The 1,106,691-nt window shown below is 30.0% G+C and overlaps 58 protein-coding genes, 3 long non-coding RNA genes and 1 other non-coding gene across 98 annotated transcripts; 31 read left to right on the top strand and 31 right to left on the bottom strand.

The window, feature by feature from the left end:
• Positions 1 to 55,680: 55,680 nt before the first annotated feature.
• Positions 55,681 to 56,962, bottom strand: LOC109600504 (cAMP-dependent protein kinase catalytic subunit). The gene is made up of 2 exons (XM_020016664.2): positions 55,953 to 56,962; positions 55,681 to 55,899 (listed from the first exon to the last, which is right to left on the bottom strand). Exons 1-2 carry the CDS (start codon positions 56,879 to 56,881, stop codon positions 55,881 to 55,883), a joined length of 948 nt encoding a protein of 315 aa, XP_019872223.1. The 5' UTR covers positions 56,882 to 56,962; the 3' UTR covers positions 55,681 to 55,880.
• A 24,701-nt stretch (positions 56,963 to 81,663) lies between these two features.
• On the top strand, positions 81,664 to 110,291 carry LOC109600503 (titin homolog). Its single transcript, XM_049968309.1, has 8 exons — positions 81,664 to 81,873; positions 92,285 to 92,377; positions 100,786 to 100,821; positions 100,910 to 101,119; positions 101,179 to 101,427; positions 101,486 to 106,159; positions 106,220 to 109,508; positions 109,590 to 110,291. The coding sequence occupies exons 2-8, from the start codon at positions 92,296 to 92,298 to the stop codon at positions 109,690 to 109,692; spliced, it is 8,643 nt and encodes a 2,880-aa protein (XP_049824266.1). The 5' UTR covers positions 81,664 to 81,873; positions 92,285 to 92,295; the 3' UTR covers positions 109,693 to 110,291.
• A 1,251-nt stretch (positions 110,292 to 111,542) lies between these two features.
• On the top strand, positions 111,543 to 116,336 carry LOC109606073 (endoplasmic reticulum resident protein 44). The gene is made up of 5 exons (XM_020022643.2): positions 111,543 to 111,698; positions 111,887 to 111,962; positions 112,017 to 112,379; positions 113,669 to 114,058; positions 115,613 to 116,336. The coding sequence occupies exons 1-5, from the start codon at positions 111,642 to 111,644 to the stop codon at positions 115,939 to 115,941; spliced, it is 1,215 nt and encodes a 404-aa protein (XP_019878202.1). The 5' UTR covers positions 111,543 to 111,641; the 3' UTR covers positions 115,942 to 116,336.
• A 46-nt stretch (positions 116,337 to 116,382) lies between these two features.
• LOC109606078 (uncharacterized) lies at positions 116,383 to 117,489 on the bottom strand. Its single transcript, XM_020022649.2, has 3 exons — positions 117,196 to 117,489; positions 116,768 to 116,887; positions 116,383 to 116,635 (listed from the first exon to the last, which is right to left on the bottom strand). The coding sequence occupies exons 1-3, from the start codon at positions 117,263 to 117,265 to the stop codon at positions 116,403 to 116,405; spliced, it is 423 nt and encodes a 140-aa protein (XP_019878208.1). The 5' UTR covers positions 117,266 to 117,489; the 3' UTR covers positions 116,383 to 116,402.
• Positions 117,490 to 117,960: 471 nt separating this feature from the next.
• LOC109606075 (uncharacterized) lies at positions 117,961 to 119,029 on the bottom strand. Its single transcript, XM_020022645.2, has 3 exons — positions 118,842 to 119,029; positions 118,481 to 118,779; positions 117,961 to 118,420 (listed from the first exon to the last, which is right to left on the bottom strand). The coding sequence occupies exons 1-3, from the start codon at positions 118,897 to 118,899 to the stop codon at positions 118,337 to 118,339; spliced, it is 441 nt and encodes a 146-aa protein (XP_019878204.1). The 5' UTR covers positions 118,900 to 119,029; the 3' UTR covers positions 117,961 to 118,336.
• Positions 119,030 to 119,178: 149 nt separating this feature from the next.
• Positions 119,179 to 120,406, top strand: LOC109606076 (pleckstrin homology domain-containing family A member 3). Of its 2 annotated transcripts, none has more exons than XM_020022647.2 (6): positions 119,179 to 119,338; positions 119,401 to 119,517; positions 119,581 to 119,730; positions 119,831 to 119,985; positions 120,041 to 120,202; positions 120,262 to 120,406. In XM_020022647.2, exons 1-6 carry the CDS (start codon positions 119,299 to 119,301, stop codon positions 120,298 to 120,300), a joined length of 663 nt encoding a protein of 220 aa, XP_019878206.1. In that variant the 5' UTR covers positions 119,179 to 119,298; the 3' UTR covers positions 120,301 to 120,406. The 2 variants fall into 2 exon arrangements, with proteins under 2 accessions (XP_019878206.1, XP_019878205.1); XM_020022646.2 differs by having other exon boundaries at positions 119,581 to 119,751.
• A 950-nt stretch (positions 120,407 to 121,356) lies between these two features.
• LOC109606077 (protein PTHB1) lies at positions 121,357 to 126,132 on the top strand. The gene is made up of 10 exons (XM_020022648.2): positions 121,357 to 121,622; positions 121,855 to 121,943; positions 121,996 to 122,260; positions 122,362 to 122,615; positions 122,702 to 123,004; positions 124,386 to 124,856; positions 124,924 to 125,222; positions 125,296 to 125,601; positions 125,651 to 125,867; positions 125,919 to 126,132. The coding sequence occupies exons 1-10, from the start codon at positions 121,357 to 121,359 to the stop codon at positions 126,062 to 126,064; spliced, it is 2,616 nt and encodes an 871-aa protein (XP_019878207.2). The 3' UTR covers positions 126,065 to 126,132.
• Positions 126,133 to 127,440: 1,308 nt separating this feature from the next.
• Positions 127,441 to 137,040, top strand: LOC109599114 (uncharacterized). Its single transcript, XM_020015055.2, has 6 exons — positions 127,441 to 127,868; positions 131,873 to 131,972; positions 132,032 to 133,095; positions 135,437 to 135,664; positions 136,247 to 136,465; positions 136,750 to 137,040. The coding sequence occupies exons 1-6, from the start codon at positions 127,754 to 127,756 to the stop codon at positions 136,899 to 136,901; spliced, it is 1,878 nt and encodes a 625-aa protein (XP_019870614.2). The 5' UTR covers positions 127,441 to 127,753; the 3' UTR covers positions 136,902 to 137,040.
• Positions 137,041 to 139,058: 2,018 nt separating this feature from the next.
• On the top strand, positions 139,059 to 152,572 carry LOC109599111 (sodium- and chloride-dependent GABA transporter 1-like). 4 transcript variants are annotated; one of them, XM_049967223.1, is made up of 11 exons: positions 139,059 to 139,211; positions 142,710 to 142,979; positions 144,777 to 145,040; positions 145,100 to 145,190; positions 145,242 to 145,374; positions 147,503 to 147,741; positions 149,877 to 150,093; positions 150,187 to 150,339; positions 150,610 to 150,813; positions 150,870 to 151,037; positions 152,228 to 152,572. In XM_049967223.1, exons 2-11 carry the CDS (start codon positions 142,715 to 142,717, stop codon positions 152,354 to 152,356), a joined length of 1,863 nt encoding a protein of 620 aa, XP_049823180.1. In that variant the 5' UTR covers positions 139,059 to 139,211; positions 142,710 to 142,714; the 3' UTR covers positions 152,357 to 152,572. The 4 variants fall into 4 exon arrangements, with proteins under 4 accessions (XP_049823180.1, XP_049823181.1, XP_049823179.1 ...); XM_049967224.1 differs by lacking the exon at positions 139,059 to 139,211 and adding an exon at positions 141,482 to 141,568; XM_049967222.1 differs by lacking the exon at positions 139,059 to 139,211 and adding an exon at positions 142,339 to 142,425.
• A 15,151-nt stretch (positions 152,573 to 167,723) lies between these two features.
• On the top strand, positions 167,724 to 237,512 carry LOC109599128 (slit homolog 3 protein). 2 transcript variants are annotated; one of them, XM_020015068.2, is made up of 9 exons: positions 167,724 to 167,788; positions 214,674 to 214,806; positions 219,930 to 220,209; positions 220,701 to 220,923; positions 228,376 to 228,512; positions 229,669 to 229,821; positions 232,301 to 232,481; positions 232,538 to 232,677; positions 235,457 to 237,512. In XM_020015068.2, exons 2-9 carry the CDS (start codon positions 214,732 to 214,734, stop codon positions 235,729 to 235,731), a joined length of 1,464 nt encoding a protein of 487 aa, XP_019870627.1. In that variant the 5' UTR covers positions 167,724 to 167,788; positions 214,674 to 214,731; the 3' UTR covers positions 235,732 to 237,512. The 2 variants fall into 2 exon arrangements, with proteins under 2 accessions (XP_019870627.1, XP_019870626.1); XM_020015067.2 differs by lacking the exon at positions 167,724 to 167,788 and adding an exon at positions 173,328 to 173,473.
• A 429-nt stretch (positions 237,513 to 237,941) lies between these two features.
• LOC109599101 (facilitated trehalose transporter Tret1-like) lies at positions 237,942 to 241,561 on the top strand. Of its 2 annotated transcripts, XM_049968320.1 has the most exons (4): positions 237,942 to 238,162; positions 238,302 to 238,395; positions 240,031 to 240,121; positions 240,176 to 241,561. In XM_049968320.1, the coding sequence occupies exons 3-4, from the start codon at positions 240,049 to 240,051 to the stop codon at positions 241,504 to 241,506; spliced, it is 1,404 nt and encodes a 467-aa protein (XP_049824277.1). In that variant the 5' UTR covers positions 237,942 to 238,162; positions 238,302 to 238,395; positions 240,031 to 240,048; the 3' UTR covers positions 241,507 to 241,561. The 2 variants fall into 2 exon arrangements, with proteins under 2 accessions (XP_049824277.1, XP_019870603.1); XM_020015044.2 differs by having other exon boundaries at positions 237,942 to 238,395.
• Positions 241,562 to 241,990: 429 nt separating this feature from the next.
• Positions 241,991 to 246,304, top strand: LOC109599102 (facilitated trehalose transporter Tret1). 2 transcript variants are annotated; one of them, XM_049967812.1, is made up of 3 exons: positions 241,991 to 242,162; positions 242,216 to 243,259; positions 245,951 to 246,304. In XM_049967812.1, exons 1-3 carry the CDS (start codon positions 242,084 to 242,086, stop codon positions 246,259 to 246,261), a joined length of 1,434 nt encoding a protein of 477 aa, XP_049823769.1. In that variant the 5' UTR covers positions 241,991 to 242,083; the 3' UTR covers positions 246,262 to 246,304. The 2 variants fall into 2 exon arrangements, with proteins under 2 accessions (XP_049823769.1, XP_019870604.1); XM_020015045.2 differs by lacking the exons at positions 241,991 to 242,162; positions 242,216 to 243,259 and adding exons at positions 244,210 to 244,380; positions 244,771 to 244,853 and having other exon boundaries at positions 244,907 to 246,304.
• A 438-nt stretch (positions 246,305 to 246,742) lies between these two features.
• LOC109599129 (facilitated trehalose transporter Tret1) lies at positions 246,743 to 250,197 on the bottom strand. 3 transcript variants are annotated; one of them, XM_020015074.2, is made up of 3 exons: positions 249,794 to 250,197; positions 247,335 to 248,317; positions 247,076 to 247,273 (listed from the first exon to the last, which is right to left on the bottom strand). In XM_020015074.2, exons 1-3 carry the CDS (start codon positions 249,852 to 249,854, stop codon positions 247,259 to 247,261), a joined length of 1,059 nt encoding a protein of 352 aa, XP_019870633.1. In that variant the 5' UTR covers positions 249,855 to 250,197; the 3' UTR covers positions 247,076 to 247,258. The 3 variants fall into 3 exon arrangements, with proteins under 3 accessions (XP_019870631.1, XP_019870632.1, XP_019870633.1); XM_020015072.2 differs by having other exon boundaries at positions 246,743 to 248,317; positions 249,794 to 250,190; XM_020015073.2 differs by lacking the exon at positions 249,794 to 250,197 and adding an exon at positions 249,384 to 249,775 and having other exon boundaries at positions 246,743 to 248,317.
• Positions 250,198 to 252,488: 2,291 nt separating this feature from the next.
• On the bottom strand, positions 252,489 to 255,973 carry LOC109599130 (facilitated trehalose transporter Tret1). Of its 3 annotated transcripts, none has more exons than XM_020015075.2 (3): positions 255,790 to 255,973; positions 255,016 to 255,145; positions 252,489 to 254,082 (listed from the first exon to the last, which is right to left on the bottom strand). In XM_020015075.2, the coding sequence occupies exons 2-3, from the start codon at positions 255,071 to 255,073 to the stop codon at positions 252,716 to 252,718; spliced, it is 1,425 nt and encodes a 474-aa protein (XP_019870634.2). In that variant the 5' UTR covers positions 255,074 to 255,145; positions 255,790 to 255,973; the 3' UTR covers positions 252,489 to 252,715. The 3 variants fall into 3 exon arrangements, with proteins under 3 accessions (XP_019870634.2, XP_019870635.2, XP_049824012.1); XM_020015076.2 differs by having other exon boundaries at positions 255,016 to 255,135; XM_049968055.1 differs by having other exon boundaries at positions 255,016 to 255,973.
• Positions 255,974 to 258,410: 2,437 nt separating this feature from the next.
• On the top strand, positions 258,411 to 261,354 carry LOC109599113 (solute carrier family 2, facilitated glucose transporter member 8-like). The gene is made up of 2 exons (XM_049968054.1): positions 258,411 to 258,563; positions 259,885 to 261,354. The coding sequence occupies exons 1-2, from the start codon at positions 258,494 to 258,496 to the stop codon at positions 261,252 to 261,254; spliced, it is 1,440 nt and encodes a 479-aa protein (XP_049824011.1). The 5' UTR covers positions 258,411 to 258,493; the 3' UTR covers positions 261,255 to 261,354.
• Positions 261,355 to 261,736: 382 nt separating this feature from the next.
• Positions 261,737 to 269,276, bottom strand: LOC109599132 (facilitated trehalose transporter Tret1). 2 transcript variants are annotated; one of them, XM_049968052.1, is made up of 3 exons: positions 269,086 to 269,276; positions 266,583 to 266,864; positions 261,737 to 263,592 (listed from the first exon to the last, which is right to left on the bottom strand). In XM_049968052.1, exons 2-3 carry the CDS (start codon positions 266,647 to 266,649, stop codon positions 262,193 to 262,195), a joined length of 1,467 nt encoding a protein of 488 aa, XP_049824009.1. In that variant the 5' UTR covers positions 266,650 to 266,864; positions 269,086 to 269,276; the 3' UTR covers positions 261,737 to 262,192. The 2 variants fall into 2 exon arrangements, with proteins under 2 accessions (XP_049824009.1, XP_019870637.2); XM_020015078.2 differs by lacking the exon at positions 269,086 to 269,276 and adding an exon at positions 267,334 to 267,398.
• On the bottom strand, positions 263,981 to 265,933 carry LOC109599131 (tektin-4). Its single transcript, XM_020015077.2, has 2 exons — positions 265,146 to 265,933; positions 263,981 to 265,094 (listed from the first exon to the last, which is right to left on the bottom strand). The coding sequence occupies exons 1-2, from the start codon at positions 265,838 to 265,840 to the stop codon at positions 264,089 to 264,091; spliced, it is 1,701 nt and encodes a 566-aa protein (XP_019870636.1). The 5' UTR covers positions 265,841 to 265,933; the 3' UTR covers positions 263,981 to 264,088.
• Positions 269,277 to 269,421: 145 nt separating the features above from the next.
• LOC126265714 (facilitated trehalose transporter Tret1-like) lies at positions 269,422 to 271,713 on the bottom strand. Its single transcript, XM_049968056.1, has 2 exons — positions 271,157 to 271,713; positions 269,422 to 270,838 (listed from the first exon to the last, which is right to left on the bottom strand). The coding sequence occupies exons 1-2, from the start codon at positions 271,206 to 271,208 to the stop codon at positions 269,484 to 269,486; spliced, it is 1,407 nt and encodes a 468-aa protein (XP_049824013.1). The 5' UTR covers positions 271,209 to 271,713; the 3' UTR covers positions 269,422 to 269,483.
• Positions 271,714 to 272,766: 1,053 nt separating this feature from the next.
• Positions 272,767 to 274,770, top strand: LOC126265715 (facilitated trehalose transporter Tret1-like). The gene is made up of 2 exons (XM_049968057.1): positions 272,767 to 273,216; positions 273,271 to 274,770. Exons 1-2 carry the CDS (start codon positions 273,144 to 273,146, stop codon positions 274,602 to 274,604), a joined length of 1,407 nt encoding a protein of 468 aa, XP_049824014.1. The 5' UTR covers positions 272,767 to 273,143; the 3' UTR covers positions 274,605 to 274,770.
• A 102-nt stretch (positions 274,771 to 274,872) lies between these two features.
• LOC109599103 (UDP-glycosyltransferase UGT5) lies at positions 274,873 to 277,659 on the bottom strand. The gene is made up of 3 exons (XM_049968044.1): positions 277,381 to 277,659; positions 275,274 to 276,300; positions 274,873 to 275,218 (listed from the first exon to the last, which is right to left on the bottom strand). The coding sequence occupies exons 1-3, from the start codon at positions 277,637 to 277,639 to the stop codon at positions 274,933 to 274,935; spliced, it is 1,572 nt and encodes a 523-aa protein (XP_049824001.1). The 5' UTR covers positions 277,640 to 277,659; the 3' UTR covers positions 274,873 to 274,932.
• A 47-nt stretch (positions 277,660 to 277,706) lies between these two features.
• Positions 277,707 to 281,428, bottom strand: LOC109599104 (UDP-glycosyltransferase UGT5). Of its 2 annotated transcripts, XM_049968050.1 has the most exons (5): positions 280,751 to 281,427; positions 279,901 to 280,695; positions 279,621 to 279,843; positions 279,423 to 279,566; positions 277,707 to 277,755 (listed from the first exon to the last, which is right to left on the bottom strand). In XM_049968050.1, the coding sequence occupies exons 1-5, from the start codon at positions 280,995 to 280,997 to the stop codon at positions 277,752 to 277,754; spliced, it is 1,413 nt and encodes a 470-aa protein (XP_049824007.1). In that variant the 5' UTR covers positions 280,998 to 281,427; the 3' UTR covers positions 277,707 to 277,751. The 2 variants fall into 2 exon arrangements, with proteins under 2 accessions (XP_049824007.1, XP_049824006.1); XM_049968049.1 differs by lacking the exon at positions 277,707 to 277,755 and having other exon boundaries at positions 278,789 to 279,566; positions 280,751 to 281,428.
• A 539-nt stretch (positions 281,429 to 281,967) lies between these two features.
• Positions 281,968 to 283,804, bottom strand: LOC126265712 (UDP-glycosyltransferase UGT5-like). The gene is made up of 4 exons (XM_049968046.1): positions 283,516 to 283,804; positions 282,670 to 283,464; positions 282,393 to 282,615; positions 281,968 to 282,337 (listed from the first exon to the last, which is right to left on the bottom strand). The coding sequence occupies exons 1-4, from the start codon at positions 283,760 to 283,762 to the stop codon at positions 282,034 to 282,036; spliced, it is 1,569 nt and encodes a 522-aa protein (XP_049824003.1). The 5' UTR covers positions 283,763 to 283,804; the 3' UTR covers positions 281,968 to 282,033.
• Positions 283,805 to 286,402: 2,598 nt separating this feature from the next.
• LOC109599112 (UDP-glycosyltransferase UGT5) lies at positions 286,403 to 288,183 on the bottom strand. The gene is made up of 4 exons (XM_049967965.1): positions 287,937 to 288,183; positions 287,088 to 287,882; positions 286,806 to 287,028; positions 286,403 to 286,747 (listed from the first exon to the last, which is right to left on the bottom strand). Exons 1-4 carry the CDS (start codon positions 288,181 to 288,183, stop codon positions 286,438 to 286,440), a joined length of 1,575 nt encoding a protein of 524 aa, XP_049823922.1. The 3' UTR covers positions 286,403 to 286,437.
• Positions 288,184 to 288,878: 695 nt separating this feature from the next.
• LOC109599118 (UDP-glycosyltransferase UGT5-like) lies at positions 288,879 to 290,639 on the bottom strand. Its single transcript, XM_020015058.2, has 3 exons — positions 290,308 to 290,639; positions 289,461 to 290,255; positions 288,879 to 289,407 (listed from the first exon to the last, which is right to left on the bottom strand). Exons 1-3 carry the CDS (start codon positions 290,552 to 290,554, stop codon positions 288,884 to 288,886), a joined length of 1,566 nt encoding a protein of 521 aa, XP_019870617.2. The 5' UTR covers positions 290,555 to 290,639; the 3' UTR covers positions 288,879 to 288,883.
• Positions 290,640 to 290,854: 215 nt separating this feature from the next.
• Positions 290,855 to 292,701, bottom strand: LOC109599106 (UDP-glycosyltransferase UGT5). The gene is made up of 4 exons (XM_049968048.1): positions 292,406 to 292,701; positions 291,556 to 292,350; positions 291,280 to 291,502; positions 290,855 to 291,222 (listed from the first exon to the last, which is right to left on the bottom strand). The coding sequence occupies exons 1-4, from the start codon at positions 292,647 to 292,649 to the stop codon at positions 290,919 to 290,921; spliced, it is 1,566 nt and encodes a 521-aa protein (XP_049824005.1). The 5' UTR covers positions 292,650 to 292,701; the 3' UTR covers positions 290,855 to 290,918.
• Positions 292,702 to 293,897: 1,196 nt separating this feature from the next.
• On the bottom strand, positions 293,898 to 295,768 carry LOC109599115 (UDP-glycosyltransferase UGT5). Its single transcript, XM_020015056.2, has 4 exons — positions 295,458 to 295,768; positions 294,606 to 295,403; positions 294,328 to 294,550; positions 293,898 to 294,270 (listed from the first exon to the last, which is right to left on the bottom strand). Exons 1-4 carry the CDS (start codon positions 295,702 to 295,704, stop codon positions 293,967 to 293,969), a joined length of 1,572 nt encoding a protein of 523 aa, XP_019870615.2. The 5' UTR covers positions 295,705 to 295,768; the 3' UTR covers positions 293,898 to 293,966.
• Positions 295,769 to 296,363: 595 nt separating this feature from the next.
• LOC126265713 (UDP-glycosyltransferase UGT5-like) lies at positions 296,364 to 298,215 on the bottom strand. Its single transcript, XM_049968047.1, has 4 exons — positions 297,903 to 298,215; positions 297,057 to 297,854; positions 296,782 to 297,004; positions 296,364 to 296,730 (listed from the first exon to the last, which is right to left on the bottom strand). Exons 1-4 carry the CDS (start codon positions 298,150 to 298,152, stop codon positions 296,433 to 296,435), a joined length of 1,569 nt encoding a protein of 522 aa, XP_049824004.1. The 5' UTR covers positions 298,153 to 298,215; the 3' UTR covers positions 296,364 to 296,432.
• A 1,329-nt stretch (positions 298,216 to 299,544) lies between these two features.
• Positions 299,545 to 302,346, bottom strand: LOC109599109 (cytochrome P450 4C1). Its single transcript, XM_020015051.2, has 7 exons — positions 302,159 to 302,346; positions 301,992 to 302,107; positions 300,871 to 301,144; positions 300,431 to 300,813; positions 300,305 to 300,373; positions 299,897 to 300,248; positions 299,545 to 299,844 (listed from the first exon to the last, which is right to left on the bottom strand). Exons 1-7 carry the CDS (start codon positions 302,322 to 302,324, stop codon positions 299,666 to 299,668), a joined length of 1,539 nt encoding a protein of 512 aa, XP_019870610.1. The 5' UTR covers positions 302,325 to 302,346; the 3' UTR covers positions 299,545 to 299,665.
• A 403-nt stretch (positions 302,347 to 302,749) lies between these two features.
• On the bottom strand, positions 302,750 to 304,905 carry LOC109599126 (cytochrome P450 4C1). Its single transcript, XM_020015066.2, has 8 exons — positions 304,701 to 304,905; positions 304,536 to 304,651; positions 304,211 to 304,301; positions 303,975 to 304,157; positions 303,535 to 303,914; positions 303,413 to 303,481; positions 303,012 to 303,363; positions 302,750 to 302,960 (listed from the first exon to the last, which is right to left on the bottom strand). Exons 1-8 carry the CDS (start codon positions 304,864 to 304,866, stop codon positions 302,788 to 302,790), a joined length of 1,530 nt encoding a protein of 509 aa, XP_019870625.2. The 5' UTR covers positions 304,867 to 304,905; the 3' UTR covers positions 302,750 to 302,787.
• Positions 304,906 to 306,138: 1,233 nt separating this feature from the next.
• On the bottom strand, positions 306,139 to 308,216 carry LOC109599107 (cytochrome P450 4C1-like). The gene is made up of 8 exons (XM_049968051.1): positions 308,023 to 308,216; positions 307,859 to 307,974; positions 307,657 to 307,747; positions 307,419 to 307,601; positions 306,985 to 307,364; positions 306,858 to 306,926; positions 306,459 to 306,810; positions 306,139 to 306,407 (listed from the first exon to the last, which is right to left on the bottom strand). Exons 1-8 carry the CDS (start codon positions 308,186 to 308,188, stop codon positions 306,247 to 306,249), a joined length of 1,518 nt encoding a protein of 505 aa, XP_049824008.1. The 5' UTR covers positions 308,189 to 308,216; the 3' UTR covers positions 306,139 to 306,246.
• A 917-nt stretch (positions 308,217 to 309,133) lies between these two features.
• On the bottom strand, positions 309,134 to 310,777 carry LOC109599123 (syntaxin-1A). 2 transcript variants are annotated; one of them, XM_020015064.2, is made up of 7 exons: positions 310,620 to 310,777; positions 310,515 to 310,568; positions 310,058 to 310,205; positions 309,678 to 310,003; positions 309,489 to 309,626; positions 309,320 to 309,430; positions 309,134 to 309,268 (listed from the first exon to the last, which is right to left on the bottom strand). In XM_020015064.2, the coding sequence occupies exons 1-7, from the start codon at positions 310,644 to 310,646 to the stop codon at positions 309,200 to 309,202; spliced, it is 873 nt and encodes a 290-aa protein (XP_019870623.1). In that variant the 5' UTR covers positions 310,647 to 310,777; the 3' UTR covers positions 309,134 to 309,199. The 2 variants fall into 2 exon arrangements, with proteins under 2 accessions (XP_019870623.1, XP_049824015.1); XM_049968058.1 differs by lacking the exon at positions 309,134 to 309,268 and having other exon boundaries at positions 309,320 to 309,426.
• An 862-nt stretch (positions 310,778 to 311,639) lies between these two features.
• LOC109606541 (ribonuclease P/MRP protein subunit POP5) lies at positions 311,640 to 312,307 on the top strand. The gene is made up of 2 exons (XM_020023080.2): positions 311,640 to 311,798; positions 311,850 to 312,307. Exons 1-2 carry the CDS (start codon positions 311,779 to 311,781, stop codon positions 312,277 to 312,279), a joined length of 450 nt encoding a protein of 149 aa, XP_019878639.1. The 5' UTR covers positions 311,640 to 311,778; the 3' UTR covers positions 312,280 to 312,307.
• Positions 312,308 to 312,413: 106 nt separating this feature from the next.
• Positions 312,414 to 314,674, top strand: LOC109606543 (uncharacterized). Its single transcript, XM_020023082.2, has 4 exons — positions 312,414 to 312,561; positions 312,742 to 313,073; positions 313,254 to 313,450; positions 313,510 to 314,674. The coding sequence occupies exons 1-4, from the start codon at positions 312,482 to 312,484 to the stop codon at positions 313,918 to 313,920; spliced, it is 1,020 nt and encodes a 339-aa protein (XP_019878641.1). The 5' UTR covers positions 312,414 to 312,481; the 3' UTR covers positions 313,921 to 314,674.
• Positions 314,675 to 314,799: 125 nt separating this feature from the next.
• On the bottom strand, positions 314,800 to 397,931 carry LOC109599121 (Ca(2+)/calmodulin-responsive adenylate cyclase-like). 3 transcript variants are annotated; one of them, XM_049968039.1, is made up of 25 exons: positions 397,610 to 397,931; positions 338,785 to 338,961; positions 338,278 to 338,731; positions 338,070 to 338,219; positions 337,893 to 338,011; positions 332,543 to 332,654; positions 330,695 to 330,981; positions 329,733 to 329,877; positions 328,043 to 328,225; positions 322,909 to 323,094; positions 322,228 to 322,506; positions 321,897 to 322,168; positions 321,601 to 321,841; positions 320,988 to 321,166; positions 320,493 to 320,695; positions 320,130 to 320,432; positions 319,726 to 319,959; positions 319,170 to 319,382; positions 318,924 to 319,116; positions 317,883 to 318,869; positions 317,324 to 317,548; positions 316,549 to 316,675; positions 316,468 to 316,485; positions 316,158 to 316,413; positions 314,800 to 316,097 (listed from the first exon to the last, which is right to left on the bottom strand). In XM_049968039.1, the coding sequence occupies exons 2-25, from the start codon at positions 338,883 to 338,885 to the stop codon at positions 315,760 to 315,762; spliced, it is 5,805 nt and encodes a 1,934-aa protein (XP_049823996.1). In that variant the 5' UTR covers positions 338,886 to 338,961; positions 397,610 to 397,931; the 3' UTR covers positions 314,800 to 315,759. The 3 variants fall into 3 exon arrangements, with proteins under 3 accessions (XP_049823996.1, XP_049823997.1, XP_049823998.1); XM_049968040.1 differs by having other exon boundaries at positions 317,324 to 317,539; XM_049968041.1 differs by lacking the exon at positions 316,468 to 316,485.
• Positions 332,772 to 337,814, top strand: LOC109599125 (uncharacterized). Of its 2 annotated transcripts, none has more exons than XM_049968043.1 (6): positions 332,772 to 332,938; positions 332,989 to 333,209; positions 333,267 to 333,448; positions 333,501 to 333,882; positions 333,932 to 334,007; positions 334,063 to 337,814. In XM_049968043.1, exons 1-6 carry the CDS (start codon positions 332,831 to 332,833, stop codon positions 337,753 to 337,755), a joined length of 4,662 nt encoding a protein of 1,553 aa, XP_049824000.1. In that variant the 5' UTR covers positions 332,772 to 332,830; the 3' UTR covers positions 337,756 to 337,814. The 2 variants fall into 2 exon arrangements, with proteins under 2 accessions (XP_049824000.1, XP_049823999.1); XM_049968042.1 differs by having other exon boundaries at positions 333,261 to 333,448.
• Positions 397,932 to 398,149: 218 nt separating the features above from the next.
• Positions 398,150 to 398,856, top strand: LOC109599119 (mitochondrial transcription rescue factor 1). The gene has a single exon (XM_020015059.2). It carries the CDS (start codon positions 398,277 to 398,279, stop codon positions 398,796 to 398,798), a length of 522 nt encoding a protein of 173 aa, XP_019870618.2. The 5' UTR covers positions 398,150 to 398,276; the 3' UTR covers positions 398,799 to 398,856.
• Positions 398,857 to 399,539: 683 nt separating this feature from the next.
• LOC109600430 (type II inositol 1,4,5-trisphosphate 5-phosphatase) lies at positions 399,540 to 403,437 on the bottom strand. The gene is made up of 15 exons (XM_020016579.2): positions 403,283 to 403,437; positions 403,035 to 403,215; positions 402,817 to 402,951; positions 402,568 to 402,766; positions 402,346 to 402,516; positions 402,122 to 402,287; positions 401,894 to 402,066; positions 401,697 to 401,844; positions 401,526 to 401,646; positions 400,770 to 401,038; positions 400,620 to 400,716; positions 400,353 to 400,564; positions 400,131 to 400,299; positions 399,932 to 400,059; positions 399,540 to 399,876 (listed from the first exon to the last, which is right to left on the bottom strand). The coding sequence occupies exons 1-15, from the start codon at positions 403,352 to 403,354 to the stop codon at positions 399,628 to 399,630; spliced, it is 2,490 nt and encodes an 829-aa protein (XP_019872138.2). The 5' UTR covers positions 403,355 to 403,437; the 3' UTR covers positions 399,540 to 399,627.
• Positions 403,438 to 403,670: 233 nt separating this feature from the next.
• On the top strand, positions 403,671 to 404,607 carry LOC109600432 (probable E3 SUMO-protein ligase RNF212). Its single transcript, XM_049967560.1, has 5 exons — positions 403,671 to 403,825; positions 403,881 to 404,008; positions 404,070 to 404,216; positions 404,272 to 404,472; positions 404,535 to 404,607. Exons 1-5 carry the CDS (start codon positions 403,717 to 403,719, stop codon positions 404,568 to 404,570), a joined length of 621 nt encoding a protein of 206 aa, XP_049823517.1. The 5' UTR covers positions 403,671 to 403,716; the 3' UTR covers positions 404,571 to 404,607.
• Positions 404,608 to 415,397: 10,790 nt separating this feature from the next.
• LOC109600431 (CUGBP Elav-like family member 2) lies at positions 415,398 to 787,524 on the bottom strand. Of its 5 annotated transcripts, XM_049967989.1 has the most exons (9): positions 787,466 to 787,524; positions 696,175 to 696,201; positions 659,837 to 659,881; positions 521,801 to 522,051; positions 502,539 to 502,621; positions 487,487 to 487,535; positions 425,532 to 426,215; positions 419,069 to 419,474; positions 415,398 to 415,623 (listed from the first exon to the last, which is right to left on the bottom strand). In XM_049967989.1, the coding sequence occupies exons 1-8, from the start codon at positions 787,507 to 787,509 to the stop codon at positions 419,203 to 419,205; spliced, it is 1,455 nt and encodes a 484-aa protein (XP_049823946.1). In that variant the 5' UTR covers positions 787,510 to 787,524; the 3' UTR covers positions 415,398 to 415,623; positions 419,069 to 419,202. The 5 variants fall into 5 exon arrangements, with proteins under 5 accessions (XP_049823946.1, XP_049823943.1, XP_049823945.1 ...); XM_049967986.1 differs by lacking the exons at positions 696,175 to 696,201; positions 787,466 to 787,524 and adding an exon at positions 663,597 to 663,786; XM_049967988.1 differs by lacking the exons at positions 659,837 to 659,881; positions 696,175 to 696,201; positions 787,466 to 787,524 and adding an exon at positions 610,610 to 610,792.
• LOC126265704 (uncharacterized) lies at positions 476,758 to 480,851 on the top strand. Its single transcript, XR_007548177.1, has 2 exons — positions 476,758 to 477,725; positions 480,731 to 480,851. It is a non-coding gene; the product is annotated as an uncharacterized LOC126265704 (long non-coding RNA).
• Positions 780,598 to 811,428, top strand: LOC126265703 (uncharacterized). The gene is made up of 7 exons (XM_049967991.1): positions 780,598 to 780,644; positions 809,657 to 809,697; positions 809,769 to 809,980; positions 810,039 to 810,192; positions 810,248 to 810,550; positions 810,599 to 810,868; positions 810,924 to 811,428. Exons 3-7 carry the CDS (start codon positions 809,906 to 809,908, stop codon positions 811,010 to 811,012), a joined length of 891 nt encoding a protein of 296 aa, XP_049823948.1. The 5' UTR covers positions 780,598 to 780,644; positions 809,657 to 809,697; positions 809,769 to 809,905; the 3' UTR covers positions 811,013 to 811,428.
• LOC109605690 (REST corepressor-like) lies at positions 805,152 to 808,832 on the bottom strand. The gene is made up of 4 exons (XM_049967992.1): positions 808,606 to 808,832; positions 808,335 to 808,549; positions 808,099 to 808,279; positions 805,152 to 805,316 (listed from the first exon to the last, which is right to left on the bottom strand). The coding sequence occupies exons 1-4, from the start codon at positions 808,760 to 808,762 to the stop codon at positions 805,234 to 805,236; spliced, it is 636 nt and encodes a 211-aa protein (XP_049823949.1). The 5' UTR covers positions 808,763 to 808,832; the 3' UTR covers positions 805,152 to 805,233.
• A 244-nt stretch (positions 811,429 to 811,672) lies between the features above and the next one.
• On the top strand, positions 811,673 to 813,663 carry LOC126265698 (uncharacterized). The gene is made up of 8 exons (XM_049967964.1): positions 811,673 to 811,782; positions 811,838 to 812,130; positions 812,180 to 812,336; positions 812,392 to 812,558; positions 812,615 to 812,762; positions 812,825 to 813,166; positions 813,225 to 813,287; positions 813,566 to 813,663. Exons 2-8 carry the CDS (start codon positions 811,963 to 811,965, stop codon positions 813,661 to 813,663), a joined length of 1,143 nt encoding a protein of 380 aa, XP_049823921.1. The 5' UTR covers positions 811,673 to 811,782; positions 811,838 to 811,962.
• Positions 813,664 to 813,854: 191 nt separating this feature from the next.
• Positions 813,855 to 819,405, top strand: LOC126265545 (uncharacterized). 3 transcript variants are annotated; one of them, XM_049967309.1, is made up of 8 exons: positions 813,855 to 814,012; positions 814,063 to 814,164; positions 817,824 to 818,107; positions 818,227 to 818,392; positions 818,445 to 818,605; positions 818,662 to 818,803; positions 818,862 to 819,197; positions 819,261 to 819,405. In XM_049967309.1, exons 1-8 carry the CDS (start codon positions 813,997 to 813,999, stop codon positions 819,329 to 819,331), a joined length of 1,278 nt encoding a protein of 425 aa, XP_049823266.1. In that variant the 5' UTR covers positions 813,855 to 813,996; the 3' UTR covers positions 819,332 to 819,405. The 3 variants fall into 3 exon arrangements, with proteins under 3 accessions (XP_049823266.1, XP_049823267.1, XP_049823265.1); XM_049967310.1 differs by having other exon boundaries at positions 813,855 to 814,164; positions 817,824 to 817,915; XM_049967308.1 differs by having other exon boundaries at positions 813,855 to 814,164.
• LOC109607610 (uncharacterized) lies at positions 815,176 to 815,998 on the top strand. The gene is made up of 4 exons (XR_007548170.1): positions 815,176 to 815,195; positions 815,249 to 815,396; positions 815,455 to 815,790; positions 815,854 to 815,998. It is a non-coding gene; the product is annotated as an uncharacterized LOC109607610 (long non-coding RNA).
• LOC126265672 (uncharacterized) lies at positions 816,098 to 816,764 on the top strand. The gene is made up of 3 exons (XR_007548171.1): positions 816,098 to 816,189; positions 816,244 to 816,597; positions 816,656 to 816,764. It is a non-coding gene; the product is annotated as an uncharacterized LOC126265672 (long non-coding RNA).
• A 6,536-nt stretch (positions 819,406 to 825,941) lies between the features above and the next one.
• Positions 825,942 to 827,629, top strand: LOC109603851 (retinol dehydrogenase 11). Its single transcript, XM_049968221.1, has 4 exons — positions 825,942 to 826,189; positions 826,612 to 826,944; positions 826,999 to 827,285; positions 827,346 to 827,629. Exons 1-4 carry the CDS (start codon positions 825,970 to 825,972, stop codon positions 827,538 to 827,540), a joined length of 1,035 nt encoding a protein of 344 aa, XP_049824178.1. The 5' UTR covers positions 825,942 to 825,969; the 3' UTR covers positions 827,541 to 827,629.
• Positions 827,630 to 828,343: 714 nt separating this feature from the next.
• Positions 828,344 to 831,305, top strand: LOC109607112 (retinol dehydrogenase 11). The gene is made up of 4 exons (XM_020023634.2): positions 828,344 to 828,530; positions 830,287 to 830,619; positions 830,677 to 830,966; positions 831,025 to 831,305. Exons 1-4 carry the CDS (start codon positions 828,368 to 828,370, stop codon positions 831,217 to 831,219), a joined length of 981 nt encoding a protein of 326 aa, XP_019879193.2. The 5' UTR covers positions 828,344 to 828,367; the 3' UTR covers positions 831,220 to 831,305.
• Positions 831,306 to 833,025: 1,720 nt separating this feature from the next.
• On the top strand, positions 833,026 to 834,237 carry LOC109607113 (retinol dehydrogenase 11). The gene is made up of 4 exons (XM_020023635.2): positions 833,026 to 833,234; positions 833,288 to 833,614; positions 833,668 to 833,957; positions 834,011 to 834,237. Exons 1-4 carry the CDS (start codon positions 833,072 to 833,074, stop codon positions 834,185 to 834,187), a joined length of 957 nt encoding a protein of 318 aa, XP_019879194.1. The 5' UTR covers positions 833,026 to 833,071; the 3' UTR covers positions 834,188 to 834,237.
• Positions 834,238 to 835,369: 1,132 nt separating this feature from the next.
• Positions 835,370 to 835,441, bottom strand: Trnaw-cca (transfer RNA tryptophan (anticodon CCA)). Its single transcript has one exon. It is a non-coding gene; the product is annotated as a tRNA-Trp (tRNA).
• Positions 835,442 to 840,745: 5,304 nt separating this feature from the next.
• LOC109603854 (protein numb) lies at positions 840,746 to 872,064 on the top strand. 3 transcript variants are annotated; one of them, XM_020020364.2, is made up of 3 exons: positions 840,746 to 841,058; positions 869,017 to 869,250; positions 869,526 to 872,064. In XM_020020364.2, the coding sequence occupies exons 2-3, from the start codon at positions 869,044 to 869,046 to the stop codon at positions 870,723 to 870,725; spliced, it is 1,407 nt and encodes a 468-aa protein (XP_019875923.1). In that variant the 5' UTR covers positions 840,746 to 841,058; positions 869,017 to 869,043; the 3' UTR covers positions 870,726 to 872,064. The 3 variants fall into 3 exon arrangements, with proteins under 3 accessions (XP_019875923.1, XP_019875921.1, XP_019875922.1); XM_020020362.2 differs by lacking the exon at positions 840,746 to 841,058 and adding an exon at positions 856,005 to 856,714; XM_020020363.2 differs by lacking the exon at positions 840,746 to 841,058 and adding an exon at positions 866,119 to 866,245.
• A 285-nt stretch (positions 872,065 to 872,349) lies between these two features.
• Positions 872,350 to 873,888, bottom strand: LOC109603850 (splicing factor U2af 38 kDa subunit). The gene is made up of 5 exons (XM_020020358.2): positions 873,708 to 873,888; positions 873,498 to 873,652; positions 873,288 to 873,442; positions 873,034 to 873,233; positions 872,350 to 872,744 (listed from the first exon to the last, which is right to left on the bottom strand). Exons 1-5 carry the CDS (start codon positions 873,749 to 873,751, stop codon positions 872,624 to 872,626), a joined length of 675 nt encoding a protein of 224 aa, XP_019875917.1. The 5' UTR covers positions 873,752 to 873,888; the 3' UTR covers positions 872,350 to 872,623.
• A 60-nt stretch (positions 873,889 to 873,948) lies between these two features.
• LOC109603852 (uncharacterized) lies at positions 873,949 to 874,891 on the top strand. The gene is made up of 3 exons (XM_020020360.2): positions 873,949 to 874,069; positions 874,133 to 874,223; positions 874,276 to 874,891. The coding sequence occupies exons 2-3, from the start codon at positions 874,161 to 874,163 to the stop codon at positions 874,774 to 874,776; spliced, it is 564 nt and encodes a 187-aa protein (XP_019875919.1). The 5' UTR covers positions 873,949 to 874,069; positions 874,133 to 874,160; the 3' UTR covers positions 874,777 to 874,891.
• Positions 874,892 to 875,722: 831 nt separating this feature from the next.
• Positions 875,723 to 972,584, bottom strand: LOC109603853 (uncharacterized). 3 transcript variants are annotated; one of them, XM_049968219.1, is made up of 7 exons: positions 972,454 to 972,584; positions 948,785 to 948,820; positions 939,474 to 939,663; positions 925,376 to 925,720; positions 877,491 to 879,041; positions 876,990 to 877,055; positions 875,723 to 876,908 (listed from the first exon to the last, which is right to left on the bottom strand). In XM_049968219.1, exons 3-7 carry the CDS (start codon positions 939,633 to 939,635, stop codon positions 876,879 to 876,881), a joined length of 2,154 nt encoding a protein of 717 aa, XP_049824176.1. In that variant the 5' UTR covers positions 939,636 to 939,663; positions 948,785 to 948,820; positions 972,454 to 972,584; the 3' UTR covers positions 875,723 to 876,878. The 3 variants fall into 3 exon arrangements, with proteins under 3 accessions (XP_049824176.1, XP_049824177.1, XP_019875920.2); XM_049968220.1 differs by lacking the exons at positions 948,785 to 948,820; positions 972,454 to 972,584 and adding an exon at positions 941,496 to 941,781; XM_020020361.2 differs by lacking the exons at positions 948,785 to 948,820; positions 972,454 to 972,584 and adding an exon at positions 939,936 to 940,040.
• A 292-nt stretch (positions 972,585 to 972,876) lies between these two features.
• Positions 972,877 to 976,601, bottom strand: LOC109604262 (glutamate receptor ionotropic, kainate 2-like). Its single transcript, XM_020020790.2, has 14 exons — positions 976,465 to 976,601; positions 976,122 to 976,268; positions 975,699 to 976,071; positions 975,509 to 975,650; positions 975,295 to 975,459; positions 975,089 to 975,244; positions 974,825 to 975,039; positions 974,559 to 974,772; positions 974,280 to 974,503; positions 974,093 to 974,230; positions 973,604 to 974,034; positions 973,436 to 973,554; positions 973,234 to 973,380; positions 972,877 to 973,175 (listed from the first exon to the last, which is right to left on the bottom strand). Exons 1-14 carry the CDS (start codon positions 976,550 to 976,552, stop codon positions 972,933 to 972,935), a joined length of 2,802 nt encoding a protein of 933 aa, XP_019876349.2. The 5' UTR covers positions 976,553 to 976,601; the 3' UTR covers positions 972,877 to 972,932.
• An 896-nt stretch (positions 976,602 to 977,497) lies between these two features.
• LOC109604266 (sphingosine-1-phosphate phosphatase 2) lies at positions 977,498 to 981,194 on the top strand. The gene is made up of 4 exons (XM_020020793.2): positions 977,498 to 977,873; positions 977,926 to 978,176; positions 978,816 to 978,988; positions 979,808 to 981,194. Exons 1-4 carry the CDS (start codon positions 977,612 to 977,614, stop codon positions 980,223 to 980,225), a joined length of 1,104 nt encoding a protein of 367 aa, XP_019876352.1. The 5' UTR covers positions 977,498 to 977,611; the 3' UTR covers positions 980,226 to 981,194.
• A 205-nt stretch (positions 981,195 to 981,399) lies between these two features.
• On the bottom strand, positions 981,400 to 985,862 carry LOC109604268 (PIH1 domain-containing protein 1). The gene is made up of 6 exons (XM_020020794.2): positions 985,717 to 985,862; positions 985,583 to 985,661; positions 982,133 to 982,425; positions 981,764 to 982,069; positions 981,568 to 981,711; positions 981,400 to 981,512 (listed from the first exon to the last, which is right to left on the bottom strand). Exons 1-6 carry the CDS (start codon positions 985,789 to 985,791, stop codon positions 981,477 to 981,479), a joined length of 933 nt encoding a protein of 310 aa, XP_019876353.2. The 5' UTR covers positions 985,792 to 985,862; the 3' UTR covers positions 981,400 to 981,476.
• A 368-nt stretch (positions 985,863 to 986,230) lies between these two features.
• Positions 986,231 to 1,016,363, top strand: LOC109607341 (multidrug resistance-associated protein 1). 8 transcript variants are annotated; one of them, XM_049967822.1, is made up of 16 exons: positions 986,231 to 986,342; positions 986,575 to 986,880; positions 991,567 to 991,827; positions 991,880 to 992,073; positions 992,224 to 992,415; positions 992,948 to 993,581; positions 994,527 to 994,673; positions 995,083 to 995,167; positions 995,224 to 995,925; positions 996,460 to 996,915; positions 997,967 to 998,190; positions 1,003,581 to 1,003,994; positions 1,004,051 to 1,004,358; positions 1,004,416 to 1,004,630; positions 1,004,687 to 1,004,906; positions 1,015,538 to 1,016,363. In XM_049967822.1, exons 1-16 carry the CDS (start codon positions 986,298 to 986,300, stop codon positions 1,015,674 to 1,015,676), a joined length of 4,542 nt encoding a protein of 1,513 aa, XP_049823779.1. In that variant the 5' UTR covers positions 986,231 to 986,297; the 3' UTR covers positions 1,015,677 to 1,016,363. The 8 variants fall into 8 exon arrangements, with proteins under 8 accessions (XP_049823779.1, XP_049823782.1, XP_049823776.1 ...); XM_049967825.1 differs by lacking the exon at positions 1,015,538 to 1,016,363 and having other exon boundaries at positions 992,290 to 992,415; positions 1,004,687 to 1,005,500; XM_049967819.1 differs by lacking the exons at positions 997,967 to 998,190; positions 1,015,538 to 1,016,363 and adding an exon at positions 1,002,914 to 1,003,137 and having other exon boundaries at positions 1,004,687 to 1,005,500.
• A 1,364-nt stretch (positions 1,016,364 to 1,017,727) lies between these two features.
• On the top strand, positions 1,017,728 to 1,024,664 carry LOC109603790 (exosome RNA helicase MTR4). 2 transcript variants are annotated; one of them, XM_049967828.1, is made up of 11 exons: positions 1,017,728 to 1,018,171; positions 1,018,248 to 1,018,352; positions 1,018,406 to 1,018,648; positions 1,020,141 to 1,020,315; positions 1,020,374 to 1,020,688; positions 1,021,125 to 1,021,371; positions 1,021,584 to 1,022,326; positions 1,022,387 to 1,022,581; positions 1,022,640 to 1,022,881; positions 1,022,937 to 1,023,336; positions 1,023,399 to 1,024,664. In XM_049967828.1, the coding sequence occupies exons 1-11, from the start codon at positions 1,018,074 to 1,018,076 to the stop codon at positions 1,023,717 to 1,023,719; spliced, it is 3,084 nt and encodes a 1,027-aa protein (XP_049823785.1). In that variant the 5' UTR covers positions 1,017,728 to 1,018,073; the 3' UTR covers positions 1,023,720 to 1,024,664. The 2 variants fall into 2 exon arrangements, with proteins under 2 accessions (XP_049823785.1, XP_019875847.2); XM_020020288.2 differs by having other exon boundaries at positions 1,018,245 to 1,018,352.
• Positions 1,024,665 to 1,030,106: 5,442 nt separating this feature from the next.
• On the bottom strand, positions 1,030,107 to 1,076,518 carry LOC109603788 (uncharacterized). Of its 2 annotated transcripts, XM_020020285.2 has the most exons (10): positions 1,076,240 to 1,076,518; positions 1,041,333 to 1,041,344; positions 1,036,542 to 1,036,878; positions 1,034,198 to 1,034,482; positions 1,033,497 to 1,033,694; positions 1,032,870 to 1,033,150; positions 1,032,247 to 1,032,431; positions 1,031,725 to 1,031,920; positions 1,031,457 to 1,031,669; positions 1,030,107 to 1,031,401 (listed from the first exon to the last, which is right to left on the bottom strand). In XM_020020285.2, the coding sequence occupies exons 1-10, from the start codon at positions 1,076,349 to 1,076,351 to the stop codon at positions 1,030,998 to 1,031,000; spliced, it is 2,223 nt and encodes a 740-aa protein (XP_019875844.2). In that variant the 5' UTR covers positions 1,076,352 to 1,076,518; the 3' UTR covers positions 1,030,107 to 1,030,997. The 2 variants fall into 2 exon arrangements, with proteins under 2 accessions (XP_019875844.2, XP_049823359.1); XM_049967402.1 differs by lacking the exon at positions 1,041,333 to 1,041,344.
• Positions 1,043,183 to 1,044,142, bottom strand: LOC126265565 (natterin-1-like). The gene is made up of 2 exons (XM_049967403.1): positions 1,043,994 to 1,044,142; positions 1,043,183 to 1,043,782 (listed from the first exon to the last, which is right to left on the bottom strand). The coding sequence occupies exons 1-2, from the start codon at positions 1,044,001 to 1,044,003 to the stop codon at positions 1,043,346 to 1,043,348; spliced, it is 447 nt and encodes a 148-aa protein (XP_049823360.1). The 5' UTR covers positions 1,044,004 to 1,044,142; the 3' UTR covers positions 1,043,183 to 1,043,345.
• Positions 1,044,178 to 1,045,077, top strand: LOC109603789 (uncharacterized). Its single transcript, XM_020020286.2, has 2 exons — positions 1,044,178 to 1,044,291; positions 1,044,514 to 1,045,077. Exons 1-2 carry the CDS (start codon positions 1,044,282 to 1,044,284, stop codon positions 1,044,978 to 1,044,980), a joined length of 477 nt encoding a protein of 158 aa, XP_019875845.1. The 5' UTR covers positions 1,044,178 to 1,044,281; the 3' UTR covers positions 1,044,981 to 1,045,077.
• Positions 1,076,519 to 1,106,691: the final 30,173 nt, after the last annotated feature.

Here is a 1,106,691-nt window from a genome sequence, read left to right as displayed (position 1 = left end):
TTTGTCCATTAATTAGGAATCATTAAAACACAATAATTAGATTAATTGACTGGAGAATGATAATTATACGTAGGTTTGTAGCTATAATTACTCGCCGGGTTTTGTTGTTTGATTTTATGTAAATCATTACTGATAATTAATTTGTAATATTATTTTCCTCCGATGCTTGCACGATAAATCAAAAGGCATGGCCCGCAGGCCGCTTTTACGGAATCCGTAGTGATTAGCTAACCAATCAATTGATCATTCCTAGATAATTCCGATAACTTTCAATCAGATTCGTATTATATGTGATATATTTTTCTTGATTCGCATTAGAAAATGATGTGCATTATTCAAATAGAAACAGAAATTTCACATGAATCTGTCTGAAGTGCCGTTAAAGGCAAATGATATTTATTGCCGCTCAAGCCACCATTCGGAAATAATTCTCACAGCGTTGAACAGCGGTCTGCCTAGATATTCGCAAATAAATCAAGGTAATCTATTGATTGACATAAACTGGATTTGTGCGCTTCCCAACAGTTTCCTGAATAGCTTTTCAAGAATTACAATCAACATATAAATGCATTTTTATTACGTTTTCGTTTTGAATAATTTATATTGTGCTCCCAATTTTTCCATTGAGTCGCCAACTTAAAATTAATAATACGTCGTAGGTGGTCCCAATTCTACGATGCCAGAACAACGTGCAAAAAATAACGAACCTTCATCAAAAACATATAAAAAGAATAATCTTATATTGCAGGTATCCAATACAAAGGCTGTGTATAATAAAGTTGTAACTTTGTACGTTTATGTAAATGAGCTGGTGAATTTAACTCGCTATTTATGGGTCTGGACAGTTTTAATAAATCGGCTTAAGGAAGGTAGCATTTTCCATTTTCCCACAAGCCAAACATTGCGCTGGTCGAAATTAAATTGAAATAGAGCCAGCTTCCTATGTAAATGTTCCATCTTTTCACGCTTCTGTATTGTGTTGGGCGTGTTTAGTACTGCGAGATCTTTATCTGTTATTTATTAATGCAATTGTTATATCAATTCACAATTTACAGTATTTCCTGATTGGGCCCGATAAAATTTAATATATACGAGTTATGTTGCAATCAAAAGCAATTTGTAACATAATTCTTAAAACATCACAATATTGTAATCGTTAATAATGCTTGGGAAACATCCAGATACATTTCGATGTATCAGAGAATTTTTGGACCAATGCGTGTTAGATATCACGTACTCTGTACAGTTAGATGCGACAAGAATTTTTAAGTAGTGGATTTTTATCGATTAATTTTATGATACTAATCAAAAAACTTCAAACTGTTAGTTAAATCAAAAAAATACACTTTATTGGTTTATACTAAAGTAAGAACAGACATAAAAAAGTAGTAAAAAAATTGAAAATGGATTTTATTACCTCTTTTTCTTTAAAATTGATTTATACGTATATTTATAGTAGTGTTACGAAATCTATTGTAGACTGTCTTTAAGAATAAACATTAACACATATTGGAGAAAATCGGGATGAGTATATATGGTAAGTAGAATTAATTAAGTAAAAAAATAAATTAATTATAGAAATAAGGTAAAAATAAGAAGTAAGTACAACATTACATATTTTAGTTATAAATCTTATATTTATATAAACTGTTGAAATAATATTCTATATTGCATATATTTCTTTGAATTGAGCTGGACATAAATATAGCAATTTTAATTTATCTAAGATCAAATTTTTATTGATTTAATGTGTGTTATTTAATTAACACTATAACTATAACATCATTTATGTCTTATAATTGTGGTCCAAATTTTTACGTCGAACTTGGTTGTTTCCTATAGTGTTGATATCTGGAAAGTGGTACGGGCAAAACAAAACATTGATGTTTTTGATATTTTAACCAATTCATCATAATTATGGATTTGTATTTGGAATATATGGAAGTAAACTGTTATTTTATATATTCCTATAGATAAACCAGTGTAAGGGAGCCTACTTTTAACCATCTTCTTCTTGTTTCTCCTCTTGGTAACGCTGATTTACAGTTTCAAGTCGACCAATCATTAACTAATTATAATAACCATGAAACACCAATTTGAGTAGTAGTTCATATCTTTTGCTATAATTATGGTCAATAATGTACCTTACGACTAAAGCATTACCCTTTTTGTTAATTTTTATTGTTCAAAACATATCATAGAGAGAAAATTATAAAAATAAAAATTTATCATGATGACATGTTTCGTCATAAAGGTGAAACAAAATAGTAATAGAAAAAACTTAGCAACGTGTGTTTGTTTAAAACAAAACAATAATGTCAATTCACTTACAAATTATCGTACCAACATGTCGACGTGAGTAGCAGAACACCTCCATTTGGATTTGCGTGACGAACCAGTGGCGCTTGCTTGCTCTCCACTGGTCTGACGAAGGAAATTCTTGGAAAAGAATTGGACCACCATCGACATCTCCGTCAGAATCCAGTGAAGACACAAAGAAACAACACGAACGAAATGTGTAACTTAAAGTCATAATATCAATAAAGATGTAATATGAAGAATTCAAATTTGGCTGTTTCATTTTAATACTAATTATAATAATCATTTACAACAAAAGCCTTGCCAATTTCAGCCATTTGATGACGCCGTGCACATTAAGACGCAGAAAAACCGTGACGATTGAAGCGAAGAAGAAACACGGCCGTAGGAAACACCAATTACACTTGAGTGCCTTTCATTAGTATTCTGCAATTTTCAAACGCACTATGAATTTATTTGCCTAACAATTCCACTTGTCTTTGAGATTTGTCACAGGACATTTTTTCACGAAATGTAGATTGCTATCTTATCGGAATAACAAACGGGTCGTATAATTTTTAACCAGGTACGTTATTTGCTTAATGGTTACAATTAATGTCAACGGCAATATTGATGTTTGTTCAATCTGGCCGTAATGTTACATTACGGTACAAATTAACTATTTTGCTTCGAGTACTTAATTAGTAGTGTATCTTTTAATTTAGTTTCTTTGTAAATGGCCATCTTTAAGTATTACAGCGGTTTTGTTAATCATTATTTCACACGTGTCACATTGAAAGAAACAGATGTCAAAAATGATTTTTTTCGGATATTTTGTAAGCAAAAGCCCCCTCACACAAGATCCACTCAGGATCTAATAATATTTAAAACCAAAGAGATGCAAAAGAACTTAATTTATGGAAATTATGAGTTGATTAGCTTGACAGCTTCTTCACATAATCTATCATCACAATTATTTGTAACTGTACTAGACTGCACATTGGCGGCAATTCGACACGAAAAATGCACCTAATAAAAGTCAAAAAGGACAGGTTAATTATGCCCAAAGGTGAATAATTACAGGTACGTAATATATTTTTTAGAATCTAATCACTGTTATCGTGGCAAAATTAAACCATAGACACGTTTTTGTTGGTTTAATCTATTAATTTATTTTATGAAAGCAATCATTGCTTAATTATATAGGGGGCAGGGAAGGTTGGCGTTAGTTTAAATATTCCAATTGATACAGTTATAATCGAATTATAAAATGGAATTTCAGCGTGTACAATTATTATCAATTTTACGCACCGGCTTAAATTACGGACCACACTAAACATTTCTCTTTTTTATCAATGCCGTATTTAAAAAAGTCCAAAAATGATTTAATAAGCAACACAAGTAGTAAGTGACGCAAATAACTAATATTAAAATATATACAAGGAATCAACAGTACTATTCGTTACTAGAACCACCTAAATAAACGTAACAATTGTTACGTTTAGCCGGTGGAACTAATTTGACATAATGCCAGCATGAGAAAGATAAATATTGTGAGTGTGCATCATTTTTCTTGTGTGCAATGTTATTAAATATATACGTAATGCCACAGTCCCACGAACAAAGGATAAAAAATTCTATTAAATAAGGTAATTCGTTCCCATCAACGTGCTGATAGGGCTTAAATATAAATTATCCAGTCTTAGTTAATAAACGTCTGCTTTAATTCACTGTTAATTAGAGTACTTTCTGCTGGATTTATTGTGTTCCTTACTCTAAAAACGTTAAACAAACACTTCACGTAGCAAATTATCCATTTTATGAGTTCCCTCACAATTTTATCAAATTTCAAATAGTATATTAGTTAATTATAATTAATGATTGATTAAAACAATGCTTAGCTTCCTGCTGTTCTTGTTTAACTACTGTAATGAGATATTCTAATGACAAAAATCATATTGTAAAAGTAAACAATACATTTTTTATGGATCATAAATATTAGTTATCTTAATGATCGATTAAAACATCTCTTAACTTCCTGCTGCTATTGCAAGAGTGGAGTACAGTAGTGAGAATTAATGAACAAATCACATTTTACATTTACGTAAAACTAGTTATACACAAAGTTCATTCTCATGTTTGTTTAACGTTTTGCGAAAACCATATGGTTTAAGTGTATACATACATATAGCACTATAATAAAATTTAGTTAATTAAGACGAAGATAATTGCGTAAATTTTATAAAACTAGCATTTTATAAATATTCTAACCAAATTAAAGTTACATCTATAACGAGACATTTTATTTAATTTAATTAAAATAATGTACAAATTATGCGGGAAGGTTGTCCCTTATAAATATTTAATTTGGCAAAATGTAATAAGAACTAATCGGTAAATCATTATACAGTTTCCAATAACGCAATTTACGCACGAAACGGCCTAACAACGTCGAAGTGGTCTAATTAAATGTAAATTCATTGAAATGCTACCAATTTTCACACACACAGCAACGTCGGGTGAGAATAAGCATAATAAGCCAAACAGATAGTTTGAAATAATTTACAAACACATAAATGGACGGTAACATTTCCTCCAGCAGTTGAAATAAAGCGCATAAAATTAAATAATGAGCTTGACTGTTGTGCAAGATAAGAACGAATTTACTCTTTTAAATCCTCCGTGCAAACTGGTGTGTTATAAGCTTGTGTACCTAAGTTTGATGAGAAAATATCCAGACCCATTGTTGGCTGGTAACTGTAACCATTATGTAGATGTAATCAACACCACTTATTTATCATAAAACTCTTAATGTTCATAATTGTATCATTCCTGAGATTTTCGTGCATTCGATTCATTAAATAACAGAACAATTTCGTAATGTCATATTAAGAAGCTGGTCCTACTTTATTGTAATTTACTTATTTTAGTTTATTTTTACAGTTAGAGCTGCCCGACCAAAACGGACACTAATTACGAAACAGGAAAGTATAATTTTAAACGATGATTAAAGAAATTAAAACGCTGATAACGATTTACATAAATAAATACATTAGTGCCATTTCGTTGAAAGACACTCACCTTGCACAACAAGATTTCGTGTCGAAACCCTCCATCCTTAATTTATGCCTAAAACTGTTCTCAAGTCAGAATTGAAGAATTCGAACAATGATGTTTTAGGTGTCTTATAATTTCGTGTAAAAATGCATATTAAATAAGTATTTTAGCTGTTGAAGAGAATATTCTTGTCGCATTTGCTGGTCTCCAATTATTCTTAATTGGAGTGTTCCAGGAAGCTGCGAAACATAAAGTTAAACGATTTTTCTGAAGCAACGCCAAATATTAACGTCATCTCGCGAATTTTAATTACGAGCCACTTGCGTCTTCCGGGAACCGTAATAATATTTGCGGAATGATTAAAAGGTCCAATTCACTTTTTTCGAGCCATTACACATTGTAAGTGAGATAAAGAGGTTATTGCACTGAATGGCCGTGGTGCAGATTTCAACAATGCCTAATGTAAAGATCAACCAAATGACATCGCAATCATTAAATGCCAGTCTTTTAAGGCCACAATGAATTTACGATTCCGAGATGGCCGACCATTGTGATTTGCCCGGTTATTTTGAAAGGGAAACCGGTAACGGAGAATTTTGTTTATTGTAGCACATGATACATATTAGCGGCGTACGCACATTATTTCGCTGCCATCACTTTAACATAACGCATTTCCTAACTGTAAATGCATTTAGACGAGACTAATGCTCGATGGACTGGCATGCATGTCTAAAGTGTTCAAAGATTAATTTTTTTTTCGATGGCCTTAAAATTGTTAATGTCACACCCATAAGAAATTAAACACCATTTTTTCTACATCACACAGATGCATTATGCGGCACGTAATTAGTCATTGTTGTAGGTAATTGGTTTGGAGCAGCATCGAAGCGACGGCCAAACTGGAGTTACCGCCAGATATTGCGATTCCGTGACGCGTTTCCCGGATCCAATGGCGAAATGGGAGAAGAAACCGCCGCACAGACTCCGGCTAATGAATGGTGCACACCTGAGTTTGTCGAGCTCGTTTCTATTCCCAAGGTAATTATTACACGGGAGCAAATGTTTGCCTTTGTTGTTTGCTCAAAGGTCTCGTGATATGAAACAAAAGAGTGACAAGTGCAAGTGCAATAACCGGTCGACGGTCCGACTGTGACTTGGGTTCTCCGCTTCGGCGGCAAATCGAACGCTCGCTCATTTTGCAACCCTTTTCGCAATGCTCATTTTCCATGGTGGTGTTCGGCACGTTGCTGTGTCCTCGAAGCAGCACTTAAAGTACTCCAGTTACACATTTTTCGACCGTTGAACGCAGAACCACAATCGGAGATGACTGTACTGTACCTGCAACCTTTGGTTTTAAAAATGCAGAGAAAAAATTAACCCCACCTTGACAAAGTATCTTCATTTGCTATTTTAAAATATTCTGAAGTTCAAAGTGTATACATCTACTGTTGGCCCATTTAAGATGTACAGCATTAGCCATAAAAAATATGAGCTTGAATTGATTGCTGGTACCTATAATGTTATATTCTTTTTTCTGTTGTGTCTCTCTCCAATTTTATTCTTTAAAAATGGCGTACTTTTTTATTTTTCAATGGATAAAATTATAGCAACTTTTTAATTTATGGTCTTTCATTGCTTGAGGTGGCTAAGAGTTTATGGTTAAAAAGTCAATTATTTAGAATAACTGGCCTAGTGCAAAAAAAAATCTCTGCGTTCCAATAACTTGGAAGAAAATTAATTAGATAATTCGAATGTCAAAAACAGTCCAATCTTACCGTCAACCTGAAGAAAAATCGTCAGAAATTGGTTAAAGAAACGTGAGAAATTGGTTAGTTGATGGAGGTTTCCTTGAGTCCATTTCTACAAGAAAACCTCTGGATTTTACTAAAACCGTGAAAGTCCTACTTTGAATTGCTTAAGATTACATTCACTGGACCACAGAACAGTAGGAACTGATAGTTCTTAGCGACGAATCTAAATTTAGTTTTTGGGAAACACCCTACAAGAACAAAACTACACAAAAAGTTTGTTATATTTACAGTGAAACATGGTACAATTATGCTATGGAAATGTTTCAATTCTACTGGTGTTTGAAGGATTATAGACCTGTCGTATATTAGAAAAATGGTCGAGAGTCTATATTACGGAGAACGGCTAAAATTCAACAAAAAAGATATTATACAAAGTATCAATGTTAAATTAAATAACATACATTGTATCATAAAAAATTCATTTTCAAATTAATGTTGCTATATTTATGCACAAGTAAATCCAGATCAATATGAGTAACATATTATATATATTAATATTATATGAACAACTCACATTAAATGAAAGATTTTTGGTTAAAATATTTAACATTTTAAAAAGATGATTAAAGCAACTTTTGTACGTCCTTAATCTCTAACTATTATTATTTTTCATCCCCATTTTATCTAATAATTTTTTAAATTTACATTTAAGTACCCAGTTTCTCCTTAGGGATCAAAAATTGGTTAATTACTTATTAATAACTTATTTTCAGATACGTATCTGAATTCAAACCGCATTATCGAAGAACATGTTCACTGTTTGAAGGTATATTAGTAAAACAGAAACCGTTACAGTTAATCTACACCACTGGCACCACTATTTATACTAGTATTTATAATATGACTGTTCTTATTAGATTATAATTATAATAAATGATATAATTATTAATGTAGATAACGTAATAAATACTAAGTCTTGTTCCCTTAATGATGGCGCTTTCAAACATTGAATATAGAGTTTATTAGACCGGTGTTTTTTTTATACACACATATATAACCTTAGGAAATGTGTCTTGAAAAGTTTAAATTGTTATAAGTGCCTATAATTTAACAAAAAACACTAATTGTTTGTAATCATGATATGTTTACAAACAAAGATGGTGAAATCATTAGCACATAAACACATTATGGTAATTAACGAAAATAAAATGCGCCGAGAAAAATATTTTGTACGGGCATTTAAGCGCTGATCGTCTATAATGATTTATCCCCGTAGATCGTGAGTCAGACAAGTGACAGATTACCGAGCGATGCCAAGATACAAGGCCGTGTCGGCCACGAACCGAATTCTTCTCGGATATTCTGCTGCTAATCGTTTATAAATTAAGTGAAATTACTTAGCCAAGTTCACGGTTTCGTGAACAAACTCAATGGAATCAGGGTTGAGTGCGCTTTTCCAACACAAGAAAACTCAGACTCGGACTCGTCGATTATAGACAAATGGAAGTTTTACACTTTGGTCTCGATTTGTGGGGAATGTCTTCGCCACTAATTATATTTTTTGCGAGTCTAAGAGATGCCATTAATCTAAATTAAATAATATAAAAAACACTTGGAATGATAGATTCAATAAAGCGTGACTGGATATTTATTCTCAACAAATCATTGATAAGTCATTTTTAATTTGGCTCTGGCTTCAAACCGTCTGTTGCGAATAAAAGTCAACAATCGCAAATTAATTTGCTTTGACCCAATCCATCATCGTGATCCATAAAGCAAGAAATTGATGGAATGAACAGGTTTAATTTCAACGTGGGATTATGCTATTAATATTGCTTATCAAATTAAAATTTAATAAAAAAATAAATAGATAAATAAATAATCCTGGTTGGTATAATTATTTTCATCATATTTATTTATATACAGTCTGGCAAATACCTTACAAATTGGCAATAATAAGCATTAGACGGTTAACATGTTTACTAATGAATAGAAACAGAAAAATAAGTATTCAATGAATATAATTTTATTTCATTATTTATAATTGTTGGATGTTTAGAATGAATCATTTCTGTATAATCGGAATATCCAGTAGCGGAGAAGACTCTATGGAAAAATGTTTCAAAAGAACATGAATTTAAAGAAGTACACGACCATGAAGGTATTTGTCACACCTTCCCAATATCAAAACCATTTATTTAAAGACATTTTCGTTGTCATACACTCCGATTATCCTAATCGAAGGTGTAAAGTATCAGAACGTTTTAACAGACATCATCATGTCACTGAAAGTGTTTTCTGCACCCATTAAAACGAATGAAAAATGAAACTGATAAGCCCATAGACAGAAGAACGTAGCACCTCCGGCCGTTCCATAAATCCCGTCCAACACCCGGATATGCCATAAACGCGTCCGACGTTCATTTTAAAGAAATTAACTTGTCATCCAGTAACCTCAGCACTGGTCGCGGTTCAGTCGTTTTAAAGCGTGTACCCGGACAATTAAGACATGCCGCAATGGGGAAGAGACATGCACTCCGGGCTTATCTTTCGTTTTTATTTGTTATTAGGTTCGCGCACCGGCTTTGAGCGGCCAGTAATTTCGCGGACGTTTCCGCGGATCGGGAGATTGTCCAGATAAAATGCCGGATGTCGCCGTTGCTCGCGGCGCACTGAGTAATAATGCCGGGGCACCATGCGTGCCCAGGATGTGCAATAAAATCTTAAATTTGTATGTAACTCTTATTAGCATTATTAATATTGTTGTAATTGCGGCTCATAACAATCAAGATTTGATCGACAACGTTACGGCACGCAACTCCCCGCATCTCTTCCTCATATTTTCGTTAAATTAATTGATATTCAATGGGCCGAATGGCCAGGACCCCGATATTAGATATCTGTGGCCAATCATCATGATCTGAGACAATTGGTTGAGATCAGGGCGCCCGTCACCGCACAATAATCCCGTGAACCGTGGAAGGACGGTATCTGAATTACGAGCGCCGATCAGAATGCCACGTTGAATTGCCTCTTGTTACTAAATAAACGTCCACGGTGCGATTCATTTGCAACGACTTGTTAAATGTCATTAACAATTACGTGAGCCACAGATACAATGAGCGCTTCGAATTTTTCGAATTTCTATTTAGGTAAGGTCGGGGAACTGATCTGTCTCACCCGGCCACAATTAAATGCGCCACCGATGGGAACGACGCTAATTTACGCCTGGGAACATTTCATCATTTTTGCAACAATTGAAAATATCGATGACTTTCATCGGATTTTAGGCGTTTCAATGATTTCTGTCTGGCATTATTGAACGCACTTAATCAGGCGTCAATAAAATCGTTGGGCTTAAAGAAAATAAATAATACACTGTTCCAAGAAATCAATGCACCTCACCAAATAGTAATAGATTATTACTACTTATTTAAAAATAAGTTTTTATTTATAATTGATACAAAAAATCTTAAAAAATAATTTACAAAGTTGGCTTAATATATTTCACCTCGACTACGAATGACAGCCTCACATCTTCTGTTCATTCTCAAAATCTAGATTGGAATTTCATTTTGGTCCAAATTTTCCCTTCGAGTAGAAGACACTCTACATCTTCTAAGTTATTCGAACTGTCCTTAGACGTCTCCCAAAAATGTCCCAAATATGTTCTACTGAGTTACAATCTGGACTACGAGTTGGCCAGGCCATAGCATTAATCCCAACGTAAGATAATTTCGGACAACATAAGCTGTATATTATCGTACATTATCCTGCATCAGTTAAAAATTTTGACCTATAAAAGGGGAATATGGTACGACATATTCTTTTAGAATGTCCAATGTAACGTTCAGCATTAAGGTTTCCATTTTTTATCACCACCAAGTCGGTATGTGCTGTTAAAGAAATGCCTCCCCACACCATGATTGAATCCCCACCAAATAAAGTGGTACTTATGAAGCATATCTTTCATTCGGCCATCGAAACACACGAAAGCGTCAAGTAAAATCTAGATTGGTTTGTAAACAGAACTCGTTCCCAATGCGTTTCTACCCAATTGATGTACAATGTAGTTTGGAAATTATACAATAATAATAAGTTGGCAATATGTAAATAAGAAAATTAAATTGTAATAAATTGGAAAAAGTAGATTCCATTTCCAAAATTACAATGATAAAGAAAGACTTCAATCATAGATTAAACGACGAACCTTTGTCATGGAGTCTATAAACTCGATATAAATAAACGAAGCCTCATATTAACAACAAATCACTTAAAAATAATATACTGAAGCGAATCAAGTAGTTATATGAATAACGTTATTATCGCGATGGTAAATCATTAAACCGTAATGATTCCATCTATAAAATAAACGTGGCAACAATCCGCAACTATAAACATATCAGACAGTCCAATAAATACATTTATCTATAATTTATTGGAAATTCTCAATCAAAGCAAATGCACAATTAATTGCTAACCAAACAGCTAATTTTTGTAAAAATGTTCCACGTACAATCCTACGTTGTTTTACGTCGTAAATATAAATCAATTTCACCAATGACTAATCTATGTATTTATAAACATATTGCTGCTAAAAAAATGTTGTCGAAAAAAACATAAAAACGGTGTATTATCACCGGTTTATAAATAGACGTATTCGACAACACACTGGATCGATTACGTAGTACCAATTAAGCGGCTTAGAAACAGGATGGCATGCAAATTTCGAGTTTGTTTATACTTTCAAAAAGTCTTTTCGCACATATATCAAATATTTGTCCGGGCAAACGGTACCGATATGGTTTCCGCATCCAATAAACTTCTGATTTTAACTGTTCTTAAAAAAATACTCGGTGGGAATCAGCAAAAACTATCAGGAAGTTACACAAATGTTATTGTTTTATGATCTTACAACACAGATGATCACATTGTTAAAAAACATGTTAAATTTAATAAGAACAATCTACAGTTAACAAAACACTTGCTGTATTTAGTTTTGTCAGTTTCAACAAGACGTAATTCATAAATATTGTGTGCGAGGATTTAACACAGACAAAATCCCAATTATCATTCGATGATTTATTGAGAATGATTGTATTTTATTTGCGCATCTCCAGACAAGATAATTAATATTATTCAAAATTTCTTCTGTTATCACGTGTTTAACCCTGATCGCAAGCAAATTTATGAAGTTGACATTGAAACCCCAACATAAATATTAGTAATTAATTAAATATCCAGGCACGATATTCCAATAAACAAATTATACTAGTAATAATTACAATATCATCATCACATCTTATTGGTAATTACACAGACATTAAAATTATATTGCAATAATGGATAACCGCAAGAAAAGGTCAAATTGATGAGCTTTTTGAAAGACAAGGAAGTAAAAATTCGGTATAATCAAATATTACCAGGAATAAACATTATGCGTTTTATGCATCGGTGTAATAGGCAATTTTATGACAAGTTAATATTTTTTTATGCTTTATTAAATAATAATAAAAAATAATGTAAACAAATATAATTTAATACTATGCAAATGTGAAATCTTTGGTCAATGTTATTTATGATTCCTTAAATTCCATCCATTAATGTCAATTAGTTTTCAAATTAAATTCCACCATTTTCGTTTCATTCTAACGAATTATTTTAATCGACAATTGTGAATGACGTCCTGAATATATATCAAATACTATTTATTTGCATTGTATACTATCTTCAATAGTACATTATAAATAATCCTACGCATAAAATACAACTGCGTTATTAAACAGTAGAAACGTTGTGGTAAAATGAATAAACAATGTCGATAAAGATATGATTTCCGAGAGTTTTAATCATTTATGCCAATGTCGGACGATTCGATGCCTCAACAATGAATATTAAAAACAATGAGTGATGTAAACCTTAATCAAGGAAACTTAATACTATCAGGGTTAGTTTAAGAACGCAAAATAAACGTTTACTAAGCCCGTTTTGTCATTAACACCGAACGCGGAATTATAATTTCAATCGAATAATTATTATAATACAAGATCGACAGTGGAATCTCAGCTAACTGTTAAGAGAACATCATCATTAATAAATCATTATTTATATTTTTATTGCTTTTTTATTTGTGTTTTAATTATCAGATTATACAATTTCCGAGTGAAATTTATTTTATTTGTAAAGAATACACTGTTCTTACAAGATTTTTTGCTGTTCTTGCAACAGTTATTTGAAGTGAATTGAAAACAAAGCTTTAAAAATTTCTTGGTAAGGTACAAATGGAGTTCAATTTATGTGTTAGGTACTTAAATATTAATTACAACCTAAAAATTAAGTTCAACCTCCATATCGAAAGCTCGCTAATTAACAAACCATTTTACTTACATGGTAATAAGCCACATTTCCTGGTCAAAAAAATGAGGCCTCGCCAATAAAGAAACAACAGGCTTCGCCAAAGAATAGCGGATTGGATTAAGGATGACGAGCCGTTGAAATTTTTTCTCTTTTCAAACGTGAGACAAGTGATTACCATATCAATTGGATAATGGTTCCTGATTCGCTATCAAAACATTTGTTAATTGATCTACAACTTATCTCGGACACGTCTGAATACGCAATAATTTCACTACATTCAATACAACATCAACAGCAGGCTAATATGTGGACGTCTTCTTCAAATTCTCATGTAAGTAATACAATCGATCGAGGCCATGAGAAAAAGACCTCTGGTCAAATATTTACATTGGATGAACTAAGGGATGATATACGGCGATGTCAATTGTATGTCCAAATAGAGGAGACCCAAAAGTTAACATCTTGATGGTAGCTGAATGAAGCCCATAAACATATATAATAAAACATGCACTCTTTGCACTGGATGATCTTCGGACGGGTTTGCGGCGTGATTTTTTGCATGATTCATGGATTAGCGGCAGATCCATCTCATAGTCCAGTTTTGGTTGCAACCGGCAGAACGCTTGCATAAAACTGTAAATTAGGCTTATGTCTGGTATGAAATCTTGTGGCAACGGCCACTTAAAACGTGTTTAAGACGCTGTAAAAATGTCACGGATTTATCTTCATTTATCAGACGCACGACGAACGAAATGTGTGTGCATTAAGGTCGTCGTTGGAGGAGATTAAAAACAGAACTCGTAATCGGGGTAATGTTGGGATTTTTTTCAATGAACTGGTTATTACTTAATGAGAATGACTGTTACAAGGCGATGTTTTTTACGAATAATAATTTTCAATAAAAAATAAGATTGATTCTCGTTGAGTGTCGGTAATATGTAGAAAAAGAACGGAACAAGAAACACTAGTCCATAAACTAAGAGATTACACCCTTTATTAGACATAGACAATTAATCGATGTGAATTTCTTTGCCCTTTATGAGGTAAATGACTTACTTATCTTTTATGTGTTCAATAATTGCTTGGTAATTAGAATTAATTATGCACAGTTAAAGCTATTTCGCCCTTTTGCAATGAACTTGAACGTGAAATAAATAAAACAACTGGCAAAAACTTACTTACAAAATTACTCATGCATAAAATTAAAACCGAAGAAGTTTATTAAAATTACCATTCATGAGCCGCACTAATTCCCAACATTTCTTACGGATTAAAATCGAAAATTCATTAGGCTAGCCAATATATTGGTGATTGGCCAATTCAGCATGTTATTGATCACCAAAAACATCATCTTCCTGTCACCGCTTTTTGCCAAGTTTGTGAACGTAACGGTTGCGTTCTTTCCCTTCGGTTCGATCGACGAACGCACTTCCGCATCGACGCGCGGCGTCGGTCGTGATTGTTTGGTCCTTGTGCCGACGAATCGAGCTGTATCATCCTCGATGTTGTTAACATAGGCGCGACCTTGGGTCACTCAATCAGCCGCTCATTGTCTTATTGTGGCATCTTTAATCCGTGGATTATACAAATCGACCAGGAAGATAGAAGACGGTGAGAATTTGACGATATGATAGATCAATGATCAATGATCCACACGTGAAATTACGTGTGGTTGTTAACATTATTAACTAGGAAATGTTTATGCATAATTAAATTACAGACATTTTAACGGCAACAATTTTTATAATTTAATCGCAATCATTAAAACAAATTAAAATTTCACATTAACTGTAAAAATAATCGATATCAAATTTAAAATAATTTTTTATCCATTTTTATTTCTAATTAAAGTTTGCTTTTAATCAATATTAATTTATATTTAGGTGTCTGCAAATTACGTCCAAAATCATTTCTTTAAAATATTTTTTAAACTTTTACTATCTATTTTCTAGTTTATTGATTTTAATAAATATTTTGATAAAAAAAGTACATTTCCTTAGTACTACTTCAGAAAATGGCAGAAAATAATAATTGTCAAAATAAATATTCGAAATATTTAATGGTATACATGTTACGAAATAAAAATAGGAACTAAGGTCATGATATGAATGAAACGTAATTGGACGTTAGAGACGTACTCCGAAAGAAATTTGGTACGCACGCATATCTAACGGTCAACCGCGGTCAGAAAAAGACCCCAATTTAATAATTATTATGCACTTAAAAATTTGGTGAAGGTCCATTGACATTGCATTTGTTTTTATGGTAATGCGGACGGTTTGTTTCTCCACTTTTTTTTTCACCGCCTCGACCGGAAGATTACGACGTACCACGGGCCTTGGGCGATCTTAATACAGTTTCATCTGAAATGAACGTATCGTTTATGAGATAATTGTGAGAATTCGGATTTTCGTAGGTCAAAAACCTTGGATTGCTTTAGATTATTCCGTACGGTACTTTGGGAAAGATGATAGCGGCGCAACAACTATAACACACTTGTGAAATGAGTCCGGGGGAAGAAGATATTTTAATGAGTTGCTAATACGAACCTGCGGACAGGTCTCCGCTTTCAGTCTTGATTTCGTGTCGTAAATTTCGAAATTACAAGCTGCCAATTAAATTCCATCTTGTACGGCTTATTTATTGTGCCACAAATTAGCTTTATGGCGCCAAATGATGGCATGAAATAAAAATGTTTTTACATCCGACAAAAAACAAGGGAATCTTCCTTTTTAATTTTGAATTTGAAGATATCAATTTGCCACATACATACATTAGCACCTACAAAATTTCATACGAATAAATAATTATAGCAACTATTTAAAATATATTATAATATAAGCTGACTATTAACTTGAAATATATTATAAAAAGGAGCGGGTACTACTTAAATTTAATGCCAGCGCCTATAATGTTTATTGTTTTTTCTGTTGTTGGGTTTGCTATGCAACTGTTCAATCTAATTTTATTCTATAAAAAATTGCTTTTTTATTTTTTAATTGACAAAATTATAACTTCTTACATTATGGTCTTTCACTGCTCTCTCTGAAATTAAATCGATTATTTACTAGCGGTGTTTTGCTTATTATAATTATTTAATATTGCTCGAAGCGGAACTATAAGAAAAATTATATTTCAGCGTTACCAATATCCAAAGACACAAGAAGATGTGGCTAACAGTTTATAGCTAAATAAAGAGAAACTGGCCAAGTGATAGCTACCAAAAAAATTGCCAGAATAAAAAGCAATTCAATCTTATCGACAACTGAAATTTGTTCATTACAGTTAGGAGATGGTTAGTGGATGGAAGTCCTTATTTACACTTAGGATTACATTCAATGGACCCACATAGGGGGAGCAGTTTTTACTGACGAGTTTAAATTTAATTTATAAAAATTTAATTTATAACAAAAAATGATGGTTATGCTTATGTTAAATATCTTACAGAAACAAAACTACACAAAAAGATTGTTATACTCACAGTGAAACATGTGGTGGTTCAGTTATACTGTTGACTGATTTATCTGCAGAGATAAATAAAGCAATAATTAGTTTTATCACCAAATTCAAGAAAATTGAAGGAACAAAGATTTGTCTTATATTCGAAATATGGTAATTATTTATAATTAACTAGAAAGTTGGGGGAAAAATAAAACTTATTCTTTCTAATAATATATTGATCATTTAAAAATTGGGACAATGGATGGACCATTTTGTGTATTACACGTAGCAATAAATTGTAGCTGTCAGAACTTGATAATTAACTGGATTATTTAATAAGTTTTGATAAGTCAACTTTATTTTATGGTAACTTATTGAAGTATGACTTCCATTATATTTAAAGTTGTTCAATGATTGTTGAAATTGTTACTACTTTCATAAAAAATTGATAGAAACATTTCAATATCAACTTAGAATAGTAAATTTATTTCCAACAAGCTGTTCATTACACTTCTATAACCAAAATTTTTTAATTATAAAAATTTCATGTGAAAATTATTGTGAAATCAATTTACGTACGACCAAAATCCATATGATCTTTTTCCATACGATCAAAATCTATACGACCATTTTCCATACGATTAAAATCCATACGACCATTTTCCATATGATCAAAATCCTTACGATCATTTTCCATACGATTAAAATCAATACGATCATTTTCTATATGATCAAAATCCATACGATCATTTTCCATACGATTAAAATCCATTCGATCATTTTCTATACGATCAAAATCCATATGATCATTTTCCATAGGATCAAATTCCATACCATCAAAATCCATACAATCTATAGGATAAAATCCATACGATTAAATTCATACTGATTAAATTACATAGTTTCACTTTAATAACTTGGATTTCTATTTTTTTACCAATACTAATTTCCTGAAAAATCATTAAAAAGTAAAAATAAATCATTCTAATTTTTCCTGGATGCATGTAGTAAAAAACGGTTTCAATATTACAAACAGACACTCCATGTTGATTTGGAAAATTGTATTGTAACATTTTTTAAAATAATAGATTTTATAATACTATATAAAACAACAATAGTAAATTAATATTATTTTAACAGATCAATTTAAATATTTTAATTTAGATTGGAACACTTCCTATAGATAGAGTAGTTTGAGAAACATCCTTTATTGTGACACAACACTTTTTATATGTGTAACATTTGGGTGGATGCGGAAATGATCTAGAAATGATTCAAATGTCTAAACGACAACGATTTCTTCTATCAACCATATATATTTCTTGTGACAGTATTGTTTATTTGTATCGTTTAATAAAACCATAACATATTTATATATTTTTTAACCAATAAATATCAATCCAGTTAACCTATATCAACAGCCCACATTACTGTAAATAAAATTTAGTAAAGTCATATATCCGAGGCTTTTTTCTTCAGCCTTTGACGTCACACACGACACACGAATATTTACGGCGCCCAATAATTGAACGTCAGAAAAAAATTAAATTGAAGAATGGGTATGTTTATTTGGCGATTTTAATTAAGAAAGAATCTCTTATAACTGTTCAAACGATTTTTTTTTGTCGATTCTTTCCAGGAACAAGCGTAAAATATAATTTAAGTGATGAAATAGAATGTTAATAGTTATGACTCGGTCGACGATATTAACAAGAAGTTTTTCTTCCTTTTGGAAGTCATTTTATTTATCTAATAAACTGGTGATTAAACTAACCAAATTACAGGAAACTATTAATTGTTATTTTATGTCCACATTATTAATATTATGGTTTATAATTATTAACCGATACATTTTATATATATTTTATTATTATGCATTTGTTTTAATAAAAAAATCTGCCCTTAATACTGCTTCTCGGCCTGTTATTCCGGCGAAACCGGATTCCGCAGCTCATAAATATTCAATGTATGAAACAAAAATATACTTTTAATTAATACCCATGTATTATTAGTGCTATTTGACGCAATACAAGCTCAAACAAAACCCCTATTTCAAAACAAACTGGGTGGTGACACTAATTTATCGTTGGGGGATCTTAAGAATTTGCCAGTCTTGTTTAACATCGAATCCCGCGATGTGGTTCTTTGAATACCTCCACTAATTTGAATTCCTCATTCCCGATGGTTCTCGTGTGTTAACGTTTAAAATCTACATGTGTAATCATTAGGGTGTTTCGATAAGAAAATTCATAAATTTTAGTTTTGACATTTTTAGTCTGCCATTTAATACTCGGTTAATTCAATAATCATAAATTTAGTTTGTTCAACCCGTTTATAAAAATGTTAATTTATAGTCAAAATTATCATTAATCATATCCGAAACATGCATATAAATTATCGTACACTCAAGCATATCCAACTTCATTGTTTTATTGATTTATTTTTATTTATTATTTATGTAAATTTACTTGTAACATGTTGTTGATAAATCTGCCCACAACAATATGTGTAATGGAATAAATAATTTACTTTAAATTATTGCAAATCAATATAATAATGCGACAATTAAATTAATTAAATAAAACTCTCTTGTTATATTTTTATTCAGTCGGGTGTAAAATCAGATTTTGAAATATTTAATTAATTAATTTTACATTTGATCCGATTATAATATTAATTAAATTGGGCTTGTTTACCATATTTATTTTTAAATTCATATTTAAACATTTTGTGAAAATATGAATTTAAAATAAATATAATAATATAAAATACAAATATGATTAACGTTAACAAAACTAATAACAAATAAATGTTCTAATAACCAACTTATCCTGAATAAATTACTTGATTAAAGTATAAATTGACTAATTTTATCGAAAATGGGTCATATTGCGATTCCCAACTGATTCGGATTAAAAAAGTATGTAATAATATTAAGAGATTATTTTTTTATATGCGATTAAAATTAAATACAATACTTAACAAATAATAACCGAAAACCACCTGTTTATTCACATGACGAAAGCTTCGGACTTAAATGTCGCCTAAATAAATTGGGGCTAAACTTCATTAGCAGCACAATGGCGAAATGCATTTCAGAAAATGCAATTCCCTAATTGCATCCACTTTGACATTTAGACTTACCCCCACAGCCATCAATCAAACCACTTGCTATTTTCGTAATGATTGCTAATTTGATTGCACATAGGGGGGAAACGTGTCCCCGAAATCACAACCCTCCGCATCACAAAAGATTTATCGCACAGCACAATTAAAAAATTATTACTCCGGCTCCACGTCCACGTTTTAAGTGGCAGAAAGCAGTTGCATAAAATCGCCGGACCAACGTCCAATAAAAGTGCCATTTGAACATCGTAAAAATAAACGTGCGGTTAAAATATCAGACAACAAGCACCGCTTTTGATCGCCTTCTGCCTTTTTGCTTCCATCTCCGCAAATCCAGTTTCCAGAATTTTAATACAAATGAATTTTACAACGGTCTTTATAGTAATTTAATGAGAAATTGGCAGTAAAAACCACTGTTTATTGTTGGCATATCTATGTGGATGAAGTTTATTTCTGGGAAGGATGGCAATCAGGGCCGTATCGTGTACGTTTGTGCGGGTTTTAAAGGCTGATACGTTTTCAATAATTTTGAAACATACTGATACATAGTTTTTTGCTTTCCTGTAATATTTGTTTGTAAATTAATAATATATCTATTTTGAATATTAATAAATGTTTTAATGAGGCTGTTGTTTAATTAATTTAGTTTATCCCATAAAATATTTAATTAATTATTATTAATAAGCTAATAAATGTTGTTCAGAGTCTTTGAATAATATATTACATTTTATATTTAACTTAAAACATGTGCTATCAAACTATATTGGATCTAATTAATATAAATGACTATTATTTAGCAGTTGGCTATTGGACAGTGACCAAATGTTATGTTATAATCCATATTCATAGGTTAAAAAAGTCCCGTAAATAGCCAAAATATGAGTAATTAAAAAAGTCTAAAGCTGTATGGATGTGGAACTGAAAAAACTACTAAAACTAAAGTATAAACTAAAATAGCCTAATTTTTTTCAACTTATTCCTAACACATTTGAATATTTTTACTGTCCTCAAAAGAGGTTGTTAAAGTTTGAGAATGTGGAGGAGCTGGTATATTTAGTTTTTCAAGGTGGACGCAGTCGTTTTCCTCGATCTCCGTCACTGGTCAGCATCCGGCGCCCGGCTGGTGCTGCGTGCCACTCCGCGGGGTTGTTGTGTGCGCCGCTCGTACGCCAGCACCGTTTCGCACCGCCGGCGAATATGATATTTAATTAGAACGCGAAAGAGGAGCCAATTACCGTTGGTGCCGCCAATCCGCGTTGGTTTCTCTTTCGTTTTGGGACGGCAGAAGGCCGCGGACCGGGGTCAAGGACGTCGACGCTTCTTCAGCACCTAACCCAAATCCTCCCCCTTAACCCCTTCATTTCTTTGCAGGCCACATATCACCCAGACCGGACGTGATTTAACAGTCGCGATTGGCAAGTACGAAAAACTGTGTATTCTTTTTCAAAGGTCCCGCACGTTGAGTTATGCGACGTCGTTTCTGGTCCAGACTGCGTCTTGTTCACGTTATTTTACGACGAACAAGTGGGAAATTTGAATCAAAATATAGGTGACCAGCAAGGCACCAATGCAGGGCGACAAAGCCGAGTTTATGTTATGCGCCGACGGAACGCCGATACATATGGCAGTTTTGACAAGACCACGACGCGAGCACAGTCGTAAACATTTAGATAAGGCATCGGTGAAATGCGCGCATCTTTCGCTCTGTCGAAAAGCGGTACGATATCCACGGCGACTCCCGCTGGGCCACCATTCCTGGCACATAAGTTACGGGGATGCTGCTGCATATTCATACCTCCCAACCTTGTCATCGGCTTAGTCATCACATTCTAATTCTCCGTTCTTCGTTTCTAATTGTAATTGTTGTTGAAACAAATTCTGCTAATTTAGATAAACATCGGCTTGTTCTTTTTATGTGGTTACAGATTGATAACAAACAACAATTTATTATACTATCAAATTGTTTATATGACTTAATTATGCATAATCTAGAAATTCACATCCGTAAATAAATTGAATCATCTGTTGAATATAAACACTAATGCAACAGGATTTTATTTAAACAATTAATAAGATATTAGTCGAACGATTAACAAATTTTGTCAGACACACGTATCGTCCAAAACAATGCAAATAAACAGGATATTGTTGATTTAATAAAACCACATTTAAATTTTCCTTGTCGGATCAATTACGATTACTTGGAAGGATCCGTCTTCTTGTGTTGAATTTTAAGAATCCATCACTTGCCTGATACAATGGTATCAATTTAAAATTTGCATCACCATAATAGATAAATTATCTGTGGTTAAGTCATGGTGATGATCATCATCATCCACTGTAAAATTTAAGGTTTTACTGAAAATTATTATTGATAATTAGCGTGATGTCTTATCAATCTTCAACTGACTATTCTATCAATGTTTATTAAGAATATATGTATTCTCCCAAAATTCCACAAGAAAGGTAAAGTAGTTTACCATACTCAAAAATTATTATTACTAAAATAATGCATAAATTGTACATTAAAATAAATAAATATAAATTCAAACATATCTTCATTTCTTTTTCATTAATATTACACTAGTACATGTTTTCAAATTTGACTCTTATTATTAAATTGTTGCTAAATTTTTCTTTTATAATATTAATTGGGAAAACATTGATTATCTGTTATCTTGATTACTTTATTTTTTAATGATATAATTTAATTAATTATTATTTTTTTGACCGTGCTTAATAAACAAATTAAAAGTTTTGAATGTATAAAAATTGATAATTACCAGATAATTTGCATCACCGTAATAGATGAATTATCTGTGGTTAAGTCATATATTGATAGACATCATTTAATTTAAAATTTAAGAATTTGCTTGTTACTGATGATTATCGTGATGTTGTCTTGCCAATTATCAATTAACTATTAAATCAATATTTATTAAGAATTTATGAATTCCACTAAATATTCATATTCATATTACACAAAAAAGCTTCCAAAATAGCAGCTTGTTTAAAAATTAAATAAATAAACCACATTAGTTACTAAAATATTTCATAAATCAAATATAAAAATAAAGAGACATAAATTCAAAAATAATATCGTCAAAAAAATATATAATCTGGGAAATATTTGAAAAAACAACTTGATTTTAGCTTCATTAACATTACCCTGGAATATGTTTTCAAATTTGGCTCTCACAATATTATTTGATCAAAAATAAAAAAATAAATATATAAAGAAGTAAATAAATAAATAAACAAATAATTGAATAAATAAAACACACTAGCTACGTAACTTAAATATAAAAATATGTTTACAAATTTGGATTCCAAATTTTTTATTAGTTATTAATAATGTTTACATTTGGAAAACACTTATTATTATTTGTTATCCTCATTATTTTATTTTTATTTTAATTATTTCTGTCACTGTACTTAATTAAACAAATAATAATTTTGAATATTCTAAAATTAATGGTGAGTTATCTGGATAATTTTATACAATATATCCTTAAAATAAACAAAATTATTTCAAATAAAAAAACCTGATAATTATCTGGATAATTATGCTATACTTATTATAAATATTGGATTTTAATCACATGGCTGAGATACAAAAGAGAGGTAAAATCAATGTTGAAAAATTACAGCCGGATTGTAATAAAATGTAATTTAAATTGAATGTAATACCAATTTAATTGCGTCTAATTTAAAAACCCAATGAAACTATCAGTCTCTGGCAAGTTGAAGAGAGGATGTTGGATTAAACAAGTCCATATATTAAGCACTTTAACGTTTAACATTTTTGCCAAACAGCAACTAATTAGATTGTACAAAAATGGAAATAGATTATTGTAAATCGTATGTGGAGCCGTAGATCAGTGGCCATAGGAAAGAATTTATCGGTAAACCGTTAGAACTGAGGTATCCGGGAGCAGTCGATGTTATTTCCATGTTGGATTTCTCGTTTATAATTCCGCGGAAGAGAACCTCCTGGGAACTGTTGACTGCATTAGAGAAATCAGAGATTACTGAACAATTTACTGACGCTTATTGAAACTTACGCCGGCAAATTGCATTTGATCCGTCTCAATTGGCACTTTTACACAAACCCTTCAATTAATTCAGCTGTTTGTTGAAGCGGTTAGTAAAGTTGGATTTTGTTTTGGGTTTAAACTTTATTATTAATTTGTCACGGACCAAAATTGCAACCGTGCATCATAAAACGTCTGCGAAATTTATGAACGGTGGATCACTGCGTCTGGATAAACTTTATGTCCGATCGATAAACAATTTGCACGTGAAGATTTATAGTTCGGTGTTAATTTATTCAATTAATTATTACTTTAGAGGTACATTGTAATCTCGGGTGGTCTACAATTAGATGCAATAAAAGTTTACTACGATATAATCTTCAAGTGCAAAAACGAATTGTTTTCCACTTCATGGCAGCGTTCTCAATAAGGAAGCTTTAAATGTTGCAAATAGATTTATCAAGGAGTTATAATTAACTGTTTTGTTGCTTTGCTAAAATTGTAACATCGTAATTTCTAGAAATTTAATTACGTCATTTATTATCGAGTTTGCAAACCATTGTTATTTCAATTGACATTCAATTAATTCGTTTGTTGTGCTTACGTTTCACAAATGTAATCCCGATTATTTATTTAAATTACATCTATTTTTATGTATTGCCTAAAACTTTCGTTTAATTTGCAAATTATGCGTGTTCAACTAAAAATAATAACCTTAAGTCTAATATTTCATTCGCATTTATGTTAATCGAATTTCTATAAATAAATCATGTTTGTTTATTATAGAAATATTACGTATTTTAAAAACATTTGAATTGAATCTAACGTTTGTTTAATTAAACATTATGCAGAATTTAAGAGCTAATTAAATGTTATTTTTGCTATTTCTTCGCAAATTATAATATTTACGAATAAATAATCAAGGATCTGTTAACCCTACAAGACCATGATTAAAGCACACAAACGGAAGAAATCGGCCTTCGATGCACAAAGGTATGGTTACGTTCGGCATGTTAATATTTATTGTTGGACGGGCCCACAGAAAAATGCATTGTCCCAACAATCCTTGGGCCCATAAATTAATTTGTTTAAGCTGTTAACATCTCGCACGCCGTCAAATTTATGAAATATTTCACTATAAAAAGTGGTTCATGAATATTAATGTTGCCCGTTCTGTAATTGGCTACTGGGTATTTGAATGAATTATATAATTGTTTGTGTGTGTATGCGAAATATTTATATGGTGAAATGGATAATTAAATATCGCGTGTCTGATATCATTTATAATTAATGGAGTTAATGAATATTGCAGTTCGCCGTCGGCGGTGCGAATACTCGACTGTAATTAATAATCCATCCAGCAAAAATCTAACGAATATGTGATGAAAAATATTCAGGTTCGATGAAAAACATTTCAATTTCAAACAAAAACAAAGATAAAACTGAACGGTCAAGTTTTAAGCCTACTTCAATGAATTTTAATCCAACTACTTAAACATATAAAAATGTAATTAAGTTATTATATTTTATGATGGTACCAATTTTCCATTATTTTGAATCATTAAATGTTATGCATAATCAGTAATAACAATGATTATTTGCTCCATTTTGGACATTAACGCGTCCAAGTCATAAAAGCAGCTAATTCATATGAATCGTCGATTAATCGGCATAATGCCGATCGGCCCATGGAAAACTGTGGCAGGGAGCGAGTTGTAATCTGGAATGGCGTGAACATAGTAATAGGTTGCTCGCAAATTAGTAACGAATACGCGATTCAGACGGCAAATGACGCAGTAAACAATATCTGACGACAGTGAAGGCCGCAGAAGGTCTGCCAATGCCCTTTCCCGTAATTTAATATCGTCGTTATAAAACATGATTGTGGCTCTCTAGAACAGAGACACTCGATGGACGGTGTTCAGCACCATCAGTACCAAAGCACCATGTTTACATTTATTTTCTTATCAGAATTTCTATCACTAAAAACTTAAACAACTTAAAATAAAAAAATATTGTATCTATTTTATAAAATTGTAAAAAATTATCACAAAAGTTTTAAGCTGAGAATGCCATAAAACACAATAAACTTTTATAAAATGGTAATTAGTGGAAATACTCTATAAATAATTTTTAAAATTTACTACAAAAATGTTTGTTAATTAAAATATCAAATACCTACTTCTATAAATTTCAACTCATAAAAAATATAAACCTCCGGAGTCACCAAATATAATCGTGACCAAAAGTGCAATAAAATCATAATTTAAATTAAAAAACATATTTTTATGAGTTTATTTTATAAAACTGTAATTAGTGAAAATATTCTAAAAAAAACTTTTGAAATTTAATACAAAAATTATTGTTAAATAAAAAATTAAATATCTTATTTTTATATAATTGTTCAAAATTTGAAAAAATAAAAACTTTTGGGGTCACTAAGTATAATCATAGATAAAAGTGCAATATTATTTAATAAATAATTTAAAATAAAAAATATATTTTTCCATTTTATAAAGTTGTGATTAGTGAAAATATTCTAAAAATTGCTTTTGAAATTTAATACAAAAATCATTGTTAAATACAAAAATCAAATATTTTATTTTTAAAAATATAATTCCTCAAAATTTAAGCACATAAGAAAAACCTAAAATAATAATTATTATAATATATTATTATGTGTCTGTAGTATAAACTTGCAATAAGTTATAAAATATTTTAATATCAAATCAAAATTTTATATATTATCCTTTTAAAAAAAAAGTATCCTTCGCCAAAATTTGAATTGATTCAAAATAGAAATTTCCAGTCCCTGAAAATATAATTTTAGTACATTAACCAATAAAAAGTCTAAACACCAAATAATTGTTTAAGTTTATTTAATGCAGATTCAATGTCTCCGTTGTTGTAGAACGCTATCGACAGGTATTACACTGGCGCCCCAATTTTTGTTTATCTCTTTCCACTTTAAACTACGAACCGGTGTTTTTGCAATATTGTTGCACAGCCACGTTTGTCCTCAAATGCAAGCGTCTCCAATTAGTGTGCCCGGTAAAAGATTGTTTTCTCCGTCGAAAATTAAATCACAAAATCATATACATTTTTTAATAATCAATCAGCTTAAGTATAGGCTACCGCATATCAACAAGCCCATCGTTCCCGAAATCCGACTGCGAGACAATTAAGCTAATACGGGTGGTTTGAAAAATTGGCCCTTGTGTGCTCCACCTCGTAATTTTCAGAACTGCATACGTGATCATAATCGCGACTTTTCAGAATCGATCGATGACTCATCCGAATTCTTCATCTGGGCAAATCCCCAACCTGGACTTGCTGTAAACATGTAATCTTCGGGTTTTTGACCCTTTTTTCGTCAGACTGCATACTATCGGGGAATTTTTGGTAGGTGCATCGGCTTTGTCTTACGTATTTCCGTTCTGATACACTTTAACAAGTCAGAAATTTCAAAATATTTGTCACATTCTTATAATATTTCACTGATTTTGTACAAAATATTAGAAATAAATAACAATTTTATTAAAATAAAGTTATATATATTCAAAATATTATTTGAAACCATTAAACATTAAAGTAACATTTGTCTAAATAGCCTCATTCTATAAAATAAATATTTAACTGGTTGTAATAATTACTATTATAGTCATTTTGTATGGTGAGTACATGTAATTAAACATGTTAATCCCATGTACCTAACATGTTTCCTTGGGATATTTAATATTAAGAAACCTGAAATAGACAGTAAAGAAATACACACACGTAAAATTGCTGTTTTATAAATATAGAGCAATCAGTTAAAATCTGCAATTTAAAATTAAATAATTCTAATTACCACATAATTTGAAGAAGAAAATATACATTATTATAGTACCCTTTTTTAAATGTTAATTAATTTTAAGTATTATTTATTGATTCAATTTTTCTAATAAATTTAAATTATAGTTCAAATTTGATTTTTATCTTGAAGGCGGTGTGTATAAATCAGTCAAAATTAATTATTTTAAGTTAATATTTTTTCTAAGATTTGAACATAACATATTTATTTATTTTTCTATTTTTTATTCAATAGTTTTATAATAAATTTAAATTACTTCCTCAATTTTAATTATTATCTTGATGATGTTTAAATTGTTGTTTTATGCAAATTTAAATTAAATATTTCTGTCTGTTATTTGAAGTTAAATTTTATTTATTTCTATATATTTTATTATTAAAACATTTTCACTTTTTATTCAATAGTAAAACAATTTTTATAATAAATTTAAATTATTTTGATGATGATTAAATTGTAGTTTGATGTGATTTAATTTAAATATTTCTGATAAAAATTAGAAAAAAAAAAAAATAAAATAAAAAATAAAATGCTTTCTTGTAAAGGTATGACCAAAAAAGGGCGATAACTCCATAGTCCAAAATACCTTATACGGACGTAAAAAGATCTAATACCAATTGGCCTACACCTTCATAGGTAAAAAATTCATAGGGATTCATCCGTGCTGATCTCATCCTATTCCTTAGGGGTAATAATTTAAGACGACGGTCTTGTGGCTCTGTGATAGCTCTGGGTCTTCTGAAACCTCTTGTTCTTTCTCTTCTGCCCTCTTCACTCAATGACTGTCAACATCGCATCACAATACTCACATTTCTGTTCAAATGACGGAATATTTCTTAAAATGAAATTCCTGCTTCATTGAGACCCAAATTTTATAAAAATATCTTAATACGTTCTGGGTGTTGTATTTTTTTACAGCTAGTAAGTATATTTATAAATATATTTTACTTTTACTCAATTTATAAAATAAATTTGAATTGTTCTATCAATTTGAATTATAAATATTAACATTAAAAAGCTGCTCAAACTTCTAAAGTAGTTCTAATTTAATATTGGTAATGCAAATAATATCAATGAGAACAAATCGTTAAAATAGTTGTTTTAAAAAAGGGACCAACAGAATTGTTTTAAAATTTTGAAATAACTCATGTAATACCGTATGCAAGCTGAACAAAAAGTTTTTAATTTAAACTTTGAGGACTTGCCAAAAGCGCTTTATATGCGCACAATGCAGACAACTTCGCAAATATGTTCGGAAACAAAATTTACCGACCATATGGCACGTTAAGGATCATCAGATAATAATATACAGGGAATACAAGGAATCTCATAATAGCAACATGTAAACACACGAAATTTTTATACCGTTTGTTCACACACAGACTGTCTGTACCCAATCGCATCCACGAGGTGTTAAAACAATGTGTATAAATGGCGGCACATGCAACTTTGTAATATTTACAGAAACGCGACCATAATTAAAAAAAAAAAAAAAATTCTTTTTCATTAACAACCGTGCTATCTCCGCCATTTTATTCTTGTTGATGAAAGGATCTTTGACACTGACTAACGGACGCAAAAAGCGTAGTACAAGTAAAACACAAATGTGAGCGGTGTACGAAATTAGTCGTCGCAATGTAAAAAGGTTTTAATAACCGCCGCTTGTAATTTGGCGCGTTGTTAGCCGTCTTTTTCCTTTTTTTTTCGTTTTCTTGACGAATTTAGGGGTTCAAAGAATGCTTTAGGCTACCGACAAAGTTGCTGTACGAGCTGTTAAACACACATGGACCGCGTGTTCGCCCGATTGAAACATACTGGTGCGGGGCCGACTGAGATACGTTCCAGGAAGCGCAAATTGAAGATGTTAATGCGGTGGCATATGTGCCGTTTTCACTCCCAGACAGCATCCACAAAAGGAACATGCAATTCAATATGTCCCTTCGTTCGGGAACCGTCGGTCTCGTCACTTTAATATTCCCATAATCGATCTTGACAGGATATTTTATATCACTATTATTTATTATACAAATTTTAATGGTAATTACAGTTTCAGGGAATTACTCATGATTTTCAGTGGTTGGTAAAATTTCTTCTTTCACATAAAATTCATATACGATATTTTATGCCCCGATAGATCAAGATCCAATTTTAATTAGCCTAAAAAATTAAATAGGAAACTTCTTTTTTTCTAAAATTAGTGAGTCAGTTTATGTGGGGACAATTACAATTTTTAAATACTTGCTTCAGTTTATTAGAGACTAATTAAAATTAGGACATTTGATAAATCCGATATTTCACTTGACATTGATGTTAAGTGAATATGTGAACACACAGTTCCAACAGTTTATAATGTAATTTTCCCATTTTAAGAACATAGTAAATAATGTGCGACGTTTAAGTTAATTTTCAATTACATATTTGTTTAGCTAAAACACATGGTAATAACTGTTTAACGCCTAATATGGCAGAAAAACGCACACATTAAGGAAATACACTGCCATCTTAATATTATTAAATATCTTGTCTCTTTACAAGGTGGAGTAGAAGAGTTATATCAATGCAACGATAAGTACAGTTACACAACACAACTATTTTTGGACATAAATTATGCATAGCAATAAAGTCTCATATTTAGAAAATATAACACTTATTATTTTATTTGAAATTAAGTGGTCCATTTACTTTATTGTCTGTAATATGAACATTTCCATTTATACTTATTCATTAATGCACACGTGACAGACAGCTAATTGTCGAACTGTTCTAATTTAGTAATTTTTGTCGCATTTCCAAGAACTTGTCACCGACTCAATTCGGTCTGTAATTAGGAAATGTTAACAAATTGTCGGTGGTTGTCACCATCAATCCGGGGTGGCTTAATGATTTACAGCCCTTCAAGGTTCAGCACTTGATGCACCAGTTTCAAATTACAAACGTTAATGGCCCAATCCACAAGACATCAGTCAGTATTCATGGGAAAATAAATTTTATGTTCGACTATGAGAAAATAAAGTTAGCTACGTTACATCGTGATCATCTTTAAATATAATCAATTTAATAATAAAAAATGTATCTTCTTCATTCTTCTTAAACGTTTGACCTTCGTTAGTTTTTCAACAAATACCTCACAACAATATTACTCATTAGTTTGATTTTTTCTGGTTGTTTTTTATTTCTCATTGGTACTTAGTTTCCGGTTTCTATAGTCGTATTTTATATTTTATCTTCGGAATAAACATTAGTTATGCAAATATTCCGAGAGTTATAATTTTATACGTATTAATGGTTATTCATTAATCAATGGATACTTAATGGACAGGATTAATTTAAAAACATTTATAAAATATCACTTTAAATGACTTTGAACGTATTTTGTCTGTAATTAATTCATAATTAAATACAAAAAATGAAGATTTTTACAGTAATAAATATTTTATTATATTTTTAAAAAAGTCGTCGTTTATACAACTTTTTATTCCATACCCCAAACAAACTAATTAACGACATAGCATGAAAAAACTTGATTTTTTTGTGCTGATAAATTACCTTAAATGATAAAAAAGTTTGTAAATTATGCTGTCGCAGTTTAATTATTTTAATGTTTCTAAATGTTCGACTCATTAAATTTAGACATATTCCGATATGATCATTAAAAATATTTAATAAATTATAAGCTTGTATCAAAATATGCACACCAGAGTCGAATTATAGTAAAACAGTTACAAAGTCATAAATTTTCTGATAACTTAAGTGTCTTGAGGTGTAAATATAATTAATTGTGACAAAATCATAAATAAAGTCGCAAATACATTTGCTAAATTGTTTTACTGTACCGTTATTACTGGAAAAGATGAAATTTTTAGCAAAATTTATTGCATTATGTAAGCTTTAACAGTTTCGTTAAATTTCGACAAAAAATACATAAAACGAATAGTTATCGAAGCGTTCAGGTTTTCGTGCACATGCTAAATCACGTTAGGCAAAATGTGTAATCATAAAGAATTTTACACAAATATCAATTAAGTTGTAGTATTCTAAAAATAGTCGTTACCAAACCAGGATATAAACAAATGGATAAGTCTATCAGAAAATAGGATTCTATGACTTGTCTTCAATGAGTAATCACTTATTATGTCACTACGAGATTTAAATATGCGTTTGATTATTTTGTGGTCGAATTATTTTTATTCACTTGAATAATTTATAATTATGAATTTCATTTAGTCGTGGGAAAATTGAATTTTAATTAAATATTATTCCAAGTATTTGTGTTCGAATGTTGAATTATAATTTTAATTAAACCGACACACCAGGCATATTGTTTTGATTTGACGTATTATTTAAAAATATTTTATTGAAGTGTTTTTTAATTAATAATTATGGGTATTTTTTAATTCTTGTAATTCGTCTTTATTCTCATTTCCAGTTTGTAAGATAAGATATCACTTATTTTTAGTAAGACAAAGCTTTTTATATTTTAATCGATGGTATTGTGTAAATAAATGGTCTAGATGCCACTCAAATACTCAATCAAACTCAATTTGATCCCAATAAGAAAGCCTATCAATATCACAATAAGTCGAATCTCCATATTTCTTAGTCATTAGCACTGATACATATTTTAATCTTATTATCATCATTTTTATTTTAGCCAAGGTTACAGTCAACTGGAATATACCGTTTGTACAAAAGTAAAAAATTCTATAATAGATTTAGATTGAATAGGCATTACACCATTTTCTTTGCTCACTCTCCATTGAAATGAAAATATTTTGTAACATATGATACTTATTAGATTTATTTACAATGCTCCTAATCGTTGCTAACAATACAATTCTGCAACAGTCTGATACCCTTTTTAAAACCATTCAATGAGTCAAATAATCATTCAAAACTGTTCTTTGTGCTCACCAATTGTGATCCGACGATTACATTTTTAAATAAAATTACATCATTTTTATCCTTAATTATTTATGTTACAATATCCGAACATCGAAACGAAATTCGTGAATTATCAGAAGCATGATTGCCAATATCACGAAGGCTATCTTGAATTTAAACTTACATTGTTAATATTTCCAACAATTTTTTGCGATATTTTAAATTCTCGATATATTAACTGATTGTGAGTGAAAATAGTAATCATGCACACGTCTAGATGTGAGAAAATAACACTATGCTTGTGCATTATTAATATACTTTCTGGAAGTCATTTAAATATATACTGTTACTTAGTAACTCTTTACTTTCAGATCCCATAGGAATACCCAAGTGTCGACGCTTGTATGTGTAGGTAGAAATAATTAAAACGAATAAAACATTGTAGCTGGATCCAGTAAATGCTGTGCGAATTTATTATAAAACCTATTACAATACAATTTCGAAAGACGCAATTATACAATTTAGTTTATTATATGTATTACAAGCAGTATGTAATATTTTGTAAATAAATTGCACATAATAATATATGTACCGAAAGGTCAAGTCTGTTAAAACATCGGACCGAGGAATTTTTATTTTCTAAACTAGTTTAACGCCGGTTTAATATGAAACTAAATATTCAAGAAAGAAAGTAGATAGACAGTGAATTTTGGGATTATGTGGAGCAAGCCAGTATGACATTGGGGAAAGGAAAAAAAATCAGGTACTTGAAATTATCACAAACATGTATCTAACTGTAAATACTACATTTTTATTAAGGTGAAGTTGATTTTGTATATCGCATACGACCTTAAAAAGCTAAAGCAATTTCATTTTTATCGTGTGTCCAGATTATCTAGAGTAACTAATTGGTACGGCCGCCCATATCCAGAATCACCGAGGCAGTTGCTAGAGATACAATCAAATGTCAATATATTATTTAGAAGAAAACCATTATGAACAACTTTTAAGTATTAAATGATGTTGTTTGTACAACTTAAATGTGACCCAATCCTGTTTGTATCCTTAATATGTAGCCGTTTTGAATTTTTCAAAAAAACTCCACAACAGTAAAATACTTAGATTTCGCTTCACGTTTCGTCTACAAAATTATCAAGTGCTTTTGAACATCTAAGAAAAATAATAGTTTTTGCTTGGTCGAAGTAGGTACTAAAACGCTTTAATGATTATAATAAAATAATGGTCTGGCCACATATTATGTATGAGATAGTGAGGTATATGCACGGTAAGAATGTGTTTGGTTGTTAAGCGAAACCCAGTTGTCCCTATATGGGTAAAAGAGGCAACCGGAAGACTTGGTAGTTGGGACAAATTGGTTTTGCGAGCCGTCCCCACAGCAAGTAAGCACAGTTGGCTCCGCAGATAAGGTCATTAGCTTCATGACCGCCAGTTCGTAAGGTCAGGGGCAGACACAGAAGACACACTCGACCAAGATGCACCAGGTTAGTGCTGCCTCACTCCCGAGACCCATCTTCAAACAATGCTCGCTAATTTTTCCTTTTTCCTCCGCGGATGCGTAAAAGTTTTCAACACGGGAACGGTGCTAATTGGCTTACACCACATAGAAAATAAATTATCATTACGTCTTAAAGTGGTTAAAAAAAATTGCGTTCTAATACTGACAATTATCATTCCAAGAGGGTCATTACAATATGCGAAGGTCGGTGTCATCATTATACCCGGGTTGCTGGAAACGAAAAAAGGATTGTCCAAAAATCTGAGTGGTTCGGTCCATTAAACAAACACATAAATTGATTATTGTTGACTGTGTAATTGTGATTCGGTTATTAACAACGAAACGTGTCGGATTCAATGCCATCGAATTATAAAAATCGTTTATGACAAAACGGGCATTGTTTACTTTTATCTACGCCCAAGAGCACACAATCAAAATCATTATTGTGATGTGTGTTAACTTAACCTTCAGAGGTGTATGCAATTTACGAAATTTGCACTGTTTGTGTAGTTCTTCAACGACCATTGTTAACGACTTATAAGGAACCTGTGATGATTTCAGTTTAACCTCGTCATTGATTTGGATGGATCTCAGGAAGTATCAGACTTCCAATTTGTTTAACCCCGTTAAAAACGCATTATCTAACTGGAATTTATATGCCTGCGTTCGAAAATAAGACAAGGGGCTGGAGGAAATCGACGATTAAAAAAGTTCGCGCATTAAAATTGCCAAGATGAGAGAGTAGACCTGCTCAACGGATGTTGGACGACCTCAAGCCAACACCGAATTGATGGTTGCAATCACCTTCTCGTCGATTTTTTTCATATTACTGCACGATTCTCTAATTATTTTCTGTCAGTTATTATTACACTATGAATAATCCACGACCCGATATTGTTGTTTTTTCAAATTATAGGATATTGTGGTCGGCGTGTCGATTCATTAACATTTTCATTGTTTGAAGCAACCTTCCTGTCCTACTCGATGATGGAGCAACGTCAAATTAACGAGAATCTGCATTAAAATTTACTAAAAGGATGTTAATAAGACAATTACAAATGAATATACTGTAATTACACATTTTATTCCATCATATTTTTCCCACAAACTTAATTTTTCTATGGGATTCTGATTAATTGATTTATAAAAAATGTTATGCTATGTCATAAATTGTTAATTAGTTATTGATAAAGAAAATTAAATCGTAATAAAACCATAAAAATTAAATTTTCTAGCAAAAGTAATTAAAGTATGTCAAATTCCGTTTGGGAATCCCTGCCAATTAGAAAATTGAAAACAAAATGAATCATCTAATAAAAAAAGTAAATGCCTTTCCCCAATGTTATTAATTCTAAACATGTCCATCAATCTCTTAAAATTTTACAATGCAGTTGAACAATACTGCCAAGGACGATTCGAAATCATGAGCCATCAAATTGAATAATTTTAATTTGCGGATAAGAAATCGATAGTATCAGTCATTTATTTGACGCAGTATCTATAAAAAATTGTGCTCAATGAATAATACAAAATTCCTAGTAATTTCGATAAGATTAAAAAATATTGAATGTTCATTCATAGTTATTAATAGGTTCGCCTATGACCAAAACAACAGTTAATAAATGCGAAAGTACAATAGCCTCAAGTAGAAATTTGAAATCAGATCATTAAGAAAAACAATTAAAATTAAATGAGATGGCACCAGATAAAACATTAAGAATTTTTCAATAAGCCAGCGGAAATGCGCAAAAAGTATAATAAAGATAACTTTTTTTTGGCGGATGCTTCGTGACCTTAATTATCTAATTCGAGATAAAATTTTAGAATGTTTCAAAGATCATTTACCTATATCCAAGCTGTCTGCAAAAGAGTGGATGATTCAGAACTAGTATATTCAAATCTAGGGGTAATGAGTCACCTAATAAAAGCTTTTATATTAAAAGAGACAAATTCTAGAAATACTGCGGTTTGATGACGGCAAAATCAGCTTGGTTAAAATTTAATCGAGTTGTATAAAATAATTTCGATGGGTTTTCCCATTTCTAAAAATTTATAAACAGTAAATATTATTTAAGGAATGTTTCTCTATTAATAAACAAAATGATATCAGAACAGATTTTAGTTTATTATTTAAAGTAATTTAAGACATTTAAATGTACGAAAAAATGTTAATAAATAACACAAAATATTTTAATTATGCAAATGTATCTAATTAATCTATTTTGACAAGTTGTTCAGTTTTATCAAAGGTTAAATTTCTGCTACTGGTTTAATTCTATAAAAGTTATTATATATTCTTATTCTATAAAATGTTACAAATATTTTTCTGAATTGAGCTGAACATACATTTAGCAATTTTATTTTTATTAAGGAATAAAAAACACCAGTTTCATTTCTAATAAAATATCATAATATTATCATAACATAATTTCTTTATATTAAAATAAATGTTTTTTTAATATCTTAACTGTTAATTATATTTAAAAAAAAATCTATGTATTGTCATTTATATTAATTATCCCTTATTTCATATTCAAATATTAATATTATTATATAATATTATTATTCTTAATTAGACAAATGTAAAATAAATTATTACAAAATATGTATTTGTGTACTAGAAAAATAAAACAAAAGTTTCTCCACAAATACCAAAAATGTTTTTATCACTTAACTTTGACAACCTATCGAAAACTTGCCTTCACAACATAGTTTATACATGATCAATCTTATTATTTTCGCATACGATTTAATGTAATGTTGAAATTGACTAACACCCGGTTACATCATCGTTATAATAAAGCACGATAATCCCATAGATTTTTGTCGAATTCTTCTCGAACGGAAACTGATTAATTATCGTCTAATTTTTTTATAACGCATCCTATTCGTCGAAATAAAACAAACATTGCCCATAGAGTACATGTAAAAAGCAGCAAATTGGGTTTTTTTTGGGGTTCGGGTACTAGTCAATGACACTTACATAATGTACCATCAAAATTGAATTCTTACATGCGATAACTCCAGCAATAATCGTTTCTGCATACCAAAGGAGAAACATAATGTTCCAAAAATAAGTAGTAATAGGCCAATTACATCCCAGGAAATATTCGTATTTTAATCCGTCTTTTTATAAAAATATACCGTAAAATACTTTAATTAGTTGTCACTTCCACGTGGGCAGGGGCTTTTTGTTTACTTTCATCCCTCAAGCGCGGGTGTTAACAAAAGTGCAAACTTTTGTCTACGATGGAGAGCGGCTCTCCCCGCAAGCTGATTTATTTTGCGGATGACATTTTCCACTCGACTTGTTAGAAAAGGGATCTTGGGGTGAACGGACTCGGGGAGAACGACAGTCCCTAAAACCACTAAGAAAATGTTTTCGCTGAAAGTGAATTTATACATAAATAAGTTGGAGAATAGACAGATTTCTTGCTGGTTGGACATTTATTTTCGTGCACAGGACGAAGTCGGACAGGCAGACAGACAATGATCAAAATAAATAACATGCAATCTTTATTTTTAAAATTTTGTTTGTATATTTTTTTATATTTAGTAAAAAATTTCACAATTTTAATTTATTTAATATGTTTGTTTTAAATATACATATTTAGATTCTTAAACATCTTTATAGCTTCTCACCTTATAAATAATTATTTATGTGTACATTCATCAGTAGTAAAAATCTGTAAAACATTAATAAGTTTTAATATTGCAGAAACAGCTATAAATTTTAATTTTATTCAATTTGAAAATTTTCTATGCTAATGTACTTTTAATGATACATTAGGTACCAGTTCATATAACTTTTATATTTTTGAGATTTTAATTAAATAAACTATTATGTAAATTAAGGAAATAATTGCATAATTTATGCATTAAAAAATATTTAGATATCATGTCAATAATTAAGAAATACTCTTCAGTTAGTTAAACGTCTTTTTTGAATACATGATTTAAGACAATACTTTTTTATTTTAGAAGAATAATTATACATATTAAAAAATAAATAACTAAATACAAAAATATTGTAGAAAAATAAAGAGAAAATGACATTCTCATTACTTTTTAAATTTAGACGAAGGGGTCTTGGTTTTATCATTACTTGAAATTAAAAAAGAAGATAATTAATTAGATAATAAGCTCATTAATAGACAAATACAATTTAATAATATTTAGATACTAATTTGTTAATTTAGCTTTTTAATTATTTTATGTGTAATTGGATTTTAATAATTATACTGGCGCATTTCTTACGCCTTTACGTAACCATAATGCACACGTAAGGTTTCTTCCTCAAAGTCACATGTTGGATACGAATGTGAGCAAAAGACATTTTGCATTTAGAATTCCGATTTCCCAGCGAATTCAATCAGACAATTCGCAGTGTAGAAGTGCCTCGGCGTTCGGCGACTGTACGTGTACGCGGAGTGCACGATCTCGAGATCCATTAATTCACACCGACCTTCACAATGTCGTGCAAACATGAGATGAGAAAAGCACACTTGAACTTGAAAAATGCCAAGGACGCCGGTGAGGCAATATGAAGTCGAAGGAGCAGGATTAGAGTTACTCTTAGTCTATTAATATATTTGGCGCCAGGCACTCGCCACGTAAAAATAATAAAGATTGCAGCTGAAAGTGAAGATTGCCGGATATTTTATAGGTGGATGGTTATCATCGTAAAATGATGGCACGCCGCTCATTGCCACAAGAAAACAAGAAAGGTTAAAGCAAAACCTACACAAGTTTCACTAACATCGATTATTTTTCTTTTCACCAATTCCGTATTAATTAATTTAAAACACATCGGAGCAATTTTTTCGTCCGTTAATTTCTGCGAAACGTGGCACGTTAACGGTGAGTCATAATCGCAGAATCATTAAAACACCAAGGGGCAAACCTAAGCATTTAATTTAAACGTATATAAATGACCATAAGCCACCGTAACTTCAAAATTATCCATTATTAACCACCATCAGAAATTCGGTCCGAACTGGGAAACATGTGGCCGGACCGGCCCTTATTCAGCATTAATAGACAATGGTCGAGGCGTCGGGGGAGGCCATCTGCAGCCTTGTTTCTAACTCTGAATTATTTATAAACGCGACGACTGGAAAGAAATTACGCTATACGGGATTACGGTATCATCTGCCCCCCATTTAATCAGATTACCGGATGGAATGGGGGTGGGTTCCGCAGTTGTACCGTTCTTCTCTTTTCGATCAATGGGATAACGATGATCGACTCACGATGAGTACGTGACTGATCTCACAGGATAAGTTTTTCTTTGGTGGTAAAAGCGTTAATTTTAATAATTCAGGGAAGTAATTTGATCCGATGTCGAGAGTTCTGTTACTCGTTGACAGCTTAAGTAAACACGGGGGTTTGTTTATTATCACAAATGTCGCTTCGCACACAAAAACTCAACGAATTCTTTGAAATTACATTTTTAGGGGTTTTACTAGAATAATTCAGTAAATCCGCTTTAAGGAAGATAAATATTCTCAATCTGTAAAAAAGATGCTTTCAAACAATTGGTTTCTAATAAATACGTATATATTTTAATGTTTATTGTACAGCTAAAGCCTTAATAGAAAAAAATGTTATTAAGTAGCAAAACATTGTGTTGCTAAGAAACCTTATGATTTCGGCGTGTCTCCTTGATATGTGATCCTGAACGACCCGAATTGGCTTGACAACCGCCGAATTAATTAATTAATCTCATCGCCTCCTTTCGTCTTTGACATGTGCCAGGTCGGGACAGATAGATCAATTATTTCACGTGGAACGTTCCCCTCATGTACCCCGTATAATGATTTGTGGCTAGAAACAACAATTCGACGAAATTATAGAAACTACGACGGAGAAAATCTAGTGGTCGGACTCACGTTCTTATTTCATAAATTCACGTGAATTATTTAGGTTTTAGTTCAAGTTTCAAACGTGTATTTGCTTATTTACCCAATTTTATAAAAAATCTGTATATATTTTGAGTACCACATCACCATATTATAGAAAAAGTTTTAGTTTTATTTACATTTTTATCACTAAAACAATACATATTGTAAAATTAAGGACGGCAGGGAAAACGTTTATAGTTTTTCAAAATTAAAATCTTATCTTTATTATTCCTATAATAAATTTTCATAATTACAATTTGTTTATCGCATTTCCGTTTTGACATATATAATTTAAAAATCTTACGTCATATTTCCAAATTAAAAATTGTAATCTTATTTGCTGAAATTAAAACCTCATTATTAATTATAATTTTTTATTTTATGTGTACAATATCCAAATTACATTAAGTTCCTTAATCGGTATTTAACAAAGCGTTTAATTTGTTTTACCAAACAATACGATTTTGTTGTTGCCTTTGATTGAAATTCTTATAAGAGTGTGTTCCTTACGTGCCGTAATGAGCAATATTACTTACGGAACAATATAATGAAAAACTCGTTTCATTAAATCTTTGCAATTGTATGTAATTATTGATTAATACTTTATTAGTACCTAAAAAAATGAAAAAATATTTTTTGTTCATATAACAGTTATTATAAAACAACACAGCCGATCGTCCACACTTTGTAAGACTATTTACTTTTCTATAAACATTTGAGGTGAGCCGTTCATTGATATTAATAAACTTTTTCGATTGTGCACATCATTATTGTAATTGCCTTGTAAATTTATTTCTTCTACAAAAGTCGCCTACACATTTCCATATCTTGTGTGAGGCAAAAAAACCAGTAAGTTCAATTTCGGGTTGGAAATGGTCTTTTTTCGAAAATTTTAATAAACTTATAAAAATATGTGGCGTGTTTTGCATCGTACATTTGTAAGGTTATGTGAAATGTGGAGGTATCATCAGTAAGTTTGAAAAATGCAAGTCTATATTTAGCCCCTTATGGTACACTATAATCATTAGCATATCATTAGCACTGGAGTCGGGCAATTACGGGCCAATATTAGAAAACTCGGGTTGCCTGTCTCACACTGGTCAACAAACAGACCGTCCTGGCTCAAGGATAACTTAAGTCTCCGAAAGGGTAATAATTCTTCGGTCACTGGGTACATGTTACACACACAACACAACGTATGTTCAAGATCGTTGCCTGTAACTTTCTTGTTAAAGTACAAGACATGCGGTACTGAAAAAAATTTATTGTGGAAAATCTTTCAAATGTTTTTCTATGGATATCACTTTGATGATGGGAACGATTTGATGTAAATACTTAGTGTCACTGTTAATGCGTTATTTTAAGATCATCATGCGTTATGTTTAATGTTTATTCATAAATATTCAATTTTGCATTACGATGTGCATACGCAATTAGATTCAAGGGAAAATTCACAAACGAGGACATTTTTATTTTATTTTTTGATAACTAAAATACGCCTTTATATATAAAATATACAACTAAAACGAAAATAAAAAACATAAATAACCCAAGAAGGAAAAATTTATTATCACTAAGTGGCGACACTAAACCTAAATATATTAAGCGTTTTGATCATTTCGTAGGAATATTGGAATAGATGGGCAACAACGCGCGAACCTGACAATGAACTCTTGGCAGCGAGGTTGTCTATTCCGTGACAGTCACATTGTGCCATGAAATGTGCTATAAAATAATAATTGTTTATATTGCTGGATGGTTTAATAGCATATCTGGGTAATTATATTTCTTGTGGTGATTACGCGAGCTTCATAAAAATAATATGTGTTTAATGAGATATGTGTCTGTGGAGGATTTCATATCTGGACTGTAACACCTCATCACATTATTATTAATAAACAAATTGAATTTGAATCAGATTTTTCAAAAAACCATTGAAATTAATTAGAGAAAAAAAATGTAACTGCAATTTTACACAATCGTACATCAAGTTGGAGCTTTCGTATGAGAAATATAGTGAGCAATAAAATATGGGTATGGAAATAGAAATGTATTTTCAGTTTTTATCGATGGCAATAAACAAAATTGATCGCGACGATAACTGGTAGATGGGACACGTAAAAACCACCGTTCTTTGACACCTACAGACGACCGTGAATCCTGTGTGTGAACAAAAGCAAAACAATAGAAGGAAGACATTCAGATAATTTGAATGCGTGGGTACGACGAGATGCGTTCGGTTTTATGTGATTTTATATAACATCTATTACGTATTGGACGCCCGGAGAAGCCATTGAGGCCATTGAAAGTGAGTTTGTACAGTTGACCGGTGCATATTTTCTTATGATCTTCTTGTATTCTGGGACCGTGGACCGTAACTGCCAAGACTCAGCGTTGTTGCCAGACGACATCACATCTTTCGCGGAAGCTATTTTATTTAAAATCAATCACATTTATTCAATATGTTACAACTAATCCACCTAAACATACAAATTGTTATTTTATTTATTTATTGCTACACATGGGTAATAAATTTAGCCGGACCAAACACGGACCCAATTATATCATACACATCAATATCAATTATTCCTAATTTTGAGATATAGCTGGTGTTATTTTTGAAACACGAACAACACACGTCTCCATTTTTTATTAATTATAGCTGTTGTCTTGTCAGCCAGTAAATTACACGCCACAGGTTGAGTATGTTCCAGTTTTTCACGGGAACGACGGCCATTGTCTAAATTTGTTGTTTATAACACGTATTTCTTTTCCCCGCCTTGATAAAATAACAAAGAGATGTCGGACAAAACAAAAAAATGTAACATTTTACAGGTGTAACAATTAACAAGAATTCGCATTCATCTGTGCTTTAAAAAAATATGAAGCAATTGTATGTCTTGCGTCTCTTGTTCAACAACATATAATTCATTAAAAAATATTCCCTTTTACGCTTTTACCCTTGACTTTTCTATTTTTGTACAATATAGTAACCAACAGGATGCGAAATAAAAGTTCATCGTTATACTGTCATCTCAATTAAAACAGCAAGATACCAATTAATTTAAAAATGAATAGATGCATCAAATTATACATGAATCACCTGTATTTATTTATACATTATTTATTTACTTTATATATAACAATAAAAAATTATGATGAACATAAATATACGAGAAGGAATCGAGTAGATAAAATATCAGTGTTCAAGGCTCAAATGCCTGATTTATTTATCATATATGTAATTGACAAATCAATACAGTCAGCAGTAATTGTTTTTACCTTTCAGATTTCTAATTTTGACACATGTCAAAGTAAAACCTAAAGATTATTTCCTTGTCTGAACTGAAACAACATCTAACAACAATGAATATGGTCTATCAAGAATATGAATTGTCTGAGAAACTGTTTGTATTGTATTTTGAAAAGGAAAAGGCATCAGCAACAATCTTTAGAATCGTTGCTGATAGATGATAATGTAAACCATGAACACCACCTTAAAGAGTTAAGGGTACTGAGGGATAAATTAAGACACTGTATAAAACATGTGAAACCGTCAAATGCGGAAGGTTTGGAAGATTTCAAGCAAGTTGCAGTTTTAGGCGTTGGTACTTTTGGGACTGTTTACTTAGTTTTTAACGAGAAATTAAACGATTTCTTTGCCCTGAAAATATTGACGAAAAAGTTACTGATGACATCGGGATACAGTAAATATGCAAACACTGAAAAACAAATTATGGCTTGCGCTAATTTTCCTTTTATTCAAACAATGTTGTTCTCTTACAAAACCAAACAGTATTTGTATTTTGTTATGCCATATATAAAAGGAGGCGATATGTTTAGTCATATACGAAATGTGCATCACTTTTATGAAGACCTGGCCAAATTCTATGCGTCACAAATAATTTTGGCGTTGGAATTCCTCCATTTTTGCGACTATGTCTACAGAGATCTTAAGCCTGAAAATATTCTCATAGACAAAGATGGTTACATTAAACTAACAGATATGGGATGCTGCAAGTATATAACGGGTCGCACCTATTCATTTTGTGGAACTCCTGAATATTTGGCCCCGGAAGTTGTATTAATGAAAGGTTATGGAAAATCTGTAGATTGGTGGTCGTTTGGAGTACTGGTTTATGAAATGTGTGCCGGATATTCACCCTTTAGAAGCAGCAGTGTCATGAGGACGTTCAATAACATCTGTAATGCCAAATTATATCCACCTAGAAGATTTTCCATTGAACTGCTTGACTTATTGAAAAATTTGTTGCAAGTAGATTTGACAAGGAGGCTTGGAAATATGTCACAAGGAGTTTTGGATATTAAGAAACATAGTTGGTTTAAAAATATTGATTTTAATGCACTATACCGGAAGACACTGGCTGCACCAGTTAAGCCTGCAGTTCCTAGCCCGATTTCTAGTCACAGTATCGTTCCAACACTTACTGAAAATAAATCAGACTCTTCGGAATATGAAGAAGAATTTATAGATTTTTAAAATGGAAATCAAATAGGATAATTAGCACAAATAGTGTCGTTGTAATTATAAAATAATAAAATTTGAAGTGGGTTTCAGTGTCAAAATATTGTTAAATCTTACCTGAATTATCCGCGTCTTAATTAGCACTAATTAGAGACTGAAACATTATTGAAATAAATAGACATATGTTGAGGTCACCTAGATTATCACATGTGTTTATCCTAAAATTCGTTATTTGTTTAGTAAACAATTATAATAATATTCATTGATTGATTTTTAATCAATGACATCATCATCTTAGTGTGTTCAACCATTTACCTGCTTTACAAGAATTGTATCTGACTAATGGATTCTTTTACCGTGTCTGCTACGTGTGAGCCTATGCGAAACGAGATTTGCTGAAAATACTTCTTCTCTGACTCATACCGGCCATCATGTTCTTTTAAACGCGGAACGAGAAGATCATGTTTATAAATTGAAATTAGCACTTGGTTTTATTATTGAGGCAATTTCTGTTTAATTCCAAAATAAATCGGATTTACATAAATAACTGCCGTATTTTATGGTAATCTGGATGTAAAAGAATATGTGAATGCACGAACGATTATTCAGTATTCATCGGCACTAACATTTATTTTAACAGAAAGAATCAAATTACGTATTAGTCTAATAAACAAACTTTATAGTGTTCTTATAAAGTTTATTTTAACAGAAATCAAATTACATGCGAGCGTAATACATAAAGTTTATAGTATTACACAGATATATTTTTATAGTGAGCTTTGGTAATTAGAAGAGAGTAAATTGTTAAGTATCTACAAATTACTGATCGACAGCTAGGTTATCAAATGCATACTTGGCTTTTACCTTGACCGCAGTACAGTTAAAATACACACTGAGTTACTGCCATTTTTAACCAGAAATTCGTTCAGGAAAATCATAGATTAGTCTAATTGCCCATTCATCACTCCATCCGCTCTGTAATTAAAAACCATCCAAGAACAAATTTAAAGTGGGTTCATTTAATAGGCAACTCCACACGCATAAACTGCACGTATGCTAGAAAAAATTTACAATTAAATATAAAATCGTTTCCATTTGAATAAAGGATTTCGTTGATCCACCCTTAGAGAAAAAGAATAAGAAACATTATCCCAAGAATTGTTTTTTCCGGTTCCTTGGTATAATAATACTTCTGCAAATAAGTGTAGTACGTACTCGTAAATCATGCAGCGAACCGTAAGTATCAGATGATATACATCACATCCGCTTTGGGTATGCACTTTTCTGGCGAATGATGGTCGGTAATATGGTTGGTTTTTATTTTAGAATAATCACAGATTGTGCAACAGGAAAGTAAATGTTCGCTTGTAATCTCTTCCTCTAGGGAAGTTTGGAGTATTGTTTTTCTTTACTGATTATCCAATAAGTGAGAACATGGATGGAGTAACTTTCTTGACGATTGTTAAGGTAATTTAAATTCAACACTTTGTCACTTAAGATACTATAGTTTTAATCCGGCCACTGTAATGATCCCCATGCATTACTCAACGTCAGAATTAAAACACAATTAATCACGAGATTAATTTCAAATCAACAATTATTGATACACGCTCAGAGGCGTGGACTAAACTGGAAATTATTCTCAATTTACAAAGATTAAGTTATTTGCATGGGTTCATTAATTACATACGAAATAATCAAACAATGTGCTGAGTGATGTTTTAAAAAACTGTTGTTAATTAATCATCAATCTCTTTATCATAAAACACATAATCGTAACTTGTGTAGTATGACTGCATAATTTTATAAATATCCACTAATAATTTAATCCATCTCGGCCAGCTAAACACTTAAATGAGTCACGAAATTGATTATTATACAAGATCCATTAATTCCCATCAAAAGAACAATAAATTGCTCGTGTTGAGCGTTGTATGTTATTAGTTTTTGCGGGATTAAATATAACTTTGTAGAATTGACACGATTCACAAATAAGACACTGAACATTGTCCAAATTGAATTACACGACAAGCTAGTTGTTAACATCGCAATATTAGTTGTCGTTTATGTTCGCTTTCATATCTTGATTTGTGACAGTGTCTTCATTATCAGACCTATTGTGTGTGAATCTATTCGGTTAATAGCGGCCTTCTCGACGGAAAAAAATACAACCGCTAATGTTTATTTATAGTAATTGTAATCGGCTGATTAACTGAAACAATTGTAGAAACAACACGTTCCTACAAGGTTTTTGGAAATACACAATTCATTGGGATTTTAAGGAAAATGACTAAAAGAAGGTCAAACAAAACAAGAATCATTTAAATGCACCAAATGTTGTAACCAAATTCTACCAGCTTTATGTCATAATTTTATTTTTTATTCAAAAGAAGTTCATTATTTCAGAAATTGCCGTATATTATTTAACTCAGATATTTTTGCTTTTAAAATAAAAAATCATTGGTTATTAATATTGGAATCCAATGTACAATGGTGGTCAAAAGTATGGAATAATTTTATGAAATTAATTTAATCTAGGTTTATTGAAAATTCATTATACCTATATATAGTATAAGTAGATTTAGAAGGTCTATATTTTTGATAGATAGTGTAAATCAATAATTTTTGTATTTATATTTTTGACGTTAGACAAAAAATGGAATACATATGCTTTCCTTTACAGAAAATAATATGCCTGTAGTTTGGAAGACAAACACACATCCAGGTTTGTAAAAAGTTGGTTTTTGTTCTTCCATGGCCCTCACAGAGTCCAGACATAAATACAATTGAAAATTGTGTTTTGATGGAAAATGTATACAGTTGTTTCTATTCAATAAGAAAAGTATAGAAATAAACTAAAGATATAGAAAATAAAGTTTAGTCCATATTTTTGATCACCATTGTAAATTTGTCCAATATTAAATTTAATTCCCATTTAAAGTGCAAAATTTGTTATATAAAATTGTTTTTAAACGTTTCACAATATGATGTTAATTATATGATTAATTAAATCTTAACACGTAGACGATGACAAAGTGGGAAACGATCGAGTAATAACGTTGAATTAATATATGATTCCTCTCCATTCTGCCTAATAATAACTGTAATGGGATACCGAACGGACACTTGTAGTACATATTACACAAAAAAGGTGATAATATCGTGCTGCTAATGACGCGTTTAATAGAGCAGATAGAGATCGACAGCTATTAATTTATTAATTAACGTGCTTGTTGTTTTGGCGTTTCTTAAAATAGAACTTTGTTGTGGTGTTTAGCGCGACCTAGGTTGGAATTTTATTATTTCCGTAATGTTATATATATTGGAATAATGTATGTTAATAAATGTACATGATGCAACTCTTTAGTATCTCCCGCTTAATATGGCATTAGAATAATTAAAAGTCTTAAACTAACGGGGCTCTCCTTATGAATATTCGTTCAATTAAATATGCATTATGAATGATACAGATCAAATACCACGAGAATTTATGTTAATTGCGAATATATACTTGTAATAATATACAAAAAAATTGTGTTAGAATAATATTAATGGTTTCACATGCGATGTGAATTAATCAATCTCGTATGCATCCCATAAAACATACATAGGTACTTGTAAGATCACTTAATTAAACATTTTCCAATTTACACATATTCATTTCGTTATAAACTTATCAAGTGAATCAAATTTCAAGACAAGATGATTTATGTTCGAAGCCTGGGAAATGGAGAAGGCCTCGGAAAATTAATCAAACCGGGAAGACTGTTATTAAAATTCGCGACACACGCAGTGATATACTGGAGGCGATACAATTTACAACGGCACAAATTATGTTATGTTGGCAATTAGAATCATATTTCAGAGTTAGAGAACACTGTCTTATTACATCGGCGACATTTATTGACTGAAACATGGTACGACCGAACGGTACATTTATCTGAAACAACCGGCCCGGCGAACCGACTTGGGACGAATCATCCGTTTCAGCATTTTTATGAAAATTCGATGGATCGCCGACCGGACTGGGATGCTTCTTCCTGTAATCGCATTGTCCGCACCCGATAAGGAAATTTCCGGAGAAGACACTGCTAAATCACTGACGCAGTCTTATTTAACTGTTCAGCTACTTTTTGATTGTGTGAACGGAAAATCAATGAATTGATTTGTCGGGTATCGATTTCTTGGAATTTATTTCTTGGCAGTTATTTGACTGTATAATTGAATTAAGTGTACTGTGTAATTAGGTCCGAATTAAGTAATATTGGTAGTTATTTCAATTTTTAAACAATTAACCCACTTACAAAAATCTCGGTCATCCCGTACTTATCCAAAATACATCTAATTACATGGACAGATTACCACGGAGCATCAATTCATTGACAAACCAAGCAATTAATTTATTCGATTTCCTAAATAACCCGCATTTCTCACCTCCTACGAGTCGGCTTAGATCCCGTGGACGCTTAATTTAAATTTTTGGCGTTGCCTCTAGCCACTGAATAATTTTGCTAATCATTCATATAACTGTATATTGAGTGACCTTTTCTTATTTCGGTCGAAATTTGTGTGTTTCGAATTGGCTTTGTCACGTAACTCGAAAAACTGGGACATGCATCGAATAATTTGTGATATGTACAGTTTTTTCGGTCGACTCGGACTATTATCATTTTTCGAATGCCTGATCTGTACTCACACGTGCAAAAGTCCCAAATACCGTAATCCTTCAAATTAAAACGGATTGTTCAGAATTCATTAATTTATTTTCTAAATATTATTATTTTGTTTGTACCTATATTTATGATCTAGCCAATTTTTAAACAATGCGGATGCGGAAGTTATTAATATTTAATTTTATTAGTTAATACAACAAAATCCAGAATCCCGTAACTTTATTGATTTATTCAGTATTTTATACTCTAGTTACAATTTAAATCTAATAACAATTCATTAGTTTAATTAATACGTGTTGCCTCCGGAATTAAATACAGACATAATAAATTTATAGTTCATTAATGTTAACAAAATATAACATTAATAAAATCAATTCAAGTCTCGACTAATGAAATAATCAGATAATTTATTAATGTAATAAATAATAAAAGAAAACATTTACTTAAATAGCCACATAATTTACATTTTCCCTGTACTTGTAACTAACATGTTAAAACATAATAAATTCTAAAGAAAATTTAACGGAATTACACATTTTTAACACATATAACAGTAACTCGAGAAGATTAACAATTTTAAAAAAGTGGCGTTCATAATGGCAAATCATAAAACTGGCCGTGATTGAAATTCCATACACATTTACCCAGTTACCGCAAAATACTATGCGAAAATAGTGTGCAGTTTACAACTCGGCCTAGACACATAAACCAAATAATTAAATTTATTGTCTAGACGACAAAAAATAATATTCGCATCTAATGTCGTTTTCCCAGTTGCAATTGTACGAGGATCGTTGGATTTATTAGAAATTGGCCAGTTCACCTATCTGTAAAAAACGATTGAGACGGATTTAGCAAGACCGGCCCGCAAAATTAACAATTATCGTTGTAATTGGCGAAATTTAATTTTTAGCAAATCGGGACGAAACGTAACACACTAAACTAATTTGTAGTCGCTGATTCAGCAATAACTATATGACAAAATATGTGCCCATTTTGTCGCTGGTATAAATGGAAATTAATTCAAAATTGGGTCAAATAAAATTTGCCATAACTGTTAACCGAACAAAGTTTTACAATGAATTTATCAATCTGTTCCATCGATACATCGATCAGGTTATAACAGCAATAATTTATGATAGTTTATATTATTATCTATAAACATGACAAATGAATTCTATATGTTCTAGATTTTCGCATATATTAGCGGATGTAGATAACTGTGTCAAAATCTGCCCACGCGTTAGGCAATATTTCATAATGGCAAGTTCAAAGACTATGCTAATGGCCATAATCGTTATATAATACGAATTATGCGGATAGTACGATAACTTTTACCACACCTTTTCATTCATCAGGTTAAACATCTCTTTGACACGGGCATGAATAGATCGCTGGATATGCGGTATACACCCAAAGAAAATTAGTCATACTACGTATATCAATTATTGTAAATTGTGGCGAAGGCGAAGGGTCTTAGTAATCGAAAGCGAAAGTGGCATGCAAAATAAATCGGTTAACTTCTTCTGTTTTTTATTTATAACTGAGTTTGGATATTTTAAAAGGGAATTAATGTCCAGAATCTATTAATAGAATTTTTTATTAAAAAACATGAGATAAAATTTTAAAATGATGAAAAATCTTTTTTTTATTTAAATTAATTTGATTTTATTTTTTAAATAATAATTATCCTGAATTAAACATGATGTGAAATAAAATATTTATTTAAATTTTAAACTAATTTAAATTTTTGTTTTAAAATATATTTTTTAAAATAATAGTACGTAAAAATGTATAATTATTTTTTTTTATTAAAAATAACAAAATATAATATTAAAATTCTATTTTATAGTAACAAATTTCTAAAATTTTATATGTCATATAAATAACAACAAACAAAACCTAATCAAATAATTCAGGTCTATAATTGATTATAACAAGTCCTATTAAAAATTATTAAAAACTAATTTACTCAAAAGTGATTATTAATTTTAAATCGTATTATTAATAAATATACTAATTTAATATGTATTAATTTATTTAAATTCTTTAAAGTGTAATTAACCAAATAACTATTTCACATTTTTTATAAAATTTTGATCAAATGAATGAATAAAATGTAAAACATAATATCATAATATCAATCAGATTGAAACGTATGAAAAATATTTTAACAGCATTAATTAAAAAAACGATTGTTTTAATTCAATATTTAATCTATGTCTATATTTATTTTGGGATCTAGTTTAGTTGATTAGAAGATTTTATTATATGGTTTTTAATTCAGTAATAAACAATATTTTTTATTTAATTTAGAACGTATTAGTTTTGAGAGATGCAAAAGACATTAGAGAATTAATATATTCTTTAAATGCCCTAGACAATTTTTTACATTAAAAATGACACCCCTTTTCATGTAATACAGAAAAAATATATTATAAAAAAATTACAAGGCTCTAATTAAAGAAAAGAAAAGGAAATATCGTATAATCTATAGTTTTATAAATAACAACAAACAAATCTTAGTCAAATAATTTAGGTCAATAACTGAACATAACAATTACCAATTCCGATTAAAATTTAGTAAAAACTTAATTACTCAAATGTGATTATTAATTTTAAATAATATCATATGATTGTTTAAAATATTTAAATATGCACAAAAAAACTTTGAAGAATAAATAAACCAAATAATTATTGTTTTTAATTATTAGTGACTAACTGAAAATATTATAGGGTATTATATTAATTAAGAGTTATTATAAATGCATTAACACATTTAATAAAAATATATACATGGACACTTATTTATTTTAAGAATAGAAATAAAATTTTAGCCAATACTTATTTCATACGAATAATTATTTATAATAGTCACTAATTCCTGACACAAATTTATTAAAAACTAATTAACTCAGCAGTGATAATTAATTTAAGTGTTTTAAATGAATCTTCAGCATATTTCGTTATTGTGTGAGGTTGTTGAAATCATTAAAAATAACCAATCATCACTGGAACTGGTATAATTCATTGATTCAATATTAATTTGCCATAAATATCGTTGAATGGTATTAAATCCAGTATTCTCACCACTGGAATTTCGTGTCGATTTAAGAGACATATGGTTTAAATTACCGCTTTACAGTTAATTAATTTTATTAATTACTGTTTCCCAAAATCTTGATACGGTTTTACAGTTAGGACGAAATAAAAATTTACAACTTATAAAAACACGATTAAAAACGTACACTTTCGTAGAAATCACAATGTCTAGTAGATTATGGACATTGCGAGAAATACCAAAATTTTACTGTTACTCGAAATTAGTGAAGACGCATACGTCCATTAAATTACTGCTACTCGCGAGCGACGCGTCCATGAAAAATCCAGTGCAGCATCTCGCCAGATGTTTAAAATGAAATGTACATTTATTTAGATATTTATCAATTTCATGCCAATTAAACGTTCGACTTTTTGTGCCGGGCAGGTTTTTAAACGTATTATTCCAATCAAAACTGTAAATGCAAGGGTCCTGGTATAATCGCAAATTAACCGAAATTTGTCACCGTGATGTCATCTGACGGTTGTCCGAGATCCAATCTCACCTACGAAATGTGTATCAATTTATTTAAACTGCTTTGGCAAACACGATTTATATACATCGGTGTCTCCGGAGGAAATAACGCAAATTATTCCCTAACAATTTATTGTCTACTCCCGACACAGAAAAAAAATCAAATTTATAGACACTGATGACTAACCTCCCGCTTAATATATTCAGTCAGAGCTAATTTTGTCTTCAATTTTTCAACCAAGAGATCCGGGACCCGAATTATGATAGATGTGTGTCGCTAAAAATTGCGAAATAGGGCTCAAGGATGGTAACACTCCTTTCAGTTTTTAAAGTGCATGTCACTGCGATGAAGATGACGACCTGTACACGATTTTAATAATTCGTTTCGTGTTCACTGATTTGCGAACCGATACGATCTGGGAATTGGAATTTCGTGGTATTTCGATAATTCAATCGATTACCCACATACGCATCTTAGGCATGTTCAGCATGTCCATTGAGATAATTACGTGCTGTCCCGTGTAATTTTATTCATATATGTACGTATTATATTATCTGAATATAGACAGGAAGATTGATTTTTGTCGGACATAGTCTATTTCATCGGCAGCTGAAATTTCGACATATCCACTCAAAATTGGGTAACGGTACGTCCACTTAAATTAATTGCAGAGGTGCACTATTAAATTTAGATCATCCATTAAGAGTTTGCAATTATAAATCTACATTAAATGAAAATGTTTTATTTATAATTTGATTTTGATGAATAGTAACTCCAAAGATAGACAATAAAAAACCTTATGCTGACCATAAAAGTTGCAGGAGGTGTTTTTTTAGGAAAAAAATCAAATTAACGTTAAGAGTAGTGATCAAGTATACTTTGGAATAAAATCTCAGAATATCAGTAAAACGAAACTTATGAAAAATACTTTAACGAGTATAAATTAAAAAAAAAAAAAAAAACAATTGTTTTAATTCAATATTTGATATATTTTTCATTTTATTCTTGGATTTAGTGTAGTTGAATAGAAGATTTAGTTATATGATTTTTTATTGAGTAATAAACCATTTTTTTTACATATTAATATTTAGAGATGTAAAAGCCAATGTGGAATTTATTTATTTATATGCTCTAATCAATTTTTTGCCTGATATAATATTATGCAATACGAAAAAAAATTATACATTATGGTATATATAAAATTTTTTGTTCTCTATGTTTTTTCTTACTCCTCTTTCTATTTTTCATTATAAATAAAAAATTGTAGGGCTCAAATTAGAGAAAAAAATATCGTAAAATCTATAATTTTCTGTTTACTATCAACTGCAACACAAACAAAAACGTGGACTGCGTAAAATCGTGAGAACATTCGAGTCCTGTCCTGCACCTACCGCATATGAAACATTTTTTAAAATACTGGATTATGTATTTGGAGTAAAAATTCCAGGAATGCATTTGTAGCATTTTGATGGTGTATTATGGCGTGGATGTGTGTCAGTTTGGAGCCGATTCGTTCGTTTTCACGTGTACGTTTATGTGTGTGTGTGCACTCAGGTCGGTACGCACCATTACGCACCCGGTCAGTGTTGAATAATTCATGCTATTTAATTCATTAAATCCCTAGAGTCGTAGGCGACAGCATCGCCGGATAAACGAGCGAATAAGCGGGAGATCAGAAAATTAGGCGACGCCGGTGCAATGCTTAATTTGTCGGCTGCCCTCGCTAATTAAATAATGTGGATGATGCTTTCAGGTGAACAGCTTTTACTCAACTTTGTGGAATTCTATATTATGGTTTACTAATGCAAATTTTCAAAATCACCACTATTTTGGAACTCCTTCCAGATGTTGCTGTTTTATATATATGTATTGGGAATTCTTTTCTATAATATAAATTAATCAATGTTAATGAATGTATTTATACAATGTAAACAAATGTTTAATTTTCGTAACACGGTTCCGTTAGAAACAGTTAGGACAGGTTAAGGATGATATCACAGATAAGAATCAATTTTCTAAATCCAGATGCAGATAAAATATGTAGAAATTATTATAATATATACATAAAAAAAACATTAAATTAATTTTATGGACTACAATTAAGTCATAATTTTTGGAATCCAGATTATTCAAGCCAAAAATATTTACTGTATTCGGAAAGAATCGGGCGGCGCATAGTGATATGACGGACACCTGTCAATATGCTAAAGAGGAGTACATACATACATACATACGTACGTGTACGTAAGCGTAACTGGCAGCGAACTATTTGCGAGTCGCGGAGCTAGGCTTGTCACAGAAAACGCGCATCCTGCATTTTAACGATCGTGAGAGAACTATTGGAGTTTCGTTTCCGATTTTATTTACTATTCAGAGGAGGATAAGTTATTTATAGAATGAATTCTGTCACATATTCGCGCGGCTTCATTTGGATGAGGTTTCACTACAATACTAGCAACAATCACAGCAGAATTTTAAAAAGTAGTTTTTATATTAAACAGCTGTAAATTTATTTCTCATAATTGAGAATCAAAATTATATTTAGTAACCAGGCTGGATATCGTCCAAAACATCAAAAACAGGAACACACAATATTTTATAAATAAACAGTGCTTTAATGGATTTTCCATAATAGATTATATTTCCGAAATAGATAATATTTGGTTTAACTGAATCTAAATAAAACTAATTTTACTTACAAATAGGAATTCTAAAAATGGATAAACTGATGATTTCACTAAAATGTTTTGTATTTCTTGATTTTAAAGACTACACGTCCTCTTAAAATATATTTTATTACAACACCTTCATCAAATGCATAAATTTTCATCAAAAATCTTTGAAATAATGTTCATAAACCTTATTACCCGGAACATTTGTTCTACTGTCTGTGTAAGTTACAAAGTGGTGGGTATCGCTTGGCGACTCGAATTCAGGTATGAAAGGCGGTTCTACGGTTTTTAAATAAATTTCGTGAAATTTTATCTCCCCAAACCATACATGCCTTTTTATGTCCCTCGCTCCGTTAACTAAGTTTCCCAATCTCTTGGATAAATCTCGTTGCAGCAGGTTACTAATCAGGTTCTTCATTTCGTTGCTGAAGTAAAACGGAAACTTGTATTTTCCTCTGACGATGTTCTCGTACGTCCGCAAAATGTTATTGCCGGTAAACGGAGGATGACCCGCGCACATTTCAAAGATAAGCACTCCGTACGACCACCAATCGACCGCCTTTCCGTATGCAAGAAAATTGATGATTTCTGGCGCCATGTAATCCGGGGTACCGCAAAACGTGTACGTCCTACCAGTGATATATTTGCAATAGCCCATGTCAATTAATTTGAGGTACCCAGTCGCATCGATGAGAATATTCTCCGGTTTTAAGTCTCTGTATACATAACAACAATGATGCATGAACTCTAAGGCTAACAATATTTGGGCGGCGTAGAATCTGGCTAAATCTTCCTGAAATCGGATATGTCTGTTAATGCACGAAAACAAGTCGCCTCCAATTAAAAATGGAGTGACAAAATACAAGCAAGCATCATCTTTAAAGGACCAATTTAAGTTAATGATAAAAGGGTATTTCATACACGCGAGTATTGTTTTTTCAATCATTAGTCTGTGAGTATGAGACACAGCTATAACGTAAGCCTTAGACACAACCTTCATTGCGTGGTATGTTTTATTTTGACGATGTTGCACCAGATATACTTTTCCGAAACATCCTTTGCCCAATACACATATCTTTTCGAACATTTGATCATCCATTCTAACCGAAGGACGCAACTTCAGACGATTTTCCTCGAACGATGCTTTTAATCCATCCAAATGTTTCAAGTAGGGTATTTCTTCTTCAATTTTTCGTGGTCTAAGATTGGCTTTGTTGCGTTTACACAGAAAGCAACCAAAAATCAGGTCTAATATCTTCATTCATTAATTTTACCCTAGTAATTTATTACCCCGCATTTATTGGAAGAAAGATACATGAATTTCGGATGTCTTTAAATAATATTTTCATATTGATGTTTCAGTAATGTCAGTGTCAATCATGTACTGTTTTCAATACACATTCGTGTAGTTAACTCTCTCCTTGGAGAAAACAATTTATTTATTAACCATTAATAAATACATACACGTGGTAATTGTTTCTAATTATTGAAAATATTTTAAAGAGCTGTAACATTTCAAAAAATACAGTTCTGCTTTAGTACATCTAGTCGTAAAATATTAAAATGATAAAATAGTTTAAAACTTGTATAATGATATGGACAATATTAATTTTATTAGTAATAATTGAGGAATTAATTTCTAATAAATAAAATATCTTTTTAATTAAAATTGAATTTATTAAAACTATACATAAAATTATTCTAAATATGCTTGAACTTATAATTAAGTTATACAAAGTAGCAAATTAATTGAATATAAATTGAAGACTAATTGGAAAATGCTAAAAGTTGTTAATAAGGCTTTACAAGTAGTTGAGAGTATGTTAATAATACATAGAGGAAATAGTACAAGACATAAAATTTTATTATAATTATAAAAGGGAAATTAATTTATTTAGAAATTTACTAGTTATTAATAAACTATTATTTTAAGCTCGACTATTCAATTGTTCTACTCGAATTTTTTGTGTTATTTCGACATAAAGTTTACAGACACGACCAAATGGTATCAATTATTTTCTATTAACTGTTATATTGTGCAGTGGAAATCGACACAAAAAGCAATCGTTACGTGAGTTCATTTACGTGAGGAATTTCATCTCGAAGGCGAAGTTTTTTAGTGGCGACGAATACTACAAACTACTTTTTGAAGACGAAATGTTTCTGAACTACACAGTTCCGTTATATTGACAGAAAAAAAAAAACAATAGTGTTTGAATCGTAAATGGTGCAGCAACGGCAGACAATGCAGCAATTTTATTTTCCTAGAATTTAAATCGAAGATTATAAATTAATTTCTGAAATGATTTTTTACCATGGCGTAAGAGGATGGTTTTAAATAAAACATGTGACCGTGCGCATAATTTAGTTATAAAAACCATTTGAATGAAGTGGTTTCATATCTCATACAGTTCGGTAAATATGGTATTGAACAAAAAGCGTCCTATGCAAATGACAAATATGTCTTGTCTCTATATTTATATGTATATAAATACCGTTAGGTACATTGCAAAATTATGGCAGAAGCGAATAAAACGACGTAAATAGAATCAGTCTGCTTTGTTTTAAAAAAAACCTGGCGAACTATAATGACACATCATGAATAATATATAAGGCGAACTACAAACTACATTGTATCGAATGATTTATTTATTTTATTTGGAATATTATTTTGAGGCATATAAATACCGTTTATAGCTTACAGGTTTTTCAAGCATTAATCATAAATGAATTTGCAACCACCCACGTAGTCGTTATATAAGAACGAATAAAAAATAACAGAACGAATTTGCTAAAAAACGTCCAAGTCCTATATAACAGTATAAAGTGTTTATGAAAACAGATATTTCATTGATAGATTCTGTGTATAAAATATGGAAAGATGATTTAGCAAAAATCTTTTGGTACCAACCAACGGTACTTGGTTCTTGTGTTTTATCAGAAAATTATCAGACCTGAAATATTCAAATTAATTGGTTTTCTCAAAATTTTAAATATCAGTTTCCAGTTTTTCTGGATAGTACTGTAATCTGATCTGTTGTAATTGTGTCAATGTAGGTCTTCCATTTAAAATATAAAACAAAAAAGTTTCAAGCCTTAAAATTGTAATAATAACATTCGAATTTTATTTATATTTTATATCAAAAAATGATCGATTACACAGTATTGATAAATGCAGTGAAAGGCATTTCAGAAATACATATTCATAAATTCCCCAGATCCTTATGTTCATTTGCTGAATAATATAACAATTAAAACTTATGTGACATACACATAACTTCCTTATCCGTTATAAATTTCGAATTATATTTAATTAATAAATTCTTTCAATCCATAACATTACCCACCTTTGCTTTCCCAGCCATTATCTCTGATGAAACAGTTAGAAATTGAAATTGTGATACACCAATTTTGTATGAACCAAAGCTTCAACCTTAAAATAATGTATCAGTTTAGAATTAATCTAAACATAGAAAATTAATTAACACAACTGAATGACGAAAATAGACAATTATGCGAGAACATGCAGAAATTTTGGGCAGATGTTGTTATCACGGTGTGTTATCTAATTCCCACTCCTTTTGTTTTAGTTTCCAGCTTCTAACATAGTTATCTAGTCAACACTGGTATCAAGTAGGTACGGCATAATTTTCGTTAATTGAATTCCCAGGCGCCTGGAATATGTAATCGGCTAGGCCACCAGAACCTGCGTACGTATTTCGCAAACATTACTCTCATTTTGACGTAATAATTTGAAATTTAAAGAAAATCGTGACGTGACTGTGTATCTAAGTACAGTGCTAAATAATGTGCATTTGACTATTGGCCGTCGAACACTTGCAACTCCCACGCTTCGGCTTTGCCTATGGTTTCGATGTGAGAATATAGCTCCAATATTTCAGACCATTCATGTCCATTAGCCATTCCGTTGTCTAGTTGTAATGCATTTGGGACTTCCTAGTTAAATATTATTCAAGATATATAGCAGATATTTTTCAGTTTGCCTTTTCTTTATTTGAGGACGGTGCGCTGAATTTATTCTAATGTTCAGAAAATGGCATGAATTCTAAGCAGCGGTGGACAGCAAAAAAGATATTAACGACGGCAATAAACCATTAGACACGGTTCCTGAATTTATAAATGAACAGTTTAATACACATCTATACACCAGCGACCGGAGCAACCATTTTTAGGTTTACTGGTTAACGACTATTAAACGATATGCGTTTCCTTTAGCAATCATACAAATTGAAAATCTTAAGTACGTTTAATATGGGGCGTGGCAAATCATAATCACAGTAAATTGGAGAATAAGCAGGAAAATTTATTAATTATAACATTTTTATGTTAAATTAGTAACCAGAAGCTACTCCCATTACCTTTTAAGTCCTGCGTTAATTTAATTATTCAAATTAAAATGAATTTATGATGGAGCGTATGAGTTTAGTGGTTATAAAAATTTAATTGACTCCCCAATTATACCTACCAAAAATTTGAACTACCTCGCTGACAACCGAGTTCAATTTATAGCTCAATAACCAGGACTCCACGGGGCAAAAACTGTGTTCCATTCCATCATAACTTCTGGTATTCCAACTTGTCACCGTGATTTTACAAGCGCATCAAAATGTTAAGCATATTGATCCCGTTTTTATCATCTGCTGTAGTTCAGAAATTCGCCATTTGGGAAGCGGCCAAAATATGCCGCAGGTAAATTTATCCGGCTGTTTATCTTATGTGCGGCTGGATGATGGCATAAACTTCGATAAGTCATATCGAGGACCAAGTTTTCGTTGAATATTTAGGCTTTTTGCGGCAGCCAAGTTTCCGAGATAAAGCAGCTAATGGAATAATAAAGTTGGAAGGGTATGAGGAAGCGCAGCCCAAATATTTGAATAATGAATTTTTAACCAGATTTATCATGTCTTCGACCTCGTCGGTAAACATTTGTCGTACGAGAGTAGTGACTTGTTGGTTGCGAATTTATTAATCAATGCCAACCTAATTATTTTGTATGTACTTTACGACGAGAAACATTCACACAGATAACTAAGGAGTATCTATTAAGCGTTATTGAAACTTAATAACGCTTCCGTACACTGCACCATCAATTTCAATTACTTGATCTCATAACGCAACAAAATAAACACGGAACTTGGTGCTGAACGATTTTTTTGATGCCGCAATATCTTTATGGACGATATTCTTAGCAACTATAACAGTTCTCTCCTATATAAATTTTATGTTTACGATCCAATCATAATTTATGTGCATCAAAATTATTACTAATATATATTAAACTACAATCAATGTTTGAAAGTTCGAATTGTTACTTAAACTAAAACTAATAATTGGGAAAGTCCTTAAAACCGTTGGAGTTCAAATTGGCGGGTTCACTGGTTGATCCCAAATCAAACCGTTAATTTGCAATGTGTGGCTTTAATTTAGGACCGGGATTGATAATACGATGCACAGCTTATAAACACAGTGCTCTTTCAGTTTGGAACCTGGACCCAGCCAAAATAACGACTTATTAAAAAACAAAAATAAACGATAGCATCTGCATCAGTGTACACTGGATCCATTTTTTTATGGCATGTTATAAAAGGGTTTGTATTGAGACGGTTTCGGATGATAATCTGGCCGTATTTGTTCGGTAGATTTAGTGGCAAAAGGATGTGTGGTTACCAAAATAAATTAATTCTGGTGCATATCCTGCGAGATTATCTTCAACAGTTTATTTATGTAAACGCAGAATAAAAATGTATGTGTAAATGAAACGGAAATAGCTTCAGCGGTATTGAACGTTGTTGTTATGCATGTATGCCATTAATGGAATATATTTGCAATAGTGCACTAAATGAATAAAATTTTGTAATGACACATATTAATAAGAAATGTTGCTCTAATAAATAACTACCAGATTATGTTAAACTTTTGCGCTGTGGTATAAAAGTAACTGTACCAATACTTAAAATTTAAATATGCCTCTTTATGGTAATTCCCTTTCCTGTTTTGAATATTAATTGCTATAATTTAAGCATCAATGTTCAATTCCTATTAACATATCGCCAGAATCTTGATATTTATTGTTAATTTAAATAAATTTATTGTGCGAATCGTTAAATGCGAATAGATTTTAGTGTGTTTTTTCATTTAGTATACGGGGTTAATTGCTGTTCATAAAAAAAGAGGCGAAAAAGAGAATCAAAAATATAATATTTAATGACAAATAAGCTAAACTCTAATTTTACATTTATTATGTTAATTAAATATAAATATATTTTTATTTAAATAATTTTGATAGAATAATACTCCATATTAAGTTGAAATTTTTATTTTTTATAAATATCCAATTTTGATAATTTTAGATTTTTTTAGAAAACAATATTTTTTTTAACAATTATAAATAAAAACTATTTTGTACCCCCTTTTCTGAAAATATTAATAATAATAAATTATTATTGGTGTGGTACTTCAATTTCTTGGATCAGTGTATAATAAATATGTAAGTGACACAAAAATCTATTTTCATGAAATATAATTTTCAGTGAAAACAATATCCGTGACCCGAGGAACGGCCCGATCTGGCGGATCACCACGTCAGTTTGAACGAGTGCCCGGCTCGATGGTCAATCAAGAAGCGGACAGACCTAATCCATAAAATCAATCCAGTGAAATTTATGGAGCACCAGGAATGCCACAATGAATTTTACATTCTAATGCCGGGACCGGGGATAAAAGTTTTGATGGTCGCGGCCGGCGACTGTTGCCGTCTCGGTGGTTTGTTGTAGCCACCGCCCGCATTAAAACTACTTAAGTAATTCAGTAGCAAATCCATTTAAGTGCTCAATAAAATGAGCATAAAATTCCTTAATCTGCGAGTTCAATTAGCCGCGAGCCTGGTCACTGACTGCGAATTCTATGCGAGTTCCAATCTGTTGAGCACCGCAAACTTTGTTTAATTCGACTCGCGATGGCTTTACTTGATTTATGCCAGATTACGCTCGGTAATAATCCTCAAGTTTTAACTTTGATGTCTGCATTTATTTGATTACGAACAAATTGGGTACTATTAAATGATTGTGCGGACGGAGTATCGGGGTAACCGGGTAAAGAAAGCATACACCGCCGGCCTATTGTATTCGTTGCATTAATCGATGGAGGAATAATAATTCAAATGGCATGGACGTGAACACCGTGACTTTGTCCCATACTCCTCGGCCGATGGCTTGGCTTGTCGCCGGTTTGATGGTAATTAGTCGGACATTGCCCATATTGTGTGTACATGTGATTCGTGAGGTATCCTGATAAATCGGACCTGTGATTGTCGGCGTTTCTGTCGGTCGATGATTGACACGAATCAGGAATAATTATTTAATTAAATTCCCAAACATCCTGTACGAGTGTGCACATATAATTTCTAATCTTATACATTACATCTTATTGTTAAATTTTAAAATACACGGAAAAGTTGACTATTGTTTATTTACGTATTCTAATCAAAGCATGTGTACACTTTTAAATATAGTACTAGTTTTAACTAACCGAGACGTACTTCATTAAAAATCCCCGGACGTAAAATTTCTGTAGACGTTATGCGATTCAGGAAATTAAAACCACATCAATCATACAGCATTTTTTGATCAATTCCGTTTTCATTTCGGTCCGCCTTGACAATCAACATTTGATAAAAATACAAATTACACAATTATGTGAAGAGTACGAAGGCTGATTTTGAAATTAATTGACCATCGAAAAAATCCATCATGACGTCAGTAACGAGAGGCAATCAATTATTTCATTGTTCGAAATTAATATGTTCGTTACTTTCAATAAGTCCTGGATTGATTTACAAATTGCTATGCATTATGGGCTTTAGTCGTTCTTCAGATTTTTTGTTTGTTTGTTAATGCGGACGCCAGATTAATGTAAAACGGTGATTTTTTCGTTGTTTTACGAGCATTTTAGTCTGGATTCGTTTTAACGAATCGATCTGTATTCAGGGTGTCAAATATTTAAATGGCAGATTTACAAATACTACATAAATAAAACATTTATTTGTACGCATGCACTAAAAAATATGTTGCGATCGGGACTACAAAGTATTGACATATTAGTTGTAAATATACCCAAAAGAAATAAATTTGACTCTCCTCGTTAGTTATGCAGAGTGTTTCGTAACATGAAATTGAATGTAGTATCAAACAAGTTACAATTTGTCCATTATTTCAATCCCTTAGGAGAAATATCTATTTAATTCTTTGATCTTTGATTAGAAAAATTGAAAAACATAAAGAACAAGAAACAATTTATGATGTAATTTCAAGAAATGGAATTTAAAATAAGCTTTTTACAAAACAGTTTTTCCCTATTAGTTAAAATAAATTATGAAAGGATTTAATATTTTTGTCAGTTTATGACATTTTATAGAAATTAAAAATAGCAAAATTATCATCAAACAAATGTTTAGTTATTATGAATAAAACAATACATTAAGATGAGCTTTGGATGAACAGTTGTTTTCTTTAATAATGACCAAATGGTACATGAAACAATATTATAAAAAAAGAAATAACATAAGGAAATAATTTGTTGTTTGCTTGTGTCTCTTGCCCATAGTTGCGATAGTTTTTCCGGGGATCGCATTGGAGATAAACGATGTTGTCAGGTTTTAGTATCGAATACAGTTGGTCTCGGCGTTGACTAAAGAACTCGTTAAAATTAATATTCCATTCTTCCCATTAAGATTCTAACGTTGTGTTCCTGTCGTCCGTGTGTGCAGTAGATATTGTCCGTATTTTTCAGTGTATTGCGGATATCGCCATCTGTTTCAAAAGACCGATCTTGTTTCCCTTTCGCGGTGCAGAATAGCAATAAGCACTGTCTTCGGCCTCTCTGTTGTGCGGACAACGGCGGACCGTTCGCGGACCAGAATCAATTTGCATTCGATTGTCGGTAACAGGCGCTCTCTTGTCCACCCTTTCTGATTTATTTCGACGGACGCACGGAAAAAAATCGACTTGGCTGAATTCAGCGGCGGGACGGCGACGACAGCCCAAGGAAACGGGGAAATATGATTAAGTAAGATGGGCAGAAGGAAGACAAAGGGGTTTCCGTTAAAAATGCCCGGATAATATCATTTGACATGGGTTATTGTAAAAATCAAACTTTGAAGGTCTGCTGTACTCTTTTGGTATTCGGAATGTAGCGTTATTGAAATTTATATGGAATAAATCGAGGTCTTTTAATCTCCTCGTTGTTTTATCCCACTCTTTTTATTCTCCATGTCTTCAAAAAAACAAAACATAAAATTCCATTAAATCAGAGAAGAACCCTTCATCAAACAGCGGGGACATATCAAAATCAATCTCTGACTCCATATCCGATTTCCATAAGCAACACACAACAATTCCAAACATTGTCTAACGAATTGAATCGGTTTGGATTTTGGCGCCTCAAGTTTTCGGGTGTCGTATTTCGGTTTCTCGGGATAATGTGTGCGGTGGGTCCTGTTGCGGCACCATTCAGTACCATTCCCCAGCGACCCGACTTTCGGGTCCTGTGTAGTCGCCGACTCATTTACGAAAGTAACATGTGTCGACTTTTTTCAGAAACCGGAGGAAGTGCCGTATCCGAACGCTTTAAAACTAATTGAGCTAACGCGGGGCCCCCATAATTACACATTTTTACACACCGTATTTGTGAATTGAATATAGTTCAAATTCTGGGGGACAAGCTAAAAATACATCACTAAATTACTTAATATACTGGGATAATGGTAGACAAAACAATAATTCCAATCTTTCAGACTTTAAGCAATCAAGTACAAAAATTTAAACGTACATACGCAGAGATATTACCGACAATGAGGTTACGAAATTTTGTAATTTCCTAGTTATAATAATACCCCGTATTTACTACTATAAAACACCCAATTATCCAAACTGCCTGATAAAAATCTTATAAGGTCATTTTTCTTATATAAAATAATTAACAATTACACCTGATGTGCCGTCATCATCGCCTCAATTTGTTAGTCTTCGCCGCAATTTTGACGACGCCTCAATGTCACATTTAATTACAACATTTTTTTGCACTAGGTTTATTGTTACCCTAATAAATAAGAATAATGAACGTACGAACCCATTATGCGGAAGTGTCCGCCGTTTGCGAAATACTTAACTAATTAAGCATGGGAATATCCTCTATTAAAAATACTTGCCAATTATTTTAAATTAAACTCAAGTATTGACACGCTAAACTGTACATATTAATAATCTGTATTGATTGCAAAATGGGCATATTACCATGAAAAAATTCTTTGATGAGGCCGAATTAATTAAATGACTGCGAAATGCATTTTTCATCCCATCATAATTGACCGACCATCATAATAACAGTCCTGCAGATGTTGTTCACCACCCTCCTAAACATGTGTTCGAAACGGGCCCAACCTCTTGCCAAAATCGATTGCTGATAACGATTTTATTTTTACTTCTATTTTGTCCCAAAATAATCCGAATGGACTTTGCAACAGTAATATAAATGATAAAGTGCTACAAATTTAAAACTTTGATAAATTACCCTTCTGTTCTACACAATTTTCATTTTATTTAAGATTAAAAAATCCGAAATTAATTAAATGTTTAAAAGAGAACCGAGTTGCACTTTAAAAAGGATCACAAGGTGAATTAAAAAAAAATTAAAGAAATCGTTTTATCTCTCAGAGCTTTGTTTGTAAAAAGTGTTATATTTCAAAATATTATTAATATAACTTGCCATTGTTCTGTTATTTTTTTTAAGTTATATTACACTTCAGAGACTCCCGTTATACGAACATCGTCAGAACGACAATCATGAATACAGCAACTCAGTTTCGCAGATTTAGATAACAAACTAACAATACGAATTTATTTCCGACTGCACAGTCTATTCATAACCCCCGGAAATCGTCATTTTAATCTAAATCACGCCAATAAGAATTAGTTTCCTTCTAGGACCGTACGCACAAGGAAAACGCACAGATTCATTGTTGTAACGCGAGGGTGTCAGATTAAATTTCGTCCTCGTTTCGGTACGGAAATCGCTAAGCACAATGGACAGATTACGGGCACTGATGTCGCTGTTTGCCAAAAGGACGTTAGCGAAAATTACTTGCGATTGTCTGTACACACTCGCATTCGGGCGAGGCCAGACGGTGTGGGGGTTGGTTCAAAACGATTGTGATGCCCGAACGAACCCTTAGGTGTCAGATCGTCGATAATAGGTCTTTTTCGTGCACGATGAATGCACCGATTAATTGAAGAGCGACGTCGCCGTTTATTTTGTAGTACAGTTTGACGATTTTTAAATTTAGACTCGGACACATTGTCCGTTCATTAATAAATTGAAGTGTGATCTTTACTAGACATTAACCATTAACTAAGGCGAAACGTCACTGGAGTGGATCCTTAATTTAATCCTTTGTATTGAGTCTCGCTGTCTGGACTGTTGAGCCGACGAAATGTATTTGCCCATTCAACATTAATTAACAGAGAACGTTGACAAAGTAATTCACTCAGACTGGTGGAATAATGGAAATATTAATATCGACTTTTGAGTTAATCTTACTGAAAATAACTTTCCAGCAATTATCATACCATTTATTAGACAAACGTATTAACAGTACTGCAGTGTACCGGGTTCTAAATCAACATGTCAATGTTGCTGGCAAACGACATATGTTTGTCGCTTTTTTCTATTTAACATAATTTAATTAGTAATAAATGTTGTAGTAATAAATATTAATTAATAGTTTGATTAAATCGCACCCAAGCTTCCCATGTTCCAAACCATATACCATTTGCACCATAAAATTCATTAGATGTAGTAAATGTTTTTATAATTTTACCCACTAACAACCCATGTATTTAAATTAGCGACAATTAAATTAATGGTATTAATGTATTAATTGACAAATTAAATCCCAGTTAAATTCCAATAGTGGTCACGTTTCAAAGTTGCGTGTTGCAGTGATTTTGTTCGACGTGGTGTCCGAATTTTTCGATCGAGTTGCCGGCGACAATCTCAAAAATGTGTGGCGTATCAGTGACGTTTTCACCGGACATCGGGTATTCCACTCACGGAGGACCTGATGGAAAACCCCGACTGGCAATTGCATAGAGAACACATTTGGAATGATAGATCTAGTCACCGGTGTGGCATGTCAAATCAACGGAGGCGCAGGGAGATGTGAATGAATCAGCCCTGTCCGAGCTCCTGCTCTAAAATGTTTTATTTTTTCCTACGCCGGACGCAAAAGGAGCGCGACCGGCTCGCCGATTGAATTATGAATTGGACGGGATTTTTATTGATATTGGACAGATTCATGAATCGTATTTTCAACAGTATGTCTTTCCTAGACATGTCAGAAATTAAATGAAATTAATGAATCATTGAATTTAAATGTGTGATAAAATTTAATTGTAAACTGGAAACTCCTTCCTCGTTTCAAAAGCTATCACTTCCAAGAGCTATGATCGTTGGGGAAATAGTGGTCATAAAACTGACCCCAATGGGAATGTGTTCTTTGCGTATTTTCCAAGAATCGACGCATAAATTATAAAAACAAATATTTATCCTGCGCATACAACTGATTAACAGTATTGGAGGTCACAGTCAGTCTTAAGGTTTATGAATGGACTTCATTAACATTGACGCAAGTTAATTGTGGACCGTTTCTAGTTACCAGCAAGTAGTTTAATCTCATTCTGAAGAAATGGTGACGTAAATATTCTTAATAATGTCAGCAACATTTTGCAACCTTAAGATTTTGTACTACAAATCAATAAATGTCCAAAGACAAAAAATTAAACCCATCAATACAAAATTTAATATTTACAAAAGCCTTAATGGATTGTAATTAAAGAAAAAACTAAGAAAATTACGTAAAGTTTAAGATCAAGATAAACAAAACACGTCATCTTAGTAATCTCGATTATGGCGGAGCCGGTGAAATGTAAATTGCAGTGAACGTTCTCAATGAGTGAATGACATAATCGTCGGCTGATATAGTTATGTTATGACTTTGAACTTGGTTCATAAACGAACTTGGCCTCTTTAACCATCTAAGAAGAAATAAAGTGAGGGGAAAGTGTTCTGCAACCATAATTTCCCTTTCCATTTTCTTACTTCCTTTCTTCACTACTGTTTAATTTCTGCACGCGTAACTCAGAAAAGAGCAAAGCAAACCATGCCATCGGCCAGACATTATGTATACTACACATTTATGATAATCTTAACCTTGAAGCTCTACGCTCGGTTGGTGCAAAAATTGAGTTTTTGCATTCGCAAAAAGCGGATACGATGGAAATGTTTCATTATCTGTGCAAATGAAAATACATTTATCTACAAATTATGCTGAAAAAATCACCAGTACCATATAAGCAGAGGATTTTCGTAGTAAACGGTAGTAAATCTGACATGCTTTATGACTGTCAGACATTTCCAAGACCAACGTTGCAAAACGATATAATAAAAATTAATATCAGACATAAAAATTATTTTCTTGAATAATATTAACGAAATCCTCTCTTTTTCCTCTTTGCAAATCTTGTTCCATTATTTTATTATAGCCACACATAAAATAATTACGGAAAATCCATAGCCAGAACTGCACTAAAAAAAGCCGAATGAGTTTTGAACAGATTGTCAATGAACTGAAGACAACGTGAGCCAAAAAAAGTATTGTGGCGGGAAGTTCAATGCTCCGCTTTTTTCCAAGACTAATTAAAAACGTTTTAGTAAATTAAGTAATAATAAACGATAACAAACGACCAAGTTCCGCAACAGTTTTAATGGACCCGCCACTTGATGATTTAGAAATACACGTATGTTGATTATAAATTTTATGGTGGTTTAATGAGCGATTTAGTTCATTTCTCCGCAACTTCCTTATTATATCCTATATCTATTTGTACCGAAGCCTCTTGATGTGCCATTGAAAAAAACCCTAGGCCAGCTAACCGCCAGTCTTTTGAAGTGGTGTTATTTTTGCGTCTCCCGCTTTTCGCTTATCGTAATATTGTAATTAACACTATAGTACAAGTTAAAAATAAAATACGAGAGTTTAACAACCTCCGCACGACGAATTGAATGAACTCGCCGAAGAATATAATAATTATATTAACAGCGTCCTTGGCAGAAATTGAAGAGCCAGCGTAGTAATAACAGGGGTGGGTTTCCTCCTTGACAGGTACAAATTTAATTTGTTGTTGCCGACAGGGGGAAAATGCGCCTTAAAAAATCCTCAAGATATTTTACCCCTGACTGGGGAGCAGCTTGATGCACATATCGTGTTACACTTCTGGTAATTATAACCGTCTGGGAAAATAACGAGTTTATTAAAGTTTTAATGATATTTTCTTGTAAATTCGCGAATTGAAATTTATAATTATATTCATTCCTAAAATTTGAAATTAATGATATTTTAAATCTCGTTTGTTTTTTCGCACCCCTCCAGGATTAGACATATAAAATCATTAATCAAGTGGGCGTTAATAAACCTGTAAATAACGTTCCCCTTTTTTTCTCCCGAGATCGAAATCTCCTGAATATTCAAGAACTCTGACTAAGGAATGAGTTATCCCTACGTCAAAGACTTTAATGCACATACCTTGTATAAAGGAGGCTTCCTTTTGGTAATTAGCATCCCGAGTAAGTGTCATTACATAGTTGTTGAATATGCATTGCAAACGATTAACTGCCTTAAATCAACAAAGGTAATTGTACTTTAGTACCTGCGTGATTTATATTTAATGGAAACCGTTAATCATCCTGACTTTATGGTAACTTACATGCTTGGTTCTTTTTTAAACGCGAAAGCATGCCACTAATTAAAACTTAAACTTTTCGAAAAAAATTCGAATCAACGTCAATTGGAGTTTTATGGGCTTACGTGTAGGTTGGACGTATGTAGTGAGAATTTTTATACTTAATTTAAAGTAGAAGTAAATTAAAAGCAGAAGTTCAATTTCACGAAACTGAAAGTCCGGAACCCAAAGATTCTATTCGAACTGGGTTGAATTGAAACGAATACTTAAAAATTAAACCAGGAAAAATTGTATTTTATATAAATTATCGTACATACATTTAAAATGAAATTTCCTGAATATACTGAATATTAAAATATTTATTAAATCGGGGTTTATTGAAAATACATGTTATTAAATATTAAATTCACATATGTTTGCGAATCCTATTGGAAATATTTATGTCTTTGATATAAAATATATAAATTTTTGTATGTGTATTTAAAACAATAAATTTAAATAAAATTCTGTTCACCCCTTTCCATATATAGTAGATATTAAATTTCCAAAACACATCTATACTCTATATAATATACTCTATATTAATATACGTGTAAAATCTGAATTTTACTGAAGAGATTATCTTAATACAATAAAATATATGTGTGATATATCGTTTCTAGGGGCTTTTTATTAAAATAGTAACTTCTCGTTGCTTCCCCATAAAGCACAACGCACATCGTAAATCTTTTGCTATTCGAGGAGGATGTTTTTATTGTGAGGGGATTTATATTTGACGCCGTCCTTAAATGGAAACAAACCATTTTTAGTGTGATAAACGAAAAACATATAGAAAATGAATAGTCCTTCTGGCAACACAGTATGTAAACTGAAACCTACCCCCTCATATTTACATTGACACCTTCATGGAATTAGTCCGCATTTTCGACGAAATGATTTAGTGGCCATTCAGTGAGTAAGCCGCCGGTGATTTTGAACCATTGTCGCCGTTCCATATTTGCACGTGAAAAATCCAACTCCGGCCGGAATTTGATTTATGTTCGTAAATTGTGAAATTATCGCCGGAATCAGAGTACATTGTGTACGGGATGCACAATACCTACGGAACGTACCGGGCATCTGCTGTACGGCGGCGTAGCGTGCGGACACAAAAGGGCCTGCCTCTAAACTATTTATCTGCGTGTTGAGTGGTTTTGGGCACGTGGCACCTTTTGTTGCGTCCGCTCGCCAAATCGAATAAGACCCCGAGAAAATTGTGTTTGCCAAGTAAACCTGAAATTTGTGAACGCGTACTCACCTCGGGAGCACGTAATTCAATTAGTTATTTTGCTCAATGTGTATTTACTAGAGTGCCAACATTTTTCCGCGTATTTTTATTTAAAAATGTTTCAAATAGGTTTAATAGTTTTATATTCAGTGTGGTTTATTTAACATGTAAACTGTCCTATAACTTTAACTATGCAATATGTACAAGAAAAATAAAAACATAGAGAATAAAAAACTCTCATCTATTTATAATAAATCGTGAATAAAATCACCAATAATTTCAGAATATTAACAATATCGACACTATTTGATATTCCTACATCTTTATACTTCCATGATTTACTTGATCTACAGGAATAAATTTTTTAATAAAGTTTAAAACACTGCATTTTCAATTCAGCAACAGACCATTTAATATGGAATATTTTCCTATCAAAATTTGTATACATATTTATGACATGCATACAGATTATAATTCTCTATATTTCAAACTATTATTCATAAAAATTGAATTTTAAATTTACGAGTGTTTCCATTTTAAATTTTAAAACGGTTTAAAATTAGTGAGGGAGTTAGTTACAAATCGACCTCTAAGGAGTTGGTTGAAGTAGATAAAATATTGTTTTCCTAATATATATTGCTTACATTCTATTTATTAATTCAACAAAAATACTACAGATGTTAGTAGTCAGCACACAAACATTATTGTATTTTTAATGTCCCAACTACTCAGCGTTACTGCAGTACGTTACTTTTTATATCCCTTTATACGGATACCGAAGCGTGATGCCCATATAACCACAATTTAGTTTTATTTGGCTGCACAATTTCATACATTTGCAAAACGGCTTTTTTACATAAACTATTTTTAAACATGCCCATGAATACTAAAATAGGCAACAAGTTACCGTTATATTCCTACATTTTTGTTACGTCTGATAAAGTGGATCGTTTCAGCTGCTTCTTTTTATATGAATTTTTTATTACTTAATAAGCACTGAGAAAAGACGTCAATGGAGAGGATGATTAAGTAGGCCAGATATTGATACGTCCAATGTATATCAAGACGTATTACGTAAATCATAATAAACAAATGGGTAAAGTAAAATAAATACAAAATTCATTTTATGGAAGTCATATTTGATTAACATAAACTGTCCTCGCCCCTGCAGTAATTCCAATAAACTTAAAACAAAACCAAGGAAACTGCCTAACAATTGGATGCATAAATTGCCCCCGTAGCTTCCACTTTATCTTCAGAATTCCCCAAGGATGCGAACAATTGCATAACTAGCCCATAAAATCACAATTCCATAGTCATCGACTGTACAAGCCGTAAAATAACGATTGAGACATTATTTTTATTGCGGCCTAAATATTCACCAGCCACAGTTCCCGAACTCTAGACCTACCCCTACAATGGGGCTGGGAGAGGGAGGCGAGAGCGAGTGTCTGCTGCAGCATCGTTGCCGACAAGGCGCTACGTAATGTTATTGAACCCGAACTTTTCTTCCTCCATGTAATTCTCCACTTTCCTTTTTATCGCCGATTTCATTTTCCTCCGCCGTATTTGCCGAACATATTTCACACTTTATCAGGTAATAATTTTAAGAGAACTGTTTGTTTTCCTCCGGCCCGAGTGGCCGGCCACGGAGTTTTTATCTCGCAGGAAATACAATGGACCCCCTGGATGATATTATTGTATAGTTGTTTACCCGGGACACGCTCGGCTTAATAACAGAATAAACTTCTGCAAATCCGAGATAACTGGCGAAAATCACTGAGCGGAATTATGAATTGTTTGGAAAACATTTTCAATTTGTGTTTCCGTTGTTTTTTACTATTTGCGGACCGAACGGAACAATAAGGTTACTTTTATAATTGGCCCTTTCACCGATTTATGCACGTTGAAGTTGGGTCACAGGGATAACTGCTCATTTCGGGACGAATTTGCAATCTAAAGCCCCACAATTCCTTTAGTTTATTGACCATTTGGTTACGTGAGTTTCGTGCCCGTTTAATAAACCAAAAGCACAAAGGCCAATACGAAACAAGGCTATAAAAATAAAAAAGACGAATTGTTTTCGAATCTGTATTATTATTTCATCTGAAATATTCGTATTGAGAGAAATATTGGTTCAACCAATGATTATTAGTTACAGGATTTTTCAATTTGTTAATAAAAAAATCTTTAAATATTAAATCAGTTTCAATAAACTCACTTTCCACTAAAATCAATCAACAAGAACAGTTATTTTTCAGTTTATATTTTCTATAATTATTTTAACAAATTCACAACTTGAAAATGTTGTAAAACTAACAAAAGAAAAATATGTACGTTAACTATGGAAGTGCATTTCCTGGACTTTTCATTCAGGCCTGATCTCAGGCCTCCGTTTTGGACGACGCGCACGCCCCTCTGCATCCAGACGGACGCCGGGCGAATCCATTAAACGTCGTCGCGGTCCAGCGTCGAGACGTCCCGCAGACTCTGTTGCTCGCGTCGCGTCCGCCGTGACTCACCGTGCAACTGCGTTTCATGTGTTTTGGAGTTTGCCGGCCGGCGCGCCAATCAGGTAAATTAATTCGATTCCGTAGACTATTTTTTTTTCTGCTTTCGTTTGACCGTTCCACGCATGTGTTTCGTAGCTAATTGAACAAGATTGTCAGTTCTAAGTTTGGAACAAACCTTAGAAGTGGGGTCGTTCGATTTTTCTATATTTATGTACAATAATGGCATTAATATTAATATGGGCTTGCAGCCCCACAAACATCATTCTATATGATTTAAACTAAAAAAAGTAGTTTTAAAACCTTTAATAAAAATCATTAGTACATAATAAGTAAAAAAATTAATTATTCTACACAAATCGGCGAATACTGAGAGCCTCTTTTCGTCGTTTTTTTTTTTTTCAGCGACGAAACGGACAAGGGATTAATTACCCGGTGTGTCGCTATCGCTGAAATCTTTTTGATTTTTCTTTCTTTTAGTTTCTGCGTGTGTTTTGTCTGTGTGTGTGTCGCTTTCAATCCGAGGCAGAATTTATTTCTGTTGTCCTGCAATTGCGGGAGTGAAAAGCTGTGTACGATAAATGTGGAAGCGTTAAGTTACACGAAATACAAATGAACCGATTTTTATGGAATATGCTTACATTGTTGAAGAAAAATGCGATATTTATGGGTTGAGAGAGTCGTGCGATTGGGTTACGGCAATAATAAATCGAAATTAAAATGGCGATAATTTTCGTAACGGCCCTAACTTAATTTTCAAGTGTTTCTATGCACAAAAAATGTACCGGATTTTTTCATTTAATGTAATGCCAAACATAACTGTACACAAAATATAAGTGTACAAGAATTCATTTTAAAAACCAATTATTGAACACAAACGGGATTCGTGGACGCCTAAAATGCTCTTTGATTGAATCGAACGAAACGACAAATTAAATGTAAGTGTCTGGGAATGTACAAAGCAAAAAACTCGTTAACATAAATACACCGGACATTTATTTATTTAATTATTAACAAGTCTGGCCGCAGACCCAAACGTTTCGTATCAACCGTACGGATTGTGGGTCAGGAAGAATGATTTTCGATGTAACAATCTATTTAACCAACGCACAATGGCAATGCCGAAAATATAAATAAGAAATTCAAAACGGTAAACGGTGAATAATGAAAAAAGGAAAGTTTAGAAATAGAATTGGCAAAATCAATCAATTGTATAACACTTTCTATGTCAAGTTTGTACCATTGTCCGTGATAGACGGATATAAGTCCATAATTTCGGGCAACCGAAAAAGAAGGCTAACTGGTACCCACACAAAGTTGTGACAAATGCGAATATTACAATTGAGTGATTTTGGGAACATGTAATGTGACAATGACAATAAAAGCATGTTTTTATTATTCGGACGAACGTAGCATAAATTGTTGCTTTTTTGCTACTAGAAAAAGTTAATTTAAGAGTTTGATCTCGATTATATTCGCAGTGAACCTCGATATATTTCAGGCTTCAGGTTATTAGAATATACTAGAAAGTTAATGAAATATTACTCCATTAAATATTCCTTTTTAAATAAAATAAATTTTCTAATGCCATTCGCATTGTTGACAATGAAACTATTATTTTCCACAACAAAATACGGGTAGAATATCTTTAATGTTGGGTTGACGTACTGATATCGTATGGAATGGCATATTTTGACCAATACCAGAATATGTAATTTAGAAAACAATGAATTTCTTTACTGTCAAACTGTAGAGGCATAAATACTTTATGTATGCATTTTCCCTCCGTTATTACAATATAATTTATTCTTCATGTTATTTTAGTATTCAAACGGAAAATAGCAGTCAGTTCTAGGAAGGACATTTTAGATTCTATTGTCTGTTATATTTATTCTCGGGTGTTAACGATTGTTAACTTCCACTAAATCTAAATGATATAGGATGTTGAATCTAGGAATTTTTATTGTAGACTAACCGCAAATTTTCTGATTAACGTGAACAATCAGGAAACATTTTTTATATGCAAATTAACTTGTTACTCACAATTAATTTTATAATATAATTATTAATTAATTAATTTCTAAGCTTTAATTAGACTTAAATTAAAAATGTACAGTCGAAAACTAAACAAAATTTAGTTCAAAAAAAGCACACAATGTAAACTAAGTAACATAATGTAAATTCCATTTAAAACCACATGTTAAATAAAATTTGTACACAATTACGTTATATTTATAGGAAGTAAAAGTTGGAATTTATTATTATAAACAGTACAAAAATCTGTATTGCGGTTTAAAATATTAAAATGATGATGATACAACTTAATAAACCAAAATTATATAAATGTTTTACAAATAATACACCTAACCAAATGACGAAATTGTACTTGTAACTTAAAATAAGTTATTAACGATAATAAAATATTTAATTATTAATAGAATTCATACATAGTTCGTTTGATTCAATAAGAAAAAGGAAAAAATCAAATTTAATTCACGAACCGTTAGGTCGTATAAGAACTATTAACACATCGTAATATTATTAATAAATGCAATGCATAATTCATGGCTTTCGTTTTCACACAGTGGAGCATGTCGGGTGTCACAGCATTGTCACATTAAGCCATAATAAACAAATTGTGCGCGTCCAGATGCAATCAGACACATTACACTTGCGCTATGTGATAAATGTCACTTGGCCATAATTGAATCGTATCAAATGTCGATCAACCGCTGCAGGAAAACGCTTGAGATTTGTTAACCTGATTGTTGATGTGTTAAGCACTCTTTTTTTTTCTACCGCTCAATGAAATAAAGATTATTACGTGATCGATAAGGAAATTTAATGCCACTTGAATTTATTGGTGTTTTTATTAGCATTGTACTATAAGTTGTTTGTGACGATTTTGCTTGTTTTGTGGCACAATTGACTCATTGTGTAATTCGACAGGAATAGAAATAGTTAATAAATTGTGTTTTGCTTATTCGTTTTTGTAGCACAATTAACACATTAACATGACAACAAATAATTATTAAGTTTACAAAATTATATATTCGGGTTCCTCGAACTATAATAAATAGAAATAAAACAGATATGGTCTGGCACTTTTGTATTTTTTATGGTGTGAAGGCGGGTAGGTTCTAATTTTGGCGAGCCATCCATAAAGGAATGTTAATAAAGTGGTACCATTACAATGAACTGTCCGTTTGTGTAGTTTACTTTTGATCTCATCCTCGGCGAATTTTATGTCAAACATTGGAAACATTTCAGTCTCCGACTTTGGTCCAAATCAAGTTTAAATGACACTCTAAGATGAAGACTGGAAAATTCTAATTGAAGTGGGTGTTACAGTACGTCCGTGTAAAAATAAATGAAAATTTCTAAGTACGTCAGAATGTATGTAGGTGGCACAAACCAATAAAAACAAGATAAGTTGAAATTATTTTATTGTAATTGGAAACGGCTTCCCTGTAAAGCTGATAAAGGCAAATCATAACATTTAATTACTATAAATAGAACGGTAAACCAACTACTAATTATTAAATATATCCAAACAATATAGTCCAAATGATTTTGTAATTTAAAACACATCTAATAAAATTATCTGATTGATTTACCGGAAATTATGTACGGGCAATGTTAGGATACGTTTTCCTCATTACCGCAAGGTTATCTGATTAGTATTTTCGGATATACCTGTGAGAAAAAAAAAACAAACCGTCGATAATCAATATTAATCATATATTTTTAATAATGCTGTAATTATTTATTGTTATTATCATAACAAATTTGACATCATCGGTATGGCCTTATGTGGTAAATATTTGGCATCATCACGGTTATTAATTTATAAACAATTACAAAATATATGAGAAAAAACTTATGGTTGAAGAAGAATCGAAGCAATGAGTAATGGTTCGAATGAAACTTGCGTCATTCGATAAAACCGCGAATGGCAGTTTCATTCTTATTTTTTTCCAAATAAATTAAGTACAAAGTCACATCTATATAATAAGAGAAAAATCGACCTTGCCTCAGGGAAAATGTAATAACATATGACAAATTAATAAAAAATCAGTCTTGAACCGAACGAACATTGTGCATATGAGAAAATGTTCCATGAACATTACAATTCTTACGTAATTCAGTGCAAAAGTCCAAGTAATACATTTAATTACAATCCATCTTCATTGAACCTTTTATTATTTAAATTCATATAATTGGAAGCACAACCAAGGTCGAGATTTTAAGAAATAATTCAGTTTAGTGATCTCGATAATACGGCAAAGATAATGTTGTTATTATACAAATTTCACTAAATAACGCAATAAGTCTGTAGTCACTTGAAATAATGAGTACTAACAGAATAGCACTCCTATTACAATTTTATTTGTCTTCAGCATTCCTATTCACTTAACAAATCATTAAGTTACCAAGAGAAGAACAAAGACAGTATATTCCATTTAAAGAAGAGATCGAACGATTTTGCCACCGTATACATACAACATAGTCAATTTTACAATACGGTAAAAAAGGAAATTTATTGTTTGGTGCCATCACTTCATTCAACATGTGTCAGCTCTCCGTTTCCATAAACCGTGATTTGCATCCATTCCCATTCATGACTTCAGTTCCTTTTTCAGCAATTATAATACCAAGATGAAGGGTTGGTGTGTGTGTGTGGTACAATACTGATAAGGTTTAGAATTTCTTTAATTAGTTCCGAGTTAAAACACTAATTAGGTAATTATATCTCTTTACGTGAGAAGAAGATGGTTAATTTAAATTTATCGTAACACGTATTTATTATCATATTTTGAAGAAAAAGCATTTCTTGAAAAGACTAGGAGGTACGACCGAATCTGGTCTCGTAGTTTTTTATCAAAATCCTAGAATTAGCATTATTAACACATGACCAACCTTAAATCTTAATATTCTCCCTCATTGAGCCATACAAGTGGATGATAAAAAAAATCACATTGCGATAACCATTTCCGGTTGCCCAATAATATCATTGTTAATCTGATTAGCAGTCGAAAACGTGTATTACAAAACATTTGAAAAATGATTGGGCAAAATCTGTAAGTCATTCTGCAACGGTCCGTAATCCGTATCATTATCTCGTATTAATTTTTGAAGATCGTTTAATTGTATCGACGTCCATGAACTATTTGAAATTGTTAAATGTAATCTCGCGCTGACATATTAAGCCACACATCACAAATGCTAATTGAAATCAATAATAAACCCGAAAGTAAAAAAAAGACCGCTTTATTGGCCGGTCAAATGTCTGCAGAACTTACAAGCGTTATCCCGACTAGATTAACGGCATTACCAAAGTTCGCTTTTCCGCAGGAATTAAAGCACTTTGGCGCTTTGGCGTTGGGACTTGGATTCCTCCGGGATTGATACGGGATATTTGAAGTTGTTTCGTATTACAAAACTTGGGACCTTTGTGCCGGATAAACGCAAGTCTCGAACCTTATCGAAAACGGGCGTTATTAATCTTGAACAGTCACACGTATGATGTTTCAAGTGTATTGAGTTATCGTGCGAGTCACGCACATGTATATTATTGGGTTTGCAAGTGCGTGGGCGTAAGACAGAGGAGCTTATTTGGCGGGTCGCAGTGATTTCTTCTCGACAGTTCATGCTGGGGTGAGCACCCTCGACGTACCTCTCTCCATTAAAGGACACACATCCCGTTCGGTTTGATGTGCCATCAAAATCAATATGTCTGGAGCGCGTCCGTCCCGTTTCCAACGTAAATATTTTTATCTGCATTTCCACCCCGGAAAACATTTCTTTGATTCGGTGCGCCCGAGGTGAATAAACGCCTTAGGGGGCTTTGTAAATATTAGAAGAAGCGAGACGTCGCGTTGTTAGGGGGGGAACTGGAGTATGATTAAAAATTTATTCGTAAGATATCATATGAACTATTCATACATAATATCTATATAATAAATTTGGAATGCCTTCTGTTGTAATTATTCACATACTGATAATGTAAAACTGTAAAGAATTTTTATATTAAATTGTAAAGACACATTGTTGCAGTCGATTTATTGAACAATGGAGGTTAATATATAATTCTTTTTTTACATTAATCATTTATAAAATTGCCAATTAATCATCAATAGCAGTTTAAAAACTTGTTGATACCATCTGGAAAAATCTGGATATACATTGTATGTTGTTAGTTTCGATTATAATATAGAATGCTCAATTTAATTCGTTCTTATTTCCAAAATCAAAGTGGTAGTAACAAATTCATTACTTAAACTCGGTAATTTCTTTCTTACGTACGTACACTTGTTTCTGTAAACAACATGAGTAAATGGGAAACCGTTCAGGAGACATTAAAATTGAATTATCACAGAATTGTGTTTATCAGCTTTTTAGACATTAATTAGTTTGCAACTATTACCAGGAATCTGATTCATAAATTTGATAAGTGGATGAAAACTATGACGATACATGTTACTTATGGCACCTAAAACGTATTGTTTAGAGCAATTTATTGGATTTTGAACGTAATAAACGATTTTCTGTGAAAAAAATTAATAGTTCTATAAACCTTCTCTGGGAAAATTGGACTTATTTTTTTGTTCATGATATTGTAATAATATTTTACACATAATATATTAAAGTTATTTCACAAATATGCAGAATTTTATACATACATGTGTATGACGGATTATTTACAATAAGTAAAATTAAATTATGGAGGAATTAATAGGACAAGTGGAACAAAACATTTTACTTTCAGTTAAGTAAGAAGAACCTAAGAACGTTCAAGACGCTCAATCGGTCATACTTTCCAGGATTGTATTAAGAACAATTTACGCCACATATAATTTTATTACCAAGCCGACAATTACGTTTAAAATTTTTTATTCGAATTAATAATGGAGCTATTAATTAAACAATATATTGGTCAGTTCATAAAAAATAATAATTAAACCTAAGTAATTATTACAAGAGGACACGATAAATTTTTTAATTATGGTTTAAACAATCAAAACAATAAATTATTGTTAATTTTGTAAAATGGCACTTATTTAATGCAATACTGTAACAAAGTGCAGGAACTGATTGTTTAATTTTTTGGACAACCAAGGATGGCCGGATGGCAATTTATCAAATTATTTATCCGAACAATACAATAATTAAACATTAAATTAAAAAAAAATAGTATGTATTTGAAGTATATGGTGAGTGTCGGCGGTGCTGTGGCGATTTTTTTCCCAGTGTTTCGGGCAGTTGCATTCCTAGGTGCTTCTTCTTTGCCCTGAAGCAGGCCAATCAAAATCGTCTTCGGTAGCGCCGGAGACTGCCAGTGCAACATCGCCCGTACGTATCCCCGCCATGGTCAACTATTTAAAGTTGGCGTGCAAAGCCCAGTTCAAGTTCATTTTGCGTTCGCCGCCTCGCGTACGAACCGTCCGCGGCACACACAAAACTGCGACTCTTCGCCAACCCCCCAACACACACACACACAACGAACGCGCTCCACCTCTGCATGTACCACCGTAGCCTTTTAAGTGTGCAGTGCTTCAGTAAACCGGGGAAGTTCGATTGACAAACTCTTTTTTTTTCTTAAGCTGTGGATTGCAGACGGTTTTTCACTTGGTTTTCCATCGACGCGACTTATTTGAACGAGGTAAGTGGTGAGATTTCAGTGGTACCAGTGCGTATATGTGAAGTGGTAGTGTTCGCATCCACGGATTTATTATCATTATTTTAAACACTCCGCTGTGGATCCTGAACCATCGCCGAATTTTTACTTATTTTTTATACTTAAAAATTTTTAAAATTCTATTTTTTTTTTTAATTCATAAAAATTTAATAACAAAATTAAATTTTAATAATTTTAGGAAATTATATACTTTTAAAATAACGAAAAAATATTTTTTAAATTAAATGAAAAATAAAAAAAAAAAATATATCAAAAAATTTATATATTTTTTATCCCAGTGGTAATCCAATAGAGAAAATAAAACATCAGTGAAAATTAAAAAAAAAATAAATGTTTAAAAATTATTAAATATTTTTTATAAAAAAATATTCTGTTTAAATATTAAACAATCATTTAAATTAAATTTAAAAAAATTGTATGGAATATAAAGTTTATCAAAAAAGTAATTTGCCTGACAGTAGTGTAATATATTTTATCATGCAATAAAATTCAATAATATTTTATTCTATTGTCTCAAATCAATACAAAAAACGCAAGTTAAAAATTATAATATTTACAATTTTATTTCTATGTGTAAAAAAATTTTTTAATCGCAATAAAAATCACTTCCACTTTTATTTTTTGTTTTAAACCTTTTAAACTCAGATATTTTTTTTCCACGTTAATTCTTAAAATACTATTACTAATTTTAAAGGTCGCGGAAAGTAATAAAAATTAAGTAAACACCATCGGCATTCCGAAATATTTATTTATGTGCATCACACGCAAGAAAACCCACAAGTTAATACCTTGCAAAACCCACAAAAGATACCACGAAATTAATTTAATTTCCTTGAACTCATCCGTCCGACGATTTCGTTAAAGTCGCGAACACACGTCCGTAAATAATTCAATTAAAATATTCCGGATTCCAATGTAAAATCTTGATTGTGAACTTTTAATACTAGACGCGCGCAAAAAAAAAAAATCAGTTCCGATTGAAAACATAGTAAAACGGCAGTCTATTAGTCAAGGTTGGTTTAGTAAACTTGACTCGGAAGAAATGCTAATTTGAGGAATTTTGTAAACCAGCAGTTTCTAGTCAAGGCGATTCGGTAGAAATAAAGGTCACTGTTTCGGGTTCATTAATAGATTTGCATGTGGAATTGGGAGACAAAACATGGTTCATCGATCTTAAAATTTTCTGCAGTTGATAAACTATATATATATGTTCGCTGTGTATGAGTAACGCCGGTGTTTACCGTAACAACAAGCAGTTTGATAAACGCTGTCGAATCAGCGCATTTTAAAACAAAATTTTTATATTTGTATTACATTTGTTCGCCAGGCAAGCAATAATTTCAACATTTCATCCGGCCACATTTTTTATAACGGCCCTGTTGGTATTTAACATTTTTTGTTATTGTAAAATGCAAGCAAGAAAATTGGTTTATAACAGTATTACCTGTGATGGGCATAAGATCAAGTGATGGATTCAATTTGAGACATAACAGGACTTATTATTATACGAACATCTAATAACAAACGCATTTTTTAACATTCGACTGCATAAACGGTAGGCGATTTTTCATCTCAGGATGTGAAGTGTATAATTCGTTATTTATTTTGCTGTCGGTGTATGGGATTAATTAGCTCGCACAATCGAGACTCCTGTCTTGGGAGAAATATTAATTAAATGCCATTACGGCGACAATTTAATTATTAATTCCAATTTTACATGGTGCATGTGTTTAAAGTCGCACTTCATCATTTTGTCCTGCCATTGATGCTATTTTTAGAAATATAATTGAAATAATTAATACTTTGCCGATTTATTACAATTAGAAAAAAGATATAGTTCTTTTTCTTCTTTCGCTGTACATCACGCATTTAGAAGTTGTAAAATTCTGCCTGCAAAGATGATCTGACGTTAACATCTAGCTGAACCGTTCGGTGTCTATAAATAGTAAGAAGATGAGGATCAAGTTTAAGATCGCAGACTGGATACAGCGAAACAATGCACCGGTCGAATACAGGTTAAGAGTGGTACATGCTATTTAATTATTGATATTGGTCCAGTCCTGTCTTATAATTAATTTATATTTGTACAACAGTAAATTCCAACATAAGGCTCGCCAATAGCGCTTCCACACACACGACATATCAGTTGCTTATTAAGGAGCCACCGATGTGAAGAACTGTATTCATCGTTTTTTTATTTCGAGCGAATATACAGTCACTGTTTGTATAACCACTTATTGGCAATAGTTCTTCAGATTGTTTGCATAACGCGACTTATTTTATTTTTGTTAACCAAAGAAATGTGCACCTCTCAACAAAGTTCACTACACTCGCATTCAACCTTCAATTACCACTAATCTATATTTATTTGAAAACACACATAATCGTTGTTAATAACTCAATTAGCAAAGCATAATTTTACGTTATTAGTGTCACACACATCCGAACGAATCAACGAATCAACATGAAATTTCCTTGTCATCAATGATCGATTAAAAAGTTTGTTTGCTCACATCGGGCATTATTATCTCACGCGGTGGTTTTTAGTAAGTCAAACACTTGTAGGTGGTTTCTTTGCAAGACCGACCGTATTTACCAACACACTTTGCATCCCCGTGTTAGTTTTAAATATTCCTTTTCCCACGTTACCAGGCTTTCATATAACTGATGCCTATTAAAACTGAGGCGTTTCTTTGTGTGTACAAACAAACACTGTTTACTCAGATTAATACAAATGAAGCACTTCTAACTCGGACAAGAATTGCCTTATTATGTTTCAATTATCAAGGAATTATGGTGCGGTGGAGGTAATTCGTTATGAATTGCACAATTAACGATTTGTTTTATTTATTTGCAGGTACGTAATCGCAAACTCCCCTGACACCCGGGTCGTAAGTATAAATGCGAAATTACAATCGGTACGCGTAAAAGTGCGAGGACATTCAATGCGAAAGCAAATTGTTCACGTACAAAAAGTAAATACGTTTCAGCATTTTTGCAACCGCACTGGAAATTCAATTGCAATTATTTGCAACTGTGCAGAAATTGGGACAATTGTTACGTAATTCATACTGAACTACTTACGTTCCGAATTAAGCGTATAAATAATATTTAAATTGTGAACAAAAACCTTGGATTTTGTCGTAAAAGGTGGAGAGAGACGTTATATGTTAAATTCTGTTTAGTTTATTATGAAACTTTTTCCTTTTGTGTAAGTCCAAAAATATTACTTAACATTTTTAGTAAATGGACATGTTTATGCATAACCAAATTTTAAAATTTAAATATATTCAACAAAAACTACACAGTTGCAGGCAATTGTGGTTTTACATTGTTAAGAGTTGGCAGCAAGAAAATGGTGTTCCAGGCAATTGCATAAAAGAAACAAATTGCGTGCTTGAGTCATTGACAAGAACGAAGCAAACACTGAGTCTAATAATTACAGAATTGCAATGGGCCTTTTTGCGTCTGCCAAGCATTAAAATCAAAAGCGACTGGCTGCAGTATAGTAACAAGATACACAGCAAAACACTTAAAAAAAATTAAGTGCTTATTTTAACAGAAATTACTTCCTGTAATTATAATACACATTTTGATGTAAATTAAATATTACCAGTGTAGATTACTGTCATTAAATTTGAACTGTTAATGGACGCCGAGAAAGGCCAAAAATAACGAAACAACTGATAATTACAAGTATTAGGCGTAGCACGGGTGTTGTAAACCATTTGCAGCTAACGCAGCACTATAAACTACACCCAGATAATAAAAGCACTTATTATCCGTAAACAAATTGATTTAACTTTATTATGATAATGATATTCTTTTCAATTATCAACAGATTTAATGGGAGAGAAACTGTTATTAACTTCCTGGAGTAAATTCCATCACCCGTTATAAACTGTGTTAATTAATTTACGTCCTCCAAAATCACGAATAAAGTTATCAAAATTATTGGAAAAACATTGCTGGAAATTAAGGTGTTGCCCCTCTGAAGAATCAGTCGTTTGTTGTTGTAACTCGTAAACCGTTTGAGAGAGATCGGCCAAAGATACCCACTAAAGGTGATAAATACTTATTGAATCCCAAAGAAACGGTAATATCAGCTTAGTTGCAGCATCCACGTTCGCAGACAAGGATTGCGAAATTTATTAGTCTTGGTCTTAACGGTTCCGCAGTGTTTGCCTAACGTATGTCGGCTCGAAACCGCTAAATATTTCAGATAAGCTCTTATCAATATCTTGTCGATTTTTTCGTAACGCGCCATCTAGGAATGTCATCCATTATAACTGAGGATAAACAAAATAATACTGCCTGATCATTGGAATTAATTGCACGATCAGGAAACAGCATGCAACCTTATTACATCTAGGGCACTTGTCCAGTTTTATCAAAACGTTGCTGAGTCAAAACCAAATTGATTCGTAAACAGGTGACGTGTTATATTGGCCAGTAACTATTTTTTCGGACCAGTTTTGCAAGATTAAGATCGAAACCAGAAAATATCTGAGTTAGTGTCACAATAAAATATCCCATTCGTTAAGGTCAGAGCAGTGGAGCAGAATGATAATGGCGGTACGTGGATCGTGTATTTGGACCTGTTTTATGGCAACGGTACTTGTCTCATTCATGAAAAATACGAGCCATTTTGACACATATAGGAGATCATTAAGCCGAAAAATGCATTCTTCTGCTGCATGATCCTTCACCAAAGGAGGACGAGTGACTCAGGCATCTCATGACGGACTCATTGTTTGGAGAAAAATACGACTGGAAGGGTTTTACCAGTTTTTATTCACCGTTCTTTTTGCCAAAGGCGTCTGACATCTCATTAAGACAATTCCAAAGCACAATTATTCACTGACGGCAAAAAACTCCGGTAATATTACCGACGATGATTCTCGCATCTTCCCATTTTAATGACATACTTATTGGGCGAATTTCACAAGGCTAAATACTCCCAAAGTGATTCGCATTTAAAACTCGTTTCGAATCTGATCCTTACATCATTTCGAACTCGTTTTCCTTGATGAATCATTATTATTTTTTTCGCCAGAGTCATTGACATCCGGCCACAACAGGTTGCCCGCGTGAATAACGCCATGACGAACTATGATGAGCCTTCCCATCTATTTTCCAGAGGCAGAAGAGGGCACCGGGTACGAGGGAACTCCATTGTTTTTCGAACAAATGAATCGCGCAAATAATGACGCCCGGATTCTGAACGATTGTTAGTTAAAGCCGGCGTTATGGCACAGACAAAATGAGTCTAATGACTGTTATAGAAGCTGGCCGAGCAAGGTTGAATGAAATGCTATAAAGAGTAATTATCATGTGACATAAGTTTAAGACATTGTTGGCGGTAAGGTCAATATCTCGTGCAAATGTGGGTATTTACATGTCATAAAATTTCAAGCACATCTGCTTAAATTAACCTTAGCGCTTTTATTGCGAAAAGTACAATTAACATCTTCATTTCAACGTTAAAATTTACTTTATTCGGCTATAAAATTATGCTTATTCAGAGATAAGAAAATTAGTTGAATACTTCGATTCAATACTGTTAAAACTAACTGTATCAAAAATGGACTGTTGACATTAAAACTGTATTATAGTCTGATGCACTATGCGAGTAAGATCTACTAAGGATTGACTGCATACCCAACGTGCTATTATGTTGTAAACACTGATGTTCGTATAAGACAATTAATTAAAATTGCAATGTACTTTTAAAATGCCATACATTTCACAAGCGTTTTTTCTTCCAACTAAATCTAATTTAATATTTTATAATTTCAATTCTTAAAGTCAAACTTATGTCACACCTACGTAACTAAAGGAAATGGTCCAATCCCGTGACGAAAGCGTTTCCACGAGCATCTATAATCCTCTTTTGCGGGGCTTCTGTGTTAAGGACGAAATTTAACCAAATGCATTATATAAATCGATGGTGTGAGGTAACACAAACACCCAACTCATCTACAACTTAATTATATCATTTTCAATAACATTACATACAAACTTGTTGAATGCATTTTTTTGGGTCAGCCATCAAAGAAGATGACACAAATTCTAATTGAATGAAGTTGTCGAAATTCATTGCACCATTACCTCTCACTCTTATTGTTCATCCAGATTGCATAGTACAAGTGAAAACTGTTACCATGGGAACCGAAAAGCTTGACGTGTTGGCGGGTCAGAAGAAAAAGAGGCGGCCTTAAATGCACGACGTCGAAAAAAGCGTATAAAATATAAATTTACAATTTGAAATGGACCACGAAGCGGTAGAATGCAGTCCGGTGATCCCGAGAAGACTGCCAAGATCGAAGCGGCAGAACCACCGTGCCGCGGTCATCCCCATATTGAGATGCATGCCGTGCGTCCGACCAAGAGAACGGACGGCAAGTGGAATATGAGTTGCAAAAGGCAGAAACTCAATCAGTTACATCGCGTGGTATAATGGATTGACTACGAGACAGGCGGTTTCTAAGAAGACGCTGGCGTACATTGTGAGACCGGACCGTTCCGACATGGCCGCACCATTCCACGGTTTTCACTCTAAATGGTGCTTTGCTCAGATATTGGGAAATCTGAAAACGCTTTTGCAGCTCTTAATATTTTACCAATCCTTACGTTTAGCTGTTTAGTGCAACTCGTGCGTGCACGTTCGCACCTTATGCACCAACCGAGTTTGTCTGAGTGCCTTTAGCCTTGATTTCGGAGATTCAACCCAACCACTGAGAACGTCAAGACCTGAGTCACCGGGATTTATTCCCAATATGTCACCGTCATTAAATTACTCCCGCCCGCAAATTTAACACCACTTTAAAATGCACTTTTTTTTCATTAATATCCCCGGCATTCTGTTGGTTCAAAGGACATAAATCCTAACTTTAGTAATCCACGGTGAAATTAAATACACCACGGGCATCCTCGACAATATTTCACAGTATCGAGAAACTCAGGGAGTCAGTCTCTCGCCTCGTGGCAGTATTTTCAGTGCTCACCGCTGGCCATCTTTATTTACGATGCCGCCTAACCAAACAATGGTATGTAACTATGATTTATCAGTGTTTAGTATGTGTTCAGGCCTTTATGCGTTCAATATCTGTGCAAAATCTATACATATCTTCGTAGCACGTGGGAACACCTTGCAGTCAAGGTTACCAGAATTGTTACCGCATCTTCTTGCAGACAGTCGTGCCAATATAGTAGACGCTGTTGCCAGCAGTCTTACGTACGATGAATATGCAACTTTAAAATGCATTTATCCTAAAATTCCTACATGGAGATTTATCGTTTACCATTTTTCCCAACAGTCGACGCCACTCTGATCAGTTACATAGGTATTACGCCTTGTGAAGATGTTGACATTAGTCCGTTAAACTTTCCGTATTATTTATATTCGAAGTTTATTACCTTTATTTATTTATAGTCATTCAAATGATGTGATTTACCGTAATACATCCATGTGTTATCCGAAGCGTGGGATTGATATTTAAACGAGTTTTTTGTCCATATCGGTATGATTCATTGGAGGAATAATTCGATAGTTTATACCAAATCCGAAGCCGTCTCCGCAGGATGCTATAAATAAATCTGATCGTCTAATAAAACACGATTACCTTTAAGGAGAATCCGTATTTGTAATTACCTGTCAGTACTAATTAGCTGATATTATTTCAAAAAGGCCGTAATGGCGAATCCATACCTATTACGTCAATTATATTCCAAAAGAAAAAACTGGATAGATGCGCTTCATTTTCCCATATTAATTTCATTTTTAATCCCGCAAGATCGGTTTTACTCACGTATCGAGCCATTAATACACAGTTTAATCACTCAATTATGGTTTACAAATCTCGCCATTACGTTCTGCCCATTAAAATTATAACAATTTTAGTGCATTCCGTGTGCAGTTTCAATGCTAAACTGTTAATTTAATGAGTTCGCCATTAATCACAGATTTTAGCGTGAAACCGGTCACATACCGATACCATGGGGAACATCCCGCTGGAATGTCGAAGCTCATCGTTTACAGTTTCAATACGAAACGGAAATTCATTTATTATGAAAAGCGGCACAGTCAAATACTTATTGGTGAATCCATTACCGTTGTTACCTACACGAATCTAATAACCTAATATTCCGTTTTCAATTTTTAATTGGAAGAGAATCAGCTTCCATGCATGTGATTAACAAACAATGATTGATAATTACTCCTACGAAACATATATAATCTAATAACCCAATAAACGATTCACTCATCAACTTTCCATTGTGATTGGACGTTCAATAAGATTTTAGTTCAGTGGTACACTTGCACCTACAAAACGTTGTAGGTGTAGTTACTCTTCTAAAATTAGGCTCGTCTTTCAGTGGTCAACGGTATCTTAGCACATATGTTGGAACGGCCACAAAAAACACAGCAATAATAAATGTTATTAAACATAAAAAACACCTGCTTGCTAAAGAGCCTCCAAAATTCATCAGGAGAATATGTGTCAGGAATTTACATATTTTATGTTGTTTACTAATGTAAATTTGGCAGATGGTATCATCTCAACGTCTTCAGATTATAAAACTACAAGAGTGTCATAATAATCACGTTATTTAATTAAAATTACACTTGTTCGTGTTATTTAATCTTGGCTCATTACTATCCCAGAATCCATTAAATAAATGCGCAAGAACTTACCGGGGAAGCTTTTTACTTTCAACTCGTTTACGCGATACGCGATGATACCACATAAAATTGTCAATCTTCCACGGTATAATTAATTAAAATCGTAACGGAAGAGTGGCGAGTATGGGCATTAATAACTTGGCCACGTTCCGATTGGGTTGGAGAAATGCCCTATCGGCTGCCATTAATTGGCGACTTAAAATGTTTTCTAGATTGCGTTGACATTCTCCAGTCCGGTCCCTGTCAATTAAAGGTCTTAGAGTTTTTTGTCAAACAGCGGACTTTTACGACTGTCTGAAAAAAGAATCACCAGATAGTCGGTCTTGCTATATTTGGTTGACGTAAAACGGCCTTCTAATGTAGGAATATACTCCTTTAGGAGCTTTACACTTTTATATTAAACAAATAAATCCTCCTTGTCGGCATTAAACCGCAGTTTATGCCGCATCGCATTTGATTACACGGACCATGTTTCACATTTTGGATGTGTAAATATGAGGACCAAATAAATAAAATTGCCAAACACCTTAAAAGTTACACAGGTCCATCAAATTAACAGTATTTCATTAAATTATACCTTCAAGAAGCTGAATGACGTCCCGAAGAATAATATTATGAAATGCCATACAATAAACTATCATTTATAGCGTATAAATGTCATATTGCTTTATCGACACAACACTGTTAGATTAAGTTGCACAAAGCTTCCATATGTAAATGATCCAAACAATTGATTTATAAAGCCCATAATTCCACGATTTTGTATTACAGTTCTTAAGGCCTTTGACAAATGAGATTTTCAACTGAGAGATTAATCTTGTGCATTAAAACAAGATTAACGACAATGTAACACTTAAACCGATTGTGTGTCTGTGTTTACGTTGCCGTGATTTCACGAAGTGATGCAAAACTGTAAAAAACACCATTTAATGAAACACCATTAAGTGCAGTAAATTGATTTGGTTTGTCTTTGGTATAGGTAGAAATATTACCATGGGTTTTATTTTATTTGTTTAACGTGTGCAGTCAGATAATACAAATGCATTTCTCGGTTCAAGTTATTCTTATTTACTAGAAACTTGTTTCAAAGCAAATATTAGCTTAAAATCACTGATGTGGGAAAATGTTCTCGTTGGTTTGACGTTTGATCATCGTGTTATGTCTGGGCAAATTTTGCGCCAAATCGCAGACGATATTTTATAGTCTTGATTGTTCACCTGTTGAACAAACATTTTTACGTCCTGTTAGCTCGGCAATTTTTTAACCATTATATTTATACTTAATTATCCGATAATCATGCCTATCATGGTCGTATATTTGCTGTATTACTGTACTTCCCACCAGACAATATAATTTAGCCCGTTTACAGAAAAAAATTGCTTAGATACATGCTTATTACATGTGAAGCAGTAAAATAGCAAAGGATGATTCCATGTGAAAGTATATGAAAAACAGTTATAAGTCTCAAGCGTTCAAGTGATTTTAATACAAATAAGGCCCGTTATGCAATAATATTCATGGGCATATTCCCATCCATTGTTGGCAGCCCAAATTTTTAATAAAACAATGCTCCACGATTTAATTAAGGAATCAATATCGTTACATCAATCTTAAATTTTCACAAGGTTATCTCGTGTTTAATTAGATTTAGTTCATGCATTTTAATGATAATTTTTCTTTTTATTCCAGGTCACGCCATGATGGCGTGGACTAAACTTTTAGAGCCCGGACCAGCGTTAGTGGTGTGTCTACTCTTTTTGGGATCCTACACTGCGGAGGCTGGTGAGTATTCGAAAACAAACAACAAGCTTAAATAAGACTGGAAACTTTTTGATTTGTTCCCATTCCAATTTCCCGGTCGACAACAAAAACGTAAACTCGTCAGTCAGTTAAAAATTAATCTAGTAGTTGTGGGGAAGTAGTTATATTGCCGGAGTGATTTTTTAAAGCGGAACAAAGTATAGACATCGAAGATAATAATTGAACGATGAAATGCCGCGCTTGGTAATATTGCAAGATTACTTTTAATCGTACAGTCAAACATTACAAACAACAAAGAATCTCGGAGGAAATTGACCATAACATCATAACCGTTATGTGTATATACAGAATGCACCCATCTCAAAGATTTGTTCATTTACATAAGCCTTTTATATTTGTAAAACAAAACGACTGTTTCAAAGCCAATACTGTGCTTGAGAAGAATTACATACCGGAAAATTTCGACATTATAAAATTGTTATTTGCTTTCACAGTTAGTTAACTATTCGTATAAGTAAATGTTGCCTTTAAAGATTTGGGCATTCATTGAGCCGCTTACGGATAAAAGTAAACATGTAATCAAATCATTACTTTAAAAGCCAAACAAGCCGTACCATCAAATTAATTAATTTACATCGTGCAGAATAACATTCATGCCACAAATCACCGTAATCCCAAAAATCGATTAACATTAAATTGAATCAGTTCCCGCGATTCCTGAAAATTGCCCAACCCTGCCATCATCCACCCACGAAAATGTCCGGCACAGGCAAATAATCAGATAAAAGATTAAGGTAGATCACATTGATTTGCAAATTGCAGGCTCTTACGATCGCTCAGCCACGCTTTGTGTTCTGGCTGACGCTGTAAATGTGAATTATTTTGTACGCAGTGCGTTGCACGACGACGTGGGAACACATTCCCACAATCTGCCGCTCAAAACATGCATGGTTAAGAATTAGACATACTCAAAATGGTTTTGTCATGGATTTCCAATATCATCCTTGTTATTCATTAAATTTGTCCCATCTCGAGTTTATGGATGTATTTTATGCACATTTATCTTGTTTATCGATATGGAGGAATTTCGTTTCAGCATTATGGATCATTACTCTTATCTTATTGCGTGTAAATAATTTATGGCCTGTACTAAAATTGTTTATATTCGTTAAATATGGACATAAATTTCGAAGTGGGCATAACTAAAAATAATTCAAAGGTAAAATATATTGTCAATTTTTGTATTTTAATAGAGAAAATTGTGGTACCAGCTTCAAACTTAATAAAATATTATAAATATATTATAGAGATAAAATGTTCTTTATATTAATGATCTCATTAAAAAAATTCTGTCAGTTGGTACCACCTTCAAATTGTATAGAAATATATTTAAAATTTGATTTTAATGATACCTATTAAAGACAAATTATCGTTTAAATTCAATGAAACAATACAGACAAAAATCTTCTTTGTTTCTTCACAAATTTATTACAGGAATAAAGATCTTATTAAAACTTCTTAATTCAAAAACTGTATCGAAATTACATTAAAAATTTACATTTAAATTGTGTTTTAACCACAATTATTCTTCAAAACACAATAATGAATAAAGTAATAAAAAAACAAAGAAATAATATACGTATTATAAACAAGTATTTCATGACATGCATATGCATAACTTTTGCCTTTAAATAAAATAGGTAAACAATATCAAAATATAATTAAAATGATAATTTTCTCTTACGAACAGTTTCGGAATAAATAAATTTTTAACGCTACTTTTATTCCATTCTTCCTTTAAACCACAATAACACAAGATTTAATCAAATTTATTTACTGGAACCTTAAAAATGTACCTTCCCCAGTGACCGGGAACCACTGTAATTCGCCAAAAAGGTCGTTATACCCGTAGCAAGTGAAATTATGAAACAAATTATTTCATGAAAACACAATTCGTGGACACTTAAGGCTTGTTTACAAACGAGACTATTAAACAAACCGCCGTCAAACGACCATGTTTAGGAAGTTTTATTGTTTCGTGAAACCGCAAAATATTCACAATCGCATTTTAAGTAAGTGTGTGTGTGTGCTTTCATTTTCGGTAGCTCGACGGGACGGTTTGGCCAAGCAATTTAACGTACGTCGACATCGATACGGACGCATCGATTTTCGCCTCGTCGTATGCAAAAATGTCGGCTCTTAAAAACTAACTGTAGATCCGCGAGATTTACTGTTTTCGCCGCTGCCGTATGCAAACGAGGCACGGAGACTGCAATAGCGGGTCAGACGACGAACCCACCGGTCGCCACGGGCATTCAAAATTCCTGGGAAAATTTTACTTAATTTGCGTCAGAGTTCGTCTGAAAAGCGGCTGCGATAATTAATTGCGAGTGCGGTGTCCGGTTTCAGGAAGGAGGCTGTAAATTACCGCCGGGGCTGACTAATTATCGTTGATCTGTTAATGGGGGTTTTACAAATTGATTTTTCCCGGACGACAACGCATGAATTCAAGCCGAGGGCATCCGACGCCGTTTAAAATTCACAAGGCCTTATCGTTTGAAATCAAGCGCAAATAAAATTACAACATCTCGTCTGCTAAACTATGCATGTCCGATTCGCTGAATGAAAAATGCTTCCAACTAAGAAGTGTTTAACATGAATGGAGTTATGTAAAACGCTTATTCGCGAAACAATTCCTTATTAAAATTCTGTACGTGCACCGACCAAATGAATATGCAAGTCGAGTTGGCGATGTGTATTACATCTGTTTCGATGTTACACGGCTTGGTAACCCCGAAAAAGTATAATAATATAATATTAATTGGCACTTTCGAACGAGCTGTTGACCGATATTGTGACCTCAAGCAACGCCCAATTGTTTCATTTGTTCTAGCGCCACGATGTTAATGGCTAAATTACATGACGACAACGTTTATTTACATAAAAACCATCCATTGTCTAGACAATGTAAGAAATTATAAAAATGAGTAACACCGCCGTTGCCTCACCATCTTGGGCGACCGGAATTTCCTAGTCTTTTTCGTGCGACGTAATTACAAATATGTCGCAGCGGGATAAATCCATTATTCATGGCCGTAACGCAATATTAAAAAAGAATCGGTCGCAAAGTGACAACCCGAGTTTATAGCGATCCAGTTAATAGCGAAATAGCTTCGTAAAGTGTAATTTTTCAGCAGTTAAAACGTCCACCAGGTCCCGTTAAGCAATATCGATTTGTCTCGTTCATTAGCGGACCAACGAAATGATTAACGAATTAGATCAGAAATCACTTGTCCGATGCGGCGGCTCTCATATACATACGGTCCCATCGAGATTGTGTAACTCGTTTTACAGTTATGCGCCGGCAACTGCAGTCCCATAAACCAGACGCTCGTTCCTTGGGGCATGAGCCGTTTCACTAATAAATTCCAGTTTCAGGAGATTTAATAAGTGGATCCAAGCATCGCGAACCGCAACTCGTTCGTCTCGACAGATGTTCTGCACTTACAGTACTTCGGTGCGACCCCGAAAACCGAAGAAAAATATCACCCGGGTATACTTAAGTCGGAAATTTCGATTCCATCAATCAACCATTAAGTTCGCCACATAACAGTAACAACTAATAAATTTAAATTAGTTTCAAATCAATTACAGTGAGACTCACATTATAGTCCAAATAAATATCGTTTCAACCAGATATTAGACGAGTTGCTTAACCATTTGCGGTCAAGAATTCGGAAATCAATTAACTGAAACTACTTTTAAATCAGTCAAAATTGTTTATGAACCTTCTGCTGAATCAGACAAAACAAATTTAAAACGTATTTATCAGTACCGTAATCAAGCACCTGTAAAAATTGATTAACAACTTCTTCCATTGTGTCCATCTCCGAATTTGTCATTTATATCACACACGTCGTTTAGTTATTGCCGAGGAAGAACGATAGGCAATTCAATCCTACATAGTTTTAAATAACTGTAAAAAGTGTTAAGAAAATCTATTATTGTCATTCGTAATAGATACTCATACATGGACAATTCCATTAAAAACTTCAAACCGTTGTAACCTAGACCTGCAATATTTAGTACAAACAAGATCCTGGAGAATGTTATTAATTAAATGACTTTATTTTACCAATGAAATGAAAACAGTATTAATCATCAAATCAAGGTTCCATTAACTAGATCCGTCACAGCTTGTGTGAAATATTCGCAAGCCACAAGCTTAAGTCTAAATACGCATTATTATACAATTTTTTTCATTAGTAAAACTCTGTTATTATACTAATTACAAAAAATCATTGTGATGTGCCAGAACCTTGAACCCGAAGAAGAAACTCGCTTACAAAGAATGAAGTACTAAATTACTTAACACCGTACAAAAACAAAATGAATAACAAATTAAGTGTAAGAAAATTGTACAAAACACCGACAATACATAATTAATTAACAAAAGCGAAGCAATTAAAAACAAAACCAGTTATGGTCTTTGATCGTTTAAGTGTTTCTCTTTATTAAAAAAAGCCAGTGTTAAAAATTCAATGAAGTATTGACCCAAGTGATTCACTCCTTTTTCATTACACTTGTCATAGTACGCTTCGATAATCCCGAGACCAAAACCGTTTGCCGAATCTGTGCTGATTTGAATATAAAAGGATTTGACGAGGTAACGACGCAGGAAACATTTTTATCACAACAACAAAATCAAAACGATGCAGCGTATAAACCAAAAATATAAATCACTCGTCGATTTTCAGACAAAAAGGAAACGTGTACCGCTAGATATCGAAACAGAAACGTTTTTGTCCGCGACTTATAATTGAATTTGTTAGCGCCGCACAATGACGAAATTACACTTTTTTTTTTCGCCGCGGTTTCGTAAAGACAAGATTCATTTTTCATGCCGTTTTAACGGACGGCAAAAGTAAAAGCCAAAACAAAACGAGGAATGTTAGTTATCGTTCGACGACAATGCTCTCTCGAGTGGCGAGCACTTTTTGTGGTTAACAGTTAGTTAAGCACTATTCATTCTCATTATTTTATTCCCTACTGCTCGAGCAAACAAATTATTCGCGTTCTTATCTATTCAGGCTCTTGCCGTCAGATTTCAATAGACTTCAGTTACATTCAGGAACATGTGTTAGAAAAACTACTCTTATTTATACTAGTTATTAATCGATTCTAACTTGGCTTTATTTTACGGTAATAGAATATGCATTTATAGTGATAATATTGCCAATAATTTAATTAATAAGCACACTCCAAAAGTAACACTTTTTTTTCATAATTATTATATCATGTTTGGCTATTTTATTAAATTACACGTGCAGTACTGAGCTGTCAATTAATTAATAAAATTATTGACTGAACAATGTTTGAGACATCCATTGCATCATTAACCAAACAAAAAATTCAGAGCTCATTAACTTCTGCACTTGTTTACAGATCATAAAATCGAATTGATCTTACATAATTCTACATATAATTCTCTGAAAGAACAGTGAGAAAGTATTTCGTTACGGTACGTGTGTAAATAAGTGGACGTACACATATATAGAATGTATAACGCTTGAAAAACCATACATAACCATTTAAATAGAAGTAACAGTTCCTATTTATGAATGCCGAATAATGGGTAATTTTATCTCTATTAATTTCATATTTAACTGTGAACTCTTCGATACAGAATTTATTTCATTATTTCTCGGTAATCCTCCGCCAATTGTACCCGGTTCGTCGACCTTCTGAAGCATTTTTGTCTTTAGCAAACTTATCGTTTTTCAAACCAAAGCCAAAAATTAACCCCTTCTGACGAAGTGTTTACCTTGCAATAAAGATTTGTTATCATAAGTGCACACAAGCTCATTCTCCGGAAATACGTTGTAAAATGCAAATTGTGAAGACCCATTCATAACATGTTCCTGCCAGATGTTCAGCTTCCTCGAACGCAAAAAGGGACAGGTCATGAATGTTTGTCATTGTCATCGAGGGTTGTTCAAATATTTATCGATTTGACTTTAATATATTACGTTTATTACTAAACACTCCCCTCACATTTATAGTGTTAGTCCTGACCCTTGAACCGTTCCGTCTGAAATAATTACAGATCCGCTATAATATATACAAACCGATATTTTCCCACAATCGGAATCCGCAAAGCAATTCTAATCACATCAACATCTTGTTAGTGGCTCAGAAATTAGGCATTTAAGGTCGAAAAAGGCGTGATCTCGGCGACTTGCATACTGATTACCATTATAAAACACGCCTGGTAATATCTTATGTGGTCTTATGCCAGTGAATGTATTATGTGAGCCGATTTACATATTGCAAATTGTTTTAAAATGCAGCCGGAATATTTCAGGTATTTAAATTTCGGCCAAGTGGGACAATGTCAATTAATGGTGTCTTAGAGAGTGTCGTATCTAGATCAGGAGACCGAACATTCTGGTTCTGTGCTCATGCGAATTAATGTAAATATTTCGGTGTGAACGATAAGAAAGTTGACCGAGGGAAACGATAAAAAACGCGTACACTCGTGAGCGCACGTGTATGACGCGGTGCACGCGTAATATAATGAAGTTAGAGGTAATGAACTTCTTACGTGCATTCAAGAGCAATGTCTGCATTCACCGGCAAGGATCAGCGCGCTTCTGCATTGTAAATATTCATTTTGCTCCTTAGAAACAATATGTTAATGCGCCGAGACTTTTTTCTGCGCTCAGCTCAACGGTTTCCCACAGAAAATACCTACCGGCAACGTAGTCAGTGTGCAGACTAATTAACTACACGGAATCGTTGGGAAAAACTGCAACATATTCTAAGAACATTAATACTTATTTGATTTAATCATCGGGATTTGAAATTCGTTTTCAATGGGGAGAATATTCTGTGTCGAACTGTTAAATTCACGTCCTTATTGATGCTTTATTAACATATTTTAATTTGACCGTGCCTGAACTGATTTTATGCTGGATACAAATAGCATTTATCGTAAAATCCATAATGCAGGAGCAAAATAATAAACCTAAGCATAAAATCATATTTACATAATTGTGTCGTAATTCAAATCCGATTAAATTGTCGATAAACTGAAATAATGACATTATCGATTGTACTGTCCGAACAATCCACTAATAAACTATATAATAACATACATATAAATAGTTTTTTTTTATTCCATCGGGCTTCGGATGTCTCGTCTGACAGTGCAGACTTATTCATAATGGTGGAATGTGCTTCTTGAATATCAATGTTAGTGTTAAGTCACTGCAAATAATGTACTTTTTATATCGTGTGCTGTTATAATTAGAAGCGAGGTGCCATTAAGATTGAACAGCGGGATATCGGTGCCCTGAGGCATACCCCAATATTCGCCAAAATCCATTCAACTTCTGATCGATCGAGACGCAGATCTATTCACTCCTTAAATCAATAGGATTTTACTTTTATTGAGGCTGCACAATGGAAATCGAATCTCATCATTGAAAGTGATCCAACATTAAGCGTCCGAATGTTTTACTTAACAATATGTAACAACGGTCGTACGAATAATGGAGTGTGAAAAAAGACTACATCTGAAAAGTGAATTTAAAATTGTATTGTATGTACGAATAATTTAATTATAAATTAACATATGACTTCAATATGGACCTCAAATAGTATAAGTATAAATGATTTCCACAAAATAGCAGTGCATTAACTAAACATTAAATTAAAATTTATATAATGTCTTTGATGCACAGTACGTTTAAATGTCATAAGAAATTATTCCATTCAATAAAACTGACCTTTTAGAACATTATTATAAACGGAAGTTGTAAAACGTGGTGGTGTGAGACATTCATAAGAAACTCTACACCACTTTACTTGACTGTGATCTTAACGACACAAGAGGAGTAACAGAAACGGCTCAAACAATCGTAAATTATGTTTTATTAGTTAGTAAGTCGTTTAAAGCGTCACTAATTGCTTTTCGCAAAACTGGGTTTATTTTCAAAGACATTATAGCAACTGTAGGGGAGTGTCTCACCGAGAATAGAAATGTCATTGAGAACAACAAAATTAAAATCAACAAAAAAGAGGGATATTTTAATTTGATTACAATAATTGTTCAAAAACTTTCTATGTGATGCCGTTATTATTATTAATTAATTAGTACTAATATTAATTTACACAAAAAATACCTTTAATGATCTCTCCTTGTAACCTTATCATCCTCCAATTCAGTGGGCATAGTTCTACAGATCCATTTCTGCAACAAAGAAAGTAACTTGTAAAATTATTAATAATTAATTAATAGAAGATATAAATATAAAAAAATAATATGAACAATCCTGAAAAGTTCCCTAAACCAGTCTATGATGTAATTTTAAGTATATTTTCTTTTATGTCGACATATTCTAAAAAAATGTATATTTTTATTGCAGCACCACTAGCAGAGACTGAAAATGAATACTACCCAGGTAAGTGATAAAATTAAACAATTAAAACAAACTGATATTGCAAATCTGATCTAAAGACAGGTTAATAATAATTATTTTTATTTTATAGTTACTGACTCAACTGGTTGTTATTACAATTTCAACCATTATGCGGAAGGTGATAGAATCATAACTGCCGAGCCATGTTTGAACTGTACTTGCGAAAACCGAATGCTGATGTGTTACCTGAAAGTGTGTCCATTCATAAAGGCGATTGGGGCCGATTGTAAGGTTGAAAAGAAACCTGATCAATGCTGTCCGGTCATTACATGTCCAGAAGGTATAAACGTTTATCTAAATGAACCGAATCGGTAACATCTAAATTACAATGTCTTACAGTACCCGTACAAGTGACAACAAAATCCCCATCCACCGAAGTTGGACGTTTGAACAAAGCTGGTTGTTTGATCGACGGACTGTTCTATAACAACGGCGCCCGAGTTCCATCAAACCCATCAAAAGCCTGCGAACTTTGCTATTGTGTAAGGAACAAGACCGCTTGTGTAATGCAACAATGTACTTTGGCTGTTCCGGGATGTACTCCAATTTACGTCGACGGCATTTGCTGTCCTGTGAGCTATGATTGTGGTAAGTTCTATTTTCTTTTTATTTATTACAGAGTTTAAATTACCCTTTTATAAAATAGGTTCAGATTATGATGAACTGGAAGGTCCAACTACACCTTTGTTGATTACCACAACTACAACGACAACTACAACGCTTGCTCCAACAACTCTCGCTCCAGCAGACTGTGTCTACAACAATGAACTATACGCTGATGGTGCTCTAGTCAAAAAGGATATACCATGTGAGCAGTGCTATTGTATGAAAGGTGATATAGTTTGTGCGGTACAAGAGTGTGGCCCAACTCCCTTAGATAAAGTGAATTGCACCGCTTTACCACCCAAAGAAGGCCAGTGTTGTCCTAATGCATACGACTGCGAACACATTATCGATGAAGAACTCACCACATTATTCCCTGAAGGTCCGACAACTCCAATTGCAGCTATCGAGCAAGAAGTCACCACTTCAGAACCTGGAGTTACACTTGCGGAAAGAGACAATTTCCCAACTACAGAGCCAGTCAAATCAGACGAATCAGAGACAGAAAAACCAATTGAACCAGTTGTTGCTGAAGAAGAGCCAACCCAAACTGAAGAATCAAGTCGAACTGAAGAACCAAGCGAAGAAGATAAAAAGGAAACTGCTCCAGAACAAACAACAGAAGGTGGGGATTCTGATCAACCCAAAGAATCTGAACAACCTGTGCCAACTACTGAGCCAGCTGCTCCTGAACAACCGGCAACCGAACAGCCAACTGTTTCTGAAACGGAAAAAGCACCTACGGAAGAAACTAATGTGCCTCAGGAGCCAGTCGAAAAAGAAACTGAAACACCAATTTATTCTGATGCAGAAACACCCAGTGTATCCGAAACTGAACCACCTATGGTACATGCAACGGAATCTCCTGTTGAAAGTGAGCCAGAAAAAACAGAAGAAACACCTGCAGGAGAACCAGTTAACAAAGAAACAGAGGCGCCAACGGAGGTTGAAAAAGAAACTCAAGTTCCTACTGAAGTTGAAAAGGAAACCGAATCACCTGCACAAGATAACGAAGAACAACCAGTTGTGTCAGACACAGAGCCATCTCTATTGGAGGGAACTGAAGCACCAATTACTACTGAATCAGAAAAGCCCGAGTCTGAAAATGAAATTCCCAAAGAGGATACCACGGAACCAGCTGGCACAGAGCAACCTGAAATACATGAAGCTAGCACCGCCGCTGAAGAATCTCCGGAATCTGAAACTGCGCCAACGGAGAAACCAATTCAATCAGAATCCGTTCCTTCTGAAACTGAACAACCCGTTACAACTGAAGTTCCTTCGGAAACAGAGAAAGCAACAGAACAACCAACTAAAGAAACAGAAGAACCAACTGGAGAAATCACCGAAAGCTCCTTACCCTCTGAACCCCAAACTCAACAACCTATCGAGAAAGAACCCGAAGAAGGCAGTTCTCCAGTTACTGAAGAATCTCAAAAACCAGAAGAACCAACGGAAGAAATCACAGAAGCCTCCTTACCTACTGAACCCCAAACTGAACAACCTACTGACAAACAACCAGAAGAAAGTGGTGCACCAGTTACTGAAGAATCTCAGAAAACAGAAGAACCTTCTGCTACAGAACTCCCAGAATTCCCAACTCATGCTGATGGAGGTTTGTCTGAAGATGAAGTTACAGAACCAACCACTCCAGAAAAACTACCTGAATCACCAGAACCACAACCAGCCACTGAACAACAACCCGACCAACCTACTACTGAAGCAGCAGTGGCTGATGAGAAGGAAACAGCAGCTACACCCACCGAACATATCCCAGAGGAAGAAACTACTGAACAACCTTCCGAACCTGCTCTTCCAGACGAAGGAACATCTTCAACTGAAGAGGATCGACCTGAAACCTCGACTAGGAAATTGGCACCAATTGAAGGGGAATCAACTGAGCTACCACCTACTGAACACACTACTGGCGCTGTTGATGATTTATCTAGCCAACCACAAATTACTACTGAAGCACCAGAACCTCATGTAATGGTAACTGAAACTAAAGAAAGACCGACAATGGTACCTGAATCATCTGTAACTGAAGAAAGGGCGCCAGAAAGTACCGAAGCTCCAGAAAAACCAGCTGAAGAATCAAGTGAATCTGATGTTACTGTCACAGAAGGACCTAAAGAAACTGAAGCACCGGCAGCACCTGTTGAACCTGTTACTGCAGAAGAAGAACCTACTACTGTACCTCCAACAAAAGAACCCTCCGAAGCAGTATCGACACCAGAATGTAACACACCTGAATGTACACAATTACCAGGCGAACAAGTTCCTGTAGAAGAAGAAGCAATTACAGAACAGGCCATTAAAACAGAATGCACTTCATCGGAATGTCAGTTAACACCAGAAACTACTGAAACATCTAAAGATAGCAGTGTCCTTGCAGAAGAACAACCAACTCAAGAACCTGGTTCAGAACAACCTGTAACTCAGCAAACCGAAGAACAAACTTCACCTGTATCCGAAGAACAACCTGTTACTCAACCAGAAAATGAAGGCCCAACAGTAACGGAAGAAACTCCAGAAAAATGTACTTCACCAGAATGTGAACAATTACCAGGACAAGATCAATCAGAAAATGTACCTTCTGCAACTGAGAGTGATATTAAACATGAATGCTCCTCACCAGAATGTACTGAACAAGAACAACCTGTAACTGAACCGGAAGTTCCAGCTTCTGACAAGGTAGAAGAAGAAAAACCAGAAGAAACAACTGAGAGTGACATTAAACAAGAATGCTCAACACCAGAATGTGTAGGACAAGAACATTCTGTAACTGAACCGGAAGTCCCAGCTTCTGACAAGGAACAAGAAGGAAAACCAGAAGAAGTCACTACTGTTACTGAAAGTTCTTCTCCAGAACAACCCGTAACCACGCCAGAAAGTGAGCAGCAACCTACAGTAGACCATTCCGCCACCTCACCTACAAGTCAACAAACTGATGAACAACCTGTGACACCTGGAGAAGAGGCAGTTACTGAAGAGGCAGCTAAACAACCAGCTGAGCCTACAGAATCTACGGTAGAATCTGAGACTGAAACACCAGCTGTATCAGAAGACGAACCTAAAGAGCAAGTCACTGAACAAGCTGAAAGTGAAAGTGCAGTTCCTACAACAGAAAGCGCAGTTAAAGAAGGATGTGCTACACCAGAATGTTCCCAATCTCCTGAAATACAACCTGCAGAATGTGAGGAAGGAGGTGAGTGCCAACCAATTACTCCCGCAGTACCCGAATCTCCTGAAACTGAGAAACCGCAACAACCCAAGAAAGAAGAAAGTCCCGAAATTTTACCTACACAGCACCCTGCTGAGAAAGAATCTGAAACACCAGAAATTACTACAGAAGCAGAAAAAGAATCCGAAGTAACAAAGGAACCAGAACTAGAAGTAGTTACTGAAGGTGTCAAAGAAACTATTAAACCAGAATCACAAGATCATGTTCTAGAGACAGGTGCTCCTACTGAATTGGAAAAAACAACCCACTCCCAAGAACCAGAATTGCCAATCACTGAACCAACAGTACAAGTAACTAATGCACCTGAAACCTTAACAACATTACCATCAGAAAGTACTGAAGGCTCTGGCGAAATACAACATGAACCAAGTGAATTGGAACATGAAGGATCAGGTGAAGAAAAACCAGAAGAAGAAATTTCAACACAAAAATCGGCTGAAGAATTAGAAGGTTCCGGAGAAGATGAGCCTGAACCCACTAAAGAAAGCGAAATTTCATCCGAAAAACCATCTGAAGAAACTTCGCCTGTAACTCAAGGTCCATTGTTAACAGAAGAAACACCACAAACTGAGCAATCTACCGAAGGACAAGTTATTGAGGAAACGGAGAAACCAACACAACCAGAAGAAACAACGGGTTCTGAAATTGAAGAATGTAGCACACCAGAATGTAAACAACCTAGTCAAGGTCCAGTTTCAGAGTTACCAGAACCAAGTCCAACTGAAGGATCAACTGAAGCCCAAGTTCCGGAAACGGCAGAATGTGCTACTCCGGAATGTCAACAAGTTAATCAGCCTGCCGAAGCTGAACATCCTGAAGGATCAACCGAAGCTCAAGTTCCAGAAACGGCAGAATGCGCTACACCAGAATGTCAGCAAGTTCCCGAAGATGAAAAACCAACAGAAGGACCAGTTACTGACATTCAACAAGTAACCGACGCACCGAGTACCGCTGAAAACGCACCGGTAACTGATGTAACAAGTGACACTGAAAAGGAAGGACCATCAGTCAGTCAAGAAACGCCATCTGAAGAAGATAAGGCCTCATCTGTTACAACGGAAACAACCGAAATAGTCACTCCTGGTTCACAAGAACCAGTTGAAGCTGAAACTAGCAAACCTGAAGTACATGAAATGCCTGAATCTCAAACTGAAGGTTCTAAAACAGATGAATCTCTACCAGTTACCACAGAAAGTATCAAATCGGAAATTACCGAAAGTCCCGAACAAGGAATCACAGAGACTTCTGAGCCAGAACATGGTATTCCCGGCGAAGGCAATTGTTTGGTTGATGGTCAAACATACAGAAATAATAGTAGTGTACCCCCAATCAATGTTTGTCAAACTTCATGTAAATGTATTAGCTCCATCTTGCAATGTGACCATGTCGCTTGTCCACCACCTCCCGCCAACTTACAAAACTGTATGCCGCTTTATGCCAGTGCTGACGCTTGTTGTCCTGAATATAGTTGCAGTAAGTCTATTTTTCTTATGTTTTTTTATTACATACTTAATTATTAACTTTGATTTTAAGGTCCTCCAAGTGTTACTACTATGGAACCAGGCAATCAAAATGTGGACATCACAACAACACCCGAATCAGAGTCAGCTAGTACTGAAAAATCTGTCGAACCAAGCACTGAGGCGGTTACCGATCAACCTACATCAGAACCAAGCAGTCAAGCACCAATCTCTGAAACGACAAAGAAATCAGAGGACGAACAAACTAAACCTATCGACTCCGAAAACGAAATCGAATCTGGAGAACAAACCACTGAATTTGTACCTGTCAAAGCCGAAGAGCCAATTACGAGTCAACCAGAAGAACCTGCACTCGAAATATCTACAATCGACTCGAGATTCCAGGATATCGGTTCTCAGACTGAAATTCCAACAGCAGTTACTGAAGAATCTGAAGAAGACAAACTTAAGGATGTTACTAAACCAGTTGAGTCAACCGAATCTGATTCTGTTACTAGCGCTCCTACTGAACATGAAAGCACTTCCGCTGAAACAGTTACTGAAACTAAGCCAGTAGAATCAGAAATAACTACAGAAAAGAAACCTGAGACACCTGAACTATTTGAGGCTGAAATTCCAACAATCACCGAAAGCAAACCGCAAGTCGAAGAAACTACCAAACTACCTGAAACAACTGAAGGAATTACTGAAACACCAAAAGAAAAACAAACCGAAAAACCAGAAATAACGAACGAAATTCCAATTTCATCAGATGAAACAACTTCAGAGGAACCTTCGGTTACTGATAGAGTAGAAATTGCACAAACCACTGAAGCCTCCAAAGAAGAAACACCAGAAATAATTACAGAAGTACCACAGGTTACATCGAAACCAATTGAATCTGCCGATCACATTGCGGAAACTGAGAAACCAGAGGATGTAGAAAAAGAACAAGGTCCAGTAACAGAACCACATCCAAGTGACAATGAAATTTCATCTGAATCTGAAACAACCGGACCCGAAGTAACTGCAACTGAAGAACCAATTGTAACTGAATCTAAACCAGAAGAACATAAGGAAGAGGAACCAACGGTAACAGAAGCTTCGCCAGAAGAACCGGAAGCTCAAACGGAAAAGGTTATTCCGGAAGAAGCTAAGCCAGTTGAGGAACCAACTAAACCTTTCGAAGAAGAAACAACAACTACGCCTGTAAAAGAAAGTTCAACAGAATCTTCAGTCGAATTGAAACCTGAAGAAGAAATCAAAAAACCGGAAGAAGTAGCAACAACTCATTTACCAGAAGCTGCATCCAGGCCAGAACAATCAGTAACAGAACAAGAGATCAGTCAACCAGTTGATGTCACTACACCTGTTCCTGAATCTGATAAACCTGAAGTTACCGAGGGAATGCCTGAAGAACCTGAAAAAGAATCGGAAACTGTAAATACTGTTGCACCTGGAGAAAAATCCGAAACAGAAGTTACAACTGGTAAACCTGTAGAAGGAGAGCAAACAACTGTTCAACCAGAAGAAGCCAGTCCAACTGTTGGAGCAGCGGAACCAGTTGAAGCTGAGACAGAGAGTACTAAGGTGGAAGATGGTACACCTGCACCGTCATCAACAGAGACAACTAAAGAAGAAGAACCTATTGACCAGACAGAAAAGCCCGAAGTATTGGAAACAGAAAAACCAACTGGTCAGCCAGAGGCAGAATCACAGACAGAAACAAGCGTTACGGCCGAAGAGCCCAAAGAACCAGTTAGCGAAACTGAAAAACCAACTGCTGAAACCGAAAGTCCCGTTGAGTCTGAAAAACCGACCCAGGAAACTGAGACTCCTGTTACTGAAACGGAAAAACCAATAAGTCAACCAGAAGAATCTGAAACCACAGAAATACCGGTTAGCGAAACTGAAAAACCAATACCAGAAGTCACGCAACCAGAAGTTATTGAAACTGAAAAAACAACAGAAGCACCTTCAACTGAAGCTCCAGTCAGCGAAACAGACAAACCAGTTGAATCCGAAACGCCGGAACAAGTAACTGAAGCATCTGTCACTGAAACAGATAAAACAAGTCAACCAGAAGCAGGATCAGAAGCATCAACTAGTCCGGTGACTGAGAAGTCCGAAGGTCCAGTTAGCGAAACCGAAACACCAATTAGTGAAACAGAAAAACCAGTAGACGAATTGGAAAAGACGACTGAAAAACTTGCTGAGGAATCTGAGAAATCAACTGAGAAACCTACAGAAGAGTCTGAGAAGCCAACTGAAAATCCTGTAGAGGAATCAGAGAAACCAACTGCCACTGAAAGTTCTAGTGAGCCACAGGAACCAACTGTCACTGAGATTTCTGAAACTGAAACTGAGAAACCAATTGCTACTGAAGTTCCATCAAGTGAATCGGAGCAACCAATAGCTACTGAAAGTTCAATTAGTGAATCTGAGAAACCTTCTGCTACAGAGGAGGCTCCTGTGAGTGAAACCGAAAAACCAGAGGTTGAATCGGAAAAACCAACCAGCGAAGCAGAAAAGCCAACTGTAGAAACAGAAGCTCCTATTACTGAACCAGAACACCCGATTAGTCAAACTGAAAAAACAATAAGCGATACTGAAATTCCTGCTGGAGAAGCTGAAAAATCGACTGAGAGACCAGAAGTTGAACCAGAAATTTCTACTGAATCCAAAGTAACTCTACCAACGTTAGGTGAGGAAGAAGATATAATAACTTCGCAACTGACAACTGTGATGCCTGGAGAGAAATACAATGCCACCAGGCCAGATAAGGACGAAGGCGTCTTTACATCAGGACCAGAAATTGAGACGTCTACAACAAGACACGTGCCTGGAGATTTATCTACTTCAGCTACCAGCGCTGAACCTTTCATGCCTACCACAATGGCCACCGAAACACCATTACCAGAGAAACAACCTGAACTGCCAGACTACCACAACCCAGACTACGACGAAGAAGAACAAGAATCTTTCGGACCTGGCACTTGCAGATACGGCGGCAAAGTTTATGTTTCAGCCCAACAAATTCCAAGGGAAGACCCATGCGACTTCTGCTTCTGCTTCCGCAGCGACATCATATGCTTGCAACAAAGCTGTCCGCCACCAATTCCAAAATGTCACGAGGAACCTATCAGAGGGTTCTGCTGCCCGAGGTACGAATGTCGTGTGGCCAGGTCGACGTTCGTCAATGTGACGACGTCAACCACTACGACAACCACAACCTTACCGCCGCATTTCTTGTCACACGCTTACGCTGGCAAAGCCACCAAGACTGGTTGTCAAGTCAACGGCAGATCTTACGCCGTAGGTGAGACGATAAGGCAGTCGTCGGGACCATGTCTACACTGCACGTAAGTATTATTTATTTTTGAATCATTACGATAGATAATTTTTGTGCTAGACGTAAAAATAATGTGGACATTTTTTTACAGATGTGGTGGAGATGGTCAAATGAAATGCGATCCAAAAGCCTGTAGTCCAGAACCGATGCTTAGACAGATGATGGCGGTGGCAGCTTCACGAAGACGGAGATGAACGTTCTAAGTGAAAAAAATGTGTGTGCGCACAAGTCAGGCATTGAGTGCATAGTGATAAAGACAATTATATTATAATTGAAAAAAATAGTCTCGAACTTTTTAAATGCGTTCTCGGGTGCCAAAATATGAACATTAACAGGTATTGTGCCTTTTTGAATGGAGGGGACATGCCGCCCCCGGGGATCACGCCGATCCCAAAACAGTTGAAGCACGCGTATATTTAACTAGATAGAACTTTATATTGAACATGACTGAATTGAAATTTTTACACTTTTGTAATTTACAAGAACGAATATTTAAAGTCTCAATTTTTTCGATAAGCCATTAACTGTATTCGCGGGCTCTTTCTTAGTGTTATTGTGTTGTGTATCCCGATTCAAGTCTGAGTTGTTTGACTGACAGAAATCGATTTTAGTATTTTATATAGCTTCAGTGTTCCGAATTCTATTTTTTTTTATTTTGTAAATTTGATATTTCTGCTACTTGAACGCTTAGACTTACCTCTTGTATATTAAAGGATGCTCAATATTATATAATTAAGTAGATTATGTAGTATTTATCAATAAATATAATAAATAAATTATGTAAATGATATTACCAAGTTTGTATTATTTTACTCAAACACATTACTCCTTTCCTAATTTTCCCTAACAGTATAAGGCAAGTAAGTATAATTTAACTTATTAATATATAATTATTAATATAACTCTATATTAGTTCAAAGCTAATTAATTAATTAAGAAAATCATCGAATAATTATATAAAAATTTAATTAGATTTTAAAGCAAATTATAATCAATTTCCCTAATTGTTTTACTTTTTAAAATGCTAAACATTATGTTCTTACTTACATTTTATCTTCTATTAAAAATAAATTTTACAATGATTGCAGAAATTGAAATAAGGCGTAGTGGGTGTAATAAAATTTTTATGTTGATTTATTAAACAATACACCTAACTTATTTATATTATTTGATAATAAAATTTAGCGTAGGTATATGAATATTAACAAAATGTCGAAGTGTGCTGTTACTTTTTTATATTAATAGAAACTTTTTGATAAATAAGTATATATAATAATTACAAATTAGTAAGTAATATTGATATTATAGTAATTTAACAATCAATTATGTTGATTATATAGAAAGTAGAAATTATTTTAAAATTGTTATTAAGATTAAAAATATATTTATAAATTATATTACGGAAAAAAAGTTATACAAAAAAATATTTAAATTATATATTTATATTATTAGTTATTTTAATTATGATAGTACAGAAAAATAATTAATAAAATACAGTGCAATCCATTTGAAAGCGAGATTTCCTCATAAAAGTTGTCCGATTTTGAAAAATTTACTTTTTAATTGTAAAGAATGAAAATATATATTAAAACAGGGACCTTTTTGACCCAAAATCAAAACCTGTAGGTAACTTATAACCATAAAAATTGAAGAAATCAAACAAGAACATTTTATATAGAAAATTTAACTACCACCCCTGAAATGGGTATATACCAAATTTCTTTAAAAATATATGTAAATTCATAATTATGAGGAAAAATTAAAAATTATATATTTTTAATCATTTAGTTTATGGTGTAAACTCTGAAAAATAACTAAAATTACCTAATTTCTCAAGAATATTGGACTATTATACTAATAAATCACAAAATAAAAATGTTGCGAGGGTGTCTCGCTTTTAAATGCGTCACACTGTATTTATATTTAAAATTTCAGTCCCTACTACTATGCAACGCGTATTACGCCAGCAAGGAATCTACACAAACCTTATACCTGTGATATTTACTAGGTGGAGTTACTTCTGACAATCCAATATTTGTCAAGAATTCATTGGATGACAACTCGGCTAAAATTAATGTCGGTGTCGTGTTTAATGTGAGCCAGTGTTATTAATTTTAAGGAAAATTAGTTTTTAGAAACAACCATGGATAGGTTAATTAATCTCACCAACATTAGGTCTAGTTTTTTCACAGTTTTAATGGTAAGTTTATAAAGTATCAGTGAAATCTCAATAAATGCCACGATTTCAAATGTACGGTGTTTTTACTGGTGATTCCGGGTTCTAACAGGAAGTTCGTTTGTTACACTGTGATTATTATGGCAGCTGGTGGAAAATGCTTTCAAAACCAATTCTTGACATAACCTAATCCACACAATTTATTATTGCAGGTTGTTTATATGTTTTATAATCCAACAGACAGTGGTGCAGTTACTTTAACGCAACAAAATGTTGATATGACATTAGGTAAACAACCACTAAATTCAAACATAGCAACCAATTAACTCAATTATATTTCAGCCTCCAATGAATTAGTGTTCATAAACTTTTACGCTGACTGGTGTAGGTTTAGTAACTTATTAATGCCCATATTTGATGAAGCAGCTGATGCTGTAGCCAAAGAATTCCCTGAACAGGGTAAAGTTGTAATGGGCAAAGTGGACTGTGATAAAGAGACTTCAATAGCCACTCGATTTCATATTACCAAATACCCCACACTGAAAGTCATTAGAAATGGGCAACCTGCCAAAAGGGAATACAGAGGTCAGAGATCAGTTGAAGCCTTCACTAGTTTTATTAAGAAACAACTTGAGGATCCAATCAAGGAGTTCCACAACTTAAATGAACTCCTGAATTTAGAGTCAAATAAAAGGATTATTATTGGTGAGTAAACTGTTTTAAGCATCAAAGAAAACAGAAAAATGATTTGAATTACAAATTAAAAGACTATATTATTACCTAATTAATATTGATGGCCATTATGATATTCAATAATTGATTTTCTCAACAATTTAGGTCATGCTGTGCAGAATACATTTCATAAAAATTCTATATATCCTTATCCTACAATAACCATAAAAAAATCATTATCTACTCTGGTAAATTATTTATTTGCATTAATAAAATTTCCAGTGATAACTGTTATGCATGGGTTTTCCAACACTGTTTAAACTTTTTTAACATTTGTTAAAGGCTTGTGTATTTATCATAGGTCAGTGAAATACTTATTTTACCATATCTCCTGAAAGAATTTAAACATTGATAAGAAATTCAAATTTTGCATGAGTATGTATTTATGCACTGAATACACAAACAATATTTTATATACAATATAATAAAACTTAATTTCTTTTAAGGTGCTGATAAAATCACTTTTGGAAATTTCATACCTTTAAGAGTGAAAGTAGAAATTTGCAACCTAAATTTCAAATCACACGTTAATTGCATTGATATTTATGATATTCCTTTCACTTTATTGCTAATATGATGTTTTTGTGGAGAACCTATTGAGTTTTATACACTATTTAAATTACGTCGTTCAATTTGAGCATTATTTACTTTGTAAAATATAAATAACACAGTTGCTATCTAGATAATTATAACTGATTTTATATCTGTTTTAATCTGTTTTCCCACATAACAATTAACATTGAATTTATTTTTTGAGTGTTTTCATTGAAAACTTTTAGTAAAGTTATAAATAAAAAATAAATATTTGATTTATAGTATCGTAATATCTCAAATTAATCTTAATTTAGATTATAATCTAATGTACTTTTGTTTATTAAGAGGAACGCAGTATGATGACCTAAAAAAAGATGATTTTTGGGATTTTTTTAACGAAAACTACTGCGTCAATAATAATAATAATAAATAATTTTTAGCGACTTATTTGCTATCTTCTAAAGCAATAAATAAAAAAGGTCATTACAGTCCAACAATAACACGGAAAAGCCCCATAGTAAACTCTAATTATTAAGTGACTACTCTTTAGAAGGTTGTAACTCAAAAAATATTTGAAATTTATTTGAAATTTGTTATGTTGTTTTCGAAGGTATAGACTATCGAAATATATTTCTTAATTTCACATTAGGTGTGCCCCTTGATTATCGCAATTCTCAAATTTTAAAATATACATTTTTTTTCATGGAAGTACTTTTATATTATTTTAGGTTATTTCGACCGCCGTGACCAGCCCGAATACAACATCTTCAGAAGGGTAGCCACCAATCTGAAAGACGACTGCCAATTTCACGTCGGCTTCGAGGATGCGTCACGACAAATGCATCCGCCCGGTCAGCCTGTCGTGGTCTTCCGACCGGACAAGGACCGTTCCAACGACCTGGACGAAACGTACAACGGCAGCCTGAGCAATTTCGATGAGCTGCACATCTGGATCGCGGAGAAATGCGTGCCCCTAGTGCGGGAGATCACGTTCGAGAACGCTGAAGAACTGACGGAAGAAGGACTGCCCTTCCTCATCCTGTTCCACTCGCCCGACGACAAGGAGAGCATCAAGAGGTACAACGAAATCGTGCAGACCGATCTTCTGTCCGAAAAACGTGAGTATCCAATCGACGAATTGGTTGAGGATGATTTTGACGTACAGGTTATGTCTAAACGGATTACTTATTATAGTTGAACATAACCTGCACCTCATAATTAATAATAATGTACAATAATTGCAATGTTTTAGTAATTAATCATTCTACTTAATTTCGAGTTGTACTCCTATTGTTAATACAGGTTAATTAGTAGTGGTTGCAAAGCGTTAATCAATCCCATGCACGGATCATTTAAATTTATTACCTTAAGTGTTGTGAACAATTTGGAATTATGTTTGTACAAAAACACACATATAACACGTATTGTTGTTATTTCACAACAATATTTAATCAACTCAACAGGTTGTCAGTACGCGAAAAACCGAAACCGCCATTTCTAATTTTCAAATGTCAAATAAGAAGGCGGGTTTTGAAAGCCATAGCACACTTGGATTGTGAGACATATTTTAAGAATTCCGGAAATGTTCCTGTAAATTCCTTTGAGAAAGAAAACAAACTAAAATCATATTCCACTAAATCAGACTGTTTTATATTTATTTCACATATTCAAAAAAACCGAAGCAGCCATTAAATTCACGTCCAAATGTCTAATAAGAAAGAAGGTCGTGAATTCCATAGCACACTTTGATTGTGAGACATAATCGTAAATAAGTCAATTTAATACAAAAAATAAATTTGTGTGTTCACCGACGAAGTAACCAGAAATGTTGTAAATTCCTGCCGGAAAATAACAACTTGAAATAACATGTTACACATTATAAGAAATATTACAAATATTTTGTATATTTAACGACAGTTATTTTTTTATCAGTGCGAAAGGGTGATAGTCAAAGAGCCGAAGCCGCCATTAACATAATATCTAAAGTCAAATAAGGGGGGGGGGTCATAAAATATAATTTTAGAATTTGGTATTAAACTAATATCCAAATGTCTAATTAGAAGGAAGCCGTGAAATCCATAGCACACTTTGATTGTAAGACATAATCGTAATGATTTCAAATTAATACAAAAAATAAATTTGTGTGTTTACTGGCAAACTTACCAGAAATGTTGTAAATTCTTTCGAGGAAAAAGAACAACTTGAAATCACGTATTATACATTATCAGACATATTGCAAGTATTCTATATATTTAACGACAGTTAGTTTCTTCGTCAGTTCAGAAGCCGAAGACGCCATTAAACTAATATCTAAATGTCGAATAAGAAGGGGGGTCGTGAAATCCATAGCACACTTTGATTCTGAGACATAATATTAAAAATTGGTATATTTATTTAAAAAAAATGTCTAAACCTTGTGTCAATCAATTTTGGTAAGGACAATATTCGATAAACATATTTATAATTGAAATTTTTACTTTAGTCCTTTGTTTAATCACTTGAACAGGAAACCACCATTAAAGTAATATTTAAATGTCAAATTAGAGGGCAGGTTGTAAAATCCATAGCACACTTTGATTGTAAGGCATACGAACGTGATAATATTATTTGAAAAAGTACGAATAAAATCTAAAAACTCCAAAAGTCTAAACAATATTAAAATTTTATTACAGAGTCCATAAACTTCTTAACGGCAGACGGCAACAAATTCGCGCATCCTTTACATCACCTGGGCAAAAGTGAAAAAGACCTGCCGTTGATAGCAATAGACAGCTTCAGGCACATGTACCTGTTCCCCAACTACAAGGACATCGAAAAACCCGGCAAACTGAAACAGTTCATTCAGGATTTGTATTCCGGCAAGTTACACAGAGAATTCCATTACGGTCCCGATCCGGATCAAGAAGAGAACAGTGTTCTCCCGACCACACCACCGGAAAGTACTTTCAAGAAACTGGCGCCCTCGAAGAACAGGTACACTCTTTTGAGGGATGAGCTGTAGATTGGGGCAGTGATTAGTTTAATGATTTTAATTCGAGCTAGTGCAAATCTAAATATTTATAAATATTTATGTGAAAGTGAACGATTCGATTATGGTGGTTTCATCATAAAAATATTGCAAAAAAATATAGGGATTTTAATCAATTTAAATATAAGGAACACGGAAACGTCCCAATTTTTTGTAACGTCTATTAAACTACAATTGTTGCCGTGTTTTTCTCAAAACTGTTAACCTCCTAGTGTAGTGGATCTTTTTAAAAATATTAGGCTTCCTTTATAAATCACTTTTTTGAGTTGTAAATATTATTTTTGAATTGTATTATAACATGGAATTATTGATTTGTACATAAATTTGTCATAGTATTATTTTTTGCAATAAAAACTAATTTTTACTGACTACTTGATTTCATTCCAAAAGCGGGTAAGATGGTAAGTATAAGAATTATTACACAACTTCTTTATTCATATAAATATAGTACTAAAAACTGTTATGGATACAAGAATAAACGAGGAAAATCTTACTTTCCCTGCTACGTTTTTGTTACAACCATCGTGACTACAACAATAAAAACAAAAATATTCATCTTTGCTTCGATCGCATGTACCGCCCATTCCCAATCCTTTAGCGACCATTTCGTCGTCGAAACCGCAAGGAGCTAGTCCGCATTCTCTTTTCACTACAATTCCTTTCTGGGCTGCAAATAAAAGGAAATCTAAATAGGACGTCAATAATGGAATACTTCCTTTATTTACTCGAAAGGAAATTACGTCAAGCAATTTAAAAGGAGTACTTTTAATGTGGATTCTGCTGAATGCGATTGTATTACCTGATTTAGATGTATGAAACACGCATCTGTCGTGTTTCGAACCGCATTGTTTCAAATCTTGAGGAAGACATTCCTCTTCCGAATGTCTGATGCATTGATAACAACTCAGGTTTTTTGCTTCTGTAACATTTAATATAAATTATTTTAATGCTGTTGAAAATGTTTTAATAAAATACGTGTGTATTTTAAAGTGGTTTATTGTTAAAAACTGTTGATTCACATGTAAGGTTTATCCAAAAATAGCTCTAATCAATAGTCCATGCAATAATTGTTTAATTTAATGAAATAACAACTCAACTGTTACATTTAACTCGAATTATCCTCGTAAATAAGTATGCCCACTCTACAATACAATTCCCAACTTAATAAAAACCTTCGGAAGGAAATGAAAGCAAAACTAAAAAATAAAACAAACGTGCACAACTCACGAGAAAATCCGGTCGATAAGGCGACCGACAGGAGTAGCAGCACGTGGAGCCAATATCTCGGCGGGATCATCGCACCTACATCCCACCAACGTCGGAACTGACATACGGACGTAGGGGACGGCGGACCGGCAGCCGCCGCGGCAATGTGCAGCTGATAAAGCGCGTTGCCTCGGGCGATCAGGCCGGCGCATTTACCGACCGCGGAAGCTACGAAGATGCGACCGACGAGGGAGCGACCCAGATTGTCGTTGGGGTGTTAATGCATGATTAAGTGGGTTGCTTAGCGTGAATGTTATACATTATGGTATACTGTATTTCAGCCGTTGTTTTTCAACTTGCAAATTTATATTTTAAATACTAATATTTTCATATTATACATTACAGTATACATTAAATGTATTCTGTAAACATGTACAACGAGGTAATTTTTTATACATGAGAATTTAATATTTTACAATAGAAAAAAAAGTTTATAAAAATAGCTTTCAAATGGGCTACCCTATATATGAAAAACATTAATAAGTACAGTTGGTTGCTTTTATGCAGATATTTTATCAATTTTAATAAATATTTCATTATTTAATATTATGAAATAATATGCGAAATGTGGCCAAGAAACATTTTCATATACATATATTTAATTTTAAATATTACCAACAATTTATTATTTTATCACCTCTTTTTACTTACCCAAGAAGTTTTGTGATAAATATTAGGAAATAATAAAAGATAAATAATCAAAAGGTATATAAAATATTTATTATTTGTATTAAAAACCATTTAAAAAATGTGTATATGAGATTTTATAAATAGTATATTACAAAATTACAATAACAGACACATATGCAAGTAAACAGGCACAATATATTAATTAAACAATTATAAAAAAGAATGTTATGCAATACTTTTTGTAACTTATACAAAATACATAACTATAATCTTGGACGGATTCAATTACAGTTTAAAGACACAATACTTAAATACCCTTTTTCTAAATTGTTCAAGGTGGAATGTGAACACAGTACTAAAAAAATATATATATAAAATTACATATTTTTGTCATGGGAATGATCCATTTCTATAATTAGTCTCTTTAAAGATGGTCATTGAGTTAATCAATGACTCATTAACTGTTACTTAGTCATAAGTAAAGGTAAGATATTAGGACAGCTATACTTGTAGCAAACACCATGGAAGTTGCTATTTTCCTATCTGAAGCCCCAGACTAAAACAAAGTATTTAATTATTAATAATAAAATTACAACATAAACTTAAATAAACTTACAAAAATGTAATAATTGCATCTATCCCCTCTGCAACATTCGGAACATTTCCAATCCTGATACCAAATATGTGTACAGGTGTCCATAAGACTTCTTCTGTGTTTCTGGCATTTTTCTTTGGTTGCACATTTTTTCGAAATGTAAAACTGTTTCAGGGCTCCTTGTTGCCAGTATGGAGTGCTACCCCAACTAATCTCAGTTTGGCACGTGTCTTCACCGTACTGGCATGTTTGTATGGTTGAGGTGCATTTACCCTCGTTAACTTCTTGGTTGTCACACACATAACATTCTAAGGCTTGGCCTAAAATTTTAGGTTAAAAAAAAATAAATAAATCAATATTCATTTGTTTATCGCAAACTTACTGATTTGAATTGTTACAGCAATCAAAACAACAGTTGATAATAAACAATAGTCACGCATTTTTAAGTTTTTTTGAGGATAAAAATTATTTCACCACACCCACAGTTTGTCAACAAACATTGGTGTTTAAAGCTACGTGTACGTTAATGGAGAAAGTTCAATTGTTAGAGATTTGTGTATATAACCGAATAACTTCAAAGTAACAAAAACTTGTTTTGTTTGTATATATTATTCCTTAAATCGATTAAATACCAAAAAGTTCTGTAGTTAAACAATTTAAAATATCAAAATAAATTCAAATAAGCAGTTATCGTGTCCCTTCGCTAGATGGCGTGGTCCATATTTTGTGTGTGTGTCGAACCTCTCCATACGAACAGCTGTCAGCGGTGTAAATAAAATATTTTCGAGCCAAAATCAAACATCGTAAAATCACTCCAACCAGATAATTATGTTGAAATAATGGAGGGAATATTATGGAAATGGACGAACTACTGGAACGGTAAGCAAACAGTCAAAAAACGAGTGAAAGTTAAACATATTGGATAAATATATTTTTTTAAGGCTGGCAAACTCGTTGGTTCGTGTTGGAAAACGGCAATCTAACATATTATAAGTCTCAAGAAGAAGTCGCTCAGGGCTGCAAAGGTTCTCTCAAAGTACAGGCCTGTGAGATCAATGGTAATTATTTAAATTCCACATTTGATTGTCGGTTAATCAATACTAATTGAACATTAATTCCAGTTCACTCAATTGATACCACACGTCTCGATCTCGTGATCCCGGGAGAGCAACACATTTATCTCAAAGCTGCCACTTCACAAGAGAGACAACAATGGCTCGTTGCACTAGGAAGTGCTAAGGCTTGTGTCCATGGACACAGAAAGGATGCCAGTGAGTCTAAAGTTAATAGTTGTATGTTTTACTTACTTTTTTTTGGTTTATAGTCTTGCTCTTTATAAATTGATGTCACATAAATTTGTTGCTTTTTCAGATGATGGAAATCCAGATGAACTTAGGACAAAAAAATCTGAACTCCGAGTATACTGTGACCTACTGATGCAGCAAGTACATGTATTAAAAACATTTTCTCAAAATTCTGAACAGTTTGATGATGGTAATAATGATCAAGTCAAGCCTGATGCAGAAGTAATTTATTTGTAAATTATTAAAATATCTTATTTATTAAAATTTTAATTTCCAGAAACTGGATGATGCCACAAGATTATTAGGAGCCACTTGTGATACTTTTATTAAGACTTTAGAAGAATGCATGCAATTGGCAAATGCTAATGTAGTTTATGACTTAACACATAAAAATGATGGAATTCTCTTACCCAATGCAACAAATCCAGCCACAAAGAAGGTATAAAAATAATTGCGTTATTTGAAAATCATTTAACTAATTGCATATTTTTGTTACAGAAAACTATGAACAGAACAAATTCAACAGACTCGAACTAAAAATATGTCTTTCTACTTAATGTTAGTAATACAAAATTGAATCCTATAGTTTTGTTATTTTTCTTTGTTAAAGATCTCTATTGTAAAATATTGTTTTATAATTTTATTTCTATTGTTTTTTTTTATTTTTATATTGATTTTGTTTATTAGAATTAAGGACACATATAGCCAAAGTATTTATCTACTTTTCCAATGAATGAATAAATATATGTGATATTTTATAAGTGGTTTCATTCCCCTTATTTAACTTTAATATGTTTTATTGATAATTTTGAAAAAATTAACCCAAATAACCCAAATAGAACGTTGATCAATTATAAACTATATTCTCAATTATATTTTATAAAAAGTAAAAACACTTTGTTCGCTATGTAATAGCGTAATAGTAATGTTTTAAGAAGGAAAAATTTAAATATAGTTAAGTCAATTTGACTACAAATAACAGACACTATGTATTAGATGACTAGCGTAAAATGAATTATTACACATTTAAATTATGTTTGTAGTTTTCTTAAAAAAGAGAACTTTAAATTTGTTAAGCAAAGGAACTTATACAGTAGGTTTAGGTATTTCTTAATATGACTAAACAAATTCATTTCAAAACTGACCCTGGGGATAAACCCAAAGATGATAAAATATCCCACATTTAACACATTAATTTTCCACCTCATTTGTAATATTTTACTACAAAATAGATTTTCCCTACTAATCTAAATATTTAATAATTTTTAATGCATTACTCTTGAATTATTTTATCGACAGCACATACAGAGGTTACAATTTTGAAAAACGCTTCTACAAGTCCAGCGATCTGACACCAATTCTAAACCCGATTGTGGTTTTAAATTATGCAAAATCACTCCACGTATCTAAATAAATAATAAATTACATGATTTTGTTAAATCTTTAAACTTTGATTCTTTAACCCACATTCCCAAGCGACTATCGATCACTTCAGCTTTATGTTTACAGTCACGAAATAATCAATATTATTCCTAACCCTCTGCTTTTCAAGAATGCCATTGTGCAATTAACAAAACCCATTCGACAGAAATCATGTCGCTCTTCAAAACCAGAGAGTTTTGGTGCACTCATTCCGAGGACGACGAGTACTTCGATCAAAATTCGTTAGTAGTGTCTCGACTTAATTCGGAAAGTGATTTTGTGATAACTGGCAGTCAAAGTGGTGTTTTGAGAGTTTTTAAACCGTCAAGTCAATTAACAGAGAACAATAATTTTACTGGTTTTAAACCAACTGATTTATTAATAGAGAAAATCATTAATGACCCAATTTTGCAAGTGGGTACCGGAAGGCTCATATCGTAAGTATATTTTTCGCCATTAAAAATTTATTGGGACATAACATTACCACCCACACTTTTAACATCAATTTACAGTGACGCTTAATATGTTGTTAATAATTAACTTCATCCTACACTCCCAACAATTCTCATTAATTCCGCTTTCTACTTCTTCATGCATATTGTTCATTGTAACGAATTTAGCAAGTACCAGAGGTTTATATAATCTAATTAAATTAACACATTTTAATAGGGGATCCGTAAATGTTCAAGTGGCTGTTTTACATAGCAGATTATTATCAATTTACACGTTAAGCACCAAAGAAGGAGCGGTTGAACATGGTAAACTCCACACAAATTGAAAATTCATATTTATACGTAAATAAAATTTTAGGAACGCAAAACTTACTTCATTTATTGTATGAACACAACCTTCGTAGATCCGCCGCTAATTTTGTAATAGGTCCATTTGGAGGTATTCAAAATAGAGACTTTGTATGTGTTCAATCGTTAGACGGCATGATGTCGTTTTATGAACAAGAAAACTACAGTTTTAGCTGTTTCTTGCCCGACTTTTTACTACCAGCTCCTTTTACGTACGTCCCAAAGACTGATAGTTTTATTACCTGCTCATCTAATTGGTTTATCGAAAGTTATGGGTAAGTTAAATGACTAATAATCCCCCGCATTAACGTGAACTCCTCCGCCCTATATTGTTCCGGGTTTTAATCAACAGTTAATCCCAGATTTATGTCTTCAGCTACAAGAAACTTTCAGAAGTTAGCGACAGAGACGACGATAACAACGACCTAAGAACAAAAATTGCTTACGACTGGACCTATAACTTGGGCGAGTCAATATCCGACATTAAAGCCATCGAAGACAACATGAAAAAAGAATCGGCCATCATGATATTAGGCGAGAGAAATTTATATTGCTTAAGCGACAAAGGTCGGCTCAAGTTCATGAAAAAATTAGATTACTCGCCAATCTGCTTTAATACATACTACTTAGGTAATCTACTTTGTATTTTGTAACTCACAAACAATTACATATTGTGCGGCAACACAAATAAATATTTAAGCACGTTTATATTGCAGAAGAGAAAGTCATGACTCTCGTGGTATCTGAAACAAGTACTCTGGTAATATATCAGAACACGTCGGTGAAATGGTCGGCCCAACTGCAATTCCTTCCCATTTGCATAGCACGGGCGTTTTTAAGGACCCTTTGGGGGGCTGTGGTGTTATTGTCGGAGGAGGGACGATTGGAGTGCTGTTACTTAGGCACAGATCCGAGTTTATTTGTGGCACCTCCTTTAAATGCCAAAGAAATCGATTTCGAACAGGCCGAAAGCGAACTGGCAACTTTAAACAAGATCATTAAAAATGCACAAGGCAATGGTAAGAAGTTAGTGCTAAGAACCATTAAGTGTCGTCCTAAAAACACTGTTTTAAAGGCACTAAAATGCTTTATACGTTTTCAAATGTTCCAAAATTAAATTGACTATAAAAGATAATGCTGCTTAGTATCCTTTGGACTATAAAAATGTAGGTTTTACAACAAAGAAAGTTTAGTTGATGTTTATATTTTAAACTGAGTTGCTGCGATAAATATTTTTTTACGATGAATAAATGAAAACATATATTAATCACCAAATACCAAATATTAAGAAAGTGGGTAACAAATTATTAACATTTTAATTACTTTGTTTATAATTGTCCCATAAACACAATCCATTAAAGTTGTGAGGAAAGAGAACGTGATAATTCTATTACGGTTTTCATTATATTTAGTAACATCTTTATGGATTTTATATCCCTTAAAAACAGTTACTTTTCAGAAATCCCAGGACACCAAAGTTCTTAGCTCCCAAATTGCAATTAGGTACATATACTGAACGGGAAGTGAGATTATAGACATTAAGTTTCAAGGATATGGTAGTTCTAAATTGTTAACAAATTCAATTTGGTAATTATAAAGGTTTCTAGGGGTTATACTTACCTATTAATATTTTGGAGTAGATTATATTCAAACGAGATGTTCTTAGAAATCTTAATAATAAAGTAACATAACAGAAGATAATAATAGTAATAGTTGCTAGATAATGTTAACTACTTACTTCTTTACCAATGTAAAAAATTGAATATCTATAAAATCTTTAAAATCAATTTATTCTGCTTTTACTAATATAACTCGAAACTTTACTTAAAAAATTCCATTCGCAGTTTTCTTCACGTGCCAATTTGTCTATTATTATGACGTCGTAAACAAACGCAATTAAAACCATCCAGAGAAAGGTACATAAAATTGCATTTATTTCCAACAGGAAGTCAATAAACTGAAATACAATAAATTTTAATAAAAAAATATTATCACTGATGCACATTTCTCCACACTACATATTTACTTAAAACCATGTATTATTGACCAAGAATCTGTAATGCCAACTAAATAAATATTGATTTCTTAAGGAAGAGAAAACACACGAAAGTAAATCAGGTTTAAAAATGTAAATGTTTTAAAATCTCACAAATCAGAAAGTTGCCATTGCACGGATGAGCTATCTTTTCAAAATAAGGGAAACTACTCTTAAATTTGGTGCACTCTTGCAATTATGAGTCAGATAAAATCATTCAGATTTGCGTGACAATCTTAATAAGAAAATGCCAAACACGTGCAACATTCTGAGTTTGTTCAACAAGAATAAAATTATCCACTGACATTATCCTATTAAAACTGAATAAAATTATTAGTTCATAAAAATGTGATTGCTTGTTTCAGACATAAAGGTCACAAATGCGTCAGCAGAAAGAGAGCTTGCTATAAATGTTTCAGTCAGTCCACATCTGGAGCCGTGCACTTATTCCACCAATTTGACCACCGAGGACCAAAAAATGTGCACAATTAAAATAGACATTCTTCCTCAGGCCTTGTTCGAGGAAATCCAAATATCATATTCAGTTCAGCAGCCAATAAAAGTATCACCCCAAGTGGAGTTTTTCAGCAACCTATCTGAACGTACATCAATTAATTGTCACTGCTTTTTGGCTGATAATATGGAAATTTGCAGCCTAAACTTTACCGTCATGGCGTCATTTATATCTAGCCTGGGTGTTCCCCGAACTATTACCAAAGTTGCAATGCTGCCCATAAATCTGGCTTTGGAAACTTGTGCCGCCCAAAAAGAAAACGAACACAAGATTACGATCAACATCAACGACAGTCCCGTTCCTCTCACCGTCTTATTCCCGGGTATAACACATATAATAACACAAAAAATTGAACTAAGTGCGAACGTAATGGACTGCGTAATTTTCAGAATTTATGGGCGAAAACTCCCTCACTCAATCAAGCAACGCAATCGGCTTTAGAAACATCACTGGGGAGGGAAAAATCGTCTCCATATTACTGGCCAAGTCATCGGAGAGATACCGTCTACAATCGGACTCATTTGCTTCGTTAAACTTACTAATTGAACTAATCATTTACCGATTGAAGAAGCACTTCGCCAACAAGAGCGATTTCCACGTTTCCTATGGCTCGGCTTTGCCTGGTAATGAGGCCGTTTGTTATTTGAATTCGCATTTTAACGTTCGACTGAGGGTGAAACAGCTACAGGTAAACTTCCAGAGTGCGAAACTTAATAGCTGTATGCAACAGTTATTAAATTATAATTTGTTGCTTGTTGTAGAATGAGCTGTTGCACTTCAGTTCCCAGTATAGGGTTATACAAAAGAGACTGATAGCTAGATTTAAAATAAAAAATCCTACATCACTGACTAATTTACAATTTTTATTGGAAGACACATATTCGGATATAATTAAGATTACGGATGAGCTAGTGGAGGAAACGAGAAATCTTGTCAGATCGCAAGTCGAATTGTCTTGTGCCTTGAAGGTGATTAAGAATTTAGTGGAGATAATGGACATTAAAAAGGAACTAAAGGAGCAGATTACGTCTCTTTTTTGCGAAAACGTCATGGATATTGATAGTCAAGTAAGTATTTAATATTTTGTAATGCAAGTGAACCTATGGATATTTCTAGAATTGGGAGGATGTAATGGATGGCGCACTGTGTTATCTATTGCGTACCAGTTTGGCTAAGTCGGAGAAAGATAAGCTCCGTGCTGCCCACAGTAGTTTTGAGGAAGTGAAAGATGTGTCAAAGGTCGAGAAACATTTAACACAAGTGTTGGAAAGAATTCAAAAAAAAGGAGTACTACTGAAACCTGATGAAGACGAACTGGAGAGCAATGATGAAGGTTCGAATGTGTCTTCACCGTCATTAAATCATTAAAATGTTCTGATTTTAGATGAAGAAAGAACGGTTGAAGAAAAAGCTCTTGTACCCATAGGAAGTCAGTTTGGAGAGTCGAGTACTAGGTTGCTTTCTGCCAGGAAGAGTTTGTTGAAAAGGAGACAAAACTTGCAAGAACCCAAACTTGATGTTGAAAGTTGAAATATTCAAATTAATGTTACATTGTTATTATTTTACAAGAAATTAATAAATTAATTGATGCAAATTTAGTAGTGGTTCTAAATGCATTAAATTTCATTAATATAATTAATTTCATTCAATTTTATTGTCATAACTTTTTTGTGAAAATCTAATGGATATCGACGAATGGAACTTTAAATTTTAAAATTAATATTAAATGTCACAATTTTACAAGAAATTAATAAATTAATTGATGTAAACATAGTAATGATCTTTAAATAGATGTATCTGCATCAGAATCTATTAATATAATTCAATTCATTAAATTATATATCATAAGCAATTGTAATAATGAAAATTTGCAATTATAATGAGACACCACATCTCATTAAATCGGTTTTTGCATATCTATTAAATATATCAAATTTCATACGTCTCTATAGCTATCACCTGTTGCCGGAATACATAATTCATTGTAAAGTAATAATCCACTCATAACACATAGCAAATCGAGTGCCATTTGAAATAAATCTATCCATCGTTCTTGAGTGTCATGGAACTCAAGTAACTTTCAATAGTTACAGCAAAACACTTGTTATACATAAATTTCACTGTGATAATGTTATATCTGCATTATTCTAGACGCTATTGATCAATTAAGACGCTTTCGATCGATCTTGTTTTTGTTTTACCATTAAGTACTGGTTTGCATTTGAAACTGATATTAACCACGGTTTCCAACTTATTCTATTTCTTCAATCGTAGAAACGGTTAATGATGCATAATTAGCCCTAAATTGACAATCTACACATTAACTTGGCGATAATGTAATAAATCAATGCCGTACTAAGGTGTCATAAATACATAATAACTTGGTGTAGTACTTGTTGTGCATAAAAGGCATTTATGTTTATTATTAGCAAATATAATTAACGAATTTCAGAAAGTGGTGTTCTGAAACAAATAAGACGTTAATGCCATAATCCTTAAAAAATAGCTTTCTCCAACCAAAGGTAATTGATGATGATAATGTTATCCCAACATGACAAAAATTGTTCGTGGAAATTGGGATGCAGATTTCTCTTTCGCGAATCCTCCATGGTAATCAATAAAGACACGTTTTAGGTCCTAAATGTTAAATGTTACATCTTCAGTGAAATTAAATCCCCCAGCAAATTTATTGACTTTCCAATATATAAATGTTATTTTTTAAAGCCAGTTGGAAATTGTGTTTGGAAACGTTTCGTCAAAAGAACGTTTGAATATGTAAAGTAATATACATTGTTTTTTAAGGTCAATGTTTGCATAAAACGGTGAACCGGCTCATGAACATTTCCTGCGAAAACCAGTCCAAAATAATAACGAAACAAAAACAAGAAACGAGTTGCATCGTTCTGGTTGTGCAGATTCGACTGGACGATGATATAAAAGTACCGACCAACAAACACACACACACACACACACATCAGCAAGCAAGGAACGAAATTTTACCGGGAACTTTCACTGAATCTTTGGCTCGTTGCATTTTACTTTTTATCCATCTACGGTGGGAGTCTATCAGTCGGTGGTACCTTGTGGCCAGTTTGGTACTTGCGGTACGCGACAGTTATGGTAAAAGACGATCGCGTTGAAGGAACGGAACTGTGACACCGGACGAGTTGTACGGGCGATGTGATTGTGCGTTTCGTTAGTGCAGTGATTGTTTCACCTATGAGCAGGAACAAAGAAAAAATGTCGGCCGCACAGATTTTGATAATAAGACTATGTATTGTTCTTGGGATGGTGGCCGCTGTCATGACCATTCTCTATCTCACCCCCATACCTGGTATGTGTTAATTAATAAATTTGATTTCCTACAGACGAAAAGGAAATTTTAATTAGCAGGAATTAGAATAAAAAATATATATAAAATAATTTGTGATTATTAAAAATGAGACTTTTATACTACTATCATTTAAAATAATTATTTTTAAACTCAAATTTATTGGGTTATAAAAATTATGCCACATTTTGTCAATAAGTTTCACGGTTTATAAATTTTAATGTAATTTATGTAATCAATTTTTTAATGTATGGAAGTATTTCAATAATAGAATACGAAGATCTCATAAAATGTGACATAGAAAGTGTTGGCAATTAATATTGTATCGTAAAACTATGAAATTGAACTAAATCAGTCAATCAACGTATAAGATAAATTTATGAATGTGTCTCTCAATTTTCTATAAATGTATATTGAATTTCAACTATTATTCATTGAAATTACCTTGAAATTGTTGTATATGTAAATTTTTATTCTATTTTGTCGTTTTCTCTTTACGTGTTCTAAAGAAATAATTTCATATTTTTTATTCTATAAATACCATTAACCTTTCTATAGTGACCACTATTTGCTAAAAGTTAATGACCATAATTCAATTAGTTGTTGATATAAAACAAAACTAAATAAATAATAATATGTATTTACAATTTACTTTCACTGTTCATTAGTAGTCTTACACATTTTCGTGGTATTTTATTTCTTAATTAATTTATTATATTATATTTCAACACCTACTTTATGTTTTTATTTCATAAAAATCCCCGACTTTCTAATTTTAAATAAAATTTCATATTTGTTAGTGCAAAACAACTAAAATGTTATATTTGATTTCAATAAGTTTTAAAACCTGTATCGCTTTAATTAAAATGGTTTATATTATTAAATAAAATTAAAAATGGATGTGTAATGGTAACTTTATTGTTGTAATGTAAATTAATTAATTATTTTAAATCATTTTAACCAGAACAAATGGTACGCTTATGTTTAATTTAATTATTAACCTTTATTTATCTTAAATATTTGCAGTATTTGCTTCAGAGAAAAATAACGAAGAAATGCCAACAATTTTATATTTACTTATCACTAATGAGTATGATAAATGACACAGCTGACCCAATTATTATTCAAATAAAATATTTATTCGTTACCCATTTCCATTAAAATGCGCATATCAATTGTGCAACATCGAATAATTTTCGTCGAATTATTTAATAAATTATGAAACAGGAGAAAATATTTACCGGCGCATTATTTATAGTCAATTAATACTGAGGCAGTCTTATCGCGAAGCGAGTCCATTTCACTTTCTCTTCGACTGAAAAACGTACCATTTAGATTCGTACCGTGGCGACTGGATGAACGTAAAACGGTACTTGCTTTCCTGTCCGGAGAAACGGCTTAATTTATTGTGTGATCTCTGAAATGTGGCCTTAAATGATCTTACGACCCGAAACTTTCTCGGATACGTTCAAATTTATTAGATGCAATTTCCATACAATACCTACGGGCAGAATAACTAAAAAATTGTTGTGCACAATATTAAACATTTAGAAATTCTTCAACGTATTATTTTAAGTTTTAACAATTCTCAGGAGGAGGTTTCTACATGTGTAATTAGTAATTAAATTTGCGGTGATATGCTTCATAAAATGGTTACAAATTTCAGACTTCAACAAACATGTAAATTGCTTCTGTAATTAAAAGATTTCTGTAAAAACACAATAACAACTTCATTACTAAGTCACAAATGACATGTTTATAAATATTAAAAACAATAGAAGAAAAGAGCAGTTAATTCATTAGAAATGGCTTCATAACTTCTTAATTGTAGTTTCAGACAAAACGCAAATGTTAATTGATTTCTCTGTATTGACATTTATTCATAGTTAAAATGAATAAAAATATCATAAATTTGGGACATGCAATGAGTGTTATATTGAGCTTCTTTGTTAAAAGTGTTGTAAAGTGTTTATTCTTTTGAAATCTTTATGTGGTTTAGGTGTTGAAAATTTGTTTAGAAATACTTATACATGTTTAAATTCAAAAATTTACCAACAATATGCCACGTTTTAACTGGGGTATTAATTATATAAGTTTATTTGTTAATAATTTTGTGCAAAAAGGAAGGTCAACATTTATGTTAAAAATAAATGTGCACATTGATAGAAGAAAACAGTATTTAATTCATAGAAATGCCTTCAGAACTTGTTAATTATAGTTTCAGGCTAAAGCAAATGTTAAATTGATTTCTGTGTTGACATTTAATTATCATAAATAAAACTCATAAATTTGGAACATGTAACGAGAAATGTATTGAGCAACTTCCTTAGTTAAAATAGATTTCATTTCTTACTGTTGAATGTAACAAAACTTATTATTTGGAAATTTTTATGTGGTTTAGGTGTTGAAATTTTGTAGAAATACTTAAATACATGTTTAAGTAACAGAGTGCAATTCAAAATTTTATCAATAATATGCTATATTCGCAACATTAATAGGGAAATTAATTATTAATTATGTATTAATTTTGTTTAAAAGTCAACATTTTTATGAGAAATAAATTTGTTCCAAAATAATTTCAAAAAATATTTGTATAAATATTAATGCCTTCAAAACTTCTTAATTTATTTTGAAATCTTTGATGAATTTCGTAGTTTTAAAAGTACTTAAATACGTGTTTAAATATTGTAGCGTAGTACAATTCAAAAATTTATCAATAACATCTATTTGCAACATTAATTGGAGAATTAATTATGTTAACAATTTTGTGAAAAAGGTTAGGTCAACATTTTTATGAGAAATAATTTCCAAAAAATGTGTACACAATATGCCTTCATAACTTCTTAATTTATTATAAATATAACATATAAATAAGTTCAACAAAAACATTAACTGGGATATTGATTGTGCAAGTTCACCTGTTAACAACATTATTTAAAACAGGAAGGTCAGTATTTTTATTAGAAATATATTTGTGTGTCAAATAGGAACAATTAACCTTTTCAAACACCTGAGTTTATGATCAATAAAACGTAAAATATACACCAACACAGCAATAACCGTATCAAATATAAAACTGAAAACAATAGTGTTTAAGCTTGTAAAGCAGTCACATTACATTTAAAATTAATACACGTGCGTGTAAATACATAGGTACAGCAATAAAATGCAGTTATTTTGTGATTACTTTAATCAACAATTATTTATGAATGATGAAATCTCATATTGAAACTTTTATTTGTTTCGGAATATTCCATCATGAATTATTTCCTGAAGTAAAAGTCAATATATAAAAAGTGACAGGAAACATTTCGATTGTTGTAGCGTTCAAAACGGCACGGTGTTCGTTTTTCCTAAACGAGATTCAGAGAAAGTTCCATTATTCCACGGTGTCGAATGGTACCTGCTATAAGCTTATATGGAAAATTACCCAAGAATTAACGTGATAACTCTTTACTTTCGATTATCTTTTTGTTGTTGCTTGAAAGAGAAACCGTGTTACAATTTATTTTTATCTATGGTGATATCCAAAATTTCGTTAATCAACCATTAAAAAATTAATCAAACCAAAACCAGGGTTTATTAATTTTTAAGTTGAGTCGTTTTATTTTTGTTCAGGGAGATAATAGTAAATGAATTTTTAAAATATAAGCCAGTATAACATGATATAAGTTAATAAAGTAAAATACGACACCCAATTAGTTGTAAAGTGTCTCGACAAAGTACCAAGATTTAATAATAATAAAACTTTCATATAGTAAGTATTTTATGTATGATCTTTATGACCCTATGCAAAATGCCGTCTCCATGATATGCTTAAAATTTAAACAAAATATATATCTGACTATAATAAATAATAAAGAAGTGTGTTGTACTAAAAATCTGCATCACGCTGGAATGGAAAGCCCATAAAAACAAAGTTGAAATTTAACTTTCTTAACCATCTATCGTTTTTACTATTGATACCAAACAAAAACTGCAAGTTTACATAATTATTTCTATTTCAGAACAATCATTTAAAAGCTGTGATAGGCCGTGCCACGAACTGGACTGGCCCATGATATGTAGAGTCAAGCTGAACATAGAAATGTACCAGACAATGGCCAGGTATGACATTAAACTAACACACTCAAGTTGCTTTAACACTTAACGTATTAAATTTGCAGTGAATGCCAAAACTGCCCGTCGAACTCGTCAGATTGCGACAACAAGCTGTGTGCCACCGCCGACGGCAACGCCAGGGGTATCATCACAGCAAACAGACAGTTGCCAGGCCCTCCCATACAAGTGTGTCAAAATGATATATTGGTCGTTGATGTAATCAATAAAATTCCAAGCCACACCCTGAACATCCACTGGAGAGGACAGCCGAACCACGAAGCCCCATTTATGGACGGCAGTTCCATGATTTCGCAGTGTCCCATTCCGGGCTACACGACTTTCCAGTACAAGTTCAGAGCTTCCGCCCCCGGTACTCATTTCTACCACGCGTTCGCCGACTCCGACAGATCGGATGGTTTGTTTGGTGCCTTGATCGTCAGGCAGGCGGAAAAAATTGAGCCGCACCACAAGTTGTACGATGTTGATTCGAAGGACCATGTGATTTTGATATCCGAGTGGTCCAGGGACTTGTCCAGGGATCTGATATTGGAGGAAGAGGTGCCAAAGGCGCTTTTGATCAACGGGAAGTCTCCGCCTGAAGGGAAATCGTCCCTCGCTTCCTTTACAGTCAGGAAAGGCAAGCGTTACAGGTTTAGAACCGCTTATACATCGGGTTACATGGGTTGTCCTATAACAATATCCGTTGATAACCACAAAATTAAAGTGATTGCTTTGGATGGCAACCCCATAACGCCATACGAAGCTAGTTCGGCCACCATAGGAAAGGGTGAACGTATGGACTTTGTTTTGAAAACTGATCAAGATGTTGGTGCTTATTATTTGAGGGTTAAGTCACGGTGTAACAACAATGAGTTGAATGGACTAGGTATAATCAACTATGATGGCATCACCAAAAAGGAGTTTTCGTTTAAAGAGAAGACTAAACCTGGTGAAGAGACAACTAGGTCGTTTGACACAGCTTTTTGTGACAGTCAGATTGGCAGAGTTTGTCTGAGAGATGTGAAGGCCTTAGTCAAGATGCCTTCGGAGCTCAGAGAACATGACGTTTCAAGGAAAATTTACCTGGAAATCGATTATAAATTGGGAGAAAACATTATCAAAGAGAAAGGTAATACTAGTTTTTTATTAATTTATATATTTTTTCCCCACTATTGAGTTGCTATTTAGTAAAAGTAAATGATATTTATATCATAAACTTAGATAGAAACAATATAATGTAAATTATATTCTCGTCAAATTCATATATTCTATCATTCATTAAATAGGATTGGAAAAAATATTTTTAGAAGGAAATATACAAAGACTTAGGGAATGATTTCCATCTCTGGAACAGTTTCCCTTGTAATACCAATAATCCCTTTTCTAATTGTAAATTCAGGCATATGAATTTGAAGCTACGGAGCTTATAACATAAGAAGAGAGGTCAGGGTCAACAAGATTTCCTTGCCAGATAACATTTATCTGTGACCGAGGAATCAGAAAAGTTTATTTAGAGGATTTTAAAGTCCTTAATAAAAAGCCGGGCGAAGCCGAGCAATATGAACTTCCAGGGAAGATTTATCGTGGATTTGATTATAAAGTGAGGGAGAAAGTGAACCATAAAGCGCTTTATTTTAGATTATTCATATTTTATTCAGAAAAATGTTCGGTTAGGGTGAAGGTGAGTCTGACGAATGTTTGACAAATGATACTAGTTTTTTACCAATGTAGGATTACTTGTTATAACATTATTTGAATTTCATTATGCAGATTCAATACTACTGCTGACAAGACATTGGACCAGCACCTAGGGAATTACAAATATTTGAATAATTGATTTACAGCAGCTTCTGTATTTGCGACAATTGACTAATTTATTGTAATTGCACTACAATAAATATTATTGTTTGGAGTTTAAACAGAACAAATCTTTAAGACAATAAATCAAGCTTATGTTTTCAAGTGGTATTGTTTATCATTTTTATTGTTCCTACTTTAAATAGTTTTATAGGCTTATCCGGTCGTGAGGTAATCTAAATTGCGTATCAAGTGCAATTAGTTTATTTCATGTTATTGAAAATTGGTTTTTATAATTGTAAAATTTGTGCGTGTCTGAAGTAGTTGATGCGTGGATATACTTTCCCTTTCGCGCTTATGAAATCTTATGTCACAGAGGAAGAAATTGCCTTTACTTTCTCCCATCTGCTGACAATATGTATAACAAACATTATCTATTGCTTGTGTTAATTTATTACGCAACAATCACATCGACAATTTTTAATAAGTTTATTTTATTCTGTAAGTGTGTCAACATTATATCGAATAATCCTCAATTAATATTTAAGAAGAGAAAGTGCAATCAGACACTTTTAAATAACTGCTTAAGGTCACAATTAAACTACATAATATTTTATTTAATCATTGTGGTTACAGGATAAAAATAATGATATATGCCATAATTAATCTAGATAATTTCAATATTAAAAAAAATTACTGTGCTCTTAAAAGAATTTGATTTGAATAAATAATTTTATTTCAATTTTAAAATACTTGTAGTGGGTATGTATCATATAATAATAATTACTATTATTCAATGTTTAATTTAATATATTTCTGCAGTAATTTAAAACATTCTGTGAATGTGTGTCAACATTAATAAGACAATTTTTAATTAACTTTCTATGACTTATTTTAACAGTAATTAAGAACAATCAAATTGATTTTAAGAGCAATTATTTTATATATAGAATCAGGTTTATTTATGTCATAAAAAATTGAAAGTAAATATGTAAGATTAATTAAAATTTTGGTTAAAGCAATGAAATGGGACCTTGTCCATTGCAATCATTCTTGTTCATGGTTGTAAATCAAAAGCAATCATCGCAATGATCTTCGTGAATTTCGAAAATTTGCATTTGCCAAATGTCACTTAAACTAGAACAATTCTAGACATTTTCATTTGTCATGTAGGTATTTATTAATATTTGAAAAAAAATCAATCGTCCAAAGACCAACTATAAAATAAAAAAACCTTATGCACATTTAGCTTTCCTTTATTTGGTGTCTAATAACATATTCATTGACGAAACCAATTATTGGCGAAACCTTTCAAATTATCCATCAATTCTATTAACAAATTGTACGCTCTGGTAGACAGCTGTTCGAGTAAAATTTTATCAACAAAAAATCAATTACTTTTTGTACAATCAAGATTTAAAAAACCACAGTGGAAAAGTATCCAATGCGTCTAACCACGTCGAGTACATATTATGTAAGCTTTGCTTTCACAATCGGTTGCTTTCAAGTGAGTACCTGGAAGCGTTATTTTATTTTATAGACAAGTATACAGGATATTAACAATCCATGCAATTGAATTGATTGACTAATTGTGCGATTCCTCCACATCTACGATAGCCAAGCCGTCAATTAGTTAGTATATCCATTTATAATGTATTTCCGTTCTGTTTCAGGTGAATTCAGGGATCTACGGTCCAAAATATACACGATTAACAATTTAACGTTCACATACCCTCCTTCACCCGTTTTAACACAGCCCGACGATATGCCGGCGGATTTGCCGTGCAATGAATTAAACATGCCCGAAAAGTGCAACGGAAAGCTGACTTCGCTCTGCGAGTGTTTCCACGTGGAATACATCCCGTTGGGTGCCACCACTGAAATCATATTAATCGATAGAGGTAGGATAAAATGTCTTCCATCATCATACTTTTCTGTATTTGTCTTGTTGTTTGTTACTTTGTTATCTGGATGATTGATGTGAGTGCACCTGGGAGATGATTTTTGGAACCCAACATCAACCAAAGAGTCGCAGTAAAGCTTCAAATAATTTGTTAGATTGTTTATGCTTTTAGTGTGGACGTATTTTATTAAATATTAATAATACCGACCTTGAATTTCTTCTATTAGTTAGCTATAGAAATATTATTAGTTGCATTTTTGAATGTAGACTTAATACAAAAGAAAACAATATAATACAATTGTTTACACGTGCTACTTGTAACTTGTAATTTGTGTGTTTAATTTATTGCGTCATTATTTTAAAAATAAACAAATACGGTTTGGTCGACTTAAAACTAATGGTATGTTGTATATGAATAGTCCAGTTATATCGGTATTGTACCGGATTGTACAATCAACTTTCTTAATTTTGTTATTGTTTAACTTTATGAACCGACTACGTCGTCATCGTCAACTCGAGGCCTTCCGCTTAACCAAAGCACGTGCCCACGTTTTATAATTTTCTTAAACCGTTGTTACAGGTGGTGATGAACAGGAGCACATCTTTCACATGCACGGCTACTCGTTCTACGTAGTCGGAAAGAACACCTTCGACCACCCCCTCAGCAACGAAGAAGCCAAAGCTTTAGACGCAAAAGATATGCTGATCAAAAGAAACCTGAACAGTCCAGTATTAAAAGACACCATAAGAGTTCCGAGGAACGGTGTCGTAGCTTTAAGGTTCATCGCCACAAATCCAGGTAACGAAATTAACACAAATATCCACCGACAATTAGTTAAATAATCCGATCGTCTTAACGAGTCCTTGATTAAATAAACCTTGAGCCGAGGGGTGTTAATAATTGTTATCTTGGGCAGGGGAACGGGTCCATATTTCAACCATTAGGCTCAACTTAAGTCCCTGCGATGTTCTTTGGCTTCCCTCTGTCGGTTTATTACCTTGCCCATTATCTGGATTATGTTGTCGGCGCGACCAATTTTTTTTATGTTCCTTAATGTACTAAACAAAAACGTGTGTTTCCAGGTTTTTGGATACTGAAGGACGAGCAGTCGAAGAGTTGGACCAGAGGATTGGACATCGTCTTTCAAGTGGGCCACGTGGCCGACATGGTGCCCACACCAAAGAATTTCCCCACGTGCGGAAACTTTATCGGACCCGACTTTTTTCTTTTATAATTTCGGCGACTCTCTATTCTTCTACAGTGTGATGACTTAACGTTAGTTGATTTCGTGGAGAAACGTGATATTTTTTGTTATTGTTATATTTATGCTATGTATTGTTTTTTTTTAAATAAAAGATTTAAATACCATACAATGACAATTATTTTATTTATTCAATGTCGTGTTGTTGATAAAGAGTTTTTATGACATCTATTCATTAGAATTGAGACATCTGTTCGACATTTATAAGACAATATGTCAAGTTAATAATAGATAGGTTAACAATGTCTAAATTATATGTAATCTATCAGCAATTAGCTAATTAACAATATGGTGGATCGAAATAATCAAACATTGTCCGTCAGTAATTTAGAAACTTGACGTTGCTGAAACTCTAACGAGATGAATATAATTGATGATTGTATAAAAACAGAATATTTTATTCAGCCAGTTCATTAAAAACTTATTTCTTAATACATTACGCAACACAAGAATTGTCGTTTATATAGGATTAATTGGAAATTTATTGACGAGTTCATAAAAAGCTTATCTTTGTTTATTGGAAGGATTAATTGGAAATTTGAATGGGAGAGTAATGAAAGACCAGATTAAAATTGATTGATTTGCATGCATTAAAATATTTTTTTTTTGTTAACTCAAAAATGTCAAAAACTTTGCAAATAAGCATTTTTAAATACTTTAATAGTCGGATTTGCACATATTATTAGGTGAAATAATAAATTCAATATTTGACTTAACAAATAAAATGTAAATGACTGCGATCCATAAATTTAACTAAAATATTCCAATATATTTTACATTGGTATTTTTAAATTAATTTAATTTTTAATTCGTATACGTAATTCGTATAAATTATATTCGTAATTTTAAAAATTAGTATAATTTTACAATATTAATTAAAAAAAATATAATTTTATATATATTTTTTTAATTTTAATTTTTTAATTGTTAATAAGAAAACTATATTCATAGTCTAGTTATGTCTATAAATAAACATTTTAATAATTAACATATATGATATTTATATATTTGGAAGATATTAGAGAAATAATAAAATCAGTCCTTAAGACAATTAGAGTAATTTAACCTGAAATTAATTAAAATATTGTAATAAAATAAAATATCAACTACAATAATTTAATTTAAATATTCCAATACAGTTTATACTTCTTCGTATACATCAATTTTAAAAAATTCATTTTTTTTAATTAAATATATTTTTAAATATTCACAGTTCATTCGTTTCTGTATGTAAATGTTTTAATAGAAGTATCAGGATATTGGTATAATTTTAAGTGAAATAATAAATTCAATCCTTGAGATTTAACTTAAATTTAATTTAATTATTCCAATACAGTTTATAACATTTCGTATACATTAATTTTAAAAATTCCAGATATATTTTTAGATTAGCGTATTTTTTTATTTTATTTTTTCTAAAATACCTATATAAAAAAGTTTTAAAAGTCATTTTATCATATCATATTTATATTTTTGGAGGATATAATTTCAAATAAAATAAATTCAATTCTTGAGACTCAACAAATAAAATGTAAATTAAAGCTATTCAACTTAAATTTAATTTAAATATTCCAATATAATTCATTGTATTTGCAAAAATATTCGCATACATTTATTTTAAAAATTCTAATATATTTTTGCATTTATTTATGCTTTTTTAATTTTAATATTTATATAACAGTAGAATTTTAGATGAAAATAAACGTTAATGTACTTAAGTTCTGTTAATATAATTATAATAGAATATGTACAATATATTCAAATAAATTATTTAACATTTACTCCCAATTAAGCCGAATTAACATGTAATATAATAATTTATAAGTTTGAAATAATAATTTATATTATAATGATGCCATTTAAGTAAAGTTTATCAGCCAACAATTCACATCGCAATATTGATACAATAAAGTAAGGTAAATTGACTAATTGTTCACAGTTGCACAGCGATTACTGTTATCACGGGAAATTAAATTAATATCCATATTCACGACAGGATATTTAAAAATTCCATTATCACCGGCAACAACAGTGAGTGCAAAATCATTTCTGCTCGGCGGTTTCGACCAATCCGGTTCGTTACCAATAACACCGACCAATTATAATCGACCGCTCTCGCAACGATCGACGAATTTTTGCTAGTGATGTAGCAAATCGTTTGCTAAAAAGAATTGCGCTCCATCTAATTGTTACGCTTTAGATTTAGTGTGAATGCTTTAGTTGCGAAGGCAGGGTAGTAATTCAAACACGGTGCGACGTGGTGACGAGAAAATTTTCAAAAAGGTACACCATATAAATTTTTTATTTAGTTTTAGTCTTGTTGTTGTTGAAAGGTAAGTCAATTTTTTAAGAAATTTCATCAGCAATTCCGTTACACAATTTTTATAATTGTAGGTTGGTGCATAAAAATTTCACACGTGGAGAAATTAATTCTAATAAAATTATACCTCGTATGATACATTGCGAAATGTGTATTTTAAAATAACTATTCTATTTCTATTATTCGGATTATATTTATTTTATAAAATTGGACATTTGTGAAAAACGTCAATTGGAGTTAATATTTAAAATGTGAGTCTAAAATCTAAAATTCACTCAAGGCAGTATCAGAATACCTTTAAAAGTTATCCGTTAATAATATATTTTGCAAGGCAGCATTCTTGATGGTGTTTGATAATTCAGTTTAGAATTTATATTTAGATTAATACAGTCGATTCTCGGATCGACGGACGAGTTCTGAATGTGTATGTGTCAGAGTAACGGAAAAATGTCTAACATGTTGTAAGCTGATTATCACCAAGCCAATAAATTATACTCAGACAACGAATCAGCTGGAAATTTTATAGGTATACGGTGTGCATGAAATGACGCAAAATGTAAAATTTCAAACATGTTCCCTTCCGTTATTTAGTGTGATTTAGTATTTGATGTGGGGAATTTATGAAGATTAATTGTTTCATTGTGTTACCACAAAACATTATTAAAATATTTTATGGTGATGCATAAAAAATTATCTATTTTAAGTGTTATTAAAATTGTTGATGTAATTACGCCCAAAATTTACTTATTAAAACGGATGACAACAAATTTTTTTATTGCCTTTGGACAAATTAATCATTGAAGTGAATCACTTAAATTATAAAGCAGCTAAATAATCAACAATTTAACAATTATATTATCGTTGCAACCGTTCACCGCTTAAAATTAATAAACATTTACAATAGCGATTCAATAATAATTTTCAATCGGTTCCGGAACGTGGTCGATTTTACCGCTTTAAACCAAATCCTAAAGGACTTAATCAGCAGAAAATATTTAATTAACAAATCCTGTTAATTCCAGACAACAATATAAACAGACCATGAATGAAAGAATGCGCATCGGTGTGACTCAATTGTCGACATCTGCAAATTTAATTGGGGTAATAGTTCAAAAGTGAGGCTCGCAGTGATTGGTTTCAATCGGTTCGTCAAACGACACATGGGGTTTAATTAGCGATTGTGTGCACGCAGTTTATCTATGGTTATTTATAGGGTAATGCCAACTAAAAATAATCACTGAATTAGATCGTTAAAGGTTACCAATTGTTTGATATCCAAAAACTATCTGTTTCTCTTTTTTTTTTCGTTCAATGGTGTTTTCAATTCATAGAGAAAGGAAGGAATTTAAGTGTTCAGAACTCATTTTTTTAAATATAAATCGTATTTTCATATCATTGGACGATTTTTCGATACAAATTAAACAACAAATTGCAGAAAAGTTCCGGATAGATGAAAAACAGAGTAAAATAGCGATTTAAATTTAATCAAATCGATTATATCGAGAACGATTTCCAATTTTAATAGAAGGAATACACTGGAAGTTCCCGAAAGTAGTAGGAAAGGCAAGACTAGCAGAGCCACGGCAGGAAAATAAAAATGATTGTTGTTCAGGACCCTATTATCAGAACATCCTGCATAAATCAAGACATCAAGCAAAGAATTCTTTCATTTCTGCAAAAAAAAATAGAGTAGTGAGACTACTTTTTTCAAGAGAACTTGTGAACTAGATAGATGGGCAATGAAAAATAATTTTGTTTGGGGTTATCTTTCTTGGTATGGTTTTGGACCATTGTAGAATATTATTGATAAAATGGGCAGTTTCATGCACAGATGTATCATGAGAAATGTAATGGGACCATTTGCCAACGATAATTTACCACTTACATGGATTTGTATGCATGACAATGATCCAAAGCATGCGTCTAAAGTTGTTCGAAATTGGTTAAAGGATAATCATGTTGAGGTTCTCGATTGGCCAGCAAAAAGTCCGGATCTAAATCCAATTGAAAATTTATGGAACTATATATATTACTATTTTTGTGACCAGGTACATTGGGCATTTATTTTAATTTAGGCACAAAATGAAGACTTATAGAAATAATTTAGTGTAATTATTTTAAATAAAAGATAAATAGTAATGCTGAGAGCAATGCTATCTGGCCACCACTATAAGCAGGTAATTTTATGTAAAAAAATATATATACACCGTTTTTACTGTTGTGTGTGTGATGTGTCAAAAATCAGTTATCGTAGACATTTCATAAACAGTCGAATATGTCAAAACGTGTTTTGGGTCAATCAAAGTTCTAGAAAATTGAGGTCTGAACACATAAATCTAATTTATATCTGGTCTGGAAATAATACAGCCAAAGACAACCAACATGAGTCACCGTGTACATTTATAATTATATATTTAAGCAAACATTTCTTTAATCTAACATAAAACAATTAGATTTCTCCGTTTTATTACTATTACTAACACGCCTTAAACTTTTGATTAGAACAGCAAATTGCCTTTATCAAATACATATTGAATGGAATTTTTTATCAGTTTCCTTGAATACACCATAAATTGATAGAGACATAATCTTAATGTGGGCAACTTTCGTGCGCCAACCTGAACGGTTCACCGTTCCATTTAAACGCACCGTAATATTCCCAAAGCGATATAAAAAAACATGATGAATCCGGGGGAAAAAGTTTAAAACTGTATTTATCAAATCAGCCGAAATCGAGTTCGGTAACTGAATCATCCCCATTCGGATATATTGACAGCTTGTATTTTTTTCCATGGAAAAAGGGCAATTTTATTTGTTTAAAACTTTCAGTTTTCGTTACGAGAATGATTAACTGGGTGAAAAATTGGTTCATTATCTGGCACAAATTGATTGATTTATTGAAAACCACACGAATTCTGTAAAAACGACTGGCGAATAGAAATTGTATTAATGGGTATTTTTAAAGGCGAAATATATTGCCAGAACATAAAAATAAGTTTGGCTATAATTAGCAAGTAAATTTCTAGTGGTAAATTAGTCTTGTGACTGAAGTGTAGCATTAGATGCAAGGACTGAAAATAAAGTATGTGCAAACGCTAGTTACAACTTCTCCTTTATGATTGTTCATATGCTCAGATTTAATTTGTGAAGTTCAGATGTTTTACGCTCCCAAATACGGTATTAATTTGCTTCATTAAATGTTTGTAACACGTACTCAAAATGTCGCGTTAATTATTTAAATTGCCATCATCCATTGTTGTTAAATCAAAGTCTTCGTATTCCTAAAATAGCACTTGCACTAATGTGAACTGCTTAAAAATAAAACAAGTGGTAAATTACAGTCAGTTATATTTAGAGTTCCGTTGTCAAGATCACGGACGGCATTCCCGATAAAAATTATTAAAGTCCGACATGTTTACATTTCGTAAGATTGCACATTAAATAATTTATTATTATTCCAGATAAAATGGCCAACAAAGTGTTTATTTGGGAAAGCACGACAAGCGACGGACCGCCCGACAAAGGATCGTTCACCAAATTAAAAATAAACGATATTGAAGATGGTCCGATGGAAAAGGGGAAAATAGTCACATATCAAGCGCCACCGATGGAGGAGGACGACCGAGGGGGCTGGGGCAACAAACTCGATTTCCTCTTCTCCTGCATTAGTTTGTCCGTCGGATTGGGAAACGTTTGGCGGTTTCCTTATTTATGTTTCAAGAATGGGGGAGGTATGTCTTCATAACTACCATTGAATCGACGTTTTTTCATTAAATTTATAATGAATTTTTCTTATTTTTGGAACTTTAATCATTTAACTAAGAGATTTATTATAATTTTGCTCAGTAAATGAGACTGAATATTTATTTGAAAGTTGTTTTATAATTATAAAATCAGTCTACTTGCTCATTTCCTTCCAAAACATTATGAATTATGTATGTGTTTATGAAAGATCTTATTAGTTTTTATACACAGTCATTAATTTTATTATTATACTTCGTTCAAAGACTCTCGGACCTCCTGGCAATTCAGCAAATAACATGGTTTCTTGATCAGTCAGTAGACAAAACAAACGCCCCTGGCTGATGTCATACGATAACATATTGTATTTTTTTCATTTTTAAATCAATTCAATAACAACATCTCTATCGAGGTTAATAAACTTGAAGTAATTGGTGAACTGCTGTCAAAATAAGGTTTGGAATAAAGTTCAATCTTTATATACAGATACTACTTGAATTGGATGCCAATTATCTATAATAATCTTATTATTTTTTCTATCATGGTTGTGCCAATTATGCAACTGGACAATTTACATTATAATTTTTTATTAGTGGGTTTAGTTAGGTATTGATTTACTAATATACTATAGAGTAACACAACCTTATGTATATTTAGCCTTCTTTTATTTAGTATTCTCTAGCATATCCATTATTCTTAATAATTTCTAAACACCTTTTTTATTGCGTTTCAATATAATCGTTCGAAATTTCTTTCCACTAATTTTAAGCTTCTTCATAGAGTTTATTCAAATTCTTTTACATGAATATTAGATCAATGTGATCCCAAAGGTTTTCAGTTGGATTGAGGGCTGGGCTTAGTGCTGGCCAAGACAATATGAAGGGAGGTACGAAATGTTTAGACACTTAATAATTAAGAAATTAATTTAAATTAAAAATAATTACTCTTTTAATATAATGTAGTTTTTATAATATTGTATATTATTTTAACAGTTCACATTAAATAAAATGATTCTGTACATATCAAATTAAGCCAACGTCAAAGTCCATCTTAGTCCATGCGAAAACGTAAAAGGAAACTAATCTAAATGAAAGTTTTATGTTGCATTGTTCGTTATTATATTCTAAACAATGTTAACAACGATATTAATAATACATGTGTGGGCTAATGAATGTTGCGATTCAATATTCAACTAAAACAACGAGTCTCAAATTGTTTGTTGATGTCATAGAAATCCGTGAAAATTTAATTCAATCATGGACATCATGCAAATTCATTTCTGAATATGCCCTGCTCATTTCTATGCGAAACGCCAGCCGAATTAGCAATGTTGCCAATTGACGAAACCTTTGAATTTGGTAAAAATACAATAACGGATCAACGCAATTAAAAAACAAAAGAATATTTTGTGTTTTGGCTGTGTATATTTTTATTTTTGGTCCGCATTGCTGTACGACTATTTATTCAGCACCAATATTTCATTTATTGGAATTAAATTTAATCGATGAGTTGGGGATTAAACCGGCCGTAGATGAAAATTGAAATTAAAATTTATACGTACAATTCAAACAATAAACTGTTTACTGTTATTCTCCGGCCATGCATACGTATACTGTGCATTTATGGCTGTGAATTGCGTCCGATTCCATTCTGGAGGTTAATATTATCTATCCCCGTGTTTATGGTAGTTCCAGTTGGTTATTAATGTGTTTCTCACAACATTGTAATAACTTTCGCTAATGCACACACCAAATAGACAGACATTAATCACAGTTTGTAACTTGCAGGCGCATTTCTGGTAACGTACACCTTGGCTATGATATTTTGCGGAATACCGATGTTCTTCCAAGAGGTTGCCATCGGTCAGTACTTGGGATCTGGTGGAATGACCTTCGTGGGACAGCTTTGTCCATTGTTGAAAGGCGTGGGATACGCCACCATGACCATTGTTTTCCTGCTGGACGTCTACTACTGTCTTATAATAGCCTGGACTTTGTTTTATATTATATCAACGTTTTCCAGCATGCCCAACTTGCCCTGGTCCACTTGCGGTAAGAATCCCAACAAATCATCCACATCTCAATTACGTTTACCGTTCATTTTTTTTTAGACAACTGGTGGAACACCGAAAACTGTTACGTCGCAGAAACATCCTACATAAACTCCACTAACAGGACGACATCGGTAGAAGAATTCTTTGAGTAAGCATCAAAAACGTGTTGATTGTGGTCTCTACGAAACGGTTTTTTTAGGCGTCGGGTCTTGCAGATATCATCCGGAATTGAAGACATCAACGGGATGCAGTGGAACTTGTTTGTGTGTTTGATCATAGGCTGGTTATTGGTTTATCTGGTGATCCGTAAAGGGCTGCACCAGAGTGGAAAAGTAAGTTAAACTGAACAAATTGTAGTGGGAAATATAAAATGAAATGTTCATTTTTTTTTTTATAAATTTCTGCACATTAATTAAAACGTATTTGTCAAGCTGAATTTGTTGGTAATTAAACCAGGTAAAATAATTTCAATATAGAGTACATTTTTTATGCAGTTTAATGCTTTTGTATTTTGACAAAGAGTATAATCAATATTCTATTAAATAGTTTATTTATTATTAGTGTGAACAAACAATTAGTATTTTACTATTCAAACGTAAACTGTCAATTCAAATTAAATTTTAATTCCCAATATTGTTGTCTCTTTAAATTCATCAAATAAAGGTATTAATCAAATTTTCTCTCAAAAATTTTTTTTTTATAGTAAAGTAAGCTTTAACAATATATTTAACATATTTTTGCTATTTTCTTTTTTTGAGAATTTTTTATAGATGATATTTTCTTAAACGATTAAAGTGTGTTAATCTCTTTTGAGAGCTTTTATTTTTGCTTTAATATATTTAATTACATTTCAGCGTTATTTATTTAATAAATCATAAAGTAAGTTTTTACATTTTAATAAAAAAAATATGATTTTTTACCTTTCTTAAACATTTTTTGTGAAAGTATCTTTTTAAGTATTGATTATATCTTCCTATACTACTTTATTATCAAATAAATAATAAAGTAATATTTTACCTTATAGTAAAATAATTTTATAATCTTCTATCAAAACAATTAGAATTTATGATTTAACAAATAATATAAGCATGTTTTTTAATAAAATAATTTTAAGATTTTCTAGTTTTCTAGAGATTTTTTGTGTAAGAAATTTCTAAGAACTTACATTTACTTAAAATTATAATAAGTTTTTACATTTGAAATAATTAAAGTAAATAATTATAAGAAATCTTTTAATTTTAGTAAAATACATTCTCAATTTTTTACGTTTTTGAGACATTTTTATAGAAGTAATCTTCTAAGTAATGAGATATATTTATTTCTAATTAGAATTACCAACTTAATAGTTAATAATTAATTAATAAAGAAAACTTTTACATTTTTGTAAATTAAATCACATTTTTTATCTTTCATGAGCTTTTGCGCTTTCACAAAATGGGTAATCACTAAACAATTTAATAAGACAATTAATTTTATTTTGATTGGCAATATTCTTGTTTCTTTAAATTCTATCTCACGTAAATACATTTTGTTTTAAATATTTTCCATATTTTGTAGAAATTGTATTTCATATTTCTAATTTATTAAAATTATAATTCACTTCACTTAAAGTTACAATTTAAAACTACTGAGAAATTATAACTTCTGTAGAAACGTCTAAGCTTTAATATTTTAATAAAATAATTCTACGAATGCAAATATTCCTGCAACGTTGAGAGTGAAAATCATTACGCCTTTTAAACCTTTTGAAACGCTAGTTTTTTGAATACAAAAACACATTTTTTGTAGAACCATTGTTTATTAACCTTTTTTTGTAATGAAAAGCTGTTTTTATCATTCAGATTAAAACATGAAAAGAAATGAGTTTGCACTTCATATTCCATTTAATTTAATATGCTTCAGTCTAAACGCGTTTTTATTTATTCCTTTTGGTCCTTTATTCATTTATGCAGTTGAATTATTAAGCCACTTTTCAACCAATTACTGCCGGGGCAAATCTCCGACGGAGCTCCACGTCCCAATCAGTAATTTACTTAATTTAATGAAATGCAAGGGGAAAAATTGTGGCATTACCCAACTAGACAAGGATTTTAATTTCAGTCCCGGTCCTTGTGCCTTATGGAAATGATAAAAGTTTGTGGCGAGGAAAGTTTTAAAAACGCATGCCACACTCGAACTTTCCGACGTCGGTTCTTATAATATCTTTGATTGTACCCGTGTGTGTTACCGACTAATTTTTAGAAATTTTTTATTACATCACCGACACAAAACATAAACGAAGCTGATCCGGTTAATCACCCCTATGGCCGGAGCCGGATTAAAAGCTCGGCCATAATTGGCGGTTATTAACTCGCCCAAAACAAAAACGCCCAGCACCGTCGATTCCCGTTTAATTGAAAATAATTAAGTCGGTGGGAAAAAGAGGACGGCGGCATTAACGGCGACGCAAATTATTTTTAGGTGATATGGTTCTCGGCCCTGTTTCCATACGTCGTTTTATTAATATTCCTGGTGAGGGCGGTAACATTGGACGGAGCATCTAAGGGGCTTTTGTATTTCGTGACGCCACGCTGGGAGGAATTATTAAAGCCGGAACCCTGGATGGAGGGCGCCACCCAGATATTCTTCGCTTACAGCATCGGATGCGGAGCGTTGCCCGCTCTAGGGTCCTACAACAAGTTTCATCACAACTCTTACAAGTAAGTAAATTTGATGCACCGGCTAAACAAGGGATGTTTTTGTTTTCAAAATTTACGTGAATAACATGAATAAAAAAAATAATATTTAAACAGTTTGGAATAAAATTATCTTTAGACTTGTTTATAAACTAAGATTTAAATTTATCAAAAAAAGTGAATAAAAATATTCGTCGATTTTTAGTTGTTTTTTTTATAAATATTTTTTGTATTTTCACAAAGTGTATAATCAATATTCTATTAAATAGTTTATTTATTGTTACTGTGATCAAACAATTAGTATTTTACTATTCAAACGTAAACTGTCATTTCAAATTAAATTTTAATTGGTAATATTGTTGTCTCTTTAAATTCATCAAATAAATATATTAATCAAATTTTGTCCCAAATATATATTTTTTATAATAAAATAAGCTTTAACAATATATTTAACATATTTTTGCTATTTCCTTTTTGTTGAGAATTTTTTATAAATGAACGATTAAAGTGTGTTAATCTCTTTTGAGAGCTTTTATTTTTGCTTTAATATACAATTATTATTAATTTTATTTTTCTTATATTTTTCTTAATTAAGATATTTACATTTAGAATATTTTATAATAAATAATAATGAAACAAGAATTTTTATTTTAGTGTTGTTTAGTGTTTTAGTTCTAAATTTCTTGATTTTTGGAAAAATATTTCTTTCATTTCTTTTTTAAGTATTTTTTAAGTATAGCATATACAATTAGAATTACAATTTAATTTAATAAATAATAAAAAGTGTGCTTCAAAATTTAATAAAATAGTTTCACAATTTTCTACTTTTTTGAGATTTTTTATAAAAACATGAAAAGTATTAGTCAGTTTATACCTACAATTAAGAGTTAGTTATTCATTAATAAAAAAAAAAAGTTTTTACATTTTATGATTTCTTTTTTTCCTAAGATTTTTTTGTAGAAGTACCTTTTTAAGTATTGAATATATCTATTTAAGCTTAGAATTCCTATAAATAATAAAGTAAAATTTTACCTTTTAGTGACATTATTTTACATTTTTTTATCGTGCTTTTTATAGATATAACTAGTTATAGACTATATTTACTTACAATATAATTTTCTAATTAATAACTAATAAAAATTTTAGTAAAATTATTTTTCGATTTTCTATTTATTTGAGGTTTTTACATTTTAATAAAGTAATTTTACAATTTTCTCTTAAGATTTTTTGAAGAAGTAACTTTCTAAGTATTTGATACATTTAATCTTCTACGTTTTACTATATATTTTTATGATTTTCTATCTTTCTTAAGTCATTCTTATAGATGCAACAATATTACTAATTTAATACATAAATTTTTACGTTTTAGAGAAGTAATTTTATGCTTTTTATCATTCTTGAGAACATATTACAATATAGAATCGTTGGTTATTGATTATTATCTAGAAATAGAATTTTGTTGAGTCTATTCCTTTAATATTATAACAGAGAGAGAGAGTTTTCATTTTCACGTACTTCTGGTAACTTTTTGTATAATTCTAGTGCCATTCACAGAAAAATTAAATTTCAATTTCACAATTCGCAAACTTTTAACTAAAAATGATAATTTTAATATAAATAGGGCAATTTAAATGCATGAAATTGAGAACTTATTCTACACCGACTTGAATTTCTACTAATTTATATCACTGCTCTCCACAGTAAAGTTTTCTGTTTGGCCGCATAGTAGTTTTACCAAAAGTTTGAAACAGCAAAGGAATAATAGCATTAAATATCTAATAAGTTAGTTTTGAAATTACACTTATTGTTAGTAAAGTTCATGTAAATTTATCTCTATAAAACTTTAAGTTTAAAATAAACATGCTATAAAAATTGTACACTTAAAACAAAATATTATAAATGAGTTGAACTAGAGAAAAATATTTCTCAAGGTAGATAAAGATATTCGGATCCTTTTAGGTGAGCTTTAAAAGAATATTTTAATAATTATTATGACGAGAGAGCTTTTTTATCTGACAATCGTTTATCCTTTATTCACGTTGCGACTTCTCGCAATTCGCACAGAACAAAAGCCCTTTAATCAAGCGACACGTCCGCGCCATCCAGAGCGATTCGCAAGTGCCGTACGTGCATTGTATCCGTTCTTTTTTCTTCTGCAGGGACGCCCTGATAACGTGCATTGTCAACACGTTGACCTCTTTGATGGCCGGCATCGTGACCTTTTCCATACTGGGTCACCTGGCCTCCGAACAAAACACGGACGTGGCACAGGTGGTGAAATCCGGACCGGGACTCGTTTTTCTCACGTATCCGGAGGTGGTCCTCAAATTGCCCGGCTCTCCTTTCTGGGCCACCATTTTTTTCTTCATGCTGGTCGTGAGTAATGAAAGCACTAGTTGAATTTTAACGATTTACGTGGCGGCCATAAATAATTGATTCGGTCACTGAATAGTTGATGGGAATTTTCAGTTGCTGGGAATCGACAGCGAGTTCTGCCTGGTGGAGTCGTTCATAACGGGCATCCTGGACAATTGGTCGCAGCAGCTGCGGCCCTACCGCACGTCGTTCACGGCGATAACTTGCTTGGTCATGTTCATCCTAGGAATACCGATGGTCACAAACGTAAGTGCCTACATTTGAATTGCAAACGGCGCTTGGAAATTGGCCTAAGAGCCTCGATAAGCATCTAGCGGACAGAGTAATCGGAGTTTTACGAGGGGAATCACTGAGTGGATGAGCAAACCGCGTTGATTATCTGAAAATGTATTTACTTTGTGCCACTTCTCGACTACTCCGAATATAGCTCATCGATTTCCAAATGCACAATGACTGCTTGAAGATGTTTATTCATCAATAATTAATCGATTTTAAAGTAATTTTTGTTAACAACAGGGAGGGATGTACATATTCCAACTGATGGACTACTACTCGGCAAGTGGAATGTCTTTGATCTGGGTGTGCTTCTTCCAAACAATAGGAGTGTCGTGGGCCTTTGGCGTGGACAAACTGAGCGACTGCATCGAACAAATGATGGGCAGAAGACCGAGTCAGTTCATGTGCATTTGCTGGAAGTATTTAGCACCATTTACGATGCTGGTAGGACTGAATATCTCCCAGTTGAGGGTGTATTTTGACATCGTATTGTGTTTCAGGCGATATTCGTCAGCCACTGTTTCCAATATGAGAGTTTGACTTATGCTGAATACAAATATCCACATTGGGCGGACGGTTTGGGAATCGGTATCAGTTTATCATCGATGATATGGGTTCCGGTGTATGCCATTTATTATGTGCTGACGGAGCCCGGATCTATTTTACAGGTGGGTCATATTTTCTTGTTGTCTTGAAATCCCTGTAGTCTTTTTATTAAATTATTTTATGCACATTGTTAATATTTTCATTTATTAATGTTTATATTTTATACAATATATTTATTATAATTATTATTCTTAAAATAGTGAAGTTAATAAAATATTAGTACACTGCTAAATAATAAATAAAATGTTGCTTGAAAATATTAAATTGCTTTTGGTTAGATTGAATATACAAGTTTTATAATAACGTTGAATTTTTAATTACGTTAATCAGAACTTTAACTTTTATTATAATCTAAAATGAACAGCTACTAAAACTAATAAATATTCTATAATACAGTATTCGATGAGAATATTAATTTATATATTTTCTCAGATAAAATATTATAAATAATACTTTGTTCCAAGAAATTAACGTACCACGCAATAATTTATAATTTTTACAAAATATATTAAAAATATTATTATTTTTTTAAAATTGAAAATTAACAACGTTTGATGTTTTGAACTTGTGTAAACGTCTACACACTTTTAAAATTCATATATTGGGGGTTTTCAATGTTAATATAAACAAACAAAAATTTATTTACAAAATTATAGGTGGTGTCTTAATTTCTTGGAACAGTATTTTCTCAGATGAAATATTATACATTTTTAAAAGTAGTTTTATATTTTCGAACAAAGTTGTATTGAACACAAAAGGTTAATAATAGTCTTGAAGTTTTAAATAAGTTAATGTAAAATTTATTTTATACAGTAATCCAAGAATGAACATTTTTAAAATAAAGTCTGATTATTGAAATATTGGTCTAAAAATATTGTACATCTGCCTATATGAGAACAAAATAAAGAAAAAATAGAATTGTTTTTTAAAAGTATTTGTTTGAAATTTTTGAATTCATTATCTTTTATTACTAATTGTTATTTTCATAAATAAATAAATTGTTAATATTTTTACTCAATTTATACATGCAACATTACACAACACTGAAAATTGTGTGAAAAATATTACCCCAGGAAAAAAGATCCCTTATCATGGTACAATGTCCCGGAACTCCGCGGCACGACAAGACAGACTAAACATAGTAATTAAAAAACTGCAGATGACATAATTTAATTTAATTACAGCGGAAAAATTAAATTAGGTTAATTATATGACGCGTCCGACGCCTAAAACTTTTATTATTATTTTTCAGAACATCAAAGCCGGATTTCAGCCGAAAATAAAGGAGAGAAAAATTTCCATCTGTGATAAAACCAAGGGAGTGATGATAACCGAGAGCAGTGTAGGGTTGATAACCCCCTCAAATTCGCCAGACGAATGATAACCAGTATTTATTATCGTTACTTCCATAAAAAAACTTATTTCACGTTAAATTATTTCTGTTACAATGTAATACGTATTATTGGGTGAGATAATTATTCTACAAGTATTGTTTTCGTGTCTGTGATTTTGAACTTTCGTAAGTAGGATAGAGTAGGATTATTATTTGCAGGGACGTGCAAACTGTTTTTGCACAAAATAAAATTGATCCGTCGAATTTTGTTTGTTTCAATTATTAACCCGACCTATAAATAAGTTCTGGACAGCGTGTTAAATTAATTTACATACTCTTTCGTTGCGAAAAGGAAATTAAAAAATTGTAATTCGCCGCACATCGCTGGTATTGTCGATGGCGATTAAGCGCTGCAGGGGTGGGCAGGATTGAAGCTAATCCGATATCGGAGGCCGGGCCTTTGTGCCAGCGCAGGAATCTGGAATAAGATTTTTTTTTTGCCGATATCATAAATATCTGGCCAATATCAGGAAATATATGAATTTATATGCGGCTCTATTATGCAGTAAGTCGAGCTGTAAGCTCGGGATTTCTATTGAAATGCCTCCTTCATTTGAATATTTCATATCGGATGCTGTTGTTTTTTGCTTTTTTGACGGGAAGGAGTTTTCGAATAATGTTTCGACAATCGTGTTCTATTTTGGTTTTGACAGACAATTTTATCGTAATTGGAAAACTGAGAGGTAAGTATAATTTATTATATTATATTAATAAGACAAATTATTAATTAACAAGATATATTTTATAATGTTTGATGAATTTTATAAAGTTTTTAATCTAATAATATTAATATAATTAAATTACCAAACTAATTTGCTACTAGAAACATTGAATTCCTTTAAATTTATAAAATTTAACTAAACAAAAATTAAAAATAATCAATTATGAAAAATTAATAAACAAATAAATAAAATTATTCTGTAAAATTTATAAAATTAAATAAATTAGAAAATAAATAAAATTATTAAATCTATAAAATTTAAAAAACGAATTAAAACAGTTAATTTTAATTTATAAAATTAAATAATAATTAATTAATTAAATAATCATAAAAAAATTTAAAATAAATTAATAACAATATAATTGTTAATTTAAATTCATAAAATATGTAAGACTAAACTCATAATTAAAAAAAAAAACGTTGTTAATTTAAATTAATAAGAATTTATAAGGATAAACTTATTTTAAATTTGTAAAGTTCAAAAAATTAAGATTAAAATACGAAAAATTAACCAATAAAATTAAAAATAATTAAATTAATTAAAATGATCAAGTGAAATTTATAAAATTAATCTTCAAAGATTAAAATTAACCGACATTAAAAATATTTCTTTATTTTTAACCAAACTGCTTAAAAAAGTAGTTGAATTTCTTATACAAATAATAATAATTAATAATACTAATTTTAAAACCATTTTTTTTTAAATATCCCATTAGAAATATAATTTGAATGTGGTTGAATATTGGATTTAAAAAAATAAAATAAAAATTTTATTTCAAAATTCTATTGAAGTTTAATTATAGGACAAATAATAATTTATGTTATTAAATATTGTCAGCAAGTTTAAAATTTATTTATTCCGTAAAATTTGTTATTATCCCTCTAAACTTAGTTTATGTACTAAATTTTGTTTGGTCTTTCTAAACCGAAATAAATTATGGTGTAGTTGGCGAGAAAGTGCATCAGATTTATGATTCTTGAAACTAGTTTACGACTGGTTTTTAGGACTGTTTCCCTTAAATTTTATATTGCATTAAGCTTTCATAACAGAAATTTATTGATAAAAGTGTGTTACGTCGGTATCCCACCGGTTATATATTACCCCATTTTCCGGAAAGTGTATAAAGAAGCGGAGAGCTTTTTAACAGAGAAAAAAAGTTATAGGAAATGTGTTCACATGTGTTTCTTTGTGTGAACAGTTTCTACTTCTTTCGTATTGATGAGGTTCGAAACATGATATACAACATCGAAATACGGTGAAAAATTGATGTTTTTTTGTGATGTCGACACGTTTCATTATTTATTATAAATTACAATTCGTTTTCAAAAGTTATTTATGCAAAAAATTTTAACGGATTTACGTAATCCTACATTACATCAAAAAAAAAAAATGTAAATAGGGTTAAAGGAAACGAAATAAAAGGGACGACTTGTTCACTTAACTTCTTAAGAAACGTTTCGGTCAAATACAAATATTTTCGGGTCGAATTTAACTTAAATGTAAAAATAATAAAACCCGATTCCCGATGCGTCGCTTTCGGGACGGCAAAACGCCACGGGCATTGAAAAAAATTTCGATTCTTTGCACGGTGAATTGTTGATGTTGTGTGTTCAGGAATTACGGAGGGTCGAACGCTGCTGCGAACGCCGATTACAAATTTAAAGCCCAGCTTTTCTAATCGCCGAAGTTTCTGGCCGATCGTGTTAAAAACTTTATATTTATAAAGTACATACAAGAAAATTTGTCATTTATTTTTATTTGCTTTTATAATTTATTAAATAATTCTATAATTTTCGAGTTCAGTTAAGTCATTATTTAAAAATAGTTCTAAAAAATTTGTTTGTCGACTAGTAAGATTAAAAATATAATAATTATTAATATTTTGAAATAACTATATATTTTATTTTTATTGAGTTTATGTAATTCATTTTTATTTAATATTTAAAATTACTGAAATAATTCTATAATTTTAAATTATTTTATTAAATTTTCTGAAATTAATTTAATAACAGACAAATTAAAATAATTATTATTTTTCTGAAATAATTTTATATTTAATTCTCATTTACAATTTGTAAAATATTTGTCGAATTTTAAATTTATTTATTAAATTTCCTGAAATTTATTTAGTGACAGTTAAAATAGAATAATTATCATTATTTTAAAATAATTTTATATATTATTCTCATTGAATTTAACTAATTCATTTGTATTTGATGTTTTCAATGTCTGAAATAATTCAATATGTTTCAATAATTTTATAATTTTAAATTTATTCAATATATATACAATCTCTGAAATTAATTTAGTTGCAATTAATTTCAACATTTGAAACGTAACCCTTTATGATAATTCAAGTATGTTGAACTTGAAAATCATGTTTATTTTTTTATTTGGGCCATTAACTTGGATAATGGAGAATTTGTGTTCTTCGACTTATCATTTTACTTAAAGCGTCATTCAGAATTACGGACAAACCTGTTCAAGATGAATAATATTTCATCGAAAAAGTGAAAAAATTCCGATTCTTTCCACAGTAATTTATTTGTTGACGTTGTGTTCAAGAATTACGGAGGGTCGAACGCCGTCACGATCGGCGATTACAAATTTAAGGCTCAGCTTTTAAAATCGCCGAAGTTTCCGGCCGACCGTGTTTAAAACTTTATACAACATATAACGAACACCGTCGTAAACAACCCCCATGAATTATGCGACGTACAAATTGGCTACAAGAAAAAATAAGGACGGTCATGATTTTTTTTTGTTGTGACCCCGTACGGGTTTCACGTATGTTTTACGTATTACAGTGGCGTTGTTTCGGCACGATTTACCCAACTTAACATTACGAAATTGAGCCGGACATTTATCAGCCCGGGGCGACAACCCTTGTATGGCATTTTTCCAAAATAATATTTCATACGCAGTATTCGCACAATACAACTCGCATCCCTCAAAATGGGAGCCGTAAAAAAACAACGAGAGATAAAAACTGGGACTAACGAAAAAGCAAACACGTCTAAAAACGTGGATCGGTTAACGGAAGTCCCCCAGCCTTAAAGGGGATGTGCGCTGATGGGTAGGCGCTTGAAAAAAGCCACAGTTGAATATTCAACAGGGTGCAGCCGGTGTTCTTTGCATCATATAGTGGAGTGTCTAAAAACCGGATCGATCATTTAGATCGGTGTTCCACATCTACCGGAAACTAAACAGAAATGCGGATTTTATGAGTGGTTTCTGGGTGTTTTCTTTAGTTTTCTGTGTACCTTGTTATTTTGCTCATTTTATATAAAATATTTTAAATGCAGCATTATTAATATTAGGAAAATTTTTTTTGGATTAGTAAATTTAAAATTAAAATTAATGAACACTTTGAAAAATAATTCAATATATTTCCTGAAATTAATTTACTCTCAGTTAAAAAGACAAAATAATTATTGAATTTATGTAATTAATTTATAGTTATGGTTTAAGTTTAATAAATAACAAGCTGTTTATTACACTTCTATAACCAAAAAAATTTTAATAATAAAAATTTCATATGAAAATTATTGTAAAATAAATTTCTTGTGAAAGCAAAATTGGAAGAAATTTCGGTCCTCTCGAACAATTCGGTTTCGAAGAAAATTTTCGGTATGAGTAGCAAATACTAAAAAACTACTAAAATCTCAAAAAATCATTAAAACGTGAGAAATTACTAAAAATGTAAAGTGACCCAATTCCAAACGATCAAATTCCATACGATCATTTTCCATACGATTAAAATCCGTACGTTCATTTTCCATTCGATGAAAATCCATATGATCATTTTCTATACGATCAAAATCCATACGATCAAATTCCATACGATCATATTCCATACGATTACAATCCGTACGTTCATTTTCTATACGATCAAAATCCGTACGAACGAGGATTAAAACAAACTCCAATTTTATTTAAATGTAAAAAAATTAAAAAAATAATAATAATTAATTAAAATATTCCTTATAATAAATTTAGTAAGTAAACCATTATGTTACTTTTATGAAATTTATTTGATATTAATAAAATTCAGTAATATATTTTATATTTTACTTGTAATCTTAGATTTTAAATAATTTTATATTTAATTTTTATTTAATTTATACATTTTATTTTTATTTAGTGTCTACAATTTATGTAAGAATTTTATAATTTAAAATTTATTCAATGTATTTTATAAAATTAATTTACTATCAATAAAAATAGAACAATAATTTTGTAAAATAATTATTTTATTTTCATTGCATTTATGTTATTCATTTTTATTTAATATATTCTATTATTTATTATATTTCATAAAATTTATTTATTATATTTGCTGAAATTAATTTAGTGACAGTAGAATAATTATTATTTTGAAATAACTTTATATTTTATTTTCATTGAATTTATGTAATTTACTTTTAAGTTTTATAAATTATTAAATTCTATATTTTTAAATTCAATAAAAACATTCTTTATAGAAAATTTTACAAAAAAATAAACATTTTATTATCTTTATTAAAATTTATTTGTTGATTAGTAAATTTAAAAATATGCATTTTAAATTTTATTAGTAATCTTATGTTTTAAATAATTTATTTAATTTGTATTCAATTTAAATATTTTTTATTTAGTATCTATTTGTGAAATAAATATAAAAATATAAAATTAAAATTTATTCAGTATATCTTCTAATAGTGATATAATTTAAGTAATTATTTTTTTAGGGTATATAATTTGTTAAATAATTTTAAATTCAATTAATTTATTTCTTAAAATTTTGTTAGAAATAAAACAATTTTATCAATTTCAGGAAATTAGTTTGTGGGTTATATCTATATAAAATACTATTTTCATATTGTTCAAAGACGACAATATTAAATATCTCGAAATATATCATAAAATCTTAAGTAAAAGTAATTTAAAAAAAAAATATTTTTGAAAAACTTAAGTATCTTATTTAACATAAAATATGTTTGCAAAAAGTTAATTCTGTGTCTGGTAGGGAATATTCTGAAAGTCAAAACCAACCAGTTTAGGTGTATGTTGTAATATTTGAACATTATATTTTGTTATAAATATTTTAATTAATTATATTCCAACAAAACATATAAAATATATATTTAATTAAATCAGTGTTTTCATTAAAATAACGTTATTAATTTATGTAACGAATTGAAAACGAAAAATAAGGTAATAGAGTAAAAATTATACAATGAGAATATTTAATTTATTATTATAAAATATATGTATATTTAAAAAAACAATATAACGAAACAAAACTTTTCAGTAGTTACTATATACTACCCTTGCTTATTCAGTTAAATTCAAACTTCTACTCACATTAAAATTTGGTTTCCAAATACTTACATACATATGTGAATGATACAAGTATATGCATATATACCAAGAAAACTATTCATTTCTTCATTCACACAAATGTAAATATTAAGTTTGTTCTCTATACACGCCTTGTAAAGTAAAATGCAAATTAGAATTTCTAGTTCACGCCGCGGGGATGAGAACCAGCTCAAAGGAGATCTGAACACCACTGCAAACAAAGGGAAGAATGCATGTAAACGATCCGACGAAGCCCTTGAATAGGTCCATTTTAAAATACGAAACAGGTTGTGAAGGTTTATCACACAACCGAAAAACCATTTGAATTTCGATCTCGGACGAAACTGTTAAAAAAAGTAGCCTGAAATTATTTTCTTTAATTTTTTTTTTCAATGTTTTTATCAACTCAATCGAATAGTTTTCAGTTCCGGTACATTTGTGACCGTTTCGGCGATTAATTAAGTTGTGTGCTGATTCACTCCCTTGAAACAAAAGCGCGGAGTTTTATTCCCCGGACATTAACGAACATTTGTTTCGATAATTGAAACCCGTGCTTTTGTTGGTTTTTGCCGCGTTCAATAAAAGCAGAATGCGGGGATAAATTTAAGTACCTACGTGAATTTGTAACTGAGCAAAAAAGTGAAGAATTAAAGAAACACTCTCTTGTACATAGAGCAACATATTGAAAAACATAATCATTTTATTAAAATAATGATTCTTTTTATCTTAAATTAATTTTATAATTATGCCTAAACTTTAGTTCACTTTATTATATATGGATATCTTTATTTTCATAGTTTTTATATAACATTTTATTTCGAGTAGGGTTTATAAGTAATATAGTGGATTTTACAATTTATTTCTGTGACCGACATTGTTCCTAAAGCTAAAAATGTGTAGATTTATCGATACAAATTAGAGTATAATTGCAGTCGATTTAAAGTTAAACAAATCATTTATTTCGAGGAAGGTTTCCAAATTTAACAGAAGAAATACACTTGAAGGAGATCCTAACGGTGGAGAACAGGGCCATGGATAGGAAAATAAAATTACTTGCTGTTCACGACCCTTTTATAAACGAAAACTAAAAGAAATTGGTCTGTATAGTAAAAAATCAGCAAAGAAGTTGTTTATTTCTGTAAAAAATAGAAGCAATGGAAAACAATTTTGTTTTCCTATGAAAGTCGGTTTCAATTATTCAAATCTGATTTCATTCCATGGGTGAGAAGATCAATTAATGAAAGGTGTAATCTCAAGTACACTAGACCTACTGAGAGGTGTGGTGAAGAAGGCATGATGGTTTGGGGAGGTTTTTCTGGGTTTAGCATGGGCCCACTTGTTAAGATAGAAACGACAATGGATTGTGACATTATAGAGAATCATATGCTTCCATTTGCCGAAGATAACATGAGATTAAGGTGGACCTTCTAGCACGATAACGATTCGAAACAAAGATCTGAGTTAGTTAAAGAATGATTGGCTGCTTAAGAAGGAAGTGTAATGTCTTGGTCAGCTCAAAATCTAGATAAACCAATTGAAAATCTTTGGGAAGAAATTAATAGGAAAATATATAAAAAAAAACTTTCAAATTTAATTTTATTGAAAATCTAATGAAATCAATGAAAAAAAGATGTTCAGAAGTTATTATAAATAATGGATATGCTACTAGTTACTAAATAAAGGAAGGCTAAACGTAAATAAGGTTGTTTTATTTTATAGTTGCTCTACTTTTGACGCTTGAATTTTTTTGAAACAATAAATACCTAACTAAACTCACTAATACAAATAATATTGCCGTGTTGTTGAGAAACATCTGCATAACTGACAATAATATGGATATTTAAAGTACGCTTTTATCAAAACAAATAATGTTACTCATACGAGCAACAATAAAGTTGTGTTGATGCGCATTCACCATTTTTGAAAAATATTTCACTTAAAATTTCCTTCGTCAGTATATTATTAATGCTTTTAGTTTTACCGCTATGGAAACTAGAAAATGCAATTAATAGCCTTTTGTAAAACAAAACAATATACGTAAATTGTTTTGTACAGTTTTCATTTGCACAGTCCGACGTTTTCACAGCAAACAGTCAACTATATCCTATTGTAGGCAAAACAATGTGCACTGTTTGTAAAGTGTGTTTAATGAGTTTTAATTAAAAAAATCAACAAAGTATCCCGAGGGAATATTGTCCACTTAATTTACTTTATAAACGTAAATATGGAAATAGTTCCAATGTTTTTACTAGGCTCCAAATATGTTTCGCGTCCGTACTCGCCTCGGCTATGTTGTACCACTTAATTATTTCTCCCTTTGAACATTTCAGTGTTTGCCATAATTCATGAACAGGTTAACGGCGATCGGAACCATCGAATAATGAACAATGTATATATGAATAGGAATATTAAATGTGAATGAGGTGGAATTTTATGTCGGTTCGGGTTTGTCATTAATTTAAACAGTCTCTGAAAACCTTTATTTGCCTACGCATATAAATATTTGATTTCGAACGAAATACCATGTCTATGTACTGCCGGAGATTAAATCTCTACCTTTTTGTTAATAATGCACATTCGTTGAATTGAAAGCTTTAACGAATGGAAGGCACAAAAGATCGGAACGAATTCCTGCGAGAATGGTAGATTGAAAAGTTCTGTAACTGCGTATTTTAATTTTTGCTTTTGAATACTTAAATAATTGACATTATTTTTTTTAAATGGAATTAAATGGCATAAAATATAATAAAATTATTCAAAATTTACATTACGTAAATACCTTATTTTTTACAGTTTACAGTTTACATAATATAGAGTTGGAAATATTAAATATTTAAAGTTTGTTTAAATGAATACAAAATATTCATATTTCACAGAATAAAATGGAATATATTTGACATTTCAAGAACACAATTAAATGAACTGAAGATTATAAAATTATTTCATAAAAATAAATTATATAATTAAAATATAATTGTTTAACAAGTTTCCAGACTTTATTAATTTTAGAATTATTTAATAAATTATAAACAGTAAATAATTTTTTTTTTGTAAATGCAAAAATAATAAAATTATTATTATTCTAATTTATATCATAATTTGAATACAAATTGAATTTAAAATTATGTAAAAATTAAGAGTACAAATAAAATTTTTTTTACTAATTTGTAAATTTATAAATATCGTAGAGGTAATAAAATTATTTCTAAATTAATTTAATAATTAATAAACTTGATGAACACACAATGAAATGTAGTATTTGTAATTATTATTTTAGAAAATATTTTTATTTTAAAAATATTAATTATTCCATTTTATGATAATCACTCAAAATTTAAAACTTAAGATAAATTAAATATCGATTATACATTTAAAAATATTATTGCCTCATGCTTTTAATGTTTAGTAATGAAGTGGAGATTATACAGAAAGTTTTAATAAAATTATCTTCAAATTGCATGACAACTGCAGTTTAACCATTTTACATCCATTTAACTCGTCCAAAACTATCTACTAACATAAAACTAAATATTCAGGCCATTCCTCGCTAAAAGGACACTTGATTTCGTTTTCACTTAATCAAATAAAAAGGAAACCGGATTACCATTTCGTAAATTAACATAAAATGGACACCGGAATTCCATCACGACGTCAAAAGTATAACAAGTTTCGTATTTAAACTCCAGACGGTCCGAGGGCAAATTCACTTAACTTCACACTTGCAACCGTTTGTGAGGCCGTTATCCTTTTTGTGTGTGCGGCCCTGCTTTGATGATGGGACCACCCTTTTCCGTTCCCCCATTTGACACCAGCTTTGCCATGTTCTAGCCGACGCCGACACATGTCGAAAACATATTCAAACGTCACAAAAAACATCTAACCGGGACATAAAAATTTATAACATTATTAGGTTGGCCGAAAAACTATTTTTCTTTCTATAGAGACAATATAGAATGAATATAGATAATAAATACATTGAACCTTCATAAAATTTGTTTAAAAAATTATAGTACATAGGTACGAACACGTAACAAAAAGTAAAGACCAATTAGTGATAGCGCATACGAGTGAACCAAATTTTAGCTGCACTAGAATCAAATCCACTCGGTAGTAATTCAATTTTGAAGTTGACCCGTTTTAATTTACCTTTTACACTACATTTTGACGCTATATAGCAGTGCAAAGGCATTTTTGCCAATAATTTAATATTAAACTCGGTCACTGACAGTGGTATAGTCGATTTTGTCGAAGCAATAACAGGATTATAGCGATATTTTTGCATTATTTAATTCAAATGGTGTCCTAAAATTAGTCAGGACTATGTAACTTTATCTGATGCATTTATTCAAAATAATAAATTTCATTAAAAATTTTAACTGCTTGTGTATAGCATGTAAGAAAATTATTTAAAATAAATTATAATTTTAAAATTATAATAATAACAAGCTGTTTTTTACACTTATAGAAGTTATAGAACCAAAAAAATTATAATTATAAAAATTTCTTGTGAAAATTATTATGAAATAAATTTCTTGTGAAAGTAAAATTGAAAGAAATTTCGGTCTTCTCGAACAATTTAGTTTCGAAGAAAATTTCCCGTATAAGTAGTAAATACTAATGAGCCATACTTTCGAGATTTCTTGGGTGCATTAATTGCTACAATTACGAGTGGTAGCATTAAAGAGGTATATATACATACAGTATATATATAAATATAACCCCAGGACGGATCCACCTTGTCGTGGTCTTGGGGCTCAGTACCGCTCCACAAGCCAGTGGTAGTGGGGAGCTAACGGATCCAACACCTGCAAGTCCAATCCATCCCCAGGAAGATCTCCGATCTTCCTCAGATTGGACTTGTTCTTCTCGAACCAGTTGACAGTGGGCTGGCGTCTACGTCAGCTTTAGTCTTCTGGTTCAGCTCACCCGCATACGTTTACACGTATGCGTTATCCATCTGGGTTGTGATCTTTAGGATCGGTACCCGGGGGGGTTTTCTGTCTCTGACTTTCCCCTTATAAAAAAAAAAAATATAAATATAACGATGTTACGAAAAACGTAAAAATTTACTAAAAACGTAAAAAACTACTTTTAGAAGTTGAGATTTTCTCAAAAACGTGAACTTTCGACCTAATTCCATACGATCACATTCCATACGATTATTTTCCCTACGATCAAAATCCATAATGATCATTTTCCATATGATCGACATCCACAATGATTAATTTCCATACGATCAAAATCCATAATGATCATTTTCCATAGCGATCATTTTCCATAACGTTATGACGATCAAATTCCATACGAACAATTTCCATAGAATTAAAATCTATAGGATAAAATCCATACAATTAAATTCATGCTGATTAAATTACCTGAGAAATCATTAAAAAAGTAAAAATGAATAATTCTAATTCTTCCTGGATTCTAAATGTAGTAAAAAACGGTTATTTCAATATTACAAACAGTCACTCCAATTTTATCTATATGTATGTATTATATTATGTTATATAATATGAATAAAAGGTTCTTTAGTTTTACAACATGCATTATCGCAAGATACATAGAAGAATAGAAGGTACAATTTTTGAATTTCAAATTGATAGGATACGATAAACGGATGCACAAAATAGCGAGTTCGTTCTTTCACTCCACTACTTCTATAACATTGCACTTTATAACAAAGTGTCCGATAATAAAAGTGAATGTCACGTCAACGAAATAGGGGATATTGGTCTCTATTATCATGCATACCAAGACTTATAATGTTATTGAATAATTCCATTAATATAAAGAATGGAACGTAATTACCCTACTTTATTATCATTTAGATCACATTTATATTTAATTACAACTTCTATTTAGTTGAAGATTGGAAAATGTATTCATGTAAACTAAGTTAAGTCGAGTTAAAAGGTAGATATTTAAAAATTTACATTGATAAAACAAATAGAATAAATGAGCAAAAACACTTTGTATATAAAGCTTTCAACCTCTTTTTAAAGAGGACAGCAAAAGCTACAATCGTGTCCTGTTTATTCAAGAGGTCTCGCGTTATTTGACTTTTGTATGTAAATATTTGCAGACATTTAAAAAAAAAAGTATTAAACATACGTAATTGTTTCATTTTTTACTTGAATGTTTTCCTGTTCTGTATAATTGACTTGATAATTTTTTAATTTTTATAACCTTGGTTTACAAATTTCAATATTTGGAATGGATTAAGTTTCTCCCCAAAAGAGGAAAATCATTTTTTAAATTGGTCCATTCACCTAGATACTGGCAAATTTGCCCAATTGAATTAAATGAATAATATTTCGTTAGGAAGGTGAATAAATTATGCATCCAGAGATATCTAATTCGTTTCGATCGAAATAAAAATAACTGAGTTACAGACGGAAAAAGTTCCAATTTCATACAATTTATGACAATTTTCGTCGTTAGTATAATTTTTCCGATAATGATTACAATATCCCATTCCATCATTATATTCTACAACAAGAATGTATTTAATGAGAAGATATCAAAAGTTTATTTTAGAGTCAGTGGTGGATTGTCTTTGGTTTCTTATACAACCGATAGAAAACGTAAAAGTTTAAATCTACGCTTTTTACTCAGTTCAAATGGCATATATAAATATAGTAGTAAATATTCGTTTATTTTTCTATTCCACATTTTCATTTCTTATCCGATCTAGAGCTGCCAGAGCTTGAAATTCTTGTATAAAATAACATTTAAAATGTAAAAATTATATTTATTGTTGTATATTTTTTATCTTTTGATTTTATAAATTTTAAATTATAATTTTGTTATTATTTTTTAAATTCAATTTGTTAATTTTAAATTTTTATTTAAATTAATTTAAGATTAGTACTTTTATTTTAGTTATTTTTTTATTTGCAAATTAATAATTTTATATTTTAATTCAATTAGTTATTTTTAAATTTTTAAGCTTATCTTTTTAAATTTTATAAATTTGAATGTACAGCTTTGTTATTCTTTCTTTCTTTTTATTCTTTTATTTTTATAGATTTCAAATCATATTATCATCAATTTAATTAGTTAATTTTAGTTTTTTTAAACTTAATTTTATAAATTTAAATTAACAGTTCCTTATTTAATTAGTTATTTAGCTTAATTTTTTAAAATTTTTGATATTGTAACATAATTTGTAAAATTTTTAATATTGAAAATAATAATTTCATTATTCATTCATTCATTAATAATTTTTAATTTGATTAATTATTTTTATTTACTAATCTTCATTTTTAAAATTTTATAATTTTATTTTTAATTTTAATAATTTAAAATGATATTATTTTTTTTTTTAATTTTATTCATGATTTTTAAATATTTAAATTTAATTTTTATAATATTTGTAAATTTAAAATAGTTTTTTTATTAAATTGTAATTTTTAATTACTTAAATTAATTTTAAAAATTTAAAATTTAATTTATTTTAATAAAATTTTAATGGTTTTTTAATAATTTTATTTAATAATTTATTCTTATTTAATTTTATTTTATATTGTAAATTTTATAAAACATACAATTTATGTTATGCGATAATTTTCACGTGGCTTACGTATGACATCAGAAAATGAACCAACTCTTTAACAAAATATTTACAAAACATTGAAAGATTTTCAGTATTTATTGCCACAAATATAACAGAATTTCTGTATGGTAATTTTTTAGATTTACTATTTGAATCAGTTATGTGTATAACGCTGAGTCAACAATATCTGGTGGACAAATATTAGTTGTAAATCAAAATGGAAACAACATATATATTTGTTATTATTATCTTGTTCGTATATAGAGTGAATTTTTATCATTTATTTTATTATATATTTATATTAAATTATAGCGTGTATTTTTTTTATTTATTTTAGTATTGTTAACGTAGAATTTGGACAACATTTTATTATTAATAAATATTTGCAGTATTTTCAATTCCAATTTATATTTCCAACTTGATAAAATGTTTTCCGCTTTACAAATTGTAACAAACTAAAATTGAATATAAAACGACAAAATTGTTGCCAATATTCTCCTTTGTGCAACATTTCTACGTAATGAAGTATACGTTCGTGAACCTTTTCCTGAAACTAAAAACTATTTAAAATTTCATTAATGTCTAACATTAGCAATGTTACGTTAGCAGCAACGAAATGATTCAATTATTCTCATGAATGTGCATAAATCCCATTACGCTGTCACATTTATGTTAGTCAAAAAGGATCCTAACGGAAACTACTTTAAATAAAATATGCCCATGTTTTTTTTTTTGTATTTTTCGACACATATTCGAAACACACACGAGTAATTTTTAAAATGTAAATTCTGGTGAAATGTAACGCGAAAATGTAATAAAATATCGCTCGTGCCCATTTGCAGCTGTATGTGATAAATACGCAATATACACAAAGGAAATATCAAACATTGTATAACTCTTTGGCGATGAAGCGATATTGATGTGAACTTGTTTGAATTCGCCGTACGGAAGAATAACATTTTATCCCACTGCATCTCGTTTTACAAATTATTTTTAATATTAGTGCAGACACTGTAATCTACTTATAATTGCATCTGCGTGTAAAGTGTATCTTTCACCTTTGTCTAGGTAAAAAACTTGATTATACAAAAATTTCAAACGAGCCATTGTTTCAGCGTGAGGTAAATTGTTTTTTGTTCCTCTAGCGGCTGTCGTTTCAGCTGCACATTCAATAATCATTCCGGTTCCCTCGTAAAATAACTTTATATAAAAGTATAACGGAAAGGTTTAATCTGGGAAGTGAAATTTTCTAATTGTGTGAGGGCCATCACGCAACTTTTCGCGTTTCATTAAAACGTGACACGCACTTTTAATAAACAATATGAAAATAAATCAGTCCTTGACCTTTTTGGGGTATTCGATTAAAGTAGACAAACAAGATGCAAATTGTGAAAACAATGCTGTGTAGAAATAGAAATGCATCTGTTTCAATACATTATTATTAATAAAAATAATCTTCAAAAGTGACACGCAAAATAAACAATATGTTTTGGAAACCAACTGAAAATAAATCAGTCCTTGACCTTTTTGGAACAGCAGTCAATATTTGATTGCGGATGCAAATTGTGAAAACACAAATACGTCTGTATTTTAAAAATACATGAATTATTTATTATTCTTCTAGCCCCAGTTTTAAATGTATTTGGGAATTTTAGCAAATTTAAACTTTATTTATTTCAATGGAAAACAAGTATGCATAGTGTTGTTAGTTGGTTTTGTGGAGTTTGAAAGTGAGAAAAAATATCGACGTTGAACTGAAGACTGTTCCAGTACAATCAACTCTTTTGAGTTGGTCAGGTAAACATCTTATTTTCCATGAGTTCCAATAATCATGAAATTGACAAAAGTACTCAAATTTTTGAGAATTATTATTATTAATAATCAGAAAAAGAATACGAGTAACGTCGAGGAGAAGACTAAATTTGTTGACCACCTCTATTTGGTTGTACAGGTAAACTGGTTGAGGTTTTCTAGATCTTAAACATCAAAAATAGAGTAGAATAGTTCTGACGGCCATAATATTGACAAAAATATCCAAATGTTTAAGGATTATTATTAATAATAGTGATACATTAAGTAATTGGTTTTGATAACTTATTTGTAGAGTTTAAGACTCAGAAAAAATATCGGATTTATGAGAAGAAGACTGAGTTTGTGTGATCAACTCTTTTTGACTGTCCAGGTAAACTGATTGAGGCTTTTTTAGATCTTAAATATCAAAAATCGAATAGAAAGGAAGTTCTGACAGCTATAAAATTGACACAAATATTGGGGATTATCATTAATAATAATTTATTTTTGAAATTACTTACTTTGACTAAGGCTGAGGTGAACCCAAATGCTATCTGACCAAACTCTTTTTGAGTGTCCAGACAAATTCATAAGTTCTCTAAGATCTTTATATATTATTAAGAAAATAATTAGAGTGGATATTGTGAGTGTCATAAAAACAGATAACAATATTCGGGGTTTATTACGATGTGTACCAAAACTAATAATACTATTAATACTATTATATTATAGTTCCAAGATGGGTTTATTTTCCCTAGAAAACCTTATATTTAAGTTGGCGAGCTCCAAACTAACCTCCCATCCATAACATTAATGATTTTATTAATCCCCATACTGTTTTTCCCATTATCACACTCCGGGCATTACGGAAGACATTTCAGTTTTAGCGCAACCGCACTGAAGATTAAATTATGTTATTCGGAAGGTGGGGGTTAAGGTACAACAGGAGAACTTCATACTTTTTTTTTTGTTTCATTAAGTTTCTGCGTTGGCTTGATTTCCTGCGTAAATTTAAGCACTAACATACAAATAATTTTATTTTAGGCACTTAAAAAAATAAAGCACTTTTTATGAGTCGTAAATTTTTTCTTCTGCTCGGGTTTTCGTTAACAAGGTAGCGTTTCATTTTCTGGATAAACGAAACGAAAACAGGGGGAAACAAAGATAAGGATAAATTGTAATAATTTATTGTTCTGACATTAATTAATTTTTTGGTTGTTCCTACTGATACAGACTGTAAAAAAACACGTCAGAATATTCCCAATTTCACTAATTAACGGCGAGATAAAAAATGTTTTTGTTTATCATGCAAACATTTGGACAAAAGTCTCAATTTATGAAAAACTGATTCATGATCTTCTCTCCGTTGAACTTTGATTTTGGTAAATTAAATATAATATGTTTTAATTTAATAATAATATAAATATATAATTAGTAAAAAAAATATTTTTTTTTTTTATAATTTTTTTATATTCAAAAAAGTTTTGATACCTCGAATGCAATTTGTTCGTAAAAACAATAAGAATGAATGTAAATTTTTTTAAAAGACATTGAAAGAAAACAAAAATTAACATCATAAATTTGTCAATTTTATGAAGTGATCCAATTAGTCTTTCTAAAGGCTAGTATAAAAAAAGCGTGAAATACAGATAAATAAAAGAAACTCTTTCTTTTGATACTGTTTACTGACTTCTGTTCAGTCAAATTAAAACTATTATATATTGTTATTGCCACATTATTTTAAAAGATAAGATACGACAACTAAATTATAATAAAAATATATTCCAAATATTCCCCAAATATCTTAAAATGCAAGTTTAATTGGTAAATTATAAAAAAATTATATTTTGTGGTAAGTCTGTGGTATTAGTCTTCCTAGCAGCCATCTTAGAAATTAGTTCCAAGCTTTCTTCAGATCAATTTTTATTCAATTTATTCAAATAAAAGTGGATCGACAACTCGGTACATTCATAATTTTTTTAGTTAATTTGTTAAAATGTTTTCGTGGCATGTTACGGTTCAATTATCGACTGCAAAAAATAATATACAAGAAATAAATTTTCAAATTTATAACAAAATTTCAACTTAATTTACTGTGAGAATTTTATGTATGGAGATGATAAAATGAAACTCAATTCTTTCCAGAGTAGGGAACACATATGACTCAATCAATCGCCATCATTTTGTCAGAACGTTCATTTTCCATTTTCTTTCTCTTTTTCGTTTCTTAATCAGTAAATTAGTTTCAAAATGCAGTCGGTAATTTACGTTAATCCGTGAGGGTGAATGAACCAGAAAACTGATTATTAAAGATTCACAAATTGCACAGTGATAAAGTTTGAACTTGGATTTTGTCGTAAACGTCTTTATTACTGAAAAGAAAACAGAATCAACGTTATATATGTACGCGCTTGAGATGCTTTATCTTTATAACGCCGTGAAATATGATAGTAAAAAAAGTGTGGAAAACATGCAAACCTTATTATCAAGTGTACAAAGCGAGCGTTTTATATAAAAGAATGGACTGCATAAATTGAAGAAATAATCAGAGATGTTTCCGACCTCATCCAGGTCACGTCCGAAACACTATCAGTGTATTGCGAGAGGTCTAATAAATTCGTTTTATCTTTTCATTATACACAAGGTTACTATGTAAAAAAACAGAGATTTTTGTGGTCGGTCATTAATGACCAAAATTCGTTATTTTAATTCGTTTCCGTTCTTTTAACTAATTTCGACTTCGACTGAACGAGTGATGTGTTTAAATTTATGCGAATTTCGTATTTGTAATGTTTTTCGGTTGTCGTATCATTCATATTCCGTATTCTTTTGTCGTATTGGGTCAATACATTTCAGCCGACATTCTATTCCAGCCACGTCTCCCTGAAATATAATTAAAGACGCCGAGTTTGAAAAACTGTTATTTGATATTTTTAAGTCTCGTAATGGAAATATAATATGTTTATGAAATGGAATATAGTCAATATAAGTCATTCTAAATTAAATTTGTACCTTTTCAATTTAACGAATTCTTCAATAACTAAAAAAATTAATTAATGTATAATTTTAAATTTATATATAAATTTTAAAATATTTCGATTAAGTATATTTAAGTCAAAATCTTAGTAATTTTATCAATATTGTCAAACTTTGTTAGATGATAAATAGTCTTATAGTTAGTTATAAATGTTATACAAGATGCTCCATTTTGATTAATTTTGACTGTGTTAAAAACTAAATTGAGAAAATAATATTTTTTTGTTAATTTCTCTTAACGTTTCTGATATATCTACGAAAAGTGACATTTGTCACTCCAAATTATAGAGAATTAGAAAATGCACTTAAATTATAAACAGTTTAACCTCCAAAAAATATATGTATTCATAAATTTCGACATAATATGTATAATTAAATATAAATAAATCCAAAATTTATTAAAATTATCTTTAGCTAAAATATTTTAACTAAATTCCTAAATTCTAATTTTAATCCATCATCTACCAAACATGATATTCGATAAAAGTATTATTAACGTATTTTAACTATAAATTAGCTATTAAGTCATAAGCTTTTATTAATTTAGGGAATATAAAATTTAGTAAATTATTTATTATTTCTCATTTCAGTAGTAATTTATTCACTAAATTCGAAAAAGATATAATTTATCCAAATACTTAAATTACTCTAATTCCACACCTTTCTCAATATAGATAAAATTTATAATTTAACTATTTTTTATCATTTAGTCGTTAAGTAATTTGGTCATTATATAATTAATTAACTTAATTATTAGGTAATTTGGTCATTAGGACATTAGTCATTAAGTGATTTTATCATTTAGTCATTAGGTAATTTGGTCATTAGATTATTAGGTCACTTGGTCAATTCGGTCATTAGATAATCCAGTCATAAGGTCATGAGATAATTTGGTCATTAGATAATTAGAGAAAATTTATACTTTTAACTATTTTTTATCATTTAGTCATTAGAACATTAGTCATTAGTTCATTAGATCATTTGGTCATTAGGCAATTTGGTCATAAGGTAATTCGATCATTAAGTAATTTTGACATTAGGTCATTAGATTATTTGTCATTATGTCACTAGGTCATCTGGTCATTAGGTAATTCGGTCATTAAGTAATTTGGTCATTTTTAGTTACCAAAAATACAAATTTTATGGAGGTGTCCCGTTTTCAAATGAGACACCTCTGAACATAAATTCGCAACTTGGCTATGCTGAACACATACAAATCATATATTTTTTTTATTTATAAAAAATTAAAAACGTAAAAATGTATAGTTACTATATAATAAAATATATAATAAAATAACTTTTAAAAAAATTTCCAGTTTTTAACTAGAAATACTCGTAATAATTAAAATAAACTAATTTGAGACAATTTGTATAGTAAAAATTGGAATATTTTTTTATAAAAATATAACAATTTCCAATGACTTAAATTATTCAATCTATTTAAAAAATAATATTTTTAATCTGTTTTTTTCTTGTTCTTTTAGTCAAATATAATGAAAATGTATATATCGAAAAAATAAATATAAATATTTTTAATGCAAATCAACATAATCGTTCGTCATAGGTTTGATAACAAACACATAAATGTAATTAATATTATAAATCACATTTAATCTTTTATTATTTAATGTAATAGCACAGAAATCAAATAATAAATTTTAGTATTTATTATTATTTATTCAGTTTTATTAAAATGAATTTAAATCATTTCATTGGGCGGCCGTAAATTTGATTGTATAAATAATAAATAAAAAATGCAACACTCCCATTCACAAAATGAACAACAAACAAATTGCGACCGCATGTTTATTTATACATTTTTACTGAATATTCGAAAACCGAAGTTACACGTCGACGAAATAACACAATTAGACATCAATTTTCTACACCTCCATCCCAATTTTCGTTCGCAAAACTAAATTAACGTATTAGAACATTTTTTTCACTCAGACGTCATTACTCGCCTTCGAATCCTCCGGTATCGCTCGTTAATAAACCCGGTCATGATTAACCAGTTCGAATCACAATTTATCTTGATAAACCCGTACACAGATCGGATGTGACCTGAAGCAATACGGACTCGGTCCGGGGATCGCATCCTCGAAACTACGCCGGACTCGAATTAATTTCTTAATGCAGTCCCATCCAGGATAAATAAACATCAAACGTCGTATTGATTGATGACTGCGGTTAGTATTGTTTTATTTTTACGCGGCGGATGGATTAGGATAATTGGACGGCGTTTCGGCAGCATTTAATTGTGCAAGTACACAACGACAGAACAGCAGTAGGTGGGAGCTTTGGCCAAGTTCATGACCACCATAAACGGAATCCGACGATCATGCTCACCCCAACGATTCCCGCCTGCGGAGCCCCATGCCGTGGCTCTGCAGCCGAAAGCTCGACGCTTTTGCAGGAGTTGCAGAGGAGAAACGGTCGGGGTGCGTTCCATGGGGCGCACGTCACCTATAAAGGCCACAGGTGAGTCAGAATCTCCCAGTATTGACCCACTCTTTCGCTTGCCAGCGTCTCCGCCTGGAGGAAGTGGCGCTCGCGTCGCTCGTCGACGTCTCGCGGCGTCGGGCCTCAGTTGGCGCCCGTCGCGGCTAGAGACATGTCTTTGTGTGACTGTGGTTCGTGCACGACACTATTTTGGTAAGAAATTTTTGCAATTTTTTTTTTGCGCCAAAAATATTTTAATTAATTTAATGGAAAAAGAAATAAGAATTGTTTTATGTACAGGAATATATTTTGTGGTTTTCTCGCTGATTAATTTTTAGACGCGTTGAATATTTGAATTTGGCGCGGAAAGATTTAAATCACAAACCCAACTAAAAATTGTTAAAATATTAATTAATTAATTTCTTTAGTACAAATAGCAAATATACACACTTTTTACTACAAAATAATTTAAATAATTATCCTGAATGGGACAGAAAATTTAGCTGAAAAATGAGCGTCGGTGTAATGGGGAACAAAGAATTTTGAACAATCATATAAAAAACTTGGTGGAGATCTAGGAATTTTTGTTATTAAATAATATTTTCTAATTAAGTAAAGAATTTATTTTTATATACAGAAATAACATAGCAAATAAAATTTAATAATTTTTTTTTATTTTCAACAAAATATTATAATTAAATACATTATATTGAAGTTAAAGTAAAAATGTATACAAAATATGGATAATAAAAGTCAACAAAGTCAATCACAATTATTGATCATTTTAATGAATCTAAATTATTTAATAAATAATTCTTTCTCATCAGATGCCTAAATGTAAAAAAAATATTATTATTCATATTTTTAACTGAATATTTATAATTAAAAGTTACACGAATAAAAAACATTCTAATTATTGATCATTTTAATGAATCTAAATTATTTAATAAATAATTCTTTCTCATCAGATACCAAAATGTAAAGAAAATATTATTATTCATATTTTTAACTGAATATTTTAATTACATAAAATTGAGCCTAAAGTAAAAATTTGAAAAGAAAATGATAAATATTGATAAAAACTTATTAATCATTTATAACTGAATTTTAAAACATGTACATTGACAAATAAAGTTAATACAGAGAATGAGAAATTATTTTTTTCTTTTGAAAGAATTAAATTTATTAACATAAATAATATGGTACATAAAAATTAATAAATATTTTTAAATAAAAATTTAAAACGAAAATAAATAATAGATATAGATAACAAATTCGTACATAAAAAATTCAGAAAATGAGAACTAATTTCTTCCTAAAAAAGAATGTGTCAATTACAAAACACAATAAAACTATACGCTGTAATAATAATAAAACTATAAAAAAATATGAATAATACAAATTAACACTGTAAATGAGAAACCAATTTCTTGCTGTAAAAAATGTAATTATTTTAGAAAAAGTTGATTAGGAAATTTACGATTTTTAAATACAATAAAATTAAAATCTATAGTAAAACTTTCTCAATATTCATAATAATTTAAATAATTTTTCTTATCGATTGACAAAATAAAAAGAAAATAAATTAAATATTCATATTTTTAACTGTATGTTTTAATTACGTACATTTTATTGCGACTTAATTAAACATTTAAAGACAGAATAGGTAACAGACATAAAATGTTAATACATAAAAAATATAGAAAATGGGTAAACAAGTTATTCTTAAAAAAGTATTTTTTAATTACAATTTTAAAACGTAATAAATTTACAAACGTAATTAATTAATTTAAATTAAATATTCAAAGCTAAATTTAAAAAAAAAAAAAAACAGAAATTAAAAAATTTGTAATTCAGGTCTCTTAAATAAAAATTATCTATTTATAATATTTATACTTTTAACTGAATATTATCTAATTAATAAATAAAATTAACACAGAAAATGATATACCAGACCAGACACCAGACACCAGACTCCTAAAAAATATTTATTTAAAATACACATTAAATAATTAATTTACATAAGCTCAAAACTAATTTTTTTTTTTCTAAAATTTAAATATATACACTGCACTGGAAATTGTTTAAGTACACAATTAATTACAAAATCAATAATGTCTGAATAGTCTGAATCTGATTTAATAAACTCTAATTAATTAACACAATGCAATATAAATTAATATTGTTGATAACTGTTTATTATGTGTTGGAAATAACACAACAAAATATTAAAATAGAACTGTTAATTAAAACAGCAAATAATATTTTTAATTAATCATGTCGAAACATAATTATTAAACACGCCAACGAAAACTAATTCGCCACGTAATCCAACAAAAATGTTAACCGAAACTACCTTTCAAATATATAAAGTTAAATTAGGTTATAAAGTTGGATTAACACACAGCAGTGGTGTGGTGGTTGGTATTCAGCAAATTACACGAAAGAATTTTATTCGACAACGTCTCCATTTTAACGGCGACATACAAATAAAGCTTTATACTCGCCAACTTGTTGCAAATGCTGTTCGAACATCAGATTCAATGCAACCATCTCGACTACTTACAGAAAAATGGCTCTTGTCGATTTTATAGATTCAAATAATGTCGGCGTCGCTTTAAAACATTGAAAGTGCATTAGAATTTTTCATGTCGCTTTAAAAGGTTTTTAGTGGCCGTAAAGTGAACCGAAATTGCAACTTCAACGTTAGGTCTGAATAATCACGTCATGTCAGAACTGATTTTAAAATATTTACGGTCCATTTTTGTGCTTTTCTGTTGTTTTACCTCGGGTATTTATTCAATTTAACTTATGACATAAATATGTGTGTTCGATAAAAACCGTACAAGGTTTATGTAGCGTGTAATTTCGCTTGGTTGTAATGGATTTCGCATAATACTAGTTTTAATTTGAAAGCGGCTATAAAGTCAGGTACAAATTGAGTAATTTAAATTTAACGGTCTATGCAAATAAAATAAAAAACATTAATTAACTTCTATGGAGCTGATAGTTAATCTTACTGCACTGGGCATTTATATACACTTAGTATTGTCGAGTTGACTATGTGATTACTGTAATAGAGCTTAAAAAAGCTTTTTATATTATATGCATTCATTTTGTTGTAAGCTTAATAGTTTCAGGGAAATTTTTTTTTAAATTAATTAATAGATTTAACATCAATTTAGTTCATAAATAATTTATTTAATAATTTAAATAAAATCAATTGGAAATAAGCAAGAAATTTAAGACCTAATGAACAGACTCACTCATATATTAATGTTAATAACTTTTAATTGTGGTTGGTTATTATAACAACCATGTATGAAGTGGTTTATAAAATTCAGGACTATCATAATATAAAATTTAAACTTCATCGAGATAAATGCTTACTTAAAGCTTGATTTTTAATTAATTTAAGGGCTCTACATTAATCACAATAAATTTTAAAATTACTTTAATATTATTATTTTCTCCAGAAGAAAGTATAAAGAAAATATTTATCTTTAATTTGATGTATCAAAGTCTTCTATAAGTTACTTATATAAGGAGTTATCACATTTTAAATTTATGTTAAGCTTCTAAAACTAAATTTTTTAGAGATATTTTCACTTTAAACACTTCTTTCAATTTTATAGATATTCAGATTTTCAGACCAAATTATGAAAATTTCATGTCTTATCCATAAAATTTTATTAATTATTCACACTTTAGGTTTAGTCCATCCCTCTGTGCGATTTACACTCATAATTTAGACAATTATTGATTATTTTCAGAACCAGTCCTTGACTATAATCGACAATTACAACGGGATAGATACCATTAATTCACTATCCAATCGATCGAAACGAACCATCCCTGTTCTATCGGTCCGATTCTTCGATGCAAAGTCATAAAAATGACATAAAACTTTGTCCGAATCAAATTAGTATAAAGTAACTTTCGGAGGTTTTATAAATAAGTAATGGAATATTTAAATGGGATTTGCAATTCGTATTTTCCAACGACGGCGTTTTTGGTGCCGTTGCACAAGTGTCCTTTTACCGAGATCCATTTACTAGGGCGTAAATAATTAAAGACGTCCTTACCAATTTTTGATACACCCCGAGAGAATTTATGTTCGAACGTCTAGGTAAAGTGTGTCGCTGTAAATGCACGTTCAATTTAATATTGCCTTCACGTCTAACTTATTTTGGGACCGACCCCGTCAGAATACAGACTAAAAACTTTACTGTTTTCGCCATTTTTTATATTTAGTACATATATCTAAATGGTGGGTGTCCCAAATTGGTTGGCTTTGGCTGTTATGAATATTTCCAGACCGGATACAGAAAAATTTACACTAAGCCAGTTTTTCCCTGTCAGGTCTGGACTTAATCCCACCAGCCAAATTGGAACACCCCGTGCCGTTTTGATAAATATTACGTTTTAATCTGGACAATTAACCTAATAACAGTCACTTATAACGTGACGGTTAAATCCATCCGCAAAATCATCCGGAACATAAATAGGGTCGCGACCTTTCACCCGGTCTTCAAGAAAAACATAACTCAACGTCCGTCCTTGTTGGCGTACACAATTTCGTGGATGGATAAATTAAATTTACACCCACCTGTGTTGACAAAACATAATGTGTTTAAGCCGAGAAGAGCACTAGGACTTTAATGGCGTATGGTGGAACAAAGACGAAGGCAAGACGACAATTAGATTTTGCTGATAGGCCATGGGGGTGTACGTGTGTGTGTATTTACTACATGTTTTTGTTGCCTTTTGATGTTGTTATCTATTGTGAAGTTCTTATTTAGATAATGAGCTTTCTGAATAGCTACAATGGGTTGATTCAACTTGAATCATTCTAGGATAGACGAATAACACATTTAGTTTGTTATTCATGATTACAATGGTGAATAAAATATGGATTTTCGTTATGTACTGTTCCTATGTTAAATATATTGAAAATATCTATAAATCTTAAAATAAATAAATGCTTTGTGAAGGTTCGTCTTTTGCTTTTGTGTCTATTTTAGTTTGAAGCAATTAATGTGCATCTATATCACTTGTTTTGACCTTTATTTGAAGCTTCCCTTGATGAGATTATTCTCTTCAGCCCATTGGATCGATAGTCAATTGCATTGATAGTATCTACATTTATATCAACCTCACACTCTGAAGAACTCTTGTACATTTTTAATATTACTCTCTAATGTTTCTTGGATTAGTTTTTATTCAGTTAAAACAATGACAAACTATTTTTATCCCTTTGTTTTAGTTATTCAAGTTGTGTTCTTTTTAAAATTTTTTCACTTATTGTGTATTAAAAATTTGAAAGTGAAATACGTTCACCTTCCTTTGATATTCTAAATGTGTATATATTTGGTAGTTAGCTATTTCAGTTGCTTTCTTTCAGTTTTTTTACAAGCAATTTCATAAGATGATGAAGATTAATCTCTTCAGTCTATTGGATATATTGATGATATAAATAGTTTGTACATGTATGACATACTTTATATTTACATCATCCTCTGATTCTGAAGAACTCTTCTACATTTTTTATTTTGCCCTCCGATATTTCTTGGGTTAGTTCTTATTAGTTAAATCAATGATAAACTATTGTTTTTTAAAAGCTTATGTTTTAGCTATTTAACTTGATTTTTCCTTAACTTTTAAGAATTTGGTGATCCTTTTCAAATTTTTTTCACTTTTATTGGACTAAATGTTTATTGAACCTCTGAAATAGAAACTTCTTATCTAATTCTTTTGGTTTTGTATTTTCTCGTCAGTCCATTAGATAGTCATTGAGAAGGCATTGACGGCATCTACATTTTTTCATATTATCCAGTTAAATAAACTGTTTCCTCCCAAAGCTAATGTAATATTTTCACAACTCAAGTTGACTTATTTCTTAAGTTTTAAGGATTAGTTAATCTTTTGAAAATCTTTTTTACTTATTAGACTAAAAATTCATTGATGCTCTGGGAGAGGACCAAGATGCCTTGTTTTCAAGAGGGTTGAATTTCATTCCTCCTACTAAAAGGAAACTTTAGAAGAGGTATGCAATATCTGCTTGCTCAGACAGGGAAATTCTTGTTTATTCTGCTTGTGTTATGTATAATTTTCACGCCTGAGTTACAGAGGTAAAATGGCCGAATAATAAACTTGTCATTATTACTGGAGTGCCCTTTAGTTCTCCACTTTTATGTACTAGATAATGAGATTTCTGGATAGCTACAACTTGAACCATTCTAGAATCTATGAATAATACATTTATTTAGTGTTTAATACACGATTATAAAGGTGGCTAAAATATGGACTTTCATTGTGTATTGCACTGAAGTTAAGGAGACTGAAAATAAACTATAAATTTTGCTGAATCTCAAATTAAGCTTTATATGCAGAAAAATTACATTCTTATTATTTTATGATAAACAGCATCCAACAAAGTGCAATATGTATTCATATATTCAAATAAGAAATTTTAACTGTCATTTTGTAAGCTGCTGAAAGCATAGGTATATGCCAGAATTAATTAACTTCACTAGATGACGCCTTAATTTGTTTATTAATCATTCCAAGGGAACTGTAACCGGTAACTCAGTTACCATTTGACTTTTAAATTCGCGTCACGTAACCGAAAATGAAGTTTTCGGCATACGACGTGTCGAATACATGCAACTCCCTCCCACGCTATACCCGATGGAATCGTAAATCTTGGGATAACATTGTTCCAATTCTAACTTTATAAAAAAAACACGGAAACTTCTAAAAGCCTACTTTATAAATCTTTCCTCCCAGTAAACACGGTAAACGCCGCATCTGAAGGAAAATATAATATTCGCGACTGAAGGCGATGCACAAGTTTTTCGAAACGCAATCAGAAGTTGCAATATCCCACGTAATGCGCAGTTTTGAAGTCGCAATCAAATAAATCGTATTTAAAGTAGAATTGAATTCCGTTCGATGGATGCTGAAATTAGTTTATGTTGATTGAAATTTAAGTAAAAAAGAGTCGTTCACAACGTTTCCTTCGAACAAACTTATCGCAAAACCTATTACGGATTGTTCGAGTTAATATAATCGCAAGATCTGGCAGGCTCTATTTTCCATTACATCGTCATAATAAAAATAACACAGACGGACAGACTGTTTGGGCGTGTGTCACTTTAATTATACCATAAAGGAGCAGTATTTGCTCAGTAAATCCACTAGGCAAAGGAATGAGTTAAACCGTAATTATGGTGATAGATGTTCCTTCGTTTGACCCCGTTTTGACCACGGAACCGTTCAGTTCAGGGGCTTGCAACTAAAACGATGGAACCGACAATTTATAGACGACATGTGTCCAAAGCAAAAACGTCTTAGGTAAATTGTTTCATTAAATGGCTGTTTCAGCATGGAAACCCGCTACTTTTTCTGCCACGCCAAGATTAATCTTGGAGGAAAAAAGCTTGGAGGCGATAGTCATTTACTTACGCGGTGGGCAAATCGAAAATAAATTGGATGTAACGCTGCATAACGTTTTTGTAATGGGGAATATGAACACAACAATTTACTGTCGGTTCAAAATTAGCCACCAGATTTAATCTTAAAATCAATAAATTAAATATTATTTATACAAGTGTTATTGTTCCGTTATTAAATGCCACATGTCAAACTTCATGGTCCTCAATCAAAAGCCACACCTTCCTCTGACAATAAAACATACACCAATAACGTGTCATAATTTAAGTGAAATTTATAAATATACAACTTACGATAGTCCAGGCAGATATTGTTATGTCAAGGCAATCAAGATTATTAGAGTTACTTTTTATTTTCAAAATAATCAAGAATTTATCAAAATTTAACAGCTTTCGCAGTATCATGTAAAGGGAGATTATACTCTTTAGTCCTTTGGATAGTGAATGCATACAGCATTTTTATGTTGGACTTTCTGATATTTATATCATCCTCTGCCTTTGAAAAACTTTTCTACAGTTTTGTTAATACTTGCATCTATCAGTTGCCTTTTTTAAGCCTTTTCGAAAGCAATTTGCTTTCTATGAGCAGACTGAATGAGGAAATGAGTAATGAGTTATATGTCTAACTTACTCTATATTTTTTTTATTTATATCATTCTTTGACTCTAAAGAAAACTTCCATAAACTCTATTGTTTCTGGGATTCATTATTCCTCTTTTAATCAATGACCAACACAATTTTCATTGTCATCTAAGACTTCTGGTTTTGCAGTTCCAGACTACAATAAAGTTCATATTTTCATAATATTTTTTCAAATCTGTTGAAGGTATGGTAACTTTAAAATGAGCACGTAATACCATTACAAGTTTGAATTTTACACTTTTACGCATTTAAAAATTCCATTAATTATTTTTAACGTATTAATATGATCAATGGCCAGTGAAACTGAACAAACACCCTCAAATTCCCGTAATAAATTTCGATGTAGTAACACAATAACACGAAATTATACCGCACCGGTGTTTTATTTCCTTTTCCTATCCGGTGAAACGGTAAAATATGATGAATTGGTTCAGTGTCGAACTTTCCGGGGGTCTTTCAAAAGGATCGATCATCAACAAGTGTTGATATTCAGTTTCGCAACAACAAAACTCCGATATTTTTTATCGTACGGGGGGGTAGTGATAATAAAGCGTTAAATTGGCAAGATTTGTGCGTGTCCAATTTCAATTCTTTTTACCTTCTTTTTTTGTGTCGACACAACATTTTTTTCTTTGGTAACAAATTGATCTTGTCGTTTACACACTTTTACAAGCATATAATGTGTTTTATGTGTGTTAGTCAAGGATTTTGTATCGATTTGGAGTTACGACCAAAAGGAAATTACGAAAAATAATTCCCAGTATTTAGGAACGACGTCCACAATTACAAAGGAATTAAGACGGGAGAAAAATAGTGGAGAATTAAAATGAGCACTTCACATTTCAAACGACGCGGCTCCACCTCTTCCTGGGGGCGATTGTTCCCTTTGTGCCTCGAGTTGAAATAAAGACGGCAAAAAAACATAAAACAGTCCGTTTCAGAAGCTCAGCGAATAAGACAAATTGCTCGGCTGATTCGAGCCACATAATTTTCTGCCAAGCAGCGGGTTTATGAATATTGGGAGCCTTGATTTATATTCGATCCTGTGGGAAATTTGCATTTAGAAAAGTTTTCTTTCAGGAAAAGGTAAATCAAAGTCGCATTTATTAAACTGTTGCGGCCTGAAACCATAATTAACTTCGGCTTCATCTGAGTACTTTTCTATTTGTGTTGATGTTTCTAAACGATTTGTTCAAACACGTTTACGTTTAAATAAATGCTGGCACTGCATACAAATATAAACATCGATGGCCAAAAACTAAAATGTTTACGTATGCGAATTTTTGTTTTGTTCCCATTAAAATCACTGCACAATAAAAAACTTCAACGAGTCCTGAGAGATTACACAACGTACCTCGTAAAATTTTATGTTCCGACATTCGAGGGTTAAAACTTCGGTGGACTTAGCATAACTTTATCTCATTTTTTAGTGCACGATGCATTTTTAATTTTTTTACTTTGTACCACTTTTAATTAACGCATAAATTTGTAATTAGCGGTGAGCCAAACGGCCGCTTTCATATGCACTTTACATGTTACTGTTTTAAACTCCACAAAGGAGCTTAATTATTAATTAGTTGCCACGTAAAGTTTGAAAGCATCCGATTATTGATTAAATAAGACGAGTCTCTTAACAATTTATACACAACGACCTACTTAAACATAATCTAAATGCTTGCACTTTATTTAATTGCAACATTTGTTTTTCTTTTCTTAATTAAGCTCTCACCTTTAGTAGCGAAAGCACTCCGGTACTTAAGAGAGGAGTATTAGTTTGTATTTAAAGCAAGAGGACCTATTAAGTTAATGTGAATATGTGGCCTTTCTAATTACACACACACACAAACCGCAAATTAAAATAGAATTCATTAAGAAATATTCTTAGCTAATTTTAGTTTGTGACGTAGTTTATCAACGCAATTCTTACGCATTATCTGTGAAATACATTACTTAATTTGGAGGGTGAACATTAGAACATTAACAAGGGAAACTATCTCTTCAGTCACGCACTCCTTTTTAAAATTGTCTCTGATCACGTTTTTCACAAAGACGGTTTATTAATTAATCATTCTTAAATGATTCGGGCGAATAAAAAGGTGCAGCGAGTTGAGCGAAATGAATTAATGTTTTTTTTTTTTTTTTTGTAATCGCATAAATCCGGATTAAACGCACAAAAGTTATCTCGGTTACATCAATTACGTCAAAGCGGACGTTTATTTTTAGAAATTGTTTGTTTTCGTGATTGCTATATTTCGGTGACGCTCAGAAATTGTGGGATTTGTGTTAAAAAAGGTGGATGCGCCGATAATTCTCTCGTTCATATAAATCTGAATGTCACTAAAACCGATTTTTAATTACAAATAAATAAATGATGTGTGGAAATTTTATAAACATATGCTGTAGAATTTAGAACAGAATCTGTAGAATTTGGTCAGTGACTAGAACAATTAATTGTTATCGACCAGTTAATAAAATGGTGAATGCGCAGTTATATTAATATAAATGTGAAAATAATAGCAAGTTATAATAATAAAGGATAATGAAACATTACATTAAATTAATATATGTATTTATGTATTCCTTAGTGTAATGGCATGTTTAATAAATGTTTATTCGATAATATAACTTTATAACTGAAATAAAATCAGACTTAAAATATTTTATCAATTTACTTAAAAATATAATAAAAATCTTCTATACAGATACTGCTTTAGTCCATCCCCCAAATTAAATTTCTGTAAAGTAAACACACACAAGAAAATGTACATAAACCTAAAATAATGAATATTTATTAATCTCGTTCTTCTTTTATAATAAAGAGGGAGGTATTTTTTGGACGTGCTTTTATTTTTGTATCGCTAAAAGAAAGCGCATTAAGACCTTTTTTATTTAAGGCCGTGTAAAACACCTTTTAATCCTTGCTTATTGCCGTATTCTGGGGTCGTTTACCCTCTAACTCCCAAGCTTCATTAGGTTTATTGTTAATAATACAAAAATCCCTTGAGCTTGTTAAAATCGTCTAACGGAATTATTAAAACTTCATCGACATTTCCTTTTTAGACGTCTGTGTGGCTATGGTCGTTAAAATGATATTTCAGTTGAGTCAGGGTTAATTCTTAAAGAGCGTAGTTTTATTAACAGGGTCGGATTTAAACAGGATAACTATGACATGATGTTCTAATGTAACTAATATTTATTATATTCAATAACTGACTTTTATAATCTTTTTGTAGCATAAAAGAAGTTCTATTTATGGTATTATTATGTTACAAAAATAATAATTAAAGTATAGAGGCAATTTAATCATTTTTACTTAGGAATAAATATTCTGTAAAATTATATTAACAATAAATAAATCAAAAACTACGAAAGTAATAGTTTCAAGCACTTATGATTAAATGCAACTTTGTAATGAAAAATAGTTTCGTTTTATTAAATAACTTCCTTTTAAATCTCTTTTGTAGCAAAAATAGTTTTGAAAATATGAGACAAGTGTAGAAATAGATTAATTATTGTCACTGATATTTTCTGAAAAATATGAATTTTATAACTAGAAATTCGAATTCATTAAAAAAAAACAATTTGCCAACTCAAACAGTGACAAGTTCTTATGTCTAAATGCGGTTCTGATTTGCGGAGATGTATCAAAAGTGATATGGTCACGTCTTACGTAGTTCGTGCTTTACTCGTAACCAACGATATTGATCAGCCCGACCTAAGAGAGGTAATTTAAATCAAATTACACCCATACGGTGTAGGAAGTTATAATACGTACAAGGACTGCATTTCGGGGTTAACGTATGGTTTTCACCTTCGTAAATTATAACCTGGCCGAGAAAAAATTTACGGTCTGCAATTTCAAAATTAATGAGAAAAGTTTACGATTTTTCAGTCCATGATACTGTTTCATTATACAGTTTTGTTGTTTTATTTAGAAGGGTTGTTAAAAGTTGCTGAACTGTAATTTAGCAATTCAAATTTTATAATTAATAATTTCCATTATTGATTTTTCACATACATTCTTTTGAATAAAAAATCAATTGTTCATGATTTATTGGAGACTTGCACGTTGCTTTAATACAAATTTATAATCGTGTAGCTGATCCGCACACGAATTCCAATCGATCTTTGCGACTGGCAAAATCAACAGTTTCCACATAAATCAAGTCCGTGATTTAACTCCAACGTAGATCCGTAGAAACGGAAGCGAAATAAAACACAAATAGGAATAAATTCTTTTATCTCGCCCCCGCTTAATTGATTCTCCGGATTTGACGTCCCTCACTCCCCAATTAAAACAATCGGACTTAAATATAGGTAGCGACGTGGATGTTTCCGATTCGCGGTCAAATCGGGGGCAACACGGGAGATAAAAGGGGTCGGAAGTGGCGGAGTCAAGTTTACCATGTTCGAAGATTCATCGGCGACATCGTCCATTGTTATTCGGCCGGATCCGACGTGGGGATCGATTCAATTTCATAACGATTATTACAGCGAACCGAGGCGTAATTCTAAATTAGCATTTGTCAAAGGTAATTGCTATCGAATTTTCATTATTCGTAAAACACATAAAGGCACTCCCCGCAAAACTAAGGGGGTGAATAAATTACGCGAGGGCCGGAAGGTTGGGCCAACTTTGATTAGGGGTTGTTTATTTATGGATTCGGCTTGTTTAAATGGCTGTTCGATTAAGACGTCCGAAATTGTGAGTGGCATGCGAAAAAATAGTTTTTGTTGGGCAATTTTTAAGTTCGACAACTGTGCCAAGAGCTAAAATTACTCCCTCATTAATAGCAGAAAAAATATTTATACAAGTACATTTACGACATCCTAACCTCAGAGAGCTGGATGAATTTTGAGGGCTCAAAGGAATGTTTTGTTTTGTGTACGTTAGATAATAAAGTACATAAAAATTTAAGATAAGGCTTATTCTCATTTTATTGCCAAAAAACGTATAAAAGCAGTGATGTTGACGATACGAACAAAGTCGAGGTAATGGTTATGTACTTTCGTTTTACGATGGAGATAATACGTAAAAGTGGAAGAAAAGAAAAAACCTTTTAATCTACATTTTTTCTCAATTTCAACTCTCATGATCAGTTCGGCATTAATAACATTTCAGATAGATTAACTGGACATTATTTTATAATATAATTCATTATATTCTCGTTTGTACCACTAATTACTATTGACAAATAGATATTTGTAATAGTAAGACTAATGTTATTTATTGTTTAGAAATGATGAATATCAGTCAATATAAACGAGGACATTTTGTAAATAATACGTTATTTAATTATTAAAACATGGAGAGAAATAAAAAAGACAAAGAAAAAAGATTTATTAACAATGGCATATAAAACAAACAAAATTGATTGGTATTACAAAAAGAATAATAAAATTTTTAATTTAAATAAACGGATGTTAAAGCCATACACTTCATAAAATTAAGTCGCCTTTGTATATCGTTCAAGGTACGGTAAATATGTTTTTGTAAATTCTCTAATAAAGGTACACTATATAATGCAAAAATATTTGTTTTATATGTATTATTGTTTGATGTTGTTTATAAATTAAAATAATCAAATGGGAAATTGAAATCTAATCTAACTTTTATAAAGGTTGCTCAATATAGATGATAGATACAATACTTTACTTTACAATAAAGAATATAAAAATAGTTATAGAGGATTTAGAAATTATGAAAAAACATTAAATAATAAAAGAAAATTAAAACTATACCCTTCATTAAATTAAATAAGCTTTTGTAACGTATATTATGTTTTGTAAATATATTTTTCTTACATTATTTCTATTAAATATGAGCTATTTCATGAAAAATCTAAAGCTAAATAAATAATAATAAAACGCATGAATGAGTTTACCAAAAAACATTAAAAAACAAATGGAAGTTGAAACCATGAACTAAATTAAATTAAGGAAACCTTTGTATATTAATGAATGTTTGGTAAACAACAAAAAATAGTATGCAATAGTTGAACAAAATATTTCAAAATAAAGTAAATTAAAAAATCTAAAATAAAAAAATGAAATGAAATATAATGTACCTTTAAGTAAATCAGGTCAAACAAAATCTTCAAAATTATGGATATTTAAAAAATATGTATAAAATTGTAATTTAAACTAAGGTAGGAAAAATAAACATTAGATGAAAATTAGATAAAAAAAAATTGATGCTGTATATTCTGAAATTTATATTTTAATATAATCTAGGTTAAAGTAAGTAGGTAACATAATTCCAAAGTCTTTGGATTCACACCACCACATGTTTACTGAATTAATGTAAAATCGATATATGGTTGAAGCGAAAATATTTCAATCAACTTCTTTTAGTGAATATGTATTTTAATTGAAAGGATTTTTTAAATTTGGATATATTCTCAGTTCTGACAACATTTACATTATTTACTTTATACTCTAATATTAAAATATGAAAATAATTTAATCATTTTTACTCAGGAAGAAGTATTCTGAATATCTAAAACTAAAATCTTGAATAATCACAAATAAAATCAAAAGAATGTCACAAGAGTAATAATAGACTTATGCTTACATGTGGTTCTAATATAAAACTTACATTTAAACCATTTTTTATAGTAAAATTATCCAGAAAGATTAATTATATATGTATGTTACTTTTTTTTATTTCATTTCTAAATAACTTATAATAGCTAAAATATGAAAGTATATATATATATATATATGTATATATATATATATATATATATATATATATATAATTTTCCTTTAAAATTTATATGCAGTAATTATTGAAACCAAAAAAAAATGATTTAGTAATAACAATGTATAGAATAAACAAAATTTATTGAAAATACAAAAAATATATATTAAAAAATAAAAGGAAACTATACATTCATATAATTAACATAAATAATTTCTAAATAAATCAGATTGTTTATTAAGAATTGTATCAAACATTTTAATCTTATAATAAAAAAACAGTGATAGACATGAAATTTAATGTCAATTTTAATAAAACAGATCAATAAAAATTCACCAAAATTATGGATAATAAACCAATAAGTATATATACTACATATAGTGTGTAAATTATTACTAATGAAAAAAAGTAAATAGTGCCCCAAATTGATATTGTATTATGAAAATTGTATTTTGAGGCAAAATTAGATTAGTTATATAGGTAACTCAATCGTAGCCTCGGGAATCAGACCGTCATATGTATACAGAGTATGTTAAATGTAAAATCGATAAAGGGTTGAGCGAAAATATTTCAATAAACTCATTTTTATGGACATACATTTTAATTATGGAATTTTAAATTTGAACATATACTAAAAATTATATTACATATATTGAAACATGTACTAAAAATTTTACTCTTTTAATCAAATCGATTTGTTAAGGATAATGGCTTATAATTAAAAGTAAATTTACTGTATGTTTATAATTTTCACACACCGTTTACCAGCGTTCAATTTTCCCTGAAATAGTTTCACTTTACTGCAAAGTTTAATTTTCCACTTCGACGCATTTTTAAATAAAAACCCAACTGAACTTTTCTTTAGAAATAAGATTAAAATAAATAACCATGCAAGGAATGAAAAAGGTCTGTGTGCTTCACACACAAAGCTCAATTCGTGTTGCACCAGTAATTAGGAGTTTGATACAGACCTTGTTTATTTAAACAGCGTACATTTTGCATTCAAACAACCCACTTGTTAAGTTTAAATAAAGTTTATTTATTGATCTCCCGTTGGTGGAAAAACGTAACTCCGGTATAATGTTCTTATTGTTCACCTGTTTCCAATTTGCATAATGGACGTGCTTTGCAGATTTCTTTGTACCGTTTCACGAATATTCCCATTGTTTGACGGCCAACGACAAGGTAAATATTTAGGTCTTCATTAACAACAGCTTGTGATGCTTGTCAGTGTAGCCGACTTTGGCAACGGCAATTTAACAATGCTTCAGACACTTTGGACACGGTGCAGCCGGATAAAATCAATTGTGTGGTCTCTCGTAATGAATAAAAAACCAATTATACAGACAAAGGTGGAGGTTTGAATCATATTTTGATAACCGGCAGGGGAATATCTGAAGCGCCAACTATAACGAGCTTTTGTTTCAATAATAAAAGTTTGTTGTTTTCAGGTTGCCATCAATTGTTTTAAAATTACTATTGTACAATAGTGTCCGTGTATCTCTTATTTTCAGGTTTTTTTGGTTCTTTGAATTCATGTTTCGGTTTGATTCGTATCTCATTTATGATGTGGTAGACAAAATGGAAAATATGAAATATTAATATGATGTTCTGCTGTATTTTAATGATAACATATTATTAAAAATAAATAAAATGTAAAATAAATACCCATATTTACTTCAACTTTTTCAAATCAAAACCATCAAATTGTCTTCTTTAAAACTCTTTTATCATTATGTAAATAAAGTTTTCTATTTAAGTAAAAGAGTACACTGTACATAGTACTCGAAATTTGGGATAATTTGAATAAAAATGAATTTCGAACCTAGAATTTGAGTACAGAAGATGTGAAGTGGAAATATCCTATATTAAGTTAAAATTTTTATTTTTTATAAACATCAAATTTTATAAATTTTTAATATTTTTTAGAAAACATTAGTAATATTCAATTATTATTGGCGTGGTGGGTTAATTTCTTGAAAAAGGGTACAAAATATATTATATATACAATATATAATATTGTAAGAAATAAATGCATATTTTAAATAATTTGACGATTACATTAGAGAACCGAATAGCCAAACTGGGCCCCATACATATTCATTGTTCGTTCCAATGAATGTTTAATGGTATTATTAGTTTCCAATTAAATCTACAGATTGCTATTCATTGCTACTGTGAACTTTAATGAAAGCCAAAGGTCGGATACTAAGCCATCCGTTGTATCATGACTAAATTGGATGATACGTATTATCGAATGGATTTATTTTAATCCAGACATCGATTTCATTTGATTTTTAAACATTACCAAAGCATTTTTACTTCTATTTTTTGAAACATAAAACTATTTACAACAATCTAGAAATTAATTAGTTAATTTTTTAAGTTATTAGGCCATAAATTAAAATAATAAAAACTGAATTGCTTAAGGTTATTCTGATAAACACTTTATAGAGAATTTATACAAAATTTTAATTTACATGTACTTATACATGTAGATAGTTATGAGTCACGTTTTAATTAGGGACTGAAAATGAATATTTTTGATTTATATCATGAATGTTCTGCATTTTTGAATAAATTCAACCTTTTTATGCACCCCAGCACTTTTAACAAGTATTAGAATTTACATATGTAAATCTGTTAAAAGAACAGGCACAAACGTGTCAAATATTTTAAAGAAATAAAGTGTTGAACCGAAATTATAAATGAAATGGGGTGAAATGATATTCGTACAAAAAATACCATCAACGAACGTTTTGGTTTGTCACATAACAAAGTCCACGCCTTAATACGAAAAATAGGGTGCAATAATCAATTTTAATATTTCACCCCAACATTTTTTGGCTTGATCATTAAACAAAAATTTTCAGCGTTTGTTCCATTAACAAATGAGTATGTGCGTGACGTTTGCTGTTGATAAGATACTAAACACCACGTTGTTCAACATGGGTCATTACAAACTAGACATGAAATGAATATGAGTAAAATAAATTGAAAAAATTACAAATTCTATGTTCTATGATTTTTATTACCCGATAACCAAATTACATTTCACTACTGAAAATTAAACGACTATTTTTATTTGGAGGTTCAACAAACTTGCATTGTTCCTCTGAAAACTCAATCCTGCCACCGCCCAGGGAATAAAATTGCCTATACGTCAGACCGTGTTAACATGTTATAACGACGAGGATCGTCGCTTTTTTTCCTGCCCAGTCGGGAGGTTGATCGAACCGAGCCATGTTTTTTGTGGCCAATCGCCACAAGTGGTTCATGGACCGGGACTCCTCCACCGCACGTACGTCCGTCTTTGCATGCGACATGCAAGTTGGCCAAAGTTTAATTCGTACGAGTCCAATAACGTCGCAAAATTACCATACGGACCAAAATTAAAAACTCACTTCGGCAGCCAATTGAATCCGGACGGCGGGTCATCCCCCGGACGTAAACCGGAATTGTTGCCCGACTTAATTTCACCGCCGGACTAACTAAACTCTGTCATAAATAAACCGCACGGACCGCTCGTTATGTCCGGTCAAAACTAACGCCCGAAAGCCTCCTCAACAGTCAAGATAAACGTGGATTTATTAGTTAGCAGGAAAACTTCCACCTCGAGCGAAACTATATTATAAATATTATCTCTGCGAGTTTAGGAAAAGGATGATCGCTGCCAAGAACAAACTAAAACTAAGCTCCTTCACTCGCATGCATTGTTAATCCTGCGGGGCAATTCCTGCAGGGCCCGTTTCGCTGGATTTATAGGCGGCACGGCACACCTGAGACTGATAGGGGCCGACATTTGCGCCCCACACTCAGGAAAATATTTTATCAACTATGAGCTAATGCACGTCGATGTGTTTACGATCCGCGGAACGTGTGGGTACCAAAGGAATCTCGACGAAAGGATGTCACGCTGAAGTTATTTATCTTCATGTATGTTGGAAATTTAAAAAATTTTGAAATAAATTAGTAAATGTATGCTGAGTAAGATATAAAATAGAATATACATCCGCAGTGGTCAGATTTAAATATTTTTTTGTGTACAGACTGGGTAAAAATATTAAATATATTAATCAGTGTCATTTTTTAAAATAATCATTAATTAGTTAGTTCTCCACCAATATCTAGATACTCACTGATTTGCCTTGATTTCGATAATGCTTATTTCTGAAGTACCTCATTTCATGCTCCATTTGAAGCTGAAAGTCCACCTAAATCTGTGTAAGGAATAAGTGAATTCGAAGCTTCTCTGTCTGTGTCACTCCATGATTAGTCTAGAAATGTTACTAGCTATGCCACAAATTTATATCAAAGACTTCAAAGTAACTTTCACAATTTGAGGTTGGGCATTATCCTGCTGGGAAACTGGATTTTGAAGTGTCCTAAGATAATTCCACACTTTCGTGGATGTGTCCCTGGGCGATTAAGTTACCTCTAATGAAAATTAAAGGTAAAAGGATTCTACGGTAATCACTTCTCTGGGTAACAATCCTTCCTTCAAATCGCTGGTTGATAATTGTACAAAAAAATCTTCGTAAATCCAGGGCATTCTTGGGCTTCTTGCACGTCGTTGTTCATTACCTCTTTCACTCCATTATCTCTAATTCCTGACAATTAACATTTTTGTAGGCTAAGTTAGGCACAGATCAATATGAGACAGTAAAAAAAGATGGAATCCCAGTAAAAACCAACGAAATTATGTGGTATTTATCCAAAGTCGGTGTTTATCCTCTACAATAATAACATATACCTATTTTTTGGGTGTATGGGTAAATACAGGATATTTACCATTTTTTAACCACCCACTTCGGTGTTTACCTCACTGCCAACGCTCCACTAGGTAAATAATTAAACACCCTTTCACCGGGCTTCATTAAAGAAAATTGATAACATAAACTAAGCAACAAATTATTACGTCGTACAAACAGCAACCATAAAACCCTAGACAAATAATATGCGAGTTAATCCTTATGCAAATATTGATTATTCATGTATTCCATTAGATCACGGACCGTGATTCACTACATAACAGAATTTATCGCAGGACGAAGGACGTATTGTCACATACGGCGATTTCTATCGCAAATTAAACCGTAACGGCGTGCCTCCACGTCCCCGAAGGCGTCCTTAATTCCGGAACATTTTCAGCCGTCGAACGGGCCCGACTACCCCCCAAGCGCATTATGGAAAACGTAATTACGAGAAAGTCGCTTCGACGACTTCCACACACACACATTGCAGGAAATATGCTCCGCTTTGATAAGGACTTAATTGCTGTGCGGGCTCATTCATGTCACCGTTCGGTCGCGTCTCGTTTTCGTTCTCCACGGTTTTTAATTCCGCTAATGCGGCCGCATAATTAAAATGCGAGGTGGAAGAAAAAAAAATTACGTGGTTTACGGTCGGACTGGGGTTTGGGACGGGAATGGTGGTTTGCAACATGTGTTGGATGGTGGGAACAATCATTTAATTCATGGTTAATTCAATGTAATGTTGTATTCGTGTTTTCGTTAACCGTTTTGACTTTTGGAGCATTTGAAAGAGTTAAAATGGAAACGAGAAATTTAGTTCGTCCTTTGAATATTGACTTTTCATTCTGCACTTGAGCTATTTTCGTATAAATTTTATATAAATTCTCGCTGAAAATTTGTTCCATATCGATATTTGACAAGCTAATAAATTATTAAATTAGATTCACACGGGGCGAAGCAATATATTTATAGACATGAATTAATGATTTTCGAATATTAAAATTTTAGGATTCGAAATGCTTTTTTATAATATTAAATATATAAAATTAAAGAATCTACTAGACATTTTAGGTCATAATATATTAATGTATTTTAAAACAATAACTATTAATAAAGAGGTCAATCAAATGAATATTACAACAATAATAACCAAGTGTATAAAATTATGAACTGAAATTGTTTGTCTAGCACAAAATTTGAAATTTTCAAAAATTTTCAGTAATTTAAATATTTATAAAACCCTAAGAAGTCTAAAAATTTCGAAAAAATTATAATATATCTTAAAAGTTGCTTATATGCCAAAGAAACCTGGATATTCTAATAAAGCTAAAGAAGTTTAGAAATTAATTTTATAAATTAATTGGATTATTCCATGTATAAATCTGTTGTTTTAACAAAACAAAAAATTATGAACTGAAGTCGTTTGTTTAGCACAAAATTTGAAATTTTCAAAAATATTTATAAACGATGAAAAGTCTGAAAATGTGAAATCAATTGTGAATTAAAATAAAAAGAATCAAAAAATTGCAAGTAAACTAAGTGTCAAAGAAATTCTAATAAATCTAAAGGAGTTCAAAAATCAATTTTATAGTAATCGAATTGTTCCAATCGTAAATCCTTTATTTTGTTAAATGTATAATAAAATCAAGATAACAATTTTGATTTAACTAGGTTCATGTTCATTAGGTTCATGTTCATATATAATAGGAATAATAAAATATTTCTGAATAGAAACGAGGTTATTACTCTTTGTACACCGCAGTTTTAAAAGTTACTTGAACAAAACATATGTAATTAAACTAAAAAACTGAAATTCTAAGCACGGTTAAATGTAATTTCTTTTAGCCAAATATGCTGAATAGTCAACATCTTCAAAGTTAACAAAAACGCCGCAGACATGTTGAATACGAAATATCAAACATAAACACGGGGTAATCCTCTTTACCTTCGGCAAACATTCTGCAATCCTCTTAACTTGCACTGCCGCCTTTTAAACAAACGATTATTAATCAAAAACGGCAAATTTTGCCAAAATTTAATTGCGGAATTTACGGTGACACGTATTAATATCCTTTCTCGGCAATAATGTTTTCCCCTTTCGGAGGTGAACTCATTCCGACACGTCCAAGTTTGTTTTCTTCGCTGTGTTTCCCCATTTAAGATTTGCGGGGGACCAAAACCCCGATAGCATTAACTAACACGTCGTCGTGTATCTTGTGCGGTGGAACTACGCCTCGCTACCCCGAGGGGAAATGTACTAAAATTGTGAGCCGAATTATTTACGATTATTACATTGGCGGCTAACTTCGTTATTAAATGTTTTAATTATGTATTACGAGGCGTGCGAGAAGTTCTTCTTTAACATTGTTACTTGTTTATATGGCTTATTTATTCTAATGTAATGTGGAGGGTGTCCATTGTTGTTTAGAAACATATTCAGTATAAAGAGGAAAGCTAAAAGGTAATTATTTTGTTATATATATTTAACCAAATTTACCTTGTTAATAAAAAATGAAAACTTTATTTATTTTTAATGTTTCTTACATATATATTCTTATATACAATGTCTTCTTGGTAAAATAATTCAAACTTTAATTTCTTAAATTAAAAAGCTCATTTTCACTGAATCTTAAAATTGCAGTAATTTAAAAAAAATGAAAAAAATGTTGAGGACCCTAATTAAATTAATTTGGAAAGTTTGAAGTACTCCCAAGGGTCAAAGAAATCTGAATATTCTAATGATCCTAACTAAGTAATAAAAGAGTTGCGACGGCTTTAAAGTAATTCAAATTGTGATTGTGTGTGTTTTAATAATTTATATAAAAAATCTCCATCAAAGTCAAAAAATTAAAAATATATTATATATTTAAATAAAAAACAATAGTTCTTAACAATAGACTAAAATATACATATAATTTTAAAATTTAATATTTATTTTTTAAATTACTATTATAAAATGTATTTATTCCATATTAGTTTATTTTATATATTTAAATTTCAAATTATTACTAATATATTTGAAAAAATATTGAATGAGAAATCAATTTATTGATTTTCTATTCGTTCTTGAATCCTTTATAAATATCAAATAATTTAAACTACCAATCATAATATTTTTACCAACAATAATTGAATATTTATTAAATAAATTATATAAATATATGTTTTTGAGAATTGTATACAGACAGTAATTGGACACAAAATGTATCATTTATTTAAATGTAATTACAGCTTATTAGTACAAATCAATGAATATAAATGAACATCACTTTTGTATAATAATATAATATTTAATTGTTAAATATAGTTTCATTTTACAATACAATTACTGATTTTTCAGTTTAATAGTAAATAGTTGATAATCGAGTAGTTTAATATGGAAATTACATTTCGTAAAATATTAATGAATTTTAGTAATCCATGTATAATTTTGTTCACAAATTACAATATTTTTCCATTTTCATAACAGAACATGAAACATCCAATTTGTGTCATTTGTATTCATTAAAACCAATGGTTATTTCAAAACTGACAAAAAGTTCCTCGCAGTATGAATGGCAATAAATTTATGAGGTCTTATATAAATAAAGATGCCTTTAAGGCTTTTCATTTTTCAGTGAACATTTCCAATTAGAAACACTCACGCAAAAAACACAACCGTAATTGGATACGTCTATGTTATAAAGGTGTGAGTTGTTGTTATAATAAACACCTCAACCGAAACCTAAGCGAACTGGATAGAGTTTCAAACATAGCACAAGTACTTGCATAAATCTCCTACAGCTTCCATCAACTACACAAATTCTCATTAAAGGCCGTTAATGCCAAAGGTTACAATTTTTTTTTGGTTACAAATTCAGTACTTCAGCCATGTTTGCATTTTATTGTTATTTATCCAGCATAATGTCGATTTTACCCGACACACACCAATTTGAACCACCCACTGGCACAAAATACAGAAAACGGGACGAAATAAAATAGGTCGAATCAATTTCATTGGATCCAGCTCATTTCCATGGTCTCCCAGAACGTTATTACGTTTATTATTCGCTTTCGGGTTTTTATTTTTTAAATTCCGTTCATATTTTAACGGTGCCCGTAAACGACACTACGTCTCTGGAGCCATACCATTTTCTTCCGCGATTTTCCTTTTTCCATTGTTTCTCGCAAGTGACGAGGAAAATTTTATTGGCGAAATCGCATTTCGGAATCGATTGTTCATCCGCATACGTGCTGGGGAAAGTTTGTAAAAATAGAAATTATTGACATGTTCTTCATGTTTTACGATGTATCCGTGTAACGACGTGATGCTGCTGCCATGATCGTAAAAGAGAAAACTGTGGGGTGGAGTTTTTGGGGCTACGTGTGAATTTTTAAACATATTAACATACACACATGCATATTTATTCGAAATAAATAGTTGATGTGCTGTAAAAATATATCCGCTCCAAATTTAAACTAAAAAAATCTTGTGTCTTTGTGTAAATAATAAATTTAAGAATTACGTAAAATTTATCTTTATTGACAATAAATTTCCTGAAAGGTTTGTTCGAGGACACGTTCGTCAAATCATTACGTAAATTACTTGACATAGAAACTCAATCGATTCGACAAGACGAGATGATATTATATCACTTAACTAATTACTATTCATTATGTAAACCTGATACACAAAGTAATTGGGTTAATCTCATGATAAAGTTACTACTTCAAATGGATGTTTTTTAGGGAATGTATGTAACTATGTTCAAAAATATTTAACGCAAAATTCACTGCGGATGTTTCATGTAACATGCACATAAAACAAAAACAGAATTTCAGTGTTAATGGATTTACCGAATAAACTGCTGAAAACTATCCATTATAAAAATTTCTAAATGCAAATGTGTCTTTATTTATCAATGCAGGTTTAAATTGTTAAAACAGAGTGTTACTAGTTATTCGGTACCCTATAGAAAAAAACTGATTTAGAACATAAATTTTAACTATTTGACTATTTCACATATCTAAAAAAATGTAAAAACTTTTTTTAATAAATATATAATATATAATTGTATATTAAATTATCTTTACGATCACTTTCAAGATCATGAATAATTTGTTTAAAACTTAATAAATATATAATAAGATTAGGGATATTAGATGAATAAACAACAATATTATCTCAAAATTTACCTGAAATATCATTATTTCTTATCTAAAAATAATTTTATATATATTAAATTATATATTTTTTTCCTGAAAAAAATACATATATTTTCCTGAATTACATAAAAAGAGTTCGTAAAAAGTTAAAAATGTGGGGTATTAAATTATCTTTTCTATAAGATATTTCTAATCAATTTTGAGATAATTACTAATAATTTTATTTAAAAATTGATAATTAAATAAAGTTTTAGTGGCTTTAGTAGAATATAGAATATAGGTTTTTAAAAATTTTATATAATTTTATAAAAATTTTAATTATTATATTAATAATCTTGAAAGATTTTGAAATTTAAAAAAAAATTTGATATTTGTAAATTAAATTGTACCTAAGATATAATAATATTGATGTTTATAAAACTAATTAATAAATTATAATATTTAATAAAAGTATTATTATATAAAATAATTTAAGAATAATAAATATAATAAATTAAGAGTTAAGTCCTCTGCAATATTATCTAGAAATTTTCTAATAATATATCAAATCTTATCTAAACATAATTGAAAAGTTTTATTATTACACCTGATTTTAAACACAAATTTATTTATGTATAAATTATTGAAAAGAAAATTACATATCTCAAAATTTAACAAGAACATATTTTTTATATAATTAATCAATATTGGTGTTAATTTTCTTATTGCTAGTTTTGAATTATTTTATCTTTTGAGTAGTAAATACTAATGAGCCATACTTTCGAAATTTCTTGGATGCATTAATTGCTACAATTACGAGTGGTAGCGTTAAAGAATATACAATATATATAAATATAACGATGTTACGAAAAACGTAAAAATTTACTAAAAACGTAAAAAACTACTAAAGTCTCAAAAATTCATTAAAAACGTGAGAAATTACTAAAAACGTAAAGTGACCGAATTCCATACGATCATATTCCATACGATCATTTTCCATACGATTAAAATCCGTACGATCATTTTCCATATGATCAAAATCCATACGATCAGAATCCATATGATCATTTTCCATAGGATCAAATTCCATACGATCAAAATCTATACGAACATTTCCATACAATTAAATTCATACTGATTAAATTACATAGTTTCACTTTAATAACTCTATGGATTTTTATTTTTTACTAATACTAATTATTTATTATTATTTATTTCAATGTAACAAACAAACACTTTATATGTATAGATATGGAAAATGACACTTTTCATAGATGACTGTAAAAAATATGATATTGAACAAAAGAATTATGAGAGGAATTTGGTCAATAATAAAAAAGAAAATTAATAATTTTATAACAAGTTTTAGAACACTAAAATTGCAAATATTCAATGTATTAATTTTTAATAAATTTACCAGAAATATCACAAATTATATTTAGATATCTTTGAAAAGCTAGACAACAAAATGCTGTTCCGGGCAATCAACGTTAAAAAAATTGTGCTCTGGAGACCCCATCAATTTTTTTATCTGGAAATACTCGTGGGAGTTAAAATCAATAATTTAGAACGCCCTGTAGATAAATTCCAAATAACAACGTATTTCGTGTTGTTTTAAGGGATTACCATCATGAATAAAACGAGTTTTATTTTAAACTGAAATTTTTAATCCAGCCCACATTATTTATTTAAATCATACACACACGAATTTTTTGTTCAATAATAAAACGAAAACACTTTTATGATCGCCGTGCCATGAATACACGAGCGGTCGAACCGAAACGGCCGGACGCTTTATTATTTCAAGATATCGAATTTTAAATTGCTTTGCGATGGTCATAAAATTCCGTTTCGCTGGATTACCGCTGCACATTACGAGTACGTTTAAACACGGACTTTTTCAACATATTTCACGCCTTGTTAATTTATGTTAATTTAAACGTTCTAATAAATCAGCGCCGCTTTTTGCTCGGCCCCTCGACATAATTCGGTATAATTTGTCGCAAAAAGAGAAAAAAAAAAACGTAAAAAAAACTCGGCCGTTCGCACAACTTTTTTCCGCATCTTATTCCAGAAGTAGACCGTGAGGGAAAATTATGCAAATGTTCGCCGTGCGTTCGGGGTTATAATTTTAGCGGGACGCAACAGTTAAAATATGCGGAGGGTGATCGATAACGTGCCGCCACACCATTCACGGTTCTGTTTTGTCTCTGCGGATCCGATTCATCTGCACTTTGATTCAGCACGAGAGTTATGAGATGGTGTAATTGTATCAGTCAATCAGCACCTATTCGTATTTGGAGAGAGATCGATTTTCAATAATATGTATAATTATTTAAATTATCCTAACAATTATATTGATTAATCTAGTTTTCCTATTATTACAGCTGTCTAATTAATATTGACCTTAATTGGCTATTACTGGCTTTTATTTTAAAAAGTTATATCTATTAAATAATTTTAAAATTAATAAAAAAAGTAATAACTAGTTATTGATTTTCTATTAAATTATAGGTTATTTTCAAAAAATAAAATATTCACACTTGACGTATCATAGTCTGTTAATAAATCTAATTAGTAAATAACTAATATTGGCAACAATTATTTTCCCATTCATTTTATTTCATTTACTTATTTTTATACCAGTCTAATCCATATTGATGTTAACTGCCTTATTGCTATTTTTTAATTATTTTGTCTTTATTTAAAAATAAAATTATATCTATTAAATAAATTTGTAATTAATCATATCAAAAATAAGTATTATATTAATTTTATATTATACGAGTGGTATCCTTAAAGAAATTTATGTACATACATACAGTATATATATATAAATATAACGATGTTACGAAAAACGTAAAAATTTACTAAACACGTAAAAAACTACTCAAAAATTCATTGAAAACGTGAGAAATTACTAAAAATGTAAAGTAATCTAATTCCATACGATCAAATTCCATAGGATCATTTTCCATACGATTAAAATCCGTACGATCATTTTCCATACGTTGAAAATCCATATGATCATTTCCCATACGATCAATATCCATAAGATTAAAATCCATACGATCATTTTCTATAGAATCAAAATCCATACGATCATTTTCCATACGATCAAAATCCATATGATCATTTTCCAATACATATATTATCCCGAATTACATAAAAAGAGTCCGTAAAAAGTTAAAAAATGTGGGGTATTAAATTATCTTTTCTAAAGATATATCTGATCAATTTTGAGATAATTACTAATAATTTTGTTTGAAAATTGATAATTAAATAAAGTTTTAGCGATTTTAGCAGAATAAAGAACATGGGTTTCTAAAAATTTTATATAATTTAATAAAAATTTTAATTATTATATTAATTATCCTCAAAGATTCTGAAATTTAAAAAAAAAATTGGTTTATGTATATTAAACTGTACCTATGATATAATGATATTGATGTTTATAAAACTAATTAATTAATTATAATATTTGATAAACGTATTATTATATAAAATAATTTAAGAATAATAAATATAATAAATTAAGAGTTAAGCCCCAAAAATTTCTATATATATCAAATCTTATCTAAATATAATTGAATACATCACAAATTACAAAATTTTTGGAAAGTTTTATTATTATTCCAGGATTTTAAAGATAAATTTAGTTATGTCTAAATTATCGAAAAAAAAATCATATTTCAAAATTTAATAAGAACATATTTTTTATATATTTATAAGTATTTTTTATTATACTTATTTTTATACCATACCAGTTTAATCAATATTGGTGTTAATTTTGATTTTATATTTAAAAGAAAAAAAAAACAGTAACAACTTATTTTAGTCTGTTAATAAATCGAATTAGTAAATAATTGACATTGACAAACAATTATTTTCCTATTCATTTATTTTGTTTATTTATTTTTATATCATTCTAACCAATATTGATATTAATTTCCTTACTGCGGGTTTTTAATTATTTTCCCTTAATCATGTATAAGTTGTATTATTATTATTATAGTTATGTTTTTTATTAAATGAAAAAAAAAAATAATAATAATAAAACTAGCAATGTTTGCCACCTCAATTTTGTTTCATGTTTTTCTTTAAATCTTAATAAATAATTAAGCAATTTAATTACAAAGTTAATTTTTGTGTATCAAGGTAAAGAATTCGAAACAATAAATTAAACACTCAGAATTGGACAAACGGGACTCTTTCTGCAAAACAAAACAAAACAAAATAAAACAAAAACAAATGTTTTAATTACAAAATAACTGAAATCCAAGTAATAATTTCATCCTAATTACACAACTTTGATAAATTCGAGGATGACGTTCATTTGTGTCCTTTGACAAAACTTATTTAAGTGGAATTGTCTTGTGGAGTCCAATTAGTCTCTCCGGTGTTTCTAATCAAAGTGACGGCCTCCAGTTTGTCCGAATTACATTACACGAATTTACAAACGGCTAGATTCAATTACAATATTGGGAATTAAGACGGTATGCACACATCGGTTGTGGAATGGGCGAGGGAAAATTTGTAACTGCCGGTCGGAAATACGTTAGTATGCGATTTATGCATGAACAAGGAAAATGCATTTCTCGCGACCTAATTTACCTATTGTAACCGAATATGCATAAATAAATAAACGTGTTAAACCCGACGTAAAATGCAAAAACATAATTATTACGGTAAATATATTCTTATATATTATTATTATATTTGAAAATTGTGTTGTGTGTGAACGTTAATTAATTTTATGGAGATTTACTCATTTGCAAAATGAAAATTGTCATATTTAAATAAAACAACCAAGTGAAGCTGAAATACAAAAATAAATTTAAATTTATTCTTTCATAATTTTATGCCTGAAATTTATAATAATTATATATTTTTATAACAAAGGATACAATAAATTTTTTAATTAATTAATAATAAAATATAACATGTAATTGTGTTTTGATAAAAATGACTTTTGTTAAACGATTTAAAACATAATAATACGAGACATTTGTAACTTTTTAAGTCTCAGTCAGTTAATTCATAATTTTATGATTAAATTTTAAAATTATTGAGCAGGACTATATTACAATTTACATGAAATAATGTTTTTAAATATAATAAATTTAATAAAAGTGTATAAAATTAATTATATTGTAATAATTGAAAAGCTTATTGAAATTATTTTGTTTAATTGTTGGAAATATTTATCATGAAAATAATATTTAAAAGGATAAAAACTGCAAATTTATATATATAAATTTATAAATTATTAAATAAATATAAATATTAATTACAATTTTCTTTTTTTTAATTCAATTTAATAAAGTAATAAATTTTTTGTTTAGAAAATCCCGTAAATAAAGAATTAAATTAAATAAAGTAATAATTTTGAAGCTCCAAATAATTTATTAGTTTTTTCATAATATTGTATTTAACATTTATAATTATTAAATAGAGTATTAGAATCAAAATATATTTAGATAAAAATAACATTTGCTGAATCATGTATTAAAAATTATGAAATTCCAAATAAATACTCCTTTTTTATTAAATATATAAACAGATTTATAATATTAAAATTTCACATTCTGTAATTTTAAATCCGTATACAATTAAATTAGATTAATTAATAATTAATATTAATATAATTATGTCAATGCTAAAATGTATTATAAGTGATTTCATAATGTTTGATATGAAAATGAAAATTTTAATTAATTTCTATATTCATATCATTATTAAATTTATTAATATGTTATAAACTGAATATTATAATTAATATTAATTTCTACTCCACCATTTTACTGACAATTATTAAATAATTGTTATTGTATAAGAAATGGCTCATTAAATTTTAGCAAATCAGTAGTTTATTTAATTTTTTAATAATAAATTATTGAATTTGTTTTATTATAAATTATATTATCACATATATAAATTGTGCTTTGTTTCTAGATATAAAAAGATTATAATAATTTGAGAAAAATATTAATTAAAATTATAGTATAGCATTGATTTTTGACGTTTATCCTTTGCATCCAACACTTTATTGGCAAAGCAAAAATCGGCAAGATGCGATGCACATAAATTTTCCTACGATCCCACTATTCCATTTGATTACCGCAATAAATCAGGCCGAATATAACCGTACTGATGCATTCCTATTTTGAACATTGCTGATAATTTCGCAATAAATCAGAAAAATTACCGACGTTATTTACGGCCCGAGTGAAAAACCCTATACGTGCATTAATAAACGTTGAAGAAGAAAAATAGACCGACCGAATCCAGTATAAATTTTAAAAACGCTACGCAATTTGACCTCCGTGTCAGATAAACAATAAAATTTATTGATTTTTATTTAATTTCACCTTCACAGTTTTTTTGTTCGCAGCGTGCAACGGTCATGTACGTGACCCGTACTAATCCGGGTAGATTGATCGACGAAACGACGAGGATTTAAGAGGAAAACTTGTCTTTGCCGACGTTTGCTTTGTCATTTCAAAAGTTCCATGCATTATGTACGGCGTCACGTTCCTGCAACCCGTACGTTTTGACGGCGCAAAAAGTCCACGGATTGCGATGTAACCTTCGAATGTTTGCATATGCAATTTTAAAGTTTTATTTACGACGGCCCCGGTTCAAATACGGTCGCGTCGGAAAAGTGAATGGGACAGCCGGAGACGGAAGTTTCGATTGTACGGCCGCATCTTCCGAATTATTAGCGTCAAGATCGTGTAAATCACGTTTGTAATTTGACCACAAACAAATTGGTGAGTGCGACCACCCTCCGAATATTCGTTTCTTGTGTTGACATTAATTACGGTCGTGGCTGTAATGGGCGTGTTATAATTCATGGTAAATTGCTATTGCAAACAAAAAGTCACGTCCTGCATTACAAATAATTTCGTGTAAACATTCGTATGATATACGCGTGGAAAGCTCGAACGGGGGCGGATCCACGACTTGATTAAGACGCGCGTACTAGATAACTTCCACGGAGTCGGGGTCTTTTTATGCACATCCTCGAGTCGGCAATTTGTGACGGTTTGTGAACTTCGTTCTGTAATTATATATGTTTCGAAGGCAGTCCCAGAAGCAGTCGACGTGATGTATAGTATAGTACAAAAAAAAGACTTTTGGAAGAAACTTTAAGAAGTTTAAGTTTCAAGTTTAAAGGCATTACCTCAATTAATGTAAACTGATCGCGAAGATTTAATCATGTAGAACTAAGAAATACATATTAAGAAGAAATTAAACCAAAAGCAATATAAAATATATTTTACAAAATAAATAAGATATTTTGTTCCCACATATAAAATGAAAAATATACTTTTTAATATCGAGTAATTACCCCTTCGCTGCCTATTACGGTTTTCACCCTACGTGGCATACTTTAATAATAATTATCAATAGTGTCTGTTGCATAAATTACACCAGTCATACTACGGTCGCAGTTCATACAACCCCTATTGAAGTGGTCAAAGTCAATGAACTAAAGTTATAATTACCTTTCTCACCACCCTATGTGCCAGATTTAGCTATGTCGTTATTGTAGATGACTAGTTAGAAGAGCTTGACTTTTCTCACAAGAAAAATTTTGTTTTGAGGTCTTTTTGTCATGCCCGGCACTTCTGAAACTTCCATTGTATTACAGCAATAAACATTATTCATCCACAGTATCTCTAGTTTGTCTATTAGAGCTCGGACAAACTGGTACAAACTCACTTCCGTCTTCTAACAATCAATTTCAAAAAACTATTCTTACTAAACTAATAACCAGAAATTTATAACTCCTTTGTCCAAAATATTCACTTCATATTCATGCCAACATAAATCATCTCCCAGTCACCCCAGCCATGCAATAATATCTTATTGTTAAGGAAAATTGCAGAGGAAACGAAGACGACGTCGCATCTTTAATAATCCCGCTTAAAACATACCGTGTGATATATGCGTCGAAAAGTGCGGCGTGGGCGGATATGCGCTTTGATTAAGGATCCGGAGCAAAGTTGAAACCTTTTTGTTAATTGGGTGGTGTGAAGCAATTTGAGTAATTCAACAATTTTAACTACATTATTTCGTTGCTCAGCTACGGCAGCTAAGCACTTCAACTTCTTTGCCTTATTCGAAATTGGTATTAGGAATTTAATGGCACAGCTACTCGGAGATGCCATGAATGTATAATATAACTTTGTTATGAAAATGGTTTTCCTGTTACCAAACTTGTTTTATTGTGCGAGAACTTTATGAAATGTGTGTACTGTTTTAAATCCCATTATGGACGAAATCAATAAAGAAAATGGGAAAATTTATCCATCAATATTCATCATACTTTGAAAAAATAATCTTAATATCTCGTCATTTGATAAGTAATAATATGAAGTAACCTAAAATAGAAAATTGAATAATGTGGCAAAATTAAGTTTCACAACTCCCAATAAAAATATATGGAGGAATGTGTCAATCGAATTAAGCATTTTAACTTTATAGTCCTAATAAGAAGTTAAAATGATTTTACTGAAGCATCGGTTTTGATAGCAGCCAATTTTACAATGTTTAAATCCAAAGATAAAGTATTCAAATCAAATGAAATAACCTCGAGTCAAATAATTAAACCCAAGCAGCACAGTTAATCAACTTTATTACACAATTATAAGTCAGCCTCTTATCGCCCTAAAAGACACATTAAAGCATTATCCTTACTCATTTCCAACTATATCTTTGCTTCAAAAGGTGATCAATGTCGAATTACCAGTTAAAGCACATTTACGTGGCTGAATATATTAAACGTTTGAATGTTTGAACGCGTTTTAATTAAACTCCGTTAGTGAAAGCGGGTAAGCTGTTAATATGTTTAAAATAAGGAAATTATGGTATTATTAACTGAACCATAAAAATGTATATCATAGAATAAATTTGTTTTCGTACTCTAAAGTAAAACAAAAGATTGTGACACAAAATCGATAGCCACTTCAAGAAATAATTAATTTGAGTCGTATTTCTTGTTAAAAGCTTTGTCACGTTAGCCCCACCTAATTTTGGTTACTAAATGGGGTACAATATTTCTTCGTTATTATGTAAATTAGTAATTATTAGCTTATTAAATAAAATTACTTTAGCAAGAACGCCACCACGAAATAATTTTTAACTCGAAATAATTGACTCCTCAGTGCCAGGTTTGCAATTCGGAAGGGTCAAAGGGATTAAAATCAAACCAAGCAGAAGACTCACCAATTATTCAACTTTGTTTGCTAATCGCAAAAGATATAATTACGAATAAATATGGAGCAGCTTGGTGGGCGGACAGGAGGAATTTTCAACGGCAAATTGCCAATTTGGGGATTTCAATCAACCAACTAAACCGTTGCTAATTACATGTCAGGCGGGGACCTGAGGATTGTTTTTGATGAAATATTTTACGGGAGCTAATTATAATAAAGTCCTATTTTTTATATATTTTTTGTTTTGTTCATCAACTTTTTGATAATTATTTATTTGTCCATGAATAAATTTTCAAAAGCAAAAATTTAAATGTTTTTTTTTAATTTTTGTATTTTAAAAATGTTTAATAATAATAATTATTATTATTTATTCTATTTATTCCATTTATTCTATTTATTCTATTTATTCTATTTATTCTATTTATTCTATTTATTCTATTTATTCTATTTATTCTATTTATTCTATTTATTCTATTTATTCTATTTATTCTATTTATTCTATTTATTCTATTTATTCTATTTATTCTATTTATTCTATTTATTCTATTTATTCTATTTATTCTATTTATTCTATTTATTCTATTTATTCTATTTATTCTATTTATTCTATTTATTCTATTTATTCTATTTATTTATTCTATTTATTCTATTTATTCTATTATGTTTATTCTGTTTATTCTGTTTATTCTGTTTGTTCTGTTTATTCTGTTTATTCTGTGTATTCTATTTATTATATTTATTCTATTTATTCTATTTATTTATGTTTATTCTGTTTATTCTGTTTATTCTGTTTATTCTGTTTATTCTGTTTATTCTGTTTATTCTGTTCATTCTGTTTATTCTGTTTATTCTGTTTATTCTGTTTATTCTGTTTATTCTGTTTATTCTGTTTATTCTGTTTATTCTGTTTATTCTGTTTATTCTGTTTATTCTGTTTATTCTGTTCATTCTGTTTATTCTGTTTATTCTGTTTATTCTGTTTATTCTGTTTATTCTGTTTATTCTGTTTATTCTGTTTATTCTGTTTATTCTGTTTATTCTGTTTATTCTGTTTATTCTGTTTATTCTGTTTATTCTGTTTATTCTGTTTATTCTGTGTATTCTGTTTATTCTGTTTATTCTGTTTATTCTGTTTATTCTGTTTATTCTGTTTATTCTGTTTATTCTGTTTATTCTGTTTATTCTGTTTATTCTGTTTATTCTGTTTATTCTGTTTATTCTGTTTATTCTGTTTATTCTGTTTATTCTGTTTATTCTGTTTATTCTGTTTATTCTGTTTATTCTGTTTATTCTGTTTATTCTGTTTATTCTGTTTATTCTGTTTATTCTGTTTATTCTGTTTATTCTGTTTATTCTGTTTATTCTGTTTATTCTGTTTATTCTGTTTATTCTGTTTATTCTGTTTATTCTGTTTATTCTGTTTATTCTGTTTATTCTGTTTATTCTGTTTATTCTGTTTATTCTGTTTATTCTGTTTGTTTATTCTGTTTGTTTATTCTGTTTATTCTGTTTATTCTGTTTGTTTATTCTGTTTGTTTATTCTATTTATTCTGATTATTTCGTGTTTTCAGTTTATTCTGTTTATTCCCTTTATTTTATTAATTTTATATATTTTATTCATGTTGTTTCTAAAACTATCTAACTAAATACTTTATAAACTTATTTTTGTCTTAATTTCAGGAAACGATTGCAGTAAATAATATATTCTTTAATTTACTTAAAAGGGTTCCATTTTTGACATTCACTGTGAGTGAACATTGGAGTCCCGTTAATCTTAATTCTTCTAAAAACTAATTAACTAAATATTCGAACTTATTTTTACCTTAATTTCAAGAAATGATTGAAGTAAATAATATATTCTTTAATTTACTTAAAAGCGTTCCATTTTGGACGGGTCAGCATTGGACTTAATTTAAATTCATTAATTTTTCAATTATTTAGTTCCCTATTTTGCTCAGGGACCACTTTACCAACAATTTTTCCACATTAAATTATGAATTTGCCGAAAACCCGGAATAAATTCGTAAGTGTCAAGCGCCAACTTTGCGACCCAACTCAAACATAAAAGCCCTAATAGAGAAGACTTCTGGAAACCTTTAAAATTCTACATGGTTGGCTCACGTAGTGGAATGGAAATTTCAGCCGCTGTCAGTCTATTCAGAAACTTTTCTATCGGAACGGTACGTGTCAGAACTACTCCCATTTATGCGCCGCGTTCCAGTTTAGAGGAAAAACATACAGAGAGATAACTGTTTAAGAAAATAGAGCAAACGGTCGCGAACGAAAATAACACTTGCATCGCATTTTGGGGACGAGCCCGCGGGGCTTTTATGTTATTATCTGCTCCGTTTCAGCTTTACCTGTTGTTGCGTTGTCGGAAAATAATAAGAGATAGCCCCGTTTACATGACGGCAATAAAAACAAACGTGTTCGTGACGCCGAGAGCGTGAATGGGAATTTTGTGTCCGGACGGACCGAAAATGCACTTTAATTCCGTGAATTACCCTTAAAAGCATTTTAACGACCGCACTCTTAATAAAAAACGCGTCGTTTTTGAAAAAAAAAAATGTGCCACTCGCAGCAAGACATTTAAATGCACCGGAAGATGCGGAAGGGTTGTTACGTCGGTTCGAAAACAAACGGCACGTTTAATTAAGGAGAACCATTACGCCACTACGAGCACTACAAAACAGCTTCTCAGGGACGAGAGAAAATTAATTTGGGGATTTCGCAGCCAATGGTGTTTGGTCAAACTTATTTTTAGAGGGTGATAAATATATAGGGACCCCATTTATTAAATTATAAAGCTGTCGAATTGTTGGTCTGCGGCCTGTGTATGAGTTAATAAAACCCAGTGTCTACAGGAAGTTCTCCATTACAATAACTATTCTGTTCGGACTAATACAACTTAAATTTTATTTAAATCAGTTCGGTTCGAACGCCAAGGTTAGAATTCCTCTCCGTTTTCCTCACGGATCTGTTGCGAATTCGTTAAGAACGGAAGTGTGGTGACCACCGGAAAAGCTACTGCATCTATGTGGGTTGATAAACCATTTGTTACATATATTTTTATAAGTGAATGCTAGAAATAATAGTGTTTGAATTGATTTTGATGCGGAGTACAAGAGTTGTTTAAATTGTGATTATTTATTCAATTTTTTGTAAAAGTGCCGGATATAACAGTAATTTTGTAAGTATCGCATGTGCCATTTATTAATAGTTCTTGAAAAGTTTGTTGTTTGAGATTGTCTGTGAATAAAAACAAAGGAGTTTTGAAGTAGAAATTTTACAATGAACAATTACAAAGAGTAGAATTTTAACGGCAGTATTCAAACTGCTCCCAGTTTGCCATTGTTATTTCTTTTGTTGTCTGTTTCCTTGTTAGACAAATTTAGTATCTTAACTACAATTGACGCACATAAGTTCTACGTCGTCAACCTATTTCTATTATTTCTAAAAAAATTATAACAATGTTTACAAAAGATACCATCTTGTATAATATGCAAGAAAAATGACGCCCATATTAAAATTTCCAGTGTGCAGATCAGTTTCTCTCAGTACCTTTATTTTAAAAAATTTAATAACTTCATACAAAAGTTTTTCCTTAATAATTATAAGCAATTAACTGCTGTAAATTACAGTTTGTGAACTCTAAAAATGCTAATGAAACATGAATATTTAATTTGCAAAGGAATAATGAATAATGTCATTTTAATTAGGAGTAATTATGGAAATGTAATGTAATAACATATGGTCCCATGAACAACATATTTAAAGTTTTCATATTGTTGGTTTTCTATACTTATATAGAGTATTTAATTAACCTTAAAATCTAGGATTTATTTATAAATTTGATAACAAAATTGTGTCTTCACATCTGAAAATTGTATACTATACAATTATTATAATTTCTCAAAAGACATTTCCTTCTTTTTTATGATATTTAATTTTTCAAAAAGTTCTTTTATAGACAAATCTTGACATGACTATGGAATTATCTACTTTAAACTTCTTAACGTTTTCTGTTTCTAAGGAGATAAATTGTTTAAAATTGAGGTTAAGTTTTATGATGTACTAAAGAGGGATTTTAAGTATTCTCTTATAACAGAATAAAATGAATACATGAATAACATATTTAATGTTTATTCACTCTATAATATTTGAATAAAGTATTTAGTTATTCTTAAAATATTGGTTTTATTTATTTACTTTTATCAAAGCGTTAATAAAAAATTTAAACATTATGATATTTAATTTCTCAATAATGACTTTTAAAAACGAGTAAGTTATTGAGACTTACAAAAAGGATGTTACATTTAATATTATATACTATAGAGGAATATTTTAAGGATTATTTTAGAGTAGGAAATGAAACAATGAAAAATATAATTAAAATTAGAAGTAACTAAATTGTCACATGAGTAACATATTTAGAGATATTCTCTTCTTGACGTCTTCTGCTTCTTAGGAGTTCAAAATTAAGATTAATCTTATGTATTTATGAGGAATATTTTACAGATTCTCTTATAATAATGAAAATAAAATAATGAATAATAAATTTAAAATTAGAAGTAAGTATGGAAATGATTACAAAATTGTCACATGAGTAACATATTTAGAAATATTCTCTTCTTGACTTATATACTTATGAAGAATATTTTAAATATTCTCTTTCTAATAATGAGAATAAAATAATGAATATTATTAATATATTTATGTTATTAATATATAATTAAAATTAAGTAAGGTGGAAAAGTATCAAATGGTCACATGAGTTACATATTCAGAGATATTCTTTTAGACTTTTTCTTCTTTAAAAAATTCTCTTCTAATTGAAACTAAATGAAAAATAAATGTGACTTAATTAAATAATTGGGATTAGTACTCTCCTCAGATATTTAAAAAAGAGTAAATCATCATTATAAAATTAATTAGTTATCTTTCTAGAAGCTTACTAAATAAATATTCCTTTGAGTGAAACGACATAATTTAAAAATAGAAGATTCACTTTATATTTGTACAAAAAGGCAAACTGGATTCGACAAACATCACTGCATTTAATTAGACTTCTCTGCCATCGCTCTTCAAACGAACAATGAAGAAAGTGGATGAGTTTTCGAGAGTTGCGTCAAGTGTCAGAACAAAGAAAACAAAACGATAGAGCACTTTATAAGAAGGTTAATTTACCGGATAATCGAGAAATGAATGAACAGTTCTCATTTCGTTACGTTTTATTTATTACATCTGAACTTTATTCCATTACCGATTGACTAAACAACGCAACTTTAAACATTTATAAACACCACTCGAGATATGCCTCCTTATTTGCCGTTAGTAAACCTGATCTCGCAGAAATATCGTTCAATACATAAAAGATGCGATCGGAATTTACAGTTTTAGATAGCTTCGATCTGTTTTATTTGATTTGTGGCAGATATAAAATTGAATTTAAGCAGAATCCTTCACGTGGGACATACATCAAAATAAAGGTTCAAACTCCAAACGGAATAAATTCATTTGGATTCACCACCTATTTCACAAAAAAAAAAAATATACCACAGATGTAAAAAGATAAATAAAAAAGTGATGAAAACACGTCAGTAATTAACGCCTCGACACAGTTTTTTTTTTTAGTTTTTTCGTCCACCTCCAGGACTGTCTAACGAGACACTCGTTCGGCGCGTCCGTATCAAAAACCCCATTAATTAAAAAATGAAGTCGCTGAATTATATTTTAATTATGAAGTTGGGGCCCTTAATTAAATCGGAAAAGGTTCGTTTTTATGTTCGTTGACGCGTAAGCTGAAACTTGGAATTCCTCACGTTACTTGCACACAACGAGTACCTACCTATCCCTCAGGATAAAAAAGAAACTTAGTGTAAACGGTAGAACGGTTGGATTGGCTGGAAAAGGTAATTCGTAAGAGTTCTTCGGTGGAGTAGTTTATTTTTGCAATATTTTATTACTTCAAATGTCAGAGTGGGCGTTAAATTTTCAAAATATTAATTGAATGTCTTACACATACACGTCTTTTCTTTGAAACTCAAAAATGAAATATAAAATAGGACAATCCTAAAAATGTCTTAATTATAACAATTGTTTTTAGAAATTATAACTAAACAGTGAAAGAACTAATTTATAAGTGGTTTACTCTATTAACAATTTAATTGGGCATACAACGTATTTTATATTTAATTTTAGTTGCATTTGTTAACTAAATAACGTAATTTGTGTGTTTAGTAAATTTGACCGTCAAGTAGAATTTCCTTGTTAATGTGTCATTATTTATAACAATTTAATAATACCTTTAAAAAATAAATATATAAATGCCAAAACAATTTGTAGGATGTTTATTAAACGTATAGAATTGTTCATTTCTTTGTAGTCTGTTCTATATGAAATTAAAACTTTTATATTCTGAGGTGAAGTGTCGATCAATATTTGAGAGCAACGTATTGTTTTATAAATAATGGAAAAAAGAAAAATAATGGGATTACTTTAAAGTCTGGAAGTCAAACAAATCCGTTTAGCGTTGAAGCTAAACTCCCTGAGGCTGAGGTTTTACAAGGAATTTTCTTTTGCTCATAAAAATTGCAACGTCAATATCTGTTAATTATGTTTTGGGATTATTTTATTTACTTGTGTTGTTTTTGAAGTTACGTTGTAACATTCAGTTTTGTATTTATAAGTTAACAAAGTTTAAATCCTATTATAAAATCTTTATTTCCTTCATTTCAACAAGTTTTATTTTATTTTGAAGAATTATTTTCAAAGTTTAATTACTCTGTTCCTAGAAATAATCGCATTATACAAGTAATAATTGATAATTATTAATATTTTATGAAAACGAGAAAAATAAACGTATACACATTTATTTATGTTCGATTATGTTAAGGTCTGGACTGCGAGGTGGCCAGGCCGTAACATTAATCTCAACGTTAGCAATATAATCTCGAACAACATGGGCTGTATGTGGTCGTGTATTATTCTGCATCAGTAAAAAAATGTGGACCTTTAAAAGAGAGGCCTTCCAATGTCCAAAAAGTGACGCTCAGCATAAAGGTTCCCATTATTTATCACCACCAAGTCGGTACGTTCTGTTAAAGAAATGCCTCACCACACCATAAATGATGTTTCATCATAGAATAATTCAATAAGTAAATCAACCAACAAGTATTATTGAGCAGATTACGAGTTGGACACACAAAGTTGAACTATGGCTACTTATTAAAGGTCGACGTACCTTAACAGCCTATTTACAGTTTAATTGCCCGAACTGTGAAATCTGCAGAGATCCAAATAACATCAAAGGAAATTTAATAGATATTATGGCAGTTAACTTATCCGACATGGAGATATTCCCCAAACAAATACACCTGATAATAATCCTCCAAGTACTTCTTTCAAACAAAATTTGCTAATTTTAAATTTTAAAAATTACCCAAAAGTACTGACAAAAGTTAAAATTTGTTTTAGAGACTGTAGATTTCTAAATTATGTATTTTTTTTCAGATTTTATGAGGCGGTGGCAGTGATGGCATAGCAGTGCCAGGGGCGCGGGTCAAAGAGCATGGCCAGAGTGCGGGTGGTCAGATGGACTTGCTGGCTTGTGCTGATTGGACTGTGCGCTCTGGCCACATGCGAGGTAAGTAACCGTCATCGACTCCACACCATTGTTCCCTTCATTTAAACTTTGCAAAAGGCACAATGCGAATTGTTCGGCCATTTGCCCTGCTTAATAACGGACGGAATGTTAATATTATCCGAGCTAGATCAATATAGCGATTGAATGGTTTAGTCGAATCCGTTCTATTTGAACTGACAACTGTGATAACTTTGGCACAAAGCCCGGCTGGTACTTTTAATAGATTTATCAATTCGATTTAATTTATCAACCTTAACGAACATGTTTCATCGATGTTATCTAAAGACTTGCGGCTAACGTGTCGACTAATATGATTTAAATGCCAGGGAAATCAATGTGAGATGACCCAATAAAAATTGACAATGGGAATTGATGGATTATAAAAAATGTGGCTAGGGTAAATTGCGGCAATTGTAGAGGTCGAGTTGACATTTTAACTTCATAAATGAGTGCTTTAATAATACACGGCAAATTTACGATTCAAATACTCAAGTTAATTACAGAATGGGAATATATATATAGAGCCATCATGTTTCATTGTGGGTGTAACAAACTTTTCGTGTAGTTTTGTCCCTGCAGGATGTTTAACATAAATAGAAACATCATTTTAGATCCCTCTAAATATTCCCCTCTGTTGTGTGATCCAGTGAATTTGATTGGAAGCGACACAAAAGTGGACACTTCAGAAGAAACCAAGATTTTTCTCGTAGGTCTGGGGTCAGACGAGCCCTCATCAACTAACCATCTTCTTACAGTCCTTGAACTAATTTCAACATTCGTATTCCTTCCAGGTTGGCTCTAATTTCAACTGATAAGATTGGATTGTTTTTTGGCATTCGAATTATCCAGTTATCGATTTTCTTTAAAGTTTTTCGAACTCAAACAAAATTCTAAACCTTTGAATACTGACTTAAATGATTAATTTGTACTGTTCAGATGTTTCCTGAAACATATTTAAAAAGCTATATATAATTTAAAATGTTTCCTCCACGATATCCACAAAATGGGCATTGCCTTATTACTACTTTCATTTATCAAAATGCCAATACTAATGGCATAAGAAAACTTTAAAGTTTATTCGTCTGTCGTTTAATCCAGTCGTTTCTTTCTGCCTCACATTAATTCCGTAAAACGTATGAAATATGCATTCAATTTAAAACAATTATGGTGGATTGCATGCCGTCTATCGCGGTTTCATGATATCCCGACTAATTCAGAAATATAAATGTTAATTTTGGCAGATGATCATTCCTGATAGGGACCTGAACAGTTTTCGAGTCATTATTCATTTGTCTAGCGACCGAAAACAATGGAACGAAAGTTTTATTCGGAAAATTTATGATAATAGATTTTGTTACGGGAATTCCAAGACGGGGTAACCCTAATAAATCATTTGTTCAACATGGAATAACTTGTTCTCGGGGATTGTCGATCGTTCCGTTTCAATTGGGGGAAGAAAAATGGACTTTTATTATTGAATCAAATTTTAATGCGGTTTAACCGAAGGATCTCGTTTGGGAACTTTTTTCCTGTAATATTTTAATAATATGAGTCAAGCTCCTTTATGCTAAATAAACATCAACTTCAAAAGATATTAATCATTGTGGATGTAAATGAGGCGTTAACTTTTGTTTAATAGCTTTCAAATGTATTCGTTCCTGAGGATATTAGGTTATTGATGATATGTAAAACACTTTCACCTGTTGAAACTTTAATTATTTATGAATATTATCATTTTCAACAATAATAATTTTTCATTTAATTCACACATCCATTATTTTCTTGCGAAAATTAAAATAGTTTTTATAATAATAATATATACTTCAAAAAATATATATAAAATATTTTTATAACAAGCCCCGACATTGTTAAGGTCTTACCCCAAAACAATATTTCCTAATTCTCCCAAATAACGAGGCCCGGGAGTCTTAAAATCTGGAGCTGGAGCCACGACAATGTGTCCATGAAATTTAAATCACCGTCCCCGATAGGCTTTCACCCCGACTGCGCTAACCCAATTTAAGGGTCCGTCGTTACTCACGGGATAAACTGTGATCAATACCTGTCATAATTAGACAATATTTCCTATGATTTATGAAACAGTTCATCACTATTAGTCGATAACGATGAAAACAGTTTTTAGAGTTTTATTATCAACCTAAGGTACTTAGGGGGGAAGTGGCGTTCTAAAACAAGTTTTTGTATCCAGTTAAATAACATTCTCTTACATTTTCCTCTTTGATTGAAAAATCATTTAATAAATTCCAAGAAAACATCATTAAGTGTTTTCAACCGAAATTTTGCTTTAAGCAATTTAATTTTTATTTGAAGGGGAGGTTTTTGCTTTAATCTTTCCTCACATCTGTTTTATATAAAATTTAAAAATTCATATTCGTGAATTATAATGATTTGTTTACTTACAAATTTTTCAATATAAATATTATTACTTGTAATGTGAGTAAAATACCTATTTAACTTGAAACCCATTGTGTGTTGGGCAGATAGTGTAATACAATACAAGCAAATCCATCTATTTAATTAATGTTGTTCAATAATATCCGTTTAATTAACAACATATTACATGCCAGAAATATCTATTGTAATTTAATTAGGGTAAAATTGTTTTTCGATAAACAATTTATGACAGATAAATAGAATCGGTTTAAATCTAGTTTGCGAAATAAACTTTTATTATCAATTTTCAAACAACGTTCGTTAGGACATGAATATGATTTGAAACTATAAAGTTATAATATTTAAACTAAAAAAATTGGGAGAGGGTTTTTTAAACGTTGTAACTTTTTATTTTTTAGCAAATTTTTTATATTGGATAAATAAAAACAAGTACATCTTATAAATATCACTTCAATTCGAAAACATTATTTAAAAATTTCTAGATTTAATGTTTTTTACAAAAAAGTGTTGAATAAACAATATTTTTATAAAAAATTAATATAAATCAAGAAGTAAAACAATTTCAGCAGGTTTTCAGTTAGATATTAGTCATACGAAAAACTCATTTAAATTACAAGAAAATATTTATCAAATTTTGTCTAAAAAAGATTGATTTATATAAGAATTAATTAATAAATAATAATTTTAAATTTAATCCCTTTTATCTTATATATTATTAAATTTTGAAAAAGACCAATCAAACGTTCTAGATTTAATATTTTAAAAAAGGTTTCAGCGGTTTTACAGTAAGTTATTAGTCATACGAAAAACTTATTTATTCTATAACAAAGTATTTATCAAATTTTGGCTAACTTATGATTTGTATATATTAACTTTCAAATAAAGCAAATAAAAATTCTAGATTTAATGTTTTAAAATTGTTACATCCTTTCAGTATTTCCATATTTTACACAAAAAAGGTTGAATATACAATATGTTTATAAACAATTAATATAAACCAAGTATAAAATTTCAGCGGTTTTACAGTAAACTATAACTGATAACTTTTATGATTTCTATGTTGATTAAGACGAATTTGATTAAGAAATATAGAGTTTGAATATTATCCATGATAACTGAATATACAAAACAATAAGCTAAAGTTAGACAATTTGTAAAATGTCCAAATATAATCACCGAATAATGTAAGAATTATCGAACGGAACTTTCCCAATTGTATAGAATTTAATATGTCATCAAATTAATGAAAAAGTTTTAATCCGAAATTACTGCGTCGTTACGATTACGAGAACTGCCGTAAAGTTAGGCCGGGCTGAATGGCTAGAGAAAATCGTCCAGATGCCCCGCAATGCGCGTCCGACGACGAGAAAAACGAGAGAAGCGGAAAAATATAACAAGTAAACTTAGACGTAATTATATTTCGGAAAATATTATAGCATTTCGGCCCCTCGTCGTTTTCTTTCCTGCGCAACATGCGAGATGAATTATATTCGTTTTTGTTTCGAGAATACATCTGCCTTATTGCTTGGACAAACTCTACTTTCGTAAATAAAATTTCCACCACGATTTATGTGACTGCTTATCTTTTATTCAATGATCTCGTTCTGTAAATAACTTAGAATACGGAATTACAAAATCAATATGCCCATCAGTATAATCAAATTACGTTTCCATTCGAAAAACAATTCACACTTCAATTGACATAAAATAGACATTCTATTGCAAAATACAAGTACAATTGGGCGACGTCAGACACCTTAATTCGAAGGGCTGGAAAATCATCAAATTTATTGATCTGCCAGAGCCCTATATAAAAGAATTCACGGGGGAAATTTGGATGTTACAGGCACAAATACGTGGATTTGTTGAATCTGGCCCATTGTTTAGGCTTTAACGATGAATTATTGAGAATTTATGAACTCAAAATTTCAGGATTTACGATTTAATTTGCAGCAGCCGTTCTTCCATTCGTTTTGGTGCTGAAAGAAAAACGAGGAGTAAATTATGCGATGCTTTGAATGTGTTGGCACTCAATGTGGCAAAACAGTAGGTTTTTCCTTGGAGACGGAAATCGATACTACAACCGAATGATGATGGCTTAAATAATTAATAATCAACCTTCATTATTGACTGACATTAATTATTAAAATTAATAATGTCCCAGCATTTAGTACATTAACCACTCACACTAATAACTAATTATTACTTATTGTTATCCAGTCCACATTTCCGTAGAGTACACGAATAAATCAAACTGGACATAATGTTAATATTGTAGATGATCTAAACGCGATAAAAAAGAAATATGTATCACATATACTGAAGTAAGTATGAGTGCAATGCCTGAAAATATTTCACTTATCATGTATAACAGATTGTAAGCTTGCGTGTAAGAATGAAGACATATTATAATCGTTTCCAATTATAGAACAATTTAAATTTGTATTAAAATTTATTACAGAACAAATTTATTACAATATGAAATAGGACGTGGGTGAAAAACATAATTTATAACCGTTTAACCAAACAGAGAACGTAAACAGTGCAGCAATCTGCAATAGCTAAACCGTGTCCAATTTCCGGTACGGGAAATTAAAATGCAAACGCTGCGACTAACAAAACATACTGTGCCGACAAATCAGTCATTCGAAAACAAATCAATTTGGAAAATGGTTAATGTAAACTGTAATTTTTTTTAACGATTTCAGGTGCAACAGCAATGCCCGCCAAGGGCCGAGATATCGCCCTGCTCCTGTCAGGTGAAGAAGAATGGCCTGGACATCCTCTGCGAGTTCACGGACCAACAGCACATCAACCAAGCCATGGGCGTGCTCAAGGGGAAGTCCCTGGTGATCTTCTACCTGAAACTTAGGCACAACAACCTGCGCAAGCTACCCGGTTTCGTGTTCCTCGGTCTGGACATCCGGCACCTCACCATACACAATAGTAGCTTGTCCGTTGTTGAAGAGGCTTCATTAAGTAGTATAGGTTTGTATAATTTATGCTACACGCCGTAAAACGTTTGCGTTTTATTCCTTATTCATAAATAAATTACTAGACTTCCTTCCTTGATGTACAAACGGCGGGTTCTCTTCAATTTCTTTAATTTTGTTTACCAGTCTGCGCATTTATTGAGTAAAATTCACTTTAAGAACATGCCAATTTAAAAATGTTGACCTAAAAACGAAACAAAATGTAAAAATCCCCAAGGCTGGCAACAACATCAGAGGACTAGTTTCCCCTTCAAGTTTTAATTTCAAAAGCCACTTAAATCAATTAGTATCATAAAATTGCGCTCTGTTCGGAAGTTTAAATTTAAAACGTTAGTGAATTTTACAAAGTTAAAAACTTCTAATTAATTTTTACAACTTCGCACACTTTTCTTTTGATGTCCTTAATTAAAAATATAGCTTCAAACTCCCATAACTCGGAGTGTCGTTGAAACTCAAAAGTGTTCTAACTATGAATCTAATTTCCAGGTAAAATGCTTACCCAGTTAGACGTATCACAGAATGGATTGACTCAAGTACCATCAGCTGCATACAAGAATCTCCACCATCTGCTCATCCTCAACATGAACCACAACAAGATCAACAGTTTACATGCCAGGGCGTTCCAAGGGCTCGACACACTCGAAATTCTCACCCTGTACGAGAACAAAATCAACAACATCGATTCCGAAGCCTTTGTCGGATTGGAAAAGTGAGTGACGCAAATTTTAATTTTGTACTTTTCCTTATTTGCACGGCACCTGTTGACAGTTTAAATCGACGCTCAACCCAAAGGCTTTTTTTTTTCATCTTCACTGAACCCGTGCTATATCCTTAAAGAACATATTTCGAACATTATTTGCGCCGGTGTTTGCCGGTCTCGCTTTCGCTAAAAGTCGTCTGATCGCTTGATAAAACCTGTCTCGGTGGACTGTTGACTGAATCGATAATTCGGAAACGAATGGAACATAAAAGATTCAGTCGCCCCGCAGACCTTCGTCGATAAATAAACGACGCATTCAGAACGGAAGTTACACTAAATTGGACTCTTAATTGTGTATCCTTTCTTTTTTGTTACTTCAAAGAAATAAATTATATTTGTACAAGTATTATGGGTCGGAAGGTCTGCTGGAACTGAAATATTTATTTGAAACTGAGGGGACCCAAAATTATTTTCTTTTGAGGGTTACTCATATATGTTTACTCGGAGGTTTTTTACTTCCATTGTCTTTCCATGTTTCTTTTTAGATACTGTTAAAACTTATTTTATTTCCATTATCAATGCTCTATTGAGGCCAAAGATAATTCAATAATTGGTGCTGTATTATTGTTAATTTATAAACTAAAATGGGGTTGTTTGGGTAATATTCCCGTTTATGGATGAGAAGATTCAAATTTTCACTCAATGTTTAGTTAATGAACACATATGCCCAAATCACAAACAACGTTGACTGAATAAAATCGTAAAATGAAATATATTGGAGCCACTAAACTATTCTATCAATTAAATCAATATATGCATTTAATTACGAAAAGTGTGTGAAATATCATGTTACAACATCATTCTGTCATGGTGCAATGTTCCATCCTCAATGAAGGAACTCAAAACGAGTATTTCAGTACATCTGACACCATACTGAAACCAAACAAATGTTAACGTGCCACAACTAACGAATTGATTAAGGGTGGCTGCGATTGTTGATTAATTTCATGTGGAATTATTGTTATATATTTCCATATTTGTTATTAATTTCATTTATTATTTTATTCATTCATTTTTTTATCCAACCACTTTAAAAGAAATTGTTCTGCTTTTATTGACATCATTTCTTTATAAGAAGTATAATGCAAACAATCTTCTTTCAAAATGTATTAAGTTGTTATAAACTGACTCAACATTATTAGTTTATCAAAAGTGTTAATGTTTCCTTTCACAATTAGAATGATTGTAACATTTATGTTTATGGAAAGGAAGATGGATGTCATGATAAAATCATAAACAATACTGAGTGATTAAATTCTGAAAATGAAGCGAATTGGTACTGTCAAAAGATATTGCCAATAAAATCAATACGAGTCATCAATTACGATGTGTTTGAAACATCAAGTTCCAACATGCATCAACACCATTTTGTCATTATGTAATTTCCGTTCTCAGTAAGGGAGCGGATAATGAGTATTTCAGTACATCTGACACTACGCTGAAACCACACAATTGTTAACGTGCCACAACTAACGAATTAATTAAAGGTGGATGCGATTGATCTTCCCACATTCCAACTATGGAGTTCATACCAATTAATCCTCACCAGTTTTGATTAGTTTCACGTGCAACTGTTGGAATAACTTTCCACATTTCTTACTAGTTCCTTTTATTACTTTTTCCATATATTTTTCTTATAACCACTTTTAAAAAAAATGTTTTGCTGTCATTAACGTAATTTCTTTATTAAAACGAAGTATAATACAAACAAACTTCTTTCAAAACGCCTTAAGATGTTATAAATTGACTCTAGTGTTCAGGTCCATTCACAATTACAATGAATGTTTGTAACATTCATATTTATGCCACCCTTATAAAATCATAAACAACATCGAGTAAGTGAAAATCTAAAAATGAAGCAAATTGGTACTACCAAAAGATACTGCCAATAAAATCAATATAAATCATCAATTATGAGTATTAAGTTCCAACGTGCATCAACACCATTCTGTTACAGTGTAATTTCCGTTGTCAGTAAGGGAGCACACAACGAGTATTTCAGTGCGTCCGACACCATGCTGAAACCACCCACACAAATGTTAACGTACCACAACTAACGAATTGATTAAAGGTGACAACCATTGATCTTCCTACCTCTCAACTATGTAGTTCACACCAATTAATCCTCACCAGCTTTAATTAACTCCACATGGAATAACCTTCCATATTTCTTACCAATTCCATTATGTTATCCATTTATTTGTTGTTCAATCATCTTTAAAAATGTATTAAGATGTTGTTGATTGACTTGATGATTTTATTAACTTCTCCATAGTTCTCCTTTTCCTTTGACAACTGAAATGTTCATCTGTAAAATTCATGTTTATAGATGGAAAAATTCACATTTCAAGTTTTCAATAACGATTTGTTAATGGACGTCAGCCTGGATAAATCACAGACAGCACTGAGTGAATAAAAGTGGAAAATGAAACAAACTAAAGCTACTAAAAGATAGCTTTACAGTATCAATATGTGCCTTCAATTACGAAAAGTGTATGAAACATCACGTTCCAACATGCATCAACACCATTCCGCCATGGTGCTATGTTCCGTTAACAATAAAGCAGAACAAAACATGTATTATAGTACATCTGACAGCACGCTGAAACACAATATTAACGGCCTACGTCCAACGAATTGATTAGGGGTGGCTGCGACTGCTTTTCCGACGTTCCAATGATCAAGTTTACACCAATTAACCCGCACCAGCTTCGATTAACTCCACGTGGACTTGTTGCGATTGCTGACTGGACGATACACATGTTGCAGACCGTTTTGATTTCTAGATGGGATTGAGCTAATGAGCGATAATCGCTGGTCCATTTGTCGCAATATTAGTTTCTACCGTGTGATGTCTCATTTAACCACTTTTATCAGTCTGTTGCGATACTTAATGAAATGACGACACTATCCGTGTGTTGTGTGACCGGTTTTCGCAAGTTTTCAAGTAATTTTCTGAAGCACCTTTCCAAACTGAAATATCACGTTGTGTAACAAGTTTGGAGTAACACATTATCAAACTAAAAAAGAAGGACCTGTCAAATAGTCCGACACCTTCATAAAATTGAGCTGCACTCTTGAATTATCCATTAGGATGGCACTCAGAAATGTGACTAGCATCGCGTACCAAAAAATATCATACTCACATATGTCCCTTTTATTATTATTTTGTCATATAATGTTGACGGAGTGGAGCAGAAAATTGCTGTAGCATATAAAATTATAATGTGTGCCCTACATTCCTGGAGGAATTTTATATATTCTCATAGCGAATTTTTCATGGAAAAATGGTCTTGCCACACGTAAAAGTGGCAATACATGTTCTCATCAGGCGTGATAAAATATGGAAGTAACAAAGTATCTATGATTACGTAATCAAACTCATTCAAATTCAAATTTAATAAAAGAACATGTAATTTAACTTTGCCATCGATATTTGCATACATGCAACACGTGAATTCGGTACATCCATTAAAATAAATTGATTTCTTTGTTTACTTTCTGCGTTCCCATTCAATTCACCATTTGACAATTCGTACTGACGTTTAATCTTGAACTATGTAGACTTGGCAAATGCAATTATCTCGATTATATCAAGCCAAACATTTAACATTATTCATAGCGTTTCGTCGCAGTACAATTATTTAGTACCCGACGTTTATTCGATGGATTATTGATCTTTCCAATATTCTATTAAATTTCCACTTTAGTGTTCCAGACTTCGATTAAAACTAACCCGTAAGCTATTGCATTAATAAATTAACAAACTATAATAGTAAAATTCCCATGCAAAATATATTAGGAATTAAATGCGTTTGAAGGCCTTTGTGCAGGAACTCCGCCGTAGCTCCGAATTGCTTACGTAGACTCCTTTATGAATTTTGCAGTGGTGCTTCGGAAGTCTGATGTTTTTTCAACGGAAGTTTTGCCTAAATCGACATTGAACAATATCTAGCCTCGAGCCCTCTTCTGGAGTGAAATTGAGGCAGAAGTAATATAATATGCGAGACGTGCAAGTTCTAACAAGTGTTCAAATTTACTTCTTTCAATTTGGCGCTTTGTTGTCACAAAGTGTGAATCACAATATTGTTCTCGAGATGAAAGCTGGCGATATTGTTTGCTGACTTTAAGATCCTAAGAATAAAACTGTTGGATTACAAAGTACCTGTGAAAATCATCGATGAAACCATTTGTAAGCATATATATTGATAATGCATATATATACAAGTTTATATATCAAACAATGTAGGTTTTCAGTGAATGAACATACTGAAAAGGATATACTTAATACCAGGTATTATTCTATAGTTCCTCAGCCATACAAACAATGTAGGGAAGGAAATATAACAGTTAACCCCTATGTAAAGTTGTTTTAAATGTATTTGGGCCCAAAATTAGCTTCCCTGGGGTTCTATAATTACCTAATTTTATTATTGTTCCAGTAAGCAGACAAAAATCGATACCATTTTGGTAATAACTGTATACATATTTTATGAATTAGGTACACGTATATGATCTACTTTTAATAATGAAACTTCCTTTTTCTTTTTATTACTCGCACCAGGATAGTCTATACAGAACTTTATTTTTTAATTGGAGAACAAATTGAATTTAATGTCTACGAAATTACAAATTGTATTTCAACTTTGTTTTCAACAATTAAGTGAACTGAGTTTAACTTTCAATAAAACATTTTTAACTAATCACTATGTAACATTTTGCTAGTAATTTACTACCTGAAATTACTAATTAATAAACTTTTGTGAAACTGTTTTGTTTAGCAACTAGACATTTAATTAAAATTTGATAGAAAGTTTATCAAATATTAAACTATCAAAACGAATTGAATTACTCTCAATATATTAGGTTCATTTTTAGAATTTTTTTATGTAAAATTTATTTAGTAAGAAAATTCATGACTTAATTAATTAAACATTAGTTAAATTTATATTTTTTATTAAATTTATATATACACTATCGCTCATATGTAGAACACCCAATTAAAAAACATAATCATTTTACTACTTTTTAATTTAAATTAATTTTATAATTATTAAGTGTCTAAATATTTCATACCTCCCTTTGTATAATAGAGCAGGATTCATAACAAATGACATTCCTTTCAGCTAAAAATACCTAGAGGGGTTATGTTATCGATAAAAATTAAACAATAAATTGTAGAAACAAATCGATCATTTGGAGGACGATTTCCAATTTTAACAGAAGGAATACACTGGAAGGAGTTCCCAAAAGTGGTTAGAAATGCAAGACTCACAGAGCCGTAGACAGGAAAAAAAAGATTACTCTTCGCGACCCCTTTTATAAGCTCATCCCGTATAAAACAAGAAATAAACGAAGTCGGTTAGTGTGGTAGAGAATTAGCAAAGAATCTCTTCTCTAAAAAATAGAACAAGAGAGTATGTGAATTGGATAGAAACAAGTTTGTTTCCCAATGAAAGTCGGTTTCAATTATTACAAATCTGATGGGATTTCATGGGTGAGAGGACCGATTATTGAAAGGTTTATCCCAAGTACACTAGACCTACTGTGGAGCATGGTGAAGGAGGCGTTATCTACTTTTATCAATATAAATGAAAATTTAGTGTATATGTAACATTTATTAAAGTTATTAAAGTGAAACTATGTAATTTAATCAGTATGACTTTAATCGTATAGAAAATGATCATATGGAATTTGATCCTATGGAAAAGAATCATATGGAAAATGATCGTATTAATTTTGATCGTATGTATTTTGATCATATGGATTTTGATCGTATGAAAAATGATCGTATGGATTTTGATCATATGGAAAATGACCGTATGGATTTTAATCGTATGTAAAATGTTCATATGGATTTTAATCGTATGGAAAATGATCATATGGAATTAGGTCACTTTACGTTTTTAGTAATTTCTCACGTTTTTAATGAATTTTTGAGATTTTAGTAGTTTTTTACGTTTTTAGTAAATTTTTACGTTTTTCGTAACACTTTATATACTATATGTATATTTCTTTAAGGCTACCACTCGTAATTGTAGCAATTAATGCACCCAAGAAATTTCGAAAGTATGGCTCATTAGTATTTACTACTCATACGGGAAATTTCCTTCGAAACTAAATTGTTTGAGAGGACCGAAATTTCTTCCAATTTTGCTTTCACAAGAAATTTATTTTACAATAATTTTCACATGAAATTTTTATAATTAAATTTTTTTTTTGTTATAGAAGTGTAATAAACAGCTTGTTTTACATATAAATGTAGAAAGTAGAATTTTGATGTTTAATTTGTTCATTAGATCGATTCAGAATATTTTACCTTATTAATCTGGTAGTTTTCAATTAAAATACTATAAACTGTTTTTTGACGTCCACGTTTAATTAATTATCCATAACGCTAAACAAAAGCCGGCCACTGAAACATACATATCAATTACAATTTCAATAAATGATTCGATTCTAAAATTTCCGTAACGCATTGCAAATCTGTAATTCGAATGGACGGCATCAAAGTGCTACCGCAATCCAACCATTAAACAATTTGTCCGTCACTGACCATATCGCAGAAACCCCTTTGACATTTATTTATAAACCTTGGCCCATTTTTTTTTGTTGCGACCGCGTGAAAATAGCGCCACCACCAAACTCCCCCCTTTGAACCGAAGAATGTGGCTTTGATATCGAATTCCGTTTCATCTTGCCGAACCCGTTTCCGAAACGGCTTAATCCGTTTTGGGGACTAATTAAATTTGAATGCACAGTTTTCCTAGACATTACTATTTGTCATTGGAGGCGGGAAGACGGGAATTAGCGTTCTCCACGCAAATTACACGTGTACTTTAACTAGATCCTTCGCCTAATCGTGTCAATTTTGGTGGGGTTGCATCTGGAAGTGAACTTCAAGGTGGTTATGTTAAATGCCTACACAGGCGTAAATTGCGTCTTTCGATTTAATCGTCCGTAATTGTCGACACCTGAACTAAAAACAAAAATAATACAAAGGATGAAATTGGCTCATAAAAAACCATGTTTCAATTGTAGCTTTTATCAAAAAAAAAAAAAGTTAATTAACAATAAAAGCGGATGCAATTTACCATGCGTCAATAGAAAAGCCATTTAAAAATGTTGGGGGTATGTAGTTTTGCTTTGATCTATGTTTCATCAAAATTGATTGTTAATAGAGCAAATTGTTCCGGCATTATAATGCCTGTGTGAAGTTCAGAGATGTAATTTATCGAATAATGAACGTTACAAGTACTTTCAATAGATACTGTGAAAATGCAATTAAATTGTTCAAAAGACTGGAGAACAATAGCGAATGATATTGTGCCAAAAATTCACGAACCGTATGTGTACTGTGTGTGTTTGTTATTATAGTTTGTTTCTTTTTGTTTGTTTCAGGAAACTGAAAAGGCTGAATTTAGGTGGAAACGGTTTAACTTCGGTGCCGTGGAAAGCCCTCACCATATTGGATATGCTGAAAAAGCTCGAGATGCAGGAGAATAGGATTTCGGAAATTAAAGAAGGAGATTTTGAAGGTAAGTATTGTAAAAGCTTTATTTCGTCTGAAGTGAGAAATATAAATTTGATAAATATTTGTGCCGGTCTTGAACCTAAGGCAAATCAAATAAAAATAGGAAGCATTAGACTGAAAACACCTCAATGGCATTTGCTAAGATGAGTGCAGATCTGCATATCTGGGATTTAAATTTTTCATGAAATTTATTTGAAAAACAAATTCATTCAATATTCTTTTTTTCTAAATTTAATTTGTACATTAATTAATATTAATTAGACGATACCGTAAATTCGAAACGAAACTTATTTTGTATTAAATATTAAACAGCTTTGGATGAAAATAACAATGATGTTTTTCTTGTATAATCAAAAAACAAAACGTAACATCAAACGAAATTTGAGATCTAAATTATGATTATAAATATTTGTCATTGATGGCGAATGTATAAGTACATACTTAATTTGACTAAAGAAAAACAAACATTTTCTAAAAAATAATAAAAATATTATGCAATAAAAATGTTTCATAAATTAATCAAAATGTTTGTTGATTTAATGCTAATAAAACTTAAGATGAACAGTTATGAAACAAATAAAATTTTAATTAAGAACTTAATACATTTGTTGATCATAAATAATATTTTTATATTTAATTTGTAAAAATATTGTTATTTTTTGCTGTTATTAATTTTATAAGTAACTAAATAACAATAAAAACATACGTATGGTGAAACCAAATTCTGGTTCACTCTAGTAAACTCTAGTTTATCATAAATGAATAAAAATCATGGTGAAATTGATTATGAAAACTCTCGGTTTTTCTTTGATTGTATAATAAAAAAATGTGTAAGAGATTTAAATTTTAAAACAAAAATTTCTAATTCGTCATAATAAATGGTCAAAGCTACTTCGTATGGCTTTTATAAAAACTGGCACAAAATTAACACTTTTAATTTTATATGAGAAGCAAAATACACATTTGTCGGTACATTTAATATTTATTACATTTCATGTTAATTGTCGCCAATAATAAATCTAAATACGGGTTGACATAAATGTAGAAAACATTTTATTCCATTAAAAAACAACTTTTATGCGTATAACCACATTTTATTCTCGTTTTCGTATAAATTTAAATAACCGACTGTAAAAAACGTGAAAATTTATTCATTTAAGGTTTGAAAAACTTGGATTCTCTGGGTCTGGCCCACAACAAACTGCGAACGGTTCCATCGAGAGTATTTTCGCATCTCACACTCTTAAATTCCCTGGAATTGGATGGAAACAACATCGACACAATAGATCCGGAAGCATTTGCAGGACTCGAAGGTAAATTTTCTCTAATTTAGTTTTTTCTCCTTGTCTTTAAATTCAATTTCTCCGCATCCCTAGTTGATGTAATTTAGACTTATTTTGTCAGATTAGGAGCTGAGAAAATAAGATGAAGTAAGTGGGTCTGTTGTTTGGGGACTCTTAGTTTAGTTTTATCACAAATTGGGTCAGGACATGATAATAATTCATTTTACAACAGATTAAACAGTTCGTTTAAAATTCCATTGCATAAATATTAAATATATATAATTTGATATGGAGAAATTCATATTCATTTATAATTGTCAAGTTCATACGATAATAATGTACTCAAATAATCCACTATTGAATATTGATTTTGTTAACCCTATTAAAAGTTATTTTTATATTTAATAATGGTAATTTCAACAATAAATATGTGCATGTGAAGCTATTATAAAACAATAATGTTACATATTAAAATAACAAAAGAACCACTTCTATTACAATACTGTTTATGAAAGGTAATATATTATAATTTAAGGAAAATGTAGATATAAATGCAATAGAAATTTATTTTTAAATCTATATAAATTTTCATACAAACGTCGCACCATTATTTTACAACCGTTCTCATAAATCCATAAAATGCAACCCTTGCAAGATATAAATTAACACAAAAAACCACAAAACAATTTAACAAGAGCAATTAATCATAAAATGGAGAAACAGCAATTACCGGAGATTCCATTATAATGCAGTTGCAGACGTTAACAAACGTGGCCAAACGAAGTCATTAGACAAAGAATATCGAATGCCAGCTACTATGGTTAACCTTTAATGAACCCTCTATGTTGCTCACTACACATTTTTTTGCATGGGCTTCGCGTGTGTTCACCCTCATGTGTGGCTAAAGCATTACCGGCAATTGCATGTGCATCCTCGTTAGTTTCCTGCGTGTTATTACTTGCAATTTGGTTCGCATTCGGCAGGCTAATATTAGCACAATTTATTATTGTATCTGAATCTCGCTAATTGGATTTTTCCTATTTGAAAATTTTAATTAATAGGAATGTGGAACACCGACAGGAATGTCTGGCTGTTGTTAAAAACTTGCTGAATAGTGAACAAAGAATGCCTTCCAGACAGAAGTTTTGTTTTGTTATTTTGATTATATTGCCGGCAACTTGGCGAAGTATTTATCTGATTTAATAAAAACCACGTTAATTAAGTTCTGCAATCGACGAAACCAACTAAAACCCACAATCTACCTCAGCATGTTTAAACTGGTTTGACCTATTTTGTGATATATTGTATTTTATTGGTGCAAAATGTATAAGGTAGTTAGAATACGTTGTGGATAACTTTGGAAACAAAGAACGTCTGTTGTATACTGAATTTAATGACCTAACTCTCATGAAATACTGTATTACAGTAAATTTATTAAGTTAGTGGTTTAATAATGATGGTAAAATGAAATTAAATTAACTTTATGGTTTTAAAAATAGTTTCCCTTTCATGTTTACATACATTGTATATCCTTAAATGTAATAACATACAGTAGTGGACATTATTGCTATAATAAAATGTTTAATATTTTGTCAATAATTTTAATTTACTATTGTTGTTTTCCACAGTGTTTCTAAAGTTTAAATATCCATATTATTGTCAGTTATACAATAAGTTTGGTAACAACAATACGGCAATATAATTGTTTATTAGTGGGTTTAGCATCCTTCTGTTAATAAAACGATTATGTTCTATAAGTACGTAATTTTTTAAAGACTAAATTGGATTGACCATTTCCATACTACTTTTAATATTTTTTAAATAAGTTGCTATAATTATGTCCACTATTGTATATTTTATACATTTGAATGGAGCTAGTTTATAATAAAAATATTTCAAACTTGTAAAAGCTATAAAATATTCATAAACTTCAAACATAAAACAGTAATTTTGTTAACAAGTCAACATTATTTTAAACTAAAAATGGCATGAATACATTTCTGTCGAGTTATTTTTTGTTTTTCATTTTGTTAAAATATTTCACAAGACGAGGTTATCAAAATTCTCTTTACAAAAATAATCTCCCCCTTATTTATTTACGTGGTAGCGCTGCAACTCTTACGTTATCAATTGTACCTTTGTTCCACTGTGGTTGTTTTGCCTGGCAGGCTTCCCCATTTTGCTTTTTTATATTACACTCGTTTAATTCAAAAACTGAATTATCGAATAAAATTTGTACGGGAAAAACTAAGGGAAAATGAATAATAATAGGGCTCATTAAACGGTGCTCCAGAAATTTATTAGTGATCATTATTTATAATGACCTCATATTTCTATATTCAGTTCAAAATGTAAAATAATTTCGTTCAGTAATAATTAACCAGCCAGAATTTTATTACACATCATTAAGGCTCATTTTTATTTTCTTTTATCTGCTTTTTAATACCTGCGACCATTGTTCATTTATTTTCGTGCGGGATTTTTTATTAATTTATTCGTTTTATTCAAGAAAACCTCCAGTACCTGCGTCTGGGAGACAACAACATCCACACGATCCCGACTGAGGCCCTGAAAAGGCTGCACCGCCTTCGTCATTTGGACCTCAGGGCCAACAACATCACCTACATTGCCGAGGACGCGTTCGCAGGCTTCGGTGACACCATCACCTTCTTGAATCTGCAGAAAAATGAGTGAGTTCCGGCCCCACTAAATTGACCAGTTTAATTTAATTCCGTTCTCCCTTTAGCATCCGACAGTTGACCGGTTTGATATTCGAAAACCTCAACTCCTTGGAAACGCTTAATCTGCAGAACAACAAACTGATGCACGTTGGTGAGGACGTCATGGAACCCATCTTGGATACTCTGCGTGTTGTTGACATCATGGGTGAGTTTATCTTCTCTAAATATAACACAATGTCAGTGAACAAATAGAAATTGTTACAATATTAGTGCCTCATCAAAGGATTATGTTCCATAAACATCATTAACAGGATAATCGATACCACCAATGCATTCGTAATTAAAAATTCGTTTAACCAACCACCGGCTCTTCAGTCATTAAATGCAATTTGATTCTATTACCTTAATTACGCCTCCGGCAAGATAATCAACTAAATTACTGGTTCACACTAATACAATTGTTTCTGTAGCGTTCATGTATAATAAAAACGATAATTTTCCTTTCAAAGTCTTTAAAAACACGAGGTCTAGAATGTGTTTCTTATTCCCGAATGTGACATTTCCAAACGTAACAGCAAACTTCTTTCGCAATTGCATGCAGGTGTGTAATTTCGGAAATGCAAACTACTTGAATTTCCATGCGAGAACAGTTTTGCATATTATGCGGAAAGGGCGTCTACTTCAGCAATAGGATAATGCTGTAATAGGAATCGAAACATCAAGGAAACGCCATAAATATAAAACATGTGTAGATATATATCATTTATGGGGATGATTCAGCAATAAAATAAATTGAAAATAAAAATTCTTGAACGTTTTATCAGGATTTTATTTTAATTTATTTTGTGATTATTTTAATTTATTATTTAAAATGTTAAAGTAAATATATTTAATAAATTTAAAGTTATTACTAATCCATAAATACGAATTGTTTATATTGAAGAGATTTTCAATAAAGTATAATTAAAAATATAATTATTGATGTAATTATTTTTGTTCTAATATTATAAAATAATAAATCTCCTTCGAATAATATGGCGTTTCAAAAACGGTGGATGCGCCAGGTTACTTATTCTTTAGTATAATCTTATTTAAAAATTTCTTGTATATAAAAGGTGTTAAATTTGATAGTAAATTCCATAAATATAAAATAAGTATAGATATCATTTATGAGAATTATTCAGTAATTTATTTAAATGGTGAAATTTTTCTTAAAATTTAACACATTTAATAAAACTACTGAGTATAATGGTTACTTCATTTCTTATTAGTAACATATAATTAAAAAATTTCCATTATTTTAGTTTATGATAATTCAATAATAAAATATATTGAGTAAAAAAATCTTTTATTTTTATTTTGATTTAAATAAATAAATTAAATTTAAACGAAACTTCGTTTAATACTATACAAAAAATTATTAATATATTTATTCCTCTTTTATTATTATTTTTATAAATTATTATAAATATTATAATATAATAATAATTGTCGCAGTTTTTTTAATTTATATTTCTAGAAATAATTAATCATTTATGTAGTTATGCATACGAAAGTTTCAAACTGTATATTTACTCCATTTAAATATATTTTAAGAATTATGAAAGTTATTTACTCATTGATAAAAATATTAATAAAACATTCTGATAATATTAATTCAATAATAAAATACATTTAGTAAAAAACTCAAACTATTTATCATAATTTTCTTTTAAATTAGTTTTATAAATTAATTAATATTTAATATAAAAAATAATAATTGCTTCTATTAATAATAATAATAATATGTATAATATAATATAATAATAATTTCCAAATATTTTTTTAATTCATACTACTTAAATAATAAGTATTAATACCAATTATGAGGATAATTCAATAATATTATTTTAATTTATTATAAAAATTTCACTCTTTATATATTTAGTATTAAAAAAGAATACTTACCTCTATTATTACAAATATTATAATATAATAATAATTTCCATAGTTTTTTTAATTTATACTTTTGGAAATAATTAATCATTTATGTAGTTATAAATACAAAAGTTTTAAACTGTATAAGTGTTCACTTTTGCAATATTATGTCATTGTCTACAGTTACATACACAGAATATATTAAAATATAAAAGAAATGATATAAACATATTTCGGATGCTTTTTGCGTCTATATAAAAATATTATATTTGATTAATTAATTTTATTATCTCAAACAAAATAAACAGTCCATTGTTTTATAGTAAAATTTCTCATTAAAACTCGGTTTTATTTTATCTTTATCTTTTTATGTCATCTTTGCAGTAAAATGTTCATTAGATCCTGAAATATAAAAGAATAAAACCAAGTTACACAAAGTTGCATTTTTATTCGGTTGTAAAATAAAATATTCTCTTAAATTAATCATGTTAGAATTTATAGCATGAAATGTCGAGCAACTAAAACACTCCGTATTTGATGGTATAAATGTTGTTTATATAAAAATTATTACAAAAGACCTTCGTCGTGTGACTGAAATATTGATGGACACATTAATTAAAAAACGTTGATAAGAAAAACAATTAACTCAACACTAAGAAACTGTAACAGATGTTCTGACATAACGTATTAAAAGCACTTCGATTAATATTAATAACCTAATTACTGCGTTTGAAAACAGAAATGTTACCAGTTGTCGTTCAATTTGAAACACACAATCTCCACATTTCGGACTATATCGTTTTCAATTAAAACAACACGTCCCAACAATTCAACACAACAATGTTTCAGACAAACTAGTTTGCATAACAATCGCGTAAAATTTTACGGCTACCTGCGAAAGTGACTAATTATGTTCGCCACTTCTCCATTGTTCCCGCAGGAGATACGAATGCATGCACTGCGACACGATAACAACGTGCGCCTCCAGGGACGATTTATCTTTCAAAAGCTCCCGAAAATTAATCGATCATCCATTCGTCTTCGATTGCAATTTACTTTGTTTTTAGATAACCCGTTGCTTTGCGAGTGTGAGCTGCAATGGTACAAAAACTGGTTGATGGGCCTGAAGGACAAGGACGATGAGATGATGCAGAAGAAGCGTACGGTGTGCATGATGCAGCACGAGCACCGGGAGTACAGCCTCCAGAATCTGCCGCTGGAGAAGATGAAGTGCGTCATCAAGCCTCACGACACGATTTCCAACAATGCCGACGGCAAAAACGTGTTGGTTCCGGTCGTTATGGCAATGTGTTTCTGGGCAGTGATATACAATTATCCTTAGTTATTTGTAATTAATACAAAGCAGTATAACAGTTTAGACGAGTTTTTAGGCTAGTTATTTAGATATTTTATATTTAAAGATATTTAATGAATTAGATCTTATCCTGTTTTGCATCTTAGGCATGTAACTTGCTGATAGACGTAGTTAGTTCGACTTAGCTTCTTTGCTTCATGATGTTATCTTTGTCATACATTCGTGGATTGAGTCAAATTGCAGGATTGGTCAACATGACTAGGTTTTTAATGGAAATAACCCTGCTTTAACATCTGCAAGTGATTGTGTCTCTTTTGCAATAAAAACCGGCATGTTGCCAACTGGAATATAAGCTCGGCAAATACATATCAGTAAATGTTAAGTAGACAAGGAATGCTTTGACGGATCCACCGTTCAATAGTAATCTAAATGTGTCCCATCAAATCTGAATGTCTTTTCTCTCTCTATCTCTTGGTGTTATTCAAATGATATTGTAACCTTAGACATAATAATATAGGTGTTTAAGAGTTTTAGTGAATCGTTAAGTTTGTTTACATTTATATTTTTTTAAAGGAATATCGCACACCAAATTCAAACGTAACAAATCGATAGGGACAAAAAGGCCTATACATATCAAAGGTGGATTTCAATTATCACATATCAAACGTGCCGCATTATATATTAAGGATACTTATGCAGAAGACGCCCACGTCCGGGGCTCTACGATTTTGTGAGACAGGGGAACGTTACGTTCTTGGCAAAATACTGGAGCCCCCCGATCCCAGAGGCGTTTTCTGCTAAGGGGAGTCAACATAATGCATGTTAGTGTCTAAAATTATTATATAATAATCCTTAAAACTTGTGAGCTTCACCACATATCATTAATTATAAATGTATAATTGTAAGAATTAACATTAGGATTAGGTAAATTTGTCAATGAAGCACTGTTGGGTGTTCAGCTAAATATTTGAACCGTATTAAAACAATATTCGATTTACTTCATGCAATTTCTATTTGACAGTTGCTATACACGTACCTAAATATCGTTAGAATGTTTAGTTATAGTCGAGTCAATTGAAACCCCAAAAAAATAAAAATCAACAAAAATCCCAAAAGACAAAAAACGTTTTTGAACAAGAATGCATGAAGAGCAAAACATTTCGTTGAATCCAAAAAAAAATTTTTGTGATAAAAATATAAAATTGAATATAGATTGATTAAGAAATATTGGTTATATTGGTTATATAAGCAATACTACTCACATTTCTGGCTGTACAGTCTAGTAACCTAAACATATCATGTACCCCAATGAGTCTATCAACTCAGTAGGATCACTCGTCGGGGATGTTTTTTGTAGATTTGTATTAAGAGATTGATACTATTGATAAAAAAATAGAGGATATTTTTGTGGGCACGTTTCAGGCGCACTGACCCACACGCAGTGTAGCCAGACCATTTCAAGACATATCCGGTTGAGGTGGGACGCAGCTTCGCGTTTCTATGTAAATTAACATGCAAAAAAAATCACGCAATATTTTTCTAAGATTATAGTGTCAGGTCGTTATCGCATAGAAATGCGAAGAGTCCGCCCAACCCACCCATTTTTTACAATTTACCAAATATATGTAAATGTATGTATTAACTATTATATGCACCATATCATTGACGATGGTACTTCTATGTATTCATTATTAATTAAACATGGTTGTTGTGTACTGTGTCATAATATATTCAAGTTATTATATTTAATGTTTCCGAAAATGTCATATTCTATATATGTGAAATAAAGAAATTTATGCTGACACTAATTGTTCGTTTTATTTAATTTACCACCACCAACACATGGTACAACAATAAAAACCGTTTTATCCTTTAATTACCAGAATAATATTATTTATACTTATTGCGTGGCATAATGCGTATGTAAATAAATTGTGTGACAAGTTTTATGTCACATTAATTTGGTATATTTTCATTGGAATCATTTTAAGTCCGGTTTAATTACCTATTTATTAAATAAGTTAACATTGAACAGCTAAATTTAACCTTTAATGCAGCCCAAAGAAAATTCCTTAGCCAATTCAGAAATTAAATAATAAATAAATATATATGACACCAATAAAGAAAATCAACATTTATGTAAAAATATTTATTTAAGTAAATATATATTTCCATAAAAATATTGTATAAATTTCACATGACGCAAATTAGATATCAACTCACAAAATGACCTCGAGTTTATATTAAAAAAAATATTGTGTGCTTAATTTATTTCGTCAATTATGAATCCAACAAACATTTGTTTGACCATAATCTTATAACGTTTGCAATTGAATTATTTCATAAATTACACCGGGTTAAAAGTCAACAAAACAAGTTAGATATAAAATCACATGGACCAGTGATAAAAACATTCCCACGAAAATTTTCGTTAACATCACAAGTGTGTGGTTGATTTGTAAGTACTTAAAATTTTTGGAAAGTTGTGTGGAAAGGGACAAGAATTATTCACAGATTTTGATAAAGTGTGTTGCACAGAGCACCAACTAAATCTGGGATAATATGACCCTTTTTTACCAAAATTTATTTTATTTCAGGTGCCTATGACTAAATGTGAAAAAGGACATTACTTGGAGACAACGGAAGTATACAAACTGGGTATACTTCAAAGTACTATGGCCTTTTTGACGTGTTAGTAAATTATGCAATTTTATGTTGTTTTATTTAGTTTTACAGTTTTATGTATAGGTTTTTTAGAAAACCTCCAAAATTATTTTAAATCCAGATAATTATCTTTTTTTATATATTCGGGGTAATTATTTTGCTTATTTAAAGGGTATGTCCAGTTAAAGTTAAAAAATAATTTAAATATCACTTAATGGATTTTTCAAATCTAGAAAATTTTCTTTATAGCAAGTTATATTCAGTTTAATAATTAAATTAATATTCTTAAAATATTATATTAAGATCTTAAATAATTAGTAACATAATACAAATAATCATTGATAACTTAGTATTAACAAATAAATTAATACATTGTAGTCTTAATGAGAGTTCCTTTTTGTTTCCTAGACAACTACAATAAAAATATGTCGATAATTATTAATTAATCATCAATTTAAATTTGAAATTTAAGTCTGAAAATATTATTAGTGTAAATTTGGGTATGAAAAAGTTCTTTCAGTATTTGATTCCATAAATTTTTCCATTTATTTATATATTTTTATGTAGAATTTATGTAACGTTCCAAATATTGTTTTATTTAATTTATTTCTAAAAGATTTGTAAACATTTTTGTAGAAAATATTTTTTTATAAAACATGATATAATTATCAACTGATAAACGTCCTCCTTCTTTTGATTGGTAAATAAAATAGTTATAAAATAAAATAATTAAAATTAAAGAAAATTTGAGTTTAGTTTAAAATAATGTAGAAAAAATTTAAAAAATTAATTAAATATAATACTAATTAATTAATTATTATTTAATTTAAATTTGAAATTTAAATCTGAAAACATTATCAGTGTAAATTTTGATATGAAAATATTCTTTCAGTATTTTGTATTTAGTTCCACATATTTATTATTGAATGAGTTTTTCTGTTGAATTTCTTTATGTTCAATATAACAAATGACTCTTATCCAATTTATTTTGGAGATTTTGTAAACATATTTTGGAGGAATTATTTTTGATTAATCTGTCATCATAATTCTCCATTGGATTAACATTTAGGTATCATCTAAGAAACTGAATAAATAATAATTGTGTAGTTATATAAAATAAAATAAAAATACAATTGAATTTAAAGAAAATTTGAGTTTAGTTAAAAATAATCATTTGGTAAAGTGTTATTAAAATTTGTTTAAAATAATATTATTTTTTCAAAAAGAAACTTTTTTATTCCAAATATTTATTACTTAATTTATTAATAATAATAATTAATTACTATTTTTGAAATATAATTATGGATTTAAATTTATTAAAGTAATTAAATTGTTTAGTTAAATTTATCTATTTTTATAGAGAAATATTTAGTAACATTTAGGTTTAGTTAATAATAATCAATTAATTTAAAAGCAAATTTTAAAGGTAAGTATTAATAAAAAATTTCAATACAAAAAAACTTAATTATTAAATTAACATTTAAATGTAGAAGTGAACAAATTTTATAGTACCATGAATTTAAATTCAAAAATAATTAATTTTAACTTTTATTCAACTTTAAATAGTTAATTAATAATAATTTTATTTATTAAATAGTATGTGTATGCTATGACCCTATAACTTATAGTTTCAGTCATTCAAATAATTGTTTTACTTCGCAGTAATTACAACAAACCATAATGGGTTTTTTACAAACATCAATTTTCTCCATGTTTTCTGGTACCTTACCTCAAGTAATTGCTGTCTTATCAGGTAAATAACTAACATAAAAAGAAGTAAAACACCACTAATTATTTACAACACCAGGAACATTAGTGGCTGTGTCAGATGGAATGAACTTCGGATGGACCGCTCCTGTTATTCCAATTTTACTAAGCGAGAACAGCCCCGTAAAAACAACTATTCACCAGGCTGAATTTTTAGAAACAATGCTAATGTTAGGAGCATTTGCCGGGTTACCATTTACTATATACTTCGTAGACAAGTTCGGAAGGAAAAAGTCGTTGTTGCTGGCTTCCCTGACCACTTTATGCAGCTGGACAGTGATTGGAATAGCCAATCGTATCGAGTACATTTTTGTTGCGAGATTTTTCGGGGGGATGGCCGGAGACATGGCCTTTGTTGCGGGACCCATGTACATAGGAGAAATAGCTGACCAAAAAATTAGAGGATTCCTTTCCAGTATTATTTACCTTATGATGCTCATCGGTATATTTATTATTTACGCAGTGGCTCCGTTTGTACCCTTCTACGTACCTTCAATTATTGGCGGAGGTCTTGTACTTCTAGAGCTAATCGTATTTCCATTCATGCCGGAGTCACCCTATTACCTTCTTTACAAAAATAAGCCAGAGGAAGCTAGGAAGTCCTTAATGAGATTCAGACAAAACCAAGACGTGGAAAAGGAGTTCCAAGAAATCAAAGCTGCAGTAGAGAGACAGAAAACTGAAAAAGGCCGTCCTCAAGATTTAGTACTGGTAAAAAGTAACCGAAAGGCACTAATCATTATGACAGTACTTAATGGTGCTCAACACTTCAGCAGCATTAGTGTTGTGTTAATGAACCTCCACTCAATTCTTGAAGCTGCCGGCGCTGTTTATCTACACTCCTCAACATCTGCCATTATTTTCGCCTTTATAATGTTGGTTGCAGCCACAATGTTTTCATTTTGCATAGACAAGTTTGGAAGGAAAGCACTGCTTCTATTCTCAACAACCTTGTCAGGACTGTGTCTTGTGGCAATTGCTGTATACTTTACATTAAAAAATCAAGGCATGGATGTCCTATCAGTGAGTTGGATTCCGATAGTATCAATAATGATATACGCAGCTGCATTTAAATGGGGCCTTGGAATGGTACCAATCGTCATGACTGCGGAACTGTTTCCGGCTAAAATGAAAGCTATTGGCATGACATTAGCTGATGCAATGTATGTTATATTTTCCATTGCTTCAATTCAATTGTACCAGATTTTAGTGCCGTATGGTGTGGAAGTTCCATTTTATATTTTCTCTGCATGTTGTTTTTGTACCACCATTTTCACTATGTTTGTAATACCAGAGACCAAAGGCAAAACATTGGATGAAATTCAGTTTATGCTGAAGGGAGAAAGTAAAGGAAGTAATGACAGTGTTTAATTTGTTGTATTTGTTTTTAAAATTGATTTTATCAATAAATATTTATATATTTTTATATTTTTGATTTATTTATAATCCATAAATAATACTGAACCGAACTAGTTTGAACATAAACAGTGGGTGAATTTTTAAAATCTATTCATAATTATTGGGTATTAAATACTGTATATGATGGTACTACACTTTTAGATAATCTCTGATTACAGTTTATTGACTGTACAAAAACCAAAATTATTGATAACTAATTTATAATACAAAAAATAAATAACACTATAATGAATATATTTCAACTAAATTTAAAATGGCTCTACAAATATTTATAGGTATTAAACTTTGATATAATATTCTTTTTTGCTACAGTAACGTGGTCCAATAGCAAAGTGTTTAATTCAAGATTATAAAATATATTATGCAGCATTAAGTCAAAACAATTCCAGTTTAATTTAGTAAATTTAACTAGACATAAGTTGATAATTGTAAGACTTAAACAAATTGTGTTGTGTATTATCGACAGTGTGGTTAGTAAGATATGATAGTAATAAACAGCAATACATCAGGAATTGTAAGATCTGTTTAAATGATAGTTACAATGGAGTCAAGGTCCATATTTTCCATGTTCCAAGGAACACTACCTCAGTTAATAGCTGTTATTAGTGGTAAATCATTTATTTTTAAAACACCAAGCTAATTAACTAAATTAAAATTTTAGGATCATTAGTTGCTTTATCCGATGGTATGAATTACGGATGGACAGCCCCAGTTATACCAATATTACTGGACGAAAACAGTCACATAAAGACCACGTTACACGAATGCGAATGGCTCGAGCAAATTCCCAACTTTGGGGCCATATTTGGATTGCCACTTACTATTTACCTAGTAGATAAAATTGGAAGAAAAAAGTCTCTACTTTTTGCATCATTTGGAAGCTTACTTTGTTGGATACTAATAGCTTTAGCCGATAGAATGGAGTACTTGTACATTGCCAGATTTTTTTGCGGTATGAATGGTGACATGGCTTTCGTCTCTGGTCCCATGTACATTGCTGAAGTTGCAGATCAAAAGATTAGAGGCTTTTTATCTAGTTTAATTTACCTTATGATGCTTTTTGGCATAATTACAATTTATTCAGTTACTCCTTACGTACCCTTCGTAGTGCCATCCATAATAGCAGGCGTTCTGCTCATAACTGAACTAGTTCTATTTCCATTTATGCCCGAATCGCCTTACTACTTATTATACATAGGCAAACGAGAGGAAGCTAAACGGTCCCTGGAAAAACTTAGGCCAAACAGTAATGTGGAATATGAATTAGACGAAATAGAAGCAGCAATTAAAAGACAGAAAGGCGAAAAGGGCAGGCCACAAGATCTCGTACTCGTTAAAAGCAACAGGAAAGCACTCATTATTTTAGCATTTCTAAACGGAGCTCAAAACTTCGGCAGTATCTGTGTTATGATCATGAATATGCATTTAATTCTTGAAGAAGCCGGTTCTATTTACATAGAAAACTCATTAGCAGCCATAATTTTTGCTGTTATTATGCTAAGTGCTGCAACTGTTTCTTCGTTTTTTATGGACAAGTATGGACGAAGAGTTTTATTGACCACTTCCGCAATACTTACAGGATTATGTCTGTTAGTGCTTGCCATTTATTTCACACTAAAAAATTCCGGAGTTGAAGTTTTATTTGTTAGCTGGATACCCATAGTTTCAGTTATGGCATACGCATGTGTTTTCAAATTAGGTTTAGGTATAGTTCCAATAGTTTTGACAGCTGAATTGTTCCCGGCTAAAATGAAAGCTATAGGAATGACTTTAGCTGATGCCATGTACATTATTTTTTCGATGATTTCCATTTATTTGTATCAGTGGTTGTCTCAAATTTATGGTATTCATGCACCGTTCTATTTGTTCTCGGTCAGTTGTTTTTTCACTGCATTGTTTACTATCTTGTTTATTCCCGAAACGAAAGGGAAAACTTTGGAGGAAATTCAGTTTATTTTAAAAGGAGAAATTCCTCCAAAACATATTGAGGATTTTAATACAAAAAATACAAACTAGGGTTAATATGAACTGTAATTATTAATAAATATACGGTGTCTAGTCAGTGTCTTATTAATATATTGTATTATTTAAATAATATTTAATATTATAATAAACATTTAATCTCACTCTCAATCACTGAAAATATAAATTTGAATCTATATATTTTTATAAATACTAAATATACCTAAATTAATTAAACTTTATTAAATAATGCTAAGAATAAAATAATATTTGTAAATTATTATCTAAAAATAGTTGTCCTATATTATAATTTGCATATAATTTGATTATATAATTTACAGTAATTAAACAATAATTTTTAAAAACTATACATAATTTTTGGACATTAAATAATGTAAAACTTATGGTACAAGCATATTAAGATAATGTTAGATTACACTTTATCGATTGTTAAAAATCAAAAACTATCGATAAAGAATTATAATGTCAAAGAATAAATAAAAGTGTAATGAACATATATGTCAACTAAATTTAAAATGGCTGTACAAATATTTTTAGATACAATCATTTGAAGTTAATCTAAGATTATGGTTTATAGACTGAATTAAAAATTGTTAGAAATGTTAAATAATTAAGTTAGTTTTTTCCGCTGGAGTTACGTGGTCCAATAGCAAAGTGTTTAATTCAAGATTATAAAGTATATTATGCAGCATTGAGTTGAAACAATTCCATTTTAATTTAGTAAATTTAAATAGACATGTGTTGATAATTGTAAGACTTAAACAAATTGTGTTGAGTGTTATCGACACAGTGATTCGTAAGATATGATCGAAGTCTTTTAAAATTTGTGCTATTTATATAAGGGTATGTACATTTTATTAACTTTAATTATTAATTTAACACAAATTACTAGAATAATTATATTTAAAAATTTTGGATGAACCTCTAATAATCAATATTGAATATTTAAAAATGACCATTACTTATTGATAAACAATAATATTCTTCATTTCATTGGTAATCTCCGCCTCAGCATGACATTATCGTGCTAAAATAAAATATATTTTAAAGAAATTGTTTATTATAAATGCTCAAACTTATTTTTAATGACACTGAAATATTTATTTTTGAACACGTTATTTTTAGTAAATTGGTACCAAGTTGTTTCAACTTAAAATCAGATAAAAATCAGTTTGTTAAACAGCAGTACTTCAGAAATTGTTAGATATGTTTAAACGTTAGTTTTTATTTCAGAAATTGATAACTTACAATGAAGTCACAGTCCATATTTTCCATGTTCCAAGGAACATTACCTCAACTAATAGCGGTTCTTAGTGGTAAATAATTTATTTTTAAAACACCGAGCAAATTAACCAAGTTAAAATTTTAGGAACATTAGTTGCTGTATCCGATGGTATGAACTATGGATGGACATCACCAGTTATACCAATCCTACTGGGCGAAAATAGTCACATAAAGACCACATTGCACGAATGTGAATGGCTCGAACATATCCTCAACATTGGGGCGTTTTCTGGATTGCCGGTTACCATTTACCTGGTAGACAAAATCGGGAGGAAAAAGTCTCTACTTCTGGCTTCATTTTCCAGCTTACTTTGTTGGATCATAATAGCTTTAGCTAATAGAATGGAGTACTTTTATGTTGCCAGATTTTTTTGTGGCATGAGTGGTGACATGGCTTTCGTTTCTGGTCCCATGTACATTGCTGAAATTGCTGATCATAAGATTAGAGGCTTTTTATCTAGTTTAATTTACCTTATGATGCTATTCGGCATAACTACGATTTATTCTATTACTCCTTACGTACCCTTCGTAGTGCCATCTATTCTAGCTGGCATTCTGCTCATAATTGAACTGATTATATTTCCATTTATGCCTGAGTCCCCTTATTATTTATTGTATATAGGCAAACGAGAAGAAGCTAAAAAATCACTGGAAAAGTTTAGGCCAAACGGTAATGTGGAACAGGAACTAGACGAAATAGCAGCAGCAATTAAAAGACAAAAGAGCGAAAAAGGCCGACCTCAAGACCTCATTCTCGTTAAAAGTAACAGAAAAGCCCTAATCATTCTAGCTATCCTAAACGGAGCTCAACACTTCAGTAGCATCAGTGTTATGATTATGAATGTGCATTTAATTCTTGAAGCAGCCGGTTCTATTTACATAGAAAAATCATTGGCAGCCATAATTTTTGCTGTTATTATGCTAAGTGCTGCTACCGTTTCTTCGTTTTTCATGGACAAGTATGGACGAAAAGTTTTATTGATTACTTCTTCAATTCTTACGGGATTATGTTTGTTGGCACTATCCATTTATTTCACGCTAAAAAATTCCGGAGTTGATGTTTTATTTGTTAGTTGGATACCCATAGTTTCAGTTATGGTGTACGCATGTGTTTTCAAATTAGGTTTAGGTATGGTTCCAATTGTTTTAACAGCTGAATTATTCCCAGCTAAAATGAAAGCCATGGGAATGACATTAGCTGATGCCATGTACGTTATTTTTTCAATGATTTCTATTTATTTGTATCAATGGCTGTCTCAATCTTATGGAATTCATGTGCCGTTCTATTTGTTCTCGGCCAGTTGTTTTTTCACAGCAATGTTTACTGTCTTGTTTATTCCCGAAACAAAAGGGAAAACTTTGGAGGAAATTCAGTTTATTTTAAAGGGAGAAATTCATCCAAAAGATATTGAAGATTTTGACACGAAAAGTGTAAGCTAAGATTAATATGAACTTTAATTGTTAATAAATATACATTGTATAATGAGTGTTTCATTAATATGATGAAGTATCTAAATAATACTTAATATCAAGTATTAATACTAATAATAAAGCTTTTATTCTTACTCTAACTTACTCAAGATATTTGAACAGCTCTTATTTTTATGAAAAATAAATATACAAAAATCAGTCAATTAAACTTTAATAGATGAAGCTAAGAATAAAATAATATTTTTATATCCTTACATAAAAACTGTGAAATAATTTGAGAATTAGAATGAATCTTCTAATTCTTCTAAATTATATACCATATAATAAATTGAAGATATCAGCTCAATATAAAGAATAATATAGGCAAATGTAACCTGAGTTGCCTATATGTTGATGTAACAGTGTAAATTTAACTAACTTACCTAGTCATAAATATATTTGTATTTGTTTATATTATGTACTTAGGATAGGTTAAATAAATTATTACTACTATAGTTTCATATATTTTTTAATAAGAATAACAACAGAATGTTCTTGTTAGATATTATTACTTCAATACGTGGTTGGATGGATGGTATTTGAATATTGAAAATTTGAATTATCAAACAATAATTTCCTATTAAAGTAATATCACATTTAAATAGCAATATTTTATCTAATACTATTAGGTATTATGCTAATATTTCGAATACAAAAATACATTATAAAAATAAATCTTTCTCTCCTTCATTTTCTACATCTTTTCTTGGTGGTGGTTTTTCTCCTTTTAATATAAACTGAATCTCATCCAATGTTTTACCTTTAGTTTCTGGTATCACAAACGCCGTAAAACAAGCAGTGGCAAAACAAGATGCAGAAAAAATATAAAAAGGCACATGTATTCCATAACTGTCAGAAATCAATTGATAAAGTTCAATAGATATAATGGCGAATATTACATACATGGCATCGGCCAAAGTCATTCCAATCGCCTTCATTTTCGTAGGAAACAGCTCTGCTGTCATTACTATAGGAACCATTCCTAAGCCAAGTTTAAAAGATGCTGCATAAATCATTATACAGACAATGGGAATCCAACTTACAGGTAAAACATCCACTCCTTGGTACTTCAAGTTAAAGTAAATGGCAATAACCAACAGGCAACAACCGGTTAAAAGGCTGGATGTAGTAAGCAAAACTTTCCTTCCGAACTTATCAATGGAGAATGACGCAGTCGTGGCGGCGCAAAACATTATAATCGAGAATATTATTGCTGCCAAACTGGACGAAAGATAAACAGTGCCAGCTGCTTCTAAAATTAAGTGGAGATTCATAAGTATTACGCTAATACTGCTAAAGTGCTGAGACCCGTTTAATACAGTCATGATTAATAACGCCTTACGGTTACTGTCAACCATAATGAGATCCTTTGGATTGCCTCTTTCACTCCTTTGTCTTTTCACAGCCGCCGAAATGTCCTCGAACTCCTTTTCGATGTTTTCCGTTTGTCTGAATCTAATCAGAGCTTTTTTGGCATCTTCCGGACGATCTTTGTACAGCAAGTAGTAAGGGGATTCCGGCATGAACGGGAATACAATCAACTCGACGAGCACCAAAGCCCCACCTATAATGCACGGAACGTAGAAAGCTGTAAACGGTGCCACGGTGTAAATCAAAAATATGCCAATTAACATCATCAGGTAGATAATACTGGAAAGGAACCCCCTAATTTTTTGATCGGCTATTTCAGCGATGTACATGGGAGCGGCCACGAAGGCCATATCGCCGGCCATCCCGCTGAAGAATCTTGCCGCATATATGTACTCGATTCGGTTGGCTACGCCTATGACGGTCCAGCATATCAAAGTGGTTAAGGAAGAGAGAAGTAGGGAGTATTTCCTTCCGATCTTGTCGACGAAATAGATGGTGGTGGGTAAACCTGAGAAAGCACCCAACATCAACATGGTTTCCAGCCATTCCGCTTGGTGTTTTGTCGTTTTGACGGGGCTGTCTTCGCTCAGAAGTATCGGGATTACGGGTGCGGTCCACCCGTAGTGCATGCCATCGGATATTGCTGCCAAGGTGCCTGTAGGAAAAAACAATATGATACAATTTATTTCACAAGATAAGACTACGTTTATGATACATTCTTACAATCAGTCAAAACAAAAACATGGTTAATTATATTACTAAAGTATGTGTACACCGAATAAATAAGTTTCAACATTTATCCAGATATTTTAACACTCTGTATGTTAATAAAAATATATTTTATAATAAAATCAACTATTAGATAAATATTATAGAAAGAATAACATTTTAATTAACTTGAGATCTCCAAACGAATTGCACATTATATAATTTAATTGTTTAATAAAAATGTGGTTTTAATTATAAATAATTAGTTAGAGTTAAATCCGGGAAACCGCTAGTTTTTAAAATTGCAATGCGTGTTTCATCGCGTGACATTTTACTATTGATTAAAGAGTGTGGCATTACAGACTCGTGTCAATTGAGCTAAATGATTCAATTGATTGATGTGATATATCAGAATTATCTATATTTAGACTGATTTTATTAATATATTTTGAAAATAAAAATATGTTAGTTTAATTGCCAATAAATTTTTATTGATAATTTTACTACAAAAATATAAATGTATTTATATTCAAGTACATAAATTAGTGGTATAACATGAAATAATTTTAGGACAATTAAGCACCATTTGTCATTTAATTAAAAACGGTCGCTAGTTAATTAAGGAATTCTAATGAATTCTTTTTATTTCATAGATTCAAATTATTACTATTAAAAACTTTTTAAAAATCATTAAAGGAAATTTTAATTTAAATAAATAAATTTCACATATTATTTATTTTATCTCACCGGTAATTGCTGCTAATAACTGGGTGCTTGTATCATCAAACATTGTAATGAAATTATACATTCCGAATTAGAAAAAAAAGTTCCAATAAACGTTTAAAAAAGTCGTGTGTATTAATATGTGATAACAGTTTAATAATTCATTGTTTCATTTTAATGGTAATTTAAATGATTTCACTTTATATGGCGAACAATAAGCAATTTGCATTAATTTGTTATGCAAAATAATTAATATTGAAAATTTTTTGTGTGCCCAATGAAATTCTTACCAGTAACAGCTGCCAAAACTTGTGTAGAAGTCCCGTCGAAAATGTTCCCAATGTTCCCCATAATTCCCTTAATTTATTGAGCTTGCTTGCCAAAATTATCTTTCATATCACAGACGAATATCGATTTACGTTAAGCCTTACGATGACTACGAAACAACTGAAGCATTTTATACTGTTAGTGTTTCGGAGTGTTTTAACAATTAAACCGATTGTTGAGCTATTTAATTGGAATTCCTGAAAGTCTGATAAGTGAAAATTGACTGATTAAATTGACACATTGTTCTTGTTTTAATACGTTATTATTTCTTAATGTTTTTTTTACAATTGTTTGTATTTCAATATCATAACCCCCGTTTGATTATATGCAAAATATAATAAAAATATTACACATAATATTTAACGTAGCTTACCGGTTACAGCTGCTAGCAATTGTGGAAAAGTCCCTTGGAATATGTTGCCAACACTCCCCATCGCAATAAATTAACTAGAAACCCTCTACAAATAGCAAACTCATACTTAACGGACGCAACTGATCAATTTCCACTTGTTGCTCTGTAAATAGGAATCGGACATTTGCCACAGGCGTAGCGCGAGCAACGATCACAAAAGCAGAGGTGGGTTTAACATAGTTCAGAAATTTGGCGCCGATTTATCTACCAATACGTGAGCGAAATTTTTGCCAAGTTAACTAGCTCCACGTTGCTACACGCTTATTACTTGTAGTATTAATAGATCGAACATATTTGACGGCATATTCGGTATTAATTAGTTATTGTACTCGTACACGACCACAGGATGTTAACGTTTAAACAAATATGTGTTATCTATCGAATAATGGTTTTTGTTAATTCCAAGGTTGTGCACAAGTCGGCACTTAAAGATATTCATTTTACAATGTGTTTCCTGAATACATTTGAATTTCTAAAATGGTCACTTATTTATTTAGAATTTTTTTTTGATGTATAAAAAATGTTAATAGGAAATCTTCCTAATAAATAATATGTTGTCAACAAAATATAAAAAACAACACTATTGTTACGATGTGGTGTAAGTAAACACTTAAAATTTTGCGGTCAGCAATAATAACAGAAAACTCAGCACACACTGTGCAATGTTACGCAACTACTTGTGGAAGATAAACCGATTTCATCTATTGAACTAGCTGATATAAACATAAAAAAATCCAATTGGTTTGTAACAACATTCAATCAGTCTAATTACGCTTCATCAAATCATTTTCGTTTATTAGTACGAATCAAGATACAAATCATACTTACCTATACACTTCTAGGAAAAAAATAATTTATTATTATTATTATGTTTTTGGAATATATGTAAACATATTAAATAATATCAGTTATAATCTAGTTGAATATATCTGCTAAAAATGTTTTGTATAAATATTTTTTTATCTTCTACATATCATTTAAAAATGTACTTTATAAAAAAAGTAATTCACTAAAATTGATAAAATCTTCCCGATAAATTATTCCTTTATAAATGGGGAATGGCGTTTCTTCTTTAAGAATTTATTAAATCTCATCCAACATTTTACCCATAGTTTCAGGGTTGAAAAAGTACTTAAAAGTATCTATGGTAACGCAAGAACAAACGAACAAATAGAACCGAAGGTGTCCTCCAACCATTGGTAAATAATTAGAGAAACAATAACTCAAGTAATGTGATTAATATCAGAAAGTCTGGTGTAAGAACTATAGGAACGTTCATTACTGTATTCTTCAGATAAGAGAACGTTACAATGGTAAAAAGAAATAGCCCAGTTAAGATACTTGAGTTTTCTTCTCAAATTTGTCTATGAACAACGTTACAGTAACTGGAATGTGTGAGGTACACTAAACCAGCAGCAGCAAGGATTTAGTAAACATCGTCTCCCTAATTTCTCCAAATTCCTTATCCACATCCTTGTTTCCCTTAACTCTTTTTGAACCAACAATAATTAAAATATAATTTATCATAGACTGTCCAATTTTATGCAACAACTTATAAGAGATAAATCAATGTCGTTTGTTGGAATAACTGAGACAAATATAAACTATCCATTGCCTATGTAATAACATTCAATCAACCTAATTACACTTCATCAAATCATTTACGTTTATTAATATGAATCAAGAAACAAAACAAACTTACCTACACATTTAATAATATAAGCGTAGAGCAAATTAAAAAACTCTTGTAGTAAAAAAATAATTTATCACAACAATTTTATAATTTCAGTAATAAACTGATAGTAATCTTATCTAAAAAATATCAGGTATTATCTAATTGACTTCACCTGCTTAGTTTTGTATAAATATTTCTTTATCTTCTATATATCTTTTAATGAAATTAAATAATAAAAATAGTCTTTATAATCAACACTAAAATTAATAAAATCACTTCTCGATAAATTGCTCCTTTCAACTTTGTCATAAGATAATCCGGTAATTAAATAATGTAATTTGGTCATAGCATAACTTTTTTATACAAAATTTTTAAATGCAGAAATTTCAAAAAATAGATGTTTTGAATTTGCTAGTCCCAGTCCCTGAAATTCAGTGCGGGGTCAAGCTACACTCCCCTATTTCAAAAATAAAAAAACGGGTTCGAGTTGGAGTTCAAAATTTTTACCTTTGGGCCGAAATTAGCACATAAAGAGCCCACATTAATTTTATATTGAATGAAAAAAAAAAAAAATTAAAATTAATATAGAATAAGTGAAGTAATATTTAGTTATTATAGTATTTATTTAAATTGACAAAAAATTTTAAAGAATTATAAAAAATAAATTATGTAAAATTTAAAAAAATGTAAAAACTTTGTTCATTATATAAATATAGTAAAGATAAAAATAAATAAAAAATATAGAATTTGTATGAAACCACATTAATTAGAGAAAATTCAATTTGTTTCAAAATTTTATTAAACAATTATTTACTTTTTTAATTAAATGTATGAATAAAATCAAGAAATTAACATAAACATAAAATTATAGAGGTGATCTGATTCATCAAATCATATACGTTTATTAGTATGAATCAAGTCACAAAATATACTTACCTGCATTTTTAATATAATATCAACCTAAAACAAAGAAAAAAGTAGTTCTAGTAAAAAAATAATTTATTACAACAATTTTATAATTTCAGTAATAAACTGAATGATACAATTCATTCTTGGAAGAAAAGTAAACATATCTAATAATATCAGTTATAATCCAATTAAGTTCATCTGCTTTGTTTTATATAAATATTTCTTTATCTCTTATATAACACTTAGCGAAATTAAATTATAAAAATAGTCTTTATAATTAACACATACTCTAAAATTGATCACTTCTCTATAAATTGTTCCTTTTCAGCTTGGGTGGCACTACTTCTTGGTGGTGGAGTTTCCCCTTTAAGAATATATTGAATCTCATCCAACGTTTTACCCTTAGTTTCGGGAATGAAAAAGTACGTAAAGATCGCCGTGATGAAACACGAACAAGCGAACAAATAGAACGGTACGTGCATACCGAAGGTGTTCTCCAACCATTGGTAAATACTTAAGGAAACAATAGCCCAAATAATGTAATTAATATCAGCAAGAGTCATACCAAGTGCTTTAACATTGGTAGGGAACAGCTCTGCAGTAAGTACTATAGGAACCATACCTAAACCAGACTTGAAACAAATTGCGTAAGCCATCACAGTTACAACAGGTATCCAACTAATCGCATCTACGTTCATGCCTGTATTCTTCAAATAAAAGTACGTCGCAATGGTAAACAGGCACAGCCCAGTTAAAATACTTGAGTTTATAATTAAGGCTTTCCTTCCGAATTTGTCTATGAACAACGATGCAGTAACTGCTGAGATCAACATCATGAAAGAGAACATAATGGCGGCAGTGGAATGTGCGATGTACACTGAACCGGCAGCTGCAAGGATTGAATGAAGGTTCATCAACATCACACTAATACTGCTGAAGTGCTGAGCGGCATTAAGTACACTCATTATCATTAAAGCTTTTCTGTTACTACTGACTAGAATAATATCTTGTGGTCGTCCCTTCACTGCTCTTTCTCTTATCATCGCATCCCTAATTTCCTCGAATTCCTTATCCACGTCCTCGTTTTCCCTGAGTCTTTTCAACGCATTTTTCGCGTCTTCCTCTCTGTTTCTGTACAGTAAATAATACGGGGATTCCGGCATGAATGGGAAGATTATCAGTTCGAGGAGCACGAACGTGCCTCCAATTAAGCAAGGCACGTACAAAGGTGTGAACGGTACGACGCAGTACGTAATAATGATGCCCGACAGCATCATGAGGTATATAACACTGGACAAAAACCCTCTGATCTTCTGATCGGCTATTTCGGCTATATACATGGGGGCGGAAACGAAAGCCATGTCACCGGCGATTCCGCTCAGGAACCTGGCGACGAATATCATTTCGATCTTCGAAGCTATCCCGATCAGGAACCAAGAGGAAAGGGCCAGAGCTGAGGCAACCAGTAGAGATCCTTTTCTTCCGATGCGATCGGCCAGCAAGATGGTTATGGGCAGACCCAAACAGGCTCCCAGCATCAGAATTTGCTCCAGCCATTCCGCCTGTTTGTGCGTCGTTTTGATCGGGCTGTCTTCTCTCAGGAGCCGTTCGGCGGCCGGCGCCGTCCAGCCGTAGTGCATGCCATCGGATATTGCGAATATTGTCCCTAAAATTTCAAAAATTTGAGCAAATTATAATGTTGTGTGTGTTTAACTAAATATTTTAGGTGAAGCTATTTTAAGGTATTGCCTTATATAATATATTCAGGTGATAATGTGCAATAAATAAGTGAAATGCACTGTTTTAAATAAATTTTAATGAATTGTAATATGTTATAAATCATTTCATACAATGAGACCTATGCAAATTTATCCAAAACCTTAACATAATAATTGTTTTATAAGCCAATAAATTACAGTCTCCCATTCAATTAGATACTACTTACATTTACCTTTTGTTTTTAAACTGTTAGTACCACTTCAGCGAAAAATTTTATATTACAATTATTAAAAAATTAGAACTTTTCAGAATCTCAAATTATATATTGAAAGTTTTTACAGCAATTTTTACAACAATATTAAGATTATTTGTTTTTTACTTATATAAATAAGTTTAAAAACGTGAACAATTTTTCTCTGTCATAGCACCACCACCACCAATGATGCAATAAAATAATTAATATAATTCAATTAGTAATTTTAAAATTAAAGTTATTTTATCATCTATTGTATTGATTATAACTAGACATATGGGATTATTGTTACTATTTATCCAGATAAGATAAACAATTCGCAACATTCATTGAATTTAATCAGTTGTAGATCTCTATTAATTATAATTTCAATTTAGGTTTGTTGAAAACACTTGAATATATTACCAAATTATTATTTTAATAATTAATTCAAGTAACCTTAAACTTATCTGGTTCATTAAACCAAGGGAATTTAATTTTAATTTATATTCCCCTGAAGCACCAGTCTAAATATTCTGATACAAATTTTCATGAATTTAATTATTCAACCATTTTTTTAAATTAATTCAACTAAATTATTGACTGTCACTGCTTCAATTTCTTGTAATTTTGTTTTGTTTCACTTACCTGTAAATACAGCGATGCATTGTTTCTTTGTCCCTTTGAATTTGTCCAGGAAACTCATCTTCACTAAACCACTACCACAGTAAACTATCACAGCTGATCGTATCGAAAGAGTTGCTACATCTAATAAAATCTAGATCGTTGACAATTTATCAGTGTGCATGTTAATTGATTAAAATTACTTAAATCATTACGTAGTCTTGATCAAATCATCAATAGATAAGCATTCACTTTGTTGCTGGCCGTTTTCTAGTAACCATCGGCTTCAAGGCTCGCGTTTAATTCAATGTTGGTCTGTATCCAACCGAGTGTATATTTCTTTTTAATTACATCGATATTACGTCCGAACGGGAGGTAATTACTGGATGGTTCTACTGGTTGCCTTCGAGTATGAAATTTCGAACTGAACTCTTTGTTGCATATAGGTGGGTTTTTATATCCACCTCCGGGGAGATACAGGGGTGGAAATACGATACAAACAGTGACCAGGTAGAAAGGATAACTGCTGTTGTATAGAAAAAAAATGATTTGGGGAGACTGAGATTAGGTACGCTTTGTGTGCTCATGTCTGAACCAGTCTAAACCCATTATGACTTCTATTACATTGTATTTATCTAAATTTTAATCGTAAATATAGATAGATAAATTGTATATTGTTGTGCAAAAGTGATATAAATAGGTCTTTTTTATTTTTTTTAATAAGTAAATGATGATTTAATCAAACTTACTTTAATAATTTTAATTTAACACTAAACAACATTAATCACAAAAACTTACAACAAAAAATTATTGGACGTAACAACTTTCACGACGTTTTCACTAAACTGTACTGAACACCCACATCATTCCTTTTTACAACTGTTGTAATCCTAGTAAAGTACGATTAACGATTAACAGTTAATCTAGAACACGTATTTTGTATGTGAAGGTCAGATTTAGTGAAGTTGTTAATTTTTGTCCACAACTCTGTGTTTTTTAAGCCTTGTGGTATATCGTAAATTACTGGAAATTGTGTATATCATAAATCATGAGCACATGTATTGCTTATTATGCATACTTGGCGTTAAAGATTACAAATTAATTAATTATTTGGTAATTTTCCATCAAAAACTTGTCACAAAAAATTGTCATTTTTGTGTTTGTGGTCTGCGTGAGGTAAGGTTGACTTTAAAATCAACGTGTCATATCGATGTTTAAGGAGCCAGACAAAATCTTTTATTACAAATTAAACATAAGTAATATAAAGTGCAGTTATATTTGTGCCACATCTTGGTCATGATCAGCTTGACCTTGGCAACTTATATAATTATAAAAAATGTTTCTTCTTCCAATATTTTATTCATATTTATTAATAATAAGTCATTGAACTTTGAGTAGAATTAAAACTTAATTAAAAAACAATTAAAATTATACGACATTATATTTTTTATTGCATTTACAAAATTAAGTTTCTTTATACTTTTTTCTCAATTATAAATAAAATTGTCGAAATCCGTCGTTTAAATGACGGAATTTACTTTGTTGAAATGGTTTAATGACACCATAATGAGTTATTTTTTTGTTATTACAGATAATTGTACATACATACGTCAACCATAATTTCGTATCCTTGTGAAATAAAAAAAATGTTTTAAGTTTAATAAAAGGTTTCAAAAACTTTTTATTTCCAGTTACCGGTAATTGTTTAGAATCACTGCTCCACCTATTTTCAGCCATTCAGCCAAAACTGTCGACAATTATTTTTTCAAAATATTCTCCCCTTCGACGCATTAAAGAGTATGTTTTGATACACTAAAAAAAATATATTTCTTTGCAAAAAATCAATCTTAAATTTAAAAAAATGACGATTTTTACGGGTTTTCCTTGAACTTTTTATGAAAAAAAATTGTTATACTACATGAGTATTTTTTATAAATATTATAACATATATTGCAATTTTTCAATTTTGAAAATATTGCAATTTTTATTAAATTTAATAAAAAAATATTTATAATTTTTTCATATTTTTTTTAATACATTATTAATTTTCAATAATTTACGAAAAAGTTTGATTGAAAAAAAATCAAATTTCACCATCAACAGATAAAGTTATATTTATTATCGACTGAATTTTTTATTATTTTATTAATTGTAGTATATTCATTAAAAAAAATAGGTTTTAAATTAATTAATTAAATTAGTTTTTTTAATAAAAATAAAAACTGTTAATTAATTGATTGTATTTATTTAAAAAATTAAGAAAAACTGTTCATTAAAAAATTAATTAAGAAATTTTATGATGCTTATTTAAAATAATATAAGTTTTTGTTATTATATAAATATTAGAAAATCTTTTATTACTAAAATATTTTCAAATTTGGAAAAACATAAAAATCATAAAAATTGACAATTTTTTTTTTTTTTTTTTTGAAAATATTCTAGTTTTTATAAACTTTCTGATAAAAATATTTTAGGTTACTATTTCTTTTTTTTTTTGAAAATAATGATGAACTTAAAATAGGCATTAATAGAATAACTACAACGTTAAAGAAATATATGAAAAAATATAGACTTGAATTTTTATTATGATAAAATTTATAAAAAATTGAAAAATCACGTTATCGACTATTTTTTTTTTCTTGAAAATATGCTATTTATAATAAACTTTTCTGAAAAAAAAAATATACAAAAATTTGTTCTTACGAATTTCATTTTTTTTTTTTTTCACATTTAAAATTAATTTTTCTCTAAGAAATCTTATTTTTTTGCTTGATTCTTTAATGCGTCGAAAAGTAGAATATTTTGAAAAAAAATATGAAGTATGTATTTTCGATATTTTATAAATTTCTTAACAATAACTTTGGTCATAGACCAAATAATACAGTTAAGCACATATTTCATTTCTTGTGCAGGATTTTCAAAAAATACACACATATAAATTTGTGACAAGTAAAAATCACACCTAATTTCAAAATTTTTCTTCGCTGCTTCTTATACTATCAGAAAAATTGAACTTTAATTTAACAATATAGCCAATGATTAGAGATTACATTAGAATATTATATAAATATTTGTCACTGAAAAGTCATCCAACGAAGCTGATATGATTTATTAGTTAGCTAATCAATTGGTCATTAATAATATAATCACTAGACAAAACGCGTTGCCAGTGATTATCATATATTATCATCCAATTATGAACATATTTCGATCACCTTGTGGCCTTTGTCTGCTAATTAGCAATTACCATACCCTAGTGGAACAACAAAACGAAATAACCCCCGGGCCATCTGACCATCAGGTAGATTTGGCACCGGCATCGAAAAATGCAGAAAACAATGTGTATATTTAGTTTCCCCGACTGTCAATGTCATAATTAAAAACCGATTCGGGATTTACCACACAGTTAACATGCTTAATTCTCCCACCAGTTGGAAACTCGCGAGTACTTGGCTCGGTCGTGGGATTTTCGTGCTGATACGAAGTGGCAGCAACGTGTGCCATGTCGATGGTGAACAGTGCCGTTAACCTCTTCCAAGGGACCTTCACACAAGTACTGACGGCCGTAACATGTGAGTATCGGAGGCAGCCTTGGTTTTATGTCTTTTCGATGCACGTCTCGCACGCGACCTCCTCCCAATCTTTTGTTTTTGTCGGCTTGGTGGTGCAAAGTCGACTTGGGTTTTTGTGTTTGGCTACGTCACTAATTGATGTGTTTTTCTCGAAAGTGAAACTGATGCAGTGAGTAAATACGCGGGGCTTCTGTCTTTTGTTTCTTTTTTTTATCTGATGCATGGAGTTATTTTGGGAGAATACGTAACATATGCCGACTAAACAGTTTCTGATCGTATCTGTTCTTGTAAAACTTTCCTCTCAGCTTAGAAATAATAAAATGTCAATAACCAAAATAAAATTTGAAGAATTATTATGTACTCAAAAAATTATTATAGAGTTTATAGCCTTTAAAAGTAATCTCAAAATGTTCATTATTCATTCCAGGAAAAGCCACAGCTGATGATTTTCCACTAAAATTACTTTTGACGTGCACGTTGCGGTTTATTTTAGTATCTTGGCAATAACCCACTTTCACGTGCATCACAAAGGACGTGAAATTTTATTGTGACTTATGTGTCCATTTAAAAATATTAAATTGATAAAATGATTAGCTGATAATTACAGCCAACAAAACTAATAAAAATTTAAGATAAAACAAAACTTCCGGATCACTAGTTTATCAAAAACTTACATAAATAATGTATAAGCACGTGAAGATAACCAGAAAACATTAAAATAAAATTCTTCCTCCTCTTCATAAATTAAATTATCTTATTTTTTTAGTTTATACGTCAGTCACATATTTGTACTTTAAGCAGGCATAAATGTATAAAAATGGGACACATCTTAAAAATATAAAATTAAATAATATTATTTTATAAACAATAGGAAAAACCTGTTTTAATTAATAATATTACAATGGTAGAATAAATTATTGTATAAACAGATATCCATAATCTTCTTTTTTCATGTTTTAACAACAAAAAACTACAAAACAAATTAAGTGAGAAAAAAAATATGTCAATAATAATTTCGATAAAATGTCATTTGATTAATTACAGACACAAGAGCAATAGAGCATTCTTTACATCAATTAAACATAGCAATGATCTGAGTGCGCATTTAATGAACAATTTAAAATGCTATCTGCAATATGCACCAGCTGATTGTGAGTGTATCACACGCTTTTAAATTCCACTTTACGAGTTCAAACAGGCCTTGTAAATGCCTGACCTTAAGCCACTTTTATTTTATTGTATTTGTTTATTTCGACAATATGTGCGTTTTTTATCAAGAATTGGCAATAATTTTTAAATTTTTCTGTATGTTATATTTCAGGTACTCTTCCCATGATATCCGATGGCATGCAGTACGGCTGGTCCGCCCCCGTTATACCGGTACTCCAGTCCAAAGACTCGCCGATTAAAGTTACCAAAAAACAATGCGAATTGTTGGAATCTGTTTACATTATAGGTGCGATATGCGGCATTACGATAACCATTTACCTGGTGGACAAAATTGGAAGGAAACTGTCCCTTCTCCTCGCAGCAACGACAACCTTACTCGTTTGGGTGGTGATCCTGACTTCTGACAACATTAAATACATCATCGCAGCAAGATTTTTTACTGGTATGGCGGGTGATATGGCTTTCGTGGCAGCCCCAATGTATCTGGCAGAAATAGCTGACCAAAAAATCAGGGGTTTTCTATCCAGTATCATTTATCTGATGATGTTGGTAGGTATCCTTGTGGTGTACATCATAGTACCTTTCACCCCCTACTACGTAACTCCAGTAGTTGGCATCGCCATTAACGCCATAGGCATTATAACGTTCGCATTCATGCCGGAGTCCCCGTACTACCTCCTCATGAAATCCAAAACCGAAAAGGCCCAACAATCCCTGATCAAATTCCGACAGACCAAAGAAGTCGAAAAGGAGTTCACCGAAATCAAAGAGGCGGTGGACAAGGAAAAGAGTATCAAAACCAAGCCGCTGGACATAGTCACGGTGAAGAGCAACAGAAAGGGCGTGTTAATAATGGTGGTCCTAAACGGCGCCCAACACATGGGGTGCATCAGCATCATCATAATGAACCTTCACGCCATTCTAGAAGCTGCAGGTTCCATTTACATTGAAACCTCCTACGCTGCAATCATATATTCAGCCATAATGTTGTTGTCCGCCACCACGGCGTCTTTCATCATCGACAAGTACGGCAGAAAATTACTGCTCTTGGTCTCCAACGTCCTAACCGGTGTATGTTTGTTTGTATTATCCACATATTTTTATCTGCAACACATAAAAGTGGATGTGATAAATGTCAGTTGGATTCCCATAGCTTCTGTGATGGTTTATGCAGCTGTGTTTAAATTCGGATTGGGTTTAGTCCCCATTGTGTTAACAGCTGAACTGTTTCCCTCCAATGTCAAAGCCTTGGGCATGACTTTATCTGATGTTATGTACGTTTTCTTTGCGTTTGTTTCGATCGAGTTGTATCAGTATTTAAGTGACAATTTTGGAATGCACGTGCCATTTTATGTTTTCACGGTTTGTTGTTTTCTGACTGCTGTGTTTACTTACTTTTATATTCCTGAAACGAAAGGGAAAACTTTGGAACAAATACAATTTTTACTCAAAGGTGAACCAATTCCGAAACGCAGCACGGATAGGCCAGAAATTAAGTATTCTAGTGTTGATAAAGTTTAAATGTGATATAAAAAAGGATATTGTTGAATGTACTTATCTGATTTCTGGGAAATCATTTTATATTCTATTTATGTTAAATACAGATATAAATTTATTGTAATGTTGCAAGTTGTTTTATTTAATAGTTTTGTACACTTTTAGTGGCACATTAGGTAGTTTTCTTCATACATTATTGGTTCAGAAAAATTTGCTTGATATTTTATAGTGTAAGTGTAATAAACGTATGGAGTTCTGTAATTATATCCTGATTTACTTTGATTAATTAAATTTTATGCACAGTTACTAAGTACACTTAAGATACAATTGTATCAATAAATCAATTTCTTTCACGCTCTAGACGAAGTACATCACACGTGTATAAATATCTTATCAAATGTCAGATGACACTCAGTAAATATTTGACAATCTCATTATTTTCAGTAAACAAGTAGTACAACAAAGAATGTTACGTACAAAGTATTGTGGTCAAGAGTAAAACACAATTAACAATTTATCAATATATTTGTCAAAATAAACAATAGGTTGGAATTATGATCTAATATAAAAAATACTCTAAAATTTCTAATAGAATTTAAAATTGCTTAGAAAGATCACTTCAGGTCACAGTCGAATTAAGTTAAAGGCAAATATCACGATCCATGTGTAAACTCTAACCATGCCGGATCTAGGAATTATCTCTAGTTTTGAATTGTTAAAACTACAATCTGGAAGCGAGTGAATTTATTATATTTGATTATACCTTATGTCTAGTTTTGATTTTTTAAAGTAACATACTTAAAGCTTGTTTCCCTAGATTCGTCACTAAATTTGAAACATAATCTTCAACCTATCAGTCGCGAAAGTATTCATTTGCAGATTGAAGTTTTCGTGCCAAAAAATCACTAACGATGCAATTGTCTGGCAGTTGTAATTTTTGATGATCACAAAACTAGCGCCCCCTATAAATGTGTGGTACTGAATTCTGCTTCGATACTGCCAGGTTTTTCTATCGGTTCGATCTTCTCATCGGTTGTTTGTGTGTGAGGATATGGTTCTCCTTTTAATATAAATTGGATCTCTTCCAGCGTCTTGCCCTTGGTTTCGGGAATATACAACATACTAAAAGCAGCGGTGAACAAGCAAGAGGCAGAAAAAATGTAGAAGGGCACGTCCAAATAATACAAAGCGCTTAACCTTTGATACAGCTCTATGGATATCAGGGCAAACACTAGATACATAGCATCTGATATGGTCATACCCATGGCTTTGACTTTGGCTGGGAACAATTCCGCAGTCATAACAATAGGTATCATGCCCAAACCATACTTGAAGACGGCTGCATAAATCATGACGGATGCAATAGGCAACCAAGATATCCCGCTTACATCCACACCAGAATTCTGTAAAGAAAAGTAGACGGCGATAACCAGAAGAGACAAACCAGTGAACAAGCTGGACGTTGTCAAAAGAATCTTCCTTCCGAACTTGTCGACGTAGAAATCGGCGATTGTCGCTGATATTAGCATCATGGCTGCGAAGAGGATTCCGCTTGATGTCGGACTCATGTAAACGGAATTGGCCTCTTCCAAGATGTGATGCAAATTCATTAAAATAACACTAATACTGCTAAAGTGTTGAGCAGCACATAGTACGGTCATTATTATTAAAGCCTTCCTATTACTTTTGATCAGAATTAAATCTTGAGGTCTACCCTTCTCTGATTTCTGTCTTTGAACTGCAGCATCAATTTCCTCGAATTCCTTGTCGATGTTGTCACGCATTCTTAATCTTTTTAGAGCGTTAAAGGCTTCTTCTCTCCTTCCTTTTGATAACAGAAAATATGGTGACTTAGGTATGAAAGGGAATGCACATAACTGCATCAGTAAAATAACTCCTCCGACAATGGAAGATACATAAATTGGAACAAAAGGTGCGACAGAATAAATAACTAAAATTCCCAGCAACATCATAAGGTAGATCATGCCGGCCAAGAAGCCTCGTATCTTTTTATCAGCTATCTCTGCCACATACATTGGAGCAGATACGAAGGCAACATCACCCGCCAAACCAGTTAAAAACCTTGCAGCATAAAAGTATTCCACTCTGTCGGCAATGGCAATGAGTATCCAACCTATTAAGCTGCAAGTTGCTGCTGCCACCATAGAGTTCTTGCGTCCCACACGATCCACCAGGAAAATTGTAACGGGCAAGCCCGCTATGCCACCAAACATGTACACGGATTCAAGCCATGTTTCTTCGTGTTCTTTTAGAGGAACTGGACTGTCCGGACTTTTGAGGACCTGCAGTATTGGTGACGTCCAGCCATATTGCATGCCATCGGATATGGCACTTACTGTACCTAAAATGGAAATAAAAAAATATGTATATTGATTTTATACTTTGCATGTTAGACAACCACGCGCACATTAGTCTCTCATATTCGCACATAATTTTTAGTTGTATGACAACCACCGAATTGAAGTTAATAGTGTTCTTTGCCCTATTAGGGTTTATCAGGGTGCTTCCACTTACGGAAGTTTGAAGGTTTCACGCTAATAAATTATTTCATCGATTACAGTTAAAATTAAGTTGCTGTAAAAGGGAAATTTGCGTGAATGCATGCGTGATTCAGGAAATTTCCTAGAAAATCGTTCTCGTATTTAATATGTATCAGGGTTTGAGCTCAAAGAGTGTACAAAATATGTCAATGCGTCATTCTGAATATTGGAAAAAATAAATATCAAATATTTTTTAATTTATAAATCACCAATAAATTTTATTGTCCAACCCCAAACAAAGAAAAAATTGTTTAAAACATTTTGGAATTTTAAAACATGTCATCATTTCCGAACACATCAGTTCCCAGTCAATTCAGAAGATGTTGGATAGAAAGATCTAATGCGAGTTGTTCTGTCACGGTCAATTTCTAATGTTTTCCGCTTAATCATCAATTCTCTTTCCATTTCGCCCCTCGCATTAACTAACAGGGTTTGAGAATCTTCTGCCTGTTTGAGTTGAGCAATTAAAGCGGCTTCATTTTCATTTATCTTCTTTATTTCGTCCAACAGCGCATATTGAGCATCATCTCGACAATTTTCTACTCTTGGCCTAACACTTCTATTATCCAGACGAGTTTGAGCAAGTTTGCATGGATAGTCCAGTCTTCTAAGAGCAGCTTTTATTTCGTTGATGGTATTTTCTACGTTTGCTAGCTTTTGTAGAATTCTTTTGAGATCTTTATCTAGTCTTATGGTGACTTCCTCATTGCAAGCAATTCTCTTAGACAGGGCCTTTTCAACGCTATCAGCTTGAGATCGTAAATCGTTAGACGCCTTATGAAGAATCGCATCCAAGGTGTTTCTTAACGTTACAGATCTTTGTCTCGTGGCCTCTCCTTCTTGCAAAATCTCCCTGGTGAAATGCTCCCAATAGTCCACAGTTGACTGGCCTTCTGGACAAATTACAGAACCTGGCTTAAACATGAGTACATTACTACTAGGGTTCAGGGCCAAGTTTGTTGTTACTATATGATGTGCAAAGCTTTTGTCACTCCAATCGTACTCTAGTCTGGCCTTTACTGTCTTATCTTCGACTAATTGGGCTTCAATATCCTTCAAAGTTCTAGTAAATATTTCTCGAATCTCTGCTGTTAAAGCGAGCTCCTTTATCAGCTCGACCTCCACTTCGTCCCTTACCAACTCTGTATCCCATCGACCCGTTCGTCTTTCCAAACATTCGCCAGCTATTGCTTCCGGCATTTGAAGCACGGAACTAGCTTTCTTCAGACGTTGCCTCTGTTCCTCCATAAACGAAATCTCTTCCGAAGCCGCCGAAATAGCCCGCTCCAATTCGCATTGCCATCTAAGAAAAACTGGCATAGAAAAATAATTTTAAAGTATAGAACAGATTGACCTGTGAATATCCAATTCGCGCTGGTTCAAATGTTTAGAACTGTTCTGAGTGTCCTCATCAGACTTCGTAGCCACCGTCTTAACGCAATTCATTCCGTTCCAATCTACCAGTTTGGCCCTGTGATTTTCGGTCGAACACCGCTCCAATATTTCCTTGTTGTGCGACCTCCATTCGCCTTCGCTGAACTTGGTGATCGAGTACTTGTCGACGACCGGTCTGGTTCCAGTCAAACCATTCATGGGGCCCCAATCTACCCTGCCGGTGGCCCACGGTCCCACCGGATCCATCATCGGATCAGCTTCTTGAAGAAACTCATCGCCGGGTTGCGGTAAATAGCAGGGACGTTCGCCGTCCCCAAGAATTTCGGGTATATCCGGGGAGGGTTCTTTCGTCGTACCACCGACGTGCTCTCTTATTGCACTCACTGCATTAGGCTTTGAATCCACTTGGTTCGCTTCCAACTGAGCTTGGGCCGGATGGCAGAGGCATTGGTATTTGGGCTGGAAGTGCTGAGGTTTCTTCAGAATGCCCTTCAAAGCCACCTCGCATCTGGTGTCGACTGGCTTTCGGCCTGCTTGTTGCAAGTGTGGTTGGTCGTCTCGTTGGAAATGAGCAAGCGTCTGTCTGTCTCCGAAGGAACCATGATCGCAGTCTTTACAATTTGCGTCCGAAGGTTTTTGTTCCAAAGAGGCCATTGTGTACGAAATTGAACAGGCAAAATGTCCGAAATGATAACAAAAAACTTAATGCATACTAAAGTTGAAAAGCGTCAAAAATGTCGGGAAGACATTACTAATTATTAAATATAATATATTTTGTAACCAAGGAAATCTAATAATTAAATAAATTCACCTGTTAATACTCCTAATGTTAAAATTTGATGATTAAACATATTAAATCTTGATAACATAATTAATATATCCATGATTATTTTAAAGATTTTTCATAATAATATCAAATTTTAGAATTATTAATTAACTAATAATATTAAAAACAGATTATTCAAAAGATATATAATATTTAAAAAGAAACATTTTAGTCACTTTCTTTTCTATTTATTGTATTAATATTTTATTAGATATTGATCACATTAGTGATTAATATAATAACTCATCCTTTGAAGAAAATTGTATCAAAACTTTGAAAACAATTTTAATCATAAAAAGAAAAATGTTGTTATATACATTATTTTATCTATGATAATATTATAAAAGATATATAAAACCTGTTAGTATTTATTTAAAATTAATTAATTTCAATTATTTGATTAAATTAAACATAAACAAAACATTTTATAAACCCTTTTGGACTGCCACATTCCAGAAACGATTACTTGCAGATGTCATTGATTTAATTGAACAGTAAAACAACAGAACACTTCTTAAACACAGCATCGACGATTTTCAATCAACAAAATAAATAAAAAAATTTACTTACATGTCAGTACAGCAATCAGTTGGGGGTAAGTTCCGGAGAACATGGACTTGATTGAGTTTTCCCTCATGGTTGAAAAGATTTCCCGCTGCCGCACGTCAACAATAAACAGCTGTGTTCGATCTAATTACTGGCTCCAATTGTGTCGTATCCAAACACCAGTCTCACAAATAAACTGGCATCAAGTGGCCGATATATCGATTCGATTGGCTTCTTGCGGCCGATGTGCACTTGTCTGGTGGTGGATGCAGTTGTTGGTTGATGACAGGTCCAACCCTCCTCTACCTGCGTTCAAGTTCAAAAGATTATATTTTGAGCACTATTAAATGTGTCCTCTATTAAAATTAGGTACGACTAGTTGCCAAGTCGATGTTTAATTTACTGCCTCATGGTTGTGTTTAGTTACCTGGTCAATTTTAGAAAACACTTACTTTTTCTTAGTCTTAACTGATTTGGGCAACACTATCGACTCATTGTAAACACTAACTAGTTCTATTTTATGTTGTATTAATATGATTTTTATTATTCTAGATTATTAAACAATTACTGTCAATATCAATAACATTTCACTAAAGGCCAATTGATATAAATTGATGGGGAACAAATACTAAATAGAATATTCGGATTAATTTAGGAAAATCCAAATAATTTATGAATTAATTTTATTATAAATTTACTACTACTACAATTACTACTAAAATTATAGATACTAGTAGTTATTTTCCTTTACTTAAAACAAAATAATCTTACTTACCCTTAAAATTCGACAAGTAATTAAAATTGTCACACGAACTAATTTTGCTACAAGTTACATGATTTATGAAGGTATATGTAAGCTACATTTGCATATATAACTAATAACTCCAATTATTTTGTTGCCTAAATAAATATTTGACATCGTAACATTATCATAATTCTCATAAAATTTTATAATATTTGTCTTGTGTGTCGATGAATAGTTCCAAAATCCCCAAAAGACTCAGAGACAATTTATATTTAGATCTGTTTTGTCATTGTTTGGTCGATAGTTTTTCACACAATGGATTTAAGGTTGCACGCTTAGCATTCATCTAATGGAAAGTAATAATATTTTTAAGATATCCGATTTAAAATAATACAAATTAACGAATTAATAACTTAATCCCGAGTAAACTTTCAATAAAAGCAGATTAAACCTGCCTTTGTTCACTTAAATGTTTGTCAAATACCATTCTTTATGAATAATTGAGATTTATTATCCATAAAAATCATAAGGGGGACATAATAAAAGTTAATACAACTTGAATAAATGGTGATTGTTTTAAAAAAATTAACAGGAACTATTGAAACTAATAAATGCTTTCGTCCTTGGCTAATAGTTTTTTAAATATTATAATTTTTACATGTTTTAGTACTATACGAAGCAATAAAAATTCTTAAGTCATTGTTATTAAGTATTTTAATACAATTAGTTATAATTACATCATGGGGGCTTTATGAAGATCAATATATCAGAATTAAAACCACCCAAAGCTACATCTGTTATGATTCAATCAGGAAAATTGTCTTACATACAACTGGTTAAGCCCATTCCAACAAATCAATCGTTACAAAAATGCTGGGAGAGATCCAATCGAACTCTTGCTTGGGATTGAAAATGTTACATATTTAGTGAATAGATGTTTTCAAGTCACGCGACCAGACCGAAATATATTTATCAAGATTTACAGAATCCATTAGTCAAGTACTTAATCCATAAATTAACAAACTAATTTTCCAACTTACAAATAGTCATAACACACCAGATATTTCGTGCTTATGAGAGAAGAAAAATAAAAAACTTGAAACAACGTAGAATATGTCATAAAAATTTAATGGCCAGTTAAACTGAAAAAATATTTACATGATGTTATTAGAAACGTTTTTTAATGCTTAGCAATACGTGAACAATACCCAAAACTTTGACCTGTGAGAATTTTATGTTAATTTATAATCTAAAAATGAATGTAATTAAAACTCAATGAATATTAGGTAAATATAAAAAAGTCTCTTGATTAAGGAAGATCTAAAAAAAGTTTCAGCTCTTCATCCTTCTGGATTTTCTTTGACCTGTGAAAATATCTTATGGATAATTAAAACTTAATGGTTGGTAAATATTTAAAAACATACTCTAGATTAAGGAAAACCTCAAAAAAAAAGAGTTCCAGCTCTTTCTACGTCTGAATTTCTTTGATAATTGTCGAATGGAGTTAATATAATAATCTGGTATATTATTATGTTAATAACAAAACATATTCTATCGATTTTGAGGTAACTCCAACAGTGTCCATTCTTGAGTTCCTGAATTATGTAAAATCCCATTTTCCCGAAGCATGCGCGAGCTATATCAGCAGAAAGTTTTAAACATCGTCAAGCATTAGCCTCACTAATAAGGTGCTCCCTTCATTCAATTCTTGTGCAATAAACCCCCGATGAAGAAAAACCGTAAAAAAACTGAGAGAAAAATGATTGCCAGTGGCATACATACCGACGCAGGACAATGGCATAGAGCGGCATGGTTTTGCAGGCGCATTGCGGCGTCGTGAATGGAATACTACTGCTGAAAGTGCGGCCTTAATTCTGAAATGGTGTGCGAATTCGCTCGCACACTCCTGCCGCTTCTGTGCTCCTGGTCGTGCGGGGAGCTATTGTGGAACCAGATCAACTCCGCTCACCGCGAACGGGATCAAACCGACTCGTCGCGTGAACGTGGAGTGAGTGAGGCGGGCACGTTTCGTTTGTTCAGTTTCTCAGCCACAAATCGGTGCGAGTGTGTCTACGGTGTCGACTCAATGCCATCCGCGAGCGTCAAATTAAAAACCTCTTAGTATAAATTAGTTTTATTGAAAATAAATATAAATAATACAATAATGTGCAATCTATAAATTAAATTGGCACCTTCTCCTTATTTACATCATTAACACTATGGGGATAAGGTTCTCCTTTAAGTATAAACTGAATCTCCTCCAAAGTCTTCCCTTTTGTTTCAGGAATGTACCACCAACAAAACAGGGCGGTCAAAACGCAGGACAAAGCGAATATATAAAAGGGCACATCGTACCCGCATAATTCGCTTAACTGCTGATACACCTGTACTGAAATCATGGCGAACACCAGGTACATGGCATCGGAGAAAGTCATGCCGAGAGCTTTAACTTTTGCAGGAAACAGTTCGGATGTTAGGACAATGGGAACCATACCCAAGCCGAACCTGAACACGGCCGAGTAGAACATGACTGAAACAATTGGCAACCAGGAAATTGATGTGGTGTCCATAAATCGCATCAAAGTAAAGAACACAGCCAAAACCAACAAAGATAATCCGGTCATTAAGCTGGAACTGATTACTAAGGCCTTGCGTCCAAATCTGTCGATGAAGAAGCCGGACACGGAGGCAGCGGCCAACATGATGGCTGCGAAAAGGATTCCGGTTGGTAAGGGTTGGAGATAAGCTGAGTTACCGTGTTCAAGTATGGTATGCAGGTTCATGATCATCACGCTGATGCTTGCAAAATGTTGAGCTCCGTTTATGAACGTCATTATTATCACAGCTTTCCTGTTACTCTTAATTAGAACCAAGTCTTGTGGCCTGCCTCTCTCCGACTGTTGTCTTATAACAGCCTTTGTTATGTCAGACAATTCCTCATCCACGTTTTCTGATGAACGCAGCTTTTGTAGAGCGTGTTTAGCTTTGTCATGTTTACCCTTTATAAGCAAATAGTAAGGCGACTCAGGTATAAATTGAAAGGAGATCAGTTGAAACGTTAAAATGACACAGCCCATAATAGACGACACATAAATAGGTACAATGGGACCGACTGCGTAAACCATCAACAGTCCAATCAGATTCATGAGCTGTATGAAGCCAGCTAAGAAGCCTCTAATTTTCTTGTCGGAAATTTCCGCCACATACATAGGCGTCGCCACAAATCCTACGTCGGCCGCCAATCCCACAAGAAATCGGGCCACATACAAGAACTCAATTCTGTAGGCGACAGCTTTCAATATCCATCCGGTCATACTGATGACACCAGCGCACATGAGTGTGCCTTTACGGCCTATCCGGTCGACGAAGAATATTGTGAGAGGCAGACCTGCTATTCCCCCCGTAAGATAGAGCTGTTCCAGCCATCCCTCCTCATGTTCTGTAATCCTGATTGGACTGTCCTCCGATTTTAGCACTGGAACTATTGGCGCTGTCCACCCGTAGCTCATCCCATCGGAAAAAGCACTCGATGTGCCTAAAACAAATATGTTGTGATTAACAAATAATAACAATAACATGTAGTTTATGACATCATTGAATTAAATGTTTGTTAACACATGTTAATAACAACAATTTGGAAATTTTAATATCACGTTCTAAAAATATCTAATTAATTTAAAGTACAAATACTTTGTATTTTGTAATAATTTTTGAAAAAATTATCTTATTTATTTTATGTAACATATTATCAAATTTTGCTTTTTAAACATTTAAGTAAGGCGATAGATATTCGCAATCAACAAAATTAAAATTAAACATTTATACTTAATGAGCATATTTCTTAAATACTTACAGACAATAACAGCAATAATCTGCTGGAGGGTGCCCTCGAACATGTCTTTCATTGTTGTCGATTTGTGCACTGTGTTTCCATATACTAACTACATCTAATGAACGAATCAATCAAATTGAAGCCAATTTTTAATAAAGCAATTCGTCCTCGCTGATAATTTATATATTTTGAAACTTGTTATGGTAATCGGGAAGTGGACGAAATCTTCCCGATAAAAGTGCATGTGGTTCAAATCGCGGACAATCGTTTTGTGGTGGCAGAAACAGATGTTAGTTAGTATTGTCTAATTAAATGCATTAAGTATTTTAAACTCTGTAATTTAGATAATAAGAAACTAAGTAAACATTTTAACACGTTTTTCAAATTTCATATCTTTCCATACGTACAGTGATTTAATAGTATTGACGTATGCGGTTTACACAGTTTATCCGTAAATTTAATAAAAAAAATACGACACCCAATTTAAAATTGACAATTTTTTAACAGTATGAATTGAACAACTGTTTGTACGTATGAATAATTCAGTACACTGTTTGTTTACATTGTTGCATAAAATAATTTTAATTACTTTTACTGCATCATTATTTTCTTCAGTTTTAATTGTGGGTAGATAACAGTCAACTTCTGTGAATGTTGTTGGTAATAATTAATAATTAATTAACCTATCTATTACTAAGAGATAGCAATTTTGATGTCTGTAACATTTTCCGGATAAGCTGAAATTAATTTAAATAATTTAAAAAGTATTTTAAGTATTTAAATCATTTTTAGAATATTATTGTTAATGATGTATTTCTAATGTTCTTAATAAATATACTGAGAATGAAAACAATCCCAATCACAAATCTAAAATTGTAACGGATTGGTTATTAAGATATTTTCTGTTCATTCCAATCTCCAAACATCAACTCTATAGAAAACATAAGGAATCACGTTTATAAACAAATTCGACATAAAAATTTTAAAAATTTAAATGAACTCATCAAACAATTCAAGAATCTTAAAGGACTTATCATATAGTCGGAGAATGGTCGAATATACCTAATCCACGGAGATGGCAAAATTATAAAACAGGGAAATTATTGTCCAAAGTATTAATGTTGAATTATTTAACACAAATTTAATTATTAAAATTTCAAATTTAAAGTTTATGACTAACTCAATATATGTAACATTCTATTGAATAAAAATACAGTAGTTTTTATAAAACTATATAAAACAGTTAATTAATATTATTTTAAAAATTCATATTAAATAAAGGAGTTGTCAATAAAATATATAATATTTTAAAGTTACAGTAGTAGTGACTACTGTATATTTTATAAATATTTTTACCTACATTTTATAAATCAAATTTAGTCCATATAATTTTAATATCATAAATTACTTGCTATTTTTTTTTTTTGTTAAAAATAGAATATTTATTGTATTATTTTCTAATAGTTGTTTGTCAACTTAAACACACTAACCATTCTAATCTTTTCTGAAGGAATTAATTTATACTCTTAATACATTAAATAGAAAAAACTACTATTTAAACTATTTACAACTATTTCTGTTTTTAAAATATATTATATTAAATTGCTAAATACTTCTCAACTTCTTAAAAAAGAAGAAGAAAATTTTGGTGGATATTTTTCAAACTACGTCAAATTTCCAAACTCAAATTTCATCTCCTTAATGCTCAAATCTTGTTCATTTTTAACTACGTCCATTTAACTTATATTAGACACGTGTTTGCATATAACAATTGTTCTTCTAAAGTACGAATTGCGTAGCTGTGAAATAATAAAAATCTATAAATACATAATTAAGCGCATATTAATGATTTATTTTCTGGAAAAACAATTCTTTTTTATGTACCATTGTTTGGCCCAGGTGTTGATAAAATTCAACCGAAACACATGCAAACGCCTTACTCCTGCCATAGTCTAGAAGTTGAATCCAACCAAAACCGCACCATTCTAACATCATCAGATTTTTCAAAATGTTAAAAGTGATCAAAGAACTCAAATTCATATCCAAGGGTACACTAATACAGCTTTTTTCAGTCTTAGTTTGTAAGTACCAACTGTAGTATCATTATAAAATATCCCATGACCCTTGTTTTATAGGTACGCTAGGAGCAATATCCGATGGAATGCAATACGGATGGTCGTCCCCAATGATACCAATACTGAGATCAAACTCAACACCCTTTAATGTAACGCAGCAAGACGAATTTTTATTGGAACAGCTCTACTTAATTGGGGGAGTGACATGTTTACCTCTTACAATACTCCTGATAAACATGGTTGGAAGAAAAGGTAGTTTGGTATGTGCGACGTGTGTAAGTTTACTCTGTTGGATATTGATTGCCCTGCCGGAGAGGATTGAGTGCATCTTCATTGCGAGATTTCTGGCTGGATTTGCAGGTGATGTCAATTTTGTAGCGGCACCAATGTACATTGCTGAAGTAGCACAGAAACACATTAGGGGTGTGCTATCTTGTATTTTATTGATAATGTTACACATAGGATTACTGATTATTTACATTAGTGCCCCCTTAATTCCTATATATGCCTCTTGTTTAATTGGTATTGTAATATCGGTATTACAATTGGGAATACTCATTTGCATTCCGGAATCACCCTATTATCTCCTGATTAAAGGAAAAACTGCGCAAGCAGAAAGGAACCTAAGAATTCTCAGATCAAGTCCTGTTAAACAAGAAATTGAGGAAATGTTAACCGCCGTGGAAAAAAATAACGTAGTCAAAGGCAAAGTTTTAGATCTGTTTCTCGTGAAAAGCAACCGGAAGGCTTTACTGATAGTAATTATGTTACATGCTGCGCAAAATTTCAGTGGAATCAGCGTCATGATTATGAACATACATTTGATTCTGGGAGCTAGTAAACTGACGTATCTAACTCCAATGTCGATCGGTATAATTTTTGCCTCCATAATGTTATTCACATCATGCATGTCGGGCTTTTTTATTGATAAATTTGGAAGGCGCACCCTGTTGATAATATCCAGCCTCCTCGCTGGAACGTCAGTTGCTTGCCTTGCTGTTTATCTAACGTTACAAAATTACGGAGAAGTCTTTGATATTTCGTGGATTCCGATCACGGCAGTCATGATATACGCATTGGCGTTTAGACTTGGCTTGGGAATAGTACCTGCAGTTATGTCAGCCGAGTTGTTTCCGCTTAACGTTAAGGCTTTGGGAATGAGTCTTGTTGACGTGGTCTACATGATTTTTGCTTTGCTATCAATTCAGATTTATAAAATTTTAAGTGAAAATGTTGGTATGGATGTACCGTTTTACATTTACGCCAGTTGTTCATTTCTATCAGCAGTCATCGCTTTCATCTGGCTTCCTGAAACCAAAGGGTTGTCACTGGAGGAAATACAGTTTATGCTTAGAGGGGAAATCAGTAGTAGTGATGTTGTTAGTAAAAGCTAGTTTTGTATATGATTATTAATGTATAATTGACAACTTATTAAATAAGTTTTTTGTACTTTAAACAAATTACTTTAGAAATAATTTTTATAATTATCTCAGTTTAACAAAACATGCAATTTACATTATTATACTTATTTATTGTTTAGTTTTAATAAAATCAATGTTTGTGATTCAAACATCTAGTTAATACATTATTTAGTATGTCATATAACTAAAGTGTAATATGTGTTGCGTATAGTCTAGAATTTGTATGATAATAAAATTCATATTTATATAAAAACTGGAGTTTTATTTTAATCTATAAAATTATTTTATTAATAAATATTATTTAATTTTTTTTCTTTTTAATGTCAGTCTTATCTTGTTTATTTCTTCCACACATTATTTTTAACAATTGAATGGAAATTATCAATGAAATTAATGAGACACCAACAATAAATGCCCACACATCTAAACCAATATATTGGTACCACGTTAGACTTAGTCCAGCTGTTCTAAGATGTGTAGCACCATTATGTCTTATTACATATTGGATCCAGAAGTCTGCAGCCTCCATAGGTTTCATAGGTTGATCGTGCATTATCCTAGATCTTTTCTTAGCATTTTCCCTGTACCTGCAAACAAAATGTTTAATAATACTGTAAAGACGTATAATATTCATCATTTTACTTAGGGTTGGTCAAAAGTTCATTTAAAGTGGAAGAAATTTTACTTTCATCATACAAGTCATCAAAATCCAAAGACAAGCCATATCCATTCAACAACATTTGAGCTACATTCATTTTTTGATCACCAAAAATTGGTATAGCCAATACAGGAACACCGTGATATACAGTTTCAGTAGTACTTAACAATCCCCCATGGGTGATAAAAACTTTCACGTTAGGATGGCCCAATATGTCGTTTTGTGGTAGCCATTTGCTAATTTTCAAGTTGTCGGGCTTGTCGGGCAGCGAATCGTCCTCAAATTTCCATATGACTTTCTGCTTCAGTTTCCTGAACACATTCAACAAATTCTTAATCTTTTCCTTTGGCATGTCTTTGCTTTTTAAATTCGAGCCCATGCTGAAGTAGACAACACCATCTTTGGCGCCTTCTATGAAGTCTTTCAAGTCTTTGGGCAACGTTTTCGCTGGTTTTACGTGGAAGCCACCTATGTTGATCATACTGGGCACCAAAGGAGCCGGACTGTTAACACTGACGTGTGAATTAAGAAGTATAAGAGAACTGTTGTAGTTCAGCACACTTAAATCTGGTGCACCGGGGAAGTATTTCTGTACCAAACGATCTTGAGCGGGGAAGAACAGCAGATGTCTGTTGAGCTCGGACAACACCGTGAACAAGTTGTTTTGCACTCTTTGGAAGAACGTCATGTAGGGTGAAAACGACAGGAAAATATCGGGAACATGGGAAGGAGGCGCCGGATTCGCCACCAAAGGATTGACCCAAGCGTTAGGCCCAACCGTACTGAAGAGAATGAGAGGTGCATTATAATGATAACTGAACACTTTCATTGCGTCGTTCATGAACTGTTCAACGATCACTGCGTCGAATTTTTCCGATTTATTCTGGAGCAGTTTTTGAACATTAGGGTGTTCAAATGTCTTTTCGGTGACTTCGTTACCGATCCAGTTCATCATGTAAAGTGTCACAACGGCGGGTGCACTTCCGAAATCGAACATGTTCATTTGTTGCTCTGAAAAAATACAGAAATTATTAAAAATTAAGAAAATCATGCATGCTGTGAAGATAATAAACTGTGTACATTATTATGTTAACTTAAATATGTTAAAAACTAAATAAACAATCAATAATTATTTATTGATGTGTGAAAATAAATATGTACAAAGGATTCTAATGAATTGCACTGTATATTTGTTTCATTTTACTTTCTGGAAATTCCAACCATGTAAATGTCAAAATTTTTACATAATACAATAATAATTTTTATAAATAATGTGGTTTATACTTATACAAATATTCTTAGAATTAGGAAATGACGTATTTGAAGTTAAATAATTTAAATAAGAAAGAGTATAGTTATCTTACTGCTTATCAACCAAACTATTACCATTTAATTCATAATTGGACAACAAACAAATGAATATGTGATCAGTTTTTTAACTATAACATAACATAAATCGTTTATGATGACAAATAACAAACAAAATTTTAGAACGTTAAATATTATATAGAAAAATTAAGATTTATAGCCTAACAGAAATATACGTTTTGGGAGTAAGTACTATTAAAAGTACGTAACTATTATGAAATAACAATAATTCCCATTGTTAAAAGTTACAAAATATATATGATTTATACTGGAATTTATAGCTTGTTAAAAGTCACCTTGACTAACTTTGTCGTTAATTATAATATGCGATTTTTTGTGGCTGCTATATATATATATATATATATATATATATATATATATATATAGACAATAAATTGTGTGTATACAGTCAAATAATTGTTTGGTTGATCTGTAACACTTAAAATATTTATAATTAATTGATAAAAAATTATCTAATTGAATGTTATTTATTTGTTATTTATCTAATTCGACTCCATTTACCGAATATATGAAAATCAGAATTAAAGTCTACAAAGTTGCCTATTTAACATATAACGGTGTTGAAATAACTGTTTATAAACAACACTAATAATAATTGTGGAAATAAAAGATCTCATGTTCTATTAAAAATAATATCGTTGACTAATCTTTAAGTATTGTTTAATATAAACATTCTAAATAATAATATATAACTGTACGTACTATCTCTTTCTTCTGAAAAACCCGACAAGTAAATTTCCCGGTACTTCCATTCTTTGGGGATGGTTTTCTCTCTAAACGGTGCGATGATGGTGACATCATGTCCGGCCTCCGCCAATCCTTTGGCCAGACCGCTGCCCAAATTGTAATGGGAGGGTGCCACCATAGGAAACACTATCAACAATCTGTAACATTCCGCCGGAGCGGTGAACAGCACCAGCAGAGCTATTGCCGATCCGAGTGTCACGCTGGATGCGCCCATCTTCACAAAATTGACGAGACTGCACGCATGAGTCAGACAGTTTCATTTATAAACGATCTCGTGATCTCGGAATTCCACGTGCAAGCTTCAAGTGTGTTGTGAAATTTTAGGTTCACCTGTAAACGTAAACACGCAATTACTGGTTATTTGTTTAATACACAATTACGCAACACGTGCAAAATTGTTTGTTGAATAAATAGTTCAATAATTATTTATTTATTTGAATAAATGTTATACATAATTAATATTGATTATCTACTTCCTACCAAAATTTATTTATAGTTGGTAACCGTTACAATAGAATTATGTCATATAATAAACATATTGTAATAATGACGAAGTTAATTTTAGTAGTATCAAATGTGATTCGTCATCATTCTACTGCCAAATCTGAATGATTAAACTTTCGCATCATGTTGTAATATGTTAATTAATACTAACTAAATATAATTTTTTATTATACATACATATTGAAAAATCTGTTTTCATCACAATTATCCACATATTAATTTATTTAAAAGAAAAATTCGCTGGGATTTTTCAATGTAAATCTGTTTTCTATATTACAGATACTCAAATTATTGTTAATGAGTTAATTACACTGGTTTACAATCATTTTGCCTTTCATATATAAAATTCTTCTTTTTTTAAAGTTTGTATTTTCAATTTTCGGACTTGCACCGACTTGTTTGGAGTATATCTTGAGATTTAATTGACAGATTTGGCCAGATACTCACAATTATTATAATAAAATTTTATTATACCAAAGGTAGATTTAATGTCAGTTTCAGTAAAAGGGAGAAAAACTAAAAAATCAAAATGTGGCTTTTGGTCTACCACTGTAAAATTCCTAATTTATTATAAAAGTGTCATCTTCATGAAGAAACATTCATAGTGCATCGATTTTTGTTCTCAAAACTGATTTTATCAAGTTATTAAAGTTGATGACATCTGAACGACTGGGCAAATCTGAAAACTATACAAATAAAAATTGTAGAATGTCAATTTATCTTTAATTTGAATGATATTTAATAAAATCGGTCAATTAGAACTTAAGTTATACTCAAGCAAGTCTAAAAATTGTCAAAAAAAGCTTCCATAAAAAAGTATGATTTTCACGTTTATTGAACCAAGTTTTATAGAAACATCATAATGAAGTATGAATAACACATTTAAAATATCCTGAACTGTAATACAATTATTTATTTTATACATTATTGTAATTAGTTCCAAATAATATTATTGAAGAGTTTCAAGGTTTTCCATATTTACCTTATCAACATTTACAATGGATTTCAGATAACTTAAAAAAATCAATAGCTAAAAATAGATTTAAATATTATTTTTTTAATTAATTTAATATTTAAAAGAAAATTAATCAGATAATATTATTATTTATTTGAAATTTATTAATATTATTGAGGGTACAGTATTTTTGAAATACATATTTATGTTTAAACATTAATTTTAGCTTGACCTTCGTCATGATTGACTCTATCAAATACACCACATCTGGTAATCTAGTAATTGGAAAGTTACGTGATCTATCCTATCATAATTTTGGTTTCATTTATCATAGATTAAAACGTTTTTAAATAAATATTATATATTATAAATTATAATTAATACTATTTATTTTTATTCTTTTTTGTTCTTGTTCGTCTTGCATCTACATCCTAATACTTTTCTTAAAACGTAACGCAAAATAATAAACAATCCTGTCAATAGCATTAACACCACTGCAGATACAAAGACCAACACGTCAACTAAATAGTATTGATACCAAGGCAAGCCTTCGCCTGCCACAGCAAGATGTGCAGCTCCGTTGTGTCGTATAACATATTCAACCCACCAAACAGCTTCATCAATAGGCTTAGTCTTTCTGTCATGCATAATTCTGGACCTGGTCTGGGCATTTTCATAATACCTACGAAATTAAATTTGTGATGATATCTGTTGGTTATTGAGGTGATAAAATTACTTAGGATTGTTCAGCATTTCCTGTATTTTAGCCAAAAATTCGTCTGAATTGGTTAGATCTTTGTAGTCATGCCTCAGAGCAAATCCCATGTACACCATATTCTGTGCATTAATAGGTTGATCTCCGAATATTGGTATGGCCAAAACTGGTTTTCCAAAATAAATTGTTTCAGTTGTACTGAGTAAACCACTATGTGTGATAAACAATTTTACATTAGGATGGGCTAAAAATTGTACATAAATTATATATATTATATAGTCGTTTAAATAATAATTTTTACCTAAAACGTCTGCTTGTGGCACCCACTTCATTGTTCTCACATTATCTGGTATTCCAGGCAAATTATCTTCTTCCCATTTCCAAAGGACTTTCTGTTTAAGTTGCTTGAATGCCCCAAGAATAATATCGACTTTTTCTTTTGGCATATTTTTACTCTTTAAAATGGAACCCATACTAAAGTACACCACCCCATGTTCCGCACTATCCAAATAATCTTTTAAATCTTTGGGAAGACCTTTTGGAGGTTGTACGTGGTAGCCGCCAATTGCTACCATTTTTGGTACTGTGGGAACTGGTTGAAAATTACTAACATGGGCATTCAGTAACACCAATGAGACATTTTTATTTAGATCCTCAATAGATGGAGCGTCCGGATAATATTCCTTAAGAATCTTATCTTGATCGGAGCCCAATATCTTTAAAAGGAAGTTAAAAATCAAATGCAAGCAAAAATTGTGAGCTCTCTGAAAGAACGTCATCTTTGCGGGCAAACCAGAATTCACTTCTGGCGTAAACGACAATAGCGTTGGATTTCCGACGATGTAATTCATCAATGAGTTAGGACCAATACTGGTGTACACTATTAAATGTGCCTTAAAAAGATGTCTAAATACTTTCAATGAGTCCCTCGTGGTTTCCTCCAAAATGACTGCATCAAAAGTTTCCCCGTCGTCTAATAGTTTCTTGACCTTGGCCGAGCCCAAAGATCCTCTGCAAACTGCGTCTAGCATTCTCATGAACATATTAACATACTTCCTCATTGATTGTGACGTTTCAAACATATCCATTTCACTTTCTAATTAAACAAACATTAAGGACGCCGTATTATAAACGGAAATCGCAGTACTTACCGTTGTATCCTTCCAATATTTCATTCAGTACTATTGGTCGAAATGTTCCATTCTTTGGAGTGTAATTATTCTCATACGGGCTTAGAAATGTGACATCGTGTCCTGCGTCTGCTAATCCACGGGCCAACGGTAGTCCTAAATTAAAATGACTTCTTGAAGGTATTGGAAACACCACCATAAGTTTATATCCATTGCTGAGTGTTGTAATGGCCACTAGGGCTGTGAGTATTTCGAATATTCGAATCATTATTTGATTGCGATATTAATGTCTAGACTCCAGCCTAAAGAATTTATTTGAAATATAAAGACAATATACGATGAGTAGGTATTTTTTAGTATTTAGCTAATATTGCCAAGTCACTATAGTGGCTAGATGTGTGTATCATGCTGTAGTATACTTGTTTTTGGTTATCTCTCAGTGGCAATGTGTTGTATAACCGTAGTCATAGTTGCCATTACAATACTTTTTGATCGGTTGTCAGGCGCCACATCCTCTACTATGAAATCATCATTGTCTACCATAATACTTTTATTAATGCAGTAAGGCAACAACGCATCCAGAGTGTGCGCCTCCTTGGCTAAACCATAATTAATATTATATTATTAGACAGTATTATTCAGTTGTTGGCAATGTTTTTGTCATTTTATTAAGTGCTCCAGTTACCCAATTGAAAGCAATTAAATATGAAAACAAGCTTATTATTATTAGTTATTTCTTGTTAGATTAAATATTAAATTATAAAACATATAAATTTAAGTTCATGTTGATGAAATGTATGATGTAAAACAATAATCATAATTGGGCGTATCTATTAAATAATTAGATCAAAATCATTATCAAAGTATTATTATCAAGTATCATTAGATTGTTGCTATCAGTAATCGATTGTGTATTTATTTATTGTATAAACTGACATTACCCTAAAACCACATGCAATAAAATATTATTTTTGTTTTTATAAATTGTGCAGTGGATTAAATTTTTTCTGACCCTGTACTTTGTGTCATCACTTATGTAGAACCACTCATATATAAAGAATATCTATTTATCCTTAATTATTCTCAAACAGATATTTTCTGGAAGAATATGTGTTTCTTTTAAAAAGTTTGATTATTCTATCATCATATTTGATTAGTAAAATTTGAATGAATTAAACTAACAAGAAATATGTCCACTAATAAACATTTAATTATTTAAATTAAATAAAAATACTTGATAATTTTTAATTTTTAATCTTAAAAAACAATTTAAAAAGTCAACAAAAATACAAACACTATAAATACTAATGCTTTTTGACCTTCTTATCTTTATCACTCTTACTTGCACACTGACATCTTAATACTTTTTTAGTAACCCATCGCAACATTGCAATTAATACTGCCAACAATAGTACTACAGCAACAAATACAAAGGCCACAACATCTAGAAGTAGATATTGGTACCACGTTAAGTCTTCGCCAGCCACACGAAGGTGCTGAGCACCATTGTGACGTATGACATATTCAACCCAAAACACGGCTTCATCCATAGGCTTAACTTTTCTGTCATGCATAATTTTTGATCTCGCTTGAGCATTTTCATAATACCTATGAGGTGACATTAAAAATTAGTCATGAATAGTTTTAAAAAAAAATAACATACTTAGGATTGTTCAGCATTTCTTTAATTTTGGCCAAAAATTCGTTTGAGTTCGTCAGATCTTTGTAATTATGGCTTAGTGCAAATCCATGGTTTACCATATTCTGTGCGTTTGCCGGTTGATCACCAAAAATTGGTATGGCCAAAACGGGTTTTCCGAAATAAATTGTTTCTGTTGAACTGAGTAGGCCACCGTGTGTTATGAATAATTTTACGTTAGGGTGAGCTGAAAATTATCTTACTTATTTATGCTATTCAGTAAATTGATTTGTACATTTACCTAGGACGTCTGCTTGTGGTACCCATTTCATTGTTCTAACGTTTTCTGGTATTCCAGGCAAGTTATCCTCTTCCCATTTCCAGAGGACCTTCTGTTTGAGTTGCTTGAACGCTCCAAGAAGAACTTCCACCTTTTCTCTTGGCATGTTTTTGCTCTTTAAAATAGAACCCATGCTGAAGTATACAACTCCATGTTCCGCTTTATCCAAATAATCTTTTAGGTCTTTGGGGAGGCCTTTTGGGGGCTGAACATGGTAACCACCTATTGCTATCATTTTTGGAACTGTTGGTACTGGTTGAAAATTGCTAACATGCGAATTCATTAACACCAATGATACATTTTTCTTTAGTTCCTCCACAGATGGGGCATCTGGATAATACTGTTTAAGAAGTTTATCTTGATCAGGCACCGCGAGAGCAAAGAAAATTTTGGAGAATAAATCAATAAAGAGGTTGTAAACTCTTTGGAAAAATGTCATCTTTATAGGTAAACCGGAATTCATTGAAGGTATAAACGACAATGGAGATGGATTACCAACAAGATCATTGACCATTGGATTGGCCCCAATGCTGGTGTATGAGATTAAATGTGCCTTAAAAAGATGTCTAAATACTTTTAATGAATCTATCATAAATTCTTCTACAATGACTGCGTCAAAAGTCTCCCCGTCGTCTAACATTTTCTTAACTTTTGATGATCCCAAAGTTCCCCTAGATACAATGTCTATCATTTCAGAAAACATTTTAAAGAATTGCGATGTTGATTCTCTAGAGGCAAACATGTCCATTTCATTTTCTGAAATAAATATTTAAATTAAATTGTAAAAATTTATTTCTAAAAACTTACTACTGTGTTCTTCAAAAATTTCATGTAACACTATGGACCTATACGTTCCATTGGTAGGGTTATATTTGTCTTCATAAGGCATCAGAAGAGTTACATCGTGTCCTGCATCAGCCAGTCCTCGCGCTAACGCACTTCCTAAATTGAAATTACTCTTAGAAGGCAATGGAAATACCACCAAAAGTTTATATCCATTGCATAAAGTAGCAATGGCCAACAAGGTTAGCACTATCCTGTAGGTCAGTGTCATGATCTGAGAGCAGGCTTAACAAAACTGAACTCGAAATTAATAATAAACAAATACATAGCATGATACAACTAACCAGGCACAATCAAATTAGTATGTTAAGATTGTTGCCTGCGCCATCTAGAGACCAATACAATATCAACAAGGTACAAGGTGCAATGTGCAGGTATGTACCGTTTTATGACCTGGTCACACATAAGTCGCTATTAACAAATTCAGTAGTTTTCAATTGGTATGTAATCCGAATCACAACTCGATACATACGTTTAGTGGCCTTGTTCTCTAAGTAGTATTATTTTAAAACCTTTTAAACTCTTATGTAACAGTTTCTTCCACAATAATAGTAATCAAATATTTATCTGTGCAAATTCAATCACAAGAAAACGTGTCTTTTATCATACTATGCTGGACATTCGTCAGAATATCTACCTTATAGTATTTTTTCCGAATATATACTGCAACTGAAGATAATCATTCTAGTTAACAAAGTCTAGGTGACGTTTTTTTTTCTATAATAGACATGGTGTGTGAGAAAAATACTTTATCAGAAATTAAACACAATATCACAGATCTTAAATCAAAAGAACAAGGATAAAAGCTGAGAAGGAAATATTTAGTTTAGGATAATTTTAAACTGGGAAAAAAAGTAAACAAAAACAACACGCTAATGGAATTTTATTGTAGAATATGTGTTGAAACTAAATTAATTTAAATGAATAACAATACAAATCATTCATTAATATACAGTTTAAATCAGTTAATAATACCCAAAATATATTTGGATATTTTACAAATCAGTATTGTGTAACAGTAACAACTTAAATGAAAAGATTTTCAAGTCATTATGTCTAAGTATATATAAAAATATAATTTATTTCTCCTATTACACGTAATACAACTTTCAAGTATTATATCTATATTTATACCTAGTCACTACAAATAATATACTTAAATTATTTAAAATATACTGAATAACATCTAATTAGATGAGTTATTAAATTATAACATAATAAATAATAATTTATTTACTAATTTATCGTAAACACGTATTCAGTGTATATGGTACATGGTATTATTTTTATATATAATTTATAGATAACTTACATTTTCCAAAATACGAAATTATGAGACCTCATTAATAACAAGAAAATATTTTTGATATTCAATAATTATCATATGATTTCCCTCTAAAAACTAAAATAATATAGAAGAAGTGGAAGTTCAGAAGGGTAGGTTGGTGTTCATACTTAAATTTTACCAAAGCAGCGTTCAAGCATAAAAGGTATCGTGTTATATCGGTTAAATATTTATTTAATTTATTTTTTATATAAAATTACGGTAAATAATACCAATTGTGATGTTCATTTTTATGCAAAAATATTGAGTCCAAAAGCGATATTTTTTAAATATTTGTTTAAAAGTATTATTTCAATATCTATAGTTTTGAATACTAATAATGTGTACAATCACATGAACTGTGCATGAATATGCATAACTATTGTTTTACTTCACTCCGTGCCTTATGTGAATACACTATACAATAGTAATTAAATGGTAATCCGGAGTTTATAAATAAATAAACTGTGTATTATTATTAAAACTGTAAACTGAATAAACTGTGTGTTATAAATAATTTTACATTAGTATGAGCTGAAAATTATTTTATAGATATTATATTCAGTCCTTTAAATTATAATTTATACCCAACAACATTAACAACGTCTAGTTGTCGCTTATTTTTCCGATAAGAAGAATATTGTGTGAGACAAATACAGCACCACAAACTTTAAAATAAAAGAACAAGGATAAAAGTTTTGAAGAAAATATTAAGTTTAGGGTAGTTTTAAAGTATGTAAAATTAAAAATAAAATGTATATAAGAAAAGCAAAACACATGAAGCTACTGGATTTTTATTCTAGAATACGTGTTAAATTAATATAAACAAATTACAATACTTCCCAAATCATACATTAATATATAGTTTAAATAAAATTAGGTATATTTTAAAATACAAAAAACATTCAATTAATATTAAAAAAATCAAAAAAACATTTGCAATTCATTAAATATCTAATTGTAAATGTAATTTGTTATCTCCTACTATATATAATACAACTTTCAAATATTATATCTATATTTATACTTAGTCACTACAAATAGTACTTTAAAACTATTTAATATACACTGAGTAACATGTGATTAGATAATTTATTAAATTATTGCACAACCATATGATTGTTTACTAATTTATCGTATACACTTATTCAATACATTTACATTTTATATACTCATTTTAAATTTTCCAAAATACGAAACTATGAGACCTCATTAATAGGTAGGAAATATTTTTCACCCTATAGTTTCAATAATTAACATATAATGATTTTTCTTAACAATGAATTTAAGAAATGCAAGATATAATATAGAATAAGGGTTGGTTCGTGTAAATACCTACTTCATATTTAAATTTTGCCAGTATAGCATTCAGGCATGAAATGTCCGTGCCATTTCGGTTAAATATTTATATAATAAATAATACCAAAAATAATGTTCATTTTTATGCCAAATATATTTTTTCAAAAACTTCATTTTATGTATTTAGGGGTAATTTGAAAAAATAAGACATCTTTAATAAATAAATATAATTTATATAACAATATATAACAAAAAAGATTAAACTAATTCTTCTTGATTTTCTTATTCTTCTCACTTGTACTTTTGCACCTACAATATTTGCCTAAAATTTTTCTAGTAATACATCTCAAAAGTACAAAACATCCTGTCAATACTAGTAGTACCACAGCAGATACCAAAAGCACAACATCAATAAGAAGATATTGGTACCACGTCAAGTCTTCACCAGCCACACGAAGATGTTCAGCACCATTGTGTCGTATCACATATTCAACCCAAAAGGCGGCTTCATCGATAGGCCTAACTTTTCTGTCATGCATAATTTTGGATCTCATCTGAGCATTTTCATAGTACCTAATAATATTTAAGAAATTTTATTTATGAGTCATTTTTTTAAAATGTGTAAACTTACTTAGGATTGTTCAGCATTTCGTTTATTTTAGACAAAAACTCTTCGGAATTTGTCAGATCTTTGTAATCATGGCGCAGAGCAAATCCATGGTTCACCATATTCTGGGCGTTTATCGGCTGATCTCCAAAAATTGGTATACACAATACAGGTTTTCCATAGTAAATTGTTTCAGTGGTACTGAGTAAACCACTGTGTGTTATAAATAGCTTTACGTTAGGGTGGGCTGAAAATTATTTTATACAAGTTATATTCTATTCAGCAAGTTCGTTTATTATTTTTTACCTAAAACATCTGCTTGCGGGACCCACTTCATTGTTCTTACATTATCTGGTATTCCTGGTAAATTATCCTCCTCCCATTTCCAAAGCACTTTCTGCTTAAGTTGTTTGAACGCTCCAATAAGAACGTCGATTTTTTCCCTCGGCATATTTTTGCTCTTTAAAACAGAGCCCATACTAAAGTACACAACACCATGTTCGGCATTATCCAAATAATCTTTCAAATCTTTGGGAAGCCCTTTCGGAGGCTGCACGTGGTAACCGCCTATAGCCACCATCTTGGGAACTGTTGGCACCGGTTGAAAATTACTCACATGCGAATTCATTAAGACCAACGATATATTTTTCTTCAAATCCTCTATGGACGGAGAGTCCGGATAATATTCTTTAAGAAGTATTTCCTGATTGGGCATGGCCAGCGCAAAGAACACTTTGAAGAACACATGAATCCAAAGATTGTAAACTCTTTGGAAGAACGACATTTTCATGGGTAAACCTGAATTCATTTCTGGTATAAACGACAACGGAGATGGGTTTCCAACGAGATCATTAACCATTGAGTTTGGGCCAACGCTACTGTAAGCAATTAAATGTGCCTTAAACAGATGTCTAAATACTTTCAACGCGTCTGTGGTAAATTCTTCCAAAATGACTGCATCAAATGTCTCTCCATTATCGAGCAATTTCTTAACCTTAGGAGACCCTAAAGTACCCCTAGATATTAGGTTAATTAAATCGGTGAACATTTTAAATAATTTTGTGGTTGATTCACCGAAGGTAAACATGTCCATTCCATATTCTAAATATAATTTACATTAAAATTATGAAAATTATTATATATTACAATACTTACTGTTATATTCTTCTGCAATTTCGTTCAACTCTATTGGTCTATACGTTCCATTAGTGGGAACATATTTATCATTATAAGGGCTTAGAAGTGTTACATCGTGTCCTGCATTAGCCAAACCTCGTGCCAATGCACTTCCTAAATTGAAATGACTTCTTGAAGGTACAGGAAATACTAATAAAAGTTTATATCCGCTGCAGAAACTTACAAAAACTAACAAAGTTAGCACTACTCCGAATTTTTTAGTCATTATCTGGCTGCGGCTTTGACTAAACTGAACTGGAGACCAATGAATTTATAAATATAATAAAATCATCCGATTAGTGTCTATTATAAGTACTTATTTAATATTGAGAAGCGATTAAATGTTTAATTATAAGTGTTTTCGGTTATCTATGTCTCCAACTCGTATGTAGATTTATGTGACTAATATCAATAAAAATTATTATAATATATATTATAGCTGATTGATATTGATTTATAATAAGTACAAAAATTATGAATTAGATTTCATGTAATCTTCTCCAACGTTGCGTAATATATAACAATATGAAATACCCCGACTGCGTAAATTGTTAAGGTTTAACACAACTGTGAAACAGTATGATAGTAAATTAATGACTCATTCAACAAATAAGTTAATATTTATTTTTAATTTTACACATTTTAATGGATTTCTAGTAACACAATAAAAATTACTAATACAATAAATATTATTTCTTTACTATCGATTTTAATAATTTTAAATAAAAAAATATATTTTGGCAAATAAATAAAAAATAATATATAAATTTAGAGATTATATTGTCTATAAGAACTCAAGTTTTATAATTTTAATATTATGTGTTTTTATAAAATATTTTAGAAAATATATAGAGGAAATTTGTAAAAATAAAACATTATTAAATATATATTTTTTAATAAAAAGTATTAATGTAAATGACAATGTATTAATTCTTCTTGACCTTAATCTTATCACATTTATTTATATATTTACATACTAATATTTTTCTAATGATGAATCTCAAAAGTCCACACAGTCCTGATAATACAAGTAATACAACCACAAACACAAATATTACTACATCTATAAGGTAATATTGGTACCACGTCAAGTCTTCACCGGCCACACGAAGATGTTCAGCACCATTATGACGTATCACATACTCGACCCAAAACACCGCTTCATCGATAGGTTTAACTTTTCTGTCATGCATAATTTTGGATCTGGTCTGAGCATTTTCATAGTACTTGGGATTGTTCAGCATTTCTTTAATTTTATCCAAAAAGTCGTTGGAATTCGTCAAATCTTTATAATCATGACGTAGAGCAAATCCATGGTTCACCATATTCTGTGCATTTATCGGCTGATCTCCAAAAATAGGTATACACAGTACAGGTTTTCCAAAATAAATTGTTTCTGTGGTACTGAGTAAACCACCGTGAGTAATAAATAATTTGACATTAGGGTGAGCTGAAAATTATTTTATAGATATTATATTCAGTACAATAAATCATAATTTTTACCCAAAACATCCGCCTGTGGTACCCATTTCATTATCCTTACATTATCTGGAATCCCTGGTAATTTATCATCTTCCCATTTCCAAAGTAATTTTTGTTTGAGTTGTTTGAATGCTCCAATAAGGATATCTATTTTCTCCTTAGGCATATTTTTGCTCTTTAAAACGGAACCCATACTAAAGTACACAACACCATGTTCGGCTTTATCCAAATAATCTTTCAAATCTTTGGGAAGACCTTTCGGAGGCTGCACATGGTAACCACCTATTTCTATCATCTTCGGAACTGTTGGAACTGGTTGAAAATTACTAACATGTGAATTCAATAAAACCAATGATATATTCTTCTTTAATTCCTCTATTGAGGGAGAATCTGGGTAATATTCTTTAAGAATTTTTTCATGATCAGGAATAACGAACCCAAAGAAAAGTTTAAAAAATACGTGAGTCCATAAGTTACAAACTCTTTGGAAGAATGACATTTTTATGGGTAAACCTGAATTCATTTCCGGTACGAAGGACAATGGAGTTGGATTTCCAACAAGATCGTTGATAATTGTAGTTGGTCCAACGCTACTGTATGCGATGAAATGAGCCTTAAATAGATGTCTAAATACTTTTAATGAATCCATCATAAATTCTTCTATAATGACTGCATCAAAAGTCTCTCCATCATCCACCAATTTCTTCACTTTTGCTGACCCCAAAGTTCCTCTAACCATTTGGTTTAACATTTCCCCAAACACTTTAAAGAATTCTGATGTAGATTCGCTGTAGGTGAACATGTCAATATTTTGGTCTAAAATAAATATTTGAATTAAAATGTTGAAAAATTTAATATTACTACTTACTGTTGTATTTTTCCAAAAGTTCATTCAACGCTATCGATCTATATGTTCCGTTAGTAGGAACATAATCGTCATCGTAAGGGCTTATAAGTGTTACATCGTGTCCTGCATTAGCCAATCCTCGTGCTAAAGCACTTCCTAAATTGAAATGACTTCTTGAAAGCACAGGGAACACCAGTAACAGTTTATATCCATTACACAAGCTTACAATAGCTAACAAGGTTAGCACTACACTGAATGTTTGTGTCATTATTTGACTACGGTGTTGTCTAAACTAAAGTGGAGACCGATGTGTAAATATATATTATTCGGTCAGAGTCTATCGTGAGTATTTATCTAATATTGCGAATGCGATGCGATGAATATCAATTGTTTTTAGTTATCTTTTGTAATATAGATTTATCTGAGTAATATTACAATATTTAAAGTAAGAAAACAATATAAACTCAACAAATAAATGTTATTAACTTATAGTCTCAACATTACGTAAATGTATTTTGTTATTTTTATAAAATATAAAAATATATTTAGAAATTAAATGAAAAACAATTAAAAAAAAATTTAATAATAAATATAAATGTCAGTGACAAAATATAAAATAGATGTATGGTATTCTAATTCTTCTTGTACTTCTTATTCATTTCACATTTATTTATGCATTTACAACCTAATATTTTTCTAGTGATGAACCTCAAAAGTACAAACAATCCTGTCAATACTAGCAGTACCACAGCAGATACAAAGAGCACAACATCTATAAGATGATATTGGTACCATGTCAAGTCTTCACCGGCCACACGAAGATGTTCCGCACCATTGTGACGTATTACATACTCGACCCAAAACACTGCTTCATCAATAGGCTTAACTTTTCTGTCATGCATAATTTTGGATCTAGTCTGAGCATTTTCATAGTACCTAAAAACGATGTATGAATATATTTGTGAGTCAATTTGTTGAAATATACAAACTTACTTAGGATTGTTCAACATTTCCTTTATTTTGTACAAAAATTCTTCAGAATTGGTCAGATTTTTGTAATCATGGCGTAGTGCAAATCCATGATTCACCATATTTTGTGCGTTTATCGGTTGATCTCCAAAAATTGGTATACACAGTACAGGTTTTCCAAAATAAATTGTTTCTGTGGTACTGAGTAAACCACTGTGAGTAATAAACAATTTGACATTAGGGTGAGCTGAAAATTATGTTATAGATATTATATTCAGTACAATAAATTATAATTTTTACCCAAAACATCCGCCTGGGGTACCCACTTCATTGTCCTTACATTATCTGGAATCCCTGGTAAATTATCATCTTCCCATTTCCAAAGTACTTTTTGTTTGAGTTGTTTGAATGCTCCAATAAGGATATCGATTTTCTCCTTAGGCATATTTTTGCTCTTTAAAACGGAACCCATACTAAAGTACACAACACCATGTTCGGCCTTATCCAAATAATGTTTCAAATCTTTGGGAAGACCTTTCGGAGGTTGCACATGGTAACCGCCTATTGCTACCATCTTTGGAACAGTTGGAACTGGTTGAAAGTTACTAACATGTGAATTCATCAACACCAAAGTTATATTTTTCTTCAATTCTTCTATAGATGGAGAGTCTGGATAATATTCTTTAAGGACTTTTTCTTGATCAGGAATGGCGAACGCAAAGAAAACTTTGAAAAACAAATGAATCCATAAGTTATATACTCTTTGGAAGAATGACATTTTTACAGGTAAACCTGAATTCACTTCCGGTATAAACGATAAAGGAAATGGATTTCCAACAAGGTTACTGACTAATGAAGTTGGTCCAATGCTGCTATATGAAATTAAATGTCCCTTAAAGAGATGACTAAATACTTTCAATGAATCTGACATAAATTCTTCCACGATGACTGCATCGAAAGTTTCTCCATCATCCAACAATTTTTTTACTTTTGTTGACCCTAACGTACCCCTAGAAACTAGGCTTACCATTTCCCTAAACATTTTAAAGAATGTTGATGCTGATTCGTCAGAAGTAAACATGTCCATTTTATTTTCTTAAATAAATATTAAAATTAAAATGTTGAAAAATTTAATATTACATGTATTTACCATTATATTTTTCTAACACTTCACTCAACACTACCGGCCTATAAGATCCATTAGTTGGAACATAATCATCATCGTAAGGGCTTAGAAGAGTTACATCGTGTCCAGCATTAGCCAATCCTCGGGCCAAAGCACTTCCTAAATTGAAATGACTTCTTGAAGGTACAGGAAACACTAGTAAAATTTTGTATCCATTACACAAACTTGAAATACCCAACAAGGTTAAGAGTGTCTTGAATGTCCGCATCGTTATCTGACGACGGTCTAAACTAAACTGAAGTGTTTATAAATAAGTTAAAATTGTCTGCCTAGGATCTATTGTAAGTATTTAGTTGAAGTAAATTTGCGAGGTGATTAAAGGTCTAATTATGGGAGTTTTTTGTTATCTATGTCTCCATCTATATTGTAAATATTAAAACAATATTTTATAATATTTACTGTTGTAAATCTAATAAAGTCTTCTCTAATATTGTGTAATATTGTAAGTAATTTCGTTACAGTAGTGAGAGAGTACGACAGTAGAATTATCACTGATTTAATACATATATATTAATATTTATTTATAATATATTGACTAAATTTAATATTTTAATTAATAGTGCTCTCATAACACAACGTAAAGAACAAAAAACAGTAGCAAGAGTAATATGGTAATGTACAGATGAAGGTTAAAATATTTAAAGGTTAAATTTTTACACCAGTTAACTTTTCCGGGTCACGCAAATGTTAACAAATAATATATTAAGCGGTTTCGAGTAAAGCATTTTCATAATATTCCTACATAATTAATTTATCGATTACTTAGTCATTCTTGAATACACATATGTGCTTTTATACAATATTTTTGAGGAAATATATAAATATATTCAATTTATCTTTAAGGAATTTTGATAAAAGGGCAGAGTAACATATATTCTTTAACACAAAATACAAAAATATAAAATAAAATATTAAATATTAACTCTTCTTCTGTTTATGTACATATTTACATCGCAATATTCTTCATGTCATATGCCGCAAAAGCACAAACGGTGGTATCAATGCTAGTACTACAACAATAGATACAAATACAAGATGATATTAGTACTATATCAAGTCTTCACTGGCCACACGAAGATGTTCAGAAGAAAAGTTACGTCGCGTCCTGCATTAGTCAAACCTCTCGCCAAAGCATTACCTAAAATAAAATGGCTTGTTGAAGCCATAAGGAATGCCAGTAAAAGTTTATATCCATTGCATAAAGCTACAAGAGTCAATAAACTTGTTTTTAATATTTGTATCATGATCTGGCTGCCGTCTTGTTTGAGATAAACTCTCAATCAGTGATTTTATAAACATTACACCATTACCTGATTAGTATCTATTACAAATACATATTTAAACTGCAAAGTCATTAAATATCATATCAATTATATGTCACTTGTTATACACTATAATCAAATAATTTATATAAATATCGTATATACAGGATTTGAAAAAACGAAATAAAAAAATGTGTCCTTAATAAAAATTTATTATGATTATATAAATTAATTTAAGTTACGAAATATTCCAAAGATATATACTAATTCCTCTTGACTTTCTTACTCTTCTCAGAGTTACTTTTGCACCTACATCCTAATAATTTTCTAATAACACACCGCAAAAGTACAAACAATCCTGTCAATACTATTATCACAACAACAATTACAAACATCACAACATCTAAGAGAGCATATTGGTACCACGTCAAGTCTTCACCAGCCACACGAAGATGTTCAGCACCATTGTGACGTATCACATACTCAACCCAAAATACTGCTTCATCGATAGGCTTAACTTTCCTGTCATGCATAATTTTGGATCTGGTCTGAGCATTTTCGTAGTACCTAATAAATATTTATATATGAATCATTTATAAATCTGTTTTTAAATAATTAACTTACTTGGGATTGTTAAGCATTTCATTTATTTTCGCCAAAAACTTTTCTGAATTTGTCAGATCTTTGTAATCATACCTAAGTGCAAATCCCTTGTATACCATATTCTGTGCGTTCACCGGCTGATCCCCAAAAATTGGTATGCACAATACAGGTTTTCCGAAGTAAATTGTTTCAGTGGTGCTAAGTAAACCACCATGAGTTATGAATAATTTTACATTAGGATGAGCTAAAATTATTGTTGTTGATGTACGGTGCTCAGTAAATTGAATTGCAATTCTTACCTAAAACGTCTGACTGAGGTACCCACTTCATTGTCCTAACATTATCTGGCAATCCAGGTAAATTGTCGTCTTCCCATTTCCACAGTACCTTCTGCTTGAGTTCCTTGAATGCTCTAAGAAGGATATTGATCTTTTCCCTTGGCATATTTTTGCTCTTTAAAATAGAACCCATACTGAAATATACAACACCATGTTCTGCATTGTCCAAAAAATCTTTTAAATCTTTGTGTAGGCCCTTTGGAGGTTGAACATGGTAACCTCCAATTTCAATCATCTTTGGAACTGATGGAACCGGTTGGAAATTGCTAACATGCGAATTCATTAATACCAGTGATACATTTTTTTTCAGATCCTCTATACTTGGGGAATCTGGATAATATTCCCTAAGTAGTTTTTCTTGGTTAGGTGTCATTACATTTTGGAAGAAAGCTTTGAAAAGTAAATGGAGGTAGAGGTTATAAATTCTTTGGAAAAATGACATTTTTACGGGTAAATCCGAATTCATTTCCGGTATAAACGATAATGGAGATGGATTGGCAACAAGATCGTTGATCATTGCATTGGCCCCAATGCTGCTGTATGCTATTAAATGTGCTTTAAAAAGATGTCTAAATATTTTTAATGAATCTATCCTAAATTCTTCCAAAATAACTGCATCAAACGTCTCCCCATCCTCCAATAATTTTTTAACACTTGCTGACCCTAAAGTTTCCCTAGATATCAGATCTAGCATTTCTGTGATTATTTTAAAAAATTTTGAAGTCGAATCCCCAGACTTAAACAAATCATGTTCATTTTCTACAATTAATTGTTAAATTAAAATGTTACAAATACATAAATTGCAATACTTACTGCTGTGTTTTTCCAAAACTTCATTTAGTACTAAAGATCTGTACGTTCCATTAGTAGGTACATAATTGTCTTCATAAGGGCTCAGAAAAGTTACATCGTGTCCTGCATTAGCAAAACCACGCGCCAAAGCAGTTCCCAGGTTGAAATGACTTTTAGAAGGCATTGGAAATACCACTAAAAGTTTATAACCATGACACAAAACTGTAATAGCCAATAAAGTGAACACTATTCCGAAAGTGTGCAACATGATGTGTTTGAGGTTATAACTGAAGTAAACTGAAGATCAATGAGTTTATAAGTATACATTTTAAATTTGTATCGTTGTTAGACTAATATTGCTAAGTCATTAAAGGTCTAATTATCAATGTTTTTGGTTATCTATGTCTGCGATTCTAAGACAGATTTAGATGAGTCATCTCAAGAGGGTTTATTGGCCATATTATGTGATTTACATTTTAGATGCTTTCTTGAACTAATTCTATATTATAATACTGCTAAATAAAAACAAAAATATGAATTTTCATATAAACATTTCTAATATTAACAATATTTACATATTTATAGTATTATTAAAAATGATTTAAATCATAGTAATGTCTAATTAAGTAATTTATTACATTCTAACACAACAGCCGTTATCGTAAAATCATCATTTAATAAATGAGTTTTGTGTTATTTAATTTGAATTTAACTAACTAAATAACAATGAACTTAATATGAACATTAAGGAATATTAAATAAGAAAATGTTCGATCAAAATTAAGAGTCTTCTTTGAACATATGTGTTGCTTTATCCTTCCTCTTATTTCAAAAACAAAAACTAACAATAGCACAATGCCTATGCTAAATATTAAAGTTAAAATATATATAAATATTTTCCATCTACACCATTTTATACAGAACTCAACCAATTATATAATTGTTTATTAAAATAAATTAATGTTATACAGATATAAGCTTATCTAATATTTACAATTAGTTAATCTTTTTATACTCAAACATATTTGTCACGTTAGTCTTCCTCAAACATATCTTAAAAATGTGAAGCATGATCCATAAAAATATTGATATTGAGATGACAATCGTAATAAACATAAATAATATAACATCAATGAGATAATACTTATACCACGGTAAATTTATTCCTGCAACTTTAAGATGAGATGCTCCATTGTGTCTGATAACATATTCCACCCAAAAAATTATAGTATCCATTGGTTTAACTTCTCTATCATGAAATATTCTTGATCTCAACTGAGCATTATCATAATATCTTCAACACAATAAATCTAAGACTATTGACAATTCAAGCCAAACAATTTACCTTGGATTGTTCAGCAGTTCAATAATTTTAGCCAGAAGTTCTTCGGAATCAGTTAAATTATGGTAGTCGTGTCTTAAAGCAAAACCTGCGTCAACCATCTGTTGCGTATTTGATGGTTGATCTCCAAATATTGGAATAGCCAACACAGGTTTACCGTGGTATATAGTTTCTATAGTACTCAATAATCCTCCATGTGAAATGAAAAGCTTCACATTTGGATGGCCTACAATGAACCTAATTAATCACAACTAATTTAAATTATAAAAATAAATTACCTAAAATCTCTTGTTGTGGGGACCACTTCATGATCTTTACATTTTTAGGTTTACTGGGTAACTCATCATTTTCCCACTTCCACACAACCTTCTGTTTCAACTGTCCAAATGTGTTTAGTAAAATATTTACTTTTTCTTTTGGTAAATCTGTACTTTTCAAGATGGAACCCAAGCTGAAGTAAATCACACCTTCATCTGCGTTGTCCAAAAATTCCTTTAATTCTTGATCTTCGAATCCTTTTGATGGTTGTACGTGGTATCCTCCAATTGGTATCATACCGGGAACGATCGGAGTAGCTTGATGAGTACTAATGTGAGAATTCATAAGAATCAAAAACACACAACTTCGCAATTCATCTATACTGGGAGCATTTGGATGATATTTCCTCAGAAGCTCCTCCTGGGCTGGTTTCATGACCCAGTGTTTTAAAATCATTTCAGAAATGTACATTAGGAAATTTTCGGCACGGTCGACAAAACTCATGGGATTTGTAAAAGACAAATCTATTTCGGGAACATAAGCGAGAGCCGACGGGTTTCCGACCAAATCATTGATCATATAATTAGGTCCCACTGGACTGTACGCGATCAATTTGGCATTAAACAAGTATTGAAAAACCTTGAGGGCATCGGTCATAAATTCCTCGATGATCACTGCGTCAAATTCCTCTTTGTTATTAGCTAGCTCTTCAACTTCTGTGGAGTTGATTACCAGTTCCGTCAATGAATTCAGCATATTAAAAAATTTCAATGTTTGGAATATGGAACATATCAATTCAAACATATTAACATTGTGACCTGAAAAATACACAAATATAAGTGGTCAAAAAATTTAAAATTTCTCACGTTCGTATTCTTGATGAAGTTGATGGAGCACTAGTTGCCTATAAGTTCCGTTTTCCGGTGGATGTTTATCTTCAGTCGGTGATAAAAATGTAACATCGTGTCCGGCATTTGCTAAACCTTTTGCGAGGGTACTACCCAATATAAAATGACTGGATTGTGGTATTGGAAATACCACTAATATCTTGTATGAGTGTCCGAAATTAAAATATGTGACCAAAATTGTTAAATTGAATAAGTATTGAAGATTCATAACGAGAACTGATTGATATGCTGTAATAAACTTTATACAAAATGCATATGATATGAAATATTAATATAGGTAAGTGGCAGTGGCGGGGTAATTGTAATAAAACAAAAATTAATTCGATTTATAAATCATATATATAGCTAGAAATACTAAATAATGAATAATGCTGTTTATATTATTAAATTCCTGCTAGTGTTACTGAACTAATTTCAATGATTTAAAATTAATGACATTTTTATCTATTAATTTATTCATTTATTTAATTATTCATTTATTTAATTATTATTTGCACCTTTATTTAATTATTATTTGCACCTAATCATTGATAGGCCACTGCAAACTGGTCGTAGTAATTTCGATTATGTGTTACAAAACTTTGATGAAATGTTTTATTATTCATTCACTAAACACAACGAATTGTTAATTAAGACATGTTTTATGTTAAGTTACATTAATGTTGTTTTCCAGGTAAGAAAACAGAAAAATATACTTTAATGTTCATAATTATTAAGTTTGCTGTAAAATATATTTTTTTAATTCACAAAGCGATCCTTTATGTACTTTTATCTAAATTAAAAGGTTATAATATAGAAAAAATTAAAAATATTATCATAGTAGATTTGGTGAAGGAAAAATTGCACGTGCATCGAAATTTCGAGTAATTATGAAACATATTACCAAGGTAACAATACAGATTTTATCTATAAAGTAAGAGTCTGGAATAAAATATTTGTACACAAAAATCTATAAGCTTATAACTTGATAATTGATAGCATGAATCATTATGATTTAATTTCAATTAAACATTTATGGGTAAAATAATCATGAATTTGAATTTTTCATTTCAACTGCAAAAGTGTGAGCAATCAATATTTTTACGACAACTTATAAAAGTTATCAATTAAATGGAATATAATTATTTTTCAACTTTAATTATTTGAACTTGAAATATTTTGATACAGTTTAAAATGCTTTTTGACTAAAGTATTTATGTTACTTTGTTTCTCATAGTGTAATAATAATGTGTTATAATAATTTTCATTATCTATTATAATGAATAATATAATATAACATAATAATATATTTGGTACTTATCAGTAGTATAATTCTGTGGAGATACGCAACCCATATTACATCACTAAATGTGAACATCTTTAAATATAAAAATATTACTACATATTTGGTTATTATTATATCAACTTTTTAAAATTTTAAATATTTTAGCCATACTGTGTAGAAGTTTTTTTCATATATCTCATTTAAAAGATTATTTAATATAATTTAATTAAACGTAGACTATAGATATAACATATTTTGGTCAATAATATACAAAAAGCCACTTTTATTATTTATCATTATAATATATATTAATTATCATAAAAATTTAAATCATTTATTATTTGTTTATGGTATTAGTAATCAATATGAGTATATTTATAATTTGTATATAATTTTGTATGTATCCAAATATCAATCTAAAACGACCAATAAGTAAGAAAAAAACAACATACATAATTCAGCTTGAAACATTCAAGTTATTCCTTTTAATGAATTTCATTTTAATGCCATTTTTTGGTCTGAGAACCAAATCCGTAATTAGAACAACAGTTTCAGGAGTGTCGACAGGTTCCAAAATAAAATTTCTCAAGATTCCCGTGATGACCGTCTTTATCTCCATCAAAGCGAATTTTTGTCCTTAAAATAGATATTAATTTAACACATCAATAACAAATAATCATAGTATTACCAATGCAATTTCTGGGTCCAGCGCTGAATGGAATGTAGATGAACGGATGGCGCTTTTGAGTGTTCTCTGGTAGGAATCTATCCGGATCGAAAACTTCAGGATTCTCGAATAATTCCTCCCTTCTGTGCATGTCATAGATGAAAACGTTCACAGAAGTTTTGGCTGGTATCTTGTAACCGCCTTGAGTAATAAAATCTTCGCTCAGAATTCTGGAGATCATTGGAACACTCGGATACAATCTAAGACTCTCCTTAATGCATCTCTCTAAGTAGTTCAGCTCTTGAATGTCGGCTGAAGTGATTTTTCTATCTGAGTCCCCAAATACTGAATAAATTTCTTCATAAATTTTCTCCTACAAAAAATTTTATTTGTTAAATTAAATACTTTTTTTTGCTTTGTGGTGTGTACTTGAATGTCTTTGTGGTTAGCAATCAACATCAAGGTGAAACAAATTGACATGGATGTAGTGTCGTGACCCTACAAAGAAATCAACTCAATTGTTGGTGGCAAGACAAGTAAAACAATACCCATTACTTCAAACATAAAAGTGTCAACCTCCTCCCTTATTCCAACGTCGTCAATAGGAGCTCCTTGCAGATTTGCAGATATGAGCATATCCAACATGGCCAGTTTCTTTCTCGTCGAATACGACGAAGGTTGAACTGTCATGTTGTTATTGCTCAAAGCAAATTTCGAGAGCTGTTTACGTTTATCGGCGATAACTCCGTAGGAAAAGTTATGCAAGTATTTGGCGAGGCTCTTCTGCTCCCAAAAGCTTTTTGTAAAAGCAAAAATGGGATCGAAAAAGAACCAAGGCCGAGTAATTCTGTAGACTATGAACTCTCCCATTTTGTAAACAGCACTTTTGTATTCTTCCTGATCTTTTCCCGATGCCATAGTAGTTCCCATGGCCGTTTCTAAAGACAAAAAATAATTAAATGAGAGAATTCAGTATAATGCATTATTTCAATTACCCAATATTGAATGTAGAGTAAACTGAGTGATTGGTTGTACAACGTCAATAACCTGTCCATTTACTTTCATCAATTCATCAACTAATATATCGGTTTGTTCGGTGAAAACAGGGAAGAATTCCTGCAGTATATTAAAATGAAAGGAAGGAGTAAGAATTTTTCTTCTAGATTGCCATTTGCTGCCATCACTGGTTAAAAGTCCAGTTCCAAGCCAAATGTGAAGGAGATCGTAGAGATCGCTCTTTGAGTTGTGCTTTGTGGATGATATCAAATTCTGTCACAAACAAACATATTACGTTAAAAGTTCTCTTTGTTTAACATAATGCAATACATCACATTTGGTGATTTATGATGCACATATGAGTAATATTTGTTGATAACAAAAACAAATAAATGACTTAATATGTTCAAAATAAATTTTTTGATTTGATAACTAAATATTTACATTATTTTGTATTGATTATAAAATCAAAACAAAGTAAATCCGTCTCGTGAAATCGACGCAATTATGGAAAGGTCATTTATTGAAATAAATATAAATTTATGTTGCAACAAGGAACTATTATTATAATCTTGAGTGACGTAAAAAATATTTTTGATTAGATTTGTCTCAAAATGTATGTGAGGGTTTTAAAGCAGAATGGGGCCAAATTCAAAATAATAATAATAATAATAATAATAATAATAATAATTTTGTGTTTATATAAGATTTTTCAGTGATACATTTTCCAATACTATAATTAAACAACTTCAAAATAAGATCAGTAGTTCCTTTTAACCATTTAAGAGATATTATTTAAATTTAAATTAATGTATATATTTTTTATATTCTACTTTTTATGGAAACTTAAGAAATGGAATTATTTAATGATTAATTTATAATTAATTTATCGTAAGTGCGTTAAATAATGTAAAGTTAAAAGAGTTTATTAAAATGCTAATTGGTATTAATAATATGAATTTATGAATTTTAATGGATTAATCAATAAAAAATGTTACTTAAAGGGTTTTTACAAAAGTTTTAATAAAATTTTGTTTAAAATGTTGCATGCTCCATGTTGATCAGTCATATTATAAAATACGCATAAGAATAAACTGTTTCATCGCAATAAAAATATTACCTCAACATCAGAAGGATGGCCGAGTCCAATTTGGGCCATATGTCCCAACCAAATTCTAACAATACCTTCTTGTCCATACTCCTCGCCTAGCTGTCTAAGATGTTTGAATATTTTTTCTGAAACCCTCTGATTGTATTTAAATCTTTAAAAATCTAATCTAATCTTACCTTGTGAACCAATAAAATCGATAACATTGCCAAAAAATGGCAAACCTCTTGGCCCTGGCAACAAATTAATTTGCTTCCTGAATTCATTCCACTTTACCAAACGATGAATTAGGTATACTAATAGTAAGCCAAGTGCTGCTGTGAGCAGTATTGTCGATATCAACATTTTGGCTGAACTGACCAGTAGAATTTTCATGTATGTTATTTATTAAACAACAAAGAGATTGTGGTGGCAATATAGATAAATTATGTTTACATATATTGATTAGGCTAAGAATTCAATATTCATTACTATAAATAGTATAAATATTATAACAACAGGTGTGATAAAAGATAACTATTTTTTTGTGTAAAGGTCAATAAGTAATATACAAAATCATATTACCAAAAATTATTATCTCTATACATGTTTATGCCGATTGTTATCTCAATTAAAACATATTTTAAATTCTTTTGACATAATCCAAGGATTAAATTTAAACAATAATTTTGTCTTCTTTCATATGTAACAACAAAAACGTCAAGCTTTTATAAATAATTTATTGATTTGATTTTACAAAATATGGTATGTTACAATACTGTAAGGTAGTAATTACAATATAAAATGATCATACATAACAAACTATATTTTAATTACAATAATTTTTCCTTTTAATGAATTTGATTCTTATACCATCTTTAGATCTTATAACCAGGTCGGTTATCAAGGTTATGGTATCTGGTGTGTCCACTGGCTCCAATACAAAATTCCTCAAAATTCCGGTGATAACTGTCTTGATCTCAATCAAAGCGAATTTTTGACCTAAAAACATGAATTTTGTTATTTGAAAGACATATTTTTTATACAATTTACCAATGCAATTTCTGGGTCCGGCACTGAAGGGGATGTAAACGAAAGGATGACGATTTTGTGTGTTTTCAGGCAAAAATCTATCGGGATCAAAGACTTCCGGATTTTCGAAATAATTTTCATTTCTATGCATATCGAAAATAGAAATATTGACTGAAGTTTTCGGTGGTATTTTGTAACCATCTGAAGTTATAATTTCTTCACTGGTAATCCGGGAAATCATTGGAACACTTGGGTACAACCTGAGGCTTTCTTTGATGCATCGTTCTAAATATTTCAAATCTTGGAGGTCGGTGAATGTAATTTTTCTGTCTGAATCACCAAAGATCGAGAAAATTTCTTCGTAGATTTTATCCTACAAAAAATAGTTATAGTTCCCTATTAGTTTAAAATACAGTACTTACTTGTATTTCCTTGTGATTTGCGATTAGCATCAATGTGAAACATATTGACATTGAAGTAGTATCATGGCCCTAAAACCAATGCAATTGTATTAAAATTACAAATGCGAATTAATTTAATGAACCTCGAACATAAATGTGTCAACTTCCTCTCTAATCCCTTCATCATCGATTGCGACTCCCTCCATATTACCACGTATCAACAAGTCCAACATGGCAAGCTTCTTTCTTGTTGAGTACGATGAGGATTGCTCAAATTGTTTGTCAGCTAACATTTTCTGGAATCTATCTCTTCTTTGTTGTATTACATTATAAGAAAAATCGCGTAAATATTTGGCCAGGCTTCTTTGCTCCCAAAAGCCTTTGGTCAAAGCAAATATAGCATCAAAGAAAAACCATGGCCTGGAAATTCTATACACGATGAATTCTCCCATTTTGTAAACGCTTTCCTTGTACTTTTCTTGTTCTTTGTTTCCAGAAGTAACGGTTGTTCCCATTGCAGTTTCTTAAATACAAAACGTACTTATTTTTTAAGAATATTTGGTAAAATATTCATTAAAGTTACCCAAAATTGAGTGTAGTGTAAACTGGGTAATTGGTGGAATAACATCAACAACTTGTCCTTCATTTTTTATCAACTCTTTAACCAAAATATCTGTTTGTTCGATGAATATGAGAAAGAAGTCTTGAAGTATGTTAAAATGGAAAGATGGGGTTAATATTTTTCTTCTGGACTGCCATTTACTACCTATAAATAAGTTAAAGTAAGCATTGTTATTTGAGTAAATTGAAAATAAGTACCATAGCTGGTTAACAATCCGGTACCCAACCAAATGTGCAGCTGATCATAAATTTCACTCTTCGTGTTGTGTTTTGTGGATGAAATTAACTTCTGTAATTGCAAAAATAATAAAGAATTGTCAATGAATGTATAAAATAAAAATAGCAAACATTTTGTGAATCATAATGACGTTAATAGAGTTGTGTAAAAGATTAAGGTCAAAAACGGTGCAATCAAATCATAATATTTTGATTTTGCAACAAACGCCACGTTTTCCTTCTTAGCATAAGAACATTTCTAATTACGAATTGTAATTTGTAACTTGCAAATAGAAGTTGAATCTACCTCAACATCATCTGGATTTTGTGTTCCCACTTGAGCTAAATGTGCCAACCAAAGTTTGCCCGTTCCATTCTTAGTATACTCTTGTGACAATTTCCTCATTGATTTAAATATTTTCTCTGCAATAAACTCATTAATATTAATTAAAACATATATTTAACGTTATACCTTGTGATCCTAAAAGTTCCAAGGTATTGCCAATAATTGGCAAACCCTTTGGCCCAGGTATTAAGTTGATTTGTTTTCTGAATTCGTTCCATTTGATCAATCGATGAATTAAGTAGATTATTGTAAAACTTAACCCTGCACCTAATAATATTGTTGATAACAACATTTTTGTAAAACTTCTAGAACAACAACCTGCTATGGAGATTCTTCGTTACTAAAATCGATAGCTAATTGAATTGCTTAAATATTGTAATCAGGGTTAAAGTCTTAAAGTTAAGGACACAAGTACAAATACAGATAAAAATGTTTGGGTTAACAACAAAAGTTTTTAAGATAAAATGTATGAATCACAATTAATGCTAAAATTGAGTAACAAAAGAATAAGGTGCATTTTAATGGTTAATATAAAAATATTTATGGTAGTGTTCCTCTTTGTCCACTGCTTTGGTTCAGTTCTGTGTATTTCTGGTGAATTTATCTAAAACGATAGATAAGGGTATCTCTGTATAATCGATTTCATTTTGCGAAGGGTTTTTGTTTCAACTTAAACATTATTTTCCTGCTATTCATATAACCAGAGTACAAGTTGTCACTTTTTTTATTATACATCTATTTGTTATTGCGGAAAGATTTTTACGACTTTTTACCAATTTATCTTAAAACTAAATATAAAATTATCGTAAAATAATTCAATATGTACTTTAGCCTTGTTCTGTCGGTTTATATGCACTTGTGGTTTTTATCGAATTTCAACAGTACTGAACGTAGCAGATTTATCATACAGTGTGTTTGAAATTAACATGTTTAATATGACTCTATCAATTTTACTTGTTTGACTTAAAGAGTTATAACATAATTTTAACAACGTATTTTATGCAAACCTTTCAAAGTCAATGATTTTATAAAATAAAACAAGAACAACTTAAAGGTTTTTACATGTGTCATTTTACCTTAGAGCAAGAAAATTCGTAAATCAGTTCAACTAGAGGGTTAAGGGTGGAAAATATATATTTGTTTAGTTAATCTTATTGGAGGAAAAAGTAGTATTGATGAAATGTCCGGCTTTATCTTAAATAAGTTACCTGATACAAAGTATAAGTCAAGATATAGTTTAATTGTTAATTATACTATAATTTCTCATAGTTTGTTGAATATAGTTTAGTTTAAAAATTGAATCGAGTTAAATTCTTTGGTTTTAAGGGTAGTAGACATCTCTCACAATATTTAACATAAAATGTATTAATTGATCATTCAGTTTGACTCAAGATTCAATATTGATTAGAACAATGCCACAATATTATAAGAGTGGAAGATAATAGATAAAATTATTTTTTGTGTAAAGGTTAATAGGTTATAAAAGTATATAATAACTTAAAATTTGTTTTTTAGTAATCTATCATTATACTTAAACAACCACTGATAAGTACAACAAAAACAATAATATTAATATACTTTTTTATTGCGTCGAATTTACAGAGGTTACTAAAATACAATATACACTTAATAATCCAGTGTGATGAAACAAAATATCTTATTTAGAAACATTTTATTTCCTTTTAATAAATTTTATTTTTATACCATCTTTAGGTCTTATAACCAAATCAGTTATCAAAGTTATTGTTTCCGGTGTGTCAACTGGCTCCAATACATAATTCCTTAAAATTCCGGTGATCACAGTCTTAATCTCAATCAAGGCGAATTTTTGGCCTAAAAACATGAATTTTGTTATTTGAAAGACATATTTTTTATGCAATTTACCAATGCAATTTCTGGGTCCGGCACTGAAGGGGATGTAAACGAAAGGATGACGATTTTGTGTGTTTTCAGGCAAAAATCTATCGGGATCAAAGACTTCCGGATTTTCGAAATAATTTTCATTTCTATGCATATCGAAAATAGAAATATTGACTGAAGTTTTCGGTGGTATTTTGTAACCATCTGAAGTTATAATTTCTTCACTGGTAATCCGAGAAATCATTGGAACACTTGGGTACAACCTGAGGCTTTCTTTGATGCATCGTTCTAAATATTTCAAATCTTGGAGGTCGGTGAATGTAATTTTTCTGTCTGAATCACCAAAGATCGAGAAAATTTCTTCGTAAATTTTGTCCTATAAAAAATAATTATAATTGTGTTAGTCTAAAATAAAACACTTACTTGTATCTCCTTGTGGTTTGCGATTAGCATCAAAGTAAAGCATATGGACATTGAAGTAGTGTCATGACCCTAAAACCAATCCAGTTACATTACTTTGAAATTACAGATGCGTATTAATCTAACTAACTTCGAACATAAATGTATCAACTTCTTCTCTAATTCCTTCATCATCAATAGCTACACCTTCTAAGTTGGCAGATATCAACATGTCCAACATGGCGAGCTTTTTCCTTGTGGAGTAAGAAGAAGGCTCATCATTTTTTTTGTTAACGGAATTATTCAGGATTCTTTCTCTTCTCTCTTTGATTACATTATACGAAAAATTGCGTAAATATTTGGCCAAACTTCTTTGTTCCCAAAAACCTTTGGTCAAAGCGAATAGAGTATCAAAGAAAAACCATGGTCTAGAAATTCTATACACTATGAATTCACCCATTTTGTAAACGCCCTGCTTGTATTTTTCTTGTTCTTTGTTTCCAGAAGTCATGGTTGTACCCATTGCAGTTTCTTAAATACGAATCATATAATTTGATTAACAATTGTTTTTAACTTTAAAGTCACCTAAAATTGAGTGTAATGTAAACTGGGTTATTGGCGGAATAATATCCACTTCCTGTTTTTCATATTTCATCAAATCCTTGACCAAAATCTCCGTTTGCTCAGTGAATATAACGAAGAATTCCTGAAGAATGTTGAAATGGAAGGATGGAGTTAATATTTTTCGTCTGGCTTGCCATTTACTACCTATAAATGAGTTACGTTAAAAGTTAATTTTGTTGGTTAATTTGAAAGGTAGTACCATCACTGGTTAGTAATCCAGTACCCAACCAAATGTGAAGAAGATCATAAAATTCACTTTTCGAGTTGTGTTTTGTAGATGAAATTAACTTCTGTAATTCCAAAAATATTAAAGTTATCAATATATTTTTTTAATTAATCCCCAAATTTCATTTTTGTTGTAACTTCAGAACAAATATAAAAATTAATGTCAATAAACCTACCTCTACATCATACGGATTTTGTATTCCCACTTGGGCTAAATGTGCCAACCAAAGCTTGGCAGTTCCTTTTTTAGTATATTCGGCGGCCAATTTTCTCATAGATTTAAAAATTTTATCTGAAATAAGCCCAGTCAATTAACTGAAACTGAATTAGAAATTTATACCTTGTGACCCTAAAAGTTCCAAGGCATTACCAATAATTGGCAAAGCTTTTGGACCAGGCAGTAGATTAATTTGTTTTCTGAATTCGTTCCATTTGGCCAATCGATGAACTAGGTAGATTATTGCAAAACCTAGTCCTACAGATAGTACTATTGTTGACAAGAACATTTTCGGTGTACTGAATAAAATAAGCTCTTGTAACACAATTTAATATAGCTTGATGGTATCGTTAATGTTAGATAAGGTTTTTTATCTTAATCACGCATTGATTATAAATATTTATTTTCATATAAACAAACAAGTTACAACTAAAACTAACTTAATAATGTTAAAAACTCCACATTAAATTTAGAATTATTACAAATCAATAAAGTTTTATTGATAATCGATAATATTCATGTATCAATCTATCTAAACTTTCTCAATGTAATTCACGTCATTTACAGAGAAAAACACAAATTGATGCAGTTTATACCATCTTATCAGATCAAGTCTTGAGTATTGCTCTCCTAATTGGTATCCTCAATAAATACACATTAACCTAATTGAAAAAGTACAAAATCGATTCCTAAAATTGTTTTGTTTCAGATCGATCCCATTTACTCAAATGGAAGTATATGAGCAAGGTATATTGCTATTGTGCCTTAAATTTCTGTTTCCTCAAGAAAGACGAGTTTCTACCTATGTGTATTTAAGTTTTTTTAGATATAACTTGTTATTTCTTGCATAAGGACAACTTGATTCGGTTTTGCAAGTCATTACACACAATTTTTTTAATGAAGTTAATTATATTTGTTTGAATATTATTATTATGATTAACTAAAATCTTTATTATAATTCGTGGTATTTACTTGTCGTAAATTTTGTCCATAGGTCAAAATAATTGTATAAATAAGATTTATCAAATAAAAATAATATATACATTACTCTAATTTAAATGCGATGATTTATTTAAGAATGTATCCTTATTTAAAAACATTTCAGCTTTGATTATTATGTGCTATCAGAAATATAATAATTATTATACTATTTTTTATAAAAAGGGTAAATTCCAAAAACTTTGTTTTACAAATAATCATGTGTATTAAAAAATTAATAATAAAACTACACATACTAATCACTTATTTCTGTAATTATTAACTAAAAATCATGTACAAAATAAAACTACTTTTGTGAATTTCAACTCAAAAGTGATGCCACTAATATTAGTATAAATACGACTACTACGACAGTAATAATTATTTTACACTGAAACAAAATAAATTAGATAACATAATATAAAATAATAAGTATTGTTACTTTTAAACTTCTCTTCTTATTTGTTTTCGCCTTTTGTATTTGGCGCTCCCCTTTCAATACAAAATCTCTAGCTTGTTCAGCCTGATATTCTATTCTGTCAATTATTTCTTGCTTAAATATAATTAAATAATTTATTAAATAAGTACTATGAACAATTTGGACAATTTACCTGACTATCAACTAAAATACTAATCTGAATAAACATATCCCTGACTTCGACTAGAGTCCTTTCAATTTTTAGAAGATGCTCGTGTCTTTCTTCTATGTCTTGAAGCATACGTTTAGCTTCCGCTGTTTCAGCCAGAATCTAAACAACACTGACATAATATTTTAAAAATGACATTTCAGATATTCTTACATTATCAGTAAAAACTTGGATGTCTTCTCCTTTTTCAATCAACTCATCTAATTCCTGGTCTGTTACAACTAATCCTTTACTACTCAGTTGGCTTTTAATTGAATCCTTAATGTTGTTGCTGTGCTTTTCCATAATGGAATTGCTGGTTTTAAATGCCTCGACATATCTTTTATTCAAACTGTTATACTGTACCGATTTTATTCTTTCTTCTGCCGAATGCGTGGCGGTGGTTTTGAGTTCGTTCTCATATTCCTTCAGTTTACCACTTATTTTCATGCATATCGCCTTGTTTTTAGCAAAGAGATCTTCTATTTTATCATTTATGCCTAAAATAATTCATTTGTTTATTGTACAAATTAATCAATAATAAATTAAATCACCTTTTTGGTCGAAGACGGATTGAATCTGACTTTTGGTAGTATACTCCCTCATTTGTTCGTTGTTCTTTTCTATTGAATCTATCCATTGTTGAATTACTTGGCCTCTTTCAAAGGTATTCTTTAGTGAACTGGATTCTTGATTTAAAGGCTGTTATGTTATAACATAAAACAATATAAAATATTTTAATAAAAATTTAATCAAATTTATCAATATTTACAGTATGTGAACAATTCATTCGTTGATAAAGAGGTGTCGCTTATTGTCTATGAAAACGAAATTTGAAGAAATGTATAGACGCCACAGTTAACAGTTGCATAAAATTAACTTAAAATAGATAATAAATAATAATCTAATCTGTACACTCATAGAGGCTACACGCAGCACTGAACTATATCACACAACTCATTGAGGTTGAGAAATAATTTACATAAAACAATTAAATTTGTGTCTACTTACTTCCGCCTCAATTTGAATATTTGTCTCGTTATTACTGTGGTCCTTACTAGCAGCCTAAAACATCAAATACATGATTATGTAGTAATAAAATAAGTGTATTTTTACTTTTAACGCAGCTAATCGGTCCCTCATATTGCTCAGGTAAACTTTAATGAATATAATAAGTAAATAACATTATATTTACTCAAGATAAGCGAAGTACATATGTATTTAGTAACATTTGAAAATAAGAAAATTAGAAGGTTAATTTTATAATTTCAATAAAAAGTGATCGTACGTAGGATATCTGTTTATTTATACAAATACATGACTCATTTGTGAAGGTAAATTATAATTATACGTTTGTTAAAATGTTCACGTAGTTTTAGTTGCCTAGACAAATTTACTATATATTTATTTCCATGTGTGATATCTTACAAATATATCAGAATTTTAGGGAATATAATAAACATAATGTCTTATGTTGGAGGTTCACCAGTTACAATCACAACAAATTATAAAAGTCTAGTTAAAATTTTTACACATAATCACATAATAATTTATTTATTTATTTATTTTGTTTTTATTTTATTTATTTTGTATTTATTTTGTTCCAGTAATAAAGTAAGGATCTAAACATAAAAATATTACTATATGGTAAAATAACAATACTTTATTTTATTTTACTTTTTTTAATTTATTATATATATATATATATATATATATATATATATATATATATATATATATATATATATATATATAAAATTTAAAAAAAAAATATGTTAATTATGGAGATTTTTAATATTTATTTGTATATTATTTGTAACATATATCATATTATATTGAATATTAAATTATATAAGGTTTTTTCAGGTATCTGGTCAACATATATTTTACGTATTGTAGATTTTTAAAGGTATATTTGCTTATTCAGAAGAATTTAAGAAATAAATATTATTAATTCAACTTATATTGTTAACTTTAAATTCAAAATACTACTAAACATTTAATAATAAAATAATAGTGATAATATAAAAATTACAATGTTGTATCTATAATAATTAGCATTCTGTGTCCACCTGAAATGTATCATTGTTAAAAAGAAGTATTTCTTTGAATTTTTTAAACACGCCTCTGAGAAATAGTCTTAAAATTTTAAGTACGGACCTCACCTTTTCAAATAACCAATGGCCAACATAACCAACAACGTACGTATATTAGGTTATGTTATTATAAACAACATGATATTTATTGAAAATAATAAAATAAATATTAATGAATAATGGTTCGAGTAAAAAACAGGTAAATTTAAATGCATTCATTTAATCATTTAATTAATTTGTCAATCCGAAGATATTTTGTAGTACAGGTCAACAGAGAAAATGATCAACCAGTGTCAGTTCTGAAAATGAGCGCTTCATTACTGAACGATTGTATAAAAGAGAAGGTTCAAGATCTATACGGTGATTTTGGCGTAGCAGCAATCCATGCCGGTTTCACCGCCAAGTACTGCAATGAATACACTCGAATAGCCATCATCCGAGCAAGAAAAGGACCTCACAGAATGGTTGCAGCCTCTGTGCCATGTGTTAAAGAAGCACACGGTAAACCGATTGCTTTGAACATTTTATACGTCGGCAGTTCAATGAGGCACTGTTTTATTTTTATTAAAAACTACCAGGAAAAGAGGTTCAATGAGTTCTGTTGTAATTTAAAGACTGATGAAGAAAAGGAAGAAATTAGGAAAATCTTATTGAATTTAGACTCTGTGTTAAATGTTTAAGCGGTTAAATAAATTTAAAAAAAATTAATTTTCTTTTATTTAACAAAACTGATAATTCTAATTGTGATCGGGGTTGCATAAAATATAATGTCTTCAACACACATGCGCGTATTATTGATTTAACAATAGACAAACCAGAAATGAATTAACTTATTTACAAACATTAAAAATAATATAAAAAACAAATTGTAGCATTTTAAAAATGTGTATGGGTGAGTGTGGCTCAGATTGCCGTGACATAAACAACAACTTGCAAAAATCTGAGCTCACCTCGTTCGAAAAGTAAGTAAAAACTCTATTCACTTGTTGCATTTATCTGTTGCACATCATCCCCTTACCCGTATAATTATGCATATCTTTACCCCCATGTGGGCTCGTATTATCGCAATTAATCGACCCACATAATTCCCACCCTTGAAACGATTTCTGCTGCATCCTGTTCTCACGTTTTGACTCTTTCAGTGATTCTGTGTACTTTCAACAAGTCATACGTCCAATGCTCGCGCCTGGACACGAATCCGAATTTATATTTTGGCTTAAATGCTTTGGGATGATACCCAACAATCAGGTTTGCAAAAATGCAGCTTTCAACCAGGACTGCAACAAGGCCATGAGTTGGGTGAACTATCGGGCCCATGATTTATACCAGTGGAAGTGCAATAATTGTTCAGAAAAGAAGAGCATCAGAGAAGGATCAGTCTTTTCTGATGTTAAATGCAATTTTAATAATGTTATTAGAGTCTTGCTGGGCTGGTGCAAGTCTTATGACTACGAAAGTTTAGCTGCAATATTAGGTAAGTTTGTTGATTGTATTTTAGAAATATACTAATTTGTATTTAAATTGTGTGCATTCAGTAGTTTTCAAAGGATAATTCAGGTAAAATATATATTAGTTCATGTTGTGTCTAGTATTAGTTTATTTATTTTGAGTTATATAAAAAAATGTTCACTAATTAATGTGTTGTAAAACATAGATATTAAGAAGAGCGTTATATGCACACTTTATAACATCGCCGCGAGAGTAGCCGAAGATTACATCAAACAGAATATTGGGGATTTCCAAATAGGTGGCCCAAATAAAATCGTCCTCATAGACACTTATCCAGCGGGATGCGGAAACTACAGTCAAAACCGGGGTCACCGCCCAATTTTATGCCTTTGCGAAGTCAAGGTACTATTAAAATTAATGTCCACTCCCACATGTTATTAACACATTGCATGTTCCCTCAGACAATACCCCAGAAATTCTGGTTCCAGTCATTGGACAGAACCAGATGCTCTCAAGTTGTTCAAACCAACAAAGTGAAAATTCTTCAAGCCATAAGAGAAGTTGTACGACCAGGATCGATACTGATAGCACCCATGGAAAACAACGCATGTTCATACAACGATTTGCTTCCGTTGAAAGATATGTTTCCTACAATCATCAGCGTCGAGACTCTAAGGCGGCACAACACGAATAGGGTCTGTTGTGAGGATAACTTGGACGTCATATGGAGGAAGGCTTTGGATGTTTGTGAGCAGGCGCAGTTCTACAATCACATGCATATACAACAGTATTTGACCAGTTACATGTGGCAGCAAATGTTTGGTGCTGAAAGTTTTGAGAGGTTGTTGCATCAGTTTAGCATTCATAATTAATGCTTTGAGATTATGAGATTATCTGTTTTAAATATGTGTTATTTGTTTTGATATTATATTTATTTAAATTTTTACCTATAACTGAAATTATCTGGATTTGTTCTGTATTTTTTTGTTGTTTGATAATTAAAATTCATGTTGTTTATAAGATAGTGTTAACAGAAAATCTTAAGCAATAAATTTTGGTGCTCCTTTCGTAAAATTTACGAAATTTTCTCATATTTGAGACAAGTAAAAGTATACGCATAATTAATCACCTATTTAAAGTCAACAATTTTGTTGTAATACAAGTATAATATTTTTAATCTGTTTATTATTAAGATATTGTTAATGTTTTTACTTGGTTTTCACCAATGTGCCTTATCATTTGAATATGACTCACTTATTTGTAGTATCTGATATTGTATTCATTTTGTTAATAATAATTTAGCAATAATTAAGTTATTAATTAATATTTAATTGTTAAAACACTGTCAATTATAATACTTAAAATACAGTGATGGATGAATTCAAGAAGTTTTAGTCGACTATCGTCAGAGTCGAGTCACCAGTCATGATAGAAATGACTTAATTTGCCATTCAAACATCTTGAAGTCACTCATCACTACTGAAAGTTATGTTACAGTAGTTTATATTATTGTGCCCAAGACTTGTGTTAAACTGCACCTAGAAAACCGACTTTATGATAGGTTTAAGGTTTATAAGAGAAATAAAACCACATTTAATGAATAAATTGTTTTGATTATGTATTTAATTACTTCATAAGCATTTTTAATAAATTATTAAAAACATCATAACATACACTATATTGATTTTACAGAAAAATGTAGAAAATAGAATTACAACAACAAAAATTATAAGAGAAAAACAATTATAATGTTTAATATCAAGATCGGATTTATTTATACTCATTGAGGAGATATTTTTTCAAATGTATATACATACCACCAATATATTGAAAGTGCTACATATAAAAATGGTGATCACAGAAAACAAATATATATTTAACTATCTATATTACAAGAGGAAAATATATTGGACCAAAACATGTACTTTGCCCAAGCAACATTTTAATAATGGCATACTTGTTTGGCCCAGTTTTCACATACATTTAAAGAAAGTCAATTTACATAAAAATATATTTTGAGTTAAGTTATAAAACTACTTTGAAAAATAAAACGTTTTAAGTACAAAAAATATACACTTTACTTAAATAGAACTTGTAAATAGGAAAACTATATTGCATCAAGTAATGGTAACATTAAATAAAGTATTAATTAACACATAAAATTAGACTCTGAACAAACTAAACACTAGTTACGTGAGTACCATTTAAAAGTTTTTGAATATTAAAATCGAACTCTTATTAAATTTAAAGGACATTCTTTGGTATTTACCAATAACAAATTATGGATGATATTAATTGATAGAGAGCTCATTATGTACTAAAATCACAAAATGGTCAGTCCTTAAATGCTTACAAGCATTCGCGCTTAACATCTATAAGGTGTATCATAATCATCCATAAAAATAATAAATTTTAGGGTAATTTTCGAATATAGGTACTTGTTAGTCTCCAATGTAAAATACGGCTAAGCAAAATTTGAATGGTGAATGTATGTTACACAATTGATCCATGCACGGATATAAATTTGCAATTCAACTGTAGATGCCCGATCTTGAACAAAAATATTGAAATATCCTCTTAAAAAATCTCTTCGTTTCACACAACTGGAGTAATCACGATCCCACATAATTTTTACTTATATACTTTTTATGCAAACTAGTGGAGGGGGATTGCAAATCCAATTCAAACAACACCGCCAATGACCGCACCCATTACACGTCACTATCGGGATCAGTTTCGCTGCGAGGCTGCCCAAAGTTTCGCGTGATGCTCTCGCTCATTGAGCGTATGTTCGCCAGGTGCACATCGTTGGCGGCAGGCACTGAAAAATAGTTGAGCCGGTCCAGGTCTGGCACAGCGTTCAGGTCGTCGTCCGTCCGATAACAGTTGTCGTATTCCGAGTCGTAGAGCGCACTCAACGAGTCTAAGGACATCATAGCGTCCGAATCGAATATGCGAGAGGAGGCGCGTGAAGACATGCTCGTGTTGTCGTCCATGTCTCCGTCGTGGTTGTGATCGTTGTACGCCGAATTCACGTCACTTAATGCTCCTTAAACCCCAGACACAATATTATTAGTACAAAACTGCAGTCATATCGATCTTAATTTACCTTCAGCATCGGTTAGTCCCGTCTCGTTGATCATGGATATATTCTCCAGGGCGGGATCGTCCGTCGTATATCCCGTGGATTCCCGATCGTTGAGTAACGGTTCTGAAGCACCACCATCCTCATCCTCTGACCACTCAGATACACTACCCTCGGCTCCAGCACCAGTGCCGTGCATCTGGTTCTCCATTATCGCGTTTTCTAAGTTCTTCAATTTCTCCTGGACCTTCTCTTCTAGCAGTCTTTTAACCTCTTCCTCCTAGAAACATTGCGATATACTCATAAAACAATATAACAAACCAACCAAATTTACCAATTCCTTGTCTACTGGCTGCTTGTAATCAGACGTAAAATTATAAATTGAATAGCACGTAATTATTTAACTGAATTATACCTGAGCCGCTTCTTCCATCATCCTTTGCTCCTCCCTCTCGAAACTCTCCAAATCCGTGTCATCATCTTGTCTTTGAACTTCAGGCATATCACAGTCTACGTCCTGCTCTTCCGTCGATTTTACCGTCCTAATGAACAAAATGATGCAAGTTAGAAGAAGCCCCGAAAAACATTTTGCCCCTACACATGGAACCGTTGTTTAGTAACATCGCATAGCTATTTTTAGTACATTCCGACGTGCCTTAAGTGTTTGGTTTATCGTTAAGTCGGTCAGTGAATGCTGCAGAATGTACTCTACTATAAGACATTCAAATCAAATGGGTGATTGTTTCGCAAGCATGAACAGTGCTGAGCAAGCAGCATGGATCAGTGTGTTAGTATAAGCGGTCAGTAAGCTAAAGTCTATATTCGTTGTGACATACACACTTTGTTCTAATTGAGACGAATATTTCTCACGAGTTGTTTAAACTAATTTTGATACTTACTATTAGTTCCTATCTGTGTATTTATTTATTTTTTATAATTTGTTTAGCTTTGTTAATAAATAAAAATTAAAATAGTTTATGTTATTTAAAATTTTAAAATTAAAACATTTTTCTATCTAGACACACAATACAAACGTTCACTAAAACACAGATGTTAGCTACAATGACATGATTTTGTTTCCATGTGGTCACCCGCACCCCGAGAAGCAAGAAACCGTGCCTTCAACCCCATGTTGTTAGTGTGCGTCCGAAACAAAGCGTTGTATGCCACCAGTTCTCTGCAAAAAGTACCTGTCTAGGGGCGACACTTTAGGCTGTTTAAGAGTGTCGGGCGGCGGACCTGGGGGCGAGGCCGCGCCCCTCTTTAGCGATCCCTCTTTGCTGCTTGCTCTCGTCGGCGACATGCACTGGAGGGTCACGCTGCCAGTTGGGTTGACCCGGAGGCCGAGCGCCAGCGCCTGAATCGCCGCCAGTCCCACCTGGTGATTATTGTTATTCGGCGCGTACCTACGATCACTGCAAGATGGTAATCCCGCTCACTCACTGACTAGTTTGTGTGTGTTGTTCTTTTTTTTGGAAACGCGGTGAACTATTTTATAGATTAATGACAACCGGTGCATTGGTAATATTTATGTGACTTTTTTATTAATAAAATAAATTGAAGAAATTACCGATGCAACAACCGTCCTATGGAAAACACGTTTAAAAACTGAGTATCAGAGACCCAATAAACAGGAAAAACCTGCACATAAAGATAATAATAACTTACCACGAGTTATTTTATTGTTTAATTATTAAAAGTATCATTTCTCCGCAAACAGCATTATATGATTAATACATTATTTAATACCTGACAAGTGGCTCCAAAGCCAGATCCTTATTCTGCTGATTGAGCTCGTACTTGGGCGGTATGTTTTGGAGCAAATTCTGTTCATCCAATAGCTTCTGAATCTCCCTCTCGAATGGCCCTATCGTGTTATCGCAACTGTCCGTATTATTGACCTTTGCATTTGGTGATACCTTATCCCTGAATCCACTAGGAGACATTTTTAGTCGCCTTAAGTCTTTTTTGTCTGTTTGACAGGATCCATCTTTCTTCAAACTTTTATCACTACAAATCGAGGTCTTGGTGTCATCCTCCTTAAGCAGTTCACGTATCTCTTCAGCTTCCTTGAAACTAGGAGAACGCTTGCAATTCGAAGTGAGTTTGTTACACTCCAGTATCGAGTCACTATCGTTGCGCAAATGTTTGTCCAAACTTTTTTGCTTTGTTGATTTGGGTACTTGCCCATTGGCGCTGGTTGCGCGTAATAGTGATGATGGCTTTTGTTTTGGTTTACTGACAAACTCGAAGCTAGCGCAGCTTTCACCTCTGTAACTTTCGTCTCCGTCCAATACAGGTGGGCTAGTAATAATTGACGAGTCCACCGTATTACACGTATTTGCCAGAGCCAGCACTGCACTCGGAGGTAAGTTGTTTCTTTTTCCACCGCCCCGATCGCTGGAATTGTTCCTCAAGGAACAGTTCGGAGGTATGTAATCCAAAGATGCTCTGGGAGAGATTTCGGGTGACGACAAAGGATTAACCTGAATGTCAGAGGGGAAGAGGAATTGTTGCGCGTCAGCAGGTAGGGGTGGTGAAACACAAGGTGAAGCATCAGCGTCGGTCGTACGGCTGTAGCTTTCATCTGAACTGCTGATACTTGGAGAGTGGTTTAGTGAGCTTATCTCGTCGGCTGATGAGTGAATGCGTTGTGGGGCTCCACTGTTGTAGAAACCACCCAAACTCTCATCTGAATAATGACGTTGTAGAGGACTATGTCTGTTGTGATGCGGACTGCAATTGTAGAAGCATGTAGTATTGTAAGGTAAATGTTGAACGTTAACTTACCTGTGACGTGTGTGTAACGGACTGTGTCTATTAGCTAGAGGATTATGTCGAGTCTGTATTTTATTCTTCAAAATTTCAGGCTCTGGTGTTCTTTGGTGTACCATTTGCACGAAAGTTTGTTGATGTGGTGGGGGAACGGGACCCGTGGCATTTTGGATGTGCTTCCTGTGATGTCTGTTTGGAGATTCTTTACCTAAATAATAGATTTTAAGTTTATAATAACCACTACTGTAAATTATAATTTACCTGGTGGTTTGGGCAAAGGTTTCAAGTAAGGTTTCATATTATCCATAGGGTTGGCGTTTATGGATGTGTAAGGACTGGGACCCCTAGGCCATGGAGGGTTGTATTTCATGTCAGGTGGCTGCCACTGTGCTTGGGGATAGTTGCTTTTATGGGGAGGTAACGGCGGCGGAGGTAGATTCTCTTCTTGGCATGATTTTTTACCGTTTCTCACACCTAAAACAATTTTATTAAGTACACCAATATGTTTCAATAACAAAGATTCGGGGTATCCTCTGAATGATGATTTCAAAAGTACTACATGGATAGAAAATAAATGGAATGACCGGGTCCTCAAATCCAATGCGGGGTCTACTACACAATCCTCATGATTTTCATGGTTGAGACTTACCTCGATTAAAGAGAAGCAAGTTTTTTCAGTTGCGGCTTAACTTTCGGATTACCAATGGTCAAAAATAATTTATTAAACTCATTTGTACAATCGCAAGTGGATTATTTTCGTCAAATTATTTTAAATAGTGTTCTTCTAATTGAAAGTATAATTCAAGTGTAGCCTTACCTTTTCCGGTAACATTTGGTAACAGCGGTTCGTTCTCACAGCCATTGTTGATGTGGTCTCTCGGACCGGTCTCCCTGAGTGGCGGCAATCTGAGCGGGTTGCGGGCGCCACCATAGCTTTCATCCCTCGAGTTCGACCTGCTCGGCATCGTGTGCTTGGTCGGTCTGTTGGTGACGTCGCCGTGGTGCAAGAGTGCGAGCGGCGTAGCCACGCCCCCGTACATATTATTTACATCTAGAAAACAGAAAAACGACATCGCCTAGTACTGGAATATTGGCGAGGATGGCAATTTTCAAAAGGTTCTGATTCATGCACCGAGTGTCGGTTGGGAGGACGGTTGCATAGAGAAATTTGCATAGATACTGTTTTGTGCAACTACATTTAATTATTTGTGGAAATCTTACTGCTTGTGTTCGCGTTCGATCGCATGCTATTTAATTCCTCCACCCTTAATGTCCCCGGTTGTTTTCTGTCTATTAAAAAGTATGTGGTCATGTCGCCTTTGCCCTTAACTTTCACCTTGCCACGACATTGGAATTCGTATGGATACGTGCGCAGGACTTGGTAAACTTCTTCGGTTACTTGAGTGTGATTGGGCAAACCAGTTGAGTCCATGCGACTCGCTACATTCACGGTGTTACCCCAGATGTCGTACTGGGGCTTCCTGGCACCGATCACGCCAGCCACCACTGGACCTATGTTTATACCTGAAACATTTCATTGTAGTAGTTATTATGATTTATTTCTGTTGTTATAGTGAAACTCACCAACTCGTAGCATAAAATTATTGTAAGAGTTCTCATTGATGTTGAGGAGACGATCTCGCATTGCAAATACAAATTCGACCAGTGTACTCAAATGTATTCCAGCAGTAGTGTCATCGTCGTTGAGTATTCTTAAATCAGGCATTAGTCCCACAGCCGCCATGTATGTGGATCCCACTGTTTTTATTTTGTCAATAGCTTTGAATCTAAAAAATTCGTAAATAAACAATATGTGTTGATCTATTTTAATCAAATCACATCTGAACGTAAGGTCGAAAGCCACTACTAAATTGGTTATTATGTAAACTCTGCCTCAGTAAAGTAATTGAACACCCACATCATATTTTAACACGTGTTCTATTTAAAGGCACATTACACAGTAAATATTGATATAGGATTCTATTTGACATTCATGTAAAATGACCCAGCCTACATTAAAGGTGAATATGTCACAGATGCTACACAAAACAACATAAATAATTTTAATAAGGGACGTACCTTTCTTCGCTCAGCAAGTCGTCAAAATCGGCAATGATTTCGTTCAGAAGTCTTAAACATTCGACACCTTGATTATTACCGTCGAGTTCTGTGTAAAATTCATGGTAATTCGTAATTGATGCGAACACAACACCAACCCGTGAATAACTCTGATGGTATAGTTCCTGTGATAGAGTATTCTGTAAGAAAATGTGGCTCAATTTATTTTTACAACCGGGTGCAGCCAACATCTAACATAGAAAGTCATAAAAATTATAATTGGCACGAGAAGAGTAACCATAAAAAATATTCCGGGTATACAATGGCACTTTGGATTATGTTAATTGGATATTAAAAAGATTGCTGAAAAGGTAACAAAGTGGATGATTTGTTTTTGTTGTGTAAGTGTTTAAATATATCAAAAAAGTATATGTAGTGAGAAATAAATGTAAGTGGATGTTGTGTTGTTAAATTTTCAAGCAATTCTTAGGTAATAAAAACTGTTAATGAATTACCCATTGTATACCCATGAAAATCAGCAAAAATGTAACTGAAAAAACGCACAAGATAAATAAACTCAATAAATGTTGCCCGCACACTCAAAAGTACTTAAAATATTGACCGCAATCGTTACCATATTGTTTCGGAATTGGTTATCCAGAAAATGTGTGGCCACGTGGGCCGGTAAAAGATTAAAGAGTATCCTCTTGTTAGAGTGCTGAAGAGCGTCCATTTCTCGTTTTTCCTCGTTTGCCTGTATCTGCCACAGGAAATCTAATCGGGCGGTCCACTCCACTTGCCTGCCGTGGAGTAGTACTGCAAGTACGAACATCAGCACTTGCACCACACTTACTATGTGGTTGGGTATCACGGAACTAAAAAGATTAGAGATATTAATGCTTGAAAAATAACAGAAGAGTTGAATCATACCTGACTCTAATATCATAGCACAAGAACAAATCGATGTGAGATAATTCAATAAATAGTATATAAACGGTCGACATGATCGCTAATAAGGAGGCTTTAAGTAGGATTGGCAACCTCAAGAAGATTGCAACTGCAAGATATCCTAGTGCGCAGGATAGTACTATATATTGGGGCAAAGGGCACGCCCTGTGATCTCTCTCCAACACGTTCCCAATATCCAGCGTTACATTTGCTGTTGTGTGACTCGTGCAAGGAACATCCGATTTACAAGTAAACTAAAAAGAGTCACTCCAAGTTACTTTATCGATTTATATGTCCAGGTTCCAGTACTTACCACATTTACTTGAGCAACAGTATAAATAAGCACGATGGTAAATACGGTGATTGCAAGTCGTAACACAAAACTGTGGGAAATATCCCAGATGATCCATCGCAAACGTACGGCAAGTAGAAGCATTAATACAACTGAGATCCAAATGAAGGCGGTAAGGAAGAGGAGTAGAAGAATGAGGGTGCGGGGTAGTACGGCTGCCTGGAGACTGCCCAGCAGCACCAGAAGAATTAAGGCGCAAGCCAAAGCCGAACTATATCCCACGTCTAAGTCGTCATGGTACTAGAAAATGAATACAGAAGTAAATAATAGATGAAACTTTATATCGCATTTAATTACAGAGCACAGTTTAATTTCACAAGGTAATAATTTAATTTATAAGTATAGTGAAAATAAATAAAACACAGCAAAAAATGAAATCAATTATTTGTCATTCATGCAATATTAAACTGGCGCATCCGCCATAAAATAAACTGGAGCAATATTAATATAGTGTATGACATCATTATTTAGACTGGTAGTTTTCTGAAAAGTTAAAGTTAATGAGTTCCTTGATATTAAACCTGAGAGGTGATTTAAAAAACTACTTCCAGCCACAAAGTCATTTCACATATCAGCTGACCCGTTATGTCAGTCCCAACATAAATTCAGTGACCCAGGAAATCCCAGGGACCTTCCGCTCACCTGATTCTCCTTGCTGCTGTCCTTGAAACACAACGTGAACAGGTTGACGTGCGTGGATTTCTCCCTGTCCACGCTTCTCGCTTCGATCGCTTGAGCCAGGTACTTGTTCACCCTGTTGGACGGCTGATGGTAGACGCTCGAATGGCGCTTCTTGAACGGACGCTTGAACTTCTCGGTCACTTTATTCTAAAATGTCACGCATAATCGAAATTAGTATGGACAATTTGCAATTCAAACGGGTTCAAACGCGACTGTTTAATTGGCTTATTTGATTTTTATTTATTCAATTAACCGTGTATTCTAGGAAATTACTAAACAATGATATATCTACAAAGTAAATTATGAAAATATATATGTTTAATTATAATGTTCAAGTCTTCAAAGATGATGTAATACTAATTTACAATATTCTTTAACATTCCACACTTCTATAATAGATACCTAGAATACACTGCATAAAATATTAAATATCTGATAATTATAAATGAAAGCATATTTTTCATGATCTTTATTTATAAGTTACTCAGTTAGTGCTGTTAATTTAAGTGGTTAGTTCTGGTATTAAAACATCACCTTCATGAAAACAATTTAGCTAAGTATTAAATACCAAACCCTAAACTTTTATTTATATTAATTACACCTACCAACTAAATAATTTACAATGTTAAAAGCAGTACTAGTCCAAGCACATCTAGCAACCATAATGAAGCGAAGGACTCAAATACTTGTGCAATATTTTGTAACAGTGTGTAAAGGATAAGAGGAAAATAGGAAATGGAAAACAAAAACTACAAGCCCGCCGTGCACACAGATTAATAATTCATTTAACGCATTTCTGTGTACACGTGAGTCCAATTTTACCACGTCATCTGGCTTACAAAACCCCCTTCCCACAGTAAAACCATTTATTAACTCAAATAGAACAGTTCGTCTGACAACAAACGCACCTAGAAGCTAAGAAAACATTGGGGGGACAGCGGAAAACGACAACACTGACAGATAAGGCGATTATGTAGCGAGAAAACCCCGCACGAAGCACAGGCAAAGAGACTACTCGAGAGTAGTCGAAAGTAAATGAGTTATTTCGAGATGAGGGCTCGGCGGAACGCACGACAGATAAACGAAAGATGTTGAATTAATAGATGGGATTTATGTTGCATGAAAGACTTTTCGAGAGTGTGGGACCGCCCACGCTGCCGCAACCGTGAAATATGGATGCTTGTTAAAGAATTTGTAAGCCAGATTAAAGAGAACAGATAAAAGATCCAGATGTTAGGCGTGTGACTCCGGACGTATCAGAATTTTTCGTTCGTGGAAATCAAACGTTCAATCGCAATATCGGTAAATCACGTTAAATCCAGCTTGTTTGGCAAAAATGAGCTTTGTGAACTGTTTTGTATGAATTGAATTGGATAGGAACTAAAATGTAATTTGACGGCGATTCGGCATTTCAGTTACGGTAAACTTTTGGAACGACTTTAACGGGGATTTGCCAAGTATTATGTTGCTGTGGCGTGGGTATTTCAAATTTAGCCACAAACTTTGAAGGATTGCACGTAATTTATGTTTGAAATTTCAGTGATTAGTTGTGGGCTGTGGATCTACATATAATATTACGATTGGATTTGATTTTACTCATACATTAACTAATAATTAATTTTAAGGCAGATTTACTTTATATTAAATTAAAATATTATACTTATTTCAACCATCCCAGTTCTGATACATTCAAAAATCACGGACAGTATAGATTTCACTGAAAAACAAACAAACGACAGCAAGTCGACGTGAAATATGTAAACAAGCGATCATCAATAAAAATTATATTAAGAAAAATCAAAATAATAAAATAAAATAAAAACCAAATCCAAAAAATTTGCAAATTCGGTGAGATGCGACTCACATGGTTGACGGATTGTTCAGGGGGGAGACTAGTAATTTCTTGAGGGCGTGTGATTTCAGCGTGGAGTACCCGTTGTAGTTCTAGCACCTATAAGCCACATTAGAAAAACCGCTAGACAAAAACTACACCTACGTTAGACACTGACAACGTACCTAACACTGTATCTATGTGTCTGTGTACCTACTGGCAAATGCTTGTGAATCATTGACGACACTTAAAGACTTACTTGACTATTGATTGTTTAAATTTTAGGCAAATAAAACTTTTTTGTTAATATTTTTAAAAGTAAGTTCGTCAATAATCTACATATATTATGAAATGCTTAACGTTTCGTCTCTAAGTTAACAACATTTAATAAGAAAAAAATACCACTTAACATTAAACTGCTTAAAAATTTCTTTAAAAATTGTATTTTTTCCTTGCCACACACTGTTAAATAACAACTTTATTAGCATTTAACAGTGAATAAATATTATATTACACATAACACTAACACATAATACATAAAACTGAATGTAAAACTGTTTCAAGAAATTAAGAATCTAAATTTCGGTGCACTTAGGAAACACTTCAGATCATTTGCGTCGAAGTATAACGGGTCACTAATAAATAATCGTGAAAATTAATAACAAATATTATTGTCACAAATGATTTGAAGATAATGTTTGATGAGAGCCTGTGATTTGGTGTAGTGTACCACACGGTGTGCTATGTGAGTGTGCTCATAAAGTATGTATATATATAAATTTTTTGGAAGCTGAGAATGAAGCGTTGCAACTCACTTTGCTGCTCGTTTGAGCTTCACACGACGACGGATCTGCATGGAGTGCACGCTGTAGATCTAGCACCTATAAGCGACACAGGTCACTCCAACACTAATTCGACACATGTGTGTGGACTAATTTTAAGTAATCATTGAGTGGATGTGACAGTTTTCACTGAATTTAGTGCAAATATTCACAATTTCTTATTGTTAGGATGGTTTCGATTAATTTTTGAGGTTGAGAGAAATTGTGGATACTTTAGTAAATAAAAAGAAAAATAACTAAACCATTTCCCAAAATGCATTCCTGAACATTTTACTACTTGTCTACTAAAAATTGAACTATTATATAAACATTTACTAGTTGCATTTTTGATATTTGCCTCTACATTATGCACAACAAGATGAAAAATAAAATGCAAATATGAAAAATACAAGAAAAAGGACAAAACTCAAAATGCCAAATGGGGATAGGTGATAAGTACGGTCACTTACCCCTGGTATAGAAAATTTCTTGACTACTCACTTATGTTACGTTTCTATGTTAAGTGTACTGAGAAGAGATACAACACTTACCGCATCCTAAAATGCAAACAACACCATCATGCAGTTTCGACAACATTTAGGCATACCATAGAAATATTAATTTGCTTCGTGTGTGTGTTCATAAACGAAGCTTAATAAGCAACCAACTATATTAAAATATTTACAAACACACACACAACAATATGTAAATATTATATATTACGTAGTAGCATAAATTCCACTACATTAAAGGGATGTTAGAAAGGCATGCTCGGCAATCAATATCTTATTGGTATCAAACTTATCTAAACAACATCTCCCCGTTTATCTTTGATTTTAATCTTTCCCGGATGAACGCATCTCAAACACAGACATTTCCCAGTACAAAGAGGAAATTGCTCAGATAAGTTAGACCACAAGAGTGTCATTATCATTAAACAAAAAATATGTAAACTGGGAATTGTTAAGAGGAATGAATGCTTTTAATCTGAAAATCGTCAGGTCGTGTAAAAATGCGCTCAAATGTCAAGTTTTGGTAATTTGCTTAAATTGTTTGGAAACTTTTAATGGATTAGGGGAAGTAATTGGGTTTTATATGTGGTGGTTTCTTTTTCCCAGTGATCATCATAAAAGCCATTTAAAAACAAAATGTTTCAATGACTTTTTAAATTTATGAGCACATTTTTAACACATAAAAATATAGGATAATGAGTATGACAAACTTAACGTCATATTTAGCCGTTTTAACTCGGTTATTGTATTCGTGTGGGAGTGTAACTTTATGTAACAAAACTCGTAACATTTTAACGGACGTAATTTTTTAGATTACCAACGTTAAGAAATGTTAAGTTGTCCATTACATGTTAAGAATATAAAAATAAACAAACTGTGCAATTTAAATCGTTTCCATAGAAGAACTTGTAAACTCGCAAACCGCAAAAACTGATTGCATATTTCAGTGTTTGGCACTAATGAACTTATTGGGATTTTAGCCCAACAATCAACCGGCGGCGTTCCTAATTAATTTTCAGCCACTAAAAGGACTGAAATACTGCTCCGGCGACGGTTTTTCTGTGAAAAATCCCGACGTTTCGGTGCAATCAACAATAAAATAATAATGGAACTCGCGAGAGAAATGCAATGTGTGCAGAAGTGCGTGGATATTTTTAATTGGTGCGAATCCGTTTGGAAATCATGGAGGTTTCCTGAATCGTTAAAACTTTACTTACTATTTTCCAATGTAACATGAAATAAGGTTGTTTCACTCGTATTTTAAATGTCTAGGAAATGAATGTATTTTAAGGTATGGTAAATTCATTTAAATTCAAGAGACTTGTTGTTCAGACTGCAGCAGCTGCTTTATAGATTTCCTCTGAGAACCAGGCCATATTTTGGAGTACAATTTGCACAAGATTCTCATCATTTATTACAACTTTGTGTTAAAATACTTGAGTGCATTCAGAGTAAAGATTAAAATTTAATGTAAACTTAGTCTACGTCTTTTCAAGTGGATAATTTGAACTTTCTAGATTATATTTATTTAAAATTTAAACTCAGGAATTTTAACCAGACTTTGTTTAAGTAGACGACAATGCTCGATCTAATTATACTTATAAATTTGGGGTTGCAAAGTTCTGTTGTCATTTTGTTTAATTTACATTGATTATTAAAACTCAATATTTGTTGTAAAATAATGCCATTTTTTAAATAATTCATATTAAATACTTTAAAATATGTATAATTATCAGCAATTTCTGTTATACCTCCAAGGATCTAGAACATTTTAAAGCTTCTCATTAAGTTACATCAATACACCATTTTAAATCAAATGACAAACTTCACTAGAAGGCAACAGTGGATTCAGAATTCCTCCATGACACCCCGGTAAATCCGTGTGTTCAACACAAAGTAAATCAAACAAATCGAACGTCCGGAAGACTCACCTTTCTGGCGTTGGTCGTCTTGATGTCCGTCTGCAGGGCCATGTTGGAGAACGGCACCTCCATGGAGTATTTGATCGAGTGGAGCAGCTGCACGACCACATTGCTGACGTTCTTGAAGCTGAGCTTCCGTCGCTGGGCGGCGCCGAGGGCGGAACGGACCTGAAGTGTGTTGAACAACAGAGGCTGGAAGAGATCAATTCGGGGGGGCCGGGGGAGGGCCGCAGGTTAGTCACGGGGGGTTAGAACGGATGTGGTGTGGAGGCGAGAGCGATGCGTGTGTCAGTCAATGGAAGGTTAATTTTGACTGGATGTCCAATGTACTTGAAACGGTGGCGAATAATGAATGCAGTTTTTGCGATGGAATTTTTGTCGGCGGATCGATTTCGCATAATTGGACATCCGACACAAACGGAGGCATCTAGCGAAGTTTCCACAAATATTTGCTGTCTATTACGAAGGATCACATTCAACATTATAACGAGAGCTTCTGCAATGCACTTGGAAATGTTTGCTCAATAAGCAAAGAACTCGACGTAGTGTCGTCGAAGTTGCAAGGCGTTTGCAGCGGTCGCGTTTAATATTTGTGGAAACTTTTAAACAAGTCAAGTGTAGGCAAATACTAATTAACTTTGCAGCGAAGTAGCGAATGTTGTGTGTCAGGAAGAGACAATGACAGATGGAGGCAACTGGGAAATTGTGACCAAGATTATTATCACAGCAACAAATTGCAACATGTTGATTTGTTTGTTCAGATTAAGTTTGTTTGACGTTTAGTTTCAGCATCCAACAAACTTAATTTGAGCAAAATAATATACGAGACGCGACCGCAAACTCTCAGAGTTCACCGACCCCGTTTGCAATTCGCAATCGTAACATAATCTCGTCAAATTCCCGCGCCACAAGCAACAATAAACGTACTGAAAGTTGAAGCTAAAGCCGCAGTTCGAACAAAAGTGTGAAACGGAGCATCAGCCATGCAAAAGAGACAATATGGAGCGGTATGAACGGGACGTACACAGGTACAAACAATGGAACAAGGGTAGAAACAAACAAAAAATAGACAGAAATAGGGGGCAAGATCGCTGATTGCTGAGAACACTGTTGTGGAATAAAGAAAATCGTTGACATTTTGTGTCTGAGATGTTGGAACACCTTTAATGAATTTAATTTAAGTGATCTCAACAATCTCGAAGAGATAGTCAGTGTGGTGGGAGACACAATAGTTAGCTTATTACAATGTTTTCAACTTGTTCTCATTTTTAAACAGGAAAAATGAAGACAAACTATTAACAACTATTTAATGTCTCACACTAATATAGCAATTTATATTTCTTTGATAGTGTAACTTTATTCTGTGATTAGAAGCAATAAACACATTTATTATCATATATGTCATGTTAAAACTAAAAGATACACTACCAAAATCAGAGAAAATAGAAAATACCTTGTATATAAAATCAAATCAGAAGTATCCTACCTCAGAATTAAGAGTATTTGAAAAAGTGTACAGTAATAAAGCTAAGAAAAGTCGAATCTGTATCTAAACTTAGCAATTAGAACAGTTCAAAATTTTCAATTTCTCATCAACATAATATTTGGATATTGACCTTCGGAACCTGTTCTAATTGCACAGCAAATCGACAAAGAAGTATATCAGTATTGCAGTTGTTGTGCTGCAAATAAAAAATACCTTTCTTCTTCTAGCCGGAGGCACAATAAAATACGTGGTCACACAATGGTCCCTCAAGTATTGGTTCCTTGAGGCACCATTGCCGGGTTCTACTTCGTATTCGCCGCCCAAATAGTCCAAAGTTGCTTGAGTGATGTGAACGCGTCTGAAAAAAATTTAAATTAAGAACACAATAGTGATTTTATCACGTCAATGTTTATCTTGACCTGACCAATGAATTACGCGACGCCTGACCTTAATGGCAGTCCAGGATGATTTGTGGTCACGTTAACCGGCAGCAATTAACATGAATCAAGCGAATTAATTTCGGTTCCACGTTCACCACTTATTTGCGGCCATTATGATTCATTAAAATAGCACTAGAGTGGATCGAGTGCCGTCCGTATTCAAAAATGTTATTAACATTATTATCTGGTGCCTTATCGTGGCGATTGCTTTCATAAAAAGTTACGTGTTGGTGTTTAATAATAATTTCGGGTTTACTTGGCTTTAATGAAACAATATTTCAGATTTATATTGCTTCAACGTTGCGGAAGGTACTTTAGTTTAAATTGATCAAAAGACGTTGAGTAGGAAGCGAATCTCGGCGAGCATTTTTTATGGCAACTCCCGACTGAAATTGAATTTTAATTTTGTTTCCGCTAAAACAAATATGGGAGGAAAATTAAATTTCCACCGCTAAACGGATGCTATGCAAGTGACTTTCATTCTGTATATAATTATAACACAGTTTTTTGGAGTGTTTTAATCGTTGGTTAGTTTCCACCGCAAAACGGATGTTATGCAAGTGACATCCACCCTGTGATAAGGTTTTCTAAATATAATTATTATTTTTATTGCTAGTTTGTTTAATTACTTTGGTAGTTACATTTTCAAACTTGAGTGACCTTAATTATTTTAGTAGCACTATTATTACCCTTTTCAAACATATTTAAGAATAAAAAATGTATCTGGAGTCTCACCCCGGTTCTCCGCCTGCTTCCATGTTGTTGGCCAGAGTAACATCGTTGGACCAGACGTCGTACTGCCACTTGCGCAGGCCGAGCACGCCGCACAGCACGCGTCCCGAATGGATGCCGACACGCATATTCAACTGCACGTCCGTCGCCTCCACGACGCTGGCGATGGCGTCGATCATGTCGAGGCCCATTTCGACTGTGCAGTTCGCGTGGTCGGCGCGGGCCTCCGGCAATCCCGACACGCAGTAGTAGCAGTCGCCGAGTATCTTGATGCGTAGACAATGGTTGTCCTGGAAGACATTTCAAAATATATAATTGAAAATATTAAAGAGCATAAACGTAATATCTGGATGTCTTCAAAATCATTTCCGGTTCAGCTTGAGTGTTTTTTCTGTAATTTACCTTTATATGGAAAATATACATTAAACTAAGAAAATACAATTATTCAAAGTAGTTTTCAATTTGAAGGGATTAGAACATATAAGAGTACCTAATGACCTTTTACCTTATGACTAAATTACCTGATGGCCCCTTGTGATCGTTTTTACCTTATGACCGTTTTTACCTTATGACCGTTTTACCTATGACCGTTTTTACCTTATGACCGATTTACCTCATGACCGTTTTTACCTTATGACCGTTTTACCTTATGACGGTTTTACCTTATGACCAAATTACCAAACGACGAAATGATGGAAAATATTTATGGAAACTGTAATTTTTCTCTAAGCTGGAAAGATGCGGAATCGGAGATATTAAAGTAATTTGAGAATTTGGAGGTACGTCTAAAATTGGAAGATTTGAAGAAATTAGAGGAACCGGGGAATTCTGACTTTTTGCAATTCTTAACACTTTCTAATTAATTTTTTTTGCTTTAGTAACTTTTTGGATTTTTATTTTTTACTAAAATGCTGAAAAAAAGTAAAATTTAATAAAAATTTCAAAGTTCATAATTGAAATAATATATATTTAAAAATATCCTGAAATTCTAAAAACTACTAATAATATAAGAAATGACTAAGTAAATATACTTTTGGAGATAAAAATTTATTACTTCCTTTGTTGATTGAAATTTAAATTGAATACAATAAGCACAGTGAAATATAGGAAACAAATTTTATTTAGAAATATTCATATCGCAGAATAACTCATATCGCAAACAAACATGAAGATAAATCTGACGAGAGACTAATTCACAATTTATTTCTTACTATTATACCTAAATTTAGAAAAATTATATATTATTTTAACTTTCTTTAATATACATAATTAAATATTGATTGGTGGATTAAATGGGATTTTAAACCGTATTCAATAATATATCATTATTGTTATTGTTATTATTTCATACTTAACTCTAAAAAATGTTGAAATTATTGATTTCGGTCCTCTATATTTATTTAAGATTTTTATATCCGTATAAAATTTGTATAACGATATGATAGACTAACCCAGATATAATCGATGATTCACAATTATTGTGGTTGATAAGAATATATGTGTAAATATCAAAGTTCCATAATTAATGTGAATAGCTCGAGTTATCTGGTAACAAACCAAATTACAAAATAACAGTATCTTAATAAAAATTATTTCTCCTAAGAAGTAAATCTTATTTTATAACACAAAGCAAACCGAATTATTTGTTGCAGAACGTGTTTTCGCATCATTAATTAATGACCTTGATATGATGCATTTCCCCTCCAACATTTATTCTTTATCAGTAGTACTAACTCAGTATAGACACAGTGTTGGAAGAGAACGGATTGTTTGAATGTTACAACAGGCCAACGTGCTGTGACAAGTTTGGAACATGGTGTTTACAATAAAATAAATGAACATATTACTCACATTAGCAAGTTGATCAAACCGCCCGAAGAGTTCGTTCAACAGCCTAACCAACTCTTGAGCGGTGCATTGGGACGCCAAAACGGTGAATCCAACAATATCGGCGAACAAAATACTGAAACACAAATAGAAAACAATTAATTAAACATCAAGTAAGTAATTGTATTTGCCCAGTGTACCTTATTATTTATAAATAACTGATATTTAAGGATGGACGAGATATCGTATCAGATAAATCACAAAATATAATAAATATGTATACAACTTTATTTATTGTTGTGCATATAAGACATGGATTACAAGATAGCAAGAGGTGCTCTTGAAAATTACCCCATATTTTCTGAACGATTCAGAATATTGGGTGAACTTGGTCAAGGAGGCTTCGGTTCTGTTTTTAAGGTAATTTTAATAGAAAACGAATACTGTTAGTAATTGAATTTTTCCAATAGGTGGAAAGCATTTTAGAGAATAAAATATATGCGATTAAATGTATATGTATAGATCAAAAGAAACAAGAAGTCGTTGGTAGGGAACTCTGTACTTTAGCTTCTTTAGATCATCCAAACATTGTCAGATATTACGATGCATGGAACCGCGACCACGAATACTTTAAATCCGAAAGTGATTCAGAATCAAGCGATGCTTCTGGAGGTCGTTTTAGCACTAATGGGTAAATATTCCTTTTGAAACAATTTTATTTGATAATCCTACTAATCTGTAGATGTAGCTTTTGTTCATATTCGCCTCCTTCAACGTTGCCCAATAGACCGGTCAGGTCAGTAAGTGTGCAAAATTTGTTTTCATTTATAAGAATGGAATTTTGTCAAAGTACATTGAGAGAAGCCATCGAAAATAATTTGCACTTAGAAGATGTGACCGTCAGAAAACTGTTTAGAAATATAATCGATGGTATGCCAACATAAAAAAAAACATCTGATTATATTAATTGTCCATCTTTTAGGTTTGAAATACATTCACGATAAAAAAATCATTCACCGGGACTTAAAACCAGAAAATATCTTGTTGCAGAATGATGTTGCCAAAATAGGCGACTTTGGTTTAGCAACGACAACAGTCTGTCCGTGTAAAGAAGGGGCTGATCAACAATTAACAGAAAGGAGCTATACGAATGACATTGGTTCTCCATTATACAGTGCTCCAGAAATTCACTCAAAGTATGATGAAAAAATTGACATTTACAGTTTGGGAATAATATTATTTGAAATGTGTTACCCTAAAATGAACACAGCTATGGAAAGACATAAAACGTTAATGAAACTGAGAATGAAAGAAATTAACTTTCCTAATGATTTGATTGATGACTGTAAAAAGACTTTAATAAAGTAAGAAATTAACATTAGATATTAACAATAATAATCATATATTTTTTAGGAAACTATTGAACCACGATCCTAGTAAACGACCCTCGTGTTCGAATATACTTTTAAATAATTCCTTTTTTTACAAGGTAAAATTAATTTAGTGCCATTACTTAATATATGTCTTATGGGTTCTTATTTTAGAACGAAAACATTCTTCAAGAAGACTGCAAGCAAGACTTCAAGAAATATGTTGCTTTAAATTTGTTTTTGGAGAAGCGGATAGTTAATTTTAAAATTCACGATAAGGTGGACTCATTACAATCTTATAGTGACATAGTTCTTCATACCGTGGATCACACCAAACGTAACAAACTATATTTAATACAAATTAAATTATATTCTGATCCAAGTTTCGAAGAAAATAATCTACTGTCTGAAAACGAAATGAAGTTTAAAATTATTATGAGTCAGTGTGAGGATAAGGAAATATGTTTGAATGATTGGACATTTTCAGTAGATGAAATTAACTATATTTTAATTACAAACTGTAATTTCAAACAAGACTATCTGCAAGAGGTATGTACTGATTTTGATGTGATGGATTTGCTTTACAAAGATAAAATTAATTGTGTAAAAACTAATGCATTCCCTAATAATTTTATTGTATGTTTGAATACAGATAAATATTTGAATGAGATTAGAGAATTTCTACAAAATAAAAAAGATATCGAACGAAAAACAATTGATATTATCAATAACATTTTGTATAAGCGTTTAGACATTGATAAAGGGTACATAGCCATGGAACATCTGAAAAGTGTATTATTTAAGTTTAATTTAGAAGTTGATATATCTGTAATACAAAATACTAATTTTCCACTTGTATTTAAAACAATTAATTCATTTAACTGTTCGGTTATAAAAGAAAATAAAATAGCTGAATTATTATGGTTAACAATACTGAAGGAAATAAAAACGAAATACAAACTAAAAGACTTTTCCGAACATGAACTAGGTAAAAAAATAAGTAAGGATGATATTGAAAAATTGGTTGAAGCTAAAATAATAAATTCAACAAGTGATGATTACTCCCAAGAACAATTTTGTGTAAATTTATGGTTAAAAGGTGAAATTCCAATTATTATACAATTAAATAGTGAAGAAGACATTCATACAATATTAAGTGCACTCTATAATACATTTAGTAAAAGAAGAATAATTATAGTACATGAAACTGATTGCATTTCTAAATTAAGAGCGGAATTCGAGGATCTTTCCTTCTTTGATAACATTCAGTCACTGCCCGAAAAATTATTGAACGAAAATATAAAATTCATTAAACAGTTTTTTGAAACACAATATAAAATATCAATTGAAGAACACTTACGTGATATATCGACAGACGTATATGTGTCTTTAATGCTAAATTTGCAAAATTTGAGTTATATAGCTCCCACCGCTGTCAGTTATAAAGATAGAAATATTTACAAACCTTTATTAAAAAATAATGTGGTTTCTAATAGAAGAGTGGATGAAGTTACATTATTTATTATATATCATTCAAAAATTGGAAGAAAGTTTACTCAAAAATATGCAGCATCTTTATGGTTAAGTTTACATGGAGCTGACTTTTCCCCAATAATAATTAAGGGACCAATATTACAAACACAAAGATTATATTTTGAAAAAGTGCACAATAAAATGCACATTAATATACATGTCTTGAAATACGTCAATGAAGAGTGTTATCAGTGGTTGTACAGTTTCGGTGATGTCAATTTATTAAGAAAGTATAGAACTAAAAATTCTGATAATGTAGTGAAGGACACCTGTATATTGGAGTATTTTAAAAATCCCGTAAACCTTTTAGTAGGTGTAGAAGGACTTGGCAAAAGTACACTCTTAAAATATTTAAAAAACAACCACAATAAATATGTTATATATTTAAATCTAAAAGAAGACGTTTTAAAGGAAACAAATAATTTTTTGACTGATGTAATTTCAATAGAAGTGGATAAAATGATTTGCCTAGATAATCACAGTCATAATATATTAAAACCGTTTTTAATAAAGGTTCTTAGGGCACATAAAGATCAATTAATTATTATGATTGATGGAATAGATGAAATTGAAGACAGTCTTCAAAAGTATATAATTGAAAATATTGAAGAGTATAAACTTAAAACCTGGATGACTTCAAAATCGTTTCCAGTCCAGCTTAAGTTTTTTTCTATAATTCCCCTTTATATGGAAAATCTGCGTGAAACTGAGAAAATACAATTATTCAAAGAAGTTATTTTCAATTTAAACGGATCAGAATATATAAAAGATCTTGATCAATATACAAAAGTAATTAAACATTATCCTTTTGTACCGTCTCAAATATATATATTGGCAGAAGTTGTGGCTTATAGTAAAAATTTAGAGAAAATAAATGTCATAGACATATTCGAAAGATATATTGACAAATACTTAAACAGGTTGAGTGGTGGTATCAAGCTGAATAGATATGGTTTATCATTGTTATCCTTAAAATTCTATTTTCCGGAATATACTTTTGAAGATAAAAATTTCATTACTTTCTTTATTGATCACTTACAGAGTTTGAATTCAGTTAATACAATAGGCACAGTGAATTATAGAAACAAGTTTATATTTAGAAATATTCACATAGCAGAATATCTATGTGCAAACATACTTGTAGAGAAACGTGACAAAATATTAATTCAAAAATTATTTTCATCCAAATTTAAACAAATTAAATATTATTTTAACTTAATTGCTGCAAAGGAATGTAAATTGCACACAGCATTTTTAATTGAAGACTACAATGAATTTTATGAATTCATAGATATTGTTGAAAAAGATTTATTTGGAAGAACAATTTGGCATTTAATTGCAGCTAGTGATAATGAGGTTTTTGTAAAGTATCCACCAACTGCATATAATACCTTCAGTGAATTAGATGTTTTTGGTATGACTCCTGTAGATTATGCAGTTAAATCATATAATTTGAAATTTTTAAACGAATTTTGTAACAACATATACTTTAATTTTCCTGTGTATAATTTGGAATGTACGGAACTATTGCTGTTAAAGTCCGTAAACGAAAATTTGTTAAATATAACGGAAAAATTATTACATCAATCAATTGTGCAAAATAGTTTAAGAAGAATTAAAGAACTAGTCATATCTATCCTTACGAGTATTAATAATTCCCAAGTAAAAACCATTTTAGATTTTGTAAAAAAGAATTATTCTTTCATGAAAATAAATGTTATACATGAAGCTTGTATTCACGAAAACTTTCATGCGTTAGAATATTTTTTAGACAATAATTATGACGTAGATACTCGTAATTCTAAAAATGTAACTCCTTTGATGTTAGCCACCAAATTATCGAATTTCCAAATTGTAGAATTATTGTTGAAAAGAGGTGCCGATCCAAACACATTTGACATAAACGAACAATTTGTAATGCATTACTGGTGCCAAGAAAACACAATTTTTAGAAATAAAATGACAAAAAAACATATGAAGGTTTTTAATATCTTACAAAAGAATAAAGCTAATATAAATTGCTTGGACAAAGTTGGACGTACTCCTTTGTTGTATTGCTTACAAAAATGTAGACTCACAATGGCTGATGTACTTCTAAATTTTAGAGCCTGTTGTAATATTCCAGACATTCATGGAAAGTATCCTTTACACTATGTATGCAATTTTGAAAGCAATATTTACGAACAGAGTAATAAACTTATACTAAAAATTGCGAAAAAAATATATAAGGTGTTTCCAGAAGTTGTTAATTTCAAGGATAATGATCAAAGAACTCCTGTAGATTATGCAGAAAGTAAGAATTTTACAAATATTTTGTCTTTATTTAGATGTTGATTATGTAAGTATTTTTTGTTAAAAATTTACTATAATAATTGAATAAATACTTTTTTCAACATATTGTTTTATTAATGAATGAATGAATATGAATATTACTTCTGAATTGTTAATAATTTAAACCTATAAATGTTTACCTGACATTTTCGTGTTTCTGAATATAAATTTTGTGAAACTGTCCCTCCACAGGAGATATAATGTCATTCTTCATTTCCATTGCAACGTGTTGAGGCAACACGGACAGAAGAAGTCGTTCCTATAAAAAAATAAATCGAACTTTTAATTTAAATTAACTTTCAAATCATACAACTTACCAATTTTTCATTTTCATCCTCCATTTCCAAACGTGCCGCTATACAATTTCTTGTATCCAGAAATGCCTTCCTCTGCGCGTGCTCCATCAAGTTATGCATGAAGATGCCCACCACATTTACGCAGACGAAAACCAACACATTTGCTATTAACTGTAAAAGAAAGCTCATTAAACGTTTGTACCGTCGCAACATGTTAACAAGCATCTACCTGTTCCCATCGAAGATGTGGAAAATCGGTGGCGAAAACGGCGGAAACGGCGACATGGGCGCAGCACAGCAGAAATCCGAAAACGGCCGCCACCCAGGATTTGAGGGGCATCATGGAGTACGCCAGGAAGACGACGAACACCACTTGCCACGTGCCCTCGGCCGACACCTTGTCAGCCGCAGCACTGGGATAGAGAGGCAGCGCCAGGGCGCAAAACGTCGCCAAGAAGAACAACACCACGTAGCACACCCAAAGCAGATAAGCGTCCTGCATGAACCTGGTGTGCAGGAAGCCGAGCAGCAGCACGAAAAGGAAACAGTGGGCCGTGTGATAGACGTTCTGGGCCGTCAGCATCTGCGAATGCACCAGTCCGAGCGCCGCCATCAGGCAGGTGAGGACGACGAAGAGGGCGACGACGCCCGCGACGCTCGAATGCTGCAGCTTGCAGATGTATCTGGAACAGTTGAGGGCGTGAGCAAACGTTGGGAATGCCACGGCGACACTTACCTCTGGTACAGTTGTTCCAGCTCGTCGTTCTCGAAGCGGTGCGGATTGAGCATCCTGGCCAGGATGCGGGGCGACGTCATCGCCTTCACGCTGTGATCCATGGCGACCGCGGTGCAACGAACCCGTCACACGCAGCTCAGGACCCCCTCAATTTTTGTCTGCGTCTTCTCGCCATCACTGCAACAATTCGAAAGGGAAATGATCAGAAGTTAATAATTAACCGTCGCGGGAGTCGTAAAACACGGACGCCTGGAGGTGGTGCCGTCTGGAGAGGGTGGTCGTAATATCGCAAACTAAATTCTGGCCGCTTTCCGGGTTTAACCGGAGTCTGGGCTCTGTGGGGACTGAAAAGCCGGATTTCGGAGACCGAATTTCCTTACTCCTTGTTAGTTTGTGTACATAACTTAGCTTTCCGGGAAACTTGTTATCGATGTATTGGGGCTTTAAATTTCAGTTTTTTATTTATATTTTTTCCATTTTCATTCAAAACATTAATTAATGTATACATATTTTTAATAGAAAAGGTAAACATTACAATAAAGATAGATAATAGATTAACTTAAATTTAATTTAATATTCCAAGATTATCCTTGTTCGAGACACAGTACGATGGAAATGTCCGATACACAATGTTATTCGAGAATTAATCGAGCCCATTTTGAAGCACATTATAATGTCTGAGTATTAGACGATTCTTAATCAAACTTAATTAATTGATGATTATCAAGGTATTATAATCAAGATAATTATTTCATATCTCCTGGTTTTGATTTATAATTTACAAAACAATAGTACCCAAATTCGAATAAACAAAAAACGAACAACCCATTATTATTCTCAATTGAAAACCACGAGAACGAATTTACGTAGACGTTTGTGTCCTTTTTTGTGGCGCCATCAAAGGCAACCTGCACCGGTACAATCGTATTAACTTGTGTCCAAAGTCCTCCGTAAGCCGATCATTGTTACTATTGATTTACGTTACAAATAATCCATTGCCTATAAATAATTCCTCTAGTTCTCTTGTCATTGATCCTCGTATGTCCCTTGCAGTTTCGTATGCAATTAATTGACGGCATTTATCAAAGACGGCGGCGCAAATTGGCGGTAGACGAATGGTGAGCAATAAATATTGTGGGACACTAGCGAAATTGTCCGGAGGGTTTTTGTGCTGTGTATTTGGTTTGGGCAACAACTGTATTGACACTGAATTACTCGCACTAATTTATTTGTAAATTGAGTTAGGAAATTGCTGCTTTCGCTTTTGTTTTGAAGGTAATTACTAAACGGGGATGGATTTTATGGGTGTTAAAGGGCGCATACTTATTAATAGTTGTTTGACTTTTACGAATCAAAGAGCAAGCACCCAGTTAATCAAATTAACCTTTAAACTAATTTGTATCAATATTTATTTACTGGGGCATTTACATGTTTTCAGCAAACACGTGTTGTTGTAACTTTAGTTTTTGTTGTATTCGAACAGAAGAACCAACCGCTGAAGTTAAATTATTAATTGTTGGGGCTTGAAAGTTTCTCGTTTTCAAACTGTTACAGTTGTGGCTTCCAAATTCTAGCGAATATTTGTCTTCAATTACTGGTGGTTAGACAAAACAGTTTGTTGCAACTATTTGTTTGATGCAATTGTGAAAACATACACCACGAGGTGTTTCTGATATTTCTATAGGGGAACATTTCAATAAATAATTGTTGGCTTATTATAAAGTTTTTATAAAATATTAGTTTGTATTCCCTATAAAAAATTCGAAAAACTCTTCAAGAAAAGTATTCTTTTTTGCTAGTAGAGACCTCATCATTAGAGGAATAGTTGGACTAACCTTCCAGACAACTTTTCCTTGTCCAACTGAATTAAAAAAAAGTTTAGTACCCATTCTATTGAGATGCCTACAATCACCACTAAATCGTGGATCTTTTCATATGACTTCTGAAGTGCAAACTTCATTTGGACGACCTTCATCAAGAGTGATCATTTTTCTTCTTTTTGATACATTTATAGACTGGTTTATTTAAACTTTAAACTACACAGAACCTTCACAGATTAATTGTACTGTTGCGAAAGGTTAGATTTACGAAAAAGTAAATTTTTTATTAATACCATCATATCTGGCTTAGACTGGGTGCTTATCATAAAGCGCCCGTATTATTAAAAAACATACAGACCAAGTAACAGGCTGTATTTTAAGTTAACACGCGAACCAGTTGACCTTTCATAATAAGCTCACAAACAATATTCTTGAGGTACTGCGTCCCGGGGCCGCTTGACCTACGTCAATCCCTTTGGCCAAGTTGCTTTGGGACTGGGATTGGCTTGTTTTCGCATTTCCGTATGTGTCTGTGTGTTGATTTTACGCCGTCACAAAGGCCTATCCGTCGATCGGCGGTGAAACGCGGCGCTGTGTTTAATAATTTTCCGAACGGTCGGTCAAACAGTTCAGATGTGCACCCTCTCAAATCAGTGAACCGCCTGCGGCGCGCCACCCGCCTCAAACGACTTCGAATCTAAAAATATTCCGTATTGGCCTACATCCTTGTTCTTTTGTCGGTCGCCGTTGGCCGTCCACGGTTATCGTGGGCTGCGAGAATAATATTCGAGGAAGGGAAAATAACAAAAATCACCAATAATTTGCGTAGGTGGTATTTAAAAGGGAACACAATAAATAGTATCACTAAAGGTGGAATACGTTTCTTAAAATTGGCGGATGCGCCGGTCGTCACGTCTCATTTGGGCAACGCAGTCACGGTCGAAGGTCACCCCCTATTTATGCTAAGGGTGTTTCTAATCGATTGGCCAGCATAATGAACTGTTACTTCGACACACTGTCGCGATTAGTGCAAAGATAATCAATGTGACATGTTTTGTACAGCAAACACTTTAATAACAGTAATTTTACTTGATTTATCGTCAAACAATTATGATAATTAAACGTTTTCGTTCATTATTTTCGGAGATTAAATATCTTGAAATTAATATAGGGATGAGTTATTGCTCTTTGGAGCACGTTCATTAATCTTGATATGATGTAACAAAGATGTCAAATTTGTTGGAGTTGAATATCATTAAGATGTTAATAAGTGTTTTAAATTTTCCTCTAAAAAACTTAATTACATATGTATAAAATTCCAGAGGAAGTTAAAGTAAAAATACTTCATATAATATAGTATCTCTCTTTAAAAAATTGACTATTTAAATATGAATAATGAAAATAATGAGCTCACCATGTGTTGATGAAGAAACCAGTTCATATCGAAGACTATATTCAGAGTCAAGTTACTGGATCAGAGATATCGACGTGAAGAATTGTCGAAACAGAGTAAAAGAGTGACTCAAGATGACCAGCCTTTATAAAGGGAGTTCAGGTAAGCTCCTCACCCCGACGGGCTTTTCCCAACATGTGCAAATAGACACAATACAAATATAAATTTCCAAGCGATTATCCAAATTACCACAATGTTCATTCTAATTGTGTGTTTATGTGCTAATTAATTAAGTTCTGAAATTGATATTGGGAACATGAGTTATTGCTTTGTTGGATACTTCCATTAATCTATTGCATATTAATAAAAATATCACAGTTACTGCAACTTAACTTATGCATAAGATTTTAATGGCAGCTGAAATACGTCATATACGTCAAAAAACTGCAGCATTTGTGTAGTTTTCCTTTAAAAATTTCATTTCCTGAAGTTAATGTTAAATCCATTAATCATTTAATGATCAATAAATATGTCTAAGTTACTAAAATTAAATATGCACAAGATTTTAATGGTACTTCATATAATATATTACAAAAAAAATCAGCATTTGTAAAGTTTTCGATTAAAAACCTGAATATATAAATAATAATAATTTTCATGGATTTACCACCATTATACAATTATGATAATTAAGGGTTTTTTCTTATTTTTTTCCAAGAATTAAGTTTCATGTCCTGAAGTGGGTGTTATTTCTTTTAGGCACAAGTTCATTTCATGACAGTTAATGAAAAAATACTTCATATAATATATTACAAGAAACTCCAGAATTTGAGATTTCCCTTAAAAAATTCAATATATAACATAAAAATAATTTTCAAGGATTTACCACCATTAAACAATAACAATATTTCATTATTTTTTTCCAAGAATTAGGTTTCAAATAAGTGAAACAAAACATGGATAAGATTTAAATGGTATCTAAAGAAAAAGTACTTCATAAAGATAAATAAAGATTTCAAAGTTGCTGCAACATGATTTTAATAATGTTTATAAGAAGTACTGCATCTCAAAGATTCCTTTATAAAGTTCAATACGAATTAAAATAGCAGTGATTTTCTTATATTTCATCGTTTAATTTTCAATTAAAAAAAACAAAATGTTCCAAATAAAATACGTTGTTTCTGAAACTTCTGATAGTTTTTACTGGATTAATAAAAAAAAATGACCTAAAAAGTGTTTAAAACATTAAAACAAATTGATTGATTAACTAACAACAAAACTGTTGTTGAAATGGAAGGAAAAGTGTTTTGGTTAGAGTACAAAGCGAGGAAAAATTTTCGAAAGTATTTATATAGATCCATGATCTCATCATGTCTTGACCTCATCAAAAACAACAATGAACTGTTTATATATGTTGTCGATAGGCAAACGGTGATTGTAGTTAATCAAATAAAGTGTGTTAATCAATTATCCGACCGCCATTGTATCGTTAAGCAAATAATGTACTAATCAGTTGGAGGGCCATTAGACAGTTTTACAGCGGTCATACACGTCTTTTATCTGGTCGCATCTAGTAATATCGTTTTCTTATAAGGCCGGTTATTTATAAAACGCAGTGAAACAACGGCTTGTTGGCTGGAAATCGTTCGAGGAGAAAATGGATCGTCTCCATTTAGCTCTTGTAATGCCTTGTTAATTGGTTGCAAGCATGCTGACAGTCGGAACTAGCTATAAACCAATTAGGGTGTTTTACTTTGTTTATTAACCACACTGCACTGGTTACGTTTACAATTGTAAATTGCACTTTCTGCTGAACTGAACCCGATGATCTCTCATTAACTGCATCATCGGCTGGGCGAATATGAAAACGAGTTTCTGGACGGTTTATACTTAATTATATGCGGACGGCCCATAAATATGCATTAACGTGTCATTTGTAAAACAAGAAAGTTCGTTTTGTCGAAAGTGCCGACGTTATTACCGAAAACCGGCAGTCGTTTAACAACCGCACCGGATCCCTTATTTATTTTGGCTAACGAGTCAATATTTACGCGAAGATATCGAATTTGGGAAACACGAAATCTGACCCACCTTTGTTCGATCATCACTGCGTACCGTAGGTCAAAGGTGGCCGTATCGTTAATTGGTTAATTTTGATGATTACAGATAATTAAGTGCATATAATTCACGCCTGTTAAGCCAATTAGAAAAAAAAAATGGTAATTACGTGCATTTTAGCAAGCACAACGTTTTTGAAGTTTCTGAAGTAGAAAATTGGCTCTCCACTGTAACCAAAACATAAAACGGTAACACCGCATTTATTAAAGCCCGTCGCGGCGACAAGAGACGCCGGCGCCTTTGTCTGAATGAAAATATGGAAATTCATTAGGCAAAGTCGGTCGGTTGAAGTGGTCATTGTGGAATTCCGTGGAAAAATCAATTTTGTCCTTCCAACGAGGACGTTGCACGGGGTGAATAGCACGCCGGGATGTTTTGACTGGGACGAAATTACGATTCCGGTTTTTATTTGTCTTTGGAAAAACGTTTCACGAACGAGGGAACGAGGGAAAATTAGAGATGCTTACTTACATTGTTGTGCAAGTATGCGAGTTTTTGTCTGCCGCTTCTTTGTTCGCTTACTCGGGAATTACTACAACAAATTTTATGAGAAATCCAAGGGAATATAAAAAATAACAAGTTATAAGAACTTTTATAATATATCGGGGAAACGTTGTCATGTTACCGGAATGGTCGCCCGTATTTATTTATTCAACTTTATAAGGGAAAACTTGAATGTTGAAGTTTCTTGTGATGCTTTATATGCTTTTTTATCTAACTGCTATTAAAATTTTACATATATTTTATAGCTGCGACTTTTGACATCTTCATTGATCATCAATAGATTAATGGATGTGTCTAAAGGGAGCAATAACTCATGCTAAATTCAACTTCAGCACATGAAACTTAAGTTTTTAGAAGTAATTAACAACAAAATGCTTAATTATCATAATAGTCTGTATATATTTAACTTTATGAACAAATTTAGGAAAATACTGAAAATTCAATGGTATTATTAAATTTAGAATTTTTTTCTTTAACTGACATTAACAGCTTAAGTTTTATTGAACTATTCATAATAATAATTATGGACGGTGCCAAAAAAGTAATAATTTATGCAAATATTGACTGCAGGACATGAAACTTAATCTTCGGAATTAAATATCAACATTATTTCACGATAAATAAGAAATTTAATATAATTTTGCTGAAGTTTCTGGTAATATTTTACATGCAGTACTTTTTCTTTAGCTATCATTAAAATTTTATACACATTTTTTATTTAACTTTTGACACCTTAGTTTGTCATCCAAAAGAAGCAATAAAACACGTTAACATCAATTTCAGGACATGAATATTAATTTCAATAATTATTTAAAAAAATGCTTAATTAAAATTAGCTTGAAATATCATTATTAGAATTAATTTATTTAAATTTATGAAAATAATCCAGAGAAATGCAGAAACTTTGTTGTAATATTTAATTTGCGGTAATTTTATTTTTTTATGTTATTAAAAGCTTATGTTTTATTGAAGTACATTTGTCATAATCATTAATCATTATGGATGACCTCAAAAAATGTAATAGTTTGTGCCTTTGTTAAATGTAGTATACAAAACTTAATTTTTGGAATTAATTATTAAAATACGATCAATTATCAAAATAATTTAACTGTAAATCTTGAAAGTTTTATATAATATTTAATTTACAATAATTTTTTAACTCTTCTTTTGTTAAATTTGACATATTCATTAATCATTAGGACAAAAAAGCAATAATTTATGCAAACATCAACTTCAGAACTTTAAACTTAATCTCAGTAATTAATTATCAAAAAATCATCATCAATTATCAAAATTTTTTGACGATATATCGATATAAAATTACTGTAACTAATTCTTGTTAATGTATTCCATTTGAAAGAAAACTTAAAAACTGCTGAAGTTTCTGGTAATTATTTTATATGTAGTACTTTTTCTTTAGCTATCATTAAACTTTTATATATATTTTATTACAACAGCTATTGACATTTTAATTGATCATTAAAAGATTAATGGACCAAATGTCAAAAAGAAGTAATAACTTACGTTATCATCAAGTTCAGGACATAACACATAATAATTAACAAAAAATGCTTAATTGTTTGACTACAAATCTTGAGAAATTGTTTCTACAATTTATTTATTGAATTTTATGAAGATCTAAACTAATGCTCAATGTCTTATTCATTTTGTAAAGCATTTTCTTTAACATCAAAACTTATGATTTATTGAATCAAATTTGACAAAGACTTTAATGATTATGGACAAAATCAAAAAATACAATAATTTATGCCAACATTAAATGCAGGATGTAAAAAATATATATTCGTATTAATTTATTTAACTTTACAAATGAAAACTGAAAATTTGCTGAAATTTCTAATAACTTATTGTGTATGAAAAAAAAAAAATTCTTTAGCTGTCACTAAAATTATATACACATTTTATTGCAGGAGTTTTTGACATATTTATCGGTCATTATGAGATTAATAGACATGTCCAAATGAAGAAATAACTCATGTGGTCAGCAATGTTGAGACTTGAAACTTTATCTACAAAAATAATTAAAAAAATTCTTAATTATCAAAATTATGTGTATATAAATCCTGAAAAATAATTATTAGAATCGTGTAAATTTGTTATAATATTTGTTTGAATATTTGATTATAATCAAAAATAAAAGAAATTTGATTCGCATTAATTTGTTCAAAGTTTATACAGGACAAAAATTACTCAAATTTCTGGTAATATTTTATATGTGGTACTTTTTAATTGTAATTAGAATTTTATTTATATTTTAATGCTGCAGATATGACATCATCATGGACTATTATATGGACGTGACCAAAAAACATTAATTCATGCCAATATTACTACAACTATATTTACTAAATCATTGTATCTAGTTTTATTGTTAAGTATTTATTTACTTATTATCTGATTATTAAATAATCAACTTACTAATTTTCCTAATATTATCTCTAACAAAATTACTTCATAATTATTCAAGAAAATCACCTTGCTAATTCCTAATAATAATAATGGTAATAATAATATTACCAATTACTTAATAAAACATAAATTCTTGATTTATTCAATTGTGAATAATATTGTGCGCAGGACACTAGTGCGCAACTAAGGGGCGTGGCTTCGCAATCCCATTTACAACTTGCGCGAGCCGCACTTCATTAAACCCGCCGGAGTGCATTCGAATTTCCTGGCACTAAGCGGGAACGAAATACCCCTGAAATGCCATGCATACAGAACATTTCGCCGTGCATCGGTTGCATAAAGCAATCGGCTGATTGGCACGTAATTTATGCCTTCGGCCTTGCCGACTGCACCCCGAACGGAACGAAAGAAGAAAATCGCCCAAGTTCATTAACGTGTCACGAATCCGGTGGCGTGCGGTGCCGAGTTTATTTTTGGGGTTGGCCAAACTGTAAACCGGCAAGTAAATTACCCCGTAATCAAAGCGAAGTTTTGATGGTCTATTTTCACACGGAATTTGTGGTGTATTTATAGTTTATAATAAAGTGCTGTTTGAATTAAGGTCGTGATTAAAATTTTGGACGAAACTTCGATGCAATGTTTATTGGTAAAGTCGTAAATTTTTAATGAAATGCTCAGTTCAGTTTCCAAATTGAATTTTATTCGGGTACGTAAATTTTAACGTGGTTGGAGGAATAAAATTTATTTCGATAATGTTGTTACGAGTTGTAGAGAACAATTTTGATTTAATTACTACGTTAATATACTCCGAACTATTTTATACAATTAGCAGATTAATTACACGTGCATAATTAATATTTTCTTTTCCATAAATTTCAACAAAATTAAATTAAACCGAGGGAAAATTTTATATAAAATCCCCGGTAATTAAATTGTAAAAGGGTGTTTTAATAAAACAATTTTAGTTCATTAATATATTGATTTAATGTCGGAGTATTATGCAGCAGGATATACTACAGTTGAACTCTGCGACGTTCCATCGTCAGTACCAAATAAAAAAATAATACAACTTTTTACAGTTATGTAAATGTGTTTTATTGCGGACTTTTTACGCTCTCCTACAATAAACTTAGACTGTTCTAAACAATAAAGTATATTTTACGACACCTCCTTTTTCCTGTTACGTCGCGACGTCCCATAATTTGAATGCATGGTCCTGGCACCGAATTAACAACATGAAAATAATTAAACCTGATGAACAAATGGCAAAATGTATGTTACCGTTAACTCAAAATCTGTTCCAATTAATCATTCCGTGCACTTTTATTATTGCACATAAATCTTTAAACGCACTTATTGTTAATTATGAAGCTGAGTGTCCCATAATTCAGTTACAGCGAGAGGTAATGGATACAGCGAGACGTAAATTTATTATTTTCGCATAAAGCTCAGCGACGTTCCCATTAATTAATTCAATTAAAGAAAAAAAAATTCTTCCGTTCCGCCGTTCATCTGGACACATAAAATTCTAGAAACTACATCCACACCAACATTTTGGGGGGCAGATAAAAATAGGCTGTTTTTCCGTGTTTCGTCGCTAATTCGGCGTGAAATTAAAACCGGGCACCGATTTTTTTTTTTGTGCGCCGATGTCTGGATCGCCGGTAATTAAATTAGCGACCGAACGGAATACAAATAGGCGCGTGTGCCGCGCCCCCGGCTGTGCCCTCGTCGGTTTCAGTTTCGCCTAATGCACGAAATTAAAATTAAGAACTGTTTAGTTTGTGGATGGGGGAGGTTGTTAATTGGATCGCGGTTTTGCAACGGGTGAAAGACTGCGTTCAGTTGATTGTTAATTAATTAATGTGGAAGGTTGCACCAGATGGAGTAATCGATATCACTGTTAGGAAGCTGTTTCCAGCATATTTAAACTTTACCAGCAATCTTCAACATTGTGTAAACAATTTATAAGTTTTTAAAAGAATATGAAACTATAGAAGAGGAAATAATCGGATATTGTTAGAAATTTGCTTCGAGTTTACTTATAATTGAATATTTTGAGCAAGAAGTTGTGCCACTGCCTTCAATTTTAGTTGAAGATCATAGACATGATGAAGGAAGTTAAAAAGTTCATTCACTGTAATAAAGTAGTTTTATAGGCGGCTAAATTTTTGCCAATATCAATCCATCCAATTTCCTAGAAGTTGTGGTCAATCATAAATTCTGAAGAATGTTTTTATTTGATAATACATTAACTAATGTGGAAAGATATAAAATTAAATAATCGTATTATTTGTAGGAACCTGCTTTCAGTTTACTTAGAATTGAATATTTAAAGCAACAGCAAATGTCACAGAATTCATCTTCAAAATGAAGAAGTACTGGAAAGAATTAGAAGACATATTCCTCCGTGGTGAAATATTTTTTCGTATTTGTAATTCTTATCAGTAACGTTTTTATCAAATTTCTTAGTTGTGATGTGAAAAATTCATATATTTTTAAAAGTATGTTTAACTGATGGTCCATTAACTGATGTGAAATGATGTAAGAGGAAGTAATTGTATATTTTAAGTAAAAAAAGGATACCACAGTTTTCAACTTTAAATTGAGGATCCTAGAAATATTCGAAGAAGTCAAAAATCATATTCTTCTGGATGATGAAGTATTTTTTCAGCAGTTATATTTTGGAAATCTTTTCAAATTTATTAGTTGTGATGTAAAATGAAGTAAGATGTAGTAATTGAGACTATTCATAGGAATTTGACTCCAGTTTGCTTATAATAGTATATTTCAGGTCAAAAAGTGATCAATTGTAGAAATACTGGAAGAAGCCAAGAAGCACATACCTCTGGATGATGAAATATTGCAAATCTTGTCAATATGTTTACTGTAGAATCTAAAGAATCTAAAGAATCTGAAGAATCTAAATAATTTAAAGAATCTAAAGAATCTAAAGAATCTAAAGAATCTAAAGAATCTGAAGAATCTAAAGAATCTAAAGAATCTAAAGAATCTAAAGAATCTAAAGAATCTAAAGAATCTAAAGAATCTAAAGAATCTAAAGAATCTAAAGAATCTAAAGAATCTAAAGAATCTAAAGAGTCTAAAGAATCTAAAGAATCTAAAGAATTTAAAGAATCTAAAGAATCTAAAGAAAAGAATCTAAAGAATCTAAAGAATCTAAAGAATCTAAAGAATCTAAAGAATCTAAAGAATCTAAAGAATCTAAAGAATCTAAAGAATCTAAAGAATCTAAAGAATCTAAAGAATCTAAAGAATCTAAAGAATCTAAAAAATCTAAAGAATCTAAAGAATCTAAATAATCTAAAGAATCTAAAGAAAGAATCTAAAGAATCTAAAGTATCTAAAGAATCTAAAGAATCTAGAAAATCTAAAGAATCTAAAGAATCTAAAGAATCTAAAGAATCTAAAGAATCTAAAGAATCTAAAGAATCTAAAGAATCTAAAGAATCTAAAGAATCTAAAGAGTCTAAAGAATCTAAAGAATCTAAAGAATTTAAAGAATCTAAAGAATCTAAAGAAAAGAATCTAAAGAATCTAAAGAAAAGAATCTAAAGAATCTAAAGAATCTAAAGAATCTAAAGAATCTAAAGAATCTAAATAATCTAAAGAATCTAAAGTATCTAAAGAATCTAAAGAATCTAGAAAATCTAAAGAATCTAAAGAATCTAAAGAATCTAAAGAATCTAAAGAATCTAAAGAATCTAAAGAATCTAAAGAATCTAAAGAATCTAAAGAATCTAAAGAATCTAAAGAATCTAAAGAATCTAAAGAATCTAAAGAATCTAAAGAATCTAAAGAATCTAAAGAATCTAAAGAATCTAAAGAATCTAAAGAATCTAAAGAATCTAAAGAATCTAAAGAATTTAAAGAATCTAAAGAATCTAAATAATCTAAAGAATCTAAAGTATCTAAAGAATCTAAATTATCTAAAGAATATAGAGAATCTAAAGAATCTAAGGAATCTACAGAATCTAAAGAATCTAAAGATGTCTAGTTGTGTTATAAAAAATTCATATATTCTTAACATCTAATTTTCAAATAGAGGTGAAACTTATAAATTCTTAAGAGTGTATTTTGCTTATGGTTCATCAACTAATGTGAAACGATGTAAGAGGAAGTAATTGATACTAATCTTAAAAGTCTACTTCTAGTTTACTTAAATGTTAAAAAATCATAAATTCTTAAGTCTTAATGGTTGATTAACTGATGTGAAACGATGTAAAAGGAAGTAATCGATATATTCATAGGAATCTGCTACCAATTTGTTTAAAATTGATGAGACAGTCTTCAACTTTAAATTAAAGTACGCAGAAATATCGCAAGGAAGTTAAAAAGCACATTCCTCAGAGATAAACTAGTTTTACTGGTGCGATATTTTGTAATTCTTGCCGATAAATTTCCCATTCAATTTCGCAGCGGTGGTGATGTGAAAAATTCAATCATTTCAGGCATGTTTTGCCACATTTATTGGAAATCAATAGGGGGGTGAATTTGCGACGGATTGGTTACAAGCGTTGAATCTTACATGAGCTAATTGAATTTTTCATTATCCCCTTAAATATTTTCGGTCCGGTTGGACTTTTACTATCGTGCACTATTCATGGTCCCGGGAGCACTTTGCGTTTTACAGTTCCAGAAATCCATTTAAACGGGCCCGGCCGGTTCTCCCGTTAACAAGTGTGTTACGAATTGCATCGGTATACGAACCGGAGTTTCGCATAGTACGCGAATTTAATCCATCGCCGTGCTCGTTCATTATTCAACGTACATTAGCATCTATCATCTTTATCCCCGTTGTCGCGGATGCCTGAACTCATCCGCAATTACACGTGCCCGTTTTCACGGGGATGTGCAAGATTAAATGGTTTTCGGTACGGCAGCATGTGCAAGGAACACCGAGTCACCCATGAGACTGCATAAATAAACGGGGAAATTTCGAAAGTTCAACAAGCACGCTTATCCTAGCTTCCTCTGTGCGATGATCAAAGGCAAAGAAACGTTTTATGCGATTACAACGCGTAATTAATATTCAGGCACATGATAATCTATACATCTACACACATAAATATAATGTCTGTTTGTAATATTGAAGTAACCGTTTTTTACTACATGCATGTGAATGTAAATACGGTACATACTCCAAAATTACATTTTTTACAATTTCTGTCTCTCTGTATGTTTGTTCCAGCTAATCTCTGAAATGGTTGGACCGAGTGTCCAAGTACTGAAATTAGTATAGTAAAAAAATAAAAATCCATAAAGTTATTAAAGTGAAACTGTGTAATTTAATCAGTATGAATTTAATCAGTATGAATTTAATCGTATGGATTTTAATCCTATAGATTTTAATTGTATGGAAATTGATCGTACGGATTTTGATCGTATGGAATTTGATCCTATGAAAAATGATCAAATGGATTTTGATCGTGTGGAAAATGATTGTATTGATGTTAATCGTATGGAAAATGATAGTATGGATTTTGATCATATGGGAAATGATCGTATGGATTTTGATCGTACAGAAAATGATCGTATGTATTTTCATCGTATGGAAAATGATCGTATGGATTTTGATCGTATGAAAAATGATAATATGTATTTGGGTCGTACGGATTTTTATCGTATGGAAAATGATCGCACGGATTTTAATCGTATATAAAACGATCGTGTGGAATTTGATCGTATGGAATTAGGTCACTTTACGCTTTTAGTAAAATTTTACTATATATTTCTTGAAGGCTACCATTTGTAATTATAGCAATTAATGCACCCAAGAAATTTCGAAAATATGGCTCATTAGTATTTACTACTCATACGGGAAATTTTCTTCGATACTAAATTGTTCGAGAGGACCGAAATTTCTTCCAATTTTGCTTTCACACGAAATTTATTTCACAATAATTTTCACATGAAATTCTTATAAATTTTTGGTTATAGAAGTGTAATAAACAGCTTGTTCTAAATACATCTGACGCAGTCAAACTACACTTTTTGAAGAAATTAACGCACCACCTATAATTTTGTATATAAATTTTATTCGACAACGACTTAGGGAAGATATTTTGTAACCCCATAGGAATTTGGCTCCAGTTTGCTTATAATTGGATATTTCTACTCAAAAAGGGATGCCACAGTCGTCATGTCTAAATTAAAAATTATAGAAATATTGGAAGAAGTCAAGAAGCAAATTCCTCAGGATGATGAAGTGCCATATCTAACCAATATCTTTATTATTTATTATTATATTCATTTCTTGAATGACTAACAGCCCGAATAACTTAGAGAGTGTTGAAATTTGGGAGAATTTGAACCAAAATGATACTCGAACCCAGATTTTGAGTTTGAATAAAAGATATGAGGCTATCATTCGTAGTAGAGGTAGAAATAGTCCTTATTAAATTGAAATTTTTATATATTATAAACATCAAATTTGTTAATTTTTAATTTTTTTATTAAAACAATATTTTTTAATAAATATACAAGGAGTTATTGTTCTCGTTTCCAGATAATATTAACAATAATCACGTATTATGGGGGTGATTTGTTAATTTCCCGGAACAGCGTATGAGTTGATTGATTAAATCGTCGACTACAAAGGAAAAAGTGGTAAACCCAATTTTGCAATCAAACCAGTGACATTCTATCAACTTTAATAAATTCGCATCGGCTGACAAATGGCTTTGATTGATCCGTTTGAAACGTAGGACAGCGAAACCATTAAATTAAACAGTGCCATACTTCAACGCCGCGGGCCGTTTATGCCGTTATTGCATTATTTATTGTTCCTTGTGTTTGTGCAAATCGCACGGCCACCATTGATTTTTGTCTCGGAAACCATTCGCAGCTCGATGGCCATAATTCCACGGATTATGCATTTCTAGATGCAATTCGATATGCAACTCGAGATTTTAACCGGTGTCATTACATCTGTACGTTGACCATTTTACCTAATGCATGCAGAACCGTAATAGCACCATTTTAAAAGCTTTTTCTCCAGCAACAATTAGCTTCACCAGTACAGAGTAAATCGAATCACTGAAATCTTCCAGCAGTCATAAACAAAATGTTTTGAGTTTGTGACTTTTTCACTGCAACTTGTACAATGTACAAACGACAAAAGTTAGTTACAGGGGCGTTAAATTTATAGTTTACGAGGCAGTTCATTCTTGAACGTTTATGGAGGTTAGACCATGTAGATTTCCAACTTAAGACATGCGGTTTAAATCGAGTCGGACCTCGTTATCTATTCGCAGAATTTTAAATTTACGACTGGCCTAATTGGAAGGAACTGCGATAATGACGTGTATTTGCTTTTGATAACGGTGCAGCTATTTACGACGTTCCATTGGAGCAGTATAAAATCTAGATAATAGATATCAGCAGAGTAAACAACTAGAGTCTCGGCTTTCATAGCCGCATCTAATGGCGAGTAAACTTGCCGTCGTTTATTATTGAAAAGGTAAACGATATCAATCTTCGTCTGCATGTAATATCTACGATATGTAATTGGGAATCAATTCTTCATTGGATTTTTTATATTCCAATAAAGATTATTTGAATTACATTATTTGGATTGTGTGGCATCTGACATAAAGAAATTGACACTTTTTTAATTTAGAGCTATAAAACTTGAACATGCTGTATTATCTATCAAAATTAGTATATCTATTTTTTATTTTAATATACGTAAACGATTTGTATTATTATATACTGTTTTTATTTATTCAAATTTTATTTCAATATTCTATATCTTCTAAAATATAAATTTTTATTATTTTTATTTTCAACTAAATAAATTTTAATAATTTTTAATTTCTTGTGTAAATGTGCATATTTTTTATTTTTCGTTTTTACTTCAACAACTAATTTTCTGTCATTTCTATCTACTTTATTTAACTAAGGTATGTAATTAATACTTACTTATTACATACTTTAATTTTATATCTATTCAAAATTTATAAGAAAGTTACATAAAATTAAATTTAGATTTATAACACAATTTTTGTAAACTATTATTTATAAAAATATTAATAAAATATATAAAAAGGTATTTTTAAATATCACTTTTTTTACCAGTATTTATTTCAAACTTTAATTCTTGTTTTTTTTATCTCAATATTATAATATACCCATATAATTTAAATTTTAATATTATTTATTTTAATTATTATTATTATATATTTTAATTATTATGTCTTTGAAGAAAATTACCATTTACATCAACTACATTAAATACATAGAAATGAATAAATAAATAAATAAATAAATAAATAAATAAATAAAATACAGTTGAATATAAAATATAATTATTTTTTTTAAATGTATATTTAAGGATTTCAACATAAAATAAATTATTCTTGTGCTAAAATATTGACACTGTCCCAATTTACCACTAATTTTAAAACTTCCTTCCATTATATCGTTCTTAGTGATTATTTTTATTTTTGAAACATTAGCAATAAAACAATTTCAGCAAATTGGTTTTATAAAATAATTACGAGTCACACACCGTTTTAAGCAAAAACCCGCATGGAACAAGAAATCACTCCAGGAAATGCCTACTTGTAGTTAACAGTAATACAAATGCAGATAGGCACAGTACGTACACATGTAACTATTTCCGATTATTTTATTTTTATTGTACTAACGGTGCAACTTATCAGCAAATGGTCACGGAACACTTCATTCAACATAATTTATTAATAACAGTGTTTTTCTTGGTTAAATCACCCTCTAATTGGAAACCCAAAACCTCACAAACAACTTCTCGTTTAATCAGCGTACGGGCTGGAGAAAAAATTCAACGTGGAATTTCATTAGTGGCTAATCGATGGCACTTCCGCAGCCAGGCTGTTGGAATTCTTCGGTTAACTAGGAAAAAAATGCAGAAGTCGTTCAAATAACTTTGATGTATTACTTCGATTTCGACGAGGACTGCGATTTCTCATTCGTTTCCAATAAAACTGTCGCGATCGATGATCTGGAAATAATTGAGTGTCGAGAATATTTCATTCAAAGGGTTTGAATGAAATGTTCTGCTTGATAATCTTGTTTATGGGTGCCAATAAATTACAATCACATTAAACAAATAAATTAAATTCAAAACGTTATGTTTTTTTGTTGACTCCTAGTTGAATTTAATTTCAAGGTGCACAACTGATTGTGAGTCACACATTTGCAATTTAATTTTGATTGTGGCGAACAATCGACAATTTGATCGTACCACAAAAACATAATTTAAAGTATTAGTTACAAAATTGTAACCGTTTCCAGCAAACCAATCTATTGATTCCAATTGGAAAAATATTGCTCGGTGACCCACAATTTATTGTTGTGTTGACAATGTGTACACATCGATTCCAACCCATTTTCAATGTTTTGTTTCATTATTACCACACAGAACGTTGAACACAGACTGTAAAACAGGAACGATCTAAAAACGAACGGATATGCTACTTTCGAGTCAATAACAATAACATTTGTTCGTGGAGCACCTTGTGCTCGAGATACGCCTTCCACCCTTCCAATTTCCATTCCAAGCTGAAGCTTCGGGGTATGTATTTTCGATGTTTGAAGAGGTTTTAACTTTTAGATTACGTTTGGTCGCGTATTTATTGGCCTCAATTGAAAGAATATTAATTTACTATAGTTAATTTATAATTGATAAACATATTTTTTTGAACTGACCTGAACATAAATATAGCAACTCCAATTTTGAAAGGGATTTTTAATGATTAATTAATTTTAATGACCATTTTCAGAATATAGAATAAGTTTATATATATCACTTCAAGCTTGAATTGCTGCGATGAATTCATTTAAATTAGCATAATTTTTATTTGGTTGTAAACGTGATCCCCCAGGTTTTATATAGGACTAACTAGTCACAATGAAATCGTATATTTTTTGTGATATATATATATTGTATCATCACTTAGACTGTTTCAAAAAAATCGCCAAAATTTTTTTTCTTATTTATATAGAAAATCTTGTTGGAAATGGTAAAAAAATACTGCGAAAGTTACAACTCTTAATATTTATTAATATTAAGAGGTGCCGCATCGTAATGTTCTTGTGGATTTTGAAATTTTTTAGCTCTCGTTAGAGATAATATTTTAATATGATCAAAACAGATTTTTTTAGAAAATTTAACGCTCTACAAAAAATGTCTCTTACAGTTTTTTGATATATTCATTTTTTCAAAAGTTATTTAACGTTGGATATATTTAAAATTTTGACATTTTTCTCATTTTCTGACGCAACCATCAACTTTATGGGAAAATTTTATATGACATTTTTTGTAGAGAATTCAATTTCCTATAATTTATCTCCGAAAAAGTTTTTGATATTTTTTACAGATCATAAGTTATCTGCAGAAAACTAAAAATTTTATTAAATAAATGTTATTTTACTGCTTAAAATTAAGCATGTTATTTAAATAAATAGATTTTTACTAAAAAAATTGATTGTTTATTATAATCAAAGTAGTATATATCGTTACACTAACAAACTTTTACTAAAATGTGCCAATTTTTTTCTGTATTCACTTATAATCCAATTTAAGTAGTATAGCTCATAGTTTTAATGTATTTGAGTAAGTTACCAGAATTATGGCCAGCACTGTACATGTCCAACCCTATTGGCGACGCTTGGGGAGGATTTACCTCACATATTTACATATTATCTGTACTTTAGATAAGAGGATACGTTTCTGACAGGTGTAAATTTCTGCGTATAACCGTTTCGACGTTGTTACGTGGTTTGCGGTATTTTCGGTTTGATGTACTAAATTTGTACGTCCTTCGTATAAATAGAAACGTGTTACACGATTTACACCCGAAATACCTTCCTTCCGACTGCCAAATTTCGTTATTTATTAAACGTGTCACAAATAAAACATGTTTTGACTGGCCGTTGCATTTAATGCCGTCAAATTTAGTGCCGCAATTAATTTTGTTAAGGTAACTAATTAGACCAAAATTTTTGTATACAAGTCATGTGAAACAATTATCTTTTGACAACATGGAACACGAACAAAACAAGAATAAATCTGCATTCGATAGTGACGAATTAGAAATTCAAAATACGATGCGATATGGATAGTGAACATTTGACCTAGGTTTTGAAGGAACAATGCGTTCGGGAATAATTTATCGTGTTGCACGGACACCGAAAGGCCTTTAGCCTGTTGCAATGTGCACGGGGACCTTGATGATAAAAAATATTCCGTCTTACATGCAAATATGTAGCCGCCTTAAAATGGGGTCATATGCGTTGCCGTTCAATGAAATCCTACAAAATTATTCGAATACCAATTAATGCAAACTACGTGCGATAGATAAAGGCGAATCAAACTTGGCAAATGCGTGCGCCAATTATGGCCGAGTGTCACTCGACGAAATGGAACAATAAATATCAACGTTAATTGCTGCATTATCGTTGTTACAATCATCTTCATAAATATTAATTATTATTTGTAATTTGCAGTAATTTATTTTATTTGATTTTAATTCGGCCTTAAGTACCTACTACGACATACAATGAAAATTTTTAAAAATACCAAATTTTACCCATAAACAATATTAAATTAAAAAGAATAAAACTACTCACATCAATTAACATAAAAAATTAAAAAACAAACAATTAAATTTGAATAAATTAAAAATAACCAACTAAATTTAACAAAATTAAAATCATTAATTAACTTAATTTGAATTAAACGTATATAATTGTTGTTATAAATTTATCAAATTTAAAATATTAAGTTAAAAAAAATTAAAATAAACAAAAAACAATTAAATAAAAAATAAATAATTTAGTTAAAATATAAATAAAAAATCAAAATTCAAATTTAAAATATTAAAAACAAAAAATTCAATTTAAAAAAAAAAAACTAAAATTGTAAAAAATATTAAATTATGTTATAATATTTTAAAATCAACAATAACCAATTAAATTTAAAAAAAAAGCAATATATTAAATTAAAATATACCTAAATATCTTAAAAAATTCAAAATAACCACTTAAATTTAATAAAAAACACTATATTTTAATATAAATATGTAACATTTAAAATATTAAACATAGACAATTAAAAAAAGTATTATTATTAAGCGTTTAAATTTAAAATGGAAAGCTTAAAAAATTGACAATGAACAACTAATGTTCAAATAATTTTGAATATTCTAAATTATGAAAATAATAAATCTGTTCATATAAACTTGAAATTTTTAAAATATTAAACTTAAACGATTAACAATAAAGAATTAGATTAAAAAAATATAACCATATAAATTATAGAAAATTAAAAATAAACATTTAAATTAAAAAAAATTAAATTTGAAATATTAAAAATAAACAATAAAATTTAACAAGAATATTAAAATTGTTAATTTTAAATTTATAAAATTAAAAAAAGTATTATTATTAAGTGTTTAAATTTAAAATAGTAAGCTTAACAAATTAACAATGAACAATGTTCAAAAAATTTTGAATATTCTAAATTATGAAAATAATAAATCTGTTCATATAAACTTGAAATTTTTAAAATATTAAACTTAAACGATTAACAATAAAGAATTAGATTAAAAAAATATATATTATTTTAAATTTTCAAAAATTAATTCAATTTAAAATTAAAACTAAAATTGTTAAAAATATTAAATTATATTATAATATTTCAAAATCAACAATAACCAATTAAATTTAAAAAAGCAATACATTAAATTTTAAAAATTTTTTATATCTACTAAATTAAAAAAAAAAAATAATATTAAATTAAAAAAAAAACGAAAATTTCTTAAAAAATTCAAAATAACCATATAAATTATAGAAAATTAAAAATAAACATTTAAATTAAAAAAAATTAAATTTGAAATATTAAAAATAAACAATAAATTTATAAAATTAAAAAAAGTATTATTATTAAGTGTTTAAATTTAAAATAGAAACCTTAACAAATTAACAATGAACAACTAATGTTCAAAAAATTTTGAATATTCTAAATTATGAAAATAATAAATCTGTTCATATAAACTTGAAATTTTTAAAATATTAAACTTAAACAATTAATAATAAAAATTAGATTAAAAAAATATATATTATTATAAATTTTCAAAAATTGATTCAATTTAAAAAGAAAACTAAAATTGTTATAATCTAAATAAATTAATAAAAATTTAAAATATTAATCTTACAAAAAATATTAAAAAAATAAATTCTTAATTTAAATTTAAAAGATTTAAGCTTAAGAAATTTAATTATTTAAATTAAAAATATTTGAAATTGTTTAAAAATACATAATTGTTTAAATACATATTTAAATTAAAAATAAATATAAAAATATAATTTGATGAAACATCCTATGATTAATTATATTCTCTTATTTTGCATCTTCTTCTGACAATAAATATTATTTATTATATGTCACATCAATTTATTTTTATTAGCTTTTGATTTCTGTTACGAAGAATTATCATAAAGCTAATTTTATTTAAAAAAGTTGTTTTTCAAAATTCTTGAAGATTATTATTGTTGAAAATTTTTCATTATATTCATCTGTTTCGATTTATACGGCCGGACTTCGGTTACATAAAACCGCATGATAAAGTGGAAATTGCAACGTGGGCGGACCGGGTAACTGGGAACAAGGCGAAATTATAATCGGTTAAATGCAGACCACAGTTTTTACCTTCGTTTGACGCGGTCTTGAGGTGACACGTTTTAAAATTGTGTTAGGTAAACGAAGACGTTGTTAATATGATTGTTGTCACATGTTCGCCATTTTTATAATCTCGATCAATATGGGAGGATACTAATAACACACAACGTGAATTTTTATGGCGGTGGAGTGGCACGGGATATTAATTTATTGTTATTATTAATAAATTAATTGCGGTAATGTTGAGTAATTTTAATGGCTCCATTAGTCGAAGTACAAATTAAGTTAGTGCGTTAATAAAGCTGTTTAAATTCCTAAAGATACCGTCAAGCACTGTGGCTATAAAACAGCTTGAGTTATAGTTATAATCGAATACAACTTGTAAAATTATCTAAAATTTATTATTAAGAAATTAACGCTCCATTAAATGCAAATTAATCATTTATTTGTATGTCAAAATTTAATTTATATTAAAATATATTATATTTGCAAAATCACATTTAACTTTATTTAATATTAAGTTTATTAAATAAATTCATACAAAGTGCCTCTGGAGTAACGGACATAACCAAGATAAAAGAGGTTAATTAAAAAATTTGGTTAGACCTTTATCAAATAACTTTTATTTAATGTACTCAGTTGATTAACTTTATTAAATTACTAGAGGGTATTACAGTGGAATGTTTTTTCAGAATGTATATATATATATATATATATATATATATATATATATATATATATATATATATAATAATATTTCAAAATGATCAAAACAGATTTTTATAGAAAATTTAACGCTCTACAAAAAATGTCTCTTACAGTTTTTTGATATATTCATTTTTTCAAGTTATTTAACATTAAAGTTGGATTGATTTAAAATTTTCACATTTTCTCATTTTCTGACGCAACCATCAACTTTATGGGAAAATCTTATATGACATTTTTTGTAGAGAATTCTATTTCCTATAATTTATCTCCGAAAAAGTTTTTGATATTTTTTACAGATCGTAAGTTATCTGCAAAAAATTAAAAATTTTATTAAATAAATGTTATTTTACTGCTTATTTAAATAAATAGATTTTTACTAAAAAATTGATTGTTTATTATAATCAAAGTAGTATATATCGTTACACTAACAGACTTTTATTACAATTTGGAAATTTTTTTCTGTATTCACTTATAATTAGCAATAAGTATTGTAATTGCTCTTCATTTTTCGTGAAACACTTATTGTATTGTTCAATCAATCAATCATTCTTCAAAACTTTCATCACTAGCCCAAGAATTTACATCTTCATCAATGATATTCCCCATTACTTATGGGACACTCTGTATATCGATATATTTTAATTAATATTTGTGTAACAAAAAAATTACAAATAATTCCTATATAAATGGAATGTAAAATAAAATAAATATAAAATCCCAACAGCAAGTATTTACATTTTTGTTTTATCGACCTTTTAATATGTACATGTTTTTTTATCTTTTTTATGTTGTATATTCATAAAAAATCGTTAGTAAATACACGAAATTACCTTTCACCTGTGGCGTTTGAAACCAAAATGTTTGTTTACCTGCAAAAAAAAGCACACACATTATTGATGAAATAAATTATTCACATACATTTAATATCAAAAAAATTAAAAATAACCAACTAAATTTAACAAAATTAAAATCGTTAATTAACTTAATTTGAATTAAACATAAAATTTATCAAATTTAAAATATTAAGTTAAAAAATTAAAAATAAACAATTAATTAAAAAAATAAACAATTTAGTTAAAATATAAATAACAAATCAACATTCAAATTTAAAATATTAAATTATATTACATATTATGTTAAATTTTAAAATTAACACTAACCAATAAAATTTAAAAAAGTAATATATTAAATTTTAAAAATTTTAATCAACTAAATTAAAAAAATAATATTAAATTAAAAAATACCTAAATTTCTTAAAAAATTCAAAATAACTATTTAAATTTAATAAAAAAACAAATTTTAATATAAATATATAACATTTAAAATATTAAACTTAGAAAATTAAAAATAAATATTTATATTGAAAAAAATATTAATAAATTTAAAATATTAAAAATAAACAATAAAATTTAAAGAGAAAATTAAAATTGTTAATTTTAAATTTATAAAATTTAAAATATTGATGAAATAAACTATTCACATTCATTTAATATCAAAAAAGTCATTAATTACAGTTGCTTTTGTAAAAACTACATACAAAGTTTTTACAAGAAACTTAATAGCAAATTAAGATCTGTGGTCACTTTTCAACAGATTTTAAATATTTCGTATGCACTTGATGGTATCCTCCAAAAGCTAACAATTATTTTTATTTAAGTTTATATTTTAAACAATAAAGTTTTTTAACAGAAATAAAAAATCAGTACATATATATTATAATTTTATTAAAAGCTTGGACATTTTTAAAATTTAAATTAAATAGTTTTCATCAAAATTTTTGGTACTGCTGAGAGCTTTTAACTTTAAAATATTATTGTTTTATGACAACCATAAAATTGTTATTGGTTACATTGTTGACAATCACATGTTATTGATATTTAATTGTTTTTGTTTTTAGATGAGTCATATTTATTAAAACTATCACAATTTCTCTCTTTTATTTAAGATTTAGCAGACCTTGGTTTTCTCTCTTAAATCACGAACGTAAAACAATAATAATGAAAATATTCCGATTTCCGTCTTTTTTAATAAAATAATATCTTTTTTTGTGAATTTGCGATTTATTTTTAGTGCATAATTTCTGGTGTTACTCATTTTTATAATCTTAATTTTAGATATTTTCAATAAATCAACAATTCTAATAAATAATAACAGTTTTTGTGTTTATTTTACAAGTACAAGCAACTAGTACTTAGGAAACTAATCAATAATTTTAAAAGACTCCAAGCTTAATAATAATAATTATTGAATTTTTCAATATAGAACATTGTGTATAATTTGAATATCTCTAAAAATAATTTTTAAATAAAGTTAAGAGCTACAAGCAGTACCAAAACATAGGAAACTAATCAATAATTTTAAAAAGCTATAAGCTTTTATTAGTAATGTAAGTTTTACTGAATTTTCTATCTTCTAAAACATTGTGTAAAATTTTCATGTTTAAAAAATATTTTTAGATAAGGTTAAATAAAGTTTAGAGTTACAAGCAGTGCCAAGATTTAGGAAACTAATCAATCATTTTAAAAAGCTCCTAGTTTTACTGAATATGTTTAGAAATATTTTTTGTCAGCTTCAGGAGATTGTAAACAAATATATGAAAATAACATGTAACTCGTGTATAAACTTTTCAAGTAGCTTCTACAATAATTCATGGACATGGTAGTGAATTTTTAGTTTTAGTTCATTATATTGGACAAAGTTGATTATCTATTTATGAAATTACATAATAAATGACCCTCTTATAGCAATCTCTCTGTATATGTGGTACAATAAAACAAGCCTAAAGTTCAAATTAATCACGAATAAAATTGAACGAGCAACTTTGATGTTAAAAAGCCATTTTCGCAATTAACAACAAATTAAAAGAAACACATCATCGCTTTTAATTTAAACTTGTTGTCACGACCTATATTTAAACGCATGTAAATAAAACGCACATAACTACTAGATAATTGAACGGAAAAACGACAATGGGTAATTATGGCGGAAGTCGACCCGTGTAATCTTATATGGTGTGAATTCGCCTTTGTAAATTCACGCATGCAAATGCCGACGAAAAAAGCCGCTGAATCGAACGCACCAACCAGACCATGTAATAGCCAGTTCTGTTAATTGTTTTACAGTATTCACGTAATTACGGCTATTTCCAACTGGTTTTTTGTACCTCATTCACGGAACGATTTGTACCGTAATGCACGTGGTCATGCGAGCTGTCAATAATGGAAAAAAAGCTCCTCAAAGTTTGCTCTTTGCTTGTACATAAAGGGATTTATGTGGGGATATTATTATGTGGGCGGTCAAGCTCAAAAGTGGTCGGCCGTTATTGAAGTCGTCAAGTGGCTGAATTGGAAACTTTCAGGCCAAAAGGATCGCTCCTCTTTGCCTCAGCAAAAATTCATTCTTGGGCTTGTTATGTTTGAAATTACGCTGTCGTAAAAACATTTTCGGGCCTTTTTGCGGTAATTGAAAGATTTTTTCTTTTGTGTCGTTGGTGATGATGAATTTTCTTAGACGGTTTTTATTAATTTTATTGTTGAGTCAAGTTTATGGCATCTAATGAAGTGAGCAAATATAACACGCTTATCGTACGTCTGCCTATTTGTTGAAAAACAACTTTGCAAATATTTATGTAACCTTTTATTTTATTTTCTTTTTACATCGCCTGTTTGATTACAGCAAACAACCGTAATACACAAATACTTTTATGACTGTATTATATGAAACGTTTTAGTGAAATAAATTAATAAATTATACCTAGAAGTATATGATATCATTGTCGGTTTTATGTTTATTTATTCAAATGTAAATAGTTCATTAATCATATTGTGAAGATTTCATTCATTGATTCATCAATGTTTGCCTATTACTCGAGTTATTTATAAAGATGAAGTGTACACTTACTCTTTACTTATAATTTTACAGTTAACTTTTTGGTTTAACACCGATGAGGTTACTCTACAAAAATGTCTACTTATCCTAAAAATACCTCACCTAGATAAGCCAACTTTATTTTATAGAAGTGCATGAAGAATTTATGTCTCGGTTGTTTTACATCAAATCAAACACGTGTTTTTAAATGTGACGTAGAAAATTACAAAGAAGTGCACGCCTTTAAATAATAAATCAATCAAAAACCTACGAACAAAGCGGAAACGGATTGGCTTTTAAAAAACATTGCAGGAATATTGATGGACAGAAATGGAAATGTTTAAAATACAATTGTAATACCGGATTTACCTCAAAAATTTTAATGGAAAATACTTATCGAACCACTATTCAAAGTGCTTTTAATTAGAGTAAAATTTAATTAATTTTACATGTTAAATAATATTAAAACTTGTTAATATTTTTAACAAACAAATGACGTAAAATATAATTGGCATGGCTCTCTTTGACGTTCATAAAGTTACACATATTTTTCTAAATAATACAACAAATAAAATCTTTTAATATTTTATACATTATTCATAATTTCATAAAATGAAATTATGGTTACTTTATATTCTATTATTGTCAGGAATTGTTATTACCTAACAAAATATATTTAGAAATGTTTGTTCAATTTATTTTTATACTGGTGAAAATTGGCTTTTAAAATTGGTACAGATGTAAGCAAATTTCAAAAGTTTACCGAAAGAACTTAATATTTTATTAGTAATAAATGTATTTCAGTAGAATTAATTTTAAAATAAAAAAACGGATAATAATATTGATAATAAATGTGTAGTAAACAATTGTTTTGAATACAATTAATATTAATTATATGTTAAAATATAAATATAACATCAAATACTATAAACAAATAAAAAATTATATTTTAAACTATAAATAATCACCTTTCTTAATCTATCTATAATTTACTCTAATATTTATACTATACTGTACTTATATGTTATTGGTAATAAGTGTATAGTAAACAATTGTTTTGAATAGAATTAATTTTAATATAAAAAACTCTATACCGTAAAATAATTATATGTTAAAATATAAATATATAAATATAATTTATTCGTAATAATTTCTTTGAATAGGATTAATTTTATATACACTTAAAATATATAATTTACAGTAACATTTTCAAAAATATACTTAGTTGTGCTTTTAAAATAGAAATACTTTTATTAATTACAACTCGGTTTTAATAAATAAACAACAAAAAGTAATAAAAAATCTACACATATCATAAAAATGTTTTCTAGGTGTGACAGATATGCACTATATCATTTTATTACAACTAGAAATAGATAAAAACTGATTTATATCCTCCAAAATACATTAAAAATATTGTATATTAAAATACCATAATCAATTTTTCTCATTTTACAGCAGTGTCTGGTGATATATAACAATTTTTATGGCTTGCATTTTAGTTTATTTATTAAAATTGAATAATAAATGAAAAAGTTGCGAGGTTGTGTCCACATTAAATGTAGCGCATTGTGCGTACGGAAACATCAGCCGTTTCATAAATGGTTATGAACAAATAAATATGCATCGTTTGTCTTCGAACATAAAACCTGTTGATTTAAACCACCAAACAGGAAATTAGTTAGAAACGCGTGGAATTTAAGCGCCTCTCAATAATGAATCGGTCGTAATCCTGAGAAGGCGGCGGAAACTGCGTGGGCCTGGAAAAACGCACTGCGGGAATATTAATAACCGGATGGACGGCGTCGAACTTCCAGGCCCGGGGAATCCCAGCGTAAGCATAAGTTAGTTTTTTTCTTTCCGGCTGCGCGATGCGGGGGAGGACATTACTTGAGCTTCAAAATTGCTGTAAATATAAAGAGATTGTGTCTGAACATTTCCGAGTTCCATCATTTCAGCAACAGACGTTGGCGTTCGCAATATTAAATTACATTACAAAGTAATATTTTTGAGGCACTGGCAATGAAAATGGAAAAAAATATTCACGCTTTTATACGTCCCTTTAAAATGATACTAGGTTGTTATTTTTGCGACGTCATGATAAAAATAAAGTACATTGGAGAGACAGAAATTTAATCGTGTCACTTGCCGCCGTAAAATAAGTTTCAAATGTGTTTTGTCACGTCCTTTACTACATTTACGTCCACTTTTTACAATTTAAATTAACGCAATTACGTGAAATGATAAGCCAAAACTATCGAGTCAGTTTAATTCTAAACTAGTCACAACGAAATAAGTATCACTTCAAAAAGTTTTTATTTTATAAATATGACGAAACTAAATTTTGATCATTTATTGCTAACACTTGTATAAAAACAACTGAATAATAAATTTTACATAAATTACTAAAATCGTAAAGTGACCTAATTCCATACGATCATTTTCCATGCGATCAAAATCCATACGATTAAAATCCCTACGATCAAAATCCATATGATCATTTTCCATACGATCAAAATCCATATGATCATTTTCCATAGGATCAATTTCCATACAATTAAAATCTATAGGATAAAATCCATACGATTAAATTCATACTGATTAAGTTACATAGTTTCACTTTAATAACTTTACTAACATCAGCTACCTGCCAATAAAAGTCCCGTCAAAATCGGTCCAGCCATTTCAGAGATTGGCCGTAACAAACAGCAACAAAAATGTTATTTTGGTGTATGTACCGTAAATATATTCATGTGCATGTAGTAAAAAACGGTTATTTCAATATTACAAACAGACACTCCAATTTTATTTATATTTATAGATTATAAAATGTCGAAATATTAAAGATATCCCTATATTTAATAGTGAATATGTCCACCTCTACTTCTTCGAAGTTCGGTGCAACGTTGAGGCACTGATTGTATCAATTGGCGGATCAAATCTTGGGGTACATTATTCCATTTTCTCTGAAGCTGTTGTGCTAATTCTCAAAGGTTATTTGCGGGTTCCAGATTTCCAATACGTCGCCCTAGAATGTCCTAAAATATTCTACCGTCCCATACTATTACATATCTTCCACCAAAAGCTCTTCTTTCAGCTTCAGTTGTAATCAAATTTCGTTCTCCTCTTGACTTCATCTTGATTGAGATGTCTTCTTTGTACGATGGGTGTTCGAAGAGCATCGTTGCTCATGACACAGCACGGTGGTGACGACCAATAAATAATGTTAACTGAAGCATTTTATGATAAACTTCAATTATTTTAGTTTTTGTTTTTGTAAACAAAATAAATTAATAATTTGGAAATACTCTTAACAGTCAAAATAAAACTTAATAAACGCTGTAAAACAGCAACATTTATATAAAAAATTATTTCTGTTGCAGCAGCCTGTCCGCAGCAGAACTACTTGGGACGCTTATTAATTGAAACAATTTTTCAATGTGCATTTTTCATGGGCACCTATCAAAAACATCGCTGCCAAATGTTGGTGACAGACTCGGGAGTGACGCACGCGGATCTAAAAATACTCGTGTCGCAGGAGAGCTGCTCCTAACGAGACTCTCCTGCAACCGTCACACGATGCCGGGTGCCCGTCGTCGCCCCCAAGGCTGACACATTGCCGGCCCCGTCAAATGCAACCGGCGAAATTAGTGAAAATGCACTTTTCACATTACCACCGGCTTAACGCAGTTAGACACCTGCGGAGGCGCACGTGCGTTTCGGACGTCCGATTGATATTCACGGCCGCATAACGATTAGCAATCAAATCGGTTTCGTTAATTGCATAACGATTAGTGGAAATTGAGTTTTCCAAGGGCGCAGTTGCAATTATATTTCACCCGAAGTCCGTGTTGATCAATCGTTTTGACACCGGTCAACTTGAATTAGTGTTGTGAATTTTTCATTATCTTGGACGGGTTGTTCCACGGCGCCACCGAATTTAATCAGCACATTCGTGCCCGGATTTATGGGGTGGAGCGATTGTATCAAGGTGCCTCGTTGTAGTGTGAACTTATTGTCCTCGAAGCGCACCATTACATTAACTATTTTATGGTTATTAGATGCAAATTCGTGCACATGTTTTGTTATATAATGTAATCTATATTTTGCCCACCCACGCCATTATGTTGATGCTAACGGCACGAAAATTACCTCGAGTTATTTGTTATATTTTGACTACTCTTTTATTTAATTTAGTATAAGAAATAATTTTTAACATAATTTCTTAATTTGTACGAAACATATTTACAAATCCAGTGGTAGACATTTATCACCTTTCTACGTATGGTCCAAAAACAGAAGAAAATACAATAATAAATGAATTTTGGGAAACTCACAGATTTGAAAATGTTGACTTCCTCTGTACAATTATTTGAATATCCTCCCTTTTCCTTTTTTCAAATTTGTAAGTTGAATACACAATTCAGCCTTCCATTTTTATAAGGGTTTTTTTTATAAAGTATCTGAGATCTTGGGAACTAGACCTACAAACTAAAAATATACAGTCACCTTAAAAACCTTGACCAGGTCGTCAGCAGAAAAATAACAAGGACATATGGTATTGAAAATAATAAGTACTGTTTAGGCTTTTAACTTTTTCGTTTCGAAAACAGTATTATAGTTGTCATGTACAGCTAATAATGACATTTTTTTGATATTTGAAAGATATTACGCATGTCCCAATTTAGGAAATAAAATTTACAGCTTGAAACCGTTGACAACCTAGTTTCAGGCTGAAAAAAGACTCTCCCAAGATCTCATACTATACAGAGTGTTGTAATCAAATATATATTTAGTGTGCAATATTCAAATGAAATAAATTTATTATTTTGATTATTTAACATATGTATTTATAAAAAACAAAAAAAGAATTTTAGATTATAAAATGACAACTTCCAACGATAATCTCATCAATATCATCTCTACATTTCGTTTCGAAAATAGTATTATAGTTGTCATGTACAGCTAATGATGACATTTTTTTGATATTTGAAAGATATTACGTATGTCCCAATTCAGAAAATAAAATTTACAGCTTGAAACAGTTGACAACATAGTTTCAGGCTGAAAAAAGACTCTCCCAAGATCTCATAACATACAGAGTGTCGTAATCAAATATATATTCAGTGTGGAATATTCAAATGAAATAAATTCATTATTTTGATTACTTAACATATGTATTTATAAAAAAAAAAGAATTTTAGATTATAAAATGACAACTTCCAACGATAATCTCATCATTATCATCTCTACATTATTTAAGAATTTTATTGATTTCCAATTTATTACAAAAACTAACCAGTTACCTTCCAATTACCTAATTACCAAGAACATTTAAGTTTTTTTTTTCAAATTTGTAAATGCAATACACATTTTTACATGACTTATGTTGTATTCTTAAATGGGAGAATTGACTTAACCATTTAAAAGTTCCTTCATTATCTATTCAAAAATGTTATTGATTCAAAATTTATTACACTAATTAACATTATAAATAAATTAAAATAATAATTATTATTTTTAAATTAACTGCAAAAATTAACATTCAAAATAAAATAAATTAATATTTAAAATCGCCTTCCCACTAAACCCAATTACCAAGGACTAAGGTATTATTTATTGAGTTTTTAGTGCGTTGTAGTGAATGTAATTTTGATTATAATTTTTATAACTGTTATTTTTTTGCAATAAATATCAAAATAACCATTGTAAATTTATTTTATTTATTGCTAGTTTTACAATAAAATTAAAAAATATAGATATGTTTTTATTTTATTTTCAATGATAGTTTGAATCAATAAATTTGAATTTAATAGTATTTTAAAATAGAAATTCTGTAAATGATAAATTAGAAGAGATAAGGATGTGGTTATTTTTTTTATTGAATTTACTGCAAAATTTCATCTGGTCGTATCCTTTAATTATTAAAATAATATTTTAAGCTTAATGAGTTTTTAAGTTAATTTATTTATATTAAAAGAAATAATAGAATAGTCAAAACCTACCAAACAACCATGCCAACACCATTCAAAGTTTATTTCGAATACTTTTACTTTTAAAATGTAATATAAATAATCATGATCAATTTAAAAAATTAAAACAAACACACCAACTAATTGATTCCTCTAATTTATGATTATAGACCGATTAAACTGTTCGTTCCAATTAACGAATTTTAAACGAAAATAAATCAGACAGCCACACAAATTGAACTGACACTTTCGGCACTTTAATAATTCAATCGATTTAAAGACCGCCATTAAAATTAATAGATTCAATATCCGATCGTAAATAAGTAATTAAATCGTCGGTGAAAAAAGGTAAGCAATTAGGTGATGTGTGTGTTACGATTTTGTTATCTATTCAACACCTAAATGGGGGGTTTTCGGGTTTTATTGTCGGTGTTTTAGGAGTTTGTACAATTTAAATTCGTAATTAAATTAGTGGGTTTGTTAACACCTGGAATATTCCCTTGTAAAACTTGATTTTATCGTGGAAGGAAATGCAAAAAGTTAATTTCGGTGCGCGATTGCGAATGTGGGTTAATTGCAAATACTGTGGAATTATAAAATATCGCTGCACTAAATTCGATTTTGCATGTACGGACGTTAATTACGTCAGCTATTAATAAATAACATAACATAATTGATTATATTTTACCGGAATACGCCGAATTTATTGTATCGTACTGAACATAAAATGAACTGGTTTCCTGAGCATTCACTGTTTTGGATTGGGACCGATAAATCAGACAAAATAAAAGTGCCACTGATATTTAAGGAAAACGGAAGCAGTAAATTTACCGTGTTTTAGTTGGTGGCTCGTAATTAACTTTCAGTTAAGACATTCGAGTAACTGAAACTAGTCTAAAATAAGCACAATGAATCGAACACATAATTACTGAACAAAAAGGGTGCTGAAACTTTTACGTGCGTTACTTTCTAAAAACATGTGTTTTTTAATCATTTTTCCGACTAACTTCAGTTAATTTTAACACACATTAAGAATATTTATCATCTGGTCCGGTGTTATAAATTTAACTTCGAATCGAAACTATTTTGACGGCTTTGTTATGGCAACTTTTATTTGTGGTTGCGTGGGACTTTCATGACACATTGTTAGAGATTTGTCTTCTGAACGTAAATATTTTGTTTTAAGTTGGCTTGAAACAGTAAATTTTTTAATATTGTTGCCGTATTAATTTAACAAACGTATAAATTTGTTTCTTTCAGAAAAAGCAATAATTTCATAAAAGCTCTTTTCATTAAAAGAGCGGTTCAGCAAAACGGTGTTTTGAATTTAAATTTATGTAAAACGCTTGTTTTCATTCAGGAAATATAATTGATTCATTTCGTGCAGTATTGTGGTTTAATATCATTTATTTCTACTCCAAACAAGTTTCGTTGATAATTATCATTATTACTAGCAATACATAATTATTACACCGAAACTGCTCATAAATTTTTGTATTCGTCCAAAAACCTTGAGCAAACAAAATTAAAAAAAAAAAACAATTTATTTATGCTTGCTATAATAGTAATTCATAATTATACTAAGATTAAATCAGTAATATTTTTAAACTTCTAAATTTGCATAAAAAAGTTCGTGAAATAATTTATCAAAGAAAAAATCAAATACGTACAAATACTCTCATAATAAATTTATTTAACATGTTAAATTAAAATGCAAAATTTACTTATTTCCAATATCTCTTTACAAAATTTGGTAAATTTTCTCATAATATTCTCAATTTCATAAATACATTAGTGTTTAACCTTCGAGTCACCATTTTCAAGATTTTTATGTTTATAATATATATATTGTATATATATTAAGTATTATATTTAGAACATTCTATTAATTTTCAGACAAATTTTAATGATTTATAACAATAATAGTTCCAAATACAACATATTAAAATAAAAATCAAATTATAGTAAAAATTAGAAAATATTTGATATTTTAGTATAATTTATATTAAAATTTGATCACTATCTTATTGTAAATCAAATGGGGAACCCCCTACTTGATATCTATGTGGGGATTTAAAGCTTTGTACATTTTTAATCCTCAATAAAATTACTACAAATACTATGTGAGACACTTAATTCACTTTAAAAGTACTTTAAATATTTTGTATACTAAATTCTTTTTAACAAAATATTTGTTTAATCTCCAAATCATCGATTTCGATATATTTACTTTTCCTGTAATACTTGAAATTCGACAAAATTTGACTAAAAAACAATTTATGATGAAAATCTTAATATATGTCTATACATATACATAAAATTGGAGTGTCTGTAATATTGAAAAAAACCGTTTTTTACTACATGCATATGAATATAAATCGTATGGATTTTAATCCTATAGATTTTAATTGTATGGAAATTGATCGTGTGGATTTTGATCGTATGGAATTTGATCATATGAAAAATGATCGTCTGGATTTTGATCGTATGGATTTTAATCGTATGGAAAATGATCATATGCATTTTGATCGTACGGATTTTCATCGTATGGAAAATGATCGTACGAATTTTAATCGTATGAAAAATAATCGTATGGAATTAGGTCACTTTACATTTTTAGTAATTTCTCACGTTTTTAATGAATTTTTGAGATTTTAGTAGTTTATTACGTTTTTAGTAAATTTTTACGTTTTTCGTAACATCGTTATATTTATATATTTATGTATATTGTATGTATATATATTTCTTTAAGGCTACCACTCGTAATTGTAGCAATTAATGCACCCAAGAAATTTCGAAAGTATGGCTCATTAGTATTTACTACTCACACTCATATTCATATCACATTTTATAAAATAAAATAAATGAAATAAATAATATAAATAAACAAAATAAATTAAATAAAATAAAAAAATAAATAAAATAAAATAAACTTTAATATTTATTTTCTTGTAGATAAAAACTTGTTTTAAAAATTTGTACTTCAGTTTTTAAATACTTTTTATTATTATTATGATTATTATTATTATTATAATATATTAATTTTTTCCAGATTAATTAAGTAATTTTTAATTTCTTTGTATATTTAAATTTTGTATAAAAAATGGTGACTGTTTAACCCCCGCGTCGTCATTATTTTCGAAATATTTGCTTTTAAAATATTAGATTTGATATATTAATCTACCAAACTTGATAAATTCTGTGCTTATCTTTCTGATAAACCTGACTGAAAACATCACTTCTTGACATCCTGGTAAACTTGAATAACAACGTCACTGTTTGCCTACAACAATTTAAATTCTAGTCATTCTTTATTTCTATTATAGCATTCAAAAGTTTAGTCCAATTTGAATGATTTGATTCTCGAAAAATTACTTGAATGTTGAAATGATTGTAAATCATTAAAATTACTTTTGAAAAACTACTATAAAGTTTTTATATGTAATATATTATTTTTGTTGATTTTCTAAAAACAATAATTTTTCAAGAATTCAATTTTTTTAACCACAGTTTTAATTTTTGAAAAAAAAAAAATGTTAATTATCTATCTACACAACAAATTTTGATTGAACATTTATTTTAATTATGTGTGAACCTCGATTACAAAGATAAGACGTTCCGTGTTTTTGGCGGCACCTCCATTTTTTCATGTTGCACGGACGCGAACCAGAAATAAATAACCCAGTTAATCCTACATCAAGGCACGTCGCATTGTTGCACCGAGTCAATAACGAACGGCGTTTGTATTTTCCGTGCGGCAATACGGGCTTCGGGCAAACAATGACCGAAGTACCGTCGACAATGGAACGCCATTTATTGTCCATGTTTAACTAGCCAGCCTCCACGGAATTCGACGTTATTACATCCACGCGTCGCACATTGACGAACAATTTTATTTGCGCGCTCGAGAATTACGATGCCGGGCGCCAAACAAAGAAGTATTTAAAGACGAATATCCCGATCGGGAGCGCCAAACAATGATGCATTTTATTCGTCGAAAGTCTTTGTGTGTTAAAGGGATGGGGGATTACGACTGACGGAAATTGTGGATTCGTTTCGAGATGGTCGTGGTGACACGTAGCACCGAAAGGTTTTGATTACGCGATTCTTCGTTTACGTCACCTCGTCTTGTCTTTGTGGGAAAAATGATCAAAAGGAACTTTGTGCCGTTATCTTTTAATTAAAGCGGACTGAGTGTTGCTGAACGTTTAAACGAGGAAATGTGTACATTTTTTATTTATATTATATCAATTGTTTTCCAGCATAAACGAGTCATGTTTTATTAATGTCACATTGGGAATGGTAATAAACATAAACTTAATTAAAACTGTTTCAGCTAAATAAGGAGATAAATTTCCTTGTGTCAGTAAAACTCCCGATTCCACTCCTAAGTGGATTAACATTAGAATTATATGACTGTCAAATTTTATTAATGTCGTAATCTTGCATTACGATAAGGAATTTGGGGAAGTTCGCCTTAATAATGGAACCGTTTTTGGTTTAAATTATGACGGAAAAATATAAAAGAGAATTTAATAATTCGCCTCCATGTAAAACCAATATACAGCTCACAATTATGAAGAATTCAAAAGAAGGATTTGCCTTTTGTATAAGGATAAAATGCGTATTTAATTTTTCCGTTCGGGAGCTTAATTTAATATAACAATGAACAATATTTTCTTTTTTTAAGGGTTAATTCTTCATTAGCAATTTTCTTAGGCTATACATACAGCAGCGGCCATAATTATGGCAACTTATTAAAATATATTAAAGCTGTTCTACTTGAATTGGATGTCTGTTCTTATACAATTAGTTTTTTTTATAAATTGAGGAAGTGTGTGACATTGTTCTTTAAAAACGTAGTAACTTTTATTCTACAATTCAATCTATTTATTGTATCAGAGGACATAAGATGACGAAGATCTGTTTCAGATAATTTTGAAAACTTTTCTGGTAAAAAAGTGAGAAATCTTAAAAGTTTTAAAATATTTTTTACCAGCCAAAATTGTATAATTTCCAAACGTTTCAAAAAATTAAAACGTCAGTTTCGCCTTAAAATCTTCTACAATTCAAGTCAGAAGACGTGTGATATAATTTGGATAATTCCATCAGTTTCAGATAATTTTGAAACCTTTTCTGGACAAAAAAGTGAGAAATAAAAAGGAGGAGCAAACAATATTTCTATAAAAAATTAAGACACAACAAGGAATATAAAAGATATATAAACTTAATTACTTTATCATCTGCAATTCGTATTGGGAATTTAAAACAGTATTTAACCATGACCTATTAATTAAGGAACACCCTCTATATCTATTATTTATCGAAGTAATTATAGTTTATTAAAAAACATTTATGCAAATTGTTATTAGTATCGTTTAGTAGATCCACCGTTTTATGTGATTTCCCACCAACCTCATTTACATCTGAACAATTTAAAATAATAATACTATTATTGTAATTACTCCCCATGATTCTCACATAACAGGAAAAATAGATATGCAAATAGAACAATTATTTCCAGCTTATCTAAATTAAACTAACAACAAATATACCAACAATTGCTAATCCAGATTATTAAATAAAATATTAATATCATTGTTCGTGTGCACATAAATCACAGTTCAAACTATTAATTGATTGCCATTTCCACGATACTTCTATAATTCATAACCGGACATTAACGTATTTATTATCCCCGTGATAAATTAAGTAAGATACAAATTTATTATTGTGTCGAAATCAATTTGTAGTGTGTGCCAAAGTGAGCAATTATTACAAATTATTCTAAATTGCGCAATTTTAAAATGGATAAAAGCATGGAAGAAACTCAACAAAGCAATTATTAACAGGTTTGTATCTATAAATAGTCGGTTCAATTATTTAAGCAACGTTCAATTAAAACAAATTGATCGATGCATTGTACGAAGCGGGAAAACACTTCGTGGATTTTAAGGTAAATAAATACGACTGAAAAAATCCATAAATTATTATAATCATTTGTTTACAAACTATGAATTACGATTCGGAGTATTTGGCCAGTGTTTCCAGATTTGAAACGGTTTTGTTTTGACAAAAACTATTGCAAACATGAAATTACAGACAAATCATTCTGGTCTTGTAAAAACAAGGTAATCCAAACAAATGATTGAAAATACGCAATTAAATGTGTAAATTAAATACTAAACTATCATGAACACTGAATTTACAAAATACTCTATTTATATAGTAGGAATCTTGAAAATGTTATCTTTGTTCTAGTCTATAAATACCAAGGAAACGTTTTCAAGATTCCAACTATACAAATATAAGTTTTTATTTTAAATCAAGTGTTTATTATATGTGTTTAAAATATATTTTATTTGATGGTTTAAATTCACAGTCGCATAAATATCCTGTACAAAATTTTACAGTGTGTAATTTAAACGTTCGTATATTATAATAATATTTCACAACTTTTCGGAGAGAAAATTTTAGTTAAATTTAATGAGTTTACATAATATATATTCACTATACACTCATATATATATATATAGAGTAGCAAATTAAAGAATATAATCATTTTATTAAAATAACAATTCTTTTATTTTAGAAAAATAAAGTAATGTTGCAATGTGCAAGTACTGTCCAGTACCACGCGCAGCTCAAGTTATTAAAGTGAAACTATGTAATTTAATCAGTAAGAATTTAATCGTATATATATAATTTGATCCTGAAAATGATCATATGGATTTTGATCGTATGGAAAATGATCGTATGGATTTTGATCATATGGAAAATGATCATATGGAAAATGATCGTATGGATTTTGATCATATGGATTTTGATCGTATGGAAAATGATCGTATGGAAAATGACCGCATGGTTTTTGATCGTATGGAAAATGATCGTACGGATTTTAATCGTATGGAATTTGATTGTTATATTTCTTTAAGTCTACCACTCGTAATTATAGCAATTAATGCACCCAAGAAATTTTGACAATATGACTCATTAGTATTTACTACTCATACGGGAAATTTTCTTCGAAACTTAATTGTTCGAGAAGACCGAAATTTCCTTCCAATTTTGCTTTCACAAGAAATTTATTTCAGTGTAGTAAAGTGTAATAAACAGCTTGTTAATTATTAATTAAGTGTCTAAACATTTTATACCTCCCTTTATATACGAATATCTTCATTTATATAGCTTTTATATATCTTTTTATTTCGAGAAGGAGGAATACACTGGAAGGAGTTCCCGAAGTGGTAGAAAACGCAAGTCTAACAGAGAAATGGACAGGAAAATAAAAATGTTGCTGTTCACAACCCTTTTTTCAGCGCATCCCACATAAATCAAGAAACCAACGAATTCAGTCTGTCGGTGTGTATCATAAAACGAAGCAAAATTTGTAGTGTATATCTGACAATAATATAGACGAATGAATATTTCTAAAGATGCTCCACATATGAGCGATAAGTATGCATAAAAACTTGTATGTTGTTTTATATTATAATAATAAAATTTTATGTAAATGTAATCAAAATCTAATCTAGAATTTTCCTATCTCAACTCCTAACATCAAATGTTTTTGCCTGTCCCAAGATGCGAAAAAAATTAAATATAATTCACAAGGTTACTCCACCATATAAAACATAAATGAACGGTGCTAAATTATTTATGAGCCCGACCGTGTTCCAGGACAAAATTTAATTTGCATAAATTTGCATCTGTGTCTCGAGACATGAAAAAATATATATTTGCTCATTATCAGCTCTCCCAGGAATAAAGTTGGGACGTTCAAGTCCTCCGCACTTTTTCATGCAAATTTCAGTTTTTACTAACAGTAAGCACTAACCCACTTCGACGAGCCTTACTAATGACACAATTCGTCGGCGAACTTTTTGTAAGATCCAATTTGAAGGCGTTTAACTGCGACTCAAAAAACACGCTTTTGTACCGTTCAAATGGCTCCGGAAACGGTTGCGTGTCGCGAACTTCATTTGTACAGCCATTAGCGTTCCCACATGAACAATACGATTAGGTTTTGCCCAAAATTATAATGAAGGATAATTTCGGTCGGCATCCCTGAGCGCTCCATTACGTTGTAGCCATTAAGCTCTTTGTCCCTTTTACGTGGCCACATTGAGATCTTGATTGCTCCACGTATCAGTTTGTGGAGGAAAAATCACATGCCGATTCGCGTATTGTGTTGTACCACAAATCACATTTACATTTACTACGCTTGCATTCACAATAGGCCAGCTTTATTTACGGCAAGCCGTTTTAATGCAGATCATCGACGCTTAATGCATTGTGTAAGTCCGATCGTAATTCCGCAACGGCGACCATGACCTTTTACGGGCAGCACAAACGTCGACGAATACGTTAAATTCAGTTACATTGTGCGATCTGTTTTATTTTTAGACGTAAATAAACTTTCACCTTCACATCGAGCTTGGTTATGTGTGCGTTTAGATAAGAGGATCCCGTGTTTGGCCCAGGTCAGTTATTGATATGGATTGGCTTACCCGAACCTATGTTAGCAGATTGTTTTGCTTCTAAAGTAAACATTCAATTTCTCATCCAATTTTACTAGTAGTTGGAATGGTCTTGAAAATATTGAGTCCATCAAATTCTTCTGCAACTGAAACTACATCATAAATCTTATGATGCAATACTGATGATGATTCCATCACTGTTAGACCATATTCAGAACTTTCCAAAATTGTCCAACTTACAAACGTTTAGTAAAATTAAAATGTCAGTTTCTCATCAAAATCTTTTATAATGACCTATTACGTAAGAAAACATATAGCTTGATGATGATGATGAGTTCAACAGTTTTAGTACATTCAGAAATTTTCTCCTCTACCCAAAATTGTATAATATTTAAACATTTTAAAATATTAAAATATCAGCTTCTCATCAAAATCTTCTAGAATTGAAGCTACCTATTATGTCAGAAGATTTATGCTGTGATAATTCCATCAGTTTTAGACCACTTTAAACCTCAAGAGTTTTAGAAAATGAATGTCAGCTTCTTATCAGGATCTTCTATGATTGAACCTACATATTATATCATATAAGACTTACTATGTGATGAATAATAATATCATATTTAATTTATCATCAAAATCTTCTATAATTGATGAACCAACAGTTTTAGGCAATTTTGAAACCTTTTCTAGACAAACATTAAAAAAAAAAGTTTTTCATCTATAATTGAAACAATTTTTGTTTTTGAGGATTTTTTTGTGATGAAGATAATCCAATCAGTTTTAGACCACAAAATTATAAGAAATGTCAAACATTTTAAAAAACTAAATGTCACTTTTTCAGCAAAAACTTCTGTAATTGACACTACTATATAATGAAAATAATTCCACCAGTTTTAGACAATTTTGAAACAATTTATACGCCAAATTGTAAGAAATATCAAATATTTAAGAAAAAATTAAAATGTCTGTTTCTCAAAAAAATTTTTTAGTTGAAGCTACTTATTCAATTTCTTCTCTGTGCAAACAAGTGAAAAATCATAAAAATTAAAATGTCAGCTTCTGATGCAAATATTCTATAATTGAAGCTATTTATTGTGTCAAAAGATTATATGGTGAAGTTAATTCCATTAGTGACCTTTCTTATCCAAAATTGTTTGATTTACAAATGTTTTAAAAATGATGATGACGATTTTGACTACGAATCAATTTTGCAATATTTCCTGTCTATTTCTTAAAGGTTTTTAAAATTTTAACGATGACTCAATCAGATTCATGTCAGTTTCGACACTATTGATAAATTTTCTATATCTCTAATAAACAAGTTAGCTTCTCTTGTTCATTTAAGTTTTTAGAAATCAATAATAAGCCAACAAGTTATCATGATGCATGTCCATTATAAAATCAATTCCGCCATGAATTCACTTGTCCTTTAAATAAAAATAATCAATCTATTGACCGACTGGTTAATTTAAAATGTGCCGTGCACCGGCATTAGATTGAGATCTCTTCCACCGTTGCCCAACGTTTTAATTTTGGAGCGTTTCCAACCGAGCTTCAACTTGACATGAATTGCGGCTAAAATAGTTTCTGGACTACATTTGCAACTGTCATATTCTATTTACTAACCCGACTCAATCCGTGTTATCCGCCGAAATCATTTTACTCAGATAGGATCGTGTTCCTAATGGATTTTTTCTCGTGGATTTCAATGGAGATCTCCTGCGGCATTTTTAGGGTCCATTTACTGGTTTGACATACAATTTATTTTAATATCGATTAAGACGACTCCAGATATTCACCTGAAAGAGACACAAAGTTGCAAAGGATTACGAAAGTTTATCACTTAGGTCAACGATAAATCGTCCGGTTTAAAAGGCTTTAGGTCACCGGTAATGCGATACACGCCAGCCTGGTGCGTATAAAAAGACACCCTGCTTTAATTCGAAACGACTTTTTTGCACTATAAATCCAGTCCCAAATCGTGCGAGTGACCTTTTCGGGTTTTCATCATTTATCCCGTTGTTTTTGTGTCGGACACGATCTCAGTACAAACAGGTACGTTTTGCAGCAATTGTGAAAATGGTTTTGTGCTACAGTTTCGGCTAGTTACACGGGTTCAGTTCGCGAGATTTGGCACGACAAGCCCAGAAGATTATGTATCTATCAGTTAAGCACGATCGCAAAACAAACAGACAGAATTGTTTCTTAAGTGCTTGAGGGAATAGTTTCATGATCCAGATCCAATAAAAAGCACGCAACAACAAAGGCATTGTGTTTAGATAACGTTTCAATATATAATGTCAGATGAGTTTTCTTAGTAGTTAATCACGGCCCAGACTGTGATAAGAAAACAAACATGCCGGGCGATAAATTAAAACTAAAATTACACCTCAAATCCCTGACCTGAACTTGGAACGTGCACCTGAACACGTCCAATAAAAAACCGTACCCTTTTAGCAAGTCGGGACATGGTGTGTCATGCACATGCACGCAAAATATACATAAAACTAGATACGCAGAAAAGCAAAACATCAAATGGATTCGATGGCACCGCGACAGCTTTTAGTATTGTGCTATCAGACACAGGCAGACATCATCGTCTTTTATAAATCACGTTTGTATAAATTTGGGTCACAAAATATGTATATGTCAGCTCGGGGTTTCGGGACGAGGGTGTATGTTAAAACTTATTTATGGGACTATAAAGTGCTTCGCTTTTTATTGCTGCATTGTTACGATGGTATTTACTGCGGCTCTCTCTATTTTTCTTTGTGGATCCACCACGGAAACATTCACTGATCCGATTTATCGTTATTGTTATTATCAAGTTTTAGATTTTGTTTCTGAAACTCGAACTTCTTCATTTTTGATGGGTGTCAGGTGCAGTTTACGAGCTAAGGAACATGTGTAGGTGATCAGTTCACCGGTTTAAACTCGAGCTCCAAACATAGCTCACATATATCAAAACCACGCTGGCATGGGACAAATCACTTAACAGTGCTATTTAAAAGGGAGTGCGTTTAATTTTATTGGTTGTAATTAATGTAAATTTTCATGGGATTTTAGAGTCCCCATTTTGGCTGCGACTATAATTGAAAATTGTAACAATAAACTGTCTACGCACGTAAATTTTATGATGAATTTCGTCACATCCTCAATCGAATCATGTTGTTTTATAATCAGCGTTCATTTTCTTTGAAACGGATCTTTTAGAATGCCTTCTAAATTTAACAATGTGTACGTTATGTTTGCTTGATCTATTTCTGACACCTAATTAATAGGTTGGGACAAAGCAAAATTAGTGGAATTATGAAATAAACTGCGAAACTGCTCCAAGAATTTAACGCACCACACCAATAATAATCATTATTAATATTTTCTTCTAAAAATTAAGAATTAACAAAATTTGATGTTTATAAAAAATTGAATTTAATATGAAGTATATCTACCTCTACTATGAATAAGTAGCCTCACATCTTCTGTTCATACTCAAAATTCTCAGCCTCAAAGTTATTCGGACGGTTAAGATGGCTCTCTTAAACGTCTTCCATGTATGTCCCAGATAATTTGGGACCACATGGGTTGTATGTGGTCAAGCATCCATTAGTAAAAAATTTGGACCTATAAAAAGGTCATATGGCACGACATGTTCTTCGAGAATGTCCAAAATGTAACGGTGAGCATTAATATACCCATTATCTATCAGCACCAAGTCGATATGAGCTGCTAAAGAAATGCCTCCCCATACCATAATTGAGCATACACCATTATCTCAAAGTTAAAAGTCTCATAAAATGATCTTGATTAGGAGTTATAGCACGATATTTGAAATAACAAGGAAACTAAACATCTTGTAAAAACGTTTACAACTTTTTTAAAAATCATAAATGAGTGTGTTTCAAAATGAATACAAACAATGTACTAATTTCTCAAGTAGAAAAATTTATTTACAAAATTATAGGTGATGTGTTAGTTTCTTGGAGCAGTGTATTTGATATGTGTCAAATCAATGTCCCACAAAAAATGAATCAATACCTCATTACCATTCGTATTCTTTGCCCAATTACCTCACAGAATTGATATGTAAGACGTGTAGGAAGATTTATAAGCATAATTACCCCGTTTCCGATAATTTTCTTTTGCACTCGAACGTTTATTTATCGGCTACTGTGTATTTAACACAACAAAACACACGAATTGGCGTCGTATATGGATATAATTTACGGCAATTGCAATTACAAAGATAGATTGCCGTTCGTGTTTATTACAGTTTAATGGGTTAATTCGATATTACAAACAAATTAAATATAACGCAATTAGTGAAGCATTTTTTACACAACACACCCGTTTAATTATACATAACGATTGGTTAATTAAATGCCTCAATAGGTTTATCTATCACGAGGGTGATTATGGGAGTTCAAAGATAAAATAATTAATTGCCAGGTTACATTTGAAAGTTGAAGGTTCTTTTATGCTTCTCCTAGATTTTTTTTATTCAAGTACTGAGTAATGAATATGATGTAATGTAATATGAAGTGAAACGGTCGTTTTAATCCATTTGGTTTTGGTTTGGCACGAGGTGGCAAGGCCACAATGGAGCGCTGCTTCCATAAATCAAACCGTTATTCCGCAGATTTTTGGCAAAGAATCTCTATGGTATGCAAAGTGCATTGTAAATTATCCAAGAACATTACATTGCACGTCCACGTCGGCGAGAAGTGCAAATTCCTCGTTCCATCACCAATTACTTCGGTCTAATCTATGAACGGAATGAATTTGAGCAGAGTTGGAAGGACAAGTTTAAGACAGACTAATGATAAAAAATTGTTGCTTCTATTTATATTCTTTTCTTATGGAGGTGGATAAAAATGGATACTTAGGGATTTGTAAATTTCCGTCCCCGTCAAATTCTTGATTGAAACAGATAATCCCAGTCAGACATGAGGACGTGACAAAGAAAACGAAATAATTCTGAAAACCGTTTTATTTGGATGTGATTGTACATTAAGTGACTGCCGTAAACAATTTACGGAACATTTTCGACTGATGGACGTTAAACTTCACCGTCGATGTGTATGAACCATTAACATCAATCATGTTTAACATACAAATTGTGCCAGCGAAAATATTTACACTATTAATAAATTTATTTTCCTTCACGTAAAAGTCGAAGTACTTCAACCGCCTTTGATTCGTTTCGCGTCACACAATTCTTGTTGCCGGAGAAGAATTAATTGCGACCTTCTTGCCCACACAATAAATAATTAACAATCAAAACGCAACGTACATTAAAGGCAATCCCATCCTTTGAATCACTAGTGCCGCGTAATTTCTTTATCCACCGTGAAATTGAATTTTTCACTTTCATTCACCTACGGCATCGGAATAAATCAAAAACCGTCGTCCAGACTTAGCGATTTCCGACTGCAACGCCAACCGACACGAATTATTAATACAATTCGATCTTCTGAATGACGGATATTGAGCCCGGCATCATCTTAATTTATCCCGGCACACATTTCACGATTCCGAATCAATCAGAGGATATTACTTTTGCCGAGTGATTCTTTCCGTTCGGATTTCATCAGGACGGACATCTTGACGTTTCCTCATTATTTTTTTTATCAATTCAACTTCCACTTCAAGAAGGACACCTCAGTGAATGGCCAAACACGTGCACGTTTTATTTCCAGAGTCAGCATCATTACCTGCAACATTGGCGGCGGCGTTAACTCGTATAAATAGATGCATGCACGAAATACGATGCAGTAATTGAAGTTGGTTAACGGAAAAGCCGGGGAATATGGCGGCGTCCAGTTTGCACAGATGTTACTTGTACTTATGCCTATTTGCGTTGCGGACGAATGGTCCCACCTAGGCGTTAGTTCTTGCTTAGGACGTTGACTGTCTGGCCACGAAATTTAAATCGGGGTGAAAGGTGGAATGTATGCGGAGATTTATGGGGGATGCTGAATATGTTTTTGGGCTCATAAATAAATATTTTCGAGGCTGCGCCGACAATGGAATAGAGGCTGAAAGATAAAAAGCTAGTGAAATATTCAGGGTATACTTTGTGTTATTACAGTTTAAAGGGACGCAATTTTCAATGAGTTAAATCTATTTACATCAGTAAAAAGCCATAGTAAAACTTTGTTAGGTATAAAACAACCCTCGACATAAAATGCACTATAAAAATTACCTCTGGTTATCCGTATCGACAAGAACAAAAGTATAGCAGTCGACTGATTATATCGAGGCTCAGTTTCATAACGATGTTAAACAGAAGTGCTTTCGGCTTATCATTACGTGGATGACGTTAATTTAAGTGTCTTTTTATCTAGCGGAGCCACATAAATTAAAATAAGGTCACCGTTAAGGTGGATATGGTTCATAAACTGACCAAAAATGTATTATCATGTATTTTAGTGAAATAAAAAATAGCATGTTGGTTTAAGATGTCTCAACAATGCTGAGGTGATAAAACGAAACACATTTGCGTTTTATATGGTCATGGCACGTAAAACTGTTAAAATTAAAGAACCTTTTATGTGCGACTCCCATTATCTTGTACCATTAAACAAAAAGATGAAAGCACAACGTTATGTCAGAGAAATATTATATTCTTGTAAAAAAATCAATCTGGAGACGTAATTCAATACGTGCAACATTCATCTAAACATAAAAACAAACAGCATCCTTTGAAATAGGAACGAGAACTAAAGTGTCCTGGAATATCTGATATAATCTTAATTTATTTTACTTGAGTTAAGCTCGAGAAAACATACCGCTGCAATTTAAACTTGAAATAACTTAAATTGACAGAGTAAACTATGTTTTGCCAATATCTAGAGGATTTTTCCGAGTTTTAATCATATCTTTTTGGCAACATCAGATGTTATTTGCAGTTTATACTTCACATACCTTTTTAAAACATTTTCTACTGCTGAAAATAGCTGTCTAATACTGACAGTTGTTGAAACTGGTATTTCACTTTTCATTACTTACTTCGAACAGGTTTAGTGCAACTTAAAATTCAACTACAAAATGCAAAACTCATCTCGAAATTAATATTGCTAACTAAAGGCAAAAAACTGGGATTTAATGTGTACAAGTCTAACTAGGTTATATGTATAAATTGAATTTTAATAACATCATTTACGGTGATAAATGTGTTGTTATTGCCAACTTGTCGGTACAAGGTAATTATGCATTAAATTACTGAAAGAGATGTGTTATGTGTGACACAACAAGATTGTTATTGATGTTGCTCTCCAACAGTTAACATACTTTAATTTTGTTTCAATAAGTAGAACCTGCCTAAATATCTCAAATTGTATGGCTAGACAGATTAGTTGAATTCGACCCGAAAGTTGAATTTGATTCAAACTTTCCATCCACCCACACACCTTTGTGGCAGGCAGACTTCAAAACTGCGTTAGTATTTTTAGGCACTCGTAAAGCGTAAACTTTAGCGGCTAAACGGAAATCCATTTGTTTCAACTGTAGATGGAACAGACATTACATTTAAATAGAGAGTTCTTTGACGGACGAAAAAGCCGTGATTCTATTTATAGGAACGTTAGCCATACATCTGTATTTGTAGCAATCGAAACGTGTTCCTTACACAGTTTAAAGAAATCATTCGACCACATTCTGGTTCGCGGGCTTTAAATCAACATTTAGATAAAACCCAGTTTCTTGCCGGTCTTGTACGTCAACTCGTGTGTATAAACGCCGGGTTAATTTAAAGTTCACACCGCGTTGCAACACTTGAAAGAAGTGTCACTGTTTTGAACTATGATTTATTTCGCCGTTAGTTGAGTTTCGTAGTTTTCTACTTTCCTCCCATGTAAATAGTCAAACGAAGTGGATAAATTGCGGCTGGAGGTGATTCATTCAATCAGTACATCACCTGAGGCCCGCTTTTAAAATTCTTCCGGTCGGTCTGCGACGAGAAAATATGTCTGGCACTGGGACTTTTCATAAACAAGCGCTCTTTAAAGTTTTGTTACAATTGAATTACTGTAGTGCTCCAGCAGGACTACGCTAAGTCTGGTGTATAACAGCGTTCATGTTTAATTTGTTTTTACAGCATTACAGCTCTCCCAAGAAGTGCCTGTGTTTCTTATGATTTATTTCAGCCAGTTTAAGTGTTTCCCTGGTGCGGTTCGCAGATTTCCACTTGTGCAAATACATGAAGGAAGCGCAGTAATTTATTCAATTCTCCCGTCGGTCCCAATAAGAAAATTGTACGTGGATGTTTTAGAAACAAATTTGATTTAAATGCGGGCCACGTCTTTCCCGATTGTTGGGGATAAAACATATCTGGCTTCGATTAAAACATAAATCCCATAATTTATCGACCAGCAGGATTAGAGTCCCACACAAACTCATTTCGAACAACCTCCGATGAAATACCGGTTACGCCTTGGAAATACGCATACAGAAACTGCTTAACATATAATAAATTTATTTGTGTAATGTTTCCAATATCGTAATAATCGTTTTCAACAGTTAATTAATATGGGACATCGTAAATTTGTTTAATGGTATGCGATTATTTTTATTTACGGCCCTCGTCTCTTTATCGCACTAGTTTGCAAACTCTGCAAAAGTACTATCGTAACTTTCACGATAACTTCTCTCATAACAAGGCGTTGAATGGTCCAAAATATATGAGACCCCACCGTAGTTGACTTCTTTATTAATGATCCAAAACTATTTTTCTTTTTAATCATTTTTATGTTTACTTTAATTAAACTAAAGTGTAAAATGACAATACTGATACAACGAGTGAATCAGTATCAAAATAGTTGTCGAAAAATTTTGAATCAGTAATGGTAAGATCAAGGATCTTTTGGTGTAAGGTGATAAAATTGATGCAAGTGAAAGGACAATAAAGTAGTTGCCGAGATATCTTTGGATAATTAAAGATAAGATGAGACTCTTTTGGTTTATCAATGAGATACCAATAAAGTACATAGAAACCATAACGTTGGTAATGAGGAACTAATTCCCTGTTACATTAAAAACCAGAATATACAAGCACACTTGGTGAGACATGTTTCTGGTCCCCCTAATATCTGATACAGTCTAAAACTATTTTTCCTTTTAATCACCTTCTTGATCAAGTTATTTTCATTAACTATGTTACCAAAGGTGCAAGATGATAATACTGACACAACAAGTAAAAAGGCAACAAAATAGTTGCCCAAATATCTTAGATAATTAAATGTAAGGTCAAGAATCTTTTGGATTATCAATGAGATACCAATAAAGTACACAGAAACCATAACGTTGGTGATGAGGAACTAATTCTCTGTTACATTACAAACCAGAATATACAAGCAGACTAGGTGAGAAACGTTTCTGGTCCTCCTAATATCTGATATAGTCTAAAACTATTTTTCCTTCCAATCACCTTCTTGATCAAGTTATTTTCATTAACTTTGTAACCAAAGGTGCAAGATGATAATACTGATACAACAAGTAAAAAGACAACAAAATCTTAGATAATTTAAGGTAAGGTCAAGAATTCTTTGGATTATCAATGGGTTACCAATAAACACTTGTATATATAGGTGCAAGATTATAATACTGATAGAAGTCAAAAGACTACAAAGTAGTTGCCGAGATATCTTGGATATTTAAAAGTAAGATCAAGAATTTTTTGGATAATCAACTAGATGCCAATAAAATACCACCAAAACCATTGCGTTGGTGATGAGGAGCAAATTCCTAATTACATTAGAAACCAAAACATACAAGCACACTTGGTGAGACATGTTCGACGATTTCTAATATCTGATACCGTGTAATTTGTCACGAGCCATCCGAAGCCAACATAAAATTAGTGTGTCAAGTATAATGTATGTATTTCACATAATATTAATAGCTGTTATCCAAGATCTTATGCACACGGTAAATTGATGCGTATGTCGCATTTAAAAGTCGTTATTGTAAATTCCTCCGGGCATGAGGTATCGTTTCGCAATTGAAATAACAATCTGGGAATGTGTTATGATTGCTCTCCGATTGAATGAACCTCGCAGACGTGGGAATGGCAACAAGACGACGAAAAACAGTCAATGGAAATGTAAAAAGAACGTGCCGACGTCGTTATAAACATGCACCGATTTTATTGCGTTGCATTGCTCCGCGAAGTAAACACATTTGTAAACAAACGGACGAATGCGACGTGTTTCCTTTTTGTCAGCGAACGAAATGGGCTATTGCTGTACAACGGCAAGAAGGTGGTTCACCTTGGGGAATGAAATATTTACTGTTCGCTTTCAGAAGGAAAATAGGAAGATTTCTTACGTAATTCACGGTTAATGTTTGCCAATTACGAGACCTTCACTCTAATCCGAATCGCTCTTCGTACGGGAAGTGTGGGAAATATGAGAAGATTCGGGTCAGATTATGTGCAACTTAACAAAGGAAAGCACGTTAGTAAAATAAAAATTATTTAATTAATTCGCAATTATTTATTAGGTAAACAAATCAACAAATGGCTATCAATAATATCTTATCATTTAATTATGGTTCAAACATAATAATATCGTGTTAATAAACTTCAAAAACAAATTACAATTCAGTTGCTATAGAAAATAACGTAACCTCTCGAAAAACGATTCATGATCCAGACCATCACTCATGTCTGGTTTAAGATAAACGTGTTGGAATTTTTTCTTCTCACGATATTCACTCAGTACTACAAACTTACGTATTATTCAACCAAAAAAATATTTCAATTTGAGCAGACGTGCCCATTTCCTCAGCTTTTATCCCTTTTATGTTCCTCAGTAAAGTATTTAAGGTGAGTTTTTGTTCTAAAGTTTTCTCTTCATTAAATGCCAGGTAAATCAGTGATTAGTCTCAAAGACACTAAGGAAAATAGACTTAATCATACTTAATAATAATATGATAATTAACTTCAGAAACAAATGACAATTCAGTCGCTACAGAAAATAACGTAACCTCTCAAGAAACGTTTCATGATCCACATCGTCACTCATATCTGGCGTAAGATTAACGCGTTGGAATTTTTTCTTTTCACGATTTTCCGTCGGTACCGACTTACGTACTGTTTGTCGCATATCTTTACGGAAAATATTGTTTTCAATAATTTCGACTTCAGTCTGAGTAGGTGTGATTTCATCAGGTTTTATCCCTAGAGGATAAAGTCCAGAAATTATGTTGCTCAATAAAACATTTGAGTTGAGCTTGGCCATGTCATATTCTATTTGCTCCAAAGTTTTCTCTTCGTTAAATCCATCGAATGTTATGATTAATGGGGTGAGTTCTGCAGGCGACTTTGACTGAAATGACTCATGGGTATTGGCCGGCCCAGACAGATCGGCGATGACGGTTTCATCTACGAAACTGCCAAACGTAGCACAAGTTCGTGTGTCGTCAGTTTCAGTGCGCATTTTTTTGTTTAATGGGCAGTCATTATTGTTTGGTAGCATTTTGTGCTTTACACCTCCAGGGGGAGAGCTTAAATTAGTTTCGGGAATACTGTGGGAAATAGACATGGGTGAGGAGTAGATGGAAGAACATTTCGAAGCTTTACAATTTTGATCGCCCATACTTTTTGAATTAGTCGCCACAAAAGAGTCTTCTATAATGACACAATCAGTATTGTTAAGATCCAAGGTTCCGCATACTTCTGAAGTATTTCCTACCGTTGCGCAGGTTTCCACAGACATGAGTAAGGATTGACTGACAGATAAGTTGCCTTGCCTTTCAAATATTTGGTTAGATTCAGCTCTAATTTTTTGATTAAGATTTTCATTTGAAGTAGCAGTTTCAAATAAATCAATACTTTGAGTTTCAGTCCTCCATCCATAGCCATTATTAATATTTTGATTAAGCTTAAATGACTCATTATTTTCGTTTGAAATCACATTTTTAAATAAATCAAGGCTGAGAGTTTCACTACTCTGACCATGATTGTTAATGTTATTTTGAGTCTGAAAATATTTATTGGTAATCAAATCCAGTAGTTCATCAGTATTTGCAGTCCAATGTGTCTTGTGTTGGGATACTTCTGGATTAATTGGAAATAAATCCTTTTCAAGAGAGTCATAATTCATATTATAAATAATGCCGGGTTCAGAACTGATTTCTTGTGCAGACTTCGATTGTGATTCGTTATTTTCATTGGAAATTGCAGTTTCAGATAAATCAAGGCTAAGAGTTTCACTAGTCTGTCCATCGTCACTAATGGTTTTTTGAGTCTGAAAATCGTCATTAGTGATCAACCCCAATATTTCATCAGTATTTGCAGGAGTAGAATGTGTCTCGTCCTGGAATACTTTAGTGTTACTTTCATTAGAACTAAAGAGTGTAGACCCCGAACTGCTGAACACACTAAGTCCCGCAATTATTTTCGAAATTATTTTATTCAAATGACTGGCCACCATAATTTCACGAGGATTAATAAAATTGCACTTCATTAAAATATCTGAGTATTTTAACAAATCTTCGTTCTTCAACAATTTTTTGTTCCTATAGTGATCAGTCACGTCCTTTTGAATGATATTCAGGACAACACTTTTAGGCTTGTTCTCAAGCGAGGAACAATAAGTATGATCGGAATGACTGTTTTGACTCATGCTGCCTAAAAATAAGACCAACAAAATTACCCCAAGATCAAAATCAACTTAAAAAAAAAAGTGTAATTATACCTTCTTTTTGCACAGTTAAAAAATTAATACTTTAACGAGGCAAATTAGCGTGACAAACGACTTGATTATTAAAAAGCTCGAACACTCCTCGCTTTACTGAAAAAAAAAGTACAGTGTCAATTAATTTGAATTCGCATCATTGTGGCAACGAGGGCCGGTAATTAAATTAAATTCATCATGTTGTGTAACAGTGCGCACTTTTAACTTCATTAATTTAATTATCGGATATGTGTCCGAAACCTTTCATGATCCAGTCCCAAGACCGACAAAATCGCAGACGGCTAAACAATTTCGTGTCCGATGATGCAACTGTTCCATTACGTTTAATTGTTTGATTGCGCCGGTTTTGATGAAACGCCACCTATTTATATGTTTCTTCATAAAAGTACTATTAACTAATTAATATTCTTGGCGACCGGGTGGATTTTGAGCCGGATTTCAGAACGATAGGAAAACAATACTAATAAAAGTTTAATGGACGCGATGCAAATTGTGCTTCTTGGAGAACGATAACGATTGCCATTAAAACGTACCTAAATAAATTACAATTTGCCTCCGTTCTTTTAACCAGATAGGAGCCATTAACTTTCGAATATTCGTACAGTTCATAAAACATGAGAAGATAACGCAATTTTATCTTAGGGCTGATGGAATAGTTTTATTTAGGGTAAATTGGGTCGAGTTACTTAAGAGATAAAAAGATGGTTTAAATAATTTAATAGAATTAAAATGAATTGCCCATAAGGATAAGTTTGATATACAACTGTTAAAATCATCCGACTAGCTTTTAGTTGAATGAATATTTAAAGAAACATTAAAAGCTAGAATGAGGAAAAGTCTATAACAAGCTTACTATTATAATTTATTTAGAGAGAAACATGACAAGCATGGGCACATATTCTATATGTTTGCGAAATTAAAACCGTTGGCAATATTTAAACTAGGCTATTTTGTTATTTTTGAGCAAATAAAATAAGCAACGTTTTATAAATGATATAAAATATCAAAAACATTTCAACGACATGTATTCAATTATAGCTTGGACTGTTTTAATTTTATTGCTAATTATAAATTTCATCATAAAATAAAATTAAATTTTGTTGGAACTACCAGAGAAGTCGACTCAATTCGTTTAACGTTGTTTGTGTTTGCGAGCACAATGTGTCTTAAGTATTTATAATTTTAAACATGTGTCAATTTTATTTTCTTTCGCGTAGTTTTCCATTCGCCCACTTATTGATTTTGTTATGTATTGAAGTTCATAGAAAAGGTTAATATTATTTTATGAATATTTAAAAATATTTCATAAAAAATATTACTTAACATTTCAATTTTTGTAAATATTTACATTTTTCAACATTCTTTATAATTTATTATAAAATATATTTAATTCAAACATTGTCTTTGGAAGCAAAATTAATATTCAAAGAAGAGAAAGTTGAGAATAATATAATTTATTGTAAAAATTGTTAATTGTCGTGTTAATTATTAAAACATTTATTGTTCTATTTATTCATAATTAATGTCCAAAAATCCATAATAATATAATTGTACAAACTTTGTTGTTCATGTTACCTGTACATGTATTTCATTAAAAAGTGTATAAATAAATCAACATAATTAATACATACCACAAACTTTAGATACTTATTGTAGTTTATTAATTCCAAAAATTGGACGCTCCATAAATTTAAACTGACAAATGTATGTAAAAAATGGAGAAAATCTTAATTTTATAAAATTATATTTTAACCTGTTAATTACCTTTTTTATCATAACATGTTTTTCTATTTTTAAAACTAACAAATATTTGGTCTATTTATTCATAATTATTGTTTAAAATTCGATAATATAATTGCACAAAATTTGTTATACATGCAACTTGTGTACATATTTAATTAAATTATATATAAATAAATCATAAATTTTTATTATCAAATTTTGAACAATAATTATTGTGCAATAGAACCAATGAATAATTATGAAAATATTATCATTTATAGTGTTTAGAAGTTTGTTAATTCCATAAGAAATGCTCCATACAATTAAATTTTAAATTCAATTAATTATTTATAATTTTTCGGAAAATATGAATAATTTAAATATTTTCTTTGGAAGATAGTTTAGTTCAGAAAATTATATTTAAAATGTTATTAATTACTCTGTTTATTATCATTTACTTATATATATTTTTAAATTCTGAGTGTGTCGTATTACAGGTCAATAAAATGATATACTTTCGTAGCTAACAAGAATTTGATCCATTTGTTCATAAATATTATTTAAAATTCGATATTATAATTGCACAAGTTTTGTTGTACGATTTAGTTTGCTTTATACAAACTAGAACATCGAATTTTAAGCAATAATTATCAATGCAATAGAACTAATGCGTAATTATGAAAATATTATCATTTATAAATAGAGTTATAATGAAATAATGTATTAATTTATAATTTATTTTAAAATAGGGACAATTTAAAAATTGTCTTTAGGAGCAAAACAAATATTAAAGTAAAATAAATTTTAATTTAAAAAATTATATTCAAAAAGATATTAATGACCATGTTTATTATTAAGATATATTTATAACTCTGAAATTATAAATGTGTCATATTATAGACGTCAATAAATCGAGATGTAACTTTCGTAACTAACAAATATTTGTTCTATTTGTTCATAAATATTGATTAAAATTCAATAATATAATTGCACAAAATTTTCTATACGTTTTAGATGTGTACATATATAATTAAATACATAAATCAGACCAATTAATAAATATATCCCACAAAATTGAAGCTTTTTTATTACTGAATTTTAAACACTAATTATCAATACAATAGAATCAATGCATACTTATGAAAATATTACCATTTATAAAGAGAGTTTTAATGAAACAAAGTTTATTAATTCCAAAAGAATTGGATGCTCCATAAAGTTAAACAGAACTATTTTAAATAGGGACAATTTAAATATTGGTTTTTGGAATAAATACTAATATTAAAGTTGAATAAATTTTAATTTAAAAAATTATATTCAAAAAGTTGTTTTTAGTATTAAAACATGTATTTATATTTTTGAAATTCTAAAAGCGTTGTATTATAGACGTCAATAAAATGATAATACTTTCGTAATCAACAAAATGTTTGTTCTATTTATTCATAATTATTATCTAAAAATATAAGTACAGCCTGTTGAGTGTTACATTTTAATAAGTAACCATTGTCTTTGAAAGCAAGACAAATATTAAAATAAAAATTTAATTTAAAAATGTATGTTTAAAAAGTTGTTAATTACTATTTTTATTATCGGAACGTGATTATATTTTTGAAATTCTAAATTTGTCATATTCAAGACGTCAATAAAATGATATTACTTGTTTATTTATAATTATTGTGTAAATTTGGATAATATAATTCCATAGTTAGTTGTACGTGTTATATGTGTACATATTTAATTAAAATGTGAATAAATATATTATATTAATTAATTATTAATTAGTATAAAACAAGCTTTAGGCACATTTATTATCGAATTTTAAACAATAATTATCAATGCATTAGAACCAGTGGGTAATTATGAAAATATCTTTTATAAATAGTTTTGATAAAACAAAAGTAAGTTCAATAAAATTGGATACTCCCTAGAGTTAAATTGGAAATTTAATTAATTATTTATAATTTATTATAGAATATTGACTATAAATATTCTTTGGAAACAAAACTAAAATTAAAATGAATATTTAGATTAAAAAATTATATTTAAAAAAGTTGTTAATTGCTCTGTCCATTATCAAACTTGAAATTTTAAATACGCATATTACAGACGTCAATAAAATGATAATATTTTCGTAACTAACAAGTATTTGTTCTATTTATTCATAAATATTGTTTAAAATTCTATAATCGAATGCACAGTTTGTTGCATATATTTGTATTTGACTAAAATCTGTATAAATAAATTAGATAATTCATTTACAGATAATCAATGGTTTGATCAATGGTTTCATCATTTAATTTGAATAGAATTTGATGCACTGCAAAGTAAATTAAAAATTCAATTCATTATTTAGAATAATTTAATATAATAAATACAATAATTAATTCAAATACATATACTTCTATTATTGAATTTTAAAGAGTAGTTATTAAATTATTTATATTCATAAATATAGATTTTAATAAACATTTGTTATTAAAAATAATATAAATATTAAGTAAAGTTAATTTAAAAATTGAATTCTTTCTTCATAATTTAATATATTATAAAATGTAAATAATTAAAATATTTAATATAGGAAATTACATTCAAAAAATGTCAGTTACCTTACTTATTATCAATATAAGAGTAATTAATATTTCTTATATTATTTTATGCTAAAAATGTTAATTAAATAATAATTGTTTATAATTAAATAAACGTGCTATATATTTAATTAAAATATTTATAAACAAAGCAGATTAGTTAATAAATAAATAAACATAACAAAATGTAGGTATATCTATTATCCAATTTTAAACAATAGTTATGAAATTTTTTCATTTATAAATATATTTTGTAAAATCCAAATTTTCTATTTCCAGAAGCATGGTAAATGTGTACCACATTCAAAATTAATTGAATATTCGAGAAATATCTGTTTCTACAAATTAATTTATTTAACTCTAACCACCGCAATTTGAACCAAACTCACTTATGCAAAATAATCGGATGGAATTTAATTCTGATTAAGTAAATTTTCGAAAGCACATTCAGACGCAAAACGGAATGCATCAATGCGGAAAAGATCAATCGAATCCGCACAAGTGGAGACACGGGGATGGTCTTTTGCCACGGTGAATAAACATAAGGGGGCATTTGAAACGCTCGTCCCCCATTCAAACACCCGGCAGTGATTGTGTTCACCTGTCAGCAAATTCAACCTGCCAGTACCGTTGTCGGTCGCCCCGCACTGGCCGAACGGGGTTGCAACGACGAGATGCGGCCGTCCGGGTTTAAAAGTGCGTTGACCCGCGTTTTAAACATAGAAACTGCGGTGGTGAGATTGTAGTTGTGCCGATGATTTGTTTACTCTGATTTACTTCGAGATGTCGAGTTAGGACGGGATCGGTGTTCGAGTGTTTATTTATTAGTGAAGATGAGGGGGTTTACCTTTACATCGTCGGCGAAGTTATTTGAGACTAGCCAAAGAAAATTAATTCGCACACATGATCCAATTTTCTTCGACGGGGGTGGGTCAAAACTGCGAAAAACAATCGGCAAACACAAAATCCACAGCCACCCCGCACACGAGTCAAAATCCCACTTATTTATCACTTAACTCCCGTGTGTTTTGGCGCAAGTGGCGATTTTTTTCGCGAAATTGTCAACGTACTAAGCACGTTTCGCCAATTACAGTCGGTTATCGGCCTGGAAGACAAAGAACATACACGAGAAACCTCACAGCTTGTGTCGGCGACTGCCGCTGACAAAAACAATGTTGATGGTCTTTGGGGCTCCGTCCGTTGGCGTGCGCCAGACAGAGATGGAGCGCGGAACATGCGTATTCAACATTTAAAATTTTCAGCCCATACTCCATTTCCCTGGCGACATCTATTGTCAAGTTTTCCAACCTTACATAAAAGTCGTACATTTTCCTTCTTGATAATAATTATATTTACCAACGATTTGTTCAATAACTATTTGCTCTATGCCAGTACTGGAAAAATTTTTGGCAAAAAACAAATCTCATTCAATTAATAAAATTTTTATCTAACTAGGTATGCAACTACTGATGTTTTTCCAGTATGTCAGTTTGTAGGTTATGTAATTTTTAAAAATGTTTCCACTAAATCTAATAAGAACTGTGCTACGCAGCAACTTGCATTTAAATGAAGTACAATCCACAAATACAATAATCTACAGTCACATTAGATTTAAGAGTAAAGGCCAAAGGAAACAGCAATCTTCTGAGTCGGAAACAGAACCTGAAGAAAAGGACTACTTGGATGATATCACAGATAAACACACCAAAACATTAAAAGTAAACGTAAATTCACTACGACTCGATGCTATAATTAAATCTGGTTTAGGGATATCCAGAAATAAAATAGAAACAATATTCTATGAGAGTAAAATCAGACTTAATGGCCAAAAGGTGTTGAAGAAAAGTGTCACAGTGAAAGAAGGAGATGAAATAGACGTAATTAAGGGGCTGAGTGTAAATAATCCGAATTTCCTAACTGTAGCCAGAGTGGAAGTGCTATTTGCAGCTGAAAAGGATGAAAATATCAGTTTGAAAATAAGAAGGAATAAGTCATTGTTGATAGAAAATTATGAAGACAAGTGGAAGCCTTCTTAATGAATTCTATGGAATATTGTAAATATATAAATTAATAAAAGGTTATTTTTAAGTTTCAGTTTCTATTGTTTAATGTACAGAAGGAAAATTAAACTAGAATACATTTCAAATTAAATATATTTACACCATCAAATTGTTATTATGTTTGTTCTTAATGCTTTTAATACTTTTTAATTTTATAAAAAATACGAACTATTCTAAAATGAATTTGAAATCATGTATTAAAGGCATTTATAACTGGATAAAGACGTTTATACAAAAAATAAATATAATTACTAAAAATATAAGCTCAATAATGTTCAACTAATGTCTAAATAAAATGGAAAAAAAGTATTACAGCTCCCTTTCTCACAATTACAACATTCAATTTGTCATTGGATAAAAAACATACTTAAGTAACAATCCAAATATAATAAAAAATGTTTCATTTGGTTATTAAAAGTCTTTAACATAAGTAAATGATTGTGTTCATATTTGTTACTTGTGTATTCTTAAAGGAATGTAATTATACTCAATTCCAATTGTCAGCAAAAAAAGTCAATTCTACAACACAATGTTAAAAGTTAACTGGCAAATGTATTAATAATATATAAATATATAATAATACTGTAGTTTTAGTCACAAAACGTATATATTTATATAAATGAACATCTATAGTATGAAAGGTGTATCTGTGGGTGCTAATATTGCAACAACAATGAGCATTAATTTAATCTACAAAAATAATTTAAAATCTATGAGGAATTGTCCATTAAAGCTTTAATCTATAGTTACATTACTGTTGCCAGGACGAATTATCTAATAAACTAAATATGTACAACAAAAATAATTACTTAATGGGGTTGACCAAAGAACTTAAGTCATTGACGAGGAAGTTGTAAATGAAGTTAGACTTTCCACGACTAGCCTGCGGCTTCGAATTTAAAATCTTGTCCCTTAAAAGGGCATCACCGAATATCAACGCCAAAGTTTTCGCATCAAAGCCATTCTCCGAGGAAAATCTCAACAGTTCCTGCAGGAACATGCACATGTACATGAAAACGTTGCGGTGCAAATCCGGCAACTTCTGTATAATTATCTAAAACAATATTTACGTAAACATTTACTATTTAAATTTAATATATATGTTCTACCTGTTTACTAGTGTGAAAATTGTTGGAAGCTGCGATACACGAATCGTGGTGCTCGTAAGGAATAACTGGTTCTTTAGTGTGTGTTAAAAATAATAATAGAGATTCAGCTGCTGCTTGTACACTTCCAGCTATACACACAATAAGGAAATTATAGTATTTTTACAAAGACATAATAATGATGGTTAATTTTAAAGGATACGAAAAGGATCTAGTGACCCAAAATCCAACCAGTCTCTTATGCTTATCAACTCGTGAAGTGAGCTAGATTCAAATAAATCTTTCGTTTTCAATCCGTGCCTGTACAAGTGATCAACTAACAAAAACATTTCTCTAGGAATGCAGTAAATTATGGGTGACTCAAGTTGTTCCTAAAATGAACCAATTATATTGTACAAAAGTAAATATTTCTTATAGATCTCACCGCTTGCTTCCACTGTTCGTCAGATAAACGCATAATGGGTAATGGAATTCTACATAGCATTGAAATAGGTGCGAAAAAACAGGACTTCTGTACGTTCCCACTTATCGTTATAAACATATCTTTCCCACCTTTTAAATGGAGTACAAGAATGTCATAGAGTTTCTGTACATTCGAATTCATCGTCATTTCTAATCTTACGTCGCATTTTTCTCCTAAAAATACATTTAAAAATATCAATCAGTTTAAATATGTGTGTGATTAAATAACCTGGATTTATGCTGCCGCAAAACGGATTAATTTTTAGCCAGTCCTTGCAATAACTGTCATCGTCTAATTTTTTAATAAATTCAAACTCCGCTGGTACCTAAACTCGCATTTCGCCATTAATAATAACAAACAAATGTTATATAGACTTACAACACCCGTGTTGGCAATTATTAATTCCTGTACTTGAGGTTCCTCAAATTTGATGAGATCAAAGTTGAACTCGACTTTATCTATTGTGACCTGAGGTAAATACTCGTTTTCTTGTTTGTCCATCTTTCTAAGCAGCTCCTCGTGAATTTCCTTATATTTAGCCTCATCAATTACGCTTATTTCAGCGACAAAAAAGGCGCTAACCGGCTTGTGATCGCCCATCTTCACCTTCATGTGGCTGTCGTATTTTCGTAAATAAATATATCGACCTAGAACGCTCAATATTATGTCAACATTAACAGAATCACACGCATGCAATAAAATTAAAGAATTGTGATTAAGAAATTATTTATTTAACTATTCATTTTTAATTTCTGAATCAGAAACAAACTACAGATTCTGCTTTAAAAACGGCACTCACTGGTTTGTGATCGCTTATACCATAAGACATATGACTTCTATAAAAATATATATAAATATTATTACCTGAAAATGTATATTTAAGTAAAGGCGTTTGTTTTAGTTATATAAATTCGCCTTTAAAAAAATTACCCTACATATTTTTCAATTAAGTAATTAATATTATAAAATATTATATCTTAGTCAGACTTTTTAGATTTTATCTGATCACTGGTTTAAAAATTCTGACAAATCTAAAGTGGCACAAATAATTCATAGCATATCTTGATATACATTTTTTGACTCAATAAAATAAATCTATAATATATTATAATAATAATCAATATGAACAATTACCTCTCCACAAAATTCGGTCCGTCCAAGCAGGAGGTCTAGCTTTTTCACTTGTGTCATACACATCAGAATCTTTGTTAAATTTGTAAGTTGGTTGAAAATTGATCTGACCCTCTTGAAAATCCTAAAACACTACAAATATAAACAATAATATTGCATAGTGAGATAAATTACCATGAAAGTATTTCCCAAATCTCTTTGCTCATTAAGCTGATCCTTTTGTAGGAGTGGTGTGTAATCTCCATTTCTAATAAAACTCTTCACTTCAAGATTTGTATATTTATTAATTCTATAATTTAAGTCGCCCAACCAATATACTTGACTAAAATGTACATATAAATATAAGAAAAAATCAGAATAAATAATCTTACTCATGTTCCCTTATAGTCATAGGACATTTTTTAAAGTTCATCCTACTGATAATGTCTTTATAATCTTGATTTCTTCTCTCAACCTCCTCCACATGTGCTGCCAAGTGGCTACATACAAAACACATTGTTGTATTATTTAAAGTAAAACTCACTCCTACACCACCCTTATTTCCCTGTTAAGCAGAATAAGTATGAAATGTTTATAAGTGTTAAATAAATTGTCATTACCATTTTCCCCAAAATTCCTGTGCCAACAGTATCTATTGACACGTTTTTAATGTAACTGATGTGCTCTTTTTTTATATATACTATTAATAATATTCCGACAAGTCTTGCAATGGCAACAGATTTGTACATGTTCGGCTCAGTGTTTATTGTAGCTGTCACAAGATTACTAAAAAAAATTTGTCATAAATATTCTTGCATATGGTGGGAAAAAGTTAATTACTTACTACCACTCTGCTTCCCTTGGCGTGTCATTAAACAAAAAAGCTTCCTTACTTAAATCAATCTCTTGAAATCCAACAGCATAAATATCTGGTGCTCTATCACAATGAAGCCAATCTGTAAGTCTTTCTGTGGGAGGTGGTTGTCCGTTTACATTCCATGTTCCACAAAATATTCTAAATAAAATCAATAATAGCATTCAATTAGTCAAAATCACAAAATCTTACGTATATTCTTCTTTTCTTGTGTAATCTGGTTCTTTTAATTTAAGTTGATACTTTAGGACTGATTCCCTTTTGCCTGCACTTAGATTTAAACTGGATGTGTTTGGTCTGAGTGTAACTAAGCTATCATCCTCCATTTTATTGTCTAATGTATATTTATCACACCAAGTTGTATTTAATGGTGAATCACTGCTGTTTGTAACTGTAACATAGACATGTAAAATTGGATAGTTTGCATTTAGTTTAACATACTTTCTTTTGAACGGATAACCTCAGATGCAAACTTTGAACTTTCCAATCCAATTTCAATTTTGTATTTTAAACTGACTTGTTTATATTTCGCAATAAACACTAAAAATCTTTGGTTGTCGGGGATCAACTCAGTATCTGTAAAATATATATGTTAGTTACATATACTGTATTTAGTTTTATATCAAAAAGATAACAGATAAGTTATATGTAAACCTTACCACATGAAAAATATTGATTAATAGGTATAACTGTTTCAATAGATAAGTCCGTAATGCCTTTTGGAAGTTTCTTCTCTGAGATCAGTACAAATAAAGCAAAGGATTTGTTGTACTCTACCAGTGCAAATATCCTATAAAACTTACTCAAAGGACTGTCAACTAAAGAAACATTGAGATGTATCTGATCGAAACGTTAAAGAAAACAAACGACGGGTCTAATCTTATTAGATTGTTATCGCAAAGGATACACATTTAACTATTTCCGTAGATAAAAATTTCGCCTGCACAACATTCAGTATATCTTGATGGAAAGCTGTCATAACTGTATGGGGCACATGATTAAAATAAATTTATCCTATTTACATTTTTTAATTTCCATCTCTGACAGTTCCGTATAACCTCAAATTTCCGGGCATTGCCAACCCCAACCAAACTGCGATAATTTCTAAAAAACTAAACCGTTTCTAAATGACTGATTGTTTAAACACTTCCTTATCTTTATTAGATTAAATGTTTTAAATAAAATACAGATTAAACGATTTTTACTAATTTTTACTCGGAACTAGTTGAAAGGAAATGTGTTGGCAAAACTTAACACTGCAGGAAAGTTTTTAAATTAAAGTTGGGGTTGAAATTATTTGTCAGTATTTATTAAGATTTCGTAGCAAAAAACAAATGAAAAATGGATTGGGTTCATTGCAATAAGTGTTCCATTAAGTACATTTCCAACATAAAATTTATGCTCACTGAATGCGGTCATATTTTTTGCGAAACATGTATAAAACAGATAAGTAGGTCTTTGAAGAATTTTTGAGGTTTACAAATTTAATTGATTTAAAATTGTAGAACAGGAGAAAACGTGCACAATTTGCAAAAAGTCATGCAAAAATTTTATGCCCCTTTCGAAGGAGATGGATACGAATTTCCAACAATTCTTTCTCCCTTTTGATCAGGTTATGAAAAGGACTCTGGAGGCAAGTATCTGCACAATTTTAATTCCCATAAGCGTTTACCAAGTTTATTATAAAATTTAAGGTCTACAACTTTCAACATTTGCAAAAAAATAGACTACTTCAGAATATGTGCGCCAAATATAACATGGCCAAAAAGGAAAACGTAAAACTGCATCAGATCATAAAAAAATTACATACGGAAAATGAAACGTTACGTTCCGTGGCTAATGTAAGTTTTATTTAAACACCATGTATTACCTGAACTACAAAAATATATTCATTAGTATCGGGGCAACAACAGAGTTCCATATATGACCAGTACACCCATGAGTATGCAAACACAGAGTTCTCTAATGAATCCGGATGGTACGTATTTGTCCTCCGGTCAAAGAAGAAGAAATGGTGGCCCAATTCGGACACCTTGGTCAGGTCAGTTTAATCGAGCGTCGGAAACGGACGGGAGAATGTACCCTTCCCCACAAATGGTAAGTTTTAACTAAAACTATCTTTGTCTAATGGTGTACGTTAATTGTCAATTCATTTGAAGGATCAATGGTTATTTGGCTTACAATTTGCATGGTAATTCTACATTAATTAATTAAGCAAATATATAATATATAGTTACATAGTTTTATTTGTAGTCTATTTATATAATGAATATAGTTTGTACGCAAAATGCCTTCACATTTCGTCAGTAATTGAAAATAAAAGACGTATATGTAACAAATTGGTGTTTGTCAAATATACAGTGGTGGCCAGAGGAATAGCACACATTACAATCTTAATGTTAATTAGAAAACGCATACTTCTAATTACATATTACATGTGATAGATGCGTTCGTTTGTTTCGACTGCCAAATGAAAGATATGCTCAACGTAACTTCGTAAATACCACCTTATTTGGTGGGGGTTCAATTATTATGTTGGGAAGCATTTCTTTAACAGTACGTACCGACTTGGTAGTGATAAATAATGGGAACCTTAATGCTAAGGGTATCTGGGAAATTCTTGGGAGACCCTTAAGGGATTATCCTAACTGAATAACTTAGAGGGCGTGGAGCAACTTTTATTTGAAATTTGTGAGAATTTGAACCAAAATGAAATTCGAACCCAGATTTTCAGTAAGAACAGAAGATGTGAAGCTGTCATTTGTAGCAGATGTGAAAATACCCCTTATTAAGTTCAAATTTTATATTTTATAAACATCAAATTTTGTTCATTTTTAGAAAAAAATATTTTTTAAGATTTTCTGTAATGTTTATAATTAAAAAATTATTTTTAAGTAAATTTATAAATTGTTTCATTTTTGTGCTATTTCTCTAGCCACCATTGTATATATTCAGGTCCTAATCTGATAAACTCTTAATGTTATATAATTATCTATAAAATAAATCTAATAAAACCAGTACTAATCGAGTTATACGTCCTAAAACGTTTTTTACTATATTTATTTCCAATATTCTCAGTATTCGAATTTGCTATATTTGTTTTTCCAACTTTATAGACGTGTTATCTGAACGATAAGCTGAAACGGCGTTCGTTAAATTTGTGAACGCCGTCGTACAATTCAAGCAGTTGTTTTTCACCAGACAAACATGTTCCATGTGAACCACGACAGTGTTGACACTGGGAGCCATACACGTAATTTATTCGAGTGGTTTCGGGGAAGTGGCCCTCTCAGGAATCCACTTAATACCTTGTTAAACATAATCGGTAGAAAGCGGGCGACGCGTACTGCGCCGTCCTAGACACTGTGCATCCGTGCAAAGAATTTCTTGCATAAAATAGCGGCCGCTGCCATTGTGCAATAGCTTGCTTAGGTAAATATATGCATTACGTAGCTGGTGCGGTAATAAAAATATTACGAGAGAGAGCATTATGTCACGCGGCATTGTGCTGCGAGTTGGAAGTCACACAGGACCTGGGGAAGAATTTAAATTGGTCCCGGATCCTCCGGGCGTATGATTATTACGGCGGACACTATTTACGATATCGTTCGAGATGGCGGGGGAATAGTTCAAAGGGGTCGGTTTTGGAAGTGATGGCGTTATCCGGGACCGTGAAAGGGCTCATTTTGTTATTGTAATTGTTCGAGCGCAAAAGACGCAGACACGGGTTCGGACGTTTTTATTTGCGACTGTTTCTTCTGTCATACAACACAATGGTGTTTTACGTGTCCATGCACTTGACAAATAATAATATCCTATCAAATATACGATGTTTTTGTTGGAGTCTTGAGTATATTATAATATTTAAATTGACTTTAAATATTTGGACACAAAACATATTAATTGCATACAAGAATGCCGGGGAGTTTATTACATAAGCACACGTGGGAGAGTTTGTCGACAATTTAACAAGTCTAAATAATTATCCATAACGCTAATTCATTCTACACCAACGCCACGTCACTCATACCGTTCGTCGACTGAGATTTCCGCAATAAAATTTTCTCGGTGATACACTAAAGTAAAAACTACACTGTATTTTTTTAAGTATATAGTGGTTATTATTATAATAAATTTTAAAATGTTAAATATTTAATAAATCTTTTATTAATTTACTATCGTAGTTTTATACAGTATCTTTCGAAATTTTCATTTGTCTTGATAAAAGTGTATGTTTAAATATTACTGTTACTTATGCAGTATGTACGATAACAACAATAAGGCAATATTAACTGATTTAGTTAGATATTTATTAATATTTGAAAAAAATTCAAGGGCCAAAAGTAGCCTTGCTTTATTTATATTGAAAATATTTTTGAGTCTATTGAATTTAGGAAATTCAAATTATCCACTATAAGAGACAAAACTGTGTTTTAATAACAACCACTGACAGAGTATTTTCTTGGAATCTCTTTGGCACGGTCCATATCCGTGATGTATTTATTCCTGCAATATCGTAAAATATTGTATAAATCCATCCCCATTAAAGGACTTTACGTTGGCAATTTTACCACACCATTCCGAAGTATATGGGCAATTGTAAAGAACGAAACGTACACACGCAAACTGTGTCAGTGCCGACTATCGGTCGTATCTCATTATTTATTGCGCGATCTATCATAATCGCTGTTCGATTAGCGAATATATTTTTGAGAAAATGGCTTAATAATTCAAGCCGATTTCGCCGTTTCGAAACGTTATCTCGAAATTTTATTTTATCACTCTTCTATACTCCACTTCACAAGTGGACTTTTACACCAGCTGTTAATATATCATTCCTGTCGGAATGCCTCACTTATATTCAAAATTCATTGTAGTTTTATTCGCCCCCTTTTCCGCATTTGTGTTTGACACACAAATAAAAGGACCGTTTCCAAAAATACGCAGTCATAATCCCATCTAATATTTCCTGTTAAATGTGCAATAAATACGGGGCCGTTATATATATATTAATCCCACAATAAAGTTGGCATTATTACAGGGATGACATTCGAAAGTAAACCGGCTTAAATAAATATGTGTTTAATATTGATTGATCAATTTTGGCATGATGAATTAATTCCATGTTTGACATGTTTACTCTGTAACGTATTAGGTTTCATTAACAACCAGAAGCAGAAAAACTGCAGCTATTGGAATATGTCTCATGCCGAAATTAATTAGTGATTACCAATAATTGTTATTTATGGATTTTGGAGTCGGAATCCTAAATTAATTAGACTGCAACTAAAGGGATTTATGTGCTTTGCGTATTGTCACACACGTGATGTAAAGCCTTTACTTTGGTTCTGGTATAATATTACTGTTTAGCATACAAAGTCTATCTGGAAGCTGACGATTTAATGTACTTGTTTTAACTGATTGTCAGAATCGGTTTATTAAATTTAAACTAAACAGATTGATTTATCCCAATAGAAAACTCCTTCATCGGCTAACGTAATTTCTTTAAATCGAACCAACCGGATCGACAATTGAATTGCGTGTTTAGTACAGTCGGGTTTTATCTCAATTTAAGTTACTACTCGTCGGATGCAATTCAGAATTCAAAGTCAGTCGACAATTGTTCAAATTAGTTCAAAACGGGATAAAATGTGGAGGTGATTTGTGATGCACGTGAATAGTTTTACTATTTTGTTAAAATAACAATAAAACAACAAATAATAATATCATACAAATAAAATGAAACAAAAAATCACATTTTCTACACAATTTATTCATTCTGTTCAAGTAAATCATAGAATAACCTACACTATTATAACACAACCTAATCTATCCTAACATATTTTGTAGGATGCTAAATTTAATGGAACATATAATAACAAATATAGTCATAGTTGGAACTCCTTCATTTAGATTTCTATATTAATTAATTAAAAAACAAAACATAAAAGATTCACATTTTCTAATCAATTTATTCATTCCCATCAAGTAAATCATAAAATAACCACCCTAATATAACTCTGTCTAACCTAAATTATTTTATAGAATGCTAAATTCAATAAAAAAATATTTTGTAACATTATACTTTTTCCGAATTTTTTCATACGTATAGTTTTTTTTTAAAATAATATTCATCGAGATATAAATAAATAAGTTTTAGGAATGATTTCACTTTTAATTGGCCACACTATATGTTGATGTCGGTCATATACTCCTCCACAGAATAATAACAACTGAGTTTGTTAATTGCTAATTAATATTTTAATTCTAGTCTCGTAGTTGTGACGGCAAATGATTATTAAATAATAGTTAATTAAACTTACCAGGCTGATGAATTTGGTACCAATTATACGTCTGCTTGACTGAAAATTATTTAATTATTAATACCTGAGTTTTTTCAAGAACTGTACTCCGAAATAAAACATTTACGAGTCGGTAATAACATAGGAAAACTTGAAGAAATCCATTTCACGGCAAAGGAATCTTTAAATAGCAATTCGGATTAAATAAAATATGAACGTGTCCCGGGGACATTATGGACACTTGAAATAGTAAAACTATATCGATTATCCATTACAGATATATAAAACTGAAACGGGGGAAGCTCGTAATTAGAATATCAATAAAACAGCAGCAACGACCAATCGAATGACACACTCATTATTTATTTAACTGTCACGCTACAGGAACGAAGTTTTCCTTCGACATAGCTAAAAAATTTATAAGTTGTTATTGGTAAATAAAGTTTTCTAACCTCGAAACTCGCGTACGGAATTATAATTTATAAACGATTTGGTTCAGTTTAATGGCTCCATAAATTTATTAGTTTTTCAGCGGTGCAACTGGCTGTGTTTCTTTGTTTCTTTTTTCAGTTTAATGCAGTTAAAGGTATTGAGTGGAAAATTTTTATCCCACGAATATCTAATTTAAACAAGCGCTTCTATAACAGCAGTTGACCGAGATAATTTGAATTCTGAATCGCTTCCGACGAGTGTAATTTAAATTTAGATAAAATCCGAGTTTTCTATGCACGCAATTCAATTTCTATTCGGTTCGCTCAATTTAGAGAAATATCATTAGTCTCGTAAAGTTATTGAGTTTCGCAACAAGATGTATAAATCCCCGCAATGTAGTGCCGAATGTGTCGGTACATAAATATCACTTGTTCAAATTACTAATCCCCAAATAATTTTCAACAGAAGTGTCCACGAGACCGCGTTTCGGATTGGACGCACAAAATCCAAAGCCTAATTAAAGTTTCCTCCCTATTGTGACATTTATCTTATCTCTGGCGAAGTTAAAGCCATCTTGACTGTATCGAGTGGCGAATTCAGATAATTTTACAGATCACGTTCGCATTTTATCCGGCGACTAACTAATTTAAACAAGAAGTGCTGCAGTAGTCGGTTGACCAGGGTAATTTGAATTCCGAAGTAGTAATTTAAAGTTAGATAAAATCCGCCGTTACAATCCACGTAATTCTATTACCAGACGAAAATGTCATTAAATTGATAATACACAGTTTCAAGAGTTTAATGCACCACACCAATCATAATGGATTATTATTAATAATTTCTGAAAACGGGAAAAATAAACGTATATTTATTTAAAACTTGGTTTTTATTTATAATTGTTATAAAAAATCTTGCAGAATATTGTTTTTTAATATGAATAAAATTTGATGTTTATAAAAACTAAAAATTGAACTCAATATGAGGTATTTCCTAAATTTCGAGTAGAAGACACTCCACATCCTCTAAATTATTTAAACGGTTAGGATGGTCTCTTAAACGTCTCTCAAGAATGTCCCAGATATGTTTTTTTGGGTTAAGGTCTGGACTGCCAGCTGGCCAGGCCATAACATTATTCCCAGCTTCAGCAAGATAATTTCGGACAACATGGGCAGTATGTGGTTGTGCATTATCCTGCATTAATAAAAAATTTAGAGCTTTAAAAGGGGCATATGGTACGAATATTTCTTCTAAATGTGCAAAATGTAACACTCAGCATTAAGGTTTCCTTAATTTATCATCACCAAGTTGGTACGAACTCTTAAAGAAATGCCTCTCCACACCATAATTGATCCCTCACTAAATACTGAGCTTTAAAAGGGGCATATGGTACGAATATTTCTTCTAAATGTGCAAAATGTAACACTCAGCATTAAGGTTTCCTTAATTTATCATCACCAAGTTGGTACGAACTCTTAAAGAAATGCCTCTCCACACCATAATTAATCCCTCACCAAATACTGATACAGACTGCCGTTGCATATTAACAATTAGCGAAAATTAAAAAAAATGGGGATGATAAATGAGTTCTAACGAAACGAGGGCTATTTTACCTGAATTGGTATATTTCATATAACTAAAAAACCTATTAAGTAATAACGATTATACATTTATTAAAAGTCAACACAAGGGTGTTTTATGTACTATTTACTTAAATAGAAAAATGTATTTAGATAATTATAGGTTCTTAGAAAAGTATATAATCAAGTTTTTGTTTTAAAAAACGGTGCAGTATGGAGGTATAAAAATAATACGTTTGCTTTTTGGCCGACAAACCTCAAAAGAGAAAATCAAGAGGAGAGAACACATCCTCGTGTCTCGGCCGTAAGAGATTTTTCGACTTAATAATTCATATGGAGGAAACAAAGTTTTAAATATAAATTCAGTTCGTCCGGGTCGTTCTACATACTCGGCAGTCGGGCGCATTATCCATTCCATTGTCCCCGGGCAGCTTTGTCAAAGGAATACATTTAAGTAGACAATACATTTTTCTAAATAATTCATTCTCATTTAAATGTCACCTATCACTCCATATAGAAAATAGTGGAAGCCGGGATCGCATGAATTATGCAACGTCGTGCCACTCCGTATAATCATAAAATAACTAGGAAGGATGAGTGACAACCTTACAACGTAGACTGTTCACGTTGTTTTCCTCGTTTAAAATTTTTTCCCTGCCGACCAACCGTCGCGTGTAATGTATTTATAAATTCAGGCGGTTTCGTCCTCCATTCTTCCCGCGACATAAGAGGAAGGTCAACACTTTTAAATTTAAAACGGACCGAATAATAATCGTCTTGCGAGAGTCGCAGACTCCAAATGCGATTTGGCGATACATTAAGTGCTAAGCTGACAAGCGTATTAACAATTATGAACAGACAAGTCCACGGTTAGACTGAATCAGCGGATGATCTTCCAAAGTTCCCGCATTCGCATAACGAGTAGATCAAATCAAGATAAACGCGAAATTGGCGGATTAATCCTTGCGCAAATAGGATATCTCGGGCAATTAACGGGTGCAACTAACTCGCGGAGCGCACGGTCTGTTTAATTGTCGGCGATTTTCATATTGTTTTGCAGGACCCGGGTCCATATTATGTTTATTTTGCAATCAGCGTACGTAATTTGTTTAATAAATAACTATTAGTCGCGCGCAACGATTATTGCTTCGGCGTACGCTGAATATGGTTTAATGTTTTGCAATAACCGATATCCGATTGTTGTTTTGCAGCTGCTTTATTTGGTGTGTGCGCCACACATAAAGCCATGTCTCTATTCAAATTCCGCACGCCACCAAAATGCTATTCAATATTCAACATAAAACGGGATAGCTGAAAAGAACCAGCACTGAAAAACACTTATAATGATCACATCCATATATGTTATTAACATATATGGATGCATAATGTCAATTCATAACATAAATAGATTTATGATACAGCTGACATAAAAATATCGACTGGCTGAAGTCTTTAAATTCTTGTTTTTGCACAAAATAGTTTCATTTAGAATAAATATTCGAAAATTTAATTTTTTTGCTAAAATTTTTAAAAAATAAATGTTAATACAAATTTAACGACACATTCAAATTCCAGAAAATTCTATATAAAACAGGAAAGTTGAAAAGAATGAGTACTGAAAAAACACTCTTATTGACCATATCCATATTTTTAATGACTTACAGTAGTGGCCATCATTATGGCAACATTTTAAAACGTGAAATACTTTAGCCATAACTTTATTTAATGTGAACGGTTAAAATCTTTATTTACTATTGTTGTTGTATTGTCGTCTAGCAAACTTTCAGAAATTAATTAAAATATCATAAAAATTAAATAAACAAATCAAACATAAAATAAAAAGATTTATTTCCAAATACAACATATTAAAATAAAATTATAGTAAAAATTGAAATTTTATTATAATTTATATTAAAATTTTATCACTGTCTTATTGCAAATCAAATGGGGAACCCCCCACTTGATATCTATGTGGGGATTTAAAGCTTTGCACATTTTTAATCCTCAGTAATATTACTACAAATACTATGTAAGACACTTAATTTACTTTAAAACTACTTTAAATATTTTGTATACTAAATTCTTTTTAACAAAATAATATTTGTTTAACCTCCAAATCATTGTTTTCGATATATTTACTTTTCCTATAATTTTTGAAATTCGCCAAAATTTGACTAAAAAAAAGAATTTATTTATTATTATATTTTAATAGAAAGTTCCTCCTCATCTCAATTTTCTATTTTTTCTTTAGTTCCATATAGCAAAATCCATATCTTGTCAATACTATTTATATTTCTATGGCAAATTGAACGCAATTTAAAAAAGGAGGACCTCCCAATTAAAATTAAAAGCTCATCTTTGAAAACAATTTTTCAGTGTCTAAAATTAAAAAAATAAACGTTTTTTTTGCCCACCTATTGTACATAAATCAGTCTGTCTATCAGAGTTATGCCAGAAGAATTGTTTTATAATGGGTATAACAAACTTTTAGTGTAATTTTGTCTCTGTAGGATATTTAATATATGCAACATATCATTTTTTTATTTAAATTTTGACTCGCCACCAAAAACTACCGTTCTGTAGAATAGTGAATGTGTGAGCCAAAATTTGACTTTCTCCAAGTTGGCTTTAATTTATTAGATTGATAATGTAATAAACATTTTAGGTACTGGTATTCAATTCAAATAGTATAGCTCAGATTTTTAATATATTTTAATATGTTGCTGTAATTGTGGCCAACACTGTATATGGATAATTGACATTTCATGACTTGAATGTTGAGACTCAAAAATATCTACTAGGTAGAGTCACTTAGTCCTAAAAATACTTTTTTAGAATACATAATCGAATTTTATTTCATTTGCTTCAATTTTAAAAATATACAGAAAATAATTAACTTAATTAACCATAATTTACCTAAATAGATGTGTAATACAGATGCAAAATATAGGCAGGGTGAAGTTACTTAATTCTAGGAATAATAAATAAATATTCGAAATTTTATTTATTTTGTTAAAATTAAAAATAAAAAAAATTGAATAAATATTCAATTCTTTTTTATTTATTAAAATTTTAAAAAAGATAAAAAACAAATATGAGTTTAGTAACGAACAATTTTATAAAATATTAAAATTATTTGTTTGAAAATTTATGACACAATATTACCATTGCAAATTTCTCGATACATGTGATCAAAAATCCCACATAAATGTTTAATAACTTTATTATGCCGTAACACACAACGTAGCAACCATCAAAAAACGTTTAAATATTTTATATCGAAAAATTCATCTTGCATTGTAAATATTTCGTTATATAGAAGTATGCTTGAACGTCTTAAAACTACATATATTTGAAATTTCAACACGACGGAACGAGGAAATCTTTGTATGTGGCATCATATATTTTCAGACTGACATACGTGGCCTGTCGCTTATTGACAATTCTAAACAATTATTTTCGAAAACTAATTAGACTCACCGAGTTATAAATAGCCTAGGCGTCATTAGCAACGTAAATACGTTATTTTCGAACGTTTAAATAGTTGTAATGAATGGGGAAAAATGCTAATTATGTCCCTTCCTAGCCATTGTTTCCAATAAACTGTCAAAATACAGCTTTGGGCCTTCAAAGGTTGTATGTTAATGACGCTAATGACAGACGTATGATTAACATACAATTTAATTTTATTGTCTTGCCCAACGCGACCATTAGTCCGACATTCCTTTAACGGTTAATTGGCTGTAAATTCGCCGCAAATAGTGGATTTATTTGAACGTAAGCGAACAATCTAAATCGAGTAAACCCGGTGGCTAGTTCGGAGTTAGTTGCAAGTGCACCTGAAGTGGCTCCTGTCCCCTTGAACCAGATAGGACAGACACTAACTTGCAGTTTACCGTATTGATCTTGTACTTTCCTAAGTCAACATGTATTTATTAGACGGTGTTCCAGGCTTTATTGCATTTGTTGTCCTAGATAAAGGGGGCGGCGTTTGTTTTATGAAAATGAGACATCCATGCGCCCCGACTATCGATTCCGACATTATTCTTGGCCGCGTATGTGCCTAATCTGATGGCGATTTGTTACAATTTAATCGGAATTAACGGCGCTTTTAAGTGGTCACTTGGGAATATGTTTCAGTTGTGCTATCAAAAATTTCAACCATTTGTTTAGTGGGTTGTTCTAGTTAACTCTTCAACCCTCTCTCCCTCTGTATCTATGAATAACAATTCATTTTAACGGATTTCATTATTTTATAACTTAACATTATTTTATTCTTTACTTACCTTGAATTTTTTAAAGTTACTTTACTTTGTACATTGTGAAAATGTGTCCCATTAATCTGTAACAAGTGTTATCGAAAAAATCCTTACCTTATGTGCTTATTTCGTCGAGATTTCTTAGCTTAAAATTATTTTTTCATATACAATTTTTTAATAAATGCCTTTCCTCTTGTTTACCACATTAGTATAAAATTTATTATCATTATAAATCACTTATAAATATTTAAAGGCCATCATACAATGGTAGGCTCCAACTCAGGAAAAAAGTCAGCGAATGAAACAATTAACTCCTGTACTCTTTTATATATTCACTCTCAATCTCCATCAATCACAAATTATAATTTTATTCCTCCCACAGCCGCTCCCCGCGATTAAAAAAAGACAATTCATCATCCTTGATTACCACGAACGAATGATAATAAAACACGTTATGGAAAACAGTTTATTTCAATAAAAATAAACATGTATAAAATGTAGGAACTGTTAATTTGTACTGTATGGTTTCTTCTTTCAGCGTCATATCATTGGGAGTCCTTACGTCCAGCGTCCAACCCCAAGATCCATGAATGGTTACGTATCATTGGGTGTTATGCCAAGACCAAACGAGATGGTATCGACGCACTCCTCTCAGGCACACATGAAACGTTTCTGAGCCTAAGGAAAATAAGTTCATTAATAAGTTTCAGTCGAGGGTTAAAAAAAATTGTTGTTTTAGTTGTAGCCATAACATTCTGAGTTTATATGTTATGCCTACTTTTCTTATTTATTATTGTGTTTAAAATGTTTTCTACTATTATTAAATGTTCAAGGGTTTTTGTACCGTTTGTCGACAATCGGACTTATTGACAAGTAAGCAGTCTACGTTATCGATTTATACAATGTAATGTTAAAACACGAATAAACTTATTTATATCTTATCACTTTTGAAATATTCAAGGGTTTCGTTGAATGTCGGATGCAAGCTGACCTTTTTTTGCTTATGTACAATTATGTAAACTTAGGTGTCATTGAATTGTAAATTTTAGTTGATAGAACTGATGCATTTCCTGTGCTGAAATAACACATGGCTGAGGCATAATGTTTATACTCAAAATAACACAATTATCTAGAGTAAATTGTCTATCGCATTAATGCTTTAATGCAGCACAAACCTGTAACCTTAGTAAAAATATTGACTATTACGAATAAATAACATTCTTTCGTTGTTCCCTTGTATATTTCAAAAATGCTTAACGTTACTCAAATAGTTTGCGGACGAATAATTTTCGCGGTAGAAACATTCATTAACGTCAGCAAACAATTATAAAGAAATTCCTCTCGTGTCGACAAGACTATTAGATAAAAAAATAAAATACAATGAAGAACATAAAAATACACGAGTAACAATTTACATAAATGTACAGACATTGGTCGACGTTCTACGCAATTCGTGTTGTGTAACATTGTAAAAAAAATAATTTGAAGGTACTAAAAAATAATAAAACAATTAATGTTATCAGTTGTTGTTAAAGTGTTAGTAATTTTTCAATTATGCACATAATTGATAATGGCAAGCCTCGAACTTGTTGTTCAAAGACAATTAATTACATAAATACTTGACATCCATTGAAACGAAGAGACGCCAAGCAAAAAAAACTGGATAATTGATTATTAAACAATAAATTTTCACCCGGTTTTGATTGCAAATCGGACAATAGAAACGGCGGAAAATTAACAACAATTTACGGCCCGACAACGGCCATAAACCGTAATCGTAAATTATGCCTAATATAGTGGCCGAGGCCTGTGAAATATTCATAAAAACAAGCTCGAGGCATTGCACTTCCGGCTATGCAGCATAGGTAACAATAACGCCTTTAACACGTCCGCTACTGTGCATTGAATGTGCATTAGACCCACGTACGGGACACCGGTGCTTTATTGGGCATGTAGGTGTTTTTACTCAGTGTTTCAGTGGAAATATAACAGGGATTTTGACATTTTATTGTGAAATGTTTCTTTGTTAATGTGGAAATTATGTTCTGTTGCTTAAATTTAAAGAAAAATACATAATAATGTGTGTAGTGTAATTGAGTTGTGGCCTTATGTACTAAATTGTAAACTTTTTCTTAAGAAATAATGTTAAATCAGGAAGATGTTTTTTATTTTTAACGACTTTTTGGAAATTATTAATAAACTATCAACAAGAATTAATCAAGTCCTGAGTGTTGAAAATTTTGAAGAATATGAGGAGGAGCATCTAACTAAATCTAGCATATTAATGTTAGTTAAAACTTGTTGGATTGCTGAAGGTGAGTGAATCATTAATCTACAAGAATCAATCAAAATCTGAATATTGAAAATTTTGAAGAAGTTTCTGTCGGATGAAGAATTTCCTGAAACTGAAACAATGGTAAAAAAACGTATGTCGCCAGAATTGAAAACGGTACAAAATAAAATAAGGTTAGTTAGCTAAATGTTAGTAGGTATGAGAGCACTTACTGTAGATGAAGACACATTAACATTAGTAGACACATACAGAAGCCACACGCTGGTATAGATTTTTTTTTTGGTTTGGCGACTGCCTGGCAACACGCAGCCGAGAAAGACACTGTTTTGGTGGACACTAGGTATAAGTAGTACGACAGTGACACACATTTGTGTGATCACACAGCCACTAGAGCACTAAAAGACATTCTGCTGCGGACTATACTACACTAGAGTGGAAAGGTTGGTAGTAGTGTGGAACACCAATCCAAACAGAATAAAGAAAATCTACAATCACAGACATCACCACACATATAGACGAGCGATTATCCTAAATTTTATCGAAGGAAGATCATTAAAAACAAAGAAACTAGTTGAAGTTGCTTACTCTACTCAATTTTTATGTAACTGTCTAATGAAAAGTTAATTGTAAAGACTTATTGTTGTTGTGATGTCCATGAAGAAAGAAAATAACTATGAAGTATAATTAAAACTAGAAATATGAACGGAACCAACAGCAACGCGCCATTCATTCTGTTTGAAAAGGACCACGGAGACCCTGCAAATATTAAACACAACAGCCAAACGTTTGGTCTAACTTTGGTTTTAATAACAATAGAAAATAAAAGGTACATTTCAAATCATACATGCTCATAATTTAAGGGTAATATATAATAATGTAGATGGACTTCCAAAAAAACTAAAGAAAAAAAACATAATAATCACTCAACATGAAATGGCCTAGGTATAAACTAAACAACAGAGGATGCCTTACGCGCTTACGCCACGAGACACAGTATTACAAGAAAGAAAAAAAAACCTATCGAACCAAACAGTACAAAATTTTTTTTTTATCCAAATAACATAACAGTCGTTACCGAAACATCCTCGTCATTCGTCTGCCAGAACCGACTACATCCAACGAACCGAACTTAAAACTCCGCTACATCACAAATGAAGCCAGGCCATTTACTTACAAACTATATATTTCATCTACCATTAATTTTTGGTATAAAAAGACCAAAACGTATATTACGTTTTTTTTCGATCTTGGACCGCTGTTAGAAATATAAATGGATCCAAAACGTATAAAATGCTAACTAAATGTGAATCGTTAAGTACTGCCTTTGCTGCCCTTAAATTAATGTCTAGTACTAATTTCAAAGCTTATATTAAAAATATATTATATATCTTTAACAAATAGATTTTGGCTTGTATTAAAAATATCTTTGGACTAAAGAAACTACCGTGTTCCTTTTTCAATAAAACTAAGATATGTTTTCTTGCTATGACGGACCGTTCCACCACGGCCAATCGTCAACTCCAACGCAACCACAACAACAACACCAAATGAGCGAAGGAAACAACAACGTGGATAAAACATACAAGATTGTCGTAAAAATCATCGTGTATATTATGTACATAGATACAAATTACATAGTAGTTTCATTGTGCTGGTGTTGCTGGATTGTCAGGTGGTGGAAGGATCAATCTGGCTTCGTTTTCGAACAACGATACGGCCTGTGAAATCTAGTCGGTTCTGCATTATTTTTTATTAAATACATAATTTTTGCATTTTTTTAATAAATTTACAACGATCAAAGACCGCAGTTAACTAGTAAAAATATCTCACAGTTCTTAAAAATAGCTGCTAGATCCTGAGAAGGGAACTTGCACTGGCAGGGTGCACTGTGTGTGTGTACGATTTTATTACGGGGGGGTTGACTGGCTTTTGTTTTTTATTACAAAAAACGTCTCTTTGGCTAACTAGTAGGGTTTGGACGCGTCCTTGGCCCTTTTCAGTTGCACCTTCAGCCTTTTCGTGCCGATTTGGAAACCGTTCATCGCCTGGATGGCCTGCTGTGCCGACGACGCGTTGTCGAACGACACGAAACCGAAACACTTTGACAAGTTCGTTTGCTTATCTATGAACACCTTGGCTGATATCACTGGTCCGAAAGGGAGGAACGTGGACGCTAGGTCCGTGTCCGTGAATTCCTGGGGCAGGTGGTAGATGAAAAGGTTGCAGCCTTCCGGACCTGAAACAATTAAAATATTAATTCAGTGGCAACAGTGTCTTCTCCTTCGGGTTGGCAAGTTTTCATTAAATTTAGGGAAGGAGCCAAGTTGAAAGGTGGGGAAGAACTACTTCCTACTATTAAATGAATAAATTCCAATTTTGGCGCAATTTGGTCTAAATTAACAAATAACTCTTCTAAAATGGAAGAACTAATTAATCGTTTTACAGATATATAATTGAAGAACCTTCTGGGGGATTGTATTTTTTGTTTTCCTTCCTTTGTAAATTACTAAATGTGTTATTTGTTATAAAATATTAATTGGAAGAAGAATTCATTAACTAGTCAAGAACTTTACATAATATATTATGTTAAACATAACCACAGTGCTTTTTCCTTTGAGTTGGCAAAAACCCAAGTTTTCATATAAAAAAGTGTGCCAATAATTAACCTAAATATTTATGCAGGTAAAGGGACAAATTAAAAGATGGGGAAGAACTACTTCTTACTATTAAATGAATATTTTCCAATAGTGGCCCAGTTTGGTCTATAGATTAACAAATAAATCTTCTAAAATGGAAGAACTAATCATTTTACAGGTATAGCCAAATCTTTCAAGTAGGTTTGATGGTTTTTGTTAAAAAACCTTTTGGGTATATGTATTTTGGATGTTCCCTCTTTTGTAAATTACTAAATGTATTAATTATTAGGTAATATTAATTGGAACATATTATTTTGATAATAGTACTTTTCCTCTTGAGTTAGCAAAAACCCAAGTTTTCAGAAAAAAGTGTGTTTATATAAGTGGAAATCCAAAATTAAAATATGTTACTATTAAATGAATATTTTCTACCTTTGTCCCAGTTTGGTCTTGATCAACAAATAAATCTTCTAAAGTCATTTTACAGATACAAGTAGATGCTTTAAATTGTTTTATTGAAAACTCCACTGAATTTATGATTATGGGTGTGAGTATAATTCCTTTATAAATTACTAAATATATTAATTATCACGAAACATCAATTGGAAGGGAACCCATTAACTAGTCAAGAACTTTACATAATATATTATGTTGAACATGTTTAACAATGAACGTAACTCTCCAATAAGCCTATAGTAAAACCATATATGTACAGATATGTGTTAATCTAACTAAATAAACTCAAGCAAGCTGTTTAATTTACAACTATGTGTGTGTTTTGCAAGTTGGCAAGGTTTATAGGTTTTACATTTATGTTGTCCGAGCCTATTACATAACCCCAACTGATTTATAATGTATTATTATTAATTATGATAAGCCAAATAGGATGTGGTATTGGTCTTCGATTATACTCCTTAATTAGCCATGAATATCTAAAACCCTCGTAGCACAACAATGTGCACGTGTATTAAAGCCCCTAATTCCCAACAAATTAACCTTGACAAAAAGTTCCACAATCGAGGAAAGGGGAACATTCTAATTTAATGAAACACATGCTTTGCATCCTCTTTAAGGTAAATTAATCTGTCCGACTTTCTTTTCATGAAATTACCTAAATTGACGTTATTCGCAACAAACACAGAATAGGGAGTTGCAACAAAGGGACACAAAGGAACCGTGTAATCCAAGGAAAAACGTAACAACGCAATTATACACAATTTTATAAACTTAAATAAAATTTAATTACTTTGAAAATCGTAACTGGATTTGATATTTTGTGATGGCGTTTTAAAGGAATTGCCGACAGCAATGCCGTAACAATGTGAGAAATGTTGCTAGGGTAACAATGATTTTAATTTGGGGCGAATCCACGTTTTACGAATTTAATCTCTCGATTTAAAATAAAAGAAATAATTTATTATTTTTTTGACATAACATAAATCGGGATTTTTCTGACCCGAAATGAATAAATGAACAGGAATTTTTGCAAAAACGTCACGTCCTACATTCGCGAATCAAATTCGTGCTAATGCAGCAAATACTATAAATATTTCCATTACAAAGAACTCGCAATTTATGCGGCACAAAAGAAAAATAATAATTTCGATTTATTCCCATTTTGTTCGCATTTAATATTTCAGTTTTGTACGTGGAACAATTACAGTGTTTTAATATTCACTACAATCGTGGCTTTCCAATCATTTCAATATTCGATTTGTTGTGACTGCAGTGACCTTTTGTCCCCGGAGCTTTCAAATCGTCATTTATGTTAGTTGGTGCAAGTGATATTAAGTGCTAAATGCTAAATGGTTTTTTAATTTGGCAAATTTTAGCTAAAACGTTTTGGAAATGACAGACAAAAAGTAGGTACGAAAATGGGATACAGAATGTGTGTGACACCGTATACAAAATGACAAGGCCGTTCGATTTTCCGTGCCGTAAATAATTGAAGTGTAGGTCAATTAATGGAATCGACCCTCCATATAAACAGTTTTTGGTTTGAGCTGTTTTGTAGTGCGAGACTTGTTTTAAAAATAGTACAAACGGGGGAACGTGCATCAATCATATTGTGAAGTGCTCTGTAAATGAGATTCATAGCGCGACTAATCGTCTGCACTTCAGGGGCTTCGGTGGACGTGTGATAAACAAAACGCGGACTTTTTAATCGCTTAATGGCTGGCTATTAATTACATTGTAAGAGGATGATTTATAAACGCAATCACAGTTAACTATTTGAATAAGTGGACGAGTGTGAAATAAAACAGGGAGGCACTGCTATCAAAGCAACGATGTGCTGGCGGATGGATTGATGATAGTCAACCTGGGAAAACTTATAAAGGCATACAAATTAAGGGATGATTTATGAGATGCTTAACTTCACACCAATTTGGCTTGATCTCAGAAAACTGATGTCTGTAGGCTTTTTAAGTGGATATAACATATCTTCATTTCTTCTTCGGAAGCTTGGGCTTCTACTTAATCCAAACTTTTTTATATACATTATTTTTAGAAAAATTAAAGAATCACATATAAAACGACACAATAATGTTGACCTTGATACTCCATTTTCTTGGGAACTGGATTTAGTTACGAAAAGAAGGACTGCAAAAGATAATAGAAAGAAAAAAATGGACTTCTACTTAATACAAACTTTTCCATATCCATTGTTATGGTTGTAACTTTTTGTTTGTCCAGTTAATTTTAGAATGTTCGTCTTGCTACTCCTCTTCTTTGGAAACTGGAGGGCACCATAAGAAAATATGGACTTCCAAATAACCTAAACTTTTCTATATCTATTGTGATGGAACTATTTGTTTCTTAAATAGATTTTTGAAAAAATAAAGAATCACATTTTTATTACTTTTCTTTGCAGACTATGCTTACTTTGCAAAGTGAAGGTTGTAAAACATAATAGAAAGAAAAAGATAGAATAAGAACTTTTTCATATACATTGTGGTAGTTGAAACTATTGAGCTTTGAAAGGATCAAATTGAAATATACATATAAACGGTTATGTTTGGAAAAGGTAATGGAGAAAAACCATGCTTATACCCTGTATTAGTTATAGCTACATGCTGCCCCAAGAGTTTTGAAAAGCATACTGTTACTTTGATTGACTTCTATATTCGATTTCAAAGTCTGAACTAATAAAACAAATGATATAGGGAAAACTGTTAATTAGCTCCTCCAAATTAAGGAATGATTTATGAGATGGTTAACTTCACACCAATTTGGCTTGTTCTCAGAAAACTGATGTCTGTAGGCTTTTTTAAGTGGATATAACATATCTTCATTTCTTCTTAGGAAGCTTGGGCTTCTTCTACTTAATCCAAACTTTTAAATATCCATTATTTTTAGAAAAATTAAAGAACCACATTTAAAACAACACAAGAATATTGACCTTGATACTCCATTTTATTGGGAACTGGATTTAGTTACGAAAGGAAGGACTGCAAGAGATAATAGAAAGAAAAAAATGGACTTCTACTTAATACAAACTGTTCCATATCTATTGTTATGGTTGTAATTTCTCGTTTGTTCAATTAATTTTAGAATGTTTGTCTTGCTCCTCCTCTTCTTTGGAAACTGGAGGGCACCATAAGAAAAGATGGACTTTCAAATAACCTAAACTTTTCTATATCTATTGTGATGGAACTATTTGTTTCTTCAATAGATTTTTGAAAAATTTAAGAATCACATTTTTGTTCCTTTTCTTTGCGGACTAGGTTTACTTTGCACAGGGAAGGTTGCAAAACATAATAGAAAGAAAAAGATAGAATAAGAGCTTTTTCATATACATTGTGATAGTTGAAACTATTGAGCTTTGAAAGGATTAAATTGAAATATACATATAAACGGTTATGTTTGGAAAAGGTAATGGAGAAAAACCATGCTTATACCCTGTATTAGTTATAGCTACATGCTGCCCCAAGAGTTTTGAAAAGCATACTGTTACTTTGATTGACTTCTATATTCGATTTCAAAGTCTGAACTAATAAAACAAATGATATAGGGAAAACTGTTAATTAGCTCCTCCAAATTAAGGAATGATTTATGAGATGGTTAACTTCACACCAATTTGGCTTGTTCTCAGAAAACTGATTTCTGTAGGCTTTTCTAAGTGGATATAACATATCTTCATTTCTTCTTCGGAAGCTTGGGCTTCTACTTAATCCAAACTTTTTTATATACATTATTTTTAGAAAAATTAAAGAATCACATTTAAAACAACACAAGAATATTGACCTTGATACTCCATTTTCTTGGGAACTGGATTTAGTTACGAAAGGAAGTACTGCAAAAGATAATAGAAAGAAAAAAATGGATTTCTACTTAATACAAACTTTTCCATATCCATTGTTATGGTTATAACTTTTCGTTTGTCCAATAAATTTTAGAATGTTTGTTTTGCTACTCCTCTTCTTTGGAAACTGGAGGACAGCATAAGAAAAAGATGGACTTCCAAATAACCTAAACTTTTCTATATCCTTTTTGATGAAACTATTTGTTTCTTCAATAGATTTTTGAAAAATTAAAGAATCACATTTTTGTTGACCCCGCTCAACCTTTTCTTTGCAGACTAGGTTTACTTTGCAAATGGAAGGATGAAAAACATAATAGAAAGGAAAAGATGGAATAAGAGCTTTTTCATATACATTGTGGTAGTTGTAATTATGGAGCTTTGTAAGGATCAAATTTAAATATCCAAATAAACGATTATGTTTGGAAAAGGTAATGGAGAAAAAGCATGCTTATTCTCTGTATTAGTTATAGATACATGCTGTCCCAAGAGTTTTGAAAAGCATACTGATTGATTGATTTCTATATTCGATTTTAAAGTCTGAACTAATAAAACAAATGATATAGGGAAAACTGTTAATTAGCTCCTCCACCTTACAGCAATAAAACATTCCGAACCAAAGCAGACAGACAATAAACATTACACCGAATCATTGCCGTTTAGAATGCCATGCATAACAATCGGGCCGCGAAAGCGTCGCACATAACTCAACAGTTTTAGGCATCGGATATATTATGTATGCAGTCGGTGTTGTCAAATGGCTTAAGTTTGGGCCCATTTGCGGCGTCAAGGTGAAACAGGGGTCGCGTCGCCGTCCGAAGTTTCACCCGTTTTGGGACGGCTAATGACAATTTGATAATAAACTCGTAAACAGACCGTGGGTGTAATTAAGAAGTGTAGTAACACGTCCGTCCGTGTTCCGTTCCGCTTCCTGGCCAATTTATTCTAATTGATGGAGTTATGCCGGATAATATCTGCAATTATCGATGCACGGGTCGGGTGTATGAAGAAGGCAATTAAAAGAGGATCTATGTATGCTTAATTTCGTTTCCCACGATTTAAATATCCAGGAACGATTGTTAACTAAGGACTATTACTGTGTTTATGTCACGGAGATGCAATTAGAGATAAAAGTTGCTTACGAAAGAGGAAAACAGAATGAATGCAACTACAAGATAACCTTAATTGATGAGATGGAAATATATTGACTAGGAGCATAACAAATTGAGAATTAACTTGTTAAGTTCCTTTTATGTGTGTTAATGGGACAGTCGTACACTCGGAGCTTTAGAAAGTGATTTAAACAAGGGAAGAATAAATCGGCGATAGTCATGCTTAATGAAGAATAATGTCATACCTTCAATCTGCTTTCCAGCTGCCGCCATAGCCGCCGCATTAATCGTCGCATTCGTGATGAGCGACCCATACGACGACAGGTCAGGCGTGGACATACCGGACTGCAGTCCTGCCGTCAGCGACCTTTCCACATTGGAACTTTTGCCCAGCAAATTGGCCATACAGAGAGGCGCGGCAGCGGCCGCCGCCGCCGTCGGTTGAGCCATTGTCGCCAACGTCATCAGGTTCTGCACCCCGATGGGCGCGAGCAGATTGTCCGGCAACAGTTGCTGCTGTTGAAGCAGCCCTTGGCCACCTATCGCCTGCAGGAACTGCAGCTGGTCGTTGGGCAGCACCGGTGAGTACTGTTGCGGCGGAGACTGGAGCTGTGGAGCCGTCGCCAGTACGTTCCACACGCTCGCCTGCATCTGCTGCTGGCGCTTCTGCTCCTTCTCCTTTTGCGTGTCGGCAAACTTGACTACCAGTGGAGCCGAACATCCCTCCATGGTTTGGGACTGGTGTAAAGCTTTGATGGCACTGAGGGCTGACTGTTTACTGGCGAACGTGACGAACGCACAACCGCGGGAGTTACCGGACGGGTCCCGTAGCACCGTGCACTCCTCGATCACACCGTGCCCGTTGAACATGTTCCGGACGTCGTTCTCGCACAGTTTCTTGCCCAGCATGCCCACGAACAGTTTCCTTTCTGGAAACAAAATAAAACTATCAGTTAAAGTCATTCTAAATTTGACAGGTCAGAGACGGAAGGTAAAAATAGACCACTTTATTGAATGTAATTAGAAAGACAATTTTTAATAATGCCCCCGTAAATTACAAGGCAGAATAAAAAATATAATAATTGGACAATGTAGACGGAGGAGGGTAGTTAATATGGAGTTGTTGGGCTTGCTTAATATACATTTTAATTTAAAATCATGTTACTTTGAGGAACATTTATGGCTTTTCATTTACAAACTGCGAAACTCCACGTGCACATTAATGAAACCCGACCATTTTCCACTGCATTCATTTTAAATATTGAATGTTTATTGCCGCCCAAATTGACTCTTTTTATGTTTTTGCTAGCATTATTGATAGTTTCCTAGTGCAATAAATTTACTTAATTGCCCTATTTATTTCTTGTTTGGGCTGCGCACCGTAATGGAGGGGGAGAACGGATTGTGTAATTGGTGTGCCCGGTATTTTGCATTGTTTTGCAGTCGAAACCCATAAATTATCGTTAGTGCCATGTGGAGATATTGAAAACCGAAATCAGAAAATATGACTGGGTCCGGGTACATTAATATAATGAATTACCCGTTTTAATGATCTATAAAGTAAATTAGTTTTTGTTGCCCATAACAATTGTTGTCGCATTCGGATCTTTTTATTGAACCACGTGTGGCACATCCAAACTAGGTGCTTTGAATGGGAATTCAATACACGTCAACCGATTATTAATGTGGATTGCCAGAAAGAGTTGAGTCAATGGAGAGATCTTCTACAAGATTGTAATATAGCTGCTGGTACACAGTGGGATGGCCCTAGCCAAAAGGGGATAATGAAATAAAATTATCCACTTATCATAAAACGAAGACTAAAAGAAGCTGATCTCTGTGGTACAAAATCAGCAAAGAAACTCTTCATTCTTCAAACGTATGAACTGATCAGATGGGCATTGGAAAACAATTTTGTTTTCCGATGAAAGTCAGTTCCAATCATTCAAATGTTTCATGAGTGAGCAAACCAATTAATGAAAGGTATAATTCCAAGTACATTGGACCTACTTCTAGGTCTAAATTTTTAAAGTTTTTCTACATATGAGCGATAATGTATATGTCTGAAAAATTGTAGTTCTAGAAGTTTTAAATAATTTTAGACAACTTTAAATTATAATAACTCCTTATCGAAGTAACTTCAGAAGAGTTTAATACATCAAATTAAAAATAAATATTTTCTTTATAACTTCCACCTGGAAAAGTTATTAAGACCAAAAAGTTTTATATAGGTGTAAGTTGTACACATTAATCTCAATGTAGTTCAAATTTTAAATTATGATAGACATAAGTATTACAAATAATCCATAATCATTCCCCCCCCCCAATTAAAAGTAATCACAGTGTATATATATATTATGAAATATTACCAAAGTAACAGCAGAGTTTAATATATTAAATTAAAAATAAATATTTTCTTAATAATTTATTTAAAAAAACTATAAATAAATGTAAAATTTATTGTATAAGAATTTATTAAAATTGAATTGAAAATCTAAAGTTAAAACTGAAGTATCTCAACTTTTATTTATACTTTTTTATTTTTCAATGAACAAAATTATAGTAAATTTTTACTTTAATGACTATAAAAATATTAGAAAGTTTTAGACATAAAGCACAATCATTTTAAAGCAAATTAAAAAAGAACCAAGATCTAAGTCATGTAACAAAGACACAAATTAATTTTGACAGTGGTGGAACAAATCAGTAAGTCAAAACGCATCCGAAAGATGAAAATGAAAGTTGATTTGTCAAACCCACGCGTGAATCGACTTTTAAGACAAACAACATAAATTCGAGCCCCGAAAATCGTAATCCCGATATAAAATTCCGACTGCGTGTCGTGTAAAAGTGCGTTGGCCAACTCTGACTTAATCCTTCGTCGTATTATAAACTCTCTTTAAACACGAAACTCGTAATTAGGACTCGGCGATGGGAAAACGCGGAACGTTGGCCGGATTATTTTTTGGGCGTGCTTCGGAAAGACGTTAATTTATTATTGGGACGGAGACGAATGGACGGGCTCGATTAGCGAGGGCAGTTTCCCGTTGTGTCGTTTCCGTGGATGTGACAAAAACGGCGATTAAGTCGATGTTTAATTCCCATATTGAGTCTGGGGAGCTTTCGGAAACAACGCGATACAACTTAGTGTGTAATCTCTTTACAAGTTGAGTTGGGAGTTTGTTGTTGGCAGTGGCTTAATATTCTGACTAAGGGGCAACAAGAAAAAATGGGTCGGGTTAATTTTGCAACTAAAACACCTTCGAGATGGCTCCAATAAACGAAATGACGTGTGGAGAGTTTTGATTTGATTTGTGGCAATTAGCGGGAGTGGAATTAAAAGTGTGACGGGATTACCTTATTTGGGGAGGCTAATCACGCAGCAACAGATTACGGAACAAATTGGAATATAATGTCATCAAATTGCCTTATACACGTTTACAACCCGCCTTTCTGCCCGGACGAAATTACGGTAACAAATGCGGATTGCGGATTTTGTACGTCGAAAATTGTACTTGCAATTGTCTGCTTTATTTTCCTACTACTAGTCGGGTGGTTCATATTTACAATTTACTCGGTTTGTATTTTTGCAATTGCTCTTGGCAAATAGACTGTGTTGTGATAGCAATATGCATGTAAAATTGTAGTGGAAATTTTGAATAAATATTAATAGGCACCAACTTGAAACAAAATTACCCGGTGCATAATTTTTATTTACCATAAATTACCACACATTAATGTTATTTGAATAATGCTTGTTTACAAAGTCTATTATCTATTGTTCCTTGAACAAGTAAAGGTTATAATTTTTTCGTAAATTAAATTGATGTACCATTCATTAAAGCTTAATTTACAATTAACCACACTGCGTGTCTTTTGATGTATGGATGATATGGTATGAATATTAGCGGCAACAAATACATCATGAAAATAAATTTTAATAAATACTACGTTGTACAGTAGTGGCCATGATTACAGCAACATTATCCGATCTTTTGCTTATTGTAATTATCATTCATCGAAGTAAAACTATAAGAAAAATTATAATCCAATGTTACCAAGGCGTAAGATGATGTTCAGCGTTACTTTATGGATATTCTAGAACAACAAAATTTGGGAGAATTTGGATCAAAATGAAATTAGAACCCAGATTTGGAGTATGAACAGAAGATGTGAGGCTGTCATTCATATTAATTTCAAATTTTTATTTATATAATTTATAAAAGTTTGTTAATTTTTTATAACAATTATAAATTAAAACCTATTTTTAAATAAATATACAATACAGTTTTTAAGAAATATTAATAATAATCAATTATTATTGGTGTGTTGCGTTAATTTCTTGGAACAGTGAAGTTATGGTTAAAACATTTAACACTTTAAGCAGTTACTATAATAATGAACCACAAATTGCATTTTTTAGAAATAAAAATTTTACACGAAATGGAATGTTGTTTATGTCTAATAAATGTATAAAAATAAAATAAATATAAAATATTTATTGTATAAAAAAGCATTCTACTTTAAAATTCCTCTTTAGTTAGATCTAAAATGTGAAACAGAACCATAATAAACTTCTATCCAATTTTAATATGTAGATTATTGTATATAAAAATGGAAATAGTGTAGTTAAACCTCAAATGGAATACAGAATATTATATTTAGCTGTATCAAAAGCATTCTAATTTTAAATTTTACTCTAATCACAATATTATTTTGCTATGGTCACAATAAACTTCTATTCTATTTGAATATGCAGAATATTGTACATAAAAATGAAAATACTTTAATTAAATCTAAAATGTGATACAGTATATTATATATTGTCACAAAAGCATTCTACTTTTAAATTTCACTCTAATGACAATATTAATTTGAAATGACACACAACTTCTATCCAATTTTAATACGCAGAATATTGTATAAAATGGAAGTGGTTTAGTGTGATCTAAAATGTGATATAGAATATTATAATTTAGCTGTGTCAAAAGCATTTTACTTTTAAATATTACTCTTATGACAATACTATTTTGCTATGACCGTAATAAACTTCTATCCAATTTTAATATGCAGAATATTGTATATAAAAATGGAAATAGTGTAGTTAAACCTCAAATGGAATACAGAATATTATAATTTAGCTGTATCAAAAGCATTCTAATTTTAAATTTTACTCTAATGACAATATTATTTTGCTATGGTCACAATAAATTTCTATTCTATTTGTATATGCAGAATATTGTATATAAAAATGGAAATATTTTAATTAAATCTAAAATGTGATAAAGTATATTATAAATTGCCTCAAAAGCATTCTACTTTTAAATTTCACTCTAATGACAATATTAATTTGTAATGACACTCAACTTCTATCCAATTTTAATACGCAGAATATTGTATAAAAATGGAAATAGTTTAGTGTGATCTAAAATGTGATACAGAATATTATAATTTAGCTGTGTCAAAAGCATTTTACTTTTAAATATTGCTCTTATGACAATACTATTTTGCTATGACCGTAATAAACTTCTATCCAATTTAAATATGCAGAATATTTGTATATAAAAATAGAAATAGTGTAGTTAAACCTCAAATGGAATACAGAATATTATAATTTGGCTGTATCAAAAGCATTCTAATTTTAAATTTTACTCTAATGACAATATTATTTTGCTATGGTCACAAAAAACTTCTATTCTATCTGAATATACAGAATATTGTACATAAAAATGGAAATATTTTAATTAAATCAAAAATGTGATACAGTATATTATAAATTGTCTCAAAAGCATTCTACTTTTATATTTCACTCTAATGACAACATTAATTTGCAATAACACACAACTTCTATCCAATTTTAATACGCAGAATATTGTATAAAAATGGAAGTAGTTTAGTGTGATCTAAAATGTCATACAGAATATTATAATTTAGCTGTGTCAAAAACATTTTACTTTCAAATATTGCTCTTATAACAATACTATTTTGCTATGACCATAATAAACTTCTATCCAATTTTAATATACAGAATATTGTGTATAAAAATGGAAATAATGTAGTTAAACCTCAAATGGAATACAGAATATTATAATTTAGCTGTGTCAAAAGCATTCTACTTTTAAATTTTACTCTAATGACAATATTAATTTGCTATGACACACAATAAACTTCTATCCAATTTTAATATGCAGAATATTGTATAAAAATGGACATAGTTTAATGGTTAAAACATTCAACATTTTAAGCAGTTACTATAATAATGAACCACAAAATGCATTGTTGTTTATATCTAATAAATGTATAATAAAACAAATCCAAATAAAACATGAAAATATTTTTAAACCTATTTAATCTGGGAAACCAAATTATCTACTTCGAAAGACTCGCAGTGTAATTGAGAGACTGATTTGACACCAAACACATAAAGTGCTTGTTTGGGCAATTAAAAGTAAATTCAAATTGAAAGATTTACAAACACCAGAAAATTGTTGTGACACATGCTACACATAGCACAGTTTCACTTAATTGAAACTATAAATACCGCCGACGAGCATAGAAATCCTCAGCAATTTGCATCCGCCTGATCCGTACCGGCAATTTTTCCGTGGCACGATTTACAAACCAGAAATGCATTGTCGTGAGTCAACAATGCCGAATGGCTGAGACAAACGCGGATTTCTCAATAATTTTTACTTTCTATCGGTACGAAAACGTTCCCTGCAGTAAATTATGTCGGCGTTGCAAACGCGACGCAATTAATATTTTCGCTTGTAATTTTATAGTTCTAAATTAGCTGTCCATTAATTTGTAATTACGCTAATCTGGAGGACATTGCATGCGCCGAAGAAGTCGACGTGCAGAAAAAACGTACGGCAAATTACCGGATTGTTAACGGAAAATTATGAAATAATGAACGGGAATGTTATTGGAGGGCAAAAAAGCGGTTTGTGAAAGGAATACTGATTTTTCGTGTTCGCACATCGGAAACGAATTAAATTCACCTTTGCATTTTGTTACCGTCGAAAAATGCCGTCTGGAATGCCACGTATTAATATAGTTCCCCCCTTCGGAAAATACTAAAAATACCCGGCATTGATACATCAATCTCGCGTGGCGGATCCGGTATGTAATAAAGAGATATTGGCAACCAAAATAAATATTTTTGGTGGAGGTTTCCGATACTGGCATTTTTAATAGCGTGGAGGTGCATTTTTCTTCTGGATTTGATTAAATTTTCCGATACATATTTGAAATTTGATTTCCCTCGCATGCTAAATACTTGTTGTGCAACACAATAAAACGGCCAAACGTTCATTTCCAGCATTTTTCTTTGTACGTTATTTAAATCCTTGAATGCGACCCGACGTAAATAATTTAAAACGTAACATGGAACTCCGTACAGTTTTTAAGCTTATTAATTAATGTTGTTTTTGCACGGAAAAATCGAATAAACCACCTGTATTACACCGCATGTTAATTGTTATCCTTAACTTACAGGTTCGTCATGTAACAAGGATAAATGTTACCAATTTAATTAGCGAAGCCGTCCCAAAACCGGAACGAAATGTGACTAATTATACTTTGTTTTTGAGTGGAAACCAATCACTTACGTAAACCCGACCGAATTTCAACTGAAAATAGTACATTGTCGCCGTAACCAGAGAGTCATCAGTCATATTTTGAAATGCGGCACACACACAACACACACGCGGGAAAAAAATGCCCACGGTGGATTCCGTCTGGTGTGCGGTTTATTTTAAAATGTGTCGTTTGAGTGGCACATGAAAAATGTTATCTTATGGCATAATGGCAATTCTATACCCGTTCCGTTCGTTCCTGCCTGTTTCCCCACTATTGACGGACAGATTCACTCGAACCAGCTATAAATAAATGGGTTTTAGGCAAGGTGTACTTTGTTCGACAGTCAATAATGCACAAACACTCACATGTTGGGATGATCGTAAAACAAAATCCCGGTATTTCAGTTATTGAATTTTCAATCAGTATTGAAAATGATATAAATAAATATAGAGGGATATTTTCACTGTTTTAATATCACACAATCTTGTGTGTATTTACAATGTATGCACATGAATGTACAATATGTAGTGCAAAGATAATTACATTTTATAATTAATAAAGTGATAGGAACAATTTGAGAATGTACAATACTGTTTAAAAATGGTTTAATTGAATGTAAATTGTGAATGTTAATTTTATTTTATTACTGAATCTAATTTTAATGATAATATTAAATGGCTATATTCTTCAATATATAAACAAGTTAATTCTAAAATGTGATACAGAATATCATAATTAAGCTGTGTTAATTTAATTTTACTTTTAAATTCCACTGTAATAATAATATTTATATATTCAATCACAATATCATTCAATCAAATTTGTATATCCAGAGTATTGTATAAAACAGTATTAAAGTATTATTAAAATTCTACAAAAATGGAAATACTTTAGTTAGATCTAAAATGTGATACAGAATATTATAATTTAGCTATGTTAAAAACATTTTACTTTTAAATATTACACTTATGACAATACTATTTTGTTATGAACATAATAAACTTCTATCCAATTTTAATAAGCAGAATATTGTATATAAAAATGGAAATAGTGTAGTTATACATCAAATGAAATACAGAATATTATAATTTAGCTGTATCAAAAGCATTCTTCTTTAAAATTTTACTCTAATGAAAATATTATTTTGCAATGACACACAACTTCTATCCAATTTTAATATGCAGAATATTGTATAAAAATGGAAGTAGTTTAGTGTGATCTAAAATGTGATACAGAATATTATAATTTAGCTGTGTCAAAAGCATTTTACTTTTAAATATTACTCTTATGACAATACTATTTTGCTATGACCATAATAAACTTCTATCCAATTTTAATATGGAGAATATTGTATATAAAAATGGAAATAGTGTAGTTAAACCTTAAATGGAATACAGAATATTATATGTTAGCTCTATCAAAAGCATTCTAATTTTAAATTTTACTCTAATGACAATTTTATTTTGCTATGGTCACAATAAACTTCTATTCTATTTGTATATGCAGAATATTGTACATAAAAATGGAAATATATTAATTTAATCTTAAATGTGATACAGTATATTATAAATTGTCTCAAAAGCATTCTACTTTTAAATTTCACTTTAATGACAACATTAATTTGCAATGACACACAACATCTATCCAATTTTAATACGCAGAATATTGTATAAAAATGGAAATAGTTTAGTGTGATCTAAAATGTGATACAGAATATTATAATTTAGCTGGGTAAAAATCATTTTACTTTTAAATATTACTCGTATGACAATACTATTTTGCTATGACCATAATAAACTTCTATCCAATTTTAATATGCAGAATATTGTATATAAAAATGGAAATAGTGTAGTTAAACCTCAAATGGAATACAGAATATTATAATTTAGCTGTATTAAAAGCATTCTAATTTTAAATTTCACTCTAATGACATATTATTATTTTATTTTATTTAGTTAGGTCTACTTCTAGCACTAATAAATACATTTCAATTTAAAATATCAGTCTGATAGTTTAATTTACTTCTAGACCAATATCTAAGGATATTCAAAAATGTAATTGATATATTTCAACTTACATTAATTAAATAAAGACAATTTCATTCATTAAAAATGCTTAAAAACATGAAACAAAGTTTAAAGCTTAAAAATCTAAAGCTTCTTTAATTTCATATAATAAAATTAAAAAAAAAAACAGTTGTAGCAATCATTTTTAAAAGTTGTAAACAAGTATGCGTCAACTATATAGTCATATATTTTAAACGATAATTGTTTAAAGTCATCGTAAAAACAGCAAAAACTCGATGTCTGATAAAACCATGTGCTGAAGGTTACGTTAAACAATACAAGCGACTATATGTGTAGTTATGCAATATTGGCAAAAATGTCCAGATGTAAATATGCCGTAAAGTTGCCTTTTGTCCGTGCACACAATAACCCATTCGTAAATAGTTACGATAGAATTGTTCGCACCCACGTGTAAAATATGAAACAAAACTATTTAATAATTCTCCCTAATTATGGTCGCGTTAATCCGAATTTAAATCAAAAGGGGCCCTAATTAATAGCCACGTTCTCGAAGGGCAACTCGAAAATTTCAATTCCCCTAAATATTTAAACATTTCGGTGAATCATTCACGGCCGAAGGGTCAGTCCACGGGGACCCTTTTTCGGACCACCGTCTTACGCGTCGCAGGAAACCGAAAGTTATATTTTATATCAACAGGACATTCCGGACCCCCTCACCCCGTCATGCAATTTATGTGAATTGAAAAAGTTTCAGCGACCTGAGAGTACGTAAAGTTCGGGCGAGGATTGAACTTTAAACGGAAAAACGAGATGGGGCTTTATTCGGGGGAACGTTTCACATCATCTTTTACTCATCGGGAACTAATTACGACACGACGTCGCTGGTACTGTTTGTTTATGGCTTGTATCTTGTGGCTGTTTAATCTGCAGTTGAAAATTTCATTTTGAAATACCGGTATGAGCATGTGACGAAATTGCTTTTTATTTGGAGAAATTTTAGTATTTTAATTGGTTGCTTGGCAATGTTTGACAACATTAAATTACATGTGGTGTAAATAACATAAAAATCAATGTTTATTGGCGTTGTGCGAAGCCAATTTTTTGAAATATCCTTTTCTATTGTAAATCTGAATTTTTGGCAACTAATGATAACCAAAATAACAATCAATTAAATTTATTACTATATAAATAATATTTTTTTGTATGGTAAAAATTTGTTATTATTGTAGATCAAAAATAGTAAATAAATTTCATTAAAATATTATAGTACATTTCCAGTGTTGCTGAATATACAATTTTATTTCACTTCAGTGGTGTTAAAAATAGGCTGTGGCAATTTTTAGTAATAGAATACATTAATTTTAAATACAAACTCAGTACTGAAATTAAATGCCTGGAGCAAAATTATGTTGAAAAGAGGATTGTTAATATCGAAACGCTATATTTTTAATTATTCGGTACATTAAATTTCTAATAAACAAACATGCTCACATAACTAATAATTGGCAAAGCTAAACACGAAATGAACTAAAACAATCGTCAAATGATGGACGGAATTTTGAATTAAAACCAGATAATGTTATTGTGTAAACAACGAATATTACTGATCTACAGCTTGAATAAAATCAAACAAATATCGTAATATTAACAGTCAAAATCTTGTTACATGGGAAAGTGGTTATATCAACACGATTTTTTATCACCTCCATCGCAAATCTGCAGCACAAACATAGGAAAGCTTTCTCACGAAATTATTTATAACAAAAATTACACGAGATGGTAACGTTGCGAAATAAAACCGATAACAAAATCCCAACAAAATTCGTTATTCCGTTTGTTTAGGCGTCAGTCCGTGTGAAACGATCGAAGGTTATCCAAATAAATATTTCACACCTGCGAGAGCGAAATGTGAATGAAAAATAACTAAAAGAAGAACAAAATCACGGCAAACCACCGAACGGAAATAGACCTTTTGACTCCCATTCCGACGAGATTTGGCTCTATTTATTAATACATTTATCTCGGTTCGTAAAAATTTCATCGACCATCAATACACATGCAATCATCACTTAGCCAGTTATTAATAGTTGCAGATCTTTTAATCCTCACGATTTTTCACTGGCGGTTATTCAACTTGAGATATTCTAATGGGTAGAAGTGGGGTTCACACATATAGAGGGTATATATTATTTACTTAATTGATTTATTAGAGAAAGAATTGAGAAAATTGAGCAAGATTTTTTGTATGAACAGAAGATGTGAGGCGTCATTCATAGGAGAGGTGGAAATACCCCACATTAAGTTCAAATTTTTATATTATGATATCAAACCATCATATTTTTTAATGTTTTTTGTAATAATAATGAAAAAACCTATTTTTAAATAAATATACAAAGAGTAATACGTTCTTTTTCTCGTTTTCTCGTGTTATATAATTACATTGATTTTAGGCATGTATTTTAGGATAACACGTTACAGAAATATAAGAAAAAAACAATTTTTGAAATTTAAATTTGATGGGATTTTCTTCAGGAGAAACTTCAGAAAAAAATTATTTAGATTTTTTTCAGTATTGAACGTTTGAACTGCTCTCACATTTTGACCACTCATTATATAAATAAATCTTGTATATTTAACTGATTATAAAAAATATTAGATTTTATTTTATCTAAACACACAAACAAATTAATTTTGGCACAAATTTATGATTTGGTTCGTGTGTGTTAACAAACTTTAAATTTATGAAGTTCAATACACTTCACCAGAAGTGTTCCAAATAATTATCCAATGTAAATTTGTCAACGTCACTAAATAAATAATGAACCCGGGGAAGTTCAGAAAACTGAATGTGAACTAACTTTTCCGAACTAACACGCTTATAAACCACGCACCTGGTGATAAATTTCTTCAAACCTGTTTCAGCTCTTAGTCTTTAATTTATTTTCAAAACTAAAGAATAATTGTTCATTGTTCGGAGTTTATCGGTTTCATGTTTAGCAAAGAACTAATTACTGCGAAAGGTGTCGAATGACATAAAATTTCAATTAAGTGTCCATATTGCGGACCAACTAATTACAGTACTTGAAACTTCGCAATTAGGACGCAAAACTGCTCGCATTAATTTAAATAATGGTGACAAGTAACGGACTGGCATGGGTCAGAACGTTATTTGTTCGTATTCAAATTCAGATCATTATAATACAATATTAATTCATTTGAACGTTCGGTAAAATATGCTACGTGGCCGTTGACAATGTGTGGAATTAATAATAGTACTCAAATTCGTCAAACCTATCGATTTTCTTCTAATTGTTTGTTAATTTTGGGTCAAAAATAAGGAAATGCTTCCACGATTGACATTATAATGAAATATATTTCAATATATATATATTATATCGTACGTATCAAAATATACACACCCTGTATAAAATTTAGGAGTACTAATAATGACTTCTGATAGCATTGTTCTTAGTTAGGGAGTATGCCAAAAATTAACGGTTTAAGTTAAATGCATATAATTTATGCTTTTAAAGCTTTAATTTTAATTAATTTTACAATTGTGTGAATACACTATAGAATTTTATTCTTTCAGACATACCTATATATCATTTAATTTTATGAATATTCAAATTTTTAGTCCAAATTACGAAAATATGAAGTTTTATCTACAAAATTATTGTAACTACTACAAGATCATAAAATTAACTAAAATTATAGTTTTAAGTGGACATAAGTTTTATAAATTTATCTCAATCAAGTACAAATTTTAAATTACTATAATCCTTAACAACATAAACAATTGATATACAGGGTGATTCACCTAAATTTATTCATCAAAAGTTTAGAGAGAAAGGAAAAATATATTGATTTAAAACTTTTACAGTAATTATAACATGTCTTGAACTACTTTTTAAATTTATTTATTTTTTACTTCACTCTGTAACTACTCACTTACACTATAGAATTGCATTTTTTTAGATGTACTGTACATTCAATTTTGTAAATATTTAAATTTTGAGACCAAATTATGAAAATATGAAGTTTTATCTACAAATTTTATTATAACTACTGTAAGGCATAAATTTTATACATTTGTCTCAGTTAAGCTCCAACTTTAAAATAGTAACAATTGATATACAGGGTGATTTACCTAACTTATTCATTAAAAATATATTGATTTGAAACTTTTATAGCAATTATAACATGACAAACTACTTTTTAAATTTATTTTTTTTCTTCACTTCGTAACTTAAGTGAATACAGTATAGAACTACCTTCTTTCACATGTACTATACGCCTATACACCATTCAATTTTGTAAATGTTAAAATTTTGGGACCAAATTATGAGAATATGAAGTTTTATCTACAAATTTATTATAACTACTATAAGACATAAATTTTATACATTTGTCTCAGTTAAGTTAAAACTTTAAATTATTAACAATTGATATACAGGATGATTTACCTAACTTATTCATTAAAAATAAATTAATTTGAAACTTTTATAGCAATTATAACATAACTTGAACTACTTTTTAAATTCATTTCTTTTTCTTCACTCCGTAAGTTAAGTGAATACACTATAGAACTACCTTCTTTCACATGTACCATATGCCTATACATCATTCAATTTTGTAAATGTTCAAATTTTGGGACCAAATTATGAGAATATGAAGTTTTATCTACAAATTTTTTATAACTACTGTAAGACATAAATTTTATACATTTGTCTCAGTTAAGTTCAAACTTTAAATTATTAACAATTAATATACAGGATGATTTACCTAACTTATTCATTAAAAATATATTGATTTGAAACTTTTATAGCAATTATGACATGGATTGAACTTCTTTTTAAATTCATTTTTTTTGTTCACTCCGTAACTTAAGTGAATACACTATAGAAGTAACTTCTTTCACATGTACTATACGCCTATATATCATTCAATTTTGTAAATGTTCAAATTTTGAGACCAAATTATGAGAATATGAAGTTTTATCTACAAATTTATTATAACTATTGTAAGACATAAATTTTATACATTTGTTTCAGTTAAGTTCAAACTTTAAATTATTAACAATTGATATACAGAGTGATTTACCTAACTTATTCATTAAAAATATATTGATTTGTAACTTTTATAGCAATTATAACATGACTTGAACTACTTTTTAAATTCATTTTTTTTTTCTTCACTCCGTAACTTAAGTGAATAAATACACTATAGAACTTCTTTCAGACAAACGATCACTTTCAACTACCATATATCAGTCATTTTTGTAAATATTCAAATTTGTAGACCAAATTATGAAAATATAAAGTTTTATTAACAAAACTTTTTATATTTTGTTTATTATTTGATATTTCTGACATTTTTTGACAAAGGCAATCCCACTGTGCAGCCAGCACGTTCACAGCCCGAAGTCGCGACTGGGAGTTGCATTGACGAAATTATCCCGTCTCCGAATGCGGAGCCGAATTGAGATCAAGAGACAAGGATCAGGGGCCCCGAATCGCGATTTATCGCGGTAAATAGTTTTATCAAAATGCCTTTTGGTAATGCAAATGTGCATGTGTTCGCCGGCACCAAAGATAAATAATGATCTTATGCATCCAATTATACAAAGTGCAAAGTGTTAATTATGTTTAGCGGCGGCAGCTCGTTGGTGGATATAATTTAGCCTAAATTCATATTTGAGTTTCGGTTTTGGGTACCGTGCGAGCGGCCCATTATGCGAATTAGATTGGGAATTATTCAAGGGCGATGACAATAAATTGAATTGCCACAAAACGGCGGTGTGCGACCGTTAATTCACGTGAAATTAATACATATTCGGTTGGGCACGTCGCAAAACAACGGCGGACACGTCGGGACGACCGACTTAACGACGAACGTACCGTACATACGGGCACGCACATCAAACGGGGCGAAGCGAAAGTACCACAGCGACGTTTCGTAAGCTGGGACGTTATTACGAAATCCCGAGTTAGATTGGGATAGGACCCCGGCCGCAGTGAACGTTAAAACCTGGACATTTTTTTTCGAGACCGTCGCCCGATCTGATAAGTGGTCGGGCACATAAATCGGCCGGCGCAATAATGAAAACACAGGCGGTCCGTTGTTAATAGAGTTGAGTTTAAAAACCGTGCATGTAGAGCAACGACGATAAACACTGACCGATAGTGTCATCGCGTACCTTCATAACGGGCCGCCGTCGTCTCACTTTGAATTGCAAAACTACTGTTTCCCCTCTGTGTGCCTGTGTGTGTGTGTTTTATGAAATAGTTAGAGCTCACTTCCAGTAATCGCTACATTTCCTCATACAAAGGGCCGTCGCAACGAGCCGGAAGCGGGATTTCAATAAAACTGCGGCAAACCGAGTGTTTGTGCGTCTTTGATTTGATGTAACGTTCTGGGTTTTCTAGTCGGCAAACACAAGGAAACATTACAATATACTTTGGTTTAACATTGTTTCGTCTTGGAATAACTTGAATGTTTCCTAAAAACTTTTTGCGCATCTATTTTATCTTACAAGTTGCGCTATTATATAAATTACTGGTTATGCGCAGCAAGAGAAAACAATATAAAATAATATAAGATAAGAATTTATCACTAATATATAATTTCAGCAAATTTGTTGATACTGATGTTAACAGTAACTTTGATTTAAAATCATTAGTCAGATTTGATGAGGATAAAATTATAATCAATTGTTTTACGGATTTAAAGAAATAAAGAGAAAACAAAGAAAAAGTTACTGTTTAATAAAGATAATTAATAATAGATTAACTAATGAAACACATTACTTGTTTTAGCCAATGTCATTTTGTGTATTTCTAATTCAAAAGGTATTAAGTTAACATTCTTATGTAATGAAGCATTAAATTGTATTTTTTAAAAAACAGTGTAATTAAATTTGTTTCATGGTTTGCAAGCAAAAGGAATTTATTTATTTTTGATTAATAAATTTCGTTTATTAAGTAGCTTAAATTTTGTTTGATTTAACTAATACTAAACTCCATAGTCAAATTTATTTTAGGAACAGTTAGCAAGAAGTATTTTTGTGTATTTCTATTTAATTTTTAATTAATTTTATTATTTTGATAGATTAAAATTGATTAATAAATTATTTTAAGTTTTTAGTTAATGAAACAAACATAATACAGAATTTTACTTTAAAGTCCCATAGTTAAATTTGTTTTATAAACTGTTAGCAAAAGAAACTAATTAACTAATTTTCACTTAATGAATTGTATTTTTTAAGGAGCCTAAAATTTATTATTTAAGTTTATTAACTAAAACTCCATAGTTAAATTTATTTTATAAACAGTTAGCAAGTAGAATTTTTTGTGCACCTCTAATTAATCTTAAGTTAATGAATTTTATTATTTTAAGGTTTAAAATTAATTAATAGGTTATCTTAAGTTACGATTTTTACCTAATGAAACATTAAATTGTATTTTTCTTTAGAGGTTCATAATTAAATTTGTTTTATAAATTGTTAGCAAAAGAAACTATTTGTGTGTTTTTAACTAATTTTTAATTAATGAATTGTGTTTTTTAAATTTTAATTTAATTTAATTTAATTTTAAAAATTCTTTATTAACTAAAACTCCATAGTTAAATTTATTTTATAAACAGTTAGCAAGTAGTATTTTTTGTGTACCTCTAATTAATCTTAAGTTAATGAATTTTATTATTTTAATGGTTTAAAATTAATTAATAGGTTATCTTAAGTTAAGATTTTTAGCTAATGAAATATTAAATTGTATTTTTTTAGAGATTCATAATTAAATTTGTTTTATAAATTGTTAGCAAAAGAAACTATTTGTGTATTTTTAACTAATTTTCAATTAATGAATTGTGTTTTTTAAATTTTAATTTAATTTAATTGAATTTCATAAATTCTTTATTAACTAAAACTCCATAGTTAAATTTATTTTATGAATAGTTAACAAGTGGAATTTTTTGTGTATTTCTAATTAATATTGAGTTAATGAATTTTATTATTTTAATGGGTTAAAATTTAAAAATCTGAAGTTAAGATTCTTACCTATCTGAAACAATAAATTATATTTATCTAATTGCATAGTTAAATTTGATAGATTGTTAGCAAAAGAAACTTTTTGTATATTTTTAATTAATTTCCAAATAATGAATTTTAATTTTTAAGTAGTATAAACTTGTTAATAATTTATCTTAAGTTAAGTTAGGATTCTTAACTATTGAAACATTAAATTGTATTTTTATTTAACTATTCAGTTAAATTTATTTTATAGGCAGTTAGCAAATAGAACTATTTATGTATTTCTAATTAATTTTGAATAAATGAATTTATTTATTTTAATAGTTTAAAATTTATTAATAAATTATTTTAAGTTAAATTAACATTCTGGTGAAATATAAAAGTATAGTTTTCTTAAATATCCACATTTAAATTTGTTCATGGATTGTTAGCATGAGGAACTAATTTTTAATTAATGATTTTTTATAGTATTTTTATTTAAAAGATAATAGTTATTTTTGTGTATTTATAGCTAAATATCAATTATCTTATTTTATTTTTTTAGTAACTTAACATTTATTAATAAATTACTTATAAGTTAGACTTCTCAATAAAAAAACATAAATTTGTATTTTCCCTTAAAAATAAGAGTGAAAATTGTTTTATAAGCAGTAAAGAAAAATGAACTTATTGTATATTTCTAATTAATTTTCAATAAATATTTTTTTCTTGGTGTTTAAAAATCACCAGTAAATCATAAATCAATATTAGAAAAATGAAAATTAGAAAATTGAAATTAAATTATTCATAAGTTGAAAATTTTACAGTATAATGTTACTTGTTGAAATAATTAAATTGTATCCTAAAAGTTACCTATCTGCGCATCTATCCCAACGAACGAGCTGCGCAATTATCCAAATTACAACTTATGCGCAGCACAAAAGAACAGAACAATGAAATACGAAAGTAATAATAAAAAATAAAATGCTATAACGTTTATGAGTAACAAATAATCGCAATTCTGCAAATTGACAATACCGCAAATCTTTAGTCCGGCGTTAACAATAACCTTGGTCCGAAGTCGTGCCAGTTAAAAACTTATTACGGCACACATTCGCGGAAAACCGAATCATCGAGCTCGAACTCCCCAATCGTTATGGAAACCTAATTGACAAGCGAGAAAACGAAAGTGCGCACTCGACACAGATACCAAAGTTATCTTATGCGTTTTTTGTCACGGCCAAACCGATACATTGAACGAACACACACACATATCTTCGCAACAAACGCAAACAACCGGAGGCCGAATGGTTTTTCTTCTGGCCAGGCGAGTTTCGCTTTCGTTGCAACGTTCCGAAGGAATTGTTTGGTTTGTGTGTAAACAGTTGTGGTGTCTACGATCCCGCACGTTGTTTATGAGCCATTTCGAAACTCGACTCTAAAATTTCTAAAGTACACATCGTACGTTTTCGTTCGCGTGAAGTAACTGACGGAATTGGGTTTAACGGCCCAGTTTATGTTTTAGCAATAACACAGAAAGGGAATAAGGTTACCGGTTTTTTTTTTGTATTTAAGTTGTAGTAGTTCGTTCGGACGTACCTGCAACAAAAAGAAAATGACGTTAGGAAATTGTTGGAATTAGTATCGAGTACAAACTATTATAAGCACTTTGACACCGGCCAATTGTCGATTGTTTAAAGGGATATTTATTGCTAAGTGAAAAATTATGTAAATACGAATAATTAAGCATTATTAATGAAAGTGGCAGTCCATGTATTATGTAAGTTTACCGCATGTTATCTATTTACATGGGTGCGATTATTTGCATTGTTGACTCGGCAAAACAGTATCCCAATTGCTGATGTGCATCAATTATGATATCAATAGACTATTCAGCAATAAATATGCGTGATGCATATTTTATTCTGTTCCTCTCACAATTATGAGATATAAAAAATAAATGTCAATAATAATTATACTAATTTTCTTATTATCAGTCCATAATAGAATTAAATCATCATTATGTGATGTACTATTTACATGTTATTGATTATTTACGTTATTTAGTCAGCAAAATGGTATCCCAATTGCTGACGTACTTTAATTATGACAGATACTTTTGTATTTGACTATTCATCAATAAATTTGCGTGACACATGTTGTATTTCTTTTATAATTACAGGATAAATAAAAACAGAAACATGCTATTGGTAATTATATCTATTTGCATATGATCAATCTACAGTAGAATTGGAAAAATAGTATACTGTTAATACTCGACACTCAAACATTTCAAATCAAAATTAATAATTTGAAAATAAAAATATAGAGTAAGACTATTTATTATACTATTATTATAGAAATGGTATAATTTAAATTTAATTGCTATTGGTAATTATATCTATTTGCATATGATCAATCTACAGTAAAATTTGAAAAATAATATACTGTCAACACTCGACACTCAAATAGTTGAAGTCAAAATTAATAATTTGAAAATAAAAACATAGGGTAAAACTATTTATTATAAAAATAGTATAATTCAAATTTAATTCCTATTGGTAATTATATCTATTTGCATATGATCAATTTACAGTAGAATTGAAAAAATAATATACTGTCAACACTCGATACTCAAACAATCAATATTAATAATTTGAAAATAAAAATATAGAGTAAAACTAATTATTATAAAAATGGTATAATTTAAATTAATTATTTAATTTTGTCAATAAAGAAGATATTAAGCTACTTTCTTAACCAATGAATCACATAATTCCAATATTCTTCTTTAGTATATATTTTGCAAATGGAAACTTTTTATTTATCTATTTTTTATTATATTTTATTGACAATAATTAAATTAACCAATAAAAAATTTAATTAATTTTATTTTAAGATTCTTAACTAATGAATCTATAAATCTATCTTCTTATATATTTTTTCAATAAAAAGAATATTTTTTAATTAAATATTTGATAATTTTAAATATATTAAGATTCTTAATTAATTAATACTCAAAAAGATACTTTACTTTCAGCTCTACAATTTACAACACGCCTTTTAGAAGGAGAAAATATTTTTATATTTTATATGAACGTTCTTTTAATTTTTTAGTAATTTAACTAAAATTTTACTAATCAATTTTAGTCAAGAGTTTTAACTGATGAATTTCTAAAAATATACATCTTAAAAACTCCTCATATATAACAAACAAAAACTTTTGGGATTTTTTAGCTAATTTTTTAATATAATTTTTAATTCTTTTTTTCAGTTCTACAATTTACTTATTCCTTTTATCAAGTAAAAATGTTTTCAGCTAATTTTATATTACTAATTCGATACATAACTAATTAATTTTTTGTTAAGAGTAACTAATGATGTATTTTTCTTTATAATTTTTCAGTTACACGAATTTATAACACAATGAATATTTTGTGTAATTTTAACTAATTTTTGAATTTAATTTTTAATAATTATAAACATATAAACAACAACATTCTTAGCTAATTAACCGTTAATGTATTTTTCTTTCAAAGTCTATAATTTTTTGATTTTTAATGAAAGGAATATTTTATTTTTAGCTAATTTTTTAACCTTTTTTTAATAATATTAAACATTAAGATTCTTAATTAATGATTAATGCATACATTAAATTTTCTTTTCCTTCCAAATTTACAGTTTTTCACACGTTGTTTTGTTAAGCATAATTTTTAGACAAATTTGAATAAACAATTCTAATAATTTTTTAAGTAATTCATACAACTTTTATTTAATTTTGGCTTTAGATTCTTAATAAATTAGTTAAATTAAAAAAAATAAAAATAAATCCCCAAAGAAATATTGATGAAGCAAAGAACTTGATAACTATCTATAATTTGTTTAATTTCCGTAAATACTTCAAATTTGTGACTCAATTAAAAGTATTTTTGACGTCAAGACTAGAAAAACAGACTTGATATTTTAACAAAGACACATTTTAAGTTATTATGGTACCTACTAGGTACTGTCATTCATAATGGTGTAAAAGGTATTTAAAATAATCAAAGGTTAAAATAATTTTAATTAATTTGTTGTTGGCAAAGTCAATTTCCAATTACCTCACGTTAAAATGTAAACAACTACGTCGAAAATTTCCTTTTTCTCCAACTCACACAATTACGATTACATCCAAAACAAGCGATTAAATAAATTGGAAAGTTCTGTTTAACTTACAGCATACTAAATTCATGTTTATTTTGTCTATTAGTGAGCGCCTTTCGAGTTTCTTAAACTCGCTATGTTTCCATTCCGAGTAAATATTGGAGGTTATGCGGAGATTACGAAAACAATTTATACGAGTGCGCCAGAATCGCGCCTCGGTTGCCTTTCGGACATTCAATTACAACTTTTCCCCATAATCCCATCCTCAGGTGCGATGAAAATTAAACGAAACACACTCCCTATCATCTTAATTACTGCTTTTCCACTATTGCATTTAATTAACTACGCAAAGAAGGCAACAATTCGCTTACACGGAACGGATCTTGAGGTGTTTCGAACGATTCGAAACAAGTTGGGGAGACCGTCGAAGTTTCGGAACGCAGTCGCATCCCCCGGAGGTTACGGACGGATTTAAATATTTCGAGAACGTCCCCAACTTCACCGTCCGGAGACAGTTGACGCAGTGTTCCGATGTAAATGCATTTAGTGGAGCCGATATGCTCAAGGTTTTCGGGGGGAAAGGGTTAGGAGCCGCCCGGGACTCGGTCCGAATCTGTCAATTTGTTGTGCAGTGCATCCGCATAATTGCACGGGAATTATGAGGGTATCCCCCGGCGGGACGGACGATGCAGTTTCTCGATCGCGTCGCGAGAATTGAAACTATTATTTTTATTTTAAACGTTCATAATACCGAGATTATTAAGGTATATTATCAACAAAATATGCAGAAAACTTTAGTGGGAATTTGATTTTATTTGGTACATAATAAAAATTATACAACTTTTGAACTCAGAAAATTTTAAATAAAATTAATTAAGGAAATATGTAAGTGTATATTATTTTTAAGATTCTAAATATTCTATATTTTTAATAAATTTCTAAAAATAATCACTTTTTTATATATTTAAAATCATTTTGTTAGATTTTTTAAAGAGCTCTTCTGTAGAAGGGGTGATAAAAGGATTTAAATAATTCTTTAATTTTATTTATTATAAAATATAATCATATCAGTACCAGCTTTCTTAAAGGTTATCCTTATAAAAGACTGACTATAATTTTCCGTAAATAATTCAAATTTGTAACTCAATTAAAAACGTCAAGACTAGACAAACTTGAAACATTTCATTAACAAGAAATGTAGAAAATTTAGTTGAATTTATTTTTATTTGCTACATAATAACAGTTATAAAACTTTTGAGCTCAGAAACTATTGAATAAAATTAATTAGGGAAATATGTGAGGTAGGGGGCACACTTTACACCCTCACTGATTTTTAAAGTTCTAAATATTTTATATTTACTATACATTTTGTGTATAAATAATATTATTTTAGATCTTTTAGAGGTCATCTATAGAAGGGGATAAAATGATAATAATCTATTGCAGTATTCTACAAAATCAATAAAACAATACTGACTGAGAAATCAAGACATCAAGAAAAAATGTATAATAGTATGATGTACAATTCTAATATTGTTTTAAGTAATTCATACAATTTTTAATTCATTTTGGCTTTAGATTCTTAATAAATTAGTTAAATTAAAAAAAAATAATAATAATAAATCCCCGAAGAAATATTGATGAAATAACGAACTTGATAACTATCTATAATTTTCCGCAAATAATTCAAATTTGTAACTCAATTAAAAACGTCAAGACTAGACAAATTTGAAACATTTCATTAACAAGAAATGTAGAAAATTTAGTTGAATTTGTTTTTATTTGCTACATAATAACAGTTATAAAACTTTTGAGCTCAGAAACTATTGAATAAAATTAATTAGGGAAATATGTGAGGTAAGGGGCACACTTTACACCCTCACTGATTTTTAAAGTTCTAAATATTTTATATTTACAATACATTTTGTGTATAAATAATATTATTTTAGATCTTTTAGAGGTCATCTATAGAAGGGGATAAAATGATAATAATCTATTGCAGTGTTCTACAAAAACAATAAAACAATACTGACTGAGAAATCAAGACATCAAGAAAAAATGTATAATAGTATGATGTACAATTCTAATATTGTTTTAAGTAATTCATACAATTTTTAATTCAATTTGGCTTTAGATTCTTAATAAATTAGTTAAATTAAAAAAAATAATAAATCTTTTAGAGGTCATCTATAGACTAATACTGACTGAGAAATCAAGACATTAAGAAAAAATGTATAATAGTATGACCTCATCGAGCTTTTCCAAAGCTTAAATATGAAAAACAACCAATTATGCAAAAAATAATTCTGGAAACATATATCATTTATAATTTTGAAGGCATAAACATAACGATAAATATCAAAATTTTCGTTTCAACCCAAATAAAAATAAAATAAAATAGGTCAGTTTAATATTGGAGTGGTTTTATCAAAAGGCAAAGTCTAAACGTAATATAAAAAACGATAAAACAAAAGCATAAAAATGCCAATAAGACAAATCGCCCCTTATTGATTTATAGACGAGAATTCCATTTAATTTAATAGAATTTGGAGAAATTGTCGGTAATATCGCGTGTAATTAGTCCATTGTATAAAACTGCAGTTAAACAGTCGTAATGCATGTTTCCATATCCAATTTGAAAATAAAAGATTATACGACGATATCAATGCGACCTAAAATTCTTTATGGCTAATGTATTCGCTAATGGTCGGTTAAAAGCTATTTTCCCTTTTCACTCCCGTAACACTATACGTCGATTTTATAAAAACACAACTGATGGGAGTAAACAGCAAATATTAAATGTCTAATAATGGGCGGCGCACAAACGGGTGATTGAATGTCAAATGAAACCGATATTTTTAACTATTATCTAGCTTTTGTTTACCCAAGTATTAATTTACATTGTCTGGCGCACTATCGCCGAATTATCATCCTTTAAACAAATTCAAAAACCGAATACTGAACCGGAGACAGTTCAGAATATGTACGCCTTAATTTACGGCGAAGCTTAACAATTTCAATAATGCATACGATCATGTCAAGTTTACGCCGCGTTGCTTTTATTCGCACAAAACCTTATATGACGCGACGTATTTGAATTTTAGATGAATAATATAACTTAAGTAATGCCATTTGCATATTGCCAACAAACTTGAGGAGCGTACATCTTTTAACGATGCGGCGCCACAGTAAAAATGATTTTCCTCGTCAGCCGTGAAATGTGGTTATTAATATTTTAGGGATGGTGTTATTTTTAATATCTGCTGAATTTATAAGGGTCGTTTCGCAGACTAATGTATTTTGGCGGATGCGCCGTTTGGAACATACTGACTGGGTGGGTATATAGTGTGACCCATGACCACCGACCATTTTATTTACAACAATATCCTTATTACAAATTAATAAAATATGATTTCGGCAATTTTTATGAAAGTTATACCTTTAATTAAAAAACATATTAATTGAACTAAAAGTTTTTGTAATTAATTTATTTTCTGATCTAAACCAACTAAATAAATGCAGAATAAAATATGATATAAATATTTTATGACTTAATTAAGGTTCTTAATTCTGTGATTTTTTTATCAGGAGGATTCAATTCATTAGATTTATGTGTTTTCTAATTCTGTCACACACATTTATAAATAATTTGGATATTATCCAAAGCCGCATTTCTTTTGGTCAATTTTAATAGTTTCTAACTCTCCTGCTATTGAAGCTATATTTTTTTGTTAAACTCTTTGTATATTCATTTTTACATCAGAAATGTGCCCCTACAAGATGATGTAAGGATATCCAAACACCCTCTTTACAAAATATTTTGTAGCATGCATAGATTTTTTTATTTACCTTTTGACGTTATTATTCATTAGTATAGAATTACAGTTCAAAATTTATCAAATTAGTGCACAAAGCCTATTTTACCATTGCCTATTGGATATTCTTCAAAGCTGTATTCCTATTGGTCAATTTTAAGAGCTTCTAAGCTCTCCTGCTATTTAAGCTATATTTTTTGTTAAATTCTTTGTATATTCACTTTTACATCAGAAATGTGCCCCTACAAGATGGTGTAAGCATATCCAAAAACAAGAGCTGCATTCCTGATAGCCAACTTTAAAAGCTTCTAAGCTCTCCTGGTATTGAAGCTATAATTTCTTTGTTAAATTCTTTATAATTAGCTTTTACCTAAGAAATGTGCCCCTACAAGATGATGTAAGGATATCCAAACACCCCCTTTACACAATATTTTATGGCATGCATAGATTTTTTTATTTACCTTTTGACGTTATTATTCATAAGTATAGAATTACAGTTCAAAATTTATCATATTAGAGCATGAAACCTATTTTACCATTGTCTATTGGATATTCTCCAAAGCTGTATTCCTGTTGGTCAATTTTAATAGCTTCTAGCTCTCCTGCTATTGAAGCTATATTTTTTGTTAAATTCTTTGTATATTCACATTTACATCAGAAATGTGCCCCTACAAGATGGTGTAAGCATATCCAAACAACAGCTGCATTCCTGTTGGTCAACTTTAAAACTTCTAAGCTCTTCTGATATTGAAGCTATAATTTTTTCGTTAAATTCTTTATAATTAACTTTTACTTAAGAAATGTGCCCCTACAAGATGATGTAAGCATATTCAAATACCCTCTTTACAAAACATTTTATGGCATGCATAGATTTTTTTATTTACCTTTTGACGTTATTATATATTAGTATAGAATTACAGTTCAAAATTTATCATATTAGAGAACAAAGCCTATTGGATATTTTCAAAAGCTGCATTCCTGTTAGTCAACTTTAACAGCTTCTACCCCTCCTGCTATTGAAGCTATCATTTTTTTGTATATCCTTGTATATTCACTTTTACATCAGAGAGGTGTCCCCTACAAGGAGGTGCAAAGATATACAAGTATATACAAAATATTTTTATGATTTGCCACAGTTTTTAATATTTATCTTTTGACATTCATCAAAATTGAATAATCAATAAAAAAGTTACGAGCTTCCATGTGGAGCCTATGAGTTATGAAAATTTAATGGGTAATTTTGCCATATATCTATTGAAAATGTACAAAACGTGTGACACTTCGCTTGATAACAAACACTGCTATTTTTTTATTGAAACTTGTGTACTTTACACTTTTATCGGTGCATATTTAAAACGATTTTTTTGCAAATATTGACTGTTCTCATAAACGAGCGCGTCGACAACAAATATAATGGAACAAAAACAAAATTTGTTGTTTGTTTCACCGGATAATTTGTCTTTGTTTCTGATTTGACATTATGTGATCTGTAAGGAATCTACTCGTTAAAATTGTTGTTCTGAATCTCGTTCCGGTGAGCACTGCTGCATTTTGTTCGTTCATCAATTGTGTTTCGAGCGGATTCGTTAAAAATATTCATTATAGCGTACATAAATTTTAAGGCTCCGTCTGAAAAATGCGGTCAAAGGTAACGTTTTGCCCCGTTAATAAACTTCAATAATGGGGGGCTTTTTCATCCAGCATCTAACGAAAATAATTCCGCCCGGAGTCAAATTGTCGAGCGGCAAACAACATTTAAAAAAGGTACGCCAGACCAAACAAAAGTGTGGTACAAAACTTTAATTGCTACACATGTAACAACCGGGCAATGAAGTCACAACTACGGTTAATCTCGGCCATGACCATTGTACGTTAAAACCAAAGGTTAAAACTATTACCATACCGCGGAGCAATATGTAATTTATTGGCCAAGAAATTTTAATTAGTCCATTGTTTCGATGGGTTCGTATGCGTTTATTCGAAAGACCTAAGTCGTTGTCGATTAGTTTCAATACTACGAAGCCCTTCTACGTTTTCTGACACTGACACTGTAAACTACTGTAGTCTCAAAGTTAAAAATCTGGAAAAGTAATTTTGAGCAGGAGTTGTAGCCCGATTTCCATCCTGATCTAGCCTCCAAAACATCTTGTAGAAACATATACGAAGGTGTGGTGGGTTAATTTCTCGAAACAGTAAATAAATGCACGGAGGCGCATCATGTGCCTATCAAGGGACATCATCAGAATTCGTATTTGATGGGAAAACGTTCGACGGGAGGAACGTGGAAAAATGAAGGATGAATTTTTGAGGCACTGGAAGCTGGTTTTAGTGTGAACAATGGTGTCGGACGGTCGCGTCCTCGTATTGTATCATTCACGTGAACACCTAGGCGTCATTGTTATTAGCTAACCACCTGATTATGTGGGTTGGGCCCGGATTGTCTAGATGGGATCATCGCATAGCTACGGTCGCGTTTAAACAATCCAACCGGGTGTTTACACGTCGTACTGGACGTTTCAAACAATAAGAACATCCACACCGCCATCGAGGACTATTTATAAACTCCATAACCGTTCCCAGAATCCGTTTCTGGGTCTCGACAGGTTTGCAGGTGGTGATTCATAAAACTACCAGCCACCACGTATCGTCCATACACACTGGGTTGCGTTTGTTTGGGTATGTGTGTGTGTGTCTGTGCAAACGTGAATCGCTTTATTAACTTGGCATTATTCCTGTGGAAATACATTCGTTTCTCGTTCGCGACGTCCATTGAAAATCACGTTCATGGATGTTATACATACACAGATACTAATGTCTTTTGTACGTGCCGTAATGCCAAGACGTTGGGTATTGCAGTTTTATGTCGGTCGGATCGGACGTCGCACCAGTAGCGTAACGCAAAATCAATGGTAATGGGTGCTTCTACAAAGTTATGCCGAAAACGTTTTTCAAGGGATTAGGTGCGTTTTTTTACGAAGTGCCAGTGATTTTAGACGTTATACTACTGCATTGTTCTATTAAATAAAGTATTTCATATTTTAGATTTAATGTCGAGATATTAAATTAGATATTACAAAAATAATTATTCTAAATGATTATTATATATTTCAGTTTGAAAATAATTTATGGGCAGTTCAATTTATATATTTTTAGTCTAAAATTAAAGAGTTTAAAATAAATAAATTGTGGTTAATTCTACTAATATTTTATTGTTTTCAAGGTTGAATAAAAATGCATATTATTATTCGCTTTCTCAGATTATAAACAATTTTAGTGTTTATTAGTATTTTTTAGATCTTTAATTGTTTTCTATTATTATTTATTGAAATTGTCATAATTTTAAGTAAAAAAAAATATTTTTAAAGAAATATTTATATTTCACATAAATAAGTATAATAAATGTTATTAAAATATATTAAATTATTTTTATGGTATCAATAAATCATAATAAAATAATTTTAATTTTAAACTCAGTAATAAATAATATTTATTTATTTCTAGGATTTCAAGAACCTTTCATTCATATTAAAATATGTTATTCATATTTTCTATTGACTTATAAATAAATAAATATATAATAAATAATGATTATGGATGGATATTTTTTAAATATTCTTTTCAACTATTTATAAATCATTTATTCAACTTTATTACAAATATAAAACAAAAAAGAAATTATTATTTTACTAAAATATGTTGAAATACTTTTTTATTATTAAATAAGTTTTAATACAATTATAATTTTAATTATAAATTTAGTAATAAATAACAATTTGATTTATTCTAATTTATCATAAAAACTAAAATAATGTATAATAATTATTTAAGTTTAAATTTGATTAGATTATATTACGTAAAATAAGAATTAAAATCACATAAATAACACAATTTAATTAAAAGTCAAATATTCTCATTTTATTAGCTTAATTATAGAAATTTTATTTAATTTTACAATTATAAATGAAGATAAAATTTATTATTTAAAAAATGTGTATACATATAAACTCTTTTATTGTTTGTTAAATTAAAATAAATATCAGAATTGCTATAATTTTCAATAAAAATTAAATTCAAAAAACTATAACCATAAACTTGTACTGTATGTATTATAATATAAATGTAATAAATATTATTAATGGAATACATTAAAATATATTTTTAAATTACAATTTTAATTCCAAATTCAGTAATAAATAATTATATTATTTCTTTCATTTATTGTAGAAGGTTAAATAGAACACTTTAAATTTTATAATTTAATAAAAAATAAAAAACAAGAATGATAAAAAAAATTATTAAACCAAAAATTGTTGTAAACGTTTTGAGATAAAGTTTATTATTTTATAAATTTTGAATAGGTTGTTGTAAAACGATACAACGTAATAAAAAATCAAATATTCTAATTTAAGGTCAGTTAAAGAATATATTTTTTTTTTGTATTTCTATGAGTGTAAACGTTTTTTTCAGTAGATTGTTGCAAACGTTTTGAGATAAAATTTATTATTTAAAAATTTAAAATATTTATTAAAATAATTAATTTTAAAAATAATACAAACTACTAATAATTAATAATATTTTTAATTATTTTATAAAAAAAATTAAAAAAAAAATAATTATATAAAAAAATTTGATTAATCCATAGTTTTAATATTAATTTAGCTTATAAACATTTTATAAAACGACACAAGCTAATATACAATCAAATATACTAATGGCTTAATTAGGGAATATGTTTTTTCTTTATTTTTCTGATGATAGAATAGAATTAGATTTAAATGTTTTAAATTAAATCTAATTTCAGATATATTTTTTATTGTATTATATTTTTAATAAAAGAAATTTTTTAGTAAAATTTTAAAAGCCAATAAGAAATTGATCATAATTATTTTATAATTTCTACTTTATTATCAACAAGCAAAAATTAACTATTATGTATTTTTTATAAAACAAAAATCATAATTAAGAAATATTAATTTAAAATAAAATAAAATAAAATAAAATAAATTTACAGCTGTTGATTTCTAAAAAAAGAGTAAAGTAAAATTATTGAAATTGATAACCGAATTAAATTAATTATTAAACTAAAAAGTAACAAAATTATTAATGTTAATAATATAGACCCAAAATACAATTTTAATTCTACATTCAAGAATAAAATATTTTTGTTTATTTTAAAATGAATTAAAGAACAATTAAGAAATAAATTGTTTTTTAATAAAGAAGTTAATTGATGATAACTTATACCATCAATAAAAAATATCATTATTATAATTAAGTTTTTTACAGTAATGATACAAAAATCTAATATTTTTGTATCATTCGACGTATTAAACTAATAATAGTCCAATATTGCTGTTTAATTAAATTTAATTTATACAAGTTTTGGCCCAGTTAACATTAATGTTAATTATTACCTATTGGTAATACTAAAATAAACAAATTTTAACACAAAATTACTCAACCGAAATTAGGGTGAAAAATAATACAGTGTCAATTCGAGTATCAAAAACCCAAAATTACAATATCGCTGAATAAACATTGCGTTCTAGAATTACCATTTAGCGAATGTGTCACCGGAATATTTTACATAAATTAAAACATTTAGCTCGGACTTACCTCCGAGACAATAATATGTTATTAACGTTGCGTCGCCCAAAATGCGTGTCAGCGGGGCCCTTGTGTGTATTTTTAATTTTGGAAAAATGATATACGCATTACATATAACACATCGTTCAATAAGTCCCGACACTAACAACAAAAACATTTTTTTTTTCAAAAATCATTTTTGTTCATCAATATAATCTCCTTTTAGAGTCATACAATAGTTCCAACGCCTTTCCAACATTTCTATACCATGTTTATAAAAGGATTTATCCTTTGCTTCAAAATAGGATTCCGTTTCGGCAATGACGTCCTCATTCGTGCCAATTTTTTTTACCTGGAGCATTTTTTTGAGATAAGCAAAGAGCCAGTAGTCGCTGGGAGCTAAATCTGGCGAATACGGGGAGGAGGGAAGCAAATCAAAGCCCAAGTCGTTCAATTTTGCCTTTGTTTTCATGGACTTGTGGCTTGCTGTTTTGTTCCATTGAAAGCAATCGCGGCACCCACTTTGAAAAAACCTTTTTCATGCTTAATTTTTTATGAAGGATCGTAAATACGCTTCCAGATGATATCTGTGTCATTTCTGCAATCTCACGGACCTTCATTTTGCGACTTTTCATTATAATTTTTAACACTTCAATCATATTTTCCGGTGTAACGGCTTCCAATGGCCTACCCGAACGTTCCGCATTGCTTGTGTCTGTACGACCACGTTTAAACTCAGCGTACCACCAACAAATCGTTGGTTTGGATGGAGAGGAGTCCGGGTAATGTTTTTCAAGCCATTGCTGAGCTTCTACGGTGTTTTTACCCATTAAAAAACAATGTTTTATCAACACGAGAAACTCACTTTTCTCCATTTTTCAAACAAATTACAAAGTGACTTTACTCTAACCTCGATAACTCTGCTGTTTGTGGTCCGATCGACGTGAAATTTTCACATGTTTCATGTAAAGGTTCGTACTTTAAGGAAACGTGGCCAGTTTGGTACTACTAGGTCCATTTCTGGGTTAGTCTCCGGACTTATTGAACGATGTGTTACTAGTTCCTATAGAAAACCAGGTTGAGTACTTGGTCTTTACTGCTTGTTATATATACTAGAGGTCGGATATTCTCGGTAGTACTATTATTCTAATAACTATATACTATAGTACAATAGTACTAATTTCTATAGAAAACCATAACATCATAACTGGTATCATATATCAAATTTATTGGGATTTATTGTCCGAAAATATACAATAAATTTTTGTTGTCGCCCATAAATTACGGGGACGGGACGAATTCGGTCGCGTAACGACCGTCAGTTTACGTACGTACGTACACATCGCGCAAAACGGTGAGACCGTGAAATCCGATGCGACGAGTAACGCGAACCGCGGTACCGCGATCATGGTGGAGCACGTTTTTACAGACGAACTGCAACCGACCGAACGGCCGTGCGAGAATCTAAGCGGCTCGACGAAGGCCAAACGTCTTGCCCATTACCCATTACATCAACACGTAATTACAATAAACAAATCGTCGTGTGCATTTATTGTATAATATCGCATGCATTTAATTTGCAAACGAGAAAACCGATCCGGCACGATTGCGGCGGCCTCAGAAGCGGAGCGGTCGGGTGCTCTAATTGAATTCTGCGCCTGTCAGTGTTTACATACAGGTGGTTATGTAATGTGGATTTCTAAAACAGGTGCCGTGAAAATTGCTCTTGCTTCTTAAAGGAGAATTTCTCTCGGAGGAATTTTAAGTTAGATGTAAAAGTTAATGAAGGGTTGAGGGCGTTCGCCTGTTCGTAACGACTGAAAGAAGTTTTTGGATTGTTGGGAAATCTCTAAGAAACATTCTCAGTGTATAATTATGATCTTCAGATTACAACACTATTTCCAGATTATTTTGCTGAGTGAAGTAAACGTATATATATTCATCGATATATATTCATCGAAAACCGTTTTTTTTTTTTAAATTATTAAAAGAAACAAAGGAATTTAGTAATGAACTCTTAAAATCTAATTACTTAATAATATTATCCTCAAATTTTTTTTATTTAAATTTTTAAAATTTGAAGTAAAATTATTAAAATTGTCATCCTAATAAATTATTGTATAAACTTAAAAAATAGCAAACAATAACAAAAAATATATATTTTTTATTATAAAAATCTAATTAAGTTATAATTAAATTTAATATTTATAAATTGAATATTTAAAATATTCATAAACATTTTAATTTATTTTTAATTAAATTAAATAACAGTTTAGAAGAAAACTCATTAAGTCTAATGAAAAAATGAATTATTTTATAAATTATGTCTCAATCTAATAATGTATTATGTAATTTTTTATTGTAATTAACGTCTGTTATAAAATATAATAATAAGATAATGGATTAATATTACATTATTAATAATTAATGATTTTAAAAATTATGAATATTAAGTTTAACATTTCTTTTATAAAAAGTTCAATTTCGCCCATATTAAACAAAATTAAAACTGACAAAATGTCGAAAAAATTATATATTATATATTATATATTATATATTCTGTATAATATTTTGAATTATTAATAAAATCAAATATTTAATTAAATTATAATTTTAATTATTATATTTTTTATTAATTTTTAAATAAATTAAACAACAATTTAGAAGATCTTTATTCATTATTTTATAAATTATATCTTACGTAATAATCTATTACGTAAATTTTTGTTTTGTCTGCAATAAAATAATCTAAAATATTAATTAATAATATTTTGAAAAATTATGATTACTAATTTTAAATTTTTTTTTTGAAAAATCATAGCTAAAATTATTAAACTTGATCCATGTTAAACTATTTTATATAAAATTTTGTATTATTAATAAAATAGATGTATTTTTATTATAAAAATATTAGGTTATAATTTGAAATATAAATTGAATAATATTTTTTTATTAATTTTTAAATAAATTATACAACAATTTAGAACAAAACTCTTTAAATTTAATAAGAAACTTCATTATTTTAAAAATTATATTTCATTATATTTTGTTTTATTAATTCTTAAATAAATTAAACAACAATTTAGAAGAAAACTCTTTAAATCTAATAAGAAACTTCGTTATTTTATAAATTATTCCTCATTTTAATAGTCTATTACATAATTTTTATGTTTAAAATATAATTTAAAAATTAAGGTGTAATATAAAATTAAAGTAAAAAACAGATGTTCCAGAAACGGAAAAAGATAATGAAACAATACAATATCAATAGAATAGAAAAAATTAACAGAAAAAATTGTTATTATTAAACAAAATTAAAAGTGACAAAATGTAGAAAAAATTATATATTAAGTATTCTGTTACGTAAATTTTTGTTTTGTCTGTAATAAAATAATTTAAAATATTGATTAATAATATTTTGAAAAATTATGATTACTAATTTTATTATTATTATTATATTTTTTTGACAAATAATTTTAAATTAAATTATTAAATTCAAAAATGACAAAATGTCTAAAAAATTATATTCTATTTTATATAAAATTTTGTATTATTAATAAAATAGATATATTTTTTATTATAAAAATTTAATTAAGGTTATAATTTTAATTATAAATTGAACAATATTTTTTATTAATTTTTAAATAAATTAAACAACAATTTAGAAGAAAACTCTTTAAATCTAATAAAAAATTTGGTTATATTTTATAAATTATATCTCATTTTAATAGTCAATTACATAAATTTTTGTTATAATTTACGCCTGTAATAAAATGATCTAAATATTCGATTAATAAAATTTTTAAAAATTGTGATTAATTTTAATAATTTTTAATAAATCCGTTAAAGTTAACATTATTAATCTTGACTAATATTAAATTAAATTATTAAATTATAAAGTGACAAAATATTTAAATGTTTAATGTTTTAAAGAGAACTTTTTAAATCTAATAAGAAAATTCATTATTTTATAAATTTATAAAAGTAATAAATATATAAAAAATATCTAAGTATTCGATTATAAATATTTTTAAAATTAAGATTATTAACTTACTCAGCCATAAAGTAATGGTATATATTTCTGAGAAACTCAAAAAAAAAAAAAAAAAAAATACATTCTTAAAAATGAATAAAAAAAAATGAATATAATTATAAATAATAATGAAGGTTTAAGGGCGCTGGCATCACTGTCAGAAGTGTAATATGTTCTTGAATTGCTGGAAAATCTTGAAAATTTCCAATATGCATACTTAATGAAAATTTATGCTCTCCACATCAAAGTAAAAAACTTTAAAACTACCGTATTTTTTGGTGAGATTGTGTGTTGCCGAAGTTTGTAATTAAAATAGTTCGCTGCTAATGTAGACAAAGGAAAAAAAAACTTGCGTTGAGAACATGCTTTCTTAAAAAATTATTTTATTAAAAAATCTCGTAATGAAGATATAAAAGAATTTTTTAATTATATAATAAACTTGGTTTATAGAAATACGTGAGATTAGATTAATTTTACAACCTTTTCTTGGTTGTATAGAAGAAAATTAATTATGTATTTAATATGGAACACTTTTATGTCATTAATTTAAATACTATGTTTTCTCTGCGGAGGCGACTTGTTTATTTTGTCCCCCAACAAACTTTACTTAACCATGTTCGTTTAATTAATTAAAACTTACTGTAATAAATTGAATCACATACCTGAAAATTAAAAAAAAAATAATATTAATTAAAACTCCAATACAAATTCGAATATAATACTACAAGGAAATGATTCAGTGATGATTGTGCAAATACATCACTTAATTGTGTTTAAAAATAGGATAAGTTGGTGCAAAACCTCAAATCTATTTACGTTGCAGCCAAGGCATCCGATAATTGCACACAATTACCGAATCTCGTTCCTTTCACGGTCGTTTCAAATTTTTTCGTTTCGGCCTAACGTACACTTATAAATGCATAATCGATATGAACGCAAAGCGAAAATTAACGTTTAATTTTAAACGTTGCTCACACCTTACCAGGGCCCCACTTGAATAATTTTAAGTGCAAATAAATACATCGGTAATTAGGTGTTGCCGAGGAAAAGAGGCGTTTTGCACATCCAAGATGTACTTATTGGCAATGTCGTGTTTCGAAACTTTCCGTTTTATTGTCTCCGGTAAATTATTGCGCCGGAGAAAATTAAATAATTGTCGGGATTGAGTTGTTTTTATTATTCTTTAATAATAAGATTTTATTGCGGTTTGAATGTCATCAACAAAATGTTTCATTAAAAAATATTTTCTGTTAATTTATAATATAAAATGTATAAAGTATAATATATATATATATATATATATATATATAAGTTTTAACAAAAAATATCTGTAATTAATTTTTATGTTTAAAATATAATATAAAAATTAAGGTGTAACATAAAATTAAAGTAAAAACAGATGTTTCAGGAACTGAAAAACATAATGAAAATATTAATTAAGTGTAATTCAAATATTTTTATTAAAATATAGAATATATAAATTAAGTTTTAACAAAAAATATCTGTAACTAATTTTTATGTCTAAAATATAATTTAAAAATTAAGGTGTAACATAAAATTAAAGTAAAAAACAGATATTTCGGGAACTGAAAAAGATAATGAAAATATTAATTAAGTTAAAAATTTTACAATATCAATAGAATAGAAAAAATTAACAGAAAAAATTGTTTTTAACATGAAAATATGAAAGACAATTTAGTAGATTTATATTATAATCTAAAAAATACAATCGTTGACTTTATATTTAATAAAATGTGTTTGTATTCTTTAATAAAAAATAGCTGCTACTAATTTTTATGTTTAAAATAGTATATCGAAATTAAGGTAAAATATAAACTAAATATAAAATACTGATGTTTCAGGGACTGAAAGAAGATAATGAAAATCTTAATAAATCTAAAAACTAAAATATTAGTATAATATAATAGAATAGAAATAACAGTAAAAAATTGTTTTTAACAAATAAATGTTAATGATATATATATAGGTTTGTGTTATGGTCTAAAAAATAAATAAAAATGACTTTAAAAAGTTGAAAAAAAAAATATATTAAAGATATTTTTAAATTATTTTTAACAAAAAATAGCTGCTACTAATGTTTATGTTTAAAATATAATTTCAAAATTAAGGTGTAATTCAAAATAAAAGTAGAAAACTGATGTTTCAGGAACTGAAAGAAGATAATGAAAATCTTTATGAAGTTAAAAACTGTAAAATATCAATGAAATAGAACAAAAATAACACAAAAAAATGTTTTCCAAAAGAAAATATTATAATAATTGATAGGTTTGAATTGTGATACAAAAATACAACTTTAATAAACTGTATTAATTATTAAGTAAATCCTGCTAAATTTATGTTAAAAGAATAATTTAAAAATTAAAGAGCATTTTAAGAGAGACATAAAAAATTGATATTTCTGGAGCTGAAAGAATATGATATAAATTTTAATGAGTTTAAAAATTATGAAATATAAATAGAATAGAATAAAAATAACAGAATAAAATTGAGGTGAGAAAAGCTGCACCCCACACTTCGCCAAAACGGTATAACAATTACATGGGAATTTCGGGCTCATTTTGGGCTAATTTCGGCCCAAAAGTAAAAATTTTGGGCTCGAAAAATAACCGCTTTTTTTTCATTTTAATGTGCGAGGTGTAGCTTTACCGTAAAGCTACACCCCGCACTGAGTTTCAAAGGCTGGGGCTATCGAATCAAAAAAATTTGCACGCAGGAATTTCGGGCTCTTTACGGGCTCACGAATGATCAAAAGAAAAAAAATGTAGCTCAAAAAATAATGGGTGATTTTTGAAATTTTAGGATTTCTACGTACTTGCACTTTTCTCTTTGACATTACAGGGTTAATTCTGTCGATTTCGAAGTGTTCTTGGTACTGAAATTTCGGGCTCTTTAAGGGGTAATTTCGGCCCAAAAGAAAAAATTTTGGGCTCGAAAAATAACCGTTTTTTTTTATTTTTAATGTGCGGGGTGCAGCTTTACCGTAAAATTAGACTCCGCGCTGAGTTTCAAGGGGTGGGGTTATCGAATCAAAAAATTTTATATGCAGGAATTTCGGGCTCTTTATGGGCTCACGAATGGTCAAAAGAAAAAAAATGTAGCTCAAAAAATAATGGGTGATTTTTAAAATTTTAAGATTTCTACGTACTTGCACTTTTCTCATTGACATTACACGGTTAATTCTGTCGATTCCAAAGTGTTCTTGGTACTGAAATTTCGGGCTCTTTAAGGGTTAATTTCGGCCCAAAAGAAAAAATTTTGGGCTCGAAAAATAACCGTTTTTTTTTCATTTTTAATGTGCGGGGTGCAGCTTTACCGTAAAATTAGACTCCGCGCTGAGTTTCAAGGGGTGGGGTTATCGAATCAAAAAATTTTATATGCAGGAATTTCGGGCTCTTTACGGGCTCACCAATGATCAAAAGAAAAAAAAAGTGCAAGTACGTAGAAATCCTAAAATTTCAAAAATCACCCATTATTTTTTGAGCTACATATTTTTTCTTTTGATCATTGGTGAGCCCGTAAAGAGACCGAAATTCCTGCATATAAAATTTTTTGATTCGATAACCCCACCCCTTGAAACTCAGCGCGGAGTCTAATTTTACGGTAAAGCTGCACCCCGCACATTAAAAATAAAAAAAAAAACGGTTATTTTTCGAGCCCAAAATTTTTTCTTTTGGGCCGAAATTAACCCTTAAAGAGCCCGAAATTTCAGTACCAAGAACACTTCGAAATCGACAGAATTAACCCTGTAATGTCAAAGAGAAAAGTGCAAGTACGTAGAAATCCTAAAATTTCAAAAATCACCCATTATTTTTTGAGCTACATTTTTTTTCTTTTGATCATTGGTGAGCCCGTAAAGAGCCCGAAATTCCTGCATATAAAATTTTTTGATTCGATAACCCCACCCCTTGAAACTCAGCGCGGAGTCTAATTTTACGGTAAAGCTGCACCCCGCACATTAAAAATAAAAAAAAAAACGGTTATTTTTCGAGCCCAAAATTTTTTCTTTTGGGCCGAAATTAACCCTTAAAGAGCCCGAAATTTCAGTACCAAGAACACTTCGAAATCGACAGAATTAACCCTGTAATGTCAAAGAGAAAAGTGCAAGTACGTAGAAATCCTAAAATTTCAAAAATCACCCATTATTTTTTGAGCTACATTTTTTTTCTTTTGATCATTGGTGAGCCCGTAAAGAGCCCGAAATTTGTGCATATAAAATGTTTTGATTCGATAACCCCACCCCTTGAAACTCAGCGCGGAGTCTAATTTTACGGTAAAGCTGCACCCCGCACATTAAAAATAAAAAAAAACGGTTATTTTTCGAGCCCAAATTTTTTTCTTTTGGGCCGAAATTAACCCTTAAAGAGCCCCAAGAACCAGTACCAAGAACACTTCGGAATCGACAGAATTAACCCTGTAATGTCAATGAGAAAAGTGCAAGTACGTAGAAATCTTAAAATTTTAAAAATCACCCATTATTTTTTGAGCTACATTTTTTTTCTTTTGATCATTCGTGAGCCCGTAAAGAGCCCGAAATTCCTGCATGCAAATTTTTTTGATTCGTTAGCCCCAGCCTTTGAAACTCAGTGCGGGGTGTAGCTTTACGGTAAAGCTACACCCCGCACTTTAAAATGAAAAAAAAGCGGTTATTTTTCGAGCCCAAAATTTTTACTTTTGGGCCGAAATTAGCCCAAAATGAGCCCGAAATTCCCATGTAATTGTTATACCGTTTTGGCGAAGTGCGGGGTGCAGCTTTTCTCACCTATAAAATTGCCTTTAATTATCTGTATAAAGTAAAATTTCGAAATTAATTGTCATGCAAAATAAAAAGGTTGTGTTTTAGAAACTTAATACAGAGCTTGATGAACTTAAAAACTAACACAACAAAAGAGAATAAAATTAACAGGAAAAAGGTGTTTCAAAAAGAGACTATTAATAACACTTATATTAAATTTTAAATTCTTTTGTGTTTTAAAGCTGTGAAATAAATTATTTATTTCGAAATCTATTTTTAAAGTTTAAAGATTTATATTAAATTTTAAAATCGCACTACATTCTTCAGGAAATAAAAATTTAATTGCATTTTTCCATTGTCCCACTCTCTTTTCAACAGATCCATTCAAATTCAAAGAAAATCAAATTATTCGTATATTTTCTTAAATATTATTAAAATCGTCGAACAGAAACACGATTTAAAACTTCAACGTTATTATTAATTGCGGAAAATAATGAAAGCCAAAACACAATTCAAACTCGGGTTAAATAAATACGATATGTCAAAACCATCAGCTCGTAAAAGCACCGTGACAATAGTTGACATTGCCAAGAACCGAGTGAATGCACTTCGATTTTAAATCGTCCACCAATACGTCCACGTGCTACTTAATCATATCGTTACTTAATTTTACCTTAATTACACGCATTTCAAAACCAGTTAGTTAGGATTTAAATAGCAGCGTTAATGTCGACCAGTGGACCGAAAAAGCACGCACACATTTTAAATAGCCCCCCCAACTCAATAACGACTTAAAACATAAACTTCCCAATTTTATACAATCGGCAGAAACAAATGGAATAGATATTTCAGCGAGGGACCTAATTAAACTGCTCAACATTGACAGCACCGGTTGTAAAACAAGCCGGGACGAAAATCGTCGCCGAGTCTGTGTGGCAAAACCGATTTATTTTCACTGGCAAATTATTTAAATTAATGGCCACCGACTCACACCAACGTGTTTGTTTTCGTTTGGAAAAATCGTATTTTTTGCTGTATTGAAAATCGCATCGGACATATAAATATTTGGCCTGAGTTTGTTTAAACCGGGTGATCACTCTAACGGGTTAATTCGATTGTTTGACATGGCATTTTATAATTAGATGTTGAATTAATAAATTAGGGGGACGAGAAAGCAAAAGTCCCATAGTAAATAATAGATTTAAAATCACAGAGAGCAATGAAAGACCATAAAGTAAAAAGTTGCTGTAATTTTGTCCACTGAAAAATAAAAAAGTACCCAGTTTTTTAAAGAACAAAATTGGATTGACCATTCGCACAGTAGACGCAATAGTGACAGAAGAACAATAAAGTTAAAGGTACTAACATCCAATTCAAGTAGTACAGCTCATATTTTTATTACATTTTAATAAGTTGCTATAATTACGGCCACTACTATAATCACAATTTTCTTGGCCGTGTAGTCAAAGAGAAGTGAGTCGTTTTCGCCTTAATTTATAGTTTCATTGTTCACGTTTGAACTATTCCCGGGCACTCGTACTTGTTAACTCTGCTTTCTCATCTCTTTTTCGAGCGATTTATTGTCAGATTCAGCGTTCCCGTTTTCGAAATGTCATACTGTTTTGCATTTGTTCTACGTGCCACACGTAGATCTGTGGCACGGCACAAAAATAATTAGGTTGATAAATTTCAGTTTTTTACAATGTGACAAGGTTGACAGGTTGCAATTGTAGTAAAATTCTCATAAAACCGTAGATAATTCCTTTAATGACATGGTTATATTGCATGCGAAAAAAATTCACATTACTATTGTGTAGCTTATTTATTTTTTTATTTAGAAATAATGTGGAAGTTTTATGAATACAGTTTAATAAATATATTTTCCTTATTCGGAAAGTATATTTGCCAAGATTTACATCCTTCTCAAATTGGATATAATATAATAAGTAAAAAGCAACTGTTGTTGAAGCTTTGTATTTATTATTGTAGAATTACAAATTATGTCAGTTTTCATAATATGTTGAATAATATAATAATTAGAAATTTCCATAATCAAATCTCAGTTACGTTTTTAACATAAGTTGGTAATAACTTTCAATAAAAAAATATTAACTGATCATTTTCAGAATTAAAAAACAAAGAATAACCATAATACATTTAATATTATGATTTAAGTTGTTTCATTGAACACTGTGAAAATAAATTGTAAAATCATTATTAAATAGAAAAATAAAGTTCCAACTTTTACTATATTAATGACAATTTCTAATATAAAAACATTAAAATTTATGACATTTTGTTTCATTGTTAATTTATTATTATTGCTTAATAATAATAATAATTTTCATGATTAATAATAATTTTATAAACATAATTAATATTTGATAATATAATAATTAATTTCTTTATTGATTTTATGGAAAATATAATATGATTAGTTACATTTTCACTTTAATAATAAATTTGTACACATAATTAATACATCGCCATATAAAATACAATAATTAATTTTTTATTTGATGTTATAAAAAATATGAAATGACCATTTCCAAAACGAAAAAACTAAGTATAACCATAAAAGTTTTTATACAATGATTCAAGTTGTTTTATTGAGCAATTCTGTTGAAAGAATAAAATTATATTAGTAATTATGAAATAAATTGGTAAAATCATTATTAATTAAAAATATATGTTTCTAATCTTAAAATTAAACTAAATTGATCATTTTAATGATGAAAGGTTATAAAACAAATTATTAATCATCAACATTTCCAAATACAAAGACATTAAAGTTTGTGACAAAGTTGTTATAACGTTTTTATTTTAATGTGTGCAGCAATAATTATTGTTTAACAGGTTTCATTTTCAAGTCCCAAGTTTTTTTTTTAAATTACATTTACAAGTTAGTCAAGTGAACATAGTCAATTTGTGGTAATATAAAATATATAATAATTAATTTTTTAATTGACTTTAAGAAATATATGAAATGACTATTTCCAAAACTAAGAAACAAACTTTAAACATTTTTTATGGTTTAAATGTTTTACTGAACTGTTGAAATAAATTGTTGAAATCATTATTAAATAGAAATATTAGTTTTTGACCTCAAACTTAAATAAAATTTCATCACTTCAACGACAAAAAGCTGTAAAACAAAGTATTGGTATGTATCATCAAAATTTCAAAATGCAAAGACATTAAAATTTATGACAAGTCGTTCAAGTCGTTATTCTATTATTGTTACATAAATCATTAATATTTTAGACATTTTTTTTAAATTTCTATGTTCAAAATAATATATTTAACACAATTTACTTGATTTTAGGAAAAATACACAGAGCACAATAAAAAATGGACAACAATAAACTTTGTAATATTCTATTGAAATAATAAATAAAATATTAGTAAATAAAAATGAAAGTTTAGTTTATTATATAGTATTGGATAAAAATTGAAATATCTGACCATAATATTAAATAAAATTTCTTAAACACTAGGTACAAAATAATAATGAATACAATAACGAACATTTTAATCGATTATACAACTAACAAACTATGCACAAACAAAATTATTTGCTGGAAAAATTGTTGAAGAAACTTGACAACAATTTCGATAATATTCATAGGAAATTCTTGTGATTATTGATAAGAATACCACGAATATAAATATAAATTCAATGAACGCAACTTGAAATGCTTCACTTCCCGTTGTTATCAATTATTTTTGAAATTCTATCAACCTGCAACCACTAATAGGTTTGTTATCGTCTTTGTTTGACGACCATTTCGATATGTTTAATGCATTCACCAACAATAAGTCATTAATATTATTAATGACTAATGCATTATAAAAATTATCATTCATAATTAAATGGTAATTGAACTTTCGTCGAATAACTTTGGCACTTTTATCGCTGACCTAGAACAATACCGGTACTACCAGGGATCGTACAAATTGTTAAATCACACCCACACTCATTTCATTGTAAAATAATGTAATGCACAATCATGCTTCCACCTTTCTATGTCGGATTCCAATGTGCGCACGAATTTAACAACATTTATTATCGCAATCCACGAGCAAAATACTCCTGGAATAATTAGAAAAGTAATTCCAACGAGAAAGAAAAAAAAAACTACCGTGTGCTCGTGTGTCACCGGATATCACGTACGAACACGAATTTGCATACAAATACCAACCGTCATAAATAAATTTATGTATGAGCCCAATATTGTATTTTTATGCGTTCGTACAATCGCTGCGATTGCTGCGAATTACGACAACAAACGTAAGTATTGACAATCCGGTGATTTGTTGCCCGACTGTTTGAGTGAGTGTTGCTGTGGGTCTGTGAAGAATTGTCGTTGCAAAACATGTTTTTATTTTTGTTGATTTATAATCGAGTAGGATAAATAAAGTCGTTGATTAGATCTAAGGTGTGTGTGTTTTTATTTATTGGTCCGTTGGTTTGTGGAGCGAAAGGTGGTGGGATGTTCCCCCAAAATATGCAACCCCATCTCGTTTTCTTAAGACGTTAAGCCGCAACAAGCACACACATTGGTGATCCACAGTGGGATGGCCTTGAGCAATAATTGTTAAAAATAAAGTATGAAATAACAAATATAATTATGCTTAGTTTTGTATATAAAAATTTAAATTTCCACAATCTAATTTCAAACTTTGAATATCTATATCATTGATATCTGTATAACTCAAATATAATAAATCTATACTCCATTCAAACTAGGTACGGTAATGCAAACAAATTTAGTACCTTGATATGACGTGATTACAGGTAATTGATAGATAACGAGTTTCTTTTATTGGTCATTTCGGAATTGTTAGTTCGTGTTGATTCCTACTTCATACTAAAATTTTACTAGGATAGCATTCAGACATCAAGAGTATTGATAAATCTTTAAATTTTCACAATCTGGTTTCAAACTTTGAATATCTATAAAATTTAAAGATATATAAGCGTTTAAATTGATGGTATATATCTGAAAAATGATACACCTATACTCCATTCAAACTAGGTACGAAACAAATTGCAGGTAATTGATATATAATGTATTTCTTATTGGTTACTTCAGAGGGTAGCATAGTGTTGATACCTACTCTTACTTAAATTTTATTAGGATACCATTCAGGGTATCGTACCATTTCGGTTATTAATTTAATTTATTATTATTTACTTAAAATTTTGGTAAATAATATGAATTTTAATGTTCATTATTATGCGTAATTATTGAGTCCAAAAAATATTTTTTAAATATTTCTCTAAAAATATTATTTGAAATATAGTTTTAAATATAACTCTTTTGACAACCACTTCCACCGTGACTGAACAGCGCATGACTATTGTTTAGTTCACTCAGTACTTTATTTGAATGCACTGCAGAAGTTTTAAATAATTTTACTCGTCTTTAAAGTGTGATAACTCCTTATCCAAGTAACATATAGAAGAGTTTAATGCATCAACTTAAAGATAAAAGTTTTCGTCATTCCTTTGTCTGGAGAAAATGATCATATATAAATAATTATAAAATTTATTGCTACTAATGTAAAATCTTAAAATTAACTAAAATTTAAGCTTTAAATAGGCATAAATTTTATACATTTATCTCAATTAATTTCAAATTTTAATTTATTATAAATAATTTTTAATAACATAAACTTTGATATACAGGGTGATCCACCTAACATGTTCATTAAAAGTTTTTGGAAAAAGGAAAAAGATATTAATTTGAAATTTTTAAGCAAGTATAACTTGATTTGAACCACTTTTCTAACTTATTTTGAACAAAATTTCTTTTCCGGATTTGTCGGTGAATCCAACTTTGTTACCTTCAAGGGAACACTATATGTATATTTTTACATTTTATTTTTTTATGTACAATACTTGCAAATAAAATAGCTATGCCATTTTCTATTTTTAAACCCAATAGTTTTTGAGAGTTATTAATTTTTTTCCTCAAATTTACCAGAATGTTCGTAAAACCACCAATTTTAATGAAAATTAATTTTTGACATACAGATTGTCGATGATGTTTCTTAATTATAATAAAGAAAATAATTACAGCATATGTTAAAAATACATTTTTTTACATTAGTAGTACTTAATATTAGTTTTATTCAATGTTTTATTAATTCACCAATTAATTCACTTAAATTGTTATTAAAAAAATATTATCTACTTTGTACCAGGTATAACAATTTCAAGAACTTGATCTTTTTTTGTATTGTGATCGTCCGAATGTCGAAAATAATAATAAATAAATTAATAGCTTAAGATCTTAATAAAAACAAATAAAAACAGTTCATCTTTAGAATGGTATTAGTTGTAATGTTTGTTTAGTACGTAAAATTTTATATAAGGAGGATTTATTACAAAATTACAAATATAATTGTTTTTCATAACTATAAAAGCAAAACTAATTTTATACACAATTATAGAATTCTATCCCACAGTGCCAAACTCCAGTAATTCGAATGACTAAAAGTAAATAAAGTGTGGAAGAGCAACTCGAAGAGAATTAAATGGGAATGCAACAAGTGCAATGATGACGGGGTGCGTCCTCCCCATCCACCTTCAAACATGATAATCCACCGGAATGCGACCGTAAGAGTGAACACAACCGGAAGTTACGGACACCAAAGAATGTACCGTGGGCCCCTCAACTTGATGCACTTGTTTACGGAGTTTTGGGACTGAACTAGACTGAAGACCAACTTGAAGAAAATTAAATGCAAATGCAACAAGTCAAATGGAGATAGGGTGTGTCCTCCTCGTGCACCTTCATACACGACGGCCCACCGGAATGCAACCGGAAGTTACAAACACCAAAGAATGTGCCTTAGGCCTCTCTCAACTCGACGCATTAGTTTTGTGTGACTTAATCAGAGTCATCATATAGTACCTGGTACTAAATAGGGCGAAGGCAGAGGCGCCGGCTGCCAATAGGACGACGAGATCGCCGGATAGCCCTGCTTCTGTGCCGATCTGCTCTTCATCGCGTTCCCGATGTGCCGACGGTCCGCACCCGTAGTACGTATCCTGGGAACCGCACTGGCAACACACATCACAGCGGGAACATCGCACTAAGCGCCCGGCGACCGTCGGTTCACAGGTGCCTTCGGACTAAACGTGGCGCGGTACGTCGCACAACTGAGCCGTTTCGTACGATCCATTAGACGCAAGTCGGTGCCGTCGGTGACGAATACGAATGTATCGGTTTGATGGGTGACTTACGGCGACGTGCATCGAAATGTAATGCGACCGGTACCGTACCCGAGCCCGACATCCGGTCGCGTTTCCACCGGAGGGTTCTTGGGCGGTGCGGCTGCGGGTGTTATCACTTCGGTCGTCGCCACGATTAGGACGGGCTGTCGGCTGATCCTCGTGCAAAACACAATGCGGAAGTTTTGGCGGTCGGCCGGGCAATTTCGATTTGCTGTGCGTTCCGCGGCGACGGTGGAACTAACGTTTTCAATTATATCGTCAATTTTCATTAGCACATAAAATCGTGGAAAAGATACTGTTGATTATTTCATTGCGGGCCCATAAAACCTACTCTGTCGGAAGCGTTTAATTATTTTTTTTACTATTAACGATAAATATATGAAATTTATCATTATTTTTGCAATTACAGTAATTTTTATTTACAAACAAACCGTAAAAAATGTATAATAATTACGTTGCAAATAATTAAAATGGAGGGAAATATAAAACATTTTTATAAATTTGAAATAAAAATACAAATGTTTATTGTAGTTATACGATTGTTACGTCAATTCAAAATGACTTACAATTCATAAAATGCAAGGACATTTTCAATAATGGTCATTCTAGGAAAGATGTTGCGTTAATTTCTCCAATGTTGAACCAAATTAGTAAATAAATATTTCCCAATAACTACTCAACTATTCAGTTGGATACAGATTTATTCAGGGATTATTCAGAAGCCAAAGGAAGTACAAATTTAGCATAGAACTCTTATTTGTTCTTGATGTTTTTTTTTTTTGATAGCAGCTACTGATTGTTCATCCTGATCTAACAATAATGCAATTCTTATCAACTTCTAGAATTTTAGAGTTTGGATTTTACTTTTATCATTGCTGATATCGAATATGATCAATAAATATCTCAAATAGCGATTATTCGTATGTCAATATTGATCTTGTCAGTTTCGTTTATAAAAAAAATTTATGAACATTTTCACGTTTTTGACTTTATTTATCTAAATAAAAATATGAGTCGTTCTATTTAAATTTGTTTAGAAAAAAAATTAGTGATCAAATTAACATCTCTTGCCACTTTTTGTAAAATGTGAGAGATGCAATAAATAAAACTCTTCCTATTAATACCAAAATTCTTAACTTTTATTCAAACTTGAGATACTTCAGAAAAAGATATAATAATGTACCTTGCATAAATTTGCTTCAGTCACATTTTTTCATTTCTGTAATTAGTCATATCCAAAACAAGGTTAATATGGTAGTTTTTCAATCATTAAAATACAGAAAAACATTTAATTTATTTCACATTTTTATAAGAAATTTCATATATTAGCCTCTATTTAATTTTTAAGCCTCAATCTTTACATTTTATTTTTGAGTTTATTCTATGTTCTATGAGTTTATTTCATGGACATAAATTAAGTTATTTTAATCAGAATATTAAATACAATTTTTTACCTATTTTGCCTCTGTTAGGACACACAATATTTTTATAAATTATAAAAGATACTACCAAATGAAACTCTTTCTTTTGATATCAAATTTATTGACATCTATTGACCCACACTTTATTTTAGAAAAATTATAATTTTGCATAATATAATTTTTATTTATTTCACATTTTTGCACATATATTTCTTATATTAGGCACTGTTTTATTTTAAATATTAATTCAAAATATCAATTGACTTATTTGAGAATTATAAATTAATAAAAGTTGATGTTAATATTATATTTAATTTATATTTTTGAATTTATTTTATGGACATGGTGTAAGTTATTCAGAATATTAAATAAAATTTTTTATTCATCTTGTCTATAATGGAAAATACCAAAAAAATGAAATAAAACTGTTTCTTTTGATATCAAATTTATCCACTTTTATTGAGTACATAATCAAGATATTCCTTAGATATTATAATCTTACACCTTTCATAAGTTTTTTTTAGCCACTTTTTTCATTTCAGTAATTAGCCAAATCCAAGACAAGGTTAATAGTTTCTCACCCATTAGACAAAATTTTAAGTTAATTAACATTTTTAGAAGACATTTCTCATATTAGAGTAATTGCACCTGATGCAGCAATGTTTTTGCCACCAATATTAATAAAATATTAGTTTAATTAATTGAGAATTTAGGTATTTTTATTTTTGAATTAATTTTTGGATATTTCCAGTTATTTTAACCAAAAATTTTGCACTCATTTTCCACTAAAAATTACTACCACTTAAAAAATGAAATATAAAACACTTAATTATAACTTTATGGGGGCACAGAATGTACACCCAGTAATTAAGGATGGACAAATAAATTTGAATTACCTTCTTTAATACTCATAATCAGCGTTTCTAGTCCCGTTTATCCCCAAGAACAAAATTAAACATAAAAACCCGAATTACAATGTTTGGTTCACCGAGTAGCACTCGCACATTTTCACACACGACTGCGGACATCGACTACGGAGGAGCAAAAGTAAAATTGTTTTAGTAGGGATAATATCAAACTAAACAAAAAATACAAAAGTATATTTTGGCAATTGACAGAGGGTAGTTTTTCAAGTGAAGTCAGTTGGCTAAGTTTTCTTGTCTTTATTTTATAAAAACATCAAGGAATAACTATTTTATTCAATAATTTTAACACAGTTTCTGTATAATAAATATTTATTAAAAGTGTTATATTCAACCATCATGGTTCATAATTATGGGCCTGTAGAAAATAATGGAAATAATTTATTGTTAAATATTAAGTAAAATTAAAAGCCTCTGAAAATTTAGATATTTATGAGCAGATTAAATTTGTTTTATTCAATCTCTATTATACATATTATATGAAATGTTAAAAATTAAAACAATTTGCAACAAGGTTAATTTTAATGGTCACTAGAATTTTAAAAACAATGGAATATAAATTTTTACTACATTGCGCCACAAAAAGCCAGTAAAAATTTAATACCGTGGAAGACCAATCCCAAATTGAATAAATGCAACAGTTTAACTGTCATTAAAATGAATTTCTTCACACCACCTTCAGCAAAGAAAACGCTTTTATCCCAAGAATGTTTTAGAACCAATATGAACACCATAAAGGACTGGCCGATGAGACCGGAAGTTCAATATTTTCATATTCGAACCCTTCAAACAAGCCAGGTTCGTCCAAATAAGTCGAAGCCAGCCAAGCTGTATCCGAACTCAACTATCGCATTTAATTGCCATTAATGAATACATTTAGCCGGCCTCTCCTTCTATCGCGGTTTCAACATCACCTATCCCAAGCAAAGTACCTGGCATCAAGTACGGCGATTGAAGAGGCGCCGGCTGCCAATAGGACGACGAGATCGCCGGATAGGCCTGCTTCTGTGCGGATCTGCTCTTCATGATCCTCGTGTATCCGGACCTCTCCGCTGATAAATCCTGCTCCTCGCACTGACAACACATATCACAGCGGACACATCTCCCGCATGCGCTCGGCCAATTCACAGGTACTTAACGTGGCGCGGTACGACGCACAACTGAGCCACGGGTACGATTCATTAGACGCTGTCGGTGTGACGAATGTGTGATATCACTTTGCGGCGTGTGGTACGATACCCGTACTCGTAGGTAGGTACCTAGGCACACGCACGCGTGCACCCGGGGCCATGAGGCTCCGCCGGACATGCATAATACACCCCCCGGATTGGTGTCGGCCTTTTAGCCTGTAATTGAGTTATTGAAGATATAATCCGTTGAAGGCTAAGCTGGTGTTGCACAAATCATTTCTTGCAGGCCGTACTTCAGAAGACATAAAAACTGGCTGGCAAAGGTGCTCAGATTATTCTTACGTTTGGTACTTATTCTTTCTGAATGGTTACCATTTTAGTTATAAAAAAGAAGACCAATAGGACGACAAGTTCTCTAGAATAAGTGATGTTAAGAACACGACAGAGACATCAAAAGCACTACCTCTGTCATGCATGATGTCTCTCTCAAAATTCAGCAGTACCAAAGGCTTTACAATCGGTATAGGCGAATCCAAACAAAAATTTGATGTAGGAATCGAGAAAAAGTTAAATTTATTCCCCAGTGTGATTGAGTTATTGAAGGCTACTGCACTTTCTTTCATCTGGTTAACACAAATCATTTCTTGCAGGTCTTACTTAAGAAATCATAAAAACTTAATATGCTTGGGATTGGTACTAATTCCTTTTTAATGGTTATTTAACAATGATTTAATGATTTTCCACCTATTTTAAAGGTTAATTAAATTTCCTTCCTCTAATACAAATACATTTGGTTCAATAAATAGAATATTGGAAAATCAGTGTCAGATTTGTGATTTTCAAGACCCCAAGGCTTCAATTTTCAGCCATTTAATCTCGGGAATTACCTCGGCATAACGGTGCGGAAATACCGCCGCCGAAGCGATAAGCAAATCTCAAGAGGAAATTATAATCAGCGTATCAAGTTTTTGTTTTTAAATTCCTGCGTGGCGCTTCTACATCGGCAATTTTGATGGATAAGCTCCCTCAAACAGCAATCGATCGATAACGGGCTTTGTTTGAGAGGACGCTAGGCTGTTTTTTCGCCTCCCCCTCATTTGGCAATTAGCCGCTGCGACCAGGTGTTGGACCGAAAGCGAAATCGTCACGCTCCGAAAATGGATTATGTTAATGGTGGCATCGCGGCGAGATGACGCGACGGCACCGCATCGAAGTGGGTTACCGGTGGAAGAAACGGTTTCTGTTGCAGGAATGCATCGGGTCCGGGGGCCGATGCTGCGATACGTTCAAGGTCGGATATGCTTCGCAGAGACCGGTGTTGGCGGATTGCGCAGGAACAGTTTAATCCTTTCACATTTGTTTGTTTGTTTATTGTTATTGTGGCGGTGATTGTGCAACGGTAGCGCCAAAGTCAAGGACGATGGACGACGGATTGATTGATTGGACGGAAGAATTATTGGGAAAACTGTTGTGGCACGAAGATGAAGAGAATTTCGTAACTGGTCTGTTGAGCAACGTGAAGTTTATGCGATTAGTTAGAACGGGAGGGGCCACGGTTTGGATTAGCGTTCGGTTGCTAATCCTGTTTCGCGGTGTGGGTTTCTGAATCCCGGGAGTGGCTCAAGAAATTTGTACGTTTAAATGTTTGTTGTGTGCTTGTGAATTTTAAACTGTGCTGTTAATGTTGCTAAACGTCGCGTTGTGCACATAACGTAAAATGGAATGAACGACGTTCAAACAAATACATGTCACACCACAATGTATTTTAACTTGGTTGGTATTTTATGGGGCTTTTGTGGTTACAATATTGTGTCCTTGTAAAGTTTATTAGGTGGTAAAGATTAATTATTTGTAATTGCAAGGTTATATATGTTTTATGTTGCCAGTTAACTTTTAATGCAAGAAGTATGTTTTATTTTTGAGCACTCAACATTTTTTGTGATAAAGTTACTCACACCTTTCAATTCGACTGAAATTAGTTCGTAAATTATTAATTTTATTTTCTTAGAAAAAAAAAAAGAAAAATACATGCTATTAAGTTGGGAACTGCCATCTCTCAAAAGTCTATACCCCATTCAAACAAGGAATTGACGAGACGTGCTCCCAAATTTTTATTTTATTGATTTATAATTCGAGTCGAGTGAATAAATAAAATATTTGTGACCCCAAAATATGGACCCCAAACTGACAATGCACAGTGGGATGACCTTGGCCAAAAATTGAAATAAATAAAATTATATATAGTTTTGTATATAAATCTTCAAATTTTCACAATCTGGTTTCAAAGTTTGAATATCTATAAAATTTAAAGATATATAAGCGTTTAAATTGATGGTATATATCTGAAAAATGATACACCTATACTCCATTCAAACTAGGTACGAAACAAATTGCAGGTAATTGAGAGATAATGTGTTTCTTATTGGTTACTTACTTAAATTTTATTAGGATACCATTCAGGCATAAAGGGTATCGTACCATTTCGGTTACATATTAATTTAATTTATAATTATTATTTACTTAAAATTTCGGTAAATAATATCAATTTTAATATTCATTATTATGTGTAATTATTGAGTCCAAAAAATATTTTTTAAGTATTTCTCTAAAAATATTATTTGAACATCTATAGTTTTAAATATGGCTCTTTCGACAACTACTTTCACTGTACCTGAACAGCACATGACTATTGTTTAATTCACTCGGTATTTTTATGCACTGTAGAAGCGTTAAATAATTTTAGCCGTTTTTGAAGTGTGATAACTCCTTATCCAAGTAACATATAGAGAAGTTTAATGCGTCAACTTAAAGATATATGTTTTCTTCATTCCTTTGTCTGGAGAAAATGATATAAACAACTGTAAATTTTATTGCTACTAATGTAAAACCTTAAAATTAATTAAAAGTCAAGCTTTAAATAGCCATAAGTTTTATACATTTATCTCAATTAATTTCAAATTTTAATTTATTATAAATAATTTAATATCATAAACAATTTGATATACAGGGTGATCCACCTAACATGTTCATTGAAAGTTTTTGGAGAAAGAAAAAAGATATTAATTTGAAATTTTGAAGTATAACTTGATTTGAACCACTTTTCTAACTTATTTTGAATAAAATTTCTTTTCCGGTTTTGTCTGTGAATCCAACTTTGTTATCTTCAAGGGAACAGTATATGTATATTTTTACATTTTATTTTTTTATGTATAATACTTGCAAATAAAATGGCTATGCCATTTTTTATTTCTAAACCCAATAGTTTTTGAGTTATTAATTTTTTTCCAAAAATTTACCAGAATATTCGTAAAACCACCAATTTTAATGAAAATTAATTTTTAACATACAGATTGACCACCCTATAGATTGTCGATGATGTGTCTTAATTACAATATAATAAAGAAAATTGCAGCATATGTTAAAAATACATTTTTTACATTAGTAGTACTTAATATTAGTTTTATTCAATGTTTTATTAATTTACCCTTAAATTGTTAATAAAAAAATTATTATTTACTTTGTACCAGGTATAACAATTTCAAGAACTTGTAATTTAATTGAAACATACATATGAAGTTAATATTTTACCTCCACAGTAAAAAATATGAAAACAATCTTTATTTGTATTCTGATCGTCCGAATGTCGAGAATAATAATAAATAAATTAATAGCTTAACATATCTAACATATCTAAGTAACATATAGAGTTTAATACGTCAACTTAAAGATTTATATATTTTTTCATTCATGTGTCTGGAGGAAATGATCATACATTAAACAATTGTAAAATTTGTTGCTAGTAATGTAAAACCTTCAAATTAATTAAAATTCAAGCTTTAAGTAGGCATACATTTTATACATTTATCTCAGTTTAGTTTAAATTTTAAATTATTATAATCCTTAATATCACAAATAATTTGATATACAGAGTGATTCTAACTTGTTCATTAAAAGTTTTTTGAGAAAGGAAAAATATATTGATTTAATATTGTTACAACAAAAAGAGCTTGACTTAAGCTACTTTTCTAATTTATTTTGAACAAAATTTAATTTCTAGTTTTACCGGAAGTGATATCAACTTTGTTATTTTCAATTCTTATTTTATTTAGAAATATGTATTATATTTTAAATGTTTTTTATTTATATTAATAAATAATGATGAATTTTCCTTATATTAATCATAGACTCATTTTTCCCTTTAAAATGTGATGTGATTCATCAACTGATAAACTTGCCATGAATATACTGTATATCGTAAATATTGATATTTGAGTATTATAATATTAATGATCGTTTCTGTTTGAACATTATTATAGGAACACAACTTGGTATACTCTAATATTTTGTTACTTGATAAAGTAAGTCCCAATCAGGTTCTATCAATAATTGATAATTAGTACCAAATATATTATTGGTATATTTACTAAGGCACATTATAGTATGCACACCTTCAATTATAATAAAATATTACCCCTTAATTAGCTACAATATTAATACAGAGCGAAACTTGATTATCATACGACTCTAAACAAATACTAGCAAATAATTAATTATATCGGCGGAAAACAAGCCGGCAATTAGCAGAGCATATTTCACAACAAAATGACAGCGACTGTGAGAGACAATAAACACAATCATGCCGCACAAACCCAACTTACACAAATATAAATCACGGAACATGAACAGAGAATATATCACTAATAGGGGATATTAATAATCATCGCGTTACATCAGATAAGTCCATTTGCTGAAGTTATAACTCTTGCGCTTTGTTACAGATTATTATCCCTCCCGGTTCGCGTGTGCATGTTTACATTTCAGCGCCCGCTCAATTTTCCCGGATTTAAATGTTGTACGAAGTTAATTTCCAAGTTAAAAAATAATAAATATTAATTCTGACTGTGTTTTTTATTTGCCCTTGTGGATCTTTATCCCTTTTACTCTTTCGTTAATGAATAATCAATTTTATTTTCTTATATTTTAAGGAAATGGTAAATTTTTTGTGATTTTTCTACGGTGTGGTTCAATTATGATTTTTATACGAATGTAATTTGATTTTAATTAATAATCGCTCAAAGCAAAGCCAACAAAAATTTCTATATATGCCTCGTTGAAGCACATTTTATAAAAAAATAGATTCCATTAAATTTAGTATATCAAATTTTATAAATAAAATACGTATTAATAAGTATATGACAAAATTAAAAATCTTACTTACTTTTCTAATAAAATTATTAATTTTAATGTATAGGTAAATAAAATCTAAAAAAATATGACAGTTGATAATTCGGATATATATCACAAATATTGATATTTATTTTGAAATAAATAAAACTATTTAATATTTAGTAAGGTTTTAGAAGATACTGCTAACTTTCAAATGGCACAAAATGTCAATTTCTAAGATAAAAAATAATAAATATTAAAAATACATGGTATGTGTGTTTTATTGTCCCTTATGACACTTTTATTCCTTCATCCCTTTCCTTAATGTACAATTAATTTTATTTACTTATTTTATTAAAAGAAATAGTAATTTTTTTTTATAGAATATTTCGGAAATATTACATACAGTAAGGTTCAGCAAAATTGGAAATGTCTGTAATATTTTTATTTATATGTAACTCAATTTTAATTAATAATATACATACAATAATATAATATAATATAATATAATATAATTAATACAGACAATCAAAGAATTTTATGTATGCCTCATAGAAAATTATTTTCTGAATCAGATGTCAGAGATTTACTGTAATCTTTTGCTGTCAAAAATAAGAAAAGTTAACTGAAGTATTTTTATAAAAAAAAATTGTATTAATAAGTATATGACAAAGTTAAAAATCTTACTTTTCTAATGAAATTATTCATTTTCATGATTAGGTAAAACTACAATAATTATGAGATGAAATCTAAAATATATATGACAGTTGATAACTCGATATATATGAGAAATAAAATATTAATTTTGAAATAAATAAAACTATTTAATATTTAGACTATTTAAATTTAAGATTTAAAAAATTATGGGAGATGTTACTGGTGACTTCCAAAAGGCACAATATGTCAGTTTCTAATTTAAAAAATAATAAATATTAATTTTATTCCTTCATCACTTTCCTTAATGTACATTTAATTTTATTTTCATTATTAAAAAAATAGTAAACTTTTAGTATATATTTCAAGAATATTATATACAGTATAGTACAGTAAAATGGAAATACCTCTAACTTTTTTGTTCATATTTAATGATTTTAATTAATAATAGCTCAACAGATAAATACAATAAAGTTTATGTATGCTACGTAGAAAATTATTTTCAGCATCATATTTTTGAATGTCACAAATAAGAGGCGTATAATTTTAAGAAAACAATATCTTATATTGAATTTAGTATATCAAATTTTATATAAAAACATTACATATTAATAAAATCTAACTTTTATATTGATATATTTATTTTAAATTAACTAAAAACATTTGACATACATTACTTATAAGTTATGAGTGGTACAATATTTCAATTAAAGTTAAAATAAAAAAATATTGGTAATACTGTGTGTGTGTGTTTTTTTATTATCCCTTATGACTCGTTTATCCCTTCATTCCTTTCGTTAATGCATAACAATAAAACTCGGAACAGACAAATACGAGATCATAATAAAGCTTAATTTCGTTAAGAAGGGCCAAGTCGAAGGATTATACGTCCGGATATTAGAGAAAATTCGCCTGGAGAGGATTTTATAGAACAATAATATCTATTATATGGATCGGAAGAATGAGTGATAATAGAAAAAGATAACAGGCGAATGAACGAAGTGAAATGAACGAGAAGGAAATGCTGCTGTGTTGACATTTTCATAAAAGGAAAGAAAATTTCCTGCGCCGATTCGTGTCATTGTACCAGTTTGATGAAATAAGACTTCGTGGAAGGAATGCCCGCTTATTTTTTGGACGGATTAAATCAAATTGTACTTTTTAATTCTCTCGAATTTATATTTACGCGGTGTTTTTGTGGGAAACAGAAACGGCACAGTCGAGTTTTGTTAACTTCGGTGTGTTTACACGACTGATTTTAGTATCGCACACTCGGGCCAAATATTTACTTCCTTTTATTAGCCTCGAACAACTCGTATTTACATTTCGACCCAAGATAAAAATGCAACTGATAATGGGACCCTTCACTCACTTTTTATTGCCGCGACAGTAAAATCCGAATGTGCCACAATTTATTCTTTCTTTTTGACAAAAATCCACGTTTCCACGTTTCGAGTGGGTCAATTCCCCGAGACAATTAGCCCAATTCCCGTTCCTTTTGACGACCCGAAAAACGGTGTCCCGCATTCGGTGAAACTGCTTACGGGGCCCGCGGAAGAATGATGATTCGACGTTACGAGTGTTCCGGCCGCCACGAACAAGATAAATGACCCTTGAAAAGGGATTTTACGTCAAAGAAATTATTTACAATGAAACCAACGGGGATCGTTACCGATTTCTTCCGGGGGGCAGGACTTTTAACTCTTCGACGGTGGAAATCAATCAAATCGGGACGGATTTAACGACGTCGAATTGATGTTTTAACGCGGCATCTTCAGGTGAGTATTTTCGTTGGGGTGCGGCATCGGTGGATGCCATTCGTTCGTATTGATTCAGTGTTTGGATGGAGATGACAATTACGAAACACTCGGCAGGCCTAAACGACGTTTAAATTGCTAATTTTCAAGGTGGACGGTCGCTTACGACTGAGAACGTTGAAATCAACGCCGCTTTTATGTCTGTTTTCGCTGCTGGGTTATGCAGTAGTCAAACGGGATTATGTAGGTAATAGAAAAGAGTAAACTAAACTGAAATAGTCTTGGGAAAATAAGTTCAAAGATTAAGGTTTGTAAATTTGAATAAATAAATTTCAAAACAACACTTTAAATATGCGAATTCTCACATTGAGCTCATGTACACTTCTAAGAATTCAGTTTTATCATCATAAAAATTAAACTTTTGAAAAATTCTCCTACTTTAAATATGTTAAACAAATAATAATTAATAAAAATTACAGTATTTTAAACCAAGGACACGTATAAAACTAAGAACCCTCTATTTTATTTTTTTTTTAATGGTAACTTGTTATAAAATTATCTTGTACTAAATATATTAAACATATTTTAATAATATTCTTAATAAATTATAATGTAATATATCAATATCTTTATATACGAATATAATTTATTTATATACAGAGAAATTCTTATTGAAAATTACTGAATCTTAGACTGAGGACACGCTTAAAACTAAAAACTCTTTCTTTTATCCTTTTTTAAAAGGTAAGTAATTACAAAATTATCTTCTATTAAATATATTAAACCAATTCTAATAATATTCTTAATAAATTATAATGTAATATTATTAATATATTTCGATACGAATATAAAACTAAAAACTAAAAACTCTCTCTTTTATCCTTTTAAAAAGGTAAGTTATTACAAAATTGTCTTCTATTAAATATATTAAACCAATTCTAACAATATTCTTAATAAATTATAATGTAATATTATTAATATATTTCGATACGAATATAATTTATTTATATACAGAGAAATTATTATACTGAGGACACGATTAAAACAAAAAACTCTCTCTTTTATCCTTCTAAAAAGGTAAGTTATTACAAAATTATCTTCTATTAAATATATTAAACCAATTCTAATAATATTCATAATAAATTATAATGTAATATTATTAATACATTTCGATACGAATATAATTTATTTATATACAGAGAAATCCTTATACTGAGGACACGATTAAAACTAAAAACTCTCCCTTTTATCCTTTTAAAAAGATAAGTTATTACAAAATTGTCTTCTACTAAATATATTAAATAAATTTTAATAATATTCTTAATAAATTATAATGTAATATTATTAATATATTTCAATACGAATATAATTTATTTATATATAGAAAAATTCTTAAATTGAGGACACAATTAAAACTAAAATTTCTCTCTTTTATCCTTTTAAAAAGGTAAGTTATTATAAAATTGTCTTCTACTAAATATATTAAACCAATTTTAATAATATTCTTAATAAATTATAATGTAATATTATTAATATATTTCGATACGAATATAATTTATTTATATATAGAGAAATTCTTATACTGAGGACACGATTAAAACTAAAAACTCTCCCTTTTATCCTTTTAAAAAGGTAAGTTATTACAAAATTGTCTTCTATTAAATATATTAAATCAATTTTAATAATATTCTTAATAAATTATAATGTAATATTATTAATATATTTCGATATGAATATAATTTATTTATATACAGAGAAATTCTTAGGCTGAGGACACGATTAAAACTAAAAACTCCCTTTTTTATCCTTTTAAAAAGATAAGTTATTACAAAATTGTCTTCTACTAAATATATTAAACCAATTTTAATAATATTCTTAATAAATTATAGTGTAATATTATTAATATATTTCGATATGAATATAATTTATTTATATACAGAGAAATTCTTATACTGAGGACACGATTAAAACTAAAAACTCTCCCTTTTATCCTTTTAAAAAGGTAAGTTATTACAAAATTGTCTTCTATTAAATATATTAAATCAATTTTAATAATATTCTTAATAAATTATAATGTAATATTATTAATATATTTCGATATGAATATAATTTATTTATATATAGAGAAATTCTTAGGCTGAGGACACGATTAAAACTAAAAACTCTCCCTTTTATCCTTTTAAAAAGGTAAGTTATTACAAAATTGTCTTTTATTAAATATATTAAATCAATTTTAATAATATTCTTAATAAATTATAATGTAATATTATTAATATATTTCGATATGAATATAATTTATTTATATACAGAGAAATTCTTATACTGAGGACACGATTAAAACTAAAAACTCTCCCTTTTATCCTTTTAAAAAGGTAAGTTATTACAAAATTGTCTTCTATTAAATATATTAAATCAATTTTAATAATATTCTTAATAAATTATAATGTAATATTATTAATATATTTCGATATGAATATAATTTATTTATATATAGAGAAATTCTTAGGCTGAGGACACGATTAAAACTAAAAACTCTCTCTTTTATCCTTTTAAAAAGGTAAGTTATTACAAAATTGTCTTTTATTAAATATATTAAATCAATTTTAATAATATTCTTAATAAATTATAATGTAATATTATTAATATATTTCGATACGAATATAATTGATTTATGTATAGAAAATTACTGACTGAATCTTAGAATATGGAGAAATTCTTATTGGAAATTACTGAATCTTAAACTAAGGACACATATAAAACTAAAAAATCTCTTTTATCCTTTTAAAAAGATAAGTTATTAAAAAATATATTAAACAAATTTATGCAATATAATATTCCTAATAAATTATAATGCAATATTATTAATATCTTTATATATAGAGATATTTCTTTGTTATATGGAAAATTACTAATTTTTGTCCTTTTAAAAAAAGTTAGAGTTTTAACAGATTTTAATATTGTTATTAAGGTATTATAATGTAATAAACATCATTAAAATATTTCTAGTTTGTCTGAAATGTTTTCGCTTAAAAAACTTTCATCACACAATTTGAAATGCTAAATAATAAAAAACAAACTACTTAAAATATATGTAACATTTTAAGTTTCCAAAGAATGTTAAACATCGAACATAAGTTTCGCAAGTAATTTCAGAGCTTTTCGAAGTAGATATTGCCCCCACGTAAAATTCAACGACGTTGTCAATATCACAAAACTTCTTGTGATTCTAATAAATTCAATATTGAAGAACTCATTAGTTTTTAAAATCCGTACAAATATATAAACTGGCGTTGCGGTTTACGATCGCATTTTTACAACAGTAATAAAAACCACGGAAGGCTTTGCATAAAACAAATCAACTGGCAAATGGGCACCTACTTAATCATTTATCGAGTGACGTATTTAGGTTACCTACCGGCGGAATTTCCCGTGCTCATATATAATTGCAACAGTCAACCACGTAAAATATTCACAATTAATGCTCCAGAATATCCTGTGTGTTGTTTAATAAAAAAAAAACGTTAAATAGATTTCATTCACATACATTTTAGGGGCTTTTAACCGTCCCAAGTAATTTAAAAATTTATTCGTGGCCTTAACAAAATCACAATATTTTCCCCGAAACACGGTCAAAGGGATTTCCAACCTAAGCACGGCTGAAATAATAAAAAAACGCCGCTGAAATATTAACGTGTGCAGTATCAAAATCACGGAACTGACCGGCAGCGGGTAAAAGGACTCGAAATAATAATGGTACTTTTTGAGATTAAAACTATAGGTACATACACACACACTACATGCAAATTTAAATCACTGGGCGCAAATGGATTTCGAGAATGCGGCGAAAAAAAGGCAAAAATCCCGCCGACGCACACGTCGGAGAGTACGGCGCAGCCGGAGCGAGAGAGCTCCGGAATACACGTATGAAAATAATGTAATGATCCTTTTTTAACTCACCGTTTCTGTTTTCACTGTCGGCCGGTTTCATTTGGATGGGGTGGTGCATCTGGAAAAAAAAGTGAAATTATTATTAGTCGTTGTGGATTGTTACAAGATTACCATTCCTGGTGTGCATGCAAAATGTTTCCTTTTTTTTTATTGCCACTTTTATGGACCGTTAAAAGGGGCTCGCTTTAATTTTTATTTTGTTTTCGGACAAATAAGAATTTTCATTTCGGGAGGATTCCTTACAATATTCCATTATTGTAGAACGGACGATAAAATATGAAGTTAATGTAATGACGATAATTGTATCAACATGTATCTCATCTTTTCAATTATATGTCGTCCACCCATTTGAGATTATGGTTTAGAATCATTTCTGTCATAAAAAGTCGAAAAATTGAGCTACTTTTTCAATAAGTTCATCAAAATTAGCACATTTTCAAAAGAAAAATAATATGTAACATAATTTTTCAATATTTTATGAATTTTTGAGAATTTAACAATTTTTATTAAATTCAGGCTTCATGTTTTAAATAATAAAAAATCAAAAAATAAATTAATTATTTCATATATTTTTTTAAATATTCTATTTTTAGGCGTGAAACCAAACCTAACCTAACCTATTTTTTTTCAGTTTTATTTAAAATTATTTCTCCTAAAGATTTCATTTCATAAAAAATAAAAACGTTAATGACATTTTTCTTTTTTGAAAATATTCTATTTTTGATGAACTTTCCGAAAAAAAATAGGTTAGGTTAGGTTAGGTTTCCAGTTCTTTTTTTTTAATTATTGTTATTTATCTAATTTATTATTATTTATTTACATAAAACCGCAAAAATCAGCATTTTTTCAAAGTGAATATTTTTTTTTCAAGAAATCTTAATTTATTTACTTGATAGAAACATATTCTTTAATGCGCCAAAGAGTAGAATATTTTGAAAAAAGTATGAAAAAATGTCGTTTTTTCAATTTTTTATAGCCAAAAATAGGTGGATCCTTAAAAAAACAATTTCGTTTCAATATTATTATTATTCATGGCTGATATTATAATTAAAATATCCCTATGAATATCTAAAAATACTAAGCTAAAGCTATAGCACAATTTGAAATAGTTGAAATAAAATTAATAATATACTAATATGTACGAATAAATTAATTTTTTACTTACGAACAAAATTATTATAAATCACAGAAATCAAACACAATAAAAATATCTATAAATCAATGAATAATCAGACTAACCCAAATTAATAAACACGGAAATAAATTAAAGATAAATATAATTCTACCCAAAATAAATGGATATACGTAAACACTTGTAAGAAATGAAATGTTACATAATATAAAAATTCACAGTGGCAATTTTGAGGTTCCAGATTAACCAACTTAATTTCAGGCCGCTATAATGCAGTTTTACCAATTGCAAATAAATTGGTTATAAGATGTCCCATAAACTTACGTATCAGAAAAATTGACATATATCATAAATAAATGTGACAAATATCGAAACACTTGAATGTATCGTGGAACTAAAATTGATAAACAATAATCGTCGCTGCACACCTTATTGAAACGTTTCGCAAACATCAAATATCTGATTTTTACCCCCTCTTCGCACCAAAATTGCATTCCTAAGAACGACAATTGAAGGCGGGCGCTGGCCATTAAAAAAAGCACAGCTTACTTAGACGGCACGATTGTTATTATCCTTCTCTAACTCTCAAGAACATGTCCTTCTTTTTCACTCCAGCACGGTCAAATGAAAAAAAAAAACGAATTTTGTATCGAACAGCGACAGTTTAGTCTTACATTTTAGGCTCAGTTACGAAAATTCAAATAAAATAAATAAGAATTGCAAGTTTGAAAATTTGTAAATTGACCAGGTGCACCTAGTATTGTTTCCAAGAATTATAGCAACGTTTCTGATTGGTCGACGCTTTGTTGCCAAGTGCATCAGATTGGTCGAGACTCGATTGCCAAATGTGTGTCGTATCTGAATGCGTCCAAATTAGATATTTTATGCTTGTGAAAAATTGTAATAAGATGTTACCAACAACTAATTAGTTTCATATTTATGTATTTCATATATAAATGTATCATTTATGTGTGTTATATTTTAATTATTAATTGTTACACTAGTCCAAGTAAAAAAAAAAAAAAAAAATTTGAATATATTATATAGATTCATTCAGTTGTACAAAACTTGAAAACCATATTGAAATTTTTTCATTTTTCTTTATGTCTGGTGTGTTGTTTTATGTGTTATTTGAGTGATTTTTGTGATATTAACTCACGATTTTGTGGATCCTCGGTGAAATTTCGGGTAAGTATTATTTAAATTGTGTATTAAGTTAGGTTAGTGTAATTTAATTAATTTCGTTGTCAGATACATCGATATTACTACTATTGTTCTCATTTAAACCGATAATTTAAACGTAATTGTAATAAGTAAAATAAATATTGTAAATGTTTTAACCACATATTTATATAAATAATATAAAGTATGTTTAATTTAATAATAAACTATTTAAATGTAAATTAATTTGAACTAATGTACTTATGTATATTTTGAAACAAAATTTTTATTAATATACTTTATATGAAATGCAAATAAATTAAATAGGTAACACGTGTATGCATTGTTTCCTGGAACAACTAGAATCTGTAAACAAGTAGATTATTGCATTTTTAACGATTTTAAATGAGTTAGGCGCACCCCGCCGCTTTTACTCGGTTTTTCGATTATTTTACCCAATTAATTTTATTATATTCCCTTTATAAATGTGTGTATGTTCTTTGTTTCAATAGACAATTTCTGTGGTTTTATGTAAACATGATGAAATTTAAGTTGTTTTATTGAACTGTTTTTAAGGTTAGGTAAGGAATTAATTTCATTTTGAGACACATCGAAATTATTATTGTTGTGCTAAGCCACACCTTTTATCAATTAAAAAGCCTCAATAAATAAAACTACATACCTTTTAGAATTGGCTCTTAATTAGTTAATGGGGCATCTGAGAAAGTTAAAATAACATTCAAATTAATATTTTAATAGATGGAATGCGTACTCTGTTTTCTGATTGGTCGACGCATAGTTGCCAAATGTCAAGATTGTTCGAGGCTTAGTTGCCAAATGCATCCGAATTTCGGACCACAACTTCGGTGTTTTGACGATTATGTTTACACCTCATCATTCAGATTTTTAGTGAGAGAGGAGGGGGTAAATATTAGATATTTGATACTTGCAAATTATTTTAATAAGGCAATTTTAGTTTCCTATTATATTCAACTGTTTCGTTATTTATCATTTATTTATGATATATTTCAATTATTATTAATTACATTTGTTAATTACATTAACATAAAACAAAAATATAAAAACTTATTTATATTTATTTTTTCTGCAGTTTTTTGCGTTACTTGACCGCAGAAATATTTGAAAACGGGTATGCTTTATTTATTTTGTTTATTTGACATTATTTTTGAGACGTATTGATATTATTACTATTCTATCAAACCCATTGGACGTCAAATAAAAATTATATTTAATTTAAAAAAATGTAATAAAGATAAATTAATTTGAATTAGTTATTGAATGTGGTAAAATAAAATTTTATTATTTATAAGACTTGGTTTTTTTATAGGATTTTATGAAAATTTTAAGAAAATGTGTTATTCTGACTATTTATTAGGTTTATGAATTATAAGTAATTTCATTTTAAAACACATCAAAATTATTACTACTTTACTGTACATTAAATAATTTTTATTGTATAACTTCTATAAATCCAGTATCTATTGTAAATTTTAACCACATATTTTTATAGTTTGTCATGAATTTGTTAGTATTTGTTAAAAACACTAAATAATATTTCATTTGGCATTGAAATATTTAAAACAATTTTATAAATTAAATTAAATTTAAATAATTAATTTTCTATACTGGTTTAAAAATTGCCGGATTTCAGAATATTTCTTGATTTTTGATACTCAATATATTTGTACCTTATTATTAATAATAATTTATTTAGTTTACTTTATTGTAAAATAGTTAGACTAAAGATTTGAATGAAATTTAATATTTACTTATAACAGCGTAAATGATCGACTTTGTTCGTGAATAGTCGATTTTAACGATTTTGTCTTTACTGATTTCTCTCAAATTAACATAAAAATCGAATTTTGTCTCTATAAGAGTGAATGAGAAAGAAATATATGTTTATGAGAGTTCAAGAAGGAGAGAAGAGGGGGTAAAGTGTACTGATAATAATTACCTTTTTTCTTTCAGTTTAAGTGATAACAATTAATTTTTCATATCATCATTCAAGTATTTTGTATAGTGTGTCACTAAATTAAGATTTTAAATTTAAAATTTTATTCATAATAATATTATAAATCTTTAACAACATACTGAGAAAGCTAAAAATTAATAAATAATAGGAGTAATATTGGACTTTCTGAGCCTGACTGTGTCTTAAAATCATATCCACTAATTACACTAACAGCGTTCGTTTAAAGCTGAAGTCGCACATAATTTGTTGAAACAAAAACTTCGATTTTTTTTTCATTTAACTGATTGCCCGAATGTCATTAGCGCCATACGAAAGGTCCAGGCCTGTGCGAAAGTTCTACCGTAGTGATTGACAATGATTAATAAAGCTCGCCGTTCATATTTTATTCAAACTGAATTTGAAGAGAGTTTATTATTAATTCGTGAGTTTAAAATTAATTAATATTTTGTGATTTAATTAAAGTAGCAGTTAAATTGTACAATGGCTTTTTCAAGTTGCACCGTGATTCGGCATAACAGTTAATTAACTTCGCAGTGATATGGCTATATAAATTGGATTTCGCGAGTTTTTACTGACGTACAAACTCCATTATGACTGCAGTTCGCGACACCGGAAGAAAGTTTCAATTACTATGTTCGGCTTATTTTAACAACCTCACTATTAATTGATTACAAAAATAGTATTTATATACTTTTTAATGAAACTTACTTAAAAATACAGTGGTATATATTTGTCACCAGATAAAAATTGTATATACAGTGTGTTTGCTAAGATAACCATCTTGTCAGTGAACTTATGAGAATGAAATTTAATTTTAATGGGTTAAATTTCTTATACATAATTTTAGCCGTTAAATTTAAAAAAAAAAAATAGTGTCAAATTTTTCATACTTTCTATCTGGTTTCTTGTAAAACATATAAAAATCCTGTTTCCTCACTTAAATGGTGAACTCCAATTTTATAACATTTACGGTTATTGTTTTTGAAAACATATTAAAAAAAACCTATATATCTCTGATTTACTGTAAAAGTTACAAAAAAGAGTGAAGTTGACAACAAATTATTTTTATTCATATTTGATTTGGTAACAAAAAACAAAAAAACAAAAGTAATATTAAATGTTTGGATCGTTTTAAAATTTTTAATTTTCATAAAATCTTTGGTACTGCTGATAGATTTTAATTTTCAATTATTATACAACCTTATAATATTGTTAATAGTTAACATTTTGGACTGTTCTTCCTGACAATTAAATGATATTTATTAACACTAATAGACATCATGCATGACAGAGAGAGTATAAGTTTGTCCCATTGTGGGAGACTTACTGTCTCTATTGTTTAGGTTGTCTCTTTCAGGATTCAGATGGATGAAACACTTTTCGTATTGTATATCTATATAAAGATTTTATATAGTTTAAATTTTATATATAAACTTTTAAAGTAGTTTTTATAATAAACCAGATACTGTATTCAAGTTGAACTAGATTTATTATTTCTTACAAAAGTAGATAACTTTCTAAATTTTCTTTATTCATATCATATAAAGGTTTGCATTAAAATTATATAGTATATGTAAATAAAATTGTCGTTAGACCATATTACTCCATAAATCTTATTATCCGTATGCACCTAAAACTGCACAGGAGTCTGTTTACAGGATTGTATTTCAAATCCTCCTTGTAAAATGCAATTAGTGGCGTTGTTCTTGTTTCGCATCTCTAAAATTGGATATGTTCGAATGTATATCTGCAGCATGTATGGGGAAAAGTTCAGATATAAATCCCCGCGTCTCCATTCTTTTTGTTAAACGTCCCATCCGCCAGATTTAATTTTGAAACATGAGGTGCCGTCTTACGATTGCATTATGTAATGCAGCGGAACACGACCTCAAATCCGACAGACGCCAGAATCGGATTGCATCCAGGCAAATCCATATTTAATTCAATTTTTCCCGTGGCCCGATACCGTTTTCCCGGTTGCACGTAACACGTCCCGACGCACCCCCGCCCGTCGAAACCAAAACCCCGATTGATCCGGAGTGACGTCTTCGTTCGCGCCGAAACGGCCTGATTGGCGTGCGGCATGTGCCCGAGGAATTAGCGGGCACGCTGATGAACGGCGACAGCACACAGTGCACATTCGCACACATCCACACGCAGACAATGCAACACCTGACAGTGTGTCAGTTTGGTCTGTCTCGTTATTTATTAACTGCTAATGAAACCAATAATTAAAAGCGGGAGTGTGCGACTGATGTTCACGTACGGGTTGAGATAGACGGAACCGATCGGTCGGATGCACGACAAATTATCAATATTGGAACAAGTCATCCACGATGGCGGACTGATATCAACGTTGATTTATCGCTTCCAATAACATGACTATATGCTATTATTCTATTTTAATCAAGGAATATTATTGCAAGATTATTTCGATGTGGATTGGTTTAACTTTTTTTTTTGTTGTTGGGTTTTGGACCGATCGTGAGCTGTCACAAATATATGTCAGTGTGATTTTTGTGGGAGCGTTTCGCAGGCAGGGACGGCCCAGGTTCATGGACGTGTCAAGCATCTAAATAAAGACATATATTGAGATGAATAAGACGCACAGTCTTTCAAAATTCTCGACCGAAATGATAGCGATCAATTTTCTTCTTTAAAATAACTTAATATATCTCCTGTCGAATTTTAATATATGGCATGAAGAAACGTTTTCTATCTTTAAAGAGTTAAACAATATCTAAAAACGTTTGAGCCAATGTTGAAATAAAACCACTTGTCTTTTACCTTTTATATTTCTAGCTCAGGATTGGTTACCGTCAGAACAGGAGAAATTTTATCATTTTTCTGTTAGATACTCCTTTCAATATAATTTTTTAATTCTTATTAAATAAATCATTATAATTTTTACACAACAATTTAAAGATATTCTGATATTTTTCGACTGAAAATATTTATTCATTTTTGTAGTGGTATTATCAATGTTTGAAGAAGTAGTAAAACAAATTAACTTGCCTTTTACTTTTTTATTTCTAGTTCCACATTGATGATACCATCAGCAGAACAGGAGAAGTTATATCATTTTCTATTAGATATTCCTTCCAACATAATTTTTGAATTATTGTCAATTAAATCATTTTAAATTTTAAAAGTAATTTTTAAATTATTGTCAATCAAATCATTACACAACAATTTAAAAGTATACTCATAATTTTCGACTGAAATTGTTTATTCATTTCAGTAGAGGTACTTATTAATGTTTGAGGAAGTAGTGAAATAAATTCACATTCTTTTACGTTTTTTATTTCTAGTTCCACATTGGTGGTACCATCAGAATAAAAGGAGAAGTTATATCATTTTCTATTAAATATTCCTTCCAATATAATTTTTGAATTATTGCCAATCAAATCATTTTAAATTTTACACAATAATTTAAAAGTAATTTTTAAATTATTGTCAATAAAATCATTACACAATAATTTAAAAGTATACTCATAATTTTCGATTGAAAATGTTTATTCATTTCAATAGAGGTATTTATTAATGTTTGAGGAAGTAGTGAAATAAATTCACTTTCTTTACGTTTTCTATTTCTAGTTCCACATTGGTGGTACCATCAGCAGAACAGGAGAAGTTATATCATTTTCTATTAGATATTCCTTCCAACATAATTTTTGAATTATTGCCAATCAAATCATTTTAAACCTTACACAATAATTTAAAAGTAATTTTTAAATTATTGTCAATCAAATCATTACACAACAATTTAAAAGTATACTCATAATTTTCCACTGAAAATGTTTATTCATTTCAGTAGAGGTATTTATTAATGTTTGAGGAAGTAGTGAAATAAATTCACTTTCTTTTACGTTTTTTATTTCTAGTTGCACATTAGTGGTACTATTAGAAGAAGAACAGGAGAAATTTTGACATTTTTCTATTATTATAATTTTTGAATAATTGTCAACCATTTTAATTTTTACACAATTTAAAGGTATTGTGATAATTTTCGACTGAAAATGTTTATCCATTTTTGCAGTAATATTGTCAATGTTTGAAGAAGTGGTGAAATAAATTAACTTTTATTTCCAGTTTCACATTGGGGGTACCTTCAGAAGAAGGTTTTTAGTAGTTTTGTTAAATATCCAATATTAAAATCTTAAATTTATTTATTGTGTAATATATTTTCAGATATATATTGATAATTAATTTGTAGCATGTCTTTAATTTATTTTTCTACCAATACTGTTATTTTTCTTTCAAACTTTCTACGACTGTGCGTTGGGTTGTGGGGGTTTTGGGCCCGGCTCGTTTCGGTGCATCGACGGTCCAATCTGAATAACGGCCTTACGGATAGAAGCCAGGAATGATGATGGCTGGCATGATAATGTCGCCTCACCCGATCCCACCCTCATTCCATCTCATCCTTCGACCTCGAGAAAAATCGCGTCAGGTGGAAATCGCACTAATCAAAATTACCTCCGCAACTCCAAGAAATGGTTTTCGTAACAAAGGATTGCAATAATTATTTGACTGCGTGAATCCACTGGTTGTGAATAAGAAATGGATGAACGCAGAGGGAACGGATAATCCCAAACCGTCGTTCATTAATTTTTAACAGTTTATCAAAATGGGTGGCGGTTGTTAATTAAAAGGTGGGGGTGCCGTTTCAGGTGTTTGCGAATTTAGCGATTTGGGCGATGCCGCGGCAGCCGTTACAACAACAATAATAAATTTATCGGGATGTAATTCAATTGTTCGTTGCACAATGTGAAGTTGGGAGTTCGAAAGGAACATCAAATATCCAATTTATTATGTAAATGTAATTGACAAACCAATATATCGGGCAAAATGCAACAGCTTTTGTTGATCTTAGTTTCATTCGCATCGAGTACATACGTCGACATTTGTTACCCACCCCCGCAACGTGTGCGTATTTTTTTACGATTGCTGAATTTTAAATGAATCAAGTTCGGGATGAATTAACAGTGGTACGCAGGAATTATGTTCCTGTTTCTACGGACGTAAATTAACAGCCTACGGGAAATATTTTATGCAGCTTTAACCTCGTAACTTAACAAACGTTATGGACATTAACATGTGTTTGTTTCGGACCAAGGCTTTTCCTCGTTGTAACATCGTATTAAAATTGTCACATTAATTGGACACTTGACAAGTGCAACTCGTGAAAATTTTTGGTAATACAAAAAATTACATTTACATTAATTGTCAATTGAGTGGTACAAATTTGACTTCATTTTTTACTTATTTTTGGACAAGAAAACACAAATAAAAATATAAAATCCCCAAGGACAGATATGAAAATAAATGGAACAATATCTTTTTGAAATAGAACGCAATTCTCGTAAGACCCCCGTCAAATTACGAGGACTGACTGACAAACGCCATAATTGCCTTAATCCGGGCCTGCGGTTCATAGTATTTCCGTCATTCCGTCTGTCAGAAACGCTGACGAAATGAAAAAGCCCAGCTCTCAATTTGAAGGTTTTAAATTTTTGTTCCGATTTGCAAGCATTTTTTCTTATCTGTACAAATCCCACAAAATTAAATTTGAAACCGGGTCTTCTACATTATTAAGTTCGCAGTACGTGAATGAAAAAAGAAATTGGAATATTTCGATAAAAAATAGCTAAAGTTATAATTTGAGGGGATTGTTTTAAGGGGGAACGTGCAAAATCTTGAAATCAATATTTCCTTGATTAGTTGATGGGGTTGTAAAACCGAATCAGGGCGTCATAAAAATTTAGGCGATGGGTAATTAATTCTGCATTTAATGAACTCTAAGGGAGTTTTGCAATTAAGTTAACAAACCGATTATAAATTGCGATACCTACTTAATAAAGTTTCAGATTTGCAGATAAATCAAGAATATACGTTTTTATGTTCGTTCAATTTATGTAACTGTGGATCAAAAATTAATTAAACAGTTGAACAAATTTTAACAAAACCTCTTTCGATTTGCAGAAGAAAGTTGGAGAGAAAGGAGTATCCAATTTTACGATGATAGAACGAAATTTAAGATAATTAAAACATAGCAAAATAAATTAAAGACTCAAATCTGCCTTGGGGCAGCCGTCCACATTGGAAACCATTGAATTCTCCTCATTCCGCCGTTCTAGCGACGCCATTTAAATTGCATGCTCCACTATTGGGGTCCGTGTGCACTCCATGATTTAATGGCGATTGAATTCCACGACGGGTAGCCCGATCTCCCAGTGAAAAAAACTGCTCGTTCACGCTTCCTGCTTGTTATGTATAGTTTTGCTCAAATTGAATCCGACTGTGGATAATCTATTACAGGCCTTCCGCCTTCTGAAAACACACATGTGCATTAAGGGCAACAACATTGATGTCGAACGGACCGTTCCATCATCAATGGTGGAGGTTTTCTTCGACACGCGTCCAGGGCGAGACCAATCGATAAAATCATCTCCACCGCGAATAAATCAGACGTTCCCGTCCAAAAATTCATTACAATCCGCCATTCCGGCGTAATTGCATCAATAAATATCCCTTTCGTTATTCATCCACATGCGAGGCGTATGCACCGTGTTCGTGATGATGTAAGACGTTGCCGCCTCCCCCCGGAGCTTCGCTTGGATCTCTGTGCACTTGGTCGTCTCGGTTTATCGATTACCGACTGTATTAATGTCGTGATAATGGAAATGTTGGCGTTTAGCATTAAGTGAAAATCACGAAATCAATCGGTTCGCGTCGTTTGCTGAGCTAAATGCCTTTCTGGATGACGCTGCACGAGCTCCGTTTGATTCATGATTAAAATTGACTGACTCTCTCTGTTTTCTGTTGGTATAGAAGCGAACGAGATATGAATGTGTTTGATGAAACGAACTTTTCGATTTTTGTATTTGAACGTGCAGTTTTTTTTAGGCTTTTGAGGATTATTTCAACCTTCAAAGGAGGTTCGAACAAATGGTAGTCTTTTAGTTGCCAGTTTTTCAACTTTCCCTTCAGTAAATATTACAATAATAAGCTGGATTTTCTTTCCTGATTTGAAAATACCTAAAGCGTTGCGAGGGAGGACGATGAAGGGCACATCGAGTAATTATAAATATTCAATTCGGTGTCCCAGTTACACTCAGAAGTGTGGTTAATGCAGGACGACAACCGTAATTAATGATGTCTCTTCAAGCAAACACGCACACAACGAATAATTAAAAACCCATGTTGTCATCGACGATAAATCAACCCCATCGAACACAGGTTTGTAGAATTAGCGTCGCGTTGATCGCGTCCAACAGATAAATATTATGATTATGTACATAATTTGTCCGCATTTCCATGCCAACTAATAACCCAAACGAAAGGCCATGAATCCCCATGACACGTGTGCATGTGTCCTTGTTCACCCCCACCGAATCAGATTGACAATACAATTGTACACGGGCTGGTGGTGGCATTTATTGGTGGCACGGGGTCTCCGCCGAATTTAGAATTTCAATGGGGCAATATATTCTGGAAAGGCCGATGTCTGGGTATAAATTACATACACGATATTGGGGTCTAGTAATGATTCAGGGAGGAGGCTCCAGATTTCTTGGAAAGTCCAGGAGATGTATCAATATTGATCGTGTCATGTGTGAGCTGTTACAGAGGTACTCCAGGAGTCTGAGTTTATTTTGGACCAAGAAAAATAGTTTTTTGAATTATTTCAGAGAAATAGAAACAACAATTTCAAAGGATGAAAAAGGATAAATAACGTTTAGTTTACTACTTACAAAGAAAAAATTAAAAATATTGTAAAAAATTGGCATCTGAGTGAAGTAATAGTTAAAATTGAGAAAGATCTTTGTACGTAATACTTTCTATTGTGGTCAAGCAATGATTCAGAGAGGAGGCATCAGATTTCTTGGAAAGTCTAGGAGATGTATCAATATTAATCGTTTTATGTGTGAGCTGTAACAGAGGTACTCCAGGAGTCTGAGTTTATTTTGGACCAAGAAAAATAGTTTTCTGAATTATTTCAGAGAAATAGAAACAACTATTTCAAAGGATGAAAAAGGATAAATAACGTTTAGTTTACTATTTACAAAGAAAAAATTAAGAATATTGTAAAAAATTGGCATCTGAGTCAAGTGATAGTTAAAATTGATAAAGACCTTTGTACGTAATACTTTCTATTGTGGTCTAGCAATAATTCAGAGAGGAGGCTTCAGATTTCTTAGAAAGTCCAGGAGATGTATCAATATTGATCGTTTCATGTGTGAGTTGTAACATAGGTAATCCAGGAGTTTATTTTGGACCAAGAAAAATAGTTCTTTGAATTATTTCAGAGAAATAGAAACAACTATTTCAAGGGATGAAAAAGGATAAATAATGTTTAGTTTACTACTTCCAAAGAAAAAATTAAGAATATTGTAAAAAATTGGCATCTGAGTCAAGTGATAGTTAAAATTGAGAAAGATCTTTGTACGTAATACTTTCAATTGTGGTCTAGCAATGATTCAGAGAGTAGGCTTCAGATTTCTTGAAAAGTCCGAGAGCTATATCAATTTTGATTGATGTGTTTCATGTATGAACAGCACACCGGAAGTCTGAGCAAGTTTATTTTGGAGCAAGGAAAATAGATCTTTGAATGATTTCACGGTAATAGAAGCAACTATTTCAAAAGATGAAAAAGTATAAATAATATTTACGAAGAAAAAATTAAGAATGTTAAAAAGAAGGACATTGAAAAGTTGGTATCTGTCACAATAATAAAGAGTTAAGTGATGGTTAAAATTGAGAAAGATCTTTGTACGTAATACTTTATGTTTTAGGTCTAGCAAAGATTCGGGAGGCACCAGATTTCTTGGAATGTCCAAGAGGTATATCAATATTGATCTTTCATGAATGAGCAGTGACAGAAATACATCGGGGTTCTGAGCAAGTTTATTTTGGACCAAGGACAACAGTCCTTTGTAAGACTTATAAAAACTAGTAAGATAATAATGTTAACTTTTCTATTTACGAAGAATAAATTAAGAATATTAGAAAAAATTGCATTACATTGTCCAAGATCATTGAAAAATTTGCATCTGCCTCACTAATAATGAGTCAAGTGAGAAAGATCTTCGTGCGTAATACGTATTTAAAATATAAATTAATAATTTATAAGCTTAATAAAAATGACTCATATAATGAAAACTTTTCGTACAAAATAAGTGAAACATACATAACTATGTAAACAATAATGTGATTCAACATCTGTCAATGGAACCGGAAAAACAGAACGTTCTGGCAAACTGGCTCTTTATATGTTATGAATCATAACCGACAACTAATTATTTTAAGTGCATTAAACGTATATTAAAACTATGCAAATAATCATGCATCTGCAAGTTCTGTGGTTTATCCGCTATGCCGAAAGCAAATACGGACACAAAAACAATATTTAATAATGCGAAACTTCACAACATTTTCATAAATATTGAGTGGCACAGTTAGCTCAAAAAGCTTTGTACAAATATTTAACAACAACATCGAGAACGTTATTTCAAACAGGTAAACATTTGCACACCATACGTCTGGTAACTTATTAAACGTAAATATAAGATAGGGTTGCTCAAGTTCTCGATGGAATATATTTGAAAAGTGCATGCGCAACTAAGGGGCGTGGTTTAATAGTCCCATTCTCAACTTACTTAAAATAAACTAAATGAGAAAACACAACTTCATTATAATTTATTTTCTTTATGTGAAAATTGGAGATAAACGAAATTTAAATATTATTGGATTAATACTTATCAAGGTTAGGTAGGTGACCAGTGTCCAATTTTAATTAAATTAAACGGGCTGTTTGTTCTATAACTTCTGTAAACGTGTGCAGAGATAACATAACAATATTAGGGGGACCCCTCAGGTTTTTGTACCGGCATTATAATTAAGATTAGAACCCGTGTAAAGTATAAATATCATCCCGCGACATAAAGGCATTAAATTGAGACAGAGTTTACAATGTATTTTAATTAATTAAAGTGACATCGAGAAGAAGGGTTAATCGCAAAACAAAACATCCTACATGCGTATTAAACCACATCGGCGGAGCGAAAATTCACTAATGAGTTTTGATAATTAGTGGGTTCTAACGAATGATGAATCCGACATTTCTCCGGGGATTATCGGCGTTATTCTATTCAGTATGCCATATATTGTATATCGAATGTACAAACTAGAAGCGAGCTGTTTGTTTCACAAAAGAAAATTGATCGCAGCTACATCAATTGGTGTCAGATAGGGAGGCAGTTCGATTGTACGTTAGAGGCATTGTGTAGGTGCAACCTGGGCTCATGCACCGTCGGTTCCCGACAGAAAAGGTCTGGCGTTGTCGTCATCCCATCATCCTGCGCCGCTTCCATGATGTCAACAGACAACGTTGGCTCGTTACGAGACAAAACATAATGGAAAATCCGATTCCGTGTATTTATTGTATTCAGAATGTAAAATGTTGCAATTATTCCGAAAGAGCACTTAAGACAAAAACAAGGGAGCGTCTCATTTAAATCCCTTCGTTAGGACAAGGTTTTCAAGAGCCGTTCTTGCATAAATTTGAAGAGAACGAATCGCCTCTCATAAAAATAACAAAACCGATTAAAAACTTTCCCGTTGTCGAGCACCGTTTAATTCGTGCGTCTGAGACGGAAAAACTCAATTAGGAATCCCTTTCGCTGCATTCGAACAGTTTGACAGCTCCGTCAAGTGGCTGAACGAGACAAAAGCCGTCGATAAAGTAAGAAGAAGGAATTAAAACTTACCCCGTTGAGTGTCTTGACGTTGTGAAGGGCGTCTTGCGCCATGAGGGCGGCCTTCCTGGTGAAAAACGTCACGAAGCAACAGCCTGTAACAAAGGGAGGAAAATCTGAATAAACTGCCACTTATTGTTTTTAGACAATACAGTCGCGGGGCCGCCATGCGTCACGGATGCCGACTATTGTTATTATTTTGCGTCTGACTGAATGGGACGTCGCTTTGCATGCGACCGAGCTCAGGTTTTTTTCTCCGCCTCCGTCAGGCTTCCACTAACCGAGTCGGTTTCTGGTTGTTGTTTTTTGTGTGGGATCGATTGGCCGCAATTCCCGGGACGAGGTGAGGGAGGACTTTGGTTGTACGAAGTTCGGTCATCAAATGGATTTTTATGTCGTCTCCGGACGCCCCGGGGCGACCGTCTTGAATCCCGCGAGAACGTGATACTATAATTAGAGGTCTCCCGGTTCTGCCAGTTACAGGGGACAATAAGCACTGCTTTTTACTGGGTTGTATCGAAATTTCAAATCGGATTTTATAAAAATGAATGAACGTTCCGACAAACTGAAATTTAAACAAAAGCTTCAGCGCATATTTTGTTGTAAAAAAAACTTTTGGCTTTAAAACAATTTTTATTAATATTTATCGAAAAATTTACGTTTTATTTTGCGGAATTTATGTCGAGCTTTTTGTTTATTTTAATAAAGATTTGTGTTTAATATGAAAATTTTTTAACTACCATTGAAAGCTTTTAACTCTCTAAATCAAGTTTTCATACTGTTATTCAAAAACGTTGATAGTTTAAAATGAAAAAAACATTTTCTATTTATTTTGAATATACCATTTTTAAATCTATTTTTTAAATTTTTAATCAAGTTTTATAACAAATTTGGTCACAAATATTAATTTAACATAACACATAAATTTATAAAAATATAAATGAGCCACAAATAGAATCTTATTTTGATTTGCATTTTATTTGATTTATTTTAATTATTCAATTCTCATAAAAAATTTATTAATGTGAAACTTATTTAAGAAGTATAATTTTGATTATTTATTTAAATTTATCATTCTCTTTTTTAATTTTATTTTTTTTATTTAATTAAAATGAAAAAAACATTTTCTATTTACTTAGAATATATATATCCATTTTTTAAATTTTTAATCAAGTTTTATAACAAATTTGGTCATAAATATTAATTTTCAACATGACACATAAATTTATAAAAATATAAATGAGCCACAATCAGAATCTTATTTTGATTTGCATTTATTTGATTTATTTTAATTATTCAATCCGCATAAAAAAATTATTAATGTGAAACTTATTTAAGAAGTATAATTTTGATTATTTATTTAAATTTATCATTCTCTATTGTAATTTTATTTTTTTTTTAATTATCTTGATCTTTGATTAGAAATTATTTGATTTATTTTAATTTTTTTATTATTATTTCTCTTATATATGAAACGAAATTTTATAGTTTTAATGTAATCGTTAATATTAGTTTAATTATTTAATTTAATTGTTAATTTTAATTTTTTAAATTTTGTACATTAGGATTATTAATTTTATTTTTTTATTAAATTGAATAATTTCAATAAGTTTACTTATTGAACATTCTTGATCATTGATTGATAATTATGTGAATTATTTATTATTTTTTAAATTGTATAAATAAGAATTACTAATTTTAATTTTTTATTAAATAAATTATTACGATAATTTCAAAAGTCTTACTTATCTTCCTATCAAAAAAATTACATTATTTATTTATTTGAATATTTCATTAGAAATATTTAATCATCATTTTTTACTGTTGGTCCTTGTTTTGCAATTTTTTGAATTATTTAAATTATTCAAATTTATAGTTATTTGAAGATTATTTGGGAAGTGTAATTTTTATGTATTTTCATAAAATGTTTATGTTGCAGTTTACATTTGTTTATATTTTTAAAAACTTAAATAATTTAATAATTTTAATAAACATAAGTTTAACATAATTTTATCGTATGGAAATTGATCGTATGGATTTTAATCGTATGGAATTTGATCGTATGAATTTTACGTATGGATTTTGATCGTATGGAATTTGATCAGTAGGTTTTTAGTAATTTTTCACGTTTTTAATGAATTTTTATTAGTAAAATAACTAATTTGAGAAGTATAATTTAATATTCTTCTATTTATTACTTTTTTAGCGATATAAAACTGTTCAAATGAATTTATTCAATGCACTCATTCATCAACTATTCTCATTTCCCATATGATAGTTAAAATCTATTGATACTTCTTTGAACATATTAATCATTTGTGGCTCTCGACAAATGTACCCGAGTTTCTTTTCATTCCAAAATTATCAAGAGAAGTAAAATAGATGTGTTTAATTTTTAATATTTATTGTAAATTCAATACACATATTTTGTACGTTTATTTATATGTTTTCAATAAATGTAATTCCAGTAAATAATTTTTTTAATACCTTTTTTACATACCTTTTAAATATGTATTTAATTGGAACCCGCGAATTACTTCAAATTTTGAAAAATGGCTCGGACTATCAAGGAACTTGGCTATCCCTTTTATAGACTATCAATGTGAACTATTATCAAACTATCGAATAAACTAATGAAATATTTATTATCACACTATTTTTTTATATAATGTAATACATAAATTGAGGCAGTTTACAGCTTAATTAAATTAAACCATCAAGTTAAAAAGCAGGAAAAATCATACGAAGTTAAAACGACATTAAAGCGATTATAGTTATGAATTTACATGGACATCAGTACAGTATCGCGCGTTATTTTACGGATAGCTGACCATAATTCCATTGCAGCTCGCAAAACCATAAAGTGCAAAATTAGCGGCGTGACACTTTCCAAAGAACCGATGCATTTATAATTAAATGCGCGAGGACCGCGTCTCATTAAATTAATATTAATTGGGTTCCAGGTGACATTGTTACGGATTTATGGGCGCGCGTCGCACCATCTGTCCAATTTCATATAAATCGGTTTATTTCGCGGAATGGATGGGACCGGTGCCGGACGGCGAGCCGATTTATACGATCGACTTTGAAGATATTTCGTCGCGGGCAAAAGCCGCCGCACTCGTGGGACCGTGCTCCAAAAATCGATGTCGGTTCAAACAAATTGCACGTGCTTGTCTGGAGAATTACACCGACAATTTTATTTTATTCTTGTCCGAAATTGAAACGTCAATTACCCGATAATCAATCGAAGTCGACGTGCACCTAATAAACTAGTCACAATTATATATATATATATATATATATATATATATATATATATATATATGGAAATACTGTGAAAGTTACAGCTCTTAATATTAATATTAAAAGGTGCCGCATCGTAAATTTTAATTTCCCGTTTAAATAACACGAGAACGATGTTCTCTTGGATTTTGAAATTTTTTAACTCTCGTTAGAGATAATATTTCAAAATGATCAAAACAGATTTTTATAGAAAATTTAACGCTCTACAAAAAATGTCTCTTACAGTTTTTTGATATATTCATTTTTTCAAAAGTTATTTAACGTTAAAGTTGGATTGATTGAAAATTTTGACATTTTTCTCATTTTCTAACGCAACCATCAACTATGGGAAAATTTTATATGATATTTTTTGTAGAGAATTCAATTTCCTATAATTTATCTCCAAAAAAGTTTTGATATTTTTTACAGATCATAAGTTATCTGCAGAAAACTAAAAAATTTATTAAATAAATGTTATTTTACTGCTTAAAATTAAGCATTTATTTAAATAAATAGATTTTTACTAAAAAAATTGATAGTTTATTATAATCAAAGTAGTATATATCGTTACACAAACAGACTTTTACTACAATTTGGCAATTTTTTTCTGTATTCACTTATAACTATCAATAAGTATTGTAACTGCTCTTCATTTTTCGTGAACACTTATTGTATTGTTCAATCAATGCAACACCACGGTCCTCCACATCATTTACGACCGTTAATTTCGTAAAAAATTGCACACATTCTTCAAAACTTTCATCACTAGCCCAAGAATTTACATCTTGTAGTTGTAAAAGTCTGTTAGTGTAACTACATATACTACTTTGATTATAATAAACAATCAATTTTTTTAGTAAAACAAAAAATGTCATAAAATTTTCCCATAAAGTTGATGGTTGCGTCAGAAAATGAGAAAAATGTCAAAATTTTAAATCAATCCAACTTTAATGTTTTTTATTTCCATCGATAAAAAAGTAATGAATACAAGAACATTAAATTATACTTCTCAAATTAGTTTTATACTAATAAAAATTGATTAAAAACGTGTAAAATTACTAAACACGTAAAGTGACCTAATAACCTATTGATCAAATTCCATATGATCAAAATCCATACGTAAAATCCATACGATCAAATTCCATACGATTAAAATCCATACGATCAATTTCCATACGATAAAATTATTTATGTTTTTAAAAATATAAACAAATGTAAATTACAGAAAACTGCATAATGAATACTAATAAACATTTTACGAAGATTGAATAATTTCTTTTAAATCAAAATAATTTATTTTTTGTTTTGTAACCGTTATTTAATTTAATTAAAAAAAAAAATACATAAAAATTATACTTCCCAAATAATCTTCAAACAACTATAGAATTTGAATAATTTAAATAATTCAAAAAATTACAAAACATGGACCAACAGTAAAAAATTATAATTAAATATTTCAAATGAAACATTCAAATAAATAAATAAATAATGTAACTTTCATGATAGAAGACAAGTAAGACTTTTTGACATTATTATAATATTTTATTTAATAAAAAATTATAAAAAAGGTTTGAATTTTTAAAATAAGTCACATAATTACCAATCAATGATCAAGAATGATGAGTAAGTAAACTTACTGAAATTATTCCATTTAATAAAAAAATAGAATAAAAAATTAAAGTTAAAAAATTAAAATTAACGATTACATTAAAAATATAACATTTTGTTTCAAATATGTGAGAAATAATAATAAAAAAATTAAAATAAATCAAATAATTTCCAATCAAAGATCAAAAATTTAATTAATAATTAAATAAAAAAAAAAAATAAAATTACAACTGAGAATAATAAATTTAAATAAATAATCAAAATTATACTTCTTAAATAAGTTTCATATTAATAAACTTTTTATGAAGATTGAATAATTAAAATAAATCACTTATAATGTGTTAAAAATATTAAAAGTTTAATATTTGTGACCAAATTTGTTATAAAACTTGATTAAAAATTTTAAAAATGGATTTAAAAATGGTATAGTCTAAATAAATAGAAAATGTACAGTTGAGTTGAGGACATACTCACTATTAAATATAGGGATATCTTTAATTTTTCGACATTTTATAAAGTTACATTAACTTGAATATTAACGCATATTTTCATTTTTGTTACTCCCTTCTTTACCATGATTAAATTTTGTAAAGTTTATTACTCAGTTTTTAGCTATAAATGATTAAAATTTAATTTCGATATATTTATTAAATTAAAATTTACAAACAAGTTTGTTTATTTCATTATAACTAGATTAATTATAATGGCAGACTAAATTGAAACACCCACTCATTTATTATTCCCATGTTTTATCTCCCGACGAGTTCAACACCGACATCCTCGATGGGCGGGGGGCGGTTGGCGAATTTTCCTCAAATTTTCACGTTTATCTCGGGACGCGCCCAGGTGATTCATGTCCCGTCGCTAGCCCACCCTCCCAATCGGAAATGTCAGATATAAATCGGACTCCATTGAATATTAACCTTCCCCCCGGTCTGTGCGTGTCGGCAAATTGGGGTGCACTCCTCAATGTCAGTCGGCACGGGCAGGTGGAATGAGCTCTCCCTTAAACGGTCGTTATCTGGGGGAGACAGACACTGACTTCACTTTTGAAGGAAGTGGCCCTTAAATTGGTCCACTACCAGTCTCGGATTCTGGGTTAAAGGAACACAATGAACGAGATTTTTTCGGGGTGGTCTGATGAAGTATTCAATGGGTGTTGTCAGCAGTTTTGGGTTTGCGAAATATTACGACGAATTTCTGGATAATGTATGCCGAGTAATCAGGTTTTCTTATCGAAAAATCAACTAATTACTACACATTCAAACTGTCCGACGTACTAACGATCGCATTTATTGGACGGAACTATTGATGGGGGACGGGTGAAAAATGACCATTATTGGAACGGATGCGAGCGCTCATTAGTAAATTAGTGCAAAGCCACATGTAACTCCGCAACAGTGGTTGACAACTAGAACGGTCTAAATGATAGGTCAATAGATAAGCATGGTTTAAATGGCACGCAGGATCGAACGATACACCAAAAATTTTGCACATTACCCCTCTTATCACTGTTGGACATTGTAATTGCTTTTCCACGAGTGGATTAACAAAATTTTATTGTAAAAATAAATACAAAAGTAATTCTTTAACCCCGTTGCATGGTGAATTAATAGACAATAATTGTCCGAACATTATCGCAGAAGTTGAATAAAGACGGCGCAGTTTTTTGTTGAAGCAGAAACGGAAGTCAGCCGATAATCGAACGTCTCGAATTGCTCAAATGGCTCGGGATGCAACTCAATTTCATGTTCGCATTTTTCAATCAATTTCAATTACCCCCCTGCGCAAACTAAAAAACAGGACAACGAGAATATCCGATCATTCTTAATATTTTTATTGAATTCTCGTTACCTCTCTACATATTTATCCTTTTTCTGACATAATTAATTAATAAATTTGAGCAAATTGTTGCTGTTGGTGACAATATAATGCATGAAAAATGGAGTACATAAAACATGCATTTTCAAACATTGAGTATCGACCAAAGTTCAGAACGTTTCGATGCATATTGCAATAGTAATTACTCAGTTTAATCAAAAGATTAATTTGCTACATTCGAAACGTGATCATTTTATTAATATTCCACATACTTGCATATACATTTATGTTGTTAGTCACACTAATTAATATTTTATTTATGAAAAGAATGTTGAAATTGAAAGAATCGTTCTAAATATAGATAAGAATTGTATTTTAGATGTTTAATAATTACATATTTATTAGTCTTATTATGTCTTTACTTGTGATATATTATTTATTTTAATCTATTATAATAAACGAATATTTGAAATAGTTGATATCGATGGGTCATAGTGTAATGTAAATAAATAAATTAATAGAATAATTGAGTAAATTTATTTTAATAGTTATATTACATTTTTTGCCAAAGTTGTTACAATTTCAGAATAATTCCAATAGTCAGCAACTATTGAATAATTTGGTAACTTTTATTTTACCTTTTTCATCATTAATTAATAATAATCTAAACAAAAAGTTCCTATTTTAGATGTGTCTCGAATAATTTGAATAATTAGAATATGTCGGATAGTTCGAATAGTTAGAAACTGTCAAATAAATTCTTATTTATATCGAAAATTTTGTTGGAAATGGTAAAAAAATACTGTGAAAGTTACAGCTCTTAATATTAATATTAAGAGGTGACGCATCGTAAATTTTAATTTCCCGTTTAAATAACACGGGAACGGTGTTCTTTTGGATTTTGAAATTTTTTAACTCTTGTTAGAGATAATATTTCAACATGAAAATTTAACGCTCTACAAAAAATGTCTCCTACAGTTTTTTGATATATTCATTTTTTCAAAAGTTATTTAACATTAAAGTTGGATTAATTTAAAATTTTGATATGTTTCTCATTTTCTGACGCAACCATCAACTTTATGGAAAAATTTTCTATAACATTTTTTGTAGAGAATTCAATTTCCTATAATTTATCTCCGAAAAAGTTTTTGATATTTTTTACAGATCATAAGTTATATGCAAAAAACTAAAAATTTTATTAAATAAATGTTATTTTACTTCTTAAAATTAAGCATTTGATTTAAATAAATAGATTTTTACTAAAAAAATTGATTGTTTATTATAATCAAAGTAGTATATATCGTTACACTAACAGACTTTTACTACAATTTGGTAATTTTTTTCTGTATTCACTTATAACTAGTCAGCGATTATCGAATAATTTGGTAAGTTTTATTTGATATTTTCTATGATTGGTTAATAGGAATCAAAATAGTTCCAATTTAGGAGTATATCGAATAATTCGAATAACTGAAAACTGTCGAATAATTCGAAATTTCCTTTTCACTATAGAAAATTTGCTTTAAGAGTAATAAATAGCAATATTGATAAGAAATCTTAACACGTCGAGAAATAAATAGTAAACGTCTATTTATGATATAGTCTGACAAATAAATCCAGAAGAACACCGAAAAAAATCTTGAAAGTGATCACCGAAAATGATCCCGTCCTAAAAGCTCGATTACACATCCATTACTGGGAAACATAAAAAAATTACAACACCAAAGCGTTCTTTCATCGGGCCGTAAAAAAAGCCCGACAAAACGAAAAAGAACAATCGTGGAATATAAGAAAGGAGGAAAATTAAAAAGATATGCAAAATTTACATTTTATGGATGTAATTTTATATAAACGGTTCTTTGCGAACTTCTTTTATGACCACTAATTGTCCAATAACGCTTTTTAAATGTAAAAAATGGTTTCATTTACCCATAAATTTTATTCAGAAGTAAATATCTGCGGGGCTGATAAGGTCGGAACGGTTAAGCTGTCTGTGTAATGTTTAAACGACCTGTATTGTATTTTTTATGGGAAATATTAAAAGTGGTGGAAAGCCCGCTCTTTTATATCTGCGATAATTAAACTGTGTGGCTTTAATAAATTATTAATGTTAAAGCCTTTGGGCTATAATTTAAAACGTTAGCTAAATAAAAAACAAAGTAATATTTTTTAATTTAACTTCTAACGTTTCTTAAAGGTTTATTGATTGAAAATATACTTTAACAATGATAAATGTAGTTCGAGATGGATCATAAATTTCCGGTTGACAATCGACTACTACACGAAACGCAAAAAGATCATTTTGAGATCGATGCTAGTACAAAAGTGGTCCCATTTAAAAAGGCAAAGACGGAAATCTCGGAGCGCGTCGGACGCAGGACCTTTTGATTCATCAATATCACTTCTTAATCCAGCATCTAACGGGCAACATCAACCCCGACCATAAAGTGATCTCTCGAACATTTCCGCCGCTAATTCGGAACGGTGAAAAACCCATCCATCTTCCGTTCGACCATTTGTTGAGATTTCTCCCGTTCCGTTCGGCGTTGTCGGGACCCGAGGTGTACAAATGGAAACAAAGAACGGGGACAAGATAAATTAAGTCCTCGAACCGTCGGATTGTTTTGTGTATGAGATACAACCGCCCGATAATTGATTCGATTTTTTTCATTTAACTCCCCACCGTGAGGAAGTTTGATTTATTATGATCTTGATGTCGTCTGCCACGGGAACATTTTATTCGGGACTTATTGTGCGATAAATCTTTCCAAGGGTTAAAGGAGATATCGATCGCGGAACATTTTCAATCAGCTCCGCCGAACTGGGCAAAAACCGGAAACTATCTAAGGCCCCAACTTAATGAGATTATTCCGGTGTCCCACCGTTTTTTTGTCCAGTTGTTAAATTAAACAACTTTCCGGCCATTTTCCCGGCTAACGCTTTTTATCAATTGTTACAATTGGAACAATTTAAATCCTAGCACGTTGTGAAATTTTAAAGGCAATTAGAGCAAAAAAGCCACATTAGCAGTTGCCTTAATAGGGTTGCATAAATAGCGGGGAGCTTTGGTTGGACTTAACTGCAGAAGCTTCGCGCCATCGAAAAACGCATTGAAACCGGGATTTCATTGGTTTATTATTGAGCATCTTTATGTAGTTCTTTGCACAAAGCGCCATTATGCATCGAACGTCTCATATCTTCCGTGCAATATGCATCGGAACATAAAGCGATCCCATAACAACCGGCAAGTAATTTACAACTACTTATACTTGAAAAGGATCGCGGAGTTTTAAATGAGGTCTCCTTCAACGCAACAAAGCAATAACAGATAAGAACGTCTTTATGAAGTTTTATCAGATCCCCTTTTATGGGTACGTTCCGGATGCCAGAAGAGCTAAACAAAAGCGTAAATCACAATACTGATGTTCCATTCCTGTTATTATTTGTTTCAATTTTTATCGTAATTAAGTTTTGGTTTGTTGAATCCATGTTTGGTAACAGAAAACTTGTTTAATAACATTTGTTTTAATGAAAATCTCTTCAAATTCTTAAAATGTTTAGATTTTTATCATTAATCATAGACAAGAGGTTATTATTCCATTTTTAAAATATTTTTGTAAACATTATTTTCATAGAGATTTACAATTCAGTAAAAAAATCAAATTTAATTTTATTTTAAGATCAGGTCAGTGACTTTTAGTTGGGACAAAACTAACTAATAATTTTTAAAATCTTTAAACCTTAAACAAACATTTACAATTTTACATTGTTCCAAGAAAATAACCTATAATTCTGTAAATAAATTTTTCTATTTAAGAAAATAGTAATAACTTTGAAACACCTTCGTAACTGTGTAAACGTTTTGACAAGATGTTTTTAGTTTTTTTGTTATTTGAAATACTATTCATACTCATTTATCATCCCCATTTTTTTAATTTTCGCTAAATGTCAATATACAACGGCAAAATTTTCAAATAAATATACAACGTATACACGTTTTCAGCAAACATTAATTATTATTATTTTTTTGTATTGATCAGATTCTCTAAATTTTTTAATAATACAGGAAACAAGAGACTTATTTAGTTATACATTTTTAGACATCTTTGTATGTTTCTCTCGGTCTTGGTAACGCAGAATTAAACTTTTCTTACAGATTTACTTCGTCCAATGATTAAATAATTATAATTGGCAAAAGAAGTTGTTATAATTATGGCCACTATTGTATGTCGTCTCGTCCAAAGAAAAGGTATGTAATATTTGAAAGATACTATACACGGAGAAAATAAATATTTATTGAGTTTTAGATTTAGGAATGTGCAAATAAAAAATTCAAATTTAATTTCATTTTAAGCCCAGGTCAGTGACTTTTAGTTGGGACAAAACTAAATAATTTTTAAAATCTTTAAACATTAAAAAAACGTTTATAATTTTACACTGTTTCAAGAAATTAACGCACCAAATATAAATCTGTAAATAAATTTTTCTATTTAAGTAAGTAGTATTAACTTTGAAACACCTTCATATATAACTTCTAAAAAGTATGTAAACGTTTTGACAACATGTTTTTTAATTTTCACTAATTGTCAATATACAACGGCAGTATTTTCAAATGAATATACAAAAAGTGTATACGTTTTCAGCTAACATTAATAATAATCAATTATTATTGGTGAGGATCATTAATTTCTTGGAGCAGTGTATTTAAAAATGTCTTTCTTAGTTCAATGTATTAATACATAAAACTTTCAAAATTTATCTAAAATCCTGTAAATAAAAATACATATTTTAACAAAAATTTGGTTAAAAAATATATTGTTAACATTTAAAAAGATACACAGGTTATTATTATAGCAACTATTTAAAATGTCAAATTTGAAAAGATTAAATTTGTTTTATTTAATTTAACTTTAATATTTTGTATTAGTCAGATTCTCTAAATTGTTTAATAATACAGGAAATAAGTGACTTATTTAGTTATTATACATTTTTAGCCATCTCTGTATGCTTTTCTCGGTCTTGGCAACGCAGAATTTCAATTTTTCTTACAGATTTATTTCGTCCAATGATTAAATAATTATAATTGGCGAAAAAAATTGTTATAATTTGGCCACTATTGTATGTCGTCTCCAAAGATTAAATATGTAATATTTGATAAATGCTAGAGAGAAAATTACGGACAAAATAAATATTTATTGAGTTTTAGATTTGTGGAATGTGAAAGATGTGATAAAAATTGTTAATATTTACCCATAAAATATTCGTTATCTTGTCAAAACTGCAAGTTTGAATATTGGCAGTAAACAAGGGTATTAATGTTCACTTCAGACGTCAGTTAATTTCTTTTGTGGCCACTACATCAAACCCAACCCTGCGAACCGAAAGCAAAACAATGCGCAAAGTCCGTAAATTTATAGTATGCATCAGAGAAGTTTATCGCGGCTACTTTTCATTAAAACTTCTTCTTTGATTTCCCGAGCAAAATCCGTCGGAGTTTTATTTGCACCGCGAATGTTTGGTATCAAAACAGCAATTACGGACGGTTCTTAAGACTTCGGCGGTGCGGGGGTGGCGGCGCGAGATGGGGCGGAAAATGTTCTGCGTTGAATGTAACGCAGTTCTTTGTGGACGTAATGAGTGTTAAAATAACATCGGGTAAATGGGAAACGAGACGTTCCGGTCCGACTCCGGGCGCCCCCGAAATGCATTAACTGTACATGCATTTTTTATGGTGCAATTCCAATAAAATAGAGTTTGCGGCTTCGGCATCGGAGACGTCGAGCATCTGGCCCGAATGGTTTTGTGCAGTGAGAACACCGGCGACCGATTGTTGGCGGATTCCGGTGTGGCGCGTCTCCCGGAAATTTCCGTACGAACCGAAAATATAAAAAGCAAATAAATTATTCTGTCGTGTTTCCGTGTTAGCCATAAAACAAACGGCCAGTCGTCAATACAAAGAATCCAATTATATTAATTCGTTTTATTGCTTTTAAATCAACACTTAAATATAACACGCACGGCCAAAGAAAACAAAGTAATTAAATCCGAATTTCATTAATCTAATTAAGTGCCCGCCTGGTTGTGTACTCTATTAAATTTGAATTCGAACATTTCCTGCCGACAATCCACCTACAATGGAATCAATAGAGATTAAACTTAATTCTGTATAAATGAGATATTTCAGCGGGTCATATCAAAATTAAATTAATAATGCCAGTTAATTAATATGTTATCAAGGCGGTAATGGACGAAAATCGACGGGACGGCACAATATTAATAGACAACCCATACATTTTCCTCCACAGGTCCGGAATCTGCCCAATAAGTTCAGAACAAAGAACAATTTTTTCGTCCTCCATTTAATTTTTTACGTTAACGTAAAAAATAATCACGTATAAGAGCCGTAAAAAATGTTTGCACAGTATATTCGTGTCCGAGAAGAACGAAGCTGTCGACTGTAGGATCGTCCTTTTTTTCATATTGGCGTTGATCCTTTCGCATGGAAAATATTCAAATTGCCTGTTGATTTATACATGATTTATACAAATCCGGACGAAATTATCATAAAAATTGAAACAAATTATAATACGAAATGGGATATCAGCCTATTATTGTGATTTAGGTTTTTGTTTCGCTCTCCTCGAGTGAGAACCCCGTGCCCATAAAAAAGGGGGAGATCTGATAAAACTTCATAAAGACGTTCTTATCTGTTATTGCTTTGTCGTGTTGGAGACCTCATTTAAACCGCGGCGATCTTTTTAAAATATATCCGTAGTAAATTACATGTCACTTTATGGTCCATGTATATATATTTTGATTTTATGGGGGTTACTCTTAATATTGTTTTAACATTCTGAATGTACTTCATCCAACATTAACGTTGTGCTTATTTAATCACAAACAGTTTATGTATTTTTGTGCTAATAATGTACACTTTTCTCAGTAGAAATATTAATGTAACATTTATTTAATTACAAACTTGCATCCACCATTTTTTTAACAAACATTTGATTTGGTTTTCTATTTAACGTTGTATTTATTTAATTAAAATATTGAAACTAATGCATTGATAATTTTTATAGAATTTATTTTATTTTTAGGCTGATTAAATACTATATGTATTGTTTTTTAAATTATAAATATACTGTAAATACAACATTGACGTTGTACCTATCTATTTCCTATAAAAACATGAGTTTCATTTGTTTTATAAAAAAAATACAATCTTTAGAAAAGAAATACAAAATATTACAAAATTTGTTTTATTTTTAGCCTAAGGAAATGCTGTTTATATTGTTTTTACAATATAAATACACTATATCAACATTAACGTTATAATATTTTATTTATTAAAAAAATATAACCATTACAAAAATAAATACAAAAAATTACAGAATTTATATAATTTTTAGCTTAAGAAAATACTGTTTATATTGTTTTTACTGTATAAATACACAGTATCAACATTAACGATGCATTTATTTAATTAAAACACTGAAAATTGATTGACCATTTTTAAAGAAGTTAATCTGTTTCTGATTTGTTTATTTAGATATTTATTTTGAGTTTTATTTGTTTTATTAATAAAAATATAATCTTTTCAAAAATGAATACAGAAAAATACAGAATATATTTTACTTTTAGCTTAGGAAATACTGTTTATATTGTTTTTTCAATAAAAATACAGTTTATATTGTTTCTACAACATAAATACACTGTATCAACATTAATTTAATTAAAACAATGAATCCAGTGCACTGACCATTTTTTAAAATGGTTTTAAAATTTGTTCATCTGTGTCTGATTTGATTATTTAGTTATCTATTCTCTACATAAAATTTTATTTTATTTATTAAAAAGATATGACTTTGCAAAAATACAGAAAATTACACAACTTATTTTATTTTACACTATATCAAGATATTGAAACCAATGCATCCATCATTTTTTTAAATAATAGCTGTGTTTCTGATTTGTTTATTAATTTATTTCAAACAAAATGTATTTTTACATTCTGAATGTAATTCATCCAACATTAACGTTGTGCTTATTTAGTCACAAACAGTTTATGTATTTTTGTGCTAACAATAACTGTTCATTGTCTTTTCTCATTAGAAATATTAATGTAACATTTATTTAATTACAAACATTGCATCCACCATTTTTTTTAACAAAGCTGCTCTGTTTCTGATTTGATTTGGTTATCTATTTAACGTTGTATTTATTTAATTAAAATATTGAAACCAGTGCATTGAAAATTTTTATAGAATTTATTTTATTTTTAGGCTGATTAAATACTATTTGTATTGTTTTTTTAAATTATAAATATACTGTACACACAACATTAACGTTGTACCTTTCTATTTCCTATAAAAAATAATTTTCATTTGTTTTATAATAAAAATATAATCTTTAGAAAAAAAATACAAAATATTATAAAATTTGTTTTATTTTTAGCCTAAGGAAATGCTGTTTATATTGTTTTTACAATATAAATACACTATATCATCATTAACGTTGAAACATTTTATTTATTAAAAAAATATGACCTTTATAAAAATACATACAGAAAATTACAGAATTTATATCATTTTTAGCTTAAGAAAATACTGTTTATATTGTTTTTATTGTATAAATACGCAGTATCAACATTAACGATGCATTTATTTAATTAAAACACTGAAAATTGATTGACCATTTTTAAAGAAGTTAATCTGTTTCTGATTTGTTTATTTAGTTATCTATTTTGAGTTTTATTTGTGTTATTAATAAAAATATAATCTTTTCAAAAATGAATACAGAAATATACAGAATATTATTTTTAACTTAGGAAATACTGTTTATATTGTTTTTACAATATAAATAAATACAGTTTATATAGTTTTTACAACATAAATACACTGTATCAACATTAATTTAATTAAAACAATGAATCTAATGCACTGACCATTTTTTAAATTGGTTTTAAAATTTGTTCTGTGTCTGATTTGATTATTTAGTTATCTATTTCCTACATAAAACTTTATTTTATTTATTTATTAAAAAGATGTGACATTTGCAATAATACAGAAAATTACACAACTTATTTTATTTTACAGTATATCAACATACTGAAACCAATGCATCCACCATTTTTTTAAATAGTAGGTAGCTTTTCTGTTTCTGATTTGTTTATTAATTTATTTCAAACAAAATGTATTTATTTTGTTACATTAATAAAAGTATTTTTTTATCAAATTCAGAAAATGCAGAATTCCTTTTATTAGAAGATAATTGGTCTATTTCTGATTTGGTTATTTAGTTACATATATTTCCAACAAAAAATTCAGTATATAGTTTGTTTTATTAATAATGTAATATCTTGATCAAAAGAAAAAACAGTGAACAATAACATTTATTTTACTAGTATGCAATGTTTGAAACAATCAGCCAAATGACACATTTCCATATTTTTCCATCGAAATTACAGTTATCACCCAAAGCCTAATAAAAGTGAATTTAACATCGACAGTGGTAACAAAAGCGTCGGGTGGTGTTCTACTCAATAATCATCGCATCGCATGTCCCCGAAACATAAAACAACCAATGCCGAATCGTAACACGCATGTAATTCATAAAATAATGTGCAACGTTCTGCCGCGTCGCCTCCTCCACCGGCCCCGAAATTATGCATCGCGCAACAATGTCTTCGTTGCGCCAGCCGCCAAATTCTATGTTATTAAATTAATTCATTACTTTGAAAGCCGAAACCGTTGTAGTCGCGTACTGTTACACTTATTGGCGATGCAAATATCGGCGACCGTTTTCCCTCGCACGGAACAATAAATTCATTAAATCGTCAGTCGTAGCAGTGCGATAATAAATCAAAGTGGCCGATTGATGTTTGGTTTACGATTCATTAAAACCCCGGGTCTGTTTATGATACACTGTTTCGTTCTTCCGTTTTACTTTCTTTGTGCGGTGCGCCCCGTTTTATTTTGGTTCACGGCGTTAATTGGACTTTGAAAATTGCCAATAATGTGGCTACTTTGTTTTCAAAACTTGTAAGTTGTTACTGCTGTAATTGCTCTTAAAATGGTGCATGCGATGCTTATGTGATATTTATTAGCTGTTTAAATATTGACGCATCGTAGAATATTATATGTATAATAAATTAGATGTAAATTAAACGAATACGGTAGTTTACATTTTATAATAATAACAGAACTTAAAACACACAAAGTATTTCGAAAAGTACATAAAAGAAATTTGTTATGTATTTTATTGCCATGTAAATTGCATTTTATAACCGCATAAAACTGCAAAGTAAATAAACAAATTGCAATAAAATTATAGAGTACATTTAAAAATAAACAAACTTGTACAGAAAATACAAGCAAATATAAATTGATAATTTTACATTTAAAATAAAATATTCAATAATAAATGAAATATTTTTTAATTAAATGTAAAATAATTGTTTTGCAACTTACGTAATCAAAAATTATTTTGATTTTATGCGACTATAATTTTAATTTAAAAGGTAATTACATATTTAAATCCATGTAGTAAATGGTCATATAAAATTGGGATATTAAAATTTATTGAATATAAAATATATTTTTATAATTTCAACAATAATTTTATATGAAAATTTTAATGTTTAAATAAACCCAAATTCTGTACGGTCACTTTTTTGTTTTGCCTCATTTTTTTTTATATTTTAATGATATTAATGAAAAATTCTGCTAACTTTTAATATGGTTTGTTGAAAATTATATGAAAATTTTAATGTTTAAATAAACCCAAATTCTGTAAGGTCACTTTTTTGTTTTGCCTCAATTTTGTTTTTTTATATTTTAATGATATTAATGAAAAATTCTGCTAACTTTTAATATGGTTTGTTGAAATATTTTTAAAATTATCATGACATAATAAAATTTTAATTTTTATGTTGTGTTCTATGATACTTTTGTAAATATTATTAAAATATAAAAATAAAATATATAAACTTTCTTAATTATGCAACTTATGTCATAAATTGGTCAATTTATAATTTTTTTTTTATTTTCAATAATAGTAATAAACATTTTAATGTTTTTTATAAATAGAATTGAATGTTGAATTGAATTTCTGTTAAAATATATTTAAACTATTTTTTAAGTTTAATATGTTTCTTAATTCTGTTAATTAATTAATATTTTTATTAAATTATATAGAAAATTAATAAGATATAAATTTAATATTAAAATTAAATCAGTGACAAATCATTAAATTTCGTTATACATATTTCTTATTACAGTTTTATCAAAAAATTTTAAACACATTTTTTAGATAGTAAAAAATAAGATAAATTTTATTTTTTTTAAATATAATATGATATATGATGCCAATACTAAAAATTTTAATATTAAGTTAAAACCAAAAATGTTTTTTCTATAAATGAAATTTATTGTTATATTATAGCTCTATCGAAAGATATTTACACATTTTAAGTTTAAAAAGCTCCTTCTTATTTATATTAATTTATTTTTTTATTTTATCACAGTTTTTTCTGTTTTTATTAAATTATACAGATAATATTAATAAGATACAATTTTAATATTAAAATAAATCCAACGACACTTTTTATTTCTACTTAATTTTGTTATAAATATTTTTTACAGTTTTGAATATATTTTTTATAATAAGTATATATAAAAATATTAACATAAATAGTAAAAGATTATGAAAAGATTTATAAAATATTTCTTAACTAATTTCTTTATATTTTTGTCAAATTTGTTTATTAATAAAATATTTTGTGATAGGTTATTTAATGAACGGTCTGTAATTCTGAAAAATTTGATAAAATCAACATTTTGGCATACATATATCAGTTGTAAATTTGGTGAATGCGCAATTAATGACTTAAACTCGTGATATTGTTAATTTTAAATAATAAACTGAACCTTGCAAACCAAATTTGTTATGTGTTTCTAGATACCCATATATTTGTTTCGCTAGTTTTAACTTTAAACTACAAATTATGTTCCTAGATCAAATTTTCAAAAATGGTGGATGCGCCCAAATAACAACACCGATTAAATTAAATCGTTTTTATTAAGAACCCATTCATTGTTGTTGGATTTCTAAAAATATACCTGATTTATGTATATCCTTTCAAATGCACAGTTACGTGACAGCATTAATCTCGGAAAATGATAACAAATTAAAGGTCCGCAAGAGCCGGACACAGATAAGGTACAAATTGAACAATAAAAATGGGCAATAAAAGTGGCACACATTCACGTGTGTAAAAATCCTACGTCGCCCGATGATTGATTGCGGCCGAATAAAAAGGACAAAACCGGGGGTGGTCAAAAACGCGACAAGAATGCGAACTTGTACGCAAAATTAATCGTCGGACCCATTTCCCCCCGGTCCCGATACGGAAATAAAAACGTGGCTTACATTCATTTGGGTAGTTTTTTTTTTGTTCGTTGCGACTTTTGGGGCGGGTTTTTAACGATATTAATGGACGCGTGTTCGACTCTTTTTGGGCCGACGTGAAAGTAAATAATCGAGGGTGGGTTGGTTACCTTTGCTGGCGCCCGTGGCCTTGTCTCTGAGCACGTTGATCGAATGCACCCGTCCGTATTCCTCGAACATCCTTCTGAGTTCGTTCTCGTCCATCGATCGTGGAACTTGTCCGACGAACATTTTTATCGTGTCACTGTCCGGTTGCTCTTGCTGGTCGAGCTTGTTCTGACCGGAGTTCACTAAATTGTTGTTGTTGCTTGTGCTGTTGTTGTTGTTTGTACTCGCGTTGTTGTTGTTCATCGTCAACGAGCTGCAACAAACAAAGATAATTAATTTTAATTTTTTAACCACTTTTTTCCACCTATAATTTTGTAATTAAATTTTTCTATTTAACACATCGTTCAATAAGTCCCGAGACTAACCCAGAAATGGTCCTAGTAGTACCAAACTGGCCACGTTTCCCTAGAGTATGAACCTTTACATGAAACGTGTAAAAATTTCACGTCGATCGAACCACAAACATCAGAGTTATCGAGGTTAGAGTAAAGTCACTTTGTAATTTGTTTGAAAAATGGAGAAAAGCATGTTTCGTGTGTTGATAAAACATTGTTTTTTATTGGGAAAAACACCGTAGAAGCCCAGCAATGGCTTGAAAAACATTACCCGAACTCCTCTCCATCCAAACCAACGATTTGTCGGTGGTATGCTGAGTTTAAACGTGGTCGTACGGACAAAAACAACGCGGAACGTCCGGGTAGGCAATTGGAAGCCGTTACACCGGAAAGTGTGAGTGAAGTGTTAAAAATCATAATGAAAAATCGCAAAGTGAAGGTCCGTGAGGTTGCAGAAATGACACAGATCATCTGGAAGCGTATTTACAATCCTTTATGAAAAATTGAGCATGAAAAAGGTTTTTTCCAAGTGGGTGCCGCGATTGCTTTCAATGGAACAAAACACAACAAGCAAGCCACAAGTCCATGAAAACAAAGGCAAAATTGAACGAGTTGGGCTTTGGTTTGCTTCCCCACCCCCCGTATTCTCCAGATTTAGCCTCCCAGCGACTACTGACTCTTTGCTGATCTCAAAAAATGCTCCAGGGAAAGAAATTTGGCACGAATGAGGAGGTCATTGCCGAAACTGAATCCTATTTTAAAGCAAAGGATAAATCCTTTTATAAACATGGTATAAAAATGTTGGAAAGGCGTTGGAACAATTGTATCACTCTAAAAGGAGATTATATTGATGAATAAAAATGATTTTTGAAAAAAAAAATGTTGTTTCGTTGTCTCGGGACTTTTTGAACGATGTGTTATATAAATAGTACACTGTTTTTATTAAGTTTGAAACATTTTTGTATATGACTTTTTAAAAGTATGTAAACGTTTTTACAAGATATTTAGTTTTTGAGTATGATGTGAGGCTGTCTTTTCGTAGTAGAGGTGGAAATATAAAAAAATAAACAATTTTTTAATATTTTTGTAACAATTTAAAAGAGTGTATTTTTATCGTTTTTAATAATCAATTATTATTGGTGTGGTACGTTAATTTCTCGGAACAGTGTGTCTGTAATTAGGCGACGACAATTTCGGCAGATCCCGGAAATATAAAATACCATAACGGCTCTTAATTTACATTTTAACTAAGTAGTAAAGAAAATGGGACTGAGAAAACTGCCTAATTATAAACCAAAACGGAACATTTTTTTAAAATCATTCTTTATAATTTATAAATAGCACAGTGAAAAGACGTAAACTCAAGGTGTGGTTATCATTGTTTACGGGTACATAAAACAGACTCCGTTTGCATTAAAGACAAGGAACAAAAAACTAGCAAAACGTGGCTGAAGCTTCCAACCAAATGACCCCATTAAACTCTTTATTAAGTCAGTTGTTTAGTTTAAAACTTCACAGACGGAACTAATAAAATTTTTAAGTAGTAAATCCACGCTGACCTTTAATAATATATATTCGCCAGGCATTTGTGTAATGGCGTAAAACATGATTAATTATTTTGCCTTTTGCCACTACGGGCTTCTAAAAAGTTTTAAAATAAATTCAAACTAAATCCCGGCACCAAGCCGTGCTTATTTGTGCATTAAACGGGGGTCGTTATAAATTTTACGGCCCGCGACCTGCAGAAAGAACTTTTGTCGTTCTCAAAGCCCGTGATTTGGAATTTATGAAAACCGCCTTTGCTTGGACGACGCCGTAGAAATCCCTTTTTCGCACCTTTTTCCCATTGTGTGATTTATGCGATCGGGAACCACTAAAACTTCGATTATGTCGCAAAAAATTGAGTTTTCCTAAAATTACATTTGCGGAAATATTATTCAAAGTTTCTGGTAAATAAGAAATAAACTCGCTCAGATTTAACTTACAACCCTCCAAAAACAGATTAAACAAGAACTGACATAAACCAATCCATAGGAATTTTATGGCCCAGATCGGAATTAAAAGACAATCGTAAAAATCCGAAGACAGTTCCGTAAAAAGAATACAGAAGCAAAATCTGATCTGTATTATTCTAAATAGCTTCCGTCTGGAATTTTTATTGCCCTGTGGGATACTTCGCCATCCAAAATAATGAAAAAAACACCCATCGATTCTATTTTTGTTCTCCCATCCACCAATTTTATGACATCGACTCCGAATCTTATTTTAATACGCCGACTTTTAATGAACGACGTTTTTTATCATGAAAATCGTCAAAAAGTTTGAGCGAAAGCAGTCTCGAGAATAATAACCCGAAGTTGAACAAAAAAAAAACTGTACACGTAGCCGAATTACCGGAAAGAAAACGTAATTCAAACACCCTTTCGTCAGATTGGGTTACGGGGAAAATAAGATCTCATTATCATACGACGTTCTCGTTCTCTCCCGCCGAGAAAGTATCGCTTTCAAAGTCGGGTGAGAAGTTTTCGGCGAAGGACGCCGCCTCCAGCCTCCCCAAAAAAAAAAAAACGAAAACAGCCCGAAACTCTGCACAGGACGTTGCCGCAACTTCCAATTTCAATCCGAGATTTCGCCGGAGAATGTTTCTGCTCAAATCGACGATCAAAGTTAATTGTTTTCTCAATATTCATTATTTTCGTTTGGGTTTTAATTTAGTCAACAAATTATGTGTCAGATTATGAGTTTGATGGATGTGTTTTTCTTCATACTACATTTAATTTAGCATTCTCCAAACTGGATGTGTAACAAATTGCTTTAAAAAATATTTTAAAGTCTACAGCAGAATTGAAATAGCTTCTGATGAACTAACCTAACAATGTAAAAAATGTCTGTGAATGTTAAATACTGACTTAATTTATTAGTTTTTACAATCAACTACAAAACTGATTTGTTGTAAATTCATTACGAAAATATTCTACTTAATATTTTTATGAAATTTAGAACTTAAAGTACACCTATTTTGAAGGGTTCAAACTTTGTATGGGACATTGGTCCAATTTCAACACAAGCAAATTGTGCTCTCAATAGTCATTATTTTTATTTAGTCAACTTTGAAATTAAGCGTCCAATGATTAATTTGATATACGAATTTTTCTTCAATCGTTATTTAATTTAGTATTATCTAAAATTGGAAACTACCAACCTACTTTAAAATATAATTTTTGTAACATAATTATGTCTTTGGATCAACTAAATTAAATCATGGAATGAAAATATTTAAAAATATTAAATACTTACTTAATATATTAGTTTTCATAATCAGCTTCAAAATTGAATGTCAGAAATAACACATTAAGAATTGTTCTGAATATTTTTGACATTTTATTTCATGACTTACTTGATAAAGCGGAATAAATATATTAGAAAAATATTCTATTTATTAATATTCATTACTTTTTTTACGAAAATTAGAATTTAGAAGGGTTTAAACTCTTCATGGTACATTGGCCCAACTCCCAATCTCAATCTAAGACTTCTCCCGAAAATGTTTCTTTTCAAAGTAGACTGTTCTCCCAATATTCATCATTTTCGTTCACTTTTTAATTTAGTCAACATCCAAATTATGTGTCAGATCAAGAATTTGATGGATGCGTTTAATTACACGAGTGACCTGCACGAAACCTAATTGCGATACTCCGGGAGTTTATTGGATGCTAAGTAATTTATGGCGTAGAACTAGCAATGAATTACGGGCCGAAACTTAATCCCCGGACTGAAAACAAAACTAAAAAGAGACCACGACCACATTGAAAAGATAATAAAGCACGGCGGAGCGGTTGGCAAAAGAATCGAGATAGGAGGAAGGAGAGGTGCGTCACGAAAATGAAGCCCGCTCCAATTATTCCGCCGCGCTGCCTCTGTTTACGGCACAAGGTCTGGGACACAAAGCAAAAGTCGACAGAAAGTCGCGATTAAGAGTTTGTTTCCGGTGTGACGGTGGCATTTCGCGGGGAATTTTGCATCAGACGCGTTCTCTCCCTGGCCCCCTGTTACTTCTTTTTTTTTTTTTTATTTGGGCCTCATCCACTTGTCCTCCAGGACCATTGTCTCGGTTCATTTTCAATTATGGCGCTCGGATCCTTTGTACTCCCCGCGGCCCCGCCGAGTTTTATTTCTAATGTATTAAAGCGACTGAGCAAATAAATTTCAATGCGGCACATAGTTTTACAATGAAACTTTTTAATTGTGTTTGAAAGGTTTATCTTGATGTCTTGTGTTTGAAAATACTGATTTTGACAATGACATAAACATATCATCTAAATAAGACCTATACTCCATTCAAACTACACTATTGTTCATATTCAGAGAACCAATTTAACAATATAATCACTTTGTTAATAAAACGATTCTATTTAATTTAAATTATATTTATAATTACTAAGTGTAATTCCTTTGTATATGCATCTTTATTTTTACATAATTTTTATAACTTTTTATTTCGAGCAGAGTTCATAAATAAAGCAACCAAACCGTATATTCAATACAGTTAATTTTATAATTTATTTGTAAGTTATTTAGAAGTTATTGAAAATATTGTATTTACTATTAGATACTAATTAAAGAAAGGCGAAATGTACGTAAGGTTGTTTTATTTTATAGTTGTTTTACTTTTGACCCTTGATTTTTTGCAAATATTAATAAATAACTAACCAAAACCACTGGTAAACAATTATATTGACGTATTGTTTTAATCAAACATACTGCAGAACAGACAATAATATGAACATTTAAACGTACACTTTTATTAAGAAAATTTCTGAAGTTAAAGTCAATTATAATGTTCATTTTTATGATAACTTATGAAAGAGAATCTTTAAGTACAGCCGAAGATGTGAAGTTCATGACTATTGTTTACTTCACTCTGTACTTTGTGTGAATACACTATAGGTATACTGATTTAATTTATTAGTTCTCAAACTAAGCTACAAAATTGTAACTAAATGAAATGACTATTGTTTACTTCACTCTGTACCTTGTGAGAATACACTATAGGTATACAGATTTAATTTATTAGTTCTCAAACTAAGCTACAAAATTGTAACTATTGCAACTTAAATAAAAATATATTAATAAAAAATAAATAAATTATTTATAATATTTAAATAAACATAAAATTTTATAATTTAATATAGAAATACTGTAAAATTTGTAATATATAAATACATTAATTATTAATATAATATTAATAATGTTAAATTTAATTAATAAAAAATAAAACAGAGATGTAATTATATGTAGTGATTGAAAAGTACACCTTGATAAAGTCTAAAAATAAAGTAATTGTATTAAAAATACAACCACATATTTTCTAAAAGTTCCATTCAGCAATCGAACATTTGTGTATCAAAATAATTTGAGCATCGACTAATTTAAAACAAACACACAACCGGTGGTTTCCGTCCACTATTAGTAATCAAGCATAAAAGCGAAAGAAAACATCGATACAATAACACGAGAACATTAGAGTATTTTTTTGTTGTTTTGTGTCGTCGAACGAACCTTAATAATATTAGTCCGTGGCTGATAATCAATACAAACATTATTGGTAAACAATAATTAAGACCCCTGCGGTATCCACCCCCACATGCGCGGTTATTATATTTCGATATCTTTATCAATACGAACACGATAATCCACAATTAGAGAAAAACGTTATTGCCCGGGACGCCGCTTTGTGTATTAAATATCTATATTTAATGATTCACGTACTAAATTGTGCGATCGCCGATCGAGGAAAATATTTACTGATGTGCATTCATTAATTCACTATCTAGTATCAATATTTATACAGCATATCTATGTATAAATTGAGTTCTTGTGTATTAAAGAACTCAAATTATAATTGATTGTGGATTAAAAGCTTTCAATATTAAAGCAATTAATAATGTAAAAAATGCTTTTAATACTATTAAGCTGAATGGTGTTTTACGTTGATTGTATACTTTTAAAAATTAATATTTGATACGCAAAAACAATCTGTAGTAATTTTATTACATGACATACTTTGTAATTAAAAAAATAGATGATATGCAAAAATAACAGTTAATTCAGATCTTACAATTAACAATAATTTTATTATTTAATTTATGAATAAGTTGGGAATAGAATGGACACGCCCGACAGATTTGCACATGCGCATCCGATATATAGAAATAACAGATAATTCGAATGTTCATATAATCAACAGTTATTAGATAACATATCTTACAACAAAGTTATTTTGATTCAGTGCAGTTAGGTTAAAGTATACACACTAATTTATACTCAAATAATATAATTAGGACCTAGTAGAAAGAGAAATGTTAGACAATGGCTAAGTTGAGAATAGGATAGACACGCCCCTCATATCTGCACATGCGCAACTGCACAATACTTGATATGTGTAAAAATAACAGTTAATTCAGATGTTCATACAATCAATAGTAATTTTATTATATAATGTATTTTACGAAGAAGAGTATTAGACATACTACAGCTAAGTTAATATTATTTTATTATTTTATATTCAAATAATATGGATAAAATATATTAATCGAATTGTAAATACTGTAATTATATTAAATATTTAGTAATATCATATATTCACCTAAATCTTTTCCGATTTATGAATAAAAATATTATATTATCTTCCTTTTACATAATTTTAAATCTATTTTATGTTTTATTTTTTTGATGATACAATTTGAGATAATGAACTGTAAATATATTAAATAGTTAGTAATATCACATATTCATATAAATTTTCCCTAATTTACAAATAAAAATATTGTTTAACCTTCTTTATACATTCTTAATTTATCTATTTTTTAATTTAACTTAATATTGGATGGATTAATTGTAAACATATTAAATTTTTAATAAAATCATATACTTATATAAATATTTTTTAATTTATAAATAAAATTACTAATAAAACCTTCTATTATCAACAATTTTTGATTTATTTTTAATTTTAACACAATATTGTTTGATAAAAATTGAAATAATTAAATACAAATTTAATAATTAATTAATAATATCATATATTCACAGGAAATGTTTTAATCTTCTTTGATTTATGAATAAAAATAATATTTGAGTCTTCTTTATCCATAATTTTTTATATATCTTTATTTTTTTTATTTTGACACATATTGTATGATAAAAATTGAAAGATTTAATTGAAAATATATTAATTATTTAATAATGTCATATATCCACAACAATAGTAATTTTATTATATAATATATAGAATTAGACATACTACAGCTAAGTTAATATTATTTTATTATTTTATATTCAAATATTATGGATAAAATATATTATAGAGAAAAATTTTAGGCAATGGCTAAGCAAGTTGAGAATAGGACAGACACACCCCTCAAATCTGCGCATGCGCATCTACACCTGTCCAAAGTCCTACTTCAACCTGTCCTAAATATAAGTTAATTATTACGTGGAACGATTAAGTAATTACGTTTCGGTGGTTTCGGGTCGACGAGTCACGTTTCACCTCTAAAAATAAACATAACCTATCGCACCGGGCGCACACAATAGAACTGGCGTATCAATTATGAATTTTGAGCCCAAGATAATTCGGTTAAGTGAAAGTGGAAGGCTCCCGATTCGTTTATAATTTTAAGCAAGATGCGGAGTAGTGTTAGACAATGGTTAAGTTGAGAATAGGATAGCCACGCCCTTCATATCTGGACATGCGCATCTGCACAATACTTGATATATGCAAAAATAACAGTTAATTCATGTTTATACAATCAATAGTAATTTTATTATATAATATATTTTACGAAGAAGAGAATTAGACATATCATAGCTAATTTAATATTATTTTATTATTTCATATTCAAATAATATGGATAAAATATATTATAGAAAAAAATTTTGGCAATGGCTAAGTTGGGAATAGGACAGACACACCCCTCAAATTTGCGCTTGCGCATTTACACCCGTCCAAAGTCCTTCTTCAACCTGTCCTAAATATAAGTTAATTATTACGCGGAACGCCTCCATTGATTAAGTAATTACGTTTCGGTGGTTTCGGGTCGACGAGTCACGTTTCACCTCCAAAAATAAGCATAACCTATCGCACCGGGGGCACACAATACAACTGGCGTATCAATTATGAATTTTGAGCCCAAGATAATTCGGTTAAGTGGAAATGGAAGGCTCCCGGTTCGTTTATAATTTTAAGCAAGATGCGGAGTAGTGTTAGACAATGGCTAAGTTGAGAATAGGATAGCCACGCCCTTCATATCTGGACATGCGCATCTGCTCAATACTTGATATATGCAAAAAATAACAATTAATTCATATGTTTATACAATCAATAGTAATTTTATTACATAATATATTTTATGAAGAAGAGAATTGGACATAGCATAGCTAATTTAATATTATTTTATTATTTCATATTCAAATAATATGGATAACATATATTATAGAAAATAATTTTAGGAAATGGTTAAGTTGGGAATAGGACAGACACACCCCTCAAATTTGCGCTTGCGCATCTACATCCGTCCAAAGTCCTACTTCAACCTGTCCTAAATATAAGTTAATTATTACGCGGAACGCCTCCATTGATTAAGTAATTACGTTTCGGTGGTTTCGGGTCGACGAGTCACGTTTCACCTCCAAAAATAAGCATAACCCATCGCACCGGGGGCACACAATACAACTGGCGTATCAATTATGAATTTTGAGCCCAAGATAATTCGGTTAAGTGAAAGTGGAAGGCTCCCGGTTCGTTTATAATTTTAATCAAGATGCGGAGTAATCTTGTAAGAGTAAACTCATTTAGGGATTGTTTTGAGCAAAGCCCTAATAACTTCCTTGCGGTTTTATAAACTGGAGTGGCACGGCGGCGCTGTTACAGTTTTGTTGCTGTGTGCACGCCGAGCCAACTGCAAGAAAACTCTCGCCCGGGTTTACTTACGACGCCACTTGCCACGAAAGTGCCACGGCGAATTGTCGGGCCGTCGTGCTACGTTTTTGTGGCCGCCACGGAAATTGTCTCGCTAATTTATACGATTGTGCACACAGGATTTTTCACTTCGCGGCGACGACGCGCACTCACCGTCGCGACGCTCTCGAATTATGCTCTTTGCATAATTTCGCGGGCATCGATTTGCTCCGCCGCAAAGTTCGTCGTGCCGTTTTTTAGGCACATTTTGTTAATTTGCGAGTTTGATTGGACCAGTTTTGCTTCGACCATAAATTGCGACTCATTTTTTAAGTAAAAGCGAAGAATTGAAATAATAAACTCGTTTCGAGCGATGGAAATCAGTTCGGGATAAATTGGTGCGTTCTCGTTCCACCTCCGTTTTGTTTTCACCGGATTGTTTTGTTTCCATTCGTAATTTCCGGGCGTAACATTTCTTCATTCTATGCTAATATTTGAACGGAATATACAAGTACACAATGTCGTCGGGTATGTTTTTGTTACGGGCTGCTTTTCTGTCTGTTATGTTGCGTTATGTGTGTGTGTACGTGTGCAGTTGGTTAGCGTAGTTTCCAATGCCGCAAATTAAATTGCGACGTTCAGGACGTTTTGTAATAATCCGGTCGTGCGGACTCAATTTGAACGGGAATGCCGCCAGTTATGTTTTGAATTCTGATTATTAGGGGATTAATGACTGTTACTTCTAGTCAATTATTAAGAAAAATATATAACTTGTTAGTTATATATTTTTCTTAATAATTGACTAGAAGTAATTCTCTGTTGAGAATAAAGTTTCAATTATAATATATAAAATGATTACAATAAATACAAAAAATTATAAGAATTATTTATTAAAATATTTCAACTCTTAATTGCAATTATCAATTTCAATATACAATTTAATGTATGGAATTAAATACTCTAAATAATGAATATTAGATTATGAAAATTAACAGAATTGTAAATACAGTAATTATTAAATATTTAGTAATATCATATATTCATCTAAATCTTTTCCCATTTATGAATAAAAATGTTATATTATCTTCCTTTTACATAACTTAATTTTTTTTTTTTTAATTTTATTGGATGATACAATTTGAAATAATGAACTGCAAATATAGTCAGTAATATCACATATTCATATAAATTTTCTCTGATTTATAAATAAAAATATTGTTTAAACCTTCTTTATACATAATTCTTAATTTATCTATCTTTTATTTTATCTTAATATTGGAGGGATTAATTGTAAATGTATTAAATTTTTGGTAAAGTCATATACTTATACAAATATTTTTTGATTTATACATAAAAATATATAAATACTAATAATATGATAATTTTTAATTTATTTTCACTTTTAAAACAATATTGTTTGATAAAAATTGAAACAATTAAATGTAAATTTAATAATTAATTAATAATATCATATATTCTCAGAAAATGTCTTATTTATCTATTTTTAATTTTAACTTATTATTGGATGGATTAATTGTAAATATATTAAATTTGTAGTAAAATCATATACTTATACAAATATTTTTGATTTATAAATAAAAACACCAATAAAACCTTCTATATCGACAATTTTTAATTTATTGTTAATTTTAACACAATATTGTTTGATAAAAATTGAAACAATTAAATGTAATTTAATAATCAATTAATAATATCATATGTTCACAGGAAATGTCTTCGAATAAAAATATTATTTGAACCTTATTATTTTTTAATTTATCTTTATTTATTTTTTTGTTGTTTTAACACAATATTGAATGATAAAAATTGAAATAATTAATTGCGAATATATTAATTATTTAGTAATATTATATATGCAGATAAATCTTTGATTTATGAATAAAAATAATATTTGAGTCTTCTTTATATTAAATAGTAAGTAATATCACATATTCATATAATTTTTCCCTGATTTATAAATAAAAATATTGTTTAAACCTTCTTTATATATAATTCTTAATTTATCTATTTTTTATTTTAACTTAATATTGGATGGATTAATTGTAAATATATTAAATTTTTAGTAAAATCATATACTTATATAAATATTTTTTGATTTATAAATAAAAATACTAATAAAACCTTCTATATTAACAATTTTTAATTTATTTTTAATTTTAACACAATATTGAAGTAATTAAATGTAAATTTAATAAAATCATATATTCACCGGAAATGTTTTCGCATAAAAATATTATTTGAACCTTATTAATTTTTAATTTATCTTTCTTTTTTGTTGTTTTTACACTATATTTAATAATAAAAATTGAAATAATTAATTGCAAATATATTAATTATTTAGTAATAAATCTTCTTTGATTTATAAATAAAAATAATATTTGAGTCTTCTTTATCCATATTTTTTATTTTGACACATATTGTATGATAAAAATTGAACGAATTAATTGTAAATATGTTAATTATTATATGTTCATACTAATCTTTTTTGATTTATGAATAAAGATATTATTTAAATCTTCCTTATTCATAATCTTTTGTATTCTTCTTATTATTATTATTTATTATTTTATTATTATTTATCTTTATTTTTTTATTTAACATGATAATGGATTACAAAAATATAAATAATTTATCTAAAATGTTACATATTTAAACAGTATCATATATTCACATATAACTTATTTGATTTATGATTAAATCCATTATTTACATTTATATTATCTATAATATTTAATTCTTAGTTTTTTATTATATTTTAACATAGTATTGAGTGACAAATATTATAAGAATTAATTGTAAATATATTAATATTTAGTATAAAAAAAATTATTTGAATAGTCTTTAATTATAATCTTTAATATATTTTAAGTATTATTAATAATTATAATAATTAAATAATAATAAATATTTTTTATCTTATTATATTAGTAATTAATTAATATTTATTTTGTTATATTTTCATCACAATAAGCTGAATAGTATGAGAATAAATTTTATCTATTAAATATAATAATAATGGCATAAAGGTAAATAAATTTTCATAAATTGTAGAAGTTTGATTTAAAAACGAAGTTGGCAATATAATTATTTTGATAACATAGTTTCATTTGTATATATTTGTATTTGTGAAATAGTTTAGGACAACTTTTGTAATATAACTTCGAAATAGGTTTTGCTTTACATGATGACTATTTACCCTCGACGGAAATTAATAACATTCACCGGACTGTGCCGGACTTGACCCCCACGACCAAAATAGCGAAATCTTTTCTTCAAACTTCAGCCTAGAAACCTTGGCGAGTCGATGAATAGACCGAACCCCCATTAAACGCAACTAATTCCGAATGTGTCACTAAGTTTGTTAACGTGGCCGCAAAACGCGGTAATAACAAAGGCACCCACCGGTCCCTGCTATTGATCCCCCGCCGAAAACCGTTCCGAAACGGTCGGCCGTCTCGGCCGCAGAGGATGGGGGCCTCGATAACACCCCCTCGCCAAGAGGACGTTCCCACCCTTATACATAGTTCATTTGATGCAAACTAAGCGAAAAGATCAGAATTCAAAGTACCGCCATTAGCAGTCAAAGGATATCCCAACTCCAAGCGGGATCGTGGAAAAACGGCGCGACCCTTCCTTTGTCGACGGCTCATTAAAACCAGACGCAAATCGGATCCGCGATAACCGAAAAATATTTTTCTGCGACGAACGCTCCCGAAAGAAGCGAAAAAAAAAAAGAAATCAGACACCCGGAGGGTGGACTAATTGTATTGCGCCCGAATTCGCCCCACAAGATTTCACAATGCGGATCGGCACGGCCGAAGTTCGGCGCGTAAGCCACTTTCATAATTTAATCACGAACTAAGTCCTTTCAGGACGGAACTTATGGCCGTGCATTACGCACAGTCGAGGAGCCCGCATCAAAAGCGGGGACGTTATAAAGAATAAACAGAAGACGCGGATGTCAGACACGTGAATTCATGCCGTAGACCGAACGCAAATCCGCCCCTTAATCCCGTAATTCCTTCGCGGATGCAAAAAGTTAAAGTACAACCTCTGGTAATCGCTTTGACAAGCTTAACCATTGTAGCATTGCACATCTTGAAGGTTTCTGACATTCATCGTAGTAAATCTTAAGATATCAGCATTATTGTTTTGGAAAATTAAGTAGAAATGTTGGAGTTATGTGTCTGAATGTGTAACTCAAAGGACTAATATAAAAACTTTTTTTTTTTTGATAAATTTATGTTAAAAAATAGAAGAAATATTAAAAATAAATATAAAAATAATTATTCATATCTTTTTGTAATTCGTGTCAGGAGTCATCATCCTCTGAAAAACTCATAACTAGACGAATTTTCTGTGAACTGAACAAGGTTTTTAACAGTTTTTCTCATAAGAAAATTATTGCGCTGCCCACATTTTATCTTAGATGTAGAATGCAGAGGATATATAATACTTTAATAGAAAATATCTCTATACTCCATTCAAACTAGGCAGTGTACCATTCAGATTACATATTTATTTAATTTATTTTTGTTATTTACTTAAAATTACGGTAAATAAGACCAATTATAATATACATTTTTATACTAAAACTAGCTGACCCGGCAAACGTTGTTTTGTTATTATTATTATTGTTACAACAAACATGATACATGGTCCATGTGGTACTCTTAATAGTTCATCGCCTTGCATGGCAAATGGAAAATGTACTAAAAATTTCCCTAAAGATTTTACCATTGATACGGTCACAAATGTCGACGGATACCCAATATATCGTAGAAGGAATCCTGATAATGGTTGATCGTAGAAGGGTGAAAATTTAGGATTGTATGTATTTTTGTATGGTGTATCATAAAAAAATAGAATCTAAAAATTTTGTCTAAAAAATAAAAAAAAAAAAAAAATTTAGGGGTGGACTACCCCTAACATTTAGGGGGATGAAAAATAGATGTTGGCCGATTCTCAGACCTACTCAATACGCTCACAAAATTTCATGAGAATCGGTCAAGCCGTTTCGGAGGAGTATGGGAACGAAAACTGTGACACGAGAATTTTATATATAAGATATTGAGTCTAAAGGAATATTTTTTTAATATTTGTATAAAAATAATATTTAGGTACCTTTAGTTTTAAACAGGACTACGTGCACTGTGCATAAAGGTTCATGACTATTGTTTACTTCAGTTCGTACCTTATGTGAATACAGTATAGTATTTAACCTTCTATTTAAGTGAAACACACAGTAAGAGTTTAATGGGTACCTACCTACTTTTGTATATTCTGCAATATTCCATTGAATATTCACATTTTCTATAATTAAGTGGTACCTTGGCAAAATTGAAATATGTATTGAAGTTTGAAGTAGGAATAAACACGAGCCAATCCTTTCGGACTGAACAATAAAAAACATTTTATCCATCAGTTAGTTACTTACGTAGTTATCACGCAACTAAATTTGTTTAGTACCTTGTTGGAATAGAGTATATATTTAAATATGGTTCGCATAAGTAAATTGAAGAAGGTATTATGCTGCTCTTATCTTACATGTAATTTACTTCAATGAAAAATATTTATATGTACTCCATTCAAAATAGATACTGTGTCATCTCGGTTACATATTTATTTAATTACTTTTTACTATTGCATTTCTAAATAAAACAAAAATAACTTCATAAAATATAAGCACGAATAATGATTATTCTTATCTTTTTGTAATTCGTGTCAAGAGTAAGTCATCATCCTATGAAAGACCATTGCTAGACGAATTTTCTGGGAGCTGAACAAGACTTTTAACAGTGTTTCTCATAAGAAAATTAATGAATGCATTGCGCTGAGCAGATTTTATCTTACATATAGAAGAATAAGAAACAGAAAAATAATAGAAAATATCTCTATACTCCATTCAAACTAGTAAGTGTACCATTCCTGTTGTATATTTATTTAATTTATTTTTGTTATTTATTTAAAATTACGGTAAATAAGACCAATTATAATGTTTATTTTTATACTAAAATATTGGCTCTAAAGGAACATTTTTTTCATATTTGTATAAATATAATATTTGGATATATTTAGTTTTAGACCTCGTGCACTGTGCGTAAAAGCTCATGAGTATTGTTTACTTCAGTTCGTATCTTATGTGAATACACTATAGTATTTAATCTTCTTATTTAAGTGAAACACATAGTAAAAAAATAGAGCCATAATAGTTTAACGGGTACCTACCTACTTTTGTATATTCTGCAATATTCCATTGAATATTCACATTTTTTATTACTAAATGGTACCTTGGCAAAATTAAAATATTTATAGTATCAAGTAGGAATAAACACGAGCCACTCCTTTTGAACTGACCAATAAGAAACATTTTATCTATCAGTTAGTTACTTACGTAGTTATCACGTAACTAAATTTGTTTAGTACCTTGTTGGAATAGAGTGTATACTTAAATATGGTTCTCATAGGCAAATTGAAGAAGGTCTTATGCTGCTCAGATCTTATCTTACATGTAGGGTGTAGAAAATTTACTTCAATGGAAAATATTTATCTATACTCCATTCAAACTAGATACTTTGCCATTTCGGTTACATATTTATTTAAATTATTTTTACTATTATACACTTAAAATTAAGGTAATTAATACGAATTATAATATTTTTATGCTAAATTATTGAAAACAAAAGAATATTTTTTTAATATTTATCTAAAAGTATTATTTAGATATATTTAATTTTAAATAGGGCTCCGTTGACAATCGCCTATACTGTGTCTAATAGCGCAACACTATTGTTTCTCCTCGTTCTTTATGTGAATACCCTATAGTATTTAATATCTCCTTGTTTGAGTGGAACATTTGCTAAAAAAACAGGACCATAATAGTTTAATGAGTATCTACTTTGCATATTCTGCAATTTTATTTTAACATGATAATCATAAAAATTGAAAAAATTAATCGAAAATATATTAAATATTTAATAATATCATAATATTCACATATAACTTATTTGATTTATGAATAAATCTATTATTTACATTCTTATTTTTCATAATATTTAATGCTTAGTTTTTTAATATATTTTAACATAGTATTGGGTGATAAATATTAAAAGAATTAATTGTAAATATATTAATATTTAGTAATTTCAGTCTTTTTGATTCTGATCATTTTTTTTTAAAGGAAAAGTTGTACTATGATATCGATGATTTTTTAACCAATAACCGTTTTATTTAGTCCAGTTGTGTACAAATAACTACTTTTGTATTTTATATTTTATTAATTTTATTTTGTATATTCGTATGTATACTGTATTTCTGATATAGTAAACAATTTATATGATATTGACACAAATGAACACTATTATTATATTTCCTAAGGGATTTCCATTGTTATCCGTACATAAACTAAACAAAACATATATTTGTGGTTTTATTGAAACAACTTTGATCCACACAGTATTTTTGTTGTTTATTTTAAAATAAATATCACTATATCATGAAGGTTCGTTGGTTTATAAAATGACACAGATTTCAAAAAATATCAGTTAGGGGTTAATTACAAAAAAATTTCATTTATAACACTGACGATTTCAATATGATCAGTTCCCAATTTGCTTTAACATGCAGAAGTGAAGAAACAACGATTTCATGAGTTCCATTCATAATGTTTTAAAGAAAGTTTTTCCTCTTCCTAACCTGTTCTGAGCAATGTTTGATAATTTTTGTACCAATGTATCGAACATAATCACTTCAGACTCAAAAATTCCGGTGTCGATGTCAAGAAATTGTAACTAGTGTCTCCACCAGAAGATGTCCTCTTCCAAAAGTTTCGTTTACTTTGAATTGTATTGGTTGGAACGAAAACAGGACAAAACAATCAGAACAGAACCACCGGAAAAGTGACGGAACATCTGTGAAATGACGAAAATTACGTATTCAGATTTCAGTAACAGGACGTTTGTGTGGCACGTTCGCGAAGCGAAGAGAGACGGGTATCAAAAGCGTTTTAAACAGTACCGAAATTAAATTGCACCGTAGACGCGAGAGAGCGATCGACATTTCGCGCAATAATCCGGTATGCAAACACAATTTGTTAGATAAACAAATTAACCCCCCCACACACATACACACACACACACAACCAGTTTCGATTGCCAGGTGGATGATTAGTTTCTGTTCCCATATATAATTTAACGTTCATTTTTTTGTTTTTTTCATCGTTTTCCGTTTTATTTTGCATTTAGTTGAAAAGGCATCTGTCGGTTGGATTGTTAAAAATCGTAAATTTCATTACGGCGCGATAGTTTTGTTTGCACACACGCCTCCCAGTTATCGACATCAGCGCGGGGTGCAAACAATGCGACATTCGGTGTTGAACATACGGTCTAACTTTTTATTTGCGCCCGTTAATATTTCAACCGTGTATATATGTTATGTTATCGGGCCAATGGCGCAGTTATACCATTGATGGGTTTTATGATTATGGCAGGTGAACACTTTTTCATTTTTAAATTTATTAGATAATACGAATTTATACAGTCGTTCTTCACTATTATTAATTCTCCTTTGTTAATTTTATACATATTGACAACCATTTTTAAAATATTATATATTTAAAGTACAATAAACACTATATACAATTTAACCCATTTCTTTCTCGAATACATTTATTTTAGCTGATTATATAATTATTTCATTTACTTACTCATATAAATACTTGTATAAATAAATGTTTCAATTTTTAAACATACTATTTTAATTCTGAACAATTTTTCAAAAATAAAATAAGACTGAAAATAAATTTTATAGTAATTTTAAAAATTATTTCAAAATTAATAATGTTAATTAAAAATAGAAAAAACTATACAATTTAAAAATTTTTTATATATTTTATTTTTATATTGTTTTTATAATAATATATACATATAATACATTTATGAATATTTTACTTAAGAGAAAAAGAAATGGCTTAAATTTTGTAATAAAATATTTTAATAAGGAATTTATATAAATGAAACAGTTAGTTTAGTTATTAGCTTTAAATTCATTGTAGAGGATTATTATTTATTACATATATTTACTACTTTATTTAAAACTAATTGAGAAATGAAAAAAAAAAAAAAAATTACAGACCATCAATTTTATTATTTATTTTATATTTTTAAATTAGTTTTATAATATTTGTTATTCTTTTACATTTATGTATACACATAAAAATGCATTAAAATTTAATTTAAAATATAGAATATTTTTATTAAAAAGTGGCACTTTATAAATTTAAAGTACAATAAACACTATATACAATTATAATAATTATAATAAAATATTTAATTATTAATTATTATAATTAATTATAATTAAATATTTCTATTTTAGTCATCAATTTTGTTATCACTTAAATTCAAAAATAATATTAATTTATATATATATATATATATATATATATATATATATATATATAAAATATTATTTCAAAATTAATAATTACAATAATACATTTACGAATATTTTACTTACGAAAAAAAGAAATGGCTTAAATTTTGTAAAAAAATATTTTAATAAGAAATTTATATAAACGAAACAGTTAGTTTAGTTATTAGCTTTAAATTCATTGTAGAGGATTATTTTATTTATTAATTACATATATTTATTATTTCTTTTAAATTTAAAATTTTTAATTTTTTGAAATTTAAATTTATAAAATTTAAGACTATTATTTTCTAAGGTGGGTTTTATGATTTTTTTATTAAATTTGAAAATTTCTAAAAATAAATCTGTATTTTGAATATGAACAATTAGAATAAAAGTTTCGAATTACTAGTTATTATTATTTTAGAAAAATTTTTATCACAAATTACCTTTGTTAATTCTATATAAATTATTCAGACAATTTTTTTGGTTTATCTAAAAATTAAATTAGACATTTAAGATCATTCGATTTTAATTAGAAATTTAATATATACATCATATAGTTAATTTTATTAACAGTTATTTTTATAAATAATGATATGTATTATTAAAAATAATATACTTTTTTCAAAGAGTTGCAGAGCAAAATAGTGTAATTATAATTAAAATTTTAAAACAAAATATAGCAGTTTTTATATAGTTTTTAGCTGCAACTTCATTAAATTCTTCTTAACAAAGTAAATTTACTGTTATTACTTAAATTTTTACCTTCTTTTTATTAAAATTTGTAATTAGAGTATATTATGATAATTAAGTACATTTTAATTCACAGAGAATGTAATGTAATGTTAATTTAGTAATTTTTGCATAAAATTAATACGAAGTGGTTATTCAGTCAAGTCATTTAGCTTTTTAAAGAGAAACAATTTAAATGACAAAAATGTAATAAATTTGGAAAAAGTATTTATTATAAATTGAAATAACTTATCAAGTAATGATGATGGTTTAAGTGATTCATTTATTACTTTATTAATTATTTTAAAAAATTGCTTAATCAAATTCAAAAAAGTTTTTTAAAAAATCAAGACACAATAAAACTTGTTTCGAATTAATCCATAAAAAGTATATAAACTGTTGTAGATTTAGAAACATTCCAGACAAAACCGGCAGTGTAAACAAATACGTAATAGTACATAAAACGCGACCTCAATAATCCGGACCCTGGGACCCGATTTCTTTGGCAAATGAGAAAATTTTTATGCGATGATTACATTGTAGTGGAACTCGTGTTCGCGGCATCCATAAAATATTATTTCTCTTACGGTTTTATGATGAATTGCAATAAAAAAGCAGTTCTGTATGATTAGGAATTTACTGCCTCGCAGAGTTCCTCACTCGGAATGGAACTATCGTCGTAAAACGGCCCTAATTAAATGTTATCACAAAGTACACTTCTGTTTCGAGTGGAGTTAATCCGGGAGAAAAGATTCCGGGTTATTGCGCCGGGCATTGTCTTATTATAAAACCGTAAAGTTTGCGGTAAACATCCGTAAAAACGGTGATCCGGAATGTTTCACTTCAATTACGCGTCTGCGGGACAATATTATTGGGGGGCGATTCGAGAAGTGATTGCAGGAAATTTACCAGGCACATGACGCACAAGTTTCGCTGATTTGGCCTGGGGCTTCATGAGCACTAATTAGAGTCAATATTAGTAATTTTGGTGTAACCTATAATAATAAGCTTATTGTCGTAAACTAGGTCATCCCATACATGAAATTTGCACACCACTAATGTTAATATATTTGTACTAAATACATGTTTTCTTAATAATATATGTTTGAAATTAACTGAGATATTTAATATAATTCAAATTCAATAAATAATAATTAATTATAATCAGAAATTATAGAATTCAAATGAAATATTTCAGAAATCTAATGTTTTGATTTAAAAAATTTCTAAATTTGAAAATTTAAAGATAATCTTTTATTTTCTATTACAAAATTATTAAAAACAAAAAAATAAATAATTATTTTAATAGTAGAAATTTTAGTTAACTATTTGTGAGAATTTTAAAGTTTAAATTATAATTACGCAAAAATTATTTAAAATTAAATAAACGTGAAATACAATAAAATATATTTTTTTTACTGATATAAGAGAATTTAGAAATTTAATAAAATTTTTAATAATTATCCAAAACTTTTTAAAACAATAAATAGAAAAATTAAGTGTGTATATAAATTTTTATTTTTTGATTTAAGAGATTTGAAAGTTATTCTAAGCGCAGAAATATTCATTTTTTTGTATCTTTAATAGAGGAAATGTTCATCAAATAATTATAAGAATTTAAAAAAATTAAAATAATGATTAACCAAAAAGATTAATAAGAATTGTTAATTTAATAAATAATTAATTATTCATTCGTGTGAGAAAATTAATGTTTATTGATTTAAGTGAATTTATTAAATTTAGAGAAAATTCTTATTAGTAATTATAATTTTATTAAAAATTCAAGTGAAATATATCAAAATTGTATTTATTAATTTAAGAGAAATCCAGAAATATTTCAAATTTTATTAGAATTTCAATTAAATTTTTCTTTAAAGAAAATTAAATATTTTTTCAGAATTTTTAATTTAAGAAATTTGTAAGAAGAAAATGTAGTGAAAATTATTCTATGAGAAAAATTATCGAAAAAATATTAAAAGAAACTATTTTGGACATTTTTTTGGGAGAAATAGTAATTAATTAATTGTAAATTTAAATAACTGAAAATTTTAATTACCAAAAATAAATAAGCAAAAGAAATTGTTAATTTAATAAATAATTAAATAAAACATTTAAGGAAAATATTGAATTATGTGAATTTAGAAATTTGTAAAATTGGAGAAAATTCCTATTAAAAATTTCAATTAAAATTCAAAATTTTATCGATTTAAAAAATTTGAAAATTTTTATTTATTTATATATATATATATATATATATATATATATATTGGATCTTTTTATTAGTATGTTAATTAATTATAAATTTAAAAAACTAAAATCATAACAAAATAAAAAATTAAAAGAACTTAACTTAAATAATTAATTAAAACATTTAAGGAAAATATTTTAAAATGTTGAGTATTGATTTAAATGAATTTAGAAATTTGTAAATTTGGAGAAAATTTGTATTAAAAATTTCATTTATAATAAAATTTGGATATTTGAAAATTTAATTACAAATGAATTCTTATTAGAAAAAATTTCAATTAAATTTTTATTTAGTGAGAATTAAAAATTTTGAAGATCTTTAATATTAATTATTAAAAAAATAATAATAAAAATTAGATAAAAAAAGATTAAAAACAATTATTGACTTAATAAATGATTAAAATAAGCATTAAATATTTGTTTATCGATTTAAGTGTATTTAGAACTTAATAAGTATGAAAAAAAATTTTATTGAGGAAGAATTTCAGAGATTGTAAATCTTAATTATCCAAATAATAATAAAAAACTTTTAAAATATTTAATATTTTAATAAAAAATTTAAAAATTTCATATTTTCATTTAAGTGAATAAAACTTTTGACAATTTAAATAATAAATAATTTAATTATAAAAAAAATTAAGATAAATTAACCCTAATCAATGTTTTTAAATGTGTCGTTAAATTTTTATCTGATTGGAAAACAGGAAATGGATTGGTAACTTCTGATAAAACTATTTTGAAGACTTTCATTAACGACAGCAATAAATACACAACAAACCAGTTTTGGCGTTACGAAAAAGTTTTTATAAAGCTCTGCCGCCGTAATCTGCGAACATGATGTTGCATTGTTGGATTCGGCACATCCTTATCGTTATTTCCGCCCACTTCTGAACGCGGAAAACTGGGGGATGAGTTATACAGTTGGCGGGATGAAATATGAAAGAAGTTTTAATAATAGATCTTCTCTGCTCACTTCTCTCTTACGAGGGTCCGCCACGGGGAAAATATAAATATGGGGATTGTATCCGGTTCGGAATCTTTGCGTACGTGTTTTATGCAATTTTGATTTAGTGGAGGGAAAGTCGCTTTTTTGTACGCCGGATTTAATTTAAATAACAATGAAATGGAAATGTTATCATGAATTTCATCAAAACTGACAAGTTTTTTTTATTCCATAACTCCATTTCCTGCTTAGTTAGAACAGATTTAGAACTTATTCCACCATTTCGCCATTTTAACAGTATCTTAAACACGGGGAGGCATCCCCTAATCCAATTTAACGCTAACAAGTCTCTTATGCGAAGCCCCAAAATACTTGGCCGAAACTTCCATAACGTGTCCGTGAACTTCCCCCCGAACTATCCCATAAACTTCGCGCCCCATTCCAAAAAACCCCGAATTCCCGGCTAAAGACTACGGTCCCGGAACCGGAGTCCCGGTCCAAGGACCCCGTTCCTGAACGAATCGATTGGTCGCCGCCGGCCGCAACACGTGAACGGCGATCCCGATTCCGGTTCTTTCCGGACGGTGGGGCTGAGGGGTCGGTTTTCACTTTTTCCCCCGGATCAAAGCGAAATTAAGTGCGCCACAGATGCGTCTGCCTCATTTCGTCCGTTGCCGCGTATTTTTATCCCGACTCCCTCCCGGAATAATAATGGGGTGTAATGGACACGTGGAAAGTTGCGATTGCGATGATAAGTTTGTAATTAGTGTTTTGATTAACGACACGATTTGTCATCGTGGAGGGATTTTATTCGCATTTCTGAGGATAATGGATTTGTTTTAAACGTCCCATTCAAAACAGGCTCGGGTATTGATGCGACAATAAATTTCGCCCAAAGTTATAATTAGACTGTGGTTTCTTGATTTATGCGCGCCGAAATGAGAAATGCCACAATATGCCAAGTTTTACTCTAAACTTACATTTGTTCCGAAAGTTTATTCATAAATTTGTCCGATTTGAAAAGCCCGGACTCCCTTCTTATTTATTATTTAATTTTGCTATAATTAATCGTCCACATAAAAATGTGATTTGCCAGTTGAACGACAACATTCATTCATTAATTTTATAAATTGTGCCGGAATTAAATGAAATTAAAAACGACCTCATATTAAAGTCGTTTATATTTTTTATCGATTTCCCATCAATGTGTATGGCTCCGTACAAATTAGAAACAATGACCTCGACCGTGGGGGAAAAAGGGGAAAAACGGCGATAGCTAGACTTCGAACACGGCGTAATCTTTTCGGTCATATAGATAATGAAAAATAAATTACGTAATTGAATGGAAATCGGGGTCGGATTATACGGGCCGGCACGGCAGCACAGCGTGGATGCTGTAGAACCCCGGGCGAGATAAAGTTTCCACCCCAACATAAATTCGAACACCTTGTCTTGGTTTTACATAACCAGATATTTATGGTGCATATGCCGCGGATTATTCCCTCGTAATTTATTCGAATTATATCGAGTCGGTGTGGCGCACTTTAAATCTACGCATTCTGCATGGAAAATGTTTTGATATAATTTCAAACTTTCGCAGTATATAAAATAATGCAATGCATTAATATATTTTTTTATCAGATTTATTATTCTATTAAACCAATGAATAAAATATTTTTTTAATATACCTTCGTTTTTTTTATTTATTTAACGTTTTTATTTCAAAATTTAGAAATTTAATAAAATTATTTATTTGTTAATAAAAAATAATGATAATTAATGTTAAAATTTATTGATTATATATTTTATAAAACAGCATAATCAATATCTGAAAAAAATTACATTATTATTATTTTAAAATAGTTAAGTTATTAAGTTATTAATACATTTAAAATATTTGATTTGAAATTGAGAAATATCTAGTAAATTTCAATTTAGTTTTTGGTAAAATATTATTTAATTACAATTTATACGCCTTAATTATCCAAAATATAATATTAAAGCAAAAAAATTATAGTATAAATTTCATTTAAGTTTAGTCATATTATTGTTTAATGAGTTTTCTAAAAATTTAAAAAAGATTTACAAATGTAAAAATTTTTCTAAATTACAAAAATTTATAGTAGAGTTTTAAATTCAATTTTTGTTAAAATATTGTTAATTGAGAATTAAAAATTTTAAATATTCGGACGATAAACATAAAAATATAAATAAATAAAAATTCATCTAAATTACATCAAATTATTGTTTAGAGTATCTAAAAATCTAGGATTAATAACTTTTGAAGAATTATTAAGAGTTATTTAATCATTAAGAAAACTTTCCAAAATTATTAATTTTTTTTATAAATTATACAAATTTTTAGCAGATTTTAAATTGTATTTTTTCTTCAAAATATTTGATTTAATAATTTTATTTACCAAATTTTATATTAAAAAAATGATTTCAATGATTTTTTTTTCAAAATAATATTTAATGAGAAGTTAAAATTCTTAATTATCCATAATATTATAATAAAATAAAAATATTAAAATTAAAAATTTATCTAAATTTCATCAAATTATTCTTTAATGCGAATTTAAAAAGCTATGTTTAATAATTTTCGAAAAATTATTGAAAGTTAATAAGAAAACTTTCCAAAATTTTTAATATATATTTTTTTAAATTATATAAATTCTTAGTAGACATTTCATTTTTATATGTTTCTTTTAAAATATTATTATTATTATTAATGAGAATTTAAAAATCTTAATCATCCAAATCTCAATCAAATCAATATTAAAAGAATGATTTCAGAGATTTTTTTTTTCAAAATAATGTTTAATGAGAAGTTTCATCTAAATTTCATCAAAAAATTATTTAGAACGAATTTAAAAAAAAATTAAGAAAACTTTCCAAAATTTTTAATATTTTTTTTAAATTATATAAAATTCTAATAAAATTTCAATTTATATTTTTTCTTCACTATTATGACAATTTAAAAATCTTAATTATCCAAATCTTATATTAAAAGAATGATTTCAATGATTTTTTTTTCAAAATATCTATAAAATCTTAATTATCCAAAATATTATATTAAAAAAAAAATAGTAAATTTTGTTAGTTTATGGTAATGGTTTTTAAAAGTATGAGCATTTAAACATTTAAAAATAATAATTTTAAGAATTGAATTGCAGAAATTTCGTCGAAATTGCATTAAATTGTATTTAAAAATCAAAGATTAATAATTTCCTCAGAATTATTAAAAGTTATAAAGAAGGCTTTCAAAATATAAACATTTTTCAATATTATAAAAATTATTAGAAGAGTAGTTTATTGAGTATTTATTATTAATATATTAAAAATTGTTAAATTACAATTTTTCAAAAGTAAATATTTTAGGTTTTAACTGAATTTTTGTCAAAATAATATTTAATTAAAATTTAAATTATCTAAAATTTTTTTCATTATGATAAGTCAAAATAGATATTTGTATTTTACCAAATTAATATTTAGTGGAACTAAAGTAATTAAATTTATTTTTTTTAGAAAATTATTAAATCTAATTTTTAAAATGACAGTATTTTTTAACAATTAATGGTATTTTTGTGAATTATAATAAATAAATATTTTGTAAATTGGATTGTTTCCTAATTTTGTTAGAAAGTCACATATTTGAACAGAAAACTGGCTTTCCAAACATAATAATGAAAAAAAAAAACGTATATGGAGTTAGACCACCGAACATTCCTTTTATTTTAAATAATTATCCTATAAAAATTTACCCATCAAAACACATCTGCCACGATTGTACTTACAAACACGTCGAGAAAACCACTGAACTTACCTAAAACAAAAAACACAACATTAGTAAACCAGCTCATCATAAATCAGCCATTACCGAGGCTTCATCCAAACAAACATACACACAGACACCTCCCCTAAAAACAGATACAGGAATAAAAACAATATAACTTCCACAGCAACGTTTTTATTACACTAAACCATTTGCTGTCATAGTTCGGGCAACTTTTTCAACCACTTAAACTGTTTATTTACGACCACTTGTGCGATCTCGGCGTTCGCGTGTTTTTTTTTCTCGCTGGCCCCATATTATACGAAACCCACCCTGATCGATATCTGCACCAGATTCAACCGCGTGTGTTTTCCAAGTGTTTCGGCGCCCGTGAAATATAGGTGTGAAATAAATAAACCGGAAAAAGTGAACGCAACAAGAGCCGGCCGGCTTTAAATTCACCAACGGCCAAACTAATAAAGTGCGGCTCCGCCTGAATTATGGCGAGGCGTGCGCTACAGTGGGATAATCCGGGGTCGCAGGTGCCACACTTGAAGTTGGTCGCAGTGAATCGGTTAATTATCCCGTCAACGCCATGTAAATTCCATCCCGCCGTCCGTCACGGGCATTGCGACGGCGGATTTCCCCCGAGCAACGAACCCGGAAACGTCGCGTCTGAGGAGGAAAAAACGTCAGTTCTGCGGTGCGTTATGGGATTTGGCGGGTTCGCAGCAAGACGTTTATATTATCAACCGGTTTAAATTTTTTGGAAGGTCCGGAAGCACCGCCACTGCCTCATTGCCTACGGAATAATTCCCAGTCAAATCACGTCCGCAACGTATAGTAATTTTTTGGGTTTTCGTTTGCACCACGAACGTGTCGCACATGCATTTGCAGCCGTCGCGACGGCACAGTCCTGCACCCTCATTGCCTCCCCACCCTGTATACCTGTACGGAATGTGTGTTTGACGTTGAACGGCGGAGAGAAGGCACTAATTAGTGCCCGGAGTCCTTCAATGCAATGCAAATTTCGGTCGTTTGTGTCTGGCGCGTTGACATGTGCACCGACTTTGGACTTCCAAGCATCGAATCTGATGGGGATGTCGAATGCCCATTGTTCCCCGCTAATTATATCTTTGATGACATTAATTATCCTGTCTATTATAACATTATTAAAGTCTTTAACTAGCAGTATTTAAGAGGAATTTGTGATAAAATGAAAAATATCCTTTTAAAATTAAAAAAATTAATATTCCTTTAAATTTCACCAGGGATGGTAGGGACTAAATGTAGCAAATTAATTCAAAATCCTTAAATTCATTCATTACCCTCAGACACTTTGACTATTTCTATTGAAAAATCATTTGGCTATCCTTGTAATAACTCAGAAGTCCCACCCCAAAATATTGGGCAGTGTAATAAACCGTTAAGCCCGGAAAAGAAGGAAACCTCCCGCTATATTTATTACACGCCCACGTCCCACCGTTAAAGCCCACCTTCGACCGAACCATCTATCATTTTTTTATTGCCTACAACCCCCCCAAAGAATTAAATCTTTGTCATTATTAAATCGCACTTTATTGCCATCCCGTGTACGTCGGCCGTATTTTACTTTTCCAACGGTTACATCTTGCTCCGGGGCGGCGGGAAGGCGCCCGTTGCACCGCCGGAATAGTTCCGGATGCGGGACGGCTTTTACTGTCTTTGTTATTGCGCCCGTTTGATGGTTAATTCGGGCGATGCGTCGCGACGGCGAAGATCCCAAATTAATTATAAGTTCACGTTCGGCGTCGAGACGTCCCGGGGATTCGGTTAATTGGCCGTTTAGTTTCGTATTTTCCGGGAGGCGAACGTGTGATGATGGAGGTGTTTTTTAAATTGATAAAAACGTTACGAATAAAACGAACTATTTAAATTAGAAATTCATTTATAACTTCAGACATATTTGAAGCTGAAGCTGCTCAGATTTTATATGTTTAAACTATTATAAAGAAAATGAAAAATTTAAATGAAAACGCATTTTTAAGTATTGTAATTATGAATAAAATAAAATATAAATATTATGAAAATTCAACTGAAAATAATATAGTCCAGATTTTTTTATTTGATTATGAATTTATTTATTTATTTTTTTATTTAAAAATATTCATTTACGATCTATTAATTATTTAAACAATTAAATAGGTCTAAATTTTATAAATTATTGTGACGAAGACTCAATAAAACAATTAAATATTTGCTAACCATCAAAATTGTTAAACAAAAAATTAAAATTTTTCATATTTGAAGGAAATAATTATCGTGATACTAGAATTGACTTTTTTTTTAATATAAAAAAAATCTGAAATTATTAAACAATTGTTATATGAATGTGCAATAATAATAACTTTTGATTTTAATTATTTTTATTTGTTATGATCTTTTCTGCTTATGACAAAATATTTTGTATGAAAATATACACAATTTATCAAAATGAATTGTTTTAGTTTTTATAAATAGTAGAAATTTGGTTATATATATATATATATATATATATATATATATATATATATATATATATATATATATATATTTAAATTATAAAATAATTTATAAATTCATTTGAGATTGTCACATAAAAATGAAAAAGCATCAACAGTATATGTTGGACTCTGAACATTAATTTAAATTTATTTTTTAGTAAACAACATTGTATTACTGATTAATTAAAAAAAGGTAATTTTTTTCATTTTCTTTATTAGTATCAATAATAAAAGGATTTTTAAAACTTAGTAATAAAAATCTATTTCACAGAATTCTTACTAATTAATTCACCAAATTTTAAATAGTTAAAAGTAGTTGAAGACGTTGTAAACTTGAGCTTTTAACAATTTTTGATTTTAATTATTTTCATTTATTATGAATTTTTCTGTTTATGGCAAAATATTTTGTATGGAAATATATACAATTTATCAAAATGAATTGTTTTAGCTTTTATAAATAAGTTTGAAAATTTTGATAAATACGTATAGTAGAAATTTGATTATATACATTTTAAATTATAAAATAACATATAAATTCAGTCGAGATTGTCACATAAAAATGAAAAAGCAGCAACAGTATACGTTGGACTCTGAACATTAATTTAAATTTATTTTTTAGTAAACAACATTGTATTACTGATTAATTAAAAAAGGTATATTTTTTCATTTTCTTTATTAGTATCAATAATAAAAGGATTTTTAAAACTTAGTAATAAAAATCTATTTCACAAAATTCTTACTAATTAATTCACTAAATTTTAAATAGTTAAAAGTAGTTGAAGACGTTATAAACTTGAGCTTTTAACAATTTTTGATTTTAATTATATTAAATTATTATAACTTTTCTGTTTATGACAAAATATTTTGTATGAAAATATACACAATTTATCAAAATGAATTGTTTAGTTTTTATAAATAACTTTGAAAATTTTGATAAATACGTATAGTAGAAATTTGGTTATATACATTTTAAATTATAAAATAACATATAAATTCAGTTGAGATTGTCACATAAAAATGAAAAAGCAGCAACAGTATACGTTGGGCTCTGAACATTAATTTAAATTTATTTTTTAGTAAACAACATTATGTTACTGATTAATTAATAAAAAGGTATATTTTTTCATTTTCTTTATTAGTACCAATAATAAAAGTTGTTTTAAAACTAATTAAAATCTATTTCACACAATTCTTACTAATTAATTCACAAAATTTCAAATAGTTAAAAGTAGTTGAAGACGTCGTAAACTTGAGCTTTTAACAAATTAATCTCCTCGATTATTATTGTTAATCACCGTGCTAATCAAATTTAACGGTGCTTCATCAAACACCACGTTGCAGTCGCACAATTTATTAGAACAATGACCAAAATCATAAAACCGACAGTGGAATTAATTAAGGCAGGTGCGCCGCCAGTGGATTTAGCACCCGGAACACGAACTCGCCAACTCCCTTATGGACGGCATAACATTCTAAGCGACAATACCAACCGATCGGGAGATAAATCGCAACACCAATGCCGTACAATCCGGAAGAAATTTTATATTTTATCGTGTACGTCGGTGCATTTTCACTTTATTATTTTTCCATTTAAGCTCTTAAGTTGTCTAAGACATCGGATGATACGGGACGGGGGACACGGCAATCACATTAGCAGTCCCGTCGAATACGGACTGCAAAGCTCCTTACACGGAATTAAATTCCGGTTTTAAAATTTTCTATGGGACATTTTATGTCCTGATGTGTGGAATGTGCGAGTGAAATTGAGTTACTTCCAATTGCTTGGGCTTTTTACAATCGTACGGGACTAAAAAGGCGGATAACGTTGTTCCCTGTATTAACTGCACTAACTCTAAGAGGTTTATTTTCGAATGGATATTTTATATAAGCGTTTTTTGAATGTCAAATGATGTATGTCGCCATTATATCAGTTTTAAAATTCAATTAATCCCTCGACATGGAACGGACAAAACGTTGTCAACAAGAAATAAATCCGAATAAAACGTAAAACCCAGCCATTTTTAACGAATCGGACTAATGAAAATGTAGTTTTTTAATAGCCGGGGGCTTAACGTTTTCAATTTGTAATTAATTTCCCTATTTTAATCCGTCAAAAAGTCCGATGTAAAATTTTAAACACGTAAAATTTGTTCAAGCTAAGCGCACTAAAAAAACAACAAAAATATGCTCCACTGCAGCAAACACGTTCAAAAAAAAAACCACTCTTTCGTCCATTTAAAAAAAGGCTAAGTAAATAATTCAGCTAAATTTATAACAAAATTTCCGGTGGGCTCCGGGCCACGCGTTCAATAACGGAATATTTCAAATTAATGCTCCTCCCCCGCACTTCGATGTGCAAATGATTTACAAACCGCGTAACGCGACCGAGCTTCGCGTTCCGGTTTTTTCCGTACTTTTTTTTGTTTTATTCGCGTGCAAATTTCGAAACCGGGAACGCGACGTTAAAGTTCGCGTTACACGGAAACACACTCGATCCGGGAGGCAACGATCCCCGTGTTTTTGCGGTTCGATCGATTCGTTGTTCCGTATTAATAAAAAAAAAAAAAATAAATAAAGTAATAGTAATAAGAAAAAATTGCGTGGAAAACGGGCTAAAACCTGATAAAATTCGTGCCGTTTTGTGTGTTTGTTTTTTCGGGGGGCGTTGTTAATTAATTGTCGTGTGCGGAATGTCAAACGTGTGGAAACTCCTGTCCGTTTTTGGGCGCGATTGTGGTGATAAATTTATTAGCCGTTTTGTCGTCTGGGTGTTCGCAGGTGGGGTCCGTTTAAAAAAAATAAATAAATAAATAAGTAGAAACGCGTGGTTTGACTAAATATTAAAATGGATATTCCATGGCGTTTTCGAAATGAAAATGAATGGTCGGTTTCATGTCTGGCTACATTATAATTTACTTTTGTAAAGGATTCACGTGATATATGATTTAGTTTTTCGACTGTTGCTTAAAAAATTAAATTTTTAAAATTAATTTAATATGTTCTAATTTATTATTGTGGCTTTTAATATTTAATAAAATCTATGAAACTATGGAATTGTGGAAAAATTCTTAATTTTTTTTTAATTGAAATTTATTTTCTCTTGTTTCATCATTTTCTTTTATTAATGAGTTGAAACTAATTGCAATTATTGTCTAATGAAGTGTTTGCCAAATTAAAAAATATCAAAAGTATTAATATATACTAAAAGAAATGATAAAGTGGGGAAAAATTGCTAATTTTTGCTAATTAAAATTTATTTTCTCAGGTTTCATTATATAAAATTTTTATTTTTATTTAAATCAAATTTCACATGCTATTACAATATTAATTTTATCTTTTATTAATGTGTATTAATTAATTGTAATTATTGTGTAACAATTAATAGTTTGCCAAATTGAAAAATATCAAAACTATTAATATTTAATAAAAAAATAACCAACTATGCAAAAAATTGTTAATTTTGTTAATTAAAATTTATTTTCTCTTGTTTAATTATACAAAATTTCAATTTTTACATATATTAAGTGTCATATGTACTATTACAATATTAATTTAGCGTTTTATTAATGAGTTCTAATTAATTGTAATTTTTATGTAATGAAGTGTTTGCTAAATCAAAAAAAAATATATATATCAAAATTATTAATATTTAATAAAGGAAATAATAAAGTGTGGAAAAATTGTTAAGTCTCATATATTTAATTATTATTATTAATGAGTTCTAATTAATTGTAAATTTTATAATAATAAAGTGTTTGCCAAATTAAAAAAAAATATCAAAATTATTAATATTTAATAAAGGAAATGATAAAGTTTGGAAAAATTGTTAATTTTTGCTAATTAAAATTTATTTTCTCAGGTTTCATTATATAAAATTTTTATTTTATTTAAATCAAATCTCATACGTGATATTACAATATTAATTTTGTTTTTTATTAATGTATATTAATTAATTATAATTATTGTGTAATGATTAACTGTTTGCCAAATTGAAAAATATCAAAACTATGAATATTTAATAAAAAATAAGCAACTATGTAAAAAAATGTTAATTTTGTTAATTAAAATTTAATTTCTCTTGTTTAATTATACAAAATTTCAATTTTTACATATATTAAGACACGTATATACTATTGCAATATTTATTTAGCGTTTTATTAATGAGTTCTGATTAATTGTAATTTTTATGTAATGAAGTGTTTGCCAAATTAAAAAAAAATATCAAAATTATTAATATTTAATAAAGGAAATGATAAAGTGTGGAAAAATTGTTAATTTTTGCTAATCAAAATTTATTTTCAGGTTTCATTAAATAAAATTTTTATTTTTATTTAAATCAAATCTCATACATGATATTACAATATTAATTTTATTTTTTATTAATGTGTATTAATTAATTGTAATTATTGTGTTATTATTAACTGTTTGCCAAATTGAAAAATATCAAAACTATTAATGTTTAATAAAAAAATAACCAACTATGTAAAAAATTGTTAATTTTGTTAATTAAAATTTATTTTTTCTTGTTTAATTATACAAAATTTCAATTTTTACATATATTAAGTCTCATATATACTTACAATATTAATTTAGCGTTTTATTAATGAGTTCTAATTCATTGTAATTTTTATGTAATGAAGTGTTTTCCAAATTAAAAAAATATCAAAATTATTAATATTTAATAAAGGAAATGATAAAGTGTGGAAAAATTGTTATTTTTTGTTGATTAAAGTTTATTTTCTCAGGTTTCTTTATATAAAATTTCAATTTTTACTTAAATTAAGTCTCATACATACTATTACAATATTAATTGTCTTTTATAAATGAGTTTTAATTAATTTTTATATAATATGTGTGCCAAATTAAGAAATATCAAAATTATGACATAGTTCAAATCTTTTTTATATCTTGATAGATAATACAAATTTATTGAAAAAAGTATTTTTGATTGAATAATAAAATTTCTACAATTCAGAATACTGAGTAAATAAAATGATGACAATAATTTTATTCACATAAACTAATATTAATAAAAGTAATCGGGAACATTGATATGTAACCTTCATTTTACCCAGTTTTTCATCGTTTAAAACGTAGTTTTTCTGCTCAAATTTCGCGCCAAAAAAACCGGTAAACGTTTTTCAAGTAATTTCGAGAATTTGCTGGTCATATGTTAAAATTAACCTTTGTGCCTGTTTTGAATAATTTATACATTGCTGCGTTTAACTAGACGCCCAATTTCGTCAGCTAATCAAAATACTCACTCGGAGAAATAATCCTTGTCGTCCTTGATCTTGAAGGCCTCGAAAAACGGGGGTTCCAGCATCTTGATGGTTGCGCTGTCTTAAAGGCACGGCACTTGAAAATATTTAAGGGACCACGTGTGTCACGCGAGTACGGTTACAAATTTCTTGCGCGCCTGCGGCCACGGACAAAAGGATTCTGTTCGGCGTGGTCAATATGTCCGACCACGTAAGTTTTTTGGCAGTTTTTTTCCAGAAAAGTGATTTGCGTACTTCTGGTTTAAGTTTGTTTTTGTGTTTCAGCCTGTATATTTTGTCGGAATTGTAAAGAGGTGTCCAAGATAAAAGGACCTTTACTTTATGTGTATTATTTAAAATGGTAATATTTAATTTACATATAATTTAAACAGAAATATGCAAAAGAAATATTTTCGTTGAGAATATTTTCCCTGACACTAAATAAACTCTCCCGTTCTTTAATCATAAAGATATAAAACGTATTTATTTAAACGTATTTTTTGTAAGTGTTTTAACAAATGTTCAGGAAATATTTTGTTGTGCGTACTAAAGACCGTCGGTGACTGTACGCTAGACATCCAACTAAAATAACACCGTTAAAACACGTCAAACAGTTAAAACAAAAGGAAGCGAAACTTTAAAAGAGGTCAATTTTCCACCCCACACCACAGCACCGGGTGCCCGCGGCCAAGTCGCAGGATCCGCCGTACCTGCCGTGGCAAACGGCGACGGGCGACAATTCTTTATTCTCCGGCAGATAAACCGGGGCCGGGCAAAATAAAAGCAAGTTTGTTTTGCAAGTTTCGCGAAAGTTACGCCCGCAAAATACAAATTACATTAATCCTTATCGTCCTGCGACTTTTAGTGTAAACATTTTATGGGCGACGCCGCGCCGTTTCCCTTACCATCCGTCAGCCAGCGTTCGCCCCAAAACTGCAACGGGAAGACGGTTATAAGCGACGAGAAACGGCAATAAAAGTGTGAGCGGAAGTTTTTGCAGGCGCATTCGTCGTTGAATTATGCTTACAGTCAGCGTGACCACCCACTCATTGCCGTTTTATTGTGGGTTCACCGTGCCAAGAGGTCAAAAAATTCATTCATTTGCAAATTAATCTGTTCTCTAGGTTTGAATTAGCGGAGGTTTTACTATTTCATTCATTATTTCGTTCAGAAAATTACTCATCAATTAGTAGAGTTTTAGTATAGTATTCAAAATATCAGAAAGCTACTAAAACTTTCTAAAAAATTGTAATTTTTTAATCAAAAATTAACTATTTTACAAGTACTGATTATTTAATAAAATTCATCAATTTTATTCAGTTCAGAAAAGTACTAATTAATCAAATGCAATTCTACTATTTTATTAGATAATTTAAATATTAAAATTCGAAATAATCTGAAAAGTACTAATTAATTAGTAATATATATTATATACTATATACTACTAATTCAGTATTTATTTGAATGTCTAAATAAAATAGTAAAATTTTACAATACTTTTGATTACTATTGCATTCAGAATATTAGTAAAGTACTAATTATTTATGTAAAATTCTATTATTTCAACCAGAAAAAATACTATGGTAATAAATTAATAAAATTTTATAATTTTATTTAGTAGGTAAATCAAAAAACTACCGATAATTAGCAATTTATAGAAAGAATAGTAAAAATTAATTAGTAGAATTATACTATTTCAACAAGTTCAAAAAAGTACTAATTTTTGTACTTAGTAGTAAGTAATTTTTTCCACTATTTTATTCAGAATTTTGGAAAAATAAAAATTAAATAATAAAATTTGACTATTTCAATTAATAATTTTCACTGATTATTAGTAATATTCCACTATTTCATTAAAAAGTTCAGAAAAGAACTGATTAATTAGTAAAAATTTACTATTTCATTTAGTAATTCAAAAAATTACTGAATAAATACTAAACTTCAGAAAAGTACGAATTAATTAGTACAATTTGACCATTCTTCAGAAATTCAAAAGGATATTGATCTATTAATAAGATTCTAATATTTCATTCAACAGTTTATAAATTCTTTTAGTATTTAATAATCTATTGAGTAGTTAGTGAAATTCTACTATTTCACTCAGAAGTTCAGAAAATTACTAAAATTCTACTATATCAACTAAAAGCTAAAAAAATATGAAATAATTAGTAAATTTCTTCAATTTTATTCAGAAATTTAGAAAAGTAAAATTTGACTATTTAAACTTCAAAACTTACTGAATAATTAATAAACTACAGTTCAGAAAAGTACTGATTAACTAGTAAAATTCTACTGTTTCATAAAGAAGTTCAGAATATAATTTATAAATTAGTAAAATTTTACTATTTCATTTAGAAATTCAAGAAATTACTAAATAAAAGGTAAACTTTAGAAGTACGAATTAATTAATACAATTTGACCATTCTTCAGAAATTCAAAAGAATATTGATCTATTAATAAGATTCTAATATTATATTTAGCAGTTTATAAATTCTTTTAGTATTTAATAAAATATTGAGTAATTACTGAAATTCTACTATTTCACTCAGAAGTTCAGAAAATTACTAATCAATTAAAAGAAGAAGTTCAAAAAAGTAATAAATAATTACTAAAATTCTACTATTTTAACTAGTTAAAAAAATATGAAATAATTAGTAAATTTCTATAATTTTATTCATTTTAGAAAAGTAAAATTTGACTATTTAAACTTCAAAACTTACTGATGAATTAATAAACTACAGTTCAGAAAATAATTGATAAATTAGTAAAATTTTACTATTTCATTTAGTAATTCAAGAAACTACTGATTAATTAGTAAACTTCAGTTCAGGAAAGTATGAATTAATTAGTAAAATTTGTTTTTTAATTAACAAAATTCGACTACAGTTCAGAAAAGTACTGATTAACTACTAAAATTCTACTATTTCATAAAGAAGTTCAGAAAATATTTGACAAATTAGTAAAATTTTACTATTTCATTTAGTAATTCAAGGAACTACTGATTAATTATTAAACTTCAGTTCAGGAAAGCACAAATTAATTAGTAAAATTAATTTTTTAATTAACAAAATTCGACTACAGTTCAGAAAAGTATTGATTAACTAGTAAAATTCTACTATTTCATAAAGAAATTAAGAAAATAATTAATAAATTAGTAAAATTTTATTATTTCATTTAGTAATTTAAAAAACTACTGATTAATTAGTAAACTTCAGTTCTGGAAAGTACGAATTAATTAGTAAAATTCATTATTTAATTAATAAAATTCGATTAGAGTTAAGGAAAGTACTGATTAACTAGTAAAATTCTACAATTTCATAAGGAAGTTCAGAAAATAATTGATAAATTAGTAAAATTTTACTATTTCATTTAGTAATTCAAAAAACTACTGATTAATTAGTAAACTTCAGTTCTGGAAAGTACGAACTAATTAGTAAAATTCATTTTTTAATTAACAAAATTCAATTACAGTTAAGAAAAGTACTGATTAACTAGTAAAATTCTACTATTTCATAAAGAAGTTCAGAAAATAATTGAGAAATTAGTAAAATTTTACTACTTCATTTAGTAATTCAAGAAACTACTGATTAATTAGTAAACTTCAGTTCAGGAAAGTACGAATTAATTACTAAAATCCGTTTTTTAATTAATTTGTAAAGTTACTGATGAATGACTAGAACCAGTGTTTTTCAGACATTTGAAACAATTAAAAAAATTTGTGAGGTACTTTTATTGTTCTTTGAAGGAGTTCCTCCTTATCTAACGCATTATTTCTCTCATTCCATTCACACTGTACGACAGTTTTGACTCAAGAAACCAGTGAAAATTTAGCTGAGATTCATTTTAGATTCAAAGTACTACATAACAGATTTATGGCCGACCAAAATACTTTAATAACCGGACGAAAAACCAACGAAAAAATAAAATAAACTGACCCGCACACGGGACATAATAAGTGCCGGCCGGATATTACGAAAGTTTTCAATTCGAACACGGAATTCGCGTCACGGATCTTGTTTCCTTTAAGGTTAAACCGCCCGCCGTTATCCGCCGTGCAATCTTTTTTGTTTAACGTTTAACTCCCTAATGCGTATTAAATTATAAAACGAAATAAGCGGGGAGTTATGGGCCGCGACGCAACGTTCACCGAAAACGTGGAAACGTTTTTATTGCCCGTGCCGTACTTGTTAAAAATTTAATGTCCGTATAAAGGGGAAACGTGACGTGGATGTTGCCGTCTGATCAGTATGGATCGCAATTTTGCAAATCGATATTGTCTGTGTCCGAAAAACTGCGGCGTCCGCTCGGAGGATTATCTGGTTTATTTTATTTTATTTTTTTTTTAACGGAGTTCCAATTATACGCCCGCACGTTTAATTCTACGATCGGCAAGTCCATGAGTCTTGCCTAATTGGGAAGTTATTCGTGTTTTCTGTTTTTCAATGGCCGACATAAAGATGGACAAAGTTGTGTCGTTTGTCGTTTTAACGTTCGGATGAGGCTAATATGCAAATAAAAACTTGGAAAGTCCGGAACACGCCTTTGACTTCAATTTATTGAAAATGCAATATAAATGTTTACTGGCGATCGTAAATCAGATATTTACTGCGTATAATAAAACTGTAATTTCTGTTTTATTCCTGCTTATATTCAGTTGCTCTAATCTTTCTTTAGAAACGTATACCGTACTGCTTTTGTTGTTATTTCGAATATTATTCCAAATGATAAATTAAAAGGAGTTTTCCATTGGATGTAAAGTAAAGCTTTATATGCCAGGAAATAATTGAGTTTTTAAATCTAGCGAGTCTCGAAGAAACTTTAATATAAAAATGTTTAATATAAGATTTTTAAAGGACGTCATTTAAATATTATTATAGCTTTTATGAGATATAATTTAAAACTTCATCTTCATTTAATTAATGAATATTTTTAACATGGCTTATTTTTATATGATATAAGATTGAAAGGTAAATTAAAAATGATCTAAATTTTAATACTGTATTTATATATTTTTTAAAAACACGAACAAAATGAAGTTCATAAAATTCTACACAAAGAAAATAATTCTTAAAAATTTATAACAATATAATATAAGGAATTCTTATATCTTTGAAAGATTAATAATAATAAAGTAATATAGTAAAATACCAATCCTCAACAATTTAACAATGTAGTTTTATCATATTTTCTTACAATTTTATAGAATTATTTATTAATATTATTATTAATAAATAATAACTATTATTATTAATCTTCTAATCTTTTAAAGACTGAAAACATAACAATTTCTTTAAAAATTTTATTTTGAGAATATTTTAAAAAACAATTAAAATTTTAATTTCTCAAAATAGATTCAATTTTTGATTTTTTTAAAATTAAGTTTACACTATAAAATTAAAATTACAATATTAAATATAAATCACTCATAAAAAACATTTTTTTAATATGAATATATATTTAAAATGAAATTTTTTTATGTTTTTAAAAAATATGTAATATAAAGTATTTAATATAACAAACTACGGTAACTTTTTAAATTAAAATGACAATATTAAATATATGGAAAAAATTTGTTAAAATCATTTTATTCTTAAAAAATTAAGATTCTATATTTTTTATATTCTTTGCATTTTTAAAAAATATTTGATATCGTAAATTATTTAATATAATAAGATAAAAATTGTAGTTCATTAACAATTGTTTCGTTATAATATTTTTTTAAATATATTTTTAATATTTAATAATTCAATTTCTAAAATAAAGGAAGAACATTTTTTCGTTCAAATTTAAAAATTAAATTAATAAAACTATTATTATTAACAAATAATAACTCTTTATTGAAGACATCTAGTCTTTTAAAGACTGAAAACATAACAATTTCTTTAAAAATTAAGTAGATTCAAGAAAATATTAAAATTGACCAAATATTATTTTAAGAATATTTTAAAAAACAATTAAGATTTTTATTTCTCAAAATAGATTCAATTTCTGTTTTTTTTTTTTAATTAAGTTTATATTATGAAATTAAAATTACAGTATTAAATAAAAATCACTCATAAAAAACATTTTTTTAATACGAATATACATTTAAAATGAAATTTTTTTGTTTTTAAAAAATATGTGATATAAAGTATTTAATATAATAAACTATGGTAGCTTTTTAAATTAAAATGACAATATTAAATATATGGAAAAATTTGTTAAAATCATTTTATTTTTAAAAAATTAAGATTCTATATTTTTTATATTCTTGCCATTTTTAAAAAATATTTGATATCTCAAACTATTTAATATAATAAGATAAAATTTTTAGTTTGTTAACAGTAGTTTCGTTAATAATATTTTTTTAAATATATTTTTAATAGTTAATAATTCAATTTCTAAAATAAAGAAAGAACATTTTTTCGTTCAAATTAAAAAATTAAATTAATATTATTAATATTAAAATTGACAAAATATTATTTTGAGAATATTTTAAAAAACAATTAAAATTTTAATTTCTCAAAATAGATTTAATTTTTGTTTTTTTTTTTTTAATTAAGTTTATACTATGAAATTAAAATTACAGTATTAAATATAAATCACTCACACCAATATTTTTTTAATATATATATTTAATATAATAAGATAAAATTTTTAGATCCTTAACAACAGTTTGGTTAATTATATATTTTTTCAATCTACTTTTAATATTTAATAATTTAATTTCTAAAATAAAGGAAGAACATTTTTTCAATCAAATTAAAAAAATTATAAAATATCATTTATAGTTTATTTCAATTCGGTTATATGTTTGTTGTAAAGAAAAGAAAAACACTTTTGATTGAGACGTTAAAATCTCGGTGGCCACTCGAGAGAATGGGATAATGGACATTTCTGGACCAGAGCAACTTCAATGTCTTCAACTTAATTCCCGTTGAATAAAAGTGCTTGAGGAAAACTCCTCGGCGTCTTCGCAATAGTTATTGAAGTGGCTTTTCCCGTAATTACACCGCGTACCAAAAGGAACATTCCTCCGCTGTTCGAATTGTGGGGGGATTGCTATTAATTTTTCAATGCGAAATCCAGGTCACATATTCTCGAAACGTCGAACTTTCGACGTTCGCCAACTAAATCAAAAGAAAACCCAATGGGGAGTAATTTTATACGTAGCGACAAGCTTTAAACTCCGAAATATCCATTCGGCTTAAGTTCATGGACCCTAAAACGTTCACTAATGCAATTGAGGTTTTATGCAAATGTCGCATTAAAATATGAAATGCTTCATTATCGTTTTACGCGGAGTTTCCGTCTCAAGACAATTATTGATACATTTCCGCGGGTTTACTGCAAAAACTTTGGTCGGGAATGAGGAATTAACTGGAATTATCGTCAGCCATTCCCACGTTTACTCGAACTATTGTCAGTCCAAATTTTAGATAACTTTCAGACGTACATGGATTATTATATTAAGATATCGTCGCCCATTTCATCATGTTAACTGGAGAGTTTTTGCCAAAGAACAAAGCATCAAAGCCACGAAATGGTTTAATAAATGCGAAAATAGTAATTCGAAGTTGGCTCCTGGAAATTTCAAAATTAATTCTAGGGACCGGTCTCATCAAACGTTGCAACCAAAGAGCGACCAATCCCAATTAACTTTTTCGATAGCAATCACACAAATCCACACAAAAAAACACCTGTTGTTAATTTCACTGATGCACTTCCACCCGAATCATCCGTTTAATTTCGACGTTGCGCGACAAAAACGAAATTGCATCGGTGCAACGAGGCGATGTGGAGGCGAGGTCGCGTTCTGAGGAGTAACAACCAGTGTTCGTAGGTGCATAAATCGAATTTGCGGATGTAATTTCGATTATTTTCATTTTGATTTGCGTCACGGCGTCGCTCCTAGACACAAAGTGTTCGCGAATTGTTTCGAGTTGCGGAAACGTTGGAGTCTAAATGAGCCTCTCTGCTTTTGGCACGAATGTAGAAAATTGAAACAGACCGTTTAATTTAGTGACTGATTGTGACAAACTGAATATACGTCGATCCTGGTTTAGGTGGAATTGTTTTTGGTTAGTTTTCACCTCGTTATACAACAATAGTAAACGATACTGAGGGCAAAACTAATATCAGAGTTACGTATCAAAGAGGGATTTATTGATAAAATTTAGACGACCCCATACAGCCAATGTTGTCCGAAATTAACTTGCTGACGTTGGGATTGATGCTACGACCTGGACAGCTTGTAGTCCAGACCTTAACCCAATAGAACATCTAGGACATTCTTAGAAAACATTTAAGGGACCATCCTGAACGTCCGAATAACTAAGAGGATGGGTGTCTTTTATTCGAAATTTGGGTGAATTTGGTCCAAAATGAAATTCGAACCCCAATTTTGAGTATGGACAGAAGATGTGAGGCTGCTATTCATAGTAATACATCGTTCAATAAGTCCCGAAACTAACTCAGATATGGTACTAGTAGTACCAAACTGGCCACGTATCCCTAGAGTACGAACCTTTACATGAAACATGTAAAAATTTCACGTCGATCGGACCACAAACAGCAGAGTTATCGAGGTTAGAGTAAAGTCACTTTGTAATTTGTTTGAAAAATGGAAAAAAGCGAGTTTCGCGTGTTGATAAAACATTGTTTTTTAATGGGTAAAAACACCGTAGAAGTCCAGCAATGGCTTGAAAAACATTACCCGGACTCCTGTCCATCCAAACCAACGATTTGTGGGTGATATGCTGAGTTTAAACGTGGTCGTACGGACACAAACAATGCGGAACGTTCAGGTAGGCCATTGGAAGCCGTTACACCGGAAAATATGAGTGAAATGTTAAAAATCATAATGAAAAATCGCAAAATGAAAGTCCGTGAGATTGCAGAAATGACACAGATATCATCTGGAAGCGTATTTACAACCCTTCATGAAAAATTGAGAATGAAAAAGGTTTTTTCCAAGTGGGTGCCGCGACTGCTTTCAGTGGAACCAAACAGCAAGTCACAAGTCCATGAAAACAAAGGCAAAATTGAACGACTTGGGCTTTGATTTGCTTCCCCACCCCCCATATATGCCAGATTTAGCCCCCAGCGACTACTGGCTCTTTGCTGGTCTCATAAAATGCTCCAGGGGAAAAAATTTGGCTTGAATGAGGAGGTCATTGCCGAAACTGAATCCTATTTTGAAGCAAAAGACAAATTTATAAACATGGTATAGAAATGTTGGAAATGCGTTGGAACGATTGTATCACTGTATATTGATGAATAAACATGATTTTTGAAAAAAAAAAAATGTTGTTTTCGTTGTTAGTCTCGGGACTTATTGAACGATGTGTTAGAGATGAAAATACACCACAAATATTTATTTTTTAATAACATCAAATCTTGTTAATTTTTTATTTTTTTAGAAAAACAATATCTTTTAAAATTTTTTGTAACAATTATAAATAAAAACCTATTTTTAAATAACTGTACAAAGAGTGTATACGTTTATTATTCCTGTTTTCAGAAAATAATAATAATGATCGTGAGGTTATTTATGGTTATGTTATTTGGTTTCTTAGTGGTTAATGTACGGATGAAATGTGTTAAAAGAAGTCTGCCTCATCGACGATACTCACCAAACCTTTCGCCAATTAATTATCACTTTTCTACAACTTCCTACACGAGAAATGGTTTAAAAATCAAAACGCCTTCAGCTTTTCGTCGCTTCCAGAACTCCGAGGTTCTATTTCACCGGTATAAATAAGGTTGTTTCTCATTGGAAAAAATGTGTTTACTTAAATGGTTCTAGTTTGGATTAAGTAAAGTTTTGAACAAGCTGAGAATTGTTTACTTTTTGACAACCAGGCAAGTATCCGGAGGCATCTATTGATGAAATTCCTCTATAAAGATGTAAACATTAAATAACCCAAAATTTAACATATTTGGAAACAACTTGTTTATTTTGGGAATAACAGACACGAGTCGAGTTCCCACGTAACTCGGGATTATTTTATTAAAAGTCAACGCCGACGGTTGTTTTGTCCCCAGCCCCCCAATCGCAGACATCGTTATTTAAAAACGGCGTCGCGAATAAATCGAATAACCGATTCCCGGACCGAAAATCGTACGAGAGCACATTTTTTCACTCCACGTTCCCAATTTGTTTGATTGATGGTCGGTGCGAACGTGAGATTTTAGCTATACGATGCGGCCCCAATTTCGGGCTGCGCCGCGAGGCAACGGGAACCTGTTGAGTTTTAATCGGCGACGTGGGACGGGAACGGGCAAAATCCTCGCACACCACTGGAAACACACGTCACGACGCCGGGATTAAATTACGAAAACCGCCATATTTTAAAACGTGTACACGAAAAATACAAAATGAAAAACTCGTCGGTCTCTGGTGCGGGGGGTGAACGGACCGCGTGTCTGTTGGTTTTTCTTGTCAGTTCGCCATAACGTGTTACCGGTTTTAATGAGTGGGGAAAGCTTTATCGGCGGCGTTAGTAAAAACTTAATGGCCGGTCAAGATACAATTTCCAGAAAGAAACACGCGAAGCGGCCACGCTAAATAAATGATTTATTACGTGCTTTTTACGTACAGTCCAACAATAATAATAATACTTAATAATTAAGTGCATATTTTAATTATTTGATCGTTAGGAAACCTTTTGCTTGACTATCTTCGCTTCGGCTTTCGGTTCGTTTATTTGTCGACTGAGTTTCTTTGAGACCGGGCTTCAATTAGCCGAGATCAAAACAAGTAATTAATTAAGATGAATCGATGAATTTTATTAGAGGCCTCTTCAGAAATAATTTGAAGTTAATTAAAAATAAGGCTCAGCTTTATTAAAAAGTAAAAAAGTAAGATATTGTGAGGATGTAAAACTTTTTACATTTAAACAGTTTTATCTAAAAACGTTTTGTATGTTTTTTTTCGTTCGAGCTTTGTGTAATAAAATACGAGACAAAGCTTTGCAAATTTTTTCATTCCACACTCAAATGGAATTCATTAAATTCAATATGTAAAAATATGAAATACGCCAACAAATGGTCAATTATGCTTCAATCAATCTCACATATCAATGTGTTTCCATGGCAGTTTCATATTTTTATTCTATATGGGAATTGTGAAATGAAATAAAAGGAAACAATAAATTCGATATGTTATAAATATTAATCACTGGAATAAATTTTAAACGGCATGATATTTGATTTTTAAAATTATTAAAAATATATAGAATTTTTACAATATATCTACAGAAAAAATGTAACTGAATGTGGGTCAACAAATTGTGATAAAATCGGAAAAAAACTAAGAACAATGAGAAATTTTTCATGAAAATATTTGAACAAGTTAAATAATAATTATTTTAGAAGATTCCTAAAATATTCACATTTGTAAAACACGTTTATATTTCCGAATTTATTTTACATGGATATTTAGTTTTTAATGATGAATGACAAAATATCACCAAAATCGGGATAAACTGTCAATATTCACATATTTTAATCAAAACTATTATGATAAATTTAATAATAATTATTAAAATGTCACCAAAATCGAGAAAAACTGTCAATATTCAGAAATTTTAAACAAAAATATTAATCCTATAGAACATCTCGGACATTCTTAAAAGACATTTAAAGGACCATCCTGAACGTCCGAATAACTTAGAGGATGTTGGGTGTCTTTTATTCGAAATTTGGGTGAATTTGGTCCAAAATGAAATTCGAACCCAAATTTTGAAGAAGATGTGAGGCTGCCATTCATAGTAGAAGTAAAAATACACCACAAATTTTTATCTTTTATAAACATTAAAACTTGTTAATTTTTAATTTTTTTAGAAAAACAATATTTTTTTAAATTTTTTGTAACTATTATATATGAAAACCAATTTTTAAATGACTGTACAAAGAGTGTATACGTTTATTATTTTACATGGATATTTAGTTTTTAATGATGAATGACGAAATATTACCAAAATCGGGATAAACTGTCAATGTTCACATATTTTAAATAAAACTATTATGATAAGTTTAATAATAATTATTAAAATGTCACCAAAATCGAGAAAAACTGTTAATATTCAGAAATTTTAATCAAAAATATTAATTAAACAGAACTTCTGGGACATTCTTAGAAGACATTTAAGGGACCATCCTGAACGTCCGAATAACTTAGTGGATGATGGGTGTCTTTTATTCAAAATTTGGGTGAATTTGGTCCAAAATGAAATTCGAATCCAAATTTTGAGTATGGACAGAAGATGTGAGGCTGCCATTCATAGTAGAGGTGAAAATACACCACAAATATTTATTTTTTATAAACATCAAATCTTGTTAATTTTTAATTTTTTTAGAAAAACAATATCTTTTAAAATTTTTTGTAATAATTAAATGACTGTACGAAGAGTGTATACATTTATTATCTTACAAGGATATTTAGTTTTTAATGATGAATGACAAAATATCACCAAAATCGAGATAAACTGTCATTATTCATTTATTTTAATCAAAATTATTATGATAAGTTTTATAATAATTATTAAAATGTCACCAAAATCTAGAAAAACTGTCAATATTCAGAAATTTTAATCAAAAATATTATGACAAAAATATTATTACAAATTCTATAATAATTATAGTATATGTGTTATCGTTTTTAGAAAAAATAATTAAGGATCTCTATAATAAATATCACTTGGAAGACCATTGAATTTATTGAATTAATAAAAAAATACAATATTAAAAAATATAATTGAAAGTGGGGCACAAAATATCACCAAAATCTTGATACATTTTTAAGTTTAATAATTATTATTATACAATATTTATGGTATCATGTGAGATAAAATTAAATAAACTAATACTATTAAAAATGTCTTTGTTATGTTTAATGCCATGGAATGTAATTAATTAATTTAAATTGTATAAAATGATCCACTTTACGCAGTAACAAATTTAAGCTGTTTAAAATATTAGATGCAGTTGATAGCTTGATTATTATTGATCTTAGGTCGCTTTGAAGACTTGCCAATTTTATACTTATGACACATATTTAAGTTATGTGCACTTACCCCAAAGTTATTTGCGGTAATTCCACGTTTCAACTACAAACTCCAATGGAAAATTCAAAATGTGATTAACAATAATTTTGCACGGCCGTGTCCAATTAACCAATTAATTAATGACGCGCAAACGGGACAACCCATTATTAAAATTTTATTAACTTTATCAGTTGAATATTTCGCATAGTTTATGGGAGTGGCGTTATGGGTTAAAAATAACTCCGCAGTTGTAAATCAGGGCGAGTGTGTGTGTGTCTCACCCGGCACGGTTTAAGAGGTAGTGTACTTTATTGCGGGGGAGGTCGTCGAAAGCATCGACGTAGTTTCGCAGGCCTATCACGTATTTTACTAGCAAAAGCCGAGAATGAATTTTTAAGCCCATTATTTTCGGGCCCCGTGGTACGAACAACGACACATCCCTCATTAGTGTTAAACGTGATATTTTTTATCCCCCGATTTCGACTGCGGAAGGGGAATTAAAAACGTTTATTGTTCTTGCGAACGAGGAATTTGTCTCGGTCGGTTCAAATTGGGCTGTTTATCATATCCCGGGTTAATAACGACCGTCAAAGAAATCTACGATTCGGTTAATTTCATCGGCCGGATGTATCGGTGCGGGAACTTCACAAAGTTTCAGATTAATGAACAAATAATCCCGCAAACTTCTAGTAAACCAAACAACAAAACTTTAACGGCCCGCTTTTTATTTATTTCCAACCGAAAGGGAAGCGGGCAGGAAAAAACGATGCGAAAAAGCACTAAGGTTTTATTGAAGCCGGCGAAAAAGTTTAATTGCCAGATAGGACCGGTTGTTGTTGTTTTCCTGGCCGGGCGTCGTTTGGAGGACGCGGATGTACGATGCGACCATATGCGGGACTTATGGGAAGCCTGGGGGACGTCGCGACGCCCACAGCGTCCATTTCCTTGGCACTCGTGTCAAACTAATTCCGCAAGTCGTACATTTTATGGCCAATTTTTATGTTGGTCGTTTGGATAAATTGATGTTCGTCGGCGTATCGAATTTTAATGGAGTCAAAATATTATTTATATCGAGGTTTTTCAATTTCAAATGTAGCTCTGTATAACTGATTTAATCGTAATATTCCAGTACAACTTTGACCCATTTTATTCCATCATAAAATCGTTAGTTCATTTTGCACATTGATATGTAGGTGATATTTTGATTTTAGTTTAATTTCCATCTTGTCAAATTCCCCTCTGAATGAGTTTAGTCTAATTTTGCTTTTGTTTATTGGGTACACTTTGAAAATATATTCTAAATTTACAGCACCTGAAATATATGTCTGAATGAGTGGCTATACTGTGATGCTCTTAGTTTAGTCTCATTTTGTTTTTGTTTTTCAGATCCAATTTGAAAGTATTTATTCAGATTTTAATAAAATTAATTTCAAATTAAATATTAATAATTAATTGTTGATTGATTGTATTACTTGATGTTATTTAATATTTTTACATTTATTTTGTCAATCAGTTTAGTTTAACATTATTAAAATTGAAACATGGTCAGTTGCAGAATTATATTTCGTATGATTTTGAGATTATACATATTAATTAATTTTATTTCCTGGATATTCATATACATTAATTAAAAACGACAATTACACGTCCTCTGCAGGAATAATATAAAATATAACCGGGAGCTCCAGTTTAAATAACGTACAATTTTAATTACATTTTACAAATATCATTTACCTGACGACATTGGGGCGTAATAAAGGCGACTCCCACACATAAACCCCCAAACGTATCACGACCCAAAACTTATGAATTCTCGTTAAAAGTTGGCTTTACAAAAAAAAAAACACCCGAACTTTTCCGTTTTTCATTATTTCCCCTCCAGTTTTTACGTATATTTTTAATTTGGACGCCGCAAAAAAAAAAGGAGCTCACCCCCTACTAAATAAGCGGGGCGAAAACACACGGCCGTGGTGCAAAAAAAAAAGTCAATTCCACTCAAACATAAATTCTAATTTTGCAACTCGGCGTAAGGCTTAATTTCAATTTACGATATCCCTCTCGGTTATATTCCGAATGGGAATGTGTCGCGGAAAAGTCACGGAATTTAAACGGCACCGAGACGATAGATTCCCCACGCGAATATGGTTGGCGAGGGGGGCCACATTAAAAATGCATGCTCACTTTATTTACCGGTTCCTCTTCTCTTCATCGATCCACGTGTCGAAGTTGTGCCGCAGCCAAAAGCGGAATGTTTTTAATCCTGCTGGAGTATAAGTAAAACCGCTTCGGTTACGCACAAAGTGTTGTGTTTACTGCAATTTTTTGTCATAAATATTTGTTACAATTGAGCACAAAACAAAATGGAGTTTTTTGTTCTAAATAAATAGTGTTTATTCTATTAATTTGTGATAATTATGTGCTTCATTAAAATGTTTTGAAGTAATATAAAGTTTAATCCCTACGACCGAGAAAATATTTCTACCCATCCAAAGAATAATGAAAAATTAAGGTTTTATTAAAAATGAGCAAATTCCTGTTAATCATCCAGATAACTTTGTAATTTCAACATTGCACTGAGAACCATTGTGGAATAATGAACTGGATAAGTGCAACCGTTCGCATTTTTGTTTAGTTCATTAAAACGTGGTGAATAGAAATGTCATTATAACTCTTAGTTAAGTAAAACCCTGTGGATTCATTCAAATGCAACAGGAATGCAAAACACAATTAAATGTTTTATTTATTTAGTCCATTTACAACCATAATGAAGTAATAATTTGCTACTTCAGCTATAGTTTAGTCTAAAGATCTGGTTCAAGAACTGTTTAAATACGACCACGAGTGGGTGTTGTTTCTCGTTTCTGCAGGAAAAATAAATTTTAATGATCAACTTGAATACGTATGAGGTACTTCACGCAAATTTATTATATGTGTACGCCTACAATGAGTATCGTGAGAAAAATACACGTTTTGGAGCCTTTTTTCTGGTGCATCTAAAATTACAAATAACACCCCACTTCACACAAATATAGGGTGAAATTCCAGATTCATTAAAAGGCGTCTATAAAGTTTTCGTGATTATTTTGTCAAGAGATAAAGAGCGTCTCGTTGGAATATTTCAATTTTCATACGAACACGGAGGGTTTTAAGGCGGTACCCACGACAAAGGGCAGAAATTGGAATCCATAATTGAGAAGGGGAATCGATTGGAAACCGCTCCTTTCGTTGGGAATAATGGACAATTAAAATTTTGTTCGAATTAACAAATTCCATCTAATGATCTAGATAATTTTGCAGGCTCGACATTTTATCGACAGTGTTTGGAGAATAATGAACAGGATAAATGCCATTAAGCAGAATTTTGTTTGCTAGTGTAAATGAAAGAATAAGATAAATGCTTACATTACAAAAGCAATCATTTAAATTGAGCTGAAATTTTAATATTAAATTAAATTATTAGACTGTTTCAAAAAAAATCGACAAATTTTCTTTTCTTATTTATATCGAAAATTTTGTTGGAAATGGTAAAAAAAATACTGTGAAGATTACAGCTCTTAATATTAAAATTAAGAGGTGTCGCATCGTAAATTTTAATTTCCCGTTTAAATAACACGGGAACGGTGTTCTCTTGGATTTTGAATTTTTTTAACTCTCGTTAAAGATAATATTTCAAAATGATCAAAACAGATTTTTATAGAAAATTTAACGCTCTACAAAAAATGTCTCTTACAGTTTTTTGATATATTCATTTTTTCAAAAGTTATTTAACATTAAAGTTGGATTGTTTTAAAATTTGAAATTTTTCTCATTTTCTGATGCAATCATTAACTTTATGGGAAAATTTTATATGACATTTTTCGGAGAGAATTCAATTTCCTATAATTTATCTCCGAAAAAGTTTTTGATATTTTTTACAGATCATAAGTTATCTGCAGAAAACTAAAAATTTTATTAAATAAATGTTATTTTACTGCTTAAAATTAAGCATTTTATTTAAATAAATAGATTTTTATCAAATCGTTGTTTATTTATTATAATCAAAGTAGTGTTTCACGAAAAATGAAGAGCAATTACAATACTTATTGCTAGTTATAAGTGAATTCAGAAAAAAATTACAAAATTGTAGTAAAAGTCTGTTAGTATACGATATATACTACTTCGATTATAATAAACAATCAACTTTTTTAGTAAAAATATATACACAGACATAAATGAGAAAAAAAAAAATTGTCGATTTTTGATTTTTTTGAAACACTTTTTGATAAATAACTTTTAAATATATGTTTTGTATTATTAAATTTACAAATAATCACTTGAATTTGGAAGAGTAGAATATCAGCTTAAATACAAAACGAATAATTTAAATTTATTTAAACATTTTAATATTAAAAATATATAAGCCATATTTTTTGCTAAAAATATTCAAAATGTCTTTACTATTATTGTTTTTAATAAAAATTTATTTGGATGTTGAATTCACAGAATTTATAGATATGTGTGTCTACGTTTTAAAATTTCAGAGGGATTGGATAAAAAATATCTAAGCTACAGGAAATTAATGTGGAGTGTTCAAAGGGGTTATTTTTTGGACGATTTTTATCTGAGTCCTTTGACATTTTAGCACGTTAAAAATATAAATACGCAATGGGATTTTGTTGATTTCATCGCAATCGGATAAAATTTCGAGATGTTACAACACTTTGACACATGCAATTTTATCCAATATGTTTTTTCTCCGCTTTTGGTTCAATTTTAATCAATTATTTCCCATCATGTTGATAAATTTAAAATATGAAAGTGTAGAGTTTTACTAAATTTTTGTACACGGCCGATGAATGTTGTTTGTATTTTCAATTTTGTTATTTTTGTCGTAAAAATTCAATTTTGTGTCGTTGCAAACGAAATTATGTCGGTACGTATGTTCAAGGGTATTATAGAATAATACTTTTATTATCGTATCGTTTCGCTGAAAGCAATATTCATTATCCCCATCCATAACCTGTGGCTCGGAGCAATATATCCACTTCCAGAGGCGAGCACGTCCGAAATTGAAAACAATCACGAAAAAAACCTTTTATAAGGATTAAAAGATATTCGAAACAGTTGATGCAACGCGATAAATTAGAGGCGAGAGATCCATTGGCCGGGAGCGTTCTGCAAAATTAAATATTTTCAGCGGCATCAACCACTGATATGTGTCCGTAAATTAATGGATCTGCGCCAAACAGAAAGGACGTCGTGTCAGTGGCCGTCCACCTTTTTTGCAATTCCAATGGTCTCGTATATTTAATTTTTGTCTCCGTCATATATTTCGCCGGAGAGTGGAGCAATTCCATTCCAGAGGACGACAAAGCAACAAACTGGGACAAGTAAAATCCCACGAAACACGGTGTCCAAGTGGGATTGGTTTTTTACTGTTAAAAGGAGGAAGAACAACGCTTAGTCTGATAAATCCTGTATATTAATAACCCACTTATGCGAGGAGTTTTTGCTCTCAGCACATTGGCAATAACGGAACGTCTCCGGGGCACATTTGGATGAATCCGAGTCCGGTACGTCGGCCACTAGTACGAAGGGTCGACGGCAAATTAACGGGACCCCCGCGGCGCAGGAGGTGTCCGTCCCCCAGGGACGACCGGAGACGGCACTCGTGCCACGCTCGGGGGACACACTCCAAGTCGCTGCAAATGACCGGAAACGCCGATCGTCCTCGATCGATCCGTTTTGAAAACTTAATGAACAGATGCGACCGTACAAGAGATGAACCGGTCCGAGTAAATTGCCACGGCATTTTTCATCCCGTGGACACGAACAAGTTGCACACACTTATCTCCCCCCGGTATCGGCGAATCGACTGGATGAAACACGTCGAGGGTTCGTCGACGACACAAATGGAAATGTCACCCTTCAGACAGACACACGCGCGGACACCGAAAAGATCCTCCGGTCGCATTAGGGGTCGTTTGCGTGGCACGGGAAACCGATCCTCGACCCCCCCTCGCTCCCTGACGTGCCCGAAGTTTGCCTTCACCCCTTCGACGTTCGTCGTCGATGGATGACGGAAACGTCGCCGCAAACGACGTAAAAAACGGCCGACGAATTAACCCCGCGTCCATAAAAACAAGGGAATCGCCTAAGAAAAGCACAGCGGCATCCTGGTTCAGTAATTAGAGTTGGCCATTTTCGAAGTGGCCCCGGAACACTCCAAACACATAAAGGATTTAAACTAATTAAGACATATTGTTTATTTTTAATTACAATTTGTTTTAATTTAACAATTAATAGTTCGTGTAAAATTTAATAATTCGATGCGCAAATAAATCTTTTCACGTAGAATTTTGCAACGCAAACACGAACTATAAATTGCATTTTCATAATTAAAATGTACACAATTACCGATGAAAAAATGCATTTTCTGTTAAATTTGGTTGTGACGATTATGTTTTGTACATCCTATAATTCAATTTTGAAACGAGCACTCATAAAGTTTAAATGGAATTTGTTTAAATTAAACAATTTTCGTTAACTAATCTATATGTTGATGGTTTTTTATTAACTTTTCATTAAAAATGGTTGTTATTTTGTATGCATAAATCCATCAAAATTCAAATTTAAATGTGTCGGTGTTGAAAGTAAATATTATTAATATTTTTGGTGTTACTAAATTATTTATGTATAAAATTAATGCACTAAAAATTAATTTAACTAATTATTTTAACAAAAACAATTTTATTTTGGGATTTTTAATTTTTTTAGTATGTAGGTCTTTATTTTTTCAATTTTTTCAATATTTTTAGCTTTTTCAGGAGAAATTCTATAAAAATTGTTAGATTAAGTTTAACTATTACTTATACACATATACATTTTATAGTTATTATAGTTACAGATATAAAAAACATATAATATACACAAGTCATTTAAACAATATATTACAAAATTAATTGAATGAAATAGCTAATTATTTTAATAATTTATTATTCTTACAGATATAAAAAAAACAAAATGTGCACTGGTCAATTAATTAATAGGTTAAAAAAATAATTGAATAAAATACCTAACTATTTTAACAAAAACTTGGAATTTATAATTTTCTGAGTATATTCTATAAGCATTGTTATGTTAAATTTGGTTATATTCATGATGTTCTCTATACTATAATACGTCAGAAATTATTTTATTTATTTGCTTTGTAGTTTTCGTCACCTCCTATCCAAATAATAGAATTAATTGTAAGTCTATTGTGTACTTTTATTCCTTAGATAACTTGTTATTTCAATGTACATTGTACACCTTGGTAAGAAACATTGTTAAATATACGTTAAAGAAACTTAAGAACCCGTTCCTTAAAATATGACAATTTTGTGTAAAATACGACGTCAGATCAAATATTTATTAAAGTAACTTTCTTAAAATCCACGGTCCAAATGCAGATTACACAGTTTCACTTTGCTCCAGTGTGATTGTTGGTGTTTCATTTGACTAAATTACCTCATACATATTCAAAATAGCATTAGAGCTTACAGTACTAACCTTTCACATATTTGAACAGCCTTGATTATTCATTAAAATTCCTTTTTCCTTCTGACACCCGCACCTGGAGTCCCTTTGCCCTCAATCAGAGGCATCACAAGCTCGCGGTCCTAGTTAAATAATTTCGATCGAGACCTTTGTGTCGAGGGTTTTAAGATTATAACTTTCGGGTTAACCGCAAACTTGACAGAAATGCCAGATCTACGGTGTTAATGTAACGAACGTATCGTATTATTATAAACGTAATGGGGTATGAAACTGATTGTGTTTTGCAGTTCCTAGTGTAGTCGAATGGATCTCCGGGGTTTTACTCAGGCTAAGATTAAATCGGACATTTCTATTCGCCACGTTTTAATGAACTAAACAAAAATGCGCACAGTTGCACTTATTCAGTTCATTATTCGACAATGGTGCTGGGAAAATGTTGAGATTGCAAAATTATCTGGATCATTAACGGGAATTTGTTCATTTTTAAACTCCCACTGTGCTTTAGTATCAAATGTTGCTTTTGAGTCGTGCTAGCTTACTTATATGCAAAGTAAAACAGCAAACGTAGAAATTACACTTGACAATAATAAATCAGGGGTTAAATCCTATTTCCCCGACACAGCAATTATGCTAATTACAAAAGCAATTCGCGAAGTAAATCACACTACACTCTATAAAATTAAGATATAATTTATAAGTTATAGATCGATCGGAAATTTGGGTTACGTAAACCGAATGCACACATCTTTTCTGGGAGTTCTATTTATAGTTGGAACGTTCAAAGGTGGGTAAATAATTATCCCGACTTAATGCTCACGTGTTTACCATTATATCATTTTAATAGGTTTATAAAAGTAAAAACTGGCAAAATTCAACATCAATCGCGTTAGGAACAACATAAACACAGCATTTTTCCGCCAACACATCAAAATATACAAAATTGTGGGTGTGAGAGAAAGTTGGAGGAGTCAAGTTCAAGAACGGGTTGTAAGTAACAAAAGGTTTAAAGTATTTAATTTATTTTTAATAATAATCTTTTCTCTATCAGTTATTTAAAATTATTTTTTACTTTTATTAGTAATAACAATTTTATTAACATACTTCTAAAATTATAAAGAGTTAATAAGATAGAAGAAGTGTGTTAATATAAAAAGAAATTTGAAACTTTTAAAAGTATTTAATTTTATTTTAAATAAAATTCTTATTTATATAAAGTTTTTAATTTTTATTATCCCGACTTAATGCTCATGTGTTTACCATTATATCATTTTAATGGGTTTATAAAAGTAAAAACTTATTTATAAAGGTAAATACAGCATTTTTTCCGCCAACACATTAAAATATACAAAAATGTGAGTGTGAGAGAAAGTTGGAGGAGTCAAGTTCAAGAACGGGTTGTAAGTAACAAAAGGTTTAAAGTATTTAGTTTTATTTTTAATAATAATCTTTTCTCTATCAGTTATTTAAAATTATTTTTTACTTTGATTGGTAATAACAATGTTATTAACATACTTTTAAAATCATAAAGAGTTAATAAGATAGAATAAGTGTGTTAATATAAAAATAAATTTGAAACTTTTAAAAGTATTTAATTTTATTTTAAATAAAATTTTTATATAAAATTTTATCAAAGATTAAAAGAAATTCAATTCTAACAAGAAATTCATCTGAAACTAATTTTTACTTCTACTAATAGTAATTATATTAGAAATAAAGACATAAAGACTTTATATATTAAAGTAATATTAATTAAATTAAAAAAATCATACAAATAAAATTCAAATATTGATTTCCTTCTGTTAATAACAATTTTATTAAAATCTATTTAATAATAACATTAGTCACTTTAGGGATAATGTTAACACAGTGTTTAACACATTAAAATATACAAAAATGTGCAAAAGAACTGTGTTCTCTTGAACTTCAATCAATGGATTCAAGTTCAAGAGTACATCACAGGTAACAAAAGGCTTAATTATCGACCTGTGATCGATAAGCTGGTTCCGTTGACCCGTGTAAAGCGATAACAGACACCCTCTTAAAAATTACTTCATGCATCCACGCCGTAATCCGGCTCCGTGGTGTTCCCCGCCCTTATCTGCATCCTGATTTCGCACATATTTCCTTAATAAAGCGATTGTTGGGCCCCCCGAAACTTGCGAAAATTATCATCCTACGGGGGAATGTAAACATTTTCCGGAGGTCTGAGCGCACCCTGTACGACTCTAGTTTATAGTTAAAGCACCCCGAAGTGTATACGAATACGTTTCGTTTCGAGAGGGCCGGGAAACTTTAAAGGTTACGTAAAAGTTTTGTCTTAAATTTTCAAGTTGTCAAAAGGATATTATTGGGACAAGGAAATTCCATTTTCGTCCGTGCGCAATAAAAAATTAAAGGGAAGCACCGTGCCCGATTTAAAACGTAAACCTGTCGTAAAATATAAATTTATAAATAGTGCGGAACGAGGTATTTCGCTTTAGTCGCGATTTATTTGGCCGGAAAATTACGTCAACGGATACGTAACAGGAATTATTCATTTATGTGAGGAATCGATTCGGTTTGTTTCTTACCCGGAAAATTACGGTTGTACGGGGACACTTACCTGAAACAAGAAAAACAAATAAGTATTTAAACAGATCGTGTGTAAGAATTGAATTAATTTCGCATGTTTGACATGGAAATTGGTAATTTCATAAAGCATTTCAAATATTGACATTAATAATGGAACAGTAACAATAAGTAATGATAATGTATAGATTTGTTGATTCAAATTTGCGCTAAACTACTCAAATAAACATACGCAGATATACGATTGGGCTATTTAATCACGAATCTCATATAACTAACTAAATTAGAAATTATAATAATAAACAAATCTAGATTTAAAGCAACAAAGTGCAATTTAATTTCATGAACAATCATCCACAGGTCAGGAATTTTAAAACAAACCCGTGTTGTTTTAACAGCGAACAATAATATATTTTAATTGTTATAAATAAAAGTTGTACCACTGTAATATTTTATGGTAAAGTATGTTCAATAATAACAATTATAAATTTTTCGAAATAGAATGAAATGTAGAGAAAAATATAACAATTTACGTTCACCAGTAAGACAAAAATACTTTTGAATAATAATTTATTCATTATTAGCTTATAATTAAGCAAATATTTCAATATAAATAATCTTTAAATTTAATTGAAAACAGATATAGAATTAAAATATCAATATTAATAAAAAATTGTTAAAAAAAGAACAATTAAATATTTTTAAAATATTCAGTTTTAATTTGTACGATATTCTTTTTTTATAAAATGTTGAAGAATTAAAAAATTAAAAGTAATTAAATTAAAATAATCTTTGTTAATAGAAATAAAATTCAATATACTCATCAATCATCTAAAACTAGTTTTTGGTATTATAAATAATAACAATTTTATTAAATTATTTATAAAATTACAAAAATATTTTAATTCTAATAATAATTTTATTAAAAAATTTCTAAAAGTATAGAGTGTTAAAAATGTTGCAAATTTGTTTGGAAATGAAAGTGAATTCCTAAATTTTACCAACCATCTACAAGAATAAGAAATTTCAAGAACATAAAAAGAAATTGAAACTACGTTAGGATAAATCAAAATATGAGGCTTTTAAAACTATAAAACCATCTAAAACATGTTTTAATTCTATTAATAATAATATTCATTAATTAACTATATTTTATTAAAAAAATTCTGAAAGTATTGAGGGTTAAAATATTCAAATTTATTTGGAAATTAAAGAGAATTCTTAAATTTTAGAAAAAACATCTATAGGAATATAAAATTACAAGAACATTAAAATAAAAGGAAATATGAAATTGAAACTACATTAGAATAAATCAATTTGAGTCTTTTAAAAGTATTTACTTTTATTTTATTTTTCCTTCGGTATAAAAATATATATTCTTTCAAACTTAAAAACTTTTAGAAGTATAAAAACATTTAAAATATATTTTAAATCTATTAATAATTTTATTAAAAAAAAATCTGAAATTATTATGGGTTAAAATATGAAATGAAAGAGAATTCTTAAATTTTAGAAAAAACATCTATAGGATTATAAAATTACAAGAACATTAAAATAAAAGGAAATATGAAATTGAAATTACATTAGAATAAATCAATTTGGGGATTTTAAAAGTATTCACTTTTATTTTATTTTTCCTTCGGTATAAAAATATATATTCTTTTAAACTTAAAAACTATTAGAACTATAAAAACATTTAAAACATTTTTTAAACCTATTTTAATAATTTTATAAAAAAAAAAATTGTGAAATTATTGACGGTTAAAATATTTAAATTTATTTGGAAATGAAAGAGAATTCTTAAATTTTAGAAAAAATATCTATAGGATTATAAAATTATAAGGACATTAAAATATAAAGGTAATACATTTGAGACTTTTAAAAGTATTTACTTTTATTTTAAGTAATATTTCTTGTGTATAAAAATATATATTCTATCAAACTTAAAAACTGTTATAACTATAAAAACATTTAAAATATATTTTAAATCTATTAATAATTTTATTAAAAAAAAAATCTGAAATTATTATGGGTTAAAATATGAAATGAAAGAGAATTCTTAAATTTTAGAAAAAACATCTATAGGATTATAAAATTACAAGAACATTAAAATAAAAGGAAATATGAAATTGAAATTACATTAGAATAAATCAATTTGGGGATTTTAAAAGTATTCACTTTTATTTTATTTTTCCTTCGGTATAAAAATATATATTCTTTTAAACTTAAAAACTATTAGAACTATAAAAACATTTAAAACATTTTTTAAACCTATTTTAATAATTTTATAAAAAAAAAATTGTGAAATTATTGACGGTTAAAATATTTAAATTTATTTGGAAATGAAAGAGAATTCTTAAATTTTAGAAAAAATATCTATAGGATTATAAAATTATAAGGACATTAAAATATAAAGGTAATAAATTTGAGACTTTTAAAAGTATTTACTTTTATTTTAAGTAATATTTCTTGTGTATAAAAATATATGTTCTATCAAACTTAAAAACTGTTATAACTATAAAAACATTTAAAACATATTTTAAATCTATTAATAATATTATTAAAAAATATCAGGATATTACAGAGAGTTAAAAATATTGTAAATTTATTTGGAAATAAATTTATATTTTATTTTATTTTGATATTTACACATAGGTTATAATTACACGACATTGAAATTCAGTTAACATTGTGACGGAGCTTTAATAACAACTTTTCACCGTCTGGAATCTCAAATCAAGGTGGTCTGGAACATGTTAGTTAGTCCCTTCGTCCGCTAATTTTAGACTGATTTTCCAACATCATGCGGGCCGCACGAAATTTTAAAAGGTGAAGACACGTTCGCCAAGATAATCAATTAAATCCTGCGGCGACAAAAGATAAAATCGGGTCGGCTGTTCGTGATGGATGCTGCGAAGGCGTCCGTCCTTGATGGCGCGGTCCGCAAACTAAACTCCGGGCCCACTTGTTTGCCGAAATTAAGTTTGTTTGTCGGGAATTAACTGGGAATTAGTTTAAAACGACGATTCGGCAATAGTAACGGCGGCCGGCGACGCCGCGGCAACGGAACATCCGCTGGCTCGGGAGCGCCGCGAGTCCCTGTTAATCGTCAAACTCCTCCCGGGGAAACCTCAAACACTCGCAAATCCCGTTCGCAAACTTATTATCATAAGACATTCTTTGTGTCTGGGGAGCGGGCTGTGGAGTGTCGCCGTCGGGGGAATTTCTAATCTTCAATTTATGACGTGGATTACTGTCCTTAAATCAGGACTAATGACGCACTTGCTCGTAACGAAACTGGCCGGATGGAAAATTTTTTGGCACGATGCAGGATGCTTAATTTGCAGGATTCGGGCACTAGAAGTGATCTATGTTGCCGCAATTTTTGTTAATGGACTTCAATGAAACTCGTACTGTTTCATAAATTTTTAGTGAATGGACAAATTATAATCTTTTTGGCACGGGTAAATTAATTCAATCCTATTCAAGTGTGGTCTAATAAATCTCTTGTAACATTAAACTTTGCTATAATTGTCATTAATAGAAAAATATTATTAAAGTATTAATTTATGAACATTTTTTAATACCCAATATTTTTAATTTTTTTTACTATTTACAGTTTATAAAGAAGTCTATGAAGAAGAAGAATGCTTTCTAACTGTTTAACTATTTATTATTAACTAAAATTGTACCCATTTTATTTTTTACTTCTCGATAATAACATAACATATATACAGTACGAAAAGGGTTTGATCCATCTGAATATTGATTTAAAATTTTGACATTTTTCTCATTTTCTGACGCAACCATCAACTTTATGGAAAAATTTTATATGTCATTTTTTGTAGAGAATTCAATTTCCTATAATTTATTTCCAAAAAAGTGTTCCACGAAAAATGAAGAGGAATTACAATACTTATTGCTAGTTATAAGTGAATACAGAAAAAAATTGCCAAATTGTAGTAAAAGTCTGTTAGTGTAACGATATATACTACTTTGATTATAATAAACAATCAATTTTTTTAGTAAAAATCTATTTATTTAAATAAAATGCTTAATTTTAAGCAGTAAAATAACATTTATTTAATAAAATTTTTAGTTTTCAGCAGGTAACTTATGATCTGTAAAAAATATCAAAAGCTTTTTCCGAAATAAATTATAGAAAATTTAATTCTCTACAAAAAATGTCATATAAAATTTTCCCATAAAGTTGATGGTTGCGTCAGAAAATGAGAAAAATTTCAAAATTTTAAATCAATCCAACTTTAATGTTAAATAACTTTTGAAAAAATGAGTATATCAAAAAACTGTAAGAGACATTTTTTGTAGAGCGTTAAATTTTCTATAAAAATCTGTTTAGATCATTTTGAAATATTATCTCTAACGAGAGTTAAAAAATTTCAAAATCCAAACACCGTTCCCGTGTTATTTAAACGGGAATTTAAAATTCACGATGCGGCACCTCTTAATATTAATATTAAGAGCTGTAACTTTCACAGTATTTTTTCTTTTACTATTTCCAACAAGATTTTCGATATAAATAAGAAAAAAAAATTTGTCGATTTTGCATTTTTTTAATTTTTTTAGAGTTTCTATTTAATTTTTAATCCTTCATTAATTTATAGTATTCTCATTTTTTGTTGACTGTAAATTAGAAGTATATAATTAATTTTTTAAAATTATTAATTGTTTTTTTTGACAGAATTTTAATTTTTTTATATTAATTTGAAACCTTTTAATTGTTCACATATCTTATTCTCATTTTTTTATTTTTTCCAATTGATTTCATTTTTCACTTACTACTTCTTTATCTTTATTATAGTTTACGACATACATATTTCTGATTGTCTTCCAAATTTTTTTTATTTATATTTTTTCAATTTTGCTGTCATTCATTATATTTCATGAAATATCCCATTATATTATTTTATTATAAATAAAAATAAAATGCCTTTTTAATTAGTTGCAACTAATTTTTAAATTAATTTTTTATATTTTTCAGTTTTTTAGTAGTTTAATTTATATTAGTTATAAGGATTAAAATTATATAAAACAACAACAGTATAGTATATTCTTTAGTTGTATTTATATTGAATTGAATTGTGCATTAAAAAAGATTTATAAAGCATTATCGGTGCAGTCGATTGTGCCAAATTGGTCATGTTTTATTTTTATACTTTTAAACAATTAAAATTTCATTTAGTTTTAAAATTCATGAAAAAGCATGGCAGTATCATTATTCACTTTTATAACTCATATTTCATTTTCATGTAATATTACAAAATATGTTCGATGGTGATCATCATTGTTTTAAAACTAACGTAATATGCCCATTTCGAAATAGATTTTCCATCATTTTCACAGTTCCTCTTTATGCTGTTTTAATTATGATTGATGGTGTCAGAATATTTTCCCATTTTTTCAGCATCGAACTTATAATTGCATTGTTGGATATTTTCATTTCGCCTTCGGAGGTTTTTATGCGTAAATCCTTGTAATCTCATCCAAACATTTTATGACATTGTACTCAATAGTTCACAAAATCGGATTTCGAAACGTTAGAACTTAAAAGGATTAAACGAGTTGTCAATTCCCCTTTGTTTTGATAAATAAGCAAAAGTGAATGAAAATTAACTCGTCCAACTCTTTTTTTTTTTTTTAAAGCACCAATGTACAAACAGAGGGCGGCAAAGTTCCGGCGTTGAATTAGAATTAACGTCGGAACGTTCCTGAATATTTCAAAGGCCGTAAACTTGAACGCACCGCGACTCCCACCCATCCAAAAAAAATTGTTTTGAATACGTAAAACTCGCACACAAATTTTTCAACATTAAATCCATATATGAAAAAAAAAAAAATACGAAACGGAACATTAAAGTCATAAAGTGCACGTGAATTTTTCATGAACTTTAATTCACGGTAAATATTTCGCAGCCGCGGACGTAAAGCCGGGGCACATTCATTGGAGTTATCACCGGGCCGAAAAAAAATTGTGTTTAACTTTGTATTAAATTAGTCCCCAGCTTCCTGTTTTATGCTTATTGAACTGCCGATATTATCCGGCTTTATTCGTCAGTGATTGCGTTTTTACACGTGGAACGGTGAGTAAATAATTCATTAATTTATGTTCGACGGAAGTTTATTTGGATTGGGGCTCGATTTACAAACAAATTTCCTTCTTTACACTCGAATAAAACACTTTTCAAGTCTCCCAGATTGTAAACACGGCATAAATCCGTCCGGATTTACAGTAAAATAAAAAGACATGACAAAATCCAATACCCAAGGTTGTTGATTAAAATGTGGGACACTTGTAATTACGTCTAATCCACAATTGTGACGGATTAATCGCACAAACACCTACTTATACCCCGGAACAATACCGCCCCGCCGCAAACGACAAAAACCGGAAATTAATGAACTTAAACCAGCACACACATACCCATATTCACATACTTTACAGGGGAAATAGTGGAATACATTCATCACCGCAGACTCGGCTTGCATAATGCAATTAAACATGATAAATAACTGTTTTGAAGTTGATACAGCCGCTTGGATTACACACGAGGAATTACGGACTCGTGATGGCTATAGAATTGCAAATGTCTGCTGCTGCAGTTTTCGATAGACGTTGTCTGCAGCAGCGACAATGGGAAATGAGTCGGGAAAATGAGCTCTTTTGGAATTGTGTGAAATGAGCCAATTTTTTGTGGTGTATTATTTCATCTTGATGCAGAGGTTATTGAATTAAATTGATGTCAAATCAATATTTAGAAGAAACTCTTGTCTTTTTGATCTAATTGTTTTAATAAAGGATCATTTATTTAAAAAAGAATTTATAACTCAGGTTGTTTAAAAATTATTTTTAAAAAGTTTTGTTAATTTAAATAATGAAAATTTACTAATATCATTTATTCTTTGTGTATTTATTTAAATAGTAATTTATATTTCCCCGAAGAAACTATATATTTATTTATTTAACTAACATACCCAAAAAATTCTTAAATTTTTATCTTATTTAAAACTTTTCAATATGTAAAGTTCAAAAACATTTAGAAAGTCTAATCCAAATTAAATTAATAATAAATTGAGAAAAATCTGTATTTCATGATTCATGTTCAAGTTTTAAATTAATAATATTAATTAGGTAATTAATTTCAATTAATGCATTAAAATATTTAAGTAAAAAACACTCGATAATTGTAATTAGTGTTAAATTTATCTGTGATTACCTTAATAAGAAATAAATAATCTAATATTTGTCCTCTTAGGAAATTTTACTAATATATAAAACAATAGTTAATTTTAAGTTAAACAAATTTTTTTTCGATTTAGTAATAAAATATTAATTATGTTTGTTATAATCTAATCTCATTGACTAATTTTTTAATTAAATATATTTAAAAAATAAAAAAAATTAAGATAACAAAATTTAAAAAGGATTATTTTATCATTCATTCATTATTGAATTAATTAATTAATTTATTACTTTTAAATTACATTAAATTACAAAATGCATAAAATGTTTAATTAATTAATAACAAACATAAAAATTTAGTTATAGATTATAATTTTATTTTAATTAAACAAATTTTACTCAATTTTTTTGGTGGGAATAATAAATAAATAAAGAATAATGTGAAAATAATGATTTTCTAAATTTTTATCTTTGTCAACAATTTATAATAACAATAATGATTCTAAGAATAAATAATTTGATATTTTCGAAATATTTTAAATTTTATACGCTTCTAATATTTTTAAATAATATTAGACTGGATACTTATTTTTCTATAATCATGTAATTTTTGCGAATAATTTCTGATATTTAAAATTCAATGATCAATTAATTGAGGTTCATTTTATTGATACAAAATATAAATATTTTATAGTTTTATAAGTTTCTAATATTTTTAACTGATTTTAGATTTTGATTAATTATTTTTCTTTAACCAGGAACAATTTGTAATATTTAAATATATATAAACAATTAATTGAGGTTAGGTAATTTTTATAGGATTCTTATATTTCTAATTGATTTTAGACTATGCTTAATTAATTTTCTTTAACCATGTAATTTTTATGAACAATGTTTAATATTTAAAAATCTATAAATAAATATTTGAGATTCATTTTATTGATATAAAATGTTTATACGAGTATTTTCCAATTTTTATAGACTTTGATAAATGATATTATAACTAAAAAATAAAGTATATTAAAAACACAAACAATTAATAATTAAACTTATGAATTTATAGTATTAAAAATAAGAATTAAAAACAACACACACAAACATTAATGGTAATTAGTTAGATTTCCCAGATGTTAAATTTCCTTTACTTATTTTTACTACCTTAATATTCTAAAATTTTCTTTCGAAATATTTCTCTTTATATAACAATTTCTAAAACCTAGAAATAACAAATAAAAAATTAATAATGAAAAATAAATATCATATCATATTATTAAAAATTATTATAAACATTTAATATTTCCTAATTTAACTTTAAATTTTTAATGAAATTATTACTATTGAATTTTTTTATATATGTAATATATAAATTTATCATAATTTCCCTTTTAAAAAACTTATAATAATATTCGAATTTATAATGTTTTATATTTTTATTTATATACAGTTTAATATCATAAAAAGTCTGTTTTAAAGATTATTTTATCGATGATTAATTAATACTAAATTATTGTAACAGTAATTAGTTTAAATATTAATATTTAGGTAAACATTATTATTTTTCTTTACATTTGAAGAATTCTTATACTCAATAACATATTTTGGAATAATAAATGAATAAATTAAATGAAATTTATGATTTTTAAAATTTGTCCAATATTTAATGATCTATCAATAAATAAGTAGGTTTCATTTTATCGACATTAAATGTTAGCGTTTTGTAATTTTAATATTTTTAATTGTTTTGAATGTAATTGATTCAATATTTTAATTATAACCATTAAACGTAGATTTTTACCCTAAAAATACATTAAAAGCACAAAACAATTAATAATTAAATGACTTTATTATTTACATGCGTCCTTTGTAACACAAATTTAATTTTCATAACCGTATCAGTTTAAATAATAATAAAATTAATACATTAGCTTTATGTTGAATTTGGCTATGGTTTATATTTAAATTTGATCGTTGCGCACAGCGTGCGTATTTGTTTTTGTGTACGCTCTAATTATAAACTTGTTTAAAAATGGTCAAAACGAACGTGCAATATTTATTTATTTAATAAATACGAAATGTTTACAGGATGCGCCCGTGCAATTTTAATTAAACAGGGAATATTGCATATTTCGAAAACTATTTGCGTAATGAGGGGATACCAATACGCTGTGTACTACACATGAAAACAACTTTTGACATTTGTTTTGTAGCGCACAAATTTAATAACTCATGTTTTTAATTTAACCCAACTTTTGTAAATATATTTTAACAAATATAATATTAATTGAAAAGTCCCGACATGTATTTACATACATACATACATGCACATGTATGTGCATGCAAATTAATTGTTGCCCGGGATTAATTTTTATTGCATGAAACATTTCGACGGAAAAATATTAACTTACGAATGGCGGGACGAAATAACAACGTACCTGAAACAGAGATTGACGATAAGTACTATTAAAAATGAGTATAAATTGGCCGAAACAAAGTTTGTAACGTTTTTGAGCTGCATATTTCAATAATGCCGAATTAGTAGTTTTATTGTCGATAAAGTTTTGCAGTAAAATGAGCTTCTCTATAAACTTAAACACTCTAAAATGCAACATTGTGACAATCTAATATATCAGAAGACCTTGTTTGCTGCTCAAAATTAATTGAACAGTTAGTTTTATTACTTGGAGGGTTTCTTTGATTCTTACGCGTGAGTAAATCCCGTTTTAGTACCCACCATTTGCAAATTTGTATTTAACAGTTGAGGGTGAAAGCCCAACTTACGACAGCCCCGCAATGTGAATTCGAGCGTTTTGCAGGAACATTCGTACCCTTGTAAAAAAGGATCGGATTCACATGTCGCAAATACATTCGGCAACATGCAAAGAAACTTCGTGGGTCCTTAGGAAAACCGTGGACGTCCCGAAATCGACGATAACGCACATGTGTTGTAAAACGAGTTTTTCTAATGACATCCCCAATCGTCCACCCCCCGTTTTTCGCATGCGTTTTGCTGGGCTTAATGGGTCCGACGTCATTGTCGGCGGAGCGTACTTAATAAGAATGATTAGCCGAAATGACGACGTGCCTGGAGGGTGGACGACTTGCATTGTGTTTCGGTTTGATTAACTTTGTTAACCGAATTTAATATTCGTTGCGGAGCATCTGGAATCAGACGAATAATTTTGTTATTGAAACTAGACGCACGCGTTACATTTATATTAATCAAGTTTGAATACATTACACCTACATGAAAGGGATGATTCCCGATTGATTGGTTCTTGTTTCTGAACGCAATCAGTGCCGGAACGACGTCACGGCACCGTTATTACGGGGTCCGGATTGAAGAATGGGAAACTAGCACCTCCAATCTGAACAAATCCGTGGTGACGGTCGGTGCGCCCGTTCCAATTTAACGTAAGGACGTCATCGCGAAGACGAATTCGACGGTCGGGCATGCGACATCGACCAAACTGTTCCGATAACCCGGAGAAATCCAATCAAGATGATGGCTCCGGAAGACAGAGAGAGTTTCCGAAAAGCGGATAAGTCAAACACATCCCTCTTACGTCGGAATAATCCTCCCAACTTCGGGGGTCACCCGCCTCGTTGCTAAGACGCACTTAACGGGCCCCCAATGTCGCCCGTTGACCCAAAACACCAAACATTAGATTGGTATTGCTTTGTAATCAAATTATAGTGTTCTAATTATTAAATTAATACCGGGGATAATTTAAATGTATTCCCAAAACTCACCCCCACAAATCATTTGTCTTTTATCAGCCTTTAATGTAGGACCACACGATAATAATATTTTGGATAAGTCGTACATAAAGTTAAGTGGATTTTCTGGGGGATTTAGGGTTGTTTTGGGGGTGTGTGCGGTTGGCTATCGCTAACGAGCTGCCCGCACGCCAATTGCTGTCCCGAAGTCGCACACCGTAGTCTCCCTATGGTCGGTGAGACGAAAGAAATAAAAGGCAAGAGACGAGAAATCTAATTTGCTATATACGTTTTTCTAATTTGTTTTATATAATCGGGATAGACGTAGATATATAGATTGCTGACTCTGGGAGTTCTCTAGTTTTTTATGTTCTTTTTACCCATCGTCGTTCACAAGTTACGAACCCGACAGTGGATTGATGGATGAATGGGACAATGAGATCAACAAATGTATTCTGAGACGGAACAAATTTGATAATTTCCCATTACAAACTGAAAATTGGAATTGGAGTTGACGTTTAAGAATTACGTTGAAGGTCATTCTTTTGTTTGATGCAATATTTGGAGGCTCAAACTCACTGAGAAATGTTTGTTAAAAATTGTTATAAATATTTAATATTTCCTAATTTAATTTTAAATTTTAGAGAAATTATCACTATATTATTGAATTTTGTATATATGTAAATTTAAGATAATTATAAAAAAACTTAGATATAATATTCAAATTTATAATTTTTTATATATTTTTAATATAACAGTTTAATATCATAAAATACCAGTTTTGAAGATTATTTTATCCTTGATTAATCAATATTGAATTATTGTAACAGTAATTAGTTTAAATATTAATATTTAGGTAAACATTATTATATTTCTTTACATTTAAAGAACTCTTATACTTAATAACATAGTTTGGAATAATAAATGAATAAATCAAATGAAATTTATGATTTTTGAAATTTGTCCAATATTTAATGATCTATCAATAAATAATTGGGTTTCGTATATTTGGAGGCTCAAACTCACTGAGAAATGTTTCTTCAAGGTGTTCCCCACAAACAATTTAATATGAAAATAATTTTCAAATCGAAGCATCTGAAATATCCTGAAAGGTTATTAAAAACTTATCTGAAAATTAAATAGAAATGTTTTAGTTTGTTTGAATTTTTAACTTGAATGTTATGGGATCAACAAATGTATTCTGGGGAGGAACAAAATTGATAAATTCCCAATACAAACTTAAGTGGGTACTGGAGCTAATGTTTGAGAATAATTTGAAGATCATTCTTTTGTTTGATGCAATATTTGGGAGCTCACATTCACTGGAAAATGTTTCTTCAAACTATTTAATATGTAAATATCATAATTTGCAAATCGGAGGATCTAAAAAATCCTGCAACTTTATTAAAAACTTAATTGGAAAATGAATAAAAGAATGCGAATATATAACTTGAATGTTAGTTAAGTGTTTATCCAAACATTGATATGAAACAAACGTTTGACATTGTGGTGGAGTAACAACAAACTAAATGATTTAACAGGACAAACGTCGATAATAGCTCCAGTTAATTTGTGAAAACGCTTTTCAAACAGCTGCCCTGTGCAAACCTTTCAACGGATTAAACTGTACAAAAATTCCATAAAAAATGAACGCATGAAGTTAATTATTCCAACATACATATTAAATTTGCATAAAAGCCTATAATTCCCCCACCAATGTGTGTTTGTGTGTATTTAATTAGGTGCTAATCAACGAAAAGACACATAAAGGGAGATACATATAAACATACACGTGGCTGAACTGCATCGTCACTTTGTCGTATTGCCTGCTCCAACCACCTGATACTAATTATCTCGGGCTTAAAGTAGAGGAGGCTTTAATTAATTTGGCGACCTTAAGCTACTTACGACGGATTTCTTCCTCTATTTTTAATTAAACGTTATTAGAAGTCGACATGGTTTTGCGTGAAAAGCTCCGTCCCGGAGTACGTCGACGCCGTTTTTGATCATCAGACGTTAATTACGAAAATGTAAGCGGGGTTGTTTTCCGGAGATTTCCTAACATGGAGGTGATCAGTTTTTGATGTAAGATAAAAGGATTTCGTGCAAAATCATATTTAACACAGCCAGTGTTAAAAATGGGGTCTCCTAATTTCGGGAGGTGAGATAAAAAAATCAGCCATTGAAGAATGTGTTTAAAAAAGGGTACTTTAAACTTTACGGATTAATTACGGCGATAAAATCTCTTCAAAGCACAAAAATAAGTTCATCTCGAGGCTGCAATTAATACCTAAACGATCTTAACAGGGGAAAATCAGTGTTGACTTGAAAACGAACAAGTCACTCACACATGTCAATCAAGCTGCGGAGTGAAGGCAACGTTTTAAAGCCACGATCTTGCCCAATTCCGGGTTCGCAGTTTTGATATGCACGTCAGCGGGACCATTAGTCGACGCGGCGCCCGAACACGTGACACAAGCATCCACCAGGGAGGGCCCGGAGTTTTCAATTAGCGACGAACGCGAGGAGGGCCCGCCAAATTGGCGACGAAATGAGAAAGGGGACACGTGTGATTTACATTCGGTTTTTATAATGGCGTCCGACCCCCCGGGACCTGAAAATGCACCGCCGCAAAATCCGGGACCGTGGGAGCGGTAACTATCGCTGGGTCCCGTTTTATGGACTCGGCCTTTAATTGATCGTTAAGTCGGGCCATTCCGGACTGTTAGTTGGGACGGGGTCGCGATTAAAGTGTGTATTAACTGTCGCAGTTTCCTGAAGGATTTTTCGGCGAACTGATTATGATAAACTGAAGGGGTAATTTGTTGTAGTGGATTGGTAGAACTTTTGAATATTAAACGGACACTTATCTTATGGGTTGACACTTTCGTAATTTTGTTAAAAGTTCTCAAAATCCCGATCCAATTTAATGTTAATCCATAACGCGATAAATTAATTTACGTTCCACGACAATGTCGCCATACTGCCAGATTATATTGTGATTGACTCTATCTCCCATTCTACAATTTGCAAGTTACGTCCAATTATCTAATAGCCAGCGTGTAAAGTTGAAGTTGTTATTGCAAACTTTGGATTATTTGGATTCATCACGGAGTGTCAAAATTGGGCTTAAATTTGTACGCTAATAGCAATAGCAATCAGTTATTGGAACAAAAAATAACAGTCAGTCTGGAATCGATTTTATCATTCACCCCCAAATAATCCAAAAACTAGGATTATCCCAAATTAAAAAGTACTTCAGCTAATCTAGAATATAAACTTGAAATTTGTCTGGTTTAATTTTCTGATATATATAAAAAAATAATATAATAATATTATAAGAGTAATTATAAAGGTACCAGTATAAAAGAATACAAATTCTTTGAAATTTGACTAAAATTACATACACAATTAAAATTTATTTCAATTAATCTAGAATCTTTGCTTTCTTCAATTTTGTAAAATATATAAAAAAAGAATAATTCAAAATATGAATATAAAATAGTATAAAATTATACAAAATTATAAAAGAAGATGAAAAAATTAAAAAGAGAAATTAACTGTAAATTAAAATTATTAGAACATTTACAGTTAATTTCTCTCTTAATTTATATATAATATAACTATCATTTTAAGTAAATTTACTCAGGTTAATGTGAAATATAAATTTGTAATTTGTCTATATTACTTTTGTATAATAAATATAAAAAAATAAATCCAGATTCAAAGGACACAAAATGTCGTATAACAAATGTAAATATATGAAAATATTTTTTGTTTAGAGGAGCATGACTTTAAATTAAAAAAAAATATTTTATTATATTTTTTGCACATACACAATTAGTCTGGTTACAAATTAAAACTTACTTCAATTAATTTAGAATATAAATTTGAAATTTGCCTGCTTCAATTTTTTAAATTATAAACCATAAAAAAGAATAATTCAAAATTCCAAAAAGAAGTATAGAAAATGAAAAAATTAATTAATAAGAGAAATTGACTGTAAATTAAAATTATTTTATTTGAAATTTACTCAAATTATCCTGAATCTAAATATATGTATTTTGCATACACAATTAAGATGATTGCAAATTAAAACTTACTTTAATTAATGTAGAATATAAATTTGAAATTTCTAGAATATAATTTTGAAAATTTCTAATTGAAAATTAGAATCAATAATAATAAAGAATAATTCAAAATTTAACTATAAATAGCATAAAATTGCGAAAAATATTGGAAAACGAATCTAAATAAAAGAAAATTTAAAAATTAAACCGACAAACTGAATTATGAATTGCGTTATATTTTTCGTCGACAACATAAATAACATGAGGTATTAACAAAACCAAAATATACAAACATAAATTTGTCGAAAATTAAAATCACCCAAATCGTTGTTATTCCGAAGTTAATCAGATTCAACATTAATTAATCATTATTTTCGGTTGTTGAAAAAGCTTAAATATTTATACACTTGTCATGATGATTTTTGAATTTCGAAATGAAATCAATTAGCTGATTAGCGAAAGGCAAATGAATTTAATTTAAATAATAGTAATACGAATTATTACGAATGATTTAAATTTGATATGAATGGTGTTTTGTGTGTGGAATGGGGATTTAAAAGCTTTTAATAAATATTTTAATTGAGTCATTGAAAACGGCATTATCAACGGTTAATTAAAATTAAAAGGTGAGTTTTTCCAACGTGTTTGCGTTAATAAAATCCCCCGTTGATTAATTGACAACTTGACATTAGTTCAAATCGGGCTAAAACACATCAAAAAGTGTAATAATTAAAATTAAATTCTGATATAGCGTAAATACGCTTGTCGTGTTAATTTATTCCGGGTGTAAAATAAAACTCCGTCAATCGGAGAATACTTAATTATCTTGTCAGCGACTAGACATTTTGATCAAAGCGGAACTACTGTCGACTAACAAGTTTAAATATGTCATCGGGCGCAAAACGAACGCACACACTGACAATCTGGAACGGGTGGTTTATTTTAAATGTCAACAGCATTCGTCCCGGAAAAACTTCCTGCGCCCGAACGAATTTTCGACTCCTCGTGTTTTTGCACCAAGAAAAAAGGCAACGGACGCTTTTCAATTTGCAACGGGCCGCATTGATTCGACGCAAAAACTCCCGCCGGAAATCACACACAACAAACAAAAATTCCGGGCCCGGAAAAGAATTATGTCCGCTGCAAAAAGGTCTGCAAGTCCATTGTTTTCTTTTTTTGGCAGCTGCAAAACTAACGGCTTAACTGGATTACTATTCGGAGTGTGCGTTGAATTTTACAGTTTGCGAAATTGCGTTGTCGAAAAAGGAGTCGGGGATTGACGGTTGATCCTGGAAAACAATTCAATGATAAGCTAATTATCCGGCGGTCGTTTCGCACACCCGAAAATTCCGGGAGGTGTGCAGGTATTGGACGACATGCAGAATGAAAGGATTATCATCAGTTGGCGACACGGCGAACGTTCCCGCGGGACCGCCGATGGACCTCCGCCGACGCCTGTTAGCGACCCTCTCCACATCAAGTGGGGCTTTTGTTCCCGTCCAGGATAATCACCAAGATGGCTGGATGCGACCTCGCATCCCCGGCGTGACAAGAAAACACGCGCCGACAAATGTGTTTTTGTACGTTCCATAATTATGTCTTGTGTCCGGTCGGCCGGACGCGGACAAAAGCCGATTGTTTTTGTTGATTTCCCTCGTTCACATGTCCTGAATTATGGACAAATGTGTGTGCGCCAAGGAATACGGGACAAAGTCCCACAATGAGTGAGTGAGTGAGTGGTATTATTTTATTTATAATTGTGCGAGGCGACCTGTGTGTAACACACGTTCTTGACGTGAATGGCTTCGTTTACCTTTGCGACCGTGCAATTTTAATCCTTAATAACGTCGTTAATTTCGACACAAGTGGCATGTGACGAAAGTTTTAGTTCGAGTACAATGTAATACGAAGAAATTAATTAATTTTATTTTCATGTAAGTTTAAATTTCGTGAATCAAACACATACTCTGTTTGGAATTGAATTAACCGTTTAAAACTTACACACCACACAAATTATAATAGTTTATTAATATCTGCTTAAATCGTTACTTAAATTTCATTTGTTTTTCAGTTTCAACAAAAAAAATGCTATATTTTAATGACAAATAAAAAAAAACTTTTCTGTAAGTTACATATAATCAAAATTTCATTTATTCAGTTTCAAATTTAGATAATAAAATAAAATTTAATTATTATTTATTTTCATTTACACATAACAAAATAATTAATTTATTAATAAAAATATTGTTTTACTGATTTTTAGAATTTTTAATAAATATGTTTTTTTTGATTTTTCGAGCTATTTTATGTGATCAAAATTTCATTTATTCAACTTTAAATTAGAAATTTAAATGTTTATCAAAAATATTGTGATTTAATTTATTTTTGACTAATCTTGAATCATAACCAACAAAAAATGTGTTAATTTAATAATAGAAATGCTGTTTTACTCTTTTGGCAAAAAATTTTCATTTTGTCCATTTTAAATTTCAGGTTTAAATTTTATGAATCAAAATTTTATTTGTTTTTATTTTTTATATATAATTTTTTACTTAATTGCTATAAAAATATATATAATTTATAATTTTTAATAAATATGTCGTTTTACTGATACTTTTGGGAATTTTATGTGATCAAAATTTCCTTTATTCTTTCTTGAAATTAGAAGTTTAAATTTTGTTAATCAAAAATATTGTAATTTTTTTATATTTGATTAGTTTTCATTCATACACAGCAAAATTATTTGTTAATTGAAATGTTGTTTTTCTTTTCTTGACATTTTACTTGATTTTAACACTATTTATTTATTTATTTTATTCTATTTTAATTTTCAATTTTACACTATAAGAAATTCAAAACTTAAGAAAATGTATATCAATACACTGAACTTTTTATTTATTTTTCTCCTTTTTTAATATTTCATTATTTTAGATACCTCAAAAAGGCTTTAGAATTTAATTAATTTAATAATTAAATTAGAATTTATTAAATTTAATATTTTAACTAACAAATCTTCATCTTAATTATAGACATTTTAATTTGCAACTATAAGACAAAGAATACTTTAAATTCGTACTTTATAATTAATTTTTAAGATTCTTTAGTTGAAATGTTTTTTGTGAAATTTCAATTAAAAATTGAATAGGTACGTTCAATTATAGAACATTAAGGAGGAAATTGCTCTTAAGACTTTTTCCATTTTATAATTAAGTTTTAAGAATTTCTGATGTATCTATTATGTTTCATATGTTCTTAATAAATATTCAAGTTATTTTAACTAATTTTCAGTTAAAATTTATAATAAAAGTTTCCAATTAGAAATGTATATTAAATAAAATTTCCAAATATTTAATGGATTTAAATTATTACGTAAACATGTTTGTTTAAGTAATATTTTACACATTAATGATTATAAATATTTTATAATGAACTTCATAAAACCAATTTTGTAAATTTATTTAGCCACAGTAAATTAAACAATTTGTACATTTTCAATAATTTTACATAAAACATTACTCGATTATTTAATGTAATAAAAATATAAATAATAAATAAAGTTGTGCCTAAAATTAATGACAAAATGTTTTAATAAAAAAGAAAACAGTCGAAACAAATTTATTCAGCCACAGTAAATTTAACAATTTATACACTTGCAGTAATTTTACATAAAGCATTTCACTATTATTTATTATTAATACTTTTCGGCAGTAAAGAAATGAATTATAAGTACACTAATGTCTAAAATTAATGACGAAGTGTTTTATTAAAAAGAAAGGCAGACAGAACTGTGCATATTTCCGTTTCCCGCAAACACCGGAATGGAATAAGATAAATATACTTTTCATTAAGACTAGTTATATTGTAGCCTCGAGGTATTTACAAGGAGGGCGAGACTCCCTCATTAATAACATGGGGCGAAAATTAATTACACTGATGGTGCCGTATTATTTTAAATGTGTATCTGATTTTACGTTTCTCACGTAGAAAGCGATAAAATCTGTTTTTACCATCGGAGGGACTATTTCGCTTATAGGGATTTGCGGGTCCCCCAAAAAATATAAATCACGGTGCGATCCTCAATTTCGTCACAAAAGAAGCTTCGTAAACTTCGGCTTAGTTACCTTATTACTTCGACGTCGTTTCGGGCTAATAATCACGTAAATATGAGGCTGTGGGAGCTAAATTTTAATAATTGTCTCCCCCAGGAGGGCTTTCGGTGGAATTCACTTTCGTGCGATACTTTTTGTACAAACTTATTCGGAGGTAATAAAAATAACACCTCTGTTTACTCAAATGGAGTGCACTCGCGAAAGGTCGTGCAAGGAACAAAAATAAAAATGTTTGGCACTGAGCGCAGGAAAAATAGCAGACACATCAGAATCTTGCATGGTAATTAGGCGGTACGGGTTTTAAAATTTGTCTCTTGGGCCTGCTCAGTTACGAAGTTGTTGAGGTTGCACTCACTGACGTACGATTGTTGTGGGACTTACCTAAAACAAAAATAATTTACATTAATCTAATTGTTACTTCTTTAATATTTTCAAAAATTAAACGACCAGACGAGTAATTTTTAATCCAGAACATCGTTGCGGAATTACGTGTTTTTATCGTAATGATTACATTTAGTACGTCATCTGTTGTGGGGCGAGACTTTCGAAAGTCTCTCGCATCGTGCTCTGCCAAGAATCAAGATCCGAACTCAAACAAAGTTTCGGGTCAATCGCAGAATAACCCATAACCATAAATTTAAATTCAACACAGCATATTATGATTTAGAACTTTATGTGGAATCTTAAATTATGTGCAATATATTTCACTCGGAATCTATAGTTGTGTTCTTGCGGAATATGACTGAATTTATTGTGCTTTCTGTACGACCCGGGGAATATTTATTTGGTAAACAATGGAGTAGTGTGCAACGTTATTGAAATTTGATTGTAAAATAGTGCCTGATGTGTATTAAGTTATTGGATAGGATCAATCAAAAAACATTTGTTTAAAGGATATTTTGAAAATTTCTATTATACACTCACTTTAAAAAGTGTTGTTGTTTTTACAAGATCTAGCTCGCAGTCCAGATTTTTTGTAACAATTATAAATAAAAACCTATTTTTAAATAAATATACAAACAGTATATATTAGACAGTTTCAAAAAAATCGTCAATTTTTTTTTTTTCTTATTTATATTGAGAATCTTGTTGGAAATGGTTAAAAAAAATACTGTGAAAGTTACAGCTCTTAATATTAATATTAAGAGGTGCCACATCGTAAATTTTAATTTCCGTTTAAATAACACGGGAACGGTGTTCTCTTGGATTTTGAAATTTTTTAACTCTCGTTAGAGATAATATTTCAAAATGATCAAAACAGATTTTTATAGAAAATTTAACACTCTACAAAAAATGTCTCTTACACTTTTTTGATATATTCATTTTTTCAAAAGATATTTAATATTAAAGTTGGATTGATTTAAAATTTTTACATTTTTCTCATTTTCTGATACAATCATCAACTTTATGGGAAAATTTTATATGACATTTTTTGTAGAGAATTCAATTTCCTATAATGTATCTCTGAAAAAGTTTTTGATATTTTTTACAGATCATATGAAATCTGCAGAAAACTAAAAATTTTATAAAATAATTGTTATTTTACTATTTAAAATTAAGCATTTTATTTAAATAAATAGATTTTTATTAAAAAAATTGATTGTTTATTATAATCAAAGGAGTATATATCGTTACACTAACAGACTTTTACTACAATTTGGCAATTTTTTAAGTGTTTCACGAAAAATGAAGGGCAATTACAATACTTATTGCTAGTTATAAGTAAAAACAGAAAAAAAATGCCAAATTGTAGTAAAAAGTCTGTTGGTGTAACGATATATACTACTTTGATTATAATAAACAATAAATTTTTTTAGTAAAAATCTATTTAATTAAATAAAATGTTTAATTTTAAGCAGTAAAATAACATTTATTTAATAAAATTTTTAGTTTTTTGAGCATGGAACTTATGATCTGTAAAAAATATCAAAAACTTTGTCGGAGATAAATTATAGGAAATTGAATTTTCTACAAAAAATGTCATATAAAATTTTCCCATAAGATTGATGATTGCGTCAAAAAATGAAAAAAATGTCAAAATTTTAAATCAATCCAACTTTAATGTTAAATAACTTTTGAAAAAATGAATATATCAAAAAACTGTAAGAGACATTTTTTGTAGAACGTTAAATTTTCTATAAAAATCTGTTTTGATCATTTTGAAATAATATCTCTAACAAGAATTAAAAAAATTCAAAATCCAAGAGAACACCGTTCCCGTGTTATTTAAACAGGAAATTAAATTTTACGATGCGGCACCTCTTAATATTAATATTAAGAGCTGTAACCTTCACAGTATTTTTTTTACCATTTCCAACAAGATTTTCGATATAAATAAGAAAAAAATATTTGTCGATTATTTTGAAACAGTCTAGTGTATATGTATATTTTTCAGTTATCCAATTCAACTAGTGCATCTCATATTTTTGATATATTTTAGTAATTATGGTCACCACTCTGTAAGATAGCTGTGTGTTAATAGCAGTAACTAACCTCGTTTCAGGATATTCTATTATATTTTATCGAGGTTGTTAGTTGCCTCCTTTGTGTATCCTTACATGTTATCATTAGCTCTGACAGTGACCCAAATCTTGTCATTCTTTGACTTCATTTATAATGTCCTTTCAATACCGTTCCCAAACGAACTTGTCTAATGCTCGACAAAAGGATTCGTTCCTTTTGATAATTACCCAAGATCATAAAAACCCTCCTTATTGTCAGACTCTTTGATGTAACACAATACAAAGGATATTTTACGTTATATTAAACACGAACCGGTGAATTAATGGCCCCAATGTTTCCAATACCATCACTAATTTTCATAATCTCGGCCCGAACGTAATGTGCTGATGCGATATATTCACCCCCCGAAACGTGCATTCGCCCCATTCGCCTAACGACCCGCCACACTTGGAATAATCCGATCATCCGAAAATTTAATCTTCGGGGAATACGCCCGAAAAGTAAAACCAGTCAGCAGTCCTAAAGCATGCATAATTTCTGCAACTTTAACATCTCTCAGCGGCAACATCAAAATTCAGACGTTCAAGGAACGCAAACTCTTGTCACCAAATTAATAACTCCTCACGGACGTCGACGGGGTCCTCAGCTTCGGGATTTGCATATCGTTTGTGCCACGCCGTCTTGCGGTCACCTCTCGGACGTCGGTCGACCGCTTTCAAACAAAACGACCGGGGGGTGGCGTCCCCTCGCACGTTCCGCGGGGTGGATTTATGCACGCGTTAGTGACGAACGATTAGGTGCCGGAGTTTGAAGTTTTTTTTTACATGCAAGATCGGGTTAACGGAAAAATGCGTCGATTAGTTTTCATGGGGGTGCGGGCAAGGTTGTATTGATTTTATTGTTGTTGCACACGGTTTAGTTTTACAGCATCTGGGTTGACAAATTGTCCTTGTTAAAATTTAATGAACACCTTTTTAAATTGATATATAATTATTACGTAAAATGTATGAGGCAAATCTGTAAAATAATCCGTAACGTTAAAATATAAATTGATAAAAAACTCCGGAGATCCCATTTATATTTCGACGGTGTAATTTGCGCCAAATAAAGGCCATTAAAATTATTAATTTAAATCCTTTAGGTCGATTTGCCGTGCATTTGTATATATTCATTATAGTAATTATTATTGCGAATCGAACTGACTGGACCTAAAATTAAATATTACAAAACGGAGGGCCCGTGAAATTTCGTAACGTCCGCAAATATTGAATGTTTGTGTTTTAATTAAAATACTTCCAATCAAAAACGTCAACGGTCGGCAAATTGGCGAGTTTACATCAAGTTAATTTTCGAGATCAAATAAATTTAATTAAAATTATGAACGAACTGAGCCGAATTACGGTAATTTGTCACATTTGTTAAATACAATCGTTGACGCACTTCATTTGTTTATTTACAACTTTTGCGGCGGATAATTTATTAATCCGGGTGATTAAGTGCTCGGCTGAAAATTATAAATTCGGACTGTCGAGGGGGAGCGGTCCGACCCCTAACGTATTATCCGAGTAATTGCGTCCACAAATACTCGAATGTGCAATTTTGCAGCCCTTGTTTTCACTTTTAATAGGTTTTACGTCTTACGAGAAGCAAATGTACCGCGGCCTAATGTCATGTCCGCAATTAGTTCCGACGGGGGGGACCGCGGAATATGTACCGCGGTACTTATTGGGATTGCGCCGGTTTTAAAATTAGGTTTAATTGGGGCGACTTTTGCGCCAGATGCTCGTTATTGAAGTGGTGAAACATCGACATTAATTGGATGGTTGGGGCACCGTTTTCAGCCAATTTTTGGTCGTGATTTTATTCAAAATATTAATTTCTGGTGACTCAATTGAGGCCGTTACATTTAATTTCGTAATTATATTTAATTAATAGGTATGAAAAACTGATCAATAATTTTATCTTGGAAGTGGGAGGTTCATTAAGATTGTGATTGTTTTGAATGCGGTAGAAAAGAGGAGATACGAGAGCCTTATTCTTCGATGTGCCAGTTAAATATTGTCAACGGTTATTGTTTTGACCGCATTTTCTCCAACAAAAATTGCGTTTTATCTGTTTTATATACTCGTTATCAGCTCATATTATATTATTATACGTCAGTAAATAAAAGCGGCAGGTAATCTAGCTAGGTTTATGCGATAACGGGCCCACATCTTATCTAAAATAAACAAACTGATTTTGACTCTAGTAACCTAACACTCCTCTTTTAACGATAATATTTTTAAGTATATTTCATAAAAATTAAATAAATTTTGTCTTAAATCCTTGGTAAACCACCTAGAGTCAGATTATTCATTTTTTTAACTAAAATAAAATTGCTTTTCATTCCTCCTAACAGTATATTATAAAAAATTTTAAAGTAAAAATAGTAATGAATTGAAGTCTTTTGTGTATAAAATGCGTCCATTATATTTCATATCACTCAAAAAGGTTTGAGTAATGCTTTAAGAAGCCACTCTCTGATATACTCATATATTTTCCACATTGTATTAAGTTGTTGAACAGGATCAATCAGAAATATTTGTTTAAGTATTTTTTCAAAATTCTTAATTTGCCACATAAATTAAAATCAAATCACCAAAGCTGATTTCGAAAAATTTTAGAATACTGCTTTGAACAAACTAAATAAACATTTTATTGAATTTCACATTATTCAAAATGGGAGTGAGAACTACTGAGTTAAATCACAATCTGATATACTCAAATATTATTCAGATAATGATTTGGTACATTTGATCACAAAAAAAAAAATAAAAATATATTTTTTCTTACATATTTTTATGGTAAATGCAAAGCTCTTTATTGTCTATATTTAAATTATTATTCATAAAAATAAATATATAAATAAAAGTTACGGGAATATTTTCATCTTAAGTGAACCACACTGAATAGACTATCTTAAGTAAGCTATTTATTTTAATTTTATGGACAAAATAAGTACCCTGAACTACACATAGAATTACTGTGTTAAGTCACAATATGATATACTCAGATAATATTCACATTGAATGATTTAGTTTATTTGGTCATAAAAAATTATTAGAATCTGATTTTTCTTACATATTTCTATGGTAAATACTGAGCTCTTCATTGTCTATATTTTGAAATTTTATTCACTAAAATAAAGATATAAATAAAAAAGTAATGGACATATTCTTAAGTGAAGTATATTGTATAGATAATCTTAAGTATATTATTCATTTTAATTTTACGAACAAAATAAGTACATTACTGAATTTCACATTATTCTAAATTAACTCACAATCTGATATACTCAGATATTATCGATATTGAATGATTTGGTCCATTTGATTACAAAAAAAAAATATATAGGAATATGAAATATTAAAATAATCTTAAAATAAAGATATAAATAAAAGGTTATTATATATTTTCATCTTAAGTGAACCACACTGTATAGATAATCTTAGGTATGTTATTTGTTTTAATTTTAAAAATATTTGCAAATATACAAAATTCCAAAATAATAACTATTAAATGTTTTAGAACTGCACAATATGATGCTGATTTTATGATTATTTAAAATGGAAATAGAAGACCAATACGTAATATATGAGCAATAACCTCTGCAATTTTTAAACAATATAACAGAGCATCATTATTATAAAAATATTTACAAATATGGAAAATTCCAAAATAATAACTATTAAATGTTTTAGACTTCCACAATTTGATACTGATTTTATGATTATTTAAAATGAAAATAGAAGACCAATAAGTAATATAAGAACAAACCTCTTTGCAATTTTTAAACAATATAGCAGAGCAACATTATTGAACTCAGATTTTCAAATAGTATAGTTGATGGCTGTTAAATGGTTTATTTGAAAATAAATTGATATGGATATAATATTTCTTATTTTTATAGTTGAGTATATATTTTCTTATTCTTATGGTAAGTATAGAGTTCATTATTTACTTTCATTTTTTGAAATATACTATAATATACAGGGAACAACAGCAAGGTGGAATGTTGAAACTAATGCGTCGAAATTGTATAAGAGGGGCCCAAGTTTGCTTCAAGCTCAATGGAGAAAACTTTGAACAGCTTTTGTAGAGTAAGGTTTGTTAAAAACTTTGTTTTTATTTCGTTTTCTGTTAGACTTTTATTAGAATTTTTTTTTTAAGAAATCGGCTTATTATTTAAAAGTGCATATCTGGCTGAAAAATTTCGGATAAGTTATGACACACCCCTCTATATATTACTTTTATTTTAATAAAAATTTTAATTTTTTAAGTTATTAAAATAAAAATAGGAGAAACAAAGTAACATATGCGCAAAAGCCTCTGCGCACTTAGAAAGGCGTGTCCGATCCGACCCATACCCAACTTATTGCCAGACGAGAGCGATTCAGCACTTTTTACGGTCCATGCATACGCAAGCAAAAAGTTTTGTACCGTTCGAAGTATTCGAATGTTTCAGCGTTTACAAGCCAAAAATTTCTAATTTCGGTGCGGTCCGCAGAAACGTGCACATTGTTGCCTAAATCAATTCGGCCGGCATTTCCCGTGCACTTGCACACACGCATTCCGTGTGTCGAAGAATCCGACCGTAGCCGCGGCCAGATTGCGCCAGATTAGTAAATTTAAACGAATGGCCGCGCCAAAACCGATCGGCACACACACACATAGACACACATACAGAGACACAAACACACAACAGATAGAACCGTGCAGAATTCGGTCCGGATTCGAGGGATTGTTCGGATGTCACGCACGTCCATTCAATCTAAATATACGGCCGTCTGGCATCGAAGACAAATACCTCATCGGGCATCGGGCATAGAAACGCAGAAACGGTGGCCGGCGGCCAGACCGGACACGATATTACGCGTGCAAGAGCAACAACATACACGGATCCACTTTATGTTTTGTGTGTGTGTGTAGGTGTGTGTGTGGCGGAGTCGCTGCGAATACGTAAACAAAACGCGGACGCCGACCGGCCGGACGAATTGATTCTGGAACGTTGTTGCGACCGGTGATTCACAGACGCGGCTTAGTCATTGGCTGTTTGCGTTACTATTGTTTCGTACAAACATTCCACTTTAATCATTTGTTTATCGTTATTTTTTGTCATATTTTCAAGTTTTTAATGGAGCAACGTAATAAACAAAAAATAATCATCTAAATAATTTACAAAGTCGTGGTCAGTTATCTCTATTTGGCACTTCAAATAAAAAAAATATTTATTTAATTTTTAGTTTCAATTAAAATACTAAGCTACAAAAAAGTAAATATAAAATAATATAAGTAAAAGAAAATGTGCTAAACCATTTTTCATTTTTCGTCAAGGATGTTGGAGCCTTTAGACTATGACATAATTTGTGTTTTCAAAATTATCGATTGTTTTCTATAGAAACTAGTACTATAGTATATAGTTATTAGAGTAGTACTACTACCGAGAATATCCGCAGTAGTAAAGAGTAAGTTCTCAACCTGGTTTCCTATAGGAACTAGTAACACATCGTTCAATAAGTCCCGAGACTAACCCAGAAATGGTCCTAGTAGTACCAAACTGGCCACGTTTCCCTAGAGTACGAACCTTTACATGAAACGTGTAAAAATTTCACGTCGGTCGGACCACAAACAGCAGAGTTATCGAGGTTAGAGTAAAGTCACTTTGTAATTTGTTTGAAAAATGGAGAAAAGTGAATTTCGCGTGTTGATAAAACATTGTTTTTTAATGGGTAAAAACACCGAAGTAGCTCAGCAATGGCTTGAAAAGCATTACTCGTACTCCTCTCCATCCAAACCAACGATTTGTCGGTGGTATGCTGAGTTTAAACGTGGTCGTACGGACACAAACAATGCGGAACCTTCGGGTAGGCCATTGGAAGCCGTTACACCGGAAAATGTGAGTGAAATGTTAAAAATCATAATGAAAAATCGCAAAGTGAAGGTCCGTGACACAGATATCATCTGGAAGCGTATTTACAATCCTTCATGAAGAATTGAGCATGAAAAAGGTTTTTTCCAAGTGGGAGCCGCGATTGCTTTCAATAGAACAAAACAGCAAGCCACGAAAGTCCATGAAAACAAAGGCAAAATTGAACGAGTTGGGCTTTGATTTGCTTCCCCACCCTCCGTATTCGCCAGATTTAGCCCCCAGCGACTACTGGCTCTTTGCTGATCTCAAAAAAATGCTCCAGGGAAAAAAAATTGGCTCGAATGAGGAGGTCATTGCCGAACCTGAATCCTATTTTGAAGCATAGGAGATAAATTCTTTTATAAACATGGTATAGAAATGTTGGAAAGGCGTTGGAACGATTGTATCACTCTAAAAGGAGATTATATTGATGAATAAAAATGATTTTTGAAAAAAAATATATTGTTTTCGTTGTTAGTCTCGGGACTTATTGAACGATGTGTTATATAGTTATTAAAGTAGTAGTACTACCGAGAATATCCGACTACTACTATATATATAACAAGCAGAAAAGACCAAGTACTCAACCTGGTTTTAACTGGAGATAGTACTATAGTATTATAGTAAAGATTTATTGTAGTAGTTACTATAGTAAAAAATTATAGATAATATACGAGTACCACCGGGAGTAGTACTATCAAGTAGATGCGACCACTACCATATATTATATTATATAAGTAGTGCAAAAGCAAGTAACCATAATATTCAAATTTTAATAAATATCTAAGGTATTACTAGTTTTTTACCGGTTGCTTGTACTGCATTAATATAGTAATAATAATAATAATTCTTATTATTAACATATTAACATTCATTATATTTTTAACCTGATTCAGAACCTTCATAATATTTAGTTTCTTGTAATTCAACATTATCTACTTTATTTACATGGAAAGTGTACCTTTAAGACCAATAATTTGAAATTATCAGCGGTTTTCTATAGATTTCTATAGTAAGAAACACTCTATCTATACTGCCATATATCGTAAGTAATTCAAAACTATAGAGCGTTCGATAATACCAAACTATCGGTAATACCGATAATACTATCAAGAGTATTCGACCTCTATAAAAACAATTCTATGCATGCTATTAAAGTTGAGAGCTGACGATACACATAATGCGACGAGAAGGGAGCAAAAAAACTTTATTTTACCTATTCTATTAGAGTATAAAGTAGTTTAAAGCATTTTGATGTCGTTTGAAGCCCCGCGTTTGAAAGTTCTCAACAGGTAATGCCGAATGAATTACATCGATGGCTATAATCGCACTTCAAACTGCATTTATAAACTTGAAGCGACAGAGTAAGCGGCTAACAAGTAAAGTTTCATGAAAAATATGAAACGTATTTACGAAACGAACGTACAACAGTTTCGATCCCCGCCACTCGTGCATATATTATTGTTAAAACGTATTGATTTAAAACGTCTGCCGCCTCTTTCGAAAAGGATTATCAACTTATTGTTGTACAGTTTATTGGAGGTGTGTGCGTTTATTAATTAAAACTTTGCAGACTGGCACGGTTTTAATACTCCGGTGGGGATTATTAAACGCCATAGCGGGGTCGGATTAAGTTTTTTCACTTGGGAACGCAACGTAATAAAACGTCGGGAAGAAAAGTGAACAACTGCAGCGGCACGTCCAACAGGATATGGGACGGAAAATATTTTTTACACCTACCGAAATAGCATCGCATTGTGTACTTTACACCGTGCATCTGATAAATTTACCTATCGGTTGTTTGTATTTTGTCGATATTTCAGTTCTGAAATGTTTGGAAGGCAAACAACGTTAATATACTGAAAGTTTTATCGGAAATTGTGCGAACGATGATACAAATGAAGTATTTATTTATAATATTTCGAAATGTATCTTTGGGGAGTGGTTTTATTTTTATCTTCACCACTGAGATATCAACCGTGGAATTACAACATAAGTTCGGATTGTTAAGTTTATGTACAGAAAGCTTAGCTTGGGCACCTTTAAGGTTGATAACTTTCTTGTTTAGTACGATACCGTGATTGCAGAAATGTTAATTGGTCTATGTAAATAATAAATGAGTTATTAGCTAATTAAAGGGGCAATTTCATACTTTAGTGACTTTCATAATGACTTTAATTCGGGGTTCTAAGCAAAATGAAATGCGAAAATATGAAAGTATCTTTCCATTTCTTGGCTTAAAGTAAGTAACATGAAAATCAATAAATCTGACATTGCTACCTGTTTGTTTATTGAGATCATTCATTATCTATAAATTGACAATTGTATGCTGATAACTTTAAATAAATCGAAAGATATCAAAAAGTATATTAGGTAACCAAAATTTTAGCCTTAGAGTGTTTACTTTTAAACATTATTTACTTTTACAAAAAGTTGACTGCTGATTTGAATCCATAAAATAGTTGATATTATTGAATCAATTAAGTCAGATAACGGGCCATTTATAGACGGTGCTAAAATTCGAAGTGGCCATTGGATGCGAATCGCGGAAATCCATCAGTCAACAATAAAATAGAAATTTGTCGTAACATTACAAGTCGTCCATTAAATCAAATTACTGAATCATTATCGCTCCACTCGAAACATCCAGTTGAAAATTGGCCGGCGCCCGTCCCGGCATTGGACCGCCTCCAAGAACGGTCTCGGTATATTTTCCTGCCAAACTGGCAACTCAATAAGCCGTGATTAACACGAAATCCGCGTGTAACTTAGTCGCAAGCGGCGGCAACGTGCAAAATAAAGTAAAAAAATGTTGGGGGGATGAAATCAAAAACCGTCAGACGATAAATCAGAATGCGGTGTTATTTTCATCGGCAGCCAGAAAAATCGAACGTCGAACATCTGCGAACATCACCCATAACTTTGACTTCCAACTTTGCATAGCCCGGAGGACCTGCACCACCTACCGGAATAACCTTCCCCCCTCGACCGAGTGCGAATCAATTTTCGACTCGATAATTTCCTGCAAGTGTCGCACGTTCAATTGCGCCGTTCTGTTGTGTGCGGGGTGATGAAATGTTTGTTGGGAGTAAACCTCGATATCATATGTAAATTAAAACCGTGCTCCGGAACAATGTCGGACGAGTTTGGAGTGTAAACAAGCCAGGTAGTTTCTAATAATTACGAAGAACCACGAAAATTATGAAGCGGTTGTTGGATGTGAATCACATCAACAAGCAAACAATCCAATTGGAATGCTTACTTCGTCTTTTGGCGGATATTTATTGAGTTGAGAAACTGTTACATGTTTTACGTTGTCTTTTGTGTTGGGAAATGCAAGGCCAATGTTTTATAAAATTCAAACAACTTGTTTGAACTGTGCATGTTTAAATAAAAATTTGGTTATGAATAGATTTGGGTATATTCCTTGAAATAGCGCAAGAGACTTAACGTTAACGTTATACTGGGTGTTCTGACTAGTGTTTGAGGTAAGAATGTCCTACGATTAGAGAAATTTCCTAAATCTAACCCTTTTCTTCCACCTCAGTCGTTGATGTAACCTCCTCCTTTGATGACTCTTTCATTGTATCCAATCTAACAAATATAAATAAAATAAAATCAAGACGACTTGATGTACTACATTCATCATAGGTCAGCCAATTTGTAATTAATGAAACCTTATTTAAGAAAATATCCAAAATATGTTGAATCACAGTCATTAACTCACCGTTCACTTCACAAAATTATAGATAATGGCATCACATTACCGATTTAAACAAGTAATTGATAACATCTGTAAGATAAGACCATGTTTTCACGTCTACACACTTGTTCCGCCGAAATCATGTTTTACTATCTCCCCAATATGTAGAAATGTCTTGGTAATACACAAATGTCACAGACCACATTAGTAATCTGTGCTAATATCGCCGTCAGGCTGATACATGATCGCCGTGCCGCATAGGTGTCGCTATCTAGACTTACTTTGCTCCAGAATTGGTCGTCTGCTTCATGTAGGGATGCACCCGGTTCGCGTTCGAGTCCAGCACCGAGGAAACCACAGTGTTGTTCTGGCCGCTGGCCGTGACCGGCGACAACTTGCCGGCCAGTGCGTCAAGAGTATGCAACATGATGTTAACACTACGCGGTAAGTCACTAAACTAATCGGGGCCCACGGCCCGAGCCACCTGCGATAGCCGGGATGATTTCTCACTGATAAGATAACGGAACGCTCGGCATCGCACCGATCATCGATCGGCGGCTCATATTGCGACCGTCGAATCGCCGAACGGGCTCCGGATCGCAAAATTGGTCGGCGGCTTCACGGCGCGCCAAAATCCCAACATGGTCGCAACGTGGTTATTAAAAAAGCTTCGGCAGCGGAGGAGGGAGGGGTGGCGCTCACAGATCGGTAGTGACACACTACAAGTTTACTACGGAAGAGCCTGGAAAAGCACAGAGGTGTCAAGATGTGTATGTCGACCGGCAACGCCGTTCGGTTTGTTGCACCGAACCGAGTTGCGGTTGACGGTATGTCGTTTTGGCTGGACGCCCATAAACATAGAAAAGCGGGAGGAGGGCCAAAAAACAGTACGAGACTGGACGTGGAACGGACGGACAGAGCTTAGCACATAGAGAATGCAACTCCACGAAATTTACTGGTTGGCAAACGGGGTAACCGGTCGTCTTGGTCAGGTCTTCTCCACGCAACCGTTCTGGCGCTGAACCTGATCAGTACCACCGAAGTGATATAGGAAGGGGGTGCCTTGGAAATTATGCTTTGATGTTGTTGATTGCTCCATCTTGGTTCTACAAGCAAAAAATGTTGTTGTAATGGTACCAACCACCTCAGCACACATCAACATTGCCGGTACCAACACACAAAAATAATCTAAATCTCCCGTTTAGTGCAGTACCATCCAGAAATAGCTAAACAGTACTTAACGTCATATTAACCACATTACATATGCAGAACATGTGAGATTTACATGTTCATAAAATTAAGTCATACTACTCAGATTATATGTTATGCGTAGTGACAGGGTTCAAAAATAACCTGGACAGTTTCGAATCATTTCAAAACAATGACACGCACAATCAAATCGAGGTGGAGCAACAAGTTCGCCGAAACGAATCATTTAACATCAATTCGATGAGTAATATTTTCATTTTAGCTTTCGACCTTATTATCTGCACTAGTTGATGATGAAGTGAAAAGCTAGTCCTTATCGTGATAACATTGACATTAGTTTATTGTGATTATTTGATATGCAACTAACAATAAGGATTTTTAAATGATAACACAATGTGCTGTTTCAAACACTTTTATGACACCATTAAGTAAAGATTAGCGACTCTATTTGCACATGTGTTTGGACTGAATATTTCATGAAGTGAGAGATTTCCTGATATGTATGTCAGTTTTATTTATACAACTGTAAAATCGGTTTCCGTGACTAATTTCCATGTTAGACATGAAAAAGAAGATGCAACACGTTGCAAATCATTTATCGTTGTTATTACATGAATAAATTTGGTGATGATTACATTTTTGGTTTTCAATTGTAAAATTAAGATAAATTACTATTTTTTGGAGGGAAAAATTTGCCTTTTGTTTTTTAAGATTGGGTAAAAAGTATTTTTAGTCTTGAACTTTACAATGTCATGCAAAACATGTGTGAAGAAGAAGCAACAATTAGCAGAATGTAGTACTTTTTGGCACACTTATGTAAAAACTTCCAGGTTACCTTTGATGATAACACTTACAAGGTACCACACTCCACATCAGCAACCACACTCAATCAACGACAACAACAACATCAACAGCAACAACAATGGTGTCAGCAAAAAATGCTTATCCCACTTGCTCAGCAGGCTGAACAACCCCGCTCCAACGAATCTACATTTCGAAGACAGCCAAAGACATCGAGGCGAAAGAGGTGGACGGACACCAGCAATGGTTCGCAAGACCGTCAAGGCATAATTCCCAAAAACACCGTCCGCCCATCATCGTTTCCACCCGTCAGGAGACTGACAAAAACAGAGTAACGAAAGCGTTCGAGCCGCGTGTCGTCGGTTCCTCGTGCGTCTCGCGCTCTGCCCGGCGCTCTTCCCGCCGTCGTGACGCGCACGTACCGTTCGCCGCGACGCTCCGCACTGCACTGACCGCCGCTGCTGCCGCCGCCGGTGTCGGGACGAGCGCGGACGCAGGCGCCGGGACCGCGAGCGCCGTGCACTCGGGGGCGACGAAGAGAAAGGCACATGGGCCGCGGCGCGTCCCGACGCCGGACGCCTCCGAAGCCGCCGCCGCCGCCGCACCACCGGAGTTTATTTAAGATATAAAGAATAAATGCTAAATGGACCTTTTGTCGGGTTTGTGGGTTTATTAAAAATATTAGCCTTTGTACACAGTCAAGGACCGACATTAAAATTTATAAACACACTAAAACAACCATAAAAATAATCCATAAAACACCATGTAGAAATGAGAGATCATTCATTCACTTAGTAAAGAGGAGTAAATTTGCTCTACCGACTTTACTCAATCAATAATGATCAATTTATTAAGTAATCCTAACTAAACACAAGGTATTGTAGCTATCCTTGGGCAAAGCTCCTTTGCACAGCTTCAATGCTGATAGTTTTTTTTGTGGAGCATACCCGCTTCAACTGAGTTCACTTGTTTGAACTTAAACCACCGAAAGCCATAAATACAGTACACGCATTATTTGTGGTGATATTATAATTTGAACTTGTCAAACTTGTCTTTAGAGCCTTTGTGTATAATCCCCAATAACATACCATTGTAGAAGCTAACATTTAAATAGTTAGACAGTTCAGACAGTCGGATAATTAGAAACTAACAATAATTTTCCTCTATTTATTTATCTAAAGCAAATACAATTCAAGTTAAAATTCAATTAAGCTTGTTCTTTATAAATCTCACAGTGACGCGAATAAAGTATTTAGCGTAACACTCACTATAAATTTATAGTGTCTATAAACCGGCGGAATTATTTTAGTCCTCCATTTGTTGTTCCCTTATTTATGTCTCGGAATGTGTCTTTAGCATTATGATGATAATAAATTTTGCAAGAGAATAGGATAAAGTGCCACGGAAAACCGGAGGCTGTTAATTTTATGTCGTCAAAGGCACAATGTGTTATTATGGCAATCGTAATATTTCGCACGCTAAAAATATATTAGACCGAATAAAGTTTGATTTACAAAATAAATTGGCGCGTTCCATCTTCCCTTTCTCCTTCCATTACCTCATTCGCGGACCACCGTCATTTTTATTATGGGCGACCAAAAAAAAACTAATCTAAATCGAGATCGTTAAAGTAAAAAAGATGATTTGAATAAGCCGCAATTGTACGGAAGCCGGATGAACTGAGGAAAACTCAATTTAAATAAATGTAAATAAACATCGATGACAAATCTGCGAACATCCTGTTGGTTTTCGTCGTCCACCCCTCCCCACCAATAATCCACCCGCCGCCCCGAGTTAATTCATTTCCTCGGTCGCCATTTATCGATAAGTCGTAAACGTAATTAAAAGTTTTCTAAGAAAATCCAATCTTGTTAGTTATTTGATGAATTATCTGACAGTGTCTAAACGTCTTTGATATTGTTTGGCGAACGGAAGTTGGAACGTCTGATCCCGGCGAACACTTTTTCTAATTAGGCTGTCGCGGAGTTAATCTTTATTATGGGTCGCCGGCACTATCTGTAATTCGGCGGGAGGCGCGAGCGATAATTACGAACGGGACCCCGATAGTCGCTGCGCAGACTATGCACTTTCTTTTTCCCCGTTTTATGCTACGTCGTTTGTCACCGGGAAATTTAATATTGTTGCCCGATTTCTGTTTATCCGGTCCTTTTTTGCCTCCTTCGTTATGAATTTCTGTTCTGGCGTTATTAATTTCTAATCCATTGTCTCCGGCAAACGACTTGAAGTTCACGGTGCAAAGGGACAGATGTAATTAAATTATATTGTAATGGAGTTTAAATGAAAATAGGAGATGCAATCGTTACGGCGGAGGTCGCTCATAGTTGGGAGTAGGACAGATCAAGGTTGCACATGCGCACTCCAAATCTAGGGAGAATTTAGAGGTATTGGTTATAAGTTTACCTCCCTGTTATTTGTTTATTTTAAAACATACAACAAATTTTAAATAAAGTTTCTGTTAAAACATATGAGCGGTACTACTTGAATTGGAAGCCAGTACTGATCAATCTAGGTTCTAGGGAGAATTTAAAGGATTGGTTAGATTTTTACATCTCTGTTATTCGTTTATTTTAAGACATATAAGAAATTTTAAATAAAACTTCTAGTAAAACATACATACTGTACTACTTGAATTAGATGACAGTACTAGTTAATTTAAGTCCTAGGCAGAATTTAGAGATATTGGTTATATATTTACCCCGCCACCCCTATTATTTGTTTAAGATATTTAAATAAAATTTTTAGTAAAACATATGAGTTGTAGTACTTGAATTAGATTTTATCAGTACTGGTCAATCGGAATATAGAGATATTGGTTATATGTTTAATTTCCTATTATTTGTTTATTTAAAGAGATACGAACAAATTTAAATAAAATTTTTAGTAAAATATATGAGCTGTACTATTTGAATTGGATGCCAGTACTGGTTAATCTAGGTCCTACGATTGATACCAAAAGGCCAGGGAGAGAAAAAATTCAAGAGCTTCTATTCTATATGAAGGTGTCATTTTGAATGTTTATTTCCCATTCTACCCAAAAAAACTTGTCACTAAGGAAGCTTTTCATCTTCGGATACTGAATTCTGAGTAGTTTTTGTCATGTCAAAAGTGCTGGTAAATGTATGTCATATGTTTTGAAACTCATTTTTTTATTGGAGTAAATACTGTATCGACCTCGGAGGATTTAGCAATTAATTACAGAAGTACAGAGTACAGAAAATTTTTATTTGAGGAAAATATCCAAGTTTAAAGAATCTTCTAGAATTTTTGTGAGGATTCCTTCGATGTTATTTGATTTGATTCTCTGAAGATTTCGTAGTTTGAACCACTGCTGTTAAGTCGGTGTTACAAGAATGGCAGGATTATGGTTTACTTTATTTAACAAGCAACTATGTTTTGTCTATCCAATTTGTTCTTTCTTTAATAATATTTGGAGATAAAGTCCCATGGTTTTATCTTCGGATACTGAATTCTGAGTAGTTTTTGTCATTTCAAAAGTGCTGGTAAATGTATGTCATATGTTTAGAAACTCATTTTTTTATTGGAGTAAATACTGTATCGACCTCGGAGGATTTAGCAATTAATTACAGAAGTACAGAGTACAGAAAATTTTTATTTGAGGAAAATATCCAAGTTTAAAATATCTTCTAGAATTTTTGTGAGGATTCCTTCGATGTTATTTGATTTGATTCTCTAAAGATTTCGTAGTTTGAACAATTGCTGTTAAGGCGGTGTTACAAGAATGGCAGGATTATGATTTACTTTGTTTAACAAGCAACTATGAGTTAGTTAGATAAAGTCCCATGGTTTTAATAAAACTTTGGACACCTAGAGTTACTTGTGAAGTTGTCTTCCTATGTCTATTATCAAAAAGAATCACTTCTTTAGCAAGGGTTATTTCATTTTCTGTGGTGCCAAAGTGTAACGGTCTGCAGAGGAAAGTGAAATTGAGTTTTTTAGAATGAGTCTATGTAGAAGACTTTAAAAGCTTCGTAGACTTGGAATTCTTAGATAGACTTATTGAACACAACAGGTCAGATTGAGGGATAATGGAAATCCATCTTAAAAATGTAAACAAAAGGGTGTCAAAATATGAACAATAACCCTTTATAAAACAGAATAGTGTACTCCAATCAGTCCTCCACTGTGCGCCTTACTATAAGAAGCAAAACATTAAACCGGCAATTAAAACAAAGTAGTCGGGATCAGGTGAAGCTGACAGTATCCGTCAGGATTTATTCCCGGCCGTTCGATTAGTTGTGCGGCTTCGGCGGGTCGAAAGTTTATAATTGGAATGGCCCGTCGTTCGATGTTTACCTCGGAGCCGCCGCCACGCGGACGACGTTTCTACGTGTATCGTTGATAGATCGTGGGGCGTCTTCCGACCGACCCGCTCCCCGAGGGACCGACGGCCGACGGCTCCCGGATTGACTATTTTTATTACCGGATCCGTAACGCCGGAAAATGTACCGGGATCGTAATCTTTTTCCGTGGGTTGAGTACGCGGATGCGGCGACTGTGTCACGCGGACGAAGGTCGCCCGAATATTATTTATGGCGGTCGCAAGAAGGTGAAACTGCTTAAAGTGGAAAGTGACTTTTTTCCAGAAAACTTATATGTTATAAGTAGGGGTTTTTCAGTAGCCGTGAGGCGTGTACAATATCTTTTCGAAGAAAGGGCGTCCGATTACACTCAAGTTTGTATCTAATTCCCAATATTCCCGTTCGTTTTAACTTTCTAATACGACACCATAAAAAATTCAACGCTTCGAGATTAGTTATCGGCAACTGCCTCAGACGTCTAGACTCAACATGACGGTAAATAAAAACGGTGGTAGGTGAATAAGAATCTTCGCCCCGAAGGAGAAGTCCCAGAAACTCATTTAGCTAAGATATAAATATGTCGGGGGTGGTTGGTTATCTTATCTTCGGTCGCGCATCCTCGCCAACCAATTATGACTGTTCCTACATGAAATTTATATTTTCCCTTCATATTTATTCCCTCGGCCGTATTTCTATTCACTGGCTCGGTATTGCGTTCGTATAATTCTATGAAAAGGTCGGCAACAAGTTAAATGGTCTTCGATTTTCCTACCTTGATGATAAAGCAAACGGTTTTTGTACAGTTGCTTTGTAGTAACTGTAGTAGTTCATGACTTATTTTTTTAACATTTATCTATATAACCTGTAATAATTATATAATCTAAAAATGTATCTAGAGATAAAAAAATACCGTCATATTTTGGTAGAAGATTTTAAAAAGCTTGTTAACAAAATAGGCAACAGACAACAGTAAGTAATAGTAATTTAAATTGTGACATAAGTTGACGAGCAGAAAAAGAAAAGCATCTATTCCTACTTTTTACTAATAATTGGAGTAATATTTTATTAATTCAATAAATATTGCTAAGGATTCAGGCATACTAATTAAGAGGGAGAGGTTTGAACATTAGTTAATTAATTTTCCTCATTTGCACAATTTGAATTTCATTTATTATAAAATATTCTCATTAATTAAATTATCGTGCTAAGACTTTATTTTTACTAAAATGCGAAAATACACTTCATTTAAAATTAAAATTAAACATAAAATTGTTTTTAGATTTAAAAAAATATGTTTTATGCAGAAGCACATAAATGTAAAATTTCATTATTTATACCACACTAAATTTAATCCCAAAATAAAGCTTTATTTTTGTACATTACATTAAATATGCATATATTTTATATCGAATTTCTTTACTCTCGCAGTTGTGCAATTTTATTAACACTGAAAAGGTTTTATAAATTATAATAGGCAAATTTGAACATATTATCATAAAATATTTAATGCACTTATGCACTGAATTAAGGAAAATTTCGTATTTTCAAAGGATGCACTTAAAATAAATCAATAATTAAACGTGGAAAATTGCCCAAATTATGGAAAGAAATAATAACATCACGAACACGAAAATAATATTCATTTTTATTCCAAAAAGATGAGAAGTAGCTGAGTTGAAGCTGATAAAAATTCAATGGGTTTAGCAGCAAATTTATAAATTATAGTGTATTTACATAAGGTACTATGTGAAATAAATAATGGTCATGCGCAGTACACGTGATTGTTGAAAAGGATTAAAAGTAAAGGTATTCAAATAATGTATTTAGGCAAATATTAAAAAATTTTTTGGACGCAATAATTTGTTAGAATGGAGAATAGTTTTTTATAATAAAATTTTTATTCTTCTAAGACTTGAAATATTCGTAGTAGAATAAATTATTTATTAAAAATAATTACATTGAACTTATTTGTACTCACAATTGTAAATGCAATTTTATTTATTAATATAATAAAAGATTTTGCAAATATTAGTAAGTAAATTTGAACAAATCATAGAATATTCAATGCATTCGCTCTCAATTAAGGAAAATTTAATGTTTTTAAAGATTGCACTTAAAATAAATCAATAATTAAACGTGGGAAATACAAAAAGAAATATCAGGTTATGAAAAACTAATAATAATAATATCAGGGATACGAAAACCTTATTCATTTTTATTCAATAAGATGAAAAATAGCTGAGCTGCAGCGTATGAAAATTTAATAGATATAGCAGCAAATTTATAAACTATAGTATATAAGGTACTATGTGATACAAATAATGGTCATGTGTAATATGCTTAATTGTCGTGTATGTACTGAGGTTTTATAAAATTTAATAGACAAATTTGATGATATTATAATATCATAAAACATTCAGTGCACTCATACACTCAATTAAGCAAAATTTCATATTTTAAAAAGGATGCACTTAAAATATTTCAATAATTAAACGCGGAGAATTGCCCAGCTCATGAAAAGAAATCACCAATTCTTCAAAATGGTAAACTCGACTGAGATAAATTAAATATTTCACTATAAAGATGATTAAAGTATACGTATAATGGAATCCAATTTATTTTGATCAGACACAAAATAGCTGTGTTAGAGCTGATAAAAATTCAACAGTAAATAAATGAACTTTACTTCTATATATCATAAGGTCCAATATTAGCCTGCAAACGATTAAAAATATTTGTAATTAAATAATCTCTCCACTAAAAATGTGAAATTTTGGATGTTTAGTTTATATACTACAGGAAAAAACTTTGGATATACAATTTAATCTTCTTTGTAACGTAAGTTATCTCGATTTGGTTTGTTACTCACTCTGGACGTCAGTCTCAGTATAATATGTTTACATATTAAGTAAATACACTGTTATCTTGGTACAGGTCCCAGTGAATGAACAGTTTACTTTAAAAAATGTAAAAGAACACCTTTACCAGTTTTAAAAGTAAAATTTTAAAATAAATAAATAATAAAATTATATCCTTTAGATAATTTTTATTCAAGATCAAAACCGTTTGCCTTCCGTCCTCGTCACCCGAATCAAATGCGGCCCAGATAACTTCCGGAGCAGAGTTTCCCAAAGACAAAACGCCATTCTTTGCGTTCGCAAGAGGCGCACGAAGAGACGACAGAGCGGGTTTTCAGTCGTTATCGTGCCCCTTAGGACGTCTGCCGCGCTGGTGTCAACCACCTCTGCTTATTTAGAGATTTGCTTTTGTGTTTGCACCTTACAAAAGACGCTGCCGCCGCCGCCGCCACCGCCGCGAACAAGTTGAATTAAATCCCCGGGTTTATTTCTTAACCGGCTGCGATTTTACGAAACGCCACGGGAAAACGGCAACGAGCAAATGCAATAATGCAAAGTACCGGGGAAACTGGCGCCGCATCCCGAGATCAAACAGTCGAGGATTGGATGTTAATAATGGAAAGTCGACCTGTGGATCGTCGGGGCGACTCAATGCGGCCGATTCGGAGGTGTTTTTTTCCTTATTTCGTCCGGGTTGCTGCACGTAAGGGGATTTATGACGGAACGACGGGCCGGGAAAGGTGAACGGTAATTTTATGGAGTTCCTCAAGCCGGAGTTGGCCTGCAGGTGGAAAGTTTTCAAGGGGCGAGCGACGAGGACGACACGCGGACGAGGCAAAAGAACGCGAGGAGGACAAACAATCTGGAGATTTTAAAGGACGCAGGAAATGTGAAGGGCCGTCTCCCTCGACGGAGCGGCATTCATCTTGCATACGTACGTCTCGAGTGCGATTCATGCGGTCCGCACGCACGCAAAAAGCGACAAGGGGGGCTTTTTTATCATTATTCCGGACTGCAGACAGTGATTATCGTTGTGGAGGACCGGGGAATTAATAATGGTCGGTTTTCACGGAGACTCACCTCCACACACATGCACACACGAACCACGGTATCTGATGACGCCGTGTCAGGCAGGTTTTTTATGCCCTCCGACCGGTGAAATATGACGTGCGATGAATTTTATGGGCGGTTATGAATTTTAATTTTATTAAAATGCGTCCACATTAAAGTCGGCTCGGAATTGAAGATTGCGAGGCAATAATTGTTGTGGTACAGTTCGTTTACACTGTAGGCGGATATTTTTGCGCATTTCACGTAGGAAAACATTAATCTGTGAATGTAAAAGCATATTTTCATGGTGCGGCGTGGCTCTCTAATCACATTTTTTCAGCGCTTGCTCTAATTAATAAGCGTTGCTGCGAACATATTTTCCACGAAATAAATCCAAACCTGCATTTCCTGGTGAAAATATTCGGTCCCAAAATTGCTTCGCATCTGATTAAAACGGATCCCCTGAACGAGAGGCCTTTAAACATTAAAGGGTTCCAACAGAATGTAATAAAACGTTAATATAAGGAGGCATTCTCTTTGATTGGCACTCCAATTATCTTTGACACGATTTCGTCCGCATCAGTGAAAAGGTGGAAGGGTCAAAGTGGAAAAAGATGATCACTAATTGGGGAATATCATTCACCAAATAATTTGCATTCCTCACCAAATACACTGTTCCAAAATTTAACGCACCATCTATAATTTTGTAAATACTTTTTTCTATTTAAGTAAATAGAACATTGTTTGTATTGACTTTGAAACAACCCTGTATGACGTTTTTACGAAATGTATAGATTCTTTGTTATTTGAAATATAGTGAATTTGGTAAATTAGTTCAACAGGTTAAACTATCGCCGCATCGCGATGTTTCGAACTTATTGTCCCCATTTTTTTTTTTTAATTTTCGGTAATTATCAATTTGCATCGGCAATCTAGAAATTTAACTCGTAATGAGTGTGCCCAAACGGTTGTTTTATTGGAAAAAGGTTGGAATTACTGCATAATAGCCGAAAGGTTTTGTGTATCCCATACATATATTACCCGTATGTTACAACGGTACATGGAAAGTGGTGACTTTACTAGGACACCAAGTCAGGGTAGAAATCGTGCTGCAACTCCTGCTCAAGATCGTTTTTTGGGACTTTTAACTTTGAGACAACGATTTGTGACTACAAGAAGATTAAAGCCTCAGTTGGAAAACGTAGAAGGAATTCGAATAAGTATTGAAACTATTCGACAACGACTTAGAGAAGGTAATTTACAACTACAGCTCGCAGTCCAGATTTTAACCCAACAGAACATATCTGGGATATTCTTGGGAGACGTTTAAGGTATCATCGTAACTTGTGGAGCGTCTTCTATTCATAATTTGGAAGAATTAGAATCACAGAAGATGTGTGAAAATTTTAAAAAAAATTTAAGATTTTTTGTAACAATTATAAATAAAAACTTACGTTTATTTTCCTGTTTTCAGAAAATATTAATAATAAACAACTATTATTGGTTCTTAGAACAATGTATAATTACAACTAATATTTTTCAATTCCAATTCAAACGAACAATTTAACCCCATCCCTTATCTGCGACCTAAAAACGTAAAACATACGATGCGTCGAGTTTTCGTCGAGACAAAAGCCCGCAACAAAAGCACCCATTGTTGTATTGTCGGGATGTTTCCCCTTTGTATTTATTTCGTTTTTAGTAATGAACCAGTAATTATGGCCGCGGTAATCTTGGCCACGTCTGATTCGGAACAATGAAATATGTGTGTAATTGAAAATCGATAATCCGCTCCAAAGATGTACACACGTAAAGTTTCATATTTTTGTCAGTATTTCGTTTTATAAACATTTGGGGATTATGTAATAAACGCGTAGTTTTTAATGCGGGGGAAAACAACCGTGATGATCAAAAATTTGATAAATTACGTTTGCTGAAAGGTTTCATTAAAACTAAATAAAATTTCCATTTAAACAAAATCAATAGAATATACAGCCCACGCTTCAAAATTTAAGCAAATCATACAAAACGGAACGGATGAATAAATTCGAATAAACAAAAACATTACCAATGCTGACTGATAAAAAACCATTATTGAACAAAGGACCAACATAAGTGTGTTCGTGTTAAGCCACGTCGTGTTTGAGTGATTTCTCCGAAAACGTATTCAAAAGTCCCGATTCGATTGTTTCACTGTGCCACGTATTTAATAATTTTGTTCGTGGTCAATGTCATCGAACCGAGCCGGTCCGGGTTTTATTTGAGAACCATTAATCAAACCGATTCAAAGCTTGTCGGCATCAACGACGAGATTTTTACAATATAGGCGATAAAATTTCGGGCGACATAATAGATCACACTCATACCTGGCAAAGCGATTTATCTTGTCCGCCGCCCATAATCCGGAAAAGTTTCAGATCAAACTGCCACGGACGGACGAATCGGGATTTTCATTATTCAATAATAAACGCATTGTTGGCGGATAAGTTTCGGGACATTAATCAAACTGTTAATGCACAGATTAAACCCCCGTTAATTGCACTATCTACAAATAATTTGTTACAGTCCACACTCCACGAGCACACATTTTAACCGTACATTAATTACTCAATTTTTCCCCCTTTTATCGTTTTATGAACATTGTTCGTACACAGAGAAAAAATAGTTAACTTGGAGCTGAAAATTCAATGGATTCAATAAAAAATAAAATAGAATCTTTTATTTTTTTTATCATAATTTTTCTTTTTCATTCGAATGATCTGCCAGGAACTGAATAAATTGACTATTATAAATATTTACATCGGATTTCATTTATACTGAAAAAGTTTTATAAATTTTAATAGGCAATTTGGAACAAATCATAAAATATTAAATGAACTCACGCACTCAATTAAGGAAATTTTTATATTTTCAAAGGATGTACTTCAATATTACAATAAGTCAACAGGGAAATAATAATATCCTTCTTAATTTTTTTTTAAATTTTGTTATACGACATTTATTCCAATTAGATGACAAATAGCAGAGTTACAGCTAATGGAAATTCAATAAATTTAGCATCAAATTTATAAATTTCATAAAATCTCTTGGAGTCAATAATTTAGTATAAAATGTACATTATAATTGGTGTTATTTACCGTAATTTTATATAAATAATAATTATCGTTTATGTCTGAAATCTTCCCTGACCAATTTTAAGTATGATATAAGTACCATCTCCATCCAACTCTTCCGAATTGATCAATAAGAAACATGTTATCCACCAATTATCTGTGATCTTGTGCTTATTACGCAACTAAACTTGTGTATGTTACTCTGTTACTAGTTTGAATGGAGTATAGTTTTTATTATAAAATTTTCATTTTATGTCACATTTTGGTGTGCTAGGACTTAAAATGTTCGTGATAGAATAAATTAATTCTAAAATTATAAAAAATAATTATATTAAATTTCTTTAAACTCATAATCGTATATGCAATTTTATTTATACTGAAAAGGTTTTATAAATATTAAAACATAAATTGAACAAATTATCATAAAATATTCAATGCACTCATGCATTCAATTAAGTAAAATTTCATGTTTTCAAAGGATGCACTTAAAATAAATCAATAATTAAACGTGGAGCTTATGAAAATAAATAATACATTTCTTATATATTTTTTAGTAATTTCGTTTCACCGAACACGAAAATCATATTCATTTCTATTTCAATCTGATGAAAAATAGATGAGTTGCAGCTGATGAAAGTTTTACAGATTTAGCAGCAAATTTATAGACTAGTCTTTTCTTCGATGGGGCTTAAAATTTTCATCCAATTTGGATTTGAATTGAAACGAGTGTGATTGAATAAACAAAAATTTGAAATTTCTGATTTTCTTATTATTTGTTGCTTAAAAAACCTATTTAAACGATGAAATTGTATGAAAATTGTTAAAAATTGTTTTTCATCTTACAGGAATCTGAAATATCAGATATTCTTATTATTTGTTGCTGGAAAAAACTATTTGATGGGAACAAATTGAGCACTCTTAAGGTGACTTAAAACATTTCAATAGTTCTAAAATAGAAATTTGACAAAATAATCGATTTTTCAGGTAGTTTCTTTATATATTAATTCTTCTCAAGAAAAAACTGTGAGATCAATATACTCCGGAATGGAAAACTCGATTGAGATAATTTAAATATTTTTTTATAATGATAATTTAGTTAAACGTTCGCCACAATCATATGAAAATTCATCTGATTTAGCTGCATGTTTAAAACCTAGTCATTTCTTTGATGTATCATAAGATTTTTACTTTTCATCCTATTATGACTTGCTATTAAATAAAATGTGTGTGATTTAAAAAACGATCGATTACAAATATGGAACATCAGATATTCTGATCTGAAAGAATTGAAATTTGTAAATTAATATAACTTCAAATTCTAGAATAAAACTTGAAAACACTAAGTTATAGTTTTTCAGATAGTTTCAGTCCACAGTCCATGAGCAAACACATTTTAAACGAAAATTAATTACTCAATTTTTCCCTCCCTTTATCCGTTTATGAACATCGTTACTCCATAAAGTAAAAACCATGAGATAAAAGTTTTCGAATTAAATTCGGTGCAACTCTCCTGAACATTTTTGTGGCAGCATAACAATTCAGTGCTGCTTTTTTAGTCTGTCCAATTCAGAATTTATTACGGTTTCCACATGGAAATAAGGGATGTGTAACAGAAACACATAAACTGAATAAACTTTATACATATTCGGATCAGGTCCGTTCTCATATTTGACAATTGTCTATTGTTTGCACACACACACTGGATTCTTGTATCCTCAAATCAATACCCAACGGTGAATGTACACAATTTTAAAGAAAAATATGGATTTTAGATTGATGTATGATATTTATTTTAGTTTGTATATGAATTTGCCTATTCATTTTCTTGTTACTTTTATAATATATAGGGGTAGGTTAGAAATTTGTTGACATGTTCATGCAGTGCCTCCCAAAACTGGGAGTCCCGCATATATTTCTCTAAAATTCACAGCGAAAAAAATATAAAACTGGTGCAAATACGACAACGGGAATCCGGTGGGAGTACGCTGATGATGATGAACGCAGGGGGTAGAACCGTCGGTTATGACGACGAGTCAACTAACCGACGTCAGACTCAACGCAGTGGCTGACAGCCTGTTGCGGGGCGTCGCGACTCACGGGGGCCGTAACAGATCCATCACCGGCAAAATTGACATTTTTCGGATAGTTCCGCCGACGCCCACCCGAATATTTATTACCGGAAATAAAGGGATGCATGCACACGCGAAAGAGTGCGGCACAGATGAAATACGCACGTACGTCAAAAAAGAAAAAATTGAATTTTTTCCTTTTCGGCATCACATTTATTGCCCGTTTTTTCGTATGCGAATATGACGTGGCGCAGATGTAGTTGAATAATGAAACGTGTTTTGGGAGCTGGTCCGGGAACTGGGGAGTTTCGCTTTCAGACAATTCCGGATAATATTATTAGAAACAATGACGTAGGTGCAGACGTGTCAACGCAAAACAACTGATCAGAAAAGGTTCATTAAGCAGGAACGGTTCTGATATATCCCCGTCATGTTACAATTAGGCATTAATGGGTGGATAATTCAGGGGATTTGTTCCCTACAGAAACCACTTAATGCTTTTCACGTGAAAGGGAAGCGATCTAATCTAGTTTACTTGTTTAGGTTAATTCGTCCCAATCAGATTTGAATTTTACGCGAGATTGCGATGCGGAGATTTATACGGGGCGTCTGGAAAATTGATACATCAAAACGAAATAAGGGACAATCTTGATTGGGTTGTAGCTACATCGTAAACCAAGACGTTGCACCGTCTTGCAAATTACTTTTTTAGTAAGCGAACCGACACAATTATTAATCCATCTGTGCCCCGATCCGGGGAAAAACCGAGATCAGACAGCCCCCCCACGCGATGTTTATCACTTAGAGCGACGGGGCAATAAAAACGACATCAAACCACGCTCTCAGACGGCGTCATCAGAATCGCGTTCCGCCGCCATTATTCGAAATGATGAATCCGCCGCTCCCTGGGCTAATGGCCGCCCCTACGTCCGATACACCGGAGCCAGAAACGGAAGTCGGGCCGGATACGCCGCTGGTAATAACTCTAGACAAATAGGCCAGTTCAAGAGCCCGCCAGGAAGACGGTTTTTATTTTTCGTCAGCGGGGAAAAGTGGCTGATGAATGGGCGGTGAGGGGAACGAGTGGACGACACACTTGGAGGACCGGTAGGATGTATGTTAATGGGGTGGATTTTGTGTAAAGCTTGGTGATTGTTCTTTGTGGGTAGGACCATTAAGCTAGATTTAAAGCTGCTCAAAAGACCAAAACATGAACGAACAAAGAACCAAGAAAGGTACGAGTGTCGTGGAGGATTTTCATAAATACAGACACGACATAATCTGGGACAGCAAATCTTGAAGGAATTGTAATGCAATCAAATCAGTACAAAGGCAAGTAATGAGTTATTTAGGAGTTCAAGAACTGAAGTTCAAAGAAAAATATAAAACAGAAATCAATAGTCAAGGTTTCCAATGAATATTTAATATGTTTTTCTACTGATAGCTCGAGTCTGACTACTTCAGACGGTAATTTTAAATTAATTGATTAAAAACCGGATCAATTTTGGTGCCTCGAAACTTTTCGGCGCCTTTACGACCATATATTTTCAATTTATGTGAATCTGAATTTTAATTCAAGATCCACTTTTACATTTTCCGTATCTGTTCAAGTAATTTGCATTAATATTCATTGGTGGGGCATAAAGCTTTACCGGATATAACGAAGTCGTTCTAATTTTTCCAGTTTCGCCAAATAAAACATATTTAGTAAATTGGAATTGATTTCGTCAGTTTGATAAATTCTCTTTCGATTTAATTTAAAATTAAAATATCTCGGGGATATTTACGAATTGAATGAGGTCCGGAGGAAATAAGGAAGTTACATCAAAGGAAATGAAACATTCAAATTCAGTGCATTTGGAGAATTAAATGCATGCCTAAAACTAGTTCAGAATACACATCTAAGAAATTATTTCATGCACTCGAGAAACTCATTTCGAGTCATTTTTAATTTATTTCTATAAATCTAATTAATAGAAGAAACCTACTGATGGGAGCACGACGAATTATAACTTTGTCCCAGTTACGTGGCATGCAAAGCATAAAACATGATAAAGTATAACTACATAAATAGTCTTTTGAGTGTTTCTAATTAGGACTAAATTAATTAGCAGGACTGCGTGCGGTTGTTGGCAAGATAAGTTCAACGTTAAACGTCCAAACTTAAATAATGATAATGTTAGTTTGTAAGGCAAACAGTATCTCATTTATATTACCCACGTGTCAGAGTACGAACCGTTTTCCAACTTGAATAAATTCAATTATACGCGCACGATTCAACCAAACTTAAAGATTCCAGAACTCACGAGTTGCTTGTTTTCAATTTGAAAAACTTGTATTGGAATCTATTAGATTGTCAAGAAAGTTATTGCGATTTTTTTTTTGTTGTAGTTTGGTTTCTTAGCATGATTATTATAGGTCAAATTTTCAATGAATTTGTGAACATGTTTTTATTTGAAATCAATTGGCCATTTACTCAAAACCTTGAATAAAGTATGGGTAAGAAGCAAATTCGAACAATTTTCTTGTTCCATTTCAAGCAAGGCTAAAAGGTGACCGAATTTACTCGAGACATAAATGCTGCTTTTGGCTCAGAAACCGCCAAGAAACCTACAGAACTATGGTGGTTCCAAATATTCTAGGGAGAGGACGAGAGCCTTGAAGATAATGAGCACGTCGCCCGGCTATTTGATGTTAACAACTTCAATTGTGAGGGCTTTAGATAAGACCAATTCGAGCTCCACTATTTGAGAACCTGTTCCTGAATTAGAGGTAACCTATACTACCACTTCCAATCACCTTAAACAGATTGGAAAGACTGAAAAGCTCGACTTTACAGCTTCCTGAATCCTGGTGAAACGATTACGGCGGAGAAGTACTGTTAGGAAATCGACGAAATGTACCAGAAATTGCAGCGTATGTGCCCGGCATTGGTCTAGAAAATCAAAATGATGCACAAAACGCCTTCAATGACTTCGTTTCTTCTATTCCACCGGTATGAATAAGCTTGTTTCTCGTTGGCAAAAGTCTGGTCACTAAAATGGTCATTACTTCGATTAATAAAGTTTTGTTTAAGCTGAGATTTGTTCATTTTATTTTTAAGGTTGGAAAGCACAACAACTTTCTGACTAACCTAATAAATCACAGTCACTGTCCAATTTACACAATAACACAATAGTTTTAAATTTTGAAGTATTGTTTTGTAATTGCCTTCCTGAAAGTAACTTATAAGTTAATCCAATAACCGTCCAGTAAATCCTGCCGATGAAATCGATGGATTTTAAGTGCTTGTATCCACAAACAGCGGTTTAACTTTAAAAGGGTCGTAAACCGCGGGGCCAACAATCGTCGTTATCAAACGACGATTGTGCCAAATTAAACGATACTTTCAATGCGAATTAACCGCCGCTTTCGAAATGACAGTTAACCGGAATAATTTAGTTTTACGTCTGCGGAGAAAAGGCCAGCAAACGGAACGGCCTAATAGAGACGTCACCGTTTAATTAAGTCCACCGTTCGCCGAATATGTACGTTGTAAATTCAGTTCCGACATCGTAAATCCTTCGTCCAAACTACTCTCGTGTTTGCTTTGGATATGGTCGAGATTAAATTCGGGTTTTTAAAAGCGGAACTTGCTACCCGATTGAATGGGTTAATTTTGAACCAATTGGTTTTTCTGTTTGGTCATTTAGTTGGTTTTTTTTTCGATAAAACTTGCATCAATTTGCACAGACGCACTAAATTATCGCCCCCAGGCTTCGTTCCGACGTCGCCGCTCATAAGACTGTAATCTAAAAATTTGCATATTTCATCTGTTTGTATCTGGACTCGGGACGGCTGCAATAAATCTGAAATATCCCTTTTGCAGAATATGAATGAATTATGTGCAATCCTCCTGAAATTAATCGTTTTACCGTAAGCATGACAAATTGAGATATTCAGCGATGAAAATTTGTTTCGCATCAAGATTAATGTGTTACACGGATTCTCTAGTAAAATAAAACTAGTGCAGGTGCCATTTGTAAAATCATTGTGCTGTTTTATTTCTAATTGAATTGGGAACCGGCAATTTATTTTAGTGTTTGTCACGAGACCAAAACGATGATTTATTTGTGTTTATCGGGGAAGCTTCGATCTGAGGTCATACGCTTAATTTGTGGCCGGAGAACTTTTCATCATTTAGTCCTGCAACTCCTGAGCAAAATACATTGCTTTACTACAAACTTTTATCTCTTAATTTTATACATGGATCCGTTAAAATACTTTTTATTCAACTAGTTAAATAAAGTGTATCTGCTGGCTAAAAATGGAGAAATTATATTCAGCAGAGCATCTATAATTTTGTAAATAAATTTCTATATTTAAGTAAGTTTGTTTAGAATACAAAGAACTAACTTATCATCCCTATTTTCTTTTTAATTTTCGCTAATTGTCAATATACATAGAAGGGGATTGAGAAGGAGTTTTGTTTTCAGATGAAAGATATGCTCAATGTAACTTCTTAAATACATTATTATTTGGTGGGTACTCAATTATGGTGTGGAGAAGCATTTCTTTAACAGCACGTACCTACTTGGTGGTGATAAATAATGGGAACCTTAATGTTGAGCTTTACATTTTGGACATTCTGATATGCATGATTATCTTGCTGACGTTGGGTTTAGTGTTATGGCCAATAGAACCTATCTGGGACATCCTAACCGTCCCAATAACTTAGAGGTTGTGGAACGTCTTCTACTCGAAATTTTGAGTGGTAGAGTAGAAGTAGAGATGGAAACACTCCATATTAAGTTCAAATTTTTATATTTTATAAAAAAAACTATTTTTAAGAATTTTTGTAATAATTATAAATAAAAACCACCTATTTTTGAGTAATTTTACAAAGAGTATATACGTTTATTTGTCCCATTTCCAGAAAATATTAATAAAAATCAATTATTATTGGTGTGGTGCGTTAATCTCACGGAACGGTGTACAAAAAGTCCATTGTTGTTTCTGTGGTTCATGGTAATAATTGAGTGACAAATGTAACAAAAAAAAAAACGTAACATTTGCACACAAAAACGTATTTCGAGTTCAAACACAACTACCACAATTTTTTTCGGCAGTAACACGTTAAATTAATGGAGTCATCGTAACGTTAACGGAAACAGTTTCGAGTGGACCGCAGCTGTTTATACTTCATAAGAACCTATCTGGGACATCCTAACCGTCCCAATAACTTAGAAGTTGTGGAACGTCTTCTCCTCGAAATTTTGAGTGGTAGAGTAGAAGTAGAAATGGAAACACTCCATATTAAGTTCAAATTTTTATATTTTAAGAAAAAAACTATTTTTAAGAATTTTTGTAATAATTATAAATAAAAACCACCTATTTTTGAGTAATTTTACAAAGAGTATATACGTTTATTTGTCCTATTTTCAGAAAATATTAATAAAAATCAATTATTATTGGTGTGGTGCGTTAATCTCACGGAACGGTGTACAAAAAGTCCATTGTTGTTTCTGTGGTTCATGGTAATAATTGAGTGACAAATGTAACAAAAAAAACGTAACATTTGCACACAAAAACGTATTTCGAGTTCAAACACAACTACCACAATTTTTTTCGGCAGTAACACGTTAAATTAATGGAGTCATCGTAACGTTAACGGAAACAGTTTCGAGTGGCCCGCAGTTGTTTATACTTCATAAGTTTTAATGTCGGCCGTTTTGTCCTGTTTTTTTTTTTTTCGAGTGCCCTCGATGATAATGGAAGTCAGTCCCATTGCCCGTTATCCATGATGGACGGCCCGTGTGTCCCTAATTTTATCGCGACCAAAATAAATTACCAGTTGAGTTTTTGTCCAGTCGAAAGTTTCATCCTTTGTACGTGGTCACTAAATATTTAACTACGCGTGGCTGATGCTAATCAATCGATAGTCTGTAATAACATTTCTTGCGCACATTATTCAGCAATTTTGTCCGCCAACACCAACGCAATCAAAAACTAGTCAAAACAGCCGGTCCGGACAAACAAACTCCCGACAGTTTTTCAACCATTTTCAATTGCTCTTTTTCCGCGTTCAGAAGCGACTGTTAACAATACACATCGGCCAAAAACAACCGGCAACTCCATTATGAAAAACAGTTTAACACGCTAAGCCAACTAACGCCAAATGTGCAAGTTAAACAATCCGTATGCCGGCATCGGCTTGTTTATTTTTCAATAAATGCAAATTTAACAAGCAGATTAAATGTACTGTGCTGCCGGTAATAATTTTGACCTAATTAGGAAGCGACCGGCGTTGTCGTGCCGTTGCTGAAACTTTTCAAATTACCTGTTTATTTTGGTCTTCAAGTGTGTCGCTGAAAACTTTCGGCTAATGTTTTCTTCACTCGGGTCGCGACTTGAGTTTCATTAAAATTTCATCTCTGAATTTAGCTGTTTTTAATGTTTTTATTGTTATGTTTTGTGTAGGTACTTTTATTATTTTTTGTTATATGTACTTTCTATAAAACTTTATTTTTCAATTTCAAGGAAAATTAATAAGGAGTTCCGAATATTACTTTAATTCACCTGTAACATAAAATAATTCATTTCTGAAATGTCTAAAACACAATGTAAATTAAGGAAAAGACCAGTTTTTCAACTATCCATGATTTTATTACTTCTTGAATCTTTAATTATCCTGCTCTAAAAGTAATTCTATTAGTAGTAATGGTTGAAAATAGACATAAAAGACATTAAAAACTGTGGATGATTTTTATGGAATTATTTTTCATATTTGTATGTGAATATTTCAACTTTATAAAATAAATTTCAGGTGGAGGAATATGTGCTTGCTTGCTGGCTGAAAAATAATCTGCAAAATTACATAATGTAAATCACAATCTATGTTTGTTTCATTTCAGTGATAATTAAAAACGAATTATTACTCAGATTATTTTAAAATGTAATATAAAATATTTTATTTCTGAAATGTCAGAAACAGAACGGAATAAAAGGGACAAGGCAATATAAACTATTCATGATTTTATTGCTTCTTGATTGCTTAATTATCCTGCTTTAAAAGTAATTCTAGTACTATTAATGGTTGAAAATAGAAAGCCTGAGAAATAAAAGACACATAAAAAACTATAAAGAATATTATGTGGACAATTTTTATGGACTCCTCATTCATTTTTGATATTTGTATGTGAATATTGTTTAGTATAAAAGATTTTTGTATTTCAACTCTGTAAACTGAATTTTTTCACCCGAAATTCAGTTTACATTAAAACAATATTCATATACAAACACCGAAAATAAATGAGGAGTTTTTTATATTTTTATATATTTTATATTGCAGGTGAATTGAAATATGAGAAATTTGTTCTTAATTATCACTGAAATAAAACAAATATATGTTGTGCTTTACAATATGAAATTTCGTAGCCTACTTTTCAGTCAACAAAAAGTCCATGTTTGTTTTATTTTAGTGATAATTAAGAACGAATTTCCCCTTATTTTAATTCGCATATAATTTATTTTATTTCTGAAATATTAGAAACAAGATGGAATAAAAGGAACAAAGTAATTTAAACTATTCATGATTTTGTTGCATTTTTAACTTTTAAATGTTGAAAATCGACAGTAAAAGCAATAAAAGACATAAAAAAATATTGAATATATATATGAATATTGAATATAATTCTTATGAATATTGTTAGTTTAAAAGAAATTTTATAGTTCAATTCTATAAGCCGAACTTCCGAGGGAAAATATGTGCTTACACCTTGTTTTCTGAAAAATAACTTGCTAAATTGCATATTGTAAAGCACAACCTGTCACTAACGTATCCTCAGCTTATTAAAACAAGTTTAAGTTGTTGCACGGTATCAGGTTTCTTCGCTCAGTGAGTGGCTCAACTAGACTCCCAACTTATTAAACAAACTTCCACGTTATAATTTAATTTAGAAAAACACAAAGTTTAAAATAACAAGTCGACCTCCAGTTCCGGAATAAGACCCGGAAAGTATTCACTCGAAAGGAAGGACAAAAAGAAAAACGCATGAACTTTATCAATTTGTGATAACGTCCCCGGGAAGCCGGCAATAATGACGGGGCCCACCGTGCACCGGTTCAATTTTAAAAAGCAATACTTTTTATATTTTTCATCAACGCAACTTTTCCCGTCCGCACATCCAAGCCGAAACTCGTCCTTGCGCCACCTGAACTTCGTCCCGGTCCTAATGAAATCGTAAAACCGTCTCGGTTAACGTACGAAACCGGGTTTCCTTGCGTTTCGAGTGACACTCCAGTTTACGCATCTTGCCGCTTTTGACATTTATGACGGCGCTGCAGGAATAAATCCCGACCGGCCCGGATTTACGTGCGGAACATATCTAATGGGTTTGGCGTTTCAATTGCTCGGAATGAAAGCGTCGCGGCGTCCCCGCTTGCTTCAATACACTTCCACACAAACAACTGTTCAGCTGTTCATATGTGTTGGAGTATATTAATCTTTTTGTTCGAAAAATAACGGCTCAAAAAGGAGGCAAATGCGAAAATTCTCTCTTTATTAAATTCAGTGAATTACAACTTTATATATTGAAATCAAAGATCTTTGTGGTAATGTCTGTAAATATTAAATACCGGAAATAATTTAAGTTTTTAATTCTAGTTCTGGAATCTGAACAAAAGACTTTACTAAAGAAGAAAGAATTAAACTTTATATAAGATAAAAAAATTGGGTAATTTAAGATAAATGCCTCATCAAGAAATATCTGTACATCTGGACTAGATGGAAAATAAGGTACATATCCCATTTAACATGTTGAAGCTTCCTTTGTATTTCCAATGCAATATGTGGTCTTGTGTTATGATGAAGAAACTTTTATTATCTAGGGAAACCTCTATCTTTGAATAAGTTTTTCATAAATTTGTTCAAATTGCTACAATTTGCAACTCTAAACAGTTGAATTGATTGACAGGCTTCAGGACAACCTTTTGAAAGGCAACAAAAAAATTAACATTCAATTTTATAGAATGGTCATATTGGTCACACAAATGACACCATTTTATTTTAAGATGTATGGCAATAATTAAGTGTCTTAAATACTTATTGGTAAATTATAAAAAAAAAATAATTTTTCTAATAAGTCAATGATGTTAGACCACCTAGTGTCATCTTAGACACCTAAAAATATTTCAGGGCCATTTTTATTAGTGCTATTTTTGTTCTACACATATTTGATTTGTAGTTTCTAAAAAAAACAAAAATATTTTAAATAAATGGATTTTATTTATATACAAAATATAATCTATAGTAAAATATACTTTATAATTACTTACTATACATTGATCAGTGAAAATTTATGCTAGAATAATGAATATCAGACATAAAATAACTGTGAATTTAACATCAAAATTTAGTATTAAATATATTTTTTATATTTATATTACTTTATTACAATATTTAAATCTCCTTATACAAATTTAGTAAAAGATAAAGTCACCAAAGATTGCTTAATTCCTTATTTGATTAAGTTAAAGTAAAAGTTATTAACAATTAAAGATTGACTAATTTTTACAAGAAATTTGTTGAAAAAAATTGAAAAAACTACATTAAACATTATTTCAAAATTATAAAACATTCAAGTTCATTTCAACAATTTTAAAAACAAAATTGATGTAATTAAGATTTTTACATTTGGCAAATTAAAGTAAAATGAATAACTAGAAAACAATTTATTAACTTTAGATATTTTATGCAGAATTTTATGCAATTAAAAATATAAAAATACACGAATTATATTTTATAATAATATATTAATTATTATCCATTAAAAAGTATCGTTAAAAGTATTTAATAATCATCAAAATTTTATCAATTTTATCAGATCAATTATGAATATACAAATTCATGGGCATATGTTATGAGTGGTCCTAGTGAAAATAATGTGTGGGGGATAAAATTCAATTTATGCAAATTAACTTTTAGCAGTATATTAAAATGAGTCTCACCCTTTATTGTTGTTGTTGTTCATCTTGAATGCATTCATTGCTACTTTTAAACCGACGAAAACAAATATTACACTGTCATCATTTACAACATCTTTTGAGGATATTTTAAATGCTTAAATTTTAATTTTGGTCATTAGTTCCTATGAAGAATAATTAAAAATATATTCAAGCCAAAAAAAAAGTAGATGAGCAATTTGCAACTTTGAAGCAAGGCACAAAAACCGACAGTATGAATCCGACTCGCCAGTGGAAGCTCTCACGACTCGTTCATGAAATTTCCAGAGAAAATTAGTAAAACTAATCAAATATGAAATAAAGACCGTAGAAAACAGGAACATGGATTCCGTTTTAACCAATTTAAATTTTAAATTCTCAATTGGAAAGGAAGAGTTGAGCGAACGGGCGACAATTGTCATATAGCGCTGCGGCCGGGCCGTGCGGACAAGTTTAAATTGAAGTTTGTCGCCTCGAAATTTTCTGGGTAATTTGTCAAACCAATTAAATTATCTTATTTACTGGCGAATGTGCCTTTGCAGCGGGGGACGGACGCGTACCGGCTGTTCTGATAGTGTAGAACCAGATATGTATGCCACTCACGATGTCAATTCGTGTAATTACGGCCGGATTCTCTTGTTGGATTTTCAATCGGGTTTTACCCCCGGTCCACCGACAACTCGTTGTAAAATAAGAATATGGCTGAGGGAAAATCGATATTTTCCATGCTGCGAATTTGTACATCATCAACGATCGCTTGTTCAAACTTCAAGTATGATGATTCAACGTGGTCACTGTTAATGTGTCCATGATTTTGTGGCGTTAATAATTTTGTTGCCAATCAATTACAGTTTAGAATTTAACTCAATATTTTAAACTGGTAAACATTGGGTCATAAGTAAAAGGAAGATGAACGTCTTTTTATAATCCCTAAGAAGAAAATCAGCCAAAAAACTTTTTAAATTTTCGTTTTTAGCCTCAAATAAAAATTAGTAATAGGAAGACACAAGAGGGAATTTTTGTCTTAAGAAAGTCTGAAAATCAGCGATGGTCCTTCGTACCAGGATAAAGTTATGGTTACAAAAAACGCTTTTTTTATTCAATCTCTTTTTTTATTTTAGTTTAAACATAAAATAATAATTATCGTAGGTTAAAAAATGAATGACAAAAAAGTACAGATAGAAAAAATCTTAAATCTAACAATAAGTATATATCTTAAATTGAGGCATATATAAGATAAACTACTTCCTCTAACAAAATAGTCACCACTAAATATATTTAGTACAGTACAATACAATACAATTAAAAATTATTAATTATGTAAATTATTATATATATATATATATATATATATATATATATACCTTTATTTTTGAATTTATTGTTTAGATATTATGAAATTTATTCATTTTAAACAAAATATTTGATTTTCTTTAATTTTGAATTTATTATTTTATAAAAATTGGTTTAAAAATTAATTTAATTAATTAATTAATTAATGAAATTATAATATAAAATTATAAAATATTTAATAACAATATAATATTAAGTAATTATAAAAAGATTTTGATTTAAACTTTTATTTATATTAAAAATACACCGCTAAAATGTCTGTTTTATAATATTACATAGGAAAATTAATGTAATTATAATAAAATATACAAAACATTTTTATATATAGTTTTAGAAAATACAATAAAGGAATGATTTTTAAAATTATTGTGAATGGTACCTTCTAATTTTAATTGGGTCATAAGTAAAAGTAAGATGAACATCTTTTTATAATCCCTAAGAAGAAAATCAGCCAAAAAACTTTTTAAAATTTCGTTTTTAGCCTCAAATAAAAATTAGTAATAGGAAGACACAAGAGGGAATTTTTGTCTTAAGAAAGTCTGAAAATCAGCAACGGTCCTTCGTACCAGGATAAAGTTATAGTTACAAACAACGCATTTTTTATACAAGAATCTCTTTTTTTATTTTAGTTTAAACATAAAGTAAATAATAAAAATAATAATTATCGTAGGTTAAAAAATGAATGACAAATAAGTACAGATTCAAAAAATCTTAAATCTAACAATAAGTATATATTTTAAATTCAGGCATATATAAGATAAACTACTTCCTCTAACAAAATAGTCACCACTAAATATATTTAGTACAGTACAATACAATACAATTAAAAATTATTAATTATGTAAATTATTATATATATACCTTTATTTTTGAATTTATTGTTTAGATTTTATGAAATTTATTCATTTTAGACAAAATATTTGATTTTCTTTAATTTTGAATTTATTATTTTATAAAAATTGGTTTAAAAATTAATTTAATTAATTAATTAATTAATGAAATTATAATTTAAAATTATAAAATATTTAATAACAATATAATATTAAGTAATTATAAAAAGATTTTGATTTAAACTTTTATTTATATTAAAAATACACCGCTAAAATGTCTGTTTTATAATATTACATACGAAAATTAATGTAATTATAATAAAATATACATAAACATATTTTTATATATAGTTTATATGGTTTTAGAAAATACAATAAAGAAATGATTTTTAAAATCATTGTGAACAAACAATGCATTTTTTATACAAGAATCTTTCTTTATTTTAGTTTAAACATAAAATAAATAATAAAAATAATAAAAATCTTAAATTTAACAATAAGTATATATTTTAAATTCAGGCATGTATAAGATAAACTACTTCCTCTAACAAAACAGTCACCACTAAATATATTTGACAGTACAATACAGATCTGAGTGTGTTTTAATTCAATTAAAGTACAGAAACAAAAAAATAACAATTGTCTAGTTATCACGACATGTAATGAATACATAAAGAAAACGGAGAGACAATTATCTCGAGTGAATTTCGGGTTCGCCAAATGTGAAAACAGTGCCATCATCCCCCAACAATGCATTAAACCGTACGTCAATAGAGTAATTAAAATTAACTGAGCTGCATTGTGTCTTACAACATAATGGAGCACAATAAAGTGCGCTATCTGGGTTTATGTTCTGTGCAATTACTGTTCGGCGTTGTTATAAACAGCTTAATCATTATATGTATCTAATTTTCCTGATAAATGATATCTTTTAATTAACTCGGATGATATTATGGATGTTGTGTGGAGGAATATGATCGTATCACGGCCGTAAATTGAAACGAAATTAGTTCGGAGGTAATCGTTTTATCTTACTTTGAATACTTTGGGAACTTTCGTTAATAGAGCTTTGGGAAATGTCTCCTTTGATACAAAGTGAAAATAATTTGAATCCCTTGAAATTCTACACGTGCAATTTCCGTTGTTTCCGTAAATAAAAAAAACGTGTTTTGCACCGACTATTCTATTATACCTATTTGCATAATTGATGAGTAAAATGGGCCCGGCAAAACGAAATCAATCCCGTATTTATTATTTAATTTCAATTCCGTTTGCCTGGATTTAAGATGGCCGGGTGAATGACACGAAAAACATTTAATTATTCAACGTTCTATTCATTATTTGTATTACGTACTGCTTAGCAGCGGCGATCGATTACTCCGGGGACTCCGGGTAATCGGAAATAAGTTCAAAGTAATAGAAATTACCAATGGCGGGGCTTAATATTGACGAATATTTCCAAGCGTTTCATTTGGGGACCGACGCTCGTTCTTTCTCTTTTTCCCTTCGGATTATCTTGTACATTAAATATTAGCAGGACAATAGTGTATCGAAGGCAGCCAATTAATAATTGCACTAAGAAAGATAACGGGTACAGAAATAGAGGCTGGTCGTTATCGAGTGGATACACGGGACAATTCACTGGACCCGGGATAATAAATAAGGATCACCTTTTGTGCGGGGAAAACCGCCTGGCTTAACTCCTGGACTGTATCGAGATAGTTCCCGGGAAGAGGCCGCATACATTCTCCAGTGGGAGACCTCGGACAAAAAAAAAAACAACACACTTAAATTACACTCGCCCCAATTTTGGGATAAGCTAATACAGAACTTGGACCGGGCGATGCTATTGATAAGGAACCATCCCTAAGATTAGTTTAATTCTATGTTATTATCCTGCTGTTTCGGCCATCTTCAATTTTTTATTGAATTCTGATTAATTTTTTTACAAATTTTTAAAATATACGGGAGTAATATTAGTTTTTAATTTACAATTTCATTAAAATATTTATAAATTATTAATTTTCCAAAAATAATTAGTTAGGTTGATTAAATTTTATTTTCGAACTTATGTTTTCATATTATCAAATGTTTTGTTTAAAAAAACTAATATTTGTTTTAATTCTAATAATGCCTTTAATTTTTACATATATTTTAAAAAAATTTAAGTTTTTAATTTATTTCAAAATATATATTTTTCGAAAAAATATTTGATTCTTTTTAATTTTGAATTAATTTTATAAAAATTGATTAAAAAAATTACAAATATGTTAATAAAGTTATAATATAAAATTATAAAATATTTAATAATAATATAATATTAAGTAATAATAAATAAATTTTTAATAAAGCATAATATACAAAAATATCTTGAATAAATTATGTTTGATCACCTCTAATTTTGAATGAATTATTTTAAACAGTTAATTTTGAATTTATTATTTTATAAAAATTTGATTAAAAATTAATTTATTTGGTTAATTAATTAATGAAATAATATGAAATATTTAATAACAATATAATATTAAGTAATAATAAAAAGATTTTGATTCAATATATATATATATATATATTTTTCGAAAAAATATTTGATTCCATTTAATTTTAAATTTATTTTATAAAAATTGATTCAAAAAAATTACAAATATGTTAATAAAATTATAATACAAAATTATAAAATATTTAATAATAATACAATATTAAGTAATTTTTCGAAAAAATATTTGATTCTATTTAATTTTATATTTTTTTTATAAAAATTGATTCAAAAAAATTACAAATATGTTAATAAAATTATAATATAAAATTATAAAATATTTAATAATAATATAATATTAAGTAATAATAAATAAATTTTTAATAAAGCATAATATACAAAAATAACTTGAATAAATTATGTTTGATCACCTCTAATTTTGAATGAATTATTTTAAACAGTGAATTTTGAATTTATTATTTTATAAAAATTTGTTTAAAAATTAATTTAATTGATTAATTAATTAATGAAATAATATAAAATTATAAAATATTTAATAACAATATAATATTAAGTAATAATAAAAAGATTTTGATTCAAAATGTATATTTTTCGAAAAAATATTTGATTCTATTTAATTTTAAATTTATTTTATAAAAATTGATTCAAAAAAATTACAAATATGTTAATAAAATTATAATATAAAATTATAAAATATTTAATAATAATACAATATTAAGTAATAATAAATAAATTTTTGATAATTTTGAATGAATTATTTAAAACAGTGAATTTTGAATTTATTATTTTATAAAAATTGGTTTAAAAATTAATTTAATTAATTAATTAATAAAATTATAATATAAAATTATAAAATATTTAATAACAATGTAATATAAAGTAATAATAATAAGATTTTGATTTAAACTTATATTTATATTAAAAATATATTGCTAAATGTCTGTTCTATAATATTACATAGGAAAATTAATGTGATTATAATAAAATATACAAACAAATTTTCATATATAGTTTATATAGTTTTAGAAAATACAATAAATAAATGATTTTTAAAATTATTGTGAATGGCACCTTCTAATTTTAATTTTAAACAAAAAATAGGAAATAAAAATTGGAAGAAACTAAAAATATCCATTATAAAATGTTTTATAATAAAAAAAAATATTTTCTGTATATTTTTTCAAGTATAATCTAAAAGAATGTAGGAAATTACTATGTAAAAAAGCGCTTGAAAAAAGTTTATAAAGAAATATATAAAAAAGATATTTACGAAGTGATATATGATGAGAGATAATAAATACGTGTTTTGCAGCAATCTGTGTATTAAACAAATTCTGTCCTGGATACATATTGTAAGTTATAGAAGTAAATATATATGGTTAAGAAATATTCGTAACGGCCAATTTGGATCACCCTGTAAATAGTATTGATATAAATAAATTATAAAATGTCAACAACTAAACAAAACTATTAATAAATTAATTAGATGATTATGTTAAGTGGTTCTTGCCGTGCAACACGAGCACCGACATCATTGTATTAACCCGGGAGCTTTAAAAAGTCGCCGACGACAATAACTCAAAAAGTCGGGTCGACGCGACAGGGCGGGAGCAAGAGCAAAACTAATTAGAAAATCTAAAGGCAAATGGTCGAATTCAGACATAAAACTAAAAGTTTGTGTAAGAGCCGAAAGTCCCGGGAAATGTCAGTGCATACTGAAAGTTTGCCAAATATTTTTACGGGGCAGTAATGTGAGCCAGTGTTTCAATAAAGCCGTGATAAATGGCGGGCAGTTTCGCAGTCCCGGACCCTTATACTGCGAACTTAAAACGAGCGCGGATTATGATTATGACGTACTAAAAAGTTTTCTTTCTCTCGAACAATAATAAAAGAAATTCGTGGGACACGACGCCCGGAATATTTTCCCCCGTTTTCGTCGATTCGAAGCCGTGGCATAAATTATATATATACTTGTCGCCGGAACTTCGACCCGCACGAAAAAAAAGCAACAACTCCGGTCTCGACAAGGAAACTATGGTACACGGTAATTACGGTGTTCATTGAGACACACGCCGGTAATCATTCCGTGATCTACAAATACGTTTTGCTAATTAGTTAAAAGGCACGGGGAGTGAAGCCGAGTCGAGGGTTTCGCTTTTCGCTCTGCACAAGAGCAGTGCGCACAAACTAAGAAGATATTTATCTGAATGCATAAGAGGCAAGAGGCAATACGGTAAGTTCGCCACTTCAAAAGCGACATTTATTTCGGCAAAGTCACTGTCGCCATGTTCTGAATGAAATTTAATTAGAAACTTGGATTTACAATGCGTATAATTAATTTCGAGTGCGTCTTGTGTCATCCCAATGGCGGGGAGCTTTAGGAAAAATGTTACTATTAATTGGCAAAATAATTACAATAAAAAACCCATTAAATATTTGAAAAATAAAGTATGTTTGTCAGTCTTTCACATATATTTATAAAAACTCAAATACTTCTCATAAAAATACGTTTTGAGAAAAATTGAATTATAGAAAGAAATATAGAAATTACAAAATATATTGGATAAAAGTATATTATAATTTTATAAATACACTATCGATTTCACCAATAATAAATAATAAATTAAATTAAAAATATATTTTTGTTTCCATTTATTCAATATATAAATTGATCATGAAAAGTTAAGCATATTGCTTTATTTTAGAACTAAATGATTATTTATTAAAAATTAAATTTGTAACAGTAGAATTGTAATAAAAGAAAGAAATATTAATAAGAAGTTGAACTAAAAGCAACTTAAAATTTATTTTACAAAATATATAAGAAATTTTGTTCCCCCATATACAATGAAAAATCCAGATGATTTTGATCCAAAGTGTCTCATAATTCTAGAAGAAAAATTGTCTTAAATCTTTGACAATATGAACATGGGGCATGATGAGCAATTAATGATCTTCCAAGCATATCTTAGGCATGTTCTATTCCGATCAGGCAAAAGGGCTGGTAAGGGCATCTTCTAAGTAGTTGAGGACAACCCTAACTCTGTGTGGTCTAACGTTGTCGTGTAAAAATCGGTTGCAAATTCCATCGATGTTCAATAATGTTATCGATAATGTAAGTATAGAGTTCTACCTCCTAGAAAAATACCATCCCAAACCATTATAGACCCCCCCCCCCTTGGTATACGTGAACTTTCTGCACATAACGAGGATTTATTCTTTGACTTGGAGGTCTCCAGACTCGTACTGATCTCCTGTAAGCATCCCAGTGTTCCACTCTTCATGACACAATTTTCTTTTCTAACACTAAGCTAATCTGGCTGCACGATGGGCAGAGGCTGGTGGGTAGTCTTAAGAGTCTTGTCTGAAAAGTGTGTATTGGATCTACTCATGCTCCTCTGATTAATAATCTGTGTTCCCGTTCAGATATAATTTTTGTTGACCTTCTCTAGGTTGATGTCGCACACATCCAGTCTCTAGAAACCGTTGATAGAGTCTGTACACTTTGGATTGGTTAACATGAAATCCAACGGTCACATCATCTTATCTTGAGACAGCCTGAAGCATTCCTACAGCACGATGTTGGTCAGCTTCTGATAAATGACGTCTCCGCGTGATTTTAAAAAAAGGTAGTAGAAATTGGTAGTTGAATATAATTAAAATTAAACTGAATATTTAAATATCGACTGAAACCCATTATGCATTTTTTCGACTTTCCTATTGGTTGGTTTGTCTAAGGTTTTACAATTTACATTTTCTTGTTTTTATTCACAAATAATCAACGTATACAGAGCGTATAAAAATGTATGATTCAATTTATTTTTTGGTCGAAGCATCTTAATATGCTTAACTTTTTTTTATCAATTTATACAGTAGTGGTCATTATTGTAGTAACTTTTTAAAATGTTAAATATTATAACCATAACTCTTTTATTTAATGTAATCTGTTAAAATAATATATAATATAATAATTAACCCAACAAAACCCTATTAGAAAGCAAATTAATTTTGTTCATCGTGGTTTCGGGCCACCTCATAAAACAACACAGTCCGTGTAAAAGTTGTTTTCGGGTCCCGATTCATAGAGACCACTCGGTACTTTTCAATACAGGCGCAGGAAAATTGGTAATTGAACATAGTTAAAATTAAACTGAATATTTAAATATCGACTGAAACCCATGATGCATTTTTTCGACTTTCCTGTTCTTTGTCTAAGGTTTTATAAGTTTCATTTTCTTGTTTTTATTCACAAATAAACAACGTATACAGAGCGTATAAAAATGTATGATTCAAATTATTTTTTGGCCGAAATATGTCAATATGCTTAACGTTTTTTTGATCAATTTATACAGTAGTGGTCATTATTATAGCAACATTTTAAAATGTTAAATATTATAGCCATAACTCTTTTATTTAATGTAAACTGTTAATATATAACATAAATAATTAACCCAACAAAACCCTATTAGAAAGCAAATTAATTTTGTTCAACGTGGTTTCGGGCCAGCTCATAAAACAACACAGTCCGTGTGTTTAAAAGTTGTTTTCGAGTCTCGATTTATAGCGACCACTCGGTACTTTTCAATACAGACGCAGGAAAATCGGTCGGCCCGATAAAAAGTCCATATTCTGAGTCGACGGGTCGAAAGTAAACAATAGATGTGTTTGGGTCCCGATTTATCTCCAGCACCGTAGACCGACGGGTTTGGTAAAATTATTTCGTGTTTGTACAGCGGCAACGCAGGCGGATACATTTGACGCTTTTTCTTCTAATTTTAATGCTTCCGGGCCAAAAAAGAACGGTAATTCAACGCAAATATTTGATTAGTTGTCGAATTACTCAAGTCCCTGCCTAAAGAATTGCACGCACCACCCATCATTTATAAAATCCGGAGGAATTAATATTCCGGACGGCGTGAAATTATTCCTGAAGCTGAAATACTTAAATTTCACCCGACGCGCCGAAATTCCAAAAACAAATAATACACACGGACAGACGAGACAGATTTATGGGGGGGCTCCGTGTTCCATAAATCTGCGGGCGCAGCCCCGAAATACGTATTAAACTTCTGGTTACAAGTGTAGGGAAACAATTAATAGTTCCTGATTTAATCCCCCCGCTGTTTAGGTGTATAACCCGAATTTAATATTTAACAACTGGTAACGGCAACGGGAAGCACTTCCATAATGGATATTAATACGCACTAGTCTTTGTTTAACGGGATCATACGGTGGGATGTGCACGAACGTGGGTAAAGTATTATTTGATTTGAAGTCGTTTTGGTTCATGATTCATATGTCGACGGGTTTCGTGAAATTTTAGTAGCCGGATTTATTGTTCCATGTAAGAGAATTTAGGAAATACTATGTGGCGAATACACAAAACGTATAGAAAATTTCATAGTTTAATTTATAGTTTATTTTTTATTATAGTAGCCACCTTAAAACTAGTGTGATCGTACGTGAAATGTCCGTGATCGGCACGTAACAGGTAAGTAATAATGAGAGAGAGGTACGTGAGAGATACGTGATCGGTACGTAACAGGTAAGTAATAGTGAGGGGTGCGTGAAAGAAGGGTGATCGTGCGTGATAGATGCGTGATCGACGCGTGACAGGTGATAGTGGGTGATAGGTGGGTGATTATGCGAAATACTTGATCATTACTTTCATCATCATTATTATTGTTATCTGGACTATATTTAAGACTTTTATTTTATATGAATAATTTTGATTAATATTGTTAATTACAAAAAAATTAATTGTCTCATAAATTTAAGTAAAATAAAAAATGCATGCAATTTTCAGGATTACGTTAACTAGATTAACTGAGTAAATATTTGGCAAGGTATTAAAAAATATTTAACAAGGAGGTAACGTTAATTTACGGCCTTACTTAGGAGAGTTTGTTTGTATAATTTAATTTTCCATTTTGGCACAAGAGGCGTTCATATAAAAGAACTGCCATTATCATACGTGCAAGTTTTAAAGTCCGCACACCTATAAAACTTTAGCATTTTTACTCCATAAAATTGTATGTTATATTCGTGGCGCCGGTAAAACGTTAACTGGAACCCATTCGTCGAAAATGGCCAGATCCATCTAAAACTTTAATCACACCTTAAACATCCCATTTAATAACGGTCCCCAAAGTCCGGTCGGCCGGGAACCCGTACGATCCTTACGATTAACAAAAAATTAAAAACAATAAACGCCGATGATCCAAAGGACAACGCGGGCACGGAGGGTCGACGTACGTCGGCCGCCTCAAATCCCATTAGGTGTATTCGACTTCATTAGTTTAGACCCGGGCGTTAAATAATTAAGGCGCATTGTCGGGCGGCCGCGCCGCGGGACTCGGCTACGCGTTTACCTGGACGGTTTCCGGGGACGCCGGACCCGTACGTCAAACTTTTCGACGGTAAACCGCGAGATTACTGCACTTTGTGGACGAATTTAGCTCCACTGATTATAAATAAATATGCAAATTTAATTGTTTTTTATGTGTGAATTGCAATCTGTGAGCGATATAAATCAATCAACGTGTAAATTGTTGTTGAATTACTTCGGTTTACACAAAACCAATTACTCAGTTTATATTCGATTATCTGGTGGATCGGGCTATGCAAATAGATATCCGCGTTTGCGATTGACATTAATATATCTTCGATTTCCACCTGAACACTAATCTGTATCCGAGGTCCGGACACCTCGGCACAATTCCCGTTTCAAGTCGAGCGGATGACCTAATTTACGAGTTGATATAATTAATTGTTGCGAAGTGCGCACAAATGACATTTTCCAGATTGGAAATTTTCTTTGAACGATTCGCAAACTGAGGACAAGAGTTGTTTCAAGTTTTTTCGTCAGCCAGGGGACAAAAAGTGTTAAATGTACTTCCATTAACTAGTACTAAATCTTGACGACATGTTAAGGACTAGTCGTAAAATTAATGTTCTTCAATTAGGACTAAAATAACCTTAAGAAAAAATCGCTAATTAAAACTCTTAGACTACTCGTTTATAAACAATATTAAAATTTAAAATGAGCTATTGAAAAAGTTATATAACATAATTATATTTACAGTATATTTTAATATAACACGTTAATTAAAACTTTTTACAAAATATTATATACAATTAATTATACAATTAAATTTTTAAAAAAGTTGATTTTTGAAATTATAATTTTGAAAACCACATTGTAATGAAGTAATATAAATTATTTAGAAAGGAGAACAATATCAACTTTCAAAATTATATACAAATTACTTGAAAATATTAAATATTTTGAAAATAGTTTAATCTTTTAATATAAAATCTTAATAAAACTTAGCAAAATACGTTAGATTTATTAAATTTGATTATATTGTATATAATCTTACAATATGTTCATCTTAAATTATTATAAAATATTCAGAAAAAGGCTCGAGACTTATTTTCATTTCTTTATAATAAAAAAACTGACTTTTTATAAATTAAATGACCAAATGACATTTTAAAAATTTTTAAAAAAGTTGATTTTTGAAAAACGTAATTTTACTTTTTTAACGGTAAAAAAATTAATAAATAATAATAATTATAATATTAATAATCACATAGTACTGAAGAAATATAAAATATTTTGAAAGGAACAATATCAGTATTCAGCATTACATAAAAAGTACTTAAATATATTAAATATTGTGAAAATTGTGTCTATTAATTTAAAATCTTATATAATTTAACAAAATAAAGAAAAATGATTATATTGTATATGCTCTTATAATATGTTCATCTTAAATTATTATAAATTATACAGAAAAAAAACTCGGGACATATTTTCATTACTTTTTAAAATAAAAAAGAGTAAATATCTCAGTTAAACTGATTTTTTATAAATAAAATAACTAAACCGAAAAATATAATGATATTATTTATTATAATATTCAATATTTAATTATATGTTAATAATAAAAGAGTGTTTATAAAATAAAAAAGAATAAATATTGTTAATTTGAAATATTAATAGATTTTAACATTTAAAACGTTAAAAGAAAAGTTTTTGGTTTATATTTCTTTATATTTTTATCTTTATGATAAAAAAAAGTGTAAATATCTCAGTTAAACTGAATGCTGAAATTTAAAATGAGCTATTGAAAAAGTTCTTAAATAACATAATTATATTTATAGTATATTTTAATATAACATATTAATTAAAACTTTTTTACAAGAAAAAACAATCTATGATATTATATACAATTAAATTTTTAATTAATTTTTGAAATTATAATTTTTAAAACCACATTGTATTGAAGAAATATAAATTATTTAGAACGGAGAACAATATCAATCAAAATTATATACAAATTACTTGAAAATATTAAATATTTTGAAAATTTTAATATAAAATCTTAATAAAACTTAGCAAAATACGTTAGATTTATTAATCTATCAATATGTTCATCTTAAATTATTATAAAATATTCAGAAAAAAGCTCAAGACATATATTCATTTCTTTATAATAAAAAAACTGACTTTTTATAAATAAAATGACCAGTGCATTTTAAAAATCTTTAAAAAAGTTGATTTTTGAAAAATGTAATTTTACTTTTTTAATGGTAAAAAAATTACAAAAAGCTGAATTTTAGAAAAATGTAATTTTAATTTTTGAAAAATGTAATTTATATTTTTTTTTTAACTTTACAAATTATAATATTAATAATCACATTGTATTGTATATGCTCTTATAATATGTTCATCTTAAATTATTATAGATTATTCAGAAAAAAAGAACTCGGGGACATATTTTCATCACTTTTTAAAATAAAAAAGTGTAAATATCTCAGTTAAACTGATTTTTTATAAATAAAATAACTAAACAGAAAAATATAATGATATTATTTATTATAATATCTAATATTTAATTATGTTAAAAATAAAAGAGTAATAAAAGTTTTTGATTTATATTTCTTTATATCTTTATCTTTATAATAAAAAAGTGTAAATATCTCAATTAAACTGACATTTTATAAATAAAATAACTAAAAAGAAAAATATGATAATATCCAATATTTAATATATAAGTTAACAATAAAAGTGTGTTTATAAAATAAAAAAGAATAAATATTGTTAATTTGAAATATCATTAGGTTTTAACATTTAAAATGTTAAAAGGAATGTATGGTTTTTGATTTATATTAATTTTAATTACTAAAAACACGGTGTTATAGGAAAATGAAACCTGCTTCCATCGTCCCACCCTTAACCACTTAACCACATCCTTCCATTAAATTTACAAACCAAGTGGTAATCAGAATCAAAACCGATGCTTCCAATATAATTCCATCAACATATGGGTTATTGGTGAATTAGTCCGATTTACACATAACCAATTACTCAAGTTAAATTCGATTATCTGGCAGTTCGGCTTGTTCAAATAGATATCCGCTCTGGTGCTTGACAATAATATCTTCGATTTTCACCTGGGCGTAAATGGGAATTTCAATGTCTGGACACCTCAGCACATTTCCGGCTTAAATCGTGCTTGCAACCCAATTTCGTATGTGACATAATTTTAACATGCACGTATGGTGAAAACTGTGTAAACGTCATACGTTCGTACAGGTAGACGTTGATTGAACATTTCCACGAACCAGCTCGCAAAACTGATTGTGCGCTCGAGGGCTTTCAAGATAAAAAGCCTCAGAGCCGCTTTCATCATTTGTCAATGTTATGAATCACGACGAAAGTTTACAATAGAAAATACACAGTTCCAAGAGAGAAACTGGAATTGCAAGAAAACGTCTAATCCCGCAGCCGTCGGAATCTTGTGCTCGAAAGTTTTCGAGTTTTCTCCTCGCAGATACCAGATTAGCGGTTTAAGACAATTAACGGGCCGTAGGAAAATGCGGAGACGCCTAGCACCGGGTACCTGTCGCCGCTACGCCCCCGGTCCCGAATTACTTAATCCAACTAAGAACATATTCACACAATTCCGGATTAACAACTCATCGTCGCTCGGCGTGCATATTAAGCGGCTTCTGGGCCGTCGCGACGTTACGCTCGATCGGATAAGGACGGGAATATGGCGGAGTTTTGGTCGCATAACTTGTTCCGGCGGTATGAAATGTGTCGAGAATTTCGGGCCATTGATATGCATGTGTATTACATCAACTGGTACCAGATTTTGTGCCAGGACAATGGATATCTGTTTAAACGGTTTGAAAACTTTTGGTATGACTTATTTATGGCATATAGATCGAAGATTATTCTAACTATTGTGTATTTGACCAACAATTCCTGGATAATGAATTTCAATTTTTCAAAATTGCTGATACAGAAATATGCAAAATATGTCGTGTACGGTTCCAGAATATTTGACGTGTTAGTTGAAAGATTATACTAAATATTCAATATTTTATCAATAAAAATGTTGGCGCTGGGTAGTAAACTTTCATGACCAATAAAAATTCTTAGTTTCAAAATTATGGTATCAATTGCTCATTTATCTGAGAAAAATTTCAATAATTATTTTCTGAGATGATGACTGACACTGAAATACCCGAAACATATCATGTATCATATCAATCTTAGTATAGATTTCTGTTTAATCAGTTTGAGAACATTTGGTATGATTTAGAATGTCACGTAAGACAAAGATCAAACTAAACATTGAATATCTTGCCAATAAATTTGGTCTTGTGGCGTGAGATCGTATCACCAATAAAAATTTTTATTTTCAGAAATATGCTACCAATTGACCACATATCTGAGGAAAATGTTAAAAATTATTTTCTGAGGTGGTGACTGAAACATCATACTAAACAGCAGTAGCAAAACTTCATCACCAATAAAAATTCTTATTTTCAAAAGTACAGTTTCAATTAAACATTTATTTGAGAAAAATGTTAATAACTATTTTCAGCTATATCTCAGATAATATCACCATCATTTTGAGAATATTTGTCATGATTTAGTAATGCGACGTAGATCAAAGATCATTTGGCATGATTTGGTATGTTATATTGAATATTTTGCCAATAAAGTTGGTGTTACTGAGTAGCAAAATTTCATCACCAATTAAAATTATTATTTTCAAAAATATGGTACCAATTAGACATTTATATGAGAAAAATATCAATAAATATTTTCAGATATACCTCAGATAATATCTCCATCATTTTGAGAATATTTGTCATGATTTAGTAATGCGACGTAGATCAAAGATCATTTGGCATGATTTGGGATGTTACATTGAATATTTTGCCAATAAAGTTGGTGTTACTGAGTAGCAAAATGTCAACACCAATAAAAATTATTATTTTCAAAAATATGGAACCAATTAGACATATACCTGTGAAAAATGTCAATACTTATTTTTCGAGATAATGACTGAAAAAGAAATATGCTGAATATGACAATATTTCAATTTAGATTTCAGTTTAATCGGTTTGGAGAGAACATTTGGCATGATTTATTTATGCCACGTAGATCAAAGATCATACCTAACATTGAATATTTCACCAATGAAGTTGGTGTCGCTTAGTATCAAAATTTTATCACCAATAAAAATTCTCAGATTCAAAATTATGGTGTCGATTGCTCATTTATCTGAGAAAAATTTGAATAATTATTTTCTGAGGTGATGACTGACACATAAAAATCCGAAACATATCATGTATCATATCTATCTTAGTATAGATTTATGTTTAATATGTTTGAGAACATTTGGTACGATATAGAATGTCACGTAAGACAAAGATTATATTAAAAATTGAATATCTTGCCAATAAATGTGGTCTTGTCAGGTAGTAAACTTTCATCACCAATAAAAATTTTTATTTTCAGAAATATGCTACCAATTGATCACATATCTGAAGAAAATGTTAAAAATTATTTTCTAAGGTGGTGACTGAAACATCATACTATACAGCATTAGAAAAATTTCATCACCAATAAAAATTTTTAGTTTCAAAATTATGGTATCAATTGCTCATTTATCTGAGAAAAACTTGAATAATTATTTTCTGAGGTGATGACTAACACAAAAGTATCCCAAACATATCAGGTATCATATCTATCTTAGTATAGATTTCTGTTTGAGAACATTATGATTATGTCACATAAGACAAGGATCATGCTAAATATTGAATATCTTGCTAATAAATGTGGTCTTGTCGAGTAGTAAGTAAATTTTCATCACCAATAAAAATTCTTATTTTCAAAAATACAGTTCCAATTAGATATTTATTGGAGAAAAATACCAATAACTATTTTCAGATATATCTCAGATAATATCTCCATCATTTTGGGAATATATGTCATGATTTAGTAATGCGACATAGATCAAAAATCATTTGGCATGATTTGGTATGTTACATTGACCTTTTCTTTTGAATAGAGAAAATTGCTTTATTCTCACACTAGAAAGCTGTTAGAGATAACGTTGTGTATGCACTCTTCACTATAATTAATTAACTATATCACAAGTAAAGTGGGTCATTCGCTTGACTTGAATGGAAATTGTGCCGAGGTGTCCGGACATTCGGATTCAGATTAGCGTTTAGGTGAAAATCGAAGATATATTATTGTCAAGCGTCAGCCTGGATATCTATTTGAACAGGCCGATCTACCAGATAATCGAATGCCTACAACTTGAGTAATTGGTTTTGTGTAAACCGGAATAATTCAGCAACACCGCACACGTTGATGGATTTATTGACGATTTTGGTTCTAATTACCGGCAAATTTCCTTATTCTGAAGCATACATTATCAGGTATGAATGAATAAACTGTTTGAAACATTCACAACGTTGTTCCCTTTTACAAACCATCGCAGTCGAATTATTTAACTTCCGAACATGTTATTCACTTTTGGCTGAAAACAGTTCTAGCATTTACCTTGCATCAATATTACATGGTAAATGCATCGAGAAATAATTTGTAGTCGGGTTTGGAAAATCCGAAGCCCGTTGTGCACGTAGCACATTCAACATTCAGGATTCCATTTAAGCTCCGGCATAAGTTTCAGCGTTTGCCGAACAACGGTGTTAACATTGCGGGAGTCTTCTGCAAAGAGAGCCGCCGCCGCCGCTGCCGCGCCTCCCCAAATTGCGAATTCATCCACTATTCTACTAATGACTGCCATAAATTTAATTAAATTGACTTTACATCATGCAGCAAAGCGCCAGACACCTCACTTCTTGCTGCGCCAGGTAAATTTCTAAGCAACTCGGGGCTTCCGGCCAAAGTTTAAATCACGACCACTGGGTACGGCAGCCATGCGGGTTATTTAATCGGGATTTTCTGATTTATGGCCACCCAACGTTTAATCATACGGAAGACAAGGTAAATTTTGAACTTTATAGGACGATTTTATAAAAAAAAATCATTAAGAATTTTATCCAGTAATAACTTAAAATTTCCTCTTTAACAATTATAATTTTTCTCCTAAAAATTTTATTAAAGTATTGTGGGTGTAAACGAATAAAAAATTAAAATATAGGCTACTGATAGAAAAAACATATTACATTTTATAATTATTATTCATTTAAGCAACTATTATAACTGGATTAAAATAAATAAGAAAGAAATATGAAATAGATATTGTATTATAATTTTCTTATAACGGTACATATTTGTTTACCAAACATATTACTTTTATGTATAATTCTAATATGTAGGTAAACGAAAACGGAACGAAAAATATGAGTCCAATCTAAAATATATTTTTAATCATAATTAATTAGTTCTAAAATGGTATATTAAATAAATAAAATAGTTATCATTAAATTTCAATTTAAAATAGAATTATAAATACAAATAAAAATAAAATATATTTTTTTCTAAATAGAAAAAAAAAAATTCTAAGTTTTTAAAACATCTACACAAATATTATTTATCAAAATAAATATTTTGTCTAAAAGAGTTAAGACAAGTCTGAACCAACTTTTGATTAATTTTAAGTATATAGAACATATATTTATAATTAATTAACTTTTTAAATTATTGTTACTATTTAATAATTTTACAATTTAAAATAAATTTTAAGTATAATTATTAAAAGATTATTTTATAAATAAAAGTTTTTATCTTAGTAATTTCACAAATACAATTTAACTAATTAAATATTTTGTATAAAACAAATTGAGTCAACTTTTGACTAATTTTAATTATAAATTATATATTTATTTAAGAAATAATATTATTATAATTAAAAATATTATTATAAATAAAAAATTATTATTATTTAATTATATAAATAAATTAATTTTTTTTATAAATAATTTTTTCACCATAGTTTCCAAAACATATACACAAATGTAATTTAACTATACAAATATTTTGTGTAATACACAATTATGGCAAATTAAACAATTCCTTATTATTGAAGATTATGAAATTATATTTATATATTATATTATTATAATTATTAAACTTTGAGTCTGATAGGGTAAATAAATTAATTATTATTATTTTTTAATATTCCTTACTAAATTATAATTTAGAATTTTAATTACAAATAATAAAAAAATCTCTTAAAGTAGATTTTGTATAACCAAAACTTATACTAAATTATAATTTAGAATTTTAATTACAAATAATAAAAAATTCTCTGAAAATAGATTTTTTATAACCAAAACTTTAGTATATAGTTATATTGTGACTTTTTAATATATATTTAAAACTTATATAAAACATAACCGTAAATTGCTGAATTTTGCTTATTTATTATTTATATTTATATATTTGTAATATTATTAGATTTAAATTGTAATTATTTCAATTATAATTATTAGAATTATAATTGTTACAATTATAATAAAATTTGAAAATATAAAAAAATAAAATATTTTTGTTAAAATTAGTCTTTTAAGCATAAATAATAAAAAATAATCGTAAATTAGATAATTTTTTTTAATTTATTTTACATAATAAAAAATGTGATTGAACTAAATAAAAATTTTATGTAAAACAACAATGGCAAATTTCAAACAATTTCTGATTAATTTTGATTATGAATTGTAATATTAATAAGAAATATTAATTTTTAATTTAACAAAAAAAAATATTGTGTTCTAATTTTCTATAATTTGATTGTAATCGAGGCTTAAAATTTATTTATTAAAATTGTTGTATGAGAAGCATTCCATAAGAACAATTTTGTAATTACGTACATATTTCTCGTTTGATTTGATTTTGATTTTATGTAAGCAATTTCTAATTAATTAATATTTTAAAGAGTTATCCGTTACACATTCAACTAATTTACTTTAAATAGGTAAAATTCCTTTGACTATAAGTCTTAGACTCCGGCATTTTTTAATTAAACCATCTTTGCTCAGCCCCAACAACATAATTAGAAAAACTTCCTTGCGAATTCTTGTTTCACCTTGTCCTTTTTAATTTCCGCGAGGTATTCGGCAACTGCGAGTCTCCTTGTGCATTTAATTAATTAATTAATTAGTCACGCTTTAGTACCCAATTAGAGGCATACCATAGATTATGCAGATTACTGTTGTGTGTGCATGAATTGAATGTTCGCATGCTTTTAAACTGTTCAGCGTTTAATTAAGCTTAGAGACTGTATCAATGTGCACGGTTCGCTTTTATGCGGTTTTTATCTGAGCATGTTATGCCTTTAAATCATATGTTTTGAAAGCCGGGTTTTCTATTTTAGGAATTAAATGGCATAAAGCGAAAATGCAAAAACGTCAAAGGAAATATCATTTTAATATTATCTAACTACCGTAAACAACCAATTAAATGTTTTCGTTAAACAAATCGTCTAGACTATCGCTGTTTGCAGCATGTGACAGACAAACAGACAACAAAGTTAATAAGTCAGTATTGAATATTATGTCTGCAAGACTGCAGGACCTATAAATTTAAAATTGTCCATTACAAATTCATAATAACGAGACGGAGTTGAGCACAGATTTTCTTAACTTTATCACTCGCAATTTCCCAATAGATTACCCTCTTAATTTAAAGCTGCCCGCCTTCGCGTGTAGCCCCGTTAATAAATAATTGCTGCCATCGCAAAGACACCCTAGCCGATTTACAAGCCGTATTTGCGACCGATAATGATTACCCACATGCGTGCATACAGAAGAGATGGATACATGTTATTGCCGGTGGTAAATTTCAGATATGTGTTGTGTCGATTTATCCCCCTCTCGGTTTCGGGGGGCGTGAGGGCACCCCACTAACGTATCGCGTTCCAATTGATAGTTCGCAGTTCGAAGGCATAGAAACTGTATTAGTTCGACGGTTCCCGCAAACAGAATATGCATGCTAATATGTATGGATACATATTGCGACCGGTAATTCGACATGCCCTTATACTAATAATGGCAATCGGGTCGCATATGAGTATTTTGCAAACCGACTTTGTGGTTGCTGACACAATTTTGGTCTGTAATCACGTTCTGCATAAATATATTTAAATATAATATAAAAATTTTAAATTTAACAATAATTGTATTTAGTGTATCAAATTTGAAACTATTTATATCATTTTATTAGACCAAGTATATGTTATTTTCACTACAAGTAATTTTATTAAATATGTATTTAATAAAAATAATAAAGATTCTGTTCAATTTTTGTACAGAGTATAAATACTATACTATATTTCTGTGGTTTGATCATATCATTTTTACAGAAAATGAAACAAATTGGGATATTTAGAATGAATAAACAAAATTTTTGCACACGAATTCCCTCTTAATTTGATTAATTAATGATCCATTATATGAGAATAATTACAATAACGTGTGTAAATATGGGCATGCATACTATTCAAATTAATTGGAAATATTAATTAAGCTTAAAAACGAAAATTGCTCGAGGCAACAATTACAATTAAACTTAACAATTAATTGTATGTATGCAATTTAGAAAGTACATAAATGGTTAAAAGTATTACTTTGTGAATATATATTTATTTATATCACTTTAACAAATGAAATTGGTTCCTTAAGTAAGAATAGGAAAAGCTTATAAAACTATTTTACCACAAATACGTCTTAATAAAAAATATAATGGATATATTTTTGGTAGATACACAGTACATTAATTATATTTTAATTTGTAAAGGTTTTATTATTTTTAGATTATTTTATTATGAATTTAATACAAGTAATCACACTTAATATTTTATATTTTACTAAAATTAAATTTAAAACTATTAATTGTATGTATATAGTATACAAAATAAATAAATGGTTAAAAGAATTGTTTTTTATTTAAATCACTTTAAGTAAATTTAATTTAAAATTTGGGTAAATGTAGGAAAACCTTATAAAGCTTGAAATTTGTTTTACCATAAATAACTGCAATAATTTAAAATATTTATTAATAAAAATTTCAATTTCATTCAAAGTATTTTTGTATGATTCAAATTACATTAAATATATTTCAGTTATTGTAAAAATTTTATTATTTTAAGTGATTGTTATTTTTGTATATCTATTAAAATTTTAGTTAATTAGTTAGTTTATGGTGAAGTTATAAAAAATTTTATGTATGTAGTTTATAAAATAAATAAATGGATAAAAGTATGTTTTTTATTTATAATATAATCAAAAATTTTTTAATTTTAAGTAAAAATAATAAAAGCTTGTAAAATTTAGAAGTTTATTTTAATGTAAATATCTACAATAATTTTTATTTTTTACTCAGTTAATTAATATGTCATTGTATAGTTAAGTTAAAAAATTTCATGTTTTGATGTTTTCAATAGAATCATTAATATATTAAATATAATTTATCTATAGTAATTACATTAAAAATATATTTATATTAACAAGAATGTAGACTAAAAAATAAATAAAAATTAACTACCTATAAATTTTACAAAATTTATTTTGCTTATTATTTTTATATTGATTATTTCGATTAAATTTAATTGGATGAAAATATTCGAGAAAGTTTGAATCAAAATTTAAATGCTAACGAGTTTTGAATTTATTAATTTATCAAACCATTTATTGAATATAAAAAATTGTATCAGCCTCGATATAAATGACTTTCGTCGAAACACTCATCGATCATTGAATAAAATTAACGGAATTCAATCAATTTTGACATTCGAAATGAAACCGATTTTTTTTATCAACATCAAACTTACATTAACGTGACCCGCCCCTAAAAAAATAATAATACCGCTTTCAATTCATCGACGTAGCAATGGAATAAATTTTCAGCGTTGCACTGAAACGCCGGTTTTGTTTCATTAATTATGGCATTTAGTTTGAGTGCGGGTTCATGCGGCAAAATTTATAAATTCTAACAATGGCAACTAATATTAAATAGCAATTTATGACTAATTTGTTATAAATATCACGTGCCTATGGCAAACTAAATTGCATTAATTAATTTGGGTTAAATAATGAAATGCTTTATATTGAAATATTTGCAATGACTGTACCAGCATTCAGTATAATTGAAATTATTTATTAAACTCAGAAGATATGAGCGAAAATTGGGATTATTCCGGCCGGTGTTTATTGAAATTACACGTGAAATAAATTTACGCTAATTAGTATCACAACAATCAAAAACAGGCTAATTGGCAAAAAATCGTTAATTTTATATATGCTGTTTATTTTACTGCAGCACTCATTAAAATATTTAATAAAATATTTATATAAATTGTGCGCAAAATTAAAATAGTTACTAGGAAATGTTTATTTAATTACTATTTTATTGCAATTTGTGTATTATTTCATGAAGAAATATTTAATTTGACTTCGACAAACATGTAACTTTGTTTTGCCGTTTTATAATTAAATTTTCTGAATATTTTTAATTTGCGAAACGCATTCATCAGTTCACAATATTGAATTCAATTCTACATTTAATTAATAAACATATTTATTGCAAAACAAATATTTTATCGACAATTATTTTTAAACAAAAAATTTATGTCTATTGTAAATATTAAGTTTTAAATTATGCTTTACAAAATTATGTTTTAATATTTTAAATTGTGTTTATAAAAAAGTTAGTTGTAATTTAACCTGTTGACTTTAGCTTGACTAAATTAGTAATTGAATAAAAATAAACCCCGTAATAAACCAAATTTTAGTATCATTCGACGAATCAAATGAAGAGGAAAACAAACCACGTGTGTTCGTGTGCACCCCATCCATCCATCTAATTCCTTCCTACATAATGGTTTTAACGGGACATTTATGCTGTTTTTTCCGGTCCCCACGATCCCCAAACCATTAAATTCGATCTCCACAATTTTATATATCTTCCTCTTGGTCGCCCTTTAGAAGATTTACAGTCCGTTATTTTTTTCACTTGCACCCCTCCCGGCAATCTTAAACTTTCGATTGCACCACGATGCATTTACGTTTGACGAAACGACCGGAATATTTGGCTGCACATAAATAAAATTGGTGGGGGGTACTTACCAGTAGTAGTTGGGGTCGACGCTGAAATTTTCGTTGACGTCACAGCTGAAACAAGACACAAACACAATGAGGACAGTGAGCGTTAATTGCGTTCTAATTAAGTGAACCGGTCGAGAATATGAGCATTCGATCCGACTCTCGATTTGGCATCTGGACCAATATCGGAACGCACAATGGAACGAATGTTTAATTTCGACCCGGTCGCCAGTTTCAATTAATTAATTAACTCGTATTTGATACATATTATGCGTTGCAACAATTTTATAAATTATCCAATGTGTATCCATCCCTCAAAACCACCATAATTAATGATAACAAAACATGAGTATTTTAGTGTACGACTATGATTTATTTCGTTGCGTGGTAATGGATTGAAATTAGTTTTCAGGGCCCGCAAAGTATGGTAATTTAAGTTCGCCGATAATAAAAATCCTGTTACATTTCACGTGTCAAACATGTGCTGTTCGACAGGTTTTATTTAATTTATTAGGATGATTGATTGATTTTAATCGAAAGGTTTTGCTTTATAATTTAATATACTGCTGTTATCGCCGAATGATTTAAAAGTCCTTTAGTCTGAATGTTGAAGTTGTAAAAATGGTGGATGCGCTCATAATTAATACAAATGTTTTATAAGCATTCACCATTTTTTAAAATAAATATTTGATTGCTTTATTATATAAATTTCTGGCATTTATTTTATAAACAAATACAGTAAGTTAAAGAGGATATTTTAGTTTTTATTATGTATGATTTATTGGGATTTATTATGTTTTTTGTGACTCAGGATATACATTAGTAAAACATTTAATAATGAGTAAAAATTAATGTCAAACATATTGATAATATTTGTAACATAAAAAGTGACATAAAATCACACAAATTTTATGCTTTATATTTTATTTAATTAATTTCAATGTTTGCTGAAAATAATTTTAAACAATTCAATTTATAACAAATTTAATTTTACTGATTTCATTTTAAACAATTAGTCGTCTATTGTGTCATATTAAACTAAACTGAATTTTACGTTTGTTTAAAAATTTTGAAAAATAATCAATAAAAAAGTTATATGTAAATTTAGTTTACTCCAATATTTATCTAATAAATATAGCAATTAAAAGTAGATGTTTAAGTTTTATGTTAGAAATTGTGGTAAAATTAATTAAAATTGTATCTTTTAACTATGATATTGTGTCAAATTTATCGACTATTATGTCAATGTATGATATGTGTTGTAATGTTTGTTATAAATATAATTATAATAATTTACATTTTATATTAAATCTGTGTAAACCTAAAATACATAATATGTGAAAAACAATAATTTATCAACTATTGAGTAAAGAATAGAATTTAATCAAATTAGTTCAAATTATGATCTATATTTAACTGTGTTAATTTGAATGTTTATTAAAATTAACATTAAACAATTCAAATTATAACAAATTTAATATAACTGAATTCAGTTTAAATGTTCAAACAACTGTTGTAGATTAAATTAAATTGATTTTGACATCTTTTTTGCAAATTCTGAAAATAATCAGTTTACTAAATTCTAAATTTAGTTTACTCCAATATTTAATTGAATTAATTTTGAAAGTTGAAAAATAATAATTTATCTAATAAATATAATAAATTGAAACAAAATATTTCAGTTTTATATGATAATTTATAGAAAGATTAATTTATAAATATTCTTTAAAAATGATTTGTCAAATTTCATTAATTCTATCGAATTAAAATCAATATATGAGCGAGTTCATTAAAATAATGTAATACTAGTAATATATGATTTATTTGATTTTATTGTAACGTGTACTATAATATAATTCTAATATTTTACATTTTTATATAAAATGTGACTACATTAAATATACGTAACATTTGTAAAACATTAATAACATACTTAAGCAACTAATGAGTAAATACTAAAATTTGAATTAAACATTTTGATAATACATTTATATTTACGTTAAAAATAAATTCAATTCATGAAAAGTTTAATTTACGTTGGTTAATTTGTAAATTTTTAAACAGTTATATCACTTATTATAAATTCACTTGTTATATATTAAAGTAAAACATGTTTAGTTTATTATTGTGAATTAGTAAATTTAATTACTTAAAGTAATTATTTAAATTAATTGTAATATTGTTGAGTTAATCAATAATAAATCACAATATATAAGTTACGAGCCAAAAATTGACAAAAATTATTTTTATTCTAATATTAATTTTTTCGACAAAAAATATACTTAATGAATATACTTATTAGATTAATAAATGGACAATGGAAGTATGCACTTTAATTATAACTAACTTTTTTATAAGAAAAAATTTGGAATAGGATAAAATATTAATTTTAACTAATAAATACTTTACTTTAGAAAATTATGAAAAATTAACAAATTTATTTATAGATATTTTAATAATTTATAAATAATAACATTTAAATATGATTTTATGTCAAATTTATTAGAATAATTTCATAAATATTATATTGTCTATATTTTATAAATATATACTTAATTTTTAAAATTTTTATATTAAATATAATTTTCTTAACAAATTTAAATACGGAAAACAATTGTATATGATTAACACCAAGTGCCACAATAAAATCAGTCAAATTTATTGTTCATACTTTATTGAGTTCATTTAATTTATACTGAAATTAACATTAAACAACTCAATTCATGACAAATTTAATTTGATTGGAAATTTTAAAATAATATATGAATATATATTTTACATCGCATAAAGAGCTAATTAAACTGTCCAAATTATTACTAATAAATGAACAACAAACGTCTAAAGTTTAATTATAGCCAAACACTTTAAGAACTAAACAACAATGGAGTCAATCGAGTCTTTATATCCCTCGACTGTGCGTGGTGGTATGTCAGTTTCGAACTGTCAACGTTCCAATTCAGGAATGTTAATAAATATACATCATCGTCTGTTCCTCAAAGAATTCATTATCAAACAATATATATATTTAAGTCCTTATTATCCTTACTGAAATTTAATTAAGTAGGCCCTATCGATCTCCTCAAGACACTTCCTATAGCAACTAATATTGTGTTAATCTAAAATTAGACGACATTGTTCGATAGCTTATTTTTAAACATCTATTACCGTCGAACAAAACGAGATCAAGTCGGTATAACCCCGCGAATGCCAACTAAAGAAACACTCCTAATAATAATGTTAATAATGATGCTATAAAGAGAAATAGAAGGTATGGAGGGGTTTGTTTCGCGTCTGCCGCAAGTTTAATTGGATTTGCTCCTTAGCACAATAGATCTAAAGGGATCCGGAGTCGGAGACACACGCAGAAATACCCAACTCCACCCCCACCCCCCACAGACCGTACCCATAGAATTGTTACGTTCGTAAATCCCGTCGGTCTTTTCCTTGCTTTTCGCGGTGTTGTGCAGCTGCACGAGCAAATTGGACTCGATCCGACGCTGACGAATTTAAACTGGTCTAGAGTTGTCGGTGGGCTTTAATAAAGCCCCCGGCCATCCTGCAACGTCTCCGCAATTGCATCGGCGTCGGTCGATAAAATGTTGTTTGGCTTTTTTCTTTGAATGAGTTGCTTTGTGGTTGTTGTTGTTTGCGTTTTGTTGGTCGGATTGGTACTTGACTGTTACTTCAAGGCCGACTTGAACTGACACTTGCTTGATTGGGGTGGTTTTTAATGGAACAACCAAATTAACGTATCGACTACTAAAGAAACATAAAAGATAGGAACCTTATCATTTGCGTGGACTCAGGATAGACGCAACTGGTCTCGGTGTACTGCGCATAGACGCATCCGTAGGTGTAATCTTCACAGGTCTGGCACATTTCTTCCCACATTTTTGTTAGATTTTCAGGATCTTTTTTGAGACAATAACACAACGAATTTTGGATAAAGTTAAGCTTACGAAAATTTTGACATACAACACCCGACACTGACAAATACATTATGTTGACAACAAGTGACAGCCAGCTCCTGCTACCTCACGTTGTTCTTTAGCAACACTTTTAAACAAACAACGTTTTATGAATTATTTATTGTCCTAATTGTTATTTAATCGATTCACTTGAAATTCACGGATGAAGTTCTGGAAACTTTGGGAGATCCGAGTTTATGACCTGACCCACGCAGATTAAGCAGTTATGTGGCCGGTCCGGGACTTGCTAATCCTGCATTCCCGCACTCAAATGGGACCAAGGACCTATTTAATTATTCTGCTTGGACTCAAATATTTTATTTTTTTTAGTATTTATAATTTGCTAAACAAATTCTTCATATATTTTTTTAATAATTTAATAACCATTATTAATTAAACTAACAAGTTACATTGAAATTTATAAAAAATAAAAATGTCATTTATATTATCAATATTAAAGGTTTATTATTAAATTATTAATGGTATTTATATTCAAAATAATAAGACCTAAAATAAATTTAAAATAACAATATTTAGGCCACCAATTTTAAATACAAACATCACATAAATCTATTTTAGAATTGTACATAATAAAAAACTGAAATATTTTTTATTTTTTATTAAAACAACCATGCAAATATTATCATTAAACATTTTGGATTACGCAATATTGGAATAAACACATCGTAATTAATTATACAAATGACCATATTTCTAAAAGTCTACATTTTTTAATGAAATATAATGAATAAAAAACAACTATGTACCAGTTCTTGTTATTAAAGTTTGAAATAACAATTTTGTTACAAACTAAATATTTTAAATTTTTACTATAATTAAATTATGGACGAATTTTCAAATGTTTCAGTTATTTTGTGTAAACTTTTTACATATTATTAATTACATTCATTAAAACAAATTTATATAAAATACAATTATCAACCAAATTCATTTGAGTATATTAATACAGACAAGTTATTTGAGTGTAATTATTATACGATAACAATTTTACAACAAAATATTTATTACAAAAAATTTAAATATGAGGTAATAAATTTGTAATAAAAATATAAAAATAAAGTAGATTGTGCAGCGTGATTTAAGAAATATAAAATTTTAAAATATTAATGCAGTTCAATTTAGTTAAGGATTAAATTGAAGATAGTAATAAAAATGCTTTTTGTTTTATCTTTTCTTATCAAATTTCCATTTTTATTTTTATTATAATTTGTTGTTGTTTTTCTTATAATTGTTCTACAAATAGAAAGTTCCGGTACTACTTTTTCTTCTTCTGTCTTTCGTGAATATATATTTATAATTGAGTTGAAGGAATAATTTGGTCATGAAAAAATTTAAATATAAGATGAACTGATCAGAATTTTTATGAACTAATTCCCTAAAAAGTGAAATATGGCATAAAAATAAAGTATATTGAGCAACAAATATGGGAAATAATTTTACAATAAAAATCCTTTTTTGTATATTTACCTTTCTTAGTAAATTTCCTTTTCTTTCTTTCTAATAAATAAATGTTTCAATTATTTTACAAATTTAACATCCCGGTTACAGTTTTTTTGCTCCGGTAATTTAAAGGAAAACACTGTAACTTCACCGGACCAATTCTGATATCTTTCGTGAATATAAATTAAAATTGGGTTGAACAAATTTAAATATAAGATGAACTGATGAGAATTTTGAAATATGGCATAAAAATAAAGTATATTGAACAGTAAATGTGAGAAAAAATTTTAAATTAATAATTTGCAGTCCAATTTAGTACATATAAGATGAAATAGAAAATGACAATAAAAATCCTTTTTTGTTTTATCACATTTCCTTATCAAATTTCCTATTTTACCTTTCTAATAAATGGTTTAATTGTTTTACAAATTGAACGTCCCGATAATAGTTTTTCTTGTCCCGGCAATTTAAAGGAAAACACAGTAGCTGAACTCCTGGGACGGGTCCCGATATAATTCGTGCACATAAATTATAATTGGGTTTAAGGGACGATTCGGCCATGAATGCGAAACTAACTGTGCAATTGTGTTTTCTGCGCCGAGGTTCCCGGCGAGACCCGAGCCATTAACAGAAATTTATACCTGTGAAACAAGACAGGACCTAATGTGTTCTATAACGCTAATTTCCTGCATAGGCAATCTCTGCCGAAAACTAACTAAATCGAAGTCGATAACCCCGCGTCGAGTTTTCCCACTAAACGGGTTCGAAACTATTCCAACTCTCAAGATGTCTAACGATCTGAGCTGCCGGCTTATCTTCAAATTGAGGGGATGCGGTCCATTTGTTGATTGGTTCAGTTTTACTGGCGCAAGAGCACAAGTTTGAAAATCAAGCCGGCAAAATTATGGCAATATAAGTTTCCAGTCAACGAACAATGCGAGACCGAAAACAACTCGATCAACGGGATAATTTCTATTATACAATTTTGCTGACAATAATACAATTGGTTAACTGAAATCGAGGAACCAACAAACGACCGAATAATTCTGGCGTGTGGAACTAATCGAATCAAACATTAAATGTCACTTGCCGAGTCGATGGACCGTAAAACGGTTGCTGCGTTTAATTCAAATGTAATAATTTAAGGTAATCGCGAACTGCCGGCTAACAGCGCCAATAACAATCGAACCGATCTTAAACTGCAGCCAAGAACATAATGAGACTTTCCGGAGTATCTCGCAATCAGCCCGTTCAGTGGCTCGCAAACTCCACGGCCACGGATCCAGGAGGGTGAACTCTAGGTTTTGTCTTCGATGCGGAAATGTTTCTGCAGCCTGGCCACACTCAGACCAAGAAACTTGATTAAGGCAAAGATTGTTTGAATATGGATGGAGCTGCTGCAAATGTTTATTGTAGATTCCGCTGTTTGCGGACGCTCCATTCACTCAAAAGCTAACTATATAAATAATTGATGGTTTATTAATTCCAATGAATCCAATGAATCTAAAGAATCTAAAAAAAATTTAAAGTATCTAAAGAATCTAATGAATCTAATGAATCTAATGAATCTAATGAATCTAATGAATCTAATGAATCTAAAGAATCTAAAGAATCTAAAGAATTTAAAGAATCTAAAAAATCTAAAGAATCTAAAGAATCTAAAGAATCTAAAGAATCTAAAGAATCTAAAGAATCTAAAGAATCTAAAGAATCTAAAGAATCTAAAGAATCTAAAGAATCTAAAGAATCTAAAGAATCTAAAGAATCTAAAGAATCTAAAGAATCTAAAGAATCTAAAGAATCTAAAGAATCTAAAGAATCTAAAGAATCTAAAGAATCTAAAGAATCTAAAGAATCTAAAGAATCTAAAGAATCTAAAGAATCTAAAGAATCTAAAGAATCTAAAGAATCTAAAGAATCTAAAGAATCTAAAGAATCTAAAGAATCTAAAGAATCTAAAGAATCTAAAGAATCTAAAGAATCTAAAGAATCTAAAGAATCTAAAGAATCTAAAGAATCTAAAGAATCTAAAGAATCTAAAGAATCTAAAGAATCTAAAGAATCTAAAGAATCTAAAGAATCTAAAGAATCTAAAGAATCTAAAGAATCTAAAGAATCTAAAGAATCTAAAGAATCTAAAGAATCTAAAGAATCTAAAGAATCTAAAGAATCTAAAGAATCTAAAGAATCTAAAGAATCTAAAGAATCTAAAGAATCTAAAGAATCTAAAGAATCTAAAGAATCTAAAGAATCTAAAGAATCTAAAGAATCTAAAGAATCTAAAGAATCTAAAGAATCTAAAGAATCTAAAGAATCTAAAGAATCTAAAGAATCTAAAGAATCTAAAGAATCTAAAGAATCTAAAGAATCTAAAGAATCTAAAGAATCTAAAGAATCTAAAGAATCTAAAGAATCTAAAGAATCTAAAGAATCTAAAGAATCTAAAGAATCTAAAGAATCTAAAGAATCTAAAGAATCTAAAGAATCTAAAGAATCTAAAGAATCTAAAGAATCTAAAGAATCTAAAGAATCTAAAGAATCTAAAGAATCTAAAGAATCTAAAGAATCTAAAGAATCTAAAGAATCTAAAGAATCTAAAGAATCTAAAGAATCTAAAGAATCTAAAGAATCTAAAGAATCTAAAGAATCTAAAGAATCTAAAGAATCTAAAGAATCTAAAGAATCTAAAGAATCTAAAGAATCTAAAGAATCTAAAGAATCTAAAGAATCTAAAGAATCTAAAGAATCTAAAGAATCTAAAGAATCTAAAGAATCTAAAGAATCTAAAGAATCTAAAGAGTCTAAAGAGTCTAAAGAGTCTAAAGAATCTAAAGAATCTAAAAAATGTGAATATTCTAACGAATCAATCTAAAATATTGATAACATAATGTATGTTCTTATTAATAAGTAGACTTAGGTTACACACAAAGTTGGGAGGCATTAAGTTCAGTGCCCTTTAATCAAATTTTTTAATTCATCTACACTGTTTTTTTTTTTATTGGGTCAAAGAGGGGAAAATCTACAAGACGCCTTCTGGTGGAAGTCGAAGACAGTGTCGGACTAACCGACTAAAAAATCTACACTGTTCCAAGAAACAATAAATAATTGATTATTATTAATCAAAACGGGAAAAATAAACGCATACATTCTTTATATATTTATTTAAAAATAGTTTTGTTAAAATCAATTTGAAAAAATATTGTTTTTATAAGAAAATTAAAAATTAACAAAATTTAATGTTTTAAATTATTATGGGTATTTCCAAGTCTAGTGCGAATGGTAGCCTTACATCTTCTGTTCATCCTCAATATCTGGGTTTCGTCTATTTTGTGGTCACTCGAATCTTCTTCCACTAAAACAACCGCAAACAAAAAACTAAACCTTCTTTAAAAACGTTTACACATTTATTAAAAGTCATATATTATGAGTGGAGCGTTAATTTCTTGGAACAGTATACGACTGGTACATTTGAATCATTCTAAGAAGATTTAAATTACCGTTAAAGGGTAAAGTGTTGTGAACTTATTTTCCCAGTGGATTATTAAAATATGCAATGCAGCCGAGTAACAAAGACGAGCGCAACGAAAATCGAATAATTGATTTGACAACAGACAGAAAAAAACGGTCGCGGCAGCGCAATTTCCATCCTTGTTCCAATAAAATCTAGTTTAAAGGAATTGCACCATAAATATGATGTTAAATAAAGCATGAAATGTCAAATGAAAAGAACGATGTTGTGTCAGGCTTCTGCAGTCGTATTAAAAAGAACGGGTGGAGTATGTTCAAATGCGATGTGACAAAGAATATTAAACTATAAAACACCGTGCATTTTATTCGCTCGTTCCGGAGTTAAAAACAATACGTCTGGGCCCGGATAATATTTGGAATTAATATGTTGGCGGCACGTTGTTTTCCGTTCGGCTTCGAATAATGAATATCTCCCGTCGAAGGAGTTCCTTTTAAACGCCAGGTTTCCACATAACGTAATTACTCCCGGGCCGGTCGGTTCTTGAAACGTTGATACTCGCATTGTATCGAGCGGAGTGAATTATTCAGTAATGTAAAGGAGAGTGGCTCTAAAATTTTGATAACCGGGGCGGCCAATCAGGTGGTCGCACAAATCAATCATTGGGGTTAAAAACGTCGAACGATCAATACTTTTCCAGGTCTACGACGGAGGGGACATCACTCCATTATTGAATAATGATCGACTTCCATTAAATATTCATTTATGACTCTAATTGAGCACCGACATTGCGGCTATTAACGAATAAACATTTTTTCGTTGTAATTATACTACCGACTTAATAACGTGGTTTTAATGGTTTGTAGAAATACTAAAATTAATGATCCGACCATGAAACATTTTAGGGGCGTTTAACTAAAATAATGAAATACATGAATAAATTAAATGGACCCGAATGGCTGTGGACGATCATTTATCGAATGAATATTGAACGGTGAACGAATATAATATCCTGGAATTATGCAAATAATGACTATATTCGATTCGGGTACTTTTGAAATCACCATCAATGATTAATAACTTGGTGGATTCGAAAAGAGAACATATGTACTTATTGGATTTGGAAGGCAAAGGCGGAGTATAATGGAAACTCGTTTCGTGTGCTCTTCGTGAATAATTAACCTAGTACTTTGAAATAATTATCAAACTGATTATAAAGGGAGCCTAATGTGATTGTGATTTATTATGAATATCTACTTAGGCTGAATTTAATGGCCCATGAAATAAATATTTATTAATAAGAGACATTAAGAGAATATTTAGTGAAATTACTATGAACAATATTTCAAAAGTGTTAACAAACAAAAAATAATCGAATCACATTGTCAAGTGAATTTAAAGACAACTTGGGTCTTACTGAAATTATTTAAAGTGCTGTGAGATGGTGGTTAGTGGATGGGGATCATTTTACCTCAGACCTACAAGACCTTGATTTCTTCTAAAAATATTTGGGAATGCTTCGTCTCTTAGACTGATTTATACTTAGAGATATATTAAACAACAATTTACGTCCATATATTGCAAAAATGAAGCACACAATAAATATGTGTCAACATAAAGACCATCCCAACACAGATCCAACATTGTGATGGATTGGTTAAAAGACCAAAGCATCGACATTTTGTCTTGCCTGCACCAATCTTCAGACATCAAAACACTGTAGAAAACATAGGGAATCACGTTTATAACTAAATTCGACATAAAAGATTTACAAATTAAAATGAACTCATCGCAATAATTCAAGAAGCAGGAAGGATTGTAAAGTAAATAACACAGATTTAATCTTTAAAAATCCCTTTCCAATTTAAGTTTCCGTGTTTATGTCCAGCTCAATTCATAAAAATATGTGTAACATTTTAGAATAATTAGAATATAATAGTTTTTTTATTATTATGTGAAAAATAACAACAGTAAATTCATATTATTTTAACAGTTCCCATTAAATAAAAGAGTTATGGCTAAAATATAACAGTTTAAAAAGTATTAAGATCACTATTGTATTTTCTTTATATATATATATATATATATATATATATATATATATATATATATATATCAATAATACGATGAAATAAATTGGTAATTATATTTTATTCCGCCTTTTTAAATCTTATTTGTGTGTTAATAAATATTTTAAAAGCAATAATTAATAAATTGGCTATTATATTATTCAGTTTTGATTAAAATTTTTATAATATACACATTGGAATAATTAAAATTAATTGAATATTAATTAATTTTGCATACAATATGTAATTTTTTTAATTAATGAAACTGCTCTGTTGTAAACAATATTATTGAATTTTAAATTTCGTATTAATAAATATAGAGTTATACTAAAAACATTTTTAATTAATTTTCGGTTGAAAAATCTGATTAAACATTTAGATTAACAAACGAAATTGTTTTTTATTCTTTACTTGTTTAAAATACTTTTTTTAAATTTTTAAACAAATCCTGCTAAAAATTTCAACAGTAGATCAATTAATTTTATTAAATTCAGCATTTTATTATTTTTTATATTCAAAAAATATTTTTCTAATTAGCAATTCTTTGGAGGATTATTTAAATTGCAGTAATAAAACGTAAAAAAGGGGAATTCTAGCTGACTAAAAGTCTGAAACGTTTTGTGTTTTTATTTTATTCAATCACAGTGAAAGTTTAAGATTAATGGAAATATCATTTAGGAATTAGACAAGGGATTTGCTGCGTCAGGGGAAATCTTCAAGGGTCAATTCCTAAGTTTCGTTTAGCTGCAAACTCGATACAATAATTCTATTTGGTAAAAGCTTTTCACATAATTCACGTCCAGCAGGCAATACAGATTTCGAACACACAAGAACAAACGTTGGAAACGCGACGAAAGGGTTACAATAAACATCGATGAAATATTCATCGTACACAAACAGCCGAGTGAAACGCAAGGAAATAAATTATGAAATAAAACACGAGGTCCATTAAAAATGTAAAACGTACAAGATCGGAGCCTATTATTCCCGGTGTAATTTATAAATTGCCCTTAAACGGTTCACGATGAATTTTGTATGACGTGGAAATATAATTACTTATTAATTGACCCAGTTTCTGGGGCGGACGGGGGTTTCGAATTGCCGGGGCATAGTGAACGCAAACCCGCAAGAAGAGTGAACCGCAATGACCGCCGGGTTGAGACCGCACTCTGTCAGTAATGAGAGCATTATTAACTCCCTTTGAAACGCACCGAATGCGTAAAACTGGTCCGAATCTAACCTGTTGCCCGCACGAAACCGTAAAATTCCCTATAAAACTGGCTTGCCGGTGTCTGCATGAATTGGCAACGTTTCGCGAAACGTTTAATTACTTACAACGGATCGCCCCATAATGGTACGCTTAATTAACGATAACATGCGGCCCCCCAGTCCTTCGGGGTTTCGCTTTATTCGCGGGGTGAGTAGGCTGTTGGTTTGTAACTGATACAATTGAAATCGTATTCGACTTCAGACTAAGGTCAAGTGCCATCTGAAGTGTTGTTGTTCCAGTTGAATTAAGATGTGGTATGCAGTGGGAGAGGAAAATTCTGTCAAAAATTTAAAGAATTTACTGATGGTACATGAGAAATGAAAATACAATCAAAATGTTACCTAAAATCAAGTAATTTATCAAGTCAAATATCTCCTATTGTTATTTCAGTTGAATTAAAATGTGGTAGAAAACAGAAGAAAGAAATATTTTTAAAAATGAAAAGAATTTCTTAATAGCAGATGATGTCGATAATAAATCTAAAACTGTATTGATGGTACATGAAAAATGGAAATACATTCAAAATGTTGTCTAAAATCAAGTAATTTATCAAGTCAATACTTCCTTTTGTTATTTCAGTTGAATTAAAATGTGGTAGTAAACAGAAGAAAGAAATATTCTTAAAAATAAAAAGAATTTCTTAACAGCAGATGATGTCGATAATAAATCTAAAACTGTATTGATGGTACATGAAAAATGGAAATACATTCAAAATGTTGTCTAAAATCAAGTAATTTATCAAGTCAAATATCTCCTATTGTTATTTCAGTTGAATTAAAATGTGGTAGAAAACAGAAGAAAGAAATATTCTTAAAAATGAAAAGAATTTCTTAATAGCAGATGATGTCGATAATAAATCTAAAACTGTATTGATGGTACATGAAAAATGGAAATACATTCAAAATGTTGTCTAAAATCAAGTAATTTATCAAGTCAATACTTCCTTTTGTTATTTCAGTTGAATTAAAATGTGGTAGTAAACAGAAGAAAGAAATATTCTTAAAAATAAAAAGAATTTCTTAACAGCAGATGATGTCGATAATAAATCTAAAACTGTATTGATGGTACATGAAAAATGGAAATACATTCAAAATGTTGTCTAAAATCAAGTAATTTATCAAGTCAAATATCTCCTATTGTTATTTCAGTTGAATTAAAATGTGGTAGAAAACAGAAGAAAGAAATATTCTTAAAAATGAAAAGAATTTCTTAATAGCAGATGATGTCGATAATAAATCTAAAACTGTATTGATGGTACATGAAAAATGGAAATACATTCAAAATGTTGTCTAAAATCAAGTAATTTATCAAGTCAATACTTCCTTTTGTTATTTCAGTTGAATTAAAATGTGGTAGTAAACAGAAGAAAGAAATATTCTTAAAAATAAAAAGAATTTCTTAACAGCAGATGATGTCGATAATAAATCTAAAACTGTATTGATGGTACATGAAAAATGGAAATACATTCAAAATGTTGTCTAAAATCAAGTAATTTATCAAGTCAAATATCTCCTATTGTTATTTCAGTTGAATTAAAATGTGGTAGTAAACAGAAGAAAGAAATATTCTTAAAAATAAAAAGAATTTCTTAACAGCAGATGATGTCGATAATAAATCTAAAACTGTATTGATGGTACATGAAAAATGGAAATACATTCAAAATGTTGTCTAAAATCAAGTAATTTATCAAGTCAAATATCTCCTATTGTTATTTCAGTTGAATTAAAATGTGATAGTAAACAGAAGAAAGAAATATTCTTAAAAATAAAAAGAATTTCTTAACAGCAGATGATGTCGATAATAAATCTAAAACTTTACTGATGGTACATGAAAAATGGAAATACATTCAAAATGTTACCTAAAATCAAGTAATTTATCAAGTCAAATATCTCCTACTGTTATTTCAGTTGAATAAAAATGTGGTAGTAAACAGAAGAAAGAAATATTCTTAAAAATGAAAAGAATTTCTTAATAGCAGATAATGTCAATAATAAATATAAAACTGTACTGGTGGTACATGAAAAATGGAAATACATTTAAAATGTTACCTAAAATCAAATAATTTATCAAGTCAAATATCTCCTATTGTTATTTCAGTTGAATTAAAATGTGATAGAAAACAGAAGAAAGAAATATTCTTAAAAATGAAAAGAATTTCTTAATAGCAGATGATGTCGATATTAAATCTAAAACTGTTACCAAAACCAAATACTTTATATTTTATTTATAAGATGATTGTGATAACAATTTCAATAATTTACAAGTTGAAAAAGTTTTCAATTTCAGTTAATTAAAATGTAATAAAAAACGGAAAAAATATTGTTAAAAAAGAAAAGAAACTATTATCAAAACCAAATATTTTATAAGATAATTATAACAACAATTTCAGCAAGTTGAGAAAGTTAATTGCATTTCTTGTTTCAAAATTGTCTATTTGAACCAAACATCTTAAAAATATCATGCAATTAAAATCATATTTACTTTCTGTTTAAGGTCAAGAATCACCTGAAGTATCGTTATTTCAGTTGTATCAAAATATAATATATAACATACAGTCACAAAAGCTTTTTGCATATCACGTTCTTGTTTCAGAGATTTCAATTTCAAACATCTTAAGAATATTATTTAATTAAACTCATATTTGATTTTTGTATAAGGTTGGAAGCATTATTACTTCAGATGAATTGAATTGTGGGAGACAAAAGAGAGAATAATTAAATTAAAAATGTTAAGAATTTGTGTTCCTCAAAACAAAATAATTTATATTTTATTTATTTACTTAAAAGATAATTGTAACAGCAATTACATAATTTTACAAAAGGCAAAGGGAAAGTTGTTGCTTATCCTCTTCTTACTTCAGGGTGTTAAGTTTCATCATATTAAAATTACATTATTTTCCCCCAAAAACAAAATGGTAAATGACAAATTGACATAAGTAAATAATTACGTGTGTCTCATCCCCAGGTGTACCGGGTGTTTTTAGGCTCAGGTGGTGGGTGCGCTGTTTGCAAAGCCCGTGTTGCTAGGAAACAGTTCTGCTTTTGTGCTGTCCGTAGCTTCCCGAACGGGCAAGGGTTGTTCCAATCTTGTAATATGCAAAGAGCCACTAAACATGAATTATGCACTGAAATATTAAAACGTCCTTTTTCATTTACCCACCACATAAACCGTACCGCTATATAATAATTATTTTGTCGTTGCTGCTTGTTTTGTACCAGTTACATAAAATATGACAATAACTGCGATATATATTGCCCATCCAAATCCATCATCCAGAATAGAAAATCCTTTTACCTTGTCCTAGAATAAAGATGAACTCATACATAAAAAATTCATGAGTTCGACCATTATGTGTTAGTGTTATTAAGTTTATTAAACCCACATCAATGTTTGTTATCTACAGCAAACACAGACGAATCTAATAACGGCACCAATCCAATAAAACCCTAATTCAATCTAATATAAAAATCAGTCCGTCGATGTCAAAACTCGTTTCGGGAGAGTTTTTCTGACGTGTCGGGGCCGAATAGTGACCAATCGATACACTTAAATTACTTTCGATGATCGATCCTCCAACCACGGGATCGTTCATTTTTTACAACCATCATTACACGAAAGGAATACCATTTATGAAATTATTGCAGTGGCTTTTTACACTTCCACCCAAATAACGTATTTCAGTTGATACAAAACCCAAATAATTTGCGGCTGTGAATGTTTTTGTGGTCTCTATGTAAACTAATTTGGACACGTGGCCTCTTTGTAATGAAATATGCATAGCTATTGATTTTTCATTTAGTTTCGGGCTCATTCGAAAAATAATTTAATTCATGCGATGAATCAGTTACAACAAAAACCTTTTTGTACGTTGCACGTTCACCTTTGTTCCGAAACAAATTAAACGTTGCTTAATTACTTCCAGTTGGAAACTAATAGAATAAAGCATATCACGTTACGAATTGAAAGCGACTGCTGACCGTGGCTGGAAAATCTGCAAGCTCTTTCCCCTCACTCGGTCACTCTAATGTTCCTGTTTAATGTGAACGGCAGACAATGGATTTTCAGGATCACATTTTCGCCCTTTCATGGTGTTAACAACTAACATCGGCTAGAAAAAACAATGGACGCTTTGTTTTCTTCAGTAAGCCAGTTGAATGTCGTGAGTGGATACCTAATTCGAGTAACACTCACGGAAAGAATTGGTTAAATAATTTAAAAACATAGGCCCGAATGTGGGGCCGCAGAAACGCAATCAGTTTGTAAGTGAGGAAGCGGTTAGTGGAAAAGGTATCGTATATGGACGGATACAAGATTCATGTTTCGGCATTTGCTCGAATTAAACTATCAATAATTCACGTGGGCCTCGCAACATGACGGCAGTAAAGTCGGGAAACGACGCCTGTTCACTTTTATGATCACTCTCGCTACCAACAAGACGCAACGGTTGATCTGTCTCATTCCCATGCAAGAATATTATTTCGGCGAACAAAAGGACACTTGACATGGCCAGGAATTTACCTGTTATCTTTTACTGTTCGTTCCTATTTTTTGTACTTCGGTTCTTCCTCGGAACTGCGTGGGCGGGCAAACTGAGGTTAATTGAATTTTTAGATTCACAATATAAAATGTGAGTTATTTAATTAAAATCTGGCCTCAACTGAGGTTGCTGTTAGTTTTTAAAATAAAATTTATTAAACTTTCTAAAAACATACTTTCTTAATTAATTAATCAATTATTGAAAATTCAACTGTCTGAAGATTATTGTAAAATTGCTTAAATAAAAGTTATTTGAATAAAAAAATAGTTCTTTTATTAATTGTCAAAGTAGGAAAACACAACTACTTAAAAAAAAAACTATAAATTCAACAGTTTCAATTTTAAATCTGATTTTAAAATTGCGTAATGTAAGTTACTTGAACTAAAACTGGACCCACCTAAAAACATATTTCCTTAATCATTTTTAAAGTAAAAAAAGAACTAGAAAAAACTGTCCCAACATTACTTGAAGTTGAAAAAGTTAGTTGAATATCCCCTTCTTGTTTCAAAGTTTTCAATTTCAGTTAAATTAAATTGTGGTAAAAAACTGAAAAAATATTGTTAAAAATGAAAAGAATTTCTAAATAGAAGATGAGATCGATAATAGACCTAAAACTATTAACAAAACGAAGTATTTTATAAGATAATTATAACAACAATTTCAGTAATTTACAGAAGTTGAGAAAGTTAGTTGCATATACTTCTTCTTGTTTTTTTTTTTTCTATTTCAACCAAACTTCTTAAGAATATCATTCATCATATTTACTTTCTGTTTAAGGTCAAGAACCACCTGAAATATTGTTATTTCAGTTGTATCAATACAACAGTCACAAAAGCTTTTTGCATATCACGTTCTTGTTTCAGACTTCCTTAATTAATTAATCAATTATTGAAAATTCAATTGTCCGAATATTATTGTAAAATTGCTCAAATAAAAGTTATTTAAATAAAAAAATAGTTCTTTTATTAATTGTTAAAGTAGTAAAACACAACTACTTAAAAAAACTATAAATTCAACAGTTTCAACATTAAATCTGATTTTAAAATTGCTTAATGTTAAGTTACTTGAATTAAACCTGGACCCACCTAAAAACATATTTCCTTAATCATTTTTAAAGTAAAAAAAGAACTAGAAAAAACTGTCCCAACATTACTTGAAGTTGAAAAAGTTAGTTGCATATCCTCTTCTTGCTTCAAAGTTTTCAATTTCAGTTAAATTAAAATGTGGTAAAAAACGAAAAAAATATTGTTAAAAATGAAAAGAATTTCTTAATAGTAGATGAGATCGATAATAGACCTAAAACTATTAACAAAACCAAGTATTTTATAAGATAATCATAACAACAATTTCATTAATTTACAGAAGTTGAGAAGGTTAGTTGCATATACTCTTCTTGTTTTTTCTATTTCAACCAAACTTCTTAAGAATATCATTCATCATATTTACTTTGTGTTTAAGGTCAAGAACCACCTGAAGTATTGTTACTTCAGTTGTATCAATACAACGGTCACAAAAGCTTTTTGCATATCACGTTCTTGTTTCAGACTTTCTTAATTAATTAATCAATTATTAAAAATTCAACTGTCTGAACATTATTGTAAAATTGCTTAAATAGAAGTTATTTGAATAAAAAAATAGTTATTTTATTAATTGTTAAAATAGGAAAACACAACTACTTAAAAAAACTATAAATTCAACAGTTACAATATTAAATCTGATTTTAAAATTGCTTAAATGTAAGTTACTTGAATTAAATCTGGACCCACCTAAGAATATATTTCCTTAATCATTTTTAAAGTAAAAGAACAACTAGAAAAAACTGTCTCAACATTACTTAACTGTAAAGTTGGTTAAATGAATGTTATTTAGATTAAACCTCAATACAACTAAAATAGCATTAGATTTCGAATAAAAAATAATTAAATATTATAGAAAATATAAATCTTTTATTAATTGTTAAAAATGTTTCAATGTAAATTTCGAATTGAAATTATTAGACATTTAAACGACAATGCAATACTGAACATTAAAACTTTAAAATTCCTTGAATTAAATATAAGTTATTTAGATTAAACTTGGACACACCTATAAATACACCATTAGCTTTCGAAATTAAGACGATTAAATATGTTAAAACTCGCAACTATAATTTAACACCTTCAGCATTAAATCTTTAATCACCGTTTTAAAAATGCATAATTGTAATGAACATTTTAAAGTAGATAACCTAATAATCCTGGATTATAAAAATTTAAAATCCCTAATTAAAGCAGGTCTCTTTGTATTCCAGGAATATTAATCTTACTTTAATTACGCAATTTGTTGTGCCCCGTTATCACGTCACAGTTTATATTTGCGGCAAACTAAATTCCACTATGTTAAATGACACCGCAAAATGCAATTAGCAAATAATAATTACTATACATTAAAATGCATATTAGAAATCGGTATGTATGTGTTCCATTACCTGCTATTACATACCTACTTAATGCCTTCTGTCACACCTCTTGTTAACGTTAATCCAAGAACGTTTAATCAGTATTGATTACAACGATGGTTGTTTAAAAAATAATAAATTTTCATTTATATTATCGGCCTAACATCGCCATCGCATTTATCTATTGAATTTGGGTCCGCTCAAAAATAAGTGGCAGATGATTTTTTTACGGTTTTAGCTAGAAGTTTACGTCAATAAATCATATTGGTTGGACAGTTGTGCATTTTGCATATCGACGACGTGATTTCGACTATCGGCGCAACGGGAACGATGAAATAAAAATAAATATCGACCCTCCATTTATCATTTTAATTCGAAATTCCCCATTTTTTGCCCTGACAATGAATTTAATCATAACCAACAAAAGTTATCGTCGACAATGTGTGTGTTAAGCAAGACGTAATTATTCGTAGCTGGGTCTGATAAAGTAACAATTTTGACGGGTTTCAGACGTTTGACGTGCAGACGCAGAAGAACCCCACCTTAACGAGGCCTCTAATTGACTACAAACAAAAGGATCGATGAACTGATACCGAAGGAATTCGAAAATTAACCGTCTCTTCGAACTACAACACGAAGGCACACAATAGACACAATCTAGCCGAAGTTATGTAACCAAACGTAATCGTGATCATCCAGAGTGTTGCGTTATTGAGCAAAGTTTATGGGGAATCATTGTATATGCACGAAGACAGCCAGTCGATCAACTTTATAGAACATCAAGGCCCTTCATAAATTACGGTCTTGGTTTCGAGCTCCTTCGATCGTTATTTTGGACGAACGAAGTAATTTAACTAATTACCAGTCCATCTTGTTCGGGGAGGGCGAGGAAAAATGACGGCACATCGTTTCTGTGTTTGTCGATGTGAGCGTGTTGCACGTGTTATTAAATTCCTGAATTCGTGATGAACAATGTTTTCTCTTGGTCCCGTTCAAACAGTGGTCCACAAGGAGCCGAATCGCTTTGTACCGAGACACCAGTGCCACTTGCGAACATCCCTTAATTAGTGGGCTTTAGCGACAACTATATTATCGCATTAGACAAACAGGCACATGTGAACAGGACCGAGTGTGTATATTTATGTTTGCGGATGTACGGATATGCTAATTCCGTGAGAGCGTCGACAACACACACGTACAAGAAAGATGCAGATAATCTGGGCTCAAGTGACGAATTTTACCATGTAGGTGCACAGAAATAACAAACCTTTTAATGGAAAACGGCGCATTTTTATTTTGTTTGTTTTATGCAGCTTTAAAGCTAGGAGTGAACATTTCTGTTCTGTTCAAATAAGTATTAGCCACGATAACGTGTATAATTATTCTTTAATGACCTCTACTACATAAAAAGTTAAATCTAATTTACTTTATTGTTAATTATTTTTTAAATAACTCATATATTACCTACTTTACAAGAACAATCAACTAAATTATTATAAATTCAAATTCGAAACTCCAGTGGTGGTCAAAAGTATAATTTTAAGAAATTGATTATTTTTGTTAAGCCCCTTTTATTGACGTGTAAACATGGGAAAAAACAAATGTTTGTCTAGTCTGTTAAGAATGTAAAACCAAAGAAGAAAATAAATTAAAACCCTGCATTACCTACTTGAGTGTGGCTATTATTGAATAGATGGCGTCGTGTAAATCAACAAAAATATGTGACTGAGACAATTGTACAAATGCTTGATTTCTGTATTTGTAATCATAAAAGTTTCTAAGGTCCTAATTTTCTTATTTGTAGTTTTTGTAACTACTATTTCACAATTTCCTATAAACAAAGCGTTATTATTTTGAATATTGTTTTATTTCTTTATTTCATTACATGCTACTGTATTATAGTTTCCCAATTATTACACGACTATCTGCATTTGTGTTCACGATTAGTTAGGGCATATTAGAATTTTTATTTGTGGTTGATATATCTGAGAAGTAACTGCTATTTTAATTTTCCGGTTTACCCTCAAAATCCCCCGAACAATAAAGGAAAGTATTCACGCTCGAGTACGATTCACCACCCCCCCTTGTGAAGTAATGGGGATTGAAAGCAAAAGGTCACGTGAACCGAGCATACATTTTTGAAATATCAATTTCCTGAATACGAAATGGAAAAACGTCGAGACAAAGAAGGAAAATGAAAGTATGGGTTTGTAATCTGCAGAAAAAACCATTTATAAACTTTCAAATAAACAAAAATATGACACGGGATAAGGCCTTCATTTCAGGACGTGAAATATATGTGGGCTACGTAAGAAGGGTGTAGTATTTCAAAAGGGAAGAAATACATAGATTTAGTTTATGTTCTAGAACAGGCACCGTTGAAATATGAATTTGTTCCTAAATATGTAAAAGACGCACGACTTTGTATAATTCAACCATATTTAAGTCCACTGTCAACCGGAAACAACGCCTCCTGCTTTTTTCAAGTCCCACTCATCCGAAACGTAAATTTCTTACCCACCCGACTAAGTTAATAAACGCATATGCATAAATAATGGGCCACAGTTTATGCCAACATCATTACTGGCAACTTCGTTAGCCCTAACACTGTTTAACATGTGAAATTCAAACACAAAACCAGACGCAAACATTGTGCAGCCCACACGAGATGTAAGATTTAAATCGACAAATGTAATGTATCACTCACTTTACTCATCGAGTTATTTGTCATTCTCGTCAACTACCACGTTCCAAGTTGTATCTTAATTAATAGGATCGCATGTTTAAACGGCGTGGTCGACTTAATTAACGCGTGTAAAAATAATTGACAAAATAAAAGAGGTCTGTTTACAAGTTTCAGGCATATATTTAGAGTGTTCGAGGTATTTTTAGGGATAATAATTGCCTAAAATAAACGTTGATTTTTCGTTTGCTTTTTTTATTGTTTTAACATACGAGTTGTTTAATTTTAACTGTGAATTGTTATTTGCCTATATTTATTTGTTAACAGTTTCCATGTTTAATTTAGTGTTCTTGTGGGTAAATATTTTGAATATTTCAGTGAAATATGCGTCCAGTATTTAGTTAAAACAAATACATTATTTTAATGTAATATAAAATATCAGCAGATCTAAATTGCATAAATAATCGACAAAAATTTTTGTATTCGTACAACAAATATTGTAAAGCACGGAACTAAATATTGAAGCGTCACAATCAATAATTATTGATTACATCGCTGGTCATAACAATGTATTATTTAGTACAATTTAAATGATGTATCCATTAGTAAGTTTTGAGTAAATATTGCTGTATCTCTATCAGCTGAATAATAAAGCCACTACTTCATAAATTAGAGTAGATACACAATATTTATCAACTCAAGTGTGAATGTAAACTATCCTTCCGCTATTTCTAAATTATAGAAAATGAAATTTAAGTAAGCAATGTGAAGAAATTAAATTAAAAACCTACATTACCCTCTTGTATAAGGAGTATTGGATAGATGGCAGTGTGTCATATAGTACCACTCATATGTAAAGCAATAAATTAAAAAACATAATTATTTTATTAAAATAACGATTTATTTAATTTAAATTAATTTTACAATTATTAAGTGTCTAAACACTTCTAACTTTATTGTATATAATCGGATATCTTCATTTACATAGTTTTTATATTACTTTTTATTTCGATCAGGATTCATAAGTACATCAACCACACCGTATATTCAATACTGTTGATTTTATAATTTATTTCTGTGTCCGACATCGTTCTTTAAAGCCAAAAATGTCTAGAGGTGTCCATTTATTGATACAAATTAAACAATAAATTGCAGAAAAGTTCCGGAGTGTTGAAAAGCAGAGTTAAATTGTAGTCGATTTAAATTATTTTATTTAAATACACAGGAAGAAGTACCCTTTTATCAGCGCATCCACCATAAACCAAGAAATAATCAACAATATTTTTGTATTCATACATCGAGTATTGTATAGAACAAAATTGAAAACCAAGCAATGAAATCAATAATTATTGATTACATCGCTGGACACCGTATTATTTAATACAACCCCTGTCTGACAATTCGAAACCTTTGCTTTGTACTTGCGGTAGGATTCGTCCCCGAAATTTTAATATTTCAAAGTGATTTTATTCGACAACTGCAGCTGGTCCAGCCACAATATGCTTTTTAATGAACCAGCACAAAATAATTAAATGTCGTCCGACATTCAATGGCCGTCAATGTTTAATAATAATATTTTTGACATGGGCTTAATGGAAGTTCCACGTATGAGTTACACGAACAATACGTTCCCTTTGTACATTAACCGAAATTTCCATTGCCAGTTAGCTTTTTCAAATCGTATGAATTTCAATCGTTCCGCATATATACAAAATAAATGCGCATAAATTCGGTGGAAATGCATTAAAATTTGAAAAATTTATAAAGTTCAGAAAGTTGATACGGCAAAAATGAGGAGAAATGTGCGACGCGAAAACGAAATTACCGCGCCTATATCAAATGCATGTTGCACCGGAAATAAACATTTCCCCGTTTCGGCAATAGATATTTAATGGGAAAATACGACTTTCGTGTCGGGTTACTTTAAAATCTGCTAAGACAACAAAATAGCCACGCCTGCGAAGTTGCGGATAATAAAGGTACATGCAAAACCTTTATATTTTTATTATTTTACGGTTTACGAACCGCCCGCAAAATTTTATGTTAATTAAAACCGGTAGTTTTAATCTACTTAGGCCAACAAGAGAATATGCATCGAAAGTAGCTTACAGCAGTCGATAAAATATGAAAAATTAATGTTTATAAGAGTCTTATCTGCGCTTAAATAAAATTCAAATTTTCCCTTCGCCATATTAAAAGCATGTCTGTGTACTCGAGCCCCCGCCGCCAATTCGGGGGGAGGACATATTCCGGTCTCGACGAGATAAAGCTCTTATAATTGAACAGTGCATTATTTCGACACAGGCTCGGAATCAATGTCGCAGCCCCGAACAAAGGTAGAACCCACCACTCCAACCGGGGAGAACCGATTTCACCGAGGGTCATCCTTTGAAGGGTCTTACGTTGTTCTTTGTCTTATCGCTTTAGACGATGTCATCATTTTAGCTGGAAGTAATTATGTCCTTTGTCGCTCGAAAAACTCCACTTCTATGAATCTTTAGCAGTGTTACGGCTTTGACATTTTTGTAGGTTAATTAATTAATTTCCGGTGACGGTACGAATCAATTAAACGAATCAACAGATCACAGAGTCGGCCCCCCGGGTTTGTAATAAGACGTGCACGGAACTTGGGGACATTTAATAGTTTAAATGAATTAAAAATTATTAGCAAATAATCCGACTGTAAATTCTAAAGGTGTAAAAACAGCCCAATAGAGACGAGCCGCGACTAAACGCATTACATTAATTCTGCAGCTGAACATTGAATAGAGCTTTGAATAAACTTGTTCGAAATCATGTCTCTTCATTCCCTTTGACATAATATTTCATGTTATATTCAGAGTTTTGTGAATATCTGGCCGCATAAAAGCCGAAATCTCATTCATACGCAAACTTTAATGCCACCATTCAATAAACATAAACAGTGAAAAGATTAGATAACGTATAGAAATAAGGCACGCGCTCCGGTCCGTGGGGAGAACGAAAAACGCATCCACCCCCCGACAACCCTCAAAAACGACGGATTAAATTTTCATTTTGATATTTGCCCGGGTACGATTTAAATTCAAATGGCCGTCTAAACGGACAGTAATGCTACAATGCGGTATCTGACTTTATCGGTGGCCTTTCCAAGCCGCCCCCGTAATCCGATGATTTTCCAAATTACACACACGAATATTTGTTTAATTGCCGGTCCATTTCCATATTTTTGGACCGTTTAGTTGGGCAAATACTTTACCCAATACAATAGATAATCCATGGGTTTCGAGATACTCTTCTACGGCTCTTTAAAACGGCCGGAATTACACGGTCGAGGTCGGTCCTTTATAAAGTGCAAATAGAGCCAACCTTTAATTTGCATACACATGGCAATTAGTTCGGAGGTCCATTGTAATAGTGCGCCTGAAATTCAATCCAGTATGTAGATTGTTTTTCGACAGTTCATTATAAAAGGCCATGGATTAGGGGCGTACTCAGTGCACACACGGAAATTCTAAACACAATTGGCATAACACATTCCTGGATATAATGTATACGTAGTATGTACAAATCAAATCATTAATATGTATGTATTTCTAAAGTATCTTTGATCTATATATGAAACTAGATTTTGGTACAGATCTGCATCTTGTTATCTTCATATACGTCTCTCATTTCATTATCACTTTCATTTTGTCTTTGAGGCTAACCAAAGAACTTAATGGTTAATTTTCAATTGTGCATAGTTGTAAAGTTTTTTAGCCTGGACATAAGTCTAGTCAGATCATCCTTTTACTTTTGCTAGTTGGCTCTTCCTTCTTACTATTCTTAAGATTATTATTTTCTCTATAATTCTTCTTTTGTTTTCTTTTAGTTGTTAGATTCATTTTATTTTTAACATTAATTACTTATGTACTAAAGGCCATGGATTAAGGGCTTCCTCAGTGCACACACGGAAATTCTAAACACAATTGGCATAACACATTCCTGGATATAATGTATACGTAGTATGTACAAATCAAATCATTAATATGTATGTATTTCTAAAGTATCTTTGATCTATATATGAAACTAGATTTTGGTACAGATCTGCATCTTGTTATCTTCATATACGTCTCTCACTTCATAATCACTTTCATTTTGTCTTTGAGGCTAACCAAAGAAGTTAATGGTTGATTTTCATACTTGTGTATACTTGTAAAGATTTTTTAGCCTGGACATGAGTCCAGTCAGATTATCCTTTTATTTTTGCTAGTTGGCTCTTCCTTCTTTCTATTCTTAAGATTATTATTTTCTCTGTAATTCTTCTTTTAACTGCTTATAAATTATATTATTTCGATACTGCCAATGATTATTATAAAATAATTATAGAAAATTTTTTAATATTATTGGAGTGATGCATTCATGGTAATGAGAATAGGTATATGTAAATCAAATCATAAATATGTAAATAATTCTAAAGCTTCTTTAGTCTGGATATCAATCTAGTCATATTATCCTTTTACTTTTGCTGGTTGGTTCTGTTCTTTTGATATTGCTCCAAGATTTTTATTCTTTTTATAATTCTTCTTTTGTTTTTCCTTTGTCAGGTTCATTTTATCTTTACCATTAATTACTTATCAAATTTAGAAGACTAAAATTTTTTTTCACTTTATTCAAGCAGAAAATATTTGTATCACTTCGGTGCCACCAATCAGTATTACAAAATGTAAAACTAGGGCAGAAAAAATAAATTTTGAGAACACAAAACTATTAAAGGTTCATTATTATTAAAATTATTATTTCAGTCCAGACGAATTATATAAAAACAAAGATAAAATATGGCCAGAAAATGGTAAGAACATAATTAAAAGAAGACTTCAACACCTGAAAACTTTCAAATTCGCCTCAGGTAAAGCACAATCTAATAGAATCGCACTTGTAGATCAGAGGCTCTATTTTCGCCGTTCAAACATCTATATACTTGAACGATTGGAAATTGAATAAAACAATAGAACGCTGTGTGGTACAAAACAACGCTATGTAAAGTGCTGTGCGGAGAACTTAAACAATGATGAGAATTGATTGGAATTATTTCAAAGGAGTAACGTGAGTATTGTGTAAAGCATTTGAAAATGGTCGGAAATCTAATACTAATTGGTCGAAACCAAGTTTGGAGTAGTTGTGTACTGGTAAATTCCCCGCAACTTCCATTCAATCTTCCACATAATATTCATCCAGTTCACTAGAAGTTTATCTCCGGTACGGTATTTAGTTTTCAAATCGTTCACCGTGACGCACCGTAACCGGTTTAACGAGATGAATTGCGGTTAATTTCGACGAGTTCAAATTTTTAGTTGACGCTTCCGAAGTGAGTTTCTGTGTTGTCGTTTTTTTAATTACATGCAGAGATTATTGCGGACTTGGTGTACAGGTACATTAAGCGCACGGACATTAGGATGGACTTACCGGCGGCGGAATTCCTCGTACAACGTTACGCCCTCAACAAATATTACATCACTAATAACGGTGACATTGTGTTGTTCTGTATTAATGAAAAGCCGTTGTCCGCAAATGGTGTAAACCATAAACGTACCATACTTTGTCTGCAATAAACTGCGAGATAATATTTCATCAAAACATCAAAAGTTGTCTCCTTGCCTCTTCTCTAATTAAACTGTTACTGGCTTAGCGAAACCGGAGGTCCCCTTTTTATTGCTTCATTCAAAATGGGGTGGAAAAAATATGCAATTTTGGATACTGATTTTTGTAGGCTTTTTGTTCCATTCACATTGAAATTTAATTATTCCGGATGTTTAAGTTACAAAGAATGCCGTATCGATGTACATTTTTTGATAATAAAATGTAAAACAGTTTAGTTTTCTATTTATAATGCAGATACACACATACTAATAATCGATATCAAAAATCCAATAAATATAAAAAGTAGTACCTAGACACCTTTAAAAATTGTTCTCCAAATATGAGCTCTTAAGGTACTGGAGAGGTCTGTACAAAGACAAAAAGTTGTGACAATTGTGGATTCCATCTTTAGACCCTAAAAAATCAAATTTTCTAACAACATTATGCCCGACCTAATATTGGGAAGGATACTTTAATGTTTTTCCAATGTTTCAATGTAAAGTTGTAGCCAAAGTCAAGAAGCTGGTATGGGACAACATAAACAGGAACCTTCGAAATTCTGCTTCGCTTCTCCAGATTTTGGTAGATCTTCAATATCAAGTAGGCGTGGAATGAAGACAAAATTGATCATCTCATTGAATCAATACAAAAGCAAGTCACTGAGTGTTGGGATCATGGAGGAGGTTCTACTCATTTTATTAAAAAACGTACTGATCAATATAAATAAAGTTTTATCTGAATTGTGCAGCAAAAATCAGTGGAATCTGACCACCGAATTTGGTACTCGTCCTATTTTCTATGAAACTTTTCTAGTTACAGGAACGAGTTCATCTTATAAATAAATGTAAATGTGACTTAATTAGTATGGTCTTAGTTTCCTCAAATAAAGAATTTTCACTTGATAAAGAGATGGCGACGTTTTTTAGAAAATAAATCAATATCGACTCAAAAGAAACATGAACAAGTTAAGAAAAAAACATGCATTCGAAAGCAAACAGTAATATTTGAAGACGCGTCACCATTGTTACATGCATCCAATTTCCAATTCCCGAAATTGGCGCACATTGATAAAAATACAATTACTTTAATGTCTTTCCAACATTTCAATGTAAATTTGTTGCCAAAGTCAAGTAGCTGGTATGGGGCAACATAAACAGGAACCTTCGAAATTCTGCTTCTCTTCTCCAGTTTTTGGTAGATCTTCAATATCAAGTAGGCGTGGAATGAAGACAAAATTGATCATCTCATTAAATCAACACCAAAGCAAGTCACTGTGTGTTGGGATCATGGAGGAGGTTCTACTCATTTTATTAAAAAACGTACTGATCAATATAAATAAAGTTTTATCTGAATTGTGCAGCAAAAATCAATGGAATCTGACCACCGACTTTGGTACTCGTCCTATTTTCTATGTAACTTTTATAGCTACAGGAACGAGTTCATCTTAAAAATAAATGTAAATGTGGCTTAATTAGTATGGTCTTAGTTTCCTCAAATAAAGAATTTTCACTTGTTAAAGAGATGGCGACGTTTTTTTAGAAAATAAATCAATATCGACTCAAAAAAAACATGAACAAGTTAAGAAAAAACATGTATTCGAAAGCAACCAGTAATATTTGAAGAACCGTCACCATTGTTACATGCATTTAATTTCCAATTCCCGAAATTAGCGCTCATTGATAAAATTACAATTACTTTAATGTCTTTCCAACATTTCAATGTAAATTTGTTGCCAAAGTCAAGAAGCTGGTATGGGACAACATAAACAGGAACCTTCGAAATTCTGCTTCTCTTCTCCAGATTTTGGTAGATCTTCAATATCAAGTAGGCGTGGAATGAAGACAAAATTGATCATCTCATTGAATCAATACAAAAGCAAGTCACTGAGTGTTGGGATCATGGAGGAGGTTCTACTCATTTTATTAAAAAACGTACTGATCAATATAAATAAAGTTTTATCTGAATTGTGCAGCAAAAATCAGTGGAATCTGACCACCGAATTTGGTACTCGTCCTATTTTCTATATAACTTTTCAAGCTACAGGAACGAGTTCATCTTATAAATAAATGTAAATGTGGCTTAATTAGGATGGTCTTATTTTCTTTAAATAAAGAATTTTCACTTGATAAAGAGATGGCGACGTTTTATAGAAAATAAATCAATATCGACTCAAAAAAACATGTATTCGAAAGCAAACAGTAATATTTGAAGACGCGTCACCATTGTTACATGCATCCAATTTCCAATTCCCGAAATTGGCGCACATTGATAAAATTACAAGCTATGGCGCGCCATTTATTAAATTGCTTCTCCGCCAAAAGGCACAAAAGAGCGGGAAAGAATAAATAATAATACGAAAACCGGAATGACTTTTCAATTTAACTGCGGGGTATTGGTGACTACGAGCGAGAAAATTGTGGATGGGTGTTGAAGTTTCGCTCAATCAAGCTCCTATTTTTCTTTATTGAAAAATGATTTGTCCCGTGAGTCAATTCAAGACAAATGACGTTCAGACACGCACGGCTATGCGGCCCTCCGAGAATTTCAATCTATATCGATTACTAATATCGGTTCGAATAAAAATGGCGGTGGTAAGCCGCCGTCAATAGTTTAAGACTTCGGGACGGTATTTTTTAATTGGTTAATCTATCGCGTATTTCTTCGAATGTTTGTATAATTTCATTTCGGTGCAACAACCTCAAAATATTACAGCCGAAATGTCAGCAATGAGCTATTGATTTGTGTTCCTTGGGCTTGTAATTTTACGACTTTTGCAGAAATAATGTTGCGGTGCTCCCCCATGCAAACAACCATCGAGTTAGGGACAGTCGTAAATATTTTATTTGCAGGGGTGAACTGACCGAAAGACAAGCCCGGATTCCGGCCGCAGCTCGAAAGTGTCTTTATTGAAAAACCTTGGAAACCGATTTAAATTTACCTAAATTCAGTTCGAGAATAAAATATACTCTCCGTAGATTTAATATCAAAATTAGCATAAATGGAAAACGCATTCGGATTTTAATGAGGGCCGGATGGTCGAGTCCAGAAATTAATTCAGCACATTCAGGAAACGCATACACGGCCATAAACATTCTTGAATTATAAAGCTTAATAACTGCACCGTCCGAACCTTTTAATGATTCACCTCTGCTCGGGAATCGGCGTTTAGAAATTGAGGAAACTGGCCACACGAATACATTACTGGTTCACCCATCCAGCTCGTCCTAATGTATGCAGGGACAATTTCTGAATTATTTATTTATCGGCCGTATGTTAACCAAAAAGGGTCTATCAGTCGTAAAACTTGATAGTAACTCGTAAGAGTCGAACAATTTGAAAGTATCTCATGAATCCTGAACATTATTTTTTTAATTAATTTCCAACGTTTAAATTTGAAATTAAAAGCTTTTTAATTATATTAATTTTATGGTTACAATAAAATTAAATTCAATATTAATCTTTTAATGAGAATACTGACTACAGGTGAAAGATTACCTATGTAGCATTAACTGATTATTGAATAAGGGTATAAATTTAGAGAAATCAAACCAGTTGCAAAATCTTACGTCAGCTGCAATAACATCATTATAATCAACAAACAGGAATAATAATGGAAACGATTATGGTGTCAATGGACGAATTGATTGGTGAGTTTGTTTGCAAAGTGTGTTACGGTTACATGAGACCGCCGATCAAGATGTGCGAGAACGGCCATTGTCACTGCATTTTCTGCTATAACCGTGTTCCCAGTTGCCCCGAATGTAGAGGCAAAAAAATTGAAACTAGAAATATACAACTAGAAGAACTGTTTGGAATACTCAGTTTTCCTTGCAGTAATGCTGAAAACGGATGCTCAGTAGTTGCAAAAGGGCCTGAGTTGATTAGGCACGAATATACTTGTAGATATGACGGTGGTACGTATGAGGATCAAACAGATGAGGATCGACCAAATGAAGATGGATCAGATGAAGATGAACCAGAGGAGACTGAACAAGATGGGGATGGTACAAATGAGGATAGTGGAAATGAGGATGGTACAGATAGCTGAAGAATGGTAGACGACTTTTGTAAATCTTGGATTCTCAAGATTCCTGGAGAATGTGTCTACATAAAAGATAAGAAAATGAAGAGTGACGATATTTAATAATATTAAAAAACAAAATAAATGCATATTATAAATAATAAATTATTAACAGAATAATGTATTATTATTTATCTAGAAGTCTCATTAGATTACTTTCACTTTATATGCATTTTGTATTCCAGAAAAATATTAATTTTGTCTAATTTAATCAAAATATTTTCAAGACACGAATATGTTAAATTTTTGTTGGGCAAAGATATTGTAGAATTTTGTGTCTTATATGGTAAATTTTTATCCCTATTTTTATTGTAAAATTTTCAGATTTTAGAAATTTCATAATAGAGAAATTATGTTTAACAATAATACCATATTCAGAACCCTAAATTGAAGCATTTTTGTTTTCAAATCATACAAATGATATAAAATATTAAGGTTCAGTATTGACTTACACTGTTCCTCTTACAAACGAACCATTCACTTGAAAATATTTTATTTGTTGGAAGAGAAAGAAACACGCGACAAGAACTGTTTATTCCATTTAGAAACAGTCGTAAAACACGAATCGGAATTAATTTAAATGTACCTTTAAAATAACGGCGACAATAAAAATAACTTTACATCGTGGATTTTATTTAAAAAATGCAAGCCAGTCAAACTAAGAGTTGTATTTTAAAAGGGTCAAGATAATTTGGAGACTCTCTTCCATTCCGATATAAAATCTAGCATATTCAGCAAATGCATTCGGATCATAAACATTCATCCACTATAAAGCTTAATAACTGCTGCAACGTACAGTTCTTAACTGTGCATTTTTATTCAGGGGGTTGTTTGGAATTCAAGATTGGAATGGATAACTGACTTTAGCCATCTTTCTTTGAAATTTACTGTCCCGATTTGTGAATTGCATATTTATTAATGTTAATTAACCGAAAAGGACTGCAACAGAATAATTATTATTCCGGATTCGTTTATTTCTATTTAGTAATTGATGAACGATTTAATGAATTAATTAACAAACGCAGACGAAGAATTAAGTTTTATTCAATTAATAATTAATAAATTTAGTAAAGAAATATTTAAAATTGTAATTAAAAATTGTTTTTTATTTATTTTTATTGAAAAATCACTGTTACAATTTGAATTTAAAATGTTAGACAGCTTTTTAATGGATTCCACTATAAAGAATAAAAATAGTCACCAAAAATAAAAGTATTAAACTTGTTTGAATCAACCAGCTACAAATTTAATTTATAATAATTTAATAAATGTTTCAAACTTGTAAGTGAATGTAAAAGTTTAAAATAAATGAATATTTTATACCTGTACGTGTTTTTCATTTTATTTTGAATCTACCTGATATGAAAATAATATTATCAAGAAATTTATGAATATTGTGAATTTGTTAGAAAAATTATAAACACAAAAAACAATTTTTTGAGAAGTATTTATATCAGTTTTTATATATGAAAAATTGTTATTAAATGAGGAAAATTATATTTTTTATATAAAAAAATTTGTTGTGTTCTTTTTAATTAAAAAAAAAATAACTTACTAAATTTTGGAATGTAAGACTTTGGAATAAAATAATATTTTATGTTAGTATATATATTTTATTATATTTATGCCTCTTTACTCAATATTTAAAAAATAATTAAGAAAATAATGAATATTATAAACTTAAAATCATAAAATTGATAAATAATTTTTTAAAATTTTTTAAATATTTTTGAAACATTTTATATATGAAAAAATAATTATTTAGTAAAGAAAATTCTAAATTTTTAATTAAAAAGATATTGTTTTCTTTTTAACTAAGAAACTAATAAATTTACAATTACAATTTTAATTTAATATGTTGATAATATTAATAAATTGTTTTATTAATTGAATTACACTAATAATAACTTAGAACATTCTCTAAAAATAATAATATTGGAGGGAATACCTTAAATCATCTAGTTATAAATTTAATTTGTAATATTTAATAAATTTTCATTGACTTTTAAATAAAAGAGTACTTTTATTTATATCTCCGTATTTAATATTAGAATAAATATTCAAGAAATTAATGAATATTGAGAAAAAAATCATAAAAATGAAAAATATATTTTTAAAATATAATAATTTTATAAAAATTTTAATTAGACTTGTATATAAAAAATCTTATTTGGTAAAGAAAAATTTAAAACTAAATAATAATAAAAAAAATATATGAGAATGAATATTCAAGAACTTTATGAATATTGTGAATTGAATAAAATAGTTATAATAATAAAAAAATAAATAAATTTCTTATATTTTTTATTTTTTATATATCAAAAAATTTAAAAAATTAGTAAAAATTATGAATACAACGATTTAAAAAAATTGTTAGTAATTTAAAAAATTTCTTATATGTATATTTTTTATTGCCTTTTATATATCAAAAAATCAAAAAATCTAAAAAATATTATTGTATAAATATTATAATTTAAAAAATTGAAGATAATTTTACCTATTATTGTTTAATAAAGCAATAATTAAAATATTGATTAAAACTTTTTCAAAACATTACATTTACTTTGAAATTATCATTTTAATGTAAAATGTTGTTAATTGGACAAGAATCAAAAATTATAACTAAAAATCAAAATACAGTTGATTGTAAATTAATTTAATGATTTAAAAAATGCTATATAATATAATAATAAAAATATATATTTTTTAGCATTATCTGTTTTTATATACGAACAAACCTTTATTTTATAAAGAAATTTAAAAGTTTAATTTGTTATTGAAATCATTAAATCACAATTAACATTTTAATTAAAAATGTTATATCGACCCGAATCAAAATTGTGTGCGACATTGACCCGGAGCCATCGTTATTTAATTAATGGTAGATTGATGTTCGCAGTTAGCGACAGGATCCCGATAAGCCGATCGGCACGTCTTACATCCAAACCGGTCCGGAATGAATTGTGTTCCGCATTCGTTGGCGGGGACGACGTGGACCCGGAGGGGACGTAGCGGGACAGAACTGCGAAATGGGTTTTTGGTTGAAATGTCCTGTGTGTCGTCCTTTACGCCGTCTCGCAACTATCTCGTAACTTGCTTCTTATCTATGTGGGTTATCGTGGAATCGGGACTACGTCAAACAGAAGGAACAAATATCCTGTTTACAATGGCGAAAGTGCTCGGATAAGTTGGCCGATCGAAACTGGAGGTCGGCGGTCAATTTTCTTATGCCGATTCGAATTAATACGGGGCGGAAATGTCGGGGACGCTATCGAGACGCTGACTGTGTATCACAATGGGCGGATAAGGATTGCTATCGGTCGTGCATAAAGCCAGATATCTGGATACACGTCCTGAACACTGCGATGATTCTCGGACTAAATTCTAGGTCCTTTGTATATGGAATAGTGTAAACCTGGAATTGTTAGGAAAACTACACAAAAATATTTTCATATTTCCGCATCGGTTCAAACTGTATACGGAGTAAACTGATTTCTGTCATTTCTGTCACATAACATATACATTTAACTTTCTAAAAGTTTAAGAAATTAATAGTTTTATTTGATATTTAAATAATTTGGATATTATTTATAATATGAAATGTGATGGTACGAATAGGGACGAACTATGATGACTAAGGATCAAATATCATGGTATGAATAGGGACGAAATGTGATGGCTAGGGATGAAATATTATGAGATGAATAGTGACAAAACGTGATGACTGAGTTGAATAGAGATGAAATGTGATGAATATGGAATATTTTAATTTACTGCATAGGCTTTTGAGATACTTAACACGTTGAAGACCGGCATTGTCAATTACGTATATTATTTTTTAAATATTTTCTTAAAATACACATATTCAATAATTTAAGGTAGACATTATTTAACCCCTGGATTTACAGAATCGACTACTGTATTTAAATTGTATTTAAATCATGCCTACCTGTGTATAAGCGGCCATGTAAAACATATATGTCGTGTGTCCACCCGTGAGTACGCGTTCCGGTAATGTTGTTGAGTAGTGACCAACCGGTGGACATGCGGTCTTCATCGTGTTAAATGAAAAATGTAATTTTCTATTCAATTTATGTTTATTTTTAAAAATATTAAATATTTCACAACTAAACAATAATGAATAAATATATAAATTAAAAATTATTTAATCGAAGTTTTCAATTACATTTTTATAAAAATTTTTACAATTTTTCATTATGAAATACAATTGTTTAACATTAAATGTTCACAATTATTCAGGCTTACATTTAAACTCTACAATAATTAGTTCCAATAGACCGTATTATGGAACTTTCTGTATGTATATTCATAAAAACTTCCTTATCTATGGTCAACTCTCTCAACAAATAAAACATTTACGACTGTTCCTAAGTGAATAGTTGTTTGCATCGAGAGCGTTGTAGATAATTTCTGTAAAAATCGTAAAAATGCAACTCCGGAATTCCCTAAGAAACACTAAACCAGATATAAATCAATAAATTCCTTCAGACATTTTCATGTTTATTGGTTTACAGTTCAACGACATTTTCAGACACGTGAACATAGAATATGTAACCTATTCTTATCTGATGTAATAAACTTTAAGTTAAAGGCCAAGAAAATGGACATGAAACAGAAGGTCAATCGATAAAAGTTGCTTGCAATATTCAGAACCCTTAGCATAGTAACTTTAACAAAGTTTTCCATCCATTGGAAAGCAATTAATTATTCAGAAAATCGTTACTGATTAATTTCACTAAAACACATAATTATAGAAAGAAATACTTACATAGACATTTTTTGTGCCATGAACGACCTGCAACAAAATAAATAAGCTTATGAAACGGAATAAAATAAATGGCACAGAAATAAACGCAGTTTAATAAGATCAAAGCGTTTTACGGTGGTGGAAAGTGGGCACGTTAAAGGGGGACGCGAACGAAACGGTAATCTGGGAACAGTGTCGAACGTGTTAAATATATCCCGGTGGCGGGATCGTGGAGAGGCGCGCACGACAAACTTGGTTCTTTTTTCTGCGGGGCACACTGTTTTCTTCCGCTCGGCTCGATACTGAATTGCAAAAGGGCGCCCTCAATTCTATCAAGACAAGCTGTTACCGTCCTATATTGAAGGTGTTTTCCTACATTTATCTTCATATACCACATGCCGATGTCGGTTTTGTTTCCCTCCCGTTCGTCCCGGCGCCGTCGACGCGGGCACGGATTTCGCCGAATTGTTTTGACGGATAGACGGGCCATTATTATTATTTTTTTTTATTTATTTATTTTTTTAAATAAAAATATGGATTGTGAAAAATCGTACGGCCACGTACCGTGTTCGATTGAATTGTTAATGCAACGTCGAAATGGGAAATTGTATTTTCGATGATTTAATGTGTTGTTTTTTCATTTTAAAAATATCCCAAAGCTCCGATACATGTTTGTGCCGTTTCGATTCGATTCCACGTTTAATATTTGCCGGAGGCCATCAACCATTTCACATTTTAAACCGATTGTCAATAGGAATTTTCCTCGGGAAATAAGGAATTGATACTTTTTTTGAGTTTTCGTTGCAAAGCAAAGTTATTTCACGACACACCTTTCATGTGAAAAATAATATTTGAATGGAATAAATAACTGTGGATGCAATACTAGAATATTCTATATAAGCTCTCTATTTATGAATATATTTTTTTCTATTTTTATTTATTTTAATTAATTGATTTAAGTTCAATATATATTTTTCAACATTTTTACATCCATTAATTAAAATTGTTTCAGTTTAATTTGTTTACACGCATAGAGTAATGATCATAATTATGGCATTATTAAAATATATTAAAATTATAATAATTAATATACATAATATTTATTTAAATAAAATGTTTAATTTTAAGCAGTATAATAACATTTTTAGTTTTCAGCGGGTAAGTTATAATCTGTAAAAAATATCAAAAACTTTTTCGGAGATAAATTATAAGAAATTGAATTCTCTACAAAAATGTCATATAAAATTTTCCCATAAAGTTGATGGTTGTGTCAGAAAATGAGAAAAATGTCAAAATTTTAAATCAATCCAACTTTAATGTTAAATAACTTTTGAAAAAATGAAAATATCAAAAAACTGTAAGAGACATTTTTTGTAGAGCGTTAAATCTGTTTTGATCATTTTGAAATATTATCTCCAAAGAGAGTTAAAAAATTTCAAAATCCATAAGACCGTTCCCGTGTTATTTAAAGGGGAAATTAAAATTTACGATGCGGCACCTCTTAATATTAATATTAAGAGCAGTAACTTTCACAGTATTTTTTTTACTAATTCTAACAAGATTTTCGATATAAATAAGAAAAAAAAATTGTCGATTTTTTTTAAACAGTCTAATATATAGATGGAGCTAGTATTACAAGTTATGTACAATAGAACTACCAACATTTGAAATTAACTTTTCTAATTACCCAGATAAAAAATATTCAACTATAAATTTTGTGGAAAAAAAATTGAGTTACTAAGCTGTGAAAATATTGTTGATTAAAAAGAAATATATTCCGAAACAAAATATAAAACAATTTACAAATTGTTATTTTATCAAAATAAACCCAAATTTTCATGAATAATTTCAAAATTCATGACTTAAATGTATACATTTAAAATATTTATTAGAAAACCATTAAAATTAGTACGCATTGGAAATTTTTTGTACAGCTATTAATTTCCTACAAAAAAGTAAATAGAAATTTTCAGTAGGATCAAATAATGGCAAGATATGGATTTTACCATATGAGACTGAAGAACTCATCTTTGGAGAGCATTTTACATTAAACAACAATTTGCTTCCATATATTGAAATGATGCCCTTAAAAAACTCAAATCCAAAATTTGTCTTGCTCGTCCCAATATCCAGACATCAACCTTACAGAAATCATGAGGGATCACGTTTATAACCAAATGTTTACAAATTTAAATGAACTCACCAAAACAATTCAAGAAGCTTGAGGGAATTTAGGCTCGTTATATATTCAGAAAATGGTACTGTGTTAATGTTAAATTAAATAATACAGTTTAATAATTAAAAATTTCTTTCAAAATTAAAGTTGCTCTATTTATGTCCAGCACAATTATATATATGTAACATTTTATAGAATAATACAATAACAATAGTAAATTAACATTATATTAACAGACCACCTTAAATAAAGTAGTTATGGCTAAATTATTTAACATTTTAAAAAAAAAATTATATCGAAAATTTCTATTTACATTTTTTTGTAGGAAATTAATAGCTGTACAAAAAATTCCCAAAGTGTACTAATTTTAATAGTTTTTTTAATAACTATTTTAAATTTAATTTACATTTAATTTGAATTTTGAAAATATTCATGAAATTTTGAGTTTAATTTGATAAAATAACAGTTTGTAAGTTATGTTTTACCTTTTGTTTCGGAATATATTTCTTTTTAATCTACAATATTTTCATAATTTTGCTCTTCTCACAATTTAGTATCATGATTTAATTTTTTTCAATAGATTATTTAGAATGTCACTCAATTTTTTTTTACAAAATTTATGGTTGTATATTTTTTCTCTGGGTAATTTGAGAATTTAGTTTCAAATGTTGGTAGCACAATTCAAAATATATGTAACATTTTATAGAATAAGAGTTTTTATAATACTATATATTTTTTTATAATACTACAATAACAATACTAAATTAACATTATATTAACAGACCACCTTAAATAAAGTATTTATGGCTAAATTATTTAACATTTTAAAAAGTTGCTATAATGATAACCACTTTTGTAAATTTTAAATTATATTATTTCAAATTAAAAATATAACAAATTATCAAAAATAATTATGATAAATTAATTTCCAATTAATTTGAATTTTGATGCTGTAAATGTAATGACTCGTAGTCCTATCCTTAACAAACGTATCGGATCGTAATATTAAAGCAGAAAGCGATATCTCATCGGCATCAAATCGCCGCTGTAACACCGTCGATTTCCTTTTCAATCGGCCCTCGTAAATTTACGCAATCCCCGAAAACACCCGTCGGTTCCGGCTTAACTTGTGCGAAGTAAAAATGCCCGGAGCCCCCCCGGAACAGTGCGAAATATGACCGGAATTGCCGAATCAGCATGTCGAGAGCGATGGAACGGCGCGAAAACTTGTTCGCACCTCCGTTCGTTCGATAACAGTTCAAAATGCACGAAAACCCGAAAACTATTCGAGACGTATAAAGTCCGCCGTGATACATTTTACGGGTCCGGGGGCCGGTGCGGGAACGCGCCGCGGATGATTTGTTTTCTTTTGCGATGCCGGATGGCGGAGGTGGGGGACCGCTCGTCGAGTGTGCTGTGTATTGCCGGAAACTTTCCTCTTATGTGTTTTCTCTCTTTGAGAGTCGGTTATTTACACAATGAACTGAGCGACATCAACGTGGAACAAAAGCATGTCTGGGGATTTTTGTATATTGCTATTTGTAAACTGTTCTTTAAACAGTTTTTTTGTAATCTTTTTCGTTTATTTGCATCTATATTTTTGTCTCTGTTGCTAAAGTTTTATTGCCGCTCTCGATAGACGCAACTTGAAACAAACTTGTATGTGGATACAATTTTGAGTATTTCTTAAAATGTTTTAAAACTACACTCCACAAATACCTATTCTTACAAATTAGTATCACAGGTTAAACTATCGCCGTTGGTTACAGATGAATCTAGATTTTGCCTGAACACATGAGGTAGATGAGTTCATATGTTTCGACGGTCAACGTAAGTTCTTTAACAGCACGTACTGACTTGAGAGTTACATTTTGGACATTCTAGAAGAACATGTCGTGCCATATGCTCCTTTTATAACACATCGTTCAATAAGCCCCGAGACTAACCCAGAAATGGTCCTAGTAGTACCATGTTTCCCTAGAGTACGAACCTTTACATGAAACGTGTAAAAATTTCACGTCGATCGGACCACAAACAGCAGAGTTATCGAGGTTAGAGTAAAGTCACTTTGTAATTTGTTTGAAAAATGGAGAAAACTGAGTTTCGCGTGTTGATAAAACATTGTTTTTTAATGGGTAAAAACACCGTAGAAGCCCAGCAATGGCTTGAAAAACATTACCCGGACTCCTCTCCATCCAAACCAACAATTTGTCGGTGGTATGCTGAGTTTAAACGTGGTCGTACGGACACAAACAATGCGGAACGTCCGGGTAGGCCATTGGAAGCCGTTACACCGGAAAATGTGAGTGAAGTGTTAAAAATCATAATGAAAAATCGCAAAGTGAAGGTCCGTGAGATTGCAGAAATGACACAGATATCATCTGGAAGCGTATTTACAATCCTTCATGAAAAATTGAGCATGAAAAAAGTTTTTTCATAGTGGTTGCCGTGAGTGCTTTAAGTGGAACCAAACAACAAGCCACAAGTCCATGAAAACAAAGGCAAAATTGAACGAGTTGGGCTTTGATTTGCTTTCCCACCCCCCGTATTTGCCAGATTTAGCCCCCAGCGACGTACTGACTCTTTGCTGATATCAAAAAAATGATTCAGGGAAAAAAATTTGCCTCGAATGAGGAGGTCATTGCCGAAACTGAATCCTATTTTGAAGCAATGGATAAATCCTTTTATAAACATGGTATAGAAATGTTGGAAAGGCGTTGGAACGATTGTATCACTCTAAAAGGAGATTATATTGATGAATAAAAATGATTTTTGAAAAAAAAAATGTTGTTTTCGTTGTTAGTCTCGGGACTTATTGAACGATGTGTTAGGTCCAAATTTTTTATTAATACGGGATAATTATCGACCACATACAGCCCATGTTGTCCGAAATTATCTTCTAATCATCTCTATATTATTTTTTTAGAAAAACAATATTTTTTAATATTTTTTGTAACAATTATAAATAAAACCCTATTTTTAAATAAATATACAAAGACTTCAAGTATAGTTTTTTCTTTCTCAGAAAATGTTAATAATAATCAATGATTTCTGTTAAATTTTTGAAAAATGTATTTAAAAACATGTCACAAGAAAATAATGTATGAAAATTATATAAAATGTGAAATCATTTTAGAGACAATTGTTTCAAATTCAATCTCTTCTATTAGAATATTCGTCTTACAAATATGACCGTTTCCCATCCCCATCAATACGTATATGAAAATTTACACAAGACAATCCTGGAATATTCATGGCATTGTAAATAATGCAATTCCAGGAGTGGTTGTATAATTTACATGAGCCGAATTGGTTTATGTATTAGGAAAATGATCCTCGAATTGGAGCACCGTAGAGTCTTAGTAGACGTTCGGCGGTCCAGAAGGTCGTAAACCGGCTTCTTGCGGGGAATATTTAAGCGCATCCGCATTCAAAAGAAAACCGGACTCGATATGAGATATTTATTTGGTTTTAGGTACATAATAAGATGCTGCCGAATGCGAAATTTGCTCCGGCTGCGAATAAAATCGGTCGTGATAGATTTAAATTTTGGGCCGGATGTTCGGATGATGTGTTTGCATTAGATGTGATGCAAGTGCTGTGCGGCTTCGGATTGGAAAATATGTTGTTTATTGCTGGAGAACTTTTCTCTTACGTGTTTCTCTATACGAAAGTTGGTTATTTATACAATGAACTATACGAAATCGATGTCTGGGTTTTTGTAAATTGTCTCTTGGAGCTCCTTTATATAAATCGCGAATATTTTCCATTCAATTCAGCATTTTATGACCATGTCCGTGATCATAACGTAAATGTGTGGCTCAATTTGTTTATGCTACCTTTCATGCCCTTTTAATGAGGTTCAAAAAAGTGTATACTGAAATGGGTTTATTTAAACCGTTCATCTACATCCTTTTACTTCTAATTGTGTATTTAGAACTTAAACTCAAAAATCGTAGCCAGGTTTGCCTTTATAACTTAATTAGAGCAGTATAACATACATTAGAGTGTTGTATATTAAATACTAAAAGCGAGCATGTCTGTTTTACGACTCAATTATATTTTACAACGTAACTGCGGCTTAATTTTTATGTAATTATAATCTCATGTACCGCATAGAGTTGTAAAATTTTTGAAAAATTCAATTAAAGCAACTTTAGAAGTGTACGTTTAAATATTTATATTATTGTTAGTTATGCAGTATATTTCATAACAACTATATGGCAATATAATTGCTTATTAGTGGATTTAGTTAGGTATTTATTAATATTTGAGAAAAATTCAAGGATCAAAATTAGAGCAACTATAAAACAAAGCAACCGTACGTATATTTAGTCCCCCTTTAAGTATCTAGTAGCATATCCATTTTTAATACTTTTTTGATTTCAATAATTTTTTAATATCGTCAGAGAATAATTGGAACTGACTTTCATAGTAAAACAATATTGTTTTCTTGAAAAAAATTGTTTTGCTGATCTATTTTTTGCAGAAATGATGGACTTCTTTTCTGATTTTCTACCATAGAGACCACATATAAATTATAAAATTAACTGTATTTAATAAACAGTTTGGTCAAGATACTCGTACATAAAGGGACGAAATGTTTAGACAGTGAATAATTATAAAATTAAATTAAATTAAAAACAATCGTAAAATAATTATTTTTTTTAATTTGTTGGTCTACATATGAGAGGTGGTATAAATTCAGTGGTGTCCAAAAATTGGTCATGGTTCTAAGTAAATTAATAAATAAACTAAACTACTTTTTTTGTCCAACATCAAAAATGTAATAACTATAATAAATAACATTGAAATATTGACCACCTTCTAAACATTAGTTCAACTACTATATAAGCGATATAACGAATTTTCAATAAAGCTAATTTAACAAAAGTAATTAATTTCTAAAAATTATTCCATTCTTTGTAAATATTCTAATTAACCCTTTTGAAGGTTTAGCGGATGGTCGTTTAATAAATGGCGGATGCACCGGTATTTCCCATTTCACCACCAAATAAGCAAAAAGAAAAAACCAATTGAATTAGCCCGACGCGTTAAAATTGAACAAAACACAAAACCGACAATTATTTGTTTGGCCGGGCGTCAGCCAGTAAATTTAAAGTGCGAAATAATTGTACAATTTAATTGTCCGGCCGAATTCATTGGCCAAATAAATCTGAACGTAATCGAGAGGCGACAATGTTTGCGGCGTTTTATTTTTATGCGCCCGTATTATCCGCCGTATAACTCAGAATTGGACGAATGGAAATCAATCGGATGGGGTCGGTCGGTACGTAAACGAATCAAATCGGATTGTTTGCCGGTACACTTTTCGATTTCGCGAATGTGGGTCGGAAGGAAAAACTAAAAAACTCAGCGAGACATGTAACATTTAAATTAGTAGTTAATTTTGAATTTTTAAATAATGTTAAACTGGTAATACTATTTGACTGCTAATGGCTTAATAATTATTAAATGACTAAAGGGCTCAAGGCAAATTTACTTGAGAAATCGATTATTATAAATTATTAATAGGTGAACTGGTTAATTACTTAATCCACTGTTAAAATCATTTCTGTTAATTATAAATACGCGACTCTAATATAGTTGGTTGAATTTAAAATTATATTAAAATTAATCTGCAGGAACGTTCTTAAATATAATGAGCTGTAAAACTGACACGTCAGGTTTTAGCTTTTACGATATTAGTTTTTATAACACACTAATGCAAGTTGATTAAATCATAAAAGACAAACCTATTTTGTTGGCTTGTGGATTACTTAATATTTTTATGAGGAAGTGTTTAGTAAATGTGAAATTTAATATACTTGAAAAATAAGCAAATTTAACATTAAATGTTAATTAGAACCCAAAAATAATAGAATTTTTTAAAAATTGGCTACATTAAAGATATATTAAGATGAACTAAATATGAAATATTTATAAATACATATTTAATTAACAAAAACCATAAAGCCAAAAGTAAAAGCTTGGAGAATGGAGTTGTTATAATAAAAAAAGGAAAGAGACAATTTTAGAATATGCATATTTTATATTTAACTGTCCTCTAATAATAAAAATTTTATATGGAAGCACTAGAAAAATCCTTTTTTTATTTTATATTTTATATTTATTATATTCCCAATATGGAAATAAATAAAATATCCCAATTTGCCTATATGATATATTTTAGATAAAAAAGTAGCAAATAATACAAATTTCAGTTTTAATTATTTGATGTTCATTTATTAATACTCTTAAAAATAGTCATTTTATATATTTATCAAACTGTTCATAAGGATTTTTAGTTGCAGAAACATTAATAATTCTATAATTAGATTTTGTTTATTTTGTAAATAATTATCAATGAAAAATTTCTTAGGGGTTGTAACATATTTCCATCTAAATTGTTAATATGGTACGAGTTTATTGACAACATGAAGTCGAGTTGGAAAAAAAACTGATAATTCTATAATAAACAAAACTTCTTAACTCCCTCTAGATATTTTAAAATAATCTAAACTTCCATTTAAATTACGAATCCGACACAAGTTTATTGACACTCAAAATTCTACATTATACACGCTTACCAAAACAATGCATAAGAATGAATTCTAGTTGGTAAACAGTTTAAATTGTGTCCGTTTTCGTTGAATACAGATGCGCTTATATATATATAACTCTGGAAGAGCATGTTTACGAGTTTCTGGACCGACCATTGTTTAAGGCCGTGCATCTCCCTCTCAAGGATTATTTTCTTAATTCAATTCATGTAAATTACACAAATATTCGCGAAGCTCTATTATGAATGGTGCAATGAATATTCCACAATTGTCCGGGTCCTTCTATAAATTTTCATACACGTATTGATTGTGATGTGAAATACCTATATTCGTATGTATTTATGAATACATTCATATACAGAAGTGGGACGCGAAGTAATGGATTATTTATCAGCAAGGACAATAATAGCAGGAGAAGTTTCCTAATTCACTCCTGCAATTACGGCGTAATTGATGATAATTGCTTTCGTATTGGTTTTCGATACACGTTCCGATTTATGAATTTGTAATAATATAATAAATTAGTCATTATAGACATATAATGCATTAAATTAATTTTTCTTGTAAAATTTGCTTTTTTTAAATGTAAAGTATATCCTAGAATTGATTCTGTTTATATAATTTTAACAGGATCAATAAACTCGTACCATATTCATAACATAGATGGAAATGTGTATGATTTGTTTTTTTGGATGTAAAATATGATTGATAATAAAAATTATCAACTCTTAAATACAAAAAAAATAAGAAAAAACTTTTCAGGAATAGAAAAAACATCTTCAAACCTCTGGAACATATTTTAATTCCTGTTAAATACTATAAAAATTTAAGGAAAAGCTTTTTAAGCATAAACAAAACTTCTTCAGTTCACGTCTAGAACATATTTTATATGTTAGGTATAACATTCTTATTTATTTTATAGATTATTTAGATTTGAGATAATTTGACTTCAAACGTCTAAAACGTATTTTACATCCAAATGAAGTGAATCCTGAAAACTTCCTCCATTCAATAAAATTTTTGTTTTAAGATTTGAGATATTTTGATGATAATATAAATAATCTACTATTAAATAAGAAAAAGAAAAACAAAAGAAACTTTAAATATATAAACAAAATCATTTAATTTTATGTCATCCAACAGATGCAAATCATCTAAATTTCCATTTATATTAACACATCGTTCAATAAGTCCCGAGACTAACCCAGAAATGGTCCTAGTAGTACCAAACTGGCCACATTTCCCTAAAGTACGAACTTTTACATGAAATGTGTAAAAATTTCACGTCGATCGGACCACAAACAGCAGAGTTATGGAGGTTAGAGTAAAGTCACTTTGTAATTTGTTTGAAAAATGGAGAAAATCGAGTTTCGCGTGGTGATAAAACATTGTTTTTTAATGGGTAAAAACACCGTAGAAGCCCAGCAATGACTTGAAAATCATTACCCGGCCTCCTCTCCATCCAAACCAACAATTTGTCGGTGGTATGCTGAGTTTAAACGTGGTCGTACGGACACAAACAATGCGGAACGTCCGGGTAGGCCATTGGAAGCCGTTACACCGGAAAATGTGAGTGAAGTGTTAAAATCATAATGAAAAATCGCAAAATGAAGGTCCGTGAGATTGCAGAAATGACACAGATATCATCTGGAAGCGTATTTACAATCCTTCATGAAAAATTGAGCATGGAAAAGGTTTTTTCCAAGCGACAGCTTTCAGTGGAACAAAACAGCAAGCTACAAGTCCATGAAAACAAAAGCAAAATTGAAGGAGTTGGACTTTGATTTGCTTCCCCATCCCCCGTATTCGGCAGATTTAGCCCCCCGCGACTACTGGCTCTTTGCTGATCTCAAAAAAATGCTTCTGGGAAAAAAAATTGGCACGAATGAGGAGGTTATTGCCGAAACTGAATCCTATTTTGAAGCAAAGGATAAATCCTTTTATAAACATGGTATAGAAATGTTGAAAAGGCGTTAGAATGATTGTATCACTCTAAAAGGGGTTTATATTGGTGATTAAAAATGATTTTTGAAAAAAAAAAGGTGTTTTCGTTGTCAGCCTCGGGACTTATTATTGAACGATGTGTTATGAATGTGACACACTCATTATTTTATATTATTCACATGTACCAAAGTTAAATCAAATATCAATAACAACAAGCTGAAAATTATTACACCCCTTGAAAACACAACCACAAAATCCACATACTACGCTTTTTATTGCGTTCGTTATTTTATTTAATAATCCGAGAGTTTTTCCTATTGGCACGATAAATCGCGTCGCACGTTGCACTTTTACATTTTTATGTAAAATTTATGATATTTTTATTTACTGATCTGATTTATACGGGCCCGTTTTATTAACATGGCGAAACCGCCCGCTTCAATATATTATCCCCACAATGTTCTGTATTTACGAGAAGTTGGCCGTGATGTTAGTAAACATCGACTGTAAATAATATTGCGGCATAAACTTGTTTAATATCGCGTCCCCGTTTCAATACCGAAACTCTTGTCCCGGTCGTGTGCAATTCGTATTGTGCGGCAGTAACACTGGCTTTTGATTTGTGTCCCGTTCGTCACGACATAAATAAATAGTTTTTGCCGTCAGAAAATTCTAACTTCAACCGTCCCCTTTTCAATACAATAAATTTAACGACATATCCGTTAAGTTTCTTTTAAGTTGTTGAAGTAGTGTTGGCCGAGAGTTTTCGCGACAGCGAGGCACGGAACGAATACGACGAAGTTGAATCGGAAGTTTCTGGCTCGAAATCTCCTTAACATAGTCGCCCCGAAACGGCACCAAGAGGGACAGTGAAGTTCCAAAGTCACTTTGCAAGTGCGAATACATAAAGCTTAAGTTAAAATGTAACGCCCGGCTGAATCGTATCAGTTTTTTTTCCCTCTCCTACCTTCCCTCCTTCGATGTTTTGATGTTTGATGCATGAACTTTTAAACCGGGTGTAATTTTAATGCATCGAGTTCGTTTGGTTAAAAGGAAAGTTCATGTTTGGACACGTGTCGGAGCTTTAAAATATTACTTTTTCTCTCATCGAATGTGAATTTCAGAAGTGTTACTTTGCGTAAATCACCCGTGCAGTTGTTCGGGACGTAAAAAAATACAGGAAGTGATTAACGAAAGTACATAAATCAATTTTTCTGTTACACCGAACTTTTGGCCGTTAACAAATTTAATTTCCCGCCCTCTTGGAGCAATGCTCTCAAATAATAGAGCGTTTTATTGTTCGTCTTCCCCTGGCACATAAAAGCTTAGTTACTTGACAGTGTAAGGAACATAATATTGTTATTTATTATACATCGTTGGATTTCGCCTCGGCGATAAATCAACCGAGTAAAACCATGAAATTTGTTCCAATTATTTTCTCTAATACACTGTGTATTTGTCTTAATAACATTAACGGTAGATGATATATTCTGCGCATTAATAATAGAAACTTTGACGCGAATCTGGGCTGTAATGGAAGCTTAAATTATGATGAGCGATATGTTTTCAAGTACCAGATGTTTTGGTAGTATTTTCATATTTCTGCGTGAAACCTTCCGGCATTACAATTTTGCCCAGATTAATTCCTATGTCATTTGTATCAAGCACCGGTTTGCATTACTAAACTTTCCGGGTGCTTTTACATAAAAACTCATGTGCTCAAAAACAATTGCGAATGGCGGAAATCCTGAAACAACATTTTAATGACGATGTTGATTCACTGTATTTGATAAAATGGGTATTCTTTTAAAATATTTTTAATTAATACACCAAATGTTTTTTATCGACTGAATCAATAAAAGTGTCCAAAATATATATTTTAAAATATACATTCACTAAAAAATACATATTTTTAAATTTATAAATGTATATGCAGAAAACGTGAAATAAAAAATAATGCCCATATTTTAGCTGATTTAGGTGTTTTTATTTGCGTACACGTAGTATTATTTTTAGTAAGGCCTGAAATAATTTGAATTTTATAAAACCAATTTATTTGTATTGTCGCATACATTCGAATAATCGAGTAATTTATGTTTAAATATTTTTGATTTAATTGTGTGAACCACTTAGAAGTACAACCAAGTAACTTTTTTATTTTTAACTGGATTTTAGTGAATAATACCTCTAAAGATACACATTAAAGAACTCTGTATATGTCTCAAAATTGGTTTCTATGTCGCTACTCATGCTCCAATCGATTTTTCAAGCTTTTTGTTATCCATATTGTGATATTTTATTAATTAAAATATAATTAGTTAACAGAATTAAGTATATTGGTTCAATTAAATGAGATTCAAATATACAAATACTTAAATATTCAAATATATATTTAAATATTTCTTCATTTCAATTATTCAATTATTAACAATGAATAATAAAATACTTAAATTTTTGAATATTCGTTCAATTAAATTTAAATACGAATATTGAATATCCGATTAATATGAATATTTAATGAAATAAACTAAAAACTTACAATTCTTGTATATATATATATATATATATATATATATATATATATATATATATATATATATATTAATTAAATAAATGAAATAAACATTGAAATATTTAAAATCTTGGATATTCTTTCATATGAATGTATAATGAATTCTTGAATAATAAGATAATTTAAATATTCAATTAAATAAACAACGAACATTCGAATACTTAAATTTTAGAATATTGGTTAATTTAAATGTTTACACGAATACTTGAATAGTTGAAGTAGAATTTCAATTTATATATGAAAATTAGAATATACGAATAATTCAAATATTCAATTATTAACAATGAATAATCAAATACTTAAATTTTTGAATATTCGTTCAATTAAATTTAAATACGAATATTGAATATCCGATTAATATGAATATTTAATGAAATAAACTAAAAATTTGCAATTCTTGTATATATACGAATACTTGAATTTTCAATTAAATAAATGAAATAAACATTGAAATATTTAAATTCTTGGATATTCTTTCATATGAATATATATATGAATACTTGAATAATCAGTTAATTCAAATTTTCAATTAAATAACCATAAATATATTCGAATATTTAAATTTGTATACCAGAACTTAAATAAACAATGAATATTTGATACTTAAATTTGTGAATATCCGTTGAATTAAATTTAAATATGTATATTGAATGTCGAATTAATATTAATATTATATAATATATACATTTGAATGTATATATAAATTCTTGAATAATAAATATTCAATTAAATGATCAATAAAAATTGTAATAATTAATAAATATTTTAAATTAGAATATTGATTAATTTAAATATATATACAAATATTTATTTATTCAAATGTTTACGTTCTTGAATGTATATACGAATACTTGAATAATAAGATAATTTGAATATTCAATTAAATAAACAACGAACATTCGAATACTTAAATTTTAGAATATTGATTAATTTAAATGTTTACAGGAATAATTGAATGTATAATTAGACAAACAAATATTCAATTATTTAATTTCTTGAATATTCGTTCATTTGAATATATATAAAATACTTGAATAATAAGATAACTTGAATAATCGATTAAATAAACAACAACAATTTGATTACTTTGAATATTGGTTAATGTAAATGTGTATTTCAAATTTCGAATATTTGAAATAAACAAATATTCAAATACTTGAATATAAAAATTATTTGAATATTCAATTAAGTAGTAGATAGTTTTCATTTTAAAAATTTTTAATTTTAAAATGAAAAATGAAATTGCTTGAAACAGAGACAAGTGATGTTGATTTCGCTGATTCCGATTTGAGGGATCGAAAATCAAAAAATCAAGCGCCGTCCATTACAATATATCATTTTAAATCTGATGCTTGTTAAAGTTGTGAGCTGTCAGTGGCAGATTCCCCCCGAACATGGGGTATTAAAAGTTTCATGGGAGGAAAAAAGGCAGGATTGTGCCGGTGATGGATATTCAACATTAATGCAATATTGCGTTTGATTTATAGTCCCCGGCGAGTGTGAGTGAGACTGTGTTTATGTGTGTGTGTGTACGAGCACCTAAGTATTTCATGACACTGTCGAAAAAAAAATACATTTGCGAGCCATTACTGTAGTGGGATGCTTAAGGTTTTTTTCGAGGGTGGTGTGTGTTTTCTTTTGTAAATAGGTGAATAAATGAATTTCACTCGGGTATACGCAACAAGGCTTTCAGGGTGTCTTGGAGAAGGTCAGGACTTAATACAAGGACGTGGCAAGTTCACAAAAAGGATCATTCTTTCTTTAACGTAGACAAGTAAATTTGAACGTTTACGCTCAATTTCTGACTACGTATTGTTTAATAAACCTACAACACTTCAATTGTTTTATATACTTAAAAATAAATTAAAAATTAAATCTAATAAAAAATGATCATTAAAAATTGCTAAATAAAAGCTCAATTTTTTTAATCAGAATTAATCTGTAAAAATTATCAGCCTTTTAAATAAATGTTAACAAAATATTTTCGTAACTACCACTTAACCAAAAATAATAACCACTACAATAGGCACGTTTGTTTATTTACATCAACAACACACATTCGTATAATTCTCGCATGTCCAATTCCACTCGAAAACGCCACCATTAAATCCATCAATGTAAATTCGCAAATCTCCAATGGCAACGCAAAGATTAATGTTTTTTAATTTTATCGCGATTAATTTACAAACCGTTTATTTTATTCCTTTTTATTTCCGCCACTTTAAATTTATTTGCACCCCCCTCGATACACATACACACCCTAATCCACCCTTAATTATAGCAGCAATGGGAGTTCTAATTAACCTCTGGCACATGAATTAAAATTTTATCGATACATGTGGTTTTTGTTATTCACAGCAATAACGTCATCGTAAGGAATAAAAATGTTAAGTAAATTGAGCAAAAACCGGAGGGGCTGCTGTTACTTGTTACACGGACGAAATATTCATCGCCAAGGGCCGCAACACAATTTACAAGTTGCCTGATTAAATTCAGTTTAACGCTTCTCTTTTAAGAACTCAAGCCAACCTTAAAATATAATGTTTGGCCTAAAGCCAGTTAATAAGCGCAGTGTCTAAGGCCCGCGATTTATGTTATGCACCCCGAGTGTATATTTACCCGCCGTTTGAACGTTCCGCCAGTGCCAACAAACTAAACTTGCGCCATTAATTACAGATGCAGTTAATTAATCAATCGACCGATTTGTCGGTCAGCGTCAACGCACGAAGATCCAGTGCAATGTTTCCTTAGTATGCGCCACGGTTGATCAATCTTCTGGTTATGATGTTTAAACAACTGCTTGGTTTGCACCAGTTAAACAACAAGCAACTGTTTCTCATTAATATTCATCGTTCACAAGAAAATCCTATCAAGACATTTTTTATATGTTCAAACAACAATATAAAGGTATTCCTTGCCAAATAAGTCCCATTAATCTACATCAATTGATCATTCCTGAGTTTATGATGTTTAAATAGTTGATTTTTTATGTCCATGTATTTAAAGATAACTCTTAATAATCTAAAGTCTAATTTCTTCATAATAAGTTTATTTCTTTAGTCAATAAAATAGTTGAACAATCTTTAAGTTATGAAGTTTAAACAACTGATAGATTTACATTAATTAAACATCAGGTATATATTTATCATTAATACTAAATAATACACTTTTATGTCCATAGGTAACATACAAAGCAGAGTACTAACAGTATATAGAATATGGGCAATTTCTTTCATATCCGTATGTTTAAAGAATATTCTTAACAATATGAAGAGATTTCTTGCCAAAAAAGTTTTTTCCTTGGTCTGCAAAGTAATTATACAATCTTCAAGTTGTGAAATTTAAACATTTGATATGTTTGCACGAATTAAACATCAGGTGTCTATTTCTTATTAATAAACATAATCTTCTATGTCAATATCTACAAAACAAAGCCTCAATCGTCTATAGAATAAAGAGATGTCTTTTATATCCTTATGTTTAAAGGAAATTCTTAACCATCTGAAGAGATTTCTTTCCAAATGAGTTAGTTTCCTTAGTCTGCAGTGTCGTTGAACAATCTTTAGGTTATGAAGTTTAGACAATTGATAGATTTGTATTAATTAAACATCAGGCGTCTATTTATCATTAATAATAAATAATACACTTTTATGTCCATAGGTAACATACAAAGCAAAGTACTAACAGTATATAGAATAGAGGCAATTTCTTTTATATCCGTATGTTAAAAGAAAATTCTTAACAATATGAAGAGATTTCTTGCCAATAAGCTTTTTTCTTAGTCTGCAAAGTAATTATACAATCTTCAAGTTGTGAAATTTAAACATTTGATATGTTTGCACGAATTAAACACCAGGTGTCTATTTCTTATTAATAAACATAATCTTCTATGTCAATATCTACAAAACAAAGCCTCAATCGTCTATAGAATAAAGAGATGTCTTTTATACTCATATGTTTAAATGAAATTCTTAACCATCTGAAGAGATTTCTTTCCCAATGAGTTAGTTTCCTTAGTCTGTAGAGTAGACTGTTTCAAAAATATCGACAATTTTTTTTCTTATTTATATCGAAAATCTTGTTGAAAATAGTAAAAAAAATACTGTGAAAGTTACAGCTCTTAATATTAATGTTAAGAGGTGCCGCATCGTAAATTTTAATTTCCCGTTTAAATAACACGGGAACGGTGTTCTCTTGGATTTTGAAATTTTTTAACTCTCGTTAGAGATAATATTTCAAAATGATCGAAACAGATTTTTATAGAAAATTTAACACTCTACAAAAAATGTCTCTTACAGTTTTTTGATATATTCATTAAAGTTGGATTGATTTAAAATTTTGACATTTTTCTCATTTTCTGTTGCAATCATCAACTTTATGGGAAAATTTTATATGACATTTTTCGGAGAGAATTCAATTTCCTATAATTTATCTACGAAAAAGTTTTTGATATTTTTTACAGATCATGAGTTATCTGCAGAAAACTAAAAATTTTATTAAATAAATGTTATTTTACTGCTTAAAATTAAGCATTTTATTTAAATAATTAGATTTTTACTAAAAAAATTGATTGTTTATTATAATCAAAGTAGTATATATCGTTACACTAACAGACTTTTACTACAATTTGGCAATTTTTTTCTGTATTCACTTATAACTAGCAATAAGTGTTTCACGAAAAATGAAGAGCAATTACAATACACAATCAATTTTTTAGTAATAATCAATTTATTTAAATAAAATGCTTATAAAATGTCATATAAAATTTTCCCATAAAGTTGATGGTTGCGTCAGAAAATGAGAAAAATGTCAAAATTTTAAATCAATCCAACTTTAATGTCAAATAATGTATAGATGAGAGGCATTTTTTTATATCCATATGTTTAGAGGAAATTCTTAACAATCTGAAGAGATTTACCAAATGAGTTTGTTTCTTTAGTCTGCTACAATAATGTCCGTCTGTATAAAATCATTTGGATAAAATTTTTGTCTAAACAACACTTTTTACAGCCTATACACAATTTCTGCCAATTAACTTGTAGCAAAATAATTGAGGTCTGATAAAAGGCTTCGCCCATACAATATTGACCTTTGATCCTAATAATGCACCTAACCCCCTTAAAAACCCATCAACGCACCGAACCGCATAATGCAAAGAAATTAAAACAGTTTCTTCCCGGCCCATAATGTCGACTAAGCCGCACCAAATCCACAAGAAACACACACGAACCGGTCCGGTCATTAGAATCCGGTTCGGACGGATCGGATTATCTCCCGGACCATTTGATTAAAAAGCAAGAAAGGCCCTAGGGGGGAGGGCGAATCGACGCTCAGCCACCGGTCAAAACAAAGCCCTAATGCATTCCGATTTTGCACTAATCATCGTTGCTTTGCCGCTCTGCCCACACTCCCTGCCGCAGATCGGGACCGTTACGTCGGCGCGTCCATTAAATGCGCCAGGTAATTCCCCCGGCAAGGGATTCAGCGCTAATTGATGCACAAATAATGTATTCTCCACTTCATGGTGTATATAATCTTTATTATTTACAAACAAAAATAAATGTTTACGTGAACATTTGTATGTTTTGTGTAAACTTGATGGCAAATTGTTTTTTGGGCATTTTAGAAAACATTTGTTCACTGCTGACCGTGTTAATGGTCTTGATAAGTTACGGCTGGCATGGAACAAAACAAAGAAAATAATATTTAGTTGTTATACAAATACAAGATACATTTTATGTGAGGCAGTGAAGTTTTATAATTATGGGGCTCATATAATTTATGAGCGTTGCAAGTGACTCCATGCTCGATTCCGGGCTGCACACAACCCCCTTGATTAGATTAAGTTTTACTGTCAAATATAAACTTCTTTATTGACTTGGTAATTATGTGGGAGTTTATTGCAATTGCCAACAACGAATTACATGCACACGTACGTTTATATCAAGGACAAAGTAACCTTTTTGTAAAAAAATTGTCCTAATACGATTAGATTAGTTGGCCGGATTGTAATGGGAGATTACCTGTAATATAACGGAAATTTCAGGATTATTGACAGACGTTCCATAAATATTAATAATTATATCCCATATTAATTCCCTCATGCAATGGTATAATAATGATCGTTATGTTTACAAACTCGCCAATAATCTCGGGCAATAACAATGAAATTTGTTTTATCATGATTTATATAATTTTGATTAAAACGAGGCCAAATGGAATTTCACTTATAATGTCGGTTAAAATGTTGATTAAACATAGAACGGAAATATTTGAAATGATTTTAAATCAACTAATGCATTTCGCATTTACAGTAACAAAACGTTAGTTAAATATTGATTCGGTGAAAATATTAATTAAATGATAGCTCTAAAAGGTTTTGTATTAATAAAATTTTGCGAAATTGGCATGGACCGAACATTGTTTTGTGTAAATGGATATTGTTATGTTAATGAACTTTTATGTGTATCGATATGGATAATTAAACATGTCATACAGTTCTATAAAATTTGTTTACGAAATTTAAGATACACCTAATTAATTCGCATCGAATCATTTAACTGTTTGTTGTCGAAACGAATTTAATTACCGACATTTCAACCGAAATTCGCTATCAGTTTTTATCGGGATATGACGCCCACAAAATAAGCACAACAAATTGATTACACTTATTAAAATTGTTACACAAAAGCTTAATGTATAACGTTAGATAAGCATTAACGAACCAATTTACATTTTATTTCGTTCAACTATAATAATTAATCTAAAATTAATGCATCAAATATTTTCGCAGAACACAATTTGGTGTTATTTAATGCACACCAATTATTATACAAATATGATCGAAAATTGCCTAAAATGTTTGCTAAATAAATTAAAGATGAAATCCATTTAGGCAAGGTAATTAAATAATCACGTTATTCGAACTAATGGAATTTAAAAGTTTAGAACAGAAATTTGACTAACACCTTTCAGACCCAATTAAATATCAAATAAAAAGTTGAGACGGTTAATCTCTTTGGGGACTTCTAAACAATTTTAATATTTTATCGTAATTGTGAAAGTTAAAGTACCTTCTAAATTAATCGCGGGAAAAGTGAGATTTAAAAAAAAAAACATAATAAGTTAAATCTTGAGATTCAAGAGAGGTAACAAAATTAAAAATTGTGTAAAAAAGATTAATTCGGTTTGGCCGCATTTAAAATAAGCTAATTGTCTCAAATTATCTAATTGGGATGCGAAAGGATAAAAAAAACTTTGGTTTAAATTAAGCTTTTACTGAAATCAACTTTAAAGACTGCATATGAAATTAGCCATAACTCACTTTAAAATCTTTTGTACAATATGCAGGTTAAGTTATTTAAATTAACTTTATTAATTAAATAATTTAATGATTAATTAACTTTAACAATTACAATAAACTTTTAAAAGTGATATAAAACTTGAGGATTAAGCTTTTTAGTATTACTTTATAAAATAATTTATAATGTTAACATTAAGAGAACTCACAAAATTAAAAAATGTGTAAAAATGATTAATTTGGTTTACGTTTTGAAAATAAGCAAAATTACTTTAATTTTCTAATTGGAATTCTTTTAAATAAAATATTTGGAACGTTCAACTCAAGTTATCTTTTTTAAAGTAAATTTGTTAAAATTAAATAATGTAAAATTTTGAAAATAATAGAAATTTTGAAAATATATTCATTTAATGTAATTTGCCTTAATTTAATATTAATAAATTATGAATATAAAATTTTATTTTTGTCTAATATTAAAATTTAACCATATTAAGATATTTTATAAAAAGTAACTTTGTTATTTAGAAAATATAAAATTTTTAAAGTGGTAGAACCATGTTCATTTCTAAAATAGTGGTCTCAATTAAATTTTGTTACATTTTAAACTTAATTATAAATTATTTTGATAAATTTTAAAATATGAACATTATTTGGTTTACTATTAATAGTCAATAGATCTTCAATGGAATATACAAGTTGACTTTATTTAAAGTAACTCTGTTAATTAGATTAAGTAAAGTTTTTAAAATAACAGAAAAAGCTCTAAAAATATTCTTTATTAATTTTTCCTAATATTTTAATACAGGTTTAACTTATTCATAATGATAAAGTTTCAAATATAAAAACAAAGAACAAGTCTAATTTTAATATTTAACGGATAATAAGATCTTTTATGCAATATCTACGTTAAAATTTCTAAAAATAACTTTATTATTTAGATAATGTAAAATTTTAAAAATATTATTATGTAAAAGAGAATGTTCTTAATTACTTTATCCTAATTTTTTACATTGTTAAATTAATTATATTGATAAATTTTCAAATTTAAAATCTTGTTATTCATCTAATATTAACATTTAAAAATTTAATAAAACAAATGATACAGCGGAACCTGACTTAATTTTTAATATTAATTTTCCCGCTGAATTTACGCAAAATAAAAACAGCTAGGAAATTTAATAAAGTGTAAAATAAATTTGTTTTAACGTTCATCAGTTTTATTATATTAATAACCGAAATGAACTCTTTTCAAAGGAATTTTCTGGCGGAACGCTTCCGAGGCATCAAACTTTAAATTCACAATTTTCCACGCTCCCTCCTTTATCATATTTGATATCGTAATTTTAATTTGTTTGGTGAAACAATTTCTCATTGTATCTTCGCGAGAGCATACTTAGCAAATTAATATTTAATTAGTTTATGAACTTGATTCAGTAAGACAAACAGTGTAAGTTTAATCAGACTCGAGTCGCTGCAGATTTTGATTATTAACGTGGAGCTCTCGTCGCTTTGCTTCCACATTTGTACAATACTTATTTATTTATTTAATATGTTCGTGCCGCTGTAATTAACAAAGTCGAATGACTTTTGTGGATTATTTAAACTAAGTTAACCATTCCCTCAGTTTGCGTTGCCGTGCAGATGCCGTCTTTACTTATTTTTACTAAATAAACGTCCGACGAACGAACGAGCAAACAAATAATATTTCAAACACGGTCCATATAATTGGAGAACTGGGCCGATTTTTTTGCCGAACGAATGATTTACGCGACGCAATAAATCCGAAACGTCCGAGACCCCTAATCAATTTAAATACTTCGACCCCCCAAAATGTATAGGTGCACATTATCGTAGATTTATGGGGACATTTATATGAATAGTTCCATTTAGCTGTTGTTCTAGGACTGGTATTACGGACGTAAGTAAGACACCAGAGAACACCCCTGCGGCTTCATAAAGATGCCCGGAACCCGCCACCGGAGTGACCTCTCAACCACTATTTTACACTATCGATTTTGCATGCCATTACATCCTCTAACTGTTGTATATGTCGTCGAATGTGCGGCCGCCAACGTGTCTTTTACGGTGTTCAACTTTTACCTACTCCACCGAAAATTTTACTCTCGAGTGCATTGAATCGAAATGTTAACAAATAAAAATTTAATACGGACATAGTTTGGAAACATATGCAAAGGGAATTATGCCAGTACTTTGCTGGTTATCCGGAGAATATGCTTTATGTGCTATAAACCTGATGTATACAATGTATTTAAATATTACTTTATGTCATATTTATTCACTCTAAAACAACAAGGTGTCTCTATAATTTTACTATGATTATTATAAATTTAACAGTACAGTAATTGAAATCCCCCAATTTTATATTTTATTATGGGACGCAAAAAAAAGTTATTTACCTGAAGTCCAAATATGCTTCGAATTTAAAATACACAACAGAAGCAACTTTTCTGTTTCTTTTGACCTAATATTGAGTGGAAAACACCATATTAACCACAACCAGGAAGACAAAACTAATATATACCTATTAGACTAGTATTATTGGTCTATTTTTTGTAAAAAAACTAAAAAAATATATTATTAATTTAAAAGCACCACCCAAAGCAACATTTCTTTCTCTTATGACCTAATATTGAGTTGATATCTGTTTGAAAAACACCCCATTAACTACAAGAAGTAAGACAAAACTAATATTAATCCAACTTAGTTAGACTATTTTTGTCAAAAACTTGGAAAAATATGCTTTAATACACAATCAAAAGACCAATTTCATTTTTTATGAGATTATATCGAGAGAATATGTTTGAAAAACATCATATTAACCAGAACGAGGAAAGTAAACTATACGTCAATTTAATTTTGATGTCTTAAAAACTGAAAAAATTGAAAATTTCTTTTTGTATTTGTTGTATCAATATCCCCGTAGGTATTTTTGAAGTGTCAACATCTTCTGTGAATGTTCTACTGTTTTTCTGAAGCTTACTTCCTCTCAATATTTAGTCCCACAAAATTGATGTGACAAGCAAAAGATACATTAAAACACAAGAAAGTTTCTCTGTGAACACGTTCACAAGTTTTTATAACATATACGTATATTTGTAATTTATTTATGCGACTTACATGTCACATTCATTTGGATTAAATTTAATAAAAAACACTACTGGTCGTCGTCGCAACAGTATTGCCCCGGAAAAAAATTACATATATCTCTGTTTACAGAAAACAAGAACAGTTCACAAAGAAAAAAGGTCGGGATTAAATTGAATAAGAAACAAAATGTATACTGTAGTGTTTTAATAAAATTTAATTACAATATGATTATTTTATCATGTTTTGTTGTAATAAAATCAAGAACGACGATATAAAGGTGTATATTTCGAGAGCCTTTGATAATGAAATTAGAAGTTATTTGTATAAATCCGAAATGAAATTTAATTAAAAATAATATATATTTTGTGTGAGATGTTCAATATGAGTATTTTTCCTGATCGCACATGACTTTTGTTCGGACTGTCGATTTTATTACGACATCTCCCCCGTGCAATACGTTCAAAAGGCTTTTATCACAAATGGATACCAAGATTCGCTTTCTCATGGTTGCCTCTCCGGATAAGTTTTATTCTCGTAAAAGCCGTCTTACATGTCACATTTAGTCAGATAAAATTTAATGAAAACCAGTATCGGTCGTGGACGGCCGAAGCAGAAAAATATTATCTCCCGGACGGTGAACGCTAACAAAAAGCTCAGCCGAAATCGAGAATGCGGAAAGAAAATGGAGTATCAATATTTTAACGAATTCAATTTCAATGCCATTATTTTATCATATTTTGTCTTATTAAACGTTTCGACGGATAAAAATGAAATTGAATAACATATTATGTTCGGCGTTGTTGTTTTTGTGTATCCAGAGAAAGTTTTATTTGTAAGCCCGGCTTTGGGAGTATCGGGAGTCGTCCGACTGGAATTTATATTGCTTTTTATTACCGAATCACATCGCAATAATGCTTATTTGTTCGTATATGCGCAACAATAAAATAAATGCCAAAAATGACACGACAATTATCTAAGTCGTATCTGAATATTTCTTCGGTTATGACGATGGCATGTACGAAGTTCTTTGATTGGATCGAGGGACGTAGGCCATAAATGTGAGAAAGGAAATGGGAAAAATATCAGCAGTTCCTGAAAGTGACTCGTATGGTCTTTTTGTTGGGCACACATTGACAACACCACTCAGAAATGTTCAGTTTTACCACATTCTGTCGGGCACGGCCATTGTTCGCCTTAGAAAACAACTTATTGTGGAACCTTTTATGTGGAAAAATCAATCGGGTACAGGTGTATTAACTTATTGGGTTTTGCGCTCTTTTGTTGCCCATACAATCTACAACAAAGATTAACTGCGATTGTTTTGTAAATGGCGAAAAGAAAACAATGTTTTATTTATACCCCGTAAGGGAAATACGCATCGCATTTTATCTTGCATGATGTTTTAAGAGTTATAAAAATTTTATACACCCAATTTTTATTGCAATTTGATAATTTTCAAAGTTCAGTTCAGTATTAAAATTTTAGGTTTCAGCTTTTATGATGTCGTCAAATTCGACTTGCCTGCCAATTGTCGAATTTTAAAGAAATTACGGTCCCAATATTCGTCGACCTGTAGTAAGTTTGACGTCATGGAAACTCCACCACAATATAAACGATTAGAAACAATTTTGCAAGGAAAATCTTTTTCGCAAAGTCAAACATCAAACAAAGATATATTTCCCCCCAAATTGATCCGTGGTGCAAACACGTAATCCTGATTGAAACTGACAAATTTTCAGTTGAACTCACACCCCAAGACGGCTTTAAAGTTATTAAAAAAGTTCCTCTGCATTCGCACAAGTTTAATGCCATTACTTTGACTATTGCTTCGGATCCCTTTTTGCCTCCACCTTTAATTTACTGAGAAACTTGTTTACACTTTATTACTTTTTTATCTGAAACACGATCTATTCATCTTCATACTGAGTTTCATCTATAAATAATCATCGGAACTGTTCCAATTGTGAAGGGGAAACCTGATAATAATATCGAATTTAAGTTTAAAATACTGATGCCTACATTTTCTTCCACATTCAATTTATATATAAATTGTTCTGGTTTTCTACAAATAAACAATAATTTGTGTTCCAAACGAAAATGGTTGTCATTTAACTATGACCAAATTTGACAGATAAAACGTGCACTGAAATATATATTTTTTAAATAAAATGTTCCATATGTTATTTATTCACAATAAGAAATAAAAAACTAATTGATCTACTCTTTTCTCAATGCTTTAACAGTACATTTTGAATTTGAATATACAAAAATAGTGTATTTTTTTCATTTGAGCAAATATTTATTAGATTTATACTTTAAAAACAGCATATTGATCAAAAGGGGAACAATAAACTAACATTCACCTCAAGACTCTTCGAAAAACACCATACTAACCACAACGAGTATGACAAAACTAATATTATCCTGAAATCCAGTCTGATTGGTTTATTTTTGCCAAAAATATGCTTCGAATTTAAAATTCCTTATAAATATTATATAATATTAAGTGGATGTCTGTTTGAGAAACACCGTAACAATGAAAAAGATAAAACTCATATTCATCTAAAGACCAGTTTAATTGGTCTTTTGGTGAATATTATTTTTTATTTTCTTCGTTGTGGTTAATATGGTGTTTTTCAAACATATATCCACTCAATATTAACTCTTAAGGAACAGAATTGTTGCCTTAGTTGTGTAATTGAAATTCAAAGTATATTTTTCTAGGTTTTTGATAAAAATAGACCTTCCAGACAGGTTTTCAGGTGAATATTATTAGTTTTATCTTCCTCGTTGTGACTAATATGGTGTTTTAAAGATATCCATTCAATATTAGCTTATAATGAACAGAATTATTGTCTTGGTTGGGTAATTTTTAATTCAAAGTGGCTATATTTATCTCAAAGGTCTTGAAAAGTAAAGATTGAATTAAAAAAAACGCAATCAAAGCAACACCACAACGAGGAAGATAAAACTAATATTCACCTGGAGACTGGTCTATTTTTGGTAAAAACCGTTCCCTTTCAGCTAATATTAATTGCCGTGTTATAAGCACCAGACATGACATTCACACGAAATTATTAATAATTAAGACAAAACGAACACTTGTAACAACACATTCAAAGGAGTAAGAAATAAAATAAGCATTAATGAAAACATTTCAACTAACTCCGCAATTTATATGGCGTAAATGGCATTCTGAATGTAAAACATACGCCCCTTATTATGTCGTTGACATTGATATATACTCGGTGGACGTCATTTGTGTTTCGTGTTCTGTGTGAATAGCAATTTTTATACTTGTAGATTTAATTTAGATACGCGAAACCTGAATTTGTTTCTATTAAATTTGACACAGTGCCGCGTTTCGTGTACGTACCGTTCCTAATTCAGTTGTAAGCTTTCGGATGTAATTAAATTTAATAGTTTCAGCAATCTACTATAATTTTAGCAATTAATGGGTGTTTTTGTTGGAGTCGTTCTTATTGAAGGCAACATTTGTATCACCACATCAACGGTGTTTAATTTTGCTCCGGAAAGCTTTTATCATACTGCAGTGGCCTTTCCGAATAAGTTTTATTATCGTAGGAGGCGCCTTACATGTCACGTTTAGTCAGATAAAATTTAATGAAAACCGGTATCGTTTTTGGGGTCGCGCAATATTTCCGAAGCTCAAAACTATATCTCCGGCTGGTGGAAGGCATGAACAGTTCGCTGGGAAAAAAAGGTCCGGTGAAATTGAATGCGAGAGGAAATGTAGTATCAGTATTTTAACAAAACTCAATTCCGGTATTATTGCTTTATCGTGTTTTGTTGTATTAAAATCACGGACGGATATGAAATTGAATATTTTCGAGTTGGTGTTTTTGGTATTGAAGCCACCACGTTTTTTACTACAGATTCGTGACTTATCTAAATGAAACTTATTGGAAGAGATTAAATAAATGCTGTATATAGTTTAGAAATATTAATTTTGTAAAAAATTGAATGACTAAGTCATAAAGAAATAAATCAAATTTGCAATAATTTCTTTATTAGGTTATATATACAAAATGTTTCTAAAAGAGGTGGTCAAAATGTGGAAGCAGATAGAACGCCTCCATTAATGAAGAAAATTTGTTCCCATTATTCTTCTTAGGTATTTATGCATTTGAATTAAATCATTGATTTTAGAGTACCTCATAAAAACTCAAAATAAATTATTTACTAATTAAGACGCCCAGTATCTTTGTAATTGTCAACTTTTTTACGTACTATGATCAGACAAATTGCTCTATTTTCACCCAGAGAATTTGTGGAAGAATTATGAAGAAATCTTTCGCAGACAATCTGTTTATTTTATATTAAGTTTCGGGATACTCTTTTCAAGCACCTTTATTTATTTCCTGCATTGTATATAATAATTACTTTATTTAAATCAAAATTAAAAAAACAATTAAATTTTGAATATTGATTTAATCTAGAAAAAAATTAATTTCTTTAAAAGTTAAGAGAAGTATAAAATATTATAATATGTAAATTAATTAATATAATAATTAAAAAAAGAATAAATTATTAAATATAAATTATTTAAATTAAAAATAATAGTTTTATTTGATTTAAAATAAATAACAATTAAATATTCTCTATAATTTTATTTAATCTAAAAATAATTGATTTATTTAATTTAAAATTAGAAAAAAAAATATTAAATGTAAATTTTTTAAATAAAAATTAATTGTTTTATTTATTTGAGTTAAAATTAAAAATCAATTGAATCTTGAATATAAATAAATTTAACCTCTAAAATTAAAAAAAAAAACAATTAAATATAAAATATAAAATATAAAATAAAAATGATTATTTTATTTGGTTTAAAATTAAAAAAATAAATAAAAATATTGAATATATTGATTTAAACTAAAAAAAATTATTAAATTTAAACAACAAAATATTAAATATTATAATATATAATATAATATTAATTTAAACCAAAAATTATTGTAAAAAATAAATATTTTATATGAATGGAAATTAAATAAATAAATAGTGAGTATAAACTGATTAAAACTAAAAATAATTGATAAATTTCATTTAAAATTAAAAAACAATTAAATATTAAATATAAATTGATTTAAATTAAAAATAATTGTTTTATTTTGTTTAAAATTAAAAGAACAATTAAATATGTATATAAATTGATTTAAACCAGAAATTATCGTTTTATTTAATATAAAATAAATATAATTTAATGTAAATAAAAAATAAAAAAATAAATATTGATTTAAACTAAAAGTAATTCATATATTTTATTTAAAATTAAAAAAAGCAATTAATTATTAAATATAAATTGATTTAAATTAAAAATAATTATTTTATTTTATTTAAAATAAAACACCAATTAAATATTGTATATAATTTTTTATTAAAAATGTCCATTATCATGAAATGTTCGGATAAAATATCTTAGCTTCACGGTGGTCCATATATTTGTCCATATGATTATTATTTATTTTTGTCATTGTTCAATTTTTGATGTAATTTAAAATGGTCTTAATTCCAAGAGCATATAGATATTTTTCAATATTGGACATGTTCTACCATCTCCCAAAATTAAACATACAAGATATAAACATTTTTCTGGCAACACATTACTTTGTAAATTAATGTCGATTTTCGATTAATTCCTTCAAAAGGCTCCATTACTAATGGATTCAGCATATGGGTGCTTCCACAGACGAGACAGTCGACTTTAATTTCAATGAAAACCATTTTACCGAAATAGTGAAACAGAGACAGTTAGCAAAAAAAAACTGCACAGAAAAAAATGTGGTATCAGTATTTCAACAAACCCAATTTCAATATGATTACTTTATCATGTTTTGATAAAAGTATGGAACGGATGAAAACGAAATTGAATATGTTCGGCATTGTGTTTTTTTTTCGTCTTGTACCCCGAGTCGAAGGCACTTTTTATTTAAGCTACATTTATAAGCCGGGAAAGCTCTGCGAGTATCGGAGGTCAATCAAACGGATTTTTATCATCCGCCCTAACGTAAACAAAAAACGTTTTCATAACACACAAATGTCAATTTAGTTTTTTCCCCGTCGTTGATACGCCACGAAAATATTCCGGTCCAACTTAAATCTCCACTTCTGCCGTCGTATCTTTTGTTTAGCTTGCAACTGCGCTTATAAAAATTCAAGCATAAGCTCGATTCCGTGTTCCGGACGGCATTTTCCGCAAGAATTCTCAGATAACGTGCCCGCGCCCGCCAATACCCGCCCTAATCTCAATTTGTATATACTTAATGCCTTGAGGTGAGCTTATTCAATGTTGGAAAAAAACTCTTGATCCACTTGACTCGAGTTGTTGTTATTCAGGGTATGTACCATAAACGTGAGGGAATCGGGCTTACCCGATAAAGCAACGAAAAAGGAAACACGGACCGGGCGGAAGGTAACGATAAATTATAATGGCGCCTGTTTTTATTAAATCTTTCGTGGAGAGCGAAAGTGTGTTTATTATTATTGTGCATCGCTTCGGGAATTTTAATAAATCACGGATTACACAAAGGACTTAAAATTTACCCCGTGCAAGTACAGTTGTGTAAAAGTTCAATAATAAACTGAAAGTTTCCATCTCATAAATCTGATAATAAACCTTTGACATCCACTCCGATATTGCCTACCTATATAGCCAGATAAATTTAATAACGCCAAATTGAATTAAAGAGGACTCCGTATACACAATTAGACCGTATAGAACGTATATTGGTTCATCTAAGTTCATTATTTTAATATATGTTGCCGGTAGGTTGAAGCATCCACTCTTGAATTTTACCGAATATTAATTAATGTTCAGGTGTTCCACGTAATTTAATTAACTTGTGTTTACTGCAGTTAAATTAAATCCGGCTGCTGTTGAATTAGTGCTACTAAAATAATATTAAAAACTTTACGATTTTATCTAATATTCAATATTCAAAGCTCGGCACTTTTATTGTTTTCGTTTTCTCTTTTACTGATGTAAATTTTAACAACTTACTTTAGTTTTTCAGAGTCTTAATTAAAAATTATAAATTAATATATTCGTAAACAAAATTCTTTTATTTAAAAACATTTGAAGATAGTGCCAGTTTTAATTAAGTCATTAATAATGAAAATTTTAAATACAATTCATACATTGTTTACTATTAAATGTTGATAAAGCTTCATTAACTTACTTTAATTAAATTTAAAAATTTAGTATACAAATTCTTGTTTCCAAAATAATTAATTAATTAAATTATACAATGTTGGAAAATTAAGCTTACAATATTTAGAAAATAATATTGTAAACATATTATTTATAATATACAAATATTGGTGAAAGCTAAAATATGTTTATGTATTGTTAAAAAAAGTATGATTTTACTTACAATTAGTTTAACTTGTAATTAATATAATTAATCAATTTATATTATTTAATTAATTTGTTATATTAATAATCAAGTTAGGTTTTAATGTTTTAAAAAATACGTACATAAATTTCTTAGTTTCTTATTTTAAAATAATTATAAATTATACCATATACATATTGCAAAATCCGAAATAAATTAAATAATCAAATAAAATGTGATAATCTTTAGAAAGTTTTATTAATTTGTACTTACAAATTACATATTATAAGTAAAATATATATTCAAATATTTATAAAATTGTAAAATAAGGCAACGATCAAAATTTTCGATAAATAGATTAGTTTTAAACATAATAGAATTATTATAAATTTATTACCGACAAATTTAAAATTTATTTAGATAGTTATAAAGTGATAAAATTACAATTTTATTTAGTTTAAAATAAACTTAAACAGTGTTTAAAACTAAAATAATAAATACAAATAAAAAACTCTTAAAATCTTATTTTTTTATTTTAAAAACTAATTTTTAGACACAAAAAATAGACATTAAATGGAAAATAAGATAAGGTTTGATAATCTTCGGTAAGAAATTTGTTAATAGCAATTTAAACTGTTATTTCATATTATGCTGTAAAGTCCAGATTCAAATATATATAAAATTATAAAAGGGGCAACAAATTCTGATGATATATTTTTATTGTTGTTGTTTTTAAGTATAATAAAATTAGAAAGTTACTGACTATTTTAAAAAATTTAAAATTTATTTAGATAGTTATAAAATCATAGAATTATAATTTCAATTAGTTTAAAATAAACTTAAACAGTATTTAAAACTAAAATAATAAGTACTAATATAATAAAATTAGTTTTCAAAACTGATTCGTGATATGCAGTAAATCTGAAATATTATTTAAATATATAGAAAAATTTTAATTATTAAGAGCTTAATACATTTTTAGATATTTGTACATATGAGTTGTTTTAAAAAATTTAATATAATTTTACAGTTTAGTAACGTTTTATTTTCCATGAATAAATTTACATTTTTACAGTTTAAAATATTTTATTTAGTTTATTTCTTCTTTCTAATATTTAACGTTTTCATTGCTCTTAGCTTTAATTAAAATTTAATTAGTCATAAATAATTTAAATCCTTCCCTTACTCTTTTTAAATATTTACTGTTAATCAAGTTTCGGATTATTAATTCTTAAGAAACTTCATAATTTTCTAGAATTTTGTTTTTAGTAAAATAATAAAATGTTTGTTACTGACTGCGTCTATCAATATTTCAGTCTCATTCTACGTATTACTAAATTTAAGTTTTTAGTATGCCAAATAAAATAATGTTAGTCATTAAGTAAATTGAATGAACTTGAAAAATATAAAATTAACCAACCTTATTTTATAAAAAGAAATCATTAAAACATTAGCGAATCGTTGCGATGGGTTTTCATCATTTTAACATTAAGGTTTCTGCCGCTGCCTTACCTTTTGACCCAATTTAATTTCCTCGGCGAAGTCAACTCATACATGGCTTTATATGAAAATTTAAATTTTCTTTTACCGAAAAAGAGTCGTAAGGATTACCTCTGACCTACTTGAACTAAATGAGAAATTAAATAAGTTCCGCAACTTCCCGAGAGCTTTTATAACTCCGCGATACCGGACCCGTTTCCGGGTTAAATGCGAACTTATTTATTCATGCAACTAATTTCATGATCGATACATTAACCTGCCGCATTTTTTTTCCTTGGCAGACGAAAATGGCAACGGGAATTCGACAGCCTGTTCTGTGAATGAATTCATCGAACGAGGAGAACACATTCACGGCGAATTCGCTTTCCGTAAATCCAACATTGAATTATATTGTGTTGGAAAATGAACTCACCGTGAACGTACGGCCGTACATTTGTCATCATATGTTTAAATGAAACCTAGACAACGAACTCTTATGTACGGGCGGAGATTTGAAGGAGAAAAATCTGCTAAGAAAATAACCATTTTATAACGTCGAGGAAATGAGAAAAACCAAGACTGATGACTGAAATTTTCAATGCACGAGGACATATGTGGTGTTTGCTACATTTATACGTTATGTCTCACACAGTTCGCATATTTTCTGCATAAATGAAATTCCTTTTGAAATATTTCGTTCGAGTTTATTACTGAAGTAGACGTTAATTTTATCCGGTGAAAAATAAGAACGGTTTTTAAATTACGGTAAAGTGCATATTTCAGATTTAATGTTGTTTTCAAACTATGTACTCGACAAATTTCTGTATCGATTTTATTCCACAGTTTCAGCGCAAATTATAGAAATTAGTTCGTAACTGTTTTTGTTGTTTAAACAAAACACTACTTTAAATAATAATAATAGGTATACTGTGACGCTATGGGGCGTAAAATTTTCCATGTGGCATCTGATATTAATTCTGATAGAGTCGAGAATTTTCCTTTGTGTAAAATGCAAATTTTTCCACAAATCAGGAACTAACTACTACTGCATCAACGCCGCCACAGGCAAAAGGAATCTACAAAGGTTTTCTTGTGATATTGTTTCATTTTGTGGAAAAGTAAGATATTTATGTTGCATATAAACAACATTGTGTGTGTACGTTTTGTATTGTTGAAAGGGGAAATATTTATTAAAATTTTATTCGCAGAATAAGTGTCCTTTGATGTATACCATATATAAAAATAACTATTTAACATTTTAATATGGAGAAGAAATTTTTATTATCGTTATTAAAAATGCTTCAACTCTCGTACAACAGCATAACTAATAATTAATGTGACTTTCACATTTTTAGTAAAAATCAGGGTTTTTCTTGTTACATTTGTCCGAAATTATCTTACTGGTCCATAATGACACTCAAACCCAGATTTTGAGTATGAACAGAACATGTGAGGATGTCATTCGTAGTGGAGATGGAAATACCCTATATTAAGTTAAAACTTTTACTTTTTCTAAACGTCAAATTTTGTTAATTTTTAATCTTTTTAGAGAAACAATATTTTTTAAGATTTTTATAATATATAATTGTGGTAATTATATGCAGGTATAAGTTAAGTTATATTTTTATGCATTTTATGTAATTAGTTAAAATTGTTATCAACATTATTAACATATAATGGTAATAAATGCATTGCTTCGTCATAATTGAAATTAGTACATCGACCACCGATAAAAATTACTGATCAATAGAACAACAAAAGGTCACGCGAGACTGTCACGTCGAAAGACTAATAAAATATTGAAGACTGTAGTTTTTGATGTCAAAGGCAGTTGCCTTTCAAGTGTGCTTAAGAGTTGATAGACAGGAAAGCACGTCACTCCAGAAAATCAGTCGCTCTTCATCGGTTTTCCTTGGGGATAAAACCGGCTCTAGAGTCGGGGACACATAAGGGTCCCCGGAACGCAGTTGAGGCTTTAGTTTTTAAGAGAGTACATAATGCACCGACGTTGGATCTCAACTTAATCTCGACGAATTATGGCGAATTTTGTTTCGGCGGATCGATCCCCACTGAATATTGGGGAAATCTGATTTGTTAGAATAATTGATTTGTGATCTTGTTTCAACAAATTGAAATAACATAATATAAAAATGAGATTATATATTTTGTTTAAGACATTACAATATACTATAATATTTAGAAATTGATGATAATTTAAAATAATTGAGTTCCACTAATATTTAAAAACAAAACTGTGAAAAGATTTTTATGATTATTCAATTTAGCTTGGATTCTATCAAATTTAAATATTAATTATATGTATAAATACTAATTATTTTATTGATTATAAATTTATAAAATAAATACTTCCAATATAATTAGAATATGTTTATTTTATTTAATAAGTGACATAATTCAGAAATTAAAAAAAGTATGTCTAAATTTTTAAGGTTTCTTATTAAACCATATTACCATATTAAAAATATATTTATCAAATTAAAATAATAGCTTAATAAAAATAAATTAATTAATTAATTAATAATTATTCTATAAAATTAAACATGTATATAGTTCAAGAAATCATTGCCTAATCTAATATTATATTTTAAATATGTTGAGGATATCAATTATGAAAAATATAAATAGGCCCAAAACTTCTTCTTATTATTGAACTCGTTTAAAACTTAAAAAACAATAATGAACAGTTATAAAATTATTTATATTTAAATCTGAAAAATTAATTTATAACAAAAATTTTTTTGTATTTTCTAAAATAATTATTATAAATTAACATATTTCTTAAATTTATTTCATTAATAATAAATTTTTAAGTGAAACAATTTTTAAAATTGTTAATTATGATGATTAATTTATTTCAATATATTCTAATTAAAATAATATGTATTTTTTGTTATTATATTGCAAATGTTTTTATAATCTTAAATTTTTTCTTATGATTCTTCCTATTTTATATTATTATAAATATTTAATATTTATTTAATTAAACATATTTTTTTTAATTTACATTTATTTCTTTTGTTTATTAATGTTTTTAAAAATATTGATTGTTGTCTGATATTTTGTATTTTGATATGTAATAAGATTATTATTATTTTACATATTTTTTTTTATTTGCAAATATTAAAACATATCTAAATTTTATTATTAAGTCGTATTTACTTACTTAAATTAGAAAAAATATTAATAAAAAGAAATCAATCATCAAATTTAAAATCGATTTAAATACTGTAAATTATTTTATACAATCATATTTTTTATTATTATTTTAATTATCTTTTTAAAAATAATTAATAAAAACAAATTTTTTAAATATATTTAAAACTAAAAAATATATTAATAAAAATAATAAAATATTTCAGTATTAATACATTTTCAAAAAAATATGAAAACTATGATTTATTTATTACATTTTTTTTTTAATTTAATTAAACTTAATTTAATGAAAGACAAGACAAAACATAACTAGTAGATTGATATAGATTATTATTATTATTAATTGAAAATGCAAGAAATATTTATTATTAAATCGAATTAAATAAATTAAAACTATATTAATATTTAAATAGAGGATTAATAAAATTCAAATAAGTAAATTTATTATCATTTTATTTTATTTATATAATGCTTCTTTTTTAAATTTGGTATTTGAGATTCTTTAAAATTTTCAATTATTAATTATTTAAATAATTAATTGTTCTTATATGATTTAAACAAAATTGATTCAAAATTTAAAAGTTATATTGATTATTATATAAATAAAATTATTAAATATAATATAAAAAACAGGAATTTAATTTAATTTATTTTTAAAATATTCTAATTATAATGGGCAAAATAACTAAAAAAAGAGTCAGCGTTTCATAGATATTGTTAAGATTATTAAACTAGATGAACAAAACAAGATTCTTAATAACAATTTTATTTTATGTTACAATGAATCTTATTTGAATAAAATTATTATACAGAAACGTAAGAGAAACACTTCCAGAATAAATAAATTTTGTCCGTGACATAATATCATCCGAATAATAGATCCGAAAATATTCCTCGAGTGCAAATTGGGACCATCAAAATAATAAACCAATTTACTCTCCGTCACCGTACCTTTCTTTATCCAATTTACTAGAGTGTGCAAAAAATTGATAAAGTTTCCAAATACAATAATTTTGATAAATTTCAATTTGATCGAGTGAAATAAATGTAATTGGATAATACGGGAGTCCGGGAGAGTTATGTTAGTATGATGGATGTGACAGGTTTTTTTCTCTTCGCCGCCTCTCTTTTCGGCACCGCGTCGAGTATCCGGCGCGGGAAAGATACACTGTCTCTATTACGGTAATAACACGGGAAGGAGGCCGATAACGAAATGGACTGTGATCAAGATTGATCTTGAGGAGCTCCGTGGAGACCGGCGCGACCGCACAACGGCTTACGTCCCCGCAAAATCGCCGGACCCGCCCCCCGATTATGGTCGCCGGTTTAAGGGTTTAACGGTTTTCAATATATTTTATAGAAATTCCATCTTCGCCCCGAAACACCGTTTTATATCACGGGGGGATAATGTCAGCTTCGTCCACGATCACGTGTCCATTTACGGATTGTGCCGCTTACGAAAATACGTTAAATTCCAATCGAACTAATGAAACGTCAGAAATGGAAACTCGTACCGGGTGTACGGTCAAACAATAAAAGTACAACGGGGCACTTTATATTTAATTAAACAAGTCGTGGAGAAATAATTTATAAGGTCAATATAAAAGACCGTAACTATAATGCCTTGGAAAATAGCTATTGGCACAAACACCGAACTGTTTATCACCCTGTCTCGAAAATATATTGGATCTAGAAGTGAGACATTTTCCTGATATGCCTTTATTCGATGCCATTCTATTTATTACATTGTTTGCTTTGTCTGCCCGCGGATTTACGGGACACAATTATATCTACAATAATAGATATCATCAAGGGATATCTGTTACAATGGTAAAAATTGCCGGAGATCTAATTTCAACAGCTTAATTGCTTACGGTGTCTGTTTCCTTAGCTTAATTTCGCTCAAGTTTTGGACTTTGCCATAGTTTCAGTCAAGAAATTAACCGTTTTAATGGTTCCATCAGACGAAGATTGTGACGCCGTTACAGTTGGAACAATTTACACTTTCTAGTGTAATTAATAATGATTGTGGGGATTGGAATCAGTCGGTGCGATCTCTTGGGAATTGAAATGCAAATGTAGGCGTGGTAAAAAATACGTTGTTCCATTTAATTCCATAAATAATAGTCTAGGTAATAATTTTCCATTGTGGAATTTTAAAATGCTATAATGGAAATGCAACATTTCAAGATAATGGAGTTCACATTGGCAAAAAACAAATATAAATGACGGTAATTTTTTATCGAAAGAGCATATTGTATGTGAAAATGAACTAAACAAATGGATTAAAATTCACAAACAATATATCCTAATAGGAAATTCAGTTAGTTTTTTTGATAAATGGCTCGTGGAACATAAAAATAGCAAAAATTCAATTTTTGTGTTTTTGAATAAAAGCCTAAATCGGGTCATGTTTCAAATATTTCCGGAAATTTGATAACGTGCGCCGAATTAAATTAATGACCATATGGGTTTACATATTTTTTAATAGGTTGGTTTTTGATAAAAATTATGAATAATAAATAAATAAACAGGCCATTCTCTATAAAATAAATTTGTGAAAATTAAACTGAATTAACATGTATTCATATTTGTCTGAAACGATTTTTAAAATCATGAAAATATTTTAGGATTAAAAACTGCATTACCATTTTATTGAATAGAAATATTTTTGTTAAATAATGAATTAACAAATAGTTAATAACTTTATTATTGGCAAATTTGATTATTAAAAATTCTATACATCTACATACTTATTATAAATTGAAGGAAATTCATAAATAATTTACTGAAATATTACTTACTATTAAATATTTTTAAGAATTAAAACTCAAAACTGCTCAATCCTAATTTTATCAATATTTATGTTAGAAACAATTACTCTATAAAATTAAACATGTATATAGTTCAAGAAATCATTGCCTAATCTAATATTATGTTTAAAACGTGTTGATTATATCAATTATGAAAAATATAAATAGGCCCAAAATTTCTTCTTAATATTGAACTCGTATAAAATTTAAAAAACAATAATGAATAGTTATACAATTATTTACATTTAAATCTGAAAAATTATTTTATAACAAAAAACTTTTTTGGATTTTCTAAAATAATTTCTTAATTTATTTAATTTTTATATTAATAATAAATTTTTAAATGAAACAAATTATAAAAATTTTATTTATAATAAATAATTTATTCTATAATATTCATAAATTGTCAGTGTAATAAATAAATTTTAATAAGTACATATTTCAAATTACTTTTATACTTATATATGAAAAATTATTTTAATTCATATTTTCTAATCATTTTATCGATAAATTTTTTCTAAAATTAATATATTTTTAATATGTTTTATAAATTAAGAGATTTTTTAAAATTGTTAATTTAATTAACTAATTTATTCTAAATTCTTCATAAATTATTAGTATAATAAACATATTTTACTATGTACATATACTTTTAAAATTAATTTTATTATTTATAATTGAATAAGGAAAATTAGAAGAAACATATTTATTAAACTTGTTTTACTCATAAAACCAATTTTCTAGAAATTCTAAAAATAATATATTTCTTAAATTATTTTAAGTCATATACACAGTATTTTTATATTTAAATCTGACCTCGAAATTACTTTCGAAAAAACTTAATTGAAGCAGATTTTCTAATTAGTTTGTTCTTTAATATATTTTTATAAATTAACAGATTTTAAATTTATGTTATTAGAAAGAAACTTTTAATTAAAAGAAATTTTAAAAATTGTTCCATAATTTCATTAATTAATTTATTTTAAAATTAATATATTTCTTAAATTACTAACATGATAATATATTTTATATGTTTAGTATTATTACATTTTAATTGATTTGATTGATATTTTGAAATTTTCTTAATTTATTTATTTTTATAAATTAACACACTTCTTAAATCAAAACTGTTTACTCCTAAATTTCAAGATTTACAAACATTAATATATGTAATTTTAGAATTATATAATAAATTATAATATTTTTAATTTTATAAATTCAGAAAACATATTTATAGTCTAATAAATTATTTACTTTACTTTAAACTTTTAATTGATCTAATAATTTCATTGATTAATATATATTTTTTCATAAATTAAGAGATTTATTTTTCTAGAAAGAAATTTTTAATTAGAGCAAATTTTAAAATTTTCTATTCATTTTATTAATTAATATACTTTATAAATTAATATTTTTTAAATTATTTTGAATAATCTATACAACGAAGTTGGTATGAATATTTATTATGCATTTTTAAATTTAACATTTTAAAGCTCCAAACTCTTTATTCCCAGTTTTCAAATTTTTATGAATTTTAAACAAATTTGTATGCATTCTTTAAATCAATATTTGTGTTGGTTTAAATTTTAAATTATTCTACCAAACTAAACATTTACAAAAAAATATAACAATCCCAATATCGAATTTCATATTGATTACTAATATTTGCTGGGTCAAAATTAAAAAATTATTTTATAACAAAAAAAAATGTAGTTGAGGTAAGTTTTATAAGTTATATTAAATAATTATTATTTACATAATAGTATTTAGTGATATAACTTTTGAACACAAAACAAGAAACGAACAGAAATACCGAATGAGCAACCACGATCATCTGTGTGGAATATGTTCCGAGACAATAATCAAAGTAACACTATTAGTTCTGGAATCGGAGGGGAGTTTTAATAACATTAAAAAACCATTTTGGGGTGTGCTGCCAAGTGAAAACTCCGCACCGGATTATGTATTTCCTGCATGAGTTAATTGAGAAAGAACTTCCGGAGCGTACAACGATTCCAAAACTTTCAGCAGATCTTACATAACACGCCGCCTGTTATGTGACCATAATTTTTTTTCTTTTTGCTCACAATTTAACTTTTTCCCCCGGAGTCGCGATGGTCCTCTCGACTTAATTGGAAACGAACGGGCAGAGTTCGCGTATAAATCGGGACTCCAGCCGGCGGATTTTGGCCGGCCCCGGCACTCGCATTACACGAACCAGGTCCCGGGTCCTGCTCCTATTATTTACGACGTTATAAACTACAAGTATGAACTGTAAAATACAGCTTTACGTTTAGCTTTTTAGCTTAATGCCGCCGCCGCCATAATGGAAACATGCGAGCATATGTTTGTGGAAGTGGCACTCGACTTTTATAACTGTCCCTTTCACCGACAATAAATAAGGATTATTTACATTCCTGCGCCCTTCCGCGTTTCGGGGGGCCGGAAGCCGTGGGGCATTAAACTGATGCAGCTTTAAAATTTCAAAAATGGAATTAATCCACGGTGCCCTTTGTCCCTGTTTCGACGTCGCCCCCGCCCAATCAATATTTCCAATAACCACTTCGAAATAACCACCCCGCACCCATTGTTACACACCACCCGCGGAACACAACGAAACACATGTATTTTCATTTCACTCCGCACATATTCCTATACACGTGACGTTGATTGATGTAATTCTATAAGGGCATGCAGGTGTTCAAAATATTATTCTCACTAACAGAAGAAAAATCATGTAAAATTCCTAACTGGATTTTCCCTGTCGCACGAACATTACAATCATCAATCTTTCGAAAATAATATATTCACATGAAAAACACGTGTTTCCACCACCCCGAAAACCAGCGCCGCATGATCTGACCTTCCGTCATGAAGACGTATGTATCTTATTAATCCTGCTGCCTGTTTTTTTGCAACTAAGGGGGTATGTGATGTCTTTCAGAATAAACTAGGCTACCATTTCTGTATAATATATTATCATATACAATATAATAAGATTTATGATCCGACACAATGTATTTTCGTTCAATTCTAGATTATTTAATACTGAATTCAAGGAAAAAAGATATATTTATGAAGCTTAAATGACAATTTATTCACGAAATAAATTTTCTACTTTACTTTTGCCACAACATACATTATCATTAGAAAATTGAGATTTTTAAATCTGTCATCGATTTGTTAATATCCAAATTTTTGTATGAAGTTAAATGTACCAATTTTGCTTTGTGAACATATTAAAAAAACTCAATAAAACTACATAATATTTATAATATGCTTAAAAATAAACAACAAAATTTCAGTAAAACAAATAAATATTTAGATTTCTTTAAATGATATATTTATGAAGCTTAAATGACAATTTATTCACGAAATAAATTTTCTACTTTACTTTTGCCACAACATACATTATCATTAGAAAATTGAGATTTTTAAATCTGTCATCGATTTGTTAATATCCAAATTTTTTGTATGAAGTTAAATGTACCAATTTTGCTTTATTAAAAAAACTCAATAAAACTACATAATATTTATAATATGCTTAAAAATAAACAACAAAATTTCAGAAAAACAAATAAATATTTGGATTTCTTTAAATGACTTAAAATAAAGTTTATTTTAAATATATATAAGATGTATGAAAACATCATTTTTAACTTTAAGTTTAAAAATTTCACTAACAAAGTAAAAAATAAAATTTTAATAATCCCATAAATAGGAATTTTTTTTAAATGATGTACAAAAAAATTTGTTTTATTTATGTTTAAAATGTATAAAGAACAATTATATTTTTTAGACTTTATAAAAAATATGTAAAAATCTAAAAGAAAACAGATTTAAAAATATTGTAGACAAAATAATGTAAACATTTTTTTTTTTAAATTTTATAAATCTGCAATAAATTTATTTTTAGAGGTATAAATTATTAAAATTATTATTATAACATTGTTTTAAAATTTATTAGAATTTGAACAATATGTCTTAAAAGTTTAGATATCAACATAAATTCATGATTAAAATAAAATTCCTTTAAATTAGAATCTTTTTTAAAATACTTTAAAATAAAGTTTTAATTATTTTAAAATGTATAATGACAACTTATTTTTTTAGTCTTAAAAGAATTATACAATTTATAAAAAACATGTAAATAACTGAAAGAAACAGATTTAACAATTTTACTGACAAAATAAAATAATTTTTGTGTAAATTATTAAATTTATTATTTACAAAAAAATTATAAAAATCGTACCAAAAAGAGAGTTTATTTTAAATTCCAATTGAAATCTTTTTTAAAATAAATTACAATAAAGTTTGTTTTAATTATTTTTAAAGTGTATAAAGAAAAATTAAACAATTCATAAAGAAACATGAAAATGAATTCTGCAATAAATTTATTTTTAGTATGAATAAATTATAATTATTATAACGTTGTTGTAAAATTTATTAGAATTAAAACAAAATTATTCATTAGTTCAAATAAAATTTGCTCTAAAACGAAAACAAAAATATATAGTTTATATAAAATCATGTAAAAATTAGAATGAATAAAAATTAAAAAGTTTATATTAATATGAAAAAAATAGAAAAATAGATTTATTTAAAATAATATTAAGTAAATAAATTAAAAAATTTCACTGATAAATAAAGTAAAACTTTTTTCTGTAATAATAAATTATTTTAAAATATGTAAAAATTTCAAAATAATTTTTATAATTGTTTTAAAATAATTTGATATAAAATTTTAAGTTAAAATAAGGTTGATGTAAAAGTAATTTTTATGAAATAAAGTTGTGTGTATATAAACATAATGGAAAAAAATATAAAATTTATGAAGTCTGAAAAAAATAATACACATTATTAGCCCAAAAAAATCAAAATACAACAATCGAATGAACATACTACTACGTATATGCCAGAATAAACGAGCACAATGATAAATAAATTAATTGCGTTTCATTGAATTGATTCCACAACCAAATAAATAAACCGACCTGGCAAAAATAAATTCGTAAAATAAATGCACAAAACTATTATTTCCCTTTTTTGCTCGCAAACCGAAATTTAATGAGATCGACAGAAGTGGCATTTGATTCGGCCTATCATGCAGAGACAATGACGAAACGTTCGGATATTTAAACCGGCTTTTTCCTTTTTAACGTACCGGCATCAGCGAAACGTCAAGATCAAAAAATATAAAAAGGAAAAAAAAATTGCAGATAGAATGACGTTCTGCAAGGAAAGCAAAACTGTCTGGGCTTCCGTTCGAAATCCATTTAATGGTTTACGTGGATGTTTATGCATCATAAATCGAGGAATAACGAGGCGAAATAAAATAAAAGCAACAGTCGGGAGCGCGCAACTTTTGCGAATTTCCGCAGTGCTACTTTGAATACCTGTTTATATTTCGATCGGTCTCAATATATTTTTTTTTTTTTTTTTTGCAAAACGTTTTTCGATACGTCAAGTTCTTTCACATTGTCATTAGTTATTAAATTTTTTGAAAGCATACTAACAGTTGGAACATTTAATTTAAATAGTTAAATTAAATAAAATAAATATTTATCTTTAATTAAATTATTCTACAATAAAATAAGTAATAATTATTAATATTATAATTTTAATTAAAAAAATATTATTTTCTTATATTTGAAAAGAACAATCCACATTTATATCCATGTTCACAAAAATTTTATTTCAATTAATATTTGGTTGATATGGGAAAGAAAATATAACCTATTTGAAAGTATTCTTTCAAATTATAATAAATTTTAAAACAATTGATAGGAAATAAGTAAGTAATATTTTGTAATATTAAAAAAAAACTTTATAGATATTTGAAACACAACAATTAATTTTAAATTAAATAAAATATTTATTTCTAATTTAAATCAATTTAAATTTAATATTTAAATATTTTATTAGTGTTATAGTATTATTAATTTTAAATTAGACAATATATTTTTTTTTTTAATTTAAATTAACTTTAAATTAAATAAAACAATAAATCAATTTAAATTTAATCTTTTGTTAATATTAAATAAAAAAACAATTATTTTTAATTTAAATTAATTTTAAATTAAATAGAACAATTAATTATTAATTTTAAATTAACTGAAAATTATTTTTAATTTAAATCAATTTAACCTTAATATTTAATTGTTTTATTAATTTTAAAATAAATAAAATAAATAAAATAAATAAAATAAATAAAATAAAATTTATTATAATTTGAAGGAATACTTAATTGTCCACAGAAAAAGTTGTTTCACATTTTTATTAATATATAAATACTAATATTTTATATTTTTTCTTGTATGTTTATTATAAACACTGTGATTCACCACAGTATTTTGACATAACTCGATTTGTAAATTTTATATAAATTATTATTTATGTATTTACTTCATAAATATTTAAAATAATAATTTTTAAATTGTTAAGAAGTATTATTTCAAATTATTATTTTATTTATTATTAAAACAATATAATAAAAATAATTTTGAAATTTTTTACATATTTTAAGAATAAATTTATTTTAGAGTTATAGAATTATAAAAGTTTGAAAAGTTTTAATTTATTTGTTTAAGTTTAAAAAATAAAATGTCATATAATTATAAACTATTTAAAGAGAAAGTTCCATTTATTATTGTTCAAAATGTTTTATATACTGAAAATTTTATAATTTTTCATTTTTATTTACATTTTAAGATAAATATTTAAGACCTATTTTGTTTTATTTAATTTTTTAAGTATACAATTTTGTTACAAATATTTGTAAAAAAACAAATGTTTTAATTTAAATGTCCGGATTTATTTTTAAAATTAGTAAAAATCATTCAATTTAATTAAATCATATTTTACATTGTTTTAAAAAATTTTTATATAAATTAAGGAATACTTTTGTTTTTAGTTTATAAAAATGCTTTTTTATCTATTTATTCAAAATATGACAAATATTTTGTTTTGATATTTTATATAGATTATAATATAAAAAAGTTTTTTATTTAAGCGAAAATTTTTATATTTTATATTAAAAATAAATGAATATATTTAGTAATTATGCTCTTAAAAATAAAATGTTGTCATATGGTTAAAAACTGGACAGGATTCCAAATTTTATTGTTTATTATCTTACCTTCACTGATAATTTTTAAATTATATTCATCCCATTTTTAAGCAAATTTTATTTAAATTATTGAATTTTCATAATATTCAAATAAAATACTTAATTTTTTGAGTTCTACATAAATATTTAAAACAACTTTTTATTTTATTAATTTATATAAAATTTAATTTAAAATGTTTCAATATTTCTTTAATTTAAATATAATTTTTTATGGTAATTATATATTTTCCCGTTTGTTTTACAGAAATTTCGTGAAATTTGAAAGGAGAAACACAAATTGATATCCGTGATAAAATCTCGATAAACTTCAATAGCCTTTGTCTTAGCCGCCTACTTTACATATGTACAAATACTTGGAACATGTGTAATGACAACTGCATTGCAGGTGGCGACTAATCCATTGCCGAGGAGTTCCGCGTGCATTTATAAAATCTGAATAGTCCCCATAATGTTAGTTCTAGTTGGGAATTTAAGGCGAAATCCACGGGATTCCGGGCCCGGGCGTGAGGCAACTTCAAGACGGGGGCGGTTGGGCGACTTAAACCGCACAACTGTGCAAGTTCTCCCCGTGAGGGGGTCGTCGAGAGGGGTCGGATGAGTGGAGCGGACTACCCCACTGACAAAGCCGGACTTACTAATATGCTAATGTTATGGCACTCGACCGCCAGTTGTGAAGTTTGTAGATGCGCGCGAACGTTACGAGTTATTAATTAAAAACTTGACCCAGGCACAACGACTCCATAATGACTTGCACTGGTGCCCCGCCAAAAACTACCCCTTCGCCTAATTGGGTGTTTTATTGGCTCTGTCACTCGATATTATTACCTTTGGGGATGACGAGGGTTAATTGTTGTTCGTTTTGAACTGGCACCGCCGTTTCCGGCGTTCGTAATTAACAATTAAGCTTAAAACAAAGACATTTTTCGCCGGGAACTAGATGTGTTTCGTACGTAATTGATATTATTTTTGATCGCGTTACCAAAGCAAACATTGCAGCTGTTCGTGCCGGCAAACAAAAACAAAGATATAAATCCTTAAAGGACGTTCGTATTTTTGTAAAAGTGTAAACAGAGCCTTAGAAAACCAATATGGAATTTCAATATGTCATCTCGGCACCGCTTCTCCAAAGGTAAACAATGTAACAGGTTTTATAAGCTGTACGTTATAAGTTTGTTTTGGCGCTGGTTCAGGAACGGGGAACTGTCTCTACCCCATATTACTTTCCTTTTATGTATTTTCATATTTTTACTATTTTCCGGGGACATAACGGATGTGTTTTTATAGAAAACATAAAACCGGAATGCGTTTTACGCGACCGTCAACAAACCCAGGGCAAAATTAAATCAATTACTTTTAACAAAATTTTCTAAAATAATAACTGTTGAAATGGGGTACTATTATTATGTTATAATGTTGTTATATTACATTGTGTACTAAATAATTTAAGAATTCCTAAAATTCATTATGTTTACAATTATAAATAATAATTCCTTTTACATGTTTTTAAAGTTTAAAGTGAACGTAACAATATAAGTTTAACAGAGTAGTCATTATTCTTTAATTATTTAAAATAATATTTCATACTATAAATATTATAATAAAAAATATTAAATAATAGAATTTACCATCCAATACTACTTTGAAGATTATATCCAATTTCTTCATTTCTTCCCAAAAATCTTCAACAATTAAATAATAATTTGGGGTATATTGTTGTTTATCCTTTATATAAAAAATAAATAGTAAAAATAAAAATGATAAAAAATCTTTTAGAAATCTAGAAAGATAATACTAAAAAATATTTTTTCCGTCATTCACTTTTGATCTCACTGTAAAAATTTACAATTTAATTCAGATTTAATGAATAAATCAAAAAATTTAATAATCCGTTGCTTTTGAATTAGATGTATTTTAAATAATTGGTGTCACATTTTGTAATTATTTAATTTTTTATGATGAAAAATGATTAACTGGTTAGTAAATTATGATTATTTAAATGATGTGTAACTAGATTAGGATAAAAAAAATAAAATAATAAATAGCCTTAAAATAATTTCTAAAATTCATTATTTTTTAAATTATAAATAAAAATTCCTGTTTTTAATGTTTAAGAAAAATATAACAATATAAGTTTAACAGAGTAGTCAATATTCTTTAATTATTTAAAATAATATTTCGTACTCAAAAACATGTTCTATATATATTATAATAAAAATATTAAATATAAAAATTTACCATTCAGTACTACTTTGAAGATTATATCCAATTTCTTCATTCCTTCCCAAAATCTTCTTAATTATAAATTTAAATGTCTAAAAAAATGAAATTAATTACATTAATTGGATTTTATATCATTTGTTCATAAACATTTATTTAATAATAATTTGGTATATATTGTTTTTATCCTTTAAATAAAAAATAAGTAGAAAAAATAAAAATGATAAAAAATCTAGAAAGATAATACTAAAAAAAAAATTTTTCCATCATTCACTTTGAAATTTTACAATTTAATTCAAATTTAATGAATAAATCAAAAATTTTAATAATTCGTTGCCTTTGAATTAAATGGATTTTAAATAATTGGTGTCACATTTTCTAATTATTTAACTTTATATGATGAAAAACTGGTTGATAAATTATGATTATTTAAATGATGTGAAACTATATTAGGATAAAAAAATAAATAGCCTTAAACTCTTTTATCTAGAAAGTAGGAATATTTTTAAATCTGACATCAAATTTTTAGTTTATTAATTATTCATATGTTACTGCAATAAATAAAATTTAGGTGATAAAAAATGATTGACCACATCTTGAAAATTTATGATGATTTAAACCTATTTGTAATTTGATAAAATTAATATAAGAGTTAATTTATTTAAATATTGTCGCCTCATTTATTTTTTATCAAGTTGTAAAATAAAAAGGAGTTATTTTAAAATTCTTTTAATCCTTTAAATTTAATTTTAGTATCGAATTTTATGATTATTTAAATATTTTTTTCATTACTATTGTTAGATGTGTTAAAAATAATTGAATTAATGACAAACTCAATAAAATTAATTTATTCGTTTAATATTATTATTATTATTATATTTAATTTAATTAATTTATTATATTTTATATTTTGTTTTAGAATACAACTTCAATTAATTTTAAAAATAAATCTAATAAATAATTAAAAAATTAAATTAATGTATTAAAATATTTGCCTTAATATTATGTAGAAATTTTTTAGTTTCTAATATAAAATTTTCTAATTATTCAATTATATTAATTATAAAAAATAAATATGACGTGATAAAAAAATGATTGACCACTTTTTAAAATAATGACAAACTCAATAAAATTAATTTAATGGGTAATTTATTTAATTATTGCCAAATTTTTTAGATTAATTAAGTTATAAATTTAACTTTAATATAATATTTAATTAATCTCTGTTTAGATTTAGTTGTAGAGAATTTTATTCTAAAACAACAAAAAAAAAATATATATAAATTTGATAAAAAATGAAATGTTAAATGTAAGTTACGTTGCGAATTATATTTTATTTTTTAAATTATATTGAACTATAAATTTAAAACTTCTAAAATTTATTATTGTCAGCTTTCAAGTGTGACGATAAAAATACTTCAAAACAGTTTTTATAATCATAAAAAAAATTGTACAATTAGCAAAAAAAACTAATTTAAACCTATATTCCTGACAACGTTCTACATAAAATACACCCACCGCTATCTAAAAATAGTGGGGCTTCTGCAAGAATTATGATAATTGCATTCCTTGTCACAAAGCCAAAAGCCACGTACAACAATAGTATAAATTCCCCTCGTCATATATATCCAAGACCTCATGTAAACAAACATCAACGTACAAAATTCTGATACAACTCCAGCAAATTAACGCATCGTTAACGTCCTATTAAAAATAATATACGCATCGACACAAACGTGCGTGTTTTCGTCGAACGACAACGGCGGACCGCACGCATAAATGTCGTCCGACGACAGGATGGTATATGGCGCAAAATTCCACGGAATACCGAAAAACAAATAGCCCAACGATGAGTGTTGCAGTCGCACTTGCAAAACATATATTCCGCCGTATTTTTGAAACCGGTCCAATGAATGAAGCCGCGGCTCCGCCAATTTGTTCGTCCGGTGTTTCGCTTTTAATTTACTCGATCCGCGGACCGTTTGGTTAATTGGCCGTAATAAAACTTGACTTGCGATTTTGTAATTGAGACAAAGTGGGCGTTCCACGTTTGCGCCGCTGCAACCGAAATCGGTATAATTAAATCTGAGATGGGTAACGCTTAAGCAGCAACGCCGACTTTTTCCAGGCGACAAAAATTGCTTGAGCCGCAGATAATCCTCGAAACACGAACGATATGGACCACATTTGTATCGTTCGGTGGTATTTTTCAGTTCTAAATCCTCTGTCCTGGGAGTTGAAGCCTTAATTCCTTGTACCACGCAGACATAATTTATGTAACGGGCGATGTAAGTCTGTGTCTGTGGAATTATCCGGACGCGTAAATTTTCAATATACATTTTCAACGTTCTGAATGGCTTATTTTCGTTTCGTTGCCAATGTGTGGGTGGTTTTGTTTTGTACAACTGATTAATTGCCTTGATAATTAACTTTACCTTAAATAACTTTAATTATTAATTATAATGTTTTCGAACAACATTAAAAAAATCTAATTGAGCTTTTTCTATTCTCGTTGGCATTTTAAATATTTTCCGACTATATTTAATAATAAAATTTAAATAATTATTAATTTCTAAAATTTTTATGATTATAATTTCAATTATTATCTCAATTATTTTTTTAATAACTTCAATTAAATAAGTCTCAATATTTTTTAGTTTAGAAATATTTTTTTCATCTTAATTTGAAAAAAAAGTAAAATTAAATTAAATAATATTTTATTTCTCTTAAATAATGTAAATTGTCAATTAGGTAATTAATTATTCCACAAATATTAATTTAATTCAATTGTTTTTGAACAACTCATGAAATTAAATTTGGACTGTTTTCGACAATTTTTGACATTTTACATATTTTTCTTTATTTAAATTATTTAACTTTTTAAAGTCTCACAAACATAAATATGTAAATGTATATTATTAATTATTCATATTTTTCTTTAGAATTCGAAAATATTAATTCTTAAAATTTTGATTTTCGGATAGGCCTTAACTGACAGTGAAGTTTTTCATATTTTAATTTCAAAACATTCTCCAAAACTTAAAACTAATTTATTAGTATTAACTAATAGTAACTAATTTAAATAATTAGCTAAATGATTATATTAAATTAATTTTTGCTCAAACATAAATTTAATTAAAATATTTTTCAATATTTTATGGTGATTATATAGTGACTTTTTTCATATATTTTGCATATTTTCCAACATATAACATTAATTTAATTACAATATATAATTTTTTTTTTTTTGAATATTATTTGTTCCCAAACTTTTGATTTTCCGAAAGTAATTAAATAACATAGATTATACTAAAATCAAAGTAGATTAATTAGAATGATCAAATTATTTAGAATTTAAATTAAAACATAAAAGTTGTTAATAAATTTATTTAACTCAATCTTAATACTCTATTTAAATACTTAATCAACGTTTAATAGAATTTTTCCTGAACAATTCAAATAAATTATTTTTGAACTTTTTCATACTTTGTGGCACATTAGATATTTTTCAGTATTCAAAGTATTTAAATTTTTAAATATTTACAAAAATCTATATATTTTATTATTATTAAATTTCCAGACTTAAGTGAAAGATATATAATTTTTTTAGAATAGGGATATTAAAATAGAAAAATTATTTTCTAAAAATTTCTTAGAACTAATTTATACCATGTGGGTCATTTATAAAATTTATAATTTTAGTTTTCAAATAGACATAAAGATAAATATGTTAAAATCCATTTTTAAAATAAGTTAATATTTTCTAATTATTTAAATTTTAATTTACCAAATTTTCAAGGCAATGAAACAAATAAAAATCTATCAAAGTACAAATCACAATTTTAAAATTCTAAAAACTTTTTATAATCACATATTTTAATTTTTACATTATTCTATTTAAATTTCTATTAATAAATGTACATAAAACAAAATATATTCTTATAAATCAATTGTGATCTTTCAGGTTTTTAAGTATTGAATTATTTTTCTATGTTTCCAAAATAATTTTAGCAGTAATTCTTCAAAATACTATTTTAGAACTTGAAAAAAACATTTAAATATCAAAATGAACAAGAATAGAAACAGCGATTTGATCATAATTTAGAAATGTCAGGTTTTTTTCGTGTTGATTATAGCAAATTATCTAAAAATACATTTTGTACACATTCTATATTTGACAAAAATAATTAATGTAAAATTATTTCATAATGTTTAATTAATTATCTGATTAAAATATTTCTGGATAATTTAATGAAATAATGACGTTTCGGTTATAAAAGGGTACTTATATATTAACAACGTTTTATGATTATTGATATTATGCATTTAAATAATAAAATATTGACGTAGTTTATATTGTTTATTTAAATTATGGCTCATTTTAGTTTAATATAATAGAAATTATTTATGTATAATTATGATAATAAATATACATGTTCATATGAAAGTCATTTTTATGCAAATTAATTTAATTAATTAAATTTATAAGTTTACTTTGGCCATTCCATTTAATTATAACATAATATAATCCAAAATCCATATAAATGATACAGAAGCAAACAGCGAAAGGAAAATGCAAATTTAATTTATGTGCGTATGTAATCTTATCAGTAATTACGTCTCGTATTTCCAATAACTTCTTACGTTACCGAACTCCCAAAATAACTTCGAAATCGGGACGCGAGCAACCTTCAGCAGCGTAAACCTGAGCCGCACCGTAACGTAATTAGTCCACGTCGCCCCGTAAATCGGTTAGAGAGTCGATCTTTCGTTTCTTCGGCCCGGATTCCACAAGTAGTCGGTCGCCTAGCGACGCGACCAGCGTCCCGAAGTCCCGCGGGGGGCCGAACGGGCGGCGGAGCACATGGTGTCGGACGCCGGCGGCGCCGGAGGAAGCGCGATAACGGCGATCGCGGAACGATGAACCCAAAACCAGCGGCAGTGCCGAATTATCCGCCCTCCTAATGACTACACGAACGCAACAAGTAAATAGCTATTGACGCCGCGATGCCCATCGATGGCCCCGGATCTCTGCCGTAGGGTGCCTGCCAAAGATATTGGAGTCCTGAAGATTAGTATGATGAAAGTATATGTGGGTACGGTAAACTTAAATACGAGGAGACGGAGGTAAGATAAGGTAAGAATTTGTTAGACTGGAGGGAGTAACAAATGATAACAAGTAACTTAGTGTTGAGTTATAAAATAAAAAAAGCTGTAGAACTACTTAACACGTACTGTACAGTAATCTTGAAAATCCTTTCAAAGTTCCCGCTTTTTGTTAAGTTGGGACAAATTAGATTATGTTAGGTTAGGTTAAGTTATTTTATATCAAATTAAGTCAAATCAGGTTAAATTTAATTATACATTTTTTTGAAAACAATAAGTTGAAAAAAAATGATAGCTGAGGCAATGTTAATATTTTGTTGACTCAGAAAGTACAACTAGAAATTAAATTTAGTCTATATTCAATAAATATTATTTTCATTAAAAAATTGGTATTCAAAAGTAACAAGAAACAGCCAAATCAATGTTAAAATTACCAACATATGGTAGATCAAATATCAAATAGTATTATAATAGACTGTAATTATATAATACTAAAAAATATATACTTAAAAATATATAGGTATAACCTTGAAAATTATTTTAATATTCAACATTTTACTTCTACAAAGTGCTTCCTTGAAGTTCTTCAATGATCCCAATCCTTTACCATAAAATATTCTTTTAGGTAAGAAAGGTATGGTTAGGTTGACATAAGTTAGGTTAGAATGAGGTTATGTTAGGTTATTTCAGATTAAATCAAGCTATATCAGGTTAAATATACTTATAGTTATTTAAAAACCATATCTGGTATCTTTTAAATATTGCTGGGACTAAATTAAATTGATGTGAGCAAATATTTGGTTTGTACAAAAAGTACAATTAGTAGTTGAATCTTGTCTATATTGTCATACGAAAGTAATAAGAATAAAACCAAATTAAAAATTAGAATTTTAATATTTCCAACATAAGACATTAAAAAATTAAAATAATCTAATGTACTAGCTTATAAATATTTCATACAAAGTATTCAAGAATCGAATAATAAAATTAACTCCTAAAAATAAGAATAATCTTCAAAATTCTTTTGATATCCCTGCATTTTACCTCTACTGAATGCCATGAAAATTATTTTAATATTCAACATTTTACTTCTACAAAGTGCTTCCTTGAAGTTCTTCAATGATCCCAATCCTTTACCATAAAATATTCTTTTAGGTAAGAAAGGTAAGGTTAAGTTCACATAAGTTAGGTTAGAATAGTTTATATGAGGTTATGTTAGGTTATTTCAGATTAAATCAAGCTGTATCAGGTTAAATATACTTATATTTATTTAAAAACCATATCTGGTATCTTTTAAATATTGCTGGAACTAAATTAAATTGATGTGACCAAATATTTGGTGTGTACAAAAAGTACAATTAGGAGTTAACCTTGTGTATATTGTTATAAGAAAAAAACCAAATTAAAAATTAAAATTTTAAGATTTCCAATATAAGACAGTAAGAAATTAAAATAACCTAATATACTAGCTTATAAATATTTCATACAAAGTATTCACGAATCGAATAATAAAATTAACTCCTAAAAATCAGAATAATCTTCACAATTCTTTTGATATCCCTGCATTTGCCTCTACTGAATTCTTCTTTGAAGTTCTTCAATGTCTCCAATCATTTACCATACCACAATCTACTATTAGGAAAAATAGGTTAGGTTTAGTTTTTAACAAGTTAGTTTAGATAGTAGGTTTATACTAGTTTATATCATTTCATGTCAAATCAAATTAGAACTAGAAATATTTATTTAACAGTCATAAGCTGATTTCTACTAAATATAGCTGAAACAAAGTAAAATTGATTTTAACAAATATTTGGTTAGTGTATGTTAGAAAGTGGAACAGGAAATTGAATCTGGTCTACATTCGATAAATGTTAATTTTATATTAATTTTATATGTTATATAAATGTAACAAAAATAAAATCAAATCAAGTCATTTTTTTAACTTAGATGTTAAAACCACTTATTATAATGGTTTTTAAACATAAAATACTACAAAATAAATATGAATCGAATAAAATTAACAATCAAAAATTAGTTTAAAGTTTGAATGCTCCTTTGAATTTTTTCAATTTTCCCAATCCTCCATCATAAAATATACTATCAGATTAGATAGATTTAGATAAGTTAGGTTAGATTAGGTTAGGTTAGGTTAGGTTAGGTTAGGTTAGGTTAGGTTAGGTGATGTTATATTAGTTGTAATCATGTCAAGTTAAACATTATGATATTTATTTACAAACCAATAACTGATTACACACAATATTGCTGGAACAAAATTAAAATTGATAGAAGTAAATATTTAGAAAATGTGTAACTAAAACTAGAAATTTAATTTGGACTATATTCGACAAATACTAATTTTCTTTTTAAAAATCTTACTTAACAATGGATCAATTTACATATTAATATAGTACAATATATTACTACGAAATATTTATGGATCAATTAAAAAGATTAAAGAAATTTAAATAGTGGATGGAAAACTAGACAACTATTAAATTTATTTTTATGGTAACACATGACATCTATGAAGACAGGTACAAGATTGTTTATATAAAAATAATATTGAGATTGTCTTTTAAAATATATGGTACCACATAACACATACAGAAACACAACAATATGGAGTAAAATGTATGTACCCTCCTCTAAAATTCTCCATTATTGAGTAAACTAATATCTTTAACAGAAGTTAATCCTAAGGCAACTCAACTATATACGTCTGATTAAATATATCTTTTGGAGTTTGTCAAAATACGTTGTCAACTATAATAAATCACACTAATCCCAATGTTTATTATATGTTACTCAATAAAAATATGATAAACGACGAGTACCGCAGCAAGAAAATTTATGTAACACCATAATCAACCACCGCACCAGTTTACGATCAAATCTTACACGTCGATAGCCTCGCACGTTACGCTTTGCAGACTATGCCTTGCGCCAGTATGCCAAGAATGCTCTCAAAGTTTTAAATAACATAGCGAAAACATAAAATGGCGCTACACCACGTGCTTACCGGCTCTAGGTGGTGGAACGTAAAAACACAGAGACGACTGAACACAGAAAAAAGCAATACAATTAAAACAGCAATATTGTTAAACACAGATTGGGACAAGCACAACATGTAACACAAAAATAAACGCACACATGAGACGAAGACAGGTCAAACGCACACACACAACGGATTGACCGGCGGCATGCAACGAATTACACTGGTATTTCCGCGGCATTCGTATGTTATTGGCAAGATCGGAGTGTTTCGTTTTTAGATTTTTCATTTTAACAAAACGTTATCGGCCAACGGGACTGATAAGGACCGTGTTTGATTCTGACCTATAAAGGAAAATATTGGTGGCGGTGTTATCTGTGCTGGTGTTGCTGATGCCTAGACTCGTAAAAATACGAGATTGTTGACGTTGTAGTTTGATTTATGTATTGTTTGATTGTTGTTGGAGACTTAAGAGGAACGAAAGCGTTATGGTTGTTGCGTGTGTGTTGTGGATATTTTCATCTGGACGCATCACACTGTTGCTCGAAATAGTCTGGTTAAGCTGTTTGGTTCACAAGATGTTACCTTTAGACTTTTTATCTTGATTGAAATTGTTTGATTAATCGATTTGTATAAAAATACGTTCATACCTTTCAACATGTTGACAAACCAACTTGTAATACAACAAGTATATATTATTAGGACAATTTATTATAATCGTCGTCGATATTCATCATCGTCTAAAAACTTCAAACAAATATTATTATCATCATTTTTAACCCAATTTCAAAATCAAGATGTAAATTTATGTTTTAAGCTAAACAGAGAAAAATATGTATGAAATTTAAGAATGGAACACCTATGTAAATGTTTTATTTATAACTCGAATTTAATGAGTTATAAGTGAAAAGAAAATAAAAAGCTCTGTGCTCAGCTAAAAAGCAATATTGCACAATGTATTTGGAGAAGTTGTTCTAAGTGTAAGTTGTCCTACGATATTGGCTTCGTCGGTTTAAAAGTAGCAATGAATGCATTGAAGATGAACAACGTCAAGGACGTCCTGAAATCTATACCAACGAAGAAATTTCGTACAAAATCATGGTGAAAGGTCATGAAATAGTCCAGTCATGCACTGAATTAATGAGTAAACCTTCAGAAAAAGATTTCATGCAATCAAAAACTTGAACAAATGGATTTCACATAAACTAAATGACGATAAGAAATTAGACGCCTGATTATTACCAATTCTCTTCTTGCACGCAACGCAGATGAGCTTTTTATCGATCGTATTGTTACATACGATGAATTCTCTTCAATTGGACAATGGATTAAAGGTTTAAATCTGATAGAGTACTTAATTCAAGAAAGTTTTTGATTACTGTATGGTGGACTGCACTTGGAATACTCAAAAAATCAGAAAAATTTTGTATATTTTCATAATATTCATCATTTCACTTTTAACATACTGAGTACTTCTTTGAAATTCTTCAATATACCCACCATAAAATATACTGTTAAGTAAGAAAGAGACGACTAGGTTGGGATAAGTAAGGTTAGACTATTTTATAATAGATTAAGTTAGGTTACTTTAATTCAGATCAAATTACATCAAATTGTTATATTTATTTAAAAACTGTGAGCTGATTCTAATTAAATATTGTTGGAACAGAGGTAAATTGATATACTATACTAAAACAATAAATCTAATAAACAATAAATTTTCAATATTGATATCAACTTAACCTCGTACATTAGTTTATAAATATATAACTACAAAGTATTCTGATTCAAACAAATCAAATAATAAAATAAATCTCAAAAATCAGAAGCTTACAATTTCTTTTAATGTTCTACATTACATCTACTGAATGCTTCTTTGAAGTTCTCTAATGTCACCAATAAATACTTTACAATAAAATATACTATTAAGTAAAATTAAAGGTTTGACTAGATTGAGTTTAATAGGTTAGGTTAGTTAGGTTTAATTTATTTAAAAACTGATTCCAATTAAATATTGTTTTTTTAGACATTAAAAAAGAAGTTATTTTTCTTCATCCTCGTCATCCACTGTATTGTCCAAATATTTCTCCATTGACTATTATTTCATTTTTTACTAATAGATGTAATAATTCTAAAGAAGGAGTCACAACTGAGAAGTGTCTTGTTTTCAGTTTCAAGAACACATAATTTTTTTTCTTGGTCAGTATTATTAGTAAGTACACTTATTAGTATGTAATATTTTGTTGTGTTATTTGATACACATTCATTTTGAATGATAGTAATGTGAACTTCTTTTCTTTAACCAAATTATCTTAATTGTTTACATTATAAAATAATACATTGTGAACATTTAAAATGCTTTCAGAATACCTAATTTTCAGTCAATAATAAAACACTGTAACGGTTAAATTATGGGTAAAAGATGGCAGTAATAGATTGATCGTAACGTTGACAAATGTATTTAAGTTAAATCGTCGCCTGAAAAAGTAATCATGTCGTTTTTTTTGTCCGTTATCTAATTTCGCTTGGTCGCCCTTTAAATTTGCAAAACACGTTGCCATAAATCCCATTTCATTTGAATGCAAATCAATCAATTTCCCGACGATTTCGAATGTAACAGTTTTACGTTCGAAATTGTATTATTTCAGTAACCCATTAAACGACATAAATTAGAGCTGAAAACGGTCCCGCGGGGGATTGGTGCAAAGTTTCCTCGTGTTTTTTTTTTATTTTTTCGTCTCTCCCCCATTGAAAAATACTCATCCAATTCCCGAAAGAGTTTCAATATTTTCTTTAGATTTTTGCGAGAATTCAATTTCCAATAATAAAAGTTACATGAAATTTTCCAGTTGTCGGGGAATTTCAATTGAAAGATAGTCTCCCCGAAGAGTTTCCACGTTAAAACCAATATAATTATTTGCTTATCCCCTTGTTATTCGCGAAAATATCAATAAGTCCCCGCAAAACGAGATTCCTCTTATTTTCTCCACCGTACAATGGGAAATATACACAAGCGGATTTCGATCTCACAAAGAAAACACACGGCACAATGAGCGGAACGAATGGGCCGCAGGAAATTAAGCTAATTGAAAAAATCGCTGCGATTTTTAGAGAAGTGAACAACAAATAAATAAACTGCTCAACTTCAAATTGTTTAATTACTATCACTTGCTATAAAATAATTGTTGCTTTTGAGTTACATCAAATAGACATTTGTTAGAGGAGATATGATTCTAGTATTCTTGTTTAATTAACATATTGTAATGTGAAATGCACGTCACATTCATATGTGACATTAACCACTGATTGAACTGTTAAAGTACTCAAATGGTCCTTGTGCACAAATATGATCAATGTACGCAGATAATTGTAGTCAGGTGATCAAAGACCATTTCAAATTGCCTTTTATGTCGACTGTAGATTTGAGAAACGTTGTCAGTAAACTAAATATTACAAATTATACGAATAAATAATAAAAGTGCCTTTGATGTTGATCGTCAATAACTGCCCCCTATATTTAATTTTTCATATTCACAATTATAAAGCATCCATATAAATTTTTAAATTTTAATTTACTAATTAACTTGATTTCAAGTTATGTTATTTCAATTTAAGCTAAAATAAAAACAAATTAAATAATATTAATAAAAATGTCAAATTTATTTATATTAAGTAGATTAATGATTTGAATGAATAGAATTAATAAAACAATAATTTCATTGTGTATATTTTTTAAATAATAAATTAGAATAAAAATAATATTATTATTAAATAAAAAAGTCACATATTTATAAAAATGTATTAGTTATTAGGAGTTCATATTGCATTTTACGTCCATTGTAAATTTGAAAAATGTCATAATACATTAAATATTATAAATTATATGCTTAAATGTAAATAATAAAAATACCTTTGATGTACGTTTAATCCTCATTAGTGCGATTTTAATATTTAAAATAACAAAGCAAAATCAGAACTAAATATATAAAATGCAACAAATTCGAGTAAGCTGAAAAATTAAAAAAATATTTATTTATCAGCTCTCGAATTTGTATTGAAATCGGGCTGGTATCAAATTTCAGGCATTTATTGGTAACTTAAAACTTTCAAAATAAATATGCAAATACTAATTAAAACTACATTTCAAGTTATGTTATTTTAACTGTTCATAAAAATAATGAAAAAAAAAATAAAATTTTTTAACAAAAACAGAATACTATAAATATATAATATAATAAAATATAATAAAATTTTATAAATCTTCTGAAAAGGAATTTTAGTATAATAATATATTTTACATACAAATTATAATTTTTAACTTTATTTTATGACAAAAATATAACTCTAATTTTTTCAGAAAATGTAATTTTTGTTTCGTATTCATTATTTGATTTAGTTCAATCAATTTTAAAAATTAATGAGTATCATGAACAGGATTATTTTTTTTAATTTAAAAATGAAATTATATATTTTATTTTTTATTAAAATACAAAAGTCAAAGGTATTCATGAAAATTAATTAATTATTAGGAGTTTAAATACTTCCTATTAAATTTTATAAATTATACAAATAAATGTAAATAATAAAAATACTTGTGATGTTTGAACGTCATTAATTGACCACTACGTTTAATCCACTTAATCCGTTTTTGATGGTGAAAATTATAAAGCAAAAACAGAACTAATTATTGACATAAAATGCAACAAATTCGAGTAAACTGAAACAAAAAATACATGTTTATTAGCTTTCCAATTGGTATTGAATCAGAACTTGTATCAAATTTTAGGCATCAATTGCTGACTCAAAACTCCCAAAATAGATATGCAAATACTAATTAAAAGTACATCATCGGAATATTCATTAAAAAGTTGGCCGTCCAGATTTTTTGTTGCGTCATTTTTTCGTTACCGTTACGGCCGTGCTCCGGTAATGGATAGTTAAAATTCCACGTAAACTCATTAAAAATTATTAATAAAACCCGGCAGATAATTTTTCAGGTTTTTTTAATTAAAATCGACGCATTATTAAGACGGCCAAACAAGAGTTTAACCCCAAATTGTTTTGAGCACCATGTAATAATGCCGGCTGATCGCATAACGGGATATTGATTTTAGGGGTTAATTAATTTTTTATTGGATTTTTAATGTAGCGTCTACAAGACCGGCGATAGAGCACGAACAATGAAACGGCGGGCGTCGGAAAACACGGTTAGCCAAAATTGCCCCCATCCACAAAAACGTTGAAAAAAAAAGATCGTCCGATTTGAAATTTATTTGTTGGTTGCGCAAATAATGAGGGTCCGAGAAGAATTACAGTGACAAGTACTCGAAGCCCGGTTAACAATAAACAAAGGATGCGCCCGTGACGCCGGAACACATTTGGTGGATTATAAACAGGATAAGAGGAAGGAATCCATCAATATTGTAAATATTTTCGGGATTTGCCCGTGTTTGTCCTTATAATGAACACATCGCTGAGAACTGTGTACTTTGGGCACCGGTTCGATTGCATATTCATCGAATCTGCGACAGATTATCTGTCCCCTTGAATATTTAAGTGACATACGAAACACCTTGTATCGAGGTATAGACTATACTTATAAATCAGTTTTCCTTCTAAATTATATTGTACATTTGTGGTCAACCTAATAAAATTATAAATTAGGATTTACTTTAAAAAGTGCATATTAATAAAATTGTAACTTAAGCAATTATGATAATGAAAATAATATTTCATTCAAATCATAAATGTATTAAAAGATCAGTAATTTGTATACATATTAAGTAATTGAACATAATTAAAAATATATTTTTATTTTAAATATTAATTATAATTTAAATATTTGATTCAAATATAAATTTGTTTAGATTAATAATCAGGATTACTAAAAATAGGGTTATTAAAGTAAATAATAATTTTGTTTGTATTATGCATATCATTAAATGATTAATCAAAAAGTAGTTCGTCATTTATTTAAACATATTACATTTGTAATATTATATTTACATTATGATAATTACTATATATGTAGTAAAATTATTTATTGATAAATAATTAGATATAAAATCTTATTTTAAATTATTTAAATTATTATATTAATATAAACCAAAATAATGTGCCTTTATTTTCAGTTAATTATTACTAAAATTTTTAATTTTGTAAAATGAGAAATTTTAGAATAAACAAATAATTGATATTTGTTACAATAACAGAATAAATAAATGTATATTTTTACAAATTTTTAAATATAAATTATAATAAAAATAATATTGACATAACTATTTTAAAAGTTAAAAAATTTTCTTAAAAAATAAAAATATTCTATTACATTTAAAAAAATTTCAAATTAAATTGTAAAATTTTAAAAATTAAGTTTAGCAAATTAAGTTAAAAAAATAAAATTATTAATTAACATTTACAAAATTTAAAAAATTAAATTATTATAAATTTATTACATTTAAAAATTTTTCGATTCAATTGATTACATTATAATTTTTTAGTATAATAAATATAATAAATAATATAAATATATATTTAAAAAACCAATTAAATTTTAAAAAAATAAAATAATTAAATTAATTTTAAAATAATATGAAAAATATTTCTTAAAATATAAAAATAATTAATTAAATTGTAATTTAAATTTATATAATTTAAAAATGTATACTTAAAAAAAAATTAAATTAAAAAATAATAAATAATAATTATGTTAAATTTTTGAAATTATAATAAAATAATTACAATAATTAAATTCAAAAATATGATAATTATAAAATTTTTATAAATATTCACAATGTAAATTTAAATTCATTATTATTATTAAGAATACGTGTATTAAAGTAAATAATAATTATGCTTATTCACTATTATTCACACTATTATTTTATAATTTATTAAAAGAGTCAGAAATTATTTATTTAAATAAATAATACGTAATAATCGTAATGCGGTACGATATTTGACTAAATCATTAATAATTGAATTAATTATTAATGAAATATTGAATTTACTAAAATATAAAATCAGATCTAAATTTTTAAAATATTTTATTAAAATAGACCAAAAGTACTTAGCTTTTATTTTCTATAAATAATTTATATTTTCACTGTTCATAAAATAAATTAATGTTGCCTGAAAATAAATAATTGGGAATCATGAATAATTATTACAATAAATTAATAAATAAAATTAATACATGTAATAACAAAAAATAGTCTTTGACAAAAAAGACAATGACTGTTATCCTTTAATTGTTAGTTTCTTAACAAATTTTTGTTATATTATTTCAACTTAATGTAAAAAAATAGTTAAGAAAAACATGTAAAAAATGTTTTTTTAACTCATTTATTTTATTCAATAATGATTTTTTCCTTCTTATTATTAATGTGAAATTAACAGACTAAATAAAGAATTGTCTCTACTGTGTTCATTTTAACAATAATATTTTTTTCAGTAAAGCATAAAAATTAATTGTAATTGAAATTAATTCAATCAATTTTAAAATTTCAAATATTATATATAATGAAAGTAATTTATTAATCTGAGACAAGAAAAAAAAATTGTTATATTGTGTATGTAATTTTTAAAAAAGTTATATATTTAAAATGATTCTTTTATTATTATAATAAGTTTATTAGTAATATAGAAAAACGTAAGTGGGAAACTTTTAGACTTTAACTTCTTGCGCCACTGCGATAAAGTTCAAATGATTCTTTCGAGGGTATAGTTCGGATTGGTGTATAAAATCTGTAATGTCACAGGTTATTGAGGGACCGTTTCGACCGGGTCATTAATTTGTCGGCCGTTTTGTCCAGCGAACCCTCAAGTGCACATTAGTCATGACATTCGAGCGGTGCCTGTCATGTACACAACCTGTAAAAAGACCCACCAAATCTAATTCGGCTCTATTATATATCCTACCCAGCTAAAATGAAACGAAACGGTTTTTGACATTTTCGCGTCTATTATTCAAAGTTATTTTTAACGAACGAAGACGAGGTCGATTTTATAATTCAATTTATTCGGTTAGGTTTGACGGAAATGTAGATTTGGGCTCTTGTGAAATACTTAAACAAATTGTTTTGAATAAAAACAGAACGAACGAATTTCTTAACGAGATGTACAGAATTGCTTTTAAGATAAGTAGATTATGAAATTGGATATTTCGATGAAAAAGTACATGATTATACGTTTTTCGGATTTATGGTAAATTGGTCAACATTCGCCATTTTTTAAAACAAATAAGGTACGTCCCCTTTTCCATTAATCCATATCTTCTTTACGTTTGTACAATTTAATTTTCAATTAATGAGAATCTTTAAGACAAAAAAACAAAGTAATAATATAAATCTGACTAATAAAAGTGATTTTCCGGTAACATCGGTTCTCCAACAAGGCTAAAACCTTTTTATATCTTTTAAATTGAAAACAATTTATCAAGCTGACTTAAATGGACCATTTACAGTAAAATTAGGTACGAGTTAAACGCTATACATTGCTAAAAATGTTACGCTTAGGCCCACGGACAAATTAGATTGTTAAGGTTTAGGACCAGATAATTTTGCGCTTGTTTTAATTTCCTTTCTGCATTTTTTTTCTTTTCTTTCCTCCAACCCCACTCGTCTAACAAGGGCCCTGCTTCGAATTTAGGTTTATCTAAATCCACGGTAATGAAACTGAAAAGTCTAATAAACATTGAGCTATTAGTAAATTACGCCACCGGAATAAATAGAGTTTAAATTAGTTCCGAACTTTTCTCCGGGTAATAAATCCCGAATGTCTTATTTCCTTGTTACTGATACACAATGGATTACCGAACCGAACTTTTCGTATTTGTATCTGGGGAATTAATTAAAAATAAGGGTGCAATTACCACTATAATAACCGATTTAAAAGATTAATATTTTATTTATTTTATTCAATCATTACCCGAAGCAAATCGTTCAATTATTCTATTTAAAAAAATATGAACATTCATTCGGATCAAAACATCAATCTAAGTTATTTTGTTTCAAAAAATTATGAACATTTATTATTACCTTCTTTTATTATAATAGTTTCAGACAAATATGAAAACTGAAATAAATGTTATATCAGTAATACTCAAACTCTTTTTCAATCAATAATCATTCCTGTCAAATCATTAAATGAATTTTTCCGTTTCAAAAGAGTATAAACATTTGCTATCACATTCGTCTGTCGTTATAATAATTTCAAACGAACATGAAAAACTTCTAAAACTTGCATATGAAACAAGATAAATGTTATGACAAATTATGACGTCGGGAACGAACAAACACCATATAAAAATATCGCATAAATTCCAGGTCAGCACCCGTCCGATTTGTAATCCGGCTGGTACAAATGTAAAATTAAATTGCTCTATTAAAGTTTGTAGCAGAATAAAGAAAGCATAAATTAGGAGGCGTTTGCACTTTTTTCAACGATTATTCACGTTCAGGAGCTTGGCACCATGCCTGAAATAAACTTTCTAAACAAACCGCCAACTGAAATTTGTTTTGTAGAAAACTACTAAAGTTCACACTTGTCATACGATACTTTAACATTGTTTATGTCTATGAAGCTATTGCTCAGTGCTTGTGATAAAAGAGCTTTTTAATAATTTTTGATTTTATAATAAATGGATATGTTAAAATAAAATAAAATAAAAATATAGGAAAACAAATAAATAAATAAACATGTTCATATTTCACAAGTAAAATTTTATTTTTTATTTTATTTGTATTTGCCAAATGAAATATTTTTTATTAATAAATATGAATAGAATTATAAATATCATAAATGTACATATTTGATAATAAATTAGAATTTCTTTCTTCTTCTATTAATATTTCTTATTAACATTAATTCGAAAGTTTGCTTAATTCCTTAAAATTCCATACTTGTCATAATTATTTTCATTATAAATAAATTTTATATTTATTTTCAATAAATAATTAGAATTAAAGAAATTCTATGTAAAGAAATTATTTTTATTAATTGTTTAAAATTTATTTATTTTAAATATGTTCATAAAATGGTAAACACAAAAATAGTAATATAGTCAAATATAGTACCGTAATGTAAAAATTACATTTATATCATTTATAATATATTGAACCATTAAAATTGAAAATAAATCATATTTAAAATATTATTGTGAGTTAATTAAATTTCTAAGTGATTCAACCGTCACATTTTTATTATTAATAAACAAATTACCAATATGTGTTTTACAATTAATAAAAAATATAATTTTTATATTTTATTAGAAAAAAAGTAACAATTACCATTATTCTATACAAAATTGACTATTTAAATGTTAAATAATATTGATTAATTTAAAAACTATTTTAATTAAAATCATATAATTATTTCTGAACAAATTCTATTGTATTTCTAAGATAAGTTAAATAATAATAAATAAATTGTACAAATAATTAATTATATTATTAAATAAAAGATTATTTAAAATAAAAATCCTTTTTTTAATTATTATTTATCAATAATAATAACATAATGCGAAAATTAACCACAAATTTTTAATTATTTATTTAATAAAAATAATAATTAATTAAAAAATAAAGAAAATAATTACCTTAAAAATAGTTTTCCTAAAAAAACAACTAAAATAATCATTTATTTTATAAAATATTTATTTCTTATATATTAAAAAGTATTAATGATTTTAAAAATTCATAATTTTAAAATTTTATTTTTTAATAAACATTATATATAAAATATTTAAAAAAATATTTTTATTAAATATTTTGGCAATAATTAATTAAATAAATCACATTTAAAATAATTTTGGAAATAAGGTATTCAAAGTATTGATTTTTTTGTAAAACAATTAATATGTATTTCTAAAATTTCTAAAACTCTTTAATAATAACAATAAAATTTATTTATAAAAAATTAAACAGTTTAATTCAATTATCAAGATTAAAAATTATATTTTCAAAATAATTGCATATTAATTGAATTACAGCAATATTTTTAAGCAAGTTTTATGCTTAAAACAAGATCTTTTGTCCTACAAAGGGCTGAATTATTAAATAACGAAGTTAATTGAGAATCCCCGGATCCAATCCACAGGACAAACTGAGAAAATATTCCATATAACAAAACTATTACTTGGAAACCTCGCGACGGAAAATTTAATTTCCATTGTCTCTCATAATGAAATATTCAGAATTTTAATAAAATTACTAATTACTTTCAAGTTTTATAAAAGGTTTAATTACGTTTGCGTTTCTCGGACTTTGTTCTGTTTACTTGTAATTTACAGAGTTGTATTAGCTTAATTATTGCGAAACAGGTGAACTCAAAGGATTATAACATAAGCTTAAAACTGAGTTTATGAAAACCGTTGTTCTTTTTTTCTTCTCTTTGCGTACAATCCACCAAAGAGTTTTCCGCACGTCTTTCGCAAATGCTAACGTTTAAATAATATTAGTTGGCTTTTTTTTTTTGGTCGTGTTTTAATGTCAAAACTTGGTTGCGAAGAATGAAGTTCACTTAGGCCCGGAACAATGTGATAACTTTTGACTGATAAATGTAGCGTAAACTCCCATAAAGTGCAAATAAATATAAAACGTCATAAGCCCGTCTGTCGACCGACCGGAATTTACGGAGTCCCGTCGAAATATATCAATCCGGTGACTCGACTATATAAATAATTTCGAATTTCGGCCACCCGGCACAATTGAATGGCAAGACAATGCCACGAGAAAAATTATATTCGGAAAAGGATGAGAAGCACGGGCAAAGGCAAATATTTAATTAAAAGTTATATTGAAGATAATGAATGGAAAGGATTCCATAATAGAAAACAGGAGTATTCAGCAGATTTAAAGGGAAATTTATCTGCGAGTTCACGAGCAAAGGACCAAACAAATCAAACAATCATTTTAGTTTTTTCCTGCCCGCCTTTTGTAGTTTTAATTAACAAATACATCTCCACGTTCCTGTTTTTAATACCCACACTTGTTTAATTTTGCTTAACGAAACGAGTAATAACGTAAGTATCGAATGGAGCTGTGCAATTAATTATAACCATTTGAGCGTCTAAAATCTTTTAAGTGACTAACCAATAATTATCAAAGCACTCTGCTATTAATTAATTAACTAATTATCGGGTAGTTTTTGAAAATTAAACATTATTGCGTGCAGTTGAAACAGCCAATTCTAACGTAGCAAATATTTATGTTAACAGGTGAAAAATCTACTTTCCTTTTATTAATGCGAAACATTAAAATAAATATTGGATGATATTTATACAGACTCGGTAGTCAAACTAACTGAAAAGTTGCCATTCCCGTGTTTACTTTTTATTACGAATCTGAATAATTCAAAAGTGTGAGCAGATGAGGGTTTTGCATGTCACAGATATTTTCCCTTTAGATTAGCTTCTATATTTTATTTATTGTTGCTGATGCGGATGCTTGTTTTCATTTTTTCCAAGACAAAGCTCACGCGAATTTGAGCGAATAATGTAAACTTTAAATAATATCCCATGTCGAAAATAAAAGTACGGAACACGCAACAAATTAAACCAATTTAATTGTTCTATGTCAGTATCTGGTTACGACACTAATTACTAATTCTGCTGTGTACATTGAATAATTAATTAGTAACTGAATAGGACTTCCGATTGGCATTATTCTATTCTGGATATTTTCAAAAATAAAAATATGCTGATTGAAAATTTAACGGCGGTCGTATTTCAAATTTTTTCGGCGGAACGGGATTAAACTAAAGTTATTATAGATTTAGGCATTATCCAATACACAAATTTTATCGCGACGACGTAAAGCCCGGGGTTTTATTCGTCCCGTAAATCAGATATTAAAATTGAAACTCTGTGTCAATCCAGAATCTCATTTCATTTGATGGTTCCATACTTCATCATAAAATTTACACGTTATCATCCAGATCATGAATCTTACGTCGATAACCCCAGAGTATTGAAGGGTTTATGCCTCCGAGTTCGCATCAAACACAGTCCGTAATATACCGTGAATGAGAAAACAAGGGCGTATTGGTCGTTAATGACGTAACACCTTCTATGGCCGTCCTGATATTGCCTATTTTCCATATAAATGATTATTGACTCTGAATTATATTAGATTGAACATTGGGGAAGGAGGAAGAGACTGGGGCTTTAAGTATTTGCCTTGCTCTCGGATCGGTACATCAAAGTAGCTGATTATCTTCGCAATAAGCTGTTCGGATGGTCTATTTTGTGTAGATATTCTGTTTCGAACGCATCAAATATTAACTGGCAGTTAATTATTATTGGTACATGATGCAACTTCCTAAGAAATTAAAGTAATAATGTACCAAGTGGCCACGTAAACCATGGAAATTGTCGATTACCTCTCAGAAACTACTAATCAAATACATACAGAGGAAATATTGCTAATAAAAATGTCCCGAGAAGTCGCCAAAACTTTCTAAAAGGAGTTAGCTCTCAGTTTTTCCTCCAAGCACGCCTTATCTTTCAGCAAAATCAATTTTACTTATAGGTGGATTTCAGACATTTGGTTATTGATCTGGAAAATATTTGTCATAATTTTTATTTTATTTTTTTTTTTGTCGTATCTCTTAAAATAAAATGGTGATAATGAGTTTAACTTTGCTACAATAAAGTTTGGTCTATCCCTCAAATTTTTCAAAAAATCTGCAGTGTTATTAAATCAGTTGTAAAATATATTTGTTTTACTTTTTATTTTATTTTCTCTTTAGTCTAAAGAATTATCATTTCATTCAATTTAGGCATAAATGCGTCATGTTATATGTCATTCATAAATGGGTATGTGCAATAGGACTATGAGTTCTTAAAAAGATAACTATTAAATATTGAGTTCATTACTTATTTATTGTAAAAAAATGATAGCTAGGATTCATCTGGCATTAGGTAATTTGGTATAACCAACTTTGTTCCACACAAACGTTATAAGTGAGGTACTTTTTAAGTCAACATGTGACTTTGACCAACTTTGTTTTTTGTTTTATTTATCTATTTGAAATTTAAAAATATATATTGTATATATATCTTAGTAAACAGCTATAAAATATTCCTGAAGATTTTTTTCTCATCCCTATTCGTCCCTACTAATCCCTATTCCACTACTAATTCCTACTCATTTCTATTCGTCCCTACTCATCCCTATTCCTCTACTCATCCCCATTCGTTCCTACTCATCATACTCATTGTTATACATTATTATTAATATTTTATTTAATATAAAATAAAATAATTAAATCAATTTCAATATAAGTAAAACGTATTTACAGAAAAGAAATTTAAAACAGAATTGAAGGCTTTTAGAAGATTAACAAACAAATGAATATAAATCAAAAGTCATAATTCCTAATTTGACCGTAAAAATTTAATAAATAAATTTTTCATAAGCAATTAAAATAGTATTGTCCTTTTTCCATTTAATCCCCTCTAAATAGTTTAACCGACCGAGTGGAACTAAACAAATAAATTGCTAGCACGAAATTAAAAACCTCGTATTCGGCGTTGAAAATTTCGATGAAATCCATTTTACTTCTTGATTTGAAACACAAATAACTTCATTATATTTATTCGTTTTCGAGTAAAACGGAGAAAATGGAAAGTCATCCGGCTTAATTTTAACAGAAGTTTTCCTCATACCGGGGTCTAATTCAAGTTTACCGAGAAACGGGTTCTTGTTCTTTGCTAAAGTTCGATTGACTCACTGATAATGCCCGGGCAAAGTGTACTAACTTTTCTCGACTTTTGACTGCACTTTTTACTACAGTGCAAACAGGGCCGCCGATCGCGTTTCTTTTTTTATTTTATTTTATTTCATTTTCTCTCATTTTTTTTTTCTGTCTTGCTTCCTTCGACAAGGCCGTCCTCATTTAAGGTCTCTTGTTCCGCGACGTAATGTATTGACGGGAGTTTATTACTTTTTTAGGAGTTTTTCATTTTCGCAGATGGCAACTTTTTTTTGCATTTGGCGAATCTCGCCCTTTGTTCGGCGACCGGAAAAAGTTACAAGACTTGAATGTTTGAATGTTTTTTTTTTAATTATTTCGAAATGACGAACACTTTTGTTTAGTGGGCAAATACAAATTCGCAATTTTGTGTTTTATTAGTTTTGCATTAGTATCGGTAAAGCATTAAATTTTTATTGCACCGTTAACGTAAAAACTTTGACAGTAAAACGCCGGAGACAAACCGGACTAAAGAGGCGACACGGGGAGGAAATAATATTTTTTAGGCTATATGCCGCCTTATAAAGAGATGAGTGTTAATTTTCAGCAGGATGACGCGCTAATAAAAAAAAGTTATAAGCAACTACATATTTCGTAATATCCCTCCTTCGAACGCGTAAAAAAAATTAATGACTTTTTATTATATTAGATTTCCTTCGGGTATTACCTTTTCAAAGCGTCTTCCCTACTTGGCGAGATCTAATGAGATATGGTGGGTCCGAGTTCTGAGCCCTTTTCAGTGAGTGGGCTCCGGAGAATAATTTTTTACACAGTTGGCCTCACCTGACAACTCTCATACGAGCACGAAAGTATATTTGTATTCAACACATGCACGGCCAGTTTTATTAATGCCGAAACGTATGACCGGAGAAAACCACCGTGAGATAGTCGAATCCGGAGCCCCGTACCCTTAACTACGTTCTCTCGGACTTGTTGCTGTATCAAATTAATTTTTTCCAAATCAAATCATTTAAAATTGTTGTTTAAGTTTCGTGTTTGTCAAAATTTTGTTGCTACAATTAGAATTTTATAAGTGGTTGTTGATTGAAACTTATTTATTTTATTTATGCAATGATTACAGTTTTAGTGGAGCAAATAAAACCGATTTAATTATGCCTGATTTAAGGTAACTGAGAAGTTAATTAAGGTATTTCCACGCTCATTAATAAACCCGGCACCAGCGGCTGCCGAACGTCTCATTAATTTTAATGTGGTCGCACATGTAAACGATTTCCGTTGAAATCCGACGACGAAATTTCGCCTAAATCAAGCGAAAATTATAATGCGGTTCATTAAAATAATCAAAACGTCTAGAAAAGCGAGGTGATTAATACAAACGAACTCGACGAAAAAGGGGGCGGCTAAATTGGGGGTGGTGGCGGTGATTCAGACCGAGGACCTGGTGGGGTCTTCATTATTCGGAGTAAGCAAATCGGCTGATTACCCCGACGACACAAGGGCCCACGGGCTAAAACCACCCGGATCGTGTGGATGTTATCTGGCATGTGTGACATTCGCTGACACATCTAAAATTTCGTACAATTCGCTCGCCTCTTCATTCCACCCTATTATTCCTTTGTTTCCCTAATGCTGTTCATTGTGTTTGTTATAACAATTATTTGTGTCGCGCCGATCGCGTCACTCACTTACCGACTAACTTTCAAAGATACTGTTAATTTAGTTTTGGGGATCGATAAAATAGGGGTTGACTTTAGTTTGTCACATAATATACTGATACTTTGTTGATATATTTTATAAATAAAACTGAGAAACTGTATCTTATCTTATCTAAAAAATTGTTAAATATGAATTAATATAAAAAATATTATATATAAATTTAATTTGAAGGTTTTAGTTTATTATCAAATTATAATTTATTAACAAATAATATATTTATATATAATATAATTATATAAATGAAAATTAAAATAAATATTAATTGAGTATAAAATTATATAATTTTCTAATTAAATGTAATTTTTTAATGTTTAAATTTTTAAATTTTATAAAATTAAATTTATAAGCATATATATTTTTTATTTCATGATTTGTTTTCAATTCTTTAGGCATAATTTTTTAAATTTAAATTATTTTAATTAATAATTTTATCATTATTTTTTATTATTACAATTTTTTTACTTTGTATTTTTTAAATTTTATTAATTTAAATTAACAATCATATTTTTTAAACTTTATTTGTTATATTTACTTTTTAAACTTATTTCTTTTTTGAAACTTATTTTAGAGTGTATTTTATAGTTTATTTTCAATTTTTTAAACTTTTTTTTTTTAAGTTTAGCGTTTTAAATTTTATGAATTTAAAATAACATTTATATTTACTTAAACCTAATTTTTTAACTTTTAAAACTTAATATTTTAGAATTTTATGGTTTATTTTCAATCTTTAAACTTAATTTTTGAAATTTAAATATTTTAAATAAATAATTTTAATTTTTTTTTTAATTTTTAAGTTTAATTAAACTTATTTTAGAGTTTATTTTATGATTTATTTTCAATTGTTTAAACTTAATTTTTTATGTTTAGTATTTTAAATTGTATGATTTTAAAATAACAATTATATTTTTTTAAACCTAATTTTTTAATTTTTAAAACTTAATGTTTTAGAATTTTGTGGTTTATTTTCAATCTTTAAACTTAATTTTTGAAATTTAAATATTTTAAATAAATAATTTTATTTTTTTATTTTTTTAATTTTTAACTTATTTTAGTTTATTTTCAATTTTTTAAACTTAGTGTTTTATGTTTAGTGTTTTAAATTTTATGAATTTAAAATAACAATTATATTTTCTTAAACCTATTTTTTTTTATTTTTAAAACTTACTATTTTAGAATATTATGGTTTATTTTCAATTTTTAAACTTAATTTTTGAAATTTAAATATTTTAAATAAATAATTTTAATTTTTTTTAATTTTTATGTTTAATTATTTTATGAATTTAAATTAATATTTATATTTTTTATACTTAATTTATTTATTATTTTTAATTATTTAGGCTTATTTTTTTAATTTTATAAAGTTAAATTAATAATTTATTAATTTTTAAAATTGATTGGTTATTTAATTTAATAATAACTTTTGAATATTAATATTTTAGGTCGAAAATAATATTTTTCTGTTATATGATTTATTTTTCATTTTTTAAATCTAATTGATTAAAGTTTATAAAATTAAATTTATAATCTTAATTTTTCTTTATTAAATGTTAATTCCTTAAGCTTAATTTTTTAAAATTAAATAATTTAAATTAACAATTTTAATTATTATCAAATTGAATATTTAGTATCATCAAAATTAAAAATAAGTCAATAAATTTAATATAATAAAAACTAACTTTGTATTATATTAGAATATTATATTATTTATAACGTGAGTCACAGTGATTATATTAGTTAAAATTATTTTAAAATGATCGCCCCAAGAAAATTATCGTACAGACAGTCCCATTCACGCATTTTACGACACCTTCGCACTTAATCTCGTACCTGGATCAAGCGGTTTAATTACAAAATGTGAAAAACATCATCTTAAACCCAAGACTTGTATCTACCCCACAAACGGCTATTAAATTATAGTGTAGTTATTAACTCCGCGATAGGGACTAACCCCGTGACGGCGGTCCCCATAATAAACTGGCACATATAAAATTATCTCGCATTAGAAGTATACGACTCGGGAATACTTAAATACATAAACACGTGTGGGTGCCGGCGCAACGATTGGTCGCGACGCCATTAACAACTTTCAGAAGTTCAACTTCCTAAAATATACACAACCCGGGGATTTTACAGTCTATTCAGTTTGCATCCAAATTAGGTGGAACGATGATGAGCCGCCGGCACAGCCACGTTCTTTGTTACTGTCACATCGCCTCGTCCCACCTGAACGGTCCGCGAAAAGTGCACCCCACCCGCACAACCCTCGGTGCAGACATTCATTTCCCGTCCGCAACCGAAAGCCAATATAAAACGGCGACACAATAAAATAAAATAAAAATAATTACGACGACTTTCGGACGCAGAAGGACCGCAGGACATCGAGAAAGGGAAGGACAAATGGTCGAGGCGATGGTCGACGGTCGATCGTGGTGTCACACGGTAACTGCAAATTACTTTTGTTCGATTTCGCCCCGCCAAATCATTTGGATCACTTATCGGGCCCGCGAAAAATTACCTGTCGTCCCCAAAGTCGATTTCCCATTAGTCATCCTTTCGCGCTCCCTTAAACAACGCCGGTCCGGCTGCAGATAAATAGAAGCACCCCCGGGAAAATTTATGTGGCTGTTCTCTTCCAGGGCACGTGGATGTTTACGATAAAAAAACGCACGGCATATATGATTAAATTATTTAAAAGGTATATTTTTCAAAAGGAGTTTCAATTATGTCTTCTATTTGCTCATGTTTTCAGTATTTTAAAATTACGAAACGAAACGAATATTAAAACTTTTGAAATTACAACTAACAGACTAATTTTCTAAATAAAAGAAAAATAGTATCTTCAAAATTAATAAATACAAATCAAAATATAAATTATATATTTTAAACAATCAAAAATAAATAAATTTTAAGGAGATAAAGAAATTAATTATTGCTTTAAAAATCATTTTTTATAATGAAATTTTAATTAACGAATCATATAAAATAATAAAAAGAAAGCAACAATATCCAAAATAAAATTAAAAATTGCTTATTTTATACTTTTCTAAGTAATTCCTTAATAAGAAAATCGAAAAATTTTAATGAAAATTTATAACAATAAAACGATAAATGAAAAAAATAAATTTAATAATAAATAAGTATTTAAGATTTATCAACAAAAATTACTTATAAAATTTTCTATATAAATAAATTAATTATTGCTATTTTTTAATAAAAATTAATTGAATTAACAAGTCACATAATAATGAAAAATAAAAAAAATCATAAACAAAAAATATTATAAAATATGTATTGTATTCTATAAAATTGCTTCAAATAATCAATATATTTTAATAAATTAATTAATATTTATTTACACATAATACAGATTGACAATCAAAATAAAATATATATTATATAAATAATGTAGTAAAAAGGACAATACAAATAATACAGTTAAATTAATGTCATAGCATTTATTGTTTATTAAATTTGGGAGTTAATTTTTTTAAATTAATATGTGAAAAATATATCTAAACAAAATTATTTTTTATATATTTTTAAAATTTTTAAAGAGGTTAATATTAAAATAAAAAAAGGGAACTAATATTATTTTAATTAATCTGATTTTATGCTTTTCTTAAATATAATATGTATTTAAATTTTTCATTTTTTTATTCTTCTATATTTTACAATTCTTTAAAAAATTTTGTACTAAGAAAATTATTACAATTATTTCTTTGTTTCAAATACGTTTTAAAACATATTTTATATTTTTAATATTAAATGAAATAAAGTAAAAAAATATAATTTATTTAAATGTTAAGTCAATACTTAATGGGTGTATATTAAAAAAGTCAAATTTTAAGGTTTTATAAATAGTAAAAAGTAGTAAAATTTTTAAAGAGGTTAATATTAAAATAAAAAAAGAGAAATAATTTTATTTTAATTAATCTGATTTTATGCTTTTCTTAAATATAATATATATTTAGATATTTCATTTTTTTTATTCTTCTATATTTTACAATTCTTTAAAAAATTTGGTACTAAGTAAACTATTACATTTATTTCTTTGTTTCAAATACGTTTTAAAAAATATTTTATATTTTTAATATTAAATGAAATAAAGTAAAAAAATATAATTAATTTAAATGTTAAGTCAATACTTAATGGGTGTATATTAAAAAAGTCAAATTTTAAGGATTTATAAATAGTAAAAAGTATACAATCTTTCTTTTCTCTCAAACCATAATTTAATATTAATAATGTAATTTTCAAAAAAAATTTTTAGTAATATGATAAAATAATAAAATAGTAATAAAAAATTAACATTTTTTCTAATTTACCAACATTTTACAAATTTTTAAGGTTTTTAATACTAAAATGAAAATAGTAAGAAATATACAATTATGGTTTTCTCTCATAATATTATTTTTTTTATTTTTAAATTATTTTGTAAACTTTTTAAAATAAATGGATAAGAAGATAATAATAATATAATATTCAAAAAAAAAATAATAATTTTGTTAGCAATAATAAAAAAGTAATAAAAACTTTTTGAATTTTTTTTTGTTATATAAAATAAGTTTGCTAAATATGTTAGCCTAATATTAAAAAATAATAATAAATAAATAAATAAATATGCAATTCATGTGGTTTATTCTTTCAAATAAATGAGTCAAATTTGAAAGATAAAATCGCAATCCCATAATAATGAAAAATAAAAAAAAAACAAAGAAAAAATATAAAATATCTATTGTATTTTATAAAATTGCTTCAAATAATCAATATATTTTAATAAATTAATTAATTTTAATTAATATTTATTTTGATATTTCAATTTTTTAATTTTACTGAAAATAAATCATCATTGAATTTATATTAGCAACGATTGAACTACTAAAATAATTAAATTAATTTTAGAAAATTTCAGTTTACTGAATTAAATAAGATAATTGAAAATACTAAGATTATTATTATGTTACTAACAAATTAAATTAGGTTTGTTATTATTACTATTTATTAAATACTAATTGTGTAACGAATAATCCCATTGTCAGTCTTACTCGTATTAACGATAAATTTCGACTATGCTCCGAACTTATTTACTCCCGAAAACGATTGATTGTCTTCATGATCACAATAAACGGAACGGGCAAAGAGAAAGCTGTAGCCCCTGTGGCTGACACGAGCATTGTTCGTGCCGCCCCCCTGCGCCAAAGCCGCCGCCGCCGTTCGAACAAGCTTCCGCAAACTATGAATTAATAAAACAATAAAGTGTATATTCGCACAAGTTCAAAATGGGGCTTTTGTCGAATAATGCCTATTGTGCATTTGTGCGCCGACGGTCTTTGTTTTTGTTCATTCCGATGACACTTGGGCACAGCGCGTAAACATTTATTGAGAATGTACGATCGCACAGCGCAGCATAGTAAATGGCTGATGGAAAAATCGAGATTGTCCCTGCATGTTTATTACGCCGGTTATCATAGGAATTTTCGTTTGCGGTTTCATGTTTGTTTTACAATAAATTTAATCTGGTTGCAATAAAAATATTCATATATTCGCATTTAATCGGTTTCATCTTAAAATATAATAAATAACATTGTTTATAAATCAGTGCGTATCAAGATGCAACACAATCTAAAGCGGCTTTTACAATTAACAACATTATTATTAAAATACAAAAATTAAAAACATATGGCCATATACTAAAATGATATTAATTATAATTATTAGATTAATTCTAACAAAGTATTATGATAAATACTCAAAATATTAAAAAAAAAACTGTTTTCTATCCTATTGATTCTTCAAATTAAATTAACATTAAAATAAATTTTAAATACATGTCTTAATTAAAAAAATAAAAAATATAGAAATTCTTGTTTTGTTTTCTTTTTAAACATTTTCAAAAATGACGTTTATTGTAAGAAAATACCAAAGTACACGTGGGTCAATCAACGACGTTGAACATATGCTTGATCTTTCGATTCCGAGATGTCGCGGTTCATTTTCGGCTGGAGTAGGCAACCCAGAGTACGTAATATTCCGATTACAAAATTAGTTTTTTCTAATTTCTTCTATATTTTGTAAATATTTAAAAATGATATAATAGGAAATATACCAAATTAACATTCCACTATCAATAAAAAATGTATAATTCTTTCAAATTTTCTTTTTCTTCCAAACAATTACTAAATAAAATTATTTGTATATAACTCTATATTTTATATATTTTTAAAATTTTTAATATTAAAATAAAAAGAGAAATAATAATATTATTTTAATTAATCTGATTTTAAGCTTTGCTTAAATATAATATATATTTCATATAATTTAATATTTAGATTTTTCATATTTTTTTATTCTTCTATATTTTACAATTCTTTAAAAAATTTGGTACTAAGAAAATTATAATAATTATTTCTGTTTCAAACACGTTTTAAAAAATATTTTATATATTTAATATTTTTAATATTAAATGAAATAAAGTGAAAAAAAATAATTTTCACATCCACATTTTACAAATTTCTAAGGTTTTTAATACTAAAATGAAATAATATGAAATATACAATTCAGGTTTTCACTCATAATATTATTTTTTTTTATTTTTAAATTATTTTGTAAATTTTTTATAATGATTGCATAAGGAGAAATTAATAATATTTATTAAAATAATAAATAATAAGTATTAATATAATATTGATAATATTAATATAATAATAATATAAAATAAATGTAAATATAGTATAATATATAATAATATATAATAAATGTATAACGAGATAATAATAATGTAATATTCAAAACAAATAATATTAATTTTGTTAGCAATAAAATAAAAAAGTAACAACAAATTTTACAACTTTTTTTGTTATATAAAATAAGTTTGCTAAATGCTATGTTAACCTCATATTAAAAAAATAATAATAAATAAATAAATAAATATGCAATTCATGTGGTTTATTCTTTCAAATAAATGAGTCAAAACTGAAATATAATTTTAAAGATAAAATCGCAATCGCATTTAATTTTTTTCTCTATAAGCCATGAAAGAGTTTTTTTGATTGAATTTTTAAGTTCTCAAATTATTATATTAAAAGAAAATATTTTTCCTCATTTATATAGGTCAATTATGAAAGCTATTTTACTTTCTTGTAATAATTCAAATAAGAAAACCATTAACTTTTTAGTTTTAAAAAATAAATTTCTTCCGACATGATCCAGAGCTTAAAGCTCAGACTTTTCTTATGACCTGTAGGTTATAAAATTTCGTGATTGTTTTGCAGATAAGAAAATAAAATTTTGGTTTAACAACTTTAATTAAATTTAAAGTGGATCCCGTATAATTAAAAATAATAATATAAGTACCGCCGTAAAATCTCTAGAATTTATATTCTTAAATAAATCGCTAGAGTATGTATAATAATAATATAGACGGCGAATTTCAAGTTTAAAATTAGCCCGTTATCATTAAAACTTAAAAGATTTAATTTCGAAATACCGATTTGTTAATGAAATTGGATTCAGTGCACATAACATATTGTTTTTATTTTGATTATTCCGTTTTAGTTTTATCCGCACGTTAATCAGTCTGACGTAAAGCTCTACAATAAATTTATCAGCTTAATCCGGGCTTTATTGCAAAACAACGTATTTCCAGCTTTCGATTAATTTACTAAAACGCGAAGTTTTTAATTAAATAAGCGAAATATTGAATTTGTACGTAATTCGCTTTAGAGAAAATGTATTCAATTAGTGAAATATATTACGTGAATTTCGGTCAATGACGCCGAACTTTGTAATCCATTTAATTAAAATGTTCTGCATATCACATTTCAGCTTGAAATGTACAAACATTTATTCATTTACGTTTTCAACTTGTCACTTCCTTCGGTCAAATTGATTTTAATTTGGAATCTCAACAAAATTATTACGTTGTTATCTACCCTCCCATTGAAGGGGTTAGATTTATTTGGGGGCATGTACCACAAAAATGTAATTAATTAGACTTTATGCCCCCCAACGATGCCGGAGATCAATTTGAAGTATGTGCCAAGGAAACGTTACTTTCCGTTCTTCAAACCCCGAAAACTTTGCCAATAAACTAAAATTTTAATGTCAGCATTTACTGGGCGCTTGTTCGGCATTATTGCGGTTTGGTAGGTCTAAGATAACCAATAATGTTTCACTCGAAACAACCCTTGCAAATGGAATTTTCTTGTGCTCGTTCCCCCATCGCCGTCTTTACTCCTTTGAACCGGAGACTTATTACGAGATCGCGAGCATTATAATCAAAGGTGTTGATGTTGCATTCCATCTGGAAAGTAATTTGGCTGAAAGGGTGGCATTTACTTTGCTTGATACGGAAACGAAATAAGCAAATACACTCGAACTCCCTAAAACCTCCTCCCGCAACTCTTTGTTGGCTCGGTATTTAAGTGTGGAATAATATTTGTCGTGGCAAATAAACGTAAAAGATTGTTTTCAAGGAGTGCAGCGGAATTAAAAGTGCCACTTTATTTAAAGAAGTGCTAATGGAAAAGGTAAGCCACTATGGTTAATAAAATTATAGATAAATATAATATTTAAAATATTAAGTATTTTTTGTTAACCTAAAATTTTATATATGTTGGTTTACAATTTCTATTGTTTATCATAATATCGTTTTTATAGTATATATATATATATATATATATATATATATATATATATATATACACATAATTTTTAAAATTTACATAAATTTTGAAACATTTTTTTTTTTTTGTTAAAAATAAAATTTATAAATTAAAAGAGATTTATAAATTTTTAAACAAAAATTCGATATTATTTCTCAAATATAACCTAAATTTAATTTCTTAACATTATTTCTAAAAATCTATTAATTAATTTATTCATAAACATTTTTTAATTCTATTTATTAATATTAAAACATTATTAAAAGGATAATAATATAAGATTTTGTTAGTATATGTAATATTTACAACATTAAAAAAAATTATTTGAATTATTTCTTAAATGCATTTTACAATTATAAATATAAAATTTTTGGAAATTTTTATAATACCTAACATAATTTTGATTTTTTAAATATTCAAATTTGCTACATTTTAAACTAATTTTATTTATCAATATTCAACTAGTATTTAATATTTTTATTATTATATTTATTTAATATTCATTTATATATAGTATTTACAAAATCATTAAAAAATTGTGATATGTAAAATAAGAAATATTTTTTAATTTTGTAATAAAATTTTGAATATATTTCTATAATATTTACAAAGAGACGTTTTGAATTTCACAATAAAAATTTTAATATAATGTTTACAATAATTACAGAATTAAATAATTGATTTTTAATTTTTTATCATTTCTATTTTTTTTTTTTAATTTCAAATTTACCACTTTTTTCCTTTTTTTACGTTTTTCTTATTCTATTTATCAATATTGAACTATTATTTATTATCTTTATTATACCTTTAATACAAAATGATTAAAAAAATTGTGATATATAAAATAAGAAATATTTTTTAATTTGGTATTAAAAATTTGAATATATTGCTATAATATTTACAAAAATTACATAATTAATTAGTTGATTTTTATTTTTTTATCATTATTACTGAAATTTTTTAAAATAATTTTATAATTTATATTAAAATAATTTTATTATTATATATATTTTTATTAAATTAACAATTCTTATTTATTTTTAATTATAGACATTTTCTAATTTATATGTATACTAAATTATTTTTTTAAAATTTTTATAATTCATAACCATTTTTATTTTTAAAAGTTCAAAACTTTACTTTTTTAACTTTCAATTCTAAATAATAATGTAACATTTTACTAAATTTTTAAATATGCGGTTTATATATAACATATTATTCAGTTTTTAGACTAATTATTTTATAAAATTTATGGAGTTTATACAGAATATGTTTTAAAAATAATTCATAATATGTTTTAGTGAATACAAAGAAAATTTCAGGCGCAGTGTGTACAATAATCTAAACATAAAACATCCCAATACTGAAAATTTCATGTAGGAATGAACATAATCTGTAATGGAGTCAATATTTCTTCGTAACGATCCGAAACGATCTGTTCGAAATTTGTATTTCGCAGTGTCGACAAATGAATATAAGTTAGAATCTGAAATCTATGGGTTTATTGCGGCCTTAAATTGGCAACAATGAGAACGGAGCAGGTGCAGCGAAAAGCTCGCAGCAATAAAGTTTAAATAAATTGATGAAGTAGTAAGGCGAACGATCTATAAAGTGAAAAATCTACTACAGTTTTAGAGTCCAAGTCCCTGTGCAAGATTAATAAACTTGGGAAAACTGTCAAAGAAAAATTATGAAAGTTCCGGAGTTAGAGGGCCCGGCGTTTCAGTTACCTGGCCGGATTAAAAGAGACATTTTATGATCCCGCCCCTCCATCTAGCTTTTAATTACACTCATTTTAACTTTCAGTTAGTTTTGCGTCCGGGACTGATATCGTAAAGTAATTCAAAAGTTTGCCTTAATTAATTTTGTGTGTTTTGTTTATCCAGACGAATTACATTCAAAACGACAGGACTAATCGCCTGTGGATATTAAAGTAATGCCCACCAACTTTTGATAATTTTAATTTCCACAAGATTTATATCTTGTGGGGGATTATAAATATTTTAAAGTCCGTTTTATTTCTGATGACAGGATCTGTAATTAGTTTTGTGTTACTTTTCCCCGCCATAAAGTTAATCGGGATTAGTTATTCGGGACGGAATTAGCCCCATACAAGACTGTAACAATAACCATTAAATAAGTTGGCAAGAGACATTAGTGTAAAACTGAACTTGTATCAATTACGCTAAAAGTGAACAAAAATGGGCACATAAAAAGTCCTGGCATGCAGGTACAGTGCTACAGTGCTCCAGTTCCAGGGCCATTGTTAAGACAGCGGGTTTCCAAGTTATAATGGGCCATAACTGTCGCTTTAAACGATCCTAGTCGGGTTATTGCATACTTCCCCATTTAATATCACTTACTTCCAATAAAACTACAAATGTATTTTAATATGTTTATTGCTATTATTACGGCGTTTTCAGTTAGCGCCAAATTACTATTGCTTAATCCAAAATTTGCATTTGGATGCCGCGAAAGCCGACGCCATTAACCAACCTCGAGCCCCCGTTAATTGGAAAAACACATTAAAACAAACCGCAATGTTTTGCAAGCTTAAAAATGAATTGATCCAACATTCTCGGTTAAAATTGATCGGTGACAAAGGACGGATTGAATTTAATTGCAGTATTAAACGAAGTGATCCGAAACGAGGAAACGCGAAGAGCATTTAATTAAGACATTAGAACTGCTGTCACAAAACAGAGTCGGGGTAGTCCGAGTCGTTCCCTGCCCCGACTCGCCACAGGATATAATTCAATTAAGAATGACTGGAAGCGCCCAACTGGCTTTTGATTCAATTAATTATCCTTGAATTACCGCATTAACATCCACACTGGACTGGATACAAGTGTCAGTACCTCAAAGTAAATGATTTTGATGTTATAATCAACGGCCGTGTGTTGGAATTATATACGCCCATAGATCTTACGCTATTTTGATGCGGTACAGTTCAGACCCACTTTGTCTTGTTAAACCGGCACCATTCCAACCCAATTTTCATACTGGATGCGAACATTTAATTGTTTCGTGTTGTTTATTAACTGTTTTCGAGTTGTTTAATTGTTTTCTTTTGGTTTACGTTGAACTTTCCGTCGTGGTATCAATGGTAGTCATTTGGTGACTGCTTGGAACACTTCAATTTTAATGATCATTAAATTAAGATGTGTCACGCCACTTCAGATTTATTTAAGAGTAATTACTAAAGTTCTGATAGTTGGTTAGTTTAAATACAGATTTCTATTACCGTAAATTGTCTTGAAAGGTGTAATTAAACTTTATCATTTTTACAGCTTTTCTGCCATTCACGATTTATTTTTATTAACTTTACATGATCTCTTCGTGAAATATTTCAGGATGTGGACTTAAGAAAACAGCAGACACCAGGATATAGCGAAAACAAACTGAGTTAATGTAAAGTTGTTTCCCTTCCCGGACGGCTTTATAAAAAGTCGCAGCATCTTAAGAGGTAAGACGAGTATAAAAGACAAGAGGATGATGTGCACACCAACTACTTTCAAACACTTACCTTCTCTGCTTAAAGCGAAATGATAATGGTCCGCCGTTCTCCCCCTATATTTTACAACGGCACTGCATCCGACAGTTATTGATCATACAGTTAATGCACAATACGATTTATAAACAATTCACCGGGAGAGTTTCGTCGTCCGCAAAAGTTTAACGGAATTTTAAACCGCGATTAAATTTTAAGGATACAAGTACGACGAATTTAAGTGGCGTAAATTAGGAGACGGAGGGAAGTGAAGTTTTTAAGTAAATTGTCGCATAAAGTAATAAAGGCCCCGGTTACTTGAAGTATGTTTAAAGTTTTTACAACTGCCATTTATTATTTCGCACTTCCAATGCTGAAACACGTTCAATATTCATTGTGTCACAAAGTTGCGAGTTAAATTGAGTTCAAAGCAACAATTGAAGTTATTGTTTATGATTTGCTTTAATTTCTTTTTAAATATTTAGAGCAATGTAGAGGAATAAATTAGTGGAATGAAAATATTCTACTCTAATCCTTTATATCCAAACTCCAACTGTCTATTTCAATTCAATTTCAACTTAAATTTCTTTTTTTCAGATATTTTCATGTCATATATTTGTTTATAAAACTGCCAAGTAGTAGATAAATATTAAGGTATAATTAAAATATATTTAAAAAGTAATATGAAAAATTCCTGCAAAATATTTTTTAGTTTTAAGTAAAACTGACCAAATAGTACCAAATTATTTAACTTTCAGTACATATTAAAATATTTTCATGATACAATCTGCTAAATTAAATTAATTAATAATAATTAGTTAATATTTTATAATCAAATTAAATAATAAAAATTGAAATAACACATAATTCCAAAAAAAAAAAATTTCAAATGAATATTATTACTAGATAAATAAAAAGATTTAAGTAAAACTGCCCAAGCACTGGCAAATTATTCAACTTTCAATATTACAATATTTTTCTGAAACATTCTGAATAATTAAATTGTTTAATAATAAAATAGTAATTAAATAATATTTTACAATTAAATTAAATAATAAAAAAATAAAGAATAATACTAAACAAATCCAAAAAGATTAATCCTTCATATAAATATTACTGCATAAATAAAATATATTTAAAAAGTATTAAGAAATTCCTGCAAAATATTTAATAAGATTTAAATTAAATTAATTAATAATAATATTTTACAATTAAATTAAATAATAAAAAATTAAATAACAATACTACACAAATCCAAAAATTAAACTTTCAAATAAATATTACTGGATAAATAAAATATATTGCATAATATTTGTTTGTGTTTAAATAAAACTGGCCAAATAGTGGCAAATTATTCAACTTTCAATATTAGAATATTTTCCTGAAACAATCTGAAAAACTTAATTGTTTAATAATAAAATAATAAATAATATTGTTACTATTAAATTAAATTATAAAAAATCAAATAACAATACTACACAAGTCCAATAAAATTAAACCTTGATATAAATATTACTGGATGAATAAAATATATTTAAACAGTCTTATGAAAAAATCTTGTAAAATATTTAATAGTGTAAACAATCTGAAAAGTTAAATTATTAAGTAATAAAATAATAATTAAATAATATTGTTGAAATTAAGTTAAATAATACAAAATTAAATGACAAATACTACAGAAATCTGAAAAAAATTAAACTTAACTTTTCAGATAAATATTATGGGATAAATAAAATATAAAGTCACATGAAAAAATCCTGTAAAATATTTAATAAGGTTTAAGCAAAACTGACCAAGTAATAGCAAATTATTCATCCAATATTATCCTGTAGCAGTCTGAAAAATTAAGTTTATTTAACAATAAAATAATAATTAAATAATATTTTATATAATTTGATTAAATGATAAATACCACATAAATAATAAAAAATAAACTTTCAAATAAATATTATTGGATAAATAAATTATATATGAAAAGACAGGAAAAAATCCTGCAAATATTTAATAATGTTTAAGTAAAAATTAAATGGTTTTATAAAAAAATAATAAACAAATAACGAAGGAAATATGAATAAATAGTAAATAAATAAATATAAATTATATAATTAAACAATGAATAATGTATTTATTATCATAAATTATTTATATCTTAAAATAAAATAAACTGTTAGACAAATAAAAAATAAAAAATACTTGAAATATGTAAATGCAGTTGACCAAATAGCTATCCTAACATAAAATAATGTTAGCAAAGTCAGCATATTAAGATTTATTCCTATTATAAAAACTAGCGTTCCATTCGAGTTTGTCATAATTAACCAGCGAAATATTAATTTATATTTTGCACAACATTAAATTACGAAAATAATGGCGCAACTTCAGCAGTTTCTGCAGCTATTTGCTAAGTGAATTATTGTAACCGAAATAATTACGACCAGAGAACTGGGTATGTTTCCCCCGAGGTCTTTTATCTCGTTCTCTTTAGTTTTCTTCGCAGAGAGACACAGAGAACAGTATTAAATAAATTAAACGCTACAGCAGGATTTTACTATGCCACACATACGTAACACACACAACTGAGAGGCCAAACCGAGATTTATAATAATATTCCCGTGTTAAAATATAATGACATAAATGCGGTGATTATTCATGAAGCTTTTAGAAGCATATAAATAATTAACCCGGTAAATTACAACAAAACCGTTAAACACGTTCTTGATACGTTCGCTTAAATTTAATTGAAGCTGTCGCCGGGCAAAAACTGTACTAATGGATGGTGGAGGAGGACAGACACGATTTCAATAAATCAATGGGCCGTAAAAAATTCATGGACGTCGAAGATCACAGTCGCAGTACATACATTTCAATCGTGTCTAAAACCTGAATCGTTAATTGAGAGACAAGTGCCAATTCACTTGGCCGTTGTAAAAGCGCCGGGGATGTATTTCCATGTGCGAGATTTACACTTTCATTTGTGTTCCAGTGGCGTCCTGCTGCACTTTAATTTTCATTTTTAAGATGAAATACGATTTGGAGTTTTAACTTGCGAAACGTCAACGCGGAAGACAATAATTTATCATTAAGTCTAATTCCATTAGCGTCAGGCAACAAGAGACACATTTCGAAAAGTTAATTCGACCATATTGGAAACCCGTAAACTGCGCCGGAATTGATTTAATGAAAAATATCACAAACTCAGCACGTAGATATTCAGGGGAGCGAAATGAATTTCAAGTAGGTATGGAAATTAAAATTGATGACGGGCGGTATGAAAAGTGCGAAAGAGTTAATTGAAATTTTAGGCGGACATCAATGGCTTATTTATGTCGATTCCGACGAGTAAATTTCGAGTGCCGAATGGGCAGGCCATCTGCCATTTTAATGAAACGGGATCTGTTTGAAAAGTGTCAACAATAAAATATGGGTGTCTGGAGTGTGATGATTCATTTCGAGCATTTATTTGGGCCGATGCGGAACCCTTTTTTTTTTCGTCGTCCTTTCGGCACGTGAACTCCATTTACAACACCGATAAACTTTTGTACTGTGAAAAAGTGTTTTTTTTTTTCTAAGTAACGATGTACCTATGTAAATTTTTTGATTAATATCTCTTTTTGTAATTTCATAAATAAGTTTTAATAAGTTTAAATGTGACAGTAAATATATTGGAGATAAGCTACATCAATGTCATCATGTAAACTGTACCAAGGAAGAAATTAAGCAATGTCACCTGCAAAATTTTCATGTAATATGTTTGAATGTTTGAGTTATTGAAAGTAGTACTTTTTATGTCATAGAATTTTTCAATTAAATGTCTTGTGAAAAATAATTTAATTAACTTAATCAAATATATCGCTCATATATAGTACAACAAATTATTTTATTAAAAAAAACGATATACTAATATTTTTATTTACGTAGTTTTTAAATATTATTATTTATTTCAAGCAGGGTTCATAAGTAAAGCAACCAGATCTCAATCCAATTGGCCAATACAAAGCCCAGATCTCAATCCAATTGAAAACTTTTGAGATAAAAATCCATGTAAAAAGACAAATTTGAATGAGATCTACGAATAAGTTCAAACCTAGGTATAAAGAAATATAGAACGATTCTATTGAAAAGTAGCTGAAATCAATGAAAAAGTAGTGTTTAGAAGTTATTAAGAATACTGGATAAACTATTAAATACTGAATACGTAAGGTTGTTTTATTTTATAGTTGCTCTAATTTTGATCCTTAATTTTGTTTTCAAATATTAATAAATACCTAACTGAAAAGCAAATAAACAATTATATTGTTGTTATCAAACGTATTTCATAACTAACAATAATATAAATATTTAAATATATGTTACACTTTTATCAAGACAAATGAAAATTTCTAAAGTTGTATATGTCTGAAAAAAATGCAATTCTAGAACTTTTAGACAACTTTAAAGTATAATAACTCCTTATCTAAGTAAGGTAATTCAGAAGAGTTTAATACATCAAATTGAAGATAAATATTTTCACCTAGAAAAATTATTAATTTATAAAAAATTATATAATTTATTATTATTAATTAAGATTAACACCAAAAAATAAATATTATCTCAGTGTAGTTAAAATTATAAATTATGATACTCCGAAGTATTACAAATAATCCCATATACAGTTGTTGATCCATAATCAGCTCAATTAAAAGTTATCACAGTTAATATACGAGTGTGTCTGTTGATTATGTTTAAAATTTGCAACGTTAGATTACCAACTAATTTCAAAATGTATGAAATATTACCAAAGTAACATATAGCACCGTTGAATACTTTAAATTAAAAATAAATATTTAGTTTTTTAAAAATATATAAACAAATTTAAATCTTATTACAACTAATGTAGATACATACACTCTCTCTAAAATACTGTATAAAACAATAATAATAAATTAATATTATTTTAAAAGCTCATATTAAATAAAAGATTAAAAATTAAAATGTTGTTATAATAATGACCACTACTGTATATATATATATATATATATATATATATATATATATATATATATATATATATATTATAAACACATTGTAATTTTAGTAAAGAACTATAAAAAGTAGTACTTGTAACAAAATATGAGTTTTAAAATGTCCGAGTAAGATTGTTATTTTCTGTGAACTTTCTGAGATGATTATTGACCACGTTTCAGCGTTGAAGCTATGAAACAATAAATGATAGTTGTAAAAACTTTAAATACAATTTCAGTAGCCGAAACACTTATTATTTTATACAACAATTTATTTATAAACTCCACGTCCCATCGCTTTCTAATTTACGTCACTTAAATTTGTCGTCCTGCATCCTTAAAATTTAATCGTGGTTTAAAATTCAGTAGAGCCTGTCACCGTGAAAATTCCCCGCAAATTGTTTATAAATCGTATTGTGCATTAACTGTGTGATCAATAACTGTCAGATACAATGCCGAGACCGGCGAAACATTATTATTTCACTTTAAGCGTGGAAGGTAAGTGTTTTGAAGTAGTTGGTGTGCACATCATCCTCTTGTCTTTAATACTCGTCTTACCTTTTAAGGTACTACTGGTTATTATAAAGCCGTAGTGAAAGGAAACAACTTTACATTAACTCAATTTGTTTCCGTTATATCCGAGTGTCTACTATTTGCTGACGCTTACTTCCTGAAACATCCACTTAAGTATTCATATTGGTGCTGACGTATGGAAATTTAATAAAAATAAATCAGACAGGAGACGCGATTATTAAAAGAAAATGCGCCGCTCTAAATTTAAACTTATCCGTTGGAATCGCAAAACAACTAGACCGGTCCCTTGAGATTTATAAAAGCTAAAGCACTGAAATTGATAACGTTTAATATCATTCGTCGAGATTATCTATAGGATAGAATAATAATGGAGATAGAAACCTTCCACCGAACTAGCCAACTACCGAAACTTTAATAATGACTCTTAAATGTCGTCGAAATCGCGTCACACATTTTAATTTAACGATCATAATTTTCTGTTGACTGCACACATTTTCGCGAATTGAAGTTGAAACGTTCCAAACAGCGACGAAACCCTACAAAATTCCTATTAATATTAAATGAAAGCAAGTCGACTGGATGACAGGTGTGAGATTTTGTGCATTTCCTTTTCCAGCCTTCTTTCAATTTAATAATGAACGAACAAGTCTTATAACGGACTCCTTCGAAACCCTTTTGTTCTCACTCAAGTAGCTTTTTTACATTTCATAATTTAACTCTAGAGTGTCAGTTATGTTTATTTCATTGTTTCGTTTAACCTTTCCGTTCAGTGTTTGACGACGTGAACCAATTAATTGCCGTTTCCAAGGAGGTTTTGTGTACCTGTGCACAGACAAAACAACACGTAAAACAACAATAAGCCTTCAGCAACACCGCCAACACAACAGCCCCCGCGTCTTACGTGTTTGAATTTCCGCGACCCATATTCAATGAAAACATTTCCTTGTTATTAAATATGACATACATTTCGAACAACGCTCGAAGCTAGGTGAATGTGAAGGAGACTGTATTGTTTTCCGTTGGGAAGAAAACGAGTCATTCGTATCGAATAAAGATCATGTAAAACGTATTTTAAGACCCGAGGCATATGTCACGACAACGACGGATGTATCGTGGCTTTTAAGGACGCTTTTTTTTTTTCTCGGCACAAAAGCGTGATTTATTGGTTTCAGATGGCAATGAAATGTAAGTTTGTGTTATAAGGTATAAAAATTGTCTTATACTACTACTAATGTTTAAAATAAAGTTATAAATAGGACTCACCACATTTCCTCCAACTGCTGAACCAGCTCATTAAGCACGCACATTTTACACACACAGGACATGATGCAAATTGAACGGAAATAAGTTAAACAAATAAAAGTAAAGTATTATCTAATTAAACTATTGTTCGCGACGCGGTAGAAAAACTTCCAAAACTTCCTCACTGCTATTATGGCGAAAATGTTCGTTTTAAATTAAACAAAACGTTACAAGTACCGGAACAATGACACTGTTTAACAATAAATTCACAAAGCATTTCAGGAGAACTGTCACAATTTGCGTCTGGTACCAACACAACAGTGTGGTTGAACGTGTAAACCCCAGAAATTCCAAACAGTACCAACCTCTCCTTAAACAAGGCACCAATGATGCCAACCTGTCTTTTATTTATTTGTTATAAAATAGGGAAAAGTAAACTGAAGTTGACTATATACTTTTATGTGAATAAAATAATTAAATAAGAATAAGAATACTCTCTTTAGCTCTCAACTTTATTTCTTTAAGGTATGGGAAACTAGCGTGTACTTAATTTTTGTCACAATTTATTTTTATTCACTAAGTTATACTAAACATTTAACATGCCTAGAAAACAAAGAAGAAATAATTATAGCCAATTAAGTGAGTTTGATAGAGATAGAATAGTTGGCGGGCATTAAGCAAGAAGTGAGTATTGTGATGCGATGTTGGCAGTCATCGAGTGAAGAAGGTAAAAGAGGTAGAGTGAGAAGTTCCAGAGCTACCACTGAGTTGTCTTATATTATTGAACGCAGGTGACTGCTGACCAATTTTTTGTCAATGAAGGTGGGCCAATTGGTATTCTTTTTGCCTCCGTATAAGGTCTTTTGGACTACGGAGTTGTCACCCTTTTTTGATCTTACTTCTAACAATGAGGGTCTTAAAGAAAGGGGGTCTGACCCCATTATTAGCTTGTCACAATTATTATTTTGTAACAGCTTTACATTTTTCAAAAAATATGGAGTAAATCAGTTATATCAAGGTGTTTTTTTGCACGCAGTATATATTTTAATAAGTGTCTAGAATGTTTTATTAAAATTTATATTTGACAGTATAAAATTACATGAAAACATTTTACTTTTAAAAACAAGTAACATTATTAAAACCGCAAAAAAAAACAATTTTCCTATCTCATCATAAAAATGGACGATGACATAAAATACCGAAAGTTTTGTAAAATTAATAGAGTCACCGTACCCTAATGACGGTGCTTGCCTATAAAATCTAGACCAGATGTGGCACGAGACGCCCAAGTGAATAATTTAAAAAGATCCATGTATCAAGGCGTGTGTCGTAAATGCGGTTATATCTTAAAATTTTCTAAACGGTTGCGATATTACTCGAAAGCGTTGCAACGCTTGCCGCGTATATTAACCTGTTTACAAGACCTTCAAGCACCGAAACCGTTATAAACATTCGTTATCTTTGAGACAAGAATTCCTCTACGACGTCTAAAATGCCAATAAGCTCAACAAAAGCGCCTGCAAGTGTAAGCGGCAAGGGTATGTGCAGTAAAGTAGTAAAGACATTTTCCTTAAGGTCCTTTATTAAATATTTTTCGGTGAAAAAATCACGTCAAGGAAGGAATCGAGCACAATGTACGAGTTCCGGTTATTCTAAACAACAAAAATGATTTACGCCCCCGTTACGCTACAAAAGGGTGTTATTTTATTCGCAATGTTCGAGAGCATTTTTCCATTTTCACCGGACCGCCTCGCACCGGGACGGGAATAAAGTTTTATAGAAATCGTGGCCGGGACCGTTAAAATTTATCGGAAACCTCCCCGGCAGTCCGAACGTTTTGGCCGGGTTTGCATGGCGAGCCAAAGATGACTGGTCATAAGAGGGAAGGGTTCCCGTGGGAGTCGTGCAGCCCGCGCTAAGAGTATCCAGCACATTTACACAAGACCAAAAGCCAACCTTAACATATTGACTGCTAGTAAGTGTCAGGAACACTCTTGCCGCAAACTTCAGATAACGAACGGTTATGGCCGTTTGTTTCTTGAGAAGTTCTACTTTGTTTCTGGCTAGTTAATATGGCCCCGATATTGTACACTGTCCTCCATCGTAAAATGTTGCCGCAGACACTAGTCTTATTTATTTTACGAATTGCATCCAACAATAAAATGTCAACCTACAACAAATGTATGTTCTTATGTTTTAATTTTATTTTATCGTTGTGTGTTATTTTTATATTTTTATTTATGTGGGGGGACAAGTAAATTTTGAATTTGAATACAAAAGTCTAAAAACACATAATGAATTTTATATTTAATATCTTTTTTTATTTAGTTAAGTATAAAATTATTCACTGTATTATCTTTTATTTATTTATTTTAATAATTAATTTAATATATATATATATATATATATATATATATATATATATATATATGTTCATATAAATATAGAAATATATAGAAAATTTTGCATGTAATTAATTTAAAATATTTTTAAAAACAAATATAAAAAATATATTAGAGACTACTTATTCATTCATTTAAAAGCATTTTTATCGATAAAATAATTTTTTGACAAAAACAGAGTCCTGATATTATCTTTTAAATTTAATATTAATTATTAATAATTTTAATAATATTATATTCACATGTTCATATAAATATATAAACAAATAGACAATTTTATTTATTAAAAATGTATGTAAAGTTTATTTATGATATCATTTATTTATATTAATTTTTCAAATTCCTATTATTAATAGTTTAATATTTTTAATATATTAAAAACTATTTGAGTCATATAAAAACATTTTTATCTATAAAATAAATATATGTGATATAAAAATATCCGAAATATCTCGTTTAGAATTATACTTATTATTTTTATTTTAATAAGTAATAAATATTTTCATTCAATTAATTTTAAAAACATATTTTAATTTTTATTGAATTTTATTGTAAACAACCTGTTTATTACACTTCTATAACCAAAAAATTTTTAATTATAAAAATTTTATGTGAAAATTATTGTGAAATAAATTTCTTGTGAAAGCAAAATTGGAAGAAATTTCGATCCTCTCGAACAATTTAATTTCGAAGAAAATTTCCCGTATGAGTAGTAAATACTAATGAGTAATACTTTCGAAATTTCTTGGGTGCATTAATTAATTACGAGTGGTAGCCTTAAAGAATTACATACAGTGTATAACGATGTTACGAAAAACGTAAAAATTTACTAAAAACGTAAAAAACTACTAAAATCTAAAAAATTCATTAAAATTACTAAAAACGTAAAGTGACCTAATTCCATATGATCAAATTCCATACGATTAAAATCCGTACGATCAAAATCCTTATGATCATTTTCCATACTATCATTTTCCATACGATCAAAATCCATATGATCATTTTCCATAGGATCAAATTCCATACAATCATTTTCCAAACAATTAAAATGTATATCATCATACTGATTAAATTACATAGATTTACTTTAATAACTTTATGGATTTTTATTTTTTTACTAAAAAAGTAAAAATAAATAATTCTAATTCTTCCTGGATTCCCAAAAAATTACTAAAAACTTAAAAAATAACTAAAAGACAAAAAACGGTTATTTCAATATTACAAACAGACACTCCAATTTTATTTATATGTATAGATTTTAATCAATAATCAATATAACAATTAATCTTTTGTTTTTTTTGTCATTCATTAAATAATTTTAAAATACATAAGCAAATATTTAAATATATTTTTATAATTTTACTGCTCATATGAAACATAAATTGTTGGTATACATAAAAATCCGGTTCCTAAAAATATGCAGGCCTGTTAAATATGCCGTACGTGTACCAGAACTACAACATAACAATCAAGTTTCCACGAAGAAATTTCAGATATTGTCACAGGAAAACTTTTATTGGCATTGATTTGACTTTATGGTTTGTCTTCAATATTAACCACGTACCGATTATTCCGCACGACATCCGACCAACGACACACTTGCGATATTATTTCGCCGTTGGCTGATTCAAAAAATATTCAAACCGAATTTTCCCGTCGTCATCGGAAAAATCGGGGGAATTTCGGTTCGGACACGCCGCGTCCCTGTTTATTAAACATTGACGAGTAAATGCGTGAAAATCCCGTGCCAGTGTTGTCGCACACCTACGTCAAAGTTTCCCTTGTCTCGGCAACGACATAAAAAAGACAAACCCCGGACCGAGTCACGTACCCGACCCCCTCATTCCACGCATACGCAAGTAATTATGGTCCGATCTTTCGATGTTAATTCCGTCGTTTTCTAATTTGCAAAACGGCACAGTTATTACGCAATTGTTGCCCGGATCTTATGTGGTGGAACGGCGGAGGCCTAATCAAACGGGGTCCTCATTAAATTTGCATTTTTTCGGGATAAAATGGGAGATTTTCCTCGAGACGTTCGACATTTTTAGGCTGTTCAGCTGTCCCCAAACGCAATGCACATATTAAAGGGGGTGGCGGCACGCTCTTTGAATTAAAATATCCTTTCAGAGTGTTTGCCGCATTTGCAAATGGAAATTGTATGTATGAGGGTGGTTTGTATACTTTTTAACAAATCTAGGGTAATAACTAAACGTAGAACAGAATTTCCACTTAGGTAAAACATGAAGTGGGCAGTAAAATTAATTTTGTGAAACAGCGTTTCAAGAGCTAATTGTTTTTGAGGTAAATCTTTACACTTTTTGGGGCGTTTCTAAACATTAACATCAGCAGTTCAATATGGAGTTTTTGTCATGAATAAACTTTATAAACAAATCAAATTAAACTTTTGCATGTACTGTGTATATTGCATCACAAATAAACTTTATATTTATAGATGATTAACAAATAATTGTAAATTAATAATATCATAATGAGTTATATTAATTATAATTAATGGTAAGAAAATAATGAAAATATTTATTACTTTATTAATATAAAAATAATAAATGTAATACTGAGATATTTCAGATATTTTTATATAGTTACATATATTGTAGTTAATAATATACTATTAAAAAAATCATTATTAATATTTTAATAATAACATTTGTAACTAATTTCTGTTACAAATATACTTATTTTATGGATAAAAATGCTTTTAAATGATTGAAATATTTATTTTTGAATATATTTTTAATTTTTTTTTAAAAATACTTAAAATTTTAATAATATACCTAAATTTGAATTTAAAAAATTCATAGTAATAAATAATTAAATAATTTAAAACTATATTTAAAAGATAAAATCGGTAACCTATTTTGTTAAATAATATATTTATTTTATTGAAAAAAAAATGCTTATAACTGATTGAAATAAATAGTTTTTAATAAATTTTTATATATATATATATATATATATATATATATATATATATATATTTTTTTTTTGAAAAATATTAAAAATAATAAGCCTGAATTTGAATTTAAAAAATTAACAGTACTAAATAATTAAATCATATATAGACTTTACGTGCATTTTTAATAAATAAAATTTTCTGTATATTTCTATATTTTTATAAACAGTTTTTTATTAAAAATATTATTAATTAATATTATATTTAAGAGATAAAGTCAGTGACCTATTTTTATTAAGAAATTTAAGTGATTGACATAAATAGTTTTTAATATAATTTTATATTTGTTTTAAAAAATAATAAAAATAAATAATTAAATTATACATCGACTTTTAATACTAATTAAATATTTAATTAATTTTAAATTTAAAAAATAATATCAGTTATCTATTTTTGTTAAAAAATATATTTATTTTATGGGTAAAAATGCGTTTACATTATTGAAATAAAAAGTTTTTAATATATTTTTATATTTATATAAACTGTGAATATTATATTATTAAATATATTATTAATTAATATTATATTTAAATGATAGTTTGTGTTTTTTTTTTTGTTAAAAATATATTTATTTTATGGTTAAAAATGGTTTTAAATTATTGAAATTAATAGTTTTTAATATATTTTTATATTTATTTCAAAAAGTACTAAAAATATTAATAAGTCTAAATTTTTAAACTGAAAAAGTAATAGTAATAAATAATCATAAATAAATTTTACATGCATGTTAATAAATAAAATTTTCTATATATTTCTATATTTATATGAATATTATGTTAATAAAAATATTATTAATTAATATTAAAATTAAAAAATATCAGTGATCTATTTTTGTTAAAAATATATTTATTTCATGGATAAAAATGTTTTTAAAAGATAGGAATAAATAGTTTTTGATACCTTTTATATTTATTTTATAAAATACTAATAATAAGGGAAAATCTGAATTTGAAAAATTTATAATAATAAATAGTTAATTCATAAATATACATTACATATATTTTTAAAAAATCATAATCATAATAATTTAATTATTATTAGATTATAATTAGTTCTTAAGTAAATAATGTTTTCTATATATTTCTTAATTATATAAATATTATATTATTAAAATATTATTAATTATTATTAAATTTAAAATATAATATCAGTGATCAATTTTTATTAAAGAATGTTTAAAAAATAAATATAATAAAGAGTTTTTGATATACTTTTCATATTTTGTGTTAACAGGTTTGTTTGGAGTAGGTTTTTAATAAGTTTAGGGTAATAACTAAATGGTAAAAAATAACCTAATTAATATATGTACTGTACAATAAAATTAATTTTATAACTTATTAAGAATTAATTGTTTTCGAGCAGTTTGTGATATAAATAAATCCAATAATCCCCGTAAACGTCACCGAGATGTCTGATTGTAGTTGGAAAACTGCTGGAATCACTATTCGCATTTTTAATAAGCTGAAGACTTGAGTGAAACCCCAGTAGATGAAAAGTCCGTTTGAAAAGGCGTCTCCCTCAGGAAATCGAATACGCTGCAAAACTCGAATGAAAATATAATCAAATAAACTGATTCACCATATCGAATCAATGAAACTTAATAAACAACTGCACGGGGAAATAAATGTCGCTTACTCGGAATCTTTCATTGCAATCGAGTCATTCTTTTTTTTATTTTATTTTTTTCCCGCCTCCGACCTGACAATCTAATAAATTTCGCGCTTTGAATTCGAACGTTTTTTAAATCTTGATATTATTGACTGTTCTTTCGTTAAAATTTTGCACGTGCTGGTGCCAACATCAAAGCGTAATACACTCCGATCCTCCTCGAACTTTTTTTTGTGGCGAAATTGATTTTAAAACGCCCCACTCATAAAGAGCCACCCTTGGCACTACAATACCCTCGGTCATCGTTAAATAATTTAATTCGTCGGTCCGACAAGCACGTATCTTTTTATGCGTACGAACATAACGTTTGAATATTTTTTGGCGATAAGGTATATCGTGCTGTTTCAATAAATCTTACCCGATGGGGTGGGGCTAATGTATGCAAACTACCAACTGATAAAATAAGTGTATCCCCTTATTGTAGTACTTTTGTCTGTTTCAATTTCCAGTCGGGCCTGTGCGTGCCACAAAGGTAATAAAAAGAGATAACTTCACGTACGGATGTGTATGCGCGAGAATGTGCGGTTCAAAAAAGGATTTTACTGTATAAAGCCATTGGTAAAATTATAGTTATATATATAAATTATAGTTATATATATATATATATATATAACTATTATTATATATATATTATATATATATATATAAAACTATATATAAAACTATAATTATAATATATAAATTTATTGTGAAAACAAAATTTGAAATTTGAAGAAATTTCGGTACTCTCGAACAATTTAGTTTCGAAGGAAATTTCCCGTATGAGTAGTAAAACTAATGAGCCATACTTTCGAAATTTCGTGGGTGCATTAATTGCTACAATTATGATTTAAAGAAACGATGATACGAAAAACGTAAAAATTTACTAAAAATTCATTAAAACCGTGAGTAATTACTTTACGTAAAGAACCTAATGGCCATACGATCAAATCCCGTACGATCATTTTCCATACGATGAAAATCCGTCGATCAAAATCCATATGATCATTTTCCATACGATCAAAATCCATACGATCATTTTCCATACGATCAAAATCCATACGATTATTTTCCATAATGATCAAAATCCATAATGATCAAAACCCATAGTGATCAAAATCCATAGCGATTATTTTCCATAGTGATCAATTTCCATAGTGATCAATGTCCATAGTAATCAATTTCCATAGTGATCATTTTCCATAATTAAAATATTAAATATATTATTTTGATGTTTAAAATTTAAACATCGTGAATGGGCAAACAAATTGTATAATTACTACATCCAAAAGGGAATTAATTTTATGTTTTCAAATATCTTATCTTAATTCATTTGAATATTTTAATTAAGCTTTTTGTTTCGCATCCACCATTTTTACAACTGTTGTTAAAAAATTGCGAATGCGCAACATATTTCAATATTGTCATTTATTATTATTTTTTCATTTATTATGTATTAATTGTCATTTATTATTTAAATTATTGTAAAATGGTTTTATTGTTTTTTCTATTAAATTTTTAAATTTAAATTGGCCTTATTACCATTATTAATATTTCTCATAAGTATCTAAAAAATGGCATTCAAAGTTAATGGAGTGGAATCCAGGCGCATATTTATATAATTAAGTAATATTTTCGGGTCCATTGTTAATAAAATTAAATCTCCTTTGTGTTTGCTCCAGTTTTTCGGTACCATGACGCCACTTCACAAAGGACCTCGTCGTTTTTCCTCGCACTTAAAATGATAAATTCCAGAAAAACCGAAACGCAGCAACGAAAGATACCGGGGGCGTTTCGTTTAATTAAAAATCATAATAAAACGTAAGATAATTACAATATGCCCTATTCCTTGTCGGACTTTATGATCGGGGCGTTAATATTTCATTTAATTTACGCCTCCCTCCACCGCGCACCCGCAAATTTAATTCCGTAATAAAATTTTAATTCCCAAGATTAAGATTAACTACGTGATTTCAGTTCATTACGGGGCGACTTTTGAAATTAAAACGCGGAGGTTTTTGTTTTGCGGTCGCTTCTTATTTACCGTGCGTATGTTATTAATCATTTTCACGGGGCACACGACGAAGTGGTGGAACTAGACTGTAACTTGCGTCGTCGTTGTTTTAAGGTTTCAATTAGTACAGACGGTGAAAGTCGTTGTGGAAGTTTTCTGGCCCGTGCCCAATCCAAATTAGTCTGATTCCTTAAATCCCCCCACAAAACTGATCGTATTTTCCTGCTGCGTCTATATATATATAAATCCCTAACATTTTTCCCTGGGCCTCGAATAATGGTTGTTGCAATTATATTTGAATTGTATGATATGATGATGTAGCATATTATTGAACATTTATTCCCCCTAACGATTTCGTTCGGAGCTGAAACCAATTCCTCGCTTAATTGGGAAGGTATTTCTGGATGGGTGGATAACTCCGAGGGGGTAATCCAATATCAATTTTACAGATAAAACTTAATATAAAAATACGTTTCATACTCGTTTCATAATTTTTGCCTTCACATAAACATGAGTTGTAGGTGAAAGTAGGTGAGGAAATGCCCTTCTGGACGGGCGCATAAACTGGACAACAGAAATGAGATTTTCGCGTGGCGAACTTTATTACCCGAACGCGATCATTATTAACTTACGGCCGTGGTTAATCCGATAGTCACGTGTGAGCATGTCCGTTCACGTACTAGGAAGGAAACGTGCCTTTAATTAGGATCGAATTAGCCCCCCTTCGTTTTTTCGCCGTGCTTTGTTTTAACGCCGTCATTCGATTGTCGAGCTTTGATGGTGTTTTGATAGTTTTATGGCAATTGAAACGTTGGAACGTTGGTGGGGAGATGAAAGTCGAGTTTCACTATTGAGCATTCATAAGTGATAATGGGGCTCTTGAACTTGATCAACGCCTCGAATTATTTGCATGACTGAGTTCGGCAAACAATCTCCGGAGTAATTATATCACTCGGAAAACGTCGTCTTTATTTAACCTTCCCCGAGATCCATCACTTCAACTTTTATATTGCTTTTAAACTCACCTGAACAAACTTTTACAGTTCAGACAACAGTTCCCTCTCAGCTTGTTCAAACAGAACTGACACAGAAGTGTATGTATCCAATTTTTAAAGCTGCTTTTTTCTCCCGTCGCCCTCGGTTGATTTAATTAAAAGGATTACTTATTTAATAACCGACGGCTTTGGGGGGAGCTAATGATTTTTTTTTATTTATTTTATGTGGAACAACGAGAAAATTGTGGCTTAAAAACGATTCAATATTTATTTGAAAAACCAATTAACTAGTCACGGCGGCCGCTTCCGTCGAACACAATCAATAAATATATAGTTGCGAAGTGTCTGGGAAATAAACCGGTAAACTAAGTGACAAGCCCTTAATAATTCGTAAAGATTGCAGCATCGTTACAACAAGTCGTGAAACTTTTCAGGTGCACCTTAATAAACTCGCAGTAACTTTAGTTTTCCAATTTTATTTTTCAGGTAGTTTACTTGGAATATGCTTTAGTGAAAAGTTTTCAGTTAGGTAGGAATTTGGCACGAACCGTCCTGAAATTTCAGTCGATGGGGGCCCCCTCGTGTAAAACAAAGATATAGAAACGGAATTGTTGAGCTGGCAGTTTAGAGAAGCGGCCTCCTGCTGATTGTTCGAATTTTCTTTGCCTCCCGCCGCAGGAATAAGCGCATAGGCGGGGTAACAATAAAATCCCGCCGCCTGCAAAACAGTTTCCAAGTTATAATAGTCAACAATGCGGATAATAGCTTTATTTTCATTTAAATAGTTTTCTAAACTTTAATCATCCAGTTAGCAGTCGTCTTATTGACATACTTCGCTGAGACTCGGCAGAACTTCGTTGTATTATTGCCTTCTCTCCAACTAAACAATTAACTCATTCTTTAGTTTTTATGTTTTATTTGTTTAGCATTTATTAAATAATCGCTTAACTGCGCTTGGTCGTGACAGCAGAATGAAACTTATTCGATCCATTTGAAAAGGAATATTAATGCAGAATAAAATTTATTTCCAGGCAAAAACCATTTATTTAAAATTTAATTCTGCTATACGTCATTATTTATTAAAGCATGTTTCACTTTTAATTAAGCACACACATCGGGATAATTAACAGCATATGTGAAAATGGTTAGGCAAATTCACGTAAAAAGTACTTTATTTTGCCAGCTTTTTTCTCTAAAGCACTTCTAAATTAAAACTTGGCCTTAAATTATAGTTTTCGTATTACCAGTGGTGTGTTATTCTAAGGCTTCAGAAACGTACATTTGTAAAGATATACAAAAATTAACAATTATCGAATATAAAATAAAAGATTAAGAAAATTTTTTCAGAGGGAAGTTCCTTACAATTTTTATCTATAAAAGATAATCAAGGTTTGAGGATTAAGTATCCATAAAATATATTTGATTTAATATGTACACATAATGTATATTCCTATGTGGATATTTTTAAGTACGATTAATTTTATGAAACCACTAAATGAAAAGTATAATATTATAATCCTAATGTACCCACATCAGAGAAAATTCTAATTATTCGTCATTATTTTTGAAATATAATATATATATACTTTATTTTAAAACTGAAAATAACAATTATTTTTAGTTCTTTTATCTATTTCTTGACCATTTGGTTACTTTTATCCTAATTAAATTTTTAAATTAATTAAACAATTTAATAAATTTAAATATTTAGAAAATATAATAAATATAAATAATTTTATGACCAGAGTTAAAATTGTGGACAATTAGTTAGTTGATTCTGGATTTTAAAAATAAATTTTTAAATCCAAAGTTATATTAATTTATAAAGATCATAGATTCATAAGTATATAAAATACATTTATTATATTTATAATAACTCAAGTAAATTTATTACTATATTTGTAAATATAAATAAATTAAAATATTTATAGCAATAATAATAAAATTGCGTGTACTAAATAGAATATTAAAATTTAATTTGACATTTATCAAGATTGAAACTAAAAATTTTAAAATATTCAATTTTAAAATTAAGAATTAAAATTATTTAGTTATTTTAGTTACTTCTTAAGAATTTAGTTTATTAGTTATTAGATTTTTTATGTTATTTAAACTTAATTAAATAATATTTTAATAAATTTGTATATTTAAAAAATTATAAAATATTTTATTAGGATAATAATTATATTTAAAAAATATTTCATGACCTGTATATTAAATATATATATATATATATATATATATATATATATATATATGTTATTAGCAGATTTTATTTATTTAATAATTTATTAATTTTTATTTTTATTATTATAATTTATTAACCATAAATTGACTTTTGAATAGATTTACAATTTAACATATAATTTAATAATAAAATATTAAATCCAAATAACCGTTTATACTAAAATATTGAAAATCTAAAAATTGATTTTAAAATTCTTATGTTTTATTCCTAAAGAATTTGGTTATTTTTAAATTATTATTTATATATTTTTTTAAATATTGTAATAATAAATACTTATTTGTTTATATATTAATATTTTTTTAATAATTTTTAGTATTTTAATTGTATGGTACAATACAAATTTGATTAGCCCCGTAAATATTTAAAAATTACTATTTTAAAAAATTACCTTTGGACTAAAGACTGTGTTTGGACTTCTAATTAGAAAGATACATGTCAAAGTGGAACCGTGTATCGCCGTAGTTAGACGATAGAAGTAGAAATGAAAAAACTTTTCGGTAGTTCCCCCGGTCTTAATTGCGAGGTAATGTTCACGGCCGTGCCGAAATAAATTCCGGACAAGGATGTCGCTTTGTTGTAATGTAAATCCGGTCGTTTTACATTCGGGTTGGCACCCCCGGCTCGGCGGCAGATCTGGCCATCTAACTTCGAACACCTATTGTGCGACCCCATTCAACGAAAACTTTGATTAGACGTTCGACACAGTTTTCCTTTTATGTTTTTTAACTACTGAACTTATACATGTACCTATCGTCTGGAAATTTTATTCCGGTCTCCATTGCCGGAGTAAATTTATTGGCCGATCGATGGAAATTTGAATAATCACCGACGAAACTGAGTTATGCATGTGTGTTTATCCTTCGGTATGCACACGTTACTTTTTCTCATTTTTTTTTTGTATACGGAATATACAGGAACAAACAATTAAGTACAAACAAGGGGGGTTAAAAATTGCATATTTTCTCGTGAAATATTCAGGTTATCAGTGACACAGCCTCGTTCGCCCCCCTACATATATTATTAACCCCCATATGGCCGCCAATAAAAAAGTAATTTCGTCCGGGATAATTTTCTAATTTTTCAGCATACCTTCATAAACCGACTACGTTTTTTTTTCTGTAAACGTTGAATAATTTAATGTTTACCTTTCATACGTACGGACGACTCAGTCGCCCGGGCGAGACTGAGCCGAACATTTTCGCACGACGTTATTTCCCCAGACGCAAGTAATCACGCCGAAGATATAATCTGGATAGCGGAGGGCCTACGCGACACACAATGACTTATTTACGGGACGACACTCGTGATCTTCTCCGTCCGAAGCTTTTTTCATTCACTTTCCCCGTTCGTGCAAAAGACGTTGCACCGTACCGATTGTTTTTTTTTTTTTTTTATTTTGACGTCGACTTCGGTTAAGGACTAATCGTTCCCGACATCGCACGGTCCCTCTTGTAATCCGTTAAAGTAACGTTGCAGAAGTTTTATGTTCGTCGCAATAGTTTAAGTTTGTGCCCGGAATTAGACTCGGGGACATATTTACACTGCCCGGCTTCGCCCTCCCGTACACATTAAAACTAGTCGCCCGCACCCGGAATTGTATATAAAGTTTTTGAAAGCTTAGGCGGATAAAAAACTTTGCGTCAACTTTAAAGCCTGTGTGTTCGGAATAAAATATTTATATTTTAATAGAGAGTTTGCTTTGGATGTCTGTAAATGTTTGCTGTTGTTGCACAAAGTTTTTTTTTCGGCGTAAAACTCAATAAAGCTTTGTGCGTTGGACAAATTATCTGCTGTAATTAAATATTCATATTCAACGGGTTTGTTTTTCTGAAAAAGTATATTAATTATCAAACTAATTGATAATTAATTTATTTAAAAATTATTTTAATATAATCACAAACAATAAATGCATTTGCATTGTAATAACTGTATTGTCAAAATAAAATACATTTATTTATAATTACAATAATTATATAATGATTATTACCTTAACGAAAATAATAATAAATGCCGACAAATAAATAATTAAATATATTTTACAATATATGTAGCAAAATGTATTAAATGTATAATAAAATGAATAAAACATTAAATTGTAAAGTCGGCGCATTCGCCATTTTTTGTTAAGAGAAATACAATGTTGTTCATGTAGAGCAACTTTTTCAATTTTTCATTTGTCTTGATAAAAAAAGTTTAAATATCCATATTATTATCAGTTATGCAATATAATTGATAACAACATTACGGCAATATAATTGCTTATTAGTGGGTTTATTAATATTTGAAAATATTCAAGGGTCAAAAGTAGAGCAACTATAAAATAAAACAACCTTACGTAAATTTAACCTCCCTTTATTTAGTATCTAGTACCATATCTATTATTTTCAACTTCTAAACACCTTTTTTTCATTGATTTCAATAGCTTTTCGGTATAATCGTTCGATATATCTTTTCACTGATTTTAAGCTTTAAGGAACGATGTCGTATACAGAAATAAATTATAAAATAACTTTATACGGTTTGGTAGCTTTAGTTATGAATAAAAACTATGCATATAAAGATATTCATATAAAAAGAGAGGTACGAAATGTTTAGACACTTAATAATTGTAAAATTAATTTAAATTAAAAAGAATCGTTCATTTAATAAAATAATTAAGTTTATTAATTTGTTACTCTACATATCAGCGATAGTGATGTTGAAAATATATATATATAATTAATGTTACTTTTAATATAACTAAATATATTTAAATACAATTAAATTAATGTAAAGCAATGTTACATCTAATGTGTTTTGTTTTGTGCATTATGTTAAATAACATAATTTATTCGTAAGTATAAATAGTTTTCATACATATTATAATTTAAGAAAAATATTCCAAATATTGATAGTTTTAATCATTTTTAAAATTAAATATATATAATGAATAAATAAATTGACGGTTTAAAATTCAATTAAGCTTTTTAAAATTAGTAATCAATAAATTATATGTACAGTAATGGCCAAAATTATACTAATTTTAAATCAATTATTTGCTAAAGGTATTTTGCTTATTATATCTATTCATTGGTCAAAGTGAAACTATACGAAATATTATAATTCGACATTATCAAAGCCGAGAGAAAAAGGAGAGATGGCTAAATTTACGGCTAAATAAGTCAATGGTTTCTCGTTTTAATAAAAAAATTAGAGAAACTTGAAAAGTCTCATTTATGTACAGGATTATATTAAAAATAATTTGCTTCCATATATTGAAGAAATGATGCTCTTAATAAATGAAAACGTACCCAAACACAAATCCAAAATTGTGACGGATTAGTTAAAAAACCAAAGCATCGATGTATTGTCTTGGCCGTCATCTCCAGACATCAACCCTAGAGAAAACATAGAAACAAAAAGGATATAATACAAAGTTAATAATACAGATTTAATAATCAAAAATCCCTCTCAAAATTAAAATTGCCATATTTATATCAAGAAAATATATGTAACATTATATAGAATAAAAATATATATTTCTATAATCCTGTATAAAATAAAAATAGTAAACTAATATTATTTTAAGAGTTCACATTAAATAATAGAATAGAATATTTAACATTTTAAAAAGTTGTTATAATAAGGACCACCGCATTCCCATTTAAAATTTATTTTAAAATCAGTAATTATGACAAAATATTATTCATATACCATTTTTACTAGAATATGGATTATAAAATATCTAATTTATAAATTTAAATATATTGCTGGACAAACAAAAAATATAACACGTTAATTTTGGTATTAATTAACAATAACAGTAGACTAATGAAAATTTATTTCAACAGCCATAAGAGTTTCCTCGTATAACTGAAAAGTAATCGGAACGATTTCCGTGAAGAAAGCAGAAAGAACAAAATGTGTTATACCTCATAATATACGTCCGTCCGGACAAAAACTGCCATTACCGAAATAGACCGCTTAAATCGTGTGGATCTCTACAAACGACCTATTCATCCCTTCAATGATGTGCTTACTGAAAAAAAAAACTGATGAGTTACTATATTATGACTTGTAAGGAAACCGCAGACCACTTTCTTTTATGCCCCGACGAACAACAGTTAGCTTTTATAACGCACCCGAAAATATTTCCTTTTTTTTTGTCTTCCCCACTGGCAAATTCATTCTAATCGATCCGGTAAATTTTCTAACGGCTAATCGAGGGGGGTCGTATAATTATTTGTGTCTAACAACAAGCAACAGAGCAGCAAACAAAACCTTAATGCGTTCCTTATTTAAAGTGGACTGCATAAATAAACGGAGGGATTCCGTCGATTTGTTTTTGTAATTTTAAATAATGCAATCTATCACACCTGCTTTCGTCCCCATTTGCATTTATATCTCTTTGAAGTATTTTTTTTCTCTATTCCGGGGGCTCCGATAACTAAAAAAATTTGCATATCTTTGCCTTGTTAATGTTTTTAAAACAAATGCTAAAAATAAACGCGGCTTTAATCCCATTGTAATAACATTTTCCCCGTCCGTTTCTTTCATCGTGCCCAAACGAAATTATTTTTTCGACAAAGAACGTTTTTAATCATTTTTTTTATTATTCAGTCTGATAAGATTTCGCTTTAGTCTTAATTCCTTGCCTAATTAAACATCTATGTCTCCGTGTAACTTAAATGGATTTTGTAATGGGATTACCGAGGAAATTTTATATTTTAAGAGGCTTTCGCTGCGAACGGAGCAACAGACTGAAATTAATTCTTGGACGTAGTACCTACAATTGTTAGTGTAAATCGTAAATTATATTACTGCTTACAGATGTTTTAAGTACTTATATATTTTCAATGAAGTAAGAAAAGTAAATATAATTTTAAAAATCAGTCCTGAAATATACGGACTAGTTAGTGTATGGGATTGAACTTGAACAAATTTAACACTTTGCAGCTTTCCTCTATACAAAACCTGTTAGGTGAATCATCCTGTATATCGTTAAACAGGATATTGATTTAAAATATAGCCTGAAGACTTATGCTAAACAGTGCTTTGCATATTTTGTTTGCGAAGAGATATTTCTATTTTGTGTGGGCTTGATAACTAAAAAATTTACATATCTTATAAGGACCTTTGCAAAAAAAATCGCGGCATCGCCATTATCCTACATCCTCAGGGGCATGGGGTGAATTTTATTAGTCCCAAGTTGTTTCGTTTATTCGTTATACATAATATTCACCATATAAAAAATTTATTTCAAATTTATAAGAAACAAGCGTCCTAAAAACTTATACCTTTGTTTTGTTTTATTAGATTGTCAATAAAATTAATGTGTTTTACAACCTTAGAAATAAAATGTACAAATCTTATCTTAAACAGAACTTTATTAGTTGAAATATGAACAATTTGGATTAATACATTGTTGCCAAGCTCATACCGGAAGAATAGACCTTCTGGAAGCAACGAAGTCGTTTTGTACATTATTTTTATTTTTATTTGTGGAGCTTTTGGGTATCTCCAATCCGTTTTAGATGGTTAGAAAGGCCCTCAATTGGTCCTCATTAACATCAGATGGCCGACCACTCTGCACATCATTTTCAAGGCTCCCACCTGGAATTTTGGAAACCATCATCACCCTAGACATTTGTTAATGGTTCTTGGGCCAAATGCATCATGTCACGAGTAGATTCGGTTGATTTTTTGCCTTGCCTAATTTAGAACAAGATAATTGTACGAATTTTCTTCGTATCCATACTTTATTTAAAGTCCTGAATAAATTCTCAAATTATTCAAATATAAACTACTACTAATAGTTATAACACTTACTTAAACCAGTTTAATTAAGTAATTCAACTTATAACTCTAACGAATGACTTTTATAAGTCATCAAAGCTTTCACAGTCAATATGTGTGGATGAACTTGAGGGTTTTCTTGGTAAATATGTCCTGAATCCCATGAAGCATATTTCACATGAGCAATAGTAATAGAAGGCATCCGATAATACCGAACATACCTGTGTTCGCAGAAGAGCGAACGGTTATGACTACGTTTCAGTTCCAGTCTCCCTCATTGTGGATTCTTTTCAGGATCAGCTTTAGGCAGGACAATGCTAATATTAATAAAATGCCGTCTCAATGGGCAAGTTGCAATTCGTTGCGACGGACGTGATGTTCGGGGTTATTTAAATGGAACGGCTTTCCACCGGCGATAATCGACGGGAAATTTAATAAACGGAAACTGTTATTTCCTAGTTTTAAATAAAAATAAATTGGTCTTATCATACTTGAGGTGGAAATACTTGATATCCGCGTCTCAGCTGGTGTATTTATTAGTTTAGGTCTGATGGGCTTTTTTAAATTGGATAATGTTTTTGTCTTGGATGCCATTTTATGAGTAGTCCACTTGTCCAACTATTTCCAAACATATGACACGATGATTTTGCATAAGACACTGCTTATTTTTTTCTGTAGAATTATAGATAAAAATATGATTTATACGTTTTAACTTTTGTTGCATTATCAAAAAAAAACCACAAACAGGAAAATATATGTCCTATATTTGTCATTTGTTTATATTTGTTTATTTATGCATTCAAAATAAATATGTATTATAAAAATCTAAATATCAAAGCATCAAATTTGTCATAATTTATAGATTTTTTAAATTCATATTTTAAACTAATACTCAGCAAATTATTCTCATTAATTTTCTATTTATTTATTTCAATTGATCAGAATGTGTGTCCCATTAAAGATAAAAATTTTAGATTTAAAATTTGAATTTAATAAAAATAGCTGATAGACAAGACAGTAGGATTAATTTTAAAAAAAGTGATTTATTAATTAGTTTCCTAAAATATACAATGCTCAATTTTTCTCATTTTTGACTTTAGCAAAATATTATAATATTATAGAAAGAATAATGTGTGTCAGAGTTCTTAATTTTCTATCTATTGAACTATTATTAAAAATTGATAAGTAATACAGTTACAAAAGTATTTTCTATTTTAACAGACCACACACTATGCATATATTTTTTTAAATTAATATAATATATTATTATTTTGGTAATAAAATAAATACTTCTTTTTATTTACAAAGTGATAATAAAATTATTATTTATTTTTTAATACCATATTAAATATTGAGAAGTTTAAATTTATTCAATTTATTATTAATTAACCGAATTAGGTAAGCTTTTACTCAACGAATTATCCTTAAAATCACAGTCAAATAATTTAAACATTTATGAATTGAATTATGGTACACGATAATCTCAAAATTTCTTGTAAATACTAAATTACATCAGACTACAATATTATTATCCCGTACAAAATTTGATATTATATTAAAAAATATATTATTAACATGGACGAACACACCCTTGTTATCAAAATCAATATAAAATAATAATGAATAAATTAGAGAATATATTTTAAAAAAATATGTATTTACAAATGTATTTAGAAATATTTAGTTTTATGACATCTGAAATTGATTAGTGTATTTATATAAATATTGAAAATAGTAATCAATTATTTTATTTGAAAATTGTCTCTAGAAATCAAAATATTAAGATTTTCTTAATAATTTTCTCTACTGCCTAATATTGTATTTTTATTAATTACGTCTCACAAGTAAACAAACAAATGAAGAAAAAAATCTTGAAAAAAAACTAATAATTTATGGATATATAAAATTTAAAACTTGTGCTAGATAACATGTTTAATAAGTAATTATCTATTCAAACATACAATTTAATTACGAGTAAAGTTATCATTAAATATTTATGAAAATTGGTACGTTGTTATCCTACCCAGAAATTAATAATAAAATCACAGAAAAATAATTTAAATATTTATTCCTCACTAACTATACGCGATGATAACAAAATTCCTTATAAATATTAAATTTATCAGATGAGAATTCTGTATAAATTTTAATATTACTAAAAAAGGAATAAAATAAACTATAAAATCCTTTTTAAATATATTTCTTATGATGAATATAAAATAATATTCAATATATATCAAAATATATAAGGATTTCTTGACAATCTAAAGAATGTATTTACATAAATCACGAAAATTATAACTACTTTCTGTGAAAACAGGCTCTAGAAATCAAAATATTAACAAAATCTTAATATATGCGTAATATTACATTACACAAATTAATAAAACGATTGGTGTAGCTAAAATTCTAGAGAAATAATAATTTATGGAAATATATAAAATTTAGTATTTGTGTTTTCATGTATGAAAATTTTATCTAAAATGCCAAGGTGTTGCAAAAAACTACATAACCTCTAATAATTTTTTGTTAAAAATTATTAATGACCTTGATGTGAATGTGAAAAATTAGTTATTTATACTTTCGGATTCACTTTTACCATCGTCGTCGCCAGTTTCCTCAAGTGATCCGTTGTCCGAACTCGTTCCCGATGAGCTGCCATTGTTCTTAGCCGCTGTTGACTTCTTCCTAAGTTTTTTACCCAACAGAGTTAAAGCAGCCGGAGTCCTCTTCCACGAATAGTAGTACTTCAAAATGCTGCCCATTGTTTTGTCCGGCATCTGCAATAAGTAATCAATAGAATGGGCATTACTAATTAATTAATTAGTTAGTTACCTTCTTTTGCAGCCGGTTTAGGTCACCGCCGACAACTCTGGCAGCTTCTTGAAACGCGATTTTGTCCTCCTCCGTCCATTTTTCCGTCAACGGCGTGAAATTGGCCAGATCGCGTGACGCCTTCTCTAAATCGTACTTGTGCCAAAACAACATGCCCAAAGCTTGTTCGTCGTTGTAACCATACTTTTGCTTCGACATTTCTACATAATCGCGTACTACATCGAACACAAAAAATTAACGTTAACCATTAACAAGTTTGTGCACTACTTACTTTTATCGTCGGGTATGTCTTCGGAAGGCTTCCACACTAAAAGATCCTTGTCCTTGATGTCGTCTAACTGATCCTTGTACTCGGGACATTTCACTTGATAATCTCTACCCACACGAATTCTATTTTTTTGTGTGTTCTCGATTTCACCGTCCAACATTATTTTAGGAAAATTTCGTTGTGCACATCAAATAAAAGTGCAATGGTTAATTCCACGTTCATAATGTTATTCTAGTTCGTGGCAGGTAGTTATAAAAGATTAACCTTCTCCTAGGGAAATTTGCATTATCTGCATACCTGGTAAACTGAGAAATATGGATGATTCACATAAATCTTAATACATCAATATAATAATTTCATTTATTATTATAATGAATCTGTTAGGGACCCTTTAAACGTACTTTCAAGTTTGGTATATTGTTTATAAATACCAGTTACGAATTTAATATGTGTATTCTCAATTAATAAGATGTAGATCCCTTCTTCTAGTCGTCTAAAGTAAATTCGACACTTTTTTCTATAGATAATCATTTAAAATCTGAAGTAATCGTTTTTAAGTACTTAAAATTCAATTCGCCTCAATAAATATAAAAACAGCGAATTACTTTAGCTGTTTGACAAAAATGTCGCCTCTGAAAATCTCGCGTCTATTGAATCCTCGCAGAATAAACCAGGTAACATTTTCGTGATCGTCCTCTTAATGTTGTCACGTACATGAATTTCTTTTAAATTTCTTGACACTGCCTCAAAAAGTTGCGGTCTCTTTTGTTAACTTTTTCGGCGTCGGTAAATTGCTTATAACAAAGAATATCGTCCTTAGTAATTGTTGAACTTTTCAACAGTTGAAATTGTGTTTAATTTATAAAGTAGGCGGATATTTAATGCGCCGGCGTCGATAATATTTTTGGACGACTCAGTCAGGAAGTTCTCTGTAATCGCAACATTATTCGTCGTATTAGAAAACTATCATGAAGTTTTGTTTTATTACTATGCTAAATATTATTTATTTCAACTTAATTTTGACTGAGAAAATTGATTATTTTTGTTTATCTAGTGAAAACACCGCAATATGGAATAACGCTAATTTTAAATCAGGTAACGCAATTTAAAATGTTACATTAAAAATAAAAAGAATAAAAAATATTTAATGTTAATTAATTTTTTAGGTGTGTCATCGAATTATTTGGTTAATCATGTTAGTTATGCAAATGTTAAAAACATTTCCGAATTAATAATAGATAAACGCTGGGAACATTTGGAAATTTACAATACTCGCACAATAAACTTTGAATATGGACGGAACATGTCCTTTTCCGTTTTAAAAAAAGTACAATCTAGAAAAATTACTTTCTATTTAGGTACAACTAATATTACATTGGTAGACATAATTTAAAATTTATTTATCAATTGGGTTTACGTTTACAAATTTGTTTTAGAATACTACTAACCTTTGGTATCATTTTACAATGAACCTATTGGATAAAAAAATTTATCCATTAGATGGGATGGGATTTCCTATACTACATAATATTTCAAATAATGAAAATGTTACTGTTTCTTTCAAAAATGCTCGTTTTAAAATACATAACTGTAAGTTATTTTTCCGTATAATCCACTGTTTAATGGTAATTTAGTGCTGTTTTAGACACAATTTTAACATTCAATAAAAATGGCACCCACACACTTCACATCAGAGATAACTTCACTACAAATTATAAGTGTGTTGATTTTTTTATTAAGTGCAATCAATGCAAATTAAACGTCACCCTTACAAACAATGGTACGACAGAAAATACAGAGGAATATAAGGATGACCCGAAATGGCAAAATGTGATAATATGCAGCACAGAATTGCTTAGACCAGGAAGCTTCAATCTAACTCTCGAAACTCAAATTTCCACATATGGGAATTTACAAATCAGCACACTATTTTTAAGTCACGGACGAAGTAAGGACATAAATATAAAATTCGTCGTATTAGGTTGTATGTTTTTAGAAAGATTCGTTAAAAAAACGTCTCAGAAAAAAACTGGAATGTGTTATTATGTAAATGGAACTAATTTTAATGACAGTAAATGTGATGTGGACATGGACAAGATACTTCCAGAAAATTGTCAGAATAAAGTATGTTATGCTTGTTGTGGCTCCATTTGCTATGAAATTAATAAATTTAGTTATGAGTATATACTTTATGGAATATTTACTTTTTTAATTATATGTTGGATTGCCGTCAGTATATGGTTTTGCAGAAAGAAATTAGAGAAAGGTACATGGTAAACATCTAATAATGGGTCCATTTTAATTGTTATTTTAAATTTCAGCAAAAAAGAAGGAAACGGAACAATGCGATTCGACAGATATTATGGAAGAAAATTCGATTTATGGAATGTCTTTGAATGATAAATTATAAAATTTATAATAATATGAATTTTTTACATTCGTTCATTTATTTTTATATAATTACAACTAATTATCGCTAGAATTAGTAAATTCCCATTGAAAATTCATTTAGTTTCGTAGTTGTAACATTGTCTTATTTCAAAACCAATTATACTTGTAAATGACGAAAGTTTTAAGCTTCACGAGAAAACCAAAACAATAACAGTAATTATTAAAACTTTATTGAATTAGTATGACCACAATAAACCGAAACTGTGTTAGAAAATAAAAACTAAATATATTATTTCTACTAGGAAGGAAATGTTTATATGATACAAAGCAGTTACCACAAAACGAATAAAAAAAGAAAATTGACAGTTTAACTGTTTAACTCGTTAATAATGTTATTGAGATATATTTTAATTTTAACACCTTTGTGAAAGATGCTTTAGTAAAATATATTTGCGTTTCTGATAAACCAAGTGAAATTTTACTATGAGACATAAAAAAATCTGAAACAGGTAAGCCTGGGGAAGCCTGTTTTTGGAGTTTAGCATTTAAACCTTCCACATCAAATACCAAATTGGTTTAATCATTTTATTTAACTTCATTTATTCGTCACCAGATAAGGAAATACTTGACCACAACGTTAAACATAAAACTTGTCACCATTCATTTACAAAATGTACTCAATACTGTTCATTTTAATTACAATATTAGTGACAACTTCATCAATTAAATATATCTGTGTGTCTAACAAACCGTCTAAAATTTTGCTGTGGGATATTGAGAACCTTAAAGGTGGGGGAAATTATATTCATTATAGTTTATTTTAAAAATTATTTTAAAATTTTAGGATCATCAGACGAGCCACACTATATCAATCCGAGAGAAAAAATAGAAAACGTAACCTTAAATAATAATAAAACTATCACTTCATTTGAAATAAATCAGTTCACTACCATTAAAGATGAAAGATGGATGGAATTACAAGCAGGTTCTAAGTTTGCTTGCATCGAGTCTTGTACTGTGTCTATAAAAGGAGCTGCAGAAGTATCCATATCAAAACAAACTAACACTATTGGAAAGATAATTTTAAACGAAGCAGATTATTTCTCAGACAATTATTCTAAAAATCTATTAATCTTGGTAGGTTTGTAGATTATTTTATAACCATAGAACTGTAATTAAATTTCAGTATACAACAGCAACTAAATGGATACACCTCACTCTCAATTTTTCTGGAACTACTATTTCAGTTCATACTCAAAATTCCCAATATATATTTCCCATTACCAATGATACTGGTATACATCATATTCAAATTAATTGCAGTATGTGGAAACTGCATAACAGTAAGGCATCCTTGATTAAACTTAAAGATAAATTAATAAGTAATATTTTATATAGAGACTTATACAGAAGTAAACGTCACCGGTTCTCATACCTTCAATTTTACTAAGCCTTCAAGCTCTTTAGGAAATTATAAGTGTATCTCGTTATACACTCGTACGTGTATTAACTGCAATGTAACTTTCATTTTATCCAATGACATGAAAGAGGAAATTAAAAAAAAAGTAAGTTTTAAACCACTACATCACCAAATATTTATAAAATGTGAATATTACTAAAGGTATCATCAAACAATTGGAAATACATAAAAATATGCAGCAGTTCGGCCCTAAAATCAGATTTTCAAATTAAAGTTGAATTGGAGGGGCCTCAAATGGAGAAAGGCAGATTTTGGAATTTTGATTATCTACACCTTTGTAACAAAAATGGTAATGACTACAATAAAAAGGGAATTTGTTGAGTTAAAGTAATTTAATTTAAAATATTTCAGATCAACGATTTATTGTACACGAACCGTCCAATCTCCAAGAAAAAGTATCGTGTATGGAGGGCAACAGAAAAATGGAGATTAACCCCAACGAAACCGACACTTATAAACAACAATGTGGTACAGAAATATTAAGGAATTGTGCAAACGTTCAAATATGTCAGATTTGTTGTGAAGGAAGATGCTATATTGTAAACAAAGAAAAAGCAATTGTATATGAATTAATTGCAAGTATAGTACTTGGATTACTCTTCATTGCCTCTTTAATCATCAATATAATAGGATTTTGGTATTTCACCAGGAGAAGTAAATTAAATAAACACTCAAAAAGTGAAGTGAACCATTGTAAGTAGAATACTGAAACAATATTAATAAACTTTAAATGTATTGATGAATATTTCAGTCACGCAGTCAAATAATGAACATGAATACGAGTACATATTGGAATCAACTGCGTTTCATCGAGGTCATTAATTTACACATAAATAAATTATTTTGTCACTTTATGTAAATAAAAAATTGGTTTAATCATTTTATTTCACATTCCTTATTCGTCACCAGAAAAGGAAATACCTAACCACAACATTATACAAAGTTTTCAAACATACATATACCAAATCTTTCGCTTGTTGTGACAACATTCGCAATATTAATTACGATTTTGTTTTACCAAAAGAAATTAGAAAAAGTTACATGATACATATCTAATAAAGAATCCGTTTTAATTATTATTTTATATTTCAGCAAGGAACAAGGAAATGGAACAAGGCACATCAACAGATATAGTAGAAGAAAATTCATTATACAGAATGACTTTGAATGATAAATTATATAATTCATAAATATACGAATTTTTTTACATTTTTATTTATTTTTTATAATTTTCCCTTGAATTAGTGAACAATAATCGAAAATTTATTTAACATAATCGTTGTATCCTTGTCTCATTTGAAAACCAATTACACTCGTAAATTACGAAAGTATTAAGCTTCACGAGATGTAGTTATCGTATTATCCTCCCTAAAAACCGAAAACAATAACAGGATGATTAAAACTCTATTAAATTATTATGCTTACAATAAACCGAAACTGTACTAGTAAATAAACGAAAACTAAACATATTTTTTACTTGGAAGGAAATGTTCAAATGACGCGACTTCCTTATCACAAAACGAATGACAAAAGGAAATGGTCAGTTTAGTTGAAACACTCGTTAATAATGTTATTGAAATTTATTTTAGTTTTGACACCTTTGTTTGCGAAAGTTGTTTCAGTAAAATATATTTGTGTGTCGGATAAACCAAGTGAAATTTTACGATGGGACATAAAAAATTCTGGAAAAGGTGAGTCAGGGACAGCCTAGTCAAAAACTTATTTGTATTTAAACATCAAAGTCTAAGATTTTGTTTCCAACTACTAATTTTAGTATAATTTATTGTTCTTCATAATTTTATAATGTCGATAGAGCCATTATGCACGATAAAGTCAATAATTGTTTACCACGTAATAGAAGACCTTTTTTCGATATGTATGTTTCTAATTATTTGTAATGTATATAGAACTGTTTATATATAAACATGCTTAAATTTTAGAGCCTTCATCGAAATCTCATTATATTAGTCCCAGATGGAAATTGGAAATGCCTGAAAGAAATGTGTATGAAAATCGTATTGCGAAAGAAAATGTAAATAAAATTATTACAGATGAACGATGGATTGATCTTCCAGAAGTAAAAAATATATCTTTTAATAAAATATGTAGTTTTTCAATGAAAGGAGTTGGAATCGTTAATATTACGAATAATGTACATACAGTTATTCAAACAATAAATTTTGTCGATGAAATTGGTTCAGTAGTCAACGAAAAGGTTACATTGGTTAGTATAAATAATAAAATTTAATCATCATTACCGAATCAAAATAAAATGTTTAATTTTTAGGGAATACCTCAATTTCCTTTCAGTTTCAAAAAACAAAATAACGATTCTTGTTTCAGTTGACAACTGCCTCCAAGTGGAAACACGTATCCATAAAATATAATTTGCAAAATGATATACTAATTAGTGGACCAGAGTTCATCGTATTTATTTCAAAATCAGGTCAATATATTACAGAAAGAGGATACATTAGATCAGATAGTATTATGAAGTTGCATATTCGTGAGTGTATATTATTATTTTGTCCATTTATAATAAAATTTTCGAGTTCCAGGCGAAAGCATTGTAACACATACACCCGGTATATACAACTTCACATTCGGGAGACACGACGAATTTAAAAGGTACCATTGTGTATCAATGTACGTATCCACATGTACAACTTGTTGGATGAAAATTTCACTAATAAATGAAAACAATATAAAACATATTACCGTAGTAAGTCTTACTATAATGTGAAAATAATTATTTAATTAAGTTTATTGTCAAAGAAATCATCAAGTGAATGGACATATGCAAAAATTTGCAGCGATTATCCCTTAGAGATTGATTTTATTCTTCAAGTTGATTTGAATGTTGATGATAATGTTTCGGATTATTATTGGAGTTTTGATTACTTACACCTTTGCAATGAAAATGGTATGGCATTTAAACCTGACATCTCAAATGCACAAATAAATAATTAAATTATCTACAGATCAACGATATATTGAACATGAAACTGAATATTTTGAAAACGTAACATGTATAGAAGGCTATAAAGAAATGAAAGTTGACCCTAATCAAACTAACATTTATAAACAACATTGTGGCAAAGAAATATTAAAAGAGTGTTTAAATGTTGATGTATGTCATATTTGCTGTCGGGGGACTTGCTACATTGTTGATCAATATTCTAGAACTGACAAATTAGTAACTGCGATTGCAGTCCTTGGAACACTGTTCATTACCTTATTAATTATAAATGTGGTTCAATTTTGGTGTTTTTGTAGAAGTAGGCCAAATAAACATCCAGAAATTGAAGTGAACCATTGTAAGTAGAATACCGCAACAATTTTGCATTGCATTCTTTAAATGTGTTTGATGAACATTTCAGATACACAGCCAAGTACTTGTCATGAATACGAGTACATAATGGAACCGAATGTGTTTTATCAAGCTCATTGAATTACATATGAATAATTTACTTTAATTTACTTTAAATTAATTAATTTAAATAAATAAAAATTGGTTTAATCATTTTTTACTTTCCTTATTCGTCTCCAGAAAAGGAAACTCTTGACCACAACGTTAGTCATAAGGTTTGCAAGCACAAATGTACGCTATATTTCTATTTTAATTACAATAATCGTAACAACTTCGTCAATTAAATATATCTACATATCTAACAAGCCATCCAAAATTTTGATTTGGAATATTAAGAAATTTGAAGGTGAGGAAAAAAATTATGTTCACTGTAGTTTAAATATCATTTTAAATATTTTAGAATCGTCATTACAGCATATCAATCCGAGAGAAAAAAATAGAAAACGTAACTTTAAATTTTAGTAAAAATATCACTTCTCCTAAAATAAATCATCACTACCATTAAAGATGAAAGATGGATGGAGTAGAAAACAGGTCATCCTTTTTCTTGTCACGAATCTTGTACTGTGTCTATAAAAGGGGCTGCAGAAGTAAAAATATCAAAACAAAATTACAGTAATTGTATATGAATTAATTGCAAGTATAGTACTTGGATTACTCTTCATTGCCTCTTTAATCATCAATATAATCGGATTTTGGTATTTCACCAGGAGAAGTAAATTAAATAAACACTCAAAAAGTGAAGTGAACCATTGTAAGTAGAATACTGAAACAATATTAATAAACTTTAAATGTATTGATGAATATTTCAGTCACGCAATCAAATAATGAACATGAATACGAGTACATATTGGAATCAACTGCGTTTCATCGAGGTCATTAATTTACACATAAATAAATTATTTTGTCACTTTATGTAAATAAAAAATTGGTTTAATCATTTTATTTCACATTCCTTATTCGTTACCAGAAAAAGAAATACCTAACCACAATATTATACAAAGTTTTCAAACATACATATACCAAATTTTTCGCTTGTTGTGACAACATTCGCAATATTAATTACAATTTTGTTTTACCAAAATAAATTAGAAAAAGTTACATGATACATATCTAATAAAGAATCCGTTTTAATTATTATTTTATATTTCAGCAAGGAACAAGGCACATCAACAGATATAGTAGAAGAGAATTCATTATACAGAATGACTTGGAATCATAAATTATATAATTCATAAATATACGATTTTTTTTACATTTTTATTTATTTTTTATAATTGTTCCTTGAATTAGTGAACAATAATCGAAAATTTATTTAACATAATCGTTGTATTCTTGTTTTAGTTGAAAACCAATTATACTCGTAAATGACGAAAGTATTAAGCTTCACGAGATATGATTATCGTATTATCCTCCCTAGAACCGAAAACAATAACAGGATGATTAAAACTCTATTAAATTATTATGCTTACCGAAACTGTACTAGTAAATAAAGGAAAACTAAACTAATTTTTTACTAGGAAGGAAATTTTCAAATGTCGCGTCGTCCTTATCACAAAACGAATAACAAAAGGAAATGGTCAGTTTAGTTGAAACACTCGTTAATAATGTTATTGAAATTTATTTTAGTTTTGACACCTTTGTTTGCGAAAGTTGATTCAGTAAAATATATTTGTGTGTCGGATAAACCAAGTGAAATCTTACGTTGGGACATAAAAAATTCTGGAATAGGTGAGTCAGGGACAGCCTAGTCAAAAACTTATTTGTATTTAAACATCAAAGTCTAAGATTTTGTTTCCAACTACTAATTTTAGTATAATTTATTGTTCTTCATAATTTTATAATGTCGATAGAGCCATTATGCACGATAAAGACAATAATTGTTTATCACGTAATAGAAGACCTTTTTTCGATATGTGTGTTTCTAATTATTTGTAATGTATATAGAACTGTTTATATATAAACATGCTTAAATTTTAGAGCCTTCATCGAAATCTCATTATATTAGTCCCAGATGGAAATTGGAAATGCCTGAAATAAATGTGTATGAAAATCGTATTGCGAAAGAAAATGTAAATAAAATTATTACAGATGAACGATGGATTGATCTTCCAGAAGTAAAAAATATATCTTTTAATAAAATATGTAGTTTTTCAATGAAAGGAGTTGGAATCGTTAATATTACGAATAATGAACATACAGTTATTGAAACAATAAATTTTGTCGATGAAATTGGTTCAGTAGTCAACGAAAAAGTTACATTGGTTAGTATAAATAATAAAGTTTAATCATCATTACCGAATCAAAATAACATGTTTAATTTTTAGGGAATACCTCAATTTCCTTTCATTTTCAAAAAACAAAATAACGATTCTTGTTTCAGTTGACAACTGCCTCCAAGTGGAAACACGTATCCATAAAATATAATTTGCAAAATGATACTATACTAATTAGTGGACCAGAGTTCATCGTATTTATTTCAAAATCAGGTCAATATATTACAGAAACAGGATACATTAGATCAGATAGTATTATGAAGTTGCATATTCGTGAGTATATATTATTATTTTGTCCATTTATAATAAAATTTTCGAGTTCCAGGCGAAAGCATTGTAACACATACACCCGGTATATACAACTTCACATTCGGGAGACACGACGAATTTAAAAGGTACCATTGTGTATCAATGTACGTATCCACATGTACAACTTGTTCGATGAGAATTTCCCTAATAAATGAAAACAATATAAAACATATTACCGTAATAATTCTTACTATAATGTGAAAATAATTCTTTAATTAAGTTTATTGTTAAAGGAATCATCAAGTGAATGGACATATGCAAAAATTTGCAGCGATTATCCCTTAGAGCATGATTTCATTCTTCAAGTTGATTTGAAGAATCATTATTTGGATTATTATTGGAGTTTTGATTACTTACACCTTTGCAATGAAAATGGTATGGCATTTAAACCTGACATCTCAAATGCACAAATAAATAATTAAATTATCTACAGATCAACGATATATTGAACATGAAACTGAATATTTTGAAAACGTAACATGTATAGAAGGCTATAAAGAAATGAAAGTTGACCCTAATCAAACTAACATTTATGAACAACATTGTGGCAAAGAAATATTAAAAGAGTGTTTAAATGTTGATGTATGTCATATTTGCTGTCGGGGGACTTGCTACATTGTTGATCAATATTCTAGAACTGACAAATTAGTAACTGCGATTGCAGTCCTTGGATCACTGTTCATTACCTTATTAATTATAAATGTGGTTAAATTTTGGTGTTTTTATAGAAGTAGGCCAAATAAACATCCAGAAATTGAAGTGAACCATTGTAAGTAGAATACTGCAACAATTTTGCATTGCATTCTTTAAATGTGTTTGATGAACATTTCAGATACACAGCCAAGTACTTGTCATGAATACGAGTACATAATGGAACCGAATGTGTTTTATCAAGCTCATTGAATTACATATGAATAATTTACTTTAATTTACTTTAAATTAATTAATTTAAATAAATAAAAATTGATTTAATCATTTTTTTTTTTTACTTTCCTTATTCGTCTCCAGAAAAGGAAACTCTTGACCACAACGTTAGTTATAAGGTTTGCAAGCACGCTATATTTCTATTTTAATTACAATAATCGTAACAACTTCGTCAATTAAATATATCTGCGTGTCTAACAAGCCATCCAAAATTTTGATTTGGAATATTAAGAACTTTGAAGGTGAGGAAAAAAATTATGTTCACTGTAGTTTAAATATCATTTTAAATATTTTAGAATCGTCATTACAGCATATCAATCCGAGAGAAAAAAATAGAAAACGTAACTTTAAATTTTAGTAAAAATATCACTTCTCCTAAAATAAATCATCACTACCATTAAAGATGAAAGATGGATGGAGTTGAAAACAGGTCATCCTTTTTCTTGTCACGAATCTTGTACTGTGTCTATAAAAGGGGCTGCAGAAGTAAAAATATCAAAACAAAATTACAGTATTGGGAAGATAATTTTAAACGAAACAGATTATTTCCCAGATAATTATTCTAAAGATCACTTTATCTTGTTAGTGGCGTAGATTATTTTATAACCATGAGAATTATAATAATCAAATTTCAGTACACAACAACAACTAAATGTATACTCCTTACTATAAATTTTTTCGGTACTACTATAATCTCTTAATACTCAATATTCCCGATATACATTTCCCTCTAATAAGATGTAATAATAATAACAATAATTAATTGCAAGATGTGGAAACTGCATGAAAGTAAGTAATATTTATCCTGAAACTTACTTAGAAACAAATATAATCGGTTTTCACACTTTTAATTTTACAAAGCCTTTAAGTTCTTTAGGAAATTATAAGTATGTTTCGTTGTACATTCGTACGTGTACTTGTGTAGATTAAAAAGGTAAGTCTGAAGCTATTATATCATCAAATAGTTATAAAATGTATATATAACTAAGGGAACCATAAAAAAATTGGAAATACATAAAAATATGCAGCAGTTCTGCCTTAAAGCCAATATTGGAACGGTCTCGTTGACAATTTTGAAATTTTGATTATCTATATCTACAAGGAATCATGTTGTAACAACTTATTCATTTTAGGCATAAATATAAACAATAATCGTGAGAACATATATGAAGATATTCAATAATCACATATTTTGGTAACTAGATATGTGCTCTTGAAGCATCTCAAGAATGTATGTTTTCCGGTACATTTATTAATAAAACAAACATAAAATGTCCATAATTTTATTACTTCCATAACAGTTATACGGCAAAACTGTCCGAGGAGACCGTACAAAAGCCCGTCTTGAAAAGTGCGGAACATTTCATTCAATATCTCCGGCATAACGTGGACATCATCCAAAGTGTAGGTGCAGTTTTAGTGCCACATTTCCTTGGCAGCACTTAACCATGGCAGATATAAAGTGAGAGAAATATGCGTATAAAACGCGGTTACGTGCGCAGGTTTTAAGAAGTGTCGGTAAAAGCACATCATCATCTTCATTCAGCGAATGTAGGCCTCGTGCCGTTTCCCGGTCCTCTTTTTAAAGCCGGGAATCCACTGTCGGTACCCAAGTCTAAATCAAATTGAAAAAAATGTTATTCAAGCGAATCTGAAGAGTTATTAGTTATTGCTAAGTACCGGAAAAAGTAATTTACGTGTTTAATGTTTACCTAAGTAAAATTTGGACAATAACGAAAATATGTATATAATTATCATATAGAGAAGTATATGTAATAGCTTGAACTTCCCAATTTACATTTTGTACCTTTTCCACTGACTGAAAGGGCTCATCCTTGAGTAAGTTTGCATGAACTCGTCAATATGGGAATGGTATATATGTTAGTTTGATCTCTTCGTAGATAGTCAAAATCGTTCCTAGGTTAGGACTGTTCTTCAGTATTATTCCAACAAGTTTTGTTTCGTTTTTCGTCACATGTAACAGTAGATAAATAGTAAATAGATGATTTGTCCAATTTTTTGGTGAAATTCATTACTTAAAACTCTTTCTAATGGTTAATTTATGACAGTTAGAAGACTTAAATTTGTTATCCTTGCTAGCATGCTATGTAGGATCGATTTGTCCAACTTCATAAAACTTTGGATCCTCTTTCTAATTGTTGATTTTTCACAATCTAATGTCTGATTTATTTCCAAACAAGTTGTACGAGGCTTTACATCAGATAATGCTTAATTTCTTCGTTGATACCAAATCTAGACATTGTTCACGTTCAATGATTAAATCACCTTTCATTATCATTAACTAGGATATTGTCCTTTTAATGAACTAGATCAGATTTATTTAAAACCGCACATTTCAATGTACGATGAAATTCACGTAAAATTTAATTATAATTGCATTAACTTGTACCCGTTATAAATTACGCAGTGTGTATTTAACATGTGTAGTTATAATTAATAACAATTTTCTATGGCTTAAAACAATGAATAATAAATAACTTACGGCTCATTTCGATCGGCTATTATCGTAAATTCAGGCCAAATGTAACTGATATTTATGAATTTATAGTCGTATTAGTACTAGCATCATTTAACGTTAACACTAATAATTTCTGCATCGAACGTATTTTAGCGGTGCCGTCGAAAATACATCATGCTAGGCCACTCACGTATGATTTTAAGGTGAGTAATGTGTCAGCAATTTCATATTCATGAGAACAGTTAATCAAAGATTAAAGTGGCTCTGGTGTTAAAAAAAATCAACACTTATGGTATTAAATTTAAGATCTGACAACGTTGCACTTATCTTAAATAGGTAAATAATTTATTTAAATTTGCAATTTCCACTTCATAATTAACACAATATATTCAAAGTTACTTTTTCAATAATTCTGAATAAATAATACTAATTTTAAGAGCTTCTTACTTATTAGTTTATAGATATATTACAAGGTTGCCAAATTGTAAATACACATTATTCATTCAGATCATTTAAATTTTAAAACAACCTGACTCATAAAAACTTTTTAGTGCGACGTTAAAGAAAGTGAAAAATAAAGATATGTAGGAAATACATATATTACAAAATGGCTTTACATACACTTTAGATAAAATAATGCGGAAATAATTCTCGGGTTATGGCTTTGGTCAGTAGCAGTTTCACTAATCCCGCACACATAAATAACATTGGTCTCAAGATAGGGAAATTCGCTTCTACTTGAATTGTCTCCATAGACGTGCACCGATATTTTATCTTTAAATATTGATAAAAAAAATGTAAATCAATAACATCAAAGGTCAGCAACATAAAGCGAATAAAACGCTCCCGTAATGCTGGATGCGAAATAAATTCCACTTAGACAGCCACGGCTTTGCCAAAATAAACGTCACATCCAGTACGTCCATGTTGCTCCGGGAGTAAATTCGTAGTTTAACCGGTGGAACCGTAATTTCAGGTGGCCATAAACGTCATTTTAACATGTAGAGTGGCCCCGGCTGCTTTCAAGCTCTGTCTATGATCGGTCCGTATGAACCCGGACGCATCTAAACGCCCCATCTCTTTGATTTAAGATTACATCTGGCCAACGTAAATAACGTGGATTGAGTTATACGAACAATTATGGCCGGTTGGTGCACTCCCGTACGATTATTATTTTTGTGGGGCGTTGATAATTTCCAGGGTATTTTCGCAACGTAAAATATACAACGTAAACCGGTGTGAAATATTGTCGATGCAAAGTGCAGAGCGGTGTAGGGAAATACACAATGACAGCGACGATAGTCGAGTATCTGTACTCTGGTCGTAAAGAACCTGGCTATATGCGACGTTCGAAGTCATAGAGAAGTAAATGTTTTGTTGATGTGGGGAATAAAATGTACTGGGAAAATGGAGGTGAGGGCGCTTGAAGGCGTGTTTGAAGGAAACGTAATTTGGGCTAGATAACCCTGCGTGACCTAGTCGCAGCTAAAGGAATCCATAGTACCATTATTATAGACCAGTGAACTGTAAGAAAAACTCAACACTACTAACAACTAAGATATTCTTATAAAATTCGGTACCTATTGAAATAAGAAATGATCAAAATTTGAAGTCAATCGGAAATCGTATTGTCGGTTTTTTTCTTTCTTTTTCTTTTTTCTTCATATCTTTAAGGAATCTCAAACAAGAGTATACTTATTTTTTGTCACAATTTGTTTTATTTATACTAAACGTTTAAGATGTCTAGAGTACAAAGCAAGAAATACTTTTAGCCAATTATACGAGTTTGACAAAAGTAGAATAGAGGTCCTGCATAAAGCAGGAACTTCGTATCGAGAAATATCGCGGCGTCTTAACAGAAATGTGAATGTTGTAATACGATGTTGGCAGTCATGGAGTGAAGAGGTAGACCAAGAGATTTCGAAAGACCAAGAGCTACCACAGATCCACAAGCGGATGATTCTATCTGTTTATCTTTTGGCCCACAGATTTACCTCTAACAGCTAACCATAGACACCAACGTTGTTATTGGTGTATGGAACGTCAACAGTGGGATGAGGAACGGAATTGCATTGTGTTTAGTGATAAATCACGCTTTTGCTTGAGCATGAACGATGGTCGTACTTAAGTAAGACGGCGACGTGTAAGAAAGACGTAATCCTCGCTTTGTTGTTTTAATGGTTTGAGATGCTATTGCTTATGGTAGTAGACCACTTTTAGTTTTCATTAGTGTCAATATGACGTCCCAGCGATATGTGGATGACGTTTTTGACCCTTATTTTCTTCCCTACATAAGAAGAGATTTCGGACTAATTTTTCAGCAAGATAATGCCCGACCACATATTGTCAGGAATACATTAAACTTCCTAGAGGCCACGTACATGAATTTACTGCCTTGGCCACCCAGGTCTCCAAACCTCTGACCAATCGAACATATGTGGAACATGATAGAACAACGCTTAAGTAATTTACAGCACCCATAGATACTTAATGAACTAAGACGTCAGATTCAGATCGTCTGGGATGAGATACCACAAGACAATGTCGATAATCTCATTAGATCGAGTGTCTTAATTGAGGGGGTCCAATCCATTATTAGCTTCTGACAATTCATGTTTTTGTTTCAAAAATTTAATAAAACATTATTCTGTAATAGTAATAATTATATTCAATGTAGTTTATTTTAAACATCATTTTAATCATTCGAGCATCACTATATCAATCCGATAGAAAAAATAGAAAACGTAACCTTAAATTTTAATAAAAATATCACTTCTCCTGAAATAAATCAGTTTACTACCATTAAAGATGAAAGATGGATGCAGTTGAAAACAGGTCATCCTTTTTCTTGTCACGAGTCTTGTACTGTGTCTATAAAAGGGGCTGCAGAAATAATAATATCAAAACAAAATCACAGTATTGGGAAGATAATTTTAAACGAAACAGATTATTTCCCAGATAATTATTCTGAAGTTCACTTTATCTTGTTAGTGGCGTAGATTATTTTATAACCATGAGAATTATAATCAAATTTCAGTACACAACAACAACTAAATGGATACACCTTACTATAATTTTTTTCGGTACTAGTATAATCTCTTAATACTCAATATTCCCGATATACATTTCCCTCTAATAAGATGTAATAATAATAACAATAATTAATTGCAAGATGTGGAAACTGCATGAAAATAAGTAATATTTATCCTGAAACTTACATAGAAACAAATATAATCGGTTTTCACACTTTTAATTTTACAAAGTCTTTAAGTTCTTTAGGAAATTATAAGTATGTTTCGTTGTACATTCGTACGTGTACTTGTGTAGGTTAAAAAGGTAAGTCTGAAGCTATTATATCATCAAATATTTATAAAATGTATATATAACTAAGGGAACCATAAAATAAAACCATATTTATAAAACGTATATATAATCATCAAAAAAAATCAAAAAATTGTCCGATCCATTATTAGCTTCTAATATCTATGCTTTATGAATTTTGTTTCAAAAATTTAATCAATTATTATTCAGTAATAAGTTATTATTTTTCTAAAAAAATTAAAATAAATCAATTATATCCAGGTGTTGCTTTTTTTTGTTTTTTTTTTTTTGAATGCAGAATATTTCTGCATTAACTATTTAAAAATATTACGATTTTACTAGAAGGGAAAAGTTGCATACAACAATAAAAAATAATAAGATATTCTTAGAGGTACATAAGACTCCAGGTGAACTCCATGCCTCCTTCAACAATTTAATGATAATTTTTAAATTAATAGCGGTAATACGTAATTAAATTCAGAATATTAAAAATAAATTTTATACTGAATGCTTTAAAAAAATAATTCTTAAGAATTGTTTACTAACAAATTGACTTAATGAGTTTTGGTCTTCAGTCTGGTCTCGCTGATGGTACAGTACTCAAGTAATTCTGTGTTATACAAGCAATCACAATATTGCACAACACATAACCGTGTTCCAGAACGTCCAGAAACTGTGAGTACACTCAACATATAACATGTGTGCTTAAACTGATAGTCACCGTGATAGTACAGTTTCAAAACACACATAAGCACACAACGAATTGCGTGGTCTAATCTGACTATGCGCAACACCCACGGCTTCATATATTTAGCTAATGTCGCTTATCCCAGTAATAGGTAGTAATTTGTTTGTTATTGAACCGGTGTCGACGATGTTGGGCGTGTTCTGTTCCACGTGTTGTCTATTCAAGTTGGTGGCCGTGGTTGGGGCGCTTTTGGCCATCGCCAAGTTATACATTAAATTGACAACGGGATGGTGCAGAAGTCAGACCTGTTTGGTTGGAAAAACTGCCATTGTAACCGGCGCCAACACGGGTAATATTTAGATATATATTTGTATTATTACTATAGTGATATAAGTATGTATAAATAGACTTTATCTTAACTTTAAAATTAACTGCTTATGACATAATATGGTGTAATATAAAAAATAAAAAAATATTTCTATCGTGTAGCATTTAAAGATATAAGTCACTGTGGAATCTATAATTTAAAACAATCACAAATGTGACGTTGAAAGCAATTAGCAACTCGGTTGAATGTTCAATTTGATAACATTTTCCTGTACCACACAATTCTAAATTAATCAAATTAAATGTTATTAATACAACAACAAATTCTTCATTTACTCTACAAACAATAATGATACCAACCACTATGTTGATTCACACAAACCAATTAATATACAGGTTTCATCCTTAGCGTGACTGTGTAAAAAATCAGTTGTCAAATTACAGGCATTGGATACGAAACCGCATTGGACTTTGCCAAACGTGGCGCCACTGTTATTCTGGCGTGCAGAAACCAGACGCGAGCTGAAGCTGCAGCTGAAAAAATTATCCTCGAAACCGGAAACAAAAATGTCATTGTCAAGATCATAGACATGGAAGATTTGGACTCGGTCCGCGCCTTCGCCAAAGATATTAACGCCACCTTCAATAAGCTAGACATCCTGGTGAACAATGCTGGTGCCGGATTATTGGAAGACGAAAGGATTGGACCAAATAAGTTACAGAAGACTATTTTGATTAATCATTACGGACCGTTTTTGTTGACGAATCTTTTGCTTAGTAAGTCAACTGGCCGTATATCTTGGTGGTGCTAATCCATTTGTATTTGTTTAGATCTTCTGAAAAAATCAGGGCCCTCGAGAATTGTAAACGTCGCATCGATGGCAGCCAAACGGGCAAAATTGGATTTGGACGATTTGAATGCTTATCCTGGAAATGCAGTGTACGGCAACAGCAAATTAATGAACATACTGTTCACGATTGAACTGGCCAACAAGTTGAATGGTACAGAAGTAACAACTTATTCCCTACATCCTGGCATAATTGAAACTGAATTCTTTAGAAATTTAAAGGGTTGGTACAAAGTACCCGTGCAACTTATTATCTCCAACTTCTTCAAGGTAGAGTAATGACATTTAATTAATGTACAAAAAGAAATGACATTGTTTTATTTGTTTCAGAACGCCACAGAAGGCGCACAAACTACCATTTATTGTTCCGTACAAAGAGGCATTGAAAAATTAAGTGGTGAACATTTCGAAGACTGTCATTTGGTCCAACGATATGCCACTGCTCAAGATCCCTCCGCTCCGAAACGTTTGTGGGAGAAGTCGGAAGAAATGGTCGGGCTGACTGCCGAAGAGAAACAGTATTAAATACTCAACGAGTTATAATTTATTACTTTAAGTTATTTTATTGTTAATTTTATTAATTTTAATAATAAATACTGATCTGAATTAACGCATGTGGAGTTTAATTAAGTTTCATTATATTTATCAGTTTCAACATTTTTATATTAACAAAACCGGCAGCTAGATGTCCTGGTAAGCAATGCTGGACCAGACAAAAATATTGGACCAAAAAAGTTACAGAATGATTAATCATTACGAACCGTTTTTGATGACTTTATATTCAGTTTTTCAACTAGATAAAAAAATTATCATTGTTTTTATATTGATACAATTGGCAGTTTTAATTAAAGTTTTGAGAAGAAATAGAAACATCTGGAAAACAATCTGAAATGGAAATTAGTACATGCCAATCGCACAACCAATTTAATTATCCCCTTGTCCAATTCAGGTAAAATACATATATTTCATTCCACCCATTCTGAGGTCATTACCAATATATGGACATCAAATATATTAAAACATAATCTAAAATTGTAATATGGGTAAATTCCAGAAGTCGAAGTTTTTAAAGAGCTTTTGTGTTATTTGATTCACCTTTTTATTTTCGAGTCCTCGTTTTATCAATATCCAACTTCAGGTGAAAATGCTTATAAATTTGATGTAAATAGATAAATCATCATGATAGTACATTTTAAAAACAAAAGCACACAACGATTTGCTAGAATTGTTCAAGTAGTCAAATCTGACTATGCGCGACACTAACAACAATATATATATATATATATATTTAGCTAATCTCGCTTATCCCTGTAATAGGTAGTAATTTGTTTGTTATTGAAACGGTACCGAGGATGTTGTGCATGTTCTGTTCCACGTGTTGTCTACTCAAGTTGGTAGCGGTGATTGGGGCGCTTTTGGCCATCGCCAAGTTGTACATTAAATTGACGACAGGATGGTGCAGGAGTCAGACTTGTTTGGTTGGAAAAACTGCTATTGTAACCGGCGCCAACACAGGTAATAGTTGATTAGATATACATTTTTATTAATTCTTTGTGACAGTTAATCAAATTAATAATAATTTATGTCGTAACAATCTGAAAAACTGGAAATTAAAATCATCTCTTTATGAGTTACGTGTTCCATTTTAATAGTTAAGTACTTGGCTATTATCAAATATTTATAATAAAAAAATTGATTTTATTTATCAATTACCTGCACCGGTACGTGTTTACAAAGTTACTCGTAAAGATAAAAGAGATACCATGTTCAAATAGACTTTATCTTGTCTTCTTATTAAAAGCTTATGACATAATATAGCGTAACATAAAAAAATAATGTTTATATCATTTTGGACAACATTTCTTAAATTAGAATTAGTATTAACGTTAAAAGTACGTTTTAAAACACTTTATATCCGTTTATTATACTCCCAATTTATTTTATTTTGCACAAAATTTAAAGAATCCATTTAGATTTTAGATCTGCTGTTTAAGAATATAGGATTTAATACTGTCACAAAACTAACACACAACAATTAACAACCTTGGTTAAATATTTAAATTGATAACATTTTCCTGTATCTATATAAATAAAATTGGAGTGTCTGTTTGTAATATTGAAATAACCATTTTTTACTATATGTATACACCAAAATAACATTTTTTACAATTTTTGTCTCTGTGTCTGTCTGTTTGTTCCGGCTAATCTCTGAAATGGCTGGACCAATTTTGACGGAACTTTTATTGGCAGGTAGCTGATGTAATAAGGAGTAACTTAGGCTACTTTTATTTTAGAAAAATAAAGTAATGTTCCAAGTACTGTCCAGTACCACGCGCAGATCATGGACGAAGTCACGGGTACAGCTGGTTAATCATAAAATTAATTTAAACTAAAAGAATTGTTCTTTTAATAAAATGATTATGTCTTTTAGTTATTTCGTTTTTAGTAATTTTTTGGATATCCAGAAAGAATTACAATTATTTATTTTTACTTTTTTAATGATTTTTCAGGAAATTAGTATTAGTAAAAAAATAAAAATCCATAAAGTATTAAAGTGAAACTATGTAATTTAATCAGTATGATTTTAATAGTATGGATTTTACCTATAGATTTTAATTGTATGAAAATTGATCGTATCGATTTTGATCATATGGAATTTGATCATATAGAAAATGATCATATGGATTTTGATCGTATGGTAAATGATCGTATGGATTTTGATCCTATGGAAAATGATCGTATGGAAAATGGTCGTATGGATTTTGATCGTATGGAATTAGGTCATTTTACGTTTTTAGTAAATTTTTACGTTTTCCGTAGCACCGTTACATTTATATATACTGTATGTATATATATATTTCTTTAAGGCTATCACTCGTAATTGTAGCAATTAATGCACCCAAGAAATTTCGAAACTGTGGCCCATTAGTACTTACTACTCATACGGGAAATTTTCTTCGAAACTAAATTGTTCGAGTGGACCGAAATTTCTTCCAATTTTGCTTTCACAAAAAATGTATTTCACAATAATTTTCACACGAAATTTAAAAAAAATATATTTTAGTTATAGAAGTGTAATAAACAGCTTGTATAATATATAATTGGAAATTATTCGAACTAAAAGTTACTAACACAACAACAATAAATTCTTCAGTAGACCATAAACCTTAATTAACCACACTAACCACACTGTGTTGATTCATACAAACAAATTAATGTACAGATTTCATCCTTGGCGTGACTGTGTAAAACGTTAATTATAAAATTGCAGGCATCGGCTACGAAACAGCTCTGGACTTTGCGAAACGTGGCGCCACTGTTATTCTGGCGTGCAGAAACAAAACACGTGCCGAAGCTGCAGCTGAAAGAATCATCTTGGAAACTGGAAACGAAAATGTCATAGTCAAAATCATAGACATGGAAAATTTGGACTCGGTCCGTGCATTCGCCAAAGATATTAACACAACCGTCAACAAGTTGGACATCCTGGTGAACAACGCTGGAGCTGGAATAATGAAAGACGAAAGAATTGGTCTAAAGAAGTTGCAGAAGACCATTTTGATTAATCATTACGGACCGTTTTTGTTGACGAATCTTTTGCTTAGTAAGTTGATATAACTGATTGCATTTTAGTGATGCTAATCGATTTATGTTTGTTCAGATCTTTTGAAAAAATCTGGACCATCCAGGATTGTGAATGTATCGTCGATAGCCGCCAAGCAGGCCAAATTAGACTGGGACGATTTGAACGCTCATCCTGGTGTGCACGCAGTGTATGGCAACAGCAAATTGATGAACATCTTGTTCACAATTGAACTGGCCAAAAAGTTGAACGGTACTGAAGTAACGACTTATTCCCTACATCCTGGCGTAATCGAAACTGAATTTTTGAGAAACTTAAATAAGTGGTTCAAAGTGCCCTTACAATTTATGGTCTCCAAGTTCTTCAAGGTAAGCTTGTGATGCCTAATTGTTGTACAAGACGAAATAACATCAAAAATTGTTTTAGAACGCTACAGAAGGTGCACAAACTACTATTTATTGCTCTGTGCAAAGAGGTCTTGAAAAATTAACCGGGGAACACTTCGAGGACTGTCATTTGGTCCAACGATATGCCATTGCTCAAGATCCCTCTGCTCCGCAACGTTTATGGGAGAAGTCGGAAGAAATGGTCGGGCTGACCGCCGAAGAGAAACAGTATTAAACGGCCATCAAGTCAATAATTTATTACTTTAAAATATCTTCGTTAATTTTAATGGTTTAATAATAATTACAGAAATTAAAAGAACACATTTGGAGTTTAATTAAGTTTCCTTAGATTCAACACTTCGGTTGGATAATAAAAATTTATTTTCGTTTTTATATAGACACAATTGGCAGTTTTAATTAAAGTTTTGAGATGAAAAAGAAACATTTGAAAAACAACAATCACCTGAAGTGGAAAATAGTAAACGCCAATCGCACAATCAATTTAATTAGTCCCTCGTCCAACTCGGACGAAGTAGTACATTTTAAATTAAATTATTGATATAATGGTTATCTGATCCCACCTAGACTAAAGTCTAATCACAAATGTATCGACATTTTACATCGAATTGGATTAAACCATTATCAATAATTGTAAAGAATGGGAAGTTTGCCATCACCATCGAGGTCGCTCTGTAACATACCTGTAAGACCATTGAATAAGTTTTCGGCGATTTCTTTTTAAAGGTTGTCAATTTAATGCAAACTTTAAATTCCAAAACTACCACATTTATATCAAGTCGATTCTATTTCGATATGGTCGTAGAAATTCTGTGCACATTGTTATGTTGATCACGTCATGACGGTTCGGCACAGCTATGCAGTATTGAAATTTTAAATAGTTCGTAAATTTTTAAATTTAAAATCTTTCGAACTTTTCAAAGAGCTTTTACGTTGCCCCATTCACCTTTTCATTTTCGCATCTATGTTTTATTAATATCCAACTGCAGGTGGAAATGTTTATAAAGGGGTGTGAATAAGAGTCATTTTGGTGCGAGAGTTAAACTTGCGTTCCATCTCATGAATCTAAAATACGATATAATCCAAAACCTTTGCGTGTCCACCGGATGGAACTAATAATAATAATATATAAAATTACATTTGAATTATCATTGAGCCGCTCAATAATTAACCGTTGATTTTACGCGCAACCGCCCCAAATCCCCACAATTAAGTACATTAAAACAAAACATAATCCCCCATTATAAATTAAATTTTGCATCGTACACACAAATGGAATTAATATAATTGAATAACCACAGCATTTCGATTTGTAGATATAAACCAATAATGCACTGCAACATGGAATGGCATATTGTGCCTTACGGCCATAAAATAAGTTCCAATAATGACGCAGTTCAAACGAATTCAATCAAAAATTTATGATGTTTCCACAATTAATCGCAATTACATGGGACCCTTTAAATACACAATTTGCGGTACACGAAAAGTGAATTAGCTAATTCCCCGCCGAGAAGTTTTTTTAAGGATTCGTCCACGAAATTTCAGGACCTGCCCTTTCAGCGAGATTTGTTGCGAATAATCCGGTTAATGAAAACCTGGCAACTAATTTTTCCATGAATATGATAATGAGGGACATACTCTCTGTATATTGAATGTGTAATGAAGCCAGTTATGTATCCATTATACTGCACCATCGCATAACTTGTCTCAGTTGCCGCCATCTAAAAACTAAACATTAGCAATTCAAATTGTATTTATGCTGCGTATGTTTCCAAAACGAGGATCTATTCGGTAATTTGTTCGCCTCGCCTGTTTTTCGTCTTTCTTCATAATTAAGAGGGGAGATTAAGTTTCCTGTCACTGCTACAAAGGAGTGCTTAGTCGTTTTCGTCCTACATAAAGGGTTCCACTTAAAAAATTAAAAAATCCGTCCTTATGATGATTAATCTAAGATAAGATCATTATCGATCAGATACGATTGTTTCATTGTTATTTAATTTTGACATATGGTTTGAATGACACATTTGTAGTTATTACATAAAGTAATTTTGTGAAGGCAGGAAAATATGTTGAGTGCTTTATACAATAATTTTTGTTTGGTGCAACTAGTTACTGCAGTTGTTGCTTTATTGTTAGCTGTTAAAGTTTACATAAAGCTTACAACTGGATGGTGTAACAGTCAAACAACTCTACAGGGAAAAGTCGCCATTGTCACCGGCGCCAACACAGGTAAAATCAACCAGTTTAAATTATTCACATACAAACTAATGGACATGTTACAGGAATTGGATATGAGACTGCCTCGGATTTAGCCAAACGTGGTGCCAAAGTGATTTTTGCTTGCAGAGATAAGGTGAAAGCTGAGGAAGCTATCAAAAAATTGGTTGCTGAAACCACCACCGTTAATGTCTCAGTAAAACTTTTAGACCTTTCGTCTTTGGACTCCATCCGGAGATTCGCCAAGGAGATTTTGGAAAAGGAAACTCGACTGGACATTCTAGTTAACAATGCTGGGGTTGGTGGAATGGAGGACGAGAAAATTGGAGGATTGCAAAACACCATGCTGATCAATTATTACGGACCGTTCCTGCTGACCAATTTGTTGCTTGGTAAATTAATTTATTAAACACCTAAGAATGTCTACAACCTTCACCTCCTTTAGACTTGCTCAAGAAATCTGGGCCATCTCGAATCGTTAACGTGGCATCTATCGCGGCCAAATGGGCCAAACTGGATATAGACGACATCAACGCCTTTCCGGGAAAATCGATGATTTACTTCAACAGCAAACTGTGCAACATTCTGTTCACAATTGAACTGGCCAACAGACTAAAAGATACCAAAGTCACAACCTACTCTGTCCATCCAGGAGTTGTCGACACTGATATTTTCAGAAAAATGCCTGCATGGATGCTGGCCATTACCAAGTTTGTCTTGAAGAACTTCTGCAAGGTAATCGTTGGAAGTTTGTGTTAGAATAAGAGTTGACTGTATTTTTATTACAGAACGCTACTGAGGGAGCTCAAACAACAATCCACTGTGCTGTGCAAGAGGGCATAGAAAAATACTCAGGGGAACATTTTGAAGACTGTCAACTTGTTGAGAGATACAAAACTGCAAAAGATCCGTACTTACACAAGAAAGTATGGGATGAGACTGAGAAACTGCTGAAATTAATATAAACTATGAATGTTTAATGACTACATAAATATATACCAATTTTTACATTTAATTCTGTGTTTGATTTACTTTTTTAATTATAAGTGACTTTATACTTGAGTTACAAAAACGTACTAATGAATTATATATTTATGACCATTGATACAGTTGCACAAAATAATATAAATAACTCTAATAATATTCTAAGAAGATTCGTTGACATAATAATAAATAAAAGTCTGATAAAATGAGTAATAGTACAATTTATATAATTTGATTATCTTGATAATCATCGCAGTATTTATTTCACGTGTTCCTTGAACACTTGAAGTAAAAAGATAAAGTTAATCACCAATAAAATCATTTTTAATATTAAACATATTTTAAAATAATATTTCTCCTTATTTTGCAATCAGTAAATACTCAGAAGTACGTAAAGAACACTGAATTAATTAGTAATCACAAAAATATCAAATCAAATCATGTTTCATCTATTATATTTCTGTATTTGTCTTTTTGTATTATCAATATTTTTATTGCTATTAAAACATACATTAAATTAACAACAGGGTGGTGTAAAAGTAACGTTTGATTTATGGGCAAAACTGCCTTAGTAACTGGTGCAAACACAAGTATGTATATTATCTCCTTTTCAAATATGTTCAATATTTATTTGAAGGAATCGGTTATGAAACTGGATTGGACTTCGCCAAAAGAGGTGCCAAAGTAATTTTGGCCTGCAGAGATAAGAAAAGAGATGAAAAAGCTTTTATAAAAATTAGAAATGAGACCAACTCGACGAACGTTTATCTCAAACTATTGGACCTTTCCTCTTTCGTTTCAGTTTTCATATCCCATTTTATCCAAAAATTTGTGGAAAGGAACTGAGCAACTGATTATAAATAACTGGTGAAACTATTTTATGATTTTATGCTAGTGTAAACAAATTTTATTATCATCTCTTAGATGTTTGTTGTTAATTAATCAAATTGATTTTAAACCCATTTTTAAAAGTTAGGCATATTGATCACTGACTTGTTATTGTATCTTTTAGTTTTTTCTTTTTTTAAATCAAGAAATTAAGTTTATTTTGATGAAATATATAAAACTTAATAAATAAACATTACCTACCACTCGTTACCTTTTCTGCAGTTGAGTTTTTTAAAAAATAACTTTTGAACATGACTTGGTAGTTTAAAAAAGTTTGACCCCGACGTGATTTGAACACGCAACCTTCTGATCTGGAGTCAGACGCGCTACCGTTGCGCCACGGAGTCCTTATTATCTGCGGTGAGTAATCATGTTTATAAGAACAAATTCTTGTTATTTAATTGAATTGATAAGAAAACTACGAACAAATCAATTTATTTAATTATACAAAACAATTTATATATATACCATTATATTTTATAAAACTTGTTTCTATTTTGGTTAATATTTATAAATACTTTATGTACCTTAAATTAATTAATCACTTCATTTTAGAATTCCATCTTAAATAATACTAGTAATTTTTCTCCGTTGATTTTAATTTGAATCCGAAATTAAAGCACACAAAACGATATTCATTTATGCGAGGGCCGTAAGCCTTCCTTGAATAAAACTGAAGAGTTGCATGTTTAAAACATTTAATCTCCCATTTAAAAATGGTTCAATTTAATTATTTTTTAACGAGTGTTATTTAAATTGTTTTTCATAAATTAATACGCCCGGATGCAGATTGTCGGGAAAATGGGTTGCGAGCTTAAGCTTCAATTATTTATAAATTGTTTAAAATGCAAATTGGTCTGAATCGTGCGCTAATGTTAAAACAATATTCAGGCGAGATGGATGTGTAGGTAAACTGAAATAAGTTGCGGCCCACACAACAACGTTTTATTTATTTATAATTGTAGCAGCATTAAATTCTACTTATAATAATATGACGATCGTTGCTGAGCGGTTTAATGGAAATAGTTTCGTTTTATCCAACGTTAAAAAGTTGCAGGTTTAACTCGCTCGTTAAGGAAAATATGTTTAAATCCTTTGACCGCAAAAAGCCGACGACAAATTCCTAATTCAAACGTTTACAGTGAAACAAAATTGTTACGTGTATTTGATTACAAAGGATATATTTTTCGTCGTGACTGGAACAGTTCATAAATTGTTCCTGAAAAATATTTTATTACGACGCTTGTAAAACAATACCTACGACCCGTACTGTGTTAGCAAAAACGAACAATTATTTTTAGAAATATGAAATGGAAGTTTACGCAATATTATTTATTTACCAAACGAATATTCGAGTTTTTGCGAAAACATTTAGATTAACCATGTCTAGTTTTGCCCATTTGGCACCTATAAATGAAACATCCACAATCTATAATGGTCCAAACTTTCTTATCAAATCTAAATATTTAGAATTAAATCATTTTTAGTATGAACTACAACAACAAGAACAACAAGGTTGCCCACCAAGTAATAACGTAGTCGTTTCGAGTGTGTAACGTGTTAACGTAACTACTGATTAATTGTTTTTGTGATTAACATTTAATTAATCAGATATTCAGATTTTCTTTTAGATATTTCTGTGAGTTTAAGCATATAGTTTAACTTAAAATATAAAAACATTTATTCTAAATTACTGCAATAATTGGTTGCTCAATTTGGTTTTTCCTATAAATACAAGTCATTAAACGTGGATAACTTCAATTGCCAATAATCGCACCGACGCCGTGGCACAATAATATTTGTCAAGGCAATTTCAGAGTTCATTCGGCCGAACTTAATTAGATCGGCCGGCCGTTATGGAATAATTGTACTGAGTCGCAGACATTAAAAATGGCACGCCGCACACGACCAATTCCACACAACTATTCGGGACCGGCGAACAACGCGCTACAAATGAAACGGACACCTGAAACAAAAAACTGCGCCCGTTCTGCGGCTCCGGGACTGCCGACCTGCTGAAGTAATAACTGCCACCGGAGAATTGTGAATGCACACCATCCGCGTGCACACACCGTCCGGAAATATTTTTGCATTGCGTATCCGCACGTTTTTTATCCGTTGCACGTTTAACGAGCTCTTTTGTTAATGGGCAACGAAACCGGAGGATACGTTTTTTCGGAGTCGATCTTCAGTTCTGGGGGGATTCATGCTTTCGGCGGCGTCGACCGAACGCAGTCCGGGCGAGATTAATAAAACATGGACGGCATTAATTGGTGAGCGGACCGGAGTGCATAAGCCGGAAGTTCAAAAATTGCAGGTACATTAAAGTCTGGCGGCGGGTTTCTGGTTTCGTCCTAATTCGCGTGGCGGTTTCTGCGGAAACGTCGAAATGCGGATTGCGTTATTATTCAGCGTTGACCAGCTCCATTATAATTATTCAAGTGGTGCATATTTTGAATATTTATTTTAATTGAAAATTTACATAAATTGTTGTTCATTATTATTATTTATTTTTAATATAATTTAATATAATCTACACTAATTTGATATATGTAAGAAATTTGACATCAAATAAATTTTTATGTATTATGTATTACTTTAATATTGATTACTTTGAGTAATTGAAATTTTGATATTATTATTGAATAGAATAAAATATCAAATATATTTTTTTACGATCAAATTAATAGTAATTAATAATCATTAATAATTAATAATACATATATATGATCAAAATAATTTCTACTATGACCATTAGTTAAGTTTTTTCATTAAATGAAACCTAAAAACAAAAGTGACAATCACATTTTGATAAAAAAAATCATTCTCCTAATAGGTTTCTAATTGATAATTAAGCTTATAATAATTATCAAGGTATATACTTTTTTCGAACTCACTGTATACACATTTTTTATTAAATAAAGAAAGAAAGAGCAATTTACAATACACATATTAAGTTTTAATAATTTACATTTTAAAATGTAATATCTATTTAAATTTATTTATAGAATTACATGAAATTTATTTACTTATTTATATTTTTAAAAATTCATTACATACGAGTGCTAGCCTTAAATATATATACATACAGTATACATATATCTTTCTTTTTTGTTTACAAGGGGGTATTGATGTTCCCTCTCAATACGTGAGTAGACACGTTCTCATTTTTAACACGGTATGTAACATTTTATAGAATAGTAGTTTTTATAATACTGTACAAAACAACAATAATAAATTACTATTATATTAACAGGTCACATCAAAGAGTTATACACTACCACTACACTACCTCTGCACTACCATTACACTACCACTACACTACCACTACACAACCACTGCACTACCACCAAACTGCCACTACACTACCACTACCACTACCACGACCACTACCATTACCACTACCACTCCATTACCACGACCACTACCAATACCACTACCACTACCACTACTACAACAACTACCACCACCATCACAACCATTATCACTACCGCTACCACGACCACTACCACTATCACTACGAATACCACTACCACTACCACTACCACTACCACTACCACTACCATTACCTTTACCATTATCATTATTATTATTATTATTATGAATATTATTTTGCTAGAAATTAATAATTATTTTATAATAATGACAATTTTTTAAATTATCATGTAAGGTTTTCAATATTCCAAAAACTTTGGTATAGGTGAGACTGATACGCAGCATATTTGTGTATAATTCTATTCATAATTTTAACAGTATTTAAAATCCCTTTCGAAATTATTTGTTACCAACTCAATTCAGAGAAATATATAAAAATAACGATGTTACGAAAAACGTTAAAATTTACTAAAAACGTAAAAAACTACTAAAATCTCAAAAATTCATTAAAAACGTTAGAAATTACTAAAAACGTAAAGTGATCTAATTCCATAGATAAAATCCGTACGATCATTTTCCATACGATCAAAATCCATAAGATCATTTTCCATAAGATCAAAATCCATACGATCAAAATCCATATGATCATTTTCTATAGAATGAAATTCCATACGATCATTTTCCATACGATCAAAATCCATATGAACATTTTCTATAGAATGAAATTCCATACGATCATTTTCCATACGATCAAAATCCATACGATCAATTTTCATACAATTAAAATCTATAGGATAAAATCCATACGATTAAATTACATAGTTTCACTTTAATAACTTTATGGATTTTTATTTTTTTTACTAATACTAATTTCCTGAAAAAAACATTAAAAAAGTAAAAAGAATAATTCTAATTCTTCCCGGATTCCCAAAAAATTACTAAAAACGTAAGAAATAACTAAAAGACATAATCATTTTATTAAAAGGACATTTCTTTTTAATTTAAGTTAATTTTATGATTAACCAGCTGTACCTGCGAAATATATCATTTTTATATATTTACTAGCTAAATGTCTTTACAGATCTATTTATTGTGTTAAATCGATTAAATATATGCCAGAATATTTAGGTTGTGGAACTTGAGATAACTGAGCACAATTTTTTTATATTTATATGAAAAATGTTTTTTCTCTAAAACTGTTCATTTTATCGATTTATTCCACAAGTACTCTTTACTTTTCATGCTTGAGTTTATAAAAATTATGCAAAAAAAACTAAATACTCCAAAATATCTCCAAAGAAGATACTTTTAAACAGTGCTATCTTATAAATAAAAATTATTATTTCCAAATTTAAGTAATGTAAGGAAATAAATTTATAAGAATTTCTAATGTTGTTTTCCATTCACCAATATATTTTGGAATCTTCTGTATAAACCATTTATCATTTAAAATCGCGATGTTCTTTAATGCAACTTTTATAGTCACTCTAAATATTAAAAGGATTTGTTTTCCAAATATGTAAAAATTATACACTTACAACTTTATAATATAATATATTATAATTCAGAAATTTCATTTTAAAATGTTACATTTAATTCAAAGATCAAATTATTGAAATTATGTCATAATATTAATAAAATGTGAAATAATTAAAACATATATATTTAATATATAGAATTTTATAATTTTAATATTGATTTGTTCTGTTTAATAATTAATATTTAATAAAATGTAGAACGTAAAACTCCATGAAATTATTTATTCAATTTTAATGCCATAAATATTTTATTTTTATCATAATGATTTTTAATAAAATAAATTGTAATTAATCGAATTAAAGAGAGAAATTTAATATATGTCACCTTGTTTATTGACTATTATTATTTTTTAATACCACATTGATGAATAAAATCAAAATGTAAGCAAATTTGTACTTTCAATACATATGGCGACATCTATTGTACATTCAATAAACTAATAGTTCGTAAAAAACAGAAATCATATCATGTCTATATAATTTTTTTATTGCATTCCAACAGCGTCATCTATTAAAGACGGTGTGAACTGTGTAAATTTATTTGTGAACTTATTAGTTTACTTTATTTTTACAATTTATATTAAAACTCTAGGAAAAAGAGGCCGACAACATGCAACACGGAGAATTCGGAGTCTTATCAGAAATTTCTCTCTGTCTCTGGAAACGTTGATTGGCGGAATGCGTGGGACGAGGACAGCGAGCAGCGAAATCCGCGCCGCGCTCACGTTACCAATCCAAACGTAATTTTTCCCACACGCCAGCATTGCGAACGGCCCACGGCCGCGGATTTCTCGTGGGCAAACCGTTCTTACCCGTTCCTTTCGTCCTTTTTTGCCGTCCGTGGTGCCAGTTTTCGCGTCGAACACCGCACGGTAAGGAGACTGGATCTAGTGCAGACGGATCCGCGGCCGAAACGCGACCGAATCGCCGAAGACAGGTAAACAAATTGATGATCATAATATACGGGCTCTTGTGCGGGCATACGGACCGAGATGTGATTGTGTGGACTATCGAAGGCACCATGCGCTCTCACACGAATTGCGAAATATAGGTGAGTAAATTGCAGGTGTTGTGGTTTTCGTTCGTCGACGAAGTTCCCGTCGCCTTTCGGCCGATAACAGATCGCCGTGACGGTGTGATTCACCCGAAAACGGCCGGACGCAAAACGGCAACGTAACAAATCTGAAAATTGCCCGTCTTTCCCGACGTCCGAAATAAAGACAAACAAAACCTGGAAACGTCCGACTTGATTGCGCACCGCCTATCGACCAATATTTACCCAAACTATCTATTAACCATCGTACCTGACATTCGAGCCACCGACGATTCCGAACGTGGAAAAAACAAATCCGTACTCGTACGATCCGGCGAAATTGGGCAGGTCACTTTTATCAAACGCTTTCGGTATTGATCTAAATCCGTCCTTGTCCAACACGCCGCACGCTCTTGTCCTCTGTCTTTGTATCGTACCCCACGTGGTTTGCTAATAACGTCACCGCCACCGACTTTTATTGGACGAATGTTTTATTTTCGAATAGCCCTTTTTTTCATTTTTTTCCCATGTTAACGATACGCGTCTGGACGCGTCAAAATGAAACGGGAAATTGGATGGAAATTCGATAGCTTTTTGGTCGAACGCAATGTATCTTGGTGAAATGTCAGAGTTGAGAATCGATAAACGAATTTGCTCTGTAAAAACTCACTTTACAAAGTACACACGCCGTTTCTCTGTGTTTGGTAAAGGTAAACTGTAAAATTAACAAAATGAGCATATTTACGAAGTCATCAAATTGATTTAAGAAATGTGCAATAAATTATTCAGGTTTGACGATAAAACTAATTTAAGCCTCACTTCTATGAAAAACTTTATAATTAATTACAATAGAGAGTTGGGAATTATTAAGTGAATTGTCTTTGTAAAAATTATCCTCACAATGATCACTCACCACTTTTGTATGTTTGGCAAGGTAAATCTATAAAATCAACAAAGTAATCATGTGTTCATGAAGTTACTGAATTTTATTTAAATATTGTGTAGTAAGTTATTCAAATTTAACGATGAAACAGGTGAAACTCTTCACCTACAACCTAAACAACAGAATTTAAATCTCAGGTCTTCGAAAAACTTAATATTTGCTTATAAAAGAGTGTTGTGAATTATTAAATGAATTTTCTTTATAAAAACTCACTTCATAAAGTTCAGACACAGGTGAAACTCCACCTACACACTAAAAAACACCTAATTTAAATCTCATCTTTTTGAAAAACTGTATAGTTAACTGCAATAGAGAGAATTATTAAGTGAATTTTCTTTGTAAAAATTCACTTCACACCTTCAAAACATTTAATTTAAATCTTAGTTGTTCGAAAAAATATTGTAATAAAAACTTATTAAATTATAAAATTAATAAAAAAGCTCTATTTAAGAAGTTTACACACAACTATTTTTTACCTAGAGAAAATAATATTGAATTTAAATCACAATTCTTCGAAAAATTTTATCATGTAGACCAACAAATGGAAACAATGATATAAAATCGGTAATAATATTTTTATTGTTTACGTTAATGTACTCTAATAAAAAAGTCAAAATAATATATTGAATATTTAAAATTGGTTATTATTCATAATGACAAGTGCATATTTTTTAATCATTCTGAAGAATTACTTTAAAATTTATTGTAATTGTTAGTAACAACAATAAATATACAAATAAAATACAACTTTCTGTGTAACTTATTAAAGAATGTTTAATTTTTTATATTTTCATAATGTTTAATATAAAAATATTGCATAAAATCATAACGGTACGTTTGTTAATTAAGAAGTTAAAATGTAATGGTGAAAGGATTGTTAGTATTTTTTCCAGTGAACAAATAATTGTTAATAAATTGGTGATATGCAAATACATTTTTACATAACCATTCACTTTTTATAGTAAACAAATGAACCATAACGTTATTTTAACTGTTTGTGCATTTGCTACAAAATAACACAGTTAAATGCCAGAGTTGAGAATCAATAATGTAAATTTGATGCCACTGAAACTGCTTATCTTAAATCTGTTATCACTTAAATTTCCAATCATTTTAGCAGAAACACGAATATAGTAAATATTACAGTAAGTTGTTGCAGTAAATTACTAAAATGTTTCATTTCTAACAACAAGATTATGATTAGAAGGCAATCACTTGAAAATTGTAGTTAATTAAGTGTAAAATCAGCCATCGAAAATTCAACAATAGCAAACCCATTTAGAAAACAACCAAGATAAAAACATCAAAGCAAATCGATGCATTTTAATAATCCCCGGCGGCGCAAAAGAGCAAATCCAAATTGAACTTCCCGTTCAACTTAATAATGTTCGTTTAATTGAATTTTCCCCGGGACCATATCATATTTTCTCGGCAACAAAACGGCTTTGGAACGTCGAATGGAGTCTATCTACAAAGTGCTGGCCAATAATTAATAAACTGCGCCTTGTTCGGTTGTGACTTCCGCTTCCACCCTTCGTTTGGACCATTGTCGACTTGAGAAAATGCACACCCTTATTCGAAAACCGTTCCTTTGTGGGGCGCTACGTGTGTCCCCATTATCGGTGACTTCGTGGGTCGAAACGAATGCGGTGGTCCCACGGAATTTTCACACCGTAGATTTTTGATCCTGACGAATTTGTAACGATTGGTTTGGTTTGAACTGTTATTAGTGTTTACAGATCACATACAGACGAGGTAACTTAGGTGGATTTGAATTTTAAATGTCGGAAAAAATAGAGAATTATAAGTATTGAATTGAAATTTTTATGATTTTTATGAATTTACTTAAAAACATTTTCTAATTTATTTTCCGGTTTTGCCGGAAGTGACGTCAACTTTGTAATTTTCAGTGGTACATCCTGTATATTTTTAGATTTTTAAATTCTACACGCAATTGCAAGTAAAATGGCCATATCACGTCCTATACCTAAACCCAATAGTTTTTGAATTATCAAGTTTCTTCCAAAAAATTGGTAAATTGATGGTCTAAAATGTCTCTAAAGACACCAATTTTAATGCTGGAAAGTTAGGAGCCATTATTAGTTCTCCCAATTTTTATACAGGGTGTTCTGTATTTACGAATAATTTTGTTCATCTTAAAATATCAATAACTTTGATATTTTTAATGGAACACCATGTTTGTTTAGCATAATCAAATTGAATATTTAATAAAAATATTTCTAAAAAAAATAATTTATGATGTACAGGGTGATTTGAAGTTTATGGAGAATGGAGAAAGTTATTGAATTGAAATTTTTATACTCATTATGAATTGACAAATTGACTACTTTTCTAATTTATACTGAACAAAATTTAATTTCCAATTTCGCCAGAAGTGACTTCAACTTTTTATGGAATACCCTGTATATTGCCCTGTACATATAATTGCAAATACAGCGGCCATATGAAGCCCTATACCTAAACCAAATAGCTTTTTAGCTACTAATTTTCTTCTAAGAATTTTGACCAATTGATGGTCTAACTAAAATGTCTGTAAAACCACCTATTTTATTGCCGGAAAGTTCATTTTTGAGATATATGTTAACTAAGGATTATCCTGTAAGGAACCATTATTAGTACTACTAAATTTTATACAGGGTGTTGTTTATTTTACGTTTACTTTTGTGCATCTTAAAATATCAATAATTTTGTTATTTTTAATGGTACTTCATGTATGTCTTAATATAATTAAATTGAATATGAAAAAAATTAAAAAATTTGGGACATCCCGAGCAACGATTTGATTTTATTTCGACCTCAGTGAAGCAGTTGAAATGTAATAGTTGTTCCGTCAAGGTTGTTTAAATTACTTAGAAATGAAAATCAATTCTGTTGTAACGGGATGTGGATAATGTGGTGAATGTCATTTAAAATTTGCATCGCCGTGAAATATGCCTCACAAATTAGTGACAGACCGACCGAAAATCAATTGTTTGCCAGAGGCACCCGCATTCACCGCCAAAAATTAATTGTCCGATTGATACCAGCGTTTAACCGAAGACAATCGGTTCCTTCCAGTGCTATTTCTGGCGTTCATTACATGGTCGTTTGCGCAAATCATTATTTTTACATTTATTTAAATTGATGACTGGCGAACGCAATTCACAACAACATCCATTGTTTCATTTAAATTAAGCGTGAACGTATTGCTCAATCATTTTTCCATAGTCTTCCATGCGATTAAACTCGGTTTGCCACGAAGTACCGTTGCTACTTTAGTTTTTTTTTCACCTCGGTACCATTTACAATTGCTGTTTTAGCAAAACAGATGTCGCTACGTGGGAGTACGTCGGACGTTATCCGGCCAATTTCACTCGTTAAAAGTTTGGATGAAAATCGTTGACTTGACTAATTTATGTAAGTTAACGTTTAGGATTTACCCGTGTCATACGTTCGAACAATAAATTACGAAACAAACGCCAACTAAAACTAAATCCGAAGCAACGAAACTATTCCGACAGTTATATGCAAATTTGAAGGTTTATCCGGGCATAATTTCATGAGGAACAATTGGATCGGGGAGTTTGGGCGTATCGATTTTTAATTTGGCATTGGAACTCTAATCATCAATCAAATAAAACTCGATGAATTCGTAACGATATTGTGAAACAATTAAGTGTCGGGCGATGATGAATTGTGTTCGAATTTGATAACTTCAATGGGCACGAATTTCAAGTTAATTGGATTATTCTGAACGTCACATTTTTTTTAATTAGTTCGTACATAAATGAATAACTTAACGATTGTAGTAGGTGAAAACGTTTTAATTAGTTAAAATGTTAATTTTAACAATGTAATTAATTTTGGACTTTAAACTTTTAATTCAATTTCACATATAAATATAGATCCCTAAATTGAACATTACTTGATAGATTAGATATACACAAAAAGATTAAATTATTTAACCTGTATTTGTAAGATATCATTGATAATGTATGAAAAATTTTCCATAAAAAATTGCTATAATAAAAATAATTTATAGTATGTTTTTATTTATTCTTGCCTACTTGGTTTTATCAAAAAATTAAAGCATTATTGATTATATTGTTCTTCATATACATCATTAATAGGAGTTGACAAATATCCATGATATTCATTTAAAATATTTCAATTTTCAATGGTTAAGACAATAATAATAGCAAATATTTGTTAAATTGGACATAAATTGACAGATATCATTAAATCACAATATATCTTAATTTATTTATCAAATTTAATTTTACCAAAAAATTTAACACTTTTGAAAATTTAAATAAATTTATAAAATAGTATAATTTATAGAGTATTTAATAAATACTATTTTCATAACCTTATGTCGAAGTACTAAATAATAATAGTATAAAACATATTTATTTATTTTTATTTATTAATGGTTTAATTGAGTAAGTAGATACATATACACAAAAATATTAATTTAATTAAGTCAAAGAAAGTCAAAATGTTTTCCATAAAATATGTCTTTAATAGGCAGTAAACAAAATATTGAAAAAATTTAATAATTTTAATTATTATAATAGATTATATATAAATTATTTCAAACTATTTAAAAATAATAATATTTTATAATTTTGATAACATAAATTTTTATTTATTTTTATTTTTTAATGATTAAAATAAAAATTGTAATTGTGAAAGTAGATACATATACACAAAAATATTAAGTTAGCTAAGTTAGAGGTATCAGTAATTTAAAAAAGAAATAATACGTAGAATAAATAACTTAATTTGTTAATTAATGTTGGATTTAATCAAAAGATTTAAACTTTTTGAAAATTAAAATAAATTCAAATATTTGTATAATTTATATAGTATTTAATATAATAAGTTATAATGTTTTTTAATAAAAATAATAATACAAATAATCATAATTATAATAAATAATAGTTTTCGTTGATATTAATGATTTTGACAAATATATCTTTAACAGATTATTATATTTTATTGTCTTTAATCAATTCGTATCGAATGTTATCAATTAACAAAAATAACTTAAATAATATGATACAATAAATACAGTATTAAATTTAATTTGAGCAAATAATTATTGTTTTATTTCATCATGATTTGAATGTATATTTTCGTCTAGCTTATTTCTAGACCTATATGCACTTTCCCATGTAATCAACGCCAGCAGAGAATCAAGATAAGCAAGACCCCTTTTGTTCCATATGTCGTTTCGAACCATTTAATATCCTGGTGAATCAGCATCCGTTCATTCAATCGTTGCCCGCCCATTTTCCAATTTATTAATCCTTAATTCTAATCATTGACACAACCGATAGACATTTTTGTGCAAACGATTAGTGCCCAAAAATACTTGGAACGATCGTTAAACACCCAAACCGGCAATTATGCAAATGTCCGCCAGTTCGTGCACGAATCGGGCAAAAGTTAAAAATAAATAAAATTAATAACGACCGAAACCGAATATGCAACATAGGAAAACCCGTTTCCAGAACCAATTGTCCTTGGTTAATCTGCAGGGTTCCATTGATACATTGGCATCACTTGGGTAGTGTTTCAAGGATTTTTCAGTTCATTTCAAATCTCATTAGTCATTCAAATTTTCAGGCATCGAGGTTATTTTAAAGTGACAGGATCTTCGATTATAGAATTTGCCAATCGGATTAACCGGAGTCAAAGAAGCACTATCTGACATTGTTGAAGACTATGGTTTGAAGAAGATAGTAAAAATGTACGAGACGTTGAGGAAGACGTCATGAGACAAAGTAACATCAAGACGACCACCTCACAATCTTAGTACTTCGACATTCGAATCATTTACCAACTACTGGTTTAGAGAAGAAGGAAGGTTTCTTACCATATGCGGTGTTTACCATGGAATCTGGTCTTTTGAACTTTTTTACCCTTCCTCTTTGTGCTTCTGCTCTTTGGAAAGTGAAATGGAATGAAGCTTATTTACCTTTGTCTTATCTTCAGCATCCAAATACCAACCCAATCTCATTATGTAGGGGTTACATTAGGGTGTTTCTAACATTCGATGTAAATTTAAATTGAATATGTCAGGGACATCGTGGGCAGGACTTTAAAATTCAGTCTTCTCTCCACAAAGGTGTCAAGTAGAGGTGGCATGGAATAAGATACCCCAAGCCCACCTCCTTAGACCAAGCCATAACGAGTAAATGAGTGTCCGTCTCTTCGTGGGGGTTCCAACTCATTATCTGTTTTAAAAAATCAATAATTTTTTGTGAATTCAACATTTATTTTGTACCAAAAATCAATAAAATTTGACCAAATTCTCCCTGACCATTCTCATTGACACCAATGTCAATCCTCAGAAACAAAATTCTCCATCTCTGACTAAATAGACTGTGTTTTAGTTTTTCTAAAACCATTGGTCATCGCAATAGGCCTATGGGAACAAAATTGGCCACTGGTCGGACCCCATGAATACGAATGCTGCTGAATCCTCGCCACAGACAGACAGTCGGCTATATGAGTACACGAAAAATACCTGTATTGTGGGAAAACGCCGATGATTTCCGGTTTTCCAGTGCGCCCCTCATTATTGCAACGGATCAATATTGACTCGATTACTTGTTTCATTCAAGACCGCCGTCCGAACCTTCGGAATGCCACAGTGCACAATTTGTGTTGCGTCTCCCGTGTCACCGTTTTATCTCCGCAAACATCAAACGTTAATAAACGGCCAATAATACGAATCATTGATTGAAAAATAGGGTGTAAAATAGGCACCGAACGCGGCGCCAGATATGTGTTTGCGCGGCCCCTTCTGCAACAGGTAATTGTCCGTTAGACTCCGGGGTTAGACCGTGGGATATTTTTATGCACCGTTCCCCCATACCGATTCCGCTCCGTTCCCATCATCTGCATATTACACCAGTGTCAACCGTCGATCGCACCGAAACCAAAAAAAATATATCCTCAGACACAAAATCGGTTTGCGTTCGAACATTGTGAGTGGACCCGATTAAATGATAATCGAAATGTGCATGCGATGCGTGTGAATCTAGCCGTTGTCCAAACAAAAAGGACAATGTTTGGCTATTCTACTGCATTAATTAATAAATGTCTGTTAATGTTTATAAAATGATATTTTCTTTAAATAAAAATTGGTTTTCTAGTTAAAAAATATATTATAATTAAGTCAGAGAATGTTAATCAAAATTTTTAGTCAAAATAACAATTTAAAAGGTAAATTATTTTAAAAAAAGAGATGTAAGATACATATAATAAAACAACCTTTATTAGTACGCTAATAAAAAATTTGTATATACTAATCAAAGCTATGAAGGCAAAAAACTATCTAAAAATTTCTGTAAAAATTAGAAGATATGTAAACGTATAATATGTATATTATTTAAAAAGTAGGAGATTTATAAAATAAATTTAAGTTTTATTAATTAAATAAAAAAGTATTAAATATGATTTAAGTATAAATTCTTTAAACCAAAGATTTATGTGAACTATAGGTTATAAAGTACATAAAAATTTAGCCTCTATTAGTTAAAAAATATGTTAAATAAAAAATATAATACCAGTTAAACACATACTCATTATAAATCAAAGATTTTTATGAACTAATCAAAGTTGTAAAGGTAAAAAACTATATAATATGTAAATAGGAGATTTATAAAGCATTTAAAAAATTAATCTTTATTAGCTAAAGAATATGTTGAATAAAAGGCCAAAGATTTTTGTGAATTAATCAATTTTTTTAATCAAAATAAATTAATATGTATATTATTTAAAAAATAAAAGATACATGAAGTACATAAAACAATTTTTATAATTAACCTTTATTAGTTAAAGAATATGATAAATAAAAAAATATAATACAAATTAAACACACACACATTTGTAATTCAAAGTTATGAAGGCAAAAAAATATTTAATATGTAGTAAAATAAAAGATTTATAAAGCATTTGAAAAATTTAACTTTTATTAGCTAATGAATAAAAATCGAAATAATTTTGTGAATTAATCAATTTTTTTAATCAAAATAATTATTTAATATGTATATTATTTAAAAAATAAAAAATACATGAAATACATAAAACAATTTTTAAAATTAATCTTTATTAGTTAAAGAATATGATAAATAAAAAATATAATACAAATTAAACAGACACACACTTTTTAATTCAAAACAATGAAAGGCAAAAAATTATTTAATATGTAATAAAATAAATGATTTATAAAGCATTTGAGAAATTTAACTTTTATTAGTTAATGAATAAATAGCCAAAGAATTTTGTGAATTAATTAAAAATTTGAGTCAAAATAAATATATAATATGTATTTTGACAGATAGATTTAGATTTTTATGATTTAATCAAAGCTTTAAAAACAAAAAGACTATTTTATATAGTTATTGATAAAAATATGAGATTTATGTATCATTTAAAAGGTTTACATTATCTTAATTAAAGAATATGTTAAAAAAGTACATAAAAAATTATATATATATAATCTTCTTAAATCAAAGATTTTTTTGATCTATTCAAAACTATTTAAAAAAGAACTATTTAATATATGATTTATTTTAAAACATAATTTATAAATAATTTAAAAAATAGACGATAAAGTATAAAAAACAAATAAATATACAAAGATTTTTTGATTAATCAAAGCTTAGTAGCGTTACTATCTAAAAAGAACTATTTAGTATATAATTTACTTAATAATTAGGAGATTTATGAAGGATTTAGAACATTATTTTAATTGATATATTAAATAATATCGTATAAGAATATTTATTCCTCTCAAAGCAAAGTCCTTTGTGAACTAATCTAAACATAAATGTTTAAACTTTTAAAAAAATTATGAGACTTATGAATTATTTAAAAAGATTAAAATTATTAGCTAAAGAATATATAAAATAGTTACACTAAAAAAAATATTTATATGGTATTTAAAATGTATAACCTTAATTAATAATTAGGTTAAATAATTAAAATATTTAATAACAATTAAATATAAAGATAAAAAACTATATAGGAAAATTAAGAATAATAAAAACACAATTTCTACGTTTTATAACATGTTTCTAAATTATGCACGTAAAATGAGGACAAAGTAAAAAACAACTCTTCTTCTTCAACTTCTTATTAAACTGTTATCTATTTAAATTATACAGTTGTCATTTTACAATAACAATTCGTAATTTACGTACACGCTACTACAATGTAAGTTCGTAACAATTTTAATTTATGTCAAGTGCATCATAATAATGCGAATACCCAAACCGTTATTAGCTGTCCCAGTAAATCCATCAAAACATTTTATATTATAGTAACCATATAGAAATTAGAAAAATGTGATCCACAAGCAATATTTAACTGTCAGAGCTCAATTTATTTGCTGTTCTCTCTAGAAAAATCCGAATTATATTTAAATCCCATCAGACCTAATTAACTCTTGCAAACTTATTGATTAAATTGGAATTACCAATTGCCTACAGTGAATAGAATATTATTTGGGTTCATCATAGGATAAACTGGTAACGGTTTTTTTATTTTCATCTCGGGAGCGTTGTCGATAGTTTATGGGTGTTGTCGTTTTGTCAACTTTTACTTTTGATGGCTTTATGAATATTGGACTGCATTCTTCTGGTGTTGTTTGTCCGTTTTTACGTAATCACAGTTCAAGGAACTTTATGGTAATAGTTCTTTAATGAATCACGGTATATTTTCAAACCGTCAGAAAATAAGTCAAAGTTTATTCCAAGAACATCGACAGGTGTGATTATTATTCAATACTGAATCAGCATTAGTTCATTATTTGTTTAAACATTTTGCGTACTGCTGATTCTTCTGTATGTACGATTTTAAGCCATTAATTACACTGAAACATCAAACATCCCATTTGATTATCCAGTAAAAATAATAGAGTTGCCGGAGGCTAAACGGGAAAACATGAAACCCAAACAAATTTTACTTCATCTCATGTTGTATCCTCCAATGCGGATTGGCTGAAATAACATACTCGAACATTGTACTGTTTGTTATTGTTCGTAAATATTGGAATATCATTATATAACCAGAAAGAGAGATTTACGTTTAATTTTAGAATAATACAATTTTCTTTAAAATTAGTTTTATTCAATAAAATAATCACCATTATAAACAGCAATGTTCTATAAGCAAATTCAGGTCACGAGTCGGTAATGTAGAGTTTTTGGAACTGAACAAAAGGTCAACAAAAGATGGAACTTGGTCCATCAGATTTACCAGCTTAACCCCTGGAATTATCATAATCAACTCATTTTAAATTGTATGTGACAAAACCATCAATAAAAGGCTTATTTGTGAAGAAAATTGACTATTATCAAAGATTTAGTTTCCTTCCTTTTTCCAAATGTGTTTGATAAACTTTTTGGTGGATTTCAATGCATAAAGCCTCTTTCTAAAAGTTGATTCAACAACCAGCCTGTTTCCAAATGTTGCATGAGGTATTGCCCAATTTCTTCGTTGGTACAGGCTTCATAAAAAAATCACGAGCCAAAAACGTAAATTATTTTTTACCTAATATTATATTTTGAAAAGTAATAATGAGATATTTTGAATTTCAGGTATGTGCCCATTTGGAAGTTGTGGTAAGCAAATGTTATTTTATACATTCGGAGCACACCTGTTTTAAGTTCTAAGTCTTCAAGTGCACGTAATCCGATATTTGAAATCCTGCAATTTAATTAAAAATGAGAAACATTTATTTTATGTGTACTGCATGCATAATATTGCAACGTTTATTTTTACTCCAAAAATGCCAACCTAGTTAACAGTATCAATAAACTACGAACATATTACTAATAAACTTAACATACCGAGAGAACATTAAACAGTGTTTCTTAGATGATGCCAAAATATGGATTTCAGTCCGGCCAATTTATTTTAATTATACACTAAAAAGAAAAGCAATCAATTTCTCCAAACGTACTAACCAAACACTACTTACTTGATAATTGGAAAGTTGAAAGAGTGGTATTAATTGTACGCTGCCGAGGCAAATGTCCACTATTTAAGACGCAATTAGTATTAGAACGAGTTGTCATTAAACAAAACCGTAACAATTAAATCTTACTCCCCAATGGTCCGTTTAAAAGTGCATTTGCTGGCTTCTATGATTCGTTGTGTTGTCAGGTTGCACGTTTGTAACGGTTTTAGGTAAAATTCTTTGTTTGATAGGAGTGTTGAAGTTTTTATATTTATTAATATTGTTATAAATTATTTAATTACTGCAAACAAGGAAATTAATTGTGGTTTCAAAACCTCACAAAAACCCAACAGATAAGATTCTACCGCATTTTCCTGTCCTGCAACATAGACATTTAATGATTAACGTCATACTAAATTAGTTAACAATATCGATAATTATCAATCGGGAAATATTTGAAAAATATACCATAGTTGTGGAAATATTTTATTGTCACATTTCTTTTAATTTAACTTGTAACTTATTGTTATTAGATACTTACGTGCATAAAAATTGCTAATTAAAACTTAATGTAATACTTTTTATAATGTCAATATTACTAATTTAATCTTTTAACATATTGCAAATTATAATGTATTGTAATTTATTACATTAATTAAGGGTTTAGTAATTATAGTTCAAAGCTCAAGCTAAAGCTATATAACTTTAATGAAAAATGAGCAATTCTTAAGCATTACCATATTAATTAATTAACTTTAATTAAATCTAATCATAGATGCTCATATTAAAATATAGTTTTTCCAAGAAACAACTTAATTAACTTCAGTACTTATAGCCGTTTAAAATTTGTTAAATATTACTGCAATTAAAATAATTATAAAATATGGTATATATGGTTTATCAAAATTGCCATCTTCTAATTTATAGAAAACGTCTAAGTCCAAAAATAAAATATATGCAAATTAAAATATTATGATTAATTTAATACACCGTAGAAAAAAGTTAATTAAAATATAAAAACAAAAAGATTTACTATTTTATATAATTTATATATACTACATATATTTATTAAAAAAACATTAATTAATAAATTATCTAATGATATAATAACAAACAATATAAAACTTAGTGTATGATAAATATATTAATAAATTGGTGTGCAAGTTGTGATAAAACTTTATTTTGCAACTTACATTTTTAAGAAGAATGTCACTATAAATTGAGTAAAATTTAATGGACAGAAAATAAAATATTTTAAAGTGGGATTGATAAAAATTTTAAAAATTATTTATTATTTATTTTATTTTATTTTTTTTTATTTATTTATTTATTTGTATAATTTTTACTATTTATATAGACTATATAAAATAAGATTTTGTAAAATAAGTATTTATTAATATATTGTTTTGATAAAAGTTTATTTGGTAATTATATTTTTAAAAAAATTTCACTTTATTATAAATTATAGAAAATTTTTAGGACTAAAAATAAATAAATATATATGTATATGTATATATATATATATATATATATATATATATATATATATATATATATATATATATACATAAAATTGTACTTAATAAATTATAATAAAAGTTTAGTTCAAAAAGTAAAATATTTTGTATTTTATTTAATAATAAACATTTAGAGTAGATTGAAAAATACATTTATATTAATATAATTTTAAAATAAAAAAGTAAAATATATTATACTTTATTATATTTAAGTGTAACAAGTTTCGATAAATCTTTATTTTGTATCTATGGAATAAATTACTAATTTATACTATTTATGTATACTATATAAAGTATAAAATAAGTATATATTGTTATAATAAATTTGTGTTTAAGTTTTGATAAATCTTTATTTGGTATTTTTAACACTAATATATATTTAGTGTAAGGTGGACAAAAATTTTAAAAAATATTAATTTTGTCAAATGTATATCAAACAAAGAACGAATTTATGCTATTTATATGTTTTGATATAATAATATAAAATTTAGTTAACTATTAACTGGTTTTGATAAAATATTTTTAACAAAAATCTAACTTTATAAATTATAGTAAACATTTTTAAAATAAAATATAAAATTCTCGTATATTACACATTAGTTAATTTTTAACTTATATATTTAGTGTAACGTAAAATTTAATATAAAGTAAATATTTATAAACTAGTGTATAAGTTTTGATAAAACTGAATAGATAACTGAATAGTTAAATAAAATTCAATCTTGAAATATATTTCCGTACATTTTTTAAGAAAATTATTAATTATTTATTACACTATAAATTTATTAATTTGTACCAATTAAATTTTATTATAGTAATTAATCTAATTAAATACAATCTGACTAATATTTATTGTAAACTATATTTGTTTAAAATTCGATTAATTAGTAATTCGTTACTATATTTATTACAGTTCAATACAAAAATAATATTTAAAAATATTGTTTAATAATAATAATAGTTAAAATTATTTTAACATATTTTTTACTAAATTTTAATATGTAAACTGGGAATTTATCTGGTTATTTTACGTAACATTTCCTGGTATTTACATAAAAATAATGCATGTAATGCAATTTTGATAACAATTAATGGAAAATCCTTAAAACAAACAAATTCTATAAATAATTTAAGATTAGAATTTGTGGTTTCTAATCTAATTATGCAATCTTTATTATAATAATTTATTTAAAATTCATTTCAATTATCTATGTCTTAAAATATTATTTAAGCACTTAATCCCCGGACTTTCGTGTTCGAAATATGAATGAAAATGAACCATTTTTTAAATACCACTTACACATTTGAAACAATGAAGCAACAGCGAAAAAGCTCCGACTCTCCGCTGCGTCTGGCAACTTCGCCCAACCGCCGATGCCCGCCTGAAAAAGTGGTAGTGCAAATGAGCTTTTAGTGCGTTTACCTGTGCCGACATTTTTAGAACGGCTAGTAGGAACGGACGTGTGGGGATACATACCTCTAACCGTCAGCGTGAGTCGTCGAGAGAGTCCCCCGTCTGCAGTCGTCACCGTTCCTCGTCCGGTCCAACCGTTTTTTCGTCGTCGTCGTCGTCGTCGTCATCGTCGCGTCGCGTTTCCACCCACCAAATCCGGGTCCTCGTCATCAAAAACTCGTGCTTTCCCGTATTTTCGTCAGTTTTCCGACTCGGGGGTGGTCGTTTCGGGGGTTGTTTTCCCGTATTGTTTCGCTGTCTGATCGGCTGTTGAAGTCACCGGCCGTTCCGTTTGAATTTCGGCCGTTGGGACGACCGGTACCGGTGTACATATATATATATGCATAGTTTCGTGTGAATCGAAAAAAGCATCGGTTTTGTGGAAGGCTGAAACGCAACATTCAAGGCCGACTGGTGTCTGCCGGGGAATATAATATTCCGCGGAGATTCTCTTCTGCAGCTCCTGGGCACGTGAACGTCGTTAGTGCTTTCTTCGATGGGCCGCCAGTCGCCCAGCTGAAGCTCACCCCTTGGAGTATGCGGTCGACGTGCGCCAATCGTCTGGTCCACAACTAACCCCAAGCATCTGCTCAACGGACCACATCTGTCTCTACCTCGGCTGGTGTACCTTCTTTGTGTGTACTGTAGGGCATATGACGTTTTAGTTATTCAGTTAATTTTTGTGAGTTTCCTACAACAACGACAAAATTGAAAATGGGGAACCATCCATCGAATCACATACCGTTGGAAAGGAATTTATCAAAGTTTGGAGATGTCCACGCGGTAGGTTGGAATATGCATTAGATCATCGGATTAATTTAGATGGCGGATAATTTATTCCGTTTCCACCGTTGTACGATTGTTAAGGTTGCTGTGCAGTGTGTTTGTGGATGAGATACAACATAGTGAAATTAAACCGTACCACCTATTATTTGATTATTTAAAAAATTATCAGCTGTTGAAGTCACAGTGATATCTAAACTGACATTTACTCCATGAATGAATCGATAACCTAATAAGTATGAATGTGTTCGAATTGTCGAATATTCAAATAAATTATTCGAATTATTCCAATATAAACGCGGGGAAACCTTTTGTAAATACTCTGTTTGAAATTTATTGGATCAATTTACATTTAATTCATTGTAATCAGTTTTATTCAATGGAATTAATACGAAACAACCCCTTTTCACGCTCACTCATTATTTAATAGGATTTCTATTAATAGCAGATAGACCTACAGTTAACTGTTATTAATTAATTATTAATAGGTTTATCAATCAATTTTGCTGAATAAGCAAATTTTACGATTGTATTAATATTAGTCTAATTATTCTAATTTATTTTCATTTCTTAATTATGTGCAAATTACAACGAGCACTGTGCATTTAAAAACATTCCTATTTTATATTCTATAAAATTATTTATGTACTTTGTGTTTACCCTTTTTAATTAATTAATTTTTAACAATTTTTTTAAAAATTTGTATTATTGTCATTTTGTTTAACTATTGCATTTAATTATAAGTATAAGTTTTATGAATATTATGAATAATTAAATAATTTATTACCATTAACATTAAACACAGTCGTTAATTAATGTTTAATGTATAATTATTCGAATATTTAACTATTCAATTAATTGAATATTATTTGTATATTCAGATACGTTTTCAATACGTTTATATGCAAATATTCGATTATTTTTTATTAATTTAATTTTTTTTAATTTATTTAAATTTTATTCAAATTCATTAAAAATAAAAAATTATGATATTCGAATAATTAAATATGTATCCAAATATTTAAATTTTCGAATATTCACATGTTATTTAGTTTTAAAATTTCAATTTTTTTTTGTAATATTTAAGAGCTTCAATGTAAAAACCTTCTAATTATTCGAATACCTATAATATTTATTCAAATTAAATTCCTAATCATATTTTTATTAATTTTCTGTTAATTTTTCATTATCATTTACAAATAATCTTTTAATTATTTAGATTATATTGATTTATTTTCTATTTGTGTCACTTCTTAATAAGAAAAATTTCATAAACTTTATAAATAATAAACAATTTATTAGACACACGTAAAAAAAAATAATTTTTAAAATAGAAATTTCTAATATTAGTTTAATTAAATATTCGAATTTGCGTATATTCGAAATATTCGAATTTTCGTATATTCGAATAAATTTGTAATTACCTTAACTGTTAATAACTAAATACTCTGATATTGAATATCTATCCAAATATATAAATTTTATATTTTTATGAAAGTTATTTATTTGAATTGGATATTTTAATTAGTCGAATTATTCAGATATTCGAAAACCTGGTTAAAGTATTTATTTGAACGGATTTTTAAAAAATTTTTATTAATTTTAATGATTTTTTATTAACGTTTGTTTTTAATCATTTACAAATACTCTTAATTATTTAAGATAAAATGATAATAATAATAAAAAAAACAAAGAAATGTTTAAAATATAAAATAATATTAATTTTTATATATATATGAAATATTCAAATAAATTTTGGAATATTTCATTTTAAAATCTGAATCTCCAGATATCCGAATACGATTTTCGAAATATGGATAAAGGTTTAATTATTCAGTTATTCGAATGTATTCGTGTGTAATTTTAACTATTTTACACATTAACAATGTTCTAACAATAATTATTATTTTGTACAGTTATTTTGATGGCATATTTAAATTAGTTTAACGATTTAAATTCTTCCAGTGCTTCTGCGACTTGGAAATTAAAATTTCAACACATCTGACTACTTACTACCGGAAGTACCATAAGAACACGGAAATCTCTTATCTGTCAAACAATATTTGTTTACCAAAATAATTTTATTGACAACGATAAAAATATATAATTATTCACCGCAACGAAACAATTCTTGCACAACAAAACCAAACTTTATCAATACAAATTGATATAACCTGATAACGCAAATATTTAATGTCAAACAGTTCAAACGACGGTTGAACAAAACGTGAGAATGTTTCGGTCCGCCGGCCGTTACAGTTATTATCTCGTTCCTAAGTTTCCGAACAAATAAAAAAGGGTAGACGACGTACAACAAAATATTTAAAAAAAAATGAGCTCGTTTCATGAATGAAATTCATTGTGAGCGCCGCATAAAAACGGAACGGGCACCGAAGACGATCGTTTCGTCGAAAACAGGAAATGCAATCGAAAAACACGTTCGAACGGACCCGTTACGTTTTGCATGGTGCAATCGCTGCGGCATTAATGTTTAAATTAATTTAACTCGTTAACAAGTTCCAATGTTACGAGGCTTGCTTCTGGGCCGTGACGTCGTTTGGTCAGAGGCGCAATTGAAACCGGTAATTGCTGTTTAATCGGTAAACTATTGATTTTCTAACTATTTTGAGATGTTCACACAGGTAAAAATTACCGATAGTCGATTACGGTTCGTGGAATTTGGGAAAAGGACGCATGAGTAATGTTAATAACTTCAAGGGAAAATCGTAATTTATTCTGTCGAGGTACGATTCTTAATTCGTAGTCACCATAGGTGAGTCAGGATACAGGAATGACGAGACACGCAGATCGTAAAATTATTATGCATACATTTTTTAAACAAGGGGGAAGGAAATTGTGATTATTTTAATTTATGTGTATTTTCACCACCATTTCCTTAACCAAATTTATTTTTGTCGATTTTATCTTTGTTAGATAAACAACCTAATTGTCTGAAATTATTCAAATATCGCCAATGAATAGTTTTTTTATTATTTTTTTCCTTTCCATGAAAATATTAAACCTATAAATAATAATTATTTCTGACCTATCACCTCCTTGTTGTTTATCTTTTGTTAAGATAGCTGAATACCTATAGTGTATTCACATAAAGTGCTTGAGTGCAGTAAACAATAGTCATGCGCTATCCTCGCATTGTCGAAAGGGCCGTATTTAAAACTAAAGGTATCAAAATATTATTTTTAGACAATTATTAAAAAAATATATTCTTTTGGATTCAATAACAAAAAAATTAGTATTATAATTCGTAGTATTTACCGGAATGACACTATATTTTTTATGCCTGAATACTGCCCTACAAAATTTTAAGTATGAGGTGGATATCAACATAAGCCAACTATTCCGATCTAACAAACAAGAATCAGTTCTTTGTTAATTACTTGCGATTACGTACTTATTTTGTACCTAGTTTGAATAGAGTATAGTTACGGATTTCCCAATAAACAACTAACCTATTTGTTAGTAGTTTAATAAGCTCTATTATAGCTTTTTTTCTACAGGAAGATACATTTAACTTATTCAAAATTTTTATAGGTTGATTGTCTAAATAAAATGTCTGTAAAGACAACAATTTTGATTTGACAAAGTTCTTTTAAAAAAATTGATAACTCAAAAACTATTGGGTTTAGGTATGGGACCTGATATAACCATTTTATTTGCAATAACATGTAGAGTTTAAAAATCTAAAAATATACAGGGCGTTCCATTGAAAATAATAAAGTTCATATCACTTCCGGCGAAACCAGAAATGAAATTTTTGTTCAAAATAAATAAAAAAGGTAATTCAAGTTAAGTTATAATTGTTAAAAAGGTTTCAAATCAATATCTTCTTTCCCTATTCCAGAAAATGAAGTAAAGTTATATGAACCATCCTGTATAGAAAAAAAGTAATATAAAAATAATAAAACAATAGTCATACGCTATCCTCGCATTGTCCAAAGGGCCGTATTTAAAATTTTGGATTTAATATCAAAAAAATTAACATTATAATTGGTATTATTTACCGGAATGTCACTATATTTTTTATGCCTGAATGCTGCCCTGGCAAAATTTTAAGTATGAGGTGGATATCAACATAAGCCAACTATTCCAATCTAACCGGTAAGAATCAGTTCTTTGTCAATTATTTGCGATTACGTATTTATTCCGTACCTAGTTTGAATAGAGTATAGTTATGGTTATGGCTATTATAGCACTTTTTATACAAGATGATACATTTAACTTATTCAAACATTTTTATACATTGACTAACTAACTGAAATGTCTGTAAAGAAAACAATTTTGATTTGACAAAGTTCTTTTAAAAAAATTGATAACTCAAAAACTATTGGGTTTAGGTATGGGACCTGATATAACCATTTTATTTGCAATAACATGTAGAGTTTAAAAATCTAAAAATATACAGGGCGTTCCATTGAAAATAATAAAGTTCATATCACTTCCGGCGAAACCAGAAATGAAATTTTTGTTCAAAATAAATAAAAAAGGTAATTCAAGTTAAGTTATAATTGTTAAAAAGGTTTCAAATCAATATCTTCTTTCCCTATTCCAGAAAATGAAGTGAAGTTATATGAACCATCCTGTATAGAAAAAAAGTAATATAAAAATAATAAAACAATAGTCATGCGCTATCCTCGCATTGCCCAAAGGGCCGTATTGAAAATTTTGGATTTAATATCAAAAAAATTAACATTATAATTGGTATTATTTATCGGAATGTCACTATATTTTTTATGCCTGAATGCTGCCCTGGCAAAATTTTAAGTATGAGGTGGATATCAACATAAGCCAACTATTCCAATCTAACCAGTAAGAATTAGTTCTTTGTTAATTATTTGCGATTACGTATTTATTCCGTACCTAGTTTGAATAGAGTATAGTTATGGTTATGGCTATTACAGCTTTTTTTATAGAGGATGATACATTTAACCTATTCAAAAATTTTTATACATTGGTACCTAAGTAAAATGTCTGTAAAAACAATTTTGACAAAGTTCTTTTAAAAAAATTGATAACTCAAAAACTATTGAGTTTAGGAATAGGACCTGATATAACCATTTTATTTACAATAACATGTAGAGTTTAAAAATCTGAAAATATACAGGGTGTTCCATTGAAAATAATAAAGTTGATGTCATTTCCGGCAAAACCGGAAATGAAATTTTGTAGTAATATAAAAATAATAAAGCTGAAGTTCTGAAATTTAAATAAATATTTAAAATTCCCAACATCGAAAACGAGATATTTCAAATATATAGAGTCACCAAATTTTATTTGACTTAAATAATGCTTATCCCAAATATATCTGACCGTTTTTCAAATATCTATGAAAACTAACATTTGAAACATTTTGAAAAAGTGTAAAAACTTTATTTTTTTTTTATTTTTGACAAATTATACAAACTTTCTACAGACACGAAATACAAAGTAGTTGAATTTACAACGATTAATACGATTGAACTTTCATTTTAATTGTCGTACTAAAATGTTTATCTAACGAATTATTCAGCGGTATTCCATTTAATAAGTCCCAAAGTGGCAATTACATTAGTATTTATGAATTAAACAAAAAAAAAAAATCGTTAAAGAGCCAACAACATAATTCGACGCAACCCAGATCAAGTTACTATAAATGTTTCACCTCGGAGATATTTCAAACAGCTCCCTGGAGGAATTTCACATCCGACCGCGACCACCACGTGACGGTTTTATAAAATCTCTGGCGGATACAAAACGCCATATGCCACCGACACAACATAAGGCCAGTGGTACATTCTGTTTTAAATTAAACCCGTACCCAAGCACTTAATTATCGCATTTTATCGTTTACGGTATGTGCCGATTTGGCGTTATTAACAAAAACTCCGGCGTCGGCACAGGTTAGGTGCTTGATCATCAAGTCCATTGATGTGGGGCTGCGAGGTCGCCGGTTTGCTGCAGATAACGACTAGGAAGGAATGAAAAATGCGCCGGCCGATTTCGGTATGCGAACCAGTTCCAGTTCTTCCAGTGCCCCATTCAAGGTTAATGCCGGTGACGCAAGTCCGGTTCTGTTTGTTCAGATGGAAATAGTTCGAAAATTATAATTGTTGGACGCGTAAAATTTACATGTTTCGAGCATTTTGGGTCGACGAACCGACTAAACGATGATACACGGACCGTTTTCAAAATTGCCAGCTTCCGTTTAACGAATTAACGCTTTGATTGGCATGCGAAATGCTGGACAGATGGACAGATGGTTATGGGAACGTCTCGGGAAAAAAAGGGGAAAAGTTTGTTGGGTCCAATAAACAGGACGTTGATCTCGTAAAATATAATTGAAATTTGCATAATCCCAATTATTTTTGTAGTGTTCTACGATTATGGTGGAAAGCTGAATTAATTGCACTTGAGATTATGTTGTTGGATTAGTGGTTTTATAATTTTCTCATGACTCTTAAAACGTATCTGCATATTTTTGAAGCGAATATTTTGATGTGATGCGTGTTCTATTAATATTATTAAGGTGAGTCATGGGAAAAAAATATAAGTCGTAAAAATTTAAAATTGCATAGACACTACTACAGAGATCTAACTATCTAGGGTGTCTCAAATTTTAATCCAATTTTTTTTTTAAATTGAAAAAAAACTTTTCATTATTTTATTTGATAAATGGTAAAACCTGATTTTGTCTTTGAAATGTGGAAAAAAATGGGTTTTAAAATTATTTATATAATATACAGTATGTGATACATTAAATTACACATTGGCACATTTTCAGTTACGTTTTGTAATATAATTAATATACATATAATAGATATCCAAATTACGCTGCCAAGATTTAAAAAATAACTGAATTTATTTCATTGAATATTTAATTTAGCTGTTTTCAAAATGAGTTTATTCCAAATTTAATTAAAAGTATTGCATGTTTTATTTTTCTGAACAATTAAATTAACTAAATCATGGAGGACAAAATTTAGAAAATATTTAGGAATATAAGATATTAAAGTATTAATTTTCATGGTTAATTTAATGATTGCTAAAATATCTTTATAGTGTTTATAACTGTAGATAATAATCATTTTTTCTCACCTTTTGACTATAAAAAATATGATAATAAACCTACGTAAGGTGACACAAAATATAATTTTATATCTTATTAATGTCTCTCTTTTGAGCTATTATTCATCAAAATTGAATTATAACTAAGAAGTTACGGAGTTTTTCCACCATAAATGAGTACACTGTGTATAATCACAAAAAGGAAAATCCTCTTCATTTAATATAATCACTTTTAAAATGGGTTCATTCCAAATTCAATAAAAAATATTTATTGTTATTAAGATTGTAGCAGACCTATAACTCACATTTTCCTAATAAACTTGTGTTTTCTGAAAAAATAAATTAACTGAATCGTGGATAATAAAATTTAGAAAATATTTGCGAATATAAGATCTCAAAGTATTAATTTTCATAGTCAATGCTTGCTAAAATATATATATGAAGGTTTATAACTATGTAGTATAATCAGTAAACACAGTGTAACAGAAAAAAAATGCCATAATCAATATTCCTCACTTTTTAACTATAAAAAATGTGATAATACACCTACGCCAAGTGACATAAAATTTTTATAACATGTTTTTAAGGTCTCTCTTTTGAGCTATTTATTATTCAACAAAATAGAATTATAAATAAGAAATTATGGAGTTTTTTCATGTTAAATGAACACACTGTATATAATCAAAACAAGGAAAATCTTTATTTCTTATAAACACTTTCAAAATGGGTTCATTCCAAATTTCATAAAAAAATATTTAATGTTATTAATTTTGTAGTAGTACTAAAACTCACATTATTTTAATAAACTTATGTTTTTTTAAACAAATAAATTAATTAAATCATGCAGAATAAAATTTAGAAAATATTTGGGCATATAAGATTGCAAAGTATTTTCATAGTCTGTAACAGAAAAAAATTAAATTGCTTTTCATTCATTCCAAATTTAATTAAAAGTATTTCATGACGTGCTTATTTTTATAATAAAAAAGATCATAATTAATTTTGTCCTTCCTAAATGTATACATATTAATATTTAATTTGTTATACTATATTATTCTATTTAGAAACCAAAATTCAATAACTTTTTTTTAAATTAATTTCTTGTTTCTTTCAGTATGTTTTATCCACCTCAATAATTTTCTATAAATTCTCTCATTTTTTAGTATTTTCTTTGTTCAAATTCCATTTCCCGTTAATAAACATTCATCCATTTTACTTTTCGGTTTTTAACCACTCCATAATAAGTCATACGACTTTAAAAGGTTTTTCCTGCAGCGCATAATTCATCATTTGCCACAATCTCTATGAACCCGTTTACCTTTCATTTCGTACCTTTTTAATTGCCTCTCGCAATTAATCCTCTCAACTTTTCAAATTTATTTATCCAACACTAAAAGCAAGCCATTGTATATTTACACGAATTTCTATTTCGAAACGTCTGGAACGAGTCCCACACTATAACAAATCGACTTCAAACAAAATTTTAATCCGATACTTGTTTAGTTATAAAATTTATTACCATTATAGTTCACTACGGCGCCAAAAAATAAGGTAAAACATCGCGGGATAATTTATTATTTCTCTGTCTGCAGTCATAAATTCAACAAGTTACGAGTCCGGGACATTTAGTTAGGGGAAGCAATGTGCGGGGGTTAAGTTGTTACGTTAAATATTTAACCTGCAATATAACAAGAACACACACCGTCGTCCATAATGGCAGGTCTTTGAACTCTGCAAAAGCCATTTTAACGGTGCTAATTCGATAAAATTTATCGATACATTATCGCAAATAGCGAAAATTTCGACGATAACGTGTCTTAATAACAGTTATTAAATTATCGCGGGAACGTACCGATTGTGTGTGCAAATCCTGACCGGAAGAAAACCCATAAACTTAGGCATCGGACGTAAAAGCTACCGGACTGTAACGGCAGAACGTAAAACGATGTGGGCCAGGTTGTTCTGCACACATCTCAACCTACGATTTAATAAACATCGAATAAACATTTATCTTTCCAATGCGCAGTAAACACAAATTGAAATTCAAATCCACCGGAAATGGAACGATTAAAATAAAATTTTACGGCCTTCTGCCGTTCGATCCAGAAACCGTCTTGATTGTTTCGCCTGTCTTTGTTCGTGCAAATAATATAAAAAGTTTAACGTAACGTTTTAATTACTAGAAATCCGTGCACGAGGTTAATTAATCTGGATACCTTAAGCCTTGGTAAATCCACCGCCGTAAACGTTTCATCACCATTATTGCATCTTCAAAATTACACGCTTTTTTTTTAGTTCAACGTTGATTTTGATACGAAACTGTTGTCTTATCGTGTTCTGCTGGCGTTGTGTACATTTTGATAAAACTTTATATGTATAATTAGTATCCAAAAGGTGAAGGAGATTGATGTGAGTAATTGTTTAAGTGGCAGGTTTTTTTAGTTTATTTAGATAAATATGGAGTGGATTGTAAGTATTTGATAAAAATGTTTACTTTAATTACTTGTGAAATGTTCAATAATTTATCACGTATCTATTAACACTTGTTTAGTAGGAGCATATCATTGCTAAACATTCAAATTAGTATAATAATTGTTGAATGTGTTGACGTCAATCGATTATTTTAGTTAAATTTCGTTAACTTGTTACGTCCCACTTTCAAAACAATAAAATTAAAATATAAAATAAGTGTTAAATTATTCCGTATATACAAGTCCTTCACATCATGTCTTGTTTTATCGTGGAATTATTAGTCATAAAATTAAAGATATATCTTTATTGTCTGTGCATGATGTATAATAATAAAAAATATTAGTCCAAGGATTACACTTTACAATTTGATAAATACGCGAAGACTGCAAAATTTTTGCAATTCTTTTTGTTACTCACAATATCTCTGATAAATATTTTTATCTACTACACACAATTTCACTGATCAGTGATAACCATGATTCATTTTTGTTGTTAAAGTAGAATGAATCAGGAAAGAAATTTTAGACAATCCCTCTGTTTTGTATGAGTCACTCCGTTTTACGGAAACTCATTGCATTTGACCTTCTTTCATTTCCCTCCTGTTCATTTCGTTACTAGTTACTTTTTTGAATTTGTTATGGCAATTAGTCACAAATGACTTAATCAATTGCTTAAGTTGAATGTATATTAATTTGGTATAATTTTAAATATTTAAAAACTTTCTAAAACAATTAATTGTTTTGTCAATTTATTGTAATTAAAACTCACATGACTTAATCAAATGCTAAAATTGAACAATTTATATTCATTTAAGTTTAATTATATTGTTGACTTTCTTAAAATTAAAAAAAAATTGTCATATTTTCAAAGGTTGCATTGAAATATCTCCTCCTTTCGTTTAAATTATGTATCTTTAAATATTTAAAATTATATTGTCAATTTTCTAAAATCTATAAAATATTTGTCATATTCTCAAAGATTATATTAAACTTATAGTGATTAAATCTCACTTGGCTTAATCAAATCTTGAAATTGAATAATAAATATTCGTTTATATTTGGTATAACTTTAAATATTTTAAATTATATTCTCCATTGTTTCAAAATTTTAATTATTTGTAATTCTCAAACATTATATTAAAATACTTCCTTGAATAAGTATAATAATAAACAAATTAAATATTAAATATTCTTTTAAATTTGGTATAACTTAAAATTATATTATTATAAAAATTTGTGTGATTAAAACTCCTTAATCATATACTAAAATTGATTAATAAATGTTTAATTACATTAAGCAGATTTAAAATATTTAAATTTATATTTTCTGGCAATAAAATATTTGTGTGGATTTTATTAAAATGTACCCTTGAAAATTTATTATGATTAAAACTGGTTAATAAATCGTGATTAATAAACACTAATGTCAAAACCAACAAACATGCGTCCACTTTCCGGCTGAATCAAATCGAGTAGTAACAAATAAATCAGGACAATTACGCGAAATGAACGTGTGTAATAATCTCGTAAAACGATTTGGTTTAATCTATATATAGACACGGACCATGGGCGCGTACAAATTGTCCATTCTTCATTAATCTCCATTAATTATGCCTGAAACCAATTACGTAAAATAAATTATTGTTCTGCGTTTGTTCTCATTCAAATGTACCATTTATCCCTTTCATTATAGAATAAGTTAAAAGTTCTCTACGCAATTGCTAATTAATTCGTCTGTGAATGAAATGTAAATTAATTTTAATTAATATCGTTCACAATGTGTGACAATTATTCAAATACAAAAATAACCGACTGCACTGGTGAACATCTTGGGTACCACGATCGAATACAAAATCCGCCCACAACCAGATGGTACGCGGAATGTAATTCACGACACGTTCGCCTCGGTACTTGTTCACGAACGATTCTATTAGGCCAATCGAAAGTTTACTTACAATTTTAGCATTACTACATTTGCAGTTAGCGGGTGACGTAACCAAACACGCAAAGCGTGCGGCTGAATTAATTTATCTGGATTGTTAATTAAAACTGTAGTCGTTTTGGTTAATTAGTACAGATTTAAGTGTGTGTCAGTGTGTTCTTGAATGGGACAAACTTGGTACGCCCACAATGTTAAGTGGAGTAAACTAACTGGCGCCTCTCAGATGCACGATAAGATAAATAAAGTTCTGTTAAGCTAAAAATGCGGTTGACACCTTTAACTGAAATATTTCATGTACAGTTATTGCTTTTATCAACGAAAGTAAATAAACACGTCTTGTTTATATTACGGGAATTTTTCTGCGTCAAGGTTTACCTGTGAATATTTATGCAAAAAGAACATGCATTCTGCAACAATTGGAAACCTTGGAACTTTTGTAATTACTATTCTACATACACACATATACTTGTGCGTATAAACTTGATATTAATTAGTTTGTAATTTTCTTAGACCTGGTGAATATTACCGTAATTATACAACATAAAGTGCCTAATTAACTTGTCTGTGTGAACAGCAACAAAAAGTTTCGCTAACGATGTTTAATGAGGAAATGTAATAAAAACAACCATCTTGGATGTCTATTTGTTTTAAGTTTGGCAAAACTTTTATATTATTTGGTGTTAACAGCCATAAATAAATGAAATATAAACAACAAATTTAAATAGTGTTAGAGAATAAAAATGTCAAAGGACAAACATTGTTTTAAATAAAATTTAAATAGTTTTTTGACCTCCACAATCGATTAATAATGTTTTTGGAATTTACAGAGGCGAAGTTTGCGGTCGCCCCGAAGGATGGACAAGTTACGGAGGTCGTTCCGGGATTCCTTCCGGAGACGGAGGGACCGGGTCCCTGAAAGTTCTAAACCACACCAGTGGCAGGCGGACGAGTCTGCAGTCAGATCCGGTACCTGCACATTCGCCGTCAAATATCTCGGATGCGTCGAGGTATTCGACTCACGGGGGATGCAGGTCTGCGAGGAGGCACTCAAAGTTTTAAGGGTAAATTTCAATTTTAATGAAATCTTATACATACTAGTAAATAACAAAAAAATCAGTCTAATTGGATGCTTTTATAGAGCAATTTAGATTGGAACATGGTGTCCTTGTACAATGCTCATTTAAAAATTTAAAAACCTAGTTTGTTTGGCATAACTAATAACAATAAAAAATCGTTGACCTCTGGTTTATTCACAATTTTCCATTAGACAATATTAATTTATTATTGTTGTTAATGTTCTATTTAAGTACGTTATTAATTGAGAAAAAATGTTTAGGGATCAAGACGCCGACCAGTAAGGGCCGTACTGCACGTGAGTGGTGACGGACTGAGGGTGGTGGAGGACGAAACGAAGGGTCTGATAGTCGACCAAACGATAGAAAAAGTCTCGTTCTGTGCCCCAGATCGAAACCACGAGCGAGGCTTCAGCTACATATGCCGAGACGGGACCACCAGAAGATGGATGTGCCACGGATTCCTCGCGCTGCGCGAGTCCGGGGAGCGGCTCTCTCACGCCGTCGGTTGTGCCTTTGCCGTGTGTTTGGAGCGGAAACAAAAGAGAGATAAGGAGTGTGGTGTTACCATGATGTTCGACAGCAAGAACAACACGTTTACCAGAACAGGGTCGTTCAGACAGTCCAGTCTGACGGAGAAGATGGAACGAGGCATTGACGTGGGACCAACGAAACCCACACCGGTGAATCCGTTCGCAATAGAACGGCCCCACGCCACACCCAGCATGTTACAGAGACAAGGTAGCTGTAGGGGTTTCAGCACTTTGGGCCAGAACTCGCCGTTCAAGCGACAAATGTCGTTGCGCGTGAACGAGCTGCCCAGCAACACGGCACGTCTCAACCAGTACAACACCCCCACCTCGCCGACGAACACCAACAAGCCACAGGTCTCCCCAATTCCAGAGATCTCACCCGGCGATCCGGTGACCGCCTTATGCCAGCAACTGTCGCAGGGACTGAGTCAATTAACCAACAGCGACGACTTCAACTTCAACAATCAGACGTCGGTCAATCAGAACACACTCAACCTGAACGTCACCACGATCAACAACACGTACAACCAGTCAATTACGTCGACTCCGTCGGTCACCACCAACATAACACCGGTCAGCCTCAACTTCAGCCCGGGTGTGAGCAAAACTGTCACTCCCAACCGCTCAGTAAACAACAGTATTAGTTCCAACGCGAGCCTGCCCAAGCCTGATCAATGGCTGGGGCAAATCGTCGGCGGGACCTCCCCAGTTTTGAGCAAAATGGATGGCTCACCAAGGAGGACGCCTTCTATCGGAGCACATTCCAGAGCCATGTCGCTCGATTCTGGCGCCGAAACTTATCCTAGATCGACCCAACCCGATCCCTTCGACGCCGAATGGGCCTCAGTGGCGGCAAGACAAAACACGAACAGCACTAATCCGTTCTTGTCGACGAACACCGCACCAAAAGCGTTTCAGATCCAGCTGTAGTTCAACGGCTGTTAAAACTCCTGTTATATATTGTTGCTCATCTGAAGCAAACTCCGCAGATTATGTTGCCGGGCGCTCGATTTGTCGATTTTGATTCACGTGAGCGCACTTTTTGTCTGTTATTTGTTGAAGATGATTTATCGGCAAACGTAGTTTGTTGGAGACAATGTGATTAAATTTGAATGCTTTGGTTAGTTTTAGCCATGATGTTTAGATACTTACTTCTAGACATTCGCCAGGACTGAACTGTGCAATGTTTTGTAAATATTAATTTGCTACTACAGCCGGATCTGGAACACTTACTAGATAATTTGCTCATAGTTCAGATGTTAAGCAGACTCAGGTTTATTTTTTATTCTATCTCATTTTCCTGTGCGTGTTTTAACTTAATGACACAACACCCATACACTATGTATTAAATCAAATTTTATGTATTTTTTATGGATGTGATTCTTTATTTTATGTAAATGTTTACAACTTAACTTAAAAGTTTATCAAACTGTTCTCTGAATGTATCAGGTATTAAACTAAATTAAAATTATACGAACTATTCTAAGGATACTGCTGAAAATGTAGATAGTAAAATACACCTGCCATAATATGCTATGCACAAATATTAATATTAATACTACAGAAGTACTTACTATAATTATAGTCTTTCCAATTTATCTAAATGGATTTTATAACAGTAAAAAAGTCTGAAATGTTTAAAGTATTCAATGAAAAATTGAGTATTAAGCATATGTACAGGAGAATCGAAGGACGACTAATTTCCTTGTTTTTTCATATTCAGTACTGTAAACGAAGTCTACATCGAATTTGATTCTCTTGTGGATATTGCCAGAGGTTGAGTTTATTTATAAAAGGGTAAACAATGTTGGCATTCCATAAACTGCTTTTTTTATAGGCAATAGAAAGTTATTTTCCGTCCACCGGTCAGTAAGACACATTTCAACGTTAATTTGTATTATTTAATAATTATAACAACTAAAACTTTGTCTACTTAATTTATTAATTTATGATTCATGTATAAATATATAAAATCAAAATTCTTTTGTACTGAATAGAGTTGAACATATGCAACAATTTGTTGGTTTTTTATGTTAAATGTAACATATTGTGTATATGGTATTGAAAGGAGAGAAGGAGTTGCTGGTTATTGTTAACCAGAATATCGTTTTGTAAATGTTCAGAGCATTATGCTATTTACTTTTTTGTATTTATTTTTATTGTGTATATTGGAGCACGCAACTCTTGGCACATGTACTTATACACTATGTAATATACGATCTTTATTTTATTCTGTAAAATAGTAATATATAAATATTACCTGTTAGAATTTTGTTGTTTCATTTAAAATTAAAAAATATGTTTAGCAAAAATAAATTACTAAATATGAACAATTAGAACGTAAACACATTTTATCAAAATATTTTATCTTGTAAAATATTCCTAAAAGTAGGTGTGAATTATCAACAAAATGATTAAACTGTTGGTGTTCATATAAAAGTCAAATTAGATTCCCTTAATGATGTTTAAAGTAATTAAAAATCCTCCTTTTATTTATAAAACAAGAATTTTGCCAGATTATACATAATAATTTGGTGCAAATAAAACAAAAATCCTGTCAAAATATTAATTTTTATTGATTTAGGAAATTCACAACCAAAACTGTATGAAGAAACTAATGGACTTCATAATTCTAAACATTTTAATTAACAATGAAACGGAAAAATGTGGAATTTTTATTATACAAACTGAACATTCACTAAACGATATGAACTACGCAATTTTACAAATATATTTTTCAATGACTTGTTCTTAAGTATAAAATTCAACACAACTGTTATAAGAAAATATATAACTTTGTATGCAAACACATTGATATTTCACAAAACTCAATAACGTCCACTGCGTCCTGATCTATGGCGGGGTGATCGTTCCCTCGAACGAGAACGTCTCCTTGGCGACCTGGACCTGGAACGCCTACGTCCAGATTTCCTCCGGGAATATAAATATCTAAAATAAAAAATTACTTTCAATAACCAGCAAAATTATAATTTTGTTATAATTAATGTTAAAACTAATAATAGATATGTCAAGAAATAAGTCTTAAAGCAATTTAATTAATATTTACATCAATCTTTACGTGTTTCTAGTTTACATCCTCTCTATTTTAATTACAACAAAGAGTTCAACATCTTGTTTCTGAAAATGGAGTTTTTTATTACCTATTTTGTCCTATTAATACATGCGGAAACAATTCAACTATAATAAAACCAATAAAATAACTCTATATTCAGTTTACCTTCTTAATTCTCTAGAAATAGGTTTCAAGTGCATAAAATTACAAAACCCTGATCTGGTACACTCTCCCATTTCATATTGACGACAGCAAGCTTCCCTAAAGTCAGTGACAGGACTAAGTTCTGCGTAAACTGGTCTACCACCAAACCAACGATTGTTTAAATCGTTCACGGCCCTATCAGCGTCTTCCTCTCGTCGAAACTGAAACATAAATCTACTTAAACATTCTGTGAGGTTACAATCAACAATGTGTACCTTAATATATACATTTCCCACAAGGTGGTCACCCAAGTTATCACAAACATTCATTTCCTCGATTTCCCCGTATTTATCCTCACACTCGACAAACACGTCTTCAAAGAAGTTGTCATAGTGCTCTTGCATCTCTTCATCGGACACATTGGCGACCACTACAAAAATATGTTGTTAAGAATTCAGTATTTGAATAATTGTTTGAGGATTTACAGTGGCTTCCGTCCGCCGATTTGGCGGAATTTTGTGGGTTCACATAGAGATTCTGTAGCAAGCATGTTTGAGAGAACGTCGGTTTGTTGTGAATTCGCGAACATCGATCACCGTGTCGGCAAGCGCCAATCTTGAAGTAAAACGAACAATTTACCCTGGAATTATATGATGGATTAACATGAATTTTTTATTACGGGCAAGCCTACTCACTTATCCTTTTCCGTACCAAAAATAGAGGCCAAATACTCAGCCATTTTTGGCCAAAAGCACACTTTTTCACCAACACCAACGCTTTTATTTCAATTTTGACAGAATGCCATAAACAGCATTGCCGTACAGGAATCTGCACGGTTAGCGCCAAGTGTTGAGCGGTCAGCGCACCCTGTCCTTAAAATTTATTTTTTATCTTTATTTTTACATTAATTAAAACTCATTTGATACTTAATAATTAATAATTAGGCTTCAGAATCTTTTTTGAGACTACAAATTATAGGAACAACAGACGGTTACGGTAGCGACCTCTTTGATGTAATTTGTTTTGTTGGCAGTCTGTGTTTTGACGAAAATTTTAGGTTAGAAATAATAACACAACAAAATAAAATTAATTAGTAAATTATTATAAGTCTAAGTTTTAGGTTTTATGAAAAAGAAGTAATACCTAAAATGTCCGATTTGGATGTGTACCCCTTCTTAAAAATTTCAAACAATCCAAAACTGCTTTCGAGGGTTAATATTTATTTAATACATAAAATCATTTTATTAATTTAATTAATTTTAGTTCTTACATGAGTCTGTGGATGACTTACTTGGAAAGACTACACTAAATTACAACAACTTCAACAGTGATATTGAATGGACAGAAGATGACTTTAACAAAGCTATACGAGACATACAAAATCTTTACAAGCACTGCATCATCAATAACAAAGAGCTAGAACTTAAGGACTCAAATCCTGAACTAACTAAAATGTTCCAAGACTGTTTTAATATAAGACAAAATGAAATTCTACAAAAATTACTGAAAGAAAATATAATCAAGAAAGGTCACAATTTAGTTGAAAATATTGATTGGAGGCTAAAATGGATAATGGGAAGTTCAAGTCTAGCCACAATCAGAGAACCACTACTACAAGTTGACTTGCATTGTTCCAAATATGATGTAGATCAAAACAAGATTGTAAACACACATACAGTAAATTTTGAAGCAAATTTGGAACAGGTAAATAATTTAATTGAAGAACTGACTAATATAACAAAGGAATTATCAGAATTGGATTAAAAATATTCATATTATTAATCTTAAAATTGTGATATTGTTTAAGAAATATAAGTCTCTCATTATTAAATAATAAAGTTTATATATTTAAATTATTATATTAAATATTTCCAATCAATTTGTGTATTTTTTTTCACATTATTTAGTATTTCTAATCAGTTTTATCATCTCATTCATTCACGTTTATGTTATTTTTTTCATATGCTTTATTTCTATCAAGTAATATTTCAGTTTAAATCTAATCAGTTTTATTTCAATTTTTATTTTTTAAATTATAAAATTAAATTGCGAATAATATAAATTTTAAAGCAATAATATGAAAAGGAACCAAGCAGAATTGCAATAAAAATATTTGTCTTATTAATTTTAAACTTTTGAATGTGATATGTATAATAGATTTAATCCTCTGTATATTAAAGGATTATTTAATATTTTGAACATATTTTATTTTTTCGTATGCTATATTTCTATAATATTTCGGTTTATCATTTCAAAAATTGTTAGAATTAAATTTTTACCTAAGGAATGTAATATATTATTATATATTTTGTAATTCTCTTAATATTTAAAATATTTATTTTTCACATGTACAAATTCAAATATATAAAACGACCGTCATAATCACACCTTTTCTTTTAAAATATTCAGAAAATAAATTTCTATTTGATTAATTTTCAAATATGAATGATATTTGCCATCCCATAATTAAAGATATGTATTTTAATAATTTTTAAAATTATGCAAACCTTTTATATTAAATTCACCAATTCTGAAACATTTTGCACTCACTGATGACTAAAATTCGAATATATTATTATTACATAATATCTTTTAGTTTGCATAATAAAAATTAGATTTAAATATGCTCTAATTTTTGCCGCAAGATAAATAAAATTAAATTTCTATATAAGGATGTGGTATTGGGGAAGGGTAAAATGAATGAAGTAAATAATAGGAAACATCCTAATTATATATTTATATTATAAACACATTCACACATACATGGAGTTTCTGTTTCTTTATTTACCTAGACACAGCCTTTTTGATACTTCGGTGAGTGAACTAGCGAGATATCAAAGAGCCGTTTTTGGATTAAAAAGTGGGAGAATATAGTTTCAAGTTGGTAAAATCAAAACTAAATTCTTTACTTAAAAACTATGCTAACATATTAAAATTTTGAGACACCAAAACAAGGATAAAGTTAAATTTCGTTGTAAATAATGTACAAATTCAATTTTGAACCAACTATACATTTAAAATAAATTAACGCATTGGTCGGTCACTGTTTACCTTAAAATAGGATAAATAATGACTGAACAACGTGCGTCAGCTGCCTAGGCAGTTAAAATACAAAAAAGCACACCGTATACTACGTAAAGAATCGACAGCCGATTGCTAATCTACACGTTTATAATTTAAAAATCTCCATATTTTTTTTACATAATGTTCCATATCAGCTGTCTGCATGCAGTGCAGTTTATAAGACGCGACTGAATTTTACGCCGTGCAGAAGTGTTTGGGCACACAAATATACACTGCATGTTAAAAATATGTAACAGTTATTTGCGCTTTTAAAGCAAAAGATTTACAATGAAACTATTACACTTTTTTAATATAAAATTTCATAGATATGTAACTAATCTAAAAAGCTAAATATTAGAAATAAAAAATATATAATTACAGGGTACGATACAAATAATCAGAAAGTAATTTGATTTTAACATGGTGTGATGGATTACAATAGATTTAAATGAGGTTTAACAATAGGACTCATCTAAATGCTAATTCTACACTACCTTTTTTTATTTTACAGTTGTGTATGATAAAAGGTCATCAACGACATATAAAAAATTGTCCAAAAAATTTCCACTAAAGTTATAAAATATTTCGTAGAAGAGTATTAAAACGTTTTTTTTTTTCAACTTTCCCTTTTTACTTTGTGTTGTGTGGACATTCTAATTTAAATGGCAGTTGAGGATTTCTTCTTTTTGGTCGACGAACGGTCTCACTGCCAGAGGAATGATCCGTTTACTTTTTTGTTTCATTATAACTTGTAATAAAAGTCCATATAATATATGTATAAGGAAATAACTCATTGTTGACATTTATTCTTCGGCTGTAGCGGGAGTTGGCTCCTGAAAAAAATATATTTCAGTTAGATTACAAGCTAATATGCTGTCGCAGCAAAAACTTAAAGAATAAAAAGTGATACTTACTGCTACTGCTTCGCTGATCTTTTCAGCACCGTCCTGTCGCACTTCGTTATCACTTTGGATTGGAACCTGTAATCAAGCAGACATTCGAATCAGCACAATACAATTGCAAAACGCTATGTTTGTGTTTTAGTTTTTGCAAACGAAACCAACTGTCTAATGGGATTGCAACTAAGATATGCATGTTATTGAACAAAACAACTAACGACTTAAATCAAACGCAAAACAAGCCCATCAGAGTAAATCGTCGTTAAATCACGAAAACCCGTAGAACATGAACACAAATATGTTAGTAAAGGTACGACATGTTAGTGAAAAAATACCACGAGGGAAACCATTCATTCGAGTTAGCACAACAAAAATTTATAACAATTTCAATAGAGTCGGGATATATCTGAACTTGTAGTGTCTGTATGTGTGTGTCTGTGTGAAAAGAAATAAATAAAGAGAGACGAGGGGGGCGGGTTAATGCAAGATACTTTCCATTACTTTGTCTCTATTCACCTGTTTGAGTGGTCCCTCTTTGACGGGCGAAGGCTGAATCACCTCTCCATTGGTGGCCGTCTCCGTCTCCGGCGTATGAATTCCATTGGTCGTTCCGTTCGTGAGGGCGGCGCTCTCTGTGGCGACTGGGGGCGGGGGAGAGACGGGTTCTGGGGGTGGTTCGGGAAGCGATTCGTTTGCAATTGGTTCGGGAGCGATATCGACTGGTGGCAATGACATTGGCTCGGGGAGTGATTCCGACACCGGTTCGGGCAGAGACGGCAGTGATTCGGTCGAAATGTCCGGTAACGAATCGGCATTTGCTACGGGTTCTGATACGGGTTCGGGCAATGGTTCGGAGGTCGGTTCAGAGGGCGGTGGCAGGGAGACCGGTTCGGGAGATTCTGAGGAAACGGGTGGTGGAGGTGATGGGAGCTCGGCAGGATCGGACAGGGGTTCTTCTTTGACGGGTTCTGGCACCGGTTCGGAGGACTCGGACGGTTCCTCCTTCAGTGATAATGTCTCTGAGCTCTGGACGGGCTGGACTTCAGTTGATTCGGAACTTTCCAACAAATACGATTCGGACGATTCCGATTCTTTGGGTTCGGAGTCCGACTGGGCCGCTTCAACTGGGGCGAGTTCTGTCTTTGGTTCCTGAATTTCAGGAACTTGTTCTGGCTCTGGTACTTTTTCTGGCTCCGAAACTACTTCTGGTTCGGAAATTTTTCCGGGTTCCGAAATCACTTCGGGCTCGAGCTGTTTCTCGGGCTCAGGGATCACTTCAGGCTCGAGCTGTTTCTCGCACTCCGATTGTTTCTCGGGTTCTGATTGTTTCTCGGGCTCAGCTTGAGTCTCAGGCTCAGGTTGTTGCTCAGGCTCAGGTTGTTTTTCGGGCTCAGGTTGTGTTTCAGTTTCGGCAACAGTTTCAATTTCGACAACAGGTTCCGGTGCCGGAGGGTCTACTTTTGTTTCCGATACCTCGGGAACAACATCGGGTTCGGAAACAGGTTCGACGGGAGGGACAGCCGCCTGCGGTACCGACTCAACGCGTTCAACCACTGTGGGTTCGGAGACAACGGATTCAACGACTGGTTCGGGTAAGGTTTCGTCTTTAGTGGATTCTGCGAATACCGTCACCGGGGAGGGAGGGTTAGAGGAGGGTAGAGGAGGTGGGACTTCCTCGTTACGCACCTCTTTGCTTTCCTCGACAACGGGTTGTTCGACGACGGGTTCGGCTGCGGGCGCCGCCGGCTCTTCCACCTTGGGCGGTTCTTCGGCTTTCGGTTCCTCGGGCGCTGGTGCGGCCGCCGGTTCCTCTTCCTTTACTGGTTCAGCGGCGGCGGGGGCCTCGGCTTTTTCTTCGACGGGGGCGGGTTCTTCGGCTTTCGGTTCCTCGGCGGGCTTGGCCGGTTCTTCGGCATTGGCCTCCTCCTTGGGTTCCTCGGGCTTGGCCAGCTCTTCGGCCGAGGCGTCGCCGTTGGTTACTGGGGCGGCCTCTGCGGTTTCGGGGCTTTTAGGCTCCTCACCTTTGGGAGACTCCACAGTTGGAGATGCAACAGTTTCTTCAGCATTCTGTAACAAGGCAGAAATTATTTAGTTAACTTTTAATACATAATCATAATGTTAAAATAAATTAACACCATTAATAATTTTATACAAGTAATTAACTATTAACACAAGTTGGTAGGCATTGGTGGTAACTGCTTCAGTTAAAAACTTAGCATGCATCAATTGAAAGTTCCTTTGGACAAATTGGAATGATAAAATCTTTTCAATGACACATATATAAAGTGCATCGAGTGCCATTCAGTGCATTTATAACAATTAGTCTGGTCTACTTGGCAAAGCCCATCGTCCGGCACAATTGAATTAACAGCATACAACAGACGCTGCATACATGATTGGTCTCAATTCGCTTGCAGCCAATTGTCCTGAACGATAACCCCGTCTAGGGTCGTTGGGCATAACGAGGACGGCGCGAAACTTGCAACGATTAATAAAAGCGTCTTTGTGGCGTAGAGATCACATCTATTAATTTGCCGCGGCTGATAGAAAGATAAACGACAAAGCCGAGGCAATAAATGCCTGGTATTAGGAAGTGCAGACAAGTAAATCGAAGTGGAAACATCTTCCGCGATAAATGCAGCTTGGTTTGCAACAAATCGAACAGGTTAAAATAGAATGGAATCAACGAACTCGTTCCATCATTAGAATGTAATAAAACCATGTGTTTTTATTAGCTTATGCGCGATGCCGGAATGATTTATGTATGTATGTACTCTTCTATTTGCGCCGCATGCAAATCAGAAGTTACGTCCGGAGAGATGCGTTCAAACCTGTTTACATTGAGACCACGTATAATAGCTTTAAGCTTTTAAATTTGATTTTAATCCACTAATAAATTATCCACTTAACGTTCAAGTGGTAAACAGTTAATGGCTGAACGTTATTTAATTAACTATTAAAGATAAACGGCACCGGGTGAACGGATATCGTGAATCTCGAGAGATCCTTTCGAAATTTAATGTTGCGCCCGTCTAAATATAATCAACGCCAACCTAATAGAACGCAGTGCGTCTAAGGTCAAGGCGCAGGCCGCCGATTTCATAGTCGATTTAGTTTTTACGAAACAAACCCACACGACGTTCGACATCCGGAAGCGTCGCAACCATTGTTTTGTTGCGCCCAGCTCGTTGCAACGGCCCGAGCCCATTAATTTATCTATCGGTTCGTGGCATTTCCGGGTTTTATTTTCGAATGACGCGGCGCACGCGGAAATACAGAAATAACCGTCGATCGTCAACAGTTTTAGGTTCGTTTGATCGTTATTATGGGGCTGCGTAAATATAACCGGCGCATACACCAATATTTTAAATATTACTGAAATGTGTATTAACTAATAATATTCTTTGTTCTCAGTTAATTGATATGTGGAATAACAATGCTGTGTTTAATTTTAATGTCGGATTTATCTCAGATTTTACGACGGATGTGCACATTAAAACGGTTTACCAACACAATAAATTTATTTATTGGCAATCACAAAACACAATACAAATTTATAACAGAGAAAGTCATTAACTCCATTGTTCCATCTGATATCGTGCCAAAGACTTGAAATTTTTAACTGATAAACCGCGTCATTGTTCTAGAGCACGATTCCGACATAATTTAACCCGATAGTGCGGAGCAAAGAAAAGCTGGTTCTTGGAGAGCAATTCAATGCTGTCTGGACGGAAAAATGGACGAAAAAAATAAACGACGAGTCCTTTCATAAATCCGTGCTTTCATGCCTAAGTCCACTTGAAACAAAGGCCGGTAAATATTGACCAGAAAATCGGTACACGGATAATTAACCGCACGAAGATGAGAAGGAAAGTTTCTGGGGGTGTAATTACGAAATGGAAACTGGCGCCGCCGTTGATACGGTGATGATGGGTGCTGTCTAACGAAAAATAAAATCGCAAGCGTGTAGGCAATTGCAGTTAATCCCTGTGGTTTGTTACAGGACGCAAGTTGAATGACATTATCGGCGTGAGAAATTTAAACACCAGACGGATGGGTTAATGATAAAAACACTTTTGCAGCATGTGTCGTGTGGTACGTACGGCAATTATGTTATGCATATTATAGCCGACATGTAATATGCCACACATTATTCAGTTTTTTCTGCTTGAAAATCTAAGTCGATTTTGTAATAAATGAACGAATACATAAAATCAGAGTTGATGAACAAGGACAGTAAAAAATATGAGGCAATATTATATAACAATAGTTAAAGTTGTGTGCAAGTTGTTAATCTCAGTGAGCAGTAAAGTTTAATTAAGTTATTATAATCTACACGCTTAAACATGTCAGAACTAGCAAAAGTAAAAGTTTTGGTTCTAATGAGGAAGTTTTTATAACTAAAGTTTATATTTAACTAGTTAATTTAGTATGCATATTTTAAATTATACGTTACATTTTATTAAAATGAATGTTTTAAACTTTTAAATAAAAAAACTAAATAACAAATATATGTTTCTTCAAAAATATGTAACAATTTCAAATAAATTATTTTTTTTATAGAATTTAAGATATTCAGTATAAAAATTTAGTATAATTACAATAAAAATTTATATTTTTTGTGTTTTAATTATACCTTATGTTTTTATATAAAAAGCTTGTGGAGAATTTAAGAAGTTCTGATATAAAAAAATTAAAACTAACAAATTACAATAAAAATTATTTTTTGAGTTTTAGGTTTATTTTATCCACTTCTATAAAAACTATTTGAATTATGTTACTTTAAAAATAAAATAATAAATAAAAATAAATTATTTTTTTCTTAAATTTAAGAAAATCTGGTATAGAAATTTTGTAGGGAATTTAAAACATTCTGATACAAAAATTTAGTTAAAACTCGTGAGGTTTTTTATCTATTTATGTGAAGAAGTTTTTAAATTGAATTACTATAAATAAAGAAATCAACGATAAATGCACAAGTTACTTTAAAAATTATTTTTTTAGAGAATCTGGTATAGAATAACTTTAAAATTACAATAAAAATTTATTGTTTTTTATCTCCTTACGAAAAAAGTTTTAAATACCATAAATAAAAAAAATTATTAATAAATGAAGTTCAAAAATATGTAAATATTTCAACAAAATTAAATTTCATAGATAATTTAAGAAATTTAGATCTAAAAATATAATTAAAAGTTATAAAAAACTACCAAATAACAATAAAAATAATAATAATAATAATAATTTGAATAATTGAGCTTCAGAGATATTTTTATCTACTTATATGAATATGTTTTTAGAAAGTTTAAGAAATTCAGAAATAAAAGTTTAGTTACAATAATATGAGGTTTTATATGAATAAAGATTTTAACAACAAATGCTCAAAACTTTCAATAACCAACAAATTATAGTAAAGTTTTATTAAAAAGTCTTAAATTAAAATTAAATATTAAGATGAAAAAATGTCAAAGTTTTTTTTTAAAATATGCAAAAATTTCAGTAAAATTAATTTTTTCTAAAGAATTTTTGTAAAATTTCCAAATTGGAATCATATTAATTGAAATAAATAAATGATTTTATATCATATTTCATAAAAAATAGTAAATATTATACCGCAAAAGTTCAAATAAAAGTTTTAAAACATCAATAGAACTGCGTTAAACGAGAGTCGAAGCTTGGAACGTTAAAGAGATGCAGAAATTCGTAGACATTTTGAATCGGCGCTTCGGTTAGTTACACTTTAAAACCAGTTTTGAACTTTTGCTCCGTGTTGCTAAGGGAAAACAGGTACTGCGAACAATTCGAAAATATCGTCGGGGGATTTAAAAATTGCAACCTAAAAAGACAAATATTATAACATATAATAAAATGTGCCCCGACTGTTGAATTTGCAGCTGTCGTGGCACATTTTTAAGGGTTAATGCCAAAATACTACGTTTCTCTCGGGTTAGTTGTGCAAATTTTGAATTTCGTTTCGGTGTTAGGTCAAACCAATGGAACGGTACTGTAAAATTAGTTGCAGTACTGTTCGTTTATTGTTAGTAAAGATTTTGGTTGTGTCCAAATAACAATTTACAGCGGAAATTTCGTGTTACTGTGCAAATTTTGACTTTGTTACATTGTAGTACCGACACGAGATCGGCGTGAAAATGAAAGGAGTTAGTTGGTTCAAGCAAATTTGTTTACATGTAACAACACTTAATAAAATAGACTACCCTGCCAATGTCGTATCGTCCAAAAGCGTTCACGAGTACTTTAACAAAAATCGCAACCACCATCGACACGATCACAAGATATGCGGCCGAAAATCCCGTTTGTGCACTAAGCCAATCTTTAGCTACAGTTACCTGGGCCTCCATGGCTTCTTGTGTAAGTACGTCCCGACAAAAAAATAATAAATAAAACAACCAACAAAACTAATGAATCGGAAATCGATATGCTAATATCACTGACGACTCGAACGTGGTGCTACTGAAACGCTGCGACGTGTCTTCTGAAATGCCGGCCTTCAGCTGCGCCCTGGATGTCTGCGATTCTGGTACTGAACTGGGTTGACGGCTGTTGCTGGGAGTACGTTTGTGTGTGTGCACTCGAAATTGGCAATTTACATGGACTGAATGGGAGCCGTGGCGGACGCCGGTATTTATAGCGCGTTCTTGGGCTTGGTCGTGCACCCCGACGACGTTCCGCGATTGGAGGTGCCCACGCGTACTCTCCGCGACCGCCGACAACGCGCCTCCTCGCCCGGTACTGCCCGACGGATGCACCGCCGCTCCGCCGCGTTGCAACCGCCCGAACCGGCCTAAAAATAGATCCTCGAACGGATTTACCCTCGACATACGGAAAATCTTGGTATATATTTAGAGTTTCGGTGGTGAAAAATTGCTGTATCACCGTGTTCGTGTGCTGCCTGACGGTACTAAAATTGTCTAGGACTCGATGTAGTTGCTGGGTGGCGTTAAAATATCAGGAACATAAAGTTAGAATTAACCGTGTACGTTTATAAGTACATTATTAATGTAATAAAAGGTGGTACTACTTAAAAATATACAGCATACAGTTCAAGTGTCGTTAAACTTTTGAAACTAAAAATAAAGATCAGTATTAATTGAACCAATCATTTAAATCAAATTATATTGTAATAAATTTTCAGTACGACCTTGGTACTAGCTTTGAAATTATTAAAATTTGTTGTTTCTGAGCCTGTTCCAAATTTATTTTAATAATAAAATAAAACAAGATGCATCTGTGATAAAAATTCATAAAAAATTAGATTTTTTATATATCCTTTTATTTAGAAAAAATTGCAATTAAATAGTAAAATTTTAAAAATTGAAATTATTAAAATAGGAAAATTTTCAGTATTAAAATTAACATTTTTTTTTTGAAAAAAAAGAGAATAATTAAATATGTTTTATTTTTTTTGTTAATTTCGAAAATTTTTGAGAATAAATTCTTTAAAATAGATAATCAATAATTTTTTGATCTAAAAAATTGTTTTCTTTTTTTAATTAACACAATATTTTATTATATTTGCAAAAATATACAAATTTAAATAGTAAAATTACTAACATTTCATATATATTTTAATTTATATTTAATTTAATTGCAAAATTTTTCTAAATTAAGAAATACTATCATATTTTTTAAAATATTTAAATAAAATAGTAAATATTACAAAAAAACAACAATTTTAGAGCAAAATTAGTGTATGAAAAATGAATAAATAATAAAAAAGTTTTTGGAAGATTTTATAATTAAATAATATTAAGTAATTGTAACTACTTTTTAATTCAAAATTTGATAATTTTATTTGTTATATGTTGAAAGAAAAGAGAATAATTAAATAATATGTTTTAATATTTTTTTGTTAATCTTGAATATTTTTGAGAATAGATTCTTTGAAATATATAATCAACAATTTTTTGATCTAAAAAAATTGTTTTCTTTTTTAATTAACAAAAATTTTTATTATGTTTTCAAAAATATACAAATATAAATAGTGATATTACTAAAATTTCATATAAATGCATTTTAAAAAATGGGTTAAAACCTTCATCAATAAGTAAATTTAAAAATATTTAAAATAAAATATATTTTAGTAAAAATTACATGTTTATAAATAAATTAAGTTTATTTTCTCTTGAAAAAAAAAAAAAAAATTAAGAATTAAACTGTTTAATATAAAAATATAAATTTAAATAGTAAAATATAAAAAAAAATATTTTTAAAAATAAATTTAAACGTTCAGTAATTAAATTTTATTGAAAACAATAATTGGAAATTAATAAAAAGGAAACAAAAAAATGAATTTTCTCCTGAATTGTTAATTAAAAAACTGAAAGTTTAGAGATTTAAAAATAGAAAATGTGAAATTAAACAGACATAAATTCCATAGATTTTATATTAAATGTTAAAAATAAATAACTTTATATGTTAATTTTTTAAACAGATTAAACTCAACTCGTACCTTAATATAATATTATTAATAAAAAATAATTAAGAATACATATACAATTATAACAAGTAAAATCAGATTCACTTCAATAATTTTTTACTGTTTGCTTATATTTATTTGTCCCTATCTATATTTGATAAAAGATGTTTGTAAATATTAAATATTAAATTTAAGAAAATTCAACAACTGAAATTTGAACTGTGGGCGGATAAAGCAAAACATTAAATAACATTTTCAAAGAAATTATATCAAGAATGTCAATAATCATATTAAATAACACATATATCATGGTAAGAATATTATTTATTAGTCATAAAAACAATCAGTAATCGTATCAATAATAAATAGTATTACAGTGACAAATACGCAAGCAATTTCCTGTTGCACAGACAAAATACAAAACACGTGTGCAAAATGCAAACCCCCGAGATTCTTCGTCCAATAATAGTCCAACACATTGGTTCGTTTAATCGAATTTGAATTTCAGATAAGCAATTTCCGTGCCTGGCTCAATTTTTAATTGGTCCCGTTTAATTGTTTTCGTATCGGCACCGAACATACACACACATGCGCTAATTGCTTAATTAAAATCGCCTGTATGATTAGTCAGTTAATTAGATACCGGATTATTAAAAATGTCGATCCCGGTTTATATGTGGGTCAATCGGGTGCAGCCTGTTCGACCGTCTAAACTTAATAAATTGGCGGATGCGCCGAGTGTGCTATCATATTAAATTATTTTAATTTAATACGCAATTGGACGTGGTCGACGTGCGATTTTGGCAACAAACCGAAAACACACCTTCGACAAACGAAAACGTTGAAGGCCGTGGAAAAAACGATGCGCATTTCGGACGAAGAAAAATCGGTCTCCCCCGCGAGGAGCTTTCGAAAACGGGGACGGGAGCGTGAGAGTGAGATGATTTGTCGGGCGGCCGATTAATTCCAGGAAACGATTGTTTTCTTAAACCAGGAAGTGTCTGGCTTGGTCTGGTGGTGCGAATTTGAATACACACACACACGTTCGGTTGCAGTTCTGCAGTTGGGCGGTGCACACAATGTAACGTGGTTTTTACGACGACCCACGGCCTCGAGAACTGGGCGCGTGGATTTATAGTCGACGGGGCCATTATCCTTGCGACAATCATTATTTTTTACCTCTAATTAGACGCTAACTTATTAAAATATACGCAAATAAATAAATAGTAAAAGTTAACATCAAATAAAAATTAAAATAAAAAAACTTTAAATAATAAAATAATAATTGAAACAATTTATTATAAAACTAATGTTAGAAAAGTCTTGAACTACCTTTAAAGATTTTTTAAATAAATTACCACATTTTCTAATTAAAAAAATAAATTAAAAATTAAATTGCTATTTTAATTTTCAAAATTTTTGTAAAATAGTAAAACTAATATTTTTTTAAGAATGTTTAGAATGTTAATAAAGAAAAATATTTAGTTATTAAAAATATTAAAAATAAAAAAGGTCAAATAAAAAAGAATTTTAAAATTAATAGTGTCAAAAAATCTAAAAATGCCTAACCTAACCTTCCGAATATAATGATACAATAACCAAAATACAAAATTACAAGAGAAGAGATTTTTAAGAAGTAATAGAGAATTTGCAATAATTTAATTGAAGAATTTTTTACAAGAGTTAATGTTACCAAAATGAGAAAAACTATTTAAAACCGGTTCTTAATAAGAAACAGAAACATTTGAGCTGTTTACTTCAAGAAATCTTTTATTTATTATAAAAAAAAAAATAAAAAATATCATTTTTAAAATAATTAAATAAACTAATATAAAAGATGTCAAAGTAATTGTTTTTTCAATTTCGTAACATGAGAAGTCAAAAAAATAAGTAAATAAAATAATTAAAATTTAATAAATAATAATAAATAATTTCAAATATTCTTTCGAGGATTTTAAAAGAAATTCTTAATAAGAAATAGAAAATGTTCAGCAGCAAACTTCTAGAATCTTATTAAAAAATTAGAAACGTATTAGAAAACTAAAAAATACTATTTTATTTTTCAAAATATTAAAATAAAATAATTAAATAACAAAACATAAAAAATAAAAAAAATAAATAATAAAAATTACAATCATTTTTGGAAGATTTTTAGCAGCAAAATAATTATTATTATTAATTATTATTAAAAAAATTAAAAAATACTATTTTACTTTTCAAAATATTCAAAAAGTAACAATTAAAAAAAGAATAATTTTTATTTCTAAATTTTAGAATATTAAAAATCAAAAAAATAAATATAAATTATTAAAAATTACAAATTTTTATTGGAGGATTTTGAAAAAAATTCAGTAATTTAATTGCAAAATTTTTCTAAATTAAGAAATATTATCAAAGTTTTTAAAATATTTAAATTAAATAGTAAATATTACAAAAAACCAACAATTTTAGAGCAAAATTAGTGTATGAAAAATGAATAAATAATAAAGTTTTTGAAAGATTAAATAATATTAAGTATTTGTAACTACTTTTTAATTCAAAATTTTATCATTTTATTTGTTATATGTTAATAAAGTAAAAAAAAGCTAAGAAGTAGAAACTGACACTTCTCATGAGTATTTAGGAAAATTTTCAGTAATCAAATTAAAAAATACACAATACATTATTTTTTCTTGAAAAAAAGAGAATAATTAAATAATACGTTTTGATATTTTTTTGTTAATCTTGAATATTTTTTAGAATAGATTCTTTGAAATAGATAATGAACAATTTTTTGATCTAAAAAATTGTTTTCTTTTTTAATTAACAAAAATTGTTATTATATTTTCAATAATATACAAATATAAATAGTGAAATTACTAAAATTTCATATAAATACATTTTAAAAAATGGGTTAAAACCTTCATCAATAAGTAAATTTAAAAATATTTAAAATAAAATATATTTTAGTAAAAATTACATGTTTATAAATAAATTAAAATTTATAAATATTATTATTATATTAAATTATTTGTTTATTTTCTCTTGAAAAAAAAATAGTTGTTATATGTTAATAAAATAAAAAAAAGATAAGAAGTAGAAACTAAAACTTATCAGCAATTTAATTGATTATTAAATTAAATATTAGAATTATTTTAATTAAATATATTAAAAAAACTAATATTTTATTTTTATAAATACATAATAAATAGTAAATATATCAAAATGATAATTTATAATAATTTAAGAAATTTTTCTAAAAATATACAATTATATTATATTCTATTAAAAAAATAATAATTAAATATTATTAAAACAAAATATATCTATGACTAAAAAATTATGATTTTTAATCTCTGGGGACAATTGTGCATAAATTGTTGAAAAAATTGTAAATTATTGTATATAAACTTTATTTATGTATCGTCTGTATTTACAATGTGAAATCTTTCTTTATGGATTACTGAGACTAAACTACTCAATAAATTAAGAGCTGATAAAGTACATAATTATTTTATAGATACTTCATCTAATGTAGAATATTTTTGTGCCTCACAATTTGTTTATTTTGTTTGTTCTCCAGTACTGTGTATTCTTAAAAAATTTCTAAATTATAAATATATAATAAAGTTATAATGAAAATTTACTTTGTATTATGATTTTATTGTCTTGTTTTCTTTCAATAGTGATGGTTAAATTTTCTAATTTGTCTTAAATTTATTTTCCTAAAAAAATAGGGAAAATTTCTATGCCTACACCGTAAATACTCAAGTAAGTCTCGTTGTACGGAGACGGAGAATGGTTCCTTCGGCCAACCTGGAGTTATACGATATCCGGCGGTCGCGAAGGCAACTCTACACCCGTCCACGCTCCCGACATCGATACGTTGTTTGTTTCGCTACTGCGTCGTTCGACTGTCAATCACCACATCACCGCCGCGATTTACGTCCACGCTTTCGCACATACGCCGAGAATTCCGCCATAATATTAAGAATATTGCACGGACAGATGGAAGGCGCAATTATTTTTACAGAAAATGACGCGAACTTAATAAACGAATTCAATTTCGGTTTGTGACAAACTGAGAAATTGCCTATTTTACGTTCCGTGGAGGCGATTCCGTCGCAGCAACAAGATTGTCGATTGCTAAAATAAAAACGACGATGGAATCCGATACAATTCCATTTACGATAGCCAGAGCGTGACAAGGTGTCGAGCAATGCGAAAAAATACTGACACGAATTGTGCTCTCGAGTGTCTTTGGCTTTAAAGCGATCCTCGGTCGAGATGACCCAAGGACGTGCACCGGAATTATGTTGAATGCATTCTTAATAATTGTTATTTAAAAACGGTAATTAATACTAAAAATTGGGACTTAAAGGAATGAATAAATTGAAAACAGAGTTATTTAGATTTTTCGAATATTTAAAAACGGTCTTTTATTTATCGGCTTATTTTAGGATAATCATAAAAAATTGTGATTTTAGAAAATTAACTGAATATTTACTTACTACTTATTATGTATGATTTACTAATTTTTATATAATAAATATTGACAAGGTCGTTAATTAACGATTACCGTAAAATAAACATTTTTATTTAAATAAATATCTCTAAATGCTTATTAAAAACGAGTAATTTATTAATATTGTAAAATAAACAAAGAATTTTTCGAATTTTAGAGTGTTTACTTTGTGTACACATGAAAAAACAATTTTAGATACAAAATTAAGAAATTGAAAAATTTCAATAGTTTGAAAAATGACAAAAGTTTGTTGGAAAAAAATTTTTGAACATTTTGAATATTAAAAATTTTCAGTAGTTAAATTAAATAAAAAAAATAATTGAACTATATATATATTTTTAAATATTTTAATAAAATCATATCAGTAGTTTAATTATAGAATTGTACAAATAAACATGCAATTTTTCAAATTTTAAACTATTTACTTTAAGATGAGTGTAGTGGGCACATGAAAAATTAATTTTAGATACAAAACTAACAATTATCCAGAAAATACCTCCCTTCAATTAGTTTATGAATGAACAAAACCATGGATTGATTAATGAAGAAAGATTTTTAACATTCACATTTATGGATCAGAAATATTTAGAATATTTTAATTGTAATTTTAAAATACTAAGAATGAAGATTATCTCCTTATAGAGTAAATTGTATAAGAAATGTTTAGATACTCAACACTTGGCTGTTTAATGTATCATTAAAGTACTGTAAAACAATAAAAAATTCCAAATATGTCATCTTATTTAAGAAGAATATATCTTCTTTCACTTTAATTATAGAAAGTAATATTCTACAATAAAATATTAAAAAATTAATTAAGAAGTGATTTTCTTAATTCATATTTTATTAGTTATTGTTTTATTTTAAGATATACTTAAATGTATATTGTTTAATATATTATTGAAAAATATTTTTGTGAGACAATAAAATATTTACTTTTCTTCTTAATTTCTTCTTTCACTTTAGTTAGAATAATTAGCATTCAAGAACAAAATAATTAAAAATGGTTTAGTTTTAACCTTTATGTTGTTATATCTATTGATTTATTTTATTATATTCATAAAATAGTAAAATATAAAAATTAATACTTTTAAAACTTGGTATACAATAGTGGTCATTAATATAGCAACTCTTTAAAATAGTAGAAACCAATTATCGATTTTCTTTCAAATTTTTCGAATTCAGACAACTTTTTCATAACCTACAGCTTCTTTAAATTTTTTAATAAAACGGGAAGTAAAAAGTTGCTATAATTTTGGCCACTATTGTATATTTTTTTGGTATTTTAGTATTGAATCATCAAATTTTAAAATAGTGAAATATTGCTTGTTATTAAAATGTACACTTTATTAAGATAAATATTTGTCGAATTCTTATAAAACTTACGATTGTTCCTAAAAATAGCCAAATAAACAAGAAAATTTTGAATTTTGGACTATTTGTTTTGAATATTTGTATTGTACATTTAAATATATTTTTTTGCAAATCTAAATATCATTTAGAAAAGGTCATTCAATTAGTATATGAATTTTAATTATCTATTTTCTGTTTATTAAAGATTTTTAATAAACCGATGACTATTTTAAAGGATTCCCAGAAACCTTGAAGGATCAAATTCTACTTTATTATGACTTATTTCACAGACTTTTGGCCCGAATTAAAATTTTGCAATGCACAAACAACGCAGATAACAAAATGTTGGCACTTAAAGAAATGTTTTCTGTTTACATTAGAACGGTGGACAGGTGTTAATTGAATTTTCTTTGTTTCCTTTGGCAATGATTGTCAAGGGAAAAATGTGCACACACAAAAACCGTCAACCCACAACAAAACGCATGTTTATTAGCTACTGCGACGAACTTGTGGGCTATTAAGGTCGTACGAAGGTAGAAAATCTGGTTAATTGGAAAATGCGCATAAAAATTTCCCGTGATTAATCTAGGCAATCGAAGAGATAAACTCGTCTGAAAAGAAACCCACGTCAGGATCAAATTTCACTGCGTTTCGAGTTATTTCTGAAATCCGACTGGAGAACAGTGAAAACGGTGCGTTCACCTCGTCCAATCTGGACGCACAATAATGTGATTCAACACTATTTACGTGGCATAACCGAAAAATGCGCCGGATCGTCCGTTGCCAAGTTCTAAATCCGTGAAGGTTAAGTTTGCCGAAGGAACAGGTGAAAGAGTGATTGCAACGGCGTCGCGGCGCCTTCACTTTTTCACGGTTGCCACGGGGTCAACGTCGAATAAACTTTACGGCACGATCTTCGGCAAATTGAACGAATGGAGTGTAAAACGCAAAAACGTTTTAATGAGCATCGATAATCCGTTCGAAAGTACCAATTAAAACGTTCGCAAGAAATAGAACAGAAAACTAAATCTTGCATTGAAAAGTGCTAAGGCTAATTGGACGGAATTTATTGATCGAATCCGGCTTATTTATTAGCAAATTTGTTGGCGCACACACGTGCCGTCGGTTAGCTTTCTTCGACGTGCCGTTTGTTTTAAAAGAACAATCTTTAAACGGTTGTTGGCCAAAAAGAAATCGACAAATATTGACATAACGTGCGAGCTTTCGAACGCATTAATCTAATCGCACGTTTATTTCTTCAAACATGGCCTTAATGGCATGAACCGCAAGCCAGGTTGGCGTGTTTTCTGCCGGCAAACATTGCCGGCACTGACCAATCTCAAACTGCAACCGATTGTCCTTGGAATGTGTCGATAGCTTGTGTTAATAATTTTTTTTTGACATGCACCGTTTAGGCAAAGATAACGCACAAAAGACCAACAACATCGACAGTCATAACATAAACACGGAGCCGGTTGAAAGAATCTAGTGCGACTAATTGTGAACTTCGGATACAAACAATAATTTTTCTTTAAAATCTTTTATGCGCGTAATTTGCAGCTTATCTAGTTAACAACATTTATGAACGGTAAACTGCGACGAATAAAAGCTAAATTGATCTAAACTTAGCGTTATTCAGTTTAATTCAAGTCAATTGCTGCCTTAACGACCTCTTTGTGAATCAACCGGCGATTTTCTGGTAGAAAACTAATCAACGTTCGTTAGCAATAAAAAGTCAATAACAATAATAATGGACTGCCCAAGGTACGGCTTAACACCACTGCAAATATTTATAGAAACTCGCAGTTTGCCAAAGCTTTTACCACGTTTTCTCGCTTGCTTGTCCGAAAGTATTGCATTTGATGGATTGGACTCAATGAAAATTTACAAAAACCGGCGTCTTTATCCGCGGTTTTCGATCACGCTACAGTCTATAAATAGCACCCGGCCGTTTACTATGTACGACTTGATTGCACCGCTAGTAACTCGTACCGGTTTAATGCGAACCAGTGGCGGTTCTTTTGCCGGCAACCTTCGGAAAAATATTCCATCGGCAACTGCATGTTTATTAATCAGTTGTCGACACCTGTTCACGAAGGGGATTAAAAATGTGTGTCCTACAGACGAAGTATTTGGAAATTTCGGTTTTGGATTGATGAATTTCATAATTAAAATTGTTTTTAATTTAGTTTTTTGTCGCATAAAGTTGGAACAAATCCATATGTTGCTGCCAGTCTAAAATTATGGAGGTAGAATTTTTATTTCGTTTATAAGAATATTTCTACACACAAATGAATAATATATTTAGTTTTCAACATTGTATATATGGCTATTTTTAAATAAAAATGATCACCAGATGACCTGAAAAATAATTTGTTTCTTTAATCTCCACGTACAAAATATTTAATATCATGTGTAATTTAAACTTGTCTAGAAACATTTTTTTTTAACTGTTTATATTTATAATTTAAGCAATTTTATATATTTTTCAGAGGAATTTTTAGAGACACTTTTTTCAAGTTCAGGTATTTAAAATTGAAATTCTTGATAGATTCACTTAAAATTTAAACAATTAAGAAGAATTGATACACAAATATTCTTTCCTCTAATCCAGAAATTCAACATTTATGTTAATAACTTAATCAATTTTAGTTATTTTTCAATAAAATGATCACCAGATGAGCTGAAAAATAATTTAGAATGTTTCTTTAATATCTACATACAAAATATTTTATTTCTTTTGTAATTTAATTTGTTAGACTTGTTGAGAAACATTTCTTTTTTAACTGTTCATATTTGTAATTTAATCAATTACAAATATTTTTCAGTGGAATTTTCAAAGGCACTTTTTTCAAGTTCAGGTATTTTAAATTGTAATTCTTGGTAGGTTCACTTAAAATTTAAATAATTATAAAGAATTGATACACAAATATTCTTTCCTCTAGTCCTGAAATTCAACATGTATGTTAATAACTTAATCAATTTTAGTTATTTTTCAATAAAATGATCACCAGATGAGTTGAAAAATAATTTAGTATGTTTCTTTAATCTCTACATACAAAATATTATATTTCTTTTTTAATTGTTCATACTTATAATTTAATTAATTACAAACATATTTCAGTGGAATTTTTAAAGACACTTTTTTCAAGTTCATGTATTTTAAATTGAATTTCTTGATAGATTCACTTAAAATTTAACTAATTCTAAACAATTGGTACACAAATATTCTTTCCTCTAGTCCTGAAATTCAACATGTAAATTAATAAATTAATCAATTTTAGTTATTTTTCAATAAAATGCTCACCAGATAAGTTGAAAAATAATTTAGAATGTTTCTTTAATCTCTACATACAAAATATTATATTTCTTTTGTAATTTAAATTGTTAGACTTCTCGAGAAACATTTCTTTTTTAATTGTTCATACTTATAATTTAATTAATTACAAATATTTTTCAGTGGAATTTTCAAAGACACTTTTTTCAAGTTCAGGTATTTTAAATTGAAATTCTTGATAGATTCACTTAAAATTTAAATAATTCTAAAGAATAGATACACAAATATTCTTTCCTCTAGTCCTGAAATTTAACTTTTTTGTTAATAACTTAATCAATTTTAGTTATTTTTCAATAAGATGATCATCAGATGAGCTGTAAAATAATCTAGAATGTTTCTTTAATCTCTACATACAAAATATTTTATTTCTTTTGTAATTTAAACTGTTAGACTTGTTGAGAAACATCTCTTTTTTAATTGTTCATATTCATAATTTAATCAATTACAAATATTTTTTACTGGAATTTTTAAAGACACTTTTTTCAAGTTCAAATATTTTAAATTGAAATTCTTGGTAGGTTCACTTAAAATAAATTTAGAATAATTCTAAAAGATTGATACACTAATATTCTTTCCTCTAGTCCTGAAATTCAAATTTGAATCACCAAAGACCTATAATTAAATAAAAAAATATATATTAACAGCGTAAGCAAAAATATGACAGATTAATCGATTATTGTAAGAATAGTGAACTAAAAATATGAATGTTACAAATATGGTGGATGCGCAACTCCAAGACAAATTGCAATTTAAACCTCCGATTCTTGAATCATTCGACCGGACGCACAAAGTACCAAATCATCTTCATCCATCCAACATTCCTCGTGCAACCGCCCCCGTGCATCTGCATATCTCGATCCCGCGGTCCCAATAAAGTACCGCTGCTAATTTATGTTCGCCTGCGTTTTATCTAACGACCGACGGAGGTGTTCTCGTGTGTCCGTGTTGCCTCCGCTCGCGTCCCGAGACACACACACACACATACGAAAAGAACAAAAACAACCCGAGACGATCCAGCGAGACGAGGGGGAGCAAAAGACCGGCCGGGCGAGTCGCATTTTTATTTTCGCCCCGCATCGCCATTTGCTGTGTGTGTGTGTGTAATTTGACTCATGAATAATAATAAATAATTGTAATAATAAATTAATTTATGGAATGTGACGATGTGGGCCGCTCGCGAATTGCAGAGGTCGTTCGCACATGTGCCTCTCATTGAGAGAGTGTCGCGATCGTCCCGCGGTTACGAACTCGGTTGCCACGATTTCTCTTCGTCCCTTCGTGGACCGGAATGTCTCGTTGTCAGTTATAATTTCGGACGGGACGATTCGCATTCGAAATGTTGATTGGAGGAGCAAGTCGGACGTTTCAGGAATTTGAGAAACAGATGGTTTGAACTGGTCGAAATCGATTTTGGTGTTTAATTAAATGGGATAATTGTGTAATTTACAATGTAGTTGCTGGAGTACTAAATTTTGTAGTTAATTAGTGTAAATGCAGTTCGTAGATGTAATTTAACAAGAAAATATTGTTAGTTATGTTAGTTAAGCAATTTTTATTTTATATTGCTAGTTGAATAAATATTATAAACATTTAATTCAACATTTCAAATGGAAAACGTAAAACCAATACTAAAGATCTCTAAAGATAATAAATTATTTAACACATACTTTGGATAGAAACTATATATTTAACCAAAATTGAACACACTTGAGAAAATAAATTTTTACTCAATCAATTTCTAATTTTTTTTACAAAAATTTTACTTATTAAAAAGTTCCAAGACAAATATTTTTTGTTTTTGTCAACTAAATCAATTCTAATATTTTTTAATCACACGTGTACCATTGATGTGAAAAAATAATTTCAGGAAGTTTGTACAATTTTTAAATTTAATAATGTTAATAATTTTCAAAAATTTAACACGTTGGAAAGATTGGAGAGAAATATGTATTGAAAAAAAAAACAGATTTTATTAACGACTGAATTAATTTCTGGAATTTTTAAAGAAAATGTACAGCACAGAAATGAAAAAAATAATTTAGAAACTTAAAACAATTTTAGATATTTTTTTTTTAATGTATAAATCTAAAATTTTTAATAATTTCTAGAAATTTAGAAAGTTTGGAGAGGTTATTTTTAAAAATTCAATTATTAATAATCACTGAATCAATTTCTGGTATTTTTCAACAAAATTTAAACTATTGAAAATGAAACAATTTAGAAACTTAAAACAATTTCAGACAATTTCTAGAAATTTAATTTATTAGAAAGTTTGGAGACAAATATTTTTTGAAAAATTTTGTTATCAACTAAATCAAATTCCAATATTTTTTGCCCACACTTTTATCACTGATGTGGAAAAATAATTTCAGGAAGTTTAAGTTTGTATAATTTTTAAATTTAATAATATTAATAATTTCCAAAAATTTAACTCGTTAGAAAGAATGGAGAAAAATATATATTGAAAAAAAAAGACTACTACTGAATAAATTTCTGATATTTTTAAACAAAATGTACAGCACTGAAATGAAAAATCAATTTTTAATATTTTATTACAAAAATTTTACTTATTAAAAAGTTCCAAGACAAATATTTTTTGAAAAATTGTATTATCAACTAAATCAAATTTCAATATTTTTTAACCACACTTTTACTACTGATGTGGAAAAATAATTTCAGAAAATTTGTATAATTTTTAAATTTAATAATATTAATAATTTCCAAAAATTTAACTCGTTAGAAAGAATTGAGAAAAATATATGTATTGAAAAAAAAGACTACTACTGAATAAATTTCTGATATTTTTAAACAAAATTTACAGCACTGAAATGAAAAATCAATTTTCAATATTTTATATTTAATATTTTTACAAAAATTTTACTTATTAAAAAGTTCCAAGACAAATATTTTTTGAAAAATTTTGTTTTTATCAACTAAATCAAATTTCAATATTTTTTAACCACACTTTTACCACAAAAATTTAACTCGTTAGAAAGAATTGAGAAAAATATATATTGAAAAAAAAAAGACTACTACTGAATAAATTTCTGATATTTTTAAACAAAATTTACAGCACTGAAATGAAAAATCAATTTTCAATATTTTTTTACAAAAATTTTACTTATTAAAAAGTTCCAAGACAAATATTTTTTGAAAAATTTTATTATCAACTAAATCAAATTCCAATATTTTTTAACCACACTTTTACCATTGATGTGGAAAAATAATTTCAGAAAGTTTGTATAATTTTTAAATTTAATAATATTAATAATTTTCAAAAATTTAACTGGTTAGAAAGAATGGAGAAAAATATATATTGAAAAAAAAAGACTACTACTGAATAAATTTCTGATATTTTTAAACAAAATTTACAGCACTGAAATGAAAAACAATTTACTGCAAAAAATGTAAAGAAAAATGTTTGAATTTCAAAAGTTGTAATTTGTAAACCAGTGTAGTTTACGATTGTGCCTACAGTACTATATCTTGTTGTTAACTAATACAGTTTCTTGTTCCATACAAAAATGACAAATTTATTTTTTTTTTGTTTGATGTGAAGTCAATCAACACCCAAACAAATTCTCCAGCGAATCACGCATCAGCCCTGTAACTAATTTAATTAAATCGCAAAATAAACGTGCACGTCAAAACGTGACGTTGATTGCAACGTAGGAAAACAGTTCCCGGATTCCCGCACGTCCGAACATAATCACCATTACAGCAGATTATTCAATTATTACTAGCTTAACCGGAGTTACTTTGCAAACATGCACGATTTATTATTATTAAAACACACCGGCCAACAATTAATAATCGCACGCCACAAATTGAAAATGCCCGCCTCCATCGACCAACGGCCGTCGAAAAATCCAAGCTTCCAGCTCTCGTTATCCTGCCGTGGCAAGGATTAATGGGATAAAATCCAGTCCACGAAAAAACGATCCGGATTGAAACGAATGCCTTCCTCCTGCCTGTCTGTCCGTCCGTAAATGAATTACGAGCCGCCGCAGCTTCCCAACAACCGACCTAGGCAACCGATCGGGGGACCGTTAAACGTCGAATTTTTCGGCGACCGTACGTGCATTTCCTGGTTAATTGATCGGCGCGATAGCGTTTTTTAAATATCGGCCGGGGCAAGCCCAGAAAACGGCACACATGCGTCCCACCTCCGCTTATTAAACGATCCGCAATCGCATCGGGAACGAGGCGGGGTAACCGATACGGCCTGCCGAGGTGTAGGGTTCTGTCTTTGCAGTTGAAAACAATAAAAAATAAAACTAGAAACCAAACGAGTAAAAAGGAAACGAGCGAACGGAGAAACATAATATCGGCGTGCGAGTAGAATGTCCGCGGAACGGTTCAATTGCGCGGCCAGGCCGTTTTTAAAAACTTCCTGCCGATTCTAATTATGCAAACACCTATTCCGCCGGTGCGGCGACAGGAAATGTACGAGATGGAATTCAACTGTTGCTTGTTCGCAGATTCGATCTTCGCAAGGTACAACACGACTAATGGATGTTTGTGTTGGGACTGTTTTATTGGTGGTGATTGCGGGAAAAACATTTAAGAAAAAACGGGAAACGTAATGAATGCGTAAAACGGTTTGAAAAAACTGACACCTAAACGTTGTTGCACACTTGTCTCAATTAAAATAAATGTATTTTCTTGTTTGTATAACTATATTTATTGTGTTATTTGGTCAAATGTAATTTAACTCATTTAAATTTATATCAATATCATTGTAATAGTAAAATAATTATATATTTGTAAATTTTGTTAAATGTCTTTGAATTCTCTGTATCAACTTTCAATCCTTTTTGGACTAGATTTATTGGTGATGGTTGCGTAATACAGAAATCAGAATGGATACGTAAAATAGCCTGAAAAAAATAACTCTTGACTGTATTCCAAAGTTATGTTGGTTCAAATAGATTCTTTAGGTAACTAATTAAATAAATAAAAGTGTCTGAAAAATGTAATATTTGTTAAAAATATATTCAAATTGGCAATATGTAAATTAAAAAGCTCTAATTTCTTAAATACCATCGAAACATAAAAAAACATATTAATAACTTAGTGATGTAAAATAATTTTTTAGTACTTATTTGTAAATTTTGTTAATATTTTTAAATTCTCTGGATCAACTTTAATAATTTTTGGATTAGATCTATTGCTGATGATTGCAGGAAATAATACAAAAACAGGAAACAAAATGGGTACGCAAAATTGTCTAAAAAAAACACTTGACGTTGTTCCAAACTTATGTTGGTTAAAGGAGATGTATTGTTTTCTTTGGGTAACTGTATAATAATTGAATTATTTAAATAAATAAAGTTTCTGATAAATTTATGCAAATCCGTTTTTAAAATGTAGTATTTGTTAAGAATATATTCAAATTAGAAATATGTAAATTAAAAAAGCTCTAATTTCTTAAATACCATCGAAACATAAAAAAACATATTAATAACTTAGTGATAGTAAAATAATTTTTTAGTATTTATTTGTAAATTTTGTTAATATTTTTGAATTCTCTGGATCAACTTTAATAATTTTTTGATTAGATCTATTGCTGATGATTGCAGGAAATACATACAAAAACAGGGAACAGAATGGGTACGCAAAATTGTCTAAAAAAACACTTGACGTTGTTCCAAACTTATGTTGGTTAAAGGAGATGTATTGTTTTCTTTGGGTAACTGTATAATAATTGAATTATTTAAATAAATAAAGTTTCTGATAAATTTATGCAAATCCGTTTTTAAAATGTAGTATTTGTTAAGAATATATTCAAATTAGAAATATGTAAATTAAAAAAGCTCTAATTTCTTAAATACCATCGAAACATAAAAAAACATATTAATAACTTAGTGATAGTAAAATAATTTTTTAGTATTTATTTGTAAATTTTGTTAATATTTTTGAATTCTCTGGATCAACTTTAATAATTTTTTGATTAGATCTATTGCTGATGATTGCAGGAAATACATACAAAAACAGGGAACAGAATGGGTACGCAAAATTGTCTAAAAAAACACTTGACGTTGTTCCAAACTTATGTTGGTTAAAGGAGATGTATTGTTTTCTTTGGGTAACTGTATAATAATTGAATTATTTAAATAAATAAAGTTTCTGATAAATTTATGCAAATCCGTTTTTAAAATGTAGTATTTGTTAAGAATATATTCAAATTAGAAATATGTAAATTAAAAAAGCTCTAATTTCTTAAATACCATCGAAACATAAAAAAACATATTAATAACTTAGTGATAGTAAAATAATTTTTTAGTATTTATTTGTAAATTTTGTTAATATTTTTGAATTCTCTGGATCAACTTTAATAATTTTTTGATTAGATCTATTGCTGATGATTGCAGGAAATACATACAAAAACAGGGAACAGAATGGGTACGCAAAATTGTCTAAAAAAACACTTGACGTTGTTCCAAACTTATGTTGGTTAAAGGAGATGTATTGTTTTCTTTGGGTAACTGTATAATAATTGAATTATTTAAATAAATAAAGTTTCTGATAAATTTATGCAAATCCGTTTTTAAAATGTAGTATTTGTTAAGAATATATTCAAATTAGAAATATGTAAATTAAAAAAGCTCTAATTTCTTAAATACCATCGAAACATAAAAAAACATATTAATAACTTAGTGATAGTAAAATAATTTTTTAGTATTTATTTGTAAATTTTGTTAATATTTTTGAATTCTCTGGATCAACTTTAATAATTTTTTGATTAGATCTATTGCTGATGATTGCAGGAAATACATACAAAAACAGGGAACAGAATGGGTACGCAAAATTGTCTAAAAAAACACTTGACGTTGTTCCAAACTTATGTTGGTTAAAGGAGATGTATTGTTTTCTTTGGGTAACTGTATAATAATTGAATTATTTGAATAAATAAAGTGTCTGATAAATTTATGCAAATCCGTTTTTAAAATGTAGTATTTGTTAATAATATATCCAAATTGGCAATATGTAAATTAAAAAAGCTCTAATTTCTTAAGTAGCATCGAAACATAAAAAAACATATTAATAACTTAGTGATAGTAAAATAATTTTTTAGTATTTATTTGTAAATTTTGTTAATATTTTTGAATTCTCTGGATCAACTTTAATAATTTTTTGATTAGATCTATTGCTGATGATTGCAGGAAATACATACAAAAACAGGGAACAGAATGGGTACGCAAAATTGTCTAAAAAAACACTTGACGTTGTTCCAAACTTATGTTGGTTGAGGGAGATGTATTGTCTTCTTTGGTAACTGTATAATAATGGAATTATTTAAATAAATAAAGTGTCTAATAAAATTATGCATATCCGTTTTTAAAATGTAGTATTTATTGAGAATATATCCAAATTAGAAATATGTAAATTAAAAAAAATCTATTTTCTTAAATACCATCGAAACATAAAAAACATATTACTAACTTAGTGGTAGTAAAATAATTTTTAGTATTTATTTGTAAATTTTGTTAATAATTTTGAATTCCCTGTATTAACTTTAATAATTTTTGGATTAGATCTATTGCTGATGATTGCAGGAAAAACATATAAAAACAGGAAACAGAATGGATACGCAAAATTGTCTTAAAAAAAACACTTGACGTTGTTCCAAACTTATGTTGGTTGAAGGAGATGTATTGTCTTCTTTGGATAACTGTATAATAATTGAATTATTTAAATAAATAAAGTCTCTGATAAATTTATGCAAATCCGTTTTTAAAATGTAGTATTTGTTAAGAATATATCCAAATTAGAAATATGTAAATTAAAAAAGCTTTAATTTCTTAAATACCATCGAAAAATAAAAAACATATTAATGACTTAGTGATAGTAAAATAATTTTTTAGTACTTATTTGTAAATTTTATTAATATTTTTGAATTCTCTGGATCAGCTTTAATAATTTTTGGATTAGATCTATTGCTGATGATTGTAGGAAATAATACAAAAACAGGAAACAAAATGGGTACGCAAAATTGTCTAAAAAAAACACTTGACGTTGTTCCAAACTTATGTTGGTTAAAGGAGATGTATTGTTTTCTTTGGGTAACTGTATAATAATTGAATTATTTAAATAAATAAAGTGTCTGACAAATTTAAGCAAATCTGTTTTTAGAAACATGTAAATTAAAAAAGCCCTAATTTCTTGAACACCATCAAAACATAAAAAACATATTAATAACTTAGTAATAGTAAAAAAACTGTTTAGTGCTGTGTCAAATTAAATTCTTTTTGAACTATATTTATTGGTGATGATGCAGGAAAATTATGTAAACTAAAAATCTTTGATTTCTTAAACACTATGAAAACATTAAAACAATTTATTTGTACATTTTATTAATATATTTAAATTCTCTGTATCAACTTTAAATTTTGATTTCAATTCTTGTTATTTTCACTCCTTCAGTGTCAATGTCTTGCACGTCTTCGTCAACATTCCCGACAGTAACAATCTAAAACGAAACTAATTAGTTAATTAGTTCCCTGTCTAATCTGTCGATTAGTTCATGCAATTTTAGTCGCGACCGTTGTCACGTAGTTTTACATACGGAAGTAATGGAGGCAGACTCGATCTCTTTTACCCCGGCGCCTCCGTAGTCAGAGATAAAACATGGAGAACAAACACTATCAATCTAAATATACAAGCAGGAATTTAAAAAATGCGATGCAAAAGCATGTGCGACATGTAAACAATCCTTGAAATCCATTGAACTGTTGCCATTTCGTGTTTGTTTTGTATTTATCCGAATTCCCGACGTATCAATATTCGTTCTATTTTCGTCTTACAGTTTACATACGTATTTATATTTCAACAGTTGCAAATTTTTAACGTGGTGCTTCGTAAAAAATCGAAATCGTCGATAGTAAACAACATTTATTTATAGGCGTTTTGGCCTTGGTGAAATTTTACGCACAATTAGAACATGAACGAGATTGTTTACTACGTTCCTAATACGTCTTATCTGAAATTTATTGGCGAGATTGACGAACCACCGCCGGGTTTGGTCGGGAGGTAAAGGCAGGTGCAGCGTCGAATATGTGCCACCCATTAGCATGAAACCGTAAATTACTCCATAACCCCGCGGGCACACGCCGGATAATTCCCGGACTGTACCCTCGGACCGTCGCCGCAAAATATTAAATGCAAATTAAACGGTAATGCGAAGAGAACAGCCAGATATCGGATGCCGAGGGGGAGATTACGACCCTTTCGTCTGCATTATTAAAAATAAACGGGACGGCGATGACTTGAACAAACAAATTCAGTCGTCCACCCCCACCGGTGCGTGGGGGAGGCGACACAATGCGTCGATACTGTGATGTGCATGTGCATTTTTTAATTAAATTATATAAGGCGAGCCCCCATATGTGAGTGTGTGTCATGATAACCCACATATTACCGAGATATCGCAGGAATCCGAAACGAGAAACGGGCTCGCATGCGAACGGATGGAAGCAAATTGCTGGAAAAAAGGCTCGTTATTTATATGGAGTGTGTACGTTTCATTTAATTAATGCATTTTACGGTGGATACTTAATGAGTGGCTGTATAAATAACGCTTAGGAAAAAAATGAGCCTGTTTAAAACGGCTTCATGATGATGTGCATTAGATAATTTATTTTGTTAAGATTATTTCAATATACCATAATAATTACGTTTGATTAATATTTTTAATTAAATAAAGCCAAACATCACATTTTAATTAAAAATTTTCTGTTAATTTATGCAAATCCGTTTTTTAAAATGTAGTATTTGTTAAGAATATATCCAAATTAGAAATATGTAAATTAAATAAGCTTTAATTTCTTAAATACCATCGAATCATAAAAAACATATTAATAACTAAGTGATAGTAAAATAATTTTTTAGTATTTATTTGTAAATTTTTTTAATATTTTTGAATTCTCTGTATCAACTTTAATAATTTTTGGATTAGATCTATTGTTGGTGATTGTAGGAAAAACATACAAAAACAGGAAACACAATGGATACGCAAAATTGTCTGAAAAAACACTTGACGTTGTTCCAAACTTATGTTGGTTAAAAGAGAGGCATTGTCTTCTTTGGTTAACTGTATAATAATTGAATTATTTAAATAAATAAAGTCTCTGATAAATTTAAGCAAATCCGTTTTTAAAATGTAGTATTTGTTAAGAATATATCCAAATTAGATATATGTAAATTCAAAAAAAATTTATTTCTTAAGTACCATCGAAACATAAAAAATATATTAATAACTTAGAGATAGTAAAATAATTTTTTAGTATTTATTTTTAAATTTTGTTAATATTTTTCAATTCTCTGTATCAACTTTAATAATTTTTGGATTAGATTTATTGCTGATGATTGCAGGAAAAACATACAAAAACAGGAAACAGAATGGATACGCAAAATTGTGTGAAAAAAACACTTGACGTTGTTCCAAACTTATGTTGGTTGATGGAGATGTATTGTCTTCTTTGGGTAACTGTATAATAATATAATTATAGTATAATTATTTAAATAAATAATGTCTCTGATAAATTTAAGCAAATTATTATAATTTATGTATATTTTCATACATAACATCAAACATTTATATTATAGAAGAGGAAATTAAAAATTATTCAAATGAATGGTTTAAAATGGTTTACTACTTTAATAAAATAAATTCCAATGAATTGGTTCAATAAAATATGTTTGTTGTTGTAAATAATGTTTTTTCATAAAAATAATTTTGTTATTGTTGTAAAATAAAAATAATTTTTTTAATAAAATAAAATAGAATATTTCTTTATACAAAAATGTATTTCAATCATATAATTTGTTTTATACGAGTTTCTAATATGGAGGGTATTTCAAAATTTCAATATGTTAAGTATATTTATTTTTTATTTCTAATTTTAAGAGCTTTTTGTTTATATTTTTTAAATTTCGTAAGCTTTATTTTAATTAAACAAAATATTCAGATTTAATTTCCAATGTTCAGGAGATATTATATAATTTTTCTAATTTTAACAATTTGCTGATATTTCTTACATTAGGTAAACTTAGTTAAAAATTATTATTATTCAGTACATTTAAAAAATTCAAAATTGTTTTGTTAATTGTATATTTTTTTAAATATTAATGTTAACAGTTTTTATACTAAATTTTTTGCATTTGGTAACTTTATTATTTTAAAAAACTCAAGAAGAAGAATATTTAGACTTTCTTCCCAGTATCGAATAGTTCATAATTATTATTTATAAACAAATTTTTAAAAATCCATGATATTTCAAACCTCTCATCCATTTTATCAATTTTAATTCTGATTTTATTAAGTACTTTTTCTTTTTTTCATTTGATTAAAACGATTGAAGTAAATAACACATTAATATGTATTAATACATAATTCCAATGGGAAGTAGTGGAATAATTAATATCCGTTCGACATTCGAAAGCCCACTGTGTTACAATTATTAATCGACTATTTAGCGATTTGTTATTTACTTCCCGACGGTGACCAGTTCATTAATCAGATTGATTCATTAATGACAGAAGAATGAACGCAATTTAAATACATTTAAATGTATAAATATAATAATCCAAAGATAATTATACAGCAACTACGGGCGTTGTATCAGAATTATAAAATAATGAATACCACCGAAGCAGAATGTCTATAATTATAAAATATAAATTGCATGCATATCTATAAAGTAACTACAATTTCCCGTACAACGCCTATGACAAGTCCAGTTTGCGGTTTGCTCTTATTTCCCTAACGTAACGTGGCTTGGTTTTAAAAAATTAACGCGATGCAGTTTAAATCAATCTCGACGACAAAACATTCAACCAAGAGTTGCCGATTAATCTGAACAATTAGGACAAAAACTCAGAACATATGGTTGAATAAGAAACTGGATTAAGTTGTGGGTGCACATAAATTTCAATTATAATTAACCGATTTATCTGTCTCGGCCGTGCATTAGAGAGATGACGTCTCGTAAGGCGAAGAAGACAACCGGAGTCGAATTGAGACTGGTCAGACTTAATTGAATGTAATCCAATTGTGCCACACCGACATAAATTGAATTAGGTTTTATTGGCTAATTTGAACGATCCAGACAAGTTACGGACGAGAAAGGCATTGTGCATAAAGCGTACGACAAAATCAAATTAACACATTCATAAATATTAAACCGCTTCTTCCAGCCATAAACTTTAGTCAAAACTTTCGAAGTCTTATTAAGATTGCTGTTGGCAAAGGAAAAATGCGCTCCCGTGGCAAATTGAAAGGCGAAAGCTCTTCGGTCTGTTGGGACTGGCGTTGGATGCATCAGTGCATCGCAATTGATGGTAGGTCGGGAAATCTGCTGTACAGAACGTTCGGCGTGAGTCAGACCGGCGGCAGAGAATTTCGACGTTGCCAGCTTGTCGCATGGAAACGTACCAGAAAGTGACCTCTTTGGATCGTTGATACTGTTTAAGAGAAAATAAGGAAACAAAGCAGTGGTACACAATAAACAATGTCAAATATAGTTAATCTAGCTTATCATTTTAATTTAATCAAACATCCGTGGCTTGCACGTCTTCTTTAATATATTTCCTTATTGCTTATATAATTATACTAACATATAAATATTAACTTAATCTAGTTTGCATTTAAGTATTGTTGTTAAAGAATAAACTAATTCGAACCCAGACTTAATATAAAAATGTATAATTTTATTTTTATATATTATTGTAAATTATTGGTTCAATTATTTATATAAATTGTTATAAATACATTATTATTTGTTCTAAATAATTCTTAATTCTAGTTTTCAAAAATTTATCTATTTTCAGCAACTTTGCCTTGAAAAATTTAATATTTAGTTTTAATATTCAATATGTCAATAAATATACATATCACCAAATTTATTATTTTATAATTATAATATTTATATTATCAACAATGGACACAATTTCTCATTTGTTGGTTTCCATAATTATTTTATTTTCAGTGAATTTTATAAAACATTTTTTTCATCAAAGCTTATTGTTATTGAAGAATTTTTTATTTATCTCAAATATAAACTTTCGTAAAATCATTTTAAATAGTTTGTTCTGTTTAATATTTTTATTAATTTCTTATTAATTAAATTAATGTAAAGATTTAAATTTGTTCCAATATTTCCAAATCAAACTATTTCAATATTTATCTTTAGTTAATAATTCATTTAATAAATTTTATAATTTTATGTTTTAAAATTTAACAACCAGAGAGCATAAACTGTGCAGGAACGCCAAACCCGGCACCGCCGTCGGACTTGGGGCAGGTCAGTGCCGGCGAGTAGGAGAAATCGCGGCGCGGCTCCCCCGCCCACGCCGGTCCGCCGGCAACGCGACACCGATGATGGATGCAACCGGGACGGTTTCGCCGCCCGTGGGCGCCCGCCGGTTTTAGCCCACACCGGCGAACGAAACGCGTTTTCTCTCCTCGTCCTCGGGGCCAAATCGTTTACCGAGATCGAACGGAAAATAATAAAATGACGCCCAACAATAAGTTTGCGGATGAATTATGATTTGCGGGGCCGAAAGGCGTTCGCGTGCGCAATTATGTGCCTATATCTGGAGCACGGCGGCGTTAGTTGTGCACCTACTTGTCTTTCACTTCGGAAGGCTGTTACTGGCGCATTCGCCATTTTATAGAGACGTCTGGGTTTATGTTCTTACCTGAAACAAAAAGAAATGATTTAAATATTACATCTTAACTACACTTGTTAAATGAAGGGAAATACACCAAAATACATCTACATAAAAAAAATGATAATTATTAGATTATATTAAAATATATTTTTAAAAAATATTAAGTTTTACACTTTAACCAGAGTAAGAAAAAAAGTCAGAATACATCTTACATCATCAAAATTTAAAAGATTTATTAGATCTTGAGCTTCAATTAAAGAACTTGGAAGAAAAACTAACTTAATTGGAGATGTTAGAAAAGGAAAAAAGTCCAAATTCATCTTATATCATCAAAAATAAACTTTTAGATTTTGTGTCTAAGTGAAGGTGTTGGAAGAAGAAGTTGGCCTATATCATAGATCATCAAAATTTAAAAAAAAAAACGATCTTATGCTTTAACTGGAGGTGTTAGAAGAGGAAAATGTCCAAATTCATCTTGTACCACCAAAAATAAAAAAATAGTATATCTTATGCCTTAATTAGAGAAATCACAAGAAATAATAAGCCAAAATATATGTTGCATCATCAAAATTTAAAAAAAAAAAATGATCTTATGCCTTAACTGGAGGTGTCAGAAGAGGAAAAAGTCCAAATTTATCTTATATTACCAAAAATAAAAAAATAGTATATCTTATGTCTTAATTAGAGAAGTCACAAGAAAGAATAAGCCAAAATATATCTTGCATCAAAATTTAAAAAAAAAAATTGATCTGATGCCTTAACTGGAGGTGTCAGAAGAGAAAAAAGTCCAAATTCATCTTATATCACCAAAATTAAAAAAATAGTATATCTTATGCCTTAATTAGAGAAGTCACAAGAAAGAATAAGCCAAAATATATATTGCATCATCAAAATTTTTAAAAAAAATTGATCTGATACCTTAACTGAAGGTGTCAGAGGGGGAAAAAGTTCAAATTCATCTTATATCATCAAAAATAAAAAAAATAGTATAACTTATGTCTTAATTAGAGAAGTCACAAGAAAGAATAAGCCAAAATATATCTTGCATCAAAATTTAAAAAAAAAAATTGATCTGATGCCTTAACTGGAGATGTTAGAAGAGGAAAAAGTCCAAATTCATCTTATATAACCAAAATTAAAAAAATAGTATATCTTATGCCTTAATTAGAGAAGTCACAAGAAAGAATAAGCCAAAATATATATTGCATCATCAAAATTTTTAAAAAAAATTGATCTGATACCTTAACTGAAGGTGTCAGAAGAGGAAAAAGTCCAAATTCATCTTATATCACCAAAAATAAAAAAATAGTATATCTTATGCCTTAATTAGAGAAGTCACAAGAAAGAATAAGCCAAAATATATATTACATCATCAAAATTTTTAAAAAAAATTGATCTGATACCTTAACTGAAGGTGTCAGAAGAGGAAAAAGTCCAAATTCATCTTATATCACCAAAAATAAAAAAATAGTATATCTTATGCCTTAATTAGAGAAGTAACAAGAAAGAATAAGCCAAAATATATATTGCATCATAAAAATTTAAAAAAAAATTGTTTTGATGCCTTAACTGGAGATGTTAGAAGAGGAAGAAGTCCAAATTCATCTTATATCACCAAAAATAAAAAAATAGTATATCTTATGCCTTAATTAGAGAAGTCACAAGAAAGAATAAGCCAAAATATATCTTGTATCATCAAAATTAAAAAAAAAATTGATCTGATGCCTTAACTGGAGGTGTCAGAAGAGAAAAAAGTCCAAATTCATCTTATATCACCAAAATTATAAAAATAGTATATCTTATGCCTTAATTAGAGAAGTCACAAGAAAGAATAAGCCAAAATATATCTTGTATCATCAAAATTAAAAAAAAATTGATCTGATGCCTTAACTGGAGGTGTCAGAAGAGAAAAAAGTCCAAATTCATCTTATATCACCAAAATTATAAAAATAGTATATCTTATGCCTTAATTAGAGAGGTCACAAGAAACAATATACTCAAATTTATCTTATATCATCAAAAATAGACAATTTTTAAATGTGGAGCCTCAATTAGAGGTGTAAGAAGAAGAAATATCTAAGATTTGACCATCAAAACGAATTGCGACCATCTGGGGATGCGGAGAGAGATCTAGATCGGGGGTTTTTGAACCTGGACGGCTTTTGTGTCGTCGCCGCGCCCAGAGTGTCTGGTGCCGCCCTCGAATCGCGTGCTGCCGCACTACGAAAACGGCACGAAGCCGCGGCGCCGCTCTGCGTCGACTGCCGCTACTACCGCCGACGGTGCCAAATCGATTCGCTCATCTCGCACCGGGGTACGATTCCGTGCTGTCCATTTTCCATTTTCGCGGTGGTAATTTTAATGTAAGCAATCAACCGAATTAACGCGAACGTTGGAAACACTTCCGTCTTTGGCTGTGACACTGATTCCCCGTTCGGTCGACTTCATAAAACATCGGAATCGCAGCGGTGAAATTAGTTCCACGATTTAAGCTCACAAATACGTTAATTAACGGAGAAACAGTTTCGACTCGTGTGGACATGCGGCAACAGAGTGAAATTCGCCGGTCGTTGCATGCAATGTGCACACACATAAATGCAACAACGTCCCACGGATATTGTATGCACAAACTGAATTTATGATGGATAATCCGGGTGTGTTGAATCCGGGCTCGGAGCCGTTTAAGCAAATTATTCGCCTATAAACGGAGCTAAATATAAATTTAATTCGATTGGTCGTTTCGAATAAATCTGCACTTCATACGACAAGGTCTGATTAGAATTCAAATTTAATTTGGTGAAAATTATGAAATACTACTTCAGCCGACAATTTTCTCTAACGAAAAATTATTTTAAATTAAATATTTGTTCAGTTAAAGTAAACTTGTATTTGTTTGAACGTAGAACTCATATTATGGACGATAACAATGTCAATAGCAAAAGTTCAATGTTTCTTCTATTCATTTAAATATTTACTTAAAGATATTAAAATTAAACGGATGAAAAATACGATTCTTCTTATTTCCAACATATTTTCTTACTCATTTCTGACATATATATTTTTTTTCTTCTAATTTTATCAATAATTTTATCCATTTTTATGCCAATATATTTTAATTTGGTAATTTTAATTTATAAATATTACATTAAAAGAAACTTTTTCAGATTTAGCTTCCAGTATTCAAAATATTTCAAAAACTCAATATTTTTTATCATTGAATTTTTTTTATTTCTTGTTTTATCAATTTTTATGCCAATACCTTTTTCATTTTATAATTTTAGTTTATAAATTTGACTTTCAAATTTTTTTTTCAATATTTTCTATAAATCATATATGAAAAACTAAAAAAAAAAAATAATTTGAAGACAAAATACGATTCTTCTTACTTCCAACATATTTTCCTACTCATTTTTAACATATATTTTTTTCTTCTAATTTTATCAATAATTTTATCCATTTTTATACCAATATATTTTCATTTGGTAATTTTAATTTATAAATATTACGTTAAAAGAAACTTTTAAAAGTAATATTTTCAGATTTAACTTCCAGTATTCAAAATATTTCAAAAGCTCAATATTTTTTATCTTTGAAATTTTTTTATTTCTTGTTTTATCAATTTTTATGCCAATACTTTTTTCATTTTGTAATTTTAGTTTAAAATTTGATTTTCAATTTTTTTTCCAATATTTTCTATAAATCATATATGAAAAACAAAAAAAAAAAATAATTTGAAGAAAAAATACGATTCTTCTTATTTCCAACATATTTTCTTACTCATTTCTGACATATATTTTTTTTCTTCAAATTTTATCAATAATTTTATCCATTTTTATGCAAATATATTTTCATTTTGTAATTTTAATTTATAAATATTACTTTAAAAGAAACTATTAAAAGTAACATTTCAGATTTAGCTTCCAGTATTCAAAATATTTCAAAAGTTCAATATTTTTTATCATTGAATTTTTTTTATTTCTTGTTTTATCAATTTTTATGCCAATACCTTTTTCATTTTGTAATTTTAGTTTATAAATTTGACATTCAAATTTTTTTCCAATATTTTCTATAAATCATATACGAAAAACTAAAAAAAAATTAATTTCAAGAAAAAATACGATTCTCCTTATTTCCAACATATTTTTTTACTCATTTCTGACATATATATTTTTTTCTTATAATTTTATCCATTTTTATGACAATATATTTTAATTTTGTAATTTTAATTTATAAATATTACGTTAAAATAAATTTTTAAAAGTAACATTTTCAGATTTTGCTTTCAGTATTCAAAATATTTCAAAAGCTCAATATTTTTTATCATTGAATTTTTTTTATTTCTTGTTTCATCAATTTTTATGTCAATACCTTTTTCATTTTGTAATTTTAGTTTATAAATTTGACATTCAAATTTTTTTCCAATATTTTCTATAAATCATATACGAAAAACTAAAAAAAAATTAATTTCAAGAAAAAATACGATTCTCCTTATTTCCAACATATTTTTTTACTCATTTCTGACATATATATTTTTTTCTTATAATTTTATCCATTTTTATGACAATATATTTTAATTTTGTAATTTTAATTTATAAATATTACGTTAAAATAAATTTTTAAAAGTAACATTTTCAGATTTTGCTTTCAGTATTCAAAATATTTCAAAAGCTCAATATTTTTTATCATTGAATTTTTTTTATTTCTTGTTTCATCAATTTTTATGTCAATACCTTTTTCATTTTGTAATTTTAGTTTATAAATTTGACTTTCAAATTTTTTTCCCAGTATTTTCTATAAATCATTTATGAAAAACTAAAAAAAAAATAAATTTGAAGAAAAAATACGATTCTTCTTATTTCCAACATATTTTCTTACTCATTTTTGACATATATTTTATTTTCTACTAATTTTATCCATTTTTATGCCAATATATTTTTATTTTGTAATTTTTATTTGTAAATATTACGTTAAAAGAAACTTTTAAAAGTAACATTTTCAGATTTAGCTTCCAGTATTCAAAATATTTCAAAAGCTCAATATTTTTTATCATTGAAATTATTTTATTTCTTGTTTAATCAATTTTTATGTTATCTTTTTCATTTTGTAATTTTAGTTTATAATGTTAATCATTTAGTAGGTTTAGGACGTTCAATATACGTTTTTCTCTGTTTTATGACTTTTTATATGTCTTTCTTGACCTTATTTCCCAATATTGTCCTCTGGCTCAGTGGCCCGTTATAGCCACTTGAACCAACACATATAACCTTCGTCCTTTCGTAATTGCGTCTCCAAAAAATAAAACCACATTTTATAAATGGTATGATTACCAAAAAAATGTTTAATATTGTATTACTATTTTCAACTGTTTTATTGTGGACATGTGTTATAGCTAAATTTAGTGATAATTTATAGTTTTACGTTTTGTTTTATGCCGGTTGTAATATAAAATAATTGAACAACTAAATAAAGTGTGTAAACACATTTTTGTAACAGCTATTAATAATAAATTCTACAATGAAACGATTGTATAAATCAAAATAAAGTTACAAAATCATGTCTGGCTCAAAAAGGTCAACAGTTTTTAATTTATTTATTATAATTATTGCGGAAGAAATAAAGTAATATACTTATTTTTGTTTGTTTATTCCTTTTTAGAGATATCGTAAGAATTTTGGGCTTAATTTTTTTTTAATAATTTCTAAGGTTTCTGTTGTAAAATTGTGTTACAATACTTGACAAGTCAAATGACTCTTTGAAAAATGACCCAAAGCACCTTGCCAGCCAATAACACAACAAAACGAACGTCCTAGCTCAAATTCCATTTAAATGCCGCCACGATAATTGTTATCACACCGACCAACAAACACACGGGGTGATCCTTTGTTTCGAAACGTCTGCGGTTTCGGTCCGGCACGAAGGAGTGTCCCACCGGCACGCCACGTGACGTACCGTGACTCACCGCGAAAAAGGAAACGGCAACCGGCTCTCTGGCCGGTTGCGACGATCGCCGGAGAAAAAAGTGCCTCTCTAGCGCGCGCTTTGTTCGAACCGAACATCGGCCAGACACCACGTATATTTTGCCCACCGGATTTCGCCAGAAAACGGGTTCGCTAACGATCCGCCGTCGTCCGGGCGAAATAGTAAATAGTAGTAGTGGATGGCGGCGGGTCGCACGCCCGTGGCCGAATTAATTATAGAAAGTTACTATTTATAGAATCCCACCGACCCACGACAATACGTGATTTTTTACTTTTCAATGAAACCGGCTGTTTACTACTGCATAGTTTAATAAATTGTTTTTATCGTCTTTGTTTACGATAGTAATGTTTCGTTGATGGTTCGTGAATTTTAATGCATTTCCTTGAATTTTAATTGCACCCTTTGTTTCTAATCGATTAACAAGATTTTATAAATTTAATCATTTATTTTGAACATTCAGATACAACAAATTTATGTCAATTTATATCCTTAAGAAATTAATGAATTAAATGTCTTCGTATAAATTTTCTTAAAATATTACTAAAATTACTTAAAATATCAGTTATAAAAAAAGAAAAATTTGATAATTTTTTTTTCTTCATTACTTTAGGCATTTAAATTTAAAATAATAAATAGCTGAAATTGGTCAAATTCAGGATAATTATATTCCTAAATCATTAAGAAATTAATTAATTAAATAAATACGTATTAAATTCAAGTCAATAGCAAAACTTCAATGTTTCTTTTATTCATTTAAATATTTACTTAAAGATATTAAAATTAAACAGATGAAAAATACGATTCTTCTTATTTCCAACATATTTTCTTACTCATTTCTGCCATATTTTTTTTTTTTTCTTCTAATTTTATCAGTATTTTTATCCATTTTTATGCCAATATATTTTAATTTTGTAATTTTAATTTATAAATATTAGTAACATTTTGAGATTTAGCTTCCAGTATTCAAAATATTTCAAAAGCTCAATATTTTTATCTTTAAAATTTTTTTATTTCTTGTTTTATCAATTTTTATGCCAATACCTTTTCCATTTTATAATTTTAGTTTATAAATTTGACTTTCAAATTTTTTTTCCAATATTTTCTATAAATCATATATGAAAAACTAAAAAAAAAATAATTTGAAGACAAAATACGATTCTTCTTACTTCCAACATATTTTCTTGCTCATTTCTGACATATTTTTTTTCTTCTAATTTTATCAATAATTTTAATCCATTTTTATGCCAATATATTTTCATTTGGTAATTTTAATTTATAAATATTACATTAAAAGAAACTTTTTCAGATTTAGCTTCCAGTATTCAAAATATTTCAAAAACTCAATATTTTTTATCATTGAATTTTTTTTATTTCTTGTTTTATCAATTTTTATGCCAATACCTTTTTCATTTTATAATTTTAGTTTATAAATTTGACTTTCAAATTTTTTTTCCAATATTTTCTATAAATCATATATGAAAAACTAAAAAAAAAATAATTTGAAGACAAAATACGATTCTTCTTACTTCCAACATATTTTCCTATTCATTTTTAACATATATTTTTTTCTTCTAATTTTATCAATAATTTTATCCATTTTTATACCAATATATTTTCATTTGGTAATTTTAATTTATAAATATTACATTAAAAGAAACTTTTAAAAGAAACATTTTCAGATTTAGCTTCCAGTATTCAAAATATTTCAAAAACTCAAAATTTTTTATCTTTGAAATTTTTTTGTTTCTTGTTTTATCAATTTTTATGCCAATACCTTTTTCATTTTATAATTTTAGTTTATAAATTTGACTTTCAAATTTTTTTTCCAATATTTTCTATAAATCATATATGAAAAACTAAAACAAAAATAATTTGAAGACAAAATACGATTCTTCTTACTTCTAACATATTTTCCTACTCATTTTTGACATATATTTTTTTCTTCTAATTTTATCAATAATTTATCCATTTTTTTGCCAATATATTTTAATTTTGTAATTTTAATTTATAAATATTACATTAAAAAAACTTTTAAAAGTAAAATTTTCAGATTTAGCTTTCAGTATTCAAAATATTTTAAAAACTCAATATAATATTTTTTATCTTTGAAATTTTTTTATTTCTTGTTTTATCAATTTTTATGCCAATACCTTTTTCATTTTACTTAAAATGTTGGTTATAAAAGCTCAGATTAAGAAATTCATGACATTTTTCCTTAGTACATTTGAATTTAAAAAAAATAATAGCTGAAAAATTGGTCAAATTCAGGATAATTATATTATTAAAACTTTAAGAAATTAATGAATTAAGTATATACGTAAAAAATTGCTTAAAATGTTAGTTATAAACACTCAGATAAAATAATGTTATTTGTCCCTTATTACTTTAGCTTAAATGCAGTTTAAAATTCAGACAGAAATACGGATAAAAATATTCTTGTCCTCCATTATTTAGTCCACTTAAATAAATACCTCTCAATTTTAAACACATTTTCCGTCGACTCCGTTATCGTAATCTAGCAGTAATTTGTGCTAAAAACCCTTGTTCCCGAATCAACCCCGGAGACCGCCAACCAAACTACATTATCCCTATCCGTTTTGCAGGCTCAGCCTAATTTGAATTCGGCTTCTGTTTCTTCCACGCAGTCCCACGTAATCGAACGAAAACCCCGTCCAGAATAAAAAAAACCCGGCATGAAAATCGGGGAAATTGGCGTGTTACAAATGGATACAAGGGACCCGGATCGGTTTTAATTAAACCTTATCGAGAAGAAAAGGCCGGGACCGTTTGTCTGTACGGGCACAATAGCCCACGTTTATCTGTTTTGGGTGTTACGTTGAATCTAAAACTCAATTATAACGTGTAAACAATACAAAAACTGAACCGTTGAACGAACTCAGGTTAATTGGAAAGTCGATGAGTTATTTTTTTTTTTTTGTGCGTGAATCAATTCCGCTGTATGACTCGGTAAGTTTGACGTGACGTGGAATTTTTCGGGCTAGATGAATCAATGAAATATTTTCGTAATGTAAAAGACATAAACGTTGTTCAAATGAAACTAAGTGTTTAACCTTTGAACCTTTTAGCGACTTAGTTAATTAGTGGATGGGTCGGAATTAAAACAATTGCGGTCCATGACCAATTACATAAATATGTCGCGATGAAAAGTGTGTGACTGGAATTCGAGTTTTAACGAAAAATGCCACACAATTAAAGCAATTAACTGGGCAATAACTCAAAACAAATGTGATGATTTAAGGATCGAGTTAATCGGTTAATTTTTATGACATAGCCTCGTCGTAACGCTAATTGTAATTAACGCAATAATAATTGATTATCCACACTGCCTGGGCAAATTTGTTGAAAACCCGTTGGGAGAACTACGAAAGTCTTCAACAATTTTGCTACAGCACTCATGTCCCCTGTCCTTAACATAAAAACACGTGGGTTATCAAAAACGATATATTTAACAATTCAATACATGTAAAAATGCAGTCTAATCTCTGCCACGTTAAAAGGGCATGTTAAAGTAGTATCGTACCTAAAACAGGACTGAATTAGTAAAGTCACTCAATAACAAATCCGTCAGCCATTCAAAAGTGGTTCATGTACAAAATTGATATTGGATAAACACGTCTGGGTATGCACAATATCGGATCAGATCCTCAAAACCGGATGTTTTCCATAATAGTGTATGTGGAAAAAAATTCTTAAGTGATGACGCAGCCAACAGGAAATGCCACGACAGATATGTTTACACGACAAGTACATTTAGATTATTGGAGATATCCGAGGCAGATACCGGTTAAGAAAATAAAACTGTGTGCTCATTCCCTCCCCCTCGTTGCTACCCCATTAGGTAACATCCAACGAAGCGACCGGCAAACATTTATTCCTGAAACCACGGCTCCACGTCCGTGTTGTTCTTCTCATTGTTTATTCATGGAACCAACCGGCACAAATAAAAACTGAATTTGGCCCGGGAAAATTTAATCGCAGCCTATTTTCCTGGCAGCGAGGGAGGAAGCCGGGAATTTAAGAATTAAAACTCTTTAGGCGGACGCCAATTAGACTGCACGAACCCGGGATTAAAGCGGGCTAATTTATTCATACGCGAGTTTCTCGAGTGTTAGAAACAAATTTTTGTGAATGTAAATTTCGAATGTAATGACGTATTGTCCGATATGAAAAATGAATCGTATTAAATCGTCATCATCGACGTGGGCCCGAACAAACAATTATTCCCGCACCGGTCGGACACTAACGAATTCCATTAAACTGCGGAAGCAGACAATCCATCACCGCCCGCATGACTAATGGACGGCGAATTTCGAAAATCGATCACGTGCCCCGGACTTCCGCAAATCATTGCACGAATTCAAAATTTTTTCGAAAAACGGGAGGGCGAGAGTCACGGTGACGACTCGAAGCGGCAGCTGGTCGCATCGTATCGGCGACGATCACTTATCGAACCGCAAATTATGTTGGCAGCTGTCCCGTCGGATTCCACGGTCGCACTTCTTCGGCACGGCCGGTCCGAAGCCGTGATGGGCATGTAGGACATGAGGGTGGCGCACATGGACTGCATTAATATCAATTTACATCTGTGGTACAATTTGAAAATGTCATTTCGTTCGATGAAAAGGCAGTTTTTGGGGTGGCAAGTACTTTATAGAATAAAAATCTTTATTTTTAGTTTAAAAAACTTTAAATTAAATATTAAAATATTAATTATAACAAGTTTTTTGTCAATTAATTTTATTCCACTTTGAAACTTTTAAACTAAATACTAAAATACTTCGGAATTTAATGTAAGACCTTCAAATAATAATTATAAAGATTTTCTAAATCAAATTAAATACTAAACTAACTATTTTGAAATTAAATCTATGACATTTAAATACTAATCACAAAGATTTGCTGAACAATTAGGTTACTTTGATTTAAAAGTCTTCAAATTAAGCTCGAAACCACTTTGAAATTTAATCCAAGTCCTTCAAAAACTAATTACAGTCCTTTACATCCATTATAAATATGATACGCCATAATACACGACGTAAAGTCGTTCGAGCCCCCGATAAAACACAAAATTCGCCCGTCCATCCCCCGCAAAAGCCGGCGGAGTCCACCCCGGCCAAACAATGAAGACACTCGACGCCCCGGTCGGAAAAGCCAGAGCCGGACCGGGGCCGAGAGCGCCATTCATTAGCGTTAAATGGGACGCGTAATTAAATATTTCGCGCCGCGGGCCTCCCCCCTCACGAACGAGCGCTCCGCACCAGCCGGTGCGTCGGCGGCAGCCGCCCACACGATCCGTCGCAGTTGCCATGGCGACCGCCGCCAGCGTCCCGGCGATCGATGCGCGACGCCGGGACGTCCCTCCGGTGCTGCACCGGCTTTGAAGGTTAGGCTGCGTGCCGGACGGGGCGCGAACGCAGTTTGAAAGTTGCCGGCTAGACTCGATCAATGTGAATTACAAAATGTTTAATTAATTTTCCGTCAGAACTGAAACATATGCTTTTTCGATTTTTATTCATAATATATCTTTAATAACTATATTTTATCCTTATATGGTTTTATCTTCTTAAATTACATAGACCAGATATTCATAAAAACTTTAAAATAAATTTCTCCTTAGATCTTTTTCTATTCAATTATTTCAGATATTGTATAGAACAATTAATCAACTTTAAAGACAAATATTTTAAAATTTACTTATCGTATCGTTTTCATTTATTTAATCAAATTATTTCTTATATTGCAGTAAATATTATTAAATTTTTTAAAATATATATATATACCTAATATTTTTTTTTATTTTTTTATTAAATTATTTCACATATTGTAGTGAATAATCAACTTTAAAGACAAATATTTTAAAATAACTATATCCTAATATTTTTTCACTTTTTTATTAAATTATTTCAAATATTTTAGTGAATAATCAACTTTAAAGACAATTATTTTAAAATAACTATTTTCTTGAATCTTGTTATTTTTTTTAATTAAATTATTTCAGATATTGTAATGATTAATCAACTTTAAAGACAAATATATTGCAGTAAATATTACTTTGAAAACAAATTTTTTAAAATATATATATACCTAATATTTTTTTTTATTTTTTTATTAAATTATTTCACATATTGTAGTGAATAATCAACTTTAAAGACAAATATTTTAAAATAACTATATCCTAATATTTTTTCACTTTTTTATTAAATTATTTCAAATATTTTAGTGAATAATCAACTTTAAAGACATTTATTTTAAAATAACTATTTTCTTGAATCTTGTTAATTTTTTTAATTAAATTATTTCAGATATTGTAATGATTAATCAACTTTAAAGACAAATATATTGCAGTAAATTTTACTTTCAAAACAAATTTTTTAAAATATATATATACCTAATATTTTTTTCATTTTTTTAATTAAATTATTTCACATATTGTAGTGAATAATCAACTTTAAAGACAAATATTTTAAAATAACTATTTTCTTGAATCTTGTTAATTTTTTTTTAATTAAATTATTTCAGATATTGTAATGATTAATCAACTTTAAAGACAAATATTTTAAAATAACTATTTTTTAGTATCTTTTTCATTTTTTCAATTAAATTATTTCAGATATTGTAGTGAATAATCAACTTTAAAGACGATAATAGATTAAATTTCAATAATTTATTCAATAATTTCTGATATTGCAGTGGAAAATTAACTTTAACCTAATATCTTTTATTTTTTTAAATTAAATTGTTTCAGATATTGCAGTGAATCCATCAATTTTAAAGACAAACAGTTTAAAATAACTTTTCCTTGTTTCATTTTCATATTTTTATTAAATTTTTGCAGATTTTGTAGTTACTTTAAAGAAGAATGGTTTAAAATAAGCAATTATTTCTTTGCACCTTCATTTGTGTATTAAAGAATTCACTTAGAACTCGCATGTTTTAACCTGATTTCCTATAAATTGATCTCGTTTGATGCGACCTTCCCTAAGAAAAATCATATTCGATAATCCCCGCCGGCACATCGGCACAAGTGTCCCTTTATTTCGCCCCTACGTAACGAGGCATCGAACGGTTTTACAAGGGGAATAAAACGTACTTTATTATGTGTCACGCGGCGTCGGCCCAGGAACCCTTTTTAAAGGGCCCACCCCTAATGGTATTAGCCGACTTTCAGCCAGAGCGTAAAACGGACAGGAAAGTTTCAGGGAATTATAGCGATAGTCGGAGAGATTGCGAGTGTATTACGTAACGAATTGCCAAAACTGCGGCGTGAATTTTATAAGGCGCCAAAAGCAAAGCTGTGGATTATCATTAGTGCGCCATCTTCGGTTATCCCCGTTTAATTTGGCGGCACCGAAAGAAATGGAAAACGGTGTAATTTGCTTTTCAACGAGAAGTGGATTGGTTTTGTCGTTCGAACGGAATTAATGGATGGTCGTGAGGATCGAAAAACTGGTGGAATTAATATCAATTTTGTACAGTTTCATTAACACAATTGTTTAGTAATTGGATTGGTATTTACGTAAGTACAGGGGCATGGTTGTGGGGTTTGTAGACGCGGCCAAACCTAAAAGATTCACTCTCATTAATATCAGCACAATAAAATCCTCGAAGGATTGCCATTTTACAATGCTCCGAGATTGGGATTCGACTTGGGATCTGCAAATGGATCGTACCGCATAGTTTTAGACCGTTTCTGTAGCGGTGGTTCCCACATAAGGACCGTAATTGCAATTTAATCCAATAAAGGACTCCGCCGTTGTCAACACCGCCATTGTTCGACAATTCTGCGTGTCAATCCAAAGATACGAGAACAAACGTTTGAAACAAACAAGTGGTGGTATTATCGTGACCGCGACCTTGTACAAGAGTGCTCACACCGCACATACACACACACACACACATCCCAACAATAATTGAGCTATTAATAAATATAAAAGAGCATTAATTCCATATTCATGCAACAACGCGACAGATGGACGATCGACGGGGCGCAGGGACGGTTACATGCGGGGGGAGCAACAACCCCCCTCAAACGGAACGTGCAATTCGAACGAGGAACGTAATCGTTTATTTATCTGTTTATTTTCGCGTACGTCGCGACTAATTTAAGACCGTTGTTTATGTTACAATTAGTCCGGGATCGTAAAGCAAACACGGGAACTGATCAGACAACGGAACACATCCCAGACGGTACGTACCGGGGAAGCAGACACTCAATCAATTCGCTCCCCTCGCTACGGACCTAAGCCACCCTCTTTCGCAGTTTTTGTGTGTCATCGGGTAGAAAAGTCTGCGTCTGATGTGGGACGAGGTGAAATGCGAATTCGTTCGACGGTTGGGAATAAATTCGGATGAGTCATTAACTATGTATGCGTTTGGACGTGCATATTTGTCGCGACCGCGAATTAATCATCCGTTAAGGTTTTGTTGCAAAGACGTTTTCCTTGCGCGTTTCCTTTGTTTCAGGCGCCGTTGACACGACGATCGTGTAAAACGTCCCGTGCAATGACAAATCACCGGCAAATTGTTTTCGCTGTCGCAAGTTAGCTCTTCCGTGGGTTCGATTTGCCTCGTTAGATGTGAATCGTTTGTCCGATTGCAATAACTGTTTTGGCACTGTCTACCATTGGGGGAAATTGTCCCGATAAGAAGGCAATGGACACAGTTTTTCAGACAATGATATTCGACAGAGAACAATTACCTCTTTTAATTTTTAAACATTGATTAGATTTAAAGATATAACAATTTTTCTGTTCATTAACAATCACTTAAACACGATCAAAACTTTAGCAAATTAGATAATCTATTTTAGCAGTAATAATTTTAATTGCACAAAGACTAAATGAATATTTTAGTTAAATGAAATTTCAATTTATTAAACACTGTTATTATATTCTATATATTAATTAACTTTATATTCTATAAAGCAATTTAAACAAACTATTATTAAATATTTAATTAATTTAATAAATTTATTTAAATATGGAAATAAACGACATAATATATGAATAATTCCCCATTTACCATAATTGAGAACATTAAATATCACCAAAACCAGAAAATACTATAACACTATAATAGTTCAAAAACAAATTAATGTTATAATTTCAAGTAACAAAGTTCCATATATAAAAATATGAGTTATTATTCTTCAAAATCTATAAAACTGACTGAAATAAGATATGATAATATTTTTTTAGATAATTTATTTAAAAATAAAATATAATTTTATTTCAAAATTGACTGAAATATGATCATTTACATTTCAACTATAAAGTATTTCAAACAAAAAATAATTTTTGAAAATAGCACGATTAACGAAATGAATAAGAAAAAGTTAATTGTTTATTTCAATATCTGCAAAATTTTACTTTTGTTCAAATGTTATAATAGTTCAAAAACAAATTAATGTTATCATTTCAAGTAACAAAGTTCCATATAAGAAAAAAGTTATTGTTTATTTCAATATCTGCCAAATTTTACTTTTGTCATAAAAATAAAAAAATATAAATTTATATCAAAATTGACTGAATATCACCATGTTTTTGATTTTATTAACTATAAAGTAATTTAAACAAATTATTATTAAAGAATTAACAAAAATTGAATAAAATAGTTTACTTAAATATGGGAATATTAAAAAAATACATAAATGATTTACCATTTATCATAAATAAAAATATATACAATATCATAAATTATATATTTATTATTACTTATATATTTATCATAAATTAAAATATTTTATATTTTATATTTTATATTTTATATTTTATATTTTATATTTTATATTTTATATTTTATATTTTATATTTTATATTTTATATTTTATATTTTATATTTTATATTTTATATTTTATATTTTATATTTTATATTTTATATTTTATATTTTATATTTTATATTTTATATTTTATATTTTATATTTTATATTTTATATTTTATATTTTATATTTTATATTTTATATTTTATATTTTATATTTTATATTTTATATTTTATAAAATACTAATCATATCTTTAATATTATCGTTTTAATATAATATATATACTTTGGTAACTTTATTTTTTCGACTATTTTGAGATAAATTTAATTAAATTTATCATTTTAAGTTTCCATCGATCAATTTAAAATCTAAGAGCAATATATAATTTTAGAAAATAAGGGGATAAACAAATGGAAAAAGAAAAAATTATGTTTTTTCAATATCTACCAAATTATATTTTTTGAAGAAAAATAAAAAATCATATATTTATATCAAAATTCACTGAAATATCATATTTTTGATATTTTCAACTGTAAAGTAATATAAAATAATTATTATTGAAGATTCAAATTAATAAGAACACTAAATATCATTAAGACCAGAAAACTCGTATCTTTAATATTTTATGTATATGCCTAAAATACGTCTGAAAATACAAAAATTATCCATTCGTTAATTTACACCAAAATTGACTTAAATTAGTTTCATATTGATATTTATCTGTGGTTTAAAAAAAACTCATTTTCTGAAATCTAGTTGTTTTTTTAATTTGCGTAAAAAGGTATTCGAAGAAATATTTTAGCGTTAATAAAAGCAAAAAATTATTAGTCTTTTTGAAAATTCATAAATCATATGCCGTAATGTAGTGACAAAGAGTTGGACTAAACTATCAGGAATTTGAGTGACGAAGAGGAACTCCAACACAGACATTTGACTACATACACGAATAGAAATACACCGCCTATAACGTTTACCCGACGTGTACGCGATTTCGGATCCGAACCTTCCGAGTGGACATCCGCGCGTCCCCCTGCCTCTCCCGAGCCGCGTCTACGTGACGCCCCGCAGTAATTTCCGGCGGTGGCAACCGTTCCCCGTTCGAAAACCGTCACGCGCGTCGATTCGCGGGCCCTTTCAACGCGACACACACTCGCACACACAACGGGGCCACCGTTTCCATCTATCATTCCGCCAGCATTGGTACCGACGTTGTAATTGACAACGGCAACAGACACATCCTGCATGCGGTGAATTACGATCCGTGTCATGTGGCGTTCGCGATTTTCGCTCGACTTCCCTCCACCCCGACAACGTGGGGTCGATTCGGCTCTTACCTCTTCGGCCACCTCCTTGACGTCGCCGTTCTTGTCGGCGTCCTTGTTCGGCTTGGACTTGTCCTTCTTGGAGAACGATATGCTCCGGAAGGACCACTTCTTCTTTTTGCTCTTGTCCTTCTTCTTGCTGTCGGGCGTCTCCTCGATTTTGTTGTCGCCGCCTTCGGGGGTCTTTTCGACCGACGATTCCATCGGCTGGTCGCCGCCGGCCGTTTCCTTGGCCTCGGCTTCCGGCGTCTTTGGTTCCTCGGACTCGGACACGCCGTTCTCTTTGATCTCCTCCTTGGCGGCCGCCTCCTCTTTGGGCGTCGCCTCCGTCTCTACCGCCGCCTCTTCATCCTTATCCTGCAACAACAAAAAATTATTAAATGATTAACTCGTAAAAATAAAGTTTTATGAAAGTTGCCGTGGACGGGATACGATAAGGTTATATTTGGTGCATGAACGAGTCCTCGGGGAGATGCGTCGCCGAACCGGCTTTAATATTTAATAACTTCGGAAATTTATTGCCCCAGGTCTCACCCGGAACGTTATTTTTTATGGATCTGAAAGGAAATAAACTCATCTCCATCGTAAATACAAAACAAATTTCCCTGCTTTTATTACTCTACAACGTTCGAGCCATTCAAAGGCTAAACGGCATTAAAACAAAAAAGGAAAAAGAAACTGATCAAGCATGTTTTACACGTTCATGAATATGCAATGCAATCGCGTTTATTGACTGATAGTAAACTTTATAAATACGCGTAATTGGTACTTATAGGAGATTTTAATAGTAAATGCAAATGATCAAGCGTCTCTGGAATATAAAACTTAATTCCTGGGAACAATGAAACGTAAGACGAATGTTTAATATGCAGCGGAATAGTAAACATCACACATTCATAGGTTTATTGTGGCCGTAACTTAAACAGTGTGTCTTGTGGCTTTTTTAGCTTCCTGTCGCTACTAGAAAATTAGTTATATCGTTTGGGATTCCTGCTACTTGATAATGTTATTTGAAGAATTAATTTCATTGTTTATGTGACGGATATCAAGTAGTTAGTCGTTAATTTGTCATTTATTTGATTTAAAATAGGCATGACACAGAAATGAATTTGATTCATAATTTGTATAACTTATTAGTATACATAACTAGTCAGAGCAAAAAACTAATAAGAGATTAATTTTTCGCAGAATTTCGCAGAACCAAAAATTCGTGGTCATAGTAATTTGTTATAAATGAATTGTCTCATAATTTATATAATTGGTTAATGTGGTTAATTTGATATTTATTACCTTAAATTAATTAACATTTGTGGTCATTGTAATTTTTTATAAATAAATTTGTTTAATAATTTGTATACATATATTGATTGTATACACAATTAGTTAATAAGTAGTTAATTTGCCATTTTTACCTTAAATTAGTTAAGAGAACCAAAAATTTGTGATCAGTGTATTTTTTATAAATGAATTTGTTTCAAAATTTGTATAATTTTGGTATAAATTAGTTATGGTAACCAAATATTTTTAGCTCTCGAACCTTTTAAATGATTTTTTATCATAATTTGTATAATTTGGAAAATCTAAAACAAATCATGGCAGAAGATAAAATAATTTACCATGTCTTTGCTCTAGCCAAACTTTATAGCTTTTATAAACAAAGCGGTCAAAGTAAAAAAATAATTAGTTGATAATTAGTCGTTTTTTTGAATACTAATTAACCTTCACAAACAATAAAAATTAGTTTTTTTGAAGTTGCTTCGCTTAACTGATATACATTCCTTTGTGTGTGATCTCTTCTTGTTTCACCTTTGGTTTTTTAAAGTTATACTCATTGATTTCCAGGTAGACGAAATATGCATAAAAAATTCGTGGTCATAGTAATTTGTTATAAATGAATTGTTTCATAATTTGTATAATTTTGATTATATACACAATAAGTCAGAGGAAAAAACTAATGCGGTTAATTAGATATTTATTATCTTAAATTAATTAACATTTGTGGTCATTGTAATTTTTTATAAATCAATTTGTTTAATAATTTGTATATTTGTATACATCTATATTGATTGTATACACAATTAGTCAGAGCATAAAACTAATAAGTAGTTAATTTGCCATTTTTTACCTTAAATTAGTTAAGAGAACCAAAAATTTGTGATCAGTGTATTTTTTTATAAATGAATTTGTTTCAAAATTTGTATAATTTTGAATGTATATTCTTGTAATATTTTAAAAATTTCTTTTTAATTTATATGACTTAGAAATTTTAAAATTAGTAAGAACAAAAAGCTATAAATAATTACTTATCACTTTTTTTGTATAAATTAGTTATGATAACCAAATATTTTTAGCTATCGAACCTTTTAAATGATTTTTTATCATAATTTGTATAATTTGGAAAATCTAAAACAAATCATGGCAGAAGATAAAATAATTTACTATGTCTTTGCTCTAACCAAAATTTATAGCTTTTATAAACAAAGCGGTCAAAATAAAAAAATAATTAGTTGATAATTAGTCGCTTTTTTGAATACTAATTGACCTTGACAAACAATAAAAATTAGTTTTTTTGAAGTTGCTTAGCTTAACTGATATACATTCTTTTGTGTGTCCTCTTCTTGTTTCACATTTGGTTTGTTAACGTTATACACATTGATTTCCAGGTAGACGAAATATGCATCAATTCCCATAGGTTTAATTATCAACCGTGCAACACACACCCCTTTCCGAACGATTATCGTTCTGGTCTGGTATATTTCCTTTATTTAACCGCACTTTGGTATCAACTTCAAATTAGAAATTGTTTTAGTGAACGACGTTCACATTATGCACCGTATGTCGTTAATGAAATGACCAATACATATTTGGAGCTAATTTCCGAATGGCGTGTTCCGACTCATTTGTTCCTGTAAGACACACCGGATCGCCGAGAGTAGATCACCTTCACTTGCCGCGGACACCTGCGTCCTTGGAACGTTACAAGATTTTATAAATACACGCCGTCGTCACGATAAAAGACGAAAAGTTCAATAATCTTCTATGATTTACAACAAAGACGATGGCTCCCCCCAAACAGTTCCCGTAGTTTTTGAATAAAATAAGTCGACGAAATCGCTGGAACGTCAGCAGCGTGTGCACCACCCCGGAGTGGCACGTTCATTAGCATTAAGTCTGCGGTTGTGGCGGCAATAAAATGCGACTATATCCACGCTAATGGAATCTATGCAGGAAATTGATAGTGAACGTGGGCACTATGGACCGTATTTACGAGTCACCAACGTTGTGAGACGAGCCTCTCAAGTATCTCGTTAAAGATGGCAAGGATGCATCTGAGAAATATAATGACGTCGATAAAACTTGCGACTTTACGAGCTTACGTTTTCCCGAATCCCGGCGACGTCTTTAAGGAAAAGGTTTTCAGTTTATTAAGGCGTGGGACTAAAAATTTGTGTGAACGTTTCTGCGCAGTGCCGGATACTCCCGTGTTCAATTTTAGGTCGGCCGCGCGCATGACGTCACGCGTAGAGTAACTTGCATTACGGAGATATGAATTTTATACGAATATTCTCAGAAATGTGTTTATTTTCATAGTTTACAAAAAAATCTAATATAAAAAATGCTTGTTATGCCATATTTTATAAATTAAAGATAAAAAAATTTAGCGTAACTGTGCTATAAGATGCATTACTGTTGCCGTAAAAAAATTTTTACTTAAAAGTTTATTACAATATTAAAGTTTATAAGGATAACCAACCATGGTTTTAAATATAAATTTTTATTAATACATTTTGACAGGTAAACATAGAACAAAAAACATAAAAACCTAACACTTGAATCTACGAAACAATTTTTTTCCATTTTCTTTTGCCGATTGATTTGTCTCTTAAAGCCCTGTTGAGTTCCTTAATTCTGAAGAACATTCTAGTTCTAAAAAAAAGCTGTTTTGCTTGTATGGGACAATCAATTTTACTACTTTTCATTAAAAGATCATGGATAAAATTCTGTTTTTCGGTTACTATGAGTTCACCATTAACTTCGAGAAACACTTTGTTTAATTCTTCAACTTGAGACATAAAACTTAACGATGGTTTTGATAAACCACCCTCAGTGAGGTGATCAATCCATGACCATGATTGACTTGGACTTTGTAAGGTGGAATCTTTTAGCTTGTAACAAACAAACCCTGCCAAATTTTGTAAAGCGTCATTTTCACTAAAAACCCGTTTAATTGCAGCAAGTTGTTTTTTAAGTTGTTCATTTTCAAGTGCGAGGTCATCTAAGTTTTTCCATGTTTCGTTTGTTTGAACACTAAAATTTTTAACACATAAGCAAATGATATGATAAATGATTTATAGAAAAACCATTACCCTTTTCCAAAGTAATATTTGATTCCACTACCATATTATTATCTAAATTTTCCTCCACCTTACAATCATTACTAACTACAGGCTGAGCTGCCCTTTCCCCAACCCTGTTAAGCAAAAAGATAAGCTAGTCTCATACAATCAAAGCAACACACCACCACAATTTGATATTTCAAAAACTTACGTGTTTTCAGCCTCAAGCATGTTCTTTATAAAACGTGCTGTTTCTCTTTTTTGTACGCAACTTTTCTTCTTTTTCCAGCTCCAGAAGTTGAAGGTGATTGTACAACTGATTGGGGTAAATTTTGCGTAGGAACAGCATCATCTTTCAGTGCGCGAAAATTTTTAGGAGTGTAACCCAGAAGGATATGTTTTAAGATAACTTTGTAATCAGTTTCACAGAAATGTTTGGAACACATTACAGCGTTTTTTGTGTTTACTTTGTCTTTTCTCTTTGTGAGATGTAACCACGTTTTGCATAGATTATTGTCTTTAGGAAATCTAAAAAATCTAACGTTTCCGATAGGACTACGTTTAGACTGGTTGTCAGAATTACATCCTACAACAGCACACCGCATTTTTATCACTTTAATACACAAATTTAATCCAGAAATTATGTAAAAAACAATACACACAGAAACAAAACGCCGAAAAGAATACCGTACATATGTTAAATAAGTATATGTATGATAGATTAGCGACTGTTAATCTGTCTTTTTAGTTTGATTAAAACACTAAATTCACAATAATACGCTTTATTACAACAAACGTACTTTAACCCTCTACATCTAAAGCTTGACTGCCTGGTTCTTTTTTAAGAACTGCCCCGATTATTAAATGTAAACAAATACTTCAGATTTGTTTATAAAACAAAACTAGTCTAAATAGATGTGAGCACGTCGCATTGGTCCATCGGTGAAGGTGAAGACGTAAGCTAACATGTATATTCAACTATTTACTTTTAATAATGCTTATTGAAACAAAATTGCCAAAGGGCATAGTAATTCGCAGATTATAGGTCAAAATCATATTGTTCAGTTCAAAACCTACTCTACGCGTGACGTATTCGCGCTAAAATAAGCACCGCCCACCATGCGCAATATCCTACCTTATATTCAGTGTATCATGGTTTCTGCGGTACAAAAATTATGGTGCGCGAACCATCCGACCTTTACCGTACGGCACATATTAAATGCCGGACTTCCTGAGTCCGATATGGACGTTTGAATTATATATTTTTTTCATATTCTATTAGCATGGGTCCGTTACGACATACATATTTAAAGTCCGACAATGGAAAATTCAAGGGGTCCAATATATGCATACAGCTCGGCTTCCTATTGCAATCAAAACGTTTGAATAATTAAGTGGTTGTCATTATTCGTGTGCGTCACCCCAGTACAATAATAACGGCACCATTACGCACACGTTTTCCTCTAAGCCTTTTTATTGACACTACATATCAGGCTTCTAAAATTTCCGATATTTACCATAAATATTCAATTCAATTCAAGATTCAAAGTATTATTTTAATGATTAAAGAAAGCATAGAATAAAAATAATTATAGTAATAATCTATTATATAATGTACAATCATAATTCTTAAATTTTATTACAAATTAAACTCACTAATAAGGGTCAAACCATTATACCAAAAAAAAAATAATAAAAACAATATAATAAAGTTATAATTAAGAAAATTAAATATATTTTAGTAATTTACTGAACTGATTTTTATCTATTCCAAATTATTATTAAAAGAGATTTTACATAGTATTACATAATATAAAAATTAAAAAAATATTTAAATAATACTTAGGTTATTATAAAAAAATGACAAAAAATTAAATATTTTAAAAAATTCCATTATTTATTTTATTACTTATTAATCATTGTTTTAAACATATCTTGCATAATGACTAAACTTCACAAAATACGATTTTCGTTGAAATTATGAAAGTAAAATATATTTTTAATAGTTTATTATTTACCCAAATATTTATAATTTTTTATAACATTATTAAAAGAGATTTTACATAGTATTACATATAAAAATTAAAAAAATATTTAAATAGTACTTAAGTTATTATAAAAAAATGACAAAAAATTAAATATTTTAAAAAAATTCATTATTTATTTTATTACTTATTAATCATTGTTTTAAACATATCTTGCATAATGACTAAACTTCATAAAAGACAATTTTCGTTGAAATTATGAAAGTAAAATATATTTTTAATAGTTTATTATTTACCCAAATATTTATAATTTTTTATAACATTATTAAAAGAGATTTTATATAGTATTACATATAAAAATTAAAAAAATATTTAAATAATACTTAAGTTATTATAAAAAAATTAAATATTTTAAAAAATTCCATTATTTATTTTATTACTTATTAATCATTGTTTTAAACATATCTTGCATAATGACTAAACTTCACAAAAGACGATTTTTGTTGAAATTATGAATGTAAAATATATTTTTAATAGTTTATTATTTACCCAAATATTTATAATTTTTTTTAAAACATTATTAAAAGAGATTTTATATAGTATTACATATAAAAATTAAAAAAATATTTAAATAATACTTAAGTTATTATAAAAAAATTAAACATTTTAAAAAATTCCATTATTTATTTAATTACTTATTAATCATTGTTTTAAACATATCTTGCATAATGACTAAACTTCACAAAAGACGATTTTCGTTGAAATTATGAAAGTAAAATATATGTTTAATAGTTTATTATTTACCCAAATATTTATAATTTTTTATAACATTATTAAAAGAGATTTTACATAGTATTACATATAAAAATTAAAAAAATACTTAAATAGTACATAAGTTATTATTAAAAAAATGACAAAAATTAAATATTAAAAAAAAAAATTCATTATTTACGATTTTCGTTGAAATTATGAAAGTAAAATATATTTTTAAAAGTTTATTATTTACCCAAATATTTATAATTTTTTATAACATATATTACATTATAATATAATTATATATTACATTAGACATAATACATTATATATAATATAATTAAAAAGTTTTTATTATTTCAAATTATAATAAATCTATTTAATATAAAATACTATTATTATTTTGTTTATTTTAAATATATTGTATAAAATAAAATGTATTTATGATAATTTATTATGTAACCAAATAATAATGCTTTTTTATATATCACAAATTATTATTTTAAATCGATTTTGTTTAATTGTAGAAGGTATTAATATAATAATTTAAAAAATAGTTTAAATAATTAAATTTTGATTGTTATAAATCATAATAAATTTGTTTAATGAAAAACACTGTTATTACAAGAAAAACTACGTAAAATTAAATATTTTAATAAATTACATAATTTATTTTATAGCTTCAAATTAAATTTAAATATATTATTTTACTATAGTGCAGGACAAATGAGCATCAATTAATCCAGCATCACCGATTTCTGTTGTTTTTGAACAATCAATTTAACGCACCCAGACTAGACTTAGATTGAAAAAAGCTGCGAAGCTTCCTCCTCCCGAATTTCGTCAAACAAATCCAATAATCGATTCCGCAAACGCCCCCAGGCGAAACGAACTATCGCCAATCAAATCGCGCCAGTCCAGACGATGTACGTAACAGATAGAGCCCGATCGGATGACAAATTGCGCTAATTAAGCCCCCTCGACGTGGACGCGTCGCTTTTATCAGCCCGCATTTAAATCGTGGGATCCCGCGTCTAGTTCGAACATCCGCGAACCGCAGGGGCTCCCCATTGTCGGACTGCCGAGGGTTGGGCGGGGTTATTGTCCGTGGTCAAGGACTGAACGCGTGTGCGCCCCAACTAGGTACGATTCACCGTTTCCGTACGGAGAAAACGTCGCTTTCAGGTAAACCGGGGGGAAATCTCGTCTGGGCCAGTGTCTGGGGCTTTGATGGGTTTTTATTTGAGGGGCAGCTGTTGATGATGGACGAATGCGGGTCTGTAATGGTGAACAAACATCCTAATTGTGCGTTGGATGTCCCGGTTGTTGGTCCGCTCCGAAGATGCGACAAAAAGGGTTCGTTGCTTAATCTATGATTAGGATCTCCGTGTGTCTGGACAAATAAACGATTCCTCCGTTGACACAAAGAGCTCTCCGGAATGGAACCCATTAAATTTCAGGCAATCGCAATTACGATATTAATGGCGGCAATTACACGTCCGAGAAAAGTACCATGGCTACTTTACGGCTAACGCATTCATCTAGATAATTTGAACTAATTATTCTTTATAATTAAATGTAATCAATTTGCTGGTTGAGAAATTACATGGCTTAACATCCACGTTTTAACAGTCTTATTTTCGCACCGATTCGGCCGTTTGCACACATAAAATGCCCGTTACATTCCGCACCGGGCTCACCAAATGTTTAAGCTTTCTGATATAGCCGGTGCTGACATTTAGTTTCCGCTCCGTCGCCTTCGCACCCATAAATACAACACCCCACATTTACTACGAAACCAGAATTTGCTCCACTGCGACTCTAATTGCTGAGAGGAAACACCGGTTTGTCGAGGAAAAGGTCAGAAAATTGAGTTAGCCTGAAAATTTTTCGTGCCGCACAAAACAACAACCCAACGCCCGTCCAATAACGAATAATAAATGAGAACCTGTCATTGGATATGCCTTATCAGTCAATTAAGAACTCGAGCCGAGACGTGCTGATTAATGATGATGAATGTTGTTTAATATTGGCACCTCCAATCGAAAACCCATCGTACACGTCCACGAAAAAATTATTACAAAACAGATAACCGAATCACGTTCCACCGTTGGAAATGCCAGACGAAACGTAAATGAGTTCCGTCTCCGCGGATTCGAAAACCGGGAAAAATTCTTTTGTCGCTTCCAAAACGTTTTTATTCCGAGTGTTTGGAATTCATAAAGCGGTGCTGGCTGTCGTCGCGCATCCGAGAGAAATAAACTTAGCATAAATTAATGTCTACTTGTACTTAAACGCCAACCTGCGGGATGATAAAATCGGTTAAATGGATTTTAATAAGGCCTAACTTGCGTGTGGCACCGCAGAAACGGGCTCACACTTGATGTGAACTATTTTTCGTTTAGATGTGTGAAAATAATTATCCTCAGGAATAAAACACACATATTTACTTCGAATTTACATTTAGAATGCATCAAATTATCACTGTTGATTACAAATTTGCTTTTAACTTTCTACAAGATGTCATATACAGACATAAATTGAGTTATAAAATGTTGTGTAATAATAGAGTTACATGCAAAATATTTTATCTTTCTAAGAATTATGAACAACATTTGTATAGCTCGTATGTCCCAAGAATCAGGTTACTTATAATTGTTATCTGGAGGTTTCGCCACTCAATTTTATTTGGAAAAATGTTGTGCAAACTTTGTATAAACCCCATGTCCCAAAAAGGAGGTTACAGTTATTATCTGGAAGATATTCACTCAATTCTATTTAGCAAATTATTGTGTAAAAATATGGTTTTAGATGCAACTATTATTCACTTTCTAAGAATTATGAACAACATTTGTATAAATCCCATGTCCCAAGAAACAGATAACAACCGTTATCTGGAAGTTGTTTCATTCCATTTTATTTGGCAACATGAAAATAATAGTTTATTTTGCATTTCTTTTTCTCATTTTAATAATTAACATATGAATATTTGTAAAAATCCTAATTTCCAAGAATCAGATTACTGAATTTTATTTAGCAATATGCAAAAATATACTTTTAGATGCAATTATTGTCGTCTTTCTAAGAAGTATGAACAACAATTGTATAATTTCCATATCCCAAGAAACAGAATACAGTTATCTGAATGTTGTTTCACTCAATTTTATTTGGTAACATAGTTTTTATTGTATTTATTTTTTCTTTTTAAGAATTATGAATAACATTTGTATAAACCTCATGTCCCAAAAATCAGATTATAGTTGAATTAACCGAAAGTAATTTCATTAAATTTTGTTTACGAAAATGTGTAAAAAATATTTTTGGAGCCACAAATCGACGCAAGATGAATGCAATTTGGGGGTGTCCGAACCAGAGACAATTCAACCGGTTCCTTAGAAGCAAATGACTTCGACTAAAAGATAAGCACGAAACTGTGTACATATTTTCCATACACTCCAGCACGGACAAAGCCCCGCATTGATCGAAACGGGAATGGGAAATTTACAAGAGCCGACAGGCCCGGAAGGAGTCTGCGTTATGTATCGGTATTGCCATGAAATGTCGTACCTACGTTTCGGGTTGTTGGAAGGAACGTCGGACTTGCGATTTAGCATCGGGCTTTGTCAGGAAATTGCACTTTTTTACGGTTCAGTTTATCGGGCTCCGAAGTTGCGACACGTAAGGAGCCCAGGTCTCGTAATTGAAAAGCCGATTTATGGCCCCGGGGGTGGCGTTCTCCGCATACTTCGGCTAACGACTTCAGATAAAATTACTGTTTTAAATAACCGTCCGATAAAAACACTGCATTACTTTCAACTTCTGTTTGGAGAATTATCATAGTTGTTTTTTGTTAGCAAGAGCAGAACCTCGAGGGAAACGATAGAGCCCGTTGCCGATTTATTTCGGGACCGTTTAACCTTCACTCTGCGAGACCGTGATGTCTTCAACGAGCCGCAGAACGCGAAATTGGCCGTTCGATGTTTCAAAAATAAACCCGATGACCAAAAATCCAGCCATTATCCCCCTACGCCGTTGTTCCGAGGGTATTTTTAGCCCGCACAACGTGCCCATTCACACGTTGCGGCGTCGTGAAACCGCGGTTGCACACAAATTCAATTAAAATACAATTAAACATTTTGTAACGTCGGTTTGTAAGCCGAAGAAATCGCTGCAACGCGCAAAGATAGATCGTAAATGTCAAAGAAACACACGGTTCCAGTTAGGTGCGGTGCAACCACCACCATGAGAAATAAAAATAAAGAATGCCGTATCGCAACGGCGAACGATCCGAGGTGAATTTCTTCGCATAAACACGGATAATCGGCGACTTTTGCTTTCGTCAAACTATTGTAGAATCGTCTCATTAAGACAAGAATTTTAATTGAGCGGCTAATGGAAAATCACATACAATAAACTAATGCATTGACTCGTACATATTAATAAATACAGGTTGATGGGTAGCTGTGCAAGTTCAATAGTCCGCCATCTGCTGAATGTATCTTTGAAATTACACATTTCGCAGAATACGAGGTACGAAATGAACGGTTAAGTTTCGGTTTAATCGACGGCCACTTAGCCATTTCTGACGTTAACGGTCGTGGCAGGCGCTAAAATTAATTTCAGATGATCTTTATTAAAAACAGGATGCAACAAATACGATGTTTATGATAAATATGGGACAATTATCAAAATTTGACAATTATCCAACTAAATCCACTCTAAGGAGTCATACAAAGGTTATTCATAAATTTGGAATATAAATGGAATACAATTGCATCAGAAACAATATTTACACATTTTGCCAGATAAATTATTATTATGATAAACTTAATAATTATTCATAATTAATGATTTTCAAGGAAATCTATTTTTTTATTAACAATAAATTATATATAATATTATATTATTATATAATTTCAACTGATAATTTTTTAGGATTTTATTGTGTTTGGAAAACTCTCTTGTTTTTGTTAAGTTATATACGTTTTAATACACAATACAAAAATTCTTTATCGACTTTTATTAAATTATTAACTGGTGTTTTAATAATTATCTCTTGATTTTAACTGACAAATTTTTAAAGATTTTGTATGCTTTGAACTCTATTCATTTATTTTTATATTTTCTAATAAACAATACAAAAATTCTTGATGGATCTTCAATAAATTATCAAAGGACAATTATCTTTTAATAATTATTATGATAATCTTAATAATTATCTACTTTTACTAATAATATTTTAACGATTTTGTTGTTTTTGGAAATAATTTTTTTTTTAACTTAATTTAAGAAAAATTCTTGATATTATATAATATTATAAACTGATAATTTTCTTGATACCTTCAATTAATTATCTGTTGATATTTATTAAAGTTACTCATCAGCAAACACCTAATTTAAATTAAAACCTTAACAAAACGTTTGTCAACAATATTCACTCGACAGGAACAGATTTATGCAAACACGACTTTAAAGCATCGTTTTGCATAAACAAACACACTCGAAGCAGCCACTCAAACGAATCCCGGCGCTGAGAATTGGAAACGGAAGGTTGTCGAAAGGCGACGATCACGTTGACGGAGTCCACCCCCTTTCTTCTAGGCACCCCGATGAAATTTTTAACGTTTACATCCCTCTTCGTTATTATCGTCGCCCACGGCTCCGCCTGGGAGCCACGCGATAATTAGTCACTGTGACAGCACAAGCCGGGGAGATTAAGTTAGTGCGGGGGCGGTTTTTCGGGGGGGTTGAAAACTGTCTTCGCCGCCGTTTGAACTCTCGCGCCTGGTGATTTGTCATATCGGCCGGTTTTGTTTATGAAAAGTCGTAAATTCAGCGGTAAGTGGTCGTGGAAGTTTGGGAATCGCAGTCGAAACTGGACTTTGACAGGTCGAGTTATTTATTGTATTTGCTTACGAGACAGTTAAGCATACAGAATTTTTTTTGTTTACGGTGTGTGACACTTTGAGAAGCACGTAAAAACTTTACGATAAACACCTGTCTCCTTAAAGTTATGGTTACGTTGAGAAATCAGGTTTGTATATAAACAACGTAAAACAAATGGGTGGCCATAAAGTGTGCGTGGCTTTAATAAAAGTTTACACAATGAGGTTATAAATGGAAGTAGTGTCAGTCGACAAAAAGACCACCAAGAATAAACGAATAAACGAATAAAAAAGGCCACTCTGAAAATCCATTCAGCAGTTTTTCTACCGTGATTCGTATCCAGCGAGGCTGAATAATTTCATTTTTCTACATCAAAGGGGTGTGTGTCGTACCACGGTTTATTTTGAGGCCCGTATTATTGCGTTCATGAAGTTAACAGAGGCATCTTGGTCCTTTTGTCTACATCATTACACGAAGATTGTCGACGGCATTGTGCTGCGTACAAAGTGCCTTTTTTTCTTTGCTCCGTGGCTTTGTAACCCTCATTTTCCATCGACACATCCACAAAGCACGTTTCATTACCTGTCCGCCCGATCCCCCTTTTGAAGGGCCGGGTCTAATTTCCCAGAAATTTGGCCACATGTAAAACGTCCACTCCAGGGAGTTATTCACACAATTTTTTTTTGAAGAATCGTACCGGCGGGAGCTGAATTAACACAACGTAATGACTAAACCCATTTAGGAAATTAGACGTAATTAAAACGGGAGTCGGGGGCGGCTGCCGTCAGGCGCCACAAGTGCCAATTCAGCTGCAAGTGTTTTCCGGCATGATTTGTCCTGGTATTTTTACGCTTTCTCCGCGGGTGAATAAACGGTATCCGAGACGCGTACTCATTGTTAATTATAATTAGTAAGTGTACGAGGAATTCTGGGTACGAATAACGTCCAGCCCTGGCAATGAACGATAAGCGGAATTCTAAATGACACAGTTGTGCCAGCCAAACCGCACTCGCCTAATCAGTCGACTGATAGCAGAAATTATACAGGCAAACAATTAACGCTGATTGGCGTATATTTTTAACACCCGGCTTAATTAGTATGTTTTGGGACCCGTTAGGACTGTTAATTTGACGTAAAACATTGACTTACCGCATCGGGGATGTCCGCATGTGGTCCAACTCCATTTGTTGTTACTTTGGTGTCCAAGTCGCCGATCTTTTCCAGTTTTCCTTCGCCTTCCACTACTGCCTCGCCCTCTTTCTTCGGCGTTGTTGTGATGTCAACCGATCGTTTCGACTGCCTTGCTCCCATTTTCCTTCAATACCTTCAGTTACTCGATCTGCAAGAGAGAGACGATAGTTTATAAGTGACACCCCGAAATGTTTGACGAAAACCCGTCGACATTGAATCTTATGTAAGACGATTTGCACCGCAATGCAAATGTTTGCCCAGAAGTTCTCATACACACACAGGTAGATAAGACCATGAGCAAACACCGAGGTAAACGCAGAAGTCCGCACGGGTCTCCCGATACTATTGTGCATCAGGTAAAAAATACATTTTTATCAACCGGCACGGCCTTGGGAATGTGTGGAATAAGTTCATAAATACCTTATGTGTTATTTTGTATACGTTGAGCTGCATACAATTTTAGTAAAAACCGGTAAACATTAAGTAATTTGACAGAGTAATTTCTTTAAATGTCATCGTCGATCGTTAAGATGTCAATTGCGTCTGACACATCATTATTGGGTCCCACCCTCCAACACCGTTTACAGAAGGTGCGACTGGAAGATCACACACGGGTGTTTTACATAATAAATTGAACCATAATTGACCTACCCACATTATTAAATTCATGTACAAACGTCGATTTCCCAAAGCTTCACATCAAAATACCTCCTTTGAGTCACCAAATCGTTAAATTGACGTGTGATTCGTCCCTCAGCCAAATGAAGTTATTTAATAACTTCATAATAACTCCATTGACTCCGTAAATTATCAGTGACAGTAACACATCCACATGTCGGACAGATAAAGTTCGACCTTGTCTTGTTTGCCCGTTTGAACACTCAGCAGCTGTGATTTTTTACCTGCTCCAATTTTTACCGAACGCTGAGCAGCATGTAAAATGGCGAGAAAATGTTGCAAAACTTGATTCGTTCCCGTTTCCAGTCGCGGAACGTGTTTTTTTCGATGCACGTTTATTGGGTCACCAATCGGTCAATTTTGTATCAATAGTCCAACTAAGAACGGTGTCCCGGTGTTGAGTTGTTAGACCAGTAGGAACAACTATCGCCTCATCAAGTTCGTAGCTTAATTGACAATAGGTTTTATTGTTGTTTCCAAGTGGTAAACTGAATGGAATAACAGTGAAACCCGTTCAATAGACCATTTTTATTTTCATCTGTGTATGAACATATTTTATTGTAGTTTTACCTTTGTTATGTTAGATGTGGTGATTTTTTATTTTTATAATAACCACAGTTAAATTTTGTATTGTAATTTGTCAGGCTTGAGCCTGTCATGGTAAATAATTGTCTCCTCCTTTAATTGCAATTTAACCCCAGTCTGGAGGAGAAAAGATCGCAGAGACAAAGCACAATAAATCATCAGTTGGGTTCTAATTCTGGACTAACCAACATTATTGTTCAACCACACTGGAAGGGAACTTAACAACGGAGACAATCTCCTTAAATAAGCCAATATAACTTACCCCCAAATGGCTGAACTAATCAGATATTTGTCAGTGTTTCGTCACCCAGGGTTTGTTTCTAAGAGATTAGATTGCAGCTCAGATTATTTTATTACAAAATCAACAGTTAATTGAAGTACTGTTGGTATCTGATGCAATAAACAAAGGACTGACAAAATGCTGATACATTAATTCGTGCAAAATTAAAAGCAGATATGAAATGACGGATGAATTCAACGGAGTCATCTTTATCTTCAGTAGTTTCCAGTGGGTTAATTAACAGGAGGAAAATCATGAATGAAACGGCAAAAACGCCTGATTTTCCTGTCAACTTTGCATCACAGAAGCACAGGTGGAGGAGGTGAAAGGCCCAAGTACCCCACTCCTCCCCATGACCAGAACAAAGATAAACAAACAGCGCAAGCAGTACCTGCCGAAGACCAACGCACTCCGCCAAACTTCACAAGCATACTCACATGAGAAAAATCAAATTTTAATCCCAATCACCGGTCACCGCCACAAATAAGATAACTTCGACGCCGTGTCACAGCACCGACCGAAACGAGAGCACACAAAAATGCACGGCGAAAACACCACCAAACCAGTAATACCGATTGCCTGGTAGTACGCGGCTGTATATCGACGCTCGGCTGGTTAAACCGACTGACTGAAATCTCGTTTGGGAAACGCGCGACGATCGCCAGCGACAGCAAAACGGCGTAGCGTTCGGGGCACTTGGTGCACACGGGCAAACGTGTCTGTGTGTGTGTGCGGCCGTTCGTTTTCTGAAACCAAGGTCCCTGACACACTGCCCGGTGGCTCCTTCGGCGTTTTTAGGGGAGACAATGGCGCGGCGTTTTCGTATGCGGGTCAGGGTGACTCTCCTACGTTCGGACTGGCACATTCCATCGGATTCTCGTTTATTTTTCTTATTTTTTTTTTTTTTTTTGTGGGATGCAGGAAACGCCGCTGACGGGATCTGTGCCTTTCCGTTGATTTCGAGGCAATAAATATGTCGAAAAAACAATGAGATGAAGGACGGTGAACGGGGACAAAGCTGAATTTATTACGGAATGGAGATCTCGGCGACTACGTAAACTTGCGAGATGAGTCGAGAAACAATGAGGCATTTATTTGTCAACCGGGTAATCGGTTTAAATGATTAATTCGTCTGGAACGTCGACTAAAGCCCCGAGGTGGTAATTGAGGGTGGGATGTAATAACGAGAAAAAACCTCAATACAATATACAATAAAGATGTGATGGCTGTAGGTAATCTGAGCAAAGTTGAATGATTAAATTATACTTAAATAGTAAAACAGACACATTAGGAATATTCCAAGAAAAGTGATGAACACGCATCTAAGAGCTAGAAAAGGTCATTTTAAATTAACTCGAAGTTCCTTAATGGGCTCTCATAGTTAATTACTTTAAAAGAAAGAAGAAAAGACCTGTGAAAAGTAATTTAAATATTAGCTTAATTTGGTTTATTCAAATCAAGATTAAATTCTAGAAAAAGTTGCAAATATTTACGAGCAACAAATATTTACACATTGACAAAATTGAAAGGAGATAAGTTCAAATAAAAACTCTTCGACTTCGTACAATAAAAAAAGAATTAGTTACTAAAATATAAGTAAGTAAACTTAAATAATTAACTTATAATTAAATGGTAAAACAGGCACATTAGAATACTCAAATTAATTTTACATGAAACGTGATGATTATGGAACGACGTTCTAGAAGAAGTCACTTTAAATTAGCTCTAAGATTTTTAAATTAAATTACTTTGAAAAAATAAGTAAAAACTTGTGAAATGTAAGATGAATAATTATTAGACTATTTTAGTAGTTGGAAAAATGAAATTAATTAATGATCTGTAAATTTTTACTTATCAGGACAAGAAAATGTTTATGGCCAACAAATATTTTGATGTTATTTTAATGGATTACGGATAAATTTGATGGCTTACTTCACATTTTTTTAATTTATCTGTAAATTATATAAAAATCAAATCAAAACTTTTCAGTTATCTCTCCATATAATAAAAAAAGAACTAAATTATAAAAATTAATACCCATTTACTGTTGGAAATGAGTGTATTTAAAATAATTAAATTAGACTTAAATGGTAAAACAGACACGTTAGAATACATAAATGAGTATTACAAGAAACGTGATTATGATGAAACGAGGATCTAAAAGCTAGAAGAAGTCACTTTAAATAACTCAAACTTCCTAATGGGCTTACATATTAAATTACTTCAAAAGAATAGGTTTCTGAAAAGTAATTTAAATAATAAACTGACTAATTTGCAAGTATCTCTTCTAGAAAAATTTGAGCAAAACGAAATGCATTAATGATCTCTAAAGTTTTATTTATCAGATACAAAATAATGTTTTCAACTATTGATGGTTTTTAAAGAAATTCCAAAAATGTTTTGTGACATGTCTTTTTTTTTTAATTCTTAAACTTTCCTCCATGTAATAAGAAAATAAATTACAAAAATGAGCACCCAATGTTTAAAATAAGAAATATGATTCAAATAAAACAATTAAATTATACTTTAATAGTATAACAGACACATTATAATACATAAATGAATATTACAAGAAACGTGATGATGATGGAACAAGGATGTAAAAGCTAAAAGTCACATTAAATTGACTCAAACTTCCTTAATGGGTTTTCATATTAAATTTCTTTAAAAGACTGGTGAAAAGTAATTTAAATAATAAATAGACTAATTTTGTTGATAGAATGTAAGATTCTGTTCTACAAAAATTTGGAAACACCGAATGAATTAATGATCTATAAATATTTACTTATCAGGTCCATGAAAATGTTTACGACCAGCAAAAATTTTGATGGCATTTAAATGGATTCCAGAAAAGTTTGGGGAGTTACGTCATGCTTTTTTAATTTATCTGAAAAGTAGCCCCCCATAAAAATAAGAAACGTAATTTGAAACTAAGGAATATGGTAAACAGATACGTTAAAATACATAAACGAATGTTACAGGAGACGTAATAATACAACAAACAGAAGTCGTATTAAATTAACTTCCAGTTTTTTAAGGCGTTTTCATATTTAATTACGTTAAAAGAACTGAGAGAAGTAACTAAAATAATAATTATTTAGTTAATAAAACAGAAAAATCTGCTCTACAAAAATTTGGAAAAGTTAATAGAAAACTAGGCCATACAAAAAATGATAGAGATGACTTTTTTATTGAGTAAAAAAAATAAAGAGTAACTTGAATAACAGACTAGATAGATAGAACAGAATATTCTGTCCTGGAAAAATTTAAAGAAAACGGAGCAATTTAATGATCTATAAATATTTATTATCAGACCTAAGAAAATGTTTACGACCAACAAAATTTTGATGTCATTTAAATGGATTCCAAGAAAGTGGTGAAGTACGTCATGTTTCCAAAACAACTCCAAACCAAAAATAAGGATATGAGTACAAATCAATAACTTTCGATTGAACACCCATGTTAATAAAAATAAAGATATTAATATCTTATATATTTTTTTAGTGTGCATAAATTTTTATCACTGCTTGCAGAAATAAGAATATCTATTCCGAGAAAGTTGTGAGGAAACATTAAATACTTATGTCAATAAACTTAACATATTACTCATCTTCTTGATAACTACAATGAGTCATTAAATAATAGGCTAGGTATGAAAAATGCACACTTGAATGTTTATTTTTAAACCATAATCAGTGATTACACATAATTCCAAACATTCCAATGCAACCTATCCTATTCTAAAATTGATTTTCGTAGCTCCATTCAAAGGACACGAAAGAAAGAACCAAGACCATACTATAAATAAACGGCCAATTTGTGATTCTTGCCGTACAACTTTGCAAATAAAAAGCGGTATTGACTTAATTCGGTGCATTTAATGTGCGTTCCAGGCGACAGTGTCAGAATTCCAACGATGATGTATTACAGATATGACGATTTGTATTTTTTGCATGCCACTTCCGCCCCGGGCTCCGTAAAGTTACCTGACCCAAACAACCAAATAATCTTGGTGGATATGAATCTTATCTGGAATGCTGCGGGAGCGAAACGTCTTAAGTATTTTGCACAAGAGACAATGTACAATTTTATTGCGAAGAATGGCCTTCGTTATCTTTTACCGTTTGCAATGCACGACGAAAAAATTCCTTAACACACTTGTCGAATTCCGGACAAGATTATCCAAATCGGTGAGTACATTTCCAATGGAATGTGCACTTCCTGTTGGGCACCAAAAACAGGTAGCCGCCAGCCGATGTAAATTTTATCGGCCGTTAGTTATTATTTATGGCAAAGTGACAAGGAGACAAACCGCTCATAATTTTAATAGAGACGGTTTTATTGCACGCCATTTAAACTCCGGGACAAATACGGTGGTGATATATGTGGGCATTTCACTGTTGCGGCGTCTTTAAGGTGCGAGGGCTTTGTGCATTATTTAGGTGCGATAAAAGGGCAGGCAAGGTGTGGCAACTGCACCATGATCTTAGCCACGTGAAATATGACTTACAATGCATGTGGTCGAAGATTCAGGATAAAATATTGATTAGTTTTATAGTTTGGGCACGTAAAAATCTGAAATCCAGGGCACATAAAACGGGATGAAACGACACCGAGTTGTAAATTGAAGAGCACGCCAATCGTAAAGTCGGGAGATAAATGTCAATCTGGGAAATCTATTCGTAACGTACGTGTCAACGTCACAACTGGTAATGTCGAAGTAGAACTATGTCACCGAAAAGAATCATCCTAATAACATTAATTTACGTTAGTTTTTCTTTTGGCGAGGACACCTGCGGGTTCGCCATACTGACACAATCGCAGGGCGTCATAGACTTTTATTCGCAAGAGCCGAGCAACAAAACGTGCACCTGGATCATACTCGTGCCGTACGATATGATCACCACCATTAGAATACTGCAGACCAACGTGAAAATCGCCTTCGACTACAACAAGTCGACGAAATACGTAACGAAACCGGGTCTGCTCTCCATCAGATCCACAAGAATAAGGATCACACTCAAGGAGGATCGCATTGTGCACATGCACATACAGTTTACCGTACGAAGCACGACCATATGTCCGAATTCTGACTTCATCTGCCTCGATCAGCAGGACTGCTTCAACAAGAGTCACGTCTGCGACAACGCGTTCCAGTGCGCCGACCACTCGGACGAACTAAACTGCCGGGACTGCTTCGGCATCAGGGCCCCCTGCGACCTGGACTCGGCGATGTGTTTCAATTTGTTGACTGAGAGGTGCAACGGAGAGAACAACTGTCTGACGGGCGTGGACGAGGAAAGGTGCACCGAAGACATGTGCGCCTCCAAGGAGACGTTCCTATGCGAAAACGGACGGTGCATCAAGCAGTTTTTGATCAATAACGGCAAGGATGATTGCGGCGATTTGTCGGACGAGCCCCGGAGGGATCTGATAGTCTCCAAGTCCACTTTGATCGTGATCACTTGCGTCCTGTTCGTGATTCTGTTCCTCACGCTCGTGACGCGATGGTATTTGAAGAGGGACCACTTGCACCGACTGTTCAGGCAACCTCCGGACTTTCCTCTTCCGCCGTTCCACGGGCCCGGTGACAGGGGGTTCTCTGACTCGGACTACAGATCTGGGGGTGACATATTCGAGGCTTATATGCAGTGCCGGTTTCAAATAGACCAAGAGTCCCGTAGGCAACGAACAACGGAAGGGCAGAAGAAAACCAAACCGTTGATCATGCCCTTGTCGATGCTGGGGGACACGGACCAAGCGTGCCTGGCAGGTCTGGGAGTGCCTGAGAAGGTCTACACTAGTGTCACCAAGGCTAATCTCGAGCTGATTGACGACAAGGTCGTTCACGAGAGCAAGCAGAAAGAGGCCGGTGACGTTTCACCCGAGAACCTTGAGAAAAAGGTGTCCGGAATAGGTATGGAGGACGGCTGGAGGAAATCGGAGGACTTGAAGAGGAGGTACGCGCACATTTTGGGAGACGTTGGGCTCACCGACGACAACGCACCGGGCAAGAAGCTGAAGAGGAAACAGAGGAAGAGGAGACAATGTGACGAGATGCAGGTGGAGTTTTTGTTCACGAATAAACTGTCGTCTGAAAGTTTTTGGAAGGGAAGTTCGCACGGCGGGTGCAGCGAGTTGGGTGACCCGTGGGATGTTCATTGCAGGGAGAGAGGCAAATCTGATTTGGCAGCGGTGGTTAATAACAAGGTGGACATGAAATTGATGCGATCAGACACACCCGGCGAAAGCACGTTGAGTAGTCACAATTCCTTGAGGAGCGAACCCCAATCTAAGTGCCAAGACAAAATTACACCTGTGAATACAACAAAAACGGTTCCGAATATAGTGAAATCACGAGAAATAAGAGTGGTTCCGCAGTCATTGTTGGAAAGAGGGTCAAAAGAAAACATTATCCGAGACTCCAAAATTGAATTAAACGAAACTAGTGATGCCAATGAAATAGTTTCTAAATCAACGGAAGTCGAAATTTCTAATAAGCGTGTTATCAAGGTGGCAAAACGAAGAACGACGAAAATAAGGACAATTTCCAAAACATCATTTTTTCCAAGTTTATCTAGAAAAACCTCAATTTCCTGGCTTTTGCCAAGAAAGCCAATGTGTTCTGCGAAAGAACTAAAAAGGGCCAGTACTTCTAAAATGATGAAAAATAAAAAGGGCAGTGATAATTAAAAATGTGGATAATTTAATATATTGAGGAAATAAATTTGCACTAATAATTAAAATAAATTATTGTCAGAAGTTAAAATGAAAAATACTACAGACATAAAAACAATATTACAGAATACCTAAATTCTAAATTGACTCAATATAATTATTTTGATAACAGATGATTATTACATATTTGATCAATCAGATTTGTAGCCACAAATACTTAGGAATCTGATGCAACTTTGACGTTTGATTTTATAAATATCTATTGCAATCATTTTCCTGGTTCACTACTCATTACTTGAATCTTGATCAAACAGATTTGTAGCCACAAATACTTAGGAATCTGATGCAACTTTGGCGTTTGATTTTTTTAAATTATTGCAATCATTTTCCTGGTTAACTCATTACTTGAAAGCTCATTATTAACGAACATATGTACAACCATAAATATCTCGTAACGTACCGTAGCATGGTATTTTTCAATTATGCGAAACCTAACAACACGTACACTGTTAGTTTACACTGAAAATAAACAACAGTAATTAAGCCCTCGTCTATATTTTAATTAAAGCCATCATCCACGGTCTTCGCAACGATGGTGAATAGTAACAAGTGTTCATTAAGACGGGCGCTATTTTACATATTAGATCTACGCATTTTCTCATTACAGAAGTGCGAAAATTTCACGGCGCTCCAGATTGATAGCATCTTCGCATCGTTCTTATTTTATTGGACCGTGTTCAACTCATTCGGGAATTTGATGCGTGCATTGTAATTAGGGCCCCAACGTTTTTCCTTCGAGGTAACAATACGGAGAAATAATGATATGTTTGTGGATGTTTTACTGTTGTTGGTGAATATAAAAAATGGGAGGTAACATCCCCGACATTGTAAGATGGATAGAAATTAATAAACCCGACAAAGCAGTTTTGTGAGTTCGTTCTGTTATTCCCTTGATGTATTCTCAGCTGTCTGACGAGCACGTGTGACGTTATTGGTGTCGTGGATTACACCATGAAATTCAGCACAACGAAATTGGAGTGGCACTCACCTCTTGTATTTTATTTGAAATGTTCAGTAAGTTATCCTGGAACAAACAAAAAGCAAAAGTTAATACAGAACTGCCAATTAAAGTGGGAGGTTTTATTGACGCGACTTTCGAGAAGATGAACCATAAAATGATTTAAGTGCGTCTCCCTTCGGAGAAACGTAATTAAAGACGATTTTATCCATCCCAACTTCCCAATCGGTTCGAAAGTAACCTTATTAACTGCGGATGTTAAAAACTTAATCAACACAATTCCGGTTCTCGTTGTCCCGACCGTCATAAAACGGAGAGAAAGAGGTGACGTAGCTACCGCCAGAGTTCCAAGGCCGATGAGGATGGCCGCGGATCCCGGAGTGGCTTCTTTATAAGCGTGGCTTGCGCAATTTATACCCGTTTGATTTGTATCGGCCGTTTCGTAATAACCAACAAATTACCCCCGTACGGTACGACGGAATGAAAAATCCACAGCGATCACGATCGACCTTAAATGTCGGAACATCTGCTCGCTTAAACGCAGACAATGCACTTTCCGCATCCACACAGGTAAATTATTCGCCATTAACGATGATTTTGTTTGTGCCCCCCATACGGACGCGTTCTTGGGATGGCGTACGTTTTAATGGGTCTTTAAACGTGGCCAATTAAGGCGCAATGAGAAACTGTTAATTGGTGTGTTAGATGCATGTGGCTTTTGTTTACCTAGTTTTCGCTGCGTTAACACTAAATTATTGGTACTTTGCACGCTGACATCGTATTTCGTAACATATATTTTTTTCTGTTCAAAAATGATGTGTCAAGTATCCGGAGATATTTCTTCTAATTGTGTCAAAAATCTTATAAATAAAAGGATATCTCTATATCTTAGTTGAAACACAGATATTACTAAAATGAAATAGTTTCCCCATTTATCAAATTTAATGGGAACAATTGACAAATCTAAAAAAAACAACCTGTACAATTCGTTTTTTGAAAAGAGGTCTGCTTTTCACCCTCTCCTCTTTAATTAGGAACATTATAAAGGTAGATAAATCCAAGAAGTATTAAATATTTAATTTTTAAAAAGATTCCGGAGATATTTCTTCTAATTGTGTCAAAAATTTTATAATTAAACAGATATCTCTATATCTTAATTGAAACACAGATATTACTACATATTATTAATTCCAAAATGGAATAGTTTCCCCATTTACCAAATTTAATGGGAACAATTGACAGAATCTAAAAAAAACAACCTGTACAATTCGTTTTTTTTGTGTTAAGTAAAGACGTTTGCTTTTCACCCTCTCCTCTTTAATTAGGAACATTATAAAGGTAGATAAATTCAAGAAGTATTAAATATTTAATTTTTAAAAAGTTTCCGGAGATTTTTCTTCTAAATGTGTCAAAAATCTTATAATTAAAAGGATATCTTTATATCTTAGTTGAAACACAGATATTACTACATATTATTAATTCTAAAATGGAATAGTTTATCCATTTACCAAATTTAATGGGAACAATTGACAGAATCTAAAAAAAACAACCTGTACAATTCGTTTTTTTTGTGTTAAGTAAAGACGTTTGCTTTTCACCCTCTCCTCTTTAATTAGGAACATTATAAAGGTAGATAAATCCAAGAAGTATTAAATATTTAATTTTTAAAAAGTTTCCGGAGATATTTCTTCTAATTGTGTCAAAAATCTTATAATTAAAAAGATATCTCTATATCTTAGTTGAAACACAGATATTACTACATATTATTAATTCCAAAATGGAATAGTTTTCCCATTTATCAAATTAATGGGAACAATAATTTTTAAATAGTTTCCCTAAAATTTTTGGCACTATTTATAGTTTTTGACATAAAATAATATTGTTTTATAATATAAATTGTTGATAATCTAATTTATTAAAGGTTCGATAATTATTAATTTTGTAAATATGACATAACAGGGATAATGAAATACATATTATACAGGGTGACTTATGCATTAGAAGTTTATATATATAAATATATATATATTATATATAAGTATATATTTAAATTTAAAACAACAATAACCAATTTTCAATGGCACATCATGTATGTATGTAAGCATAATTAAATTTCAATTTAGGCACATTTAGAATGGTATAATGGTAATTTTCTGAATATTTATATTTGTACAATAATTTTGATTTTAAAATGAATTCAGTTCATTATTATTTATTTATATTTTTAACTAAATTGTTATGAGTTAATAAAATAATATTTTAAATAAATAAATACAATATTTAGATATAATAAAATACATAATTTGTTAATTGATACAAAAGATAATTATCATATTTTGTTTTGAAAATTAAAATCAAAGTTCATGAAATATAATATATATATAATTTTATATATTTTATACAATATAAATATTATATAGTTTAGTTTCCTGAAAAATGACATTTTATTTATTTTATTAAAACTTTAATTACTCATAAATCAATTTATATAGAAAAAAATTAATGAAATTAAATGTATTTTATAAATTACAAATAAAAAAAAATAATTTCAAAATTGTTTTGTAACAGAACAGGAACCATCAAATTTTCGTCAGTATATTTAATATTGAATTGTTGAGAAAGAAAAGAATGAGAAGATTTATTATTTTTTTGACAGTTATGTTTCTGTCAAATTAAATTTCAGATAATTCATCAACTTTGGAGAGACTGAATATGTCATATTCATCATCACTTATATCTGGTTTATTGGAAAGACTGCATAAAAAGAAATTTTGTGTTTGAACTTGTTTTACCCTCTTAATGCCGACTAACAATTTTTATTCATTCGTTAATTGAACACAATGCCTATTCAAATTAAGCTAAAATATACAAAATATGTAATTAATTTATAAGTTATAATTGGGGAACATCTGACAAACGCCACATGTTTAGTAACAGAAAATGAATCATCAAATTTACAGAGATACCACTTTAATATTGAATTGAGAAAACAATGAGAAGGTTATTTGATATTTTTTAAGGTTTATATTCCTGTAAAATTATGTTTCAGGTAATTTATTAACTTTGGAAGGACTGAAAATGTGTCATATTCATCATCAGGTCTATTGTAAAAGCTGCATAAAAAGAAATTTAGTGTTCACACATGTTTTACCCTCTTAAAGCTGATTAACATTTCTATTCGTTCTTCAGTTGGATACAATACACATCTAAATTAGGCTAAAAATATATAAAATATATAATGAATGTATATGTTATAATTGGACAAACGCCGTGTTTACTAACAGAAATTTACAGGAGCACACTTAATAGAATAATTCGATCAACATTTGAGTTTGATTCGCAAACACAACCGAGTTTGATTTAGGAACGGGGCCCGCGGGACCGTAATAACTCCCAGATTTGCTCCAATTACGTGAAACGATCGGGCCGAAACTTCCAACGAACCACATAAATTAACCATTCAAATTTAATTCGAACGCCACGTCGTTCGCGGTTCGACAGGTTGTTTAATCAAAGACATACAAGGCGGAAATTACAATTTGGATATAAATATAGGCAAAGTGGTCTTTTATTATTCTCGTGCGCCGTTCAGAAATTAATAACTTCCTTCGTAGCGACGGGCGAGCTGAATCGACAATAAGCCAGCACACCTGGACTTGCACACAGCAACAAGTGACGGGCCGATTGGTGAAAATTTAATCTGTTTCGAAACGAAGACGCCAGGTGCTGCGTGCCATCCGTAAAATTCTGCACAATTCACCTCGCCACCATCACTTTACGAATGTCCATCGTGGAGCTTTCGAAACTGAAAGTTTATTAATAGGGAAACAACCGACTGGTGTTGTAATTAATAGGGAGATGTAAAAAGTGATAACACACCCCGTGGATGTGTTCCACCGAGGAATTTAATGCCATATTTCATGTTAATGGTGGCATTAATCTCCGAGCCTCAATCTACATAAATTAGCCACGGCCAAAGTTTGAGCTAGATCCGTATCAATGTGCAGATGCCGTTGTTCGGGGTGGCTCCTCGTCCTGTAATTGATTTCCTTTCGCCCGCGTACGTGATGCTGCAACAAATCCGCCCGGGATTCATACCAACAGTCCGGAGCCCGACCTGTCGCGTAAAAAAAATGACTATGACCCGTTCGTGCCCTTGCACTCGTCGCACTATCTATTCTGCATCCGCGACCTCCGCGGTGTATTTTTAGAGGCGGCGGCGCTGGCACAATGGACTTAACATTGTCTATGCATCACAAGTGATCCGTTTTATAAATTAACCGGGGAATTGGTGGTCGACGACTCCTGATCGAGTCCAGAGTCGGCCTGACAGACACATGTGTTCAACATGTGACACTTGGCAGAAGCCTCTCTCTCGCTCCACTCTGCACACTGCAGGCTTCGACACCGACGTACGTTGCCAACTTTACTGGTTCGTGTGTTTGCTAAACAAAGAGTTGCTTCACCTCAATGGATCGTACATAAATTTTGAACGTGCCGGAAAATTTTCGTGCACTGAATACCTTATTTTGCTCATTTTGTCCGACGGGCAATTTGGCTACGGCAATTAAAAATTGATGGTCCCTCCTGGTAAATCCTTCTAAATTAATATTAAACTTATAACTATTCCCTGAGAAACTATACCTTGGACACATTTGATTTAATATTTATTTTAACCACAGAATGTCTGCCTTAAAGGGGTCACTTTAGTGTATATTTACTATAGAGCTGTTGAGGAGGAAACTTTTCGTATGTGACTTGTTGTATTTTTGATAAATTATCCACATGCTAAATCAAATACAAATATACACGACGTCCAATTGTATTATACATAAATATAAAAAGCATGGAGCTGTTTCGTTTTTGTAATGTTTTATTACTGAAGGGGCTTTTGATTAAAAATGTAAAATATGCAACATTTAAATTATTAATTATGGAAAATATTCACTAAATTTTAGCCTAAAATTATGATTTTTATTTATTAATTTCATGTTATACTCAAACATTTTGTTTATATGTATTATTTATTTATGGTATGTTCCTATTTTTTCTTATTTATGAATTTGAAAAAGAAGAAGTTTTACTGGAAATGTTAATTAGGTAAGTTTTTTTTTCTTTTGTACACATTGTTTATTTGTCCTTTAAAGACCCTCTTCAGGAAGTCAATGTTCATAATTCAAATAATTTAAACAAATATATAAATAAATAAATAGTATTTGTAAATTAAACGAATACATTCTGATTGGGTGGGACTTAGTTGACAGAGCATCATTATCATCAGTCATACTTAAATTTTAATATTTATATTATTTATTTATATTTATTATTTATTTAAAAATAAATATTTAATGTTCATGACACATTTCGATAAAGTGTGCAAATAATAATATTCTTTTTGGTTTCATATTAAATTCAAATATTTCGTATTTTTTATATATTTTTGGAGTTATTCAAATGAATATTGAATATGAAAATCATATAGTTTTTTATCTGGATTACTCTCTTAAAAAGTAATATCAAATTTGTTTTACGGTATAGTTAATTTGAGGTAAAAGATGAGCCTTTTCGTTAGAATGGTAAGTAAATTATGAATCCAACGGTGCCCAATTCGTTTCGATAGAAAGAAGAATACAAATTTAACACAAATTTTGACCATTTTCGGTTATATGTATAATTCTTTTCAACAACAAATAGTTCCATCATTTTAAATTTTATATTTTTAATAATTAATTTATTTAATTACAAGCATTTCAAGATCTAGTTGTTAATATCATATAAGAAATGAATATCTAATGAATGAAAAATATAATAATTTAGCAATAAACTTAAATATTCGTTTATTTTCTTCCCCATATACTATTTGGTAAAAAAGATACGTTAAAAACATTAGAATTTAGGACTATATGACAATTAAATTCTAATGATGAATATCTTATTTATAATATTTTACCCATTAATTAATGTAACAACAATATTTAAAAGTATCTATAAGCATTAAAAATTAGTACTTAATAAATATTAAACTATTGTGGTGTTCCTTATGATCTCCTAAAATATTATAATATACCATTTTATATTTAAATCAATTTAGAAGAATTATTAGAAATTATGACTTAACTAACTGTAGATTATCTCACTTTTCCTATTTTATCCAATTCTCACTGCAACAGTATTTGAAAGTAAGTGTTTGTATATCATAAAAGCTTCATAAAAAATTGTACATGAAATCCAACTGAAACACAGCTTTTAAAATGTTTGTGTTGTGTTACGTTTGTAACTGAATAGGGCTTTCGATTGAAAACATATTTGAATCATTTATTGTTGAAAAAATTCACTCAAATGACGATAGTGACAATATTGACATGAAATTTGAACGTTTTACAGCTTTTTCAAATATTTAAATTTGTAAATCATTGTGATCTCTTCAAAATAATGGTGTTTTGAATTGGATGAGCCTGTTTTACACTAACTATAATATTGATTTCAACAACTGTTTAAAAGGAATGACAAAGTGGTACATTAAATCTTTAATTACTATAAAAAATAGAAATATTCCTAACATATATTTTTGGTTATTTATTATATTATATACTTTAATACACTCTTATAACATCATAAATATTTGAAATGAGGGGCACACTTGATATTTGATGTTTGTGAAACATTTTGAGGTTTATTTTAGTTTTTTAAGGTAACACAGATGAAAATAAAAATCATATTGTTTTATATTTGGAACATACACTTGAAAATAATGTTAAATTTGTGCTTTACGGTTTATCATTTTTTCCAGTATGAAAATAAATGGTAAGTGTATTAGAGATTAATAATGGAAAGATGAATAAATTATGCATCCAACATTGAACAATTCGTTATGAAAGGAAGAAAAATAACTGAGTTACAGCTGTGGAAAGTACAGTTTTAATGCAATTTTTGAACATTTTCAGTAACTTTCACCATTTGAGTATTTTCTTTTTTCAACAATACATAATATTAATATATAAATTTTTCATGTTTAATCCGTTAATTTATCAATTACAAGCATTATTGGTAAATTATGCGTTGAAAACATTGGAAATTAGAACGTAATTTCCATCTTCTAACTAAGTATTATAAGTGAAGTAACAGTATGTAATAGTAGATGTTACTTAATACCTCCTAAATTATATATAACACTGTTAGGTAGCAAGGCTAAGATTATTTTGAGACAGTATTTTGAACACATTAAAAACGTTATAAATTTTAATAAAATCTTCGTTGTTCCACTGATTTCAACGTGTTAAAATTCTTTAAAGGTCTGTCCACAAAATTAAACTTAATCAACACAATGTGCACACAAAAGTCCCCCTTGTTCATGTGTCAGAGATGGTCAGTGATAAAATGCCACAATAAAACCACACAATCATATCTCCGGCCTTTTTCATATAAATATCATTTATCTCTGTGCACATTCCAGAAAACGCTTTATTAAAACGCACAAACTGCAGCGTACATTTATCGCATTATTCGAGATAATAAAACGGGTCGGACGGTGAAAATGCGACAGCGAAAATTATTAAATATTTCGTCCTAATATTAATATTTTTAAACTATATGTGGAAGACGTGTGGAAGATGAAGTAATTGCCTCTTAATGTTTTTGCACCTCCGTAAGAAAATCGGCGAAAGGATCGGCCGTTTTAAAACTCTCGAATCTTGAATAATTAATGGCGAAACGGCGCCATTTACATGTTGATTTAGCGAACGTCCCCAAGAACCCCGAAACGGTAGGAAGTGCGTCCGAACGACGAGGCATTTCGTACGTCATAAAAGCGGCCAAACGCCGTCAGAATACCTAAGCAGTTTGTCCATTAAAACTGCCGCGTGTTTGTCCCGGGCTGCGCTTATGCAGGCCCCGCGGGCAAATATTTACACAAAACCATTATCGCCTCAAGAGATTGCACCTTAAACTTAACCCGAGCCGCCGAGATTAGCGCCATTAAAGTCTTTGTTTTGACAACAGCTTAAGGCACTTTTATACACCAATTTTATATGAAATTTGACAATAATCTGTATTTTTTCTATATATTTTTTATGGTAAATTAGCCATCATTTGCATTATACATACTTATATAAAATAATTATATAAAATTATTTATATTATTTAACTTTTATTGAAATTTCCATATCTTTTAAATTTTTTATTAAATTTCTTTTTAAATATTATATAATTATTTATTTTATATCTTTTGGAGGGTTTAAATATTTTTCCTCGTTTAAAGTTCACATTAAAAATATAATTTAAATTATAGAGGTTAATATTTATTAAATAAATTGTATATTTTTATTATTAATTACTAATTTCTTTAAACATTGCATTAAATAACAATTTTAAACTAAATATTTCGAAACTTCTAGTTTCAACTTTTAAAGTTTTATTTTGTAAGGAATTTTAAATTACTAAAATTATTATTAAACTATTATAACTAAGATCTTTAAAAAAGATTTTTTGTTGTATTCATTTAAAATTATTAACGAATTATTAAAATTAATGAACTGATTTAAAAAATATTTTATTTAATTATTTTTTTTTTTTTTCAAAATTACAAATACCTCATTATTTGCCATTTTTGAGGAATTGAAGTTTTTTTGAAAAGTTCAATTTAATATTCAAATTTATAATATTAGTTACCTTTTATTTAATAATTAGTTTTATATTTCCAAATATTTTCCATTATTTATCTTTTTACTAATTTTAATAATTTTCTTTTATAAAGATTTATCTTAAAAATCTATTTAAATATATTATTTTTAAACGTTTCAATAATTATTTTGAGGATTTTCATAAATTTGCAATTATTAAATTTTTTTTAGTATTAAGAGATATTTATTTCACATAAAATAACAGTTTTAATTTTAAAATTTGAATCCTATGATAAATGTAGTAATTTGCAATATAATTTATTCACTCTTTTAAGTGTTACTTATTTTTTATTACTTGATTTTATTATTATTTGTCAATTTAAGGATTCTAATTATCCACTTGCATTAAAAATTCCTTCAAAAATTTAATTTGGAGTATATATGATATAAAAACAAAAAATAAAATTTTTCAATAATTATTTTTTTCTATATTGTTCTAGAATATTTTTGTTTATAACATTGGAATAATATTTTTTATATTTTTCAAGTTAACTTTTCCATTATTTACATTACCTATTTACATAATACAAATAAACCTAAATATTTATAATACACACATTTGTTTATCATTAGATTAAGTATTTTAATGGCTTTCCCACAATAAAATATTAACAAAATATTCTTGAATAACCATTTTTACAATTTTTATTAACTTCATAAAATTGTAAACCTAAATAATTATTTTTTTTTTTTTTAATTTTATTAAATTGTCTATTATTTATATTACATATTAAATACATAAATCTTTTGAAGTAATTTTAAAGTAATATTAATATTTCTTTACCTTGTTTAAAGTTTTGTCAAAACCACACCATGTTTTTTTATTTACAATTTAGAATAAAAATTATAAAATTAATTGACTTTTAAACCACTTTCTTCATCTAAATAATCAGAATATTTTTCATTAATTGTCATTTTAATAGTTTTAATGATTTTCATACATTAAGAATACTCTGAAAAATCTAATTCAATGTGTAGAAATATTTTATATTATCTTTTAATGGAAAATATTTATTACACACACAAAATAACGATTTTTTAAATAGGCATTTGTGGCCAAGAATTACCCTAAAAAAAAGTAATAGAAAATTCCATATCTTAAATTTTTAAACCAGTGTTATTAATATATTTTCTGGGGTACGTTAGAACACTTGAATATATGTTACATTTTATGAGGGTGCATAAATCTATTTCCCCATCCCATTTATTTCATATTATCCTCGATTTATGGATGACTAAGACAAACTTTATTTGACAGATACAAATACCATGCATTTTATAAAATTAATGTTAATGCTGGAAGAAAAATTGGCAACATGTATGAATTTATCTTAAACCATTTCCAAGCCCATGTTGATTAAAGCACCATGAGTAGTCATCGATAGGAAATTTTACAATATCGGACTGTTGTTTACAGTATTAATGTTCAAACAAATGAATCATGACACTTGCTGATACAAGCAGAAAAACGATTCGAGTAACGACCGTACATTAATAACAACATTAGCAAAACGGATAGAAAATTAACTGTTCCTAAACCGTTGATTTAGTGCCTTCTTCGTAAACCAACCCGAAATTAAAACGGGACAGTGAAGCTCGCAACACATGACTTTTAGCATAAACATTTGGTCGAACTTCGTCGACACATGTGTTTCGCAGAACGAAAACACACAGTCCGTAACCGGATCCGTCGATATCTCGCCAATTATGTAACGACAAATTTCAGTCGATCCTCATATCGTGTGACAAGTTCGGGTGATTGAAAATAAAACAGAGAGCACGGAAGTCGAAAACGGCGGCTAAGTAAAATACCGCGTAAGACCTAGGTCGGTGAATCACCGGAACTTCCGGTCAACTTGTCCCCCCCCCAATGGTAAACGAGCCGTTAGTTCCAACGTCGGCCGGTGTGCAAAATGCGAGGGATGAGATTGCGTCCGGGCGATGTTTATATGTCCGGGGCACGACCGCGCTTATTGCGGCCGCTAACACCCCTTTCGGGGTCAGCAAACTTGCATAAAAATAAATGGGAAGTGTTTATTGCGTCCGTTGCACGGTTTAAGTTTCAGACAATGTTGTTTGAATCTTTGTATATTTTGTACATATTCAGATAATATGTTTGAATTAGCCATAATTAATTTTGAATAGAAAAAAATTCTTCTTACAGTTATATTTTAATGGGGTAGACAAGTTCTGCTAGTAGCACTCTTGTTTTATTTCTTTTAATACATTTTAAATTATTTTTAATATTTCAGACAGTATTAAAAAATTCCAGAAAAAGTATTAAGTAAAAAAAGATTTTTCATTATTTTATTCTATTATTTAATTTAATTATTTAAAAGATAGTTCTTATTTGATTTAATATGATAAATTTTACAATAATTCCTTTCATTTTTGTTTAATATTATTTTGTTTTAAAAAGTATATGTTTACAAATTATTTTTGTTCAAAATAGTTTTTATCATTTTATGGGTTTCAATTATTTTTCTTTGGTAATTTCAGATTCAATAACTCTGTCAATATTCAAAATTTTAGATACTAATATTTAAAAATTTAATTTTACTAAATGAAATAATAAACAGTAAAAAAGTATTAAGTAAAAAGATTTTTAAGCATTATTTTAACAATCTACTGAATTTTAATTATTTATCACATTACATACATTACAAATTTGGTATATATTATTACTTTAAATATTTTTAATGTTTAAAAAATATTAAAATTATGTTTCTATTTAGAAATATTTAATTATTTATTAAACTGTATCAATAATTTTAAAAATTACTAGATAAAATCATAAATAATAAAAAATTATTGAATTTCTTAAAAGTTTTTATTATTTTTCTAAATTAAAATGTCTTGTAAAATCTTATTTAGAATATTAAATACTACTCTAAATATTTATAATGTTTAAAAAAATTTAAAATTATTTTTCTATTTAAAAATATTTAATTTTTTATTAAACTTCAATAATAATTTTAAAAATTACTATATAAAATCATAAATAGTAAAAAATTATTCAATTTTTTAAGAATTTTTAGTATTTTTCTAAACAAAAGTTCTTGTAAAAACTTATTTAAAATATTAAGATTTAAAACATTTTAAAAAAATCTCTGTTATTACTTTAAATATTTTTAATGTTTAAACAAAATTAAAATTATTTTTCTATCTAGAAATATTTAATTATTTTAATACACTGTAACAATAATTTTAAAAATTACTGAATGAAAATCATAAACAATAAAAATTTATTGAATTTCTTAAAAGATTTTATTATTTTTCTAAATTAAAATTTCTTGTAAAAACTTATTTAGAATATTAAGACTTAAAATATTTTAATGAAATCTCCGTTATTACTTCAAATATTTGTAATGTTTCAAAGATTTTAAAATTATTTTTCTATCTAAAAATATTTAATTTTTTATTAAACCTCAATAATAATTTTAAAAATGACTAGATAAAATCATAAACAATAAAAATTTATTGAATTTATTAAAAGATATTATTTTCCTAAATTAAAATTTCTTGTAAAAACTTATTTAGAATATTAAGATTTAAAATAAATCTCTGTTATTACTTTAAATATTGTAATGTTTCAAAGATTTTAAAATTATTTTTCTATCTAAAAATATTTAATATTTTATTAAACTACAATAATAATTTTAAAAATTACATTAATTAAATAATAAAAAATTATTCAATTTCTTAAGAGATTTGAGTATTTTCCTAAAGTAAAAAAAAGTTCTTGTAAAAACTTATTTAGAATATTAAAATTTAAAACGTTTAAATTAAATTTCTCTTATTATTTTAAATATTTTTAATGTTAAAATTATTTTTCTATCTAGAAATATTTAATTATTTATTAAACTGTAACAATAAGATTAAAAATTATTCGATAAAATGATAAACAATTCAAATTTTGCATTAAATAACAATTTTAAACTAAATATTTCCAAACTTCCAGTTGACATTTTTTCAGTTTTTAAAATTTTTATTTTGTAAGGAATTTTAAATTACTAAAATTATTTTAAAACTATTATAACTAAAACCTTAAAAAATACAACATTTTTTGTTGTATTCATTTAATATTATGAAAGAATTATTAAAATTAATGAACTGATTTAAAAATTATTTTTTTTGAGTTCAATTTAATATTCAAATTTATAAAATTATTTACCTTTTATTAATAATTAGTTTTATTTTTCCAAATATTTTCCATTATTTACCATTTTACGAATTTTAATAATTTTCTTTTATAAAGATTCCTCGTTTCAATAATTATCTCTCTTACTCTAAATATTTGTAATGTTTCAAAGAATTTAAAATTATTTTTCTATCTAAAAATATTCAATATTTTATTAAACTACAATAATTATTTTAAAAATTACATCAATTGAATAATAAAAAATTATTCAATTTCTTAAGAGTTTTGAGTATTTTGCTAAATTAAAAGTTCTTGTAAAAACTTATTTAGAATATTAAAATTTAGAACATTTTAAGTAAAACTCTGTTATTATTTTAAATATTTTTAATATTAAAATTATTTTTCTATCTAGAAATAATTTAATTATTTATTAAACTGTAATAATAAGTTTAAAAATTATTAGATAAAATAATAAAAAATTATATTATTTATTATTCCCATTCTTTTCAAAATCTTTATAATATTAAGTTTTAAAACTGTTTAATTAAACGTATATATATTTATTACAGTTTAAATATATTTAATGATTTAAATATAATATTTATATTCTAAAAAACTTCCAAGTGTTCCAATAATTATTTTTCCAATAACAATGAAAGTCAAATTTGGGCGGGAGCAGTTTTATTTATTATTCGCGACATGTTTATATCGACGTATCCAGATGTTTTCTTTCCTGCGAACCGTCTCATGTATATTTAGACGAAAACAAGAAAACTGAATTAAATCCACGCTCCGTGCATATAGAGGAGATAGACGTTGATGGACGCAAAAACCACCTTCGACCCGTTCAATTTCCGCTCCTGAAATTTCATTAGACTTCATGCAATATGGAAAACAAGTCGATGGCCGGGGCACACGCCCTTCCATCGCAGATACAAAAAAAAAAAAAAAACTTCGCGTCTCACACCGAACCTGAATAATTTATACGCGATGGAATACATTATTCGAAGGCTGCGGGGACTTGTTGATCACGAATAATAAATTTTAATATTGTCCCCTTTGCGTGGAAAAAATTGCGTCCGTACGGAGTGTTGCGTCGCCGATCGAAAATATTTATCGTGTCGAATGCGAAGGAATGCGATAAACACTGTAATTGTTTTACAAACAGCTTCTTATTTGTCTCGCAAACAAAGGCAAAACAGGCATGCTTTCATAAACAAATCTATATTAATATCGGACGATGATAATGGCCTGAATAGACGCTATTGTTTTTGTCGACGTTGGGGCACGGACGCGACGAAAAATTTTTACGACCCACAAAACTATTCAATGCGGTTATTGTAGACCGACGGATTTTTCTTTCGGTTCGGATGTAGTTCTAAAAAATGTTTTTTTTTAGAAGCAAATACGTTAGAAAAAATTAGTTTTTGTCTTGGTTTCGTCATCAGCAGAACAATGAGGCTTTTTCCAAGCCAAAAATGTGTCAAAGTCGAAATGAAAGACGTTTTGTTTTGGTTGCCATCTAATTGTCTGTTAATCAATACAATTAATGTTATCTTAAGCGTACTTAACAGCAACATTAGCTTATCTTAATTTTTGCTATTTACTTCTTCTTTCAATAACGTTGATAAATAAATTCAAGTATTTTAATTGCAATCTCCTAGACATTAGAAAATCGTAAACAAAATTTATGAAACATTCCTAAGATTTTCGACTCATAACAAATATTTACAAATTTTAATGAATTTATTATTTTTAAATACTAATTAAATAATTTTCATCAAATCTTTAACTTAAAAATTTTAAATATTTACAATTTAAAAGTAATTTTCTGCATTGAAAAATTTTTTCAGTTTTTTTTTAGTACAATTTCCAAATTGAATTTTAACTGTTTTTTTCCTTTCAAATATTATTGCATACTGTAAATTTTAAAGTATTATTCTTTAAGAATTTTTAAAATATTTAATCGCTTAAAATTCCAATTATTATACAATTTTTAATTGCTTATTTATACTTTGTTTTAAGTTACATTATTTATTTAATTATTTGCATATTTTTATTATTATTATTATTTAATTTCAAAAAATATATTACTCCCAATTTTCCAATATTTTATAAAGAAATATATAATATTTTAATGAATTTTTCTTTATTTTAAGGATTTTAATTATTTTCATTTTAAGTAAGTTTAATTTTCTTAAATTAAAATATAATTAAATAAATTTTTACATAAAATTTAAAATTATATAAAAAAATTTCACAATTTTAATTGTTTTTTATAAATTTTATAATTATATTTAATAGTTTCCAATTACTTTACAATTTTCGAAATTATAAATTTTACAAGTTATAATTTTTTAATTATAAATTATACAAAGTATTTAAAAGAATCCGGATTTTTTTTAATTATTTACATATTTCAAATTTTTAATTACTTATTTAATTTAATTATTTAAAAGATAGTTCTTATTTGATTTAATACAATATAATAAATTTTACAATAATTCTTTTTATTTTTGTTTATTATTATTCTGTTTTAAAATTTTAAAAAATATATGTTTACAAATTATTTTTGTTCATAATATTAAGTTTTTATTATTTTATGGGTTTTAAATATTTTTCTTTAGTAATTTTAGATTCAATAATAACTTTGTCAATATTCAAAATTTTAATTATTAATATTTAAAAATGTAGCAAAATTATTCTAATAAAAAGCTTCATATTAAAACTTGCAGCTATTTATTTATTTTTATTTTAAATTAATCATATTTATTTATGTATTTAAGTTTCGGAATTTTACAACAATTGTATTGAATTTATTATTTTTAAATACATTTAACTTTCGACAAAACTTTAATTTAAAAGTATATTGAAAAATTTTTTTCAATTTTTTTAATACAATTTCCAAATTTTAACTATTTTTTTCCTTTCAAATATTATTACATACTATAAATTTTAAAGTTTAATTCTTTAAGGACTTTTAAAATATTTAATCGCTTAAAATTTCCAATTATTATACATTACAATTTTTAATTGCTTATTTATACTTAGTTTTAAGTTTCATTTAATTATTTGCAACATTTTTATTATTATTATTTAATTTCAAAAAATACATTACTCCCAATTTTCCAATAAAAATTTTATAAAGAAATATATAATATTTTAATGAATTTTTCTTTATTTTAAGGATTTTAATTATTTTCATTTTAAGTAAGTTTAATTTTCTTAAATTAAAATATAATTAAATAAATTATTATATAAAATTTAAAACTATATAAATAATTTTAACAATTTAAATTGTTTTTTATAAATTTGATAATTATATATTTTTTTAAGAAATAGTTTTCAATTAATTTACAATTTCCAAAATTATATATTTTGCAAGTTATAATTTTTCAATTATAAATTACACAAAATATTTAAACGAATCCGGATTTTTTTTTAATTATTTACAAATTTCAAATTTTTAATTACTTATTTTATTCTATTATTTAATTTAATTATTCAAAAGATAGTTCTTATTTGATTTAATATGAGAAATTTTACAAAAATTCCTTTTACTTTTTTAAATTTTAAAATTTTAAAATATATATGTTTACAAATTATTTTACTCAAAATATTAAGTTTTTATTATTTTATGGGTTTTAAATATTTTTCTTTAGTAGTTTTAGATTCAATAATAACTTTGTCAGTATTCAAAATTTTAGTTACTAATATTTAAAAATGAAGCAAAATTATTCTAATAAAAAGCTTCATATTAAAATTTACAGCTATTTGTTTACTTTTGTTTTAAATGTTTTTAATATTTATTTATGTATTCAATTTTCGGAATTTTTCAACAATTACTTATACAATTCGTAATTTTAAATAATATTAATTTACTTTTAATATATTTCACGTTCCAAAAGTTCAACAATTATATTCCCAATTTTCAGAATTTTACCGTTTATTTTGAAATATAAATAAGTACAATATAGATGTACTAAACTTTAATATTTAAATATTATTAACTAGTTTTATTGTTAACAGAACAATTTTCAAGTTATAAATTTAACGACATGTTTTATTGCGGTTGTGATCTAATCGCCTCTCTGAGTCAATACACTCAAAACCAAGTGACGATAATTTTTGCCATTTACTTCTTTAAATAAACTTGATTAACTTACATTAAAAATTCGAAAAACAAAAGCCACGAATTTCATGTCAACGAATCCAGTTTCCATTCCAAAGATTCGAGACATAATTTCAGACAGTTGGGATGTGAAGACCACCCAAACCAAGTTCTCTTCCTCGTTCGACTCCTTGCACGCAGTCATGGATCCATGGTTCGCGATCTTATCGCCGGATTGTGTTTCAATATTTCAACAGAATGCGGTAGTTTCGATGTGCGTGGATAGTGCAGGGTTAATTTATCGCGAGCGCATTAATAGATGCAGGTCGACATTTAGCCGCACTGACATTAAGATCTACGACGATCGGCTAATCTGTCTTGGCAACGAACGTGGCTAATTTATATATTTTGAGCGACAATCAAATATCAGCGAACGGTTCGAGACGTGTCTGTGCATCGGGATTGGGATGCATCTAGGGTTGCTAACCGTCTTGTATTTAATTTAAAGTCAATCACGTATTTAATTACTCCATGTATACTCTAATACTTTGATAAAAGTTATTGTATAGACCTTTAAATTATGTTGATCAGCTTTGTTTGTTTTAGGAAAGTCTGTATGTGGCTTAAGTTTGAAGCATCTCCTAGGATTTCCATGAGATTTTCTTTGATGTCCTTTAAATCTCTGTAGACTCCATTGTTTGTGCAATCAACCATTTTATGGGTCACTGTTAAGTTTGCATTACAGATGGGCATGGTACGTCGACTCCGTTTAACAAGTAGTCATGGGTCAGCTTTGTGTGTCCAATTTATAATCTGCTCACTAATACTTGTTGGTGGTACTGTTTGAGGATAAATTTCCTTGTTTTTTTTTTTAATTTAATATTTACAAATTATTTTTTAGCTTAATTTGTTAATTTATTTTGTTTTTTTAATGTTTTTTTTTTAAATTTACTATTTATATTTTTTATTTTGGATTTTAATATTAATTATAATATTGATAAATTTAAATGATTAAGTTCTTTTGAATTCAATTTGTTAACTTTTATTATATATGTATTTTTAGTTTATGTTTTTAATTTAATTTCTCAGTTTCAATTTTTTAAGTTGGAATTCTTTAATTTTCTGTATTTTTTGATGATATTTTTAAACAATTTTATATTATTTTAATTTCAATTTTATTTATATATTTTTTAATTTAACATTAATATGAATGTATTTAATTTAATTTTTTGGTTTTATTTTTATGATTTTAATTTTTTTTTTATTAATTGGTAATTTTATTATTTTTTTTTTATTTTTGAATAGAATTTCTCATCAACGTTTTGCATTTTTCATTGAACTTTTTCAATTACACTAGTTTACAATCTTATTTACACTGTAATATCCGACCAGATCTTAACTACCCTCAAACGAGCTCCCCGAACGTGGAACTTCAACTTTCAACTTATAATTAATATAAAATTAAATTCAAAAAAATTACTAAATGTTTTTTATATTATTATTTAAAGAATTTTTCTTTATTTTTTTACATTAAAATAATTTTTTTTAGTTTTCAATAATATTACTTTTCCAAAGAGTTTTTATTTTATTATTTTAACATTTTTGAAATTATACTTTATAAACAACTTTTAATATTTCATTACCATTACTCAATATTCATCAGATTATTATTTATGTTTAATAATTATTTTCAGAATTTTAGTAGTTTTTTAAAAAATTAAATTAATAATTTTAGCATGTTCAATACTTCTAAAAATATTTATTCTTTAATTGTCTTCATTTTTTTATTATTTTAATTATTTTTAAAAGAATTTTGTAGATACATATTTTTAAGCAATTTTAAATTATTTAACATTTTTAATATTGTAATAGTGTTGAAAATAATCATAATAAAGTTTCTTTAAAATTTGTAAAATAAATATTATATTTTACATAAATTTAATTTTTTTTTATTATAATTTCATGTTTTTTTTAAACGCTTATGTAACATTTTAATATTTTTCATACTTTATTATGAGTACTCCAAAATTATTAAACTAATCATACTTAATAAATACTTCCAGAATTGAATTATTTAAAATTTATTAACGTTCTAATTATTTTATTTAGTCTTTATTTCTCTACATTAAAGTATTTTTTTTAGTTTTCAATAATATTACTTTTCCAAAGTTTTTATTTTATTATTTTAACATTTTTGAAATTATACTTTATAAGCAACTTTTAATATTTCATCACCATTACTCAATATTCATCAGATTATTATTTATGTTTAATAATTATTTTCAGAATTTTAGTAGTTTTTTAAAAAATTAATTTAATTATTTTAGCATATTCCATACTTCTAAAAATATTTATTCTTTAATTACTAATTACTTTATTATCAGTACGTCAATTAGTAAATTAATCATACTTAAAAAATACTTCCAGAAGTGAATTATTTAACATTTATTAACGTTCTAATTATTTTATTTAGTCTTTATATAAGATATAAAAAATGTGTTTCTCAGTTTCAATTTTTTAAAGTTGGAATTCTTCATAAATTTTCTGTATTTTTCGTTGTATATTTTTAAACAATTTTATATTATTTTAATTATTTTATTTTATATCAATTTTATTTTTATATTTTTTAATTTAACATTAATATGAATGTATTTAATTTAATATTTTTTTATTTTTGATTAGAATTCATCACCAAAGTTCTGCATTTTTCACTGAACTTTTTCAATTACAGTAGTTTACAATCTTAGATACACTGTCATATCCGACCACATCTTAACTACCCTCAAACGAGATCCCAGAACGTGGAATTTCCTCCATAATGATACTTTCGCCTGCGGCCCCTCAAATAATAAATTCAATTTAATGCACGAAACTTCTTTCTCGTTGGAAGTTATCGGCCGCAAAAATTGCCATTCATACGTAAACGTCAAATTTAAATGCTGACTGACGGAACCGGCTCTTCAAGTTGGACGAAACTCATTAAAAGTTGCAGCCAAGTTGCGACTCTCAATCGTCGTACTCCACGAAACTGTAGACGATTTCGACCCGGTCTTTGTTTGCCGATCTATTATATCGAAGTTTCGAGTGGTCCGAACGCAGTTATATCCTTGTGTTTCGACAATTAGGTACGTCGTATCCGCCTAGTTATTGTTGCCCGATAACAATCCGTCGATCGTGAAAGTCAAGATCGATTGGAACGAAATTAAAAATCAGTCCCGTTCCAAGCCCCGTGTGACTCACGCTGTCACACACAGATAAACTTGTGAATCACCGCGTTGCAACGATAAAATTCACTTCCTCTTTCCAGTTTCCCCGATGGTCCCTTATCTGCCCGAATACGATTTATATTGAATCAACGCATTTCCGGGGACAAATGGACGCCCACGTACGTACGACGTAACATTCCTCGAACGCCTCGAGAAATTACGATGATCAGCATTGACGACATTAAAACATTTGCATGAAGAAATAGAAGGCAGTCACGACGTGGCAGATATAATGCAGATTACGGGAATACAAAAATAAAATTTCGCTCGGGTCGGGATATCGCGGCTGCGTAGGCCTGGAACTGCATTCATTCAAGTTCTCGGATTAGCATAAACTCCATTTTTTCAATTGCCCTGGCTTCGTTTTATCTTTTTTAGACGCACGGCTAAGTGGCGATTTTCGTTTTGATTGCCTCGGAACACATGGTGCAAATGTAGACTTGAATTTTTATTTGGAACGCGGGGGACCGGTGGATTTTGTGGGAATACGACTTAATTGAAGTAATTTGTGTGTATTTTCCAGATATATAAATAATTCAGTAAACAGACACGAAAATGACCTTTAATTTGTTTTCGCCAATTATTATTTAATGAACTCTTACAAAACTATTAAACAAATTTAGTAAATATGTAATAAATGCAAAATTAAAAATAAAAACATGGAATATTAATTAATTATTAAACACATTCTTTATTCATTAAAAATTTAGAAAAAAGCTGTGTAATTTTATGGCTTTTTTAAATTAATTGTACAATCTATGAATACAAATTTAAAAATTATTAAAGTAATAATTCCACAAACTTCAATAAGTTTTTAGTATAAAATACTGATGTATTAATTCATTTCTTCAAAGTATTCTATTATTTTATTATATTATTTACAAATTTATATATATAATTTTGCATAATAATAATCATTTTAATATTTTTTCTTTTTTATTATTTAAAGGATTTTTATTTAATTTTCAGAATATAAAGTTCACTTAAAATATTATTTACAAAAAAAAAATAACTTTATACATAAATTTAATTTTTATTGGAATCCTAGCCTTAATTTTTTCTTAATTATCAATTTATTTAACTTAACTTTATTTAATCTAACTTAAAAAAAAATACATTTTACTTAAATTGGAACCTTTCTATTATTTTTTTCTTTATTTTCAATTTATTCAAATATTATTTTAAAATTACATAATATCTATATTTATCATTTTAAAGATTTTAATAATTTACTTGTATTAAATGTTTTTTATTTAAATTGTAAATATTTATAAATATAATTTATTTTTTAAATATTAGTTATTTTAATTTTCTTAAATTTTTCCAAACATTTTCAATAATTATTGAAATAATTTTTGGAATTTTTAAGCAACTTTAAATTATAGATTTTATTATTATTACCCATAATTATCAACTTATACAAATATATATATAATTAAATTAGAAAAATAACTAAATATTTTTTTATTGTTATTTAAAGAATTTTTCTTCAATTTTCCACATTAAAATAATTTTTTTTAGTTTTCAATAATTTTACTTTTTTTTTAATTTCCTAAAGAGTTTTTATTTTAACATTTTAACATTTTTGAAATTATAATTTATAAGCAACTTTTAATATTTCATTACCATTACTCAATATTTATCAGATTATTATTTATGTTTAATAATTATTTGCAGAATTTTAGTAGTTTTTAAAAAAATAATTTAATAATTTTAGCATATTCAATACTTCTAAAAATATTTATTATTTAATTACATTTATTTTTTATTATTTTAATTATTTTTAAAAGCAGTATTAGCTTCCAAATTACATATCTTACCCATTTTTACTAAAATGTTTAGATATATATTTTTATACAATTTTAAATTATTTAACATTTTTAATATTTTAATAATTATGAAAATAATCATAATAAAGTTTTCTTTAAAATTTGTAAAATAAATATTATTTTACATAAATTTAATGTTTTTACTATAATTTCACGGATTTTTTAAATGCTTATGTAACATTACAGAACATTTTGTATTTAAATTTTAAACTATTTTAATATTTTTCATTCTTTATTATCAGTACTCTACAATTATTAGATTAATCATAATCAAAAAATACTTCCAGGATTGAATTATTTAAAATTTATTAATGCCCTAATTATTTTACTTAGTCTTTATTTAAGATATGTTTCTTACTTAAGTTTCTTTAAAATTTAATTATTTGTGATAAACTTAATTAATTTAACATATTATGTATTTATAGATTAAATTTTACATCAATTTATTTTATTTTAATTTTCTTATATAGTTTAAATTCTGTATTACAAAACTCTTTAAATATTATTTTCAAATTTATTTTTAAAATTTTTATAATTTTAATGTGTTTAATATTTTTTAAATCATTTATTCTTTAATTATATTCAAATTTTGGTATTTTTTCAGGAATTTAATTATTATATTTTAATTGCTTACTAATTTCTAGTTTTGTACTGGTGTGAAAAATTCAAAGTAGATAAGATTAGTTTCTAGATTTATGAGAATTATTTAAATATATTTAAAATAACACAAAATTTTAATTTAAAACACCCTTCAAAATTATTTATTTAAACATGTACACAATGTAAATTTATGAAACACACATTTCATTCATTCGTCAAAAACAAATATGTAAATGCACAGTCAGATAACAGATACACATAATTAAAATATTAATTAAGTTTTTTTTACGTGGTAAACCATCAACATAAATTAAAACCGCCGCACAAACCCCCATCGGAAAACCTCGCGCCATTTCCGTTACGGCCAAAATCGAACCCGATTATATTCAAATTAAACAAATCCCAACGTACAAAAATGTGACCTTGAACGACGACGATTTTTTTTTGTCAGGCAGACAACGTGCAGATATTAAGTTACCGAGCGCAAGGAAAAAAAAATCACACTCACTCGAATTAGTACGCCTCGAATTACAAACAAAATCCAATTAGACGGAATTAATTGGCGATTGCGACGCGGGACGCACACGTACCGTTTTCGTGGACGATTTTTTGGGGTGACGGCATCAACCCCCGGGTTTGTCGAATACATTTCACGTCGCACCTCGTATGACACATCTGTTTCGAAGTTCCGGGCAAAATTCGACGAACGCGTTTCGAACGCCGCGGGACGTTGTGAAATTTGTTGATACGTTAGAAAAATTAATTGGACTGGCTCATTTTAATTTTGTAACAAAGAAATACCGGTTAAAACTGAGTTTTAACGGGTTTAACTTGTGTAAAACACATTTTTGGAATTTATTAAACGTTTCGGAGAGATTTTGGAGCCAAATTGGTGCGTTGAGGTCAAAAAACACGTCTTGGTAATTTAAAAAATGGTAAACCGGCGCGACGGTGCGCTCCCCAAAATTCCGATTTATCTCGAAAACTACGTCGACCCGAAGTACCAAAGTTACACTAATAAAAGAAAACACAATTCGAAATCGACTTTCATTGACGGGACAAATAAAAACCTACCTGTTTAGTCGATATTCCCAGTTTTTACAGTCACAAAACTCAGTTACACAGAATTAACTGCACCATATAGATCAACTTACTTTCGACTGAAACGCGCACAATCACACAACCAAAATGGCGCCCCACCAAAAAGCCGAAATGCTATTATTTTATTGGCCTATTCAATTTAAGACGCTCTCCCGTTCAGCGCCGCCAACATAAAACGTCGCAACCAATTCCCCGCAGAGGTGTGGTTTTTATTGTTTAAATTGTGATAGAATTGCCACAGAATTTACTTTTTTTCAATCTGCAATCTTTTCTCAGTGGATAAATTAATAAATATGAACATAAAACTGTGTAATTTACTTGTTACTAGGCATATAATTTTTGCCAGTCAGACCCCTCTGTTGACAAGTAGCCAAACCCGTCATAGAAATACAGATCTCTTCTTATCATTGTATTACATTTATTTGAAACTAATTTACAATATACATTATTATTTATTCTTTATCCTTGTCATCTTTGTCGTTGTCCAAATGAAGAATTGATCCGATTTTCCATCCAGGTCCATGTAGGAGACTTCCAGGGTTTTGTAAAATACTAAGTGCAATGCTTTTGTTGTCTCCACTGTCCGAACTTTTAGACGAACTGGATTCAGATATCTGTGGTTTGGTGCGCTTCTTTGTAATCCATATGTTGCAGGCAAATTTTAGCTCAACTTTCAGGGCTTCCCAATACGTTAACTGAAAAAGTCACACCACAATAAATTTCGTTAAAATAATTCTGTTATTCGTTACTAACGTGTTCTTCCACCGAAACATTCCTAACGTTCCACAAAAACTCACAAATAGCTACAATAAAAGCTACCCCAACTCCTATACCGAGTACCAAGAAGACACCACCAACGTTGGCTAAGGCGAGCTCTGACGAATTCCCTTTACCATCCGACTAAATCAAAATAATTAATTATCAGTATTACATCTATTTCACTTCATTTATTTACCTCGCATTGCACCTTTTGTTCGCGTTTTTCCTTCCACCATTTGGTCTTCAACATTTGCAGCTTCCCGTCCTCTTGCATCTTTAGCACTGCCCTATTTATTTCGCTTCTATATGGTGAATCTGAAAACATTAATAGTATATATACTACAATTTTAATTGAAATACTTACTCATTGGCATTGCGATTCCGTATCCCTTCGAATCCAACCAGTTACCGACTTGTCTCAACTCGCAGTGAGTCTGGGCGTAATACTCGATCTGCGTGGACTCCATCAGGAAAGCGTACTTGACTTTCCTGGCGTTCAGCACTCTTTCAACACCTAATGCGTTGCTGGATTCAAAAACGCTGGGCTTGTGGCTGCTCATGAAGAGCCACATTCTCTGGTAGGTGGAGTAATTTGAGTCACGGAAGAAGGCTTGGGTGGAACCGCCGTCCACTGTGCCGTACTCGTAATTGGATTTGGCCAGGGCGTCAGCACCGTCTATTGAAGGTTCCATTCTTTCCATGGTCAAGAAGGCTGCCAGATTTGCTGTGTAAGAGCTGGTCATGATCAACGAAAAGAACCACCACATTGACGTTGCCATACGGGATGATAGACCTCTATAGGAATTTTAGAGAAAAGATATTTTGTTTTACTTTAATAATTTTTTCAACTTACTTAGGAAGAATATCACAACCTTGTGTCATAATAGAACCCATAGTTAACCATAGACAATTCTTAATATCCCATATGTTTTCCAACTCTTCAGGATTCTCATCACATGGATGTGGATTTTCCCAATCTCCAGGTGTCATTCTAAAAATACAAATCTTAAAGTCATATTAAAGGAAGTTTCAAATAGTACCTTGAAACAAAATATAGAATGACAGATACAGCAAGATACAAGGTAGCCGTGTATATCCAAACTGAAACCGAAAATGGATCCAGGAAAGCAAACATGTTCACATCCTTTTTGGTTTGACGTTTTGTCAATATACCAATACCAAGAGTCATAAACGGCATACTGAAATCGACAACTTCTCTCCGTTGATGGTTAATAGTCAAATCACAAATTGCAAGATGAGCTTTCTAAAATAAGAAAAATTGGTAACCAATTTTGTTAAGAAATAATACTTCCACCTACTCTTTCAATTACTTCCCCAATAAGACCGTTCCACTTGCCAGTATTAGGATCAGGTTTCCCATAATCCTTATTGATCCTGAACTCGAATGTGAAATTCAGAATCTCAGCAATCCCAGCAATAAGATCCATTGCGTAACCCTCATATCTGGCGTTTCCTACTAGTACTTCTCCTGTGTACTGCGGCTTCCTTTCCGTCAAATAGGGTAAACCCATTCTGAAAATCACTAGTAGTTTGTTATTTCTTTTTATAACTTACGAATTTTTACCTGGCAGCAACAATGACAGTGTTTTTCTGTAAATTCTCCAAAATAATTTGACTTGCCTCCTCGGCATTCCTGCTAAGATTTAAACCACCGGACGGAGTCCAAGATGCGATAGTTTTATTTTGTAGAATTTCCACACAGTTTATCTGAAAGTTTATTCGTCGACCGACTTTATCAAATTCTAGTGGGCCGCTCAGACAAGGTTGCATTGGTTGTTTCTAAAAAGTCGCATTTAAAATCCCGCAACTAGTGTAATTAAAAACTAACAATTCTCATAAAATTCATGATTGGAAATCCATCACGCCATTTATCAGTTCCATTACAATTAATTGGTGTGGTACTGATGTTGGTTTGGGTTAATTGCAATGTATTTAAAGAGTCGATAAACAACAGAATTGCATCATGAATCAATACTGTTTCAGTCTGAAACAATCACAATTGAAATATTTGTTTGGACTTTCATCTATTATTACCTTTATCATTTGCGGATTCAAATCAACTCTTCTATTGTGGTGATATTCAGATAACTCCCAGTTGCGTACTTCATTTTTGAAATCAGAGGTCGCGGTATCGAACAGTCGAATTGTTGTTATATTGGCTCCGGTTTGAAGACTATCAAAGTTTAAGGTATGAGCATCCTAAAATAATTAAATAAATTTCAATTCTATAAATTCCTCCAAATTTTACCAAGGATGTGAGGAAGAAACTGTGGAAGATTTCCAACATATGCACTTCCTTGGCTTGAAGCAGTACATCCATTATCCTATCTAGGTGACAATCTAATATTACTCTTGTTATAGATGACGTTACTAAATCCTTCAATAATGGTCTGAAACACTGATAATTAAACTGACGCTATCATAAAGGCTATGTTTACCTATAATCGGGGCCTGGACCGAGTTGCTTGAAAGTAATGACCATCTTGTCGCCTTCCTCGTATTCCTGCAGTTTCAAAACCTCTTGTAATTTGATTAATCCTTCTTCAGTCTCATACACAATTACGAATTTATCCCATTGCAAACTTCTAACAATTTCGGCTATGCCTTTTGCAAACAAGTCAGCCTCAGGGAAAAAGTTTAGAACTGTAGGAGACACAGCAGAACCTGCAGGTCTCCAACTAGTCAAAATATACGGAATCTCATAATAAGAAGTTAGGGATTGTAGAATAGCAGATGAGGGTATTGATGAAGGTCCAAACACTACGGCGATTCCATGAAATACATCATTGTTGAGTGCAGTTAAATTACAAACTAAAACGGAATTGGTTACATTGTTGCTATTATTTGGGCAAATGAATTACGTTGTTTGACGCAGGCGAAGCTGTCAGTTTCCGAAACTTTTTCTACATGGAGTTTGTAAAACAATTTTTGATCGACCAAATTTTTCGTGTAAATCACACTTCTCATCGGCATAATCGCCTGGCTATCCTCCTCATTAAACAAAGCAGCTGCAAATTAATTATACAAAATAGTAATTAATTATGATTAAAATTAGACTTTGCGCACATAGTAACTATAAATCATATCAACAAGTGCCAAAATATTCACGATATAAAATGCGCAATTTCCTATAATTTTAAATGTTCATTTAAATGCATTACTTTCAAAGAATAATGGGCAAACAAATTAATAATTATAACTTACTTATCATAACAGAATTCTTAGCAAGGCACATATAATTATATGCTGCAAAAACCAATATGGAAATCACATTTTGCAATGCGATTTTCATTTTGATGAGTCGTAAATAAGAAAATTCACAAAACCGAGGTTCTTAGAAGATGTACACACATCACGACTGGAACCTGTATTATGATCTAAATAAAAACAGAACGAAGCATGTTGAATTGGAGCGGTGCCAGTTTAAGATCGGTGTTGACTAAAATAGATGTACGAAGTGAATCGTGAGAGCCACTTGGAAATTCTCTATTATTATTATCGGATAATAATTCGTCGCTAATGAATAATAATAAAAAATTCTCAGACACTTTTTGACAAGTCCAGACCAAAGCAATAAATTTCACGTTGTGCCATTGATAATTGTGTTCAATATATGAATTTTTTGGCACTAAATTCATATTTACATATTTATGATTTTGGGCGAAATCCAAGTAATTCAAACATGTGACTCAAATTTTGTTGCACTTTTTTATTGGCTCTAAAATTTATAAAACAGGAAATACCGAGATAAAATTAATAATCTCAAAAAAGTCTCTTTGTAATATGTGCTAAAAAAGGAATTAAATACTAAATATTAATTCAAAAATAAAGAAACATTTTATTTTATTGTCCAGGGAATTGGTAGAAACTTATTTTTTATTTATTGTCATTGATATTTCGAAACCCTAGAATTCTCTAAAATAGTCGATCAATTTTCAAAAACTAAGTAAGAATGTATAGAGAATTAATTGTCTTATGTAATAAGGTACCATTTGACCCCCATTCCAGTTTCAAAAAATATGGGGGATGACATCCCTATTTAGATGGTCAGATGTGCTTCAGTTGATTATATAGTTTACAATCTAACAGTAAACAAAATGAGCGGCTCCCGTATATATTGAATTACGTCGTTTCAACAATAAATATAACCAGTTATTTAAAAAACGGTGTGATGTACAGAAATTTTAAAATTTCGTGCGCATCTCCGTAGGTGCAACGTGGGTTGCTGCACTGCAGGCCGAAAATGGCCCCAAAATTATAGGTTAGCCTATTTACTTCTAACATGATTAGATTTTGAATCAGTTTTAGTACATTTTCTCTATTTGTGAGTGTCGGTCGTCGGAGTCGGAAAATGGACATGGTCGAATATATGAAACAGCCGGAACTGGTTGCGAAAATTCAAAATTACTTTGGTGTTAGAACAGAAAAGGCAAACAAAGACTCAAAAATTGAAGACCTAGTGACCAACAAATACTGGTATTATTTATTCGTTTTTGGAACGGCCCTTGGAGATGAATTATTTTATACCAGTTTCATCCCATTCTGGTTTTGGAATGTTGATGGGGCTGTTGGTAGGAGGGTTGTCCTTGTGTGGGCCATTGTTATGTATATCGGTAAGTGCAAGAAAATATTTCAATAATTCTGTTTCAGTTTTTGTCTTTGTAGGGCAGGGCATAAAAGATATCCTTCAGTTGCCCAGACCAGGCCCACCAGTAGTCCGTCTCCAGAACAAATGGGCTATGGAATATGGCATGCCATCAACCCATGCAATGGTGGGAGTGTCAATTCCATTTTCTGTTTTATTGTATACCATGGATAGGTACCAATATGATTTTTTCACAGGGTTGATAATTGCTGTAATTTGGTGCAGTGTTATATGTATCAGCCGGTTATATTTAGGGATGCATTCAGTATTGGTAAGTATGTATTGTGTGCCATCAAGAGTGAATTTGTTTACTGATGTTTAAGTAAATTTTAAGTGTTAATTACACTCATAAAAATTTATAGCTGCTTTGTGACTTCAAATCCTCAAGCAAATTACTGATTTTACAAGATTTTATTTGTAAATTATTGCTTTTTTTAATTGTGATTATTTGATTAAATGTCTATTTAAAGATACTGAAATATTTGATATGAATAACTTTCCACTGACTGATATCAATTGTAAGAAAGTATCAGATAAGTTAGTCACCAAACACTTGCTTTTAGTTTCTATATAAAAGTACTCTAATATCAGTAATTTTATATATTAAATTTATTATCATTTTTATAAATTATTCCTTATTTTGTATAATATTATTGTGTAATTAAATTATTAATTAATAAAAAACACAAATTGCTGTTATTTTATAAAAAAACATGCTTGCTATAAACAATATTTACACTCTGGTATAATTCGGGTAACGTAAATATTTGAGTTTTTTCAAGATAAAATGGTTAAGTTCAGTAGTATCAAATCTGTAATAATTAACAATCATTCACAGATATATTGCCACTTAAACTTGACACTTGAACAAATTAATTTTGATTGAAATAAAGGACGCATTTTGTTTTAGGATATTGTGGTTGGATTGGGTTTAGCAATATTGCTGATGTTTCCTTTGGTGCCTTTGGTTGACTATTTGGATAATTATTTCTTAACCAATCAAACTGCCCCAATTTTATTGCTCGTCATGTCTATTTTAATGATTGTATATTATCCAAATAGTGGAAAATGGACACCAACCAGGTAATATATTTATATACTTTATGCCTATAAATTTAATTTATTAAATATATTATTAATCATAAATAATACTTTGAAAAAAAAAAAAAGAAAATAATATATGAGATTCAAAAAATTCATAGAATATTGAAAGTCGTTTTAGAAAAATTTTTTTAAACTCCTTTTACAAAATTTGAGTGTTATTTTTTTTTTAAAGTAAATTCATAATATTACATCTATTGATATGAATAAGACTTTATCTGTATGTACATGTTTATGTAAGTTCCTGAAAATGTTTTTAATGTAATATTATATCCATGTTCATTTCTTAATATAATTACATGCTAATCTATAAACACAATATAAATTCATGGGTGTTTTGATTCTAATAAAATATAATTTAACAACACCAATATTTGTATGAAAACAGTGTTACTTAAATAAATGCATTGTTTGTAATGTAAACTTTATGATTATAAAATGTGTTCCTTCTATTGATGTTAATAGAAATTTTGCGTGACGTTAAATGTACCTTAAGAAACTCAATTTTATGTCATATGCAAGGTATTAAATTAAATAATAAAATTACATAATTTCATGTAGCTATTTGTCATGTGTAAAAATGAAATCGGTGTTTTTTAATATACATTACTATTTCAGATTATATAATATTTAAACTGAATAAACGCCCCCTAACTATAAAATCATACATAGAATTTTAGGAACTATAAATAATTTTATTGTCATTCCTATTACTGTGAATCATATGGTAAACAATTTACCTTGTGAATTTAAACTGTATAATGGAAAAATAAATTATGGCTTAATTTTATTATTTTTTAGGGGAGACACCACAATGATCCTGTCAGTTTGTGTAGGCCTACACATTGGAGCCTGGTTGAACTATCGCACCGGCAAAATGACACCCCCCGGACTTCAACCTCCATATGCCATAATGTGGCCCTCTTACACCATGATTGGTTGCATACTGTTGCGAACTGTCATAGGATTCGCCGGCGTCCTGGTGACTAGGGCGCTGTTAAAGAAGTGGTCTTACAATTTTATCTGCACCTTGCTGAAACAAGACGCCGACAATATTAAGAAGTCAGAGAATACGCTCCAAAACAAGCACAAGACGATTGCCGAGTTGGGGTGCAAGTATATTACTTGTGCCGCCATCGGTTTTAACATTATTTACTTTCTACCTCAGATGTTCAGGTTGATGAGGCTCGAACGGCCTACGTTTTTTACGGAGATCTGATAATTGTTTTGGATCCCATCTCGATTTTCATTTGCAAGATCTGCAAGATTTTTATGGGCTGTTGCAAACTGTTCCTGTGAGGTGGTCTTTCATTAAGAACATATCATTTTTAGACAATACTTAGTCAATTAAAGCTTGTTGTAGGTACTACAATTGTGATTTTTATCTGGCCTTATTAACTTATTTCAATATTATGTGCAAATACATTTGCGTTTTAATCTGTAGTCTGGAATCTAGTCATGAGACATTTGCGGCAGTCCTCTACATATCTGTTTTTGTTATTTACCTTTTTTGCGAGATTGGGATTCTAGTTGCTTTTATTTTATACAATTCTTAAGATACTAAATTTTCTGATCTGCTGTAAATATCGCAAATAAAACGTTTCTGTCATATGCTAGAGTAAGACATTTCATATTTGCACATATAGCAATGATATCAAAACACGTAGTTTTTTTACTTTGTTGGTCACTTTTTCGGAAAATTTTATGACGACGAAAATTTTCAATTAACTTTCTACGTTATGAATAATGTAAATGCATTCGTCCAGTTTTATGTATTATATAAAAATTTTTTTCCATTCCTATAAGTGAAAATGTAGGTATTTTTGTTAAGTTTGATAATAATTTATTTAACTGATTGTATACGCTTGTATAAATAATCAAAATCATTTAAGAATCTCAAACAATTAAAAGTGGGTGTTATAATGAAACCTAGCTGTGCTTGTTTGATAAACTGTTTGTGTTTATTTATACAAGAATGTGTATTTTCTATTTAATATTGTGATAGCATAAATATATTCACAGTTTAATAATTCCTTTGTACTTGTAAGGACTAGAATAATAATTCTGAAATGTTCCGGTGCCGAAGCTTTATAAACGAATTTTTTTAAAAAATTGATGCCTTATATTCACCCACATAAGAGGGGCATTGTTACTGTTAAAATCCTAAATAAAAATTTCCAACATCAAATGTTTTTTACTATTCTTGTCAACACAAATATTGGTTTGATTTACTCTTTCTAACAATACTTTTGTAGATCTGTTAAATGTACCATGTATATAAGTAGGAGAAGAAATACTTTCAGATGAATCTGCTTTTGTCACTCATCGAAATTATAAGCAATTTAATACTACTTAGTTAGGCAATACAACATGAGTGGTGAATTAAAACACAATTAACAGTTAACAATTTATTATTTTTAATACACAATTACACAAATACAATTAAATTGAATCAAAGATGAAACAATGCTTATCCTCCCTTAAGTGGCATTACTACTCTCAATATCTAAAAATAAACATTTAAACATTATAAATTCTATTTCCCATTATCTTATACAAACCTTTGAAGCTTTAATAAATGTTGATGTACAGTTCTCTTGTCTAATAACATATGGAATGAATATATCTAACAAATAATTCTTAGACGTTGATTCAACTAAAATTCTATCCTCCCCAATATCCACAGTTAGTTGTTTGGCAGAAATCTAAAACATAGGATTAAGTAAAACATTAACAATTAGAAAATTACAAATTTACCACATCCGGAAACTTGAACTCGCCAATTAAACTATTCGGACCTCCCATTTGCTTGTACAGCCTGTACTCGGGTACTCTAGGTTTATTCTCAACGCTTGACAAGGTTTCGATGATCACCTTTTTCTTCGGCTCTTCTTTCTTTCCTGTAATTTCTTCCATGGGCGAGGGCTTCGGAGCCTCCTTTCCCATTTTCTCCTCAATATCTCGTTGTTCAATTCTGTGCGGCTGAAGAGTGCCGTAAGCCGCTTTGTTTTTTAATATTATCTTTTGGTCTACGCATATTAAACCGTACTTATGTTCGAGACCCTGCAACACAATTACGAGTTTAGTTTTTTAAATGTTTTTTACGTTTCTAGTTGCGTATCATACGGCAAAAGCCACAGCAAAGAAGAAACTTTTGAAGGTGGCGATGTTTTGCATTTTTTTAAAGAACGTGGTATGAATGGCGATGTCGACGACATTAACTTCGACTCCTTTATTATCCTTATCGGCCCTCATGTTCCCAATGCTCATGGGCACCTTAAAATCGGGAACTTCATCCTCCAGCTGTTTTTGAAGTTCCTGTTCGGTGATGTTTTTCGGTGGCGGAATCGCATCCGTATGGCATATGTTGACGAATACTTTCTTTGATGTTCCCACCTCGTGGGTCTTCACAACCAGTCCTGAAAAAATAGATGTTTTAGTCAATTATGTCGGTGTTGGTAGAAATTTATCTTTCTAATCTAACAATTTTTTAATAACCACTATTTCCAGCTGCTGATTTCCAACAGATGTATGCATGTCCTCGGCATTAATTAATGAGACTGTTTTCTTCTTTATCGTTTAGTATTGATTGTCCCTGACCCGGTGATTGATTATTTATGTGCCATATTAAACTTGACTGAAATATTGAAAAACAATTTAAAATCCAAGTTCTTCAAACTTGTAAAAGGGTTACACCAGACATGTTTAACTTATTGTTTTTGTTATTAAAATAATTGTTAATAACAATTATTTGTTGGATGCGCAACTTGAATGGCCGCACCTGCTAATAAATTACACAAATATTTCATTAATTACATTATTATTTTGTAATGGAGAAAATAATTACTATGTTGGAGAATTTTATAATTTGCATATCTACTTATGTTATTTATACAGAATTAAATTTCTGTAAAGCTTCAATGACGACTGTTATCTATATAAGAATTGAGGTTGTAGGCAGTTAGTTACTCGTAATTCCAATATAAACGAAATGACTCTGAGATTTTCCCCTGATGAAATGTACCACTAATTAAATCATCACACTAATGTAAATCTATTGTTTTCTTAACAGCTTTAAACGGGTAAATAAGAAAAGTGTCGTAAGTATACGATAATAATTTATAATTATTGAAATTTAAAACGATTTTTACAACTCAAATAATTATTAGTTCTCGGTAAAGAAATAGAGGTTCAAAATACCTTTAATATTTTATTATAAGAAATAGATTTTTTATTCGATTTGATGAATATTTCGTACAAAGAAACTAAAATAAAATATTTGTGGAATAAAAAATTTCCATCTGGTAGATTTAGTGTGGAATGTACCACAAATAAATCACGTTTTCGAGTGTTTCAAATGTGGAGATAATGAATGTTTGTTCAGCATTTTTCTATCAACATCCTAATTTAATTAATTAAAAATATATGATATATTAATGAGGTCATACAAATGTATAAATAGTATTAAATTATTTAATTAAATATCGTGAGTAAAGTAAAAATTAACGTTTGTAATCGTATTTACTGTACAAGTTGTTCCCCGAATACCTATCTATTTTTATTTTTGAATTATTTAAATTATGTACTGTAACAATTGTTGTGCAGTACATTCTTGTATATAAATATCCACATAGCATTAATTTAATAATGCACACTGAGATTAACTTTAATGATCAACAATTAGCGATAACAACAGGCCGGTATTAAAATACCATTACCGTTTTGTGCATTGCACAAGTTAACAAAAGAGACTCACGTGAATCATTCACACGTGATAGTACAATAAAATTTCAAATAGGACAACGGAAACAAATAATCTACAAAACGGATTCCCGAAAGCTATGTCAACCAAATTTATACAAGTTATAATGAAAAACCAACAGTTATCTAAAGATATTTGTCATATGTACTTTGATACATGGCTATCCTGAACGTTGATCTATTATAAAAGCCACAAAACCTTGACGAACCTTCACGTTTTGTTCCTCTTCGAGTGTTTACTATTGTGTCAAATCCGTTACTGTACGACCAAGGACTCTCAACTATTAACGATAAAATAATTGCGGCCCCATCATCGCGTCTCAAATCATTATAATTCCATAAACCAAAAGAATAAGTGGGTACACTTTGTCCATTCGAATGACAAACCCACATTACTATCGAAGATGTAACATTTTTTTATTTAATAGGAATGAGGAAGAACAGTTAGTTATCCAGTTAGTCGTTTGAGACCTTTAAGGCATTTTTTCAGAAAAGGTCAACAAGGAAGGCGAAATACATAACCGATAATAAATTATCAACATTAAAGTACAACGAAACACTTTATCGTGTGGGAAGAAATCTCGAACATGAGATTCAGCTTAACGCTTCAACCTGTTTCCCAAACACCGACCATCATCCTGACGGTCCCAAAATGAAGAAAAAGAAAAGATACACCGGCAACCGGTTTGATTTGCGTGTTTGTTTAAATGCGGCTCTTCGGATCTTCCAACATTCCTGTTTCAACCTTTGGTATTGCATAACTGAAGGTAAAAATTCAAGGTGAAAACCATTATTCATTGGTCCAATCGAATATGGCGTCAAATTGGTCGCATCTTCAACTAAATTGTTTTTACAATGTTTGCAGGATTGTTGGTTCCGGTTATTTTTATGTTATTATTTATGAGTTACTGTAAATGATTGTATACATATTGACAATACCAGTAAAAATCCCCGTAAAAAACTTTTTCCTGTTAATCAGCTTCTGATAGTGATAATCAAGGACAAAGCATTTAAAATTGTGTTTTGGTCAATTGGTTGCAAACAATAATTTGACTCCGCATAAATAATGTTAAAAATGTACTAGTGATTAATTTTAATTGACAATTTAGCTTTATAAACATTAAAAATATAGCTATATTAATAAATTATTAATTACACTTGAGAACTGCAGATTTTAATTGTTATTCTGAATATTCATTTTAAACGTTTCAAAAATAATAATTTGAAGAAAAATAATTACAAAGATTTACGCAAGTTGAATTGTTACAAAAGACACTGAATAATTGTGTAAATGTTTTTACCATTGTTTTTGTAAGCTTTTATAAACATCAGAAAATGTTCAACAAATCATAGTGCATCTTTTGTAGTGAAGTTAATTGTGAATTATTATTACCTAAGTTCTGTGGAATACATGCCAACTTCAACAACCCAAATATTTTATAACTTAAAGCAAAGTAGTCCAGGGTGAAAATTATGCGCAATTTTTACTTGATAACTCGATTTTTTCTGGCAAATCATGGTTCATGTTATACAACTTAGACTGTATTACAATATACTTTTGTATATACTTCAAATTGTGTCATTAATTATTTACAATAGTCAAAATTCATATCAACTAAACAAATAAAATATGTTGTTATATTCAATCAATAATAAAAATTATAGGAGTCAAATATATAAATCAATAAATTTATTTTATTTATAGTCTAATGTGTATTTGTACATCTACTAATTTTTATACAGTAATAAGTAATCAACAACAACTCAAATATTTTAGTAGTTTGAAGTACTTTTTCTTATAAGAATAATAATTACCTGGAGTAGGCGTAATAATTTTCGAGGGTGGTGGAGCTTTACCAAAGAGCTTAGTAAATTCATCCTCTTCATCATCTCTCTGGAAATAACGAACATAAATTCATAATTTGACTTTTTCGGCACACATGTCTTACCGTAAAGCGAAGATTTTTCTCCACAATAGAGGAATCTACGTCTAAAAATATTGGTTTAGAGTTGTTACTAGTCATTTTCCGCCAATAATCAAAATTATCTTCAAACCGGAATGTTGTTGTTAAGGTAACCTAACAAATTGGCACATTGACAGAAGCCATTTGCAACGTTGCCAGAGCAGTTTTTTCAATGACACTTAAAATTGTTTCTAAAGCTTAAAAAATCTTTAAATTGTAAATTTAAATTGACATTAGTTTTGGAAATTAATACAAATATATATTTATAATTTTTTATGTATTTAATTTATTTATTATTTATGCAATAAGTAAATAGAGGAAATAATGGATATTTGACAATAGCGCTGACATTTAAACCCCACATTTGAAAATATCTGATAATCATTTTAAAAAATAGTTTGCTTAAAATTTCATAATATTATTTAATGACTTTAGTTGAATGAGTATGCACACTTATTAGATTAGGTCGGGCATTATAATGATTGTTATCTCCGTGTGTATTGTTAATTATAAATCTTGCTATTTTAGCTGGTAAGAAAAGAGAGTGCGCACGGTCAGTCGTGAAAATGGCGAACGGGACGTTAGACCTGTTTTGTGGCTCCGATTTTTGGGTAAGTTTTCGCTCAAATTAAATGATATTAATTTATAAGACTGCGAATTTTAATCCAACTTAGTTTTTTTTATTAAAATGTGTCAAGAGTTTACGGATTCATTTTAATTTAGTCGTGTTATTGAAGGTTAATACTAACGCCTAATAACGACCGAATTATTTGCTAATTATTACCGCTATTTAATAATTTTTGCAAAAGTACGATTAATATTTTCATCATTATTTTGTTGCAGGACTATAACTTAAGTTGGAACACCACAGATCCCGATTTAACTAAGTGCTTTGAAAGAACAGTGCTAGTGTGGTTTCCCTGTGCATTTTTATGGACTTTTTCCATTTTAGAAATTTATTACATAACAAACAGTAAGAAAAGGGACATCCCGTGGAATTGGCTCAATGTGTCCAAGTTAGTTGTTACGGCTGCATTGTGCGTTTTATCCGCAACGGACCTCGTTACCAGTGTAAAAAATGCCAAAAGTGAAGACGGTTCGGTGCCCAAAGTTGATATTTACACACCCGTAATCAAGATTCTATCGTTCGTAAGTAAAATCTCTTTCAGTTTTTTTTTCACCGACCGCAATTTCAACACTAAAAACCACCACAAACTTAAAAACGCAACTGTTTAAAATCGGTTAATTAAATGCGGAACGGGATCTTTAAAATAATAAGAAAGCGCAATTGCGGCTCTTTTACAATCGATTCAAACATTGCAAAACATCACGATCTCTTTCTATCTCATATTGGGAAGGTGAACGCAACCTATTTGTCCTACACAAGAATTTTCTCACGCGAGTGTGCATGTGTTTTTTTTCTATCAAAATTACGAAAATTCCAACACGTGGTTGGGCGAAATTGAATGATTCTGGTGTAATCTGTATTAATTATCTGTAAAAATCAATATCTTAATTGAATAATTTTTTTAAATAAGTTACGTGATTAATCAACCTTGTCAGATAAATTTTTTATTTCTTATCACTTAAAATATTATATGATTTGATAATTTTTATGCACCCGGTATTGATTTATTGAATATTAAAATATTTAATAAATGTCAACAAAAAGTGGTTTCAAGTTTGTTAAGCTTCAAGGAGTCAATTGATTTTAGTTTTGCCCAGTCATCATTTATTATTATATTGTGTAATATTACAACATTTAGTCCTGCACAAGTTACTATTAATTATCCTATTGGAACTGCAAGTCCGAAGTATAAAATCGACAATTTAAATATTTTAATTGCCACAAGTGTTCATCAAATAACATGAATCAATATAATAGTCAGTTAAAACTACAAATTACTTGTTATTCCCATTGTTTTTGAAATATAATATGGAACACAGTTTGAGTTGCGAGTAGTTTGTTAATTAAATATGTATGTAATTTAGGCAGCCTTGAATTGACTTTTTAATATGTCATTTATTTATTTTCACATTACAATTTTTTAATTTAAATTAAACGGTTGACTAACTGTATATTCTGTCTAATCATTCAACTTCAACCATAATCGATCAAAACATCTGTAGATCTATATATAGATGTAGAAATAAGTATTTGTTTTAATTAAGAGTAAATTGATACTTTCTTTTTTGACCAACTTGAAATGTATTTAAATTATGTACATATAATTATGAGTAAACATTATACAGTTGTCGCATAATTATAGTAACTTATTTAGATATATTAATAAGAAAAATGAGCTGTAAATGTAATGTAAAATGTTTATTGTTTTTTCAGTTGATAAAATTGTAGTAACTTTTTACTTTATAGTCTTTCATTGTGCTCTGTGAATTTAAATTCATTATTTACTGGTGTTTTTTTGCTTCTTATAATTATTTAATCATTGCTTGAAGTGAAACTGTAAGAATAATTATAATTCAGCCTTACCAAGACCAAGAGAAACAAGAAGAGATGGCTAAGAGTTTACGACTAAATAATTCAATTATTAAAAGATTTAAAGAAACTGGCTAGAGGTAGCTACGAAAAAGTTGAAAGAAAATCGAATTCGAATGTCAAAAAACAATTCAACCTGGAGGAAATATTACCTGCTGAAATTTTTTTAAGAACTGTGAGACTGTGGATGGGGGTCCGTTTGACCCCAGATCTACAAGCAAAACCCTGGTTTCTACTAAAAATGTGAAATCCAATTTTGACTTACAGTTTATATTCAATAAACAAAATCAGACTAAAATATTTAAGATTTTAAAAAAGTTGCTACATTAATGACCACTACTGTATATCCAATTTGATAGATAGATATTTATGTTATTTAATTATTTTTAGTTGTTTTTTGTAATGTTTATTTACTTGACGAAGTAAACCAGTTTAATGTACTATAAATTATTAACATCGTTTGTGGTTACAATTTATAATAAGAAAATAATTACATAACTTTTTTTCTGAAAATTTAAAACTTACAAGCCTAATTTCATTATAATTGTACCGAGAAAAGTGTAAAACAAAGTAGATAAATCTACTTCTTATCTTGACAATGTAAATTGTCATTTATCAGATGATTGCACAATAAATACTTTACATTTTAAGAATATAATTTATATAATTTAAATACCCAAAAATAACAAATAAGAACTGAAAATTTATCTTATTTATTATTAAAGAAGGCATAATTAATGTGATATAAAGTTTATTTTACAAACAATAATAAATATTTACTTTATAATATTTTCTCAATTAATGGATATAAAAATATAACCAGTATTTTAATATTCATTAGTTTAATAATACACTGAACATTCAATTAATCATTTATGATCCAAAATACCCATACACTTGCCCTAAAAATAATCTCTAAATCAAACCAAATTGACCTCGTTTTGTTCAAGTCAAGATAAATGGAAGTTTTTGTTAACTATTTGCCGAGTAAAACGAGATAACACAAACAACATATTTTTTTGTAATCGCACCTTTTTACTGGTCCCTCATTTCCTTCAAAGAAAAAATTAATATATGAAAGTATCAGCAAACAGATAATGGTGTTGAAATACAACACCTATTGATTATTTTCCAGGTAAATGCACGTGGATAATTCTATATGGTGACAATGTTGTTTTTCACGTTCGGAAACAGATCCCGGTTAAAACCGAGTTGGTTGCGTGTAAACAGTCGACGAATTCATCAAACTAAACCGCAGATACGAATACAGACACAGATTCGGCGATCACAAGTCCCGCGGCAAATTTAATTCATTATGCATGGGCATCGGAATGATATTGTAATAAAACTCGTAAATTATATAATCGATACAAAACTAAACTGAATGACCGTGTCTATATTTGGAACGCGAAATTAGAAAATCAGTTTTGACCATTGCGCAATCAACGCGTACCCCCCATTCATAATTCCGGCTCGATTATTTTACTATGACGAGATTTTTCGAATTAATACCGTTGTAATTGTGGCGGCCGAAATTAAACCGGCCCGCTCAAGGACGATAAGCCGCTTTCTACCGCGGCCACACGTATTTTAATGACAAGTGCGTTGATGATCGTCGAAGAGAACCAAACGCGGGGAAAAGGTCAGTCCTCTCGTCAAATTCGTTGGGGGAAAATCGAAAATTGACGATTCGAAATGTGCATAAACGGGTACGGGTTCTGTTAACTGAGTCATCAAACCAGAACCGGCATAAATATTATCGGAGCTGCGTGTTTACCAACGGACTGCCGTTATATTATGACCGTATTAAATGGAATATCGATGGTTGTTTGAACAAATTTGATGTTATGTGAATGTCTTTTGTAATTCAATAAAATAGAATTTGATAAAGATTATGTTCCACTCATAATTAAATGATATTTGATTTATTCCACTTGTATCCTTATCTGATATAATTATAATGATAATATAATAAATAATTCATTAACATATTCATATGTAAAATTCTGCAGCTGTATCTATAAATACACAATATACGTACAATAAAACAATAATTATATTATTTAACTGTTTTTTCTCCATTTTTCTGAAATATTTATATACTATTTTAAGAGACATAACTATATTTTCAAATAAATTCTTAGAAATATTATTATTACATTATTGAATTCTGTGTAAATTTCTGAAGCTACTGAAATTATATTCCTATAATTATGAATTTGAAAATTATTTAATGTCTGATTTGATAGATTGATATTTAGAATTTTTATTGTTTTTAGTTCTTTTGTGTAATATAATTAAATGCTGTTTTATGGATTTATATCTATATTTCCAAATGAGTTTCTAGAAATATTATTACACTATTATTATTGACTCCGATGTAAATTTCTGAAACCACTGAAACTATATACATACGTATAATTATTAGATCAACCATATAAAAATAGACAATATAAAATTTATAAACTTATATTTTAAATGTAGAATTTTATATTTTCCTTTTGGTTTTCTTCAAATCTCAATGTGAATCTCTATCAAATATACCAATATTAATATATTAATGTTATATTATAAATTTAAATGGGCCATTTAAATTTTAAATTTGTAAATTATAGACGGACTATAAAATCTCTGACTTGCCTTAAAAATTGCTATAAAATTTTTTTATCTATGTCGTTCAAGCGAGGTCTAGTATAACATTTTTAACATTCAGTATTAAGAAACATTGATAAATTTATTATAGAGGAAACAAGTTCCCTATTGAATTTAATATCTATCAAATTGCCTACACACAAATGTGTTGATTAAAAAATAAATTAATAAGTTTGTGACGGAATTAAAAATATTTTTTCAATGAATTTATGTCCTTTGATCAACTAAATCGTCTTGTGAAGTATCAAAAACACATAAGGATATCAGAAAATGAGTTAACATAGTTCCTTATTGAATTTAATTAATATCTTGCAAAATGCCTACACACAAATGTGTTGATTAAAAAAAAATAATTAATAAGTTTGTGACGGAATTAAAAATATTTTTTCAATGAATTTATTTCCATTGACAAACTAAACCGTTTTGTGAAGTATCAAAAACACATAAGGATATCAGAAAATGAGTTAAAATATTAATTTCACACTGTAACTAATATTCAATTAGTAATTTGTTATGAAATATTATGTTGAAGTGTTATCATTATTATGGCAATTACAAAGCATAAAATTAAACAACTAGATTATGTACCACCATACACTGATAACAATTTACGAATGTCCTGATAACGTGAAATCTAATATCCTACTTACAACTAAACAAATTTCACTCAAAACAATTTTCTTCAGCTGTTATCGGCCGTTTTGCTGGTGTTCAACAAGAAACATGGCCTACAAACGTCGGGACTGCAATTCCTGTTCTGGTTGTTGCTGGGACTGTGCGGTGCGGTCCAATTCCGCACGGAAATCCGCCAGGCCCAGGTCCAGGTTCCGGAACCCTATTACGACTACGTCAGCTACTTGATCTACTATCCCCTGGTCCTGATCATGCTCCTTCTCAACTGCTTCGCCGACAAGAGCCCCAAGCACACCCAATACGCCAAAGTGGAGGTAAGTTTTGTTTTCATCCGTTTGTGTCCGAATTTAAAGATTGGTGTTGCAGAGACCATGTCCGGAAGAAGGAGCCAGCTTTCCGTCCAGGCTCTTGTTCGCATGGTTCGACACTTTAGCATGGCTGGGCTTCAAGAAACCTCTTGAGGCGCAGGATTTGTGGGACATGAACCCGCAGGATTCCGCCAAGGAAGTCGTACCACTGTTCGAGAAATATTGGCACAAAACCCTTCAAAAATGTGAAAGGTATTGTCATCACACACATCATCAACTTCTCCTATTTTGTGTTGTCTCTTCTTTCTTTTCTTCACGCTTTTATGTATATTTCTTCGCTAGAGTCTCCTGTGTTCTTTCTCATAAATCAAGAAATCAATGTGTTTAGTCAAAATTTTTCAGTTCATCCTCCCCACACACACGCGCATCATTCAAACCCGACTCAGCCAGTGTGGATTTTGTTAACAGCAGCAAAAAGAAGCCAGCATCTATTTTGCCGGCCCTCGTGGAGTCGTTCGGCCCTACATTCTTCTTCGGGGCATCGCTGAAACTCGTGCAGGATCTGCTGACATTCGTCAGTCCCATAATTTTAGGGTAAGATATTTAATGATAATATATTAGCAAAATATCAATAATTCACTTTTTTATTGTGTTGTTTAAATTGATTAATAGCTATAAATAATGGTTATTTTAATGTTTAGGTAATTTCAGGTTTTCTCTAATTTTAGACACATGTTTATACTTACAAATTTTTAATAACTCGTGTTTTATTTAATGTGATTAATGTTTTGGCAACAAATCGTTAGGTTATTTAAATATTTCCGCATTTTTTATTAATTTCGTGACCTTGAGAGTGAATGAAATGAAAATATTTTTCTAAACCGCTTGCGTTTATCACAATCAATTATATAATTGAAACTGCTCTTGTCAAGATTTTAATCTGCCAAGTTATCTAGTTAGCACCTGTTTCCTTTTTCAAAATTGAATTTGTATTATACGTATTTTATTTATATAAAAGGATGCTCAAACATGTTAACTTCCTTTATGAATATTGTTGTTGTTCAAATTATTGACTGTTCAGTATTCATAAGAAAATCAATTTCTTTAATCTTCACTATTTTTTTAGACTTCTGATTACATTCGTCAAGGAACAACAAGAGACCTGGAAGGGTTACATGTACGCTGTCCTGCTTTTGGCAACCGCCACTGTCCAAACCATCATCCTGTCCCAGTACTTCAACCGGATGTTCATAGTGGGCATGCGCATTCGTACCGCCCTCGTTGCGACCATCTACAAAAAGGCACTCAAAATCTCGAACGCGGCCCGTAAGCAAACAACAGTCGGCGAAATTGTCAATCTGATGGCGGTGGATGCGCAAAAGTTTGTCGACCTGACCGCCTACCTAAATATGATCTGGTCCGCCCCACTGCAAATCTTCCTCTCGATGTACTTCTTGTGGAACGAGCTCGGTCCTTCGGTCTTGGCCGGATTGGCGATCATGATCATCCTGATCCCGGTGAACGGTTTCATTGCCAACAAGGTGAAGGTGCTGCAGATCAAACAGATGAAGAACAAGGACGAGAGGGTGAAGCTGATGAACGAGATCCTGAGCGGGATCAAAGTGCTGAAGCTGTACGCGTGGGAGCCCAGTTTCGAGAAACAGGTGCTGCAGATCCGTGCCAAGGAGATCAAAGTACTTAAGGAGGCGGCGTACATGAATGCCGGGACGTCGTTTATTTGGTCCTGTGCTCCGTTCTTGGTGAGTTGTCGACGAGGCGAAGCCGAGTCACTGGGCGTTTATATTTTCCACAAAGTACCCAAAACAATCACTTAGTTTTTGGTATTTTGTTACACGAACAAAAACAAATTTTGACTGTTTTTCAAACAATTTATTTTACAGGTTTTTATGTTTTTTGCAGACAATTAATGAATTTTGTTAATGATTTAGTTTATTATATAATTATATTTTTGTTAAACTTAGTTTGATGTGCGCAGGTAACGCTGGTGACATTTGTAATTTTCATCTATAGCGACTCAAACAACATTTTGACGCCGGAGATAGCATTTAAATCTCTGACATTGTTTAGCATTATGCGACTACCCATGTCGCTGTTACCAATGTTGATCGTTTACGTTGTCGAGGTATTTATGTGATCCATTCAGGTCACGATATAATTAACTGGCTTCACAATAGAAAACTTCAGTAATCTTTCCATTAAAAATTTCAATAAAGAAAGAATTATTCCTTTTACTTATTTTTATTGTGAAGCTTAATTATTTCATTAACTGGGTACCAGTGGTGAAAAGTCTTTTAATACTATATTATTTCAGTCATTGGTTTAATTTAACATTTTTATGAAAATGGAGCACTAAATGACGAGAAAACACCTCGCATACATCCTATTTGAGTCTCACTAGAATTGGCAACAAAACAAATTGTTTGAAACGGCGTTATTATCGACGAAACATACTGAAACATAACTACAATGCTAAATGTTTTTTGTTTGATGTAAGCACTGAATTCATGAGATATCAAATCATTAACCAAATTATGCAAATTCCTTGCTTTAAAATAACAATAGTGTATGTCCAACCAAAAACATTTTCATTGATGAAAAACAGTGACAAAAATTAAATAAAACAAATTTAGTGCCCTGTTACAAAATTACTCATTCCTATTTTTTCTCTTGATTGCATGCTATAGGTGTCGCTAGTGACTTTCGCTACATACGTATTGGTGGACGAGAGTAACGTTCTAGATGCAAATAAGGCCTATGTCTCTATCTCTCTGTTCAATATTCTAAGATTTCCCCTGAGCATGTTGCCCATGATGATATCAAACATGGTTCAAGTAAGGCAATTGATTAATACTATTTATTAAGAATTTCAACTAATAAGGAGGATACAGCCTGGAATGTTATTTATGAATTTAAATAAAAAGTAGTTTTACTTCCGGGCTGTAACTTCCAACGTTCTGTTTTTCTTAAACATCAATCAGAGAGGTCCTTCCAAATATCAGTATTAACACACCTCATTCATTGTTCAAGAAAAACACGATCGATGTAATTGCATGAAACAATAATTCATAGAGTTAAAAATCTACTCTTTAGCTTCGTATTTGGCTTATGGATGTAGGTAGTTAACCTACCACACTATGGATATTTTGTTTTAGACATTACAATTGAGTTGTTAAAACCATATATGTCAAAACAAGATATCCAATGTTCAATCCAAATAATTTAACATTAATTAATATTTAGACGTGGGTGTCAGTAAAGAGAATAAACAAATTCTTGAACGAAGAAGAACTCGACCCCAACAACGTGACCCACGACCAAAATGAAGGTAATACTTTCTATTACAATATAATTCTTTGAACGGTCTAACAATTAAAATTGTAGTTGACCCCATCATCTTCGAAAACGGCAACTTCTCCTGGGGCGACGAGCCGGTGCTCAAGAACATCAACATACGCTTGACAAAGGGCAGTTTGAATGCCGTGGTCGGCACGGTGGGTTGCGGTAAGAGCAGTCTCATATACGCCTCTTTGGGCGAAATGGAGAAAAAATCCGGACGTGTCAATACGGTCGGATCCATCGCTTACGTGTCGCAACAAGCTTGGATTCAAAACGCAACGTTGCGAGATAATATATTGTTTGGCAAGAAGTTCGATCAGAAAATCTACGATAATGTTGTCAAGGCTTGCGCATTGAAACCCGATTTTGACATGCTGCCAGCTGGCGATCAGACAGAAATCGGCGAGAAGGGCATCAATCTGTCCGGCGGTCAGAAACAGAGAGTTAGTTTGGCCAGAGCTGTGTACGCTGATGCGGAGATCTATTTGCTTGATGATCCTCTGAGCGCTGTCGACAGTCATGTGGGAAAACACATTTTCGAACAAGTTATCGGTCCCACCGGACTTTTGGGCAAGAAAACGAGGGTGTTGGTCACTCACGGCATCACCTATCTACCTCAGACCGACAAGATTTTGGTGATGAAGAACGGGGAGATATCCGAAAGTGGAACGTATCAAGAGCTGCTTAACAAAAAGGGATCGTTCGCTGAGTTTTTGCTGCAACATGCGTCAGAGGGACCTGCTGAAGGTAATTTTTATTTGTATTTTTAACACAGTAACACGAAACACCTGTATACTTTAGTTCGGTCATTACACAATCAAAGTACATTATTATTTTAATTGAATAATATTAACTTTTATTTTGTTTGTATTAAAGGTTATAATGAGCAAATTGTCGGTGAGTTCAATGAGTGCTAAGAATTGCTGCTGTTTTTATAGCTTCATTTAGACTAATAATTAAAACATCATCATCATTCTGTTTATTTATATACTTATGATATGTAATTATCAACATTAACATCCTGGATTTGCGTAATTGATTTTGTTTGTATCATTACTGAATAATTTTGTTTCCATTATATAATCTTGTTAAATTGTTTGTCACTCGATAATTTTATATTATAAATTTCTTCTGACTTGACATGACATAAATTTCCTTTAGGTTTATTGGTAGAGCAATCTTTCCTTCTAGTGTTTTCGATGCATCGAATTGTATATTTTTGTACAGCTCCATAAACAACTCACAAAACAATGACTGACACTCGAAATTAAACATTTACAGATTTGGACGAGATCGAATCGCAGGTTCCAGACGAGATCAAGACCGAGTTCAAACGGATGCGTTCCCACGTATCAGAATCCGAAGGCTCAGAAAAAGCGAACGGTTCCCTGCAGCGACAAAGGTCGATCGACAGCTCTGGCAAAGAACGTCAACGTTCGAAGTCCATCGAGGACTCGAAATCCGTGTCGAAAAAGGAAGGTGAAAAACTGATCGAGGCCGAGAAATCAGAAACCGGCAGTGTCAGTTGGCAGGTTTACAAATATTATCTGAAATCGATCGGTTTCTTTTTGACTGCGGCCACGATTCTTTTGAACATGGTGTTTCAAGGGTTCAGTATCGGTTCCAACGTGTGGCTGGGACGGTGGGCGGACGATAAAGATTTGGCGAACGGCACGCAGAACACTCAGAAAAGAGATATGTATTTGGGGGTTTACGGTGCTTTAGGCATCGGGCAAGGTGAGTTTTTATAGTTAATTAGTCGGAATGTTTACACGAAATCTTCATTATTAATTCGGTTTGAGTTTAATTTACAGCATGTTTTATTAGGTTCCTGGATTTTTATTTGCTGCTAATTGTTGACGTTCTCCAAACACTTAATATGCAGTACTGGTCTTTATTATAGCAATTTTTTAAAATGTTAAATAGTGTAGTCATAATTCTTATTTAATGTGATACATCTTTAATAGAAACCAGGGTTTCTTTGTACATCTGGTGTCAAACGAACCCCCATTCACTAACCATTTTTTCACTATAATGAACAAAATGTCGCTAGTAAATAATCGGTTTAAATTGACAGTGCACGAAATAATAATAGAAAAAAACAATAAACATTATAGGTACTGGCATCCAATTTAGATAGTACAGTTAGTTTACTTTATACTTTTTAATATATTTCAATAAATTGCTATAATTATGCCCACTACTGTAACTACTGGAATATTAATAGTGTTTGGAAGACAGGATTATTGTTCATTTTTAATTAATTATAATTCAGTTGTCCAATTTTTAGATGTATTTGTTTGATTAGTCAATGTTTTAACATGGTTTAACCGAAAATTTTCTAAATTTTAGCAACTAAATGTGTAATATGCACATACTAACAAAAATAAATTATACCTTATAAATATTGTTAGAAACAAAATGGTAATTTTTGATACACTTCTGCAAAACTCGTTGAACTAATATTTTAATGTATTATAATTATGCAATTCTGATTTATTGCAAACCAGGAGTGATAAGAAAATTGCTAATTAGAAAAAACTATTCAAAAAGTAAAGAACTGGTTTTGTGATAAATGCGCAAAAATAAAATATGCTCATCCCGCATCATTCATATTATTTTTTTGCTTTATTGCTTCACGCTTCTGTTCTAGACCACTGTCGCTTGTTACTTTGCTTAAGTTTGTTTGTTATTCTTTCTAACACCACCATTTTATTTTCTTCACCGTTCCGTTTTGATTTACGTTTAGTTTGACCGGTTGTTTTGTTTTCTTTGAAAACCTTTTCAGTTATCGCCATATTCTTGTCGGTACTCGCTCTGTACGTGGGCACGCTGAACGCCGCAAAATCGCTGCACCGCCTGCTGCTGGAGAACATAATGAAGGTGCCGACGACGACCTTCTACGACGTGACACCAGTCGGACGTATCCTGAACAGGTTCTCGAAGGACGTCGATACGCTGGACAATGTCCTGCCGATGACGCTCCGCGGCTGGATAACCTGTTTCTTTTCGGTTAGTCGATACGGTAAAGCGACGTTGAGAAACACAGTTTCTGCGCAGAAGCAGTGGTTCTCGGGCGATTAGTTTTATTATTTTGGTGCAATCTCACATCGACATAGCAGTTTCATACGTGGTGATCGTCGTTTCGTGTCGGTTTACACTAAATTTATTTATATAAGTTGTAAATTAATCTAATAGAAATCATCCCCATTGTCCTTCCCCAATATGTCACGTCGATTCTACAATTTTATGTTGTGCTGTCGGTGGTGTTGTAGATGAAAGTATGGGCCGAGGATACAAATAAAAATAGTGAACAATCATTAATTACTGTCGAATCATTGTGTTCCGTTTTCAGTTTTCGTTAGTTATTGATTATGTTGCCTCTCCGAATTTAGCCCCCCGTTGAGTTTGCTCTTTAGACCCCAGCTTTGCTTGTCCCGGACCGTCGCCGACGCCTTTCAACTCACCGAAAGCGTCGGCCCCGGTTGGTTATCACACTCTGCGTTGTAGCCATATCGATCTGTTCGTCGGAGCTGAATCTGACGTTGGCGTCGTTGAACGCGGCATCGGAGATGCACCGCTCCCTGTTGAACAACGTGCTGCGACAGCCCATGCACACCTTCGAGGTGTATCCAATCGGTCGGATACTGTCCCGTTTCACGAAAGACATGCTCGACATCGACACCGAACTACCGTTCAACTGTTATGAGGTCCTTGAGAGCTCCCTCATCGTAAGTTTGGGGCCAGCAACGTTTATTTTTAATTGTAGACTAGCATGAGCCCCCTAGGTAGAGTTGGACTAGAGGAACGAGGTTCTATAAGGCACTGCGCATGAGCAGAAACTACAACGTTCCATGACACTGGTAGTTTACAGTAGTCAAGCCAAAAAACAAGAAACTAAAGCACAGGTTTTATTTTACAAACAAAAGGTGATAGTTTAGTGCATGACCGATGTCAATGAGAATGAAGGATTTGGTTGTAAATAGTAGAAATCTTGTCAACCAATATCCTGTAACTGAACGTAGCATGTGATAGCACATTGCATTACGAATGAAGGAGGGATTGTTGGAATAAGGAGCACAAACTGGAATGATTAGTTGTCATTTTTTTACATAGCACTAGCTTTTTTTAAATGTTGTGATAACCCAGTGTTTCTACTCATTTTCCTAATATATTTATAAGCAGAAAACTCAAATATAGAAACATAGAGTGTAGATTTGGTGGCGGAGATTGGGCACAAGAGTTCATTACGCACGCTTTTCACCAAGAAATAAAATATATGTTATTTGTTAATTCAGTGACAACAACATTACCTAACATAAACTTTATAAGTAATTTAATATGTTATACTTCATATTTAGGAACATTTCAGCAAACTTAACAAACATTTGAAATACTGGGTTGTAACGGCACGCTTCCTCTTTTTTTTCTAGCGGTTGCTTTGATAGTGTCGAACGTGGTGTTCGCGAAGGCGACAACGGACGCTGCCATCCAAATCCACTCGTACCTGGCAAACGCTGTGTTGCGACTGCCGCTCTCCTTTTTCGATACCACTCCAATGGGCCGGGTGTTGGCCCGCTTTTCCAACGACATCAATGGCGTCGATACGCGACTGCCGTCCTGTTTTAACGTTATTTTCATGAACAGCATCAGGGTAGGTAGCGGAAGAGTCCGCGTCCGCCTTCCCCCCTTTTGGTTTGTCGATCGATCCTGTTTGGCGGCGGCGGTTGTCTTTCGGCTGAATTATAATTTAGTAACACCGAAAATGTGACTAGGTACATGAGGCGTTTAATGAAACACTAATACTAATATGTTCACTGCATCTACGGTGTCACTAAATATAATATTTATAGATGTAATCGTTTTTAAAAGATTTGTGTGTATTGTGTAGTTTTCTTCTTTATATTTATGTAACTAAATGTATATGTGGAGCAATGTTTCGCGAGGAGCACACTGATTAACAGCAATTTAAACTAAATACTTAAATTTAATAGTTACATCAACCATTTACATATCTTTAAAGGTAACCATCGGCTGATATACCATAAGCTTAAATATCTACGAATTACTTATTTCTATTCCTTTTCTTTGTGTATTGTCGAATTAGTACTAACAAAAACAACCTTACCATCTAAATAATTAACATTCCATTCATCAGTTTCATTAAGTTAAATGTGTACCACAGTCATAGCCACTATTTTATTGGAAGCCTCCTCCAAAATACCTAAAAATATGTGCCCTTTCCGTTTTCTTCGGTGTTGATACAAGGAAAAACATGGTCGCCCCTCCTCCACAATTTCCTTCATCGGTTTTGGCCACTATCAATATCTCCATTTTCAGATCCTGAAAGCCAATGACACTTCGTCCTTTTGATTTTCTTGGTGTAGGTGCAAAAAAGGCGTCGTTTCTCTTCCACCTCCTCCATTGCATCAACACTGCCTTTTTTGATGTAAGAAGAACACTTCTACCTTAAGCTACCCCATCCATTCTGAGCCCCACCAATGTCTTCTCATTTCAGCCTTTCTCTCGACCCTGATCGAATTCGTACCCGAATATGGGATGAATGTGATTGCCGCCAGCACACTGCACGCACTTTTACTTTCGGGGGTGATGCGTCTGCCCATGATGTTTTTTGATACCACACCCATCGGTCGCATTCTATCCCGTTTCTCGAAAGACGTGGAAGTGCTGGACGATGAGCTGCCGATGAACATATCCTTTGGGCTCTATCTTTTATTTGAGGTACTGGGGTCTGAGTGGTAAATTTCGGAGGATTGACGCCAAAATATGGAAATTACGGATAGTTTATGGAAATGGATTTATTTTCTACATTTTATTGAATTACCACAGTTGAAACATAAATATTCCAAATTGGTAAATTTTAGATGTTTTGGGTATCTCTGGGCCAGGTATCTCTTCAGACACTTTTGTATGTAAAATATGAGATAATATTTGTAACTTTCTTATTAATCATTATTTAATTGTAGATAATGGATAGAGTAATATTTCGTGAGAAGCACAATGATTAACTTCACCCTCTTTTATTTTGTTCTGCGTCTTGTATAAATATTTAAATAACTATAAATGATTATGCTTCTTTTCATTTTTTATGAGTTACTTCTTAAGACACGCATTCAACCACCAAGCATACTAATAATTTAAACATGCATTATATTAAGGATTTCCATTAAATCATCTAAAATGTGTGTCATCTTAGGTATGAAAAATACACAATATTTTCTGGATAACGCCCTACCACCGTACATATCTTACTTCGTCTTCTTGTGTTGAGGTACTTTTTTCAGGACGGTTTATGGAAAGGTTGATGATTTGTAAAGAAAAGACCTTCTTCTAAGTTGAATTTTGAATGTTTTGCGGACCTGCTCGTTGTAGAAACCGTTTTATGAAATAATGATTTCTTCAGGCACCTTTTTTCATGGAATATATAGAATTTTGAAGTGATACAGAAAGTTTTTTGTAAATATGTGTACAGTATTGTATCGTAGGGAGTACAATGATTAACTGTTCGTCCCCTTTAAACATCAATCGTATTAAAGGAAATATTTCGTTTTCTATTCTATGAATGTTGTTGAATTAATACTAACAAAAGTAACATCAATAGTTTCTATTAGTTGTTGCTTAAGACACGCGTTTAGCCATCAAGCTTATTAATAATTTAATCCGCACCATATTCGGAGTCACCAAGTCGTCTAAAATATATACTACACTCAGTGTCACCATTCTTATAAATATTAAACTGTAGTGGGTAAGTGTCCTGTCCTCCAAAGTACCTGAAACTTGTTGATCAACAGGAAGCTCTCTCGTCTTCCATCTCCACACTGATCACTAGCAATTTCTCCACATTTCAGCCACTGCTTCGGCACTGGTCGAGTTCGTACCCGAGTACGCGACGAAACTCATCGCCGCCCGCAAACTACATGCTTTTCTTCTTTCGGGGGTAATGCGTCGACCTATGGCATTTTTCGACACGACGCCCAGTGGTCGCATCCTGTCTCGTTTTTCGAAAGACGTAGATGTGCTTGACAACAATTTACCGTTGCATTTGTCCAACGGCATCTTCTGCTTCTTTGAGGTACTGTCTTTAAATGTTGACTTGAAACCGAAATAAGCGGTTTATGACTGTAGGAAACGACAATTACTTATTTGATTTTATTTCTCCTCGAAAGTACAGGGCGTCCCAAATTGGTTGCTTTTGGATGTCTTGGGTACTTTCAGTCCCGAGAGAGAAAAATTGGATTTAGTATCCATGTTTTGAAAGTATTTAGTTTATAATATATCAAAATCAATAAATACATGATAATATATGTGTAAATGTTAGCCATTGTTTGCTCAGTTTTTAAAAAGTTGTGGGTTACGGTGAAGGCCTCTCGTGTAGGTATAAATATGTGGAGTCTTGTTTCGCAAGGAGCACAATGATTGACAGGTCGCTCATTTTTATTTTACATAAGTTTAACGGTAATTAATATTAACAAGAGTAACCTAACAGTTTCCATTAGTTAGTTGCTTAAGACACGCATTTAGCCATCAAGCCTACTAACATCTAACCAGCATAACCATCATCATTTTCGTTGAGTCACCTGTCCACCAAATTACCCATAATATGCACAACTTTACTCTTTTAGCCAGCATCGACATAGGTACCAAAAACACGGCCGTTCATCCTACACTAACTCCTCCATCCTTTCTTATCACCATCAATTTCTCAACGTTTCAGCCATTGCCTCGGTACTGGTCGAGTTCGTGCCCGAATACGCGACGAAAGTGATCGCCGCCCGCAAACTGCACGAATTCCTGCTCTCGGGGGTGTTGCGTCAGCCCATGACGTTTTTCGACACGACGCCCAGCGGTCGTATCCTGTCCCGTTTCTCTAAAGATGTCGAAGTGCTGGACAATAGTCTACCATGGTACATTTCCGACGGTGTCTACTGTTTCTTTGAGGTACTGTGCTCAGGGCGGCGGTAAGTGTTGGTGACTTGAAACCGAAATATGGAAGTTCGGGACGGTTTATGGTAAGGTCGACAACATGTGCAGAAAACGACGTTTACCTATTATATATTTTACTTTATTAATTTCACTTTCTTTAGTCACCATTATTTCACTATTCAAAATTCACTGCACCTTTCATTATTCAACCAAACTAAATTTAAGTATTAGATGAAAAATTGTTTCCTCATTGTGTTTCTCTGCGAAATAGTTTGGAACGTACAACTGCTTTGCTTGATGTGAGATTTATAGTTGTCTTTAGTAGAATATTTTCTCATCTAGACAATCGACTAGACTTTATTTTCTCTTGCATCTAAATTAACATGATGATGAAAAGAGATAATGTCTACGTCACTATACACTTGATTTCTTTCTTTCTAACTTATCTCCTTATTTAGGTAATAGGAACATTGGTGGTGATCAGTTACACAACACCTCTCTTCATCATCGTCATCATCCCAATTGGGCTGCTTTATTACTTCATTCAACGCTTCTACGTAGCTACATCACGTCAATTGAAACGTCTGGAGTCTGTGTCTCGTTCTCCAATCTATTCCCACTTTGGAGAATCAATAACGGGGGCACAAGCTATTAGGGCGTTTGGACAAGAAGAACGTTTTATCACGGAATCGGAACGTAAGGTGGACCAGAACCAAGTCTGTTACTATCCCAGTATTATATCAAATAGATGGTTGGCGGTTAGGTTAGAAATGATCGGTAATTTGATCATCTTCTTCGCTGCCTTATTCGGAGTGTTGGGCAAGGACAATTTGCCCGGATTGGTTGGTCTGTCCGTCACCTATGCCCTGCAGGTAAACAGTCTAGTAAAATCAAATCTACAATATAAAAAATATATTCTGTTTCATAGATCACTCAAACACTTAACTGGTTGGTAAGAATGACATCCGACGTTGAAACCAATATCGTAGCAGTGGAAAGAATCAAGGAATACGGAGAAGCTACACAAGAAGCTGCTTGGGAGGTACCCAGCAAGAACCCATCATCCTTGTGGCCGGAGGTTGGCGCTGTCGAATTTAAGAACTACGCCGTTAGATACAGACCAGGTCTCGACTTAGTACTTAAAGGCGTCGATTTCAGTGTCAATGGAGGAGAAAAGATTGGTATTGTTGGCCGTACTGGTGCTGGAAAATCTAGTTTAACACTAGCGTTATTCAGGTATATTAGTTTCTTTCATAATCGTTCTATATTATTATGCATATTGTGTTGTTGCAGAATTATTGAAGCTGTTCAAGGAGACATCTACATAGACGGAGTGAAAATATCGGAGCTGGGTCTTCATACTTTGAGGTCCCGACTCACTATCATTCCACAAGACGCCGTTTTATTCTCTGGCTCATTAAGAATGAATTTAGATCCCTTTGACAAACATTCCGACGATGAAGTCTGGAGATCATTGGAACATGCCCATTTGAAGGACTTCGTCAAAGGTAATCTCCATCGTTTTCGTCTCCAACTAACAATAATACAATATGATTTTATTCAGGTTTACCATCTGGAATACAGCACCAAGTAACAGAAGGTGGCGAAAACTTGTCTGTGGGTCAAAGGCAGTTGATATGTTTGGCCCGTGCACTTTTGAGGAAGACAAAAGTGTTGGTTTTGGACGAGGCTACTGCCGCCGTCGATCTGGAGACGGATGACCTCATCCAACGAACAATAAGAACCGAATTTAAGAACTGTACAGTTCTCACAATAGCTCATAGGTTAAATACAATCATGGACTCCGATAGAGTCTTAGTTTTAGATAAGGGACAAATCGTTGAATTCGATTCACCCGCCACATTATTGTTGAATTCAAAATCGATATTTTATAGTATGTGTAAAGATGCAGGTCTAGCTTAATTTATAATTGTTTCATGTTGTTTTTAATCATATGTATTGTGCCCAAATACAAGCAAAAAGTGATAAGCACCTGAAAGAGGATCAGAGATCTCTTCCATTTCAATGTGGATTATCGTTGTTGTTTTACACGTTTTTATTAACTAAAAACATCACATGAATTTAAAAAACTTATATACCTACTTAAAAATACTTTTATATTTTTGTACTTAGGCAGTGTATCTTACCAAGGATGGATTAATAGGAAACTAAAAATTCTCGCTAATAGTTATTGGTAGCTATTTTTTACACATTCGATTTGATTATTGTGTATCAGTATTTTAGTCCCAGTCTCACATTTTATGTATATACAATTGATTTTATCTGTTTTTTAATTACATTAAATGTATAATAGTTTTTATGATAAAACTTAATAATAAAGTTTTTTATAGAGAAAATTAAATATATAATTTTGTTCATTATTGTGTTTTATTTACTATTCCTATTCCCTGAAAAACGATTAAAAAGATTCACAAACCAACAGAAATTAACACAATATTTTATCGAAATTTAAACAGAGGTTTAATTTTCCAAATGTTTCATTTTATCCCGAATTTTTTAAATATTTTTATATTTTTTCTAATTTCGAACCATATATTCATGCTAACAACATATACAAATGTGTTAATTTGGGGATTATTTAAGTTGTCAATCAGGGATCAAAATCAGTTTAGAATTTCACACCTTGAAATGAAACAATGGAGAGAATTAATTAGATTTCGATGCGAAATGCGAACAGTGTTTAGGGTGGGGTATATCCGTTGAAGAAATGTGTTTAGAATATTAGAAAATATTATGTAATTGGCTGAGGTTTATAACATCCGAGGTAAATCTAAAAAACCATGGAACCAGCTGAAGGAAGATTTTATCAAAGAATTTGTTAGGGACAATACAATTCTTGACTACTCAAAAATCTTCAACTTCAACTCTTCAATTTAGCCGTCAAAGCTAAAGCTGAAGTTGGGAGTGTCTTTTAAAACTTTCCGACATCATTTGGTTCTATGAAACTTACTTGCTAATAGTTCCAAACACTATGAACATGGAAAGCTTTAAATAAGTAGTTTTTAAATTAAAAAATCTCAAAGAACATCTTTTATGGCCTGATCACAACCTATTTCACAGACGGCCTTAAAAGAAAGAGGCAACAATGACCATCAAAGTTGGGGAAACAGAGGTTCTTTACCATTAGCATATTTGAGAAGATTCTTGAAGAAGGACACAACTCCAAACTTCATGCACAAAGACATTTTCTATTCCAGACAATACAAATGGGCTTCATTCAACTGTGGCTTAGAGTTAGAAAATAATAATATCACCAACATTCCACGATTTAGAAGTTAAGTTCAACTAATCTCTATTCAATTAAGACGATCACGGTCGAAAAATTCAATGGTTAGCAGATTCCGCAATAAGATGAAGTCCAGGTATGGATTTCGTACAAAGAAATGTCACGATTATCCAGCTGACCATCGTCTGAACAATTCGGACTCAGCACTATACGTACCAACAACATTATTTCCACGACGTCTGCAATATCAACATTATCGTAAAAATTAGGACATGGATATTTTTTATTGGTTAATCGTGAAAGACAAAAATAAATGTAGAACCATTAACAACTGGACTAGAATTGTAATTGTTTTGTATTGAATATTATAATCATTTAAAATGTGGTCAACGGCACTTCGAGTCGATACAGTGGGACACATAAGGACCCAAACAGTTAAACAGATAATTTTTTCTTATCATTTTGAACACTAAATCTTAATTTTTTCAGTAAGTGTTTCACTGCTGAAGCGAAAATCTCCGCATTAGTCCACAAATTCTAGTTTAGTATTATATTTCTCCTATAAACAAAAATAAGTTTAAATCGCAACACTAAGGTAATGAGGCAAAGTGGCAAATTAACAACTCATTCAGTATTTTATTTTTTTAATTATTTAAAATTATCTCTAGAGCTAAAGAAGCTCTAAAGTTTAAAAAAGAAAAATGTAACTGATCGTCAGTTTAAAAATATGAAACAAGTTTGAATTTATTTAATGTTTATTTGTTATTTATATAATTAATTAAGTGAATATATGGAAATTTGAAATAAGCGCAAATATTTAAATCCCTCGGTTGTCAACACCTGATTTACTTTTAAAAAATTATAGTTAATTTACTTAAAATTTCATAACATTGTTTAAGTACTTTATCTCCGTTATAAACATAATCATTTCAGCTGGTAAGAAAAGAGAGTGCGCGCTGTCAGTCGCGAAAATGTCGAACGGCACGTTAGACGTGTTTTGTGGCTCCGACTTTTGGGTGAGTTTTCACTTAAACTAAATGAGATTTGTTTGTAAAACGATGAATTTTAATCCAGTTAAGTTGTTCCTATTAAAATGTGTCACGAGTTTGTTGATTCATTTTAATTTAGCCGTATCACTGAAGGTTAACGGCTAACAATAATCGAGTTATTTGCTAAATATTACCGCAATTTTTTTAAAAATACAATTAAAATTTGATAATAATTTTATTACAGGACTACAACTTAAGCTGGAACACCACAGATCCAGATTTAACCAAATGTTTCGAAAGAACAGTGCTAGTGTGGTTCCCCTGTGCGTTTTTATGGACCTTTTCCATTTTAGAAATTTATTACATAGCAAACAGTAAGAAAAGGGATATCCCGTGGAATTGGCTCAATCTGTCCAAATTAGTCGTTACGGTTGCATTGTGCGTTTTATCAGCAGTGGACTTAGTTACCAGTATCAAAAATGCCAAAAATGAAAATGGCTCAATGCCCAAAGTTGATATTTACACACCTGTAATCAAGATTATTTCATTTGTAAGTAAAGGAGGCAGCACCACCTCATTCTATTGCATCGATTTATTTACTCCATTTAGTTCTACATTAATGTATTGACTATTTAATTGATATTGCAAGTATAAAATCATGACATGAATCAATACAATAATTAAATAAAACTACTAATTACTTGGGTTCCAAGTAGTTTATTAAGTAAATATATATGTATTTTTAGATTTAGGCAGCCTTGAATTGAGGTATTCAAAATTATAATCGTTATTATTATTTATTGCTTTAAATATTACTACAAAACAATCGTAGATCTATATATAGTTGTAGAAGAAAGCGTTTTATTTACGAGTAATTATTGTAACTGGGCGTCCATTGTCATTGTTTTCTTAAACTGTTAAAACAACTTTATTTGATTGACGTTTATTCCAATACATTTTATTTTCTTTTTAAATAATAAATATGTTTGTTATTTATGTGTAAAGATATTAGTAATGTAATTGATTTTTTTATTTTGTGACTTGAAGAAATTAAAAACAAAAAGAATGAAAAATTTAAGTTATATTATTTATTTTGGATTAGAGTTGAGTGATTTTGATAAATTTACTTACTTACAGGCATTTTTTATCAGAAAACAGATATAGTGTTAAAATACAATTGATTTTCTTTTCTAATTAAATATCCATAGGTAACATATGTGGTAACAATTCTTTTTTATGTTCGAAAATAGAACTCAGGTTATTCCCATATAAACATTCAACGATTCCATTACACAGAACTGTGTTACGCACACATTCCATAAATACAAGTTTCGTGGTCAATTTAATTCATTGTCAGTGCCATCATGCATGTCATGGGATCGACATGGTAGTAAACCCCGTAAATTACATAAACATTCTATAATCAATACACATCCAAATACAATGACCGGTCTATTTCGAGAGCGAAATTAAAATGTCGGTTTGTCATTTATGATTTCAAGTCGAGAAATTTTGCGAATAAATGTTGTTTGTAATTGTTGATCAGCAGCGTCCAAAACGACGGACTGTTCAAGGACGCATTCAATCACTGGCACATGTACCAATGACCATGACTATGATTATTGATGAGAATTAAAGGCGAAAAATCAATAGCTCTTGTACGTTCATATGAATAGATAAAAATAAATGGGCAATATAAATGTTATTAAATTATAATGTTTACCAACTGAATGCAATCATATTATGATCTCAACGAGTAAATACTGTATGAGTGTCTCAGTATCCCAGATTCTTCCAAACGAACCTCATTAAAAACAATTGTCTTCAGTTGTTATCGGCCGTTTTGCTGGTCTTCAACAAAAAACATGGCCTACAAACGTCAGGACTGCAATTCCTGTTCTGGCTGCTGCTGGCACTGTGCGGGGCTGTCCAGTTCCGCACGGAAATCCGCCAGGCCCAGGTCCAGGTTCCGGAACCCTATTACGACTACGTCAGCTACATGATATACTATCCACTCGTCCTGGCCATGCTTCTTCTCAACTGCTTAGCCGACAAGAGCCCCAAGCACACACAATACGCTAAATTGGAGGTAAGGGTTGTTTCATCCGTTTATGAATGACTTGAAGAAAAGATGTTGTAGAAACCTTGCCCGGAAGAAGGGGCCAGCTTTCTGTCTAAGCTCTTCTTCTCATGGTTCGATTCTTTGGCTTGGCTGGGCTTCAAAAAGCCACTCGAGGCAGAGGACTTGTGGGACATGAACCCGCAGGATTCTGCCAAGGAAGTTGTACAACTATTCGAGAAACACTGGAACATGACTCTTCAAAAATGTGAAAGGTATTGCCAATACTCAACACCTATATTTCTTACTTTGTGTTGGCGTCTATGTATTTTCTCTTCATTGAGTTCATGTGTTCTTTCTTAGATATTAAGAAACCAAATTTTTCAGTTCATTCTCCCAACACACCCGAGCATCATTCACACAGAATTCAGCCAGTGTGGACTTTGTTAACAGCAACAAGAAGAAGCAAGCATCTATTGTGCCTGCCCTCATCGCCTCGTTTGGTCCTACATTCTTATTCGGGGCAGTGCTAAATGTCATCCAGGATCTGATGACTTTTGTCAGCCCCATGATTTTAGGGTAAGTTGTTTAATAGGAAGTTTAAAAATAATACAATAAAAAAATTCCGTAATTCATTTTTAGAATATCTATTTTAATACTTTTGCAACCTTGAGAGAAATAAAATTAAAATGTTACTGAACTGATTTCAATTATCCCAATTATTTGTACAATCCAAACTATTCCCACTAAAAAGGGCAAACAAGTGCCAACCAATTAATTGATTAGCTAACTAATTAATTAGCACTTGTTTGCTTTTTAAAAATTGAAATCATACTGTTCATTTAATTTACATTCTCACACTTGTTGACTCAACCCAATTTATACTTCAAATTAATAATTATGTTTTATGTATTATCCTTAAATGAGAAAGTCAAAATGTATTTTTCTAATTCCTGCCCATTTTTTAGACTGCTCATTACTTTCGTAAAGGAAAAACAAGAAGATTGGAAGGGTTACACGTACGCCGTTCTTCTTCTGGCCACGGCCACAGTTCAAACCATCATCATGTCCCAGTACTTCAACCGAATGTTCATAGTGGGCATGCGCATTCGCACCGCCCTCATTGCTACTATCTACAAAAAGGCACTCAAAATTTCCAACGCCACCCGCAAGGGAACGACAGTCGGAGAAATCGTCAATCTGATGGCTGTGGACGCACAAAAGTTCGTCGAACTGACCATCTATCTGAACACAATCTGGTCTGCCCCTATTCAAATTTCCCTCTCGTTGTACTTTCTGTGGTACGAGCTCGGTCCTTCGATCTTCGCCGGATTGGTGACCATGATCTCGATGATCCCGTTGAATGGTTACATTGCCAACAAGATGAAGGTGCTGCAGATTAAACAGATGAAGAACAAGGACCATAGGGTGAAGCTGATGAACGAGATCCTGAGCGGCATCAAAGTGTTGAAGCTGTACGCGTGGGAGCCCAGTTTCGAGAAGCAGGTCCTAGAGATTCGTAGCAAGGAAATCAAAGTACTTAAGGAGTTGGCTTATATGAACGCCGGAACGTCGTTTATTTGGTCTTGCGCTCCGTTTTTGGTAAGTTTGAGGGGCGAAGCTGAGGATTCGTTACATCAATAATATTTATCTTATATATTATATGTGAAAAACAATAATTAAATAAAACTGATTTAGGGCCCCGTTACAAAATTACTCATTCCTATTATTTTTTTCTGGATTGCATGTTTTAGGTGTCGCTAGTGACTTTTGCTACATACGTATTGGTGGACGAGCGTAATGTTCTGGATGCAAATAAGGCCTATGTTTCTATTTCTCTATTCAATATTCTAAGATATCCATTGAGTATGCTGCCTATGACGATAACACAAATGGTTCAAGTAAGTCATGGATTAATTCTATTTACTAAGAATTCAGACTACTAAAACTATAATCATTAGCTTCGAATGAATGTAGATAATTAACCTATAATAAGAATATTTTGTTTTGATCAAATAAAAATAAATAATTGCTAAATTATTAGAATCACAAAAGTATCTCATAACAAAATATTCCCTATCGTTTTCCAAATTGTCATTTTCTCTTAATTTTTAGTCGTGGGTATCAGTTAAAAGAATAAACAAATTTTTGAACTCAGAAGAACTCAACCCCAACAACGTGACTCATGACCAAAAAGAAGGTAAATACTTTTCTCCTTTTCGACTGAACTTCAATCTAACAATTAAAATTGTAGTGGATACCATCGTCTTCGGAAACGGCAACTTTTCGTGGGGCGATGAACCGGTGCTCAAGAACATCAACATACGCTTGCCAAAGGGCAGTTTGAGCGCGGTGGTTGGCACTGTTGGTTGCGGTAAGAGTAGTCTAATAGCCGCCGCATTGGGCGAAATAGAGAAAATATCAGGACGTGTCAACGTTGTCGGATCCATAGCTTACGTGTCGCAACAAGCTTGGATTCAAAACGCAACGTTGAGGGACAACATATTGTTTGGCAAAAAGTTCGATAAGAAAATCTACGATAAAGTTGTGAAGGCTTGTGCTTTGAAACCCGATTTTGACATGCTGCCAGCTGGCGATCAAACGGAAATCGGCGAGAAGGGCATAAATCTGTCCGGCGGTCAAAAACAGAGAGTCAGTTTGGCCAGGGCTGTGTACGCGGATTCGGACATCTATTTGTTGGATGATCCTCTGAGCGCTGTGGACAGTCATGTGGGAAAACACATTTTTGATCACGTTATCGGACCTAAAGGACTATTGGGAAAAAAAACGAGGGTGTTGGTCACTCACGGTATCACCTATCTATCTCAGACCGACAAGATTTTGGTGATGAAGAACGGAGAAATATCCGAAAGTGGAACATATCAAGAGCTGCTTAACAAAAAGGGATCGTTCGCTGAATTTTTACTGCAGCATATGTCAGAAGACCCTACAGAAGGTAACTTTATACTATTTTATTAATACATGGCACTCCACAAAATATCTCCTTAAACCATCGAATAAACTCGAAATAAACATTTACAGATTTGGACGAGATCGAATCGCTGGTTCCGGACGAGATCAAGACTGAATTCAAACGGATGCGTTCGCAAGTGTCCGAATCTGAAGGTTCGGAGAAAGCGAACGGTTCCCTGAAACGTCAAAAATCAGTTGACAGCTCTGGCAAAGAAATTCAACCTTTAATATCCAACGAGGACTTGAAATCTGGGTCTAAAAAGGAAGGTGAAAGACTGATCGAGGTCGAAAAATCAGAAATCGGCAGCGTCAGTTGGGAAGTTTACAAATATTATTTGAAATCAGTTGGTTTGTTTTTGGCGGTGGCAACCATTATTTTGAACGTGGTGTTTCAAGGATTTGGTATTGGTTCCAATATGTGGCTCGGACGGTGGGCGGACGATGAAGATTTGGTGAATGGCACGCAGAACACTCAGAGAAGGGATATGTATTTGGGGGTTTATGCTGCTTTAGGTTTCGGAAAAGGTAAGTTATTACTAGAAGTTTCACTCAATATGACCACCATGATATTAATAAATATTTATAATATTGGGTATACAGAGATCGATAGTCAATTTTATTTTATTTTCTTAAACTTTTGCTATTCTTGTCCATCATCATTCATATATTTGTTTTCTTGCTTTATTGCTTTACGCTTCTGTTCTCGACTACTATCGCTTCTTACTTTGCTTAAGTCAGTTCGTTTTCTTTGAAAAACTTTTTAGTTATCACCACATTCTATATTCTACGTACGTGAGCACGCCAAATTGTAATAAATTGGTGAACCGCCGCAGAAGAACGTAATGACAGTGGCAACGACGACCTTCTACAACCATATATACTGGACATTGTCTTGCTGATGACGCTCCGCCGCTGGATAACCAGTTTTTTTCTGGTCAGTCGGTACGGTAGAACAATGTTGAGAAACACAGTTTCTGCGCAGAAGCAGTGGCTCTCAGGCGGCTAGTTTATTATTATTATTATGCAACTCTCACATCAGCATAGCAGTTACTTACGTTTTAATCGCCTTTTAGTGTTGATTTAGTATTGATAAATTCAATTATTCAAATTAGAATAATATCTGCGAATTCCCAAAATAAATGCACTTCAACAATATTTAACAAATGTTCTATGCTGGTGTACTTAACTGTAGATAACTGCAGATAGAGCCTGTATATCTCCAAGTAGGTTCAAATGTATTATTTGTTGGTACTAACATATTTTTAATTGTTTTTCTGTATAAATTGTTGAACCAGTACTAACGAAAGCAATTCTAGTTTCTATCAACTATCAAGTCTACTAATATTTTAACCACCATCATCATTTTCATATAGACAATATATAAATATGATATGTACCAGTGTACCCTTATTAGGACTAACTAGAATTATGAGACTCTTCTCGCTTCCTCTATTACCACCCCCATACATTTTAATCACTATCAATTTCTTCACGTTTCAGCCATTGCCTCGGTACTGGTCGTGTTCGTTCCCAATTATGCGACGTCTATAATTGCCGCTAAGAAATTGCACGCATTTCTACTGTCGGGCGTGATGCGTTTGCCGATGACGTTTTTCGACACGACGCCCAGCGGTCGAATCCTGTCCCGTTTCTCGAAAGATGTCGATGTGCTGGACTCCATCCTACCGCCGAACATATTCTACAGTCTATATCTTTTGTTTGAGGTACTGTATTTGCGAAGTTTATAGTATTTTTTTTTCACATTTATGCAATTGACTTCCACACCTAAATTATGCATGATGGTAAAAAGAGACTTCTCTAGGTAATAGGAACGTTGGTTGTGATCAGTTACACAACACCTCTCTTCGTCATTGTCATCCTGCCAATTGGAGTGGTTTATTACTTCATCCAGCGCTTCTACGTTGCAACTTCGCGTCAATTGAAACGTCTGGAGTCTGTGTCGCGTTCCCCTATCTATTCCCACTTTGGGGAAATGATAACGGGAGCACAGGCGATCAGGGCGTTTGAGCAAGAACAACGTTTCATTGATGAGTCGGAACGTAAGGTGGACCAGAACCAAGTCTGTTACTATCCTAGTATTATATCCGACAGATGGTTGGCTGTTAGGTTAGAAATGATTGGTAATTTGATCATCTTTTTCGCTGCCTTATTTGCAGTGCTGGGTAAGGACACTTTACCGGGATTGGTTGGTCTGTCTGTCACGTATGCTCTACAGGTAAATCTTTAGTAAAATGACTAGACTAAACTATAAAAAACATGTATGATTTCGTAGATCACTCATACACTAAATTGGTTGGTGAGAATGTCATCCGAAGTTGAAACCAATATCGTAGCGGTGGAAAGAATAAAGGAATACGGGGAGGCTACTCAGGAAGCTCCTTGGGAGGTACCTAGCAAGAACCCACCATCCTTGTGGCCGGAGGTTGGCGCTGTTGAATTTAAAAACTACGCCTTTAGATACAGACCAGGCCTCGACCTAGTACTTAAAGGCGTCAATTTTAGTGTCAATGGAGGAGAGAAGATTGGTATTGTTGGTCGTACTGGTGCTGGAAAATCTAGTTTAACACTCGCATTATTTAGGTATATTTATTTTTTATATGATTGTTCCAATTTGTTATACGTATTGTGATGTTGCAGAATCATTGAAGCAGCCCAAGGAGAGATTTATATAGACGGCGTGAAAATCTCAGAACTGGGTCTCCATACTTTAAGGTCCCGACTCACCATAATTCCGCAAGATCCCGTGTTATTCTCGGGCTCTCTAAGAATAAATTTAGATCCATTTGAAAAATATTCCGACGATGAAGTCTGGAGATCGTTGGAACATGCCCATTTGAAGAACTTTGTCAAAGGTATCCATCGTTTTCATCCCTAATTTAACATTTATATAATATTATTTTATTCAGGACTACCATCTGGATTGCAGCACGAAGTAACTGAAGGTGGCGAAAATTTGTCTGTGGGTCAAAGACAGTTGATATGTTTGGCCCGTGCACTTTTGAGAAAGACGAAAGTGTTGATTTTGGACGAGGCAACGGCCGCCGTCGATCTGGAGACAGATGACCTCATCCAACGAACAATTAGAACCGAATTTAAGAACTGTACAATTCTCACAATAGCTCATAGGTTAAATACAATCATGGACTCTGATAGAGTCTTAGTTTTAGATAAGGGACAAATCGTTGAATTCGATTCACCCGCCACATTATTGTTGAATTCAAAATCGATATTTTATAGTATGTGTAAAGATGCAGGTCTAGCTTAATTTATAATTGTTTCATGTTGTTTTTAATCATATGTATTGTGACCAAATACAAGCAAAAAGTGATAAGCACCTGAAAGGGGATCAGAGATCTCTTCCAATTCAATGTGGATTATCGTTGTTGTTTTACACGTTTTTATTAACTAAAAACATCACATGAATTTAAAAAACTTATATACCTACTTAATAAATGCTTTTATATTTTTTTACTTAGGCAGGGTATCTTACCAAGGATGGATTTATAGAAAACTAAAAATTCTCGCTAATAGTTATTGGTAGCTATTTTTTACACATTCGATTTGATTATTGTGTATCAGTATTTTAGTACCAGTCTCACATTTTATGTATATACATTTGATTTTATATGTTCTTTAATTACATTAAATGTATAATAGTTTTTATCATAATCAACTTAATAATAAAGTTTTATAGAGAAAATATAATATATAATTTAGTTCATTTTCGTGTTTTACAAAGAATGGATTTATGGGAAACCAAAGATTATAGCTAATAATTAATGCTAGCTTCTTTACACATTCAGTTTTATTATTGTGGATCAGTATTTTACACTTAGTCTCACACATTATGTATATATATTTGATTATATCTACTTTTTTAATTAAATTAAATGTATAAAATATTTATCATAAGACTTTTAAAAAGAAAATTCAATATATAATTTTATTAGTATTTGTTTTATTTACCTATTTATTATCTTAAAGAATGTAACAAATTACTAATATATTTTAAATTGAAAACATGTTTTTTATTAAAACCGAAATAAAATACGAGGAATTTCATTTTAATAATCAAACAAATTTGTATACTACAGTCCACGTCATACAACTAGACATGGGAAAACCGAAGTTCATTCTTGGCGGTTAATAAACCGATTCTCGACTAGTTATTTCAGCCACCCACCACATTTTTAAGCAATAATGCCGTCATATCTCAATAAAACTTGTCTGTGTTACTAGAAAAACCTGTTTCGCTGGGACACGCCGCTCGAACGAATCTCATGTATAAAAGCCAATGCTAACACATCTATATACCATTTTGTTTAATATTGAAAGTATTTTGATAAAATCTTTATCCATTAATACATTGTATTTCAATTTAGACACAACGTTTGAAGAAATTACAAATTTAGTTTAGAATTATTCGTGATTGTTCAAGTAATTTACATACCGAGGTCAGATTTTGATTTAAAAATAGAATCAAACTTTAAAAACGTGATTTAACTTTAATAAAGACAAGAAAATCTGATTGAAACAAAGTGTTTCACTGACAAATATGCGTTAAGTTATTTAGAAAAATGAAACTAGTCAAATATTATGAATTTGAGTATCTATTTATACTGACATAACAAATTGGTAAATTAAAAAATTAATATTAAGTTACACTAATATATTTAATTTAATAAATAGTTTTTGATATTTGTAATTAAATTGAGCTAAAGTTTAAGTTCCAGCAATGTTGCTAATTAAAGAATACAAGTTGAAACATTTAAATACATTAATTATAATTTAAATTGCATGCAACATTTTGACTTACAATAATCGCTTTATTAATTATAAACATAATAAATAATAAAATCAGTTTTTATCAAATGCACATTAATAAGTTATCAAATATAATTTATTTATATTTCTTTTTAACCACATAGATATGTTAACAACAACAAGCTGTAGCTTGTTCTTCATTTGTGAAGTGTAATGAAGAGATGTGGCTCTAAATTCAAAGAATTTTTGATACACTGAAATGTTTCAGCACCATTCATATGTGTAACGTAGTTACAGAATATTTTGAACCCAACTAACCACATCCAATCCCATTCATTCCATTATTAAAACCCCAATTTTTTAGTGCCGGGTTTTAAAAAAATATTTCAACCACAAAGCCTCATTTAATCGGCCAGGTAATCCGGCCCACGAAAACCGATTCGATCATTAGAATTTTTATACCTGGACCCGCGAGACGAAACCGACTCTCGGGGCCAGAAACATCCGTTAAGAAGTTTAAAATTCCTAAACCGGCTTTTGTTGCTATGCCCCTTTGTCTTCGGCAAGGTCAAGCGCCAGCAACAAGTCCGTGTTCGGCTCGAAACGTTCCGATTTTCAAGGCAACGGTCGGTTTAAGCGCGCGTCCAAGCCTCCCCGATGGTTTTTCGTTTGTTCGACGGCATTTTTCCGGATAATTTTGGCTGAAACTGCACGAAAATGGTCGTATAAAAGTGGGCGTCGTTCAATTTTCGCGCGCGCAATTTTGTCGGCGTTTCCGATGACAGTCGAGAACCGTTTCCTCTTTTATCTTACGCGAGTCGAGTGAGCGGGCTGTGGCGCGTGTGATGTAGGCACCGTGAAATCGACGAAAAAACCGAAAGAATCAACATTAGACGAGATGGCGGAGTCGATAGACGATCTGTTCGATTGTTTCGAGGAGGCACCGCAGCAATCCGGATCGGCCGACGCCCCCGATCGCGACAATTCCCCGGACAGGTACGTATAACCCCCGAACCTAACCTCAAAAACACACGTTAACGCATTTACGCCATTTTCGCGCTTTTTCTAGCAGCCATGAAACGGCGAAACGTAGCACCAAGCGTGCCCACGATGACGACATCGAGGTGGCGGCTAAACTGTTCAAGGAAGATCCCCTGGTCGACTTCAACGACATCAAGTAAGACAGCGGCCCTTGAGAAACGACTCCAATTTAATGACCCCCGGTGTTAGTTTTGCAGAGTTCAAAAACAGGATATTGGTCCACACCATAGACACGCAGGAGTCCTGCACGCACGAGGTGGCTTGTCCACCAGGTCAACCATATGTTCCCTTGCAGCCCCTCAGGGGTGATCCGGCTAAGACATATCCGTTCACGTTGGATCCCTTTCAGAAGGAGTCCATCTTATGTGTGGACAACAATCAGTCTGTGCTGGTTTCGGCCCATACATCTGCTGGCAAAACAGTTATTGCTGAGTAAGTAAATGCTTGAGTTTTGTTTATGGTAATTATTCATCCTATATGGCTTTGTTTATGAATTTTTCCAAAACACATGAGGATGTTTTAGTCTGGAAAGGATTCAATACAGAATTTGCAGTTGAGAGAAAAAATATCAAGTAGATTTTTGCTTGACTTTTTATGGGTTATAAAAAAGTGGCATGACTATTTTATTTGCTGTAATCTCAAATGAAGTCATAATGTTTTGTTTATAGGTTTTGGTCACATAATTATAATTAGAAATATCTAATTAGATTGCTAAATGTGAATTATGTAAATGTATGCGAAAATTTATTTTCTAAACAAAGTAAATCAGGAATGTTTTGACTCAATATTTAATATAAACAAAATGAAAACTCATTTTTATCTTCTCTATGTAGTCATATCAATATTATTTATTGTGCTTCTTTGAATCTTTTATCATTTGTTTTGTTTTTTATATAATCATGTTCAAGTAATTTTAAATATTACAGGTGTGTTTCCATATTTTTAATAATCTTTAACATTTTGATTTATTACTTTTTGACATTAACAAAATACCTATTAATTTTATGTTTATTCACTGTGAATGTGAGCACATAAAATTGTACAATAAAAGTAGAATTTCTTTTTTTTTCTAAATAAGGCAGATCAATAATATTCTTAATGGTAATAAGAATAATATTTGAGCTTTTAATTATTAGTGACCTGCCAATAATTTTGATGTGGGTCTATATTCACATATATCAATAATGGTTAAAAATCTACTATAGTACAATTTAACCAAAAATTACCCATTTCCCCTAATCCTTTATGGTCTTTGCCCAAGTTCAAATAACTTGAAAGACTTTTGGTAACTTGATATTTCGAATGTCAAAAAACAATCCAATCTTGTCATTAACACAAGTTAAAGCCAACCTGGAGGAAATGGGTCTTTCTGAAATTAGTTCAAGGACTGAAAATCCAATTTTTCTTTCTTCTGGTTATGTTAAACATCAACATTAAATCATTCTGGCAGTTCAATTATGTTTTGGGGACGCTTCCATTCTTCTGGCGTAGATCTTTTAAACTGATTTATGTGCAGGGATATATTAAACAACAATCTTCTTCTGTATATTGAAAAAATGAAGCTCACATTTATTGCCAATGAATTTTTAATAAAATTAATCACATCACATTATAATTTTGACAATACGCCAGTAAATACCAGGAAAATAAACAGGTGATAAGAAAGTGTAATATAATAAATTTTTATTGATGAGTAATTTTTCTTATTATCCATTTCATCTTATGTATACATGCTCATGTATTTTGTAACACATCTAAATGTTCATTATTATTCATTCTCGAATATTCATAACAAAAAATGCATATTTTGCATTATCTGTTTTATTTCCAACCTACAATCTACACACATGTTGTTAGTCATGTTTGTTATATGTTATGTGTGGCATTCGTGATGCAGCAAACTATAGCGGCAAATTATTTACAGATATGCCGTAGCAACGTCGTTAAAAAACAAACAGCGGGTAATATACACCACCCCCATTAAAGCCCTTTCCAACCAGAAGTACAGGGAATTCCTGGAGGAATTCAAAGACGTCGGCTTGGTGACCGGCGACGTAACCATCAACCCCAGCGCTTCGTGTCTCATTATGACCACCGAGGTTGGCACCGTCCCCAAAAAAACATATTTACGGAAATAACATTCAAGTAACGTTTCAGATCTTGCGAAACATGTTGTACAGAGGGTCGGAAATAATGCGTGAGGTTGGTTGGGTGATCTTCGACGAGATACACTACATGCGCGACAAGGAGCGCGGCGTCGTGTGGGAGGAGACACTCATTTTGTTACCGCACAACGTGCACTTCGTGTTCCTGTCGGCCACGATTCCTAACGCGCGACAATTCGTCGAGTGGGTGGCCCACCTTCATCAGCAACCCTGTCATGTCGTCTATACAGACTACAGACCGACGCCGCTCCAGCATTTCATCTATCCGGCCGGCGGCAACGGCATCCACATGGTGGTGGACGAAACTGTGAGTATTTGGGTCGGTTTTGAGGGGATAACTTTGGGTCTACGTTCTCGGTGAACAGTTAATTGTATTTGGTTTTTCAATAATGGAATTTTCTCAACCCACCACGTTCAATGTACTTGTCTATTTAATTAACATCTCTTTGGTAATTTTGGAATATTAATTTAAATGTAGCATATTTATTTATTTTTTTGAACGTTTCTGGAATTTGAGCATACTCTAAGTACTGAATGAATAATTAATACATTTGTTTTGAGTAATGAAGTAAATGAAATCGTCTTCCTGCAATTATTGTTAAACTAACAAGATTTTCTGCAGATTATTTCATCTGAAAGCAACACACGTGCACTAATTAATCAAAAATTAATCATCATTTTTAAAAAACTATGTTTAAATTTTTATATTTTGAACACATTTTAATAAACGATGTTTTTATCAGGGGACGTTTAAAGATGACAGTTACAATGCCGCGATGTCAGTCTTACAGAACGTAGGTGATGCCGCAAAAGGAGATCAAAGAGGACGCAGAGGCGGCATCGCCAACAAAGATCCAACACAGACTGACATATTCAAAGTAGTTAAAATGATTATGGAACGTAATTTCGCTCCTGTCATCGTCTTCAGTTTTAGTAAAAAGGACTGCGAACTGTACGCCACTCAAATGACAAAGTTGGACTTTAATACAGGTGAGTTGCCAAATGTTTGATGTGCTGGGCTTCCTACAAGTACCAAGTAAACCGTGTTGGTGGTTCATTTGGTGTGATTGGGAAGCAGATTAAATTATCTGTGATGCAATAGTGGCAGTACCATCATTACTGTTTCTAAAGAAACGCAGATAACAATATTTCACTCTACAATTGTTGTTATTCGAAAACTAAATACGAATTTCCCTCATTAGCTGCTGAAAAACAATTGGTGGACGAGGTCTTCAACAACGCGATGGACGTGCTGTCAGACGACGACAGGCGGTTACCCCAAGTAGAAAATCTTTTACCTCTTTTGAGACGAGGCATTGGCATCCATCACGGCGGTCTGTTGCCAATTTTAAAAGAAACAATCGAAATCTTGTTCGGCGAGGGTCTGATCAAAGCCTTGTTCGCCACCGAAACCTTCGCCATGGGTCTAAACATGCCGGCCAGGACGGTGTTGTTCACGGGCATTAAAAAGTTTGACGGATCGGAATACCGGTGGGTCACTTCCGGTGAGTACATTCAAATGTCCGGTAGGGCCGGGAGGAGAGGTCTCGACGACAAGGGTATTGTCATATTGATGGTGGACGAGAAAGTACCACCAGCCGTTGGCAGGAACATAGTCAAAGGTCTGCCTGATCCCATTAATTCCGCCTTTCACCTAACCTACAACATGGTCTTGAATTTGTTGCGAGTGGAGGAGATAAACCCAGAGTACATGTTGGAACGATCGTTTTACCAGTTCCAGAACCAGACCGCCATCCCCGGATACTACGAGGACTACGCGAAGAAGTTGAAGGAGTACAATGAGTTTGAAATCGAAAGAGAATCGGAAGTTAAGTCGTACTATGAGATTAGACAAGAATTGCATAAGTTAGGCGAAGTGTTCAGATCATACATAACGAAACCTGAGTACCTAATTTCATTCTTACAACCAGGTCGAATGATTAAGGTAATTAACCGTGATTAATTAATTAATAAGATTAGTTGATTAATTAGATTTTTTTTACAGATCAAAACCAATGAAGCTGAATACGATTGGGGAGCCGTGGTGAACTTCAAGAAAGTACAAGATTTTACTTCAAAGAAGGGAGAAAGGAATAACAAAGTCAAGGCGGTTACCAGAGTAGTCGTTGACATCCTCTTGCATGTAATTTCAGACTCCGACAAAAAAGATGCCATACCAAAACCGTGTTCAGATAATGAGGTAATAATACTGGATGATGTTCATTTGCTGTGACTTACTAACTTTCATTTTTTAACAGAGGGGGGAAGTAGAAGTTGTAAGTGTGGACTCCACCTTCATCACGCACATCTCGTCCGTGAGGGTGTTCTCCCCGAACGACTTGCGGTCGAAAGACAGCAGAAAAGGCATGTACAAGGCGATAAAGGAGGTGAAAAAGCGGTTTCCGGAGGGACCGCCGCTGTTACATCCGGTCAAAGACATGAAAATTCAGGAGCCGGAATTCGAAGACACCATGAACAAAATCGAGCGACTGGAGAAGAAGTACGTTACCACAAGGGGTCCAAGTAATTTTATCTAAACCACTAATTCGTTATAGGATGTTTGACCACCCGCTGCACAAAACTGACGTGCTGGAGAGTGAGTACCCGAAGTACGAGAAAAAAGTCGTCGCCTGCGAAGAACTGGCGGTCGCCAGGAAGCTGTTGCAAGACGCCAAATCGGTTTTGCAATTGGAGGAGTTACGGTGCAGGAAGCGCGTCCTCAGACGGATGGGATACTGCACGAACACGGACGTTATACAACTAAAGGGTCGCGTCGCCTGCGAATTGAGCAGCGCGGACGAACTGCTGATCACCGAGATGATCTTCAACGGTGTATTCGGCAATCTGAATGCGGCGCAAGCCTGCGCCTTGCTCAGCACCTTCGTATGCGACGAGAGGAACAACGAGGCGCCGAAATTGGTGGAGGAATTAAGCGGGCCCCTGAGACAAATGCAGGTAATTAAATCGTTATACAATTACATAAGTAATTTGTGACTGACTATGTTTTTTGTTTTAAGGATTTGGCCCGGAGGATAGCGAAGATCAGCACGGAAAGTCGTCTCCCACTCGACGAGGACACTTACGTGGAACGATTCAAGCCCTTCCTGATGGACGTGGTGTATGCCTGGTGCAACGGATCTCCGTTCAGCGAACTGTGTGCGATGACCGAAATTTTTGAGGGTAGCATCGTGCGTTGTATGCGACGTCTGGAGGAGTTGCTCAGACAGATGGTGCAGGCGTCGAAGACGATCGGCAACACAGATCTGGAAGATAAGTTCAATTCGGCCATTAAACTGATTAAGAGAGATATTGTTTTCTCGTCCAGTTTGTATTTGTAATTTTTTTTCGATACGTATACAGTTTTTGTTTACATTTATTTTATTGTGTTTACCACTCACTATTGAATTTTAAGCTTAATCTTTTTTATATGAATATTGTTGGAATTGATTGGTGAGGTGGTTTAATCATGAAAAGACCATAAATGCGTTTTGCATCTGTTCATCATTATTTTTCATTATTTTTAATTTTTCAGTCTAGTCTAAATATTACATATATTTTTGTTCTAATATATTTTTTAACCTGACTTAAATTTTCTAATATATTGAATTAACAGAAAAAATGTTCTAAAAATGGTTTTATGTTTTAGACATGAAAACTTCTGTAAAAGTTATTTTGAATTATTTTATTTACATTGTATATATAATTACCAGCTAAAGCACAATTTAATTTATATATACACCCACAATTAATACTAGTAGTTACTTTAGTAGTTACACAAATGTCCATATTAATTAAACTGAAGGTGCTTATTTTTATTTATTTTTAACAGTTCAAGAATTAAGTTTTTGATAATTAATAAATCTGAATTTAATTATATTAAATAATTTATTATATTAGTTAATATAATTAAGTTTATATTTATTCTAAGTTATAATTTACTTTCATTTTGACCTGGAATTACTATTATGTGAATTTAATAGAAATGTTTAGATTTGATGTTTCAAAATATTTTATTCACAGATAAACTTCGTTTAAATTCATTTTATGAATAAACATGCTTATATTTATTTTATTATCAGTTCATATATTAAATTTGGACAATAAGTCTAAATTTATGTTTTGCTCTTTTGTTCAAATTCTAATTTACTTTTTTTAACCTGGTTTTACTATTACATGAATTTAATAGAATAATATTTAGAAAATTGTTTGTCTTGCACATGAACACTTCACTAAAAGTTGTTGTATTGAATTATTTTATTCTGTGAATTTACACTGGTGTCCACTTTTATTTTTTATTACCAGTTCATATATTAAATTCCATTAATCAATAAATGCAAAATTAATTATATTAAATAATTTTTAATATTTTGCATCTATTTCTAATTTACTTTTGTTTTGATTTGAAGTTAGTAATATGATAAATTAGCAAAAGAAATGTTCAAATATTTAGATATATTCTAATTTATTTTTGTTGTGACCTGATTATATGATTTTATAGAAGTGTTTAGGTATTTGCATTGTCTTGCACATGAAAACTTTACCAAAAATTATTTTGAACTATTTCAATCACATTGAAATTACGATGTAAATTTTTAGTTAAAGCTTAATTTAAATTTATTTTATATAAATTCAGAGTATTTATTATGATCATATAAATATTCCAATATTAATTTGTTAAAATGATGCTGTATAAAATGCTTATATTTATTTTTTCTGACCACTTCAAATATTTAATTTATACAATTTATAAATCTAAATTTAATGATTTTTTATAAATTACATATATTCATAAGTTATTTTTGTTTTAACTAGAACTGAATATTGAGTGAATAACGAAAACTTCACAATTTTATTCATGTTTTATATATAATTAAAACAAAAGTAAAATTTTTATTAGTATTTTGTATTTCTTGTAGTTCAACAGTTGATTTACAAAAACTACCCAATTATACACAATTTTGGTATATTTATCAGGCCCATTATATTTATTAATGGCAAATTTTATTTTTGTTTCATGGATTTTTATATTAAAAATGATATTTTGGAATCGCAGAAATATTAGATGTACCTTTATATTAATTGATTTAATTATCTTTACACAATTCTTATAATTTGTATATATTGTCTGAAAGAAATATTCTAAATACATTTAATTAATTTTTATTTTAATTTAACAGCCATAATTTCTTCAAAATGCATTTGTTTAAGCTATGTTTAATGACTGCCAGACAGATTAAAACAGGTAGAGTGCATTGTACCTTTTAAACGCGTCAAAGCACCTAGTCCATCAATTGCCAATAATTTTCATACTTTCTTAGTTTTACGATCACAATTTGTACCTGTTTTCAGTCAATAGTTCCCAATTTCCCAGAAACCGGACCCCCATCAACCCCTCCCACCATCCAGTACCATTAGTGATAAGTATTGTTAACATCACTGTCCGAAAATCAGTTGCAGTGTTAAGCTTGTGATGGACGCACAAGGTGAACCCCCAGTAGTGCATCTTGTGCTTCCAAGATGATACATGTAAAATTTAATGTAAGGTTGTTTTTACAGTAAATGATTTTTTTTAAAACTTTCGGTCTTTTTCATCCGGCGGGGGAATGTTCCGTCTCTACTGCAATATTCATCTAGTAGTACGGAATCATTCTCGCGCCCGGTGCGAAAGATGCACAAAGTACCCCAGGTAAGTTTCCGTTCTTTTTTCTTTTGCAGACGATCGACGTTGACCATTATTTTTGGCGCCCTTTTCGTCGGCCACGTGGTTCGCAGTCCTCGGTGTTTCGGCGATGTTGCGGATCGTGCGCCGTTCGGATCTCCTCGCTTTCCTCTCTTTGGTGATCTAGCCGTGTGAGTGTTTTTAGAATCAGGCGGCTACATTACCAAGTTAGGACGGTTGGGAACGACGTCGACGTTGAGGACGGATTGTGGTTCCTGTTTGTTTATCGCTGCCCTTGTGAAGGAACTATTGGTGTGATTTGTAGCATTTGAATCATATCACAGCCATTAGTTACTTCATATGGGCAGCAACAATCGACGGTTGATGTTTAGTTTTTTCTTATGTTAGTACTTCACCTTTCATTCTTTCTTCGGGTGCTCGTTCTTAGTCGCATGGTATTAATTTTGTGACTAGATCGAACATTCGCACGTAGAATGATTGATCCGACTCAATTTACTCTGTGTTTTGGTTAATCATTGTTTTTATGTTGCAGTATCAGATATTGGAGAACCTGCATCTGGTTCGTTGTTGATGTGGTTTTAATGATCATTTTAGTCATAAAGCTATGTCAGCAATTAACTATGTGCGGGCAAATTCAACAGTTCCATATGTATGTAGTAACTTATTTTATTATATAATTTTTTAATTTAGTATGATATAACATATAGAATACATTATGTAACTATATTAAATATTTAATAAATATATTGGTTAAAATAAAACCTAGCTAGCATTTTTATTTAAATATTTATAATTTAAAGTATATATAAGTATATAATAAATACACTGGTAAGTATAAATACATGTAATATAGTTACGTATATTTATTAATAGAAATATACTACAATTTGTAGTACATAAAATAGATTTTTTTATATTTATATAAATTTCTTATGTAAAATATTCAGCCCAGTTTTTATTATTAATAATAAACTAAGTACTACTAATATTTAAATTAAATATTAATTAAATTCCAAATAATCCTGGAGAAGTTATTTTATACAAAATTTCAGAATTCAAAAGGTTATCAGGTAATTTTCCTTTAAAATTGCTATTTATTTTAATAAAACCCAACATCCCAGTTTCGGAGCTTGCCGCCAAGGTTTCTTTTAATTGATTTAAAGCCATCAGTGGGATATTTTTCAAAAATTGGCACAAAGAAATTGCCATTTGTGCATACAATTTATTTTTGCAATGCAGGTCAGAAATTTGCATGGCCCCCGTTCCAGGTATAATTTTCATTGTAACCGTCTGAGCAAATTTGCCGCCAACAATGCTTTGTGGTACTATTCAAGTACCATTTCTCGGAAAACATCTGTCCTTTTGTTGCCTTAACTTTAATAACTAAGCGGTTGGCAGGGCTGAACATGCAGCATAATTGTTTACGATGTATTTATTAAAATTAACTTGATATTATGTGCATGTGGTTAGTACTAATGGGCTAGTATAAATGTATTTTCACATGATGAATATATATTGAGCAGAAACAGTAATTTTTCGAAGGAGGCATCATAATTGTAGATCCTGTAGTGGGAAATATTTTTGGAAATTTAATAGATTTATAATAAAACTTCCTTCGATTAGATTAAGACTGGAAATCTTTTTGTTGTCTTAAACGAAGTGACTCGTCGGAATGAAAATGAAACAGCACGATTGTTTTAGTCGTATTTATTAAAATTAACTTGACATTATCTTCACGTAATTAGTACTAATGGACTAGTACAAATGTATTTACACATAATGAATTCATATTGAGCAGAAACAGTAATTTTTCGAAGAAGATACCTGAACAATACAATAAATTATATAACTAAATTAAATAACAATATTAAAACTAACACAAGACGTGTATCGAAATCATGAAGGCAAATATCACAAAACAGACAAAATGAAATGTACAGCTGAGAATGGTGTTGATGCAAGAGTTAAAGCAGAATGAGATTGATACTTTAATAAATAATTTTACATTCACTTTGGGACACGTTACTGAAAAGATCCAACTTAGTAGTAGGGCAATTATTTACATGAACATGTTGCCATTGGATCCCGTACACGGACTTTTTACATTTATATTAGTTTTATACAGTGTTTAAACATTTTGGATCAGTTGCACCAGAATAATAAAGGCAAGAAATGTTTCAGATAATTGTTATTATGTAATTTTTCTGATGAATCTGATCTGGTTTCACATACACAACACTCAGTACGAATTAATATTGGTCCTATTAATTACTAGAAATAGCACTCGTTAAATCACTATCCACGATGTGGGGGCGTTATTGGAGGTAGATGGTGACCGCATCTTGGGAAGTTTGGAGGCACTGGCGGCAAATCGGATTGTGTACCCACATGAATGATCAGATTCATTCCTATGACTATGTGGAAGAGGAAGTGACAGTGGAATAACCAATATCCTGAAAAATTATTCAATTAGTGGCTGAACAAATATAGTTCTCGGCAACGTTTTACCTGGATTGTCGGCTCTGAATCTAAGAATTACATATCCATTATTTGGTACAGCTATGGTATCCTTCGAAGGTGGCAATTGGAAGTGTCTGTGCAAAAGACCTCTTCTGTCTAAGTCCAATGCGTGCTTCAAATTAATTTTCTTCACATTTTGATCGGGGGATCGTCCAATACCAATAACGTTGTACGAGTAACCGTGCAAATGGAACGGGTGGCTAAGATTCGGCGATTGAACTACACAAATTAATTCCATGAGCTTCAATATAAAATTATCAATAAATCATTTACCTTCATCTACCAGTACAACTTCAACAATAGCATTCAGTGGTATGTCCACCATGTGGGTGCATTTACAATCAGCTCCACAGTTTTCAGGTCTATTATCTCCATTACAGAATTGTTCTGGAGGTATATCTTTAACTTGGGATAATGGAGGAGCGGGAGGAGATACATACGATATCTCATCAATCAAACTAAGAACATGATCGCCACCAACCGCAGCTAAAATACGTTATGCGCACATAAATAAACGTTTAGGAAAATAATTTAATTCATGCCATAGAATTGTACAAATAATTTGGCTAGCATTCACCAATTTTGCAAAATTCTATTCACATTGTTATATTATTTGCACGAGCCCATTAATAATTACCTAAAAAGTTGTTATAGGTATTGGGTTTGAAAAGATCCTGCGGTTTATAGAACAAGAAACGGAACGGCAAGAATATTTTAACGTCCGGTCTTTCTTGCAATAAGGCTTGGTCAACTTTTTTCGCATTTCTTAACTGACTTACGCAAATTGCGTCTCTTCTTGGCTTATTACAAATTGCATCCAGTGGGTTTAAGACCTACGTATAAAATTGAATTAACGTCCATTTTTATAACATGAGTACTGTACAAACAGAAAGAAGTAGGAAAGATGTTTGGAAATTTAATTGGAGGTTTCTAAGAAAATAATGTCTTCGGTTAGACTAAGATTTGGAAAAGGGGAAATAGGCACTTTTTACTTACCTTATATATCAGTTACTTTTATAATAGCTAGAAATCACTTTACTAAATAATTAGAAGTGTATTTACTAATATAATAAAGTGCATTTTAATTGAAAACATTATTTTCCTTCAACCTAAGCTTTGTACAATACTGTAACCATTTATTTTTACATTTTTCTTTTCCATTCAACGAGTTTTAAAATATACAGCTAACTACAGCAAATCTGCAGTCTTTTAAATGTATTTACAAGTATGTAAAATATTAGTTCAGTAGCTGAATTTTCTTGTACACAAGCTTGACACTAGAAATTTTCTAAAAATATAATACCTACCATTTATTTCTATATACACTTTACATATACGTTACCTGTTCTGTTTGCTTTTATTTACATAAAGCTCTAATTGTAATTTTGCATATATACACAAGTGTAAATAAAAATATATTTACAATTTTTTAAATGCATTATTAATGCCCTATATTATAATAAATGTGTTTGCCCCGAGTTATATTGACTTATTCTACCAATAAAATAAAATCCAGCACCATAAATATATACACAAAACATTTTTATTTTATATATAATACATACATTTTCATTAAAGATAACAGTAACTGTAGTTATTAGAGACTGTTGAAGACTAGTACAATCTGAAATAACCAACTATTAATCCAAACATTAATGGTAACACCTTCGTATCCAAATAGTACATAAAATATAACATCTGTACAAAATACACTCGATATTGGAATCTATATTAAATAATACTAAAAGAAAAGGATTTACAAAAACTAAATAGGGTAGGAAAAAATACTGATTGAATTTTATAAAATATATAACATATCTGAAAACTGCAATAACTACAGAAAATCTAGAATAGAAAATTTAAATAAAAATAAACTGCAGTTACCAGATACGTTGCTTATGTACAATAGCCTTTCATATTGGCGTCAGCACCAATTGGTAACTTTAAAATATTAAAAAAGTTAATAGGAAGAGGAGGTAGGAGATACTTACCTTAAATAATTATGGCGATTACATACCATTATAGATAAATAATATAAATTACAATTATTTGTAGTAAATCGAATTGTGATTTTTCGTAAAAAATGGCAAGATCGAAAAATTAAATTTCTGATAATCTTATATAAATTTGGTAAAGGTAACTTAAGTTAGGTGTCTTTGAAGTTGTAGTTTATTTCCGGTCCAATCTACAGAGAAATTAAAACTTTCTTTCATCAAATCTAAATCTGTTGAGCTGCGTGACTTTTACAAAGTGCTTGTAAAAATATGACTAGAGTGAACGGAAAATGTTGTGTTAAACAAGGAACGGTTTGCAAGGAGAGACGGCAATTTTGAAGAGTAATACTGAACATGATTTAGCATAATCTCTGTACCTTAAACCTCTACAAACACCCAAAAGACACCACAAGTCATCAACCTTAATCCTTCGGATACTGATTATCAATGTCCAGCGATATTTCGGGCCTGTGGTTACCGCATGTTGGGAAACCTGGCGGTACTGGTGGCACATCAGCAGGAGTGCCGACCTGCAGCACCAGATTCATACCGATTACGATGTGGAACAAGAAGTGACAGTGGAAGAGCCAGAAGCCGGGATTGTCAGCTCTGAACCTCAGCACAACGTAACCGTTGTTTGGTACGGCAATGGTATCTTTGCCGGGAGGCAAATTGTACTGTCTGTGCAAGAGACCCTGTCTGTCCAAGTCGAGGGCGTGTTTCAAGTTGATTTTCTTCACGTTTCTGTCGGGCGATCTGCCGATACCTATTACATTGAAGGCGTAACCGTGCAAGTGGAAGGGGTGACTTAAGTTTGGTTGTTGGACTGGAAAATTATTAAGTTTAGTGCTGCTGATTGTGGTGCACACTTTATAGCTTACCTTCATCTACTAGTACTACTTCTACTATGGCATTAAGAGGAATATCGACTTTGTGGGTGCACATGCAGTTATCACCACAGTTAGCCGGTCTGTTATCTCCGTTACAAAACTGTTCTGGATCAATATCATCGTATTGTGAGAGTAATGGAGAAGGTGCGGATACGTATGAGATTTCGTCGATTAAACTAATTACGTGGTCACCATTTGGTGCGACTAAAATCAAACCATTCAATAATTTCGATTCAAGAGTGGTCATTGTGTAATTTACCCAAGTGTCTGTTGTAGGTGTTGGGCCTGAATAGATCTTCAGGAGTGTAAAGGTGGAATCTGAAGGGCAAGAAGATCTTAAGATCGGGTTTCTGTTGCAGGATTCCTTCGTCGATGTGCCTGGCGTTCTTCAATTGATTGACACAGATTGCGTCGGTTCTTTGCTCATTACATCTTGCATCCAATGGGTTCAATACCTATTGGGGAGTTTTATACAATATTAACAAGTATATACAGTGGCTGCACACCCCCATTCTGCATATGGAAAAATGTAATTTACTTTACAGTGTTCTGTTTGTATAATAAAGCCTGATTTGTACAATCCTGCACCATATACAATTTTGAATCTAGTTCTAACATTTATACACTGTATTTAAGTATATACACTCCACCCCACCTCAATTTTCATTTATTTTTTATACCTAGCCATCTAAACTATACTCAAAACTCATTTATATACACAGTCATTCCCTGATCACACCTTCAGTAACACCATCTCAAATAATTACAAGCGTCTACTTACAACTCCTTGTGGAATACCGAAGTCGTAGGTTGGAGGAGGAGAGGAGGGTTGGTATGGGCCTCTAGCATAACGCAAGATGGCCAATTGTTGGACTCTTCTGATACCGCACTCTCCCAACCCACGAAGTTGGATCCAGTACGCTCCTGGGTTTTGGTCTGCGTTTATCACGAAGTCATACCTTTCACCTGTTCAAAAAATGTTTTATAACAAAAGATATCAATATATTCATAGAGAAATAAATTAATTTTTCATGTAACTTTCATTTCAACGAAAAAACGCCGTTTCCTATTCAAAAGTGAACCCATTTTACCATATCGTTTTCCATAATTGGCATTGGAGTCACGTATCTGGTAATCGTCGAGCAATTCAAACTGCGCTGTAGAAATTCTTGCTTTTTATATAAAACGAGTCAGCAGTGTGTCTTTAAAGTGTTGTTTGTTACAAATAAATTTCCTAATATTTTGCTACGTGACGGACATCCAAACGGTCACAAATTTTTATTCAGTCTCCGTTTGGCCGGAGTAACGTTTAGAAGATGTTTAACATCGGTTGCTACGTGACCTGCTACCGCAACAATCTTTATTGTATCTACACAAAATGCCGAAATACGAAACCAGACTCACCAGAGAACGAAATTATGGTGTTGACTTTTACAGGATGCACGGGCTCTCCGTCGGTGGCGATCAAAGTTAGGTCGTGTCCCTGTATGGTCAGCTGAGCCGGACACACAGAAGCGAAGGAGTTGATGATACGGAATCGGTAGCGGTTGCCTGGGGTCATGGTGAACACTTCCAATGGGGTGTTGGTCATGAAACCGGTGTTGGGGTCTCTGAACTGGCCTTTGCCGTTGATCAGCAAGCTCTCGGGATCCTGGCCGGTGTTTACGGCCAATCTTCCTGGGAATCTAAGGAGGAGGGGTTTATGAACACCGTTTAAAATATCTATGACTTATACAAGCACAATATATGGACAATTAATTATAATCCTTTTGTGACTTTGACCCACATATTTGATTGCAACTTTTTTAAAGAAATACAATAAAGCCATGCATTTAGCATTTTATCATTATAATTATGAATACAATATAGTCACGTTCTTTGATGTACCATTTTTACTATTGTTTAAAACATTTGGTAATAAAAAGTGATGAAAGAATGTGTTTTACTACAATTACACCTTATTTGATACGATGAGGTTCTCAATTAATTAACTAACGAATAACCTTGATTTGATCTTTTTGTTTAAGTTACCTTTCGGCAGCATCTTCGTGCATCCAATCGGAAAGCAGCATAACGTGTGTGGTCAGATCGTAGTCGTACAAGTTGCTGTTGGGGTCTTTGGAAGGTGGTTGACGGATGACGATGCTGCCATACAAACCGTCCATCTTTTGCAGACCGGTGTGGGCATGCCAAAAGTGCGTTCCGGCGTTACCGGCTACCCACTGGTACCTAATCAACAATAACGTTAATGTTAATAAAAGAATTAAATGTGAAGTGAAATTTTGTAGAAGGGTACTATTTTATTTGAACTGTGTTAGAAAGTGTGAATCGGATACTTATGATAAAGTATAATGACACTTTTGTGGTTTTTAAACGGATACATCAATAGATTGTAGCAATTAATCTAGATCAACATGTGCAGGCTATGGTCGTGTGATAATTTAATTTTTACAATAATTATTAATAATTCTACGATTTAATTCTCGTTCAACTTTCTCTCCATTTATATAACGTAAAGGATTTTTGTTAAGCAAGTAATTCAGAATATCGGAGAGTAATTAAAGGCACGTATGTTAATAATTTACATAGTCTATGAACATACCGCTACACCTAAATGGTAACAAACTATGCGAAGTACTATAGCCACTAGATTGTGTGTGCAACGAAAGGAAATTGTAAATTAGCAAAACGGAAAAATTCCCATTTTCCTGAACATTCTTTTCATCGATTACCTGAAGGTGTTTCCTTGTTGGATGGGACATTGTGTAACGAATGGCACACCATCGTAATATTGGGTTCCACGTTGCCAGATTCCGTGCCAATGGATGGTCACCTCCATGCCTTCCATGTGATTTTCGACGTCCACCACGACCTTGTCACCTTCGCAGACTTGGATGCTTGGGCCGGGCAACATACGATTGGCTGTCAGGATTCCTCTTTCGACACCATCGGCCAAGACGCATTGACAGTTGGACCACACGGTGTTTGTGGCGTTTGGTGTGCACACTTGACAAGCTCTGGAAAAAATACAAATTAATCTTTGCGTAAGGTAAAGTCTAAAAGTCAAAATTGGACTATCACAGTTTCAGTAGAAACCAGGGTTTTCCTTGTGGGTCTGGGGTAAAACAAACCCCATTCCCCTAACCATCTTCTCACTTTCCTTAAACGAATTTTAGCAAATCCCTTTCCTCCATGTTGACTTTATTTTCAGTTGACGATAAGATTTTCAAACCCAATGATACGAAACGATTGAGTTATTAAGCTGTAAACTCTTTGTCATCTGTTTCCATCTTTCCCTTGGTCTTGATAACATAGAATTCTAATTTTTCTTTCAGATTCACTTCGACCAAAGATTAAATAGTAAGCAATTTTTAAAGAATAAAATTAGATTGATCAGTTGTATAGCAAACACAAGAATAACAGTACTGACATCTAATTCAAGTAGTACTGCCATTATTATAGTCAGTATTATGTGTGTTTACTGACCTGACCCAAGAGAAATCCGTAGCAAAATAATTAAGTGTGAATGCCTACGTTTTATCTTCCGTTTATTCAAGAATTTAACTAATTAGTAATTTGGCTAATGGCTACATGACTTTTAACAACAATTAACCGAAAAATTTATTCATCTGAACCGCCCATTGACAAGTTTAAAGCGCGGTTCCTCCACTGATTTGTAAACGATGAAGATTACAAGTTTGTCACGCCTATTGTGCCGAATTTAAATGTATAATGAAGCCGAAAACGTTGTTTAATGGATGCTTTTATTGGTGGAAACGTTTGGTGATTTTCGTATTCCTTAAGCGTATCTATGTGTGTGACCAGAAATGAGCAATTGGAGTCTTTAAACATTTTTTAATTTGCTATGTTATCAATGATATTAAAATTGGTTGTACCTTGAAGTATGCGTGTTATAATTCAGTAAACTAGTTCATTTTAATTATTATGGGATTTTAAGAAACGCTAATAATATCTATTTAAATTGACAAGAAAACTAATACAAGGATTTATGTCGCCACTGTCACCTATTTTCGACATTATTATTTAACATTGAACAATTTTTTATAATTAAGTATTATTAAAAATTGCAATACTTATTAATACCACTATTATTTATGTGGATCAGTTAAAATACCTATGGGAAAAACTCCATTTCTGAGATTATGGCCATAAATAATGTCTATTTAAATATCCTTTCTAATTTCATGTTTAAATAGCAAATTAATCTTTTAAATTACGTTAAATTCTTTTGCACAAAACAATATTCGTTATTAAATGACTAAACCTATTGTACTGTTTTAATTGAATCCTTAGAAAACACATTGCAAATAAGTTCTAAAGAACCAGTTGTATTCAAATGAAGTATGGTACTGTTTAGATAAATATCTGAAGAAAGGTCTGTAGAAATCATTACAAAATTCCAAACGACAAAATGTCACAATCAATAAAACAGTGATTGTAAAGCAAATTTGGTACACTTATTGCAATGCACCACCTACAATGGTTAAAAAAGGATAACAGATCCTCATTAAGGTTTATATAACATATATTAAATTAAACTTGTAATAAAACAAATAAAAAGCCTTGTATACACTTAAACATTACAAAATAATACTTCTCACATGGGCCGGTGTTTTACAAAAGTTAAATTGTAGGCATCTTGGCGAAATACCACAATTAGACGTAATTAATAATTAGCTTGTAACGGCTCTTTTATGTTGGGTAAATAGAAATTAACATTGCTCACCGCGTTAGACATGTGTCTGAAACGTTTTGCGTGTTACTCTCGAAACATTACATGTGATTGCACAGAAAATGCAACATTATCACCAGCTTCTGTTAAACCGGAAGCCCCGAATTTTGCAACACGACGTGTATTTTGCGTAACCCACGAAGACCCACCGTAATTTTCACCGTCCCCGTTTCACTTTCTTTCGGAATTCAAATCGTCATTAGAGATTAGCTGGAGGAAAGTTTGATAAATCTTCGTGTCGTACCCGAATACATATCATTAAACATCGGACACAATGGAACTGAGGCACATCTGGCCGACGGCCTAACGTAACCGAAACTTACGCTCCCAGCACGGTGTAGTATTCGAGGGTGAAGTGGTAGTAGCAGATCCTCGGCGGTTCGCCCTCCTTGCAGGCCCTGGCGCACTCCTCGGGCGTGGACAGGTTGGGGTTCCTCCTCAGTTCGGCGGTGGCCGACGTCCTGTAGTCCAGATGCTTGAAATGGTAGTCGCTGAGGCCGCTTCCCCGGTTGCCTCCCCTCAACTTCGACGGGCCGCCGCCGCTCAAGGAGGGGTGTGTCTGCAGCACACCGTGTTGGGAGGAGAAGAAGTCGGAGGTGTCCAGACCCGGGTTGAGGGAGTCCTGTTGCCACCATGACGCCGACGTTTGTTGGTCGGAGACTAAAACAACGACAACAACGTTACTTTGGTGTCGCAGCTTCCACAGAAGAGAAAGACGAAAGGATACGATGTATTAATCTACCATGGTTATGTATTATTTTGTTTTGGGTTGAACGTTCCCGTTTCCACGTACCGCTGCGCCTAATTAAAGCAACTATACAATTACACGTGATCATTGCATTATAGGCCGATTTTTGTGAAACATTTTGCTCGTGTTGGCTTTCGATTAAAACATAATACGTTTAAATAATATCAACCTGATCGGTTTCTCTATCTGAATTACATGACACACCGATTTGAGTGGCGGTTTCACGACGACCGCAAAACGAAAATCAACTTTCAACAGTTTCTTCTAAAATTCTCATAACGTCTAAGTTGTATAAGATGCACAAAAAATCGATCACTTTCCAATAAATCATGTACCATTTGATCTGGAATTGGCCAACACAGGGGGGGACACCGGTAATTTTATAATACACTTAATCGCTTTCTATTAAATCAAATTAAATCATTTGTACGTTCCATGTGAAATTTTTTTTAACGCCACGAGGGACAAATATTTAAATGCCCACTGGAGCATTAAATGAAACAATTATAATTAAATTCGTTTTTTTCTGGTCGTAAATGTCCGATAAACCTTTTTTGTCTACTCGAGGCGATAATGAAAAAAATAAACATTAATAGAGTGAAAGGTGAAATTTATCAGACCTTTTCTTATATTTAATCACCAATATTAAGTAGATTAGGAGTTTTTTTCAGTGCATATTAATTTTGGTTTTCTGTCATTGAATGTGCCAAGGGAAAACTGTCAGAAAAAATGAGCCATAAAATTAATAAACATAAAAACAACAATCACTTTTGAAATTATAACTTACAAGGAACATTTTAGGTGCCACTAATTTGCCAAGATTAAATTTAATGGAAGGTGATGAATTTTACCTTTTTTGTACGGTTTGTAATTAGTATAATTTTATGGATCTAATAACATGAGTTTTAATTAATTTTTATATAAAAAATTCAATTCAGTAGAAGAATTTTAAATTACTGTTCTCCGGAGTAAAAATAGTACAAAAGAAAACTAAGCTAGTTATTACTTGATTGACTTGAACGAGATTGAAATCAGATCTGAATTACAAATAATTAGTGTAATTACCCAATGCAAATACGAGCAATATAAGACCGTGTAATACGGCTAATTAATTAAGTTAATACTAAAATTTTTGGTTGAACGCCCTAATTCACTTTCTATAACAACTTATCTTATTTTTGTGTAAGGCAACTTTCATCACCAAGGAAAGTCTACGGTATATGTAAATAGATTTATAACACGCCAACGAATTATTTCTAATTATTAGCCGTGGCCACTGATGCTGACCAAACGCTAAATTAATCTGGGTTATTAATTATGTATTCAGTTTTCGTTTAAACGTTCGATAATTATGATGGTGGAGATGCCCGATTGTCGGAAACTTCACGCCCCATTCATTAACGTCTCGTTCGTTTGTTTGTCCCAATTAATAAATTGCTTTATAATTATTTGAAAAAAAACTGGGGGAGCACGTATCCTGTAGAAAGTATATCATTCTTGATAAAGGTAGAAAAACGTAATAATAATTACAAAAATGAAAATGTAAAAACGAATTAGCAATTGCGAATAGTATCACGCACTTGTTTTGTGTTAATTCTTCCGTAGGAAAACGATTGCACAAACCCGGTTGGGCATTTAAATTTTTACGAAAAACCACACGGGTCACGTTTTTCGTTTGTCTTCGTGACTCTGGCCCCCCTCGTAATTTACAAAGTTAATGGCACTTGCGTAAATGAATGTAATTACTAAAAAAATTGCCAATTTTTAGGTATTAAATTGCTGAAGTTGCGTACATCGGACGATGCAAGCGATCATTAGACCGTTTATCTGTCCTGCGACGGACCCGTTATGGGAACAGCACGAGATTTATGAGACGATGAGATTTTTATGTGATGTTTTGATTATTTTCGACAATGATCAACGCAGCTCTTAACGTAGATCTTTATCTACACGACTGAGTGTTACACCTCTTTAGGTAGTCTATTAGCATAAAAAACCAGCAAGGGAAAATTCGTTGCCTTGTTAACAATAACGAAATGAACAAAATAGACTTGTAGATTTATATTATATTGTGCCTTAATTAATTGTAAACACACACACATATGTTTTTCTGAATTGAGCTGGACATTAATAAGGCAACTTTAAGGATTTTAATTTTTTTAAAGCTTTTTGAATTCCTGTGGAGTTCATCTAAATTTGTATAATTTTATGTCGAATTTTTATATCTATATTATTATATATATTCAATCAATATATTATATATTTATTATATTTATGGAATTTCAATGCCTCAAAATAATATTGACCATTTAAATTTGTTTATGCTCAACAGAAGTAGATAAATTAAAAACAGTTAATTAAAATTATATTTCATGCTATGCAAGAAACTAATGTTATGAGAATTAATAATTATATTTGCTTTTTCGTTTATTTAAAGGTCTAAAACAAAATTCAAAAGTTTACAAAAACTATATCTTCCTTGTATGTGTAGTTAATGTCACTCAGTAGTAAATATTATTAAGAAAGAGACTTTCTAGGTTTCTCCTCGTACTTTAATTACATTGTGATATAATAATTATATTAAAATACATTATATTCCAAAGCTGGAAATGGAAATGTTGTTGTATCTTCCAACGATTAAGAACAACAATTGCTGTTTCTCACGTCCCGAGTCCGAAGGTAAAAACTGCTAAATGAATTTCCTTCACATAAATTAATATTATTGTTGGTGTTTGTCGCAGGAAATTTCAATTTAATATCTTTTTCACTTTAATCGCTAGAGATAATCTGGTCAGGAAGTCAATAAATGTATATTGTTATTTGACATTTATATTATTAACAATTGTTAACGGACAGTGAATGTGAGCATTCACTGTCGGTTATAAGTGGTAATAGTAAATCCAGTTTGCAATGCTTTGTTATTTAATAACTATTTACAAATGCACAGTTCTAAAACTGGTATTAATTATAAATCATTGGGGTTTTCAAATCCGTTCATCTAATGGTAATCAAATTGAATTTGTTTTACCGTTATTTCCTGGCTATTGTTTATAATTCCGTCAGTCAAACAATTTAGATGGAAAATTGCCCCGAAATTAAGTTGTATCTCTGTCATAATTACATTATTTACTGCGGCTTTTTAAATCATGGCATTGTGGAGAAATTTTAAATTAGTTTAATACCCGTCGAGTTAACGCAATATGTCATTAAATTAATCCTTTGTATATGTTAGTAATTTTAAAATATAATTTTTATATTAAATAGGTTTTCCAAAAATTCATTCAGTGTATTAAGCTACTCAATAATAGATGGCGACTATCACATTTAAGTAGTAACGCCTATTTTAATTAACTAACATCAAATTTATGGCTTACATCAATCAAATTTATGTAAATAATCAATTAAAAATATATATAACACCTGTTACATATTAATGCTTATTGATCAACTACTAAAATGATTCATGGACTTGCACACAATTACTTTAAATTAAATTAAAGCAACATTTACTCACCGAGAACAAACATATAAATTTTCATTTCATTTTATGTAATCCTTAAGAAATTTCATTTTGCGCTTATTTATTTTTAATCGGCCACCCGTAATTAGAGTTTTGACGATAATTGGACAGTTACTTTTAATCTAACCGATACGCCAAACGTATCTGGCGAACAGACGTTGAATAGAAATTGCAAGTGTATCGTTTTGAACTGATATAATGCAAGTAATTTTTTCTAGGTGAGTTCAACCAGTTCACTCTTACTGTTGCATAACGTAAGTGTTCTACTAACACAGAAGCGGAGAACAATAACTTGTGAGACAACCTAAGAAAAAAAAAATAATAACCACCAAAATTAATTGAGGTGTGGAGGCTTGCAATTTACTTGTGCAACACCAAAAAAATATTTGTTTAATAATTGTTAGCCGGGTGGGTGGAGGTCTGAGCGTTGGCACTTTTATGGAGTCTAAATTTGTTGCATTCAATTTTTTTTTTTTTTTTTGAAAATTTGATCTGATGAAATAGCCAGTTTTGTGAGTTGGCACATAACCGACTTGGGTGAAAGGTGGAGAATGCAACTTATGTTTTACTTTAAAAATACAAATTCTTCTATTTTCTTCTTAAAAGAAATCCATAGAGAGGTTTAAGTAGTTGGTGAGTACAACACTGCTGCTTAAGTTAATTAAAGTTTTACAATGTTTTAGAAACTAATTACTGGCTTTATGTGTTAAGTTATTGTTAATATATATTTACAAATATATATATTAGTCGAATTAGTGTAAGTAAACTATGTTAAGTACTCTGGCAATTCTACTAGTTGTAGACTTACGAGAGATGTGTCTTAGCAGTCAAAGACTGAAGACCTACCAAAACTAACGCCTGAAAAATAAAAAAGTTAATTAACATACAATCATAAAAATAGTTAGTAATTAAAATTTGCCACATATGGAGTTATAAACCCCAAGTTATTAATTAATTTCTTATTAAGGAAGATGAGTTTATTTTAATGCTTTTGTTTAGTTTGTAATTTAATGTATATTTAGTATGTAATATTGAGCTGTTAATAAAAACACATTTCTGACATTAAATTGTGGTGATTATGTCTTACAATGTAGTAGTTAATGTCGTTCCAACAAGTATGTCCTTTACTAGCCTTTCAACCTTGTGTAAATGATATTATCACACTAATAAAAATAAAAATTATTAGAATTTTTTTTTAATGTGCCAATTAATATTTACTGGATTTGACTTTTTTGGTAATACGCCAATTACTACCGAAGGTTCTCATTCCATTTTTAATTTTCGACACGAGGTTAGATAAGTTTATGCTGGAAACAATAAAAAATGATGCAAAAGATGTCAACGAAGCGCTCGAAACGAAAGTGACACCATAACATAAAACAAGACTGTAAAATCCCACATCTAGTGCAGATTTCTTCGAGCGAGACGCCAACCATAAAATCACAATGATAAACTGGGTCGATTAACCGAAAATCTCAGACAGAACCGCATTTAAAATTAATCCGTTAACGCTTTTCATCCGTTTTGTAGAGGTAAACGGCGCATCCGGACGGTGTGCGAGGGCGGAACACGTTTCCTGCTGCCGCAGGATTTACCGGGGGAGCCGTGCGGGAAAGTTTCGAACGTAATTTTAGATAATTACGGAGGTACATGATTTTTTGCTCATTTTGAAAGTTTACAATACTCAATTCTATTATTTGTTATTAATATAATCCTTCATTATATATTTGTTTAATATGAGTATGTGTGGTTTTATAGCTTCCACTTCAATACAGTTGGTTTTCCAAAATTTATATCAGTGAATTAAGCTACTCATTGATAGAGGGCGCCTGTCAAATTTGAGAAGTAACACTAATTGTTTTGTTGGAGTGTTGGTGATGGACATCATCAATTTCAGTGATATTTAATGAAGATCATTAACAGTAAAAGTTATCTACACCTTTGGATGTTAGTTAAGTTTCAAGTATAATGTTGCATGTCGTTGGCAAAAGGATTTTTTTAAATTACGATACACTTAATATACAACCTTTTTGGGCACAACCACTTTCTTTCGTTAAGTGTTAAATTACCGGACCGATTTATTTGTTTGATAATAGAAACCGCACCTCTACAAGCTGCAGGAATGTGGAGTATGGTGTTTCCTATTTCAATTAAACGTTGTGGAATTGCTTCACATTGTGAAATAAAATTATTAATTAAAAAAAGATCAATGTCAATTAAAAACTCGAAAAAAAAAATAATTAGGTATCACACACCTTTCAATTAATAAAATAAATTGATATAATAATTGTCGGTGCCCAACGTATATTCATAATTTAATAAAATGTTGTGCAATTCAGAAATGTGTGGTGAAAGTTGCGTAATTTTCATACCGTTTTTTCCAAAAATTCTAAACATGAAACTTAGAAATTTGTCGAGAGATTAACGAAGCAGTTTTTTTCTGTAAACAACACAATGTTCATTAAGCAATTCTTATTATTACGCTCTAATAGGTAATTAAATGGCGGGTATTTTTCAGGTGATTTTATATTGTTGCGTGGCCATTCGGGTGTGGTTCGATTTTGAAACTCACTTTTTGTGTTAAATAGTTGTTTTAATTGGTTTTGTGTTTAATATAGACAATGGCGTTTTTTAAATAGAAATAGATTATCAAGGTTTAAAAAGTGAAATGGGGAAAGAATTAATGGTGTAAAAAATGTTGTAACAAAATGCTGCTTTATTAATTTAATTTTTGACACTGAACGCAAAATAAAAGGTACAAATTAAAATAGTACACAACCATATTTAAAGAAAAAACTTGAATTTAAAATAAGAGGTAACAGCCCCATTTCCTCATAGACAACTGGACAGTGTAAACATCTAAACAACCAAAATGTCATACATAACTGTTTTGTATTCTTTGCCATTCCATCCATAATACAATGTTCCAACGTCCTTCTTCACCATTCCCACAACAACATGCCCGTCGTGATAGCATTTTCCGATATACCAGATTTCACCTTTTTCATCTGTTCCACCAACAAAAGCATTTGGAGGAATCTCTTGTCCATAACAACTGACCCATTTCAATTGTGAGTGACACAACATTTCGAATTTTGAAACATTCTGTTCTTTGCCGTCCCAAGTCGCATAACTTCCGGTATCTTTTATGTGTTTTCCGGGATATTGGGCGCCGTTGGAGGAAATTCTGATGATATATACGTCTTTATCGTGGTGCGTGCCATCCACTTTGAAGGCGCCGGGAACAAAGTCGAATGTTTCTACCCAACAACCGATTTGTGAAGATACTACGGGTGCTTTAAGTAAATTGGGAAAAAGCACGATTAGTTTATATATAACCTGAATATTTCTTTTCATTAATAAATCGATTATGAACAAGAAAAATCAACGTATTTTAACAAATATTTGATTTAATGCAACAAATCCCACATCTAGTGGGAAAAAATCAACGTATTTTAACAAATATTTGATTTAATGCAACAAATTAAATAAAATTTATGGACTTACCAGTAGTCATGATCAGAGTGCAAAAACTTGGCCAACTATTATTAATACAACTAATTTATTTTTATATAGGAATGAAATGCACTTCATATCTTGTTTAGACATTTACTAAGAAGATAGTGTGGTTTTACGTCCATATTGATAATATTCAGATTTTCGAAAATATTAATTATAGGATGTGGTATATTTTTAGTTTTATTGACAGTTAACAACTGTCAGGATGTGGTATATATTAGCTTATATAAACTAATTGTTTTTTTATTTTAGTTTAAGTTGTGCATTCAAATCATCATGACAAAAGGTAAGTATCTATATTTTAATTGAAAATTAAATAACTACTAAAAAGTGACATGTACATGTATGTGCAATAAATGGAATGTTGTTTATTTTCCTTTCAATATATAAAAGTTAAAATAAATTTAATACACTGCTGTAGATATTTGAGTAATATGACTGGAGATCATAAAAATGACAACGTTCATAATTAAGAATTAATATTAATTTATTTAAAATCTGTTTTAAGCACCACTAGTTTCTCCAAACATCGGTTGTTGGATTGAAACAAATCGTCTTCTTCCTGGAGCTTTTAAAGTTGATGGTACAAGTATAGGTAATGACGTTTATATCATCAGAGTTCGATTAAATGGTGGTTTGTACCCTGGGAAACATGTAAACAACATAGGATCTTTTGCAACTTGGGCCGGTGAAGAACACAGAGTTAAATACATTGAGATGTTATGTTATTCACAGATGAAATGGGTCAATTGCTATGGTAATATAATTCCCTCGAATTGTTTTATTGGTGGACACGATGAAGATGGAGAGGATTTGTATGTCGGAAAGTGTTATCACGATGGAAATGTTGTGGTTGGTGGTGTGAAGAAGGGTGAAGGGGTTTTAAAGTATGGATGGTTTGGCTCAGAATATGTTAGTAAAAGATATGATATTTTGGTGGCTGTAGACGATGTACTACAAGTTGACAGTTCTTAACGATTTACAAATGTTTGTGGAATAAATATAATAGTAATAATCTTATCAAAACTGTTTATATGCTGTTTAATAAACGAAAATAAATTATTTTTTGTCATTTTGTTTTCATAGCAAAATTCTCATTTTCAGACCTAAATAAATAATATTAATTATCAGAACATTTTTGACAAATAAGATTTGAAAAACTCATTCAAATGATAAATACTTATTCTATAATAAATAAATCAATGTCTTAAATTTCAAACAATAAAATTTTAATAAAAATTTAATATATTTATATATTGATTTTTAAATGTAGATTACTTACAAATTAAAAAAAATATATATTAATTAAATTGCAGCTAAACATACACATAAAACCTTGATAAATCACTTTCCTAGCTTTATTACTGATATTTACATACTTATTATAGATATATCACCATAAATCAATAACAGATAGGCATCATAAATTACAAATATGTTTTTTTTCTACCCATTTGACAAATACATTTAATCGTCTGACATGTCGTGAAGTAATACAGATTTGAAAATTGGCTAATAAATGCGTGAACTGGCTCACTGAATTTTAGAGCAGCTTTGAATAATTTTTTCGTATGTGCCAACGTAACTGGTTCACCGTATTTTGCATATTTTTTAAACCGTAAATTGGGATATATATAACGTGTCATTAATTTCGCAATTAATGTCTGATGTTTCGGGACAGCTCAATCAAAACATACCATTAAAATTCTGAATGACATATTTAAAAATATATTTCTATGTATATTCTGTAATTATTTATAAGCTAATTATGGATGCATTTCTTTCGAAAACGGGGTAAACGAGTTTTAGTTTAATTAAATTAATATGCGCATATTTTATACATGCATGAGAAAAGTATAGGAGAGAATTAGCTTGATAATACTATGTTAATACAATCAGTTTCTGTTTTATTGAAACAAAACATATCTGATAAGGATAATGTTTTTATTTTTTATTTACGGTGATTTTTTTATATATTACAGTTTAATAACTAATTCGTTAATTAGTATGATCGAAAATATGTTAAGAGTTGAGACTTATTATCTAGATAATTCCTTTTTATCTTTTATCTCTATTTATATAAATAAATTAAGGTAGGTAATAGATAATTTATAACCAGAGGCATCAGATATTGGTAGAAATATTTATAATATCTTGATAAACTATTCATGACTAGAGTATAGAGAATACTGGAGAAATATACTGCTATATAAGGTTTGTAGATCCGGCCATTACCATCTTAAGCCTTAAACTTTTATGTTTATTTCATTTTAGATACCATGATACTTTAAAAATAATTTTATGCAGTCATACATTTATTTTAGAGAGTGGAAAGAATAAGTTGTTTATAATTTTAGTAATATTTCATTCCAAATTCAAAATCTCCCTGAAAGATATTAAGAAAGTGCATAAATTTTGATTGACTAGTGTAACCTAGACTGTTTCAAAAAAATCGATAAATTTTTTTTTCTTATTTATATCGAAAATCTTGTTGGAAATGGTAAAAAAAATATTGTGAAAGTTGCAGCTCTTAATATTAATATTAAGAGGTGCCGCATCGTAAATTTTAATTTCCCGTTTAAATAACACGAGAACGTTGTTCTCTTGAATTTTGAAATTTTTTAACTCTCATTAGAGATAATATTTCAAAATGATCAAAACAGATTTTTATAGAAAATTTATCGCTCTACAAAAATTGTCTCTTACAGTTTCTTGATGTATTCATTTTTTCAAAAGTCATTTAACATTAAAGTTGGGTTGATTTAAAATTTTGACATTTTTCTCATTTTCTGACGCAACCATCAACTTTATATGATATTTTTTGTAAAGAATTCAATTTTCTATAATTTATTTCCGAAAAAGTTTTTGATATTTTTTACAGATCATAAGTTATCTGCAGAAAACTAAAAATTTTATTAAATAAATGTTATTTTGCTGCTTAAAATTAAGCATTTTATTTAAATAAATAGATTTTTACTAAAAAAATTGATTGTTTATTATAATCAAAGTAGTATATATCGTTACACTAACAGACTTTTATTACAATTGGGCAATTTTTTCCTGTATTCACTTATAACTAGCAATAAGTATTTCACGAAAAATGAAGAGACAAATTTGATAATCAAAATATTTTATTCTTCACTTTGAGTCTATTTAATTTAAAATTCAAATTGAATAGCCAAAAATTAAAATATGAGTGAGGCTTTATATATTTTATAAGAAAAAAGTCAGACGATTTCTATTTTGAAAAAGTATTTTTGCAGTTAGGTTATTATTTTCTAAAATTTAATATAAAGATATCCATCAGTTTCTTAGTCCATGATTATTCTACACCCTAAACAAAAAGTTCTCAGTGACAGTATGCTGGAAATGCCACTGATGATAAGAGATAAAATTAATAATTAAAATATTTTATTATTCATTTTATTTAAATTTCAATTAAAATTGACAAGAAATAAAATTTGTCTGATTGTGAGGCTTTAACTATTTTAGGAGATATAGAGAAAAAGTATTTTTACAATCAGGTTGTTGGTGTTGATGTTGATGTTGATAAAGTATATTATAATTTAATACAACAACAACAATAAAATTATCTTGGTGACAATATGTTTGAGATGAAAATAAATAAATTAAATACTTTATTGTCCAACTTATTTTACTCTCTTTTGTTTTAGGTTCAGTAGTTTTATTTAAATATTATCTTTCGTTAAGATAAAAGTCAGAGAATCTCAGATATCTTTATTTATATCTAGAAAATTTTTATTTTCTCTTTTTAGTGAGATAAGTTTTAAGATAATGTTCGTTATTTATGATATTTTTATCATATTTTAACAAACATCCCATGACTTAAACAAGGTGCAATTGGGGGGCATTATTACAGTTAAATTTCCAGCATCGGAAAAAGTTGCGCCAGTCATTTAGCTGTTATGAAATTTTCCCACACACACACTGCCACCATTTAATCAAATTAATGACGGGGTTGTGCAATATAATAATGTCAATAAAGGCACGAAATAGGATACTTGCAAGATTCGTAACAATGAACGTGTTTAGCTGTCGCTGCGATGTTATAAAAAAGAAAAAATGGCAATTTGAATAAAATTAGATTGACGGTTCTCAGGACGTTGCCAACGTAATTTTCCGTGTGTAATCCGTAATGACGAACGCGGCGGATTAATTTGGTGTCATTGTTGTTGTTTACACAAGACGAATTTTTCAGTTGTTTGCGACGTGTCGTGTTTATGTAAATTGGAACAAATTTTGTTTTTAAAAAATTTCTTCGTGACCTGCTTTTCAGCAACGGTGATCGATTTAACCAGTTTATTGTGTTTGTGATTTTCTGTACTGGTTGTTTGTAATTCACCAATTTGTCAAACACAAAAACGTGGTATTGTTCGAACCGATAATAGAATGAAGGAGAAAGTTCGCAATGAAAATGTACTTATTCACGTCCTTGTCCTTCCTCGTTCGAGTTTGTCCTTTTGTATTACCTGCAACAAACAAAAAAAAATCGAAATTAGCTCGCTAAATAGAAATTTCACTTTAAAATAATGAACAAATTGATTTAGTTTCTGGCTTCCGATTGCGGACAATGCTTCCTATATTGACGCCGATTTTATTGGCAATTGAAAATGTTTTGTACGAATATTTATGGGCATTTTTATTGGTTCCGATTCGATTTTCATCGGTTCCGAATCATTTCTCGGTGTAATTGTTATTTTCTATTAACGCGCCGATCTTTTCCTGGCAATACTACTTTCTCAAATAATTCGATTCAGACGATTTATTGATCACGCGATGGAGTTAATAACTATAACAAATATATTAGTGCGGTTAAGAGACCGACGTTTCCTGATTCATTCCAGTTAAACTGATGTTAAGTGGCATTAAGTTGTAATTGAAATGAAAATGGGCATTTTTAATTTCTTTTATGGTTATGTATATTGTTAGTATGTTAAATGATCCGTATCGTTTATTATCAAATTATCTAACTGGATATTAAAGCTACAAACATGTGGAGACTGTATAATTATTTATCCAATGGAAGGATTAATAAATATAAATTTTAATATTTATTAATATAAGAAGATGAGGTAAAGTAAAAGTTAAATGATGAAGTAATAATATTTATTAAAATATTATAAAACCAATGTTAAAATAATTTTATTAATTTAATTTATTAATATCAATAAAATTTATAAACCACAAAATTAAGAACTAGATAGTTATTTGTTAATTAAGTTTATTATTTATTTTTATTAAAAAAATTGCTAATTTAGAATATTTTGCAACATATCTATTTTTTATATTTCTATTTTTCATAAAATATCATTGAAAAAAACCGTGTTTTTTTATATTGACAAATTTGCATAAATTCATATATTTTTAAATATTGTGATTAGTTATTAGACCTATAAAAAATTCAACATTTAATTTAGAATGTCACTCTAAATTTTTAAAATTTCATATTAATTAATTTAAATTAAATTCATATATATTTTTTTTAAATTTTTAATTAAATTAATTTCATATATTTTTAAATATTGTCATTAGTTAGAATTTTTTAACACGTTTACATAAATTTTAATTAAATTGAATTGTTGTTCTAAATCTAAATTTATTATATTTATTATATTTTAATATCTTTTTTAGAAATCATTTTATCAAATTTAATTTTTTATTGAATTTAGGATTATTTTTTTCTTTTAAAATGTTTTCTTGTATTCTTAAATATAATGTTTTGATTAATTAGTCGTTTTTAGTAATTAAATTTAATCTCAACATGGGTACATTTTTTATTTTCATTTCATTGTCATAATTATTTTTTATCTTTTAAAATTCTGTCTGTAATTTCGAATATTGAGATTTTTTTGAACAAATTTTATTTAAATTGAATTGTTTGTTTTTATCTTTCAAAATGTGTATTTTTTTAATATTAAAAAATTGTTGCTTAAAACCTTTTTGTAAATTTTACTTGAGTTGTATTATCGTATTTTAAAATCTTTTAAATTTTATAACAAGCTTTATTATCTACTTATATAACAATATAAATGGAGAGTTTTTAAGTAAATAAATATTTTATTGAGTAAATTATTAGAAAATACATTCTTGTAAAATGTCTATTCTGTCGATTCTGAAAGTTGTACAAAATTATTCTCTCCACCTTTTCTCTAATTAATAATCAATCACAGTTTCTCAATAATGTCAGACCAGATAATTATGGAAACCTCGAAGAAAAGACACTCAAGCCACCGCAGAAGAGGCTCGTCCATTTATCCATAAAATCCATCTGTCCACCATAAACAATTTAATTGATTTTGACATGTCCACCGTACGGTACACATATCACTTTAAACGGGGTCAATTCGTGGATTTACGAGCAAGATACAATTTTATGCACGGCCCATATGACGCACATAAAGAAAATAAAAGCTGGAAAAATTTCACCGATTTCGATAGATAAATTTTAATTGGACACCTATTTATCGGAACTTGGAAAGTCCATTTTCCAATGTTAAGGAGTTGCTGCCACAATTTTAATGGTAGGTGTAAATTTAACGTGATCGTGCACCGGTTACCAGGAAGCGAAGCACGGTGTCCATTCTGGATGTTCTTCAACGTAAACTTTCGTTTCAGCAGGAAATAGATTAAAGCGACGAGAATCTTTCAATTAAAGTCGTTCACAGCCAACTTATGGACATGTAGAAGATATGGGTATTCCAATTTCAGTCAGCACACTCACACAAACAATGAAAATACAGCTTAATAAACAAAAATGTAAACAAAAACTGCCCCATTTACGTCGTCCCACTCGAAACTGGGTCAGTGATTCCAAGGTGGCATTTCCAGCTCAATTTTTTTTTCGCGTGTGTGCAAAGTACCGTAGGTGCGCCAGTTGTGACATTAACAAGAAACTGGAATACCCGATCGACTCACGAATGGGTGCCTGACATTTTGATTTGATGAAAACCAGTCATCAAGTCTGCGTTTTTTTTTTTATTATTATTTCGCCCGTCCACCTTGACATTGGTCGCATCTTGGGTGATCAGACGTTAAGAATGGAGATCAACGAACTCGCTCGACGATATTTGGTGGCTGACAGTCGTCACTTTCCTCAAACGCGACATCCAGACAGGTTGAACGTTTACGAATATGGCGATTCCGTAATAACAGTCTCCATAGATCGGTTCGTGGTAATCGGACAACGTGTGATCGATCCGGAAGGCCGATGATTGGATTTGCTCTGGGTCGTTGGATGGGTTTATCAATTTGCTCTGGCCGATGTTTTGTAATAACTAACTGTAATTGGTGAAGGATTTTCGTTGTGTAATTAAATAGTTTACGGTTAGTTCAATAACTGTAGTTTGTGTGCCTCGTGAAAATTAGACTTTTTCTATGGGATGTTAACAAAATTAGGTTCTTGATAAAAAAATTTAAAAGCTTTTAAAATATAATTCAATATAAATAAAATTCACATAAAAGTACAAAAAACAATTAACTGATTACAATGTTCAAAAATACAGAGATAAATTTTGAAAGATAAAAAAATAATTTGTCAAAAAATATAAAAAAAGGAAAAGAAAAAGTATAGTGATGAATAAATTTAAAATAAAATCTATAAAAAATTAAAATATTAAAAATGTAGTAATGTTGGTGGTCAAATTTAAAACAATTAAAAAAAAAAACAAATTAAAATATATATGTCCTCCAATTTTTTTTATAAAAGAAAATTAAATATGTATTTTAAAATACAAAAAAGATAAATTTTGAAAGATGAAAAAATAATTTCAAAATCAAAAAATGTAAAAAAGGAAAAGAAAAAGTATAGTGATGATTAAATTTAAAATATGTTTAGAAAATTATATTAAAAATTATTTTTTTCAAAATTGTTTGGACAAAATACAAATAAGTATGTTTAAAAATGATTTTAAAATATTTTTAAGTCCTGAAAAATGGTCAACTAATTATAATATTTAAAAAAGCAGAGAAACAAAGACAAAAAAACAATTCTAAATTCTATAAAAAATATAAAAATGTAGCAATGTCGATAATAAAATTTAAAATAATTAAAAAAAAAACAAATTAAAATATTTATATATAATATATATTTTCTTGAAAAACACTTAACTGATTACAATGTTCAAAAATTCAGAGATAAATTTTGAAATATAAAAAAATAATTTGTCACTAAATATAAAAAAGGAAAAGAAAAAGTATAGTGATGATTAGATTTAAAATAAATTCTATAAAAAATTAAAATATAAATATGTAGTAATGTTGGTGACCAAATTTAAAACAATTAAAAAAAAAAACAAATTAAAATATGTTCTTCAATTTTTTTTATAAAAGAAAATTAAATATGTATTTTAAAATACAAAAAAAGATAAATTTTGAAAGATGAAAAAATAATTTCAAAATCAAAAAATGTAAAAAAGGAAAAGAAAAAGTATAGTGAAAAATATATTATAAATTATTTTTTTCAAAATTATTTGGACAAAATACAAATAAGTATGTTTAAAAATAATTTTAAAATATTTTTCAGTCCTGAAAACTGGTCAACTAATCATAATATTTAAAAAAGCAAAGAAGCAAAGACAAAAAGAAACAATTCTAAATTCTATAAAAAATATAAAAATGTAGCGATGTTGATAATAAAATTTAAAATAATTAAAAAAAAAACAAATTAAAATATATATTTTCTAGAATTTTTTTATTTTTTTTTATAAAAGAAATTTAAATATGTATTTAAATGTACAGAAAAATATAAATTTTGGTACATAAAAAATAATACTAAAATTAAAAAAATAAAAAATGGAAAAGTGTAGTGGAGATTAAATTTAAAATAATATGTAGAAAACATATTAAAAATATTTTACTTTTTTAATTTTTTTGATAAAATAAAAATAAGTATGTTTAAAAACAATTTTAGAATATAATATAATAACTAATTATATTAATAAAAAAAGTAGAGAAACATTTGAAGTACAAAAAAACAATTCCAAATTTTATAAAACATGAAAATGTAAAAATGTAGTGAAGTTGATAATCAAATTTAAAATAATTCCTAAAAAATCATATTAAAATATATACTTTCTTATTTTTTTTAAGAACATTAATTATGTTTAATTGAAAAATATATTATAAATTATTTTTTTCAAAATTATTTGGACAAAATACAAATAAGTATGTTTAAAAATAATTTTAAAATATTTTTCAGTCCTGAAAACTGGTCAACTAATCATAATATTTAAAAAAGCAAAGAAGCAAAGACAAAAAGAAACAATTCTAAATTCTATAAAAAATATAAAAATGTAGCGATGTTGATAATAAAATTTAAAATAATTAAAAAAAAAAACAAATTAAAATATATATTTTCTAGAATTTTTTTATTTTTTTTTATAAAAGAAATTTAAATATGTATTTAAATGTACAGAAAAATATAAATTTTGGTACATAAAAAATAATACTAAAATTAAAAAAATAAAAAATGGAAAAGTGTAGTGGAGATTAAATTTAAAATAATATGTAGAAAACATATTAAAAATATTTTACTTTTTTAATTTTTTTGATAAAATAAAAATAAGTATGTTTAAAAACAATTTTAGAATATAATATAATAACTAATTATATTAATAAAAAAAGTAGAGAAACATTTGAAGTACAAAAAAACAATTCCAAATTTTATAAAACATGAAAATGTAAAAATGTAGTGAAGTTGATAATCAAATTTAAAATAATTCCTAAAAAATCATATTAAAATATATACTTTCTTATTTTTTTTAAGAACATTAATTATGTTTAATTGAGTTATTTTAAAACTCAGTCTTAATATTTTTGAAGTTTCATAGATTTTATGAAAAACTGAAGTGGAGAATAGTTTACTCCTCTGATAATTTAAATTTAATAATGAATCTCTCGACGACCTAAATAATTCGTAACAGTTAATTAAAGATGTGTACGTGACCAAACACTTAACCATGGATATTCGTTAATGTTTACAGTTCAAAAACAAAAAATTTAATACCGTTTGAGTAATGAGAAACACATGGCAGATAGAAAACCAAACAATAAAATTTTCAGGGCCCGGTAATTCAAAATCCAACACATGTTTAAATTTTCTATGCAAATAAACGAAAATTGAGATTACGATTTGTTAATTCAATTAATTGACAAACAAGTCTCGTTACTAAAACACGGAATTAAGCAATTTACTGATTACCATAAATCATCTTTTTGTATTTCTCTCAAAACAATGCGTTACTGTGGGATTTTCTGTATAAATTATCCAGTTTAGTCATAAAGCTTTCTTAGTAATTTGGTCATTGTTTTATAATCTTACACAACTTACCAATAGAAAAAATTTAAAGTGTAATTTCAGTTCAACTTTCCATCAAGCAAATTGTCAACGGTGCATTTAATCTACAGCTTAACAAGAGCACAACACCTTGTAAACTTGTATTAGATTCAAGGTAGACAAACCGATTTTTAACCGCAATTCCATTTCCTCCTTCAAATCTTCAGACTTCAGACTTGAGTAGCTTAACGTAGTTTTGTTGGTTTTTTCAAGGTAACCTCTTTAATTGTTTGGCTGTTGTTGTTCGATCGAATAATGTGAAACAACGTATTTAATATAAGGCGATAGTTTGCATATATTATATTAATATTGAAAATTATCGTGACAATTCAAGGACGAAAGAAGGGTTCTAGGCCTAGTTGCCGTTTCTAATCAATCTGTATTACAAATATATGTTTATTACAGTTAAGTTGGTTATTTATGAGCTGTTAATTGGGATTATATCCTTAAAATTGTTATATTATATGTGTCGTTTCAGTCATTAAACAACTTTTCACATGCATGTATTAATTAAAATGATGTGGAGACTGTTATCTTCAGGAATGCTGAAATTAATACATACAACAGCTTTACGAAAGATATTTAATTAATTAATTATTATAATTGTAAATTATTAAAATATATCTCTTTAAATATAATATAAAAATTTATTCTTATAAATATGGTAAATTATTTTTTCTTTTATCCGATATTTATAATTAAACTTAATTTAATTAAAATAAAACAACAATTGGGTACTCCTTTTTCAAAATGTCTGAAATATTTTATTATTCCTTAATAAATATGTAAATTGTGGGTAAAATAAATAACTTTATGAAATATTCTGTATATTAATACTGCTTAATTATCAGAATATTTCTTTAAAAATATATTAATATAAAAAAATATTTTAATAAATATTGTAAATTAATTTTTTCTTTACACAATATTTATAATTAAACAATTTTGAAATATTAAATTTTTCTTTAATATTTTAGTAAATTAATTGAAATTAATACACGCAATAGTTTTATGAAGGATTTTTAATTAATTATTCAAATTTGAAATATAAATTTTGCTCAAATTTCATATTTCTTTAAATTTAATACAATTGTTGTAAAATTGCAGCCTTTCCGAAGAAAAATAAAATAATTGTTTTTTTTTTAATAATTAATTACACACAACTTTTTTTACGATTTAATTATTCTAATTCTAAAAGTTAATACTGTTTAAATATTAGAATATTTAATTAAATATATAATAATATAAAAAATATTCTAACAAATAAATTATAATTATTATTAAAAATTAATTTTTCCTTTGTCCAATATTTATAATTAAACATTTTTATTTAAATAAAATTGAAAATGAACGAAGTTCTCCCCAAAAATTGAAATATTTCATTTTTCTTTAAAAATTATTTAAAATGTTGAAATTAATACACACAATAATTTTATGAAAGACTTTCAATTAATTATTCTAATTTTAAATATCCTAATCAATTATCAAAATATTTCTTTAATTTAATACAGTTATTTTAATAAATATTGTAACTTACGTTTTCCTTTACCCAATATTTATAATTATATTATTTAATTTAAATAAAATTGAAATTAAAGTTTTTTTCGGACAAAAAAACCTAAAATAATTAATTACACAGAACAACTTTATGAAAGATTTTTAATCTAATAATTAATAATTCTATGGAATTAATTAATAATTCTATGGAAAAAAAATTAAAATATGTAATTTTTCATTAATAATTATGTAAAAAATTGAAATTAATCTTCCAACAACTTTAGGAAAAAAATATAATTAATATTATATATTACTGTTTGATTATTACAATATTTCTTTAAATTTAATATATTAAATAATTCTAATAAATATTGTATATTTTCTCCTTTAATCAATATTTATTTATTATTATACTTAATTGATTCAAATAAAATTAAATGCAGTTTAAAAAAAATATTATTTAATTAATGTTGTGAATTAAATTGAACAATAGACAATTATGTTTTAATATTAGTAACATAAACACTTAAAAATAATCAGCTAATGGAAAAAATATAGTGTTTTAACATTCAATAAATTCCTCAAAATATTTGAAATATTTAAGTAAAAATGTTTAAGCGTATGTTATAATTTAAGAAACAATTTAAACGAGTGCAATTTTTTGTTAATGATAAACAATCTTAACAAATTTTTATGAAAAGCAACAATCTAATAAGCAAACCATATTTTATAACACATGTTGAAAGGAACGAAAATCCGTTTCAGTAAATCCGCATTGCCCAACTGATAAATTATCATGCGAAAACTATTACCGAAATATTTTGGAGAAATTAAGGAACTGAATTGAAAACTTTCTTTCTTACTCAATGTAAAAGAAAAAATATGTGTTTTCACCTTATATAGTTAAAATTTTAGTACTGACATGAAAAAATGGCACACTATTAGAAATCTAGCAAAAGTTGCCAGGCTGTTGGTCAAGTTCATCACTCAATTTTCATTATCACTGTTTCAACCTGTTGTTTTTAAGTGGTTGTTATTAATGGTTGTCAATCAAAGAAACCGACGTAATTAAAATGTTTAAGGCTTGACTGGTGTGAAATATGAGGTGATCATGGCATCTGGTGCCCTTCAAGGGGTACACATTTATATTGCTGTTTAATCCTAACAAGCTCTAATTTTGTAGTACCGAAGAAAAGTCTTAACCGAAGTTAAAAGTGAAGAAAGTAGGTGTGCATTTTCATGTACATGTTCCACGTATCTCTAAACGAAATCTCAACATGCCACCGTTAAATGCTACCTACGCGTCGCCTTCACTGCAATTATTCAATTTGCAGACGTTTCAATGTTCAAACCGTTTTTAAGGTTCGTCCAGTTGTGCTGTTCTAGCCAAAAACATTAATTAACAACCGTATATGGCAGAAAGTCTATTAAATTAGAAAAAAAACTGTCATTGTATCTAAATGGAAACTTTCGAATCCTTTGCTGCCCCCCCCGGACTTGCATAACGGGGAACAATGGCCAAAAGCTTCGTCGGAATCGTGACCCAGAAATTTGGGCTTTGGGCGAGGTCCATGTGCCAGGTGAACGTAAGCTGTGCAGATCAATTGTTTGATCGCTGATTATGTGATTGATAGGAATTTGTATTTTTGCGACCTTGCGGTCGGTTATGTAACGACGAAAGACAATATTGGGATCGATTTTCTGTTTGTGGCGACTAGGATTGTCGGCCACCTTTCGCATGATGTAAGATCTAGGTGTTTGGTTTTTGTGAAAACAATAGTTTTGTGATGGAGGAGGGTTCTCAATGTTGATTTGTGGGTGGGGCATTGTTTTTGAATAGTTTGTAGCATTGTATGGTAGTTGTAAGATTGTTTAACCTATTAGTCATAAAATAGTTTGACTTACAAATTAAATAAGTAGAAAATACTTAAAATTTTATTTTACTCAAAAAAGAATAAAAATCAAGTCCCAATTATTTTCCTTATCAATGCAACGAAGTTTTTTTAAAATTTTTAAAAATTTAACATATTTTTTTTTAATATTAATTTGTAAAAAATTTTAAAAGTGACACTAAACATATTATTACTTATACAAAAAGGTTTTTCAAAATTTTACAGAATTTAACACTTACATTTATAATTTACAAAAAAGTAGATTTACTAGAAAAATTAAAAAAAAATATTAATTTATATATGAAATTAATTTTTAAATATTTGACAAGAGACACTAAAAATAAATTTTTATCTATACAAAAAGGTTTTTTTCGAAATTTTACAAAATTTGACACCTATATTTACTACAATTTATTTAGAAGTAGATTTACTAGAAATATTAAAATAAATATTAATAATTTTTGTATGAAATTAATTTGTAAAATATTTGACAAGGATACTAAAAATATATTTTTATCTATACAAAAGGGTTTTTTCAAAATTTTACAAAATTTAACGCTTATATTTATTATAATTTATAAAGAAGCAGATTTACTAGAAAAATTAAAATAATATTATTAATTTTTACATACAATTAATTTGTAAAATATTTGGCAAGAGACACTAAAAATAAATTTTTATCTATACAGAAAGGTTTTTTCAAAATTTTACAAAATTTAACGCTTATATTTACTATAATTTATAATGAAGCAGATTTACTAGAAAAATTAAAATAATATTATTAATTTTTACATACAATTAATTTGTAAAATATTTGACAAGAGACACTAAAAATAAATTTTTATCTATACAAAAAGGTTTTTTCGAAATTTTACAAAATTTAACACCTATATTTACTATAATTTATTTAGAAGTAGATTTACTAGAAATATTAAGAAAAATATTATTAATTTTTACATAAAATTAATTTGTAAAATATTTGACAAGAGACACTAAAAATATATTTTTATCTATACAAAAAGGTTTTTTCGAAATTTTACAAAATTTAACACCTATATTTACTATAATTTATTTAGAAGTAGATTTACTAGAAATATTAAGAAAAATATTATTAATTTTTACATAAAATTAATTTGTAAAATATTTGACAAGAGACACTAAAAATATATTTTTATCTATACAAAAAGGTTTTTTCGAAATTTTACAAAATTTAACACCTATATTTACTATAATTTATTTAGAAGTAGATTTACTAGAAATATTAAGAAAGATATTATTAATTTTTACATAAAATTAATTTGTAAAATATTTGAATGAGACACTAAAAATATATTTTTATCTATACAAAAAGGTTTTTTTAAAATTTTGCTAAATTTAACGCTTATATTTACTATAATTTATAATGAAGCAGAGTTACTAGAAATATTAAGAAAAATATTATTAATTTTTACATAAAATTAATTTGTAAAATATTTTACAAGAGACACTAAAAATAAATTGTTATCTATACAAAAAGGTTTTTTCGAAATTTTACAAAATTTAACACCTATATTTACTATAATTTATTTAGAAGTAGATTTACTAGAAATACTAAGAAAAAAATTATTAATTTTGATATGAAATTAATTTGTTAAATATTTGATAAGAGAGACTAAAAATAAATTTTTATATGTACAAAAAGGTTTTTCAAAAATTTTACAAAATTTAACACATACATACTATAATTTTATATAGAAGTAAATTTTTTAAAAATACTAAAAAAATATTGATTTTTATATGAAATTAATTTGTAGAAAAAAGGAGATCAAAGATATATCTTTTACTTATATTTACTAAAATTTTATACAGATATAGATTTATTAAAATATGAAAATAAATATTATTATTTTTTATATAAAATTAATTTGTACAAACTTGAGAAGTAACACGATAAATTATTACTTCACTTATTTATTATTAACCTATTTTCTATACACATTAAGCTTCGTACTGAATAAACACAGCAACAATTAAAACCGAAATCCAATTAGCAAGACCTTCAACAATGCAAAAAAAAAGAGTTTTGACCCACGCAAAATACCCGCTTTGAATGCAATTAGTTAACCGTGCACGCGGGTCATTGTCTGGTTTTTGCTCTAGTAATTTTGGCGGCATTGTTCAAAAATAAATGCGCCAACATTCGAACAATATGTATTTTCTTCGGATTTGCATATTTGATTGCCATCTAAAAGAAAACGGGGAAAGTTGATGGACCGACGTTCAACCATCGACAGCCAGTCGTTTCGACTTTTGTGATTTCCAGACGATCTATCTAAACACACCAAACACGTAACTGGAAATGCAAATCGACGAATTAGAATTTTAAATTTCGCGTCTTAATCACATCCTTTATTTTTTGCATCGATGCAACCGACACACATGCATATCTATTAATGAAACAACAGTTGTTTAATTGAATATTTTAATTTAACCTTTTGCATTGATGCGATGTGAAACAAATTCGTCCGTCGGTAGGGGAGAAGGAAATTTTTGAAACGTGGGTCGTTGCAGGAGTGGCTCCGTGAACTTTGACTCGTGCAACCGGCTTAACACGACTGTTGTGTATCGCGGAACAATTTAGAATATCATCTACCTTGACCTATCATTCCGTTGTGTTGCAGCAATTAAAAATTGTGCGCCTGCTACTTTTAAGTTGTCGATATTATTGTTGAAAAATAAAATGACGCCGACACACTCTGCTTTGTGCGAATTAGAATGGCGAAACGTTTCTATTGTGTTTTTAAATAACGTGGCCATAAAAAACTAGATAAAACGATTTACTAACTGTTTATTGTATAAAAAAGTGTTTTATGTTTATTTGTTTGATGTCATTTGCTAATTAGTTTTACAATGTAATAAAGAAGGAAAAATGATGTTTTATAATTTATGGTCATAAATCTTAGTCCCATTTTTTAATTCAATTTTATTATTTATTACTTTTATTACAATGTAATTTATAATAAAATAATTCATAATAATATTATTCACACATTTTATTGCTTTTCCTTTTAGTATAAAACAGCTATTAAAAGCTCATATTCTTTTCAAAAATCCTTTTGGAGAGCTTTAAAAGATAATAGAAAAACTAACATCTTAAAATTTGTAAATTTTATGAAGAAAAGAGATTAAAGAAATTTTTGATTTGATGTTAAATTTATTCACTTTAATTTAGCCAGATTGAAGTTATAGTCTTTCAACTCTTTTAATTTCAACTTTATTTTAAAAGATACTACAACAAGATTATGATAAAAATATGGCAAATGTTCTTAACATAAAAAATCAAATGTGTTCAATGGACCTTTAATTAGTAAATTAGAAAGAAAAATTCATATTTCTGACAATTGTTAAAACTCCTAGCGACCTTCTTAGGAATAAAAAATATATTTTTTCAGAGTCACTTTTATTAATAATAATTTTTCTACACATATTAAGACAATATGTTTCTGAGATTTGATCAAAAACCTCCTCTTTTTGGACGCCTAGTACACACATTTTTTAATTTATTTGATAACTCAAAGTTTTGATAATACCAGCTTTTTTCCTGGCATGCCATGGTTAAAGATTTCAAAGCTCAACTGTATATAATTTTAATTACATAGACTTTTTCATATAAATTCCTTTTTTGAAATTTTTTAAATTAAATTGTATTTTTATATAATTTGATATGCTCATATTGTTTTGAAAACACAAATTTTATAGAGTGGTTATACTAATTCTTCTAACTGCTGATGAAAAAGTTTGTTTAGACAATTTAAAGTTATAATTTAATCTTATTCAGAGTTTAAGGGGCTACCACTACTTTATTTTGAAAGAAAAATATGGCAAATGTTCTTAAGATAAATAACCAAATATATTAAATACATATTTAATTGGCAATTTAGAAAGAAAATTAATATTCCTGACAAATCAGTGGAGTTAAGTTTTCTGGCGGCCATGTTAAAAATTTAGAAATATTTTCCATTTTTTTCAGGACAATTTCAATTATTTTTTTTTCTACACCCATTTTTAGATTTCATCCAAAACAATATTCTTCAAATTATATGGTATAAATTATTTAAAACCGTTACTCCATGAAATAATCATTAAAAACAAATTTGCATTTTAACATATAATAAAGTAATTACAAAAAAATCAAACACAAATCATGTCGAATTGTACCACTCAACGACAATGGTTTAACATAATGGTCTTAAGTGTTTCATTTATATACACACGATACATTTTCCTCGATAATTAAACAATTTGCATTTAATTTATTATAATTATCCGGTAGGCTTGCTAATTAATTTCTTGTACGCGGTTTTTTCAAACGTGTGCTCGAACATTTTATGACATTTAACAGTGGATATGTCATGTTTTGAATTAACCGTTGAAAATGGAACGACACTTTCATCAGAAATTTCAGAAAATGATCGCAAGGTCTAGTTTTAAATTCTTAACCAAAACGAAGCGCCTCAAGAAATTAATTCATGGTGATGTAACGACGTTTCGACCCATTTTAAATAACGGTTATCTAAATAAGATAATTAGCTGTTTATGGGCAGTAATGGTTATTGGAATTCCGAGCATGTTTCAGTCATAATTAGGTGTCTGAAAATTTAATTAACCCACTAATTTATATTGACTAGTTATTGTTTTAAATTTGGATTTATGTCCATCGTGTTAAAAACAATAATTTACGAATTAAAAATTTATGAAAGTTAAGCGTTGCTCATAAAATCTTATTATTAAAATAGCTATTTCTAAATATGTGCAACGTTATGGTATTGTTTGATCTTAACAATCTAGGGTGTGAAAATTTATGGCCCCGGCTTAACATAATTTATACAAGCAAAACGCATTAAATTATTGTAAAATGTGATGATATGTAAAAGTTGTTATCCTTAGCAAAAAGAAACCAATATTCATACCGTTTTTGTTATGAATGTGCTGGATTTTTCAATTGTTGTTCATTGTTAAGAGTTAGATGGGATCAGGGTCAATTTCAGATGTTTAAATACTAATGTATGTGAACAACAATTTCAAACCATTTTTAGAATAGATCAGAATCATATCTAGAACTTATTGCATCTCATTTGAATTAAATTACTCAACAAAAATAATTCATTGGGAAGTTATAAAATAATTTATTTTTTATTTAATATTTACTTTTTTGCTTAAGACAAAATTTGTTTACTTCATCTCCACCACTCTTTAAAATAAATAAATATTTTATTACTTAAGTCAAAATTTTGAATTTATTAGTTGATGGTTTTATATTGAAATAATTTCAAGATAAATAATTCTGTTTTACTACTTTTGTTAAACTTTTAAGATTAATTGTTATTTATTATTTATTACCTTGTTTGAGTCAAAATTTAGAATTATGTCTAATGTTGTTGGTCTAATGTTTATTAAACTTAATGGTAATGGTTTATTTGGACAATTTTGACTTAAGTTGTACATAAATTAAAATGTTATTTACTTTTCAGCTAGTTTTTAAATTTTTAACATACTTATTAGGCAGTTTAAAATAAATAAATACTTCCATACTTAAGTCAAAATTTAGTTTAATATTCTAATTTTATTTAAACTTAATTGTACGTAAGCTTTAGGTTATTTTGATTATACATATTTATTTATTTTAGCCTACCCATAATTTAAAATTTATTTACTTTACTACTAGTTTTTAAATTTTGACCTACTAGTCAGTTTAAAATAAATGAACACATCTTTACTAAGTTTATTATTCTATTTTCTTATTTTAGTACATCCACAATTCAAAATATATTTACTTTGCCATCAGTTTTAAAATTTTATCTTATTAGGCAGTTTAAAATAAATGAATACTATCGTACTTAAGTCAAAACTTAGTTTGATATTCTAATGTTATTTAAGCTTAATTATACGTTAATTTGTGACTATTTTGACTTGAACAAGAAAGTATTTATTGATCCACAATTCAACTTATTTACTATGCCATCAGTTTTTATATTTTGGCAGTTTAAAATAAATGAACACTTCTTTACTTAAGCCAAAATTTAGTTTAATATTTTAATGTTGAAGTTGAATTAAGCTAAAAAGCATTTAATTATTTTAATATACCCATAAGTCAAAACTTAATAATAGTTTTTATTATTATTATGATGAAATTAAAATGAAGTTTAGTGTTCTAATGTTTTTTTTAATTTAATATTTTAAGTTTTTTTGCTATTTTGAGGCAACTTTTTATTTAAGCAAGGAAGTAATTATTTATTTTAAACCACCTGATTATTTAATAACCTTGCTATAATGAACTGATTAGGTTAAATCAAATTCATGAGTGTATCGATGATCTAGTTAGTCATGCGTTCGTGAACCGAAAGATCTGGACCAGGAGGATGCACGGTCGATTATTAATCAAAACGGGAAAATTACAAATTGTGTGCAGACTGGTTTACAGATGAGTAACTGCGTTACGATTTTCGCTGTTGGCAAAAGTCCATATTTAGATCTAGTTCCAAAGCGTCAATTACTTTCTCTGTTCTGTGTTCAGATAGACCTGACTGGAAACGAAGGAGTTTTGATTGTGAAACGGCGAAATGCCATTATTTCTATCGCCACCAAAACGTTTAAAAAGCATAACGGTGTCTTGAGTTTTTTTTTTCATTTTGGTCTCGTTTAAAGAAGTCATTTGGCACGGTATTTATTGGGTCACTAATGAAATTCGTCTAGGCTAAGTCTTACCAACTGCGATTGTGAAGCAAATCAATTACCTGCAAAATAAAAGAAAATCGATAAATAAAATATGACTATGTAAATAAATGTATCTAGTTTGTTACATAAAGGTATGCGTTATGTAAAGGTGCTAATTAATTGTATAAAATCCGGCAAAATAAACTGGTGCCGCAATCCTCCGACATTCCTTCCTCAACTTTTAATAGAAGCGCAAAAATTATGTCAAAAAAAACCCGACTGCTCCCAAATGCACTTTCAATATGTATGCATGTATAACGCACATGTAATAAAACCCAAACCGTTTCCTGGATGAGAGATTACGTCACACGGCTTTGGATCCTTCTACGCATGAAATGCAGAGGAATTACCATATTTAACGTTGGACGGCATGACCACTTTTGGCGCTTAATTAGACGTTCGGATTAAAACGAAAGCGATATTTTTCGATGTGCTCAAGCTCGGCAATTTATTTATTTCTTCCTGTTCGGCTCGGTGGAACACGACACCGGTTTTGCTACGTTTTACTCGGTGCCCCGGTCTTTTTGTGGAAACGACGGACGAATTTAATTGTGTAACTGTTACAAAAGCGACTTACGGTTACAGTTTTAAACTTTTGATAATTCTCGTAATGAATTTACGACAATGAGTACGCATGTAGAGTGTGACGATCAGGAGGCGCGACCGTCGTTCCAAACGGCCTTGCCCAATTAAAATTTTTCGACCTTTTAAAAACTGTTTTGTTGGTGCGGTTCTTTTGCTTGCGTTATTGTCGTTGTGCGTTCACGTATCCTGAATGGGATAATTAACAGTTATTAACGTATTAATATTGTTTATGCGATTGCCAGAAGAAATAATTGTTTAACACCTATTGTGGTTAATTAAAAGCCGGTCACTTATCCGTGTTGCATTTGATGTTTTGATTAATAAATTATAGGAAAATGTTTATAATTGAAAAAGTACACTTATTATAACTGCTATTTCTCAAGTTATTGAAACGTTTACGTTTATTTGCATGACGTTTTTGTGTCTAATGAAAACGTTTAAAGTAAATGAATAATAGAGGATTAAGTACTTAAACTGCTTTATGGTATTTTATAATTTATGAACAGTTAACGGTAAATTATTAACTTGTAAATAATAACAGAATATTGGATAATAGAAAAAAATGTATATTTTTTTAAATGTAAATATTAAATTTTTAAGATTAATTTAATATTATAATAAAAAATATGGCAAATATTCAAATCAAATGTTTTATTATATATAGATGTAAATTGGAATAATGATTTTTCTGACAAATAATGTTAAACCCAATCTTAGAAACCCAAAAATATTTTCTATACTTTTTCAGTTCTATTTTGGTTAATAATATTTAAATACTCGTATTCAGTAAGTAATTTCTGAGATATGGTCAAAAACCTCGACTATTTGGCGACTTTATTTTGTAATTTGTTTGAACTCGAAGTTTTGATAAGATTTTTTTCCTGACCAGCCATGATTCGAACTTTATTGTATAAATTTTATTTTTATTATTTCTTTTGAAAAAATCTTTGGATGGACTTTGAAAGATAAAAAAATCTAATAACAAAATTTGTTAAATTTCTAAAGTGATTACAATAGTTCTTAACTGGTGATGTAAAGAGTGTGTAAAATATAAAAAATAGTTCAAGTCAATGGTTTCAGATACCCTAACCTTAACAATTTAAAAACATTTTTTTACGTTTTTTTTTCAGGATCACTTTTATAGAAATCATTTTTTCTTCTATTCTGGATAATTTTTAAAAAATTTATATTAAGTGAAATAATGAGATTTTTGTTTAATTTTAATGTTTAATATATAAATTTTTTCAGACGTAAATAAAAGTTTCACAATTTCGAAAATATTGAGCATGTTAAAAAAATAATTAAAGTGCTTTTTAATTATATTCTATACTTTTTCAGTGCTATTTTGGCTAATAATATTTAAATACTCGTATTCAGTAAGTAATTTCTGAGATATGGTCAAAAACCTCGACTATTTGACGACTTTATTTTGTAATATATTTGAACTCGAAATTTTGTTAAGACCAACTTTTTTCCTGACTAGCCATGATTCGAGCTCGACTGTATATAATTTTAATTATCTGACATTTTTACATAAATTTTATTTTTATTATTTCTTTTGAAAAAATCTTTAGATGGATTTTGAAAAACAAAAAAATTTAATAACAAAATTTGTTAAATTTCTAAAGTGATTACAATAGTTCTGGTGATGTAAAAAGTGTATAAAATATAAAAAAATAGTTCAAAAGTCAATGGTTTCAGATACATTTTTTTACGTTTTTTTTTCAGGATCACTTTTATAGAAGTCATTTTTTTTCTTCTATTTTGAATTGTTTTTAAAAAATTTATATTAAGAGAAAAATGAGATTTTTGTTTAATTTTAATGTTTAATACATAAATTTTTTCAGACGTAAATAAAAGTTTCACAATTTCGAAAATATTGAAAAAGATAATTAAAGTGCTTTTTAATTATAGCGAAATAAATATTTTGAAATTAAAGATAATTAATTCTTAATTATTTGCTACAAAATCATAAAATACTTTAATTTCACCAACTGTTCAATCGTAAATAAATAAATAAATAATAAATTTCACTTTTACATTATAAAAATAATTTTTATTAATTATGTATCATATTTCATGATTTTATAGTTTGTTAATTATAAATCCATAAAGTATTGAACGTTAGTTATTTCTAATTGATTAAAATCATTATTTATTTAATATTTCATTTCTCTTTCACTCTATAAACTTTATATTCCAATAATTATAAAATATTTACATTTAATAGTTAATATTTTTTTCTGAATAATTATATTAATAATATTTAAAAATATGTAAATACACAAAATGCATTAATTTTTATTAAATAATAAGAATATTCGAATATATTACTTTTTTCCTCAGATTGGGAAATTTAATTTTTTTTTCTCTCTTGTTGATTTTATAGTTTGTTAATTATAAATCCATAAAGTATTGAACGTTAGTTATTTCTAATTGATTAAAATATTTAATATTTCATTTCTCTTTCACTCTATAAACTTTATATTCCAATAATTATAAAATATTTACATTTAATATTTAATATTTTTTTTCTGAATAATTATATTAATAATATTTAAAAATACGTAAATACACAAAGTGCATTAATTTTTATGAAATAATAAGAATATTCGAATATATTACTTTTTTCCTCAGATTGGGAAATTTAACTTTTTTTCTCTCTTGTTCTTGTATTATAACATTAATTAATGGTACACGGAAAAACTTGTTGCAGCTCAATTTTCCCATAAACAAAGTATAATTTCCACATTAATGCGAAGTCCCTTTCAATTGCGAAACGCGTGTGTATCTGTCTATTGTGTTCCTGCACTTGATCGAGATTGAATACGGTGTCGCAACGTAACATACGACCGTATCGTTTTTCAGAAAGTCCGCCGTAACACAATATACATAATAAATAAGATCGAAAACCTTTCATTAATGGCCTACACGAATGAACTGTTGTAAATATAAACTAGGAAAATGTCAGTCTGTGTTCGTTGCAAACACACACATATATTTTATTTCAATCAACGAAGGACGAATCCGATTCGATCTGATCGTCCGTGTCTCTGGTGCAAGTGCAAATTACACGTACACATACGAGTGCTACACCTTCACTTCCCTCTTTTTTATCTTCGTTTTGTCGTGTCGAGAGATGATTTCATTTATTATATCGAGTCAAGGAAACCACTTTGTTCTTGTTGAATATTCATGTGATGTTTATTCTGAACACGGACTTTATTATGGATTTATTTATGGGTAATTGCAAATTCGTGTTTGAAATAGATTCTGATTTTTCGTTGATTTTATTAAAAAGTTTCTAAACAAAAATTAATTATTATAAAATTAATACATTATAAAAAATTAGAAATTTACTTTATATGAATAATTTCAATCATAAGGATATTATTTACTTATTAAATTCATTTATAATTTACATAATTGTTTACTTTAGGTACTGCAATTACCAAAATTTATTTAGTTATTTAAGAAAAAACGTTTCAAAAAAGTTATGTACGGTGAGATCGTAATAAATCTCATTCCTGAAGAATTTTGAATATAATTTAATAATTTTTTCATGCAAATCTTCAAATTTCATTTTTGTATCTATTGAATATATAAATCTACAATTTTTTAATTTTAAATTTTAGTATTCTTATTCTCATATTTGGGACAAAACCATGATAAAATAATAAGTCTATTAAAAAATACTTAAAATTTTAATTATTTTCCATTGCTTCGTATTTTAGTTGGATATAAACATAATAAAATAATAAGGGTTTAAGATTTTACTTAAAATCCGCAAATGTTATTTGTGTATCCACTTAAAGTTACCATTTCTGCTTTCAATTTTAGCTTTAATATTCTATTATTATATATTTTTTTCTGATAAAAACATAATCAAATAAGTATTTTAAGATTTTCCTCTAAATGTCATTTTTTATCAACTTAATGACTGTAAAATGTGCTTAAACATAAAATTTACCATTATTGAAGCTTTTTGTCTGATATAAATATAATAAGTCTATTAACATATTCTTTAAATTTTAACTTTAACTTTATACTTTATAATGATAAAAACATAAAATAAGTATTTTAAATTTTTCTCTAAATTCTTAAATTTTGTTTATTATCCACTTAATGACTATAAATGTATATTTGTGTAAAAGTTTTAAAAGAATTTCAGCAATAAAGCTATGAAAATGTCATTTTGGGACACTCCCAACTTTATTACAAACCCACGACGATAATTTTAAGCTTTTTAAGCTGGTAAAAATTAAAATAAAATATAAATGGCAGTTTTAAAACATAAAAACAGCGATTAATTAATTATAATTAGTGAAAATACCTTTCCAGACTTCGCTATTTTATATTATACATAATTGCCAACGGTGGATAGATAAATCAGTAGTGTAGAATTTGGGTTAAACATGTAGCGGTAAATGTGTATTAGAAAAAAATAAAAAACGGTCAAATCACCTGTCATTGTATAACACAAATGAATTACTTTCGATTTTGCCTTTGTCCCGATCGGTTCAAACAAGGGAGCATTATATAATCGAGTTCCATGCATGAAAAGTACCGAACTAGGCAAACTGGTGTCGCTCACAATTACTCCGGAGCACCGGATAATAAATCTTGATTTGCATTTTTGCAACTTACTTTATTTAATATTGTGTTAGCCGTTGAAAACGGTAAATTCATGATAACCATCGACGCAATAAATTACAATTACCATAACAAACGTTACTCAATTAAACCGTTATTAAAATCGTACATTGGTGCACCGCATTGATCCCAAAATTATAAGCTAATGTCAATTTACCACCGTACAATTCGAGATTAAACGTTTCGCAATTTGTAAAGTTCAAATAAATTTCGTAAAATTCCCCCCGTGTTACACTGGAGATTTCTCATGGAGATTTTACACGTTAAGTAATAACGTGATTCATTTTTTTTTTTTTTGTTGAAGAAGCTCCATGGTACGTGGATTTTTGTGAATCAGAGGATTTTTCGTGACAGCTCAAGTGAATATTAATAACATCATCGATCGTTTCAGGCTTTCTAATCATAATGGTGAATTAACGGTAATTGTCTCCATTTAATACTTATTTGGAATATAATCGCAAGTCAATATATGTACATGTTGTGCAGCTTGAGCTTCCTTTTAATCATCGTAACGATTTTATGTAAGTTACGGATGAAATACGAATTGTACGGTATTAAGAACACGAGATTTGTCATGTACCTGTCATAATCGATTACCGAAAAAACCTTTATATAAATGCTTACAAAATTATTCCGTTCGGGTTGTTGTTTTCGTTAACTAAATATGCGTTGCACACTTCACCTTATCTGGACATTAATGTATGAATATTTAAGTTCCGTCTTTGAACACATTTTGATTAGTATTCCAGAAAAAAGCTGATTTATAAATGCGATAAGTGTACAGAATACAAATTTAATTTAGTTCCCATAAAGTTATGATTTAGTTTTCTTTTTAATTAATAATATATTAATTAAAAAGAAATCAATTAAATAAATATTTTTTTTGTTAAAATAATAATACTGATATTATGTCTTTGTAGTATATATATATATATATATATATATATATATATATATATATATATATATATATCTTTTATAAATGATTTTCACATAAAAATAAATATTAAAAAAGTAAATAAAGTTAATAATAATAAAACAGCAGTCTAAACTCGTTTAATAAGTATAAAATAAATAAAACATTGTACTTAAAGGATTAAATAGAAATTAACTTTTGGTACACTTTAAGTGGATATAAAAATGGCATTTAAAAATTGGAACGAATATCTTAACAGAGATATTATTATATTATATTTTTATCAAACAAAAAGTATAAAATAATTGAATATTAAGGTTAAACAAATAGTTTTACAAACGGAATGAAAATCTAAGTAGAAATATATATTTATAGATACTAAGTGGATCCAAAAATGATATTGGAAGATTTAGAGAAAAACCTAAAATATTAATTATTTTATTATCAGTATAATTTAATAGATTATTATATAAATTTAAAGTTTAAGCAGACTAGTACTGACATTTATAGATTTTAAGTGGATACAAAAATGACATTTGAAGATTCGAAGGTAAATTTTTAAATTTTAATAATATTTTTGTTATATTTTTATATTTTCTTTAAAAATCATTATTATACATTTATTTAATTTATGTATTTTTTTATAAATCAAATAAAATATTGTATTCGAAGGATTAAAAAGAAATGAACATTTAGTACACTCTAAGTGGATATAAAAATGGTATTTTAAAATTTGAAAAAACTTCTTAAGTGAGATCATATCACATTTTTATTAATCAAACAATATAAAATAATGGAATATTAAAATAAAACAAAAAGTTTTAGGAATGAAAAATACATACATTTAAATCTACATTTATAAACACCAAATGAATCCAAAAATGCCATTTAAAGATTTAGAGGAAAATCTTAAAATACGAATTATTTTATTATTTTTATCAGGCGAAAAATTCTATTTATAGATTTTAATTGGATGCAAGAATATATGTATATTTTTATAACAAATATATTGTTAATATTTTTTTATTTAATATATTAATTTTTCCACATTTTTTATCTTTTTCTCAATAATTATTACTTTTTAGTTTAGTTTTTAGTTACTTTTTTCCCCAAAAGTAATACCCCCAACAATATTCATCATAATTTTTATTAAATTACCAAAAATTAATGTTAAAGAAGTTAAATACAGTTTTTCAATTAATATATTTTACTTAAAATATTAATTTTCCTGTATTTTTAATATATTTTTATAAGGTATTTTTAAGGTTGTAACTAAATATTAGATTAGTTTTAGTATTTTTTTATACCTAAATATATGATATAAAATAATATGTTTACAAATAAATAATAAAATAAACAAATAAATAAATAAAATAAACAAATAAATAAATAAAATAATAAATTTATATATATAAATAATAAAAAAATTAAATTTATTTAATTTATGTTCAAATTAGGTATTAGTGAGATTACGCATAATATTTAGGTATTTTATTCCCGGTAAAATTACACAACAAAATGAATTATTAAAGGTACTACTACAAAATGAAAAAAATAATGAGAATTAGCATCTAAATTTGGTAAATCCTCGCCTCTAATCCGATCTTAATAGATTTTTACATCATTTTTAGAAAAGATCCCGATTATTAGTCAACGAATCCGTAAAAACTTTCTCCCCGGACCGACGCTCCGAAAAAAAAAACGACACGGACATAATTGAAAATAAAAATTGGCGGAGGAGCCGCATCTCGCGCGATCGAGAGCAGAAATTCACTTTCATTCGTAGGTGGCTGTCCGCAAACCGTGGTCCGAGTCTACGTCTAGATATTAATTTGGAAAGGGGGTTACAGATGTTATACAATGTAACGGACTGACGAGATTCTTGTTGCCCGTCCGCCTGGATACGTGTCACCCAGTTTCGAGTGCGACGACGGCTCTATCGACTGACTGTGCTTTCCTTCGAATACGTTTTCGTTCCACACACACACACACTCAGACAGCAACGACGGAGAATGTGAGAAGTTGCATGTGTTTAAAAGTGGGCTTCTTGTCTCGCTTATCATTCAAATCTCCACCGAATGGAGACAAATATAGTCTGATTTATCGTTGAAATCTCCGCTAAAATCTGTAATTTATTGAGTTCCATAATTAAATTAGAAACTTAAGTCACTTGATTAGAGTCGCATAAATATCAATGAATTAAAAATTTATCAGACAAATCTCTGGTGTACCAAACACGTTGCTATTTAATTAAAATTACAGTTTAGGGTCACACGAAAATCAGATTACATCTGTTATAATTAGGATTCTTGTCTCATCTTTCCCTTGATTTATTGTTGAAATCTTACGTTACGTTCATTGAATTTCGAAATGATCTTTATTAAAGTTATTAATTATGAATACATTTATGAAAGTAGATATTTGCCTAGTTTATCGTTAAATTAAAATATAATTAATGTTTAGTAAATTGCATTTTTCCAGTTCAGATATCTCATGAATATCAATTAAAAATGGTTTATCGATAGAATCTCCATTAAAATTCATAATTTAATACATATTAAAATTTAAACCAACAGGTACATAATTTAAATATTATATAATATGGTCAATTATTTGTATTTTAATCATTTAAATAACCACTCCACGGCGTATTTTCTTATCGTTAAAATTGTTTAAATAAAATGCAAATATTCCAAATACTATTTAATAAAGTGACCATTACATAGGTGAATTATTTTGTTGTTAATTATGCAGCGTGACTGGAATATACGATATTTTAATGGTAATTTAACAAGATGCTTTCCTAATTGGTTTCTCTAACTGTAAATGTTTCCTCTGGATGTGCTCTTGTTAACGGCTTATTGTTTGAAAGTTTTATTATGTTTTAATTTGATATGCAATGCGTAGGATAATTATGAAAAGTATTTTAATGTTATATCCGCCAAGATAAATATTGTCGTTGTATATTAATTAGAAGAAAGAATGTAATTAATTAATGACAAATACAAAAGAACTTCCTGGAGTTAAAAAACTTGATCGAAAACATATTTTTTTCATAACAGGAAATTATTATCTTAAATTGTTCTAAACTATTCAATTTAAATTTTACTTAATTAATTATTTACATGTTTAAAGGGTAACATAATTAATAATATTTTTTCAATATGATAAGAAATATTCATGATAAATTGTGGTTTATCTACATTTCACTTTAGCTCGGATATATTAAATGTTAAATACATGACATATTATAATTTAATATACCTACATAGTAAATTATTAAAATTATTATTTTATGCAAATTTGGCTAATTATAGATAATATTATTAATTTATTATAATTTTCGTAATTTTGTATGTAATATGTTTATTTTAAATATAATAACACAATAAAAGCAATTATTTTTAAACTTGGGGTATAATTTAGATAAAGTTATGTAAATTAATTACTATTAAATGTCTAACTGTAACATTTTTGTATCGCCTTTCATGTTTTTTATGCTTAAAATTGTACATGTAAATGAAATTTAGAAAAAATGAAAAATAACTCCTTTTAATGTATCTGTTCCGGATATTTAATGTTAAATAAAGTACTACACATAATTATATAGAATTAAACAAATTGAGAATTCATTTATCAGTTAAGAGATTGTATTTACATTATTTATTTAAAATGTATATACATACTATATCTTATTCATTATTCAAATTGCCTTAAAAAACGAATTTTTTATTTTTGTTGTTGTTTATAATGTAAAATAATTCAAAATGATAAATTACCAATTCTCTCCATAGGGAAATTAAGATTTTTTTATAAAAAAATTAACAAATAATTGAAATTGTTTTAAAATTTTCTATTTTAAAATATTTTCAAATTGTTATGTATTTATCTTTTAAATTCTTAAAGTTCCTTTCTATTTTCAAGTTAATAGTTTTTTAAGAAATCATCACATCACATTATTTTTATTTCCTTTTAATTAGAAATTAATTTTACATTTAATTTTTAAAATTAATAAATATGGTTATAGTAATTTTATTTCGTGATGATTAGAATTATAATATGTAAGAAATATTTAGTATTTTTTCATTTTAATAAATTATATTGAAATACAATTAAAATTTAAAAAAAAAATTAATATAGTTAAAATTAAATAATTTTTATACAAAATAATTTTAATTTAAATTTATACTCAATTTAATATGTAATAATATTTATGACAACTTTTTTTCTACTAATTAATACATATGACAAAAGTTATTTATAATTTAGTTTATTTTTCTAATTAAATTATTAAATTATTAAATTATTTTAAATTAAATTTAAAACAATTTTAGTATATTTTAAATTTAAAAATTCTGGAGTTTGTGTATTATAATATTTAAACAAGATTATTTTTAAATTAATAAAAATTATTTAAGATTAATATTGATACATGTAAATCCTAAAATTTTCAGAAAAAATAATATATAAAAATTATAAATTAGTAAATAATCATAAAACAATTCATTATTATATTTTTCATGATTTTTTAATATTTTTATTACAATATTTCTCTTCAAATTAATACTAATATATGGAATTATTGTTATATTATTGCTTATAATTAATAATAACGATTTTATATTTTATAAATATTAAATTAGAAATATATTTTAAAATTTTTAACCTTCAAAAAATAAATTAATAATAATTAATTAAATTTTTTACACTTATATATTTATTTTTTAAAATATTATTAATATATTTTTTTTCTATTTCATAAATTATCCTTCAATATAATATTAATTAAATATGAAATGTGTATAGAAATATTAAACAAAAGTTTTTTTTTAAATACATATTATGTAATTTAACATAGTTTTCGAAAATTTACATTATAATTGTGAATTTTTTAAATTATGTTTTAAATTGTTTTGTATTTATATATTGAAACAATATTATTTTTTGTACTTACTAAATTAATATACGATATAAATTTGATTTTAAAATTGTATATAATAAAACAATATAAAAGAGAGTACTTAAAATATATATTATTTATATAAAAATTATGTAATTTTAGTAGATTTCTGATAATTTATATTTATTTATCTTTCCAAGATTGTTTTTATTTAAAAGTAATATTTTATGCAAATGTGTATTTTCAATTTCAAATGCTAACACGTTTCAACGATCAATTTTAATAATTTTTTATCTTTTTCAATGGTAATGACACAAAAATTGTTTATGTTACGATATGCAAAATTGATGATTTACGTAGACTCGACCTACTGCACAACATTATAGAATAAACTACCGATTGCAAATTAAAAATCTTGACTGATAAATATAAAAAGGTAATATTAATATTATTAAGCTGAATAAAACAATAGAAAAATATCCAAATGGTGGCACTAATAATTTATAAAAAAAATATATCGAAGTAACTAGGCTATTATGTACAAGAGTTATCCATCGTAATCCACAACGTGCAATCACTGTAACTGTAGCACTGCACACAGATAAACCGGGGCGGTCGCCGATTAAATGCGTCGTCGATCCGGATCGCGCGGTCCGTTCGCGCCTGATAATCCGGGAGACTCACCTTTTTTCTTCCCGCTGACACGGATCGCCGATGCGCCGTCCAGGAATGTCAGCAGCAGCAGCAGCAGCAGCGCGAGGCCCGCAACTAAACACCGCTGCGTACGGTCCTCCATGGTTCCACGCGACGGTTTACGTTCAACACTGCGAAATTGATCCGGCCCACCGTCGGCTGTCTCTCGTTTATCTCTTCGATTGTGAGCGTTGTCTGGCTGACTGGTTTGAAAAACGGTTCCGTTCCGTACTCGCACAATCGCACTTTTGCACTGCCCTATTTTTACCGCGGCAACCACGTTTCAATCGCCTTCGCCGGAGCTTATAAAACCTTGCGCGCCACCACCACGTCTTTCGCCGCAGCGGCTCGTGAAAGACTTTCGGCGGTGGACGACGCGGCCGTCGCGCGGGTAGGAGGCGACGACGCGCCACGTCGCGACGTTTCGAGGTCGTTCGCCGACGACCATCCGGATCGCGGCAAGGACGGTGGCACTTCGGCGGATTGAGGAACTGAAACGGGATGTGTTTTTTTCAGTGGTCTCTTTAAGAGTTGTTGAGAGTTTTTTTTTTAATATAAATATATAATTATATTATTCAGTTTCTTAATATGGTGCAAGAACAAATGTTATAATGATGTTTATTGAAAGGTGTCTTTAAATAGTCTCATTTGTTTTTAATTTAATGTCAAAGAACAAAATGTCTTTGTTTTAAGTTCCTTCTTTCTACTAAAAAAAATATTAATTAATTAAAAAAATTCTATTAATGTTAAAATTTTTGAATTTTGTCTATAGTATTAACATTTTAATTTTAAAACCGCTTTTTAAATTTTTTTCGTTTTTGTTACTTTAACCTATTATATTATTTATTTATAATTATAACCTTAAAACTTAAATTATTGTAAATTAATTTGAAAAATTTTGATTAGGTATAAATTTGTTTTTAGTAGAAACAGATTACTACAAGATTATTAGTTTAATTATACTAAAAATTTTTCTTGTTTTTCATTAATTTGTGTTACTTTATTATATTGAAATAAACTTAAGAGTTAAATTATTTTTAATGAATTTTTTAAAAAAAAAAATTAGTATTATTTGTATAAAATAATCTTATTAATTTTAAATAATGAGTCTATAAATAAGTTTGTTTATTTAACATTAAAAATACTGTTTCAAATTAATTAAATTATTATTTTTTTAATTTTAATTATAATCTTGTAATTACAAAGAAATTTTCAGAAAATATAATATAAATTTTTACATTTTTTCATTTATTTTTATACTATTTCCAGTTCGAGGTTCAATTAATTTCAAATAATTTCTATTACAGTAATTTTATTTTCACCTAATTAATACATATAAAAATTTTGTTGATTTAGTACATTGTCCCTAATTTTTGTTATAACAATACAAAAGAATTAAAATATAAATGATTTTAATTTAATTTTGAAATAATTTTAGTATATTTTAAATTAAATAAATAATTTTATTAACTGACAAAATTTCTTTTTATTTTACTTTTTCTCGATTCTCGATTTTAAAGTAATTTTAATAGATTTTAAATTAAATATTTTAATACAAAATAATTTTATTAATTTTAAATATTCTGAATTGAAAAAATTTGTTTTTAGCATAGAAATAATCTTTAAATTAGATTTTAAGAAATTAATGATATTGTATAATTTTTTAATTTTAAAAATCTTTCATTATTATACTGTTTACAATTTTTTTTAATTGTCGTACTTTTATTATAATTATTTTATTTGTCTCTAATGAATCCGTACAAAAATTTTGTTAATTTGGTAGTTTTTTCCTTAATTTTTATTTTTTTTTCTATATTAATACATTAAATTTCAAATAATTAAAATTTAAATGGTTAATTTTAGTAGATTTTAAATTAAATATTTTTAATACAAAATGATTTTATTAATTTTTCTACTTTCGTTATATTAATTTTATTTTTTTAATTAATTTTATTAATTTTAAAATTTCTGAATTTGACATTAAATAATATTAAAATTAGAATTTATAAAATTAATTATGTAATTATTATTACACTATATACAAAATTTTGTAATTGTCATACTTTTATTAGAGAAATTTTATTTTTTTGTAATTAATACATATGGAAATTTTGATAATTAATTTTTTTTTTGTTTTTTTTTTTATTTTTTTCTATATTAATACATTAAATTGAAAACAATTATTATTTAAATGATTTTAAAGTAATTTTAGTAGAATTTAAACTAAAGTAATGTATTTTATAGAAATACAGTTAAATTTTGAATAACTTTGAATTTATTAGTAATTTAAGAAATTAAACATATTACCTCGATAGAAAATCATATATATTAAACAGTTAATTAAAAAAAAAATCATCGAATATTTTTTATTTTTGGTGAATGCGCCACAATAGAACTAATAATTTCTACTTAATTCGTTTTATTATAAAACAAATGTGAACATAACTGAAAGTAAATTAACATTACCATTAATACGTTCAATAAATTAATTGTTCATAGCAATTTTAAACAATCTAAATAATTATTATCGTTACTTTCGCCCTAAAATTGTTCGTCTCTCTAATTTTACCACTATCCATTGCAAATTTGTATTATTAGAAAGTTATATCAATTGGATCATAAAATTGATTTAATTTGATGTAAAGTGTAGCAAAGCAAGACCAAAATTAGATAATAAAATTAATTTAGCTTATCAAAAGAGGATAATAATAATAAAACGACAGTAATAATAATTAAGGTTTTATGAAATGGTGTAAATGGTGAAAATATATCAATGTTTAGAAAAGAGTTGTTAATAAAAAGTGAATGTAGTCTTTTACTTTGATCTCTTTTTGTAATGCCATTTATTTATTTATTTTATGAATTGAATATTAAACGTAACATAATTTTAATATATATTTAGTATATTTATAATAATAATATTTGGGAAAAATATAAAGAATTGAGAACAAAATAAAAATTAAAATAAATTTTCAAAACCTAGAATCCAATTGAATATTAATGTTAAGGATAACGTTAATGAACACTGAAACAAAAACGTTTTTACTCTTAATTAAATCACCATTAAATATTTGAAAGTACATACATTAATAATTGAATATTTTTAAAACCACAACACATTTAAAAATTAATTACTATCGTTTTTATTATTCAAACAAACCAATCAAATATAAATTAACATCTAAAGGTTTTTAATTAGATGTTATCGTCGTTAAATTAATTGTAAACCGCCTTCAAACCAGCTCTACATCAAAAAATGTGATATTCTTGTTACCGTTTACATTAATATTAATTTTTTGTGCGAAATGATTTGTCGTTAATTGTTTAGGTTGTTTTTAAGCTATGCGTAAAATTTAACATTTAAGAAAATATTTGTATTCTAAATCATTCGAAGGTTTTCGCAGAAGGACTGCGCATAATTAGAAACTAGATTAGATTAAACGCGAATTAATTGAATTTAATTTAAACAGGTGTAAGTTTATTAAAAATTAAGTGCACTCGATTCAATATGTATGTGCACTTTCCTGTTAGACTAGTTTAAATCCTTGATTACTTTTCAGCTTAACCTTTCATTAAAGTAAATTGTGATCTAACGTAACAATATTGGTTGTAATGTGTTAATAACCGGCGTTTATTTATTAAAAGCCTTCAAAAATTAGTAAATGCACTTTCATGAGGTAACGAATAGTGATGTCATAAAATTTCATAGCTCAAATTGAAAACAAATTTGTTTTTAAATTTATTATTAATTCCGAGTGTTTGACATTCAAGAATTTTGGAAAATTATTTCACTTTATACTAAATGATGCACTCGGAAATTTTAGATAGTCCACGGGAATTCGAAGCTGGAAATTACTTGCGTGGGATGACAAACCGTTTTGTTTAAAAATCCCATAGTTGCTACTGAAAATGCATAATGAATCAGTATTTAAAACTGGTATGGATGGAAACCCAAAACCGCACAGAAATTATTGAAGACATCGATTAATTTATAAACAAATTATTATTCAAATTTAATGAATATTAATAAAATCCCAGTGACAAACTTTGGGTGTTTTCCCAACATCTTTTGCGGTTAGCCTCCGATACAATTCAAGGACAAAAAATTCCTTATTTACAAACCAACAAATTTACTACCGATTTCAAGTGTTAATGTGCTTGATTGATTGGTTCACTACAGTTACAAATCATAGCCGAAACCAATCGTGATAACTAATACGTATCATTAACTAATATATTAATAGCTCGTTGACACTTAATTTACGAATTGATTAGACGGGATTAAGAATTTTGATTTGTGCTCGTTTTCTCATTGTTCAGCCAATCATAAGAATAACAAGGACGGATTTATTATTTTGTGTTTATTTTGTGCCTTAACCTTGCGATCACAGACAATTTATCGATTGTGTTTATGATTGACATAATTATATCGGGATTTGCAAAAAGTAAAGGTTTTTGTCGATGGTAGTTTGATACGTCCATTAAGTAGTCAATTTAAATATGTATTAAAGTTATTAACACCAGTATTACAAGTAAACGTTTATGTTTATTTCTTTTGTTTTTATCCCGGATGCTTTAATAATTTATAGATAATTAAATTTGTTAAATTGGATTGATGAACATTGATAAAATTGAAATTATTTTGTTCATTTTTATTTATTTATTTAAATTTATACAATTATATTTTATTTTCTGTAAATAATTTTAAACAAATAACTTTTTTAAATTTTATATTTTTTAAATAATATCTCTTACATACATATTTAAAATGTTATATTTTCTATTATAAAAATTCATATCTTCCATTATAATATATTTAAATTTTATATGTTTTGATTTTTTCTAAAACCCATTTTTAAATAAGTCTTGTTAAAACTAATTGCCAGTTAATAAAATTTTAAAAATATTATAAAATTCTATTCAACATTTTTATTTAGATCTTAAAAAAAATCAAAACAAATAAAATAATTTTATTTATTTTTTGTATCTGTTAAATCATTTTTAATTAATTTATAATATTCTTTTTTTGGTTTCTTTAAATTATAAAAATAATAAGTTAATGTTAAATAAAATTATTTAAATTTACTGTTTCTATTAAGATATTTTATAATTACATAATTTTATAAATAGTTTTTATAATATTTAATAATTTTCATTTATTTATTTATAATTAATTATGTTCTGTAGTTTATACTGTCTATTGAAAAAAATAAAATTATATTTAAAGTTTAATTTATTTCTTAAAATATTCTTGAAATAATATTTAAATTTTATTTTTTTTTTAAATTTATATTTCTGTTGTGAATTAATTAAAATCATTGAAATTTCTTTTTAAATTTAAACTATTTTAAATCTTCTCTTCTGTAATTTTCTTTAAAAACATTTAAATTTTGTATTTTTAAATCTTCATTTTAAACATATTTTTGTTCTGCTTTCTAAAGCACAAATAACTAATTAAAATTACTAAAAATCTTTTCAATTTTTTTAAATATTTTTATTTTAAAATATATTTTTTCTAACTATTTTTTTTTTATTATTATATTTGTATTTTCTAATGATTTTAAAATTAAAAAAAAAGAAAATTTAATTAAAAAATATTTGTTTATTAAATTTGCTATAATTTATTTTGTTTTTTAAACAAATATAAAATTAATATTCAAAATTCTTATTTATTTCTTAAAATATTCCTAAAAAATATATTATATACGGAATTTATAAAAATTTCTGATTTTTAAATAAAAAATAATTAATTTAAATTTTATTTTATTTTTTTTTTTCATTTTTTTTAAATATATATTTTTTCTTATTATTTTTTTTTCACTTTACAAAATGTTAGTATTTCTTTATAATTTTAAAAGTTTTTATAGAATTAAAAAAGGAAAACTAATTTAAAAAATATATTTAACATATTTTAAAACAATTTTGTTGTTGCTTTTAAATCATGAGTAATTAATTAAAATTCAATTTAAATTTTATTTATTCGTAAATTCGAATCTGACCTTATACAATTTTTAAATTTTCAATTCTTTATTATAATTAATAAACTAATACTTTTTTAATTAACTTGTTTATTTTCAGTTTACATTATTTTTTCTTTTAATTTTTAAACACTTAATAAAATAATTAAACTACTAAATTAAGAAAAATTGTACTAAACAAATTTTCTGTAGTTCATATTGTTCTTAAAACATTAAAATTTTAAATCCTCATTTTTAAACACATTTCTGTTGTGACTTTAAACCATAAACAATTAATGAAAATCATTAAAAGTTCATTTATGAAATTTACACATTTAATTTCGCAAATTCGATTAATTTCGAAATTTTTTTGAAACAGCAATATGTCCTTATCGATTTCATAAATTTCCAATTTATGAATCGTAAAATAATTTCACAATTTTGTACAAATTTGGAAAAATTTGAAATATATTGTTATTTAAAAAATTTAAGAACACACTTAAAATTTTACCGCAAACAATAAAAAATTTAATTGATGTTGCCATTATTCCGTTTTAATTATTTATAATTATTTCATAATTGAAACGTTCGACTTATCTTAGAACAAACATAAACTCGTACGATATTTGCTAATAATAATTACTGACTTTATAAACGCATGTTTTAATTAGGGCAGCCCTAATTAATGGGCTGATATAAAAATATAATTATTTATTTTTGCATATAAAAAAATACCTTCGGCACAATTACAATTTTAAATTAGGATGAGCGATTATTTCTGTTAACATTTATCGCATCCTGCCATTAACATTTTATACATTCGGACTGCAACAAAAAGGGGCATCTTATTAATCATCAAAAGCCTTGCAAAAAACACAAATTCCAATTGTATTAAAACAATCAATCAAGGCGATTTGTCATGTGTCAGAAACGAACTAAATTTCGTTTATTTAATATAATAATTTCCGGATCCAGATCCGTAACAATCCATCTACCGTAAGTTTTTTCGGTACGAAATCGGCCGACAAAACGCTGTTAATTCTAACGAGTAAGGTCGTAATAATTACATTGAATTCTATGTAATTTATTGTACGTTTTTTTGTGTTATTAACCATTTGATATCCTTGATACGTAACTGACCGACGGAATTGGTTCAGATCTTGATACAATCAATCATTATTCATTTGTGCTGGTAGTCTTTTATTATGGACGAGATGTGTACACGCATTCATGTTGGGCCTTTCAAGACTGCCAATGAATCACCTGCGTGAATGCAAAACTGTGTACGTATTAAAGTAGGAAGTTGTTGAGCAACATTAAAATTTACAATTATTACGATGATCTTCTGGTTAATATATTAATGTTGTAATTGTAACATCATTAGAAATGATATAATTCAATTAGACGTTAGAAATTTCATTTCACCAGAAGATCCTTGACAGTGGGGGCACTTTTTCACTTTTACAATTCCAACATGATTGCAACGAAATACGCATTTTTACATGCCAATTAAGAAATATAAAAGTCCTGTGATGATATGTATTAAAGATTTGTGTTTTCTAATAAAACGTCCGTGATAATAAATGCAAAACTGCATCTATTATTATTCAGTCGACGTGTACAAAAGTTATTATTGAATCGCATTGGCCGTAACGAGTACTTTTCTGTCTCCTTTTTTTCTATATAATTCTTTGAAATGTTTGAAATAACAATGAGGGAAATGAATACATTTTTTGTTATTATTATTTGTTTACAAAAATATTATGATACGGATTAATAAATTACAACATTTGTGGTTTAGTATTTATAATACCAATAAATAAAAACATTCATTAATATAAATTTCCTTAAGAAAAAAGATACATATTTTAAATAAAAAATATTTGTTAATTGGTTTAGTTTGTTAAATGTTAAACGTCATTTAGGTGTATTCAATTAATACTCATGTTAAAATGAATATTAACTATACAAAGTTGATCTATCAATTTAAATATTTTAATTTATTGCCTGTTTAAATGACATATTATTTATTATAATTTTTATTTAAAATGTAAATTAAATTATAGATTAAAAGTAATGGCGCTAGTATATTTTTCTATATTTATATCATAAGATCAAGAAATAAAATCAATATTTTAGTTAAATATTAAATGACTTTATATACTAATTGTAAAAGAAACGCAACACCCAGAACGTATAAAGATATTTTTATAAAATTTGGCTCTAAGGGACAGGTGATGAAGGTAGGTCAATTGGTATTCTATCTCCTCCGTATAGTCTTTTGGCCTATGGATTTATCGCCGAATGTCAGAAAACAATCCAATCTTATCGTTAACTGAAATTAAAATCACCCTACAAGAAATTAAGTTGTTGAAATCAGATCAAGAACAGTGAATGGGGGTTCGTTTGACCCCAGACCTACTGAGTTGTTACATGCGAGGGAATAAGGGTTAATTACAGTAATTCTCTTCAGTCTGGACCATGAGTTGAGGATGATCAACCTGATAGAACAGTACATAAAAAGTCTTAATCCAAGAAAGGATTCGGTGAATGTATGGTTGACCAGGAGATGGAATTTTGCCAGAAGCCTAAACGACCAGTAATTCTGTCTACTTCTCGTAAAGTGAGAAGTGAGGGCTTCTTCATGCCAACATTAAGTCCAGTAGAAGAAGAAACGAAGTTTGAAAGGGTGGTAAAAATTGATGAGTACCAGAACCCAACATCTCTTTCTCGTGGTATAAATTTGTTTGTCGAACGTTGATTATGCATTAAAAATAAATGTTTTTAAATATTAAAACATAAAATTATTTTGATATTTATTTAAAAATGTCATGGTGTATTAAAATTTTATTTTCTAAATGTGCAACAAATTGACATTCAAAGTTATTCACACGAAAAGAAAAATACAATTTTATCTTGCATTTAAGAAAATGTGACATTAAAATAATATTATTAAATATTTCATCATTAAAATCAATAATTTAAATTTATTTCAGCTTTTTTATAACTGTAACTAATTAAAATATTAATTTATTACAAAAAAAGTGTGTAATATTGTACAGAATTTTACAAATCAAAAATAAAACTCATTTTACAATCCTGTGTCGTAAAATATTTATGAATTTAACAAAAGTTTTTAATAAAACATAATTATAATAATAAAATGTAAAATTTAATTTAACTTCAATTTCGAGTATTCTCTGATTTTAATAACTAACATATTTCTTGCAGTTATAAATTCCTGAAGTAATTGGATTTTTTTAATATTGCTCGTTTATTGTCAAAATAACAATTTAAAACCATTATTTTCTAAAATTTTAATTTATTTACAACAAAAACGTTTCGTGATAAATATGCAGATTTTGACATCTTCGAAGTATTCATCTTAATTCATTTGATGCCCGCAAACGTTATAAATTTAATTTTATGGCTTAAGTCGGTTCAGTTTTCACTTTATCTCCACAATTAAAGAGGCATATGTCACATGGATGTTCAAGCTAATGTTTTATTTTCACCTCATTACGCCAGTCACCATTTGTTCAATTGCGTGGTTTTACATATAAATCCAACGGTTTCCAATTTTATAAAAAACGTGATTTATATGAAATTATCTTATCTGGACAATCAAAACTGGTCCATTATTAACAGTAATTCCAACCAGTATCCGTACCTTTTACCACTACAGTATGATTTAAAACTTAAACCCGACCCGGCAACAATTCCATCCAATTATCAACAATATTTGAAATTATAATAATTTACAGTCGCCAGATTCAAAACCGATACTTGTCTAATGCAGATAAATTAGAACAAGATATTCAAATATCCTGGAAATGTGTCTCTGATGTATTGGAGCATGAAAATACCTTTCAAATATTAATTAACTTGATAGAAAATCTAATAGTTATGTTATGTCACGTGTATGTCTATGTGTGTGTGTGTTTTATAATCTTTTTAAGTGTTTAATGTAATTGTTCAAATGAAAGTTACAAACAAGACAATGTTTTGTCGACAATCAAATTAGTTTTTTCATTCATAAATTTGCTATTCTTATAAATTATATTCTTGTCATATTTATTCGTTGTTTTGAGTTTAATTTTAATAAAATATTAATATTAATTAATTAATTAATATTTTTACTTAACAAATGCGACCCTAAGGATTTTTGTTTTTTTTTATTAATTTTCAATTGAATTGTTGAATTAATGTTTGTTTTAGAAATTCTGAAAGATTTGTATATTAATATTTCTAACATTTTTAGTAATTTTCTTGAATTATTTATTATATTTTTTAAAATTATACTTTTATAATATTTTTAGATATATTTAATATTTGAAATTTCATATCTATACTTTTAAAATTTGTTTTATATTCAATAATTTTTAAGACATTTTTATATTTAATTCAATATAATTTTCTTATAATTTTTTTTTTAAACTAAGTTACTTATAGATTTTATTACATCTTTTATTATTTTAATTTTAAATTAAATATTTTTAGTATTTTTTATGTTATTATTATTTTATTTAATTTTTGAGATTTTTTTAGATTTTATTACATTTTTTATTATTTTAATTTTAAATTAATTTTTACCTAATATTTTTGATAATTTTTTTTTCTAAAACTAAGTTACTTATAGATTTTATTACATTTTTTATTATTTTAATTTTAAATTACATATTTTTAGAACTTTTTATATGTTATTATTATATTATTTAATTGTTGAGATTTCTTGATTTTAAATATTTGTAGTTTCATTAATTTTTATAGTTTTTGAGACTATATACATATACATATTATAAAATTTTTTAAAATTATTTTTTTTTACATTTTTGCTTATATTAAATTTTTGAGATATTTTGAGTTTAGTTTATTTTATATTCATATTTATATATTTTTATTTTTTCAGAAATAATTTGATTAATTAATTGTATTTTCTTTATTATTCAGGATAGACAGAATTAATTTTATCTTTGAAGTTTTAAATTTAGTTTGCTTAAGTTATTTGAAGATTGCTAATGAATTATTCTCATTACGTCTGTGAATTTTATAAATTTTTTGAAAAGGAAAAATTATTTCCATAGAAATTAACCAATTATGCATAACAATAAATGCAATTCCAATTCAAATTATTTTACCATTTCGTATTTGGTATTCAGAAAATAACTTACCATATACAGTACTTCTGAGAACAGTAAAAGTTACATAATTATTTATGGAATTCGTTTGAAACATTAAAAGATAGTGCCTTATAGTTGATCAAAACATTTCAAACAAAAATTCAAGTTATCCACACGTTAAAACGAAGTATTTAACTGATTTTACATACACATGGTCGTTCTCCACGTTCTTCCTTCAAGGTTCGACACATTCAAGGCCCGTTTTACTCCGCATCGGTCGAAAATGTTCGATTTAAGTGGTTTTTTAATTGAATTACGAGATGTACCGGGACTGTTATTAAATAAATTACCTTTGACAGTCAAGATTCGTTCCGTCGATAGCGGGATAACGTGCAATTCGAACGAAATAATTTAATGTGTTGCCCCCGGGGGGCGTAATCCCATTACCGACAATGAACTATTTCATAGATATTATCTGAATACGATCGTACACTCGAGCATGAAATTTCATGCGATAAGAAAAAATGAAAAAAATAAATCCTCCACGTATCAATTGCACAAGTCTCGATGATATGATGGAAGTGAAAAATTTGATTAGACTTTCACTGTTTTCTATTAGATGTTTTATGTTTTATTTTTAGAAATGTTGATGTTAACTCGTGTCTTTGTTACCCGTTACAGTTCATTTATATAATAAATTATATTATATAAATTGCACGTTGGATAATATGTTGAGGCATCCAACGTATACGTGGAAAGTCTGTGTGAATGAGTGTACGACACACAGATAGCAAAGATAATGGTCAACCGGAGACGTTTTAATATTACCTTAAGCAGCATTTTGCAATTTACATTTTCTATAACAGGTTCGATTTGATACAATTTAAACAAATTGTGTAAATTATTTAGTTTTTTTGCATTTCTGTTGGGTAACGAAATGATCTGCAAAATATTTAGTGTCGTAAAAATTTTGGCAGCTAATTAATTGCTTAATGTTTACTATTACAATTGCAACATTAATTTGAAACTTATATTTTAATGAGACTTTTTTATCTAATACTCAATGTTAATGTTTATAGGAATTTTTTGTTGTTCAAAGTTCAGTTTATCTAACTAATTATTTTTTTTAGAATACATAAAAATATGCGAATAATTTTTTGTTTTTTGCATTATAAATATGCTTTTTTTGTAAATATAGGACATTGTTTACTGCAATTAACATTTTTTATAAAAAAAATATTTAAATGATCTACAACATGTTGTGTGTTGTAAAAATGTTGGTAACTGTAATATTAAAATAACACTTATTTCAATGAGATATTTTGTTTAATATTAAAAATCAGTGTTAAAGTTTGTAAAATATTGTATTTTTTTATTTTTGGATATTATCTAACTAATTTAATTTTATTTCTACTTTTTTATAAATTTATTCATTTTTCAAATTTAAGACATGGTTATGTTGGTTTATTGGTCATTTCGTAATTATAATTTGGTACAATTTAAATATAAATGAGTTCTACAAATTATTTAGTTTTTTTATTTATTTCTGTTGGGTAACAAAACGTTCGACAAAATATTGTGTGTAGTAAAAATTTCTTAATATTTACATAAAATCTGACGGTTACAATTATAACATTAAAGGAAACACTTTTAATGTCAATGTTGAAGTTTAAATTTATTTAAAAATATTAATTGTTAAAAATATATAAAAATTTACAAATAAATTGTAATTTTTGTTATATTGTACTATGAAAATGCTTTTTCAAATGGGAATAAGTAATGGTTTTTGTATTTTGTATAATAAATATACTCAATTTTCAAGATATGTAACCTGGTTTTTTAATATTTACTTATTTGGTAGGCAATATAGATAAGTTTATTTAGCATACAACATTAAAAGATACGCAACATTTTTTATAATAGTTTCAATTTAGTTAATTAAAAATTTAAATAAATTATATAAATTAATTATTTCTTTATTTTTGTACAGTTACAAAAAAATTTAACTATTACTTTTTATTTTGATAACATATTTATATTTTAAAAATCATGTTAAAGTATTTTTTTTATTTTGCAACTTTATACAAGCTATTGTTTAAAATGTACATGTAAATAAATTATATAATAACTATATTTTTTTGTATTTGTTTTTATAAATATACTCATTTTTTAATTTTTGTTTTTAATTTTTTTGGGTAACAAAACATTTTACAAAATAATTTGTTCATTAAAAATTTTGGCAGCTAATTAATTTGTAACATTTCTTTGGTATTTTGTAATTTTATTTAACATTTTAAATATTAAATATTCATATAAAATGCATTTTTTATTATAATTATCCCCATTTTTAATTACTTAACGCTTACATCGTTACAATGTAACTGTCACAATTACAACATTAATGTGAAACTTTTATTTTAATGAGACCATTTTATCTAATATTAAAATTCAATGTTAAAGTTTATAGGAATTTTAAAAACATTTTTTTGTATTTTGTGACTTTATCTAACCAATTAGTTCAGAATACATAAAAATGTGCAAATAAATTGTTTTATATTTGTTATTACAATTATGCTCGTATTTTTAAAATATGGGACATTGTTATGTTAATATTTACTAATTTGGTAGGCAATATTGATAAATTTATTAAAATGTACATTTTACGAGACAAAAGTCCAACTGACAGACTTTTACGTTTTCATAATTGGTCAAAGCAATTACTTATATTACACATTAACAAATTCTTAGTAATTAATTTTTATTAGTTCTATTTTATGAGTACCATTGTCATTCCCACTCATTGCATTTAAATTTTCTTTTGGTAGTTTCCATTCTGTTCGACCCAAAAAAATACTTCCTCGTGAAATCCAAACAACGGTCGAAAATTACGCGTGATTAAATTCGAACCCGAAACGAAAAATTATATCCTATTGTTTGTCTATTGTTAAACAAAACCTAATTATACTTTCCGCCAAACAATAAATTATAGTATCGCATAAATTTAAAAGAAATAGAAACATTCAATCAATTAACGTACCACTTTCAGTCGTTTTGAAATCGATCCAGATGCTTACCCACCAAATTCCACACGTCATCAAGTTGCGTACACGCACTTTTATTGTGTTCGTACGCGATTGAAATGTGCTTGTTGCGAATCGTGACTTTCCTTTTTTTCGTCGATTATCGTGCTTAATGAGTGTTTTTTTCGTTACACTTAATTTTTTGCTTGTTCAATTTGATTGACTAATTTATTAACTCGTCTCCCCAAATCGGTTGTACGTTGGAACAAAAAAAAAAATTGCAAGCTTTTACTTGGTTTAATCGATTTGTCTTAGGAAAGTGTGTGTAATTTAATTCGGTGATCATGATTGAATAATAATCGAAGAAACTAAAGAGTGTTATTAAGTTATATTTAAAAGTTTGGGATATTAAACTTTTGTTAATTAAAATGGGTCCACTCTAACTGCACTTGAATGTGTATATAGGAAGTGACAATTTTGTTAAATTTTATAAAATTCGACACAAAAATACAGAAAATAACTCTGGTTTATAAAAAGTCAACTGAATACAACAGTGTTGATGAGAAGGGCAGAATAACTGGAATGTTGGAATCTGAAATCAATCAGACTGAAATGACAGATGGACTCAATTTTCCACACGTCTTATTTCTTGTTTTTGTACTCGAATTTAACAAACTGGATCTGTTTCAGGAAGACCAAGCAGAACTATGGAGATGATTTTTTTATAAAAGCCGTACAGAATTGTACATACAATTCTGGTCCTAATTATATCAACTTATTAAGATATATTAAATATCTGAGCCGGACTTCTTGAACTAGACATATGATGTTTATAGTTAATTCGGTGAACATGATTGAATAATAATCGAAGAAACTAAAGAGTATTATTAAGTCATATTTAAAATTTTGGATATTAAACTTTTGTTAATTAAAATGGGTCCACTCTAACGGCACTTGAATGTGTATATAGGAAGTGATTATTTTGTTAATTTTTATAAAATTCCACACAAAAATACAGAAAATAACTCTGGTTTATAAAAAGTCAACGGAATACAACAGTGTTTGCAGGGGAATCTCTTCCATATCTGTCGATATTTGTTCGAATAATTATGTCTAGACGTAAATTAACTCCGAATGAGAAGGGTAGAATAACTGGAATGTTGGAATCTGAAATCAATCAGACTGAAATGACATATGGACTCAATTTTCCACACGTGTTATTTCTTGTTTTTGTACTCGATTTTAACAAACTGGATCTATTTCAGGAAGACCAAGGAGAACTATGGAGATAATTTTTTATAAAAGCCGTACAGAATCGTACATACAATTCCAGTCCTAATTATATCAACTTATTAAGATATATTAAATATCTGAGCCGTACTTCTTGAACTAGACATATGATGTTTATAGTTAATTCGGTGAACATGATTGAATAATAATCGAAGAAACTAAAGAGTATTATTAAGTCATATTCAAAATTTTGGATATTAAACTTTTGTTAATTAAAATGGGCCCACTCTAACTGCACTTGAATGTGTATATAGGAAGTGACAATTTTGTTAAATTTTATAAAATTCGACACAAAAATACAGAAAATAACTCTGGTTTTTAAAGAGTCAACGGAATACAACAGTGTTTGCAGGGGAATCTCTTCCATATCTGTCGATATTTGTTCGAATAATTATGTCTAGACGTAAATTAACTCCAGATGAGAAGGGTAGAATAACTGGAATGTTGGAATCTGAAATCAATCAGACTGAAATGACATATGGACTCAATTTTCCACACGTGTTATTTCTTGTTTTTGTACTCGAATTTAACAAACTGGATCTGTTTCAGGAAGACCAAGCAAAACTATGGAGATGATTTTTTTATAAAAGCCGTACAGAATCGTACATACAATTCCGGTCCTAATTATATCAACTTATTAAGATATATTAAATATCTGAGCCGTACTTCTTGAACTATACATATGATGTTTATAGTTAATTCGGTGAACATGATTGAATAATAATCGAAGAAACTAAAGAGTATTATTAAGTCATATTTAAAATTTTGGATATTAAACTTTTGTTAATTAAAATGGGTCCACTCTAACGGCACTTGAATGTGTATATAGGAAGTGATTATTTTGTTAATTTTTATAAAATTCCACACAAAAATACAGAAAATAACTCTGGTTTATAAAAAGTCAACTGAATACAACAGTGTTTGCAGGGGAATCTCTTCCATATCTGTCGATATTTGTTCGAATAATTATGTCTAGACGTAAATTAACTCCAGGTGAGAAGGGTGGAATAACTGGAATGTTGGAATCTGAAATCAATCAGACTGAAATGACAGATGGACTCAATTGTGCACACGTGTTATTTCTTGTTTTAGTACTCGATTTTAACAAACTGGATCTATTTCAGGAAGACCAAGGAGAATTATGGAGATGATTTTTTTATAAAAGCCGTACAGAATTGTACATACAATTCTGGTCCTAATTATAGCAACTTATTAAGATATATTAAATATCTGAGCTGTACTTCTTGAACTAGACATATGATGTTTATGGTTAATTCGGTGAACATGATTGAATAATAATCGAAGAAACTAAAGAGTATTATTAAGTCATATTTAAAAGTTTCGGATATTAAACTTTTGATAATTATAATGGGTTCACTCTAGTTGCACTTGAGTGTATATATAGGAAGTGATTATTTTGTTAATTTTTATAAAATTCCACACAAAAATACAGAAAATAACTCTGGTTTATAAAAAGTCAACTGAATACAACAGTGTTTGCAGGGGAATCTCTTCTATATCTGTTGATATTTGTTCGAATAATTATGTCTAGACGTAATTTAACTCCGGATGAGAAGGGTAGAATAACTGGAATGTTGGAATCTGAAGTCAATCAGACTGAAATGACATATGGACTCAATTTTGCACACGTGATATTTCTTGTTTTTGTACTCGATTTTAACAAACTGGATCTATTTCAGGAAGACCAAGGAGAAATATGGAGATGATTTTTTATAAAAGCCGTACAGAATCGTACATACAATTCCGGTCCTAATTATATCAACTTATTAAGATATATTAAATATCTGAGCCGGACTTCTTGAACTAGACATATGATGTTTATAGTTAATTCGGTGAACATGATTGAATAATAATCGAAGAAACTAAAGAGTATTATTAAGTCATATTCAAAATTTTGGATATTAAACTTTTGTTAATAAAAATGGGTTCACTCTAACTGCACTTGAATGTGTATATAGGAAGTGATTGTTTTAAGGTTTATAAAATTCGACACAAAAATACAGAAAATAACTATAGTTTATAAAAAGTCAACTGAATACAACAGTGTTTGCAGGGGAATCTCTTCCATATCTGTCGATATTTGTTCGAATAATTATGTCTAGACGTAAATTAACTCCAGATGAGATGGGTAGAATAACTGGAATGTTGGAATCTGAAATCAATCAGACTGAAATGACAGATGGACTCAATTTTACACACGTGTTATTTCTTGTTTTAGTACTCGATTTTAACAAACTGGATCTATTTCAGGAAGACCAAGGAGAATTATGGAGATGATTTTTTTATAAAAGCCGTACAGAATTGTACATACAATTCTGGTCCTAATTATAGCAACTTATTAAGATATATTAAATATCTGAGCTGTACTTCTTGAACTAGACATATGATGTTTATGGTTAATTCGGTGAACATGATTGAATAATAATCGAAGAAACTAAAGAGTATTATTAAGTCATATTCAAAATTTTGGATATTAAACTTTTGTTAATTAAAATGGGTTCACTCTAACTGCACTTGAATGTGTATATAGGAAGTGATTGTTTTAAGTTTTATAAAATTCGACACAAAAATACAGAAAATAACTCTAGTTTATAAAAAGTCAACTGAATACAACAGTGTTTGCAGGGGAATCTCTTCTATATCTGTTGATATTTGTTCGAATAATTATGTCTAGACGTAATTTAACTCCGGATGAGAAGAGTAGAATAACTGGAATGTTGGAATCTGAAATCAATCAGATTGAAATGACATATGGACTCAATTTTGCACACGTGTTATTTCTTGTTTTAGTACTCGATTTTAACAAACTGGATCTATTTCAGGAAGACCAAGGATAATTATGGAGATGATTTTTTTATAAAAGCCGTACAGAATTGTACATACAATTCCGGTCCTAATTATAGCAACTTCTTGAACTAGACATATGATGTTTATGGTCAATCTAATTCTAAAGTCACAAATCATCCTGTCTTAATGTCAATTGAACTTAAACCCAACCTGGAGGAAATGATATTTGCTGAAATTAGTTCAAAGACTGGGAGAAGATGGTTAGTGGATGGATTTTAAAAAGTTGCTATAATAATGACCACTACTGTACGTCAAGACACGATGACCGGTCCAACGTACACAAGACACATTGTGTATAATTTTCAAGTTGCTGTCGGCGAGAATTTCGTTTTTGTTGAATAAATGTCACTTCTCTATAAACATCTAATGAATCAGTTGGTTGACTCATTCAATACATTGATATTAATTTAAATGTCCTACCTTTAAAACAAAGAACCATTATTAAAACAAACCGAACGTGTGCACATAAAACGGTCAACATTTTCCCGTTTGATTCACTCGAGTACTTTTGCAAATCAACTCGTGTCGCCGATAAGTAACATAATTCGCATCGATTTTTCATCAAATCAACCTAATTAACAATCAATAGAGAAAGGTAAATTGCACAATACACAAACGAAAGGTACGAAACGCATACGTGCAACAATAAATAAATATTCATTTATAAGGAAGTGAGATTTGCGGCGAGGACTAATTAAACGGAATCGAAATCGTTAGCGGGTTCATTCCGAAAGCATCAATTGAAACGCACAAAAAAAAACTGATTGCAGGAATTTTCTGCGTGTGTACTTGCTCTTGTTAGCAATGTTAACGTTACGTAAGTGGATGTACCCTATTATAGAACGATTGTTGATTGTCCGATAATAATGCATAAAATTATATAATCCGTTGCGCAAAATCGGATAATTTGAAATTGGATTAATGCACGTTATATTTATTTCAAAACAAAATTCGGCTGCGAATCATTGCGGAACCGCTCGCGTATTGTTTTACCATCATTACGGTTCAAAAACGGTCCGATCTACAATTGAACGCAGCCGGCAAAAAGGTCAATTCATTTGTCGTAAATATGTTCGACGATAGAAAAAAGAAAAATTATACGTTGTGACATGCATTCTGTGCAAGTGAAAGCATGATATTTTATGATTCGGTCGCAAGGCGTTCACGAGGTTTTTGTTCAACCATATTAGATTCAATTTCAGTTTTTGTGTTTGTTCAACAATAAAGCATAAATTAGATTGGGTATTTTACTTGCCATACAGACATATTTTATGCCTTTTTATTGTTATATAAAAATTATAAGTGGAACAGTTCAGATTTCTTTTATATAATTTTACTTGTAAATTACAATGAGAAATATTTAGAAAATGTGAATTGACAATAACAATTAATTTAAATTTTAATTAGATAGATTTTAAATGTACTGCTTTAATGATTTTAGGGTATAAAAATCAAAATCTATCAAAAATTTACATGAAAATACAATAGACAATATTAAGAAAAGGCAATATACAATAAATATACTTTATATATCTTTTTTACAAAAATAATTCTTTTTATTTTAATATAAATACCTCGAAATTATAAAAATTATCATTTATAAATTATAATATTGTTCATAAATATATGTATAGATTAATAAAGTAAGTAACTTATCAACTACAATAAATTTAATTTAATTGTCTTCAAATGTCATTTAATATGATTAAAATAAATAAATAAAATATTTGAAGCGATTCTCATAAACTCGACATGAAAACACAAAAGAGAATATTAAGAATACATAAAAAATATTAATATGGTATAAGTTTAAATTAGTAATAATTATTTATCTACATAAATATTATTTTTGTATATAAATGTTTAATTTTAACACATAGACTATAAATATTTAAGTAATTTGTTAATTATAACGGGTTTAAATTTTAGTTTAACTATTTTAAATATCTAGTTTAGTTATGATTAAAATGAATAAATAAAATAATTGAATAGATTTTCCTAAAATAGACTTTAAAATGATAAATATTTAAGTAATTTGTCAATTACAACTAAATTTTAATTTAACTATCATTAAATGTCTAATTCTATTATGATTATAATGAACAAATATAATATTGGAACAGATTCTCCTGAATTTGGACTTCATGAAAAATGATTTGTGAGACTTTTAGAGATTATTATTATAAAATGGTTAATGTATAAGTTGAAATTAATAACAGTGACTTCACTAAATTGAAAGTACAATAGAAAATATTAACAACTATATTTTGTGTCATATCTCTTTTGTACATAAATCATACTTTTAAGTTTCACATATATACTTTAAAACTAAAAAATAGGTATATCATTTTATTTATAAAAACAGCAACATGTAATATTTAAATAATTTATCAATTAAAATAGTTTCAAATTATAATTTAATTATTTTAGTTATCTAGTTTAATTTTGATTATAATGAACAAATAAAATATTTGAATAGATTCTCTTAAATTTGGATTTCGTAAAAAATGATTTATGACAATATTAATAATTTATTTTATAAATATGGTTAATGTATAACTTGGAATTAATAATATATTATTAGAAAAGTAATTCAGTCTTTCAATCATGTTTAAATTTGATATATATTATCCTAAAATACCCAAAATAACTACAATTCAATGTACTTTTTATAGTCTTATTTTCAAGGCCATTAAATATTTTTTAATACTATTAAGCTTTTCGTATTTATTGCACAATTTAGAAAAAAATACTATTGTTTAATTTTGATTATCGCAACCGTTTTTGAGAAATACAAAATCAAGTTGAAAATTTGATTTTTTTTTAAATAATTATATATTTTGAGATAAAAATAAAAGTGTTTAATTTTTTTAATTAATACATCTTTTAATTTAAATTAACTCTTTTAATTATCAAAAACAAAGGATATTTAAAAATCCTAATTCAAAAACTAAAAAAATTTATATTTTACTTTCAATTATTATTTTTAATGTTTTTTTATATTTGATTTTTATTAAATTTTTCTGCACTGAAGAAAATAAATACTACTAATAAATTATTAAAAATTAAAAGAGGACAAATGTAAAATTGTGAGAATCATCTGCACTTGCCTTATTGTTTTATAAAAAACTACAAATCGCATTGAATTTTCTAACAAAATAAAGGCGACAACTGTCACGATCTCGGTTTTTAATTGCACACTAACTAATCACCTTTTTACAAAGATGTTCTTCGATTATACTGAAGTTGTAGTTTTATTAATTTCCCAACCAATTTACATTCATCCGCGGACAATTCGCCGTTCGTGTCAGCAAACAATATTAAAAATAACCATCACAATGTACAATACAGAATGAATATCCATTGTGATTTCAGCTCCTTGTCCCGACAATTAGGCAATAACGGAGCGATGTCCAATGTAGGATTCTAGATGGAAGAAAACAAAACGAAACTGTGGTTTTGAGAATACAATTTTTTTTTCACACGGATCTAGGTCGGTGTGGCATTCATTTGTAAAAAAGTGAATTGTTCAACTATCAGTTGCAGTGAAAATGTGAAAATGACATTGATCTTCAAACTATGATCTCGTTAAATCACAAAGCGAAAAGTGATAGACAGTAGAACCGTATGGGAATTGATTGTGGAGGAGTGTCCGTTTATGCACTATGTTATCTTGATTTATTGTTTACCAGAAGCTCAGGAATTTTAGCTAATTGGAGAACGTGAAAAATTTAAGGAGCTCAAGTGAGAGTTTAATAAGTAATTAATAAAACGTTCATTAAGTGTTTTCTTGGCGAATTACTGTGAATCCATCAATATTTATGGTTCATTCAATGGACAATTAACTGATATGTCCACGTCGAATAAAAAATATGTTTCACTGCTACTTTAGAAATGTGATTCGACAAATTTTCATTAAATTATGCTCCATGTTTAAGACTTCCTTTAAAATTGTATACATCAAAATAATCATCGTTATAATAAGTTCTTGAAATTGAAATTATATGTACTTCAGAATTTAACCGTCGTCTTTGAGCAAGTCACTATTTTAGCCATAACTTTTGAAATTTTGAAAATGATTTTTACTGATTAAATCTGCGTTATTAAATTTAGCATTAACTCTTTATACAATACCCTTTTTGTTTTATAACTTTGGCCCTCCGTGATAGACTCAGTCAAATCTATATTCTTTCAAACTTCTTGAGTTGCTGTTCATGTAAATTTGTAAAATTTTTATGTATAATTTGGCTTTAAACTTGTTACTTATACACTTGACAATACACTAGAGAGTTGCTAAAATTTTGTCCATTGAAAACTAAAAATATAGGCAATTCTTTAAATAAAATTATATATTTTTAATCTATTAAAAATAAGTTGCTTAATTATGACCAATGCTGTACATGTATAAAAATTTATTTAATAATAAATCATGAACTAAAAAAGTAAATTATTTTTTCCGGTATCTAATATCAAAAAAAACTTGATAAAAATATAAAATTTAATTAATAATTAATTTCAACAAAACTACTGGCTTATCATATTTAATTATTTATCGAAATGTTGTGACATTTTTTCCGCATTTTTTCACAATCAAAAAACAAAATTATGCAATCCAAAAAACTTCACAAACAACTTGTCATCGATGGAATAAGTGGTCTGTCCAAAAACAAAAGTAAAAGTGTCTAAACTACTTTTCCAACAATCTACTATAAAACTAATTAGCAATGAGCATACGTAATGACTAATTACGTATGCAAATCCCTGTTCCAATTCAACATGTATCTATGGCCGTAAAGAAGTAGTTTTTGTCAAAAGAGTTGCACTAATAACTCATAAATGTGTTAAAATGCACGTTTCAGTCTAAATTCAGGCCTGTGATTAATTTTAATGGTAAAAGTATGTTAATTAATATCATTTTAAGTGAAATTAGTTTAGGTAGAAATTGTGAGGCTGTGACAGAACGATTACTTAGATCTTCGTTAAAAATTAAGTTGTGTTAAGGCGTTTTTAATTAATGGATTAATTAAAAGGTAACACATGCGTGCGGTGCAACCTTGTGATAACATTTCAGGCTTAAAAATCACGTATAAATATTCAGCAAACGTTTCCAGGGACAAATAAATAGTTACGATTGTTATATATTACTGTTAAATTCCAATATATTCTACTAATGAACTTTATATTTAATTTTGTTACTTAACGGCACTATTAATTAGTTGCTAAAAATAATTGTGCGGCTTAATGATATATTTTATGGTTGTTAGTGGTAAAAATGTAAAAACAACATGACGTTGTTGTTTTTCAGGATGCTAATTTAATTCTTGTGTGAAACAAACCCTTTCAGCAATAAATAATACTTTTTCAACAAGTATTTGTTTGAAGGCTGTGACTTTCCCACAATAACGTTAACAGACATCGAAGCCTTTTTTACTAAATCGTTTTGTTTGCGCTGAAATTATCATAAATTATTGGAGCAAATGCGTTCACTTATTAAAATCTAAACAGAGATGTTTTATCTGGATTTGGTTGAGATCCGTATCAGCTTTTTCCATTTCAGTTGATGTTAAACGACGTGCCGACTCCTTTGTTGTCAATCCACGACGGCCATTCTTGTAAATAATATGATTTATTAGAAAATATTCAGGTTTCACTATCGACAAACCGTTCGGGCATTAATTCGAGCTATCCATAAATGGAAAACGTAAATTGTACCGCAAGATTTTCCCCCGATAATTTTGATAAACCATTTCACAACGACACAGTTTACTTTCGAAGTTTCCGACCATAACGCACGGCGCAAACCTTTTAAAATTATGATCGCTTTTTGCATATGCGTTACGACAACTGCAATAAATTTAGTTTTATTTCGGTCTCGGTTCAATTTATGCATTTTAACGTGGATTTTTATGGAGCAACTTTCGTTACGAATTTTTTTTTTATTATTTTACACTAACGCTATGGCAGTAAAAGCATTTGAATTTCGTTGTGTCACAAAACGAAAGTGCTGAATCGCTAGCATTCCCGAAACTGTAAGATTTTTTGCGGTTTTTGTTAACTATTACCGGATCTAGAGCGATTCGTAATCGTTACGTTGAACCCGGCCAAAATTAACGACGGATATTGGTTAAAAAGTGTTAAATTTTCTAACGCTGTTGCTAAAAATAAACGGATAATGAAATTGTTCTTATAAAAAAAAAAACTCATTTAGAAACTTCCAAATAGATGAAATTAGTTTGTACATAATAATAGAAGTAATAAAGTACTTTATTGCTGTAAAACATTTAATAAAGGCATTAAATAGAAAATACAAAATTAACATATGTTTATATAAACCATTAAATAATAATTTCTAAAATTATAAACATATAAAATTACAAGTAACATTCTAATTCTAATTAAAATTCTTATAAAATATAATGCCTAATAAAATTTTACTTATATAGGTACACCTGTAAATGATAATTAACATTTCCAATTGTTATAGTAAATATAAGTACACTACAAGCTATTTTAAGTAATACGTCTCTTGAGAACTACATAAAATTTCACAAATTAGATAATTGGGAAAAGGTGAAAATGTGAAGCCTGAAATTTTATACTTTATTATAATTATTACATATTTATCTATTTCAAGGAATATAACCTTACATAAAAACACAAAAATATGTAGCACCTGGATGGATGGGAAAAGATCTTTTAATTCGAATCCTGAAACTTGTAATTATTACATATTTATCTTTTTAAAAATCTGAAACATTGACTTTAAGTACTATATCCTTTGAAATTATTACATATTTATCTTTTCGTATGTGAAAACTATACAAAAACTCAAAAATTTGAAGCAATTTGATGGTTGTGAAAAAATCTTGTAATTCAAATCCTGAAACTTTAACATATTATTCTTTTATATAATTATTATATATTTATCTTTTTACATGTAACATAAACACATTATAAACTATTTTAAGTACAATATGCTTTGCAAACTACACAAAAACACAAAACATGGTGGTAATTTGATGGTTAGGAAAATATCTTCTAATTTAAATCCTAAAACTATGACACATTATCTTTTTATACAATTATTACATATTTATCTTTTAACATGTAACATAAATACACTATAAATTATTTTATGTACTATATCCTTTGAAAACTATGCAAAAACTCAAATATTAGTAAGAATTTGATGGTTGGAAAAAATCTACTAATTCAAATGTTGAAACTTTTATGTATTATTCTTTTATAGAATTATTATATATTCATCTTTTTACATGTAACATAAATACATTATAAATTATTTTAAGTACAATATGCTTTGAAAACTATACAAAAACACAAAACATGGTGGTAATTTGAAGGTTAGGAAAATATCTTCTAATTTAAATCCTAAAACTATAACATATTATCTTTTTATACAATTATTACATATTTATCTTTTAACATGTAACATAAATACACTATAAATTATTTTATGTACTATATCCTTTGAAAACTATGCAAAAACTCAAAAATTAGTAACAATTTGATGGTTGGAAAAAATCTACTAGATCAAATGTTGAAACTTTAATATATTATTCTTTTATAGAATTATTATATATTCATCTTTTTACATGTAACATAAATACAATATGCTTTGAAAACTACACAAAAACACAAAACATGGTGGTAATTTGATGGTTAGGAAAATATCTTCTAATTTAAATCCTAAAACTTTAACATATTATCTTTTTATATAATTATTACATATTTATCTTTTAACATGTAACATAAATACACTGTAAATTATTTTATGTACTATATCCTTTTGAAAACTGTACAAAAACTCAAAAATTAGTAACAATTTGATGGTTGGAAAAAATCTACTAATTCAAATGTTGAAACTTTTATATATTATTCTTTTATAGAATTATTATATATTCATCTTTTTACATGTAACATAAATACATTATAAACTAGTTTAAATACAATATGCTTTGAAAACTACACAAAACACAAGATATGGTGGTAATTTGATGGTTAGGAATATATCTTCTAATTTAAATCCTAAAATTTTGACATATTATCTTTTTATATAATTATTACATATTTATCTTTTTACATGTAACATAAAAACATTATACTTATTTTATGTACTATATCCTTTGAAAACTATACGAAAACTCAAAAAAATCTTCTAATTCAAATGCTGAAACTTTTCATATTATCCTTTTATATAATTACTATGTATCTACATGTTTATGTGTAACATAAATACACTATAAATTAAGTACTATATCCCTTGGAAAACACAAAGCTAGTAGTAATTAGATGATGGAAAAAAGGTTTTCTTATTGGAAACACGAATAATCCATTTTAAATAGTATGTCCCTTCAAAAAATATGAATATACAAAATAAGTAGCAACTGAATGGTTGGAAAAACCCTAAAACTTTGACATATTTGACATACTATAATAATTCTATATTAGCAACAGACAGGATATGTTAAAATTTGTCATAAAGTTGGATAGTTTAATTCGCTACATATGAATGATTTATGAGCAAATTATAGAACAGAAATATTATTATAGAAATAATTTTCTAGTAAAAATTTTGTTGTGCTAATTTTTGAAGCAACATCCGTTGTCATTTAAAACAATTACAGAATCAACAGTTAATTGGTATAATTGATAACCATTACACTCAATTACTCAGCATCACTTGTCAGCCTTAAATACATAAATAATACCGTTCGTGAGTCATTGATTAATGGTTAATTTAATTAAAAAGCCTTAAGCCACAGCTTTAACACAAATTTAATGTGCAATTAATGCACCACTAGAAAGAAATCACAAAAATTTTGCATTAATTAATGTTTTTTTTGTGTTAGTTAGTTAGTCTCGCCACGATTATTGAATTGCATTATAAAAAGATAAATAAGATGCATTTCAGTAAAAGTGAAAGGTTGATTTTTGCGATTTAAGTAAAACACATTGTACCGATCGTGAAATAATAAAGAAAGTAAGACTTTTGCCGAAAACCAATTCGGTTTAATTAACAACGATGTTAACTGAGTCTGTAGTTAATTGTGGCAAATTAATACGGACCAGAAGTGCACTTTCTTATTGTATTTTGATCGTATTAACATTTGAAACACGATTTATATTGTTACAGTTAACACAAAAAAAATAATTAAATGCTCTATTTTGCCTACAACAACTTTAATAGTGATTATTACAGTGCACAATAATTTGTATAATAAATTGGCTGACCGTTTATTAACAACCATCAGATAAGCTCACAATTATACAGGTGTTGAAATTACAAAATTGAATATGACCACTAAACCATGAATTTAATAAATGTTAGTGGAGTAACTGTCTTGCTGAATGAATTATTTTACAGCGAAATGCGTTGATTTTTTCGAGGTCCGCCGTTTATTTTCAATCAGGTTCAGGTAAACTAATTTTAATTGGTAAATTTATGATATCGTACTTGTATTATTACTTAGCTAATAATTATTTACACTCAAATGTCACAATTAATTATATCCTTACCTGAATAAATATTTTTACTTCTTATTAAATCTTCGAAAGTAGTTCTGATGAATAATACAACTGCATGTCGACGTGAATCATTACAAACAGTACCGGATATCTTCGAATCAATCTAACCTGGTATAAAAAAATATTTGTCTTGCAACAATTAATTGACATACTGCAATAATGACTGGACCTTTTAATAAAGACCATTATCAGTTGTATCTTAATTAATCGTATTTATTGCATTTAGCAAGTACATCATTTTTTAATCGGTGACATGATATTCATAATGAAACTTATACAAATCATGACGTACCTTTTCATACAGTTCATTAATACTGGATTGATTTTATCCGATTTCTTGACCAACACGATAACAACCGACAATACTTTCATATTCCGCATGAAATTGCAAAACAAATGAAAGTAAAATAATCACTCAGTTTTACAAATGTGTATCGACAATTTATTAATTATATCAATTATAATTGCATAGAAACACCATAACAGAACCTGGTTTTGATATTATTTAATAACTTTTTTTAACTTAAACTCAATGTGTAACTTTGATAACTATAATTTAAGAATTTATTGCTTAAACTGAAATTTAATGTCAAAATAAATCTATAAATTTATAAGGAAACTATATGAACTTCTCAGAAAATAATTAAGTTTTATATTAAACTAATTATAAAAAAAAATAAAGAATAAATAACTATTTACAAATATTTAGTTAGATATTATTAAATATAATCCAAATAGTTTAAGATAATTTAAGAACTTGTTGCTTAAATTAAACTTTAATGTAAAATGTTTATAATCTATAAAGTTGTTAGAAAACTATATGAACTTCATTGGAAAATTGAAGTATTATTAAATAAAGTTAATTAAATAAAAAAAATAAGAATAAGTAGCTATTTAAGAATATAGAGTTAGTTATGATCTATAATATATATTTAAGATAACTTAAGAATTTGTTTTGAATTGGTTAAAAATTTAAGATAAAATAATTATTTAAAAGTATTAAGTTAGTTATCTATAAGGTAAACTAGTCAAGAGTAGCTCTAATCAATAAAGTTTAAAATAATTTGAAAAAATATAAAAATTATGAATAAACATTTATTTAATGTTATTAAACAATTATAATTTCCAAATTCTAGGAGAAATTTATGAACTTCTAGATTAAAATAATATTTTAAATAAGTTAATAAGTAAAAGTTTATAATATTCTTAACCAAATAAAGTCTATTATTATAGAAAAATTCTGTATAATAATCTTATCAAGAGAATTGAAATTTTGATATATAATTCTAAGATATACTTAATGACATTAATTTTTTTTTGAAATTATACTTTAATTATAAATTTAAGTTTATATTTGTTTTAATATTAATTCAAATTAGTTTAATATTTTAACTTACTTAACTAAAGTAAGTTACATAAGTTTATGCATAGTTAACCAATAAAAAGTTGCTTAACTAAAAGCTTAACATAAATCTAAACACGATAATTTTATGAAACTAATATAAATTAATGTCTATGAACTGATTGTGAGTAACAATAATTAATAATTCCGAAGTGAAACTATTTTTCATATGAATCACGTCAATTAACTAACATTTAAGTCTTGAGAAAAAGACCATCGCAATAGTCTTTTATGCCACTAATATTTTTATTGTTTAATTAAATAGAGCCATACGATACTAATTATTTCGATGTTTAATTATATATTTCACATGGTTTCACATTTCATTGTTTATTATAATCTACGCATTAAAAACAAGTCTTAAAATGAGATGTGAATATTGACATTAATTATGATGGAAGTGCAAATGGTATTGTTCTTCGTAAATTATTGTTGTGCCTCTCGTTTCATCTTATGTGATAGTTCCAGAGTTGGTTAATTAATTGTAATGCTGCAGGAAAATATTTTTATTATAAACAGTTCTTTTTTAAATCTCACATAAAGCTTGAATTAATTTACTGCTTACAATAAATCATAAGTTAATTTTCTATTAATGTGTTTATAAATTTTTTACAAGCTATACATAATTATTAAAATAAAAAACATTAAATTAACGTCCTTGTTAAGGTCTAAATACATGTTGAACACAGTTTAGACAAATTATAACACAATTTTCAAACAAAGTAGCTTGTCAACACGATTCCTAATCATGCGTCAAAATCAATTTAAAACTAATAAAAATCATATTAAGAACCTTGTCAGTCATCATTAATCTTTTCTGCTCGGTACATTCGAACATGTGCAATTAGAAAAATAAATTTTTAATCCCCCTGCTAATTCGGCCACTTTTGACATGAGTCAAATCCACCGGTGAAGGTAAGACCGCAGTTATTTTTTTTGTTCGGCCACAATAGTTGGAATTCTTCTGTGAGCACGCTTTTGATACATTTGTCATTGTCAAGATTAAACTAAATTTGTGAGTGTGCGTTCGAAGGTCTTTAACTTTCAATGTCGGCCGTTTCATATTTGTAACGTATCCTAAATGTTGTACGTCGATAATTACTATAATTCTTGTGATATAATTATATTAGGAATTTTTGACATACCCTTGACCGCCACGACGCGGGTGCTCTATTTAATAAGCTGTTTTTACATTTCGAATTTGCATAATGGTTTTTAATTAGCATCGTAATTGCTGAAT

The sequence above is a fragment of the Aethina tumida genome, chromosome 5 (assembly GCF_024364675.1).
Source record: "Aethina tumida isolate Nest 87 chromosome 5, icAetTumi1.1, whole genome shotgun sequence".
Classification (NCBI taxonomy): domain Eukaryota; kingdom Metazoa; phylum Arthropoda; class Insecta; order Coleoptera; family Nitidulidae; genus Aethina; species Aethina tumida.
Note: the sequence above shows the minus strand (reverse complement) of the source record. Positions and strands in the feature narration are given on the sequence as shown.

Bases quoted from the DNA above. Each gene is read 5' to 3' on its own strand.
- LOC109600504 (XM_020016664.2), bottom strand. From the start codon at position 56,881: ATGAAGATATTAGACCTGATTTTTGGTTGCTTTCTGTGTAAACGCAAC.
- LOC109600503 (XM_049968309.1), top strand. From the start codon at position 92,296: ATGGCGTGGACTAAACTTTTAGAGCCCGGACCAGCGTTAGTGGTGTGT. The intron at 101,120-101,178 runs GTATAAACGTTT...AATGTCTTACAG, and splicing joins GGTCATTACATGTCCAGAAG to TACCCGTACAAGTGACAACA. The intron at 106,160-106,219 runs GTAAGTCTATTT...TTTGATTTTAAG, and splicing joins TTGTCCTGAATATAGTTGCA to GTCCTCCAAGTGTTACTACT.
- LOC109606073 (XM_020022643.2), top strand. From the start codon at position 111,642: ATGGATAGGTTAATTAATCTCACCAACATTAGGTCTAGTTTTTTCACA. The intron at 111,699-111,886 runs GTAAGTTTATAA...TTATTATTGCAG, and splicing joins GTTTTTTCACAGTTTTAATG to GTTGTTTATATGTTTTATAA. The intron at 111,963-112,016 runs GTAAACAACCAC...ATTATATTTCAG, and splicing joins AAATGTTGATATGACATTAG to CCTCCAATGAATTAGTGTTC.
- LOC109606078 (XM_020022649.2), bottom strand. From the start codon at position 117,265: ATGATCCCGCCGAGATATTGGCTCCACGTGCTGCTACTCCTGTCGGTC. The intron at 116,888-117,195 runs GTGAGTTGTGCA...TAAATGTTACAG, and splicing joins CTTATCGACCGGATTTTCTC to AAGCAAAAAACCTGAGTTGT. The intron at 116,636-116,767 runs GTAATACAATCG...TTTTATTTGCAG, and splicing joins GTTTCATACATCTAAATCAG to CCCAGAAAGGAATTGTAGTG.
- LOC109606075 (XM_020022645.2), bottom strand. From the start codon at position 118,899: ATGCGTGACTATTGTTTATTATCAACTGTTGTTTTGATTGCTGTAACA. The intron at 118,780-118,841 runs GTAAGTTTGCGA...CTAAAATTTTAG, and splicing joins TGCTGTAACAATTCAAATCA to GCCAAGCCTTAGAATGTTAT. The intron at 118,421-118,480 runs GTAAGTTTATTT...ACTTTGTTTTAG, and splicing joins GATGCAATTATTACATTTTT to TCTGGGGCTTCAGATAGGAA.
- LOC109606076 (XM_020022646.2), top strand. From the start codon at position 119,299: ATGGAGGGAATATTATGGAAATGGACGAACTACTGGAACG. The intron at 119,518-119,580 runs GTAATTATTTAA...CATTAATTCCAG, and splicing joins ACAGGCCTGTGAGATCAATG to TTCACTCAATTGATACCACA. The intron at 119,752-119,830 runs GTATGTTTTACT...TTGCTTTTTCAG, and splicing joins TGAGTCTAAAGTTAATAGTT to ATGATGGAAATCCAGATGAA.
- LOC109606077 (XM_020022648.2), top strand. From the start codon at position 121,357: ATGTCGCTCTTCAAAACCAGAGAGTTTTGGTGCACTCATTCCGAGGAC. The intron at 121,623-121,854 runs GTAAGTATATTT...ACATTTTAATAG, and splicing joins GGTACCGGAAGGCTCATATC to GGGATCCGTAAATGTTCAAG. The intron at 123,005-124,385 runs GTAAGAAGTTAG...TGCTTGTTTCAG, and splicing joins TAAAAATGCACAAGGCAATG to ACATAAAGGTCACAAATGCG.
- LOC109599114 (XM_020015055.2), top strand. From the start codon at position 127,754: ATGAGCAGGAACAAAGAAAAAATGTCGGCCGCACAGATTTTGATAATA. The intron at 131,973-132,031 runs GTATGACATTAA...TTAAATTTGCAG, and splicing joins ATGTACCAGACAATGGCCAG to TGAATGCCAAAACTGCCCGT. The intron at 133,096-135,436 runs GTAATACTAGTT...GTTCTGTTTCAG, and splicing joins AAACATTATCAAAGAGAAAG to GTGAATTCAGGGATCTACGG.
- LOC109599111 (XM_049967222.1), top strand. From the start codon at position 142,404: ATGTTTTACGCTCCCAAATACG. The intron at 142,426-142,709 runs GTATTAATTTGC...TTATTATTCCAG, and splicing joins GTTTTACGCTCCCAAATACG to ATAAAATGGCCAACAAAGTG. The intron at 150,094-150,186 runs GTGAGTAATGAA...GGGAATTTTCAG, and splicing joins TTTTTTTCTTCATGCTGGTC to TTGCTGGGAATCGACAGCGA.
- LOC109599128 (XM_020015068.2), top strand. From the start codon at position 214,732: ATGGCCAGAGTGCGGGTGGTCAGATGGACTTGCTGGCTTGTGCTGATT. The intron at 214,807-219,929 runs GTAAGTAACCGT...TAACGATTTCAG, and splicing joins GCGCTCTGGCCACATGCGAG to GTGCAACAGCAATGCCCGCC. The intron at 220,210-220,700 runs GTTTGTATAATT...TCTAATTTCCAG, and splicing joins GGCTTCATTAAGTAGTATAG to GTAAAATGCTTACCCAGTTA.
- LOC109599101 (XM_049968320.1), top strand. From the start codon at position 240,049: ATGGGTTTTTTACAAACATCAATTTTCTCCATGTTTTCTGGTACCTTA. The intron at 240,122-240,175 runs GTAAATAACTAA...TTACAACACCAG, and splicing joins AGTAATTGCTGTCTTATCAG to GAACATTAGTGGCTGTGTCA.
- LOC109599102 (XM_049967812.1), top strand. From the start codon at position 242,084: ATGATAGTTACAATGGAGTCAAGGTCCATATTTTCCATGTTCCAAGGA. The intron at 242,163-242,215 runs GTAAATCATTTA...TTAAAATTTTAG, and splicing joins GTTAATAGCTGTTATTAGTG to GATCATTAGTTGCTTTATCC. The intron at 243,260-245,950 runs GTATAGTTCCAA...AATTAGGTTTAG, and splicing joins TGTTTTCAAATTAGGTTTAG to GTATGGTTCCAATTGTTTTA.
- LOC109599129 (XM_020015072.2), bottom strand. From the start codon at position 249,854: ATGGGGAGTGTTGGCAACATATTCCAAGGGACTTTTCCACAATTGCTA. The intron at 248,318-249,793 runs GTAAGCTACGTT...TTTTTCCTACAG, and splicing joins ATTGCTAGCAGCTGTAACCG to GCACCTTGGCAGCAATATCC.
- LOC109599130 (XM_049968055.1), bottom strand. From the start codon at position 255,073: ATGAGTTTCCTGGACAAATTCAAAGGGACAAAGAAACAATGCATCGCT. The intron at 254,083-255,015 runs GTAAGTGAAACA...TTGAAATTTTAG, and splicing joins ATGCATCGCTGTATTTACAG to GGACAATATTCGCAATATCC.
- LOC109599113 (XM_049968054.1), top strand. From the start codon at position 258,494: ATGTCGATGGTGAACAGTGCCGTTAACCTCTTCCAAGGGACCTTCACA. The intron at 258,564-259,884 runs GTGAGTATCGGA...GTTATATTTCAG, and splicing joins AGTACTGACGGCCGTAACAT to GTACTCTTCCCATGATATCC.
- LOC109599131 (XM_020015077.2), bottom strand. From the start codon at position 265,840: ATGGCCTCTTTGGAACAAAAACCTTCGGACGCAAATTGTAAAGACTGC. The intron at 265,095-265,145 runs GTCAATCTGTTC...AGTTTTTCTTAG, and splicing joins CGCGAATTGGATATTCACAG to ATGGCAATGCGAATTGGAGC.
- LOC109599132 (XM_049968052.1), bottom strand. From the start codon at position 266,649: ATGAGGGAAAACTCAATCAAGTCCATGTTCTCCGGAACTTACCCCCAA. The intron at 263,593-266,582 runs GTAAGTAAATTT...TTTCCATTTTAG, and splicing joins ACTGATTGCTGTACTGACAT to GTACAGTAAGTGCCATATCC.
- LOC126265714 (XM_049968056.1), bottom strand. From the start codon at position 271,208: ATGAAAGACATGTTCGAGGGCACCCTCCAGCAGATTATTGCTGTTATT. The intron at 270,839-271,156 runs GTAAGTATTTAA...TATTTGTTTTAG, and splicing joins GATTATTGCTGTTATTGTCT to GCACATCGAGTGCTTTTTCC.
- LOC126265715 (XM_049968057.1), top strand. From the start codon at position 273,144: ATGTTAAAAGTGATCAAAGAACTCAAATTCATATCCAAGGGTACACTA. The intron at 273,217-273,270 runs GTAAGTACCAAC...CTTGTTTTATAG, and splicing joins GCTTTTTTCAGTCTTAGTTT to GTACGCTAGGAGCAATATCC.
- LOC109599103 (XM_049968044.1), bottom strand. From the start codon at position 277,639: ATGGGCGCATCCAGCGTGACACTCGGATCGGCAATAGCTCTGCTGGTG. The intron at 276,301-277,380 runs GTACGTACAGTT...GTATTTTTTCAG, and splicing joins TTTTTCAGAAGAAAGAGATA to AGCAACAAATGAACATGTTC. The intron at 275,219-275,273 runs GTAAAATGATGA...TTTTGTTTGCAG, and splicing joins GAACTTTTGACCAACCCTAA to GTACAGGGAAAATGCTAAGA.
- LOC109599104 (XM_049968049.1), bottom strand. From the start codon at position 280,997: ATGATTCGAATATTCGAAATACTCACAGCCCTAGTGGCCATTACAACA. The intron at 280,696-280,750 runs GTAAGTACTGCG...TTGTTTAATTAG, and splicing joins AATATTGGAAGGATACAACG to AAAGTGAAATGGATATGTTT. The intron at 279,844-279,900 runs GTAAAAATTATT...TACAATTTTTAG, and splicing joins GCCACAAGCAGACGTTTTAG to CCCATCCTAATGTAAAATTG.
- LOC126265712 (XM_049968046.1), bottom strand. From the start codon at position 283,762: ATGACACTGACCTACAGGATAGTGCTAACCTTGTTGGCCATTGCTACT. The intron at 282,616-282,669 runs GTAAATGTACAA...GATAATTTTCAG, and splicing joins ACCACAAGCAGACGTCCTAG to CTCACCCTAACGTAAAATTA. The intron at 282,338-282,392 runs GTATGTTATTTT...GTCACCTCATAG, and splicing joins GAAATGCTGAACAATCCTAA to GTATTATGAAAATGCTCAAG.
- LOC109599112 (XM_049967965.1), bottom strand. From the start codon at position 288,183: ATGACTAAAAAATTCGGAGTAGTGCTAACTTTGTTAGTTTTTGTAAGT. The intron at 287,883-287,936 runs GTAAGTATTGTA...AATTATATTTAG, and splicing joins AATTGCAGAAGAATATAACA to AATATGGAATGGACATGTTT. The intron at 286,748-286,805 runs GTAAGTTTACAC...AAATATTATTAG, and splicing joins GAAATGCTGAACAATCCTAA to GTACTATGAAAATGCTCAGA.
- LOC109599118 (XM_020015058.2), bottom strand. From the start codon at position 290,554: ATGACACAAACATTCAGTGTAGTGCTAACCTTGTTAGCTATTGTAAGC. The intron at 290,256-290,307 runs GTAAGTAGTAAT...TATTTATTTTAG, and splicing joins ACTTTTGGAAAAATACAACA to ACCAAAATATTGACATGTTC. The intron at 289,408-289,460 runs GTAAAAATTATG...AATAATTTTCAG, and splicing joins ACCACAGGCGGATGTTTTGG to CTCACCCTAATGTCAAATTA.
- LOC109599106 (XM_049968048.1), bottom strand. From the start codon at position 292,649: ATGCGGACATTCAAGACACTCTTAACCTTGTTGGGTATTTCAAGTTTG. The intron at 292,351-292,405 runs GTAAATACATGT...TATTTATTTAAG, and splicing joins AGTGTTAGAAAAATATAATG to AAAATAAAATGGACATGTTT. The intron at 291,223-291,279 runs GTAAGTTTGTAT...CATCGTTTTTAG, and splicing joins GAAATGTTGAACAATCCTAA to GTACTATGAAAATGCTCAGA.
- LOC109599115 (XM_020015056.2), bottom strand. From the start codon at position 295,704: ATGTTGCACACTTTCGGAATAGTGTTCACTTTATTGGCTATTACAGTT. The intron at 294,551-294,605 runs GTAAGAATTGCA...CAATAATTTTAG, and splicing joins ACCTCAGTCAGACGTTTTAG to CTCATCCTAATGTAAAATTA. The intron at 294,271-294,327 runs GTAAGTTAATTA...AATATTTATTAG, and splicing joins GAAATGCTTAACAATCCCAA to GTACTACGAAAATGCTCAGA.
- LOC126265713 (XM_049968047.1), bottom strand. From the start codon at position 298,152: ATGAATCTTCAATACTTATTCAATTTAACAATTTTGGTCACATATTTT. The intron at 297,855-297,902 runs GTGAGAAATTTT...TGTATTTTTCAG, and splicing joins ACTTCATCAAGAATACGAAC to GTCACAATGTTAATATGTTT. The intron at 297,005-297,056 runs GTAATTTATTTT...GGTTCATTGTAG, and splicing joins CCCACAACAAGAGATTTTAG to GCCATCCAAATGTGAAGCTT.
- LOC109599109 (XM_020015051.2), bottom strand. From the start codon at position 302,324: ATGTTGATATCGACAATACTGCTCACAGCAGCACTTGGCTTACTATTA. The intron at 302,108-302,158 runs GTAAGATTAGAT...AGAGGGTTTCAG, and splicing joins CGATTTTATTGGTTCACAAG to AAAAAATATTCAAACATCTT. The intron at 300,249-300,304 runs GTACACACCACA...AATTTTTTGTAG, and splicing joins CTAACCACAAAGACATTCAA to GAGAAAATTTATGAAGAAAT.
- LOC109599126 (XM_020015066.2), bottom strand. From the start codon at position 304,866: ATGTTGTTATCAACAATATTATTAGGTGCAGGGTTAAGTTTTACAATA. The intron at 304,652-304,700 runs GTATAACGTTAA...AGTTTATTGCAG, and splicing joins GGAACTTTTAGGATCACAAG to AGAAAATATTTAAATCAATG. The intron at 303,364-303,412 runs GTAAGTACTGTA...TATTTTTTGTAG, and splicing joins CAAATCACAAGGAAATACAA to GATAAAATCTACGAAGAAAT.
- LOC109599107 (XM_049968051.1), bottom strand. From the start codon at position 308,188: ATGTTCTTGTCAACAATAGTACTATCTGTAGGACTAGGTTTTGCAATA. The intron at 307,748-307,858 runs GTAGGTTTATTG...TTGGAATTACAG, and splicing joins AAAATCCGTATGATGTAGAG to AAGTTAATTTCATCTACAAA. The intron at 307,365-307,418 runs GTGACTTTAAAG...TTCGTATTTAAG, and splicing joins TACATTACACTCAATTTTAG to AAACTGCAATGGGTACAACC.
- LOC109599123 (XM_020015064.2), bottom strand. From the start codon at position 310,646: ATGAGGGACCGATTAGCTGCGTTAAAA. The intron at 310,569-310,619 runs GTAAAAATACAC...TTGATGTTTTAG, and splicing joins ACCGATTAGCTGCGTTAAAA to GCTGCTAGTAAGGACCACAG. The intron at 309,431-309,488 runs GTAAATTGTCCA...ATTATATTTAAG, and splicing joins GTATTTTAGTTGATAGTCAG to CAAGAAATAATTGACAGAAT.
- LOC109606541 (XM_020023080.2), top strand. From the start codon at position 311,779: ATGGTTCGAGTAAAAAACAG. The intron at 311,799-311,849 runs GTAAATTTAAAT...GTCAATCCGAAG, and splicing joins ATGGTTCGAGTAAAAAACAG to ATATTTTGTAGTACAGGTCA.
- LOC109606543 (XM_020023082.2), top strand. From the start codon at position 312,482: ATGTGTATGGGTGAGTGTGGCTCAGATTGCCGTGACATAAACAACAAC. The intron at 312,562-312,741 runs GTAAGTAAAAAC...TGACTCTTTCAG, and splicing joins GAGCTCACCTCGTTCGAAAA to TGATTCTGTGTACTTTCAAC. The intron at 313,451-313,509 runs GTACTATTAAAA...ATGTTCCCTCAG, and splicing joins TATGCCTTTGCGAAGTCAAG to ACAATACCCCAGAAATTCTG.
- LOC109599125 (XM_049968042.1), top strand. From the start codon at position 332,831: ATGGATTACAAGATAGCAAGAGGTGCTCTTGAAAATTACCCCATATTT. The intron at 332,939-332,988 runs GTAATTTTAATA...TTTTTCCAATAG, and splicing joins GCTTCGGTTCTGTTTTTAAG to GTGGAAAGCATTTTAGAGAA. The intron at 333,449-333,500 runs GTATGCCAACAT...TCCATCTTTTAG, and splicing joins GTTTAGAAATATAATCGATG to GTTTGAAATACATTCACGAT.
- LOC109599121 (XM_049968039.1), bottom strand. From the start codon at position 338,885: ATGGATCACAGCGTGAAGGCGATGACGTCGCCCCGCATCCTGGCCAGG. The intron at 321,842-321,896 runs GTATGATTCAAC...TAATCTTTTTAG, and splicing joins TGCTATGATATTAGAGTCAG to TTCCGTGATACCCAACCACA. The intron at 318,870-318,923 runs GTAAGTTAACGT...CTACAATTGCAG, and splicing joins CCGTTACACACACGTCACAG to TCCGCATCACAACAGACATA.
- LOC109599119 (XM_020015059.2), top strand. From the start codon at position 398,277: ATGTTTCCACTAAATCTAATAAGAACTGTGCTACGCAGCAACTTGCAT.
- LOC109600430 (XM_020016579.2), bottom strand. From the start codon at position 403,354: ATGACAGCTTTCCATCAAGATATACTGAATGTTGTGCAGGCGAAATTT. The intron at 401,039-401,525 runs GTAATTGTTCAT...TGAGCGTTCTAG, and splicing joins GGACCGAATTTTGTGGAGAG to GTCGATATATTTATTTACGA. The intron at 400,300-400,352 runs GTGAGATCTATA...GGTTCATTTTAG, and splicing joins ACGAACAGTGGAAGCAAGCG to GAACAACTTGAGTCACCCAT.
- LOC109600432 (XM_049967560.1), top strand. From the start codon at position 403,717: ATGGATTGGGTTCATTGCAATAAGTGTTCCATTAAGTACATTTCCAAC. The intron at 404,009-404,069 runs GCAAGTATCTGC...ATAAAATTTAAG, and splicing joins TTATGAAAAGGACTCTGGAG to GTCTACAACTTTCAACATTT. The intron at 404,217-404,271 runs GTAAGTTTTATT...TATATTCATTAG, and splicing joins CGTTACGTTCCGTGGCTAAT to TATCGGGGCAACAACAGAGT.
- LOC109600431 (XM_049967986.1), bottom strand. From the start codon at position 663,703: ATGTGGGAAGAAATGTGCCAGACCTGTGAAGATTACACCTACGGATGC. The intron at 659,882-663,596 runs GTTCCTATCTTT...GTCTTGTTTCAG, and splicing joins GAGTCCACGCAAATGATAAG to CTGTGACGTCAACGAAAATT. The intron at 487,536-502,538 runs GTAAGTTTTAAT...TTTTTTTTCCAG, and splicing joins ACGTCAAGACACTCAACGGG to ATGCACCACCCCATCCAAAT.
- LOC109605690 (XM_049967992.1), bottom strand. From the start codon at position 808,762: ATGTTGGACGGTGAAATCGAGAACACACAAAAAAATAGAATTCGTGTG. The intron at 808,550-808,605 runs GTAAGTAGTGCA...TGTTCGATGTAG, and splicing joins AGACATACCCGACGATAAAA to TACGCGATTATGTAGAAATG. The intron at 808,280-808,334 runs GTAACTAACTAA...TACTTATTGCAG, and splicing joins TAAACCGGCTGCAAAAGAAG to ATGCCGGACAAAACAATGGG.
- LOC126265703 (XM_049967991.1), top strand. From the start codon at position 809,906: ATGTCCTTTTCCGTTTTAAAAAAAGTACAATCTAGAAAAATTACTTTC. The intron at 810,193-810,247 runs GTAAGTTATTTT...GTGCTGTTTTAG, and splicing joins TCGTTTTAAAATACATAACT to ACACAATTTTAACATTCAAT. The intron at 810,551-810,598 runs GTAAGGACATAA...GTATGTTTTTAG, and splicing joins ATTTTTAAGTCACGGACGAA to AAAGATTCGTTAAAAAAACG.
- LOC126265698 (XM_049967964.1), top strand. From the start codon at position 811,963: ATGGAATTACAAGCAGGTTCTAAGTTTGCTTGCATCGAGTCTTGTACT. The intron at 812,131-812,179 runs GTAGGTTTGTAG...ATTAAATTTCAG, and splicing joins CTAAAAATCTATTAATCTTG to TATACAACAGCAACTAAATG. The intron at 813,167-813,224 runs GTAAGTAGAATA...TGAATATTTCAG, and splicing joins AAAAAGTGAAGTGAACCATT to TCACGCAGTCAAATAATGAA.
- LOC126265545 (XM_049967308.1), top strand. From the start codon at position 814,041: ATGTTATTGAAATTTATTTTAGTTTTGACACCTTTGTTTGCGAAAGTT. The intron at 814,165-817,823 runs GTGAGTCAGGGA...CTTAAATTTTAG, and splicing joins CATAAAAAATTCTGGAAAAG to AGCCTTCATCGAAATCTCAT. The intron at 819,198-819,260 runs GTAAGTAGAATA...TGAACATTTCAG, and splicing joins AGAAATTGAAGTGAACCATT to ATACACAGCCAAGTACTTGT.
- LOC109603851 (XM_049968221.1), top strand. From the start codon at position 825,970: ATGTCGCTTATCCCAGTAATAGGTAGTAATTTGTTTGTTATTGAACCG. The intron at 826,190-826,611 runs GTAATATTTAGA...GTCAAATTACAG, and splicing joins TGTAACCGGCGCCAACACGG to GCATTGGATACGAAACCGCA. The intron at 826,945-826,998 runs GTAAGTCAACTG...GTATTTGTTTAG, and splicing joins GTTGACGAATCTTTTGCTTA to ATCTTCTGAAAAAATCAGGG.
- LOC109607112 (XM_020023634.2), top strand. From the start codon at position 828,368: ATGTTGTGCATGTTCTGTTCCACGTGTTGTCTACTCAAGTTGGTAGCG. The intron at 830,620-830,676 runs GTAAGTTGATAT...ATGTTTGTTCAG, and splicing joins GTTGACGAATCTTTTGCTTA to ATCTTTTGAAAAAATCTGGA. The intron at 830,967-831,024 runs GTAAGCTTGTGA...AAATTGTTTTAG, and splicing joins TGGTCTCCAAGTTCTTCAAG to AACGCTACAGAAGGTGCACA.
- LOC109607113 (XM_020023635.2), top strand. From the start codon at position 833,072: ATGTTGAGTGCTTTATACAATAATTTTTGTTTGGTGCAACTAGTTACT. The intron at 833,235-833,287 runs GTAAAATCAACC...GACATGTTACAG, and splicing joins TGTCACCGGCGCCAACACAG to GAATTGGATATGAGACTGCC. The intron at 833,615-833,667 runs GTAAATTAATTT...CACCTCCTTTAG, and splicing joins GCTGACCAATTTGTTGCTTG to ACTTGCTCAAGAAATCTGGG.
- LOC109603854 (XM_020020362.2), top strand. From the start codon at position 856,646: ATGGGGAACCATCCATCGAATCACATACCGTTGGAAAGGAATTTATCA. The intron at 856,715-869,016 runs GTAGGTTGGAAT...TGGAATTTACAG, and splicing joins AGTTTGGAGATGTCCACGCG to AGGCGAAGTTTGCGGTCGCC. The intron at 869,251-869,525 runs GTAAATTTCAAT...AAAAATGTTTAG, and splicing joins AGGCACTCAAAGTTTTAAGG to GGATCAAGACGCCGACCAGT.
- LOC109603850 (XM_020020358.2), bottom strand. From the start codon at position 873,751: ATGGCTGAGTATTTGGCCTCTATTTTTGGTACGGAAAAGGATAA. The intron at 873,653-873,707 runs GTGAGTAGGCTT...ATATAATTCCAG, and splicing joins TTTGGTACGGAAAAGGATAA to GGTAAATTGTTCGTTTTACT. The intron at 873,443-873,497 runs GTAAATCCTCAA...ATATTTTTGTAG, and splicing joins ATCGGCGGACGGAAGCCACT to TGGTCGCCAATGTGTCCGAT.
- LOC109603852 (XM_020020360.2), top strand. From the start codon at position 874,161: ATGTCCGATTTGGATGTGTACCCCTTCTTAAAAATTTCAAACAATCCA. The intron at 874,224-874,275 runs GTTAATATTTAT...AATTAATTTTAG, and splicing joins ATCCAAAACTGCTTTCGAGG to TTCTTACATGAGTCTGTGGA.
- LOC109603853 (XM_049968219.1), bottom strand. From the start codon at position 939,635: ATGGGAGCAAGGCAGTCGAAACGATCGGTTGACATCACAACAACGCCG. The intron at 925,721-939,473 runs GTAAGTCAATGT...TTGTTGTTGCAG, and splicing joins ATGCGGACATCCCCGATGCG to GATAAGGATGAAGAGGCGGC. The intron at 877,056-877,490 runs GTGAATAGAGAC...GCTTGATTACAG, and splicing joins AAGAGGGACCACTCAAACAG to GTTCCAATCCAAAGTGATAA.
- LOC109604262 (XM_020020790.2), bottom strand. From the start codon at position 976,552: ATGAAAATCGCATTGCAAAATGTGATTTCCATATTGGTTTTTGCAGCA. The intron at 976,072-976,121 runs GTAATTCATTTG...ATTCCGTTTTAG, and splicing joins CTTCGCCTGCGTCAAACAAC to TTTGTAATTTAACTGCACTC. The intron at 974,231-974,279 runs GTACTATTTGAA...TTGTATTTTTAG, and splicing joins ATTCTATATTTTGTTTCAAG to AATGACACCTGGAGATTGGG.
- LOC109604266 (XM_020020793.2), top strand. From the start codon at position 977,612: ATGGACATGGTCGAATATATGAAACAGCCGGAACTGGTTGCGAAAATT. The intron at 977,874-977,925 runs GTAAGTGCAAGA...TTGTCTTTGTAG, and splicing joins GGCCATTGTTATGTATATCG to GGCAGGGCATAAAAGATATC. The intron at 978,989-979,807 runs GTAATATATTTA...ATTATTTTTTAG, and splicing joins GGAAAATGGACACCAACCAG to GGGAGACACCACAATGATCC.
- LOC109604268 (XM_020020794.2), bottom strand. From the start codon at position 985,791: ATGACTAGTAACAACTCTAAACCAATATTTTTAGACGTAGATTCCTCT. The intron at 982,070-982,132 runs GTATGATACGCA...ATTGTGTTGCAG, and splicing joins TCTTTGCTGTGGCTTTTGCC to GGTCTCGAACATAAGTACGG. The intron at 981,712-981,763 runs GTAAATTTGTAA...CCTATGTTTTAG, and splicing joins AGTTCAAGTTTCCGGATGTG to ATTTCTGCCAAACAACTAAC.
- LOC109607341 (XM_049967822.1), top strand. From the start codon at position 986,298: ATGGCGAACGGGACGTTAGACCTGTTTTGTGGCTCCGATTTTTGG. The intron at 992,416-992,947 runs GTAAGATATTTA...CTATTTTTTTAG, and splicing joins GTCAGTCCCATAATTTTAGG to ACTTCTGATTACATTCGTCA. The intron at 994,674-995,082 runs GTAAGGCAATTG...ATTAATATTTAG, and splicing joins TGATATCAAACATGGTTCAA to ACGTGGGTGTCAGTAAAGAG.
- LOC109603790 (XM_020020288.2), top strand. From the start codon at position 1,018,074: ATGGCGGAGTCGATAGACGATCTGTTCGATTGTTTCGAGGAGGCACCG. The intron at 1,020,689-1,021,124 runs GTGAGTATTTGG...TGTTTTTATCAG, and splicing joins ACATGGTGGTGGACGAAACT to GGGACGTTTAAAGATGACAG. The intron at 1,022,582-1,022,639 runs GTAATAATACTG...ATTTTTTAACAG, and splicing joins AACCGTGTTCAGATAATGAG to AGGGGGGAAGTAGAAGTTGT.
- LOC109603788 (XM_020020285.2), bottom strand. From the start codon at position 1,076,351: ATGGAGGACCGTACGCAGCGGTGTTTAGTTGCGGGCCTCGCGCTGCTG. The intron at 1,033,151-1,033,496 runs GTAACTTAAACA...CCTCCTCCTTAG, and splicing joins CACGAAGATGCTGCCGAAAG to ATTCCCAGGAAGATTGGCCG. The intron at 1,031,921-1,032,246 runs GTAAGTAGACGC...ACTCCCCAATAG, and splicing joins TCGGTATTCCACAAGGAGTT to GTATTGAACCCATTGGATGC.